Genomic DNA, 1,153,433 nt, shown 5'->3' with positions numbered 1-1,153,433 from the left:
AGCATTCCCTTTTTATTTCCTAAGTGCACAGATATTATCTGTAATAATAATAAAAAAACTGGTCCCAGAATAAGATTAATGTAGATGAGATTCCCTCAAGCACTGTACCAACCATGATCCCTTCAAATGAACTTTCTGCTTCCTTGGGTTTTGCAAGAAAAGAAATTTAATTATTCCTGAAGACAAATGTATTAATATTTAATAAAAACTAAGTCAGATGACAGTGTTAGCAAAAAATAAGAAATGTACATAAAGCCTATCTCTATCTGAATAAGATTACTGAATTAAGCAACTTTAACTCCTAGACATGAAATAAGATGTGAGTGAGAAGAAAAATTTACAGCAGAAAAAAATTTTTGGTTATCAAGCTAAGAAGTTGAACAGATAATTTGTAGAACTAGACCACACAGCTTTATTCTCAGTAAGATTTTTTCAGATTTTGGTAGATACATATGTAATTACTAATGGTCTAGTTAATCAACAACTATGCTAACTATGAGTCACCTACCATAAGCTAAAGACTATAGAAAGTATAGTGGACACAAATTTTTCCCATCTCTGGTCTTTTGCATTCTGACTCCGTCAATGTTCTCTGTGTTTTACTTTTGGGTAGTTCCAAGTTTGTTGTGCGGTCGCACAGTCGTGTCCAACACTTTGTGACCCAATGGACTGTAGCACACCAGGCATACCTGTTCTTCATCTCCTGGAGCTTGTTCAAATTCATGTCCATGAGTCAGTGATGGCATCCAACCATCTCGTCCTCTGTCGTCCTTTTCTCCTCCTGCCGTCAATCATTCCCAGCATCAGGGTTTTTTCTAATGAGTTGGCTGTCATCAGGTGGCCAAAGTATTAGAGCTTCAGCTTTAGCATAAGTCCTTCCAGTGAATATTCAAGATGTATTTCCTTCTTTAGAATCAACTGGTTTGATCTTGTTGCAGTCCAAGGGACTCTCAAGAGTCTTCTCCAAAACCACAGTTCAAAAGCATCAATTCTTCAGCATTCAACCTCCTTTAAGGTCCAACTCTCACATCCAACGTGAGTACTGGAAAAACCATAGCTTTGACTAGGCAGACCTTTGTCAGCAAAGTAATGTCTCTGCTTTTTAATACACTGTCTAGGTTTGTCATAGTTTTGCTTCCAAGGAGCAAGTGTCTTAATTTCATGGCTGCAGTCACCATCTGCAGTGATTTTGGAGCCAAAGAAAATAAAAGTCTGTCACTGTTTCCATTGTTTCCCCATCTATTTGCCATGAAGTGATAGAACAGGATGCCATGATCTTATTTTTTTTAACTCAGTATGAGTTTCAAGACAGCTTTTTCACTGTCCTCTTTCTCCTTCATCAAGAAGCTCTTTAGTTCCTCTTCACTTACTGGCATAAGGATGGTGTCATCTGAATATCTGAGGTCAATGATATTTCTCCTGGCAATCTTGATTCCAGTTTGTGCTTTATCCAGTCTGGCATTTCACATGATGTACTGTGCATATAGATTAAATAAGCAGTTCCAAATTAGACCTGGCCATTTGGATTGCTCTGAACTTTTGCATGTTATGTAATTCAGAGATTAGCATGCAAGACAAATTAGTCCACCAAGGTTTATCTCTGAAACTCACATAAATCAGGTATTGTTTTAACAAGCATAAGCTAGGATATGCTACAGTAACAAATTAACCCTGACATTTCAGCAACATAACAAAATAAAGATATATATATATATATATATATATATATATATATATATAAAAGTCAAGGAGAATCCAGTTTGGTTTGGGCCATACTCTTTCTTGTGACTTCATCATATGAAACGTGGTTGTCAAGATCATGGCACCAGGGAAAGGTGATGGAGGACACAGAAAAGTGTCTAAGAGCCAAGCCTGAGTGAACTTAGATAATTTCCTCCCACAAGTCATTGGCAAGAGCTGTTACATGACTCCAGTAAAATGGAAATGCTTCTAGACAGTGGGCCTTCTTGTGTGCCTAGGAGGAAGAATCGACACCGTGAAAATGTCTCCATCTCAGTACTTTTTCTGTAGAGATTAATAGTCCCATAAAATATAAGCCCTGAGTAAATGTTGTCCACTTTTTTCCCTCCCAAATATGGGGGGAAGGTCTTCATAAAAATCAAAGCAGAGAGGCATTGTCCTGATTATATCAGTTGAGCCTCTCATGTGACTTCATAAGTACTTCCCTCCTTTTTTCTAAGTACAGTTTAAGCTGGATTTCTCCTTCTTGCAATTAGGAGTCATTACCAATTAAGAGCTGTTACACTGTCTAGTCCAATGGTTCCTAAAATTAGCTTCATTAATCAATGAGAATCCACAGTAAATAATTTATTAAATAAACTTTGTATCCTTAACACTATAGTGCACTTGGCAAACTTCTACTCATCTGTCAAATTTCATTCTAGTGTTACCCTCTCACTGAAGTGCCTTCTTCATATTCTGTACACAGCTCCTCCATCAAGTCACATAGTTCTCATTGGCAGCATGGCATGGAAAAATAAAAGCATGGGCACTGAAGCTAGACTTTCTAACTTAGATGTAAATGTTGGCCTTCCAGTTATCAACTTTGTGACATCGGGCACTGCATTTCATCTATTTGTGCCTTAGTTTTTAAAACTGTCAACTGGTTGTGATATGTTGTTATTTTAAGGAGGCTTTGTTCAATAGATGCCAGATATTTTATTACTATAATTATTATTTTTGATAAACTTTGAACTTTTTAAGAACAAAGGCAGTATTTATTAACTTAATTTTTCTACAGTGCTTAGAACATTCTTCTTCCCTAGTTAGTACTCACTGAATTTTAGTTGGAAGGATTACATTAGTAGAACTATATTAGTAGTAGTAATTATGATAGCAACTATCATTATTAAGCTTTTACCATGTGCCAAGCATGGTTCTAAGTGTCAAGTATGTATTAAATTGTATAATAAATAAATAGAGGAAGCAGTATATCATTCAGGGTAGTTAACTTCTTATTGTAATTAAAAAAAACATTAATTGTTTTAAAATAAGAGATTATTTTTCATTGACATAACATTTAGTTCTGATATTGCTGTTTGGATAAGTCTCCTATGCAGCACTTCTAAAGCTACTGACTCGGGGCTCCAGTCTTTGAACTTGGTGCTAAATATTCTTTACAAGAGCTTCAGATGTTACCCTGGAATGGAAGAGATAGAAGAATCATAAATAGGGTTTTGTTGTATCTTTTAATTAGGACCCTGTCTATAAATGTGTCTATTACTTTCATGTCCATTCTATGATTCTGTTGGCCAAACTACCAACATGATTGCACAACAATGAAAACAAACAAACCAAACACAACTCAAGCTTCCTTTGTGATCATTAGTGCAATCGAAATATCTGATAAACTGGACATTTTAAAAATCTACTTGAAAGGAGACAAGATTAACCCTCAAATACTTGAAAAATAAAGATAACTACTATTGGAGAAAGCTCCAGTAAAGAAGAACTTGAATGTGCCCTGACGGATGAGAAGTTGGATGGTTGGAAAAAATGGTTAAGCTATTCCAAGTGAGGTGACTGGGACCCCTAAAGGTGTGGATGAAGACTTAATAAGAACAGTTCCTTCTAGAGAGCTGACAGGTGTGAAAGCTCCAGAATCAATGAAATCTAGCAACAGATAGAGCACATGGTAACTAAAATCATATAGCAATTGATGCAGGCATCCTTCTTTCTAGAGAACCATTTTGACATAGAACTAAGCATATTGCTGACTGCAGTTTAGATTGAATTCACTGCCCTTGGTGGTCAGAAAAATAGATTCTTTAAATCTGAATCCACTCTTTTTTCTAACCATGATATTCCACATAAGATGATCTTAGAATGATGGCACAGTTTCAACCTGTTGCACCAGTACTGAATCCCAATTGTTTTTATAGTCTAGTCTTGTCACTTCAAGCTAACTAGATTCTACTTGAAAATAGACACTATTCCATGTTCCAAGCACAGCAAAAGCAAGCACAACGGTTGTTTTAAAAATATTTCTGTATCTTTGATTCAATAGATACTTTTTTTATAAATAGCTGGTGCAGCAATTCTTTTCTACTTCTGTTGTTGTTCAGTCAGTAAGTTGTGTCCAACTCTTTGCAACCATGTGGAGTGCAGCATGCCAGGTTTCCCTATCCCCTACCATCTCCTGGAGTCTGCTCAAACTCATGTCCATTGAATTATGTCCATTGAATGGTGATGACATCAACCATCTCATCCTCTGTCACCTGTTTCTCTTCCTGTCCTTAACCTTTCCCAGGATCAGGATCTTTTCCAATGAACTGGCTTTTTGCATTAAGTGGTCAAACTTCTGGAACTTCAGCTTCAACATCAGGCCTTCCAATGAATATTCAGGATTGATTTCCTTTAGGATTGACTGGTTTGATCTCCTTGCAGTCCAAGGGACTTCTCTTCCAGAATAACAGTTTGAAAGTATAAATTCTTCTGCATTCAGCTTTCTTTATGGTCCAGGTCTTACATCCATACCCATACATAGCTACCAGAAAAACCACAGCTTTGAATATATGGACCTTTGTCAGCAAAGTAATGCCTCTGCTTTTTAATACCCTGTCTAGGTTTGCCATAGCTTTTCTTCCAAGGAGCAAGCGTCTTTTATTTTGATGGCTGCAATCACAGTCTGCAGTGATTTTGGAGCCCAAGAAAATAAAATCTGTCACTATTTCCATTTTTCCCTATATGTTTGCCATGAAATGATGGAATTGGATGCCATGATTTTCATTTTTTGAGTGTTGAGTTTTAACCCAGCTTTTTCAATCCTCTCTTTCATTTTCATCAAGAGGCTCTTCAGTACCTCTTCTCTTTCTGCCATTAGGGTAGTATCGTATGCATTCTGAAGTTGTTGATATTTCTCCCTGCAATCTTGATTCCAATTTGTGATTCATCCAGTCCAGCATTTTGCATGATGCACTCTGCATAGAAGTTAAATAAGCCAGGTGACAACATACAGCCTTGATGTACTCTTTCCCAATTTTGAACCAGTTCATGTTTCCCCAGTAGCTCAGATGGTAAAGAATCTTCCTGTAATGCAGAAGACTCAGGTTTGATCCCTGGGTTGAACAGATTCCCCCTAGAAAAAGGAATGGCAACCCACTCCAGTATTCTTGCCTGGAGAATCCTATGGACAGAGGAGCCTGGCGGGCTATAGTCCAGGGGTTGCAAAGAGTCAGACACAACTGAGCAACAAACACTACGATTGTTCTGTATCTGATTCTAACTGTTGCTTCTTGACCTGCATACAGGTTTCTCAGGGAGCAGGTAAGGTAGTCTGGTATTTCCATCACTTTAAAAATTTTCCACAATTTGTTGTGATCCACATAGTCAAAGGATTCAGAGTAGTCAATGAAGCAGGAGTAGATGTTTTTCTGGAATTCTCTTGCTTTTTCTATGATGCAGCAGATGTTGGCAATTTCTGCCAACACATCTCTGGTTCCTCTGTCTTTTCAAAAACCAGCTTGTACATCTGGAAGTTCTCTGTTCATATACTGTTGAAGCCTAGCTTGAAGGATTTTAGCATTACCTTGCTAGCATGTGAAATAAGCATGATGGTATGGTAATTTGAACATTCTTTGGCATTGCTCTTCTTTAGGATTGGAATGAAAACTGACTTTTTCCAGTCCTGTAGCCATCGCTGTTTTTCAAATCTGCTAGCATATTGACTGCAGCATTTTAACAGGCAATAACATAATCCCCAAATTCTATTTTTTTTCTTTTTTTATAATTATTCCTACTGGCTAGTGAAAGAATAAAAGCTAAGTTGTGACAATTCATGTCATGGGATCATCTTGATCTCTGCAGTCCATCTTGAGAAACAGCACAGCTGACAACTACCTTGCCTGTTGATACAACCACCAGTAATCCATATGCTGTTGTATATGCTGTTCTCTGATACATTATGCTTTCACTCTTCTGCCACATTTGAATGTTGGGTGCCATGTTAGCTTGTGTGGGTGTCCAAGTGTGACTTAAAATTCTAGTGCCTTCTCTCGTTCAAATTCTAAGGCATTTAGGGGAAGTGTAAATGCTTCCTGAGAATGCATCTGCCAAGTGATGGATTAAATAAGTAAAGAAATAGAAATGACATATCATGTAAAGCTCAATTCAGGTCCAACTGGGGTGTCTCCAAGAAGCAATTTTTAAAAATAAGTTTTAATCCATATTAAATTTGTATCTTAAAGTAAATGGCTACAGAGATAAATGGCTCTCTGTATATGAGAAAATAATTTACATAAACTAACTCTTAATCTGAAACATGTTTTCTCTAAAGTTCAAAGTAGTTGGTTAACAATGTTTTACCCTTCAATGAATTGCATCTTTAGGCTTCTGGATAATACATGTGTGTGTGTGTGTGTGTGTATACCCGTACATATATATATTTTTCCTATGTTGAGCCAGTGAGGTCTGGTTGAAGGCATATGAATTAAATTTTGAGGCCAGGGGTTAAAAATTTTTGTTTAGAAAAGGAGTGTTGTCTTCACTATTGCAGGGAAACAACAACAACAACAACACTGTCCCAAGGAGGAGATAAATCAGCTAAATAAGGCAACTTTGTTCTCCAAGAGATAATATTTGACAGCCTAAGTAGGTCGGGCTAATGAGGAGCCTTTAAATGCAGGATGTCTTGTAGGAGCCAGGAGATATTATTGTAATAATTACTTTCGTTATATCAGAGTTCAAGCTTGTAGATTTAGGCTAATGGATAAATCAGACAGTGGACAAGAAGAAATGCCAGGAAAAGAGGATTAGAATAAAGAGTTTTCAGAGAAAAAGGAAATGAGATAGAGGGTTACTGAATCTGGGCTCCTCTCTCTCTCTGTATGTGTGTGTATCTGTTTCCATAATATATGATTCTTTTCGATCTTCAACTCATAACTATTTCCTAGTCCAACCATTTGTGAATAGAGCAGTAGGATTTGTTCCATTCACTCAATACGTGCAGAAATAATAAGGCTCTACCACCTAGTCAAGAAGAAATATATCAGGTATGCTTTCCTGATTCAGTGAGTCCTCCACTTTTATATGTAAGCTATATAAAACTCAGAATTCAAGGTTAAGGATCAGTGATGAATGCTGGGATAACTGATGGTAATTCAGCATGATGATGGTAATGAGAGTGGTCATTAATGTTCAGATTTTACTTTCTTTCTCAGGCTCTGTTTTAAGTAAATGTCATATAATTCATTTAATCTTCACAGTAACACTTTGGAATAAATACTATTATTGCTCCATATTTTACAGGAAAAAAATGAAGCCTAAAATAGTTAAAATTTTTTCCTAATTAACAGAGCTAAGAGATATCAGGGAAGATTTAGCAGTGATAAAACAAACAAAAAATAAAGCTCTAAACTGAAATAGCTGGGACTTTGTGGTGGAAGAAAATAGCACCAATAAGCCTTGTACATTTCTGTAGTTTCCCCCCTCCCCCTACAAAGCGATACAGATCTCTCCAGCCTCCCCAGTGAATCTCTTTTAGAAGACATCCCTATCAGAGGGATGGAGCTTTCTGGAATCTCAGTATCTAAGGTGAGAATGTGAGAACCTAATTCTGATTTGTTTCTTGATGTCCTTTACCACTCAGTATAGAATGTAATTTGCACTAATTACAAAAGGATATTGGTGGTTAAAGGATGGTTTTGTTCTCCTTCAACTAGATTAGATATGCATCTAAATCCCAGTTGTCATAGTGGGATAGCTTATCACTCTGCCCAACTACCTTGTTCCACTTTTCCACATTCTCATTTGATAACCCTGCAGTAAAGACTGAATGCAGGCACTCTCAGAAGTTATAAGTTTTATACTTTATTTGTGGTAACTGTTCCTCCAAGACCACAGAGAATAAACTACCAAGTTGCAGCACACCTCAGGTTACTGATTCCTCCAAAGAAGGAGGAATTTGTGAATAGAGCAGCAGGATTAGTTTCATTCACTCAATATATATTTACATATTCAAATCTAATATGTAAATTTATGTTTTCAGCATGTATCCTTTCCTGCTATTGACATGTTAGATGTTAGGCTTTATCTGATAATTATAAATATAAAACCTTGACATTAATATAGATTACATGCCAATATGAAATCTGGCGAGAATGGTGCTATCCAATAAATCTGATGGGAAGAGTTAAATTTCTTTCCATGTACCAGCATTGGAAATTATGTTTGATTGAAAAATGAGTGTTCTCACTTACATGAGAGGCAGCAGATCTCAAGTAGTCATATATCAATAAATAGCTAATAACAGGCATTGTATATGTAATTAAATAATCATAATAATTGTTCTTCTTCAATAGGACTAGAGTACCCTGTGTTCTGCAGTTGAGTAAATTATCGCATTTGATGGTTTCTTGTTTTACTCTAAAAATCAAAGACTGTAAATAATGTAAGCTGTTAACAGTCACACAACTCATGTTATTAGTAGAAGGAATATTTATAGAACCTCAAGTAAACCTAATATGACAGAAAAAGGAAAAAAGAAGAGAGAAAAATTGTGAATAGAAATATTAGTAGAAGTAGCAAGTAATACCGTAGATAAAATGTAACAAAATCCAAATTGATTTTACATAAGCGTTCTTCCAATCAACATATGTTTTGATGCTAGGAAGTTCTTTTATATTAATACTTGGTGAGATATTTTGGTGGAAAAGTATGTGCTTAGTTTTAATATTATCTGTTATTGGCTGACGTACAAAAGTCTGTTTATATAAGAATAAGAATAACATGTTTCAGTCAGTCAGTTCAGTTGCTCAGTCGTGTCCGACTCTTTGCAACCCCATGAATCGCAGCACGCCAGGCCTCCCAACTGTCCATTACCAACTCCCGGAGTTCACTCAGACTCACGTCCATCAAGTCAGTGATGCCATCCAGCCATCTCATCCTCTGTCATCCCCTTCTCCTCCTGCCCCCAATCCCTCCCAGCATCAGAGTCTTTTCCAATGAGTCAACTCTTCACATGAGGTGGCCAAAGTACTGGAATTTCAGCTTTAGCATCATTCCTTCCAAAGAAATCCCAGGGCTGATCTCCTTCAGAATGGACTGGTCGGATCTCCTTGCAGTCCAAGGGACTCTCAAGAGTCTTCTCCAACACCACAGTTCAAAAGCATCAATTCTTCAGTGCTCAGCTTTCTTCACAGTCCAACTCTCACATCCATACATGACCACTGGAAAAACCATAGCCTTGACTAGACAGACCTTTGTTGGCAAAGTAACGTCTCTGCTTTTCAATATGCTATCTAGGTTGGTCATAACTTTTCTTCCAAGGAGTAAGCATCTTTTAATTTCATGGCTGCAGTCACCATCTGCAGTGATTTTGGAGCCCAGAAAAATAAAGTCTGATACTGTTTCCACTGTTTCCCCAATTATTTCCCATGAAGTGACAGGACCAGATGCCATGATCTTCGTTTTCTGAATGTTGAGCTTTAAGCCAACTTTTTCACTCTCCTCTTTCACTTACATCAAGAGGCTTTTTTCGTTCCTCTTCACTTTCTGCCATAAGGGTGGTGTCATCTGCATATCTGAGGTTATTGATATTTCTCCTGGCAATCTTGATTCCAGCTTGTGCTTCTTCCAGCCCAGAGTTTCTCATGATGTACTCTGCATAGAAGTTAAATAAGCAGGGTGACAATATACAGCCTTGATGTACTCCTTTTCCTATTTGGAACCAGTCTGTTGTTCCATGTCCAGTTCTAACTGTTGCTTCCTTAGGTCACCATAAATCAATTTCAGTAGCAGAGTCTGTGTTTCTGCTGCAGAAACTTGGGATGATTCTAGTTAGGAGGGGATATAAATAAGGTTTAGTAAAATTTATACAACCGAGTAGTCTAAATACAGGAACAGAGGGGAAAAATAGAATGAAAGTGTTGGTATAGTGGACATTGGGACTCCTTCAGATCACATTTCTAGGTCAAACCTGTTAAAATATATACATCTAAAGCTTATACTTTTTCTGTCTCAAAATTTTCCTAAATAATCCTAACTAGATCATGAGGACCTTGTAGAACATGGAGTAAAATTTTTGTTTTTTTTTCTAAATGTCAGGGGGAATCATTGGGAGGGATTTTGTGTAAAAGGTCATTTTGGCTGTTGTTTGGAGAATGGGTATCATCAACGTGAATGGAAGCGAGGAGACCATTCATGTAGCTGTAGCTGTTGTCGTTGTGCAGTCGCTAAGTAGTAGCTACACTCACCCAGCCAATCTCTGGGAGATAAATGTTCATGAAAATAATGAGTCTAAAAGACTCTGGCCCATGGCTATGTCAGATATGGGATTACTTCCTCAAGCTGCGTTAATTAACCATCCTCTTGCCTAATTATCTTGGGGGAATCATTTTTCGCTGTGAAAATGATTTTTGAGAGACTACCTCTTCTTTTCTTTTTTCTTAAGCAGAGAGGAAACTGAAAATCCAAAGTCTTCTGTTTATAGCAAAAGTAATATGAAAGATGTTAGAAATCTTTCAGCTAGAAAAATAATTACCCCAAATCAAAGGCATGAAAACGCCGACTGGCTCTTATAAATGTATTTTAGGTCATGTAAATGGTGTTAAAAGTTCCAATTAAAAGATGGATTTTTCCCTCTGGGAAAGCTACATGCAATTTTCAGCTACAGAAATGTCCTTTCTCTTTGAATCTGAGGCATCCATCTTTGCAAATGGGTAATCTGTTTTATACTACATGTAAGAATTGTTGCCAAGGTCAATGTCTTAGTTATGTAATGTGGGAAGAATCACCTCTTGTGCCTGATATATATTTTGTGTTTGGAATATTAGACTGAAATTGTTGGATGGCAGATGTTATGGAACTAATTCTGTATTTCCTTTCTGATTTCTAGAAAATTAGTTAACTCTAATCCATCAAAAATTATTCTCTAACAATTTTTTATCCACTTCTGTTGTAGGGTTTTAAGATTATTTTAAGAAGCATCTTTGCTTCTACACTCATTATACAATTTTAAAGGACTAAGTTTTAATCTTTTTTTGCCTGGAGTTCTTGGTCACTCTTTATTATAGTAAGCCTTCAGGTTATATTTTATTTGTGAAGTAAACTCTAAAGCAACTTTGAATAACCTCTAAGAAACATTTGGCTTTAGGAACTAGAAAGACTTTTTCCATACTCTTATTTTACAGAGTTCTGATATATCAATTATCAGTGCAATGCTTCATGAGCATGACTTTCATCCAGTCATTAATAAACACTGAACAGCATTTATGGAACAGGCACTGTGTTAAGTTCGCGGCATGCAGTAGCCAACAAAACTGATGGGATTCTTGCTCCCAAGGAGCCTTCAATCTAGTGTGAGCCGAAGTCCATTCATCCAAGTTCCCTCACTCTGCTGAGCTCCAGTAAGATGTAGAGAAGCCACCAGGCACTACATTTAAGAGTTTCTACTTTATTTTGAAGATGAAACTCTGATATTTAATTTGTGGCTTTAGATTTGTATGCATTGCCTTTGGGCCAGGTGTTAAGTTGCAACTATGAGACATTGGCTTTTAAATGGTTTTAAAATATTTTTTAAAAAATTAGACCCATAGATTTTGAGTTGCTGTTTTGCCTGTCAGGCATTTAAATGTGTGGGTACCTATGTACGTGTGTGTGTGTATATTCAGTGACCCCTAAAAGAGATCAATGTGATCCATTTACAAATATGGTAGCTATTTTGAGTATAAAAGATGTAACCTCAGGAAGAATTTATTTTTTCTTAAAGCAGAACTCTATACTCATTTCCCTTCTCTGGGGACACAGTGAATAATGTGTGAGAGTTAGGAAGTAATTAAGAGTAATGACAATGTCAACCCTAGGACAAGTGATAAATCTTAGTTTGTTTATGACTTAGAAACTTTGTTAATGTTTAGTCAAAAGACTACTTCTGAGTAGTCAAAAGATGTTACTACTTCTGAGTAGTCTAAAATATGCTAGAGTGATACTTAAGCTTCAGAAATGGAGAAATAGACTACCAAAATATATATTCAAAAATGTCCTCCCAGGAAGCATAAAAAAAACTTTGATATTCCACAAATTATTTTAGAGCATGTACAAATTCTAGGCTTTTATACAATATTTTACTTACCTTTAAAAATGTGTATGTCCTTGGCGCCTACTGTGTATACTGAATTGTAGTTCCCACTCTAGGTGATCATGGGGAAGTGTGATGAAGACACTAAAACATAAATAACTACAAAAATGTGATTATTACAAAAATAGCATTCTATACAAAGTGCTGTGGAGTTACAAAAGTTGTGATACTCAAATTGGTCCTAAGGAAGGAAATGCGATGTCAGCCCTAGAGCTTTCAATTATTATCCCGTTGTGGGGTCCAGCTTAGGCATTTGTTTTGAAGTTTCAATGATATGTCTATATGGAGCCACAGATTGGGAACCACAGATCCGTCTTGCTGAGTTTCCTTGCTCTTGGCAGTAGCAGTTTTATGATTATCCCAGAGAATAGGGCTTGTTACAATGCATATTTCTGGTAACCATCCCTAAGGACTTTGACTCGGTATGTCTGTGGCGGGATATAGAAATGTATATTTTTAATAAGCTATTTCTGTGATTTTTCTGTAGGGGAATCTAAGAACATACTTTGAAAAACAATTGCACTGGGGCTTGAGGAATCTCAAGTGGTGCCAATTAAAGGGTTTCCTGGATTTTAGAAATTTCTAACGTTAAGAGGAGATTAGACAGTAAAAGATGTTTTTAGGAATAACAGAAGAGAGATTTCATACATGTGCCAAAGTACACATTGGTTTTAAAACAGTGCTTTCATGTTGGAAGGGACTTCTAAGGTGATTTGATCCAATAAAATGTATTGATATCACTTATGACATCACAAATGAATGGGCATGTGTAATTGGCTGAAATCCTCTTGGGGAGTTTCTTACATCTCTGTCCATTTGTACATAACTCTAGCTGTCCACCTAAACTGACAATGCAAGTGGAGTGTTAGTCGCTCAACCGTATCTAACACTTTGTGGCCCAGGGGACTCTAGCCCACCAGGTTTCTCTGTGAATAAAATTCTCCAGGCAAGAATACTGAAGTGGGTAGCCATTCCCTTCTCTAGGAGATATTCCCGACCCAGGGATCAAATCGGATCTCTTGCATTGGTGACCGATCCTTTACTGTCTGAGCCACCAGGGAAGCCCAACCTGACCATCGGTTCAGTCATTCAGTCATGTCTGACTCTTCGCGACGCCACGGACTGCAGCACACCAGGCCTCCCTATCCATCAACAACTCCCAGAGCTTGCTCAATCTCATGTCCATTGAGACAGTGATGCCATCCAACCATCTCATCCTCTGTCATCCTCTTCTCCTCCTGCCTTCAATCTTTCCCAGCATCAGGGTCTTTTCAGATGAGTCAGTTTTTTGTATCAGGTGGTCAAAGTATTGGAGCTTCAGCTTCAACATCAGTCCTTCCAATGAATATTCAGGACTGATTTCTTTTAGGATGGACTGGTAGGATCTCCTTGCAGTCCAAGGGACTCTTAAGAGTCTTCTCTGACACCACAGTTCAAAAGCATCAATTCTTCAGCACTCAGCTTTCTGTATAGTCCAACTCTCACATCCATACATGACTACTGGAAAAAACATAGCTTTGACTAGACTGACCTTTGTCAGCAAAGTAATGTCTTTTTAATATGCTGTCTAGATTGGTCATAGCGTTTCTTCCAAGGAGCAAGCGTCTTTTAATTTCATGGCTGCAGTGATTTTGGAACCCAAGAAAATGAAGTCTGTCACTGCTTCCGTTGTTTCCCCATCTATTTACCATGAAGTGATGGGACTAGATGCCATGATCTTAGTTTTCTGAATGTTGAGCTTTAAGCCAACTTTTCACTCTCCTCTTTCACTTTCATCAAAAGTCTCCTCAGTTCCTCTTCACTTTCTGCCATAAAGGGGGATGTCACCTGTGTATCTGAGGTTTAGATACTTCTCCCGGCAATCTTGATTTCAGCTTGTGCTTCATCCAGACTGACATTTTGCATGATATACTTACTCTGCATATAAGTTAAATAAGCAGAGTGACAATATACACCCTTGATGTACTCCTTTCCCAATTTGAAACTAGTCTGTTGTTCCATGTCTGGTTCTAACTGTTGCTTCTTTACCTGCATACAGATTTCTCAGGAGGCAGGTAAGGTGGTGTGGTATTCCTATCTCTTGAGGAATTTTCAACAGTTTGTTGTGATCTACACAGTCAAAGGTGATGATACCAATAAATACCTTTTGTACTATGGCTTTTGACAATAGTAAACAAGCCAATTTCTTCCGCCCTGTGGCTCTCTGTCTGTTAAATATATTTATTGACCATCTTTTTCATGACACTTTGAAATCTGTCAGCCTCAGAAAATGTCTTCTTAAATGCTCCTAGGAAAGCAGGGTTACTGATGATTTTTATGCCCATATCCACTGCTACTTTCTGTGAGTACACTTCCTGAGAACACTTGCTATGCTAAGTCACTTCAGTCATGTCCGACTCTGTGCGACCCCAGAGACGGCAGCCCATCAGGCTCCCCCGTCCCTGGGATTCTCCAGGCAAGAACACTGGAGTGGGTTGCCATTTCCTTCTCCAATGCATGAAAGTGAAAAGTGAAAGTGAAGTCGCTCTGTCGTGCCCCACTCTTAGCGACCCCATGGACTGCAGCCTATCAGGCTCCTCAGTACATGGAATTTTCCAAGCAAGAGTACTGGAGTGGGGTGCCATTGCCTTCTCCGTGAGAACACTTAGTTTAGTGCATTTACAAAATTGTAGGAAATAAACCTGAATTAGAACTTGAAGAAATGAGTGGTTTTCTGTGGATTCCTTCAAATCATTGCCTGACATGAGGAGGATAAACTCATTCCATCAGAAACTGAGTGATCCAGAATCATATAACCAAGTCTAATCTGCCTGAAATCCCTCTCAGAATTGGTTTTCAAGTATACTTGAATGAGATATGTCATAATTCTGAAAGGTGGTCAGTGGTAGAGGGATGGAGCAGAGAAATTACAAAAGTTGAGTTGTAGGGAGAAGAGAAATGACAAAAGTTGAGTTGTTTCCGTGTATTAAGGCTTTACCTCTAGGGCTTTCCTAGTGGCTTGGACAGTAAAGAATCTGCCTACAATGCAGGAGACCCATGTTCAATCCATAGGTCAGGAAGATCCCCTGGAGAAGGAAATGGCAACCCCCTCCAGTATTCTTGCCTGGCGAATTCCATGGACAGAGGAGTCTGGTGGGCTACAGTCCTTGGGTTGCAAGAGTCAAACACAACTGAGTGACTAACGCACACATGCACAAGGCTTTACCTCTACTCCAAACCCAAAGCCATGCGTCTGGATTGTCATATTCTGATTCCAGAGAATTTCGCTTAACACCAGAGGTGATAAATTGATCATTTCATGGTATATACTGTCTATACTCTGCTTTAGCAAAGCAGAAAGCAGAAGACAGAATGTCTGTTCTATGGTTTGTGCAGTAAGAAAAGGTGTTGCAAAAGAAAAACTGGGAACTAGGGTTAAAATAAAAAAGAAGATCTAAAATGTTCTAAGGAAAAAAATAAATGAAATATTCTATTCCTGGTGAAAACTTTTTTTGCTGATCAGTCTACCAAGGTGGCTAGCAGTGAAGTGGGAAGTGGGAGATGTGGGCAGACAACTGTAGAACTAGAAGATCTGGATGATCCTTCTTTCTATACCAGGCATTTTATATATATATATATATACACACACACACATATATACATATATATGTATATATATCTGTCTGAACTTGCTTGGTAAGATGGTCAACTAATCACTGCTGCACATTATCCATAATGATGTTTAATCCACTCAGGACACACCTCCAATTTATTTTATGAATTACTACTTTCTCATGGCACCCAAATCCTTCTGTGATGATGCTACAAAAATCCTTCCTCCAAAACTGTGCTGTACTAGATATCTCAGGGCACCAGAGCCAGCACTTTTTCTCTTTGCTGTGCCATGAACATGGTAGTCTCATTCATACCTCCAGCCGTTGTTCTTGCTGATCTTTTACCAGGCAGATTACTGAGTCTATTAATAATATCCTATTGAAGATCTACTTATTTTTCATGGTACAATGTTACAGTGATACATCATACAATGTCCACGAAACCCTTCTTGAATTTTTAATAACTGTTGAATTTATCAAACTCTTATTAGATAACAGGCTTTGTACTGTGTGTTGAATGCTATGCTATGCTAAGTCACTTCAGTCGTGTCCGACTCTGTGTGACCCAATAGATGGCAGCCCACCAGGCTTCCCCGTCCCTGGGATTCTCCAGGCAAGAACACTGGAGTGGGTTGCCATTTCCTTCTCCAATGCATGAAAGTGAAAAAAGAAAGTGAAGTCTCTCAGTCATGTCTGACTCTTAGCGACCCCATGGACTGCAGCCTACCAGGCTCCTCAGTCCGTGGAATTTTCCAGGCAAGAGTACTGGAGTGGGGTGCCATTGCCTTCTCCGGTGCGTTGAATATATTATTATATATCCTAATTTTGCATATATTATTATCTTAATCTTTATATCCATTCCATAAAATAAAGCATTATTTTTCTTATTATAGGACTGGGACTGGAAATTTATACAAGTTTTGTTTATCCTTATTGTCAGCAAGTTTATAAGGGTTGACTTGGAATTTGGGCTTAAATCTGCAGATACAAGAATCAACACTTACCTTCATTGTCCTTTATCACCTTTTATTATTACTCCTCCCTCAGTTTATCTTTGCCCAAAAGTACTTTTGCCTCTATTTAGTACACATTCCAACTTTGAATACAAACAGTTGGTTGCAGGTTCTTATCCTTCTTCTGCTATTAGCAGTGCTTTCTCATTTCCCCATCATCTTTCTCAGTGAGAGAAAGAGCTGTACCCAATAAATATTTATTGAACTCAAGATGAGGGACCGACTCTGGGAAATAGCGAAGGACAGGGAAGTCTGGCATGCTATAGTCCATGGGATCGCAAAGAGATGGACACGACTTAACGAATGAACAACGGCAATAATATAGGACCAATGGCTAAGACTTTTGCTTCTGGCTATGATGTAGTCAAGGCTATGGTTTTTCCTGTGGTCATGTATGGATGTGAGAGTTGAACTGTGAAGAAGGCTGAGCACCAAAAAATTGATGCTTTTGAACTGTGGTGTTGGAGAAGATGCTTGAGAGTCCCTTGGACTGCAAGGAGATCCAACCAGTCCATTCTGAAGGAGATCAGCCCTGGGCTTTCTTTGGAAGGACTGATGCTAAAGCTGAAACTCCAGTACTTTGGCCACCTCATGCGAAGAGTTGACTCATTGGAAAAGACTCTGATGCTGGGAGGGATTGGGGGCAGGAGGAGAAGGGGACGACAGAAGATGAGATGGCTGGATGGCATCACTGACTTGATGGACATGAGTCTGAGTGAACTCTGGGAGTTGGTGATGGACAGGGAGGACTGGTGTGCTGCGATTCATGGGGTCGCAAAGAGTCGGACACGACTGAGCGACTGATCTGATCTGATCTGATGATGTAGAAGCCTGTGTCAGAATAACTTACAATAACAGAAATACAAAAGGAAGTCATTTAGCTAGAAGGAAAATATTGCAGATGAAAGAGGAAGCAAATTAAATGTAAAGTGGGAGTGAGGGGGAAATGTAAGTAAATCTAAATAAATACAGGTTGTCTAAAACTATAAGGCTAATGATTGTGAGTTTTAAGATATATTGTAAGAATTGTAAAAATATTTTTATTGTTGGAAAAATGGTAAAAGTAATAATTTATTATATACTTCGATAAGACAATGCAGGAGCTAACCATCTCTTCAAACACAAAGTACTCAACTGATGCTCTGGATCCCAACTCCCTTTCAGCTTCTATAGACCTCCTCTATGTATCTTCCACTACTGCCTCACTATTCCCCACATTTCACCAGCAATAGGACATGCAAAATCTTTTGATCTTTTATTAAAAGTAAACTTCAGTCAAAACTAAAACCACAGTAACTACTTTCAAGCCCATACTTCCCTCCAGCTACTTCCATTTCATCTCTTATTCTCAGGTGAATCTCTCAAATGAAGTGTCCTCACTCTTATTCTTCTTTTTCACCACCCATTCCCTACTCAACCCACTTGAATATTTATATAACCCTTTCTACTCCAGTAGAACTGCCCTCACATAGGTCAACAGTGGCTTTCCCTTTTGTAAAGACAAAATACATTTCTGGATCCTCACTTTAATATCTCAAGAACATTTGATTCACTTGAGAACATCATCCTTTTAAAATCATGTTTCCTTTGGATGTGCTAATTCACAAACTCTTGGTTTTCCTATTTTGAACTTGTTTCATTTCAGTCTCAATTTCTGAATTTTTTTTCCTACTAACCTTTAAATTTTCTTCTTTTATTTACATGTTTTTGTTACTTATTGATGTATAAATTACATATAGTTCTGGGGTTAGTTTTAATCCTTCAAAATGCATATGTTGAAGTACTAACTCCCTGTACTTTGAATGTGACAATAAGGTAAAATGTGGTCCTATGGGTGGGTCCTATTCCAATATGACTGATGTTCTTTTATTAGAAGATAAATATAGGTACAGATACATGTAGGTATAGAAGAAATATCAGATAAGGACACAGCAAGAAGGCAGTCATCTTTAAAACAGGGAGAGAGGCATCAGAAGAAATCAGCCCTGCTAACATCTTGATCTTAAACTTTTAAGACTCTGGAGGAAATTATGTTTGATGTTTTAGTAAGGGTCAGGCCACTTCTGGTTTTTCCCTCTTTCTCATACAGGGAATTCCCTGACTTGTTATTTCAATCCTGGAGCATCTTTGTTTCCTCATCTCCAAAAAGAATAAAGGATATTCAGCTCCACCCTTCAGACATTTTGAACTTTGCTCTGTAGCCTCTTTCTTTGAAACTTCAGTAAGCAAATCTGAGGGAGATCCAAAATATGTGCTTGAAGTAGGTCTCTGTCTCTCTGGCAAAATTTTGCCTATGAAGCACTAAAAATTTATAGGTTTTCTTCTTCTTCTTCTGCATTTTGGAAGATGTTTGCTAGTCCTCAACCCTCCTGATCATTCCCTGGCTGCTCTTTCAAGGCTCTGTAAGTTTTCAATCTGTTTCCAAGGGTTTTATTTCTCTGCCAAGAGTTTGCTGATCTTTTCAACTATTTTATTAAATCTGTGTGAACCAAAATAGATACTAAGTCCATGACCAACTTCCAAGGTGGTGCTAGTGGTAAAGAACCCCCAGACAATTTAGGAGATGCAGGTTAGATCCCTGGGTTGGGAAGATCCCCTGGAAAAGGGCATGGCAACCCACTCCAGTATTCTTGCCTGGAGAATCCCGTGGACAGAGGAGCCTGGAGAGCTATAGTCCATGGGGTCATAAAGAGTCGGACATGGCTGCAGAAACTTAGCACTCATGCATGCTGTGACCAAACTGTACAAAGCCCTCAGTCTTGAACGTGGCCAGTGATAGCCAACCCAATTTGGATGGGCCCCCTTGCCTCTGAGATTTCAATTCATTTGTGCCTATGGCTCACATGGTGCTTTGGTTTCTTTGAAATATGATTTGTGTGGTCTATACAGATTTTTCTATTTGTTGTAGTGGTATATTAGGTGGCTTATTCAACTTTCTACATCTAAATGGAAGCAAAGGGCATCTGCTAGGATACTAAAGTTTGGAGCTTCTTGGGATTTAAGTATTGATGCTCTTTTGCTCATACATTTTTCCTTATTGATCACATCTTTACAAGACTTTTACATTTATTTTGCCAGACAAGATCCATCATCTGAGCTCAATATTGTTTCATAAAATGGCCTCTATAGCCTGACCTCTGTTATGTTACAAAGGTCCTTAAACTTTTCAAGTCCAAAATTAAGCATATGCTTATTTCCCCCACGTGGGCTCTTGCATGTTTTGGTGAATACTGGCATTGTGCAGCTTGTAGCATTTACATTCACTGCCCAGAAGCCTGGGAGTATTCTTTGGCTTCTCCCTCACTTATACTCCCCTGGGGCATCACAAGTCGTTATCGTTTTACCATATTTCTTTACTGCATCCAGTTCTCTGTATGTATACTACCTTCCTCCTGGTCCTTGCTTCCATCATTGCTCACTTCAACTTTTGCGATAACCATATAGCTCTTCTTGCCTCTGTTCTTGATTTTTGCTGCTGTGACTAGTGTTTGTTTCCTCTGTGCAGGCTGCTGTAACAGAGTACTACGCACGGGGTGGCTTATAAACATCAGAGATTTATTTCTTAGAGCTCTGGAGGCTGGGAAATCCAAGATCAAGTTGCACTGGTAACTTTGGTGTCTAAGGAAACCACTTCCTGGTTTTCACTGTGTTCTCTCCCACAGGCTGAGGGAGTGAAGGACCTTTCTAGGGTCAGATTTATAAAGGCACTAATCTCATAGCTTTCATGATCTAAACATTTCCCAAAGTCTCCGTCTCCTAAGACCATTAGACTAGGGATTATATTTCAATATGTGAATTTTGGAAGGGAACACAAATATTCAGTCTATAGTACTTTAGTGTCTTATAAGTAATGTTTTTACTTGAGCCAATTTATTTATAGCTCCCAATTTTTCATTATAATATGTATATAATATTTTAAAAAGGCATTAAATCTCTGTGTGATTCAGCAGGCTGATTAGCAGCACTTTTTGCTTTACCCTGCTTTATTCAGCTTCAGTTTGAGTGTTTGGGGAGTTTTTTGCTATTGATAATCCACTTCAGTAATCTCCATTTCAAAGATTTTCATTCCCTGAATTAAACACTTTTCTCTACTTTATATCAAGAGGATAGCTCACACCTATTTTTTAGTTCTAAAGTAAGTGTCACATTCTTGGAAGAGCCTTTCATGAGTCTGCATCCTAAGGTTGATATTTCTCTCTCATACATGTTATACTCCCCTTTACTCCTCTATGACACTATTGAGAAAGGGTTTCTTTTTATAGAGAAAATGTCCAACATAAACAAAAGAGAAAATAATATGATAAGCCACCATACACTCATCCAGATTCAAAAATGGCCAATTTTGTTTCATCTACTATGCCAAAGCCTTTGACTGTGTGGATCACAGTAAACTGTGGAAAATTCTGAAAGAGATGGCAATACCAGACCACCTGATCTGCCTTTTGAGAAATTTGTATGCAGGTCAGGAAGCAACAGTTAGAACTGGACATGGAACAAAACTGGTTCCAAATAGAAAAATGAGTACATCGAGGCTGTATATTGTCATCCTGCTTATTTAACTTATATGCAGAGTATATCATGAGAAACACTGGGCTGGATGAAAGCACAAGCTGGAATCAAGATTGCTGGGAGAAATATCAATAACCTCAGATATGCAGATGACACCACCCTTACGGCAGAAAGTGATGAAGAACTAAAGAACCTCTTGATGAAAGTGAAAGAGGAGAGTGAAAAAAGTTGGCTTGAAGTTCAACATTCAGAAAACTAAGATCATGGCATCCAGTCCCATCACTTCATGGCAAATAGATGGGGAAACAGTGGAAACAGTGACAGACTTTATCTTTTCGGGCTCCAAAATCACTGCAGGTGGTGACTGCAGCCATGAAATTAAAAGATGCTTACTCCTTGGAAGAAAAGTTATGAGCAACCTAGATAGCCTATTACAAAGCAGAGACATTACTTTGCCAACAAATGTCTATCTAGTCAAGGCTGTGGTTTTTCCAGTAGTCATGTATGGATGTGAGAGTTGGACTATAAAGAAAGTTGAGCACTGAAGAATTGATGCTTTTGAACTGTGCTGTTGGAGAAGACTCTTGAGAGTCCCTTGGACTGCAAGGAGATCCAACCAGTCCATCCTAAAGGAGATCAGTCCTGGGTGTTCACTGGAAGGACTGATGTTGAAGCTGAAACTCCAATACTTTGGCCACCTGATGTGAAGAGATGACTCATTGGAAAAGACCCTGATGCTGGGAAAGATTGAGGGCAGGAGGAGAAGGGGATGACAGAGGAAGAGATGGTTGGATGGCATTACCGACTCAATGGACATGGGTTTGGTGATGGACAGGGAGCCCTGGCGTGCTGCGATTCTTGGGGTCGCAAACAGTCAGACACAGCTGAGCGACTGAACTGAACTGATACCTAATATCCCCTTTCCTCACCTTTACTATTTTGACATAAATTCTATAAACATTGCAATATGTATATTGAAAGTTCCTTATCTTACGCCATTGATCACATATAAAAATCTACAGTATTTTCAATATTTTCACAGTATTATAAAATACCTAGTCATTATTTCTTTGTCTCTGACCCCCCTTTTTCTCTCTCATCCCAGTTATTTGAATCAGGATTCTAAGCATGAACCAGAAAACAAGAACAATTTACAGTGGATTGGCGTCTTTTTAAAATATGTTTTTATACATGATTCTTTTATTTTGTTGTTGGTTTTGCCATTTATTTTTTGAAGAATCATGAGGTATTTGCCATGTTAATGTCTCCAATTCTTTCACTGCACCCTATAATGACATCTAATATATTCCTTTCTCTTTGGTTTTGATATTTTGGAAAAACTGTGACCCAGGTGGTCTCATGCGCTTTCATCAGGAGGTACATTATTCTATTTTAACCTTTCTTTGTGAGCTCAATTTTCATTGATTTGTGTGATCATTATCCTAGGCTATTTTTCCACGTATTGTGTATTCCACAAGGGCAGAAACTATTCCAATCCTGTGTCTGATAGAATACCTGTCATTAATAATGTGTTCAGCGTATCCTTAATTGGCTGAGTGAATGAGAATATATAGCCTGCTCTTTTAATTTATTGCATTGTCGTACAGCATTTGCCTCCATGTGGATTTCTGGGTTGCTACAGTGACAAACTCTCATAAGTTACTTCCTGGGCTGGACTGAAACTGTTGTCACATTATATATCAATGAACTTTTTAACAGATGCTTTCAATCAATCATGCACTTTTCCCACCCTACAGAGAACTATCAGCTGATGAAGGATTTCAAAGCATGTGAACCTCCAGAATTTGATTACTCCGAATCTGAAAATGGTGGTCAAGAAAGTAAGTCGATCCACTTTTCAGCTGTAGCACTTTGCATCCAAACTGCTCCTAGTTAATCCATCCCAGTGTTGTGGCCTTTAAGCCTGAACTGCCTGGAACTGCTTGGCACTAAGTTTACAACATGAGGTAAGCTTTGTGGTTTACAGTTTAATATACTCCACACTAGCGGTGCTTTTTTTCCTTCAGCAGACATAAAGAATTTCCATGATTGAAGGTAAAAGTAGAGATTGTGTGCCTTTATTGCTTCTGTTGTTTGATCTATATGCTGTCAACTAAACACAAACATAATATTTTTTCAACCTTTTCTTAGATATGTTTTATTTTTTGCTTTTCTCCTCTTTGTCTACGAAGACAGGACAAAGTAAAAAAGAAGCCCACTACCCTGCTGTTGTAGGCCCATTTCATATGTTGATATAAATAATGTGAACAGAAGTCATTTGTCAAAAATACATTTATTGGAACTAGAATTACTTTATGTGCAGAGATTGCTGGATTGGTTTGCCAGCTCTTACTAAATAATTAATCAAATCTTGATTTGCTAGAAATATAATACAAAAGGAACACATAATAAAATTAAACAATGTTCTTCTATCTTATAATAGTATTTTGAAGAAAATGTAATTACACCTCATTTCTATACTATTATGTAGAATTCAGTAATCAAATATGCACAGCCATAATTCAAACTAGACATAATAATCAGTGGTTATATTTTATGAATACTCTTAATTTCAAAACTGTTTCCAGTCAAACCCATCACCCCTTCCCAGGTTTCTCTCCTTCTGATGAAGACAAATAATAAAAAATAATCCTCTTTGATAAAGACAGAACCTTTGGTCTCCTCCTAATATAGCTCCAGGTACTGAAGAACCAAAAAGTTTTACTTACCTGTGAAGTGCTACATTAAGTAATATTTTATCCTGTGTTTCTGTAAAAACCACTGGAATCTCCCTCTAACCCAGCCATTGAAACTAAAATTCATTAGTCTTCCTGAAAATTAAAGAAAAAATATAAAGCATTTTCAAAAGTTATTATAATTCCTGCCACTGAGGAACATAACAAACTTTTATATTGATAGATTTATTACATTAATTTAAGAAATGGTGATGAATACATCCCCTTTGTAAAAACTCACTGGGAAATTTTCCTGGAACTTTCGTTCTGAGACCTACTTCTAAATCTCTTACATGTTGTTCAACTTTAAATCTTGTGAACTTTATAATTCACAAGCTAACAATATTTTCTCTTTTTTTGGTTATTGGGCAAATTTAAAGTCAAGCTATGGCCCATTTAGAATTTGAGCATGATCTTTCACCCATCTTGTGAATATTCACCACCCTTAGCTTGGGAGTAGATAGTTTCCTATCTTTGTTTTTGTTTGTTTTAAATTCTAGTATTCTTTCATATTACTTATGGAAATTAGAAATGTAAATCCCAAGGTATCTTATCTTACTATACACAGTCATTGTCTTTGAACTAGTTGTAAGAGTATTATATTTTTTATTCTATGTCCCATTTCAATTCTATCAAGTCTTTTTAGGGAAATTTATTTTTTGCTTGAGTTTGATGTTTCCATTTCATGATTTGTATTTTCCTGATTCCTTGGTAATTCTTAGTGCTTTTTGTTTGTTTGCTCACTTGTTTTGATTTAAAAATCATTTTCAGCGTGGTCTCTTGCATAATTTCTTTAGTTTTTCTGTAGATCTCATTTCTTATACTGTCTTCCTTTCAGATTCGCTTTAATTTTTTGTGTCTTTTGGCAGCTATGATTTTCATTGTCTAGCATGTTTTCTATAATTGAATAAATTTTTGTACTTTCATGGATGAGAAGGATATATCAGCTCAATATACCGTCTTAATTCAGTCTCCCTCAATCATCACTTTTTATTCTGCTGAAGGAGGGATCTTTCATTTGAGGATGTTTGTATATCCATTTCTAGACTGTCTATTCTGTTTGTGTTTATTGTTTCAACAATACCGGACTCTATGCTCTATGATCACCTTAGATTTATAGTAAGTCTTGAAATTGAATAGTTTGTCCTCCATCCTTGTTATTCTTCTTCTAGGTGTTTTGTTTGTTAGTTTGCTTTGTTTTCTGCCTTTCTGTCCAGATTTTAATAACAGTTTGTTGACATCTACAAAAGAGCTTGATGGGATGTTGATTGTGATTGAATTGAAGCCATAGACCAAGATGGGGATAATTGAAATTTTAACAACATTGAGTGTTACAATTTAATGACTATAGAATATCTCTCCACTTATTTAGCTCTTATTTGATTTCTTTACCAGAGTTTTATGGCTTCATAAATACTGATCCTAAAAATAGTGTGTTAAATTTATACTAAATATTTCACTTTGGATGCTAATATAAATGATATTGTGTGTTTTAATTTCAAGTTACAATTAAAGTGAAAGTGAAGTCACTCAGTCGTGCCCGACTCTTTGCGACCCCATGGATAGTAGCCTGCACCAGGCTCCTCCGTCCATGGGATTTTCAAGGCAAGAGTACTGGAGTGAGTTGCCATTTCCTTCTCCAGGGGATCTTCCCAACCCAGGATTGAACCCAAGTCTCTCACATTGTAGACAGACGCTTTACCATCTGAGTCAAGTTTTTCCTGATTTAAAAGGAATAGACTTTTTAATAGTAATCATCTGTCCTGTAGCCTTGCTATAAACTTTCATTAGTTGCAGGAACTATTCCTTGATTCTCAGGGATTTTCAAGATAGATAGTCATATCATCTACAGACAAGACCAGCTGGATTTTCTCATGTGGAATTTGCATATTGTTTATTTCCTTTTCTTGTCTCATGAATTAGTTAGGTCTTCCACCTACAATGTTCATCACAGGCAAAGAAGAGTACATCCTTACCTTGTCCCCAGCCAAGCATGCAGTTTGTAATCATTAAGTACAGTATTAGCTGAATGTTTCTATAAATGTTACTTACAAACTGAGGAAATTTCCCTCTATTGCTACCTTGTTTAGTATTTTTATCGTAAATGGATAAACTTTGTCAAACAGTTTTCTGCATCACATAATATCATTATATTTTTCTTCTTCAGCCAGTTGAAGTGATGACTAAATTGTGTTTGAAGTTTGAATAAGTCTTGTATAACTGGAATAAAGCACAATTGATCATAATGCATAATTATTTTAATACACTATTAGATGCAATTTGACAGTCTTTTGTTGAGATTTTGGCATATATGCTTAAGAGATTCTGGTTTGTAATTTTTCATGATGAGTAGGCATCATGGTCAACAAAAGAGTCTGTAAAGCAGTACTGGATGCAATCTCAAAAACGACAGAATGATCTCTGTTCGTTTCCAAGGAAAACCATTCAGTATCACAGTAATCCAAGTCTATGCCCCTCAGCTTGAACATCAGGAAGTTCACATATTGCTGAAGCCTGGCTTGGAGAATTTTGAGCATTACTTTACTAGCGTGTGAGATGAGTGCAATTGTGCTGTAGTCTGAGCATTCTTTGGCATTGCCTTTCTTTGGGATTGGAATGAAAACTGACCTTTTCCAGTCCTGTGGCCACTGCTGAGTTTTCCAAATTTGCTGGCATATTCAGTGCAGCACTTTCACAGCATCATCTTTCACGATTTGGAATAGCTCAACTGGAATTCCATCAGCTCCACTAGCTTTGTTTGTAGTGATGCTTTCTAAGGCCCACTTGACTTCACATTCCAGGATGTCTGGCTCTAGGTCAGTGATCACACCATTGTGATAATCTTGGTCATGAAGATCTTTTTTGTATAGTTCTTCTGTGTATTCTTGCCACCTCTTCTTAATATCTTCTGCTTCTTTTAGGTCCATACCATTTCTGTCCTTTATCGACATCCATACATAACTACTGCAAAAACCATAGCCTTGACTAGATGGACCTTTGTTGGCAATGTCTCTGCTTTTTAATATGCTGTCTAGGTTGGTTGTGGCTATTCTTTCAAGGAGTAACCATCTTTTAATTTCATGGCTACAGTCACCATCTGCAGTGATTTTGGAGCCCAAGATGTATAGTCTGTCACTGTTTCCATTGTTTCCCCATCTATTTGCCATGAAGTAATGGGACCAGATGCCATGATCTTAGTTTTTTGCATGTTGAGTTTTAACCAAACTTTTTCACTTTCCTCTTTCACTTTCATCAAGAGTCTCTTTAGTTCCTCTTCATTTTCTGCCATAAGGATGGTGTCATCTGCGTATCTGAGATTATTGATATTTCCACCCGCAATCTTTATTCCAGCTTGTGCTTCATCCAGCCCAACATTTCACATGATGTATTCTGCATATACGTTAAATAAGCAGGGTAACAATATACAGACTTGATGTACTACTTTCCCAATTTGGAGACAGCCCATTGTTCCATGTCTGGTTCTAACTGTTGCTTCTTGACTTGCATACAGATTTCTCAGGAGGCAGATCAGGTGGTCTGGTACTTCCATGTCTTGAAGAATTTTCCACAGTTTGCTGTGATCCACACAGTCAAAGGCTTTGGCATAGTCAATAAAGAAGTAGACGATTTTCTGAAACTTTTTTGCTTTTTCTATGATCCAGTGGATGTTGCCAATTTGATCTCTGGTTCTTCTGCTTTTTCTAAATCCAGCTTTAACATCTATATGTTTTGATTCATGTATTGCTGAAGCCTGGCTTGGAGAATTTTGAGCATTCCTTTGCTAGTGTGTGAGATAAGTGCAATTGTGCGGTAGTTTGAGCATTCTTTGGCATTGCCTTTCTTGGGATTGCAATGAAAACTAATGTTTTCCAGTCCTATGGCCACTGCTCAGTTTTCCAAATTTTCTGCTATATCTAGGGCAGCACTTTAACAGCATCCATCATCTTTTAAGATTCAGAATAGCTCACCTGGAATTCCATCACCTCTACTAGCTTTGTTCCTAATGATGCTTCCTAAGACCCATTTGATTTCACATCCCCAGATGTCTGGCTCTAGGTGAGTGATCACACCATTGTGGTTATCTGGGTCATGAAGATCTTTTATGTATAGTCCTTCTGTGTATTCCTGCCACCTCTTCTTGATATCTTATGCTTCTGTTAGGTCCATGCCATTTCTGTCCTTTATCAAGCCCATCTTTGCATGAAATGTTCCCTTGGTATCTCTAATTTTCTTGAAGAGATCTCTAGTCTTTCCCATTCTATTGTTTTCCTCTATTTTTTTTTTTTTTTTTTGGACTGATCACTTAGAAAGGCTTTCATATCTCTTCTTGCTATTCTTTTTTACTCTGCATTCAGATGGATATATCTTTCCTTTTTTCCTTTGCCTTCATTTCTCTTCTTTTTTCAGCTATTTGTAAGGCTTTCTCAGACAACCATTTGCCTTTTCTCCTAATAATAAATTTTAGGAGAAAATAGTTTTCTCAAAATATACAGAGTGATAATGTTATGGAAGTACAAAAGAAGGAAAAATTTCATATGTTTGTGAAAGATTTAGGCAGAAAGCATTGGTGGAAAAGGAAGTATTTGAGATGGTCACTAGTAGTTGGGATATCCTCTTTAAATGTCATCCTTGGATAGGAAAATCTGGAAAAAAAAAAAAAAAAAAAGGTGGAGAGGTCAGAAAACTTCCCACACAGGTAGAAGTCTTGTTTAACTGGGACATAGAATATTTACTGAGGAGCAGGAGAACTAAATTTGGGAAGGTAAATTGGCATCTGGTCAAGAATGGCTTTTGCTTAGAATCAGGTAACAGGGAACCATTAAATGTTTGAAAAGGTGGAGACTCACATCATCTCTATTAAAAAAAATAAAATAAACCAGGTAGTCAGATAAAGTCATTAACACAGTTTTACTTATGAAGCATTTAAGAAGTAATCATTATTCCTGCTGTGGGAAATCAATTCCCCTACCCTTAGAAGTTTCTACTTTGTATTGTATCAGCATGTGGTACGTTGAGGTGGATGTAATACTGAATATGGGGCTCTCTCCTAAAACTGGTAGATCATAGGAGTAAAATAATAAGTAAATGTTGACTTCGGAGTTTTGATTTTGTGCCTCACATAACAGGAAAAGACTTCGGTGTTTCTGTTATTCTGGGGGGCAGTTTTGGCAAGTGAAGTTACTTGGGGTGAGAGTCTTTCATCTGTGTTGTGCTCCTGAATGTGCTTTGAGGATTGGTAGAAAATCACATAATGTCTTCGGCAAAAACAAGAAGGCTATGCTGGGATACTTTGTATGACTGTCTAGCTTTTCCCCCAAACTTCCTGGAAGACTTCTAGCAATAATGCATTAAAAAAAAATCTGTCATGTAAATTTAATTTGCTAAAAAGCTTATGAATAAATAACCAAAACCACAGTCTAATCAGTATTTTAAACTTGCATAATTATGTATGCTAGCTTGAAGGAGAGGATGGAGAGCTGACTGAATGCCTTTGACCTCGTGCCCTTCACTATCCACACACCTTCCTCCCTTCCTTGAGGCTTCAATTTATAAAAAATGTTTACATCACCTTTGAAGGCAGAGAGACCTTTGAAGTCTGGGATCCCCAAAGGTTAGGATTGACATGTTGATTTAGCACCTGGATGTCCATATTCCTTTTTTTTTTTTTTTCCATCTAAAACACTGCCAGAAAGGCTTTCCTAGGGAAGAATTTCTAATAGCTAAGCCCTTTGAGTAACAGATGACATCTAGGGTTCTTTTAGAGTTATGTAGCTGGACTTCTATTTCTACCCTGGTTCATGAGGGAGAAAGCCATATTTCATATTTTACCTTGCTGGAGATTAGAATAGACGAGAGATACTGAGAAAGAGGGACAGAGTGCACTGAGTAATAATCATTATGGAGGAAGGGAGTGTGAAAGTACATGCAGGAGTTGTAAGAAGTTAAGAGATGCTTGGAATATAAGAAATCAGGCTGACAAGGAAGTTAGGGAGGGTACCCAAGATAGCAGCCCCTATCATATCTCAAACTGCAGAATTTCCTCTGTGATTGATCTGGTTACTGCCTTCAGCCAAAAACCGAAGGTTTCCTTGCCCCCTCAAGAGTAGCAGATTCAACAAGTACATATCCATCACTATTGTTTACAAAGTACATGTTACATACTAGGATCTCAGGATCTCTATTATCTCAATGATGCTATTATCAATCATGTTGAAAGAAAGGGAAACTGAGCCTTGGTGTTTGAATCCAGATATATATTAACAGAAATGTCTCAATTCTTGGTGAGATAGTGTAAGATATAATTATTGGGTTACTTTTGAAGGAATTGGAACCTTAGAAGCACTTCCTCATCTTTGTAGAGTGCTTTCTGTGGAAGAAAGTGAGGACAGGCATTCCAGGGCTATATTTTATCCTGTCAAAGAGAGCCTTTGGCTTCCCATCAAGTGTGAGTACCTGTACAATTAACCGAGGCATTATTGAGGTGAACTCTGGCTTGGAAACTTAGAAATATGCTTTTGAAAGCAATTGTAGGAAAGGAAGGGCTAAAAAAGTCAGCATTTTTGAAGCAAAAAGAAAAAGGTTTATAAAGAGAACTCTATTAAAGTCATCAGCTTTCCCTTGCTTAAGGTCAAAAATGTACAGTATGCCGGAATACTATTATATCTCAAATGAGTTCCAACAATCATCTGTTTCCTTGCTCTTGTCAGGTCTCTGCCTGAGGTCTTTCTATTTGATCACTGTTGTGTTAATGACTGAAAACCAGAGAATAGGCTATGATATCTACAAATAGTGAGGGGGGAGCAGTAATATGTGGTTGGACATTATTTTACATCATGGAAGTCAGTCTGCTATAGAAAATATTGACTTATAGTTGAAGGCTAAGAAATTTGTCAGGAAAGTAAACTCAAGCACAAAAGAAGCGCAAAAGTCTTAGTTAAAGGGGTATATGGAGTTCTTTCTCCAGTGTGTGTTTGGAAACATCATTGAGATCAAAGTTCTGATTTCCAGAAGATTACTCTTCAAGGCAAATTAGTCTCTGTCATTTCCATAATGCATCAAGGTCGGAAAATAGCTTTTTAAATCACTTAATGAAATGAACACATGGATAGAATTTGAATCTTATCAAAGATAGAGACTTCAGTCAAAATATGCATGCCTAGTTCTAGACAGGTATATAATCTATTTTAAAACTTCCTTAGGACAAGTACATAGGGCTTTCTTGGTGATTCAGATGGTAAAGAATATGCCTGCAATGCAGCATACAGAGCAAGCATTTAATAACTATAAATACACGAAAGAATGGAAATAAGGGAAGGAGGGAGGTAATGAATAGTCAAGTGTCAGGATTTATAAGCATATTCTGTAACTTAGAGCAACCATTGTGCATCAGAATTTTGATCAATGAAATGTAATAGTTTGGGGAGGCATCATCCTTGGGTCTATGAGGTTAGTTCTATAAAGGATTTCAGTAATCACCTACTCTGTATAATATTTATAGTAAGAAATTTGAGGGTCAGAGAAATGTAATAATTAACTAAAGTTGTAACTCTGGTCAGTGTCAAGGCTAGGATGAAAATTCAGATTTTCCGATATTCTCTTTGGTCAACATTTGGACTCTATTTAAAATCCAGTGTCAAGGTCAATCAACTTTTAATTTTATTTGCGTTTCTTTCTGCTTTACTCACATTATGCATTATCTAATAGTGTTGACTTTTGCAAATATGTATTGAGTCCCTGTTGAATGCCAAATACTACTCAGGACTAGGATTCAGCAATGAATGAAGCAAGTGTAGTCTGATTTCCTGTCTAATGGAAGCCAGATATTAAACAAATATTTATAAGTGTATAAATCCAGGTGTTAGAAATCTGGAGCCTGGTAGGATCCTTGTCAAAGAAGTCTTTATTATTTCTACTTTGCAAGTAGGAAAGTATTGATAACAATCCTCCAGGCTCTAATACACAGCTCAGCCCAAAAGAAGACAAGATACACCAGCTGAGGACAGTGAACTTCCATACATACTGGAGTCCACTTAAGGACATAGTCCTTTCAATTGCCTTCAGGAGAATCCATGTGTTTCCTACTTTGTGCTACCAGGCGGAGACGATTGTTCTCCAGTAGCAACCCCAGGCCTCCAATTAGGCTTTGAGAGCAGTGAGCCAGGAGAACTCAAGACTAAGATGTCATTATGTTGATAGACTGTTCCCCATGCCCAACACTTCTTGTGGAAGGAGATGATTCTGTACTACCTAGCTCCAAGAGCTTAATGGTCACTTGCCTGCAACCTCAAAAAACTCCCCTTTAATTACATTTTTAAAAGATGTGTATCCTCTGATACAAAATAATCAGCACAGTATTGGGTAACATATTCAATATGTGTGGTTCAGGTTCAGTGAAGTGAAACAGTTCCATAGGAATGTCTTCCATTTGCTTGAGAGAGTCTACCTAAAACCGTGTGATAACTCCTTTATCTATTTCCAGATATTATTCCAATTCTTTTAAAGTATTTTGCCAATCTTCTTAATTGCTTATTTGACAAGTTACCTGTGATTGGGAGTCCCATACATGAATTGAAGGCTTTATTTTTCCAGATACCTAAAATGTATTCAGTCCTTAAAAGAGGTAGTGTAATAAATAGATTTTTATATATCCTTACACTTAATATTCCCAGAAACTCCATGACAGAAGTACTGTTATTATCCCTATTTTAGAGAAGAGGAAATTGAGGCTTAGAAAATTGAGATGTTTGTCCCAGAGCCACACTGAATAATCAGGAACATTGGGATTTAGCCCTGGGCAGTATCCTTCCAGAGCCTGTTCTTAGCTACTGAGTCCTTGATCCCTCTTTGAAAGTTCTAGGCACCCAGGGGCTTGTATTTATTTTTATTGCTGCTGTAAAAAAAAAAAAAAAAAACTAACATTATGGCTTTAAGCAACACAGATTTATAACCTAATAATTTTAAAGATCAGAATCCAAAACTAGTCTTGTTGGGCTAAAGTCAGGGTGTTGGCAGGACTATGTTCCCTATGGAAGTTTTGATGGAGAGTCTATTTCTCAAAGCTTTTAGAGGCTGCCTATATCCCCTGGCTTGTGGCCCCTTTGATTTTCAAAGCTAACAATGGGCAACCCAGTCTTTCTCATGTAACATCACTCTAACACTTTTGCCTCCCTTTCCCATATTTTTTTTCATTTTAATTGGCAGAACTGGGAAATAGAAGTAGTATATTTTTGTGGTATACAAAGTGGCATTTTTATACATGTATATGTTATGAAATAATTACCACAATCAAGTAGATTAACATATCTATCAACCCATATAGTTATACTGTGCCTCCACATGTGAACGATGAGAATATTTAACAGACTAAGTGGGATGTTTACTTTTAAAAGGAGTTCTGAGGCTCTAACTCAGACCAGTCTTGGGGAGGAGAAACAGAGCAAGAATTATCATTGAAAATAATTCTCCAAGTGGTTTTTATGCTGATGGTTCACAGGCTACACTTTGAGAAACAGAGAAACACTCTCAACCTTCTCCGTATTTAGGGACCCTCACGATTACATGAAGTCCACCTAGATACTCCAGGATAATGTCCTCATCTCAAATCCATAGCTCAGATGGTAAAATGTCTGCCTGCAATGTGGGAGACCTGTGTTCGATCCTAGGGTTGGAAAGATTCCCTGGAGAAGGAAATGGCAACCCACTCCAGTACTCTTGAATGGAAAATTCCATTGATGGAGGAGCCTGGTAGGCTACAGTCTGTGGGATTGCAAAAAGTCGGACACAACTGAGCAACTTCACTGGCACTAGTGACCTTAATCCATTTGCAACCTTAATTTCTCTTTGCCAGGGAGTTGAACACATTCACAGGTTCAAGGGACTCTGACATGAACACCTTGGTTGTTATTCTGCCCACTTCTAGGTTCAAGACCTAGAAATACTTCAGTGATCAGTTTGCACCTCCTGGGAAACCCCTGGTTCTGAAGACATAGAACATAGAAAAACTTTTCCTGGGGCAAATGTTGGTGTTACTTGAATTCTTTATTTAAAGTAACTGGCCCCTAAAATACAATGAGGCAGTACTCCTTTTTCCCTAAAGTGAAGTGAAGGTCGGGATGAGAGAAGCCAGTATAATATAAAAATGAATAATTAAAAAAAATGTAGATGGCAGCAGAGGGGATTTATCCCTCTCCTCTTCAATTCTGCCATCTTCCCTGGTGGCTAAGATGGTAAAGTGTCCACCTGTAATGCAGGATACCTGGGTTCGATCCCTGGGTCAGGAAGATTCTCTGCAGAAGGAAATGATAACCCTCTCTAGTATTCTTGCCTGGGAAATCCCATGGACAGAGGAGCCTTGTGGGCTACAGTCCATAGGGTTGTGAAAGAGTCGGACACAACTGAACGACCGAGCACATGGCTATGTGTACAGCACCAGTGCCCTTCACACAGCAGATTTCCTGCCCTGGAAACTATTTGCTGAAAATTCATGGAGGTTAAGCAAGTCCCCAGGGCTACAAGTTTTCTGCAAACTCTGTTAGTTATATTTACTTGGAGGAGAATGACAAACAAATATCCCCTGGAGAACCCAACCTTCTTGCCATTTAGAAAGACAGATGTTTCTGGATAGTAGTTTCACACTCAGACCTTTTTGATCTGAGGCAGTAAAAAGCTTGAAAAGTGCCAGAGCATCCTGCACCACAAACTCCTCCAGAGCTGCTAACCCTACGAGACAATAAGAGCTGTGAGGATCAGAACGCCCATTTCCCTGCAAGATTGACATAATGCCATCTTAGGGATGCCCTGTCCATTTAACCCTGTTCATTCCAGAAAGTGCCCCAGTGCTTTCCATGACTTCCTCTAACCTTGAAAACTTATGATTTTGTATTTTTATTCATATATATAATATGACTATAGAGAGAAAGAGACAAAAACACAAAGAGACTGAAAGAGACAGAGAGTTCTTAAGATAGGCCAGATCCTGTGCTACAATCTTGTTATAGGGAGTCTCACTTAATATTCATTATAATTCTATGAGGAATGTTGTACTTGTATCCTCCATTTTAAAGATATGAAAACTGAGGCTCCCAAAATATAAATAACTTGGCCGATGTCACAGAGACATGATGCATACAACTATGTCCATACATTTGCTCTTTTTAAACTGCTGCCTAATTTGGGCAAGATTTCTCAATACAGACAATGACTTAATGGTACATTTGAAAGTTAAATAGGTAGCTTTTGTTAATTATGCCTGGACAAGAGGAATACACTGGAACCGTCCCAGGCAAAACAGGACATGTTGTCATTGTACTCAGATATGACTCTTTTAACCATACTCTGCATTAATGTCAGGCTTTACGAGGTATGAAACTTTTCTTATATAGTCTCTCCTCTGACTTTCTCAACAACCTTCAGAGGAAGATGAAACACTAGGTTCAAAATGCTTAAGAGATATTCAGGTTGTTGTAGGCCCAGAGAAGGACTGAGTGGAGTGCTTTGCTGACTGCATCAAACTAACTGTCTCAAACAACCTGCTTGGAGGGACATTTCCCCCATAGGTGACCAAAGGTAGAAATTCCAGGTCTTGCAGTAAGTTTGTGCGGAACAGGGGGCATCTTTGGTACTCTTTCAGTGGCAACACCAAGGCTACCTGCCTCCTTCTAGCTAAAAGCAGACCTCTCTTTAAGTCATCCTGACACCCAGAGTCATGACAAAGTGGGCTTGCATCTCCAGCTTTGCCATACCCAGGAGATTTGGGGAAGAGGAATTCATCTTCCTATGAAAAAGCCTCTATTTGAAATTTGCAATTTCCTTTAATTTCACATTGCAAGTAAAGTTTTATATGTTTTATATATATATATATATAAAATGTGTGTAATGTTTATATATATATCATATATATAATATATATAATTATATATAATATAATATATAAATTATATAATCAATATTATATAATCTCTATATATTATATAATCAATATTACATAATATAATATATAATATATAATTATATAATTGACGCATTATATATTATTAATATGTATAATATATAATTATATATGTTTATACATATTATTATAGATAAACATCATACATTTATACATATATAAACATATAAAACTTTACTTGTAATGTGAAATTAAAGGAAATTGCAAATTTCAAATAAAGGCTTCTTCATAGGAAGATGTATTATACACATATATATATTATATTATGTGTATAAGGAGAAGGAAATGGCAACCCATTCCTGTATTCTTGCCTGGAAAATCCCATGGGCGGAGGGGCCTGGTAGGGCTACGGTCCATGGGGTCTCAAAGAGTTGGACACTACTGAGTGACTTCACTTTCACTTTCACTTCACTTTATGTGTATAATATATACATATATGTGTACATATATTGTACATAATAATAATATATTGGACCTCTCTTTAAGTCATAATAATATATTGGACCTCTCTTTAAGTCATCCTGACACCCAGAGTCATGACAAAGTGGGCTTGCATCTCCAGCTTTGCCATACCCAGGAGATTTGGGGAAGAGGAATTCGTCTTCCTATGAAGAAGCATCTATTTGAAATTTGCAATTTCCTTTAATTTCACATACAAGTAAAGCTTTATATGTTTATATATATTTTTATATATATATAATGTGTATATTGTTTATATATATCACACATATAATATATATTATATATAATATATATAAGTATTATATATAGTACATATAACTATATATATGTACTATATCTATTATATAATTATATATTATTGATATATTATATATAATTATATATATGATATATGTGTTCATATATATATAATTATATATAAACATTATACACATTATATATATATAAACATATAAAGCTTTAGTTGTAATATAAAATTAAAGGAAATTGCAAATTTCAAATAGACACTTCTTCACAGGAAGATGTATTATACACGTATATATATTATGTGTATAAGGAGAAGGAAATGGCAACCCACTCCAGTATACTTGCCTGGAAAATCCTGGCAGTGCTACAGTCCATGGGGTCTCAAAGAGTCAGACACGACTGAGTGACTTCACTTTCACTTTACTTTATGTGTATAATATATATATACACACATGTTTATATATATATTATATGTATATGTATTATACATAATATGTGTGTTTGTATATATGTACATAATATAATGTATTATATTAATATAATATAATATGTGTATATATATGTATATATACATAATATATATATATACACCAAGGCTATATGTATATTATATGTATATTATGTATATTGTATGTATGTTATATGTTATATGTATATCTTATATGCTATATGTATATGTTATATTCTGTATGTATATGCTTTGTGTATATTATATGTATATACATAATAGATATATACCAAGGCTATATGTATATATAATATATATACACATAATATATATATACTAAGGCTACCTGCCTTCACATCTTCATGTATAATTAATTATATATAATTTAAAAAGCTGTATTATATGCTCCTATTGTTATAAAATTTTTCAATCTATGTACACATGCATTCATTCATCTATCCATTCCTTCTGAACATAGCTAGAATAATTTTTATCAAACCAAAATAATGGTATTTTCCTCTTGGTTGGGAAAGGCTATTTTGAGTACTTTCTTCTGCTTAATTTTTTACTTTTCTGCATAGCTTAAAATTTCACAGTGAACATATTAACTTTTTAAAGATGTAAAATTTTTTAAAGGCAAGACATAAGATTGGTTTCAAAGGCAAAAATTAATTAATGAAGAATTTCTATTATGCTCCCTATGTGGGTTTCCACAGTATGAAACCCTAACTAAATTTATTTTCTGCTTAAGGTATGATAACTTGGTGTTGGGCTTTCTGGGTCACTCAGTGAAAGAATCTGCCTAACAATGCAGGAAACATGAGTTCAATCCCTGGGCCAGAGAGATCCCTTGGATGGAAATGGCAACACATTCCAGTATTCTTGCCTGGAAAAACCCCATAGACAGAAGAGCTTGGTGTGCTACAGTCCATGGGGTCACAAAGAATTGGACACTACTTAGCAACTGAACAATAACAACTTGGGATTACTATAAAAATTTTCTCTTTGCCAAGATTTATATTAGTTGAAGTCTATTGTCCCATCAAAATTGCTAGCAACAAGTTTCTCTCTAAATTGTCCTTATTTGAAAAATAAATATATGGTCCCTGTAGTAGGTTGGGTTCTTCTGGAGATGGACTCTGATAAAAAGTGTGATGTGCAAGATATTTACATGGAAGTGCATTTGTAATCACCACCTTTGGAAAAAAGGGGAAGACACAGAAATAGGCAGAAACTAAGCTGAAGTAGCCTGGCTAAACCCATGGGGAACACTGGAGCTAAAGTGGTCCTTCAGAGTCATCCAAGGGACTGAGACGCACTGACAAGTTTTTGGATATAGGCCACCTTGAAAGGGGCGTGACTTGAGTGGAGCAAGTATCTCCTGCTGAAGGAATTACTGAAGAGTCCCTCTGCTGATAGCAGTTGGACAACACAATCTTCATTAAGGGGAGATCTGGGTGGCACCTTAGCATTGTTCTGCTCTAACTGAAGTATAGCTTTATGGGGTCCAAGCACCTCTCTGGGCACCAAATTAGTTATCCCATTTCATTTCTATGGAGAGAAGAGTTGTCTCTAAAACTAGCTACCTAATGAGAAGGGATCCCCACAGACCCAAGTAGAAGTGAGATACTTTTCCTAATGGTTCTCAGGATATGTGTGGTCATAGTGGTGAATAAAAGTCACTTAAGTTGTATCAGGCTCCTTTGTTGTAAATTCCTCAGTAATTATGCCTTGTAATTGCACGAAAAGGACAAAGACTTTCTCTGAAGTCCTCCCAGCCTAAGACTTTCTCTGCTTGGAAAGAACAGTCAAGGTTCCACGTCTTCAGTCCTTTCTCTGGGGAGGTTAATGTTTTTTAACACACACACAACAAATACCATCAGCACCAATAAATATATCAACATCAATTAAAGAGTAGATTAATGTTACCCTGGTTGCCTTTGAGGTTCAGGACTCTAGAAGGTGTTTTCTATCTCTTTCAAATTCACAGTTTCCTTGTTTGAGAGATTTTCAGTTAGATTCAAGGAGATCTCAGATTATGGGAAGGATTCTTTCAGACTATCCTATTTTAGGTCTTTTATTAAAAGATGTGCCTGGATTTTTCTTTTCTTTCTTTATATTCTACATTTTCCCCCCTCTCCTTCTGAATTTATTCAGTTGTTAATAAAAATAAATACTCTGGCCAATAACCCTAAAAGTAGATAGTAGTATCACATCCACTTTAAATATGAAGACTCTTAGACTCAAATATGTTAAGTAACCTGCCCAAAGGTTTTTCACCCTGAGATGGAGCTGCAGGGTCCAGAGCTCATTCCCTTCACCATGAAGACTCTGTCCTGTGATTAGAGAGTCACTATTTAAAAATGGGTAACCTTGCAGAGTGGAAGCTCTCCCTGCCTATACTGTTTCACTGACACTTGGAAAATCGCTGATTCAACTTGTAGAGAAAGAGTGATTGAAATGTGAATGTGTTAAAGGAGGTTTTTGAAGGACCCAGGTTCATTTTGGGTAGTGGCAATGTGTGGGGCATCCAACTCAAAATAATTAATATTGTGGTAATAATCAGTTCTTTTCAGGGTGTTTTGTGCAGTGGTTAAAACAGGGTTCAGGGAAATATGCGTTATTTAGCAAGGAATCATTAGAGCTTTAGAGAAAAATGAACCATTATTTGTCTTTCATTTCAGTTTTTTTCCTCGGGCTCCTAATTTGGACCCAGGATTTTCTCATTAATGGTATAAATGGGATTAATGACTTCATCCCAGCAGAGAACATAAAGTACTTAAGAACTCCAGCCACATGACACATTATTGTAGTAGCAAATGGTGAGGTATTTAGCATTTATATTGTACTTTATTTGCAATGTGCCTATTCTGATCCCATACTCACACACACATTATAACCCTAATGATTACTTTGTGCTTTTCTATTTGTTATGCTTGTATGTATTTGTAGCCGTTTAAATATATAATATTAAGCAAAATTAATGCTCATGAAAGCCTGCAGCTGCCTGCCCTGTGTGGTCTGATGATTCATTTATTCATTGAGCCTTTGTTTCCCCTGCTGAGGATTTTAACCCAAGACTTCCGACCATCTGGGTGGGCTGTTTGGGGTCAGGGACTCTAGATTAGTCATCTTCTGTTGGTGGAGACTTGAATGATGCCCTAGGGTTATTTGGTTCACTGAGGGGCTTCTATTTAGGGCAGCTTCTCCACTGAGAGTTCTCTGGCTGCAAATTCTATAGCCTCTTATCCCTTTAAATAGTCACAGACCTTTCTTGGATGCCCAAGTTTTAACTGGCCAACTCCTAGATGATAGCCATCTAGGGAAATGCAGAGTAGATTATGGTGCTTTTGCATACCTTTCCATTGAAAACCTTTCATGACTCCTCCAGTTTCTGTGTTTAAGTGGTGATGATGATGATGATGATATAATAATACTGACAGCAGTAATAGTAATAGAATAATAAATATGACTCAGGAAGTTATGTGAGTACTCTACATATACTATCTTCTTTGCTCCTCAGAAAAACTTTTGGGTTAATTGCTAATATTATTTCAATTTTAGAGAGGTGGGAGATGAAATTTGGAAAGTTCAGTTGACTTGCCTGTTGTCCCATGTCTAGGAAATCTTATTCTAGTATTTAGACCCAAGCAAAATGGACTCCAAAGCAACTAACTATGGACTTTTAATTCCACCTCAAATCACTTGAGTCTCACAATCAAAAAGAGGATTTTATGCTGGTCGTTGAAAACAGGCAGTGCCATCTATGATCCAGTTTGTGCACTCAGATTGTTCTGATACTTATGATTAAAAGTCAAGACATTATCCTTAAGGAAACATTTCTCTTGTCTCTCCATTTCATTTTTCCTTCCTCATTTTTTTTTTCTTTTAAGAGTAATTGCCACTTTCTCATTATTGTGCTTTTCGTGTTCAGTTTAGAATTCAGAGTTTATAATTCATCTCTTTATGCCCCCTATTTTACTAGGATTTAAGTGTCTTGGGAGTGTTGCTATCTAATTACCTGCTTATGAAATAAGACACTGTCAAGTGGCAAGTGGTCTCATATTTTTGTATAAAGAATGTGAATTTCATTGACATTTGGAAATTGCAACCTCTTGTTTATTTGTCTTTCCTCTACCCTCTTACCTCTGGCTGCTCTAGGTCTCCTAAGCAACTCCCCTGTTGTCAGGAGGTGACCTGGGGTATAGTTTTATACCTGGGTCATAACTTAGTAGGTTAAGTCTGTCAGGGGAATTGACATTAATATGACTGCATGTCATACAATGATGTAAGAAGGGTGGTGTTTGAATTAAAGAAATGTTTCTCTAGTGGTAAAATTTTAAGTAAGTTGAAGTGACAATATATATATATTTTTTTATGTGCTTGCTGGTTTTCAGACAAGGTAATAAACTCTCTCCACAGTATCTCAAACTCTGATCTGTTTGCTTCTACATACTGCACCTAGGATCTAACCACTGAGGTCTACCTGCATAGAAGGCCATGTTGACAGGAAAGTCTCCCATGTGATGATTAGCCAGAAGTACCACACCTTCTGCCTACAGCCAAAGATGGCTCTGAGAGAACTGGCCCTCACTCTCAAGGGTAACATTTTCCTCCCATTAGGTGAGAATTTACCTGGCTTCTAGAGATGAGGTGGCAGAGGTGAGGCTATTGCTGAGGGAGCAGTTTTCTGTCCCAGAATCTGCAGGTGCATCTCCTCTGTGGGCAGAGTTAACTTTTCCCTTCAATTCTAGTAGAAGACCAGTGTGTACTTTGTGAGGGAAGACCTCTTTTTGAGCACTTACTGTGTACTAGACTTATGGAAAATTCATTACTTTTTAACCTGTGTAGTGGTTGCTGAAACACTGCTTTATAAGGTGGACAGATGGAAAGACACATGAAAAGAACTGACTTTGCAGAAACTGCCCTTCTTGGCTTTCCTGTTGCTTTCATTGCCCAAGGGCAGGATTTAGATAGAAGACTCCTGAATGTCTCCACTCTAGAATGCTTCTACACACACAGCTTGGAGTTGCCAACTTTAGAATAAATGTTTTGCCCCTACCTTTTCTCTCAAAGGATACTTCTTAATTCTCAGCATGGACTTGGAGGTCCCTTTTTAGTATTAATTACTGTCCTTTTTAATCTGGAAGTAAGAGTATCTCATGGCTCTGAGTTCTATTTACTATCACACCCACCCCATGGGGAAAAAAAAAATCAAAAGAGAATATGGTATGGTTGAGTAGTGTCCTTGCTGTCTGAGATTTTGTGTCACAAGCCTGTTTTATAGTGTTGACCCCTGTAAATGCCAGTTGGAAAAGTCCTTGTCACTTTTAGAGCTGTTGCAACTCAGGATCTCAGACAGCTACCATTTGTAGCATCAAATCAGCGTGAATAAGTTGCTCAGATATAAAGTCTGTTGAGACCCAGGGAAAGATCATCCAAAGAGCCTGAAGATTAACCAGAGTTCCTGTCTCAATAGGAAGTGAATAAAAAATGTCTGTGAGTGAAAGTGTCAGCATGTTGAATTTCATAAATCTGTTAGCAACTTAACACTGCGTGTACATGACAGACAGCAAATCATTTTTTCATCTAATTTGAATTGTTTACTCCGTGTTATAGATAAACTACTTCCTAGCTGGTAGTCACACTTATAGGGGACATGGATGCATTTTATTTTCATTTTAACCTGCTTCTGATTCAGTGGTTCACGTGACAAGTGACCAAGCGACCGATTAAGAAAATAATCTGTAATAGGTGAGTGTGAATCACTTTTGACGGTGTCCAATGAGACATAATTGGTGATATTGACAACCCTTTGAATTGCATTGATTTTCCAATCCAGCTGAAAACCTTTTGTATTTTCACCTGTGTTGCTCCTCTTTCTTATAAAACAATTTGTACAGAGGGAAAAAAAAAAAAAAAAAAACACAGGTGCAGGTTCCACACACTTGTCTATGCTGTCTTCCTGAAGGAAATGTATTTGGATATATGCCATCTGTAAAGACATCAGAATAGTGATGAGCTAAGTGTTACTGACTTTGCAAGTCCTCCATATACTGTCGTGCAGGTTGTTCATTACACAAGTGCACCCAGTCAGGGAGAAAACGAGCATCTGGAGTCCTGACTATACTTTATTTGCCAACTTAGCCACCCAAAAGAAAGGGCCCCTTTTTCTAATTTATTCAAAAATACCAACTTCTGAGCAAACAGAAGTGCCAGGAACAGACTAGACATTCTATAGACTGTGTACAAAGCTCATACAAAGTATTTATTCATTTACTCACACCAGCAATATGGGAAGTGAAGCTCAGAGAAATGACACAACTACCCGGAATCTCATGGCTGGTAGGTGGACATGTTGGATTTTGGTTCCCTGTCTATGCCATTGTAGAGCTCTGGGCTGATTCCAGTGGGTCCTAAGTCCTATACTGACCTCAGAAATGGTTTCCTAGGGGAAAGTCCTGTGTCATGCCCGAGATAAAATCGATAAAAGGTAACATTTCTGCGACTGCCCCAGCCAGTTATAGAATCTTTTATTTTTCTTATTTCCCCAAATCACTCTCACAGCATCAACCGCTATGCTGCTGCTGCTGCTGCTAAATCACTCCAGTCATGTCTGACTCTGTGCGACCCCAGAGACGGCAGCGCACCAGGCTCCCCCGTCCCCGGGATTCTCCAGGCAGGAACACTGGAGTGGGTTGCCATTTCCTTCTCCAATGCATGAAAGTAAAAAGTGAAACTGAAGTTGCTCAGTCGTGTCTGACTCTTAGCGACCCCATGCACTGCAGCCTACCAGGCTCCTCTGTCCATGGGATTTTCCAGGCAAAAGTACAGGAGTGGGTTGCCATTGCCTTCTCCACAACCGCTATGCATCGACTCTTAAAAAAAAGTTTACCCTCGAACTTTCAGAAGGAACACAGGGCTCTTTTCTAGTCAAGAATCATTTTGTGGCAAGAAAAACTAAAATGTTCAAATACAGAGAGAGAAAGAACCACGATAATGTCTCAAGGGAATAGAAGAAAAGCTGAATGCTAAAGACCTGAATTTATCTCCTTGTGGTTTCTATGGATCTCTTCCCTCACATATTCCTTTTTGTTTCCCTCATCTGCTTCCTTTGGTCACTGCTGCTGCTGCTAAGTCACATCAGTCATGTCCAACTCTGTGTGACCCCATAGACAGCAGCCCACCAGGCTCCCCCGTCCCTGGGATTCTCCAGGCAAGAACACTGGAGTGGGTTGCCATTTCCTTCTTCCTTTGGTCACTAATTCTTCATAAATATATGTGCACATCTTCTAATACTGTAAGCCTGATCTTGACTCTGCAGCTACTCCCACATCCACAGCTTGAAATTTAATTGAGTACCCTGATTCAAATTTCCAACCTTGGGCATCCCATTGGCTTAATTTGTTTCCATTTTTTCCATCCTACTCAGGCATCTTCTCCTATTATGTTTGGTGGACCTGGTTTCTGTAGAGATTTTATTGGGAGAAAGGATTTAAGATTGGGTTTCGTGTGCTTCAAGGTGCCAAGAGTGGGGAGCCCGTGTCAATGGGCATAGATTGGTGGTTTCCTGAAATAAATTTTATGTACTTTCTAGATTCTTGAACTGATCTTACACTTAGGAAGGATCTTTAACAGATCCAATTCATGGCAAAGGCTATAATAGTTAAAGTATTATTTCAAGTATAATGTTTGATGTGATAAAAGAATAAATACTGATGAGTCTTAGAGTAAGAATGAAGAGAATAGAGGGGCTGTTAGATTTAGGGGGATTCTGGTCATCTGTCTTTTCATTTTGGTGCCCATACTAATTGTTGTTTTTCAGTGGCTAAGTCATGTCCAACTCTTTGGGACTCCCTGAACTGTATCATGCCAGGCTCCTGTATCTTCCACTATCTCCCAGAGTTTGCTCAAATTTATGTCCATTGAGTTGTACTACCCCTTTAAATACTCTAGTCCCATTTATGACTGGTGGCTTGGAACCAATAGTGCCCTCAGTCATCTGCATATTACATCTGATATGATGCTAAGCTCTGCTTCTGACCCTCTGCTTAAACTTCCGGTTCCCTTAGTTAAGATGTCTCTAGCTTCACTGGAGTAACCTGTTTAAATTTCAGTTCTTGACTAGCCTCCTTGGACCAGCCATCAATTTTCAGACAACCTTCTTGGCACACCCTTAAGATGCAGCTTCTCATCGGGATGCTTGAACTCCATCTGCCCATACCCAGGCTTAGAGTTTTACCTTTCTTTGTCTTACGTGTTATCCCACATTTACCTAAGTCAGGCACTATGTCTAGTTCTTCTCTAGCACTGGCTCATTTAATCTTCAAAAATACCCTCTGTGGTGGCTAATATCATTATCTCTATTTTATGAAGAGTCAAATAAGTTTTGGAGAGATCTAATATCCAAAATAACCCAGAAACTAGAAAGCTCATGAGATTTAAATCCAAACTCTGCAGCCTATACTCTGATGCACCACACTACCCTGATCTGTGACAGAATAAAAAATGAAGACCTCTCACACTGAATCGGCTGTGGGTGAGCAGCAATGCATTCATTCCTCCGGTTGTTAACATGCCTAAGAGTTGCCTAAGAAGCAGTCATCCTGGAATGAGAAGTCAAGTGGGCCTTAGGAAGCATCACAACAAATAAAGGTAGTGGAGGTGATGGAATTCCAGTTGAGCTATTTCAGATCCTAAAAGATGATGGATGCTGTTAAAGTGCTGCCCTCAATATGTCAGCAAATTTGGAAAACTGAGCAGTGGCCACAGGACTGGAAAAAGTCCATTTTCTTCCAATCCCAAAGAAAGGCAATGCCAAAGAATGCTCAAATTGCACTCATCTCACACACTAGCAAAGTAATGCTCAAAGTTCTCCAAGCCAAGCTTCAACAGTATGTGAACAGTGAACTTCCAGATATTCAAGCTGGATTTAGAAAAGGCAGAGGAACCAGAGTTCAAATTGCCAACATCCGTTGGCTCATCAAAAAAACAAGAGAGTTCTAGAAATACATCTCCTGCTTTATTGACTATGCCAAAGCCTTTGACTATGTGGATCATAATAAACTGTGGAAAATTCTTAAAGAGATGGGAATACCAGACCACCTGACCTGCCTCCTGAGAAATCTGTATGCAGGTCAAGAAGCAACAGTTAGAACTGTACATGAAACAACAGATTGGTTCCAAATCAGGAAAGGAGTACGTCAAGGCTGTATATTGTCATCCTGCTTATTTAACTTATATGAAGAGGACATCATGTGAAATGCCAGGCTGGAAGAAGCACAAGCTAGAATCAAGATTGCTATGAGAAATATCAATAACCCCAGATATGCAGATGACACTACCCTTATGCCAGAAAGCAAAAAAGAACTAAGGAGCCTCTCAATGAAAGTGAAGGAGGAGAGTGAAAAAGCTGGCTTAAAACTCAACATTCAGGAAACTAAGATCATGGCATCTGGTCCCATCACTTCATTGCAAACAGATGGGGAAACAGTGGAAACAACGAGAGACTTTACTTTCTTGGATTCCAAAATTACTGCTGATGGTGACTGCAGCCATGAAATTGAAAGACGCTTGCCTTTGGAAGAAAAGCTATAATCAACCTGCTGCTACTGCTGCTACTGCTAAGTCGCTTCAGTGGTGTCCAACTCTGTGTGACCCCATAGACAGCAGCCCACCAGGCTCCCCCATCCCTGGGATTGTCCAGGCAAGAACACTGGAGTGGGTTGCCATTTCCTTCTCCAGTGCATGAACAGAGACATTACTTTGCCATCAAAAGTCCGTCTAGTCAAAGCTATGTTTTTTCCAGTAGTCATGTACGAATGTGAGAGTTGGACTATAAAAAAAGCTCAGCACCGAAGAATTGATGCTTTTGTTTTTTTTTTTAAAAAAATAAAATTCCATCCTGGCGGCGGGGCGCACGTCGAGTTTCCCTCACACCGCGGGCAACCAGCGTCTCACGGTCCCCGGGCCGGGCGGTGGCCACTGCAGCCGCGACGGCGTGGAAAGGACCCGAGCGACTTCGCTCGCGGGGGCTGCTGGGAACGCCGCTCCCAGCCTCTCCCCTCCCCAGACACAGACCTTCCTGCAGAATTGATGCTTTTGAACTGTGGTGTTGGAGAAGACTCTTGAGAGTCCCTTGGACTGTAAGGAGATTAAGCCAGTCAATCCTAAAGGAAATCAGTCCTGAATATTCATTGGAAGGACTGATGCTGAAGCTGAAACTCCAATACTTTTACCACCTGATGCAAAGTACTGACTTATTGGAGAAGACCCTGATGCTGAGAAAGATTGAAGGTGGGAGGAGACGGTATGACAGAGGATGAGGTGGTTGGATGGCATCACCAATGCGATGGACATGAGCTTGAGTAAGCTCCAGGATTTGGTGACGGAGCTTGGCATGCTGCAGTCCATGGGGTTGCAAAGAGTTGGACACAACTGAGGGACTGAACTGAGCTGAGGAGTTGTCTACCTTCTTAGACTTAATGTCCTGTGGTCTTAGGCTACTTGGATGCACAAATCAAGTTTTCAAAATCTTATCTGATCGAGTTGTTCTATACATCTGCTTTCCTCACCATTGAAGGAAGCTCTTACTATAATGAGTGTGTGTGTGTGTGTGCATGTGTGTGTGCGTGTGTGTGTGTGTGGTGATGAATGTACGTTTGTGTATGTGCTTTCTGCTCAGCTTCCTCTCTTTTCCTAGAAGAAGAAGGCTTGTAGTTGTTTCTCTGAGCCTTAGACTAACTGTCAATGATTGGACTTCCCAAGAGCATAGGTTTTATTTTGAAGCAATTAGCACTTTTACAATTAAGTATGAATACATGGCTCATTGATTTCTTCTGATGATTGATTTACTTAAGGCATTTGATGTTGATGATCATGCTGATGATAATTTGGTGTTGATAATAATAATAATAAATTATTTTTATTATTTGGCCCTGGCAAAAATCTCTGAATTCCTTCTCCCATGTAAATAGAACTCTGCATAGTGAAAAACCTGACATCTGTCACTTCCATCATGAAATATTGATCATTTTAAACCATCTGATTTAAAGGCAGATGTTAATAACATGCTTTTATCACTAACAGATGATTTAAAACAAACAAAAAAGCAAGGCAAACTGTTTTGAATCCCATCTAATCTCCTCATCTTCAGTCAAGTGATCAGAAAACTCCTCAGGTCATTCTGGACTATATTGACCAAGATGAATAAGAAAAGGAATCCAAGGATAGCTCTGAGACACATTCTAAAAACAAAATAATGGCATATCCCCAGCTCCTTGAAGCCAATTTCTGCCACTCAGATGAACGCATCACAATTATCTGTACCTCTGTATCCCAACGTGCCTTATCATGCTCCCTCCCGACATGTGTTGTTTCAGGCATCTATCGCTGCTACTCAGAAATTTGGTGGTTGAAATAACAACCACATAATTATAACTCACGCTACTGTAGACCAAGAAATCCGGCAGCCATTGTGTAAGTGATCCTTCCATACTGTGTGGCATCAGTGGAAGTCACTTCAGGTAAACAACTTTCAGACAATCTGGTTTAGAGGGTAGATAATCATTTAGTCACATGTCTGGTACTTCAGGCAGGAATACTGAGCTTGGTGGGATTGCAGACTGAGGAGCCCACTGATGGTCCTTCCAGCATGACAGTGTCAAGTTATTTAGATTTATGTGGTGTCTCAGGGCTCTGAGAGGAAGTTTGTCATAAACAATAAAGATATTTTATTGTCTAGGTCTTATGTGACCTAGACATGAAAGTCATATTAATGTCACTTCTGCCCACTCAGTTGGTTGAAGCAGTTACATATCTATCTAGATTTCAGGACAAGGACTTCTTGGGAGGAATAATAAAGAACAATGGGAGGAATATCAAAGAATCTGTGGCTATGTTTTGAAATTATCACAGTTGTGTAGACACATTCTCTTATTCCCCCAAATTACAAGATCTAAGTATAAACAGGAAATCTGTTCCAGACTTAAACGTGCAAAGTTCAAATCTTTCTCCAACTTTTTGCCTTCAGAGGTGACTTCAATCTACTCCAGTTTCTTGGGCTAAATTTTTTGAAAAAGAATTATTCGTAGCTAAATGTCCAGTTTGGAACGGACCCTACTAATTTTGGACTATGCAACAATAGATGAGACATTCACCATGCTAACTTCAACATCCTCATTCTCAGAAAGAAAATGAAAATACCCACTCATTTTTCTTACATATTTTTCTAGGAACAGAATGGGATGACATATGCCAAAATGTTCAACAGCTACACAGATACTACTTTGTCTATTATTGTTGTATTTGTTAGACATAAATTATATAAACTATATGAATAGTATGCCTGGACCTTAAGAGCAATTTAAGGTGGGAGAGAGGTGGATTTACTTTTAATCAACTAAGACAAATCTTGACTTTCTGAAAACTCAAGAAGTAACAAACCTGCCCTTCTTACATTTGCATTTTACTTAATGATCTGAGATCTGCACTTTCTTTCTCTCCGTGTTGTTTTGTCTTATTTCAAACTTGTCAGGTAGTATGTGATGTCAGGGAAAAGTCCAAAGAAGCAGTTCATCTCTGTGGATGGTTAAGTGAGTTTTCTCTCTCCTTTTCTCACTATTTTTTCATGCCCACACTCACACAGGCTGAATTTGAACACAGTCTTCCATGGTAACTCAAAGGGATCTTGGGCCCATGTAGAGCATGTAGGGTAGATTTGAGACCAAGGGAAATGTAGATACTTCCCCAAATTGTTAGTAACTAGCTGCTGATTAGTTTGTGCATGGAACAGGGTCCCAAACAGCAAAGAAATGGGCTCATCTGAACAGGGTTCAACTATATTCCATTCATGTGGGTTAGTAGATCATGAAACTATTAATAGCAGGGTTTCATATAATGTTAAGATTGTATGAAACTTCAGAATAAGGAAAACCTGGGCTTAAATTGATTGCACCAATTGCTAGTCATATTACCCTGTGTGGTCGCTAATTTTCTAAGTTTCAATTTTGTTATCCAAACAAATGTTGATTGGAATAATATCCTGCTCACAACACTGTTGTGGGAAAAGGAAATGGCAACCCACTCCAGTATTCTTGCCTGAAGAATCCCATGGACAGAGGACCCTGGTGAGCTGCTGTCCATGGGGTCACACAGAGTCGGACACGACTGAAGCGGCTTAGCATGCATGCATGCATTGGAGAAGGAAATGGCAACCCACTCCAGTGTTCTTGCCTGGAGAATCCCAGGGACAGGGGAGCCTGATGGGCTGCCATCTATGGGGTTGCACAGAGTCGGACATGACTGAAGCGACTCAGCAGCAGCAGCAGCAGCACAACACTGTTGTAGGATTAATGGTGCCTGGCTCAGAAGACATATCCTTCAAATCATGGCTAATACAATAACATTACTGTCCTTCGTAGATATAATTAGTGATATTATTTGTATTACTTGATAGTGTTGAAATAAAGACAGTGGTAACCTAGAAACGTCAGAGAAGGCAATGGCACCCCACTCCAGTACTCTTGCCTGGAAAATCCCATGGATGGAGGAGCCTGGTAGGCTGCAGTCCGTGGGGTTGCTAAGAGTCGGATAGGACTGAGTGACTTCACTTTCACTTTCATTTTGTGTATAATAAGATATTTCTTTGTGCCAGACATCCAACCAGCTCCCATCATTGTCCTGTTTAGTTTTTCTCACCCAGTTTCCCCAGGGACTTCCAGAAGGTCAGGGTTGGACTCGTAGGGAGCTGTCCTCCCCAGTGAGTCAGGTTGAGCCCAGGATATTGTGACTGCATTAGATTGGCATCTGGATCAGCAGAGTCAAATCTGATCAAGGGCTAACTCAAAAATCCTGTCCATCCAGATGCAGAACCTGGCTGACCGCTGCCACCACAGGACCTGCCGACACCCCCACCCTTTTTTTTTCAAACAGCTTATTCATAATTGATAAGATTAAAGGACATCTCCATCATCTACTGTCCTTATTTAATGAAATATATTGTTAACCAAAACAGTAGTGCTTAAAATGGTTATTGATTCCTACTTTCATCTGAGGACAAACTAATTTCCTTTGAATGGGGATTTTACTGACAAAATGAGATGAACATCTAAGCATTTCTCTTCCTGGTTCATCTGCAGCATGATATCACAATTGCTTAAAGCAACCAGATATTGATAACTTAAACACCAGCCAATCAAGAAAATATTCCTTATGAGACTTCTACAAAGGGGAAAATGGGCAGATACCCAGTCCTGTGGCTCCTAGTTGGGACAAACTTCTTTTTATTTAATGTGTTGCTGAGTAAGAAAGGAGAGGGGCTGCATTTATCTAATTGCTTCTCAAGTATTTTTAGAAAAAAAATTGATAGGCCTGGGGAGAAGAAAATGTTATAATTTAAGTGTACACTTGGCCAAGAAATTAGTGTGTTAGTCTGTTGTGTAAAAAATTACTAAAAATTTAGCAATTTAAAACAAGACTCATTTATTAGCTCACAGTTCTGAAGGTCAGAAATTCAGACAGAGTGCAACCAGTTTTTTTGTTCAGGCTGGAGTCAAGGTGTCAAGGTGCATTCTGATCTGGAGGCACTTCCTTTTCACATAGGTTGTTGGCGGAATTCAGTTATTAGCAGCTATAGGACCAAGGTGCTTGTTTCGTTGTTGGTTGTCAGCAGGGATCCACTTTTAGCTCCTAGAGGTCAGGTATATTCCTTGATACACAACACTCTCCATCTTCAATGCCAGCAGAAGAATTCTCTTGTGTTAAATCCCTCTTACAATTGTAATTTCTGACTTTTCGTCTTTGACTTCTAGACTTAGAATTAAGGGACTCATGTTGGTTTTGTTGGGCTAACCTAGATAAATTTCGTGTCTTAATGTCTATTGATTGAAGGTCATAATTACATCTATCAAATACCTTTATATTATTATCTATATTAGTGTTTGACTGGGTATCTGGGAAAAGATGTCTATACATCAGTTATTAGGAATCTTAGAATCCTGCCTGCCTCACCAAAGCTAAGGGTTATATGAATGCCATGGTTGGAAAGCCTCTTCTGTCATTTTTGCTATGGAAAGGAGTCTTTGAAGGTTAGAAGACATTTGGTCTTGTTAAAAATGTCCATAAGACATCTGGTTCATGAGACACAAGACATTTAATCCATTCCAAATGTCCTTGATATTTGAACCTGTCCAAAAGCATTCATCATGGACCAAATATATTCATGGATGTTTTAGACAAGACAGGATTTCAAGAACCTTTTGGTGTGTCTCAATGGATGTTTCAGACATGACCAAATGGCCTATGAGACTTGCAGAAGTAACAGCTGCAGACTTTAGGCAAATGTTTCCCGTAACCACTACTGCAGAGGTTAAATAAATACATTTCAGTTCATTTGAATGGTCATGAAGTACTTTGTATATTGGATATATGACTTAAACATTCTTTGAAGCAAATGAAGGCAAGAAAATTTCCTTCAAAAGCATAATTACTTTGAACTAGAATGTAAGCAGCGTCACAATTCAATGAACTAATAATAACAAGAGTAGCTATAATAAATATGTAAATACATATTTCAGTTTTCATTATATTAGGCCTTCCTTCAAAAAAAAAATACTTGAAATCAGCAACATGAGGTGGTTTATGGTCTCTAAACTATGGTGCAAGAGCCATGATAATAAATGACTGAGTTGCTGAGGGAGGTGAATGTTAAAAATGCAAATCCATGAGCTATATCCTAGAATCTACTGAATGAGAATCACTTGGGGGTTTGGCTTATGAATCTGCCTTTTAAACAAGCCTTGAATGTAATTTGTTTGCATTGAAGATGGATAATATTCCTTTCACTATGATAAGAGTTCAGTAGTATAAATTTTTGAACTCATTTCCCTGCCCCTTTACTCCATCTCAAGTGTTACAGAATAATAGGTGTTTCGACTGGCAAAGAATAACCCTAGGCATGCTTGGCTTACCTCATTTTCTTGTTTTTGGGAGAACCTGACTGTCCTCCTGGGGCAGGTTCTTTCTCCATGCCCTATACAAGTGACTGAATTATAAATATGCCTAATTTTTCCTTATATTTATGTAGTTCATTTTGTTAGGTTACTATATCAAGCTATATTCTCCTATTCATCCTATTTTATAATGAGGATGATATTTTGAGCTATTTGCCTTGCTATTTTCTTCATTGCTTATTTCTTTCAGAACCCAGGTAGGGCACAGGATGGTTTTTTATTTGTTTGTTTGTTTTTAATTATTGGGCCTCCCAAAATCCTAGCACCTTTTATTGGCTATTCCTCCTATCATCAAATTCACTCATCATAAAAGAGCATTTCTCTAAAAGTTTGCTTTATTTGATGTCTCTACCTTCACCCATTCACTCTGTTTGGAAAAACACCTACTTTATTAGATACTGATAACTTTCTCTTTCCCCTAGAGAAAGAGTAAACTGGCATCTCTCCTCGTAAATCATAAACTCTCTTTCCTCTCCTCTCCTTTTCAGCCTGCTACTGCTGCTAAATCACTTCAGTCGTGTCCGACTCTGTGCGACCCCAGAGATGGCAGCCCACCAGGCTCCCCCGTCCCTGGGATTCTCCAGGCAAGAACACTGGAGTGGGTTGCCATTTCCTTCTCCAGTGAATGAAAGTGAAAAGTGAAAGTGAAGTCGCTCAGTCGTGTCCAACTCCTAGACCCCATGGACTGCAGCCCACAAGGCTCCTCCGTCCATGGGATTTGCCAGGTTAGAGTACTGGAGTGGGTTGCCATTGCCTTCTCTGCTTCTCAGACTACTCTCATTAAAATTCCAATTCATTAAAAAAAAAATATATATATATATATATTCCCTTCATGCAAGAGATGATTTGCTTTTCCTTCAATCTTACTTGAAATCAGGAATCCTTTCATTTATTTAGTCAGAGGAGGAGACCTCAGAGCTCCCCAGCTGAAGACCCTACCATAAAGCACATGGAAGCAAGGAGTTCTTTCTTTAAGGCCCTGAAAACATAGAGCTACTTCTTTTACTCTTTCTTTAACCAGTCAACTCCTTCCACTCACTTCTGAGAACATGCTACATAAAAACTTTTGAAAATTATGATTTTGTCTTTAGTCATCAAATTGTTAGTTCCTTAAAGGCAAGAAACATGTTTTTTCCCTTTAATCTTTTGAAAATCTAGCAGAATGCCAGGGAAAAAATCATTGTGTAATAGATGTATACGTGTGTGTGTGTGTGTGTGTGTGTGTGTGTGTGTGGGTGTGTTCAGTTGCTCAGTCATGTTCAACTCTTTGCAACCCTATGGACTGTAGCCTGCCAGGCTCTTCTGTCCATGGGATTTCCTGGGCAAGAATACTAAAGTGGGTTCCATTTCTTACTCCAGGGGATCTTCCCGATCCAGGGATCAAACCTGCGTCTCCCACGTCTCCTGCATTGGCAGGCAGATTCTTTAACATTGAGCCACCTGGGAAGCCCAATAATAAATGTATATTTACCATGAAATCCCTTGGTATCTCTTAATATTATTTGCAATAATGCAAGCAATACATACAAATGTAGAAAATATGCATATATAAAAATAATGATACCATATTTGCTGTTGTGTTTTAACACATTTAAAACTAAGTTAGAAACACTACTATATATAAAATAGATAACCAAAAAGAACCTACCACTGTAAAGCACAGAGTGCTACACTCAATATTTTGTAATAACATATAAGGGAAAAGAATCTGAAGAAGGAAATGTAAAGAAACACACACACCTACATACATGTATGTATGTATATGTGTATGTGTTAATACATACATATATATACAAGGCACACACACACACACACACACACACACACACACGGGTGGTGCTAGTGGTACAGGAGACATAAGAGACGTGGGTTCAATCCCTGGATGGGAATAGTCCCTGGAGGAGGGCATGGCAACCCACTCTAGTACTCTTGCCTGGAGAATCTCATGGACAGAGGAGTCTGGTGGGATACAGTCCATAGCATCGCAAAGAGTGGGGACATGACAGAAGTGACTGAGCACATGCATATATATCTGAATCACTTTGCTGTATAGCTGAAAGTAACACAACATTGTAAATCAGCTATACATCAGTTTTTAAAGTTAAAATGGCAACCCACTCCAGTGTTCTTGCCTGGAGAATCCCAGGGACAGGGGAGCCTGGTGGGCTGCTGTCTGTGGGGTCGCACAGAGTCGGACACGACTGAAGTGACTTAGCAGCAGCAGCAGCAGCAGCAGATACAATTTTATAGTTAAATAAAATATCATAATATGGACATTTCTTAATGTTATTACAAAAAGTAAAATTGTTAATATTTGAATATTCCAGTGGATTTACTAATAGTTTATCACTTCCACTCTTTCTATAGACTACCCTGAATATCTTTATGTATAACAGATTTTTGAAGTTTAGAGAAAATATTTCCTTAGTATTTCCTCCCATACTAGAGATACAGGGTTAAAATTACTACTAACTGTAATTAGTAATTTTTTAAAACTTTTATCACAGTGTTTGCAGCCACTTCCTTGCCTTGTTCTTTGATGAGGCTTTCATCACATTTGAGTAAGGATGTGTGCATGCATGTATGCAGGCTAAGTCGCTCAGTTGTGTCCAACTCCTTGCAGCCCCATGGACTGTAGCCTTCCAAGCTCCTCCGTCCATGAGATTCTCCAGGCAAGAGTACCAGAGTGGGTTGTCATGCCCTCCTTCAGGGAATCTTCCTGACAGGCAGTTGAACCCATGTCTCTTATGTCTCGTGCATTGCCAAGTGGATTCTTTACCATTACTACCACCTGAGAAGCCTTAAGTATGGATATGCATCAGTTACTGATAATTTATAAATGTATTTATAAATTTAAATTTATTACTGATAATTTATAAAAATTATTTTTATAAATATAAAAATCATATAAATCTCAATTTTACAGGACAGCTTTTACAAAGCTTTTCTTTGTGTTATTCTGCACAGTTTTATAAAGTTTGTACACTACGCAAAGTCTCCTGGGTGAGGGAGGAGGATTTATAGTCTTAACTAATGTTGGACTCACCACACTCTTCATTTTGGGCTGTCTCTGCTCAGTGGTGTTCCTATTTCTAATTTGTAAAGGGGCATCCCATTCTCACCAAGCCATTAGCCCATCTGCAGATGGTACTGTTTCTAATTAGCACAAACACTTCTTGTAGTGCAGAGGAGTCCTGACCAAAATTTTAAAGGCAAGTGGATCCAAGCTGTACATTAGGTTTCACTGGTAATACTAATTCCTAAAAGAAAGGGGGATCAACCTGTGGAGATTAGCTTTGGGTGAAGGACACATGCAAACACCATGAAGAGCTTGGAATGTCTAAGTTTTGTTTTGTTCTTTTAGCATGGCTGTTGAAGTTTTCCGCAGGAGATCTGTCCAGCTTGTTTTCTCATGTTTATTATGATCTTTTATGCTGCTTTTTCTCATACTATCTCTTCATTTCTTTCCCTTTGTTTTTATAAATCTGTCTCATCTTTTAAAGGAGAAGCCAATGGCAACCCACTCCAGTACTCTTGCCTGGCAAATCCCATGGAAGGAGGAGCCTGGTGGGCTGCAGTCCATGGGGTCGCAAAGAGTCAGACACAACTGAGCAACTTCACTTTCAGTTTTCACTTTCATGCATTGGAGAACGAAATGGCAACCCACTCCAGTGTTCTTGCCTGGAGAATCCCAGGGAGAGGGGAGTTTGGTGGGCTGCTGTCTATGGGGTTGCACAGAGTCGGACACAACTGAAGTGACTTAGCAGCAGCATACCTAGCTTATTCAGTTCAGTTCAGTTGCTCAGTCATGTCCAACTCTTTGCAAACCTATGGATTGCAGCATGCCAGACTTCTCTGTCCATCACCAAATCCTGGAGCTTACTCAAACTCTTGTGCATTGAGTCGGTGATGCCATCCAGCCATCTCATCCTCTGTCATGCCTTTCTCCTCCCACCTTCAATTTTTCCCAGCATCAGGGCCTTTTCCCATGAGTCAGTTCTTTGCATTAGGGGTCAAAGAATTGGAGTTTCAGCTTCAGCATCAGTCCTTCCAATGGATATTCAGGACTGATTTCCTTTAGGATGGACTGGTTGGATCTCCTTGCAATCCAAGGGACTCTCAAGAGTCTTTTCCAATACCACAGTTCAAAAGCATCAATTCTTCAGTTCTCAGCTTTCTTTATAGTCCTACTCACATCCATACATGACTATTGGAAAAACTATAGCTTTGACAAAATGGATCTTTGTTATCAAAGCAGTCTCTGCTTTTTAATATGCTGTCTAGGTTGGTCATAGCTTTTCTTCCAAGGAGAAAGTGTCTTTTAATTTCATGGCTGCAGTCACCATCTGCAGTGATTTTGGAGCTCCCAAAAATAAAGTCAGCCACTATTTCCACTGTTTCCCCATCTATTTGCCATGAAGTGATGCTATGGCACTAAGATCAGATGCTATGATCTTAGTTTCCTGAATGTTGAGTTTTAAGCCAGCTTTTTCACTCTCCTCTTTCACTTTCATGAAGAGGCTCCTTAGTTCTTTGCTTTCTGCCATAAGGGTGGTGTCATCTGCATATCTGAGGTTATTGATATTTCTCCTAGCAATCTTGATTCCAGGTTTTGCTTCATCCAGCCCAGCATTTCACATGATGTCCTCTGCATATAAGTTAAATAAGCAGGATATATAGCCTTGACATACTTCTTTCCCGATTTGGAACCAGTCTTTTGTTTCATATACAGTTCTAACTTTTGCTTCTTGATCTGCATACAGATTTCTCAAGAGGCAGGTCAGGTAGTCTGGTATTCCCATCTCTTTAAGAATTTTCCACAGTTTATGGTAGTCCACACAGTCAAAGGCTTTGGCATAGTCAATAAAGCAGAAGGAGATGTTCTGGAACTCTCTTGCTTTTTTGATGATCCAACGGGTGTTGGCAATTTGATTTCTGATTCCTCTGCCTTTTCTAAAACAAGTTTGACCATTTGAAAGTTCACTGTTCATGTACTGTTGAAGCCTGGCTTGAAGAATTTTGAGCAATACTTTAGTAGAGTGTGAGATGAGTACAATTGTGTGGTAGTTTGAGCATCCTTTGGCATTTCCTTTCTTTGGGATTGAAATAAAAACAGACTTTTTCCAGTCTTGTGACCACTGCTGAGTTTTCTAAATTTGCTGGCATATTGAGGGCAGCACTTTCACAGCATCATCTTTTAGGATTTGAAATAGCTCAACTGGAATTCCATCACCTCCACTAGCTTTATTTGTAGTGATGCTTCCTAAGGCCCACTTGACTTCACATTCCAGGATTTCCAGCTCTAGGTCAGTGATCACACTATTGTGATTATCTGGGTCATGAAGATCTTTTTTTGTGTAGTTCTTCTGTGTATTCTTGCCACCTCTTCTTAAAATCTTCTGCTTCTGTTAGGTCCATACCATTTCTATCCTTTACTATGTCCATCTTTGCATGAAATTTTCCCTAGGCATCTCTAATTTTCTTGAAGAGCTCTCTAGTCTTTCCCATTCTATTGTTTTCCTCTATTTCTTTGCACTGATCACTGAGGAAGGCTTTCTTATCTCTCCGTGCTATTCTGTGGAACTCTGCATCCCAATGGCTATATCTTTCCTTTACCTTTACATTTTCTTCTTTTCTCAGCTATTTGTAAAGCCTCCTCAGACAACCATTTTGCCTTTTTGCATTTCATTTCCTTGGGAATGGTCTTGATCACTGTCTCCTGTACAATGTCATGCTGCTGCTGCTGCTGCTGCTGCTAAGTCGCTTCAGTCGTGTCTGACTCTGTGTGACCCCATAGATGGCAGCCCACCAGGCTCCCCCATCCTTGGGATTCTCCAGGTAAGAACACTGGAGTGAGTTGCCATTTCCTTCTCCAATGCATGAAAGTGAAAAGTAAAAGTGAAGTTGCTCAGTCAGTTCCGACTCTTAGCGACCCCATGGACTGCAGCCTACCAGGCTCCTCTGTCCATGGGATTTTCCAGGCAAGAGTACTGGAGTGGGGTGCTATTGCCTTCTCCCACAATGTTATGAACCTCCATCAAATAGTTCTTCAGGCACTCTTTCTGTCAGATCTAATCCCTTGAATCGATTCCAGGTTATTAGGAGGCAGTTCTCTGAAGATCTCTTGTGTTTCTGCCTGTCTTATGAATTGAGCTCTTGACTGCCTTTTCTTCTGAACTATATTTTCAAAGATTCTTCATAATGAACAGTTGTGAAATATACAAATAGCAAAGGGAGGTTTAGTTACAGCTTCAGAAGAGAAGAATACTATCTCCCATTGAAGCAAACTTGCTGGTTTTCTTATTGCCTATTAGAAAATATTTGCATTCCCCAAACTTAAAGTTCCCCTTCTTACTGTGTTTCTGTACTCCTATAAATATTGGAGATTGAAGAACCAAGGTAAGTGCTGTTTGCTCGAATAAACTTCCCATTGTTTCTGACCCTGGAGTTTCATAATCCCTGCTGCTGCTGCTGCTGCTGCTGCTAAGTCACTTCAGTCATGTCCAACTCTGTGCGACCCCATAGAGGGCAGCCCACCAGGCTCCCCTGTCCCTGGGATTCTCCAGGCAAGAACACTGGAGTGGGTTGCCATTTCCTTTTCCAATGGATGAAAGTGAAAAGTGAAAGTGAAGTCGCTCAGTCGGGTCCAACTCTTAGTGACCCCATGGACTCCAGCCTACCAGGCTTCTCCGTCCATGGGATTTTCCAGGCAAGAGTACTGGAGTGGGGTGCCATTGCCATAATCCATACCAGTGTCCATTAAACTCTGGCTGGGTAACTCATTAACTGAAAGCAGGGTAAAACCTCAAACCTTAACATTTTTGTGACAATTTTTTTAAGTCGCTACAATTCTTAAAAAGCAATGACCTTTTCCTCCTTTGAATGCCAAACATCCATATTTTTGACAATTATATTATGTTGCACTTGGTGTACAGGCTCTGGAACCAGATTACCTTGTTTAGAAAGTAGACTCCATTGCTTATACTTTGAGAGGCCCTGGGGAAATTTATTAATTTTTTTGTACCTCAGCTTCATTATCTATAAAATGGTAATGACAATAGTACCTATTGCCTGGACTTAGAGTGAGAAGAAACACATGAATATGATTATCACTGCGGTGATTAGCAAGTCATCTTGCTGTTTGTTTTATGTGTGTAAATCTTGTTTGTCAAATGAACTCTTAAGTTATCAAGGGCAGAATTTCCTTTACCTCTCTTTCTCTGTGTATGTGTGTATTTAACTCTATCTTTTAATTCTTATAGATCTCTCCACAAGCCAGACCCTGTTTTCTTAAAAACAATGCAAATGGACAAGCAGCAATCTGACCAAACTATAGGTTATATTTCCTTACTTTCTTTCTTCCTCCCTCCCTCCTTCCATTTCTCCTTGCTTCCCTTCCTTCTCTCCTTCCTCCCATGAATTAATGTTTATTGAACACCCAGTGTATTCCAACATTAGGGGATGAAAGGGAATAGAGAATTATGATTCAGACCATAGGAGCCCACATGAGCAGACACTTGAACAGATGATTGGGATGTGGTAAGAACAGTGTATAAAGCTAAACACAATACAATTTTTAGTGTACAGAAGGGGAACAACTGACTTGGATGAAACCAGGAGAGGTTTATGCATAGCTAGAACTATGGGGACAGTTGTTATGTGATTCTTAACTATAGAGTGACACTTATATAGTATTAAGAAATAGATGATAGATGAAATTGAATGACTGGGGGAATCCATCACCTTTTGAAGAGATTGCTTAGTCAGCACTGGCAGTGTGTCTTTCATGAAAGAGAGTCCAGTACAGGTTTACCTTCTTGTTATAATAATGCTTTCTCTTTGTTGTTCAATTTCTCAGTAGTGTCCAACTGCTTGTGACCCCATGGACCAGAGCATGCCAGTCTTCTCTGTCCTTCACTATCTCCCAGAGTTTGTGCAAACTCATGTCCATTGAGTCGATGATGCCATCCAAGCATCTCATTCTCTGTTGCCCCCTCTCTTGTTGCACTCAATCTTTTCCAGCGTTAGGGTCTTTTACAATGAGTTGGCTCTTCACATCAGGTAGCCAAAGTATTGGAGCTTCAGCATCCGTCCTTCCAATGAATATTCAGGGTTGATTTCCTTTAGGATTGATTGGTGTTTCTCTATGCAGATGCATATCCTAAAGGGGGAAAAATGAACAAGGTAATCCTTTTAGCAAATAATTAATATTCCTATCAATTTCCACCCTAATGAAAGAAAAAGTTTGGAGATATATTCACAAACATTTTAGCTGAGTCAAATACTTTTGTTTGGTTCCTTTCCAGGCAAGAACCAGGCAGCAAATCACTTGTGGCTTAATTAGTATATCATATTAAAACAAGGTAATTTAATTGCAATTAGTGTTAGAATAATTTATTCATAAAATGCCAGTATATATATTTATTTCCTATAATCCATTAATTCCAGTCTGCCACTATGCGTGCTCCATTAAATTATCAAGTGCAAGGTCATTAACCTACAATTCTGCTTGCCATCATGTTTTTAGATTGCATTCTGTTTGCTCTTTAGTTGGGATTAAATTGTTAACCCTCCTAGGTCATTTATCTTTAGCTATTTAATTTCTCTGTGATCATCTAAAGGCTCTGATTATTGCTAATTAAACAGGTGTGACCTACTCAGAAAACAGTTGGCTTTCCTGGAACACCTGGTAGGGATCCAAAACTGAGTCAGCTCTCTTTTTTTTCCATTGTTCCTCATAATTTTCTCACTAGTGATTTTTTTTTCTCACTAATTTTCTCATAAATGATTCTAAAATTGTAATACATGTCTGCATGTTCTGGACTATTAAAGTTTTGGTGACCTCAACAAAGATCATTTGGGTGATCAGTTGATCATCCAGATAGTGAATCTGCAGTTGTAGAGGGAGTTTTCCCAGGCCAATACCTTTTCATAGACGGATAAAAAAAGAAAAACTTATTTTACCAGGACAGAATTCTTGCATCTCTAGTCAAAGCAAGAGTTTCTTTATATTCTTTCTGAGTACACTTGTTTGTAAAGGATAGATAATTCAGTCCAAACCCACTCACACTGTTGGCAGATTGACTGCTTGTTGGTTGGAGTAGTGAGAAATCCAGTGTATTAAGTTCCTCCTGCCAAAGTATCAGGAAATGTTGAGATAGAGATTTTTCAGATCCACAGCCCCAGGGAAATTGTCTAACTCTTTAAGAGAAGTACTACTACAAACACCATCTTGTATAGAGGGAGCAACTGAGACCTAGAGATACAGTTACTTGCCCAGTATATCTGGCATAAAAGTCAAAGCCAGGTTTCCAAGATTCTGAGGCTCAATTTTCCCTTTAGCATTACCACATTCTATTTTCCCTTTAGCATTACCATGTATGGAGTATCTATTTCAGGAACTATAATGTTTAAGAATTAACCACATTTTGCCTTTTTTCCCATTCTATTTCACATCCTTGCTATGCTCTGCTAAGCATGAGATCTCTGAAGAAGTGGGGAAGGAAAATGTAAGGCAATCTATTTTACATACTGCTGGTGTGTTACTGAGGTCACACCTTCAGGGCAAAGGTATTCTCTATCCCAGCTTCAGGAAGGCTGATATATCTCAGCCAAGTTTCTCCCCAGATGCTCTTGGGCAAAAGAAACTGCTTCACCCAGGTTTAGACCCCTTTTCTAGAGCACCCCTCATCAAATGACAGGTTGCTGCAGAGAAATAAATGTCTGGTCCTTGCTTCCATTAGGGTTATCTCTGGCTATAAACTTAGTGCTTTCTGTGTAATTAGCTGTGGCTTCTATTGTAACTGAATCATAGTTCAACTTCCGGTCTCTTCCTGTACCCCTTACTCCCATATAGATGTTCTTGTTAAAACACAATCCCAAGCAAAGTACCAGCATGCCAGGCTACATCATAAACCCTAGTTTCTGACTTTGATACTTGAAGTAGAGGGAGTCATAAGTAGTCCTAGGGAACACTCTTAAATGGTATTTTGGAACAGATACACCACCAGCAGGCAGTGAAAACTCCATCATTGTTGGAGGGTGGAATGCTGATAGTCTTTTTGCTATCTTTGCAGTGCATGTAAATACATTCACCGATAGTGAAATGAGACAGTATATTGGTGAAAGGGAATGCGCAGGCAGGTTAAATACCTCTGGAATTTGAGAAATACAAAGCAGTTACCATAGAAACAATGAGACAGGATGGTTGTGGTTAAGGCTAATCAATGTATTGCAGAAAGACTGCAAAATGAAATGCAGAGGCCAATTAATCACCAGTTTGAGGATAAGGACCATTGGTTTTGCAATTAGAGTACAGAAAAAAAAAAAAAACAAACTAAGGATCAAGTCTGCTACTCAAATACAAGGGAAACAGAAGATTCCAGAGAATGTTGAATTCTCCAAAATATCAAGTCTGCTTTGCTGGGGCAGAGCCCTGACTGCAAAAACTGGTGAGACTCTCAATATTAGGCTGGGGTTATCTGGATACATAGACTCATAAACCTGGATCCACACAAGTACCTAAACTGCAGAAGTAGAACACCTTTCTCTGGTAAAGGCCAATGTACCTAATCATTTAAAAGCAAAGACGAGTCCTCTGCTCTATAAGACAACATAAATACCCTTTGAGAATTGAACTTCACCACCCATACTGGCCACAGGACCAATGTGTAACATTAATCCCAACACACACTAGTCAGGGAAGTCTAGGCTAAAAGTGGAAAAATACTTTACCCCATGGAGCTGCAGGAATTGCAGAACCAAGCCAGCTCAAACTGACAGTAGCCAGGAAATTACATGTGGGACTAGATGATGAGGAATCTTCATCTAGGGGCAGAACACAGAGCTGGACAGGAATGAATGCTGTTTTCATTTAATAGCCTAACAAAGATTCTGGGAGACAGTGCTAACGTACATCTAGAAGGGCTCTTGAAAGTCTGAAGAATGCAATCATTCTTGTAATAATGGAAGTAGAAATGTCAGGGCTGCTGAGGTAGATATTGGGAAAAATAGATTAAAATGTTCAGAGATGTGGAAATACTAAAGTATGTATTCTATGAAAGACGATTAAAAAAGCAACAGGTTTTGTTCTGTGAGAGGGCTAGAGGACTTTGTGTTCCAAAGAGATAATGAATGTGCTAGTGAAAGGAACCTGGTCATTACTGAAAAGTTTACACCCATGATCATCTGTTGTTTGAGGCTATGATAGGAGACACTGTTATAAAACTGACCTGCCTAATAGCAATGGAATGATAGCCTATCAAAATCACAGGGACTATATTGCTACAGAACTGAAATTTTAGAAAGATAAACACAATGATCATAATGAATTAAAAGGTCTGAATGACAACCAAGGCAGCCTAACTCATAGAGAAGTATGGAAGAAGTTAATATTAGTAAAACACAGTATTCCTAGGGGTGAAAGGATTAGGCAGGATGAAAGGGCAATGCTCAATCTGTACAATCAAAAGAGATCAAAGACAATCAAGGGGCTAAGGGAAGAGACACTAATCACAAACCACAATTCTTTGCCCATTTTATGAAACTGAATTGATTTTCAGATATATCACACACTGGTGAAGAGGTCGAGTCCAAGGAAAGAAGGATAATGTAACATCACAAATATATACAGTCGTGGAGTCCCTTGTTCTCAACGAGACTTAAGGCATAAACCTGGATAACTTTTCATTTGGATAAAGAGTTCCAAGGTTTTTTGAGGAGTGTTGGATGTGGGATCTGCTTTGACTTGTAGATAAAGGTATGACTCATTCCCACTGACCATTCCCTGGTCCTCAAATGTATGGATAGAATGAACAGTGTGATTGTTGGCAGGACCTTCTGTTAATGCATTAGACTGTGGGGTAAGGGCTGCCAGAGTGAGGAGAGAGAAGTAGACCAAGATTTTAAATTAAAGAAGTATTGTGTTTCAAGTAGGACCAGGACTAGGATGAAGAAAACTAGAGACCTAGCAAACAAAATTTCTTAAATTTTCTTAAAATACTTTCAAGACTATCCTTCCTAGCCCTGACCATGATCCTGAAAGAACTAAAGAATGTAGGGGAGATGGTTCCAGTGTTATCCATTTTTAATGGCCCCATCAAAAATGGATGGGTATGGGAATATGGCAGTGAAGTGTTCCAGCTCCACAAAGTAATAGGTTCAATGGCAGATGCTATGCCAGATGAAGTATTTTTGATGAAGTACTTTTGATAAAGTAAATTGAAAAGCCTCAGGTACATAGTATCACATTGATCTGGAAAATGCACGCTTCCCTATCCCTGCCAAGAGAGGTATCAGAAATATTTTGCATTCATGCAGGGTAATAAAGGTATGCGTGCATGAGTGCTAGTCACTTCAGTTGTGTCCGACTCTCTAAAACTCTATGAACTGCAGCCCACAAGGCTCCTCTGTCCATGGGATTCTCCAGGCAAGAACACTAAAGAGAGTTGCCATGCCCTCCTCCGGGGGATCTTCCCAACCCAGGGATCAAGCCTGCAGCTCCTGCACTGCAGGTGGATTCTTTACTACTGAGCCCCTGGGTAAGCCCAAATCATAGTATACATTCACCTTTATGCCTTAGGGCTACACTCATTCTTTTATCCCTTGGTATAATATCCTTTTGGTACAATATCATTTCAAACGATCTTCACTGTCTGGATTTTCTAGAATATCATGTTGTTTCTACTATATTATGTTATTATGCTGTTAACCATATCAGATGAACAAGGGGCAGAAAAACTGTTGGAAGCTTTGGTAGACATATATACTCCAAACAGGTAGGTAAAGTCTACAGTGTAGGGACCAACACAAACTGAAGTTTTCGGGGCTCTAGTGGACATGACAGTATATCTGCTCCAAAGTAAAGTACACAAAGTTGTTCTTCCACTTCCTACCACTAAGAAATACTTACAACATGACAATCCTCTTCAGGTGCTGCAAGCACTATGTTTCACGGGTAACAAAATTAGTTCAGTGCGTTTACCAGGTGACATGAAAACTACAGTGGGTCCTAGTGTGTATAAAGGCACTGAATAAAATTCAGGATGTGGTGGAAGTTCTACCATATGACCTGTCCCATCTTTTAGCATTACACTTAACTGCAATAGAAAATAAAACACATAGATTTTATACTCAGATTCAGTAAAAGTATCAAAGCATAGACCTCCTATATTTCTTTAAATATAAATGTTTATTTATATATATTTATTTAAGTATAAATATAAATGACATTCCATAACCACATGGTCATAACTACTAGTTATGAGCTGTTTTCCCTCTGACTCAGCAACAAGTGTGGGCATTATTAAATAACAATTGTATATACAAGATCAGGCAGAAGTCAAGCACCAGTAAGCAGATTAATAAGGTTTACCAGACACCCATGTTATCTACCACTTTTGCTGTATTACCTCAGTCTCTGCTAATACCTATGGTGACCAGCCAACAAATAAAGAAAAGTACTCACTTGATCCATGGGCAAGTTAGCTCAGTATACTGAGGCATACTGAAATGCTTCTTAAATACATTACAGACTCACAACAGTGAACTGGAAAGATAGAAATGAAGAGGAATTATTCACACTGGTAAAGTTATAAGAGATATAGCTTAGAATAAATTTTTTTTAAATTCAGAGCTATATTTTTTAGAGTAGTTTTAGGGTCATAGCAAAATTGAAAGGAAGATACAGAGATTTCCCATGTATGCATGTAGCCACTGCCCACCCCCCACATGCATAGCCTCCCATAATCAAACATCCCCCACCAGATTAGTGGTTTGTTAAAATGAATGAACCTGCATTGACAGATTATAATCATCCTAAATCTATAGTTTACATTATGGTTTACTGTTAGTGTTGTACATTCTAAGAGTTTGGACAAATATGTAATAGCATGTATCCATCATTATGATATCATATAGAGTATTTTCACTGGCTTAAGCATCCTTGTGATCTACCTATTCATCCCTCCTCATGCCTCCAGCCTATAGAAACTACTGGAAATTTTACTGTATCCATATATTTGCCTTGTCCAAAATGTCATATAGTTGGAGTTATGCCATATGTCACCATTCCAGATTGGCTTCTTTCACTTACTAATAATGTGTTTATGGTTCATCCATGTCTTTTTGTGGCTTGATTGCTCATTTCTTTTTATCATCAAGTAAAATTCCGTTGTCTGGATGTACCATAGTTTATTTATCCATTCACCTACTAAAGAACATCTTGGTTGCTTCCAAGTTTTGGAAATTATGAGTAAAGTTACAATAAACATCCATGTGCAGGTTTTTGTGAGCACATATGTTTTTCACTCCTTTGGGTAAATTCCAAGGAGCACAATTGCTAGATCATATGGTAAGAGTATATTTAATTCTATAAGAAATCCCTAAACTCTGTCTCAAAATGGCTGCACCATTTTTTAATTTCCATCAGCAATGAGTGAGTTTCTTGTTACTCCACATCTTCCCTAGCATTTGGTGTTAGCATTCCAGATTTTGGTCATCATAATAGATATAAAGGTCATAATACACTTTTAATGAAATGATGTGGCCTGAGATGTGGTTGTATGAAATCATGGACCAAATAAATGCTTGATCAGGAGCCAAGAAGGAGAAAGAGTGAAGAATTGTAGACAAGAAGTCTTGTGAAGGGGTCTGCAGATAGTCTTTGTAGAGTAGAAATGTGAAGACCATTGTATCACAAACTAACGTCTGTTGCAATGCATCTCTCATTCAAAAATCACTAAATAACCAAGTGGATGAAAGTCAACTGGTTGATTACACTATTGCTAGCAAAAAGATACATGAGTGGAGAAGTTATAATGACAGCAATGGAGACCACACAAGCCCAACAGCATGGGCTTATGCTCACCAAAACTTATCTAGCTATTGCCACTGCAACAGATGTCTGATTTGCAATAGAAACAAATGGCGAGCTCCAGTATCACACCAGCCCTCAAAGATATAAATCGTTCACTAGGTGGCAATTCTATTAGACTGAGTTCAGTCCATCCTGAAAAAGTGCATCAATTCATCTTGATGAATTTGACACACATTCTAAGTATGGTTTGTGGTTCCTTGACTACAGACCCTTAGCAAGCACAACCATCCAAAAGTCTTAACGGAGTATTGACCATTATATGATGCTATATACCCTAATGCTGAACATAAGCATCTAGGAATCAAGGGGTAGATGTAGGAGAAACCCCACCATACATGAGTCTCTGTGACCCACTTGGAGAATGTGTGCTTCCTATCTCTGTAACTCTATTTCTGTAGATTGAGATGTCCCTAAAACTACCACTAACATTTCATTGTTCCTGTGAGCACACAAATGACTGAGGTGATTCCTAAAAAGTGATTTTTCACAGGGTCCAAAATACGGTGAACACTTCATGTAATATTATTTATCATTTAGCTATTTGATTAGACAGAAATAAAATCTCTATATTTCACAGTCTTAGGTTAAGCAGAGATAAAATCTTTTCCATGGCTAAATGCAAATTATCTTTTAAAAGACAAAATTTCATTAGCTTACACTTATATTTACAAAAAAGTTTTTTATTTAAGTTCATGCTGCATGCTAAGTCACTTCAGTCATGTCCAACTCTGTGCAACCCTATGGACTGCAGCCTGCCAAGCTCCTCTGTCTATGGGATTCTCCAGGAAAAGAATACTGGAGTGGGTTGCCATGGCCTCCTCCAGGGGATCCCTGACCCAGGGATGGAACCTGTGTGTCTTACATCTACCTGCACTGGCAGGCAAGCTCTTTACCATTAGCACCACCTGGGAAGCCTAAAAAATTATATTTAAGTATTTAAATTTATTTGAATAAAATTCACACTAAGATGAAAATGACTAAAAACTGCATTTGATGATGTCCTTACACTTTGCTAATGATCCAAATGAAAGAAGAAAATTAGTATATGGACCAAATGTGTTTCTCCCAAAAAGTTTATGTTGAAGTTCTATGCTATGCTTAGTCACTCAGTTGAGTACAACTCTTTGTAACCTCATGGACTGTAGCCTGCCAGGCTCCTCTGTCCATGAAGATTCTCCAGATAAGAATACTCGAGTGGGTTGCCATGCCTTCCTCCAGGGGATCTTCCCAGCCCAGGGATCAAACCCAGGTCTCCTGCATTGCAGGCGGATTCCTTACTACCTGAGCCACCGTTGAAATTCTAGCTCCCTGTAACTCACAATGTGACTATTTGGCGTTAGGGTATTTATAAAGGTTATTAGGTTAAAATGAGGTCATTAGGATGACCCCTAATTAAAAATGATTGTTGTCCTTATGAGAAGAGAAAATTTGGACATAAGACATATAGAGGGAAGGTATAGGGGAAAGAAATTATCTACATGCCAAAGAGAAAAATCTAGAACACATCCTTTCTTGATAATCCTTAGAAAGAACCACCTTGCTGATATCTTGATCATGGACTCCTAACCCCCAGAACATGAGGCAAATTTCTATTAAGTCACCCAGTCTGGGGTACTTTGTGATGACAGTCCTACCAACTTAGAGAATTTGGGAGACATTTCGTTTATTGAGTTTTCTCTTTTTGCTTTTCTGATGAGATTCATTTTCCCTTTTTGCCTTTTGAGGGGAACTAGAGTCATTGGATTCCTTTTAGCTGCAGTTTAAGGAATCACTGCAGATGGTGACTGCAGCCATGAAATTAAAAGACGCTTACTCCTTGGAAGGAAAGTTATGACCAACCTAGATAGCATATTCAAAAGCAGAGACATTACTTTGCCAACAAAGGTTCGTCTAGTCAAGGCTATGGTTTTTCCTGTGGTCATGTATGGATGTGAGAGTTGGACTGTGAAGAAAGCTGAGCACCGAAGAATTGATGCTTTTAAACTGTGGTGTTGGAGAAGACTCTTGAGAGTCCCTTGGACTGCAAGGAGATCCAACCAGTCCATTCTGAAGGAGATCAGCCCTGGGATTTCTTTGGAAGGAATTATGCTAAAGCTGAAACTCCAGTACCTTGGCCACCTCATGCGAAGAGTTGACTCATTGGAAAAGACCCTGATGCTGGGAGGGATTCGGGGCAGGAGGGGAAGGGGACAACAGAGGATGAGATGGCTGGATGGCATCACTGACTTGATGGATGTGAGCCTGAGTGAACTCCAGGAGTTGGTGATGGACAGGGAGGCCTGGCGTGCTGGGATTCATGGGGTCGCAAAGAGTTGGACACGACTGAGTGACTGAACTGACTGAAGGAATTAAAGTCAGGACTCACAAGAGCCACACGTTTTGAGGCATAATAAAGATCCTCTCCTCAATAGTCAGAATTAAATATTGGACCAAACAGGAAAATAAAGAAGAAAAAAAAAATTTTTTTTAAGCAGAGAAAGACACTGTCTTTTGTCATAACAGAGCCATTGACCTATCTATATAATTTATCTATTTTTAGTATAAAAGTCTGATTAAAAATGTTTTCACTTGGTGTTCACTTGACATACTTATTTACTGTAATCGTAAGTATTTTGGTGACATTTCAATTAAGCAACAGAATCACAGAATATAAAGAAACTGATCTTCTGTTTTGTTTTGTTTTGTTTTCTTCCAAATTGGCTTTGCTCTCTTATGACTTAGGAGACAAGCAAACAAAAGATTTATCTGCCTCATGTGTTAAACTATCTTGTCACTTCACTTACAATTTAGACAAATGAAGCAGGCATCATTATAATCATTTTAAAAATGAGAAAATAGAAGCTCAGAAATATTTGAAATTTTCCAACAGCCTATAGGTAGTAAATGGTAAAGACTGCTGGATTCCAAGCTGTGTTCTCCTTCCTGTCTTCTCTCAGCAGAAACTAAATGTTGCTGCATCCTTTGTATCAGCAGGAAGGCTTCAAGTTTCTCCACTAAGCAAACTTATTCCCTATATTCATAAAAATGAGCAAATAAATTACCTTTTGCCTTGTGAGAGAGCCATTTTTCTGCAATTTTTTGCTTTCTTCCCAAACAAAGGGAAAAACTAAAAGTATCAACTAATAAAATAAAAATATCGATATTTTATATTTCTGCATGGGATCTTTTCCTTATCATCATCAATAAGCAGACATATTGTTTTCGCTTAGTTGTGAGCAATTCAAGTTGTATTTTGCTCTTCCTTTTTAATATTGCATAATAAATATTTATTCTTTCTTTTGCTTGTTCAACACTTGATCACTTACTATAGGCCAGCTCTCTGCTAGTCATTCAAAATGAACACATGCTCTTTACCCTTGCAAATCTCACACTCTATGAGGGTAAAGTGATATGGACATCAAAGATGATAATATGGAGAGACAAATGTTACAAGTGATACCTCTGTCAGCTTAAGTCAAGATTAATTGGGACAGGAAGGGAATGTTTCCTTGGCAAAAGTAGGAAGAAGTATGGAACAGTAATTGTAAGTGGACAAAATGTACATGGGGGAAGGGTGTCAGGTGGCATGGTTAGAGTGGAAAACATTAAGTGGACCATTAAATGGGGTAAACAGTAAGCTAACAAGTGGATTTCGGCGAAGGCAGTGGCACCCCACTCCAGTACTCTTGCCTGGAAAATCCCATGGATGGAGGAGCCTGGTAGGCTCTAGTCCATGGGGTCGCTAAGAGTCAGACATGACTGAGTGACTTCCCTTTCACTTTTCACTTTCATGCATTGGAGAAGGAAATGGCAACCCACTCCAGTGTTCTTGCCTGGAGAATCCCAGGGACGGGAGAGCCTGGTGGCTTCTGTCTATGGGGTCGCACAGAGTCCGACACGACTGAAGCGACTTAGCAGCAGCAACAGCAACAAGTGGATTTAAACAGTAAGCAAGAACTTGGTCTCTGTTGTTTTCTTAACATCTCCATGATGAGCAGTCAGTAAAAATAGTCATTTTTAGAGTAGCCATTTTTCCACACTGCCCTGTGCTAACATCTGGAGGAAAGTCATACCATCACAGGGGCAGTAGAATGACTTACTGGACATATAGGACTTTGATTATCTTGTTTTCAGAGGAATTTTGGATTTAAGTTTGACCATAATCAAGCTTATTTTTAATTCAAATACATTGAGGGAATTGAGATAATTTATCACCTTTTAATGTTTTGTGGGGGGGGGGGTGAATTGGATTATTATTTCCTAGTTATTCTATTCAGCAGATTCTGTCCTAGTTGAGTAATTTAAATTTGCATTTATCTGGCAAGAATACACAGAACTGTACAAAAAAGATCTTCACAATCAAGATAATCACAATGGTGTGATCACTCACCTAGAGCCAGACATCCTGGAATGTGAAGTCAAGTGGGCCTTAGAAAGCATCACTATGAATAAAGCTAATGGAGATGATGGAATTCCAGTTGAGCTATTTCAAATCCTAAGAGATGATGCTGTGAAAGTGCTGCACTGAATATGCCAGCAAATTTGGAAAACTCAGCAGTGGCCACAGGACTGGAAAAGGTCAGTTTTCATTCCAGTCCCAAAGAAAGGCAATGCCAAAGAATGCTCAAACTACTGCACAATTGCACTCATCTCACACGCTAGTAAAGCAATGCTCAAAATTCTCCAAGCCAGGCTTCAGCAATACCATGAACCGTGAACTTCCAGTTGTTCAAGCTTGTTTTAGAAAAGGCAGAGGAACCAGAGATCAAATTGCCAACATCTGCTGGATCATGGAAAAGCAAGAGAGTTCCAGAAAAGCATCTATTTCTGCTTTATTGACTATGTCAAAGCCTTTGACTGTGTGGATCACAATAAACTGTGGAAAATTCTGAAAGAGATGGGAATATCAGACCACCTGACCTGCCTCTTGAGAAACCTGTATACAGGTCAGGAAGCAACAGTCAGAACTGGACCTGAAACAACAGACTGGTTCCAAATAGGAAAAGGAGTACGTCAAGGCTGTATATTGTCACCCTGCTTATTTAACTTCTATGCAGAGTACATCATGAGAAATGCTGAGCTGGAAGAAACACAAGCTGGAATCAAGATTGCCGGGAGAAATATCAATAACCTCAGATATGCAGATGACACCATCCTTATGACAGAAAGTTAAGAGGAACTAAAAAGCCTTTTAATGAAAGTGAAAGAGGAAAGTGAAGAAATTGGCTTAATGCTCAACATTCAGAAAATGGAGATCATGGCATCTGGTTCCATCACTTCATGGGAAATCAATGCGGAAACAGTGGAAACAGTGTCAGACTTTATTTTTTGGGGGTCCAAAATCACTGCAGATGGTGACTGCAGCCATGAAATTAAAAAAACTCTTACTCCTTGGAAGGAAAGTTATGACCAACCTAGATAGCATATTCAAAAGCAGAGACATTACTTTGCCAACAAATGTCCGTCTAGTCAAGGCCATGATTTTCCCAATGGTCATGTATGGATGTGAGAGTTGGACTGTGAAGAAAGCTGAGTGCAGAAGAATTGATGCTTTTGAACTGTGGTGTTGGAGAAGACTCTTGAGAGTCCCTTGGACTGCAACCAGTCCATTCTAAAGGAGATCAGTCCTGGGTGTTCTTTGGAAGGATTGATGCTAAATCTGAAACTCCAATACTTTGGCCACCTCATGTGAAGAGTTGACTCATTGGAAAAGACTCTGATGCTGGGAGGGATTGGGGGCAAGAGGAGAAGGCGACGACAGAGGATGAGATGGCTGGATGGCATCACTGACTCGATGGATGTGAGTCTGAGTAATCTCTGGGAGTTGGTGATGGACAGAGAGGCCTGGAGTGCTGGGATTCATGGGGTCACAAAGAGTCGAACACGACTGAGTGACCGAGCTGAACTGAAAGTCTGACTGCTTAACAATATTACTGCAATTCTGCCATAATTTCTAGGTCTAATATTATAGGGTTCTGTAGTGTTGCCCTTTCCTGGCCTTTCCATTCACAAAATGTGTGTTTTCATCACCACAGTGCTTGACAGATGACCTCGCTGGGGCTTGTCCACAGTTTTGGCTGGACATCAGAATCACCTGTCAGTGTAAAAGTTTTGACACTCAAGCGAAAACCCATGACAAAGTAAATCAGAATATTTGATATCTGGAGCTGGGATCAAGATGTGTGTGTAATTTTTCTGGTTATTCTAATGGATAGTTAAGGCTGAGAATGACTGATACTGGGTCATCAGCATGAATCATTTATATTGTTTTAAATTCGCACACTAGACATTCACCGTGTACCTGATCTGTGCTGACCTGCCAGCACAATGTTAAGCACTGATTAGAACAAACAAAAGGGTTAATACTAGGTCTTCTTTTCTGCTTTTGTTTTTGTTCAGTCACTAAGTTGTGTCCAACTCTTTGCAACACCATGGACTGCAGCATGCCAGTCTCTTCTGTCCTTTAATATCTCCTGGAATTTGCTCAGATTCATGCCCATTGAGTCAGTGAGGCTATCTAACCATTTGTAGAAGGTGACATTTTAGGTTGAGACCCAAGTCAATCGTGTCACATCATATATGAAATGGTAATCAAAAATCAAGAGATCATAGAAACGAGGTGTAGCATATATATTCCATATGTGTTGCTCTTTTCTATGGAAAATAGGGGCTATGTGCTTAAATTTGTCCAGAGACAATAATGGCTTAACCTTTTTTCCTTGCAGTAATTATTAATAACACCTTATGTAATCTCAAATTTCCTAGTTTAACTAATGAATTATATGATTACCCTAAATACTAAATAGTGAAGCAGTGGGAAATCATGGGATGGACCCATGGAAGAGGCAAACACCGTGGGCAGATATAGAACTTAGAACTGGCCAGGAGAGAAAGAGATAAAGATAGAGGGCCTGACATGAGCAAGCAAATACTCAGATTAGAATTTCTTTTTATATTCATGGTAGTAGAAATTTATTTTACACAAACACAATGGCAGCTTTGGCCTCTGCTGTTTTTTTTTTTTTTTTTTTAATCTTCCTGCAATAACTGTCTTGTGATGAGCCTGTCACCTTCCTCAGTGCCCACAGCCTGCTCTGGATTTCTGTTTTGGTTTGCTCAGCATTGATTGACCCACCCAGGCTTTTAGAGGATTTTTCTATAATATGATTTTCAACCCCCAAATAATGTGATTTGTTGAGAGATTTTTCAGCTCTTAGCATTGACAATAAAACAACCACATTTGTAATATGGTGACATCAAGCAGTATTGTGGATAAATTTGGTAGAAAGGAACAAAGTATCTACACAGAACAATTTTTCAGGGTCAATATCTCTCCCTTATAAAGTCAAGGCCACCACAGGAAGTTAATTCAGTTTATAATTATTACATATTAATAGAGTGTTCAGTTATGTACTTGATCCTAAGCATATAACACAGACCTCTAGTCTCTGATGAACTTCATAGTCTAGAAACCTCATATTCTGCACAGGAACCTACATCAAGTTTTTATATAATTTATGGAACTAAGGTAAGTATTTACTACTGTGTACCATAGCATACTCTCTTCACTGGCCCCAGGATCAACACTCCACCCCATATAAAGTAGCTAAAAGGCTTCACTGGTGGCTTAGACCATAAAAAGACATGTGTTCAATCCCTGGGTCAGGAAGATCTCCTGGAGAAGGGAATGGCTACCCACTCCAGTATTCTTGCTTGGAGAATTCCATGGACAAAGGAGCCTGGTGGGCTGTAGTCCATGGGATCACAGAGAGTCAGACATGACTGAGTGACTAACACAAACACACACAAGAGATGCTACATGCATAGCACTAGAGCTATATTCTATTTACATGTAGAAATCTGTTCTTCAGCAATTTTTGCAGCCCATAAAAATGTGGACCTCTACATTCAAGGACAATCCTTATGTTAACGTGTCCAATGACGTTTACTGCAATCATTGACTTCAATCTGAAATTCCTCTAGGAGTTGAGGGACTGGAAGACTCTGTAACCAGGTAATATAAAAGAACGCTGGGTGTCTTTCTCATCACAGAACCTCTTCATCATGAGAGGATTGTCCCTGGAATGGGCTGGTTAGGTGTCTTAAAAGATCATTTAGCTGAATTTCCCAAAGCCAGTGAATAAATGATTTATCATAAATATGTATGTGCTCCAGTGCTGTATTTAAATGACAGAGTCAGCTCACTTTTCACTACTTTACAAATTATTTTTCCTTCTTCTCTTTCTCCCTTCTCTTTTCCCCTCTTTTTCTTTTACCTAATCGCAAGCCTCTCATCAACTCTCCAACTTCATTTTTGTTTACATTTTTAACCAAACCATCAGATGAACAAATAATTGGCGTGCACGTGATTGTTGTGCATTAAAGATATAGACCCACTTGAAACAAAAGGCAAAGAAAAGCAGAAATATTGTTAGGCAAAGCATGTAGTAATAATTAGTTTACTTCTTGGAAATTCTTCCCTACAGTTCACTGTATTTAAACCTTGTTGGCATGGAGCTGAGCTTAATGGCCAGTTTTACACTATATATAACAATCACATCGATAGCAATTTATTTTCTGTTAACACCTATGAAAAGGAACAGCACTATGGAATACAGGGAACAAAGAGCCCTGGTTAATTAGAAATTATAGGAGCAATAGCATTATAAAAGCATAATTTTTAAATTCATATCCATTGTGCCTTTGTATCTTATGCAGTCACCTAAACTGGGGAATACTAGCTCCTTCAGCAGCTCACAGACCAGAGATGAAAACAAATGCACAATTGCCAAAGACGTAGTGCTACTGAGAAAGCTGGGTGGGGATGTGACCTCATCTAAGGAAAATGGAGAATTCTGGGGGGAAGTGGAGAACTTGAAGCTCAGATTAGTAAGAAGAATGGTGAAGATTGAGTGGCACCAAGGGGTAAGGAGGAGAAAGTGTTCTAATGAGAAGTATAAAACACAGAGACAAAAGGGATTATAACGCAGTAGGAAACATTAAGTAGCTCAGTGTGGCAGAATAATAGAATTTAAGGACAGACGTGGGAAAGCTGTAGCTAGAGAGGTCAGCAGGGCCAGATGATACAGATTCTAGAGGGGCCTTTCTATGCTTACTTGTGGAGAGCCACATTACCTTCAGGAGCTCATGACAATATGGACTTTCCCATAGATAGCATTATCAGCATTATTTTAAATAGCAATACCCCCATCCACGTTTCTTAGCTGTTAAGGATGCAGAAAAGGATGTGACAGCTGCAAATGTCAAGGCTGGACCAAGAGTGCCTTTTAGCCAAAGCTGTGCAGAGTGTGGGGAAAAAAGCTAAAGTGAGAATAGATCAAGTCTGGCAAGAGAAGAGTCTATATGACTCATCAAAGTCAGATGAAAGTTAGAAACACATATCATTAAAGTGAAATTCCTAAGTAGGGAATCATAGAGAAAGAAGCACTGGGTGGAATCAATAGTTTAGAGTCTAGACAATTCTTGACTCATGGGTTAATGCCAGTGGCTGATAGACATGTGCCTTCTGTGTCGGAATGCTTGCTAATGTCAGAAGTTCAAGAGTGGAGGAGACTGTTGGACCCCTTGATATTGCTTAGTCACGTCCTATGCCAGATTCTTCAGTATTGCTTCACTTTGGCTCTATGCCCTTATCTCTTTGGCTTCTCTGGTGCCAGGATTTGACTGGCACAGAAGCATACAGATCTGTTATTTCCTGGTTTTCCATATCCTTCAATTGGCAAATGACAATAGAATTCTACTGAAACAGAATGATGCTTCTTAATAAAATAATTTAATCAATAGTTATAAGCCCTCTGACATAGAAAAATACTAAATTATAAGTAGAAATGGTTTCAATTTGAGTTTGAGGTCAGTCCAACAACTCACATTCCAACATGTCTAGACATGGGTGGCGGATGTGGAGGGCATCTCGACAGTTGCCTGTTTATATATGGGACCAAGTTTCATCTGAGGAGAGAACTCTCAGGGAAGACAGTAAATGCAGAGAATAACATGTTTTTACTGTGTAGTTTTCCCCTAAAAGTGAAGTCTCTCAGTCGTTTCTGACTCTTTGCAACCCCATGGACTGTAGCCCGCTGGTGCAGCCCTAATGGACTCATATCTGGGTCCTATATAGAGATGTGCTTTAAGCAAAAATAAAATGATTTGCTTACATGACATGTTTTGTAAGACATTGTGGAGTAAGGGAAGATTCCATGGATAACCATGTGGCAAAATTTAGCGTAAATAAAATCCCTGTGCCCAGGACCCAACCTGCTTTATGACTTTCAGAATTCCAAGAGCTCTAGGATTGCAGCATATCATATTTCAACTGCAGAGCCTGAGACGAGAGGCCATGTGGTCTATGCCTTAAACTGCTAGGAGGAGAAAATATATTCTTTGAAGGTCCTGGAAGCAGTGGACCCAGAGAACAATATTGTGCTTGTGGAGAGAAGAGAGATGTTTAGCCACTCAAGCAGCTTCCTAGGTAGCAAAGAACAAGATGAAAGACCAGTAGTAGCAGAATTTGTTCAAGGGCATGTGAGGCCTCTGCTGGGAATTTCCAGATATAAATGAATGAAACATAGACAGGAACTGACATTTTCATCTGTGTCAATGGTTGGGGACAAGAGCCAAAGAAACCTTGTTGATTGATGGTGTCCCCAGATCTAGTGTCTCTTTAAGATTTCTTTTTGTCTCCTTCTTGAATGTTCAGTTCAGTTCAGTTCAGTCGCTCAGTCATGTCCGACTCTTTGCGACCCCATGAATTGAAGCATGCCAGGCCTCCCTGTCCATCACCAACTCCTGGAGTTCACTCAGACTCACATCCATTGAGTCAGTGATGCCATCCAGCCATCTCATCCTCTGTCATCCCCTTCTCCTCCTGCCCCCAACCCCTCCCAGCATCAGAGTCTTTTCCAATGAGTCAACTCTTTGCATGAGGTGGCCAGTGCACTGGAGTTTCAGCTTTAGCATCATTCCTTCCAAAGAAATCCCAGGGCTGATCTCCTTCACAATGGACTGGTTGGGTCTCCTTGCAGTCCAAGGGACTCTCAAGAGTCTTCTCCAACACCACAGTTCAAAAGCATCAATTCTTCGGCGCTCAGCCTTCTTCACAGTCCAACTCTCACATCCATACATGACCACTGGAAAAACCATAGCCTTGACTAGACGGACCTTTGTTGGCAAAGTAATGTCTTGAATGTTAAGAGATCCCTATCATGTTGTATTGTACTTTATGATGCATTCAGAATTGGCTTATGGGTTTAAAATTCTGGCAAATCTGTGTCTAGAGACATGAAAATGGATAACACTATGAAGTTATTAAGTTTGTTTATTCCTTCATTGCGTGCTCAGTCACTTCAGTCATGTCCAGCTCTTTGCGACCATATCGACTATAGCCTGCCAGGCTCCTCTGTCCATGGGATTCTCCAGTCAAGAATACTGGAGTGGCTTGCCATTTCCTACTCCAGGGGATCTTCCTGACCTGCTGCTGCTGCTGCTGCTGCTAAGTCGCTTCAGTCGTGTCCGACTCTGTGCGACCCCATAGACAGCAGCCCACCAGGCTCCCCCGTCCCTGGGATTCTCCAGGCAAGAACACTGGAGTGGGTTGCCATTTCCTTCTGCAATGCATGAGAGTGAAAAGTGAAAGTGAAGTCGGTGTCCGACTCCCAGTGACCCCATGGACTGCAGCCTACCAGGCTCCTCCATCCATGGTATTTTCCAGGCAAGAGTACTAGAGTGGGGTGCCATTGCCTTCTCCATTCCTGACCTAGGGATTGAACTCATATTTCCTGTATATCCTGCATTGGCAGGTAAGTTCTTTACCATTAGTACCACCTGGTACTATTGAGAGCTAATTAGGGCCCATGTACTAGGATAGGTACAAGGAATACATAGGAAAGTAGGCATGGTTTGCATTCTCAATGTCCTAAAATATAGCAGGATAAAGAGAATTGTTAAAATGATGATGGGGCATTGACTATCTACATCTCATAATGTGGATTTAGTGACTTGATGGATTATAAATATAGTTAAATGAACATGCTAATGCATTAGGTAGGGAAAATGTGACAATTAGTGAAAAGAAAGGGCTTCCCTGGTGACTCAGATGGTAAAGAATCCTCCTGCAGTATAGGAGACCCAGGTTCGATCCCTGGGTTAAGAAAAATCCCTTGGAGTAGGAAATGTGTACCCACTCCAGTATCCTTGCCTGGAGAATCCCATGGACAGGGAATGTTGGAGGGCTACAGTCCATGGGGTTTCAAAGAGCCAGACATGACTGAGTGACTAAACATACACACCCACAGTGAAAAGAAAACCACTTGGGATAGATTTTTTTCCTATACTTGGAGAATTTTGTAGTATGTTAGGATTCAAAGGAATATAAAATGTTATCCAGCTTTACTCTGTCTTGTAATTGGTTCTGGGACATATCTAATGGGGTTTAAATTTTTTTAGCTATTATTTTTTTCTGCTTGGGAAAGGTTTCCGTGTTTTTGTTGTTGTTGTTTTGAATTAACATTAATTTTCACTGATAAATAGAGTCCTACAATATTATTTAAATAGATTCAGACATGACTTGAAAAATATACTTTCTGTCTAAGCGTTCATTGTAGGTGAAAATTTGATCAGGAACAGAGTGTCCACATAAAATAAAAAATATCTCCCCACAAATTGCTTATTAAATAAAATGCAGGAAAATAAGAACTTTCAAATGGGAAAAAAGTTATGAAAACCATCTGAACCAATTTAATATCGTCAAAAATGGAACAAATCAATATCAGATAGCTTCTGACATGGTGCACTGAAAAGGATAATAATTACCAACACAGTTTTGTTGTCAAAAATGCATAATAGGGGTCTATTTATGAGTGAAACTTCAAACACAAATTAACTGCACTAGTCTCTTCAAAGAGTCAAGTTTAGGAAAGACAAGGGTGGTGTGAAGAGTTTTGCAGAATAAAGGACACCAAATAACCAGGTCAACTAGATGCTGTTTGTAATCCTGGCTTATATGCTGGATCAGGGAACAGTCACATAGACAGAGTTATAAATAAAATCATTGTAAAAGCTGAAGATATTTGAACATGGACTGAACTTGAATAATAAATAATATTATTATATAATATTACATTTCATTATTGTGCTAATTGTGTTTTGGTCATGTGATAGAATATCCCTCTTTTAAGAAATATATTCTGATGCATTTAAAGGTAAATGAATATATCTCCAAATTCCTTTGAAGTATTTCAGAAAGAAATTGGGCCTGTATGTGCATAAGTGAGAGAAAGAGATTGAGAGAGACTGTGTTTATCCCTAAGATCGACTCCTTTGCCCCTTGACTGACCCTGTTGATTCTGTCTGTGGCCCTGAGTATGTGGCATGTTCCCTTCTCCTGGGAACTGTGAGCAACAAACTATTTTTAATGGCAATTTTCTCCTGATCTGTTGCCCTGACCATACCTGAATATAAAATCGACATTTTAAAACAGGTCCTAGTGCTCAGAATCCCTCATTTGCCTGGTCTAGACTTTGGTTTCTTACAGAATTAAAGTGACCATTTGCTTTTCCAATTGTCATGGACTTACTTATGCCTTTGGAAAACCCCATTCACATTCACAGTATATTTGCAAGAGGTAAGGAAGAAGGATGACTAGTTAAAACAATTATCTTATCATTGCCTTAGGAAGAATTTTAATATATGGAATAAAATCTCCTTGTACTGTAGTTTATAATAACTTCAGAAGGAATACCTGTTATTCAAACCTATTTCATAATCAACAGTTTATGAGTTTTACTTTGTAAAGCCAATCATGTGCATTTCTTCATTTGATCATTGTGGCATCTTGCTTATTATTTCCACTTTCCAGATGAAGGACAGTAAGTTTAGAGAAGGTGTGACTCACTAGGCAGCAAAGTTAATATTTAGAACTCTGGTCAACATGGTCCCAATCTTGTGTTCCTTCCTTCTTATCATGTTGTATCCTATTAATGTTATTTTTCATGATGAGATAGAGATAATAATGATAATGAGGTATATTCAAAGTATTACATATGTCATCTTTATTTTTTATTTCTTCAAATGCAGCCTTTCCTTTATGCCCAAACATAGCTAACAGGTCATATTTCATGAGCCAGAGAAAAGAAATTGTTCTTCTAATTTTTCCCTAGGCTTTTTCCTTCCATGCTAAGAACTATTTTTCAGTGCTATTTTCTTAACTGTAAATAAGGCTACAAGAGGGAGTATTCAAGCAAAACAATTATAATTGGCTACAAACATAATCCAATAACTTCATTTCACCCATATTGTTAAAAGAGTTAATTGGACCTGCACAGACAGCCACAAGCTAAATATACTGCGGAATGCACACAGTAAATCTGATTTCCTCCATAAACATCCCTCTTCTAAAGTGATGTTCATTAAAGGGGATGCAGGGAGGATTCTTCAGTGTAATTCCCAAAGTTTATTCATTTGTCCATGTGGTTTCAAATATGTAATCCTGTCAGTTCAGGAAGGAGAGAGAGTAGGAGGGAGAGAGAAAGAGAGAGAGAGAATGTAGCCATGTATCTAACACCTATATATTGGGTTGGCCAAAAAATTCATTTGGGTTTTTCCATAACATGTTCCAGAGTATGTTTGCAATATCTTTGCAGACAAAACAGGTAAACAATAAAAAGGCATAACTTTAACATTGAAGTCAAGCTCAGGCCTAATCTGAGAGGGGCTTCACCTCTTTTCTACCCCCAAACACTGCATTTAACATCTGTGCACATTAATCCAGGTGAGGTGAGGTGCCTTTTGTCTAGGTAGATGTTTCCCCTCTGGGCCCATCTGTTGTAGGAAGTGGGAGCCCTTCCAGGGCTCCAAAGTGAGCTCTTGTCTAATACTGCGAAATGAATTGTCTGAGGACATACACATACTGGCAAAGCAAGAGACTTTACTGGGAAGGGGCACCCGAGTGGAGGACAGCAAGATAAGGGAACTCAGGAGAACCGCTCTGACACATGGCTCACAGTTTTGGGTTTTATGGTGATGGGATTAGTTTCCAGGTTGTCCCTGGCCAATTATTCTGACTCTAGACTTTTCTGATGGCACAGGCATTGTTCAGCCAAGATGGATTCTAGTGAAGAGGAATCTGGGAGGGTGGTAGGACATGTGGTGTCTCCTTTTGATCTTTCCCAAATTCTTCCGGTTGGTGGTAGCTTGTTTCTTACCAGGACCTCCTGTTGTAGAATAACTCACACAAATGGTTGCTATGTTGCCTGGTCAGGTGGGTGGTTTCAGTCAGTGTATTTCTCCTAACACATCAGCATAATTTTTCTGTTGAAAAACTCAAAATATAGTAAAATCTTATTTTTTCAGAACTTACTGACTTGGAAGTGTACTGTTTAGGTCAGTAGTTACCCCATTAGAGGTATTAGAAAGACTTCTTGTGTTTATGATACTTTGGTCAACTGATGCAAAGAACTGACTCATTGGAAAAGACCCTGATGCTGGGAAAGATTGAAGGAGGGAGAAGAAGGGGATGACAGAGGATGAGATGTTTGGATGGCATCACCAACATGATAGACATGAGTTTGAGTAGGCTCTGGGAGTTGATGATGGACAGGGAAGCCTGGTGAGCTGCAGTGCATGGGGTCATAGAGTCGGACGTGACTGAGCTACTGAACTGAACTTGTGCTTATGAATTTCTGGTCCCAGTGCACTCTATTCATACTGCAAGCAGTGCCAGGAAATATTTAAGTTTACATGCTTTGCTTTTGAAAAGAAATCATAATCACTTTTTTAGTTTTACTAATGGAGTCATGAATAAATGTGAATAGATTTTTAAAATATGAAATACAGTTGTGAGATAACAGTAAACCAATCCAACAAAAAATAGTGTAAGTAAGTATAAAATAAAATGTGTCTTGTTTCCAAATACAAGTTGTATTTAGTCATTTTTAGAACATAATTATATCTTAAGAAATGAATTTCTATATGCAAATATCAATGGTTAGTTCACCAAGAAAGATTTTTTCCTTGAATTTTTTTTGATAATACTTTGTTAATTCAAATTTTAGTTTTTGTAGCTTTTAAATACACCTCATAATTGGGACTTTCTCCAATTCAAATTGCTGTTCATTTCAGTTAATCTGAATTAATAAATTTGTATGCCAGCCATTTTCATTGTCTGAGTTGACAAGCCTCAGACTTGGGATTTTGTGTTAAGATTTAGGCTTGTTTTCCTCTAGAAAGTAAATTATCTTTGAAATTTATTAACTACTTCTGCTTAATAAGAAAGAGGGAAAACAGAGTACTAGTTTCTCACTCTGAGCTCATTACTAATGGAGTATTTTACCAATTCTGTGTTTATCTCTTAACAGTATAATTCAGTATTTATTAGCCATTTATGTCTCAAGAAAGAGATCATGCCCCTGCCACTCATCTGTTCTGCTTCCTTTTAGGATGTTAAATGTACTTTGTTTAATTAGGGCTAACTTTATCTTCCCCAAATTTGTTCTTATTCATGTGTTTGCCAAGAGCATACTCAGCATTGTGCTATAAGCTGCAGGAGCCAGAATGAAGGTAATTTTAATTGTTAGTGTACCAATAATAGTCATTATCAAAGACTTATGGAGTTTTCAGTCTTTTAGGAGAGATGAACCATAATCTCCAAACAGTTAATGAACAATACAAGATTGTCTATGATTAAGGAAAATGATTTGAGGATCTAGCTGTTAGTTTTATGGGAATGGAGAAATGATTGAATGTAATATTTATAGAAGGTGAGACTTGATTTGAAACTGGGGGTGGGGATGACTAGGATATAAATAGAATAAAATGTAAAAAGACAGATTTCAGATTTAGGTTGCAAAGTGAGACTTCAAGGCCAAAGCTACTGATGTCTTTGGATGAGTGAGTAAGGCAGGCTAGCCTTTTTTATCCTTTGATTAATGAAGGTAAATCCATGGATGTCAGTGATTTGGGCTTTTCCTAATTTATGCAGCTTCAGTGGTACTTCATTGTTTTTTCCAATCTTTAATCTTTATTGGAATAGCAATCTTCTTCCCCCTGAAATGTTCCTCCTAAGCTCAAACTGTTTATTTTCTAAAGGGATTTTTTTCCCCCTAGAATCCTATTGATATATACCTGCTGCCTATATTTGATTGGATCCGGATAGGACCTTGACCTGAACTTAATAAATGAGTCACCTATTCATATTCAAGATTTTTGGTCTTGGAACAAGGGAGATCATTAAATCAGTTTTTCTATTCACATCTGTAAGATGTGAAACTTGAAAACGCCCATCAATCTGGGGTTGACCATGTGTAAAAAGCTCTTCTGAGGTAGGAGGGAAGAATGAGACTGATATACAGAGAGAAATGAGAATGTGTTTGGTGTGTGGGGGGAACAGAGAAAGAGAGATCATCTTAAGCATGTTGATGGTTCTGTTAGATCTAAGATCTAATGATAGTCTTGTTCTCAGCTTAATGTTTTAGTGCTTGCAATTAAAAAACAAACAAACAAAAAAGCTAAATTATTCTTTAGTAAATGCTCTTGTCTTAATAGGGCTTCCCTGATGGCTCAGATGGTAAAGAATCTGTTTGCAATGCAGGAGACCCAGATCTGAATATGTGTGTCTTCTCCAAAATTCATATGGTGAACTCTTAACCTACCGGGATGATGATATTAGGAGGTGGAGACTGTGAGGGATGGAATTCAAGCATTTATAAAAGGGCCTCCACAGAGCCCCCTAGCCCTTTCCACCAAGTGAGGATATAAGAAACCTGCCATGGGGATCAGGGCCCTTTCCTGACAATGCTAGCACCCTGTCCTTGGACTTGCAGCCTCCACAACTGTGAGAAATACATTTCTGTTGTTTACAAATCACCTAGTCTCTGACATTTGTTATAGTGGCCCACAAGGACTAAGACAGCAAATTACCAACTGATTTTGAAGTGCAAAGTTCAGCCTGTGCTTATCCATATAGCACCATTGTGCAAATTAAAATCAAGATACCTCCTCTGATTGCCACAGGAGCATAGACTTTATCAACGGGATTACAGAGTGCCTCACAGCTCCTACTCACCAAACCCTTAACCTATTGTCTTTGTGCAGTAAATAAACTATACAACCATTCAAAGCAATCTTAAAAAGAGGTCCTGGATCTTTAATCTTGGCTATAAAATCTCTTCTGTTTTAATGATTCCCCTCTATTCTTTTTTAACTGCCAATTTATTTGTTTCCAGCCGAAATATCCTGCGGGTACTCACAAGGTATTTATGCCACTGATATGGAGCTTTGTAGTCATTAGGAAATGTTTTGTGAGCACCTTCTTTTTTCCAGTGAGCTGCACAAACAGAAGAACTTTTTTTTTTTTTTTTCAATGAGAATGAGGAGTAGCAGTAGACAGGAGTGAAAAATGTAGACAAAGAAGACCCAGTCCTATTTGCCTTTAGTTTTATGATTTGAATACTCTAAGCAGGAAACTGTACCTTGGTTCTTGAGTTGTTAATTCTTTTGGCAGTTACTCTAAACTTGGGAACCAAATAATGTTCCCAGAGAAATTGAAAATTGGTGTGTACTTATTATATTGCAGCAAAAAATGAAGTTATAATGCAAAGAAAATGTTCACAGCAGGAATAGTTATTCCTGGGCATGTCTAGTTATGCCCCAAGGCCTCTAAAATCAGAGGAAACCACCCCCTCACACACAAGCCTTGAGAAAAGGCAAGGGCTTTTTATTTTCATGTGTGGGGAAATGCCTTAATGGGGTATATTCTTCACCATAAATTATTGTGCAATTTGTAATATTTTTATTAAGAAAAATACTACTTAGCAGATCAGAGATAGAAGAATCTATTTTATACATAAAGGAGATATCTTGCAGAGTAACTAAAAATGGAACTAAGAGGAAATGACCTTACTAAGAACAGAAATTATTCAGCAATTAATTTACAGATTAAAAAAAAATCTCGTTGGGAGGTTGGCAATTTGTGATTTTTGAAACCAATCAGTCAGCCAAAGTTTATGTGAAGGGCAGGTAGGAACTATAGTTGAAGACACTATTCTGCCCTCAATTATTGAGTATAATTTCTTTCCATCCTCAGAACTGTTGTTTAGGTCCTAATTTTTCTCTCATCCAGATTATGACAAAAGCTTTCCAATATCTCTGATCTTAATGTTGTTCCCCTTGAGCTCTGTGACCAAAGTTAATTTTCTCAGTTATGAGAGGCATGTATCTCTACAGTCAGACTCAGTAGCGTGTGCATGCTCAGTTGTGTCCAACTCTTTGGACCACATGGGCTATAGCCTGCCAGGCTTCTCTGTCCATGGGATTTTCCAAGCAAGAATACTGGAGTGGGTTGCCATTTCTTCTTCCAGGGAAGCTTCCTGACCCAGGGAACAAACCCATGTCTCCTGTGTCTCTTGCAGACAGATTCTTTAATCTTGAACTGCGTGAGAAGCCCACTCCGACTGCCTGAGTTCAAATCATGGCTCTGTTACTTTCCAGATATGACCTTAGTCAAGCTGCCTATCTTTTCAAGATCTTGCTTTCTTCATCCATGAAATGGAAATTCAGATGGCACCTATCCAGCAGGGTTGTTATGAAGATACAATGCCTATATATGTTTGTTTCCAACTTAGATTATAATCTGCTTGAATGAAAGGGATCATGTCTTGGTCATATGCAAAATCTGATGTAGAGTAAAGTTCCTTGGAAGTAGTGTGAGAGATGCCTAAAGGTGACAGCGGTACATGCTGTGTGTAAAAGATGATATACAGACTCCATGCTGTAGGTTTTGAAGGAGACAAATAACTCTATATCAGAGAACACACGGAATTTATTTTTCCTCTTAAAGAAGACATAGCTTGAGCTTGACTAAAAGCATAGGTTAGATTTGGGTAGGTGGACAGGGCATTCTGTTACAGAAATAGAGTGATTTATTTAAGTAATACTTGTTTCACAAATTTAGTCAACTCTCAATTAATTGGTTAAATAGGCTGGTCTGAAAATTATGATTAATTTCAAATCATCAGTCAGCCAGTCAGTCAGTTCAGTCACGCAGTCATGCCTGACTCCTTGCGACCCCATGGACTGCAGCACACCAGGCCTCCCTGTCCATCACCAACTCCTGGAGCTAACTCAACTCACGTCCGTCGAGTCAGTGATGCCATCCAGCCATCTCATCCTCTGTCCTCCCCTTCTCCTATTGCCTTCAATCTTTCCCAGCATCAGGGTCTTTTCAAATGAGTCAGCTCTTCTCATCAGGTGGCCAAGGTGTTGGAGTTTCAGCTTCAACATCAATCCTTCCAATGAACATTCAGGACTGATTTCCTTTAAGATGGACTGGTTAGATCTTCTTGAGGTCCAAGGGACTCTCAAGAGTCTTCTCCAACACCACAATTCAAATCATAGTTACAAAAAATAATACAAATGTGTTTAGTGCAAATTTACTCAATTAAACATAGCATACAATATTTAGTACACATTTATTTATTACTGGGCAATATATTCATACTTTATGCAAAATGACTGGGCAATCTTAGAGTCCCAACATAGGTTTGGGCTACATTAACTAGGATAGGCCATTTGCTTTAACAAATAGTTCCCAAAATGTGTAAAAGTTCACAGAGCATAGAAGTATTTCTTGCTTAGATAACTTTCTGAAGAATGAGAACCTATTGTAGCTCCAAATTAATCAAGCTAAATTTAGAAAAATTCCATCCTAACAAAAATGTTCTGTAAAAGAAATTCTATACCCGTTATCAGTCACTATCCATTCCCCCTCCTGCCAGCCCATGGCAACCACCATTCTATTTTCTGTATCTACAGATTTGTCTATTCTGGAATATCCAATAAATGATATCATACAATTTGTTGTATTTTGTGTATGATCTCTTTCAGTTAGCATGTTTTCATCATGTTGAAGCATGAATAATTTATTTGAATGACTGGATAATAGTCCAATGTATGGTTATAACACATTTGTTGAACAATGAACAAATTAATGAATATTTGTGATATTTCAACTTTTTTTGGCTAATACTGTGAGCAATAATGTGATGAACATTTGTGTACAGGTTTTCATGCTGGCATACATTTTAATTAATTTGGGGTATATACCTAGGATTGGAAACCCACTCCAGTACTCTTGCCTGGAAAATCCCATGGACAGAGGACCCTGGTAGGCTGCAGTCCATGGGGTCACTAAGAGTTGGACACGACTGAGTGACTTCACTTTCACTTTTCACTTTCATGCATTGGAGAAGGAAATGGCAACCCACTCCAGTGTTCTTGCCTGGAGAATCCCAGGGATGGGGGAGCCTGGTGAGCTGCCATCTGTGGGGTCGCACAGAGTCAGACATGACTGCAGCGATTTAGCAGCATTTAGCAGCAGCAAGGTAACTCTTTAACATTATGAGAAATTGCCCTTTCTTTTACAACATGATTCACCATTTATATTATGACCAGAAATGTATGTGCTTCAATTTCTCAAAATTCTCATTACTGTACGTTTTTAGATTTTAGTACTAATAAAGGATGTGAAGTGGTATCTCATTGTAGTTTTGATTTGCATCCTACTTATGGCTAACAATATGATCATTTCTTTGTGATTATTTTCCATTTGTATATAATCTTTAAAAATGTCTATTCAAAATTTTACCCATTTTTATTATTAATTTATAAGAATTCTTTATACATTTTGGATGCTTTCCTCTGATCACGTTCTTGATTTACAAATATTTTCATCCATTCCATGCATTTTCCTTTTACTTTCTTAATAAGTGTTCATTAAAACATAAAAGGGTTTTATTTTGATGAAGTCCATTTAATCTTTTTTTTTTCCTTTTGTTGAATATGCTTTTGGTGACACATCTAAGAAATGTTGTTTAATGCAATATCAGTAAGATTTGGGCCTGTATTTTCTTCTGAGATTTTCATAATTTTAGAGCTTTCAATTAGGATATTGATTCATTTAGAACAAAGGTTTATATGGTGTGATGTTGGAGTTCAACATTAATGTTTTGCTTATGGACATTCAATTTTCCATTTGTAGGAAAGGACTGTTGAATTTTTTAGCACTCCTGTCAATAATCAGTTGACTAAAAATATATGGATTTATTTGGAACTCTTATTTTTATATCTTTATCTATCATTATGCTAATATGACAGTCTTGATTACTGTGAATCTATTAAATTTGAAATCAGAAAGTGTGTGTCCTACAACTTTGTTCCTCTATTTCACGATTCTGTTGGGTATTCTTCCCCTTGCATGTCTACATGAATTTTAAGATTATCTTCTTAATTTCTAGGGAAAATTAAAGACTTTTAGGATTTTGATAAGCATCACATAAATCTGTAGATAACTTTGGAGACTACTACCATCTTAACAACATTGTCTTCTAATTTATGAACTTGATATGTCTTTTCATTTATTTATGTCTTTAATTTCTTTTTACAAAGTTTTGTACATTTCAGAATATACGTCTTACAGTTTGGGTACATTGTGTCTTTCTGGGAGTTTTTCCATGTCCCTTAGTTTAACTAATTTGGAATATTCAATTGTTGAGGATATTCCTTTTTAATTGTTTTACTACATGTAAGGTTAGTAGCAAAGGTTCCTCTTTCATTGCTGATTTTACTAATTTGACTCTTTTCTATTTTTTATTCCTTCATCAAGTTAAGGGTTTATCAACTTTATTGATCTCTTCAAAGAGCGAACTTTTTGTTTCAATAATTTCCTATATGTATTTCTATTCTTTATTTTATTTCAGTTCAGTTCAGTTCAGTTGCTCAGTCATGTCTGACTCTTTCCAACCCCATGAACTGCAGCACACCAGGCCTCCCTGTCCATCACCAAATCCTGGAGTTCACTCAGACTCATGTTCATCGAGTCAGTGATGCCATCCAGCCATCTCATCCTCTGTCGTCCCCTTCCCCTCCTGCCCCCAATACCTCCCAGCATCAGAGTCTTTTCCAATTAGTCAACTCTTCGCATGAGGTGGCCAAAGTATTGGAGTTTCAGCTTTAGCATCAGTCCTTCCAAAGAACACCCAGGACTGATCTCCTTTAGAATGGAGTGGTTAGATATCCTTGCAGTCCAAGGGACTCTCAAGAGTCTTCTCCAACAACAAGTTCAAAAGCATCAATTCTTCAGCGCTCAGCTTTCTTCACAGTCCAACTCTCACATCCATACATGCCCACTGGAAAAACCATAGCCTTGACTAGACAGACCTTTGTTTGCCAAGTAATGTCTCTGCTTTTGAATATGCTATCTAGGTTGGTCATAACTTTCCTTCAAGGAGTAAGCGTCTTTTAATTTCATGGCTGCAATCACCATCTGCAGTGGTTTTGGAGCCCAGAAAAATAAACTCTGACACTGTTTCTACTGTTTCCCAATCTATTTTCCATGAAGTGATGGGACCAGATGCCACGATCTTAGTTTTCTGAATGTTGAGCTTTAAGCCAACTTTTTCACTCTCCTCTTTCACTTGCATCAAGAGGCTTTTGAGTTCCTCTTCACTTTCTGCCATAAGGGTGGTGTCATCTGCATATCTGAGGTTATTGATATTTTTCCCGGCAATCTTGATTCCAGCTTGTGCTTCTTCCAGCCCAGCATTTCTCATGATGTACTCTGCATAGAAGTTAAATAAGCAGGGTGACAATATACAGCCTTGATGTACTCCTTTTCCCATTTGGCACCAGTCTGTTGTTCCATGTCCAGTTCTAACTGTTGCTTCCTGACCTGCATACAAATTTCTCAAGAGGCAGATCAGGTGGTCTGGTATTCCCATCACTCGAAGAATTTTCCACAGTTTATTGTGATCCACACAGTCAAAAGCTTTGGCATAGTCAATAAAGCAGAAATAGATGTTTTTCTGGAACTCTCTTGCTTTTTCCATGATCCAGCAGATGTTGGCAATTTGATCTCTGGTTCCTCTGTCTTTTCTAAAACCAGCTTGAACATCAGGAAGTTCATGGTTCACATATTGCTGAAGCCTGGCTTGGAGAATTTTGAGCATTACTTTACTAGTGTGTGAGATGAGTGCAATTGTGTGGTAGTTTGAGCATTCTTTGGCATTGCCTTTCTTTGGGATTGGAATGAAAACTGACCTTTTCCAGTCCTGTGGCCACTGCTGAGTTTTCCAAATTTGCTGGCATATTGAGTACAGCAGTTTCACAGCATCATCTTCCAGGATTTGGAATAGCTCAACTGGAATTCCATCACCTCCACTAGCTTTGTTCATAGAGATGCTTTCTAAGGCCCAGTTGACTTCACATTCCAGAATGTCTGGCTCTAGGTGAGTGATCATACCATCGTGATTATCTTTGTCGTGAAGATCTTTTTTGTACATTTCTTCTGTGTATTCTTGCCACCTCTTCTTACTGTTTTCTGCTTCTGTTAGGTCCATAACATTTCTGTCCTTTATTGAAGCCATCTTTGAATGAAATGTTCCCTTGCTGCTGCTGCTAAGTCGCTTCGGTTGTGTCCGACTCTGTGCGACCCCATAGACGGCAGCCCACTGGACTCCTCTGTCACTGAGATTCTCCAGGCAAGAATACTGGAGTGGGTTGCCATTTCCTTCTCCAATGCATGAAAGTGAAAAGTGAAAGTGAAGTTGCTCAGTCATGCCTGACTCTTAGCGACTCCATGGACTACAGCCTACCAGGCTCCTCCATCCATGGGATTTTCCAGGCAAGAGTACTGGAGTGGGTTACCATTGGCTTGGTATCTCTAATTTTCTTGACGAGATCTCTAGTCTTTCCCATTCTGTTGTTTTCCTGTATTTCTTTGCATCGATCGCTGAGGAAGGCTTTCTTATCTCTCCTTGCTATTCTTGGGAACTCCTTCCTCTCTAATATTTATTATTGCTTTTCTTTCAGTTTTGTTTTTTTTTTTTTTTTGGTTTAGTATACTGTTCTTTTTCTGTTTCTTAAGGTACAAGTAAAGAATTGATTTTAATTATTTTATTATTTTTAATGTATACATGTATAGCTATAAATTTATTTCTAAGAACCACTTTTGCTATATCAAAAATTTTGCTATATTGTATCTTTGCTTATGTTTATCTCAAAGTATTCTGATTCCCTTTTGATTCACTTTTTAAATCTTTGGTTACAGAGCAGTGTGTTGTTTGATTTCTTCATATTTGTGAATTTTTCATATTCCCCTTTGTTTTTGTTTCTTAATTACATTTCAGTGTGATTAGAGAACATGCTACATATTTTTTCCAGCATTTTAAATTTACTGAGATTTGTTTTACTGCCCAATATATGGCATATCCTGGAGAATCCTGCTGTTGTTTAATAAAGGTGTCCCTTAGATCTAGTTGGTCTATAATGGGTTTTAGAATTCAACACTGATGTACGGAAATATCACACTCAAACTGTGATCTTCAAAATATTGCTAGCCAGGACAATTTTAAGACTGACATTTGTTGCTTTCCCATCTGTCAGAGAACATAGTTTTACATTGCCTCTTTGTCAATATCGGAAAACAGTCATTTCATATGTTTGTTTCTACTTTTTTATTGTTAAAAGTAAGAAGATAAATCCAGTTCCAGTTACAGAATCAGTTGGAATCAAGAGGTCCCATCCCTTCTAGCTGATTTTTAATTCCTTGTATTTTCCCTAAATACTTCATGTAATGAGAAATTTTAAAATGCACCGAAAGATTTATTACCAATAGTAATAGCAAAAACATCGGTCTCCTGCTTAACCTTTCCCCTCATCTTATCAAGCCTTCCAAAAGCACTTTTCTCTGTTTCATCTGTTTCTTAAAAGAGATTATCCATCAGTTCCCTGGCCTTTCTTTCCAGTATTGACACTGATTTGTTGCTTTTGTTAAGAAAAATTTCTTCTGTGTATTAATAACCAAATATTATTCTCTATACATTAATGCTACCATTTTCAAGGATAAAACCTGAAGCTAATTAATCACTTTAGCATGTACCAAACCCTGTGCATCAGAGTTTAGAAATGCTTTTAGATGAGTGGTGATATACAATTATGGTTAAAGATCCAAACTCTAGATTTAGAAAGACAGCTCCGTCTCTCACATTTGCAAACATTTTAGCATTCTGCAAGTTGCAGAACGCTTTAATTTTCATTTGGATAATGGATATAGTGGTTACAGTAATACCTACTTCACAGTAATTTTTCTGAGCAATAAATGAGATATCAGTAAAGTGCTTAGTCTCATATATGCTGTATTTAGTACATGGTGCACATTTACATTTTATCAGTGTATTAGAGAAGTAGAAGAAGGAGGTGGGGAAGAGAGGAGTAGGCAGAGAAACAATAGAAAGGAAAAGAAAGGAAAAGGAAGAAGTCATGAAGTGTTAAAAACTCTCAAGGTGTATTATATGAAGTCTTAGGTGGACTCTTGCAAGTGAAGTGCAAGTTGCTCAATTGTGTCCAACTCTTTGTGACCCCATGGACTTCAGCCTACCAGGATCTTCTGTCCATAGGATTCTCCAGGCCAGAATACTGAAGTGGGTAGACATTCCCTTCTCCAAGGGATTTTCCTGACCCAGGGATTGAACTTGGGTCTTCCTCATTGCAGGTAAATTCTTTACCATCTGAGCTACCAGGGAATCTTACAACTTAATTTTTAATAAGTGTTTCTCTCTGTCATTGCAATGTACATTTATTCAGCCCATTGCTATTGAGCTGTGTAATTTTACGTTTCCACCAGAAAAAAAATTTAATCTGCTAATTGCATCAGTTAAATACCTGGAAGGGTGGAAGGAGTAATCTGCTGGGGGTACTATCTGCCACGCCGTTCTGACATCTTTGCGTGGATAGAGTTAATAATAGCCTCATTAAAAATTTTAATCACATGTCAATATATACTGTGGTCCCTGAGACTCCAACCAAAATTAAACCTCAGGAAAATGATAGTACATAAGGGAAATGAATGCTTTCCATAAATCCTTTAAAAATAATCTTCAGGGAGTACAATCAGAAAGTTTTCCAAACCAGACTGAAATTCATATTCAACATATGAATGTCAAACTGATCTAAATAGTCTGTAAAAGACTATAACAACCAGGCTTATTTCACCAACCCCCAACATATTCCTAGCTAAACACCATGCCACCATATGATGTCCTAGAAAGAGTGGCTTCTTTCACAATAGCTGGATAAAATTTACTTAGGGAAAAAACTGTTGTAAATAAAAATAAAAAGCCGTGTAGAAATGATATTATAACTATTTCTCTGTATTTCCTACTGAGAAAAATTGGCCTGCTGCATTATGCCTGTACAATCTAGAGTTATTTACTTACATTTGGGCTTCCCAAGTGGCTCAGATGGTAAAGAATCCTGCCAGTTCAGAAGACCCAGGTTCAATCCCTGGGTCAGGAAGATCCCCTGGAGAAGGGAATGGCAACTAGTATTCTTACCTAGAGAATTTCATGAGCAGAGGAGCCTGGTGGGCTACCATCCATGGGGTTGCAAAGAGTCAGACATGACTGAGCAGTTGACTAAGCATGCATGCTCTTACACAAAATCAGCATGCTAGCTTTTTGGACATTATCATAACCAGCTAATTTACTTTGCTTTTCAAATCACATGCACACATATATGCACACATGTGTGTATGTGTATATGTATATATGACTATGCATATGTGCATATATACTTATATAGAGAGAATATATACATATATATGGGCTTCCCCTGTTGCTTAGGGGTAAAGAATCCACCTGCAATACAGGAGTTACAGGAGACACACGTTCAGTCCCTAGGTTGGGAAGATCCCCTGGAGGAGGGTATGGCAATCCACTCCAGTATTCTTACTTGGAGAATCCCATGGGCAGAGGAGCTCTCTGGATATATATAGTCCATGGGGTTGCAACGAGTCGGATAAGACTGAAGTAACTTAGTACACATGCATGCATGTGTATATACATATATAGACTATAAGCTTACGTGTACATAGGCAAAGTAAAAGGCAGCATAAGCAAAAAACTAGACAGAAGGCAAATTTTATCTGGAGCTAGTGTTTTATTAACACATGTGCATAACTTCTATATGATATTCAGATAAGGCAATACTCATTCCAGACAGTATCTCTTAAGACTGGATCTATTCTTAAAGACAATGTCCTGTGAGTAATGTATTTTTTTATTCAGTAAATCTCTGTTGTCAGCATATGCCTCATTGACATCACCAACAGCAAAAGATACTTATGAAGACTTACATTTAAAACATGTGCTTGGGGCACAGAACACAGTTGCTAAATGAAGAGGTAGCCAGGGTCTATTTACTGTTTGTGCCAGGAATTTTTCATTTATTCTTATGCAAACACTGAAACATAGTTTACTTTATGAGTTAAGAGAGGAAGTCTCAAAGACATTAAATAAATTGTCTCTGGATACACAGCTTGTGTCTTACACAGCAGAGATACCTACCAGTTTTCTATTCAACATTCTTCCATACTCTGTTATATCAAAATGCAAATTCTGAAAGACCTGAGAGGAGAGATCTCAGGTCATCTGTGTTTGCTAGCTGACTTTACCCAAAGGGACAGTAAGCTTTCTCATATCTTCATGACAAAAGAGACAGTTATACTACCTAGGGGTGAGGCACTCCAGGGGAAGTTTGTCTCCTACCTTGCCACAGAAACTAGGAACTAGGGTACTCTCTTCATCAATGATGACATTTCAAACGGATAGCTCCCAGGTCCTTGAGAAAGACACTTTAGATTGTAAACTAGCAAAAATCATTTCTAAAAGATTTACATCAAAGGGGTGGACAAATGATTTATAGTTTTCCATAGGAAATGTTCTAAGAAAAGGAAAACGATGAGCCAAGAGGCAGGAAAAACATCCTGTCCAAAATAGTGTAGTTGAGGGAACTGCTAAGGTACTCCTGGCCAGTAGAAATATATCTGTGCCTAGTTTCTTGTGTCTTTTCCTTAACCTGTTGTATCTTTATCCATCTCCTGAGTTTTTGTCTTTATGTACCTATCATCTCACCACTGGTAAAGGATACCATGAAAGAGAAATATGACGCATGCACATATGAACACTTATAAGAGCTCAGTGTTTCTGCCGATCACCGATGGCACTAATGCTTCTGAAGGCCTTCTCTCCAGGTATCACTTCTGCCTTACATCCCCTAAAACTGTTCCTTTCAGTGACACCTCATGTCCTCCAAGGCATGAATTGTCTAAAGAATATTATTGTCTTTGTTACCCTTCACTTGTCTTTAGATTTGCCACTGGTACATTTCATTGTCTTTTACTGCAGTGTTCACAAACTTAGATTTGAATGCATGTGTGCTGTGTGTGTGGATTTATTTTTAGGTGTGCATCTTGCTTTCTTAACTGGAGAGTTGTGGTAAAAATGAAAGAGTTGCTTGGAAAAATGATAGTCTTGCGTGTTCTACAGGCATTCCTTTTCACCAAGGGAGCTTCTCCCATTTTCCTTATCTTTCACTCTCTCTCTCTCTCTGTTTTTCTTTATAGCTCCAAACTGTGGTACAGTTTGTCTAAATTCTTTCTCAGGTCATGATGAACTCACAGATCTTACATGAAAGAAAGCAAAGTGGAAACTGACTAAGCTGGGCAGGCTGCAGCATTTGAAACATCACACTGTTTCTGCTAATGAAATAATTCCTCTGAGTAAATGCTATTCTCCTGAAAATATAATCTTAGAAGAGTGGATATTTGAAAAATGAGCATTCTCGAAGCACATGAGCAGTGAAATGAACTTTAGATATAACAGAAAATTAGAAAGAAGAGTAAACATGTCAGTAGCAGAGGATACTAGCTTGCTATCTATCAAGGTATAGTGTTATCCATCCTAGTGCATTAATCAGAAATCTAAATACTGAAATATTCATGAAGAAGATGGAAGCAAGAAAGATGACTTGGACCCTAGAGCTCCATTTGGTGAAAGCTATGCTGTCAAGATCGGAGAAGGCAATGGCACCCCACTCCAGTACTCTTGCCTGGAAAATCCCATGGACGGAGGAGCCTGGTAGGCTGCAGTCCATGGGGTCGCTAAGAGTCGGACACGACTGAGCGACTTCACTTTCACTTTTCACTTTCATGCATTGGAGAAGAAAATGGCAACCTACTCCAGTATTCTTACCTGGAGAATCCCGGGGACAGAGGAACCTAGTGGGCTGCTGTCTATGGGGTCGCACAGAGTCGGACACGACTGAAGCGACTTAGCAGCAGCAGCAGCATGCTGCCAAGATAAGGAGAGAGGAAAAAATTGTCAGGAACAAAGGTCATGAAGTCCATCTTCATTTTTTCCCCTTTTAATTTCTGTAACACTCACAAAATGAGAATATTAGAAAATATAAGTAAAAACACACACGCTTTGTATTGTTAAAAACAAAAGTTCAACCATGTAAAATTTAAACATCTTATTAGCTTTACAGAGCTATCTATGAATCAGGCAACATCCCAGAAAGTAGAGAGGAGTTCCAAAGGGCTACAGAAGGGGAAAGGATTTTGAAATCAAGACAAAAAATAATAAACCACCAAAAAATTATATTGGCTTCAATAATCTATCTATGGGGTATAAAAGGGGTCTGTGTGACAGATTACCTCTTTGGTGTTGGGCAGAAAATTCTTGATTTACTGGTTAAAACTACATTTCTGGGGGAGGGTGAGGCTTTAGTTAGGTGAGGTATTAAGCCCCCATTTGGTAGCCTAACCAAGCATAAATGACTCCATTTGGGGCCTGCCATTATCTTTTTAAAGATATAGCACATCAAAACTTTCTATAGGCTGGAAAGAGAGTAGGTCTTTCTGGAATATCTGTCTTCCAGGAATATTTCAATATATTAATAATTTTTGCAAAAATCAATGTGATATAAACTCAGTGAGGAATGGGTTACATTCTCAGTACAGCCCCATTGTTTAACGCCAGGATTCAGTTATCATCACTACACTTAGATTATATTTTCCCAATGGAATGAGAGTAGCTGAGACACTTCACTCACACAAGATGAGACAACAGGCCAGGGGAAAGAATGATGAGTACCAGTCTACAATGTCCACAGTAATATGTCTTTTTGCTTATCAATATCTCAGTGACCCTTTACATTTTTACTACTGCTAACACTCAACTAAAGAGATTAGCTCTTATTCTTTCCCTTAAAATGCATTTCTAGAATGCAAGCAGAGAAAATAGTGACTATATAGGAAATAATGAACACCCTGATTAAGTTTCCAAGAAATCCAACCAACAATTCTGTCAAATGCTTCATTATAAAGATATATGTAAAGGGAAACAAATTGTGCTTGAATATAAAAATTGTCTGGAGTGCTAAAAATGCTAATTAAGCACTTACTTAATAAAAGTATAGAAGACATGCAAACTGTTTTTCATTAGATATATTTTGTTTCTGTATTCTAAAATAGGACAACTTGAGTAACTTTCCACTTTTATTCAGTAACAGATAAATCAGCTCATATATATTTTGATGTCACAAAGTATTGAAGCTTAAGATAAAACTCTGTCCAGTACTTATAGTCAAAAATAGTTGGTAAATAAATGAGTTTGGGTAAAAAGAAAAGTTCAGCAAATTAATGAAGTAGGGGTCTGCTTATGTTTCTAATGTGAAAGGTAATTCAATTTTCATTTGGTCAGAGTTAATCATAAAAACAGAACTTAAGGGAAGTCCTAAAGTAAGCTAACAAAATATATCAAGTTAAAACACAAGTAAGAAGAGAAAAAACATATTAATGGCCACTCATGACAATCAGGATAGACCATCACACTGTTAACAAATTATTATTCTTGATGGATAGAAATGTGCCTAATAAACTTGGCCATTATATTTCTTTGCTCCATGCTTGAGATAGTTATTGATTTCTGCCTATGACACATATTTATGATGCCTTTGTCACCAGTCTTTGTGTAGCTTAAGAGGCTGGTGGTCTTGACTCATTGTTTCTACGCTATTCTTATGTAACTGTTCTTCAGAAGTGCTATTTGAAAGTCTGTGGTTTTAGCTGATTTGATGCATGGGTTCTACTTGGCTGAAGGCATTTGCTCAGAATCAACTCCCCTTTACCACTTAATTTCGTATTAAACATGCCTGCCTATTGCTACATGTTCTCATTTGTCTCCTGCTCTGCTTCTACTTTATCATGCAGATTCAGGATGCATGTAAAGTGTCTCACTCTTTTTGCCCACGCTGCAGCTCTTTGTCTCTAGATGGACTAAATTTTAAAACATAGTACCTTATTCTACTGGAGATTACAAAGATCATCAGTTTTTCTCACTATACTCACTACAGGAACTCAGAGTATAACTTTATGCCACACTTACAAGCATGCTGACTTTACTTCAGTCGCTTTGGGGATAATATTTTTAATTAAGGAAAGCGAGGAATAAAAAGAGAGATGGAGTGAAGGAAAGAAGGAAACAAGGAAACAAGAAAGGGAGGAAAGAAGAAGAGGTTTATGTTTTTCTATTTTTTATGCCTCCTAGCACAGCTCATGAGCAATATGCCCTTCTCACATCACTCTCAGCTAACCAACAAACCAAGAAGACTAAAAAGGGTACGTATGAATCTTGTGATTTATTTACTCTGTAGAAAGTTCTTATTTTAAGGTTGAAATTAGAAAATAGATCATTTAAATGGTTGAACATAGGTGTCATTGCTGCTTTTCCAGCTTTCTGGGAAAGCTGCAAGATGACTGATATACCAGCTGTGGCTGAGAGGCAAGAAATCTTCCCCTTCACTCTTTACCCACCGTTTATAATCATTGTGACTTTCTGTGATCATTTTCCCTGATTTTGTGAGCTGTTGGTTTTCCATGAAGATGGACATGCTTGATTGCCTCCAAGAGTTCTGTGTTCCAGCATTGTTTGCTGGACTTGCTCTAAATAGTGTAATCCAAAAAAAGATTCAGAGGGCTTCCCAGGTGCTGCTGGTGGTAAAGAATCCACCTGCCAATGCAGGAGAATTAAGAGATGTGAGTTCAATCCCTGAGTTGGGAAGATCCTTTGGAGGAAGAAATGGCACCCCACTCCAGTGATCTTGACTATCAATCCCATGGACAAAGGAGCCTGGTGGGCTACAGTCCATGGGGCTGCAGAAATTCACATATGACTGAGCACATAAAAAAAGATTCTAGGTGGGAGGTCCATAGGTAGTGTGGTATGCTAAGGTAGCCGATTTGATTTTTATGGAGGTTTAATCCTAATCACTGAGCTATATCGGATTGCTGATCAAACTTTATGATAGAGGTTCTCATCTATATTCTGTGCTGCTCATTGGTAGGCATAAGGGACCATTATAAGGAATGAAGGTACCTGCCCTTTGGGACAATAAAATAGTTGCCTCTGTTGATTTAAAACAAATAGAGTGTCAGATATTTCTTAAGAAAAAATGGATTTATTGAAGGTCTGCCAAATATGGTAAACCATGTTTAAGTGCCCACATAACAAGAGAAGAAAAATGCTTTTACCGAGGGTGAAAGGAAGTCAGGCGAGCTATAGTAAACAAAAATCCCATAACTTTTCATTGGCTGAGTCCTTGCCAGGAAAAAAAAAAGTGTGCTTTTTCTTCCCTTTGGCCTCTGAAATTGACAAAGGGTGTGAGAGTTTCCCTTTCTTCTCTGTGACCTCTATTTAATTAAGGTTCCTATTAATTAATTTTATACATTTCTCCTTTTAGATCAAGATCTTTCTCTGAAAACATCACTCATCAAGAGTCAGGTTTTCTAGTTTCTAGAAACCTTGGGGAAATCGTCTCATCTAGTATTATTTGCTTCAATTTAAGGAAATTTTACTTTCAGTTTGCCAGATAATGTGCAGGTTGGGTCAGGTATTTGGCAATTCCTTTAGATATGTCACATGAATCCAAGAATCTATTCCTTGGAGTTTCATAGCGCAAGAATCAGTTAGCAGCACCTGATAGGCAACTTCCCAGTGAGACTGAAGAGAGTTCTTCTGGAGGTGTCTTTCCCAATAGATGAAATCTCCATCTGATATAAGTCAGAGAAACCAGGTTGATAGGTTTGGATGACCATATTAAGTTCCTCAGCTACTCTGTGAGGTTATTCACTTAGTTTGGAAAAATCTTTGCTCCTTGCAGTTCGGCTTTAGTCCAGGGGATATAAGAAATTAAGGATTTAACTTTTGGATTGTAATAAGACTCAATTTTCAAGGGATAGTTTCTGATAAATTCAGGGGAAAAGGAAATGGGGAGAGTTTCCGAGGAAAAAAGAAGTACCAAGAGAGAACTAGTTTGGGGGAACTGTGAGTATGGAAGCGTTGAAGAATAAAAGGGAAGGAGGAAGATGACACCAGAGATGGAGCCTGAATGCGAGGACCTTAGGGAGAAAAACAAGCCGGTGTCAAGGCAGTCTGAGGCAAGAAACTAAGGAATAAGAACCTGAGGCTCCTGGAGCCATTTTATCTCTTTAACTGATTATTTTGGTTAGTCTTAAAAGTCTTAGTTTGCAGAGAGGTGATTTTAGGTTACTGATAATGAAGAGAAGCCTCAGAGTATCAATCAAAATAGGCATTCCATTCAGTTAAAGAATTTTCTGAGTTATTGTAATCCAGTTTGGTTCTAAGAAAGTTGAATTTGGGTATTTGAATTTCCCCATAATGGCCAATGATAATCTAAATTGCCTTCGTTCAGGTAGGTCTATTTAGTTAAAACTGTATGTGGGGAAGGACCATAGTTTTTAAACATAAAATAAGCTGGTGTCTCTGTGCAGGGTCACCTTCAAAATATTTAGATAACTGGGGTCCATTTCTGAGAGGTTATTTTTATAGAGTAAAAGAACGATTTTTAAACAGCTTATAGCGCAAACAACTCAAATCAAACAAATTGCTATAGATACAGTCTGCAGGTCTAACACCAGCCAGTTCTTAGGAAACAGCTTGGTCCCAGAGAAGCCCAAGCCACAAGCTTCTCATTCAGTTTCCAATTCTAAGGGAATGGGCTGACAGCTGAATTTGCATCATTCAGTGAAGAAGAACCTGCTCCTGAAGGAATAGGCTGAGAGCATCTCAACCAGCTTTGTTTGAAACACTCTGATCTCAAAATCATATCAAAGTGCCTTAACCAGAAGGAACACAACCTTAAAATATACCCCAAATAAAGCCTGGAGAGTTTCAAATGCAAAGGGTGTGAGGGCAAATCAAAGAGAAATGCTCGAATTCCAAAGTTTGTGAGAAAAACAGTGAGCTCAGTGGGCTCAGTTTGTGGGCACCACGTCTTTTTGCTCAGCAGCACTGGAGCCTTTGCAGGGGCAGGGAGGGATATTCTTTGGTCTCTGTATAAGCCATCACAATGTTGATCATAAACAACAGACCATAAGATATTTCTCCAGCAAAAATGGGTTTATTCAGCATTAAATTGCAATTCAGGTTATGCAACCGTGGCAAACTACGTGGAAGAGCATGTAGAGCAAGAGAAAGAGAACACTTTAATAGAGAAATAAAGAAAATTGGAAGGGTTACAGAAATAAACAGTTCAGGGTTGTTTATTGGCCAAGTTCTTTCAGGATAAAAGAGGGGTCTTTCTTCTTTCTGTTGGGTTCTGCTATTATTGCAGAGTGTAACAGTTTCCCCTTCTGGTATACTGATTTTATTTCATTAAGGTTTCTGTTTATTAATTTTGTATAACCCAAACTCATTGCTCTCTTTTCTAAAATACCACTAATCTGAAATCCAAGATTATAAAGAAACTGAGATTCCAATTAGAGAGATTTCCTAGTGTGAACAAGGCAATTATTAAAAATTGTTTTACAGCCTCCAAAACCGGATAGTTCAGAGCAAGCTCTGTGAAAAACACAATTTCTTCATTTGTCTGTCTTTCTCCCCTTTCCTGTCTCCACTGTGTCCCTCTTCTTATTCTAACTGTGATCTTTCCAAATTTTGTGTAACCAGCACGACCCCTCCCCAATGCTTTGTCTCTTCTGTGAAGTATGTAACACTGCTATTAGGAGAATTTGATTGTTTGGAGTCTTAAAAGAGCATCTCTACTTGGTATTTCTAACTGTCACCTATTCCTCTTCAGCAGACAGTTCATTAGCTTCTAGAATCATCATGTCCTCCCCAGAACTCCTCTTCTTCAAACAATCTTCACTTTCAATATTCATCATCCCAGTAAACGATATCACTATCTCATTTGCAATCCAAGATATTTTTCCATTTTCTACTTTCTCAAACTTAGATCTAATTGTTACCAGTAGTTGTTGACTTTGCATTCAGTGCTATTTCCCAAACTGTCAACACCTTGCCAACTACAGAATTTCCCAGTGTATTTTTTCCAGCTGAATTACTGCAAGATTCACAAAGCTGTTGACTCTAGTTTTTGTCCCTTATCATCCATATCCTCACTGTCACCAGCACAATTTTACTACTATACAAATGGGATGTTGTTTCTTCCTTGTTTAAAATTCCATGATGGTTTCCTACATCTCAGAGTGTAAAGCTCAACCTCCTTAGTTAAAATTACATGCCAGCCTCTTCAAGATCTGTCAGCTTTCTCGTATTATATGCTAGTCTTTCCCACTCATACCCTTCGGCTCTGTGCATATTTGAAGGATCATGCTTCCAAATGACTCTGCACCAGTGCACACACTATTTCTTCTCAAAATGCTTCACTTACCCTTCTTTCCCTAGAGAATCAGAACTGAGACCTCAAAACAATGCTAAAATATTACCTTGTTCCCTTTCCAAATTGTGAACCAACTAGTAACTTTCCCTTTGCATTTTAATTTTTATTCTTTAGTCTTACACTGTTTTCTAATTCAATATGTTCTGATGTTTCCACAGAACTGTGAATTTAGAATGTCATGGACTATTTAGAATTGATGAAATCATTCAAAAATAATAGAGAATACTTTTACTTCTAGCCAAGAAGAGGTAACCAGGGCTAAATTTACCTCACTACACAAAATAACTAAAAACTGGAAAATAAAATATAAGAAACAACAGTTTTTAAGACATTGTAAACCTGAGGTCAGTGATCTCTGAAAATGGACAAGGTTGACTGTGATTAACAGCTTACTGCCTGGAGAGCATACCTGGGTCATAACACAGTGAGGGGAATCCCCAGGGAGAGCCTGGTGGTCTTCTTGAGTTGAGGAGATGAAGCTAGGGGTCTTTTAATTTCATGGCTGCAGTCACTGTCCACAGCGATTTTGGAGCCCAAGAAAATAAAGTCGGTCACTGCTTCCATTGTTTCCCCATCTATTTTACAATATATGAGTTAAACTTTTATCACAAGGATATTTTCCCATATATCCACATATTATCTGTAGTTCAATAAAGGAAAATATATAAATCTACTGTATATAAAATCTAGTGTAATATGAGGGCTTCCCTCATGGCTTAGTTGGTAAAGAATCCACCTGCAATGCAGGAGACCCCGGTTACCCACTCCAGTATTCTGGCCTTGCAAAGAGTAAGACACGACTGAGCAACTTTCACTTTCGTTTCAGTGTAATATTATGTAACTCATTATCTTGGTAGGTGAATGACAAATGGCACAGATAGACATTTGATTCCATACCCAGATTATAAATTCCTCAAAGCAAAGCTTATGTTACATACTTTAAAAATATTAATCGGATTTCTTAATTTTGGCACTGCTGACTTTTGGGGGCTGATAATTCTTGGTTGTGAGATGCTGTCCTATGCATTATAGTATGTTTAGCCACATGCTTGGTTTCTAGTCAGTAGATGCTAGTAGCATCTCTCCTTCACAGCTGTGACAACCAAAAATGTCTCCAGTTCAGTTCAGTTCAGTTCAGTCACTCAGTCGTGTCCGACTCTTTGCGACCCCATGAATCGCAGCACGCCAGGCCTCCCTGTCCATCACCAGCTCCCAGAGTTCACTCAGACTCACATCCATCGAGTCAGTGATGCCATCCAGCCATCTCATCCTCTGTCGTCCCCTTCTCCTCCTGCCCCCAATCCCTCCCAGCATCAGGGTCTTTTCCAATGAGTCAACTCTTCGCATGAGGTGGCCAAAGTATTGGAATTTCAGCTTTAGCATCGTTCCTTCCAAAGAAATCCCAGGGCTGATCTCCTTCAGAATGGACTGGTTGGATCTCCTTGCAGTCCAAGGGACTCTCAAGAGTCTTCTCCAACACCACAGTTCAAAAGCATCAATTCTTCGGTGCTCAGCCTTCACAGTCCAACTCTCACATCCATACATGACCACTGGAAGAACCATAGCCTTGACTAGACGAACCTTTGTTGGCAGAGTAACGTCTCTGCTTTTGAATATGCTATCTAGGTTGGTCATAACTCTCCTTCCAAGGAATAAGCGTCTTTTAATTTCATGGCTGCAATCACCATCTGACACTGTTTCCACTATTTCCCCACCTATTTCCCATGAAGCGATGGGACCAGATGCCATGGTCTTCGTTTTCTGAATGTTGAGCTTTAAGCCAACTTTTTCACTCTCCACTTTCACTTTCATCAAGAGGCTTTTGAGTTCCTCTTCACTTTCTGCCATAAGGGTGGTGTCATCTGCATATCTGAGGTTATTGATATTTCTCCCAGCAATCTTGATTCCAGCTTGTGTTTTTTCCAGCCCAGCGTTTCTCATGATGTACTCTGCATATAAGTTAAATAAGCAGGGTGACAATATACAGCCTTGACGTACTCCTTTTCCTATTTGGAACCAGTCTGTTGTTCCATGTCCAGTTCTAACTGTTGCTTCCTGACCTGCATACAAATTTCTCAAGAGGCAGATCAGGTGGTCTGGTATTCCCATCTCTTTTAGAATTTTCCACAGTTGATTGTGATCCACACAGTCAAAGGCTTTGGCATAGTCAATAAAGCAGAAATAAATGTTTTTCTGGAACTCTCTTGCTTTTTCCATGTCTCCAGACACTGCCAAATATCCTGTAAGGGCCAAATTGTCCCTGTGCTAAGAAAGACTAATGTAAATAAAAGTTTAGCATAGTTCTTCAGTAGTATTTTAAACAGAAAATGGAGAGATATTTGGATGAGCATTCTTCCATGAGAGCAATGGCAGATGCAAGACTGGTTGGCAGGACAGCGTGAAGGAGGAAATTGTATTTACATTCTGATGGGGTTCAGAGTATGTCACCTTGTCATATTGAATATTTTAAGCTGAAGGAGTCTGAGAAAATGGCAGAAGCAAGGAGGTCTCTCTGACCTTTCTCTCTGCCACTCTCCCCTGAAGCAGGTCTTGAGACCCTCATGTGATGGGTGCCTTCCCTGTACTAGAAGAGGGAAGAAACATCCTGATCTCCAAGACTGAGGGACTCTAAGAAGAACTCACAGAACAGACACTGTTAAATTTCTGTCACTTTACAATCCTTAGTTCATTCTCTGTCCTATCACATTTCTCCACAACTGTCCGCTCTCCATCAAACTGAGCATAAAACACTCCACTGTAACCATTTCTTCAGGTCTGTGTTTCCTTATGAAGGCTCCTATGTCACTCAAAACTTCCATTACATAAATGTATATGCTTTTCTCCTGTTATTCTGTCTTCTTCGGTTTAATTTTCCAACCCAGACAGGGGCCATGAGAGGGTCAAGGAAAACTTTTTATTCTCCTACATATCTTTTTTTTATTTTTATTGGAGTATAGTTGCTTTACAATGTGGTATTAGTTTACTCCTCTACATTTCTTATCTGTTATAACCCCAAAGCTGAAAATCCCCACATGCTCAAGATCAGAAATTGACTTATGGATTAATGAATTAGGAAATAAATGTCAATGAAAAATTTTAACTTGCAAATTGGACTTGCTAGTTATTTTCAAATTCCTTATAGATATGTTCAATGGGAGAAAAAAAAATTATTTGTTGTGTTTGATGTTAAGAGTGTTATCCCAGATGAGTACATTTGATTTGACTCAGGAGAGTACATTTCCAAATAAGGTAAAATGCTATGTTGTCTTTGCTGATTCAATTTTATTTCTCAATATATTCTTGCCTCTCTAGGGTAGGAATCACATATCCTTTGATCACTGTTATGTTTCCCTTGCTAGCTGAGTGACAGCTAAGTAGTATACATTATTGAAAATTACATATACTCATATGTGAAAAAGTTTAGAAATTTTCAAATATAAAAGTAGAGAGTTCCCCATCACTGGAGATATTGCCCAAATAATTACATTTCCCAAATGATTACACAGTGTGGATCTTATAAAAGAAAGCTAGCATCAGATAGAAGTTGAACTATATGACCGGTAAGACTTTTTGCCTATTCTGTCCATTATATTGTAGAGTTCCATTAACTTTATGACTGTAATTTGACTATTTTTCATACAAGTGTCCTACTGTCTGTGAAGCATTTCTCAAAAGATGAAGTTCCTTGACATGTGAGATGAGAGAGCTGAACCTCTTGTCATGGGGCCATAAGATGAACCTTTTAAGGTTCTTAAAAACACCTAAAAAGTCCTTCTCTTTCTTCTTCTTCCATATCATCTCACCCTGTTACATAAATTTCAGAATTTTTAGGTTTCCCAGAACTGTGGTAAGAGGCCCCCTTGCTAGAGGCTAACTGAATAAATTTTTCCTCCTAAATGGTGGCTGATGATGGGGTTTCTGTCAGGGAATACACCACAGAAGTCAAGCTACTGTCAATAAAACTTATGTTATTAAATGTTCCTCAAGTGCTGCTCCAAAGTGCCATACGAATGTTACACACTGAGATGTGTGTGCGTTCTCTTCCTTGCAGCTGTATTAAGAGAGTAAACGGAGAGCAGTAACAGCAGTCTTTAGGGCCTCCTAGCCCCTGAAGTACCTTTTTCTGGGGACAAAATCACATCAGTTGAAATTCCTTTTCTGATGGAAATATTCTTTATTGGAAGACATCCCCAGAGCAGCATGGTCTGTTGCCACAGAAGAGCATCTTAGTTTTAAAAATAACACCTTCTGAGGTTTTCTTAATCTGTCTGGAAATGATTATGTGCCATTTGGGCATTTGCCAGTTTATTTCATCTCCCATGCACATATTGTGTGATAGAAATATAATTTATTGTTTTCATTTCTTAATTTTAAAAAAGCATCAGCATTTGAGAGTGAATAAAAACAATAATTAGTAATAAATAATGGCTTCAGAATGCTGAAAAATCTGCAAAAGGGACTGCAGTAGATTATGAAAATGGTCATAATACTTTGTAATACCTCTGATTTAAAGATGAGATTTCAGTCCCTACCTGTTCTGCTGTGTTGTGGTATTTTAACTTGTCTGTGGCAAAGATGACCTTGTGCAAGTTCATAGTCAAGGCTTCAAGATAGCTTGCAGCCCCAGCTGTTGGTGCTTTTGTATTGTTACACCCCTGTGTGAAGAAATTGAGGCTTATAGACTCCCACTTTTGCCAAAGTTGACAACCTGCCAAACGCAGGTTGGAAGTGAACATGTTCTTCCTCACCCAACTGCTAGTCAATCTGCTACCTATTGCCAACTGACTACAGACTTCTCTTCCAGTAGTGTATATATCAGGGAAGGCACTGGCGACCCACTCCAGTACTCTTGCCTGGAAAATCCCATGGACGGAGGAGCCTGGTAGGCTGCAGTCCATGGGGTCGCTAAGAGTCAGACATGACTGAGTGACTTCCCTTTCACTTTTCACTTTCATGCATTGGAGAAGGAAATGGCAACCCACTCCAGTGTTCTTGCTTGGAGAATCCCAGGGACAGGGGAGCCTGGTGGGCTGCCGTCTATGGGGTCACACAGAGTCGGACACGACTGAAGCAACTTAGTAGCAGCAGCAGCAGCAGCAGCAGCAGTGTATATATGTTAATCCCAAATTCTCAATTCATGTCCCCTTCTTTTCCCTTTAGTTAGACATGTTTGTTTTCTATGTCTATGTATCTATTTCTGTTTTATAAATAAGTTCAGTTGTACAATTTTTTTCAAGAGTCCACATATAAGTGACATCACATATTTGTCTTTCTATGTCTGATTTACTTAGTATGATAACCTCTATGTCTATCCATGCTTCTGCAAATGGCACCTTTTTCATTGGTTTTATGGCTAAGTATTATTCCATAGTGTATTTGTGTGTGTGTGTACATGTGTTCTTTATGCATGCATCTGTCAATGGACATTTAGGTGGCTTACATGCTTGACAACTATAAATAGGGCTGCAATGAACATGGAGGTGCATGTATCTTTTCAAATTAGAGTTTTCTCCAAAGTGGGAATGCTGGATCATATAGTAGCTATATTTTTAGTTTTTTAAGGACCCTCTATACTGTTCTCCATAATTGATGTACCAGTTTACATTCCCAACAACCAGTATAAGGGTTCCCTTTTCTCCACACCCTCTCCAGCATACATTATTTGTTGACATTTTGATAATAGCCATTCTGACTGATGTGATGTATTACCTCATTGTAGTTTTGATTCATGTTTCTCTAATAATTAGCAGTGTTAGGCAGTGTTTCATGTGTTGTTGGCCATCTGTATGTCTTCTCTGGAGAAATATCTATTTAAGTCTTCTACCCAGTTTTTGATTGGGTTGTTTGCTCTTTTGATGTTGGATTATACAAACTGTTTGTGTGTTTTGGAAATCAATCCCTTGTCAGTAGCATTGTTGTTAATGTTTTCTCTCATTCTGTGAATTGGCTTTTTGTTTTGCTTATGATTTCCTTTGTTATGCAAAAACTTTTAAGTTTACTTTGGTCTCATTTGTTTATTTTTCTTTTATTTCCATTACCCTAGGATACAGGTCCAAAAAGATATTGCTGCAATTTATGTCAAATAGTGTACTGCCTATGTCTTCCTCTAGGATTTGTATACTATCTGGTCTTACATTTAATTATTTAATCCATTTGAGTTTATTTTTATACAGTACTAGAGAATGTTCTCGGAGAAGGCAATGGCACCTCACTCCAGTACTCTTGCCTGGAAAATCCCATGGATGGAGGAGCCCGGTAGGCTGTAGTCCATGGGGTCGCTAAGAGTCGGACACAACTGAGCGACTTCCCTTTCACTTTTCACTTTCATGCATTGGAGAAGGAAATGGCAACCCGCTCCAGTGTTCTTGCCTGGAGAATCCCAGGGACAGGGGAGCCTGGTGGGCTTCCATCTATGGGGTTGCACAGAGTCAGACACGACTGAAGCAGCAGCAGCAGAGAATGTGCTAATTTCATTCTTTTGCATGTAGTTGTTCAATTTTCTCAGCACCACTTATTGAAAAGGCTGCATTTTCTTCATTGTATATTCTTACTTCTTTTGTAGTAGATTAATTGACCCTAAGTATGCAGCTTTATTTCTGGGCTTTCCATCCTGTTCTATTGATCTTCGTATCTATTTTTATGTCACTAACATACTGCTTTGATTACTGTAGCTTTGTAGTATAATCTGAAGTCAGGAAGCATGATTCCTCCAGTTTCATTCTTCTTTCTCAATATTATTTTTGCTATTCAGGAGCTTTTTTGTTTCCATACAAATTTTAAAAGATTTTTCTTCTAGTTCTATCAAAAAATGCCTTTGGTAATTTGATAGGAATTTCACTGAATCTGTAGCTTGTCTGGTGTAGTATGGCATTTTAACAATACTGATTCTTCCAATCTAAGACCACAGTATATCTTTACATGTGTTAAATATTGAAACAATCACATTTGGTAAATGTGATTTTTTTCTTAGACTACACTTATAGTAAATTCAGCTTAAATCAATCAAAGAACTCCCAACTGACTCCCCCATTATTGTGAACTAAAAAAAAAAAAAAAATGGTGATTGTTGTAAGCTAATGAATTTTAGTATAATTTATTACATGGCAAAAAAATATCTGAAAAGTAAATTGCTCCATAGGAATGAGGTAATGTGGTAACAGATTTCAATCATATGTCTGTTTTTAATTTCTCTTCTAGAATGCAGACTTATCAAAGCAGAAAACTCATTTTTCTTGCTTGTGGCTATATGGCCAGTAACCAATACAGTAAACAAGGAAGAGTTAATGAATCCAATTTAGTGGCAAATACTTTCAATGTGACACTGTATTAATTTTACACTATTCTGTCCTGCTTTATACTCTAAGAAAACTGCTATCAAGGGGCAACCTCTGTCCAAGTCAAACTAAGAGGTCTCATGAGTGTAGATTGAATTTTCCTCTTATCTTGAGATACAACATCACACAAAGATCTATAGTAAGTAGTCTCTCTCTATCCTCACCTCTTCTTTTTGTCTATAAAGTAGAATTTAACATACAGCATGCCTTGCCTCAATAGTCCAACAATTAATCAGTCACAGGCACCTTGTTACAACTGGTTTTAGAGCTGTATTACTGTCAACTGTAATATCTAAAGATACTTGTCTTTGGAGAAAATCACTTTACCTACAGTTAGACTGTGATAATGATATAAGAGACACAGCTCAGTTGTAGTCTGAAATAACTATTCATGAACAAGAACTTCATGCCCACTTTGGGGAATAAACTGATCTTGAGTGGACCATGATTTGCGAGAACAGAAAAGCTAGAGATTATATTTCCTTGATTAGGTGTAGAAGATTAGCAAAATATTGCCCTGACACATTCACAAAAGGCAACAGCAGTCTTATAAATTTTATAAACACAGACAAACCTGACAAGTCTTCAGCTAATATCAGATGGCTAATGTCAATGTGTACTCAGGGTAAATAAATGAACAAAAACAAAGACAACCTACTATTTCAATCGGTAGTGGAGAGAGTCAATGTTATAACTTAAATTTTAATAAATGCTGAACTTCATATTTGATGGTTACTAACTGCAGGCCACAGTTGACTAATTTATATTATTCATATCATAATAAGTTTATGTAAAATAAATGAATATATATTACATAAAAGAAAGGAAATACAATGTTTATCTTTTACTTAGTTAATAAATTGATGTGGGGAAATGATAGGATTGGTCAGCTAACGTCTATCAGTTTCCTACAAAAATTTTAAATTTCAAAATGTTGCTGATTAATAAACAGCAAGAAAATCTAATATTCTGTTATTAGAATATTCTAATAACAATCTAATATTCTGATTGGTAAATGCTATCCCTATGCCCCACCCCTCTAATGTGGATTCTTAGATCAGCAGCCACTAGAGACGAAGGATTTAAAATTAAAACATTATTTTACTACTGCAGCAAAGGCATATATATATATATATATATATATATATATATATGGTTAAAAACAGATAACCACCTTTTGAAAATATTTTAGTTTTTTGGCATATAGTTGATTCAGATAATCACTTTTAGCCTGTTCATCTAGCATCCCTTTGATTAAATGACTGATGCCCTTTAATCATGGTAAGGATGACAGGAGTAAGATAGAACAACTAAGGAAGCAGAATAAAGAAGCTTAAATTAATCCCCCTTTCCTTTTCTCTGTGTTATTCAACACTGGCTGGCATCTAAGTATAGGTTTATATATGTACACAAATAAGTATACATATATAACTAGTTCTCCAGTTTTACTAGTCACATTTCAAGGGCTTGGTACCCACGTGTGACTACTGCTTGGCATTTTAGGCAATACAATATAGAAAATTTTCATCATTTCAGAGAAGTCTGTTAGAGAGCACTGTACTAGCATATGATTTAATCAGTTTCGAATCCCACTCAAAAGCTATATACCACAGCCAAGTATGGGTGAAATTTTATTTTAGATAAAAACTTTAATTCATATTATTGTTTTAAATTGAAATATAGTTGGTTTGCAATATTGTGTTAGTTACAGGTACACAGCAAAGTGATTCCATTATATGTATACCTATTTTTCAGATTTTTGTGTATTATATGTTTTTATAATATATTGCATATAGTTCCTGTGCTCTACAAAAAATATTTCTTCTTTATTTTATACATAGTGGTGTTATCTGCTAATCCCACATTCCTAATTTATTTATGCCCCACATTGAATAATCATGTTTTTTTTTGTCTGTGAATCTATTTATGTATTATAAATAAGTTTGTTTGTATTATTAATACTCTCTAGTTTTCCTCTAAGTTAAAAATGCATGTAGCAAGACTTCTCATTGAATTTAAAATGTCTGCTTAAAATGATGGCTCTTTAAGAGAAAGTATAATATATGCATTGATTTCTAAAGTTATTTAACCTAAGAAACCTATTTTTAAAGTTTTTCATTGGGCTGTTCTTATTAAGAACTCACAGCTCTATTGGCAACATTCAGTTTGCTTTATCAAAATGTACCAGCTAGCAATACATAAATTATAGCAACCCTCCTCAAAAAGCCTCAGATTTTCTCGGCACCAGGGAAAGTTGCTCATCCAAGAAAAGTTTATGTTAATGGCAGAGCCTGCATATCTTCTCAATTTTTTTCTTATCCTATAGATGTAGTAGGTTATTAAAACTAAACATTCACTCACTGAATTTTAATAAAGAATACTGGTGTGGGTAGCCTATTCCCTTCTCCAGTGGATCTTCCCAATCAGGGAATCAAACTGGGGTCTCGTATATTGCAGGCGGATTCTTTACCAATTGAGCTGTCAGGGAAACCCAAACATCACAGCAATAGACAAGATTTCTTCAATCATTCTAACCTAAATAAGGGTAAAGTGAGTTACTAAGATTCACTATCTTAATAACTTTTGTGATCTATCAATCACCAAAGTGTTTACATCAGTCCTTAAAACTCATGAAGAAGAGAAAGAGTGACGGAAATTCAAATAACAAAATAGGTCTTGTTATTCCCCTTTCAGTTAGCAACCAAGGCTCAAGTGTGTTTCTCTAACATAGAATTGGTAAGTGGTGGAGCTGAGATGGAAAAAACAGACTTCTAATTCCAAAAAACCTTTTCCTCCTTCTTCAGCCAAAATTCTACCAATGCAAATGGACCTTCTTGATGGGAAGAAAAGGAATTTTAGACTCACACAAAGAATAAGAGCTGAAATAGGTTATCCTGTTAAAAAAGAGTGCAATGAGAGGCAAAGAGCAGTCATTAGACCATAGGGATTCAGAAATCTGGCTGGAAACATATTTGTTCCTTGACTAGGTTTCAGTTCCACCACTTGAGAATGATTTTTTGAAACTCTTGGGTCTGCCTTCTCACTTCCTGGTTCTATTCTCTGAATCTTTTTTCCTTTAATTGCAATTCTCTTAAAATCTTCACGGGGTTCTTAATGTTTTGGTGTTCAGGTTATTAGAAGAAATCACACCTGCAAATCTTTACAAGACAGGTTTCTCTCTGCTTAGGCTGAGAACCAGAATGCAGAAGCCAATACTCTTTAAAAGCCTCTTTATCTTCTTAGCAGCGCCTATGAAGCATGGCTTTAAATTATTTCAAAATCTTAACAAAACACTTTGGTTTTAAAACTTTTTAATGTTATTTATCCTGTTGACAATTTATACTTTGAGAGAGGAATCTGGCTTTTGGATAGCATGGTAATGATAAAATAGGTTTATTTTTAAATCTAGCAAAGCCAAACTTATCTACGTTTCATATAAATGTTGCCCACAATCAGAATAGTTATGTATCCACATTCAAGATAGAAAGATAGATAGATAGATGTCCATATTTTTCACCAGTCATCAAAAGAGACCAGATGGCACTTTCAATGATTTACCTAGTGATCATCTTAGCCAAACCACCAGTTCATTACATGTATTTTATGTTTTCCACTTTACCCCAGGTGACAAGTTGTTGCCAAGCTTTTTACCACCATATTACAAGGGTGATTTTTATCCACACTCTTGTACTAATTTCTTCTCTGTCTTTCCAGCCTTCACCATAAGTCTGCCTGAACTTTTTTTAACATGTCTACCACCCAGTCCAATTTAAATGCCACATTTCATAAAGTTTTTTTTTTATATAACACCCTAATACTAGCTACCAAATTCTATTCCAATAAGCTATTGTTTGTAAAACACTACTGGAAAACCTAGTGGCTTAAATGATAAACATTGTTGTTCAGGGCTTTGGGCAAGGCTTGGGCAATACTTCTGTTCACATGGAATGAATGTAGGCCAGTGGAATGCATTTGTCTGCAGGATGAGCTGGTCTGGAGGGTCCAAAATGGCTTCATTCACATCCCTTTAACTCGGTGTGGACATTATGGAGATTTTAGGTTTGGATTTCTTATTCATTGGCTCAACACCCTCAGAGAGTTTTTTAAAGAGAGCATGGGAGCTACATGCTTTTAATGACCTAGCATCAGATACCTCAAAACATTACTTCTCCATATATATTTGGTCAAGCAAGTTTACCAGGTTCAATAGCAGGAAATTATATATCTTCTAGGTACTAGGCAAAGTAGCAAATAATTTTTCAGTCACCTTTAATCATGAAAGTTGGTTTTTCATGGGACTGTGAAGTGTAGATTCACACTGGATACAAATAAAAATTCCAGATAATTTTTTGTTCTCCAGAGGGTTTTTTCTTCTCTACCAGTTTTTTTCCTCCTCTGAAACCTTAGTGTTGTCTAGTTTATGCATTTGTTCAATAATCAGATTCTTTATGTTATAAATGACTGAAAATCTGACTGAAATAAGATATACAGATACACTTTTTTTTTTTAAAGTCTTGGTCCAAAGAATAAATTTTCTAACCCAAGTAACAGAATAGACCATGGTGGCTGACTTCAGATGATGTTTAAACCAGGGGACCAGATTATGCCATCAGGTCTCAATATCTCCATTTTATGACTCTAAGCTGATTCAGTCTTAGGTCTATGCAATGGCAAATTTTCTATAAGATTTTTTAGGCCTGAATATTCCCATGTTCAAATCCAGTGACAAAGAAGCTTATATTTTCAGTAATTAGAAAAAAGTTCCAGGATGAGTTCTGATTGGATTTGAAGCAATGATTATGAACAGGAAAATATAAACAGTGGGCCAAGATCACGTGCCTGGGAACACATTCACTCCTGGAGCAAGGCTGTGTGTGAAATCATCTGGATTCCAAAAGCATGAAAGTGGGACACATGCTTCCATAGAAACAACTTATTTTTACTAAGAAAATAGAGCCCTGATGCCAAGAGGCAGATGCAACAACTTTCTATCACACTTAGGCTCTTACTTCATACGAAGAACTGGCCCTCAGCTACTGTAGCTATAGAATCCATCCAAACCTTGCAGGTCTGTCTACAACACCAGTTCCTCTATGAAGCTGGCTTTGACTCATTCACCCATCCTCTTTCCTGCACCGGATGCCCTTCACAATTTAGGTCAAGTTAAATGTAAACATTTTCATTTGGATTTATATAATAAGCCTTTCCTATAGTTGTTCTTGCACTTATTTTAGATCCTTCACAAATGTGTACCATTCTTAGAAGGAGAAGCTGTGTGTTAGTCATCTTTGATACCTTTGCAGACCTAGTCTGATAGCCTATGCTTAGCAAATATATTGTAAAGATCTGTTGAGTTAAATGAGCTTAGTGGACATGGAACAACAGACTGGTTCCAAATAGGGAAAGGAGTACATCAAGGCTGTATATTATTTATTTAACTTATATGCTTATTTGACTTATATGCAGAGTACATCATGAGAAATGGTGGGTTGGATGAAGCACAAGCTGGAAATCAAGATTGCCAGCAGAAATATCAGTAACCTCAGATATGCCAATAACACCACCCTTATGGCAGAAAGTGAAGAAGAACTAAAGAGCCTCTTGATGAAAGTGAAAGAGGAGAGTGAAAAAGTTGGCTTAAACCTCAACATTCAGAAAACTAAGATCATGGCATCTGGTCCCATCACTCCATAGCATATAGATGGGGAAACAATGGAAACAGTGACAGACTTTATTTTTGGGGGCTCCAAAATCACTGCAGATGGTGACTGCAGCCATAAAATTAAAAGATGCTTACTCCTTGGAAGGAAAGTTACGACCAACCTAGAAGCATATTAAAAAACAGAGACATTACTTTGCCAACAAAGGTTTGTCTAGTCAAGGCTATGGTTTTTCCAGTAGTCATGTGTGGATGTGAGAGTTGGACTATAAAGAAAGCTGAGCACCAAAGAATTGATGCTTTTGAAATGTGATGTTGGAGAATACTCTTGAGAGTCCCTTGGACTGCAAGGAGATCCAACCAGTCCATCCTAAAGAAAATCAGTCCTGAATATTCATTGAAAGGACTGATGCTGAAGCTGAAACTCCAATACTTTGGCCACCTGATGCAAAGAACTGTCTCATTAGAAAAGACCCTGATGCTGGAAGAGATTGAAGGCGAGAGGAGAAGGGGACCACAGAGGATGAGATGGTTGGATGGCATCACTGACTCAATGGATATGAGTTTGAGTATACTCTGGGAGTTGGTGATGGATAGCGAGGCTTGGCGTGCTGCAGTCCATGAGGTCGCAAAGAGTCAGACAGGACTGAGCGACTGAACTGAACTGAGTGACCCCATGATTATAAGATAGTAACTAAGGTTTCATTATATATTTTAAAAATTTAACAATATTCTTTTAATTGCTTATTTCTTTCTTTTTTTAAATTTTTCTACTGTGAATAGTTAAAGGTGATCCATGCAACTGATTCGAAAAGTATGAGAAGGGCCTTTCCTGGTGGTCCAGTGGTTAAGACTTTGCCTTCCAGTGCAGGGGGTCTGGGTTCAACCCCTAATACAGGAACTAAGATCCCAAATGCCTCACACCCAAAAGAACAACCCAAATAAAACAGAAGCAATATTGTAACAAATTCAATGAAGACTTTATAAATGGTCCACATCATTTAAAAAGATGTAAGAAGAGATCTTCTGAAGGGGTCTCTGAGTAAAATGTCTTCAGTCTTGGGAAAAAAAAAAAAGAAGAAGATTTTTCCCATGTCCTTGCTGAGATGTTTCATATTATTGGAACATATATAGCTATAGCAGATAATGTGTGGCCCTTAGTGGAGTTAGCTTGACGGATAAGGCAAACACAATGAGTCTGGAAAAGCATAGATGAAACGAGCACAAGCTGAGATCCTGCTATCAGACTTCTGTCTTAATAATCCATGAATTTCCCAACCCTTCATTTGATAAATGTGTTCATTGTTTAGGCCAGTGGTGTTGGATTTTCTATTATTTGTAGCCAAAAGCATCTCTATTAGCGACCAGAGTCAGGAATGGAATATGGGTTTATTGTTTTCCAACTTAGGGATTTTTCCAAGAGATTTTTATATTTAGTGAGAAAGAAGAACTCTGCCTCTAGCTGGGAAATAGTGCAATTTGTGAGTCTGAGCTAAGCTGATGGAGAGTATTGTTTCCTTGGATACCCATTTCAGAGATGTAATGCTTAGGAAATAACATGCTAAAATCTTTAGATAGCCTTGGAATAATAGAGCCGCAATCAGAATATAGTTTCTGTCTTTAACCATGTTTCATTTTTACCTCCTGTCTTATCTGAGAACTGACCCTGTCTGACTCAATGCGTTATAGCAGATTTTTCTGCTTGTTGTCTCAGCAATGCTAGGCAGGAGGTATGCTGGCTCTCGGTCACTTGACGTGTACACAGTGATTGGCTGAGTGCGTGACTCCAGAGAAAACAAATCCCAAGAAGCAGAGAGGAAGAATGGGAAACAAAGGATAGAAAGAAAAATTTGGCCAATTCCACCTCTAGGATGAAAACATCATCCTCGTTTTTATTTTGAAATATGACCAGGTCTAGTCTTAGAAATTGGTGGTGACTTACACTTACAGTTCAGAGCTTCCATGTGGATGAATGAGGAATATTTCATAAATCATAAAGCAGAAGCTGTTCCTGATCATTCTTTCTAGCTTGCCATCTTAGCATGGCAATTATTTTGTGTGTATGCCCTGAAGAGATATTTAAATCAAGAAGCAGAGAAGGGAGTAGAGACTCATGTGATTGAACAATAGTTATATTCCTTTGTTCAAGTTTTGGCTCCTTTGAGCTGAGGTATGTTTCCTAAATATGGCACAGAATCAATTGTCACATTTTCTTAGAGAGTTGTAGTACCATTAAAACAAAATAAATCAAAAAACTAGTCAGTGCCTTCTTATTTGTTGTGATTTATTTTTCCAGTTTTATAAATTAAGCACCACAGTAAAATCCACCCTGACTTCTAAGTGATGGGCAGATGAAACTGAACTATAATTTAACTTCCACAGTTTTAAAATGTGTTTTATTTCCCAGAGAGAAAATATAGCTCTGGAATTGGTATTTTCTTTCTTTTTCTTATGAGCTGATTGATTAAGACCTTTTCAATCGACATGATTTAATAGACTATCCTTTTATTGTCTGTGTTTACAATGAATTTATTCATTAAATATTTATTGAACATCCACAACGTGCTAGTCTTCCTGCTAGATAGTGCATTAATTTCCTATCACTCATGTAACAAATTGCCACAACCTTAAAACAATACCATTTTTTCTTAAACGTCCAGGAGTCAAAAGTCTGAAATGAGTTTTACAGGGCTAAAATCAAGCTGCCAGCACAGCTAGTTCCTTCTGAAGGCTGCAAGGAAGACTCCGTGTCTTGTTTCTTCTACTTCTAGAGGCTGCTGGCATTGCTTCATCCGTTGCTACATTCCTCCAGTCTGTCCTATCTGTCATCAGACTCCTATTACTCATTCTGCTGTCCTGCATCCCATTTGTAAGGATTACTATGGTTAAATCAGACCTACCTGGATAATCCAGTGTAATCTCCACATCTCAAGATATTTAACTTAATTGCATCTGCAAAATCCATTTTTCATTATAAGGTAGTATTTACAGCTTTTGAGGAGTAGGAAGTGAAGATATCTTTTTCTAAAGAGGGCCACTTTATTAACACATTTAATTACAGTGCTTTATAAGAAATCCTTGTGAAATATGAGGTCAGAAGAGAGAAGAGTTATATACAACTGAGGACACAGTAAATGTTTACTAAAGGGGATGGCTGAGCTGGAATTTGAAGTATGGGATTTGGGGCTGAAGTGATGCTTATTGAGATGTTTTTGAATACTTTCTAAGAGACAGGGCACTTTGGTAAGTGCTTTACAAATTCCTTCATTTGTTATAAGTGCCTCATATTGTAGGAATTACTTTTATTCCATTGTGGTTATCAGGGGATAGGAAGATTTGCCCCAATTTACACAGTTCATGAGTGGGCACGCTCTGCTGCAGGCGATCCAGGATGAGGTAATAGGAATGGTAAGGGCAAGGACATAGAGGAAAATGGAAAATGACCTTACTTCTTCCACCCCCTACACCCATCACAATGGCTCCATGTAATAAATACAAGTCTCAAGGCCCGTGGGCAGAGAAGTTACCTTGTGCAACAAGAAATGTGGAGATTAGAGACATCAGACATGAATGAGTGACTTCACTTTCACTTTTCACTTTCATGCATTGGAGAAGGAAATGGCAACCCACTCCAGTGTTCTTGCCTGGAGAATCCCAGGGACGGGAGAGCCTGGTGGGCTGCCATCTATGGGGTTGCACAGAGTCGGACATGACTGAAGCGATTTAGCAGCAGTAGCAGCAGCAGAGACATAGGAAAGCTAATGTATCCCGAAATTCTTAAAAAGAACTCTGCTTTTGGTTTTTTTTCAGTTAATAAAAAAAAGCGTCATCTAGAAAACATTCATCTGGCATAACAACCTTTGTACTACAGTGTGACTTTAGTTAGCAATGTTGTGTTGCATACTTGAAATTTGATTAAGAGGGAAATACTTAAGTGTTCTCACAGGAAAGAAAGAGGAAGGAAGAGGGAAAGAAAGAAAAGGAAAATAGTGACTATGATGTGATGGATATTTTAATTAGCTTGATTATGGTGATTATTTCACAATGTATACATATATCAAAATCAAATGATATACCTCGAGCATGTATAATTTTATTTGTCAATCACACTTCAGTAAAACTGGGGAAAAAAAGTGACTTCTAAGATTGGGTAGAATTCCTTTTGCTGAGCCATGAAGCCTCTAACACATGGGTCAAAAGCATCCTCATTTTAGAGGAAAGTCTGGTACCAGTCCTGCTAGTAGATGATTGGAAAGTGATCAGAAGGAAACTGAAACAAACTGAAACAAACACACGGCTGTACCCACAGAATTATAACTAATGGGAAGATGGCAGCATAACTTGCAACCTCTAAAATTATGATGTGAATCTTTAGTCAAGGAAAGGTGCAATATCTTGTTAATTGGAAACAATAGGTCACAGTCTCACAGTACTCCAGTTCAGTCCAGTCACTCAGTCGTGTCCGACTGTTTGTGACCCCATGTACTGCAGCATGCTAGGTTTCCCTGTCTATCACAAGCAGCTGGAGCTTCCTCAAACTCATGTCCTTTGAGTTGGTAACGTCATCCAACAATCTCATCCTCTGCCGTCCCCTTCTCCTCCTGCCTTCAGTCTTTCCCAGCATCAGGGTCTTTTCCAAGGAGTCAGTTCTTCGCTTCAGGTGGCCACAGTATGAGAGTTTCAGCTTCAGCATCAGTCCTTCCAAAGAATATTCAGGACTGATTTCCTTGAGCATTGACTGGTTGGATCTCCTTGCAGTTCAAGGGATCAAGAGTCTTTTCGAACACCACAGTTCAAAAACACAAATTCTTCGGCATTCAGCTTTCTTTATGGTCCAACTCTCACATCCATACATGACTACTGGAAAAACCATAGCTTTGACTAGACAGATCTTTGTTGGAAAAGTAAAGTCTCTGCTTTTTAATATGCTGTCTAGATTGGTCATAGCTTTTCTTCCAAGGAGGAGCAGGAGCCTTTTAATTTCATGGCTGCAGTCACCATCTTCAGTGATTTTGGAGCCCAAGAAAATAAAGTCTGTCACTGTTTCCATTGTTTCCCCATCTATTTGCCATGAAGTGATGGGATCAGATGCCATGATCTTAGTTTTCTGAATGCTGAGTTTTAAACCAGCTTTTTCACTCTCTTTCACTTTCATCGAGAGGATCTTCAATTCCTCTTCACTTTCTGCCAAAAGAATGGTGTCCTCTGTGTATCTAAGGTTATTGATATTTCTCCCAAAAATCTTGATTCCAGCTTGTGCTTCATCCAGCCCGGCATTTTGCATAATATACTCTGCATATAAGTTAAATAAGCAGGGTGAGAGTATACAGCCTTGATGTACTCCTTTCCCTATTTGGAACCAGTCTGTTGTTCCATGTCCGGTTCTAACTGTTGCTTCTTATAGCAACATAACACTTCAGTTTTGTCTAAAAATATGAATACAGTACATTGGATAAATGCTGAGAGAACAAACAAGCATTAGCTTTGGTTATATTTGCTTGTTGAAAGTTTAGATGATTTCTATTTGTTTTCTGTTTGTTTTCCTTTAGTTCTATCCTTACTGCCCACCCCACCTGAACACAAATTTTATTTGTAGTTAAAAAAGAAAAAAAAAAAGATGTCAATAAAGAACTTTTGAAAGAGAGCTTAACATTCTTATTCCCCTCTACGTCATCCCAAATGTTGAAAATAATTTATTGTATTATCTCAGGGATGTTCCTGGGGCCTCAAAGAAAAAGAAAAGAAAAGAAAGAAAGAAATGAATGTTCCAGAGTGGAGAAGTGTGAACATGCAAATGTTTGAGAAAACAAATTAGGTTTTGCAGCTTTTCCTCACACTGACTTGTTTCTCAGTGGGATGATTACAACAATGATGTAGGAATAAAAAATAGTTCAATTATACTTAATTAGTTCCAGTGGCTGTTGGCTATTTTAGCCCTCATTTATGAATATTATTAGCAGGCAGACTGAATCTTGTGTTGCAACCTATGTAAAACAGGTTTATTTTCTTTTCTTCACTTGCTTATTTTTTTTTTATTCTTTGTTTGCTTTCCTTTTCCTTGGCAAACACTGCCAGAGTAATGGATTAAATTACTGTTAAGCCTATTTTATGAGATATTATCTTAGCAGGTCCTATAAGATAGTAATAAAGAGAAAATTCAATAATATTGGCATGATAAAGTGAAAACTATTAATAAGTAGAAAGAGTTCATCATAGTCATTAGATCTGAATGTTGGAAAGAAGCACAGTATGATAGAGGTTGGCAAAATTGCATTACGAAGTCATTTAATTTCTATATGGATTTTTTTTTTAGTAAGTAATTAATATAAATAGTTCTGACTGGTTTTAGAAACCATGGATACTGACAAAAATAAAGGAGTAGATGATGGGAAGCAGATGGATCATTTAATTTATTTCTCAATTACAGTTGACATATCAGGCACAGAAACCTGCAAGTCATCTATTTCTTTATGGCCCATTCTGCAGCTGTGTTTATTGTCATAACAAATAAATACATTATCTCATTAATGGAACGCTGAATATTTTTTATTCCAAAAAGCACATTCAAATACAATGCTTCTTCTACAAAAGGAGCACAAAATGGGGGGAGGGAGAGGGTATTTGCCCAACTGATTGCTGCAGAGGAGTGGGGCCTGTGTGGAGTGAAGGTTTCAGAAAACAAGATGTAGTCACAGTGAAGTGTAACCTGTTCTCATTTAGATATGATCTACTAGTCATTCTCAGAGAGCCATGCTATCAAACAGAGTCACACTTGTAAATCTTTATGCATTTCCTAGTTAATGCATATTGTATCTGAGATGCAGATGGATAATAAACTTTATTACAGTACATTTTAGAGTGTCTTTTCAACTAGAAGTGCCAGAAAGACGGGAGGAAATATCAGAGCCTACTTCTAGTGCTGTATTTAATGTTGTAAAAACAATATACATTGGATTAGGAACAAATAGGTGCTTTATTCTCAAGTGAACAGATGGACTGTTACAGTCTAACGGTTTCCCCACTAGAATAGTACAGTTTCTGGTGGGTTTTGTTTGGAGTGGTCGCTAAAGATTGACTCTAAGGATCAAAAAGCATACAATTTTTGATTACTTATTGTTTCTTCACTTTGGATTAGGAACTCATCTGGTCTATAAGTATTCAATATTGGTAAGGATTATAAAAAATGGGAATGTAATTATTGAAAACACAATCCTTGGTTTTATTTGAACCTATAACCCATCAATTAACCCCATTCATTAATTCTCTTGATTATATATCCTTTGTTATCTGACCAAATTGGTCACCTTTATTCAACAGTTGTATCCACTAAAAATACATGCAATCCAAATCTTGGGAATATTATATTTAATATACATATTCATAGAGATCTATATACAAATCTAAGTTTTTCACATTTTACTTTTATGACCTTAGATTATTGATCTATTATGTTGATGCAAAGGTAAGTGTGATTTTACATTGCTGAAATTTGCCATTTGATATCGGAATACATTCTTAAATAAATGTGGTTATGTTACACTTCATTTTAATGTGCATTTCTTGCTTTATGTATTTTTGCTAATGACTTATTGTGCTGTGCTGTGCTGTGCTGTGCTGTGCTTAGTCAGTCAGTCGTGTCAGACTCTCTGAGACCCCATGGACTGTAGCCCACCAGGCTCCTCTGAGCATGGGGATTCTCCAGGCAAGAATACTGGAAAGGGTTGCCCTGCCCTCCTCCAGGGGTGCCCTGCCCTCCTCCAGGGGATCTTCCCAACCCAGGGATCAAATCCAGGTCTCCCGCACTGCAGGGGGATTCTTTACCATCTGAGCCACCTGGGAAACCCAAGAATACTGGAGTAGGTAGCCTATCCCTTCTCTGGGGGATCTTCCCGACCAGGGTCTCCTGCACTGCAGATGGATTCTTTACCAGCTGAGCTACCAGGGAAGCCCAATGACTTATTACTTACTGTTTATTTTATATTTATTTTACATTATAGAAATGATGTTAGACCAAAAGCAAATTTGAGCAGTTTTTTTTTTTTTTTTTATTAACGTTCAGAATGGGTGGTAAAGCAGCAAAGACAACTCTCAATATCATCAATACATTTAGCCCAGGAACTGATTATTAATAAACTTTGCAAAGGAGATGAGAGCCTTGGAGATGATGAGTGTAATGACTGGCCATTGGAAGTTGACAATAATCAACTGAAAGCAATCTTCAAAGCTGATCGTCTAACAACTGCATGAGAAGTTGCTAGAGAACTTAATGTTGACCATTCTGTGGTCATTCAACATTGAAGCAAATAGAAAAGGTGAAAAAGCTCAATAAGTGGTGCCTCATGAACTGACTGAAAACAAAAATCAATCATCCTTTTGAAGTGTCATCTTATTTTACTCCTTGCAACAACAACAATTTCTTATTTCAATTGTGACGTGTGACGAAAAGTGGATTTTATATGACAACTGGCAATGAACAGCTCAGTGGCTGGACCAAGAAGAAGCTGTAAAGCATTTCCTAAAGCCAAACTTGCACCAGGAAAAAGGTCATGGTCACTATTTGGTCGTCTGCTGCCAGTCTGATCCATTATGACTTTCTGAATCTTGATGAAACAATTATATATCAGCAAATCAATGAGATGCACTGAAAACTGCAATGCCTGGAGCTGGCATTGGTCAACAGAATGGGCCCAATTCTTCTCTGCAAAAACACCCGACCACACATTGCACAATCAATGCTTCAAAAGTTGAAGAAATTGGGCTACAAAGTTTTGCCTCATCTGCCATATTCACTTGATTTTTCATTGACCAACTACCACTTCTTTAAGCATCTCAACAACTTTTTACAGAGAAAACACTTCCACAGCCAGCAGGAGGCAGAAAGTGCTTTTTAAGAGTTTGTCGAATCCTGAAGTGCAGATTTTCACACCACAGGAATAGACAAAGTCATTTATCACTGGCAAACATGTGTTGGTTGTAATGCTTCCTATTTTGATTAATAAAGATGTGTTTGAGCCTAGTCAAACAATAACAAATAATATCATAAATTAATACCTCTGGCCCTCAGTTTTCTAATCTAAAACATAGGGATGATAAGAGTATTTCATTGTCTTGTGACATTAAATGAGAGAATTCCTGTGAAAAATTAGAAAAATGCCTAGCCCAGAGTAGGCACTAAAATTACTGCTTTAATATTATAATATATATGACTTCATCATAACATGTTCATATTGTATACTGTTATAATCTTCGGTATATGATGAAAAACATAAAATACTCCACTAAGGTGGGGGAATTTATTATATGTGTTGTATATCTGCTTTCTCAGTATGTAAGTTTTGAGCTTTGTGTTGGATGAACTCTTAAAGCAGACTATTTGTATACCAGTTTAGAATATAGAAAAAATGACTCATGTTCCAATAAAGCATGCTAATCCAATAAAACATAACTTCAAATACCTTGCATCTCCATATAAAGCTAAGGTACAAGCCTAATGTACAAACCCTAAAGCTTCAGAAAGATTTCCAATGATTGGGCTAAAATTAAAACTTTGCTCTAATGATAAATTCCCTCAAGTCAATTGAGGGAAGGTGGTTTGGATGCCAGCATATTCGAATATCTGCATATCGATTATACAACTTATCACACATATACACACATGCAGAATTCTGGGGTCTATGCAGTTTTGGAGATTTAGTGTTGCCTGGCTGCAGTGTTCTCATCCCAGAATACTTCCTAGTAGTGTATGTATTTTATCTTTCAATGAGTCTATAACAGAGAGAAAAGCTGACTAGAGAAGAGAAAGGAAAAGTTAGCACAGGAGAGAGATTGGGTCTGATTCTGATTTTTAGGGTGCAAATAGAAGTGGAAACAATGGAAACATTGACAGACTTTATTTTCTTGGGCTCCAAAATTACTATGGACAGTGGTTACAGCCATGAAATTAAAAGATGCTTGCTCCTTGGAAGAAAAGCAATGACTAACCTAGACAGTGTATTAAAAAGCAGAAAGATTACTTTGCTTACAAAAGTCTGTGTAGTCCAAGTTTTTCCAATAAGTCATGTTCGGATATGAGAGCTGGACAACAAAAAGGCTGAGTGCCAAAGAATTGGTGCCTTTGAATTGGTGCTGGAGAAGACTCTTGAGAGTCCCTTGGACAGCAAGGAAATCAAACCAGTCAATCCTAAAGGAAATCAATCCTGAATATTCATTGGAAGGACTGATGCTGAAGCTGAAGCCCCAATTCTTTGGCCACCTAATGCAAAGAGCTGACTCATTGAAAAACACCTGATGCTGGGAAAGATTGAAGACACGAGGAGAAGGGGATGACAGAAGATAAGATGGTTGGGTGGCATCACCAACTCAATGGACATGCATTTGAGCAAACTCTGAGATATGATGAAGGACAGGGAAGCCTTGCATGCTGCAGTCCAAGGGGTCTCAAAGAATCAAACATGACTGAGTGACTGAACAACAACTAAATTTGAAATCATAAGAAGCCTAATTTTGTAAAATTATTAGGTTCTTGGTATTTTAAAAATACAGATATCTTACTTATAAATGGTCTGCTGCTAAGTTGCTTCAGTCGTGTCTGACTCTGTATGACCCCATAGACGGCAGCCCACCAGGCTCCCCCTTCCCTGGGATTCTCCAGGCCAGAACACTGGAGTGGGTTACCATTTCCCTCTCCAATGCATGAAAGTGAAAAGTGAAAGTCAAGTCACTCAGCCGTGTCCGACTCTTTGCGACCCCATGGACTGTAGCCCACCAGGCTCCTCCATCCATGGGATTTTCCAGGCAAGAGTACTCGAGTGGGGTGCCATTGCCTTCTCCATCAATGTTCTAAAAGAACTATTTTAAAATAGGTAACTATCAACAGATGCGCCTAAGACCAACATTGGTTTGATGCTAAGATATAGAGTAGACATGGAATCTTTTGTGGAACACATGTGTTCTGTTGTTCTGGACAAGCAGGGATCTGTAATTGTGTTGGTTCTATAACATCAACAAGTATCTCACACTAGTTACGACTTTGCAGGCAGCTGTCTACAGAGATTAAACCAATTACATCTCAGAGAAAGGGGCTGGAAACTCCAGCCTTGCCTTTAATTGGCATAATATTGTTTCCAAACATCTTTTCCCAATGCCCCCTAAGTATTTGAGAAACAAAGTAATTTCAGTGAAATGAAACAGGAAGACAAATACAGATACCTCTGTTATACCATCAGTTCAAAATTATTTTCAAATAGTACTTAATTTTATCATTTTCATCTGTACATTCCTACCATTTTAGTTTATTAATTTTATTCTAAACTGTACATGGCTGATAGCCTAGTGCAGTGTCTCCAGGGGAGAATTATTTTGTGAGAGGAAAAACCCAACAATGCTGGGATTATAAGTATACAGCTTCTGTGTTTACTTAAGCATTGGAATGTCATACCAGTGAAACAAAAACAGAAATGGAATCCTTTGTGTGTGTGTAATTGGAGACCTGGATATTGGAGAGACTTGGAAGGGATCACATTTGGCAATCAATGGCTGGGGCTGGTATTTAAAGAAAGTCCACACATTCATTAAAATCACTGAACAAAAATCTCAGCTTCATATGAATAGACATAGTGTTTTTCCTATTTCATTTTTAATATATTTAAGAGAGGAAAAAAAATCTCACTTCATCACTGACAGTTCCATCAAAGCACTTTTGACTTACAATTGGCATGCAAATGCCTGGGTAAATTGTTCTGCAGATTCATTACTATTCAGAGCAAAGGAACATCCCCAGGGAGACACAGCAGAATCACTGACCTGCACCATATTAAACCCCTATAATCCAGAATTAGAAACTGCCTTGAAATAAAAGATTGGGTGAGGAAGGTGGGGAGAGAGTATAGAGTTTTTGCTATAGATGTGCAAGTGAGGGCCAGTGGCAAACCTTGGCTCTATTTTTGATCTTGGATTCTCCAGATCTGCCCCCAGCCTCTCTTCAGCTCTATGTCTTACCCAAATATTTCTTTAATTCCATTTCAATTTTATAGTAATAATAATGAATTATAGTTTCCTGAAGTATAAATTCTTGTTGTTTCTTACCCATAGCATTCCTTTTGTCGCCACTGTACACATAGATCAGACAAGCCAATAGCTAGTCATACCAGTTACAGCACATTAAGGTCATATTACTCATGTAAACTCATCTTATATAAACTCAGAAAGTCTCCAACCCCTCTATCTGAATGTAGCTATATTGTATTGCATATCCATCAGCTTTTAATATCTTAAGTGGAGCCAGAATTCTCATATCATTTTCATAAGCTTACTCTATGAGATATTTAAGGTTTATACATGTAAAAACCATTCCAAACATCAATCAACAAATACTAATGCTTCCTTCTAAGAGAAAGACATAGTGTTAATCTCCAAAAGACTTAAAAATAGCATCTCTGTTTTCATGGAGCTTACAGAACACAAGGGGTAACAGGACAACCATAACAAACCAGTTCTATCAGTTGGAAAATTAGGAACTAAGAACTCACAGTATCTATTTATATACTGATTCAATGAATATTAATGGTTACCCTGACCTGGCCACTATGCTAGATTCTGCAACTACATTAATGAGTAAAACCCACAAGACTTTGCTTCCTTAAACTGCCAGTGTTTAATGAAGTGGCAAACATTTAATAGTCAATCAAATAAATCATGCAGTATCAAATTCTTTTTAAGGAAGAACTATAAGAACTATGGTACTATAAGTACTATGGTACTATAGGAACTATGATACTATAAGTACTATGGTACTATAAGTACTATGGCACTATAAGTACTATGGCACTATAAGTACTATGGTACTATAAGTACTATAGCACTATAAGTACTATGGTACTATAAGAACTATATATATATATATATATCATATAACTATGATACTATAAGTACTATGGTACTATAAGTGCTATGGTACTGTAAGTACTATAGTACTATAAGTACTATGGTATTATGAGTACTATGGTACTATAAGTACTGTGGTACTATAAGTACTTTAGCACTATAAGTACTATGGCACTATAAGTACTATGGTACTATAGTACTATAAGAACTATAAAGGAAAAAAACAAGAGGACTTAATTTATATTGGACTTTCAAGACACCCTGTCTGAAGATGTGAATTTACTTCTGAATATGGGAATAAATGAAGTGAGGTGGAAAGAAATGAATTCAAAATATTAATTTAAACCCAGGAAAGACATGATATTGGTGCATTTAAAAACAGAATGCAGATGTATCATCCAGAGGAAGATAAATGTGATTAGATTTAAGAAGGTAGGCAGGGTTGTTATGGAAGAGATGAAGCTTCAGTCTTAATGGACTGCTACAGAAAGTATTCTTCCTGTGATGGAGTAAAAGAGTGTGACCCTCTCTACTGAGCAATGGTCGTGGTCCCAACAAATTTCATCAGTTATCATCATCCATACAGAAGTTATTTCCAAAGCCCCTTGGAAAAGCAAAATATGAAGTACAGTAAATCAAAATTTATCTTGACGGTCAGCTATCTGCTTAAATTGTTTCTTTGGTTTCCCACATGAAATAATATGGTTTCTGAGCATTCTTCAGTGCAGTTTTCCAGACATATTTTGGCATTTGGCACCTGGCTAGTTCCTGGATGCTCAGTGATAAAATCGGATTATGGGAAAAGTTTTTTCATAAAAATCCCTCCATGTCTTCCCCATACTGCAATTCTATTTCTCCCCCAATCCCTGTCCCATCCACATCAATATATGTATACCATTCCCTAGAGAGACTGCAGGAATTTGAATGGTTAAAGCTCAGAGATTGTACCATATGAACTGAATGAGTCATGGCTTTTGTCTCTTTGTTCTCTTTATTGCCCATAAAGACTGAAAATTCAGACAATATATTTGATTTCCTAGCCTACGTTGAGGTTAGCTGGTACCTAAAGTAGGTCAATTGGAGAAGGAAATGGCAACCCAATGCAGTATTCTTGCCTGGAGAATCCCATGGACAGAGGAGCCTGGCAGGCTACAGTCCATGGGGTTGCAAGAATTGGACACGACTCAGCAACTAAACCGCCACCACCAAAGTAGGTCAATGGGAGCTAGAATAGGTTAAAGAGTAAACACTAGGAGAGCTCAAATGTGGCAGAAGGTAAGATGGGAGAGGTAAGCAATCAATTTATGGAAGAAATGCATGAGAATATATTTCCCTTGCTCCCACTGAGCATATAGACCTATGGGAGCATGCCTATATCAGTAACAGTTAGCTCAGATCCTGGAGGGCACAGACCTGGGGGTTGAAGCCAACAAGCTGAAGATGGCTAAGGAGAAAGATGGGAGCACTTGGTCATTGATGGTGCCAGTGTGATGCTTAATAAACAAACCCTGGGAAGACGCTCTATTTATTGCTTAGTGACAAAATAGATTTACATATTCTAATTCAATTTTAATTGGACTATTCCATTAATTACAGCTGAAATCTTTCTGATGAGTCCAATATATACTTTGTGGTTTTCTTCACCCTACTGCTTCTTATACCATGTTTAATTTCCAACAATGCTAGAAGGAAGGTGATACATTCTTCTTAATTTCTAAGAGATGGAGGAAATTTTAGGGGTAATAAATGAAGCTGATCTGTGAAAAGTACAAGGAATGACTAAATTTTGAAGCATGTATGAATTATATCTATTCTGAACTTAACATAAAACACACAATTTTGCTTAAGGTAGATTTAATATCAAGGAAAATGTGAGCACTAGAAAGGATTGGACAGGAAACCGCATGCCCTCTGAGATGTAAGCATGCTGCTGTTGCTAAGTTGTTGCATCCAACTCTTTGTCTTCCTATGGACTGCAGCATGCCAGGCTTCCCTGTCCTTCACTATCTCCCAGAGTTTTCTCTATTTTTATGTCCATTGAGTCAGTGGTACTATCTAACTATTTCATCCTCTGCCACTCTCTTCTCCTCCTACCCTCAGTCTATCCCAGCATCAGGGTGTTTTCCAATGAATCAGCTCTTCTCGTACCAGGTAGCCAAAGTATTGGAGCTTCAGCTTCAGTATCAGTCCTCCCAATGAATATTCAGGCTTGATTTCCTTTAGAATTGACTGTTTTGATCTCCCTGCTGTCCAAGGGGCTCTCAAGAGTCTTCTCTAGTACTGCAATTCAAAAGCATCAATTTTTTTAGTGCTCAGCCTTCTTTCTGGTCCAACTATTATATCCATACATGACTACTGGTAAGACCATAGCTCTGACTACAGATATTTGTTGGCAAAGTGATATCTCTACTGTTCAATATGCTGTCTAGGTTTGTCATAGCTTTTCTTTCAAGGAGCAAGCATCTTTTAATTTCATAGCTGCAGTTGCCATCCACAGTAATTTTGGAGGCCAAGAAAATAATTCTGTCACTGTTTCCAATTTTTCCCCTTTTATTTGCCATGAAGTGATGGGATCAGATGCCATGATCTTAGTTTTTTGAATGTTGAGTTTAAACCAATCTTTTCACTCACCTCTTTCATCCTCATCAAGAGGCTCTTTAGTTCCTCTTCATGTTATGCCTTTAGCGTGGTATCATCTGCATATCTCAGGATATAAGGATACCCTATTACAAAATAATAGTCTAGAACCAACTCAAGGCTCTTTCAATTCTGACATTTGAGAAAGGCAGGCTCTAACACCTATAATTGGTCCTCTAGGTGGGCTGCAGTTAATATAAACATGGCTAAATTGGGAAGGGCTATTCATTGTCTCCCGACTCCTGTTAGCAACACTCAGTGGTCTAGGGAGCAACATTAAAACAATAATAGCCACATGACTAAATTGTGACTTTTGTGTTGGTTTAGTTACCTATTTGCCTCCAACTCATCTCCAGTACTCTTGCCTGGAAAATCCCATGGACGGAGGAGCCTGGTAGGCTGCAGTCCATGGGGTCGCTAAGAGTCGGACACGACTGAGCGACTTCACTTTCACTTTTCACTTTCCTGCATTGGAGAAGGAAATGGCAACCCACTAGTGTTCTTGCCTGGAGAATCCCAGGGACGGTGGTCTGCTGTCTATGGGGTCACACAGAGTCGGACACGACTGAAGGGACTTAGCAGCAGCAGCAGCATCTCTTATAAATAGTATTGAGATTAGTTGAAAGAAGGTAATTGCTTCTCCCAATATCCTGTAATAAACAGGTATCTTCCTCAGGGTAAATTCATGCACAGCTCCAGTAATACTTAAGAATTTGGGGAATTTAAAAATGACACATATGTTATCACTTGTTGATTTTTGTTCACTAGAGAACGTTTTTAATTTGTTAAATTATTTTTCAAGTTGGCTTCTGCTTCACACTTACTGACCTCTGGGAATCTTACTGTAATCTATCTATTGGCTGTGGCTGACCATGTTGAATAGAATGATCTAGATTATTAGTTTGATATAAAATACAATGTGTATTGTATTTCTGAGAACATGGGCTGGTTACATGGAAATTACAGGAGTATAGTCAGTAAATTGGTCCCCACAAGAGCACTGTGTCCCCTGGGCTGGACTGCTGTTCTTAGTAGCAGGACTGGTTGCTTAATTGCTTTCCTCAGCATGTCAGGCTGAGGTTGAAAAACAAACAACATGTTTCAAAATGTCTTCTCTTCTAATTAAGTATGACAGAGTAATTTGCTTCAATCTTACACCAAGTCAGAGTTTGACAGTATTTTTTTCTTCTTATAATGTTAAGAAGAGCAAGTTAATAAAAGCATGGAATAAAAATATGTGTCCTTGAACAGTATTTTTTAAATGAGATGTCCAAATGATTTTTACAATTTTGCTGAACTCACTGTTATAAATATTAATTTTTTAAATTGACATCATCCTTATATTATCATTAATGAACTAAGGAAAATGAGGTCTAGATGCTAAAATCATTAGGCAATTATTCAGAGTTAGAGTGTCTTCTCCTAGGAAGAATTACGAAAGGTGAAGTGTCAGTGTTGGATGGAAACATATTTTATACATTCCTCAGTAATTGGGTAATCAGTGGAGTTATTTCTGATATTGGGAGTGCTGAGAATTCTTTACATAGACTATTAAGTAAAAGACTTCAAATCAACAACTAATATTATATCTTGACTGTGTTTTTGGGAATCAGCCCTCCTGCCTTACACACATCAAGCCAATTATAAAATTGAGATTACAGATATTTGCTACTCATGTATAAAAACACCTACCATTTACTGAGGAGAATTAGGTTCAATGCTTGAAATTTGTGATACTCCAAATAATCCTGTAGGAAGTTGAAATACTATCCATTTTGCAACTGTAGAGAATGAGGACCTAGGAATTTACAAATCATGTTCTGGAGGGGATTCAAATAGAGGTTTATTTTGTTATTTCACAACTAAGATTTTAACCCTCTGTGCAACTCAATGTGCACACCTCTGAGCGTGTATGCCTGCACACACACACACACACACACACACACACACACACATATACATACACTCACACGTATATATGCAATTCAAGAAAGGTTGCTGTAGGACTGATGCCAACTACTGTGAATGAATGGAGAAATAATTTACTAATTAAGTAAATTAATAAGAGGCAAAGCCAATTGTTCCATTAAACTTCTCCTACCTTATTATAAAAGGATTTGGTGTCTGTCACAAAGAACAACTATAAGACACGACTGTAGGCTCCAACTTGAAAGCCTGAAAGCAAAATTATGAGGCACGTCCTATGTCCGGATAGAGATGCACTAAAAACTATCTAAAGAAATCCAGTGCAGACATGATCAGAGCATAATCCTATTAATATTTTCTTTAAAATACTTACTTTATAAATGTAGAAAATCATTTTAGATACAAACTTTGTAGTATGCACTTATATACTCATTTCCCAATGAATTTTTAAAATGAATATGGTTCACAGGAAATATCATGCTTAATGATTTTTAACGCAAATATCTAAAACAATATAATCATATTTCATTTTAATGATATTATTAAAAGATACTATAAAGTTGGTTTGGGTAAGGAGTAAATTAAAAAGGACAATTGTAAAAGTAAATATGACAGTAAGAGTAAACAGGACCTGGATGAGCACTTAACACATGGTAGGTGCTAATTAAATATTTGACAGATGACTGAATAGCAATAGCAATAAAATGATAAGCTATTGCCTTGCAGTGTGTGAACATTTGCTATGGTGAAAATTTCACTGGGCATTAGCAAAATGTCAAAGTCTTGAGATTTTATTTAAGAAATAATATACGAAAAGATGTTTCTTTATGGGGAAAATAGAAAAACATCTTGCGTTTGAATCACATATAGAAATAATAGTTATTGTAAATAAGATTAAAAAATATCCCCAGTGGCTTGTTTTATTTTAGATTAGGATTTTGAACAAATAATCACTATGAAATTCTTCAAAAATAAGGAGTACCACCTATTCCTCAAAGATGATATACCCAAGGACAGAGAAATGCTTCCTTTTTTTTCCAATGAGTTTTAGATTTTTCATTTCATGAAATTATCTTAGTTAAAATTCCTTTCTTTTACTTCTATGTTCTAAAAATGAAAGCTACCTTTTTGAGTCTAAGACTCTCCTGGTTAAAAGTAATATTAAATTGAACTTTGAAAGACAGTGGGTGTTTTTTTTACACTGATTTTTTTTTTTTCTTTCAAAATATAAAAACAAAGAGGGGTTGGTTGAGACATATTCAGAATCAATATTATCTTAGTGGTGACTGCTCAATGACTTGTATAAAATAATTAGTCTTATTTAGAAGAACAGGAAGCACACAACAGAAAATATAGTTAAGATTTAATTTTAAAGTAAGACAGCATGATTGCCTCTCTGGCAGAATAACAGAAGACAATATTCAGCTCATCCTAGTTAAATTATTAAACTAATTTCCTTTTTACAAAATCATCAAAGTTTGAAGCAGAAAATGGAAGTGGATGTCCAAGTGTAACTTCTCTAGCCAGCAACCTGGTCAAAGAATTAAATTACTTTGGTTTAAATGCATTATATATGCATTGGGCTTATTATAGTCCAAATAAAAGACTTATTTATTTTTTCTGTTAAGAATAAAGTTTAGTATGAAATACAGAACAGAAATTTACTTAACTTTTGTTTAATTTTGTGCTATTCTCAAATATGCAGGATTTTTTTCTTTTTTCTTTTTTAGATGATTCATAATAAGCTAATGAATCTAATTCCTTCCATTTGCATCAATGTTAACAACAGATGTTTGATGGAGTACTGGTTATATGCAAGGCACTATGTGTGCTAGGAATTGGTGCTAGCGGCTGCTGACCTCCCGAAAAAGACTAATTTGAAAGATGCAGTTATTTTCCAACTCCAGCAAAAGCAAAACTCTCTGACTTCTGCGCCAGGAAACTGAGGCTCGTTCACTCTGACAGGACTGGCACTCTTAGATCCACTTAGAAGCTTTTTACCCAAATTAATGTATTAGGGAAATTATTGCTGCCCTTGCCTGAGTATTTACTTTTCAAATTATTCTTGCAAGGTCATTTTGGTTTCTGTGTAGTAGGAAAGGACTGTTTCTAAGTGGTAGGAGTTCAATATTTTTTCCTGGGCTTTTCCCTCAGAAGCAGGTAAGTCAGGTTCAATGCTCACCTCGTATTAGTTCATGTCCATTAGTGTGCCCCATGTCAGCACACACCTGCTAACAGTCCGTTATCATATATCAGCCCACCTCACGGTAAGGTGAGTTCCATTCTAATGTATGTCCTATGAAAGAGAGAATCCTTATTAGTGGATATTAGTATACTTGTCATATTATCCCTTATTAATGCATACCTCAGATTTGCATAAGTATCATTTCAGTGTGTGTCCATGTTAATGCATGCCCCATGTTAGTTTACATATCAAGTTAGCACACAACCCATATAAACACATACATGCATGCTCAGTCACTCAGTTGTGTTCAACTCTTTGTGACACCATGGACTGGAATCCACCAGACTGCTCTATCCATGAAGTTTTTCAGGCCATAATACTGGAGTGGGTTGTTGGAGCCTGGTAGGCTACGGTCCATAGGATTGCAAAGAGTCATACACGACTGAGCAACTTCAATGGTTCACTAGGTTGCCGGTTCCTCCTCAAGGGCATCTTCCCTACGCGGGGAATGAACCCACATCTCTTGTGTCTCATGCATTGGCAGGTGGATTCTTTACCACTCTGCCATTGGCAGGGGGTGGTGGCGGGGGGGCTTCAAAATTACTTTGGATGATGACTGCAGCCATAAAATGAAAAGACACTTGCTCCTTGGAAGAAAGCTATGATGAACCTAGACAGTATATTAAAATGAAACAAGATGCCAGTCCAGGTTCGATGCACGATACTGGATGCTTGGGGCTAGTGCACTGGGACGACCCAGAGGGATGGTATGGGGAGGGAGGAGGGAGGAGGGTTCAGGATGGGGAACACATTTATACCTGTGGTGGATTCATTTTGATATTTGGCAAAACTAATACAATTATATAAAGTTTAAAAATAAAATAAAATTAAAAGAGAGTTACACCATAAAAAAATAAATTAAAAAAAAAATTAAATTAAAAATTAAAAAAAAAAAGGAGTGACATTACTTTGCCAACAAAGGTCCATCTAGTCAAAGCTATGGTTTCTCCAGTAGTCAGGTACAGATGTGAGACTTGGACCATAAATAAAGGCTGAGCACTCTAGAACTGATACTTTGGAAACGTGGTGCTGGAGAAGACTCTTGAGAGTCCTTTGGACTTCAAGGAGATCAAACCAGTCAATCCTAAAGGAAATCAACACTGAATATTCATCTGGAAGGACTGAGGCTGAAGCTGAAGCTCCAATACTTTGGCCACCTGATGGGAAGACCTGACTCATTGGAAAAGAGCCTTATGCTGGGAAAGATTGAAGGAAAAAGGAGAAGGGGTTGGGAGAGGATAAGATGGTTAGATAGTTTCACTGCCTCAATGGACAGGAATTTGAGCAAACTCTGGGAGAGAGTGGAGTACATAGGAACCTGGCCTGCTGCAGTTCATCGGGTTGCAAAGAGTCAGACACAACCAGCAACTGAACAGCAACATATAAACACACATCCTATTTACCATGTTAGTGCAAATCCCATTTTAGCACACATATTTCTCCACATTTAAGAATTGAGGTACAGAGGACCCAGACTGGGGTTACTTCTAAGTGATGGCATTTGAGATATAGATTTCTTCTGTCTTTTCTCCTGCTTCTTTTTTTTTTTTTTGGTAATTTCTATGATCTAGGTCTCAGATGGGCATTCTGGCAGGAAGGGAGATGATTGGAAAGGGGTGGAATCAGTAACCTTCTTTGTGTCCTTTTGGCCAGCATTATATTTTTGGCCTTTCTCTACTTACAAGACAGTCGAGGAATCTAGGGTTTTACCTTTTATAGACTCCTCAATAGGAAGAGGTAAGGGGAAAAGTGGGTGAAAAATAGAAATGGTGTGACCAGTGTAGTGATGAGAATGTGTCAATACAGTTGACCCTTGAGCACCGGGCATAGTGGGATGGTTAGTGGTGCCAACACTCTGCAGAGTAGAAAAATTATATTTTAAAAATGTGATCTCTATATATGCTTGATACCTTCTCATCCTCAGATCTTCATCTGACTCAACTAATCATGGATCCTGTAGTCTTAGTATTTACTATTTAAAAAATTCATGAATAAGTGGACCCATGATGTTCTAACCCATGTTCAAGAATCATCTGGACTCCCATATTTTATATGGAGAAGAGTTATATTAAGAAGTTATATTAAGAGTTTATGTTAAGAAGAGTTATCACTAAAAGCTCTGTGCAAGTTATTTACAACTTCTGGATTTTGAGTTTTTCCAGTAGTCATGTATGGATGTGAGAGTTGGATTATAAAGAAAGCTGAGCACCAAAGAATTGATGCTTTTGAACTGTGGTGTTGGAAAAGCCTCTTGAGAGTCCCTTGGACTGCAAGGAGATCTAACCAGTCCATCCTAAAGGAAATCAGTCCTGAATATTCATTGGAAGGACTGATGCTGAAGCTGAAACTCCAGTACTTTGGCCACCTGATGCAAAGAGCTGACTCATTTGAAAAGACTCTGATGCTGGGAAAGATTGAAGGCGGGGGGAGAAGGGGACGACAGAGGATGAGATGGTTAGATGGCATCACTGATTCAATGGACATGAGTTTGAGTAAACTCCAGGATTTGGTGATGGATAGAGAAGCCTGGCGTGTTGCAGTCCATGGGGTAGCAAAGAATCGGACATGACTAAGCAACTGAACTGAACTGAACTGAACATCTAATGTATTTCTTTTCAACTATGTAGGAGAGATTTTTTAATTAAGAAACTCAAATTATCTGAAAATTATATTGAGTTAGTAAAGCATCAGTAAACAATCACTACTTATGACATCTACAAGGTAAAGGGATTTGAGGGACCTAGGTTATATCCTTTATTTATTTAAGATTGATTTATTTCATTTTTCTAGGCCTAAAGTTTGATTTAGTCAATTTGGTAAATGCCATTACATTACAGATAACTTTTTGAGATATCCTGGGTTTTCTACATTTCTCCAATAAACTTCCTGAAATCTGTTTCCCTCTCTAATATTTATTCTGGCATCCCTAAATGTCCTGTGTGGTTATACAAGCCTTCCCTGGGCAGACGAGTATGTATTGATGTGAGGCTGACTCTAAGAACTATATCACTCAAGGGAGGTGATTCTTCCATATTTATTAAATCAGCTTCCTGACATAGTTCTATGTTAGCATGGTAGATGTAGGATATTTGTAGTCACCACCTACTTTAACTTAGAGAAGGAGATGGCTACCCACTCCAGTATTCTTGCCTGGAGAATTTAATGGACAGAGGAACCTGGTGGGCTACAGTCCATGGGAATGCAAAGAGTTGGACAGGACTGAGCGACTAACTCTCTACTTTAACTTTCACTTTTCTAAACACCTCACCTTGTGGAGTTTCAGGGACAAATTCAACCCTTAGCACTTCTCATTCTGATGTCTTACCCAGCTCCAGCTTTTGTTTTGTGTTATGTGCTCGTATATATGACCTTTGATTAAAAGTGGATTCTTAATGCTCCCTCCTGTCATCAGTGTGAATATCCAGAGGGATCTGAAGGTGTTGAGAAAGTAGCAGTATTAGGGAGTCTTTCACTGGCTTGGCCTTCTGGTATTTTAGACCTCCTTCGTATTGAAGATACTAACACAAAGGAGAAGCTCTTTTTACTCTTTAAAAACAGCATTAATAACGTGGAGAAGATTAATGAAAGATCAAAGAATGCACTTAATGTGCATTTAAAGACGTTAAAGTGAAATTGAAATTGTTAATCACTCAGTCATGTCCGACTCTTTTCAACCCTGTGGACTGTAGCCCATTAGGCTCCTCTGTCCATGGAAACGGTGACAAACTTTAATTTTCTTGCCATTTCCTTCTCCAATGCATGAAAGTGAAAAGTGAAAGTGAAATCGCTCAGTCGTGTCTGACTCTTCGCGACCCCATGGACTGCAGCCCACCAGGCTCCTCCATCCATGGGATTTTCCAGGCAAAAGTACTGGAGTGGGGTGCCTTTGACTTCTCCGATTGCACACTTTAAACATATACAAATTTATTTGTCAATTATACCTCAGTAAAGCTCCATCATGGAGTATTTTCAAGCTTTAGGAGATCATTTGATTTATTTCAGGACAGAGGATCATTCTTACTCTTTTGGAAATGTTCTCTAACTCTAGAATCTTTAATGTCTTCTATTTCCAAATTAAAAAAATGTCTTTGAATTTTAAAGTTAAAATTCAAACATGAAAAAGCTTAACATCAACATTCCTGTGACATTTCTGTAACACTCTCTCCCCTTTCCAGTTTTGCTCTCCAGAGGAAAGTTCTTTTAAATGATTTAGAGATATTTATGTTGGTACTTCTAAATAATTTATGTACATTGATATGTTTTAATTTTCTTGGTTTGTTGAGCTTCCACATTATCTACTTATGTAGAATTAACACTGTGAAACACACCACTATATCTCGTCTTCCCCCTTCTCCTAGTAGAGTTGTATCAAATGTTTTCTGTGTCTGTACTCAGTTGCTCAGTTGTGTCCAACTCTTTGTGACCCCATCAACTGTAGCCCACAAGGCTCCTCTGTCCATGAGACTTTCCAGGCAAGAATGCTTGAGTGGGTAGTTATTCCCTTATCCAGGAGATCTTCCCAAACCTGGGATTGAACCTACATCTCCTGTGTTTCCTGCATTGGCAGGCAAATTCTTTTATCACTGAGCCACCTGGGAAGCCCCATCAGATGTTTTAGTTAAAAGTGCAATCACCATTTAAACTGTTTTATAAATGGCTTATATTATATATCTGTTGCTCAGATATATATAGAGAGATATATTATATATCTGTTGCTCAGATATATATCTGTTGCTCAGATATATAGATGTATAGAATGCCAGGGATGGGGGAGCCTGGTGGGCTGCCGTCTATGGGGTCGCACAGAGTCGGACATGCCTGAAGCAACTTAGCAGCAGCAGTAGCAGTTGCTCATCTGAATTTTTACGTGTCTGTTTTGTTGCATATCATCTGCTCACTAAATAGATGAATAATACCAAATAATCATGGGCTTCTTTGAGGGAATATTTGGGGTTTCCTAGAGTTAATAGTGATTGTTTTTTGCATGCATAGTCTATAGTGTGCTTAACATCGTTTACTGTTGTCACTAATAATATGTGGAGGTAAGTAGTTTTACTCTTGTTAGTTTCATTTTTGCTCCCATTTAACATGGTTAAATCTTTCAGAGAATCTGTAAGTTCTTTTTTTTTTTAAATAATATCCCTAGAACTTTCCCTCCTGAAGCTTACATTCACCAGCCATCGTATGTGTAACTCCTTTGCCTTACCCCCAGAGTATTGAAACTTCTTTTTTCTTTTATTGGATTTATTCCCCACATTTTGTTGGGAAACAATCTCATTAACTTTTTCAGAAACAATTCTGGGAGAAAAAAAAAATGAGTCATTGCATATCTTAAAAGGTTTTTGTTCTATCTTCATACTTGCTTGACATTTTGGCTGAACATATAATTCTAGTATACAGTGATTTTCCCTCATAATATTACTGAAGCTATGGATCTGATGCCTTTGACACCTCCAGCTGTTGTTGTGAACCCTGATGGTATTCCGGTCTTTGTACTATTTCAGCCACTGTGGAATATTTTACAGTCTGCTCTTTATATCCCTGGTGTTCTGAAATTCCAAAACATACTCCTAGCTTTGAATTTATTTTTATTCATTGTATTGAAATAATAGGTAACTCTTTCAATCTGGAAATTAGTGTCATTTCATTTTCAGGAATTTGGAAAGTATGGTAAAAGTATTGATTCCCACTATATTCACTGAAAACAAACACATTTGTTCACCCCCTTCTTGCTTCTTTGAGGCTCTGGGAACATTGTCGTTTAACATAAACATGATGATTTCTAAACTCATGCCTCACTCCCCTCCACCTCATACCATGCTCAGTCCAAACTTCATGTGTTTTTCAGGCCCTTTCTTTTTCTTCCTTCCACTCATTCAAATTTTATTAGTCAACAGTGCTGAGCCCAAGTCCCAGGAGCTCTAGCAAGACCTCTGACAATTCTAACTTTCATGTGTCTATAATTTTGAATTTTGTTATCAACATCTCACATTTTAGCACCAAATTAAGTGCATGGCCATAGACATGAGGGACAGTAAAGTTATTAGTTTTCTGTTGTTGTTGTTATTGTTCAGTCACTGAGTTGTATCCAACTTTTTGCGACCCCATGGACTGCATCATAACAGGCCTCCCTGTCCTTCACTATCTCCCAGAGTTTGCTCAAATTTATGTCCTTTGAATCAATGATACCATCTAACCATTTCATCCTCTGTCATCCCCTTCTCCTCCTACCCTCAATCTTTCCCAGCCCCACTGTCTTTTCTAATGAATCAGCTCTTCTCATCTGGTGGCCAAGTATTGGAGCTTCAGCATCTGTCCTTCCCATGAATATTCAGGGTTGATTTCCTTTAGGATTGACTGGTTTGATCTCCTTGCAGTCCAAGGGACTCTCAAAAGTCTCCAGAACTACAATTCAAGAGCATTGTTCTTTAGTGCTCAGCCTTCTTTATGGTCTAACTTTCACATCCATACATGACTACTGGAACAACCATACAGTATTCTATACAGACCTTTGTCAGTAAAATGATGTCTTTGATTTTTGATACTAGCTTTCCTTTCAAGGAGTTTTTTTTTTTACCAATTTCTTTCATTTAGTATCTCTCTTATTTTTTCCCTTTACTTTGAGGTCAAATACTTTAGGTAACTTAAATAGCTTAGTAACTAATTATGATAATGTTGATAATAATTGTAATAGGTTAGAACTTAAGTTTTTAGAGAGAATCTAATATTGTTTCAAACATTTTTCCTTGATATCTTCTTCCACCACTTCATCTCCCAAATAAACTATACAAATTCTTTTCAATTTCCCCAATGTTACACCATTGTAAATTACTAGGATATTTTCTTAGAGAAGGCAAAAAAGTTTTCTGAATGCTTTAAAAAAATAAATTTAGAAAGTGAAGCCCTTCCTTTCTCACAGTGTCTGAAATAAAAGCAGGCTCCAATGAAAAGGAACATGAATCAGTTTCCGTGTTCTCAATGCCCACTTTGTTATTTGCCATCTAGTCCAGTATATTAGATGCCATTAGCTGTATCTAAGCAGGCAGGAAAAAACTACTTCCATTAGATATTTTCACTTAGATGAGACTTTTTAGGTTTCTCTGTTCTACCTAATATGTGCACTTCAATTTATATATATTCTTAATAAGAGCTTTTCTTAGAAAACTCATCTCACAAAATTACCAATGTGCATTAATTTATATGTAATGACATATTTAAAAAATTCATCCAAATATTTCTTAGTCAAGGTCTTAAATAATCTACTTGTATTATTTTTAAATGTATTCAGTTGCATTTGTAATTATATAGAACATTTTTAGTAGTGGAATACATGATGTGATTGCAAACTTTCCAACTTCCTTTTCCAAGCACATTATCAGAAGAATCCATGACATACCAAAGAGTTTGCCTAAAACAGATACCACCTGGCTTCAAGAAGCCACCTGATGAAAACCTAGGAGAGGCAAAGTTCTGAAGGTTAAGGAAATCAAAGGCAAATGTAACTAGATACCAGAAAGTGAGGTTGTGAGATGGGAAATAAAAGAAATTCTAATTTACATACAGTACTTTGGAGGACATATGTTCTGAGATAAAATGCCAACTGCCTGATTTTCATATTCATAGAAAATCTTCACTTTCAATGGTTTCATTTCAAAGGAATCTGCCAGGGATGAGGAAGGAGGTTAATTTTGACATATGAGTGGTAAAAATGAAATGTCAGATTTCTGGACATACCCTACTAAAAGTAAACTGATTGTTTCCCCCAAGACAGTGCTCACACTGTTTCACTGAGATGCCTACTCTCTGTTGAATCTAAGTAAACAAATAACTTGTATATAATCAATAGAGTGCAGCAGAAGGGACACTGCGTGACTCTTAGGTCAAGTGCAGCTTCTACCTGATTTGTTGGAACACCTGTCTTTGTTGCTTGGCTACCATGTAAAGAGTTTACCTACCCCAAAGCATCCATACTTTGAAGAAGCCAAGCCAAATAGAATTATCACATGTAAATTTTAAGGTTGGCAGTACTAATCTTTGAGTCATTCCTGTCGTGTGAATGCATGTGAATTATCCCTTTGATATTCTAGCCTCCAACTATAGCATCACCTCCAATTTCTGAGACTACCCACCATAGGCCCTAGACATCATGAAGAAGAGTAAGGTACCCAACTGAATAATAATCAATTTCCCAACTTGTAGACTCTACCATAATAATAAAATGACTATTTTAAGCAAATGAGTTGAAGGGTTGTTAATTTGCTACAAATAAATTTAAACCAGAAAGAAATTTGTGACTTGCAGTTTAGAGCATATAAAAATTATATATGCACCACCATTGGACAAAGAATACAATAATTGGAGTGAAACAGGTGTGATTTCTTACTTGCTTTGTGAATTTATAAGTGAGTTTGTTGGAGATAGAGAATGTAAATAATAAACCAAAGAATGTTTGTTTGAACCAGTGTGTACTTTGAGCAGAATTTCACTTTATGTACTATTTCAAAGGCACTTCCCAGGTAGCTCAGTGGTAATGAATCACTGCAGGAGACACAAGAAATGTGAGTTCGACTTATGGGTGAGGAAGATCCCCTGGGGTAGGACGTGGCAACCCATTCCAGTACTCTTGCCTGGAAAATTCCATGGACAGAGGAGCCTGGCAGATTGCAGTCCATGGGGTCACATAGGGATGGACATGACTGAGCATGCATGAATGCACTATTTCAAAAAAGGATATGCAAATACCTTCCTTGATGCCATTTCTCTTTATATTCATCCTGTTAGCATATTTTGCCATTTTGAATCTTAATTTAAAAGTCCAGTTCCCAAGATTTTGTTCCACTTTCCACAGTGTCACAAAGAATGCTGCTGCTGCTGCTGCTGCTGCTAAGTCGCTTCAGTCGTGTCCGACTCTGTGCGACCCCATAGACAAAGAATGTTAGGTTACAGAAATATTGCTAGACTCAGCATCACATGCTTACTGACAATGAATGCCACCCTTTGGAGATGTCCTTAGGAAGAATTAAGATTCCAAATTGTGCTGTTTATGAATTTTGTATTGCCTTTTGTCAGGAGACAGGACCTTTAATTAAACCTTGAGCTTTGACAGCAATGTGTTCTGCACCAGCCTGAATCTTGATCTCCACTGATGTGCTCTATTCCGTTTTACTCCACGTCAGTGGACAGTTTGTAGCTCACTTTTTTACAAGCATGTTTCATTTGAATTTGGAATGGATGCTTCAAAGTACATGTGACATGGACTGGCATTTTTCCTATTTTTCTAAAGCACCTAACCTTGGAGATAGTGCTGCTTTTCCAAGGTTTCACAGCCAGTTAGTATCTCATTTAGGACTAGAACCCACAGTAAAGAACTTAAGAGGTAATTTAACAAACTTAATGGAGAACCCCTCCAGCACCAAATATTAGGTTAATAAACCAATAAGACATTTTCTTGTTCAAAAAGACTGAAAGCATGCTCCAGAAAAGAGACTTTGCAGTCAGCATGGTAAAAAAATACTGAGGTCTGAACCAAGCACAATGAAATTACAGAGCAGGAAGAAAATAATTTTGAGTTAAAAGGAAAAGCTGGAGTGTTTTTTAAATATTTATTTATTTTTTATTGATTTATGATTGCTTTACAATATTGGTTTGAATTCTGTCACACATCATCCTGAATTAACCATAGGTGTACATATGTGCCCTCCCTCTTGAGTCACCCTCCCACCTCTCACCCATTTCCACCCCTCTAAGTTATTACAGAGCCCCAGTTTGAGTCATATAGCAAATTCCCATTGGCTATCTATTTGCCTGTATTAGTGTATATGCTTCCATGCTACCTTCTCCATTCTAAGTCATTGAGGAGGAAAATTATGGTGTTGGCTATGAGCCAGAGGGGAGCCATGCTCATGCTCAGTCATGCCCAACCTTTGAGACCACATGTTCTGAAGTATCCCAGGCTTCTCTGTCCATGAAATTTCCCAGGCAAGAATACTGGAGTGAGTGGCCAATTCCTCCTCCAGGGAATCATCCTAACCCAGGGATCAAACCCATGTCTCCTGCATCTTCTGCATTACAGGCACATTCTTTAACACTAAGCCACCAGGAAAGCCCAGAGGGGAACAGAGGAGCATTTAAATGTGTTCCAGTCTCAGGGAAGAGAATGAGCAAGGACTCAAAGTGCCTAGCCTATTGAGGGGGCCAAAGGGCATTGCACATAACTAGAGTGGGGTCCAAAAAATGCCGGTAGGGATACAAGCAGGCTGATATATTGGTGTCCCTCTAGATCATTATAAATAAATAGATATCAGTGTAAGTATATGCATATACACCTGCAAATATTCATTCACTTTTTAAAGGGTGGTTTACTGTCAATTGAGATAAAGATAAGGAAAAAGATTATTGTGAAACTGTTTGGTTTCTACTATAGTGAAAAGGTCACCTCTACCCTAATTTTGGACTTCCCTGGTGGCTCAGATGGTAAAGCATCTGCTTACAATGAGGGAGACCTGGGTTCAGTCTCTGGGTCGGGAAGATCCCCTGGAGAAGGAAATGGCGACTCTCTCCAGTATTCTTGCCTGGAGAATCCCATAAACGGAGGAACTTGGTAGGCTACAGTCCATGAGGTTGCAAAGAGTTGGACATGACTGAGCGACTTCACTTCACCCTAATTTCACCTCTGGCTCATCTTTTGTTCCCTGGTTAGTGTCTCAGATTGAATCGTAATGATCAGATGATGAAATTTAGGGCTTGCATTTCAAATGTCTCAATGTGTAACCCAAATTGTCCAGCAAAATGTTACTTAATAGCCAGTATAAAGTTTCCCCAAATGAAATGTAGTCAGTGAAATATTTTCCTTATTGTAACAATTTGTGTACTGGTTTAGTGTGCTGTTTAATATAGATTAGTGTTCTGAGCAACTAGTTTCCCAGCATGTCCCAGCATGTCCCTTTGGGCTGAAGCATGGGTGTTGGGGTGGGGGGGGAATAGAAAGTGACAGAGGGGAAGGCTGAGGGCAAATGGTCTTGCGTGTCTGGTTACAACATTTGAGTAAATTCTTCAGCCCATTGAAAGGCTCAGGGAGGAGGGAGTTCCGTGTGTGTGTGTGTGTATGTGTGTGTGTGTGCACGCACGTGCCCTTGGGCACATGCTGGACCTCCTCTGGGTCTGGCTCTGATTCCTCCTGTGGAATTAGTTTTTAATGCCAGGAAAACAATCTCACTGCTCTTAGTTAGTCTATAACTTAAGAGATAGTTTAAGCCAGGAAATAACCTAACAGACTGTTTAAAATCTTGATGCCACAAATTAATTGGTTTCCATTTTCTTTCAGCTTCGTTAATAATTTTAGTTACCTTAGCTTTAGAACCTTAGTTCCTCCTTCCTAACTCACCCTCGGTATCCTGGTCTCCCTATACTAAGCCCAGGACTCTTTTCATAATACATACAGATTCTAACTTTATTTTGTAATATGGAGACAAAGTTGTCTTTCCCTCATTGTCAATGTGCGTGTGTGCGTGTGTGTGTGTGTGTGTGAGCTCAGTTCAGTTCAGTTCAGTTGCTCAGTCATGTCTGACTCTTCGAGACCCCATGGACCACAGCACGCCAGGCCTCCTGGTCCATCACCAACTCCCAGAGTTTACTCAAACTCATCTCCATTGAGACGGTGATGAAATTTAACCATCTCATCCTCTGTTGTCCCCTCTCCTCCTGCCTTCAATCTTTCCCAGCATCAGGGTCTTTTCCAAGGTGTCAGCTTTTCACATCAGGTGGCCAAAGTATTGGAGTTTCAGCTTCAACATCAGTCCTTCCAATGAACACTCAGGACTCATCTCCTTTAGGATGGAATGGTTGGATCTCCTTGCAGTCCAAGGGACTCTCAAGAGTCTTCTCCAACACCACAGTTCAAAAGCATCCATTCTTCTGCACTCAGCTTTATAATTCAACTCTCACATCTGTACATGACTACTGGAAAAACCATAGCCTCTACAAGACAGACCTTTGTTGGCAAGGTAATGTTTCTGCTTTTTAATATGCTGTCTAGGTTGGTCATAACTTTCCTTCCAAGGAGTAAGTGTAGTCATGCCCTACTGTCTGTGAACCCCATGGACTATAGCCTGCCAGGCTCTTCTGTCCATAGAATTTTCCAGGCAAGAATACTGGAGTGGGTTGTCATTTCCTTCCTAGGGATCTTCCCTACCCAGGGATTGAACTCACGTTTCTTACATCTCCTCCACTGACAAGCAGGTCCTTTACCACATTAAGTCATTAACTTGGCCAAAGTACTGTACTGTCTCAAAACACTTCTTGCGAAATGACCTGAGTGACCTAAAGTGACCATACCTCAAGTTATTGTTGATCTCAGGACATAAGGTACACAGAGAACTAGCACAGTGCACATGCAACAGATGTTCCATAACAGGTGCTAATGAGAAGTTTCATCGGATGAGGTCAGCCAAAGCTGTGTCTCCATGTAGCTCTGCTCCTATTGTGACAAGCTAAAGGGATTTAAGGCCTTCAACAGCGTGAGACTTCACTGAAAACTGTTCCCCTATTAGAATTAATAGTTTGCTTTCTTTTGAACTGTTTTTTTTTTTTTTTCCTGTAGAATACATAGTGTCATTTCATTCTACCAAAAACTTTGAGCACATGATTTCAGTATTCAGCTGTAAATCTGAGGACAGAGAGTAACTCATGAATTTTGACCCCAGTTGCTTTCTGAGTCTAGAACCCAACATGGAAGCCACAGTGCATTTCATGTGGGCTGCATTTCAAATGGCACAGCGCGTTTCAGTGATACAAAGTGCATATAAGTACAGTGCAGGCCGTGATTATGTAGAACGTGTTCCATAATTTTAACAAAGCCAGGTATTACCTTGGTGTCTACTTTCATGTATATCCATTCTATTTAAGTCAGCTAAAAGAGCAATCAAGTTTCAGTGAATAAAGCTACTGCCTTGGAGAATTGGAAAGTATTTTCTTCTCTGATGGTGCATTACTATATAATTTTCTGAGATATTGTTCATTCTAGGAACAAGATTGCTACATTATACAAGGCTGCTTTCAAATCCAAATAGGTTACGCCTAAGATTTTATGTTAATCACTTCTGTCATGTCCAACTTTTTGTGACCTCATTGACTGTAGCCCACCAGGCTCTTCTGTCCATGGGATTTCCCAGGGAAGAATACTGGAGTGGGTAGCCATTCACTTCTTCAGGGGATCTTCCAGACCCAGGCATCAAACATAGGTCTCTTGCATTGCAGGTGGATTCTTTACCATAAAGACATAAGAGATGCTGGTTTGATATCCTGGGTGGGGAAGATCCCCTTGAGGAGGGCATGACAACCCACTCTAGTATTCTTGCCTGAGAAATCCCATGGACATAGGAGCCTGGCAGGCTATAGTCTAAGGTGTCACACAGAGATGGACACAACTAAAGTGACTTAGCACACACATACATAGCAGACTTCATACATTACACAGGCTGCTTTCAAATCTAAATAGGTTACACCTAAGACTACAGGAAACCTGGGAGGTGCCTCTATAGTCTCTCTAAGCCTTGACTGGAAAGGAACTTTGAAATACCTTATTTTCATGATTTCCAACCTTATTTTAGTTGCTGATATTTTTTTTTCCTCTCTAAATCAATCTTGGAAAATTAATTCAACACAAATAGTACATAAAACCCAAGTCTCTGATGAGAGATCCAGATTTTCAGCTTAGCATCTCCTGTTCCTAAATATGTGAATTTTTTTTTAATGTGAAAAGTCACTTAACTTTTCTGAGCCTTATTTTTAATCTTTGAATGGGAAAAATAGTACCTGCCTTAGTTCACAGAGTGGTTGTAAAAATCAAACAGGTAACTTATGTATAAATACCTTTAAATTATCATATGTGTCTAAAATATTATCAAGGCATGAAAATGGAAGCCCAATAGTTAGCACATTTTAAAATTAATAAATTGTGGTATAATCCAGGAGTATTCTAAAAATGTAGAGAATGAAATATTCTTGGTAGTTTATGTAATGACTCTTTTCTGGATATTCTTTGCTGAACCCAAGAATTAGGATTTAGCATACTGGGGGCCTGGGGATAAGTATATGCTTTTTGCTGCAAGTAGAACAGAATGCTGTGCGTTTACTCTTTCCTAGATTATCTTCTTTCCACGCTCCTCTTTTGTCTAAGTTCTTCATTCTTTTTCCTTAGTGTTAGGACCCATACTGTTTCTCAGGATACATTGGGTACATTGCTCACAATTGCCCAGTAAGGCTGGGAATCACACAGTCAGGATTTCATTAGCATGGTTTGTGTCTCAGGAGTCAGAACCTTGCTGTTGTGAATTCTGACCCCTCTGGCAGCTGTTTTGTTTCTTCATAGAAAACACTCTACATTACGGCTTCCCTTGTGGCTCAGATGGTAAAGAATACATTATGGCACACTAAATGATCACCTGAAGTGATAAAATCTTACTGGGATCCATATCTCTGGAGACTGACAATTTACTAATAGAACACTGTAAATCTCTCTTCTCCCTTTCTTGCACATTTTGAATGGAAACCAAGTGTTCTGTGTAGGGAGAGGGAGAGAATCCTGAATGTGTTTAGTAGATACAGGAACATAGGAAGGGCTTATCTGTGAACAGTAGCTGTAACTTCCTGGGCTAAGATGTGTTTATCTGTTTTCAAACCTGGCACACCTTCTTGGTCACTGTGAGGTGGGGCAGGAGGATAAGACACGCAAACCCACAGGCTTCCTTTTCTGATGAGAGTAAACTGTGTGCTCTAGAGGCAGCCCTGCTGCCTCCCAATGTCTCATGTCTCTGTACTGCCTCAAAAATCCAGAGTTTCTTATATGCATGCAGACATTCTGCTGCTCAGAGCAATAACCCAGTTATGCCAAAAGAGGTGGTAACAACAGCATTTCTGTGTCTTGGTCTTGCCCTTCTAATTGTGATGGCTCATGAAGATACTGGCCTTCAGTCTATCTTTGGAATCAGCAGAAAACAACCATTTCCCATTCTGAAACAGGCATGATGACTGATTGGAGTAGGTATAAAAATCACTCTCTGCTTTATGATGTGTGGATTAATGAAAGTATTAAACCATTCTAATGATAGATAAGGAAATTATTTCCACTGTAGTTGGAAGAAATAAAACTGTTCAATCTTAAATTAAAGAGGTCTAAAACTTTGCAAGCTCATCAAAAGTGCATGAGCAACAAAGAGGTACAAGTTTATAACCCATTCTGGAGTACCTTAGGTTCTTAACATCCATCATTTTTCTGCTTCATTACTGTTGGTGTGCTTCTCAAAAGCTTCTGGGAAAACTAATTTTTGCAGAAAAGAATAAATAAATGTAGGCCAGGCTAATATGTTTTTTTCATAGGGAAATATAGGGATTTCCCCCCATTTTATTAACGATGCACAGTTAATTTTATTTCATTGACACTGTTGCCTTTGTAACAGCTGGGTCCTAGCTTGAATGGCATAATCTACTACTCAAAGACAAAATCTGAACGTGGACAAAATCCAAACAATGTCATTCTTGAGAAGGTCACAATTTGTGTGCGTACCCCTTAAATTGGTGAGACTGAGTTTTGTTTGTAGAGTCAGCATAGGTTTGCAGAAAATAGGAATACAAAAACTGGTGTCAGATATATGTATCAAGCATCTCCTGTGTAACACTTTTTCCTGTCAGTCCTTCATCTGATTTCAAAAAGAGTTACAGTCCCCAGTTTAACTCAGACTCTGACCAACTTTGCTTGAATTGCAGATCTGAGGGCACTTACCCTTTGCTTGATGATGCTGTGGCCTAGGAAACTGATAGGAACTTGTTTAGCATTCATGCATGCACAATAAGAAAGTTCAGTCCATTAAGGACCATGGAACTACCTTAGCCACTGGGTGAGGAGCTTAGAAATATACACTTCCCTTTTCATTCCCTGGGCAAGAAATTTAGAGAGCCATTTCACATCTTCTCAAAAGTCATCGTGGGGTCAATCACCCTAACTGTGGCCAAATCAATAACTTGTCCTTGTATTGGCTTCATTTCATTTCCCCTGTGTCTCATACCTGCTCTATGAGGTTACATTAAAAATAAACTACATTCTCAGAAAGTTTTATCTCATGCTCAGCTTTAAGGGGAACCCATACTAAGACAGGGGTTTCCTGATAGCTCAGCTGCTAAAGAATTCATGTGCAATGCAGGAGACCCTTGTTTGATCCCTGGGTTGGGAAGACCCCCTGGAGGAGGGCATGGCAACCCACTCCAGTATTCTTGCCTGGAGACTCCAGAGGAACCTGGAGCGCTACCGTCCATGGGGTTGCAAAGAGTCGAACATGACTGAGTGACTATGCATAGCACACAACACACACTAAGACAACATTTCTATTCTTTAAAAGATGTTAATGGATCACGTGTGCTGTTCTCACTTCTCTCCTCACCACTAATGAATCACAGAATTCTTCCACATTCAGCCAAGGAATGGCCTTACAAACCCTCTCATTATAAAGTCCAGATTTATCACTCATTTTTATTTGGCACATATTAACCTTCCTTGCCTTATGAGCCCTTCCTCTATTCCCATGTTAACATGTCCTCTGCCTCTCTTTCTGGAATCAGTTGATTTCTATAAGTGCATGAAGAACTAAGTCCTCCACCTGTCTCTCGTGTGTTTCATTGTAGATAATGTGCAGCAGGCGAGGCTACTCTTTAGCCCATTTCCCTTTCTTACTCAATGTCACTCAGTGGAATTTAGGATTCAATTTTCTGTCTCACAAAGTTTCAATCATTATTATATAGTCAGAGCTTTGATTGGGAGAAGGCAACGGCACCCCACTCCAGTACTCTTACCTGGAAAATCCCATGGATGGAGGAGCCTGGTGGGCTGCAGTCCATGGGGTCGCTAAGAGTCAGACACGACTGAGGCGACTTAGCAGGAGCAGCAGCAACAGCAGCAGCAGAGCTTTGATTACAGTAGAAACTTCAAATGTCACCTCTGAAAAGAACATGTTTCTACCATTTAAAACCATTGCCCAAGACCATCTGCCTCCAAACCTAAATTAGGTCCACCTCTACACTAACATTCTCCCAGAGACACTGCATGTTTTAGTTCAAGATATTTTTTTTTTTTAATCTTTGACCTCATCATTTTTGTCTCCAACTTACAAGCATAGTATCCCAAAGTTTTCCATTTCTGTTTTGCCAAATAAGACTTCTGAGATGCTAAACATGTTTTGATTTCTTGACTCCAAATTATTTTCCTCTTTCATCTCTGAAACCCTGGAAGTTTGTCCTTTAAACTAAAACGTGTAAAAATTACTTCCAGAGCTAAGAATGAGAAAACAGTATGGACACTCTGATACCTATTTTTCTCCAGTTATTTCAAAGCAGTGTGAAGGTGGCTTGTATCTCTGGATAATTATTAAGTCCTCAATATTATCGCACATCAAACACCATAAATAATTGTTGATATAAATTATTAATGGATAAATCAACAATGGATAATATCCATTAATTAATTAATATCCATTAATCCAATAATGGATTAATATCCATTAATTATTAATGGATAAATTGAAAATGGCTGGAGGAAAGTCAATAATCTTGAAGAAATATCTTGACACAATGAAATGAAGAATCTAGGCAGTAGAGATGAGAGTTGTTCCTTAATCTCACATCCTGTAGGTTATTGTAAGTTTCTGAAATAGACCTTGAGAATTTCAATTAAAAAGAACATAAAGGGAAAAGCACATGTCTGAATGCTCTACACATGGGCGGGAGGAATGCTTTATGGGATATTACTCTTATTCAAACTTGCCACTTCTTGGTCCATGTTTTATTCTGGTTGTTGCTGCACCTACAGGTACAGTCAGGTGTAAGCTGATAGCACTTATGCTGAGCTGCTTGTTTCTATCCCAGACATTGCCACTGACTCTGAATTGGATACCTGTAGAAATCCACTCAACCATTTTGATGCGTGTGCAAACCTAAACATCAGTTCAGTTCAGTTCAGTCACTCAGTCATGTCCGACTCTGCGACCCCATGAATCACAGCACACCAGGCCTCCCTGTCCATCACCAACTCCCGGAGTTCACTGAGACTCACGTCCATCGAGTCAGTGATGCCATCCAGCCATCTCATCCTCTGTCGTCCCCTTCTCCTCCTGCCCCCAATCCCTCCCAGCATCAGGGTCTTTTCCAATGAGTCAACTCTTCGCATGAGGTGGCCAAAGTACTGGAGTACCTAAACATGGAAGGTATTTAATACCCCAGAGAAAATCCTGCCATCAATGATGAAGGAAACTAATACATAATAGTCCCTCTGTGTCCCTTTGTGGGAAAATCATGGTACTTCAGAAGATTCACAGTGAGGTTTGGTCAGTTACAATAAACTTAATAAGTCATACTTTAATTAATTTTCTTTCCTTCTATTATTCACGCTTCAGTTCAGTTCAGGTCAGTCGCTCAGTCTTAGAAGACCCCATCTCAAATTCCCTGGGATTCCTTCTAAAAACAAATTAAACAATATGCAAGTCTTCATCTGAGGCTTTAGTGGAATCTAATTTAAGATGGTTTGAATGAGAAGTGGCCTAGAAAACAGACCTTCAGGACAGGATTCTGAAACTGGATCATTCACAGTTCAGTGACACAAGGCTCCCAAATGCTGATAATAAGTGGATTGATGACACCATCTGGGATGTGAAATCATCATGATAAACCAGATTGTCACTAGTGCTACATTATAATTAGATGACACAAGAAGGTAAGATACAAACAGAAGATATTAAGAAGAGGTAGCAAGAATATACCGAAGAACTATACAAAAAAGATCTAAATTATTCAGATAACTGTGATGGTGTGATCACTCACATACAGCCAGACATCGTGGAATGCAAAGCTAAGTTGGCCTTGGAAAATATCACTATGAACAAAGCTAGTGGAGGTGATGGAATTCCAGTTGAGCTATTTCAAATCCTAAAAGAAGATGCTGTGTGTGCTACACTCAATATGCCAGCAAATTTGGAACACTCAGCAGTGGCCACAGGATTGGAAAAGGTCAGTTTTCATCCCAATCCCAAAGAAAGGCAATGTCAAAGAATGCTCTTACTACCACACAATTGCACTCATCTCACATGCTAGCAGAATAATGCTCAAAATTCTCAAAGTCAGGCTTCAACAGTATGTGAACCATGAACTTCCAGATGTTCAAGCTGGTTTTAGAAAAGGCAGAGGAACCAGAGATCAAATTGCTACAATCTGTTGGATCATCAGAAAAGCAAGAGAGTTCCAGAAAACATCTAGTTCTGCTTTATTGACTATGCCAAAGCCTTTGACTATGTGGATCACAACAAACTGTGGAAAATTCTTGAAGAGATAGGCATACCAGACCACCTGACCTACCTCCTGAGAAAACTTTATGCAGGTCAAGAAACAGTTAGAACTGGACATGGAACAACAAACTGGATCCAAATAGGGAAAGGAGTATGTCAAAGCTGTATATTGTCACCCTGCTAATTTAATTTATAGGCAGAGAATATCATGTGAAATTCCAGGCTGGATGAAGCACAAGCTGGAATCAAGATTGCCGGGCAAAATATCAATAACCTCATATATGCTGATGACACCACCTTTATGGAAGAAAGCAAAGAAGAACTCAAGTGCCTCTTGATGAAAATGAACGAGGAGAGTGAAAAAATTGGCTTAAAACTCAACATTCAGAAATTGAAGGTGATGGCATCTGGTCCCATCACTTCATGGCAAATAGACAGGGAAATAATGGAAATAGTTTAGTTCAGTTCAGTCACTCAGTCATGGTCTGACTCTTTGTGACCCATGGACTGGAGTGCACCAGGCCTCCCTGTCCATCACCATCTCCCAGAGTTTACCCAAACTGATGTCCACTCAGTTGGTAATTCCATCCAACCATCTCATCCTTGGTGGTTCCTTTCTCCTCCCACCTTCAATCATTCCTAGCACTAAGGTCTTTTCAAATGAGTCAGTTCTTTGCATCACATGGCCAAAGTATTGGAGTTCAACTTCAGCATCAGTCATTCCAATGAATATTCAGAACTGATTTCCTTTAGGATTGACTGTTCGGATCTCCTTGCAATCCAAGGGATTCTCAAGAGTCTTCTCCAACACCACAGATCAAAAGCATCAGTTCTTCAGCATTCAGCTTTATTATAGTCTAAATCTCACCTCCATACGTGACTACTGTAAAAACCATAGCTTTGACTAGATACACATTTGTTGGCAAAGTAATTTCTCTGCTTTTATGCTGTCAAGGTTGGCCATAACTTTCCTTCCAAGAAGTAAGCATCTTTTAATTTCATGACTGCAGTCACCATCTGCAGTGATTTTGGAGCTCAGGAAAATAAAGTCTGTCACTATTTACACTGTTTCTCCATCTATTTGCCATGAAGTGATGGAACTGGATGCCATGATCTTAGTTTTCTGAATGTTGAGCTTTAAGCCAACTTTTTCACTCTCCTCTTTCACTTTCATCAAGAAGCTCTTTAGTTCTTCACTTTCTGCCATAAGGGTGGTGTCATCAGCACATCTAAGGTTAGTGATATTTCTTCCAATAATCTTGATTCCAGCTTGAGTTTCATCCAGTCAAGCATTTCTCATGATGTTTTTGGCATATAAGTTAAATAAACAGGGTGACAATATACAGCCTTAACATACTACTTTCCCTATTTGGAACCAGTCTGTTGTTCCATGTCCAGTTCTAACTGTTTCTTCCTAACCTGCATACAGATTTCCCAAGATGCACATCAAATGTTCTGGTATTCCCATCTCTTTAGGAATTTCCCACAGTTTATTGTGATCCACATAGTCAAAGGCTTTGGCATAGTCAATAAAGCAGAAATAGATGTTTTTCTGGAACTTTCTTGCTTTTCTGATGATCCAACAGATTGTAGCAATTTGATCTCTGGTTCCTCTGCCTTTTCTAAAACCAGCTTGAACATCTGGAAGTTCATGGTTCACATACTGTTGAAGCCTGACTTTGAGAATTTTGAGCATTATTCTGCTAGCATGTGAGATGAGTGCAATTGTGTGGTAGTTTGAGCATTCTTTGGCATTGCTTTTCTTTGGGATTGGGATGAAAACTGACCTTTTCCAATCCTGTGGCCACTGCTGAGTGTTCCAAATTTGCTGGCATATTGAGTGTAGCACACACAGCATCTTCTTTTAGGATTTGAAATAGCTCAACTGGAATTCCATCACCTCCACTAGCTTTGTTCGTAGTGATGCTTCCTAAGGACCACTTGACTTCGCATTCCAGGATGTCTTGCTCTATGTGAGTGATCACACCATCACAGTTATCTGGATCATTAAGGTCATTTTTGTACAGTTCTTCGGTGTATTCTTGCCACCTCTTCTTAATATCTTATGCTTCTGTTAGGTCCATACCATTTCTGTCCTTTATCGAGCCCATCTTGCATGAAATGTTTCCTTGGTATCTCTAATTTTCTTAAAGAAATCTCTAGTCTTTCCTATTCTATTGTTTTCCTCTATTTTTTTGCCATGATCCCTGAGGAAGGCTTTCTTATCTCTCCTTGCTATTCTTTGGAACTCTGCATTCAAATAGGTATATCTTTCATTTTCTCCTTTGCTTTTTGCTTCTCTTCTTTTCACAGCTATTGTAAGGCCTCCTCAGATAGCCATTTTGCTTTTATGCATTTGTTTTTCTTGGGGATGGTCTTAAACCAATGTCACGAACCTCCATCCGTAGTTCATCAGGCACTCTGCCTATCAGATCTTAGTCCCTTAAATCCATTTCTCACTTCTGCTGTATAATCGTAAGGGATTTGATTTAGGTCATACCTGAATGGTCTAGTGGTTTTCCCTACTTTCTTCAATTTAAGTCTTAACTTGGCAATAAGGAGTTCATGATCTGAGCAACAGTTAGCTCCTGGTCTTGTTTTTGCTGACTGTATGAAGTGAAGTGAAGTCGCTCAGTCGTGTCTAACTCTTTGCGACACCGTGGATGGTAGCCTACCAGGCTCCATGATCCATGGGATTTTCCAGGCAAGAATACTGGAGTGGGCTGCCATTTCCGTCTCCAGGGGATCTTCCCAACCCAGGGATCGAACCTGGGTCTTCTGCATTGCAGACAGACGCTTTATCATCTGAGCCAGTATAGGGTTTCTCCATCTTTGGCTGCAAATAATGTAATCAATCTGGCTTCGGTGTTGACCATCTGGTGATGTCCATGTGTAGAGTCTTCTCTTGTGTTGTTGGAAGAGGGTGTTTCCTATGACCAGTGCATTCTCTTAGCAAAACTCTATTAGCCTTTGCCTTTCTTCATTCTGTATTCCAAGGCCAAATTTGCCTGTAACTCGAGGTGTTTCTTGACTTCCTACTGTTGTATTCCAGTCCCTTATAATGAAAAGGACATATCTTTTTGGGTGTTAGTTCTAAATGGCCTTGTAGGTCTTCATAGAAGATAAGAGATGGAAACAGTGAGAGGCTTTATTTTGGGGGCTCTGGAATCACTGCAGATGGTGACTGCAGCATGGAATTAAAAGATGCTTGCTTGACCAACCTATACAGCATATTAAAAAGTAGAGACATTGCTTTGCCAACAAAGGTCCATCTAGTCAAAGCTATGTTTTTTCCAGTAGTCTTGTATGGATGTAAGAGTTGTACTATAAAGAAAGCTAAGCACTGAAGTATTGATGTTTTTGAACTATGGTGTTGGAGAAGACTCTTGAGAGTCCCTTGGACTGCTAGGAGATCCAACCAGTCAAACCTAAAGGAAAACAGTCCTGAATATTCATTGGAAGGACTGATGTTGAAGCTGAAACTCCAATACTTTGGCCACCTTAAGCGCAGAACTGACTCATTGGAAAAGACCCTGATGCTGTGAAAGATTGAAGGCAGGAGGAGAAGGGAACAACAAAGGATGAGATGGTTGGATTTCATCACTCAATGGACATAAGTTGGACTCAACGGACATGAGTTTGAGCAAGCTCCAGAAGTTGGTGCTGCACAGAAGCCGGCATGGTCCAGTCCTTAGGGTTGCAATGAGTTAGACACGACTGAGTGGACTGAACTGGACTGAACTAAACTGAAGAAGGTAAGGTATTATATTGAATGGTTATATTTAAACAATTATTAAAAGGTGAATCATTCATTTTTAAATGTTTTAGAGTTGATCATCAGGTTTAGAAATCTTGAATAATGAATGTGACATGCTCAGAGTTACAACGCTATCAACTCATGGCATGCTATGAGACTTAGAGTGGCTCTATGGTAGTATTTAATTAGATACAGGACTCTGGCAGTGTCAGGGTGAGTGTGCTAAATATTAAGCCCAGGGTTTAGCTTTAAAGCTAGGAGAGCTACAAAGTAGAGTGGCAAAGCCTCAGTAAGTTTGGTACAATATAAACAAAATTATGGGAGGAAACTGAAATCTTTGAAAAAGGCATTTAATAGATCAGTATAAGACCCTGATGCTGGGAGGCCTTGGGGGCAGGAGGAGAAGGGGATGACTGAGGATGAGATGGCTGGATGGCATCACCGACTCAATGGACATGAGTTTGAGTAAGCTCTGGGAGTTGGTGATGGACAGGGAGGCCTGGCATGCTGTGATTCATGGGGTCACAAAGAGTGACTGAAATGAACTGAACTGATAAGTAAAGTAATGCCTATATTTTCCCCTAAGTAATATGTCCAGAGGAAGCAGCAATATACTTCACTTAAGAAGTGGCCTTGAGATACAGCCAGTAGTTCCCCTGTGCCAGATGCATAAAAAAATTGACATCTGCTCTTTTCAGTATTGGCCTCACCTTCCCTTATCACAGTCACACTGATAATATGATTATATTTCAACTCAGCCCAAATAGAGAAATGTAGTGCATATATTAGGAAAACACAGTTTATACCCTCCTCCCCCCACCCATAATGCAATATCTGCCTATTGTTTACTGGAAGAAAATAAGAGGAGCATGTGTTAGGATGAACCTTGAGGATGTTGGACCAATGAGGCTAAACAAAATGCTGGGCAGAAGATAGACATGAGAGCTGGTGAACAGAAGGCTCACTGCAGGTGTCAAAATGAAAAATTATGCTGTCACTGAGTTTTCAAAGGAAAACCAGTTTTCATGGATTGAAAGAAATACTGTGTCCCCTTTAGGAAGGATTCCAATGTCATTACCTGTACATACGATATATAATGCATTCATGCTAAGTCCCTTCAGTCATGACCAACTCTTTGTGATTGTATGGACCATAGCCCACCAAACTCTCCCATCCATGGGATTCTCCAGGCAAGAATACTGGAGTGGATTGCCATGCCCTCCTCCAGAGAACCTTCCCAACCCAGAGACTGAACCCATGTCTCATGTTTCCCTCATCGGCAGGCAGTTTCTGTACCCCTAGCTCCACCTGGGAATCCCATGATATATAGTAGTCTGTTGTTTTCTCTTAGGGATTTGTAGTCATTTACAGAAAACCTGTACTCTAGAGAAAGAACTATGCCCATCATTACTGATTGGCTTTTGGTAAGAAGTCTGAATTAATATTGAAATTAATGCTTTGGTACAACCAAAGTAGAATCCAATACAGTGTGGACTTACAGAAGTCAGATCACAACTGGAGTACTGGTAGGTTTAATGGATTTAAAAACACACCCTAGAACCTGAGTACCTAATTGGGACGTAGCCCTTGGCAAAACCCTACCATTGACTTCTTAGTGGAATACGAATAAGTCCTCCACACCTACTCAATGAGATGACTTCCCAAAGTAAAGTATCCACACAATAGCCCTCCTTTTAGGCTATGCTTTTTGAGGGGACTCTAGTCTGTGACCGATGCCTCAATGCATAAGACAGGTCTCCTTTCTAGATCTTCTGTTAGAAACTGTTGAGAAAGAGAACATCACTTACTGCTAACCTTGGCACTATTTGCTGCACACTTGTACCTGCTGCACACCTTGCAGGGGATCTGCTCAAAAACAAAGCCATCACAGCATAAAAGCAGAATGGAAATACAGAAAGAAACTGGTTACTAATACAGCTATTTGACCATGGATTCAGACTTCTTTAGGTTTCACATATGGTTTGACCAAAATATTACATTGTGTTCTAAAGCCAATTTGAATTATACTTTTGTCACAAGCAACCCAGGTATTTATTTCTGAGTTGTCTGGGCCAATGGTGACATTCACTTATCAGGCCACAGTTGCTGAAATGTCCTATTTACAGTTAAACTTGGGCATGGAGGTAGCAATGTATATTTCAGCATATTAATGCGTGTCAAACACAGTCTTCTGTATCCACTAATTAAGAAGAGGTGGCAAGAATACACAGAAGAACTGTACAAAAAAGATCTTCATGACAAAGATAATCACGATGGTGTGATCACTCAACAAGAGCCAGACATCCTGGAATGTGAACTCAAATGGGCTTTAGAAAGCATCACTATGAAGAAAGCTAGTGGAGGTGAAGGAATTCCAGTTGAGCTATTTCAAATCCTGAAAGATGATGCTGTGAAAGTGCTGCACTCAATATGCCAGCAAATTCGGAAAACTCAGCAGTGGCCACAGGACTGGAAAAGGTCAGTTTTCATTCCAATCCCAAAGAAAGGCAATGCCAAAGAATGCTCAAACTACTGCACAACTGCACTCATCTCACATGCTAGTAAAGTAATGCTCAAAATTCTCCAAGCCAGACTTCAGGAATACATTAAGCATGAACTTCCAGATGTTCAAGCTGGTTTTAGAAAAGGCAGAGGAACCAGAGATCAAATTGTCAACATCCGCTGGATCATGGAAAAAGCAAGAGAGTTCCAGAAAAACATCTATTTCTGCTTTATTGACTATGCCAAAGCCTTTGACTGTGTGGATCACAATAAACTGTGGAAAATTCTGAAAGAGATGGGAACACCAGACCACCTGACCTGCCTCTTGAGAAACCTATATGCAGGTCAGAAAGCAATAGTTCGAACTGGACATGTAACAACAGACTGGTTCCAAACAGGAAAAGGAGTACATCAAGGCTGCATACTGTCACCCTGCTTATTTAACTTATATGCAGAGTACATCATGAGAAATGCTGGGCTGGAAGAAGCACAAGCTGGAATCAAGACTGCCGGGAGAAATCTCAATAACCTCAGATATGCGGATGACACCACCCTTATGGCAGAAAGTGAAGAGGAACTCAAAAGCCTCTTGATGCAAGTGAAAGAGGAGAGTGAAAAAGTTGGCTTAAAGCTCAACATTCAGAAAACGAAGATCATGGCATCTGGTCCCATCACTTCATGGGAAATAGATGGGGAAACAGTGGAAACAGTGTCAGACTTTATTTTTGGGGGCTCCAATATCACTGCAGATAGTGATCACAGCCATGAAATTAAAAGACGCTTACTCCTTGGAAGGAAAGTTATGACCAACCTAGATAGCATATTGAAAAGCAGAGACATTACTTTGCCAACAAAGGTCCGTCTAGTCAAGGCTATGGTTTTTCCTGTGGTCGTGTATGGATGTGAGAGTTGGACTGTGAAGAAGGCTGAGCGCCGAAGAATTGATGCTTTTGAACTGTGGTGTTGGAGAAGACTCTTGAGAGTCCCTTGGACTGCAAGGAGATCCAACCAGTCCATTCTGAAGGAGATCAGCCCTGGGATTTCTTTGGAAGGAATGATGCTAAAGCTAAGACTCCAGTACTTTGGCCACCTCATGCGAAGAGTTGACTCACTGGAAAATACTCTGATGCTGGGAGGGATTGGGGGCAGGAGGAAAAGGGGAAGACAGAGGATGAGATGGCTGGATGGCATCACCGACTCGAGGGACGTGAGTCTGAGTGAACTCCAGTAGTTGGTGATGGACAGGGAGGCCTGGTGTGCTGTGATTCATGGGGTTGCAAGGAGTCAGACACGACTGAGCAACTGAACTGAACTGAATGAATTAGCACCTATCTTTTGATGATCAGAGTAAATTATCAACACGTCTATGATTTTTTTTTTTCTTTTCCTACTGAGGAGGCAGAAATGACCAAGTGCAACTTCAGGTTTTAAGGTTAGTGGAACTCATGTTACCTAGTTAGGGTGACCTACCATCCCAGTTTGTCTAGGGTTGATGACAATTCTGGGAAGTAGGACTTTCTGTTTAAAACCTGGATGGACCCATGCAAACCAGACAGGTTGGTCACCCTAGCCTTAGTTAAGGTATTTTCTGATCATGACATAAAAGCCCCTATATCCATGGGAACACTATGCAAAAATGCCCCACGTGGTTCACTGGGAGGGTTCGAATCAGGCCACTCTTATCTTTACCCCATAAATCCCAGACCTGTATATTCTACTTATAGTAACAGTAATACCATGTGATGACTGTTGGTTTAAGTTTAAAAAATATTGCCTAATGCCAAAAGTCAACACAATCTGGTGCCTCAGCTGTGCCTTCAGGAGGCAACTATTACTGTAGTTTGTTCCACTAACCTTGGTGTATTATGTCTCTTGAAGAGATTAATGGTTTGTCATAGCTTGAGAGCCTTCTTATGAATTGGTCTTAATGTAAATATTAGTGGATCTGAGCAGTCCAAGGGATGGACTATATTAGGAACTCCCTGTGCCTGTTTAATGGAACACCTGCAAGACCAACTTAGCCATTCCTAATACCTGTGCAAGTCTGAAAATGAAAAGAAGTTAAAACTCAACAAGGCAATCTGTGACCCAGGGTAAATATTCTCCTTTCCTATTCCTTGCACATAAAGTACTGAAGCTCTTTCTACATGGAGTCTCACAAAATCCCTTATGGGATCCAGCCCCATTTGCTTCTGCAGTGATAAACTTGACAACACACTGTTGAGTTTGCTCCTCTTTCATCCCTGTTTCACCTCTGTTCCTTGGGAACAGTTACCAGAATAAAATAGCTGCATACAGCCTTGTTTCAGACTATGATTTATAGGGTGTATGGGTGAGTTTCAGATATGATTAGCCTAAAACAAAAACCTTAATATTTTGTCTAAGGCAGAACTCTCTCTTGCAAGTGATAAAACTCTAATCAGAACTGGTTTAAACCCACAAGGTGACTCGTTATACAAATGACTTGTTAACTCAGTGAACCTATGAATCATGCTGTGTAGAGCACCCAAGATGAATGGGTCCTGGTGAAAAGTTCTAACAAAACATGGCTCACTAGAGAAGGGAATGGCAAACCACTTCAGCATTCTTGCCTTGAGAACCCCATGGACAGATGGACAGTATGAAAAGACAAAAATATATGACACTAAAAGATGAACTCCCTAGATCAGTATGTCCCCAATATGCTACTAGAGAAGAGTGAAGAAATAGCTCCAGAAGGAATGAGACGCTTAGCTAGGGGAAACAACACCCAGTTGTGGATGTGTCTGGTGATGAAAGTAAAGTCCGATGCTGTAAAGAACAGCATAGGAACCTGGAATGTTAGGTCCATGAATAAAGATAAATTGGAAGTGGTTGAACATGGCAAGAAGACGGCAGAAGTGAACATCAACATTTTAGGCATCAGTGAATTAAAATGGACCAGAATGGGTGAATTTACTTCAGGTTACCATTATATCTACTACATTATATCCCTTAGAAGAAATGGAGTAGCCCTCAGAGTCAAAAAAAGAGTCTGAAATGCAGTACTTGGGTGCAGTCTCAAAAATGACAGAAGGATCTCTGTTCATCTCCAAGGCAAACCATTTAATATCACAGTAATCCAAGTCTATGCCCCAACCAATAAAGCTGAAGAAGCTGAAGTTGAACAGTTCTATGAGGACCTATAAGACCTTCTAGAACTAATACCTAAAAAAGATGTCCTTTTCATCATAGGGGACTGGAATGCAAAAGTAGGAAGTCAAGAGATACCTGGAGTAACAGGCAAATTTGGCCTTGGAGTACAAAATGAAGCAGGGAAAAGGCTAATAGAGTTTTGTGAAGAGAACGCACTGGTCATAGCAAACACCCTCTTCCAACAACACAAGAGACAACTCTAAACATGGACATCACCAGATGGTCAAAACCGAAATCAGATGATTATATTCTTTGAAGCTGAAGATGGGGAAGCTCTATACAGTCAGCAAAAACAAGACCGGGATCTTACTGTGGCTCAGATTATGAACCCCTTAATGCCAAATTCAGACTTAAATTGAAGAAAGTAGGGAAAACCACTAGGGCATTCAGGTATGACCTAAAGCAAATCCTTTACAATAAAACAGTGAAAGTGACAAATAGATTCAAGGAATTAGGTCTGATAGACAGAGTGCCAGAAGAACTATGCACAGAGATTCATAACAGGGAACAGGAGGCAGTGATCAAAACCATCCCTAAGTAAAAGAAATGCAAAAAGGCAAAATGGTGTTTTGAGGAGACCTTACAAAGAACTGAGAAAAGAAGGGTAGCAAAAGGCAAAGGAAAAAGGGGAATATATGTCCTACTGAAGGCAGAGATCCAAAGAATAGAAGGACAGGTAAGAAAGCCTTCCTAAGTGAACAGTGCAAAGAAATAGAGAAAAACTATAAAGTAAGAAAGACTATAGATCTCTTCAAGAAAATCAGAGACCCCTAGGGAACATTTCATGCAAAGATGGACATAATAAAGGACAGGAACAGTATGGACCTAGCAGAAGCAGAAGATATTAAGAAGAGGTGGCAAGAATACACAGAACTATACAAAAAAAATCTTAATGACTCAGATAAGTGTGATGGTGTGATCACTAACCTGGAGCCAAGCATCTTGGAGTGCAAAGCTACATGGGCCTTAGGAAGCATCACTATGAACAAATCTAGTGGAGGTGATGGAATTCCAGCTGAGCTATTTCAAATCCTAAAAGATGATGCCGTGAAAGTGCTACACTCAATATGCCAGCAAGTTTGGAAAACTTAGCAGTGGCCACAGGATTGGAAAAGTCAGTTTTCATTCCAGTCCCAAAGAAAGGCAATGCCAAAGAGTGTTCAAACTACTACATAGTTGCACTCATTTCACACACTAGCAATGTGATGCTCAACACTAAATAGCCTCTTGAAGAAAGTGGAAGAGGAGAGTGAAAAAGTTGGCTTAAAATTCAACATTCAAAAAAATGAAGATCATGGCATCCGATCCCATCACTTCATGGCAAATAGATGGAGAAACAATGGAAACAGTGACAAACTTTATTTTCTTGGCCTCCAAAATCACTGCAGATGGTGACAGCAGCCATGCAATTAAAAGACACTTGCTCCTTGGATGAAAAGCTATGACAAACAAAGACAGCATATTAAAAAGCAGAGGCGATACTTTGCCACCAAAAATCTGTATATTCAAAGCTATGGTTTTTCCACTAGTCATGTATGGATGTGAGAGTTCGACCATAAAGAAGACTAAGCACTGAAGAATTGTTGCTTTTGAACTGTGGTGTTGGAGAAGAATCTTGAGAGTCCCTTGGACTGCAAGGAGATCCAACCAGTCAATCCTAAAGGAAATCAACCCTGAATATTCGTTAGATGAACTGATGCTGAAGTTGAATTTCCAATTCTTTGGCCACCTGATGCAAAGAGCTGAGTCGTTGGAAAAGATCCTGATGCTGGGAAAGATTGAAGGCAGGAGGAGAAGGGAAAACAGAGGACACAGTGGTTGGATGACATCACCAATTCAATGGACATGAACTTGAGTGAGCTCCCAGAGATTGTGAAGGACAGGGATGCCTGGTGCACTGTAGTCCTTGTGGTCTCAAGAAGTCAAACAGTATTGAGAGACTGAACAACAAGCAAGTCTGGGCCCAGGGGCTCATATCATTTTATTAGTGTGTGGTCCTCTTGCATCTTTCTGCTTTGCTTGTTTTGTCTGGTAGCTTCTTTTTAACCTGATTCCCTCTGTCCTCCACTGTCTCCCAGAGTTTGCTCAGATTTGCTTCCATTGAGTTGGTGGTGCTATCCAACCATCTTGTCCTCTGCTGCCTGCTTCTCCTTTTGCCTTCAGTCTTTCCCAGCATCAGGGTCTTTTCAATGAGTCGGCACTTTGCTTCTCTAACCTCTGTCCCTAAACAAAACACTCAGCCCTCCTGCTGGGACTCCAGGTTCTCTTCCACTGCTCTTTCTGGCACACACATTGTGCCTCTAAGGTCAGCTAACACACCTCCAGTGCCCTCTGTGAGATTCTGCCTTTCTTTACACGACCGTCATTCAGGGAAATTCACTCACTCCATCAGTACCGTTTAACATTGTTTACCTTTGTGTGTGAAAGAGCAATCAAGCAGCAAGGGACACCTACCAGGGTCATCAGAATTCGCTGATGCATTTTGTCAAGTACCAGGGAGTCTCCACAATAAAAGAGAAGCAGGCTGAGACATTTTGAGTGGCTCAATTCATCATGGAACTAACAGGACATATGAGGTGGGCTGATGGAAAAATACCAAAGGGATCAGGGAGAAATTTATTGCTAAAAAATGCCTAACAGGGCTTCTTTTTTTATGTTTACTTCACAAGGTTAGGACTTGATAATGAATCTGTTTTTCAGGAGCTCATGCAACAGTTCTATCTTGAATCTCAAGGAAAGTTGCAGTCTCTGCTCTCCCTGCTGCTTGTCAGCTGTGTGGTGGGGAAACAGAGCCATCCTTGATTGGATCAGGGACTTCTCCACCTACTCATGTCAAAAGGACTAAAAAGTATTGCCTATTATAACTATTAAGTTGTCCATGGTTGGTGCTCAGTATAGTCTGTAGTGAAGGATTTGGTTCCTGAATGTCCTAGTTAACTTTAGTGCCTGTCCTTGGGCTGCACCTAAATCTTACTTGTCATTTCGTCAAGTGGCATTATTTTATCACAATATGAATGAAGGGAGAGAGCATATTAGGTCAGTGCGTGATGCCTTAATCTTACTGGAAAAGGGAATCATTGTGTATGATTTATTCATGATAAGGTCAGGAATGTCATTTTCATGATAAAGAACACCCAGCAATGAGAGCATGATTCATGCATTGTCAGGTGGACCAGTTGGCTAGATACCCCCATCCCTTCTTATACCTACAGAAAGAAGATTAATTCCTAAAAGTCTCAGAGTAGTGTGTTTCTTGATTTCTTCTCTAGCTCAATTTAGGATCTTTATTAAGTAGCTCTATCAGAAACATCATGTGCCATTTTTCAGAGGACACATTATTCCTAAACAAGATTATGTGCACAATGGCCTCACATTTAAATATCACACAGTAAATTTCTACCATAATTCAACATTTAATCTTGTCTTTCCATTGTCTATGGACTACATTCCAAATTTTTGGCTTGTCAAATTAAAATTTCCAGCTTTCTGCCCCAACCTGATATTTCGACCATAGCTAAAATCACACATTGTCCATTTCAAAACTATACTATCTCCACTGATGCCATAATGATGTTACAAACATTTTTCATTCAGTGTGAAATTACCTTCATTTACTTGGGATATTCTATAGCTAGTCAGATATCCAATATCCAAAGATTTATGAGAAATCTTTCTAAATTCAGCAAATGTTAATCCCTCCATCCCTTGTGCCTCTTAAGAAAAAGGGCCTATTTTTATTTTATTAGAATTGTTAGTCATATTTTGCTACCAGATTTAGCTTTTGCTAAATCACTGCTTCACATAATTGGTTTGTAATAAATTTGTTCCTCCCTCTTGACATCTTTTTCCTTTATTCCTTCCTTCTTCCTTTCTTATTTCATTCTTTTTGCCTCTTTATTTAATATATGTGTACTTATACTATTTACAGCTAACTACATGTTCAACACTGAAAAAAAAAGACAAAGTTCCTGGCCTCGTAGCATTTTCATTTCAGTGGTGTGACCCTGTGTCTCGTGGTGTATGCTGAGGAGTGATAAATTCCTGGCCTCGTAGCATTTCCATTTCAGTGGTATGACCCCTGTGCCTCATGGTGTATGCTGGGTAGTGATATGTTGTTGTTGTTTAGCTGCTAGTTGTGTCTGACTCTTATGCAACCACATGGACTGTAGCCCACCAGGCTCCTCTGTTCATAGGATTTCCCAGGCAGGTATACTGAAGTGGGTTGCCATTTCCTTCTCCAGAATAGTGATATGGACCATGATATTTATGACAAAAGGTAGTTTTACAACTTGGAGGAAGGCCCTCATGAAAGTTAAGCTCTTAGTCCTCTGCTGCTGCTGCTTGTGGAGAAGGTAATGGCACCCCACTCCAGTACTTTTGCCCGGAAAATCCCATGGACGGAGGAGCCTGGTGGGCTGCAATCCATGGGGTCACTAGAGTCGGACACGACTGAGTGACTTCACTTTCACTTTTCACTTTCATGCATTGGAGAAGGACATGGCAACCCACTCCAGTGTTCTTGCCTGGAGAATCCCAGGGATGGGGGAACCTGGTGGGCTGCCGTCTCTGGGGTCGTACAGAGTCGGACACGACTGAAGCGACATAGCAACAGCAGCAGCAGCAGCAGCAGCAGGGAGGTATGGAAATATGCAAGTCACTTTGGAAAATGCCATAGGCTCGAAAATTGGGGCATTTTGGCACCAAATTAATCAATCAAGTGATTTTCCTACACAAGGACTGTAATTGCCAAAGGCAGAAATACATATATTATTTTGAATCTCTGAAAACCAACACTTACTTCTCTATAATCAGGAATACAGATTTTTTTAAAAAATAGCATCTTCTGAAACTTCCTCATAGCTACTAGTGTAGAAAACACTTAGTAATCCATATATTTTAGCAGTCTTGCATTTATTTGGCAATAAGGATTTCATGATCTGAGCCACAGTCAGCTCCCGGTCTTGTTTTTGCTGACTGTATAGAGCTTCTCCATCTTTGGCTGCAAAGAATATAATCAATCTGATTTCAGTGTTGACCATCTGGTGATGTCCATGTGTAGAGTATTCTCTTGTATTGTTGGAAGCGGGTGTTTGCTATGACCAGCGCTTTCTCTTGGCAAAACTCTATTAGCCTTTGTCCTTCTTCATTCCATATTCCAAGGCCAAATTTGCCTGTTACTCCAGGTGTTTCTTGACTTCCTACTTTTGCATTCCAGTCTGAGCCTGACTCAGCCTGTGGCTCAGATCATGAACTCCTTATTGCCAAATTCAGACTTAAATTGAAGAAAGTAGGGAAAACCACTACCATTCAGATATGACCTAAATCAAATCCCTTATGATTATACAGTAGAAGTGGGAAATAGAATTAAGGGCCTATATCTGATAGATAGAGTGCCTGATGAACTATGGACTGAAGTTCGTGACATTGTACAGGAAACAGGGATCAAGACCATCCCCATGGAAAAGAAATGCCAAAAAGCAAAATGGCTGTCTGGGGAGGGCTTACACATAGCTGTGAAAAGAAGAGAAGCGAAAAGCAAAGGAGAAATGGAAAGATATAAGCATCTGAATGCAGAGTTCCAAAGAATAGCAAATAGGGATAAGAAAGCCTTCCTCAGCGATCAATGCAAAGAAATAGAGGAAAACAACAGAATGGGAAAGACTAGAGATCTCTTAAAGAAAGTTAGATATACCAAGGGGACATTTCATGCAAAGATGGGCTCAATAAAGGACAGAAATGGTATGGACCTAACAGAAGCAGAAGATATTAAGAAGAGGTGGCAAGACACACAGAAGAACTGTACAAAAAAGATCTTCACAACCAAGATAATCACAATGGTGTGATCACTTACCTAGAGCCAGACATCCTGGAATGTGAAATCAAGTGGGCCTTAGAAAACATCACTACAAACAAAGCTACTGGAGGTGATGGAATTCCAGTTGAGCTATTTCAAATCCTGAAAGATGATGCTGTGAAAGTGCTGCACTCAATATGCCAGCAAATTTGGAAAACTCAGCAGTGGCCACAGGATTGGAAAAGGTCAGTTTTCATTCCAATCCCAAAGAAAGGCAATGCCAAAGAGTGCACAATTGCACTCATTTCACACGCTAGTAAAGTAATGCTCAAAATTCTCCAAGCCAGGCTTCAGCAATATGTGAACCGTGAACTTCCAGATGTTCAAGCTAGTTTTAGAAAACGCAGAGGAACCAGAGATCAACTTGCCAACATCCACTGGATCATGGAAAAAGCAAGAGAGTTCCAGAAAAACATCTATTTCTGCTTTATTGACTATGCCAAAGCCTTTGACTGTGTGGATCACAATCAACTGTGGAAAATTCTGAAAGAGATGGGAATACTAGACCACCTGACCTGCCTCTTGAGAAACCTATATGCAGGTCAGGAAGCAACAGTTAAAATTGCACATGGAACAACAGACTGGTTCCAAATAGGAAAAGGAGTACGTCAAGGCTGTATATTGTCACCCTGCTCATTTAACTTCTATGCAGAGTACATCATGAGAAACGCTGGACTGGAAGAAGCACAAGCTGGAATCAAGATTGCCGGGAGAAATATCAATAACCTCAGATATGCAGAGGACACCACCCTTATGGCAGAAAGTGAAGAGGAACTCAAAAGCCTCTTGATGCAAGTGAAAGAGGAGAGTGAAAAAGTTGGCTTAAAGCTCAACATTCAGAAAACGAAGATCATGGCATCTGGTCCCATCACTTCATGGGAAATAGATGGGGAAACAATGGAAACAGTGTCAGACTTTATTTTTGGGGGCTCAAAAATCATTGCAGATGGTGACTGCAGCCATGAAATTAAAAGACGCTTACTCCTTGGAAGGAAAGTTATGACCAACCTAGATAGCATATTCAAAAGCAGAGACATTACTTTGCCAACAAAGGTCCGTCTAGTCAAGGCTATGATTTTTCCAATGGTCATGTATGAATGTGAGAGTTGGACTGTGAAGAAAGCTGAGTGCCGAAGAACTGATGCTTTTGAACTGTGGTGTTGGAGAAGACTCTTGAGAGTCCCTTGGACTGCAAGGAGATCCAACCAGTGCATTCTAAAGGAAATCAGTCCTGGGTATTCTTTGGAAGGAATGATGCTAAAGCTGAAACTCCAGTACTTTGGCCACCTCATGCGAAGAGTTGACTCAGTGGAAAAGACTCTGATGCTGGGTGGGATTCGGGGCAGGAGGAGAAGGGGACGACAGAGGATGAGATGGCTGGATGGCATCACTGACTCCATGGACCTGAGTCTGAGTGAACTCTGGGAGTTGGTGATGGACAGTGAGGCCTGGCGTGCTGCAATTCATGGGGTCGCAAAGAGTCAGACACGACTGAGCGACTAAACTGAACTGAACTGTATTCATTAATTTAAATTTCAAAAAAAAAAAATGAATATATTCCCTCTGCTCGTAGCCAGCATGTGCAGCTGAGTATTCAACATACTTTTCACAGTGCAGAGAGCCTGCTAACTTGCATATTGCTCGTAAACTTCTATTTTTTCTCTGTGGTTTCTGTCTGTACTATCTCTGCCTGTGGTATCACACATCCACCCATATTGAATAGATCTCTTGGTTTGGGCTGAAGGTGGGAACTTGTGGGGATATTTAAAGTGACAGAATTCACAGGACTGATTGTCTAGAATCATGCATGCTGGTAACTAAGTCATTCAGTCATGTCCGACTCTGTGCATCCCCATGGATTGTAGCACACCAGACTCACCTGTCCTTCACTCTCTCCCAGAGTTTATTCAAATTCATGTCCATTGAGTTGGTGATGCTATCCAGCCATCTCATCCTCTGTCCAACCTTCTTGTCCTGTCCTCGTTCTTTCCCAGCATCAGGGTCTTTTCCAATGAATCAGCTCTTCACATCAGGTGGCCTATGTATTGGAGCTTCAGCTTCAGCATCAGTCCTTCCAATGAATATTCAGGATTGATTTCCTTTAGGTTTGACTGGTTTGCTCTCCTTGCTGTCCAAGGGACTCTCGAGAGTCTTCTCCAGCACCACAGTTCGAAAGCATAAATTCTTTGTTGCTCAGCTTTCTTTATAGTCCAACTCTCACATCCATACATGACTACTGAAAATAGCATAGCTTTGACTATATGAACCTTTGTCAGCAAAGTGATGTCTCTGCTTTTTAATAAGCTGTCTAGGTTTGTCTAGGTAACTAAGTTATTGATACTCAATTTGAACACCTGTAAGTAAAGATGTTGAATTTGGGTTTTTCCGGAGAAGGCGATGGCACCCCACTCCAGTACTCTTGCCTGGAAAATCCCATGGATGAAGGAACCTGGTAGGCTTGCAGTCCATAGGGTCACGAAGAGTCCAACATGACTGAGCAACTTCACTTTCACTTTTCACTTTCATGCACTGGAGAAGGAAATGGCAACCCACTCCAGTGTTCTTGCCTGGAGAATCCCAGGGACCGGGGAGCCTGATGGGCTGCCATCTATGGGGTTGCACAGAGTCGGACATGACTGAAGCGTCTTAGCAGCAGCAGCAGCAAGTAAAAATGCTGGATTTGGGTTTTTCCAGTTTTAGGTTTCCGCACCCCACCCCCTGGAATTTAGTACCTGTATGCAATTTGTTATGGTACTTTTTGACAGAAACTTTCAGAGAACTTAATAAGCTCCTTTTAAAATCTTTGTGGTGTGTGATATTGCAGGTATGATGTCTAGAATTATTATTGTCATTATTGTTCTCTTTAATTGAGTGTTTTTGATATGTCAGGCATACATTACCTTATTTAGTACCCTCCTCAGAAAATCCCTTAAGAAATGTACTATTATCCTTATTTTACAACTGACATTAAAACTAAACAAAGCAAACAAAATGCTCTGAAACTTGGAGGGAGCTTGCCCAAGTTCCCATAACTAGGAAATTATTAAATCTTTGTTAGGTTTGGGTCTGTGTGATTCAGGACTGCCCCGGTGACTTAGCAGTAAAGAATCTCGCTGCAAATCGGGAACTGCAATACAGGTGGGTTCAATCCCCGGGTCAGAAAGATCCCATGGAGGAGGGCATGGCAATCCACTCCAGTTTTCTTGCCTGGAGAATTCCATGGTCAGTAGAGCCTGGTGTAGGCTACAGTCCATAGGGTCACAAAGAGTCGAACACAACTGAAGCATCTTAGCACGGCATGGCACAGCATGTGATTCAAAGATCATGTTCTCTTCTGCCAGCTCTGTTCCCCTCTACATGCAGAGTAAGAGCAAGCAACAATTGGGCCTTTTCAGGATTCTTTACAAGGTCCAAAAATATAAGAAGGACAAGTTTTCCATTCTTGATCACTCTTACCCCCACTCAATATATTCCCACTATGTTCTTTAAAACCACACCTCTATATCTTACCTTATCCAATGATAGTCTCAAAAACCTGATAATATTGTTTCCAATGTTTATAGTTTCAAAGTATTTCCCATACATATGTTTCAATTTTAAATCTTTTTCACTAAGAAACTACTGGGTGTGACCTTAATTTCTGTGCTACAAATATGTATAAGTGTATTCTGAATATACCATATATTTACCCTGATTCTGGATTTTCAAAATATGAATACATTTAGTCACAGTAATCCATAAATTAAAAGCCAAAATTCAGAGTAACAGTGTACTGATATTGTCAACCTCTAAACAGACAGTGGAACAAGACCCACAAACATTTTTTTGCCTTGCACTGAACCTTTGAAAGTGGAAGTCAGTCATACTTAGTCCTTTAGTTGCATTGTTTTACAAAAAAAAAAAAAAATGGAGCTGGTCATTTCCTTAGAGGCACCACTAACAGATGAGGAAAGCAAATAGTTCCACAAACAACTGTACAGGAATCTTAAATTAATCTCCAGAGACTGTGGAACCAGAAGGAAAACTGTTGGGAAGACTGCATATATTGCTTGCCTATGTTTATTTAATGTACATCCAAGTGTTTTCCTGTGACCTTGATTTATATATTTGAAAATCCAATAAAATTTGGATGCTTCTCTTTGTTTTGAGGAATGAAATTCAGAAGTATATTTATAGTGGCCCTCATTCTATATTATCACCGTGAGGAACATGGTAAAGGAGCACAACCTACATATCAGAATCAAGCACTCATATACGTACACCGAATGCCAGTGGAGGCCACCTATGAAAAGCCCTGCTCTTGAGTAATTTGTCAAACAACTATGGATGCTATGTGTGTGTAGAATTTATTAGTTGTGTGCATACTAAATAGTAAGTGCTTTAGAGATATCATCTCCCACAAGCCCTAACAGGTTAGTATTATCTCCATGTGGTGGCTAACTAAATGACTGATTCAAAATGTACAATCTTTGAACATATAATCAGGATATATGTTTGTATGTATGCAGTGTGTTAGGCAGAGTGGATGATAAAACAAAATTTGTGGAATCATTGGCAAAATAAGTGTTATATGAAATATCAGTAAATAACACAAAATATACAATTTTATCCCCAGCAGTAAAAGAGTTTCTAGGCAAAGGGAGTTCTTTTAGGGGAGGGCTAATACTCTTGCCTGGAAAATCCCATGGATAGAGGAGCCTGGTGGGCTGCAGTCCACGGGGTCGCTAAGAGTCGGACACGACTGAGCTACTTCACTTTCACTTTTCACTTGCATGCATTGGAGAAGGAAATAGCAACCCACTCCAGTGTTCTTGCCTGGAGAATCCCAGGGACGGGGGAGCCTGGTGGGCTGCCGTCTATGGGGTCCCGCAGAGTCGGACACGACTGAAGTGACTCAGCAGCAGCAGCAGCAGTGGAAATAGTATAAGGGAACAACTTTTCCATGGCAACAACAGCACAAGCAAAGACATTCAGGTGGAGAACTGTAATTTTCTCCACCTGATTTTTTTTATTTATCAAAATAAATATAATTTTTATTAATTATATTTAATAAAATTAAATTATTTTATTAAAATAAAATTATTAAATAAATTAAAATTTTATTTAATAAAAATAAATTTTTATTTATTTTATTATTATTTTTAATAATAAAAATTTCAGTGATTTTTATTATTTATCAATACTAATATTAGGAAGGAGGGGCTAATATTAATTAAAGGAAGGATGGATAGTCTGGGAGAATTCTTCAGAAAACGATGTATTATAGACTGTCTCTTTAGAACTTTCCCTTCCCCTCCCTGTGATTCTGCTGTGGCTGCTAACCAAGGGATGTTCCACATTTCTTTCCTAGGAAAAGTTTGCACCGGCTCAGCCAATAGCATCCGTTTTGAAGACTGAAGTGAATCGACAGCCTCTGTGGTCATCAGCATTAAGGGCCACCGAGCAGTGCAGCTGCTGGAAGTCAGGGGACTACTACCCTAGAACAGGATCCACCTAAGTCAGAACCCAAGTAGCAGCCACAGCGCTAAGCACCTGACAGAATTATGATGATGTAAAGGCGTCACCAAACACAGCCCTCCCCACAGGTATAATTTCAGCTCCTTCTTTATCTTTCCATGAAGGAGAATTTCATAGTTTTAACCACAAGGGACAGAAAGACTTTGGGATTTCTAAACAAACAGTAAATCAGGAGAACATTAATATTTATTATAAAACATTCACAATGCATGTTGTTCTACTTTGTCTTATTTAGACATATTAAAGTGTATCAGAAGCTGGTAAAAATGCATTTTTCAATCACCAAACATCATTTATTTAACTTGTGCTGCTGGTTTATTATTTCTTTCATGGGAGTAATTTCATATTCTGCTGCTTTCAAGAGAGCACTACCTCCCCCTTCTCCACCCGTCTCATCACTTCCATCCCTTTACCAGTAAATTTATATGACCGTTGTTCTTTTTTCCCTTCACTTCCTCATCACTTTCCATCTCAGAAAGAGCATCTAACTCCAAACAGGGTGAGCGTGCTTGGTCACTCAGTTGTGTCTGACTCTTTGTGACCCCCATGGAACTTGCCTGCCAAGTTCCTCTGCTCATGAAATTTTCCAGGCAGAACGGAGTGGGTTGCCATTTCCTACTCCAGGCGATCTTCCTAACCCAGGGATCAAACCCAAGTCACTTATGTCTTCTGCATTGGCAGATGGATTATTTATCACTAGCATTGCCTGGGAAAATGATAAGAAACCTAGAAAATTTTCTTCTAAAGGGGTTGAGTTATTTTTATTTACCCCCAAATGACATTTTGTATTCCTGACCCACACCAAAACAAAAAGTGGTGACTTGCCTACCTTCACACCTTAAACATAAGTAAGCTTTAGTCATTATATGTGGTTTCTTATGGTCATGACTTATGCTAATAAAATTTGAAGTAATGGGTACCATAGAGATAAATTTGAGTTTATAAAGTGCCGGGGTCCAGCCCCGGTGGATCCAGGGAATTCGAAGCGGGCACGGCGTCGGCGAGGATCAGGAAACAATTGCTTAATTAAATGTTAATTAAGGATATAATGAGTAATAGAATAAGGATAGCTCAGCAGGAAAATTCAGTGGAGAAAAGAGGCTGAATAATTCAACCAGAAGGTGAGAAAAAGAACATGGGGAGACCAAGTTTCGGTGAACAAGGCCCGCACTTTATTTTGCAAAGTAGTTTTTATACCTTAAGTTATGCATAGAGGATAATGGGGGAAGGGGTAGAGTCATGCAGCAAGCCAGGCTTTCTTCCTGCAAACTTATCATATGCAAAAGTTTAGGTGATTTGCATCATCTTCTGGCCTGGAGGCCTGTTAACATTTTAAGACCCTTTCTTCAGAAAACTTATTTTTCTCTAAAGGTGATTATTCTAAAGTCAGGCACCACCCTCTGAAAGCATTAAAGTTGCATTCCTATAGGGCAAAGGTGTGGTGGGCTATAACAAAAAAAAGAATTAACTCAAGGGTCCAACGTTACAAACATTAAAGCTACTACTTATATTCCTATACACCAATTATATCAATCAATGCACTGCCAGGGACACAGTAGGTAAGGGATATGGAAACTTAGCAGCAAACATTGGCCCAAGAAGTGAAAAACCCTTCACCAATGCAATTTCTAATCAATCTTTTAACTGCTCAAAGGAATCTGTATTTAGACAGTTTAAACACTCTTGCCTCTCACGGTTGTGAACTAAAACATTCTTGTCATGCCCAGGACAGCCCCCGGTAAAGTCAGAGGTGTAGGTGAGAGCACAAAGTAAAGTAGGCAGACTCTGGTTTTGGGGGTAGATGCTCGAGAATTTCCAGGGAGACTCCTGAGGCTTGATCCCGCTTTTGCGTATGCCGAGCCTCCTTCCTCATGACCTTTGCCACGGGCAGAGCTATTTGTTCCCAATGGATCTTGTGCTCTGAGTAGGCAGTGATTAAATAAGCTTCTCATGATTCATAGAAACATAAATAAGTTTTCTAGTAACAGATTGCAGTTAGGTTCAGATTAAGCTTGTAATAACTATGTAGGCTTTGTTGACAAGGAGCTATTTCAGACATCATAGGTGAGGAGGTATGTTGAGACTTCCAGCTCAATGGCCGGTTCTGTCTCAAGTGTCCTCAAAAATGTATATATGCAACTGATGAGGCCTACCACAGCTCTTATAAAGCACAAAATAGATCTCTGAAAAAGGCTTCAGATTCAACATGAATTCCTCTTATGTAGAATAAAATGTTCAGTCACTAAACTTAAGAAACACTGATGTCTAAGCAAGAGGGGATGAGCTGGGTTTGCACCTAGAAGGAGTTAAGCTAGGCGATAGTAAAATCATCTGACCAAGTAGATGGAAGACTACCTTTTGGCCTCCATTGAGGCCAAAAGGTGGTAATGGAAGCTACATCTCTCCAGGTCTGGACTGGACAGATTCTCACTCGTGGTTAAAAAAAAAAAAAAGTCCCACAATGTCCTCACAAGATAACTTCTCATTACAAAACTAAATGTTAAGGCATGTGTTTGAGAAAAAGGCATAAGAAGAAATAGATTTGTTCCTTCTCTTTCTGCCCCTAATTCATAGCATAGAGAAGAAAGAGAGAGCAGAGAATGAGGCAGGTGGTGGGAAGAATGAGTGAATGAACATGGGAACATAAGAAGCAAGGAATAGGGAAGCCTGGAAGAAAGCTTAAGGCATATGTGTCAGTCATTTAGTGACCTGCAGGACAGGTGTAATCAGGTTGAAATGACAATCAGTGGTATTCAGAGAATAAGAATAGGAAAGTTACTACAGTGGTGACTTTCAGCATGGGAGCTGGAATTCATGAAAACCAGAAAAGGGATGTTGCAGCAAACTCAGTCATCCTAGTTTTTTCTCGGTATCAGACCACAACTTAGACCTGGAGGGTTTCTTGTTAATTGCATGAGTCCTTGGTTCTTGTTGTAATCTTTTGGTAGTAGCGCCTTTCTCTTCCTCCCTCTCCCTCTATTCTATTTTCTGTTTCTCTAAATTAGTGCATTAAATACTCTGATCATGAGACAACCACATGGATGGTTCAAATGCCCCAGTTTGATACATGAAAATAATGAAGGGAGGAAAGATCTGAAGTAAATGATGTAGATTCAGAGAGTGGAGAGATAAACCTGGGTGGGATATACTGCATTAAAATGTATAAATATCATAAATACTGCAGCTTTACCAAGTCTGTGAATCTTGTTGAGACTCAGTTTTCTTATCTTTTAAATGTGAGTACACACATTTATTTTGTGATTGTGATGGAGAATGAAATACAGTGCTTGACATGGTTCTTGCCACTGAATGTCAAAATACCTCATAAAAATGAGGTATACAATCCAAGATTAAATTCTTGATACTAAGGAAGAACAAGAGACAGCATAGGCTTCTAGAAAGAGCTTTGGCTTAGGACATAGTTATTCCAACCCTTTGATGTACCAACACTTTGCATTAGATATGCCATTTTGGTTTCTGAGCTTCAGTTTGTAGATCTGCAAATGGAAATGATCTACTTTGTGGCTTTTTAAAAAGGATTATTTATAATGCCCAGGAAAGAACAACTCAGTCATAGAGAGGGATAATTTACGTGAAGAGGATATGGAAAGAGTATGTGTCCTTTTTATGCTGCCTCTTGAATTAGGCTATGGAGATCAAATTAATAATGAGTAGTTGAGGTAAAGATTATCAATCCCTGAATAGAAGATGCAGAAATTGCTTTGACATATTACTTAAAGCTTGAGGAACACCTCTCATTAGCAATGGAATTAGTGTCTAAATGTTGGAAATGGTGGGAAAAAGCAGGGTAAACCGGTGAGCATGTTGACAACTACCAGCATGATTTTCCTGTTAAAAAAGGCAAAGAAAACATAAGAAACAAAACTGTCAAATAATCACCTTAGCAAGCAGTGTCTGCCTCTGTCAAATTCATTCTGATTTGTCTTCCTGGCTAAACATGCAGCCAGATTTCCAAGAGTTTTCAGATCCCAGAAAATTAACTTCTGGGAACCCAAGACACGGCTATTTACCTTCTCTATATTCCACATTACTACTTCTCCTTTTTCTTTCTCTCTCTCTCCTTCTCACGTTCCTCTTTGCAGGGCCCTTTTGTCTGCTATGGAAGCCATATGATTGAAGAAGATAGCTCCCCTCAACTCCGAAATGTGCATATTGTAATTCCACACAAAAGCAATGACTCACTCTGTCCAAATCGTCCCTGAGTCTGCATTCAGAACACCTATTAGAGAGAAGGCAATGTTTGCTCAACCCATATCAAAGGCCAATTGGTGGTTCAATCTACTGTTCCAGAGGTTCAGGGTCATTCTGTGGTCAAGGGAAACAGTATGAGTTAGTACAGAACATAAATAAGCAAATCTTGCCTAAAGAGATAGGGCCAGTTTCCCATGCTACCAAGAGCACTTAGTGAGAGACTGTTTTTCTCACTCATTGACTATGTTCATGTGAAGTGATGGGAGGTGGACATATGGAAGAGAAGGAATGCTCAACTGAACCAAGTCAGAAGAGAGAAATTTGATGTCGTTTTCCCCTGCCAGCCAATCAGAATAATAGAGCAAACCAGACTTTTCTACCACCCTTGTCATGTTTCAGTTTCCCATCGGAATGTATTTATTGCTTAGTTTAAGCTAAGAACTTTCTTGGGGAGTCAGGGTGAGAGAAGTTTATCCTGACTTCCTGTTCAAATAAAGGAGCATAGCTAGAGTGAATGCACCAAATCCCACTAATATAAAAGCATTAGTCCAGTAATTATCTGTATTGATGGTTAATCAACTTTCCTGTTAAGTGAAAGAATAAATTTCATGGTATTTTCCCACTCATTAAGGATACTGCCAGATGACAGTCTCTACATTTTCCCTTCTCTACACCCTAAGTTGCAGAGATAAATTATACTGTCATTTTTATGGAAGCCTCTATATGAATCTGAAACTTTTATTATGTTAGCATTTGCATTGACAAATTTCCAAAACTAGGTAATTTTAAGGTCTTGTAAATCACCACACTTATAAATCATCATCATCACCACATTAATGAAGAGTGACAGGAGAAGGAGTTGATCAGAAGCTATAGGGGTGTCAGACAGTCTTTGTCCTCTTTCTGAGTATCTTAGTCAGCCCCTACTCCTTCCTCCAGCTCAACTATCTGAGCAGCAGTTCAGAATAATTTCAGCATAGGATTGGAAAATTGGTTATATCTCAGTTTAATAATGGATTAATAATGCTCTTTAGAATATGTGTTGTAAAGAATTCTGTGTTGTTTCTATATTGGCATTAAATCACTTGGATTATGATTGACAATTGATTCATAGTTATCCTCAACCCGATCTCTCTCTCTCTCTCTCTGTCCACTAACTACTGTATGAAGTAGGTACTATTATCTTTACAGACCAGGCATGAGGGAATAGTGAAATTGGGAATCTAGACCAGGAAGTCTGAATTTAGTACTCTTAACCCTTGTGCTATATAGGCTCCAGATTGTAGGGAATTAATGCTGATGGTGGCGCTAGTGGTAAAGAACCCGCCTGCCAATACAGGAGACGATAAGAACCGGGTTTGATTCCTGGGTTGGGAAGATCCCCCGGAGGAGGGCACGGCAACCCACTTCAGTATTCTTGCCTGGAGAATCCCCAGGGGCAGAGCAGCCTCGTGGGCTACAGTCCACAGGTTTACAAAGAGTCAGATATGACTGAAGTGACAACATGCACAGCATGCACGAGACACGGATGCAGGACAGTCAGGTAGAGACTTTCTTGAGCTCTGTTACGTGTGCCTTCACACCCGCCAGCCTCACTGTTAACTTAATTCAGATCCCTCCTTGTCTCTTTGACTTCCACAGTAACCCTGCTGCTGCTAAGTCGCTTCAGTCGTGTCCGACTCTGTGTGACCCCATAGACGGCAGCCCACCAGGCTCCCCTGTCCCTGGGAGTCTCCAGGCAAGAACACTGGAGTGGGTTGCCATTTCCTTCTCCAATGCATAAAAGTGAAAAGTGAAAGTGAAGTCGCTCAGTCGTGTCTGACTCATAGCGACCCCATGGACTGCAGCCTACCAGACTCCTCTGTCCACGAGATTTTCCAGGAAGGAGTATTGGAGTGGGGTGCCATTGCCTTCTCTGCCACAGTAACCCTAGGGGATAGTTGTAATTACTCTTAAATATGCACCTTTAGGATGGTTTGAAAACACTCAGGACAGTGACCACTATAAACCTAAATAAGGAGAGCTCCAAGTATATTTTGCTCTTTAGTTAAGATATTGGCATTTGGAGAAGGGTTCCATAGAATCATAAATGCAGATGCATTTGCAAGTCCCTGTTACCTCTCAGCAATAGTATATTTCAATGAAGAAATGTTAAAGGAACAAGTTAAAAAGAATTCTAGTTGCTGTGTTTATGTATATTTATTGTCAAATAGTATCAAATCCACTTTGTTGAAGGTAAATATTTTGTGAACTCATTTGTGTTTATAATTCTTATCTGTCAGTTATTTATGCTTTATTTTGAAAGGCAACAAATTCATAAAAATTATAGTATTAGCAAAAATTTCCATCATCCTCTTTTCATTATTCTATGTAATTTGTGTCTAGAGGATTTGTTTCAGGTTGATTTATTTTTATCAAACCTTTGCTTGGAAACATCTCTTTTCTGCTTATGACCAGTACAAATAAATCTTATTCTCCTCTTTCCCAATCCATTTCCTAGGCAACACACACAGATGGTCAATAGTTCACAAAAGTAGGAAAACAGACCATGTAAATAGCCTTGAAATTATTACCAGTGCATCTTGGTAATAAAGCCAAAATTCTGCATAAGAGCTGATTGCATGTGCACACTTCCATATCATTTCCCCTGGGAAAGGCAACACCCAGTCTCCCCAGTACTGTGTGATTTCAGCCTATTATTAGCATGACTGCTTCTCCACATCAGAGAAACATCAGAGAACATCAGAGAAAGAAGCCTCAATTGGCAGGAAAGGGGTTCATTTCTGTAAATTTTTTTTTCAGAATCAGAAAGGTTTATCTATGAGAAATGAGAGGAAAGGGGATCTGTCAATATGCCAAGTGGAAATCCAGAACTGTGCCCACCTACCAGCTAGAAGAGAGGGAACACTCCATGACATAGTGGAATAAGCAAGGGCTATTATGCATACAGAGCCAGGATCATTCACCATCTGTGAGACCCTCAAGTAGGTTTCTTAATATTTTAAAGATTACTTCTTCATCTGTGAAGCAGAGATAATGATAGTCCAGATTGTTGTGCTGATTAAGTGAGATAATGTCCACAGTACTCTGGCTAAACGTCTGAATCAACATAGTTGCTCAGCAAAAGCCAGTGCACAACTGTCCAGTAGCTCCCAGCAGGAACTAAGAATTAATTCGAGTCCCAAATCCATCATTTCAGCAAAGGCCTTTGGTTAACTGCCAAATGAACCATTCTGTAGGAGAAATATGGCTTCTGTTTTGTTGAATACTAGGCCTTCCCTGGTGGCTCAGAGGTTAAAGTGTCCGCCTGCAATGTGGGAGCCCCAAGTTCGATCCCTGGGTCAGGAAGATCCCCTGGAGAAGGAAATAGCAACCCACTCCAGTATTCTTGCCTGGGAAATCCCATGGACACAGAAGCCTGGTGGCCTACAGTCCACAGGGTCGCACAGAGTAGACACGACTGAGCGACTTCACTTTCACTTTCAGTGATATCAAGGCTGGTATTTCTCCTTCTTTTCATATGTACATGTATGTGTGTGTGTTGGGTGCTTGAGTAGGTTTGTCCAATAATTTCAAGGTCATTCTTCCTTTGATCCATTTAGCTTCCTCTAATTATTTAACTTGCCCTTTCTGGGTAATTTTACCCTCTGCTCCCCTCCAATGTACAGTTGAGAAATCATCACTTTTCCATACTCCGTTCATTCAGTTTGGGTAAATAGTATATCCCGGTTCTAGGGGTAAGCATATAATTCAGTCTCTTGCCAGTTAATGCTTTTGTTGATCTTTTTATTATAGCAAATTCAAGAAGACCATCTTTTCCTTTAGAGATGGTGGGTCAGAATCTAACATACAAAGAACTTTTCCCCAGAATGTGTCCAACACTGGGATAAGGACAGGAGAACAGATTTTGTTGGCATGATTTGAGCCCTTAGATCCAGCTATATACGGAGAATGTGTAAGCACAGGATGCTAAAGGGTGAGAGACTTCTTTTCCAGACTGAGTTCACAGAGCCAAAGATGTCTTCCCCGAGAGAAGTGTTTGTCCAGGGTTAGCCATGAAAAGAATGTAGGTAACGTGAGTCTTGAAAAAGAAGTACAAGTGCACCACTGCATTAATACGAAAGAGGAGAGAGGTCTTGGCAAAGGGAAGAAATTAAGAAAGACTGGAGGTGATGGGGCAAGTATATGGTGAAACATTTTTGTCATTGGCTTTTTCATATTTTTCTTTTTAACTCATCTCCCCTTAACAGCAAAAGTGAATGATGAAAAAGGTTTTCAACAATTAGTGGAAATATTCGAGACTACATGTTTCTGAGGAAGGAACACTGAATTATCTGGATGATAAAACATTCAACAGTTCAAAGAAATGGGTAGAACCAAATATCAATGGGGAAACAAATGAAAATACTATTTACTACCAGCAAAGTGGTTCTAAATTCCTAGCAGAGACAGAGAGGACTATTTTCTTCATATATATCTGTGCTTAAAGTGGTTTCTCATGCATTATGTAAAATATTCTCTCCTTCTATGCCTTCTCTGTTCCTTCCTTTAATCTATTCCTTTCTACCTCTTCTGGAAGAGCCCAGCAAATTCTTCCCATATAAGCCCAGCCTGCAGTTTACACTGTCTTCCATAGCTATTATTTTGCCACTATATGTACTGAAGTTCAATAAATATGTGTTGAATGAACGAATACATTAATATTAAATGGATGTATTGAATCATTTGTTCATTTATTCAGTAATTAACTATTGATCCCAAATTATTGGAAACTGAGGATTTGGAAGTAAAATCTTCATTCCCTGACCTCAAGGAGCTCACACGTTTGTTTACCAGTGGAGAGTTTCCTGAGAGCAGGATTTGTTTCTTCTAAATATTTCCCAAGATGATATATTTACAGCATGAATACATTTTAATCGACTTACCTTATTTTGCATTGTGAAAAAGGGGTCAAGTAATTTTCATTACTAGAGAGGTAGAGTTGCTCTGAAAGTGGGGTAGAGCTGTGTATTTGGTGAGAAAGGCAATGCCAAAGAATGCTCCAACTACCGCACAATTGCACTCATCTCACACGCTAGTAAAGTAATGCTCAAAATTCTCCAAGCCAGGCTTCAGCAATATGTGAACAGTGAACTTCCTGATGTTCAAGCTAGTTTTAGAAAAGGCAGAGTAACCAGAGATCAAATTGCCAACATCCGCTGGATCATGGAAAAAGCAAGAGAGTTCCAGAAAAACATCTATTTCTGCTTTATTGACTATGCCAAAGCCTTTGACTGTGGATCACAATAAACTGTGGAAAATTCTGAAAGAGATGGGAATACCAGACCACCTGATCTGCCTTTTGAGAAATCTGTATGCAGGTCAGGAAGCAACAGTTAGAACTGGACATGTAACAACAGACTGGTTCCAAATAGGAAAAGGAGTATGTCAAAGCTGTATATTGTCACCCTGTTTATTTAACTTATATGCAGAGTACATCATGAGAAACGCTGGACTGGAAGAAGCACAAGCTGGAATCAAGATTGCCAGGAGAAATATCAATAACCTCAGATATGCAGATGACACCACCCTTATGGCAGAAAGTGAAGAGGAACTCAAAAGCCTCTTGATGCAAGTGAAAGAGGAGAGTGAAAAAGTTGGCTTAAAGCTCAACATTCAGAAAACGAAGATCATGACATCCAGTCCCATCACTTCATGGCAAATAGATGGGGAAACAGTGGAAACAGTGTCAGACTTTATTTTTCTGGGCTCCAAAATCACTGCAGATGGTGACCGCAGCCATGAAATTAAAAGATGCTTACTCCTTGGAAGGAAAGTTATGACCAACCTAGATAGCATATTTGAAAGCAGATACTTTGCCAACAAAGGTTCATCTAGTCAAGGCTATGGTTTTTCCAGTGGTCATGTATGGATGTGAGAGTTGGACTGTGAAGAGGGCTGAGTGCCAAAGAATTGATGCTTTTGAACTGTGGTGTTGGAGAAGACTCTTGAGAGTCCCTTGGACTGCAAGGAGACCCAACCAGTCCATTCTGAAGGAGATCAGCCCTGGGATTTCTTTGGAAGGAATGATGCTAAAGCTGAAACTCCAGTACTTTGGCCACCTCATGCGAAGAGTTCTCATTGGAAAAGACTCTGATGCTGGGAGGGATTGGGGACAGGAGGAGAAGGGGACGACAGAGGATGAGATGGCTGGATGGCATCACTGACTTGATGGACGTGAGTCTGAGTGAACTCTGGGAGTTGGTGATGGACAGGGAGGCCTGGTGTGCTGTGATTCATGGTGTCACAAAGAGTCAGATCCGACTGAGCAACTGATCTGATCTAATCTGATCTATCTTCTATGAAAGAGTCAAGAGCATTGTAGGGCTCCAGACGCCCTGGCTTGTTGAAAGCTGAGCACTTTGTGAGCACTCTCAGAACTGAAATCCTGAGGTGGGGTTAGGATTTACAAGTGAGAGGGTGCCTGGGATTGAGCTATATCATCTATAGTGTGAGCAAATATTGATATCCTCATAAGGTTAATTGTCCCTTTTGGCTGCAATGAGGAACGATGTAAAAGCTGGGAAGAGGGAAGGAGTCTTGCTTTAGTTAAATAAATTTTTAATGCTAAAGTTCTAAATTATCCCAGTGTTAATAGATTTGTTTGAGTCATAATTTATAAGTCAGACTTGATCAACTTTGAATATTTTAACCAGATATGAGCTACCATTATGTATTCATTGTTACATTATAAGATACTTGAACATTAGAATTTTTCTGTTTATGGTGGAATTTTTTGATTTTCTATTTTTTGATAAAGAATATGTAGCACAAAGCGGAAAGCAGATGAAGGAATTTTAGTCTTTCTTAACAACTTTTGATTGGGAAAAGTTCCCTAGGTTCTCTGTGCCTCCGTCACCTCATCTAAAAAATGGGGATAATATTCCTGGTTGATTGAGCTGAAAGTTTATTCAGGATTCTGTGAGGACACTGTCATGATCACTCCCTGCTCTCAACCTTCTTCTGAATCATTCTTTTCTTTGTATGTTGAATCCTGAGACAGTTCTTCACATTGCATTTTCTCCCTAGATTGTACAATTATTGAGGCTAAAGATAAGGCCTTATTTGTTATAGTCAAACACAGCATAGGTACTAGTTAGTGTACTTGGGAGAGAAGAAATAGAAGGAGGAAAAATAATATTTATTCATTTACTCATTTAGTAAATATATACAGGAGAAAGTATCATATGAATCCAGGTATTAGTAGTGTTTACATCAGTAAGACAATGTGGTTTCAACCTCAGCTATCCTTGTGCTCCTCTCCTGGGAGAGAAGTTTATGGGTATTATATCCACTTTATCATCTCACAAAACTCTTAAAGACCTAAAGCAGCGGAGCATATCTAAACATCTACTGAATAGATTGGGGAAAGGGAAGATCAAGCTGGAAATAAAATGACTGACTTAAACTTTTCCTAGTGCATTTCTCTGAGTACTAGTTTTCTCCAGCAAATGTGAGCAGGATTCCTCGATGTCTGCGAAAGAGCATTCCCTCTTAGATCAGTCTTCCTTTTGTTCTCTAGAACAAGTGTTTTATATAACACATATATTTTATGTATTAGCAAGTAAACATTTATAGAGTGCAGTTGAAAGAATGTATGCTTTGGAAAGAGTAGATCCTAAGTTCTACCACCACATCTCTACCACTGACAATCTAGGCTTTAAGAAAAGTTACTTAGCTTCTCTGAACCTCACATTTCTCCTCTTTATATGATATAACAATACATACCTCATGGTGAGTCTTGAAATAATGACTGCCGCTGGCCTGATCTGTATGTAAGATAAGAGATAAGAAATGAAGACTCTAAAATATTTAACATTCCAAGATGCCAAGATTCAGAAATCAGATTTGAATGAAATTCACTATTTAACAAAAATTAGTCTGTTCTGTCATAACCCTAAATATAAAAGTATCTGTCTTTATTTAGTTCTTTGTTGGTGGGAGAGAACCATACTCACTTTGTAATCAAAGTCAAGACTTGACAAACTCCCCAGCAAGAGTCCAGTCTTGGTTGCCCCTTTGGTCCAGGAGCACCTGCTGCTTCCCACTGGATCACACGTTTCTGACGGAAGTGTTCTCTATGCATGTCTCAGGATGTCTCAGGCCATACCCCAAGTCAGGGAGCTGTTTCTAGAGTTAGCATGCTATGTCCTGAGATTCTGTAATCACTCAGCGTCCTCTCTTCACAGATTTAATTTCCCTCCAAATGACCTAATGTTACAGATAAATGCTTCCTGTGGTATGGGAATTTATAATAGGCAGTAATTAATTACAGGTTAAGAAAATAAAATAGGAAATAAGGTAGTGGTTTTAAAGTTCTAAACAGAATCAAGGGTTGAATCTAAACAAATTAGCTTCCTGATGAAGCGTTCCTCCAGGGGCTCTGCACAACCTTCTATTTTAATGAGTATTTGCCAAGACCAGAGGCTTTTGTAGGCTACTGCCACCCAGTTACCATGAAAATAAAAAAGGCTGAAGAGTCTAAACTCTGTAACAGATCCAAGATTGCTGGATTCAAAAGGATATTATACCAAAAAATTACAATACAGTCTGGGATAATTAATTTTTCTTTTCTCCAAGTTGCCACCCAAGGGATCTTATTAGAATGTTATGATTGTGTAGAGTTGAGACTTGGAGTGAATGGGATTTGCTCTGTCAAAAGTCTCTAAATTATAACTGAGGTTTCCTCATCTTCAAATCTGTTCTACTATAGCCCCACTCAGCCAGGGAATTAAGAGACTTCTGTGTTTTTATCAATTATGGAGTGACTTCTGTTTTGATTATTGATATCATAAGTGACCCTTTGATATTCTGAATCATTGAATTAGCCATTCACAGATGGTCTTCTCTTTTAAGTGCTCATTATAAAGAACCTGCCAAACAGCAGGAGATGTGGGTTTGATTCCTATGTTGAGAAGACCCCCTGGAAATAACCACCCACTACTGGGCTGTATTTCTGGCCTGGGAAATCCCATGGACAGAGGAACCTGATGGGCTAATAGTCCATGCGGTTGCAAAAGAGTCAGACACGACTTAGCGATTAAACAACAACATATCTTTCTACTTAAAATAGGACATGCACATGCAAGACATTACCTTGCACTGTATGCTTTTTAAATAATTGGATAAAGTAGTTCTAATATCACCAGTGGCTGCTGTGATAAGTGAAGATTTCCCAAAAGTGGCAGTTAACCAATATTAAAATAAATAGGACTTTAATGAGTGTCAAAAAATTATGTGGTCATGGTAAATAAAACCTCTATTAATGCAGAATAGAGCATTTATGAAATATTAATATCCTAATATTCTATTAAATATTTTGAAAGCAAAAAAATGTTTGGTGGTATAACATTTTTTGTTTCCCTGGTAGCTCAGTCTATAAAGAATCCACCTGCAATGCAGGAGACCTGGGTTTGATCCCTGAGTTGGTAAGATCCCCTGGAGAAGGAAATGGAAACCCATTCCAGTATTCTTGCCTGGGAAATCCCATGCACAGAGGAGCCTGCCAGGCTACAGTGCATGGGATCGCAAGAGTTGAACATGACTTTAGCAACTAAACCACCTAAACTACATAACACATTTACATTTCTACAGGTAGGAGATGGTGTCTAATTCTACATGCCTTGAATGTATCCTGACCTTGGTGACTTGCTTATAGCAAATAGAGTGTGACAAAATGATGCCTCACAACTTCTTTCAAGGCTAGATCATAAAAATATGTTAAAAGGCTTTGCCTAGCTTTCTCTTTTAGAACCCAAACTACTATGTAGGAAATCTGTCTGCTCTGAAGTTGCTATGCTGGGGAGACCACATGGATAAACTACTAGAGAAGGATGAAAATGCCTGAGGAGATCCAGCTGATTCATCCCCCAGGTCTGGGCCTTCCCAGGTCATGTACCAGACTTGTGGATAAAGACGTTTTTGAGGCAGGTTCAGCCCCAGCTGATGCTTGTCTTTAACTGCAAAGGTGCCAAGGAAGGATTGCCTAGCTTAGTTCAGACAGCACCAAGAGCTATGCGAGACAATGATGTTAAAGTCTTGATCTTACCTCTAAGTTTGGTGTATATTATTGCATAGCAATAAATAACTAAAATAGGAGAATAGTGATAGGACCAGCGTGGCTGGAGGAAAAAAATATATATATATTATATATTTATAAATATATAATATATATATTTAAAATTTATATATTTATAAATATATATATTATATATTTATAAATATATAATATATATATTTAAAATTTATATATTTATAAATATATATATATATATATATATTATGCTGGGGGTAAAAGTAAAATAAAACTGGAAAGTATGGTTAGACCAGACTAAGGGAACCTTGAATGTTGGGCTAAAGAGTTCAACATCTTTTCTTTAACAAAAATAAAATACTTGAAATCTTCAGAAGATAATTATGGTAGGATGGTACAGACAATCACTTGGAAAGAGGTGACCAAGTCTGGGCAAGATAATTATTGGAAAGCTCTAAGTAGCACCATGAAAGCCCTAAAAGAGAGAAGTGCTAGAAATGAAGATAAAGAGATTGACTCTAAATTCTTTTTTAAAAATCCCATTTTAACTTGTGCCAGATCAAATACTCCTGACTTATTCTTGTTTTATTATCTGTATAGTGTCTTACACATGCTGAGCATGTGGTAGTCCCACTACATGTATTCATGGGCAAGAAAGTGATCATGGCTTAATAAAAATACTTTGGGATTGATAGAGGGAACTTGGTTCTGTTATTGGCTTCACAACTTATTGATCATGTAAAAATTAAATAAACTCCATGGGACTCATTTTCTTCTGTTGAAAATGCAATAATATTACATGCCTCAAAGGCTTGCTGCAAGCATCTAATCTTCATTTTAAACCTCTCCTTGGCCAATTATATATTACCTCCGCTATGTTGTATAGGCAGACCCTTCTAAACTCAAGTCTGTAACCCCAATCTGTCCCCCTAATTCAGACAATATATACACCTGGCATAGTCTAGCGATAATTCAGAATAGACATCAAAAATAAAATTAGCAATTTCCTTGTTTCAAATCCTCCACTACTACACAGTCTAAAATATGCTCTTTCAAAGGGGCCATGACTTAACTGAAAACTAAATTCCAGTGACAAAATCTGGCCCCAGTGAGAGACTATTAGAGGAAAATTGTTTGATTTGGGAAATTGTATGACACTACTTACATTTTCTATCTCATACCCTGCTATCTCTTCTAATCAAATTTAGATGTACCCAAGTTACCTAGTGAAAGCAGTGACTGATTTTCTTTTCTTGGGCTCCAAAATCACTGTCAGTGGTGACTACAGCCATGAAATTCAAAGATGCTTGTCACTTGGAAGGAAAGCTATGACAAAATTAGACACTGTATTAAAATGCAGAATTTTCACTTTTCTGACAAAGGTCTGTATAGTCAAAGCTACGGCTTTTCCAGTTGTCATGTACGGATATGAGAGTTGGACTATAAAGAAGGATGAGTGCCGAAGAATTGATACTTTTGAACTTTGGTGCTAGATAAGACTCTTGGGAGTCCCTTGGGCTGAGGGGGATCAAACTAGTCAATCCTAAAGGAAATCAACCCTGAATATTCATTGAAAGAACTAATGCTGAAGCTGAAGCTCGAATACTTCAGCCACTTGATGCAAACAGCAGTCTCATTGGAAAAGCCCCTGATACTGGGAAAGATTGAAGGTGAAAAGAGAAGGGGATGGCAGAGGATGAGATAATTAGATGGCATGACTGACACATGGACATGAATTTGAGCAAACTCCAGGAGGTAGTGGAGGGCAAAAGAGCCTGATGTGCTATTGTCTAAAAGGTCACAAAGAGTCAGACACAACCTAGCAACTGAAAGATAAGTTACATCTTGTACTTTCATTTATTGTTTAAATATGAATTAATTAATGAATGGCAAGAGTGATGTACAGTGTAAACATGTGTAACTGATGGATTTAAAAGTCATACGCCCACATTAACATACTTTAGCTCACCTACAGCTAACTCAGCAGCAGTCCGAAGGAAACAACAAAATGTTAAATAAAATATATAACCAGGACACCTGATGATGCCATAAACAGTGTAGGTATCTGTGATTATATACCCATTGCCTGTTGTCTCCAGAATATCTTGATTTTCTTTACTTAGAAAGCACAAAGTATCTATGGTGACTGTGGGGATTCTCTGAAATCATAGGATGAAAACTCAAATCATAGTCGATACATGGGATTCTGAACAATATTAATTTGGACTTCTGAATTTGAAGGAAATCAGGTGACACAGTTGAGTCCATATTTTGTAACCGAAGTGTTACAAAATGGATTATAAACAAACCATAAGGAAATAAAGCTGTGATAATTTCCCCTTGCTGATGAAACATGGAAAGGGATTCTAGACCAAGAACTTCTTTGTACCTCTGGACCTTACTCTGTGATACCTCTTGTCAAGGAAAACTCTAAGCTAGATTTCAAATCACTCTTAATTAAGATTACAGCTGAGATAAGAACTTGCCTTCTAGTCTGAATAATTGAACTTTTACTCAGTGTAGGCCTGATGCATCATTTTACATAATAAGGATGTGGAATAAATTGTAGCTCTTCATCCTAGAAGCTTCTTATAAGTCAGTGGGATGGAGAGTTTTGAAGAGCTTCTTCTGCTCATTTTCTTAGTGCTGTTTTTTTTTTTTTTTTTCCCTTTATTTTTTTTAGCAGCCTGAACTGATTTACATTTTATATTTGGCAGGTTTGGAGGCAGCTGGGGCAGAGCCTAGGTTTACTGAGGGTGACTGAAGAAGCTTAGGCTGATGGAAAAGCACAAGCCAAACTCTAATCTGCATAAAATGCCTGGTTGACACCACCCAATATGTCGCCTATTTTCTGGGCATCCAAACTGGCTTCTGTCTTTCTTTTCAGATGATCATCTACATGAAGGTTCAGCTGTCTCTGATTGCAAGGAATAAGTCATGACTAGCTGGTGGTGCTAGTGGTAAAGAACCCATCTGCCAATGCAGGAGACATGAGAGACAAGTTTGATCACTGTTTTGGGATGATCTCCCAGAGGATGTCTTGGCAAGCCCCTTCAGTATTCTTGCCTGGAGAATCCCATGGACAGAGGAGTCTGGCGGGCTACAATCCATAGGGTTGCAAAGAGTCAGACACCACTGAAGCGACTTAGTACGGCATGCACAAGGTAATGCTACTTACTTCTGTACCCTAGATATAATAAAAGTGAAGTCATTACTCCTCTCAAAATCCTTAAGAAATCATTCTTTAGGAAATGGTTAAAGGACCTTGCTGCTACTGCTGCTAAGTTGCTTCAGTCATGTCCGACTCTGTGCTACCCCATAGACGGCAGCCCACCAGGCTCCCCTGTCCCTGGGATCCTCCAGGCAAGAACACTGGAGTGGGTTGCCATTTCCTTCTCCAACGCATGAAAGTGAAAAATGAAAGTGAAGTCGCTCAGTCGTGTCCGACTCTTCGCGACCCCATGGACTGCAGCCAACCAGGGATGGCCATGGGATTTTCCAGGCAAGAGTACTGGAGTGGGGTGCCATTGCCTTCATAAGGACCTTACATCATAATAAAAATAAATTAATTTTTTTTCAGTAGTCGAAAAAGCTGATACTTATATAAACTAAACTCATTAACACAAAAATATTTCAATGCAATTAGAGGCAATGTTTACCAAATAGAGCTATTTAATAACTATATTTGAAATGTGTTGTTCATCTAAAATGCTAAGCATAAGCTATAGTCTCACTTACTCTCAATCCCAGAAATACAAAAGATAATATTTCTAAAAGCATAATGTTTCTTGAATACAATGAAGACAAAGCTAAGTAGATCAGTAACAAAGAAACTTCCTAGTAATAGTAGAAATTAAAAGGGAAAGGGCTGATTCCAGTTTCAGTATCACCAGTGCTTTGTATTATATTAAACTTTCTTAAATAAAAATTTAAAATTCTAGAAAAAAATCATAAAAATACATTTGCAAGTATTATAGAATGAGAAAGAGCAGGCAAAAATGTGAGATTAATTGAGCTTTGAATGAAGGAAAAAACATTGTGTGACATCTTTGTTTTATAGATTTTATCCTTGGGAGGTACAGCACATTATCATGACATACTTCTACTTTAGAAAACTATAGGATTATAGGTGTGATGTGGTAGATGACAGAAACTGCAGCTGCCATAGTGACTGGAAATTGAGAGAATAACTCAAAAAAGGAAAGAGCCACAGTTGGGCAGCTCCAATATTTACATATGAACTAGTCTCAAATCCATAGCCAGCCCCTGAATTTCACATATACAGGGAAAACTCCAGAAACTCAACAGAAAGCAATCATGGAAAAACTGAAAGTACTAGGTAGAAATTTTAGCTGCTCACTACAGCAAGGGAGGGCTTCCCTGAAGGCTCAGATGGTAAAGAACCTCCTGCAGTGAAGGAGGCCCTAGTTGAGCTCCTGGGTTGAGAATATCCCTGGAGAAGGGAACGGCTACCAACTCCAGTATTCTTGCCTGGAGAAATCCATGGATAGAGGAGCCTGGTGGGCTATAGTCTATGGGGTCACAAAGAGTCAGAAACGACTGAGGGACTTTCACTCAATCACTCACAACAGGGGAAGATGAATGAAGAGTTTGGAGTTTGAATCCTACAAATTAAACGGGTGTGGTAAAAAATAAATAAATAAATAAACAGGTGTGGTAAAAACAGTGAGGTTTTCATTGAAACATCAGAGAGGCTAAGCCTTATGAATAGAGTCTGGATCACAGGACTAAGAATTCACCATAAGACTAAGGGCAAATCTGAAGGAAAAAAAAACCCAACAAATATAAGCAATGCAAAATTTCAATGTGATGAACTAATAATTTGTTTGCTAAGATAAAATGAACACTTCAAAGGAAGATAGCAGAGGCTAGAGTCTACAGTGTACCATTTAAAATGTCCAATGTACCATCAAAACTTTCAAAAAATGTGAAAAAACAACTATTTTAACTAGGAGTGAGAGAAAAAGCAGTCAATAGAAAAAGTGTCACTATGACAGAGTTGCCAAATTAGCAGAAAAGAAGTGACCGCAAGGTGAAAAATCAACAGATTAATTCTTGTAAAACAAAGTAAATGGGAATTCTAGGATCTCAGACTGAAATATTTGAATTGGAAAAATGGACCAATTGTCTTAACAGTCAATTGCAACTGCAAAAGAAAATAGGGTCTGGGATAATGATCAGTAGAAATTACTCAATCTGAGAAGAGTGAAAAATAGATGAACAAAGACTCAATTACCTGTGAGATGAGTACTAGTGACTTACCATGTATATAATAGAACCCCTAGAAGAAGAGGGAAAAGTAGTGGATTGCTTACTGAGACTTACAATAATTATAATGCATTAAGACTGTGAAAAGAAGAGAAGCTAAAAGCAAAGGAGAAAAGGAGAGACATAAGCATCTGAATGCAGAGTTCCAAAGAATAGCAAATAGAGATAAGAAAGCCTTCCTCAGCGATCAATGCAAAGACATAGAGGAAAACAACAGAATGGGAAAGACTAGACATCTCTTCAAGAAAATTAGAGATACCAAGGGAACATTTCATGCAAAGATGGGCTCGATAAAGGACAGAAAAGGTTATGGACCTAACAGAAGCAGAAGATATTAAGAAGAGGTGGCAAGCATACACAGAACTGTACAAAAAAGATTTTCACAACCCAGATATTCATGATGGTGTGATCACTCACCTAGAGCCAGACATCCTGGAATGTGAAGTCAAGTGGGCCTTAGAAAACATCACTACGAACAAAGCTACTGGAGGTGATGGAATTCCAGTTGAGCTATTTCAAATCCTGAAAGATGATGCTGTGAAAGTGCTGCACTCAATATGCCAGCAAATTTGGAAAACTCAGCAGTGGCCACAGGACTGGAAAAGATCAGTTTTCATTCGAGTCTCAAAGAAAGGCCATGCCAAAGAATGCTCAAACTACCACACAATTGCACTCATCTCATACGCTAGTAAAGTAATGCTCAAAATTCTCCAAGCCAGGCTTCAGCAATACGTGAACCGTGAACTTTCAGATGTTCAAGCTGGTTTTAGAAAAGGCAGAGGAACCAGAGATCAAATTGCCAACATCCGCTGGATCATGGAAAAAGCAAGAGAGTTCCAGAAAAACATGTATTTCTGCTTTCTTGACTATGCCAAAGCCTTTGACTGTGTGGATCACAATCAACTGTGGAAGATTTTTAAAGAGGTGAGAATACCAGACCACCTGACCTGCCTCTTGAGAAATTTGTATGCAGGTCAGGAAGCAACAGTTAGAACTGGACATGGAACAACAGACCGGTTCCAAATAGGAAAAGGAGTACGTCAAGGCTGTATATTGTCACCCTGCTTATTTAACTTCTATGCAGAGTACATCATGAGAAATGCTGGGCTGGAAGAAGCACAAGCTGGAATCAAGATTGCCAGGAGAAATATCAATAACCTCAGATATGCAGATGACACCACCCTTATGGCAGAAAGTGAAGAGGAACTCAAAAGCCTCTTGATGAGAGTGAAAGAGGAGAGTGAAAAAGTTGGCTTAAAGCTCAACATTCAGAAAACGAAGAACATGGCATCTGGTCCCATCACTTCATGGGAAATAGATGGGGAAACAGTGGAAACAGTGTCAGAATTTATTTTTCTGGGCTCCAAAATCACTGTAGATGATGATTGCAGCCATGAAATTAAAAGATGCTTACTCCTTAGAAGGAAAGTTATGACCAACATAGATAGCATATTAAAAAGTAGAGACATTACTTTGCCAACAAAGGTCCGTCTAATCAAGGCTATGATTTTTCCAGTGGTCATGTATGGATGCGAGAGTTGGACTGTGAAGAAAGCTGAGCACTGAAGAATTGATGCTTTTGAACTGTGGTGTTGGAGAAGACTCTTGAGAGTCCCTTGGACTGCAAGGAGATCCAACCAGTCCATCCTAAAGGAGATCAGTCCTGGGTGTTCATGGAAGGACTGATGCTAAAGCTGAAACTCCAATACTTTGGCAACCTCATGCAAAGAGTTGACTCATTGGAAAAGACTCTGATGCTGGGAGGGATTGGTGGCAGGAGGAGAAGGGGACGACAGAGGATGAGATGATTGCATGGCATCACCAACTCGATGGACATGAGTTTGAGTGAACTCTGGGAGTTGGTGATGGACAGGGAGGCCTGGCGTGCTGCAATTCATGGGGTCGCAAAGAGTCGGACACAACTGAATGACTGAACTGAACTGAACTGAAGAACTTACCATGTTGTAGGCACTAGACTAAAGCCCTTTCATATAGAATGCCACTTTTATTTCTATCAACTCCATGTTTTAGGTATTAGTACACCTGAGTTCTATAGATGTGTAAAATGAGACTCAGAGAATTTAATTGACTCTCCCAGATTCCTACAGTGACAGAGAAATCTAAATGCCACACACAGTTTGAGTCTGACCAACCCCCATGCTTATGCATCTGCCACATATTACCTTCCTTTAATGTAAATTTTGTGAATTATTTCAAGTATTCTAAATCTACTGCCAGTGCAGTTTTAATGGAGATATTATTATTCATCCTCTCCTGACAAACTAAGAAGAAAGTGTTCCAGGTATCATCTTGTCATAGCGAGATTTTTCAGTTCGGGGGAAAAAAAAAGTGTAATGTTTGAGAGCCAGTTCTTATGAGCTTGCAGGAGCCAATTATACATATCTTTTTCCAGGTCCATGTTTAGTCGCATCAGGCTGGTAGCTTGAAATTGGCACAGTACAACATTTACAGTGTTCTACCATTGGCAAGTATTATAAACTGGAGCTTTATTTCCACTCCCATACTAGTTCCCCTCCCTCTCTACAGAGCCAGCTATAAACATTTGCCAGCATACCACTGACATTTAACAATATACCTCTGAGTCCTATCCTAATGACTTGAAATAAAATCTATTTTTCCATAAACATACACACACACACACAAATCAAACCAAAGATACCATGTATCTTCATGTGCCATATACATCAAGAGGCAAATATTATCAATTTAGATTTCTCCCTATATGTGGGTGCCACTTTCTTCTCTGTATTGACCCCATTTCAAACAGACTCTTACTTTGTGATGAAAGATGGCTAGAGAATTTCCAAAAGAAACAAACAAACACCCCTCTCTTGCTCATTCCAAATACATCCTAAGATTAGTTTTATCAGTTCTAAGTTTGTTCCCTATCTGTGCATCTAATTTTGTGGCTAAGGGAGAGGCTTAATCCTAAATCACATGTCTCTCTCTGGAGCTGGAAGTGGGGTCAGCCCATCCCAGGGCATGGCACTTGAGATAATAGAAACTACAGTTCCTCCAAGGGAAATGACATTTTTACCAAAGGGGTATTCTAAGATGCATGGCTGAAATAATAATAGACTTTCACTGCAGAACACAGCGCATACATGACTATTCTATCTTAAACCATGTGTGGAATAGGAATCAGTATCATTCCTAGGCCAAGGCATGAGAGAAGGCTGATAATACCATTCTAAGATTATGGAGACTTTTGACCACTCTATAACACGCCAGTTTTTTATGCCCACTGGAGGCCTCTCTCACACAACATCTTTCTTGCCAGAGAAGTATTTGAATAGGATCTCAACCAAATTAATTAAGAATCTGCCTGCAATGCAGGAGACCTGGTTTCAATACCTGAGTTGGGAGGATCCCCAGAAGGGGAAGGCTACCCACTCCAGTATTCTTGCCTGGAGAATTCCATGGACTGTATAGTCCATGGGGTCACAAAGAGTCGGACGTAACTGAGTGACTTTCACTTTCCTTTTCCTTTCAACCAAATTTCTTAGCAACCCAATCTTGTCCACATCGTGCCTTAGTGCAGTCTGGCTACCTAGCACAGTCCCAGAGCAGTGAATGACACTAACCTGGTTAAAGGATAGGGGGGAAAAAAAAAGGAAGAGCAAAAACTTTATTTTTCTAGTGTTACAAGAGTATAAGAAAGAACATGAGTTTAATCTTCCCTGGGTTTTTCAACCACGATCTGGGATTTAGCATAAGAAATATTAAATGCAATCTGAAACCTTGAAACAGAATGTGAATCTATGTTTTAGTCTTATTTAAAATGAATGAGGCTGCCAGTTCCCATTTCAGCAACAATATTTTATAAAGCTCTGCTTTGTAGATTGATCCTGCTGCACACATGGATTACCAGAGAGGTACTGCTCGAGTTTCCAAAGCAGAGGAGTGGTCCTTTGAGACGCAGCTAAAGAATCAAGAAGAGGCAGGTAAATCTCTGGCTATCAACTTATTTTTCCCTTTTTCACATCCGCTTGCTTTTTCAATAGGGTCACATTGCTCTCACAAATGCTTCCTCTACCTTGGATATGTTTACTATCTCCTTTTGCTCAAAATGAAGCTGGTCCACATAATTCCAGACCAGGGTCGAGGTGAGGACAAGAGACTCTGTTGGTCAAATGTGTGGTCAGATTTCACTACTATAAAAAGATGCGTGTGTTCTCTGTTGGATCAAGAGACCACCTTTTCTCAAAAACCAATGCTGTTTGAAATCACTGCATCTCAGATCCTGTGACTGTGACTTTTGGAAGCACTTACACAAATGTGTATGCTCTTCATCTTCAATTGTTGTTGTTTTTTGTCGCTAAGACATGTCCAACTTTATTGAAATCCCATGGCCTGTAGCCCACCAGGTTCCTCTGTCCATGGGATTTCCCAGGCAAGAATACTAGAGTGGGTTGCCATTTCCTTCTCATGGGGATCTTCCCAACCCAGAAATGGAACCCACATCTCCTGCATGGCAGGCAGATTCTTTTTCCCTGAGCCAAATACATCCTTTCAACTCTCCATTAATCTAAACTTTACTACAACTTCAGATTTATTCATACCATTCCTTTTCCTACAGCAATATCTCTTTCTCTTTCATCCATCCAATCTACATCCTGATCACATTTTAAGACCTGCCTCATATCATATCCCCTGCTTCTCTTAGCTTCTATGATAGCTGATGAAAGATACCCTATAGGATTTGTGTTTACAGTGCTCAGTTGTGTCTGAATTCTTTGCAACCCCATGAACTGTAGTTCACCAGGCTCCTCTATCCATGGGATTTCCCAGGCAAGAATACTGGGGTAGGTTGCCATTTCCTCCTTCAGGGAGACTTCCCGACCATCAGCGTGATTCATCATGAATTTTTTTCTTGTGTATTTTTTTTGCTTTTTTGTTTTAGTTTTTACATTTTTAGAGCCAAGGCCACCTCCACACACCTAATGAGCTGGCCTCACAATTTTGTATTCCTCATTATAATAGCATTTGTTGCTGTAGTGATCCCAATTACTTCCTTATACATTATCACATTTCTCTAACTACTGATTTCTTAATTCTCAAATTTGATATACTTCAGTATTATCCAGGGGAATCAAAAAAAGAGAAAATGACACATTCCTGAGATTTATTCCTGAGATTTCAGTTCAGAAGATCTTGGACAGATTCAGGTACTGTGCTTTCCTTTTTATAAAATTAACCAAAATTATTCTGAGGCTCATGACTCAAGACTGAACTCTGAAAAAATGTTTATATGAAACTTATAATTTATTCTTTCCAGTATATTCCTGAGTCATTAGTAAATTGTTGTCCTAAAAAAAAGAGAGAGAGAGAGAGAACATCCTGCTATCTACACAGCCACACAACCCCCAAAATTTTGAGCATTAAGAAGAGCTAAACCTTAAAATAGAAGAGATTTATCTTCTGAATGTGAAGTTTAAAGACACCTCTCTGCCTCTGGGCCTGTAGATGCTGAGTGACCCAAATTTCTCTCACAACTGAATTGTCCTGATGGAAGGGTTCACAGAGAAGAGTCATATACTTGGATGGCCAATCAGTTGCACAACACTATCAGAATTTTCAAAGAATATTAGCTGGAATCCCAGGCTATCATTTGCCAAAGAAATAATGTAATATGATTATGAATCAGATTGGATTACTTATCACCATTTAGAAACACAAATCAGGGTGGAGAGTGGGGTCATCTCACAGGTATAGGTTTCTTCATATTTATTTACCTTATGAGAAGCATTGGGGGTCAAGTAGGAAGTTGAGATGTTTCAGTGACTCATCCAGTGCCCACTAACAGCTCCAGTGAGGTTTTCATTTGTGAAGCTCCAGAGAGTATGGACCAGGGAGGCTCAGGAGAATGGTAGCAGAATGGTTACAGTATCAATGGGCCATGCTGATTCCAAGAGACATGAGTCCTGATGTCCAGTCTCTATAAATTAACAATAGCTATCTTTGTTAGACTCTTTGCTAAAAATTTTTATTCATTTTCTCATTTGACTTTCCCAACACAATTACCATGGTCCATTTTGCAGCTGAAGAAACCATGTTACAGAAGATTAAATGATTTGCCTAATAGTGCAGAGCTTATAAGTGGTAAAATGGGGATGTAAAGCAGGCAGGTTGACTTAGAGATTACACCAAACTACTAAAATATTGTGTAAATGCTTCACATTTTAGAGATCTCAGATAACTTTATCTATATACACCTATTATATACAGGATACCTATATGCTATATTCTACATATATGCTATATTAGATACAGGTACCTATATTCTGAGTACTGCATAGGACTAACCTATATTTCAAGTAAAACAAATCATGCAAGAAAAGCAAGGTAAAGTTAAATGCCTATAGTGCCCTAACACATAATATGGAGGATATAATTCCAGTTCAAAAGTAAGAAGCATTTACCTTCAACCCATTATGTGGAAATGCTAATCTAAAATTGCAAGATCTCTTAATGTTGTTTTCTGATAAAGTATGTGATATATTTGAATTTTAAATATGAACTAAAAAGACTGATAAATAAAAAAAATTTTTCTCTAGAATATTAGCCTGATTTCTATGCATTATACAAATGTAGCCTTATTCATAGAAGTAGGCTTTGTACTAGAAGAGAGGAGGAAATCTCTTAGCCAGCCAGGATCTCTGAGGTCTTGTCCCTATAATAGATCTGAGTGTGAGATATCTTCAATGTATATTTTCTTAACATCTTCAATTCTAGACCATTCTAAATCTTCATATTCTATAGAATATGAGAAATCATAATCTTGATCTTGAGCAACTTACTTTATTGATATGATTGAAGATATGGAAATCACATAAATAAAATTGATAAAATTGATCTGAAATTTCTTTTGCAAAAGCTCATAGAAAGAACATACTCCTACCGGCTAGAAGCAATTAGAAATAAAATATTAGAAAAAAATTAAACCTTCTCAGGCATAATTATAAGAGAACTGTAAGAATAAGGTCACTAAAACTCTACCAGTAGAAATATATTTGAGAAAATTGTTTAAAAAGAAGCTAGTATTCTAGGTAAAGGATTTTGTCAGAATGCATAGCCATTTGGGAGAGGAGACTCAGGAAATTAAATGTTTTCAAATAGCCATAGGTTGTTTTAATGCAGAGAAGATTCAAAATTTTCAAAATTTTCAAAAATGATAGATCTAAGGGTTAGAGTTAGTATTGATTCAAAGTCAGCTTTTGCTTCTCAAAAGTATCACATATAGACAAGTCTGTGCCAAGAAATAGTGAGTTCCTTGTCACTAAAAATATATAAAGCAAGGCTAGAGGAACAAACACTGGGACTGCTGAAGGAGGCATTTGAGCATTAACAGGTGGGGTGAATGTAGTGTCGGTTTACAAACCTGAGTGCTCATCAGAATCAACAAGACCTTGAAACATGGAATTATAAGAGAGTCTGATTCACTAGGTCTAGAGGGAGCCTAGAGCTTTTAGGAGAAGCAATGGCTTCCGTGGTGGCTCAGATGGTAAGGAATCTGCCTCCAATGCAGGAAACTCAGGTTTGATCCCTGGGTTGGGAAGATTCCATGGAGAAAGGAATGGCTACCCACTCCAGTATTCTTGCCTGGAGAATCTCATGGACAGAGGAGCCTGGTGGGCTACAGTTTATGGGGTCACAAAGAGTCAGATACGACTGAGCAGCACAACACAGCACGGTTGTGATGGAGTAGGAAAATGACTACATATGCTGCCAAATGCATGTTGCATTGTATTTAAGAAGAAAGTTGCCCCTGGAATTAGGGATTCTGAAATAGCAGAAGGGAGGTGACTCCGGGAAGATAGTAACTTGGTAGCTTTGTGAGCCATGGCTCATGTAAAGTCTTCTGCCTCAACCAGAACAGTCATGATTACCTGTCTCCCAACCCACCCTAGAGCACTCAGAGCCTCCCATAGCCTATGAATGAAATTAATTCAAAGGACAAAAATTATGAAGAAGGAAGCTGCAAAAGAAGAATCTTTGGGGGGGAAAAAGATTTTCCAAATGCAATGATATTTATCTGATTAATGCCTTGGCTGCTTGCCTATATCTTCACTAAGAGGCACACAGAATTTTCTGAAAAGGAGCTGATTGAGCAGGAATGTGGTGAATACATAAAGCATACTCAGTAACAAACGCAGTCATGGTGACTAGCTTCAGAGGAGGGGCAGTGCTCATGGCATTACAAATTTCCATTTCTGATGCCTCCTCAGCTGTAGAAAGTCAACAAGGGCAACTTATGATGATCAGATGGCTCTGTGAAACTCTTTAGTTTCATTTTCCCTCCAGGAGAGGACAATGGAAATAAGAAAGACTTTTTCTTTTCAGTCTAAAGCAGAACAAATTTTGCTAAATTAAAAATAATTCTGGATAAGTAAAGGTCAGTCAGATCTTACAGCTCTTTCTTCATTAACAACAAACACCAACATCCAGTATTGTTGCTTCAAGCTCTTTGGTTTTTTTCTTGTTTTTTGGAGTTTTTTTAATCAAATGGAGGTTCTGGCAGATGCCATCAGCAGGGCTCATGTTACATTACCAGAATCATAAATGGTCAGCTTTGAGTGCATGCTCACTCATGTCTGACTATTTTCAGTGCCACGAACTGTAGCCTACTAGGCTCCTCTGTCCATGAAATTTTCCTAGGCAAGAATACTGAAGTATTCTTTACTCTAAGGGGATCTTCCTGACCCAGGGATCAAACCTGCATCTCCTCCACTGGCAAACAGGTTCTTTACCACTGAGCCACCTGGAAAGCCAGCCAAGAAAAAAGCCAATTTTATATATGTATGTGACCAACCTAGACAGCATATTAAAAAGCAGAGACATTACTTTGTCAACAAAGGTCCGTCTAGTCAAGGCTATGGTTTTTCCAGTGGTCATGTATGGATATGAGAGTTGGACTATAAAGCAAGCTGAGGGCCGAAGTATTGATGCTTTTGAACTGTGGTGTTGGAGAAGACTCTTGAGAGTCCCTTGGACTGCAAGGAGATCCAACCAGTCCATGCTAAAGGGGATCAGTTGTGGGTGTTCATTGGAAGGACTGATGTTGAAGCTGAAACTCCAGTACTTTGGCCACCTGATGCGAAGAGCTGACTCCTTTGAAAAGACCCTGGTGCTGGGAAAGATTGAGAGCAGGAGGAGAAGGAGACGACAGAGGGTGAGATGGTTGGATGGCATCACCGACTCAATGGACACGAGTTTGGGTAGACTCTGGTAGTTGGTGATGGACAGGGAGGCCTGGCGTGCTGTGATTCTTGGGGTTGCAAAGAGTCGGACATGACTGAGCGACTGAACTGAACTGATGTGTGTGTGTGTGTGTGTGTGTATGTATGTATGTATGTATATATAGGCTTCCCTGGTGTCTCAGACGGTAAAGAATCTGCCTGCAATGTGAGAGACTCAGGTTCGATCCCTGGGTTGGGAAGATGCACTGGAAAAGGGGAGTACTAATGGCAGTACTCTTGCCTGGAGAATCCACATGGGCAGAGGAGCGTGTCAGGCTATAGTCCATGGGATCACAAAGAGTCAGACTCAGATGCAACTGAGTGACTTACACATACACACACACATATATATACACAGTCATATAATAATACTATAACTATATATATATATATATACTCACATAATAGCATATCATAGGGCTTCCCAGGTGGTACTAGTGGTAAAGAATCCGCCTGTTAATGCAGGAGATGTAAGAGACATGCATTTGATCCCCGGGTCGGGAAGAGCCCTGGAGAAGGGAATGGTAACCCATGCCAGTACTCTTGCCTGAGAACTTCATGGTCAGAGGGGCCTGGTGGGCTATAGTCCTTGGGATCACGAAAAGTTGGACATGACTGAAGTGACAGCTCAAACACACACATATACTCATATAATAGCATTATAACTGTAGTTCAATGTTTTGAATAATACTTTTACAATAGAGATTGACCTTTCTGAAAATAGCAATGGGACAATTGTACAGTATAGTTTTGCTTACCCAGGTTCGATGTTCTTCAGAAATAAGACTGCAACAACAAAGGAAATCAGAAGGCCTCTGACACATGGTGACAGTTCTCTTTATGAACTGGACCATGTTGACATAATCTTTGAAGTGCAGAGTATCTGTGAGATATCAAGAGAAACTATCTTCAGATCTTGTTAATGAATGTAATCTGGATGGTATAGAAAAAGATTAGATAGAAAACCAAGTTGGAGACCTTTTATAATGATACAGTAAGAGTGTTGTTGAAAAATTAACTGAGGCATATTAAAAATTTTAAGATTTTATTTGAGCAAAAATCTATTTGGATTGGACAGTCCCAAATCAGAAGAGGTTGGAGGTGCTCCATTGACAGGAGCTAGGGGAGAGACTCTATACTCCCTAGAAAAGAGACAAAAGCAAATCAAGGAAATTATTTGATTGGTGGTAGCTTAAGCAGTTACTTTATTTGAGAAAGCCTTCTTGGCTGTGATTGGTTGTCTATAGATTTTCATTTCTTCACCTTGAGGTATTACAGATGGGTTTTGGTTTACTTATGTAAGGAAATTGCTGCCTAAAAAAACTCAAGCAACCTCAGTCTGATGGTTTCCTTGTTTAAATAATATAAGTGTATCAGTTCAGTTCAGTCTCTCAGTCGTGTCCGACTCTTTGCGACCCCATGAATCGCAGCACACCAGGCCTCCCTGTCCATCACCAACTCCCGGAGTTCACAGTAGATATTTGAAACTTGCTTCAGATAAGATGTGTGCCATGGCATGTAAATAGCATGTACTCAATTAATGTTTGTTAAACTGATTTGAATTTGGAATGTGAGTAGACACAGAAGTTAGAAATGATTACCAGATATAGTGCGTGCATTAGGGGTAGACAAACTACTTCCCAGACGCCAGCTGCCTGTTTTTGTAAATAACATTTCTTTGGGACACAGGCATGCCCCTTTGTTTACATATGGTCTATTGCTGCTTTTGTGCTACAGGGGCAGAGTTTGAGTAGTCATAGCAGAGACCATATGACCTTCCAGTCTACAAGTCTAAAATAGTTACCCTAGGGGTCTTCATGGGATGTTTGCTGACATTTATTCTGCATATTTGTAATGGTGATGGTAAGAAACACAAGAAGTGGTTTCAAAGTGGGTGAAAGGTAATGAGTTTAATTGGATCAGTTGGCTCTGCAAAAAACTGCTATTGCTGCAAGTAAGAAAAAAAATATAAAAGACATCATAACAAATAGTGTTGCCAGTGTTATATCAACAGATGATCTTTATATTTAAGAAATAAGACATTTTATATTTTTAACATACTGGACTCTTTAGTAAAGTGTGATCTGCAATGTGGTCTGGAAATATAATATAAATAATATCCAGACATTAGGAAGGAAATGAATAATTATTATTATCACTTTTCCCCACATCTCAATACTGTTTTATGAAGAATAAAAAAGAGATCTATCAGAATTGTGTATTAGTCAGAATGCTATCAGGAATTAAAACTCCACTACTTATTTCAACAGTGTGAAATTACTACTAAAGGAGATCAGTCCTGGGTGTTCACTGGAAGGACTGATGTTGAAGCTGAAACTCCAATACTTTGGCCACCTCATGCGAAGAGTTGACTCATTGGAAAAGACTCCGATGCTGGGAGGGATTGGGGGCAGGAGGAGAAGGGGATGACAGAGGATGAGATGGCTGGATGGCATCACTGACTCGATGGATGTGAGTCTGAGTGAACTCCGGGAGTTGGTGATGGACAGGGAGGCCTGGTGTGCTGCGATTCATGGGGTCACAAAGAGTTGGACACGACTGAGCTGCTGAACTGAACTGATTAAGGCAGAGAAAGGGGAGGTTAGCCTCCTTTGATACTGAAAGTCAGGATGCTTATGAAGAGACTCAGAGACTAAGGAAAAAGACTCAACGTTTCACAATTCTTAGCCTCACTCAAATCTATTCACTATTCTCACCAATTTTCATAACCCCTTTCATCTTTAGTAATGCCTTGATTATCACATAACAGACTCTTCAAATATGTAAATTTAACTTACATTGTAATTCTGAAACTCAAACAAATGTATTTTCAATATAATTATCAGGAGGGTCATCCTTGCAGATAAAGAATTAGAGAATCTTTCAGGAACATCAAACATCCACTCTAATCCCTTGATAATCATTTAAACTAGAGGTTTAAAAGTCAGAGCTTATGATTTTCCCTTTGCGATCTCTCCAGTACAGTCACAAATAGCCTTACTGCTCCTATAGTCCTTAAAGCTACTATTACAACCATAGTAGTGAAGGACTTCACTGACTAGGTCCTTCAAAGTACCTACTTGGTAAACATATCACATTCAAGCTTACTCTGAACCTCAGTAGACTCAGTTACATTCTGACACAAATATTTTACTCTGTGTGCTTCACCATTTATCACTGTTTACTAATCAGAGTATTAAATGGACACATACTGCATTTTTACTCAAACCTGTATAAATATTTTGTTTCATTGTTTACATATATGCTATTTTATATATATATATATTTAGGGGGCTTCCCAGGTGGTGCTAGTGGTAAATAACCTGTCTTCCAATGCAGGAGATCCAAGAGACATGAGATGGATCCCTGGGTTGGGAAGATCCCAACCTATGGCAACATACTTCAGTATTCTTGCTGGAGAATCCCATGGACAGGGGAGCCAGTGGAGCTGCTGTCTGTAGAGTTGCAAAGAATCAGGTAAGACTGATACGACTTAGCACACATGCACATGCACTTTGATTGTTAGAGATTAATATTACCTTGTGATTTTTATAAATCAATTTGCCTCTTCTAGCAGTTGTTCTGCAAATTTTATAAAATTGTTCATGAAAATTTCAATTCATTTTATTTTATTTTTTATTTCTAATTTATTTTTTATATTATTGATTGTATTTCTGTATCAATGATTTTATTTTTCATGTCAGTGATTGACCTCTAGTATAATGTCACGGCAGCTGTGATGTACCGCACACAAGCCCAGCCGAGAGGAGCTACCCCACGCCCAAGGTCACAGGCGACGACCGAAAGTGCCAGGCTGTGACGGCGCAGGAGCGGCGAGAGGACCTACTCCACGTTCAAGGTCAGCAGGGGCGACCTCGTCCAAGGTAAGGAGCAGCGGCTGCACTTTGCTAGAGGAGCCAAGAAGAGATACCCCATGTCCAAGGTAAGACAAACCCATATAAGATGGTATGTGTTACGAGAGGTATCAGAAGGCAGACACATTGAAACCATAATCACAGAAAACTAGCCAATCTAATCACATGGACCACAGCCTTGTCTAACTCAATGAAACCAAGCCATGCCATGTGGGGACACCCAAGATGGACAGGTCATGGTGGAGAGGTCTGACAGAATGTGGCCCACTGGAGAAGGGAATGGAAAACCACTTCAATATTCTTGCCTTGAGAACCACAAGAACAGTATGAAAAGGCAAAATGATAGGATACTGAAAGAGGAACTCCCCAGGTCAGTAAGTGCCCAGTATACTACTGGAGATCAGAAGAGAAATAACTCCAGAAAGAATGAAGGGATGGAGCCAAAGCAAAAACAATACCCAGTTGTGGATGTGACTGGTGATAGAAGCAAAGTCTGATGCTGTAAAGAGCAATATTGCACAGGAACCTGGAATGTCAGGTCCATGAATCAAGGCAAATTGGAAGTGGTCAAACAGGAGATGGCAAGAGTGAACATCAACATTCTAGGAATCAGTGAACTAAAATGGACTGGAATGGGTGAATTTAACTCAGATGACCATTACATATACTACTGTGGGCAGGAATCCCTTAGAAGAAATGGAGTAGCCATCATGGTCCACAAAAGAGTCCGAAATGCAGTACTTGGATGCAATCTCAAAAAGGACAGAACGATCTCTGTTCATTTCCAAGACAATTCAATGATCCAAGCCTATGCCCCAACCAGTAATGCTGAAGAAGCTGAAGCTGAACAGGTCTATGAAGACCTATAAGACCATTTAGAACTAACCACCCAAAAAGAGTCCTTTTCATTATAGGGGACTGGAATGCAAAGGTAGGAAGTCAAGAAACACCTGGAGTAACAGGCAAATTTGGCCTTGGAATATTGAATGAAGCAGGGCAAAGGCTAATACAGTTTTGCCAAGAGAACGCACTGGTCATAGCAAACACCCTCTTCCAACAACACAAGAGAAGACTCTACACATGGACCTCACTAGATGGTCAACACAGAAATCAGATTGATTATATTCTTTGCAGCCAAAGATAGAGAAGCTCTATACAGTCAGCAAAAACAAGACCAGGAGCTGACTGCGGCTCAGATCACGAACTCCTTATTGCCAAATTCAGACTTAAATTGAAGAAAGTAGGGAAACCCACTAGACCATTCAGGTATGACCTAAATCAGATCCCTTATGATTATACAGTGGAAGTGAGAAATAGATTTAAGGGCCTAGATCTGATAGACAGAGTGCCTGATGAACTATGGCTGGAGGTTCGTGACATTGTACAGGACAGAGGGATCAAGACTGTCCCCATGGAAAAGAAATGCAAAAAAGCAAAATGACTGTTTGAGGAGGCCTTACAAATAGCTGTGAAAAGAAGAAAAGTGAAAAGCAAAGGAGAAAAGGAAAGATATAAATATCTGAATGCAGAGTTCCAAAGAATAGCAGGGAGAGATAAGAAAGCCTTCCTCAGTGATTAATGCAAGGAAATAGAGGTAAAAAACAGAATGGGAAAGACTAGAGATCTTTTCAAGAAAATTAGAGATGCCAAGGGAACATTTCAGGCAAAGATGGGCTCGATATAGGGCAGAAACGGTATGGACCTAACAGAAGCAGATGATATTAAGAAGAGGTGGCAAAAATACACAGAACTGTACAAAAAAGATCTTCATGACCAAGATAATCATGATGGTGTGATCACTCACCTAGGGCCAGACATTCTGGAATGTGAAGTCAAGTGGGCTTTAGAAAGCATCACTACGAACAAAGCTAGTGGAGGCGATAGAATTCCAGTTGAGCTATTTCAAAACCTCAAAGATGATGCTGTGAAAGTGCTGCACTCAATATGCCAGCAAATTTGGAAAACTCAGCAGTGGCCACAGGACTGGAAAAGGTCAGTTTTCATTCCAATCCCAAAGAAAGGCAATGCCAAAGAATGCTCAAACTACTGCACAATTGCACTCATCTCACACGCTAGTAAAGTAATGCTCAAGATTCTCCAAGCCAGGCTTCAGCAATATGTGAACCATGAACTTCCTGATGTTCAAGCTGGTTTTAGAAAAGACAGAGGAACCAGAGATCAAATTGCCAACATCCACTGGATCATCGAAAAAGCATGAGAGTTCCAGAAAAACATCTATTTCTGCTTTATTGACTATGCCAAAGCCTTTGACTGGGTGGATCACAATAAATTTTGGAAAATTTTAAAAGAGATGGGAATACCAGACTACCTGAACTGCCTCTTCAGAAATCTGTATGTAGGTCAGGAAGCAACAGTTAGAAGTGGACGTGGAACAACAGACTGGTTCCAAATAGAAAAAGGAGTACATCAAGGCTGCTTATTGTGACCCTGCTTATGTAACTTATATGCAGAATACATCATGGAAATCATTGGGCTGGAAGAAGCACAAGCTGGAATCAAGATTGCCAGGAGAAATATCAATAACCTCAGATATGCAGATGACACCACCCTTATGGCAGAACGTGAAGAGGGACTAAAAAACCTCTTGATGCAAGTGAAAGAGGAGAGTGAAAAAGTTGGCTTAAATCTCAACATTCAGAAAACTAAGCTCATGATCCCTTCACTTCATGGCTAATAAATGGGGAAACAGTGGAAACAGTGTCAGACTTTATTTCTTGGGGCTCCAAAATCACTGCAGATGGTGATTGCAGCCATGAAATTAAAAGTCGCTTACTCCTTGGAAGGAAAGTTATGACCATTCTAGATAGCATATTCAAAAGCAGAGACATTACTTTACCAACAAAGATCTGTCTAGTCAAGGCTATGGTTTTTCCAGTGGTCATGTATGGATGTGAGAGTGGGACTGTGAAGAAAGCTGAGTGCCGAAGAATTGATGCTTTTGAACTGTGGTGTTGGAAAAGACTCTTGAGAGTCCCTTGGACTGCAAGGAGATCCAACCAGTCCATCCTAGGGGAGATCAGTCCTGGGTGTTCATGGAAGGACTGGTGCTGAAGCTGAAATTCCAATACTTTGGCCACCTCATGCGAAGAGTTGACTCATTGGAAAAGACCCTGATGCTGGGAGGGATTGGGGGCAGGAGGAGAAGGGGACGACAGAGGATGAGATGGTTGGATGGCATTGCCAACTCGATTGACATGTGTTTGAGTGAACTCCGGGAGTTGGTGTTGGACAGGGAGGCCTGGCATGCTGTGATTCGTGGGTCACAAAGAGTCAGACATGACTGAGCGACTGAACTGAACTGAACTGATAATTTTGAACAGAAGAGGAAAGAGGAAGCATGTGTGTTTGCTTCTCTATCTTAAAGACAAAGCATTCACTATTTCACAATTTGGTGTATGATATAGGTGGGAGTTAAGCCTTAGGAAGGCTTCCCAGGTGGCACTGGTGGTAAAGAAGCCTCTTGCCAATGCAGGAGAGGCAAGAGAAAGGGGTTCGATCCCTGGGTTTATAGAATCACAAGGGTCCATAGTGTCGCAAAGAGTCAGACATGCCTGAAGAGACTTAGCACACATATGGATTTATATATATCTGTATCTATTCTTTTTTATTAGATTGAGAAAATTCTCTTCTATTCTTAGCCTCTGAGAATTTGTTTGTTGTATAATGGGTAAAATTTGAGTTTTTCAAATGCACTTGTACAAATATTGAAATGATCATATGGTTGAATAGATTCCTGCCGTATGTCTTATTGCTAAGTTATTCTGACAATTAGTTGTCTTAGGTCTGTTTGTTTGAAAAAGTCTTTACTTGATTTATTTTTTAAAGAATTTTTTTTATAAATTATAACTCTGACCAGATAGTTTTCTGTTCTTTGCTTTATCTCCCTTTCAATATTTTGAAATATTAAAGATGTGGCTTCTTTGTTTTCTAGTTTGCCCACTTTCTGAAAAGAGAAGTATGGCAATCCATATATTTTTTCCTTTTGTATTTCATGTTTATTTTCTCTGGCTACATTCAGGATTATTCCTTTATCTTTATATTTCAGAAGTTTCAGTATGACGTGCTAATATGGTGTGCATCTGTTTTAATTTAGTCTTTTTTAAAATTCTGAATAGGATTTCTGAATTTCATGGTTCTATGATTTGTTATCATTTATTAATTTTAGAAAATTATTGACCATTATCACATCAAACAGTTCTTGAGCAAACATTTCTCCTTTCCTTCCATTTGGGACCCAATTCCATAGGTTTGATGTAAGATATTGTCCCATGACAGTTTGCTACTTTCATCACTTTTCTTTCTGCTTTTGTTTTATTTTAGATAATTTATATTAACTTATGTTCAAACGTGCTGATATTCCTGTGCTGTGATTGTATCACTGGAAAAATTTTTGATATAACTACATATGTTATGTGCATATCTATAATAACCTTATTCACACAGTTCAGTTCAGTCACTCAGTCCTGTCCGATTCTTTGTGACCCCATGAATCGCAGCACGCCAGGCCTCCCTGTCCATCACCAACTCCCAGAGTTCACTCAGACTCAAGTCCATCAAGTCAGTGATGCCATCCAGCCATCTCATCCTCTGTCGTCCCTTTCTCCTCCTGCCCCCAATCCCTCCCAGCATCAGTCTTTTCCAATGAGTCAACTCTTTGCATCAGGAGGCCAAAGTACTGGAGTTTCAGCTTGAGCATCATTCCTTCCAAAGAAATCCCAGGGCTGATCTCCTTCAGAATGGACTGGTTGGATCTCCTTGCAGTCCAAGGGACTCTCAAGAGTCTTCTCCAACACCACAGTTCAAAAGCATCAATTCTTCGGCGCTCAGCTTTCTTCACAGTCCAATTCTCACATCCATACGTGACCACTGGAAAAACCATAGCCTTGACTAGACAGACCTTTGTTGGCAAAGTAATGTCTCTGCTTTTGAACATGCTATCTAGATTGGTTATAACTTTTCTTCCAAGGAGTAAGCATCTTTTAATTTCATGGCTGCAATCACCATCTGCAGTGATTTTGGAGCCCAGAAAAATAAAGTCTGACACTGTTTCTTCTGTTTCCCCATCTATTTGCCATTAAGTGATGGGACCAGATACCATGATCTTCGTTTTCTGAATGTTGAGCTTTAAGCCAACTTTTTCACTCTCCTCTTTCACTTGCATCAAGAGGTTCTTTAGTTCATCATCACTTTCTGCCATAAGGGTGGTGTCATCTGCATATCTGAGGTTATTGATATTTCTCCCTGCAATCTTGATTCCAGCTTGTGCTTATTCCAGCCCAGCGTTTCTCATGACGTACTCTGCATAGAAGTTAAATAGGCAGGATGACAATATACAGCCTTGACGTGCTCCTTTTCCTGTTTGGAACCAGTCTGTTGTTCCACGTCCACTTCTAACTGTTGCTTCCTGACCTGCATACAGGTTTCTGAAGAGGCAGGTCAGGTGGTCTGGTATTCCTGTCTCTTTCAGAATTGTCCACAATTTATTGTGATTCACACAGTCAAAGGCTTTGGCACAGTCAATAAAGCAGAAATAGATGTTTTTCTGGAACTCTCTTGCTTTTTCGATGATTCAGTGGATGTTGGCAATTTGATCTCTGGTTCCTCTGCCTTTTCTAAAACCAGCTTGAACATCTGGATGTTCACAGTTCATGTATTGCTTAAACCTGGCTTGGAGAATTTTGAGCATTACTAGCATGTGAGATGAGTGCAATTGTGCGGTAGTTTGAGTATTCTTTGGCATTGCCTTTCTTTGGGATTGGAATGAAAACTGACCTTTTCCAGTCCTGTGGCCACTGCTGAGTTTTCCAAATTTGCTGGCATATTGAGTGCAGCACTTTCACAGCATCATCTTTCAGGATTTGAAATAGCTCAGCTGGAATTCTGTCACCTCCACTAGCTTTGTTCATAGTGATGCTTTCTAAGGCCCACCTGACTTCACATTCCAGAATGTCTGGCCCTAGGTGAGTGATCACACCATCATGATTATCTTGGTCATAAAGATCTTTTTTGTACAGTTCTTCTGTTTAATCTTGACACTTCTTAATATCATCTGCTTCTGTTAGGTCCATATCATTTCTGTCCTTTATCGAGCCCATCTTTGCAAGAAATGTTCCCTTGGTATCTCTAATTTTCTTGAAGAGATCTCTAGTCTTTCCCATTCTGTTGTTTTCCTCTATTTCTTTGCATTGATTGCTGAGGAAGGCTTTCTTATCTCTCCCTGCTATTCTTTGGAACTCTGCATTCAGATGCTTATATCTTTCCTTTTCTCCTTTGCTTTCACTTCTCTTCTTATATAAGCCCTCCTTAATTCACAAAGCTTCAGTATTATATACACGTTAGGAGAATCCACAGTGTTCAAGTAACTTAAATATAATGTGTCATACTAACCCAAAGAAAGCACGTACAAAAAATATGCATATAAAGTTGTTCACATGTAGGTACTAGACAACCTACATCTTTGTGCTAAAATAGAAAAGGAAAAAAAATAGGTTTATTAACTAGTATTTGAAGCTGACATTGTGCTTGGGTTAAAACACACTCACACCTAAATTAGCCTCACATGAATATTAAATCATTGCAACATACCCCCCCATGTTATAATGGAAGGAGGCTCCTGGAGCACAAAATATTTCTTTAAAGTATTCCTAAGTAAACTCCCTTCCTCCTATACCCTTTCAAGGATAAATGTGTATATATAATAATATTATATACCAAATTTTATAAATATTAGTTAGCTATCTTTGCATCAGCTGGCCAAAGCATTGGAGCTTCACCAGTCCTTCAAATGAATATTCATGGTCGATTTCCTTTAGGATTGACTGATTTGATCTTCTTGCTGTCCAAGGGACTGTCAAGAGTCTTCTCCACCACCACAGCATGAAAGCATCAGTTCTTTCACACTTAGCAGTCTTTATGGTCCAACTCTCACATCCATACATGGCTACTGGAAAAACCATAGCTTTGACTCTGTGAGCCTTTTTCTTTGTTGGCAAAATAGTATCTCTGCTTTTTAATATGCTGTCTAGGTTGGTCATAGCTTTTCTTTCAAGGAGCAAGCATCTTTTAATTTCATAGTTGCAGTTACCATCTGTGGTGATTTTGGAGCCCAAGAAAATAAAGTCTGTCACTGTTTCCATTGTTTCCCCATCTATTTGCCATGAAGTGATGGGACCAGATGGCATGATCTTAGATTTTGGAATCCCGAGTTTTAAGCCAGTTTTTTCACTCTCCTCTTTCACCTTCATCAAGAGGCTTTTTAGTACCTCTTCTCTTTCAACATTAGGGGGATGTCATCTGCATATCTGAGGTAATTGATATTTCTCCTGGCAATCTTGATTCCAGCTTATGTTTCATCCAGGCTGACATTTCACATGATATTCATTGGAAAGATTGATGCTGAAGCTGAAGCTCCAATACTTGGCCACCTGATATGAAGAGCTGGCTCATTGGAAAAGGCCCTGATGTTGGGACAGACTGAAGGCAGGAGAAGGGGATGACCAAGGATGAGATGGTTGATGGCATCATTGACTCAATGTACATCAGTTTGAGTAAGCTCTGGGAGATGGTGAAAGACAGGGAAGCCTGATGTGCTGCAGTCCATGGGGTCACAAAGAGTCAGACACGACCGAGCAACTAAACAGTGAGAACTTTGCATGCAAGTTACATAAGCAGGGTGACAATATACAGACTTGATGTACTCCTTTCCCAATTTGAAACCAGTGCATTGTTCCATATCTGGTTCTAACTCTTGCTTCCTGACCTGCATACAGGTTTCTCAGAAGGCAGGTAAAGTGGTCTGATATTCTGATCTTTTTAAGAGTTTTCCACACTTTGTTGTGATCCACACAGTCAAAAGTTTTAGTGTAGTCAATGAAGCAGAAGCAGAAGCAGATGTTTTTCTGGAACTCCTTTGCTATTCTATCATCCAGTGGATGTTAGCTCTTTGATCTCTGGTTCCTCTGCCTTTTTAAATCCAGCTTATACAACTGGAAGTTCACAGTTCACATACTGTTGATGCCTAGCTTGATTTTGAGCATTACTTTGCTAGCATATGAAATGAGTGCAATTGTATGGTAGTTTGAACATTCTTTGGCATTGCTTTTCTTTGGGATTGGAATGAAAACTGACCTTTTCCAATCCTGTGGCCAACGCTGAATTTTCCAAATTTGCTGGCATATTGAGTGTACAGTTTAACAGCATCTCCTTTAGGATTTGAAATAGCTCTGCTGGAATTCCATCACTTCCATAACTTTGTTCATAGTATTACTTCCTAAGGCCCACTTGACTTCACATTCCAGGATGTCTGGCTCTAGGTGAGTGATCCCACCATCATGGTTATCTGGGTCATCAAGACCTTTTTTGTGTAGTTCTTCCCTGGGTCAGGAAGATCCCCTGGAGAAGGAAATGGCAGCCCACTCCAGTACTCTTGCCTGGAAAATCCCATGGATGGAGGAGGCTGGTAGGCTACATTCCATGGGGTCGCAAAGAGTCGGTCACGACTGAACGACTGCACTTCCTTTCTTTCCGTGTATTCTTGCCACCTCTTCTTAATATCTTCTGCTTATTTTAGGTCCATACCATTTCTGTCCTTTATTGTGCCCATCTTTGCGTGAAATGTCCCCTTGGTATCTCTAATTTTCTTAAAGAGATCTCTAGTCATTCCCATTCTATTGTTTTACTCTATTTTTCTGCATTGATCACTGAGGAAGTCTTTCTTATCTCTCCTTGCTATTCTATGGAATGCTGCATTCAGATGGGTAAATCTTTCCTTTTCTCCTTTGCCTTTTGCTTCTCTTCTTTTCTTAGCTATTTGTAAGGCCTCCTCAGGCAACCATTTTACCTTTGCATTTCTTTTTCTTTGGGATAGTTTTGATCATGTCTCCTGTACAATGTTATAAACCCTAGAGTACCAGAACTATGGATGGAGGTCCTTAAAGGCAAATATAGTTGTATATTCTATTGGGTTAACCAAAAACATGGATAACGTTGAACAAACTTTTTGCCCAACCCAACAGTTACATACAGTATGAAGGTAAAATATGTGTCAGTATGGTTTTACTATTCTGTTACCTTAGTTAAGAAAACCTTTATTTGTATGTCTATGCAGAATAGCCCAGGTATATATGTGCATAAGTATTTTCATATTTTCTTCTATTTCATAGTGTTTGGCTTAAATAGTAGGTTAATTTGTAAAGACATTACTCCAAATCAAATAAATTCTCATTCCGTTTGTTATAAAATCATTTTGTTAAGTATTATTCAAAATAATTCAATAAATAATTATGTGAGAAGACAAACATAAAACAAAAATATTATTTAACAAGAGGTTTTAGAAATTGCCATTTAAGAGGTCTTCTTTTTCTAAATGGCTTATCTTTCATAGTGAAAAAGTACATGGGAACTCAAATGCAATAGTCAAAAGAGTAGAACTATTTTGACTATCCAGTCAAAAAGAGTAGTACCACTCAAAATTCTCAATTCCTCAAGCTCTGTTGTATTATTCTTCCTGTATAGTCCACAAAAATATACCAGAGATGATGAAATATTATTCCTTCTAGAGGAAAATAAAGGAGTCAGAAGTGTTTTTGCAATAGTTAAATGTTATATATAAACCATGTTCTTTGGAATAAAGACAAATAGAGAAAATGGGTTGGACTAGAAAGGTTTTAAGAGAGATAAATAAGAAGGAAAGGAAAGCACTAGATTTGGAAAATCAAACTATAAATTGGCAGACAGAAATTCTGGACTTCTCTCAAGTTTCTGTGTCTACAAATAATTATATTATTAATTGCCAGATAACCCAGAGCAAACAGGAGAAAAAGTCACAGAAATAATTTGGACTCAAAAGCAAGGATTTAGGAAAATGAAACTTATTAGGCTGAAAAATCCAGATAGAAAGTTTGGAAGTGTTTTGTTAAAAGCCAGCCCTCTTGTGCATTCCCTGATCAATGAGCAAGTTTAGGGGATTTGAATAAGAAACAAAATATATGGAAAAACAATCTCCTTTGTGAATTGTAAATACTGTCTCAAGGTCAAATAGCATATTCTTAATACCAAAAATGGTGATATTTCTAGAAAGAACAAAGCAGTCAAACTAATAAAGGCTGCTTTGAAAGCCCGTGTGCTTAAAATAGGAAATGGGCCTCATTCTCATGTTTATTGCTCTTGGAAATTTAGAAAATTGGCAGATTTAGCAAAATGTAGATATCATATATGCAGAAGGTGATGGCACCCCACTCCAGTACTCTCGCCTGGAAAATCCCATGGATGGAGGAGCCCGGTAGGCTGCAGTCCATGGGGTCGCTAAGAGTCAGACACGACTGAGCAACTTCAGTTTCACTTTTCACTTTCATGCGTTGGAGAAGGAAATGGCAACCCATTCCAGTGTTCTTGCCTGGAGAATCCCAGGGATGGGGGAGCCTGGTGGGCTGCCATCTATGGGGTCGCACAGAGTCGGACATGACTGAAGTGACTTAGCAGCAGCAGCAGCAGCAGCAGATATCGTATTTCCATCAGATGTTGATGATGATAATTTCCCAACATCTTGATTTCTCAATTCTGATATTTTTCATCATAAATCAACCTATGCATGATTCTTTGACTGTGGGTTTGAAATCAATTGAATGCTTTAGAATCAAAAAGTCAACTGTCTGTTTCTTGAGCCAAGGTTTTGCTGGATCACAATTGTTTTGATACAAGGTTCTTGAGGCAGGCCTGAGTTATCAGCTCTTATGCTAGTCAGTACTCAGGTGCCAGAATATGATCTAGAAGCTGACTGAGTAAATAATTCCACTGAACTAAAAAATTTCAATCCTTTAGCAACTATGGATTCATGCATGACTACACATATTTATTCCAGGTAAAGCTGAACCCTGATATTCCTTAACTTCACAAGAAAAGCTCATATTCATTGAACTAGTCATTGGTACAAGGAACTCAGAGCTAAATGAGGCACAATCCCTCCCCTCATTACACTTACTTATAGCTGTCTGAGAGCTTTGAAGGTTCTATGTTGTATAATACATATTATTATATAGGTATGCCTAGGGTTTGATGATATTACCCAGAAGTGTGATATTAGCCAAAAAAATGATAATAGCCAGAAGGTCAGATTTTCATTTAATTGAATTTATTCCAAGAAAATTGTGAATATTTGAATTAGAGACAGGTGAAAGAGATGGGAATACCAGAGCACATGACCTGCCTCTTGAGAAACCTATATGCAGGTCAGGAAGCAACAGTTAGAACTGGACATGGAACAACAGACTGGTTCCAAATAGGAAAAGGAGTATGTCAAGGCTGCATATTGACTTATATGCAGAGTACATCATGAGAAACTTATATGCAGGGTACATCATGAGAAATGCTGGGCTGGAAGAAGCACAAGCTGGAATCAAGATTGCCGGGAGAAATATTAATAACCTCAGATCTGCAGATGACACCACCCTTATGGCAGAAATTAAGGAAGAACTAAAGAGCCTCTTGATGAAAGTGAAAGTGGAGAGTGAAAAAGTTGGCTTAAAGTTCAACATTTAGAAAACTAAGAATATGGCATCTGGTCCCATCACTTCATGGGAAATAGATGGGGAAACAGTGGAAACAGTGTCAGACTTTATTTTTTGGGGCTCCAAATGCAGATAGGATTGCAGCCATGAAATTAAAAGATGCTTACTCCTTGGAAGGAAACTTATGACCAACCTACATAGCATATTTGAAAGCAGAGACATTACTTTGCCAACAAAGGTCCATCTAGTAAAGGCTATGGTTTTTCAAGTGGTCATGTATGGATGTAAGAGTTGGACTGTGAAGAAGGCTGAGTGCCAAAGAATTGATGCTTTTGAACTGTGGTGTTGGAGAAGACTCTTGAGAGTCCCTTGGATTACAAGAAGATCCAACCAGTCCATCCTAAGGGATATCAGTCCTGGGTGTTCATGGAAGGACTGATGCTAAAGCTGAAACTCCAATACTTTGACCACCTCATGCAAGGAGTTGACTCATTGGAAAAGACCCTGATGCTGGGATGGATTGGGGGCAGGAGGAGAAGGGGACGACAGAGGATGAGATGGTTGGATGGCATCGCCGACTTGATGGACATGAGTTCCATCATGAAGCAGGTGTTGTGGAATGTAGAGGTTAAACAAGAATTCAGTTCAGTTCAGTCATTCAGTCATGTCCTACTTTTGCGACCCCATGAACCAGCATGCCAGGCCTCCCTGTCCATCACCAACTCCCAGAGTTCACCCAAACCTATGTCCATTGAGTTAGTGACGCCATCCAACCATCTCATCCTCTGTCGTCCCCTTATCCTCTTGCCCTCAATCTTTCCCAGCATCAGTGTCTTTTCAAATGAGTCAGCTGTTCGCATCAGGTGGCTAAAGTATTGAAGTTTCAGCTTCAACATCAGTCCTACCAATGAACACCCAGGACTGATCTCCTTTAGTCACTTAAAGGTAGAATTATAGGACTTGTGGAACAACTGTGGAGAGAGGTGAGTGAAAGTAGGGATTGTGGATGGTTCCATGGTGTTAGATTTGGGCAACTGGATAATTGTGTCATTCATCAAAATATGGGTTATAGGAAGAAGAGGGACAGCATTAGAAGGAAGCAATGTTTACATTTTTTCCAAGTCAAGAGGAATTTCTGGGTCATCCATGTAAAGATATTTGCGGGAATATATGGGTTTAGAATTCAGTTGTGCAATGACCCAGGATGTATTGAGATTTTTTTACCTTAGGAGAGATTGCCTTAGTGCAGATGTAGAGAAGAAATTTAATCATAAGATGGGTATTTAGGTTAAATGCCACACATATTGACTGATATGTTATAAAGGTTAGGTTGTAGTACTGGAATATTTAGTAATATATCTGCTTACATTAGTACCTAATAATGATAATATCCACTTACCTAATAATGATGATAACATACACAGGATTTTTTTAAAATGGCTCCTATGGTCCTCTCCTCCTGGCATCCCCATCCTTTGATACATTTGTGTCCCTTTGTACCTCCTCCTATCATCATGAGCAGTAGGAGTTCAGTTCAGTTCAGTCACTCAGTCATGTCCAACTTTTTGTGACCCCATGAACTGCAGCACGCCAGGTCTCCCTGTTCATCACCAACTACCAGAGTCTACCCAAACTCATGTCCATTGAGTCAGTGATGCCATCCAACCATCTCATCCTCTGTCATCCCCTTCTCCTCCTGCCCTCAATCTTTCCCAGCATCAGGGTCTTTTCAAATGAGTTAGTTCTTTGCATTAGATGGACAAAGTATTGCAGTAGGAGTACCCAACCTTAAATCTGGGCTAACTGGATAGAAGTCATCACAAGTTCTGAGTTGAAGTTTCAAGATATCTTGCATACTTCAACTCTCTGTCTCTTCAAACATCACCACTACCATGATAAGAAATCCAGGCTAATCTGTTGGAGCATGAAAAGTGATGTGGATTAAAGTCCCTGCTGACCCAGACAAGGCCATTCCAAAGCAACTAGCCAGCAGCTGACACACCAACTGCAGCATAACCAAGCCCTGTGGCACTTCCCACTGACCTCTAGTCTCTTCAGCAATAGCAAATGCTTGTTTCAACCCACTATTTTTTAAATATTTTGCTGACTGCTAAAACCTCTTTGAATGTTTAAATCATGAAGTTTTCTAAAGGAATTCTGAAAAAAATATTAATCAGAATATAAGGTCTAAAAAGATTTCAGTGATTAAATAGACATTCAATTACATGAAAAAGTTGCTTTTGTGTTCTGTGATGCATATATGTATGACGTGGTTTTATATTTAGGTTATGAATATTCATATTCACATATTCATACATTAAGCACAGGAACTTTTTTCCTGGTATCTGAATCACTTGTCATTAAGAAATAGTCACTCAAATCCTTGGGATTCAGATCCAAGACTAAATTCCATCGTGCACACTCATTATTATCACGGCCCAGAGCAGAGGCCCCTTTACTCTTCATTTTCCTCTATATTTTTCCTATTTTTTGTAAGCTCATGCAGTTATATCTTTTTATAATCATGGGCAACTTACACCTTGTGTGTGTGTGCTAAGTCGCTTCAGTCATATTACACAGCCCTATGGACTATAGCCCGCCAGACTCCTCTGTCCATGGGATTCTCCAGGCAAGAATACTGGAGTGGGTTGCCATTCCATCCTCCAGGGGATCCTCCCAACCCAGGGATCGAACCCGTGTCTCTTAAGTCTCCTGCACTTGCAGGTGGGTTCTTTACCACTAAGTACCACCTAAATAAGAACAAATATATTCAGGAGAATTTTCATCAAAATAGTTATAAAGGGATACTGCTCTGCCCCCTCAATCTCCAATACTTTCAGCATTTCTTTAAAAGATGATTTCTAATTAAAAAGAGATTCTGATAAAACTTGTTCCATTGACCACATGCTACCACTGACCAGGAGCCCATGAGAAAAGGACTATGGCTTGTCCTTGTACAGCTTCCACACACTCTGTTTTAGATCCATTTGGGCACATCTCATTGACTGGATAAAAGATATTTTTCAGTAAATGATTTTCAGTCTACCAGCCCATTCACTCTTAGCCCAGTCTTCTACTATGGATTTAAACTGGACTGGTTCCTATATATCACAGCCTTCCCGCAAAACTACACTCTTCTAAGGTCCCAGGCAGCCTGAGGTTCAGAGAGTGGACCAGTTTCTTAAAATCATGTAAGGCCTTCTTGCCTAAGGCTGGCTCTGATGGGCCCAGCTTTCAGGGCTGGTCAAGGCTCTTTACTGAGGACATAGGACTTGCTCTACTCCGAAATGACCGTGTTTCTCTTGGGGTTCCAGGTTCCACTGTCTCTTTTGACTTGACTATTTTGTCCCTTTTCCAATCTGCCTTAACAGTCCCAGTTCTGTCTGATGAATTCATAAAGATAAGTAAAAATAGGCAAGGTTCCTGCATGCATGTGTCTTGTTCTTGTTTTTAAAGTGGGATCGATTTTCAACTGGGCTTCCCAGGTGAATCCACCTGCCAATGCAAGAAACACAAGAGATTGCCTAGGACATGGCACCCTGCTCCAGTATTCTTGCCTGGAAAATTCCATGGACAGAGGAGCCTGGCAGAGCTACAGTCCATGGGGTCACAGAGAGTCCCCACAACTGAGCCACTGAGCACGCATGCATATAATTTTCAATTGTGACTTTCTGTATCCTACAGGGGAGTGGAGGCCTTCCATTAATGCTAACTTGAGGGATGACATTTCTGCAAGTAAATTGAAACTATTACTTATCATCCAACCCCCACCCTGTAAATGAGCACAGCTGATCTGGTGGTAAGGTCAGGAGGCACTCTGACTTCAGTGTGAAAATCTAAACTTGTACAACTAAATCCAAATATTAATGCCATTCTTCTTCAGAATACAAAAGTACTAAAAATACAAGTAAAAAGTGTTGACAAGAATGTGGAAAAATTGGTAACCTCATACAATGCTGGTAGGAATGTTGAGTGGCAGAGCTGCTTTGGAAAATAATTTGTAACTTCCCTAAATAGTTAAGCATATGATCATCATATAAATCAGAAATTCCTCAACAGAGTGTACTCCCAAGAGAAGCAAGATCATGTATCCACCCCAAAATTTGTACATAAATGTCCATAGCAGCATTGTTTATGATAACCAAAATCTTTATACAATTTAAATGTCCATCAACTGATGAATGAATAAGTAAGATGTGGTATAACCACTGATGGAATATTGTTTGGTAATTAAAAAAAATGTGAAGTGCTGATAGATTCTACAGCATGGATGAACCTTGAAAATATAAAAAGTAAAAGAGGCCAAACACAAAAAAAGCATATATTTTAAATTCCGTTTATGTAAAATAACAAAAAAGCATATATTTTAAATTCCGTTTATGTAAAATATCCAGAACAGACAAATCTATAGAGACTGAAATAGATTACTAAGAAGGGCTGAGGAGGTTTGGTTGAAGGCCAAGTAGTGTAGCATTTATTTTGGGGACAATGTAAATGTTCTAAAATTAGTTGTGGTGATGGATGCTTGTTTGTGTGGATATATATTGAAAGCCATTGAAATGATGTATGGTGTGTAAATTATATCTCAGTAAACTGCTTTAAAAATGAAACAAAATAAGCCTTTAAATGTTCAGAATATTCATCGCAATTTTCCCTCAAATATTGAATTGTGCTAGTGAATTGCCATGATGGGTAAAATGAGATTCAGGTTTTAAAGCCTATTCCTGTTGTATAAAATAAGGCCCTGAGGTATGAGAATTGAGTAGATTATATTGCCACCTGTGTCCCAGTGAAGTCTCTTTTCAAAGTGGAGAAGTCCCATAAATCTATCAGCCTAATTTTTCCCTATAGGACTTATTGGCATGAATCACAGCCTTTTTAGTTGCTAATCCAACTTTAATTGCTCTTGACATAGGTGAAATTAGGGAACACAACAAATACAATCTAGGATGATCCCTCAGTCTAGGAAGGTTCACCATCAACAAGATTTTACCGTCTGAGTAAATTTTATATATATATATATTTAGTAAAGTGTTTTATAGGTATGCATATGTATATGTAGTACATAGACATAATATATATATTTATTTATATATTCTTTACCATTTATATTATTGTTCAGTCTCTCAATCACAGCCAACTCTTTGGGACCTCATGGACTGCAGCACACCAGGTTTCCCTGCCTTTCACCAACTCCCGAAGCTTTCTAAAACTCATGTCCATTAAGTCAGTGATACCATCCAACCATCTTGTCCTCTATCATCCTTTTCTCCCCCTGCCTTCAGTCTTTCCCAGCATCAGTGTCTTTTCTAATGAAGCAGCTTTTTGCATCAGGTGGCCAAAGTATTGGAGCTTCAGTGTCAGCATCAGTCCTTAACAATGAATATTCAGGGTTGATTTCCTTTAGGATTGACTGGTTTGGTATCTTTGCAGTCCAAGGGACTCTCAGGAGTCTTCTCCAACACCACAGTTCAAAAGCATCAATTCTTCAGTGCTCAGCCATGGTAAACAGTTGGGTGGTCCTAGTGGTAAAGAACCTACCTGCCAAGGCAAGAGACACAGGAGACTTGGGTTTGATCCCTGGGTCAGGAAGATCCCCTGGAGGAGGGAATGGCAATGCACTCCAGTAATCTTGCCTGGAGAATCCCACTGACAGAGGAGCCTTGAAAGCTATGGTCCATAGGGTCACAAAGAGTTGGACACAACTCAAGCAACATAGCACTCACATGTATGCATGCACACACACACATATACATACTTGGTTGGTGTACCCTAAAGGATGGTGACCTTCCTTTATAAAAAATTGTGCAACTTTAAAGTCAAGCGATTGTTCTTAGTAAAGACAGTTTATGATACTCTTGGGGGAGCTAGAGTGAGACCAGAGGATGGGGATAAGAGAGGTGCTGTAACGATCCAGTGTGCCCTTCTTATGGAGGATTAAACCTGTACAGCTACAACCCATTATTCTTATTTCAATTACAGTGAATAGATCTTTATTTTGTGTTTTCAAGAAAAGTTTGGCTTCAGTTAATATTGGGTTTTAAATAGCAAATCTTGGCTTTAGTGCTTTGTTGGTAATCTCTCTGATTTCTTCAGTACCATCTTCATTGGGGGCTGCCATGTCCTGGGGATATAGAACACTTAGTGTTCCAGGAGACAATCTTCATCCAAGATTTAGTTAAATCTGTGGACCCAAATCTATCTCATCAGCTTTGAGTGAGTGAGTGAGTGAAGTCACTCAGTCGTGTCCAACTCTTGCGACCCCATGGACTGTAGCCTACAAGGCCCCTCTGTCCATGGAATTTTCCAGGCAAAAGTATTGGAGTGGGTTGCCATTTCCTTCTCCATGGGATCTTCCCTACCCAGGGATTGAACCCAAGTCTCCCGCATTGCAGGCAGACGCTTTACCATCTGAGCCACCATCAGCCTTGAAGTCAGAGATAACTAGAGCTTCTGTCTGTTGATGTCTCCTCTCTGATATTAGCCACTTGTCCCAGTTTTAAAGTTTTTATTTCTCTAATCTAAGACCACCAGCCTCATACTAGCATCTTATCTGACATGGGGTCATTGGGTGCTATTCTTGTACCTTGAAAGATTATAGTCTGTGTAGAGTGTGTGGTGATGTGTATGTGTGTGTGTGTGTGTGAGAGAGAGAGAGAGAGAGAGAGGAATATATTGAGTAAAGAAAAGCAAAGTTATTAAGCAGTGTAGTAATATAACTCACTCAGTTTATAGTCACAAAAGCTGACCTTATAATCATCTTAGTGGGATGATACAGAATAAGCCATGGGTTTCTCTAAATCTCATTTTCCTAATCTGAAAAATCATCAAAAATAGAGAATCAATTACAGACTTGTCCTGAAGATAAAATATGGTAAGATACATTAAATTACTGTAAATATAAGGCAACACTAATTTACGTGACCCCTGGTTCAGATGGTTTGTGTATTAAAGGTTCAGAAGAAAAAAGAGTAGCCTTTCACACTGTGTGGGTCCTAACCAGTGCTCTGCTTCCATCCTCATGAATGTGGTGTCCTATATTTTGATTATTTTCCTTCACAAAACTAAAGTCTCTCTTCGAGCTGTTTCAAACTGTGGAGCAGCCAGGGCAGGCTCTGAGCATCCCACAGTGTGAATCAGCCAAGTACTTCCTCTTCTCTCTGCATTTTCAATAGGATGCAGGCAGCTGACCCTCTCAGAACAGGCTCCAACTATAAGCTCAATTATGTGAAATATGCACCCTGGGGCACTTGCAGCTGCCAATGGAGGGAATTTGGGAAATTAGATTGAGAAATTGGATTGAAGTTGTAAAGACTGCCAATTTGCATTTTCCAAAGCTTCTAGAGATTGAGACTACCACTTAAAGGATTAAGGGGTAAATGTGTTGACTCCCTTGCAAGATTTTTGCTGCAATTAAATAAATTTCTTAACTAAGGACCAGTCCCTTTCATGAAAATAGCATTGTACTGGCCTGAATGCATGCAAACAACCCACAAACTTGTTCCATTGAGGCAGCCAAAATATGACCTTCAGTGAAGCAGGACAGAAACCTATTACACGTTGCTTTAAGATTTTACTGCTGCTGCTGCTGCTGCTGCGTCGCTTCAGTCATGTCTGACTCTGTGCCACCCCATAGACAGCAGCCCACTAGGCTCCTCTGTCCCTGGGATTCTCCAGGCAAGAATACTGGAGTGGGTTGCCATTTCCTTCTCCAACGCATGAAAGTGAAAAGTGAAAGGGAAGTCGCTCAGTCGTGCCCGACTTTTAGTGACCCCATGGACTGCAGCCTACCAGGATCCTCTGTCCATGGGATTTTCCAGGCCAGAGTACTGGAGTGGGGTGCCATTGCCTTCTCCGTAAGATTTGACTACTTGAGCAAAATATCTGCCTTTTGCCTGAGGCTAGATTATGCTGCAAAGATGTGCCCTAATCCAAGATGGCTAATTCTAAACTGGATCTTAAGACATGAATGGAGATTTCTACTGCAGAAACCCTAATATATTATAAAACCAGCAGATGATTTTGGGGGGATTTTGAGGCATGTTTCTCAGATTTCCTATTCCTGACCATCAGTGATGGTCTTTACATCAATCAAAAAACAATCCCTCCAGGCTCTGTCCATGGGATTCTCCAGGCAAGAATACTGGAGTGGGTTGCCATGCCCTCTCTAGGGAATCTTCCTAACCCTGGTGTCTTTTACATCTCCTGCATTAGACTAGTGCCACCAGGGAAACCTATCCTCACTCCTACTTCTAATTGAAAAAACACACCAAGAAAAGATCTAATATAAGCTGTTTACCCCATATGTGTGCTGTGTGCTCAGTGGTTTCAGTTGTGTCCAGCAGTTTACAACTCCACAGACTGTAGGCTCCCAGGCTCCTCTGCCGATGGGATTCTCTAGGCAAGAATTCTTGAGTGGGTTGCCATGCCCTCCTCCAGGGGATCTTCCCAACCCAGGGGTTGAGCCCACACCTCCTGCATCTTCTGCATTTCAGGTGGATTCATTACCCACTGAGTCAGTCACCTGGGAAACCCTTATCCTATATCGTCACTTTCAGTTAGAAAGGTGGAATCATTGTGAAAGCATGAGTTTTACTACGCGTGTCAACTGAAATCAGTGGTGATGGTCTGGGGTACTTCATTAAAGATATTCTGAGGTGATTTCTACACTCAAAGTGGGGTTCTTGGTGGAGAGTAAAGTGCTTTGAAGGAGGTGCAAAGATCAATTATCAAGGACTACTCTAAGTTTAGGCATCCCTTATTCTCAAAACAATCTCTAATCTCTTAGAACGCTAAGCCAAACTTTAAAGGAACATTACTCTTTTTTCATGATTCATTAGTGGGAAATAGGAGAATCCTGTGTTGACACAGCTCCATCAGTAGCACAAGATAAGGGCTTTTTCACATGCATTCACACCAACATAATTCTACTTGAAGGGAAAAGACTGGCCTTTAGTTACTGAAATTTATTATATTTACTTAGAGCTCACATCTTACTTTCAAAGCAGAGAATTTCATTTCTTGAATTTTTGTCACCCCTATAAGAAATACTACTCTAAAATTTTTGGTATGGGGTCTTTCCATTTCAGTATGAATTAGAGTGGGTGATATCTGATCTTTAGAATGAGAAATAGGTTTCAACCTGGATGCCTCCACTGATCAATAAAGGCTGCCTGGGGTAATGTACTGAGGAAGATAGGAGACTATGTCCCAGGTGGGGCAGGGATGAAGGAAACCATCAATTGACTATCAATGTCTACCATAGGCATAAGAATGGAGGAGTGGAAGCTGATGTCTTATATCATTGGCTAATCAGTCAGTCAGTCAGTTCAGTTGCTCGGTGGTGTCCAACTCTTTGCGACCCCTAATCACAGCACACCAGGCCTCCCTGTCCATCACCATCTCCCAGAGTTCACTCAAACTCATGTCCATCAAGTTGGTGATGCCACCTAACCATCTTATCCTATGACATCCCCTTCTCCTGCCTTCAATCTTTCCCAGCATCCAGGTCTTTTCCAATGAGTCAGTTCTTCCCATTAGGTGGCCAAAGTATTGTAGCTTCAGCTTCAGCATCAGTCCTTCCAATGAATATTCAGGACTGATCTCCTTTAGGATGGACTGGTAGGATCTCCTTGCAGTCCAAGGGACTCTCAAGAGTCTTCTCCAATACCACAGTTCAAAAATATCAATTCTTCGGTGCTCAGCTTTCTTCACAGTCCAACTCTGACATCCATACATGACCACTGGAAAAATCATAGCTTTGACTATATGGATCTTTGCTGGCAAAGTAATGTCTCTGCTTTTCAATATGCTATCTAGGTTGGTCATAACTTTCCCTCCAAGTAGTAAGCGTCTTTTAATTTCATGGCTGCAATCACCATCTGCAGTGATTTTGGAGCCCAAAATTATAAAGTCTGACACTGTTTCCACTGTTTCCCCATCTATTTCCCATGAAGTGATGGGACAAGATGCCATGTATTATTGAATGTAAAAACACCCAAGACTTGTCTCTACACTAACCTTTGTTTCTAACAAATTGTCTGATAATGGTGAAGTGATATTCCCAGTGATCAAGATCATCTCCAAAACAAAGAAATGCAAAAAGGCAAAATGGTTGTCTGAGGAGGCCTTACAAATATCTATGAAAAGAAGAGAACTGAAAGGCAAAGGAGAAAAGGAAAGATATACCCATTTGAATGCAGAGTTCCAAAGAACAGCAAGGAGAAATAAGAAAGCCTTCCTCAGTGATCAATGCAAAGAAATAGAGGAAAACAATAGAATGGGAAAGACTAGAGATTTCTTCAAGAGAGATATCATTAGAGATACCATGGGAATATTTCATGCAAAGATGGGCACAATAAAGGACAGAAATGGTATGGACCTAAAATAATCAGAAGATATTAAGAAGAGGTGTCAAGAATACACAGAAGAACTACATGAAAGAGATCTTCATGACCCAGATAATCACAATGGTGTGATCTCTCCCCTAGAGCCAGACATACTGGAATGTGAAGTCAAGTGGGCCTTAGAAAGCATCACTACAAACAAAGCTAGTGGAGGTGATGGAATTCCAGTTGAGCTATTTCAAATCCTGAAAAATGATGCTGTGAAAGTGCTGCATTCAATATGCCAACAAATTTGGAAAAGTCAGCAGTGGCCACAGGACTTGAAAAGGTCAGTTTTCATTCCAATCCTAAAGAAAGCCAATGCCAAAGAATGCTCAGACTACGGCACAACTGCACTCATCTCACATGCTAGTAAAGTAACGCTCAAAATTCTCCAAGCAAGGCTTCAACAGTATGTGAACTATGAACTTCCAGATGTTCAAGCTGGTTTTAGAAAAGGCAGAGGAACCAGAGATCAAATTGCCAACATCCATTGCATCATCAAAAAAGCATGAGAGTTCCAAAAAAAATATCTACTTCTGCCTTATTGACTATGCCAAAGCCTTTGACTGTGTGGATCACAATAAACTGTGCAAAATTCTTGAAGAGATGGGAATACCATGCCACCTGACCTGCCTCCTGAGAAATCTTGTATGCAGGTCAACAAGCAACAGTTAGAGTTGGACGTGGAACAACAGACTGGTTCCAAATTGGGAAAGGAGTACATCAAGGCCGTATATTGTCACCCTGCTTTTTTAACTTATATGCACAGTACATCATGAGGAATGCTGGACTGGATGAAGCACAAGCTGGAATTAAGATTGCCAGGAGAAATATAAACAACCTCAGATATGCAGACAACACCATACTTTGGCAGAAAGTGAAGAACTAAAGAGCCCCTTGATGAAAGTGAAAGAGGAGAGTGAAAAAGTTGGCTTAAAGCTCAACATTCAGAAAACTAAGATATGGCATCTGGTCCTATCACTTCATGGCAAATAGATGGGGAAACAATGGAAACAGTGACAGACTTTATTTTGGGGGGCTTCAAAATCACTGCAGATGGTGACTACAGCCATGAAATTAAAATATGCTTGCTCCATGGAAGAAAAGTTTTGACCAACCTAGACAGCATATTAAAAAGCAGAGACATTACTTTGCCAACAAAGATCTGTCTAGTCAAAGCTGTGGTTTTTCCAGTAGTCATGTATGGATGTGAGATTTGGACTATAAGATAGCTGAGCTCTGAAGAATTGATGCTTTTGAACTGTGGTGTTGGAGAAGACTCTTGAGAGTCCCTTGGACTGCAAGGAGATCCAACCAATCCATCCTAAAGGAAATCAGTGCTGAATATTTATTGGAAGGACTGATGCTGAAGCTGAAACTCCAATACTTTGGCCACCTGATATGCAAAACTGATTCATTTGAAAAGACCCTGATGCTGGGAAAGATTGAAGGTGAGAGGAGAAGGGGATGACAGAGGATTAGATGGTTGGATGGCATCACTGACTCAATGGACATGAGTTTGAGTAAACTCTGGGAGTTGGTGATGGACCAGGAGGCCTGGCATGCTGCAGTCAATGGGGTTGCAAAGAGTCAGGCATGAATGAGCGACTGAGCTGAACTCAACTGATATTACCATTTGAGCTTTAATCAGTATTAGAAGGCTGTTTCCGCATATATATGGAATTTAGAAAGATGGTAACAATAACCCTGTGTACGAGACAGCAAAAGAGACACTGATGTATAGATCACTCTTACGGACTCTGTGGGAGAGGGAGAGGGTGGGGAGATTTGGGAGAATAGCATTGAAACATGTATAATATCATGTATGAAATGAGTCGCCAGTCCAGGTTCGATGCACGGTACTGGATGCTTGAGGCTGGTGCACTGGGACGACCCAGAGGGAGGGTAGGGGAGGGAGGAGGGAGGAGGGTTCAGGATGGGGAATGTGGGTATACCTGTGGCGGGTTCATTTCGATATTTGACAAAACTAATACAATATTTTAAAGTTTAAAAATAAAATAAAATTAAAAAAAAAAGAAGGCTGTTTCCTAATACATAATATCATAGGATATTTTTTACGCTCTTTTAAATTTTATTCTAATATAATTTCAGGCTTGTAAAAGTTATAAGAATTGTATGAAGAAGGTGTATATATCATTCCCAAATATTAATATGGTCTCTCTTGTTTTCCCTTTCTCTGTGCATACACATACAACTGTGTTGCCACTGTTACTTGCTCCCTCTTCATGCCTCCCTCCGCCTTACCTTCTCTCTCTTCTCTTTCTCTTTCATGTGTTTATATATCTGCCTATAATCTATCTCTACACATGCTTATGCTGGTGCTGCAGCTAAGTTGCTTCAGTCGTGTCCAACTCTCTGCCACCCCATAGACGGCAGCCCACCAGGCTCCTCCGTCCATGGGATTTTCCAGGCAAGAGTATTGGAGTGGGGTGCCATTGCCTTCTCCGACACATGCTTATACATGTGTATATTTTTTTAAACTTTCAAATAATTAAAAACAGAACTACCATATGATCTGGTGGTCCCACTTCTGGGTATATATCCAAAAGACATGAAATCAGGGTCTGCACTCCCATGTTTTTTGCATCATTGTTCACAATACCAAGATATGGAAACAGCCTAAGTGTCCCTTGATGGAAGGATGCATGTGGTATAGATCTATCTATATCTGTATCTATGATGGGACATTATTCAATCTTAGAAAGGGACAAAATTCTTCCATTTGCAACAACATGAATGAACTGGAAGACATTACACTAAGTGTAATGTCAGAGAGAGAAATACAAATACTGTGTTAACTCACTTGTATGTGAAATCTAAGAAAGTCTGTCTCACAGACACATCTTATTCACCACTATTTTACACACCAATTTCAACATCTATCAATGAATTTTGCTTGAAAAAATATTTATAATGATTATTGCCAGTTGACAATTTTCTATACTTAGGTTTTTACTCTATAATAAGAAAGAACTTTTCATTTATTTATATAGAAATGGACTCATTAATTATTTTAGCATATGGGTTAACAATTCTTTACTATCATTATATTTTTAAATATACTCAAATGGTCTCAGATTTAGCAAATGGTGCCCATGAAGCTGATACTCTTTGAACACTTTATGGCACAAAATAATATTCTAGGCATATCTTGTTCTGTTCTACCCTATCTCTGAAATCAACCACTTCTCCAAAGTTTCCTAGATTATTTTTTAAATAAATTTTTTTGAAGTATAGTTGCCTTACAATATTGTATTAGTTTGTAATCCTAGATCCTTTAAATAGAAAATGATATAAGAAATCAAGATGAGTGCTCAGTGTTACTTGGGGATCACTGCTTCTAAGCTCTCTTAATGCACAGAGTTAGCAACTATATGTACATACAAATATGTGTACACAGGTACATTAACATTCATGCATTTATACCTCTACGTATTTCTCAATGTATCTATATTTATTAATGTATCTATATACATACAAGCCTACATACACACAAGCACACACATATATATGAATATGCATACTGAACCAAAACATCTATAATTATTTCTTTGTTTATATTAAAATCATAATTTCATACTGATACTACCAATTCCAATGAAATACTAGAGTTCATAATGTTTTTCTCCCTTTCAAACACTTCTTATGACAATGAGAAACCTGCCTCCAGTTTGCTACAATATAGTTGTTTAATTTACTTAGCCTTAGAAAACACAGTAAGTTGTTTTCAGAATTGTTAACACATCATTTTGTGAAAAAGAAACCTAACCAAAGTCCAACATATTTTAGAACTAATTTTGTCTTTCGCCTGAGGCGTATAATCTAAATACTGAAAAGTTACCTGATTTAGTTTATTTTTTTTACCTCTCTGCAATGTGGTTACATTATTTCTCCAGATATAGCCTGTAAAATGCTTCTAGTTGTACTGTTTCAGAAATCCCCTCATACACATTATTTTTTGTTTTTGAGAATTTGAAACATTCACAGTATTGTGAATATCACCATTCTGTGATATTGTGAATATCACCATTCTGTGATATTGTGAAATATCACCATATTTATTTTATTCTTGCCAATCTTATATATAAGAAATGGTAACCCAGCACAGTTTTATTTTCTGTTTTGCCAGTATGAGAGACATTAAATATAGTTTCATATCTTTATACATTTCCTGAGAATTATTTGAAAATGTGTATTGCCTCTTCTTTGTCATACTTTGGGCAATTTGTCACACATATTCAGAGTTCTTTACATCAAGAATATTAATTCATTTGAGATACACATTGCAAATTTTGTTTTCACCTGTGTTTTTAATTTGAATATAAGAAAATGTTGCCATTCAATTATTATTTTGCTGTTAAATTAATATTCTATTCTATTGAATCTAGACAAGAAAAGACCTCAAATACAATGACTAATGCCACTAAATAGATAGGAAAATTGAGCTTCAAAGAGACCAAATTGTCCAAAATCAATATATAATGTGTGTGTATAGAAACAGCTGTTAGTCACTCAGTCTTTTCCCATTCTTGCCACTCCACAGACTGTAGCCCGCCAGGCTCTGTCCATGGGATCCTCCAGGCAAGAATACTGGAGTGGGTTGCCATGCCCTATTCCAGGGGATAAAAACAGATAAATACACACATATATACACATTTTACATATACATGTATAAAATAAAATGAACCATATACATTTAAATTTTTATTTTTTAACACAGGGCCCAATCCCCAGCGGTGCCTAGACCTTGAAGTACAAAGAGGTTTGGACTGGACCCCTTTCCCTTCCCTCCTCCTCCTCCCTCCACCCCCAGGCTCTGCAGGCACCCACGGGTGCCCACAGGTACCAAGGATTGGCCTCATCAACCAGTTCTTCCCCTGGCTGAGGAGCTTCTGGGACCATGAGGCGTTGCAGGCAGGTGGACAGCCACGAGCTGGTAGGCGGGGTTGTCGAGCAAGGGCGAGTCACGGGGCACCTGAACCGCCAGGTGCTGGTGGGCGGGGTCATCCAGGAGGGCGTGAGGAGGCCGGCTGCGTGCAGCGGACAGTTTCCTTTCTCTCCTGTGGAGCTGCGAGGGGTTGGTAGCTACCTGTCCACGCTGGCCTGTTTCAGGCTCCCCAGCGAGGTCTTGTCGCGGGCCACTGGCCAGGGCACACCCTCCAGCCACTGGGATGGCCCAGCTTGTTCCTGTTCACAGGTTTGTTCTGCTGAGCCACCAGGTCATGGTCCGATGGCCAGTGTCCGCAGTGCGTCCTTGACAGCGCTGGGCAGAAGCCCCTCTGCAGGCAGGACAGGTAAGCGGCAATTATATGTTAGATAAATGTAACCATAAATGTTTATATTTAAACTTATTAAACTGGTTGTTCCTGAAGATACAGTGATGAGGATAATCATATCAGCAAAGTTATCGTGACTATTTCTAATGGAGTAATAAATGAGCTACCACTTAAAGTATGTGTTAAATAGGAGATGATTGAAAGAGAGTAGAACTGTAGACCAGAAAGAAGACACTGTGTCTGTGGAGGACAGTGATTGTAAGGAGCAGAGGCAGACATACTAGTCGGCTGTCACCTGAGAGAAAGGGCAGAAGGGATATGTGAGGGGCCTGTAGAGAGAGAGAGTGGCTAATTGATGTGGTTCTTGAAGCAAAAATTAAATCATTTAAAGTGAAGAAAGGAGATGACATGATCTTGTTTTGCTTTGTAAGCAACCAGATTATTTGTCAAATGAAGAATTGATAGAGTGGGGCTAACTTAAAAATATATATATTGAAGTCTAGTTGATTTATAATGTGTTGATTTCTGCTGTATGGCAAAGTGATTCAGTTATGCATGTGTATACATTATTTTTCATATCCTTTTCCATTATGGTTTGTCACAGGGCATTGAATGCAGTTCCCTGTGCTATACTGTAGGACCTTTTTAAAAATCCAGCTTATGTATGTAATAGTTTGCATGTGCTACTTCCAAACTCCAAGTCCAGCTCTCCCCCACGCCCTTCCCAGTTGTCAACAAGAAGTCTGTTCTCTATGTCTGTGAACCTGTTTCTATTCCATAGATACATTCATTTGTGGCATATTTTAGATTCTACATACTAGTGATATCTTATGGTATTTGTCTTTCTCTTTCTTTACTTAGTATGATAATCTCTAGGTCTATCCCCGTTGCTGGAAGTGGCATTATTTCATTCTTTTTTATGGCTGAGTAGTAGTCCATTGTATATATGTGCCACATCTTTACCCATTCCTCTGTCAGTGGGTGTGTAGGCTGTTTGATGTTTTGGCTGCCTTGAACAGTACTGTTATGAACATAGGGGAACATGTATATTTTTGAAATATGGTTTTGTCTGGATATATGCTCAGGAGGGGGTTGCTGGATTACATGGCCAATCTGTTTTAGTTTTTTGTGGAAACTCCATACTGTTTTCCATACTAGCAGCACCAATTTATATTCAGAGTGGGGCATACTTGAATTGAGGTAGTTGATTCAGAAACTCTTAATCCAACAAAGTTTGTACTGGTGTGTTTATGATATAGATTATTTAATTCAAAATTTAACTTTAAGTTCTTTCTCTGTGTCATGCCCTGGATTCTAGACTAGAAGTAGAAAGATGTAGATAGCTATAAACAATATTTAAGTGCTATAATGTACAGTACATCTTTATAAATTGTATGTGAAGTGTAAGGAGGCTATTTTTAGGATGGCACACACATTTCTGGCTTGTGAAAACAAAACATACTTCCCTTGTAGCTCAGCTGATAAAGAATCCTCCTGCAATGCAGAAGCCTTGGTTCAATCCCTGGGTTGGGAAGATCCCCTGGAGAAGGGAAAGAATACTCCAATATTCTGATTTAGAGAATTCCATGAACTATGTAGTCCATGTGGTTGCAAAGAGTTGGACATGACTGAGCGAATTTCACTTCACTACACTATGTCTGGGGAGGAAATTCAAGTATTTGGACTGGACATTTTGAGAATTTATAAAGTTATTGAGACAACATTTGGAAGATGTCAAAGATACACCTAGTCAAATGAATCCAGAGTGCAAGAGATGTGTGTGTCAGAGATGCAGGCCAGCTTATGAGTTGCCTGCAAATAGTTGGTATTCAAAGGTGTTGGTAGGTAAGATCCTCTAGGGAGAGTGAGTATAACAGGCGGAAAAGAGCAGAGCTTGTATTTAGCCTTGAGGGGCAGCAGCATGAAATGACTGGGTGGAGGGGAGTAAGCTTGGCAAGAGATTTAAGAGGGAAGCTAGAATAGTATAGTGCCATGGAAACTAATTGGCTGTAGTTTTGAAAGAAGCAGGAATGAATGTACAGATAGTGTCGAGTAATTCTAATAAAGCAAGTAAAGAAGAGCCAAAACTATTCATTTGATTTAGTTAAACAGATTCCATTCTTGAACTCCATAAAAGCTGGGGAGTGAGGGAGAGGTGAGGAAGTGGAGGCAAATGGGGGAAGTTTGGCTGAAAGGAGGAAAATGGGAGATTAAAAGTTGGATAATTTTTCAATGAAAACATGTAAGTTTTCTTTGGGTCTGAGATTCTACTTTTTTTTTCTCCATTTAGTTTAGTTCCCTGCTTTAATCACACCTCCCAGATGTGGATTTTTGGTTTTCATAGGTGGTACCCCCAATGATCAGTTAAGAGAACCCACCCAGGTTCCACAGTACACGGGAAGATCTCACAATAAGCAAATCATCTTAGAGAATAAATGCCCAGGTTGCTGTTGGAAGGGTTCCCAGGATGGGAAGATAACACTTAACAACCAGCGTAAGGGTTTTATCTTTATTAACCGAAGCGCAGCTCTGGGGAACATCTCAATATGAATAAATGATGCATTTGCTAATGCAGCCAGCATTCAAAGATAACAAATGTATTGCTTTACGTGACAGTTCTCTTTTCCTAAATAATATATCTCATTAACTGAAGCTGTGTGTTTTCTTAACACTAACTCACTCAGTGCTGTCACTTTTCTAAACACAAACTGCTTCAAACTGATAGATATTCTTTATGATCCCGAAACTCTGCATCTCTACGACTCCTTTTGTTTTTAAGTGAGTTTTATTGCGGCAAAGAGGTTGCAAACTAAGACTTGTCACTTTCTGGTGGCAGTAATTTAGCATCTAATAAGCAAAATTCATAAGCCCCCCAAAAAGCTCAGTAGCTCAGGAGCTGATGCTGGGGGCACAAATGGAATTGACTTTAAAAGGAAGTGAATGTGACTCAGAAATGGAAATCAAGCTGAGAAAGAATTCTCCAGTGTGTATGTGAGAAGAAACAAAAAGGAAATATTGAATTCTGATAATTAGAAGAAGTTAAACCAACTAAAGATGGGCAGCTGATGTCTTGGTAGTAATGTTAATAAAATAATAATCATGATATTAACAATAGCCCTCATTTATCAAGTGCCAGAGACTGCTTGAAAGCTCAACTTGTTTTGTCATTCCCTTGTGAATTTTGCAAATGTTTTAATTTCTTGAAACTCCAATTATAAATCTAAAAAATAGAAATAAACATAATGACTGAAGTCACAAAGCAAGCTTCAAGTCATTGATTTTAAATCTGGGTTCATTGTTCAAACTCTTAACCATTATGTGCATCATTAAACTTGTAATAAGGATCTTTCCACACGTGGCTACCAATCAGCTACATGGTTCAGTAAGGGAGAGGCTAAGTGAAAGGTTTAGGTATGAATTTTGCCCCATATGTAAAGTAAGGAGATTGAACTAGACAAATTATCCGATCTTATTCAGAGTGAATCATTTATCCTTTCGGTTGCGAGAAATTTCTGCAGAATGGCTGCATCTTAAATCCCTACTGTCACCACTGGAGAAAACAAAACTTTAATAGTCATTCACAGCCAAGGCTCCAGATGTATAAACAAAGAATTAAAAAGGTGAATGAATGAATGATCAAAGGTCTATGCTGGTGGCACGATTTTAAGTGCTGTGGAAATATAATACTATGTAAGAATCAGAGTCAAGACAGAGATAACAGTTTCCTCTGACATCCCTGACCTGAGATATTTTCCTACATAAGAATTCTTAGTCTGGGTGGAATACTTAGATGTCATCAAAAGAATCTGTCCCTCATTGTTGGTGCAATGAATCTCTCTAATGTGTTTTTCTTCCATTTTAGTTTCCCAGTATGCAGTGTTCCTGAAGTGCATAATGTATTTTCCTATAGATTGGCTGTTACTGGTAAAATGCAATTAGGTGGCTATCCTTAAGTACAGATATGTTCATAAGTTTAAACTTATTTTAATATCAGGATCTCTGGAACCAAAGAGTGCATTTGAACATCAAATACAACTTCATAATGCATATCATATATTGGAAAACTTTATATTCAAATCAATTTTCTCTGATGTCAGTACTAATATATTGAATTTTTGCTTAATATTTATTTGGCTTATTTTTTGTGTTATTTCTGTTTGGTGTATCTCTTAGAATCTGTATATGAAATGATTATTTAAAAATCTGCAACACATTTTTTTAAATGTGAAAAATAGAATCAATTTGTTTATTAACTTACCATTGCATTTATATTTCAATTTTATTATTTTGTTTCATCATTTATCTCACTTTCCCCTCCTTCCCTTCTTCCTACATTCTGTTGTCTTTACCATCTTTTTCTTCCTGAATTGTACTATTAAAGGTTTCTCTACAATTCTTTCAACTACTTTATTTTTTCTATAGATATTTGCCATTTGCCATTCTTATTCATTTGAAAATTGTAATAGTTATTTTGTAGTCTCTTTTACTTTGTTTTCTTTTGATTTATTAGAAAGGATGATTGATTTTATTCTATAAATTCTATTTAATATTTATATTTTAATCTCATCTCATTTTTAGCATATTTTTATTTTGAAAGATAATAATAAGGTTGTGAAAGCAACCCAGGTGTTCATCAGTGAATGAGTGTATAAGTAAAATTTTGTATGTACACACAGTAGAATATTGTGCAGTCTTAAAAGGAAAAGAAATTCGATGTATGCTCCAACATGGATAAACCCTGAAGACATTACATTAAGTGAAATAAGCCAGTCACAAAAAGGTTATTATATGATTCCACTTACATGAGGTACTTAGATAAGTGGAAATCATGGAGACAGAAAATAGAATAGTAGTTGTCAGGAGCTGAGGGGAAGGGAAGACTGATGTGTTCTTGTTTAATCAGTATAAAGTTGAAATTTCACAAGATGAGAGTTGTGGAGATGGATGGTGGTAATGTTAGAATAATTTTTATGTATTTAATGTCACTGAACTAAACACTTAAAGGTGGTTCATGTGATAATTTTTTTGTGTGTGCATTTTACAAAAATAGAAAATTTGGGAAACAACCCTATGGTGATACGTTTTGTTTTGTTTTCCTGTGGCTGGTCCATGCACTCATGGATTTCTACTGAGTTTTTAAATCTCTTCTGCCAGGAATCTAGGAATTCATTGATTCTAGATGAGTTTTGTGTTAATACCTCATACAGAAATTTCAAATTCATGCAGCTCTTTAAAATGTGAGTCACAAGCTATCTGTGGTCCAGAGTTAAGTAGTGATTTCCCAAAGTTTTGTTTGTTTGTTTTTTAAATCTCCTTTTGTCCAAATACTATCACAAATACTGCTTATTTCAGCAGCTAGTAGGAAAGGGATTATCTCATCAATTTAGCAAAGAGAGATGAATGTCAGAAGTGAATTAACCAAGATTACTCATAATTTGAAAACAGAAATTAAATGTTTAGTCTTATATTTATAGTTTTCAGTTACTTCATGTTTTTACACATCTATGCATGAACTCATGCCATGAGTTAAAAATACAGAATTAACATATGGTAAAAAAAAGAAAAAAAAGTATTAGTTAACTGAAATTTTAATTAAATATATGTTTTATACTTTCTAATCCAATAATTCTATGTAGGAATTTACCCTAAGGATATAGCTGGAGAAGTGTGTAAAGAAATACATATATATATATATGACTATGTATATGAATGTTCATCACAGCATTGTTGATTATATTACAAAATCTGCACCAAAGTACAGTCCAGTGATAACTAATTAGTTAAATTATGACATCAGTACAATAAAATATGATAAAGCTATTAAAATGATGTTATGTAAATATATTTATGGAGGTAGAAATATGTTTATATTTAATTGCTTATAAGTTACAAGATGTTATTTTATAAGTCCACTTTTTAAAGAAAAATTACAGACAAAAATATGTAGAAGCTTACACATCAAAATCAACAGATTATTTTTATATTGTGTGTTTAATAATAATTTTTATTTTTGGCTTTATCATTATTTTAAAATTTCATTCAGTGCATATGTAATTTTATGCAAAGTACATACCAATGAAGATTTTGAGTATTTAAGATATTTTTCTTTAGTTAGGTTTTGCTGGAATTACTACTTGCAATTGGCTGACAAATAATGAAATCTAGAACCTTAAAATTTTTTTTTCCAACTGAGAGCCAATTAGTCAAGCCAATATCTAGCTTTTAGAATTAAAATGTGATCATCTGAATAATTCATGACTTGGTTTTTTCCTGGTTTCTGCTGGGGTCATGGTACCCACCCATGGGCTGTCCAGAACTGGAGAAAAAACAAAGCTTGTCTTGCATGGGAGCTACAATAGAAATGTCATATTCATTTTCATCGTGAGTCATTCTACACCCACTCACATCTCTTTCCTGAAAAAGAGCAAACACTTAAGGATTCCTTCTGTGACATTCTGACTTCAAAATTTATCCTCTTTAAGTCTATTCTTTTGTCATGAAAGACCTGGTCAAATGGAAGAAATATGACTCTCTGAGCATCTTGTCTCCCAGAGAAAATTTCCCTGCCAGAATGGAGGCAGTGTGGCCTCAGGGCCCCTTGTAAATAGCGCTCCTTCATTTTGTGTCACTATGAAAAAAGACCTAAATGAGAGTCATAGCTCAGCTTATACTAACTGGCCTGAGAATGCTAACTGCTAATTGCTAAGTAGGTAATATAAAACATGCATTATGACAACATTATTTCTAAAAAATATTGCATTTGATCAAATTGTACTAAATTGTTTATATTAGATTGTGTTGAATTGAACTGATCTGAAAATATTCAGTGCCGTGAATGCCAGTAAATTAACTGTAGAGTGAATTATTCTATAATGATGAAAAAACTGGGATCTTAACATTCTTTCTTCTTACTCTGAAACTCCCTTTGTTATTTTTTGTTTTATAATTATCCCACATTCAAATTAAACAACATATGCATCGAGGCACTTACTTTCTTCTGTCTCTGCAGTTTTACGTATGTCCTTTATTCTACTTTGAATGCCTTCTCTTTTCATATTGCTTATGTAGCTCCTATCCTACCAAATATTGCCTCCCAGAACCTTGATTGCCTTGCCTCCAAAAGCCAGAGTCCTTTCTTTTCAGATGAATAGTGTATCTTAGTGCCTAGCACATATATCCGATGTAACTTGAGACATAATGAAAGCTAGTTGCATTAACAAATCAATGGATAGACTCTAATATATAGCACATAAGGTATATCTATATATTTACATATAGTTATTTAGTTACAGCCAAAGATGGAGAAGCTCTATACAGTCAGAAAAAACAAGATCAGGAGCTGACCGTAGCTCACATCATGAACTCCTTATTGCCAAATTCAGACTTAAATTGAAGAAAGTAGGGAAAACCACTAGACCATTCAGGTATGACCTAAATCAAATCCCTTACGATTATACAGTGGAAGTGAGAAATAGATTTAAGGGCCTAGATCTGATAGATAGAGTGCCTGATGAACTATGGATGGAGGTTCGTGACATTGTACAGGAGACAGGGATCAAGATCAGGCCCGTGGAAAAGAAATGAAAAAAAGAAAAATGGCTGTCTGGGGAGGCCTTACAAATAGCTGTGAAAAGAAGAAAAGTGAAAAGCAAAGGAGAAAAGGAAAGATATAAGCATCTGAATGCAGAGTTCCAAAGAATAGCAAGGAGAGATAAGAAAGCCTTCTTCAGCAATCAATGCAAAGAAATAGAGGAAAACAACAGAACAGGAAAGACTAGAGATCTCTTCAAGAAAATCAGAGATACCAAAGGAATATTTCATGCAAAGATGGGCTCGATAAAGGACAGAAATGGTATGGACCTAACAGAAGCAGAAGATATTAAAAAGAGATGGCAAGAATACACAGAAGAACTGTACAAAAAAGATCTTCACGACCCAGATAATCACAATGGTGTGATCACTAACCTAGAGCCAGATATCCTGGATGTGAAGTCAAGTGGGCCTTAGAAAGCATCACTACGAACAAAGCTAGTGGAGGTGATAGAATTCCAGTTGAGCTATTCCAAATCCTGAAAGATGATGCTGTGAAAGTGCTGCACTCAATATGCCAAATTTGGAAAAGTCAGTAGTGGCCACAGGACTGGAAGAGGTCAGTTTTCATTCCAATCCCAAAGAAAGCCAATGCCAAAGAATGCTCAAACTACTGCACAATTGCACTCATCTCACACGCTAGTCAAGTAATGCTCAAAATTCTCCAAGCCAGGCTTCAGCAATATGTGAACTTCCTGATGTTCAAGCTGGTTTTAGAAAAGGCAGAGGAACCAGAGATTGAATTGCCAACATCCACTGGATCATGGAAAAAGCAAGAGAGTTCCAGAAAAACATCTATTTCTGCTTTATTGACTATGCCAAAGCCTTTGACTGTGTGGATCACAATAAACTGTGGAAAATTCTGAGAGAGATGGGAATACCAGACCACCTGATCTGCCTCTTGAGAAATTTGTATGCAGGTCAGGAAGCAACAGTTAGAACTGGACATGGAACAACAGACTGGTTCCAAATAGGAAAAGGAGTACGTCAAGGCTGTATATTGTCACCCTGCTTATTTAACTTCTATGCAGAGTACATCATGAGAAATGCTGGACTGAAAGAAATACAAGCTGGAATCAAGATTGCCGGGAGAAACATCAATAACCCCAGATATACAGATGACACCACCCTTATGGCAGAAAGTGAAGAGGAACTCAAAAGCCTCTTGGTGAAAGTGAAAGTGGAGAGTGAAAAAGTTGGCTCAAAGCTCAACATTCAGAAAACGAAGATCATGGCATCCGGTCCCATCACTTTATGGGAAATAGATGGGGAAACAGTGGAAACAGTGTCAGACTTTATTTTTGGGGGCTCCAAAATCACTGCAGATGGTGACTGCAGCCATGAAATTAAAAGACGCTTACTCCTGGAAGGGAAGTTATGACCAACCTAGATAGCATATTCAAAAGCAGAGACATTACTTTGCCAACAAAGTTCGTCTAGTCAAGGCTATGGTTTTTCCTGTGGTCATGTATGGATGTGAGAGTTGGATTGTGAAGAAGGCTGAGCACCGAAGAATTGATGCTTTTGAACTGTGGTATTGGAGAAGACTCTTGAGAGTCCCTTGGACTACAAGGAGATCCATCCAGTCCATTCTGAAGGAGATCAGCCCTGGATTTGTTTGGAAGGAATGATGCTAAAGCTGAAACTCCAGTACTTTGGCCACCTCATGTGAAGAGTTGACTCATTGGAAAAGACTGTGATGCTGGGAGGGATTGGGGGCAGGAGGAGAAGGGGACGACAGAGGATGAGATGGCTGGATGGCATCACTGACTTGATGGACGTGAGTCTCTGTGAATTCCGGGATTTGGTGATGGACAGTGAGGCCTGGCATCCTGCGATTCATGGGGTCGCGAAGAGTCAGACACGACTGAGCGACTGATCTGATCTGATCTGATTTAGTTAGAGCACATATAAGCATATATATATAGCACATTTTTTTATGCCTTACGTTTCTTGGGAGCACACATTTTCTTCCTGTTTTGATGCTAAGTCATTTTAGGCCAGGGATTCAGTCATTGGTATCTCTGTACTCTTTTATTGCAAGAGTGATAGTCACAGTTTTTCACATAGGTTAGGAATTCAATCAAATTGATTAAATACAAGACATATATAAATGAATATACTTATTGCCATCATGCATGTTTTATACCATTCATATTGCAGTATTCTCATGTTACTATGTATTATATGTAAGTCTTTTCCTTTTTTATTGAATAGTAAATCAATCGAAGAAAAAACTTGCATCTTGTACATATTGATACATACTTTACCTTTTTCCACTTTCTGTGTCTGAAGCTGAGCTCTCATCTTGCACTCATATTGTGTTTGTTGGATAAATGAATAAATGTTTGCACAAAAAGATACCTTCAAATCCTTCCAGTCAGGCTTTTGTTTACTCTTTTTTTCTTTTATTTGAGGTATCTCATCTATGCCAGACATTAGCTTTATTCACTGTATATTCCAAGGACTCAGCACAGCCCTGCTCACAATCACCTCCATGTGTTTGTCTGTACACTCATAGAAGAACTCATAATTTAGAGGAGATGGAGAAGGTACAATTCATGCTTAGCTTTAAGAGAAAAGAGTGCTCACTGTCTGCCTCTCTATCATGATGATAATGATTGGATTGTACTTTGGGCATGGCTAGAAACTGAGTTTATAGCAGGAAGGGCTAGGCTGCTCTGAACATAGATCCATACTTTGGGTTCTGAGGACACATCCAGATGAAAGAATTGAGAGATCAGTCTTGAGAAAGCTAGAGAACTTGAAGACTATGGTCCAGGCAAGATGGGAATTTGGAAAGTTTGGCAGCAGAGAGGAATCCAGGACTGACACCATTTAGAAGTGAAAGGAGTCAGGCATTTGGTAAATGGAAAACTTTGTAGAAATGACCTTGATTAATGCTTTCATTTTAAGAGTAAAGGAATAGCAAAATCACACTTAAAGAATATAAGAAGGAAACAGAGCTATTGTGGCATGAAAAGGACAAATCACAAAATAAAATACTAATAATATAGACATAGTAATTAAGAACTTTTATTCATCCAACAGCATTATTAGTAATGAAAAAGAAAATCACAGACAAGGAGAAAATTTTTTCCAATATATTTAATAAATGGCTTTCTACCAGAATACATAAATAACTCCTTCAAAGTTATCATTTAGAGGTTAATAGCAATAGAAAATAGATAAAATAATTGAAGCTCTTCTTCACAGAATGAGATATGGCAAATAACTGCATTAAAAAAGGGTGTTCAAATTCCTAAGTCATTGTGATATGTGAATTAAAACTATTATGAAATACCTGTACATGTACTAAATAAAATTACTAAAATGATAAAGACAGACAATAGTAAGCATAGATGATAATGAATCTAGAAACTCTCTTACTGCTGGTTTGAGTGTAAATCGGTTAAAACACCATTTAAAACACTTTGCAGTAAGCAAAACTGAATCTGTGCATATTTTATAAAGTAATGATCGTATTTCTAGGTATCTATCCAAAAGAAAATCTGAAACTTCAGAAGAAGAAGATCTGTGCAAGAATTTCCAATAATAGTTAAATAAATCATGATATATTTTTACCTTGAGCTGAACATCAGTAAGAATGAGTGAACTATAACTGTACATAACCATATGAGTGCATCTCATAGTAAATACTGAGCAAAGTACCTACTATTTGATTACAGACAATGGTAATCTATAATACTGGAAGTTAAATGTAATAATTACTCTAGGTTGTAGGGATGGGGCAGGCAGTGGATAGACAAAGAAAATAAGACTTTTCATTATGAGAATACTATAAATTTGATTTTGGTGCTAGATTCATACAGTTATTTCAAAAAAATTAGCTTTGCTGTATTATAATTTTTCCTTTTTTGTGTGTGAATTCAAAAATAAACCTCTGAATCATCTAAAAGGTTATTTGTCACTTTCTCTACCCATGTCTTTTTCTTTTATTCCTTTCCCCCTCACTCTCTCTACCTTAATTTCTTATTCTTCTTTTCTATTTTTCTTTATCTCATCTGTTTTCTCAATCTGCTCCATTAAATACTTCTGTTAATTGAAGCTCGTGGACTATGGGTTTCCTGACTGAGCCCAGACTTTCTGTGTCTCTACACTGCTCTACCTGTTAAGAGTGTCCTCTGCCCTTGTCTCTGTTTCTCTGATGATGCCCAGACTTCATGAATCAACAGATCCCCATTTCTACCATGAATCCTTTTCTTAGTTCTCCAGCTGGCATAGACAGCTCCCTCTTCAGAGATTCTGTCTTACACACTTGCCTCTTACCTACCATTGCACAGATGGCATATGTACCTCAAAACATACATTTGTGGAGACATATATGCCCAGCAAATAGTAAGTTCTCAGGCAATGCTTGTCGACCAATTCATGGTGGCTGGTGAGAAAGAGAAAATGGGAAACCAGAGACATGTACTTTCACAGGCTTCTTATTTGATCCATCTTTTAATTCTTTCAATAATCTGTTCTCTGTACCTTTTCTGTTATGACTTGTCCTTCACTGTTTCTTCGTTCTCTATTTCATTTTCCTCCTGTTTTATTCTCTCACTTCCCTTATCCTTTGCCAGGAGGTCGTATCCTTTTTCTCCTATTCCTTCTTTGAAAGATTTCCAAGGCTATGAAACCCCCTGCTTCTCCTTTCTCACCCTCCTTTTCAGTTCACCCACCCACACACTCTAAGTAATTCAAGTTTTATTTAGAATGAGTAAAAATAAAATTGCTCCAGGGCACAGACCATGTAGGCCGAGCTTTGCCTGGAGACCGTATTTACAGCTTAGTGATAAATTGGGATTGTTATCAAGGGGTTGACAGCCTGTTAACTAAAGCAAGTCTAGAAATTTTGTCATAAGAATTACTGAACATGGGAGAGTAAAATACTTAATGGCTCCTGCAGTAAAAATAAGTGTGTAAATAGCAACCAACATAATAAGAATTACTGTGGTCAGTTTGGGGACAGAATTGTGATAAGGGTAGGCCTATGAGGACAGACTCACCCTGGCCTGAAGACATGACCTCCAGAATAAGACAAGGATCGGTTGGAAGTCTAGGCTAGCAGATTTTGCAATAGGGTCTAAGAGCTAGTCCCTAGACAAATAGTAGCTGAGTAACTCTTTCTAAAGCTACAGACTTTCCTGTCTCAAAGTACTAAAAGTATAATAAAGACTGGGATCCAAATAAAGAGAACAAGGCAAGAAGCTAGTTTTGCAGACTGGATCACAGATTCCCCCCAACCACCCCTAGGAACCCAGAAGAACTAACTTATTCGATTCAGTGAGTGAAATCCAAGTTCCTTCTGTGTTCAGGGATGAGCTACATTTCCCCTTGTACTTAGATTTAGCTGTTTTCTTAAGTTGTGACCAATAAAATGTAGGGGAGAGGAAGTCGTGTATGACCCCCAGGCTTGCCTGTTAATACTGTCTCATGCACACTCCCATCTTCCATACCTTTCCCTAGCTGTGGGTGATTGGAGAAAAATTTGAAGTGGTGAATCTCAAAATAGAAGCCTAGAATGTTGAGTTACTCCTTAAGGAGAGTCATTCAGGAAAAGAAAAAAAAGAGGAAAAAAAATTAGAAACAGACACATCTAGTCACTTGCACTCAGAAAACCTTTCTCAGCTTGTAGATTGTGTAGATTATGTAAGAAATCAGTTTTCATTTTGTTAAGAAATTTAAAATAGACAGAAATTAGTCTACCATGACAAATATATGATTATAGAATAGTCGATAGTAAACCTGACCTGGAAAAGGCAATGGCAACCCACTCCAGTACTCTTGTCTGGAAAATCCCATGGACGGAGGAGACTGGTAGGCTTCAGTCCATGGGGTTGCTAAGAGTCAGACACGACTGAATGACTTCACTTTCACTTTTCATTTTCATGCATTGGAGAAGGAAATGGCAACCCACTCCAGTGTTCTTGCCCAGAGAATCCCAGGGACGGGGGAGCCTGGTGGACTGCCGACTATGGGGTTGCACAGAGTCGGACACAACTGAAGTGACTTAGCAGTAGCAAGCCTGACCAGCATGGTTCATGGGTTGATTATGATCTTCCAGTTTTTGCCATTCTTCTTCTTTGTTTTGTTTGTTTTTTGTTTGCTGGTTGGTTTAAAAGTCCTCTTTATTCCTAGAAAACAATCCCAAACCTCATTCGATGTGATTTGGATCGATGGACTCCCACATCCTCCATATTCAGGGGTGATACATGATTCAGACCTGTATAGTCAGCATGTTCAGTCTCTCAGCCTCTTAGTTATATAGGGATTCATGATCAAAAAATGGGTTCAGTCAAAATGAATCTTTCCAATGGCTAAGTAGTTACAAGAATGTCAAGCTGGATCTTCAGGGGGTCTCTATGAAGAAAAAAGGCTTCTTGAGAATGAAGCTAACATTGCTGTTCGGTCGCCCAGTCGTGTCCAGCTCTTTGTGAACCCTACGGACTGCAGTACACCAAGCCTCCCTGTCCTTCCCCAGCTCCCAGGGTTGCCCAAGTTCATGTTCATTGCAATGGTGATGCCATCCATTTCATCCTTTGATGCCCTCTTCTTCTTCTGCCCTTGGATCTTCCCAGAATCAGGGAATTTTCCAGTGAGTCATCTGTTTGCATCAGATGGCCAAAATACTGGAGCTTCAGCTTCAGCATCATTCCTGCCTGTGAGTATTCAGGGTTGATCTCCCTTAAGATTGACTGGTTTGATCTCCTTGCTGTCCAGGGGACTCTCTGGAGTCTTCCTCAGCAACACAGTTTGAAGGCATCATTTCTTTAGTGTTCTGCCTTCTTTACAGTCCAGTTCTCACAACCATATGTGGCCAGTGGGAAGACCATAGCCTTGACTATACAAACCTTTGTGAGCAGAGTGATGTCTCTGCTTTTCAACACACTGTCTAAGTTTGTCATGGCTTTCCTGTCAAGAGGAATCATCTTCTGATTTCATGGTTGTAGTCACCGTCCACAGTAATTTTGGAGCCCAAGCAGAGGAAATCTGTCACTACTTCTACCTTTTCCCCTTTTATTCACCATGCAGTAATGGGACAGGGCCAGATGCTATGATCTTAGTTTTTTTGTTGTTTTTTTTTTAATATTTAGTCTTAAGCCAGCTCTTTCACTCTCCTCCTTCACCCTCATCAAGAGGCTCTTTAGTTCACTTTCTTCCATTAGAGTGGTATCATCCACATACTGGAAGTTGTTTATGTTTCTCCCACCTATCTTGATTCTAGCTTGTAACTCATCCAGCCCGGTATTTCTCATGATGTGTTCAGTGTACAGGTTAAACAAACAAGGTGAGATCAGACAGCCCTGTTGTACTCCTTTCTCAATCTTGAACCAATCAGTTATTCCATACATTCTAACTGTTGCTTCTTGACCTGCATACAAGTTCATCAGGAGACAGGTAAGATGGTCTGGTATTTCCATCTATCTAAGAGCTTATTAAAAAGTAGAGGCATTACTTTGTCAACAAAGGTCCCTCTAGTCAAGGCTATGGTTTTTCCACTAGTCATGTATGGATATGAGAGTTGGACTATAAAGAAAGCTGAGTGCAGAATTGATGCTTTTGAACTGTGGTGTTGGAGAAGACTCTTGAGAGTCCCTTGGACTGCAAGGAGATACAGCCAGTCCATCCTGAAGGAGACCAGTCCTGGGTGTTCATTGGAAGGACTGATGTTGAAGCTGAAACTCCAATACTTTAGCCACCTGATGTGAAGAGCTGACTCATTTGAAAAGACCCTGTTGCTGGGAAAGATTGAGGGCAGGAGGAGAAGGGGACGGCAGAGGATGAGATGGTTGGATGGCATCACCGACTCAATGGACATGAGTTTGGGTAAACTGTGGGAGATGCTGATGGACAGGGAGGCCTGGCATGCTGCAGTTCATGGGGTTGCAAAGAGTCAGACACAACTGAGTGACTGAACTGTTTTCCACAGTTTGTCATGATCCACAGGGTCAAAGGCTTTAGCATAGTTGATGAAACCAAGATAGATGTTTTTATGAAATTCACTTGCCTTTTCTATCACTCAGTGAACGTTGGCGGTTTAATCTCTAGTTGCTCTGCCTTTTCTAAACCCAGCTTGAACATCTGGAAGTCCTTGGTTTGCATAATGCAAAGTGTATCATGCAAGATTTTTAAGCTTGACCTTACTAGCATGGGAGATGAGTGCAGTTGTCAGAGGGTTAGCACATTCTTTGGTGCTAACATAGTAGAAAGCAAAACTGAGACATAGAGATAGCTTCTTGATAACATTATTTGAACACACAAAGCCAACTATTCCTGATTGAAGCAGCTTTGAACATTTTATTGATGTAGGCAATATGTCCACTTTTATTTCAAGAAAGTGCAAGTGGACTTTTCTGAGAATCAGAATAAAAATAAATGATTTGAACCTTTTTACCTGACTTTTTGGTCTTCCCAGGTGGCTCAGGGGTAAAAAATATACCTGCCAATGCAGGAGACACAAGAGACTTGGGTTTGATCCCTGGGTCACAGACGTTCCTTGGAGCAGAAAATGGCAACCCACTCCAATGTTCTTGCCTAGAAAATTCCAGGGACAGAGGAACCTGGTGGGCTGCAATCCACAGGGTTGCAGACACAACTGAGCATACACACACACACACACACACACACACACACCCCTAACTTTTTATCCAGGTTGGATAAAGTAGTTCCAGATAAAGTTAAAAATGAGAAGATAAAATGTGTGGAGCAAGATATATTCCTATCTAGTCATCATTCAAAGGGACATATAATACTGAGTTATTACATAGAGAACAGTCAATAAATGTTTTTGATGGATCAGGTATATATCTTACACCATGCAAATAATATCTGACTATAATTTTCTATTTCTTATACAATCTTAATCATAAATCTTCCTTATGATTAGTATAAGAGTATGGTTTATTATTGAAGTCACATACTTTTGAGAGTGAAATAACTGTTAATAATTACACTGAATAACATACATAAACCATGACTTTCCTGGACAAAGCTGAGCATATTTTCTCCTATATGTAAATACAAAATTTTGATGTAAACTTATACAGAAACTATTTGTTCAAATCCCAGTGATAATACCCAGTTCTCATTTTGTCTCTTTAGAATATAGACAACAATAAAGTGAAGAATGAGTATGAAAATGATAAGTATGATAATACTTATGAAGAACTTAAGTATTATCCAGTGAGGTTTTTATTCCTCCTAATATAAAATATTTTGTGAATACATGTGTATGTGTATATGTATCAGTGAATTTTTATGAGGACAGTGACCATAAGAAACTCTGAAGTCATTGTAATCTTCTAGAAAATTATTCTTGCTCTATTCACAAATTCTTAACAGGCTGTTCTAAAGTTCTTTCTTTTTTATCCACCTATGGATTAAGGATCTATTTATTAAATTTTTAGTGTTTTGTTCACTGTGCTGAGACACAGACCAATAGTAGGTAGTTAAAGACAAAGGGGAAAAAATGCTCAGAAAAACACTAAGGGGTTCATATAAAGGAAACAAATGTGTCACTTTTGAAGATATATTAAATGTTGCATGAGGGTAGAAGGGATTTAAGGAAAAGAAGAATGAATCCAAACACTGAAAGGCCAAAAATCTGTAGTCAAGTCAGCAGGAAGGCTTTTAAGTATGTGAGTGATCTGGTTCTGAGGACTATATGGTGGCTAGGATACCATAAGGCAGCAATTCATGATGAAAATAATAATGATCAAGAACATTTACTGTACTTCTGCTGTTATCTGGCTGTTGTTACAGTGTTTTACATGTTTTAACTCATGTAATCATCATACAATCCAGTAAATTAGTTATTTCTACTCACCCCATTTTATATCAGAGGAAAACAAGACATTAAAATGTCAAAGCACTGTTCAGTGTCATAAAGATTGCAAATAATCTTACTGAGATTCAAATCCAGACTCTCTTTCTTCAGATCCTACATGGAATCACTAAATTAGAAGAGCTTCTGAAATGAACAGGCCTCAGCTAAGGAGAATAAACTTAGGAAAAATGTGAAGAAACAAGGTACAAGGTGTAACTTCAGAGTTGCAAGATTTTGATTTTCTAATTATATGGCAGTGTGGTGGCAAGTTCCAGAAAGAGGGAAGAACTGGGGATCATTTTATGTTTAGAACTAGAACTGTTTAATGATGGTATCAGAGAAGAACCCCAACTTCGTAAAGCTGGAAAGAATAAGAACATGGATAAGCTAGCAAGCAGGCTGGCCTGCATTAGCTGCATGGGTACAAAAAGTAGACAGGGAGACTCAATGGACCTGAGTAAGACAGGATTTTAATCAATGCACAGCAAGGAAATAGCCAGGCTATGAACACAGTAGCACTGATCTCCTACCCCCAAGGTTTGCAGAGTGATGTGATGGGCTTGATGGTATTTACACACTGAGTGGATTGTACTGCAGCTGGGCCAAGGGCAAGTAAATAGGACAGTCTCCAGTCTCCAGGGAGTAAATGGTAGAACTAAAGTCACGCTACCTCAGTCTGGGCCAAACTAATCGCCTACACGCCTAGCAGCAGAAATGGCTCAGGATCAGAGGATAATTAGGCCTTGAGGTTTGGCATACCCAAGAATGGGTAAGAACATCAGGGCCATGACAGGCAGTCTCTCCTAACAGATAGTGATGACTTAGTCAAGATAAGAACTACATAGTGCTCATTTTTTAAGAAAAGGTAATAATTTCAGTATCTATGAGAATGTATTGAATTTGAGATACTATTAGGATATCCAGAAAGAGCTACACTCCTAAAACCACTGAGAAGAATTGGGAGTGAAGGCAAACATACAGTAATTACCAGTAGGTAGTTTAAGCCACAGCTAAGGGAAAAATAAATGGAATTCTTTTTTTGCTTTACTTGCCTAAAAACATGAAGAAATGAATCCTGATTTCTCTTTCCTCTCTGTATTTCCCACTTAGTCCAACTCAAGCACGACCCCTAGCACACTTTTTAGGACAGTATTGCCATTCACTAATATTAGGGATTGGCAGACTAACTGGCAGATAAATGAACCATGTTTTTGTGTATGTGTGTGTGAAATGTTATCTAAGAACATTCATTTTCCTCATATGAGTTCCTATAGCATGTACTATCTTGATCATTTCTTAGTTCCCATGTGTATAAAACCTTAAAACCTTTTGCAACTCATTTTTTTCCTACTTATGTTCCACTGGCTTGGAAAATATTTAAGGACAAGGGCTACTATTAAGTGAACATCTTTATATTCCCCACAGCTTCCAGCAAACTGCCTTGTCTGAGATTAGTACTAAACAAAGGCCTTCATTCTGACATAAGCGAGCAGAAGCCCAGTACAGATTTTGTGTTTGTATCTATGTTCCCCAAAGAGGAAAATGTCAAAGAAATAGCTTTCATATTTGACCATTAAGTATGTGTCCATCACAGTACTCCTCTCATTATCTACATTTTCTCATTTAATAACATTTAATCACAGCAAACCAGAAAGGCTAGCATTATTATCCCCTTTAAACAGATGATGCAACTAGGACTCAAAAAGAATAGATCATTTGTCTAGAAATATAAAGACAGTGAACAGGAACTGGATTTTATGCCTAATATATCCAGATCCAAACCCCACGTTAAACACAAGTGTAACTTGTTTACACCTTTTATACTGCTTCTTTCTTTGAGAAAGCCATAGCTGTTAACCAAAGTCATTATTTCTAGAATCTAAATTTTAGGATTAAGACTGTCCCTCTTCAGACTACAGCCAACGAGTAAGCCTTAAGTGCAGCCAAAAATGAAGCAACTGGACACCACAGGTGTTAGGGAAGTTCCAAATTCCTGATCTGCCCAGCTCACCCTACACAGCAAGACACTGCTACATCTGCTCTCCCAAGGGTTAAGAGGCTGAGGATGATGCAAGCAGATCCTCTGTGCTCCCTCCTCTTGACAACAGGAACAGCAGGGCCCTGCCCAACTCATTTGCCTGTCAAGGTGACATTATTAGTAGTAGTCAAGGGTTTTTCATCCACCAAGTCTTCTTAAACCCCATTACTGAATGGAAGTTTTCATCTCAGTTGACCTTTTGGTAGCCTGCTCAGACTGTGGAGCAGTCTAATCATTTAGGCCAGGTTACTCCATGTTTATACAGGCTGCTGTGGCAGCTTCCAAAAGACTCCCAGCAGCCTGAAGTCCTTTCAGCAAATCTTACTCATCTCTAATCTTTGTGTATATTTACTTGCATTTTATATTTTATTTCCTGCCAACTGCCAATTGTGGTAAATATTAGAATGATTTATGAACAACTAATTTCTAAGCAAACACCCTAATTAATCTTCACAGAAATCCCATGAGAAACCTTGTGCCCCCATTTTTCAGATTAGAAAGCTGACACTTAGGCACTTGAAGTGACATGCACAAGCTTACTCTGACAATCAGTGGCATCACTTCAGAGGTGAATTCAGCTCCTGTTAATCTAATTGCTTCTCTACAGCAAAGCTGCCTGTCAGATAACACTTTCCATTTGTTTAGTGCTTTACAGTTTAAAATTTCTCACCATATAGAGGATCTGACCTCATCCTTACAGTGGCCCTGATGAATAAGGAAGGCAGGCAATGTTCTCTTCTTTTATAGATGAAGAAACTGAGGCCCAACGAGTTTAAAATATCTGTTTGAAGGAACTTAGCAAGTGAGTACCTGAGCCGAAGCTGAAAGCTGCTCTCAGGAGAGTCCTATCATTGCTCTTTCGAGTGCCATCCTACAAGGCCACTTATTCCAGAAAGTTCCAGTTTCTAACTGTGTCTTTCCTGTCAATGAGAAGAGGACATGATCATGTTAAGTTTTCAAAGGAACATGCAGTTGACTGAGAAAGTAATATTTAGGTGGCACAAAGATGACACAGATGGAAGGAAGACAGCACAGTGGAGAGCTCTGAATACCCTGATGCCAAGGAGTACCCTGCTGCTCAAGGAGCAGCATGTGAGAATCAGGCCTCTGGCTGCAAGGGCTTTGTGGTGTAGTCATACAAGCCCTATAGCAAAACTTTGTAGCCAGACTTTGGCATCCAGTAGATTCAAGGCCGTGTCATCAATGACCTTGGGCTGTTTACATGTCTTACCTCAGTACCGTTTTCTTCATCCGAGAACTGAGGAAAAATAATCCCTACTTTATGGAAAATTTGGGAGGAGGAGGAGGTAAATAAACATGTCACAAATACACAGCATTTTGTGGCTGAAGAGAAGGAGAATGAAATGAGGGTGCATGTATGAACGGAGGTGATGATGTGTGTGAGCTGGGATGGAGAGGAAGTAGACAGGAGACTGAAGTCTGGCTGTATCTGCTGCCTTGTGTCCAGAGCTTATTGTGAGTTTAAAATATCAAATTTATTCTGCTTCTCTCAATCTTGCATTGACATTCTCCATGACAATTTGCAAGGCAGTTTCATAGAAATGCCTAGAAACTAATCTTCACAGCCATCAAAGTGAGAGAGATACTAGAGGGGAAATTTGCCCCACATTATCCATATTGTCTGTTCTGTCTATGCCCACTAGACAGGGAAAGGAACATAGCCATGGAACTATGAGAGGGAGAGCTCAGAAACAGATTTTTTAGACCAATATACCCATTTCTTTGGACTTACATAGCACAGCCACAGAACTTGGGCTTGAGAAAAATGTTAGAAGTCACTCATCCCTCTTCTAGCCAACTCTGGACATCCCTGTTATGATTTTGGTGTTGAGTTCTCTTCACAATCTCAAATTTTTTCCTTTGGAAAAATTCTTCACCTTTGCTCAAACATTCCTCTAGACCCCAATTCCAGTATTTACCTTATTCTCTCTTCTATTCATCTAAACAAGAAGAATCTGTTCCACCCAATAGGATTTACATTTCCAAATGCTATATCCTGCGTATTTTATTACTAGGTTTGGAATATCTTTTCTCTCCTTTCATCTAAGCTAGATGTATTCATCCTGTAAGGAATAATTTATATTTTCCCCCACATATGATCCATCCTTAGTTCACACCAATCTCTCCTTTGAATTTTAAGCCCAAGTTTTTATTCAGATTGTTTGGCAGTTGATCATTCATAGAGTTGCATGTGATTCATTAACATGTACTCATGCCTTACTCTCCTACCCATACTGCCTCCTCCCTAAGAAAAGGAAAGGTCATTTTAATTTTTTTGTCACCTACATTGTATAGGCTGCCACCTAGCAAGTATTAAGATTTAGAAAAATATATTTTGAACAATACTTTTAAATTAAAAAGAATAATCTTTCTTGGCATTGTGATTGATTCAGCACAGCATAATTCATAGTGTCTTGTGTGATAAATAATGATAGTGCCCATTTATTGGGGCTTCATTATTTGACAATCCCTATTGTACATGCTCTGCATGGATTATCTAGTCTTATAGTTGTAATAACTCAACCTATGACAAAATAGAGGAAGAGAAGTTGCCAAAAGTACACATCTAATAAGATGGTGGGGTTGAGTGTTGATCCCAGGCTGCCTAATCTCAGAGCCCACATTTTAAAACTACTTCTTTCCCTGGTGGCTCAATTGGTAAAGAATCTGACTATAATACAGGAGACTCCCGGCAATGCAGGAGACCTGGGTTCAGTTCCCTGGAGAAAGAAATGACAACCCACTCCAATATTCTTGTCTGGGAAATCCCATGGATAGAGGAGCATGGCAGGCTACAGTCCATGGGGTTGCAAGAGTTGGACATGACTTAGCGACTAAACTACTACTTATATTTCTCCTTAGTACTTGGTTGACCCTGGAATTCCTTTACATGCAGTAGATACTTGTAAAAGAGTTTTGTTGCTGCTCATAGTGTTGAATGACAAGATGCCATGGAGGAAAGCTATTCTCATCTCAGATTTCTGGAAAATAATTTTTCCTGAATAGAGATTTCTAGTCCAGTTTATTCTGTCAAATCTACAGTGAAATAAGAAATGACATTAAATGCATGTACTTTTATACCTGCTCCCAGCATTTTGCCCTGGATTCCCCTTTCCATAATTATCCTTATGTCTTCCTTGTAAAATGTATAATACCCAAATAACAGAAAGACCTCCTGTGTTACCATTCCCATTTCCTGGGTGATCCTTCCTCACTTTATTTAATATACTCAACTCACTCATTCACTCAGCCTAGCTCTTGATACTTCTTTTGAGTCAGTTACTATCCTAGATGCAGTGAATAGAGTAGGCAACAGGACCAAGTGTCATCTCATGGAGCTTACATTTTATTCTATGAGAAGGAAGTCAATGTTCATATATGAGGGGAAATAGTACAGATGTAGAGTTTATGAACAAGTGAGACAGAGAAATAAGTGATAGCAGGGACCCGTGATAAGGCAGGAGAAGATGGGATGCAGAGCACAGGCCGGATTAGCCTTGGGCAGGAGGGTCTTTGGCTCCAGCATCACTGGAAGGAAAGAGAATGGTAGCCAGAGTGCGAGGACTAGTTATCTTCTCTGAGCAGGTTGAGATGGACTTTCAAGGCAAGTAGATAAAGTTCAAAATAACCACCACAGGAGAGGGGTGTTCTGTGAAAAGAAACATTGAAACAGGAGGGGAGTGATTTTGGGAGCCTGTTTATGTTTTATAACCACAAAATTTATGGACGTGCCAAATTTTATGGGTTGAGTAGTGATGTAGTCCCAGAAGTATTACAGGCATATGAGGTAGATAGAGTCACATCAACTCTCCTGCCATATTTTCAACTACCCTTGTTTTTTTAAAGATTTGTTAATACATGTGTACACCCATGGGGGATTCATGTTGATGTATGGCAAAACCAATACAATATTGTAAAGTAATTAGCCTCCAATTAAAATAAATAAATTTATATTAAAAAAAAGATTTGTTAATATGTCTGATGATCACGTGAGTTTGGGAACCATGAATTTGCATCACTTGCATTTCATCACAGTCCAGCCTCCTGAAGCAACATTTCCAACGAATAAATAATGAGGTATAGGGGAGGAGGTTGGGACCTCCTCTGTCAACAAGCTGAGGCTTTAGGCAAATCACGTCTCCACTTTGTTTCTTCATCTATAGAAGAATGCAGAGTAGGTTAGGAGATCCCCCAAGTACCTTCCCCTCTGATAATCTTTGATCCAGGTAAGAGAAAGTAGTGTGAAATGAAAAGATAGAAGCATCTTGGCCAATTACCCTTCCTCTCTCCCTCCCCCAGCCTCCTTGAAATCCAGAAAGCAAAGCCTATACTCTCTCCCCCTTTATCTGTCTTTGCACTTGAGGGATGTTTGAGCTAAGGCGTGCTGAGAGATCAAGAGAAGCGAGGACTGCCTTTAACAAATTTCCTCTGTACATTAATGTCACAAGTGACAAGACAATTTTACAGGGAAAAGAGGAAATGTACTTCTTTTGTGGGAATGAAAGAGAGATTAAAACTTGAAGATTCACATGCTGTTTTGGGGAACTTTAAAGACAATTCTACCCTAAGAAAACTCTTAGATTTCCAGGGGGAGCTGTTTAGCCTATTTTCTGTCTGTAATCTTTTATGTCCTTTATGAGAAAAATGGTTGCATGTTACTCATAGTAACCAAGATGAAAAAAAGAAATGAAAGTTGGTAGCTCTGTGATAGATTTAAGAGATCTTGATACCAAGCCTTTTCCTTAACAGGAGTTATAGATGAGTTGACTGGGTCTGTGTCCTCCAGTCACTAAAGGTATCAGATCAGATCAGATCAGTCGCTCAGTCATGTCTGACTCTTTGCGACCCCATGAACCGCAGCACACCAGGCCTCCCTGTCCATCACCAACTCCCAGAGTTCACTCAGACTCACGTCCATCGAGTCAGTGATGCCATCCGGCCATCTCATCCTCTGTCGTCCCCTTCTCCTCCTGCCCCCAATCCTTCCCAGCATCAGAGTCTTAAACTCCAGTACTTTGGCTACCTCATGCGAAGAAAGGTATACATCAGGACTAATAAAAATGAAGACATGTATTGCGTGTATTAAAGCCTATTATTAGGTTGGTACAGACATAATTGTGTTTTTTGCATTGTTGAAATTTGCCACTTGATATTGGAATACATTCTTAAATGTGGTTTGTTATGCATCATTTTAACACACAATTCTTACTTTATTTTTTTTTTTTTTTTGCTAATTTATTACCTGCTGTTTATTTTGTATTTATTTTAGGCTATGAAAATGATGTTAGACAAAAAGCAGATTTGAGCAATTTTCTTATTTGAGTTCAAAATGGGTGGCAAAACCCCGAAGGCAACTTATAGCATCAACAAAGCATTTGGCTCAGGAACTGCTAACAAACGTATGGTGCAGTGGTGGTTAAGAAGTTTTGTATATGTACCACAGCTTTCTTATCCATTCATCTGCTGATGGACATCTAGGTTGCTTCCATGTCCTGGCTATTATAAACAGTGCTGCGATGAACATTGGGGTACACGTGTCTCTTTCGATTCTGGTTTCCTCAGTGTGTATGCCCAGCAGTGGGATTGCTGGGTCGTATGGCAGTTCTATTTGCAGTTTTTTAAGGAATCTCCACACTGTTCTCCATAGTGGCTGTACTAGTTTGCATTCCCACCAACAGTGTAAGAGGATTCCTTTTCTCCACACCCTCTCCAGCATTTATTGCTTGTAGACTTTTGGATCGCAGCCATTCTGACTGGAGTGAAATGGTACCTCACAGTGAGTTTTGATTTGCATTTCTCTGATAATGAGTGATGTTGAGCATCTTTTCATGTGTTTGTTAGCCATCTGTATGTCTTCTTTGGAGACTGGAACCTATTATACAGAGTGAAGTAAGCCAGAAATAAAAACACCAATACAGTATACTAATGCATATATATGGAATTTAGAAAGATGGTAATGATAACCCTATATGCAAGACAGCAAAAGAGACACAGAGGTATAGAACAGTCTTTTGGACTCTGTGGGAGAAGGCGAGGGTGGGATGATTTGGGGGAATGGCATTCAAACATGTATATTATCATATGTGAAATGAATTGCCAGTCCAGGTTCGATGCATGAGACAGGGTGCTCGGGGCTAGTGCATTGGGATGACCCAGAGGGATGGGATGGGGAGGGAGGTGGGAGGGAGACTCAGGATGGAGAACACATGTACACACGAGGTGAATTCATGTCAATGTATGGCAAAACCACTACAATATTGTAAAGTAATTAACCTCCAATTAGAATAAATAAATTTATATTAACAACAACAACAAAAAGTTTTGCAAAGGAGACAAGAGCCTTGAAGATGAGGAGCATAGTTGGCAGCCATCAGAAGTTGCTAACCACCAGCTGAGAGCAACGCTGAAGCTGAACTTCTTACAACTGCACGAGAAGTTGCCAAAAGAACTCAACTTTGATATTGCAGTCATTCAGCATTTGAAGCAAATTGGAAAGGTGAAAAGCTCGATAAGTGGGTGCCTCATGAGCTGATGGCAAATCAAAAAAATCTTGGTTTTGAAGTGTCATCTTCTCATTCTGGACAACAACAAATCATTTCTTGATTGGATTGTGACTTGTGATGTGTAGTAGATTTCACATGACAGCCGGTGATGACCAGCTCGGTGGCTGGACTCAGAAGAAGCTCCAAAGCACTTCCCAATGCCAAATTTGCACACAAAAAAATAGGTCAGGGTCCCTTGTGGGCTGCTGCCCTTCTGATCCACTATAGCTTTCTGAATCCTGGCGAAACTATTCCATCTGAGAAGTACGCTTAGCAGATTGATGAGATGCACTGAAAACTGCAACGCCTGAAGCCGACACTGGCCAACAGAAAGGGCCGATTCTTTTCAACTACAGTGCCTGACCACACGTGCCGCAACCAGTGCTTCAAAAGTTGAACGAGTTGGGCTGTAAAGTTTTGCCTCATCTGCTATATTCTTCTGACCTCTTGCCAACCGACTACCACTTCTTCAAACATCTTGACAACTTTTTGCAGAGAAAATAATTCCATAACCAGCAGGACAGAGAAAACGCTTTCCAAGAGTTTGTCAGATCCCAAAGCATGGATTTTTATGCTACAGCAATAAACAAACATTTCTCTTTGGCATTTGTTTGAACCTAGTTATAATGATTTAAAATGCACTCTCTGAAACTGCAGTTACTTTTGCGCCAACCTTATTAATAGAACAGATAGTCAATACTTATATAATATGAAGGTCAGTTCTCTCGAAAGTATATAATTGAGAAAAGTACCTTTTTCTCTATTTATTTATTCTCTCCATCTACTCTCTCTCTTTTTTCTATCTCAAATTCTTCTTGTCTCCAAGCAAATGTCAGTATCCTCAATCTTTAAACATTGTCTCTTGGATTAAGTTCTGTTACTAATTCATTTCTCTATTATTCTTGATAGAGTTTTCAAGAGTCTTTTAAACATGGTACCATCTTGAAATCCTCACCTGTTATTAACCATTAGACCTGTTATAAAATGGGAACTCTCTATTTCCATGAAAACTACTCTCATTAAGTAAATCAACAACCTCCTTGTTGCTTGATCCAGTTCAGACTTCAGTTTCCATCTTAATCTTTTGACCACATTCAACACACATAATTGACCATTACTACTTCTAACTTCTGTGATACCATACTCATTCAATTTTTTTATAACTTGTGGACCATTCCATTAGTCCATGGGTGTGTACACACACACGTATGCACGTATTCATGCCCACAGATGTGTATATGGAGTAGGGACAATATGCATAAAAGTAAATACTTAGCACTTCCATTCAGTGATTTATTTCCATATGCACACACTTGTGTAATGCCCATCCAAACAAAGATATAGAATATTTTCAGAAGTCTCTCTTATGCCACTTCCCAGTCAATACACTTCTGCTCGAAGAGGTAAGTACTATTCTGACTTCTGTAGACATATATTGCAAGGCTCCCAGCAGCAGCAGGAGATGGCAAGGCACATTAGTCCACAAGTCTCTGTGTGAGAACCATTCTTCTAATATCCCACTGACCAAATCAGGTAACACGGGCAAGCCCAGATTAACAGTGGGGTAAGAGATGCCCCTTTTATTAAGAGGAACTGCAAAGGCATATTACAAAGGAATGTTTCCACTTTTGCTAAATATACAGAGAGAGAAGGAGGATAGAGAGTTGTGTCTGTGTATTGTCTCCCTGTTTACCACCACTTTTGATGTGGGTAACATTACACCATGACAGGGACCAAGCCTACAGTGTTTTCTTATTGGTCTTTAGTGCCTAGTCCACTGACTGTTACATAGATATTAATAAATATTAATAAATATTTTGTTGAAAGGGGACAGATGACTAATGGTTGGTATGTATTTAGGTTCAGATTTCATAACTCTCATTTGGTGCTTAAAGAAAGGCCTTTCAACAGAGTTTTGTAGATTTGCAGAACGAACGCAGGGTAGTATGCAGATTATAAACATGGGTGAATAATACAAACAGATTAAGCCGAGGTCTTCTCCCAAATTTCTACATTCCAACACAAGAAAAGATCTGTATTCCTTTGCTTTCTTAAAAGAGCCATGCTTCTGTTTTGTTTACTTCTTTGTTTTCTGGAGAAATTTTTATTGCCCCTTTAGTTTTTTATTACATTTGATAAAACTGGCAGTGATAATAAGAGCTAGTAATTGTTGAGTGCTTTCAATATGGTCCACCTGCAGTGCAGGCAACCCCAGTTCGATTCCTGGGTCCGGAAGATCTGCTGGAGAAGGGATAGGCTACCCACTCCAGTATTCTTGGGTTTCCCTGGTGGCTCAGCTGGTAAAGAATACAACTGCAATGCAAGAGGTGTGGGTTGGATCCCTGGGTTGGTAATATCCCCTGAAGAAGGGAAAGGCTACCCACTCTAGTATTCTGGCCTGGAGAATTCCATGGACTGTGTAATCCATGGAGTCACAAAGAGTCTGATGCAACTGAGGGACTTTCACTTTCAATATGGCAAGCACTGGGCAATTATTACATTTAATAATTACATGTAATTATTAAAATTACAATTTAATTTTACAATTAATAAATTATAATTTAATTATTACATTTAATTCTCAAAGCTTTTCTATGTAGTAATATTGTTATTGTCCCCATCTCATAGGCGAGGATACTGAGACTAAGAGAAATGAAGTAACTTTCTTATGGTATCAGAGAAAATATGTGGTGGAACTAGGACCCAAACACAAGACTGTCTGTTTCCAAGCTCATTCTCTTAAATGCATCCTGACTCTCATGATTATATTTATTCAGAACTTTTAGAGTTAAAATTTAGTGGAATTTATCTGCAAAAACAGGTTTTTAGAATTATGTACAACTTTTAATGTTCCCCAGTTCAACATCCAAAATTTGAAATGTCTCAGCAGTGTACTTGACAAGCACTTGCCTCATTATTTTTGTAATCTCTTGAGTGATAAGGGAGTTACCAACTTTACTAGAAAGCCTATGACATTTCTAGGGTAGAAAATTTATTTTATAACCAGAGTGAGGTTGAAACCCAGCAGATCCTCTTGAGTTTCTAGGTGGGCTGATCTTACAGTCACCCATCTTCGTGTCAGTGAATTAGTAACTGGAAACCAAAAATAGGCATCTAGTGGAAATTAATTTGAGATGCATTCATTTTATTACTGGAAAATCATTTATGGCTTCCCACCCCAGAACTTAATATTTAAATTTACCTGTCAGGTCATAAGTGAATGAACAGACTTAGGATGGTAGGTTCATTGCATGTTGGGGAGGAGGACAAAAGAGTGAAAGGGTCTGGTCACAAGACTCTGTAACTGGGGCAGGTACTCAACACTCAAAGACAAAGAAACAAAGAAGGCAGACCCCTACTCCCAAGATTCCAGTTCAGTACACATTCCTTTCTGTTTGAAATAACCCTGTTGATGTTAGAATCTCTCCAGCATCTCTTTCTAAATTAGATTTTTTAGAAGATTCAGAAACTGAGAGAATTGGCAAATGAAATAAAATATTCTCTCAGTAATGCCAATTTTGGAGTGTATTGTGTTTGGGAGTGTGCAAATGTGTGCGGATTCAGGAAGATGAAACAAAATTCTCCAGAAATCATGAAGCATGAGAAGTTCCCCACCCGTGTCTCAACAAGAACTCACACATCATCACTTGGGAAGGAGTGAGATTCCTCTCTTAGCAAAACTGAAGTAAAGGATAGTAAATATCAGGGGAGAGGAGGGCGTTATTTCTTTAGATAACTGCTATTCCAGATCTGTTTCACAGAACATTTTCCCTGGAATTAGTCCCTGAGGAAAAGATTGTATCCTCCCCAGTCCCCTCACCTTTGGTCCTGGAAAACTGAGGAATATGATTGTCCTCTTGTTTGGACATCTATGAAACCCATTAGCTTATTAAAGGATGTGGCAAGTACAAAAATTGAAACAAAGCACACTCGTTAAACATAACTATATATCACTGATTTCCACATATAAAACTTTTTAGTAGGCTGTGGGACTACTGTCAGGAAACACAAGCTACTGTTGCTCAAGTTGTACACTGCAAGTTGAGGATGACTGTTGCCTTTCTCTTCTCCTAAATTTGTGTAGCTATTACAACAATTTTCTGGCAGATGGCAATAAAATTTCTTAAGGTAGGGATGCCTCCCCCCTGCAACTCACCTAAATTCATCCTTTACAGATGCAATGAAAATATTACCACTCATTTTAGAGTGGTAATGGTCTTCACCAGCAGTGGAAGAAATTCTGCACACCAGGACATGGTTCTTTTAAGGTAATAAGCTGAGTTGTATTCCTTGAGGGTTTTTTAAAGACATAAAATTGGTGTTCCAGGAATCATTAAACTCAATTGCCCTCACATACCCCAATACCTTCAACCAGAGACAATTTTTTTTTCTTTCTCTTCTTTAGAATCATAATAAAACCAGTCAGCAAACAGATGGGTTTCATCTCTGACCTGAGACAGTGAGCCATGCCAAACACCAGAGTTCTTTGCCCCAGGGCAGTGGGATTCGTGGACTTCATTAATTCTAGGAGTCCAGTTACCTGTGAATTTATAGAGGTCACCTGCTGCAGGGATTGGACATTGAGCTGGTAGACAGGGTGTCTTGTTTTTGATTCTGACTTTGTGACACATATGATTATGATATATCAGTGGCCTTCTATTTACCTCAATTTTCTCATGAGGAAAATCCAGATGATCATATCCACCATTTCTGTCTGTCTTAATTGTGGAGTTGGAATACATTAAATTGACAAAAAAAAATGTGGAATTAAATTATAGACCATAATTTACTATATAAAACATAAAGGTTTTTAAAATACTATTTCGATTTTGTCTTTAAGGCAAAGATCACGAGGTCTAGTCTTTAAAGGACCAGTTAGGTAGTTGTGCCAGCTATTATGCTATTGATTCTTAACTTCCAACCCACCTTTCTTTACACTGTTTTGTAACCTTCGATTATGAAAACAGTATTTTAGCTTAAAAGCCACTGTAAACTCTGTCTACAGAAGCAACAAAAGGAGACTGGGAGGCTAGAGGAGGATCAAATAATTTACTCTTTTTATTTTGCTTCCGTTTCCTATTTTACTGCAATCCTGTTTTTGTTCTATTCCTACTTCTGCATTTCCGATTTTATCACTACCAGCATAGCATTTCTCCACCTCAGTAACCACAGTACATTCCAGAACTAGCAGTTAATTCCAGTTTGCAAATTGTCAAACTTTTGCAGATTGTCTCATCATACCTCCTCCAGACACCCACACAAGGCAATGCCCTTTTCTGCAAAAGTCCAGGTTGCAGCCTCAGAGGTTGATTTCATCTCTGCAGGGGCCCTCCTACAGAGTTTCAGGTTTAACAAGTATAGTCTCTTTCCTGATTTTCTCCCAGCCCCAGGGGTGGCAACTGCTTATAGCTATATAATTTCCAGTTTCTCAACTGGCTCCTGATTAGTACAGAAATATAAATTACTGAAGTGAGCTTGGCCTAATTGTTCTTCTTGCACACTTACACTTGATGTGCATAGTGAACACACAGTGGTCTTTTCTTTCCATAGGTTTACATGATCTTCCTCTATTTATTGTCCGGTCTTTCTTTCTGCTTTTTAATGAAGTGTGTAATGCACTCACACTAGCTCAATTTATCCATGCCTGCTAAGCATATGTCCAACGAATATTTCACTTAACATTACTGGAAAAATTAAGCACAGCTGTAACAAAAAAGGACAACTACATTTGAATCAGTTCTAATGAGGTGGATGAAACTGGAGCCTATTATACAGAGTGAAGTAAGCCAGAAGGAAAAACATAAATACAGTATACTAACGCATATATATGGAATTTAGAAAGATGGTAACAATAACCCGGTGTACGAGACAGCAAAAGAGACACTGATGTATAGAACGGTCTTATGGATTCTGTGGGAGAGGGAGAGGGTGGGAAGATTTGGGAGAATGGCAATGAAACATGTAAAGTATCATGTGGGAAACGAGTTGCCAGTCCAGGTTCGATGCATGATGCTGGATGCTTGGGGCTGGTGCACTGGGACGGCCCAGAGGGATGGTATGGGGAGGGAGGAGGGAGGAGGGTTCGGGATGGGGAACACATGTATACCTGTGGCGGATTCATTTTGATATTTGGCAAAACTAATACAATTATGTAAAGTTTAAAAATAAAATAAAATTGGAGAAAAAAAAAAACAAAAAAACAAAAAAACAAAAAAACAAAAAAACAAAAAAAAAAAAAGGACAACTATCACTGGAACTCAGGATTTCGGGGAAATGGGGTGAGATGGAGAAAGTGACAGACTAGAGATTGCACACCAGAGGTGATGACTGACTCAGTTCCTGCCAACTGTTACCAGGGAGGCATGAGCTCAGGTCCCTGTTTCCCCACATTTTTCATAAGAAGCCAGAAATCCAGAGCTTTGTATCGTAAATTTAAACGCACTTAAAGTTACTGGAAAATAATTTTAAATATCGTGCTGCACAGAATCATGTAAACCAAACAGCAGCCATCTGTGGTCAGATCTTGCCCAGTACCTGCCAGAGTTGCCTTGTAACAGCATTTGATCTTATTTCTATAAACCAAGCTTTCATGCACACACTCATACTTTCAGATAATCACATTACAACAGAAGAATGAACACCTTGTATCTAAGAAGAAAAGCACAGTTATTAATGGAAAGCATTGATCTCATAATCATGATTTCAGAAAGACCTATTAAGAAGTAAGTTATCTTTATAAATGAATCCATTCAAGGGAAAGGTGCTGTTGAAAGGTTTTGAGGAATAGAAGCTAGATTAGAAACAAAATGCTTTAAATTCACTTTTTAAAATCACTTGAATATAATTCACATTTTCTTCTATAATATAAACCTCAGAATAGTAATAGCAAGTTCCAACCCATGAACAGTACAGCAGTTACTTGTACAGAGAAACTGCTGTTCACTAGGGGACTTATGATAAGTTTTGGAAAATGCTGATGGCAGGTTATTACCTTTCCAATATTGTATGATTTTATAACTTTTTAATTGTATGGAACTGAAACAGATTCGAAGTAAAAGATATTATTGCATGTGATGGTGGGTGGTAAGCATAGTGTTTACAATAATGGGAAGTTGCCTGTTTTAGTTTCAATTCAGTTCAGTCGCTCAGTCATGTCCGACTCTTTGCAGCCCCGTGAATTGCAGCACGCCAGGCCTCCCTGTCCATCACCAAATCCTGGAGTTCACTCAAACGCACATCCATTGAATCAGTGATGCCATCAAGCCATCTCATCCTCTGTTGTCCCCTTCTCCTCCTGCCCCCAATCCCTCCCAGCATCAGAGTCTTTTCCAATGAGTCAACTCTTCGCATGAGGTGGCCAAAGTACTGGAGTTTCAGCTTTAGCATCATTCCTTCCAAAGAAATCTGTTTTAGTTTAGAGTCAATTAATTTGTCAACAAATTATTCATTCAATAGGACTGCCTACTAGTCAGCTGAGAAACTGCGAAGGATGCTTTTCTCTTTTTCTCTTCACTTCTGGTCAACCTGTTTCAATTACCTAGATTCCCTCCCTATCTTATTCCATTTCCACCTGTCAGAGCAGTACTGAATTTTCACTGCTCACCTAGGTAGATAACCTTTTCTAAAAAGACCATTTTTTAAGCAGTTTTAGGTTCAAAGCAACATTGAAAAGAAGGTATTGAGATTTCCTAGAAATTGATGAACTAACTGACACATTGTAATTACCTAAAGTCCATAATTTACATTATGATCCATTTTCGGTATTGTACATTTTGTGGGTTTAATGTGAATGACATGTGTCCATCATTATAGTGTCATACAGAGTGTTTTCACAGTCCTAAAAATCCTCTGGGCTCTGCCTATTAGTATTTTCTCTTGTCTCCAACATCTGACAATCTTTTATCTTTTTCAGAATTCCGTTTAGTTGGAATAGTACAGTAAATAGTCTTTTTAGATTGGTTTCTTTAAATGGTTAATATGCATTTAGGTTTTCTGCATATCTTTCATGGCCTGATGGTTTCTTTTTAGTACCAAATAATGTTTTATTGTTACTATATTTCATAGTTTATTTATCCACTCATCTACTATAGGATATCCTGGTTGCTTCTAAGTTTGGACAATTATGATTAAGGCTGCTGTAACCATATATTTGTTGGTTTTTAAGTGGACATAAGTTATCAGCTTCTTTAAATAATACAAAAGGGTGTAATTGCTGGATCATATGGTAAGAGTATGTTTTTGCTGGTTCACATCCTTACCATTTTTTGGTGATGTCAGTGTACTGGATTTAGGTCATTCTAGTAGCTATGTAGTGGTAGCCCATTGTTGGTTTAATTTGCATTTCCCTGATGACACATGATGTAGAGCATCTTTAAATATGCTAATTTGCAATTTTATATGTTCTTGGAACAAGTGTCTGTTGAGATTTTTGGTCCACTTTTTATTGTTTTCTTGTTGTTGACTTTAGAGTTTTCTGTATAATTTGAATACCAGTCTTTATCACATATCTTTTGCAAATATTTTCTCTCAATGTGTAGCTTATCATCTTTTGATACTTTCACAGAGCAGAAATCCAGCTTATCGGTTAATTGTTTTATGGATTTTGACTTTGGCATTGCATTGAAAAAGCCACCCCTATACCCACCATCATCTAGGCTTTGTCTGTCTATCTTCTAAAAGGTTTATGGTTGTATGTTTTACATTCATGTGTATGATTTGCTTAGAGTTAGTTTTGGTGAAGAGTATAAGATCTGTGTCTAAATTCTTTTTTTTTTTCTTTTTGCATAGGGATATCCAGATTTTCTAGCACCATTTCTTGTAAAGACGATATTTGCCCTGCTTTGTTTTTGCTTGTTTGTCAAAACTAGTTGACTGTATTTTTGTGGGTTTATTTCTGACCTCTGTACCATTAACCTACGTGTATTTTTTCACCAATACCACATAGTCTTGGTTACTGTATCTTTATTGTGATTCTTGATGTCAGGTAGTTTCAAGCCTCCACCATGTTCTCCTTTAATACTGTGTCAGCTATTTTGCATTTTTATCTTTCCATATAATATACAAACTTTTAAATATCTTTCATTGATTTCTCTAAATTGTTTTGTTTCTCTTGTTGTCTCTTGGTAAACTCTGTGTAGGTGGCTTCTATGATTTCGTACTCTGTCTTCCTTCTAAGAATCTTTTCAGTGAGACTGTCCACTGCCTCTGCTTAAATATTTTATTTTGGGGGTTTAATTTTCAGTTCCTTTTCTTCTTTCTCAATATCCCTATGCTGAACAATTTTATTAAACTTTTCACTTTAATTAAAATATATGTTCTGATAGATCCTAAAATTATAGATTGAGTTCCATCTCTTTACTTGATTTCAGACAAATCACTCTACTTCGTTGGTGGGCATCTCCAAATGGCCATCAATTAGGCATCTTCACTTCCAAATCAACACAACGGCCCTTGCTTTTTTCCAACAAGCTTCCCCTTTCACCACTGATTTCTACCATCTTTCTTGGAGTTGAAGCCACTGAACCTGAGCATTTATCTTGACTTTCCCATCTCTCTTGTTTTTCACAGCTAATCAGTCACTGGACTCACTCGTTCCCTCCCTCATAGTATTTATCAAGTCTTTCTAACTTATCCCCATTCCCACAACTGTTTTCATCTCAACTGAGGCCATAATGCCTCTCTTACCTGTATTCCTGCTACAAACTGGGAACAAGTCTTGCGGGCTCAAATCCTGCCATAAACCAACCGATTCTCCACATCATGGCCAAAAAGTTTTACCAAAGTTCAATTATGAGCCACTGTCCAGCTCACAAAACATGCATTGACTTGGTTTATAAATATTATTGTCATCTAACCTGTGATTGACTTTACAGCTTTCTTTATATATTTCCTTTTGCACCTTTTACTCTTGTGTTAATACAAGCAATTGCCATTTCATTGAACTTGCCTTAATCTTCAATTTAATATGTCAACTGATTGGAAAGCCATTCCCAACCTCTTTTCCATTCTTCTATTAAGTATTCTTATAGAAGTCCATCTAAGATATGGGAAAAAAAAAACCTTGATTCAAAGTCATCCAGGTACAGTTACAAATTCTTGTTGTACACTCAATAACTTTATAATTTTGTGTAATAGAGTATTCTCTCTGCATCATCCATAAAATGAGGATTATAGTATCTGCTTCCCAGAATTTTTGTGAAGATTAAATGAAATAATGCATGCAAAGTGATGGATATGAAGTAGGTGCTCTTGAAATGGAAAGAGCCTTTATGGTGGAAGCAATGATAATGATGGTGCTGAGGGATGACAATGACAAGGGAATAATGATGGTGTTACAAATGACTTTGGTCATGACTTTGGTAAGGATGCAGCGGAGAAGGCAATGGCACCCCACTCCAGTACTCTTGCCTGGAAAATCCCATGGATGGAGGAGCCTGGTGGGCTACAGTCCATGGGGTCGCTGAGAGTTGGACACGACTGAGCGACTTCACTTTCGCTTTTCACTCTTATGCATTGGAGAAGGAAATGGCAACCCACTCCAGTGTTCTTGCCTTGAGAATCCCAGGGACAGGGGAGCCTGGTGGGCTGCCGTCTATGGGGTCGCACAGAGTCAGACACGACTGAAGCGACTTAGCAGCAGCAGCAGCAGCAGGATGCAGACTCAGGGCCTTCTAGCTCTATATTCCAAATATAGCACCGAGGTCTGGCCAGTCTCTCCAGGCTTCTTTGGCCTCCATTATCTCTGACCCTCTCCAGCATGAAAATGTGTACCACCACAAAATTCATTTCAGAAACACATTCACCTTGAAAGGTTAGTTTCTGCTTGACATATTTTCTTACTCAGGAATAGTAATCACATTTTGAATTTTACTATAGTATTTGAAAGTTCACAGATATTTTTCTTATTAAGTCAATCAATATGCACAATATACTTGAATTAAATCATGCCACATAGCAAGTCCTATATAAATTTTAGCTGCTATTAGTATTTGTATTAACCTATTATCAGTATTACATGTTAGTTCATGTGATTCTTGCAACAACATACTATGAAGTAAGTGAGTGGATTTTTAAATTCCCAATGAACAGAATAAGATACTCAACCTCAGAAAAACCTAGTGATTGCTAGCATTTAGCTTTCTGCTCAAAGACAGGGAATTTTTTTTTTTTAAAGATGACTTTTCCCAGCACCTGGTGCTTGGCTCCTCACAGAGCAGGTGCTCTGCGTCGCTAGTGTTAAATGCTTATGTAGCTGATTTGGAAAGACCACAGGCAAACATTGACTCAGAAGCCCAGTTAGGTATAAGTCAAGTATAACGTCCATATTATATTCAAAAATCAGAATGAATTACTTGATTCAAATATGTATATACAAATAAATGACAACTAAAACTAGATGCTGTATAAACTGTATGAAAGTTTTGCTTGAAAGCACAAGGTCTTGAATATGCTCTGACCCTTCAGATATCCTCAAATGACTTTACTTTAACTGCTTTTGTTACTTTTAAGAAAAGCCTGAAAACGGCTGCTGATCAATACAGTACTTAGGGAACTGGACAACAGAAGTAAATGTCCAGGCTCTTGACTGGGACAAAAATGAGATGATCTCAATGATTATGTCTTCAGATAAGGTTCACTTATGAGTAGACCATGGTGTTCCCCTTTATAGAATGTGGTAAAAGAGGCAGAGATGTGTAAACTGCTTAACTCACAACAATAACTTGTTAAAAAAAAAAAAAAAACATTTAACTGAGGTCAAGAAAAACAAATGTTCTGAAGTAATTCTAATGCTGGGAAAGATTGAGGGCAAGAGGAGAAGCAGGAGACAGAGGATGAGATGGTTGGGTGGCATCACTGACTCAATGGACATGAGTTTGAGTAAATTCAGGGAGATGGTGAAGGACAGGGAAGGCTGGTGTGCTGCAGTCCACAGGGTCGCAAAGAGTTGGACGTGACTTACTGACTGAACAACAACAAAAGTGACTTGGCCCCAGTGGTGGGGGAGCATTTGCATTCTCAAGGGCCACAACCTCAGGCAAACTTTGCACTAGAGGGGTGTTGGTGGGTGTGGGAGGTGGGGGGGCATGGGGTGGTGTCTGTGCTACAATAATTCATAGAACTCCAACCATTTTTTTTTAACAGTGTTCATCACTCAACGTCTAGTATTATTTTGATAAATGCACCAGGATAATTTAAGATGATAACTGGTGAAGGAGTATACGGGCTTCTCTCTGTATGATTTTTACAACTTTTCTATAAATCTAAAATTATTCAAAAATAAAATTTTTATTTTAAATTATACATTATGTTTCCTATTAGTGTGGCAAGGGTACAAAAGATGACTTGGATAATTAGGGAATGTTTCCAAGAGAAAGTGATTGTTAAAGTCTTTTTAAAAAATGAGTAGTGGTAAGTAAGTTGGGGCAGGAATAGGGAAGTAAATATTTAATAGCCTAATGCTTTTCCTAAATAACATTTCACATCTTGCTGTGTCAATTACTGAATTTCATCAGTTTTATTCAGTACAAGTAGTTTCTGGAATGGATATACACTAAATTATTTTGTTATGAATATTTAGGGTATTAATATTTTTCCCTTTCTTGTAACCAAATCTGCAGGAAACTTTATTGCCACTTACATTTTAAGTACTTGTTTTTCTCCCAGTAAACTGTAATCTTTCTGAGAACAACAGCTGTGCTTATCTTGTTTACTCATTAGTCCCAAAAATATGGTATAATACTTAATAAAACTTTATTGAATAAATGAAGATGTAGTGTATGCAAAGCCATGAAGGGGGAAAAAACAGTAAGGCATGTAAGAAGCTTACAAGTAGTATTTTTATAGCTGGAATGAAGGATGCCCATTGTGAAATTTGAGGAGACCAGAAATAAATTGAAGGGTTGACATTCACTCTCTAATACAGTCAACAAAATGTTTATTTCAGACACAGTCTGTGTCATGCTTTGTAACTAAAAAGTAAGGAATAAATTTGCTCACCCAGGGAGTTTATAAGATTGCAGGAACTACAATATTAAGGACTTTTCTTTCTCTTTGTCTTAAAAACTGTAAGAAGCTTTTGAAATATTTTTAAGTAGGAATCTTAGATCTTTGCATCAGCTGTAGTTCTGCAGAAAGAAACAGAAGAAGGCAATATTAGGAAACAGAAGCTCAGTTAGAAGTTTGTTGCAGTAGTCTGGGTAGAAATGATGAGTGCGTCCACTAAATTAATTGTGTAGAGACCACAAAGGAGTGGGGTCTGGACGGGCAGCCAAGATTAGGAGGATGTGATGTGGTGGCACCTGTGAGAGGAAATTTAAGAGGAAGACACTGGGTTAAGATCAGCTAGGAGTCAGCATCAGCCATACTATATAACTAATTTGTTGTGGAGAAAGACGAGAAAAGAAATGGAATACGGATCACAATTTGATGGCTTGCGTAACTGGATGATGGGGGGAAATAGTACACACTGAGAAAGGTAAGATTGAGGACAGTGCCGTCTGTTATGGGTATGGAAAGGGCTTTTGGAATATGTTGAGTTAGATTTCACTCTAAAGCTCTTAGGTGAAGATGCCCAGAGAGTGCTTGAGTATCCTGATTTCTAGGGAGAGACCTCTGGCTGGAGATACAGTTATATGTAAATATTGATTTGAATGGCCATATCTCTAGTCTTTTATATAATCATTGCAAATGAGTTTACTCAGGGACACTAAGTAGACAAGAAGGAGAGATAACCTAGAGTGGACCGTGGAGAATGCCAGTGTTCAAGATAAGAAAAAGAGGAGCATTAAAAAAATACATTTGGAAGTCACGGTCAGAGTGGTGGCAGGGTTAATAGGTGAGAATGATTTAAGAGGTGTATTAAAGTGTAGTTCAGGAAGCAGGAATAATTCCACACTACCAGATGTGAATGAAGGAATCAAATGATGATGCTCTTATAAGTGATAGGATGTACACAATTGGGAAGTCATCCATAGTCTAAATTAGAGCAATCCTAGGCACTGTGCCAGTTCATAATAGGGAAAACTGCATTTAACTTATATAACAGCTTATGAGACAGGTAATATAATCCTCATTTTACAGATGAGGAAATGTTAGCTTAACTAACGGATTCACAGCCACACAACTAGTTAGAAATCAAACTCATAATCAGACCCAAGAATGCTGATGCTGAAAACTGCACTTTGAGCAGCTAAGCTCTACTGTGCCACCCACTGACATACCTAGTTATTTTTAATTTAGCACTGGACAGCTTAGAGTTTTATTGTATCCTTCCATTTTTCATAAACATATTAATTATCAAATGATATTCTGAAAGTATCCTTTGGACTAAGTCATATCATATGCCTCAGTGTGTTCCCCCAAGTTTTTAGTCCAAAACAAGTTGCCATAGGTGTCACATAAATTCCATTCAACAACTTATATTGAAAAGAAATGAGCATTTAAAGTTTTGGAGTAAAGGCAGAGAAGCCAAATTGTCATCCAGTGACACAAGTGGCAGGTCGAAGGTCACAGCCAACTCTATTGACTATAATCCCTGGTTCTAAGAACCAAATCCTTATACTTCTCTAATGATTTATGTGCGAAATTTCCGAGGTTCTAAGACTACGCTACACAAATGAGGTCATACTCACATCTCTGGTGGGCAGGTCCTTTGAGCTTAGAGTCCGGAAAAACTACTGTAGAAGGAGCATACTTTTCATCTTCCAGCTAATAAATAAATCACCAGTTGTTTTATATTTCAAAACATCTGAACAGCACTCCAGGGCTCCGTAAAGGTTTTGTTCTCTAGGTCCATGGCACGCAAGCCATTGTCTTAATTGTGTGCCTGATTATCTACTTAAGAGACACCATGGATTTTGCATTCTTCTGAAAAAGTGGACACCGTGGATATATTTTGCATAAAACTAGCTGCCATGATGTAATTAGAGGAGAAATAAATTTTACTATCTTGATGACAGCATGTGAAACCAAAACTAGACAATATAGATGGCTTTGAGAAAATGGAATCTCGTGTTTTTTGACAGTGTAATTATTACTCTGTCAGCTTATTCAACTTTTTCATAAAATCACTTAATACTTCACAAAGATATTACTTTTGCCATCAAATATCACTTTGAGAAATGTTAATAATTTAGGAACTTCTATATTAAAAATGGCTAAATTACTAAATGCATGAAGTACTATAACCTGAGAGTCCTCCCATCTTAAAAGTTTTGTTTGAATAGTTCAGTCCCAATGTGAGACATAGGAGAGACTCAAAGGGCAGCATTAAGTGTCTACATCTGGTACTGGGAGCCCTGATAGTCAACAGCTCAGTTGCAAAGAATTTAGGAAAGTAGCCCTACTATTTTTACAAGAGAGTTTTCTCTCTAATGAAGTGTTGTTGTAAGTTCATTTTTTAAACATAGCTAAAGGCATGTCTTGAAAGACTCTCATTTAAGCTGAGGTACACTAGTAATTGACATTTCTTTGTACTCTTTTTAAGTTGATTTTTAGAATTTATTTATATAAAATGAAATGCACTGCTTTTGTTATAGACTAACATGAGTTTTTACCAACATATTCAGTCCTGTATCTACTACCTGTATAAAAATACAGGTCAGTTCTTCCACCCCCTCCAAATTCCTTTGTTGTGCCCTTTTATATTCAATCTCCTCCACCCTATTCTAGTCCCTGGCAGCCACTGAGCTGTTTTTCATTCCTGTAGTTTTGCTTTTCACTGTTGTATAAATAAAATTATACAAGAAGCAACATTTTGAGTCTGAATTTTTCACTTAGAATAATGCATTTGAGATTCATCCATATCATGTATATCAAAATAGTGTTTTTTAATTGATGAATACTGTTTCATTGTATATAATACCATAGCTTATTTATCCTGAAGAAATGCATTTGTAGTGCTATGATGGCAATATAATAATGACAAATACGCAGTTGCTTATTGTGTGTGAGGCATTATTCTAGCTCGGTCCACATACTGCCAGTGGGGGGAAGTCATTGAGAAGATATGACCAAGAGTTTGACCTGCGAGTTGGACCTGGACAACTGGAGGCTCATCACCCTCTTACTGTCCTTAGAATATGCCTCCCATTTGCCTTTTCCATTCCCAGAAGTTGCCGTAAGGATATAGCCTTGAGATAATACTGTGATAATGACACTATCTGGACTGTTCTGAACCCACTTAAGGCCTCTATATAAAATTTTAAGATTCTGAGAGTGGGGGAGATGCAGAAATCCACTCACCTTGGGGCCACCCAAAACAAGCCTTTAAGTCAGTTCCCTTGCTTATTAAATCTGCCACTTACAAATCTGAAGAAGCAGGGCTGCTTCTTTCTTTGCTCTCTCCCTGCCCTCTGCATAAGGAAAGAAGTCTGTTTCATTTTACACCTGATAATTTCCTAAGAAGGTTCACAAATCAACAATACCTCACTTAGTTTTCTCATCAAATCACTATTCAACTTCACAGAAAAGAAAATGGAGGCAAAAATATTATATAACCTCCGTAGGACCACACCACTTACAAATGTCATAACCTACACTTGAATCTGAGGAGGCAAACTTCAGAACCTATCGTTGTAACCACTATCATAAACTGCTCCCCAGTAACAGCTAACAATTATCGAGTTTTTCTTTGGACCATGGCAAGCATTTTCTCAATTGATTTTTACATGAATAAGAGTAGTTTGAGAAAAATGAAGTTTTCAGAGATTATGCAACTTGCCCCAAATCACACTGATAATATTACCCAATTTTCAACAAAATTGTGAAAACTAGGCCTCAGTACTTTTAGGGGTATTAAGTTTTGATCAATTCTGGCTTTCAATTGTTTTATAATATCCTACTATAACATTACATTTTCAATTCCTCTCAGCATGCAGAGAACCTTTTGCAATTGGGATAACTTGTTGGACATTGATACAAATCATCTTCCAGCCTTTAAGATTAGATAATAAAATATATTTGGTACAAAAGATATCTAGTCTTTATCTTGATTTATTTATGTCTGTGGAGAATTGGAAATTTTTTTTTAAAAAGTCTACTATTCCTGATTCAAATTATGTGGAATTGACATATGAAAAAAATTATATTCATTTTAACTTCATGTTGTTCCTAAAGAAGCTAAATCTTTATTCCAGAATAAAAATAATAATCAAATTTGTTCCTGGATTGCTTATGTTATACCTTATCATGAGCACTGTGGAACTGGAAACAGTAATCTTCTGTAGAAATGACTAAAGGAAGGATCTGCTTTTATTTTTCAGCTGTTTAATAGTAGTAATAATATGGCTCATGACTTTAAGAAAAAGGTCTTGAAGTACTCTACATATTATAATTAACACTTACTCTACTAAGGACATAGATATTATATCAATTTTATTGAAGCATAGGATATAGAAAGCAAATTTGAGGATTTAGGTTTGAAGTCATGGCCTGCTGATAAAAATAATGTTTTCTGGTAGACAGATTTATTAAGTGAAAGGCTGGGAAACAACAAGCAGCAAACTCTGTTACCTAACATTTCATCAACTCGGCACCCTGTATATCCATTGGTCCCTTGGATTATTAATTTCTCACTAACTTGCTGTATGGACCTTCCCATATGGCTCAGTGGTAAAGAATCTACCTGCCAGGCAGGAGACTCAAGTTCGATCCCCTGGGTCGAGAATATCCCATGGAGAAGGAAATGGCAAGTCACTCCAGTATTCTTGCTTGGAGAATCCCATGGACAGAGGAGCCTGGCAGGTTTTGGTTCATGGGGTCGCGAAAGAGTCGGACACCACTTAGCGACTAAACAGCAACAAGCACAACAGACTTGCTGTTTAAGAAACATGTATCCTGCATACTCTTTCCTACCCTCATTTCTGGATTCATTTATGATATTGTATGGGGGCGATATCTTGTTTCTGAACAACCTTAAACATTGTGATCAACTATCTCATCTATGATTTTTTTACTCCCATGTATGTTTGGCTTAGTATAGGAAATTTGCCATGCAACAAAAGATGTGTTCTAAAGTGAGATTAGGACAGGACCAGGGCTGCCGTCTATGGGGTCGCACAGAGTCGGACAGGACTGAAGCGACTTAGCAGCAGCAGCCTTAATATGGAGCAAGGATTATGGCACTGTTTCTAGTTCTTCATGTGAGTGGTAATTATCAACTACTTACAAATTTTAGCTCAATATAAGGTGATTATTTTTTTTAAATAATTGGAGTAGTCCAGAATAGATTCGTTTGTCTTTGTAGGCGGTGAATTATAAAAGATTCCTGCATATAGTGGGTGATTTGACTAGATGCAGAGCAAGGCTTTATCCAGTTCTAAGAAGCTGACTAGAAAATTAGTTTAAACTTTTAATAATAAATTTATTGAGATATAATTTACATATGATAAACTCTAATTCTTAAAATATATAATTTGATATGTTTATTTTGCCATGTTAACCATTTGTAATTGTATAGTTCAATAGTATTCAGTCAGTTCACACTGTTGTGCAACAGCTCTACAGAGCACTTTCATCCAGCACATTCAGCAAAACTGAAACTCTATATCCAACAAACAGCGCTCCACCCTCTTCTTCTGCCCAGATCTTGTAATCACCGTTCTGTTTTTTGTTTCCGTAAATGCCTCATGTAAATGGAATCCTACATATGTGTCTTTCCTGTAATTGGTTTGTGTCATTTAGCGTAGGGTCCTCAACTTCCGTCAGCGTTGCAGCAGGTCACAGGATGCGCTTCCTTGTTGACAGTGAATAGTATCCCATTGTGTGTATATACCACATTGTGTTATCACTGATGGCCTTTGGGTTGCTTCTCCCTCTTGGCTGTTGTCAACATACTGCTATGAACATGGGCTTGCAAGAGTATCTTTGCAATCCTGTTTTCACTTATTTTACTTCTATTATCCAGAAGTGAGATTTCCGAATTATTTGGTAATTCTGTTTTAATTCTTTTGAGGAACTTCTATACTGTTTTCCATAGTCCATGGAAAATTTCTGTTCCAATTATACATTCCTACTTACAGTGGTCATGGGTCTAAATCCTCCACATCCTCAGCAACATTTTAAAGAACATTTTGTTGTTCTTTAAAGTGGCCATTATAGTGGTTGTGAGATTTAGATCAAACTCTTATAACTAGGAAGTTCATGAATTGAAAACCACAAAATTTTCCTGATTCAGATAATTTTCACTTTTACTAATTATAAATATCTTTGTATAAGCTTCTTCACTTCTCCTTGCAGTTTTTCCAAGACATTAGATAAGAGTGAGAATAATAATAATACATATCCTAAAAGCAGAGTTTTGTGTGTTATATGTGGTATATATAGACAGATATATCTACAAACATAGTATGTTGAAAATACAAATATAGATAAATATATGTGATGGGTGATTATGCATGATTGAATCCTTATATACAATAAGATGTATGGTAACTTCTTTGGCAAATTTCGCTACATAGCTGCCTTCCATTTTCTGTCTCACTCCCCAGTTCCTTAGGATCACATCCCAAATTAATTTTTTGCCTAGAGTCTTTGTTTCAGAGTCTGCTCCTAGGGAAATCAGACTAATACAAACACCTAATCCTTTCAATCAGGAGAAGGCAATGGCACCCCACTCCAGTACTCTTGCTTGGAAAATCCCATGGACGGAGGAGCCTGGTAGGCTGCAGTCCATGGGGTCTCAAAGAGTTGGACACGACTGAGTGACTTCACTTTCACTTTTCACTTTCATGCATTGGAGAAGGAAATAGCAACCCACTCCAGTGTTCTTGACTGGAGAATCCCAGGGACAGGAGAGCCTGGTGGGCTGCCATCTATGGGGTCGCAGAGTCGGACATGACTGAAGCGACTTAGCAGCAGCAGCAATCCTTTCGAATCATGCAAATATATTTATTTAAAGTTTGAATTAGGAGGAGTATATTTGATGAACCTATAGTTCATAGTTCTGGCAGTTATCTTTATTTCTTGTGTTACTATTTTGATGGTTATACTCATCATATAGAATGAAGAATAGTTAATAATTCTTTAACACCCTCCCCATCTCTTCCTGTTGAGGGAGAATGAGAGCTCTGTATAGGGCACTACACAATCAGAGGTTGAGAATCTCAGGCCTGAGCAAGACCAATAGCAGCACAAAGGCCATTTCTCCATGTCTGTTAGCAAATATAAGGGCTGTGTTTGACAGTCTCATTTGTCCCTCTGTATTTTCCCTCCTAATCATCGGAAGATGAGCAGTATGAAAAATAAGGAGTAGAAATAGGAGTTAATTCTTTGCAGATTTAAAGAGTATATGAGCTTCCTGAGGGTGATTCCTGGAAAGAATTATGTAGAGAGTGGATTTTTCTGTTCTGGTGAGGCCCACATTGATTGCTGTAATCTTTGGAACATGGTAGGGATATAAATGAGTAGCAGTCAAAACATACTATAGGCAGGAGGATGTAGCCTCCAATTTTCTTATGAAATCCTTCCTTTTATTGATTTCTGCCTGCTCTAACCTATCTCAATGATCATTTGGATCCTCTGGAGGTGGGATCAAAAATGAATTTAAAAAAAAAAGTGTCTTCCATCTTTGTCTGACAGCAACCTCTGCACAATTCAAGTTCCATATCTTCACTAAATCCTTCCTAGAAGTCACCCATCCCCAGATCAGTGTTTTTCTTCTCTTCCCCATGTTTCCACTGGGTTCTGTACTTCTGCCTTTGTGATTATCATTTTGTATTAAACTACATTTACTCTCAGCCTGGATTGAATGTGTGCTCTTAGGGGATAGAAACAAAACTTTTTTTTTTTTCTGTCGTCCTCTGGGATTCAGCATAATGTATGGCATATATTTATAGATAAAAGTTTACATATCCATCATTAAATCTATAAACTTTTATTTCAGTGACTTGAGAGCAGTGGACATTACTGACCACATACTCTGTGCTAGGCACTCTGCTAAATGCTTTATAAAATTCGTTTAATCTCACAAATGCCCTATACTTTATAAGTGGCTGCAAAACAAACCATCTTAAATTTAGTTGCTTAGAACAAAAGCCACTGAGCCTCTGAAGTTAATCTTCAGAGGGCACTGCCTTGGGCTTGGGCAAGATCACCCCAGAATGACAGTGGTTGTAGCCGGTCTCTTTCTGACTGTCTCTCTCCCTACATTTTTGTTAAATTCTCTCTTTTAGTATGACACCTACCTGTTAGTCTCTATTCTTTTCTGGATCATTGCTCAGTTGACATTTACAATGCCACAATTGATATTGCTCAATTGATATTTCCACACAACCTGAGCCAATTAAATTTGTGACCTTTTTTACTGAACTAGTTTTTGAGACCAGTACTTGAGATTTGTTTTGACCTAGTGGTGGACTTCACTTAGTTATCTCTTTCCTGGGTTCTCATGGGTAAACTAGCTACTCTACTTTCACTTTTCACTTTCATGCATTGGAGAAGGAAATGGCAACCCACTCCAGTGTTCTTGCCTGGAGAATCCTAGGGACGAGGGAGCCTGGTGGGCTGCCATCTATGGGGTCGCACAGAGTCAGACACGACTGAAGTGACTTAGCAGCAGCAGCATGGTCTAGCTTCTTATTCTCAGGAAGTTACATGTCTCCTCTTATTTGCTGATCATCATAATATTCATTTTGGGGAGGGAAGTAGAGTTCTTTAGGATTGAATTGCTCCATACTTTGTTTTAAATAAAGTGAATTTCTTCAAGGACAGCTTCAGGGTTGTCTGCTCTTATAGACTTCCTTCATCCCTGGGGAAATTCTCAGAGCCACTGATCTGGAGCCAAAGGCTCAGAGCAGTAGTCTGCTTTTCTTGTAGATACACCCACTTTGTAACAGGGGAGTTGTTTTGGAGCAGTAGCTTCTGGCTTCCTCTACTTTCCTCTCATGGTATGGAGCCCCTGCCCTTATGAGTGAGCTGCAGGAGGGCAATTGTGGCTCTAATATTGTTAGACTTTATGCCTAATGTAGAGTCTGTATTTGTGGGAGGAGAAAGGAGCCACTCTTACCAGGAATTTAGCCTCTGCAGTTCACAGGTGGGATAGTGGGTGGATGAGAAATGTTTACCCTCTCTTCCAGAAACAAAATGCCCAAAGTCATGCCACTTGTCCTGTGATGATACCATTGTGCTTTGATGCTACACATTGAGCTAAACTGCCATCACTGCTGGCATGCCCACTTCTGAACCCTGAATACGGCTCTTTCTGCTGCTGCCGTCAACAAAATTGACTCGAAAATGTACTTGTGTTGTTATTGTGACTCACTATATTAAGAGTCAAAGTGAGTATGTGGATGCAATTGATTTGAGAATCTAAGTCACAGCCCTGCATCCTATCCATAAAAGAAACTGGGAGAGTGAGCATCTAGTATTTTCATCCTGATAGTAGGAAGTGAAACTTGTCTTCTGTCAGTACGTATGAAGTTGGGAATGCCTTATAGGCAGAAAGGATGCTTATTAGACATGTCTTTAGAAAGCATATTTTGAATTAATGAATAACAGAACTAGGAATAGTTACTATGAGAGGTTATACTTAACCTCAAGTCTCTCTCAAATACCAAGAGTAGGAGGACAATGAGCCAATTATCATAAAAAGCCAATGAGAGGACTAACATGGGTTTCATTCTTTCCATGATTCTTTATTGAATGCCTTCTCTGTGCTGCTGCTGCTGCTAAGTCGCTTCAGTCGCGTCCGACTCTGTGTGACCCCATAGATGGCAGCCCACCAGGCTCCCCGTCCCTGGGATTCTCCAGGCCAGAACACTGGAGTGGATTGCCATTTCCTTCTACAATGCATGAAAGTGAAAAGTGAAAAGTGAAAGTGAAGTCGCTCAGTCGTGTCCAACTCTTAGCGACCCCATGGACTGTAGCCTACCAGGCTCCTCCATCAATGGGATTTTCCAGGGAAAAGTACTGGAGTGGGGTGCCACCATTGTGTTAGGTAAATGGGACTCAGTGGTGAGGACAAACAGACATGTGTCTGCACTGGAGATTATAGCCTTTAAGAAGAGAAGTGTGTTACTTTTAGGAAATGTACATGTGTAAATATCTTATAAATATTAAAAGAGTATGGAATTGAGATGTGACCTCGGAAGAAGATTAAGCCAAAGCTTATCTGGGAAAAGAATGAACAAAGATCTAAAGAATAAAGAGAAAAATAGCTATGTAAAGAGGAAGTGGAGAGGGTGAATCAAAAGTATTCCTGATAATAGACGAAAAACACTTGCAAAGGTCATGTGGAGGCTGGAACAAGGTCTTCTAAGACACTAAAAAAAAAAGAAGTTAATGGATGGCAGAAAATTTTGTGCGATTTCAGGATGCAAATGGACAGAGTGATAATATTGAGTTTTGGAGAGCTTATTAAGGATAGGGATTTTACCCTAAGAACTGTGAGAAGTCATGGAGGGATTTTGTAGCAGACTCTGTCAGACACAACTGAGCGACGTCACTTTCACTTTTCACTTTCATGCATTGGAGAAGGAAATGGCAACCCATTACAGTGTTCTTGCCTGGAGAATCTCAGGGACGGGGGTCCTGGTGGGCTGCTGTCTATGGGGTCACACAGAGTCGGACACGACTGAAGTGACTTAGCAGCAGCAGCTTCCTGTTATGATCATGTTTATGTTTGGAAAAGGTAACACTAATCCCAGTGAGAAGGGTGGATTAGAGAGCGCATGAGTGGTTACTGGACAACAGCTAGGAGGCTGCTGGACTAGCCTAGATGAGAGGGGATAGTGGCTTTGCCTGCAATGGCAGCAATTAAGATAGAAATAAAATATATACATCCTAGGATGAAGCTGAGGGAGATGCAGGAGAAGTAGGTGGCAAGGAAGACATACACCTGTTTTGCATTTCAGTTCAGTTCAGTTCAGTCGCTCAGTCGTGTCCAACTCTTTGCGACCCCATGAATCGCAGCACGCCAGGCCTCCCTGTCCATCACCAACTCCCAGAGTTCACTCAGACTCAGGTCCATCGAGTCAGTGATGCCATCCAGCCATCTCATCCTGTGTCGTCCCCTTCTCCTCCTGGCCCCAATCCCTCCCAGCATCAGAGTCTTTTGCATTTACTGAAGCCCAATTTAATGCTCTACAAGGGCTGGCAGACAGAATCCTGTGAGATAGGATTTTTCCCCAAATTCAGTTCAGTTCAGTTCAGTTGCTCAGTCATGTCCAACTCTTTGTGACCCCATGAACTGCAGCACACCAGACCTCCCTATCCATCACCAACTCCTGAAGCTTGTTCAAACTCATTTCCCCAAATTTCCCCAAACTGAATTTCCCCAAATTCATCATCTGCTACTATTTAAAATGAAGTTTGTCATATAAAACAAAATGTGGATTCATTTTGATATTTGGCAAAACTAATACAATATTGTAAAGTTTAAAAATAAAATAAAATTAAAAAAAAATATATATATATATTTAGGTTCTCCCTATTCTTCTCTAATAAAATTTGAAACATCAAATCCACCTTATAACATTCTTGATAACTTATTTTTATCTCTATTTAAAAAGTCATCTTTTAAATATTTTAGGTTGTTGATGTTCAGTCGCTCTGTCACATCCATCTCTTTGCAGCCCCGTGGACTACAGTACGACAGCTTCCCTATCCTTCCTATTTCCTGGAATTTGCTCAAACTCATGTCCATTGAGTCTGTGATGGCATCCAACCATCTTGTCCTCTGTTGTTCCCTTCTCTTCCTGCCTTCAATCCTTTCCAGCATCAGGGGCTTTTCCAGTGAGTCAGCTCTTCGCATCAGGTGGCCAGCTTAAACTTCAGCATTAGTCCATATTCAGGGTTGATTTCTTTCAAGATTGACTGGTTTGTCTCCTTGCAGGCCAAGGGACTCTCAAGAGTCTTCTCCAGCACCACAGTTCGAAGGCATCAGTTTTTTGGTTCTCAACCTTTTTTATTGTCGGCTTTCACATCCATACATGACAACTGGAAAAACCAGAGCTTTGACAATACTGACCTTTGTTGGAAAGTAATGTCTCTGCTTTTTAATATGCTGTCTAGGTTTGTCACTGCTTTGCTTCCAAAGAGCAAGTGTCTTTTAATTTCATGGCTGCAGTCACTGTCCACAGTGATTTTGGAGCCCCAGAAAAAATCTGTCACTGTTTCCATTGTTTTCCCATCTATTTGCCATGAAGTGATGAGACCACATGCCATGATGTTAATTTTTTGAATGTTGAGTTTTAAGCCAGATTTTTCACTCTCCCTTATCACCTTCATCAAGAAGCTCCTTAGTTCCTCTCTGCTTTCTGCCATAAGGGTGGTGTCATCTATATATCTGAGGTTATTGATATTTCTCCCTGCAATCTTGATTCCAGCTTGTGCTTCATCCAGCCTGGCATTTTGTATGATGTACTCTGCATAGAACTTAAATAAGCAGAGTGACAACGTATAGCCTATACATACTCTTTTCCCAATTTTGAACCAGTCTTTTGTTCCATGTCCAGTTCTAACTGTTGCTTCTTGACCTGCATATGCTTTCCACAGGAGGCGGGTAAGGTGGTCTGGTATTCCCATCTCCTTAAGAATTTTCCACAGTTTGTTGTATCCACGCAGTCAAAGGCTTTAGCATAATCAATGAAGCAGAAATAGATGAATTTCTGGAATTCTCTTGCTTTATCTATGATCCAGTGGATGTTGGCAATTTGATCTCTTGTTCCTTTGCCTTTTCTAAATCCAGCTTGTCCATCTGAAAGTTCTCAGTTCACATACTGTTGAAGCCTAGCTTGAAGGATTTTGAGCATTATCTTGCTAGCATGTGAAATAAGCACAATTGTATGGTAGTTTGAGCATTCTTTGGCATTGCCCTTCTTTGGGATTGGAATGAAAACTGATCTTTTCCAATCCTGTGGCCACTGCTGAGTTTTCCAAATTTTCTGGCATATTGAGTGCAGCAGTTTAACAGCATCATCTTTTAAGATTTTAAGTAGCTCAGCTAGAATTCCATCACCTCCATTAGCTTTGTTTGTAGTGATGGCCCACTTGGTTCATGCTGCAGGATGTCTGGCCCTCAGTAGTGATCACACCATTGTGGATATTTTAGTTTCGATTGTGTAGGGTTGGTGCCCCTAATGTGTGTGTTGTTCCAGGGTCAACTGTACTCCTTAGAATGGTGTCCCAGGAATTTGGGGATAGCTCTTAAATGCTCAACGGGAATCATAATTACCAGATTTTCTGTACTTGCCATTGGTGTGAAGTGAATCACAGGACCCATGAAAGTTTTGAGGGATGAGATGTCAAAATCGTAAATTTGGGGCCCATGGTACTTCTGAGGCTACACTGAACAAATATATGGCAGTGGACATTTCTGAGTGGATAATGATTGTGGAAACAGGTAACCCAGAGCAAACTTAAGTAAATTCACAAAATCGCTGGAGCCACCCTGCCACCTATCTCGATAGTCTTCCCATGGTTTATCGCTGCTCATCCTTTTAGAAACAGATCTATGATAATTCAACGGACAGTGGTTCTTGACCAGCAGCATAAGCATAAGAAAGGAACATTGTTCACACCCCACATTTATAAGTAAAATATACTTTACTGGATATTTTAGGAAAATCAGAGGAAGGGTTCTGAGTACACACTCAGCCTGAATCCTTAGAAGTGCTATTCTACTATCTCTTTCCTTGTCTCCTCCTCTAGGGCTGTCTTGGGAGTTTCAAGTCCTTTTCTTTTATGAGTTGAGTATTACCGTCACTTGGCATCAGGCCCTCAGAGTTCACCTCTGCACTTAACCCCTAAGAAAAATGAGTCAATAAAGCCATCTTCCACCTAGAGGGAAGTTGTGATTGTAGATGCCTGTTTCAGAAGATAGAAGGCAAAGGAATTTGGGTCCATACCTAGAAGTAAAAAGTCACTAAATGGGCCCTTGGGCTTCTCTGGTGGCTTAGATTGTAAGGAATCTGCCTGCAATGCAGGAGACCAGGCTTCGATTCCTGGATCAGAAAGATCCCCTGGAGAAGGGAATGGCAACACACTCCACTATTCTTGCCTGGAGAATTCCTTGGACAGAAGAGCCTAGCAGGCTACAGTCCATGGAGTTGCAAAAACTTGGGCATGACTGAGCAACTAACATATATGCCCTTGAGCAGAACTGTGACATGACTTTAACATTGAATAATTCCTATAAATTACTTCCTATATAGCAGACATTTTCATGTACAGCACTTATACCCCCTACTACCTTGGGGGTGAGAGTTTATTGGTATTTCAAAGATAAGAGAAGTAGAGACTCAGAGAAAGGCTGAGTGATGACTTTCCCAGAGTCATATAGATTAAGTGAATGATAGAACTAAAATCCATGCCAGAACCCACATCCAAGGCTAGTGTCCTTTAAATAAAAATAGGCAATTGTGTGTGAATAGGCACAATTATCAGGAAAAGAAAATTATTGGCCTTGAAGTGGCATTCTATTTTGGAAGGTGGGAGAAAATGGTGGGATGTAGAGGTGAAACTCTCAGCAGATGAAGACTCCACACAGGAAATACTCAGAAATGCTCCAGGCTCCCAGTTTGTTCTGAATCAGTTGAGGACCAAGAGGTCCCCAAAGCAAAGAGCAGCAGTTTAGCAGTCTGAACTTTCACAGCATCACCCTTCTCTGGGTTGTGAATCAGGTCCCAGAGAAATCTCAGCAGGGCCAGGCAAGGTGGGAAATGGATATTTCCTCCCTGAATGTGAGCCAATGCAGCTTTGTCACTCCAGTCAGTTCCTATCAACTTTATCGGCTGCATTTATGTCCACTTTGAGGTTTCTTGATTTCCTGCTGGGCTTCTAATAGACATGTGAACCCAGAGTGCAATTGTGAAGTCACAAAGGGTGAGGCGAGGGTAACAAAGGGAAAAAGAAGGACGGAAGGAAAGGAGTCCATACACAAAATCTGTATCAGTTCAGTGACACGAGCCAGGAGTTTACAGGGTCACACAGCAGAGCGCCACCTCTGCCAGGCAGACGTTTCCGTGGATCTTTGTGCAGGCCCACGCATCGGTATGATTACAGGAAAGTGTTGGCAGGCCCAGCAGGTCAGGCTGCCATGTTGATTCTAGGAAGATAGGAGCCACTCAGAGAGGATTTTGGACATCTTCTCTGTATGCTCTCTAGTCAAGCATGGCTTTTGTTCACAGTTCCGTGAGGGTTATTTTTTTTCCGTGTTCCCAGAGACATGGCATACTCATCATTCCTTGTTTACATGGAATAGATTGCTTTTCTGTCAGTTGAATCTCCCTGCTGGAGATGAGCAATGGCCCTCACTGCTTATACCATCTTATTTGAGATAGCTGCCAAGAATGGAGAATAGTAGATCCTCTTTGAGTTTCAAGGATAAAATTAGGATATTCATAAAAGCATTGCAGATAATTGTGTTCACATGATTAGTTTTATACATGGTGCTCATTTACCAATGAGTAAGGCACTGGGATAAATTAGTTTATATATTATCATTAATCCCAACTATGTACTTTTTTTTAAATTGAAGGTTAATTGCTTTACAGAATTTTGTGGTTTTCTGTCAGACATCAACAAGTATCAGCCATAGGTTCACCCAAGGCTTCTTTCTCCCGAAACTCCCTCCCATGTCCCTCCCCATCCCATCCTTCTGGATTGTTACAGGGTCCCTCTTTGAGTTCCCTGAGTCATACAGCAAATTCCCATTGGCCATCTATTTTACATATGGTATTATAAGTTTCCATGTTACTCTCCATACATCTCACCCTCTCCCTCCTCCCCTCCCCTGTGTCCATAGATCTGTTCTCTATGTCTGTTTCTCCATTGTTGCCCTGAAAATGAATTCATCAATACCCTCCTTCTAGATTCCATATATGTGTCAGTATACAATATTTATATTTCTCTTTCTGACTTGCTTCACTCTGTATAATAGACTCTGTATTCATCCACCTCATTGGAACTGACTCAAATGTGTTCCTTTTTATGGCTGAGTAGTATTCAATCGTGTATGTGTACCACTGTCTCTTTAGCCATTCATCTGTCGATGGACATCTAGGCTGCTTCCATGTCCTAGCTATTATAAATAGTGCTGCAGTGAACATTGGGGTGCATGTGTCTTTTTCAATTTTGGTTTCCTCAGGGTATATGCCTAATAGTGGGATTTCTCGGTCATATGGTAGTTTTATTCCTAGTTTTTTTAAGGAATCTCCATACCATATTCCGTAGTGGCTGCATCAGTTTACACTCCCATCAGCAATGCAAGAGGGTTCACTTTTCTCCACACCTTCTCCAGCACTTATTGTTTGTAGAGTTTTTGATGATGGCCATTCTGATTGGTGTGATGTGGTATCTCATTGTAGCTAACCATGTACTTTTAAGTAAATATTATGTCTTCCAGTAAAAGAATTTGAACATTAGAGAGCTTAGTTTACTTGTCTAAGATAACACAGCTCATACATGATAAAATTGGGATTAAAATTCTAGTTTCTCTCTCTGAAATGTTAATATTATCTCTACTGAATTTTCAATCAACAAAATATTCAGAGTTTGGTGTCACAGTAAGTAAGAGCTTTGCTTGGAGCCAGAAAAATTGAGCATGCTCTATATGCTCTGTTTCCTAATAAGTCGTTGAAGGCTTGCTTTTTTCCCATAATTGACACGTCTGATTCTTTTTTCTCAGAAAGACATGTAACAAAACACTGCATAGTATTCTTATCATATCAGTTAATAAAACTTATCATGTTTTATTTTCCCAGATTTTACTCCTTATCTATAAAGTACTAAATGCTGTATCAATTCTTCTCAGAAGGATAGTTCCTTTCTAAGAGAGACACCAGACAAGGAAGTGGTGCAGCATGATTGGAAATGGGATAGACTTGGTCTCCATGGTATAGAAGCAAAGTGGTGCCATTTCAAGGATCAGGGTTACATTTCGGTGGAAGAGAAGGTCAGAAGAGTGATAATGGAACACAACAAATTTAGAACACACGGAGCATCAGAAGGCCAGTGACCTAGTCCTAAATCTTCTACTGTCTCATGGAAGGACCCGGGAAGGAAGGTTTCTTCCCTTTGGGTCTCAGTGGAGTCACATATAGAAGGAATCATTTACTTAATTTGCATTTGTGTGTGCTAAGTGGTTTCAGTTGTGTCCGACTCTGTGCGATCCCAGGGACTGTAGCCTACTAGGCTCCTCTGTCCATGGGGTTCTCCAGGCAAAGATACTGAGGTGTGTTGCCATTTCCTTCTCCAGGGGATCTTCCCGACCCAGGGATCAAAGCCGCATCTCTTAGGTCTCTTGCATTGGCAGGCAGGCGGGTTCTTTACCCCTAGTGCCACCTGGGAAGCCCAATTCACATTTACATCTGCTTAAATATCAGACATATTATTAGCAAAATTAGAAACTTATTTGAAAAAAAAAGTGTAAATACATGTGAAGATAAAAGTAAAAATAATTTATTCAAACCCTCTAGGAATTCTCATTCTGTTTGTAGGGATTACCATTTGGTATAGGAATTCTGGGAATAAACTTAAGAATTAGTAAAGAAAGGAATATCATTAATACCCTTAGCTCTGAAATACAGTGGGCTACTGCAGGCAATACATTTTAAAATAATCATTTATCATAGGCTTCTCTTTGAAATATATCCTGACCACTACAGAGTTCAAATTGTTCTAATAAACTTTATTCTGAACACCAGAATAATAATAGAGATAAGAAGCACTAAGTTGAAACCCAGATAGTTACAATGACCACAGAATTTTAACAGCAGTGTTGTTGCTTAGGATGCTATGATTCCACAACATAAAATCACAGAATATTAAGGGTGTCAGGCAACAGGAAGACTGGGAGAATATGAACTGGATCCACAAATTTCTATTAAGACAGCATTTAGATAAGCACCCTATTTTTATCTTAAAGGCAAAAATCAATTATATTATCATCTTTCTAAAATTAATATATATATATATTTGAATAGTTGAAGATTAAGAGAAACAAATTCTTATACCCAGATGCTTAGAAACCATGGTAGTCTTAGATCATGCAACTCTTGTGGATGAATAGGAATCCTTTGCCTAAAGTTAGGACGAAGCCCCATCCTTGAACAGATACCAAAGTTTAAGGACATGGAGGCACAGCACTTGGACAAGATAAGCAGAAAAAAGTATCCACTCACAGAAGTCAGTGCCCAAAGTTCCAAGACATGGTGTTAGAAAACTAAAATTTGTATTATGAGGATTGATAGGAAAGCAAATTGCACAACACTTTTCAAGTATTACTTCATAGTACCTTGAAAAGTTGAGAATAAGAAAATCTGTTACCTGGCAGTGACACTCTGGGGCTATCCCTAGAGAAACTTGCTCACATTTTCACTCATAGATATCTATAAGAGCATTCAATAATTTTTTAAAGTGAAGCAATCTAGATTCTAATCAATGGTAGAATGGATAAATACATTGTAGTATGGTCCTACATTGAAGCACTATTCAGAAGTGAAAACGAGTGAAGTAAAAGAGCACCGTCTAAGGTTGGATATCCTAGAAAATAGACTCCAAGTCACACATTTCACACAGGAAGTTTACCGGGGATTGCTCTTGGGAACAACATCTGTTAGGGAATAAATGAAGCAGAACTGGACAGAAAATTTTTCTGCTGTGATAAAGCCATAACAGAGACCTCAGTTAACCCCACGTGGGGCTCTGACATGGGGACAATTTTCAAAGTTATCTAAAATCTAGATAAGGGCCAGACCTCTGTACCTTAACTGACTAATTATTGAATAGTTGCTCCTAGGAAAGTATGACCCGAGGCAAGGCAGATGCCCACCTTTGGCTAAGGTCAATTCTTGGAAAAAGCAATCCCTGGAGAAGGTCTCAACTGAGAGCAACCAGTAGACAACAACACATATAATTCCTGAGTGGCTCAGTTCTGAGATTTCTGAAAGAAAATGTAAGAAGCATACCAGAACGTCCAGAATAGACAGGCATCAAAGTGATTTCATTTCCTAACATAATGTTGAAGCAAAAAGCAAGTTATAGAAGAATATAGAAAAGCACAATGCAATTACTGTATAACATTTAAAAACATAAACAGTGATGCATGTTATTAGACATCCATAAATAAGAAATAAGCACTTTAAATATGAATGGTAATGAAAACATCAAGTTCAATATAATAGTTACTACTGAATACAAAAGGAGATGTATGTATATTTTCACTATCTAGGTGTCTAGATGATGTAAATTTAGTAACTCACAGATATATTTTATTGGGAAATAGTAAAACTTTAATCTGAAAAATTAAATTATGATTTTTAATAAACTCATTTATCCATCCACTCATTTTATATATATATATATACACACACACACACACACACAGTTGTTTTATGGCTGAATATTCCATTGTATATATGTACCATACATTTTATGTGTGTGTATATATATATATAATATACACATATATATATAACATATATAATATATGTATATATACTATACATAATACAGTATATATATAATACATTTTAAAACATATATAATACATATATATATATATATAAAATACATTTTAAAACAGAGCTTAGGTCTAAAATCAGCCTCTTAAATGCTAAGAGAAACAAGAGAAGTATAAGGTATGGCCCTTGTTCTCAAAGGGCTTTATCTAGCCTGGGAAATACAAGACCAACAAGAAAATTAAGACAATAATGTAAGATTTATGTAGTTGTTGGGCTTCCCTGGTGGCTGAGACAGTAAAGACTCCGCCTGCAATGCAGGAGATGGAATGTGAGCCTGGATCTGTAAGATCTCCAGGAGATGGGAATGACTATTCCCTGCAGTATTCTTGCTTGGAGAATTCCATGGTTAGAGGAGCCTGGCCAGCTACAGTCCATGGGGTCGCACAGATTCAGACATGATTGAGTGACTAACACTTACTTTCACTTTATATAGTAGTCACTGTTCAGTCTCTAAGTCATGCCTGCTCTTTGCAATCCAGTAGACTGCAGCCGTAAGTCATGCCTGATTCTTTGCAACCTGTTGGACTGTAGCCTGACAGGCTTCCCTGTCCTCACTGTCTGCTCAAGCTCAGGTCTGTTGAGTTGGTGATGCTGTCCATCCATCTCACCCTCTGTCACCCCATTCTCCTCCTGCCCTCAACTTTTCTCAGCATCAGCATCTTTTCCAGTGAATCAGCTCTTTACATGAAGTGCCCAAAGTATCGAAGCTTCAGCTTTAGCATCAGTTCTTCCAATGTATATTCAGGATTGATTTCCTTTAACATTGACTTGTTTGATCTCCTTGCTGTTCAAGGGTCTCTAAAGAGTTTTCTCCAGTACCACAATTCAAAAATACCAGCCTTCTTTATGGTCCAGTCTCACATCCATACACAACTACTTGAAAAACCATAGCTTTGACTCTACAGACCTTTGTGAGCAACATGATGTTTCTGCTTTTTTAATATGCTGTCTAGTTTTGTCACAGCTTTCCCTTCAAGGATCAAGTGTCTTTTAATTTCATGGCTGCAGTCACCATCCACAGTGATTTTTGAGCCCAGAAAAATAAAATATGTCACTGTTTCCACTTTTTCCCCTTCCCCTTGCCATATTCATGGCAAATATGCCATGAAGTGATGGGGCTAAATGCTCTGATCTTTGTTTTTTTGAATGTTGAATTTTAATCCAGTTTTTTCAGTCTCATTCACCCTCACCAAGAGCCTCTTTAGTTCCTTTTGCTTTCTGCTACTAGAGTGGCATCATCTGCATTTCTGAAGTTGTTGATATTTCACCTGGCAAACTTGATTCCAGCTTGTGATTCATCCAGCCTGGGATTTTGCGCAATGTATTGTGCATATAAGTTAAATAAGCAGGGTGACAATATATAGCTTTGATGTACTCTTTTTCCAATTTTAAACCAGTCTATTGTTCCATGTCTAGTTCTAACTGTTGCTTCTTGACCCTCATATGGGTTTCTCAGAAGGCAGATAAGGTGATCTGGTATTCCTATCTCTTTAAGAATTCACCACAGTTTGTTATGATCCATACAGTCAAAGGTTTTAACATTATCACTGAAGCAGAAGTAGTTGTTTTTTTTTTTTTTTAATTCTCTTGATTTCTCTATGATCCAACAATTGTTGGCAATTTGATCTCTGGTTCCTCTGCCTTTTCTAAATCCAGTTTGTACATCTGGAAATTTTTGGTTCATGTACTGCTGAAACCTAACTTGAAGATTTTGAGCATTACCTTGCTAGCACAATGAGCACAACTGTACAGTAATTTGAGCATTCTTTGGAATTGCCTTTCTTTCAGAGTGGAGTGAAAACTGACCTTTTCCAGTCCTGTGGCTGTGCTGAATTTTCCAAATTTGCTGGCATATTGAATGTAGCACTTTAATAGAATCATCTTTTGGGATTTGAAATAGCTCAGTGGGATTTTCTCATTTCCACTAGCTTTGTTCATAGTAATACTTCCTAAGGCCCACTTGTCTTCAGACTCGATGATCTAGCTCTAGGTGAGTGACCATACCATCATGGTTATCCAGGTCAGTAAGGCCTTTTTTGTATAGTTCTTCTGTGTATTCTTGCCACCTCTGCTTAATATTTCTGCTTCTGTTAGGTCCTTACCTTTTCTGTCACTTATCACAACCATCCTTGTATGAACTGTTTTCTTGGTATCTCCAATTTTCTTGAAGAGATCTCTAGTCTTTCCCATTCTATTATTTTCCTGATTCTTTGCATTGTTCACTTTCTTATCTCTCCTTGCTAATATCTGGAACTCTGCATTCAGTTGCGTATATCTTTCCTTCTCCTTTGCCTTTCACTTCTCTTTTTTTTTCTCAGCTATTTTTAAAGCCTCTTCAAACAACCACTTTGCCTTCTTGCATTTCTTTTTCTTGGGGATGGTTTTGGAAGATTTATGTAGGAGAACCCGTGTATAAAGTGAAGATATTGCTTTAAACACTAGCACATAGTATAGGCTGTCTCTCAAAGACCTAGATAAAGTTAAAAGAATGTGAATGTGAAGCAAGAACACGGGAAAAATAAAACCCTCTTTGAGTCCTTCACTTTCCTTTCCAGGATGCAGAGAAGTCTATTAACTTAACACCTCTGTGTGCCTCTGTTATTTCAAATGTTTCTTACAGTGCCCTAAAATCCTGCACCAAGAGTGATTTTCATTCATAGTATGTCTTTCATGAAAATATCACAACTCACTTAGAGGTATATCAGTGATAGGAGCTGTATTAATCAGTCATTATGATATCCTGTGTAAGGTAATACTTCTAACTATGTTTCTACCTTAAGAACTTTTTATTTATGAAGATATATATTTATACCAGAGGATATCTTTCTTCTTAGTGGAGAACCAAGTGATTTACTATAGGAGAGTTCTGGGTACTTGACAACCATTTTTGAAGGATTGTATAAACAGGATTTACTTACCACTTAAAGGAATGACTAGAACACCAGGGAGGACCTATCAGTACTGGTATCTATACTTGTGTCTGTTATAACATCGCTGGCTGCCTTTAAAAAGCGTTGTGCCTTTGTCCTCCATGAATCTCCTTAAGCCCCACAATTTGTTGTGCTTGATATTGTTTCATTGTTTATGTAGAAAATTCATTGGATAATTTTAGAGGTAACAGTGTCCAAAATGACTTCTGTTCGTGTGAACATAATGGGATAGCATATTTTTTTTTTGCCTCTGTCCATAAATAATTTAGTTTGAGAAGGAAAGTAAAGTTCAATGTTGTGGTATTTCAGTGTTCTAATAATTCTCCAAAAAATGTCTGATGCCACTGAGCCCATCCGAGATTATGTTATTAAGACACCCGTATTTGTGATAGCTTCAAACCCAGCTGCTCATTCAGCTTTCATTTTTGCTTCATAAGAAGCTATTTAATTTTGAGTTATATTTCACGTGCTTTTGCAATTTTATTTTATAACATCCTCATAAATTAGTGATATTTCATGAGGAAACTGAGGTCTAGAGAGACTATGATTTTGCCTTAGGTCAGATGGTGGTCATTCCAAATCTAAATTTAGAACCAGAAAGTCTTTACCAGTTTTTTAATCTATCTAGTGACTGGTCATTGAATATTGCATTGAAATGTGAACCAAGAAGTAATGTCAGTAAGATGATAGAGCATGAGGTACCATTACCACTTAACAGAAGTATAACTTTTTTTTTATTAGAGTATAGTTACTTTACACTGCTATGTCAGTTTCTGCTGTAAAGCCAAGTGAATCAGCCATACATATATGTATATCCCCTTTTTATTTGGATTTCCTTCACTTATAGGTCACCACAGAGACCAAGTAGAGTTCCCTGTGCTATACAGTAGGTTCTTATCAGTTATCTATTTTATACATAGTAGTATATGTATATATGTATTGTATGCGAAGAACTTTCTCATTGGAAAAAACCCAATGCTGAGAAAGATTAAAGGCAGGAGAAGGGCATGACAGAGGATGAGATGGTTGGATGGCCTCACCAACTCGATGGACATTAGTTTGAGCAAGCTCCAGGAGTTGGTGATGGACCTATTCCAGGGAACCCTGACATGCTGCAGTCCATGGGGTCGCAAAGAATCAGACACAACTTAGTGATTGAACTGAATTGAGTGTATGTAAAACTCATCAGTGGCCACAGGACTGGAAAAGGTCAATTTTCATTCCAATCCCAAAGAAAGGCAATGCCAAAGAATGCTCAAACTACCACACAACTGCATTCATCTCACACACTAGTAAAGTAATGCTCAAAATTCTCCAAGCCAGGCTTCAGCAATACGTGAACCATGAACTTCCTGATGTTCAAGCTGGTTTTAGAAAAGGCAGAGGAACCAGAGATCAAATTGCCAACATCCAATGGATCATGGAAAAAGCAAGACAGTTCCAGGAAAAACATCTATTTCTGCTTTATTGACTATGCCAAAGCCTTTGACTGCATGGATCACAATAAACTGTGGAAAATTCTGAAAGAGATGGCATTACCAGACCACCTGACCTGCCTCTTGAGAAATCTGTATGCAGGTCAGGAAGCAACAGTTAGCACTGGACATGGAACAACAGACTGGTTCCAAATAGGAAAAGGAGTACGTCAAGGCTGTATATTGTCACCCTGCTTATTTAACTTATATGCAGAGTACATCATGAGAAACGCTGGACTGGAAGAAACATAAGCTGGAATCAAGATTGCCGGGAGAAATATCAATAACCTCAGATACGCAGATGACACCACCTTCATGGCAGAAAGTGAAGAGGAACTAAAAAGCCTCTTGATGAAAGTGAAAGAGGAGAGTGAAAAAGTTGGCTTAAAGCTCAACATTCAGAAAACAAAGATCATGGCATCCAGTCCCATCTCTTCATGGGAAATAGATGGGGAAACAGTGTCAGACTTTATTTTTTGGGGCTCCAAAATCACTATAGATGGTGACTGCAGCCATGAAATTAAAAGACGCTTACTCCTTGGAAGGAAAGTTATGACCAACCTAGATAGGATATTCAAAAGCAGACACATTACTTTGCCAACAAAAGTTCGCTTACTCAAGGCTATGGTTTTTCCTGTGGTCATGTATGGATGTGAGAGTTGGACTATGAAGAAGGCTGAGCACCGAAGAATTGATGCTTTTGAACTGTGGTGTTGGAGAAGACTCTTGAGAGTCCCTTGGACTGCAAGGAGATCCAACCAGTCCATCCTGAAGGAGATCAGCCCTGGGATTTCTTTGGAAGGAATGATGCTAAAGCTGAAACTCCAGTACTTTGGCTACCTCATTGGAAGAGTTGACTCATTGGAAAAGACTCTGATGCTGGGAGGGATTAGGGGCAGGAGGAGAAGGGGACGACAGAGGATGAGATGGCTGGATGGCATCACTGACTCGATGGACGTGAGTCTGGGTGAACTCCGGGAGTTGGTGATGGACAGGGAGGCCTGGCGTGCTGCGATTCATGGGGTCACAAAGAGTCGGACACGACTGAGCGACTGAACTGAACTGAACTGATGTCAGTCTCAATCTCCCAGTTCATCCCACCACCTTCTTTACCCCTTGGTATCCATACATTTCTTCTCTACATTTGTGTCTCTGTTTCTGATCTGCAAATAAGATGATCTTTGCCTTTTTTCTAGATCCCACATATATGCATTAGTATATATTTGTTTTTGTTTTTCTTTCTGACTTACTTCACTCTATATGAAAGCCTGTAGGTTCATCCATATCTCTGCAAATGACACAGTTGAGTTCCTTTTTAAGGCTGAGTAATATTGCATTGTATATATGTAACAAATCACCTTTATCAAGTCCTCTGTTGATGGGCATTTAGGTTACTTCCATGTACTGCGTACTGTAAATAGTGCTGCAGTGTACACTGGGGTGAATGTACCGTTTTGAATTATGGCTTTCTCTGGGTATATGCCAAGGAGTGGGTCATATAGTTGTACTATTTTTAGTTTTTTAAGGATCCTCTGTAATGTTCTCCATAATGGCTGTATCAGTTTACATTCCCACCAACAATGTAAAAGGGCTCCCTTCTCTCCACAGCCTCTCCAGAATTTACTGTTTGTAGACTTTTAGATGATGGCCATTCTAACTGGCGTGAAGTAATACCTCATTGTAGTTTTGATTTGCATTTCTCTAATAATTAGTGGTGTTGAGCATCTTTTCATGTCTTTTTCGGTCATCTGTATGTATTCTTTGGAGGAATTCAGATTCATACTTTTGTGGGAGTCTATCTAGTCCAGCAGTGAAATTCCAGCACAACTTTGGAGCAAAAATCAGTGCATCAAAGAGGGTAAGAAGAACAGTTTTACTTTACTTGTTTCACCGCTTCTTCAAGGTAGCGTAGATCAGTGCCTAGAGAGACCTTCTTAGCCTGTAATTCCTCCCACAAGTGAAAGTGAAAGCATAAGGTGAATGAGTACCCAGATGACCTGGCCATTACAGACACTGTCCAAGATGTCACTTCCTTCTTTGCTCAGCCAGATTACTGAGGAGATCAGCACCACTGTGTCACTGGGAGAGGCTGAGACCAGGGGAGAAAAGTTGCACACCCTACCAATCCCACTAGGAGAAGGAAATGGCAACCCACTCCAATACTCTTGACTGGAAAATTCCATGGATGGAGGAGTCTGGTAGGCTACAGTCCATGAAGTCTCAAAGAGTCGGACATGACAGAGTGACTTCACTTTCTTTCTACAGTTCCTTTTGGAGAAGGAAATGGCAACCCACGCCAGTGTTCTTGCCTGGAGAATCCCATGGACGGAGGGGACTGGTAGGCTACAGTCTATGGGGTCACAAAGAGTCAGACATGACTAAGCAACTCACACACACACACACACACACACAAACACACACACCAAATCCACTATAGACTCCAATGGGAAACCTGCCCATGAGCCACTTGGGACACCTTGATGGTGAACCCATCCCACATGATCCATGAGTATGTCAAATGCTTTGTGTCCCTCACTTTCTCCCTCTCCAAGGTTGGATCCAAGCACACCCCTGTAGACACTGAGAACAGGTGTCACAGACAACTTGACTCTGTGTGACTGAGAAAATGTACACAAAACTGAGCAAATCACACCACCCTAGAAAAAGAAATAGATTATCAACACACATTCTTGCTTTACAGAATAGAGAAGGTATTCAATCTTAAGAAAAACTCCCTCACGAGATGCGGAATGAGCACACTGATGTGTGAGAAAGAAATGTAAGAGAGTCTTAGATCCCTGGCCAGTCTTCTGGTAAAGGTGTTTCTCTCCCAAAACTAAATCATAGAGAGTGAAGGAGATGATTGCTTCTTCTGTTGCAAAGGCAGCAATTAAAGACTTCAAGGAACATGGAAAGTCAAGGAACCATGACACAAAAGGAACAAAATTATATTCCTGTAGCCAATCTGAAAGAAATGGAGATCTGCAATTTGCCTGACAAAGAATTCAAAATAATTGTTTTATGGAAGCTCAGTGAGCTTCAAGAGAACACAGATAGAAATTCAACAAAATCAAAGAACAATATGTGAACAAAATGTATTCAATAGAGAAGTTCAAAAAAATAGAAATCATAAGAAAATCAGAAATTCTAGAGCTTAGAATACAATGAATAAAATAAAAAATGCTGTAGTGAGACCCTTAGCAGTAGGCTGGATCAAGCAAAAGAAAGCCTAGGGATTTTATGGTACACCTTCAGCAGAGCTAACATTCTTATAATGGTAGTCTTAGAAGATAAGTGAGAGAAAGAGGCAGAAAGTTTGTTTAAAGAAATAATGGGAATTCCCTGGTGGTCCAGTTGTCAGAATTCTTTGCTTTCACTGCCAAGGGCCTGTGTTCACTCCCAGGGCCTGAGTTCAAGTCAAGCAGCAGGACCAAAAAGAAAGAAAAGAGAGAATGAAAGACAGGATGAAAATCTCCCAAATCTAGTGAGATATATTTACATCCTGGTCCATGAAGATAAGAAATATACAATTAGGTTAAACCCCAAAATACTTCACAGATACATATTAAAATCAAACTGTCAAAAATGAAAGGCAAAAAAAATCTTTGAAAACAGCAAGAGAACCATTTCCAAGCTCAGTTTATGAGGCAACCACTACCCAGATACTGCTGCTGTTGCTAAGTTGCTTCAGTCATGTCCAACTCTGTGCAACCCCATAGACGGCAGCCCACCAGGCTCCACCATTCCTGGGATTCTCCAGGCAAGAATACTGGAGTGGGTCGCCATTTCCTTCTCCAATGCATGAAAGTGAAAAGTGAAAGTGAAGTCGTTCAGTCGTGCCCGACTCTTAGGGACCCCATGGATTGCAGCCTACCAGGCTCCTCTCTCCATTGGATTTTCCAGACAAGAGTATTGGAGTGGGGTGCCATTGCCAGACAAAGATTAAATGGATTGTTTGAGGATTTTACTATTGGGTTATATGAACTCTTTATATACCTTGGATATTAACTTGTTTTCAGATAAATACAAATTTAAAAAATAAAAAATGACTGCATGTTTTCATGGGTAATGTTTGGGTAAATGTTAGTCAATAAGTGCTCTCCCTCTTTCCCTGCTGTCTGGTATCATTCACTAATCAACTGAGTGACCTTAGATAAATAACTCCATTTCTCTATACTTAAATTTCCCATTTTACATATTAATAGGGTTAGCTTAGACAAGTGTTTTTCAACATATCTTTGTCAAGATACAGCAACACCTGAAAGAGTTCTGTCATCAAAGTGAAAGTCACTCAATCATATCCAACTCTTTGCAACTTTTCCCCAGGCCAGAATACTGGAATGGGTGGCCTTTTCCTTCTCCAGGGGATCTTGCCAACCTCAGGATAAAATTCACGTATCCTGCATTGCAGGAAGATTCTTTACCAGCTGAGTCACCAAGGAAGCCCAAGAATACTGGAGTGGGTAGCCTATCCCTTCTCCAGGGTATCTTACTGACCCAGGAATTGAACTGGGTCTCCTGCATTGCAGGTGGATTCTTTACCAGCTGAGCTACTGAACATATCTGGGCGGGGGGGGGGGGGGGGGATGTATTCAGTATCCCCTATATCTATTATTTGTTGTTGTTCAGTCACTAAGTTGTGTCCGACTCTCTGCATGGACCCTATGGACTCCAGCATGACAGGCTTCCCTGTCCTTCACTATCTCCCAGAGTTTGCTCAAACTCATGTCCTTTGAGTCAGTGATGCCTTCCAACCATCTCATCCTCTGTCATCTCCTTCTCCTCTTTCCCAGCATCAGGGTGTTTTCCAGTGAATTGGCTCTCACATCAGCTGACCAATGTATTGGAGCTTCAGCTTCAGCGTCAGTCCTTCCAATGAATATTCAAGACGATTCCCCTTAGGATTGACTGGTTTGATTTTGCTGTCCAAGGGACTTTCAAGAGACTTCTCCAGTGCCACAGTTCAAAAGCATCAATACTTCAGCACTTAGCCTTCTTTGTGGTCCAACTCTCACATCTGTACATGACTACTGGAAAAACCATAGCTTAGAGGTTAACCATTAATATTCTAAAGGCTCTGAAAATTTCTACATACCTATTAAAAAGTTTATTAGAAAAATTTATTTGAGGGTCGTTATTAATGGTTGTCAGCCAATGATAGAGAATTCTCTAAGCAAATAAACTTGGAGTAAATTCAACATTTCTGTTGAGCCAGAAAATAAGAACTGTGGCTTTCCTTACTGAGGGTAAGCTCCTTAACTGCATGCAGAATTCATCAGTTACAAATTCCTGTTAAGAAATATATCCATATAGATCTTGCTTACCCCCTTTCTAGGGAAATAATAGCTCTTTTTTCTCATCTCTAAATGTCATCTGTGCAGCAAAGCATAAATAAGAGCAGTAATCAGAAGAAATATGAAAATGATCTAGCTCAGAACAAAAGAACAGCAGATGGCAGATTTAACTTCTCTTTATAATGTACAGTGGGAGGAAATACTGAGGTGCATTTAGTCATTCTGATTTTTGACTAGAGGGAAAAGGAAGATCTAAGAGTGTTGCTCTTCAGCCACTTGAACATTTGTTGTGGGGCAGATTTGTGTCATCACAGAAGCTCATACTATAAGAGAAAGAACCCCACTAACTCCATTAGCTTCATAATAACAGATTGCAGCCAGTTTATGACTGTGCATTTTACACTTAAAGAAAACTGGGTAATACAGTCCAGTATTGGATTTACCTTACAAAAGATTCTGGGTTCAATCCCTGGGTCTGGAAGACCCCCTGGAGAAGGAAATGGCCACCCACTCCAGTATTCTTGCCTGGAGAATTCCATGGAAAGAGGTCCATGGGGTCACAAAGAGTTGGATACAGCTGAGCGACTAACACTTTCACTTCACTTCACATAATCTTTATACATATACATCAGACATGTAATAACTATCCAGATACCTGCATGCCCATGTAAGTGCAGAGCTCATGGATTTTTTTCTAAACCAAACATACCCATGCAGTCAACACTCAGATTAAGAACAGACCTCCACCAGCACCAGCATCCTTTCCCTTATGATCTTTTCCCCATTGGTCTCTACTGTATAAATGTAACCTCCTTGCTGACAACATGTATTAGTTTTGACTGTTTTTGAAATTTATATTAGAGTATAACTATGCAGTATTTACTCTTTCATGTGATTTTTTTAGTTCAATAAATATCAATATCATTGTGTATATGTCTACATATTCAACCATGGATTAGCAATTGAGGAGTTTCCAGTTTGGGGCTATTACAAGGAATACTGTTATGTACATTCTGTCATTCCATATATTACCTTAAAGTTTTATTTGGTCACATCTGTCATTTCTCTTTTCAGTGGTTCAGTGGTGCTCAGCTGTAATCACCCTGTTCTAAGGCCGTTGTAATTACTATTTTTCCCGTACCTGTCAAATCCTGGAGGTACTGCCCAACTCCTCCCATCAGTATCTTGCCCCAGTTCAGCAGAGATAAAAGCCTTTGCCAGTGTAATTGCATGCCAGTGGTTATTTACCAGTATTCCACTTTCCACTAGTAATGGACGCCTGGTTGCCAGCTAGCCAAAGAGTGCTTCACATCCAGAGTCTTCTCCTTAGAAGAACCAGCTGTCTTAGGTCAGATTTTCTAAAAGGAGCCCCCAAATTTAGAGTATGTATTAAAGTGGATTTATTAAGTAAATGTTCACAGAGAAGCTAGTAAGTGGGTGGGGAAATTACCTCAGTGAAAATAAAGCCAAGCTAGAATTCAATTTTAGTTGAAGCCCTGTTCTCCATCTGATTTCACAAGAAGCATCAGAATCTAAACAATTCAGAATTCGTCCTACATCAATAAAAGTTGAGCTTTTGTATTATTCACCAAGTATTTACTGGTTGTGAGCTGCTGTGAAACAGGGTGGGTGGTATGACTCATGGAAATCTCTAGAACTTCATAAAAACTAAGTGCCCCTGGTAGCCCAAAGGCATACTCTAAAGAAAGTTGTTGGTGGAAGCCCTTAACAGGAAAGCTAATAGAAGCTCAGATATGATTTCAGGGGAGCAGTAAAGGGGATTAGACTGAATCTGGGAAGAGCACCAAGAGCATCTGCTGCACTTCTGTAGCTTTCCTGGCACCCAGAGAGCACTTCGGTAGTGTAGTGTCATGCTAGTACTGATGCCTGGGAATTTGCTTGGCATTAAATATTTTTTACATCCACTATCTTCTACTTTTACAGTATCTAAGTAGGATAGGCAGAAGAGATATTATCTCTTATAATTGATGAAGAAACAGTTATAGGGTCATGAAATTAATAAGTATCACAGATAGGGCCACAGCCAAATAGTCTGACTTCTTGTCCGAGTCTCTGGTTCTCCCATTAACAGATGCTCCTTATTATATCTTTGAGCATCCCCTAAACTTGTTTTTCACCTGTCCAAAGCAGTTTTCTATCTGTGAGCCACTTTTGCTGCCATAAGTCAGTTTTCAACAGAATTGATATTCTGTAGTGCATCAAATATCAAATATGTGATCTCAATATGGTAACAGACACGGGTGACATGGGCTTCCCAGGTAGCACTAGTGGTAAAAACCCGCCTGCCAGTGTAAGAACATAAGAGATGCAGGTTCCATCCCTGGGTCGGGAAGATCCTCTGGGGGGAGGGCATGGCTATCCACTCCAGTATTCTTGCCTGGAGATCCCCTGGACAGGGAGCCTGGAGGGCTAGTCCATAACGTTACAAGGAGGGGGATATGACTTGAAGCGATTTAACATACACACAGAACAGGTGACACAAAAGAGAGCAAGAGCAGCTCCTTTGTCTGTAATGGACTTATGATATGTTACATGTTGAATTGTGTCCCTAAAATGATATGTGAAAGATCTAACCCCCGTTACCTGTGAATCTGCCCTTATTTGGAAATAGGTTCTTTGTAGATTTACTCAGGTTAAGATAAGGTCTTTAGGGTGGGACTTCATCCAACAAGACAGGTGTCCTCCACTAGAAAGAAGCCAGGGGAAAGCAAGGAAGGATGCTCCCTCTAGAGGCTTAAGAGAGCCTGGCCCTGCTATCACCTTGATTTCAGACTCCTGGCCGCCAGAAATTTAAGACGATAAATGTTTATTGTAAGTCTCACAGATTGTGGCTCTGTTTTGGCAGCCACAGGAAACTAACACGTAATTATTGAGGAAATATAAGAATACCAGGCGTGATGAGACTTAGCATATGACTGATAAATGTAGAGGCAACATTAAAAGACTTACTTTAGAATCTTGAAACTCGAAGGTCTAGGTTTAACTTTGTATAAATCATTTGACCGCCCTGAATCTTAAGTTCCTCATCGAAGGTATCTTGTTCCTACCTCAGACATCAGTCAAGTGAAGGAGCAGTGAGGCAATGAGCAGTGAACTGTACGACTGTTGCTGCTGCCACTGCCAAGTCGCTTCAGTCATGTCCGACTCTGTGTGACCCCATAGACAGCAGCCCACCAGGCTTCCCCATCCCTGGGATTCTCCAGGCAAGAACACCGGAGTGGGTTGCCATTTCCTTCTTCGATGCATGAAAGGTGAATAGTACCACCTGCCCAATTTCTGTTTTAACTTGAGAGATTCACCTATTACTTTTTAATGCTGGTGTAAAAGCAAGTGTCTCTTTATAATTTTTTTGAAAATATTTCAAAAGCACCCAAAGATACAAAAATTCTCTGGAGTTGGGCTGCATTTAACTTCTCTGCAAATTTCTGAGGAGTTGCAGGCATTTAATTTGTTAGAGTTCCTTACTTAACTGACAGACATTCATATATCTGTGCCATATCAAAGAGAAGACAGAGATAAAATGAAAAGGGGATATTGTTACAATGTTTGGGTGATGGTAGCTCCTCAGGAAAAAGCCAAGCCACAGTAAGGATATTAAAACCTGTGCAGAATTGTAAGAAATCATTTATGTCACAGGAATACTGCACCAAGTTACTGTGCATAGAAGACAGATGTTTGGAATACAGGCCTTCCCAGAGAATGAAAAGTTCTGCATATATTCATAGCTGTCTCCTCTCAGGATTAGGTTTTGCTCCAGAGCCAGGTTGAGAGTCATATTTCAAATAAAAGCTCTTACTTAATCTGTAATGAATTGAGATTCCAGCAGGTAGAACTCATTGAGTGAAATTGTTTCTTGCTATGATCTATTCGTTCACATCTCTGAGCTAGTTAGAGGAAATTATCCACGCGTTTGTTTTTATTAGTTTAAAAGCTGCTGCAGTTGTTTTGTTTGTTTTTGTCAGTGTAACTTTAAAACATGTTAGAGAATTAGTGAGAAAATATATTTTCAATACATCTAACTCTCTATTGCTGGAACTGGGACATCAGAAATTTATTTTTCATTTATAGCCAATTGCATAGATAAACTTGAGGAAAGTTAGCAGTCTCCTAAAAATATCATAAGGTGTAATTTCTGCTTGTTAAGCCCTTTATTAGACTTTGTCTGATCTGGGTATAGTGAGAGAGAAAAGGTGCCAAATTCCATTGTTGAAAGCTACTCTATAATTGGTCACCTCGTTATATAAATTGAGTTTTTGAATTTCATTTGGAATTTGATCTATCAAGCTAAATTCGAAATGGAATTCAAATTATCCTCTGAGCTGCATATAAAATTGTTTTTGCTAATATAACAAAAATATAAAAAGATATTCATGAAGGAAACATTGAAATGCTGGGGAAATAAGTGATGGGGATGTTAATGCCTTCATAGCATGTCATATGGGTTTTCCTGTCAAGAGAATTTTAAATATCTAAAAGAAGAGAGTGAGTAGATGCCTAAATAAATACTCCAAGGAAGTAAACGAATGAACTTTGAAAGAAAATGTAGTTGTATCTTATTATTTTGCTTCAGATAAACCAAAGCATTTTTTAGCTGATATTCTATTTGTTCGCTTCATTTTGTTTCATTTTGTTTTGCTTTTCTTTTAAGAAATGAATGATTGTTGATCAGCATGAGGGAATGTGGACCTTTTTCTTCCCGAGATCATTGCTGTAACGTTAAACATACAATGTTTGTCTGTAGTTAAGAGTAGTATATAGTTGATTTTTGCTTTTAAATAATCTGAAAATCTGAAAACTGTCACCTGGAATAATTCACCCAATTATAACTAATATTATTAATGAGATAGTAGGTTTATAGCTCCCATCTTTATTTTCCATTTGTCTTGTGTTTTCTGATACTTTTTGTTATTCTTTCTTTTCTTCATTTGAATTAACATTTGAATTATTGATTTTATTTTATTAATACATTAGTTAAATTTTTGTAAATTTTATTAGGTATTTTAGAAATGACATAATGCATCCTAGACTGATTAAAATCTAATGAAAATCATTACTTTTACCGTTTACTCTTCCTATTATAACTTTAAAATTTTAAAACAGTAGGTGCTTCCTCATTTTTAAGTTGTCGTCCATGGATTATCTGCTAAGTCAGACATTATTTTCTTTAACTACATTTTGATTATTTTCTTATCCTGACCATATGTACTTGAAAATTGGTTATATTTTTTTTCCTTTAAAGATAGTGTCTATTATTGATATTAATAATATCAATAATTTTAATAATATTTCTTTCTCTCTGATTATCAGCATTGTTTGCATGATATACCAAGTTCACATTGTGTGTGTGTATGTGTGTCCTGCTTAGTGTTTGATGAGCCCCTTTTGTTTTTAGATGTATCTTTTAATAGTGTAATACTTTCTCAAGCACTTTGTCTTCAGATATCAAATTCCACTCTCTTCACTCTCTTTTCTCTTTGATTCCACTTATACATTTTTCCCATAGCCCAAATCTGGTTGATTTTCATCTTGTACATTTCTTGTATAATTCTCTGTATAATTCTTTATGGGAATTTTTGTTGGAATTGGTTGATTTTGTGTTCATGAGTTCTTCAGTTAGCTGATAATCTAGTGACTGAATAATTGCCCCTTCTTTTTTCCCCACTTGAATTGAAGTATAACATATACAATACGCAACAACTTAAAGTGTGTAATTTCAATGGGTTTTGATAAAAAAAAAAAAAAGGTATACAATTGTGTAACCAACCTGAGTCATATAGAAAAACAAAAACTAAATGTTGCAACTCAAATTATCCTCAGAAAAATTATCTGAGCTTTTTCTGTCATTGAAACCTCTTACAGAAATCTACAGTGATAATACATATACTGACAGATATCTAGAAAATTTTGAGACATTTCTAGTAGTTAAGAATACTACTTAAGAGTAATTTCTATAAAGTATTTAAAGTAACTATGATTATAAGATATGAGTATTTATCAAACTTAGCAAAACTCTCAGAAGTCATTCTGGAGCTTCATTATTCTACTTGTTGCTGACAGTGAGGAAATTTAGTTTTTTAAGTATGATAGCATCTTAGGAATTTATGTCTGGCTTCTTACAGCTTCGTCAGTCATGGATCAGGAAACATCATTGCTATTTTCACCTCTGTCCAAATTTATAATGCAGCCATTATAATTTAGTTTCAAATCACCTATCCTTCTTTTTACATGTATGTGAGAGTAGAGTTGAAAAGACAGTGTAATTCAGCATCTGTTTTTCTTCATACAAAACAAGTTTTTAAACATTGGGTTGATGAGGAAATAGCATGGCAAAGGATAGACACAAATATCCATTTTGAGACTCTAATATGATAGATAAATTCTAATAGGGAGTTAGTGGAATAAAGTGAAAGAAGGGCCAGGAATCACTATAAACAGCTGTTTTTTTCAGAACAGTGGTATAGGGGGTGGGTAGGTCAAATTGGGGGTTTATAAAATCCAGGAGGAAGTATTAGGTTCTATTTCCATTCAATGTTTGTTGATTAAATTAAATTTAAAATTAACCTTAATGAAACAGAGAATTGCACAATTTTTTGAATCAATGTGTATTTTATTTTCTTTCCCCAAACAGTCTTTGTAAAGTAACATAAAGGAAATAAAACAGGAGAGGAGGGCATATTTATAAATACAGTGCAGTAAGGAGCAGGCTCCTGTTTCTACAAATCCCGGAGGAGGTGACCTCGTGGCCTATTCTGATCATTAGTCACCACGAAAGGCCAGCCAGCATGGTTGATAAACCTGGGTGCTCGATTCTACTGTTCTCTCACTGTGTTCCTGTGTGAGATACCATCAGAAGGGGTGCTTGTTTTCATAGTGTAGACACAAAAGATATGGAACAAGGGGGCCTAATGACTTGAATATTGGGGACAGGAACCTGGCACTTTTTCCACAGAATTCCCCTGATTCAACTGTGAAAATGGATTTTCAAACCAAACAGACAATCAAATCTCACTTTCGTGCCTACAACAATAATCCTGTACAAATAAACTGATTTCTGAGACATGTAGTCACCATCTGTAAGTCTAAGCTAATAACTATTACTAGAGTATTGTGAACTAAATATTATGATATATATATAAAATAATATGTGAAATACGCAGTGTCTGGTCTGTATGATTAAGTGTATGGGAAAGAATCTTTAAAAGGAGGAGAGAAAGAAAGAATATCCTGTCCTAGTTAGCTTTTTAATCCACTTTTATTTACATTTTTCAATTTAAGAGAAACATGACTCCCAGTATTCTAATCCAAATAATTACATAATTAAACAGCATATTTCCAGACTAATTTTTCAAAGAACAATCTAATGGTTTACTTTTATAAATATGTGAGAATACAGTGTAATTGTATGTTACCTTTTAGATCTGTTCAAGAATAACCACTGGGAAATATTTAAGATTGAGGATCTAAATATTTTAGGTATTTAATGACACAGACAAGTAGCAGTTTCTACTATTTCTTAATGTTAGGAAAGTACATGACTGTGGCAGGGAGAAGGCAAATCAAACAGAAACAACATGTTTGACAGCGACTGTTTCCCCCTTCTCCCCAAATGGATGCAAGAACACGTGCACACACATAAACACACATACTCACACACACGCACACACGCACGCATACACAAAGCAATTCTCCGCAGCTCTTTTTCTTGGGCTCTGAACTCTTCTTCCCCATCAAAGTCACCTTGTCCATGAGTGAAAATCTGTGTTGCTACTGGATAGCCTTGTTCCTCCTTGCAGAAGATGGGGAATTCAGAAGACTCTTTTCTTTTGAACTGTCTCTGTACCTTTAACAGCTTCATTAAAATATTATAGGATTTATAAGCATCAAATTATAATTTATGTCTTACATACGAGTTACATTCACTAATATCCTGGAGACTGGTCCCTCTCTAACTTGGAATTGTCAGTGTGTGTTGTAGGTCATTATGCTTAATGTTACTGGTAGTCCTCAATTTTCTACTTGAGAGTATGTGCACAATAGCACTATAAACATTTTTGAGGCCTTAACAAGAGATGTTACAACCACGCCTTTGATGTACCTCTACCATAAGACCGAGTTTTACATGCAGTGTGCATGCGTGCTTAGTCGCTCAGTCGTATCTGATTCTTAGCAACCCTGAAGACTACAGCTTGCCATGCTCCTCTGTCCATGGGGATTCTCCAGGCAAGAATACTGGAGTGGGTTGCCATGCCCTCCTCCAAGGGATCTTCCCACCAAGGGATCAAACCCAGGTCTCCTTTATTACAAACAGATTCTTTACCATCTAAGCCACCAGGGAAGCCCAAGAATACTGGAATGGGTACCCTATCCCTTCTCCAGGGTATCTTCCTGACCCAGGAATCGACCCAGGGTCTCTTGCATTGCAGGCAGATTCTTTACCAGCTGAGCTACCAAAGAAGTCCTTTACATGCAATAATCAATACTTTATCTTATTCTGGAGCCATTTGTTACGTAGAGATCCTCTTCCCAGCAGAAGCGTTAAAACTTCTTGTTTGACTCATCTCCACAAAATTCTTTCTTGCTTTCCTTCATTCCATATTTGTGCCCATTTTTGTCCATAGTTTGAACTCAGAGTCTAACCAGTGTCAGCAATTTTCCTTATTTGCACATTCTTACATTACACTAAAATAATTTCAGAATTGCTTCACCCATACCACTTAAACAAACTCAAGACAAGGAGCTTAGTTAACTTTCTCCCATCCCAAATGAGCATAAACAGGTAAATGAATCAAATTCTGTGCATACAAATTCACTTGAATTACGTTATTTTGTTTTATTTTGTTCATTTTTCCTTTAATGTGGCCATATTGTCTATTTAGGATTAAACTGGGTATATTTGTCTTATTATGATTTGTTTTAGCTCTCTCCTTTTAATGGACTTAGTGGGATTTTTTGGTTTATTTATTTTGTCTTGTATTAGAACATCAGATGCCTCCATAAATCAAAAGAGATACCATGGCATCTCTTTATATAAATGTATCCCTTTTGTATTTTATAATGTCTTTTACTTTATTTCTCCCACACATGCCCTGAACTCATGATAGGTGTTTGCTTCAACATTTTCTGCTTTGTCCTTCCTCTTTTATTGTAAAGAAAAAATTGTAAATATATAATTGTAAAATGTTTTATGTATTACATTATATTTAATTATATGTATATAATTATTTCCATTAATTTCTTACATACTATATATGATCTTCTGTTGTTTGCTTTCTTCATACTAAAAATCACACCATTTTATTTTATTTTATTTTATTTCAATTGAAAGTTCATAGTACTCCATTTGATAAATATGCCATAGTGTATTCAACTCAATTTCTCTGTCTAGATATTTAGGCATGCAATATTTGGCAATTAAAAATAATCCTGAAATTTTTCCACATGAAATTTTTATTTTTGAGGATTTTTCTTCAGAGTGTTTTCCTAGAAGAGTCATTTCTTAAAGAAAATGTAAATGCATATGTAGCTTTGTTAGATACTGCTGAATTTTGTACCCGAAGCTGCAGTAACATTTAAATTGTTTGCCAGTATAATAGTTGAGAAATGATATCTCAATATAGTTTTAATTTACATTTGTACATCTCATAAATTTAAACACCATTTTATATATTTATGGCAAATTAGCTGTTCACATCTGTGGCCAACTTTTTGAGTCTATGGCCCTTCTTTTACAAGACTTTTGGTATTTTTCTTCAATTTGTAAATGTTCTTTTTTATATTAGGAATATTAACATTTATTTTCTACATATGTTGCAAATATTTTATTCTAATTTTTAATTTATATTTTATCTTTGCTTGTAAAGATTTTCTCATGAAACAGTCATTTCTATTTTTATTTTATGCAGTCAAATTTATCCATGTTTACTTTTATTTAGTATAGAATTTGGGTCATAGTTAGAGAGCTTTACCTTATATTTAAATTATAAAGGAATTGGATTTTCTCTTAGTATTGCATAGATTCACATTTTTACTTCTCTGTAATATAAGAGGGGCTTCCTAGGTGGCTCAGTGGTAAAGAACCCTTCTGCCAAGCAGGAGATGCCAGTTTGATCCCTGGGTCTGGAAGATCCTCTGGAGAAGGAAATGGCAACCCTGCCAGTATTCTTGCCTGGAAAAATCCCATTGGGCAGAGGAGCCTGACAGGCTAAAGTCCAAGGGGTCACAAAGAGCCGGACATGACTTAGCCACTCAACTACAAACAACAAATTATTTATGGACAGTAACTAATTTTTTATATTTTAAAATAGTTGTTATTATTTATTTTATTTTTTTTGTTCATTACTTTTATTTTATTTTTAATTTTATTTTATTTTTAAACTTTACATAATTGTATTAGTTTTGCCAAATATCAATATGAATCCCCCACAGGTATACATGTGTTCCCCATCCTGAACCCTCCTCCCTCCTCCCTCCCCATACCATCCCTCTGGGTCGTCCCAGTGCACTAGCCCCAAGCATCCAGTATCGTGCATCGAACCTGGACTGGCAACTCGTTTCTTACATGATACTTTACATGTTTCGGTGCCATTCTCCCAAATCCTTGATTCATTCATTTTAGATACAATCTTTCTCACATACTGGATTTCTAAAGGAAGTTGGGTATACTCTCAAATTTCTGCTCTATTCCATTTTATTACATTCCCCTACCAATTCATTCACCAGTATCATAGCATTTACACAGAAAGTCTTTGTACCATGTTTTGATAGCTCATAGAGTAATTCTCTTTCCTGGTTCTTAATTTTCAATATTTTCTCAACTATTCTTGTATGTTTATTTTTCTTTATGGATTTTAGAATCAATTTTCTAAGTCCATAAAAACTTTGTCGATACTCTTTGGGATCACACAAAATTTCTAAGTTGATTAGGGGAAACGAAACTTTTGATGATTTTGAATGCAAAACAAAACAAAATCAGTGTCTACACTTTTTAAGTTTACCTTTTTGTCTAGAGGGGATGTATGCATAGTTTTCCAAACATACATTCTTAGCAGAAAAAAATAGTGTTACAATAATAGCTGATACTTGATGTTCTCTTGAAGCAAACATTGTCTTTTATCTGGAAAAGAGTGTCTTGATAACTGTGTTGAATAGATGGGAATAGAGGGTGACACAGTATTAAGGTATCAGACAGAGAAGAAATACTGCCCTGGAGACAGAAAAGAATTCTGAATTTTGGGAAATACACAGAACAAAATGGAAAGAAAGTTAAAATTGGCAGAGGAGGGCAGAGTCAAAAAAGTGGTAGCAAGTTGTACAAGACATAATGTGAACAATGTCCCTTTCAAGTTCACTCTGGAAATCAAAAAAAAAAAAATCTTCTAGAAGTCACAAGAAGGCATTGAGTCTCCTATCAAATTTTTAGTTCTTAGGGAAAGAGCATTCACACAGAGAAGGAGAAATGAGATTATTCATAACATAACTCAGAATTCAAGCTCCATGGTGCTTGGTGGAAATCTTAGAAAAGAACACATAAAAAAAAAAAAAAAAAGAACACATATATCCAATTGGTAGGGGTTTAAATTAATTTAAATTAGTTTTAAATTATCATTGCCTTGGATACTTAGTGACAGTGAGGTTCTCGGTGACCATCTGAATTATAACAATAAATAAGAAATTAAGAACATCATTTATAAGTACTTTGGCACACTAACTTAAAAAGGGACTAGAGAAGAACATCATCCCATCATCCAGCAGGTATGAGGCTCTTAGGGATGTGCATGTCAAGATGTGTAGGGCAAAGGGGACCTCCACAAGGTCAACTATGCAGTACTACCATAATTGACAATAGTATAATGATAGCTAATAGTTTTTTGAGTCATATGTATATATACATACACACACATATTTATATCTATATCTGTCTATATCTGGAGAAGGCAATGGCACCCCACTCCAGTACTCTTGCCTGGAAAATCCCATGGATCAAGGAGCATGGTAGGCTGCAGTCCAGGGGTCGCACAGAGTCGAACATGACTGCAGTGACTTAGCAGCAGCATATCTATATCTATACACACACATTGCATCTTTCAAGAATTGCTCTCTTTGGAAGAACTGAAGAAAATGCATGAAGAATAAAATAAAAAGAAAGTCAATCTTTAGAAAATATTTATAATATCTGTTTATTTCGGAGGGGGAAAAAACCAGGTAATTTACTTATTTATTTTAAAAAATTTTGCCCCCGTTGGCCATTGTTAGCTCTAAGGGCACAGCCACAGCCATAGCCACAGGATCTGTTAATATTGTGGTAATTAATCCATGCTGTGTAATGTCTCATTACTTCAATGTATGCTTCCTGTGCATTGCCAAGATGCAATAAAAGAAAATTAAAATAACCGAGGAGGCATAATTTATGGCATTTTTTCCTAAAGCATGCTTTTAAATAACACTCAGTCAGAGCAGTGTCATCCAAGACATTTGGGGATTACACATTGTACTATTAATAAATAGTTGGGGTAAGATGAATTATGTTAGTAATGGAGATGCAACTTAGATGTATATTTCATAGTGTGAAGAAATGGTTTCCTAGGGGAGAGTGTGAAACATCCTTCATTTGTCACCACATGAGCACAAATAGGTTATGGGAAAGAGGTATTGGGAAAAATGTCAGAAGATCTGTGAAGATAAGGATCAGGGGCCACCCCACCCCCCAAATTCAAGCATCTTTTAACTGAAGAGAGAACAATAACTATACCAAACTGGTGGAGGGGGCTGATAAAGCCAGCTTCCAGTTCCCTCCTGCTGTCTACAGAGAGTCGTGGTCATGAAGATCCTATCGTGGATAAATTAGTTCTCTGTCTCTGCTGCTAAGTCACTACAATTGTGTCCGGTGATTCTTATGGCTTAGGGGTCCCTTATAAACACAATGGCTTCATTTAAAATCATGTCTAGATGTGTGCAAACCTTACTTCTCCACATATATGGTAACAGGACAGAGAACAGAAGAGTTGAGTGTTGTGTGGATAAGAAAAAAATAACAGGGACTAAAAAGAATACATTATACATTTTCATTTGCATTTCATTTCATTTGTAGTTTTGATCTGCATTTCGTTGATAATTAGTGAAAAATAAAAGTACAATCCGTAGGAACACTGGTATGATTCCACTTATACAAGATACCTAGAATAGTCAAAGTCATGGAGTCAGAAAGTACATTGGTAGATGCTAGGGGCCCAGGTGGGGGAGTCGGGAGGGGAATAAGGGATTCATGATTAATGGGGACAGAGTTTCAACTGAAAACTGTAGTTTTCAGTCTACAGTTCCCTGTAGACGGGGAGCATACAACTATGAGAAATATACTCAACATGAGTAGATAAGGCAGATTTTCAAAGTAGTTATACTGATACCCTCCAAGTATAAGTATATAAGAATTTTGATTGAATATTCAAATAATAACCAGGTATTTTTCCATCTTTATCATTTTGACACTTCTGATGATTCTTTAGTGCTATTTTATTATTGTTTTAAGTTTGCATTTCTCTGGTGATAAATCTGAGCACTTTTCATAGCTTCATTAGCCCCTTGGATATCTTACTTTCTGATGTGTCTCAAATTCTCTTCTATCTTTCCTACTGAACTATCTCTGTATTTTTCTTATTGAATTTTAGGAGTCAATAATAAATATGATTAGTCTGTCTAACCCCTCTCACCCAAATTTTCTTACTCCATGCAGGATGCATTTTCTGTCTTTTAATTTGCATCTTTTAGTTAACTAGCATTCTCAATTTTAACACAGAAAAATTTATTATTTCCTTATTGTTAATTCTTTGCTTATCCAGCTTAAGAAAATCTAGTCAACCACAACATTTTCTTTTTAAGAAATTTAAAGCTTCTATCTTTCCTTCTTAATGTAGATTGCAACTAACCTAATTGGCAGAGATAGCATCAGTTTACAAAATACCGTACTTTCCCGCCTTTGTTGTATGTTAGGTTACCAAGTAAAAATGAGTGCATTTCTAGGTGTTTTACTTCATTCCATTGTTTATTTTATCTATTCTGTGCCAAGACAATGATGTGTTATTATAGTAAGTAGATTTTTTAAGGAGAAGGCAATGGTAACCCACTCCAGTACCCTTGCCTGGAAAATCCCATGGACGGAGGAGCCTGGTGGGCTGCAGTCCATGGGGTCGCTAAGAGTTGGACACGACTGAGCGACTGAGCGACTTCACTTTTCACTTCATGCTTTGGGGAAGGAAATGGCAACCCACTCCAGTGTTCTTGCCTGGAGAATCCCAGGGACGGCGGAGCCTGGTAGGCTGCCATCTATGGGGTCTCACAGAGTCGGACATGACTAAAGTGACATAGCAGCAGTAGCAGCAGATTTTTTAAAGTCTTGATATTTTCAGTATAAATCCATCAGCTCTGTTCTTCTTCAAGACTGTCTTCACAATACTTGACCTTTTGCATTTCCATATACATTTTCTAAAGAATTTATTAGTTTCTGGGAAAATTACTAGAATTTTTATTGTAATTATGTGGTATTTATAGATTATTTTAGAAGAACTGACATCTTTCTGGTACTTAGTCTGCCCATCTATGAACAGGGATTGTTTTTCATTTTATTTTGGTCTCCTTTAACTTGTCTTGCTTATGTTTCATAACTTTTAGGATAGATATCTTGCACAAGTATTAGAAGAGTTGTTCCTAGGTGATTTATTTTTAATACTAAAATAAAATAAAAACTGGAATCAACCAAAATGACTTTCAACAGTAGAATAAATAAACTTTGGTACATTCATATATAAAAGCTAACCAGAAAAGTCTATGTGCTGTATGATAGCAATTGCATGAGATCTTGAGAAAGGCAAAATTATGGATATGGCAAAAAGATCACGGGTTCCCTCTGGAACCCGTGCAGAGGGAAGCGGGAAGAAAGGTTAAGTAGATGAGTCACAGGGGAAGTGTTAGGGTGGTGAAACTACTCTTTATAATTCTGTAATAGCAGATACACGACACTATGCATAATAATTGTCAATACTCATAGACTTTTATAGCACAGAGATTAAACCTTAATGTATGCCAGTGTTAGTCATTTCAGAAGTTGGTGATCCCATGACATAATAAAGAATGTAATATAAACTTCCCTCTTAGAACTGCGTTTGCTGCATCCCATAGGTTTTGAATCATCATGTTTTCATTTTCATTTGTCTCTAGGTGTGATAAACAATGTAACTTTATTGCAAACATGTGAATCACCTTTTCTGAAGAATTTGGGGCAAAAGAGGCTGATCCAAGTAACTTTTGCAATTAGTGATATCTGTAACACTAAAAGCAAAAGAAACAATATATAAGTACCATACTTTAGTTGATAAAGCTACTTCCCATGGTAGTATGACTTCACAATTTGATACCACTATACATGTTTACTGGAACTTAAAAATTAGCAAATTGGATCATGCATGACAGGAACAAAATTTCTCAGTGTTGGAGTAGAAATTTAAAGGTAAGCAAGGTGGAGAAGCTAGACAGATCTGTGTGTTAATGGATTAGTGTTGGAGAGCTCAGTATATAGTAATGTTTAGATTAACATCATACAAATGGTTACTCACAGATATATCTACAGATGTGAGTATATGAATGAGTTAGTATTCAACTGGCCAAAAAGTTCCTTCAGGCTTTTCCATAAGCTGTTTCTGGTCAACCTAATATATACATGCATTTCATTGCTCTGTCAGGTGGGAGGACTTAGAAATGATAGAAAACCCATGACGCACATATTACTTGATCTCTAATGCCTCGAAGCCAGCTGAAAAAAGGGTTCAACAGCCAAAGTGGGAACAATTGGGCAACAAGATAAGGTAGTTCTGGATTACAACCCCAAGTATAAAATAAATATCATGAATCCATCCTGACATAAATGATTGAATAAGTAAATAAGCAAAAAAAGAAGAAGCAAATCTCCCAAGCAAAAGAATCCAAATAATTTATGTGCATACTCTGTCCTCTCCAGGTGTGAAATGGCTTTCTACTCTTTAAATATGGGCTGCACATAATGACCTTCTTCCAAAAAGTCCAGTATGAAAAGTAGAGAGGAGGAGGGGAGAACAATTTTACAGTGGAGAAATCTGACAAGACTTCAGCCAAGTGATCAAAGTCAATGTCAGTCATGATAGCCATGTTAATCATTGATACAATTTAATGAAAATGACCCTTTATTTCAACCTTCATCTTTCTCCCCCAACTCATAATAGCAGTCTCTGCTTAGTTGCTCAGTTGTGTCTGACTCTCTGTGATCCTTTGGACTATAGCCCGCCAGGTTCCTCTGTCCATGGGATTTTTCAGGCAGGAATACTGGACTGGGTTGCCATTTCCTCCTCCATGGGATCTTCCTGACCTAGGGATCAAACTCCCATCTCCTACATCGCAGGCAGATTCTATACCCACTGAGGCATCAGAGAAACCCAATCCCAGTCTAATCATGGGGAAAATATCATGCAATTTCTGTTTGCGAGACATTCTACCTGATCAGAACTCCTCAAAATTGTTTGGGTCATAAAAAAATCAAGGAAAGTCCAAGAACTCTCATAGTTCAGAGAAGCCTAAGGAGAAATCATAATTCAGTGTAATGCAGTGTGGTATCCTGCATGGGATTCAAAACAGGAAAAAGTAAAGAAAAGAGCACATTAAGTTAAAAGGGGAAAAAAAAAAGGAAACCAGAATAAGATGTAGTCTTTAGGTAGTCATATTGCTTCAGAATTGGTTCATTAATTGTAAGAAATGTACCATATTAGTGTAAGATGTTAAAAATAATAAAGGAACCTGGGTGTGGGATTTTTGTGGGGTTTTTTTATTTTTTGTTTTGGTCTATTCAAAACTATTCTACAATTGAGATATTTTCAGTGAAATTGAGAATCCTTTTCTTTTTCTCATTTTCCTTTGTCTTTGGGCTTCTGAATACAATACATTCTATATTTCTGTATTGACCTTGAATCCATAGACCTCATTAATTCACTTATTAAAATTAATTCTTTTTAGATTTGTATTTATATTTTCTTGGTTCAAAAATCAAATCATTTGAGAATAATGACAGGTTTGTTTTTTGTTGTTTTTTTTGCTCCATTTTTAAACTATGTGCTTTCCTTTCGTTTGTTTCTCTGTGACATTAGTTAGGACTTCCAGTACACTCCACAATTTCCTGTCCTGTGGAATGTCCTTGTCACATTTGGGAATCAAAGTTAGCTAGCCTCAGAAAAGGACGATTAAGAATTTGCCCTGCATTCTTTTTTTTTTTTCCTTTCTTTTTGGAAATGTCTGTTGAAGATTGATGATACCCCTGTCTTAAGTACTTCTCTTAAATTACCAGTGAATTCATATGAGTTTTTGGTTCTTCTTCAGAGGAGGTGTATTTTTTAAATAACACTTTCAACTTCCACAGATTTAAGAATCTTCAGTTCTATTCATTTTACTATAAGGTTTGGTCAGTTTCATTTTCTAAGTATTTTCTTTTATCTCAATTTATTAAATATATGGGCATAAATTGTTCATAAAATAAAGGGATTTATTTTCTTTTTGATGCCCATAAGATTAGTAATGATGTTCCCTTTTTGGGTGGCTGGAAGAATGAAAAGGTAGTAAAGAAAGAACATAGACAATATAAAGATAAATATAAAATTTGATTGAATATCTAAAACAACAAAAATGGCAGAATCTTGAGGGGACTGTAACAGCATAAGCATGAGTAGAATATGCTCTGACCATTGTAAACAGTAGGTTTTGCTACATGAGCGAAAAACCAGCAAGACTTTGGATACATCTGCATATAATTCTGTGTTATGATCAAACACAATATAGAAGAAAGCTAACCTCAACTACTTCTAATATTTATAACCGCAGTAGGTAATAGCAACTGTGTGCTAATCATACATTTTTAGTAATGGTAGGAGCCTTAGTAATCAACCTTAATAATTGTAGTCAAAACTAAAATCAGGAAAGGAATAGAAAACCCTTAAGTTACATTTCACCACTTCATAATATTGCTCTTGATTAGCCCAGCTAGTGTGACTTTATTCAATTGCCAAACAAGGTTTTGAGCTACCAGTTGTCCAGTAGCTAACCACTTCATGTGAGAGCACCATCACATCTCCCATTTTGTCAGACTCCCAGAACTGGTAGTGTATGCCGAGTGGGGGAGATTAAGAATGAAGGAGCATTCCAATTATGGTTTTCTTTCTTCTATACATTCCTGCTTTTCCATTTAAAGAAGACTGCTCAGATACACACTGCCACATATAAAACATATAAACAACAAGGTCCTACTGTATAGCACAGGAGACTATATTCAGATGCTGTGCTAAATCATAATGGAAAAGGGAAAAAAAAGAATGAAGGAACAAAGGGAAGGGGGAAGGAAGGAAGAAGTAATGTTATCAACAAATATAGAAAAATGTGAATAGTAAAATCTAAACATGCATGAGGTGATGTTTACTGCAAAGATGTTTAATCATCACTGTTTGTTTCCAAATAATTATAGTAAAATGTTGGAAATACTATTAAAGTGACTAGAAGAGATGTTTATAGTCAAAATTCAAATTTTAGAAAAGAAAAAAAAAGTGAAAACCAAGTATCTCACTTTCCAGTTGTGGAAGAAACCTAAAAAAAAGTTAAATAAGGTATAAAAATTGAAATGGAAATAAATAAAATAGTTAACGAAAGATACAATGAAATATTGTGTACATTTTAACATAGATACTCAACAGATAAGTCAAAAAAGCCAAAAGTTGTTTCTTCATAGGGACTAAGAAATAGTAAAGCCTTAAAATTCTGATCAAGGAGAAATGGACAGAGACAGAGAGAGAGAGAATTAACAATACATCCCAGTAGATAAGACTACAGATTCTGTAAACAATACAAATAAAATAAAAACATATTTTGTAAAACTATGTGCATGTAAATTTTAAAACAAAGCGTACAGATTTATTTTGAAAAACACAAAAAGTGATAGGAAGAAATGAGAAATTGCATAGTCTTTTATTTAAAAATGTAAATATATATTTTAGTATTAAATAATTAAATATATTTATCTCAAAACTACCTGGCTCAGCTGTCAAATGGAAGAATATTTCTAAATTCTGCCATTTATTTAATGAATAAATAATGCCAGTTTTATACAAAAAGTTCAGAGAAAAAGAAAAACACTTAAAATACTTCTCATTTCTTTGAGGCAGGCATAGCTTTGATATCAAAACTTGGTAGAATTATAACAGTAAAATAATATCACAAGGTTCAATCTGTATTAACGTAGGTTCAAAATTACTAAAAGAATTATTAACAAAATTACTATAAGGAAGTTTTAGTTAAAATATTAATATGCACAACAATCACGTGGGATTTGTTTTAGCAGTGTGTTGGTTAATCATTTGAAAGTGCTTGATTGCATTACACATCAAAGACTTTTTTAGACATACATTACCATAATTGATGGACATGGATTCGATAAATTTCACCACCCATTCAAAAACTGTCAGCAAATTGAGAATAGATGGGAATTTCTTCTCAGTAGTGCCCCAGGTGTCCTAGCCAGGACAATAAAGCAATGAAGTAGACTACTATCTGATAGAGAGATGGCAGATATAAAAGTGAATGTCAGCAAATAAAGAAAAAACCTTTATTAATCAATTTTAAACATTCTATGTTGAAAGTTTTTTAAAAAGGAATCTACCAACAAACTGAAAATCGTAAACAAATTTAACAAAGTTCCTGAATACATTTCCAACTGTAAGATCAAATGTATTTCTACATGTTAGCAATAAAAAATAATGGAAAATACAATTTCAATAAATGAAATTTACCACATAAAAATAAATATTTATGAATAAATCTAAAAAAAAAAATCACTTCTACACTGAAACTTAGAATATGTTGCTGTGGGAAATTATAGAACAACTAAATAATTTGGAAGATAAGTAATGCCCATGAATCAAAAATCTAAACAATGTTAGAATGTCAGTTTTCCTCAAATTTATCTATAGGTTCAAACCATTCCACTCAAATTTATAATAGTAAATATAATTAAATAATATTTTGTAAATGTATTAAAATCAGCATTCTGGATCTGAAATTTACATGGAAATAAAAAATGTTTGTAAGAACCAAGACAGTCTTAAAGACAAGCAAAGAGCAATTGTGCCACTAGATATCAATATAAAACACAATAACTGTTTCAGGGTTCTAATGGCAGAAATGAGGACACGTGGGCACAGAGAGTATAATAGAGTCCCCAAAACAGACCAATATATGACGGGCACTTCGTTGCTGTTATTCAGTCACTTAGTTATGTCCAACTCTTATGGACTGCAGCATGCCAGGCTTCCCTGTCTTTCACTGTCTCCCGGAGCTTGCTCAAACTCATGTCGTTGAATCAGTGATGCCATCCAACCATCTCATCCTCTGTCTTCCCCTTCTCCTCCTGCCTTCAATCTTTCCCAGCATCAGGGTCTTTTCAAATGAGTCAACTCTTTGCATCAGTTGGCTAAAGTATTGGAGTTCCAGCTTCATCATCAGTCCTTCCAATGAATATTCAAGACTGATCTCCTTTAGGATGGACTGGTTGGATCTCCTTGCAGTCCAAGGGACTCTCAAGAGTCTTCTCCAACACCACAATTCAAAAGCATCAATTCTTCAGCACTCAGCTTTCTCTATAGTCCAACTCTCACATCCATATGTGACTACTGGTAAAACCATAGCTTTGGCTAGACAGAACTTTGTCAGCAAAGTAATATGTCTGCTTTTTAATATGCTGTCTAATTGGTCATAGCTTTTCTTCCAAGGACCAAGTGTCTTTTAATTTCATGGCTGCAGTCAACATCTGCAGTGATTTTGGAGCCCAAAAAGTCTCTCTCACTGTTTCCATTGTTTCCCCATCTATTTGCCATGAAGTGATGGGACCAGATGCCATGATCTTAGTTTTTTGAATGTCGAGTTTTAAGCCAGTTTTTTCACTCTACTCTTTGACTTTCATCAAGAGGCTTTTTAGTTCCTCTTCGCTTTCTGCCATAAGGGTGGTGTCACCTGCATATCCGAGGTTATTGATATTTCTCCCAGCAATCTTGATTCCAGCTTGTGCTTCATCCAGTCCAGCATTTTTCATGATGTACTCTGCATATAAGTGCATTAAAACATACCCAAGAGAAAGAAAAACATAAATCCACAAAAATATGAATTTACCTTTATTCATAATGGCTCAAATCTAGAAATTACACATGTCCATTAGCAGTAGAACGGATAAATTTTTGTACATCTATCAAAAAAACAAAGTACTGATACACATGACAACATGGAAGAAATTCACAAAGTTTATGTTCATCTATAGAAGCCAGATACATGTCGTACAATTCCGCTTATATGATGCTTGCTGCTGCTGCTGCTGCTAAGTTGCTTCAGTCGTGTCCAACTCTGTGCAACCCCATAGACAGCAGCCCATCAGGCTCCCCCGTCCCTGGGATTCTCCAGGCAAGAACACTGTAGTGGGTTGCCATTTCCTCCTCCAATGCATGAAAGTGAAAAGTGAAAGTGTAGTCGCTCAGTCGTGTCCGAGTCTTAGCAACCCCACAGACGGCAGCCCACCAGGCTCCTCCGTCCATGGGATTTTCCAGGCAAGAGTACTGGAGTCGGGTGCCATTGCCTTCTCAGTTATATGATGCTTAACAACAGATTAAAATAATCTGTCCATTAGAATTTTAGCTCAAAAAAGTTACCTCTGTGGAAGTATTGACTTAGACATCGGGGCTTTGCGGGCATCTGGAAAGAGTCTATACCTTGATGTTTTTGTGTTTACCCAGGTGATTACATATGAAAAATGTATTGAGCTATGTACATAAGATACTTTACTATGCCTTTCATTTAAATAAAGGGGAAAAGGGAAGTAAGAATTTATGAATGAATGAAAGAAGTGTGTGCTGTGCTACCTAATCTTGGGTTTATTAAGCACATCTGACCATAAGCCTATCAAGAAAGGATGATTGGTGCTGTCTTTAATGTCCTGAGTTATCGTGATGTCTATTTTACTGTGAAGGAGGTAAGCAGAATGCAGTTGACCATGGGATCCACTCATTGTGCCATATACTACCTCTCAGACATTACCTGCTAATAGAGTATTGATATAATCTCATTAACGTTTATCTGAGGCACCAGGTTAGGATGACCCTCTGAGGAGCTGAGGTGTTATCCTTTAAAATTTATGTTATACTTTGAAACAACAGTCTTTATGTGGGGTAGTTTCCCAAACAGGTAAAAAGTGTGGATAAGGAAATCAGAAGATGGATTTAGAAATGTATTCACTCATCATCATTCTCAAAGATACATCTGGGAACTCTCTTCTCCATTGTATTAGTTCAGTTTTCCAAGATGAGGATGCTTCCACTAAGAAACGAAATGAAAGTTCTATTAAACCTGACAACATAGATGCTGTTGGTCATTTGGCTTCTTCCTGTGTGATATAAGCAGGAAAAGAAAGGAGCTGCTATTCTGATAGGGATAATCTCAATTATCATGAGATGAGATCTGGTTGCTATTAGATAATGGGTAGGAAGAGATGCCTGTAATTTAGGGTATTCGCTGGGATATATTTTGGTACTTCTATCCCCAGCAGTAGCCCTGAAGGGGCAATAACAAGAGCTTAACAAGGGCATAATAAATAGATCAGACCTTGTAGGAATACACGTCTGATTTATGCCACAGGGTAATCAATCTAGAGGAGCCAAAGTGCAGAACAAATTTTAAGGGGATTTTAGAATGTTTGGCAGAGAACAGGGTGTTCAAAGCAGAGGGTATCCCAACAGCAAGTGCTGCAGAAGAAACTATGTCCTTTGTCTCTGTCTCCATCTCTGTCTCTCTCTCTCTTGTAAATGTAATAGGCCTACATCACTGAAGCATCAATGACAAGATGAGCTAAATTTAATATGGTGCTGAGCAGATGCCTGGTGAGGAAGATGGACTGTAGCAGACACTGTGCTGCTCAGCACAGAACCATGCTCTCCTCCAAATATCCTCATACGTATGTCTGGGCTTGAAAGTCACTTCTACCAGCTTTGCCTACATATCAAGGCAACGTTGATATGAACTCTCTGAACGTTCCAGAGAGTCAGTATCACCTGGGAGCAGCCCTCAACAAATGAGGAATGGACAGTAATATACAAATGTGCTCTCATTTGTGGGGTGTGATAAATCTGAGACACATGTATGGCACTAGCTTCAAGAGTTGGCCAAAAGTAATAAGCCTTGTACACCCAGCGGTACCTTGCTTCATGTGCATCTTCTATTAATTGCCTCCACTTACCTACAGCTTATCCCCACTTATCTACCAGAGTGTCTTAGAATGACCTCTGATAGAATCCTTATGTCAAAATTGGCTTCGGAGGGACACTAAACAGAGCGCTATATGCAGTATTGCTTCATATTTTTTAAACACAACAAAAAACTATATGTCACAAAATGTGTTTATTATGCCTTTGATGGCAACTGTTCATTAAAAAAAAAAAAAAAAAGGCAAAGCATTGAGTTTAAAAGATAGGGGAAAAGGCCCCAGCTTTAGTTACTAAGTGATCTTGAAAAAGTCATGTAACATCTCTCGATGTCATTTTCTTCTGTTGTGAAATGCACTCTTGATGCAAAACTGCTGCTGCTGCTAAGTCGCTTCAGTCGTGTCCGACTCTGTGCGACCCCATAGACGGCAGCCCACCAGGCTCCCCCGTCCCTGGGATTCTCCAGGCAAGAACACTGGAGTGGGTTGCCATTTCCTTCTCCAATGCATGAAAGTGAAAAGTGAAAGTGAAGTCGCTCAGTCATGTCTGACTCTTAGCGACCCCATGGACTGCAGCCTACCAGGCTCCTCCGTCCATGGGATTTTCCAGGCAAGAGTACTGGAGTGGGATGCCATTGCCTTCTCCATGATGCAAAACTAGTACTATATAATTCAGTTATTTACATTATTCTACTGAATTTTTTTTTCCACTCCTACCCTTTTTCTTCTGTTTCTCTCAGGCATGGCCTCTGCACCACATCATTTTGAAATACATTATACAAATTATATTTTTGTCTGGTTACTATGGTGATCAGTGCAACTCGAATGCTCAGATAGAAGTGCTGAATTTTGTTCTCATCAAAAATAATTCTTATTGTTCCTGTTATATCTTGTAGAAAGTAGAGAAACCTATGAACTGGTGACTGGTAGTACTTGAGCATCTGAACACATGCTGAAACCCCCTGCAGTAAGAGAAGGAGAGGCAGAGACAAAGGAGTTCAAGGTAGTGGCACCCTTAATTGAAAAAGAATTTTGTACAAAGAATCAGTGATTTTCTATAACTCTGGGACAATTTACCTCTTTACTTTTAGCAGTGAACCAATTAAATAGGTGGTGAGTGAGGACTACTGAAAGATAAAAAGACGTTTGAAAGTTGCAGTTAAATTTCAGACTAGTCAGATTTTCCAGGGCATAATTCCTTAAGTGACAAATAATGAACACGTGTGAATTTTCCTCTATCAGTATCTCTGACTCCAACCTAAAATACTTTCCACTAATGCTTCACAATGTAGATGAAACCCCTATACTTCCTTAAAAAGTATTTGTTTTCTGAGGTTTCTGTTTTCTGAGGTTACAGGATGGCAGACCTTCAGCTGGATATAGGCCATATATAGGTTTTTTAATTAGGGTAACCAACAGTTCTAGTTTTCCCTGGATGCAGGACTTTCAGTTTTAAAACTGGCTCTATCCAAGGCAAGTCAGGATGAGTTGGTCACTCTAGTTTTTTTCTTTGAACTACACAGTATTCTAAAAAATTCGGTATCTTGAATCAATATCCCACATATTAAAATAGATAAATTCTACATACTTATTTAGAATTTGAATTTCTTTTGTAAAACCATACTTGGCAACATGGGGCCTTCAAAACCTCATAAGTATTTGAATGGCGGTTGTTCTTTCCAGAGTTGAGGCTAAAGCTCTCCACTTTGCTGCTATCCCCGCTTCTTCCTGTTGTCTCCCAACAGTGTGACCAGGACACTATCTTCTCTCTGATGCTGTTTTTCTTATCTTTGCCTAACTTTTAACTATTTATAATACCTGCCTTGCCCCTCTGTGTTTTTAAGATCACAAGCTACATTTTTCAAACGTCACTTTTTTTCTTTGCTATAAAGGTCCATCCTCTTGCTACACTCAGAGAATATATTCTTATATTTAAAGATGATTCAACCATGCTTTGACATACTCTAAAATTTGAGTCGAATATTTCCTTTTATACTTTTACTCTCTTGCACATCAATAGAACATTCATCGCATGAGGGTTATTTATTTATAAGTATTTCTATTTCCCCGGAGACTACTATATACAGAAGGAGAGTCAGAGAGAGAAATTAACATTTAATGTATCATCAATTTATTTTTAGTATAAAATCTGCAAAATGTAAGTTGAAATAGAGAGGTAATATGGAGTAAGCATTGAAGAACGAAAAGAACTCATTTAGACAGGTACAATTCTGCTGGATGAGGATGAAAACTCATAACACTTTGGATAGCAATGTAAAGAAAAGTGTGTGTTCCTACGTGAAAGTGAAAGTGAAGACGCTCAGTCGTGTCTGACTCTTTGCGACCCCGTGGACTGTAGCCCACCAGGCTCCTCTGTCCATGGGATTCTCAGGCAAGAATACTGGAGTGGGTTGCCATTTCCTTCTCCAGGGGATCTTCCCAACCCAGGGATTGAACCCAGGTCTCCTGCATTGCAGGCAGACGCTAAAAGGAACAGCTTAGACGTGTGTTCCTAATGATCCATCAATTTCAACATCTGCCTTAGAGAAACAACTACACCTCAAAATGCCTGCAGGGTGATACTCCTTTTAGCATTTATTCAGACTGTGAAGATTTGGAAACAAATTAAATGACAAAGAATGGAGAGATAGTTAAATTGTGATATGTCTATTAAATATTATACTAGAATTCAAAGAATAAGATAGATATTTACTATCTTTTTAAATCTTCAAAACAGCAATTTAAAAAAGCAAAACAAAATATGCAGTACCATAATATTACATATACACAAATATAACTGAAGCTATGTGTGTAAATATGCTAGGACATACATTGAAAAAGAGTCTAGAAGGAAACCCCTAGGTGGTAACAATGAGTATCTCAGGATGAGAAAAAGATTTTAATGTCATCAAAGGGGGCTTGAAAGTGAAAGTCACTCAGTCATGTCCGATTCTTTATGACCCCATGGACTATACAATCCTTGGAATTCTCCAGGCTAGAATACTGAAGTGGGTAGCTGTTCCCTTCTCCAGGGGATCTTCACAACCCAGGGATTGAACCCAGGTCTCCTGCATTGCAGGCGGATTCTTTACAAAGAGGGCTTAGGCTATTTAATCTTTTTTTTTTTTTTTAAGAGGGAGAATTAAAAATACAGGGAAAAAAATAGCAAGCATTCATATTACTATCACTGATAATCACCCACTGTTAACTGTTGCTGTTTGCTTCCACTTAATCATTCAAAAATATAATGCATGCTTATTATAAAAATCTTAAACTCTGTGGAACAACACAGATAAGTGAAAATAACCTGCCATAGCATACAGCCCAGAAAGCAAGTATATTTTATATTAGGTGTACATCATTCCAAAAAGTTTTCTTAAGACTGTAAACAAAGAGACCCCTAGGTATATATACAGAATTATTTTCCAAGTGTGTCCTCATAATGCAAACTGATGCTCTTTTTAGTAAAACAAGTAAAACAGAAGAGAGTAAACTAAAGCAGCTCCTGAATTTAAAGCATGTGATGCATTACCATAGAGACATTATTTCCTAAATTGTAGCTTAAACTCTAAAGAATAAAAGAGTAAGAAAAAAAATGAGGGGAGAAATATAAAATAACTTTGTGTTTGTTTAAGGTAGTATCAGTTCACTACTGCTGTGAGAGACAAGGATAATTGACTTCTTGTCTTCCCTTTTACCTTCTGATATTTCACTTTACATTGTCAATTCTAAGTCTGTTCCAGAGCATAATTTGATATAGTTTGACCTATAAATTCATTAACTATTCACATCAGTCCTTTGGCACAGTTTATCTGTTCCTGAGAGGTTTTTAAAGTATCTTAAATAACAGTATTAGAACTTTTTTAATTCAAGAAGGATTCACAGGTGTTTTATTCCCTGAGATATTTCACGTTTCAGACTGCCTGCCTATTGACTTTGAATATTCTTGAATTACACTTTCTTATCTTCAGAACATTGTTTCTGTAGAGGAATCTGAGGTCTATCAGATTTGTTTTTTTTTTAGCATGTGTTTTTCTTTTTTCTTTTTTTTAATGTCTGAAGTGTCTTTCTTTATTCTTAAAGAGCTTAAAGAGTAGCTTGTATATTTTGTATCACATTTTCATGGACAGTTTCACAATCTTTCAATACTTAGATATACTGTACCCAATATTTGGATACAGTTTTTTTTTTAGGATATGTTTTATTAAGTAGCTGAATGAATTTTCTCTTTAACATTTACTCAAATACTCCAGTTATTCTTACTTTGGAATGTGTTTATCAACTGTCAGTTTATCAGTGATCAGTTCTTATTTTAATGAATTAAACTTATTTTTATGTAGTAACATCAAATGGAAAAAAAAGACAAGCAGTTTCCTTATATTCCTTGAAATGTATTTTTTTTTATTTAGATCTGAATGCTTTTATTCTTCAGCATGTCTTTATTTTCTTTCTTTTCTTTCAATTAGGTTACTTGATCTAGGGAATTCTTGGAAATTTTATCAGTCTCACACTTCACTGCATCACCCTAAAATTTCACTGTTTTGTCAGAGACAGCCTGTTTGTTCCCTTTTTCACAAGTCTGTGATTCTCTTAAGTCAAAAAAAGGTGAAACTTATAAATATTAATTGTACTTCTTTCCCAGTTGGGTGTACTAGTAATAATTCTCAGAATTTTATTGACACACTGAGAATGTTTAGGATTCTGGGGATCCAATCAAGAATCAAAGTCTCACTGTAGCTCCCGGCTTCACTCCAAAATCTCCTGTTTCTTTCATGTTCCACCTGTTTTTGAAGACTACCAAATTCAGTTCTAAACCCTAGATTCATGAGACTCATTTGGGAATTTTTTTTTTTTTTTTTTACTGTAAATACCTAGGTTCTGTTTCTCAGAAAATGGATCTGGGTTGAGATGTGAGCATCCTTTTAAAAAAAAAAAAAAATTACTTGGTAAATTCTAATAAGCAGACAAGTTTTAGAACTACTACTCCATCATTCTCTGCCTCTCTCCTTGTTTGACCCTTAACAATTGCTTTTTAGGGAGTGGAGTTAATTTTTTTCACTTCATTAAAGAATCTGAGAGACAGCATCAGTTCACTCTCTCAACATTGAAATACACCACATTTTTCAGAACAGGCTATTTCTGTATCAAACAGTCTCCAGTGTTAGAGTCCTATGACAATAGTTTTTGTAGCATTGTATATGAAACATCTAACATAGATGCTTTTGACTGTGTAACACTCCTGAGCAGTCAGAGACCACAGATATCCAGGTTGTGGTTCCACTGTGTTCAACACATGATTTGGAAATTATGCAGTCATCATCCAGCTGGCAGGTGGGGGAACCAAGAGACGACAGAGAAAGCACACTTCTCCTCGCTGCCACTCGCCTGGAAGGCACTGACTGTATCATGTGAAGTGAAGTAAATGCTCAGCATGGCCCATGAGGACAACCAGCCACTGGCTATCACATAGGCTCATTAACGACTGTACAGTTTTCCACAACAAATGTGTGTGTATTATTAGCTACAACTAAATTTGCTCTCTAAATAAAGAAGAAATTAAATAATTTTGATAAAGAGATCAGGCAGCGAAGAGATCAGATTGCTTAGAGAAAAGAGAGTTTTCTGAAGAAAAAAATAATGGTGGATTGGAGAGAATAAACAAACCCCCGAAAGGAGAACATGCACTCCTAGGCAGATAAATTTAGATTGAATAGAATTGACAACAATAGCCACAAAGTTTCTTGGTCAGGGGCAGAAACATTATGTATCAAACCATCATGAATTAGTTTGGAAAATTAGGCAAGATCTTTGCCAAATTCCCCAAAGATAGCAGACAATGATGGTATGTAGTTAGGCATTGTAGTTAGTCTTGTTCATGACTTCCTATCAGAACAGGGAAAATGAAATTCTGTTTTCTGTGCTCCCAAATCATTTCTTTGACCTTTAGGTACAGAATTAGAGAGGCAAGAATGTTTATAAGAAAAACAAATCTAGAAAGTAAACACCATATCCCGACAACAGCCTCCAGTATCTTGTGGAAAAAGTGATAACAAAGCTAGATAAATAAGGGTCTTCGTAATTTGGGAGGGAGGAATGGCTTTGCTTCCTGCAGATGTTTAGGATAAAACTATCTGTTGAAACAAAGCACCGCTGACTTCTCTCCCCGACAAATTCCCAGAGCTTCCATCTAAGAGGAAACTAGTGAGGTTGTAGTCTGCAGCGGAATAACCTCACGATCTCTTTGCGTTCCTCCCTGCCGTGCGCTCTCTAATCTTTCAGAAACACTGGTGGAATGGGTCCCTGAAATGTGGTGCTGTCTGTTGGCTGGACCCCAGCTCTGAGTACACGTTCTAGCACAATTCTTGGCACACGATAGCGGTTAGTCGTATGAATAAATGCATGTTTATCTGCTTTGCCTTCTGATAAATAGTCTTTAAAAAATAGTGTAATGGAAATACTTTGGAGTCCAGAGAACTGAGTCCTAATTTCCATTCTGCCTCTAACTTAAAATGTGGCCTTGAATCACTCTGAGGGTTTTGCAACCTGAAGAAACAGCTGGTCTCCAAATTTTTTAAAAACCTAGCATTTTGTGGTTCTGTTTGTTTGCCAATCCTCTAATTAATCTGTGTTGAATTTTTTTGTTTGTTTTTTAGTTTTTACAATGTTATGTTGGTTTCTGCCATACAACAATGCAACTCAGCCATAATTATACATATATCCCCTTCCTCTTTACCTCCCCTTTCCCCGCCTCCCATCTAGGCCAGCACAGAGCACCAGACTGGGCTCCCTTTGTTATACAGCAACTTCTCACCAGCTATTGATTTTACACATAACAGTGTTTATATGTGGATGCTACCGTCTCCATCAGTGCTACTCTCTCCCTCCCCGATGGTGTCCACATGCCCGTTCGCTACAAATGAATAGAAGAAGAAAATTAGAAAAAAGAGTTAAATTTTGCTAATAGAATGGATAAAAATAAAATGGTTTTAATCAGTGCCTTGTTATTACATGAACTTCTAGTAATCATGTAGTGAAAAAATAAACATGATTCTTAAATAAACCTGATTTTCCATCCCACTTTCTCTATGAAATTGAGCATACAGAGCACACATTCCCATTAACTGGGATGCCAAGTGTGAAATTAATTCATGTTGCCCACATAAGTCAAGGAAAACAGAAAGAAAAGCTAATGTCTCAACATTTGTTAGCTTGTAAACACCAGAAGACACTATTACAATTTTACAGAGTGGCCACATTAACTCATCCATACGTTGCCCTCCAAAATTATTATTCCAGCTAAAAAATTCATCAAGAGAGGAATACCAGTATTTTTTCAGGAAATATGTGACAGTGTTGACCTGAAAAATAAAGTGCTGGTTGACCTTAATTGCATATATAATCTCAAAATAATCCGTGCATATAAATTCCTAAAACAAAATGTCTAAGCGACACCTAATAATAAAAAATATTTAGTGAAATGATTCACCACTTGAGGTTACAAAACCTATCTGAAAATAAAAGCTCAATATGTTTTGGGTGAGGTAAATTGGCCTTCCTATGTTCATGATAGTTCATGAGAGTAACGTTTACTGTCTACAATACTGCCTTTAGCTTATTTTCATTATCACTATTATAAACAACCTTGGAATAGTCATGCTTTGTACTCAGTTCAGTTACTTATCATAAGTTGACAGTGGACTGCTAGGGAGTGATACATTATCTCCTGGGTACTCTGCCACCAAAAGTAGCCAACATGTTAACAATATTATGACAAGTACCTTGAGAATTATCAATGGTCAGGTTAATTACTTATTTGATTGTTATGACAGATGTTTTAGTGTCCATATACAGAAGTAACTAAATGTGAGTTGCTGCTTAGAAAACTATAAAAAATGTAGCTGCTGAAGTTGTTATTCTTCATATCATGTGATCCATATCATATCATGTGATTCTTATCATGTCCACTCTGTATCCTAGAGTCAGAGATCACCAGTGAAATTAAGAAGATAAGGTTATCATCAGCATTTCCCAGATTCTCCTTTCAAAGCTGCTGCATGTGGTATCACATTTAGACACATCACAGCCAAATATTGCCGTCATGTTGTGTTTTAGACACCCAGAGAGGAGCCACATACAGTCCAGGCCTCTCCAGTCAGTATTCACATGCAGGACATCTCACATCACTCCACACCTACTCTTTCTGACTTTAGTTCTATGTACACTCATTGCTATCGTCTCTTAGATGAAAGTCAATGGAAAAGAACTGGTGGATTTCATGGGGAGAGTGTTAGTTATCCTGCTCTTTCATTTCCAATGATGAGATAAAACATGTTGAAAATGTCTTGCTCATCGTCCACGGCTCCATGTGCGTGCTTGCTCAGTCGTGTCTGACTCTTTGCCACCCCGTGAACTGCAGCTCGCCAGGCTCCCACTTCACTGTTAGTGATTTATCTACCCGAGTGATTTATCTACCCGAGTGTATTCAATCACTTGACTTTAAATCCCCTGGCTTTGTTGCATGCTTTATGGAGTGGGAAGCCATAGGGATCTTCTTTGGCTGTGTCTCTCATTGAGGCTGGACTGACTGAGTAGACTGACTCCATCATCTCACCAGGCTCTCGTTAGATCCCTCAGTGATGATTCAGTCCATTTCAGTGGCAATAGAAAACCCTCCTCCACCCTCTGATCTAAAGTTGGGTTCTCTCCATTTCATGTATACTGTTATTGTTGTATCTCCTTTTTCCTTGTTGATTTTTAGAACCCAGAAAAGAAGAGAGATACTCAAAACTATTCAATATGCAGAGAAAACTAAGCAGACTAAACAGTGTTTACATTGAAATAGGATGTTAACCCCTGCATGCATGTATGCTTAGTGGCTCTGTTGTGTCCAGCTCTTTGGGACCCAATGGACTGGAATGTTTTCCAGGCAAGAATACCCTTAGTTATCACAATGACAAAACAACTTACAAGACATTTTGTTTACATTAATAGACTAGTGCAAGAGAAATTTGAGGCTAGGAGACTTAGTCGAGGTACTATAGACAAAAGAAAGCTTTTATCTCCCCATCTCTCCACTCTAAAGATACATATTTAAGATTAAACATACCATCAGATTTTACATCATTTTGCTTCAAAATACAAATTCTGGATCCAGTGCTTATGGATTCTGAGCCCTGTTCACCTTGCTAATAGATCAGTGACTCTGGGTATGTTAGTAAATTCTCTATAATTCACTTAGCATACCTGCAAACTAGAGAAAATATTACCAAACTCATTGATTGTTTTGAAAAATAGATGAATTAATGCTTAAAAATTAATAGAATAATACTTAGAATATAATAAGGATTCAAATTCAATAAATGAATATTATGATGATAATTATTATTTTAATGACTGTATTTTATTCCTTCTTTAGCTTTCCCACCTTTCCTTTGTATCTTGCTCCTTCATCCCCTCTCTCTCTTCTGCCCTCCTGAGTTTCATGCTTACCACAATATATTGGCTACATGTATTTCTTTCTCCTTGGGCTGAGTTCTCTTCTGGGGCTTAGGAGAGATGTTGACATTCACAGTTCACAGTCAGTAATGTATTGAAAATTAGCTGGACTCTTGGAATATGCTAAGCAACTTAAAGTGTTGGAGACATTTCGAGACGTTAAAGCTAATCGCTCCAACTGGAATTTATCCAGAACAGCCATGGAAAATGCATCGTGAAGATTTTATTGACTATAAGTGGCAAAGACCTTGATTTTATGTGTCCTCTAAATGACAACACCTCCCTTCTCCCAGTTGTCTGCCAGAAGTAGGGAAAGACAAATTGGTCTTCTCAACAGAGATTACCTGGACCTAAAATGTCACAAAATCATTTTTGTTTTTGTTTTTGTTTTTCAGGGGTAATAGCAACATAGAAAGTCTGTAGAAGGCCAGGTGATAGAGACTCAAAGTCTTGAGTTTCCCTGATTTATAATTCTCAGCCTGCTAATTACTGACTGTGAGGCTTGGACAAGTGACTTATGGTTCAGAGTCCAAGTTTTCTCATTTGAAAAATGAGAATGAAGCCATCTAAATGACAAGTTTGCTATGAGGAGTAAAGGAAGTACCATTCCTAATGGGCCTTGCACAGGGCCTGGTTGAAGTAGGTAATCAACAAACCTTGCTTTTAGCCATCTGATTACAAAACCTTCCCTTGTTTTCAGATTTCACTTTGGCTAGAATCTGGGTGAATAAGTCAACTTTTTCCTGTGCTGTTACCCAAGTAAATGGTATCCTCAGGTATGAGGTATAGCTCAGAAGGGTTCCTTTTCAAGTCTTATGGATTCTACCACTTGTGAGACTTTCTCATACCCAGTTGACAATCAAGATGTTTAGTTATTGTTAATTTATTTGATACATTAAAGTATTTTTTAAAACTGCTGTGGACTAGGGACTGTTCAAAGTACTAAGTAAGAAAAATCAAGACTCTTACTTTTGAAGGGCTTCAATTCTAATAATAGTCAGAATGAATAAACAGCAAAAGAAGATCATTATAGAAATTCAAGAGTGTTGTGAACTAAATCAGAAAACTGAGAGACAGTGTTTAGGTGGAGGATATAATTTTATTGATGAGATTCTTTGATAAATATTTGAACTCATGTATATATGTTCTTTGGAGAAGGAAATGGCAACCCACTCCAATATTCTTGCCTGCAGAACCCCATTGGCAGAGGAGCCTGGCAGTCCATGGGGTTGCAAGAGTCGGACATGACTTAGCACCTAAGCCACCACCATATATGTTAATATACAATGTTTGTTTTTCTCTTTCTGACTTCACTCTGTATGACAGTCTCTAGGTTCATCCACATCTCTGAAAATGACCCAATTTTGCTCCTTTTCGTGACTGAGTAATATTCGGTAGCATATATGTACCACATCTTCTTTATCCATTCCTCTGTTGGTGGACATTTAGGTTACTTCCATGTCCTGTCCATTATAAATAGTGCTACAGTGAACATTAGGGCACATGTGTTATTTTGAATTATGGTTTTTCTCTGGGTATATGTCCAGTAGTGGGATCACAGGGTTATGTGATCATTCTATTTCTAGTTTTCACAAAGCAGAAATAGAGATACAAAAGAAGAGAACAAACATGAATACCAAGGGAGAAAAAGGGGTGGGATGAATTGGAAGAGGGGGATTGACGTACATACATTGTTGATACTGTGTATAAAATACATAACTAATGAGGACCTAGGGTTTCCCCTGTGGCTTAGTGGGTAAAGAATCCATTTTCAATGCATTAGATGCAGGAGACACTGGTTCGATCCCTCGGTCAGGAAGATCCCCATGGAGAAGGAAATGGCCACCCACTCTGGTATTCTTGCCTGGCAAATCCTGTGGACAGAGGAGCCTGGCGGGCTATAGTCCATGGGGCCGCAAAAGAGTGGGACACGACTAAGCGACTGAAGACACAACACACAATGGGAACCTACTTACAGCACGGGCTTCCCCGGGTGGTTTGGTTCAGTGGTAAAGAATTCACCTGCCAGTACAGAAGGCACAGGAAACGTGGGTTTGATCCCTAAGTTGGGGAGATTCTGCTGGAGCAGGAAATGGCAACTGGCTCTAGTATTCTTGCCTAGAGAATCCTATGGACAGAGGAGCCTGGTGCTAGAGTCAGTCCAAAGGATCACAAAGAGTCAGACACAACTTGGTTGACTAAACCAATACCGCCATGTATATATATATATAGCTGATTCTCTTTGCTGTACAGTAGAAACTAACACAACACATAAAGCAGCAATGCTCAAATTAATTTTTTTTAATGAAATTAGAAGTCTAAGGAAAGCTTAAAGAAAAAAAAAAAAACTGAACTGTTTCTAAATGGTAAGAACCTAGCTTTGAGAGAATCTCTGTGAAGAGGCTTACAGGAAGAAAAGAAGGCAAATTCAAAATCTTTGAGGTGAGGACAAGCTTAGAGAAGCAAAAGACTTTTGGAAACAAGAAATGTTAGGAGAGGAAAAGGAAAGAGGAGGCAAGAACCAGATAGGAAGAATCTTGAGATCATGACTCAAGCTTGGGTTTCATTCCATATGCAGATTGCATGTGAAATAATTGAACAGTTTTAAACATGGAAACAACCTAATCTGGAGGCTTTTAATATTTTCAAGAAAACTTTTAGCTAAGAAGTCAAGAAAGACTCCTGGAACTGGAGGTAGTTAATAGGCCTTTCACCTCAAATTTTTCATTTTAAGATGATAAAATTATTACCCACCCCCAGAATATTATTTATTCAAAAGCTTGCATGTTGTTACTAATGAAAGCAGAAACTTAACATGAAATTTTGGTCTTTTGGCTTAAGTTCTTACTATAGTAGAGCCCCAAGCTCTGCTTAATCTCACCCAGGTTCTCATTATTGCTTCCATATAAGAAAATAAACCAGATAGAGTACCTCATAAGAGTCCTCCCAAGAATCTTTAGGAGTCTCCAGGAATGCCCGCATCTATTAGCCAGAATATCTGTTCTGATATCTTTTCCTGCTCTTTCTCAATTTCATCCACTTTAAGGTCTTTATGGTAACACCATTGTCTGTGTCTGGAGTACCAGCCCCTTATGCTACAAAGTTCATCAGCCCTGAAGGGAACGACAGGTTTCTCTACAGCATGGAGGAAATTGTCTTTACCTGCTCTACACAGCCTTTTGTCTTCTAAACTCTGCGTTAACATTACTTGGGCTATAGACTCATGTGGCTACCATTAAAATAGCTCCCTCACCATCTCTCTTAATCAGTCTCTCCTCAGGAACCTCAGTTGGTCCTCAATACTGGACCAACTGACTGGACAAGGGGATGCATCCTCCTCTTTCTTTCCATCCCTCCCATATCAATTGAAAGTTGTGTATTTGTCTAGTTACTAGGTTGTGTCCAATTCTTTTTCAACCCCATGGACAGTAGCCCAACAGGCCCCTCTGCCCATGGTATTGTGCAGGTAAGAATACTGGAGTGGGTTGCCATTTCCTTCTCCAAGAAATGTTCCCAGCCCAGGGATCAACCCCGCATTTCATGCATTGGCAGGCAGGTTCTTCACCACTGAGATACCGGGGAGGCAACAATTAAATAACTTCCTGCCCAAATCAAAGCCTAATGAAGCAAAATCTGTGCATGTTAGTTTATTCAATTGAGTGCTCTCAGGAGTCATTTCTCCATAGTTTTTTTCTTTTTTTTTCTTTCCCCAAACAGCCCAGTCTGGATCCAATTCTGGGTCACTCAAGAGTCTCTGCTAAATGATAACTAAGGGAGATGTAGCTGATGGAAGTTGTGGGCCCTGCCCAAAGTCCTCCCTGCTGTGACTTTAGCAAAAAGTTTTGCTTTTTAAGAATGTTATCACTTCAGCAGAGGGTAGCCCTGCATTTCTTTGTGACTTAAACAATGTCATTACTGCCTAGAGAATGGAGAGATAGGGGATTTACTGCTTGAAAGACTTCTTAATAAGTCATTGGCCTCAGCGGAGGTGCTTTTCCTTAATTTATAGAGGAAGTGATCAATCACTGGGAAATACATCCTGCTCATTAAAGTGAGCCATTAGCCTCTAGCCAACTCATCCCCCTGAACTACAGGGTCTGGGACAGGGGAGTGAGGGACAGCCTGTCTCTGCCACTGATTTTCAGGGCACAGTTATGAGTTTTATCATTGCATCAGAGGCCTCAAAGTGTATAAAAAAACCGATTCTTGGAAAAACAGTTGTGTGGGATAATATATGAGAAGAGATCTATATTTCATGTGGTTACTGAAAGAAAGAAGCTTCCAGCTCTTCCTGAAAGTATAAATGATCCTTGTAACAGGGATCATCTGTAAGACTTGGAAACCTGACGCTCAAACTAGGGATTGTGAAATGTACAGTGAACACTGAGCTATCAAACTCCTACCACCTTTCCTTTTCAGTGTAAGGGGAAAGGGCAGGAGGAAGATTAGAAGAAGCAGGGAAGCAAGAGGGACAAGAGGGACAGGAGGAGTAAAAGAAAAAAGAAATTGAACTCTTCAAATCAGCGAATCAGAAAAGAAAGAGGAAGTTAAAATCAGAAGGCATATTGTGTCTAAATCGCTCAGCAGTCTGGCAGACTTGACTCAAATCTAATGTCATTCTTATTTTCAAATGTTCAGAATCACTAAGAAATCACTGTTTTTCTCCCTGTCATTTGTAGAAATGAAAAAAAAAAAAAAAAACCAACCCAGACTTCAGGGCAGTTAGGCAGACATCCCATATCACACTTGCCTGAGCTTCAGCTGGTTCTTTGGACCCCAAAAAGGCAGCTTCTGGCTTACTGCTTCCTGACCCATAAGTCCCCTCAGTGAACCCCTTGCCCTCTGGAGAAGAGGAGGGCTTTGGCGAGTAAGAGCAAATGAGAGCTATTTTGCTCTCCTACTTTTATCAAGGCATTGCTATAAGGGCCTCTGAAGATCAAATTATGAAATAACCCACCCTGCCCTGGTAATTGTGTTTCTTTCACTCAAGGCTCTCCTAGGAAAATCCATCTACCTGGCTCCCAGTACAATCCGCTCTCAGAGACATCATTGACATTGAGATGTCAGTGGATTTATCTTTGTGTAAACCCTAAGTCTAAAAGCATTAATTGCTAAAAGTGGAATTTAGTTTCAGTTTAGCCTGTGAGAAGTCTGTAGTTGTCCAAGATCCAGTGAAATCACCCTTGATGTGATCTCAAAGATCCAAAGTGATCTTGCCTCTCCCCAGGTTTCAGACCGTATATTCTACTATGTTGTTTCTTTTTTTCCCCCCTCTCAAACCATCGTCCAATCAACAGGGTCTTTTTATGTGTTCTTTCACCTAGAACTCTCTTTGACTGCTCATCACATAGTAAAATCAAGCTTAGTCTTTACATCTCAGCTCACATGTCACTTCTTCATGGAAGACTTCCCAGCCTTCCCGGACTGGGGCAAACCTCCCTACTCCTGGTGCTGAAATTCCTGTGCACCACTCCCCTATAGCATTTACCATTTGTTTCTATCAATGGCCATCTTTTCCTCTCCATTGTAAATAAGAAGTCTGAAAGTATATATGCATTTTTAGCATTGTTTTCTCAGTACTAAATGCAAATCTAAGGGGGTAATATTCCAGACAAAAAGGCAAGCTATTTTAAAAGCCATAAAGTATTAATAAGTCTGACATGTCCCAGCTAGCAGAAGACAGAGAAATAGCAGAAGATGAGATTAGGGAAGAAGATAGGAACAGATCATGTAGAAACGCCAAGGTCTAGTTCCAGATTTTCTTCTAAATAAATGAGAAATGTTTGTTTCTCTATTTTTTCTCATTGAAGACGAATATATATATATATATATATATATATATATATATATATATATATAAATTAAATGTGTAAATTAAAATTATATATTTATATATATATTTGTTCTGTTTTACTTTTAATTTTTCAAAAATACTATCAGTTTCCTGTATACCTTTCAAGCAGCCTTCCATGATATAAACACCTGTACATTATCAAAATCAAGAAATTTACATTGATACCACTAAGTAAACTACAGACTGGATTTCGTCAGTTTTACATGCACTGCGTGTGTATGTCTGTATCTGTAATACTATGAAATCACATCACATGTGTAGATTTATGTAACTAGCAACACAGGATACAGAACAATTCCATCATCACAAAGGAACTACCTCATGTTACCCTTTTATAGCCCCAATTACCAACCTTATATCTATCACTATAATTTTGTCATTTCTGCAGTGTCATATAAATGGAGTCATATACCATGTCACTTTTGCAATTGGCTATTTTTGCTCAGCATAATGCCCTTTGTTTATAGTCATCTTGCAGAGATGAAATGGACACCTGATGCAACATTTGGTTTGAATGTCAACATTTGATTTGGATGCTACGCATTCACCAAGAGGGTATGGAAATGTTTATTGCTCACAGAATGAGACTTTTTGGTGAAAGCAGAATATTCTCCCAATCAGGTACAAAAATGTCTTAGAAAAAAGAGCAGGGACAACTATCTTTGGTTTATTATGATCAAGGAGTGGGACTGTGGTGAGGATTACTAGATGCAGCCCAGGGCTTTCATTTTTGCATACCCAACTGCATGCTGTCTGGATGCAGAATTATACGATAGTTCCAGTGGCAACACACTCCAGTATTCTTACCTGGAGAATCCCGTGGTCAGAGGAGCCTGGTAGGCTATAGTCTATAGGGTCACAAAGAGTCAGACATGACTGAGCGACTAAGCACACACACAACCCCAAAAACACAGGTACAACTGGACACCTACTATGTGCCAAGGACTGTCCTTGATGTTGAAGACCAGAGATGATGAAGATTCTATACTTGCTCTTGTGAGCAGACAGATTTGTTTGCTCAAATTTGGGCATTATAAGCAGCTTTGGATGAAAAAAACTAGATATATGTTATAAAATAGTTTTCTCTTGTGCTATGCTGTGAGGTTATTGACTGGGTTCTTATCACCTCTACACCTCCCAAAATGCCTGAAACTTAATATATTTTTTATTAAAATAAGCATTTTGTTGGGAAGACAAAGCAAAAATAATGGAAAAACTTGAACAATATTATGAAGGTACAGTAAAACGCAGTAATATAATTCAGAACTGATAACAAATATTTATTTACCTGAATTCCATTTTTTGAAGGCAATATAAGAAATGAAATTCCTGTTTACCTTTTTTTTTAACAAAACTTGAAACTTTATGGGAAGGTGGCAAAAAAAGAAAGTGTACTGAAATCATTCTAGAACATTTAGAAAGAACACATGAACACACAAGGAAAGCAAAGCACATGTGGTGGGAAAGCTAGCAGGTGCAAAATGCTTGCTCTTCAGTATTTTGCAGTAGTTTAATTTATGCTTTGGGAAGCAAGCAACCCTGCATTATGGTTAGTAAGGGGAAAGGGTGCAGCTGAGGTTTGGCTACAAGTCGTAAGATCCAAAAAGCAACATGTATTTGTTTTGAATACATTTATGTTATAAAATAGCTATGATATTTGGCTACTGGAACATTTTGAAAAAAAATCTGCTTCTATCATTTATAATCATAACATCTCACTGGACATCAGACAGTCATCCCTTTCTTGCTTCAACCCTTCAGTTAAAATTGATATTTTTTGCCTTCAAATTTCTATGTTGGGACTTATCGGTTTTAAACGTATTGTTAGCTATCCTCTGTAAATTACATTTTTCTTTTAAATCTAAGAAAGAAAAAAAAAATTCTATTTTAGTTCCTGATAACTGCTAGAAGAGACGACTGGAGTCATTTGGACAGCGTGTTCTGCTCTACTGCCCGCTTTAAAATGCCTCCAGTGTCCCTAAATTGTGTTCCTAAATAGCAAATTATCAGTTTTCTCTTCTATAGATTTTAACATACCCCCATCAAGTAATTTTATTACTAACTCCAACCACATGTTTGGGGTCTAATGGCCCTGTCTTATTTCCTGCTAGTTCCCAAATAATCCCCTTGGTTCCGAATTCTAGCTTCTCTGCCTTTAGTCATCTCTCATATCCAACGGGCAAAACTATAATCCAGGCTTTGAGACTCTGGGGCAAGGATTGATAATCATAGTTTTCTTTTTCCATGGCATTCTCCAGGCAAGAATACTGGAGTGAGTTGCCATTCCCTTCTCCAGGGGATCTTCCCAACCCAGGGATCAAGCCCCTGAGTCTTCTGCAGCTCCTGCACTGCAGGTAGAGTCTTTACTGCTGAGCTCAAACATAAATAGATTGCCTGTTATTTCTTCAACAAAAAACAAAGCAAAACCAAAAAATGAGTTTATTCGGAATCAGTGGACAATTGCAATTTGGAGTCTGCAACCATAGCAAGCCACTTGCAAGTCCCTACACAGCAAGGGAAGGAGAATTCTTTTATAGAGAGAAAAGAAAGTTGGGACTGCTATGCTCAGCAAAGAATGTGTTTCTTTTCATTGGCTGTTGGGCTGAACTGTTGCCAGAGAAGAGAAATATTCCTTCTTCCTGGTGGCTCTGGTAATCACTGGAAGTGAGAGCTCCCCCTACTGGTTTTCTGACTCTACATAATTGAAGTTTCTGTTTATCAATTTTTCACATCCCAGATCATTGTACCCCAAAGTCAGCTATCTGATAGCAGATCAGTGGAGCCTTGATGTGAAAACACAAGAGCATCCTGTTGCCTATTATTTACAGTCAAATGTTTGTGGTCCCCAAGGCAGGCTTTTATCAAGTGGGGAGTTGACTTGGAAGCATTAATCATTGATGAGAACTTTCTCATTAATGCTTTGCTTTGCATTTTGTTAGCCAGAACTCATTATTATTTAAAGGTCTCTCTAGATATTCTGATGATTTTTATGAATACAACAAAATGCCAAGATTTTGTCTCCTCTGTCTTAGAGTCATCTCCTTCTTAGAAGCTTGTAGGTATTTCACCCAACCTGTTCTCTTTCTCACTGTCTTCTAATATATTGAGGCCTAAGAGAAAGACACTTCAGCAAAAATGTGGGTTCTGACTGGGTATGGTCAAGAAATTCAGCTGTGTCCATCAGTTTCCTGGGTCAGAAAAACACAAGTCAGACTTGGTGACAGAAAGAGGGCTGGGAAAAATTGGTGAACACTCACCTGAAACATTTTGGCCAATTGCAATTTTGAGATGCCATTTTTTTTTTTTTTTAATCTGAATGTAAAGGATTTAAAGTCTGCAGTTATTCTAAATGTGTTCTGTCGAGTTCCAAAGGACATGAAATGCCAAAAATTCACAATTCATTTTTGATATATCTCATTCTTTCTTTAAAGTTTAGACTTAATTAAAGAAAACTTTGGGTTTATCAGGCTTTCATGGGGTCATGTCCTGAATTCTTCTGATAATCCATTTGCCCAGCTGAAAAAGTAGAGTTGTAATACCTTAATCCTTTCAGAGTTTCTTAAGGTAGAATGTGACAGGCACATTCTACAAGTCTTTGCCCTTAGGTTGTATCTTAATGGCAGTGTCCAGAGTTTGGGCTTTGCCCTAAAGTTTTATTTAAATGGACAAATATTTGAAATGATTGAAAAATTTGATTGTTGTCTTGAAAGCTTGAAATGTTTGGGCTGTATATAGACCCTGTCAATTATATTTGCAAATCTTTTTTTATCTGAACTCATCAAATTCACCTAGTAGCCACCAGCTCACATTTTCAATATTACAACTCGAAACCATTTAGCTGAAGGTTCAAGATAATTAATAACATCCTGTATATTCCAAGTTACCCCAGGTGATAGACATGCCAAATATGTTGCCGCTGCATAACTTGAGTTGCCACATTCTCAGCACCCTCTAACTGTTTTCTCACTGTTCATTACCAGTCCCAGAGACAATATTTTAGACTTCCGTTATGGTAATGTACCACTTTCAATACAAATTTCTGTATCAGTCAGCTAATGCACAATAATATTGCCTAATAAATCTTCCCAAGTATCAGCCGCTTACAACAACCAGTACCTATTCTCATTTTATGAGTCTGTACACTGCCTACGGTTCAGCTTGTGGAGACTGACTTAGCTCCAGGCCCATATATGTTTATTCTGAGGTCCAGATGGAAGGAACAGTAGCTATTCAGAGCTTGTTCTTCTAATAGCAAATCACTGAAGCATAGAAGGACAAACTTCTGAGCAGAGTTAAAACTTCTGCTTCTGTCATATCAATTTAAATTCCGTTGGCCAAAACATATTACATGCCATGCCCAAGGAGTAGTCTCTGCTCACCATGAAGCCGTCACAGAGTTGTGAATGTTATTATTCTTCTATAGAGAAAGAACAAATTCTAGCAATAGCAATGGGAGAAGGAAATGGCAACCCACTCCAGTATTCTTGCCTGGAGAATCCTGTGGACAGAGGAGCCTGGAGGGCTGCTGTCCATAGGGTCGCAGAGTCGGACACGACTGAAGCAACTTAGCATGCATGCATGCATTGGAGAAGGAAATGGCAACCCCCTCCAGTATTCTTGCCTGGAGAATCCCAGGGACAGAGGAGCCTGGTGGGCTGCCGTCTATGGGGTCGCACAGAGTCAGACAAGACTGAAGCAACTTAGCAGCAGCAGGAGCAGGAACAGCAATGTAATCTACCATAGAATCCAACCCACTAGGCCAATCAGATAGCTTTTATTGAGATTGAACAGTTACTTTTGATCTAAAGAACTGAAGGACAGTCCTTTCTGCTATATAATTGAATTTGAGGGTAAGGAAAAGCTAGTCTAAAGAAAAAGAGCAGAATGAAGCAGAAACAACCACTGCATAAAGCAAAGTGTGAGAGGCACAGAGGACTCCCTTGATTCTTGACACCCTTCCCTTTCCTGCTTTTAATTCCTTCCTGAGGCTCAGAAGTTTTCTTCTGCTTCTTTAAGACCCTTTCCTTAACCTTAAAATATATTTCAGTTTTATTTTTAAATTAGGTAAATGTGTTTGCTCCTCAACCCCATTTCTGACAGAGTTCCTAAAACACTTGGAATTTCTTAACTGAGGAGATAAAGTATCTTTTGTTATGTTAATGTGATGGCTTTTGTAACCTAGCCTTAGGTAACCAAAGAAACAGGGCTGATTGCCAAAGAAGTTAACCATTTAATTAAGGTTTGGAACTTTCAGTCCCACCCCCAACCTCCAGGGAGGGAAAAAGGGCTGGGGGTTGAGTTAAGTTGCCAAAGACCAATAATTTATCAAGCCTGTCTGTGTATCATAGCCTCCTTAAAAACCCTAAAGGCTAGGGTTTTGCAGGCTTCAAGTGAGTGAACACACAGAGATGCAGGGAAATCTGCACACTCAGAGAAAGCATGGAAGCACTGAATCCTTTTCTATGTATCTTGCCCTGGGCATCTCTTCCATCTGGCCATTCCTGAGCTATTTCTTTTTATCATCAATTGGTGATCTTGTAAGAAAAATGTTTCTCTGAGATCTTCAGTTCAGTTCAGTTCAGTCACTCAGTCGTGTCCGACTCTTTGCGACCCCATGAATCGCAGCACGCCAGGCCTCCCCGTCCATCACCAACTCCCGGAGTTCACCCAGACTCACGTCCATCGAGTCAGTGATGCCATCCAGCCATCTCATCCTGTGTCGTCCCCTTCTCCTCCTGCCCCCAATCCCTCCCAGCATCAGAGTCTTTTCCAATGAGTCAACTCTTTGCATGAGGTGGCCAAAGTACTGGAGTTTCAGCTTTAGCATCATTCCTTCCAAAGAAATCCCAGGGCTGATCTCCTTCAGAATGGACTGGTTGGATCTCCTTGCAGTCCAAGGGACTCTCAAGACTCTTCTCCAACACCACAGTTCAAAAGCTTCAATTCTTTGGCACTCAGCCTTCTTCAGAGTCCAACTCTCACATCCGTACATGACCACAGGAAAAACTATAGCCTTGACTAGACGGACCTTTGTTGGCAAAGTAATGTCTCTGCTTTTGAATATGCTATCTAGGTTGGTCATAACTTTCCTTCCAAGGAGTAAGCATCTTTTAATTTCATGGCTGCAGTCACTATCTGCAGTGATTTTGGAGCCATTCTAAAAAATTAAACAAACCCAAGAGGGGGGTCATTGAAACCTCCAGTCTTTATCTGGTAGGTCAGAAGCACTGGTGATGACCTAGGTTTGGGGTGATGACCTAGCCTCTGAAGTGATTATGGGGGGGAGTCTAGTAGGACTCAGCCCTTAACTTGTGAGATCAGATGCAGATTAGTTCAGTCACTCAGTTGTGTCTGACTCTTTACGACGCCATGGACTGCAGCACACTCCTGGAGTTCACTCAAACTCATGTCCATCCAGTCAGTGATGCCATCCAACCATTTCATGCTCTGTCATCCCCTTCTCCTCCCACCTTCAATCTTTCCCAGAATCGGGGTCTTTTCCAATGTGTCAGTTCTTCGCATCAGGTGGCCAGAATACTGGAGTTTCAGCTTCAGCATCAGTCCTTCCAATGAATATTCAGGACTGATTTCCTTTAGGATGGACTGGTTAGAACTCCTTGCTGTCCAAGGAACTCTCAAGAGTCTTCTCCAACACCACAGATAGCAGGGTCAAAACTAAGTTGAATTATAGAACACACGGCTTCTTAGGCGGTGCAGTGGTAAAGAATGTGCCTGCTGATGCAGGAGACACAAAAGACTTGAGTTTGACCCCTGGGCTGGGAAGATCCCCTGGAGGAGGATTGGGCAACCTGCTCCAGAATTCTTACCTGGGAAATTCCATGGACAGAGGAGCCTGGTGGGCTAAAGTCCATGGGGTGGCAAAGAGTCAGACATGACTGAGTGACTGAGCACACACATACCTAGGACACACAGCCGGTGTTGGAGACTTGCTGGGTGGTATATGAAACTAGACCAGATTGATGATTCCTTGAGTCCCTTCTAGCTTAGAAGCTCTAGAAGAGGTTCTTTCGAGGTGTATGGCTATCCTGAAGGATCTGTGCCTTTGTCACACTCACACGTGTTGGTGGTGTTAGTGGAGACTACCCAAAAGTGAGAGGATGACTCAACATAAGCCTGCACCTCACAAACAAGTCAAAGTGTATATGCCCTTCCAGAAGAGCATGATGATTATCTAGGCATAAGCTATGTACCTTCTTTTAGAGTCCAGAGTAAGCACATTAACTCAAAATTTATTGTGTTTTTATAATGTGAGCAAAAAAAATAAAAAGGAATGGTAAGCCATAGAATGAACAGGAAGCAAAATCAGTTTATTTTATACACATCATATTCAAAGACTGAATTATGTCTACAAACAACTTGGGGGTAATTTTTTTTTTTTTCCTCTGGACAATTTATCCAATTGCTGCAACCTACTCTCCACTTCCTCAGAAAACCAGGAAGCACGTTAAAGAGTCTTGTCCTTGGGGATATTGTTGGCAGAGATGTCTTAGGAAAGGACAAGCAGAGGGATGCTCCATTTTGCATCTACTTGACATGAATAAGACTTTTTTTCTTACTTAATCAAAGATGCACTGTTGACAGGAATACATGAATTCCAGATTTCTTTACCCACTGCAGAACAAAACCTATAGTCTTTCCTCGATGGTTCGCCTGCGGAGTTCCTCCAGTGTATATCCAAGTATTAAACTTAGCAACTTGGTGAAGAATATGGTTTGGTACCAGTTTTCTTCCCTCTTGGATTGGCAGTGTTATTTACTTCAAGAAGATTTGAATCGTTATACAATATACATAATTTGTTAGTGGTCTGACATGAAACAAATTGCTTAACCTCTCTAAGGCTCATATTTAAGGTAGTGATAATAATGCCTGCTTCTTAGAGCTATTGTTTTATAAGAAGATGATACATGCAAAGAGGTCAGCAAAGTGTCTGGCAAAAAGATTTGTTTTTATCTCCTCTGCTATCTTCTCTTATCTTGCTTTCTTGCACTAACATTATATATGGATGGATACACTATGGACGATATACCTTTTTAGGGGAAAATGAAGGCCTTACTTCTTGACATTTTAATATCTATTGATCTTCAGTCTTATCCAGGTATTCACTGGACTAAAACAGTTCTGTCCCTCTCCAGGGCTTTATGGCTCCTGTGCTATGTCTTCATAGAATATTAGAACCAGAAAAAACCTTAGAGTTATTCATTTTCCAGATGAAAGAACAGACGACTGGAAAGATGAGACGGCTTGCTCAAGGTCATTCAGCTGGTAGTGACATGACTGATGTTATATTCTATTTACCCCGTGTTTCACCTTGTCATCCAAACTAGTGTCTGAAAGTGAAGAACTTACAAATTTCTTTGGTTAGTTTCCTGCTAATTTCAGCGAATTTCAAATTTCAGCAAAAACTACAACAATAAACAACAAAGATAATAATAACAAAATGGTCTATTTTTCCAGCTTCTTCTTGGCTCCAGATGATGTACTTAGATATTGAATCTAAAGTTTTGTAGTCAGGAGACAGAAATACAAATGACTGTGAGTAGATTTCAGAAATCAGTATGAATTAAACACATTCATAGAGCCCACATATCTCTAAACTCCAATTATCTTTGAAGGGTCCACCACAGGATCCAGTAAGAGAATAGAAAGGCCCTCCCCAAACCCCCACAAAACTCAGGACCAAGGAAGACTCAGCAGGCAACCAGCAGTGTGAACCAGAAACAGGCTGCATTAAAGCACATAGCAGTGTACAAAGCTAGACCACCTGCATTGTTGAGACCTAGAGTTTGTTCAAATTGATAGAATAAAAGAGAAAAAGGAAAAAAAATAAAAAATCAAAGCTTCATTTAGCTCCAAGAGAGATAGTTTGTGTTTGCTGTAATGTCCCATGAGAGGCTGTATTCACGAAGTAACTATGCCTGAACATTTACAGCTGTGTACTTGGCAATTCAGATATAGGACCACAATATACAGTGAGTTGGAGGATGAGCCTGGTGATTGCTAGCACCATATGTGGGAATGATGCTTGTGACTTAGATGTGGAAAATGTATGTTTTCAAACTTGAGACATCTGTAAGTACCATGTTTTGTACCATGCATACAGGTAACAAAGAGAATGGCTCAAGATGCTATATTCACAGGTAGTTATTACCAGAATCATCCAATCTCAATGATTTGTGAGAGAAATAGGCAGTGAGTGCATTAGAGCTTCAGTCAACAGAGGTCACTAGGATTAAGGAGTTGAAGGAGGGCTTCCCAGGCCCCACAGTTCTGACTTGAGCTCTGCACTCCCATTCTGATTATCTTTTATTGGAATCTTTGGGTCCTGACCCTGATAGGTCAACATAGGTTGTTTTGGTAGTATCCTTGTTAAACACTTAAATCCAATCAGGAAGTTTTCTACAAATGGTGACCCTAAGACTGTTTCTGAAATTTCCTCATTGTGCTTTCAAATGATTAGTCTATGTGAAATACTCTTTATCAGCCCAGACTTAGCACACTGATTGTTTATATTCTTCTACTTACATGATTTTCAAGCTCCTGTGTCTTCCTAACAAAGGCCATCAAACATTATTTATTCCTATTTCTACAAATGTCCAAATCTTTTTTTTTTTTTTAACCCCAGAAATAACTCTGAAATAGATTTCTTTCCTCCAGATTACTAGTATCACTTCTTTTTTACACTGATACCTGCAAATGCTGGATTCTAAAGTTACAACTGCCAATTTATTCATACCCTTGAGCGATTCAGCTTCTGAATGATTGAGGAATTGTTCCTATTCCTTATAGGGAATCTCTTCACTCTTCTCAGCCAGTCGTTATATCAACATGAATTAGAATATCACAGTTAGCCATATCACAGTTAGTGAGCCATTAACAGGGAACTGCTCTGCTGCTGTTGCTGCTGCTGCTGCTAAGTTGCTTCAGTCATGTCCGACTCTGTGCGACCCCATAGATGGCAGCCCACCGGGCTCCCCCGTCCCTGGGATTCTCCAGGCAAGAACACTGGAGTGAGTTGCCATTTCCTTCTCCAATGCATGAAAGTGAAAACTGCAAATGAAGTCGCTCGGTTGTGTCCAGCGGTTGTGTCCAACTCTTCACGACCCAATGGACTGAAGCCCACCAGGCTCCCCCATCCATGGGATTTTCCAGGCAAGAGTACTGGAGTGGAGTGCCATTGCCTTCTCTGGAACTGCTCTGAGAGCCTCTTAATTTTTTCAAGATACAGTCAATTGTTGTTATCCTTAACTAGTAAATAGTATTATCATCAGTTTTTACTGTTAAATATTTAACAATCAACTCTCCAGGTAAACAGTCCTGATTTCTACTATTTACTGATTTCCATGGTGTAAATAGTCCCACCATGTCTGACTCAAAGCTGCATATTTGAGATGACTGAACACAGAATTGGGAAGAGAAGCTCACAATCAGCTCTTTTGAGCCCATATGAGGTGGTTCCAACAACACCAGTGAATAAGCATTATTTAACAATGCACTTTTTGCTGTAACCAAATAAAGGTGTCATTATTTTTCAATGGGTTTACAGTTTGAATGAGGAAAAAGAGCATATGCACACAAAACATGCATATACTCATATATATTGTAATAAGGTGTAAAGCATAGGGGGATTTTTTTCAGAGTTCACAGTGGAAAGGTAATTATCAGTATGGATATTTTAGTATATGGAAAGTGCTGTGCATGTTATCATGTTTAATAAGAAAAACAGAAGTCTATTACAAGGTATTTGCACATGCTTAAAATATTGCTTTGATGAGTTAAAAAGGCAGCAATTAAATTTCCGTGTTGAGAACACTTTTTTATTCAGTTCAAGTATTTTGAACAGCCACCCACAGGTCTCTGAATTTGGATGGTTACTCTCTGTTCATTCTCCAGGATGTAATGTACAAAGTGATGTATTCAACAGAAATCCATATAACATACTCTACCAGGTACTGCACAAAGAACTACTGGTGAAAGAGAGTGAAACAGACAAGTAGGAGGAACAATGATATTGATATGGTTGCATATTTATCTACGCAGTGGTGTGATCATATCTGCTGTGAAAGGAATGTGCAGGGTGTTATGAGAACTCATGGCAGGAAACTGATGTAGAATGGAAGTAGAAGTTCTCTGAAGATGTGATAATTAAATAGTAACAGAAAATTTGGATGGAATTTAATTAGAGAAAGAGAAGAGTATTGGAAGGTACAGTAAAAGCCAAGGGAACTGTAGCACATATAAATCTCCAAGGCACTGAGGGGTGACACATTTTAGAAAGTTGACCATTGTGGACAGAATGCCAGAGAAGGGACGATGGCCAGAGATGAAGCTGGAGAGACAAGGAAAAGCCAGATCAGGAAGTGTCTGGGGGACAGTACGGTAGAATTTGAATTTTATTCCAAGAAGTAAGATAGTCATTGGGATTGGGGTTGGAGGAAAAGTAAATGGGAGAGTGATATGATGAGAGGTCCCCTGAGGATCTCAAAAATATGGCATTAAACATACATAACATGAAGCAAGTCTTGATTCCATTTAGTGCATTTCTGCTTTGGGGGTGATATAAAGAAATACTTCTTTGAGCATCACTCCTATCTCTGGGCATGTTTTTACCAAAAAAAAAGCCCAAATGCTAAGAATATCATCAGATGGTTTTATCTTTGTCGTGTCCATCTGGACAGGACTCTCTAGACTATCCTGACAGATGGGTGGGGGAGATCTGATGCTTTTTGTCTCTGGGAACAATAGAGACTTCCTGAGTGCTACCTGTCAGCCTCTTATTAGTTGCAGAAATCCAGTACTTTGAGAATGCGGAGTTCCAAAACTGATGGAGAGGAAGATGTTTTGGGGATAGGGAATGGGAGGGGAGTGGTTGTCTGTGGACAAAAACAGCAGATTTGTTTCAGTTTTAGAATCTGGAGGAGAGTTCGGTTAGCTCCTCACCAAGATTTCCCAACCCCTCTAGCACAAATGCTCAAGGTTCTGTTGTGAGTGTTAACTTGGATAGAAGTGGATTTTTAAGTGGTTAAATATCAATTTGAAGTTAACAACCTGAGACTTGACCAGATCCATAGAAATTACCTAAATCAGCAGCTTGAGGTTCATTTCACACAGAGAAGGAGAGGAATTAGACAGGAGATTTGCTATTGATTCTCAGCTGCTGCTGCCTCCTCAGCTCCATTGATGGGTATTGGGGACATGTTTTATTTTTGTCTACTCTGAACTCATCCTTTCTTGCAACGTGTCCTGGTACTACCAGTTTCCTTTCTGCCTCCTCCTATCAAAACAAACAAAACAAAAAAATGTCCTTGCTTCACTAGATGCCGCTTCTGCTTTGTTTCTTGACTTTCAAATTTTTTATTCTTACTGATTTTTTTAAGGTGGTAAGATTGAGTAAAGGGAAATGTCTCCAGAATTCAACACAAGAATATCATATTGTGAACTCCCTAACAGTCAGCTCCATTATATGATAGAATAAAATCCCAGGAGATATAGTAAGAGGGCAGTCATCTGCATTACTTAAAACTCAACTGGACAAAGAGTCATGGAAAATGTGCTACCAGGACTGTCAGAGCTTCAGCCAAATGAGAATGAAGAAAGTGAACATAAAAGATTTAGCTTCTGTCCTCATTTCAGTTTTTCTCTAGGCTGAATTCTGAAGCCCCTGCTAAAATCAGCTCTATGTGTGCTTATTTGCTCAGTCATATCTGACTCTCTGCCATCCCATGGTCTGTAGACTGCCAAGCCTCTCTACTCATGGGATTCTCCAGGCAAGAATACTACAGTGGTTGCTATTTGCTTCTCCATGTTATCTTCCCAACCCAGGGATCAAACCAGGATCCCTTGCATTGCAGATGGATTCTTTACTGTCTGAGCTACCAGGGAAGCCCAAAATCAGCTATTATCTATAAACAAAAAATTTCTTGTTTCACTGCTGCCACATTCCTTATACTAGGGGAAAAAGCAATTCTTCCTTCAGTGATCAAGAAGCAGCATAGATGCTCAGTTAAAAAATTTCAGATCCAAGTTCTAATTCTGGGCCTGTTCCCAATTCTGTAGCAATCCTATGGAAATGATATGCGAAAGGTCAGTATGTAACACTTCTACAAATGTACCTAATTATATTATACATCTCTTCCTGCAAATTTTATCCACAAATCAGTAATGCTTTCATTCCACAAAACAAACAAACAAACAAACAATTTTCTGATTACAAGGCATTATAGCAATTACTCTGAGTCTATTTATGTATTTCTTTCTTTGTTTTTTTAATATATATCAGCTGAAAGTCTGGCTCCAGACCAAAATCCTATGTGACCTTTCAGCCTGGTCATTGGCAATTCCAGAGCTTTGCTTGGCAGGCCCTGGGGGAAGGGAAGGTCGCTGTCCTCCCCATGCAGACTTGGTGCACTGCCAGGGCATTTTCTTCAAGGACTGGAGCAAGCTGTAGTCAAGGACTCAGGCTCAGGAACTTGTATTCAGAGGTTTCCATGTTGAAAGCCTCTGCTGAGGCACTTCCCAGGAGATTTTGCCAACACCTCCTCATCAGAGGTCTTGGCTTAAGTACTTTTCCTCACTCCGAATGAGTTCATCTTCATGCCTACCTCTTCCTTCCCTTTGATCCTAGGTCTTGTAAAAAGGCGGGGAGCCTTTTCTGCAGAGCTCCTCGGTAGTGAGACGGTTTCTGCCTCTTTGCTACATGTTATCTGAGCCAACTCAGGGCCCATTCTGTGGGGAAGATGAAACATTGTGGAGCTGATACTTTTTTTTTTTTTAATCTCTTGCCTTTACTGTCTCAGAAGGGAAGAAAGGCTTGATCACTAACTTCCGATTTGACCTACTGCCTCCTCATCCAACAGCTCAAAACCAGCATTACATGACAGTACAGAAAACTTTGTGACCCCAGTTATGTGAGCTACATGCATCAATGTGTTGAGGTAAATCAGTGTCCCTGTTGCCTAACAGTCTAGGTCCAAGGAAAGGTGAGGTGGCTTTCTATGACAATGGTCAAAGTATGGTAAATAGAGCCCTCATCCCTCCAAAAAATTTCAATTAAAAAAACACTATATTTTGATAAGCCAAAGTACCATATGCATAGCTCTCATAGTTTATGAAACTCTGTGGAAGACAAAATAATGTTCCCCCAGAGGTGTCCACATCCTAATCCTGGGTCCTGTTATGTTATTTTGTGTGTGTGTATGTGTGTGCTCACGTGCTTGGTCAGTTCAGTTCATTCACTCAGTCGTGACCTCATGGACTACAGCATGCCAGGCTTCCCTGTCCATCATCAGCTCCCAAAGCTTACTCAAATTCACGTCCATCAAGTCGGTGATGCCATCCAACCATCTCATCCTCTGGCATTACCTTCTCCTCCTGCCTTCAATGTTTCCCAGCATCAGGATCTTTTCCATTGAGTCAGTTCTTCACATCAGGTGGCCAGAGTATTGGAGTTTCAGCTTCAGCGTCAGTCCTTCCAATGTATAGTCAGGACTGATTTCCCTTAGGCTGGACTGGTTGGATCTCTTTGCAGTCCAAGGGACTCAAGAGTCTTCTCCAACACCACAGTTCAAAAGCATCAATTCTTTGGTGCTCAGCTTCCTTTATAGTCCAACTCTCACATCCATACATGATTACTGGAAAAATGATGGCTTATTAGATGGACGTTTGTTGGCAAAGTAATGTCTCTGCTTTTTAATATACTGTCTAGGGTAGTCATAGCTTTACTTCCAAGGAGCAAGCATCTTTTAATTTCATGGCTGCAGTCACCATCTGCAGTGATTTTGGAGCCCAAGAAAATAAAATCTGTCCCTGTTTCCATAGTTTCCCCATCTATTTGCCATGAAGTGATGGGACCAGATGCCATGATCTTCGTTTTTTGAATGTTTAGTTTTAAGCCAGCCTTTTTCACTTTCCTCTTTCACCTTCATCAAGAGGCTCTTTATTTCCTCTTCGCTTTCTGCCATAAAGTTAGTGTCATCTGCATATCTGAGGTTACTGATATTTCTCTCTGCAATCTTGATTCCAACTTGTGATTCATCCAGTCTGGAATTTCACATGATGTACTCTGCATAGAAGTTAAATAAGCAGGGTGACAATATACAATCTTGACGTACTCCTTTCCAAATTTGCAACAAATCCATTGTTCCATCTCCAGTTCTAACTTGTTTCTTGACCTGAATACAGGTTTCTCGGGAGGCAGGTAAGGTGGTCTGGTATTCCCATCTTTAAGAATTCTCCACAGTTTGTCTTGATCCACATACTCAAAGGTTTTAAGTCAATGAAGCAGAAGTAGATGTTTTTCTGGTTTTCTCTTGCTTTTTCGGTGATCTAACAGATGTTGGCAATTTGATCTCTGGTTCCTCTACCTGTTCTAAATCCAGCTTGAACATCAGGATGTTCTCAGTTCACGTACTGTTGAAGACTAGCTTGAAGAAATTTCAGCATTACTTTGCTAGCATGTGAGATGAGTGCAATGTTGCAGTAGTTTGAATGACAGAGGATCAAATGGCTGGATGGCATCACCAACTTGACGGTCATGTGTTTGAGTAAGCTTCAGGAGTTGATGATGGACAGGGAAGCCTGGCATGCTGCAGTCCATGGGGTCGCAAAGAATTGGCTACTGAGCTGAACTGAACTTGAACATTCTTTGGCATTGCCTTTCTTTGGGATAGGAATGAAAACTGACCTTTTCCAGTCCTTTGGCCACTGCTCAGTTTTCCAAATTTGCTGGCATATTTAGTGCAGCTTTTTCACCACATCATCTTTTAGGATTTGAAATAGCTCAGCTGGAATTCCATCACCTCCACTAGCTTTGTTCATAGTGATGCTTTCTAAGGCCCACCTGACTTCACACACCAGGATGTCTGGCTCTAGGTGAGTGATCACACCATCGTGGTTAACTGGGTCATTGAGATCTTTTTTGTATAGTTCTGTGTATTCTTGCCACCTCTTCTTAATATCTTCTGCTTCTGTTAGGTCCATACTATTTCTGTCCTTTATTGTGCCCATTTTGCATGAAATGTTCCCTTGGTATCTCTAATTTTCTTGAAGAGATCTCTAGTCTTTCCCATTCTGTTGTTTTCCTCTATTTCTCTGCATTGATCACTGAGGAAGCCTTTTTATCATTCCTTGCTATTTGGAACTCTGCATTCAAATGGGTGTATCTTTCCTTATTTCCTTTGCCTTTAGCTACTCTTCTTTTCTCATCTATTAGTAAGGTCTCCTCAGACAGCCTTTTTGCATTTTTTTCCCCTCCTTGGGGCTGGTCTTGATCACTGCCTCCTGTACAATGTTGTAAACTTCTGTCCATAGTTTTTCAGGCATTCTATCTATCAGATCTAATCTCTTGAATCTATTTTGTCACTTCCACTGTATAATCATAAGGGATTTTATTTCAGTCATACATGAATTGTTTAGTGGTTTTTGCTCTTTCTTCAGTTTAAGTCTGAATTTGGCAATAAGGAGTTCACTTTCACTTTTCACTTTCATGCATTGGAGAAGGAAATGGCAACCCACTCCAATATTCTTGCCTGGAGAATCCCAGGGACAGAGGAGCCTAGTGGGCTGCCGTCTATGGGGTCGCACAGAGTCAGACATGACTGAAGTGACTTAGCAGCAGCAGCAGCAGCAGCAGATCTGAGCCACAGTCAGCTCCTGGTCTTGTTTTTGTTAGCCGTAAGGCGATGGCACCCCACTCCAGTACTCTCGCCTGGAAAATCCCATGGACGGAGGAGCCCTGTAGGCTGCAGTCCATGGGGTCGCTCAGAGTCGGACAGGACTGAGCGACTTCACTTTCACTTTTCACCTTCATGCATTGGAGAAGGCAATGGCAACCCACTCTAGTGTTCTTGCCTGGAGAATCCCAGGGACAGGGGAGCCTGGTGGGTTGCCATCTATGGGGTCGCACAGAATCCGACACAACTGAAGCGACTTAGCAGCAGTAGCAGTAGCATAGAGCTTCTCCATCTTCAGTTGCAAAGAATATAATCAGTCTGACTTCAGTATTGACCACGTGGTGATGTCCATGTGTAGAGTCATCTCTTGTGTTGTTGAATGAGGGTGTTTGCTATGACCAGTGTGTTGTCTTGGCAAAACTCTGTTAGACTTTGCCCTGCTTCATTTTGTATTCCAAGGCCAAATTTGCCTGTTACTCCAGGTATCTCTCGATTTCCTACTTTTTCATTCCAGTCCCCTATGATGAAAAGGAAATCTTTTGGGGGTGTTAGTTCTAGAAGGTCTTGTAGGTCTTCATAGAGCCATTCAACTTCAGCTTCTTCAGCATTACTGGTCGGGGCATAGACTACTATGATATTGAATGGTTTGCCTTGGAAACCAACGGAGATCATTCTGTCATTTTTGAGATTGCATCCAAGTACTGCATTTTGGACTCTTTTGTGGACTGTGAGGGCTACTCCACTTCTCTAAGGGATTCTTGCCTACAGCAACAATGGTAAACTAATACAGGCTCTTTCATAAGCATCCTTTCACTTAAATAGCAAAACAGCTTCTTGAAGTAGACATTATTATTATTATCTCTACCTGAAGAATTATATCCTATTTTTAAGCTTTAGGTTGTCTATCTGGGGGAAATAATTTGCTCAATCTTGCACAGCTGGTAAGAGAGCTGAAACTCAAACATAGATCAATAAATCAAATCCCTATTTTTTTTCTGTGATATTTTCCGCCCTTCCCAAGTTTCTTTGGAACCTCAGAAATATTTATATGTGTTTTATTGCTAATTCTCACTGCTTCTTACCTTAATGCTCTGTATATGCCTGGCCAAACAACCACAAACATAAATACAATGTTTTAACCAGTACCCCAGAAGAAATTAGTGCTTGTCTACTTGCAAACAGCTTTAATGCACAAGATAAGTGAAGTGAAAGTCTCTCAGTTGTGTCCAACTCTTTGCGACCCCATGGACTGATAGTCCATGGAATTCTCCAGGCCAGAATATTGGAGTGGGTAGCTGTTCCCTTCTCTAAGGGATCTTCCCAACTCAGGGATTGAACCCAGGTCTCCCATATTGCAGGTGGATTCTTTACTAGCTGAGCCATAAGGGAAGTCCTATTCTCCAATACATTGATGAAATAAACAGTTCATATACACAAATCTTCAACTACAATTGTTTTTAATAGATAGTAGCTCTGATATCATGTCTTTACTTCTTATTGCTAGACTCTACCACCTAATTCTGCAAGAGAAACATTTCCCAGGACTGACTGGAAAAGAGGAACACTAAAGATACTGTAGTTGCAACTATCCAAAGGGTGACACAGAAATGCCTTTAGTATTAAAGCAATATCCAGAAGTAGATAATAACTTTGAACTCCAACCCATTGAAATAGACCTCATTTACAAAGTAACTTCATAATATCCAAAACAAAGACACACACTGAGACACAGATAAATCCAGACAGACAGACAGAGAGAGATCTCATAGTTTTCTGCTTGAGATATAAAATGTCTCTTTGACTCTTTTTTCTCTCTCTCTCTTTTTTCTCCCCCTAGGCTTAAAATTCTAATTTGCCCAAGCCTGAGGTCTCAGACAAATTGAGCTCTGTATTTCAAGGATGTGACAAAGGTTGCATGCTGTACTAAATCATTTTAGGATATCTCTCATGAAAATTCTTTTGGATTTTATGCAACTGGGATTAAGAAGTTAACTTTGTACCTGATTGTCATCATGATCAGTTTGAAGGACTCTCTGTCCCTGGCTCCCTGACCAAATCAGCTTCTACTACTATGAGGTCACACCACTTAAGGGCTTTCCCACATGCTCTGAGAAAGCACATGTGTGGGTAGGAACAACTTATGACTGACTCAAGTCAATGGAAGGTCCAAGCAAGGTCTATCATCCCACTGTCATAAGCAAGAGCATGCTGTCTCCTACAGTTAACTGGTTCCTTCTACCAACCATAGATAACCATCAAAAACCTCACAGCCCTGCCCGAGAGGATGACAAGTGTAAAAGTAGCACACTGGTGGACATGGAATGAATACTCTGAATAGCATGAACACTGCTTAGGAAGAGAGCATGCCTCAGTAAAAAGGTAAATCAGACCTCCACTCAGTCATTATTCAATGATGAACTGCTCTACATTCATTCTTCATGTCTCCCCAGCAGAAGGGTTCTGCTTTGATCACCTGCCCATGTAGCTTTGTGTCTCTAATCTACTGTATATCTCTTTTTCCACTTAGCAATTTCTGTATTACTGGTCCAGTCTTTTTATTTTTAACACAGATTCATCTCAGAAAAGAAAAAAAAAATTCTCAATTTTTGTCTTTGGTTCCCTGAGAAAAGGTTGCTGTGATAGGAATAATAAAAACATTAATTCATGATCTCACTTAATTAAGACATCGAGCCCAGCAGGCATGTATGGATATTCACTTTTTTTTCAGATGAAAAAAATTGAGCTTAAAGAAGTTAAGTATATTTCTGAAGATTATATGCACACAGACCTGAGTCTGATTCATAAGCAAATACTTTCTGCTGCTGCTGGGCAGGGTGGGAAGGCAAGACTGTTTTTCACAGTTGGTGAGTTCTTTGAGCCATATGTGTCCAAGCCCTTCCCATTTCATAACCACTACTATGATGAATGAGGACTGGGCTCAGGGAAAGTGAATGGAGATCCATGGTTAAAATGAGAAGGAGCCCAATGAAAAGGCCAGGCAGACTGCTAAACTGAGTTATCAATCTAAATGGTTTAGACAGAATTTGGAGTCAAAGCTAATAATATAAAAATTATCCCAAAGAGATAAAAGCTGAAGCAGAACAGGCAGAAGTTTAGAGGTAGAGCCTGGATTCATTCCCCAAGCTGATTGGCACCAAGATGACATGTAATTATAATGAAACAATGTCTCTCTAAGAAGACAGATTAAAGTAGATAAAATGTAATAAACAAGAAAATAAACTAAGGCTGACCTGTACTCCATATGGACAGTGTAGTTTGGTGACTTGTGGGAGAGTTGAGATAATACAGAGAAATATTTTTTTTTAATATTTTTTCACAGATATCAGGAAAAAAATGAAGCTTAAATAGTATGTTTAACTCATAATTTTATTTTTCAACGAGGCTAAGTTTGGGGAGACAGAGACAGAGAAAGAAAGAATTTGAAGATAGTGTCAGGAAGTACTGCTAAGTAAATGTGCGATAAAATTATAGCAATTTGGATAAGGCAAAAGTTATTAAGCTCTTATGAGAATACTCTCTGGAAAGAGGAAAATCCTTTATAAATCAATATAATTGCAACAATTCCAACTAAAACAGATGACTATACATTTAATTAAGCAGTACTTCTTGTGATTTCTCTTACAATCTCACCAATGTGCTGGTTCCTTTAATGTTTGACAACACAGGAGAAGATAAAATACCTACTATCCATTGTCATGAAATAAATAGTCTCTTGTGAAGGCAAAATAAAGTCCATAGAAAATTTGGCAAAAAACAAAAAAAAATTGAGTGTGAATCTTTGAGGCTCAGATGGTAAATCAGACACAAGAAGAAAAAAGCATGGAAAAAACCAGAGAGGTTTCATGGAATAGAGGAAATATAGTCTGCCCCTTGAAAGATATGTTGAATTTGCCTAAGTGTGGAGGAAAGAACAGTATAGGAGAATAAACAGTGTTATTTAAGATGAAATTAGTAGGCTGCATTTTTTAAGAGATGTACAAATGAGGTGGGTAGTAAGTAGGCATTAAAGAGGTAAGCTAATATTGGGAAAGTAATCTAACCAAGATTAATGTGTCCAAGTAATTCAACCAACATAAAGGTTGTGCTCATTTCACATGCTAGCAAGGTAATGTTCAAAGTCCTCCAAGCTAGGCTTCCATAGTATGTGAATGGAGAACTTCCAGATGTACAAGCTGGGTTTAGAAAAGGCAGAGGAACCAGACATCAAATTGCCAACATCTGTTGGATCACAGAAAAAGCAAGAGATTTCCAGAAACAAACAAATGAAAAAAAAAAAAAAATCTGCTTCATTGACTACACTAAAGCTTCTGACTATGTGGACCACAGCAAAATGTGGAAAATTCTTAAAGGGATGGGAATACCAGACCACCTTACCTGCCTCCTGAGTAGCCTGTATGCAGGTCAAGAAGCAACAATTGGAACTTGACGTGAAACAATAGACTAGTTCAAACTGGAAAAGGAATATGTCAAGGCTGTATACTGTCACCCTGCTTATTTAAATTCTCTGCAGAGTACATCATGTGAAATGCCAGCTGGATGACTCACAAGCTGGAATCAAGATTGCTGGGAGAAATATCAACAACCTCAGATATACAGATGATGCCTTTCTAATGACAGAAAGTGAAGAGGAACTAAAGACCTTTTGATGAAAGTGAAAGAAGAGTGTGAAAGAGATAGCTTAAAACTCAGCTTTCAGTAAACACAGATTATGACATCTGGTCCCATCACTTTATGGCAAATTTATGGGGATAAAGTGGAAACAGTGGCATATTTTATCTTCTTGAGCTCCAAAATCACTGCTGATGGTGACTGCAGCCATGAAATTAGAAGACACTTGTTCCTTGGAAGCAAAGCTTTGACAAATCTAGACAATGTATTAAAAAGCAGAGACATCGCTTTGCCGACAAAGGTCTGTCTAGTCAAAGCTCTGGTTTTTCCAGTAGTCATGTATGGATGTGAGAGTTGAGCCATAAAGAAAGCTGATCACTGAAGAATTGATGCTTTTGAATTGCGGTGTTGGAGAAGATTCATGAGAGTCCCTGGACAGCAAGGGGATCAAATCCGTCAATCCTAAAGCAAATCAACCCTGAATATTCATGGAAAGACTGATGCTGAAACTGAAGCTTTAATACTTTGGCCACCTGATATGAAGAGCCGACTCATTGGAATAGACCCTGATGCTGGGAAAGGTGAGGGCCAGAGGAAAAGGGGGCAACAGAGGATGAAATGATTGGATAGCATCACCGACTCAATGGACATGAATTTGAGCAACTCCAGGAGATAATGAAGGGCAGGAAAACCTGGCATGCCATAGTGCATGGGGTCACAAAGAGTTGGACACAACTTAGTGAATGAACACACACACACAAAGGTTTGGGATTACTGTCAGCTGAGAGAGTCTCTGGATTTATAGTGACAGATTTTTCGCCTCACCAACTTTCCACTTCATGAATAGCTGGGCTCAAAGACTCACCTCTTTAAAACAGTCACTCTGACTGCAAAGTCTATGATGATGGAGATGAAAGTACTCATAAGGCCGCTGAGACATGGTATCAGATCAGATCAGATCAGTCGCTCAGTCATGTCTGACTCTTTGCGACCCCATGAATTGCAGCATGCCAGGCCTCCCTGTCCATCACCAACTCCCGGAGTTCACCCAGACTCACGTCCATCGAGTCAGTGATGCCATCCAGCCATCTCATCCTCTGTCGTCCCCTTCTCCTCCTGCCCCCAATCCCTCCCAGCATCAGAGTCTTTTCCAATGAGTCAACTCTTCGCATGAGGTGGCCAAAGTACTGGAGTTTCAGCTTCAGCATCATTCTCTCCAAAGAAATCCCAGGGCTGATCTCCTTCAGAATGGACTGGTTGGATCTCCCTGCAGTCCAAGGGACTCTCAACAGTCTTCTCCAACACCACAGTTCAAAAGCATGTAGCATATGCTATATGTCAGGCACTGTACTAGAAAGCCTGAGGATATTGAAATGTCTGTTCCATTTAAGGCAATTTTCTGTCTTAAAACCAAACCAAACAAACAAAAAAGCAAACTCACCATCTGGGAGGGAAAGCAGACAAATAAATGTCTGATTATAATGTATTATGAAAATGGTAAGGGGACAATTAAGGACATTTCAAGCTATCATATGCAAGAATTAACCAAATCACCATGGTCAGGAAAAAAACAGACAGTTAAGGATGTTTGAGTAGTAACTGGAAAGACAAGTAGACATGAACAAAGTCAATTAAGTAGAGAAAGGTACCAAAAAGAAAGAGGGAAGACAGTATGTAAAAACAAAAATAAGAAGGAGCAATGTTCAGAGCATAGTAAATGTTTCAGTATACTGATATATAGGCTCCATTGAAATAGAAATTAAAGAATGAAGTTATCAAGAGAGCAGAGATATGGCTTATCAAAACATGAATTAGATTAACCTTCCTATAGAAAAGAACTATATATACACATTAACACAAACACATACACAAATATATACATGTATGATATATACAGTTAGATGTTCGTATTGACGAGCACCAACTAAAGAAGCACCTGAGGGGGCATGGTACTTGAAATAAGGGTAATACACAAGATGAAGGGCACGCTGATCTTGAGTTTTTCTGGGGACATTTTCTGGTTGGTAGTGCAGGGAATAGAGCCCCAAGCACTAAGTGTCAGTTAAGCGAACTGAAGAGTCTAAAGAGTCAGAGACCAAACCTCAGGCCAGCAATAGCGAAAATGTGAGTGACATTTTGGAGCAGAGGGAATCACAGAGAAACAAGTCTAAAAATCTGCATACAAATATCCTCAAGTCATTGAATAACTTCCAAATCCTTTACACAACAGGAAAACTCCATGAAAGACAGCACAAAAGTTTAGTAAATGAAAGAAGAGCACAGATTTCTGGTGTCACTCAGAGCCGGGGTGATGAGGGGCACAGTTCAAACACTGCCAAGAGGGCCCTTAGTAAACACCTGGGGATTTGTGCTGAGATCCCAGAAGGACTTGGCATTAGAAATGAGAACGATTCCTAGGATTAAACACAAAACTAACAGAGATCAATAAAGCTGAAAACTGTCCTTAAAAGGACAAAGGTCATTTACAACAACACTACCTTTGTGACAAGAGAAAATGTGTCTTCGCAGAAAGAAAACATCATCAACATTTCCTTTTTTTTTTCATTCATAAATCCAGGATCCAATCAATAAATTACGATACATACATGGCAAAAATAAACACTGCTGCTGCTGCTGCTGCTGCTGCTGCTAAGTCGCTTCAGTCATGTCAGACTCTGTGCGACCCCATGGACTGCAGCCTACCAGGCTCCTCCATCCATGGGATTTTCCGGGCAACAGTACTGGAGTGGGGTGCCATTGCCTTCTCCCAAAATAAATACTAAGTGACATCAAATCAATAGAAAACAGGACTAAAAGATTTAAAAAAAGAAATCAGGATTTTCAGAAAAGAACTTTAAAATAGTTACACTCAATACATTAAAAAAAAAGGAAGGAGAGAATTGTGAACAAAAAATTCAAAACATGAAAATATATCAAGCTAAAAATTATAGAAATTGTCTATAAAATATACCCAAAGCTTAAAAATAATTATCCCAGATATAAATATGGAACTACTCCCCCACCCAAAAAAAAAGAAAAAGAAGCACACAAGAAAGGTACAAGTGAGGATGTCACAGGTTAGTTTTTTAGGATGTATACAGAAAGTTCACTGTGTTGTGTGCTCCCCGACACTTTTGGAGAGTAAAAGAAGCACTATTTTATACAGAGTGAAGTAAGCCAGAAAGAAAAACACCAATACAGTATACTAACGCATATATATGGAATTTAGAAAGATGGTAACGATAACCCTGTATGCGAGACAACAAAAGAGACACAGATGTATAGAACAGTCTTTTGGACTCTGTGGGAGAGGGAGGGGGGGATGATTTGGAAGAATGGCATTGAAACATGTATAATATCATATAAGAAACGAATCGACAGTCCAGGTTTGATGCAGGATACAGGATGCTTGGGGCTGGTGCACTGGGATAACCCAGAGGGATGGTACAAGGAGGGAGGTGGAAGTGGGGGTTCAGGATTGGGAACATGTGTACACCTGTGGCAGATTCATGTTGATGTATGGAAAGACCAATATAATATTGTAAAGTAATTAGCCTCTAATTAAAATAAATAAATTTAAATTAAAAAAAACACTATTGGGTAGAGGGATTTGGCCTCCAAACAGTAAAAACAAAGTTCTCAGTTAATGCTCTGTGGCCTTCCACTCTCTTGCGCTCCCTTCACTAGATGAAGTCTGCCCCAGGAAGTGGGCTGATGGGGGGAAGTGATCTTGGACAAGATAGTTCTTTTCAACCAAGGACAAATGGTATTGAAATGGAGCAGAGTGCTACAGCCCTTTCCCCTCAAGTCCTCTGTCTGCCTTTTGTCTGTAGAAAAACTTTAGCCAAAGAGTCAGTTTAATCAGAGAAGTGAGAAAATGCAGAAACAAAGGAGAGCAAATAGGACAGAATAAAAATAGTCATTAAGCAAAGTCAAGGACCTTAAATTTCTCCTCAAGGGCTATAGATAGTATTCTGACCCATATACATTGAGCTGCATTGTATATACTAAAATGCCCACCTGATGGAAGAAGTTTGACCACATGATGCTCAGGCTATCTGACATAAGCTGCTACCATTCCAGGAATTGGCCTAAAGAAAATGAGAATGAACCAATCTTGGACATGAAGATTAACTGTACTTAAGACAATCAAGATGACACTGATCAGACCACTGCATAACCAACTTCAAGATGACTGTCAGAACCAATGGTGTTTCTCCATGTAACCCCCTCCTTTCACCTAAATAGCCCCTCCCCTTGGAAACTCCCCTTTAACTCTTCAAAATGTCCTGCCTGCCAGTTGTCAGAAGAGGGGATGGGAGGACATGGAGCTGGCCTCTGGACATGAGTCCATCATCGCTCCTAGTGGCCAACCTCAGAAATAAAGCAAGCGTTCCTTTCCACCATCCTTGCCTCTTTATTGGCTTTTGAGCAGCAAGCAACAGGAACCCCAGTTTAACTAACAATATGGAGAGAAACCAAGCTGTGTGCTGTTGGCTATTAACACTAGAGCTGTTGAGTGAATGAGTGTTTCAGTCCTGAAGAGGTTAGATCTGGGCAGTGCAATGCCATGTCTAGTACAGTTTTACCTCTTAGGTACTTGAATCTACAGAAATAACCTGAAGGTGTTGAGGGTTCAGACCAGACCATCTCAATAAAATGAATATTGCAGTAAAGTGACTAGCACGAACTTGTTGGTTTGCCAGTATATAGAAAGTTATGTTTATATGGTGTGTGAAATAGCATTATGTCTAAAAAAACAATGTACATACCTAAATTTAAAAATACGCCATTTATAAAAAAAAATGCTAATCCTCATCTGAGCCTTCAGGAGTCATAATCTTCTTAAAATAGTAACATCAAAGATCAGTGATCATGAATCACCATAAAATGAAAAAGCTCGGAATATTGCGAGAATTACCAAAATGTGACACAGAGGCACGAAGTGAGCAAATGCTAATGCGAGAATGGTACCAGTAGGCTTGCTTTAGGAAGGGTTGCCACAAAACACAAAAACACTATCTTTGAAGTACAGTAAAGTAAAGCACCCTGGAGAAAGAAAGGGCTACCCACTCCAATATTTTTGCCTGGGAAATCCCATGGACAGAGGAGCCTTGCAGGCTACAGTCCATGGGGTCGCACATGGCCAAGAGTCAGACAACAACTGAGCGACTTTACACACACACAAACACACAAAGCGAAGCACCATAAAATGAAGCATGTCTGTACTTGGATCTTAAAAGTTCGTGGAGCAACTTCTTCAGGATTCTGGTAGACTTTTTTCCCCCCTGGATGAATTGTATAAGGAGAATATTTATGGTATTAGAGTTTAACTATTCAGCTGCATTCTAGGCTAAAACTTCCTGTCTTCATCTACCATTGATTCTAGATTCCTCCCTCCTGGTGTAGGTGAATTACCTGGTGGGGTGACAATTCCTCATTCCTGGCTGAGTCAGCAAGGCTTTCGTCTTTGAATCAGGATGCTATGTTTGTTTATTTACCATCGTAGCCAGTCAGCAGATTCCTGAATGGATCATTTAGATGTCAAACATGTTTCCCTACCCGGTTTTACAATAGTAGTCTGAACTCCCTCTAAATACACATGTCATGGCAGTGACTCCCTTCCTTGCCTGATGGTCTGAGAAGCTGAGAAAGAATGGATGACAGTTTCTGGGGGCAATTTAGTAGCCCTGCTACTGTCTGGAAATGAATACCTCTGAACTTACAGAGCTCGAGATTGTTTTTTTTTTTCCCTTGGAAGGCATTGGATTTGTAGGACTGAGATTATAACGAGGGTACTTGAGGATTCGTAGACTTTCCAGAATCACCCTCCATTTGCCAGATGGTAATGAAAGTATACCTGCTGTAGTCTCCTCCCAGGAAAAGGATGAACAGGCTTCCTTACTACTCCTTTTATCTAACTGTGAATATTAGAAAGAACTATAGAACCACAGGCAGGAAGCTGTGGTGCCATGCAGTTCTTGGAAGAATGCCAGAATAAGTTACCTTCTCTGACATAAAGACTGCTCATGAGGGATTATGGACATGAGAAGTTTCTGACAATAGCCTCCCTTTCAAGGCTTTAGTGTTCCCGAGTGTTGCCAATGTTCCAATTTGGCTCCCAGGACATGATCTGATATTTACTGATGTGCATCGTGACTAAAGTGAAAATAAAATCGATAAGCTGTCCATCCAACATCTAATGCTAATGATACTTGCCTTTGGGTTCACCCACCTCCATACTGCAGGCTCCTGCTGCCTTGATGTCAACTCCCATTGCATCCTCGTGTTCTTCTCCTGTTGCATTCTTGATGTTCTTCTCAGTGTGCATTAAGAAGAGTCAGGGATGCCACCAGGATTGCATGTTTCCTCTGATTCACTGTACATTCTGATCCTCCTGAGATTTTATATCCAGCATAATCCTGGAGACACTTGGAATAACAATGAGAGGGCAGAATTTGGAATTTGGTAATCTAAAGCTCTCATCTTCCAACATCACTTTGGAAAAACATTTTACACTTCACATTTCGGGACACAAGGCCCCTCATCTCTAAAAGGAAATATCACTTTCTCTTTCAGCTAAATACTTTTGTGATTCTATAAGATATTACAGATATTTTAATTTGCCAAAATTTTGCCAAAGGGAAATAAGTATTTTACATAATCCTGAAACTTTCCAAGGATGAAATATGCCTGATTCATTGCTATTTCTACCATACAGCATTAATTCAATCAGATCTGAGTTACTGATTGATGGATGAAGTTGAGTTTTTTTAGCCAGCTAATTTCATAAACATTTATAATGAAACAAACATAGACTGAATGACATGAGACCAATTATAGGGTGAGTCACATATGACTGGAGCTGCTCTAGTTACACCTCAGCTCCTTTGGCTATAAATTAAGGACATTACCATGTCACAGGGTTTCCATAAGGTTATCTGATTTGATACTTATAAATCACAACACTGTGCCTAAGCTTGTTAACTGTTTAATATACCTTGTCACTTTTCTCAGGTTTTGATTGCAAGGTCAGTAATTATGTAAATAACAAGTAATATTCATGCTGACAGCAATTAGGAAGAATGTTCCTCTTCCTCCTTTGAATAACCATGAAAATACTGAGTTCTAAAACCCCAGCCCTTCTACACCTAAAGAAATTAAATGGGCCCTTAATGTTTAAATTTATCAATGCTATATAAATAAGGATGGCAAATGAAGTCCAAATGTTTGTCATCTCTGTTAAAATATATTTTCCAGCCTCAGGGAACTTTAATACTACTGCCAAAAAGCCCCTGTTTTGTGCCCCCTTATACTCACAACATCCCTCCAGGTAGCTCCTACCCTCCTTGCTAAGAGGAGAGTCTATGCAAATTGTAAAAAGTTTTACAAAAGTTAAGTTTCATAAAATCCAAATTATTTTTGTAGTTTTTCCTTATTAGGACCCATCTAAGAAAACTGTGGTTTCCCAAAATCCATGATTATTTCTCCTATAATTATTTTATGTTGGATGGTTTTAGTTGAGTTAAATAATCCATTTTGCGTAAAGTTATACATCTAGTGTGCGGTAAGGGTCAAAGTTTGTTTGTTTCTAAATAGATATTCTGTTTTTTCAGCTAAGTTTTATAAAGATTATTCTTTCACACACTGAATTATCTTGACATCTAACATTTTTACTGAAAATTAACTGGGTATGTGTGTGTATTTCTACTTCTCTCCTTACTGTTCTGTTCAGTTAATCTATCTGTCTGATGCAAATATGACATTGTCTTAAATACTGCTAGGTAGTGTGGTGCCCCAGCCTTTTCAAGATTATTTTGTACATTTTAAATCATTTACGCTTTCACAAAATATTTTAACAAATTGTACCTTGTAAAAACAAACAAACAAACAAAAAAACGCTGTTTGTATTTGACATAAGACCACTAGTACAATACTGAATAGAAGTGGTGAGTGTATATAACCTATAACTCCCAGTCTTAGGCAAACGGTATTCATTGTTTTACCTTTAAACATGATTTTAGCTGTAGATTTTTCATAAATGTCCTTCATCAGTTTTAGGAAGTTATTTACTATTCTTTACTTAGTTTGTACAATGAATATGTGTTGAGTTTCGGCAAATGCTATTCAGCACATTTTTCCCTTGGAGAAGGAAATGGCAACCCACTCAATATACTTGCCTGGGAAGTCCCATAGATAGAGGAGCCTGGTGGGCTATAGTCCATGGGGCTGCAAAGAGTTGGACATGAGTTAGCAACTATACAACAACAACAACAAATTCAGCATATATAAAATAATCATATTTTTCTCCTTTATTTCATTAATAAAGTAAATAGAATTGATTGCTGTTCACATGTTAAAAGAACCTTGCTTCCTCATACAAATTCTACTCAGTCATTATTTTTATCAGTTTTACATATTGGATTTTATTTTTTAATATTAAAGATATTTTTGTATAATTTCATGAGGAAAATGTGTTGGTAATGTTTATTCTTCATAGTGTCTATTTTTTGAATAAGGATAAACTTGGTCCCATAAAATGTGTTGGGCAATATTTCTTCCTAATTAATGTTCTGAAAGAGTTAGTGTAGAATTTATATTATTCCCCCTTTATGTGGTTGATAGAATTCACCTAAAGGATTTTTGAAGCTTAATGTATTGCTGAAAGTGAAAATAATATATTGTTTAATATATTATTTTAATATATTGCCTAATTATATAAATATATTAATATCACAAATAAATTAATTTTATAAATATATAACAAATTAATATATAAATGAATATATTAAATATATTATTGAAAGTGAATATAATATATTGTTGAAAGCTCAGTTACGTCTGACTCTTTGATACTGGAGTGGGTAGCCTATCCCTTGCTCTAGTGCATCTTCCCAACCCAGGAATCAAACCAGGGTCTCCTGTATTGCAGGCAGATTCTTTACCAACTGAGCTGTCAGGGAAGCCAGTTAAACTAAATGGAATTTGCCTTCTTCTTGTGCTAGTTTTCATCATTTGTGTCTTTTATGGAATGTTTACACTAAAACTAAGCTTTCAAATTTATTGATATGGCTTTCTTCATAATATTCAGTTTTTCTCCCATCTAAATAGCAGCTTTAATGAAATATACTTCACATATCATGTAATTCAAATTTCTGTTTTGTTTCATTTTGGAAATTTGCTCTATTCCTTATGAACCACGACAGTCAGTTTTACAACATTTGTCAGTCCAGAAAGAATTTCAGTACCCATCAGAGGTCGCTTGGCACTTCTCCCTACCAACCGCAGTCCTGCTGCTGCTGCTGCTAAGTCGCTTAAGTCGTGTCCGACTCTCTGTGACCCCATAGACGGCAGCCCACCAGGCTCCCCCGTCCCTGGGATTCTCCAGGCAAGAACACTGGAGTGGGTTGCCATTTCCTTCTCCAATGCATGAAAGTGAAAAGTGAAAGTGAAGTCGCTCAGTCATGTCCAACTCTTAGCGACCCCATGGACCGCAGCCTATCAGGCTCCTCCGTCCATGGGATTTTCCAGGCAAGAGTACTGGAGTGGGGTGCCATCGCCTTCTCCAAGTATTATTGAACATCATTTCATTTGCGTATTGGACAATTGTATAACTTCTTTGTAGACATGAATATTCACACAGCAGTTTCGAATGTTCTGTAGATATCTGTTAGTCCTTGTTGGATCATAGTATTGTTCAGAGCTTCCATTTTCTTGTTGATCTTCTGATTAATTTTTCTGTCATTTAGAAAGAGGTGCTAAAGTCTGCAACTGTTACTGTTGGATTGTCTGTTTCCCCTTTCAATTTTGTCAGTTTTTATACTTCCTCGATTTTAGCATTCTGTTATTAGCTGCATGTATATTTATAATTATCATATCTCCCTGAGAGATTAAACTTTATTTTTTTAATTGTGGTAAGAATGCTTATGAGATATCCACTCTTGCAGGTTTTAAGTGTACAATATATTGTTATGTATAGGCAGAATATTGTGCAGCAGATCTCTAGAACTAATTTATCTTGAATACTGAACTTTTATACTCCTTGATTAACAACTCCGCCTACCCCCTTCCACCCAGCTACTGGCAACTGCTCTTCTGATTTTTGCTTCTACGAGTTTAACTATTTTAGATACCTCCTATAGGTGGAGTCACGCACCGTTTGTCTTTCTATGACTTGATTACTACATTTTGCATGTTATCAGGGTTCACTCAGGTTGTCTGTACTGCAGGATTTTTTTTCTTTTTTGATACTGAATGATGTGCATTGTGTGTATACCTCCTTTTTATAACCCATTCACCTATCCATAAACATTTAGATTCTTTCCACATCTTGATTACTGTCAATAGTGCTGCAGTAAACATAGAGTACAAACTACTCTTCAAGATGCTGATTTCAACTCTGGGATAAATGCCAAGAAGTGGGATTTCTAGGTCATATAATAGTTATGTTTTTAATTTTCTGATGAACCTTTGCATTGTTTTTCTTAGTGGCTACATCATTTTGCTTTCCCATTGGCAATGTACAAGAGTTCCATTTCTCCACATTAATAGTTGCTATCTTTTGTTTTAGTGATAATAATTATCCAAATAGGTGTGAGCCTCACTGTGGCTTTGACTTGAATTTATTACCCTGATAAATAGTGACATTGAGCATCTTTTCATATACATTGGACATTGGTATGTCTTTTTAGAGAAATGTCTACTCACGTTCTTAGTCCATTTTAAATCATGTAATTAGTTGTTCTTTCATTTGTAGATTTTGGTATTAATATTTTGGAAATTAACCCTGTATCAGACATATGGATTGTAGTATCTTTGCTTTCTCCATAGATGATCTACCCACTTTGCTTATTTTCTTCCGGAGTAGAAGCCTTTTAGTTTGATGCAGTCCCATTCATCTATTTTTAGTTCTGTTTTCTGTGAGTTTGGTGAAATCATGAATACTCATGAAATCATTGGCAAGACAAATTCCATGCTTTTCCCCTATATTTTCTTCAAAGAACTTTACAGTTTCAAATATTATGTTTGAGTCTTTAAATTTTGAGCTGATTTTTGTTTCTGGTATAAGATAAAGGCCCAGTTTGATTTTTTTGCAGGTGAATATTCACTTTTCCCAACACCATTTGTTGAAGACAGTATCCTATCCTTATAGTGTATTCTTGACACTTTTGTAGAACATCAGTTGGCCACACATGTTTGGGGCTACTTCTAGACTCTCTGTTTTGTTCCATTAACCTATGTCTGTCTTTATCTTGATAGCATGTTTTAGTGACTACAGCTTAGTAATATATTTTGAAATCAGCCTGTGTAATGCCTACACAATTGTCTGTTTTCAGGATTTCTTTTTTGTTTTACTCTTAGAGGCACTTTATTTGAAGTTTAAAAATTAATATAAATTTTAGGAACTTCCCTGCTGGTCCAGTGGTTAAGACCTGCACTTCCACTCCACTCCAAGGGGAACATGTGCCATGAGGTGGGGCCAAAAATTGGAAAAAAAAAAAGGTCATTTTTCCTACTTCTGTAAAAACGTCTTTGGGACTTTTGATAAGGATTGCATTGAATTTGTAAATCATTTTGGGTAATATAAACATGTTAACAATATAAAGTCTTCTGATAGATGAACATGGAATTACTTTCAATTTGTTTGCATCTCATTTAATTTCTTTCATCAGGATTTGTAATATTCAGGGTACAGTGTTTCACTTTCTTAGGTTTATTCATAACTATTTTATTATTTTTAACGCTATTATAAATGGAATTGTTTTTGTAATTCTTTTTTCAGATATTTCATTATTATTATTAATAATTTTGATATTTTGATTTTTGTGTCCTGAAACTTTACTGTATTCATCTATTAGTTCTACCAGTATTGTGATGGAGACTGTGGACTTTTCATATATGAGTTCAAGTCATGTGCAAATAGAGGCAATTTTACTTTTCCCTTTGAGATTTTTGATGCCTCTTACTTATTTTTCTTGTCTCATTTCTAGGCTAGAACTTATAACACTATGCTAAAGATAAGCGGTGCAGTAAGCAACCTTGTCTTCCTGATCTCATTGGAAAAGCTTTCAGTTTTTTGTTGTTGAGAATGTTAGCTCTTGGCTATTTGTATATGAACTTTATTCAAATGGTAAAGAATCTTCCTGCAATGCGGGAGACACAAGTTTGATCCCTGGGTTGGGAGAATCCCCTGGAGAATGAAATGGCAACCCATTCTAGTATTCTTGCCTAGAGAATTCCATGGACAGAGGAGTCTGGCAGGATATAGTCCATGGGGCCACAAAGAGTTGGTCATGACTGAGCAAATATAGATAGACAGATGTTTATTTAATCCCCTGCTATTCCTAGTTTGTTAATTTTATGATTAAAGATTGCTGGATTTTGCTAAATGCCTTTTCGGCTTTTATTAGATGATCGTGTAATTTTTATCCTTATTATTTTAATGTGGTATATCAAATTAAATCAATTTTTGTTTGTTGATCCTTCCTTGCATCCCCAGGGATAAATCCCAGTTGGTCATGGTGTATGATCTATTCGGTTTTGCATCTGTGTTCATATGGAATGTTGGGCTGTAATTTCCTTTTCTTGTAGTGTCTCTGTCTGGTTTTGTTATCGGGGTAATTCTAGTTTCATAAACTAAGTTTTGAAGTGTTCCCGCCTCTTTAATTTTGTGAAAGAGTTTCAGAAGGATTGCCTTTAATTCTTTAAATGTTAAGTAGAATGTGCCAGTGAAGCCATCTGGCCCTGAATTTTTCTTTTTTGGAAGGTTGTTGATTACTGATTCAATCTCCTTACGAGTTATTTTTCTGTATATTTCTAGGAATGTATCCAAGTTTTCTAGTTATTCAGTTCTTTGGTGTATAATTGTTCACAGCAATCTCTTATGATACTTTCTATTTCTGTGGCATCAGTTGTAATATCTCCATTTTCATTTGTTGATTTTGTTTCTGTACTCTAACTTTTTTCTTTGTTATTCTAACTAAAAGTTTGTTGATTTTATGTTTTTTTCCAAAAAAGAACCTCAGTTTGTTGAGATTTTTTTCCTGTTGTTTTCTGTTCTCTGTTTTACTTAACTCTGATGTAATCCCTATTATTTCCTTTTTCTACTAACTTCAGTCTTAATTCTCTCTTCCTTTTCTTGTTCTTTGAGGTATGAATTTATGTTCTTTATTTGAGATCTTTCTTCTTTTTTAATGTAGATGTTTATTATTATGAACTTTTAGTACTGCTTTTACCTCATCTCATTGATATTGGTATGTGTGTTCATTTTTATTTGCTTTAAAATTTTTTGTAATTTCCCTTTTGATTTTCCCTTTGACACATTGGTTGTTCAGAAGTGTTCTATTTAATTTTCACATATTTGTGAATTTTTTGGTTTTCCTTTTGCTGTTGACTTCGAGATTTTTTTCCATTCTGGTTAGAAAAACCACATAGTATGATTTCAGTCTTCTTAAACTTGTTAATCCTTGTGACCTATTGTATGATCTATTGTGTAGAATACCTCGTATATACTTGAGAAGCATGACTTGTTCTGCTGCTGTTGGGTTGAATATTGTATGTATGTCTGTAAGATCTGTTTGTTATATTGTTGTTATTTAGTTCCTAAGTCATGTCCAACTCTTTGCAACTCCATAGACTGCAGCATGCCAGCCTTCCCTGTCCTTTCCTGGAGTCTGCTCACACTCATGTCCATTGAGATGCTGATGCCAGCCAACCATCTCATCCTCTGTTGCCCCTTTCTCCTCCTGCCCTCAATCTTTCCCAGCATCAGGGTCTTTTCCAATTAATCAGCTCCTTGCATCTGATGGCCAAAATATTAGTGCTTCAGCTTCAGCATCAGTCCTTCCAATGAATAGTCAGGGTTGATTTCCTTTAGGATTGACTGATTTGATCTCCTTGCTGTCCAAGGGACTCTCAAGAGTCTTCTCCAGGATCACAGTTTAAAAGCATTAATTCTTCAGTGCTCAGCTTTCTTTATTGTCCAACTTTCACTTCCACACGACTACTGGAAAAACCATAGCATTGACTATATGGACCTTTGTCGGCAAAGTTATGTCACTGCTTTTCAATGCACTGTCTATGTTTGTCATAGCTTTTCTTCCAAGGAGCAAGCATCTTTTAATTTTATGGCTGCAGATACCATCTGCAGTGATTTTGGAGCCCAGGAAAAGAAAAATCTGTCACTGTTTCCACTTTTTCCCCATATATTTGCCATGAAGTGATGGGACCAGATGCCTTGATCTTCATTTTTTGAATGTCGAGTTTTAAGCCAGCTTTTTCACTCTCCTCTTTTACCCTCATCAAGAGGCTCTTTGGTTCCTCTTCACTTTCTGCCATTAGGGTGGTATAATCTGCATATCTGAGGTTGTTGATATTTCTGCCAGCACCCTTGATTCCAACTTGTGATTCATCCAGCATTGTTCAAGTCTTCTTTGTCTTTATTGATTTTTCTATCTGGTTATTCTGTTTATTACTGTAAGTGAGATACTGGAGTCGCCCACTATTATTGTATTGCTGTGTATTCCTTCCTGCAATCCTGTCAATGTTTATATATTTGGATGCTTTTATACTGTGTGTGTATTTATATTTATAACTGTAATATCTTTCTGGGAGTTTTGACCCATTATCTTTATATAATGTCCTTTTTTGTTTCCTGTGACAGTATTTGACTTAATGTTTAATTTGTCTGATATAAATATAGACATCCTGATCTCTTTTGGTTACTATTTGCAAAAATGTCTTTTTCCAACCTTGTACTTTCAGCATATGTGAGTCTTTAAAATGAGTAATTTATAGACACCAACTCTTAGCCATGCTTTCTAGGAATTTAGTCTCTGCACCTTGCAGCTGAAGATAGTGCGACATACTGGAGATCTGCCCCTCCCAATGAGATACCTTATCCTTTGACTGAGAACTAGCAGAGAGGAAACCTATCTTCTCACTCACACATCATTTGAAGTGTTTCTTCATGCTGATCTGGGAGATGGGGCTGGAGGGAAAGGGTCATAGCTCAAAAACTCATTGTCCTTACCAAGATTTAACTGATTTTCTTGAATAAATGTTTCTCCCATTGCTATATGCCCGTAGGATAAGTTCCATAGAATTTAAATTATTGTTGTTATTCTTTTATATAAATAATAAAAATGTTGGGCTTCCCAGGTGGTAAAGAACCTGCTTGCCAATGCAGGAGACTTAAGAGATGCAGGTTTGATCCCTGGGCCAGGAAGATTCCCTGGAGATGGAAATGGCAACCCACTCCAGTATTCTTGTCAGGAGAATCTCATGCACAGAGTAGCCTGGTGGTCTACAGTCCGTAGGATTGCACAGTGTCGGACATGACAGAAGTGACTTAGCACACATGGCTCTTTCACTGGGGAGTGTGTCCACAGATCTCCTACAGCAGTTCCAGGGGTGAGCAATTTCACTTACTATCCTATAATCACCGACTCGATGGACGTGAGTCTCAGTGAACTCCGGGAGTTGGTGATGGACAGGGAGGCCTGGCGTGCTGCGATTCATGGGGTCGCAAAGAGTTGGACACGACTGAGCAACTGATCTGATCTGATCCTATATAGACTACAATATACCACTTCTCATTCTGATATTGATAATGTGTATGTTCCTTCTTTTTACTTCATTATTCTAGTTATAGGATTATTAATATTATCAAAAATCCAGATGTTGATTTTATTGGATTTTCTCTATTTCTTAAATCTTCCTTTTTTTTAATTTTATTTTTAAACTTTACAATATTGTATTGGTTCTGCCATATATTGAAATGAATCCGCCACAGGCATACATGTGTTCCCCATCCTGAATGCTCCTCCCTCCTCCCTCCCCATACCATCCCTCTGGGTCGTCCCAGTGCACCAGCCCCAAGCATCCAGTATCGTGCATCAAACCTGGACTGGCGACTTGTTTCGTACATGATATTATACATATTTTAATGCCATTCTCCCAAATCATCTCACCCCCTCCCTCTCCCACAGAGTCCAAAAGACTGTTCTATACATCTTAAATCTTTCTTATGTCACTGATTTCTAGTATTTCCTCCCTACTCTTTATTCTGTTTAGTTTGTTCTCTTTCCTTCATCACAGGTGAGAGTCTCAATTATTGATTTTTAGATTTTTTTTTTCATTTTCTGACATAGGCATTTAAAGATAATTGCATGCGTGCTCAGTTGCTTCAGTCATGTCTGATTCTTTGTAACCCTGTGGACTGTAACCCACTAGGCTGTGCATGGGATTCTCCAGGCAAGAATATTGGAATGGGTTGCCCTGCCCTCCTCCAGGGGATCTTCTCAACCCAGGGATTGAATCTCTGTCTCCTGAGTCTCCTGCATTGCAGGTGGATTCTTTACCCACTGAACCACTTGGAAAGCCCCATTTAAAGCTATAGTTTCCTATAAGCACTGATTTAGCAATGGAGGCAAAGCAAAGTCAGCAGGTAAAAATACAAAAATAGTTATATATTTTTGTTACTCTCTTGGCCTGAGAGCAAGTATTCAATAAAAGGAAATCATCTGGTACCTCCAACCTACCATGAGGAAAATGAATACTTCTAATTCCTTGGTGATAATAGATACAGTTTATAAATGAGATGTCAGATTTGAATATAAGTAAGTTAAGAGAGTAGGACATTGAAACATCCTATACTACCTAAAATATCCTCACTATTCACCTTCCTTTTGTTAAACCATTCGTTAATGAGTACCTAGTCTATGCCAAGTACTGGACTAGGTCCAGGACACTACACAGTGAACAGGACCTTGCTCTCAAAAAACTCACAGCTTTAGACACTCGCTATCCTTGTGCAAAACCAAATTGGTTTTCTAGATAGGCAAACAGTTTAGGCTTCATATAATAGAATGTCTTCATTTCCAAACCTAATTTTTCAACTTCCTAACTTTGTAAAATTGACATCAAGTACTTGCTTTTCCTGTGTCTCAGGTTCCCCCTTGTCTTTGGAAGCAAATTAGAATGCTACATGCCTCATATGGCTGTCGTGAAGTCATTAACTGTGAATAGTCAGTGCCTGCCAGAACATAGGTATTCATTTATGACCCTTTTCTATCATCAGTCGTTACATCTCTAAACATCTCTGTACAAGACATAGAGAACACGATAGACCACTGTTCAGGGAATGTTAGAGAAGCTGGAGGTGGAAATGCCTAAGCAGATGCAGGCGGTGGTTTCAGGTATAAATCACTTAGTTTTTCAAGCTGTATAAATATTTATTTTGCATATGAGAAATCTTCTACAGTGCTATAACAAGGATAAATAGCTCTTTAGAACTAGGGATGTTTTAGGATTTCTAAGACCTTTAAGCATGGGGCTTAGAGTCCTTATTTTCTGAAAGAAGCACTCAGGTGTCTGGGTGTTATTTCAAGGCTCATATTGGTTTTTTTCCTACTAATTCTTTGCTGCTCTGACATGCTTTATTGCCTGAGAATATGTCCAGCCTGTGAAGCTGGGAATTAATTTCCTAATTTGCATTTTCATGAAGTCAGGGATGCATTTTTCTTCAGGAGCACATGTCAGTTACTTGTAGAAAGAATTTAGTCTCAAGAAAACATGGGAATGATGTGAATACTACGAATGGCAGTCACAGACATATACATTTGTAGGGGAAGACATGTTTTAAGAAGCCATCGTAGAGAAAGACCCTGTTGTACCCCCTGTCGGCCAGTGTAGATACTGTAACTTTTGGAAAGAGAGATAATGACTATATAAATGTCTCAGATTTTAACTCCCAAACTTCCAGTTACTTGATGTGCCTGACCATATGGCTGTGAGAACCTATGGGAATCTAAACTCTTACTTCACATCTGCATAAGAAAGAAAAAGGAGGGATAGGGGAGCAACGTTTGCTACCCCAAGGTGTGCGTCTTTGGCATGGGGATTAATTTACTCTGTTAATGTTAAGAAACAGTAGATTCTGGAAGTTTTTTTCTTGTTACATTGTCTTAAAAAATGTAGAAAGAAGTCCTGTTCTTGAAATCACCAGCTGCTAAGTCACTTCAGTCCTGTCTGACTCTGTGCCACCCCATAGATGGCAGCCCACCAGGCTCCGCCATCCTTGGGATTCTCCAGGCAAGAACACTGGAGTGGGTTGCCAGAAGGAAATCACCAGAGATATCTGCAAATAAATGGTCTAAGTGTGGGAAAACAGCAAGACCTAGGGATCAGATATTACTCTGTGTCCTGTCGTCTTTGCAAGGGTCAGCAAACATCTGTTTACCAAAGGCTTGCTTTCATCTCCATGTGAATTGCCCTTCTCCCTTTTGAAGGCCAAACCACTATCCCAGCCATTCTCTTTTATCTTTAGCTAAAAATGGTATTTAAGGTGGGGGTTTCAGTCATTTGAAAGAGTTACTCAATTCTTCTGGGTCTCTCCTGTGTATACATGTTATTAAACTTTTGTTTGATTTTCTCCTGTTGAGCTGTCTCATGTCAATCTAATTCTTAGACCAGCCTGAAGAACTTAAAATAGAAAAAATTTCTTCCTCCTTAACAATATATTTAAGTTTGTGTGTATATATACATACATTTACATATATTATATATATGTATTTATATAGCTATAGTTATTTTTAATATGATTCCAGCTTGTAATTGGAGGCAAATAACTCCTATTTTGGATATAATCTTCACATGTTTGTCGTAAAAGAATTAGTTACTGATTCAAATTCATAAATAAAATTTAAATTTCTAGTTTAAATATAACCAAGAAGTTGCCACCCTCCTTTAGTTCAATTTTAGACATCATGTGCTAGATTTACAGAAGCCTAGAAATAATTGGTGCCCATCTCATGATTTTAATTACTTTGAGTCAACTCAAGCAAAAAATATGTAATTTTGATTCTAAGAAGTCATTCCATTCAGCAAAGAAGATTCTACCCATGTAGTTGAAAAACTGGGTCAGCAATGATTCATAATTATAGATTACTATTTACTATAGACTAAATGTTTGTGTCCCTTCCAAAGTTCATATGTTGAAAGCTAACACTCAACGTGAAAATGGGAATGGGACCTTTGGGAGCTGATTTGGTCATGAGGATAGAGACATCATGAGTGGGATTATTGCTTTTATAAAGAGATCACAAATATCCCTCTCACCCTTCCCTGCCATGTGAGGACACAGCACAAAGAAGGCTGTCTGAGATCTAGGAAACAGCTCTTCTTCTAGATACCAGACCTGCAAGCACCTTGACTTTGAATTTTCTGGCCTGTGAAATACGAGAAATAAACTTCTGTTGTTTATAAGCCACCCAATCTATGGTATTTTGCTATAGCAGTGGTTATTATCACTGTAAGACACTATTACATGAGAAATAAGTAGGCTTTGGGGAATTGTTTCCATATGGGTAATTATGGCATGTAAATATAAATGCAGAAGATAACACTACATTTTCCCCTTGAGATTAATTCCCATTTCTCATGTAGAAATGTTTCTCTCAACAGACAACATACTGATGATTTGGTTTTGTGGAGATGAAAAATAATTTTCTGTGGCATGCATTTGTCACCTATAACTACTAAGAAATGTGTCCTTGAGATGGTCCTTTAAACTGAGAATTGTGTTCTTGCTTTTAAAAATTTTTAAGCAAATTCATGCACGTACCTGGGAATAGGTCTCCTCCCTTCTAGTCCCAAGTGGTAGATATAGCTTTCTGATTTAAGATAGCATTTAAGACAGCATTCTGATTTAAGGCCTCTGTAATATCTTTGTCTTCCTTTTGGAAGTGTTCTTCCAAGAAGTGCAAAATAGGGAGAATTTCTTTTTGGTCCATAGTAGGTTTTTCCGAGTGTAAAAGGGCAGATGGAGGGAAGATGGCCGAGTGTTCCTCGGAACTGTAGAAGTAGAATGCATTATTTTCCTACACAATCCAGGCACTCGTTACCATTTGTTAATCTCAGAATCCCAGGCATTCTTCTTAAATGTCAAACAGAGTTGTTTACCAGTGTCAGAGCAAGTCTTGCAATTATGAATCTAATTACTAAGATATTAAAAAAAACGAAATAATAAAAATTTTAGATGAGATTTTTTAACAGCTCATTGTCAGAAAACAAGTGGCCTAACTGCTGTAAACACAAAGAAATGATCATAGCGTCATTTTTAAACTGGAGAAATGTCTTACTGAATGATGTCTACTCTACTAAATCACAGATTTTAAGATGCAGGATGACCAGAAAGGCGTGATATCATCAGTCAGTACTTACTGAACTCAATTTCTAGACTACAAAATCATGGTATAGAAGAGAACTAATGACAGGTCTATTTTCGGGGGGATGGTGGATATGGAGAAAGAGGAAGCAGGATGATGGGAAAGAGTCATCTACTTCCTTGAGAAGTTGGAGATCTTCGGGTTCTGATACCACCAGCATTCAAGTTATGTGATGATAATGCAGGGGACACGGCAAGGGTAAACAGAGCTCAGCTTCCAGGGTTGTTTCTATGCTCTTAAAAGCCTTTGCAAATAAACATTATTTTTATATTAAAATGTTAAAATGTGCTATAAATTCAAATGAGCAATTTGCATGTTTGAAAAATATGTCAGTGTTGCAAGAAATTTTCCTTATTGTTGTAAGTTGTTTAGGTTGAATCCCACACTTCACTTCTTTCTTGCATCGGGATATGTCAGCAAAGCAGAGTTAAGCTGCCTTTTTGCAATTTTGAGATGACGAAAAAGGGGACTCAGAAAACTAAAGTGAGTTATCCAGACTACACAGTGTCTGTGGGCAGAGCTGAATCTGGGTTCCTCTTTCTCCTCCTCTAGGACTCTTCCCCCGACCCACATAGGAATAGCGAGACAGCACAGATGGCTGCTGGGCAGATCCAGGCTGGCTGACTCTGGTTGATCCCTCTTGCTCCATCCTGAATCTCTGGATAAAGGCAGATTCAGTGAATATTCTTCCAGAGGGGAAATCAGTCCCTGGGCTGTTGATGCCCTGTCCTCTGCAGAAGCAACATCTCATTCCTTCCATACTGTTCCTACTCTCCTGCAACACTTTCCCCCTGAAAAGAGTCAAGTTCCCTCCTCTCTGCACGAACTGTTTGAAAGATAATTTATCCATTCATTTCCTCACTTACTTATTTTATGTAATAAGTATTTGTAAACTGTTGTGTACCACATGCCACTCCAGTTTCATCGCTAAGTTATGACCAACTCTTTGTGACCCTATGGTCTGCAGCATGCCAAGCTTCCTGTCCTTCCCTATCTCCTGGAGTTTGGTTAAACCTATGTCCATTGAGTCAGTCGGTGATGCTATTCAACCATCTCATTCCTCTGTCGCCCCCTTCTCCTCTTGCTCTCAATCTTTCCTAGCATCAGGATCTTTTCCAATGAGCTGGCTCTTCCAATCAGGTAGTCATAAGTATTGGAGTTTCAGCTTCAGCATCTGTCCTTCCAATGAATATTCAAGGTTGATTTTTTTTAGGATCAACTGGTTTGATCTGCTTGTTGTCCAAGGGACTCTCAAGAGTCTTCTCCAGCATCACAGTTCGAAAGCATCAGTTCTTCAGCAGTCAGCCTTCCTTATGGTCCAACTTTCATATCCGTACATGACTACTGGAAAAACCGAAGCTTTGACTATATGGACTTTTGTTGGCAAAATCATGCCTCTACTTTTTAATACACTGCCTAGATTGTCATAACTTTATTCCAAAGAGCAAGCGTCTTTTACTTTCATGGCTGCAGTCACCATCTGTAGTGATTTTGGAGCCCAAGAAAATAAAGTCTGTCACTGTTTCATTGTTTCCCCATCTATTTGCCATGAAGTGATGGGACCAGATGCTATGAGCTTAGTTTTTTGAATGTTGAGTTTTAAGCCAGCTTTTTTGACTCTCCTCTTTCACCTTCATCAAAAGGCCCTTTAGTCCCTCTTCACTTTCTGACATTAGGGTGATATCATCTACATATCTGAGGTTATTGATATTTCTCCCGGCAATTTTGGTTCCAGCTTGTGCTGCATCCAGCCCAATATTTCACGTGATGTACCCTGCATATAAGATAAATAAGCACAGTGACAATATACAACCTTGACATAACTCCTTTCTCAATTTTGAACCAGTCCATTGTTCCATGACTGGTTATAACTGTTGCTTCTTGACCTTGACTTTCAGGAGGCAGGTAAGGTGGTCTGGTATGATTGGTACACATTACCACATTTTTTAAAGACATGTAAATAATGTTTATAGAAGCTCTATTTCTAATAGTGCAAATTGAAAACAGCCAAAAATGTTTCCCAAGATAGGAACATGCGTGTTAATAGTGACACAGAGCTAGCTAAGCTGGCTGTCATCTCTTCCCTCTGTGGGCGTGCAGTCTAACAGAATAGGAAAGGAGAGTGAATCTGTATATTTCACACATATATCTTTTATGAGCCCCATCTCCCAACAAGAGTTTTACTTTCCTTGGCTTTGTTACACTATTTATTGAGAAATTGCATACATGGCGGAAGGTGCCCAGATCTTAAATGGGCAGCTCAGTAATTTTTCATATCTGTATAGAACATTTCTAGTATCCTTAAGTCTCTCCCATGAAAAACATGCCATGAATTAACCACTGTTTTGATATCCAACACCATGTATTATTTTTGCCTATTCTTGTTTTTTTAATTTAAAGTTAGTTGATTACATTGTTGCATTAGTTACTGCTTATACCAAAGTGTATTAGTTATGCCTGTATCCACTCCTTTTTTAGATTCTTTTACCATATAGTTTACTAAAGTATTGAGAAGATTTCCCTGTGCTATATGGATGAACCTAGAAACTGTCATACTGAGTGAAGTAAGTCAGATAGAGAAAGACAAATATATGATATTCTTAAATATGTAATTTAAAAAAATGATACAAAGGAACTTATTTACAAAATGGAAGTAGAGTCACAGATGTAGAAAACAAACTTATGGTTACCACGGAGAAAAGCATGGAGCAGCTTGGGAGTAAGATGAGTTGGGAGACTGGGACTGACAAATACACACTGCTGTTGCTGCTGCTAAGTTGCTTCAGTTGTGTCTGACTCTGTGCAACCCCATAGACGGCAGCCCACCAGGCTCCCCCGTCCCTGGGATTCTCCAGGCAAGAACACTGGAGTGGGTTGCCATTTCCTTCTCCAATGCATGACAGTGAAAAGTGAAAGAGAAAGTCGTTCAGTAGTGTCCGACTCGGGATTTTAGTTCCCAGATCAGGAATTGAACTCACGTCCTAGGCAATGAAAGTGCAGAGTCCTAACCACTGGACCACCATGGGATTCCCCACAGTGTTTTCATTGCTACTGCCACTGCTAAGTCACTTCAGTCGTGTCCGACTCTGTGCAACCCCATAGACGGCAGCCCACCAGGCTCCCCTGTCCCTGGGATTCTCCAGGCAAGAACACTGGAGTGGGTTGCCATTTCCTTTTCCAATGCATAAAAGTGAAAAGTGAAAGTGAAGTCTCTCAGTTGTGTCCAACTCTTAGCGACCCCATGGACTGCAGCCTACCAGGCTCCTCCTTCCATGGGATTTTCCAGGCAAGAGTACTAGAGTTTGGTGAAATACACACTACTCTATATAAAATAGATAACTAATAAGGACCTACTGTGTACTACTTTGCCTAATATTTAATTTCATTTATGTAGAATCATATAGTGTGTTTTCTTTGAAGGCACTGGCTGATCTGTTTAATATCATGTCTGTATGAGTCACTTAAGTTATCCTGTTAATAATAGTTTATTTTGTTGTGTAGCACATCATTGCATCTATAGATCATACTTTACTTCTTCATTCATTTTGTGTAGACACTCAAGCTGGTGTACATTCTCAGACATCATGGTGGAAGAGCAAGTCCTTGTCATCATTCTCTCTTCTACTGAGTCCTTCAGACGAGGGGAAAGATCCTGAATTTCAGAATCAAACCTGTTCATCAAAGTACAAGTTGCAGAAAAAACATATGTAAATAAATATGTAATGAAAATTTGTATTCAAAATATCTCATCTTCATGCCACATCCCATATCTCCACACTTTTCATCTTCCTAATACAAACAATATATGGACATTTTTTTTCCTCTTTTAACACAGGATGCATTAAATTTTTATCTTCTTGAGCAGCTGAAGTAATGAACATGCCTTCTCACCATACCTAGATCCCAGTTATATTAATGGGCATCTTTGCAATTTCTCATACAGAATATATTTTCTTAGTTGGGAAATCATCATAACTTCTGATATGTATAGAGTATATTTTAGTGGACATGGAATTTTTATACAGATCATTTCATTTGATTCTTGCAACAACTGTCTAAGACGGAAAGCAGAGGCACCATTATCCTCATTTTGCAGAGATAGGAACTTTTTAATTAATATTTATTAAATGTCTCCTCTGTGGCACCACTCTTCTGAATGCTGCAAATATAAAGTTGAGCAAAGCACATTTCCCCCCTTAATAAATTAATAGTCTGTTGTAAAGATAGATATATAAACTAAATTAAAATACAAGATGGCATAGGAACCCTTAAACACCATAGCATCTTACATGCATGAAAATAATAAATGTTACTATATTATTATTCAAGAATTTTGGTAAACAGCTCTACATAGGGAAATCAGATGGAATGCATATTGATATGAAACTTGAAGAAAGGGGAAAAGGAAGGGAAGCATTTTTAATAGAGATAACACCTGTGCAAAGGCCAGGTGGTATGTATAGTTTGGAGCATCAGCCCAAGGTCATGCAAATATTTAAAGACTAAGCTGATGTTCAAATTCGGTGCTCTCTCTACAGGATATTTTCCCCCAGTTGTGTGTTTCAACTCTGACCAACACACTACCTTCAGTTTCCTGAATGAAATACTGTATGAGCAATGGCCTCTAAAATGGGTGCACACAGCAAATCATTAGCATTTTTATTTCAAGTCATATTCCATTTGGGAAGAAATTGGTCTGTACTGACAAATTGCAACAGTTACGAACATGGTAATAACATAACAAGAATAATCAAATGCAATTGGAATGAAAATGCATCAGTTCAAGCTGGGCTTCAGCTTTTATAATGTTCATTCAAGTTTAATGTCCTTTTTGATTTTCTGGAAGCTATGATAGACTGCTTGTGCAATTTGATTTTGTTTGGCAATTTGTGTTCCCAGCCACAGCCTCAAATTTTTCAGAGGAAAACTAACCTGCGTTCTGTCATCTGGTCATAGGAATATACAAACTAAGCTCGGGCTAAGTTAAGTTGAATAAGGTTGAATAATTTATATTCATGCTCAATCTATTATCATCAAACTCAAATTGAGCTAGTTTAAGAGGATGTATAAATAACCTTTGAGAAGCAATTAGCTCAAAATTTGGCCCTCTAATTGCTTCTCTCAGGCTGATCAGAGATGATGGAATCTTGTACATTGTTGATGGTCCCGTTCTGGCTACTGTGGCCATTATTCTTGGTTGGTGACATTGATTTTCTGTTTTTTAAAAATGTGGGTAGTGTCTGCTAGGAAGTGAGTGGGAGGCTACATGACTTATTTTGAAGCTGCATTTTTTTAAATAAAGTTCTTAGTTATTTATTTTGGGCTGCACTGGGTCTTCATTGCTGTATGAGCTTTTCCCTAGTTGCAGTGGGCAGGGGCTACTCTGTAGTTGTGGTACACAGGCTTCTCATGGCACTGGCTTCTCTTGTTGCAGACATGGGCTCTAGGGCGCCCAGGCTTCCGTAGCTGCAGCACATGGGCTCAGTAGTTGCGGTTCCCAGGTCACAGGCTCCATAGTTGTTCTGGTAACACTGAGGAGAGACATAGGAGACCTCTACCTGTACCACTGACCTCCCTCATCTTTTCCTCTAGCCTTTTAATCTCAGTTAAAAAATGCAGATACAGGGCTGTCTTGGTGACTCATCAGTGAAGAATCTACCAGCCAATGCAGGACTAGGGTTCAACCCCTGATCCAGGAAGATCTCACATGCCGTGGAACAACTAAGCCCATGCATCACAACTATTGAGGCTTCGCTCTAGAACCTGGAGACACAACTACTGATCCATGAGAAGCCTGTGCACCACAACTAGAGAGTTGCCCCTGATACAAAGACTTTATCCTCCCTGGCTTCTATTTCATTATTTTTCTGTGTTAATAAAACAGCAAAACCTTTCTACTCTCTCTTTTCCATTTAAGGTCTATGGATGAAAATTGTAAGCCCACCGCAGTAACTGATTTCCTAAGCAACCATCTTCTCAACAAAGGAAGAGAACATGAAAACAGTAGGCTGAGAAGTAACTAAAAGTTCATTATCAAATCCACTTGCTTTTACTACCTGCATTAGAAATGTACTTCTCCTTAGCCTCTGTGCCAAGAATGTAGTCCTAGATATAACTAGGTGATTCTATGAAGGGATAGGATGGCCTCTAAAGCACCCCACCCCCAACTCTGTTGGTTCTTGGTGGAAATTATAGTGAATCCACTATGACTCACTTTTTCTACTGTGACATCAGATACTCTTTGTACACTATAACCTGGAGACGTAATCCAGCCAAGTGCCTCTTCTATTTTGTGTGTGTTGTTTGTTTATTTTTTATAAACCCACATGAACTGTGTATTACAAAGATGCAATGGCATCTCATGAATGCTGGATGGAAAACAAGCCTTTAAAGGCACTCAAGTGAAACATCACTCACTGGTGAACTTCACTCATTCAGTTTTCCTCTGGTTTTGCCTCCTTCAGGTCACTACCTGTTTTTGGAAATAAAGTTTCATTGTAACATAGTTACACCCATTCATTTATGACTCAATGGCAGAGTTGAATGGATAGTTATGACAGAGATCATAGTTTGCCTGCAAAACCTAAAGTACTTACTCTTAGCATTTTATAGGAAAAAATTGCCAACGTCTCTATTCTAAGGAGCTTCAGACATAATGATCTTGTTCCCTTATTTTATTTACAGAAATGGGTGGCTTGGACAGTAAAGAATCTGCCTATAATGCAGGAGACACAGATTTGATCCCTGGGTTGTGAAGATCCCCTGGAAATGGACTGGCTACCCACTCCAGTATTCTTGCCTGAAGAATCCCATGGACAGAGGAGCCTTGTGGACTACAGTCCATGGGGTGGCAGGTAATTGCACACGACTGAGCAACTAACATTTTCTTTTCACTTTTAGACATAATGATCTTATTCCCTTACGTAATTTACATAAATATTTATTTCTGGGAGTTTAAATGTTATAATTTTTCCTTGCAGTTCAAATGAATCAAAGAAGTGAGTGAGAGTTAGCCCACTAAATTAACTGTTAAGTCCACACTCATGAGAATTAGGAACAAATTCTTTGTTTTACTACTACTGTTACTGTTATTATTATTAGCTTGCACTACCTATATGAATGTCACTGTGCAAAGCACCTGAAAAATATCTCCTGTAATCCCCTCATCAACCTTATGAGAGATACAATGCTATCATGCCCATTTTACACATGAGGAAATTGAAACTCAGCAATGTCACATAATTTGCCCATAAAACACACTTCCCCAAGTACATGATAGCCAAAAACTGGAGTCTGAGCCTTTCTGACCTTAACATTTATGATTTTAACAAAAAAGGTAAGCAGCCAAATGAAGTGTGTTCCATAGAGTTTCATTCAGTAACTGAATTCATGTGATCATAGCAAATTCAACATGTATTTGAACTCCCCACTTACTCAAGGCAGTGTCAGTTCAGTTCAGTTCCGTCACTCACTCATGTCTGACTCTTTACAACCCCATGGACTGTAGCACACCAGGCCTCCCTGTCCATCACCAACTCCCAGACTTTACTCAAACTCATGTCCACTGAATTGGTGATGCCTTCCAACCCTCTCATCCTCTGTCATCCCCTTCTCCTCCTGCCTTCAATCTTTCCCAGCATCAGGGTCTTTTCAAATGAGTCAGCTCTTCTCATTAGGTGGCCACAGTGTTGGGGTTTCAGCTTCAGCATCAGTCCTTGCAATGAATACAGGACTGATTTCCTTTAGGATGGACTGCTTGGATCTCCTTGCAGTCCAAGGGACTCTCAAGAGTCTTCTCCAACACCACAGTTCAAAAGCATCAATTCTTTGGCGCTCAGCCTTCTTTACAGTCCAACTCTCACATCCATTAATGACTACTGGAAAAGGCAGTATAGTAAATACCAAATGACACAGAACCATGAGTATGACAGAGATATGTTTTTAGGGAACCTCATTTTTGGTTAGCATGTGCTCCTCTTTAGAAAGTAAATACTTCATAAATGGGCTTCCCAGGTGGCCCTAGTGGTAAAGAACCTACTTGTATGCTAATACAGGAAATGCAAAAGATGTGGGTTTGATCCCTGTGTTGGGAAGACCCCCTGGAGGAGGGCATGGCAACCCACTCTAGTATTGCCTGGAGAATCCCATGGACAGAGAAGCCTGGCGGGCTACAGTTGCAAAAACTCGGACATGACCAAAGTGATTTAGCATGCATGCACACATTCCATTTAAAACTTCATGATTACCTCAAGCTTAATCTCTCTTATTAGTTAGCTTCCCTCTAAGCCTTAGCTAAATAAACTGGTTTCAGTGGAGTTGATACAGAGGTATAACTGTAGCACTTTGAGGACATCCTCTTTTAGAGCATGCAAATTTGGCTGCTAGGAAAGTAAAGGGTTATGGTTTTGAGTTATAGGACATCACAATATTAGAATGTTGGGGAGGGAAAAAATTTTTCTCTACCTTCTAGGTTCTTCTAGCTGATCTAAGAATTAAATTGGCATAAGACAGATTAACAGGAGAAAGAAAAAGATGTTTGACAACAAGTGTATCTGGGAGAAACTCAGGAAAACTAAGTAGTCACAAAAATGACCTAACCCCTCACCTTAAATACCATCTTCAGCTAAAGACCAAAGAGGACGTTGAGGTTTGTGGTTTGGGATTTAAAAGAGGAGGAAGGCAATTTACATGGATATGGAAAGGGAAATGCTTTGTAAACACATGTTTACTGGGCTTTGTAGAGACAGTGGGTTGTTGTTCAGTCGCTCAGTTGTGTCCAACACTGTGACCTCATGTACTGTAGCATGCCAAGCTTCCCTGCCTTCACTATCTCCCAGAGGTTCCTCAAACTCATGTCCATTGAGTCCATGATGCCATCTAATCATCTCATTCTAGGTCTCCCCTTTCTCCTGCTGCCCTCAGTCTTTCCCAGGATCAGGGTTTTTTCCAGTGAACCAGCTCTTTGCATCAGGTGGCCAAAGTATCGCAGTTTCAGCTTCAGCATCAGTCCTTCCAAAGAATATTGAGTTGATTTCCTTTAGGATTGACTGGTTTGATCTCCTTGCTGTCCAAGGGACTCTCAAGAGTCTTCTCCAGCACCACAACTTGAAAGCATTAATTGTTCAGTGCTCAGTCTTCTTTATGGTCCAACTCTCACATTTGTACATGACTACTGGAAAAACTATAACTTTGACTATATGGACTTTTGTTGGCAAAGTGATGCCTCTACTTTTTAATACACTGTCTAGGTTGTCATAGCTTTTCTTCCAAGGAGCAAGAGTCTTTTAATTTCAAGGCTGCAGTCATAATCAGCAGTGATTTTGGAGCACTAAAAAATAAAATCAGTCATTGTTTCCATTTTTTACCCATCTATTTGCCATTAAGTGATGATATCAGATGCCATGATCTTAGTTTTTTGAATGCTGAGTTTTATGCTAGCTTTTTCACTGTCCTCTTTAACCTTCATCAAGAGGCTCTTTAGTTCTTCTTCACTCTCTGGTATAAGCATGGTGTCATCTGCGTATCTGAGGTTATTGATATTTCTCCCAGCAATCTTGATTCCATTCCAACAAAGGTCCATCCAGTCAAAGCTGTGGTTTTTCCAGTAGTCCTGTACGGATGTGAGAGTTGGACTATAAAGAAAGCTGAACGTTGAAGAATAGATGCTTTTGAACTGTAGTGTTGGAGAAGACTCTTGAGGGTCCCTTGGACAGCAAGGAGATCAAACCAGTCAATCCTAAAGGAAATCTGTCCTGAATATTAATTGGAAGGCCTGATACTGAAGCTGAAGCTGTGACAATTTGGCCACCTGATGCAAAGAACTGACTCTTTTCAAAAGACCTTGATGCTGGGAAAGATTGAAGGCAGGAGGAGAAGGGGATGACAGAGGATGGTTGGGTGGCATACCGACCCAATGGACTTGAGTTTGAGCAAGCTCCGGAAGTTGGTAATGGATAGGGAAGCGTGCTGCAGTCCATGGGGTCGAAAAGAGTTAGACACAACTAAGCAACTGAACTGAATCTTAATTCCAGCTTTTGCTTCATCCAGCCTGCATTTAGCATGTTGTAACAAGCATATAAGTAAAATAAGCAGGGTGACAATATACAGCCTCATTGTACTCCTTTCTCCATTTTGAACCAGCCTGTTGTTCCATGTCCTGTTCTAACTGTTGCTTCTTGATCAGCATACAACTTTCTCAGGAGGCAGGTAAGGTGGTCTGATATTCCCATCTCTTGAAGAGTTTTCCACAGTTTGTTGTGATGCACACAGTCAAAGGCTTTAGCATAGTCAATGAAGCAGAAGTTGATGTTTTTATGAAATTCCCTTGCTTTTCCTGTGATCCAAATGGATGTTGGTAATTTGATCCCTGGTTCCTCTGCCTTTTCTAAATCCAGCTTCAACATCTGGAAATTCTCAATTCTTGTACTGTTGAAGCCTAACTGGAAGGATTTTGAGCATGACCTTGCTAGCATGTGAAATGAGTGCAATTGTGTAGTAGTTTGAACAGTCTTTGGCATTGCCCTTCTTTGGGATTAGAATGAAAACTGACCTTTTCCAGTCCTGTGGCCAATGTTGTTTTCCAAATTTGCTGCATATTGAGTGCAGCACTTTCACAGCATCATCTTTTTGGATTTGAAATAGCTCAGCTGGAATTCCATCACCTCCACTAGCTTTGTTTGTAGTAATGCTTCCTAAGGACCACTCGACTTCACACTCCTGGATGTCTGGCTCTAGATAAGTGACCAGAGCATCGTGGTTATCTGGGTCATTAAGACCTTTTTCATACTGTTCTTGTATGTATTCTTGCCACCTCTTCTTAATATCTTCTGATTCTGTTAGGTCCTTACAATTTCTGTCCTTTATTGTCCTCCTCTTTGTATGAAATGTTCCCTTGGTATCTCTAATTTTCTGAAGAGTTCTCTAGTCTTTCCCATTCTATTGCTTTCCTCTATTTCTTTTTAGTGTTCAAAGGGACACAAAGTCAATTTTTATTTCTAGGTCTTGCTGAGTTTCTCTCACCATCCTAGGTCATATTCTTTGCAGATATCGCTGGTGATAAGTTCTGCTCCAGAAAGAGGCCATTTACTTAAATTCTTTTAGGCAGTCAAAGGGAACATACGTAGCAAGAAACATCTCTTGAGTCTTCTGTTTTTAAAAAATAATCAACCTAAATTAATCCTCATGTCAAATTTGAGGTAGTGGAGTTTTGCTCTCCTACAAAGGGGAAACTGAATATGGGTCAGGGGTGGCATTATGTAAAGTACAAGGAGTTCCCTGAGTGTCAGTGTAGCTAAAAACATGAGAGGTAAGAAAAAAAAAAAAAAGAAATTCAACCAGGCAGCCCTCAAATAGGAAACTTGCTTATGGGGCGATTTAGTCAGTTCAAGCTGAATGGGAGATTTGGTGAGAAGGTAAGTGTAGCAATAGTTTTAAGTATTTCTAGAAAGTGGCTGATTGAAGGCCATGTCAGGTCCTGAATCAATGAAGCACACTCTGTGATGTAACTCAGGTAGCTGAAACAATAGGAAGGGTGACACAATGCCACCTCCAGGGTTGCCTCCGGTGGAATATCTCAGGGAGGTGGTCATATGGGTGATGGGTTTTATTTGCCAGCTTCTCTGCCTCTCTGGTGTGAAGCTCTCTCATGTCTAGTCTATTTGATGTTATCTTGGGGCCCAGTACCTGTTCCACACCCCATGTCACCAACGATGAGGCCATTTCTGGGCCTGGGACTCTCTCTCAAACTTCCAAATGAGAGAATGTCAAGTCGGTAAAGGGGGGAAATGCTTGCTTTTGCTTTTATGCTGCCAACCTTCATCTGTCCTGATGTCTTTGTCTTCCGTATTCTGGATCTCATGTGAAGATGCCAAACTGAAAATAAGGGCTTTCAATCCACCAAGACTCTCTTTAATGTTTTAAAAAAAAACCTCTTAGTCAGAAATTGGTGCAGTACTGAAGCCATCAGGAGAAATGAAGACTGACAGTTTAATTTCACTAAATACTGTAAGAGAAAAGCTGTCAGCCACAGTGACTGGTGGGCCTGCCCTGGGTGATACTGATGGACTATGCAGGAGAAAATTAATAGTTATTTTTTAAATCTTTTCAAGACTTTACATGGAAAAACGTGGAGTGACTCCTCTGTGTGAAGACTTGAGGCTATATTTTGCTTCTTTCCCCCTGATTTCATTTTACCACATAAGCTAAATTGGACTTACTTATTTATGAATGCACAAAGGAAAATTTCAAAATGCCTCTTTGTGTTCATCTTGCCTGGGCTGTGTGCCCTCTGTGCATTCTCAACTCATACCAGCTTTGAGGATGATGTCTCAGCAGTGACAAGTACATTTACAAGGCTCGGGTCTTCTCCATTCAGATGCTTTTCAATTTAGAATCCGTCAAACACATCAGGTGCAAGAGGTTTGACATTATTGAATAGGCAAATAACACACCATGTTCTTGCTTTGGCTTGGAGACAGGGACTTCAACCTTGGAATTAATTGCAGAGGGCAAGTTTACTCAACTGAAAAAGTATGACTTAAAAAAAAAAAAAAACTCATCACAGTGGGGAGGCAATAATAAAAATAGGAATTTCGAACAATTTAACCTTCATGTAAGTGAATTAGAGCATAGAGTGAGTTTTAAGGTGGGGATGGTATATGGAGAGAATCTCATGTGTAACCTGTCAAGGGACAGAGCACCCAGGAAGCAGACTGTACAGGAAATATTTGAAGGCATACTACTAGGGCAACAGTGAAGGAAGCAAACTTTTCAAGGAAAAAATGAGTTGGGACGCAGTCATAATAAAAGACTCAGCTGATCTTATGCAGGACCCTGGACTGAGATGACCCTGCAGAGTCCTTTCAGTTTGGGGTAAGAAAGTGCTGGGCTTTCATACACCCATCTCAGCCCCCCAGGGAAGGGATGTGACATTGGGAAAGGTGTTTCTATTCAGCCTATGGTGTGATCTTGGGGATACTCAGCTGTAAAATCTCAGTGTCCAAAAATGTTGGCAACTGGAGCAACAAAGACTTAGGCCCAGAAGTAGGGGAATTGGAAGATGCAATTTGGTATCTGGGGAAGCTTCCACCTTGAGTCATCTAAATTCACCTCCACTTATGTCCTGGAAGCTGCTCCTTCAGGATTCTGGTGGCTGCTTTCCCCAAAGTCAGCTCAAAAGAGGAAGATAATAGGACCAGGGAACCCCTACCACTGCTTGTCCAAAGGTCACAAATACACTTGTCATCTCCCTCTTCTATTATCAATTCTCGATTTCCCTTTGCTTGTCCAAGTGACGTACTAAGTAGGGTAACACAGATCCTTATTCTTTAGAGCTTAGACACTTCTCAGGCTGTGGCTACTGTGCTTGTCTATTAATTACCCACGTTAGTATCAAAAGACACCTATGTGGATCAGTTCAGTTCACTCAGTCATGTCCAACTCTTTGTGACCCCATGGACTGCAGCACACCAGGCTTCCCTGTCCATCACCAACTCCTGGAGCTTGCTCAAACTCACGTCCATCAAGTTGGTGATCTCATCCTCTGTCATCCCCTTCTCCTCCTGCCTTCAGTCTTTCCCAGCATCAGGGTCTTTTCTTATGTGGATCAGTAGGGTGAAAATCATATTTCTCCCTACTTCCAAGGTAGAAAACTATATCTACTTCCTCCCAGTGAACAGGGTCATGACCACTGTCCTGACTCTTTCCCTTTCTTGCTGGTCTCTCAAGAATTCTAAAGTTACTGAGTATCAGCCAAGGGCTATTGTTTTTAAAGATTAATACATTACTGCCAATTATAAGGTCTAGCTTCAGAACCCAACGGTGATACATTGTGAATCTTCTATTCATGTGTACCAGAATATCCTGAAGGTCTTTTCTTACCACAGTCACTTCTGATACATAGGGCCTGGCATGTCCTATAGACCAAGCAGCAGGGCTGCTTGCACCAAATCCTGGTACTGCTACAGGGCCCCTTCCTGATGCTTTTGATGTGATCTGATGTGACTGTGAGTCAGTGCAGTATTCCCAGAGGTAGAAGATGCTGTGTCCAAAACCCAAAGAGGTCTACCAGACATTGCACTTCCTTCTTCAACATAAGCACCGTGAGATGCAATAGCTTGTCCTTTACTTGGGAAGTGATGTCCTGGCATGCCTCATTGGATCCCTAAATAATTCACTGATGTATCAAGATCCTGAATATTCATGGGCTTTATCTCTTACTCTTTGACGTGTGTGTCTTTTACCAAGTCGTCCAGTGAACTTGTCACTTCTTTCTTATCTGGTCTAATTAGCCTCAAGTCACAAATACATTCATTTGTGTCATGCTCTGTGGGGTGTCCAGATGGCCTGGGTCTCCTCAGACTATGAAATAACATAGGGTAGGAGAGATTAATGATCTTTGAGCTTCTCAGTGAGGCTAATTCCCAGCTCATCAGCACATTCCTCATTGCTTTGGTAAATGGATCATCTTTTAAGTCTTTCCAAGGAATAATATTCATCTGGTGGATTTTTAAGATGTATATGTATATAACTCTAACAAACCTACTTCTCTGAATCTTTTGAGTCCTTCATCTGCATTTTCCCACAAAAATTCTGGCATGTCTTTTACATGCAGGCAACTCCTCAGAGTATTCCCATCTCAGTAAAGTCTCCAAAATCCAACCCAATTAATTCTGCCACCCTTCAGCCAGCACCTCAGAACTTTGTTCCATATATACTGTCCCAATTTCTGCCTATATGTGCTTAACAGATCATACAGCTCTTTTAAAATATAGTTTCTTTCCTCCCTTAATAACCCCAGCATTCCCTGGCTGGTTTACATCATGCATTAACCCTAGTTATTGATCAAGTAGTCAAGTGTGGAGGTTCTGATTAGTAAGGCAGAGTCTTCTACATAATCTTCAGATAAGAGTGGGGGTGGGGTTAACAGTGAGAAGTGATACACTTTTGTAGGTACAGATAACCTGAATGAATCTAATGAATCAACTTTTTTTTTTTTTTTTTAGTTCATTAACCCGGTCTCATTTCTCAGGATCCTATTATTTTCCAAATAGGATCTTGACCTTTGCTTAGCCAACCTATCAAGTCTGAGATCCCACACTCTATGAAGCTCTATTGGTCTTCTGAGTAAGTCCTGGGACTTGTCCTCATCTTTTTCAGCGCTCCAGCAGCAGGAGATATGAATCTGTTTAATGCTATTCAGAAGGTCCTCTGGCTTTCATTCTTAGCTCTTAATTGCTGGTCAACTGGCCCTCAGCCTCTCATTATCTTTCTTTGGAACATCTATTGCATTGAGGAACCGTGTCCTTCTGGCTCCTATTTCCCAATATTTCTCAAATGATTTTTGTGTCTTGTAGCTGCTAGTGCATTTATTTTTACAGTAGCATCTCAGTTCATCGTGCATAAAGTTTTAAAGTTGTCCTGCTCTCTTATTCCAGGGCCTATCGCTGATCTGAGAGATGAGATTCTCATTGTCACCCTGCTAATATGTGCTTCAGCTCCAAAAACTCTCATTGGAGGACCTTCTCTCTCAGACCACTCCTGGACACAGCTGTCACAGGTTTTGCTCTTGGGAGTCAGAGTCTGAGTGGAGATTGGAGTACAGGAAAAGTACAGGGAAGTACTCTTGGAACTAGCTCTGGGGGGAACGTGAGACTGGACAGAGGGAGAATTTGAGCTGTGAAGCAGTCACAAGAAAAGGCATGAGAAAATCCTCCCAGAAACTCTGATGGTCATACAGATTTCCCAGATTGGGGGAAGATGACCAGAACTTCATCTCACACGTCTACCAGTCCTCATATGTGGGTGCCCCTGGTAAGGGCAGTGTAATCTACCATCAGTGATGGATAGTCTCTGGATGATTCCCAGTAATGAGCCACCAGTAGCTCTCAGCCTCTGAGAGAATGGCTGCTCCAGTCCTTAACCAGGAGAGTGTAGACACATCCCAATAACCACCATCAGAATAGGAACAACTGTAAGATAATGAGAATGGCACCAGGATGAGACCATAAGGCTCCATGAGAAAAATTTACGGGGCATGAAAATAATATTCTAGTCCAATATTTTTAATCAAAATTAATGCAAAAACTTTGATGAACAAGATATCAAGTTTTTTAAAGACAGGAGCGGTATTAGTGGTTTGTCTTTCGTCTCAGACTCTAATATGACTTGGCACTGCCCTGATATACATGACTGCCTTTGTTTTATTTGTTGATAATAACTCCTTAAAATATAATTAACTATTCATTAACCCTGAGAATGGTGAAATGATAATGAAAGCACAGCAAAAATTTGCTGAGATTAAATACAAGGGATTGAGCTAGAGACTTCAGCAAAGCACAAGCTCCAATATTTGCAAGACAAGGTCTTATATCCCCTGTTTCACAGACAAAACATAATCCAAGAGATTAACAATTATAAAATATCTATTTTTATACACATGGATACAAATCATGGTTGATGATTTAAAATAAATCAAAGTCGTTATTTTACAGTCAGACTGCAAACTCAGGAAATGACTCAGAAACATTGATAAAACTTCACACTGGCTACTGAAAAATATCAGGTGTAAATAAGAACTCAGTAAAAGATTTTACTTGACATGTGAGGTGCGACAACCAGAGCTCTGGAGTCCCTCACCAGCCCTGCTCTTACAGAAATAATACTTTGGGATTCAAGGTACATATTAAATTCCATACTCCCAAGAATACTGTAGGCAGCCCTCACTGACTACTTTTGCAGTCACCATGAAACTGTTTTCGTTCATCAGAGCACTTTTCACAGAATGCTAAGAGTTAGAATTACCTAAGGTTATGTATCTTTTCTCTACTACACAATCAATTCTCAGAAGATAGGGTAATTCACTCATTTTTGTCTCTCGTAAAAGATAAAGGGTCCTATAAAAGTTTGAAAATCATTAGAAATAATAGATGCAATATGTACACCCCTCTCTGACTGTTGATTATCTACCTCTCTCTGCTCTTCCTCTCTTTCTATATCTCTCTCTATCTCTGTGTTTATGTAGATACACATACACACACTTTTGACCTGAGATCTCTTCAGAGAAAAATAAATTAATTCCAGCCTTTCTATCTGCACTAGCTTTCTAGGTGTGGTCTATCCAAAAAGAAGACTAGACAGAAAAAGAGGAACAGCATTTAGGTCATTTTTTTCCCACTAAATTGCATTTTTAGAACACATAATAGACACATTGTACACATTTTACTGACAACATTAAAGGGATGTGAAAATGAAAATAAAGGTTGTGCATGTTTGTGTTTCTTAAATGGGGTTCCCCTGAAACAGTTCCTGAGATGAAGAGTTGTGTGCAAATAATTTATTAGGGATGTGATCCATGGAGAAATAAGGCAGAGAGGATCTCTAATACAAGATCTCTAAATACAAGAAAATATGAGCAAGACACCACCGACATCCACTATAGTCTACCACCTAACACCACAAAAATACACTCCTTTGTTACATTACATTAACTCTGTCCCATGATGCATCTTCAAAACTCCCTACCATTTCTGAGGGAGATTTTCAAACGGAAGTTTAGCAAGACTACACCCCTGATACTGTAGTTAATCTCCAGGATGTAACTGGTATTTATATGCTCCGGGCCCCCCAAATTAGCTGACCTATTTCACATTTCCATTTATTCTTTGCTTGTTGACCTAGTGATAGCTTATAGTGAATGATGTTGGATTTGTGATCTCCGAAGAAGATTTAGCTTTGTGACCAGAGACCAGACTTGATCACTCAAGAGCTTTTGTGTAGCAGTTTTATTAAAGTAAGAAAAGTGACAGAAAAAGCTTCTGACATAGACATCAGAAGGGGGATGGAGAGTGCCCCCTTTGCTAGTCTTTAGCAAGGAAATTATATATTTTTTAAATCAGTTATGACAAAAAATCATAAGAATGTCTCAAAGTTGTAAAAATTTTACCAGACCATCTCGCACAATTTATATTTTAGAACAGGATAAGAACTTAACAATATAAAGATCCTACCAGACCCTCTCCCATAATATACCTTCTAAGATATCAGGATTAGTCAGAAGGTAGGCTGTATATTGTCACCCTGCTTATTTAACTTATATGCAGAGTACATCATGAGAAATTCTGGGCTGGATGAAGCCCAAGCTGGAATCAAGGTTGCTGGGAGAAAATATCAGTAACCTCAGCTATGCAGATGATACCACCCTTATGGCAGAAAACAAAGAGGAACTAAAGAGACTCTTGATGAAAATGAAACAAGAGAGTGAAAAAGTTGGATTAAAGCTCAACATTCAGAAAACTAAGGTCATGGCATCTGGTCCCATCACTTCATGGCAAATGGATGGGGAGACAGTGGCAGACTTTATTTTTGGGGTCTTCAAAATCACTGCAGATGGTGACTGCAGCCATGAAATTAAAAGACGCTTGCTCCTTGGAAGAAAAGTTATGACCAATCTAGACAGCATATTAAAAAGCAGAGACATTATTTGCCAACAAAGGTCCATCTAGTCAAGGCTATGGTTTTTCCAGTAGTCATGTATGGATGTGAGAGTTGGACTATAAAGAAAGATGAGCGATGAAGAATTGATGCTTTTGAACTGTGGCATTGGAGAAGACTCTTGAGAGTCCCTTGGACAGCAAGGAGATCTGTCTAGGTTGGTCATAACTTTTCCTTCCAAGGAGTAAACATCTTTTAATTTCATGGCTGCAGTCACCATCTGCAGTGATTTTGGAGCCCCCCAAAATAAAGTCTACCACTGTTTCCACTGTTTCCCAAACTATTTGTCATGAAGTGATGGGACCAGATGCCATGATCTTAGTTTTCTGAATGTTGAGTTTTAAGCCAGCTTTTTCACTCTTCTCTTTCACTTTCATTAAGAGGCTCTTTAGTTCTTCCTTGCTTTCTGCCATAAGGGTGGTATTATCTGCATATCTAAGTTTATTGATATTTCTCCCTGCAATCTTGATTCCAGCTTGTGCTTCTTCCTTCCAGCGTTTCTCATGATGTACTCTGCACATAAGTTAAGTAAGCAGGGTGACTGTATACAGCCTTGATGCACTCCTTTCTCTGTTTGAAACACAAATTGGGTGGTAGCATTTCACTTTAGTAGTGAAATACATAAGATATTATCGTTTCATTAAAGTACATTTTTAAGTTTTGTGTGTAATTTCCAGTATTATACATAGACACATTAACAATCTAGATGATGCCAACAGATTGATTTAATTAGTATTTTTTCCTACAGATTGATGTAACATTTTGATGTGCTTATCTTAATATGTTATGCAGACAGCATGAATTAGGAGATACCTATGTGAATTGTAATTGGTAATTAAATTAAAGCACCTATTATTTCATTGCAATATAGCTAAATTATATTTTAAAATAAATATGAATGAAATGTTACATTTAAAATGTAGACATATGCAGAATACAGTGGGGCCAGAGCCCTAATTAACAGTTTTCTTAAAAAAAAAAAAAAGAGAGAGAAACTGGGAGAAAGTGTGTCATAAATTTCGTATTGAATGACAACTGTAATTTTCTGACATAGAGCAAAATAAATCTGTTAGTCTGTGTATTTGAAAAAAATTTCGATGAACAATGTTGAGAGATTCTCGTCAAATACATAGTAAAATTTGAGAAGTTTCTTGTCAAGCCGTTAAAAAAAGCAATCAAAATTAGAAAACTGACATCAGAATTAAATATCCAAAAATAAATTTTTAAATGATTTTTAACAGGATCTGAAATTATAACTTTGACCAACTTTAAAATTGTACTGATACATGAATACATACGTACACTAATTAGATGGAAAGATTATTGTTTCTGTTACAGAAATTTTGTTGAAAATCTGTGAAAAGCAGACTAGAAAATATTTCACAAAAAGTGAAAGGTTCCTACTTGGGCCACTAAACAGTTGCTCATAAAATACCAGATCTTTCTGAAAATATCAAAGACTACTTGATTCATACCTGAAGAAGTGAAGATCCTTTTCTTTAGCATTAAATGAGTTGTATGACATAGAAGATGTTGTCCTATTAACAATTAAGGTATGTTTTGCCTCAAACAGCTTCAAAATTTGCAAAGAAATTGTCAATCGTTTGTCAATTTGAGGCCTAAAAAATGAACTCAGATTACAGATATATTTTAATATTTTACATGGGTCAAAAAAAGAATTTCAGGTTCATATTTAAAATGGTTGGTTCTCTCACAATAAGTGGTGCTACAACTTTGTTAGGATTAAAGTCCAGATGTATTGGATTTTAAAATAAGAGACTATTTTCCTTATTGTGTTATTCCAATGAATGACACACACTTAAATTATTTATGATTTATACAGGTTTTTAAAGCAAGCTATATGAAAAGTATCATGGATATAGTGGTTAAAATTGCTCACTGTTTAAGTGCAAATGCCATGAGTCATTATCACCAGTTGGTAGAACTTTTTATAAGAGTTAAAAGCAAATTGATTGAATAATCTTATTGCCCCATTAATGTCAACTGGTAGATTAATGAAATAATTTTATGAAAATTCACTGTATTTATTCCAATTCAAGATTTTTGAAAGAGAAGTAATTTTTAGTTCAGGCTACTATAAAAGATAATATAGACTGGGTAGAGAACAGATATTTGTTTCTCAAAGTACTGGAGACTGGTGCCAAGATCAAGACATCAGCTGACCTGGTATCTGGGGAGAGCCCACTTCCTGACTTGTAGACAACCAGCTTCTTTTTGTGTTCTCACAGGCTCAAGAGATAGAGTCAGAGAGGTCTGGCTCTTTTCATAAGGGCATTAATCTTATTGTGAGGGCCTCACTCTCAGAAATTAATCTTACCCATTATACCTTAATTATGTGTTATAAAGACCCCACCCCCGAAGAGCATCACGTTGTGGATTGGTGTTTCAACATCTAAATTTGAAAGGAACACAAACAATAAATCCATAGTAGTAATGTTTGCCAAATACTCACTAATCAAAGACAAAACTGGCAATGTGGTTTATACTTTTCTCACTGCATAAGAACAGATTTGAAGAGTCAATGAAAGAAAGCTTATTTGTGTACTCCCCAGACAAATGTGATAATTTTTGTTAAGAATACACTTTTCATACCAAAAAAAATGATTACTTTATATATTTTTATGACATAGATAAATGTGCAGACTATAACAGCTATAACTGTAATCACCAATGTTATATACATGGTTTTAGAAACTACAAGAAAACTTTGAAGAATGCTTTGTTAATATCGGTTAAGTTTAGAGTTGCTTTTCAATTTATAGCATATCCTTTGATTTTCATGTTAATGACTACAAGCTGATGCAAGAATTAGCAGTTTTATTTATAAATAGATGTCATTTTGGAATTGACAAACATTTTCTTCAAAGTCAAATCAGTTTTTTGAAAGAAACATGAATTCTAGTCAGTGTAGATGCAAAAAAAACCCTGAAGGAAAAAAATTTTTTTCCTTGATGCACTTACTGAAAACAATTTTAAGTATGTTTGGAAGATCTTGGTTGTAAGAATCTAGACTTGTACCTTAGTATCCTTGTGGGACTGGTTCCAAGACCCACTGAGGAAAGCAAAGGCCACAGATACTCGAGTCCCATAGTCAGCCCTCCATATAGAGATTCCACATCTGCAGATTTCACCAACCACTGGCAATAAACACAGTACATGATCCTTTGTTGGTTGATTCTTGCAATGCAGAACTTGTGTATAACAAGGATCACTGTGTAGTTTTGGGTGTGGGGGGGATGTGTTTAAGTGGATTCATGCAGGGAATCCCATATGGTTCAAGGCTCACTGTACTTTTTCAACTTTAAATTTTATAAAATTTGCTGCTGCTGCTGCTAAGTCACTTCAGTCGTGTCCAACTCTGTGCGACCCCACAGATGGCAGCCCACAGGCTCCGCCGTCCCTGCGATTCTCCAGGCAAGAATACTGGAGTGGATTGTCATTTCCTTCTCCATTATAAAATGTAAATCTAGATCAAATATCTCTAATGAAAATTTAGTATCTAAATTGAGATGTCCTTTAGTAATAAAATATATGCCAGATTTTGAAGATTTAATTTGGAAAAAAAGAATGTAAAATACATTGTTAGGAGCTCAAAATGTAATTACATGTTTAAGTAATATTTTGAGTATATTTGATTATGTAAAATTTATTATTAGGCTTAGTTTCGCAGACTTCTTTTTATTTATTTATTTTTTTAGATATGATTACTAGATAATTTTGGACTTCCCTTGTGGCTCAGCTGGTAAAGAATCCACCTGCAATGTGGGAGACCTGGCCTTGATCTCTGGGTTGGGAATATCCTCTGGAGAAGGGAAAGGCTACTCACTCCAGTATTCTGGCCTGGAGAATTCCATGGACGGTATAATCCATGGGGTCACAAAGAATCAGACATGACTGAGCAACTTTCACACAAGATAAGTTTAAATTAATTACATAGATTGCATTATATTTCTGTGGGAAAATACTGCTCAGACAAGGGAAGCACAAATTCATTGAACAGTACACCAAAAATGATGGTAAATAGGTCCAGTTCTACTTTTACCCTGGGTTCCCAGACTCATGTTTTCTAATTGCTGAGGAGACACTGTTTAAAGTACATACTTCTTCCTGAAAGACACAACTCTGCCTTATAAGATATCATCTACAAATTGTTAATTTAGCTGCTACTGGAAAGTCCATCCCAAACTTGTGTTAAGCCAATAGTATATGATAGGACTGTGGGTTTCATGGGCACTGCTTACTATTGTTCTATCCTCAAAATTGCATGATCGCTTCATTTGCGGTGATGCCATCCAGTATCTGACACTGCTGATTCAAGCAGTGCATGCTGTGTATGCTCTCAATCTTTGAAAGTTAATTGAGACTTATTTTATGGCCCAAACTATGGTCTTAGGCTTCCCAGGTGGCACCAGTGGTAAAGAACCCGCCTGTCAATACAGGTGATGTTTAAGAGACATGAGTTAAATCCTTGAGTTGGGAAGATACCCTGTAGTAGGAAATGGCAACCCACTCCAGTATTCTTGCCTGGAGAAGCCCATGGACAGAGGAGCCTGGCTGGCTACAGTCCGTGGGGTCACAAACAGCTGGACACAACTGAAGCAACTTCACGCACACACATAGTCTATCTTGGTGAATGTTCTGTGAGCACAGGAAAGCAGTGCTTCTTCTATTGTTTTCGGCTTGTGCATTCTCTTATGTTACATTGTTTGATTTTCCAATCGAAGGCAGCTATACACTTGCTCTTTGGAAGGAGAGTTATGACCAACCTATATAGCATATTAAAAAGCAGAGACATTACTTTGCCAACAAAGGTCCATCTAGTCAAGGCTATGGTTTTTCCAGTGGTCATGTATGGATGTGAGAGTTGGACTGTGAAGAAAGCTGAGCACCGAAGAATTGATGCTTTTAAACTGTGGTGTTGGAGAAGACTCTTGAGAGTCCCTTGGACTGCAAGGAGATCCAACCAGTCCATCCTAAAGGAGATCAGTCCTGGGTGTTCACTGGAAAGACTGATGCTGAAGCTGAAACTCCAACACTTTGGCCACTTCATGCGAAGAGTTGACTCATTGGAAAAGACTCTGATGCTGGGAGGGATTGGGGGCAGAAGGAAAAGGGGACGGCAGAGGATGAGATGGCTGGATGACATCACTGACTCGATGGACATGAGTTTGGGTAAACTCGGGGAGTTGGTGATGGACAGGGAGGCCTGACGTGCTGCAATTCATGGGGTCACAAAGAGTCAGACACAACTGAGCGACTGAACTGAATTGAACTGATACGTTTGCTGGGGCTTTCTGATGACTCAAGACGGTAAAGAATTTGCCTACAATGCAGGAGACCCCATTTGATTCCTGGGTCAGAGGGTTCCCCTGGAGAAGGGAATGGGGACCCACTCCAGTATTCTTGCCTGGAGAATTCCATGGACAGAGGAGCATGGTGGGCCTTAGTCCATGGGGTTACAAAGAGTCAGGCATGACTAACACATACATACACTCATTTTCTTTCCATCGCTATTAACTAAGATAAAAGTATCTAAATCTCCAACAATAATTTTGTATTTATCTATTGCAACTTTAGTTTTATTACCATTGATTTTGTGTTTTTTGAAGCACTGTTATTGAGTATATGCACATTTAAACTTGTTATATCTATTTGTTGAATGGATTTATTATTAAACCATATTCCCTTTATTCCCAGTAATCTGGTCTCAAAGTATACTTAAATGATAATAATATAGTTGGAGTATGTAAAAAAAGGTACTGTGTTTTCAAATATATTATTGCTAAGCCTTTTTTATTTAAGCCTGTAAGTGACTCCATATTTAAAATGCTTCTTAGACAGACTACATACTTGGTTCTTCTTTTTGTTATCAGTATAATAGTATCTATCTTGTAATTGATGTGTTTAGAACATTTATATTTCATGTAATTATCAACCTAGTTAGAATTCAATCAATTCTTTCACTATTTGTTTGACTACATCTAGATTTTTTCTTTCACTAGTTTCTTTTGGGTTGATTATATTGTTGAATATTTCATTTTAACTTCAGTATTGGTTTATATCAGCTGTGCAATTTTTGTCATTTTAAATTTTTATTAGCTATTTCAACATGGTTTCTAATTGTTTTGTGTGTGGCTGTGCAGCTTGTGAGATATTAGTTTTCCCACCAGGAACTGAACTCAGGCCCACAGTAACAAAAATGCCAAATACTAATTACTGGACTGTCAGGGAATTACATTATGGTTTCTAATAGACATGACTGGCAGTCTTCAAATGATATTATACTATTTCATGTATATTTTGAGAACCTTCATATGTTCTATTCCATGACTTCCTTTGAGGGGTTATTGATATAATGTTAATTTTGCATATTTTATGAATCATAAATTTTGCTTTCAGTAGTCAATTTTTTAAAATTTTATAAAGATAATATAATATTTTTATATCTACCCACATAATAATCATTTTATTGTCCTTCATTCATTTGTATTCATGACCCACATAACTGCAATGGTGAGATTACTCACCTAGAGCCAGACATACTGTAATGCGAAGTCAAGTGGGCCTTACTACCATCACTATGATTAAAGCTAGTGGAAGTGATGGAATTCTGGTTGAGCTATGTCAAATCCTAAAAGATGATACTGTGAAAGTGCTGCACTCAATATGCCAACAAATCTGGAAAATTCAGCAGTGGCCACAAGACTTGAAAAGGTCAGTTTTCATTCCAATCCCAAAGAAAGGTAATGCCAAAGAATGTTCAAACTATTGCACAATTGCACTCATCTCACAGGCTAGCAAAGTAATGCTCAAAATTCTCCAAGCCAGGCTTCAACAGTATGTAAACTGTGACTTCCAGATGTTCAAGCTGGATTTAGAAAAGGCAGAGGAACCAGAGATCAAATTTCCAGCATCCGTTGGATCATCAAAAAAGCAAGAGAATTCCAGAAAAAACATCTACTTCTGCTTTATTGACTATGTCAAAGCCTTTGACCTTGTGGATTACAAAAATATGTGGGAAACTCTTCAAGAGATGGGAGTACCAGACCACCTGACCTGCCTTCTGAGAAATCTGTATACAGGTCAAGTAGCAACATTTAGAACTGGACATGGAACAACAGACTGGTTCCAAATAGGAAAAGGAGTACGTCAAGGCTGTATATTGTCACCCTGTTATTTAACTTTTGCATAGTACATCATGTGAAATGCCGGGCTGTGTGAAGCACAAGCTGGAATTAAGATTGCCGGGAGAAATATCAATAACCTCAGATATGCAGATGACACCACACTTATGGCAGAAAGTGAAGAACTAAAGAGCCTCTTGATGAAAGTGAAAGAGGAGAGTGAAAAAGTTGGATTAAAACTCAACATTCAGAAACTAACATCATGGCATCTGGCCCCATCTCTTCATGGCAAATAGATGGGGAAACAATGGAAACAGTGAGAGACTTTATTTTGGGGAGCTCCAAAATCACTGCAGATGATGAGTGTAGCCATGAAATTAAAAGATGCTTACCCCTTGGAAGAAAAGTTATTACCGACTTAGACAGCATATTAAAAAGCAGAGACATTACTTTACCAGCAATGGTCTGTCTAGTCAAAGCTATGGTTTTTCAGGTAGTCATGTATAGATGTGAGAGTTGGACAATAAAGAAAGCTGAGCACCGAAAAATTGATGCTTTTGAACTGTGGTGTTGGAGGAGACTCTTGAGATCCCTTGGACAGCAAGGAGATCCAACCAGTCCATCCTAAAGAAATCAGTCCTGAATATTCATTGGAAGGAATGATGTTGAAGCTGAAACTCCAATACTTTGGCCACCTGATGCAAAAAACTGACTCACTGGAAAAGACTCTGATGCTGGGAAAGATTGAAGGCAGGAGGAGAAGGGGACAACAAAGAATGAGATGGTTGGATGGCATCACTGATACAGTGGACATAAGTTTCTGTACACTCTGGGTGTTGGTGATGGACAGTGAAGCCTGGTGTGCTGCAGTCCATAGGCTCACAAAGAGTCGGACATGACTCATAACCAAACTGATTGACTAACTTCTGGTTTCCATCTGCTAGCATTTCCTTTCCCCTAGAAAAATTATTTTAATTATCTATTTCATTTCAAGTATACTGATGACAAATTATATCACCTATTTTCAATTTTAAATTGCTACTTTGCCGTATCCCCTTGTTGAAGGATACTTTTGCTTCATAAAATTCTGTTATATAGAATTTTTTTTTATTCAAAATTTCTGGCTTGCTATATATTTGCAAGTAGTTATGGTAATTCTTAACTTTTTTCCTCTAAACTTATTTTACCTTAAAACATTTTTTTGTCCTTGGGATGTTCTCCTTACCACTGACTTTTAAAAATGTGATTGTAATATACTTTACAATGCTTTTCTTTGTGTTTATCCAGCTTAGAATTTATTGACTTTCTTAAATTTTTGCCTTGATGATTTTCATCAAATTTAAATTCTTTTCTGACATTTCTTCATATTTTTTCCTGTCCCATATCCAACTTCTGGGATGATCCAAAACCACATACAAGGGCCTGCACGTTGGGTTACCAATAAGTGCATCAGTAGAGACAACTGAGTCAACAGGTACCAATTAGAATTTCTCCCCTCAAAACTGTAATTCCTATGAGTTTCCATTAAGCACTTAAAATGGAAGAAATGAGAGGTCCTAACTGGGATAGGTGCATGGAATTACTCAGAAAACCTGTCTGTATATAGAATAAAGACTATGCACAGGAAAATGGGCAAGAAGATAAAGAGAAAAAAGGAGAGGGACAGAATAGCAGCTTTGGTTCCTAAGGTCTTCACCAGGCCCTTTTATCTAATACACACAGTATTAGGTAAAAATATGGTAGTAATGTTAAATTTACTGATGCTTATAATTGTGTCATAGTCATGTTAAAAATTTGTGTGTGTGCCTGTGTGCTCAGTCACTTCAGTTATGTCCAACTCATTGTGACCCCATGGACTATAGCTCACTAGGATCCTCTGTCCATGGGATTCTCCAGGCAAGAATATTAGAGTGGGTTGCCATGCCTCCTTCAGGGGATCTTCCTAATGCAGGGATAGAACTTGCATCTCTTATGTCTCCATCATTGGCACGTGGGGTTTTTGACTGAACTTATAATAATCATTCAGTTCAGTTCATTCAGTCGCTCAGTCATGTCCTACTCTTGGCGACCCCATGAATTGCAGCACACCAGGCCTCCCTGTCCATCACCAACTCCCGGAGTTCACTCAAACTCACGTCCATCGAGTCAGTGATGCCATCCAGCCATCTCATCCTCTACCGTTCCCTTTTCCTCCTGCCCCCAATCCCTCCCAGCATCAGAGTCTTTTCCAATGAGTCAACTCTTCGCATGAGTTGGCCAAAGTACTGGAGTTTCAGCTTTAGCATCATTCCTTCCAAAGAATACCCAGGGCAGATCTCCTTTAGAATGGACTGGTTGGATCTCCTTGCAGACCAAGGGACTCTCAAGAGTCTTCTCCAACACCACAGTTCAAAAGCATCAATTCTTCAGAACTCAGGTTTCTTCACAGTTCAACTCTCATATCCATACATGACCACTGGAAAAACCATACCCTTGACTAGACGAACCTTTGTTGGCAAAGTAATGTCTCTGCTTTTGAATATGCTATCTAGGTTGGTCATAACTTTCCTTCCAAAGAGTAAGCGTCTTTTAATTTCATGGCTGCAGTCACCATCTGCAGTGATTTTAGAGCCCAGAAAAATAAAGTCTGACACTATTTCCCATGAAGTGATAGGACCAGATGCCATGATCTTCGTTTTCTGAATGTTGAGCTTTAATTAAAGCCAACTTTTTCACTCTCCACTTTAACTTTCATCAAGAGGCTTTTTAGTTCCTCTTCACTTTCTGCCATAAAGGTGGTGTCATCTGCATATGTGAGATTATTGATATTTTTCCCGGCAATCTTGATTCCAGCTTGTGCTTCTTCCAGCCCAGCGTTTCTCATGATGTACTCTGCATAGAAGTTAAATAAGCAGGATGACAATATACAGCCTTGACGTACTCCTTTTCCTATTTGGAACCAGTCTGTTGTTCCATGTCCATTTCTAACTGTTGCTTCCTGACCTGCATATAGGTTTCTCAAGAGGCAGGTCAGGTGGTTTGATATTCCCATCTCTTTCAGAATCTTCCACAGTTTATTGTGATCCACACAGTCAAAGGCTTTGGCATAGTCAATAAAGCAGAAATAGAAGTTTTTCTGAAACTCTCTTGCTTTTTTGATGATCCAGCAGATGTTGGCAATTTGATCTCTGGTTCCACTGCCTTTTCTAAAACCAACTTGAACATCTGGAAGTTCATGGTTCATGTATTGCTGAAGCCTGGCTTGGAGAATTTTGAGCATTACTTTACTAGCGTGTGAGATGAGTGCTATTGTGTTGTAGTTTGAGCATTCTTTGTCATTGCCTTTCTTTGGGATTGGAATGAAAACTGACCTTTTCCAGTCCTGTGGCCACTGCTGAGTTTTCCAAATTTGCTGGCATATTGAGTGCAGCACTTTCATAGCATCATCTTTCAGGATTTGAAATGGCTCAACTGGAATTCCATCAACTCCACTAGCTTTCTTCATAGTGATGCTTTCTAAGGCCCACTTGACTTCACATTCCAGGATGTCTGGCTCTAGGTGAGTGATCATACCATCATGATTATCTTGGTCATGAAGATCTTTTTTGTACAGTTCTTCTGTGTGTTCTTGCCACCTCTTCTTAATATCTTCTGCTTCTGTTAGGTCCATACCATTTCTGTCCTTTATCAAGCCCATCTTTGCATGAAATGTTCCCTTGGTATGTCTAATTTTCTTAAAGAGATCTCTAGTCTTCCCCATTCTGTTGTTTTCCTCTATTTCTTTGCACTGATCGCTGAGGAAGGCTTTCTTATCTCTTCTTCCTATTCTTTGGAACTCTGCATTCAGATGCTTATATCTTTCCTTTTCTCCTTTGCTTTTCACTTCTCTTCTTTTCACAGCTATTTTTAAGGCCTCCCCAGACAGCCATTTTGCTTTTTTGCATTTCTTTTCCATGTGGATGGTCTTGATCCCTGTCTCCTGTACAATATCACGAACCTCAGTCCATAGTTCATCAGGCACTCTATCTATCAGACCTAGTCCCTTAAATCTATTTCTCACTTCCACTTTATAATCATAAGGGATTTGATTTAGGTCATACCTGAATTTTCTAGTGGTTTTCCCTACTTTCTTCAATTTAAGTCTGAATTTGGCAAGGAGGAGTTCATGGTCTGAGCCATAGTCAACTCCCGGTCTTGTTTTTGCTGACTGTATAGAGCTTCTCCATCTTTGGCTGCAAAGAATATAATCAATCTGATTTCGGTGTTGACCATCTGGTGATGTCCATGGGTAGAGTCTTCTCTTGTGTTGTTGGAAGAGGGTGTTTGCTATGACCAGTGCGTTCTCTTGGCAAAACTCTATTAGTCTTTGCCCTGCTTCATTCCGTATTCTAAGGCCAAATTTGCCTGTTACTCCAGGTGTTTCTTGACTTCCTACTTTTGCATTCCATTCCCCTATAATGAAAAGGACATCTTTTTTGGGTGTTAGTTCTAAATGGTCCTGTACATCTTCATAGAACTGTTCAACTTCAGCTTCTTCAGCATTACTGGTTGGGGCATAGACTTGGATTACTGTGATATTGAATGGTTTGCCTTGGAAATGAACAGAGATCATTCTGTTGTTTTTGAGATGGCATCCAAGTACTGCATTTTGGACTCTTTTGTTGACCATGATGGCTACTCCATTTCTTCTAAGGGATTCCTGCCCACAGTAGTAGATATAATGGTCATCTGAGTTAAATTCACCCATTCCAGTCCATTTTAGTTAGCTGATTCCTAGAATGTCGACGTTCACTCTTGCCATCTCCTGTTTGACCACTTCCTATTTGCCTTGATTCATGGACCTAACATTCCAGGTTCTGATGCAATATTGCTCTTTACAGCATCGGACCTTGCTTCTGTCACCAGTCACATCCACAACTGAGTACTGTTTTTGCTTTGGCTCCATCCCTTCATTCTTTCTGGAGTTATTTCTCCACTGATCTCCAGTAGCATATTGGTCACCTACTGACCTGGGGAGTTCCTCTTTCAGTGTCCTATCATTTTGCCTTATCATACTGTTCATGGGGTTCTCAAAGCAAGAATACTAAAGTGGTTTGCCATTCCCTTCTCCAATGGACCACGTTCTGTCAGCCCTCTCCACCATGACCCGCCCAATTTGGGTGGCCCCACAGGCATGGCTTAGTTTCATTGAGTTAGACAAGGCTGTGGTCCGTGTGATTAGATTGACTATAGTTTTCTGTGATTATGGTTTCAGTGTGTCTGCCCTCTGAGGCCCTCTTGCAACACCTACCATCTTACTTGGGTTTCTCTTACCTTGGACGTAGTAGAATAATTATTATTATCATCATGATCATTACCATTTGTTAAATATATGCTGTGCTAAAGCTTTATGTGCATTGCCCTCTTCAATTCTCATAAAACCCAGAGAGGGAGCCAGATCAGTAAAGGTTTGTCCTTGTAAAGATTTTCCAATGTGGCTATCTCTGGGATTACAGCCAGCTGATTATTGAATGTGGACAAATGAAAACATCTCTGTTGTGAAATGGAGTTTAATTCTGCTGGAAAACAAATTATGTCCCTCAAACCTAAAGCACATCAGGATGGAATTAATGTAACCAGGATGAGAGGCTCAGGAGGGTATACTTGCACTCATGTGAAGTAGCGATTTAAGAAGGAGTTCAGAAAGCATTAACTTGTTACTTGGTAACAAGAGGAAAAGGCAGTACAAGGTGGTTATGGTCAAAAGTGCAATACAAACCCTGAGATGTGCCTGGTCCTGGAGCCATCTCTGGCAATGATAAGATTTGTTGTATGTCCCCTTGGGTAGGTTGCTTGACTCTCAGGGCTGAGTTTCTTTACTTGTAACTGATAGAGTGAGAAAGTTTGATCTTGCCTGTGGTTCTTAACACTGGCTGCAGAGTTGAATAACCAGGGAAGCTTGACAAAGTAAAATAGCACAAGGCCCAGGCAAGGCAGACAAATTAAATCATTCCCTGGAGGGTGGAGTCTGGAAATATTTATATGCCCACGTGATTTTTGTTTCTGTTGTTGAGATATTTTTGTTGTTTAGTCGCTGAGTCATGTTGGACTCGGAGGAGGCGATGGCACCCCACTCCAGTACTCTTGCCTGGAAAATTCCATGGACAGAGAAGCCTGATAGGCTGCAGTCCATGGGGTCGCTAAGAGTTGGATACGACTGAGCGACTTCACTCTTACTTTCACTTTCATGCATTGGAGAAGGAAATGGCAACCCACTCCAGTGTTCTTGCCTGGAGAATCCCAGGGATGGGGGAGCCTGTTGGGCTTCCATCTATGGGGTCATACAGAGTCAGACATGACTGAAGTGACTTAGCAGCAGCAACATGTTGGACTCTTTTGCGACCCCATGGATTGTAACCCACAAGACTCCTCTTTCCATAGGATTCTATAGCCAAGAATACTAATGGATAGCCATTTCCTTCTCTGGTATTACTTATGTGCAATAAAGCAAACAGATCTTAAATGTATAGTTCAATGAATTTTACCTTGTATAATTACCTCCGGGATCAAAAATATAATAGAACTATTCCATTACTCCTTCTGGAGAAGAGAATGGCAGCCCACTCCAGTATTCTTACCTGGAGAATCCCATAGAAATAGGAGGCTGGTGGGCTACAGTCCATGGGGTCGCAAAGAGTCAGACACAAATGAATGACTAACACACACACACACACACACACATTCCACTACTCCAGAACACCCAGCTTTTCTCTTCCAGTTAATACTCCCCAACAAGGTAACCATGATGCTGATTTTCATCTCCATAGATCAGTTTTACTAGTCTCTGAATTTAATATAACTAGAATCAAACAGTTTATCTTCTTTTCTGATTGGTTTCTTTCACTCAGTATTAAGCATGTACGGTGTATCCATGGGGCTTCCCTGGTGGTCAGATGAAAATTACAATCCATCTGCCATGCAGGAGACCCAGGATCAATCCCTGGGTTGGGAAGATCCCCTGAAGAAGGAACTGGCAATCCACTCCAGTACTGTTGCCTGGAAAATCCTGTGAACAGAGGAGCCTATGGGCTACATTCCATGGGGTACCAAGAGTCAGACACACCTTAGCGACTAAACCACCACTGCCAATGTATCCAAAATTTGTTCACTTATTATTTCTTCACAACATTCCATTATATGAATATGCCATATATTTTTAATTGATGTGGTTGATGGATATTTGAGTTGTTTCTAAAATGTTACAAGCAACTCCTACAGCTCAATTCCAGAAAAATAAAGGACCCAATCAAAATATGGGCCAAAGAACTAAATAGACATTTCTCCAAAGAAGACATACAGATGGCTAACAAACACATAAAAAAATGCTCAACATTACTCATTATCAGAAATGCAAATAAAACCACTATGAGGTACCATTTCACGCCAGTCAGAACGGCTGTGATCCAAAAGTCTACAAGCAATAAATGCTGGAGAGGGTGTGGAGAAAAGGTAACCCTCTTACACTGTTGGTGGGAATGCAAACTAATACAGACACTATGGAGAACAGTGTGGAGATTCCTTAAAAAACTGGAAATAGAACTGCCTTATGATCCAGCAATCCCACTGCTGGGCATACACACTGAGGAAACCAGAATGGAAAGAGACACATGTACCCCAATGTTCATCACAGCACTGTTTATAATAGCCAGGACATGGAAGCAACCTAGATGTCCATCAGCAGATGAGTGGATAAGAAAGCAGTGGTACATATACACAATGGAGTATTACTCAGCCATTAAAAAGAATACATTTGAATCAGTTCTAATGAGGTGGATGAAATTGGAGCCTATTATACAGAGTGAAGTAAGCCAGAAAGAAAAACACCAATACAGTATACTAACGCATATATATGGAATTTAGAAAGATGGTAACAATAACCCTGTATATGAGACAGCAAAAGAGACACTGATGTATAGAACAGTCTTTTGGACTCTGTGGGAGAGGGAGAGGGTGAGATGATTTGGGAGAATGGCACTGAAACATATATAATATCATATATGAAACGAGTCACCAGTCCAGGTTTGATGCATGATACTGGATGCTTGGGGCTGGTGCACTGGGATGACCCAGAGGGATGGTATGGGGAGGGAGGAGGGTTCAGGATGGGGAACACATGTATACCTGTGGCAGATTCATTTTGATATATGGCAAAACCAATACAATATTGTAAAGTTAAAAAATAAAATAAAATAAATAAAATGTTAGTAATTATGAATAGCACTGCTATGAACATTCTTGTCTAAGTCATTTGGAAGATACTGAGTGTATACCTCGTAGGGGAACTGTTGGAGCAGTGGGCAACTCTTGATCTCTCTTTAGTAGGTACCACCAAAACATTTTTTTTAAGTAGTTGAACCAGTGTACTTCTGTCAGCAATACATTCAGTTCAGTCGCTCAGTCGTGTCCGACTCTTTGTGACCCCATGAATCGCAGCATGCCAGGCCTCCCTGTCCATCACCAACTCCCAGAGTTCACTCGGACTCATGTCCATCGAGTCGGTGATGCCATCCAGTCATCTCATCCTCTGTCGTTCCCTTTTCCTCCTGCCCCCAATCCCTCCCAGCATCAGAGTCTTTTCCAATGAGTCAACTCTTCGCACGAGGTGGCCAAAGTACTGGAGTTTCAATTTTAGCATCTTTCCTTCCAAAGAACACCCAGGGCTGATCTCCTTTGAAATGGACTTGTTGGATCTCCTTGCAGTCCAAGGGACTCTCAAAAGTCTTCTCCAACACCACAGTTCAAAAGCATCAGTTCTTCAGCGCTCAGCTTTCTTCACAGTCCAACTCTCACATCCATACATGACCACAGGAAAAACCATAGTCTTGGCTAGACTGACCTTTGTTGGCAAAGTAATGTCTCTGCTTTTCAATATGCTGTCTAGGTTGGTCATAACTTTCCTCCCAAGGAGCAATACATTAGTTACCCAGTTTCTTCACCTTTTATAAATATTTGGTATTGTCAGTCTTTGTAGTTTTAAGCCTTCAAGTGAGTGTAGTTGTATTACATTGTTTTGTTGTTTGTTTCGGGCTTTTGTTTGGCTTGTTTGTAATTTCATTAATGACTGGAGAACTGAGCACCTTTATCTAAACTTGCAGACTATTATGCATATAGACTTATAAACTAATAGACTTATAGACTATTATGTACTGCTTCCCTCTCAGTTGGTAAAGAATCTGTCTGCAGTGCAGGAGACCCAGGTTTGATTCCTAGGTCAGGAAGATTTCCTGGAGAAAGAAATGGCAACCCACTCCAGTATCCTTGCTGGAGAATCCTGTGGACAGAGAAGCCTGGCAGGACACACTCCATGGGGTGACAAAAATCAGACAGGACTTAGCAACTAAACCACCAATATGCATATCCTCTTTGTGAAGGACTGTTGAGTTCTTTCTCCATTTTTAATAATTGTCATTTTCTCATAGATTTGTAGAAGTTCTTCATCTATCCTTGATGCAAGACAGTTTTCAGATATATGGACAGAAAATATTTTCACTCAGGCAGTACCTTGCTTTTTCACCATTTTAATGGCATCTTTCAATGAACAAAAGTTCTTAAGTTGAATGACTGCTGACAGTGTTTGGATTCTCTAGAAAGCAGGCTCTGAGAAAGCCTACTATTCAAGTTGTTTATATACTGTCCGTTGGACCAACACTCATGGGAAGGAGGAGACAACGAGAGATGTCTGTTAATAATAAATGCATGGGGAGCTCTGGAGTGTATATTACCTCTTAGAGTTGTCTGGTGTTGGGAAAAAATGGCAGAACTTGTATATATCTGTTTGAATGAGTTGGGCTTCCCTGGTGGCTCAGGTGGTAAACAATCTGCCTGCAATGTGGGAGACCCAGGTTTGATCTCTGGGTCAGGAATATCCCTTGGAGAAGGGAATGGCTACCCATTGCAATATTCTTGCCTGGAGAATGCCAAAAATAGAAGAGCCTGGCAGGCTGAAGCCCATGGGGTCACAAAGAGTCCAACACAACTCAGCGACTAAAACTTTCACTTTTTTCACTGGATCAGTCATTGATTGTAGCTGACCCTGGAAGAGCATGACCTTAGACAAGGTGGCTATCTGTACTAGAGGCTGTCCCTAAAGTAGATGACAGCTGAGCACTGTCCACTGACAGCCCTCTCAGTAGCTGGGGCAACAGATCCTTCCTTGAAGGGCCATCTGGGAGTCACATCTCTATGTTACTTTAATATCTAAATCATAAATCTTTTATCTTAAGGTAGTACTTTTCTGGTTATGTTTAAGATTTTTTTTGCCTACTTCAGTATTATGAAAACTTCCTGCTATGCTTTCTTCTTGAAGCTGTTAAATTGGTTCTTTATATTTAGGCCTTTAAATTTTGTTTATGGTAAGGCTTAAAGTCAAAGTTTCTTTCTTTCAATATGGATATCTAACTGGACCAGAACATATAAAAGACCATTTTTTTCCCAACTGCATTTCAGTAATGTCTTTTTTATCTAAACCTGCATCCAGAGTTGTGACTTGATGTTTGAGATGGATTTTAAGCTATCTTTCTGGTCTGCATGTTTTAGGTACATGATAATGGATATTAGAATATGACTGAAAGTAAGTTATGCCATTAGTTAACCTGAAAGTGGTCAATAAAAAAAAATATGTAACAAAAGAAGTCATGGCAACTTAATAAATTTAGAGAAATGTTTTTGAGGCCAAACCAAACCTGATGAAATTGTATTTGAGTTTGGAGAAAGCAAATTGAATTGGTAATAGAAGATTTAGAAAAGGCAGAAGAAGCAGAGATCAAATTGCTAACATCCATTGGATCATAGAAAAAGCAAAGGGATTCCAGAAAACCATATATTTATGCTTCCTTGACTATGCTAAAGTCTTTGGCTATGTGGATCACAACAAACTGGAAAATTCTTAAACAGATGAGAATACCGGACCACCTTACCTGTCTTCTGAGAAACCTGTATATAGTTCAAGAAGCAACAGTTAGAACTGCACATGGAACAATGGATTGGTTCAAATTTGGGAAAGTAGTATGTCAAGACTATATATTGCCATACTGCTTAATTATATGCAGAATACATCATATGAAATGCTGGGCTGAATGAATCACAAGATGCCATCAAGGCGCAGCATTCAATATTTCAGCAAATCTGGAAAGCCCAGCAGTGGCCACAGGACTGGAAAAGGTTGATCCTCATCCCAATTACAAGAAGGTTAGTACTAAAGAATGTTCTAATCATCAGACAGTTGCACTCATCTCCCATCCTATAAGGTCATGCTTAAAATCTTGCATGCTAGGCTTCAACATTATGCAAAGCATAAACTTCCAGATGTTCAAGCTGTGTTTAGAAAAGGCAGAGGAACCAGAGATCAAATTGCCAGCATTAGCTGGATCATAGAGAAAGCAAGATAATTCCAGGAAAACATCTACCACTGTTTCATCAACTATGCTGAAGCCTTTCACTGTGTGGATCATAACAAACTGTGGAAAGCTCTTAAAGAGTTGGGAATACCAGACCATCTTACCTGTCTCCTGAGAAACCTGTATGTGGGTCAAGAAGAAACAGCTAGAACCTCTGTATGGAACAACTGATTGGTTCAATATTTAGACAGGAGTACAACAGGGCTGTCTGATGTCACCCTGTTTGTTCAACCTGCACACTGAGCACATCATGAGAAATGCCAGGCTGGATGAGTTACAAGCTGGACTCAGGATAGGCAGTAGAACAGCAACAACCTCAGATATGAAGATGATACCACTCTAATGGCAGAGAGCAAAGAGGAACTAAAGAGCCTCTTGATGAGGATGAAGGAGGAGGGTGAAAGAGCTGGCTTAAAACTAAATATTAAGAAAACTAAGATCATGGCATCCAGCCCTTTACTTCATGGCAAATAGAAGGGGATAAGGTGGAAGTAGTGACAGATTTCCTCTTCTTGGGCTTTAAAATCACTGTGGATGGTGACTGCAGCATGGAATTAGAAGATGACTTCTTCTAGGCAGGAAAGCTATGATAAACCTAGACAGTGTGTTGAAAAGCAGAGACATTACTCTGATGACAAAGGTCTGTAGAGTCAAGGCTATGGTTTTCCCAGTGGTCACATATGCTTCTGAGAGCTGGACTGTAAAGAAGGCAGAATGCCAAAGAATTGAGGCCTTTGAACTGTGGTGCTGGAGAAGACTCTTGAAAGTCCCCTGGATAGCAAGGACATCAAACCAGTCAATGTTAAGGGAAATCAACCCTGAATACTCAGTGGAAGGACTGATGCTGAAGCTGAAGCTCCAGTATTTTGGTGATCTGATGTGAACAGCCAGCTCATTGGGAAAATCCCTGATGCCAGCAAAGATTGAGGGCAGAAGGAGAAGAGGGTATCAGAGGATGAGATTGCTGGATGGCATCACTGATGCAATGGACATGAACTTGAGCAAAGTTTGGGAGGTGGGGTGAGGGACAGAGAGGCCTGGCATGCTGCATGTCATAGGGTCACAAAGAGTCGGACATGACTGGATGATTGGACAACAGCAACAACATCAAGTCAGCATATTGTCACTCTGCTTATTTAACTTACCTGCAGAGTACATCATGTGAAATGCTGGGCTGGATGAGTCACAAGCTGAGATCATGATTGCCAAGAGAAATTTCAACAATCTAAGAAATGCAGGTGTGATACCACTCTAATGGGAGAAAGAGAAGATGAACTAAAGGGCCTCTGGATGAGGGGCAAAGAGGAGAGTGAAAAAGATGGCTTAAAACTCAATATTCAGAAAACTAAGACCATGGCATCTGGTCCCATCACTTCATGGCAAATAGATAGGGCAAATTGGAAACAATGCCAGACTATATTTACTTGGGCTCCAAAATCACTGCAGACAGTGACTACAGCCAGGAAAATAAAAGACACTTGCTCCTTGAAGAAAAACTATGATAAACCTAGACAGCATATTAAAAACCAGAGACATTAATTTGCTGACAAACGTCCATAAAGTCAAAGCTATGGTTTTTCTAGTAGTCATGTATGGATGTGAGAGTTGGACCATAAAAAAGGCTGAGTGCCAGAGAATTGATGTTTTTGAATTGTGGTGCTGGAGAAGACTCTTGAGTATCCCTTGGACAGTGAGAAGCTCAATCCAGTAAATCCTAAAGGAAATCAACCCGAAATACTCACTGGAAAGACTGATGCTGAAGCTGAAGCTCCAATATTTTAACCAAATGATGGGAAGAGCCAACTTATTGGAAAAGACCCTGATGCTGGGAAAAAATGAGGGCAAAAGGAGAAGGGGACAACAGAGGATGAGATGGTTGGCTGGCATCCCAACTCAATAGGCATGAGTCCATTTGAGCAAACTCTGGGAGATAGTGAAGGATAAGGAAGCCTGGTGTGCTGCAGTCCATGGGGTCACAAAGAGTGAGACACAACTTAAGGACTGAATAATAATAATGGAAAATTGTTGGATATGTGCAAGTTATTGAAATACAGCTGAAACACATATAAAATAGGTAGAGGTAATACTGGCAAAATCCTTCTTTAGAGCTGATTAAATGCACAATAGGGATACTAATAAATTTTTCCTTTGGGCATTAGAAAGCGCTACTTGGAGTCAGTAGCATTTTAATAAACAGTGGGGAATGGAGAATATGTATAAGAATTTCAGCTCTCCAAGTCTCCAATTCATAAACAAGTGAGGTAATTTTTAAACAACATATTGACATTTAAGCCATGTACTCAGAAGCTTTCACTTTCTTTAAAAAGGAGAAAATATACTTGTAACCTAGAGTAAGTATATCCTTCTTTGTCACATAATAAATTTATGACTATTAATAAAAATGATAGCTCTTGAAAGAATTTTTAATTGTTTTTTTTATTATTTTTGCCCTCACAAATACTAACTATAACATTTTTCAGTAGCCATCAAGTAAATTTTTCTAAAATTGCAAGCATAACAAGATACATAAAACATACTGCTTTGGCCTGGGTTTTATGAAGCTTCATGGCTTCTGTGGTAAAGAATCTACCCACAGTGCAGAAGACCTGGGTTCGATACCTGGGTTGGGAAGATCCCCTGGAGAAGGAAAAGGCTACCTACTCCAGGATTCTGGCCTGGAGAATTCCATGGACTGTATAGTCCATGGTGTCGCAAAGAGTTGGACACGACTGAGTGACTCACTCACTATGAAGCCATTATCAATCTTTCGTTTCATAAATTTCAGGCCGGTCATTACCCTAAATGCAGAATTTGTGCATTAAAACTGACATTGCTGCTGCTGCTGCTGCTAAGTTGGCTCAGTTGTGTCTGACTCTGTGCGACCCCATAGACGGCAGCCCACCAGGCTCCCCCGTCCCTGGGATTCTCCAGGCAAGAACACTGGAGTGGGTTGCCATTTCCTTCTCCAATGCATGAAAGTGAAAAGTGAAAGTGAAGTCACTCAGTTGTGTCTGACTCTTCGTGACCCCATGGACTGCAGCCCACCAGGCTCCTCCATCCATGGGATCCTCCAGGCAAGGGTACTGGAGTGGGGTGCCATTGCCTTCTCCAACTTGACAGGAATACAAATAAATAAATTCTCAGTGATACTAACCAGTAGGACTACAGAAGTACAGGCTTCCCTCCCTCACCTGGAGAATGGAATTCAGGAAAGGTTGAAGAGTAGTCAGACCTTGGAGATAAATTTGAGTTCTGCTGACTCAATGAATGACCCCCTTTTCACTGTTGTTTGTTTTACGGTGGTAAGAAGAGAAAGGACAGAGGTTTTCATTGAGTCTCAGGATATAAACTTAGGTTGATGTTGTTGAAAGTGCCAGTCCTAAATCAGGAGATCTGGAGGGTTTTCAGTTCAGTCGCTCAGTCATGTCCAACTCTTTGCAATCCATGGACTGTAGCACGCCAGGCTTCCCTGTCCGTCACCAACTCCTGGAGCCTACTCAGACTCATGTCCATTGAATCGGTGATGCCATACAACTATCTTATCCTCTGTCGTCCCCTTCTCCTCCCACCTTCAATCTTTCCCATCATCAGGATCTTTTCCAATGAGTCGGTTCTTCGCATCAGGTTGCCAAAGTATTAGAGTTTCAGCTTCAGCATCAGTCCTTCCAATGAATATTCAGGACTTATTTCCTTTAGGATGGACTGGTTGGATCTCTTTGCAGTCCAAGGGACTCTCAAGTGTCTTCTCCAACACCACAATTCAAAAGCATCAATTCTTCAGTGCTCAGCTTTCTCTATAGTCCAACTGGTCTTATGACCTTGAGCAAATCATTCAACTCCACAGGACTCAGAGATTTTTTTGGTTTGGTTTCAGTTCATTTTTTTTCCCTAGTGTGTGAAATGACAGCACTGAGTACTTTATAAAAACCATAAAAAATGGTCTTAGATCTGTAATTCTTAATACTTACAAAATATCTAACCACACCACTTAACCACTCATAACCTTAAGGAGAATTAAGAGTAAATATCATTATTGTAAATTTACAATTGAGTAAACTGATGCTAGTCTAGGGAAAAAAAAATCTCACAACTGGCTAAAAGTTGGTGAATCTGGTTCTAGACCTCATAACTTCTCATCATGTGACTTTTCTACTCTCCTAAACTGCTATTCAATGAAGAAAATGCAAACCCTATTTTTAATTGAACTTTCAAGTAAAACTGAGAAATAGTTCATTTAGTCTCCTGACAATACCCAAGTACAAGGGAAGTGGGGAAACAAAGTATTAGTGAAATGGCTCTGTGTTGGACTAAAACTGCTTTTTAAAATTAATTTATTTTAATTGGAGGCTAATTACTTTACAATATTGTAGTGGTTTTGCCATACATTGACATGAATCAGCCATGGGTATATATGTCCCCCATGCTGAACCCCCTTCTCACCTCCCTCCCCATTCCATCCTTCAGGGTTGTCCTGAAGGCACCATCTTTGAGTGCCTTGTTTCATGCATCTAACTTGGACTGGTGATCTACTTCACATATGGTAATATACATGTTCAATGCGATTCTCTCAAATCGTCCCACCCTTACCTTCTCCCATGGAATCCAAAAATCTGTTCTTTATATCTCTCTCTTTTTCTGTCTCACATATAGGGTCATCATTACCGTCTTTCTAAATTCCATACGTATGTGTTAATATACTATTTTGGTGTTTTTCTTTCTGACTTACTTCACTCTGTATAATAGGCTCTAGTTTCATCCACCTCATTAGAACTGATTCAAATGTGTTGTTTAAAAGCTGAGTAATATTCCATTGTGTATATGTACCACAGCTTTTTTATCCATTTGTCTGCTGATGGACATCTAGGCTGCTTCCATGTCCTAGCTATTGTAAATAATGCTGCAATGAACATTGGGGTACACATGTCTCTTTCAATTCTGGTTTCCTCGGTGTGCATGCCCAGCAATGGGATTTCTGGGTCATTTAGCAGTTCTATTTCCAGTTTTGTAAGGACTCTCCACACTGATCTCCTTAGCGGCTGTACTAGTTTGCATTCCCACCAACAGTGTAAGTAGGTTCCGTTTTCTCTGTACCCTCTCCAACATTTATTGTTTTTAGACTTTTTGATAGCAATCATTCTGACTGGTGTGAGATGGTACTTCATTATGGTTTTGATTTGCATTTCTCTGATAATGAGTCATGTTGAGCATCTTTTAATGTGTTTGCTAGCTATCTTTATGTCTTCTTTGGAGAAATGTCTGTTTAGTTCTTTGGCCCATTTTTTGATTGAGTCATTTATCTTTCTGATAGTGAGCTGCATGAGCTCCTTGTATATTTTTGAGATTAATTATTTGTCAGTTGCTTTGTTTGCTATTATTTTCTCCCATTCTGAAGGCTTTTTCACCTTGCTTATATAGTTTCCTTCATTGTGCAAAAGCTTTTAAGTAAATTAGGTCCCACTTTTTTACTTTTACTTTTCTTTCCAGTATTCTGGGAGGTGGGTCATAGAGGATCCTGCTGTAATTTATGTCAGAGAGTGTTTTGGCTATGTTTTCCTCTAGGAGTTTTATAGTTTCTGATCTTATATTTAGATCTTTAGTCCATTTTGAGTTTATTTTTGTATATGGTGTTAGAAAGTGCTCTAATTTCATTCTTTTACAGGTGGTTGTTCAATTTTCACAGCACTCCTTGTTAAAGAGATTGTCTTTTCTCTATTGTATATTCTTCCCTCCTTTGTCAAATATAAGTTGTCCATAGGTGCGTTGATTTATCTCTGGGCTTTCTATATTGTTTCATTGATCTATATTTCTGTCTTTGTGCCAGTACCATACTGTCTTGATGACTGTAGCTTTGTAGTATAGTCTGAAGTCAGGTAGGTTGATTCCTCCAGTTCCATTCTTTTTTTCTCAAAATTGCTTTGGCTATTCAAGGTATTTTGTATTTCCTTACAAATTGTGAAATTATTTGTTCTAGTTCTGTGAAAAATACCATTGGTAGCTTGATAGGGATTGCATTGAATCTATAGATTGTTTTGGATAGTATAATCATTTTCACTATATTGATTCTTCCAATCCATGAACATGGTGTATTTCTCCATCTATTTGTGTCATCTTTGATTTCTTTCATCAGTGTTTTATAGTTTTCTGTATATAGGTCTTTTGTTCCTTTAGGTAGAGTTATTCCTAAGTATTTAATTCTTTTCATCACAATGGTGAATTGAATTGTTTCCTTAATTTCTCTTTTTGTTTTTTCATTATTAGTGTATAGGAATGCAAGAGATTTCTGTGTGTTAATTCTTGCAACTTTATTATACTCATTGATTAGCTCTAGTAATTTTCTGGTGGTGTCTTTAGGGTTTTTTATGTAGAGGATCATGACATCTGCAAAGAGTGAGAGTTGTACTTCTTTTCCAACCTGGATTCCTTTTATTTCTTTTTCTTCTCTGATTGCTATGGCTACAACTTCCAAAACTATATTGAATAGTAGTGGTGAGAATGGGCACCCTTGTCTTGTTCCTGACTTTAGGGGAAATGCTTTCAATTTTCCACCATCGAGGATAATATTTGCTGTGGGTTTATCATATATGGCTTTTATTATGTTGAGATATGTTCCTTATATGCCTGCTTTCTGGAGGGTTTTTTTATCATACATGGATGTTGAAATTTGTCAAAAGCTTTCTCTGCATCTATTGAGATAATCATATGGTTTTTATCTTTCAATTTGTTAATGTGGTATATCACATTAATTGATTTGTGAATATTGAAGAATCCTTGCATCCCTATATGTGCTGTCTACAAGAGAACCACCTCAAACCAAGGGACACCTACAGACTGAAAGTGAAGGTCTGGAAAAAGATATTTCATGCAAATGGATACCAAAAGAAAGCAGAAATAGCAATATTCATATCAGATAAACTATACTTCGAAATAAAGGCTATGAAAAGAGACAAAGAAGGACACTCCATAATGATCAAAGGATCAATCCAAGAAGAATATATAACAATTATAAATATATATGCACCCAACACAGGAGCATATATATGCATATAACATGCAAGGCAAGTGCTAACAAGTATGAAAGGGGAAATTAACAGTACACAGTAATAGTGGGAGACTTTAATACCCCACTCACATTTATGGATAGATCAACCAAACAGAAAATCAGCAAGGAAACACAAACTCCAAATGATACAATGGACCAGTTAGACCTTATAGGTCTATATCTATAGGACATTTCACCCCAAAACAATGAATTTCACCTTTTTTTCAAGTGCAAATGGAACATTCTCCAGGATAGATCATATCCTGGGCCATAAATCTAGCCTTGGAAAATTTTTAAAAAATGGAAATTATTTCAAGCATATTTTCTGATCACAATGCAGTAAGATTAGATGTCAACTATAGAAAAAAAAAACTATTAAAAATACAAACATATGGAGGCTAAACAATACACTTGTAAATTACCAACAAATCACAGAAGAAAACAAAATATGCATAGAAACAAAAAAAAATGAAAACACAACCACCCAAAACCTGTGGGATTTAGTAAAAGCAGTGCTAAGAGGAAGGTTCATAGCAATACAAGCTTACCTCAGGAAACAAGAAAACACATGTACACCCATAGCTGATTCATGTCGATGTATGGCAAAACCACTACAATATTGTAAAATAAGTAACCACCAATTAAAATAAATAAATTAAAAAAAAATAAAAAGAATCTTGGAGCAAATAGTGCCTTTCCTTGTGTTAACAAACCATACTTTATTTAGCCCTACTTTAAAAAAAAAAAAAAAGAGAGAGAGAGAAAAATAAAAAACTTTACACCCAAAGCAACTAGAAAAAGAAGAAATGAAGAACTCCAGAGTTAGTAGAAGGGAAGAAATCATAAAAATTAGAGCAGAAATAAATGAAAAAGAAACAAAGGAGACTATAGCAAAAATCAACAAAGCTAAAAGGTGGTTCTTTGAGAATATAAATAAAATAAACAAACCATTAGCCAGACTCATCAAGAAAAAAGGGAGAAGAATGAAATCAACAAAATTAGAAATGAAAATGGAGAAATCACAACAGACAACACAGAAATACAAAGGATCATAAGGGACTACCATCAGCAACTATATGACAATAAAATGGACAACTTTGAAGAAATGGATGAACTCTAAGAAAAGTATGATCTTCCAAAACTGAACCAGGAAGAAATAGAACACTCAGCATTGGCCACAGGACTGGAAAAGGTCAGTTTTCTTTCCAATTCCAATGAAGGGCAATGCCAAAGAATGTTCAAACTACCGTTAAGTTGCACTCATTTCACATGTAGCAAGTAATGCTCAAAATCCTTCAAGCTAGGCTTCAACAGTATGTGAACCAAGCACTTCTAGATGTGCAAGCTGGATTTAAAAAAGGCAGAGGAACAAAGCAATCAAGTTGCCAATATCCATTGGATCATAGAAAGAGAAAGAGAGTTCCAAAAAAAATATCTACTTCTCTTTCTTTGACTACACTAAAAACTTTGTGTGGATCACAAGAAACAGTGGAAAATTCTTAAAGAGATGGGAGTACCAGACCACCTGACCTGTCTCCTGTGAAACCTGTATGCAGGTCAAGAAGCAACAGTTAGAACTGGACAAGGAACAGTGGACTGGTTCAAATTTGTTAAAGGAGTATATAAAGGTTGTATATTATCACCCTGCTTATTTAATTTATATGCAGGGTACATCATGTGAAATGATGAGTTGGATGACTTACAAGCTGGAATCAAGATTGCAGGGAGAAATATAAACTACCTCAGATATGGGTATGCTACCACTCTAATGGGAAAAATAGAATAGGAACTAAATAACCTCTTGAGGGGGTGAAAGAGGAGAGTGAAAAAGCTGGCTTAAAATTCAACATTCAGAAAACGAAGATCATGACATCTGGTCCCATAGATATGGAAAAAAGTGGAAACAGTGACAAACTTTATTTTCTTGGCCTCCAAAATCACTGTGGACAGTGACTGCAGCCAGGAAATTAAAAGACACTTGCTCCTTGGAAGAAAAACTATGATAAACCTAGACAGCATATTAAAAATCAGAGACATCACTTTGCTGACAAAGATCCATATAATATGTGAAAGGTCTGGTTTTTCCATTTGTCATATACAGATGTGAGAGTTGGACCATAAAAAAGGCTGAGTGCCTTTCGAACTGTGGTGCTGGAGAGAACTCTTGAGAGTCCCTTGGACAGCAAGGAGATCAAACCAGTCAATCCTAAAGGAAATCAGCCCTGAATATTCATTGGAAGGACTGATGCTGAAGCTGAATCTCCAATACTTTAGCCACCTGAAGCAGAGAGCTTACTCATTGGAAAAGACCCTGATGCTGGGAAAGATTGAGGACTAAAGAGAAGAGGGCAACAGAAGATGAGATGGTTGACTGACATCACTGATTCGATGGACATGAGTTTGAGCAAACTCCCGGAGATAGTAAAGAAAGGGAAGCCTGGCATGCTACAGTCCATGGGGTCACAGAGTCAGACAGGACTTACCTGACTGAACAAGAACAGCAATGTAGCAGATGTCATGCTGAACATTTCATTCCCACAATTTTGTTCTTTGGGCATAACATAGAGGAAAATATGCTATTTGATAAAAGTGAAACTAATCATTGTAGGGCACCCAGTAATAAGTGGATTAACCTCAGGCCTCTGTGCCTTCAAATACTTCATTCAGCAAAAGATACTGGGGCATTCTAGTTGGAAATGACAACTATTACTTTATTCTCTGTATCACAGATGCCCTGGTGATTACCAAATACAAGTCCACATCTCCTTCTTGGGAACCTCTGTCACATTCAGTATATAGCTTTCCAGATTACTGTTGTGGTTTTGTGGGTCTGATTCACCCAGAGGTAAATAAAGTTGATGTAGGAGTAAGCATGTGAATTTCTGGTATGAGCTGTTTCTGGAAATGGCCTGATCACTTTGTTTAAATCCCATGACATAAAAACTCAGTCCTTGGCTACATCTAATGGCAAACTCTGTGTCACAGTCATACCAGCCCACATTCTTCTTCACCATGGTCTTGCACTTCCTGTCAAGGATGGAGTAAAGCATGAAGGACAGGAGAATTATCTCTACCCCTTTAGGTCTTCATTTTTACAAAGAAGCCAGCTAATTTCTCACAACCCCAAGCATGTGTGGAACTTCTCCATCACAGAGCTGACAATTCCCTGCTGCTGTAGGTTCTTCCAAATTGTGAGATGTTGGGAAGAGCACTTGGAAACGAGTTTATTTTTTCTCCTTTCCAAACTCTGTCATAGAAACAGAAGTGCTTATTTGAACATTAGTGTAAGATGACAAGGAAAAGATTTTATGTTATATAATTTGGGGGATTTCTCCATTGCCCGTAGAATGAAATCAAAATTCTGAACTTGGCTTTTTAGGGTCTTCTATTTATTTATTTTTTTCTTGCCATTCTTATCTCAGAACTACAAGTTTTCTGTTTTTGCTCCATGATTTTCTAACATCACGTTTTTATTCAAACTATTTCTTTTGTTTTTAGTTGTCTTCACCTTTACAATTGCCATCCTTCCAAGAATCATTTCTAGGTTTCCATAATTGGTCAGTAGCGCACTTTCTCTGTCTCTCTCTCTCTCTTTCTCTGAATACCCTACATATTTGTAGCCATATTACTTCTTTTCTGCATTATATTTTTTTCTGAACCTACCTTATCACCTGTATTAAACAGCTATATTTGTTGAAGACCAGAGGGAATCAGACTCCTTTAGCATGAATATATGGAATTAGGTGTACAAGGTGAATTTATCTATATTTACACAGTCCCAGGTCCGTGTCCCTAGGACTTCCCTAATAACTCAGTTGGTATAGAATCTGCCTGCAATGCGGGAGACCTGGGTTGGATCCCTGGGTTAGGAAGTTCCCCTGGAGAAGGGAAAGGCTACCCACTCCAGTATTCTGGCCTGGAGAATTCCATTGACTATAGTCTATGGGGTCACAAAGAGTCGGACATGACTGAGCGACTTTCGCTTAGTTCACTTACACAGTCCCAGAAGACTAAGTGACTTACTGATTACATAGGTATGTTTGACCACTAAGAAGACTAAAATAATATGTTTAAAGATATTTATAGAGGGTTTTTTGTGTGTTTGAATTTTGAAGCTACTTTAACATTAAAAATTACTTCACTCATTATTAATAGACTAATAGAAACTCTGATTATCAAATATGTATCATTTATTACTGTGTCAATGTCCTACTACTCCTATTTACCACAATTTACCACAAATAGTAGCTTAAAATAAACAATATTCTGTGATTCTGGTGGTCAATGTCTGAAATAGTTCTCTACGGACTAAAATCAAGGTGCTAGCGGGACTGTATTCCTTCCATAGGCTTGCAAGGAGAATCTCTTTCCTGACTTTTCTAACTTCTAGAGGTTACCTTCATTTATTATCTTGTCTTCTCCATCCGTTTTCCAGCTAGCATCATATCATCTTCCAACTTATCTCTCTAATTACCACCCCGTTCCCATCATCAAATGCCATCTCAAGATTTTTCATGCAATTACATCTGCAAAGTCGTTTTGGCATGTTATATAAAACAGGTTCAAGGATTTGGATATGAACCTCTTTGGGGGACACCATTCTGTCATAAGTATCAAAACAAAGGTGTAGCCTAGTTGAGAATTAGTAATCAAAAATTTGGCAGCATTTTCTTCTAAAATAGGGAAGAACTGTGGATTGTGACTCTAGGACTCTCCCTCTTTGGTATTAAGGAGAATTTTAGGTTTGGTCCTAATACATAAATAAATAAACTTTTAAATATATTTTCAAGTTTCCAGGTAAAGACAAAGAAGAAACTTTTATTTTGATGCTGTAAAACATTTTCAGTTGACCACTGAGGAACACTTAATCATCATACATTTACAAAGCTATGAAATATTTACAACTCCATGCCTAAGGTAGATGTCCTATAGTATTGTTGTTCCGTGTTCCACAGTTCAACAAATTATGAATATAAGCACTCAAATTGATGATTTCAAGCATGTTAATGAAAACAAACCTTTTCTTAAAATATTTTATTTGAAATTATTTATTTTTCATTCTAAATCATACTGTTTTCTAGACACTTCCAAAATGACATAAATAAGCCTAGCTTACAAAGTTCTATTTCAGCTAACATTTGATCTTTTGGCTCTATTATTTCCGTATAAGTGAAATTTCATAGGGGCTTCCCAGGTGGCTCAGGAGTAAAGAATATGCCTGAAGATGTGGGTTCAATCCTTGGGTCAGGAAGATCCCCTGGAGAAGGAAATGGCAACTCACTTCAGTATTATTGCCTGGAGAATCCCATGGACAGAGGAGCCTGGCAGGCTACAGTCAATAGGGTAGCTTTTCTTTACCAGATATGGTATAGCTATGCCATGATACATAATTTAAATAGGCATCTTTAAATTATGTATAACTAATATGTATGGTTGAAGAAGGCAATGGCAACCCACTCCAGTACTCTTGCCTGGAAAATCCCATGGATGGAGTAGCCTGGTAGGCTGCAGTCCATGGGGTCGCTAAGAGTCAGGCATGACTGAGGGACTTCACTTTCACTTTTCACTTTCATGCACTGGAGAAGGAAATGGCAACCCACTCCAGTGTTCTTGCCTGGAGAATCCCAGGGACAGAGGAGCCTGGTGGGCTACAGTCCATGGGGTCACAAAGAGTCGAACATGACTGAGTAACTAAGCATGCAAACACACACATGTATCTATAGCTGTCTCTCTATATTGAGAGATATAGAGATACACATATAATTATTTCCCTAAGCTGATTTTCCTAGAAGGCTGAACAACTCTCCACTACTGTTTTGGTGTCTCAAAAGCAGTTCTGGCTAAATAAATAAGTTTGTAGTCCCTGGGAAACTAGAATTTTGAAATACTTTTTGTAAGAAAATGAGTCATACAAGAGAACTTTCCTTTGTGGAAGATTGAAACTGTTTTATTAACTTTTATATTAAATACATTTGCATTTCCCTATTCTGTAGTGTTCTGCAAGGGACAGAACAATATTTGTGAAACCTACAACATACCAAAACTGTACCAGGTTCTGGGATATAATATTGAAAAAAATGGCATTGTCCCTGCCCTTAAGGAATTTATAGTCTGATAAGGAAGACAGGTATTAGTCATGTGATCACAGAAGTAGAGATTTACAATTTTAATGAGTTAAATAGCAACCCACTCCAGTACTCTTGCCTAGAAAATTCCATGGATGGAGGAGCCTGGTGGGCTACACAGTCCATGGGGTCACAAAGAGTCGGACACGACTGAGCAACTTCATGAAGAAGAGGCAGGTGATGATATAAGGGTTTACGATAACTAGTAAGGAAGATCAGGGAGAGTTTCCCTGAGAATATGTTCTTTAGCTGAGACCTGAAGGATAAATGGGGATGGTCAGGTGGTGAAGAGAAAAGCTAAGAGGTCCAAAGGTAGGAATGGCCACGTGCTTAGGCCTTTGTGGACAGCTGTAGGGGCTGAGAGGAGGGCTGTGGGACAGGGTCACTATGTGACAGTATATGTAGGGGATGGGCAACATAAGATTATAGAGGCCTGAGTCCATATTACATGTGAACCCACTGAAGGACTTTAAGGGGTGAGACGCATTCCAAATCAATGTGGAGTTTTTTGAAGACCAGAGTGTAGGCAGGAAGAAATGCATAGGGACTTCATGGACATAGGGAAATATTAAGTAAAGGAGGATAATAATATTCATACTCATTTAATTCTCTCTTCCTGTGTGCCAACCATTTCATTAAATCATCATATCTGATCCTAAGAATAAAAGTCCACTTTGAATCAATTCCAAGTTATCTTTGTCATCCTAACCTCTCACTGGCCTTTGGCCTTCAGAGGTATTATCTTTTCAGTGAAAATAACAAAGAAGAAAAATAATGGAGTAAAGGTCATCATTATGTGACCAGATACTTGAAAACATGATGCTTATGTCGGTGGCCATTAGTTATTTCATTCAGCATGAGCTGGATACTAGAGCACAAAGGCCAGCCGGTGGACCAGTCCCATGGCCTCACGGGTTAACCAGTTTCTGTTAGGTTCCAGACTCCCTCCTATGATGACCATGATGTGAATGCGGGTCTTTGTTAAAAGAGGACCAGCTGGCAGGGTGCCACAACTCCTGCAGAGTCTCATATCATATGACTTACTGAGCATAGGTCGATGGTTATTATTTTATAAAGAATGAATAGTGCATTTGCTGACCATCTAGGTCATTACTGCCAATGACACCCAATATAAATCTGAGATTCTAGTTCAAACTACAGAACTATCTATAATGTAGTTATGGACTATTTAGAACTTAGTAAAGCAAGTAAAAATCTTACCTACTGATGATTTTAATCACTTTTTCATGGCTTATGAGGTGGATGTTTGGATTATAATTAGTTGTAAGTACTCTCTATATACCAAAGGCATTCTAATTAAATATTTGAGTCTATTACTCTTAATTTCTGTCTTCCTAATTAAACTGAACAGACTGTCTCCTGAGAATGGAGTCTCATTATTTGCCAGTCCTATCATATCCATGAATCCAAATGCAACTCATTATCTTTTCTTTGTCCTTTTTTTCAGTTGAAATCCCACCCAGACTTCAAGGTCATGCTACAATACCATATCCATTGAGTTTTTGTTGACTATGGATTTTAAGGTGGCTCTAATGGCTATTTTCTCTAAATCCTCAAATCTTTCTCTGTCTCATTTGAATTATATCATGTTACTTTCTGTATTACTGTCTAAAAACCATTAATACATTTTCACTGTTAAGTTAGTTAAAAGCAGAGATTTCCCCCCTCCCCATCCCCACCAGAAGTATCTAGTACAGCACATTGTAGGTATTCAATATATCGAGCTTAACAGATTTCAGGAGAGTCCCTGACATACCTAACTTGAGGCAATGTCCTCCCACGTTGCCTTGACTGTAGGAAAAGATGTTCCTCATGTTAAAGCTGGGCCAGGTTTCATTGCTGCCAAGCTAATAATAAATATGAATCTAGGCTTCTCAACTGAAAGAAGCTTTTTAGCTGAAATGATTCCAATCTCAAGTGTTAAAATGTGTGAAATGAGCCAAAAATAACAAGGAATGTCAATTGTTCTGTATAAGGGATTTTTTTTTCATTTCTACTTTTTAAGAGGTTAATTTTTATTCTTCTTATAGAAGACATGATAAGATAAGCAAGTCTTGCTTTTGTTGGTTGGTTGCTTGCTTGGTTGGTTTCATTACCTGCATAAGAAAATCTTTCTAGTAGTTGATATGAAGAGCTTTTCATATTATATGATATGTGTTAGTTTTGATAATACATTAATAGAAGTGTGACCTTGATCAGAAGATGTAAAATGCCAGAGGATTAAACATGAGAGTTTTAACACAAAGAATTATTAGTTGTTGTAAGAGAGTAACTATAAGATGTAAGGAAAATCTGTCTGGTACTCTAGAGCTGAAGGAGAGTACTTACGCAAGTATGAACTTGGAAGGAGTTCAGATCTCACTGGAGAAGGTATGTTTCAGCCCAGTGGATAGCAGAGAATGTTCCTGATTTGGCTGGGCTGAAGTGGTTTGGATTTGCAGTAAATAGACCAGAGATAGGAGGAAATCAAAGCATTTAGGCTATATGGCAGCTTGAAGATCTGTAGGGTCAACTAGGTCATAGGTAGGCAGCTTGAAGACTGCTCCTTAGATAGTTGGCTTCTATTTCTAGAAAGCTGTTTAATAGTTGTCACAAAGCTTAGACTGCAGTGTTTCAGAGTGGTTACATTCTGGCTCATGCTGGGCAGATTCTACTAGATATCTTTGTGTGTATGTGTGCACATTCACAGACACATGTGTATGTCTATGTATATATGTATATACATATAAGCATTTATACAAACATATCTATTACATATAATTACATTTCAGATTCCAATCCAAAATAATATGGTGCATTGAAGTATTCTTTTTCCTCTCCCATGTTTACAGCTCCTTTTTCTAACAATGAGAACCATGGCTCCCCATTACATTCTATATATTTACTTATTTGCACAATCTTAGAATACATGAAGGTGGTCTCGTAACAGGAAACATACCATTGATAAGAAATAAACCTACTAGAGTTCTCTATTTGTGATTCTTTTTCCCTCCTTTAAGGTAAAACATTTGCAATTATACAATGAAATTCATACATATTAAGTGTAAAATTCAATGCACACATGCATGCTTATTCGCTAAGTCGTGTCTGACTCTGCAACCCCATGGACTGTAGCCCGCCAGGCTCCTCTGGCCATGGGATTTCCCAGGCAAGAATAATGGAGTGGGTTGCCATTTCCTTCTCCAGGGGATCTTCCCAACCCAGAGACTGAACCTGCATCTCCTGAATTACGGGCAGGTTCTTTACCAGTGAGCCACAAGGGAAGCCTATAAAATTCAATATTTTTTAAATGCTTATATTTTTGTCATGCCAGAAACTTGACTTGTGTCCCTTATCACTCAGTTATGCCCCAACCCACACAAAATATTTCTTTATTTATTTTTGTTCAGTTCAATTCAGTTCAGTCACTCAGTTGTGTCCGACTCCTTGCGATCCCATGAATCGCAGCACGCCAGGCCTCCCTGTCCATCATCAACTCCCAGAGTTCACTCAAACTCAAGTCCATCGAGTCGGTGATGCCATCCAGCCATCTCATCCTCTGTCGTCCCCTTCTCCTCCTGCCCCCAATCCCTCCCAGCATCAGAGTCTTTTCCAGTGAGTCAACTCTTTGCATGAGGTGGCCAGAGTACTGGAGTTTCAGCTTTAGCATCATTCCTTCCAATGAACATCCAGGAACTGATCTCCCTTAGGATGGAATGGTTGGACCGGTTGGACCTCCTTGTAGTCCAGGGGACTCTCAAGAGTCTTCTCCAACACCACAGTTCAAAAGCATCAATTCTTCAGCGCTCAGCCTTCTTCACAGTCCAACTCTTGCATCCATACACGACCACTAGAAAAACCATAGCGTTGCCTAGATGAACCTTTGTTGGCAAAGTAATATCTCTGCTTTTTAATATGCTATCTAGGTTGGTGATATGTGTATGTATGTATGTATGTATATATATATATCTCCTGTTTTAGGATGCCATATAAATAAAATAATATTGAATATACTTTATTGTGTCTGGCTTCTTTTGCTTAATATAACATTTTAAAGTTTATCATGCTGTTGTGTAGAGCAATATCAATGCTTCTTTATTGCTCAGAATCATTCCATTTTGCTGAATATGTTTTCCATTACAATACATATTCTTGCACCACGTTTTTATGTATATTAATTTTCATTTATCTTGGAAAAGTACCTTGGTATGTATTCATGTTTACCTTAATAAAAATTTTTCAAATATGTTTCCATTTTCACTACCACCACCAATGAACAAGGATGCTAGTTGCACTGCTTCAAGGTCAACATCTAGTGTTTCAGGACATTTTTGTTTGTTTGTTTTTGTCATCCCAGTCTTATGACATGCTGTATCTTTGAGGGTTTCATTTGCATTTACCTACAAATATGATGTTCAGTATTATTTCACGAACTTACTGTTCACGGGAATATTGTTATGGACTGAGTGTGTCTCCCCAAAATTCATACGTTGAGTCTCTGCCCCTCACTTGGCTATATTTGGAGATGAGCCTGTAAGAAAGTAATTAAGGTTAAATGAAGTCATAAAAGTGAAATGCTGTTAGGGTAAGATTAGAGTCCTTGTAAGAAAAGACACTAAGGCACTCTCTCGTCATCTCTCTTTCTCTCTCCTTATTCCTCTCTGCACAGGCAGGCACTGAGGGAAGGTCATGTGAGCGAGCAGTGAGCTGATAATTAACCGCAACCCAAGGGGAAAGCCCTCACCAGACCTCAGCCCCGCCGGCACCTTTGGTCTCAAACTTCTGGTTTGAGAACAATGTGAGAAAAAGTTTCTTCTCAGAACAATGTGAGAAAAAATTCCTGTTGTCTGTGGTGTATTTGTTACTGTTTTTCAATTTTTGTTTGTTTGGTTTGCTATGACAGCCTAAGCTGATGGACACCTCTTTTGTGAAACGTCTATTCAATTTGTTTTTCTGTGTGTTTTATTCGGGTTGTTTTCTTATTGATTTACAGAAATGTCATCATATTTATATCTCAGGTAAAGTGGTATCAGTAATGGCTACTGTATTTCAGTATTTAACACATGCTGGATACTGCATTATATGCTGTCTGCATTTTACCTCATTTAAGCATCAAAACAACCCTATGAGGGAAAGTAATGTTATAATGCCATAAGATCTTACACAAGGCTCTCTGGTACTCAACTGGATTAATCCCTTCCCGGAATTTTACTAACCAAAATTATGCTGCTAGTGAAGAGACCATTTGGTCTTTATATATAGATATAGATATATGTATATCTTATATATATACATCTTTGGAACATTTCACAATTTGTCTCTTATTGCATATTAGCTGGTCAGTATGTAGAAACGTGTGTGTGTGTTTGCCATGAATGTGTGTACAGGAAACTTGATAACACATATAATTACCCTCATGCTTCTTTTGTGTCCTCGCTTTTGGATGGCTGTATAGCAAACTACTCCATCAGATCAGATCAGATCAGATCAGTCGTTCAGTCGTGTCCGATTCTTTGCAACCCCATGAATCACAGCATGCCAGGCCTCCCTGTCCATCACCAACTCCCGGAGTTCACTGAGACTCACGTCCATCGAGTCAGTGATGCCATCCAGCCATCTCATCTTCTGTCATCCCCTTCTCCTCCTGCCCCCAATCCCTCCCAGCATCAGAGTCTTTTCCAATGAGTCAACTCTTCGCATGAGGTGGCCAAAGTACTGGAGTTTCAGCTTTAGCATCATTCCTTCCAAAGAAATCCCAGGGCAGATCTCCTTCAGAATGGACTGGTTGGATCTCCTTGCAGTCCAAGGGACTCTCAAGAGTCTTCTCCAACACCACAGTTCAAAAGCATCAATTCTTCAGCGCTCAGCCTTCTTCACAGTCCATAACTTGGTTAATTAAAATAACAATGATTTCTCATTTGCTATTCTGTGGATTTCTGGGCAATTCTTCTGCTGATTTCACTTGCAGATCACTGGGCTCACTGGTGCAGTTGAAGTCAGATATGGCCTGAAAGACTGGGTGCTCTAAAATGACGTCACTCACTCATATGTCACATGTGTCGCCTGTTTGCTGGGATGCCTCAGTTCTTCTCTACAAAGTGCAAGTGTCTCATTGTTCTTAGATAGATCAGCTTCCATTTGGTTTGAGGATCTCAAGGCAGCCTACTAACAGGGAAGGGCCAATATGGCCAAGCCTGAATAAATATCTAAGAGGATTTGAGTGCACCTGTTAATGAAAGATGTGAGCATCTCAAAGTGGACTCATGGGGTTTTATTTTATAGATGACTGAATGATAATGTGGAAAGGCTAGTGCTGCTGCTGCTGCTGCTGCTGCTAAGTCACTTCAATCGTGTCCAAGTCTGTGCGACCCCTTAGACAGCAGCCCACCAGGCTCCCCCGTCCCTGGGATTCTCCAGGCAAGAACACTGGAGTGGGTTGCCATTTTATTCTCCAATGCATGAAAGTGAAAAGAGAAAGTGAAGTTGCTCAATCGTCCAACTCTTAGCGACCCCACGGACTGCAGCCCACCAGGCTCCTCCATCTATGGGATTTTCCAGGCAAGAGTACTGGAGTGGGGTGCCAGTGCCTTCTCCAAAGGCCAATGCTGTTGAAAGTCAAATGTAATGTTACTCACAGTTCCTCTAGAAATGAGAGGGAAGGCACACCACACTGGTACAGAAGGGAAAAACAGTCAGTCAAGGGCACAGAGGATTGAGAGAAAGGTATGGGCACCACCTTTATTGGGGTTTCTGTGAGTAAGAAGGAAGGCAGGGTAAACACTGTACGACGGGCTAGTTTGAATAATTTGGGTGGGCTTTGGGCATAGGGTTGGTTCCTAATTGTTTGGTATCTGTCCCTGTGTTGATTAAGGGTAGGGAAAATGTTGGCTTTATGTATGAAAGTAAGATAAAAGACTTGGTTGGGAGTGGGGTATAGACTCAGGAGTGGTTGGTTTGTATATGAAAAATAGGCTGATGTAAAAGCTGTTTACCATCCCTAAGAATTAGCTAGAGGGGCAGTCTATCCCCAGTAAACAAGGGACTGCAAAATGTTAAAAAGTATAGTAATCATAAGATATTGAAAATTTAAAAATATAATTAATCCAGTGGATAAGATTTTGTGCCCACTATTAATCTGGGGACCCCAAGCATCAGTGCTTTCTGTTGGCCCATGCCAGACAAGGATTAGACAAATCTTTTTCTGTACAAATAATAATTCTGATGGTTTATTGAGATCTGACTATGTACCAGGCATGTCACTGTTAGTACATCATGAATTTAAAAATCAACACCATTAATTCTCACATAAATCTCATAACACCAACACTAGTACAATCTCCACTTTCTAGACAAGTAAGCCAGTTATAACATGAGGATTTTTTTCTTTTTGGGTCTCAAGATCAGAAAATTGACTTAACTACTCTCACATTATCAGAGTTGACCTGTGCAATAAAAATAAGTTCTTAAGGAAAGGGAATGGCCTAGTCTTGGGGCAGGACAGGGCTTCCTCTAATGTATTTTTTTATCATCATCTTAACAGTTATCATAACAAAATATAACCTTGAAGAAACTATTATAAAGGGACCATGCTTGGAGAATTTGTACTGAAATTAGAGCCTTTGTCTGTCTGATTCTAAAGCTTATATATTTAACCATCGAATTCCATTTTCCTAAATAATAAGCTGTGGAAAGCATTCTCCATCATTGCTCACTCTTGTGCACGTATATTAGAGGAGTTGCATATTTCCATAGTTTAAGTAACTCCAATTTAACTTCAAACTTAACTCACTTTGCTTTTTTTTTTAATTGCTCTAAATCAGCCAAAGTCTCAGTCACAGACACACTTCCAACAAATTGAATGAAAAAAATGTGTGTGGAAAGTGTGTAAAATGATTCTACTAGACTATGTAGTTGTCTGTCTCCCTGTTACCATCTGGGTTTCTCTGGAACTCTTAGCTATTTTGTTTTGAAAAGTAGCATTTCCACATTTTACAAAATAATGTTCCTCATTCTTTTAAATGATAGTAATCTGTGGGCATTTCTGAGTATTTAAGACTTATTCTTAAAGAAACTATGTGCCTCATTTGACACTCTTCCCTTTAAAATATTAAGCCCATGAAACAGGTGGTCCCCAGTGTTGTAATTATAGTCTCTGGATTTCCTGGGTGTGTTTCTTGGAATTACTGCCAGCAGTTTCAGAGGTGGAGGGAAAGAGAAATGAACAGAATAGTGTCCTCATCATGGAGGCCCAGGTCTGCAAGAAAAATCTTGGGAAATGCTACATCTCTGCCAATTTCATGCCTTTCATAGGCAGCATCAACTTCTTTCCATGAGAACAGGCATGAGAATCTTGCTAGGAAGAAAAAGAAAGTTGAAAGGTAGGATTCCAGGCATATCCTCATATTTTTTAGACCATAGTATTGAGAACACTAAACAAAGAATAATCCTAACAGTAGTATACTTTGTGAAGTGAAAGTTGCTCAGTCATGTCCAACTCTTTGCGACCCCATGGACTATACAGTCTGTGGAATTCTCCAGGCCGGAATACTGGATGGGTAGCCTTCCCCTTCTTCAGGGGTCTTCCCAACCCAGGGATCCAACCGAGGTCTCCCACATTGCAGACAGATTCTTTACCAGCTGAGCCACCAAGGAAGCCCAAGAATACTGGAGTGGGTAGCCTATCCCTTCTCCAGTGGATCTTCCTGACCCAGGAGTTGAACTGGGGTCTCCTGCATTGCAGGCGGATTCTTTACCAATTGAGCTATCAGGAAAGCCCCTTATACTACACAGATATGTCAAATCCACCCTGAAATTAATTACTTCTGTTGTTTTACCAATGTAAAATCACCATCATTAACTCTTCCAAATCTAAAACATCTTGAGATTAGATCAGACCTAAGACCTTCTGACAGATGGTCTAAGGCATAAAAGTCAATGCATTCACTAGTATATTTTATTTTTGTAGCCTGAAACTACAAGGGAACAATTCAGATGATGAAAATATTACTGCTTATTGACTCAAGGGATTTGAAGTCACAGATACAAGATACAAGGGAGAAAGAAGATCCAGTTGTGTCAAAATTCTGGAGAATATTCAGATTTTTAAACTCAGGGATGATTTAAATGGACTTCATAGCAAAAGATAGGCTCAAATAAAAATGTGAGTGAATTAACTGTACTTTTGTGGGCTTATGAAAATATATATATATACGTATCATTGGAGATGTTAGGTGAGAATATTTTGTACACATGGTATCATTATTAATTGGTTTGAGTTTTTTTAACATTTTGAATAGTGAATCATCTCATTTTGTTCTTTGCAAGCATTTTCCTACTTTCGTTTCTGAATAAGAATGGTCAAGAAACCATTTAGCAAAATTAAAGTGAAGTCGCTCAGTCATGTCCAACTCTTTGGGACTCCATGGACTGTAGTCTACCAGGGTCCTCCATCCATGGGATTTTTCCAGGCAAGAATACTGGAGTGGGTTGCCATTTCCTTCTCCAGGAGATCTTCCTGACCCAGGGATTGAACCTGGGTCTCCCTCATTGTAGGCAGACACTTTACCATCTGAACCACCAGGCTGACAAATATATTTGCATTTAAAACTCAATCAAGTTCCAACAAGAAGGCTGAAACATGACTTATTTTAATAGAAAATATTTAATGTAATATAAATATTAGAGAACTGAATGAAGTGTAGAGAGGAATCTGAGGTATGACAGATGCTGTGATAGAGGAAACAACTATTATTCCTAGTGCTGAGTGAACAAAGGGAAGAAAGAAGCTGGGATTGTTGAATGTACAGGCTTGGAGAAGTGGCTGAAGTCAGGTCTTTGAGGAAGACGTACTGTCTGATGACTCCTTGTCCCTCAAAACAGGTCCCTGTAGAGGTGGGACTGAGACCATTGGTGAATGGTTGTACTACCCAAAAAATGGTGTTAAGAAATTAAAAGATGCTTGCCCCTTGGAAGAAAAGCAATGACAAACCTAGACAGCGTATTAAAAAGCAGAGATATCACTTTGCCAACAAAGGTCTATATAGTCAAAGATATGGTTTTTCTAGTAGTCATGTATGGATGTGAGAGTTGGACAAGACTGAGCAGCAAAGAATTGATGCTTTTGACCTGTGATGCTGGAGAAGACTCTTGAGAGTTCCTTAAACAGCAAGGATACCAAACTTGTCGATCCTAAAGGAAATCAACCCTGAATAATCATTGGAAAGACTGATACGAAAGTTGAAGCTCTAATACTTTGGCCACCTGATGTGAAGAACTGACTCATTGGAAAAGACCCTGATGCTAGGAAAGATTGAGGACAAGAGGAGAAGGGGGAGACAGAGGATGAGATGACTGGATGGCATCATCAACTTAATGGACTTGAGTTTGAACAAACTCAGGGAGATAATGAAGGACAGGGAAGCCTGGCGTGCTGAAATACATGGGGTCACAAAGAGATGGCTGTTGACTGAGGGACTCAACAACAACAACAAACATGAATTTTTATTAAGGGACTTGATCAGTTGACACAGTCCAAGCTTTAGTTGATTGAAATCACAAGGGTCAGAAAAGGTTACCATCATCCCTTAGGTTCCAGTTGATCTTGTGGTTGAGCATTTCAGACTAATCTTTATCACTGAAATAGAACTATGAGTCTTTACAACTGGTGTATTATCTTTACTATTGTTGCTTCTCTTTCCCAATAGCAATTCTACATTATTTTGTCCCCTTAACATAATTATTTATTGAGACTTGTTCAAGGGCAAGCATTATGGTCAGGCTTAGATCACAATATGGCTTTAGGCCAAAAATGGCTTCTCTTATGTGAACAGTCATGCCTGGTTTACTTTCCTGGGAGACCCCCTACTTTATCCACTTACAGTTGCTTCTAGACTAAAATCATAGCAAAAGAACTTGGAGGTGAACTCTCCTGAAGCTGAAACTCAAACTACTAAGGAGTAGGGGTTGAACAGCTGATGTCTCATGGTGTAACAGAGTAGAAACCTGATTCCATATTGGATCTATTATTTTAGCTCTAACTTTTGTTTTCAGTTGTCTGTGCTTAGCCATGCTGGCTCTTCATCTTTGTAAATAATTGTTACCTATAGCCTGAAATATACACAATAACCTTTTCTCAAAGCTCTGCCTCCCAGACTTGACCTTTAAAGATTTAACCATTTTTTGTTCATGTCGAGAAAAAAAAGTTGCAGAACAGACACGAGCACTTGTCTTATTGAAGGTTTATAGGAACATTGTAACTAGATCAGACAGTTAAAAGAACAAAGAATTGTCATATCCCCTTCCATATCTGGCCAGTACCGACAGGTCTGCAACAACCAGCCATACCACCCCACTAATCTTTTAGTATAGAAGAAGCCTAAATTCTACCTTATGAAAGAGGAGGGTAAAGAGGAGAGTGAAAAAGCTGGCTTAAAACTCAACATTCCAAAACTCTAAGATCGTGTCATCTAGTCCCAAGATTTCATGGCAAATAGATGGCTAAAAAGTGGAAACAGTGACAGATTTTATTTTCTTGGGCTCCAAAATCACTGCAGGTGGTGACCCCAGCCAGGAAATTAAAAGATGCTTGCTCCTTGGAAGAAAAGCTATGACAAACCTAGACAGCATATTAAAAAGCAGACATCACTTTGCCGACAAAGGTCTGTATAATTAAAGCTATGAAAGTGAAAGTTGCTCAGTTGTGTCTGACTCTTTGTGACCCCATGGACTATATAGTCCATGGAATTCTCCAGGCCAGAATACTAGAGTGGGTAGCCTTTCCCTTCTCCAGGGGATCTTCCCAACCCAGGGATCAAAGCCAGGTCTCCTGCATTGCTTGCAGATTCTTAATCAGCTGAACCACAAGGGGTTTTCCAGTATTCATGTATGGATGTGAGAGTTGGACCATAAAGAAGGCTGATTGCTGAAAAATTGATGCTTTCGAATTGTAGTGCTAGAGAAGATTCTTGAGAGTCCCTTGGACAGTAAGGAGATCAAATTGGTCAATCCTAAATGAAATCAGTCCTAAATATTCACTGGAAAGACTAATGCTGAAGCTGAAAGCTCCAATACTTTGGCCACCTGATGCAAAGAACTGACTCACTGGAAAAGACACTGATGCTAGGAAAGATTGAGGGTAGAAGGAGAAGGGGGTAAAAAAGGATGAGATAGTTGGATGGCATCACTGACTCGAAGTACATGAGTTTAAGCAAACTCAGGGAGATAGTGAAGGCCAGGGAAACCTGGTGTGCTCTAGTTCATGGGATCGTGAAGAGTCAGGCACAACTGAATGACTGGACAAAGCAAGACAGTTCTTTGTGTAACTGGTCTGCCATCTTCTCACTCTGCTCAGTTTCCAAATAAACTATTCCTTGCTCCAGCACTTCCTTTCTTAATTTATTGGCCTGTCCTGCAGTGACGTGTATGAGCTTGGACTTGGTATCAAGAGTTTTTCGGTGAAAGACTTAGAGTGACACATTCCAGTATATGTAAATTACCTGCAAGACACAATTGCTCTCACTGTTACTCCTATTTAATAATATTAAGTAAAGCGTCTGTCTACAATGCGGGAGACCCGGGTTCAATCCCTGGCTTGGGAAGATCCCCTGGAGAAGGAAATGGCAAGCCACTCCAGTACTATTGCCTGGAAAATCCCATGGACAGAGGAGCCTGGTAGGCTATAGTCCATGGGGTCGCTAAGGGTCGGACATGACTGAGCGACTTCACTTTCACTTTCATGATGAAGCAACATGTCTCTTATCTTGCATATCTTACATGCTTCAGACAACTGGAAATTAAGACATTCCACAAAGATAGTGTGTCCCTGAACATTCATGAAGTTAATCTTCCACCAGCTTGTCTACATGTGTCTTATTTTTTTTAATTTATTTTTAACTGGAAGATAATCACTTTACAGTATTGTGTTAGCTTCTGCCATATAATGGCATAAATCAGCCATAAGTACACATACTTCCCCTCCCTCCTGAACTTTCCCTTCCACTCTTCACCATGTCCTACCCATCTAGGTTGTCACAGAGCACCAGGTTGAGCTTCCTGTGCCCATACAGCATCTTCCCACTGGCTATCTATTTCCCTCATGGTAGTGTGTATATGTGAATGCTGCTGCTAAGTCGCTTCAGTCGTGTCCGACTCTGTCAGCAGCCCACCAGGCTCTGCCATCCCTGGGATTCTCCAGGCAAGAACACTGGAGTGGGTTGCCATTTCCTTCTCCATTGCATGAAAGTGAAAAGTGAAAGTGAAGTCGCTCAGTCACGACCGACTCTTAGCGACCCCATGGACTGCAGCCTACCAGGCTCCTCCATCCATGGGATTTTCTAGGCAGGAGTACTGGAGCGGCTTGCCATTGCCTTCTCCGATGTGAATGCTACTTTCTCAATTTGTCCCACCCTCTCCTTCCCCCACTATGTCCAAAGTCTGTTCTCTATTTCTGTGTCCATTCCTGCCCTGAAGATAGGTTTATCAGTACCATTTTTCTAGATTCCCTATATATGTGTTAATATATGAAATTTGTTTTTCTTTTTCTGACTTACTTCACTCTATAATAGGCTCTAGGTTCATCCACCTTACTAGAACTGACTCAAATATGTTCCCTATTATGGCTGAGTAATATCCCACTGTATATACGTACCCAAACTTCTTTATCCATTCACCTGTGGATGAACATCTAGATTGCTCCCATGTCCTCGCTATTATAAATAGTGCTGCTGTTAACATTGGGGTACACATGCCTTTTTCAATTATGCTTTTTTCATTGCTGTTTCCTGTTCCTCTCGTCTGATTGGCACAATGTCATAAGTATAGTGGACACTCTCAAGATATCTGAAAAATATATTATGAGTGACTTTAAGAGAATTCATATTGCAATGATTCAAGTTTAGGAAATAAGTTGTGGGATAAAATTAAGCTGCCTTTAATGAAGACATTTTGAAAACTGGAACAGAGGGGGAAAAAGCATTTGCTAGGTATATGGCTGCATTCTAGGTACCAGAAAATGTGTTGATTAGCTCCTAAATTTACCTTTCCACATCTGAAATAGTAGTACCATTTGGAGTTGTCACCTAATTAAGTTTATGATAATCGCAGTAGGTATTGGAGATCCTTCTCCCTTTAGCATAGGCTAATTAGGAAAACTAAATGGGGTGTGGTAGATATCAGCACTCGTGAATATTTTGAGTTCTGGTTGGTGCCGTTGAACTATGTGATTTTCCTAGGAATACAATACAATTTTTTCTTTTATTATTCTAATAAAGGAAAGGAAGTTTCAGGGGCTTCCATTTAGTTCTTTCTTTCACAGTAGTCCTTCGTCAATAGGTCAGAGACAATATGTGGATTCTTGTATTTGTTATATCTATTACAATTATTCATTAAAAAAGTGAGAAAATATGCATAGGATTTATTGATAAAACTATTGAGCCTACTTTGATTAAAAAATGAGCCAAAATTCCATTTATTGCCTAAATTTTATTTGCCCCTAATTAACTGATAGACTGCTGTCACATTTGGGATTCCCCCAAATTATTGCCAGATCAAATATAACGTTTACTGATCTTGATAAGTGCTAACTTTTCCCATTTCCCTTTATTAAAGGGTCTCTTGTCCTCTGGAGAAGGTACGCAGTTATATCTATATACACACTTGTGTCAGAATAGCAGGACCTATTGTTAAGGAGAAGAGATACCCTTAATTGGTCAGTGAAGGTTTTTTAACTGGCATGATCTGAATTCGGAGTGAATAGCCATGATTCTCCATGATGGTGTTGAAAAATCACCAGGACTGGAGTTTTCACTTTTAAAAAAATGTGGATGAATTAATCACAATTAGGACAACTATCTGTTATATTCCTAGAGGCATCAAAATTTGTTAGCAACCTCACTATAGGTCCAAACAGTCTAATTTCTACTGCATCCTTGCTGTTTGTTATGGCAAATACCCTGATGTTGTCCATGGTGATATTATGCTATCCATTATCCTCTGTCTCCCTGGGATCCTATCATACCTTTTGAAATAAGGGAGTTGTTCCCCATCCTTATATACAATCTATATAATGAAGCCACCATAGAGCCTACCAAAGATACGAATGCTCTCATCATTAATGTATTTCTCAGTGCCTTAGTGAAACTGTTACCCTCTAAGTATTCTTGGGGAATGTAGTGAGAAAACGATAAAATGCAGGCCTTCAATGTTGATTCTATTCCACATTTCTATACCCCTGAACTTTGTGTTCCTTCCTTTACATGATTCCATAGAAGTTCTAGCCTATTGGTAACATTAAAATATGTCCTGCTTTGTCTCTCTCTCTCTCTCTCTCTTTTTTTTTTTTTTCTTGTCTGCACCATGCCAGTGTCTTGCAGGATTTTAGTTTCAAAACCAAGGATTGAACCCAGGCCACGGCAATGAAAGCAGGAGTCATAACCTCGACCACAAGGGAATTCCCTATCCTGCTTTATCTCTAAGAGGCTACCATGGAAGCTGCTAGAATCATCCACTCTCATATTCCCCAGGTTTCTGCTTGTATAAAGTATCAAAATCTTTTTTTTTTTTTTAAGTTTTAGCTATTTTCTTCTGCATCTGATGTCGAGCTTGTTCTAGAGGATTCCAAGCTATGACCCTAGGATTCTAATTCACAAGGATTCTAATTCATGAGTCTAGTGACAGTAAACCACATGAACCGTGAAATTCCAGATGTTCAAGCTGGTTTTAGAAAAGGCAGAGGAACCAGAGACAACTTGCCAACATCCGTTGGATCATCGAAAAAGCAAGAGAGTTCCAGAAAAACGTCTATTTCTGCTTTATTGACTATGCCAAAGCCTTTGACTGTGTGGATCACAATAAACTGTGGACAATTCTGAAAGAGATGGGAATACCAGATCACCTGATCTGCCTCTTGATAAACCTGTATGCAGGTGAGGAAGCAACAGTTAGAACTGGACATGGAACAACAGACTGGTTCCAAATAAGAAAAGGAGTACGTCAAGGCTGTATATTGTCACCCTGCTTATTTAACTTACGTGCAGAGTACATCATGAGAAACGCTGGGCTGGAGGAAGCACAAACTGAAAATCAAAATTGCTGGCAGAAATATCAATAACCTCAGATATGCAGATGACACCATCCTTATGGCTGAAAGTGAAGAAGAACTCAAAAGCTTCTTGATGCAAGTGAAAGAGGAGAGTGAAAAAGTTGGCTTAAAGCTCAACATTCAGAAAACTAAGATCGTAGCATCCAGTCCCATCACTTCATGGCAAGTAGATGGGGAAACAGTGGCTGATTTTATTTTTCTGGGCTCCAAAAATCACCGCAGATGGTGATTGCAGCCATGAAATTAAAAGACGCTTACTCCTTGGAAGGAAAGTTATGACCAACCTAGACAGCATATTCAAAAGCAGAGACATTACTTTGCCAACAAAGGTTTGTCTAGTCAAGGCTATGGTTTTTCCAGTAGTCATGTATGGATGTGAGAGTTGGACTATTAAGAAAGCTGAGTGCTGAAGAACTGATGCTTTTGAACTGTGGTGTTGGAGAAGACTCTTGAGAGTCCCTTGGACTGCAAGAAGATCCAACCAGTCCATCCTAAAGGAGGTCAGTCCTGGGTGTTCATTGGAAGGACTGATGTTGAAGCTGAAACTCCAATACTTTGGCCACCTGATGTGAAGAGCTGACTCATTTGAAAAGACCCTGATGCTGGGAAAGATTGAGGGCAGGAGGAGAAGGGGATGAAAGAGGATGAGATGGTTGGATGGCATCACTGACTCAATGGACATGGGTTTGGGTGGACTCCAGGAGTTGGTGATGGACAGGGAGGCCTGGTGTGTTGTGGTTCATGGGTTTGCAAAGAGTCAGACACTACTGAGCGACTGAACTGAACTGTCCAGTGGCAGTAATAGATAAGTATATGGTAGAACTTCAAGATAATAAGCGTTCCCCCATAGGTCAACTCTCCAGATAAACTAGGGCTTCACACAAGAGACAGCCAGACTACATCGACACAAGAGGGTAGGCTGCTTCCATTGGAAAGAGAGAACTTAGGGCTTGATAAACTCACTGCAGCTTGAAAATATTTTAAGTCAAACTGCATTTAATATACCTTTATATATATACATTGCTGCTGCTGCTGCTGCTGCTAAGTCACTTCAGTCGTGTCCGACTCTGTGCGACCCCATAGACGGAAGCCCACCAGGCTCCCGAGTCCCTGGGATTCTCCAGGCAAGAACACTGGAGTGGGTTTCCATTTCCTTCTCCAATGCATGAAAGTGAAAAGTGAAAGTGAAGTCGCTCAGTCGTGTCCGACTCTTAGCCACCCCATGGACTGCAGCCTACCAGGCTCCTCTGTCCATGGGATTTTCCAGGCACGAGTACTGGAGTGGGGTGCCATCGCCTTCTGCTGCTGCTGCTAAATCACTTCAATTGTGTCTGACTCTGTGTGACCCCACAGACGGCAGCCCACCAGGCTCCTCTGTCCCTGGGATTTTCCAAGAAGAATACTGGAGTGTGTTGCCATTTCCTTCTCCACATATATATACATGTGTGTATATATATATATATATATATATATACATATAAAAAATAGAATACTACACAGCCACTTTTTTCATCAAAAAAGATGAAATATGGCCATTTGTGACGGGTATTCTGCCAAGTGAAATAAGTCAGGTGGAGAACGACAGGTACTACATACTTTCACTCTCATGTGGAATATAAAAAGCATAAAAATAAAAAAGTAAATAACCAAACAGAAACAAACACATAGTTCCAGGGAACCAGAGCCATGATTCCTGGAGGAGAAGGATTAAGGGGAGGGCAAAATGGGTAAAGAGGGTTGCCTGCATGGTGATAGATGGAAACTAAAATTTGGGGGTGAACACACTCCCCTGTGTACAGATGTAGAAATATAAGGTTGTATACATGAAACATATAATGTTATAAACCAGTGTTATCCCAATATGTGCTAAGTCACTTCAGTTGTGTCTGACTCTGCCCACCAGGCTCCTCTGTCCACGGGATTTTCCATGCAAGAATACTGGAGTGGGTTGCCATTCCCTTCTCCAGGGGATCGTCCCAACCCAGGGATCAAACCCATGTCTCATGTCTCCTGCATTGGCAGGTGGGTCTTTACCACTAGCGTCACTTGGGAAGCCCATTACCCCGGTAAGTCTTATTTAAAAGAATAAGGGCCCACCAGAAGTATCCTTCCCTGATAGCTCAGTTGGTAAAGCATGTGCTTGCGATGCGGGAGACCTGTTGAATACACAACACTGTATTCAAGCCCAGCGACATAGATGAACAAATCCCAAATTCCCATCTTCCAGGATTTGTTTTCTGGGACCATTTTTACCAATTTCTGTATTGTTCAGGTTCTAGTCAAGATATAAAACAATTCAGATAACTGAAACGGCAAAAAGAGATCTCTGAAGTATGACTGAAGTTTTAGCTTAAATAAGCAGCTAACACCCCTAGGAAAGCAGAGGAAGATGAGAGAAAAGGGGCCCCACACAGCTGGGACTCAGTCTTCTGAGGAGGAGATAGACCAGCCCGGAACTAGTGTCTCAGAATCTCAGTGAAGCACGCCCTTCAAGATGGAACTCCAAGGACACCTCTAAGATATTTTGGGGCACTCGAGGCATAATTTTGTAGTGTGGGGGTGGGGGGGGGGGAGGCGGAAATAAGCAAACTGGAATTAACCACTGATATCAAAACCAGCTACCACAGTGAGGATGAATTGTTTCTGTGGTGACACAAATAGTTAAGCAGCAAGTTCATTCGTGATTCTCCTCTCACAGACTCTATCTAGCTCCCCCTGTTGGCTGACCCTAGCAAACAGCAGTCAAAAGAGAGTTGTAATTTGCACAGCCCTGGGCCTAGCTTTACAGAGTATAAAAGGGACTCTGTGGGAGAGGGAGAGGGTGGGATAATTTGGGAGAATGGCATCGAAATACGTATAATATCATATATGAAACGAGTCGCCAGTACAGGTTCGATGCATGATACTGGATGCTTGGGGCTGGTGCACTGGGACGACCCAGAGGGATGGTATGGGGAGGGAGGAGGGAGGAGGGTTCAGGATGGGGAACACATATATACCTGTGGCAGATTCATTTCAATATTTGGCAAAACCAATACAATATTGTAAAGTTTAAAAATAAAATAAAATTAAAAAAAAAGGGGGGGGGCAGGTTTTAAAGGGAGAGGTTGTTCAGTCAGTCAGTCATGTCCCACTCTTTGCAACCCCATGGACTGCAGCCTGCCAGGCTCCTCTGTCCTCTACTATCTCTGGGAGTTTGCTCAAACTCATGTCCATTGAGTAGGTGATATATACTACCTTGATAATCCCCATATGCTGAATTCAAATAACCCCAATATCAAAGCAAACCACAGGTGTTACCTAAAAACAAGAATAAAAAGGTATACTTTGGCAGGAACTCAAAGCTTCGTTAATCTGAAAATAGCTTCCATATTAATATGTAAGGAGGATTTTGTTTTTTCTTTATGATAGCATAACTGAGAATAAAATAATTATGTGCTTTTAAAAAACTCATCCTAATTAAAATGATATGAATTTTATGGTAATAAAATTAGGAGATTCTGGAATTGATGACTAAGAGTATTTGCTGCATTTCTGTGCATGAGATATTTAAGAAAAGAATATGCCATCTGGATAAAGAGAATGAGATGTGGAGGAAGGAGCAGGTTCTCTGGATGACCTTTAGAATTCCCTCCCCACTCTTGCTAGCATTTTGGTATGTTTTTCTAAAGATCAATTTTGATTTCACATCATTTTTTAAATATCTGTCCTTATCACTAGCAGGACCTGCGTTTGCATAGGGCTTGAAACTTTTTAAAAAAGGTTCATACATGTAATGGTTTTCTGTGGCTGACATAACAGATTATCACAGATTTAGTGGCATAAGCAGTACAACTTTATTAGGAAGTCAAAAGTCTGAGTGGTTCTCACTAGACTAAAATCAGGGCATTGGCCTGACTGTGTTCCTTGCCAGGGGCTCTGCAGGGAAAGAAATGTTCTTGACATCTTTAGCTTTAGAGACCACCACATTCCTTGGCTTGGGACTCTCTTTCTCCATCTTAGAAGCCAGCAACTTTGTATCTCATTGACTGTTCTATATAGTCCTTGCTCCCACTGACCACATGTGGTCAACTTTAAGGACTCTTGTGATTAGATTACACAGGCCTGGATAATCTATATTTCTAGGTCCTTGTGTTCATCACTTGTGCAGAGTCCCTTTTCCAATGTATATTAGTATATTCATAGTTTCTAGGGATTAGGACAAGGACATCTTTGGGTGTCATTATTCTGACCACAAAAACACTTACTGCCTTTTTGAGCTTCATAGTAATCTCATAGGAAGGCAAGGCAAGTATTTTATGGGTAAAGTTATCCTAATATAGACAAATTCGGAAATCTACTCAATATCACATTTCAAGCTAATTTCAAGAGCTGAACATGTATGTAAATTTCACACATTAATTTGTTTTTTTGTAATGATGTCATGGATCATGACTGTCAACATTTAGAATTACAAAGCCCAGTTCTCTAAAACACAGATGAGGAAACAGAAGCCTAAAGAATTAGTGCCTTACTCTGTATCACGTAGTAATGCGTGTTGGACCTAGTACTTCAAGAAAGTGCCAGAAAGAAAAGCAAAAAATCTGTATTTATTACACCAATTTGCCCATACAAAGTTGCTTGGTATCTTTATAAACTATTTTAAACATAAAATTCACAGCCAACATTTCTTTGGGCATCTGGGCACATGTCCACATGTGGACTTGCTGTAGAATAGGCTTCACATGCACAGAACTGGCTCAGGCCCGAATGTTTCATTCTTTTTTTTTTTTTTTTTTTTTTTAGCATTTTTGGACTTGAACCAAATTGTTTAAGACTCAATCTGTGTGTAACCAATATGTTGAGCAAGCACGACTCCTGACATAATCAAAACACAACTTTATTTTTGTCTCTCACCATCCTTCTAAAATGTGTTCAGTTGTGATAATGTTTCTCTGCTTTTGGTTGAAAACTTCAAGTCCATGACATTTTTGCTTGCTTCTTTTGGTTAAAATATCCCAGAGCTATTTTAAGAAACAAACTGTCCTTAATTCAGAAATCAGAATGCCCAGTTCAAGCTATTAATACAAACTTTGGATTTGACTTAGCATTACAATGTTCTCACCTTCCCAGCCTGCAGAAGCCTGCGTCTCCGGGAAGTCTACAGTAGGAAAGAAGAGCAAGTTTGACTTCTTTTGCATTTCCTTACCTTGTGCTTTCACTGCCCTCACTCCACGTCACTAGATAGTTTTGACTCCTACACAATTGGAGCAGGGTGAGGGTGGAGTGAAAAAGAAAAATGAAAATTTTGTTTAAACGGTAGTTTCACGAGCTGGTTTTCTGCTCCCCAGGCTTGACAACTGTTTAGAGCGGATCTTTTCTCTCTAAATGCTGTTAGAGTCTAGAGTTTTTTTACTGGGTCCCTCTGTCCTAGATCTCAAATACCCTGGGCATCATATTGTGGGCGGGGACTTGCCCTAATTTCAGTAACCCTAAATAACCATGGTTACTTCTTGGTTTTTTTGCTACAGGGCTTTGAAACTTTTTCCTGAGCTGTCTTGGTGGCACTTCTAAACTGGATCTAAGATGACTCCAGGTTAGATGTTTTTCTCCCACATGACCCACCTTTGGGCCAAAAGACCTTTGTACTGATCTATTCTTGGGGTGCAGGTTACTTGTAAAAAAACCACAAAACAGTTCTTCCAGGATCATAGGATTTCACTGGTAAGAGAGACTGAAATCTTTGATCACAGACATCATATATTAGGTTTCCTATGGTCTCAAGAACACATGCACACCTGGTGGTGGTGGTTTAGTTGCTAAGTGTTGTCTGACTCTTGTGACCCTATGCATTGTAACCAGAGGCTCCTCTGTCTGTGGGCTTTTCCAGGCAAGAATACTGGAGTGGGTTGCCATTTCCTTCTCCAGAGGATCTTCCCAACCCAGGGATCAAACCCGAGTCTTCTGCACTGCAGGCAGATTCTTTACCAACTTAGCTACCAGGGAAGCCCTTATATATATATTATCTAGCTGAAAGATTCAAGAGTTGTAGAACTAAAGACTCTCCTTTGAACATTTGCATATATCAATTTGGAAAGGTACTTTGGAATTTTCCATCTGTTTACCTAGGTACTTAGTTGAAATACCACCTTTAATTAACTTTTCCATGTGATTCATTGCCAACTTATTAAAATCCATATCCTGGATCAGTGGTTCTGAGAGTTTTGTGTGCATTCGAATCCCCTGTAAATTTTGTAAACTTTCTACTTCTAATTCAGTGAGTCAGGTGAGGACAAATAAGTTACATTTCTTAAAGTTCCCAGGTAGTTTTGGGGACCACACATTGAGTCCCACTCTCTGCTATAGCATAAGAGGATGCCTATGTATCTCTGCTCTGGTCCTGCTTGGGAGTTAACATTTGAGACATATAGAAAAGTCACAAGTATAAAATTTCTGTATATAAAAGATTTAACAAAAGTAACCCTTCCTACCATCTTTGTTGATCGTAGTGTTATATTCAAAGTTAGGAACTTTGTTTCCAAATTGTAAATGAATTTATACAGTAGCATAATTGATTTTGTTTATCAATTTGCTATTTATTTAACTATTCAATAACTTTGTCTATTGATCACCTGTATGTACCACATATTGTATCACTTTTTCAAAGTGTGACCTCTGGACTGCAGGCATGGAGCAGGGATTCTTTTGCATGAATCAGAATCACCTGGAGGGTTTCCTAAAACACAGATGGCTGAGCTCCACCCCCAGAGTTTCTAATCTGGTAGGTCCGGGGTGAGGCATGAGAATTTACATCTACAACAGATTTCCAGTCATTACTAAGCAAATGTCAATAGACACTTGTAAATTGTCTTGAAATGTTAAGTAAGCATCTCTACTTGCTCTTTCCAGTTTTTTTTTTTTTTTTAAGGAAAAATAGTATATTTTTTAAAAAGTGAAAGTCTCCATGTAAATTATTTGAGATTATTTGCCAGCTAAAGAAAAAGACTTATTTTAGCAGCACAGAACATGCCACCTTTGATGATGAAAAGCTACAAATATAGTTCACAGGTCATTGTATTTGCAGTGTTCTCTTTTTTCTCATTATTATCTTTCTCCCAATTAGCTTTTTGAAAATCAAGTGAAGGGCTGTAGCTGACAATGATGGGCAAGAATTCCTCTTATCTAGTTAATAAAAATGAATCCTCACCTAAAAATGTTATGTTCTTGTTGGAAATGATTAAAATCCAGTGGTGTATTTAAAAGGTTACAGTGGATACACAGAACAAGAGAGTACTATGGTATCTTAGAGTTCTGACTGTAGCCAAGGTATAAGAATGCCCACCCCCTCATTGAAAACAAGTGTAAAACAGGCAATAACAAAAATTATTATTTTAGAAGTTCTTAGAAATAAACTGTGGATAGAGGACAAAAAGGCTATAACTCACCCAATGAGTTGAACTCCATATTTTCCAGATTTTATTTCTGAATCCATTTGCCAATTCATGCTTGGGGAATTTTTCCTAAAATAAGTCACCCTGGGTCAAGGAGACAAACACTTGGATTAGGGTGGACCAAAAAACAAACAAACAAACAAACAAACTGGGACATTAAAGGAAGATACTACACAGAAATGATACATATAAAGTAAGTTAAAAAAATATGCATGTTACCTCCTTTTGAGCAATTCATGATTTGCACATTGCAGGATAAAACTTCAGGAAAATCAGCAGAAATATACAGCAGCTTAAAGATTAAAAAACTGAACTGCACAGTGTTCCATTGGATCATCAAAAAAGCAAGAGAGTTCTAGAAAAACATCTGCTTTATTGACTATGTCAAAGCCTTTGACTGTGTGGGTCACAATAAACAGTGGAAAATTCTGAAGGAGATGGGAATACCAGACCACCTGACCTGCCTCCTGAGAAATCTGTATGCAGGTCAAGAAGTAACAGTTAGAACTGGACATGAAACAACAGACTGGTTCCAAATTGGGAAAGGAATATGTCAAGGCTATATATTGTCACTTTGTTTATTTAAATTATATGCAGAGTACATCACGCAAAATGCCAAGCTGGATGAAGCATAAGCTGGAATCAAGATTGCCAGGAGAAATATCAATAACCTAAGATAAACAGATGAAACCACAGTTATGGCAGAAAGCAAAGAAGAACTAAAGAGCCTCTTGATGAAAGTGAAAGAAGAGAGTGAAAAAGTTGACTTAAAGCTCAACATTCAAAAAACAAAGCCCACTGCTGGGCATACACACTGAGGAAACCAGAAGGGAAAGAGACACGTGTACCCCAATGTTCATCGCAGCACTGTTTATAATAGCCAAGACATGGAAGCAACCTAGATGTCCATCAGCAGATGAATGGATAAGAAAGCTGTGGTACATATACACAATGGAGTATTACTCAGCCATTAAAAAGAATACATTTGAATCAGTTCTAATGAGGTGGATGAAACTGGAGCCTATTATACAGAGTGAAGTAAGCCAGAAGGAAAAACATAAATACAGTATACTAACGCATATATATGGAATTTAGAAAGATGGTAACAATAACCCGGTGTACGAGACAGCAAAAGAGACACTGATGTATAGAACAGTCTTATGGACTCTGTGGGAGAGGGAGAGGGTGGGAAGATTTTGGAGAATGGCAATAAAACATGTAAAATATCATGTAGGAAACGAGTTGCCAGTCCAGGTTCGATGCATGATGCTGGATGCTTGGGGCTGGTGCACTGGGACGGCCCAGAGGGATGGTATGGGGAGGGAGGAGGGAGGAGGGTTCGGGATGGGGAACACATGTATACCTGTGGCGGATTCACTTTGATATTTGGCAAAAATTATACAATTATGTAAAGTTTAAAAATAAAATAAAATTAGAGAAAAAAAAAATACAAATCTTAAAAAAAAAAAAAAAAAAAACAAAACAAAAAAAAAAAAAACAAAGATCATGGCATCCAGTCCCATCACTTCATGGCAAATAGATGGGGAAACAATGGAAATAGTGAGAAACTTTATTTTTTGGGGTTCCAAAATCACTGCAGATAGTGACTACAGCCATGAAATTAAAAAATGCTTGCTCCTTGTAAGAAAAGCTTTGACCAACCTAGATAGCTTATTAAAAAGCAGAGACATTACTTTGCCAGCAAAAGTCCATCTAATCAAAGCTATGGGTTTTCCAGGAGTCACGTATGAATGTGAAAGTTGGACTATAAAGGAAGCTGAGTGCAGATGAATTGATGCTTTTGAACTGTGGTGTTGGAGAAGACTCTTGAGAGTCCCTTGGACTGCAAGGAGATCCAACCAGTCCATCCTAAAGGAAATCAGTCCTGAATATTCATTGGAAGGAATGATGGTGGAGCTGAGGCTCCGATATTTTGGCCACCTGATGTGAAGAATTGATTCTTTGAAAAAGACCCTGATGCTGGGACAGACTGAAGGTGAGAGGAGAAGGGGACAACAGAGGATGAGATGGTTGGATGGCATCACTGATGAGATGGACATGAGTTTGAGCCAGCTCTAGGAGTTGGTGATGGACAGGAAAGCCTGGAGTGCTGCAGTCCATGGGGTCACAAGGAGACGAACATGACTGAGTGACTGAAATGAACTGAACTGAACTGAAGAGTGATTTCAGCCACCATATAGTTCTGGGGAAACAAAAGTTCAAGACCCATTACAGTTGAGTGATCCTTTCCACAGGTTTTTTTTTTTTTTTTTTTTTTTTGAGATCCCAGGACTGCTTCTTTTAGTAAGTAAAACTAAGTACAATACAAAAATAAAATCAAATATCATGGGATATTTGAAAAATATGGTTAATAAACTTGGCCACATGATGTGAAGAATTGATTATGTCGTTAATAAACTTAGATAGCATATTCAACCTAGATAGCATATTCAAAAGCAGAGACATTACTTTGCCAACAAAGGTCTGTCTAGTCAAGTCTATGGCTTTTCCAGTGGTCGTGTATGGATGTGAGAGTTGGACTGTGAAGAAGGCTGAGCACCTAGGAATTGATGCTTTTGAACTGTGGTGTTGGAGAAGACTCTTGAGAGTCCCTTGGACTGCAAGGAGATCCAACCAGTCCATCCTAAATGAGATCAGTCCTGGGTGTTCACTGGAAGGACTGATTGTTGAAGCTGAAACTCCAATACTTTGGCCACCTTGTGCGAAGAGCTGATTCATTGGAAAAGACGCTGATGCTGGGAAAGATTGAGGGCAGGAGGAGAAGGGGACAACAGAGGATGAGATGGTTGGATGGCATCACTGACTCAATGGATATGGGTTTGGGTGGACTCCGGGAGTTGGTGATGGACAGGGAGGCTTGGCGTACTGCGGTTCATGGGGTCTCAAAGAGTCGGACACAACTGAGCAACTGAACTGAACTGAACTGAACTACACTAAAAGAAAAGAACTATAATAAGAAATTAAGCCTGAGGTAAGAAAGGAAGGAAATTATTAAAGTAGAAATAAAGTAAAATAGACAAAATTGGTATAGTAAAATGTTGTTTTTAAAAATTCACAAAATTGATAAGCTTCTGGTAAGATGGATCAATACAAATGAAAGAAAACAAAAATTGCCAATTATAGAATCAAGAGTATATTAATATAAATCTAATAGATAAAACAATAAGTAGTATTATTGGATAATAGAAACAAATTTATGTTGATAGCCTTAAAATTCAGATTCAGTGTATAAATTATTTGAAAATCACAATGTATTAAAATTAATGCAAAAATAAATTTTATATATGGTATGTATTAGAAATTGTATATGTAAATAAGATTTTCCCATGAAGTAAACTCCAGGCCCAGATTACTTCAATGGTTATTTCCCCTAAACAAATAAGGAAAAAATGAAACTAATCTCATTCATTCCTCTAGAATGTAGAGAAAGTGGGAATACATATCAATTTATTTTATGAAGCCAACATAATCTTAATTCCAAAATCTGGTATGGACACTACACAAAAGAAAAATTAAGGAACAAGATATCTCATGAATATATTTTTTTTAAATCCTAAACAAAATATAAACAGATCAGAATCACTAATACAATAAAATGATAAATTATGTTAAAGTGGAGATTGTTCTAGGAATGCCAGATTAGTTAAACATTCTATAATCAATTTACAGCATCAAAACAAAAGAGGAAAATATATAACCATTTCAAAAGATGCATGAAAAGCATGTTAGAAAATTTAAAGCCCAGTCATAGTTTTTAAAAAGTCAGCAAACTGAGAATAAAATAAGTTTATTTAACATGATAATGTCACTTAGAGAACAATCCCCAGTAAACAACATTCTACCTAATGATTTCTGAGCCCACTGCCACCATTTCTATCCATGATTGTATACATAAATTAATAAGCACATGATAGAAATATTTGAGGGAAAGAAGTAAATTTTGCTTTGCATATGATATCATTAGGCACATAGAAATTTGAAAGTAATATAAAAATTATTAGAATCAATAAGTAAAATTAGCAAGGTCATTAGACACAAAATTAATGTAAGAATTAATTCTGTTTCAATATAATAGAAATAATTAGTTGAAAATTAAGACATAATATTCACAATGCCACCAAATACCTCCAATATTGGGAATAAATTTATTAAAAGATTCACAGGATTTCTACACTAAAAACTAATAAATATTGCTGAGAGGACTGGAAGACTATCTAGATAAATAAAAAGAAAGTATATATTTATGGCCTGGAAGACAGTATTTTTAAGATGTTAATTTCTTCTTAATTGATCTATAGACACATTGCAGTCCCACTAAAATGTCTAGCATTTTTTTTAAGTGACAAGGTAATTCTAAAACAATCTGGAAGGACTAAGTAGAGGGGTTCACACCCAATATCAAGATTTATCATTAAAAGTTATAGTAATTAAGAAATTTATTTTATTAGCACAGAGTTTTATAAGCAGATCAATTATGAGATGAGAAAATTCAGAAACACAAATACACACATATAGTGGGTAGCCTATCCCTTCTCCAGGGGATCTTCCTGACCCAGAAATCGAACTGGTGTTTCCTGCATTGCAGGCAGAGTCTTTACCAACTGAGCTGTGGGGAGATCTGGGAGAATGGCATTGAAACATGTATAATATCATGTATGAAACGAGTCGCCAGTCTGGGTTCGATGCACGATACTGGATGCTTGGGGCTGGTGCACTGGGACGACCCAGAGGGAGGGTATGGGGAGGGAGGAGGGAGGAGGGTTCAGGATGGGGAACACAGGTATACCTGTGGCGGATTCATTTTGATATTTGGCAAAACTAATACAATATTGTAAAGTTTAAAAATAAAATAAAATTTAAAAAAAAAGAAATATTTTTATTAGCACAGTTTTACAAACTGATCAGTTAAGCAGAAGAGAAAGTTCAGAAACACAAATGCACACATATAGTCACCTGGATATACAATAAGTATGTCACAACAGAAAAGTGGGGAAAGGATGGTCTTTTTAACTAACGGTCATGGGTTGATTGGTATCCATATAAAACAACATGAACTTTCAGCTTTACTTCATACCGTACATACAAAATTAATCACATATGGATTATAGAAATAAATATGATAAGTAAACAATATAACTTATAGAGAAAATAGAATACATTCATGAACGTGGGGTAAGAAAATATTTCTTATGCAGAAAATAATAAGCATAAGCCATACAAAAAAGTTTTGAATTGATAAATTGAATTACATAAATATTAAGCACTTCTATTCATCAAAAATTGACATATTAAAAATCCAAAATTTGGAACATTATATGTGAAATTACTGCTCTCCTCTATTAAAATATGTGTGGAAAAGGATTTGTATTTAGATTGTGTACTAAGTCTCTTCAATCATGTCTCTTTGTGACCCAATGGACTGTAGATCACTGGACTCCTCTGTCCATGAACTTCTCCAGGCAAGAATACTGGAGCAGGTAACCATTCTTTTCTCCAGGGGATCTTCCCAAACCAGGGATCGAACCCAGGTCTCTCACATTGCAACCAGATTCTTTACCATCTGAGCCACCAGAAAAAATACCTACAAATCAATAGGAAAAAGACTGACAATCCAATCTTTTTAAAACTGACCAAAAGCCTGGAAAAAGTGCTTCAGAAAACAGAATATTCAAAGGCCAGTAAATACTTTAAAAAGTACTCAGCATCATTATTCTTCAGGAAAATGAAAATTAAATGACTATGTGATACCGCTACACTCACCCAAATGGCCCCCCCGCAAAAAAAAAGTGTTGGTAAAGATGTGAAATAACTGAAATTTTCATACATTCCTGTTTGGAACAAACACTTTGAAAAACTGGCACCATACAGTAAAAGTAAGCATACACCTTAGAATTCATTGATTCCCAGCCCCAAAATATATCCTAGCGCATATTTAGTTTATGTCTATCAAATGACATGCGCAAGGATGCTTATGGCACCGTGTTCCTAATAACCAAAAGTAGACACTACTTAAATGTCTATCAACAGTGTAAGGAATAAATAAAGAGTTACATGTTCATGCTATGGAATACTGCACAGGAATAAAATGGACCAATTTCTAGTACACATTACATGGGTAAAAAAAAATCTCACAAATATAATATTGAATGATAACAGCCAAACACAAGATATATACTGATCGATTTTGTTAAATACACTCAAAAAGAGCACAATTAGTCTATAGTTATAGAAGTCTGAATAGGCCTTCTTCATCGAGTGTATATGCTTTGGTGTTACTGACTGCCAGGGAGTGTGTGAGTGCGCGCGCATGTGTGTATAAAAATAAAATGACTGAAGATATTCTTATGGATACAGGTTAAATTTCAAAGCAATTTAAAAACTTCTAAATGCTAAAAGCATTGTCATTGTTATTGAGCAGAGTTCTTTACAAACTGCAGCTAAGAGCAATATGTTGAAAAAATATGATTTTTTTCAGTCCATGTTGTTTTAATTTACTGTATTCACTAATTCACAATTCATTGTCTTTGGTGTCAATATAGCATTATGTGATACCGGTAGTGGATGTCTGTGATTCATTCCAGTGATGATTAACTGATGATATTAAGAAATTCTACCAAAGAAATGAGAACCAGCTTTGTCATTTATTCATTCAACAAACACTTACCGAATGTCTTCTGTTTCTGCATTGGTTTAGATACTAAGGCAAAGAGATAAATATATCAGACATACAGGATCCATAACCTAGAGGAGATTGCAGTCTAATGGAGGAGATAAATGAGTAAGACAGATGATCAAAATAATAAAAATACAATGTCAGAACAGATACCAGGTGCCAAGAGCACATAGAAAAGAAATAGTAGTTACATGCTTAGCACTAAAACAATAGTACTGAAATATATAAGATAATTTCCATAATAAGAACCCTTAAAAAGCTATGGATAAATTTCAAACATTCCCTAATGAAATGACAAGATCTAGGGTGTGATGACATAGGATATGCAGACAGCAATCAAGAACTAGGCTACAAAGGATGGTTTGTAAGCACCATGAGGTTATCAATTCAGGGAACCAAAATTTAGAAATATCAGGAAATTGGTCTAGAAGATGGGGAATGGAATAAACAATTTTGATGTAGAGCCTCTGCAGAAATCCAGCATTTGGCTAGCAGACATAAAACAGCTTAACAATGAACTGAATGCCTTCTTATTAATAGGTAGGGACTCATTAGACCTCCAGGACCTAGTCAGCTGTGTTAGAACCATAGCTGACTAGAAAATGGACATACCTCAGCCCACAACGTGACTCAAACAATCATACCTGGTGATACTGAGTAGTTAAACGTAGCTGAGCATTTTCTAATAGTTTTTTTTAATGGCAAACACTCCTGATTCTGCATCTGGGCATTTATCTAAGCTTGTTCATGTCTTCAGACTTTGTAATAGCTCTATGATAAGTGGCATGTATTTACCCCATGATATATTAAATAAGGGATTCCTTTGACCTTTTCTAAAGTTAAATTTTCATGTTACAAAGACTAACTCGAGTCCATGGTCAAAAGTTCAGTCTGCCCCCCAGTTTCCTGCTGACCTCCTAGAAGCTTGTAAAGCTCAGGTGCAGATTCCTTGTACCACGATTCACATGGATGATTGGTTTGGCATGAACCAAAAAGGCAGTAGTTTATTCCATCCATTCAATTTGCCTCCAAAGCAAAACTTCTGAGTTTCACTCTGCTATCTGCTTCTCTTGTCATATATTATAGAGTACGGTGGTCTTTAATTTTTGTTTTATATACAGCAGGAAATAAATTCATTTTTATTGAATTGAGTGGATTTTAACTTCTTGTCTGCCACCTAGGGAACGGTCCCAAATGGAAATTGGTATTAACAATATGAAATACCTTTAACAACAACTAACAGATATTGAGCATAGAACAGCTTTACACAAGGGAAGTGATATAGTTCCGTTTTGCAGATTAGGCAACAGAGCTTCAGAAACTCAGATGATATACAGCTACAGAGTGGCCTCCATGGGATTTAAAACTGGAAACTTGACTTCAAAGTATAGGATTGTAATCCACACACTGCACTGTCTCCAAGCACCAGAGACAGACAGACACAATAACTCCCAGCTTTGGCCACTTCTCTTGCCTGCCTTGCCTTGTCAGTGTACTTCTGCACTGCTACCAGAGACTCACATACTGTCAGGATACCTGGACTCGTGAGGGCTGGAGCATGTCTGTGCCTTGTCCAGATGGAACAGACAAATGGGAAGCAGCACACAGTAGTCAGTGCATGCCCAACTGTGCTACTTACTCTTCGCTTTGTTTCCTCCTCTTTGCATGCTCTGCTTGTGCTCTGAGAGAAGTTTCCCAAAGATCTTATTTTCAATGGCTCCTGTACCTTTTATAGAGTTGTATTCTGCTGGAATATTTTGCCCTAGAAATCTACTGATTTTGGCTTCAGTGTTAACTCCATTCATCTTTGGGTAAGTTCCTTGGAAAAAAGACAAAAATAATGAGACTTCTTCTTGTGATATGGGAAGTTTTGGGTTATCATCTCAGTGGCCCTGAAAGAATTTGAAGGGAAGCTTTCCATTTTTCTTGTCTTCTCTTCTCTAGTTAGCACTCCCAAAGAAACAGAAGTGAAGTGTAGCTCCCCCTGAGTTCATTTCTTCCTATTTGTACCTTCAAGGAGACCGGAATAGAAAAAGTATTACAAAGCTGGTTCTGTGATTTACTCTGTCAAAGCCTTTTAATGTTGGAGAAACAGGTGAGAGGGCAGAAGAGAGATAGAATGGTAGAAGTTACGATTTCCAGATCATTTTAAGACTATAATGGATTTTTAAAAAAGACATTCTAAGAATTTATAAAAAAGGTATCTGGCACATAATGCTCAGTCCTGTCTGACTCTTTGCAACCTCACTGACTGTAGTCTGCCAGGTTGCTCTGTCCATGGGATTCTCCAGGCAAGAATACTGGAGTGGATTGCCATTCCCTTCTCCAGAGGATCTGCCCAACCCAGGGGTTGAACTCAGGTCTCCTGCACTGCAGCTAGATTCTTTACCGTTTGAGCTACAGGGAAGTCCTTGCTCAAGGTTCAGTTCAGTTCAGTAGCTCAGTCGTGTCTGACTCTTTGCCACCCCACGGCATGCAGCACGCCAGGCTTCCCTGTCCATCATCAACTCCGAGAGCTTACTCAAGCTCATGTCCATCAAGTCAGTGATGCCATTCAACCATCTCATCCTCTGTTGTCCGCTTATCCTCCCACCATCAACCTTTCCCAGCATCAGCATCTTTTCCAATGAATCAGTTCTTTGTATCAGGTGGCCAAAATATTGGAGTTTCAGCTTCAGCATCAGTCCTTCCAATGAATATTCTTGACTTATTTCCTTTAGGATGGACTGGTTGGATCTCCTTGCAGCCCAGGGGACTCTCAAGAGTCTTCTCCAACACCACAGTGCAAAAGCGTCCATTCCTTGGCACTCAGCTTTCTTTATAGTCCAACTCTCATATCCATAATGATTAGTGGAAAAGCCATAGCTTGGACTAGATGGACCTTTGTTGGCAAAGAAATGTCCATGTTCTCTAAGTTGGTCATAACTTTTCTTCCAAGAAGCAAGCATCTTTTAATTTCATGGCTGCAGTCACCATCTGCAGTGATTTTGGAGCCCCCCCCCCTAAAATAAAGTCTCTCACTGTTGCTATTGTTTCCCCATATTTGCCATGAAGTGATGGGACTGGATGCCATGATCTTAGTTTTCTGAATTTCCAGTTTTAAGTCAACTTTTTCACTCTCCTCTTTCACTTTCATCAAGAGGCTCTTTAGTTCTTCTTCACTTTCTGCCATAAGGGTGGTGTCATCTCTTTATCTTAGGAGGGGTTGAACTCAACCCCCAGCAATCTTGATTCCAGCTTGTGCTTCATCCAGGCCAGCATTTCATATGATGTACTCTGCATACAAGTTAAATAAGCAGGTGACAATATACAGCCTTGGCATACTCCTTTCCCAATTTGGAACCAGTCTGTTGTTCCATGTCCAGTTACGTTGCTTCTTGACCTGCATACAGATGTCTCAGGAGGCAGGTCAAGTGGTCTGGTATTCCCATCTCTTTCAGAATTTTCCATAGTTTGTTGTGATCCACACAGTCAAAGGCTTTGCCATAGTCAATAAAGAAGTAGATGTTTTTCTGGAACTCTCTTGCTTTTTCGATGATCCAACGGATGTTGGCCATTTGAACTCTGGTTCCTCTGCCTTTTCTAAATCCAGCTTGAGCATCTTGAAATTCTTGGTTCATGTACTATTGAAGCCTGGCTTGGAGAATTTCAAGCATTACTTTGCTAGCATGTGAGATGAGTGCAATTGTTTAGTAGTTGAAGATTCTTTGGCATTGCCTTTCTTTGGGATTGGAATGAAAACTGACCGTTTTCCACTCCTGTGGCCATGGCTGAGTTTTCCAAATTTGCTGGCATATTGAATGCAGCACTTTCACAGCATCATCTTTTAGGATATGAAATAGCTCAACTGGAATTCCATTCCCTACACTAGCTTTGTTCAGAGTGATGCTTCCTAAGGCCTACTTAACTTTATATTCCAGGATGTCTGACTCTAGGTGAGTGATCACACAATCATGATTATCTGGGTCATGAAGATCTTTTTTGTACAGTTCTTCTGTGTATTGTTGCCACCTCTTCTTAGTATCTTCTGCTTCTGTTAGGTGCATACCATTTCTTTATTGTGCCCATTTGGCATGAAATGTTTCCTTGGTATCTCTAATTTTCTTGGAGAGATCTCTAGTCTTTCCCATTCTATTATTTTCCTCTATTTCTTTTCATTGATCACGGAGGAAGGCTTTCTTATCTCTCCTTGCTATTCTTTGGAACTCTGCATTCAAATGGATATCTTTCCTTTTCTCAGTATATCACTCTAAATAAACTTACTTTGTCATAGTCCATAGTCCACTTTCCACATTTTCTTTATTTCAGATTTAGTATGACTATTTAAATGGGAAAAAATGTCTATGCATACGTGAGTTCTCACAATGACAGTGATATTATTTCATGCATTTCTCTTCTTTAACTATACAAGCTGTTTTTTGAAACCTGAAATGATTGTGTAAGAAATGTGCATAATTGCTAAACAAAAGAATGTATAATTTTAATTCATGTATATATATATACAAATTGGGAGCGGTTTTGGACTAAATCAAGGGAAAAAGGATAACAAAATATAGTTCTAATTTTTTTTTTTCTCTAACTCTATGACCTTGGATAGATTTCTTTATATTCTGTAAGATGCAGGCAAAAACTGCCCCCTACCTATCTTTTGGAGCTGTTGCAAGATTTATTAAACTAGGAGGAAAAAAAAAAAACCGTTTAGAGGTCTGATAAGTGTTATATAAATACAAGGTGGTATTGTTATCTCCAAGAGGCGTAAGAATTTGAATTAAATTTCATAGCACCCTTATGAGTCAAGTAGATAATCTTAGACCTATTTTTACAGATAAGAGGGCTTAAGCTCTTCTGTTACAGCCACTAGATTGGGTATATGAGAAGAAATACAATTACTGAATTCAGAGCTATGCTAGTACTTGTTGTTACCTGAATATATTTTAAAGGGCAGATATAAAAAAAAAGCCCATCATCCCCTTGGCAAGCAACTAGGATAGTCTGCATATTATCCTCCCAGTTTTCTTTCTGTGGTTCTTACATGAAATTGATCTGAAATGTAAGACACCTTGTCTCAATGGTATCCAAGGGGAGCCAAGTATTTTGAGAGCTATTAAAAGACATTGTTCTAATGATGAGACATATAATGTGATTTAGTGCAGCCAAAGCCAAGGTATCCATCAGACACAGAGAGACCTAGGAAAAGGGAAAAAGAGAAACCAATGTAACAGTTACTGAAGTCAGTGAAGTAGGTTCTGTTATAGTGAATATACCACTGTATTCATATCAGGTATATGTGGCTGTGACCATGTGATACATAACATTACCCCTACCCCTTAACCAAATAAAAGATGATATAAATTGGAGAATACACATTTTCCTTTCAGCCTAAATAAACTCACTCACTTGTTTCCAAAACTAATTGTTCAACATTACTAAAAAATTATTCAAAGTGCTAATTAGAGTGCCTGACAAATAGTAAATTGCCACCAGGGAAGTCCCAATAAATGTTACCTGTTATTATTTGGATTTGGAGTAAGAACAAAATGCATGAAGTAATATCACTGTCATTGTGTGAACTCATATATCCATATATATATTCCCATTTAAATAGTCATACTAAATGTGAAATAAAGAAAACATGGAATGTGGACTGTTGACTGTGACTAAGTAAGTTTATTTAGAGAGATATACCGAGAAAAGGAAAGATATACCCATCTGAATGCAGAGTTCCAAAGAATAGCAAGGAGAGATAAGAAAGCCTTTCTCAGTGATCAATGCAAATAAATAGAGGAAAATAATAGAATGGGAAAGACTAGAGATCTCTTCAAGAAAATAAGAGTCAAGAACACATTAGGAATAAGATTCCTGGGTTGAAGCCTTGCCTTGCATGAAATTGTCATGTGACTGCATATAGTTATTTAACATAACCCTTAAAGTGGAAACAATGATATTACTTATTCAGCTGAGACAAATTTTGTAGAAAACCAAATAGGAAGGTACATGTAAAATCCTTAACATGGTCTCCAGCACATGGATGCATCTGATCCACAGAATGTTAACTCTTAGTCGTTGTGAAACTAAGGCTGTTATATTAGTTGCTGTTTTGCTAGCCAGTTATTTACTGCACACTTCCATAAGCCAGGCACCAAAGGAAGCTTTGGGAAGAGAAAGAGGAATAGGGGAGACATGGCCTGTATCCACCTGTAGCTTTTGGCGGAAGTATTAACAAAGAAACACTCAAGTAAAATAACTGAAGCCTGCAACATGCTAAGAAGGAACTAAGAATGTATTGATGCAGAAAATGTGGAAGGGATTTCCTCTTAGTTTAGGGAGTCAGGGAAAGTCTAAGGAAGTACAGGTAAAGTGAAGTTTTCAAAGGAGTCAGCCATGTGAATGAGGGTGATGGTGGACGTTACTCTCAGGTAGGTGGAACAGCATTTGTAAAGGTCATGAGTTAAAAACCACAAAACACTTTGGCACATGGGAGGAAGGGATTTCCAGAAAGGCTTAATCATACAGAGGAAGAGTGCTGTCTAATATGACTGAGGAATGGGCAGAACCCAGCTCCTGCTAGCCAGGCGGACCATGACTAGGAGTGTAGGTAGTCTGTTTGAAAAAGTAAGTCACTGAAAGCTTTTACACACTGGCAATGAATGATACTTTTTTTTGATGCTTTTGAAAGACCACCTTTGCTGCTTTGTAGGGCAAGGCATCTAAATTTTTTGATCATGCACACCAGTCAGCCTGTGACTCCAAAATGTTTACATTCATATTCTCTCCTTCAATAGATAGATAGAGATAGGAATATATAAATAACATAAATATTTACGTTAATCAGTAATTAAATTTAACTAGTCTACTTCCTGCACACAAATGAATCACCTTGTGGTGCCGTTTTAGTACTTCTACCCCACTTCGGAGATAACTGTTGTAGAGAAAAGATGGAGCAAAGAAATCTTCGAGTAAGGAGACTAACACGGAGACGATTGGACTAGCCCAGGGTAGTCACCAATGATGGTAACTTACACTAGGTGATGGCATATTCTTCATATGCGTAATGAAAAAGACTCCTAATTGGAATTATAGCTCTACACTCTCTACTGGCCTTTGATATCAACTATTTTCCTAATAAGTGACCCATTCTTAGTGGATCATATTAATAAAACCTGTTGGGCTGCTGGGTTGCAAACACTTTGAAGTAGACTAGCCCACTTTCCTCCATGAGTAGCCTATTTCTTGAGTCCTCTAGAAAAGTGCGATAGTTTAGGGAGTTACTGGTACTTACCTTTTCTGCTTGTTGACAAAAGTCCCTGATGATCAGAGCCATAAGAAAATGAATTTATAAAAAAGAATAGTTAAAGTCAGTTTCTTCTACATCTGTGTAAACTTTTTCACAAATGGATGATTAAAATCAGGCATTAAAAAAGTGCCTGTCTCTATAAATTCTCAGCAAATGAATTAAAATTCTCTCACATTAAAGGGATTATTGTAGTAGGTGTCTGAAAAGATGAGCGTTGTAAACTCCTTGAGGACAAAATGTCAGCTCTACTTGACAGGAAGAACTTCCTTTTGAAACCAAAACAATCTAAATTTTGGTAGGGTAATAATAGACTAAAACCAGAAAATGTGAATTCACTAATAATTTATTTTGCTTTTCCTAGTCCTATATTTGGATGGGAGTTCATTTGGGTTCTGAGGCTTTAATCTGGTTTTTCTCTCTTGGAGGAATTCTCACAGATTGGAAAGGAGATTAGCAGGGCATAGAAAGAAGGTATTAAGCCAAGGATCCTGCAGAACTTTGAAAACCTTTCTGAGGAGAGGAGAACAACTGCTCTGGGTTTTGAAAAACAACACTTGCAATTTAAGAGGTAGGAGAACCTGTGGCTCACTTCTCCTCCATCTAGAAGACTCAATCCACCAGGAGTCCTTTTTTTAGGAGGATTCTGGATGGCATCACTGACTCGATGGACCTGAGTCTGAGTGAAATCTGGGAGTTGGTGATGGACAGGGAGGCCTGGCGTGCTGCAATTCATGGGGTTGCAAAGAGTTGGATACGACTGAGCGACTGAACTGAACTGAACTGAACTGAGGTTTGGGTAGTAGTGGTCCTTTTGGAAGAACAGCCTGTGTCTCCTGTAATGGCAAATAGAACACTCTTTTGTTCTTTCAAGTATGCGATTTTAATGGCTGAGGAACCTGTACATTTTGCATTGGCACATTTCTTGGATTGATCATGAGAACAATCACTTGAACAGTTTTGTAGCACACCTCTGGCTTGGAAGAAGAGAAATTCTGCTTGGACAGAATTAAAGAGTATTATTAATTGAAGAATAATGATCATTCTGTTACTTTCAAATTTGGTTTCCCCATCACAAACCCAGGATTCAGATTTTTAAATGAGGTTACCTTTGCAAATATGAAAATGAACAAACATATAATGAGAAATTGGAAATTGTACTGTTTTGTTGTGGGATTCATTTATTCTATCAGTAAATATTCATGGAATAATTTAATAGCTACCATGTGGTAAGAAAGTATTATTGGGCTCATGAAGACTACAAAGACATGAGAAGGTATTTCAACCCTTAGAAGCAACTTTCTGTTTGAAAGTGGCCTGGATTTTTGAGAAATTCTTTGTAATTTTCAAAGCCCATTCACCTACTATAAATCTTCATATGAACTTTTGAATAGTAGCAGGGGAGCTAGGCCAGGCAGACCATATAATCATACAATTATGGAATTTTAGGAGTGAAAGGATTTTTAAAGGTCATCTAATGCAACAACTTTGTTTTAAACCTGGGAAGCTGAGAGACTACTTCTTGTTTGAGATTCCACAGCAAACTAATGGCAGAGCATCCAGCATCCACATGAAGTTTGCTATTAGGAATCTAAAGGCCTGTGTTAATAGCTCGGGGTTAGGCACTCATGCCACAGAAAAAATGGAGCACCATGCTTCCTTTCCTGTATGCATTTGCACACAGAACTGTCTATAATAGACTTACAGTAAATGTGCTCAGTCATGTCTGACCCTTCGTGACCACATGGACTGTAGCCTGCCAGGCTCCTCTGTCTACAGGATTTTCCAGGCAGGAATCCTGGAGTCTGTTGCCACTCTCTTCTCCAGGGGACCTTCCCCACCTAAGAATCTAACCTGAGTCTGGTGCATTGGCAGGAAGATTGTTTACCACTGGGCCACCTGGGACATCTATCTTACAATAAGTATTTATTGAATTAATGACTGACAGATTTCCTACCATACAGGTCAGTGTCAAGTACTAAGGATAAAAGGCAACAACGAATGGGATACTTCTTCCAAGTTGCTCACAACATAGTCGTTTTGTCCTCAATGAGTGTGCAGTCTTAAAGAAACCAAGGTATAGTCCACAAAATACAGTAAGATTGGGTTCAAATACAGTGAGTGCTTTAGGAGGTCAAGGAAGGAATCTAAGAGTGATAAACGATGAAAAAATCCCTCAGGCTACACGCACACACACACACACACACACACACATCACACACCCGCGATATTTTAATTACATCATTCTCTGCTGATGCTGGGACACACACAGTTCCCAAGGTAAGGTCAAGATGCCAACTCGCTGAGACTAAGAAGACCAGAAGCCAACTCATCCCTATTCTCCAAACTGAAAATGACCAGAGGGGGGGATTTCAAAAAGAAAGAAACAGCCACAGAGACTGATAGAAACAATAAAACAGGAATAGGAAATCCCCAACACAGTGACCACTCCGCTGGCCACCCCCACGGGAGGGGCACTCTGGCTCAGCGCAGAGCTAGGCGGCTGCCGGCGCGCAGAGCGCGCGGAGGCGAGGAGCGGGCGGCGGCGGCGCGGGCGAGCCCAAGGGGAGGGTCGGTGGCTCATCCAGTCCCCGCAGCCACCCGCGCGCAGCGCAGCTCGGGAGCGGGACGCGGCGCTCAGAGCCCCGGCAGCGCCCACCCTTCCTCCCGCGTCGCGCGCCAGCGCCCGCTCCGCCCGCGACTTCAGTTCGGCTCCACCCCCGCGTGGCGGCGGCTCGCTCTGTCCGAACCCGTGCTCGGCACCAACCCAGCCCGGGCAAGCGGCCGCCACCTGCCTCGCGCCGCCACGGCCCGCCCCCACCGCGGCCCAACTTGGATGGAGTTGGGGTCCTGAGCGCCTGCCCCTCGCAGCCGGCCAGCTGAGAGCCCTGCACCGCCGCCTCTGGTCCGGGACCCCTTCTCCGCTCCTCTCCGCTCCCGCGATGGGAAAAGTTGGCGCCGGCGGCGTCTCCCGAGCCGGGCTGAGCGCGCTCCTCGCGGGCGCGGGGCTCTTGGTCCTCTGCGCTCCGGGCTCCTGCGGCGGCGGCTCCTGTTGTCCCCCGCGGCATCCCAGCGCGGCTCCACGCTGGGCTCCGACCCCAGGGGGGCTTCCTCACCAGGGACCGCGAGGCAGAGCTCCTGCTACGCCCCTGCCCCAACTCGGACGCCCCCTGTTCGCAGTGGCCCCCGGAGACCGAGCGCTGTCCCTGGAGCGGGCCCCGGGCACTGGGGCGTCGGTGGCGGTTGCTCCACGCTCTGGCCGGAAAAGACGGAGTGGAGAGGATCAAGAGAAGGCTGAGCGAGGAGAGGGGACGAGTAGAAGCCCTCGGGGAGTGCTAAGGGACAGAGGGCAGCTCGAGCCTGGGACTTTGGAGCGGGACCCGGACAAAGCCACTCGCTTCCGGCTGGAGGAGCTGAAACTGACCAGCACCACGTTCGCGCTGACGGGCGACTCGGCACACAACCAAGCCATGGTCCACTGGTCTGGCCACAACAGCAGCGTGAGTAAAATGGGACTGAGGGCGAAGGGGTGAAAGATGGAAAGGGTTAAAGTCAACTGTGTGATCAGATGGAAAATTTGGGGAAATGAGGTTTGGGGACTTGAAAGATGCTGCAAATTAGTCTTCCCTGCCCTTATCCCCAAGGAGTTAAATGCCACCGACTAGGTGATTACCCCCACCCCTTTCCCAGCAACACCGGAGCCCTCTCCAAACCTCTAACAAAGCTTCTTACAGGGCAGGCAGATCCCTGTTTCCTGCTTCTTTGGTCTCATTGGTGTAGGATGGAGCCAAGACCAGGCAAACAAGAGGGGCTTAAAGTATTCTGAATGCAGAAATGAAAGGGTTAAATTTCAGGAAGCCTCCTGTTCCCTCAAGTGACTTTCCTTTTACTTGATAGACTTAAGGTTGAGAGCAAGTAAGATTTTTTTTTTTAAGTCTTAATTTGTAGCCTTTTAATTTTATTTTTGTGTAGAGCTCCTAACCCCTTGTTGCTAGCACAGAGGAGAAATTCAGTGGATAATGAGCTGCCCTTAATGCATTCTGTTTCTGGGGACCAAGTGGATGCAAGTTTCAGGACGGGAACTCTCCAGCATCTTCTAACAGCATCAGCCAGTGTGTTTGGAGAGCTGGGGCTTTCCAGCCTGTGAATGAGTGGTTGTTCTCTGACTTGATCGGTCCCAGGAAGATCAGATATATCTCTGTGACAACAACTCCCTGTTCTCCTCCATTGCCTGACCTCCTGTAGTGAAGAGCTCGAATGAAGACTTCACTCTTGCTTTATTAAAGACGGAGAGGGATTGCTGGATTTCCAGGAGGCTGATACTTGGGAGGGGAGCATGGTTGCAAGTCCATGAGCTGCGGCCAAGTCTGGGAAGGTCTTAGATTTTTTGAAAAACCTGAATGTCTGGAATCTGAGGGAGCTATTCCAACTTAAACTGCACCTAGAAACTTCAAGGAGCTGAAATAGTTAAGAAAGAGCTTTGGGGGTAATAACTGTAGGTGATTTAAAAGTATGGAAACTTCTCCATGTTGCTGTTAAGCAGACAAGAACATAGAAACCAAGGATGGTAAAATGAAAAAGGAAAATCAAAGTCTCAGCTTCTATTGGATTACAGAGATTGTTGTATTTGTACTATGCACAAGCTGTGCACCCTGGTACATTTCAAAATGTTTTCAGTTGTGATGTAATTGCCAGAAACCTTCCCAGGGAAGTGCCACTTTAGTAAATTGTGTTCATTGTCAGCTTTTTTAATGAGAGTTGTGAACATTTTAAAATAAGAGCCTATCATTATGGATTCCTTGGGTACATAGACATAAACTGTATTAAACCAAATTGTGATAAATAATATTTTGTATCATATCTCTGAGAATATCAGCATGGCTTTCCCTACAGTTTAGCCTTTATGACCAAAGCTATGGTGCCCAGGACTGGTTTAATCAAATAATTGAAACTGAAATTCTTTTCATTCAAGTTCTGGAGACCCTTGCCCTCATTCCTTACCTTAACTGTCATATCTTTTATATCATAATCACTAAAATTAATCCCCCAATTTGAACTTGAATCTTCTTAAACTGATTAAATAACTTTTGCTCTGTTTTAAGTGATTAACTCAAAGCCCTCAGCTTTAAGACGAGATTTTAAACACATCAGACATATTAGATCTTGTATCAAGAAGTAAAGGACCTTGGACTCAAAATATTTCTGGCTTTTAATGTAATTCAAGCCGTAAAATATCACTCACTCATTAGACCTCTACTTTAGTTCACCTCTTGAAAGATCTTGGAAAGAGCAAGAAAAGGAGAGTACATCTTTGGCAAATTTTAGACTCCATTTAAGAAATGCTGCCAAGCCCTGCTGGCCCTTTTTAAATGGTTCTTATAAACCCAGCCAGGCTTATGGGTCAGGGCTTGGATGGGTGACATGTAAAGAAGTTGGAGATGATGTAGGAAATAATCAAAGTGCTAAAAGTTGGAGCATTGAAATCATGTACACTAATGAGATCTCTATCCTAAGTCTTCATTCTACAAGGTCACACCTTCCATCCCTGCCCACTTACATGCAAATTGTTGCAGTTTTTTTTTTCAGTGTATGCATATAGGTAGTAGAGGAAGAGAAACAGTGTTTGATCAGGATCTGCCACAAAGCCATCCCAGATTCCTAGAAGAGAGAAAGTTTAAAATATTTTTGAAAGTAAGGAAGGTGGAAAGAAACTTTTCTGGTCAACTTTGTGATGTGAAAAGCAGAGTGGAGACCCGAGTTCTAGTTCAACCTTTTTGTGGTTTGATCCTGACAAGCTGATTGCCTGAGCGTGGATTCACTCATGTCTAAAACAGGAGGGGAGGATACCTGTCAGATTCATTACTGAGAATTATGTGCCAGGATATACTTAAGAGGGCGTCGTGACTGTAGTGTATACATCTTTGTAATTCTCATCTCATGGCTCTGCACGTTCCCCCAGAGCAAGAAACCCACTAACCTAACTCTAAGGACAGCAGTGAGTGGGGGAGGGGGGCTCTCATTTTCTTCTCTTTTAACTGCCATCCCTTATAGATCCACCTGCAACCCATTCAGGGCCAGAGGCAATACACATCCTCTGAACCTGTCTCACCTTTAGCTAAAAGCCTTTGCTAAGTAGGGCTTCTGATGACAATAACACCTGCATTAAAGGTGTAAATGTATGGTAATTATAGGCTGCCTGTCAAACTTGTGAAGAATTCTGGATCCTTCTCGCAACTCTTTCCCTTCTCCTTCCTGCCCCCTCCTCTGTTGGACTTATGCAGTTGGGTAAAGATATGACTGTTTTGCCTCGTCTGTGGGTGTGATGTGATTCCTCTGAGCTGCAGTCTAGCTTGATGAAAAGTGTTGATGAAGTTGGTAGAACACCTGGGGGGATCTTTTGGCATGAAAGGTGCTGGGTATGAATCATTTGTCATGAGCTTGGTGTCGTAAGCAAGAACATATTGTTCCTACCCTACTCATCCAAGGCATGCTGTGCCCTGATCTAAATTTACAGAGTAGTTCTTAGTTTGTTAAAATATATATTTATCTTTACATATGTATGGTGGGGATGTGTTTATTCTTTATATCCAAGGAATTTTAAAGTTCTATACTCATTAATCCTTACAATATCCCTGAAGCAGGTGTCAAGTGTTAATATCTCTTTTTCATATTTTTATGCTGGAGTCAATTTGAATATTTTAGTTCACTCTCTTGTCCCTTTCTCGCTAAAAATAGTGTTATAAGATTTGTTAATAGAGGCTTTTACTTGACATATTTTGCTATTATGATATTTTTAATACTGCATTTATCATAGTGAATGATGATCTGATTGGTTTTTATGTACTTTTTTTGCCTTTTGTTGTTCTGAGACTTGACATTTACTATCCATCCCTAGTGAATAAACTAGGGATGAATAAACAAGTCCCAGCTTGAGTCAGGTTTTGGGGTAGATGCCTGACATTCATCATTTCATTTAATTTTCACAAGATTTTATGAGTAGGTGTTATTATCTCCATTGCATTAATGAGGAAACTGAGGCTTCAGAAAGTTAAATGATTTGCCAAGAAGATATAACAGTTCAGGGGCAAAACAGACACTGACCCCCAAGGTGATCTGACTTCAAAACCCCACAGAATGATTTGTCTTAGAGACGTTAAGGTGGGCTAGAAAAACCCAGACCCTTGGAGATCTGTATTTTAAAGACTCCTGTCTGGGACAGATTTCATATGATGGTGGAGGAAAGCATAGTCTTAGCTGGAAACTCCATCTCTTTGTAGGAAAGCAGGAACTGTATAACATGTGCCTATCACATTGCATTCTTTACCTTAAAGTAGTGATTTGGCTGTTCTCTTATCCACCCACATCTTCATCTTTACTGAGACATGGGATCCGCACCTGGTGATTCACTGAGCACGAGGTAATGTGCCATCATTCAGCTTTCAGATCTGGTGTTCTTCAGGAATAGATTCCTTTTCTAAGTTAATTACAAATCTGATTTTATAGAGAGGTTGCCTATGAATACTTCATTTGACTATATACTCTGATGTAATTTTTTAAACTTTTTCTAGAGTGAAATGATAAAGGATTTTAGATTTCTCTAGCAAGCCACATAATACCTTCTTCTCTCATCAGTGCTTTATTCTGTTAATGGGTGTTAATGTAGTGTGACATGGAAGGCAATGGGTTTGGAAGCACAGTTGACTTTGAATGTTAGCTGTCCAGTTACCCAGCACACTGCTTTGAGCAAGACCCTTCAATTCTTTGAGCTTCTGTTTTCTCAACTATAATATGGGTAGGGCACATCTTTTTTTTTTCCCTGAAGATTTGATATCACTTATACAAAGAGGTGGTACATAGCAAGTGCTCAATAAATGGTACTTCTTATTTTGTGTAGCAGAAATACATCTCTCCTGGTAATTAAGACCCCTGGGTTATAGTCTTGGCTATACACAAAAGTTAGATATGGTCCTGATAGTCTATCAAACTTTTGTAGCCTCAATTTTATCCTCTGCAAAATGACATGAATATACCATAACATCACTGAAATCCCTTACAGACTGTAATCCAATTTAAAAAATTTGTCAACCTATAGGTATTTTGCACCTTCTACATCTAAATAAAGTGCACTGGGAGTATTCAAGATTCAGAAATGACTCACTGACCTATACTCTTGACCTATGAATGAGCAAGCCTTTCATTTCACAAGATTCTTCCTTTCTGTGGTTTATATGCATATCTTTAACAGGAAATAAAGGCATTTGAGACCCAAGCAGGCATTCATTTCAATGTAGATTTGCAGCAAAATATAGTTTATTCGGTTTGTTAAATCATGTCTTCAGGTTAAGACCCTTGGTGAAAGTAAAAGTGTTAGTCACGCAGCTGTGTCCGACTCTTTGCGATCCATGGACTGTAGCAAGCCAGGCTCCTCTGTCCATGGAATCCTCCAGGAAGAATACTGGGGTGGGTAGCCATTCCCTTCTCTTTCCAACCCAGGGATCAAATCTGGGTCTCCTGCACTGCAGGTGGATTCTTTACCATCTGAGCCACCAGTATCTTTGAACAAAAAAAATTGCAACCTATTGTGAAATTGGAAAGTAAAGATCCCTTAAGATGTTTTAATGGGATTTTTTTTAGAGTAAATGGACATCAGTGTTGACTTTGAAAATTATGTCCACATCCTTTTAAAGAAGGATCCCAGAAACTCATAAGCTAGGGCAGAGAAGTTGATGCAACTTTCTTATTTATTTCAGAGAATAGTAGTTGCTCATATTTAAGGTGGGCTTGTCATATGGCAGCGTTAAGGTAAGAAGCTTACACAAATTATACAAAGTATCATATTTACTTTTAATTCTATGAATATGCATTGAATCCTAATATTTGTCAGGCACTGATAGTAGGAACATATGTGGATTGATGCATAAGGATGAGAAAAAATGATACCTGCCCTCAAAGAGCTTTCAGTCTACTACCCAAAGAATGCCCTGAAGAAGCAGCAGAAGGTAAGTGTCCTCTGGGGTATCAGATGCTGTAGGAGTTCATAGACAGGTTAGGCAGGCATCTTTTGTCTTGGGTGATCTCCAAACTTTATTGCAAAGTAGGTGCTTCAGCCGAATCTTAAAATGCAGAGAAATTTTTAATTAAAAGACGGATATTATTACAAGGATATTTTGAGCTGAATGGATGGCATGAGTACATTTGAGAGTGGAGATGTAAAAATTCCTATTTATATCAAGGAAATTAACCTATGTTAAATGTAAACTATGTTTACAATTTTAATCTTAGAAATAGTTTCAAAAATATGATTTAAGCATATACACACTCATCTCCTAGTGAGTTTGGCTGTATTCCAAGCCCAAATAGAAAATATTAATAAAAACCTGTATGGTCACTTGAGGGCATAACTGCCCTTATTTGCACATTAAATATCAGCTGGATTCATCATTGTTTCATTTTTACCCTGACATTTTTCACATGTAGTTTTCACCAACAGACTTTTGTTTGTTTCTTTTAAGTTCTTGATTAGAAATATCACTGGCTGGGCTGCCTGGAAGATAAATTAATTGGGCTTCCTGACAGCTTCTATTAACTAAATGTATGTAAAATATTTGTCCTGTCTTTGTGTATGTCTCAATTACTGTCGTATATCTCTGGCTGGAAAGGTTGGTGAATGCACCTGTGTGTCCTAGAGGGGAAACTAGCCAAACGGTATCCCTGGAGTGGCCAAAGGGATGGCAGAGAATAGGTGTGGTCAGTGTGAGATGGAACCAGGCTCCATGAAAGGGCAGTGGTTACTCCCGAGGAGGAGTGCGCAGTCCGCTCCTAGGGATGGATGCAACAGTCACATGGTTGGTGAGAAACAAAGCTGGACTCTTACTGTGCACGGTTTACAAGGAAAAAGAGAGCCTATTCTAAAATGTAGGTAGGGGGAAAAAAAGACGTCAATGCTCTGCAGGAACTCCTACGTGAAATTTTGCATGTGTATGAAAGATATTGTGCCTATTTCTATAGCACTCCTGAATGTTGTTATACCACTTTAGACTGGTGATAGCCCTTTTCCTTTGCAAAATGCCTCAGTTTTCAAAGATGGGAACATTACTTCAATGACTTCAGTTTTCATTCTTACAACAGTCCTAGGAGATAGAAAAGACAAATATCATCCTCATTTCTCAAAGAGGGAAAGTTGGTATTAAGCGGGTCTGTTAGTGGAAAAGGAGGGTCAAAAATGTTTTGTCACATAGCATGACTGATTCTCGGCTTGGAACGCCACTGGCTTTCCACAGCCAGAAGTTAGGACACAGCTGCATCCAAGCTTCCCAGCTTGCCTCAAGCCCACGCACCTGTGTCTGCAGTGGTTGCCATCCCGGGGTGAAATATGAATTGGCCATGGAGCTCCTGAGTTCTAGGCTCAGCTATTTGAGTTATTTGGCCTGAGCTTCAGAGCAAGTGGCCTGGTCAAAAGTCAGGCTCTTGGCATTGTTTAAATCTTTTAAAAGGGACCCTAGAGGAAGATGATGGGACTTTTCTGCAAGTAAGGTCTCCAGCAATAACCTTCAGCAATAATGGTCTACCATGCGTGTTCCAGTGCTAATGATGTTCAGAGATGAGATTACTTATTGCTGGGCTTATTGCAGCAGGCACTTGCAGAGAAAAGGGGGAGAGCCATCTCTTCCACCTCTTTAATTGCCTTATGCCTATGAAACTAGTTGAAAATAATACTAAGTATGGTCTCACTCAAAGGAATCTAGAGCTTCAACTTTGGGGAGCAGCGGTAGTCAAACTGAAGGGATGCCTTGTTGATTCCAATGGATTTTATTTGCTCAAGGATTATAATAGAGTTACCAGCTATTATTGCCTTTTCTACTTCTTCTAACTTTTGGGTGTGGGGATGAGGTTGAGGTGGGAGAAGGGAGCAGAGGAGAGTTTGCCACATACTAGGGAGATTGCTGGGAGAAATATCAATAACCTCAGATATGCAGATGACACCACCCTTATGGCAGAAACTGAAGAGGAACTAAAAAGCCTCTTGATGAAAGTGAAAGTGGAGAGTGAAAAAGTTGGCTTAAAGCTCAACATTCAGAAAATGAAGATCATGGCATCCTGTCCCATCACTTCATGGGAAATAGATGGGGAAACAGTGGAAACAGTGTCAGACTTTATTTTTCTGGGCTCCAAAATCACTGCAGATGGTGACTGCAGCCATGAAATTAAAAGACGCTTACTCCTTGGAAGCAAAGTTATGACCAACTTAGATAGCATATTCAAAAGCAGAGACATTACTTTGCCAACAAAGGTTCATCTAGTTAAGGCTATGGTTTTTCCTGTGGTCATGTATGGATGTGAGAGTTGGACTGTGAAGAAGGCTGAGCACCGAAGAATTGATGCCTTTGAACTGTAGTGTTGGAGAAGACTCTTGAGAGTCCCTAGGACTGCAAGGAGATCCAACCAGTCCATTCTGAAGGAGATCAGCCCTGGGATTTCTTTGGAAGGAATGATGCTAAAGCTGAAACTCCAGTACTTTGGCCACCTGATGTGAAGAGTTGACTCATTGGAAAAGACCCTGATGCTGGGAGGGATTGGGGGCAGGAGGAGAAGGGGACGACAGAGGATGAGATGGCTGGATGGCATCACTGACTCAATGACGTGAGTCTTGGTGAACTCTGGGAGTTGATGATGGACAGGGAGGCCTGGCGTGCTGCGATTCATGGGGTCGCAAACAGTCGGACACGAATGAGCGACTGATCTGATCTGAGGGAGACTCTCTGCAGCCAGATAAGCTGTATTGATTATAACAGAAATCGCTGTTAACAATAATAGCATAAATAACCACCAATTTAGTGACCAGATTCCCTGGAAGTACATTCTGGAGCATCGCCATGTTATTTCACTTCATCCTCACACCAGTCTTACACACTAGATATCATTATCCTTGTTCTAAAGCTGAGGAAGTCAAGGCTTAACGATTTGGCCCGAGTTCACCCAGCTCGAAGTTGGTGGCAGTGATAGAATTTGATTTTTGCCCTTTCTGGCTCCAGAACCTTTTCTGTTTGATCATGCTGTCTCTTCATCAGGGTTTACCTCTGAGTTTCTTTTAGAGATAATTCCATAAGTCAGTGCGGAGAACTGTGGGAGAACTCTTGGCAAGAGTGCCCCACTTTGGGGTGCTTCCTTTCATGTCACCCCGATCTGAGGTCTGTGACCTGATATACTTTACTTGGAAATAACCTGCTCCATGATGGAGCTTGATCAAAGCCCTCCTCTCCACTTATCCTGTCCCCAGGAGTGGCTTGTCTGGGGTTATTAATATGTGTTACCTTGTTATCTGGGAGGATGTGTGGATGTGCTGATTGGTTTCTCCCTGCTGGCTGATGACCCATGAGTGACAGTGTGGACAACGTGAACAGTCTTTAAGGGAGGTGCTAATAAGAATCAGGTTTTCAGACAACCAACTAATCATGTTGTGCCCTGAAGCCAGTGAATTGATGCCTGCAGTGGTCTTCCCCTAATCAGACTTGCAGAGGCTATTGAGGCACAAAACTGTGGGCCGTGGATCCTGCTCCAGAGCCTGTAGCGGGAGGTGAAAAGCAAAAGGTCTTTCCCTATCTCTGCCCATTCCAAAACACACTCTTGATTAAAATCATTAAAGGGGAGAAAAAGCTATTTTAGGCACGGTTATCACTTTGCTTAGAAACCTATCTGCAGCCCTGTTTACACTGCCATGCATTTTGCTGAATTGACAGAGGATTTCTTAACTGAGTGGCCATGGGCTCCCTCCTTTGGCACCTAGGGCAGCGTTTTTCAATTCATCTTTTTGGGACCTGCTTTTAAATCTGCTGATGGGGGCTGGGAATCTATGTTTTTCAACACAGATTTTTCAATGCCCTTAGGAACACTGAAGTTTGAAAATAATTTTCCTAAAATTTGTGTGTGAGTTTTGGGGTCTATGAACCCCTTCCGTTGTCTGCACAATCTTAGGTCAGTACGCTTTCCTTTTCTGCAAGGAGAGCTGAAGCCCAACACTTTAATCACCTGCTCAATGAAAATTATGTGCCCAGTGGTGAGAGCCTGGTGGAAGGCTCTGTAAGAGAAAGAGAGAGAGAAAATGGCACAGCACAGGTGCCCCAGGCAGAGAAAGATGGTGCCTTTATGCAGATGGTGATGTTTCTGTCACTGAGTCTATCCTATGCAGTTATCTTTCCTGGATGTCCATATGTCCTTGGGCAAAACAAGTGGCTAAAAGAGTATATTGTAAATATGACATAAGATTTAATGATTGGTTTGAGCTCCTGTTCCTAGATACCTGAACTCTGGTGGTTAGCTTTGTAACTTTGTGTCTTAGCTGCCTCATGTGTTTAATGGGAGTAATAGTGTGTCCTTTCTCTATGGTATTCTGATGGGTAAAAGAGACAACAGATAGAAAAATGCTGATAATGGCATCTGCCGTATAGCAAGAAATCAATAAAGGTTACCTGTTATTATTGTTGTTATCATCATTATTTTGTTAGTATTACTGTTACTAACAATGCTTGAGTATGACTTACTAAGAGATGTTTGTAATATGTTGCTCATTGCTTCTGTTTCTCCATTCATGTTTTTGTTTTTGTTTTTTTAAATTCCGGTTCCATTTTCTTATGATGATGCCAGGACTCTTGTCTATTTGTCATGCCTTTCATCATCTCTAACTATTTGCACATGCTAGTCATTGTAGGGTTCCAGACCAAGTTTCCAGTGTGTGAGTGGGAGGTTGGTAGTTTATACACCAATAAGCGTTTCTCTGACACCAGTTGCATGTCCAATGCTTTAATACTGACACTGTCTACCCAGAGGTCACATCAGAGTTCACAGGTTAAGGACTCAGTCCCACAAGACCATGCCCCACACTTCCCACTTCCAAGGTCAGCCCCAATCCAGGTGGCCACCTGCACTTCGGGCTGACAGGTTATAGATGGGAGGCTTCAACAACTTCCTCTTCGTGTTTGTTTAATTTGTTAGAGTGGCTCCCAGAACTCAGAGACGCTTTTTACTTACTAGATCACCAGTTTATCATAAATGAATATAACTCAGGGACAGTAGATGGAAGAGATGCCCAGGACAAGGCATGGGGGAAGGGTGTGGGGCCTTCCTGTGCTAAGTGCACCACCCTCCTTGATCTCCAACTATTCACCAACCCAGAAGCTCTTGGAATCCTGTCTTGAGTTTTTATGGAGGTTTCATTACACAGGAGCAATTAAATCATTGGCCACTGGGCACTGATTCAAACTTCTGCCCTCCTCCCCTCCCCAGAGGTCATGGGGGTTGGACTGAAAGTCTCAACCCTCTAATCACATGGTTAGTATTTTGGCAATCAGCCTGTACCCTTTGTTGTGGTCCAGAGTCACCTCATTGACATCTCGTCACAGGCAAATCCAGGAGTTGTAGAAGTTCTGTGTCAGAAATGGGGACTGAGGCAAAGTAATATAGTATTATGAATCACGACATCACGACTAGCTTACTAAATATTTACTGTTTTGTTTGATATTTCCATGGGAAAACTGGCTTTCACCTAGAAGAGACAACTCATGACCTTCCATATGAGTGTTTTAGAATATTCAGCCATTAAAAGATTGCTTATGTGTCTCATATATATATATATATGAACCTTCCACAAAATATATATATGTAAATATATGTATATATAAACCTTCCACAAAATATAAGAAAGGGGAAATAAATATGTAAAAATAAAATTTAAAAAATAGTACAAATGTAAGTGCGTCCCAGGTGACTCAGTGGTAAAGCATCCTCCTGCCATTGCAGGAAATGCAGGTTCAATCCTTGGGTCGGGAAGATCCCCTGGAGGAGGAAATGGCAACTCACTCCAGTATTCTTGCCTGAGAAATCCCATGGGCAGAGGAGACTGGTGGGCTACAGTCTATGGGGTTGCAAAAGAGTCGGACACAACTTAGTGACTAAACACCAACAACAGATGCAGGCCCCACAAAGTGTTTCTTCTTTTTTTTAATGACTGTGTTGTTCCCTTATATATCCCAAGACCCTAGAAATATACTTAGAAGTGGCTCAATACTTTACAAAATATTATATAAAATTTCACTTGTGTATAGAAATAGAAGGAAGGTATGGTTCAAAATGCGTGCCTACGATTATGAATGCTAGAATTGAAGCTGATTTTGTTTGCCCATAGTTTTGGTTTTATTGTTTTCCCATAAATGTGCATCGCTTGGTTATTTCTAAAGGTTATTTGAGAAATGAAAAAAAGAAAAAGAAACAAAACAGGAGAGAACAAGCAAGTTTGTGAACTTGGCCTCATCAGAATTGCATTCCAGGCAAACTGAACTAGACAAAGAGGCCACGTTCAAGTTGCCTGATTTGCTGCCAGTCACTGTTGTTGGAAAGGAGCTGGTGCCCGGGGTTTTGTTTTCGTTTTGTTTTGTTCGAAGCTGCAGGATCACTCACACCTCTCTTCTAGTTGTGCAGCAGCAGGGGCTTCAGGACCATTTGCATATCGTCCTCTTTGTAGATTCCAGACAGAGAGATCTGGATAATTTCACCTACCTGACTATACTCTGGGAAATTCGAGTAGCTTCTTCTCTCCAATAAAGAAGCATGCCTTTTATTTGCATGTCAGTCTCTTTCTTGATCTTGGGCTCCATCTCTCTATCATATATGTTTATATTAGTGCATGCATCAGAGTTGGGGGCATCTCTGTGTGTTCACAGCACTGGTGTCTTTACGTTTCCTCTCTTAAAAGTGAACTACTAGACGCTGCTGTATGGCCACAGAGAGGATGTTCGCTGATTGTGAGAGATGAATGGACAGGGATCTCCAGAATGAGGAAAGAGAACAAAGAAACCAAGAAGAAGAGATTGAGAGACAATGGAAACAGTGAGATGGAAAAAGAGAAGGAATAAGGGAGAGGACGAGAGAGCACGAGACTATGATAGAGGCAGAGAGAGACAGAGAGCAAGATGTAGACAGGAAAAGTGGACTAAGAAAGAGGATTATAAAGAGAAGATGAGGTGCGATGAGCCAGTGGCACTGTGGATTGAGAAAGGAAAACAGAGGGACAAAGATGGGCTTGTAACCAAGGCGTAGAGACAGAGTAAATCAGAGAGTTAGAGATCAAAACAAGAGAGGAAAATGTCAGTGAGTGGAGAGAGAAGTAGTGAAACTGAAAGTTTCTCAGCAGCATCCGACTCTTTATGACGCCATGGATGGTAGCCCATCAGGCTCCTCTGTTCACGGAATTCTCCAGGCAAGAATACTGGAGTAGGTGGCCATGCCCTTCTTCAGGGGATCTTCTTGACCCAGGGATCAAATCTGGGTCTCCTGCATTGCAGGCAGTTTCTTTACCATCTGAGCCACCAGGGAAGCCCTGAGTAGAGAGAACTTGTTATCAATTCATAATGTAGAACTAATTTCTACCTAGTCTGGCTGTATATTTCCCACTATAGTAACAGCACACCTCTGGCCTTTGCTCTGGAGGTTTTCACACCCAGCCGGGTCGTGTTGCTAGCAGCGGCCCGTCTTGCGTGCTGGATAGCTTTTAGAGCCAAATACGCTGGTGAGTGGAGTGTGCAGTGGAAGAGGTGCATGTAGTGTTTATGTATTTTGAAAAACCTCTTAGATCCCATTGGGGAATAGGACTGATGGTCTGGATGATAGGCAGCTTCTAACCTTTTCTTCTATACTAGTCCATGCTATTTTGAATTTTTAACATGGGCATGCATTTCTTTAATAATAAAAATCCTAAAACATGTTTTAAGTGGTTGACGTGTCAGCACGCTACTGAGTGCTGGGAATACAAGATAAATAAGACCTGATCTTTACCCTTGAGGGTGCATATTCTTGTGGAAATAGACAGACACATAAACAGATAAATAGCAATTTAGTGTGGTAAGTGCATAATAGCTATAGTAGAATTCAGTGCAAAGTGCTATGGGAGCGAAGATGAGTTGGGGACAATTAATGTTTTTCTGGGAGTGGAGGCAAGGCTTGAGGAAATGGCATTTAAGCCAGGTCGTTATGCAAGGTTAAGAGTTTGCAGACAGAATAGGGCTGGGCAGGAGGTAAGGCCACTCCTACCCATTTTAAACTCTCCAGATCTTGAATCAACAAGCTGTGGTTAGAATGGTACTTTCCTTCATCATCTCAGTTCCCAAGATGTTTGGAATCAAAACTCACAGTGTATTTTGGTATCAGGTTAGACACCCCAGTTTGAAATGTCCTCTTAAGTAATTGGTCTCAAACTGGCCAAAGGAATCTGATTTTTCCAAAGGGTGAAGTTATTCACCTGAATCCTTTCACAGCCGTGAGTGCCTGCCTATGCACACACGCAGACGCACAATTTAAAATGATTTCTGTCTTTTCTAGTCACAATAGAATTTGACTAAATAAACACTTGAGGGATTTTTCCTTGGTCATTCTGTATGTTTTAGTGTTCAAAGTGAGTGTTTATGTCATTTTCTTGATCTCGCTTCCCTAGGCAATATGTGGAACTCATTCAGAATGAGTTGGATGGTCACCACTTAGGATTGCAGTGTGATTATTCAAGGCAGTAGGGGAAAAGAGTAGACTATTCCATGTCAGGGTCATCCGGACTTAAGTGGTTATGCCTTGCAAAGAGGACATAAAGTATACATAAAGTAAATACATAGAACATTTCCAAAGAATAGATTTGGCTTTTCACTGATTGTTCCCTTTACCTCCTTCTTGTCCACAAAGAAGAAATAAGATTAAAAAAAGAACATAAGACGGTAGCTGGTGAGGAAAGGCATGGCTAGAGTTGAGGGAGCATGTGTCCTTAGAACCAGAGCACCACTTCATAAGTGCTGGAAAGACACTTCCCTGGACTTTGAGTTCTGCCCTTTCCACGGATATAACTTTCAAACAGACTATGGCTTGAGATGATGTTACAATATCCAGATCTGCCTCTGAGGTATCATGATTTAGGAATTTTTTACTAACATTTTGTGCTACTGTAGTAGATTAAATGACTCAGGAATTTTATCATTTTGACAGAGAAGTGACTTGGGAATGATTTTTTCAGCTGATAGCAAATATGTCCTTAGATATATAAATGGCTATCCCTAAGAGTAGGATAAAATCTGCTATGATCTGAATGTTTGTATGTTGAAACCTAACTCCACATTGATGGTGTTAGGAGACAAGCTTTTCAGGAGGTAATTATATTATGAAGATGGAGCCCTTATGAATGACATTCAGTATATGTAAATGTACTTAATTTCTCAGTCATGTCCGAATCTTTGCAACCACATGGACTGTAGCCCTCCAGATTCCTCTGTCCATGGGGATTCTCCAGGCAAGAATACTGGAGTGGGTTGCTATGTCCTCCTCCAGGGGATCTTCCCAATCCAGGGATCAAACCCAGGTCTCCCACATTGCAGATGGATTCTTTACCATCTGAGCCACCAGAGAAGCCATTAGCACCCTTATAAAAGTGACTTATGATGCTCCCTTGTCCTCTCTGTCACATGAGGACACAGCAAGAAGGCACCAGTCTATGAATTAGGAAGGGGGCCCTTACCAGATACTGGATCTTATGACATTTTGATCTTAGGCTTCCTAGACTACAGAGCCACAGAAAGAAATGTCTGTTGTTTATAAATCACTTAATCTATGGTATTTTCTCACAGGTCTGAACAGAATAAGACAGGCTCTCTTCCAGTCACCTGTTTGTTTAATTTTATGTATGAGACTCTCCTTGATATTCATTTAACTTAAAGCCTAGGGAAAAAGAAGGAAACATTATATTTGCCTTAAAAGCTCACCACCTTTAGAAAGTACCTGAGTACCTCATATTCAGCCTAAATGTTGGTCTTGAAAATATCTGTAAAGAAGCAACAATGATTTCCCATTTGAAAATTAATATATCTTTCCTTTGTAGGTGAGGTTTGCAGTAGTTTATTTAAGGCAAGGGTTGACAAACTACACCCCATGGGCCTAAAATGTCCTAGTACTGAGTATGATTTTTTTTTGTAGTTTTAAATGACTAAGAAAAATAAAAGAGTGATATATTGTGACACTTTAAATTTTTTGATACAAAGTTTTATTGGAACCTGATAATTTATTGTCTACAACTACTTTCACTCAAAACTGATAAAGTTGAGTAGTTGTGACAGAGACTGTACAGCTCATTAAGTCTCAAAACTTTGTCCTCTGGTCCTTACAGGAAGAGTTTGCTGATCCTGATTTGGGAAATTGGAGGTAATTAAGCCGTGAGGCACAATAAGATACTGCAGATGCCATTGTTTCATAGGCATAATACTCTTAGCCACTGGAATTCCCAGGCCCAACACGGACCTTTCATTCTCACGTCTTGTCCCTTTGCTCATACTGCTTCGTGCCCAGTTAAATCTGTTTCATGTGTTAAGTCCTTCCTTGGATATTGCCTCCTGAGAATTTATCCATTACTTCCAAGGAGAAGCGATACCTGATTCTTATGAAAAGAGATCTTATGCCCTGTTCAATCACTAAACATCATCTGGTTTGTATTCCAGTTAATGGTGAACTCCTTGAGGGAAAGACTGCATTTCATTCATTTTTACATACCAATATCTGGCACATAGGAGATGCTTGATAAATGTACTTTAAAATATCAAAACACTAAAGCAGTATGCTGCTGCTGCTAAGTTGCTTCAATCGTGTCCGACTCTGTGCGACCCCACAGACGGCAGCCCACCAGGCTCCCCCATCCCTGGGATTCTCCAGGCAAGAACACTGGAGTGGGTTTCCATTTCCTTCTCCAATGCATGAAAGTGAAACGTGAAGGTGAAGTCACTCAGTCGTGTCTGACTCTTAGCGACCCCATGGACTGCAGCCCACCAGGCTCCTCCGTCCATGGGATTTGCCAGGCAAGAGTACTGGAGTGGGGTGCCATTGCCTTCTCCAAAAGCAGTATAGTATTGTTTTATTGACACTTTTTACAGTCGGGAAGATAAATGGTCAGTATTAAGACAGCAGGATGATGGGCTTTCTGGCTATTTTTCACTGTCTCAATTCCTAAAGTATAAACTATGCAGATTACCTCATCCAAATAATTCTAGTATGACCCCAGTGTAGAGAGATTGAGATAGAGATTGAGAGTGAGAGGGAGAGACATGCAGAGTCACAGCTTTCTCATAGCAGGAAGGGTAGGAATGCCTCTTAAAGAGTTCTGATGAGCCAGCTACCAGGATGCTCTGATGGCTGACGGACAGTTGCACTGTCTCAGGCCTGAAGGGGAAAATGCCTTCATGCTCTTCATTTAAGTAGCTGGACTGAGAACCAGTCCCCATCATACAGAAGTCTCAGAAGAGCCAGAACATTTGAGAAAAAGATGAGCAGTTATTGCATTGTGAAAGATAAAATTGTGTTGTGGTAATGTACTGAAATAAGAGCACCATGACAATGAGAAAAGAATTATGGGTTAAAAAACTGCGTGGTCCTTCAGGCACATTTACCTGAGAGGGTAACTTGAGCCTTGCTGGCTTTTCCAAGTGAGTTTAGACATAATAAGATTTCAATTAAAGGTGGGTGAGGACTGCTATTTATCTAGGGCTCAGGCCTAATATGATTTTAACCAATACGTGTTGGGTGTTTGCAGTGTGCCAGGCACTATTCCTGGTAATACACATATTAGTAACAATAGGGAGTAAATACTGTCATTATCCCCATTTTAGGAATAAAGTAACTGAAAGATGGGAAGTTCAGTAACTCACCCAACATCACAGGGATAGCAGAATATAGAATTGAAATTTAAATCCAGATAGTTGTGATCTAAAAATTCTCAGCTCTTGGACATTATATTCTACTGCATTTAGGACAGTATGGTGTTCTATCTTCAAGTAGCTTCACATTTTTCATGTATTCAGCCATTCATTACTGAGTGCTGAATACATGGCAAGCATATGCCAGACACTGGGAATTTATTCGTGATCAAACCCAGTGATAGTCCTTTGACTGAGAGCTTAGTGGTCCACCTGCTAACTCTACACGGTCTGAGAGGTTACGATCCAGGAGTATTTTTGAAAAGTAAACTTTTCAGAATTCTCAAAACTTCCTCATTGCTTAGGGGTTAATTGAAAAAGTATAAAGGAAAAAAACTTTTTTTTTTAATTAGATAAGTATTATTGAGCAACAGGTAGCATGTTGGTTGGCATGGTTAAGATAATGCAAAAAAATGTATTCATAGAAATCTGTATCTAAATAAATAGAAACATTTACAGTTCTCTTTATCATGGACATTGAAAAATTAGTATTTGTGTGTATGTGAAGGACAGTTATATGTCCACACATATTTGCTTCTGCCTCTATATCTATTATCACAGGCATACTTATACCTATAGCTAGATAATCTCTTTCAGTGCCTTTGCATTATTTTCACATTTGAGTCAAATTCTGTTCTTTAAGGATATAATAAAACTATGGGATATATTTTCTATGAAAACCAAAATGCTTACCTCAGTTGTATGATGAAGCAAACATTTTATGTGTAGATTAAAAAAATGATAAAACTATTTCAAACCTAGTAGTAGCTATAAGCACTGAATTAAAAATAGAGTTCAAATGAAGTTATCTAGCAAAGAATTTGGGATCTTTGCTTTTTGCTATAGTTCCTTCTCTCACTTGGAAAATACCCACTTTCTATTTAAGACTGAGAAAGAAGTTTTTTCTCCAGATCAAGGATTGTTTAAGCTGTATTGCGATGTGTACAACCTGCTGCATTTCAACCTAACAGCTAAGTTGTCTTAATTCATTCAGAACAAATTTGAATGGTCTGACCTTGATTTATTATTAAAACTAACTTATAGCCAAGTTGTTTGTGTTTTTAATAGACTTTCTTATTTTTAGGACTGCTAGCATTTTCTTTATGCCAAACTGCTTGCAAAAGCATGGGCTTCTAATTAAGACCTATCATCTTTTTTTGTTAAAACATTTGGTGCATGCTGGTTCATTTTCCTGCACAGTAATCTCATACTGGACAGAGTTTCTTAAAATGCAGTATCTGTACTGTGATAGAGACAGAAAACCAGAATAGTAAATGGGCTTTGCATCCTTTTGACAAGACCATTTCTGCAACCTGGGGTGACTGACAAAATATTTCCTTCCCAGAAGTTCTTGGTCTCTGGCCTTCCTCCAGTCTCCTCATTTTCTTCTTTAGGTGATTCAATTCAGCCACATACACTTCACTATTTCTGGTAATTCAAATAACTTGTACCATTAGGGAATGCCTAGTGTGTTTGCCCAGGATTTTCCTACCAAACAATCTGCTTTATTCATTGCTTGCCCATGTTTTAACACCACCTACCACACACATCAGTATTTATCACATTATTTGCTGGTGGATATGAGCAGAGAATTTGGAATGCTTTTCACACCTCCCGCTTCATCCACAGAAAGACAGAGATTATCACCACTTTGCAGAAGAGGGAGGTAGATTAAATAGCACCAGGTACCCTGATGGCTTAATTCTTAAAAAAAAAAAAAAGGCAATGCGGAAAGGCTTGGCATACTGACATAGCTGCTCCTTTCTTTTCGAGAGGTGATGTGGATATTTGTCACACTGTGTTCTTATTGTCCCATAAAAAATGCAGGCGAGGAAACAAATGCAAAATTCCTCTGTGTCTCTTCTATGATACTATTGTTTCTCAAAAATCCTGGCCACTCCTACACAGAAGAAAACTGATTAAGGGGGAGAGGAATGTGCAGGAGTTCAGCAGGTGGAGCTGTTCTCTATGAGATGGCGCTGAACCTGGCTTCTGCCTTGGGCTGCAGCCACCCACTGCTGAGTGCAGCCTAAGCCAAGGCCACAGGCTCTTATTTGTTTGGCAGAGACAAACTAGCTGCAGGATCTTGTTCTGTCTTTAAATTCAGGTCGTGTTCCACAAGGGCTTCCCAGGTGGCTCAAGGGTAAAGAACCCATCTGCCAGTGCAGGAGACACAGGTTTGATCCCTGGGTCGGGAAGATTCCCTGGAGAAGGAATTGGCAACCCACTCCAGTATTCTTGCCTGAAGAATCCCATGGACAATGGAGCCTGGCAGGCTACAATCCATAGTGTCACAAAGAGTGGTACTCAACTGCGTGATGTTCCACAAGTGTATGTCCTTGTATACAATAAGATGGGGACAGGATTTGTGTGACTTACTCTGTGGCTGACCATTCCGGTACTCATCATCTACAGTCAGTAAAGTCTTAATTAAGAGGAAGTAGAGGGTAGTAATTAAAAATATAGGCTGTGGTGCCCTGTACTTGTTTTCCGTTTACTGACACTGTGCTTTTTGTTGTCGCATGTAAATCGTACCATGCACTTAACTGTCTGGTGGAGCTGAGAATATAGAACTAGTCCTCCTCTCAAATGGCTTACAGTTTAAGGGGGAATAAATAGTTAAAATACAACTCGTTAAGTGCAATACATACAGAGGAGAGGAATTAGCCAGTTGATAGTGGGGCGAGGTAATGATATTAGCAAGGACTTCCAAGAAGAGGTAGCATATTATGTCCTTAGTAAACAAAAAGGGATAGATAAGAGTTTTCAGGTGAAAAAAAAAAAGTAGAAAATGTGCTATGTAGAAATGTAGAAATCCCTATGTAAGGATTGACACATGTGGCAGCTTACAGGCATGAGAAGGAATAGCCCATCAAAGATATGGAATGGAAGTCAGGGGAGGGAGATGAGGCCAGATACTAAGCTGGCATCCTATCACGGAGGGCCTTGCAAACCAAACTGAAGGGACCAGGGAGAGGCCTGATGAGCATTTCAGTTTGAAAGAATTGGATAGATTGGATGGGTGCAATATTGGAGAAAGAGAGACTGGGTGGACAACTCCTTGGAGAACCCATTCCTCCACTGCTTCCATTTGAGAGGTACTGAGTGGGCAGCTGGTGCCTGACCATGGATGCTGGTGGTGCTTGGTGACTGTTACACATACTTTTCCAAGGTAACACTACAGAGGGCAGGACCAACACCCACAGTCTGTCAATCACAAGATGTGCATCATCAGTTGTGAGATATCTTGTCTGGTATACACTTTGCAAGGCCAGAAGCTAACTAGAGGGAAGCCTGTGCTGGGAGTCAGGGTGCCTGGGTGTGGGCGCCTGTGCTATCACATGTGCCCTGTGTGCCCAACGAGAGTCATTTTAGTTCTCTGGGGCTGTGTCCTCCGTTTTAGAATGAAAATGTCAGACTGCACAATAGCAAAGATCTCACCCATTTTATAGACTTATAAACATGACCCTACTTATGATCTAGTGATGAGAAGGACTTGAGCTGGTATTTAAGAAGAACTTGAAGAAGAGCCCCAGGGGAAACTGGAATTTAGACAGAAGTACTAACGACTGAGGAGACTTTGTAGGGATAAAGTATGAATTTGAATGATGCAAAAATATTTTCCTATGGGTCACTACACACTTGAGTTCAGTACAGTTCAGTCACTCAGTCGTGTCTGACTCTTTGCAACCCCATGAACTGAAGCACGCCAGGCCACCCTGTCCATCACCAACTCCTGGAGCTTACTCAAACTCATGTCCATTGAGTCGCTGATGCCGTCCAACCATCTCATCCTCTGTCATCCACTTCTCCTCCTGTCTTCCATCTTTCCCAGCATCAGGGTCTTTTCAAATGAGTCAGTTCTTCATATCAGGTGGACAAAGTATTAGAGTTTCAGCTTCAACATCAGGCCTTCCAATGAATATTCAGGACTGGTTTCCTTTAGGATGGGCTGGTTGGATCTCTTTGTAGTCCAAGGGACTCTAAAGAGTCTTCTCCAACACCACAGTTCAAAAGCATCAATTCTACACTCAGCTTTCTTTATAGTTCAACTTTCACATCCATACATGACTACTGGAAAAACAATAGCCTTGACTAGACCGACCTTTGTTGGCAAAGTAATGTCTCTGTTTTTTAATATGCTGTCTAGATTAGTCTTAACTCTTCTTCCAAGGAGTAAGCATCTTTTAATGTCATGGCTGCAGTCACCATCTGCAGTGATTTTGGAGCCCAAAAAAATAAAGTCTCTAACTGTTTCCCCATCTTTTTGCCATGAAGTGATGGGACCGGATGCCATGATCTTAGTTTTCTGAATGTTGAACTTTAATCCAACTTTTTCACTCTCCTCTTTCATTTTCATTAAGAGGCTCTTTAGTTCTTCTTCACCTTCTGCCATAAGGATGGTGTCATCTGCATATGTGAGATTATTGATATTTCTCCTGGCAATCTTGATTCCAGCTTGTGCTTCATCCAGCCCAGAATTTCTCATGATGTACTATGTGTATAAGTTAAATAAACAGGGTGACAATATACAGCCTTAATGTACTCCTTTCTCTATTTGGAACCAGTCTGTTGCTCCATGTACCATTTTAACTGTTGCTTCCTGAACTGCATACAGATTTCTCAAGAGGCAGGTCAGGTGGTCTGGTATGCCCATCTCTTTAAGAACTTTCCACAGTTTGTGATCATCCACACAGTCAAAGGCTTTGGCATAGTCAATAAAGCAGTAGTAGATATTTTTCTGGAACTCTTGCTTTTTCAATGATCCAGCGGATGTTGGCAATTTGACCTCTGGTTCCTCTGCCTTTTCTAAAACCAGCTTGAACATCTGGAAGTTCACAGTTCACATACTGTTGAAACCTGGCTTGGAGAATTTTGAACATTACTTTACTAGCATGTGAGTTGAGTGCAATTGTGTGGTAGTTTGAGCATTCTTTGGCATTGCCTTTCTTTGGGATTGCAATAAAAACTGACCTTTTACAGTCCTGTGACCACTGCTGAGTTTCCATATTTGCTGGCATATTGAGTGTAGCACTTTCACAGCATCATCTTTTAGGATTTGAAATAGCTGAACTGGAATTCCATTCCCTCTACTAGCTTTGTTCGTAGTGATGCTTCCTAAGGCCCACTTGACTTCACATTCCAGGATGTCTGGTTCTAGGTGAGTGATCACACCATTATGGTTATCTGGATAATGAAGATCTTTTTTTGTAAAGTTCTTCTGTGTGTTCTTGCCACCTCTTCTTAATATCTTCTGCTTCTGTTAGGTCCATGCCATTTCTGTCCTTTACTGAGCCCCTTTTTGCATGAAATGTTCCCTTAGTATCTCTAATTTTCTTGAAGACATCTCTAGTCTTTCCCATTCTATTGTTTTCCTCTATTTCTTTGTACTGATAACTGAGGAAGGCTTTCTTATCTCTCCTTGCTATTCTTTGGAACTCTGCATTCAAATGGGTATATCTTTCCTTTTCTCCTTTGCTTTTTGCTTCTCTTCATTTCACAGTTTTTTGTAAGGCCTCCTCAGACAGCCATTTTCCTTTTTTGCATTTGTTTTTCTTGGGGATGGTCTTGCTCCCTGTCTCCCATACAATTTCACCTCTGTCCATAGTTCCTCAGGTACTGTATCAAATATAATCCCTTAAATCTATTTCTTACTTCTACTGTATAATTGTAAGGGATTTCATTTAGGTTCTACCTGAATGGTCTAGTGGTTTTCCCTACTTTCTTCAATTTAATATGAACTTGACAATAAGGAGTTCATGATCTGAACCACAGTCAGCTCTCGGTCTTGTTTTTGCTGACTGTATAAAGCTTCTCCATCTTTGTCTGCAAAGAATATAATCAGTTTGATTTCGGTATTGATCATCTGGTGATGTCCATGGTGTTGTTGGAAGAGAGTGTTTGCTATGACCAGTGCATTCTCTTGGCAAAACTCTATTAGCCTTTCCCCTGCTTCATTCTATACTCCAAGGCCAAATTTGCCTGTTACTCCAGGTGTTTCTTGACTTCCTACTTTTGCAGTCCAGTTCCCTATAATGAAAAGGAAATCTTTTTTTGGATGTTAGTTCTAGAAGGTCTTGTAGGTCTTCATAGAACTGTTCAAGTTCAGCTTCTTCAGCATTACTGTCGGAGCATGGACTTGGATTACCATGATACTGAATGGTTTGCCTTGGAAACGAACAGAGATCATTGTGTCATTTTTGAGATTGCATCCAAGTACTGCATTTTGGACTCTTGTTGACCATGATGGCCACTCCATTTCTTCTAAGGGATTCCTGCCCACAGTAGTAGATATAATGGTCATCTGAGTTAAATTCACCCATTCCAGTCCATTTTAGTTCGCTGATTCCTAGAATGTCGATGTTCACTCTTGCCATCTCCTGTTTTACCACTTCCAATTTGCCTTGATTCATGGACCTAACATTCCAGGTTCCTATGCAATATTGCTCTTTACAGCATCTGACTTTGCTTCCATCATCAGTCACATCCACAACTATGTGTTGTTTTTGCTTTGGTTCCCTCTCTTCATTCTTTCTGGAGTTATTTCTCCACTGATCTCCAGTAGCATATTGGGCACCCACTGACCTAGGGAGTTCATCTTTCGGTGTCCTATTTTTTTTTTTTTTTTTGCCTTTTCATGCTGTTTATGGGTTCTCAAGGCACGAATACTGAAGTGGTTTGCCATTCCCTTCTCCAGTGGACCACATCTGTCAGAACTCTCCACCATGACTCGTCCATCTTGGGTGGCCCTACACGGCATGGCTCATAGTTTCATCGAGTTAGACAAGGGTTTGGTCCATGTGATCAGATTGGTTAGTTTTCTGTGATTGTGGTTTTCAGTCTCTCCGCCCTATGATGGAGAAGAATAAGAGGCTTATGGAAGCTTCCTGATGGGAGAGACTGACTGAGGGGGAAACTGGGTCTTGTTCTGATGGGTGGGGTCATCACTACACAAATAGTGTGTAAATATAGGCTGTCGATAAATCTACTGAGCATACAGGTGGTGCTTAATAAATATTCAAATTTTAAGCAGCTTTAAGGAACAGATGACATCTATTTTTCCCTATTCACCATGCCTAATGCCAGAGCCCTTCTCACACTAATGCTCAAGAACATGTCAGTGAAGGAAGATGCAAATGTCCTCTTCTGAGCATTGCTGAACATTTATGCAAGACCAGCATTTGTGGTTTCAGCTGCTCTGACAGTGCATCTCTCTGTGCTACAAAGTCCAGATTCCCCTCCTCTATCTCCAGTAGGGTTCATAAAGTCAATCAGCTGTAGGAACTCTCTAGAAGTCTTATCTCCCAAGCTCACATTTTAATATCTTTCCTCTTCCCAAACCTCTGCTGCATTTGGACACAAGAAAACGGAGAATGGCCGCTGGTAGGCAGCCGGTGAGAGGGCTAACCCAGGATCCATGTTGTCAGAGTTGAATGAGAAAGCTTTGGATGACTAAAGGATCTTCCCTAGTGGCTTAGATTGGAAAGAATCTGCATGCAGTGCAGGAGACCAGGGTTTTATCCCTGGGTCAGGAAGATCTCCTGGGGAAGGGAATGGCAACCCACTCCAGTATTCTTGCCTGGATAATTCCATGGACAGAGGAATCTGGTGGGCTAAGTCCATGGGATTGCAAAGAGTTGGACATGACTGAGTGACTAACACAAGGGAACCAAACTGGTTGAGAGGATACTACACTGTACCCCATTCCTTGTCCACCATCTTTTCCCACTGCTCAGAATGAAGATGCTTCAAATGTTCCGAGTCGTCAAGAACACTTTTCCTTGTGGTGTTCAAATCAGGGGGAACAAATGGAGCTGTCTTATAGGAAGGCGAACACTGGTGTTCACGATTGTACTTTATTCAAGGAAGGCAGGGGGTGGTGATGAAGACAGATAAAGACACTGCTGCCTCAGCAGAGTTCCCCGAATGCAAGACACACCACTGGGACCCTGCTGGGGAAAGTGCCTGTGTTCAGCAGGAAGCCTGGCATCCAGGGAGTCGCGATCAAAGGCGACAAATCCTCTCTGCCACCACCAGCCTTTAAAATAGACCCAATTAGTCCCAGAACTAGGAACCCAAGGGATTCCTCTGTCCCATGCCTGTTTTCATTCCACTCTGCCTAAGACTTGGGCATGCACACAGGCAAGACATTGTGATAATAACTGTTTTTGGTATGCCACGATAAAGGGCCAGGAACAATTTTGAGTCAGTGATCTGAGGACTGCCCCAAAGCAAGTCTGCATTACCTAACCACCAACTTCTTGAAAATAGTCTAATAATCCCTGTGGGGCACACTGCATCCCTTCTCAGCTTGTTCTGGTTGGAGAATGTAACAGTGCTAACAGTTGGCCTGGGAGGAAATGGTGATGTGTATGTTTATACCTGGAAGAAAGAGTCATAAGTTTAATTGTTCTAGTGTTAAATAACATGTGTGCCCCTCCTTCCATGATATCCATCTCTGCGATAGTGACCAAGACAAAGCTTTGCCCGTGGGATGCTCAGTGCAGATTCTTATGGACTCAATTTGAGTTCACATGGGGATTTTGCTAGACACTTTGAGTCCTTCTTTTTCCACCAGTCTGATCTTGGTAATTGAGTGTTGTAAACTGTTGGGTCCCTTATGAAGTAGAAAGATCTCTGAGGTCAGTCCCTCCAGTGCTGTTGTTTTACAGATGAGAAATCTGAGGACTGTGGAGACTGAACTAAATATGCTGTGAAAAACTTCTGAGCGTCGATGCCCTTGACTTTTCTAAACAGTTTAACACACTAGTGATGTGTTATGATGGTGAAAGATTGAGTTCAGATTCTTGGTTCTGCCATTTACTACTTGGGCAACACTGGATAGGTCATTTAATTTTTCCATGACTGTTTGTTCATCCATAAAATGAAATTAATGTCACTTCTACCTAACAGGGTTAACCAGAGTATTACCAGAGATCATGTATGTCAAGCATTTTGCACAATTCCAAGTCCAAATTAAGTACTTTGCATGTTCAATATTGAGATAATAAAATACCTTTGAAGAGATCATAATTATAGATGTCTTGAAAAGAATTTGTTACAGAAATATATATATATTCCTTATCTGAAAGATTGATTAGATAGAAAGCCTTCATAATATAAGAATTTTCTACTAAAAGCAAGCCACAGAATGCATTCACTTAAAAAACAACAGTCATTGAGAACATTCAGAATTTTTGCTCAGTCTGTGACAACACAGTCCAATAAGAACAATTGTGTGTTCATTTGTTTAGAAAACTAACACTTAAAAGTCAACCACAAAGAAAGAGACCACAGAAATGATAGTGTGAAATTATTGCTGATAGTAAAACTGTCATGAAATTAAAAGCTTGAATTTTAACTCTTTTTAACAGAGAACTCTTTTTCAAGGCTCCTTTGAAACACTGTGTTGCTGGAATCTATATGTATGAAGGATTTGTGATGGTAGTAGTAGACTTAATTTCACAGATTTTTCAAGGAAATTTTGGTTGTCAAACCTTTAGATACTTAGTGTTTGTTCAGATAAACATAATTTTTCACATACTTTCTTTTTCAACAATAGGCAAATGAAACTTACAAATGACTGGGATCAAGACCGAGATGGTTTTATTACAGGATTTAGTTTGCTGCTTCATCATTGCCTTCGTACAAATGGAGGAGGGGGATGTAACGGTGACGAGAATCACTAGAGGCCTGAACACCTGGGTGCACATCTTGTCTCCACTTTTCACCAGCCAGGTGACCTTGAACAAATCATGTGAACACTCTAGACATTTCTTCATCTTCAATTTCTTAAAATATAATTAGTGTTGATAGTGACAAGACCACAGGGGTGTTGTAAGAAGCAAATGAGAGAACATACATGAAGCTCTTTGTGTTCAGTTAGGTATGTGGAGGTTCTGAAAACCTACTGCTTATTATTAGCTTTATGTCTAGGCTGTTATTAGGTCTTGGTGACTCTGGGTTTCTCAGAAAGAACTGTGCGATCCCTGGAAATAGTTCAAGGAAGAGCCTGCCAAGGGGGTGGTACCCTTTTGTTTTAGAGAGTATGGATTACATCAAAGAAGTCAGTTAGCAATGGGGCTGCCTAGAGCGCACATGCTTCATTGAGTCCTCCGTCTCGGTGTCTGTGTGAGGACCTGACTGTACCATTAAGGATCTACGTTCCCTTTCCCTCTGTCTTTCCTTTTCTCTTTCTTTCCCCCTCTCTCTTCCCTGTCCCTGTCCTTTATGTCCCTAGGATTTGTCAGGAGTTCACTGCTACGTGACCAGTTGATCGCAGGGCCAGACCACAGGGTCTAGGCGGCAGTGTCTTTATTTCATTTGGAAAGATCTTAGAAGGATAAACAAATAATGGAAATTGTGTTTTGTTTTGGCTTTTTTTTTTTCCTCCCAGACTTTTCAAATTAGCTAGTCTTCCATCAATAAGGCTAAAACTAAGTGCACACCACTGTCTGTTACCAGCTTGGTTTGTAATTTTAAAAATTGTGTTCGTATATGTCTTTTCAAAGCCAGTGACTTCAATGTCCTCTTTTTTTTTTTTTTACCTGGAATTTCTATCTAAAGGAAAAAAGAATATCCAGATGATTTAAGCAAATGAGGATTTAATTCATCAGATTTAATCTTATTTCTGTGCTTAGATTCATAGCTTTAATCTGTAAACAAGCACATCATTAGGGAGATAGGTAATTACACAAATTAGATTGGGGAAACTTTGCCAGGGGAGATAGATTTTGTTTACCCTCATTTGTTTGGCACCAGAGGAATTTCTCACACAAAGAGAACGTCTTGTGTGGCTCAAGAAGGGGAAAATAGTGAATAGTCTAGGAAAGGAATTCTTTTGTCCCTGGGACTGAATCTTGTAGCAATGGGCTTTTGTCCAGCCACTTCATGGGGGTCAGTCTGAGGTGAAGGACAGCAGAGAGCGTGGAGCAGATAGAAGCACTGAGGTATCCGCTTCTCAGGAGCCTGACACATGTTTGTTGGTTAAAATATGTTCTTTGACTTAAATGGAAAGACTTCTAAAATTTTAAGATGTGCTCTCCACATGTTGAAGTACATCCATGAAAAATCAGTCAAATTGCTTTGGGGATCTTTACTCTTTCAAAGGATTTCTTAGATTTAGTGAGTACATGTTGTTCTCAAAGGGTGATTAGTCTACATGAGAAGAAAAATGTAAATATGAATTGATGTCTCTTTCTGCTCATTTTAAAAGGAGGGCCTGTAAGACTTGATGAGCGGTGTAGACCATAACCTTTGGAAGGACTTTATAGGCAGACATGATTGCTGAGGGTTGTGGCAGGCATAGAAGAAGAAAAGGAAGGAATCATATTCTCTTTAGACAGATGGGTCCTCATGAAGAATAATAATAAATTTACAAAGACAATTTGGCTCATGGAATCCACATGTTGTCTTTCTCTTATTGGCATTAGGGAGCCAGTAAATACTGACAGTAAAATGTGACCTAAAGATAATCACAGTAAAATAAGAATGGTCAGGCATGAAGTTCAGAAAGGATTGGAGGGGTGGAGAGATCATTTAAAAAATGAAGCATTCATTTTTCATTTTTTTTAAATTGTAAATTGAGTACCTACTATATCAGTTCAGTTAGTTCAGTCGCTCATCGTGTCTGACTCTTTGTGACCCCATGAATCACAGCATGCCAGGCCTCCCTGTCTATCACCAGCTCCCAGAGTTCACTCAAACTCACGTCCATTGAGTCAGTGATGCCATCCAGCTATCTCATCCTCTGTCGTCCCCTTCTCCTCCTGCCCCCAATCCCTCCCAGCATCAGAGCCTTTTCCAATGAGTCAACTCTTCACATGAGATGGCCAAAGTACTGGAGTTTCAGCTTTAGCATCATTCCTTCCAAAGAACACCCAGGACTGATCTCCTTCAGAATGGACTGGTTGGATCTCCTTGCAGACCAAGGGACTCTCAAGAGTCTTCTCCAACAACACAGTTCAAAAGCATCAATTCTTCGGCACTCAGCTTTCTTCACAGTCCAACTCTCATCCATACATGACCACAGGAAAAACCATAGCCTTGACTAGACGGATCTTTGTTGGCAAAGTAATGTCTCTGCTTTCGAATATACTATCTAGGTTGGTCATAACTTTCCTTCCAAGGAGTAAACGTCTTTTAATTTAATGTCTGCAATCACCATCTGCAGTGATTTTGGAGCCCAAAAAATAAAGTCTGACACTGTTTCCACTGTTTCCCCATCTATTTGCCGTGAAGTGATGGGACCAGATGCCATGATCTTCGTTTTCTGAACGTTGAGCTTTAAGCCAACTTTTTGGCTCTCCTCTTTCACTTTCATCAAGAGGCTTTTGAGTTCCTCTTCACTTTCTGCCGTAAGGGTGGTGTCATCTGCCTAACTGAGGTTATTGATATTTCTCCCGGCAATCTTGATTCCAGCTTGTGCTTCTTCCAGCCCAGCATTTCTCATGATATACTCTGCATATAAGTTAACTAAGCAGGGTGACAATATACAGCCTTGATGTACTCCTTTCCCTATTTGGAACCAGTCTGTTGTTCCATGTCCAGTTCTAACTGTTGCTTCCTGACCTGCATATAGGTTTCTCAAGAGGCATATCAGGTGGTCTGGTATTTCCATCTCTCTCAGAATTTTCCACAGTTTATACTGGGCACCATATCAGAAATAGGAGTTTCGTAAGTAACAAATCAAATATGAATTTTGCCCTGAAAAATTTTAGAAATCACGACCTGAGAGAGATGATTATGTCTTTAATTATTTTGGTGATAATGAGATTAGAAAGGCAAAATATTAATGTTGCCTATTTATGAACTTTCTGTAAATGGAACCATTACTATACATACTATCTTGTAACTGGATTCTTCTGTGACATTCGTATGGATCACTCCATATAGTGGCAATAGTTTGTTCATTCTTGTTGCTGTATTCCATCCTGAGTATACCACAGTTTATCCATTCCCCCAAAGATGTACCTGAGTACCTTCCAGGTTTTGGCCAAATATTGCTGCTATGAACATTCTTATAAATAATATTTACATTCTCGTAAATAACAGTATTTACATTCTTGTAAATAGCAGGACTTGTGATACATTCTGTGAAAGTGCAGATCAAGAGGGTTTAACCAAATTGGATATGGCAGAAGAAACTTTTTGAGGATGTGAAATTTGAGTTAGGGGCAGTTCAATTCAGCCAGAAGGAATGGTATTTACTGACATCCAGGGCAGGAAGAAGATTGGATCAGAGAACTCCTTTAGAGCAAGAATGTCTAGAAATACGTGGGACCAATGCAGTGGGCCTCATTCAGCGTGCCCTCAGAACCTGTTGCCCATGGCACCCAAGGTCCACCGCATCCTCTCTGCCCTTCCCACTGTCCAGCCCCCTCCTCCTGTTCCTGGCTTCCAGGCTGGACGAATGATTTCTGAGGCTCCAGATTGGTAACTACAGAACGCAGGGATTCCCTGTGGGAGACAGAAGATGAGAGTGGCCCTGGGGAGCTCTGTGATTGCAAAGCCCCAGATTCTTCTGCTGGTGAAATACTTCCAAAATGGAACCCTGGAAATGGTATTTTATTAGGAGAGTTCAGTCTTTGATCTTAGACTATCTGATGGAGTGATTTGAAGGGAATTTGTTCTAAATAGAATTGGATGAAACTGATTCTCCCAAAGGTGTTTTGCAAATGGAAAAAAAAAAAATGGAAGTAGCGGAGGCTCGGTAGTGGGTAGGGAAGCAGTAAGTGTGCACTAGGCTAAGGGAGGTGTGCAAAGGCCAAGAGAATAACAGCAAACTTGACCTCACATCTGTTTCTACTTGGTTGTGAGACAACTACAAATGGCTTACTCAGCAGATTCCTGTTCCTGGGCAAGGCACTATTGCAGAGAGGCTAAGAAGAGGACCCTGAGATCAGATGGCCTGGACTTGAACCCTGACGCCTCTGTTTATTAGCTGGGTAATCTCAAGCATGCTTCAGCCTACCCATATCTCCATTCCTTCATATTTAACATGGACATAATATCAGTAATAAAGGTGGTTCTGAGGGTTAGATGATTACATATGAGGCACTTAGAACAGTGCCTGCTACATCTCGGCACCTTTGTAATTGTTAGATATTACTGTTAGTCAGACCCCATCACTTTTCCGCTGCAATTTTATATAAGACACAGTCTCTCGTTGAGCCTCAGTTTCTTCATCTTTACTCACAATCTGAGCTCCTGGAGACATTTATGTACCATTTATAATTCTCCAAAGCTCAGATGGTGTAATCACATGGCCTGGTGCTGTGGGATGTTTTGTGTGCACCTGATGTTGACAACCGCACCCCCAAATTTGTCTAGCAGAACCCACTACTGTCAAGATGTGATGGAACGCAATCTGAACGCGATGCATTTTGTTTTCTTTGCGAGCTGTGTAGAACCCTAGTTTGGATCAGAAAATAAAGATTTGTGGTTTGTGTTCTATTCTCTCACTCCTTTTGGTTGTTATGATTTCAGTAGGTCCCTCTCATGGAAAGAAGCAGGGATTCTCTGTCTCTTTCTTGCATATGGGTTCACAAGCCATTCCTGTGGAAAGTCTTGGCTGAAAGGTCCCCATAAGTTTTGCATAAACATATTTCCAGCTTCCACTTTCTTGATTTCAAGTTACCTTTTCCTTTTTTAAAACAATTTTCCTCTAGGACTTCAGGGTCTTTACAGTTAAACAGGGGCTGTGGTTTACTTTCATTGTGATGAAGAACTTAAAAGAAAAACCAGAGGTTATTTAAGTGAAAACAGGATCATGCCAAGGGTGGGAAGAGATGAGAGGGAGCTCTGGAGACGCCTTCAGTTGCTATAACAACCATATGCACTATCTTATTTTTCCTTCCCTCTTTGCTTTTAGTAGCCTATCTAATCTATCTTCTGGTTCTGATTCTAAAAATCACCTGGGATCATTTTACAAAAGGACATGAGATTTTCTTCTTTAACAATGCTTGAAAAGAAGCACAAATGCAACAATGGCTCTCAAGTATTGTGGGTCTCCTACCTGCCAGGCGCTTTACTAGGTGTTTAATGTATGTCATTTTGCCGTAATTTCCTCTTTCTTCTAGAACACTGTGGAGAATATATTGCTTTCTGGCCATACAGTGTTAATCTGATACATTTATAGCCAGAGCCATTAGGAAATCCCCAGTGTGTGTTCTGAGTCTGAGCTTTAGAAGGACCAGCAGCTGGTTGTGGGGAAGATAGTTTGATCACTGTCCTTTCATGATTTGTCCAGTGACTTCTGTTCATTATGTAGTGCATTTGGTCACATAACTGGTTATCTCTCTTCTTTGTTTCCTGGTCTGTGTGCATGAGGCTCTAACCTCTTGCATGCTTTATCAGAAGAGAATACTGACCACTGTTACACTTCAGTGCATCCACTTTTGCACCTACTGTATGCAAAACACTGTGCTCGTTGCCAAGGAGGGTGAGTAGACACTGTACAGCCTGCTGGAATTCCTATTCCAAATGGAGAGAGAGTGACATATACAAATAATGCAAATAATCTTGCAGTTGTGCTAAGTCCTAAAAGAAATATGCACTGATTCAAGGAAGCTGAAGACCGTATTTTCCTCAGAATAAATTTACCATCACAAACATTTACCTGTCATTGTATAATAGTTCTTTCTGAACTTTATAGACTAGAACTTTCTGAGTGTCCTTTTTTGGCTCTTTGAATTCAAGGTGCAGACTTTCAGGAAGCACCTACTATGCATGAGGCTCTGTTCAGCACAGAGGTTGCATATTTACATATGGAGTAGCATGAGTATGTTTTCAAAGCAACTTCTTTCAAAATTTTCACTGTATCACATCTTCCTTATCTTAGGCAAAGTCACAGATGCAAGACTAATGGCCAAGGCAATACAGCTATAAGCCACAATTAGGTTTTTAAAGATAAATTGGCTTTTGTCATTCTGCTGAAAGTCTTACATGCTTCGTTTTTGGCGTATCTGGGCACCAGAATGGAATGGCCCTGAGCTTTCCATGGGCCATTCCACCCCAGCCCTCACACTGTGGTCTGGATACATTAACCTGCTGTACAATGATGGGACTTAAAGCCTAGATGAGCCTGTAGTCGGAGGCAGAGGGAAGGAAGGCTGGTTAGTAGGAGTTAATAGCATAGTTTAAAAGTTATAAGAAATTTTTAGTTAAACGATAGTTATTTCTCTATGCAGTGAGTTGTAACCCCCATGATGTCTTCCTTCCCCACATCTGTTCCCCACCCCCAGCCCTCATTCGCTTAGAACGAAAGCATGCTAGTTATTTGCCCAGGGCCAGTGAGACCCTCTGACCCCTTTATCGTTTTTAGTAGTAGTAGTTGAAGCATCAGTATGTAGGGAGAAGAAGCTAAAAGACTCACACAGAAATTCCAGCAATTGGTGGGTTGGTGGCAGAAGTATTGGAGTCCATAGCTCTGAATACCTTCCTTCTCTCAGGGGCTCTTTTTCAGAGTGAAACAGAGCTGGAGGAAGCCAGTTATGTTTGCTAGAGAGAGAGAAACAGACAGGTGATGTTAACTGGAATTGAAATCTGGGCATTTATTTAGGATTTCTCTTCTTTTCGAGATGTGGCTAGACCCTATTCTGGTTTGCAGATTCCTGAGGTTCTGATTATTAAAGATTTTCAAAAGTTGTGGTTGTATTCCGGAGTAGTGAAAGAGACACAAAGGGAAGGATGTCAGAAAAGCATCAGGGCTGAGTTGAAGGGCTCTTCCCACAAAGTCCTTCCTGCCGCCTAGATTTCTAACTCCTTCAAAGACGTCTTCTATTCCTGACAAGGGAAAAATGAAAACAAAACTGCTCTAAGACTCTTCCACAAGTGTGGCTGTTTTATCAAAGCAAAGAAAAGCCTGTGTGTTTGCTGAGGTAAGCTGTCCATGGGCTCATTTTCCTGTATTTTATTCTACAATATAGGGGACAGAGGAAATAACAGAAATATGGTTACATACATGGAGTACCAACAGGGCTAGTGAAGATGGTAATCTTTGTGAATCTTGTTAATGCTTTAACAAACAGACAATACTCACAATCAGCACATTGATTCTTTGAATGGAAGCGGGCACAGAAGTGCTGCTTAAAATAAGTGTGTTGATTTTCACATTAAAGTAGGCCAAACTCTCTCTGTTTACAGTATTAATTTGCTTAGCAAGCCCTTTATTTCATTGACAGTAAGGAGATAAGCTTCAGCCCAGCTGTGACTGAATTATCTATCAAGCAACAAGTGTTCGTTGTCTGCTGTTTGTGTGCTAGCGATTGCTGGGCATCGTGGTGTGTGCATAAGATAAAAAGTGGAAGTGTTAGTCACTCAGTCGTGTCTGACTCTGCAACCCTGAAGACTGAAGTCTGCCAGGCTCCTCTGTTCATGGAATTCTCCAGGCAAGAATACTAGAGTGGGTTGCCATTTCCTTCTCTAGGGAATCTTCCTGACCTAGGGTTAGAACCCAGGTCTCCTGCATTGCAAGAAGATTCGTTACCACCTGAGCCACTATTCCAACTCTGTAAGATATATATATATATCTTATTTATCTCCAGTTTTCTTTTTTTTTTTTTAAGAGATTTACTCTCGAACTTAGGATACTATGTTAGCTCATTTAAAATTAAATGCTTCCTAGTAGAAATGAACACATAGCCTACTAAACATTCAGTGGAGATATTGATACAGTGCTTTGTAGACCAAGGTGGGGTTCTCCCTGTATGTTTAAAGCTAAGTAGCTTTGGGTAGGAAACATGGAATTTTCCATTAATGGGGACAGGCCTGGAAATAGGAATAAAAAATGGGATTTCCTGGAGTTCACAGAAATTTGACTTTGTGGTGAGGAGGTGTGGATGAAGGGTGGAGATGATGAAAGAAGGGAGAGGGTGAGAAAGGGAGAGACATGGGGAGCAGGGTGGGGATGTTGAGAGAGCCTGACGATTGTAGGAGTCTTTAAATGCTAGGCGAAAGAGGATCATCATCCATTCTTACTCATTTGACTCTGAGAGGATTAATTTTTGAGGTTTTGTTTTACTGTTTCTTACATGAAAGAAAGAAAAACTGAGGGGAAATAAATTTTCTTTGTTTTGGTCAACAGCTGCCATTCATGTTGGAAGGAGGCCCCCTAGGGAGCAGGCAAGGGAGATGAGAGATATTCCTTATCTTCGGCTGTGCCTTAGTTTCCAGTCTATAAAATGGATGGGAAACAACTCAGTCAAAATAATTGTCCTGAGAGTATCCATTGTTCAGTATGGACTCTGCCGAGAAATATTCTAAATGGTGAAAGGGTGAAGCACCTTTTCCAAGGTGCCACGTCACCCTAGAGAAGCACTGAAGCCCAGCTGTGAGGATCAACAGTGTTTGAAGGAGTCTCTGCAGTTGGCAGTTTAGTTTTATGAGAAGAAAGTGAGACTTGGAGGAGCTGGAACTGGTTAGAGAATAAAGCAGAAATGTGATTTGAAAGATCTCAGTAAGAGACCTAGGAAAGGAGGGCATGCCAGTAATAATGGTTTTGTAAACTGGGATGTGTGTGCTAAGATGCTTTAGTCATGTCCAGCTCTTTGCGATCTCATGGACTGTAGCCTGCCAGACTCAACTGTCCATGGGATTCTCCAGGCAAGAATACTGGAGTGGGTTGCCATGCCCTCCTCCAGGGCATCTTCCTGACTCAGCTATGGAACCCCGTCTCTAGCATGTAGATTAGCATGCAGGTTCTTTACCGCTAGTGCCACCTGGGAAGCAAATTGCTGGACAAGTGCTGATAATAAGCCCAAATACAAGATCGCTCAGAATTAGGAGAAGTAGTATACGGGGCAGGAGAAGGCACAGAGGGCCTGGCAACCTATGTGTGGTGTCGGCAACAAGGAAGCCCTGAAAGCGAGTTCAGCTTCTAGCCCTTTCCACTTATATGGAGGTAAAAGTAAAACAACAGTTACTAGTGGTTGGGAGATGGAGGGATGGAGGGGTGATCGTTTTAGGGGTCCAGAGTTTCTGTATTGATGACATTACCATTCTGGAAATAGATAGTGGTAATGGACAGACAACACTGTTATTGTATCTAATGCCACTGAATTGCACACTTAAAAATGGTTAAAATGGTAAATTTTATGTTATGCTTCAGTTCAGTTCAGTTTAGTCGCTCAGTCATGTCCAACTCTTTGCAACCCCATGAACTGCAGCATGCCAGGCCTCCTTGTCCATCACCAACTCCCAGAGTTCACCCAAACTCATGTCCATTGAGTCGGTGATGCCATCCAGCCATCTCATCCTCTGTCGTCCCCTTCTCCTCCTGCCCCCAATCCCTCCCAGCATCAGAGCCTTTTCCAATGAGTCAACTCTTCGCATGAGGTGGCCAAAGTACTGGAGTTTCAGCTTTAGCATCATTCGCTCCAAAGAACACCCAGGGCTAATCTCCTTCAGAATGGACTGGTTGGATCTCCTTGCAGTGCAAGGGACTCTCAAGAGTCTTCTCCAACACCACAGTTCAAAAGCATCAATTCTTTGGTGCTCAGCTTTCTTCACAGTCCAACTCTCATATTCATACATCACCACTGGAAAAACCATAGCCTTGACTAGATGGACCTTTGTTGGCAAAGTAATGTCTCTGCTTTTCAATATGCTATCTAGGTTGGTCATAACTTTCCTTCCAAGGAGTAAGCGTCTTTTAATTTCATGGCTGCAGTCACCATCTGCAGTGATTTTGGAGCCCAAAAAATAAAGTCTGACACTGTTTCCACTGTTTCCCCATCTATTTGCCACAAAGTGATGGGACCAGATGCCATGATCTTTGTTTTCTGAACGTTGAGCTTTAAGCCAACTTTTTGGCTCTCCTCTTTCACTTTCATCAAGAGGCTCTTTAGCTTCTCTTCACTTTCTGCCATAAGGGTGGTGTCATCTGCACAGTGGTAAAAATGTTATGCTTATTTTACCACAATAAAAGATCTATTCCTTTCAGGATAAACAAAATAACTCCCAGAGTTGGAGGAACTCTGGTGTTCAAAATCCACAAGGAAATCTGTTCAACCTTAAGCTGTGTTAAGAACCAAAAGTAGGAGCAGGAGTTGATATCAGAAAGATCCTAAGTCTTAAGATCTTTGTATTTTTATTTTCCTGTTGTTGCCTGTGTGCTGCACAAAAGCTCATCACAGCCATGAGACGCCGCCATTATGATGCTGAATTTATTGCAATTATAGACACGTTTTTTCCCAATCTGCTCCTCTGGATAGATTTGGACATTTTTGGTTAATTATTTAAAGTATGATATGACTCTTACAATTATTTTTCTTCTGTCTCTGCTTGGAGAATATTTTTCACTTTCCATTTTAAAGATGTTAGAAGTATTGACCTTAATTACAAGAAATACTGATTATTTGTTGCTGGGCAGTCAACTCTATAGCAGAGTCCACTTGTTCCTTCTGCAAATAAAAGCAGCTAGAAGACAAAGAATCCCAGTTTTTTTGGAAAATTTTGCTTTGCCCCTAAGGGCCCTTGTGTGGCTAGGTTTTCCAGATTTTCTCCCCACTGGTGGTTCTAATGAGAGTGTTTGGGTTCTCTTAACCCACAAAGACGTTTCCCCTGCAGGATTGGAAACCGATGATTCCTTCCTGCATACGAAACTCATCCTTTCTTCTCTGATAGTTTGGTCTTTTTTCCTCTGGGTTCTATAGAAAACTTGGATATGTCTGAAGACATCATGTCTGTTGGTTATAGGGGGTGGACTCGCCTCTGTAATACAGAACAATGTAAGTCCATCTCCACTAAATGAATGAACTGACACTGACAGCCCAGAAACTCCCACTTCAGCAGGGGAGCGCTCCTGTGGACGTCAGAGCATCGTCAGTGGTCTCTCATGTAGAACCCAACAATAGCAGTAGTGCCAGTGAGAGTGAAACTAAAATCAATAAAGACAAGAGGTTTCAGCCAAGGCATCGTAGAAGTTATTAGGGGGACAGTGAGAAGGAATTAGAGGAGCAGTTGGAAAAGGCCTTAAAAATCTTCCTTTGAAGGAGTTTGTTCAGAGAGCTTCTTGAATGTAAGATGACAAGTCCACATTCCCATCTTCAAATTAAGTGGGGAAAAGAGGATGAAATATAAGTAAACTTAAATCATGCCCACATGAAACATGTGACTAACTAACGACTAATATGACTAATTAACTAACGAGTTAATCCATCCCCTACCTGGTTTCTCCCTAATGAACAAAGGCTGTTGCGTTGGTGTTCAGACTCCTGTGGAGCCGTTGAGAACAACAGGATTATTTGTAAATACGTTCCTTTTCCTCCCTCCGTTTTATGCCAGTGTGCAATTGAGCCCAATCATTGTATTTCTACAAACGTTGAAGGAACTGGCAGCTCTTGCTTGAGCCTGACTGATTTATTCCATGTTCTTTCGTCCCACGGCAACTAAATTCTAGTTAAATTTATTTTTGAACAAAGATAGTCAGCCTCCGAGAGAGGTTTTCTTTTAAATGAATGACAGCAGACAGTTCCAAGACCATTCATTTGCTTATATCTATTTGCTGTATCTAGACAGCTATTATCATGCATGTGGTACTTCAGAACAATATCCCCCAGCCCGCTGTCAGTAGCAACCAGCTGAAGAAGCCTGCTTCAGCCAGACTTGTGCTTGGCATCTTGAATCTGAACCACAGCTTTCCATATCGCCTTGGTATTTGGCCAAGCTCATCCTTGGAAACTCGTGCTGGGAAAGACCCTCCTTATTGCAAATAACTGATTGACTTAAGGGACTATAAATGCGTATTTTATGTTTTTCTCCAGCCATCTTATAAACAAGTTTGCAGAAATGAAGTGTGTTCCTTCCCAGAGCCTCTTCACTAGACATAGTGGCATCATATAGAAGTAAAGCCCAGGAAACCTTACCAGGTACTGGATAATAATAGGTAAAGGTCAGGGAGAGAACTAGTGTTATCCAATAGCTTGGATCAGCATTATGAAGCAGGGAGAGGACTAGGGAAATATTGTACTCCATCTCCAAGTTAAAGGGATATTAGAATTCAAGAAGTTCCAGGTAGGAACAGGTGTCCTTAAAAAAATAGTGTTACTGATTCGGTAACACCCTGTGTGATGGGAGTGGGCAATGCTGTGTGATGGTGGGGGTTTTTGTATGTTTGCTTATTTGTCTTTGTAAACATATCACATGGATCTTATCCTTAGATTTATTCCTCACAAGATTTTCTTCTTACTTGCATTTTACAGAAGAGAAAACTGAGGTTCCATGAGGCTCAGAAACTTGTTTAGAGCCAAACAGCTGGTCCATGGCAGAGATGGAATCTCTGGGCTGATGATTCCAATATCTTAACTATAAAGCCCATTTGGCCTTTCCTCCTTGTCCATGCCAGTAAAAGTTCACTCTTGCATTTTGCAGGCTTCCCTAATTGTGAAAGGAGAAAGGAACATACTGTCAAGTCTGCATTCTTTTCTCCCAAAGGACACTTTGGTCTCTGGTTGCTTTTGTGTGAATCCTGTCTCATATAGGGCATAATTTAGGTTAAATTTATATTTATCTGGAAGAAGGGATTAACACTCTGGAGCAGAAAAATGGTGCTCCATTAATATAATTATGTTGAGATCACAGCTCCTTGCCTAAAGAGATTTGTAGGAACTTATGCTTATCTTGGGGCTTCCCTGATGGCTCAGTGGTAAAGAAACTGCCTGCCAATGCAGGCGACGTAGGTTTGATCCCTGGGTTTGGAAGATCCTCTGGAGAAGGAAAGGGCAACCCAATCTAGTATTCTTGCCTAGGAAATCCCATGAACAGAGGAGCCTGGTGGGCTACAGTCCATGGAATCGTGAAAGAGTTGGACATGACTTAGCCACTAAACCAACAATGCTTATCTTGGAGAACTTATAATCTAGTAGAAACTTTGGGAGGAAAAGAAAGTAATGTGTGTTGAGAATCTTTTGAGTTACAGTCGTTTTGACTGTTTTGCATAACTATTTTTATTCAGTCCTTGAAATAGTAAAGACACTATTAGCATCCCCATTTTACAGTGAGACAAGTTTCCAAGATGATACATTATTGACCACAGATTATAGCTAGTAAGTGAGAGGCAAGATTTAAACCCATGTGTGCCTGATTCCAAAACTGGTCTTTGTTGTCATATTCACCCAACTGCCTACAGTATAAGACAGAGTGCCACAGATTCAGAAATGGTAACTGGTCCTACTAGAATGTTAGCATGAGGGGGACGTGTGCTCCATACAGGAAGAAAGTATATGTGAGGTGACACAGAATCAGAAAGGGATGGAGTGTGTACAAAAGACATGATTAGAGCTTGCTCTATTTTTTAAGTTCCTCCACTATCTTCTGGAAAATGTTTCCATCTTCCTACTATCTTAAAAATTAATCAGACAGCAGCCAAGATTATGCCATGTGGGAAAGATACACAAAAAGGATGCAGGAACACTTAAGAAAATGAACTAAAAGAAATACCAGTTACATTGGAAGTCCTACAGACAACATGTCTCCTGAGAAAATCGAAGTAATGGTGGAGTCAAACGAAGGTGGAGTCAAGCAGACATACCTGGAGAATTAGAATTCAAGGCATGGCATGGAAAGCAAAGAGAGCTGTAGGTAAGTGAAAATGCATTTATTGGTCCAAGCAATGTAACAAAAAGAAATGTCCTAAATGGCAACATAAAATCCTGGACCAGTTAATTTCTCTTACCTGGCAAGATCGGGCTCATTATCAGCAAGCTTCCTTGAAGAGCCAATGTACCATGGGCATTTTTTGCAGTTACACATCTTTGAATAATCAGCCTGTCATGAACAGGATTGAAGTTGGCAACTCATTTGCTGCTGAAGTCACCAAAGATCTGTAAATCATCTTAACCACTGCTGGGCTCAAAGAAGCGGGTGGAGGGTGTGGGGAAGGCTACTTGCCCATGGGGCTAAGTTGTACATTCTTCCCTTGCTGTTGCTATTTATGGTAAGTGGCCTGCTTACAAGTATTCTCCCGATTTGCTCATTAGTTCCTAACAAATCTTTTAGAGTCTTTTTTCTGTCATGGACAGACTGTGTCCCTTCTGCTTGGAATTGATTCATTAATACAATTATGTTGAGGTCACAGACCCTCCCTCATAACTGGGATACAGGGAAATGCCCACAATTAAAGAAGATAAAATCCACATCCATCAAAAGAAGTGCTCTGGCAGGGAGCAGAACTATTGTGTCCCCTCTCCTTGGCATTTCATAATGAGCCTAGACACATGGAGACAGACTCTCTGCAGACAGGCAGGGAGAGGGTCCTAAGGAAAATGTCTGACTTCATTCCAGACACTGAGGGGACTTTAAGTCAAATTACTAGAATGCAGGAAATAACGGGGGTTCTTCTCTTAATGGTCAATGGGAGGTTAGATTTTTTTGTTTGTTTCTTATTAAGTTTTTATTTCAGTCTAGATTCCAGGAATTTTAATGAATTAGATACTTGTCTAAGATTTTTCTTGTGAACTACAGTATTATAAGTGGTACAGGAAAGCTGTCAAAGATGCTGACCGTATGTCCTAAAAGTCCTTGGGATTTATCTTTATCTGGGCTGATAATTGAAATATTTTATTTAATTGCAGTTTTAAAATTTAGGAGCAGGCATTAGAGAGAGATTTATTGTTTGTTTGTTTGTTTGTTTTAGAAAGGGTGAAGTAATTGTTTGCTTCCTTGGAGGAGGTCAGGCTTAAAGTGAGCTAAAAGTGAAAGGGAATATTGTGACAAAGACATATACCAGAAGGAAAGAAAAGGGACGAGTAGGTCAAAGAAGAGATAATAAAGTCAAGCAGAGATAAATGTGACCTTAAATAGTTATTTAATCACATTGAATCATGTTTAATCATGTATTATAGACAGTTACCGACATGTTAGTTTATTGGCAAATCACCTTAGGGACAGAGGAAGGAAGAGCATTCCAATTTAGAAGCATTGGTAGCATTTCTTCTGGGACCCAAAGCATTTCCCATAATGATGGTTTAATACAATCTTGGTCAATTACCTTTCTGTGAGCGCTGGGAATGTGTGCCACCTTGCTGGAAATGTTAAACTCCCATTAAACTTCAGTTATTAGTAGCAGAAAGGAAAAAAAAAAAAAAAAAGAAACCTGAGTGATTCAATTAAGACACAAGCAGCCAGATGTCTGTGGCACTGAATGAATTTTCCTGTTATGACCAAGAAATACTGATTTTTAAGTTGGCTGTTTTTCCCCTTATTCACTGTTATCATTGGCTTCCCAGCCTTCTAATGCTGCCCCAGTTGCCAGATTTTCATATCCAAACACATTAAGCAACTTCTTGTGTATACCAAGACGATACAGCCACCACCGGGAAGACGGCTGAGCCATGACTAAGTATTCACACCCCCTCCCTTGCTTTGTTTCAAGAGTATAGATGAGGTGATATTGCTGGGGTTTGAAATACTGCTTCTTGGGACCAAGAAGTTGGATCAGACTACATGACTTATGTGTAGGATGTATTTGTGTGTAGCTCTCTAGCAATTTCTAAAAACGAATATCCTCGTGCAGAATAAGCCACACAATGCAGGTTTGTTAGGGAAGGGAGTAAATCACCTCCAAAGGAGGTTCTTAAGTCCAGCTTTGCTGATACTCAGTGGTGGGTAAAGTGCTTAATTCTTGAGAACATCTGTTGTTCTATAAATGTGTTCTATAAATTGAGGAGTGAGGTCTATGTGATTTCGAGGGATTCTTCTAGCAACCGTGTTACATAATTTTGTGAAAACATTCTACAAACACCAGGAAAGGCCAGTACAAACCAATCAACAAACAAAAAGTACCCCCAAATCCTCAGATCTGCATATTAGATATCAGTGGATTTTCCCATAAGGTTAATTTTTACACTGACTCGTGTCCTCCTGTGTGTGTGTGTGTGTGTGTGTGTGTCGGGGGTGGGGCCCCTTAACTATTAATTCTGGAGGAAATCTAGCTGATTTTAATCATGTTGTGGTACTCAAGGGCATTGTGTGAATGGATTCATTTTGGTTTGCCATTAATTTATAATTGATTAGTATTGCATTGGTAATATAAAATCAGGCTGATCTAGCAAGCTTGAGTGAAGCTCAGTATCTCTCGTCTCTGTTATTAATAAGTAGGATCCGGAGAGGCAGGCTCTTCTGGGCTGACTTGCTGAGGAAACCCTTCTAGTGAGGATAGTCACAGATTGGTGGGATGCTTCAAGTTCATCCCAACTTCCCAATGGCACGGCCAAAACAATTTTCATGTTGAACCTGCCAAATATCACTTTCATCCTTTTAAATTTTGGGCTGAACAAATGAGCAAAGCTTCCAAGCCTTTCTGGAAAACAAAAAAAGAAAATGGGCATTTTCGTTTTGAGAAAGCTTGGAGGAGTAGGCATTGAGTATTCAGCTCTCAACAATTGCATCTTGCTGACCAAAAGGCTGACGGTTCCCTTGATCAAGTGGGAGAAATGCTGTATGCCTTGTGAGTTTTGTTAAGGGAAAGTTATACATTTCATACAAAGCCTGGCCAGTTATTTACAAGGTTTGGATGTTTTTTTGTTCTTTTTTTTTTTTTTGGTACTACAACAGTGCTCAGATCAAACTGACTACCAATTCCCAGGAAAAAGTAGACAGGGAGGAGGTTACACTATTCATGATGTATTTACCTTCCTTTTCAGCTTTCTGTGACCAGTTATGAACACTTTGGGGCTAGCTTCAAGTCACCCTTTTGAGAGACCTAAATTTCAAATCCGATCAGGTTTGATTCTTTTTTACATCAGCTGTCTGACAGGTTTCCCATGACATACCTGATCCTAACATTGCAATCAGGCTTGCTGAGAAAGTATGACTTAAATACATTTAATAGAGGCTTGTCTCCACTGCTGTTGTCAAAATTGGGAACTCGAGCGTTGTATCATGCCGTGGTATTGAGGCCACCTGCACACATCTCTGTTTTTTTGAGGCTCAACAAAAAATATCTTCACGACCCAGATAATCACAATGGTGTGATAACTCACCTAGAGCCAGACATCCTGGAATGTTAAGTCAAGTGGGCCTTAGGAAGCATCACTCTGAACAAAGTTAGTGGAGGTGATGGAATTCCAGTTGAGCTATTTCAAATCCTAAAAGATGATGCTGTGAAAGGGCTGCACTTAATATGTCAGAAAATTTGGAAAACTCAGCAGTGGCCACAGGACTGGAAAAGGTCAGTTTTCATTCCAATCCCAAAGAAAGGCAATGTCAAAGAATGCTCAAACTACCGCACAATTGTACTCGTCTCACACACTAGTAAAGTAATGCTCAAAATTCTCCAAGCCAGGCTTCAGCAATACGTGAACCGTGAACTTCCTGATGTTCAAGCTGGCTTTAGAAAAGGCAGAGGAACCAGAGATCAAATTTCCAATATCTGCTGGATCATTGAAAAAGCTTGAGTTCCAGAAAAACATCTGTTTCTGCTTTATTGACTATGCCAAAGCCTTTGACTGTGTGGATCACAATAAACTGGAAAATTCTGAAAGAGATGGGAATACCAGACCACCTGACCTTCCTCCTGAGAAATCTGTATGTAGGTCAGGAAGCAATAGTTAGAACTGGACATGGGACAACAGACTGGTTCAAAATAGGAAAAGGAGTACATCAAGGCTGTATATTGTCACCCTGCTTATTTAACTTATATACAGAGTACATCATGAGAGACGCTGGGTTGAATGAAGCACAAGTTGGAATCCAGATTGTGGGGAAAAATATCAATAACCTCAGATATGCAGATGACACCACCCTTATGGCAGAAAGTGAAGAAGAACTAAAGAGCCTCTTGATGAAAGTGAAAGAGGAGAGTGAAAATGTTGGCTTAAAGCTCAACATACAGAAAACTAAGATCATGGCATCTGGTCCTATCACTTCATATCAAATAGATGGGGAAACAGTGGAAACAGTGGCTGACTTTATTTTGGGGGGCTCCAAAATCACTGCAGATGGTGACTGCAGCCATGAAATTAAAAGACGCTTACTCCTTGAGGAAAGTTATGACCAACCTAGACAGCATATTAAAAAGCAAAGACATTACTTTGTCAACAAAGGTCCATCTAGTAAGGCTATGGTTTTTCCAATAGTCATGTATGGATGTGAGAGTTGGACTATAATGAAAGCTGAGCATAGAAGAATTGATGCTATTGAACTGTGGTGTTGGAGACGACTCTTGAGAGTCCCTTGGACTGCAAGGAGATCCAACCAGTCCATCCTAAAGGAGGTCAATCCTGGGTGTTCATTGAAAGGCCTGATGTTGAAGCTGAAACTCCAATACTTTGGCCACCTGATGCAAAGAGCTGACTCATTGCAAAAGATCCTGATGCTGGGAAAGATTGAGAGCAAGAGGAGAAGGGGACGACAGGGGATGATGTGGTTGGATGGCATCACCTACACAATGGACATGAGTTTGAGTAAACTCCAGGAATTGGTGATGGACAGGGAGGCCTGGCATGCTGCAGTTTATGGGGTCACAAAGAGTCCGACATGACTGAGCAACTGAGCTGAACTGAACTGAAGCTCAACCAGAACAATGACAGTGCATTCTACAAGCACACAAACTGTAGAGCATGGTGCAAAGGAGTTTTCATACATTTTATTATTGAATCCTCCTCCTAATCTCTATGGATAGATTTTAACTTGGTCTCTATTTTGCAGGCAAGAAAACTGAGGCTTAGTAAGTCAATGTGTTCAAGTCATCTAGCTAATAAATGGTAAAGCAAAGATTTTAACCCTTTTTTTTTTTGCTGTCTTCAGGGCCCCTACATTTAAATACTAAGCTGTATCCTATAGTATAAGAAGGAGGTCAAAGATTAACTTTGAGTTAAATTAAACATTAAAAATCCAGTTAAAATGTCATCTTCAACACTGGACCAGAGTCTTTTTATAATCTTGACATTGATTTGTGATAAATTATGCTTATTGAGTATATCTCATGTGCTAGATTCTGGGCTAATATGGGGGATGTACAAATGAGTTTAAACTAATTTCATATTTGTTGCTTTCAAAGCCTTCTGCCTTTCACTTCCCATGTAGTCACTTCAACTTTCTCTAGTTGAACTACTTTCAAGAATTACCATTCATGTAGAGCTAGTCCATTTTAGTTTCTGTGTTCCTATTTATTGAATGGTATGGTTAGGACTTCTCTGGTAGCTCAGTGGTAAAGAATCCACCTGCCGATGCAGGAGACTTGGGTTTGATCCCTGGGTCAGGAAGATCCCCTGAAGAAGGAAATGGCAACCTGCTCCAATATTCTTGCCTGGAAAATCCTATGGACAGAGAAATCTGGTGGGCTACAGTCCCTGGGTTAGCGAAGAGTCAGGCATGACCGAGCAACTAAAAGCCAACAGTGGTTATCTGGCATATGGCTTCACTACTATATACACATTATTTCATCTATTTTAAGCATTCAGCATTGTGTGGGGACAAATCTGTAAATGCAACAACCAATGATTTCATTTTATAGTGGGAAGATGCAGCTACATTTATTTTTTTTATTTTTATTTTTATTTTTTTACAAGAGAAGTGGCAACACATATTTTATTATGTATAATAAAATTTACCAGTTACTAAAGAACTTAACAGAAATATAAATGGTAGGAACAAAGTTGAAAAATTAGAGTAGAATAAGAGAAAATTTAAGAATTAACAGAAAAAACAACAAGACGCAAATGTCTAAAAATCCCTGAGGAGTAGCTGTATTGCAAGTAGTGCACGGTCCTGGATCTGTTCATCTAGTAAATAAATTTGCTGACCAGGATCAGTTCACTTTAGTCACTCAGTCATGTCCGACTCTCTGTGACTCCAAGGACTGCAGCGCACCAGGCCTCCCTGTCCATTACCCAGTCCCAGAGTTTACTCAAACTCATGTCCACTGAGTTGGTGATGCCATCCAACCATCTCATCCTCTGTCATCCCCTTCTTCTTCTGCCTTCAGCCTTTCCCAGCATCAGGGTCTTTTCCAGTGAGTTAGCTATTCACATCAGGTGGCCAAAGTGTTGGAGTTTCAGCTTCAGCATCAGTCCTCTCAATGAATATTCAGGACTGATTTCCTTTAGGATTGACTGGTTTTATCTCCTTGCAGTCCAAGGGACTCTCAAGAGTCTTCTCCAACACCACAAGGTGCTGAACTTTTTTTATGGTCCAACTCTCACATCCATACATGACTACTGGAAAAATCATAGCTATGATTATACAGACCTTTGTCAGTAAAGTGATGTCTCTGTTTTTTAATATGCTGTCTAGGTTTCTCACAGCTTTTCTTCCAAGTAACAAGCATCTTTTAATTTCATGGTTGCAGTCACCATCCACAGTGATTCTGGAGCCCAAGAAAATAAAGTCTGTCACTATTTCCATTGTTTCCCCATCTATTTGCCATGAAGTGATGGGACTGGAGGCCATAATCTTAGTTTTTGAATGTTGAGTTTTAAGCCAACTTTTTCACTCTCCTCTTTTACTTTCATCAAGAGGCTCTTCAGATCCTCTTTGCTTTCTGCCATAAGGTTGGTATCATTTGCATATCTGAGGTTATTGATATTTCTTCCTGAAATCTTGATTCCAGCTTGTGCTTCATCCAGTCTGGCATTTGGCATGATGTACTCTGAATATAACTTAAATAAAAAAGGTGACAATATACAGCCTTGAAGAACTCCTTTCCCAGTTTGGAACTAGTCCATTGTTCCATGTCCAGTTCTAACTGTTGCTTCTAAACTTCCATACAGATTTCTCAGGAGGCAGGTAAGGTAGTCTCGTATTCCCATCTCTTTAAGAATTTTCCGCAGTTTGTTGTGGTCCACAGAGTAAAAGGCTTTAGAGTAGTCAGTGAAGCAGAAATAGATGTTTTTTCCTGGAACTCTTTTGCTTTCTTGATAATCCAACAGATGTTGGCAATTTGATCTCTGATTCCTCTGCCTTTTCCAAATACCGCTTGAACATCTGAAAGTTCTCGGTTCATGTACTGTTGAAGCCTATCTTAGAGAATTTTGAGCATTACTTCTCCAGTGTGTGATATGAGTGCAATTGTGAGGCACTATGAACATTCTTTGGCATTGCCTTTCTTTGGTATTGGAATGAAAACTGATCTTTTCTAGTCCTATGGCCACTGCTGAGTTTTCCAAATTTGCTGGCATAACATTCTCCAAACAACAATATGCCAGTGGTAAAGATGTATTTTTCACTACAAGTGGTAAAGATATACATTTCACTACAATAACATTTAGAAGCTTTTACCATGTCCTCACTTCCAAGGTGGGTCTGTAAACACTTTGGACCTCATTCAGTTTGCTGCTTGTTGTTTTTTGTTTGAGTTTGTTTGTTTGGCAATTTGTCTCTGCCCTATAATTTTTAGAAGTCAGAAGAAATTGAAAAAGAGAGGGGGGAAGAATTGTGGATGTAAAGGAATGTATTTTTTCATCTTGAATGTGAGTGAAATCATCACTGGGAAAGCAGTGACAGTGAACATAAGGGGCTTGTCAAAATGACTGAGATTGTCTCTGCATCTCTAACTATGTCTAGAATGACATCAACAACACTGAGGATTTGCTTATCATTATGCCGACTTGAGTTTTCTTTCCTGTTCCTCTTCGTGCCCAATTCATAGCTTATCTCTAGCTGCAGAACTCAGGCTTTTAAGAAAAGTGCTAAATTGGTGCTTCACTTTAGACCATGAAACAAAAAGATTTCTCCTGTTTTGTTTTTACTTCGTAAAGAGATGGTAGCCGTTTTATGATGGCACTGAGTTTTCCCTGAAGCTGCCATCGTGCTATTGTGCTGCCAATATCAAAGCTAAAGACAGTGAACTTGAAAACTTTTTTATTCAATAAGTAACTAAATACTGCAGTTCTTCATTTATGAGTCATTTAAATTAGGTGTCTTGTGTTCTTCAGATTTACACACACATGCACACACCAACACTCACAGTCCTGTTTTTTGTTTTAATCTATATTTGAGTAGCTTTTTCCCCATCTTTCCTGGTTTAGCGATCAGAGAGGCAGAACCTTGACATTAGAGTAGAACTCCTGCTACTTTCTGCTCAGCAGTTCTCTTTCTGAATGGAAAAAAAGAAAGAGGAAGGAAATGAAAAACAGCCTTCTGATGGATTTACCTGAGGGAAAAAAAAAAAAAAAAAAAAACAATGGAAGAAATAGCAGGGTTGACAAGGTCAGGAAAGCAGGCACTTGGTGTGTTTGGCTTAGGAGTGAGAATAGAGATGGAAATAATTTGAAAGGATATTCTTCTTATGAAGTGACCTCTTCATACCCCCTGAAATGGATGGGACCAGAACCAGGCTGATCTGCATTCATGGGCATCTAGTTCCTAATGGCCTCCTACGGGGGTGTGCCCTCTCCACCAGCCAGTTTCTGCATGGAGATACACTTGCCGTCATTTCTTTTCCTCCTCCTTTGGGTTTTTTTTTTTTTTTTTTTGGTTGTACAGTCAATGCATGAGCAGATTATTGTTGTAAAAGATGAAAACAACATAAAACAGTGGTTTCCTTGGGTCCCTTCGGTCCCTTCTCCCTGTGCCCAAGCCACAGTTCTCTTACCAGAGTGAACCACTATATATCTTTTTCAGATAGTTTATATTTGTTATGCATAGAGATACATATACAAGGCAATAAAATGCATGGTTTTTTTGTTTTTAAAAGAACTAGTATCATGCTGTCTATACTGTTATGCAAATTTTATCTTTTCTCTAAATGATATTTCTTGGGTATTTGCCATGACATTACTTAAAGAATACCATATAATGATTTTAGTATAGAATGGGGTTTAAAATGTGGTTAAATCACACTTAGCCATTTTACTGTTAACGTGTTTAACAATAAAGTGATAATAGGCACTATCTAGCCTTCTCTGTTGGGTTTTTCTTGAAACAACTCCAAAGCTAGGTGGTGGTGGTGGTGTTCATTCAGTAAGTCGTGTCCAACTCTCTGAGACCCCATGGACTGCAGCATGCCAGGCCTCCCTGTCCGTCATCATCTCCTGGAGTTTGCCCAAGTTCATATCCATTGAATTGGTGATGCTATCCAACCATCTCCTCCTCTGCCACCATATTCTCCCTCTGCCTTCAATCTTTCCCAGTGTCAGGGTCTTTTCTAGTGAGTCAGCTCTTTGCCTCAGGTGGCCAAAGTATTGGAGCTTCAGCATCAGTCCTTCCAATGAATATTTAGGGTTGATTTCCATTAGATTGACTGGTTTGATCTCCTTGCTGTCCAAGTGACTGTGAAATATCTTCTCTACCACCAATCACTGCCTTGTCATGGGAAGGAACTTGTGTAACTCAGTGAAGCTATAAGCCATGACGTACGTGCAGGGCCACTCAAGATGGTCATATGGAGAGCTCTGACCAAATACGGTTCACTGGAGGAAGTTGTGGCAAACCACTCCAGTATTCTTGCTGTGAGAACCCCGTGAACTGTATAAAAAGCTAGGCGGGATCTTCCCAAATCCACCATCATATGAATTTTGTACTGGGAAAACCTAGTTCGTGGAGAGCAGGGAGAATGCTTGTTTTCTTATGGTCAGTTCAGCTCTGGACTCCTGCTCTGCTTAAATCTGTACACTTTATGGTGCTTTTCAACATTTCATACATTTTTTGCTTAATCAAAAATCTCCCTGAGGAGAGCCAGAAACGAATTGTATTTTTCTGAGTTTCTGTGGTATGTCAGGCAAACTTTTTTTAAAAAATATAAATTTATTTATTTTAATTGGAGGCTAATTACTTTAAAATATTGTAGTGGTTTTGCCATACATTGACATGGATCTGCCACGGGTGTACATGTGTTCCCCATCCTGAACCCCCCTCCCATCTCCCTCCCCATCCCATCCCTCTAGGTCATCCCAGTGCATCAACCCCGAGCACCCTGTCATGCATCGAACCTGGACTGGCAATCCATTTCACTTATGATAATATACATGTTTCAATGCTATTCTCCCAAATCATCCCACCCTCGTCCTCTCCCACAGAGTCCAAAAGACTGTTCTGTACATCCATGTCTCTTTTGCTGTCTCACATATGGGGTTATCGTTACCATCTTTCTAGATTCCATTTATGCAGATGACACCACCCTTATGGCAGAAAGTGAAGAGGAACTAAAAAGCCTCTTGATGAAAGTGAAAGTGGAGAGTGAAAAAGTTGGCTTAAAGCTCAACATTCAGAAAATGAAGATCATGGCATCTGGTCCCATCACTTCATGGGAAATAGATGGGGAAACAGTGGAAACAGTGTCAGACTTTATTGTTGGGGGCTCCAAAATCACTGAATGGTGACTGCAGCCATGAAATTAAAAGACGCTTACTCCTTGGAAGGAAAGTTATGACCAACCTAGATAGCGTATTCAAAAGCAGAGACGTTACTTTGCCAACAAAGGTCCATCTAGTCAAGGCTATGGTTTTTCCAGTGGTCATGTATGGATGTGAGTGTTGGACTGTGAAGAAAGCTGAGTGCCGAAGAATTGATGCTTTTGAACTGTGGTATTGGAGAAGAGTCTTGAGAGTCCCTTGGTCTGCAAGGAGATCCAACCAGTCCATTCTGAAGGAGATCAGCCCTGGGATTTCTTTGGAGGAAATGATGCTAAGGCTGAAACTCCAGTACTTTGACCACCTGATGTGAAGAGTTGACTCATTGGAAAAGACTCTGATGCTAGGAGGGATTGGGGGCAGGAGGAGAAGGGGACGACAGAGGATGAGATGGCTGGATAGCATCACTGACTCGATGGACGTGAGTCTGAGTGAACTCTGGGAGTTGGTGATGGACAGGAAGGCCTGGCATGCTGCGATTCATGGGGTCACAAAGAGTTGGACACGACTGAGTGGCTGAACTGAACTGAACTGACTGATACTGTATAGGTGTTTTTCTTTCTGGCTTACTTCACTCTGTATAATAGGCTCCAGTTTCATCCACCTCATTAGAACTGATTCAAATGTATTCTTTTTTAATGGCTGAGTAATATTCCATTGTGTATATGTACCACAGCTTTCTTTTCCAGTCATCTGCTGATGTACATCTAGGTTAATTCCATGTCCTGGCTATCATAAACAGTGCTGTGATGAACATTGGGGTACAAGTGTCTATTTTGATTCTGGTTTCCTTGGTGTGTATGCCCAGCAGTGGGATTGCTGGGTCATATGGCAGTTCTATTTCCAGTTTTTAAGGAATCTCCACACTGTTCTCCATAGTGGGTCAGGCACACTTATGAATGACATAATGTCATCCTGTGGCAATTCTGAGAAACAAGTGATACTATCCTTAGTTTATAAAGGGAATGAAGTAACCTGCCTGATATTATATACACTAAGTGGTGCATTCTAAAATTGAAATACTCTGGCTCCAAAGACCTTTGGGATTTCTACTAGGCCATGCTACCTTCTAGCTGAACTTTATCTTCAAAGTGCCTGCTCTTTTGCTCTGTGTGTGCATGTGTGCTAAGTTGCTTCAGTTGTGTCTGATACTTTGTGACCCTATGGACTGTACCTTACCAGGCTCCTCTGTCCATGGGATTCTCCAGGGAAGAATACTGGAGTGGGTTTCCATGCCCTCCTCCATAGAATCTTCCTGACTCAGGGATCGAACCCACATCTCTTGTGTCTCCTGCATTGGCAAGTGGGCTTTTTTTTTTTTTTAACCACTTGTGTCACCTGGGAAACCCCTTTTTCTCTTTCAATTCAGTCAACTGAGTCACTGTGTCGTGTCTGACTCTTTGTGACCCCATGGACTGCAGTACGCCAGGCTTCACTGTCCATCACCAACTCCCGGAGCTTGCTCAAACTCATGTCCTTCGGTGATGCCATCCAACCATTTCATCCTCTGTCGTCCCCTTCTCCTCCTGCCTTCAATCTTTCCAAGCATCAGGCTCTTTTCCAGTGAGTCAGATCTTCACATCAGGTGGCCCAAGTATTGGAGCTTCAGCTTCAGCATCAGTCTTTTCAATGAATATTCAGGGTTGATTTCCTTTAGGATTGACTGGTTTGAGCTCCTTGCAGTCCAAGGGGCCCTCAAGAGTCTTCTCCAACACAACAGTTCAAAAGCATCAGTTCTTTTCATTTCTCCATGCAGACCCTAAGCAAAGCAATCACATCCCCATCTTCCTCTGCTTCTCTGTATAGATCAGTGTCTGCTGCTATTTGTACTTGAGACTTGAAATACAGAATCTAGGGTTTTTCTCACTGTGGTCTCTCCTACAAGGAATGTGTAAAAGGAAGGAATGTTCTGTGGAAATTAAATGGGTTTTCTTGAATGTGGTTAGCCTGCTTACCGCATTTTCAGTTGTAGCAATTTGGTGCCAGTGATGCATGGCTGGTTAAGCAAGCGTGCTTTGCCTCTCAAGTTAGTCATCACTGGTTTCATAGAAAGAATCCTCCCTTAGAGAAATAACAGGTGGGAAAGATCTATTAGGTTATTCTGTGCATTATGAGATTGCTTACTGCTGTGAATTTGCCAGGTCTTTGCTTTTTCCGTATTTCAACTGACCCATGTGATGTCTGTCATCTCTTTCTGTAAACTAATATCTATTACTGTTGGGATTTGCTTAGTCTAAGTGTCCTCTTATTTTGAATCTGCTAGTATAATCACTTTTACCATCAAAGAATAAAATAATCTAGCAATATACAATCATATCTCTCAAGCTCTTGTCTATAGGCAGATTAATTTTTTTATTAATTTGTTTCCTTATTCATGAGTTCATTTATTTGTTCAGCAAATACAAACTAAATGCCTTCTCTGTATATCTCTATAAGAGATACCTTATGACCTGGCAATGGATATTGTGATGTATAATGGATTTCATGATGTATAATGATGCACGGTAGTTAACATCCAATACCAGCCCTCCAAGAGTTTGGCTTCTCATTATTTCTGACACTAAATGTTCTCACTTGCAAAGGTAATGACAGTATGAAGTGGAATTAATAACAGTGATGTAACATAGGAGATACGTTACAAAGCAGGCCATGATTAAAAGCCTGGTATTTATCCTTGATGGCATGTGTTTCGGAAAAGGCAATGGCACCCCACTCCAGTACTTTTGCCTGGAAAATCCCATGGGCAGAGGAGCCTGGTGGGCTGCAGTCCATGGGGTCGCCCGGAGTCGGACACGACTGAGCGACTTCACTTTCACTTTTCACTTTCATAGGAAATGGCAACCCACTCCAGTGTTCTTGCCTGGAGAAACCCAGGGATGGAGGAGCCTGGTGGGCTGCCGTCTATGGGGTTGCACAGAGTCGGACACGACTGAAGCGACTTAGCAGCAGTAGCAGTAGCAGTCATGTGTTTTGTGCTCTGAACAGGTAGATGTCAGAATGAGCTGGAAGAGGTAATGGACAGCTTACTAAGTGCATGGCAGGTTTTGGAGGGCTATGATCAGTTTGGCTCTAAATGGACAGTTCCATGCATAAAGACTCTCCAGCCTCCTTCATTTTCTACCACTGCATTGCCTGATGATCAATACACATACTGTTTTGTCTGAAGATTATTTTGACTTAATTTGTTACAGATCTAAGAATTACTGAGTTTTCCTCTTTGGTCAAGGATTAGGGGTTTATTTAATTTTACTGTCTCAACAATAACATAAGCTAGTCAAGATACTCTTCGTGTTACTAATAAAACAAAAGTCAAGGCCTGCTGCTAAGTCACTTCAGTCGTGTCTGACTCTGTGTGATCCCACAGACCGCAGCCACCAGGCTCCCCCGTCCCTGGGATTCTCCAGGCGAGAACACTGGAGTGGGTTGCCATTTCCTTCTCCAGTGCATGAAAGTGAAAAGTGAAAGTGAAGTCGCTCAGTCGTGTCCGACTCTTAGCGACCCCATGGACTGAAGCCTACGAGGCTCCTCCGTCCATGGGATTTTCCAGGCAAGAGTACTGGAGTGGGGTGCCATTGCCTTCTCCCAACTGGAGTATGCTAGGGGCCCTTGAAATGCAAATTTTACCTAAATCATATTCCTTCTTTAAAATCAAATGTATACTTCAGCAAAGTGCATGGAATGTACAAAGCAGCAAAATTCTGTAGATAAGCAATTACAGTACTTCAAATATGTATCTGAGTCCATCCTAATAACTTTTATCATTCATCTCTGAACCCTTACTAATTTTTTTCACAATTTGGAAAGTATACTTCAATGTTGGAAACTATATGCAATGATATTTTGATATTTTGCCTTCTTCTCTTGCTTCCTTTGCTAATGGATTTGTTACTTTAGGGATTTACTATCTTAATTGTGCTGGCTCTATGGTAAATTTAATTAGGGTATATAACAGTCAGAATAGATTAGTTGATGCTGCAGTAACAAACAACCCCAAATTATCAGAGACTTGAAGCAGGAAAAGTTTGTATCTTATATGTCCAGTGTGAGTTATTTATGGAGGCTCTGCTCTGCATAATTATCACTCCAGGACCCAGGCATTAAAGAGTCCACTCTCTGTAACTTTTCTAATTGTTGAGCCTGGAGGAGAGAGCCTATGGAGGATCTCACATTATAATTAAATGTTCTAATGTGGACGTTATACATGTCACTTCTTGTAATTGCTCATTGCCCAGGTCTAGTCACATGGCCCATTGATGTCCAGAAATAGATGGAACACTGAAGATGATGGAGTCCTCAGGATATGGTTATTTCCACACAGGAGAGAACGTGGCTGATATTGCACCTATCCTCAAAAGCTAAAAGAAGTAGAAGTAGGCAAGAGCATAAAACCAGAACAGATACAATGTACCTAGATATCATTTAGTCTGTGCAGTTATCCATTGATCTGTTTATCCTTTTACATAAGTTTGTATAAAGTTTCTCACAACCTTGTGGAATAAAGGAGGGATACTTTTTAAATTGAAGGACCTTGGATGTTAGGTAAATCAGCAGAGGAAAGTAATAAAGTGCGGGGATAAATCTGTTGTGGGCATGTGCATGTGCTATGACCCTATTCAGTTCTTGGATTATTCCCTAAATTCACTGTCAACTTTCTGGTAGCTAAATAACAAAATAATGCTCATGCTTTATAAGATTAGTAATATTTTGATTTAAAAAATCTGCTTAAGGAGAAGAATCTTTATTCCTGGTACTAAGAGCTGACTGGAGTTTTTTCTTCAGAACTCTGCAGAAGCCATCTCCTCAAGAGACACAATAACTTTTTATCATTCCACTCAAAATTTAGATGAATGCCGTATGGAAGAGTGGCAATTCTTTGGGAGCTAAATAAATGCAGAATAAATTGGTAGTTCTCAAGTATGTCTGGTATCTTCTCCTAAAGCTTCTTTGCTGTAAACATCTTTGCCACAAACATTTTTGACACATTTTTTACTGCATAACTGATTGGCTCTAAAGCAATTTTGCCATAAAAAAATAAAACAACTGATTGGCTGGTTGGTTAGACAGTTTGATTTCAACTGGTTGACTGGTTTCATTTCTCCATTGATGCAGTATTCCCATTTGTATATTATGTAAATCTGAAAGAGGCTGAGGGAGTCAAAGTCTCCGAGTTGAACCTACATTTCCCTAGAACGTTGGAATGTTTATCAGCAGACATGTAACAGTATGCCAAGAAGAAACAGCAGTGCAGAAGGCTTTCACACTGTGACACAAAACTCATTTACAAATATACATTTCAGTGTTCTGAAACTAATACCCCTCTTAATGAAGGAAGACATTTGAGAAAAAGAAAAAAGTGTGATTCCTAGCATGGAAATGGATCAACAAGCAAAAAGAACAGTATAAAATACTATAAATGAAAGACTCTGAAGACAAGTGCTTAGACAGGACCCACAAAATAAAATCAGTCATTTGCCAGTGTTGCCATGAATCTATGGAGCTTCCCTGGTGACTCAGTGGTAAAGAATCTGCTGCAGTGCAGGAGACCCAGGTTCCATCCCTGGGTCGGGAAGATCTCCTGGAAGAGGACATGGCAACCCACTCCAATACTCTTGCCTGGAGAATTCCATGGACAGAGGAGCCTGGCGGGCTACAGTCTATAGGTTTGCATAGAGTTGGACACGACTGAAGTGACCAAGCAGCAGCCACCGCCGCCATGAATCTACACCATTTTAAATGTATTCAAATATTTGGTGGCTGCAATAGTCTTTTTAATTTTGTTATGAAAAAGGAATATCATTGAATGACCCTCTTTTATTTTTTATTATTGTATCTTTAATGGTGAAATTACCCTAGGGCCAATTAGTTATGTGGCAAAAATATCTGCAGTGAAAATGCTGTGGCAGAGATGTTAATAGTAAAGAAGCTTAAGGTAAAAATACTTAAAACTCCCTCTCACGTTTGGTTTGGGCTCAATAAAAGACATTTAATATTATCTGTCCATTGCATCTTTTCAACAACATATATTGAGCTTGTGATATGCTGGGCTGGATTTAGAGAATACCAAGACTAGGTGTGTAACTGGATTAATTGGCCTATTGTATGATTATTATTGAAGGGGCATCTTGTCCTTGTCAAATGAAGAATGATGGTCCAGCACAAAATTATCCTAAGAGTGAGTCTAATTTATATCGTCTGACTGTACACAGTAATAAGAGAGAATATTTCTCTCACTACAAAGTTAACTGTTAGTATTATTATACCTTCAAAAATATATGTTGATAATCAAGAAATAAAATTGGGCTTTCTGTCCAGCGTTTCCTCTCCTTATCACTTCTTCTGGATACAGTGTGGGCATCCAGGCTGTTCCTGAATGGTCTTCTCTTCTTGATTCTGTCTTCCTCGAAACTGAGGTTGTTTTACACTTGCCAGCCCCCTATGTCTTAGATCTGGCCACTGCCTTCTGACCAGCTCTTTCCTGCAATCTAGACCCAGAGATGACTCTTAAAAATGTGAGCCATACCTGTGTATCTGAATGGAACTTTCTTTCCTCCACCACTCAGAGAATTTGGTGAAGGAGGGCTGAGCAAAGGAAAGAACTTTTTCATCCTAGTATCAGATAAGGTTAAGGACTTTTCCAAAATGCCAAATCCTGGGAAGTCTTGCGAATTTCCCTCTTTTGGAGTGGACATCTTTGGTTTGACCTATGAAACATGCTTTTCTTCTGGGAACATCATGGTGATGATCTTTACCTTCCCACACTCCCAGTCCATGTGGTTATAGCAGAGCAGATCTCACAATCCAGATTCTGAGAGATACATGACTCGGGTCTGTCACTGAACGTACAGCATCCCCTTGGCAGAAACATTGGCTCAAGAGAAGGAAGGTGACTAAAGCCAGTCTGTCCAAGCCATGGAGACTCACTTTCTAGACTGTTGTTGGAACTTATGGGTAATAGGGAATTTTTTTCAAATTAAGGCAGCTAAGCAGGGAAGATATAAATTAAGTATAAGAAGATGGCAACTTGGTGAGAATTTGCTTAAGTATTATCCAACAGCGAGGAGAGCTGAGCTGAGAGGTGTGGAGAGGCTGATTTCTGACAACATCCGAGCACCTGCAGGCAGTCGTACCTGAGGATTCACTCCTTGAACTTCTCAGATCCATGGACAGTGTACTTCTTTGTTACTTAAGTTAAATAGAGTTGGGTTTCTGCCATTTGTGTCTAAACGTATTCTGACTAGCCCTCCCATCCACTGAAGCAGAGGAAAAACCACATCTGCAACACTTTTTCCAAATAGAGCAGTGGATGATAACTCAATGCACGATGAAATGATGGCCTGTTTAGAACTTGAGTTTGCTGTGCCCCTGGCCGTGGCCACAGGTGGTCTGGAGGATTTGGTCTCTGAGTCATGCAGGAAGGAGCACAAAGGGGCATTATAGGGCTAATGGATGCCTCTCTGGGATTCCCTCCTCTGCTTCCTGCTGGAATGTAAAAGCCTACACAATGCAGATGGCATATTTCATTAATACAAACAGAAGTCCAGGCAACAGATGCTTTTGGGACTGAGGGGAAAGGAGATCTCTCTATTTCTCCAACAGCAACAACTTGGATGACAAATTTCTCCCACTGAGCATATTGAACCAAAAGCAAGGAAACATGTAGTTTTCAAGCCTTAGGCGCTCTATGATATTTAAAAGTAGGAAGATCAAATTTAGTATTTTTGGACAAAGATTGCTTATGCAGAGGAAGCCATGGTGAAAAGGAATGAGCAGGAAAAAGTGAGGCATCTTTGTGAATTTCCCAGGGCTTCAGGTTGGGTACGGCGTGTTGTGTTCTGTATCTGTCTAGAGAGCATATATTAATAAACCTTTGTCGGCACCACTTCCCTTCACAGTGACAAAAGCCAAGCCAGGCCAATTATTTGCACATCAAGGGTTGGATTAGGATGGTTCCTGTTTCTTAGGTCATTTTGTGAGAAATGTAATGCACAGATGATTAATTACAGAGCAGATCCAGGCTTCTTTCTCTTTGTGATCAGGTTAAATCAAAATGCCCAAGTTTAATTTATGAAATGATGTCTAGGTGTAGTGATTAAAGAATTATAACAATTGCATAATACTTTGTGTCCATATTCTCCTGAGCTCACTGTGACTTTGGACAGCTTCCCAGGAAGGAGTGTGGAAAAAAAGAGTGGTATGGGGATAGAAAGAATAAAATAGGCAGACAATGTTTTTGCACTATTTGGTTCTATTTCACTGAAGGGGGAAGGAAGACTGATCACAAGCATTTGATGGAAGTATTATTTCAACTTTTGTGACTCCTCAAATGCCAGTAGGCTTAATGCCAGTAAAATATTGTGGATAGTGATCACAGGACATCCTTCTGCTCACAAAAAGTAAAGATTATACACACATATATGTAGGTGTGTATGTGTGTACTTTTTAGGAATCTTGCCCCTCTAATTGTGTGTGTACATTTTTAGCCTATTCAATTGTCAGAGTAGAAAAGGCTGAGTTAGTCTGAAGAACTATGTGTCTCTGCTAAGTGTCTTCAGTCGTATCTGACTCTTTGAGGCCCTAGGGACTGTAGCCTGCCAGGCTCCTGTGTTCATGGGATTCTCCAGGGAAGAAAACTGGAATGGGTTGCCATGCCCTCCTCCAGGTGATAGTCCCAACCCAGGGATCGAACCCACGTCTCTTGTGTCTCCTGCATTGGCAGGCACCACCTAGGAAGCCCAAAGAACTATAATTGATGGCTTTTTCCTTATTTATTTATTTACTCTTTTGCCTGTAATAGGTATATGGTCTGACTCCTCTGGTTTTGCAATGATTTTTCTTTCTTTTTTCTTTTTAGTGCTAAAGTAAAATCTTCAGCAATAACCACTCAGATATAGGAAGCAAAATAAAACACCTTTAACAAATCCGTTAGGTTCTCTTTTCATGTGTATCTCAGTGGAGATGATAACCATTAAAACTGTGAGCCATGTAGGAGTCAATACTACACGGCTGCTAGAAACCAGTCTTCACTTGGTAGGACTTGTTTGTTCTTAGTGTCCTGGCCTAGATCCCTCACACCTTACATTTTTGATTGATTTCCCTGAATTCAGAGGTCTCCTCAAATCTATCCAGGAAGGTGAGACATGCAGCTTAGTTTACATGAGAAAAGCCACACATTTTCCTCTCTGTACTTAAAATCCTCTCATCATATGCGCAGTATTTGAATAGTAAAATAAAGTGATGAGAAGTGCCTAAAATGCAGTGATTATTAATCATCCATTTACTTGCTCATGCTTTACTTATTGATGCAACAGATACAGATTATATGATGCATTATGTCAGTTCTAGTCATTAGGAGAAAATGGTGAACAAGATAAATATAGTCTCTTACGATCTAGAAAGGAAAGTTCCCTTTCTGTTTTGTCTAATCTGTGCTGAAAAAGTACATTGAGTATTTCATAGCAAGGGAAAAAAGATAGCAAATAGAGTCACTGTAAGTCAAGAACTGCATACTCAAAAGACTAAAGGGACCAGGTAGATTACATGTATGTACAAACTGGGTCAGCTGAGAATTGATTGGACATGATGAAACTTGTAGGTAACTAGAGAATGTCATGCTTAAAGATGTTCAAGTTTTTATTTTAAAGATTATTGAGTCAACTTTTCCCAAACACACACACACGTATTTAGTCCCTGGAAATCTTGCTTCTGGAAGTATGTTATATAACAATTCTCAAATTTGAGGCTATTGTTTTCATTCAAGAACATATGTCAAAAAAAAAAAAAAAAAGGGAACATATGTCTATTGTTCCTCTGCAGAAAGAATTAGTATTTTTTTCTTAGGAAGGGAGACTTTTGAAGTAACATTAAGAATCTTGGCAGATAAACGTTTACTCTTAAGTGGATATTTTATTATCCTTTCTCCTGACTCCTCTTTAGGAGAGAGAGTTTAAAAACAATGTCAGGAGAGAATAATCAAGATGCAGCCCACTAACTACCAAGGTTGTGGGTTAGAACTAGTGCTGACTCCTGTGGGTAATGCTCAGCTTGAATAACTAAAGAGAAGAACTGTTACCTACCAACAAGGAAAACTTAAACCAACCCAATCAGGCTGATTGTCAGGCTTTTTTTGAGATTCTCACTAAATGCTGTTTTATTGTGTTCCTGGGCGCAGCAATAGCTTTGACTCTGTCATAAAGCCTGCCTAAGAGACTATTGACTTACTTATTATTACAGTTTACAAAATGCATCCATGCTTGAGAAACTTTCATTTGAATCTATATGAAGCAAAACCACTGAAATGCTTATTAAACTCACACCTCAAAAGCTTATAGAAGTTTCTTGAAGAATTTTTTCTTTATTTAGCAGAAGTGGTTATGTGACTCAGAAGGAGTAAAGCCTCTTAGGGGACAAAACTGTCTGTTTCTCTTTGCATGTGCAAATGTAAGACAGTTGTCATTTGTGGTTACGATTGCAACAAAATTAGCAGTAGAGGTAAATAATCACATAAATATATTACAGTTACAGAACCTGTCTGCCAATGTAGGAGATGTAAGAGATGCGGGTTCGATCCGTGGGTCAAGAACATCCCCTGGAGGAGGGCATGGCAACCCACTCCATGCCTGGAGAATCCCATGGACAGAGGAGCCTTGTGGACTGCAGTCCTTAGGGTCGCAAAGAGTCAGACACAACTGAAGTGACTTAGCACGCAGGCATGTAATTACATATTTTATTGTATTTCCTCTAGGATTTAAGATGAATGAGGTCAGGAGTCATGTCTGCTTTACTCATTATATCTCCTACTACAAATACAGTGCCTGGCATATAGTATACACTTAATACATACCTGTTTGATCCATATAGAACAAATGAATGAATTAATCTGGGTTACTTTCAGCTGTAATATCATCATGAATTTCTACTTTATCATTTTATTATATGAACCCATAGTTCTTTGGTTCAACAATTTTAAGGAAAATGTATATGCCCTGGTGCCTCAGGTGGTAATGAATCTGCCTGCAATGTAGAAGATTTGGATCCCATCCCTGGGTCTGAAAGATCCCCTGGAGAAGAGAATGGCTATCCACTCAATATTCTTGCCTGGAGAATTCCATGGACCAAGGAGCCTGGTGGGTTACAGTCCATGGGGTTGCAAAGAGTTGAACACGACTGAATGACTAACACTTTCACTTTTCATATTAAAAATGTCTGAACACTGTTCAATAGAACATTCCATAATGATGAAAATATTTATACCTGATCTCATCAATATAGTAACCAACAGCCACATATGACTATTAGCAGTTTAAATGTAACTAGTGTTACTGAGAAACTGAATTTGTAATTTATTTTTATTTAATTTATATGGCTGCCATATTTGTATGGTGCATAGACCATTGACTTGAAACATATTTTTTTCCTATGGAATAGGGGCTCTGTGTATGAACCTGCTTATGGAAAGGATCACATTTGTGTGTTTTTTAATTATTCCTTGCTCAAAAACTTTGTCAATCAAGATCAGCGTCTGAATTAAAATACAAAGAGACATATTATGTAGCATGCAGTTGATAGAGGAAGAACATATCATGTATCAAGTTGCCTCTGAAGAACTTGCATTTGCTAATCAAGACCAAACCCAGCTGTTACTCTTCTGTGAAGCCTTCCTTTTCTGTGTCTTCTAGAGCCCCATAGAACTTTGTCAATACCTCTAACCCTAAATGGCTCTACTGTAGATTGTTTTCAAGGCAACTAAAACTTCCTTAATTAAATGGGCACTTTATCTTAAAAAAAAAAAAAAATGTACGGAAGCTCATAGCAGGTCTATGAACTCACACATGGTTGGTCTTTCATGAATAGTTACTGAGTGAAAAAGAACTTCCAGATGTTTAAGCTCATTTTAGAAAAGGCAGAAGAACCAGAGATCAAATTGCCAACATCTGCTGGTTGTTGGCAGTGAAATAGTGTGAAATGGCAGTGAAAAAGAGTGAAATAGTTCCAGAAAAACATCTATTTCTGCTTTATTGACTATGCCAAAGCCTTTGACTGTGTGGATCACAATAAACTGTGGAAAATTCTTCAAGACATGGGAATACCAGACCACCTGTGCCTCTTGAGAAATCTGTATGCAGGTCAGGAAGCAACAGTTAGAACTGGACATGGGACAACAGACTGGTTCCAAATAAGAAAAGGAGTATGTCAAGACTGTATATTGTCACCCTGCTTATTTAACTTATATGCAGAGTACATCATGAGAAATGCTGGGCTGGATGAAGCACAAGCTGGAATCAAGATTGCTGGGAGAAATATCAATAACCTCAGATATGCAGATGACACCACCCTTCTGGCAGAAAGTGAAGAGGAACTAAAGAGCCTCTTGATGAAAGTGGAAGAGGAGAGTGAAAAAGTTGGCTTAAAGCTCAACATTCAAACTAAGATCATGGCATCTGGTCCCATCACTTCATGGGAAATAGATGGGGAAACAGTGGAAACAGTGTCAGACTTTATTTCTTGGGGCTCCAAAATTACTGCAGATGGTGATTGCAGCCATGAAATTAAAAGATGCTTACTCTGTGGAAGGAAAGTTATGACCAACCTAGACAGCATATTCAAAAGCAGAGACATTACTTTGCTAACAAAGGTCTGTCTAGTCAAGGCTATGGTTTTTCCAGTGGTCATGTATGGATGTGAGAGTTGGACTATAACGAAAGCTGAGCACAGAATTGATGCTTTTGAACAATGGTGTTGGAGAATACTCTTGAGAGTCTCTTGGACTGCAAGGAGATCCAACCAGTCCATCCTAAAGGAGATCAGTCCTGGGTGTTCATTGGAAGGACTGATGTTGAAACTGAAACTCCAATACTTTGGCCACCTGATGCGATGAGCTGACTCATTGGAAAAGACACTGATGCTGGGAAAATTGAAGGCCGGAGGAGAAGGGGATGGCAGAGGATGAGATGGTTGGATGGCATCACCGACCCAATGGACATGGATTTGGGTCGACTCCAGGAGTTGGTGATGGACAGGGAGGCCTGGCATGCTGTGGTTCATGGGGTCGCAAAGAGTTGGACACGAATGAGCAACTGAACTGAACTGAACTGAAAAAGAATGAGGTTTGGGGTCAGAAAATGTGGATTATAGACCAGTTCTGAGTCTCTGCCATTTACTTAGTGACTTACTTAATACTTCTAAGTTTCAGTTTTCTTATTTTTAAAACAGAGATACTGATATATGTTTCCCAAGAATAACAGATGAGGATCACATGGAAGAAAGCATACCATTGTAACAACCATTAAAGGTAGATCTAACTGTTGTCAGAATGGCCTTCACATAGAAATCTCCAAGGAACTTATTTCAGTTCCAGGAAGAAGTTATACTGAAAGTGCTGGAAGCCAAGCCACAAGGCATTAGTAGAATTCCTCCCATTGCTTATAAAATTGTGTCATCTCCAAAAACAAGGTATTAGGAGAACCCAAGCAGAGAACAATAAATTTCCTATTTTGACCTACCTCCCTGCCATATGATACACACTCATATGCCAGGTCCTTTATGTTTACAATTGATGAAGATAGCCTAAATACCTCATGGGCGAGAAAACCAAAACATACAGGTATTGGTCTGAACCATGGAGTCAGCTCATCAGACTACATCAGGAAAACTACTTGCTTTTAGTATGGCTAGCAACTCCTGGAAAACAGTGATTAATTCTGGGCCCCTCATTTTCTGCTGTGTGACCCTCTGGGTGTTCAGAGAAGAGCCATAGGATTAAGAGGCTGGGATGGATTGACTTGGGAGGCAAGATGAAACCACTAAATATACAGAAGTTGGCAAAGAAAGGTCCAATGAGAAATGTCCTAGTTGTCTGCCAATCGTTGTCTAACATAATATGAAGAACAACCTAGATAGTATGCCAGAAAAAAAAAAAGACGTATTATAAAAAGACGCTATTTTGTAGCTTATCTAATGATTGCATAAAAGTAAGGCATGACCTGCACAGGAAAGAATCCCATCACAATAGTGCTTTGCATAAAATGTTCTTTCACATGGAGGATGTAACAGATATTCATCGATGATCCTGCTGTGTAACAGGGAAAGAATGGGGAATTTTCACTTATTTTATCTGATAGCATTCTTACAAAGTCTCGATGATGTAGACTTTTGTATGAGTTGGTCCTGGTAGCAAAGAGAAGCGGAAATAAAGGAGAGTTTAGTGAAGGGACTATTCAGGGGCTGTTATTAGAGTTAAAGGAAACCAGTAAGCAATGAGGAAGCACAGAGGCCCTAGCAACAGTGTCTAGTCATTACCTCTGACCCTGAAGAGGCAGAGAGAGAGCAAGGTGAACAGAGTGGAGAGGGAGCCAGAGCAGTGTGGGAAACAGGAAGTGGGAGAGACGCCGGCACAGACGGAAGAGTGTGGCCACTGCTAATCAGTAGAGGGGCAGATGCTAAAGGGTGAAGTAGAACAAATGTGGTCTCTCTCCAGTCTTGGAACTCTTGCCAGTCCCTCCCATTGACCCAGCCAGCAGCCACAGGGAAAAGGGGGCCCTGTTGATACAGCCCCTAATGTCAGCATCCTTTGGTCCACAGTATGAGGAAGGAGGGTAGGAAAGGATCTGGACTAGCAAGTGGATATTATCCAACGAGTTTTGGGTCTTTATTTTATGAAAAGGGAAAATGCAATCCAGAATAAGTAGATGATTTACTTAATGCCATGCAACAGAGGACTCAGACCACAGATTTCTGATTCCAGAGTGTTTGTTTCTTAAGTTCTCCATTTCTCTTTCCCTTGTTTAAAATAAAGTGCCAGGTTCGATGCACGATACTGGATGCTTGGGGCTGGTGCACTGGGACAACCCAGAGGTATGGTACGGGGAGGGAAGAGGGAGGAGGGTTCAGGATGAGGAACACGTGTGTGCCTGTGGCGGATTCATGTTGATATATGGCAAAGCCAATACAATATTGTAAAGTTAAAAAATTAAAAAAAGAAAAAAATAATAAAGTGCAGATTGAACTAAGTTCCTAGATTCCATCACATGAGCACTGAGGGTCTCGTTCAGTTCCTCGACTGAAGACTGTGTCCTAACATGACCCTCTTTATGTCCAGTTCTATATCCCAGAATTTTACATTCATCACAAGTAGGTATGCTGAGAAGGAGCCTGAGTTTCTCTGTGTTGGAGTGAAGATTTCAATACTGAGGGAGGTTTTTCTCTTTAAATACAGAATGAGGGGTTGAGGAAAATCAGTGTTGAGATAGTATATAAAATTGAATGGGGGAAGGGAAATGGGAGATTTAACCAGGAATTGGGGGTGGAGGTGATGTGAGTTTCTGATTGGTTATGTTAGGAATTTGGCCTTTAAAAATATTGATAATTTTAGCAAACCTTTAACTGATGATGGTTTTAGCAAAGCATTTAACACATGATATGGCAAGCTGTGTTCTAAAACCTCTGTCTTTATGTACATAATCTGTGTTCCCAATAGGTAGCTGTGTACCTACTTACAGGTGAGAAAATGGAGGCATTAAAAAAATTGAAATTCATACCAATAGTTTATGGTAATCAGGATTTGACCCTAGTCATCTAGCTTACCTCATAGCAGGCTCCTTCAACCTTTTAATACCTATTGAAGCAAAAGACAGAGGCTTTAAGATCATATTCCTCATTAAACGTGGATGAAAAATAACTTCATCTATTTCTTCTGCAGTAGAGCAATAACTTAGCCATATATTATCTGCCTTTAGAGTTATTGCAAACACTGGATAAGATATAATTTGTCTATTAGCAAATAGGAGTGATTGTGCCATTTTAGTATATTTTATAATGGAGGCTTGTCATTGTTTCTAGTTGGATGAAAATAGGGACTAGGCAGTGAGGGTTTCATAAATACAAAAGGAAAATTCCTGGGCAAGTTGTGAAATGTATCTTTATTCTTGGGTTTTTATGCAAATTGAATCCCACACACCATTTGAAAATAACTGTGTTGGGGTTATATGGTTTATTGTAAGCAGGGCATGTACTATTTTTCATATTTGGCTTTATAATATTTTTATCTGAATCATTTTTACCGTGCTCCTTGGAGAAGAGGTAACTTTTTTTTTAATTCCTCATGATTTCTGCCCTATACTTAGCCTTTTGGTAACTTTCTAAAATTTTATTTTACCGAAAAATGCAGCACTGATAAATCATTGGTCTTCCATATAGAGTGGATTTAAAATTTATACACTCTGACTCAGGTAGGTAGAAATACAACTTTATTCCTTCATAACTGAATATTGCTTGCTCACCAATACCCATTTCTGCTTAAGGAAGGAATACTCTTATGCCACTTGAATTTATCTCACCCACTTCCAGTCTAAGTCTCTTGATTTTAGGTTAAATCCAACTCTCTAGAGAAGGTATTTACTCTTTCAGAGTTTTTTCCTTGCCCCTTCTCTTTGCCTTTTACTGTGGTCTGGTGGGACCGTGAGTTCAATGTTACATGTAGCATGATGAAGTGGAGAGGAGGCCTGAGGTTCTTGCAGACTTTGGTTCTTGCGGACTTCCACCAAAGAGTGTCACTCCTGGCTCTTCCATGTTGACTGACTGGTGCAGTGGATGAGATCAGTTACCTACTCTTTCCTTTTGTGTTATGCTTTGAGATCCATCTCCTGGTAGACTAAGCTCCCATCTTAATGTTTACTTGCACTTTCCCCCGCCAAGATTAGCTTGGCTGCCATTTAATCCCTAGCTTGGACCATCTACCCTAACTTCTTCTCGGAGTTACCACCTCTTGATTAATGACCAGCTGCTGCCTTTAGGAAAGATCTGTGTCTTACACTGGAGCCTTACATTAGGCCAAGTGGAATTTCCAAATCTTCACACATTGAAGCTGCCCTGTGTTAATGTAAGGCACTCTGAAAGACTGCCTCTGCCCATATTCTAGAAAGAAATCCCATGAGTCTGTCCTTCCCACAGATCACCAAACCTATCTGTGAGACTTCTGTTGTTCCCTCAACTGAAGATTTCCTCTGTAAATGGTGCAAGACTGGCTGTGTCAGGGGCCATGCTTACATCTGTGTTGTTCCTTGAATTCTTAGGGCTCCTCCCCCCAGGTCAAATGCCTCTCTCTCTCTCTCTTTTTATTTGGTCTGGCAAACTGCTCCTGTTTATTTCCCTACTCAGTGCTTATCCTGCTCTCTGATTCTACCAACCACTGATATATGGAAGCTTAAAACAATCAAAACAAAAGGCACTTCTCTCTTTCTTGTCTAATTGTTGCCAATCAGAATGTCTTGGGCTCTAAATCTCTTGTGTGGGTTGTGTCTTTGAAAAAATGACTACTTTTGGAAGTTGCAGTTGAATGAGGAATTTACTTCTCTAGGCTGTATCTCCTGCTTCCTCTTTTGAACTTATATTGTCTCACTCTCCTGGTCTATTTTTAGTGAAAAAGGATTGTATGGGAAAAAAAACTGTGGAGAAAGAATATAATTTGGATAATATTTATAAATATTAGCCAACTTTACTAGTAGATTGGAGCTGCTTTAATGCCAATTTGGAAAAATACTTAATTTCCCAGTGAGTTAAGATTCTCTCCCTGATTGAGAGATGTCCCTTAGCATGTTAAGATTATGTATTAAGCTTTCTGTAGCAAATATTTACCATGCATCACTATTGGGGGGCTGGGGATATAGCAGAAAATAAAATAAACAAAAAAGTTGCACTCATAGAGTTGATAGTCTAAAAAGAAATAGAAAATGTATAGATAGCAAAACATGAAGGACTTTATATAGTTATCAATGTTATGGAGACAATATAGTGAGGAAGAATGGCAAAAAGTCTGGAAGAAGCAAAGCCTTTTGAAGTTTTAAATAAAGTGATGAAAGCTGAAAAATCTTCAAGAGGTGAGGGAGCAAGCCATATGGCAGATGGATGTTGGTTCAGGCAGAGGAATAGCAAGTAGAAAGTTTCTGAGGCAGGAATAACCTTGTTGTGTTCAAGCAAGAGCAAGAAAACAGCAGCTGAAGCAGAGTAAGGCAGGGAAAAGATAGAAAGAAATGAAGTACAGAGGTCATGAAGGAAGAGAAGTGATGGGCAGATCGTGGAAACCCTTGCAGACCATCAGAGGAATTGTGGCTTTGATTCTGAAGGAGAAGGAGATCCAATGGAAGTTTTTGGTCAAGAAATGGCATGAATGGCTCACTTTTTAACAGACTTTCCCTAGTTGAGAATAGACTGGAGCAAAGGGTAAAATGAAGAGATTCCATGCAGGAAGCTGTTTTAGAAACTGAAATAAGTGAGAGAGCTCGTTCAGAACAGGGATGCAGTGCTGTGAGTTATGTAAAGTGTGGGTGTGTTGGTTATATGTGTGGAGATCACCCAGACATTTGGGGAACCCACCCTGCATAATGGTTAAAACACACAGGGTCTCTGTGGTCAGGCTGCTTGTAGTTCAAGCACTTACTGTGAAGTCTTGGAGAATTCCACTACAGCCTAAGGCGCATGGGGCTTTAATGAGGATTAAATGAGAAATAACATGAAAAGCAAAAAAAAAAAATCGTGCCTAGCTCATAAAATTCCAACCATTATCTGGCACCATTAATGTCACAGTTTCTTTTATTGTTGAACTCGAAAAAAGCAAAGTTGTGATCATTTAGGGTGTTTGTTTTTCGTTTTTGTTTTTCTCCCCATGATTTGCTTTTAGTCCGTGTACCTAACGTTCTCCTCCCCCTTGAAAAAACAATCAGCAACAAAAAAAACTTTCAGTACTTTCAAGATTTATCTGGTATAGGTGCTGAGAAGTAAAATACAGACCTTCTGCTTCTTGAGCCCTGCACTTGGTTTTCAATTTGAAAGCCATGCAAAGATGCACTTGAGTATCAAATAATACATAAAAGTAAAAATTTGATAGATTTCTCATATCAGGTTACTAAGTTGTTCAATAATTTCTTTGCTGATGCATAGTATACATTTGGTTCCTGAGTGGGAACTCTGTAGGAAAAATAAAGGCTCTTAAGAACCATTTGATTGGCAGGTGTATTGGACTGCATCCTAATCATGCGCAAGCAGGGAGCATGATGAGAGTCAACACCAATAGCTGCCATGCAGGTAGCACTGAGTGTGTGCCAGGCCCTGGGCCACGTCCATGAACTCTCATCCTGTAATACAGGTGATATTACTCCTACTATCTAGATAAGTGAGGCTCAGCACTACAGTTTCCAGAGATGTAAATAGCCATCTCTAGAAGAATTCTTATTTCACATCTTGGTTTTTCATTGCAGAATGCTGCTGCTGCTAAGTCACTTCAGTTGTGTCCGACTCTGTGCCACCCCATAGATGGCAGCCCACCAGGCTCCCCCATCCCTGGGATTCTCCAGACAAGAATACTGGAGTGGGTTTCCATTTCCTTCTCCAATGCATGAAAGTGAAAAGTGAAAGTGAAGTCGCTCAGTCATGTCCGACTCTTAGCAACCTCATGGACTGCAGCCTACCAGGCTCCTCCATCCATGGGATTTTCCAAGCAAGAGTACTGGAGTGGGGTGCCATTGCCTTCTCCGCATTGCAGAATAGCTGACTCAATCTTGGGCAGCATTCACTCTTGATGTGCCCTTGGCATCTTATAATCTAACAGAGGGTGCATATAATAGTGAGGCTTTCCCTTTTCTGAGCTCACACTTTTCAGTTGCACTTAGAATGGTTTCCAATCTTCCTACACAGGAGCATGTCTGAACTTCAGGTGTATGCATGTGCTCTCTTTAAAACCACATTTCCATAGTTGGTTTAAGTGCGAGTTCTTCTCATGTTCCTTCATAAGCCAGCTTTCAATACTGTTAAAACATTTTTGCAGCTCTTTTTAAAATTCTTTTGGAGTTTCTTGCATCTTCTGGTCCTATCGGTGCTCCCAAATGCTCTGAGGTACAGACTATTTTGCACTCTGATGGTGTTCTTGGGGGGCTCACTCATGCACAAAGACAGGATCATCAGAAAGTGAGTGATGGGTCATGAACACACGCAGCAGCTACGTGGCTGTTGGGAGACAAGATGTTGCGTTTCACCACTCCATCTTCACTGTGGAGTGAGCTGAAGAAAATACTGAAGCCATATGGGCCATTTAGGCTGTGAGGGAGCAGGTTCCAGCTGTTAGATACAGATGGGCGTCTCCAGAGGTTATGATATCCTCAGCATTTGAAAGCTTTTAGGCTAGGAACTCAGAAGTAAGCATTACTGCCGAATATGATTGACTTGTTTTCCACCTGGTACCTTAATGTAGCAACAAATGAACTCAGTCTCTGGAATTTCAAAGTCATGCTTAAACTGTTAAAGATGACTTTAAAAGAAACACGCCATTCATTTTCCTGAGTTTGCAGAACTGCCCAAAGACCAGAGATGCAGGTGAGAAATGTCATAAGACTTATCCTCCCGGAAATGAAAATCAATACCCCATTCTAAATCTATACCCCTCTGTCTATATGAACCCATTAAATGATGCAATGATAGATTATCATAATCAGAATCCTGATTCCATTTAAAGGGAGAAGGAGCAGAGTTTACTTCGAATCCTAAGCCATCAGTCATCATTGATGCTGGGGACTCATAAACAAGTGGTGAGGATTAAGGGATTTATCAGAGAAGGCTCAGATGGGGCTACTCACCAGCTCCAGAGCACAGGCAGTAAGAGATTAGTAGAGGAGTTACTGTCAGTAACAGCTGCAGGACAAGATTTTTGATAAAATGTGGTTAAGGACAGCTTTATTAACTACTTTTGTAGGTGTTTTCTCCTAGTTGCACCGTAATGCAGGGCTGGAGTCTCTCTCTTTTTTTCCTCCAGAAACCCCATGCAGGGGGTAGTTTTTTTCCCTATACAATTGCTCTCTTTTAGTTCCCTGGCGATCTCTCCATCATTTTACTTACCATATTGTGTGTGTGTGTATGTGTGTATACACATTAGAATAAATTTCTGGCTGTGTTGTTTTGATCCGCCAATCCTAGATCCAGCGTGTCTCTCCACATCATGTCAGCTGTGAGATGGTGTGGTCCAGGGCAGGAGAGCACAGAGTGAAAAGCCTGGCTCGTGTGCCAGGCAGACTTGGGTTTTGCATCCCAGATTAGCATTTTACCAGTCAACCTCACTGGAACCCTGCTTCATCACAATAAAGGCTTTGGTCCAAATTAAGTGTGAGGTCAATGAGGCTGTTATTATTTATCAATTTAGCATCTCTCCCAGGCCCAGTGTCTCCCAACCCCAGATAAGCATCTAGGTTTAGTGTTGCTCTCAAGCACAGCTGGAAAAGAATAACTAATGGCTACACATAGCTTTGAATGTTGTAATTTCATACACTCATTTAATATTGGAAGATATAAACTATAATTCTTATTAGTCATCATCATCATTACTACTACCATCATTTTAGGTATGAGAAAGGGAAAGTAAGCAAAGCAGTGATCCAGTCCAAATTACAAATCTAAAGCACTCTCTCTTCCTAAAAAAACAAAAAGAGAGAGATATTAGTCACACAACAAACCACTTAATTTGTCCCCAACTTATATGTTAACTAGAGCCCGCTGCCTCCCATTCCACTTTCTTCCCGCAATTTACTCCCTCCCTCATAGAGCCCAATGAGACTCACACTTCTCTAGGGTTCTCTCCCAAGATGGGTAGATTGTGACAGGCCACTGGTGAGAAAAGTACTCTTCATTCCTCGTCTCCTTACAAGGAACTGTGAGCAAGAGGAAAGGAGATCAAGAAGGCTTACTCGTCTCGGAGAGAGGCGTGGGCCGCTCTGTATGGGAGCCACCCTGGCTCGCCACCTCTTTTCACTCTATGATGCCACCCTGTCATTGTCAGCTGAGTTATGAAGTGAAGTGAACACAGACTTAAGGGATTTGGTGGGCCTACAGATAATTCATTTTTCCTTAAATTTTCTGTTCAGAATTTTAAGTCTGAAAAGAGCTTTGGCAGTTTTAGAGTCATTTTGAAAATTGTAAAGACGGATGAATAGGTATTGCTAGACTTTGGTGGGTTTAAGACTGTAAGAACTTAGAGTAACTTGAATCTGGCTTTCTGCCATTTTTCGGAGTTCAGTGTATTGATGGATAAAGATGGGGCTTGGAAAGATATAGAGGTGACAGATAACATATCCATTTTACACCTGGGAGACCTGATTTGCCTTGGCTTTACTGCATTTAACTTGAATCTTGTTGTCTTTGTATTGCATTGTTTTACCCTCTGCTTCGTTCATTTGTCCTTTCATTTATCGTTTATACACTCACCAGTTTGAGTGCCTGCTCAAGGCTTGGTTCTGTGTTTAGTGATGGGGACATATCGGTGAGAAGGACCCACCTTTTCTTACTCCTCAGAGACAGAGGAGTCTTTATTACTCCTTAAAATTCTGTGTTAGATGATATTAAAGCACAGGAATATGTTTTAGTTTCTGCAGGTTTTTCAGGATTTTCAAAAGTCTACAGTTCTTTTTATTCCACCCCACTTCGGATTTTAGATTTTCATATTCCTGGGTTTAATTTAGACTGGTCTTTCCTAAAATGCAGAGGAGTAGACAATGGACAGCACTAAGAGTAATTGGATGAAAATCACATAAAAGCTCAAAAATCTAGGCTATTTGTTTGTTCACTCCGAAAAAAGCATTCTTAGTTCATGTCAAGTACATCAGCTTTGCTATTTATTAGTGTATTCTATGAAAACATTGGTTTTAGCTTTTATTTTATTTCAGCAAAAATGCCAACAAAATAAAATTAGCGATTAAAATGCTCAAAAAAGACAATTTTTCATTGATTTAGTTTGGGATGATTACTGATATTTTAGAAGTTAACCATTGGTTAGTACAGACTTTTTCAGGAGTGACTTGTACATCATAGATTCTAAGTCAGATTCTTACTGCAATTTGAGTTTAGATAATAGCAGTGATTAAAATTAGTAATAGTGATAAATTATAGTAACATTGATAGTAATTTTTCAAAAAGCCTAGATAAAGGGGCAGGAGGGAAATGTGCGGATCTCTTTCCTATAATCTAAGAAAAAGCTGAAGAGGAAGGTTCAGGAAAGGAGGAGGGCAACATGAGGGCCTACAGTATAAGTTGTTAATGAATTTTTATTCTCAGACCCTGATATTGATGTAACTTAAACTCTGCATCTAAATTACAAATGACTAGAAGAGACACTGGAGAAGGCAATGGCACCCCACTCCAGTACTCTTGCCTGGAAGATCCCATGGACGGAGGAGCCTCGTAGGCTGCAGTCCATGGGGTCTCTAAGAGTCGGACACAACTGAGCAATTTCATTTTCACTTTTCACTTTCATGCATTGGAGAAGGAAATGGCAACCCACTCCAGTGTTTTTGCCTGGAGAATCCCAGGGACCAGGGAGCCTGGTGGGCTGCCGTCTATGGGGTCACACAGAGTCGGACACGACTGAAGCGACTTAGCAGCAGCAGCAGCAGAAGAGACAGTGTAATGGTTTCAGTTTGGTCCAATTCCCCTTAAGCTGTGCCCAGAGAGACAGGGGCAGAAAGTTGCTGGTCACCAAATAGTGGCTTTGTGAGCTGATGTTCTGATAAAAAATGAGTCAGACAGTTGAACAATATGCCTTCTTCATTACACCTTTGAGCCTGCCTTACTTATTTACACAGCTTCTCTTATATGTCAGAGGTACCCTAGCTTACCAATTCAGCTATCACACAAGATAAGCAGAGTGCCAGTCATCCTCTACCCAACCGGGAAAAAAACTGAGTCTCATCCAGAGGCTGTATCTAGATGCCGTGTGATGAGTAGCTATAAAACCTGCTTGTTAGTCACTGAGGTTCCTAGGTGATGTGCTCACCTCCCTAATTTTTCACTTGACCTTGTCACGCAGTACGGAGATCTCTAGACAAAATGGTAAATGTACCTATCACTAGTTGCACAGAGTTGAACACGACTGAAGCTACTTAGCAGCAGCAGCAGCAGTGCAACAATGGCACCCCACTCCAGTACTCTTGCCTGGAAAATCCCATGGATGGAGGAGCCTGGTGGGCTACAGTCCATGGGGTTGCTAAGAGTTGGACGCGACTGAGCGACTTCACTTTCCCTTTTCACATTCATGCACTGGAGAAGGAAATGGCAACCTGCTCCAGTGCTCTTGCCTGGAAAATCCCAGGGATGGGGGAGCCTGGTGCGTGCCATCTATGGGGTCGCACAGAGTTGGACACGACTGAAGCTACTTAGCAGCACAGCAGCAGTGCAACATGTATATAGTCTTTGGGGAAAAGAGTGGGAACAAAATAATTCAAACCATTTGAAAAATTAAAAATCACTTCAGTAAGATAATCACTTAACCCACAGCAACTAAGAAACTCAAGGAACCAAAAGGAAAACAGGCAGAGCCTTATAAGGAAGCTTTCTGTAGACACTAGTCCTTTGCTAGTATTTATCTTTTGTCTACCCTTCATTCTAGATTTTTTATGTCTTTATGTTGAATGCAATGTTTACTGCTCAAGTGTTTGACTCCCTGGTGGCTCTGCCTGTATAAGGTCCTTGTAATCTTTCAATTAATCCTTGTTTCCTTGTTACTTGTCATCACCTTCATCATCACTCTTACATAATACTGTGCATATACCAGGTACAAGGAATTATTAGGCTTGGTGAGATCTACATATGTGTTTATGTAAGTCTGTAATGTGTATATAAATATATATTTTACATATGTATGTATATATATATATACATACATTGTTGTTTAGTTGCTCAGTCATGTCCAACTCTTTGTGACCCCATGGATGGCAGCACGCCAGGCTTCCCTGTCTTTCACCATCTCCCCGGAGCTTGCTCAAACTCATGTCCATTGAGTCAGTGATGCCATCCAACCATCTCATCCTCTGTCATCCCCTTCTCCTCCTGCCTTCAATCTTTCCCAGCATCAGGGTCTTTTCTAATGAGTTGGCTCTTTGCTATTGGAGCTTCAGCTTCAGCATCAGTCCTTCCAATGAATATTCAGGACTGGTTTTCTTTAGGATTGACAGGTTTGATCTCCTTGCAGTCCAAGGGACTCTCAAAAGTCTTCTCCAATACCACAGTTCAAAAGGATCAATTCTTCGGCATTTAGCCTTTTTTATGGCCCACCTCTCACATCCATACATGACTACTGGAAAAACCATAGCTTTGACTAGACAGACCTTTGTCGGTAAAGTAATGTCTCTACTTTTTAATACACTGTCTAGGTTTGTCATAGCTTTTCTTTCAAGGAGCAAGCATCTTTTATTTTTTTTTTTTTAAGGAAATACTTGTTTTATTTATGTATTTATATGGACTCCTTACACAAATAACATTCCTGTTCTCCTAAGGGTTTCTTCTATAAATTGGAATGGCCAAGGAAAGCACTGTCTAATTTTGACTTGATTATACACGTTCAAAAGAGAAAGAGGGAGTGAAGAGAAAAGCGTTGGAAAGTCTTCGACTCTGGGGCTCAGCACGTACAACAGACGTCTCGGACTCGAGATTCATCTGAGTTGTCGGGTAGTTCCAACGCCGAGGGAAAACTAGGGGAGCCCACCCCACCCCACCCCACAGAGAGAATTTCTACAGCTACTCTAGCAAGGTGCTCCAGCTAAAGCATAGGTTTCAAACTACAGAGTTTCAACTTAACATCTAAAATTTTAAACTGTAGCATTTCTGCGACAAATAAGCTCAGAGAGCTCATCTCAGAAGAAAAATTAAAGAACTATTGCTCTGATGAATGACAAGTCTGGCTGTTGCTCTCGCGCCGCCCGACTTCCAGGCTCAGGCAGACACGTACTGGAGCGGCGGCTCCTTGGTGGCGCTGTTCACAGTGGCGTCATCGTACGGGGGTAACAGCACCGTAGTGTCGTTGCTGGTAACATAAACCAGGACATCAGAGGAGTTCCTGCCATTGATATATCGGTAGCAGTTCCAAACACAGCTAATCAAGTAACCCTTAAAAGCCAAGATAATGCTGATGAACAGAAGAATAATGAGGACCAAACAGGTAGGATTCACTGACATGATATCATCTTTGTAAGGAAAATCAGGAGGCAGCTGTCGTATGTATTCCTGGATGGAGTTTGGATAAACAAGTACGGTGACCGCAACCAAGGTGTTGAGGGCAAAATCAAAGATCTGGTAGCAGAAGAATGGGATGATCCAGGCTGCGCGTTGCTTGTATGTGCAGTACGTAGCCATGGCACAGATAAGGATCATGAGAACAGAAATCGCGATGGCAATGCACATGTTGGCATCATCCATGAACTCAAAGTCACCCCCGAGTTCAGAACTTGAAAAGTGGTAATGATCTGGATCAGCCAGGGCACTCAACAGAATCAGCAGTACCACGGCGTTGAGGATCAAGTACCAGACGCCGAGCAGGATGGTGCCAGTGCGGACATGGCAGCAGAGGCAGCAGCTGTTGGAGTAGAATCGCGTCCAGGGGGCCACCATCTTCATCGCTCGGGCCGCGGGCGCAGTGGCGCGACTCTGCGCCCAAGTTCGCAGGAGCTTTGGCCGTCGGTCCTGAGCAGCGCGCGGCTGTCGCCGGCCCCTCTCTCCCCGGCTACCCTCGCTCCCTCTTCCCGGCCCCCGTCCGCCTACCACTGGCCCCGGGCCCCCGCGCCTCTCCCCGCGAAGAGCTTCAAGGAGCAAGCATCTTTTAATTTCATGGCTGCAGTCACCATTTGCAGTGATTTTGGAACCCAAGAAAATAAAGTTTTTCACTGTTTCCATTGTTGTCCCATCTATTTGCCTTGAGGTGATGGGACTGGATGCCATGATTTTTGTTTTTTGAATGTTGAGTTTTAAGCCAGCTTTTTCACTCTCCTCTTTCACCTTCATCAAGAGGCCCTTTAGTTCCTCTTCACTTTCTGCCATAAGGGTGGTGTCATCTGCATATCTGAGCTTATTGATATTTCCCCCAGAAATCTTGATTCCAGCTTGTGCTTCATCCAGCCTGGCATTTTGCATGATGTACTCTGCATATAATTTAAATACAGCTTTTTTTTTTTGTATATTGTCAAAAAAATACCAGCTTTTTTTTGTATACTGTGTATTGTATATTTGTGTTTATGGCTAAGCATAGTGAGGTATATTATCCCAGTATAGGTCTTAGCTATTGTCTGTCAGTAACCTTAAAGTTACTTTCATCATTTATTTTTATTATAATTATGGCTTTTTACAGCTTAATTAAAATTTAACTTTATTTTGTATTATTATTTTTTAACACACTTTACACTGAACTTCTATTAATTCAGCTATTTGTAAGGCCAGCTATTTGTAAAGCCTCCTCAGACAACCATTTTTACTTTCTTTTTCTTGAGAATGGTCTTGATTACCACCTTCTGTACAATGTCACGAACTTCCATCCATAGTTCTTCAGGCAATCTGTCTATCAAATCTAATCCTGTGATCTATTCCTCACGTCCACTGTACATACCTGAATGGTTTAGTGGTTTTCCCTATTTTCTTCAATTTGTCTGAATTTGGCAATTAGGAGCTCATGATCTGAGCCACAGTCAGTTCCCAGTCTTGTTTTTGCTGACTGTATAGAGCTTTTCCATCTTCTGCTACAAAGAATATAATCAATCTGATTTCGGTATTGACCATCTGCTATTGTCCATGTGTAGAGTTGTCTTCTGTGTTGTTGGAAGAGGGTATTTTCTATGACCAGTGTGTTCTCTTGGCAAAACTCAGTTAGCCTTTGCCCTGCTTCATTTTGTACTCCAAGGTCAAACTTGCCTGTTACTCCAGGTATCTGTTAACTTCCTACTGTTGCATTCCAGTCACCTGTGATGAAAAGGACATCTTTTTTTGGTGTTAGTTCTAGAAAATTTTGTAGGTCTTCATAGAACCATTCAACTCAGCTTCTTTGGTGTTAGTGGTTGGGGCATAATAGTGGATTATTGTGATTTTGAATGGTTTGCCTTGGAGATGAACAGAGGTCATTCTCGTTTTTGAGACTGAACCCAAGTACTGCATTTCAGACTCTCTTGTTGACTGTGAGGGCTACTCCATTTCTTCTAAGGGATTCTCACCCACAGTAGTAGATATAATGGTCATCTGAATTAAATTCACTCATTCCAGTCCACTTTATGTGTGTGTGTGTGTGTATAACTTATTCTATCTTTAAAACAGTTCAAGAGATGATTTTTATAGGGAAAGATTCTTGTCTATTAAGATACATTAAATTGTTTCCTAATATAACAGCTAGGAAGTCATAAAACTAATCTACAGAACTCTTTCGGGGTCTTTCCATTATACTCTATTGCCTTTTACTTACAGAATGAAAACGTTTTTCTCCAGGAAAACTGAACATGTAGGCAAAAGATAAAGCTACTTAATAAAAACAGACTTGGCTAGTGCCACTATGGAATTCTTGTTTCCCAGAAAAAAAAGAAAAAAATGAATCACCGTAATCTGCTGATAATGCTCTAAATTTGAGGGGCCAGCAAGCCACATGGTGGGAGGTTAAATGTAGTGGGTTTCTTGAATTTTATTCAGGACAGGTATGTATCCTTACCGAGAATGAGACCGAGACTCACAAAGTTAAAAGACAGGAATCACAGGGCAATAAAAATGAAATCTAGATTCTGTAACTCTTAGTCTAGTGTTCTTTATATCACTGCTAGTATTTCTAGCTGGAATTAAATAGTGTCATGTAATAGAGCTCTCTATTTCAAAGCCACGCTTTAGATCATTTAGTCTACCCAAAAACAATGATATACATATTATTTCCATAGCTTTTTAATTTTCTTTTAACCATGAGAAAGGAAAACAAACAAACAAGAGTTTGGTTAGTTTACCCACGATCACACTGCTGTGTGACACCGTCAAAATGTTTAATTTAGATCTACCTCACTCCTAATTCATGATGTTTCCACTCTGACATACTATTTACAGCTTGATAAATTTATTGTTTGAAGAGATAAAAGACCTAGGATAGATGTTTCAAAATATCTCAATATTTTAAGCTGTTAAATATTAACTTCTTTTGTTTATTAAAAACTCTAATCTCTTAGACTTCAGACATCCCCACTCACTCCACCAAAATAATCCATCTGTGTGACTCCGTGTATCATCTGTTCACACTGGAGATTTGATAGTGGATTAATTTTGCATCTGTATATTCACAACTTGGACTTTTTGTGGTCTTGGCTAGGTTTTACCTTACTATACAGTGGATTAGGACTCTTAAATAATGATATGTCTCTAGAAAGCAATGAACACTCTAGGTATCATGCTTATATGAGAGTCCTCAGATGCTTCTCCAGTCCCTGAATTCTCTACACTGTGAAAGCAAGCTTTGAAAATCTGTATTTTGACAGCATCTGTGGAAGTGCTTTAAACTCGAAGTCACTTCCAGGCTTTAGAGTTCTTTATTCAGTCACATTCTCCTTTTGAACAATACGGCTTAGAAATTTGTCTGGTGATGGGGGAAAGGCCTTGGTTTCTTTTATTGTCAGATTCCAATTGCTTTGTGAGTGATTGTAAAATGTAGAGCTAGTGTCTGTAATGCAATTGCCTCAGCATAATACAAAATGCTCATTGTCAGCTTCTCCTGAGAAAAAACAGGGTACTGCTGTTGTAAAGGATTCTGTTTATACTTCTCCAGTGTTCAGCTGAGTAGTATCTTTAAATGTGTAGGACCATCAACGTGTAACATACATCTGGGTGTCACCAAACTTCTGTCTTTTCTGAGCTGGAAAATGGAGCAGATGCTCTTGGGAACCTGATTTACTTGCCCTATTTCTCTTCAAAAGAGACCCTGGAATTTTTTTCTCTCACATTTCCCCACAGTTGTGGTGTGCCTCCCTTATTGTGGTTTCTAATTAGGATACTGCTGCTGCTGCCGATGCTGCTAAGTCGCTTCTGTCGTGTCCGACCCTGTGCGACCCCAGAGATGGCAGCCCACCAGGCTCCCCCGTCGCTGGGATTCTCCAGGCAAGAACACTGGAGTGGGTTGCCATTTCCTTCTCCAATAATTAGGATACTGCTGCTGCTGCTAAGTCGCTTCAGTCGTGTCTGACTCTGTGCGACCCTGTAGATGGCAGCCCACCAGGCTCCCCCGTCCCTGGGGTTCTCCAGGCAAGAACACAGGAGTGGGTTGCCATTTCCTTCTCCAATAATTAGGATACTCCTTGATACTAAATACATTATTTAAGAGTTTCATCAAAATAAAGCACCGTGTGAGTTGTCCATAAAGGGCAATCTATAAAGTGAGCCTTTATCATGTTTCTGTATGTTTATTTGCAGAAGGTGAAACATTAAATTCTGCATAAGAATTCGCTCTCATCTGAGGACCCATGTTGAGTCAATTCAGTTATATGTTGATGTTCTAGCCAGCTTTAGCTGGTTGAGTTTAAATGGGATTAGCTGAGGACAAATCCAGCTTTCCTGAAAAGCACACAATGTAGTTTTCAGAATTTTTGAGATATGATGGTTTAGAAAAGCTTAGTCAGAAGGCATCTGGAATGACGTCTCTTTCTTTCTCTGTCTCTCTTTCTCTCTCCCTTTCTTCAAATGTGCATAAGTTAAAGGACTTCCCTCTTGCGTCCCTAAGATTTTATGTACTTGGACCTTGAGGTCTCTTCAGTAAAACAGATGCTTTGGGGGCAATCATGCTTCTCTAACCTTTCACCAAGACCTGATATTGTATTGAGATATGCTAAAGCTATAACTCCAGTACTTTGGCCACCTCATGCGAAGAGTTGACTCATTGGAAAAGACTCTGATGCTGGGAGGGATTGGGGGCAGGAGGAGAAGGGGACGACAGAGGATGAGATGGCTGGATGGCATCACTGACTCAATGGACATGAGTTTGAGTGAACTCCGGGAGTTGGTGATGGACAGGGAGGCTTGGCGTGCTGCGATTCATGGGGTCGCAAAGAGTCGGACACGACTGAGCGACTGAACTGAACTGAACTGATGAGCGCATGATTTTAGAAGCTGTGCTTTAGAAAATTTGCATGACCTCAGGAATCATGATTCTGCTGTTTTTTTAGGAGATGGAATAGAGTAGAGCTCCAAATAATTTGGACACTGTATTATTCTTTTTAGATAACTTCACAGTATCTTTTGAATGATTTATATTTGAAGTTTATGAGTTATAAGATTGATAGTCCTCAGAAATTTTACATGATAAGATGTTGCTTTAGACTTAGGTATTCTTCTCTTCACATATGCTCACCAAAATTTCAAGTTCCCCTCGATGATGTGGGGCTGAGCCTTACCTGTAATAATACCAAACCTTTTCAAATATGGAAGCATCTAACTTTCATGGATCCCTGCGCACATCAGGTAATCCAGCTCTTGGATTTTAAAGATCTTATGTAATAATAATAATAAAAAGTATTTATCTGTGTAGTAAAAAAAGTAAACTATTCACCTTTGAACAAAACAGGATCTAAATTAAAAAAAACAATTAAAGCTTGGCTAACAATGTTTAAAATGTGAAATAAAATAAGCTCATCTTTAAGAGAAATGTGAAAGTTAAGTTACAAGCACATAAGGCTATTTCATTTCCACCTCAGAGCCCTTGAGGGCAGAGACAGCCCTGTTATGAGAGCTGGGAAATCATGCTCTGACGACAGGCAACTCTTTGCTCCGAGGGTTTGTGGACGTGTAGGTGTGCTTAAAAAGCAAATGAACCCTGAAATGAATGTGAAGGAAAACTGTGCAATTCCACAACAAATTATACAATTACAAGTAACTCTGCTGCTTCAAACATGCCAAATGGAAACTGATCCATTTGGCAAACTGTCTCTTTGGAGGGATCTCTTTTTATCAGTTTTAAACAGGTTATTTTCTTCACAGACATAGAAACACTGTCAGGTATATTATATTTGTGTGAGTTGAAAGACGATAAGAGGATTTTTCTAGCACTTTCCCACTGGTCCAGGTAGCTTACTACAATGGTGTGCTTTGTGGATTCTTCTCTATCATCGCCACAGATGGGACCAGTGACTACTGAGTAGCTCTTGTTTTTGTTTTTGTTTTTTTCTCATTGATGTTACTCCTTTTTATTCTGTTTCTCTCCATTATACATTGCTTTTTTTTCCTTTATGCATCTTCATGTATTTATGAGTTCTAAAAACCTGTTACATCAAGAAATAGACTAAGTGATAGCCTAAGCAGGAACTACATAAAATATGATTAGCTTTTCTGAATATGAGAGGATGCAGTGGTTATAAAATGCATAGAGGAGAAAACAGTGCTGAAAGGAACTCAAGTCTCTCACCTACAGGAGGCTGACTTGGGGAGCAGTAGTTGAGAACCATTCTCAACATGGCAAATTTTGTGGGTAAGTGATAGAGTGGTACATTACAGTGGTCAGCATGTCCCAGCATTCACACTCCGTTCACATCATGTATAAAAAGCAATCAAGTCAGTTCTCTTTATTTAAGTGAATTATACAAAATTCCCTGTGAAGAAATGCACTTCTTAGAAACGATTTCTTCTTAGACATCTTATTTTGGGTCAGCCTGTGACTTGGTGACCTGAGACTTGTTTCAGGAGATGTTTTCTTACTTTAGCATGATCCACTGAGTAATCAAGTTATGATGAGACTGACCTCCTGCAACACAACTATAATTCACAAATACACACATACCTCTTATATTCATAGCAGCACTGGTCACAAGAGCCAAAACATGGAAGCAACTTAAATGTCCACCAACAGATGAAGGGATAAAGAATATGTGGTACCTATATACATTGGAATATTAGTCTTAAAAAAGAATGAAATGATGCCATTTGCTGCAACATGGACCTAGAGATTATCATACCAAGTGAAGTGAGTCAGAAAGAGAAAGACAAACACTATATGATATCACCTATATTTGGGATCCAGACATAGAGAACAGACTTATTGTTGCCAAGGTGGAGTGGGGATGAATTAGAACTTTGGCATTAGCAAAGGCAAACTGCTGTGTATAGAAAAGGTCCTACCGTACAGTACAGGGAACTATATCCAATATCCTGTGATAAACCATAATGAAGAAGAATATTAAAAAGAAGAATGTACATACATATGCAAATGCACTTCAATAAAAACATTAAAAAAAAATGATTGGCCTCCTGTAGAACAGAAAGGAAAAGATTAAAGAGGTAGTTTAGGGGTGGCTTCCCTGATATCTCAGCTGGTAAAGAATCCATCTGCAATGCAGAACACCATGGTTTGATTCCTGGGTCTTCCTGGAAAAGGGATAGGCCACCCTCTCCAGTATTCTTGGCTTCCCTTATGGCTCAGATGGTAAAGAACCCACCCACAATGCAGGAGACCTGGGTTTGATCAATAGGTTTGGAAGACCCCCTGGAGGAGGGCATGGCAACCCACTCCAGTATTCTTGCCAGGAGAATCCCCATGGACAGAGAAACCTGGAAGGCTACAGTCCATGGGGTCATAGAGTTGGACACAACTGAGTGACTAAGCACAGCACAGGCCTGCAGGTTCTGGAATAAGACAGACTTGAAACTGAGTTGTCTCTACAGTACTTCATAGCTTTGTGATGAAGTTGACAACCTCTCTGAACCTCTGTGGATTCAGTTATAAAATTCATCAGTAAGATGATAAGTGTAATGCATGTAACACCCTGTTTCTTAAGGAGTACATCAGCTGTGATCAGGAAAGACAGATGGAGGAATAGAGAGAAGGTTCTAGTGTAGAATATAGCACCCTGGGGACCAACAGTGTCTTTTGAATTTTCTACAATCTCTTACTTTAAATATAATGTTCAAGGCATTCAGATAGACTGTAATTAATTTAGGATATTGTATATTACTTTTATTGTTTTAACAATTGAGTTTTACAGATGAATAAAGAGTAAAACTTGTTAAAATTTGCTTTTCTAATTTTCATAACAATGGGCCAACTTTTAGGTCTCTGTGCTTGAAGTGTTTCTGGTGGAAGTGTGATACCTTCTTCATGTTTTGATTAGAGAAGGTCCTTCACATGCAGAGCTCTTTATAAAATGTTGCCCTGGTTGATTACCAAGGAGCAGATCGTACCAAGAAGTATGTTTTTACGAGACCACTCAGGGAGATACTGAAGGGCAGGGAAGCCTTGGCATGCTGCAGTCCATGGAGGCTGCAAAGAGTCAGACATAACTTAGTGACCGAATGACAACACAGGGACTTGGAGATGGAATCACGGTTGTCAAAGAGTGTATGATTTTTTTTTTTTAAATGTAATGTAAGGAAGTAAGTTGCCTTTAAATTGGAGGCATGATTGATGTTCAGAATCCCTCCTGGCTAATGCTGGAGTGACTCGAGTTCAAGGGAGATCATTTCATTTCACTGGTTGCCTGCAGATTGCAGAGGGTATCTCAGGGAGAGATTTAGTGCCAGGGAACTTAGCAGAAAGCCCTCTCTTGGCAGCGGGATGACTACACACTGAAAACAACATTATTGTTTAGTGGCAGCCACTCAGAAAAAGCACTGGGGGTTTTGTCATTCATTGGAAGACTTGGAGGGTGGTAATAAAATACATTAGAGGCAGGTTGTTCAAAATAGTTCTAAAAATGGAAAAGAAGCCAAATGTTTATTGCAGCAATTTTATTGCTGGGAAACACGGGCTTTATGATCAGAGTGTTTGTAATATATTCAGTTGGGTCTCTGAAGAATTTCAGGCTGGTGAGAATTATTTGGATTGCATGAGCATAATTATGTTACAATTTGAGAGCTAAATCTCTCTTTGTTTTTATCATACATTTTATTTTATTAATCTTTTAGATGGGAGCTGCTCATGAGGAAAATTGTTCACCCGCCAAAGGCAAGAGCTGGGGTCTGTCCAAGACCTTCATTATTAGCCAGTAAATCCGGGTTTTGTGTCAGCTCAGAGTTCTCCCTTTGGTGAGGTTTTCGTGGCATCTGTGTTAAATTCCACTGAGTCGTCACTCCACCAAGGATTCTAGTCAGAGACAATGAGTTTCTTACACAGAATCTTCCTGGTTTGTCTCTGGAGAATCTCTTGCCTCAAATTTTTGTTATCCACATTCCAGAATTGGGGAGTCAAATATTTTTAGAGGGTTAATTAGCTGACATCCTGGCATCCAGCAAACTCTCTCTTTTCTTGTTCTTCCCTTGTTCTGTAAGATAAAGCAGCAAGTCTTTGGTAATGGTGGTTATTGGAGCAAATGGTGATTGTTCACTCCCTTGGTGTCTCCTGCAGGAATAAATGCTATGATCGGCTGAAGCAGCACACAAAGCCAACCCTCCACTCAAGCCAACATTCTAGAATGGGGCTATTTAAAATATTTAAAAGATGTATAGTTATTTAAAAGATACATAGCTCTCGTTTACTTAACATGTGACCCAGTTACTAATCGGATCTATGTTAGCATACCTGTGGAACACCTCCCAAGAATGGTGACAATTCTATATTTTGTCAGAGATATTACCACCTTCAGAGCATTGCCTTATGATCCTACCACTATTTTTAATCAATAAAGTCTTGAGTGACTATTATGTATTTCATGAGAGATACAGTATCATAAAATGTGGCAAGTGGATTCAGTGAATTTAAGGCTAGTTTCAGAGAGACCTTACATAAATACAACCACAGTGAAGCAATAAATGACTTTATAATTGTTCAGTACTAAATTATAAGATATAGGATGTTGTTGCTTTGGACTTTCAGAAGAGAGGGATGGTGGTTAGACAGTGGTGGTCCTAGAAAAATGGTCAAGTACAAACGTATAAGTGATTCAAAGTGTGAGGAGTTTCCTAAACACAGATGGTGGAGAAAAATGCAAAGAGCAGCTTGTGGGAGAAAACTGGGTGCTGAGGGAGGGTTAGAGAACTGGGTTGAATAGGAGAGGTGTGTCCAGACCAAAGGCATTCATTATTTTTGGAAGTGTTTTCATCGCTAGAAAACTCTTCAGTCTGGGATCTGGCCAAGACTGTTATGCAGGAGGATTTCACATGCAAAGTCCGTACCCCATAATTCAATGTCAAAGACAGTCTCCCCTCCCTTGAGTGACAAATTACCTTCTCTTTTCTAATCTTGTTTTGAATTCTCTGCAAGCTGAGTTAGAACGCTGGTGAATTGAATTAGTATTTTTTATCCCAAACATTTGTACTGTTCCAGGGTGGAACCCCCCTTTTTTTTCTATTTAACACTGTGACCTTTTTCTCCAAAAAGTTAACATTCTACAATGGAAGGTTTTCTTGCTGAATTAAAGAAGAGAGAATCATTTTCCCAAATAATTCTGTGATAGTATTTAATGCTGTGCATCACATAGGAAAGACACTTCAAAGTTAATATACTGGGCTTCCTCTAAATTTGTGAATCTCTGTTAATACTCATAGCACTTTATATTGATTATAAGTGATGAAGGAATAGCAGTTCCATTTAACAGGTGGGAACCATGAGTTTTCCAGGCCTTGAATGCTGGTTTGGAATTTTAAAAATTTGTGAAAAAGGCTTAACTGATTTCCCAAATTATCAACCCAATTCTCTTCCTAAATTCTGACCTCTTTTCCTAAATGTTCTCTTCTCCCCTAGTTGCTGTATTCTCATCTAAATCTCTTCTTTCCCCCTTGATATATACAGCATGCGTAGAGTAGATTGTCATTTGCTAGACTCAGCAAAGGGAAGCACTGTGTTCAAGAAGAGGGGAAGCTCTGGAGTCAGAGAGATCGAGTTTGAGAACTGGCTCTGTGTTTCACATCAGTGTGGCCTCGACCCAGTTATTCAGCTCTTCTGTGTTTCATTTCTCTTAACTGTAAAAACATACAGTACTGGTGCCTGCATAATACATTGCTGTGGGGATTAAATGAGATATGATGTATCAAATGCTTAGTACGAGGCTTGTTTTATAATAGTAAACGTCGGCAGTTATTAATAACTTTATATTATGCTTGGTACAGCTGCTGCTGCTGCTGCTAAGTCGCTTCAGTCATGTCCAACTCTCTGCGACCCCATAGACGGCAGCCCACCAGGCTCCCCCATCCCTGGGATTCTCCAGGCAAGAACACTGGAGTGGGTTGCCATTTCCTTCTCCAATGCATGAAAGTGAAAAGTGAAAGTGAAGTCACTCAGTCGTGTCCGACTCTTAGCGACCCCATGGACTGCAGCCTACCAGGCTCCTCCGTCCATGGGATTTTCCAGGCAAGAGTACTGGAGTGGGGTGCCATTGCCTTCTCCTGGGTACAGCTAGTCTATTTTTATTGTATGATTATCTTTGTTTTATGTTTTCCTAAGCTCCATCTTGCATTTCTTTTTGTGTAAACGTCTAGAAAATACCATAGTAAAGTGATACCTGTTAATTTATGTTTGACAATAACTAGTGGTGGGCTAAGTAGTAAGCTTAAAAGAATGATATAATTTTATAGTATGTATTTTTTAAACATTTTAAGATTGAGTTTAGAATTCATACAGCAGGTAACATTGATTATGTCACCTAATTCAAACTGTAAGTGTTTGTAAAAATGGTATTCAATTTTGGAAATCTGATTACTGAATGAAATGTTTAAGTATATTCAAGACTGGAAACATGGCTACACTATGCAGAAGACCTCAGAGATGCATCACAGGATAGAAACTAATAAAACATCAGAGGGGGGAAATGAAAAAAACAAAAAACACATGAAAGTCTAAGTCAGTGGAGACAGAAAGTATGAAGGAAGAGGACTGGCAATGAAAAATAGGACACATCCCTCCGAGGTAGAGGCATTAGAAGTAACAGATGCACATAATCAACGAGCTGCTTTCATCTTGAAAAGCAGAACAGATAAAGGATGCATGTCACATCTGAGTGGTGCAGTAGAAAGTCCTTCTCAAGATTTACTGAACAAACTAACTATTCTGATGAAGAAAATGTTTAATTCATTCCAAAGTCCTAGACCTCCAGTATTGTGTGTGAGAAATGGCTTTGGGGATAATAACACCTACCACTAGAATAATTAGAAAAATAAACTCCAGGGAATATCTAGGATGATGTTCACCATGTTCGCCTAGGATGATGTTCACCAGCTCACCATGAAGTTCACCTCACTGGGAATCAAAATCATATGTATCTATTTCCTCACAAAAAGTTGTATGATGCTCTCCCCAAAGCTCCATCACTGGACTTATTAAGTGTTGATTCTGAGAACAAAGAGTAGATTATGCTTAGACTGAATCACATGAATACACAACATTTCTTTACACGCTGTCGATTATTAGTAAATATTTGTTGGAAGAAGCAATTAAACTTTGTTCAAATGCTGCATGTTATGCTGGTACAGACAGTTTTGTGATTTTGGAGGGTGATGTGTTTATTGTTTAGATGAGATACCACAAGAAATACCAATGGTACAGAATGATATGTGCTAAGAAAAATATTTTAAAAGTCTTCTGTAGTCAGATAGGTTTGGGATATTCTGACCTATGCAGTGTTAAATAGATTTCTTGACTGTAGGACTTCAGAGAATTTAATATGCCTGAGTGCCCTGTGAATCATCAAGAAGTCTATATTGCTAAGCTTATTTCGCTATAGGCAAGCTTTTCAAAGTATCTCACAGTACTAATGTTTTGCTAAACACAGTCAAAAGCCTAGCAGGAGACTTTGATATTCACAATGTCATTAACTGCTTAGCGGCCCTCAGAAGCTGATGATCTGAGATAATGTGTAGTTTTCTCTAGGTCAGCATCTAGGTTTCAGCCCTTGTATAGAATATTTCTTTGTTTGTTTGTTTGTTAGTGCTGGTGGTGCTGCTGCTGCTAAGTCCTTCAGTCGTGTCCGACTCTTGCGACCCCATAGACGGCAGCCCACCAGGCTTCCCCGTCCCTGGGATTCTCCAGGCAAGAACACTGGAGTGGGTTGCCATTTCCTTCTCCAATGAATGAAAGTGAAAAGTGAAAGTAAAGTCACTCAGTCACGTTTGACTCTTCATGACCCTATGGACTGCAGCCTACCAGGCTCCTCTGTCCATGGGATTTTCCAGGCAAGAGTACTGGAGTGGGGTGCCACTGCCTTCTCTGTGTTTGTTAGTGAGTCCAGCTATTTGCCACCTTCTCAATTTTCCTTCCAGGTGGTGTCACAATTTTCAAGTAATAAAACTTTGTTTCTTTATTGGGGAAAAAAAAAAGATATAAGAAGAAAAATTTTAGCTAGAAAATGGAAATTGTAGAGATATTAAGGAATAAAAAATTGAATTCAGCTGTGATTTTTTTTAAACAGCAACATGTCCACCATGTGATTTGTATAGAAACAAGAGTGATTCGAGAACAGATTGTACTAAATGCTCCAGCTAGTGCAAAAGTTGCTCTTCATATAGCAAATAGAACTTTACTGAAACTTAGACAGACCATTTGTATATGAAACTATGCATAAGAAGTGGACAGCTTTAGAAACATGAATGGAGAAATTCAGGACTCTGAAGGAAGTGTTCTGTATTTGTGAATTTCTGATAATCGTCATGATTTTTCCACTGAGGGTATTAATCTAGCTTCTGTTGGGTGGTAAGTTTACCCAGTTCTCTGTGCTATCTTTGGTGCCAAGAACATTTACTCTAAAAAAGGCATTGGCTTCATTTTGTAGCCGAGGAAACTGAGGTCCAGAGAGATCAAGACACTTGATAACCTCATCATACAGGACTGGAGTTTCAAAGCAAAGCCTGCCTACCTCCAAACTCTCTCGACTGCACTATACTTCTTTTTAATGAGAAAGCAACTTTCTTAAATTAGGATTAACTGAAGAGTCTGAATGGTCTAGTGGTTTTCCCTACTTTCTTCAATTTAAGTCTGAATTTGGCAAGGAGGAGTTCATGATCTGAGCCATAGTCAACTCCCGGTCTTGTTTTTGCTGACTGTATAGAGCTTCTCCATCTTTGGCTGCAAAGAATATAATCAATCTGATTTCGGTGTTGACCATCTGGTGATGCCCATGTGTAGAGTCTTCTCTTGTGTTGTTGGAAGAGGGTGTTTGCTATGACCAGTGCGTTCTCTTGGCAAAACTCTGTTACCCTTTTCCCTGCTTCATTCCATATTCCAAGGCCAAATTTGCCTGTTACTCCAGGTGTTTCTTAACTTCCTACTTTTGCATTCCAGTCCCCTATAATGAAAAGGACATCTTTTTTGGGTGTTAGTTCTAAAAGGTCTTGTAGGTCTTCATAGAACTGTTCAACTTCAGCTTCTTCAGCATTACTGGTTGGGGCATAGACTTGGATTACTGTGATATTGAATGGTTTGCCTTGGATACGAACAGATCATTCTGTCATTTTTGAGACTGCATCCAAGTAGTGCATTTCGGACTCTTTTGTTGACCATGATGGCTACTCCATTTCTTCTAAGGGATTCCTGCCCACAGTAGTACATATAATAGTCATCTGAGTTAAATTCAACCATTCCAGTCCATTTCAGTTCACTGATTCCTAGAATGTTGACCTTCACTCTTGCCATCTCCTGTTTGACCACTTCCAATTTGCCTTGATTCATGGACCTAACATTCCAGGTTCCTGTGCAATATTGCTCTTTACAGCATTGGGCCTTGCTTTTATCACCAGTCACATCCACAACTGGCTATTGTTTTTGCGTTGGCTCCATCCCTTCATTCTTTCTGGAGTTATTTCTCCACTGAGCTCCAGTAGCATACTGGGCACCTATTGACCTGGGGAGTTTCTCTTTCAGTATCCTTTCATTTCAGTATGCCTTTTCATACTGTTCATGGGGTTCTCAAGGCAAGAATACTGAAGTGGTTTGCCATTCCCTTCTCCAGTGGACCACATTCTGACAGCCCTCTCTACCATGACCCGCCCGTCTTGGGTGGCCCCACGGGCATGGCTTAGTTTCATTGAGTTAGACAAGGCTGTGGTCCTAGTGTGATTAGATTGACTAGTTTTCTGTGACTATGGTTTCAGTGTGTCTGCCCTCTGAGGCCCTCTTGCAACACCTACCGTCTTACCTGGGTTTCTCTTACCTTGGACGTGGGGTATCTCTTCATGGCTGCTCCAGAAAAGTGCAGCCACTGCTCCTTACCTTGGCTGAGGGGTATCTCCTCCTGATGCCCCTCCTGACCTTGAACATGGAATAGCTCCGCTAGGCCCTCCTGCTCCCATGCAGCCACCGCTCCTTGGATGTGGGGTTGCTCCTCTCGGCTGCAGCTCCTGACCTTGGGCATGGGGTTCCAATGCCCTTGGTCGTGGGGTTGCTCCTCTCCGTCACCACCCCTGACCACTAGATCATTCAGGTGTGACCTAAATCAAATCCCTTATGATTATACAGTGGAAGTGAGAAATAGATTTAAGGGCCTAGATCTGATAGATAGAGTGCCTGATGAACTATGGACTGAGGTTCATGACACTGAACAGGAGACAGGGATAAAGACCATCCCCATGGAAAAGAAATGCAAACAAGCAAAATGGCTGTCTGGGGAGGCCTTACAAATAGCTGTGAAAAGAAGAGACGTGAAAAGCAAAGGAGAAAAGGAAAGATATAAGCATCTGAATGCAGAGTTCCAAAGAATAGCAAGGAGAGATAAGAAAGCCTTCCTCAGCGATCAATGCAAAGAAATAGAGGAAAACAACAGAATGGGGAAGACTAGAGATCTCTTCAAGAAAATTAGAGATACCAAGGGAACAATTCATGCAAAGATGGGCTCGATAAGGACAGAAATGGTATGGACCTAACAGAAGCAGAAGATATTAAGAAGAGGTGGCAAGAATACACAGAAGAACTGTACAGAAAAGATCTTCACGACCAAGATAACCACGATGGTGTGATCACTCACCTAGAGCCAGACATCCTGGAATGTGAAGCCAAGTGGGTCTTAGAAAACATCACTATGAACAAAGCTAGTGGTGCTGATAGAATTCCAGTTGAGCTATTTCAATCCTGAAAGATGATGCTGTGAAAGTGCTGCACTCAATATGCCAGCAAATTTGGAAAAGTCAGCAGTGGCCACAGGACTGGAAAAGGTCAGTTTTCATTCCAATCCCAAAGAAAGGCAATGCCAAAGATTGCTCAAACTACTGCACAATTGCACTCATCTCACACGCTAGTAAAGTAATGCTCAAAATTCTCCAAGCCAGGCTTCAGCAATACGTGAACTGTGAACTTCCCGATGTTCAAGCTGGTTTTAGAAAAGGCAGAGGAACCAGAGATCAAATTGCCAACATCCTCTGGATCATTGAAAAAGCAAGAGAGTTTGAGAAAAACATCTGTTTTTGCTTTATTTACTATGCCAAAGCCTTTGACTGTGTGGATCACAATAAACTGTGGAAAATTCTTCAAGACATGGGAATACCAGACCACCTGACCTGCCTCTTCAGAAACCTGTATGCAGGTCAGGAAGCAACAGTTAGAACTGGGCATGGAACAACAGACTGGTTCTAAATAGGAAAATGAGTATGTCAAGGCTCTATATTGTCACCCTGCTTATTTAACTTATATGCAGAATACATCATGAGAAACGCTGGGCTGGATGAAGCACGAGCTGGAATCAAGATTGCCGGGAGAAATATCAATAACCTTAGATATGCAGATGATACCACCCTTATGGCAGAAAGTGAAGAGGAACTAAAAAGCCTCTTGATGAACGTGAAAGTGGAGAGTAAAAAAGTTGGCTTAAAGCTCAACATTCAGAAAACGAAGGTCAGGCATCTGGTCCCATCCTTTCATGGGAAATAAATGGGGAAACAGTGGAAACAGTGACAGACTTAATTTTTTTGAGCTCCAAAATCACTGCAGATGGTGACTGCAGCCATGAAATTAAAAGACGCTTACTCCTTGGAAGAAAAGTTATGACCAACCTAGATAGCATATTCAAAAGCAGAGACATTACTTTGCCAAAAAAGGTCCATCTAGTCAAGGCTATGGTTTTTCCAGTGGTCATGTATGGATGTGAGAGTTGGACTGTGAAGAAAGCTGAGCGCCGAAGAATTGATGCTTTTGAACTGTGGTGTTGGAGAAGACTCTTGAGAGTCCCTTGGACTGCAAAGAGATCCAACCAGTCCATTCTAGAGGAGATCAGCCCTGGATGTTCTTTGGAAGGAATGATGCTAAGGCTGAAACTCCAATACTTTGGCCACCTCATGCGAAGAGTTGACTCATTAGAAAAGACTCTGATGCTGGGAGGGATTGGGGGCAGGAGGAAAAGGGGACGACAGAGGATGAGATGGCTGGATGGCATCGCCTACTTGATGGACATGAGTTTAAGTGCACTCCGGGAGTTGGTGATGGACAGGGAGGCTTGGCGTGCTGTGATTCATGGGTCGCAAAGAGTCGGACACAACTGAATGACTGAACTGAACTGAACTGAAGAGTCACTATTTCTGACTTGTGGTATCAGAATTTCAAGCCCTTTATTTTAATATCTAAAATCCAGTATAATATGATTAGTTCTAAAACTTCACTATCTGATTTAGGAAACTCACAGTAATTATCTTTAATTTTCTTCCAGGTTGTACTCAATAAGGCTGATTTTTATAGATGCCCACTGCCCCATTTTTGGATAGTTATGCCTTGAATAGCTACTGTCTAACAAATAGTGAACATTCAATAAATGTGAGTTACCATTATCAGAAACAGACATAGAGAATAGACTTATGGGCATGGGGAAAGGAGAGGAGAGGGTGAGATGTATGGAAACTCACATTACCCTATGTAAAATAGATAGCCAACAGGAATTTGCTGTATGGCTCAGGAAGCTCAAACAGGGGCTCTGTATCAACCTAGAGGGGTGGGATGGGAGGCAGATGGGAGGGAGGTTCTAAAGGGAGGGGATGTATGCCTACCTATGGCTGATTCGTGCTGAGGTTTGACAGAAAACAACAACATTCTGTAAAGCAATTATCCTTTAATAAAAACAAAATTACATGTAACTTTGAAAAAAATAAAATATCAGGCAAAAATAAAATAAAAAACAAATGTGAGTTATCATTATCTATGGTAACAGGTAGTGACAGAAATTCTGCTATAGAATGCATCTTATTTAAAAAGTATCCAAGCCCACATTAAATGTTATGTTCTCCATGTAACCTTCTCTAGTCTCCTGATTTAGAATATCTCTCCATATCTTAAGTGTACATAGTGCTATATTTAGCATTTATAAATAGTGATATTTAGCATTTCTTTATTGTTTTTATAAGAGCTAGTGTAGTCTAGGTAAGCACAGAGGGTTTGGAGTCAGAATGCCTGGCATTAAATGTTCCTCCACCATTTATTATCTATATGACTTGGGTAATGTATTGATAGCTTAAATTTTCTATGCTTCAGTTTCCTTGTCTGTAAAATGGAGATGCATACTAAAAATATCTCTTACATGCCATTGCGAACACTCAGTGTGTTAGCATATGTTAGGCTTCCAGGTGGTTCAGAGGTAAAGAATCCACCTGCCAACATAGGAGCCGCAGGAGACGTGGGTTTGATCCCTGTGTCAGGAAGATCCCCTAGAGGAGGAAATGGCAACCCACTCCAGTATTCTCGCTGGGAAGTCCGATGGACAGAGGGGCCTGGCAGGCTGCAGTCCATGGGGTCGCAAAGAGTCAGACATGGCTGAACGATTGAGCATGCATGCACGCAACCATATGTTAGACATTTGGATGAGTGACTGGCAGGTGTTTCTACTCAGTAAATGGTAGCTGTTATTGAATTCAAGGAAAGCTTTACCCTCAACTGGATTATAAGCTCCTTAAGGACTAGGGCCAAACCTGATTCACCTCTGTCTGGCAAATTATAGGCACCAGATAAATATTTCCATTTGAGACATGCATTGAATGAATGCTTACGGAGATTTTCTCACAGTTTTGCTGTATTTTTCATTGCATTTTTAAAGAACTGTAAATGTCAGCTGAATGTTCCTTAGAAAATTAGTTGCACCTCTTTACCCTTTTATTCATGTCCTTTCCACCTTGGCTGATCCCATCTCTCCAAATCTTTCTGTCTGTTTAAAGTGGTATCCTTAGGGAAGAATTATATAAGAATATCTGTGCTACATGTAATTGAAGTTGTAGCTCATTGTAATTAAAAGTAATTGAGACCCTACAGTGAATGGATTTTAGCAGGAGCACAGCAGGCATCATCTAGACAGAGTATCTGGGTGCTTTCCCAGCCTGCTGAACCCCAGTAACTGCAGTGTTGGGGAACAATGAGCTTTTGTGTCAGTGTCCCCGAACATCACTGAGCGCCCTTCTGGGGAAGTGACCTTTTAGACAGAGACCTGGTGTATCCCTTGCTAGCTTTGAGTAGTAGTGTAGATAGAGAGTATTTAAGAGACCAGGGTTGAGGGTCAGATCTGCAATTGGCTACTGGAGCAATTATTTAAACTCCCCCAGTCTTTCCAGCTTCCTCTTTTATTGTTATTTGTTTTGTTTTATTTTGTTTAGAAATGAGTATTATACTCGATCTCTAGAGTTGATCCAAATAACACATGCACTTTTATTTTTCTCTCTTTATGCAGTATTGTCTTACTTCTCACTCTCTGTAAATATCCATATGTATATGTGTCTTTCTCCACACACACACACACACACGTACATACATACACACCATACACAGAGGGAGACAGCAAGAGTGACAGCAAGAGAAGGAAAGGGAGGGAAGTTTGTGTTACAGAGATTAAATGAAATAGTGCAGGTTAAATTAACTAAATCACTACACTGTCTAGCATGTAGCAAGTGTTTAATGCATGTTGTTAGTATGTTAGATGTTCTAAGGCAACTGCATGGGTTAGGTGAGTAAAAACTTGTTTAATTACTGATTTGAAAATTAAAAAAAACAATTCTAGGGACTGTCACTGAGAGAATTTGGCTTGCCAGTTATTACGGCTCCAAACTCACTCCTCTGTAGTTAGTTGGCTTGGAGAAGCTGCAGCTGGGCCTACTTAACAGCCTTCCTGCTTCCTCGGGGCTCCGTGTTAGGCTCTGCCCATAAAGGACGCTAGAGAAAACCTACTAGGCTGGATGGGAAAGTAAGGACTCTTCTTTGCTTGCTTCCTTTGGGCCCCCTATCTTCCAGTTTCTGTGAACATTACCCAGTTAAAGAGCAAAGCTTCATCACCTGGGCAGCAGGAACACTTTCCTGTAGCGGCAGTTGAATCTGGTTTGTAGTCTTTCCAACTCAGAGAATCAAGTTCTTCATGCCCCTCAGTGATACCACGTCAGGTATGGTTTTCCCAGTGGTCATGTATAGCTATGAGAGTTGGACTATAAAGAAAGCTGAGTGCCGAAGAATTGATGCTTCTGAACTGTGGTATTGGAGAAGACTCTTGAGAGTCCCTTGGACTGCAAGGAGATCCAACCAGTCCATCCTAAAGGAGATCAGTCCTGCGTGTTCATTGGAAGGGCTGATGCTGAAGCTGAAACTCCAATACTTTGGCCACCTCATGTGAAGAGTTGACTTATTGGAAAAGATCCTGATGCTGGGAGGGATTGGGGGCAGGAGGAGAAGGGGATGACAGAGGATGAGCTGGTTGGATGGCATCACTGACTCGATGAACATGGGTTTGGGTAGACTCCGGGAGTTGGTGATGGACAGGGAGGCCTGGCATGTTGCGGTTCATGGGGTCGCAAAGAGTCGGACATGACTGAATGACTGAACTTAACTGAACAGTGATACCACAAGAGCCAAGAGCACCTCCCCATAACAGGTCTGTTTCTAAGCTTTGATAATTCCAACCTCTTTTCACCTTCCTCTCAGCTTTCTATGATTATTACCTCCGTGATACCTTTTAGTTCTCTTGTGACACCTTCAGTTTCCTAGTTAGCAATTTTATGCCTAGCTAACAGTTCTTCATTTTAAACTCCCTCTGTCATAAATGCTGTGGTTTCTGCCTGGTGAGTGGCCTGAGTGATACGTGTGTTAGGACCTGTCTCTGTTAATAATGCCAAAGTTAATTCTAGTTGGCTAAATGCTAATTGGGTAATGACTTGCTAAGTATAGTTCTTAGATCCAAGGAAGAGGATTAATCTGGAGGAACAATTTTTCCGGGGCTATTTATGGTACCCTTTGCGTTGTTGTTTAGTTGCCAAGTTGTGTCTCACTTTTTGCCACCCCATGACTGTAGTTTGCCAGGCTCCTCTGTCCAGTGGATTTCTAGGCAAGAATACTGGAATGGGTAGCCATTTCCTTCTCCGGGGGATCTTCCTGACCCAGGGATCGAACCTGCTGCTCCTGCATTGGCAGGCAGCTTCCTTACCGCTGAACCACCAGGGTCAGTTAATGCTTCTTAAAAAAATTATCGCATGTATTGTGTGAACCTTAATTGTAGAGGATGTTCTCTTCCACACAGCAAGTTCCACAGAGGTGACATGACTGGCCCTAAGGCAGGTGTCCCTGAGTAAGTTCATTGTTACTTCCGTATAATCTCTTACATTTGTGTGCAAAAGTTGAGTTCATGGAAACTTTTTGAAGGAGAGGTTTGTCTTTTCAGTAGTTTGGAGCCTTGGCGCATAAAATAGAGAAGGAAATGGCAACCTGCCCACGTATTTGTGCCTGAAGAATCCCATGGATAGAGGAGCTGGGTGGGCTATGGTCTGTAGGGTCACAAAGATTTGGGCACAACTGAAGCAACTTAGAGTGCATGCATCAGCCATAAAAACTTGAGACACTTGCAGTTGGGTTATTTGAGATGAGGACAAAAAAAAAAAGAAACTCAAAACTTATTTTGGGAGTGAATATAAAATAAGTATGTAAAAATCCTGAGAGCAGGATATGTCCTGCCCTGGAGGTTGCTGTTAGGGCGAGTAATTCCTCTTGCCTGCCAAGATCCATGCTGCCTCTTTTGGCAGCATGGTTCTGAGCCTGATGGGTTGTGATTCTGACTTTTACTGGTCATTCCAGTGTGCCTGACCTCGAACTGGATAGAGCCAAAGCAAGTGTTTATATTTTGCTTCTTTGCATTTTTGGTGTTAATGCTTAGTAAATGCTGAGTGAAAACTTCCCTGTCACTTGACTCCAGGTCAATAGCAAGCTTCATTTATGGAACCTTTTTTTTTTTTTTTTAGGTGTATTCTCTTGAAATGATCATTGGGAGATTTATATCACTCTCTTTTATAGCACATATATTCAGAGGATAAATATGTATTTTTAAATAAAATATAAACATATATTCAAATATAAACATATATATGAATTAGGCTGGACAGGAAGGCCTGGCATGCTGCGATTCATGGGGTCGCAAAGAGTCGGACACGACTGAGCAACTGAACTGAACTGAATACTCAGTTATATAATCATGAAATAACTAAGAATGATCATTTTTGTTTTGAGACTTTTCCAACAATCCATACAGTTATACAAATCAGGTATTATTTTTCTGTATTACTCATATCCTATTAGAGTTGGTAGAGTAATTGAAAGAAAAAGGCATTTTAAAAATGGGAAAACTAAATTATTTGTCTTTCTTGAACTTTGACTTTGCAGCTACTGGTTCTGAACACAGTAGGAAGCCTAGTAAAAGATGCTTTAAATGGAGGATAAGTGCTCAAAATGGAGGTTTTAAATTCTGCAATTCTGCTCTGTTATTTTTCATTAACTCTTATTCTCTCAGAGTGAGGAAAGAGGCAGTTGAGTGAGACTGTACAATGGTGCAGTCACTGTGGAATAGTTCAGCAGTTCCTCAAAATTTAAACTTATTTACCATATGACCCAGCAATTCCATTTGTAGGTATAGACCCAAAAGAATTTAAAACATATATTCACACACAAACAATTGTACATGAATGTTCATAACAGCATTATTCCTATTAGCCAAAATATGGAAACAGCCAATAAGTGTCAAGAAGTGAAGTGAAGTCAAGTCACTCAGTTGTGTCCAACTCTTTGCGACCCCATGGACTGTAGCCTACCAGGTTCCTCCACCCATGGGATTTTCCAGGCAAGAATACTGGAGTGGGTTGCCGAATTTCCTTCTCCAGGGGAACTTCCTTACCCAGGGATCGAAGCCAGGTCTCTTGCATTGTAGGCAGACACTTTATCGTCTGAGCCACAAGAGATTCCCTAAGATTAGCTTCCCTAATCTTAGAAAGCGATTTCTCCAAGCTAGGAAGGGGAGAAGGATTCCAGTTACCAAAAGCTAGGCAGTCCTTGCCTTGTTTCCCAGCAGTGTTTTTGCAATACTGGCAAGGATTTTGAGAGGGAAAGAGAGAAGGGGTCTTAAGAGGGCAAAGCCATGCTATTCCAAGCTTGCCATGGAGACTGCAGAGAGTTTGCTTTTCTTTTTTTTTTTTTTTTTTCTTCCTTTTTCTCTGTTGACAGTTTTGTGGAATAGGGACTTAGAACCACCAAGCTCATCATCCATGTTATCACAGCCAATGCTTATGATAATGCTCTTAATGTGCCAGATATGTTCTAAGCACATTACACATATTGCTTTAATTCTCACACCTATATGAAGTAGATACTCTTTATTATTTCTATTTTATTAATGAGGAAAATGAGTGAGGATCACAGAATTAGAGTGAGTTGTCCAGGGTAACACAGTGAATGATTGAATGAATGGGATTCCAGTTGCTTTTAAGGTTATATGCCTTTCTTATTGATAAGTTACATCTTGTATAAAAGAAGGAATCTAGTATTTCCTTAAAAAGAAAGAAAAAAGACAATTGTTTTTATGAACCAAATTTCACACTCGCTCTGCCTGAATGCCTGAAACACAGCATTTCATAAATCTTATTAATATAACAATATGAATATAAAAATTATACTAAGATGTCTTGGAATACTAAACTAGTTGATATCCCATTCCCAAGGAAGTGTTCATGACCAGTTCCTTGCAGAAGGGACAAGTCTAGGAGGCCAGTATGACCTTCTCCCAGACTACTGGGCAAGGATCAGAAGATGGTAATCCGGATGGGTATTCAGAGACTAGCCAACATGTTGCCTGGGAAAAAAATTTGAACCAACCATCCACTTTTCTCCATAGGATTTGCATCTGTACCCACTGAGTAGTAGGAGACAAGGCAGGGTACATTTAGAGAACAGATGAGTTCATGAATGACAGAACCAGGGAATGACTTCAGACTCCCATGGCTAAAAGCCCTGCCATGGTCTCCTCTCCAGAATGATTTTCAGTTTCAGCCTGGCCCCAAAGAAATCATGCTGCCCTATCAACTCTGTGTAGTTTTACCATAATTCCACATGCCTTACCCATTTCAACATTCTTAGATTGTTTGAGTTTCTCAGCCTAGCAGAGAAGTGTGTATCTAATGTAGTGTTCGACCATTTCTGTATTAACCCCACATTTGAAGTATTAAGCAAGATTATGTTATAGGCAGCCCACTTATAGCCAGTAACAGGATTTTTCATATCCCAGTAGTAACAAATCAACATCTGTCATTTGTCTGTTTCATTCACTTGTATGGTTGGAAATACACTATTTATTCTCCCTTCTTTTCTCTCTCAGTATTTAACAGAGACCTGTTTTGGGTTTCTTCTTAGAAACATTTCAGCAGTGTTGAAAAAATAATAATCAAAATGATTAAATTATGATAACACAGTAGTCATTTGAATCATATGATGTAGGAGTCCAGGCTTAATCATCATTAACTAAATGACTTTTGATCCTTGAACTTCATTTCTGTCTAGCCTTGGGTCTCCAGCGCCTAGGGCGATAGATTCATTTGTGGAGCCTTGTAGCAGATGGCTGACTTTCCACTTTCAGATAGCTATTATCTTTGAAAAGGAAGACTGAAGATGCTAAGTAATATTTACAGGCCTCCTTATGGTTTGCATAACACATTCTCATTTCAGTCAAAACCATTTTTATTTGGTAAAACGACTGCAGGATAATGAACATGGTAGCAACTCACAGAGTAGTTTTCTGCCTGAAGGAATTTGAGGTTCTTTGGAACACAGGGTCCAAAAACCACTCCACAGTGAAATGTAGGAGCTATTTTATGGCTAAATGACAACAGAAAATACTTGTGATGCTTGGAACCCCAGGGTGGACAGATGCCCTCTCAGTTTCAGACAAAATGAGAAAAGAAGTCATCTAGGTTGATTTGATACAAACTTAAGACTTGGAGAAAAATCATTAAAAAGTATTAATAACCATTAAAATTTCCACTTTTCTTCAAAGAAGTGTTTCCCTAGGGACTGATAACTTCCTTTTTGAAGGTTGAAAAATATGTTTTTGTTATAATAAGATGGTAAGTTGTCCTAGCATCAAACAAGTTGGATTTGAATCCCATCTCTGCAATTTATTAGGCTTGGGAGCTTAAAAATTTAGGGAAATTTATGAAATGAGGGAAATAATAGTACTCACATTTAGAGTTTCTGTCACGATTAAATAAGATTATGTATGAGAATATTCAGTATGGTATTAAAAGCCTGCAGCACTCACTAAATGTTAATGCTGATCTGTTTTATTACTGTCTTTTGCCACATTCTCATGACTGAGTCAAAACATGCTAGTTACGTATGCTGAATCCCCTTAGGATTTGTGGTGTTGGTAGGAGAAGAAAATGCTCACTCAAATACAGTTATTTCTGAGATTTCAAAAGAAAGTGGTGTCGCCTTTTTTTGAGTTCCATACTCTGCTTTGACACTGTTTAGGAGGTGTCCTTATACCAGAAACCTGAGACTCAAAACTATCTCCTATTAAGTGGGAATCACAGTGAATGACATTTCCTGGTTGTCCTGAAGATGAATGGAGATGGATGGAAGCTATCTGCAAAAATAGCACTACAGAAATGCCACTTCCTTTCATCTGTACCAGTACCAGTAGGGGTTTATAATAAAGTCTGTGGATCGAGTTTCCAGAGATGATGTAATTACACAAAAATACAGCAGCACGTCAACAACTTCAAGAGGAAAGCGTGTCTGCTGAGAGATGGGTAGGAGCAGAAAGGTGGATCCCACTTCTAGATGTATTGTTGATAAGCACATCTTCACAGAGAGTCAGTATGAATGAAATTCCAGCATTTAAAGTGCAAATCAGTGTTCAGCAAGCTGTTTACATAAACTGGAGTTCAATATGAGGCAGGCTAGAGGGAAAGCTTCAGAGAGGAGTCACTGTACTGGCTATGACTTCTTGCCCTAAGTTCTGTTTCCTTGGGAACAGCTGGTAAATGAGCCAGAGTGGATCTGCTGCTCCTCACTCTTTCTCTCCTTCAGGTAGAAAATTCATAATTTTGCACAACAAGCTATTGAAGACATAGAATTAATCAAGCCAAATGTGTTGATTGGGGGTTGGGTAGACAGGAAAGGACAGATAAATTTATCCCTTTCAGTTCAGGGCTTCCCTGATAGCTCAGCTGGTAAAGAATCCACCTGCAATGCAGGAGACCTGGGTTTGATCCCTAGGTTGGAAAGATCCCCTGGAGAAGGGAATGGCTACCCACTCCAGTATTCTGGCCTAGAGAATTCCATGGACTGTATAGTCTGTGAGGTTGCAAAGAGTCGGACATGACTGAGCAATTTTCACTTTTCAGTTCAGAGTTTAGAATCCTAAGATGGTACCTTATTTAATCTTTTCTATTCTTAACCAAGATAATTGTTTAAATGTTAAAATAGAAATGAGTTGAACTTCTTGAGAAAGCTGCAAGTAGCTGCCTAAAACAATTTTAAATATTTGTGAACAAAAACTACTAATTAGTGGAGGGAGTGAGGATGGTGTGGGGTGCTAGTGAACAGTTGCTTCATGTCATTCAACTCAATGAGTTTTAGCAAGTATGAACTACTGTACATTTTCAGCTTTTTTTTTTTTTATTGTTCTGCCTATTCTTCACTTATTTGAAATATTTTAAAATTCATCCTGATTTCATTGTGACTGAAGAGTTACATCATGAACTTGGACAAGTACCCAGTGAGTTTCCATTTTTAATTGGGAATGAGGGAACTGAAAAAAAAAAAAAAGACAGTTGCAAATTCATTCAAGTGTTTCACTGTGGTGTGAGAAAGTTTAGGCTTTATCAAAATCTAAGCATACATACTTTCATATGTACATAAATGTGAGAACACACACATATTTTATCCAATGTTCTAGTGTCTAGCAGTTATTTCTTTGGTTCAAGGAAAGATCATCTGCTTCAACTATCTGATTTTTTGGTTTTATGGAAGCATATTTATTCCTGTATAGTTTGAAACAAGCAGTGTGGAATTTCTCCCTTTGCAAAAAGAATTGTTTTGAAAAAAAGAAAAACAATAAAAATCAAAAACAAAATATTTCACTGAACCACAGTAAAACTCTAATGTCAAAACCCATACTTATCACTGACTTCACATTTCAAGATGCTGTATCTCTGACCTTGTTAAATTTATGGGAACTGGAAAGAAAAGAGGTATTAACATAGAAGAGAGGAAGTGATAAAAGCGTGACATGAATCCAGATGATTTGCAGATTCATTCCCATGTACCCATGGAGTGGTCTTGTTTCCTTTGGTGGCAGTCTCTCTAGGGTGTTGGAACACCTAATGTCTATTTTCTTGACCCTGAAATTCAGACCTCATGTCTCAGTGAGGCTGTATTTTTCTGAGCTATGACAGGTAGGTTAGCAATAGTTTTAGCTCCCTATGACTTTTTAATCTTAAATCTCCTTATGTTTTCATGAGTATTTGAATAAAAAAAAAGTGCCTTCAGTTAGTTGTAATTAGAACCTAAATGTGCCCCACCCCAAATTAATTTCAACTATCTAACTCATCTGTAATACTATGGATGAAATAATAGAAAATGATACTATGGAGATATTAATAAATTTGAACATGTTAATGTTAATAAAAATATGGTGAAGATGAAAGGAATAAGATGATTGTTTCCTTCAGCTTGAGAAATTAAATTCAGTATTCATTGCTTTTATGACTATTATTATTATGAATATAAACTCTTTAAAGGAAATAAAACTGTATTTAAAATTATATACATGTAGCCTGAAAACTGTGTGGTTTCGGAGAGATTATTTAGCTTCTCTGGGCCTCAGTGTCCTCATTGATAGATGAGCAAGTGGGGGCTACTGATGCTATTTTAGAGGGTTGCTGTGTTCATTCACTGATATAAGAAAATGTTAAATACATTTAACAATGTTTGATAAAGAGGAAAAATGTAATCATGTTTAGCTACTAATTTTATTACCCATTCATATCAGTTTTTAATATTTGTTTCTCATTTATTATTCACTTAACCTTATTCTGTTAATGTTTCTCTAGTTTAATATAATCAGTATGCAATTTTTAATGATTCATTCATGCACTTGTTATGCCCTACTTATTTCCAAAATAACTTTAGATATTTTACATTATATGATACAGATAAAATGAAGCCATAGGTTATATGAGTGAAATAAAACAACTGAATTATTAAAAGGATGAAAGAATAATTATATCAGAACCTAGATTTGGACAGCTATTATATTGGAACCCTGAATTTTGCTCTGAACTGCCCACACAAAGACAAAAAGGAAAAAGTGAATTATGGAACTTTCACTGTCTTATGAAGGGAAATATGTTGGTTTTCTAAGCATAGTTATTTCTCTTATATTGCAGTCTAAATGGAATGTATTGCATTGGCTTTTATGTAAGGGATGTTGAAAAACCTAATAGGTGTCTTTGTTACCAATTTTTCTACTGAAAAAGATCATGACTGGTCTTAAAACCATGTTCTTTTGATTTTTATAAGGTGGAAATACGGATTTTTGATTAGATATGTAGAATTTTGCTATGATATCGAGTGATGTTTACTTGGGAATTGTTTTACTCAAGTTGTTTCTCCTGTGCTAAGCATCCATTATGGATGCTTTTGTGAGCGCATTATTTTTTCTTTAATTTTTGATTATTTATCTGAATCCATTCTTTTACAATATAGATTATAGTTGCTAAGAATTGAGATTCATAGGAATTCTTGTTGAGTACCATTAGATTCCTTGGTAGAGACTGAATTGCTTTCTTTTTTTTCAAGTTTCAAACCTTTTATTTTGTATTGGGATATAGCCAATTAACAATATGATGGTAGTTTCAGGAGAACAGTGATGGGAATCAGCCAAACATATAAATGTATCTATGCTCTCCCAAACCACCCTCCCATCCAGGCAGGCACATAACGCTGAGTTCCATGTGCTGTGGGGGGAATGAGTAGAGGGGCTTCTCCTGTGGCTCAAATGGTAAAGAATCTGCCTGCAATGCAGGGGACCCCAGTTCAATCCCTGGCTTGGTAAGATCCCCTGGAGGAGGAAATGGCAACCCACTCCAGTATTCTTGCTGGAGTTCCATGGACAGAAGAGTCTAGCAGGCCACAATCCATATGGGGTCGCAAAGAGTTGGACACCGCTAAGCAAATAACACACACACACACACACACACACACCATGTTCTATACAGTAGGTCTTTGTTGGTTATCCATTCTGAATATAGCAGCATGTACATCTGTTGTTCAGTCATTCAGTCCTGTCTGACATTTTACGACCCCATGGACTGCAGCACATCAGGCTTTCCTGTCGTTCACCATCTCCCTGAGTTTGCTTAAACTCATGTCCATTGAGTTGGTGATACCATCCAACCATCTCATCCTCTATCACCCCCTACTCCTCCTGCCTTCAATTTTTCTTAGCATCAGGGTCTTTTCCAGTCAGTCAGCTCTTCACATCAGGTGGCCAAAGTATTGGAGCTTCAGCTTCAGCATCAGTCCTTCCAGTGAATATTCAGGGTTAATCTCCTTTAGGATCTCCTTGCAGTCCAAGGGACTCTCAAGATTCTTCTCCAAAACCATAGTTCAAAAGTATCAATTCTTTGGCTCTCAGCCTGAAAGAAATGGTCCAACTCTCATATTCGTACATGACTCTTGGGAAAACCATAGTTCTTACTATATGGACCTTTGTAGGCAAAGTAATGTCTCTGCTTTTTAATATGCTGTCTATGTTTGTCATTGCTTTTCCTCCACAGAGCAAGTGTCTTTTAACTTTGTGGCTGCGGTCACTATCTGCAGTGCTTTTGGAGCCCAAGAAAATAAAGTTTGCCACTGTTTCCATTGTTAACCCATCTATTTGCTATGAAGTGATGGAACCGGTGCCATGATCTTAGTTTTCTGAATGTTGAGCTTTAAGTCAACTTTTTCACTCTCCTCTTTCACCTTCATCAAGAGGTTCTTTAGTTTCTCCTTGCTTTCTGCCATGAGGGTGGTGTCATCTGCATATATGAAGTTATTGATATTTCTCCCGGCAATCTTGATTCTAACTTATGCTTCTTCCAGGCTAGCATTTCACATTTTGTACTTTGCCTATAAGTTAAATAAGCAGGGTGACAATATACAGCCTTGACATACTCCTTTCCCAGTCCATCGTTTCATGTCCAGTTCTAACTGTTGCTTCTTGACCTGCATACAGGTTTCTTAGAAGAGAAGTCAGGTGGTCTGGTATTCTCATCTCTTTAAGAATTTTCCACAGTTTGTTTTGATCCACACAGTCAAATTCTTTAGCATAATCAGTGAAGAAGAAGAATTTTTTTTTCTGGAATTCTCTTGCTTTTTTTATGATCCAACAAATGTTGACAATGTGATCTTTGGTTCCTCTGCCTTTTCTAAATCCAGCTTGCACATCTGGAAGTTCTTGGTCCATGTAGTGTTGAAGCCTAGCTTGGAGGATTTTGCCTAGCTAGCATGTGAAATGAGTGCAATTGTGTGGTAGTTTTAACATTCTTTGGCATTACTCTTTTTAGGATTGAGATAAAAACTGACCTTTTCCAGTCCTGTGTACTTTGCTGAGTTTTCCAAATTTGCTGGCATATTGAGTGTAGCACTTTAATAGCATCATCTTTTAGAATTTGAAATAGCTCAGCTGGAGTTCTATCAACTCCACTAGCTGTGTTCATAGTGATGCTTCCTAAGGCCCACTTGGCTCACAATCCAGGATGTCTGGCTCTAGGTGAGTGATCACACCATCGTAGTTATCTGAGTTAAGATCTCTTTTATATAGTTCTCATGTGTATTCTTGCCACCTCTTCTTAGCATTTGCTTCTGTTAGGTCCATACCATTTCTGTCCTTTATTGTATCAATTCTTTCGTGAAATGTTCCTTTGGTATCTCTGATTTTCTTTTTTTTTTAATTAATTAGTTTATTTTACTTTACAATATTGTATTGGTTTTGCCATACATTGACTTGAATCTGCCATGGGTGTACATGTGTTCCCCATCCTGAACCCCCCCTCCCACCTCCCTTCCCATCCCATCCCTCTGGATCATCCCAGTGCACCAGCCCCAAGCACCCTGTATCATGCATCAAACCTGGACTGGTGATTTGTTTCACATGTGATATTATACATGTTTGAATGCCATTCTCCCATATCATCCCACCCTCGCCCTCTCCCACAGAGTCCAAAAAACTGTTCAATACATCTGTGTCGCTTTTGCTGTCTCTCATACAGGGTTATCGTTACCTTCTTTCTAAATTCCATATATATACATTAGTATACTGTATTGGTGTTTTTCTTTCTGGCTTCACTCTGTATAATAGGCTCCAGTTTCATCCACCTCATTAGAACTTATTCAAAAGTATTCTTTTTAGTAGCTGAGTAATATTCCATTGTGTATATGTACCACAGCTTTCTTATCCATTCATCTGCTGATGGACATCTAGGTTGCTTCCATGTCCTGGCTATTATAAACGGTGCTGCGATGAACATCGGGGTACATGTGTCTCTTTCAGTTCTGGTTTCCTCGGTGTGTATGCCCAGCAGTGGGATTGCTGGGTCATAAGGCAGTTCTATTTCCAGTTTTTTAAGGACTCTCCACACTGTTCTCCATAGTGGCTGTACTCGTTTGCATTCCCACCAACAGTGTAAGAGGGTTCCCTTTTCTCTTCACCCTCTCCAGCATTTATTGCTTGTAGACTTTTGGATCACAGCCATTCTGACTGGCGTGAAATGGTACCTCATTGTGATTTTGATTTGCATTTTTCTGATAATGAGTAATGTTGAGCATCTTTTCATGTGTTTGTTAGCTATCTGTATGTCTTCTTTGGAGAAATGTCTATTTAGTTCTTTGGCCCATTTTTGATTGGGTCTTTTATTTTTCTGGAATTGAGCTGTAGGAGTTGCTTGTATATTTTTGAGATTAGTTGTTTGTCAGTTGCTTCATTTTCTATTCTTTTCTCCCATTCTGAAGGCTGTCTTTTCACCTTGCTAATAGTTTCCTTTGTTGTGCAGAAGCTTTTAATTTTAATTAGGTCCCATTTGTTTATTTTTGCTTTTATTTCCAATATTCTGGGAGGTGGGTCATAGAGGATCCTGCTGTGGTTCATGTCGGAGAGTGTTTTGCCTATGTTTTCCTCTAGGAGTTTAACAGTTTCTGGTCTTACGTTTAGATCTTTAATCCATTTTGAATTTATTTTTGTGTACGGTGTTAGAAGGTGTTCTAGTTTCATTCTTTTACAAGTGGTTGACCAGTTTTCCCAGCACCACTTGTTAAAGAGATTGTCTTTTCTCCATGGTATATTCTTGCCTCCTTTGTCAAAGATGTCTTTCCCTGTCTGTTGTTTTCTTCTATTTCTTTGCATTTTTTACCTTGGAAGACTGACTTTTCTAAGTTCCCTGACTATTCCCCTCAACCATAAGTTTTAAATTGGTTCATTTTTATGTCTAATTTTCCTTCCCCCCCCCCCCCAAAAAAGTTGTTTTTCCTTTTCTTGACAAAACTCATCACTAGTACATTTCAGATATTTATCAGCACGGTTACTATTATTTTTTACTCATAACTGTTTCTGGGAGGAATAGAGATAGAAAATACATTTTCTTGAATTAACTTCAAAACAGAAGGTATATTTGGAACTGTGAGTACTTGAGAATTTTTAAGTCATTGGTTTAGGTGCTGGTGATGAAATAAAATTAAAAAATATGAATTTTTAAAAACTCTTTGAAAAATCTGGAGGAAAGGGAGGTAACCAAATATGATAGGAGGCAGTAAAGAGAAAGCAAAAATGAGTTATATTCAATATTTTATTTTTCTCATGTAAAAAATATTGTTTAATTTAGAATGAACTTGTAAGCTGGGGGTGTGTGGTCACAGTCTCCACAAGGTAAAGGGAAGGGTTGTCGGCAAAGGTATTGAATTGAGTGGCTCCCTTTCATGATCACTTTCCAGGTGATGATAGTGGTAAAGAATCTGCATGCCAGTGCAGGAGATGCACGAGTCATGGGTTCAATCCCTGGGTTGAAAAGATCCCCTGGAGTGGGAAATGGCAACCCATTCCAGCCTGGGAAATTCCATGGACAGAGAAGCCTGGTGGGCTATAAGTCCATGGGGCCGCAGAGGATCGGACATGCTGAGCTTAGCACACAGTACACTTTCATGATCACAGGGAGTGGTTTTGAACAAAATGGGCTTCTCAGGGGCTGAGGGCCTGTTGGAGAAATAAGGACAGAACAATGCTGTGTGAGCAGAAGGCAGAGTAGGTCTGGCAGGCTCCTTTTGCATGTTTGGGACCCTAACTAAGTACAGGGCAATACAAATTATAGCCAAGAAATTCACTTGCGTGTGTAAAATTAATTAATTTTAACCTCTTAAGAACCTCCCTCAATCCTTTTATCTCAGTTTTGCAGGTAAGATAAAAAAAAAAAAAAAAAAGGTTGGATAGATGATAAGTTATTGAGAAACAGATAAAAAGCCCTGAAGGTAGCAGGAGAACCCAGGCTTCCTGAGTGCTCACTGTCATTTCCACCACCCTCTGCATTGTAACACAGGGTCTTCATGTGTACATACATGATTGTGTGTCTGTGTATGTGTGTGTACAGTGTGATGTGGCAGGGGATTTGTTAACTAAGTACAGCCATGTGCTGTCACCTATAAGGAATCTGTGTATGAGGACAAGTGCTAAATTAAGATCATTGTATCTGTCAGAAACAGTCTTTGACCCTCATGATAATCAAATCCAATGCACTTTGGCATTCTGATGTACTTTGTAATTGAATTTTATTTCATTTGATAGACTGTCTACTGCTGGGTCTATGAGTAGATTATGAGGTTTTTTAATTTACTGTTTTTTTGACATCCCCAAAACATGACGTAAAGTAGAATTTCTTCTGTCTGGGCTCGTGGAGCATAAGCTGGCTTGATGGCGGGAGGATGGGCCAGATGGACTTCTGAGGTCCCTTTCATTTTACAGAATTCATTATTGTCTCATCTCCTGTTGCTCCAAAGGTCCTTTCATAATAAAGCTCATAGGCAAAGCTCTAAACAGGCCCATCCTTTATACAGCATCCCCTGAATTCTTTACAACAGCAGGACTGCAGGTCCTTGAATCTGACATCCACAGCATTTCTGCAATGTTTTCTTTCGTTGTCAGTTATGACCTCGCATGAAATCCAGGCTTCTTGTTTTACTGGGATTTTGAGCATCTCTTCTGTCATCTGAGCAGTTCCCAGGCGGCAGAGAGCCTTTGTCTCCACCAGAGATAATATGCCTTTAAACAGTGTGAAACATCGCTAAGTAATTGCTTTTGTTTTAAGGTCCTTATCTTGGCATAGAAAACATTGAAAAATAAGATTGTGTGGGAAACTATAGCCACTTCATGTCACAGTTTCAGCGAAACTAGACTGTTTGCATTTGTCACTTTTGCTGAAAGAGTGTCTTTATAATGTGTGCGTGGGATTTGCTTTCACCCTCATGGTAGGAGCCAGCTCTATGGAGTGAAGCCCCTTGTTCTGAGCTTATTGGCTGGCCTTCCTGTAACCCTAGGCTCCAATGAGAAAACAACAAAGACAGGTTTTATGTTCTGTGTTAGAGATGATTTAGATTATGAGAAGGAATTTTCATACAGACACTAGTCATAGGAAGCATATTCAGATCAATGAAAACATAATGGCTTATGGGTTTCCTGTCATAAGATACATTACAGGGAAGAGTTTTAGTCTATGAAAAAAAAACCAAAAAAACAAAAAAAGCAAAAAACGGCACTACTATTAGCAATGTGCTTTTATAGTCAGTCATTTCCCTAGTTTTCTCTGAAAGGTTGAAAAATGGATATCAGATTCAGATTTTCAGTGCTTTCAGTTGTACTACTTGAAAATAAAATCTTAAACAGTTGGAATCATTAGCCATAATTCTGTTAACTGATACTTTAATGATATTTAATAGTTGCAGCGTTTGTGATTGCTAGCCTTTATTTTCTAGTTCCCATGTGCCAGACACAGTTCTACCTATACTGATTCATTACTGTGTGTGGTCAGTAGAATTGTCACTTCCATTTTTAACCCATAAGGATCCTGAAGCCTGGAGATGGTGAGCAGCTTACTTATTAGACCAAACAGATGAGCAAGAGGGCTGGGATTCACACTCGGACATTCTGAGTGGGGAGTCTCTGCTTCCTGAGACAGTACAGCATACAGCCTGGAGCACTATCTGAATCACCAAAGAAAATTAGAGTTAAGGTAATTTTATTGTTCATAATTTATCACATTCTATATTTTTTGAATGACAGTCTTTGCTGACTATGTAATAAAAAGCCTCTGTTAGCTAGAATATTAATTAGTCAGAAATACCTGTTTATCTGTCATGCTGGGTAAAAGTTGACTTTAGGTGTGTCAAATATCTTCGAAATAGGGCTGATAGATAGATTTCTCTTATAGGAAGGCTGTGAGTCCTGTTCTATAATAGCTGTGTTATAAGAGTCTGTGTTCTCTTTCTTTTGTCAATAACAACAAAAATGTTCTGCAGATCAATGAATTTCTTTTCATTTAAAGTGCTGTACAATGAATGTCTGTGCCCACTCCCACCCCTCCCAGAACTGTGTGCTGAAAGCTAATCCCCAAGGTGATGGTGTCTTCAGGTGAGGCTTTGGGGGAGGTGATTAGGTCATGAGAGTAGATCCCTCATGGATAGAGTTAATTGCTTTATGAAAGAGGCTCCAGAGAGCTCCTTGCTCCTCTGATGGTGTCCAGAAGACAGCTCACTAGAGCTAGGAAGCGAACAGAAGAATAAGTACTAATATATTGATTCCACTATGCTTCTATTTCCATGTATCATTTAAGAATGTAATTTTCAAGTGAACTGACTATAGCATTTGGAGTCTCTAAGTTTAAAACAAGTCTTGTCTAAACTTTAATATTTTTCCTATGATTGCCCTTTGTTAAATGGTGGAATCTTTGAGTGAAATAAGATAGTGAAGGTCAGTTCTATTGGACATTGTGAGACACTGGAATCGGAGAGGGAAGGAAGAAGAGAGGGAGGGAAAGAGTAAGAGACACGGCCACAGATAATGTGTAGAAACTCTATACCTGACTCTAGTTTAACATGAGAAAGAGTTACCTTGTTCAGGTTCAGGGCTTGGATGCACTTGGGTCCTTGGAGGAGGTACAAATTGGGAAAGGTGAGCCTGTGATTTGGGGCTGTGACTCCCAAGAGGCAGAGACTGATAATGTTTTATAGGACAGACCTTTATCCCAGTTGATTCCTTTTTCTAACAGACTTGTTTATGGGGTTGTGTTTTTGTGTGTATAAGAAAGAATACATTTACTAGCTTTATAATAGTCACTGGAAATTGATACTTGTGTTCAAGATACTCATTTTATGAGCAAACTTTTTTTTTCTGGGGGAAGTGTCTGTTCCATAAAGTGATTATGCCCTGATTACTTGAGAATAAACAATGTTGATTGTATCCTTTTCTTGTCTTTTGAGCTCTGATGGTGTGTTTTTCACTTCTCTGTGTGATCCAGTCACATTCTTTGAAGTTTAATGAAGACATTTAGAATACAGAGAGAGGTCAGTGATCAAGCTGAGAATTCAGGACCAGGGAGGTTGTATGCTAGAGCTGATATGGAAAGTTTCTGGGCATATGATGACAAGAAAACCACCAGGGCATTGTAAAAGAGGGATGGACAGAAAAGACATTCAGAAAGTAAAAATAAACTCAACTAAAAATGTTTCATTGTGAGCATATCAGTTAACTGTGGCCTTAGTGACATAAGCCTCCCCTGTATGACTGGGCTGTGGATATTCACTGGAAAACTATAGTAAGATCAGAGATAGAACCCCAGCTTTCTCTCTCTGCCCTGAAAGAAGTTTGGGCAAACAAAGAATAAATTTCATCATTGCATCAGCCAGTTGAATCAACTCATTTCCCTTATTTCTTGCCCTCTTGCCCTTTGCCACTAATAAATGTGTTGAATGAAAAAGAAAACACTATTCTGCTTCCTATAAATCTTTGAATTAGCTACAAATGGGTCTGTGTTGATGACATGAGAGATGGTTTTCTCCTGTACTCATCAGCCATCTCATTTTGCAAACTACAGTTTCTGTGCCACCAGGATGCATAGTGCATTGTTCTGTTTCCCAATAATTGGCAGAGAACAATTGAAACTCAAAGAAAAGATCAGTGGCTGAGGAAGACATTATGTCTGTGTCTCCCTGACTGATGGCCCATAGCTCTCCCATCCTGCCCCGCACAGTGGGGCAGTGGCCATGTTCCCTGCTTTCCCCATGCAGAAAGAGAGTGAGCAGAGGCTGGTAAGTAACTTGTTCTTCTAGGACATGGGGGCGGTTTGTCATCTCAAGTCCTGGCCCATTGCTCAGCTCACTGAACCATACAAATACATCTCTTCATCGAGGCTTTTTATGATCTCCTTTCCTCTTCCTAAGCACATTTTTATATAATGGTTGATGGGACGTGTGTTGTGATTAAAGCCCCCCAGACGGGTGTACTCTGTACCAGACAATGTGTACAAGGAGCTAGTTCCACAACTTCTAACATTACTTTCTGCCAAATGTCATAAAGAAACTACTGGTTTCCAAAATTAAATAGCTTTGTTTCCTCATGCTTAGAGCCCAGAATGTCCAAGGGGGTGTGTAAAGAAGGGTAATCTCTCAAAGTAATCCCTCACGGGTGACTTTAGCCTTCAGGAAGGAGAAGGTAGTTACCAACTGGCTCCAATAGCAACTCCTTCAAATGATATTTCTCCTCATTTCTGCCCTGATACAGCTCACACTGAAGCAACCTGTGTTCCGTGGCCATATCCTGATAATCTACACTATTGCTGAAGAAACCACGAGACAGCTCTAGGTGTTAATTAGAAATGCCTGGCTGTATTATTTTTCCTGTCTCCCATCACCCTGATGGGCTGCCCTTCCCTTTGAATCACACTGCCATTGTGGCGTCTGGTAGGAACTTAGTGTACTACTGATTCAGTGCTGTCACCAGGCTGGCCCTGCAGAGTGCCCTTATACAACGCTGTTATGCTCAGAGGAATAGTCCCTGCCCCCTGGTGAAGTGTAAAAATCTAAGATGAACTCTGTGCCCTAGAAACTAGCACAGCATTGTAAATTAGCTATACTTCAATAATGAAAAAAAAAAAAAAAAACAGGAACGTGTAAGCTGACAGCGACAAAAACTGTACAATGAATATTGCTTTGAACAAGGGTTTTCCTTATATTGCTTGCAAGTTATAAAAATGTACCAGTCTAACTCATCTTCTTTGCAAGTAACAGACAAAATATTTGGGTAAGTATGAAGTACTCTTTATCTCTTTTTCTGTCACTTTTTTTTTTTATTTTGAACTTTTTATTTTGTACTGGGGTATAGCCGAATAACATTGTGATAGTTTCAGATGACCAGCTAAAGGACTCAGCCATACATATACACGCATTCATTCTCTCCCAAACCCACTCCTCTCTGGGCTGCCACATAACATGGAGTGGAGTTCCCTGTGCTATACAGTAGGCCCCTGTTGGTTTTCCATTTTGAATATAGCAGTGTGTACACGTCTGTCCTCAGCTCCCTAACTATCCCTTCCTCCTAGCAACCGTAAGTTCATTTCCTAAGTCTGTGAGTCTCTTTCTGTTGTGTAAGTTCATTTGTATATTTCCTTTTACCGTCCACATATAAGAGGTGCCATACAATATTTCTTCTCTGTCTGACTTACTCTACTCAGTATGACACTTTCTGAGTCCATCTATGTTGATGCAAATGGCATTATTTCACTCTTTTTAATAGCTGAGTAATATTCCATTGTATATATGTATCACATCTTCTTGATCCATTCCTCTGCCGATGGACATTTAGGTTGGGAAGCACTCTTCTTTATTAAACCTGCCTGTAGAAATTGAACTCAGCACCTCTACTCTGTGTCGGTGTCTTTCCTTTATACCAGATCTCTGCTGCTCTTCTGCTCTCTGGCTTGATGTGAAAGGAGTCTTGTACTTGACTGTTGTTTACAACACAGAAAGTAACAGGGATGAAAGAGTGGGCAGCAAAATAAACCAGAGGAGAACAGGAGGATGGTACTGTTTGCTCTTCACGGTTTTGTTAAGGCATCTTCTCTCCCCCTGAAGTCTTTTTCAGTTCCTTGATTCAAAATCAGTCCCTTTCTACTTGTGCTCTTACCGGATTTTATTTCAGGTCCCCAATGGTCCTCACTGCATTCTCCATTTGTTGGATCTGAAGTATCTGTGATTATGTCTGATCTCTGACTCAAGCAGACTCTGGAGAGTCCTAATAAGAATAACTAACACTTAATAGGCATGTCTTAGTGACAGGGGTTCAAGAAATGTGATCTCAATGAATCTTTACCTAGTATGCCTTAGGAGCAGAGTCCACTATTCATTGTATTCTATAGGTAAAGAGATGCTAAATGATTTGCTCAAGTCGGAGAGGAAATTAGTGTCAAGACTAAGGTTGACAACCCAGAACCCACTGTGGTCTGTGCACAGCTGCTGCCCTGTGGTTTCTGCTTGGCTATCAATTAATGAATATCCAAGGGAGCAGAGTGCCCCACACTTAGCCCGGCCATTTCACTCCTTGCCCCGGGCTGTCGTGTTAGTTTTTCAGCAAGGCTCTAAATGTGACATTCCCCTGGATACCTGTGACTCCCAGTTAAAATCTCCCCTTTTTGTGCTCAGTCCCTGCCAAACTTTCCTTCTTCTATCATTGAACGTGTGCTGATCCCTGTGGGCACTCCTGCCCTCTTCACCTGGTTCATCTCTTCTCTGCCTTCTGATCTCATCTGAAAGTTCCTCATTTAATTTGCCAACAAAAACACCCAATTGCATGTTGTCACAGAACTTTTCTTTTACTAAAGTTGTTACAGTTAGAAGTCTTCATTGTCTCAGGGCCCATGGCTGGTTTTGTTCATCACTGGATCCCCACAACTTATCACAGTGAAAATATCGAAGTTAAAAATATTCAGAAAACAAAGATCATGGCATCCAGTCCCATCACTTCATGGCAAATAGATGGGGAAACAGTGGAAACAGTGGCAGACTTTATTTTTTGGGGCTCCAAAATCACTGCAGACGGTGACTGCAGCCATGAAATTAAAAGACGCTTACTCTTTGAAAGAAAAGTTATGACCAACCTAGACAGCATATTAAAAAGCAGAGACATTACTTTGCTAACAAAGGTCCGTCTAGTCAAGGCTATGGTTTTTTCCAGTGGTCACGTATGGATGTGAGAGTTGGAGTGTGAAGAAAGCTGAGTGCTGAAGAATTGATGCTTTTGAACTGTGGTGTTGGAAAAGACTCTTGAGAGTCCCTTGGACTGCAAGGAGATCCAACCAGTCCATCCTAAAGGAAATCAGTCCTGAATATTCAATGGAAGGACTGATGCTGAAGCTGAAACTCCAATACTTTGGCTACCTGATGCGAAGAATTGACTCACTTGAAAAGACCCTGATGCTGGGAAAGATTGAAGGCAGGAGGAGAAGGGGATGACAGAGGATAAGGTGGTTGGATGGCATCACCAACTCAATGGACGTGAGTTTGAGTGAACTCCAGGAGTTGGTGATGGACAGGGAGGCCTAGCGAGCTGCAGCCCATGGGGTCTCGAAGAGTCTGAACTGAGCAACTGAACTGAACTGAAGACTCTGTTACCTTTCCACTTGGATCTTACCTGTTGTAAAGGTTTCTGCTTCCTGTTTCTCCTTTTTTGCACCACAACCTTTGTCTTTCTCTAGCCAATTATTGGCATCCAGTCCCATCACTTCATGGGAAATAGATGGGGAATCAGTGGAAATAGTGTCAGACTTTATTTTTCTGGGCTCCAAAATCACTGCAGATGGTGACTGCAGCCATGAAATTAAAAGATGCTTACTCCTTGGAAGGAAAGTTATGACCAACCTAGATAGCATATTCAAAAGCAGAGACATTACTTTGCCAAGAAAGGTTCGTCTAGTCAAGGCTATGGTTTTTCCCGTGGTCATGTATGGATGTGAGAGTTGGACTGTGAAGAAGGCTGAGCACCGAAGAATTGATGCTTTTGAACTGTGGTGTTGGAGAAGACTCTTGAGAGTTTCTTGGACTGCAAGGAGATCCAACCAGTCTATTCTGAAGGAGATCAGCCCTGGGATTTCTTTGGAAGGAATGATGCTAAAGCTGAAACTCCAGTACTTTGGCCACCTCATGTGAAGAGTTGACTCATTGGAAAAGACTCTGATGCTGGGAGGGATTGGAGGCAAGGGGAGAAGGGGACGATAGAGGATGAGATAGCTGGATGGCATCACTGACTCTATGGACGTGAGTCTTGGTGAAGTCCGGGAGTTGGTGATGGACAGGGAAGCCTGACGTGCTGTGATTCATGGGGTCGCAAAGAGTGGGACACGACTGAGCGACTGATCTGATCTGATCTGATCTGAGCCAATTATTGTGGGACATTTCAAAATACACATCACCCAAATCAGAGGTCTTCAACACTTGATGACTATTAAAGTCACCTAGAGAGCTCTTAAAAATGTTATAGCTGCACCCACTCCTGTTCAGTTACATTGGAATCTGTTTGGACTGCATTCCTGGTATAGGCATTTTTTATTCCCTTAGAGGATTCTTAAGTGAGAACTACTAATTCGAATAGTAATTGTGCACGATAGGGGCTCTGTAAAGACATGCTCTTTGCCGCACAGGTATGTGGATCTCCTAAATACAGACAAGTGAAGTTCAGCAGGAGGTGAACTTGTATGATTGAAGGGACTCTTGCAAACTCCTCAGAGTGATGGGAAGAAACCAACTTTTTATGAGACACAAGGGTTTCTGCTTGCTTGCGTTTTTAATGAAATCTCTTTGACTTCTGAATCATTTGATTTGCCTGTTCTTTTGCCCTAGGCAGATTTTTTTAAGCATTTTCAGTAAACTCGGCATGAGGACTTTTGTATAGCTGTCTATATATATATATATATATATATATATATGTTTCAAATAGTCTATTTAGCTCTTCAAAGTTGCAAACTAGCCTTCCTTTCCAATTGGAGTGACTTTTTCAATTGACTGTGTTTTCTGAGTCAAAAAAAAAAAGTACACAAATGATAAAGAATAAATATTCGTATTTGATACCCTGTGCAGTTCATGTTTGACTACCTACTTAACCTTGGCCTGTCTGATTTCATTTACCAACAGCAAAATGTGACCTGTATTTTTACTTTTATTTTTTTTTTTAGCAATAGACTTTAAATACTTCGAGTGATGTTTTAAAATGTCTTCTAAAAGCTGTTCTTATTTCAATATAATAAATCATAGATATATAAACCCTGGAAGTGTGCATTTTAAAACTTAAGTGGGGGGCACACATTGGAGAGACTAATACATCAGGGCTCATAGAAATCACAATTAAAGATTTTAAATAGAATTTGGCTTTAGACAGGGTTTCATAAGCATTTGAGGGAATGATTGAGTGGCTTTTAAGTGAGGGAAAAGCAATGGGTTTTGCCTGTAGGCTTTTAATTTACACATAGAAAATGTATTCCCAAGTGAGATATGTTGTTACCTCATGATTTTGCCACACCTAAAAAGTAGCTGATTCCTGCTTTGTGCTGATTATGTCCTTAAAGTAATAATAAGCCACAGGGCTTCCAGTAAAAATGCAGAGAGAGGAGGGAGGAGAGTTCCTTTTTTGGTTATGAGTTTCTAGAGTTCAATGGGGCGAGGGGTGGGGGGAGTATTTTCTGCAACTATTGATCTCAAGTATTTTCCTATCACTAATATTCTAAAAGGACCTATTCTGCTAGAATATAATCCATAAAATTTGATGAAAAAAGTTCCCACTGTAGGACAGAAGTTGCCAAGTAGCCAAAAAAAAGAAAAGAAAAAAGAATTCATAGGGGACAAGTGAAAAGAAGACATATGCATGGGAAACTAGGGAACAGATTTGGGATTTCTGTAATATTGTTGTTCTGAAGAGTGCTTCTGTGACTTTGGAGACCGGAAGTCAATGTATGTCTTTGCATTATCTTTTAAGGATGTGTGTTATATATATATATATACACACACACACATACATACACACACACACATTATATATGGGCTTCCCAGGTGGCACAGTGGTAAAGATTCCCCTGCCAGTGCAGCACATGCAGGAGATGTGGATTCGATCCGGGGGTCGGGAAGATGCTCTGGAGAAGGAAATGGCAATCTATTCCAGGATTCTTGCCTGGAAAATCAGGCACAACTTAGCAACTAAGCATTGACAATAATGTGTGTGTGTGTATGTGTATTCATTTATACCTGCCACATACTTGGTGCCCAGTAAATCTTACAAGAATCTGAAGGTACAAAAATCTAAGACAACCATCCTGGCTTGTTTTGAATGGCTTTTAGTTTATATCTGTTACTGTGGGGTATTATTTACAGTGCCCATCTCAAAACCATCCTAGTAAATTGATAATATATATGGTCACTTTCCTTAGAAGCAATATGTCCAACCTCTTGGGCTTGATTCCCTAAGGTGCAACTGATTAGGCAAATCCTGAAATTTGAAAATGATCTTTGATTTGGGCTGAAACATCATCCTCATGTCTGAAGTTGTCCCTAGATTCCCAGCACTGAGAAATGATAAATGAGTCTCTGTGTAACCAGCAGGCATCCTCAGAGGTGGGTGAGGACCTGAGATATTTAACAGCTCCATTAATGACCTGGAAGAGCTTGATAAGCAGCTTGCTAATGAAACCTGCAGATGACACTTAATTGTGTAGGTGTTGGAAGTGACAATTGAAGCATGAATTTAAAAAAAGGCTCCAAGCCCAGGCAGGAGCTGGAACACAAAAGTCCACTTAGGCTAACTTTGTGAAGTAGTTCTGCATCTCTGAGATTGTCAGCTCCTATGTAAACATTACATTAGTGATGGATCTGAAAATGCTTGGGATGAATGTACAACTCAGTACAAATTAGTTAATTCAGATTTTAAGAGCTGCATCGTAACACCAAAAGTCATTCTTTCTTCCACTATTTCAAGAGTCCCTCAGTCTACAGTAAATATACTACTGGGCATCACGGGATCCATGACCCTCTTGAAATAGTTTGCCTGGTATTTGGTGTGTGCCTGTGAGCACTGTGAGTGCATGGCTGGGTGTTTTTCTGGGGAGGGTATCTGTAACTCTCATCATGCATTCAATGGTGTTGTCAATGAGAAACACATTAAGAATCTCTATACTGGTCTGATGTGAACTGACAACTCATTGGAAAAGACCCCGATGCTGGGAAGGATTGAGGGCAGAAGGAGAAGGGGATGACACAGGGTGAGATGGTTGGATGGTATCATCAACTCAGTGGTCATGAGTTTGAGCAAACTCCGGGAAGTGGTGAAGGGCAGGCCGGGTGTGTTGCAGAGTCGGACAGACCACAACAGCAACTGCTCTGTGAGCTTCTTGTAAGTTGTTCTTGTTGTTTTTCACTGTTCTGCCCACACACTGAATTTCTGTGCCCTCAACATGCCAAAATGGCTCTGAGCTCAGGGCTTGGGCAGTTGCTGTTACTGTGCCATTCCCCAGATACTAATATTTTCAAGGTCTAAACTGTTAAGCCATCTTCAGGCACTTGCTATCACTATGTCTTCCTTTGTTTTCCTAACAAGACAAGAGTAGCTAAATATGGCATGTTCTTGTTTATTTTTTCTGTTCCCCTGTGTGCTGCTGTCCAGTAAACCACCAGTTCCTTGAGAATAGTGTCCTTGACTTTCTTGCTCATGGATCTTTGATAGATCCTCAATGGTTATTTGTGCCAGGGAAGGAGGAAGGAAAGAAGGAAATGATTGTAGATTACATAGTATCTGTCACATAGTATATACAGTTTATATATAAATGGTTTAATGACTAAAGAACTGACAGGATATATGAATGATAAGTAAGACTCACTGAAAGTGAAAGTTGCTCACTCGTGTCTGACTCTTCGCCCCCATGAACTATGCAGTCCATGGAATTCTCCAGGCCAGAATACTGGTGTGGGTAGCCTTTCCCTTCTCCAGGGGAATCTTCCCAACCCAGAGATTGAACCTAATTCTCCCACATTGCAGGTGGATTCTTTTACCAGCTGAGCCACAAGGGAAGCCCGAGACTCACTGAGATTGTTTTAAAGATGTGATGGGAAGGGTGAGACCTGAGCAGTGGAAAAATTCACCCTATTTTTCTTTGACACAATAGTGATTTTTACTCTCTAGCCTACAAACCTTTTACATTATCCAATTCATAGATAGTTCTAGGTGGTGCCTTTGGTTCTAAAAAGAAACTATCCAGTCACACTTTCTCTGTGTTGTAAGGATGAACTGATCCATTTCTTGGATACACACAGGTGCTTTGTTTCAACAGCTGACAAGATGAACTCCTGGCATATCGAATTCTATCCAGAATTCAGTTTTGAGGAGAAATACACTAAAAGCATTGTGTGTCTGCTTTCATTTAACAGGACTAGAATTTTCCAGAAATGCAGCCTAAATGGAGTGGCATTTTTATCATGGGGTTTCTGTTCTACAATCAAAATACACCCTTCAAATCAGAAAGCAATGTCCTAAATTCTCCTCCTCACAGGAGTCATTCTCTTCTGATTGCGGAAAATGAATTTTTCCTTTTTGGCTGAAACCTTTACTCCTATTCTTATTTGATGGATTCATATCTCACATCTGATTTACCCTGTCACGTGTTTAAAAGTGACCATTTACTCTGAAAGCCTGAGAGCCTTGGATACTACGTTGCAGAATAAAAGAAAATATCTGACCTTTATATGTAAGCATCAGTTATTGAGCCAAATCTAGCAGTATCTAAGATTTGGAAAGATTAACAAATGTATTGATATCTGTTTAGCTAAATCTCTCCCTTAGGCTAGTTTTTAAGAGTTAAGTCTTTTGGTTGGTGAGACCTCTTCCCATAGGAACCTGTGCTTGTGGGACCAGTTCTTTGAAATTCTTGGGATAAAATTATGTACTTGTGGAGCAACAAATCCAATTTCATATACTAATACTCTTTATTAAATGGGCTTGAAGTCAGAATTTGAAACTGAGGGATATAGCATTCATTTACTGATTATCCTCTCTTTATACAAGCCATTAGCTAGAGCTGGCATTTTAGTGGTATCATGTATATGCCAAAAATACTGGAAAAAAGATTTCCCCTAAAAATCCAGATTCATTTCTAGACTCTTGTAGTTTTTACTGAATAATTAACAATAGTGTTTGACACTGTCATCCTCTTGACAGACTCTAACTTGGAACATCTGGTGTTATTTAGCCAAGAGCCTGGTTCTATTCTCCCAGTACAAAAGGGTTCTGATTAATTAATCATTGCCCAACCTGAATAATACATTAAAGATAAACTTCAATGCTTAGGAAAAAAACAAAGGGGAAAGTTTTCTTATGTTACAGAAGATGGAATTTCCTATGAATAGAAATATTAAAATGAGTAAGTTTTAGCACCTACCCAAGGTCCTCAGCTGGAAGTGAAAGAGACAGAGTGTCTTCTTAGATAGCTATGGGTTTGGGTTCAACCAGCAGAGCTTACCACCTGTCCCAGGGTGTTTATATCTCCTGTCTCGGCACCCTTTCTTGACTTCGGTCAGTGCTTTTGTCTCACACCAAATGCATTCTGTGCCAAGAAAGACTCAAGGAGAGGGGAGTTCAGTGAGAGTCTAGGTGGCGAATTCTGTATGAACTTTATCTGTGTCATTCCCTATTGTGTACCCAGTGCCCATTGAAATCCCTGATCCCAGCAGGTGCTCAGTGGGTTGTTTGTTCAATTTACAAATGGAGATCCTTTTGCTGTGCCCACCAGGTTCCCAAGCGATCATTACCCTCTTATCAAAGGCTAGAAGTTGGTGCAATGTCTTTCTGTTTTTCTCTGTATGAATGTTGCTCTGTGACTCACAGAGATTTTATATCCAGAATCTTATAAAATGCCTAAAGTGTATGATCTTCATTGGGTTAAATAATAACCTGTTTATGATTTGTGTTGCTTTCTCTCTCTTTTTAAGAGCGCTTTACATTGGTTTTTCAAACAGAGTCTCTGTTACTGGCATTAAATGTGGCCCTCTTGCGTGGCTTTGTCAAAATACACCCCCTCCATAAATACCATCTTTTGATTCTCTAGTTATGTCCCTTTTGTGGCCTTTCATTTAGGCCTAATACAGATTGCTTTTCTATTCCATCCCAAAAGTTATCTCACCTGCAGTCTGAATGAGTATGAAAAGTTGCACATAACTAACTTATATTTAGCTGTGAGATATCCCACGGACAGAGGAGCCTGATGGTTTACATCCTGTGGGGTCACAAAGAGTTAGATATGATCTAGCGACTAAACAACAGCAACAACTTACACTCCTGTATTCTTACCTGGAAAATCCCCTGGAGAGAGGAGCCCAGTGGGCCTCAATCCATGGGGTCACAAAAGAGTCAGATATAACTTAGAGACTAAACATCAGCTTACAGTTATTTATCCACTCAAGCATATTTACTTTGCAAATATTAATCCAAGGCAAGGTCCTCATCACTGGAGATACAGCAGTGAATAAAAGAGAAGGTTCCTGCTTTCATGGATCTTACATTCCTAATTGGAAGACAAAGTAACAAATTAATGTAGGTTATGCTATTTCAAGTGGTGGTAAGTGCTGTGAAGAAAAGTAAGGCAGAGTAAGTAGAAAGACAGTGAGATGCTATTCTCAGGTTATTTGTGTTTTTTCGAAGGAACTTACTGGGCATTACTTCCCTGGTAGCTCAATTGGTAAAGAATCCACCTGCAATGCAGGAGACCCCGGTTCGATTCCTGGTTCAGGAAGATCCCCTGGAGAAGGGAAAGGCCACCCACTCCAGTATTCTGGCCTGGAGAATTTCATGGGCTGTATAGTCCATGGGGTCGCAGAGTCAGACACGACTGAGCGACTTTCACTTCTCTGACTATGCTGTATAATGTAACAGGCCCCATCCTCATCCTCCATCCTCCTCTCTCTGTTTCCTTTCCTTTCATAGTATTTACTGTCACCTGAAAAATTATTTATACATTTATTTATGGGGTTCCTGGGTAGCTCAGATGGTAAAGAATCTGCCTGCATTGCAGGAGGCCTGGATTCAATCCCTGAATCAGGAGTCAGAAAGATCCCCTGGTGAAAGGAATGCATCCCACTCTAGTATTCTTGCCTGGAGAATTCCATGGACAGACCATGAGTTTGCAAACAGTTGGACACGACTGAGCGACTAATACCTATGTCTCATTCTTTGTACTTAACTTTCAGTCTAATGATGTAGATAGGAAATACATAAAAATAGCTAAAACATAATATGGAAAATAAGCAAGCCGATAAGAGAGGTACAGAACAGTATCAAGGGGCATTGAAAAAGTGAAAGGGCCCACCTGAGTGGCAGTAAAGGCTTCTCAGAAGAGGGGTGTCAGCATGGGCCCAGGTAAAGATGGAACTCCATTCACAGGAACAACTTGATCAAGGACATGGCATTGGGAAAATTCTGGCAATGCACCGAAGTAACACATGGTCCACTTTGGCTTGAGTGCAGGGAGAGAGCCGGATACTACTGAGAGAACAGCATAAAGTTCCCTTGGTGCCAAATTTTAAAGGGCTTCAAATGCCAAAGTGAAAAATTTGAATACAAGAGCCACTTATAAAATATGTATTTGAAACGTGTCTCCTGATTATCAGAGTAATTGATTTTCATTATGTAAAATGTAGTCAGTTCCTAATAATAAAGTTTCAGGCCAACACATGACTTAATCAGAGCTATGGTAACAAAATAATAACCGATCAGTAGTGTATAGACAATTTCAGACTGAAAAGAGTTGCAGAATAATCATGTAAGTTTATTGACGTCACCCACAGTAGTTTTGTTTTGTTTTTAACTATGTGTTCTGCTGACATCTGGGTTCTGTCTAAAATAAAATTGAATGCCAGATGGGCCTTTTCCAGAAACCTTATGAAATTCAAATACATAGCCAGTATCATGGTTAAGGGACTGTTGGAGAGACGTCAGGTTTTCTCTGTTTACTGCTCTTTCCTGCACCTTCTCCTTGAATGGCTGTCCAGAGTGTTGTGAATCCTCAAGGGATATTGATCCTAATTAAAGACTGAACTCTGGAAGGATTTCATTTTATTTTGAAATGTTTGTTTTGTATTGGGGTACAGCCAATTAATGATGTTGTGACAGTTTCAGGTGAACAGTGAAGGGACTCAGCCATGCATGTATCCATTCTGTCCCAAACCCCCTCACAACCAGACTTCCACGTAACATTGAGCAGCGTTCCCTGTGCTATACAGTAGGTCCTTGGGGTTAATGCCATTTTAAATATAACAGTGTGTGCATGTCCATCCCGAACTCCCTAAGTACTCCTTCCTCCCGGCAACCATAAGTTCATTCTCTGAGTCTGTGAGTCTCTGTTTTATAAGTAAGTTCATCTGTATCATTTCTTTTTAGATTCTGGGAGGATTTTAAATCCCAACAATTAATAGATGGATTTAGAAAGCCAAATCATCTCTTCCCGGGAATCCAAGTCCTTTATCTTTTTCAGATTCTTTGCTGGAATAATAAATGTCTTCCTTCTGATACACAAGAGAAGCAGTTCAGTATCTAATGTAAAGAGTTTATATTCCTTTTGCATTTCTTCATCCTCTTTCTTGGCTGCATGCTGACTTTTATGGGTTCTAGGCACTTTGCCTTTGGGACCCTTTCTCTATAAAAATATATTACAATTATATTTCATGACTGCATTGGTATAAAAACAAATGTATAATGTTATGTACTAAATCATTTTTTGAGCTAAAATTTATATATGTATTTTCTCTTTTGTGTCAAAATAAAACATTGCTCTGGTCTCCTAAAACTATTGTGAGCCTCAGGACTCTACATGATGTGACTAAAGAGCCTGTTGGTCCTTTTTCCTACTTGTGGAGAATTGATGGTAAGTAGAATTGAAAACCAGTATGCATGGCTGAGCCCAAAGTCATCCATAGCCCCTAAAACTATAGATACAGACTTCAGGTTAGATATTGCATACTTTGAAAACACCTCCAACTTGTACACTAGGAACATGAGGAAAGGTCAGATTCATTTTACTGACCTTTTATTTCCCATCAGTAGTGGCAGCTGCAATCTTTTATTTGCAGTGAATCGAGGAAAAAAAGGTGAGGGGGCTCAGTACTTATGTGAGAACCACCAGAGCCAGTTAACAAGGTCCCTTTTAATGGAATTTCAGTTTTCTAGGCCCCATTTAATGGAATCAGATATTTTGGATCAGAATCTCAAGTGTTAGAGGCATACAAATCTTATGTACACTTAAGCTTGTAGCCACTGTCCTACCAAACATCTGTCTTTCACAGGTTGTCAGTTTCATGTTCATTCCTAAAGAGTCATTATTGTTGTTATTGTTCAGTTGCTAGGTTGTATCTGACTCTGCGTCCCCATGGACTGCAGCATGCCAGGCTGCCCGGGTCTTCACTATCTCCCAGAGTTTGCTCAGATTCGTGTCCACTGAGTTAGTGATGTTGTGTAAAACTCATACGAATGCCATCCCCTTTCCAAAGCTCCTTTGGACACTTTAATATAAAACTGGCCCCTCCAATATAAAATCGGCCCCTCCTTTCCTCGTGCCCTGCCTGCATATCTGATATACCACCTATGGCACATTAGTGCATTTCTGTAGTTGTGACTATTAACTTGAGGGGGAAAAAAACACACACACACAGTGTGAGAGCTGTGAGTTGAGTTTTATTTGGGGATTTACTGAGGATTATAGCCCAGGAGTCAGCCTCTCAGATAGCTCTGAGGAACTGTGTCAAAGAGGTGAGGGGGAGGCCAGTATATATAGTATTTTGGCAAAGGGGTACATTCAAATCAAGCATAATCTCGGTAGAAGTTTAGTCACAAGGAACTGATACCTCATTTAATAGTTTTAGTGCTTTTCTAAGTATGGGACGATGCAAGAATCTGGATTCATAAAAATTTTTCCTAAAAATATCTGTCTGAAGGCATTTTCTGCTAGTTTTCCCAGAGCACAGAGTGTCTTGTTCTCAATTCTTCACCCTGAATTCTTCTCAGGGTGTACTGCAGGTCAGCAATTGCAGTGACAAATGACTCATTTCTTAGAGAACTGGATGACAAGCGGGATTCCTTAGATGGCATGACTTTTACTTTACCAGTTAGAATGTTTGTTGAAAGCAGGGCTTATTTCTCATTTACTTGTTCGTTTTACAAATTACAGCACTAGTTTCTTATAGGCAGAATACTTTTATTATTTAACTATATTTGCTTTTTGTGTTTATGTGAACGTGTCTGTGAAAGTGAAAATGTCGGTCATGTCCAACTCTTTGAGGCCCCATGGACTATACAGTCCATGAAATTCTCCAGGCCAGGATACTGGAGAAGGTAGCCTTTCCCTTCCCCAGGGGATCTTCCCAACCCAGGGATAGAACCCAGGTCTCCCGCATTGCAGGTGGATTCTTTACCAGCTGAGCCACAAGGGAAGCCCAAGAATACTAGAGCGGGTAGCCTATCCCTTCTCCAGCAGATCTTCCTGACCCAGGAATCGAGAAGAAAGTGTCTGTATATTTGTTTGTTTATGTATGTTGTCTATTTGTATTCTTAATCTTTAAGGCTAAACACAGAATCTAGCTAATGAGAAGCATGCAGGGTGAGATATCTTGATTTCTTTCTTTATTTTTATTTATTTATTTTTAATAAGAATATAGCCAGTCATGTAATGGGTTACATAAGATTGAGATTCAGAAGCAAGGTGAAAATCATCAGAAAAATATTGCAAACAAAAGTGAAAAGATTGCCTTCACCATAAACAGTTCTAGTAACAGGTCTTTTATTTTTTTCTGTAAAAGGAAGAAGAAAAACCTGGAAAGGAATTAACACTGAGTGTTGTAGGTGATCTGTGGTTGATATGAGCATGGGTCAGGAAGCTGCTGTGGGAAAGGTGTGAGTGTCTAGTTGAGAGAATATAAAAATGGACAAGCTCCACAACCCCTCCTTTATGGAATTCACAGTCTAATGCAGACACATTATCAAAGACCCAGGGACAGACAGAGGCAGAGTTGTGGGGTGGGGTGGTGGGGGGGAGATGTAGTTCAATTCATTGGATATTTATTGAACAAAACAAAGACACAGATCTTTCTTATGGAATGTTTGCTCTAGTAGGTAGACTGACATTAAGCATCAAATCCTACAATGAAAATTATAATCATGGGGAATTCCGTGGTTGTCTAATGGTTAGGACTCTGCACTTTTACTGCCTACTGCCTAATGTTCAGTCTCTGGTTTCAGAACTAAGGTCCCACAAGCCATGCAGCATGGCCAAATAAATAAATAATTAAAGTTATAATCACAAATTCTGGTAAGCCTATAGGTCATTTCCCATGGAAAGGCTGGGGTCAAGGGGGTATGATGGTGAAGCATGAGACTGAAAAAATAAGATAGGACCAGATTTTGGCAGCAAGGGGGAGAATGGTTTTGAAGGCCTCGATAACAAGGCCTGTAAGGAAGCAGAGAAAATAAGACACTATCTAGCTTTAGGGCCATGGAAGGAAGAGAAGATGCCCATCACCAGCTAAGAAATATTCATTAAGTCATCAATAGCTTTAAAGAAAATAAAAAAGGCTATTGCTCTTTGTGTCTGTAGAGCTATTCTTCCTATAAATTCAGTGCAACTCTATCATATTTCCTGTGTGTCTTCTTAAAAAGACCCTTGTTTCATGTGGCAAGGAAGAACATGAACTGTTCGAATGGCCAAATCAACATCTTTCAACATGAATCCCTCAGGTTGAATAACAACTTGTGACAGAAAAGACCTGTTAAACTACCCATTACTAATACTATGCCTTCCTCCTTGAGAACGTGAATAAGAGTTTATTCCTTTTCCTTCGATTCTTTCTAGCTCTTTGCCTAGTCTAGATTTGAATGACCAAGGATCCAGAGGTCTTTTAACAGTTCCTTGGAAATATTTTCTGGCAATTTGTTTTCTCCTAGGAGAGAGTTCTATGCTTAATTGAATTCTCTGTTTGAAGGATGACGGAAGATAACAAGGAATTCATCTTCTGGAATCTTCAGAATACTATTAAGATGGAATCCTCTAGCTCAAAAACTTGAATAAATAGATTTATGTTGAAATGGCCTAAGGGTCTCTAACATGGTGTTCATGCCCATCAAAGCTGTATCAGTATATAGTGGTCAATCATTGCTTGCTCACTGGCAAAATAAAAGTTGGAGCTGAATCAGAGGTTTCCTATGCACAGTGTGAGAGCTCCATCTCTGCCTTTCCATGCCAAGGCAAATATCATTAGTCTTTTGTGACACATTCACACAACCTCGAAAAACATTCACTAAAAACAAATTTGAATTAGCATCAGAGAGAAAACTTACTTACCAGTCTGGTTCTTGATGATTGCCATGGCTGTTTATCATTCTAGATGATACACGTCTCCTTGAAGTCTTCATTTTAGAATTTGGTGGATACCAGACCCCTTCCTGCCAGATGTGAGCTATTAATTATTATTATTCTTGTTTGTAGTTCTTGTTTTTGTTGATTTACCGGACCATTTTTCTTAGTACAATGCCAGAACTGATTACACCAGACGCAAAGACAAAGTGAAATCTATAGGTATGCATTCTAAATCACAATGGAAGATCTGTGGCTGTCGAGTTTTCCTCACCTTTTATTTAGTGTCATGGTTACAAGCCTAATTACAGAGGGTATGCTGAAGAGTTTGCTGTACTTTGAAGTTGAGATTATTGTCAGTTTTGAATAGTGTCATCTCTTTGCTTGAGATGGTGCATTTTCTGCATTGCAGGCAGAGTCTTCACTGTCTGAGTCACCAGGGAAGCCCATTTTAAGGTTAATGAATCTTTATTATAGACTCAGAGTTGATACTGGAACAGGGATTTAAATTTTAAAAAAGTTTTACGTATTCCCCAAATGCCTTGAGAGCTCTTCTTTTTTTCCTTAACAAAACCTAAAAGATAGATAGGAAACATATCATTATACCCATTTGAGATAAAGACATTGAGGCAGTGAATGTTTAATTGGTTTGTCTTGGGAACACAGATACACCCTCTGAAAGTCCTATTTGAAACACAGTGCTCAGCCCAGCTGGCTCAGAGGACTGGGATCTCACCCCTCTTCACTTTTCACTACTAGCTGGATTTACACACTGGACCTTTATATGTAATTCTATTTTAATATAGGGCTAAAGGTATTTTTTAAAAAAATCATTGGTAGAGAGGAAGGAGAAATTACCTGGGTTTTTGAGTACATTTCATTTGCAAGTGAAAAACACAAATGGGACCCAAACTGACTCCTTCACAGATGGAAGGTACCGCTCCTGGAACTACAATGTCAAGGGATAGCCCTAGCTTGTGGTCTCCTTGGATCCCAGGGCTTAACTCAGCAGAGATTTCCCTGCCTAGCTTTCATCTCCATACTTCTCTAAATTCGTCTTATCCTTGGCCAGAATCTTTCAGAACGTGTCCAAGATAGCCAGCAGTCATGAAATGCTTCACCCACAGCAGGAAAGAGCCTCTTCCCAATGGCATTAACCAGAGTCCTATGGCTGCCCCTCATTGCTTTCAATAGGGCTTTGTGTTCTCCTGGATAAATCACCATGGAGGAATATATATATGTTTTACACATGTGGCTTTTCCCCCCAAATACAAATTGCGTCATATTAAACATTTGTTCTGAACTTGGATTTTTCTTCCTACTAACAACACATTTTAGGGATTTTTTTTTAAGCTGTCAATACATGGAGATCAGTGTTTTCAACTGTTGTATGATATTACACTGAAAGAATGTAATATTGATTATTTAATAATTTTACCAATAATGAACATGTAAATAATTTCAGTTACCTTTGTGATAGCAAATGATACATTAACAGCATTTTACATAGCCCTTGGGCTGCATATGAGATTATTTCTCTAGGATAGACACCAGGAGATAGTTACGATGGATTAAAAGCTATAACATTTACAACAATTTTACCAGTCTCATGTTTTTCAGGTTGTCACTGCTGCTGCTAGTAGCAAATCCTTACAGAATACTCGCTCTTGACCAGGTAGTATGCTAAGTATTCTCATTTAATCCTTACTACAGCCCTAATGAGACAGGTGGCCCAGATGGTAAAGAATCTGCCTACAATGCAGGAGACCTAGGTTCAATCCCTGGGTCAGGAAAATAGCCTGAAGAAGGAAATGACAACCCACTCCAGTATTCTTGCCTGGAAAATCCCATGAACAGAGGAGCCTGGTGGGCTACAGTCCATGGGGTCGCAAAGAATCGGACATGACTGAGTCACTAACTTTAACAGCCCTAATAGGATTAGCCTGTGAGATACATGCTAATATCATCATTATCCTTTTACAGAAGAGTGTATTGTGGCTTGGGTTTCCCAGATGGCGTTAGTGGTAAAGAACCCGCCTGCCAGTGCAGGTGATATAAGAGATGTGGGTTCAATCCCTGGGTTGGGAAGATCCCCTGGAGAAGGAAATTGCAACCCACTCCAGGATTCTTGCCTTGAGAATCCCATGGAGAGAAGAGTCTGGTGGGCTATATAGTCCATAGAGTTACAAAGAGTCAGACATGACTTGAAGCTACTTAGCGCAGCACAGCACATAATGAGGCTTAGAGAATTCTAGTTACTGGCCTAAATTTAGAAAGGTGTTTGTCTTGTTTTGATGAACTAAAGATGAACTTTATATTCTAAAGTTAGAGAGAATATTACTTGGACTATCCTAAGTACTCAGGGAAGAAATTTATCCCTGAGTCTTGAGCCAAATACATTAAGGAGAGAATCTACAAACTTTCCACCCTTGTGTTCAGTATATGTGATTTGGATTCCATATAATATTCCTGCAGCTATTATCTGGCATAATTAAATGTGAAATGAAATAAAGTCAATAAAACAAAATCTCTGCTAACTTTCTCACTGATCTAAACATTAGCCACCCAGAGAAAATTAACATCGCAAGAAGAAAACTGGAAAACAAAACAAAACAGGCCATTAGTTAGAGCAATATACACATTTCCTAGAGTAGGATACGTTTCTCTGTGGAATCACTGGCGTTTGTGTAACAAGGTTACTATACTGATGACAGTAGCTTAGAATCCTTACAAGGAGTGTTATCCTTACAGGTGTTGGCTACCTGGACTCAGTTGGCACTAAGAAGCCTTACTTTACTTAATCCTGTGAGGAAATGTGTTTGTTTAACCTTCAGTCATAGTGTTCAGAATGTTTAGTTCTATTTAATGAAGATTGCAGTAGTGGGAGATTGTCTGGTCTCTTTAAAATATAGATCAGCTGCTGAGCTCTTAGGAGGTGGTTAATTGGTAACTGCTGAGTGGAAAAGGTACCCACATGCCTCCCAACTGAACCCAGAGGAGAGTTGGAGAGAAAAAGAAGTCCACTTCCAATGATTCTGGAAAAAATGAGCTGAGCTCAGTTATTATGATAACCAGGAAATCAGACCAGATTATTCTGAGAACCAGGAAATAATCAACCAGATTATTCAATCAAAGTGTCTTAAATTTAAGTCAAAGTGTCTTAAGACACTTTGATTCACATTAGAGAGTTTTAAAATATTCTTAGCACATTCCAATTTTAGAAGTTTCTATAGAACAAATAAGAAAGCAGTGTTATATGGGGCCAGAAATTGCATTTAATAAAGAGGTTTGATATACTCTTTATTGCAACTCTTTGGAGTATCTCCATATTGCTTAAGCTTAATCATGTTTGATAATTTACTTATGTTTTGCTCTGGTAAATTAGTCCTCTTTATTTTGCTATAAACTTTTGTGACATTTCTTTAGCATATTTTAGCATTCTAGAATTAAAGCCTATCATGTTGTGACTATGGTATTTTTTTTCCTGCTGTGTTGAAGAACAAATTGATGCTGACCTGTTGGCAGGATTAGAAAGAGCAGTATAATATTGAATATTATAAAGATCTTAACTGATTCAGCCAACAGGAGGCCAACTCGCCTCCCATAGGTGGTGGATATTTAGTTATAGCTTTTAGTATCCATGCAGTGCAAGTTCCTGTCCCATTTCTGACACAAGTACTAACACGTTTAGCCTTTGTTGCACTTGGAATGTGTGTCATGCACTGGGCCATCTTAAATGTGTTTTATTTCATTTGATTCATGCCACCCCATCAGGGAGGCTCTAAATTCACCTTCATCCCCATTCTACCAGTTAAAAGCAAACCAGATTTAAACTGCTCAACTGGAACCATAGTTATCAAGCAGCTAATTCAAAGCTACATCTCCCCCATCTGACTCCAGGATTCATTATACTACTGAGAGCTTGCTTTGCCTTCCCTGCCATTTCCTTTTTTCCCCTACTCATGTTCTACAACTTTAGGAGGAATTTCTTATGTTTTTTTGCTTGTTTGTTTGTTTTCTGTTTTAGTTTTCAATTTAGAAAAACTTATGGAATCTCAATTTGCTACCTGTCACAAATGTTCTTTTTCCCTCCATAGCTTTGTTTGGTGACACATGGTCATGAAATCACTAAGCGGAGAAGTGAGCAAATAAAGTGTCCTCCACACAAAGAACATAGGAAGTTCCTTCTTTTAAAATTTTGTTTGGAAGTTCGTTTCTCCTTTTAGTCTCTTCAACTGAAGCAATTGGGACTAATAATCCTTTTCTGGTGTTTCTCTCAAAGGGATGCTGTAAGAATTGGATGAGTTGTTTTGCAGGAATAACAATATAATATTCAGTAATTTGAGGTTGCACCAAGTCTCCCCATGACTTCTGCCTGGAAATAATTTTATTTGAGAAAAACATTGGGTTTCCTTACTCCCACAGCTCATTTATAAAATATGCCAATATTTATTCAAGCTTCTTCAGAATAAGAAGCCAGATAGAAATGCAAACAGATTATGGGTGTTTAATTCTTACTAAGATGCCATCAGGGCTGGCTACCTGTAGACCTCTCCTCCCTCTCTAGGAGCTTGGATGCAGTGTATGCCCCACAGTTCTGTAACTTGAGTCACCATGGGAACATATTACAATAACCGAGTCTATTGGAAGGCCAGCTTCATTTCTTTAGTTTTAATTGAAAACAAAAGTGACCAGATAGAATACTAGCAAAAAAAGGAGCCTTCTTTATAAATGGAACCCTGAACAGTAAGACAATGATGAGCGTACTACTTAAATATTCTATAACTTGAAATTTTTTTCACCAAGGTTTCTTTCACCATAGTGAGTTGGGCAGTCTGAGTCTAGATATTTTAATAGGGGATATTCAGGAGATGTGGAAAAGGAGAAAACATTTTCTAAGGAGATCCCTAAAATCTCAGAGCTAAAGCTGTAGTTTTAACCAGTTCTTAACAGCTGTGGTTCTCACTTGGGTTGAAATCAACATTGTGAACGTTTCCTGTGGAACCAGCTCGTAGAGAAACAATGACTGTCTGGGCCAGGCAACCTAAATAGCTTGATGAGGTCACCTAGAGGCTTGAGGGACCAGAGAATTTTAAGTTCACACATGTAAATATCAGGAACTCCCTCCTCAGCGTAAGTGTGTATGTGTATGTATGTGTGAGCATGAAGTGTAGTGCCTATGGTTCCTCATTTCTACCTCTCAAATACTCCCTGTAATTGGTATCTAAAATGAAAGGACTGAAGATTTAGCATTTTTTAACATAAAATTACAAGAACACTTTCTCCTTCATAATTGCGAAATTAAACAAAAAAAATTTGCACCCAGGGCAAGCTATTAATGTCACTCTATCCCTAGCAGATATAACCAAAGCATAATATAAACATGGAAGCTTTAGGAATCACACTGTCTGGGTTCTAAGCCTGATTCTGCCACTTACAATAAATACGAGTCTGAACTATAAAATGGGGATAGTAATTATGTCAATTTCATAGGCAGTTTGTGAGGATTAAAGGAAACCATCCACATGTGGCACTTAAGAGTGTCAGAATTTTAGAAGTGTTATTCCTTTAGCTATTAGTCAGTTCTAAAACCCTTTGGAGGTTTAATGATCTTCAGATGTGAAATAACTTAATTGACATGAGATTTCCCATTGACAGACAAAACAAAAAGCAAAAAAGAGAAAAAAGGCCAAATTACAGGTGGCCTTTGCAGTCAATCAGTGAACCCTGAACTTCATCTCTGGAAATTTTCATTGGCACTTGAGCCCCAGATGATCAAATACTATAAATAGCATCCTGATTAACTTTTAATCTGCAACTAACGTGAAGTATCCTAGCAAACACCCTCTTCCAACAACACAAGAGAAGTCTCTACACATGGCCATCACCAGATAGTCAATACCAAAACCAGATTGATTATATTCTTTGCAGCCAAAGATAAAGAAGCTCTATACAGTCAGCAAAAACAAGACCAGGAGCTGATTGTGGCTCAGAACATGAACTCCTTATTGCCAAATTCAGACTTAAATTGAAGAAAGTAGAGAAAACCACTAGGCCATTCAGGTATGACCTAAATGAAATCCCTTACGATTATATAGCTACTACTACTACTAAGTCGCTTCAGTCGTGTCCGACTCTGTGCGACCCCATAGAGGGCAGCCCACCAGGCTCCCCCGTCCCTGGGATTCTCCAGGTAAGAACACTGGAGTGGGTTGCCATTTCTTTCTCCAATGCATGAAAGTGAAAAGTGAAAGTGAAGTCGCTCAGTCATGTCCAACTCTTAGCGACCCCAGGGACTGCAGCCTACCAGGCTCCTCTGCCCATGAATTTTCCAGGCAAGAGTACTGGAGTGGGGTGCCATCGCCTTCTCTGATAATACAGTGGAAGTGACAAATAGATTCAAGGGATTAGATCTGATAGACAGAGTACCTGAAGAACTATGGACAGAGGTTCATGACATTGTACAGGAGGCAGTGATCAAGACCATCCCTAAGAAAAAGAAATGCAAAAAGGTAAAATGGTTGTCTGATAAGGCCTAAAAAATAGCTGAGGAAAGAACAGGAGCTAAAGGCAAAGGAGAAAAGGAAAGATATACCCATTTAAATGCAGAGTTCCAAAGAATAGCAAGGAGAGATAAGAAAGCCTTCCTCAGCGATCAATGCAAAGAAATAGAGGAAAACAATAGAATGCAAAAGACTAGGGATTTCTTCAAGAAAATTAGAGATACCAAGGGAACTTCTCATGCAAAAATGAGCACATTAAAGGACAGAAATGGTAAAGAACTCACAGAAAAAGAAGATACTAAGAAAAGGTGGCAAGAATACACACGAGAACTACACAAAAAAGATCTTCATGACCCACATAATCATGATGATATGATCACTCACCTAGAGCCAGACATCCTGGAATGTGAAGTCAAGTGGGCCTTAGGAAGCATCACTACGAACAAAGCTAGTGGAGGTGATGGAATTCCAGTTGACCTATTCCAAATCTTAAAAGATGATGCTGTGAAAGTGCTGCACTCAATATACCAGCAAATTTGGAAAACTCCAGCAGTGGCCACAGGACTGGAAAAGGTCAGTTTTCATTCCAATCCCAAAGAAAGACAATGCCAAAGAATGCCCAAACTACCACACAATTGTACTCATCTCACACGCTAGCAAAGTAATGCTCAAAAATCTCCAAGCCAGGCTTCAACAGTATGTGAACCATGAACTTCCACATGTTCAAGCTGGATGTAGAAAAGGCAGAAGAACCAGAGATCAAATTGCCAACATCCACTGGATCATCGAAAAAGCAGGAGAGCTCCAGAAAAACATCTACTTTTGCTTTATTGACTATGCCAAAGCATTTGTGTGGATCACAACAATCTGTGGAAAATTATTCAAGAGATGGGGATACCAGATCACCTGACCTGCCTCCTGAGAAATCTATATGCAGGTCAAGAAGCAACAGTTACACTGGACATGGAACAACAGACTGGTTACAAATCTGGAAAGGAGTACATCAAGGCTGTATATTGTTACTCTGCTTATTTAACTTATACGCAGAGTACATCATGCAAAACGCTGGGCTGGATGAAGCACAAGCTGGATATTGCTGGGAGAAATATCAATAACCTCAGATATGCAGATGACACGAACCTTATGCCAGAAAATGAAGAAGAACTAAAGAGCCTCTTGAAAGTGAAAGAGGAGAGTGAAAAAGTTGGCTTAAAACTCAACATTCAGAAAACTAAGACCATAGCATCCAGTCCCATCACTTCATAGCAAATAGATGGGGAAACAGTGAGAGATTTTATTTTTATTGGCTCCAAAATCACTGCAGATGGTGACTGAAGGGATGAAATTAAAAGATATTTGCTCCTTGGAAGAAAAGTTATGACCAACCTAGACAGCATATTAAAAAGCTGAGACATTACTTTACCAAGAAAGGTCCATCCAGTCAAAGCTATAGTTTTTCCAGTAGTCACACATGGATGTGAGAGTTGGACCATAAAGAAAACTGAGCTCCAAAGAATTGATGCTTTTGAACAGTGGTGTTGGAGAAGACTCTTGAGAGTCCCTTGGACTGCAAGGAGATCCAACCAGTCCATCCTAAAGGAAATCAGTCCTGAAATTCTTTGGGATGACTGATGCTAAAGCTGAAACTCCAATACTTTGGCCATCTGATGTGAAGAACAGACTCGTTGGAAAAGACCCTGATGGTGGGAAGGATTGGAGGTGGGAGGGAAAGGGGATCACAGAGGATGAGATGGTTGGATGGCATCATCAACGTGATGGACATGAGTTTGAGTAGGCTCTTGGAGTTGGTAACGGACAGGAAAGCCTTGCATGCTGCAGTCCATGGGGTTATAAAGAGTTGGACATGACTGAGTGACTGAACTGAACCGAACCAGGTATTTATTTAAAAACAGAAGTGTATAAAGTATGGTGTTTATGGAGGGAAATTTTGAAAGAATTTCTCGTAGAAAAGAGTATAAGAGGCAATGTATTAGAAACCCACACCTGTCAGAGATGTTTTTTCCATTGTTTAGCTTTTAGATGGAGTTGGAGAGAGCCTCCGTTTTCTCCATTGGAATTGTTAGTGTTGTTTGAAGTTCACAGATGAAGGAAGGACAGGTAGCATGCTCATGGATGCCTCTCACCCATAATACCTCATGGAGCCTCTGGGTTCCTCACTCCTGGCTCTTTTCTGATACTTGGAGCATGGCCACTGGTATTGACTCAATATTCTTGAGCTCCCTCCAGACCCCTCCCTTCCGTTTCTGTTTATGAGATCTTTACTACACAATCTAATTAAGACTGAATCAAGGTGCTTACAGATGTGACCAATAAGTGATTCTCCTGTTGGATTGGTCTGTCTCTCTCAGTATTTTCCAAACTGTCCTGTGGAAATCCCTTTCCGAATGTGGTTATGACGCTGATTAGGTTTCCCCAACCCACCACCAGTGAACTAGGGGAGTAACTGGCTTATAATTGTATCTCATGTCTCCCAGAGCATCAGGAGTGATTAATGGACCACATGCAGCTGCCTTCCCAAACTCTGTATTTCATTATCCAGGAGGCGCAGCGCCTCCAGGCCCCCTCACTCCACATGTCTGAAGAGTTCTTCTGGAAGCAGAAAACCTGCTTGTACTGTATACAGTAGAACTTGGAAACTAGGCGAATGGGGCTGAGGATTTAAGAAAAGGAGAAAAATTTAACAAACTTCAAAGAAGTTAAGCAGCCAGCTAAACTCCAGAAGCTTTCTTTATATTATTAATGGGAGTATTTAATCTTTCTCATCTGTACTTTTTTTTCTGTGTGTAAAATGAAGGATTCCCTACCTTATTGAATTGTTATGCAATCCTTTACTGATGGAAGGAAGAGTTTAGCCTAGTTCTTGGCACCTAGAACTTGGTGTTTACTGTTAGCTGTCAGTGCTTTTCCTCAAGGTCTTCATTGTCACCTGTTGGCTGTAGAGACCACACTTCAGATAGCCTGTGCTATGTTCCAGTCTGGAATCAAAGCATTGCATTTTGTAGCTGTGAGACTGAGGCCCAATGGGAAATGAGAATCTGAAACAGGATAGCGCATGACATTGATATTGGTTGTTGGAATTGTACCTTCCTTTCAAAAGGAAGATGATGAGTTTTTTCTGCTGTCAGGTTGTAGGATCGTCAAGTGTGGTAGTTACTGTGGCAAGAAATCCTTCCAGTTGTCAGATTTTGCTTCTAGATTGCTGGCTGCCATAGTGAGTTGAAAGGTGTGATGCCATCTGAACTGTGTGGTGAGCAGGGGATCAAAGGGACCTTGCTTGTGTTATTCCAGCCTCATCTGATTGCTTCGGCCAGTGAACAGCTTCAGGTGACAACATCTCTGTTGTCATTTTTCTTCGGCATTGGACCCTGTGGCTGTTGTTTTGTCACTAAGTTGTGTCTGACTCTTTTGCCACCCCATGGAATGTAGCCCTCCAGGCTCCTCTGCCCATGCAATTTTCCAGGCAAGAATACTGGAGTGGGTAGCCATGTCCTTCTCCAGGCAGCCTTTCTGACCCAGGGATTGAACTCAGGTCTCCAGCATCGGCAGGCAAAGTCTACCACTGAGCCACCAGGGAAGCCCAGACCCTGCGGAGAGGCACTCAATTCATAAGAACCCTCTTTTCTGGAGACATCTCCGCATATTTGGGGCAATGAGGAGAGGTTCCCAGCAGCTTTGTTTATAGTAAGTGACTTACTTCAAACTTATAGTTGATGGAAATCAAATAGATTTCCCATCCCAGGGAGGGAATTGGCACTTAGGGAGACTGACTGTGTCTATAACTGCTAGAAACCCTGGTTGTTTTGAGGAGGCCATTTTCCACCCAGCATTTGGACTCAGAAGCAGGAGAGGAAATAAAATGCAGATAAACAGAGAGAAATCAAGAAAAAAAAGAAAAAAGGACCAGGAGTACTCTTGGGATCGTCATGATTTTCATGTCTCATTTCAGGCCAAGGCTTTCAATCCTTACCAGGCTCCTTTGTGCCTATGGTACCTTCCCTTGTATTTTCTCTTTCTTGTTTAATCTAGTTCCAGGCAGTGTCTGTTACTTGTTGCAATGGCAAGAATCCTTACTGTATATGTATGTCTATGCTGCAGTCCATGGGGTTGCAGAGTCAGACATGACTGAGCGACTGAACTCACGTAAGAACTACGTGTCTTACACGTATTTATGCATCTTGAAAGGAGGCCTGGGGAACAGGTCCACAGAGAAGAGGTGAGGCTGTGCTTTTGGGTCTGATTGTCAAAAGGTCACAGATACTGCTGCTGAGTCCAGTGGGCTCTCCTTTCTGTCGTTGGCACCACCAGATTATGCATATGTCTGAGGTTCTGATGATCATGATAGAATAGCATATGGGGAAGAGCAGCATAGCAGAGTTTGGCCAGATTTCTGATACTGGAAAATAGAAACACAGGGTCCTAGTGCAGAAAAGTTGGGAAAGGGAACCAAGGAGCAGCAGAGAGGTACTGAGTTTAGTGTGGAACACAAATATGCTTTCAAGTGTCAGAGGATGGCCCAGAGAGGATGGCCTCTGAGCAGTTAAAAATATGGTCAAACGGTCTTTCCCATTTTGAGGCTATAATGCAAAGTTCTTTTTTTCCTGTGAATATCATGGAAACCTTCCCCCAAAGTCAATAATTTTCAATAATAATGGAACAAAAGTCTTTCAGGGCAATTTGCCAAATGATATTACTCTGTGTCTCCAAGCCCTCGGTATTGATTCCTTAAATGACTGTGGACATGATCAATTGCTTTCAGATCGCTAATTTGATGAGTATTATGGGCTCTGGCTAGAAAAAAAAATGTATTAGAAATGGAAAAAAAAAATCTTGCAGAGGTTGTAAAGGATCACTGCAAAGTTACTTTTTAATGGAACCCAGTGAGGTAACATAGCCATAAATGAAATAAGAAACTTATTGACATGCCTAATAGTTTTCACAATCTCTGATTATTGCAAGGGTTAGGGAAAGAAAAGATGGTGATATCAGTATTTTCACATAGGGGTGAGAAATGTCTGACTTTGATGTGATTTCATCTGTTTAGACATCTGCTTTAGCCTAGATGATAATGTCCTCCAGGGGAGCTAACTTGGCTCATTTGGACACATGCCAGTTTCTGGGAAAAGAACAGTTTGGAACCCTAGTTCTTTGTTCCTTTGTTTCTCTAAGGACAGAGATGAGAGGGACGAGGTTCTGAGGTTCAGGTGAATTGCACAGATGTTCTTAGAAGACTCAGGACCCACTGTGTATCCATCTTGTGTCACTTCTCACTCCTGATGTCTCTCCTGTTCCTTTTTTGTTTGTGATTTTGTGTCTAATTCCCCTAGTTCTTTCCCAGCTGATCTTTCTCCTCTCTTGTAACTTATTTCACCTTCTGTCCATTTTTTCTCTGTATTTTTGATATCTTCTCAGTTTTAACCTCAGTGTGATGCAAAAATGAATTTTGCCCTTAAAATGATTATTGTATTCCTTGGGTACTTAGCTGCAAAATAAGCTCTTACTCTAACCTTTCATTATTCCTTCAAACAAACAAAACCCCACTAATTAAATTTGCTCTTTTACTTCTGTGAAATTAGATTTAAATATGTCTTATTAATACATGTCTACACCTATCATGTTTGTGATTTTCTCTTTCAGAGCATAGCTATGGGTATGGAAAACTTAGATACATAAAGTAGCACATAAAAAGCACAGAGGAGTTTTGAATTGTGCAAATTTTGGATTTTGATGTGATTCGATTACTTAGTATGTAATTGACCTCAAGCTGTATGACCTCAAGCACGATGTTGAACTGTTTTTGTATCTTTCACGTAGGCGTCAATATAATGCCTATCTCCTGGTGTAGTTAGGAGAATGAAGCCCTGTTTTGTGATGCTGGTAGAGTACGTAGCCCAGGACTTTAAGCAGTGTCAATAAATGTTTGCCATTATTATTAATATTATTATTATTAAACTTGTCTGAAATCACCTGGTACCAAGTACTAAATGTGGATACTGGCACTTGACCAGCAAAAGAGATGATCTTGTGACTAAAAGAAAGAACAGAGAGTAGGCCACTCTTGATGTCTTTAATTTTTTCAAGTGAAAGATGGTTAAAATTATTTCAGAATCTGTAAGTTCTTATATGTCACGGCAGTTTCCTCAGGACCTGCATAGCCCTCCAAAACTCACCTTTGACACCTCTGTTTTCCTTTAGCTGCACTCCAGACATAATTTACTTCAACTCTTTACTGCCATGATGTGCCTTTCTGCCTCAGAGATATTCTCTCTGCCTTGAATGCAGTTGATGTTTTAGCACAGTCTGAAACAAGAATTAAGAGCCTACCTACCAACCTGAGAGTCCCTTGGACTGCAAGGAGATCCAACCAGTCCATCCTAAAGGAGATCAGTCCTGGGTATTCATTGGAAGGGCTGATGTTGAAGCTGAAACTCCAATACTTTGGCCACCTGATGCAAAGAGACCCTGTTGCTGGGAAAGATTGAGAGCAGGAGGAGAAGGGGACAACAGGATGAGATGGATGGATGGCATCACTGACTCAATGGATGTGAGTTTGGGTAAACTCTGGGAGTTGGTGATGGACAGGGAAGCCTGGTGTGCTGCAGTTCATGGGGTCGCAAAGAGTCGGACACAACTGAGTGACTGAACTGACTGACTGACCAACCTAGAATTTGTGTAAGAGTGAGATAGAGACAGAATGAATTTGTATGTGTGTTTAAACATTCTGTTGTGTGTGCTTGTATTTGATTAATGTCTATTCCACACCCTTAACTGCAGCATCTGTGAAGTCAAGGGCCTCATTTCTTTATTTCTTCCCATATCCAGAATACCTAGTCCTGGCCTGACACAAAATAAGAGTTCAGTGCTTATTTATTGAGTTAATTGAATGTCCCATTGAGAATGTAAGTAGTATGCTTACCATATAGAGGCTTTCCTGTCAACCTTGGGTTTGTGTTGTGAATGAGCAAGGTAACATTTACTGTGTGTTTACCGCATACGGTGGTTTGCAAGAATTGTAGGAAGAGGGACGTGAAGACTGATGTTTGCAATAGAATGTTTGAATAAGTAGTGCATGGGCAGGAGGCTATGAGTAGGTGGATTTCGTGGGATGTTTTCTGACTAATGAAACTGATAAACCCACGCTCTTGACTAGTGGAACGGAACATTAACCAGAATGAAAATGCTTTATGGTACTCCCCCAGTATTACAGAAAGATGCCCATTGGCCAGGGAATGACCCAAACATCCTCTTAGAAAAGCAAGCATAAACTCATGCTTGCCTTAGGGAATTTTCTTTTATTGAGGGTTAGCTTCTGATGGAAATCCTGTATGAGAGCACTTAGTACAATATTTATATATCCTGTGGGCTTAATATATATATACTAATCTCCCCAATAAGCCACGTTAAGAACATTGTAGGGCTTCATTTGACTTAATATTTTAACGTGGTCTGACTTCTTGATTTGTTATCTAGGAACTATGAGTGTTTATTTCCCAGAATCAGAGATCTTTGAATCAGAAAGACTTTAGAGATTGCCTAGTCCAACTGATTCATTTAAATGATGAGCCAAGAGAAGCCATGAGAGGTAAAGTAACTTGGCAAAGGTCACTTGGCTGCTTCTTTGATTGAGAAGTAAGCAGATGTAATCTGTTATGCCCCTACAGTGAAATGAAGCGGAGAGTGAAAGAAAATGAGAATTGCTTAGAGGTAAGAAACTCGGGGGTACACATGATAACTGGATCACAATCCTGTTTCCCATGATTGATTGGTTGATTTTTTTTTTTTTAATATAATAATGCTTAGTTGAGTTGTAAATGGTTTTCTGAGGATTTACCCAGTATAGCCAACCACTCACCCAAACCAAGTATTGCTAATCTCCCTCAAAAAAAAAAAAAAAAAAAAAATGGATTAACAGTGTTAACTTCCACTTAATGAGCACCTGCCAAGCCCCAGGCAGTACGTTAGAACCTTTACACTCAGTATTTCCCTTATAGTAGTCACTGCAATCACGTGCAGGATAGAAGAGTTTTAAGAAAACTGAGGTTCCAAAGTCAAAATTACAAAAAAGGAAGTTGTACAGATGGGAGTCTAACACAGATCTGTCTGAATAGGAACTATTTTCTGTTCCCTGTCTGCTAACCCAAGTGAAGAAAGGATGGGGGATTCAACATTTAAGACTGGTCAGATGAGCACATTTATTGCTGCCTTCATATGTAAAGTCTGCCCTCCCAAATCTGTGGAGGTGGAACCCATGGATACAAAGGGACTTGTATACTTGTATACAAAGGATACTATAAGGGACTTGAGCATCCAGGGCTTTTGGTATCCTCAGGGAGCCCTGAATCCAATACCCACAGATACCAGGGGGGAACTGTATGTTAGGCTAAACCCTGAACTTTCTTTTGAACTAGCTGAGTAGTTTCACTGGGTGAAAATACAGTGACCCCTGTTCTACCTGGCAGGAGTCAGTTGCTCTGGACAGCACCTCCCTCCCCATTAAGAATTGCTTAATTAGGTCAGTTTACGAGGAATAGAATAAAAAAGAGTAGCAAATACAACCCTAGTGTCTGTATAAAAGTAACTGGTATTTCATTCACCGAAACTCAGATATTCATTCTTTTGCTCACTCACCAAACATAGTTTGAGAACTTCTTTTGTACCAAACACATATAGAGAAGTGAGGATTCAAATGAATAGGTCTCTGTTTTTCCCATCAAAGTGCTCACATTCTCACTGGGGCATGACAGGCAGGCCAACACATAATCATGATGCAGGGAGATGGATACCTTGACAGAAATCCTTTTGCCACCGAGCCAGCGGGTTGTGTTTGGGTCTTGGATAATTCTATATCTAAGGACCTGCCAGCAGAGTTGAGGATGGGTACCTTTGCCTGCAGCACTTGGGTGATTGAAACTTCTGTTCTGCCCTTGCCCACTCTGCTAATAAATCAGGCTGGATCACCAGTGTGGCTTTCCATGGCTGTCCTTGAGGAAGGGTGTCACACAGCTGCTCAGGGATGAGTGTAATGGTTTATGACTTCAGCACCTGAAGTCCTATCACACAGCAACTTCCCTGGAGATGGTGATCATACAGAACGAATATTGCTTAGCTGGTGATAATGTCACGCTGCCATGCTGAGTTACACGGATTGCCTGATTCCTGCAGCTAAAAAACTCCTGGCTGATTAATTCTGATGCCATGTAAATAGAGTCGGTGTCAAGGAGATCGTAAATGAGAAAATGGATGCTTGGATGGGGACATTAGTGAGGAATAGAGAGCCACCATCATCCCGTTCATCCCTCAGGCGGCCCCTGACAACATCATTATCCAGGTGAGAGGAGGCTTATCACTCAGCCAGGTCCTGGAAGGCTTCCAAGGCTTTTTCCCCCACCCTGACCCTCCAGCCCTATTTTAAACAGTTAATATTTTACAAATCATGTAATCTGGCTTTTTCTTGCTTGCCAGGCCTCCAGGAATACTGGGACCACCCCAGTATAAGAAAGCCTGATCGTCAAGCACCTAAATTACTAACCAGATAAATTAGGGCATGAGTTATTCATACTGTTAAAGGACTCATTAGAGAATTCCTTTAAGACATACTCTCACACTTGACTTACAGAAATTTAATTGCTCACATAAGCTAGATTTCAAGTCTGCTGACACTCAGCTCATTAATTGGTTTAGAGCCAAGATGTGCATGTTCACCCATGTCAGTTATGTTGTATGTTTGGTAACATCACTGCCAATGTGAAGGGTCACGGGGAGGTGTCACATCACGCTGGGTGCTGTCTCCCATTATGCTTCTCTTTTCTCTTTTTATCCTGGTCCTTCCCATTTTTTCCTTTCCAGTCTGTCTCTCTGTCTCTGGAAGAAAATATTTTGAGGATAGCCTCTGCTTCAAGCTTTAATCAAGGCACCCCTTCCAAATAAATCCGTCGTTCTTCCAAATAAACCCATCAGTCTGTTCACTTGAAGATTTTCATATTGTTAAAGACATTCAGGTAAATAATATTTTTCTCCAACTTGTTAAACTTCTTGGAAACATTCCAGTGTGTAAGTGAAGTTTAACTCAGACTCATTGGAAAGTCTGTAGAGATTTGGAATCATGTATCCCTTACCACGATGCTTGAGATTTCCCTGTAATGTGAGAGATCACATTCCTGTGGATGGTGGATTTTTAGGTTGGCTCCTGCCAACCTAGATAGCATATTCAAAAGCAGAGACATTACTTCACCAACCAAGTTTCGTCTAGTCAAGGCTATGGTTTTTCCTGTGGTCATGTATGGATGTGAGAGTTGGACTGTGAAGAAGGCTGAGCACTGAAGAATTGATGCTTTTGAACTGTGGTGTTGGAAAAGACTCTTGAGAGTCCCTTGGACTGCAAAGAGATCCAACCAGTCCATTCTGAAGGAGATCAGCCCTGGGATTTCTTTGGAAGGAATGATGCTAAAGCTGAAACTCCAGTACTTTGGCCACCTCATGCGAAGAGTTGACTCATTGGAAAAGACTCTGATGCTGGGAGGGATTGGGGGCAGGAGGAGAAGGGGACGACAGAGGATGAGATGGCTGGATGGCATCACTGACTCGATGGATGTGAGTCTGAGTGAACTCCAGGAGTTGGTGATGGACAGGGAGGCCTGGCATGCTGTGATTCATGGGGTCGCAAAGAGTCAGACACGACTGAGCGACTGATCTGATCTGATCTGATTGGGTCCTGGGTGGGAGAGAGGAGAGCTTTTAATGTTGCACAGAGAGAGGTTGATATCACTCTCAAGGCTGACATTCAGATGACCCTCTCCAGCCATGCACTGCTTATCTCTTCATGCCAGGATTATTTCTGCAATCCCTTCACTGGTCCTCCCACTTCTAGGCTCTTGCTCTTGCTTACTGCTGTTGTCAGATGCACCTTCCTGAGGGGCTGTTTTATCCCATTAAAGACTCTCATGGCTTCCTGCTGCCTGTGGAATTAAGTTCCATCTCCTATTCTGACATCTAGGGTCCTCCAGAAATTAACCTGCCCCTGACTGAATTTATCTTCCTGAAACACACCATGGTTTTTAGATTCCCCTTGGAATACCCTTGAGAAATTGACCATTTTGTTATACTCTGTAATCAATTGGTTTTGTTTGGGGCCTAATTTCCAGGGTATCTGATTCTCTCCATCTTCTCTGCATACAAATATATTAAGCATTATAAAACTTAATGCTATTATGCCTCTCTCCCACACCTTAACCCCCCAAATAGCTTTTGATAGTTTATTTCATCTTTAAGCTTCCAATATAAATTCAGTCACCTGATTCAGTAGAAGGAGATTATCCTTGAGAGCCCCCTGAGTTAACAGGTCTTCCCACAAGTCTTAGCCACATCTCTGCAGTCTCTTTGAACCTTAAGCACTATTTATACCCATGCTGGCATTTCCTGGGTTTGTTCCCTTCTTTTGAGACAGACTTTGTCATGATGGTAGTTCTAAATCTGGGTTTTAACTAAAATTTTCAAGCAGTTTTGCTTTACATTAAGTTTTCTATATAACCTAACCATTCACAGAGGGTTTAAAAAAAAAAAAATTTGCATTTTGACTTCCTTTTTCTCCCTTGGCAAGCCATTTATAACAATGCTCCTCTCGCCTTTTAGGTTGCAGTTTTGTGACCCCTTTTATAGCATCTGACATAAGTCATTTGACATAATATGATTAGTAACATACTGTGCTTTACATCAGGTAATTTTGTGGGGATTGTTCAGCTTCACAGCTCTCCAATACTGAGAAGACTAACCCTCAGCTCCAAGCAAGCTAGTTAAATCTCCACAGATTATTCTAAAATAGAATATCTTTCTCATTCCTTACCTATTCGAATCCTTCCAGAATGTTTAATGATACTCAAGAATTATTGTATTTCAAATGTGGCAAATGTCTTGCAGTTACTTTTCTTTCTAAGAGACCATGTCTTCTAAAGATGCACTCTCTGAAACAAGCACAAATGGAATTTATGATACAGTGGGTTTCCTTTAATCCAAAATGCAGATGAGAATGTGGGCAGAAGTACAAAGAAAACATGATATACTATGCACTGTTCAACATAAATAAAGAGACAACTGGATACAAGTTCAATTACTGGAAATTGAGTTTATTTGGGAATAGCAGAGAAGTTACAGTTCAGGAATTGCGTGTTATAGCAAGCAACAGGCAAGTTCCCTGAGGGTTGAGGGAGGCTGCACTCAAGCCAGTGGTGCAAAAAGTAGGAGTTCAGCTGGAGTCCAAGCAGCGAACTCATTAGCTTGAGGATGGCGAGGGATTCCTGGTGGATGTTCATTGGTCAGGAGGTAAGTCTTGGTCTTCTATAAGTTAGACATTTACGGAAATCATTCTCTCAGTTCTTAAAGACTGCTCCCAGGGTATATGTCTGAGAGTCTCCATTTCATAAACCTCTGATTCCATATTAGAGTGGAATCCTTTCACAGTTGGTAATTGCTGAGACTTGCTGATAGTACTGTGTGCTAATAAGCACTTGTATAGTACTAATATCTCTCAAACTTAATGCATACAAATCACTTGAGGATCTTGTTAAAATGCAGATTCTGATTAGGGAAATCTGGGGCTGGGCATGGAATCTTATGTGGGTGGCCCTACTCCATATTTGGATTTCACATCTTCACATTCAACTAACCAAGGATCAAACATATTTGAAAAAAAAATCTAGCAAATTCCAAATTGCTAAACTTGAATTTGGCATGTGCTGGCAATTATTTAATAGCATTTACTTTCTGTTAGATATTATAAGTAGCCTAGGTCGTATAGAGTCGGACACGACTGAAGTGACTTAGCATCAGCAGCAGCAGAGATGATTTAAGGTATATGTAAGTAAGTGCATAGCTTGTGTGCAAATATGACTCTGTTTTGTAAGGGACTTGAGAATCTGCAGATTTGGGTATCTGTGGGGGGTCCTGGAACCAATCCTCACCCATCCCTCATGGATACCATGGGACGAGACAACTGTATTTCTAAGAAAACTCCAGGTAATGCTGATGTAACTGATCCTCTAACTATACTTTTGAAAGCCCTGAGAAGTACAGTGTAATAATATTCTCTTTTCATTACTAAGTATTCACCATTTTCCAAAACAATCACAATTTCCTTCCATCCTTCTTTACCTAACTCAGATTCCATGACTTCCTTCAGGTATTTTCCCCTAATTTCAGAACAAATTGATTTCTCTATGTTTTAAGATTCATTAGGCCTTCTGGTCTCTACATTATATTGATATATAACCAGATACTACCTTGAATTGTTAGTTTAAATGTGTGTTTTATTATTTTCTGAGACTGCAAAAATCCTCATGTCACAAGTTCTGCCTTAGGTATTTTATACCATTATATCCTCCGCACATTTTTATGTAGGGTTTGATTTGACTCATGGGGAGAAAAAAGTAGATATTGTCTAACTACTGAAATGCTAAAATGAGTACAACCAATTAAAAACTTTAGAAAGATAGTTGGAGATAGGGAGTGGCAGAAAATGAAAGAAAAGTTCTTATTAGCCTGAGAGGGAGAGCCCCTGGTCATTTCAGTTTGAGGTAAGAAGGTCAACCTTTCCTGGAAACTGTGGCATAGAGGTGACAGAGCCCTGTGCTGGCAATCAGAAAACCTGGGGTCCCCCCGACTGCAGTAGTGAGCTGTGTGGCTGCAGCTTATGATACAATTCGGTAGATGGTGTCTAGAATTATATGCCATGCTGTAGACTCAGTAATTGACACACATCATCATTCACATACGACTCTCCTTCTAATACTGTAGGTAGTTATTATCACTTCTGGTTGCCCAAGTGCACGTTTCCCTCTGAACCAGACAGACCCTTTAACCTCTTTGAATCTGGGCCACGTCAGGGTGCAAACCTAGACCTCTGACTCTGAACCCAAGCCCTTCTGTAGTAGGGTCTCACTCTACTGAAAAGTATCTCAAGTGTGGTCTGTTGAACTCAAGAGAGGACCACCTCGTTCCTGTTTCTCTCTCCCCATCACCTAAATCAAAATGTTAGGGATGGGGGGGACTAGAAATGGACATTTAATGAAATTATTCAGATAGGTTTGGACACCCTTAAGCCTGTATAACCACTATGTTGTTCTCACTGGTTGAATTATACACGCACGTCATGTAGACTGAAATTCTGTTGACTTTAGGCGTGCCCTCTGGGTCTGTTTTCCTAGCTCTACATTTTTTTTTTTTAATCATTGTGACATTTATGAGATTTTGTATATAAAATATCAGGCCTAAAATAGACACTCAAAAGTGTTAGGACTTTCTTTAAAAATTGGCTCAGTTTTTTTTTTTTTTTTTAATGGGGACAGAAGAAAACTTAGTTAACCCAAATGAAATTTCTACATTTTGTAAGTATGTATGTATGTATGTATGTAGTCTGTGTGTGTAGAGAGAGTTAAATTAGGGAGAGTTAAGGCAGATTTGATTGAAAATTTAGTTCCCCTGTGGGAGGTGGTGGGGCGGTGGGAGAGTGGCGGTGGGCAGTGCAGGAATCTTTTGTTTGGTAAGTTTAGGCATTACTACCTTCTGCTATCTAAAATTTCAAAAAATCACTTTCTATAAATCAACCACCTAGTCTAAAATGTGAAATTTTGCATAGCTCCCAAAATCCATTAGAAAAGACTATTTCTAAATGTGTAGGAAAGAGAAACTTGGCACAAATTGAAAGCATTTCTTTTCCACACTGTCTGACGGTTTCGATACAAAAATAAGCCCTAAAACTTATTTTAATAAGAGTTCCTTTAAAGTGCCTTTTGAGGAATATTGATTCCATCAGAATAAATAGCTGATGTTAATCACAAAAACATTTAGCATTGCCAGATTTAAACAGATTTCCTCACAGAAGAAGTGCTTTGGGTCTTTGATATACTCACATCTGTAGGAGCAAAAGTTTAATTCCTCAAACATATAGGTATCAGATACTTTCCCTCTCTCATCCCTTCTCTCTCCTCTAGGCATTGTAGAGAATAGATAATCCAGAAAATATGTCTGGACATCAGATTGGTGAAGTGAGTTACCCCAAATTACAAAGTGAAAGTGTTATTTGCTTCAGTTCAGTTCAGTTCAGTTGCTCAGTCGTGTCTCTTTGCGACCCCATGAATCACAGCACACCAGGCCTCCCTGTCCATCACCAACTCCCGGAGTTTACCCAAACTCACGTCCATTGAGTTGGTGATGCCATCCAGCCATCTCATCCTCTGTTGCCCGCTTCTCCTCCTGCCCTCAATCCCTCCCAGCATCAGAGTCTTTTCCAATGAGTCAACTCTTCACATCAGGTGGCCAAAGTATTGGAGTTTCAGCTTTAGCATCAGTCCTTCCAATGAACACCCAGGACTGATCTCCTTTAGGATGGACTGGTTGGATCTCCTTGCAGTCCAAGGGACTCTCAAGAGTCTTCTCCAACACCACAGTTCAAAAGCATCAATTCTTCAGTGCTCAATTTTCTTCACAGTCCAACTCTCACATCCATACATGACCACTGGAAAAACCATAGCCTTGACTAGACGGACCTTTGTTGGCAAAGTAATGTCTCTGCTTTTGAATATGCTATCTAGGTTGGTGATAACTTTCCTTCCAAGGAGTAAGCGTCTTTTAATTTCATGGCTACAATCACCATCTGCAGTGATTTTGGAGCCCCTCAAAATGAAGTCTGACACTGTTTCCACTGTTTCCCCATCTATTTCCCATGAAGTGATGAGACCAGATGCCATGATCTTAGTTTTCTGAATGTTGAGCTTTAAGCCACCTTTTTCACTCTCCTCTTGCCTAGTCGTGTCCAAATCTTCACAACCCCATGGAGTGTAGCATACCAGGCTCCTGTCTGTGGAATTCTCCAGGCAAGAATTCTCTATTTTTGAACAAAATCCTACAGGCCCAAGCCATTTTGGGATTGTTTTCATTTCATACTACACTTCATTTACTACATGTAATTCTAACTAAAGGAGCTATTTAAACCCATTAGTGAAATCTTGAGATTAGAGACTGTGTATTTGGTTAGCCTAAGAGATAATGTCATTTGTCCTATTTGTATCTCCTTTTAGTCATTCTTGTCTGGACAGAGTAACTTGGATAATTTGAGGTAAAAGCACTCATCCCAAATTGACTTCAGTTCAGTGGTCATCATCACAGGGGACATAGGGTGACTCTTGATAGAAAGAGAAACTAGAATGGCCTTGGCTCATTGAATTTTATTCTCAATGACTTCATTGCTTCTAAAAAGCCTTCTCGGACTTTCTGTAACTTTCAATGATTGCTTCTTCTTGGAATCCCAGAACACTCACTCTGTTTGCAACTCTTGTTCTGGCATTTACTTTCCTTGTCAGACCAGCAGATTCCCATGTTGGAGCTGCTTCCCTAAGTAGATCATAAGTTCCAAAGGGCAGAGTCATGTCCCAGTGGGCTCAGCACAGAGAACCACAGGCATCACAATTCTGACAGATACCTGCTGCTAGAATGGAATGCACAGCCCATCTGTACTTGGCATTTGAGAAATTCCAGTGCTACATTTTGATTGAATGGTACTCTCCCTTTTGAGCTATTAGGACTTTAAAAGGAACAACTTCTATAAGGAGCTTGCAGAGACTGAAGTAGGTAGCACAAGGAAAGGAATGGCAGAGTGCATGGGCACCTCTTTGGTTCAGTCTAGAACTTTGCAATGCAATTGCCTTTTCTGATTTGGAAAACTTTTAAAAAATCTTAATGATAACATGTTTTTGTGGATCCCAAACTCCTATTCCTATAATAGACAGTCTAGTAATAAAAATGGATAGGGGAGGCGACTGTGAGCCTGAGAATACACACTCCATTGACAGAGGAGGAGATACTTCTAAACATAGTTGTCGCCATCAGGAATTTGAGCCAAGCATGATATGATCTTCAAATGTTAAAAATAGCAATACAAAGTTTAAAAAATAAGAATAACCTGAAATCATTGTTCATAAGGACAAATCTCCTGATTTTTGAGAAGTTTGTTTATTGAAATTTTACAATCTAACTCTACATCCTAAATGTACAATTTACTACTAGTCAGCATCATATATTTATACGTTGCTTAAAAGGCTCAAGAAAGAGGTGGTATATGTATAATTATGGCTGATTTTCATCATTGGACAGCAGAAAACAACACAACATTATAAAGCAATTTTCCTCCAATTAATAAAGAATTTACAAAATAGTTTTAAATCATCTCATGTAGTATTTACAGTATCCTATGAGATGGGCAGGAATCCCCTTCACAGATGTAAAACTTAAGGTTCAGATGGGTGAAGTGTGTTACCCAAAATTATACAAAGTGAGAGTGTTAGTTGCTCAGTGGTGTCCGACTTTCACAACCCCATGGACTGTAGCCCACCTGGCTCCTCTGTCCATGGAATTCTCCAGGCAAAAATTTTCTATTGCCTGGAGAATTCCATGGAGCGGGTAGCCATTTACATCTCCAGGGAATCTTCCCAACCCAGAGAGTGAAGCCAGGTCTCCTGCATTGCAGACAATATTTTTTACTGTCTGAGCCATCAGGGAAGTCCATTTATAACAGAGCTGGGACTAGAACCTGGGACTCCCAATTTTTTCACTTGGTGTTCTCTCTAACAAACTGCCTTGTCACAAGCCTATATTTATATTTTTCTTTGTTTTTAAAATATATTTTCTTATAAAGTATAGCATATGCCTATAAAAATGTACTAATCATGAATTCACTGCACAATGAATGCTCACTAAGGGAATGTGCCTAGAAAGCCTCACCCCTCACAGAGATAGCACATTCCCAGCATTCCAGGATCCCCTGCCGTATCCCTGCCTTTCTCTCCAAGGCTAGCCAGTCTTCCCACTTCTAACTCAGTAGACTTGAGTGTGTTAGATTTTGCCTGTTCTTTTTTCTTCGTGTAAAGAGAACTATCCATTTTGTATTGTTTCACGTCTGGTTTCTTCTGCCCAGAGTTGTGTTACTGAAATTTACGTTTGCCCTTTTATATAGCAGTAGTTTGTTCATTTCAATGCTTTGTAACATTTCATTGTATAAATATTCCACTGTTTATCAGGTTCACTCTTTATGGATATATGCATGGTTTGTGGTTGCTACAAATAATGCTGAAATAAACATTCTTGCACTTGTCTTTGGCACCCAAACATATATAGTTTTGTTGGATTATATATAGAAGTGGAATTTCTGGGTTGTATATAAAGCACTATTTATTTATTATTTTTATTTTTAAGTGTACAGGTTCGTCATTGCTGTGTGTGGGCTTTCTTGAGCTGCAGTGAGTGGTGTCTGCTTTCTAGCTGTGGCGCACAGGCCTCTCCTTACAGTGACTTCTCTTGTGGCAGAGCATGGCCTCTATGGTGCCCGGGCTTCAGTAGTTACAGCACACGGGCTCGGTAGTTGTGGCTTGTGGGCCTAGAGCTTGGGCTCAGTAGAGCTTACAGTGCACGGGATTAGTTGTCCACCAGGTGCGGAGTCTTCCCAGACCAGGGTTCAAACCTGTGTCCCGTGCATTGGCAGGTTGGTTCTTAACCATTGGACACCCAGGGAAGTCCCAGCACTATTTATTTTGAATAAACATTGCCAAATAGTTTTCCAAAGTAATTAAGTCGATGATCATATTCCCACTAGTAGTTTAGGAGAAATCCAGTGGCTCCACATTTCATGAATATAGTTTTGTCATGTCTTTCTAATTTTAACTATTCTGGTGGATATGTCTAGTTATATCCTTATGGGCTTTCATTTGTATTTCCCCAAATAATGAAATTAAGCATTTTTTCAATCATTTGTGAGCTACCTGCCTGTCCTCTTTTGTCAACTCCTTATTCATGTCCCCTCTCTCTCTTTTTTTTGTGTGTTCATCTTTTATTTTGATTGAAAGTGTTCTGGATATATTCTAGACATGAGTCCTTTACCATTTATGTGTATTGCAAATATCTTTTCCCCACTTGATACCTTCTTTTTTCATTCTGTTAGTGGTTTTCTTTCATGAGTAGAGCCTTCTCATTTTGAAATAGTCAATTTACCTTTCCTTGCCTTGCTGGTTAATAGTTTGTGAGTCCTGTTTAAGAAGTCCCCTTGTTTACTCCAAGGTCACAAAAAATATTCTTTTGTATTATCATCCAGAAATTTTATTGTGTTGCCTTTCATGTTTACATCTACAGTTCACCTAGAATTGATTTCTGTGTATGATACAAGTTAAAGGTTAGGAACTACTTTTTACCCTGTAGATGTATCCAGTTGACCTGGTGCCATTTATTGAAAAGACCATATTTCTCCCACTGTTCTGCTGTACAACCTGGTTATAAATCATATGTATATCTCTATGAACCTTTTTCTTAATTATCTGTTCTTTCCAGTGGATTTATCCTTTCATATCATCTTAATTAATTGTAGCTTTCTAGAAAATCCTAATATCTGGTAGTGAAAGACTTCTAAATTTCCCTTCCTATTTATGACACCCTTGGATCTTAGCTGTTTTGTTTCCATCCATATTTGTTTATAATCAACTGCTAATAGTATATTTTTGACTTAGGCATTTTTTAGTTCAAAGTTGTTCCCTTGAGATTTTTACCAATTTGCTGCCTTCAATCAGAAATGGTAGAAATAAAATTCTCACTCCTAATTTGTGCACGTGTTCACAGGGAGATAATAGGGAAGATTTCGTGCTAAACATACATCTTTATTGTTTAAGAACATTGCTTATTCAGAAAGCCAGGGAGCCCCAGGTTAAATGTCACTACATTATTTCTGTTACTATTCTGAATTTATTTCAAAGCCCTTATATTATTTTCAGATGTAATACATCAATTCTCCACATTTTGTTTCTAGGAGAGCTGTCTTTGTCCAAGCCAAGGGTGCTTCTACATTCAACCCTTTTCACTGGCTGTGTCCTGGGTCTAGAACACCTTTCCCTCAGCTACAAGGGCTCCCCAGCTGGTCCTAGTGGTAAAGAACCTGCTTACCAATGCAGGAGATGCTTGAGACAAGGGTTTGATCCCTGGGTTGGGAAGATTCCCCAGAGGAGGGCATGGCAGCCCTGGAGAATTCCATGGACAAAGGAGCTTGTGGGGGTCTACAGTCCATAGGGTCTCAAAGAGTCAGACATGACTGGAGCAACTTAGCATGCATGCACTGGTGTGCCTCACTCTCTCATCTTTCTCCAAACCATGCTTAAACATCACCTTGTCAATGAAGCCTAATTCTTGTTGAAATGGTAACTTCTAACCCCCTTGCCTGCTCTATTTTGTGTGTGTGGTTACAGTAACTCTTTCTGACCCAATCTAATGTACTTCCTGATAAGGTTCCATCTAGTGTCTATCTTTCCACAATAGCAAATGTCTTGGCTTTGTAGCTACTGTATCCCAAGGGAAGAAAAGCATCCTGCATATAGCACATGCTTAACAAATATTTGCAGAATGAATTAAATGAATGAAAGGTTTCCTTCTTAAGCTGTGTCTCTCTGTGTGATTATATAGGACAGTCTGGTGATGGAATGTTGCCTGGATAAGTCAGTTGGTGTGCCTGAGGGTCTGCGGGGCTTTTTGGAAAGAACATCCTAATCCTAAGTGTGGCATTTCAATCCAGTAAGATGTGGTTTTAGTGTTTTTAGGGAAAGGATGACTCTGGCCACACTGTAACATCAGCTGTTCCTTCCTTTAGGAATTCATGTCTACATCCCAGATGAACCTTGGAAATAAAACATGATTTTTTTTTTCTATAGAAATTCTGTAAAATAAGATGTTCTCAAACTTGAGTATTCATCAGAATCATTTGGTACTGTTAGAGTCTAACCCCAGTATTTATTAATTTCTCAAAATTTTGTCATGGGGCCAGATAATTTGTATTTCTACCTCATTCCTAGATTATGCAGATGCTGCTGATCCAGGCCCCACATTTGAGAACCCTTGCTGTAAGGTATCAGAGAGCAAAGGAGCTGGTTTCAGTACCTCCTTAAGTTGTGACCCTAGGGAGGAAAGAAAATGGCTTGGTATGCTCCAGTCTTCCACTTTGCCATAGACCAGTTTCCAAACTTTGACACTTTGAAGCATCTTAAGAGCTCTGAAGTATTCACTGAGAAGGACAGTGGTGCTCGGTGCCCTGCAGCACCAAACAAAGGCCAGAAAAAAGGGTAGAAGAAGGTGGTGGATGCCTCATAATGGAAGATCTTTCTTCCCGCCCCCGCTTCCCTCCACTCCTCTGTTCCTTTTTTTTTTTTTTTTTTTTTTGCTGAGCACATTTGAGACACCTCCAAAGATGACCTGATAAAACTGAGCAGACCTGTTCATGGGGACCTAGAGATTCTGAATGAGCAGGAGTCAAGAATTGCAGTGGTTACACATTTTACAGACCTTTGAGCCCTGATAAGCTTGTTAGAAACAAAATCTTCAGTAACCTGGGGCTGCATCCTTACAGCATGAGGAGGTCAGGCGCACTGGCAGGAGGAGGCCTAGAGGGAATTTATAGTGTCATTGCAGAGTCGATGTTTTATTTCATCCTGTCTTCCAACCACTGGCCAGAGATAGTTTGCAGACTGAGGTGACTCTACATCCTAATAAATACCCCTATAGAGTTATTTGCTTAGGCTTAATTACAGTGTGTAAATATGCAGACAGCCCGTTATTGGGCAGGTTTGGAAGGGAGAGGATGGCCACGGAATACAGTATAGGTGGGTAATGACCTCCTATTAGCTCATCCACAGTATGAGTGAATCTCCTTCTGGCTACCTGTGATTTGAGGTTACCTCAGAACTAATTATCTTCCTTGTGGTGTCAGGTTCCATCTCAGTGCTCTGTGGAGTTCTTGGCTAACTCTGAAACCTTTCCATGCCATTTACTTTAACTTCTGCCAGGCTTCTTGTTGAATTTCAATGAGGCCTGGGCTCTGGGTTAAATGCCATCGGAGTTATCCAACTTTTCCTAGATATTTGATTTCTCACGCTTCTCCAAACCTATTTAAGGCAGATGCAGTTTAGTTTGTGAATGGAATCCACCAGGTGCTATGGAGCAGTAACTAAACTTTGTTTTGTTCATCAATTCATCATTAATTAGCTATCTACTGTGTACCAGGTGCTCCCGTCAGCCCCTGGGGATACAGAAGTGAATGCTATTCTCCTGCTCTTTAGGAGCTCAGTCAAGGGAGGAAATTGGACACATCGACAAGGCAGTGATGTGAACAGCCATTAAGGGATTATAGAAGAGCAACAAGCAGCTCAGCCCAGAAGGGGCAGGGGCAAGCTTCTTAGTGAGGTCATGCCTTGTGATGCTTCTTTACTATTCTGTAGGAATTAGTCAGGGAAATGAGAAAGGAGCAAGCCAAATACAGACAAAATGTTACAAATAAAAGCATGGACATGGTGAGTCGTGTGGTTATCTATGGGGAATTATAGTGTTAAGGTGGCAGAGGAGAAAGGATCACAATGAGTTAACAGTCATTTTAACAGTCATTCAGTTTTATAGTATTATTGGCTGAAAAAATACATGTCGCCTAAAAGTTGAGAGTTAAGTTAATTTGGTGGAAATCATGAGGACTTCAAGCCTGGGAGACAGCAGCTCAGGTGACCAAGAGAGAAGTGTTTCTGAGGAGGTGCAGAGAGGAGCCAGGCTATGTAGAAGTTTACTGCAAGGGGCAGGTAATATGAATATTAAAAGATTACTGTTAATTAAAGAAAACCAGATTTCTTGCATTAAGAAATTTAGTGCTCTTCTATGTATGGAAAGATGCAAGCATTCAGGCTTACTGAAATCAGCTCTTTCATATGCATCTCAGCTATCTGAGGCCAAATCCTACTTTTTGATTGTTCTCATCCTTCATTCCTCATTTACCATAAGTGGTGGCGGATGTGGCAGATGGCTGCCTCCTATACTTTCTCACATTCCCCCACCCCCAACTCCTCAGCATTTAACAGGGAGGAAGTGGCTGATGGCTGCTGGATGGCTGGTATTGTTTCATCTGCATTTGGAAGGCTGGAATCCCTCATGGCTGTGACATGACTTGTTTACTGGTATAACAGAAAAGATTTCATTTCACAGAAATATTTCATTTCACAGTATAATATAGTATAAAATAGTGATAGATTACATGGATTTTGAAAACAGATTGCCTGAGTTCAAATTCTAATTCTTCAACCAGCTAGCTGTGTGGCCGTGGAGAAGTAACTTCTCTGTGCAGGTTGCTTTCCCTCTTGAGTCTTAGTCATTGCATGTAAAGTAGGGAGAATGATACTAACTTTCTCACAGAGTTATTGTGAAAGCAAAATAAGTTGATGCATGGAAAGTGCTTAAGCATACTGCTGCTGCTGCTAAGTCGTTTGTCGTGTCCAACTCTGTGCGACCCCATAGACGGCAGCCTACCAGGCTCCCCTGTCCCTGGGATTCTCCAGGCAAGAGTACTGGAGTGGGTTGCCATTTCCTTCTCCAATGCATGAAAGTGAAAAGTGAAAGTGAAGTCACTCAGTCGTGTCCAACTCTTAGCAACCTCATGGACTATAGTAAGAGATAAACAAATGTTAGTAGCTATTATGCTTACCTACAGCTAGATATCCTGGAATGTGAAGTCAAGTGGGCCTTAGGAAGCATCACTGTGAACAAAGCTAGTGGAGGCTCTATCTTGAAAGCAGGACTCCATTTTGGGCCAGACTGTGGACTTTGAGCTATATGCCCAGTATCTATGGAAACAACATATCAACTGGAAAACCAGGCCCCCAGAAGGAAGACCCCAGGGCTCTCCATCGCCTAAAAGAATACCCTCATTATCTCTGTATCCAAATAGAATTATACATTCTATTATGCTTACTGGGGTATGACCACAGGCCTATTGATAACTGTCCACTGTTAACTACCTAGGCTTAAGGCATATGATCACAGGTTAACTTTGATTGTATCTTTTTTTTTTGCCTTTGTTCAGACTGGTTTCAGGGAACCATATACACTTAGGGTATACAAGGTTTTCACAAAAACTGGTCCAGGTCCTTGGCTAAGAGGAGACTCTGCCTTGGGCCCACCAGTGTAATAAACTGCACTCCACTATCTGTATTGTCCTTCTGAGTGAGTTTGTTTCCTGGAACACGTGGCTACAACAGAGCTATTTCAAATCCTAAAAGATGATGCTGTGAAAGTGCTGCACTCAATACGCCAGCAAATCTGGAAAACTCAGCAGTGGCCACACGGCTGGAAAAAGTCAGTTTTCATTCCAATCCTAAAGAAAGGCAGTGCCAAAGAATGTTCAAACTACTGCACAATTGCACTCATCTCACAGGCTAGCAAAGTAATGCTCAAAATTCTCCAAGCCAGACTTCAACAGTACGTGAACCATGAATTTCCAGATGTTCAAGCTGGATTTAGAAAAGGCGGAGGAACCAGAGATCAAATTGCCAACATCTGTTGGATCATCAAAAAAGTGAGAGAGTTCCAGAAAAACATCTGCTTCTGCTTTATTGACTATGCCAAAGCCTTTGACTGTGTGGATCACTGCAAACTGTTGAAAATTCTTCAAGAGATAGGAATTCCAGGCTACCTGACCTGCTTCCTGAGAAATCTGTATGCAGGTCAAGAAGCAACAGTTAGAACTGGACATGGAACAACAGACTGGTTCCACATTGGGAAAGTAGTATGTCAAGGCTGTATATTGTCACCCTGCTTATTTAACTTATATGCAGAGTACATCATGAGAAATGCTAGACTGGCTGAAGCACAAGCTGGAATCAAGATTGCCGGGAAAAATATCAATAACCTCAGATATGCAGATGACACCACAATTATGGCAGAAAGCGAAGAAGAACTAAAGAGCCTCTTGATGAAAGTGAAAGCGGAGAGTGAAAAAGTTGGCTTAAAACTCAACATTCAGAAAACTAAGATCATGCAATCTGGCCCCATATCTTCATGGCAAATAGATGGGGAAACAATGGAAACAGTGACAGACGGTGCTGGGAAAGATTGAAGGCAGGAGAAGAAGGGGGCCAATAGAGGATGAGGTGGTTGGATGGCATCACCGATGCGATGGACATGAGGTTGAGTAGGCTCCAGGAGTTGGTGATGGACAGGGAAGCCTGGCATGCTGCAGTCCATGGGGTTGCAAAGAGCCAGACATGACTGAGCAAGTGAACTGAGCTATTATAAATAAATGTTAGTAGCTAAATAAATGTTAGTACCACTCAAAATATGAGAATTCCAAAATTACCCTATTAAAGTATTTTGTGACTGTCCCTTTTGGCATATACCTTACTTCCCTGGTGGCTCAGATGATAAAGCATCTGTCTGCAATGTGGGAGACCCAGGTTCAAGCCCTGGGTTGGGAAGATCCCCTGGAGAAGGAAATGGCAATCCACTCCAGTACTATTGCCTGGAAATTCCAACGGACAGAGGAGCCTGGTAGGCTACAGTCCGTGGGATTGCAAAGAGTCGGACACAACTGAGCAACTTCACTGGCACTAGTGACCTTAATCCCTTCCTTCAGAGAAGGCGATGGCACCCCACTCCAGTACTCTTGCCTGGAAAATCCCATGGATGGAGGAGCCTGGTAGGCTGTAGTCCATGGGGTCGCTAAGAGTCAGACACAACTGAGCGACTTCACTTTCACTTTTCACTTTACTTAACATTATCTCACTTCCATCAGTTATTGACTATACAACATTGGGCAAATTATGCAATGTCTGAGTTCCTCAGTTTACTTATTTTTAAGTAGTGATAATTATGGGCTAACCTAATAATAACTCTACCCTAATAGAGTTTTTTGTGAGGACTGTAAGAAATTTTATATAAAGCCCATGCTCAATTAATATTAGTTATTATCATTAATAACATTATTACTCTTAAGGACATGAGTCCTAGGGTGACTCAGATGTTAAAGAATCTGCCTGCAATCCTGGAGACAGGAGTTTAATCCTTTGGTTGGGAAGATACCCTGGAGAAGGGAATGGCAACCCAATCCAATATTCTTGCCTGGAGAATCCCATGGACAGAGGAGCCTGGTGGGCTACAGTCCATGGGGTCACAAAGAGTCAGACACAACTGAGCGACTAGGCATTATTATTATTTATTAATGATACTGAGCTAAACGTTGGTCGGATCACCTGATGCACAGCAAAGCTAATCTACTGATGCTGGGTTGTGGTGAAGGAATGTTATGGAGTCCAAGCTCACTCTGCTTACTACAGGAGAGGCCATGGATCTGAAGGACAAGGTGTTGAGGCAGGGTATACAATTTCATTTGGAAAGCCAGATGACTGAAAAGATGGCAGACTATAATATCTCAAAATAACCATCTTATAGGAATCTGGATGCCCGTTTCTTTTATGGATCAGCGATGGGGAGAGGTGAGGAAACAACATGAAAAGACCATTTAATTCTTGCAAATATCTTCTGGAATGGCACACCTCAGGTAGGGGGAGGTGTTAGTTTCTTTTCCTTATAGTCATTCATAGGTGGGCAGGGTCAGATTATCTGCATGTGAACTAAACAAAGGCACTTTAGTTCAAGGGTCAGGCAGAGGAGACAGGGTTCTCTGAGACAGGCCATTATGTGTGATTATAATAACAAAGAAGAAAAGTTATGACCAACCTAGACAGCATATTAAAAAGCAGAGACATTACTTTGCCAACAAAGGTCCATGTAGTCAAAGCTTTGGTTTTTCCAGTAGTCATGTATGGATGTGAGAGTTGGACTTAAAGAAAGCTGAGCGCCGAAGAATTGATCCTTTTGAACTGTGGTGTTGGAGAAGAATCTTGAGAGTCGCTTGGACTGCAAGGAGATCCAACCAGTCCATTCTAAAGGAGATCAGTCCTGAATATTCATTGGAAGGACTGATGCTAAAGCTGAAACTCCAGTACTTTGGCCACCTGATGCAAAGAACTGACTCATTTGAAAGGACCCTAATGCTGGGAATGACTGAAGGCAGGAGGAGAAGGGGACGACAGAGGATGAGATGGTTGGATGGCATCATCGACTTTATGGACATGAGTTTAAGTAAGCTCCGGGAGTTGGTGATGGACAGGGAAGCCTGGCATACTGCAGTCCATGGGGTTGCAAAGAGCTGGACACAACTGAGCAACTGAACTGAACTGACTGATAATAACAAAAATTACAGAAACAAAGGTTAAAGTCATAGAAATAGATCTAGCAAATTCACCCTTCCTGATTACAGGAAAGCACCACATTTATCTGCAGGGCACCAAGCAAGGTGAATGGGCAGCTCAGGCTCAAGAATACCCAAACTCCCTTATGGCTTTCAGGGAAGGGTTTTTAAGGGCAACATTTTGCAGTGAGGCTTGCCCCTGGTGGGCTTTCTTCTGATTGGTTGGTGGTGAGATAACAGGGTGATGTTTTGGGAATCTTACCCATCAGCCTTCTGGTTCCAACCAGTGTGAATTCTGCCTGCTTGTGCTCAGCATGTAGTCCATCTTCCACTGGGTGGGAGTGTTAGTTTCTTAGAACAACTCAAAGATATGCATCTGATTGTTATGCATATCACTTGAGGAGGAACTAGAGCTCTGTTTTACCACTGAGCTATTTAAGCTATCTTTACTTTTCTTTCTTCACTCTTTTGCCTTTGTTTCTGCATTCCCTCACTTCCCTAATTACTGCCTGCTTGGATCTGCTCTTAGGAACTCAGGGAATGTGCCTAGGAGGCTAAAGCCTTTTTCTACAATAAAATGAATGGGAGGAGGGGAAAGGTGGAAGACTGAAACTTTAGTACCCAGGAGGGCCTCATATCTCCTGCTCAGTTTTAACCCTCCCCTTGAAGATTTGATACTCCTCAATTTTGAGGGTAATAGGGATGGTACTAGAAAGGGAATACGGTTTTAGATAGGGAGGTTAATCATAAACTCAGAAAAGGAACTTGGTTTAGGGGAACTTGGTTTTATTATTATTAAATATTTTTTATGCATCATCTCCCAATAGCCCTGTAAGCTGTAAGTATCTGCTTTAAAAATATTTTTTTTTTTACAAACCTGTCTGACTCCAGGACTTTGGCTTTTAATCATTATATTACACTTCAGTTCCACAGATCTCTGTGGTATGCTTCATTAGTCTAGCGCAAAAAAAAAAAAAAAAAATCAGGAAGGAACTGTGTGAAATGAAACTAGTTTGAAACTCAAGGCTATTCCTTGAGGCCAAACCACAACTTGGGTATTGGGAGGCAGATGTAAAACTGAAGCCAAACTACTGTCTCCATTTCAGCCTTAGACGAAGTAACGTAGGAACACCTGAGATCCAGGACCATTGCAGTCATGTGTCACTCTGCCTGTTGCCTGGACAAAAATCCACATGCCAGATCATGTCATTCTCAGGCAGTTGCTTCTGATGTTAAAATTTTTCACACAAGAGGGTGAAATATAATCATCTTTTATGACTTGTTTTACCTTTTAGAAACTTATGATCTGACACTGATTATAAAGGTGGTGAAATCTCAAAGTTTGAACAAATTCACCTTCTCAGTCCAGTATCTTCTAACCCAATATACTCCAAGTGTAGTAAATGAACTGGTTCACTGTGACACACGCAGAAGGAGCTTGGGGAGAGAGAACCCCTTGTTCGGGCAATGACTTTTAGTGTTCAGGGAAGTCAACAATAACTAAGCAGAAGTTGTGTAGGGAGAAGAGGGTACATTCTCTCAGGTTCTCTGTAGTATTCTACTGTACTGTCTAAAAAAATCTCATACCTCCTTGGGTCAGGCTTTTAGGAAGTGGGTACCTGTCAGGCTCTCCAGGGAGCTAGCATCCTAGGTTGTGGAGAGATGCAGGGTAAATCTTCTAGCCACCAAGAATGAACAGGGGTCCAGGAAGCATGTAAAGGAGCCATCAGCAGGTGGTTTGCAGGGCAGAAGCAAAGACACAGCTTTTGCAGGAGAGAGAGAGCAACTCTTTGAAGTTTGCATGGATTTCTGTTAAGAAGACCAGGACATGCTTTTCTCTCTTATATGGCGGAAGGTCTCTTCTTGTAACCTGCTCTTGGTTAGTTCAACCTCGTTATTTCCCCAGACTTTCCAATTAGCACATTCTTCCTGCAGAAGGCAGCATTTGAATAAAGAGTGAAAGCGGTTTGAGAAATATGAACTGGCATGTTTTTCTCACTGTGGCTGATGCTCTGTGAAAGTGAGAGTGGAACAAACCCAAAGGGGACTTAATTTTGTCCATGGCCAAAAAGTGGAGAGGTTGCTCAAGGGAGCTGCTGTTCATGGGGCACCCATCGGCATGACACAGTGATAGGGCAGCAGCACACCTTTCTTTCCTCCTGAAGTTGTTCTGCTCAGCTGAGCACACGGGAATTGCACCTGTCATAGTAGGCCGCTCTTATAGTGTCTCCAGAATAACAGGGCTTCCCTCCAGATGGTCCAGTTGACTTAGACATTTTTCTGGTGAGGCATGTGAACAATCATTGTGTTCTTGTCTCTGTTGGGAAGATATGTGATTTGAAAGTGCCGATGTGAGAGAAGCTAAAATGATCTGCAGGATGTGTTTGATATAGTGGGGGAAAACAGACAGACAGTGAAGGGCAGCTCTGCCAGTAGATACTGCCATAGCCATAGCCATCAGAACTTGAGCTCTGCTTTAGAAAAGAGATGCCAATGTATTCAAAGATGTGAAAAGTGAAAGTTGCTGTCGAGACCAACTCTTTGCGACCCCATGGACTATACAGTCCATGGAATTCTCCAGGCCAGAATATTGGAGTGGGTAGCCTTTCCATTCTCCAAGAGATCTTCCCAACCCAGGGATCGAACCCAGGTCTCTCACATTGCAGGTGGATTCTTTATCAGATGAGCCACAAGTGAGCCCTCCCCGAATGATCACAGCACTAAAGCGAACTTTGTTATTCCCACCATTCCTACTCAGCTTCCTTGAGCTGGGCTGATTTCCCAAGTTTTGGTTTTGGTGGCGGAGGGAGGCTCCTAATGGAAGCTGATGCCACAGTCTTTGACGTTACAGAGCTGTGGATAAACACATCTGCAGGAGAGATGAGCTGAGTGATGAATGTTGCTCCCAATGCAGGATGTTTAACTGAATGGCGTTTTCTTTTCAAGAGTCATTCAGAGAAAACTGGAAAAGGAAAAAAAAAAAAAAACCCTCTGCCTTGTGAGCAAGAAACTGGGTCTCAGATCAGTGGAGCATGATCAAGTGCAGCTGAAGTTTTCTTTCATACTCTGTCCTATAGAACAACTGTTTGAAAATGTTTATGGCTCAGTGGGTTTTCAAACTTACTTAGCTGAGAACCCATATTATAAATGAAACCTTTTGTGAAATCTCCTTCACTTCACCCTCCCCAAAAGGTTTAAACAACATTTCATTGAACTTCAGATTTCCATGTGCTTAGTAAACCTCTGAGTTCAAACGAGGTTATTTTGATGAACACAAATTTGAAACAGGTGTGATGGGTGACTATTGCTCATATTAACCGTATGATTGATACCATTGTTGTTGATGCTACTTTATTTTTTTCAGAAATAAGATTATACTGGTTCATATAGTTAAGTAGTTACACATTGTAACAATTTTTCAACAACTGAAATCTCAGCCTCAAATTTTCCTATTGATCTTTGCAAATTGAATCACTCCCATCATTTAATAATTATTTGCATTCTTCAATAAGTAAAATCCCAATTTAAAAAAGTTGAAAAGCAGATCCCTCAGCATGTTAAAAATATTTTGGTTAGAAAATATTTTTGTATATATTATGAGATAGTAATACTTTTCAGTCGTTTTTTACATGTGTATATTTTAGTACATTTCTCAGTGACTCAATTAATATTTCAAAATGTGAAATTTTATTTTGTTTTGTTTGCCAAGTACAAACTGTAAATTTTCAGTAGCATTGTCTATGGTTGTAAACATTATGTCCTGCATTACCAGACTGTGCAGGCTCTGCTTACTAAAAACTTCACAATTCACAAGAATCTTGTTATATTCTATTTTAGAGAGAAACCAACAAAATGTAGTGATTTCTTGTCTTATTTGAAGTATACACACTTGCACCCTGTTTTGATCAGAATTAATGAAGGGCTTCAGTGAAAAAATAGAAATTGTAACTCACTGCCCAAATAATTCTAAATGCCTCATCTAGTGAACAGTGTACAATGCATTATCCAATGCAGTTCTGATAGACGAGAGCATCTTACAAAGTGATGCTAGTCCAGGAAAGATGCAAAGATTGCTTGAATCTATGTGGGGAATAACTTTTTAAGGGCCATGATATTTTAGTTTCTCTCTCTCTCTTTTTTTTTTTTCCAACACCAAAACATATGTGAGTACATTTTTGCCATACTGGATCATGTGTTAAAAAAATTAACAAACAAAAAATCTGATCCATATTCTTAAGTGTTTCTATTGTATAAATACAGAAAAATGTAACCAAATTAAAAAATCAGCCTGATATCTCCTTATATGATCAAAAATTTACCAAAACAAGTAAAATGGAGAGAAAGCCATAATAACCCTTTTAATATACAGTTGCATTCTCATGATCTCATATAACTCAGACTTCAAGCAAATTCATCCAGAACGTAGAATTCACTTTCTTAGCTCCATCCTTGTACTACATTATCAAATAATGTTTTAAATTATACCATAACCTATATATCAAACTACTTATTGAGGTGTCAATATCGGAAGAGGCATTCATAAACTTTTTTTCTATTGTGAGCACATGTCACTTTTATGTGATGAAGCAATTTATACTGAACAATATTATGACAAAATATTCATCAACATATTTGAATTTTCTTAGTATACATTTTTTTAAAGTAATATTAATATGTTTAATTGATCCTGAGAGAATCTGGGTTACGTATTTGTATTTTGTGTATCAATGACCTTGTGATTTGCCTAGAACACTATTTTGTAAAATTTTACTATATAAATTACATTGACTTGGACTTACATCACCTTAAACAGTGAAAGGACTGCGAAATGCTTATTGTGCTGTATTTTTATGAGTGACTTTATGGAAAATATTGGATACCCTGCTATTTTAGGTATTATTGAAATTGCCATTGGCACCAGTTGAAGAATCATAGGATGTCAGTATAGTATGAATTGCTATGTCATTTTGAAGCTGATCAATGTCATCACAGTCATTCTAATTTTTAAAAAATCCCTAAATGTAATGATACATTTCTAATGTAATTACTTAACCTGCAGTAAATAAAATGATATCAAAATTTAGATGACAGAAAAAAATTGTATAATGATTATTATGACAATACCTAAAACTTCAATAAGCACTGAAATTCTGTAATATGCTCTGCATTCATTTGTTACTACACATTTTTCAAACGGTCATGACAAGGGCCTAAGCTTTGCATGGCCCTTAGCTGGGTGTGGCTCAGCGTGCTGGAGGAGCACGTTTACTGCCAGTATGCTCATACACAATGGACAAGCACAGGTCTGATTTTTCAAATCTTATTTAAAGATTCATGCAGAATATTCCACTTATTTATTTCTGAGTTATGAACCACTCTAAAACATTATGACCTAAAACCTCAACATTTATTTATCTTCATCATGGGTCTGAAATTAGGGCAGGGCTTGGCAGTGGCATTGCCATGCAGTGTCAGCTGGTGAGACTCACCTAGGACTGACTGGAGGATGTATGTTCAAGGTGCTCATTCATGTGACTATCGAATGGTTCTGGCTGTTAACTGTGAGCTCATCCAGGACTGACAGCCAGGTGTCTTCTTTCTCTCCCGGGGCCTCCATAGGGTTACTTGGGCTTCCTCATGGCATGGAAGCTGGGCTTCAAGAAAGACTGTTTAAAGAGACAGGAAGTGGAAGCTGACCTGGTAAGGCCTTGTCTAGAATTTGGTACAGTCTCACTTATGTTATATCATATTGTCAAAGCATTGAAAGAGCCTGTGCAGATTCCCAGGATGAGGCAAGAGACCCTCTTTCTTCTTAGTGTGTGTATCTTAAGTTGCTTCTGTTGTGCCTCACTCTGCGACCCTATAGAGCCCACCAGGCTCCTTTGTTCTTCTTAGAAGTGGTGTCAGAGAATCTGCGACCATCTTTAATCACCACATAGAGTTACCACCTTGATAGTCAATGACTCTTCTCAAGGAATTTCAAATAATTACACCAGGATTGCAGTTAAAGTTGTAAACTGAGGTTAACACCAGAAAACAACTTAAACTAGAAAAAAAAAAATGAACACTCTCTCTCTGGAGTGTTAATGTTTGCTATAGAACACATTTGAGAACATAATTTTTTTAATTATAACCATTAAAATTTATCAAAAATAGTTTTAAAAGGAATGAGAATATTAGAAGAATCTAGGGTTCAGATCAGATCAGATCAGTCGCTCAGTCGTGTCCGACTCTTTGCGACCCCATGAATCGCAGCACGCCAGGCCTCCCTGTCCATCATCAACTCCCGGAGTTCACTGAGACTCACGTCCATGTGGAATATAATTTGAAACTTACTATTTTTATGTACTCTTCTTTCAAAACCCAACACTTCTTCTTTCCTTAAATACATGTTTTGGGTTTCCTCCTTGTTCCCCTCCCGAGTTTCTTTTATTTCTTCATTGTACTTTACAGAGTGTTCCTGTACTACCTGTTCTTTTTTTGTTTTGTTTTAATATATCATATCATCATTTATTAATTTACTTAACACATGTTTATTGATACCTCTGTGTGTGTTTGTGTGCATGTGTGCTGGGTCACTCAATTGTGTCCAGTTCTTTGTGACCCCATGTTGTAGCCCACAAGGCTCCTCTGTTCATGGGATTCTCCAGGCAAGAATACTGGAGTGGGTTGCCATTCCCTTCTCTAGGGAATCTTCCTGACCCAGGGATCAAACCTGGGTCTCCTGCATTGCAGATGAATTCTGTACTGTCTGAGCCACCAAGAAAGGCCCTATTGATACCTACTGCATGCTAATCACAGGGTTGGCTGGGAATCCGAGACACAAGGCCATAAGTTGTTTTCGATCTCTTTCTCCTCACTGTTCTATCACAGGTTCTACAGCAGGACCTATATAATATGTTGTCAATTAGTATGTGTTGAGTGAGGGAATGAGAGTTTCCAGTCTTCCATAAACTGAACACCTAATAGGAGAGACAGAAGTAAATCAGTTATTAAAACTTGCTGTGATGATGTATTATAATAGGTATATAAGGTGTTATGGACATATGATAAGGAGCCTCAAGACTATACATCCTAGCCAAAGCAAATTATCACAAAATCAAGAATAGACAATTGATATAATTTTTAATCATAATAGTATATAAGTGGAGTATTTATTGACTCAAGTAATTACTAGATCTTCATTCAGATGGTTATCATTAGGCATCAAAAGATAGGTAAAAGGAGAACTATAGCTTCATTAATTGTAATGCCAGAAGATATCTCAAAGTCTTATGCCTATTTTTGTTATTCATCATTATTTTTATGATCCCACCTCGTTAAAAGAAAATTTCCCTATGATTACACTGAAATCATATTGTATATGATATGAAATCATATTGTGAAATATTCTTACTGTAGAAACTGTAAAGTACAAAAAAGTACAAAAAGAAAGTAAAATTGCCTATAAACCTCCAAGATAACTATGTTAACATATATATATATATATCTATATATATATATCTGTATACATCTATAGAGATATTTATATAGATATGTCTATGTATTTCAGATAAATTCTATATCCTTTATGAAATACTTTTCAAAAAACTATAATTTTACTATCTATATTATTGTTATTTAAAATTTCTGTAATTTACTCAACCTCTGTTTTTAAAGTTTATACATTATTCAGCTTCTTTTTCTATTACAAATAATGCTGTGATGAACTTTCTTATGCACATATCTTTGACCTTCTTTCAATTATTTGTTTTGAATTGTTTGCTGTATTTGTCTTTTTGATAACAGCCATGAATATTCTAGGACTCTTTGTGCAGACATATTCTTTTTCAGATATTTGCATTAAAATATCTGTGTAGGTAACTATTTGATTGGTCAGCAACTGAAGAAAGTTCCTTCAGGACCAGATGACTTGCTGTTTTGTTTTGTTAGGTTAGTTCTTTGGCTGTCTTTAGAAACTTACTTTTACATACATACGTGTGCACGTGCACGCACACACACAGGTGTGCATATGAGGATTGATCTTTTTCTTTTATAAATATTTCTACTATGATGGAGGCGACATGATCTACAGTTGTACAGATATTCAGCTCACAAGCCCAAGAGTGGGCCTATGGAAGTCCAAGAGGGACTTCTCAGAGGAGTAGACACTTGAACAAAGTCAGGAAGAATATCTGGGAATTAACCAAAGAAGGGACCTGAAGGATTGTTGTGTAAAGAAGGCTGTTTAACAATCCAAACTTTCGTGTGGGAAATTAGAACACACAGTGACAATAGGATTCTCTGCTTTAAAAATGGATATGCCATGGGTTGCTTTTTATTTGTTAATTTTGGGGCGAGGAAGTTTAAGAAATTATTAACTTTTGCTTTTTGCACAGTGCTCTATAAAATGTACTTTTGATGGTGTCACCAGATAAGTCATTCAAAGGCACTTTTTTTGAGTATATAAGGACATTAAAGTTTATTCATATAGTAAAACACATTGTGGGGATTATTCTGGTGAAATATTTCTGTGTATATTTATAATGGACATTTACTGGAAATTATACAGTAAAAGAGATTAGAAAATCGAAGGCATAATTAAATCACATTTATTTCTTGACAAATATAATTGTATGTATTTAAGATGTAAAATTTGATGATTTGATATCCATATATGTTATGAAAAGATGGCCAAAATCAAGATAATTAGCATATCCATTACCTCACAGAATTAACTCTGTGTGTAAGTGTGTGTGTACTGAGAATATGTAAGATCTGCTCTCAGTAACTTTAAGTGTACAAAACCGAATTATTAATTACAGTCATGGATCACTTTTTAATGGTGAAATTCCATAGTCACAGTATTTCCCTCCCTCTCCCTTCTCTTCCTCCGTCTCTCCTTTCCTTTACCCCTTCCTTGCTCCCAAATATTTAGAACTGTATTAATTATGTAATGAGAGGCAGAGTGGTCCTGATCAGGAGTCAAGACCTTCCCTGGAACATGGTCTCCATCTCTTACAACTGCTGTCCTCACGGGCCAGAAACTCCTTCCAGAATCACACAGACCCTGCAGGTAATGTCATCACCATGAGGGTTGTGGTGCAGGAGAGTTGGCACATTTTTTATGCCTAGAATTTTAGATCTGAAAGAAATACCAGAAAAACATCAGACCTATTATTCCTTCTCAGGCATTTATCTAAATGATTGATATCCTTGTTTTATGGGACAGCTAAAGCAGGAAGTGACTTCTCAGGATAGATATAGATACAAACAGAAATGTAGAAATATACTTTATACCTAAACATATAAACATACATGTTCTTATATTGTTGCTCCATTGGAAGAATGCAAAATCAAAAAATTTTTATGCAGATGAGTACTTTCTATAAGGGGCTTCCCTGGTGGCTCAGACAGTCAAGAATCTGCCTGCAATAGGGGAGACCTGGGTTTGACCCTTGGGTTGGGAAGATCCCCTGGAGAAGAGAAGAATGGGCACCCACTCCAGTATTCTTGCCTGGAAAATTCCATAGACAGAGGACCCTGGTGGGCTTTAGTCCATGGGGTCGCAAAGAGACAGACACAACTGAGGGACTGACACTTAGATTTATAGAATAACTTCTTGTTGTAAGGAGTGGGCCCGAGGGATACAGCCCTCAGCTGACTGTCATCAGAACACCAGTCCCCTCATGGGATCTCAGTAACAGCTCCCACACTCACTGAGACGTGTCAGCAAATAGTGGGACAAAGACACGGGACACCTTTGTACTTTGGTGTAAAAGTACCCATGTTATTTCTTCTAGGATTTAAACTCAGAGCTAAATTATGAAGTGACATAATTTTATGGTTGAGCTCTCCATAGACACAGATGAGATTCTCTGCTGAATGCAGCCTGGATTTGCTAGACACGATTATCTTAGTTCATTTGTAGGCAAGTGCAACATACATACAATTCATGTGAGATAGCATATTCAGAGAAGTTATGCTCTGTTTTCTTAAATTCTCCCAGGTTTTTGCAGCTGTAGAAATGAGGACTCATTAGCTACAGTTTCTGCTTCAGTATGTGCTGTGTGGGTTGGAAAAAGTTGCACACAGCGAGAGAGACAGGGCATCTAACAGCCCCCAAAAGTGACTGTTTCCGAAGCTTCCTAAATTCGTCCTTGGGTAGGAGCTTTCCCAGGGCCTGGGTCTGACAGAATAATTAAAGGAGAATGGGAAGATTCACTCAATCCATAATTATTTTTTAGTTTCCATATAGTCTGACCTTACAAATTCAGAATTATTGAGAGAGATATTAGTTTGGCTTAATGAGAAGCATGAAAAATGTAACGTTTTAAATTGAAACACGGCTTTATTACTTCGGGCGATATTCAAAACCACAAACTAATAGCTTAACACCTTTTGTGGTGATGCTCGTGGGCCTACTTTAATGATGAGATAAAGATGATTTTTAATTCACTCGAGGCCATTCCTTTCCCTGATTCGGCATACAAAGCCAGTGGTGTCTGCCGTGTTCACTTACTATGTAACACTTTTTTGTTTAATTTACATATTCTTGGTTTTTTTGCCCCCAAAATCATAAAAGTGACACATCACCACTGTAAGAAGACAAAGGAAAATTAATTCTGTGCGGGAAAAGAGTTAATAAATTTCTTCCCTTCCAACTCAAATCTCAGGTATAACCACTAATAACAGCTTGGCATGAATCCTTGTGGTGCCAGGTTTAACTGCCTTGGACAGAGCACCCAGGAGATGCTCAGTGAATAGTTGTTAAGCTGACCTGAAGCAATCCCCTGCCTCTCAACAGCCTAAGTCTGTCACTAACAGTGTCCCATTATTTTTCATTCCTGTTAACCCAACCTCAGCTTGAAAGTCTATGGCTTCGTTTTTAACTGAATTCTCCTCTACTGGGCTTCCCACTGACAGATTTGTCCCCGTGTATCCTTCATATGACATTGGAATAATGGGTCTGAAATGTGCCTGTGCTGTCTTCCCTTGACCAAGAACCTTCCCACCACACCCCCTCAGTGCATAAAGAAAAGAGGACAATTTGAGTCTAGATGCTTCTACCTCTGGCCCCAGTCTAGCCTGACCACATATCCCATGCAGTTTTCTACCTTACATTTTAAGTGCTAGACAAACTAGACTTTTGACATTTCTTGTCCATTCCTTGCCCCATTCTGCATCTCTGCTTATGTTTATGCCGATCCTCATCCTGGGATTCAATTAAATATTAATTGTAAGGAACTACTATGTTTAAGACAAAGTAGAGGTTCATAAGATAGTATTACTATCCTTTAATATGAGAAATGTTGGGAGAATTATACAAGAAGCTCTAATAAGATGATCTTTCCCCCACTTCCCACTATTTGTTTCCCATACCGGTAACGTCTTCATGTAGTATTCTCTCAAAAGAATCACTGATACCTTTCTCTTCTCCCCTCTTTGAAATTGGCATCGGTCCTTCTCCACAATCCACATTCCCATACTTCATATTTTGCTTCATGTTATAACTGTGTCTATATCTTATTTCACCCACTAGACTGTAAATTTCCTTGAGGACAGGGATTGTGCCATTCATTCATGGGTCTTTTGAAGCAAGCAAGTACTGAGAATAATGTGTTAAAATATGAGTTTATAAAAAAAAAGAAAAAAAAGAGCTTATTAATTTGTATTGTTCAGTGTTGTCTGTACCATCTAATTTAAATACTTACTTTGTGTAAGCTAGATGTTAGCGTGAGGCTTACTGAAACTCAAGTTTCAGGTAAAATTGTAGTTAAGGTTTCTGTTAGTTCTTAGGATGTGGTTGCAGAGTATGTTCTCAGGACCACTTGGTATCCAGTTCCTGGGTGTGCATCAGACACCATAAAATACAAATCATTGTCTGGTTGCTATAGTAACAGCTTTGGGGGGGAAAAATCACTTATTTCCGGTCTTTGTTAGTCTTGTAGGTTTAATTGAGGACTTGGCAGGAAATGGGGAGAAATTAGTGACACAGGCGCGTAGGTTTCTACCATGACTCTTGTTGGATTTTTCTTTCTTTCCTCTCTACCAGTCCTCTCTTCCCCTCACCTGCTCCTTTCTAGTTTGTTCCAGAAACTCCAAACTTTGTCTCCCATGGCCCAGCTGGCATCTGCTGAGACCTTTTTAAAAAATCACTAAGAGAAAACAAATAGGAACAAAGAAAATAAAACACACAAAAGATAAAAACCCACAATCCAGGTCTATTTCCAAAGACATTTCCTCCTAGGAGGAATTCTGGTGTCACTTGTCAAGATAATACAATTTTCCTTTCTTGTTACTGAGAAATTCATCTTCATCATGCATAAGTAAAATTCCAAACTCAGCCCTTGGCTGAATTTGTAAGGCCTAAATTAAGGAGGTGTAGTCTTGAGGCTACTGCCTGATCTGGAAACAAGAATGGTTCAGGAGTCCCTGAAGCTAAGTTATTGTTCGAAAGAGCTGAGCTTCTGCTGGTACAAATGGAAACAGTTTGTCTTAGAAGTCAACTGGAAGTGATTTCTCTTCTGACAAAGTGAAAAGATGGGCGAATAAATATGTACTCTGAACTCTGAAATCCTGTTTCTGCTGTGTAATTTAAGGCCAGGGACTAAGCCCGTTTTCTTAAATGAAGCAAATGGTGCTATAAATGGTAATAGGAACAATGCATCTTCACTATTTGATGTGACTCTGATGAGCTCCTGTTAATGAAACAGGACACAGCAGATGGAAAACGATCAGAGTTGAAGATAGAAGATAGGATTCCATATGAAAAACAGACTCGAGTGTCTGGAGAGATCAGATTTCAGAGAAGAAAAATGATCTTTGTCTATATGGGTGTATATGGATTGTGTCTGGCATTGTGTATGTGTATGATGTGTGTGTGTGTGTGTGTGTGTGTGTGTGTGATGGGATGTGGGTGTATATCCATGTATGTGTTAGGTAGTGGTGGTAAATGGGGTGTGTGTGTGTGTGTGTGTCTGGTACTATATGTGCGTATGCTGGGATATGTGTATTTGATGTATGTTTAAGTGCATATTTAGTGGTCTGAGATGCTGGGCATTATGTGTGGGTTTCCATTAAGCCTGACTCCTATAAATCTATAGCTGTGGCTTCACTCTGGCTCTTAGGTAGATATTTAAGGACCTGCCTTCATTTGACCAACTGTAAACTTTAAAAGTTTAGTTGCTAGTTCTTCCTTTTTTTCCTGAGTAATTAAATTTTTATTGTTTTAATGATTTGTTTTATGTTGAAGTATAGCCGATTGTGCTGCAATTCATGGGGTCGCAAAGAGTCGGACACGACTGAGCGACTGATCTGATCTGATCTGATAGTCAATTAATGATGCTGTGATAGTTTCAGGTGCCCAGCTAATTGTTTCTTAAGATTTTAATTTGAGCTCTTCTCGGCTAACCTCAGATCTCAAGAATTATTCAGCACTGAAGTCCTATAGTCAGTGACAAATGGGAGAACTGAAAAAGAACACAGGGGGGCTGCTATTTAATTGCTCATTTATTATCTTTACCATTTGATTCTACTCTAGGGGCTGTTAGCTTTACTAGCCACAGAAATTAATTTTTGCAAAGTCCAAAACTGTAGAGGCTCAATGTATCAGAGGGGTTATTTTTAGAAGCGATAAAGCCATTCCATTCGTTGTTTAAAATGAGGTAATGCTATGTGTGTATGGAGCGGGACAGAGTTTGGAAATATTTAGTGCTAATGAATAATTCAATTTGATTTACTAGAGAAATGAAAGGGTATGGCATTCTGCCCTTCTCTTAATGTAAAAAAGATAATGGCTGTTTCGCTTTAACGGTGTATCAGAAAGTATCTAATATAGCTTATTTTAATTCCAGGTCAAGTCATCAGCCTTTAAAAGTAGTTTAAGATTGGCTGTCATATTAAAGAACACTCTTAAAAAGAAAAGGAGAGAGAGATGAAATTGTGCTCAATAGTTCCTTTACCTCACCCATACCCAGGCCTCCTTACAGAAAGCAAAATGTGTTGCTTTCTTTTGGTTTTATCTCTGCTGTATAGCTTTAAAATTTTAAGTGTCATTGATTTACAGTATTGTGTATGTTTCAGGTGTATAGCGCAGAGACTCAGTTACACACACATATTTGTTGTTATTCAGTCGCTAAGCTGTGTCTGACTGTTTGTGACCCCATTGACTGCAGCACGCCAGGCTTCCATGTCGTCCACTGTCTCCTGGAGTTTGCTCAGATTTATGTGCATTGAGTCAGTGATGCTATCTAACCATCTCATCCTCTGCTGCCCTCTTCTCCTTTTGCTTTTTTTTTAATGTGTACATATTTATAATCTTTTTTGAATTTGTTTCCCTTACAGATTATTACATAATTTTGAGCATAGTTTTCTGTACTGTACAGTAAGTCTTCCTTGGTTATCAAAATGTGTTCTTAACTGAAAAAAGCAGCCAGAGGTTGGGAATCCTGATCAGAAGAAAGGTGTTGTGAATGACCCCAGCAATTAAGGTGACCCAGCAGCTTCATTTGTGCTGTTAGGCTGACACCTCAGAGGCTGAGTTTTCAGAAGCTAAGCTTCATCCTGTAGCTGTTACTTGGTACAGAAAGTTCTATACCCCTTGACTCAGGAGCATTTTAATAAAAGCCTAACAAGTCACGTAAAGGCAATGGATATGACCATGTGTGATTTATGTCTGTTAGAAGATGCTTATGAAGTTTGTGAGCCTGACATCATCAATCCCAGGAGGCTTTGCAGGTTAGGCTTCTGTTTTGTTTTGTTTTGTTTCCTTCTAGTTGCATTGAATTGCAATTAGAAGTTGCATTGAATTACAACTAGAAGTTGCATTGAATTGCTTCCTAAAGCAGAAGCAGACAGTGAAAGTATCGGCTGAATCCCTGAGCAGTAACCAGTATAAATGGTCTTAAAAGCAGAGTCCATCCGTCCTTTCTCCTCTCCCTACCTGTGCAGCTGTGAATAGGGAAGGTGGGTGTCAGGGACAGGGATACTTGGGAGGCAGTTTAGTGTGATGCGGAGAAGCCGTTCACCAAACGAAAGCATGCTTTTGAATTTACTGATGCTTATTTTTACTGAAAAAATGGTCAAATCATATTCTCCCACTTTGAACCACATTGTGTGTGTAGACTTAGGAAAAGTCATTCAGAGAGCGGCGCACACTTCTCTGGCTTCTGATGCCCCTTGGGAGGTTTCCTGAAAAAGGGAAATCTCTCTGTCCTGGTTTTAGTTTTTCTTCAGATGACTTGGAACGTGTACCCTATTTTGCATGAGTATAAAGTGTTTGGAAATGATATGAATTGAAGGAGTTACTTTTTTGCAGGCTGAGTTAGGAGATGATTCGGTGGCAATATGTCTGCAACAGGAGAGGCTCACTGTGGTCAGAGAGAACCAGGGGGTCAGATTCGGTGATTTTGTGCCAGCAGTGAGGTTCCAGGAGCCTGGCTAAGCTGCAGGCATGGGAAAATATGTCAGAAATTCAGAAGCAGTGGCCCTCATGAGCAGGACTGGGCATACTGTAAGCAGCTCAGGCCAGAAACTGAGAGCAAGGTGAAGGCTGGGTTCATCAACCACTTGTAACACATCTACTATATACCAGACATTGTGCTGAGGATAAAGATAAATAATGTGAAGTTCTTCTCTCAGGGTAGTTAACATTACGGAGAAAGAGGATATCAGAGCACTATTGTATGTAATTCCAGCTTTGTGGTCACAACACTACCCGACAACTTAAAGGCACCGACTGTTCTGGTGCAGTTTTGTAAAGAAAAAAAAAGGATGTAAAAATAATTTTATATATTCCTCCTCCTCTTTCCTTTTCCCTAAATGAAGATCCAAAAAAATGCAATGAGAATGGAGTTCCATATGCTTCTTTTGTAATTTTCAGCATATTTCCTTTCATTTTAGAAAACATGATAGATATTCCTTTTTAACTGCCCTGGGCACTGGGCAAGTTTCCCTGAGTGGTAGAGACATGGAGTTTAAGTTCCTTATAAACTGGACTTTGTCATTTCCCCCAAAAGTACTTTCACTAATCACATTATGTAGGTGACACACTCTGGTCAAATCATCCAGAATGATCACCATATTGCCTGATGCTGTTGTATCATTAAGATCCCTCATTTGCAAATGGAATAATTGTAGCTCTGAAAACAGTATGCTTCTGATTTCTTGGTACAGACTGAGACAGGTAGAGGAGGGTGGGTAGTGGCTGTGAGAAGTTATGCCTGTGACTTTAATGTGGAACTCAAACTGATTTCTAAGGATCCTAGGTTTCTAGTTTCCCTGTTATAGGGGAAAATCTGTGACTTGGTGGAAAATTATACATCATAGCACACCCTTCTGGTAGTTCTCCGATTCCGATTTTGTGAGAGCTAGTTTTTAAGTGTTTAAATTGTATGTAGATAAATGATAACAATGAAACACAATTTTGTCTATGAAAAACGTATCACATCCTGACCTGTAGCTGCTGCTGCTGCTAAGTCACTTCAGTCGTGTCCAACTCTGTGCGACCCCGTAGACGGCAGCCCACCAGGCTCCCCCGTCCCTGGGATTCTCCAGGCAAGAACACTGGAGTGGGTTGCCATTGCCTTCTCCAATGTGTGAAAGTGAAAAGTGAAAGTGAAGTTGCTCAGTCTTCCGACTCTTAGCGACCCCATGGACTGCAGCCTACCAGGCTCTTGACCTGTAGAGACTCTACCAATTCTCTCAAGCCTCTGAAGGTAGTTTTGCCTCCTTTTGCATATTCATTTCAACACACTGTTAATCTATATACGATAAGTTGATACTGTGTTGCACTTCTCCTTTGATTGGTTAACACATCTTCCAAGTTCCCCCTTTATGAGTGTATATGGTTATATATCTGTGTATGTTACTGATTGACTCACTTGGGCCTTATATGTAAATTGTGTTGTGAAAATTCTAGTGTTTCTATTCAAATTAAAGCCCAAGTATGTTGAACACATTATTCTAATGGTGGTGGAAAAAAAAAAGCCAAATAAATGCCATTGTTATTTATTTTTATATCTATATGATTTTACCATTTTTTGAAAAGTTACCTTTCAAAGCTGTGTTCTTATCACCATTGCTACTGTTCTGACTATTACTGTTGCTACAACTTCTGCTTCCACCATGACTGATATTTTGGGGACAGTATTTTAGTGCTCAACTTCCCATGTAGTCCTCACTTTGGAAGAAAAAGAGCAATGTAATGCTCCAGAAAAGCAGCACCTTTATTAGCTTTTATTTAACTTTTAGTAACTAGTATTAACCTACCTCACCTGGCAAAATGAAGCTGAAATTCCCCATTCCTACACGTACTTTCCTGCTGCCCCTTCCCAATTTATAGGATAACGTGGTCTTCGCTTTGTCTATAGTAATCCCCACCAGAACTTAGCAACTTGATGAATGGATCCCATTAGTTTTCTTGCCTACCCAGACAGATGTGTAACTCTAAGATTCAGCAGGTTTGTTTCAGATTTCTAATTCATTCCTAAAACTGTTCCTTTTTCTTCCTTCTGTTATTCTACTCTCATTTTTTAACCCCTAGTACCCACATGTGTTTTATACCTCTTTTCAGTTACTACTAAGTCTTCCCATTGACGAGGCTTCTGTTTGATCTTTGTGGGATTTACTGGTATGGTTTACTTCGCCTTCTTTGCCCAAAGGGTAGAGAGGAAGCAAAAATGCATTTTGGTGCCTGCCTCTGCGGTGTTTGTCAACGCTTAGCCAGATTGTTGCCAATGAGTTATTGCCTGTTCATCTTTCCCTTCTCCTCAAAAATATTCAGCACCATTTCAGAATGTTATATCGTGAGTTCTTAAACCGTCACTGGTATTTTCACATTCAAGTAATGCTGCATAACACATTTGCCAGCAAAGTTTAAGAATGATTACTTTTACTGCAGGGCAAAAACAGTTCAGTGGCATATACTTCTGTCCAAAATAGTTTTAATCAGCTGTTAAAATTGAAATCATCACTTAAATTGATTGCATTTTTAAGAAAAATGGCTTAGAATATTTTCTCAAAGTGTCTGTTGACTTAAATATGGATCAACTGCTATAATTGTATCTCTGTAATCTTTGATATTTTTGTGATACCCTATTTTTTTAATTTCCTGATTACTTACAACTGAATTATATGCTGAGCAGTAACACGTGCTGTTCTGTGCTTAGTCACTCGATCCTGTCCAGCTCTTTGTGACCCTATGGACTGTAGCCTACCAGGCTGCTCTGTCCATGATTATTCTTCAGGCAAGAAAACTGGAGTGGATTGCCATGCCCTCCTCCAGTGGATCTTCCCAACCTAGGAACCAAACCTAGGTCTCTTGAATTGCAGGCAGATATTTTACCATCTGAGCTACCAGGGAAGCCCAAGAATACTGGAGTGGGTAACCTATCCCTTCTCCACAGGATCTTCCTGACCCACGAATCGAACTGGGGTCTCCTGAACTGCAGGCAGATTCTTTATCATCTGAGCTACCAGGAAAGCCCAAGCAGTGACTTACTGTTAGAAAAATTGATGCCTGATTATGTTCTTTTTCTCCGACTCTTGTTTTTAAGACATTCAGCATATTTCCTAAGGATTTTTGTCATGCTGTGGTCATTTTACATAAAGAATTGACCACAAAAGAGTCAATTCTGTAGGTAGGAGAATTTGAATAGCATACAAATTGCTTGAAACTCCTTGGGACTACATTTAATTAGAGTTTGAATGAGCCTATATTAATTTTATCTTTCTTATCAGGATCATGAATTAGGAATATGTTTATTTTGAATGTTTCCTTTCATGTATCTTATTTCTCCTTTTTCTTACCACATCCTTAGATGAATTAAATTTGCTTGGTTGATTGTATTCTTAGTCACTCAGTTGTGGCCAACTCTCTGTGGCCCCAGCGGTTGTAACCCACCAGGCTCCTCTGCCCAGGGAATTTTTCAGGCAAGAATTCCAGAGCAGGTTGCCATTTCCTCTTCCAGAAGGATCTTCCTGACGCAGGAATCGAATCACTCCTCTTATGTCTCCTGCATTGGCAGGGGGATCCTTTACCATTAGTGCCATCTGGCAACTTGGTTGCTTATTAATTTCCAAAAGGGTAGGGTTTTTTCCCTCCTATATACATTCAAATAAAGCATTGGTAGTTTCAGCTGTGAGTATTGGGGTTATGGCACAATGTCAGATTGACGGTGATGTTTGTTACAGAATGAAAAAAAAAAAAATTATCTAGTTTTCCAGCTTTAAAAATTTTTTTGTTTGAAAAAGGAATTCTTGGGCAATCCTCTAGAATCCAGTGTTCTAATTCACAGCCCTGCCTGTATCATGTCCCCTCTGTCTTTGATAATTAAATCTTTTATTTCTTTGGGCCTTATATTTTCTGTGAAATAGCAATGATAAATAGTAACAGGATGCTTTGAGGGTTATACTGAATACAGTTTGCATTCAAATATAACCCAAACTACCAGTACAGCTCCATGTAAAATTGTTGTCACAAACTGAAGCAAGTGATCAGTCTGCTGTCAGAGTGCAGTCATGAAGACTTTCTGAAAACAGAGGCATGGGAAGAGCTTCCAGCCCTACTGGGGGAACTGAAGAGGCATTCATAACCTTGGCCCTGGAAATAGTATCTAGACTTAACTTGAAAGTCCTATGAGAAATTTGCTGGATCTTATAATTGACAGGAAAGCCTAGTATTGGGGTCTGCAATACACATCATGAAACCACTGTGCAGTTTCCCCATTGTAGAAAAAGCTATAGGAAATGCATGATATGTTTCACTCTATTATAATCCCTTGCTATTAAGGCCTCTATCTTCCTGGCTTGAGCCTACACAGAAGAGCACTCCAGTTCCTCATTGTCGTGACTAGGAGAGGAGGACTGAGCACTGTGAATGTTGGGGAAGCATCTCTTGTACAAAGCCAGGGGCTCCTTTGTCATTGCCAGTGCTTTTAAGCCCATGCAGACTCTAGCTCTGAAGAGATGTACCCAAAGCAAATTACAAACAAGCATCCAACAGCTTAGCTATTTTGATCCTGTGTTGATTGCTCAGGCCTCACCTTTTTATTTCCTGTATCTCTCTTCCCTTTAAGTTATTGAAACAGTATTCATACTGAGTCCCATTGTGTAACATGGGCTATTTAATTGGGTAAACTATTTCATCTCTTTCAGATCTGTCACTGGTAGAAGTGGAAATAAGAAGACTATAAAGAGTAATTTACTTTTACCATCAGAATCAGATTCTCAATGTAGAAATTAATGAGACATTTGCATAATTTCAAAATGAAGCTGCAAGAAGAAAATGGAAAAATGATTTTATATACCCTCAACGTCTTGCTTTTTCTTTTTCCTCTTAGCTCTTCCCTTTTCTTCCTGTTCTCTTTCTCCCTGGATAGGCTTTCCTTTTCCACCTTCTAGTGTTTTCTGTAACATACCTTGGAGTTAAAATCCAGCTCTGCTTCAAGGGTAATGATCTTTTAGTCAAAGGCTGATAATTATTTGTGATGCTCAAGGTGGAAATCAAGGATTCATCTTCTCTTGGTTCTCTTGACTTTGTTCCAAAGGCGTAACTACTTTTTTTTAGTATAGCTGGCGGGCATAAGTTGAGGACTCATACAGAGAAGATCTGTTCAGAGAAAATCAGTTTTCAAGTTAGAATTGCCCACTACAATTAAGATTTGGCACTTTTAAGCATTTCAGCCAAGCTCACTAATTAATCTGGCTAGACATCTATTCTTCTTGTTTCAGGTTCTGGTCCCTTATATTTGAGGAATGGAAAGGCCAGGATAAGGGTGTCAACTCCCATCCAGCTTGTCTAACACATCACTGTGGAGAGAATTATTAAGCCATTTAACTTCTGCAACCAGAACACGGGCAAGCTAAAATAACATTCTAGAACACATGCTGAGTAGGCATCAGCTTGGGTAGAAAGTTTTCTTGTATCCCAAGGGCCTTACATGTCAAATATAAAATGGAAGTCAAAGGCAATGGAACATCAAACTCTGTGCTGACCTGGTATTTGACAAATGGCTAAACATAAGCAGAAGTCAGATTAGTTAGGCTTACAGAATATTGAACAGCTGAAAAGGTAGCAGCTTTCATTTCAACATGGTGTAGAATATGTGCTCTGATGTGCTCCAGCTATCAGTGATTATGGATGTTGTGGTGGTTCGGTCATTCAGTCGTGTCCAACTCTGTGACCCCATGGACTGCAGCACGCCAGGCTTCCCTGTCCTTCACCATCCCTCAGAGCTTGCTCAAACTCATGAACATTGAGTTGGTGATGCCATCCAACCATCTCATCCTCTGGCGTCCCCTTCGCCTCCTGCCTTCAGTCTTTCCCAGCATCAGGGTCTTTTCCAATGAGTCGGCACTTTGTATCAGGTGGCCAAAATATGGGAGCTTCAGCTTCAGCATCAGTTCTTCCAATGAATATTTGGGGTTTATTTCCTTTAAGATTGACTGGTTTGATCTCCTTGCTGTCCTTGCTGGATGACTCTTGCTGGATGTGATTATGGATGAGTCTTCCTCTAAGCAAAACCTATTTTGTCTTCCTCTAAGCAAAGACTATGAAAAGCACAAATGTTCATCATTCATTTTACAAAGGATAATCTACCGCAATGAAAAGAAATGTCTAATAATGTTTCTAAATGATAAACTGTTTTAATGGAATTATAATCATTTTTGAATTTTTCTTTGGTCATGTTTGCCTCTTTTATTTTAGGAATCAATTTACTCAGTGTCTTAAAAGTAGACCTTTTTCATTAAGTGTGTGTGTGAGTGCAAAATGAAGAGGATTATAGGTAGAAATAGAAAGTGGAAAATGAAGGCTTAAATGCTCTCCAGTCTTCTTAAATCCTGTTATTCTTAATTGCAACTATGTGCTCCCCATTTACCTTTGTCATCTATGCAGTCATATACTATGACATCAGTAGCAGCATTCTTTCTGGTGAAAGAATCATTTAAAACATGCAGGAGGCTCCCAAAGCTGTGTCGACTGTGAGAAGAATTTGAGTTTTCAGAGTAGAATGAAAGTTTGGTTCCTTCAGTCCTGGACTGGATAAGATGTATTGGTTTAAAGGGACCTAAAGAGACTATCTCTTTGCCTCTGAGTGGATTATCTTAAAAGCTATATGCTACTTCAGAGATGTCTTCATTACAAGGGTGTTTTTTGCAGGTGACCCTTTTTTTGTACCTGTTCAGTAAATAAATGACCTTTAATATTAACAACTGCAGATGACTTATGCCTGCAGATGGTGACTGCAGCCATGAAATTAAAAGACACTTAGACTCCTTGGAAGAAAAGTTATGACCATCCTAGACAGAATATTAAAAAGCAGAGACAGTACTTTGCCAACAAAGGTCCATCTAGTCAAGGCTATGGTTTTTCCAGTAGCCATGTATGGATGTGAGAGTTGGACTATAAAGAAAGCTGAGCACCGACGAATTGGTGGTTTTGAACTGTGGTGTTGGAGAAGACTCTTGAGAGTCACTTGGACTGCAAGGAGATCCAACCAGTCCATCCTAAAGGAAATCAGTCCCGGGTGTTCATTGGAAGGACTGATGTTGAAGCTGAAACTCCAATACTTTGGCCACCTGATGTGAAGAACTGACTCATTTGCAAAGACCCTGATGCTGGGAAAGATTGAAGGCAGGAGGAGAAGGGGACGACAGAGGATGAGATGGTTGGATGGCATCACCGACTCAATGTACATGAGTTTGAGTAAACTCCGAGAGTTGGTGATGGACAGGAAGGCCTGGTGTGCTGCAGTCCATGGAGTTGCAAAGAGTCGGACATGACTGAGAAACTGAACTGAACTGAATATTAACAGCAACGTGGATGGAGCTGCATTATCAATATGTGTACATAAAGAGACATTCTGCTTCAGAATGGACAATGTCAGTGAAGTCATAGCCAGGACCAATTGCTTCAGCTTGGAAGTGCTGTGTGATGAGGGAGGGAGAATGGTGATGGTGGATAATGAGAAGAGGCTGTGCTGGGGAAACTGCACTATGGGTCTGAGTTAAAGTGTCAGCACTGTACTACTGAATGGAGACAGCATGGAGATGAGTGGTAGTGGAAAGAAGTAAGAGAGAGTGAACTACCCATACATCAAGGTCACTGCTTACTATTAGTGAACGTGACAGAATGAGGACACTGCCAAGGGGGATAGACAGCCTGAAGAGGGGGTTTAGGGAAGGCACTTGGAGTATTCTAATGTCATTTAAATTAGAGCAAAAAAGTCCCTCCTAAGGACATTTGATCCTTGTCTCATCAGCACAAGATTGTGTTTTATAGAATAACCTCCTCCTCGTTGCTCGGTATACTATAAGTTTACATGATGTGACTTCTGGCTGATTCCCCTGGAGGTTATTACAAAGTCTAAAGATACTTCTGTGTTACAATTGTGTTAAGGCATATTTTGAGACGTGATTTTATTTATTGTAGAACATTGCAAGCATTTATACTGCTGTATGAGTGCTAAATATTAATGCCTTTTTTTCTCCCCCCTCTACTGATACCCAAGCATCAGGTTAGAGTATAATTCTGGGAAAGCAGTCAAACACTTCCTAGGAACTGCCCTACTTTACTCTTAAGAGGCTACTCTCTTGCAGAGTATTCTAAAAAATAAATGTTTATCTACCCATTTTTCAATCCAGTGGCTCCCCTGGAAATGTTGAATTTCTCTCTAGAAGTAGACAGATTTTCTTGGATACTGAAAAATCCAGCTGATGAACTGGCATAATCTCAGCCCTCTAGCTCCAGGTTTTACGGAGCAGCCTTACCTTAGCCAGCAGCAAGCAGAGAGAATGTATATTTCATCCACCACCTGTCAGCTGAGATATGGATACTGCCCTTTTGCTGGTACCTCTCTGAGAAAGCAATAATTTAAAACCCGCCTGTGTTTTAGATCTTAGGAGTAAGTAAATAGATTGATCCCTTTGCCTTGTGTAAATGTGGGTATGGTGTAACTCACATTTTATAGAATAAAGGTGCTCTTCAAAGTTGACATGTGAGGTAGAGTTCACATCTACCTTTCCCATTACTTCTTTTGATGACTTAATTGGACACATTACAGGAAATTCACCAAGCATGGGAAGAAGTGGCAGATGGATGGCTTCCCATATTCTTCTGTAATACAATGAAAGGAAAGGAGGATGAGTCTGGTGAAATGGCCTTACTCTAATAGAGTCAGTATATTTCTGTTTTTGTCACTTTTTGTTACACTTGGCAGCGACAGAATCCACCTTGAACAAAAGCAGAAAAGAATGAAAAGTATTCTAGAACATAAGTAAAAAAAGTTATTTTGTAATAATAATAACAGCAACACTAATCTTCCAAAGGTTGATTAGAATTGAAAGGAGGATTTGGCACTTGTAAAAGATAAGAGCTTTTGTTTGTTTACTTTTAAGAAGGAGCCTTTAGGGTGAGAGAGGAATAGCTTGTATTGGACTAGTCTTCCTGTAGGTAATAATTATAATCTTAGAAGGAAAAGAAAAACTGCTTCATTGGAGAGGGAGTGAAGAGCAGAAACAGCAGGAGATTTAGCTCATGAGAAAAGGGAAAGGGACTAGGTGAGATCTGTGTTTACAGTTTTTCCCTGAGGGTCTTCCCGCATCCGTATGGCACAGGGTGGTTAGACCTCAAGCAGAGGGTCAGTGGATGGAATTTGGGACTTTCAGAGGCTAGTGATTGTGGAGGTAGCTAAGAAATGAAGAAGCCACAGACATGGGAGCCTCAAAAATCTGTATCAAATTGTTGATTCCTGAATTCCAAGGAGCCAGCAGATGGGAACAGCTTGAAGACTAAAAGGGCTGAAAAAGGGTTTCAGCTGCTATTTACTGCAGGGGAAACAGAGATAAGAGCTTGAATCTCAACTAAGAGGCTTAGTAAATACCTTGAGCCTACCATTAAGACACAGAAGGGATACACCTTATGTATAAAGACTATGTACCAGGTTAAGGAATTTTCCAGAAGCTAAGTGAAGAGCTGACTCATTTGAAAAGACCCTGATGCTGGGAAAGATTGAGGGCAGGGGAAGAAGGGGACAACAGGGGATGAGATGGTTGGATGGCATCACCGACTTAATAGACATGGGTCTGGGTGGACTCCGGGAGTTGGTGATGGACAGGAAGGCCTGGCGTGCTGTGGTTCATGGGGTCACAAAGAGTCAGACACAACTGAGTGACTGAACTGAACTGAAGTGAAAATACAAACTGCCTCATCAGTAAAGTGTAAAACCAAGCTCCTACAAGCTCCAGGGCTTCCCTTGTGGCTCAGCTGGTAAAGAATCTGTCTGCAATGTGGGAAACCTGGGTTTGATCCCTGGGTTGGGAAGATCCCCTGGAGAAGGGAAAGGCTACCCACTCCAGTATTCTGGTCTGGAGAATTCCATGGACTATATAGTCCATGGGTTTGCAAAGAGTCAGACACAGATGAGTGACTTTCACTCTCACAAGCTCCAGATGATCAGCCAGTGATTTTATTATTATTTTTATTTTTTAGCTATCTATTAGGAATTAAAAAAAAAAAAAAACTTCATGAAAAGCTAACACAGTCTATTTCCATACCACACATCATCCACAGTATTCAATGGATAGTAAAAGATTACTAGTCATGCAAAGAAAAGGGAAAGTGCCATCTATGGTCAAGGGGAAAAGTAGTCAAAACAAACCAACCTGAGGATGGTCCAGATGTTAGAGTTAACAACAAAGATTTCAAACTATTGCAAATATGTTCAAGAACTTAAAGAAGATGGTCATGCTGAGAGAATAGATGAAGATCTTAGAAGAGAAATGGCAACTATCAAAAAAGAGCCAAATGGAAGTTCTAGAAGTGAAAAATACTATATGAAATGAAAATATGTATTGGTGAGGAGAATAGAGAGAGTGTAAGGAACTGTAAGAGAGGTGATAGAAATTATCCAATCTGAAGAACAAAGAGAAAAAAACTTCACCTCCAAAAACATACATGTAAAACTCTCCGATTTGATTTAAAAATTAAGTATCTAAGAAGCTCAGCAAACACCAAATTGGATAGATACAAAGAAGCCACATTTAGCCACCTCATAGCCAAGTCAAGTTGCTGAAAAACAGTATTCATGTTTGAAAATTTATTTTAGACAAGGCTGTTACTTAATATGGAGTTGGTTAAGAAACTTGTAATTGTTCCATCACAGTCACCGGTAGAGCTTAAGGATGTGGAAGGATTGCTTGATCTGTGAGCAAAGAGATCAGGATTTGAATTCTGGCATTGATGCTGAATGACTGACCTTTGGAGAAAAGGGCCCTCTGTATCACATTTCATAATCTCTAAGATTGTTGATAAGCAGAACTTGCCCTAGAGCTGGGATCAAGATCGACCGAGATGATAGTATATGCACAGACTTAACAGAATGCCACATAAAACACGCCCTGTAAATGTTCACTTCCTTCCTTCTTTTCTTTCTTCTTTCTAGGCATTTGAAGTGTCTGTGAATATAAATGATTTTGGTTATTTTATATGGTAAAGACATATAGACATTTTATATGGTAAAGACATCTTTCTCAGGCAAGAATACTGGAGTGGGTTGCCGTTTCCTTCTCCAGGGGATCTTCTTGACCCAGAGATTAAACCAGGATCTCCTGCATTGCAGGCAAGTTCTTTACAACTGAGCCACCAAGGAAGCCTGAAGACATAGGGGTATATTTATGAGACAGAAAAATCCACTTTCTAAATCAAATGCCTAGTTATTTCATCCCTGATTTTTCAAATATTTATTTCCACTTGTAAGGTGTGTTTCTACTTGTAAGACTTTGGAGGACATGCATGGAAAACATAGAACCCTGAAAATTTGCATATTTTTAAGCAACTTAATGAGAAAGTAGTTCATGCTTGCTAGTGTTTTCATTGTATTTTGTGTGTCTGTGAGGTTTCAGGATTTTAAGCATCTCTGAAATATGTTCATTAAGTATATGCTTGTAAAGATAAAAGTCACTTCTGTATCATCTAGTACTGCATGGACAATGGTCAGGATGGTAACTCTTCCTATTAAGAATAGGAAGATCACTATTACTGCTTCATTTCTGGAAAATTAAGTTGGCTTAGTTGTAGCTCAAGCCTGGCATGCTGTAGTTCATGGGGTCGCAAAGAGTTGGACGTGACTTAGTGACTGAACGACGACAACAAAGCTTTGCAGGGAAATCTGAGAAATATTTAAGATTGGTTAGACAACTTACATATTAGTAAATAAGCTTGTGTCATTGGCAATATATTTCCAAATTGGTTTAAAAATAAACTAATTTCTCTCACCTATATATTAGTCTATCCTCTTGAAATCTTACTTTTGATTATTGAAATCATGCTTTAGTGGCACTTCTTTGCTTTATGATTCTCTCTTAAAACTGATTAAAATATATAGGCCTGTCTACATATGTGGTCTGTTGTTACACTCTAGTTCCTCTGGTGCATTGGTAAGTTCCATTTACCCAGAAATTGGTAAAAGTACCTAGATCCTGCATTAAAATTTCTTAACAATTGGTCTCTTCATACTGTTCATGGGGTTCTCAAGGCAAGAATACTGAAATGGTTTGCCGTTCCCTTCTCCAGTGTCGGACATGACTGAGCGACTGAACTGAACTGAACAGTTGGTCTTTATAAAACCTTTTGTCAATTTTATTTATTTTTTAAATTAATTGTTGCCCTATGTATAAACACCAAGTTAGATGTGACCTTTACAAATTGCCATTAGGGCCCTGGACAAGTTGGAGATAACAGGAATTATGCCATTGGTTCCCCTACTGGAAAATGCCTCACAATTACTGCTGTTTAGATGACTTTGCTGTTGCTGCTATTTTGTATTAAGTTCTTCAATTCAGAATTTTGTGAGAAAGGCAGAGATGGCAGTGCATACTGTATAGGCTTAAATAAGTCCTTACCAGCAGTTATTATTTATAAAAATGGTTACTGATATAGGCACAATCTGGTTCAAGGACCGTGGGCAGTGTTACTTAGGGAAACTCTAGTAGTGATAAAAAGGCAAATAAATCCCTGGAAAGCAGGACACACTTTTTACTTGAATAGTTGACCATATTCAATTGTTATATCACAGAAAAAAAAAATGCTGTTTTTGGTGGTCCCCCCGTTGACTTATGGAAAGCAAAGAATGAATTATTTATTTTACTTTACTATAGATTTTCTAAAGTAAATAGATATGCCATGTCTATCCACTATAGATTTTGGGATTGTCTCCTGCCCATAAGATACATTAAATAAGAAACTAACATAAAAATGTGACGGTATATATAATATTTCTGAGTTGGTAAGGCAAAGCATTGTATACTATTGCCAAGGTAAATATTTAAAAGCTAGCGATATTTTGAATGTCTTTTTTTAGCACCTTTGGTATTTAATTCATTTGGCCAAAAGTTATAAATACCCCAGTGCCTGGAAGCGAAGCACCAGTGATGTAAGATGAATATAAAAACATATTAGTGGGTGCGTTTTAACCAAATTCTGGTTAAAATAATACCCCAATAACATTAAAAGGCATTAAAATATGCTGGTAAGCTTACAACCAGCAAACCAGACCTTTGCCTTTTCTAGAATATTTAACTGCTCTAGTTTTATCTTTTACCTGTGAAACTGATCCCTTTATGAAACTGAGAGCAAAATAAGCAGAAACAGAAGGCAACAGAGATCTTGTCTCAAGAGCCAAGTGCCTTGAAAAGATGTTTTTCTTACTGTTGAGTTCAGATGGATTTCTGGAAATGGTAATAGCTTGATAAAAGAGGAGTGCGCCCTTCCTCCCCATCCTTAAAATCTAAATCAGTTGTCTTGTCCTTGCAACTGGGCACAGTTCTCTATGTTTCCACATTCTGTGGACTAATACTGTTAAAGCCTGGCTGTCTTGGTTAATGAATAGACAGTGTATTGAAGAAGCATGATCCTTACCTTGGAAAGCAGAAGCACAACTTTGTTAACAATCCTTCATATCCATATTTATTTGGCTCATTACATATATTCCCCCTGTGATTAATGTGATTAATATATATTTAGATGTACTAATAAGTATTCATATTATTCTAATTAGTCAGTACAGTGAGAATTATATGCATTAAGTTGTGATTGAGTCTAAAATTTGTATTTCCTTTGATCAGATTTCAGTAATGGCTTTTCTTGTTAAAGAATCCAATTCAGTCTCTTGCTGCTGCTGCTGCTGCTAAGTCACTTCAGTCGTGTCTGACTCTGTGCGACCCCATAGACGGCAGCCCACCAGGCTCCGCGGTCCCTGGGATTCTCCAGGCAAGAACATTGGAGTGGGTTGCCATTTCCTTCTCCAGTGCGTGAAAGTCAATCAGTCTCTTACATACAATCTAATCCAAGACTAAGACTACTTCTAGGTCCCAAGATCCTTACATAAATCATGACTATGGTTTGGCTAATATATTGATGTCTGATTCTTGGTGACCTGGGATTTGGAATTTTACAAAAATGGAAACCCATAGGTTTGAATGGGTCTTGGAGTCAGAAACTCAGGAATGCCCAGTGAATGTTTGGTGCTTATAGGCAGAGAAGGCAATGGCACCCCACTCCAGTACTCTTGGCTGGAAAATCCCATGGATGGAGGAGCCTGGAAGGCTGCAGTCCATGGGGTCGCTGAAGGTCGGACATGACTGAGCGACTTCACTTTCACTTTTCACTTTCATGCATTGGAGGAGGAAATGGCAACCCACTCCAGTGTTCTTGCCTGAAAAATCCCAGGGACGGGGGAGCCTGGTGGGCTGCCATCTATGGGGTCGCACAGAGTCGGACACTACTGAAGCGACTTAGCAGCAGTAGCAGCAGCAGGCTTGTCTAAGCTTCTCACAGGAGATCCCTGAGAGTTTCCCCTCCCAAGGAACACTGAAGAATCCAATAGTCAGGGACACATTTACAGGGAAGGAGTTGACAGGAAGAACAGACAAACACAAAGCAAATAGTCTGTTAAAAGCCCCCTGGTACTGTGATGAGAAGCCCTGTCCTACCTGCCCTCTCTTTGGATAACTGGCTATTTTTCTGAGCTCTGCCATTTTGTACGTGCCTCAACCTGAAGCTGAAGACAGGGAACAATATTATCAAAGATGAAAAATCAATTATTCTTTTGAATCCTGTGACTGTAAGTACCCAGGAAAGGTGATTTCATCATGTCCCTCTATCCTCTGTTTTAAAAGCATATTGGTTGTATGAAAAGATCAACTGCATCTCTATCACCAAAGTTCTTTACCCAGAGTTAAATGAATGAGCTTCTGAAGGTTGCCTGAGAATTTTGTTTACATCTATCATTCATGAGGGGCTTTTCTAATGGCTCAGACAGTAAAGAATCTGCCTTCAGTGCAGGAGACCTGGGTTGGATGAGAAGTAGTGTATGCAGTGTCCATAGCTGTCATCAGATACTTCAAGTTTATAACCTCCCCCAAATCCAGGTGCAACAAGTTTGGTACTCATAATCTCACTAGACTTAAAATTTAATTATTTTCCCAAATAAAGCATTTGGACAAACTCCTGTCAGAGCACAATTACAGCAAATATATTCTTATAAACAGGCTGAAACTCCTTTAGCTTTTGGTATGTGGTGCATTTCAGCAACTTTTGACTCCTCTATTTATTTATTCATTTGTTTGCTTGTTTAGGGGACGGCAGGGATGGATGTTAAGCCTCATGTATATAACATAAACACATTTTCTGGATCTTTGGGTTCCTGGGAAAATAGCCTTTATGCTACCACTGCTATCTGAACTATGGTCTTAATTGGTTCAAATGCCTTGACACTTGTTAAAGAATTAGGTATGATGTACCATTCTGTTTTTTTTTTTTTTCCCCCTTCCTCATAAACATATGAAACCTTTAGTTCAAAGTTCAAGGAATCACACTTCAGTGAAATAAGTTAAAGCTGTTGGGGGAATGAGTGTTGAAAGAAAAGAGTGAAGAATTGATGACTTATTAACACTTGTCGTTCTCCACCTTGAGTTATTGATGGTATGTGACATTATAACCTTACAAATTGCAATCTATAAACAGCTTAGCAAATATGACCTTTGCATTACAATTGGTTTCACAAAGTCTTCAGCTTCTTACAAACAGCTGCCACCAGCATATTTTCTTATAGGCTGAGAAAAAGAGGGGGACATATAACCAGAGAACTGGGTGCTGTTTGGACAGAGCTCCATGAGCCACTTAACAGCAGATGTGATGGATGCTGAGTGACAGCAAACTTCCCAGCCAGGGTGAAAGTCTTAGAAGTTTGCCCGTCATTGACTTACAGTCACCAAATAGAAAGAACTAATTAGCTGAAGTTGGTTGACTTAGCACTTTCTCTCCTCCACTTTTGAAACAAGCAGGGACTTAGAATTCATAAACAGGATAAAATCGCTCCAGGGTATTTTTGCCAGTCTTTCTACCTACACTTGTTCCCCAGAATAGGAGGCAAGTCACCAAACTTTGATTTGAGATAGGGCTTGGTTGTTACTCTGTGTCACAAATGGTAGATTAAATGTTTAGAATTCCTTTATATGACTTTGGCAGAAAAGTAAGTTGCAGACATGTAATTATCCTATGTTTGCTCTAATATGCTATGTGTGAGTATAACACCTAGATATGGTCCGACATATTGGCCCGTCATTATATCTGACTTACTCTTTTTTCTTTTTCTCCTTGGTTCAGTGCATACCTTTGTTAGGTTTTTCAAACATCCCCATTGCATTTGTGCTGGAATACACTCAAGAGTGTTTGAAATTCCTCCGGAGTCATGAGAAATGAGTTCTACTACTCATCTGCTACCATTCAATAGTTTCGACTCGGGCAATTTTTGTAACTTGTCTGGGCTGCAATTTCTCATAATGATAAAAATCATGGTATCTAACATTTTGAGGGACTACTGTGTGCCAGTGCTTTACATATAATACTTCAGTTAATCCTTATAATAATCCTATAAAGTAGGTGCTAACATTATTCCACACCTCTTGATGAGGAAACTTAGGGAAGTTAACTGACCACTCAGGATGATCACAGCCAGGACACAAGCCTTGCAGTCTGATTCCAAGGCCCAGACACTGAAGTTAAGGCTCACAAACTCAGATGTCCACAGGACCATACAAGGGTGGTCAGAGAGTAATGGTATGGAGTTTGCCCCGGAGAATGGAGAGCCCATATCCTATAAGCAAAAGCTACTGCCCCATCCTTCAAGCTGATTTTGCTGTGTAGGAATGTCACGTTAGCCACTTTAGTTTTTTCTACAAGAGAAGCAAGAATTCCAGCTTGGTATAAACTCCTTATTTTGAAATGCTGGCAACCAACTGTCTTTGCTTTTAAAACACATTGAAAATCAATATTGTATAGGACAAGCAAAACATGATTTGGGCCTGCTGTGGTTTGACAATCATCTACTGATCTGTGATTTAAATGCCACCTACCCTGCTGTATTATAAAATGACTAAATAATCTCTTAAGTACCTCCATCACCAAAATTCTCTAGAATAGCTCAAGCTTCCAGTTTCCATATGTGCGTGTTTTCAAATTGCTTTCTTCCAGCCCTTTTAGGAAAGTTTTTACAGCTAACAAAGAAGAATCTATCCTATTAGTGATGCTTCTATTCTTCTTAGCCTCATTTTTTCAAAACCTTAAAAAGTTATCGTAAATTCTTCCTCCTTTTTTCTGTAATATCCAGTTAGTCCCACTTTCTTTTTTCCTCTGTAATCTCTCTTCCTTTTGTTCTTTTCTTTCCATTTCTATTCTGCCACCCTGGTACAAGCCTTCAAAATTTTACATCAGTATGTTTAAATAGACTCTTAAGTGTTGTCTTAACTTTCAGGCACTTGTTGCTCTAATCCAGGATTTGGCAAACTACAGCATGGGAGGCAGCCAGATTTGGCCCATGGCCTGTTTGGTAAATAAAGGATTTTGGAACTCAGGCATTTCCATTTATAGTCACATCCTCTATGACTGCTTTCACGATCCAACTGCAGAACGAGTAGTTGCAAGTGCTTTGTCACCCACAAGCCTAAAATGTTTGCCACTGAGTTCTTCAAGAAAAAGCTTGATGATACCTGCTAATCCATTCATCACTGTCAAATCTAACTTTGTATCCTTGGTATCTTGTGTATTACCTCTGTGCTCAAAATCTTTACTTGCTTTCCTATTTCACATACACACACAGTGACTACTCAAGACTTCACAACCTGGTATTAGAGATGGGTCTAAAATGACCCTAGTCTATGTTTACAGCCGTGTCACAGCCTAGTCCGTGTTACGCATCACTTTGACTGGAGTGGGGTGCCATTGCCTTCTCCATGATCTCTGATAAGGCTGGTTTAAATTATGAACCACACTATGCTCACCCTAAGTCTGAACTTTTGAGAATGTGCTACAACCTAATGAGCAGAATAGTTTGCCCATCATACTTTGACTATGATTTCAGTGGGTATTTATGATTATAATTTATTACTGAGAACCTACTGTATATTAAGGATGGCAATAGTCTTGCACAATAATTTCTTTTGTCCTGGATTGACATATGTTTTTAAACATACATATCTGTGTGTTTAAAACTAAAAACTACTACATTAAGTATTTACTCTTTGATCATAAACTGAGAGTTCTTTTATGTCAGACTCTATCCTAGCACAAGAAATTATATTAAAAAAAATAGCAACTAGATCACAATCTAATGAAAGAGACAGGTATGTCAGTAATAAAAATGATGTGCTTAACCATAGTTGCTGTTGCTGCTAAGTTACTCCAGTTGTGTCTGACTCTATGCGACCCCAGAGACAGCAGCCCACCAGGCTCCCCCATCCCTGGGATTCTCCAGGCAAGAACACTGGAGTGGGTTGCCATTTCCTTCTCCAATGCATGAAAGTGAAAAGTGAAAGTGAAGTCGCTCAGTCGTGTCTGACTCCTAGCGACCCCGTGGACTGCAGCCCACCAGGCTCCTCCATCCGTCGGATTTTCCAGGCAAGAGTACTGGAGCGGGGTGCCATTGCCTTCTCTGTTAACTGTAGTAGAAGCATACAATACTAAAGAAGGACAGACGAAGCAACAAACTCTATCCAGAGAGGCTGTGGTGGCTTCATGGAGGCAATGGCATTGGAGCTGGGTATCAGAAGTTGAAAAAGCCAGAGACCTGAATATTTATGGTGGTTCAAAGAATAACATGGAGGTCAGGGTTGTAGGAGATTGCACGAAGAACTGGCAAACAGATAAAACTAGAAAAGAGACATGTGCTATACAGAATGGACCTTGGATGTCTTGTTGAAGAATAAGGAGTTAATCCTCTTAAGACAAGGGAAACCCTGAGAGTTTCTGAGCAGGAGTGTGACAATAAGATTCTACCTTTATTGTAAATTCCTGGGCAGCAGAAATTACATTTTATGTGTCTCTTTGTCTCCCGTGGGTTCTGCCGGCTCTACCTTGAACATAGTGAACCTGCAATAGAGCCATCTATTGATTAATTTCTTCCTGAGAGAGAAGTGTTTCTGGCTGACTGGTAGCCAACAACATTTTGAATTTTCTCTGAGTTTGATAAAATGCTGACACCTAGTTTTTATTTTATTTTTTTTAAGCAGCAAATATCATTAAGGTGATGAGAAGCATCAAATTCACGACATTTCTCTGCCTGTCACCTTCACTCTAGTAACCAGAAATGTTTGCAGTGTTCAGCAAATTTTTGGCAAAGTTGAAACTATGCAAAATAAGTTGCAAGTTCATTCTTTCTTAAACCACTTTGAAGTAGAGATGGGAAATACTGGCTCTCTAAACTCTTTTAAGGATGACATGCTTTTAATAACTATTATTTAAGCCAAAGGGAAATGAGATAATTCAGAAACCTTTTAAGCTATTGATAGAATGGAAAGATTTTGTTCTTCCTATAGTTGCCTAAACACTAAGCCCTCAGCCTTTTGAACTGTGACAGGAACGATCAACCTGCACTAATTGTCACAAGCTACCAGGAGTAATGGAGGTCTCTGAGCATCACAGCTTAGACCGTCAGACCTCAGGTTATGCTTATGATGGTGACTTTTAAGAAAGCGAAAAAAAGTTCAGAATTTGTAATCTGAGATAGTTTAGCCCTGTGGAAACTGTTTTTGTTTTGTTCCCTAACAAAAACTAGGGTTATGGTTTCATTCTGAGAACTTTATAAAGCTGGGGTGGCAGAGCAGTTGCATCTCCAGTTTGACTATGAGAAAAGTAGCAATCTGTCTTCAACCTAAACCGGTTTCCCTTGCTATGTTAGATTTGGTGATCAGCAAGTCTGGTGAAGAATAGCACCAGCATCCTTGCCTTGCAGACTGAAACTGGTTTACATTTCTGGTCCGTAGGGCCAACTTACCTAGGCGGCACAGCATCTAGGAGACACGGGGATGCACTTGCACCCCCTGAAGCCTCTTCTGCCGCCTTCCTCTTGTTTCTTTCTCCACCCCTGGGATCTGCACCATGTCAACACACACCTCTCCACTCAGATATCGCATGGGCTTCATACTCGCCATCCTCTGGTTCCTCGCATGCTTCTGTAGTGATTGTTCTCCTTTTTCTAGCCCCTTGACTAAACCAAGGTCTGAATACAGGGAAACCACCTCTGTGAAAACTTTTCAGATTCCCGCCCTCCTACTAGGCAAGTAAGTCATCAGAGCATTTTGTATAATACTCCGTCACATCATATAAAGTGGTCTGAAGCCTATAGGATAGTGATCAACTCAAGGGCATAAAACTCACTGTTTTGTTTCAGTAATGTGTCCAGGACACTTAGCTGTGCTTGGTCCACAGTCATTGCAATAATAAAATAATCATAGCTGTGATACAATAGCTCAGTTACACCGTGTTTGTCACCATGTCAGATGCATTAGCTCAAGTAGGTGCTCATTTAATTAAGTCTTATGGGTAAAGAAAAAGGTATCGTTACTGAATCTCACTCAGACCTCGCCTCCTCCAGATCCAGAGAATCCCTTTGTGCAGGCGTATCAGCTTACCGTTATTGGGTCTGCCTCCTGCCAGCAACTGCCATTCAATAATTCTGGCAAGTGGTATCTTTTCCTCGAGACAGAGTGCTAAACAGTGATTTATTGCTTGAATACACATTGCTTTCATGGAAGTGATTTGTTTAAAACAACAGTAAAGCGCTAAATAAATTATTCATTCCATGCTAATTCTTCACTTTTATGCGCTGTAGTAAGCGTCAAAATAAGCAGCCTGTAGGGCATTTTATTTTTTGCCACATTAATCTTGGACAGTTTAGAGGGGGGAAAAGTAAGAGGGAGTCTAAATAAGAAGTTCCATTTTCAAGAAAACAGATTTCCTGTTTCCTACTGGCCTTGTTCCGCGGCCAGGCAGAGGTGCTGGCTGAGATGTCCTCTTCCACCAGTGGCTCTGAGTCTCTTGCTGAACTGCTGATTAGGCCAGGGATCCCCTCACAGTCCTGTATCCTGCGGGGAGCACCTGGCTCCCTTTCTCTGCAGACAGTCATTTTTAATGGCCCAGTCCTGTCCCAAGGCCAGGAACCTGGTTCTTTCCTGGGAGATTTGCATTCCCTCTGGTACATTGGGTGTTGGGTGGTGGTGTTGTTCAGTCACTCAGTCATGTCCAACTCTTTGCGACCCCATGGACTGCAGCATGTCAGGCTTCCCTGTCCTTTAGTATCTCCTGGTGTTTGTCCAGACTCATGTCCGTTGAGTTGATGATGCCATCCAACCATCTCATTTTCTGTTGCCCCCTTCTCCTCCTACCCTCAATCTTTCCCAACATCAGGGTCTTTTCCAACACTGGGTGCTGGGTTCCTAAATCTCACTGTTTGTCTTGATTAGGATTAAAGCATTGAAAAGTAAGGGAAGCAGCAGTGATATACTTTTCCATTTTTGCAACTGATTTCCCCTGTGGAATAGAGATACCATTTTTTCGGGCTTTACTTATTCTTCTTTACTGAAGTCTCATTTCCTGTGTTGGACATTTGAGTGACTCTCAGCTTATGAAGTCTTCATTATCAGAGTAGCAGATGGCTGGTCTTGTTGTAGATCTAGGGAGAGTCTGTTTCATCTTGTCTGACTATGAGACCTCCATGTTTTATCCCTGCTGATCGGTAAGAACTGTGTCTTTCCAGCCTGTGAAATCCAGAGAGGTTCAGTGAGTGAGATGCTAAATTGATCCCTCTGCTTAGGATGCTGAAAGAGCTCATCCATCAAGACCCCTGGCTCTAGATCAAAAGCCAGGAAGATCAAGGCGTAAATATGTGTGACTCAAGTCCCATCCCATCCCATCTCCTATGTGAGAATAACTAAAACCATCACCCTAGGGTTGCATAGTGAATTTGTGTAGTATGTGAAGCACCCAGCTTGTAAGAGCTTGGAAAGATCCCATTTACATCTAGCTAGAGACTGTTCCTTTCTCTTTATTGCCATGGTGCTTAGTTCCCAAAGCATTCAGTTCTAACCTGGCATATCTCTCTCTCCTGTGGCCTTAATGTGTAATGAGAGCAAGTACCTGTTTCTTATTTTTGCATCTGTGATAGCACTTAGAAGAAGAAATACACATTGTGGTCAGTGCCTAGAGAAAGAGTTGAATGAATGGATGGATGCATGGATGGATGGATACATAGATAGAACCAACATGCATAAACACAGACAGAGCTTAGTCTCAGACTAATTAAAAGCAAGAAGTATAATCTTTGAAACTTTAAAGCTGCTTCTTTCCATGCTAAAGACACCATGTTCAGTTCAGTTTAGTCAGTCAGTCGTGTCCAACTCTTTGTGACCCCATGGACTGCAGCACGCCAGGCTTCCTTGTCCATCACCAACTCCCAGAGCTTACTCAAACTCATGTCCATCCAGTTGGTGATGCCATCCAAACATCTCATCCTATTTTCCCCTTCTCCTCCCACCTTCAATCTTTCCCAGAATCAGGGTCTTTTCCAATGAGTCAGCGATTCACATCAGGTAGCCAAAGTATTGGAGTTTCAGGTTCAGCATCAGTCCTTCCAATGAATATTCAGAACTGATTTCCTTTAGGATGAACTGGTTGGGTCTCCTTGCAGTCCAAGGGACTTCTCCAACACCACAGTTCAAAACATCAATTCTTTGGCACTCAGCTTTCTTTATAGTCGAACTTTCACATCTATACATGACTACTGGAAAAACCATAGCTTTGACTAGATGGACCTTTTTTGGCAAGGTAGTGTCTCTGCTTTTTAATATGCTGTCTATGTTGATCATAGCTTTTCTTCCAAGGAACAAGCATTTTTAATTTCATGGCCTCAGTCAGTGATTTTGGATCCCCCAAAAGTAAAGTCTGTCACTGTTTCCATTTTTTCCCCATATATTTGCCATGAAGTGAAGGAACTGGATGCCATGATCTTAGTTTTCTGAATGTTGTGCTTTAAGCCAACTTTTTCACTCCCTTCTTTCACTTTCATCAAGGGGCTTTTTAGTTCTTCTTCACTTTCTCCCATAACTGTGGTGTCATCTGCGTATCTGAGGTTATTGATATTTCTCCCAGCAATCTTGATTCCAACCTGTGCTTCATCCAGCCCAACATTTCACATGATGTACTCCGTATATAAGTAAAATAAGCAGGATGACAAAATACAGCCTTGACGTACTCTTTTCCCAATTTGGAACCAATCTGTTGTTCTCTGTCCAGTTCTAACTGTTGCTTCTTGACATGCCTACAGATTTCTCAGGAGACAGGTCAGGTGGTCTGGTATTCCCATCTCTTTCAGAATTTTCCACACAGTCAAAGGCTTTGGCATAGTCATTAAAGCAGAAGTAGGTGGTTTTCTGTAACTCTCTTGCTTTTTTGATGGTCTGACAGATGTTTGGAATTTGATCTCTGGTTCCTCTGCCTTTTCTAAAACCAGCTTGAACATCTGGAAGTTCATGGTTCACATATTGCTGAAGCCTGTCCTGGAGAATTTTGAGCATTATTTTGCTAGCATGTAAGATGAGTGCAATTTTGCAGTAGTTGGAGCATTGTTTGTCTTTGACTTTCTTTGGGATTGGAATGAAAACTGACCTTTTCCAGTCCTTTGGACTTGCTGAGTTTCCAAAGTTGCTGGCATATTGAGTACAGCACTTTAACAGCATCATATTTTAGGATTTGAAATAGCTCAACTGGAATTCCATCACCTTCACTAGCTTTGTTCGTAGTGATGCTTTCTAAGGCCCACTCAACTTCACATTCCAGGATGTCTGGCTCTAGGTGAGTGATCACACCATCGTGATTATCTGGGTCATGAAGATCTTTTTTGTATAGTTCTTCTGTGTATTCTTGCCACTTCTTCTTAATATCTTCTGCTTCTGTTAGGTCCATACAATTTCTGTCCTTTATTGAGCCCATCTTTGCATGAAATATTCCCTTGGTATCTCAAACTTTCTTGAAGAGATCTCTAGTCTTTTGCAATCTATTGTTTTCCTCTATTTCTTTGCATTGATCACTGAGGAAGGCTTTCTTATCTCTCATTGCTGTTCTTTGGAATTCTGCATTCAAATGGGCATATCTTTCTTTTTCTCCTTTGCCTTTTGCTTCTCTTCTCTTCACAGCTATTTGTAAGGCACCCTCAGACAACCATTTTGCCTTTTTTCATTTCTTTTTCTTGGGGACGGTCTGAGCCCAGTCTCCTGTACAGTGTCATGAACCTCTGTCCATACTTCTTCAGGCACTCTGTCTATCATATCTAATCACTTGAATCTATTTGTCACTTCCACTGTATAATCCTAAGGGATTTGATTTAAGTCATACCTGAAAGATCAGGTCATTTTCCCTACTTTCTTCAATTTACATCTGATTTTGGTAATAAAGAGTTCATGATCTGAGACAGTCAGCTCCCAGACTTGTTTTTGCTGACTGTATAGAGCTTCTCTGTCTTTGGTTGCAAAGAGTATAATCAATCTGATTTCGGTATTGATCATCTGGTGATGTCCATGTATAGAGTCTTCTCTTGTGTTGTTGGAAGAGGGTGTTTGCTATGACCAGTGCGTTCTCTTGGCAAAATTCTATTAGCCTTTGCCCTGCTTCATTCTGTACTCCAAGGCCAAATTTGCTTGTTACACCAAGTATTTCTTGACTTCCTACGTTTGCATTCCAGTCTCCTATAATGAAAAGGACATCTTTTTTGGGTGTTAGTTCTAGAAGGTCTTGTAGGTCTTCATAGAACCATTCAACTTAAGCTCCTTCAGGATTACTGGTCAGGGCATAGACTTGGATTATTGTGATATTGAATGATTTGCCTTGGAAACTGACAGAGATCATTCTCATTTTTGAGACTTCATCCAAATACTGCATTTCAGACTCTCTTTGTTGACCATGATGGCTACTCCATTTCTTCTAAGGAATTCTTGCCCACAGTAGTAGGTGAGTAGAAAGAGGCTATGTTCAGTTCAGTTCAGTTGCTCAGTTGTGTCTGACTCTTTGAGACCCCATGAATCACAGCACGCCAGGCCTTCCTGTCAGACACCAACTCCCGGAGTTCACTCAAACTCATGTCCATCGAGTTGGTGATGCCATCTAGCCATCTCATCCTCTATCGTCCTCTTCTCCTCCTGCCCCCAATCCCTCCCAGCATCAGAGTCTTTTCCATAGAGTCAACTCTTCCCATGAGGTGGCAAAGTACTGGAGTTTCAGCTTTAGCATCACTCCTTCCAAAGAAATTCCAGGGCTAATCTCCTTCAGAATGGACTGGTTGGATCTCCTTGCAATCCAAGGGACTCTCAAGAGTCTTCTCCAACACCACAGTTCAAAAGCATCAATTTTTCAGTGCTCAGCTTTCTTCACAGTCCAACTCTCACATCCATACATGACTACTGGAAAAACCATAGCCTTGACTAGATGGACCTTTGTTGGCAAAGTAATATCTCTGCTTTTGAATATGCTATCTAGGTTGGTGATAACTTTCCTTCCAAGGAGTAAGTGTCTTTTAATTTCATGGCTGCAATCACCATCTGCAGTGATTTTGGAGCCCCCCAAAAATGAAGTCTGACACTGTTTCCACTGTTTCCCCATCTATTTGCCATGAAGTGATGGGGCCAGATGCCATGATCTTCATTTTCTGAATGTTGAAGTTTAAGCCAACTTTTTCACTCTCCTCTTTCACTTTCATCAAGAGGCTTTTTAGTTCCTCTTCACTTTCTGCCATAAGGGTGGTGTCATCTGCGTATCTGAGGTTATTGATATTTCTCCCGGCAATCTTGATTCCAGCTTGTGCTTCTTCCAGCCCAGCATTTCTCATGATGTACTCTGCATAGAAGTTAAATAAGCTGGGTGACAATATACAGCCTTGACGCACTCCTTTTCCTATTTGGAACCAGTCTGTTGTTCCATGTCCAGTTCTAACTGTTGCTTCCTGACCTGCATACAGGTTTCTCAAGAGGCAGGTCAGGTGGTCTGGTATTCCCATCTCTTTCAGAATTTTCCACAGTTTATTGTGATCCACACAGTCAGAGGCTTTGGTATAGTCAATAAATTGAAGAAAGTAGGGAAAACCACTAGAAAATTCAGGTATGACCTAAATCAAATCTTTTATGATTATACAGTGGAAGTGAGAAATAGATTTAAGGGACTAGATCTGATAGATAAACTGCCTGATGAACTATGGACAGAGGTTCATGACATTGTAGAGGAGACAGAGATCAAGACCATCCCCATGGAAAAGAAATGCAAAAAAGCAAAATGGCTGTCTAAGGAGGCCTTACAAATAGCTGTGAAAAGAAGAGACGTGAAAAGCAAAGGAGAAAAGGAAAGATATAAGCATCTGAATGCAGAGTTCCAAAGAATAGCAAGGAGAGATAAGAAAGCCTTCCTTAGCGATCAATGCAAAGAAATAGAGGAAAACAACAGAATGGGAAAGACTAGAGATCTCTTCAAGAAAATTAGAGATACCAAGGGAACATTTCATGCTAAGATGGGCTCGATAAAAGACAGAAATGGTATGGACCTAACAGAAGCAGAAGATATTAAGAAGAGGTGGCAAGAATACAGAAAACTGTACAAAAAAGATCTTCATGACTGAGATAATCACGATGGTGTGATCACTCACCTAGAGCCAGACATCCTGGAATGTGGAGTCCAGTGGGCCTTAGGAAGCATCACTACGAACAAAGCTAGAGGAGGTGATGGAATTCCAGTTGAGCTATTTCAAATCCTGAAAGACGATGCTGTGAAAGTGCTGCACTCAATATGCCAGCAAATTTGGAAAACTCAGCAGTGGCCACAGGACTGGAAAAGGTCAGTTTTCATTCCAATCCCAAAGAAAGGCAATGCCAAAGAATGCTCCAACTACTGCACAATTTGCACTCATCTCACACGCTAGTAAAGTAATGTTCAAAATTCTCCAAGCCAGGCTTCAGCAACACATGAACTTTGAACTTCCAAATATTCAAGCTGGTTTTAGAAAAGGCAGAGGAACCAGAGATCAAATTTCCAATACCCTCTGGATCATGGAAAAAGCAAGAGAGTTCCAGAAAAACATCTATTTATGATTTATTGACTATGCCAAATAAAGAGGCTATGTAGCATGGTATTAATAGTGAAGGACCTGAGCTCTGGTCTCAGTTTGTTTGAGTTTAAATCCTAACTTTCCTACTTATGTACTACCTGATATTAGACAAATTCCTTAAAGTTTCTATAATCTTTTTTCTGAAAAGAGACCATAAAAAGAAAGGAAGACGTATTGGCTTCACAGGATATTTAAAAATGAATATGTATTATGTTATTCCAAATGCTTAGCAGAGTGACAGATTTTTCTTCTTAAGTACTCAATAAGATAGTAAACTGGTGATAATGGTTCAGTTAGAAAAAGCAATTCTAATTTTGTTGTTTTTCAGTTGCTCAGTCGTATACAACTCTTTGTGACCCCATGGACTGTAGTACACCAGCCTTCTAATTTTATCAATCCTATTTAATAAGAAAAAGGATAAGAAAAAAAGTTAAAAATTAACTAAAGTCATAAAAGGAATTAAAATTGGGTCCTTAACCAAAATCAGTCCTTCTCAACTCCTAAGTTTGTGTCTCTACCCTGCCACCTAATCAGACTTTACTTGACTTTGTCCCTGTTGTACAGAGGAAGCTTTGAATGGCCCATAGGAAATTACTGAAAGTCCTAGCATTCAGACTTTGATTTCAGATCTGAACACTGACATATTTACACATACCCAGGGCTGTCCTTTCTTAGGCAGAAGAAATTCACAGAATGGGAATTGGGCCTATGCAGTGTCCTGGCCAACCTTCGGGTATCTCACAGGTCTGTGCATGAAAGCTAATACTTTTGAATGAAAGGACAGGAAAATCAATAAATCTTTTGATTCGATCATAGACATGTTTTACAACTACTCACCCCTCCCAAAAGAGATACACAGCATTGCGTTATCTGTAGCATTTAATCCTTTAATCAGCTTGGACTTCTAAATGGATCCAAAGTGTTTGAAATGTCTTTCCTAAAATTGGAATTTCATGAAACAGCAGTGCTCTTGTGTTGCAATTACTCAGGTTTTTTCAGCCTACTCTGTTCCAGAGGCTTGCTGCAATAATTGCTCCTGTAACTGGAACATGTTTTCTATGCCTGGAAAAGTCCATCACTGATATCACTACAGTCAGTCAGACCATCAACAAATATTGATGTTCTTTAGGTCAGCAGTAGACTGCTGTGTCTAAGGAGGCATTAACATGATGTTGATTTGAATGTGAGTGTTAAGAGGCAGGTCATGCTTGGCCTTGTAGGTCATATGAAATTTAAACTCTAAGATCAGTGGGGGGCCATAGAAGTGCTCTAAAGAGTGGGAAAAGATAACTAGATTGCTATTTTCATAGAGATTTTAGTGGTAGCAGCACAGAGGGTGGCTTGAAAGGGAAACAAGATGAGGTCCTGGCAGAGATGTCTCAGGCATTGCGTTGGGCTAGACCAGGCTCAAGTGAGATTAGAGGGCAGAGGTTTGTGAAACTTAGTGATTGATTTCAATTTGGGGAGAAAAGAGAGGAATGGCATCAGGGAAGACTCAGAACTCAAGCTTTAGAAATGACAGTGGCACTTGCTAATAAGCCTGGTGACCTTGAAGATTGAGCACTGAATGGGCATTCAGTTCAGTTTGTGTCTGACTCTTTGTAACCCCATGAATCACAGCACACCAGGCCTCCCTGTCCATGACCAACTCCCAGAGTTCACTCAAACTCATGTCCATCGAGTCGGTGATGCCATGCAATCATCTCATCCTCTGTCGTCCTCTTCTCCTCCTGCCCCCAATCCCTCCCAGCATCAGGGTCTTTTCCAATGAGTCAGCTCTTCACATGAGGTGACTAAAGTATTGGAGCTTCAACTTTAGCATCAGTTCTTCCAATGAACACCCGGGACTGATCTCCTTTAGAATGGACTTGTTGGATCTCCTTGCAGTCCAAGGGACTCTCAAGAGTCTTCTCCAACACCACAGTTCAAAAGCATCAATTCTTCGGTACTCAGTTTTCTCTATAGTCCAACTCTCACATCCATACATGACTACTGGAAAAACCATAGCCTTGGCTAGACAGACCTTTGTTGGCAAAGTAATATCTCTGATTTTGAATATGCTATCTAGGTTGGTTGTAGTAAGCGTCTTTTAATTTCATGGCTGCAATCACCATCTGCAGTGATTTTGGAGCCCCCCAAAATGAAGTCTGACACTGTTTCCACTGTTTCCCCATCTATTTTCCATGAAGTGATGGGCCCAGATGCCATGATCTTCGTTTTCTGAATATTGAGCTTTAAGCCAACTTTTTCACTCTCTTCTTTCATTTTCATCAAGAGGATTTTTAGTTCCTCTTCACTCTCTGCCATAAGGGTGGTGTCATCTGCGTATCTGAGGTTATTGATATTTCTCCCGGCAATCTTGATTCCAGCTTGTGCTTCTCCCAGCCCAATGTTTCTCATGATGTACTCTGCATAGAAGTTATATAAGCAGGGTGACAATATACAGCCTTGACGTACTCCTTTTCCTATTTGGAACCAGTCTGTAGTTCCATGTCCAGTTCTAACTGTTGCTTCCTGACCTGCATACAGGTTTCTCAAGAGGCAGATCAGGTGTTCTAGTATTCCCATATCTTTCAGAATTTTCCACAGTTTATTGTGATCCACACAGTCAAAGGCTTTGGCATAGTCAGTAAAGCAGAAATAGATGTTTTTCTGGAACTCTCTTGCTTTTTCGATGATCCAGTGGATGCTGGCAATTTGATCTCTGGCTCCTCCGCCTTTTCTAAAACCAGCTTGAACATGTGGAAGTTCACGATTCATGTACTGCTGAAGCCTGGCTTGGAGAATTTTGAGCATTACTTTACTAGCGTGTGAGATGAGTGCAGTTGTGCAATAGTTTGGGCATTCTTTGGCATTGCCTTTCTTTGGGATTGGAATGAAAACTGGCATTAGATGTTATTATAATGGGAGCAGACCTCACATGCTTTTAGTGTGCCCGTGGAGGAAACTGAAGCCCAAAGTGGTACCATGGCTTCCTCAGTGTCACATTATGTTATCAGCAGAGATCAGACTCTAGTCTGTGTCTCCTGTTTCATACCCAGAACTACCGAAATGGAGAACTCGATTGAAAAGATTTAATGAGCATCTAGTGTGGAATCTAGTAGGCCTTCCCTGGTGGCTCAGATGCGGAATCTCCCCAAAAGGCGGGAGACACAGGTTCAACCTCTGGGTCAGGAAGATCCCTTGGAGAAGGAAATGGTAACCCACGCCAGTATTCTTGGCCGGAGAATTCCATGGACAGAGTAGCTTGGTGGGCTACAGCCCATGGTGTCACAAAGAGTTGGACATGACTGAGCCCCTAACAGTATGGAATTCTACTTAAAGGTGGATTTACAGTGCAGTTAAGGAAGCTTAAGATTCACAGCCTTCATAGGCATGGCTCCTGTGAGTGTTGGCAGTTTGAGGGAGTTGTAGATTGTCGCAGGTGGAGAGGAGAAGTTAGGTTGAAATCAGAAGACATTCCTATTTCCTCATTTTCTGCCAAACTGCCTAAAGGTATCTCAGAATAAAAATATGCAAATCTTTAACGCACTGGTAATTTGTTGTCATCTAATTTGTCATTCTAATAAATATTGATTGATAAATATCATTTTATTAACAATTCTGTATTACTTTTTTTAAAGTGAGGCCCCGTCAAGTTGCATGACTTTCATCCTCAGAAGACCTGGGTCTATGCTTGGTCCTACCAGTTTGTGTTAGTCCTTCCAACTCTCCCAGCTCAGAACTGTCCCAATCCAGTCCTTCCTCCTGGACTTAGGGGCCCCTGCTTCACACCCCAAATTAGCATATGGTTTGTTAAGACTCTTCTTTACTCTCAGAAACTGCTTATTCAAAAACTGGTTCTTCTAAAAGTGTAACCTACTGCATTTGTCAAATGAGGTGGTCAAAATTAGATCTTTCCAGTCCCTTCCTTCCAATTTTGTCCTAAGTTTCTTTTCAAAGAGTGGCAAAATGCTATTTTTTTTTTATAACCACCCACTGGCCATCTAGATGCCCTTGTAGAGGATTAGAATTAGAATCTTGTAGAAGCATTTTGATTCCATGTGTAAATGACAAGGATCATATAAAGATCTCTTGACTTCTATAGGATTTTTCCTCCAACAGAAACCTTGATTATTTATTAAGGTATTTGGCTTGGGATTTCAAGATGTTATTTGAATTTCACTTTTAAGTCAGCTTTTTTAAAGCTCTGAATTTCCTTTTAGGCAAATTGTGTCTCACCACACATTAGCACTCAGATAAGGCGGATAAAAAACCTGCTCATAGAGATGTCAGTGGTTATTGTTTATTTACCGCTCTTCATTTCTGGTCCACTTTAAGACTTTCCCATAGTAAAGGAAAACATTTGAACTTACCTTGTTTGAACTATCTCTCATGTTCCAGTGTGTTATTCTTGTTGCCTTGGTTAGTTGCAGTGCATATTAAATGAGAAAATTAAAAAAAAAAAAGGAGAGGTTACTTTTTCTTTTCATTTTCATTCTATTAACTTACTAAAATTCATATTCTGATGCTTGGATCACCATAATATGCATATCTGTTAATTAGCTTTCTGTCTGTTGTCTTAACCTTGAAAAGTGATATTAAAAAAAAAAAAAAAAGAAACGAGTTCACCTTTTCAGACCCAGGAATAACTGTATAAAACCAAAGATAGAGAAGTAGAAAGGGAAAGTCTTGCTTTGTTTCTTTCTTTCAAAGCTAAATATAAGGAAACATGAACAGAAGGGCCCCTCATTGTTAACACACTGTTTGCTGTTTAATGGTGCGTTCACCTTGCATGTGGGTTCTCACATAGGAAGAGGCTTAATATTTGGATAGCATCTCTACTTCAGACAGTGATTTGAGAGCTTGCAGATCTATCTTTCTCAGATCAGCACCTCAGAGAAGTTGAAAAGGAATATCTCCATTATTCACATCCCCCTTCTTTCCCTCCTACTCAGACTCAGATTTGTACCCCTTTTACTTCAGTATATGGAAGGTTACGTCTCTTTCATTTTCTGGATTTCCAGAGGGAAGATAGTGCACATTTTTTTTTATTGTTTTGAAATTCTGAATTAACAGTTCTCTGAATTATGTGTGTTTCTATGCAAAGTACCAGGCAACCTAATTTGAATAGAGCCTAACTCAGGGGAGAATGGTTTGGATATCATCTCCATTCCTTTCTAAGCCCTAAGAGAAGAATGAGGAGAATGCTGTATATAGTTTGTTTCTTTATGAAACAGTGGACTTGCTGACAACATTTCCAGTAGGTTGTTTGTTCTAGAGTTCCAGACCACCCACTTGGCTGCCAGCTTCTTTCCACCTATACTCTAGCTTCATTTGCTTTCATGTCTTGAGACTTTGGCTTTAGGTTTCTGTTTCTTTTTACTATTTCTATTTTACTATCCTTTTAATATTTTCTATTTCCCTATATAGTGAGATTTTGGCTTGAATATGCATTTCCTCATATTTTGTGCAATCATTTTATCTCAATACTCTTCCAGGATGACATTGATGCTGACATTTGGCTCTTCTTGAAAAAATACATCATTTAATTTAGCATCTCCCTACTTCCTCTGCTATAATGCAGACAATTAAAATGGAGTATCATTTTGGGCAGAGTAATTTAAATAAAGGAAGGAGAGTATAGAATGGCCAACATTATCTACCAGATATGGATCTATGTTTGGAAAATTATCTTCTTTTTTATTTTTATTCAAAGAAGAGAAGGAAAAGGAAAGAAAAAAAAGTATAAGAATGACATATCTCAGTCAGTCTGTTTTGGTTTGGCGTTCTAAGATAAATAGATTTTGAAGGGAGTGCTTTTTTTTTTTTTTCCAAATTGATACCATCCCCCACTTTGGGAAACAGAAAAGCAAGTTGATGATCAAAGTTTCTGTTTTCAAGATTTTCTTTCAAAAGCAACTTAGGTCTGGTGGGTTTAAGGATCTTGGATTTGTTTGTGAAATATAATGACCTGGCTCTAGGCTTATTACTAACAGGAGAAACCTTGACTTTCTCTAGACAGGGGGCAAGAGATACAAGTTGCCTCCAATGTTATTCGTTGCCAAATCTTATCTGACTCTTTGTGACCCCATGAACTTGGGCATTTAGGCTTCTCTGTCCCCCACTATCTCCCTGAGTTTGCTCAAACTCATGTCCATTGAGTCAGCGATGCGACCCAACCATCTCATCCTCAGCCGCCCCCTTCTCCTCCTGCCTTCAATGTTTCCCAGCATCAAGGTCTTTTCCAATGAGTTGGTTCTTCCTATCAGGTGGCCAAAGTATTGGATCTTCAGCTTCAGCATCAGTCCTCCAATGAGATTTACAGTTTTTCCTACATGCAAACTACTGAGACAATGGCCCACAGCTCCTAGACCAGCCTTTCATATTAGCCGCAAATGACCCCTACTGGGAAACAGACTCAGAGGAAGGACACATAGCAAATTTTACTAAAGATTGTTCCACTTTCCATGAAACCTTCTGTACTACAATTTGCCCTGTGTCTAGTGTTGACTAGATTATCTGCATGCCCTCTTTGTGTCTACATCTCTGTTGTCTGTCTTGTCTTTTAAGTTCCCCGGGGGAGGGATCCAGTGACTGACTCAGACCATTTTAGTGCCCTGTAGAGGATATCATATGAATAAACATTACACTAAATGATGTGCAGGCTTCTATAAAACTGGAAGGTCACTTGGGGATTAAGAACTTTCCAGGGGCAAAAATCTACTAACAGCTTTCTAGCTGGCCCTGCACCCCACATTCATCTCACTCTTTCTACTGGTTTTTCATTTCAAATTATGTTTGTGTGCACTGGATTACTTCTGTATGATGACTTCAAGTGTACTTCCGTCTGATGACTTCAATGTGTGGTTGTGAGAGTGTGTGGGCATCATACCAACCTTTGAACTTCCCTCTGGGGCTTCTTAATCTAGGTTATTAGCAGTTATTGATTTCTTTGCCCTTTGATAGCTCAAATGGAACACAAGTATACATTTACATAAATCTTCTGAAAACGTTGATATTAGAAAACAGTCTGTTGAAATTGCAGTGAGATATGTGCACATTCACTGTCAGGAACACCTAATCTGGGAACAGCCAAATTCTATTGTGAGGTCAGTGGAAGGATCAGCTCTTCAACAAAGGATTTCCAGGGTTCAACAATTTTTTAAAAAATTTAAAAATGAAAAAAATGCCATTGATCTGAGGTGAGTAAAAAGGTAAAACTCATGTTAGTCCATTATAAGGAAAAAATATTCTAGGGATTTTTGGCAGAAGGCAGAACAAGAGAGGAGTTTGTGTTTAGCCCCATGACATCTGATAGGTAACAGGACTTCAGTACTATTGAATCGAAGGTAAAGTGAGGATACTTCCGTGGTTCTGTCTTGCCACTCTGATCAATCATATGCATATTAAGCAATATACCATAGGGAGAGGTAAGCACAGTGATTAAGAATCTAATGTGAGTTAAACTTGTCCCCCACTTACTGCTGCTGCTACGTTGCTTCAGTCGTGTCCGACTCTGTGCAACCCCAGAGATGGCAGCCCACCAGGCTCCCCCGTCCCTGGGATTCTCCAGGCAAGAACACTGGAGTGGGTTGCCATTTCCTTCTCCAATGCATGAAAGTGAAAAGTGAAAGGGAAGTCGCTCAGTCATGTCCGACTCTTAGAGACCCCATGGACTGCAGCCTACCAGGCTCCTCCGTCCATGGGATTTTCCAGGCAAGAGTCCTGGAGTGGGGTGCCATTGCCTTCTCCCCCACTTACTAGCTGAGTAATTTAAGTTTTTTAGCCTCTGCATGCCTCGATTTTCTCATCAGAAAAAAGCAAATCATATAATTAGTTGAAATGCCCTTAATGATAGAATATGTCTGGCACAAAAAGTAGGAAACCAAGAAATGCTAGATGTTATTAATAATAGCAATTGCTTATATTTGCGTAGGACTTTTAACATTTGCAGTTTTCCCACTTTCTACTGTTTACTTCCCCTAACACTACAAGAAAAAAAAAAAAAAAGATAACATTATGTCCTTATTTTTTTCTGATGTTTGTTTAAATAAGAGAAGTCAGTTCAGCATTTAAGGGCTTTATTCAAGGTCAAGCAGTGGCAGATAGGACTGGTTGTAGCGGCCACTCCCCACATTTTCTTTGCTGGCAGAGCCCACCTTGCTTTCTTTGTTTTTATTGCACATACTCTGTGTGCATGTGGCTGGATCCTGGTCACAGAAACTGCAGAGATTTTGCTGTTGGGGCTTTGGGGAAAGTGTTTCCTTTATAAGTAAAAACAAAACAAGCACATATACACTGGAGGCTCTTTTTTCTTTGCTGGAAGTAACTATGTCTGCACAAGATGCAGAGAAGTGTCAGAGCCTCCTTGCAAACACGAGGGCAGATAGCACCCAGTGCTGACACTGTCAGAGAGGAAATATGTGTATCACTTGAGTCCTTGATGACATTGTTAGACCAACTTAGTCTTGGAACCCCATGAACCCTGGACCACTTGTTGCATGAGATAATACATCCATATCATTTGAGTCATTTTTAATACTCTGCTTCTTACACTAAAGTTATACTAACAGAATATGGTGGCTAAACCAAGAATCAAAATCTGGTCTTCTTCTGATTCCTAGGCCTTTGTTCTTTTCAGCAAAGCACACTGCCATCCTGATATTAAGGCCAATCGCAATAGAGCCAAATGTATCTCCCTGTTCTGATATTTATGTGTCCCTGCCCATAATCTCAGAGAAGGCAATGGGATCCCATGGATGGAGGAGCCTGGAAGGCTGCAGTCCATGGGGTCGCTAAGAGTCGGACATGACTGAGCAGCTTCCCTTTCACTTTTCACTTTCATGCATTGGAGAAGGCAATGGCAACCCACTCCAGTGTTCTTGTCTGGAGAATCCCAGGGGCAGGGGAGCCTGGCGGGCTGCCGTCTATGGGGTTGCACAGAGTCGGACACGACTGAAGTGACTTAGCAGCAGCAGCAGCAGCCGCCCATAATCTAAGCTTGAGCTAAGCCTGGGGACCTGCTCTCTTTCTCTTGCAGTGTGAGCTTTCTCCTCTCTGAGCCCCTGCCCTCATGCTCCCTTCCCTTAGAATATCATCCAGGTAGCCCCTTGACTCCATTAGAATCACACATGTCCTTCTGGATCTAGCCTGAATGCCTCCTTTATAAGATGCTGTTCTTGATGATACTTTTCTTTCTTGCCCTCTAAAAGACATGCACGTTTTTCTCCTGCTGCATATCTTTTCCTTCCTTATTTTTAAACATCTTTGTACAGCTCAGCCTCTCTACTAGACTGTGAGTTTCCAGAAACTGGTACTGAGTCTCATTCCCTCATTGAGTCTTCATAGCACACATTTTTTATCCCTGCTTTTTAAGAAGGCATAATAAATGTTTATTGAATTAAATATGTAGAATTTTACAGCTGAAAGTTCTTTCTTCTGAACAAAGCTCCCATTTTCTGGAAATTATAGAAAGTTCTTATCCTTGGATTCATGATCCCCGTAGGATTCAGGAGATCAGGGGAATCGTTAATGGTATATTCATTGTTTTATGCTCATAGCTTTTATTAGACCAGATTCGTAAAGAATTCATGGCTCCTTAAAAGAATGAGAACCTCTGTTTAAGTTGGAAAGTTGAGTAAAGGCTTTCTGAGCCAAACACACACTCCAGAGCATGCATGTTTTAGGAAAACCAGTGTTGTGAGTTTTCTTGCTTTCCCTAAAATTGGAGTACAAGGAAAACAACCAAAAACAAAACAACTTTCTGGCTGTTGAATATTCCTTTTACATTTTATCCCACTGTGCTATCCCCGTGAAAGATTATTCCACATCTCTTTGGGACCCTGATTATCCTGTCTCCATATTCACTTCCATACACATCTTTAAAAACATCCAACCTAATGTCTCTGGCAGGGTGGTGCAGGGAGCAGAAAGGGGTCATGTGCGACTGGGTGATGAGGGGACAGCAGGGCCTACATGAGGCCAGTTAAGGAAGAACACAGGTAACCAGCTTCAGCCCCTGAACCAGCCTGCTGACATCACCCGTGTGGTTTTGCCAGTGCTCATTCAGAAGTGAATGAAGCCTCCTTCAGGAGAGCAGGGTTATAAGCTCTGACAAGCCTGAGTTCTTATGGAGTCTCCTTGTGCTGTACAGAGGCAGAACCCTGAATCACTAATGACTGAGAACATTACACAAGAAAATGTCTTGTTTTATAGACTAGGACCCCTGTTACCCTCTTCATTATTCAGGATTTGGAACTATAGACCCTCAAGAATGAACAGACTTTAGGATCCTGTATTCAAAGTGCTCGCTATCAAGAAGCCCATGGCACAGTTTTGTTTCTCTTATGATTAGATTCTACCTCCACAGTTGGACACAGAGCAAGGAAAAAAAAAAAAAGATCAAAAAGCATTCATAACTGAAAAATGAAAAAATGAGGAGACATGTCCTACTTAGAAATTCTAAGATTTCCCAGGGATGAGGGAGAGATGAGGTGAAGGTCAGTGGCCAGGCCAGGTGTCCTAGAGGGACTCAGATCTCCCTAAGTGTCCACTGGTTCTCCCAGCAAGCAGCATGCTGTCACTTCAGTCATGTGTGACTCTTGTGACGCCGTGGACTATAGCCCACCAGACTCCTCTGTTCATGGGATTCTCCAGGTAAAAATACTGAGGTGGGTTGCCATACCCTTCTCCAGGGCATATTCCTGACCCAGGGATCGAACCTGGGTCTCCTGCATTGGCAGGCAGGTTCTTTACCATGAGCTCCAACTGGGAAGCCTAAGAGCTACCCTAAATTCATAGTTTAAGAAGAATAGAAAGCTTACTAAACTCCTTCAGGAAAGCTTCTTAGTCCACTGCTGCTACCCGCTGCGTTGCTACTCATAAGCAAAATAATTAGGAGAGGCCACGCAAGAGAGTTCCGGAAAGATCTATTTCTGCTTTGTTGACTATGCCAAAGCCTTTGACTATGTGGATCACAATAAACTGTGGAAAATTCTGAAAGATATGGGAATACCAGACCACCTGACCTGCCTCGTGAGAAACCTGTATACAGGTCAGGAAGCAACAGTTAGAACTGGACATGGAACAACAGACTGGTTCCAAATAGGAAAAGAAGTATGTCAAGGCTGTATATTGTCACCCTGCTTGTTTAACTTTAGAGTACATCATGAGAAATCCTGGGCTGGAAGAAGCACAAGCTGGAATCAAGATTGCCGGGAGAAATATCAATAACCTCAGATACGCAGATGACACCACCCTTATGGCAGAAAGTGAAGAAGAACTGAAGAGCCTCTTGATGAAAGTGAAAAAGGATAGTGAAAAAGTTGGCTTAAAGCTCAACATTCAGAAAACTAAGATCATGGCATCTGGTCTCATCACTTCATGGCAAATAGATGGGGAAACAGTGGAAACAGTGACTGATTTTATTTTTGGGGGCTCCAAAATTACTGCAGATGGTGACTGCAGCCATGAAATTAAAAGACACTTACTCCTTAGAAAGTTATGACCAACCTAGACAGCATATTAAAAAGCAGAGACATTACTTTGCCAACAAAGGTCCATCTAGTCAAGGCTATGGTTTTTCCAGTGGTCATGTATGGATGTGAGAGTTGGACTGTGAAGAAAGCTGAGTGCCAAAGAATTGATGCTTTTGAACTGTGGTGTTGGAGAAGACTCTTGAGAGTCCCCTGGACTGCAAGGAGATCCAACCAGTCCATCCTAAAGGAGATCAGTCCTGGGTGTTCTTTGGAAGGAATGATGTTGAAGCTGAAACTCCAGTACTTTGGCCACCTCATGTGAATAGCTGATGCATTGGAAAAGACCCTGATGCTGGGAAAGATTGAAGGCAAGAGGAGAAGGGGACGACAGAGGATGAGATGATTGGATGGCATCACTGACTCAGTGGACATGGGTTTGGGTTTTTCCCTAACAAACTTTTTGGTCAAACCCAATATTTATCAAATCAGCCTTGATCACATTGACTGGAATTTATACTTAAATGCTATATACTTGAACTTGGAATTAAATCTATACATTAAAAGTATTTACCAAATGAATAAAAGTAAATGACCATTTATATGTATTTTTAAGTACATATGTTTTACTTGATTAATAGGTTCCAGTGTTTTTTGTTTTATTTGAAAAATACACAGAAATGATAGACAATAAAACTAGAATAGATGGACAATTGTGTTAACCTCTTTTACTCATCTAATGGTGGTAGTTTTGGCTGTGGCCCTTTAACAGATGCTAATTCTATAAAACGGTATTGATAATTAACCATAACAGAAAAACAAACAATAACAAATCAGCCTTATATAGTGACATATCATCATTCAGGAGTAAGGTGGTGAATAATCCATGTAGATAGAAAAGGGGAAAAACAGAGGGGAAAAGAAACTTCAAATAATCGATTGAAGCATAACTAAAGGTTAGCAGTTCTCCCTTCTTTCTTGCTTTCATTCTGAAAACGAAAGATTAGATTGATTCAAGCAGATATGCTTTGAAATGCCATAAAGAACGCCTCATCTGGTGCAGTATTGACAAGCTGCCTGAGTGTATCACTGGCATTTTCATTTTACTAGCCCAGCAAGAAGAATCAGGGAGTGGATTTTTACCTCCCTGCCCACCTGCCTGTGAATTGCTTAAACAACTTCTGCGTGTGCGTGTGAGCGGCTCCACACTGTTACATGCTGGGTTAAAAAGGTTCCTTCTCTGGGGCTCCAGTGGCTTCCCTCATCAGATGGATGGGAAATGCAGTTTGTGGCCAGCTGAACTTCATTATTTAGTTTACTGCCGTCTTGTATCAAGAGAGCAACTACCGAGAAACGCTTTATGCCCACACCCCCGTTTTCTTGGTGGGGAATTTGTAGGCCTGTTCTGCAAAATCATACCGAGGTAGAGCAACGACATCTCTGTGTCTTCAAACAAACAGCCACCCCGCTGTCGCTGATCAGCATTCCTGGGATGGCGGTGATTGAAATTTAGCACTTAGAGCAACTTAATTGGCACACGGATCTGTTAAGCATATGCCCCCACCGCAGGCCTGCCATCTGACATGCCCATAGGGCACCCAGCACCTCGCACATGCTCACATTTTGCTAAGAAAGTCAGTTTTGAACAGATCCTTGAAGGAAGTCTGTGCAGTGGTTAAAGAGAGGGGTGGCCTTAGAGCTCAGGTCCTCAGATTTGTGCCTGTTTTGGGGTGACCGTGGTCCTTCATCCCCTTGAAGTTGGAACAAACCTAAGGCATGGAGTTCCAGTTCGCTTGCTGTGAAAGAAGTGATCAGAATCCTCTCACTGGTGCCTGTGTCTTCAGTAAAGCAAGCCTTGTGCTAGCAGAGTAGAACCATGAAGGATTCAGCAGCTCCTTGGTAGCTTGCTGGCTTGGAATTCAAGGTTAGACCGTTCTGTGCTCACTGTGGCTACAACTGATCCCTTGGCCTTCAGAGGAAATCCAAAAATCAATGTCAACATTTTTATGCTAAGTTGGAAACAACAGGACTGGGCCGAATGTTCTAGGTTATGACTATCAAGAGAGAAATACGAACCTCAACAGAAAACAAGGCAGAGCTATTAGGCTCTTCACATTATGTAAGGAGAGCAAATAAGGGCTGAGACCATCCATGGTTAGAAACACGCTGCTCTGTTGAATCTTCCCCAGTGTCGTGGCACTCCTACGCTTCACTTAACCAGGCGGAGCTAGGTCGGGGCTGCTGGCAACAAAGGCAGCCGCTTTCTGATGCTGCCATGATGGGCGTGAGTTCTGGTGCATCCCAGACCACCAGGCCTTATCTGTATTTATGTTCTTTTCTGGTGTCAGGCAAAATTCTGGGCTCCTAGTAAATGCTTAAGAGGTGTTGAATTCTGAAAGAATGAACTAAATTGTTTGGGTTCCTCTGAATGAGGTTGAAGAAAAGCAACAAGTTAAAATTATAGGAAGATTTGCCGAGAAGCAAATAAAGCTTAAGTTTCAGTGTTAATTACACAGGCCCTTTCCCAGGATGTGCAGATTGGAACTCATGACTTTGTGTTTTGTTTCTTGTAAAGAGATACCTAAATTCTGTAAGCTCTAGGACCCAGGGTCCAGTTTTAGCTGTTTAAGGGAAGGCACTGACAACTGAAGTGAAAGTTGCTCAGTTGTGTCCGACTCTTTGCAACCCCATGGACTATGCAGTCCATGGAATTCTCTAGGCCAGAATACTGGAGTGGGTAGCCTTTCCCGTCTCCAGGGGATCGTCCCATCCCAGGGATTGAACCGAGGTCTCCTGCATTGCAGGCAGATTCTTTACCAGCTGAGCCACAAGGAAAGCCCAGGCACTGGTAAACCCTTCCGCAATCAGTGTAAGTGGATGCTGCAACAATTCATTCAATTATGTTAAGCACCCGTTAAAGGAATTCTAAGTCCTCCCTTGGGCCATTTCAGTTCTATGAAATTGTAATTGTTTGAAACTAACCGTGATGTCTTCTTTTGCCTTCAGGTGATTCTCATTTTGACAAAGCTGTTTGACTATAACCTGGGGAGCATCACTGAGAGCTCGCTTTGGAGGTAAGGAAATTGAGCTAACAGTTACAGTCTTATTTCAACATGATGCCCTCCGCCAGGCTGCTCCCTCCTCACCCCTGTTTCCTAGTGAGAAGGTTTCTGGTTATGTGTACCCTTTCTTCTCTGTCTGCTCTTTGTTTTCCTAACCATGGGTAGGGTTTTTGTTGTTGTTTTTACCAGAAGGGCCAGATCCTTTCTTTGTATAGACCTCTTCTTTTGGTCAGAAGTCTTTTTGCTAAGGTGTTCATTAGGTTGTCTTTATGGATGTTGGTTCCCATAGTTCTCACCAATCGTGAGCTTATTGGGGTGGAAATGAAAGAATAAGGATGTCTTTGCAGAGGGGATCAGTATAACTCAAGGCCTGAAGAACCCAGGCAGGCTCCCAGGGCAACACTTTCACAGCTGCTTTTCTGTGGTTCTGCAGCACAGAGGTGTGCACACACACATGCATGCGTGGGATTCACACTACTGGGCCATATATATATATATATATATATATATATATAAAGTGTATAGTGAGTGATTTTTCAAATGGATGAACAAATGCTTTAAGAGGGTAGACTAACTCATTGGATTTGGCACAAAAGCAAGTCCTTGGATACCCAGACAGTTATTCTGTCCTCCTTTATTCTTGAAAACTATACATTCTCTTGTTTCATTTTGTTTCTTAAAAAAATCTGCTTGATTTATCTCATTCCTCTTTGGCTCTTCTCCAGTAGCCTGGGTCATGTGCTCAAACCCGAACTAGTCCCTGAAGTCTAGGAGAGAGCCTTCTCTGATTGGCCAGGTCTGGATCACATGATGATCCCTGAGCCTGAAAGGATGGAGACAGACTTCAGAGATGATATTCATACATAGACACATGCACTCTTTCACATACATGCACACACACAAAGGCAGCAGTGGTCTGGACAGACCAAAGTTAGTAGTGACCACATAAGATCAGTGGGAGGTTCCATTAACTCAGATCTCAAGACCAGGAGAGACTGGCTGCTGGCTCTGAGTCTCAATGCTGAGGTCTAGGGAGAAAGACTCCAGTCACCCTATTTGACAGCTGTTCCCCCTGCTCCCAGTACACTCGACAGTGGCTGGGGAGGGAAAGCTGATTTTCATGGTAGCAGTTTGGTTGTAGGGCCTTCCTCTATTGGGGAATGTGGTGGTCATACAAGAGGTGGCTCATGGATTGAATAGACACCCCAAAAGAATGTACCAGACCCCACAAGAAGATTGTTCATTAAATTTCATTTTCACTTGATGTCTATTTTTTATTAGACTTGACACCATGTATAAGAAGCTCCAAATAAGTTGTCCTATGCTCTGGGAGAGCCCTACTATACTAAAGAAAAGGCTAGATTCTGTTATTTTATTTGTTGTCAGGCATTTCAATTAGTGAGCTCTTTTCCCAGTGAAGAGGCCAATTATGCAGAGTTTCTGTCCCAAGGAAATTTATGTAACTGAATTCAAGTGTAGGAGGTTTGGTAGGAGCCTCTAAAAGTACAGTTCTTTAATACATTAAGGGCCTGACTCCTGCTGTATTGTTTAAATTCAGTACCTGTTTGTCAGCATCTCTGAGTAAGCTTATGCTTCCTTGATCAATTTCTCTAATGTATGTGCATAAATGAAAATAAAAGCCAGCTTTTACTCTGTGGTGCATCTGCCATCTAAAGTGTTGTTGGTGTATTAGAAAATTAAAAGAAGTGCAATTCTGTTTCCGTGGGATGGAGGCAGAGCAGCCATAACTCTCACTCTGAATAGTCCTAGGAAGGGCACTCTGGAGGGATATGAGGAACAGCTTGTCCTGGACTGCAGAAGCACACGTCCAGCACGCATCTCTCTCTCTGTTGGGGCACTATTACTGATGCCCCAGTCTAGGAGGACTATTCTTTTCTGATCTTAAGGAATCAGGTTAGTGAAATAAAAATGATATCTCATTCTAGCGGTATCAGACCTCCCTTCTGAGGGAGCAAACTCTGTGGGCTTTAGCTTGGGAAAGTGTGGCAAGAGTGACCTGCTTACTTTTCCATCTTAGAACCAATTTCACTGGAGAATATACACATATATGTACACAAACACACACATTCATAAAAACACACATATACAATACATGCACATATACACACATATACACATATACACACAGGCATGAAAAAGTAAAGTGTTAGTCGCACAGTTGTGTCTGACTCTTTGCAGGCTCCTTTGTCCATGGAATTCTCCTGGCAGGAATACTGGAGTGTGTTGCCATGCCCCCCTCCAGGGGATTGTTCCGACCCAGGAATTAAACTCGGGTCTCCTGCATTGCAGGCAGATTCTTTACCATCTGAGCCTCCTAGGAAACCTATATGCATATGTGTGAAAGTAGATCAGTCATCTCCGCCTGTTTGCAACTCCATGGACTATACAGTCCATGGAATTCTCCAGGCCAAAATACTGGAGTGGGTAGCCTTTCCCTTCTCCAGGGGATCTTTCCAACCCAGGAATCGAACCCAGGTCTCCCGCTTTGCAGGCGGATTCCTTACCAGCTGAGCCACCAGGGAAGCCCCATATATATGCATGTGTACCTATAATATGTATGTGTATATACGCATATATATTTGCTTTTCTAACATACCCAAAGTAATCATTTGCCTCATATGCCATGTTCTACATGTCTTATCATGTTCTGCATGTTTTGTTATGTTCTACATGTCATATGTGGCAAATTATTACTGTGGGTGTTCTATTCTATTGCAACTGCTCATTTTAATACTTTATAGGAGACCACATGCTTGAGTTAAAATATAATTTAGAAAAGAGGAAAGGAGAAAGAAAAATTATTTATAAAACTTCCTAGTTGCATTTCAGGGCTGCATTTTTTGAATGGCTTATAGTACCCATATTCGGTCTTTAGGGAGCCTTTTCTGGGTGTTAACTTAGGACAGGGACAGGCCTGGATGGGTCAAGAATGGGGACCAGGAAATGAGGTCCTTAGGGCCCTGTGTCTTCTAATTCAGTCCTACTGAAGGAGACTAGACTGCTCGGCGTTGGCTCATTTTCTCCTGCACAAGCTTGTACTTTCTTCTTAGAAAACCTGCCTATGCCTACAGTTGGGGGTTTACTAGGGGCACAGACCCTATTTTAGAAATTCTCATGGCACTCACAGCACTGGATTCAGGACATAGCACGTAGATAATGCTCAATAAGTATCTGGTTTTGGACAGGCTAGTAAGTACTACAATTTTATCTCTACTGCATGGTCACGAACATACAACTCTGTTTCTCACTCATTTATTCAACACAGATGAATTGATTAACTCCTCTAGGCCTTGTATTGTTCTTGTCTGGGAAAGGGAGGGTGAGTAAATACACAGATCCATAGCATATAGGCTTTGCCTTCTAGGACTTCGTTGTTTAGAGAGGCTAAGCTCTATGGACAGTTAAAATGAGAGAGAACTGTACTTGTCTGTAATCTGCCTTGTGTAATTACATTGAATAATGTCCTTACACAGCACCCGGAGCTGCCAGATCCCAGAATGTGTTTAATCTAATGTAAATAGACAAACTGTCATACAAATATTAAGTGTTAGCATAAAGATATGAGATAAGTGTTGCTTCTTTACTTTGCTCATGCTTGTATTTTCTCTTTGCAACTAGACTATGTCCTTAAACCCAACACCTTTCTGGTTTCATGGTCGGCAGTGATACTTTGCTAATGAAAATAATGACAACAATAATAAAAGTTAACTTTGATCAGGCTCTAAGTTCAGTGCTTGACATGCATTATTACATCCTCCTAGTTCATTTTTACAGTATGCCAAGGTCACACAATTTGTAAATAATAGCCCACACACTTACAGGCACATTAATTAATAAACTTCATTCATTTCACTGCTTATTGATCATCTAGAGTCCTGTCTGCCTTCGGGTGGATCTTGCTGTACCTAAACAAACAACATTTTAATCATACATACATATATGATTATTATCTATCTGTTTATCTTAAAATCAGAGTTTTCAAAGCATTATAACATTTTGAACAGCATTTTCCCTATTCCAGAAAAATACTGGGCAACAGGGAAATGGTTTCTTGTCCAGCAAACAGATACATGGACTTTCTGATTGAGCCTGTATTCTTTATGACTTTTACCAGCTGCGTAGTCCCAAAGGGGCAAGTGGCAAATGCCTCCAGGGTGTTAGGGTAGGAAAGAAGCCAGAAAAACAGCTGACCTTGCACTGGTGTTTTAGGGTTTTCAACCTTGCTAATCAACAAACCTAGGCTGACGGAGCAAGATGCCACTCTTCCAAATTAATGAGCTTCGGCTCCCAGTTGGTCTTGTCATTGATTACACCTTAATCCTGGAGCCGGTTGTTGATTTTGTTTTGTTTTGTGTGGTCCTTCACTCCAGGAGTCAAACTGAGAGGCAAAGGGGATGATCTGCCCCAGAACAATTAATTACACCTCAGGATCTTCTTCACTTTCCAGAGGATTAAGCTGTGAGACTTGGTAGAGCTGGTGGTTTTACCATATTGAAGCAAGATAAGCTTAAAGGTTGAGATAAATAAAATGTCAAAATCTAGATACAGTATCTCTTGAGAAGAAATGTATTAATCCCTGTGCCAGGGTAATCAGCACTCTGCTGAGAGGCTTAGCTGGTGAGAAAGCCTCAGGCAGTTGCGAAGGGCCTAAAGGTGTACTCTCTTAAAGGGACGCACAGCCTACCAAGGGCCTGTTGTAGAGCTTGCCCGGCCTGACTGATGCTCAAATTCACTGCTGTCCTATTTTCCGATCCACATGAAGCATAAGCTTATGAAAAGATCTCCACCATTATGGACGACTCAAGCAGCAGTTCCTGCTTTTGTGGAACGAAGGTTAAAGTGGGGAAATGGATTAGGCCATTTGATTCAGCACTGGGAGCCAGACCTGTTTCCTTGTCACCTGAGTTGCTTTGTTTCGTGTTGGGTGTTATAGCGACTGTCAAGAGAAGCGTCCCCATCACATCTTTGTGGAGAGAATGCTGCAGAGGGCTTTGAGGCAGCTTCTGTGTGGGGTTGGCTGCAGTTAGTACTTCCTGGAGAACTCCAGGGATTCAGGCTGACAGAAGCTGACCTGAAGATGCTAACTTTCGGCCAACCCTGTGGATAATTCCCACTAGCTGGAAGTCTCTTCCTTCCCACTCCTCCTCCAGGGGAAAAGCAGAGAGTGACATGAATAGGCTGTTAGACTCAGCTTGGAAGGATGTTTTGCCACACAATTCAGCTTTCAGTCAGTTACAGATACAAAGATTTAGAACAGGGATATGTGGGTGTGCTAAGTCAGATCAGACTCTTTGTGGACTGTAGCCCACCAGGCTCCTCTGTCCATGGATTTTCCAGGCAAGAATACTGAAGTGGATTGCCATTTCCTTCTCTAGGAGATCTTCCCAACCTAGGGATTGAACCTGTGTCTCTTGAGGCTCCTGCATTGGCAGGTGGATTCTTTAGCACTGAGCTACCTGGGAAGCCCCTGGCCAATGCAAGTGCTGCCAATGGCAACCTACTCCAGGACTCCATGGACAGAGGAGCCTGGTGGGCTGCAATCCATGGGATCACAGAGAGTTGGACATGACTGAGAGTGCGGGCGTGCGCAAATGCGCAAGCGCGCGCACACACACACACACGCCCTATACATCCTGAAAAAGAAAAATCGAATAAAGCTAGAGTGTGAAATTTCTGTGTAAGAGGGCTCTTCATGTCACACAAGTCCAGTGATGTTAATCATCCCTGTGTTGCAAGTGTTTAGTGCCTGCCTAATGGCCCCCAGGAGAGAGTCAGGCTCCCCAGCCGGATCAGGAGGTGCCTTGGAGTCTGGACTCCTTTGACTTAATAACTCCTATTCCCACCCAACGTATTTGTGTCATAGAGAGCTACTTGTAGTTCCTGGGCTTACAAATTCAGTTTTTAATCTTATTGTTTTTAAGAAATCAAAAGGAATGTGTGCTCATTATAATGAACCATACAGTTAGAGGCAGAAGAATTGTTAGTCTTTTCCTTCCCACACAGATTCAGCTTCCCTGAGGTCAGTGATGCTAAGCATTTTGGGTGATTCTGTCCGCCTCATTGTGACCAGACTCAAAAATACCAGGAGATATATACACATATCAAGACCACTTTTTTTGTTTGTTTGAGCAAATAGGAGTAACTATTCACAGGACTCTGACAACCTGTTATTTTCACTTACCAGTGAGTCATGAGTGTCCGTCCAGATGAATACATTAAGAAAAATGGGTCAGGTTTATAAGCATCATTTAGTACGGATGTTGTATACTGAATTTAACTACTGCATGCTTAATTAACTTATGTAGTGCTTCTTTTGAGCCAAGAAGTGTTCTCAGTGCTTTTTTACCTTCATAAAAACCCTTTAAAGTGAAAATTACTAGTATCCCAGGTTTACAGATGGGAGAACTGAGGCTTAGAAAAATTAAGTACTGGGCCCAGTGGTCATGCAGTTGGTGAGTGTGAGCTGGATCCTGGGTGTGCTCTCTTAAGTCCAAGCTATGCTGCTTCTCTATGCCTTTTTATTTGATTTTTATTCTAATTTCTACAATATTACTATTACATATGTGTGTGTTAGCCCCTCAGTTGTGTCCAACTCTTTGTGACCCCATGAACTGTAGCTCACCAGGCTCCTCTATTCATGGATTCTCCAGGCAAGAATATTGGAGTGAGCAGCCAATCCCTTCTCCAGGGGATCTTCCCTACCCAGGGATCAAACCCAGGTCTCCTACATTGCAAGCAGATTCTTTACCATCGGAGCCATCAGGGAAGCCCTATTTATTACATATAGTGCTTCAATCAGCATGTTTGTAAACATGTTCTTACATTCTGGTAATTTTATCTCTGTAAATTACTCTAGAGTCCTAAAGGTTGTATTGCTGTATCAAAACCTAATGCATTTATAGTGTTAACAGATACCTGAGATTACTTTCCAAGATCGTTGGGATAATTCATATACCCACAGGCAACAAGAGACTGTACATTTCCCTATAATGTCACCAGAACTGGCTATTTTTTATACTTAAAATTTTGCTGTCTGTTTAGTGAAAATGATGTCTTGATTGCAGTATTTAAAGGGATTTTCTGTGACTACCAGTGACACTGAGTATCTTTTCATATGTGTATTGGTCTGTGACACTCTTGAACCCCTGTCTCCATCTCTCCTCTCTTTCTAAGCAAAGGTAATTGCTTCTTCCTCAATAATCCTGAATGTATTATATAAATGGTTATCAGGTGTATATTTATTTGGTTTGTTTTAATAAACATCTACTAGCCTGGTGGGCTGCCGTCTATGGGGTTGCACAGAGCCGGACACGACCGAAGAGACTTAGCAGCAGCAGCAGCAGCAGCCCCCTTTTTTATGCCAGGCACTGTGCTAGGTAGACACTAGGAGTAACAGATTGCTTGTTCCCTACAGAAATTCAAAACTAGTGAACGGCAGACACTCACTGGGTGATCATAGAAGTGTGACAAATGCAGTGCCAAAGTTATGCACACGTTATTGTCCATGTTCATTTATTTCCACACTAGCCTGGAAACTCAGAGACTGTGACTGTCTCTTACTTATTTTTGTTCACTTGGCACCTGAAATATAACTTCACATGTATTAAGTTATCTTTTTTATTTTTATTTTTTTTGCTTAGAAATAGTATGTTGAGTATTGGTTCAGGGTCTTCTCTGAAAGTCAGATCTGTGCTGTGTACTTATTTAATCCTAAATTTTTAAACTCAAGCCTTCCATATAGGAAATACTGTTTTCAATAATGTGCTACATGACCTTGTGAAATATCACTGCATTGCACTCAAAGAGTAAGAACACAGGCAGTACCAAGTGTGAAGAGTCCAGATTCAAGTCAGGGAATCCACTAATATCCATCGAACACTAGGCATGCACATTGGAGGTTGTCAAAATCTTCCTGCATACCTCCTATTTCTGTAGGGATCTGGCTGAGTTCTGCCCAAAGATGCTGTTGGCTTTCCAGAGATGTCTGTGAGGGTCTGGACTCAGATCGCATGTTTTCACTTCTCATTTGCCTTGGTGATTGGCTATGCTGAGTTCTCCACTTCTCCTTTTAGTAAGTAATAGATGAGATACACACAAAAGCTATCATTGCCCTGAGGGTGTAGTAATTTTATCAGTGTGACCTTAGGAAAGAGTAAAGCAAATGCAGAACAACTGGCATTCCAATATCAAGTCTGGTTATAAACTCAGAAAGTGGTTTCGGATGTCAGTTTTGGTTTTCCTACCTTGCCATTGAACAGTACATGATGGAATCCTAACATCTATGTTGTCCCTTGAGATTGAGGTCACCACCATCCAATTCCAATAGGAACCCAATCCTTCCATATCCTCATAACCTCTCAAAGGAATTTCTTCCTCACTTGATGCTTTGTTCTGTCCTTTGAAGTCAAAACTTGAGCTTATCATTAATAAGTAAGTAAACAGGGGCAGTGGATGTTCTTTGGGTCTAGAGCTCTGCCCTGGGTACAAGGAAGGTCAAAAGATACCCAAGATACAATTAAATTCTTACCTTTCACCAGCATACAATCTCATTATTCAGTCAACATGACTAGCTTGTCATCATTTTTTAGGTCTCAACCTGAATACCATCTTATTTTTAAAAACTTATCGGTGCCCACTTATTAAAAGGAGACTCTTGTTTCTTTTTACCATAGCTCTTTGTTCCTTTCATTTACTGCGTGTCCTGATGTCTAATGATTCTAGTTATCATTTATTCAGTGGCCGATGCCACCAGTATTTCAATTGTATTTCAAACGCCAAGGAAAGTGCATGGCCCGTAGACAGACATTCAAGTGAGATTTCTCAATTCATTGAATGTGTAAGTAAATACATGCCTAGAATCATGGTAAATTGTGTGAATCCAGATACATAAAAGATTTGATTGTTGCTCTTAAGGAATTCACAGTGGGAGAGAGATAAATAAATGAGAAATTAGTGCATCAAATGTCATAATAGAGGTATTGTAATATGACCCAGGTTGAAGAAGGGAAAGGATATCTGATTTGAATCTTGAGGAACAAGTAAGAATCACACTAGTAAATGGGGCTGTTTATTTACTGAGAATATACTGTATTCTAAGCACCTTTAAGTGATGATAGTCTGGCATATTGAGGAAACTGTACAAGATTGGAATATACTCTGTGTGTGTAATATTGGAATATATTCTGTGTATGGAGAGGATGTTTGGAGATGATTTTGGAAAAATAGAAGTGGGGTAATTCATATTTTTCTGTGCTAATTATTCTGATATTTATCCCCTTTGAAGTATCATTTTTTTGGTTTGGGGCAAGGGGGAAACTTGATGAAATGTGAATTTTAGGAAAATAAATGAATCATGGTGTCCTGTTGAGAATTTCACTTGGGAAACAACAAAACTGGTGACCGTGGGAATAGCAGTCAGTGGTGTCAGAGGAGCTGAGACGGGATTGACTTATTTTAGGCCACGAAGGAAAGGAGTATGAGGTACGGAAGTGGGTAGTGGTGGTGATTTCAATAAATCTTTTAAAGTGAAAATGAATAGGGCCATTTGGATGAGGGAGAAGGTGAAAGGGAGACATGGTTTTCTTGCCTTGGTCTTGGATAGTCCAGTGGGTGGCGAGGTTATTTACTACCTACATCTGCTCTGTTGACAACTCCTGAGCACTTTCTCTTAGTGAAGGAGAAAAGGATATGGAGGCAACTCTTTCAAGGAAGAAGATTTGAAGGGACATAAAGGAAGACATATAAAAATATAAAAGAGGTCATAGACTAAAGGCATATCTTCCTTTCCGTAAGTGAGGACAACCCTATTTTATGGGGGTTGAATCCATGGAAAGAGATTAAAAATGTAGAACTTAGGAGGGAGTAAAACTGGTCCAGGATTGAGCGGCAGGATTTGGAGCTTCTATGGTTGGGGGGCGGGTAATCCAGCTATGGTGATCAGGGAGGATGAGGAGTAGACCAGAGCAGGAACATTGCTTCTCTTTTAGCAAGAAGGGAAGCCAGGTGGTTTGGAGCAGCTGCTAAGGAGCCATGAGGAAGGCCTACTCAGGGAAAGCAGGGGTAGCTCTGGGTGATGCTGAGAGCCCAGCTGGGGCCACGGCCTAGGGGTCAGTGTGGCTGTTTTCACTCCAGTGAGCAGGGGTCATCCTCAAGAAGGCACTTGGTTGTGTTTTTCTGGAGCAGTGTTAGAGGACAGGACAGCAAGATGGCTGGGGGCAGTGAGTGGTAGATGAGGGGATCTGTGCCAAACAGAGAAGAAAGTGAAGCTGGGAGTTGGGAGAGGACAAAGAGTGAATAGTAGGACCTCCCCCTCCCAATCCAAGCATGTCTAAAAGCCTAAAGAACACTGAAGAAATAATATCCAGACTTTTTATAATATTAAACTTAGACTGTATCTAGCTTCCAGGGGACTCTGTGAAAAGGACCTGGTAAGAGAAGGTGGTGTTAATCAGAAAAATATTTTCTTAAAAGATACTGTTAAGAAATCCACCCAGATCTGTAGAAGGAGCCACTATTTCTCCACGTGTATATGAAACAGCTAGATCTGTTTATCAGGCCCCCAACATTCTGAGCGAAAACGCACATTGTGGGGAAACACCGGGCAGCCTTCTCTGGTTGAGTTATATTAGATTTTTCTCTGGGGAGCTGCTGACTCCAAGGCTAAGACTTGTGGACCATGTCTGGTAGCCACCGTGATGCCTTTAAGAAAATAGTGCCAGCCGAGATATCACATTGAAGTGATGTTAGTTTCCTTTCTGGTTACTTTTTTCTTCTTATCACAATTTGCTCTGGAGCCCATGCCAAAAATGTGCTTCTTTGATATTAAAGTCTGCTTTTCAGAATTTAATTTTCTGGACTCTCAGTTGACCTTGGCTTCTCGTTTTTATCCTGTTAGGTATTTATGGTCCTTGACTTTGATCACTCCATTTAGTAGAATTCTCAATAAAGGAAACTCATTATGTGTTCCAGACATGGTGAACTACGTGTGGGTTCTGCCAAACAACATGTGCCCTTGGAAGGCTGTCCGTAAACAGGTCAGCACTTGGGCTCAAGCATTGGATGCCAAGACATGAATCCAGGCTCTGTCCACTAACTAGCTCTGAGATGATGGGGAAGTTTTCTAACCTCTGCTTCATTTTCTCATCATAAAAGGGGATGCAATAGTATTTATCTAGTAGAATTATAGTGACACTTATATTAAAAAAATGTGCATCACTTACTAATCACACAGTAAATAAAGTAAATAATCTAAAACCAATAAAAATCTTAGATCTTGTACTTCTACGGTCTTTCCTTTTTCATCTGAAATGCCTTTTCCCTTTAGGCTATTTGTCTAATAAATAATAATGATAGCCATTTATACAGATGATTTACTATGTGTTAGACTCAGCTGGTAAAGAACCTGCCTGCCAGTGCAGAAGATGCAAGAGATATGGGTCGAGAAGGTCCCCTGGGAAAGGAAATGGCAACCCACTCCAGTATTCTTGCCTGGGAAATCCCATGGACAGAGGAGCCTGGCGGGCTACAGTCCATGGAGTCGCAGAGAGTCTGACGCGACCTAGTGACAAGAACAACAATAAAGACACTCCTCTAAGAACTTTATATGTATTAACCATAAGTGAATCCTCTCGGTACCATCCAAGTTTGGTTATATCATTATACACATTTTATTTTTTTATTTTTTAAATATTTTTTTAATTTTATTTTTTAACTTTACAATATTGTATTGGTTTTGCCATATATCAAAATGAATCCGCCACAGGTATACATGTGTTCCCCATCCTGAACCCTTCTCCCTCCTCCCTCCCCATACCATCCCTCTGGGTCAAGATAAGGATACTGCTCAGAGTCACAAGAATACTAGGCAGTAGAGAAGAGGTCTGAATTCAAGCAGTCTGGCTCCAGAGCCTGGCTTTGAACCCCAGAGGGACCATCTCTTGTGTGATCCCTTTCTTGACCAGCACCTTCCACACAGAATAAATCACTGCTCACGTACTCTTTCTGTTGTACATATTTTCCTTTTTTGATGTATTACTTTGAGTCGTTAGTACTTTCTGTATATTTATTCCCCTTACAGGGACCATCTTGAAGGTTGCCTATTACGTTATTAACCTTTGTATCCATAGCACCAGGTATAGTTCTTGGCCCATAGTAGTTGTTCAGTAAAAAGAGCACCAGGACAATAGATAGGGAAGTTCAGTTAGTTCAGTTCAGTCGCTCAGTCGTGTCTGACTCTTTGCAACTCCAGAGATTGCAGCATGCCAGGCTTCCCTGTCCATTACCAGTTCCCAGAGCTTTCTCAAACTCATGTCCATCGAGTCGGTGATGCCATCCAACCACCTCATCCTCTGTCGTCCCCTTCTCCTCACACCTTCAATCTTTCCCGGCATCAGAGTCTTTTCAAATGAGTCAGTTCTTCGCATCAGGTGGCAAAAGTATTGGAGTTTCAGCTTCAACATCAGTCCTTCTAATGAATATTCAGGACTGATTTCCTTTAGGATTGACTGGTTGGATCTCCTTGCAGTCCAAGGGACTCTCAAGAGTCTTCTCCAACATCACAGTTCAAAAGCATCAATTCTTCAGTGCTCAACTTTCTTTATAGTCCAACTCTCACATCCATACATGACCACTGGAAAAACCATAGCCTTGACTAGATGGACCTTTATTGGCAAAGTAATATCTCTGCTTTTTAATATGCTGTCAAGGTTGGTCATAGCTTTTCTTCCAAGGAGCAAGTGTCTTTTAATTTCATGGCTGCAGTCACCATCTGCAATGATTTTGGAGCCCCCCAAAATAAAGTCTGTCACTGTTTCCATTGTTTCCCCATGTATTTGCCATGAAGTGATGGGAGTGGATGCCATGATTGAGGAGAGACGACTTAAAAAACAAATGCCATAGTTGGGGAGAGAAGACTTAAGAAACAAATGAACTGTGTCATCTGTGGATATAATTAATTGATGCAAAGCTTGCTGCTTACTGTATATCACAAGTAATCAAAGGGTAACAGGAGTAGTTTAATCAAATATCAGGTCTTGCTCTCATTCATTGCCATTGTACATGAAGGAGGTGACAAATATTAATTTGATTCTGCCATGTAGGTTGACACTGCCATGTGGCTTGTCTGTAATTATGCTTCAGTGTATGTTGGAAGATGGTATTGTTGTAAAGGGGAGATGAATTTATCCCTGTTAGTATCTCCTAGGGGTTTCCCTGATAGCTCAGTTGGTAAAGAATCCACCTGCAATGCAGGAGACCCCATTTCAATTCCTGGGTCGGGAAGATCTGCTGGAGAAGGGATAGGCTATCCACTCCAGTATTCTTGGGCTTCCCTTGTGGATCAGCTGGTAAAGAATCTGCCTACAATGCAGGAGACCTAGTTTAATTCCTGGGTTGGGAAGATCCCCTGGAGAAGGGAAAGGCTACCAACTCCAGAATTCTGGCCTGGAGAATTCCATGGACTAGTCCATGAAGTTGAAAAGGGTAGGACATGGAGTCAAAAAGGGTGAGCAATTTTCACTTTCACTTCCTTTCAGTATCTCCTAGTTTCTTTTCCTTTAGCTACCATTGGGGGGTTGTTTAAAAACAAATGTAATGTTGAGCCCATTTGAATCCCTAATTCTGAGCCCTGCACACTGCGCTGTCACCAGAGAATAAACTTCACCTGCGGGGAATAGGGGCCCCCCATCAGAGAGCAATATGGTCTCCAACCAAAGCTGGGGAAGCCTTGTGTGTCAACGAAGCTGGCACCTAGGGGTGGGGACTTCGTCCTGTGTGTCGTAGGGCACAAGGGATGAAACAGCACTACTGGAGAGTTTTAGGAAACCCGTTTTCTTATTTCAGGTGAAGTTTCTGAACTACTGTTCATCCATAAATCAAGCTGGGGCATTTTCAGCTCTGTTCTCTTCTTTCCAAAGGGAAATGGTGTGCTGAAGAGTTATTCCTCAGCACGGCTTTATTTCTTTCTCCTGCTGGGATGTATTAGCAAGGTCATCACCTTTGGTTTATTGGCTTCAAACAATCTGTGATTGCAGAGGATTATGACTTCTTAGCTTGCAGAAGCAGGAGATGCAATCAATTCATGAAAGGCACAGGACTTTTTTTTTTCTCCCTTTTAAAAAATGTATATTTATTTCTGCCAGCATTTCTGGGGACCACGACTTAAAAGAGCTTTTTGAAAAGAATTTATCATTGAATGTCCTGCTTCATTGCTTCTTTCAAATAAGAACACTGAGCCAAGCCAATGTGAACTTAGATTTAACTCTTTGAGTTTGAAAGAAATGAGATGACTTCACAAAAGTCTTTCCCCCTTTCCTGACTTTCCAATTAATTTCCCAAATTAATTGGGAAATGTATACTCATTACAGTATGCCAAACAGATACCCTTTGAAATAACTGGGGACTCAGATTAGTAATAGCTACTGGTTGATGAATACGTTCTCTTTGGTAAGGCAAGAAATTTTTTTGTCTGAAAACTCTTAGAATTTGATCAGTATTTATTGAAATATCAGTTTTCTGACTTATATTGACTATATATCCAGCTTCTTGGATCACCCTTTCTCAGGCTGTTGCTGCCTTTCTCCTGGGTGGGAATCTATCACTTCTGACTCAAGACATGTCAGCATTTAAACCCTCTTTCTTCTACATTGCATGGGATGTTTCCTCTTTGGAGGTCGCAGAAAACAATCACAAAGACCTGTGTTTTCAGAACTGAGCAAACTGATGTTTTCACATGGAAACTATACTTGTACCAGGGTGCAGTGGGCGCTGGTCTGCAGTAGCCTTGGCAAGCAGAGTTTTGCTGACACCAAGTACTTACTGCTGCACTCTTGATAGAGGCCTGGCCTCTGAGTTCCCCTTCTTGGCAGCTCTACAGAGGTCAGAGGCTGATGCTCTGGGGCTGAGATGATACATGAATCTGTGTATTATGCCTTTACCCACCCCTATTTTTGTTTAGGTCACTTTTATAGTACCTGTGAAACTGGAAGACTCTTCTTAAACAAAAACCCTGCTTACTTACTCACTGGGCAGTCTAAGCTCGTGATTCATGACTCCTCCAATCACCAGGAAGCATGTGAGATCAGGGAGTTGCGGGTGGTGAAGTCAACTATTATCTCGACTCAGAGCCTTTGATTCACCTGTGTTTCTCACCTTCTCTAGGTATAACTCTTAAAGACAAATTCAAAATGAAAATCAGGGCCACTTCTCTTATTCCAAAGATTCACTGTAGCAGGGCAAATGTCAGGGTCTGGTACCATTCTGGTTTATAACATGTGTGAGCTTAGTTGCTCAGCCGTGTCCGATTCTTTATGACCCCATGGACTGTACCCTGCCAGGTTCCTCTGTCCATGGGGATTCTCCAGGTAAGGATACTGGAGTGGGTTGCCATGCCTTCCTCCAAGGGATCTTCCCAACCCAGGGATCAAACTTAGGTCTCCCACATTGCAGATTGGTTCTTTACTGTCTCAGCCACTGGGAAAGCCCAAGAATACTGGAATGGATAGCCTATGCCTTCTCCAGGGGAACTTTCTGACCCAGGAGTCAAACTGGGGTCTCCTGCATTGCAGGCAGATTCTTTACCAGCTGAGCTACCAGGGAAGCCCTGGAGTTGAACTGGGGTCTCCTGCAGTGCAGGCAGATTCTTCACCAACTGAACTACCAGGAAAGCCCAGCTTCTGGTTTATAAAGGCAAACATCAAATTGATGGGTAAGCCCCTGACATAGGCCTTGTAGATTAAAGCAGAGCAAGATTGTGACTTGGGTTCCTCTTCCCTCTACTTCCCAGGCCTGCTTTTGTCACTGCTTTGATACTTTCTGCTACCCAGTAGTCCCTATGGCCGTTGGAAATAATGCTACCCTTCCTTTCTTTATGGATTCTTTATGTTTATAGAAAAGATAGCTGAGATGGTTAGTTAGTCTCTTCAAGCCTCAGGCAAGGCTACCATTTCTGGTTCTCCTTTTCATCATCTGATCAGTTGGAGTGATAATAGTTCAGCATTTCAGATTTAAGAGAACACACATATACTATTTGAAGATTTGATTGTGTTCCATTGTATTTAACCGAGGGCAGCACTTTACCAAAAACAAGGTGGTTACAAAGAGCTCCTAGCGACTTTGTGTAGGACTGTGCCTTGGCACGGCTGACAGGCCTACTGTTTGATTTTCCACAATGCTTTTAAAGTTGAGCCTTTCATTATATTCAAGGACAGTCTTTGCACTTGACGCTTTCTCTTGAGGAAATGCAGATACCATTTTCTTGTGGGGCTTGTGTCAAACCCGTCATCATCAAGGCCACATCTGTCTGGCAGAGGAAATCAGAGTTCAGTAAATTCCTGAACATTATCTCTGCTTCCAGTTTACCAGTGTGGACACTGTGGACAGTGTGCAGTGTGGAGCACCTGCTCCTCCGTGTCAGGTAGATATATTGTGAGGAAAAATGTATTTGAAGCTGCAGATGCATAGAAGGGTCTCATTACATGTAAATGTCCTTTATTAATAGCATTTTCCCATACATTCTCCTTTCTGTGGTGCCTGCAGTTATTAGTATCGACCACCAGAAAGATGTCCCGGGTCTGAGACAGAGTCAGATGTTAGATCCACTAACAAAACTAAAGCTCCTGCTTAGATTTGAATGTCTCTTCTGTACATTTCTTTTTAGATGTGTGTTGTTTGTGGATACTGGATCTGGGGAAGTGATTTATTTGTTTTGCTCAAGTCATGCAAGTAGTGCCCACAAGATACTGGTCAGGTCCCACGTGAAAAGAAGGAAAAAGCTCACTAAAGTGCGTGTGTCCCAACTCATGGCCTGGGGCCAAGTCACAATTTAGAAAAGAAGGGGACTGGCTATTACGTATATAATAAGTAAGCTGCAACACGGGAATATACAAGGATAACTGTAGCAGGAGTACAATCTTTAACAAGTTGCAAATCACTTTGTTGTACACCTTTAACATATAATATTGAACATCAACTATACTTTAATCTAAAAAAAAAAAAATTCCTATAATCATGGATACCAAGGCCCAAAAGCTTAATGACTAGTAGGTGGCAGAGCTAGCACCATAATCTACCCAGGTAGCACTCAGACCTCCTACCTGCACACATAAATAGAAATTGAGATTTTCAGCAATGAATCAGTATGTAAGAATAGTTGACTTCCTGCACCATCTGGCAAAGATCACTTTGGCAGATTTTCAGGAGGTAGTTAACATTCAGATGTGTCCAATCAGATGATAATAGGGGTGTGTATTTAAAAGAATGGAGCCTATCGGCTGGCAGTTCTTAAGTTTAATTTTGAAGGTTCAAAATACTTTCTAGAAATGTTAGAAATTCTAGATGAAAATTGAATATGCTTCATCTCCTTGAATTTTTCTCAAACTTTTGTGAATATAATCAAAATTGAAAATCTATTAGAGAGAGAACTGCTTTGGTCCATCCTATGAAAAGTAAATAATATGTCCTGGGCATGTTTGAGATTTGGTGGGAACATGTCTTGTGTTCTAATCTTAGCACTGCCATTAATTGTGTGATCGTAGGCAAATGGTTTTGTTTCATAGAGTCTTGGACTCCTCATTTATAACAAGAAAAGTTTGTACTACCTGATCTCTAATATTTAACCTAGCTTTAACATTCATATCTCTAAGAACTGTAGCCCCAAATTTTGCCATGTTTAAAGCTGATGTCCTCGTATATTTTGGAATGTGAATGAGATTAGTACCCCCATTTCTTGAAGTATTTTTTTTTTCCTTAAATGTGTCCATCACAGCTCATTACTAGCTGATTGGAGACAGGCCAGTAAACTCTGGTTTTACAGGTAGTAAGACTCGTATTTCATGGTTATTATATTAGAGAATCTATATGCCAAGTGAAAATGATAGAAAACAGAGAATTAATGACCTTTACTAAATTGTCTTATATCTTTGAAATTTAATTTGCATATTATATATAGGGGATGATAATGATTCTATCCATTAGGCTATTGTAAAGAGTAAACATGTTTTTAAGAACTTGCCTGTTATATTTTAAGTGGTATATATATAATGGCAGTGCTAAGATTAGAACACAAGACATGTTCCCACCAAATCTCAAACATGCCCAGGACATATTATTTACTTTTCATAGGATGGACCAAATATATTTTATATTTTATATTTTAAGCTGAAACCTAGGTCTTTTGATTGTAAAGGAAAAGAAGAAAAAGAATTAGTGATCATTTCCTGAAAAGCCTGTGAGAGTCTCAGTATCCTCACCATAAAATGGGTATGCCAAAAATTCTTTCCTTATCTAAGGTTACTATAAATACAAGATATCATGGGCTTCCTTGGTGGCTCAGATGGTAAAGAATCTGCCTGCAATGCAGGAGACCTGGGTTCGATCCCTGGAGGAAGATCTCCTGGAGGAGGGCATGCCATCCCACTCCAGTATTCTTGCCTGGAGAATCCCCATGGACAGAGGAGCCTGTTGGGCTACAGTCCATGGGGTCCCAAAGAGGCAGACATGACTGAGTGACTAAGCACACACACGACCAGGTATCATGATAGCCCACAGGCTCTACAATTTTATAAAGTGCTCTGAGGGTGTTAGGGATGTTGTTATCCCTAGTTGGGAGTAGGAGCGGGGAAAACTTGTATTCAGTGATTTCCTACACTGTGGCTGAGGGCACCCCAGATGCAACTGTCCAAGTACCATTATAATTCACTAGATAATGGACTCCTGGAGAGTATTTAGTTTGCAACTTTTTTGCCTTGTAGCATTGAAGCAGAGAACAATGCCTGCCACATAATGAGTCCTCAGTAAGTATTTCTTTAATGATTCTGTGAATTAATGAATCACTGATTTATTTTAGTTTCTATCCTATTGATCATGGGCCTGCCGATATGCTGAGTACATTTCATACTCAGTGGCTCTTAATCCTGGGTACATTAGAATTTCCTGGGGAGCTTTTAAAAATATTATATATGTGGGCTCACCCAGGACTAATTGAATCAGAATCTCTGGGACTGAGCCTGGGCCATAAGTAGTTTAAAAGCTACCCAAGTGATTTTAATGTGAGAGAGACACATAGAATCAATGACACTTGATCCATTGTTTTCCTGGGGTTTGTTTGACTGGGTTTTTTGCTAGCATTGCCAATTACTTAACTTCTGGGCATGCAACTTTCAGTGACCATGTATTCCCATCTTGCCATTTGTCATGTCTAAGAATTTTCTACATTAACAATGGTGCAAATTTATTATCCACATTAAGAGTGTGATCTGTTTTGCTTCTAGTCCTGAAACACAGTCATGCTGTCCATGTAAATCATAAACTTAGATCCTTTTGTAGTGTGAAGGAAAACATGTCAATCAGGATGGAGAAAATTAATGTTGACTAAGATCACTGACATGCTGTAAATTGCAGAGGCCTGGGTCTCAGGCTGGTTTCAGAATAAAACAATCGGTAATCTCACTATAACATTATGAGATAAGGCAGTGCCTAGGAGGTGTTTTAAATTAGAGCTTGATTCCTTTTTAAGCATTTATTTGCAACTTTATTGGTATAAACCAGCTAAATATTGCCATTGCCTTTAGGGGGAGTACTTATGTCAAAGGTATTTTGATTCTTCAAAGAGCAGACTCAATTTACATGTTTGTTGAAGATGTCATTGAAGTAAACCTGTCTGGATTAATCATAATTATGTTATTTTGTTTTTCATGGATGGTTAACATGTTCATTCTTTTTTCATTCCTGGTCCCACTAAAGTGTCTTTTGCCCAAGAACCTAACATAAGTCATTTCATAGACAGGCATATACCCGTGTGGTGAGGGCTAGGAGAAGAGATAACTATCACTCTAAAGCAACAACACATACCTTTGCTTTGTCACCCCATGACAAAGTTAAATAACAACTCAGGATTCCAGTTATAACACAGGGTGACAGGAGTACTGGGAGGTGCTTCAAGGAAGGATGATTAGATGCCAAATTAATGGTATCAGGGGAGCTCTCCGCAGCCAAATGTGAAGTTATTTTTACTCAAGGCACTGATTTCTACTCTGTTTTTTAAAAGCCCTGAGGTATCTCCGGGTATTTCAAAAAATGTCATATAATTCTCAAAAATAATAACATAAAGCATATTGATATCATAATATGGGGCTTCCCTCATAGCTCAGTCAGTAAAGAATCTGCCTGCAATGCAGGAGACCCAGTTTCGATTCCTGGGTCAGGAAGATCCCCTGGAGAAGGAAATGGCAATCTACTCCAATATTGTTGCCTGGAGAATCCCATGGACAAAGGATCCTGGCAGGCTACAGTCCATGGGGTTGCAAGAGTCGGACATGACTTAGCGACTAAATAGAGAAAGAGAATCTCTTCTGTAACTGCTTGCTGCTGCTGTAGAGATGGGTGAAATTCACATTGTGTCACTGTTCCAAAAAGCAAGGAATGGACAGCCAATCAGCTCAACACATCATCTCCCCGTTAAGAACACCCCCAGAGTGTAACTGTCAGTGTCCCCGAGTCCTGCGATTCCTTCAATCTTCTGGAACATGCAAGTCTGTGACTACTCCTGCTGTTCTGGAAGAATCTGCATATTTCCCCCTTGACATTTTTCCTATTTCATTGGCACACGAGACCCAGATTTGGAAGTGCGTTCATCTTGGATCACCCTTTTCTCTTTTTGCTCTTTCCTTTGATTCCAGAAATTCTTTAAAAATAATGGATGGTAATTAATAAACCACATGGCAGGCAGGAAAAGAAGGAACAGCAGTGGGCTCATTTTGATAGACTGTGCTGTCTGCAGATCGCTTACCAGGGCAGAGTGCTGACATACCCAGCCCCACAAGAAGGTCTTATCCCTGGTCTTAAACCAAAATCAGTCTTGAAATTCCTGTTATTTGGAAGGTGTCATCCATGAAAACTGCAGGAGGCTGCCCCATGATGATGGCTCTGAGCTGGTGGCTGTCCAGTTCAGGAGTCAGAAACAAGCAAACATCTGTATTTGTGCACTTGGGGAGGTTGCCAACTTTCAGAGAAAGAACTTTACACCGGAGTCAAGCATGGTGAAACCGAGTTTTCTGCTCTTCTTACCAAGTATTTTCCCTACCCCCTCCACACTCTGCCCAGGGAGTTCTGAGACCCTTCTCTTGCAGCTGCTTTCCGCCCCACCCCATTGAAAGTATTCCATTACTTTTCTGTCTCACCTGTATTGTACAGCCTTTGCTGACAGGACAGCCTTTCTTTGTATGTCCCTCACCTACTGGAGTGCCTGACACATTAAGTAGGCTCATTAAAATTCATTAAATGAATAACTGAATGAATGAATAAAGACCCAGAAGAATATTTCTGGAATTCTCTAGGTATCGAGTCTAAGTGTAATCTTCTCCAAAGTATCACTGACCCCTCAGAGTCTGCCAGGAGGGGAAGGGCAAGACAGGGATTTGCAAGTCTTCTCAAAATTAGGAACGAAATCAAGACAGTATTTTCCCAGGATTCTACTCCACACGGCACGTCTTCCAGAATCACACACTTGCCGTTTGAGGGAATCCCAAAGCCACTGTGTCTGCATAAATGTATCTCACAGTCAGCTCTACCGCAATGACCCTCGGAAATCTGACTGCAAAGCTCCACTGAAATCTGCTGAGACTGTCCTCTCTTTGAAAGGCAGATTCCCTCACACCTGTCCTTGATTTGCTAAGGCTTTTTTGATCAGATATGACTTGTGGAGGTCATGGGAACGTTAGACCTCTAGGCTTCCTGGACTTCTGATAGAAATTTATCTGAGATAAATCTCAGATAAATCTGAGATTATTTAATCTCACTGTGAGATTAAAGCAAACAAAATAAGAGCCCTGACTCTTGAGAACAATCATGCTTTCCCAGATTCTATTAAAGAAAAAAAAAACAAAAAAACTGCAGAACAAGATGCACCTGATCCAAGCACTTGCCACCCAGGCACAGCTCTCCTGTATTGATGCTGTGCCTGTGGAGTTCTTTTTCTATACAAAGATAATAATTTATAATGAGATGCATAAATGCATACATCCAGGCATAAACCTGCAGATTCCAGCTTCTGCATATCCCCAGTGGCAAAATGTTAGGCAAGGCTAGCAGAGGGTTCTGCAAATAATTTGTATTCAGCAGCCAGGCCACTCACTTTGCAGGGTAAGCTGATGGCCGTTTACTCTAAGTTTAATGACTCTGTTAGGAGTGACCTTTCTGGTGGTTTTCTAACCAATCAGTCTTAACCCTTTAACTGATTAATTTTCTTAAGCAGAAGGAGCCCCATCACCCCTTCTCTCTTAGCAATCATTCGTTTTACACCACACTCAAAATGATTAGTATGGGAATTTTAGTGACCCTGCACCATTTATCTTCATCTTCCTGGCTAGAATCTAAGCAAATGCATATTCAGATATATGCTGGGTGGAGGTGGGGGTGAGGGGTGGGGGTAGGGTCATTTGTTTGTTACAGAACCTTGCTGAGTACTCTAAAATTCAGCCAAGAATAGCAGCTTAAGTGACAAAATCTGATTTTCCATACATTCAGGTCACTAAAACAATGGAGGCAAAATGAACCAGAAAGTCTGCAAAACAGCCTTTCTTGGGGATCTGCTTTTCCAGAAACTGATTAGAACTCTTATCTGTCTTGATGTGGCTTCATTAGCAGACAGAAAGAAAGGGGAAGAAAAAGCCAGCACATTTTCTTTCATAAAAAAGCCATTTTAATATGGACAGAAAGTAAACACAAGCCATATTTCGGTGGAACTCAGTTATCTCTAATGGGCCAATTCATATCTTTTTCTGTTCTCAGATCTCAGACCTTTTCCCCTTCATTTTTAAAATATAATTTGAATTTTTCTATTAACTGTTACAGAGAGGCCTACATGTAATACACGGTGGAAAGGAAATGGAAAACGAATGAGCAATTTTAGAAGATTTTAGAAATCTTTTGTTCTGGAAAACTTCATTCTCTTCTGATCTTCAATGTAATCCCCTTCTAAGTCCCTCCTCTAAGGCTAAGCCATCCCTGAACATGAAGCAGCTCCTAACCATTGAAGCATATTCAGGGAGAAAGAATGACACAGAAGGAACCATCAGTTTCTCTCTTGTGAGAGTCACGTCTTTCCTATGAATGTTGTCATGTGTCTTGTCATTGATGTGCTTTAATAATATTCTTTAATTAGATGCAATTGCAAGAACAAATTTTTCCAAAAAATTATGTATATACACATACCTAATTTAGAAAAAAACATGTAAACTGTGGAAAGTTTATATGCTAAGAAAAAAGACAAGAGTGAGAAAAAGTAGACCTAGCAGGTAGGTGGGTGGAAGCTGACATCCCCGTCCTCCTCTGTGTGGGGCAGACTTGCTTGTCCTTGCTGCTCTCCGCCTCCTCCTGGGCGATTGGAACAGCTCTGCCCATAGTCCCTCCAAATGCCAGGTCACACACGCAGGTGGGATTACTGCTTCAGTGAACCTGGACCTGGCCAGGACAGGATGCTGCACACTCCTCTTGTCTGGCCTCTGCCTCCCATCCATGTACCTAGCTCAGAAGAACCCTGGCTATAACCGTAAAATATATTATTTTTCTTTTATGTTCTACTCCTAGTAACTGGATAAAGTCCATCATAACATACTTAAGCATTAGTCATTGTCTCTTGGCTATATATATCTCCCTTAGAAATATTTTGGGAAGAATGGTTATTGTGTAAGACGCTTGGTCTAATATCATCATAATACTACTAAGAAGTAGTGAAGTAGTGATGTTGCTCAGTCGTGTGTGAATCTTTGCAACCCCATGGACTATACAGTCCATGGAATTCTCCAGGCCAGAATACTGGAGTGTTCTGGAAGATTTCCCTTCTCCAGGGGATCTTCCCAACCCAGGGATCAAACCCAGGTCTCCCGCATTGCAGACGGATTCTTCATCAGCTGAGCCACAAGGGAAGCCCAAGAATACTGGAGTGGGTAGCCTGTCCCTTCTCCACCAGATCTTCCCAACCCAGGAATCAAACCGGCGTCTCCGGCCTTGTAGGTGGATTCTTTACCAACTGAGCTATGAGGGAAATATTACTAAAGAATTGAATAATTCTCTTACATCAGACTTAACTGTTAGATATGTGCCTATTTATACTTCTAGATAAGATTTCAGAATCTACTTCTGTATCTTACCTTCTTTCTTAATATTATATTAGTTTTAACCATTTGAGATTCCCAATTTTAACCTTTTTAAAAAAAATATATAGTTGACTTACAATATTGTGTTAGTTTTAGGTGTACAGCAAAGTGATTGAGTTATACATATATACATATTCTTTTTCAGATTTTTTTCATTATAGTTTTACAAGGTATTGAATATAGCTCCCTGTACTATACAGTAAAGGGGGCTTCCCAGGTGGCATAGTGATAAAGAATCTGCTTACCAAGCAGGAGACACAGGTTTGATTCCTGGATCGGTAAGATCCCCTGGAGAAGGAAATGGCCACGAACTCCAGTATTCTTGCCTGGAAAATCCTATGGCAGGCTACAGGCTACAGTCTGTACAGGCTACAGTCCACGGGGTCGCAAGAGTTAGATATGACTTAGCAACTAAACCACCACCACCGTTGTAGTTCGTTTCTGTTAATCTCATACTCCTAATTTATCCCCCTCTTTTCCCCTCTATAAACTACAGGGTGATTCTGTCACCAACCTTCTCATATCAGGTGGACTCCAGCGGGGTCCTTCCCTTGCCTAGTGGCATTCGAGCCAATTGCCTTCAACACAATGCTCAGCAAAGCAGAGCAGAAACTTTATTCCTTGATCAAAGAATGGAGAAAGGACAGCTTATGCTCTAAAGATACCTGCTCTCCAAAGGGAGGAAAGTGGGAGACTTTCAGGGGTAATAAGGCAGCTGGGTCTTCAAACTGGGGGAAAGGGTGGAGATCTCCAGGAATAGGCAGGGCATGCCTGGTCCCTCAGGCATTCTTGCAAATTGTACTAATTGTGCCCAGCAAAGTACAAGCTCCTCCTTTGAGTGGGGATCTAAGCATAGTAACAAAGCAAAGGCAACTTTCTGACACTTGTAGGTTTCCTCTGCACTGCCCATCCCTTGCAGTTAGCCTGGATGGGGGTCTTAGCATAGTAACAAAGCAAAGGCAACTTTCTGACACTTTAGGTTTCCTCTGCACTGCCCATCTCTTGCAGTTAGCCTGGATGGGGGTCTTAGCATAGTAACAAAGCAAAGGCAACTTTCTGACACTTGTAGGTTTCCTCTGCACTGCCCATCCCTTGCAGTTAGCCTGGAACTGGTTCAGGGCAGTGGATTGTCAGGTTGCCTTTGAGATGTAACAGATAAACACCTTTGACAAACATCAGATGTTTAGGAACAAGAATAGAAATGGATGAAAACAGATCTTCCTGTTTCCTGAATTATTAATGGGTGGCAGTTCAATGTAATGATATTGATAAAAGTTAACTTTATCATTTGCTAAGGACTTCACACAGATCATCTCATTTTGTTCCCTGAAATATCCTCCCAGGTAATCACAGTTGACCCTTAAACAATGTGAGCATTAGGGGTAACCCTCCACACACTTGAAAATCTGTAAAAACTTACATTTAACCTTCTTTATACACAGTTCTTCTGTGTGTGTGCTTTTTCTCTATATCTGTGATTCAGCATCCAAAGATTTAACTGACCATGGATCATATTGTAGAAAAATCTGCATATCAGTGCACCAGCACAGTTCTAACCTGTGTTGTTCAAGGGCCAGGCACATTTTTTTTTTTTTTTTATTCTCCACTTTTCAAATGAGACATTGAGTCTCAGAAAGACAAAGTGACTAATCCAATATTAAATGAATGGTAAGGAGGCAAATCAGTATTAAAACACAGTTCTCTTTGGCTCTAGAGGTTTTGTTTTGTTTTTTTTTTTTTACCCCCAAGGCACACACATTATTTTAAATATGCATATGCTTAATGGAGAAGGCAATGGCACCCCACTCCAGTACCCTTGCCTGGAAAATTCCATGGAGGGAGGAGATTGGAAGGCTGCAGTCCATGGGGTCGCTGAGGGTCGGGCTTGACTGAGTGACTTCACTTTCACTTTTCACTTTCCTGCATTGGAGAAGGAAATGGCAGCCCACTCCAGTGTTCTTGCCTGGAAAATCCCAGGGATGGGGGAGCCTGGTGGGATGCTGTCTGTGGGGTTGCACAGAGTCGGACATGACTGAAGCGACTTAGCAGCAGCAGCAGCAGCATTCTTAATGGCTGTGGCATAGTTTGTTGTATGGATCTACTTTAGTATTTTTTGTCTTAAAAATATAGTCTCTTGATTAACATTTATGTTGTTTCTATTTTTTCATTACTATAAAGGATGCTACAATGAATATAACTCCCAGTACATATGTTAGTGTATGCTGTAGCTGGAATTAAATGCATTCGCTGTCTCCAGATTTACTCCTGTATTCTCTTTAGATGGATAATATCCCATATGAACCTCAAGATTTACCAATAATGAAGTTACTATTTTTTTTTAATGTCATGTTCTACTTTCATTTAATTTTATGATCTTTTCTTAATAGCAGAGTCCTGGTAATGTGTTTATATGAAACGTTGGTTTTGTGCACAGATTTCTAGGAACACCACTCTTTCAGAGTCTGATATGCTTGTCAAGGCAATAACTCCTTTCCATCAAGGAAATCTTAACAAAATCATCAGCTTCATTTTTCCACCAAATATACTCTCCCCAGGGCTCTAGTATTACCCCTAAAGATTCAGGACGATTGTTCTCTGTTGAGTTGTTTTGTGGAAAGGAACACTTTCATCATAAAAAAAAAAACACAGAAATAGACTTGAAGCAATTATATGCAAAATGCTGCATGAACGAATTGCAGGTTATTTAGACATGAAAGGAAAAACTAATTGTCTGAGCTGAAGCACATTAATTCTCTCAAGCAGTTGTTCAAAAGAGGGGACAGTGAGGGGAAGAATTGTATTCAGGGTTGGGAAGACTCTGGCACTTGTCCTGGGGCTTTTGAGCAGCTACACATCAATGAGAAAACCTGAGACCATCAAGAGGGGATGTTTAAGAGCATGTGTATTTCAAGCCAATTTCATGCTAAGCAGGGAGCTGGTGTTATTTGGGTTTTAAACTTTTGCTTCAGGGACAGCCAGTTAAATGTGGCGGTGGGTCCCATTCAGGAGTCTGAAAGCAGGAAGTGAATACCCTTCCATGTGGAAACATGGCATCCAGAGAGGATGGCATGGGTGGGGGCTGGTCAGCAGTGGACCTAGGGCAGGGTCTGAAGCTGCTCTCTCTGGTTGTCGTGGAAGATAGAATAGGGGACCAGGTCTTTGTGCTATACAACAGAAAACAACATAGAAGAATTGTCATTTATCCAGGATTGTGGTGCTTTTCCTGCTCCAAATTGGCATTATTGCCAGAATTTCGGTATTTTAGTTTGCAAAGACTCACTGATTACAGAATGGAATTTCTGCTGTGTACTCTGTGATGCATACTACAGGATCGAGTAAAAGGATAATTAAAAAATAATATTTTAAGTAGATGTTTTAGAAACTATCTGTGTGTTTCTTTAAATATGTCTTGCGTCTTGATGAAAGTGAAAGAGGAGAGTGAAAAAGTTGGCTTAGAGCTCAACATTCAGAAAACTAAGATCATGGCGTCTGGTCCCATCACTTCATGGCAAATAGATGGGGAAAACAGTGGAAACAGTGGCTGACTTTATTTTTATGGGCTCCAAAATCACTGCAGATGGTGACTGCAGCCATGAAATTAAAAGACAGTTACTCCTTGGAAGGAAAGTTATGACCAACCTAAACAGCATATTCAAAAGCAGAGACATTACTTTGTCAACAAAGGTCCGTCTAGTCAAGGCTATGGTTTTTCCAGTGGTCATGTATGGATGTGAGATTTGGACTATAAAGAAAGCTGAGTGCCGAAGAATTGATGCTTTTGAACTGTGGTGTTGGAGAAGACTCTTAAGAGTCACTTGGACTGCAAGGAGATCCAATCAGTCCATACTAAAGGAGATCAATCCCGGGTGTTCATTGGAAGGACTGATGTTGATTGAAGCTGAAACTCCAATACTTTGGCCACCTGATGCAAAGAGCTGACTCATTTGAAAAGACCCTGATGCTGGGAAAGATTGAGGGCAGGAGGAGAAGGGGATGGCAGAGGATGAGATGGTTGGATGGCATCACCAACTCAATGGACATGGGTTTGGGTGTATTCCAGGAGTTGGTGATGGACAGGGAGGCCTGGTGGCTATGGTTCATGGGGTTGCGAAGAGTGGGACACGACTGAGCGACTGAACTGAACTGAACTGTCTTGCAAGTGAGCCAACAAATTGTCATTTTTCAGAAATCAGAAGATCTGAAATTTGTTAACAGCAGAACAGCAATTAATATAACCCTAGATATTTATGAAATTTACACAAATAGTACATTTTGCTTGTCTGTTGTTTCAGAATAAAAAAGTGAATTCATGCTATAATTGTGTTAACCCAAAATGCAAAAACTAAAACAAAACAAAATGTAGTTAAATGTAAAACATTTTTAAAATAAGTGGGGATTTCTGTTTAATCTGTCTCTCAGGGGTTCTTCAGCATCAGCATTAATATCTGCAGAAATAGATAGAGGATGATGGGCAACTTGTCCGACAAGGTCCTTATGAAGCATAATGTCTATATGATATTGAGGTTTGTGGGATTTTTATATTATTAACAAATGTTAGAGTTTTGTTTGTTTTGGTTTTGTTTGGCTTAGTTTTATATTTTTACCAGATTGGGCAGTTTTATCATATCCAGTCAACTAAAAGATTCCTTTAAATCATTGAGCAGTTTATCAGACACCACCAGCATGCATTTCTTATTAAAACAAATTATTTTTAATGGAAAAGTAGATGATCATTAAGAAAGCTTTGCAAAAGAATGGGAAGCCACTGACTGACAGAAAATAGTTGCAAAAAGCATCTGACATAGGGATGTTATCCAAAATATACAAAGTATGCTTAAAACTCAACTGTAAAGAATGAACTGAAGTAGGTATGCAGATTGAAAATAAGCATGTGAATAGATGTCCATAATCATATGATATAAAGAAATTGAAAATTATAATAACAGTATTTCACTACACATTTTTAGAATGGCTAAAATCCACAACATTGACAAAACCAAATGCTCTGGAGGATGTAGGGTAACAGGAACTCTCATTTGTTGCTGTTGCGAGTACAAAAAATGGCATAGCCACTTTTGAGACAGTTTGACAGTTTTTTGTTTTATAAAACTAAACATAATTTTGCCATATGATTCAGTAATTTTGCTCCTTCATATTTGCCCAAATAACTTGAAAATTTATTTCCGCACAAAAACCCTGCACATGGATGTTTATAGCAGTTTCATATATAATTGCCGAAACTTGGATGCAACAAGATTTCCTTCGTGGGTGAATGGATAAATAAACTGTGGTGTATCCAGACAATGAGTTATCAGTCACTTCTGAAAAGAGATGAGCTATCATACCATGAAAAGATGTGGAGGGCCCTTAAATGCATGTTGTATAGCGAAAACAGCTTATCTGAAAAGGCTTCATGGTTCCAACTGTATGGCATTCTGGAAGGTATTAATACTATGGAGGCTATAAAAGAATCAGTCATTTCCAGGATCTTGGGAGAGAAATAGTTGGAATATAGGGGGTATATTTAGGTCATTGAAACTATTCTGTAAGATACTACAATGATGAGTTGTTTAGTCACTAAGTGGTGTCCAACTCTTTTGTGATCCATGGACTGCAACCTGCCAGGTTCCTCTGTCCATGGGATTTCCCAGGCAAGAATATAGGAGTGGGTTATCATTTCCTTCTTCTGGACAATGGTTGGTACCTGTCATTATATACATTTGCCAAAAACCATATAATAAACACCAAGGGTGGACCCTAATGTGAGCTATGGGTTTACAATGATGTTGGTGTGTCAGTGTTTGTTCTTCCTTTATAACCGATTTACCACTCTGGTGCAGACGTTGATGATGAAGAGGACTGGGGGTGTTTGGAGGCCAAGGACAAATAGGAACTCTTTGAACTTTCCACTTATTTTTTGTGATGAATCTAAACCTTCTCTAAGAAAATGTGCCTTTTTTTTTTTTTTTTTTGCCAAAAAGCCTTCGAACAATTCTATTATTTGATGGTCTCAATGACTTTCTGATCAGCAGTTTTGTCTGCTTGTATTGTATGTTTACACTTATAAACATTTCAAAGGGGGATTGGGGATCTTCATGTTGAAGTGAAGCTAACTCACAATCCAGCCCTGTAATTTCTTTCTCTGTTGAGGTTCTACATTACTGCACAGTGATGGTTGCATGTTGAGTACATGACCCATGAAACCTGCCCCAAGGTAATAAAACCTTTGTTCTTGGCACAAAACAAAAGAGCCCAAGTAGCTTATCCCTCTCATTCCTTTTCAAACCTTAATCTTCACCACCTGAGGAGACCTGGCTATTCACTGAGTCTGTCCACTTACAAGTGGCATTTTCAGATTCTTGACCTTTTTAATATATTTCTTAGTGTTTTCTACTTCTGGGACTTCAAAAATTCAGCAGATCAAAGGGGATTTCTCAACTTGGTGTAAGATAGAGCACACAGGAAAGCAATTTCTTAGATTTCCCTGGTGGCAGTGAGGTGCTTGGATTGTAGGAAGTAGGGCCATAGAGAGTGACTTTCTGGAAATTCAGGCAACATAGAAAGAAATAAGCATTGTTCAGATTGAATTTGTAATGGACAGAGGAAGGGTGTCAGCCTGCTTAGGTGGTTTTGCCTTCGTGGACACCAGACCCTTGATATTAATACTCACAAAGGGCTATAGGTACTTACAGCTTCTACTGAGTGTATATAATTTCTACTGAGGTGCCTGTGCAATAGGTTCCAAGGGTAACGGTGAGATAGCCACTCCCCTCCCTCTTCAACCCTTGCTAGCTGTTTGCTAGTTTACTACAGAAATGACTGTGGGAAACTGTTTTAGGGCATTCATACTCTTCAAGCAAATAGAGAATATGCAAACAGGTCAGGAGGGTGAGAGAATTGTGTAAGGTTGATATCCTTACAAAGAGATCTAGAGAAAGTTATACTCTGAATCCCATCTTCCCTATTTCAGAAGTTCGATGACGGTCACATCAGTTGAACCTGGTAAAGATCAGGGAGGGAGAAACACTCAGTGGGACTTGCGTGTGAGGAGATGGGTGAAGAGGATTTCATGAGAAAGAGTTGACAGAGTACTGGGCTGTTTCCTGTCCCCATGATGTTGTGGTGAAGGCATGGACATACCCCCACCTCAAATTTGGCAATGCAAAAGACGGGCACTGGACCCTTGACTGGTACAATTAAACTGGCATAACAATTGGGATCTGACTCTTGCCTATAAAGTCTAGAGGGCGAGGCAAGAGCTGACCACCTGCTGGATGGTGGGTCAAATAGCGTGTTGGTCCTGTGGTGCATTGAGTCTGAGGAAGCAGGGGTGTTTAGAAAGGACAGTGAAGGAGACAGGGGCCCGGGGTCCTCTCAAGTCATGTTTAGCAAGCCTGTCTGAAGGCACAAGGTGACCTCACAGTGGAATGAATGCCTTGGAATTGGACTTCTAGGTAACCATCCTTGGGGGAGAGGGGCTCCAAGAGCTGTAACCCTCCTGGTCATGGGAATTCAGGATAGGGGGCCAGCTGAAGGCTCTGAAAACCTCATCAAGGAAAGAGTTATTTTCACCATCTGCTATGCCCAGAGTGCTAGATCCCACGCACAAGGAAGAAAGGCCCTTGTTCCGTGTCCTTCCACCCTCTGGTGCTGTCCTGGAACAAGGCAGTGGGGAGAGATTTGAAGAAGCTTGATTAGATGACTCAGAGAGTTCCACAATACAGGCATCAACCTGAAAGGAGTCAGGGAGCCCAACGTGGGAGGTATGAGCTGGAGGGGGAGAAAAGGAAGAGGATTTAATACAGTCCAATGCAGCTTTTTGATTACTGTCTTCAGCTGACATTTTATTTATTGAATTAAGACCATGCATATGTTATACAGTAACTTTGGCACTTTTATGTTAAAATAAACATAAAATAAATAAACATAAAAGGGATATGTCAGTCATTTCATTCAAGAGTATGGGAAGTTTGCTCCCAAAGAATAAAATTTAAGAGAAGATAGAAACAAAACTGTGTTTTAAGTCACTGGTCATGTTTGTTTAGCACCTGCTTACAGATACAGGTATGAACCTGGATGTTGGTCCTGGGCCGCCCCCTGCAGCTCATGCTCAGCATCTGGTTTTCTCTCTGCAGTGGCCCCTTGTTCCCTGGAACCCTGTGGTGATGGGGGTAACAGTGGTTTGAGTATTGTTGTTGTTCAGTCACTCAGTTGTTTCTGAATCTTTGTGACCCCATGGACTGCAGCACCCCGTTAGGGTGGTGTCATCTGCATATCTGAGGTCATTGATATTTCTCCAGGCAATCTTGATTCCAGCTTGTGCTTCATCCAGCCCAGCATTTTGCATAATGTACTCTGGGTATAAGTTAAATAAGCAGGATGACAGTATACAGCCTTGATGTTCTCATTTCCCAATTTGGAACCAGTCCTTTGCTCCATGTCCAGTTCTAACTGTTGCTTCTTGACTTGCATACAGATTTATCAGGAGGCAGGTAAGGTGGTCTGGTATTCCCATCTCTTTAAGAATTTTTCCACAGTTTGTTGTGATCTCATAGTCAAAGGCCTTAGCATAGTCAATGAATCAGAAGTAGATGTTTTTTCTGGAATTCTCTAGCTTTTTCTGTGATCCAAAAGATGTTGGTAATTTAATCTCTGAGTATAAAGCTCCTTTTTTGAGAAGTGATATTGTAGCCTTCAAAGACGGGGGGAGGAATTTGTCACCTACCCCCTAAAACCCTATCTAATGTCATAAACAACCTCTGGGAATGAAGCATGACCATTTTCAATGTGATTATACCTTAAACTTGAAGATACACTAAACCTGTCATGCGCAATGTGAAATTGTGCTAAACTATATTTAGCATGACGGTGCCATTAGCTTCCAAATGGAAACCCTTTAGAGAAGGGACACTAGAACTAATCGTGTTGAAACCACAGGAATAATTGGGATTGTCTTGAGCAAGCCAGGACATATATGGTCAGTCCACCCATATCCTGCTGCTCCTAATCTATGGGGAAAAGTTGCTGTTTTTTTTTTTTTTTTTAATTTTGTTGTTTTTGTTTTGCTAGAGGTGAGAGCTAAAATCCTATCCAGCTTTTGTGCAGCTTTGTGCCATTTACTATGTAGCACTATTAAGCCTCCCTTGAAGCAAGTAGCTCAGGGAATTTCCTGTTTATTCACATCACAGATGATGGTACTGTGGGTCACACACAGCCCTGTCATAATCCAGACAAAGCACTTCAATTGAGGTTTCAGATTATGAAGTGATGTATATGTCCTAGGAATCCTTACATGCTCCTGGTTTGAGGTCTCAGCAGATACTCTTTTCAAAGGCAGACCGTGCTCAAGAGTAAGAAAGTAAAATGATCACAACTGGCAGAAGAAAAGATGGGGAGCCAGAAGGATTATTAGGTTTGTTCCCTACGGGAGACAGAGGGGTCAGGGTGGAAAGTACGTAAGATTTAAAATCAGAAGACTGGAATTTAAGTAAGTTGCCTAGTGCTTAATTGTTGTTCATTTCCTAAGTCCTGTCCAACTCATTGCAACCCCACGGACTGCAGCACACCAGGCTTCCCTGTCCTTCACCATCTCCCAGAGTTTGCTCAAACTCATGTCCATTAAGTCGGTGATGCCATCCAACTATCTCATCCTCTGTCTCCTTCTTCTCTTCCTGCCCTCAATCTTTCCCAGCATCAGGCTCTTTTCCAGTGAGTTGGCTCTTTACATCAGGTGGCCAAAGTATTGGAGCTTCAGCTTCAGCATCAGTCCTTCCAGTGAATATTCAGGGTTGATTTCCTTTAGGATTGGCTGGTTTGATCTCCTTGCTGTCCAAGGGACTCTCAAGAGTCTTCTCCAGCACCACAATTTGAAAGCATCAATTCTTTGCCCCCAAGCCTTCTTCATGGCCAAGGCTAACATCCATGCATGACTACTGGAAAAACCCTAGCTTTAACTATATAGACTTTGCCTGCAAAGTGATATCTCTGATTTTTAGTACACTGTCTAGGTTTGTCATAGATTTTCTTCCAAGGAGCAAGTGTCTTTTAATTTCATGGCTGCAGTCACCATTCACAGTGATTTTGGAGTTCAAGAAAATAAAATTTGCCATGAAGTGATGGGACTGGGTACCATGATCTTCATTTTTTGAATGTTGAGTTTTAACCCTGTTTTTTCTCACTCTCCTCTTTCACCTTCATCAAGAGGGTCTTTAGTTCCTTTCCACTTTCTGCCAGTAGTGTAGTATCATCTAATGGGTAAGATATAACAAGCATTAAATTTTCCAATGAAAACAACATGGACATCATTTATTCCCTCTTTGTAAAGAGGTGTTTTAAGTGATAAGTATTATAGAGGACATTAAAATGCATTCTATATTATACAACTTTCAAGCCATTCATTATGAAAGTTCCTGCTGGTTCTTCTCAACTACCACTAAAAATAAGAATTGAAGTTTTTTCCAGTCTTGCCTCTTCCTCTCTCTGCCTCTGAGCCCAGATGTCAAAACTTATGGTAAGGAGATAATTACTTGTTTTTCAGTCCTGTCACAATTTTAGACCAATACACTACTCAATTCATCTTCCATCTCTCTCTCTCTCTCTCTCTCTCTCTCTCTCTGTGTATGTATCTTTCACTGTTTGATTTAAAAAAAATGTATGTACAGAGCAAATGGCAAAGTTCACCAAAAATTCTTTATTAAGGAGCCACTTTGCTCAGGTCCTCTAGAGTATTGCAGAAGGCAGCACAATGAAACATATTCTTACCCCTCAGGAGGATGTAGCAGACTGGAAGATAAAAAAAAAAAATAGTTACAATGATGAGAACTTAATTGGTGAGTTCAGGGAATAGAAAACAAGATATAAATTCACCTAGTGTTCCAAGGATGTTCCAATGAGTTGCAGCTATTGAGAAACCAATTACTAAGGCAGAAGTTACATAGGCTCCTGGCCAAGTTGGCTTCAGTTTCTAGCACTTGAAGTGTGCACTGCTCATAGGTACTTGTTCTGTTCCTTGGCTATATTGAAGTAATTCCACCAAGATATTGAGGGATTCTGTAGATCCCAGAGGTGAAGCCAGTTTGCCATCTGTTAATCAATATTGAGCAAATTAAGTATTTAATCCAGTGATTCTCAGCAGGGTTCTAGGGATGATTTTTGCTCTCAAGGATATTTGGCAGTGTCTGGGCTCATTTTTGGTTGTTACGAATGATGGTGGGTGTTTGCTACCAGCATCTGGTGGGTGGAGGCCAGGGATGTCACTACAGTATGCAGGGCAGCCACATGCAACAAAGGATTATTAGGTCAACAAAGAATTATTGGACCCAAATGTCTCTGGTGCCAGAGCTGACAAAGCCTGGCCTCACCTAATTATGAGGGATACAAAACAAGTGAGACACATGATTTCAGACCTTGAGTGATTTAGAGCCCTAATCCAGAGGCTGGAACAATACACCCATCCATTAGTTGAAATAATTCCACATCCAGAAATATTTACTGAGCACTTGCAATGTGCCAGGGACTCTGCAAGATATTAGATGGTTTGTAGCTGTGCTAGGACCTTTTTTCAAGAGCTTTAGAATTTACTGAGTAGGACACCTGTTAAAAAGAAGAAGACACACAAAATTCACTGTGTAATGGGAGAAATCATATTTAGAAGGGAAAAATCACTCTTGCCCTGAGAAAGAATGACAGGAAGAATTTCTTTAAATTTGATGATCAGGGCAAACCTCTCTGAGAACAGGATATTTAAGCTGAGAAAGCAAAGGAAGAGAAAGATAAGCAGACAGAGGCAGGCATGTGCCTCAGGCTCTGAGGGAGGGGAAATACATTTGATTTTGAGTGGTTTGTGTGTGTGTGTGGAGGTATGTGTCTGTGTGTGTGTGTATAGATTCAGTATAGCCAAGCTAATAAACCTGGTAAGAATTCGGAAAAGGGAGAAATGAATAGAGATAAAAGTCACCAAGGAGTATCTGGAGGAGGGCATAGGAAGTTGGCTGGGGTGGGGTTGCACAGCAACAATTTGGAGAGAGACGTAAGTAGGTCTCATTTTTTTTAAAGGGAAATAGAAAAATCTGAACAAGTTGGGCTGAAATAAGACAAGGGAGTCATAAACGTTGATTTTTAGCATCATGCTTTTAAAGTGGGCTTTTTCTATTGGGACACTGCATGTGAGTGACCAAAAAAAAAAAAAAAAAAGAAGAAGAAGAATTTTTTTGAAAAGCAAGTCCTTCTTTTTAAAGGTGTTGGTGTAGGCAACTTGGTGTTAAGAGATCTCTAGGCAAGGAAAAATCACATACTAAAAGCAAAGACTTGGACCTGGAATGGCCAATGGTGCTATGGAAAAAAAAATAAAATTTAATTGCTATTATCAACCATCCACTTCATTCATTCAATAAATACGTTTGAGTGCTTTTGATATACTAGACCCTGAGAGCATATTGGTGGGCAAAATCAGAAATGGTTTCAGCTTTCAGAAAGGTTACAGTTTAGTGGGAGAGCCACCACGGAAATAAAAACAAAAATAAGTATTCATGTAGAGTTAAGTGCTGAGAGGAATGAATATTTGTCCTTATAAGAACCTATGATTGCAGCCATGATATTAAAAGATGCTTACTCCTTGGAAGGAAAGTTATGATCAACCTAAACAGCATATTAAAAAGCAGAGACATTACTTTGTCAACAAAGGTCCATCTAGTCAAGGCTGTGGTTTTTCCAGTGGTCATGTATGAATGTGAGAGTTAGACTGTAAAGAAAGCTGAGCACCAAAGAATTGATGCTTTTGAACTGTGGTGTTGGAGAAGACTCATGAGAGTCCCTTGGACAGCAAGGAGGTCCAACCAGTCCATCCTAAAGGAGATCAGTCCTGGGTGTTCATTGGAAGGACTGATGTTGAAGCTGAAACTTCAGTACTTTGGCCACCTGATACGAAGAGCTGACTCATTGGAAAAGACCCTGATGCTGGGAAAGATTGAGGGCAGGAGGAGAAGGGGACGACAGAGGATGAGATGGTTGGATAGTATCACTGACTCAATGGACATGGATTTGGGTGGATTCTGGCAGTTGGTGATGGACAGGGAGGCCTGGCATGCTACGGTTCATGGGGTCACAAAGAGTGGGACACAACTGAGTGACTGAATTGAGCTGAACCTATAGTTAGAGGATTCTCACTGGATAGTAGTGACAAGGCAGATTTTCAGAGAAAGTGTTGAGCAAGAGGCAAGTAGAAATTGCCCAGGTGAAGTGGGGTGAAAAGGAAGCGTGCAAAGACTTCTGCAGAGGTATTGGCATGTGGAGGGAGGAACCATGCAAGAAAGAAGGGAAGGAACTCCAGTGTTACTGGGAGGGAGAGGGATCATGGGAAGTAGGGTGTGAAATGTGACCACACCAGTAGGCAAGAGTAGGAAGGAGGAGGGAGGGAGGGCAAGTAGAGTTGGGATCCGGAGGAGGGGGGGGTGGGGGGCAGGGTGGGGGAGGGTGCAGAGAAGGGGACAAATATGCAGTTTGGAAGATCCAAGAGAAAATACTGTCAAGTCATGTAGGAAAATAGTGCAGAAAATCAGGAGAGGGATAGTGCATAGGTTAAGTTTATATTGATGGGAATGCATCAGTTTGTTCATATTCAAGAAATGCTCACAGAGTAAATGGTACGGATTGGGATAAACCAGTAAAAACAAATAAATAGGGGAGTTAAGGATAAAAATGATGGGGGAGTCGAGGATAAAGGCTAGATGTCTTGCCTGACAGCAGGGTAGATGAGGGTACTTTCACCCAGAGAAGAATCTCTGAAACAGGATCCATTTTGGGGAAGATCACAAGCTCAATTTTAGAAAAGCTGATTTTGACGTGTATTTGAGACATCAAGGGGAATTATCAAATACAGAGTTTCTGCTGCTGATAAGCAACAACTATGCTCCTGCCTAACTAAAAGGTGATACTGTTCAGTAGCAGCTGGCACGTTGCCCCCATCACAGTTCCATTTTTGTTAATCTGTAGACTTAAAAATTGGTGCATCCCAGCCCTGCCAGCAGAAAGTGCTGCTAACCTGAAACTAAGCAGAGAGCCAAGGGAGTTTAAATCAAAAATCAATGTTGAGCATGTGTTGAGGGGAGAAAGAAAGTGAAGGATAAGGAATCAGATTTGCCAGGGCAAAGTGGAAGACACTTCCAGGGCACATAATTTGGAGGGAGGGACATTGGGGAGTCTCACATTAGCCATTCATGTAAGCCCTGAAGTAGCTGATTAATACTTTGCTGTCTAATGAGCTGATTGAATAATAGTTTATTTTGGAAAGGGATCTTCAGAGTTACCTAGATTAATCATGCCTGTTCAGTTCAGTTCAGTTCAGTCCAGTCGCTCACTCATGTCCGACTCTTTGTGACTCCATGAATTACAGCACTCCAGGCCTCCCTGTCCATCACCAACTCCCGGAGTTTACTCAAACTCATGTCCATCGAGTCAGTGATGCCATCCAGCCATCTCATCCTCTGCCGTTCCCTTTTCCTCCTGCCCCCAATCCCTCCCAGCATCAGGATCTTTTCCAATGAGTCAACTCTTCTCATGAGGTGGCCAAAGTACTGGAGTTTCAGCTTTAGCATCAGTCCTTCCAAAGAAATCCCAGGGCTGATCTCCTTCAGAATGGACTGGTTGGATCTCTTTGCAGTCCAAGGGACTCTCAAGAGTCTTCTCCAACACCACAGTTCAAAAGCATCAATTCTTCGGCGCTCAGCTTTCTTCACAGTCCGACTTTCACATCCATACATGCCTGTTACTGTTGAGCAAATGGAAGTCTGGAGGGGATAAATGACTTATCCAGGTTTGCCCCACTTGTTAGTGATGTGTGTGACTACCATCTAACTCAGTCTATTTCACAGTTAGATTTGGCTTTGTCCCCCAGGATTTTGACTGTGAAGGGAGTGACCTGCAACATTATTTCACTACCTTGAATTTTGAATATAGATGTTGATCAAACAGTCCTGGGCCCCATTAGTAAAGGACACCATGTTTTTTGGCTTGTTGCCAGCACACACTTATAAATCATCCCACTGAAATCCAGAGTAGCTCAGTTGATGATATGAACCCTAACCATGAATTTAGCAGTCTGTTAGGACATTCAACAATTTTAGTTTATCACTATTTCAGGGGGAAGAGAAGGGGAAAACCCAGGACAAGAAACAAGCTAATAAATTTGTTTTTAAAACCCCGCAACTTCTCTCCACCCTCAGCAAATGTTGTAAATTCTGGGCATTTATGATTTGCTGGAGGAAGCAAGCTCAATGTCAGAAGTGTTTTAATAGCCCTTGATTTACTGTTTAAGTGCTTGTTAGGATGATTGATGACAGTGTTTTGAAGCCAATCACAGAATTGGGAGAGATGGAAAATCATGGCTGCCTTCCTCTTGATTGGCTGTGTGTGGGGGTTGGTTTAGTTTGGTGAGGGAACTTAGAAGCAGTGCAAGGGCTCAACCTGTATTTCCTTTTCTCTTTGAGTGACAGCTGGCTCTTATTTTTCCCTTTCGTCACCTATAAGAATGTGCGTTTACCACAAGGACATTTCTTAGGCTTTTGTTCCTCAAATCCACTTCCAGGAGTCACCCTGCTGAGTGGTAATAGTGTGGCTTGCTCTGGGGGCTTCACCCTGCCTTCAGGATTTACAGGAAAAATTATCCTTCTGTGTTAAGTCGTGAACTCAGGCCAGACTGGCACTCCATCTCCCATGCCTCAAAGTCCAAAAGCAAACCAGGCGGTGGAAGTGGTAATCACCTTCGGTTTCCATTTGTCCAGGCCATAATGACTGCCTCACCACACACACCACCCAACAGGGTGAGCTATGAAACCTGTCTCTCCTTGATGGAGAGAATTAAGTTGCATTTCACCCTGTGCCCATTTTTCCAAATCTCCAGTGTCTGACATCACAGAGAAGGCAGAAGCGGGCTTTTGAGATGTAAATGCTGTCACCAGCTATATGAAACTCCATGAAGTCAGTTCCTGAGTCTTTACTCACAAGACATTCAGATGAAGAATCATTGTGTTTCAGTTCCAGCAGCATTCTTCTTCCCTCTAAATCCAGTCACATTGTTCATCAATTTGTTTAATAATGCCTGGGGAGCCTTTGGTTCCTGTGTTGAATAATGAACGGTCAGACTGCCCACTGCTTTAAATACTTTGTAAATCTGTGTTCCCTTCTGTGCAGAAGGCAAATTGACAGGAAGTCTTTCTTTTTCTCATTCTAAAGAGAATTGGCATGGAGGAATTAGTTTTGGTAATGACACCTGACCAAAGGAAAGATACTTTTGAAATACAGCTCCTGCATATTTTTCTTTCTTTTCTTTTTTTTTTTAGTAGCATTGCCTTTGTAACAGAGGTTCACAGTCTATCAAAATCCTATATAAAGCTTTAGAAAAAATTCATTAATGCAGGTCCTATACCTGGATGCCTGGCTGGAACCCAGGTATGTATTTTTAAAGCTCATATAGTTGGGTTCCTCTTGTACAACCAGAGCAGAGACCCCTTTCCCACCGCCAACCCCCCGCTGCAAAAAAAAAAAAAAAAGGATTACATTGCCCCCCCCCGCCAAAAAGTATGCAACAGCTCTTTAATTAATGTAATCACATGGAGAGCAATGGTCCTAAGCTTTTGTGGGCTTCGATGCTCTGGGGAGCCTGTTGAAATGCAAATTCAAATCAGAGATTCTCTGATTCTTGTGGGTCAGGGTGAGGACTGGAATCTATAACAAGATCTGTGCAGGCAGTAAAAAGATCATCTAATGAGAAAAAGTGTCCTGGCTGACTGTCAGTGGTTTCTATTGTATTTTGCTTGATTTTCTTTGGTTTCTTGTTTAATTATTGTGACTTAGAGGATTTGATCACATTAAGTATATGCTGCTGCTGCTGCTAAGTCGCTTCAGTTGTGTCCGACTCTAAGTGACCCCATAGGTGAATTTTATTCCTACTTCTCTCCAGGTTCAGTAGAGACAATCTTACAGTCTGGCTATGGTTTGCTATAAGTGATGATTCCCCAAGAAGGCTTTGTATCTGAGGAGCTTTGATGTAAACTGATGTTTACCTCCACGAGTGATCCTAGGTAAACTGCTCTGGGATGAGGCTCAGACTGGTATTAAAAAAATAAATTCCTCATAGAATTCTAATGTGCAGCCAGGATTGAAGTCCATTGGCCTAAAGAAAGACACGAAGCCAGAGAATATCTCAGGCTGGCACAGAAATCCTAAGTTCTGTAGCACTGACGGTGCCAGTGGGGTCAGGTCTCGGGGTCTGTACTGCCCAGTACTGAGTTTAGGATCCTGGTCCTCTGATACTATGGCATGAAGCTCATCTGTTGATTGAATAGGGCTGAGGCTGTGTGACTGAAAGGAAAAAAAATAAAATGTCAAGAGAAGGAAAAAAGACATTTGCCAGTTTTGTTCTCATTTCTGAACTCTGTACCAAGACCCCAGGGCATCCCAGTGTGGCACTGGCTGGGCCACTCTCCCCCATGGAGTCCTTAGGAATGCATCATCTGGGGATCTGGTGGGTGAAGGAAACTCTCTTTCTTTGGAAAAGCCAGCTAGCTGTTTAGTTGTTGAAGTTAAATCTACAACACCGAAGAATTCTTGGACATCTCCTGAAAATCAGCACCATCCACTGGCACAGATCTTTACAGTTTACAAAACACTTTCATGTACATTTTCTTCCTTGACCTTTACAAAACATCAGTGAACAGTTCCAAACAAGACAAAGGGAACTTAGAGAGTTTAAATGACTCTAAAATGGCAGACAACAATAATATATTGGATGATATTTGGGGGCAATAATTCAAGTCTTATGCTTCTTCTTCCAAATGCAGAAACTATCATCATAGTTGGAACGTGGATAAACATATTTAAAATGTTTGTTTCCAGCCCTTATTTTATGAATGCTAAGCAGTGATTAACATCCCATGAGATCTATAATTTTCTTGTTATTATCTTAGAGCAGGCCTAAGAAAAATACTTCAGTTGATTTAAAGAAGAAAAAAAAAGGCAAAGTAAATAGGAGCATGTGTTGTGGTCCAGAGACCAGGTGGAATCCTGGCAGTGACTCACAAATGACCAGAGCTGGAGCAATATTGCTCCAGTCACGCTGTCATTGGGTGCGTATACATGTGCAGTAGATAATAGTCGTTTAACAGGTTAAAACTGTGCAGTGTAAATACAGGTTACTTGAGCTTTGTTTACGTTCTGCGGGGGAGACACTTGTATTAGCTGATGTTATTCATAATAATTTATCTACATACTGCATACTTCTTACAGAGAGTGGTAAGATGGGATATAAACTCATGTGTGGTTCTCTAAGGTGAACATTAAAGAGGGCTTACCCTGTGCCACGTAACTGACAATCACCTTTCCTGCATCATCTCATTTATGACTCATACAGACACTTCACTCAATATTGTCATCAGCTGAATTTTGTGTATAAAGAGTCTAAGGCATGGAGTTGTGAAGTAGCTTATCTCAAATGACACGCTGGTAGAAAATAAAGCTCTTCATTTCAAGACCCCAGTTTTCAACTATATTCCTCCACTTCTACCATCAGTTCTGTTCAGTTCAGTTCAGTCGCTCAGTCATGTCTGACTCTTTGCAACCCCATGAATTGCAGCATGCCAGGCCTCCCTGTCCATCACCAACTCCCGGAGTTCACTCAGACTCACGTCCATCGAGTCAGTGATGCCATCCAGCCATCTCATCCTCTGTCGTCCCCTTCTCCTCCTGCCCCCAATCCCTCCCAGCATCAGAGTCTTTTCCAATGAGTCAACTCTTCCCATGAGGTGGCCAGAGTACTGGAGTTTCAGCTTTAGCATCAGTCCTTCCAAAGAACACCCAGGAACGATCTCCTTCAGAATGGACTGGTTGGATCTCCTTGCAGTCCAAGAGACTCTTAAGGGTCTTCTCCAACATCACAGTTCAAAAGCATCAATTCTTCGGCACTCAGCTTTCTTCACAGTCCAACTCTCACATCCATACATGACTACTGGAAAAACCATAGCCTTGACTAGATGGACCTATGTTGGCAAAGTAATGTCTCTGCTTTTGAATGTGCTATCTAGATTGGTCATAACTTTCCATCCAAGGAGTAAGCATCTTTTAATTTCATGGCTGCAGTCACCATCTGCAGTGATTTTGGAGCCCCCAAAAATAAAGTCTGACACTGTTTCCACTGTTTCCCCATCTATTTCCCATGAAGTAATGGGACCATATGCCATGATCTTAGTTTTCTGAATGTTGAGCTTTAAGCCAACTTTTTCAGTCTCCTCTTTCACCTTCATCAAGAGGCTTTTTAGTTCCTCTTCACTTTCTGCCATAAGGGTGGTGTCATCTGCATATCTGAGGTTATTGATATTTCTCCCGACAAACTTGATTGCAGCCTGTGCTTCTTCCAGCCCAATGTTTCTCATGATGTACTCTGCATAGAAGTTAAATAAACAGGGTGACAATATACAGCCTTGACGTACTCCTTTTCCTATTTGGAACCAGTCTGTTGTTCCATGTCCAGTTCTAACTGTTGCTTCCTGACCTGCATACAGGTTTCTCAAGAGGCAGGTCAGGTGGTCTGGTATTCCCATCTCTTTCAGAATTTTCCACAGTTTATTGTGATCCATATAGTCAAAGGCTTTGGCATAGTCAATAAATCAGAAATAGATGATTTTCTGAAACTCTCTTGCTTTTTCCATGATCCAGTGGATGTTGGCAATTTGATCTCTGGTTCCTCTGCCTTTTCTAAAACCAGCTTGAACATCTGGAAGTTCACAGTTCACGTATTGCTGAAGTCTGGCTTGGAGAATTTTGAGTATTACTTTACTAGAGTGTGAGATGAGTGCAATTGTGTGGTAGTTTGAGAATTCTTTGGCCTTGCCTTTCTTTGGGATTGGAATGAAAACTGACCTTTTCCAGTCCTGTGACCACTGCTGAGTTTTCCAAATTTGCTGGCATATTGAGTACAGCACTTTCACAACATCATCTTTCAGGATTTGAAATAGCTCGACTGGAATTCCATCACCTCCACTAGCTTTGTTCGAAGTGATGCTTTCTAAGGTCCACTTGACTTCACATTCCAGGATGTCTGGCTTTAGGTGAGTGATCACACCATCGTGATTATCTTGGTCGTGAAGATCTTTTCTGTACAGTTCTTCTGTGTATTCTTGACAGCTCTTCTTAATATCTTCTGCTTCTGTTAGGTCCATACCATTTCTGTCCTTTATCGAGCCCATCTTTGCATGAAATATTCCCTTGGTATCTCTAATTTTCTTGAAAAGATCTCTAGTCTTTCCCATTCTGTTGTTTTCCTCTATTTCTTTTCACAGATCACTGAGGAAGCTTTCTTATCTCTTCTTGCTATTTTTGGAACTGTGCATTCAGATGCTTATATCTTTCCTTTTCTCTTTTGCTTTTCGCTTCTTTTATTTTCACAGCTATTCGTAAGGCCTCCCTGACAGCCATTTTGGTTTTTTGCATTTCTTTTCCACGGGAAAGGTCTTGATCCCTGTTTCCTGTACAATGTCACAAACCTCAGCCCATAGTTCATCAGGCACTCTATCTATCAGATCTAGGCCCTTAAATCTATTTCTCACTTCCACTGTATAATCATAAGGGATTTGATTTAGGTCATACCTGAATGGTCTAGTGGTTTTCCCTACTTTCTTCAATTTCAGTCTGAATTTGGCAATAAGGAGTTCATGATCTGAGCCACAGTCAGCTCCCAGTCTTGTTTTTGCTGACTGTATAGAGCCTCTCCATCTTTGGTTGCAAAGAATATAATCAGTCTTATTTCGGTGTTGACCATCTGGTGATGTCCATGTGTAGAGTCTTCTCTTGTGTTGTTGATGAGGGTGTTTGCTATGACCAGTGTGTTCTCTTCGCAAAACTCTAGTAGCCTTTGCCCTGCTTCATTCTGTATTTAAAGGCCAAATTTACCTGTTACTCCAGGTGTTTCTTGACTTCCTACTTTTGCATTCCAGTCCCCTATAATGAACAGGACATCTTTTTTGGGTGTTAGTTCTAAAAGGTCTTGTAGGTCTTCGTAGAACGGTTCAACTTCAGCTTCTTCAGCATTACTGGTTGGGGCATAGACTTGGATTACTGTGATATTGAATGGTTTGCCTTGGAAACGAACAGAGATCATTCTGTCATTTCTGAGATTGCATCCAAGTACTGCATTTCAGACTCTTTTGTTGACCATGGTGGCTACTCCATTTCTCCTGAGGGATTCCTGCCCATAGTAGTAGATATAATGGTCATCTGATTTAAATTCACCCATTCCAGTCCATTTCAGTTCACTGATTCCTAGAATGTTGATGTTCACTCTTGCCATCTCCTGTTTGACCACTTCCAATTTGCCTTGATTCATGGACCTAACATTCCAGGTTCCTATGCAATATTGCTCTTTCAGCATCGGACCTTGCTTCTATCACCAGTCGCATGCACAGCTGGCTATTGTTTTTGCTTTGGCTCCATCCCTTCATTCTTTCTGGAGTTATTTCTCCACTGATTTCCAGTAGCATATTGGGCACTTACCGACCTGGGGAGTTCCTCTTTCAGTATCGTATCATTTTGCCTTTTCATTCTGTTCATGGGGTTCTCAAGGCAAGAATACTGAAGTGGTTTGCCATTCCCTTCTCCAGTGGACCACATTCTGTCAGACCTCTCCACCATGACCCGCCCATCTTGGGTGGCCCCACATGGCATGGCTTAGTTTCATTGAGTTAGACAAGGCTGTGGCCCTAGTGTGATTAGATTGACTAATTTTCTGTGATTATGGTTTCAGTGTGTCTGCCCTCTGATGCCCTCTCGCAACACTTACCATCTTACTTGGGTTTCTCTTACCTTGGACATGGGGTATCTCCTCACAGCTGCCCCAGCAAAGCGCAGCCGCTGCTCCTTACCTTGGACGATGGGTATCTCCTCACCACCGCCCCTCCTGACCTTGAACGTGGAGTAGCTCCTCTCGGCCCTCCTGCGCCCACGCAGCCACCGCTCCTCGGGTGTGGTATAGCTCTTCCTGGCTGCCGGCCCTGGAGGACTTTTTCAAATGGAGAGCAAAATCAGATTTCACCTTGGAAGTAGGGGCTACAGAAAAGAGAATTATTTAGTATAACCAATTTAGAAAAGTTGTTTTGCCTTGCTGAAGTGAAATGGTGTGGCTAAAAAAAAATCCCCACTAAGTAGATGGGAGTGAGTGGAAATTGCTGGAGAACTTTTAAAGTCATTTTCCCTGCTGTGATATAAGCATGAATTCCTTCCCACTGTGCCAGGCTCTGGACACTTAACTTTCCCCACAAATCAGTGACTGCATCACAGCAATACCTGCAGATATATTGTGCTGGTAGATATTTTTGGGTCTCTGTGTGGGGGAGTGTATATATACAGAGATGTCAAGGGAAGGGGACAGAATTTCATGGATTAGAAGCAAAGAAATAGCCACTGGATGTAATAAGTAAGAGAGACAGGGAAACCAGCTTGGGGCTGTATTAATTTTAAATATGAAACATTATGAGAATGCATAAAAATCTCAAGAAGGAAGTGGGATAAAGAGAGGAAGATGTTAACTGGGATAGATAAGCACACTCCCCTACTTGTACAGTACTGCCCATACAGTAACTAGAAAAGGCACATCTTGTGCTGCTTGGCAGAGGTGAAGTGGGGAATGTGGGTTTCAGAGTGTGTATGATGCTGTGGTCTGCGGGTAATGGATCCCTCTCTAACTGTGTGCATGTGAGTCGGCATTTCTCTATCTGATTTTCTATTTCTGAGAATATTGTCTCGCTCTCTTCTCGTCAATTTTTCTCCATCATGTATTCCGCTACTTTATACCTGTAGCCACTTTGTAAGGAAAAGATGGTGACTTCTGACAAAAGGAAATGCATTCTTTTCACCCCAGTGAAATCAGTGAGAGTCCTCAGCATGAGATCAGTGGATTGAGGGCAAGCCAGGTAGCAAGGCAGCCAGCATAAAATTGAATGCAATCCTCAAAAACCATGTGGTTCTGCGAATTTTCAAAAGGCTGTGTCAGAGCCTTCTTCCCAAATACCCAGGAGGCTAGGATCCTACCCCCAGGGAAGGAAGGGTGGTGAGGGCAAGCTACTGATGCTTGCTGGCTGTGGTGTGCTCTCAAGGAAAAGCTGACTCCAGAAGACAGATGCTTTTCTTTTAAAGCATCTGAAAGAGCAAGGAAGTCAGGGAAGCTACAAGTACCATGAAGATTAAAAAAATTAAAAAAAAATAAAATGTTGAAAGATGGCAGGACAGGCTTGGGTGGTAGAGCCTGAAGATCCCCGGAGCAGTCTTTAGAGGCATCCCTAGATGGTTCCTGAGGTCATCAGTGAACCACGTGGGAGCTGACTTGGGAAGCAGCGCATGCAGCCTGTCTCTTTAGGATGGCTTCCATTACCGCAAGGGGAGCAGTTGTTGTGAGTTCCCTTCCATGTTCTCTGTGCTGTGGCGGGGCCTGGGAGGGGACCCTCACCCACACAGTAAGTTCATCAGCTGTGCAGCTGAAGCAGGGATGCACTCTCCATGGTATCCACACCAGCCCAGAGAAGGGGCAAAACTGGTCATTGAAATAAAAGAGGATCCATGCTAAGGGCTCCTGGAAGCCCTCAGGATTGATAGATAAGTTACGTTAGCTTCAGATTTAACCGCTAAATGCTCCATAATTGTGTGTCTGTGAAATGTCTTAGTACACCTTAGTGGTTAAAAATACCTATCCTATTTATTAGACATTTCCAAGACTGTTGGGAAGTTAGGACAAGGGGCCCTGGCATATGACCACAGATCATAACCCACAGAACTGTTTAGCTGACAATACTGGGGAGAACGCAAATACTTGAATGTGACTGTGTGTATGTGTGTGTGTGTATGTGTATGCGTGTGTGTGTAAACTGTCATGTTGGATGTGGAGGTGGGAGGGTAGAGGTACAAATACACAGAGAGACATATAAGAACGTACATATAAATCATGGGTTTCTGACCGCAAAAGGGAGACCTACAGCTAGATAAAGTGGTTCCATAAGAAGTCAAAGCAGCATATGCTGAGAGTCAAATGATGGGTACATTCAGGCTTTCAGAGGAACAGTAATGATCTGTGTCTAATTCAGCTTTCCTGTGAGACTTGGAAGCAGGACTGTCCTTACAGTGTGGGTAGAGTTTATATATGTAGCATAATGTTTTTTGACTTTATTCATAATACCATTATTTTGTTTTAAGCAAATGGGTATACTTTTATCACTATTCAGATTATCAGAGTAATATTTACTTTTTAAATATTAGAAAATTGAAAACATGTGCAATCCACTGTAATCCCAGCACCCTCAGACAAGTACTTTTATTATGTATATATATTCTTTATTTCTATGTGTGTAGACACAAACAGAGTTTAATCATAAAACATTTGATCTATATCCTTTTTTTTTTTCTCAGATCAGTATATACTAATCACATTTCCATGTCACGAAAAATCAATCTACCTCATTACTTTAACATTCTGTGATATTTATTTAATGGATATATCAAGCAATACTTATACCAACATCATCATCATTGGACATTAGGTTCCTTCTGATGTGTTACTGTTGTGTGTCATATCAGGATAACATCCTTTGACCTGGCAGTTTCACTGCTGGGAAATAATGAGGAAATATTGTACATTTTCACTCAAAATGGTGTGAATGATTGCTCTGTGGAACTGTTGCAGTGAATGTACACCTACAGAAAGTTATCTGAGTAACTGTTTCCCCGTACGCCTGACAGAAACAGTTACTACCATTCTTTTCAGTCCTTGTCTGTCTGTTGGCTTGAATAGGGCACGGAGAAGTAGCATTTGGGGTCGGTATGACCTTCAGAGTGTCTGGAGGCTGATTCTTTTGTATTACAGCAAGTTGGTTGCTTGGCACATCCCTCTGTTAGGTTCAGCCCCTTCCCCAGCGAGTTATAGCAGAACACTGCACTCTGTTAATCAAAGTTACTTCGGGGCTCAAGCAGAACATTGAATTTCTGGTTTGTATTTAAACTAGACTCACCTGTTGTTATAACTTATGGTTGTTGAACCTAACTATTTCCCAGAAGAAGGGAAAAGTGTCGATATGAGATAGTTGAGACTGAGGTTTTAAGAGGATAGAAATTGACTTGGGGATAACATCAGAGATAGTGCAGACTATGGAAAGGAGCGATAGTAAAGTGAGATTGTTTTAAAGCATTCTAGAGCTTCCTAACTCTAAAATTCAGTATTTACAGAACTGATGAAGACTTGGCTGACTTTTGATACAATTCAGTCTTTCGACCTGTACATGCTCTGACACTTACATTACAGAGGGAGAAAGTGAGAATCAGAGAAGTGAAGTAATTTGACCAGAGTTACACAATGAAGTGTTAGAAAACCAGAGTCCTGAAATACTAGGCTTATTTATTCTTTCTTCCATTTTTCTTAATAACTGACCATTTCAATTATAAAATTACTTGGAGCAAAAATACCATATTTTTAAATAATTTGCAAATTATCCTTAAACCATAACCTTTTAAGGGAGAGAGGAGATAGGAAAGAAGGACTAATAGTTTGTTAACTTTTAATAATCTTGCCCCACATTTCTGATAAGGTGTTAAGATTTTTCTTTATTATATTTTGATTATATTTTTTTTTTTTAGAAATGTATTTGTCCTAGGCTTTCAAATATTCTGCTGTCAAATTGAATAGAGGGCTTTATATATTGCTTAAACACTATGTATTTTTTCCTTTTCTAATTTTATTTTTCTAATAATAAAATCACCAGATTCATATATTAAAGCTCACATTAATGTTTCCCTAAGAAGCAACTCCTGAACAATTTATTGAACAATTTTCATCTTTTTATTTTTTCTCTTCCTAAGTCTTTCTTTTGTCTTTATTTTTTTATTATTTTCTTCTTCCTGCTTTTCTAAGTATTGTAGTTATTTTTCTACCTTATTAGATTTAATAAATATACATTTTTACTTTCACTTCAATTATTAAAACATTTTGAGTTTAAACATTTGCTTAGTTAAGCTGTGTTATATCACATCTTTTGATAGTAGTATTTGCATTTTCATTAGTTTCTAATTAGTTTCTAATTGACGTTTTTATTTGCTCTTTCACTCAGTAATTCTTTTTGGAAAGTGTTTCTGATTTCTTATTGTAATACTTCTTTTATTTAATAATTTTTTAAATCTAATTTTACTTCTTGAAGTTAACAAAAAATGTGGCTCAGTAAAAAGTCATGGATCCTGGCTTTCCTTCTTATTCTAGATCAGATATCTAAATACAGGTTGACCTACAGGGATCCATCACATAGACCCATCTCCCATTTATGGGAAACTTGGGTAGGATTTCTCCAAACTTGGCCAGGTTTAGCAGTAACTTTACTTTCCTACTTCTAAGGCTGTTCATCTTTCTCTGATTTCATGGGTTTTTCCAAGGAAGGGGAGGAAGATCTGGATGCCATTAGAACCCTGAAGTTATGTCAAGAACAGTAAATGATCTATTTCAAGTCTCAGTGTAAGTACCCAAGGTATGTGCCCTCCACTCTTCACCAGCTCAGGGATGTAATTTTTCTCACCACTAGCCCTGAGCTTCCCTGGTGGCTCAGACAGTAAAGAATCTGCCTGCAGTGCAGGAGACTCGAGTTCAATCCCTGGGTTGGGAAGACCCCCCTGGAGAAGGAAATGGCAACCCACTCCAGTATTCTTGCCTGGAGAATTCCATGGACAGAGGAGCCTGGTAGGCTATAGTCCACAGGGTCACAAAGAGTGAGACACGACTGAGTGACTAACATTTTCACTTTCAACCACGTGTATCTTTGATGCATTCTTTTCTTAGGACTTTGTACTTTTCATCTTCCTGTTGACATATGGATCCCCTTTCCTCTAAGCTTCTATAGGCTGTCTGGTTCTTACATGTCTTGATATTGTTATTGTTCAGTTACTAAGTCATATCTGACTCTTTGCAATTCTATGACCATATTAAGCATGCCAAGCTTTTCTGACCTTCACCATCTCCTCCAGTTTGCTCAAATTCATGTCCATTGAGTTAGTGATGCCATCCAACCATCTCATCCTCTGTCTCCCCCTTCTCCTCCCGCTCTCAATCTTTCCCAGCATGAGTATTTTCCAATGAGTCAGCTCTTTGCATCAGGTGGCCAAAGCACTGAAGCTTCAGCATCAGCCCTTCCAATGAATATTCAGGACTGATTTCCTTTAGGATTGACTGGTTTGATTTCCTTGCTGTCCAAGGGACTCTCAATAGTCTTCTCCAGCAACACAACTTGAAAGCATCAGTTTTTTGGTGCTTAGCCTTCTTTATGGTCCAACTCCCGCATCTGTATATGATTGCTGATAAAAAGAAACAGCTTTGACAATATGGACCTTTGTTGGCAAAGTGATGTCTTTGCTTTTTTAATACACTGTTTCGGTTTGCATAGTTTTTCTTCCCAGGAGCAAGTGTCTTTTAATTTCATGGCTGCAGTCACCATCCACAGTGATTTTGGAGCCCAAGAAAATAAAATCTGTCAGTTTCCTCTTTTTCCCCATATATTTGACATGAAGTGATGGGTCTAGATGCCATGATCTTAGTTTATTGAATGTTGAGTTTTAAGCCAATTTTTCCACTCTCACTCTCATCAGTTGGCTCTTTAGTTCCTCTTTGCTTTCTGCCATTAAAGTGGTGGTGTCTGCCTATCTGAGGTTGTTGATATTTCTCCCAGCAATCTTGATTCCAGCTTGTGATCCTAAGTAGGCATTTCCCATGATGTACTCTATAGAAGTTAAATAAGCAAGGTGACAGTGTACAGCCTTGATGTACGGCTTTCCCAATTTTGATCCAGTCCGTTGTCCCATGTCCAGATCTAACTGTTGCTTCTTGACATGCATACAGGTTTCTCAGGAGACAGGTATGGTGGTCTGGTATTCCCATCTCTTTAAGAATTTTCCACATACCTAAATATATGCCATGCACACAAAAAGCACCAAATAGAAGTTACTGTTTTTAAACTGAAGTATATTTGATTTACAATATCATGTTAATTTCAGGTGTGCAACAAAGTAATTCAGTTACATATATATTTTTTTCAGGTTATTTCCACCATGGGTTATTAGAAAATATTAGAGTGAATGTGGAGACCAAATTCAAATTTTAAATTGATGCAAATCTTGATTTAAAAATTTTGTGACTACCTATGATACAGGTGGGACTAGGCAGAGCTATATCTCTACTGACTGGAGAAATTCCCTGGTGTCAACTGTTGGAATTATTCCAGAGAAGTTTGAAGAAGTTGGATAACATCCATGATTCTAGTAGCAAATACATGAACTAGGCAATGTCAATTAACTTTTCTCTAAACCAAAAGATTCTTTGTTCTCTTAGAGCTGAGAGTCTTGATTTCTAGACTCTGAGTCAGGGTTGGGGAAAGAAGCGTGATTTTTCTTAATTATTAAATAGCAAATAACAGCAATGATGCAAAGCCACAGTAGCAAACAGGAAAATGAAACTATCTATCCCTATGTGTTTAGCCATGGATATAAATTATTAGAATTGCACATATCTCCAGTCCAGTTCTAAAACAAAATCAAACAAATGAAGAAAGGAAGCCTTTTCCCAAGCTAATGAGAAATCTCATAGTAAGTAGGATTTGATTTCTTTGTCCCACTGAGAATGTTGTTATTAATGTAATTTAAAGGTAATTAAAAATGCATTTGGTTTAGTTGTTTTCCCTTCAAAATCTTTACTCTTCCTTGTCTCTGACAAAGTCCTGCTGAGTTAGTTTGATCTTACAAAATAAACACTGTTCATTAATTTAGAAAATTTTAGGCAAAATTATTAAGAAGTGATTCTGTGGGAAGTCAACACAGAGCCAGATCACAACAGGGTTGTCTTGGTTAGTATATGTATACATTTTTTTTAAACAGTTATTCTGCTGCAACTCTTGGAGATGGCAAGGAGCAGCCAGGACTCAGTGAACCTCATTTTTCTCAATGCAAGGAAGCAGTTCATTACCAGCTGTATAGGCTTGGCTTTGCTGCTTCTTATTCCTGACAGTCGCCACCCTAATTGAAATTGCAAAAATAAAGGCCTCTAGAGGGGTCCATGCAGAGAAGGCAACGGCACCCAACTCCAGTACTCTTGCCTGGAGAATCCCATGGACGGAGGAGCCTGGTGGGCTGCAGTCCATGGGGTTGCTAAGAGTCGGATACGACTGAGCGACTTCACTTTGACTTTTCACTTTCATGCATTGGAGAAGGAAATGGCAACCCACTCCAGTGTTCTTGCCTGGAGAATCCCAGGGACAGGGGAGCCTGGTGGGCTGCCGTCTATGGGGTCGCACAGAGTCAGACACGACTGAAGCGACTTAGCAGCAGCAGCAGCAGAGGGGTCCATGAACACTTAGAATTAGCACATGCCCAATAGCCACAAGACTGTCCAATGGTGAGTGTTATGACTGAAAACATGGAAGAGGAAAGGGGCATGAAGCAGCCAGATCTGGAGGATTAACTAGACAAAAGGAGCACCATATAAATTTGTATTTTTATTTCACTTACTAAGATTTATTCTTGATTCAGTGCTTGGGATCTCATAGGGCAGGAATAACCACCCATAGATTCACTTCCCAGGCATAGCCAATCAATATTTTTAAATAACTTCATATAAACATAAAAATTATGCGTGTATATTACAGAAAGTTTTGAAATTTCAAACATGTAAATAATAAAAATATGTAACTTATAATCCCATTACCAATTGTAATACTTATGAATCACTCACTATTTTCCTCCTGTCTTTTTTCTAGGTTTACTATCATTAAAAAGTAAGTTCATACCATATATAAAACCATAAAACCTACATCTTTTTAATTTTTATATATTATTTTTCATGTCAGTCCTAGTTTTCAAAACCTCATATTTTAGTGTTTACCCTAAGTATTGTAATGTGTGGTTGACTAGTATTTTTTTTTCTTTTTTTTTTGGTTGACATTTAGGTAATTTCTTCTTAATTGGCCATTATAAGTAACACTGTGGTGATTTTCAGGATGTATTTTTATTTGTATATGTGGGTGTTTTATATATATTCTTAAGGTAAATCTGTAAGGAAAGAAAGATACTGGATTAAAGGTTAGGGACTATTTTAAAAATTACTGCATCAAATTATAGGGTCTATATTAAGACTTCTATTATAAAAGGCTGAATTAATTTTCAAATATGTTCTACAAATTTATACTCCCACCGACATTATGCCAATTGCCTATATTACTAAATTTGCACAAGCATTGCACGTTATCTTATTTTAATCTTGGCTTATTTTTTTGAGCACTTGGTACAGCTTTGCTTGCTTAGGAAGTTGAACATTTTAATGTGTTCTCCTTCCCATCTTTCATGTTGTAGATATATTTCTCTCTCTTACATGCCTTTCTCCTTTGACTGGTTTTCATTAAGCAATCTATAGAAATATATTCTGCCTTGAGTGTTACATTGGACTGCTCTCTAGTTATTATGGATTAATCCCTCAGATCCTGGATGATCACTGTGATGGCAAGATTGTTCCTGCCAACTCTTGGTTGATGCCTGTGTTTGGCCCTATTATTCTCTTAAGGAGAGAATTTAGCTTTCAACTCTAATGCGTTGCTTGCTCAGCCATTTTAGGTGCTGGGCTATAACCTCTCCACGGTCACCCTTTTGGACAGAGGGCAACATCAGCAACTGATGTGTGAACTTTTTAATTAAAGATGCTCAAGTGTTAGTCACTCAGCTGTATCCAACTCTTTGCGATTGTAGCCCACCAGGCTCCTCTGTCCATGGAATTCTCTAGGCAAGAATACTGGAGTGGGTTACCATTCTCTTCTCCAGGGCATCTTCCCCACCCAAGGATGGAACCCAGGTCTCCTGCATTGCAGGTGGGTTCTTTACAATCTGGGGCATGTTCCAGGGGCCAGCAAAAGAACTGAGCAGGTGGGGAAAGAGCCCAGGCAACCCCTTAAGATAGACTGTCCCTTCAAAGGGATGCTCTGAACTTAAGGGAAGTTTAACCTGTCTGTTCCTTGGTTTCCTCATATGTATAATAAGGACAATATCAATTTCTACTTCATAGAGTTATATAACTGTTTTTAAACTTAAAAAAAATTAGTATCAGATACTGTCTTAACAGATTCTGACAGTAAGATTCTAGTACATAATTTATTTGCAGATGATTCCTGGAAACAAAATTTGGAGGGCAGGGAAGTGAGTCAGGTATAGAAAGTCATCCAACAAAAGATACATTATCCAACCAGTCAACACTGTGGGTGAATGAAACTTAATCTTATTGGGGAGCCTGGGAGTCAGTGTAAAACTGCCACCCTTGAGGTGTCCTATATAAGGAGTGTGGGAATTAGATTATTTGTATACCAAGTCTTGTAAGTCATTGATTGAGGGCTGCTGCATTGGGGTGGGAGGGGTTCATCCTCTGACACCTTTTGCCTACCTCTGTGATCATTGGTGGGGGAGGGGGACTCCTGCCACCAGAGCAAAGCCACAGGCAGTTGGAAGTAGGGCCATTAGTACATTATAGTGGTGAGGCCAAGGAGACGTGGGGAGAGGCCCAGCAGCTTTGATACTGTTCCAATTCCAGAGAAATTAAAGAGCCCTGGAGAGTTTATAACCTGAACATCGCTGTGATCATCATGCTCAAAGCAAGTAGTACTTGTGATTTTAGTTCTAGTATTCAACAGACACTGTCGCCAGACACAGTGAAAGCCACTGGGAATATAATGACTAAGATATAGTTTCTGAACTCAGATCGCTCACAGTCTGGTTATTAGAAACAAAGGAGTAAGTCAACAAAAACTATGATATATGCATGCTGTTTCAAATTCAAGAAAAGGTGCAATGAAAATTCATAGGCGAGACAACTGTGAGAACTCTTAAGGGAAAGCCATGACTATTGACTGTGTGGTTTGTGGGGAGGTGGGGAGTGGTTCTGGTAGAGATGATTTTTTAGCTTCTTTGTGAATATGAGTAGATGATATAGCTTTGCAAAGAGGGAAGGGATGGACATCCTAGGGAGAAAAATCTACATAATATGATGGGAATAGTAAATGAGAATGGCTTAACCTAGGATTTAAAGTAGTACTGCATACCTGGAAGGAAGGATTCACTTAGTCAAGTAGTAATTTTTGGGTCTAGAGAGCCATACTGGTGCCAGGTCATGAAAGACCTTGTGAAGGAAGTTGTGGGGACCTTGTGGAATTCGGGGGTTGGGGGAGAAGGTGGGGCAAAGATTTTTACACAGAGAGCTCTTTGGTAAATACTTTCAGTGTGGAGATGTTATTTTTGGGAACAAGGAGACCAATTTAGGGGCAACTGTAGAAGTTTTAGCAAAAAGGGTATTAAGCCCTGGTGAAAGTGAAAGTCGCTCAGTTGTGTCCAACTCTTTGTGACCCCATGGAATTCTTTAGGCCAGAATAACGGAATGGGTAGCTTTTCACTCCTCCAGGGGATCTTCCCAACCCAGGCAGAATGGATTTAAGTACCAGGCTCCTCCGTCGATGGGATTTTTCCAGGCAAGAGTACTGGAGTGGGGTGCCATTGCCTTCTCCACAGTAAAGACAATCAGATGGTAAAGCATCCACCTGCAATGCAGGAGACCTGGGTTCGATCCCCGGGTAGGGAAGATGCCCTGGAGGAGGACATGGCAACCCACTCCAGTATTCTTGCCTGGAGAATCCCATGGGGTCACATAGAGTCAGACACTACTGAGCCACTGACACACAAAGAAAATCAAAGGAAGTGAGTTAGGCCTTGAGAGTTGTCAGTGAGATGAGTGAAATGAATTAGCCCTGGATAATTTTTCGAATTTCAGACTAGGGAACTGACTGCATGGCTATGCTACTCATCCTGTGGATATGTTGGACACAGAGATTGACAGTTTAGGGGTGGGAGAACTGAAAGATGTAATAGGACAGTCAGTTCAATTCAGTCATTCAGTTGTGTCCAACTTTTTGCAACACCATGGACTGCAGAACGCCAGGCTTCCCTGTCAGTCAGCAATTCACAGAGCTTACTCAAACTCATGTCCATTGAGTCGATGATGCCATCCAACCATCTCATCCTCTGTCGTCCCCTTCTCCTTCCACCTTCAATCTTTCCCAGCCTCAGGTCTTTTCCAGTGAGTCAGTTCTTCGCATGAGGTGGCCAAAGTATCGGAGTTTCACCTTCAGCATCAGTCCTTCCAATGAATATTCAGGACTGATTGCCTTTAGGATGGACTGGTTGGATCTCCTTGCAGTCCGAGGGACTCTCAAGAGTCTTTTCCAACACCACAGTTTGAAAGCATCAATTCTTCAACACTCAGCTTTCTTTATAGTCCAGTTCTCACATCCATGCATGACTACTGGAAAAACTATAACTTTGACTAGATGGACCTTTATTGGCAAAGTAATGTCTCTGCTTTTTAATAGGCTCTCTAGGTTAGTCATAACTTTTCTTCCAAGGAGCAAGCGTCTTTTAATTTCATGGCTGCAGTCACCATCTGCAGTGATTTTGGAGCTGCAAAAAACAAAGTCTGTCATTGTTTCCACTGTTTCCCCATCTATTTCCCATGAAGTGATGGGACCAGATGCCATGATCTTAGTTTTCTGAATGTTGAGTTTTAAGCCAGCATTTTCACTTTCCTCTTTCACTTTCATCAAGAGGCTCTTTAGTTCTTTACTAATAGGACAGGGTGGTACTTACTTTTCTTTCTTTGGCCTCTACCATTCCTTCCTTCCTTCTTTTCTCATTAGTGCCTAGTTGAATCCTCAGCCCCAATAGAACACATTTCACTTTTCTTGCCAAACCCGTATTGTTCAATACCAGGGGCTCAGTGTGTAATTGATACAGGAAGTTTCATGGCTGCCTCTTGGGTGTCAACTGAAAGGAAGAGCGAGTGGGTTGGGATAGGGTTGGTTTTTAACTACTATAGAAAAACAAACAAACATGATTTGGTCCTGAATTTCCATCCCAGCAGTACCACTACCTACAAGTAGGAGTACACTACCCAGAAAGATGGTTGTGAGAATTGAATGACATAAGGAGTAAAAAGCTGTCTGACTTCCCTGGTAGCTTCCCTGGTAGCCTGCAATGCAGGAGACCTGCAGTCAATCCCTGGATTGGGAAGATCCCCTGGAGAAAGGCATGGCAACCCACTCCAGTATTCTTGCTTGGAGAAACCACATGGACAGAGGTGGGCTACAGTCCATGGGGTCGCATAGAGTTGGACGCGACTGAGCGTCTAACACATACACACATGAACTTGTAAGGTCTGTCCAATTACAAAAGCAAGTAATTCATAAATTAAGGCAAATAAATTAATAATAAGCCAGCATCGCCCTGATCAGAGGAGCCAAGACCATACAGTGGGTCCCTTGCTTATGAACTAGGGAGAGACCACAAATAATTATGCTTTAAGGTTTTTGGGGAAAAAAATAATAATAATAAAGGTGGAAATGGGTGGCTTAGAAGAGAACAAGAAACCACGAGCATAACAAATATTAATAAATTCAGGAGCCATTTTGTAGGGAGAAAGTAAGGAAGGGAAAAGAGAGATTAAGAAGAATGATATAATCAGGCTAGCAGCCTCATGTATCTTTCACTCCCCCACAAGTCTGGCTGTGGCTCCTGTCACCACACCACCTACCTCTCAGCAGTATAACCTAGATCTGCACCCTGAGAACCCCCTCCCCCGCACATGCAAAAAACTTTATCTTCTCATCAGTGATATTGGCCATTTGTTTAACAGTGGGACAGCAGCTTCCCGCGCCAAAGGGGTTTTGGAATGGTTGGTCTCTCATGAATAAACAGAGGCAGAAGATTGCGGATGTGGGCAATTAACTAGTTTCTAATCTACCTGTGAAATTCCTGTATAGAAAGCCCAACAGAAGGACAGAAATCCTGCTGAAGAAATTAGCTGTCAGACATCTAATTAGGTAGGAGGATGATTAGCAGGCTTGGTGCTGTAGGTGGGTTTATTTTAATAGTGTTTGGGACATAGTTGGGCAGAACAGCAGCTGATCAGCATGGATTTAAAGAAATCTGAAGAGCAACAAGACAAGAGTAGAAATAGAGACATGGAGACCTTTTCAGAACTTTTCCATCAAAGACCTGAGGCAGTGAGAGGCTTTCAGAGTGCTCTGGGAGCTTCTTGAGATGGTGGCCACGGCATTGCTCTCTTAAAGTTACCTGCATGTATGGTCAAGCCACTCAGGACTGCCATTCTCTTGTTCTCTGTACATCCCCTGCCTGACCAGTACCTGCTTCACCTATACCCTATTCACAAGACTGACCTTCCAACATACTTGCCCCAGGCCCCAGCCATCGAATGTTCTTATCAAAGATAGTAACTGATGAGCCAAGCTTACATCAATTCCCAAATAACTGGCAGTTCCCCCCACCCACTCTCCAGGAGTGAAGACTGCTGCTGCGTCCTGTCCACTGTCCACTGCACTCGGTGGGGTGGTGCGGTGTTGCTCCAGGACCTTGCTTTCAACATGCAAGATCCCCCATCCATGAAACCTCTGATGTCTCTGTTGCTGCCTCTGGGCTCTTTCTTGGGTCTTGGGTGGGCAAAGATCGACTTCAGGCCTGTGGGGTACAGCCTAACAGTATGCAAGTAAACATTGCCAAGTACTTCGAGAGGGTTGAAATCCCAGCTAAGGAATAGAGGTGGCCAAGCCAGCACCAGAGAACTGGAAGCAGGAACTTCGGTGACTGTCAGGTCAGGATACTGATAGCCAATGACCAAATTCCAAATGTTTCTTCCAATCTTATGTTTCTTTCTTAAAGTCAAAATTCTGGGCTAGTGTGTCCCATTGTCTGAGCTTTGGCTGCTAGGTTCCCTCTTTGGCTCTACAGAATGGAGAGAAGAAGATTCTGAGCACCTTTGAATTCTACTTCTTCCTGAAAGTTGCTCAGTCCTGTCTGACTCTTTGCGACCCCATGGACTATGCAGTCCATGGAATTCTCTAGGCCAGAATACTGGAGTGGGTGGCCTTTGCCTTCCCCAGGATTGAATTCTATAGAGAGAAGTAAACACCTGTTTGAAGCACCCAAACCAAGATTCCCCTCAGTGGTGGAGAGTTAATTCCCTATAAGGGAATTTGGATGTTGGGAAGGAGAAGTCGATTTTGAGTCATGCACACAGTCACAAAGGCAAATATCCAGTGTGGAGGTGGTATGGAGATAGTAGAAAAGTGTAACCATAAAAATCTACGGTTTTATGATAGGACTGTCAAATATTAAGATTTCAGACCAGGGGGTTAATGAATAGACAAGGTCCATCCTTTTTTATGGGGGACATAGATTAAGAGTAAACTGAAAGAAAGTCGAGAAAAGCAACAGCAGATTATTTATGGGCAATCAAATATCTTCAGCGCCTTCTGACATTTCTGGGCTCAGTAACATAAATTAAAATAGTATTTGGGGCATGAACATTTGAAACAGACTGGGAAGGGTGTCGGAATATTTCACCTCTCTCCATAAACTCCAACACAGGTCCAGCTCTGTCATCTGTTTTGGGTGCTTTAGGTGGGAAAACTTTCCCAAGAATGAGCATCTAAAATGTCTACGAAGTTTATCTTTTTTTAAACCTTGTGGTAAAAAAAAATGCATAATAGAAAATTTAACCATTTATAGGTGCATCAGTTCAGTTCAGTTCAGTCTCTCAGTTGTGTTCGACTCCTTGTGACCTGATGAACCGCAGCACGCCAGGCCTCCCAGTCCATCACCAACTCCCGGAGTCCACCCAAACCCATGTCCATTGTGTCGGTGATGCCATCCAACCATCTCATCCTCTGTCGTCCCCTTCTGCACCTGCCCTCAATCTTTCTCAGCATCAGGGTTTTTTCAGATGAGTCAGCTCTCTGCATCAGGTGGCAAAAGTACTGGAGTTTCAGCTTCAACATCAGTCCCTTCGATGAACATCCAGGGCTGATCTCCTTTAGGATGGACTGGTTGGATCTCCTTGCAGTCCAAGGGACCCTCATGAGCCCTCTCCAACACCACAGTTCAAAAGCATCAATTCTTCTGCACTCAGCTTTCTTTATAGTCCAACTCTCACATCCATACATGACCACTGGAAAAACCATAGCCTTGACTTGATGGACCTTTGTTGGCAAAGTCATGTCTCTGTTTTTTAATATGCTGTCTAGGTTGGTCATAACTTTGCTTCCAGGGAACAAGCGTCTTTTAATCTCATGGCTGCAATCATCATCTGCAGTGATTTTGGAGCCCAGAAAAATAAAGTCAGCCACTGTTTCCACTGTTTCCCCATCTATTTCCCATGAAGTGATGGGACCAGATGCCATGATCTTCGTTTTCTGAATGTTGAGCTTTAAGCCAACTCTTTCACTTTCATCAAGAGGCTCTTTAGTTCTTCATTACTTTCTGCCATAAGGGTGGTATCATCTGCATATCTGAGGTTATTGATATTTCTCCCAGCAATCTTGATTCCAGCTTGTGCTTCTTCCAGCCCAGCGTTTCTCATGATGTACTCTACATAGAAGTTAAATAAGCAGGGTGACAATATATAGCCTTGATGTACTCCTTTTCCTATTTGGAACCAGTCTGTTGTTCCATGTCTAGTTCTAACTGTTGCTTCCTGACCTGTATACAGGTTTCTCAAGAGGCAGATCAGGTGTCTAGTATTGCCATCTCTTTAAGAATTTCCCACAGTTTATTGTGATCCATACAGTCAAAGGCTTTGGCATAGTCAATAAAGCAGAAATAGATGTTTTTATGGAACTCTCTTGCTTTTTGGATGATCCAGCAAATGTTGGCAATTTGCCAACATCTGGTTCCTCTGCCTTTTCTAAAGCCAGTTTGAACATCTGAAAGTTCACAGTTCACATATTTCTGAAGCCTGGCTTGGAGAATTTTGAGCATTACTTTACTAGAGTGTGAGATGAGTGCAATTGTGCAGTAGTTGGAGCATTCTTTGGCATTGCCTTTCTTTGGGATTGGAATGAAAACTGACCTTTTCCAGTCCTATGGCTACTGCTGAGTTCTCCAAATTTGTTTATTAAATCTATTTACATTGTGTTAAATATATTCACATTGCTCTAAAGCAGATCTCCAAAACTTTTTCTTCCTGCATATATGAAGCTCTACACCCATTAGATAAAGATCACTCTTTACTCCTCACCACAACTTTTGGTAACCACCACTCTACTTGCTCTTTCTATTAATTTGACTACATCAGATTCCTCAAATAAAAGGAATCATATAGTATCTGTCTTTTTGTGACAGCTTATGTCACTTAATATCCTCAAGGTTCATCCATGTTGTAGCATGTGACAGAACTTCCTTTCTTTTCCACTGAATATATAACTCACATTTGTCCATACATTTATCCACTGATGGACATTTGGATTGCTTCCAACTCTGTTGTGAATAGTGCTGTTACAGACACAAGTGTGAAAATATTTTCTGAATCTGCTTTCATTTATGTTGACTTTATATGCAGAAGTAGAATAGCAGGATCATTGTAGTCATCAATCATGACAGTTCTATATCAGTTCAGTTCAGTTGCTCAGTCGTGTCTGACTCTTTGCAGCAGCATGCCAGGTCTCCCTGTCCATCACCAACTCCCAGAGTCTACCCAAACTCATGTCCATCGAGTCGGTGATGCCATCCAACCATCTCATCCTCTGTCGTCCCCTTCTCCTCCTGCCTTCAATCTTTCCCAACATCAGGGTCTTTTCAAATGAGTCAGCTCTTCACATCAGGTGACCAAAATATTGGAGTTTCAGCTTCAACATCATTGCTTCCAATGAACACCCAGGAATGATTTCCTTTAGGATGGACTGGTTGGATCTCCTTGCAGCCCAAGGGACGCTCAAGATTCTTCTCCAACACCACAGTTCAAAAGCATCAATTCTTCTGCACTCACCTTTCTTTATAGTCCAACTCTCACTTCCATACATGACCACTCGTGGTAATTCTATCTTCAATTTCTTTGAGTAACCACCATACAGTTTTCTATCGTGGTTGTACCATTTTATAACCCACCAGTAGTGTACAAGGTTTGCAATTTCTTCACCTCTTTGTCAGCTTCATTTTTATCTTTTATGGAAAACTCCTCTAACTGTGGAAGAATTAGTATCTAGAGTAGGTGGGATCCCTAAAATGCTGTTTTCCATCATTTCTTGGGAGTCCCCAGAGGTTTCAAAACCCCTGCTGAGAAGAGACAGGGCAGAAAAAGCCCATGAGGGACTTAAGGAAGGTAAGCAAGTGATCATCTAACTTTGGGGTCTTAGCTACACTGAAATGACAAGTAAAGTAAGGTGAGTGAAGTCCAAAAGCTTGACTAGACCAAGTTTACCTGGGTATCCCTGTCAGGAAGGCTCTCATATGTCATAGTATGCTGTCATAATAGACAGCATCTATTATGGAAAAAGCTAATATGTTGGAATACTTACAAAAGAAAGGTACATGGAGCTCTGCTAGTAGCCATAGGAAACACAAAGTCTGATTATCCCCGTTTTATGGGTTGAGAGAGCTGAGGTTTGTGGGAAGACAGCTTACCCAAAATTACACTGTTTTGTTTCTGAATCCAGCCAGATCTCTCAGCTTTTCTTCCAGGGCTTGGGATTCTTCATAACATGAGAGAATAACAAGTCACTGCTCATCTTATCTGTTTAGAACGCTTTGTCTTGCTGGTATTATAAATATCAAAACTAGGTGTAACTATGTTTGAAACTGAAGAGCAACTGCTTTTCTTGGTGGAAAATGTCCAATCGACAGCTCCCTCAGTCTCTTCTTCCTTTGTAGGCTACACAGGTTTGTTCCATATAATCTTTGTAATCTTATCTTGGAGTTTTCTTCAGAGTTGCTGCAATCAGTCATTTTTTTTTTTTCTTTTCTTTTAATGAACCATAGTTGATTTACAATGTGTTAATTTCTTCTGTACAGCAGAAAGATTCAGTTATATATAAACATAAACTCTTTTTTGGCGTTCTTTTCCATTATGGTTTATCACAGGATATTGAATATAGTTCCCTATGCTATACAGTAGGACCTTGTTTATCAGTCCTAGGGTTATTTTTGAAATAACCCTCAGTTTCTTTAAGGACCTGGCCAAAGATAACCACATCTCATTTAATAAAGATGGTCTCTCCAGCCCATCATATAATGGTCTTAGAATGTTCTCAGTATGGGTTGGAACTAGTGACTTAAAAGAAAAGTCTCCTACACAGGGCATAGAACAGCAGCCATCTTCTTCCCCCACCTTCACCACGTTCAGTTCAGTTCAGTCACTCAGTAGTGTCTGACTCTTTGCGACCCCATGAATTGCAGCATGCCAGGCCTCCCTGTCCATCACCAACTCCTGGAGTTCAGCCAAACTCATGTCCATTGAGTTGGTGATGCCCTACAGCCATCTCATCCTCTGTTGTCCCCTTCTCCTCCTGCCCCCAATCCCTCCCAGCATCAGTCTTTTCCAATGAGTCAACTCTTCACATGAGGTGGCCAAAGTACTGGAGTTTCAGCTTTAGCATCAGTCCTTCCAAAGAACACCCAGGACTGATCTCCTTTAGAATGTAAGCCTTCTCAATCTCTCTACATGCACACAGCATACATACACATCCCCACTAACTCCCCACATGCTGGCAGATTTTCCTAATTTTCTATTTATTAAGTTACATTAACTGAAAATAAAATGTGTCACATGATCAAATGTTGCTAGATAAATATGAATTTGCCACCTGCTGCTTCACTCCTGCCCTTCTGGGAAATAAAAGGGATTGAATTTGCTGAGAAATTCCTCTGACTTGACTTTTTCCCCCTCTTAAAGAAGCTCCATATGCAGGGAGAAAGAGCTCCAGCTGTAGTAAGTAGTCAAGAGTCCATCTCTGTTATTAATGAAGAACTTCTATGTAAATAAAAGCTCTATTATATAAGACAAACTTCCTGTTTACTTGTAAACTCATGTTTTATATCAGAACTGATGGTGTATTTCAACCTCATGCTGCTGTCCTGAAGAGCTGGGGAGATCATTATATATTTTTGAAGACTATGAAGTGTTGAATAAAAATGTTTAGTTTTTCATTTGAGCTAAACTCTCCCTTTGCTCCCCCTTTTTTTAATTCTTTTCCACTCACATATATATATATACACATATATATATATGTATATACACACACACTCTTTTCCACTCACATATATATATACATATATATATATATACACACACACACTCTTTCACACACACACTCTTTTTCTCTGTAAATCTTTTAGGGGAGAAAAAAAGGAAATTACCTTTGCTGGTCCTTTGAAATTATCTGCAATTAATTTCTATTTATTTTTCACTGGATTAGATGTAGCATGTTGACAATAGCATCTTTTAATTTTAAAGCTGTTTTTGCGTGTTTGCATCTTTGACTGTGAAATTGCTTTAGTTTATTTCATTCATTCCATAAATAATTATTAAGTGTAGTATGTGCTAAGGCACCGTGCTAGGTGCAGATAGTAAATTAATGATGAGGAGTATACATATCCCTTGCCCTCAGGGAGCTTTTAGGCAAAAGGAGGAGGAAAAAATATAGATAACTAGCTTTAAATGAATTTAGCATTATAAAATCTGAGCTGAACTACATATTTTAGATCAAAAGAAGGGTTTTTCATTTGTTTTATTGATTTTATACATTATAATTTTTTAAAGTACTTATTGAAATGTAACCAGATTTTGTATCTGACAGCAAAAACTTTATCCTTTGAACCAGGCTCTGAGGAAATGGAAAAAGAAAGCTTCATCCTTTGGTGAGAGGAGGGGAATGGCAGTTGATAAACTTTTCAAATGAGTCCTTTTTCCCTTGTGATTCTATTGAGAGAGTTTTTGAAAAAAAATATATTATTTTTAAGACCCCAAAATATTCACTTAAAACAGAGTTCCTATATATGGAGTTTAATTTATCTAAAGCCCTTTAGAATGTTAATACCACACAGTATAACTCTACAAGGATAAGACATACCCTTATTTGTATTTACATCTTGCCTGAAGGTGGCTTTATGAAAGATTGTGAAATAATTTGAATTAATATACATATGAATGAATGAGTAAATAGATGGATGAATCAGGGGCTTTGATAAAGTCCCAAAATATGTGCCTACAACCTTTCTTATCCAAGTGTAAAGGCTTTGAACCTTGATAGCACTTTGGTAAACTATGGCACAGAGTAGTTGAATGTGCTAGGTATTCTATACGAGCATAGGAATGATAGAGTCCCTGAGCTTTCCCAGCTAATACTATGCAGTGATTGATTGAGGGGACTGTCTAGGGACCATCTGAAATGGGGAAACAGCCACGTCTTTCTAAAATAAGTCAGATTCTAGATGACTTAGTTGTTTCAAGTCAGAGAAATAGCATGCAGTTGCAATCTTATTTGAACAGTTGTTTAATTCTAGCATCACCAAGGAGTGTTGGTGACCCATTGACAGGTATCCTGATTGATTTGACTGCAAGGGAAATCTTGGTCCATTTTGTTCAATTTTACATCTGAAGATTAGCCTAGTAGCAAACTCATATAGAGTATAAATTGCCAAGAAACTTTAATCAAAGATATGGAGAAGGCTTTGTATCAGGCATATTCAGGGTCACGTGGAAATGTCCTCTGTCATAGCGTGCTAGATTTGGAGTGAATTGATTGGAATTAAGACCACATCAGTGCTTACCAAATTGGGAACTCTGCAGTGGGATGAATAGTTGATCTCTTGCCCAACAGGAAATGAAAGAATATATCTCTTAAAAAAGTTAGGCATGGGAGTAGATAGTCGAATAAAGCTAGAGGTCTTTTAATTCTTCTTTTATGTCTTTGAAAAATAATGGATGGATGGATTTGTTTAGTCAAAACTCTAAATTAAGGCAAAGTCTATGGTGATGCTTCTTTTTTCATCTGTTTTAATCTATTATTCTGTATAATTGTTAAAGAGGAAATCATGATATCCAAATTCAAACTTCTGACTACTTCAGTGTAATGATATGGGTAAAGGAAAACTCCAACCTCAAATCTGTTCACTTAGTCATATATTTGGCACCTGCTGCATACAAGCATTATTGTTATTTCTGATCCCTCTATCAACTTTCTGCTCACTTGTTTATTTCTCATCCCCAAATATTTTTTCCTTAAATTTCAAAGGGATCACTGGTTAATAACACAATTTACCAGGTGCACTGTAAAAACAGCTTCCTATCCCCTCCAGACCAATCATCAGCTTGATTAATCAAACACTCCAGTGTGACAGTTCACACTAATTAGCTAATAATATTCTATCCCTCAGCACTCTTGGAACGGAGGTATTTTTGTTGTGTAAAACAATGATGTAGTTACCATATTACATTTCTGGTCTTGAAGGCCTGGGGGCTACCCAAGTGTGGGATAAATTTAGAAGATGTGCTTCACTGAAAATGAGTTGGAGAAGAAAATGGGTCATAAATAATACTAAATAATCCCTGAATCTGGAACACATGCTGAGTGCTGGCCTTTTGCTGGAGCATTTGTGGTTGCTAGGATGTGGTACTGATGTTCTGAACTCTGTTCCATAGGACAACTTATTCAGTCCCCTTGAGATATGGACCCAAGATTCTATTTTAACCATAGTTGTCCAGAAAAGAAAAAAAAAAATTTCACTCATATAATCACAAACAGTGCCAATAACGGGCATTCTTTTTGGGTTTATAGTACCAAAAATGGGGGCCAGTTAACTGTGTTCTTCCCTCCTTAAACCAAGAATGGACTTTGTTAATGTCAAAGTTTCTGGCGTGTAGAACTGAGAAAAGTCCTTTAGGTTTCTGTTCAGCATACTCCCTTAGTTGCCCACTGATTTATGTGACTGTCCTGTGTTCCTTTGTCTTCCTAAGATGTCATTTAGAAAAGTTTTCCCATCACTAATGCCTCTCAGGGCTGATTTTACATACTCATCACCAGTGATCACATTTTAATTACATGGGCCTTTGTTTTGTTTTCTTTCTTTTCTTTTTTTTTTATTAAGGTTCCTCTGAGGAAATTTTCCCCTTTCTGGGCCTAATCAGGTTGTCAGATCAATTAAGGTAATTGACAGCAGGTTTATCACTTTCCTTAATCAGTAGTGTAGCCATTTTATTAGAGGGAAACAATCCCCAGATGATTTAGAGATACAAAAAAAGTTTCAATCTGTATGAATAGAAGGAAAAAGAAAGTCAACCTGAAATGTCTGCATTCTGAATGAGAGAGGGAAATGGAGGGAAGACATAGTCAACGGTCTTTAGAGCCAGCCTCCATCAAAGGATAAGGCAGTGGTCCTCAGAACTGAGTATGCATCAAAATCACCTGGTAGGATTATTTAAAAATTCAGACTGCAGCTCCCACACCAATGTAGGTATTTGGTAGAGCCCAGAAATCTGTCTTTTTATGAACATCTTAGATGATTCACCCCAGAAGGTTGTTCTTTGCACAGCAAGCTTTGAGAGGAAACATTAGTGCACAGCTTTCGAAAAAGTAGGGTATTTAAATATACAGTGAGGCCTGGGGCAGTGCTTCTTTTGTGTGAATGTGTGCACAAGTCAGCTGGGGCTCTTGTTCCTCAGGTGTGTGTATGGTATCACTATATATCTTGCGGATTTGCAGGTGGTGGTGCTATTACTGCTGGGCAGTGGAAAGCATTTGAGGTGGCAGGGTCCTTGAACCGTGGTCTCTTTTTTTTGTGTGGTTCTTTAGCGCTGTGCCAAAAGGAGAGTTGGCAGGGGTGGTGGTCATGTCTGCCCATTAGAGCTACTAATGGTCATAAGGCAAGGAGGTTGGGCTTCCTGCCAATGTCGGCTGCCAGGGAAACCAGAGAATGGGGCTTCATCCCTGAATGCCTCAGCCTGTTGTCTCAGAAAGTAGCATCATGATTTTCTCCATCATTCTCTAAAACTATAAAAGGATTATGTCTAATTTCTGAATACATAACACAAAGACAGGCCTTTTTTAAAAAAAATCAATCTCCTACTGAAAGGAAATTTTATTGCAATGACCTTGATGTTTTGCAAATAATTTTCTCCAGCAGTTCTTGTGGCACATAGGCCTCTTTAAAGACAGCACCTTGGGATTTTAACTACCTTAGAATTTTCCCAGATGCTTTCATATCTGTGGTAATTAATTTCTTATAGACGAGTTCTGTTTTATTCTGCCAGTGCCTAATTCAGGGCTTGGATAAGGTCTGGGACTTAATGGATTCTTCTGTCTTTATGAACCTACAGTCTAATCAAGGAGGAAAGATACCATTCCCTGCTTTGTATCATTGGCTTTATTTTTTTACATGCAAATAGCATATTCAGTCTGCAGAGAAGGCAATGGCACCCCACTCCAGTACTCTTGCCTGAAAAATCCCATGGATGGAGGAGCCTGGTAGGCTGTAGTCCATGGGGTCGCTAAGAGTCAGACATGACTGAACGACTTCACTTTCACTTTTCACTTTCATGCATTGGAGAAGGAAATGGCAACCCACTCCAGTGTTCTTGCCTGGAGAATCCCAGGGACGGGGGAGCCTGGTGGGCTGCCATCTATAGGGTTGCATAGAGTCAGACATGACTGAAGTGACTTAGCAGCAGCAGCAGCAGCAGCAGCAGCATATTCAGTCAAGTGGAGAGTAGGTTATACCTATCTGAGATAGTCATTGAAGTGACACTTAATTCATCATAGAATAAAAACCTGTGAGGCCAACAAAGCAAAATATTGTTTACCCTTATTTTATTTAATATCACCAATTTATTTAATTGATTTCTCAAGGGTTAAAACTAGGATTCAAATTTTTCATTTAAGAAATACTTACTGGTCATCTGCTGTTTGTGGATACACACCATATCTGTGTTCCTCATGGCCTCCATCTTTTGATTTCCTATTGTTGCAGGAAGGCAGACCCCGTCCAGGGCCTGAAACTGGGCTCTTGTTTAACAGTCAGAAGTGGATTGTCCGAGAAGACACAAGTGCTGACAAAGCAAGAGACTTTATTGGGAAAGGGCACCCGGGTGGAGAGCAGTAGGGTTAGGGAAACCAGGAAAACTGCTCTGCCCTATGGCTCACAGTCTTGGGTTTTATGGTGATGGGATTAGTTTCCGGGTGGTCTTTGGCCAATCATTCTAATTCAGAGTCTTTCCCGGTGGTGCATGCATCTCTCAGCCAAGATGGATGCTAGCGAGAGGGATTCTGGGAAGTGGATGGACACGCGGTGTCTCCTTAGACCTTTCCGGAACTCTTCTGGTTGGTGGTGGCTTATTAGTTCCGTATTTCTTATCAGGATCTCCTGTCATAAAACAACTCATGCAAATGGTTACTATGGTGCCTGGCCAGGGACCAGTGTGCTTCCTCCAACACTATCAGTGCTGTTTCTCCCATAAGAAAAGACTCTAATCTCCTTAATAAACAGGCAACCAGCCTCTCAAATACCTTCAAAATGTTGAGCAGGCCTTGGTCAGCTGGATCTTATCAACAAGTCTAGAAAGTTAGAAGCCTGGAGGATTTACTTTATTAGACCACTGATATTATATTCTCTGCATTCACTCTATAAATATATACTAATTTATGCCAGCTCTGAAGAATGGAAAAAATGCTTGTGTTCCATGTATTTTCCTCTAAGAAACCAAAATGATTCTCAACTTCTATTTCATTTGTCTTTATGACACCATGGACAGCTGGAAGGAGACGGCACTGATCCCGTTTGTAGTTGATGAAACAAAAGCCCAGATAATTGGAGATTTGCTTCGTGCCATCCAGGTTAGTAATAGAGGAAAATCTAGAAACCAGTCCTGGTGACACAGAGTTTGGGTCTTTTTCTACTAGTCACTTCTTTAGGTACAGTGTATCTGTATGTGAGTGAAATAACAAACACACTGGGTATTCAGTAAATTGCCAACACATTAGGAAAAATAAATTTGTAATGAAAATAATAGTCAAATGAAAATAATAGTCATTTAAACATTACAGAGTGCAGTTTAAGAAAGTAAATCTCTAAAGTGTTCAACCCTAGATCCTTTGTCTTTTAAGAGCGATTCTGTAACTGCCACATAGACTATTTTATAAACTAATTCTTTGTCCAACTACTACTAATTGACATTTATTGAAAGCCCACTATGTGCTAAGAACGTTGTATCTGCTTCTTTACTGGGAGGTTATATTTTAATCTGGAGTTTCACAACTGTGCTACAGTAATAACGTTTTTCATTTTCCTATAACCCTTTAATCCATCTAAGATTGCTGTATGTCTGGTATAATACTGTCATATTAATCTCTTTTCTTTTTAGCTCAAAATACAGTAAAGGCAGAATGTGAATTATGGCTGAAATGAAATAGTGATATTATTACAAAATAGTGTAAATCAACCTACTTCTAATTTGATTTTTTATTATTCTATAGTTTTAACAATGTATTTAATTTTCTTGAATTATTGAAATACCTCAGTCATGATCAGTTCTTATTAGTTGATATTGATGTTTATTATCATTAATATATTTAATTCATGCTGTCTTATGTGATTGATGTGTGTGTCCATTGGTAATCTGTTTGTAAGACTTGTGGTAACTGATATACTTCATTTCAAGAGACTTTGACCCTTTGAGTACCACTGTGTTTTCAGAGTCATAGACCTTTCCTATGTCCCTGGTTATCTCTTTCTATATATTCTCTGCTTGGTGCCTGGCATATCTCTGGACACATGATAGCTTAATAAATAACTGCAGAGTACTGGAGCCCACCACACCAGTCCTGACTTTGCTCAGTTATTTGCATTGTCTAATAAAGTTGAGCTTCCATATCCCACTTTGAGAGTAGGTGCTTCCACTTAAACCTGTCTGTACTTTTGCACATTAGAGGTTCTAGGTTACGGCGACCGAATGGATCTGCTACATAATTTCTCTATACGGTTGGAAGTCAGTGTATTTAGTTTACTTCTAATGAATGATACCTGCAGAGTAGCTCCTCAGGATCTTTAATAACATCCATCCTTCTTCCATGACCAGCCTGGGAAGGCTGAGTTACAATGAGCTGAGCAGATCAATAGTAATCACAGGGTGCTTGGAAGAGACAGCCTCCCCTATAATCTTGGGACAGCTTAGCGTTGCCACTCAACCCAAGATGAGGGTATGTGTGCGTGTGTCGTGTGTGTGTGTGTTGTATTCAATTTTGATGATTTCTAAGAAAATAATCCCCCATGGCCTCCTCTCCTTCCTTATTAAATAAGCATGTTAATGAGGCAGTGGGCATCTCTGCTTCTCCTACTCTGAGGCTTCCCTTCACTTCTTCCCCTAGCAGTGCTCGGGCAGCCATATTAGTTGATCGTATGTGCTAGACAATGAATGCAGTCTTTTTGTAAAATGTTCTAAATCTTGGTCCTTTGCGGTTGACCTTGTGGTCAAATATCATCTTTAAATATTTGGCCATGAGCCTTTTTCTTTGAAATAAAATATGAACTAATTAATAATTGAAGGCCAAAAAAGAAGGACATCCAGTCCTGTTTGATCTGAGACTGACCTGAGGAAATTGAAAAATATCCTTTTTATTTCTCTTTTCTCTAAGTTTGCTTTCTCTCAATTTTATTATTTTTTAAATAAAATAATTCATATATGATATACAAAATCAGAAGACATAGAGAAGCAAAAGGAAAAATATCCATAATGTGAACACTGTCTATTTGCCTAAATTATTTATGATATTTTTTTCTGTTCCATAAAGCTTTCCCCAGAAATTCAAAACAACAAAGATTTTTTTTTTTCCAACCAAAACACAAATTGTCTTCAGCATGACATGGGGACTGGGATTTTATCAAATGCTATCCTTAGTGATGATTACATGTTAATTTCCAATTGTTCAAGGGTGCCTTGTATCCCCAGAGAGGATTCATAAACTTCAGTATGTGCTTAAGAGCTCTCTCTACTTCTTTTCTCAATACTACATGTTCAAGTGCTGTGGTATTGAACTGATTTTAATTATCCAGTAAGATAATGTTTTATTTTGTTTTTCTATTACCATATTCAGATAACCTTTTAATATGAAAAACAAATCCTAACTCTTGAATAAATAATTATTTAGGTATTCTTAAAAAAACAATATTCTCAGTCTGCATTGTTGTTTGGGTGGCTTTCCTAATTGACAGCCAGTGGTGATATTCAGCATGGAAAGTGTTTGTGTCCAGATGAGTGCGTGAAATGTAATTTGTCTGGTATGGGCTTTAACTGGCAAATGTTAGAAATTGACCTTTTCAACAGAAATTTACTTGGAAGTCCTAAGTGAAGCTCTGCTTTAAGCTAAATTTGTCACTAAGACATGATTAAATTCTCTTAAATGTAGATCAATTACACATATTATTAATGGGAATTGAAATCTCCCTAAATGGTAACCATAAATTTAAAGGGGAGGGGAAGAATGTGAAGCCTAAGGTGCCTCATTCACCAGCTGGATAATCTTATGCTATCATGAAACTCTGTTTGCGACAAAGAAAGTTGTTTATTCCACAGTAGGCTGTGGCTAGACTTCAGAGTCTTGTATAAGGAGGTGGAATGTTAGATTTTCACATCACTGGAATCCAGGAACTGGAATCCAGGAACATCTCACAGCACATGGCCAGAAGGCCATACAGGTGTTTAGAATGAGAGAAAGAAGGAAGAAAGGAAGATAAAAAATGAGGGGACTAAGATCCCACAAGCCTCATGACTTGGCAAAAAAGAAAAAAAAAAAAAGATGTAGAAAAAACACCCTGGTGGTTACACAGCAGGGAGAGGGAGCAGGAATCAGCTGAGAGATTCGGACTGACATATGAACCCTACTGTATGTAAAATAGATACCTAATAAGGACCTATCTACTGTAGAACAAGGAGCTCTTCTCAATACTCTATATTGACCTATAAATATAGAAAAAGAATCTAGAAAAGAGTGGATATGTGTATCTGTATAACTGGTTCACTTTGCTGTACAGTAGAAACTAACACAGCATTTTAAATCAACTATACTCCAGATTTTTTTTTTAAGAGTAATTTCACTGGAAAAAAGAGTGATGGAGGAAGGAGTCAAGTTTTGATCCTTTCCTAGATGATAATTTACTATAGAATTAAGGAGAGGAAGAAACAATATAGAAACGTGATCTGAGAAATGACTGACGTTCTCAGCAGGGAAAATAACAATGTGTTGGCTCAGAACTCCAGCTACTGGTGTATTATGAAGTTTGAGTGATGCTTTCTACCTTGATTAGAGATGCTAACCTCTGAAAACAGTGAACAAACCAGTTTCTTCCAGCTGTGACGCTGTATAAGGGGTCAACTTACCTGTGTAAGGTCAGAAACATTGTAATTTTCTTTACTCTGGTGAGTCAGAGAAGCTTAAGTCAAAGATATGAGTAGTGCTGGCAACAGGAAGGCATATCAGCTCCTATGCCCATTTAATCTTTGAACATGACATGGCATCTGCAAGATGAAAGAGACATGAAAACTCGAAGGGAAAAGGAAAAAAAATGTGAAGGTGTTATTAACATTGCTAATAATATATTCTAAACTTGTGAACATCACCTCTCATTCAGAGGTACTCTTAAGATTTATAATGTGCTTATGGAGATCAGACACATATCTCAGATTGTCGGCAAGTGGCTCTTCTAAAATCAAATCAGATCGAAAGACATCTGCTTACTCTGAAATGTCAATGACTTTCTACAAATGGCAAGGGGACCTGGCTGGGTGCATAGCTCCCAAGTATGCTTGGGACACCTTATGCCAAATCTCTTCTGAGTCTTTCAACAATTATTTTTGTAGATCATCTGGCTTTAGTGGACAGAGTGATGTAATCTCTAATGTATATGTGGTGATAATTGTTCAATAGAGAGTCAGAATGAGACTTGACTCTGTGGTGGTTTTTCTGTGTTTTTGTGTTTAAATTTAGTCATTCAACCTCAACAATCATCAAGGAGTCATTTAGTACAGAGCTTAGTACTGGCTGTAATCTCTAGACAATATAATTTGATATTTATCCTATTCTTACTAAAATTCTTTAGGAAAACCCTCTGTCAGGAAGACCACTGCTTTTTTTGTTTATTGTTTGTTTTGCTACCCATCCCCCCATTTAGATTTTGTGTATGTATGTAATCTCAGGGTGAAAAGCAAAGGATCTGCAACTAGGAATTCTGGTCTAGAGAATCTAGAGCAGGGTCAGCAAGCTTTGGCCAAAATCTACCTGCCATGTGTTTTCATGAATTAAAATTTATTGGAAAATGGCCACACCCATCTGTTTACATCTTGTCTATGACTGCTTTTCAGCTACAACCACAGAGTTGAATAATTCCAAGAGAGACCCTTTATTTAGTGCTTCAAATTTATTGCTTCATATTTGGTGTCTGGCTACTTACAGAAAGAAAAAAAAAAGTTGTCAGACCCTGACTGAGATTGTATTCCCAACAGTTTCCCCAGGTTGGTAACAGCAGGTTGAGTTACAAGCCATTCTCCAGGCATCTTGTTAAAGATGAGAGTTATGCACAGACATCCCAGGTACAACCACAATACAATTTCACAGTAAATTCCGAGGCAGAGAATTTAGGCATTTATTGCCTTCATTGCCCATCTGAAAGAGATAGTAACTTAGATTTCACTTTAGATGAACTTGCCCTCAGTGATCCCAGAGGAGATGGACCAATTCATATTCATTTATGTGTTCAGTGAATGCCTAGGGCCTGTGGCATACAATTATGTTCAGTACATGTTGGTTGAATGAATACAGGCATATCAAAGGGCCATAATCATTCTAATCCACTGTGGATTAATAGGATACCAGGTGAGAAATCTGTTCCTAGAATAGTGAGCTAGTAGAGCAGCAGCAAAGTTTCATCTTCTCAGCTCTTGACGTTAAGCCTATTGATCTTTAAGTAACTCAACTGTTCTTTTTTTTTTTTTTTCCATCGTAAGTACACCTTGGGATAGATAATAGGCCTGAGTTTTGTTATGTGGGATTTGAAGAAGGCATTGTTAGTATAAATCATGTTACTGGAACACGTGACTAGAGATGTTAATGAATTTCGTTTTCTGGCCTTTAAAAAATAATGTGATGCCAGCTCTTCTCTCTGAAAAGGTTAAAGACCAGGGGCAGGGTTTAGTCAACTTAGACTCTATTTATCACCCTTGAAACTTTTGTTTCTAAGAGGGACCAGACGAATAGATATTTATTAAACAGTTACAGTATCCCAAAGTCATAATAGTTCTTTTAATCTTCATCACAATCCTAAGCAGTAGTTAACTATTGTTCTTCTTTTGTAGAGAGAGAAACCCAAACCTAGAGAAGATGGAAAAATTACCTGTAGTCACCTTGTGAATGAGGGTCTAGCTGTCTTCTCCCAAGCCCTAGTTCTTTCCACTGGACCATTGCAGCCTGTCCTTTTCAAAGGAGTTTATTTTGCTTTTAGAAAGTGAGACTACTGCTTAGTACTGAAGGTAGTAGCTGATTCTGGCACAAAAAGAATTTCTAATATTTTTTCCACTTTCTTCTACGTTTTTGTTTGTTAACCTACTCTTTGTTCATTTCGTATAGTTTCAAACACTCGAGACTTTTTCTCAAAATAGGTCATTCCACTTCTAGGAAGCTTAGTAAGCTGTAGATTCCTGGGCACTTCTAGGACCTATTGGATTATTAGCTCTGGGGTAGAGACCCAGGAATCTAAATGTTTAACAGTCTCCTTTCCTTACGCATACATCATAAATATCAAGCAGACTATCCTAGAGAGTTTGTTCTTTAATGCCTTCAAAGACATGACATAAGATTTTGGAACTCCTCAACTTAGAAATATTTTTCCTAATTATATTTTTAGGATTTGTGTTCTTCTTTTTTTTTTTAAATACAAAAAAGATTTTGTTCTAGTCCTTTAGTTCCAAGGCTAGTCTCCGGCTCATAATATTTTTAACAACAGTATTGCTGAAATGCAATAACTCTTTTTATGACTCACTGTCAGGAAGAACAAAGCACGCTTGTATAACAAGTGAAATGGAGTCCTTGTACACAAAGACTTCATTTTGCACTATCATTGGAGTCTGATCAATATCTGTCCTGGGTTCCAAATAAGGGCAGGGACTACATTTTGCATTCCATCCACCTTAGCTACCAAGTGCCTGGTGCTGTCATTATCAATCTTGTCAGAACTAACCTCTCACATGAAATTGTGTTATATTTGTTTTGCTGTCTAGCAAAGTACTATAAATTTAGCTGCCAGAAAGGCATGTGCTCACAGTTGTGTAGATCAAAAGCTCAGGTGAATCCTGCTGGTGTGCTGCTCAGGGTTTCACAAGGCTGAAATCAAAATCTCTACTGGCTGGACTTCCAGCTGGAGGCTGGCTGGACTTCCAGCTGGAGGCTTGGGGGAAGCATTCTCTCCCATGCTTCTGAGGCTGTAGGTCTGAGGTCATTGGCTGTGACTTTTTCTTTGCTGGCTGTCATCTGGTCCTGTTCTCTGCTCCTGGAGACCACCCACATCAGCTCTCACATGGCCTCTCCATCTTCAGCCCAACAATGTCACCTAGAGTCAAGCTTCCTCATGCTCACTCTCCAACTTACTCTTCTGTTTATTTATTTGTCTTTAAGAATGCATGATATTGGGCCTGCCCAGATAATTTGGGATAATCTCCCCATTTAACCAATCAATACTCTCAATTATAAATACAAAGTCCTTTTTGTCATGTAATATAACATATCCACTAGGAAGAGGACATCTTTGGAGGGGGAGGCAATATTCTGCCAACCACACTCACCTACACACATCATTAAAAATAAATAAGAATACATTTCTTAACTGTAATGTAGGGATAAAAGAGTATAATGATGCAGTTTCAGTTCAGTTCAGTCACTCAGTCATGTCTGACTCTTTGCGACCCCATGAACTGCAACATGCCAGGCCTCCCTGTCTACACCAACTCCCGGAGTTTACTCAAACTCGTGTCCATTGAGTCAGTGATGCCATCCAATTATCTCATCCTCTGTTGTCCCCTCCTCCTCCTACCCTCAACCTTTCCCAGAATCAGGGTCTTTTCAAATGAGTCAGTTCTTTGCATCAGGTGGCCAAAATATTGAAGTTTCAGCTTCAGCATCAGTCAGGACTAATTTCCTTTAGTATGGACTGGTTGGATCTCCTTGCTGTCCAAGGGACTCTCAAGAGTCTTCTCCAACACCGCAGTTCAAAAGCATCAATTCTTCAGCACTCAGCTTTCTTTGTAGTCCAGCTCTCACATCCATACATGACTACTGGAAAAACCATAGCTTTGACTAGATGGACCTTTTTTGGCAAAGTGATGTCTCTGGTTTTTAATATACTGTCTAGGTTGGTCATAACTTTTCTTTCAAGGAGCAAGTGTCCTTTAATTTCATGGCTGCAGTCACCATTTTCAGTGATTTTGGAGCCCCCAAAATAAAGTCTGTCACTGTTTCCACTGTTTAAAAGTATTTTAATATTTCAGTGTTTAGACAGTACACTATTAGAAGTAAAATTGTCAGAAAGAAGAGCTACAGTGAAGACAGAAACAAGTGATTAGGTTTGGAAGCCTAAGTTCCCTGAGTAGCGTGGTCATCAGTTATGTAATTTTTAGAAATGGTGAAGCTCTCAGTTTAAAAAAAAAATGGAATATAATCTTCCCCCTAGTTACACTGGAGCCAGATTTTATAAAATGTAGTATATTTTAATAATTGGAAAATTATGTTTATATATAAAATGAAGTTTGCTGTTAGAGATATTTTTCTAGCTATGTAAAGAGAACCTAGTGGGACATTTCAAAACTATATGTGATGACACCTAGCATCGCCAGGCCCCCATCCTCAATCATTATGACAATGTTAGAACATCTGACACTTTTACAGAGGATCTCCTAGAGGAGAGTGGCACCCCAGCTGAAAAGCACTGGGAGAGTGAGAAGGGGATTTTTTCAGCTCAGAAGTATTGATTGGTTGTATCTGGATTTTTAAAAGAAGCCCTTTCTGTTCTTGGGCTGTTCACAAACTTTAGTAACTCCCCAAAACAAATTCTCTAGGTCTTATATGACCTGGCCATGACTACCATAGGGCCGTGTGTAGGTAAGGGGTACGGGTTGAGGGAGACCTGAAATCTTCAGTTCGCTCTTGGATGAGAGTGTTGAGGAGATAATCTAAGACAGAGGTTGTGAGTATGGACTTTGATGCCAGGACTGACACTTGAAACTGGGTCCTGCCTGTGAAGAAGTTGTGTGAGTGTGGCCACATTCTCATGTCTTTTGGAGCCCTTTTTTCCCCCCCTGTCTATACAGTACAGAAGTCTGTCTGTACGAATTTCTTGCCAGGGGTTGTAGAAGAAGCCTTTGCTTTTTTCAGTCATGGCCCTCCCATTGCACCTTTTCTCTGCTCTACTGTTTCAGAGCAAGGTTCTGTACATGGCAGTTGCTCCATCTTTGGTGGGCAATGCTTGTTGAATCTGCATAGTTGCCATGCACATTGGTTTCCCAGATTATGCTCCTCCAGAATCTGCAAATTCCCAGGTTCTTCTCCAGAATTCTAATCAGGCTGGTCCCAGAAGTCCATCATGATACGTATATCAAACTGTTACTTTATTTTCCACTGTTCACAAAAATTTTGCTGAGGACTGTGACTCTCTCTTGAATAGAGTTCCACCTCTTCAAGAGTAGATTAATGCTTGATTTTGCTCCTAAAGCCCATGAAACAGCCCAGTTTTGTTCCTTGAATTTTAGAAAAGATTGGTTCTTACTAATAATTGGTATAAAAAGCAAGCTGTGGCAAAAAGAAAAGTTTTTTCTCAGGATCTTCAAACACATTTTACAGCAAACAAGGGTTGAAATGCCTTTGGGAATATGAAAATAGTAACTGAGTCTCATTAGTCTCATCACTGTCAGAAATATTTGGTACATGGCTAATTACTTAAGGCCTGATGTTAGACACTGTATAAAGGAAACTGCCTCTATCCAAGGAAAGCTCCTTCTAGAAAAAAAAAAAAAAAAAAAAAAACCTCTTAAAGATATGAAAACATCACATCTTCAGTACATGCATGCTAAGTTGGTTCAGTCATGTCCTATTCTTTGCGACCCTATGGGCTGTAGCCCTCCAGGCTTCTCTGCCTGTGGGATTCTCCAGGCTAGAATACTGGAGTGGGTTGTCTTGCACTACTCCAGGGGATATTCCCAACCCAGGGATGGAAACCTGCATCTCCTGTGTCTCCTGCACTGCAGGCAGATTCTTTACCACTAGTGTCACCTGGGAAGTCCTACATCTTAAGGTACCGGGATGGAAAATGATCAGGTAGGTGTTCACGGTGGTGGTATTTGCAAGAGACACAAGACGTTGCATGGTAATATGGGAGGGAAGTTTAGCTCCCAGTTAACTACATAAACGATGCTGAGCATTGAATGACTTAAGCAAGGAGTCCTGGAGACTCCTTTCCTAAGGCAAACTCTGAACAGGATTTTGGGTGATCACTCTTCATTTTGAGAAAATTTGGTTCATACACCCTGATGTGAAAACGCCAGGGCACCCTGCCTGTCATTTCTCTGTCACCCCTCAGGTAGCTGTGCCGCACAATCTGCACTCCTGACCATTTTTCATCTGGGAAGCAGCCAAAGAGCATGTTCTCTTGGCCCTTGCCCTGGCATCAGTCTCCAGCTATGTGCTTTCATCTCACTTCCTGTAAAAATTCATCTGGAGATCCTGTGCGTCACCTAAGGTTAGGTGTCAGGGGACCGGCATACTGATTCATATTTTGAATCACAATCGTTGCTATATAGCAGACTTTGTAATCTGGTAGATCCCTTGGATGCATAGTGATGGATGAGCTTCTGGTGATTTAAAAAAAAAAAAAGTCCATAACTCTCAAACTGTAGCTCAAGTTGAAGTGAGCGATAATCATAAAGCATAACTAATACACTGCTGAATTATTCATTTTGATTATACAAACTGCACCCTCAATGTCAAAGAAGTCATACTCCTTCTAGGGTCTCTGTAAGCAGAATGTCTCAGGAACTGTCTGGTCCTAAGAAAAAAGGGACTGTCAAGTATTGAATCAGGCCTGTGCTAAGAGTGTGAGTTGAAGAAATTATTATATAAATTATACCTAGAAAAAATTATGCATAATGAATATGAAATTATTATGAAATGTTCATAGAAATAGTCATAGGTTTTGGTACAATTGATAACTTTCTGGTAGCCTGCAGGTATTCCTCACTGAAAAATCAAGCCCAGGAGTGACTCCTGGCCTGAGTCCCTCGTCTGGGCCGTATTTCTCATTTACTTGGACTCTGCTTTTTTACTTCTTGTATTTTCTAGTTTATTCTCCATACAGTAGCCAAAATGATCCTTATAAAATGTAGTCAACTTCAGACTTGGCTTTGACCACACCTTTCCTATGCCTTATGGTCTCACCTGGAGAAAATCTAAACTTCTTACCATGTACTTTAAGGAAGACCTTACATGATCTAGGTCCTGTGTGTTTCTCTGTATTCATCCCCCTCTAAGCTAAGAGCACACAAGTTTCTTGTGGTTTCTTGAATACACCTTAAGGCCTCTGCATTTGTAGCTTCCTCTGCTTCCAGGGCATGCTTGCATCATCTACTCATCGAGGTCTCCCAAAGCCATCCAATCTATGTAGCCACCACACTGTCACTGTATACAGCAGGACCCTCTTTTGTTTTCATCTGAGTATTTATGTAAACAGGAAAATATAAACACTTTTATTGAAGGGGTTGATTATCTCATGCTAAAATGCAGCCTCCTTGAGAATAGGATCCTTGCTTGGTTTATTGAATATTTTTTGCCTCATGTCCAGAACTGGACAACTCACTCCAGTATTCTTGCCTGGAGAACTTCATGGACAGAGGAGCCTGGCAAGCTACAGTCCATGGGGTCGCAAAGAGTCAGACACAACTGAGCAAGTAACACACCTGTCCAGAACTGTATCTGTAATATATTATCCTCAGTTTACCTAGTTGTTGAGTGACAAGCTCGGTGGTACACACACTTTTTATAGAAGTGGTGTGCATACATTTTTCCTTGCATGCACTATTCCCACTTTAGTGATCTAGAGGCATTGCTTTCTTTGGTTAGTAGGTGACTAAGGCTTCACTGATCTGATTCTTTCCCCTCTCTTAGGATTCAAAATGGAAACCATCCCAGAATGCTGACAGCCTTAAATTTTAAGAGAAAGAAACCATGTCAGGCACCATGTTGATGGTTATTCTGGGGTCCAGACAGGGTTTTCTGTGATTATGCAAATCTTTTTACTCTCATATGCGGTGAGCTCCTTGTATATTAGTAAATATTTATAAAGCTCTCTATATTGACTGCTCCCCAATCAGGTTGATTAGTGTTTCTTCTCAGCAACCTTGTGAGGTCAATCACCATTATTATTGAACAGCCCAGAGAGGTTGGGCAACTTGCCCAAGGTCACTCAGCAGGTCATTGGCAAAGCCTCATAGGCAACTTCAGAGCCCATTACTGTGACAAGTCCTGGCATTGATTCCTCCAGGAAGGGTGACCCCTAATCACTTTTCTTGTAAGGTAGGCATATAAACACTAAATGTTCTGAAGTGAGAGAAATGTGAAGGCCTTGAGTTGAAGGAGTTATTGATGCAATTAGAAACTGGAGCCAGATATTGAAAATTGAAAATGCTGCTTAATGGAGGTGAATTGGAGGACATATTATTTTTGAGAGAATGAGAGAAATGTAGTTTGAAAAATAGGACTGTGAAAAGCAGAGTTGTATGTAGAAAATCAATTTGGGTGGCTTTGGGAGATGAAAAATAGTAAGTTATAGGGCAAAACCTTTCAGAAGAGTCTGGGTCAGGGTATTGGAAATAAGTTCTGTTCAGAAATAAGTTTAGTTCTCTAAAATAATGTGTCACCAACTCACCTCCATCAAGCAGAGTTTCGTGATGTTCTGTGAGGGTGAAATCTGGTTTTCAAATACATAGTATTTCAGCCCTTGAAGCCCAGCAGGTGCCACTTGTAATCAACTTGCTCTACTGTATCTCCTGCAGGAATATGTATCAAGGAACATGATCTCAGTTTTAAGAAATCATGCTGCATCTCACGTTCCATTGTTATTTTGGTGTTCTTCCCTTCCTTTAGGATTTAAGATAAGTAGTTCTTGAATAAATGGAGCTACATACTAAAAAAAAATAAATGTAGTTCTAAATTGGTGGACTAACCATTTGTTGTTGTTCAGTCGCTCAGTCACGTCCAACTCTTTGTGACCCCATGGACTGTAGCATGCCAGGCTTTCCTGTCCTTCACCATCTCCTGGAGCTTGCTCAAACTTATGTCCATTGAGTCACTGATGCCATCCAACCATCTCTTCCTCTGTCGTCCTCTTCTCCTCCTGCCCTCAATCTTTCCCAGCATCAGGGTTTTCGCATCAGGTGGCCAAAGTATTGGAGCTTTAGTTTCAGCATCAGACCTTCCAGTGAATATTCTGGGTTGATTTCCTTTAGGATAGACTGGTTGGATCTTCTTGTAGTCCAAGGGACCCTCAAGAGGTCTTTTCCCAACACCACAATTCGATTTGAAAGCATCTATTCTTCAATGCTCAGCCTTCTTTATGATCCAACTCCCACATCTGTGCATGACTACTGGGAAAACTATAGCTTTGAGTATATGGACCTTTATCAACTAAATGATGTCTCTGCTTTTTAATATGCTGTCCAGCCATAAATCAGACATCCAGAACTTGGACCTGACCCTATGCCCTTGCACTTGCTTTTTCCTCTGCTTGTAACAGTCTTTCTCAACATGCGTACCTTCCTACATATATCATTCAGATTTATCCTCAAATGTCTTATTAGTAAGGCCTTCTCTGACTACAGGGCTTCCCTAGTAGCTCAGTTGGTAAAAAATTCACCAGCAATTCCAGAGACCCTGGTTCAATTCCTGGGTCGGGAAAATCCCCTCGAGAAGGGATAGGCTAGCCACTCCAGTATTCTTGGGCTTCTCTTGTGGCTCAGCTGGTAAAGAACCCACCTGCAATGCAGGAGACCTGGGTTCGATCTCTGGATTGGGAAGATCCCCTGGAGAAGGGAAAGGCTACTCACTCCAGTATTCTTGCTTGGAGGATCCATGGACAGACCATGGGTTTGCAAAGAGTTGGACACGACTGAGCGACTAATACTTATATGTTTCTAATGTGTCTCTTTCTGCTAGAGTGTAAGCAAAGGAACAGCGATGTTGTATTTGTTTTTTGTTTTTCTGTTTTATTGCCAGTGTCAAAAACAAGGCCTGGAACCTAGGAGACACAGTACAAATAATTGTTGAATTAATGAATGGGCCATTATACTATATCAGTGCACTCTAATATGTAGATTAACTACACGTTGTGTGTGATTATGAAGAATCAGAGTCTTGGACTTCTGGTGAGCATTTTTTAGCACCTATTACTAAGTATTCTGGTGCTACCAATGCCACAATAAGTTTCAAGCCAAGAAACACCTGGGTGTTTTAATTTATATTGTGATCATCTTGACATATTTAATAATGCAATGAAGGGACCGTGGTAAGATTGTGGGTAGGATTGCCAGTTTTTCCTGGATTTTTGAATAAAATTGGCAAAGCTGAGGGAAGTAGGACCTGACAGTTTTCCTGGATATTTATGGACAAGTGTCAGTGTGGCCTGGAGTCATGGTGTAGGTTAGAGCTCCAGTTGGCTGGACCATCAGATTTTCTGAGCAGAGTATTGCCTGTGAGTGGATTCGATATCACTGCATGAAGACTGGCAGGGATAAAGATCAATGACTAAAGTGTTTCTGGGCTTTCCTTTCAAATTTCATTCCACGAGGGATTCTGAAATGTATTCTCAGTAAGCACTATATACATTTGTGATTTTTAATATCCTCTTTGACTGTCATCCCTCATCCTGGTCCCTTTCCTGAATGTAACCACTATTTTCAGTTTGATATGATTCCAAAGTGTGGTTACACATAGTTTTGTATATATCTAGGGTTCTGATTTAGTTTATTTTGTAATTATTTTTATTATTATTTTAAATTTTTATGTTTTATTTGTTTTTAGTTTTGGAGGAGAATTAACTTTTATATGTAGAATTGTGTTTCTTACAGTATTAATTCTAGGATGATTAAGCTTTATAATTATTTTTCTCTAATGAGATAATGGTACTTTTGCATATTTTATAGCCTGAAATTCTGAAAAATGCCTTAGCACATGAATCAGAAAACCTGTGTTCTCTTCATGACTTGGTCTCAACTGAATTCTTGGCTTACTTTACACTGAGTCTTAGCTTCTTTATCTGCAGAATCATAAGGTCAGACCTATTCAATTGTGTAGAAACCGTACTTTATTGATTTCTGGAGGTTGTGTGAAAGTGTTAAAGGGTTACTAAAAGAGGCAAACCAGGGTATCTGGGTATGGGCTAGAGTGGACAACAGGGGGTTCAATGAATTTAACTCCTATGTGTCTACTGTACAATTTGAAATATGTTTTAAATACCCCACTACTTTAATAAAAAATAAGAATAAAAACCACTAAACAGATCAAATTACCTCTAAGATTTTATTGAAGATCTATTTTAGAATCTTTAGCTTCCTTCACATTAGTAGATGGAGATCCCCCATAAATAGTGATTATTTAAGAAACTATACGGTGTAATGAGGGCTTCCCAGGTGGCTCAGATGGTAAAGAATCTACCTGCAATGCAGGAGAATCAGGTTAGATCCCTGGGTCAGGAAGATCCCATGGGGAAGGCAATGGCAACCCACTCCAGTATTCTTGCCTGGAGAATACCATGGACAGAGGAATCTGGCAGGCTATAGTCCATGGGGTCACAAAGAGTCAGACACAACTGAATGACTAAAACGTTCACTTCACTTTTCATGCAGTAATGAACAAATCATGTTTTCTCTCCAGGCTCAATCATTTCGTCTTTAAAGAAGCTAAATAGAAAGTAGACAACATGTAAAAGGCAAAGAGGGTATACCCTCCTCTTGAAACTCCAGCCCCTGGTTGTCTCCTGTGATTTGGGGATGGTGTTTTTCTCTAAGCCTTACTCCAGGCTTCACTATGGATGTCAAGTTCCTCAAAACCACTCCTGCTACAGAAATCCTTGAATTTTGCAGTCATGACTAGAGATCAGTGGTTCAGTCCTCTCCAATTACATGTGGGGAAATAATTTACTCATTTCCAATTCACTTAATTTTTAGTCATCATGTGAGGTTGAGGCTCCTACCATGTATAGAAAAAAAAAATACTCATAAAATACCCTTATATCATGACTCCCAGAGAACAACTTCCATAATTTAGGATAATTAATCATTTAAATATCAGGGAATCAAATAAATCCTGTTATCACCACTAAATGACTAGTTGCTTAGCTTCCAGAATACATTTTTTTTCATAGTTTTCACTGTATGTTCTGATTGAAGGACTAGGAGGACTGATTTACATTGGCTTCATTTGATAAATATTTTACTTATTTTTGCCTATTTCCAGGCAAGATAATCACAGTGCTCCTTCAGTCAACCAGCATACCATGTGAGAGTGAAGTGAAGCACTCTGCCAGAAATAGCAAATGCTGATGAGCAGTTTCAGGTTAAATTCATTTTCTGATAAGGATTCTAAAGCAAGGAATATACATGTGGATGTCCTTTCATGTCTGGTACCGTTCAGTCTTCACAAGCAAAGGCACAAGCTGCAGTAGTCCCTAGAGCCATCAATGCCTTTAGAGTCTTGGTTTATTAGATGCTTGGGCTCAGGGTCCTTATTCAAATAGAAAATTGACTTTAGAATGATAATTGGCAAATGTCATAAACAGTAGTGGTTCCTCACTGGGGAAGAAGGTGATCTACATTCTGGGAGCTCTCCTAGAAAATGCTGTTGTTTTCCAGACAAACTATTCCATCTTCCTATAACGAGCTGCTGCTGCTAAGTCACTTCAGTCGTGTCCGACTCTGCAACCCCATAGACGGCAGCCCACCAGGCTCCCCCGTCTCTGGGATTCTCCAGGCAAGAACACTGGAGTGGGTTGCCATTTCCTTCTCCAATGTATGAAAGTGAAAAGTGAAAGTGAAGTCGCTCAGTCATGTCCGACTCTTCGCGACCCCATGGACTGCAGCCCACCAGGCTCCTCTGTCTATGGGATTTTCCCGGCAAGAGTACTGGAGTGGGTTGCCATTACCCTCTCCGCCTATAATGAGCATAAAGCTTAAATGGACAAGCCACATTGTGTCTGTATGAAGCTGGCTTTGGAGACTAAATGCCCAAGTGTGAATCCAGTCCCTGCTCATCATTGCTGTGTGGTATTGGCAAGTTGCTCTTCCTCTTTAAGTCTCAATCTCTACATCTGTAAAATGTAGATCGTCCCAGTTCTTAACTCATAGGGTGTTATGAGGATTAAATGAGCTAATCCTTACAAAGTGCTTGTCAGCCCAGGGTGTGGGATGTTTTAAGCATTTGGTTAATGTCCACTATTATTATTCATAAAATATTTGGCACAGCCAGTTATGAGTGTAGCGTATTGCAGCTTGTGGGGATGTGACCTCAGCGTGGTCATGGAAGCTTTGCATTGGATCAGAAATGCCTGGGGATTAGGGTCATGTCAAAAGAGAGAACGCTTTAAAAAGCTAAGCAGACTTCCCTTTTCCTAAATTTGTCTGTATCCTTGTAACTGATAAATGCATATTATGTTTTGCATTGCTCTATTTGTATATAATATTTAGTACATTAATGCATAATACATTTTACATACACATTTGTATGTGTGCTTCCTAAGTCAGCCCCTAATTTCTCTTATATTTCTGCCTCAGCATTAATCCTGTCTGACTCAAACCCAGCAGGGAATCCTGAAATTTTCTTGCTCCCTCATCCTCCAAAAAGAAATGCATAAAAAGAGAATAATGTGAAATTTCTTGAATGATAGCTTCTGGTAATAGAGGAAAAGGTCTCAGGGTGTTCAATCAGCAACATTGTTTGAGCATCTTTTGAACACCATGGAGAAGCTACAATGGTGGAGGGAGAGACAGAGAGTAAGCATTAATACAGCTTGTTGTCCAGCTGCTGGCCATCAGATGAGAGGGGAGCAGACCTAGATGAGGGTAATGTATGGCAAATATGGAACATAACAGGAGAGGATTCAAGTGAGTTATGTGGAATATAAAGGAGAGTCATCCCATTCAGCAGAGGGCTGTGAAAAGGCTCAATAAAGGAAGGGAGAAAGTATATGAGTGAATTTTGATGGGGGAAAAAAGGGTGAAAAGAGAAATGTAAACCAGCCCTGCCTTCAGAGAAGGTAGTCTATTAGCACTGAACACTTTGAGCATTGACAATTTTAGGACAGCATAGACAGGTATGGGATGTTGTAGAAGAAACAGCAAAGGCTGCCAGTCAGCTGGCGTTGTCAGGAGAGGCATCCAGGGAAAGGAAAAGATGATAAGGAGTGTGTGTCCTCTGCCCGCCCCACTGCTGTCTCTTGTGCAGTGCGTATTATATTTGCAAAGACAGAGAGGGATAAGTGAGGCTGCCTCTATGAGAAGGAGTGAGTAGTAGTTTCTCCTGGACTGTTGCAACAAGATCTAGCCAGTGCAAAGATGGCAATGTTCTGCCCCAGGGATGGAAGGAGAGCTGAAGTGGAGGGTACAGATAAGAGACAGTGAGGCTAGACAATCCTCTGTGTGTTTGTCAGAAGGAACTCGTGGACATCACCTTGTTAAGAAAATTACTCTTCCCTGTACCTATGCCCCAAAAAGCTGAACAGAAAACATCTGACTAAGTTAATTTGCACTCCCTTTTTTAAGCAAAATACTCTAGGTATTAGTACCAGTTTTGGTTATTTTTATACTCACTCAAAATGAACTGGGAGATATTTCAGAGGTAAGGGTAACTCCTTTCTTTAATGTTAAGTATCATAGATCTTTACTTACTGCAGAACTGTATGTGGGTGGCAATGTCTTCTATTCTGTATCACCACTTTCCCACAGAGCAATATGCATGCAGTTATAATCAGATATATTCCAGTTTCTTAGCTATCCTGTGTGACTAGAAACATCAAGAATACAGTGCAATGCAGGGAACTATATTCAATATCCTGTGATAAACTGTAATGGAAAAGAGTGTGTGTGTGTAATTGAATCAGTTTTTTTATACAGCAGAAATTAACACAACATTGTAAATTAACTATACTTTAATAAAATAAAAGAATGCAGTGTGATGATACAAGGAAGGGAAGAATGATGACAAAGAAAGACCAAGAAGATGAGAGGGGACTTTCACAGGTTATCGTTTAACGACACATAAGTACTGTCCCTTCCATTAAAAAAATAAACACTTCTTTTCTATTAAAAATTAAATGACATTCCAAATACTGTGTCATATGGCAAAGTGGAAAGTATCTGTATAGTACATTGACATGCCTCCCTCAATTCTGCTGTTTAACCCCCTTTCCTCTGATTCTGCAGGTTAATCTGAAAAGCTCAGGGAATCCAAGAAAACAGAGGGAAGCTTGTTCAGCTCTGGATGCACCATAATGTCTCAGCAGCACTTTTAAATTATATGTTTAGGCTGACAGGCAAATGTATTTCAGGACAGAATCCTTAGAAAGCAGGAGACAATTTCCTTCAGCTCCACGTCATCGTTTGATGTAGATTGCCTATTATATTCTCGAGGTATTATGAAAAATGGTTTGGGAGATATTTTCTTGACAGTGGGTAGACTAATGGAATCTGGTGACTGTATTTAAAATGTGCAGGGGTTTGTTATAACATGGTAATAGAAATATCAATTGCACTGACAGGTTAAAAAAACCTGTCAATGAATGATAATGAAGTTATTTAAATGTCGACTCACTCGCAAACATTTTCCAAACCCTAAATTATTCTCACTGCTGTAACCTCATGCATCCTAAGTTCTACAGAAACAGAGTCTGGGATGTAGCCAGTGCACCCTTGCTTCTGGAAGCTATTTTTATGCCACCAAATTCACCAGGGACAGTGGAGGTGTCTGCTCTTAATGATTTTAGGAAAGAAAACACAGAAGCCGCAGACACTTGATTTAGAGTTAAACACTGTTCCTCTTTCAGGATATCTCATTTGAGCTGATTTGAGTGATGCCTTGATATTTCTTGTCCCCGGACTTCTCTCTACAGCTTCAGTCTTCATTTTGTGACTTTGGCATTATGGCATGGTGTGTCTGGGAGAGAGTATATTCCGTCTCTGGGGCCTGGAAGTGGAGAAGGAAGTTGTCAAGTTATGTGGATACTTTCTAAAAGCCTTTTTCAAGAAGAAGCCTAGCTTATCCTCAATTCAAAGAGGGTGTCCATCAGGCTTAATGCATTCATTCACCCTCTGTCTGTAGAAGGCACCTGCTGTGTACCAGAATTGTGCTGAGGACTGGGGACTTGGACATGAACAGAGATGTGTGCTTTCCTATGGTGCTTACAGTGGCCAGGTTATAAATGCCAGGCAGAGGTTGCTCCATTAAACAATAGAGGAGCATAGAGCATGCTCACCACCCTAGTCCCACTTCAGCCTGCAGAGCTCATTGTATCTGCTCATAGCAAGGACTTCAGTGGTTCTTGCCTGAATAGCTGAGCTTCTTAATTTTGACTTCGTGGAAATCCAGTGGGCCACATGAAAAGAGCAAACATCTGTGAAGTCAGTCACTCAGCCAGAATAATCAGGTTCCACAAGTGCGTAGGGCGCTCTTCTGAGAGCTCGGAAGACAGCAGTCCACAAGACATCTTTCCTACCCTCATGGAGCTTGTATTCTGGTGGGAGAATTTTATTTTTACAATAAAAAATAAGTAAAAATCTTTCAGATGTGGGTAAATACTATGAAGAAAAAATAAAAGAGGCTAAGGAGGAGCAGTGTCCTAGGAGAGGGGTCGCTGAAAGAAGTGAGGGGCCATCTGTCAGGGTATCTAGATAAAGAGCTCTGCAAGTACAAGAATAACAAGGCAGGAGTGGGCAGGAATCAGGGGCGAGGGGAAAAGGAGAGGTACTAGGAATGGAAATCTCAGGATTATACTGCAGTCCTATTAGATACAGAGTCAATATTATTTGTCTATAGCAAGTCTGGAGTTTGTATGGAGACAGGACACTGACTGGTGACCCAGCTTGTGAGCTCGTAAGTCCCCTTCTGTTTGACTTCAAGTCATTTCTCTTGCCATTCAGCTGTGACATCTTGGTAATCTTCACGAGCCATCATCACATCATTAAAAGGTTGACCCATTCACCTTGTCTGTATTTCTAGCCTCCCCAGGAGCCTAAGTGGGCCACATCAAGGCACACTTTCTTTGTGCAGCATTGTGAGAGTTTCTGGTTAGACTTCTCTTAATATGGCTTCTGGCAGGTCCTCTGGATTTTTACTAAGTATGAAGAGAATCCAGGCTTGGGCCTACCCCATGGGGAACTTCTAATAATTTCAGTTCATATTCCTTTTGTAGAATTAGGTTTTGTGCATACATTTCCTTTTTCCTCTTGTAGCTTTTGAGAGAGGAAATGCAGCATGAGGTTAAAGATACAGCCCTTAGTGAGTGCTCCACTTCCAAGTTCTGTGGCTTTAGTTTAAGTAGGTTGGTTATACATGTGGGCCTTCCTTATCGGTAACATGTGACTAATACCAGTGTCCCTCTCATGGGATTCTGAAGGAGCCGAAGAGCTTAGATCACATTGTAAGCACCCAATAAATGTACATTTATAATATCTGTTAGGATTCTTAAATGTAATAGTCTATTCAGCAGTAGAATCCTGACACAGTTGTTATAGAAGCAGAGTACAGAATCTTTTATCAAGTTCTTACCTTATCTCTCTGATCCAAGTTCCGCACAAAACTACTAACATTTATGCCTCAAAATATGATAGGCTAAATGTGGTTACATTTTAAAATCGTAATAGCTTCATGAGATAGTCTTATCTTCTAAGCAAACTAACTCTAACTCATTTTCAGTGATTGAGATTTTCCTTGAGGATTCACATGATGGGTTTTAGTGAATGTTGGCCAAAGAATACTAAAAATCATCAAGAAAAAGAATGAGTGGTAAAAGGAGTAACAAAAGCTATAATTTGTAGATGGTTTATTACATATCAGCCATTGTGCTCAGCACTTTTTATGGACTAATTTAGTTTACAGATGATTCTGTGCTTATTTATATCCAATTTGATGATACTATAAGATTATAGTAGAGGAAATCCAATCATACATTTTATTTCTGCCACTCCTTGTGGAAACTAGCTGTGCCCGGTGTTCATCCCTTGGAGACTCTGTCATCTCAAAGAGATCATAAGTTCTTGGAAAGCAGGGGCCATGCCTTGAATGTGGTTTCTCCACCCCTCAGAGAAGCTTTTCTCAGGTCTATGCATATAGTAAATACTTAAATAGAGACATGCTTTCAAATGTTCTAAAAGTCACTATTTAAGATGCATTTGTCAAAAAGGGTAAAGATTAAGGATCAAACACAAGAGCCTGCAGTCATTGATTTAATCATTTGCTATTTATTTTCCTGATACTCTTATTTTTTAAGCTTTCTGTATCTTCTAACACAGTATAGGTGTTGACAGAAGCTATGTTTTTAATCTGTAATAAGCCAACTTATAAACACAACCGGAAAAAATGTTTGCTTTGGAATGTTTTAAAAAATGGTACAATTGGAGGATTCAAGGCTGCTTATGTTGCATCTTAAATATGTCTGTGTATGGTACCTATTTTTAAGATTGCTTCCTTTTTGCCTTCACAGCAACAGTCACTTTATAGTTAGCATAACTGACATTTCTCTTGGCAAATTTGATTTGTTTTAAATATTTTTATTGTTCTCCTTTTCTTATGAAACCAAGAGCCATAATCTTTGTTTGGCTTTTTTTTTTTTTTTTTTTTTTTGGTCTTTCATATTGTTTCCCAAAGTATATTGTTCAGAAGACTAATCTCATTAGATATCTCTCACGAATAGATCCTGTAATCAAATATGTTTTGAATATGCTTCATGAAATATGCATGTAAGAGGTTTGCAGTGTATAATAGACTAATAAAATTTATGTATGTATATAAGAATAATAAAAATTCTAAGTTCTGAAGTTAAGAAACATTAAATTTTGCCTAATCAAGTGTTTCCTAACATTTTTTTGATCTCGGATGATACTCCTCTCCCCTGTATTTAGAGATGACACTTAAAATATTTAACAGCTAGTGCACTGGCTCCACAGCCAGCCTGCTGCTCAACTGTCTGTCTCTTCTCTGTTCTTTCCTAGCCCACATCCCTAGGAGACTGAATTTCCCACATTTGACTGTGCGGGCATGACTGGAAGCATCTGTTGGCTGTGAAGGGGAGTTTGGGTTTGCAGATGGACCCTAGGAATTGCCTTCCAGGGTGCAGTCCCTCCTCCAAGGTCACTGTCTCCTCCGCTGGGGCTCAGGCTGACTGTCATAGGAAGTGGCATTCAGAACAGGTGCTGGAGCAAGTGTCTTGGGTCACACAGTGACACTTTGCTATTTCAGCCCTCAATCTTTCGGTTGCTGGGACTGAAAGGAGATCTGGGCATTTTCCAAGGAGAGGCCCTGGTGATGAGGCTGGTAGAAGTAGCTACTCAGAGAATGTGGTGCAGTAAACTATTTGCCAACTGGTTCGCAATCGTCAGGCGTCTTCACTGCTGTATCACTGTACCAGTGTATCCCAGCTGGTTGGTTGTTTTACCCATGAAACTTGTCAACACTCTATGTAATTCGGGTTCTGCGGGACAGCCACAGACAATTGCTTGTCTGTGACATTTGGGGTATATGGAAATACATCAGTTTTTTTCTATTAGTTACTATAATACCACAATGTTTAAACATTTAATTTTGCTTGAATTGACAGTTAACAAATTTTGATTCACTTTTTGAGCTTTGAAAAATCAAGGGGCAAAAATGGCACAAAAAGTCATGGCAGATACCTGAACTTTCTGGGCTACTGATGTTACAATAAGAGAAAAGTTCCTAGTTACATTGTAAGTTATCTGAAAAGGAAGTCGTTCATGTAAATCTGAATTAGTCACTCCATTATCATCTTTCACACTTGGATTTCAGTTAAGTGTGTGCGTGAACGCACGCACACACACACACACACACACACACACACAGTTTCCCCTTGTAGTTGTAGTTTGTGTTTTGAATGTAAAAATATTCTTTGAGTAGCTCAGAGTTTGAGTTGATAGAAATTATGGGAAACTATTTTTCATGCTTTTATAAACTGATCCCTGCTTCTCCTTTCTTTTATCACACTAGAAAAACATAAACTGTTCTCTCATCCCCAACACAGTTCTATTAATTTCTGCCTACACAGAATTTATAAATGTGGAAGTATTTGTACATTTAATCCTCTTCTCATCACCCCTCCATAGGTTTTGCATCTATGTTTTTTGTTCTTGAACTTGTATCATTAAGAATACAAATAGAAAAAGTTATCCAATAAAAGGAGCTAGAGAAAGACTATTGAAATTTTGGAGACAAGCGAGTCTCAATAAGAAGAGAAGTTGACTCAGTATAACCACAGTGAGAGTGGGAAAAACTGGTCAAACACCAGGATTAGACTGAGTAAGGAAAGAAGCCTCAGATGTTTCGTAGAAAGTAACAGGAATTTTCATGTCCAGATGAGTCTGATGAGAAAAAAAATATATGGAAGGAGAATTTAAAGAAGTTTGTCATGGTTAATAGATAAGCTCTTCTGCAAAGAGATTAGGAATATTCTTCAAATATTCTTGGTTATTAAGCAAGCATTTGTTCGATTGAGCTAAAGCCCAGACTGGTCCTGAGGAAATCTAGTTATATATTTGGATTACATGAGGTGACTTCTATTTTTGGATGCTCTGACTACAGATGACCCCTGAGCAACACAAATTTGAACTCTATGTGTATCCACTTATACACATTTTTTTAGTAGTAAATACTGTAGATTCTACAATGTGTGTTTGGTTGAATCCTTGGGTGCAGAACCACAGATGTGGAGAAACTGTGTATATAGAAGGCCAGTGATAAGTTGTATGCTGATTTTTGACTACAGGAATTGTTGGCACCCCTAACCCCCTTATTATTCAATTATCAACTCTACATCCCTTTTCTAAAACCCTACCCATTTTCCATTTTCAAGATCCAAAGTCCTTCTAAGAAACTTTTCATAATACTCCAATCTTCAGTGATTTGGAGTGTAATCTAAATTCTATAAAGTGTTGTCCAAATTTACTTACTTATAATTTATGTATATAATATGTATTATAGTCTAATATCATCTAAAATTTTTATCTATCTTATATAAATATTTTTTGGTAAAGAGCTCCCTGTATCTCCAGCTGTAGTAAATTCTTAATTCTTTAATTCCTAGCTAATATGTTTTATAGCTTTCTAGCTCTGGTGCCTGATCCTGAGTAGGCTCTTAATGTATGACATTGAGGTTGATAACAGACAACTCTTCTATTTCATCTTTATGGTGTATGGAAATATGAAACTTCTATCATATAAATAAGTTTAAATAATTGCATTTTTGTGATTTTTCTGACTAAACCAACTTTATTTTCCGAGTCTTGTTAATTTTCATCTCTTTTGTTACATATAACACATTACCACTTTATTTTTCTGCCTTTTAAAGCTATTGGATTCTTGAAAGTAGGGGCTGTATCCTGGAACATAGCACAGAGCCTGTTCGTTTTAGAGGCTCTACAAATGTGAATGGATGAACTGCATTTTCCTTGGGAATCTCCTATATGTGTAAAGAAGCTGACAGATTTTATATTTGTTCCCTTTAAATTAAAAAAAAAAAAAAAAGCTGTGGTATAATGTAACACAGAGCTTAGAGTCAAAATACCTAGAGTCAAATTCTAACTGACTTTGAAAAGATCATTCATGTTCTCTCAACCACTTTCTTCAAATACACATAATATTTCCTACTGAACTTGGTTGCAACGATGATCTAATAAGATGTACAATTCTGAAATATATAATAGACTTATATAGAGAAGGTAATTAAGGCCTGTTTATTCAGTCTAAATTAATAAGTCATTGACCAATGTCAAGAAAAGATGAGAGAATCTCCAAAAATGACCAGAGTCAGTGCCAAGAAGTAATATCCTCCCAACTCCAGGTGGCTTAACACTGGAAAAGGCCACTGATTAGAACTGTGAAATCTCACTTACTATTAAGACATCTTCTTATTCTTAAATAATAAGAAAAGACTGAATGACCTTTGGAGGGACTAGCCCACCATATATCCTATGACTCATAAAAGAAAACACAATTTGTAGATAAATCAGGAGAACCTACTTTTCCACTGTGCCAAAGATAAAGCAGAAGTTTGGAAATGTCAGATCTAAGTAAAAGGTCTTTATTTCTTAGTCTGGTTTCAAGGGATACCCTCATTCTTAATCTTTGAAAATTAAACACATTCTCTACGCAATGCACGAATCTTAAGGAGAAGTGAGAGATGGAGTTTTAATTTTTACCAATTCAATTTAAATGCAAATGTTAACCACTCACATGATGCTACTGTGTACATAATTAAGCATCATTATATACTACATGAATCATTTAGAAACCTCTGGAGAGCCATTCTACTAGGTAAAACATGCATTACATTGACAAGCAGGCAAATGATGTATACTTCTGTCCTCATTAATGCTTCTTTTGAATTATAGGTCAACCGATTATGGGACAACCTATGAGAAGCTGAATGATAAAGTTGGGTTGAAAACGATTTTAAGCTATCTCTACGTGTGTCCTACCAACAAGCGTAAGGTAAGAAGTGTGTATTCAGCATGCTGTTTATTCATGATGTGACTTCTGTCTTGGCTGGCTCATCTCTCTAAACCACCTAAAAATCCATTACAGTTAAGCTTCAAGAGATATAAAGATGAGTTGATGGATGTTAAGGTGGTAAAATGTCTGACACATCATAATTTTCAGATCAGCAGCTGTGAATGTAGGAGAGAGAGAGGTAGGCATATCATTATCATTTCCAAAAGGCAGCTATAGGGAATGTCCTGTTGTCTGGATGCTCCAGACTCTTACAAGAGCTCTGACCAGTTAGTGGCAGGAATCAGAATAAAGCTTGACAAAACAAAAGAAAAGATAGGATTTTCATGGAACGTCCACCTCTATTCCCTTGACATGGAATAAATAGATTGACTAGAATTGAAGTGAATGCATTGTCCTAAGCAGGTTGGAAGTTTCCTTTCTAAAGTTTATTCAGATTGCATACAAATGTCAGGTTGGAGGCAATGCGGGAAGAAACCCTGAAGATCATCATCATATATGACATATTAATTTTACAGATGAGGAAACTAGAGTTCAAAGAAAGGAAATCACTTGCCTCCATCACAGAGTTATAGGCACAGTTGGGACAAGAATCCAGCTTTCTTGCTTGGCGATCATCCTGTTTCCACTGCATTATACTGCTGTCATGATGAGAGGTTATTTATTCTTCAGTGAAAGTGTTATTGCTCAATCATGTCCAGCTCTTAGCAACCTCATGGACTCTCCTCTGTCTAGGCTCCTCTGTCCTAGGAATTCTCCAGGCAAGGATTACAGGAGTGGGTAGCCATTCCCTTCTCCAGGGGATCTTCCTGACCTAGAGTCTCCTGCTTTGCAGGCAGATTCTTTACCATCTGATGCACCAGGGAGCTGTCATGAAGATAGGGTTTATTTATTCTTCAGAGAGGGATGTTATTTTCTTAGGAAGAAAATAATATTTGCTTTTAAATGAGAAAAACCTATTTGTTTTAGGAGGAGAGTGGTGTTACATTCATTGTCTGGTTTAAAAAATTTGCACTATACGATTCTGACATATAATTTCTAAGTATTATATAAGTTATATGAACAGATAAGAATATCTATCAGGAAATTTACAAAGGTTGTTCATTTGTCCCAAGCCAAATTCTCTTATGTTGGTAGCCCTGATACCTATGTTCTCATTTCAGATCTGTCAATAGGTACCATCATTGACTTTGAGTAGGTAGGTACTACATTTTGTCATCTGGCCCGTGGAAGGTAGATTAGTACATCTCTAAATAGTCATCCTCAACTCTAGCTGTAGACGCAGAGCAGTGGGCATGGGAGGGTGTGCAAACCTCTGCCCTACCCCTGTTGCTGTGGCTTAGGGCTCAGGGAACTGTATCTTGTGCAGTTCTTCAGGTGCTTCTGATATATATCTGGGTTTAAGAACCACCTAGATAGAGTGTAATGTTTCTTCTGGCTCTAAACATTTCAAGTTTTTCAGTTGGAGCAGCATAATTTCTCATTGTGCATAGACTCTGAAGTCAGATGGCTTGAGTAAAAACCCAACTAAGCCAATTAACAAGTATATAACTAAGGCGATTTCCTTAATCTCTCCTAGCACAGTGTCATCAAATTGAAAATAAGGATAATTATAGTACCTACCTCAGGAGGAAAGTTTTAAGGACTACATTAACTAAGGCACTTCAAGTGTTTAGCACAGAATAGCTAAGGCCTTATCATGTTTTCTCTTCACTTTATTCTCCTTTGTTCATCTTTTCCTCCATCAAATAATTACTGTAAATAATAGTAGTGACCGTCCTCTATAAATATCAGTGTTTAGTAGACTTTCTACAATGATAGAAATGTTCCTCTAAGCTGTCCAGTGCTATAGACGCTAAGCACTTGGGGCTATTACTTAAATTATGGCTAGTGTGCCTGTGGAGCCAGATTTTACATTTAATTTCATTTTAGTTAGTTTGAATGTAAATAGGCACGTGTTGCTCTTGGCCACAGTATTGGGCAGCACAGTTAAATAATGTCAGCCTCACAAATTTCGAGATTTACCCTGAATGTTTCTATCTTGCCCTTCCTGGCTGATGACTGGTCCAGCATCAACAATCACATCTAAACCATTTTGATCTGTTGTATACGGTCCTAAATTGAGGAGCTGAACTTATATCCCTTATTTTTTATAATGAGATTTAGCTGTGTTTGTTGGCTTTGAATCAATTCTTGTAATCTCTATTGATTTTTCCTCTAGTTCACATTTTTAGTAAATTTTATTTAACAATCAACCAATCGTAGGCACCATAAGATATAGAAAGAAATAAGCAAGCTCTCCACCTTCAAAGATCCTATATTCTAGTAGTAAATGCAGTGTGAGTTTTTTTGTAACTAAGAAGTCTCTGACTCTGCTTCCACTTAGCAGGTGTCTTTGGGTGAGTCGTTTACATTTGTAAAGTGATATAGTCAAAATAAAGGAATTTACATCTAGAAGACACCTTAGAATTGTTCTGATCTAGGGATAGTCTCTGTTTTATTAATGCCATTAGAAGGAAATATGGTTTTTAAAAGTCACGTGTCAAATATTGAATGTCAGCACAGGCTTTTCTGTAGCAGCAGAGTATGTGGTAGTGACTGAAAGCTACAAGATGGTTAGCAGGAACAGGACTTGAAGAATGAGATCTAAAGTCCAAACGTAGCTCCTAAAACTAGAAGGAAAGCTTAGAAGTAATACAGAAGGGAGTTATTTCTCCACTGATCTCCAGTAGCATATTGGGCACTTACCGACCTAGGGAGTTCCTCTTTCAGTATCCTATCATTTTGCCTTTTCATACTGTTCATGGGGTTCTCAAAGCAAGAATACTGAAGTGGTTTGCCATTCCCTTCTCCAGTGGACCACATTGTGTCAGACCTCTCCACCATGCCCGCCCGTCTTGGGTGGCCCCACACGGCATGGCTTAGTTTCATTGAGTTAGACAAGGCTGTTGTCCTAGTGTGATTAGATTGACTAGTTTTCTGTGACTGTGGTTTCAGTGTGTCTGCCCTCTGATGCCCTTTTGTAACACCTACCATCTTATTGGGTTTATCTTACCTTGGACGTGGGGTATCTCTTCACGGCTGCTCCAGCAAAGCGCAGCCACTGCTCCTTACCTTGGACAAGGGGTATCTTCTCACCGCTGACCTTGAACGTGGAGTAGCTCCTCTCGGCCCTCCTGCGCCTGTGCAGCCACCGCTCCTTGGATGTGGGGTTGCACCTCTTGGCCGCCACCCCATGATAGAAGCAAGGTCTGATGCTGTAAAGAGCAATAATGCAATGGGACCTGGAATATTAGGTCCAGGAATCAAGGAAAATTGGAAGTGGTCAAACAGGAGATGGCAAGAGTAAATGTCAACATTCTAGGAATCAACGAACTCAAATGGACTGGAATGGGTGAATTTAACTCAGATGACCATTATATCTACTACTGTGGGCAGGAATCCCTCAGAAGAAATGGAGTAGCCATCATGGTCAACAGAAGAGTCTGAAATGCAGTACTTGGATACAATCTCAAAAATGACAGAATGATCTCTGTTCCTTTCCAAGGCAAACCATTCAGTATCACAATAATCCAAGTCTATGCCCCAAGCAGTAACGCTGAAGAAGCTGAAGTTGAATGGTTCTATGAAGACCTACAAGGCTTTTTAGAACTAACACTCAAATAAGATGTCCTGTTCATTGTAGGGGACTGGAATGGAAAAGTAGGAAGTCAAGAAACACCTGGAGTAACAGGCAAATTTGGCCTTGGAATACGGAATGAAGCAGGGCAAAGGCTAATAGAATTTTGCAAAGAGAACGCACTGGTCATAGCAAACACCCTCACCAACAACACAAGAGAAGACTCTACACATGGACATCACCAGATGGTCAACACCGAAATCAGATTGATTATATTCTTTGCAGCCAAAGATGGAAAAGCTCTATACAGTCAGCAAAAACAAGACCGGGAGCTGACTGTGGCTCAGATCATGAGCTCCTTATTGCCAAATTAAGACTTAAATTGAAGAAAATAGGGAAAACAACAAGACCATTCAGGTATGACCTAAATCAAATCCCTTATGATTATACAGTGGAAGTGAGAAATAGATTTAAGGGACTAGATCTGATAGAGTGCCTGATGAACTATGGACTGAGGTTCATGACACTGTACAGGAGACAGGGATCAAGACCATCCCCATGGAAAAGAAATGCAAACAAGCAAAATGGCTGTTTGGGGAGGCCTTACAAATAGCTGTGAAAAGAAGAGAAGCGAAAAGCAAGGAGAAAAGGAAAGATATAAGCATCTGAATGCAGAGTTCCAAAGAATAACAAGAAGAGATAAGAAAGCCTTCCTCAGCGATCAATGCAAAGAAATAGAGGAAAACAACAGAATGGGAAAGACTAGAGATCTCTTCAAGAAAATTAGAGATACCAAGAGAACATTTCATGCAAAGATGGGCTCGATAAAGGACAGAAATGGCATGGGCCTAACAGAAGCAGAAGATATTAAGAAGAGGTGGCAAGAATACACAGAAGAACTATACAAAAAAGATCTTCATGACTGAGATAATCACGATGGTGTTATCATTCACCTAGAGCCAGACATCCTGGAATATGAAGTCAAGTGGGCCTTAGAAAGCATCACTACGAACAAAGCTAGTGGATGTGATGGAATTCCAGTTGAGCTATTTCACATCCTGAAAGATGATGCTGTGAAAGTGCTGCACTCAGTATGCCAGCAAATTTGGAAAAGTCAGCAGTGGCCACAGGACTGGAAAAGGTCAGTTTTCATTCCAATCCCAAAGAAAGGCAATGCCAAAGAATGCTCAAACTACTGCACAGTTGGACTCATCTCACATGCTAGTAAAGTAATGCTCAAAATTCTCCAAGCCAGGCTTCAGCAGTATGTGAACCATGAACTTCCAGATGTTCAAGCTGGTTTTAGAAAAGGCAGAGGGACTAGAGATCAAATTGCCAACATCCGCTGGATCATCAAAAAAGGAAAAGAGTTCCAGAAAAACATCTATTTCTGCTTTATTGACTATGCCAAAGCCTTTGACTGTTTGGATCACAATAAAGTGTGGAAAATTCTGAAAGAGATGGGAATACCAGACCACCTGACCTGCCTCTTGAGAAACCTGTATGCAGGTCAGGAAACAATAGTTAGAACTGGACATGGAACAACAGACTGGTTCCAAATAGGAAAAGCAGTACGTCAAGGCTGTATATTGTCACCCTGCTTATTTAACTTCTATGCAGAGTACATCATGAGAAACGCTGGGCTGGAAGAAGCACAAGCTGCAATCAAGATTGCCGGGAGAAATATCAATAACCTCAGATATGCAGATGACACCACCCTTCTGGCAGAAAGTGAAGAGAACTAAAGAGCCTCTTGATGAAAGTGAAAGAGGAGAGTGAAAAAGTTGGCTTAAAGCTCAACATTCAGAAAACAAAGATCATGGCATCTGGGCCCATCACTTCATGGCAAATAGTGGGGAAACAGTGGAAACAGTGTCAGACTTTATCTTTTTGGGCTCCAAAATCACTGCAGATGGTGACTGCAGCCATGAAATTAAAAGACACTTACTCCTTGGAAAGAAAGTTATGACCAACCTAGATAGCATATTGAAAAGCAGAGACATTACTTTGCCAGCAAAGGTCCATCTAGTCAAGGCTATGGTTTTTCCAGTGGTCATGTATGGATGTGAGAGTTGGACTGTGAAGAAAGCTGAGCGCTGAAGAACTGATGCTTTTGAACTGTGGTGTTGGAGAAGACTCTTGAGAGTCCCTTGGACTGCAAGGAGATCCAACCAATCCATTCTAAAGGAGATCGTTCCTGGGTGTTCTTTGGAAGGAATGATGCTAAAGCTGAAACTCCAGTACTTTGGCCACCTCATGCAAAGAGTTGACTCATTGGAAAAGACTCTGATGCTGGGAGGGATTGGGGGCAGGAGGAAAAGGGGACAACAGAAGATGAGATGGCTGGATGGCATCACCTATTCGATGGATGTTTGAGTGAACTCCAGGAGATGGTAAAGGACAGGGAGGCCTGGTGTGCTGTGATTCATGGAGTGGCAAAGAGTCAGACACGACTGAGCGACTGAACTGAACTGAACTGAATACAAAAAGGAGCCCTGCCATCAAACCTATTAATGTCAATGTATCAATGTCAATCAAGGTGCATGGTTAACTATAGTTATTCACAGGACTTTCAAAAAGACATTTGGCTATGGGCATTTAGCTGAAATTAACACCCAGCTATTCTTTTTTCCAGAGAAAAAGAAACTGTTGCCCATGCCTCTGAGAACTGCTTTCTCAGTACAGGTTCCCTTCCAGAAGTAGAGGCAGGCCTGAGCTGTTTAAATCACAATGTTTATGGGTGAACCTAAGAGAAGGGATCTTTTCCTCTACAGATAAATGAGGCTTTCAGGGTCACTTTCTGAGATGCTGATAGATTTAAGAAATATTGGAGGACGATGAAGGTCTTTACAATGGTGCAAAAATCAATAAAGTTGACATAGCAGTATATTTGTGTTCAGTTTTTCTACTTATGAGGTGAATTTATCACCATGAAATATGGACTTTCCCCCCCAAAGGGACATACTTGAACCAAAGAGATAGTACCTGCCCAACATTTTACAGTGTGAATATATTTCCCCCAATCAATGAGAGTTTATGTTTTAAAAAAATATATAGAAGAAGAAGAAGAAAAGAAATACCAGGCTCTATTAATTATGCAGGACAAAGGCATTCAGCTTTGCTCTGATTCTCCTAGGACTTCTGCATCCTCCAGTGAAATGGCAGTCTCCTTTAAAGGGTTGTATTAATTCTTTTAAGTCTCCGGGGTGCTGTCTAGGAAGTTAACATCTTTTGTACCAGATACTTCTTTCTCCTCTTCATATCAGTGAGAGCAATTGGAATAAAACTGACATCGGAGTAACTGTCTTACATTCCCAGGAACCTGTTTTGCCTTCCTGTTCTTCTTGTTATTTTTAGCAGCTTGTCAGGACAAGCACAGTTCTTCAATCAACATGTCTCCAGCAGTGGGCATCATGCCCTGGCTTTCCAGGCAGCTTGTTAGGGGCATTACTGGGATCAGCCTCCAGAACAAAACAGGCCCATATTTTCTGTTTAAACTGATGATCATTCATTGGCTGTTTCTCTGCAAGCCTGCTGTAAATTACAGCAGCTTTCCTTGGATTTGTCTGTTACAGTAAAAACTGTAATCTCATCTTAGGTAAGTCTAGGCATTCTGAACTGACTGAGAGACATAGAAATCTGGCTCCCAGGTATTATCCTAGCTCAAGCATCCTCTATGTCAGAGGAACTCAGCACCTGGCCTCAGATATATGAGGTAGGCTCAAAAGTTATAAGAGTGAGTGGGTACAGATGCCAGAGGAGAGGCAGGCTACCTATCTGTCACCATGCCTCCAAGGGAATGCACTCCCCCACCCACCCAGTTCATGATAAATCCCAAGGCTTGCTGGATTCAGAAGTAGTTTATTGGCTACCTATATATAATCTTCTTTGAGGAAAGATGATTTAACCTGTACCTGAAATGGACATCTGGGATGTAGAGGGTGATGGGGAAAAGTAATACAAATGTATCATAGAAAAAAAAATCAATACTGAAATCTAAGTCTTACTCTTATATTCTCACTGAGTTTATTTCCTTTCTGCCTAAAAAAGGAAAACTTCTTATACTCCATGTGCATCTGTCCGTAAAACCTTACCCATCACTCCCAACCAACCTTGGCTATGCTCCTTCCTGCAGTGTTGTAGAACATCTTCAAGAATTAAAGACTACAAAATCCTAAGTGGAATCCATTGGGAGAGAGAAGAAAAAACAGTGTTTTGTTTTGCTTTTTTTAAAAACTCAGAACAGCCAATTCATTTAGTTGTTATATGCTTGTACTCTCTGTATAGTGTGTTCCCAGCAAAGAAAAGACCTAGAGATTATTTGTTCTTTATGTTTCCTGTGCCCCCTGCATATCCCAGTTCCTTCTCCTTTCTGTGTTACCACCACTTAATTAATATCGTTCCTGCTAAGAGAGCCTTCCAAGACTTTCATCCTATAAATAGGATCCTGGCTCTCCAGAACACATTGATCATTCTTGCTGGTCTCTTGATACATGCCAACATGAAACACTGTTTGCATTTTCTCCAGATGTTTAGGTTTTAATTACCATACTGTATGTGGCACTTTCTAAATAAGCATGTGATTATTGACTTGTTGCCTCTTCCTTTTATATCCTGGGCTTAATTCCTCTTGTCATTTGCTTGGGTGGTCTATATCATGTATATATGTAACCTTTTCCTGGAGAAGGAAATGGCAGCCCACTCCAGCGTTCTTGCCTGGAGAATCCCATGGGCAGAGGAGCCTGGCGGGCTACAGTCCATAGGGTCACAAAGAGTTGGATATGATTGAAGTGACTTAGCACGCATGTGACCTTTTGGGACAGAAAAGAAGTGTGCTTGGCAGTGTCCTCATCTTCTCTTAGGAAGAATGATGAAATTGTTGAATCAGGACCTAAAAGATGTTGGACGTTTTAACATGCTGCTTTTGCATTTAACAGATAGGGTAACTGAATCTTGAGAGTTTAGTATCTTGCCTGAGGCTGCATGCAGCTGGCAAATAAAGAACAAAGATGATTAAACCTTTAAGTGGTAGTCGCTCAGTCATGTCCCATTCTTAGCAGACCCCATGGACTGTAGCCCACCAGGCTTCTCTGTCCATGGGATTCTCCAGGCAAGAATACTGGAGTGGGTTGCCATTCCTTCTCCAGAGGAATCTTCCCGACCCAGGGATCCGACCCAGGTCTTCTGCATTGCAAGTAGATTCTTTACTGTCTGAGTTAAAGTCATCCTCAAATGCCACCTATTTCATAAAACTGAATCAATTCCGCTAACAAAACTTTCTCACTCCCCCGATCTCCCAGGCATCTGCTTCTGTTTCTAGCACTTCTCTCTCCTGATTATAATTGTTCTTGACCTGTGTAATCACCCCTTTAGGACGCAGGGTCCTAGATGGGATATTGTGACTTGATCCACTTTCTTGTCTCTAACAACCAGAACACAAGGTTTTGGGGTCCAGTCATACCCAACACATGGCTGAGGATTTGAATTGAACTTAGGTGGGTTTTGGACTCCTAGGCTGGATCTTGAAAAGAAAAATACAGTGTGAAACTAGCTTTGACTCATTGATTTTCTCTAATTATAAAATTAATTTTCTATGTAAATAAATAAGGACAGTTAAAAAGAAAAAAAAATCCCTGTAGGTTTTAATAATTTCTAAGTCATAGTTTTATCTTTTTTTATAATTATATATATAATTTTATCTTTTCTAGCCAAGAAGAGCATGATTAATATTTAAAATTCCAGGACTTTGCATAGCACTCACTCGGCATTATCTGGTGAGGCCGAGGGGAGCAAGTGTATTGTATAATACATCAAAGGGGGTGCGTGGCATTTCCCTTGGCAGACAGACAACACTTGCTCATTCTACCCTAAGTCTTTTATCTGTCCCTTTGTACACAAGATCATGCATTTGCCTCTAATCTTTTAAAAAATAATGTATGTTTCATTCATAAAGAAGTACAATGCAGGAATCCAGAAACAGAACGGAAGTTGTATTTTCCAAACTTCAGCAGAAGTGACTTTTCTGTGGGGTTTTTTTTTTTTTTTTTTTTGGAAACAAATACTAACTTGCCTGCATTTAGCCTGGGCAATGATGGCTAAAGGGAGTAAGGGAGAGATCACATCCTTTGATCCTTCCTGGGTTACAGCTGAGTGTTTATACTGTTTCAGTCCATCAAACATTGTTCTGTTCTTTTCTTGAGCCTTCAAAAATCAAATCCAAGAAAGCATGCCATATCTACATTTTTTTTCCTCTGGGTGATGTTCCAACAGTCGTCCAAACCCCTGGGTTTCAAATAAGCTACAGAATAATAAGTGTAAAGTGCTCTGTTTGAAATGGGCAGAGCGCCGGGAGTGGTGCCCACCTGCAAACTTCCCTGTCACTCCAAGGTGGCCCTGGGGAGCCCTCTGGAACTCCTGGGATCCACAGAACACAGTGGTAAAACAGAAAGAAAAAAAGAAAAAAAATGAAACCACTGATCTAAGCCATTCTCCCTCTGTATGGGGAACTACACTTGAAACAGCCATATACTTTGTACTATTGTATATAAATCAAAGCACTTATGATAACACTCATAGATTGAAAAATCTTATCAAACCAGTCTATTTTAACACAGTGTGGTACAGAGTAAGTACACAGTTGGTTTTTATTGACTTTTATCTCTAACACTAATTTAAAAAGAAAAGAAAAGAAAGGCAGATTTAGAATGTGCCTGGTTTTCCAGAACTTACCAGGTTAACTAGTAATTCACTGTTTTATTTCATGAAGCTTTAAGTAGCAATGCATATCATTTTGTTGTTCTTAGAAAGAAGCTTCTTGCATAAGTAAGATCATGTATTTATTATTCCTCATTTGTAAGAGGTTGTGTCTATCACATATAATAAGTGTCTGATACAGTAAATATTAATTATGAATCACTGATCTAAAAGGAAACAACTAACTTATATCTGCATAAAGGTGAGTTTGTAATGTTGATGCTATAATTCAGAGTTTTATTAGCCATATTAAAGTAACTAGCTAGATTTCAAATAAGTAGAATGGTTATAAATGCCCTGTAGTGAGTGTAGTGAAAGTTGCTCTGTTGTGTACAGCTCTTTGTGACCCCATGGACTGTAGTGTGCCAGGCTCCTTTGTCCATGGGATTCTCCAGGCAAGAATATTGGAGTGGGTAGCTGTTCCCCTTTCCAGGGAATTTTCCCAACCCAGGGATCGAACCCAGGTCTCCTGCATTACAGGTGGATTCTTTACCATCTGAGCCACCAGGGAAGCCCTATAGATACCCAGAGGTCAACCATTTCTAAGTTTAGGTAATGCCTTCTAGTTGACTTTAGGTGGTATTTTTTTCCCAAAGAGGGGGAAACAGAACTCTGCCTTTTGGTGTTATTCCTTTTTAACAAATGTATTTAATGAGGGTAGAGATAGCCTGAATTAATCTGGAAATATCGTAAAGTAAGAGTGATCTGGAAACTGTATGCTTCTTATACCAACAAACGGGTCTCAGAAGATAGTTTTTTCTGTGGGCCAGTGGACAGAAGTTTTCTCAAAAATGGAAAGAAATCTGTATCAGAGGCTGGTCATCCTTCAAATATGCCAAATAGGCTACCTGTGTAACCTTCTTTGGGGAGCAGATCTTTTTTTATTTAGTTACCTACCTCCTTATTTATTTATTTTTGACTCATCTTCTGTCCTTATTAGAATTCTTATTCTCTGAAGTCTGACTGGCCTAATGTTAAATGCTCATCCATTACCCTTTTATGAAGGTCAGATGCATTATTTCAGGTTGATTCTAAGCTATACTGCGCTGTGGAAAATGGTCAGAGGTCTTTTCAACATTCTGGTCTGTTTGCTTCCTGCATACTCCCTGTGGTTTCTCAGAGGTTTCCATCAATTGGTGTTTGACACACTGTATCTAGAACATTTGTTTCTGGTGAACAGCCCTTGCTGCTCTCATGATGGATGGAGATGAATGCCCGCTGCTACAGGAAATGTGCCATATTTACTAGGGTGGGGATGTTTCACTCCAATATATCAGATCTACTCCAAGCTTTCTTTTGGTGCTGTCAGGAAAAACAGAGTCGATGTTGATGAATCTTTAATAAAATCACTATTTTTTTTTCCTTCCCAGGAGAAATTAAGAGAATACCTCTAGCCTCAGGAGCTGGACTGCTTCCATTTAAACAATTCCTTTCTCTGACCTGACCTTCCTCTTGACCAAATCTTCTTTTGATGGTTTTTCCCTCTGTTCTTCTAGGAATCCACTTCTCATTGTGCCAGGTCCTTAGCTGCTAACATGTTTCTCGTTCTATAACCCTCGAAGTCAACTACTTACAATAGGTTTCACAGGACAAAATACCATAACTTGTTGGTACAAGATGGACTACGATCTTCACAGGCAAAAAGGCCTGTAGTACAGCATATACAGTCTGATGCCTGGGCCAGAGCAGTCTCTTCTTTACCTGCTTGGGGTTGTGTGTGCTTGTTTGGGCACTGGAATACTAAGTGTCTCCATGATTGACAGCATCTCCCAACCAGGAAATGAGCATACCTGTTGTGGAGAAAAGGACGATTGCAGATGAATCCAAAAAGTATAGAATGGGGGAAAATAAAACAGCCTCAATACACTGTCTCTCACAGATAAGAGAAAAGTTATAGGAGGAAAGACACAGGCATTAAGCTCAGAGGTTAGTACAAAACATTTAGAAAACAAAATGCTGATGAGAGAAAGGTAGTAAAAGCACAGTCAACTCATAAGGTTGAAGAAAAAGAAATAATAAAATCATATGTATTCTCAGCAGTAGATTAAGAATGTCTTGAGATCTATGAGAAAGGAGGACTGGCTCATTCACTAGGAACTTATTAAGATTTTCAGAGGGAGTACAATTTACCTTTATCTCTCTGCTCTTCCTAAGTACTTTCAAAGGGGGAAAAGATGTTGATGGCTGTGGCCGAAATTGGTTTTTCCAGGAAGGAAAAACAATTTAGACTCAAGTGTGGAGGAGTAGCAGACCTCGATCCAGGCTCCCCAGCTCCCCAGTGGCAGATTCAAATATCATCGCCGCTGCCTGGGCTTAATGAACTTTTGTCCTTTTAATGCTGCCTCCCTTAGCTGCTCCCCATCCCTTTATGGAATGGGCTCTTCTATGTATGTGGACATCTGCTGGTTTCTGCACTTGTCAGGTGCTTCAACTCAGCATCTATCTTCAGTTACCATGGAGCTACACTTTGTCATTTGAAGGCAGTCATTGTGAATTTTTGCTTAGTAGAGTTGTGTCCGACTCTTTGCGACCCCGTGGACTGTAGACCGACAGGTTCCTCTCTGTCCATGGGGTTCTCCAGGCAAGAATACTGGAGTGGATTGCCCTGCCTTTCTCCAGGGGATCTTCCCTTTCTCCAGGGACCAAACCTACATCTCTTACATCTCCTGCATTGGCAGGCGGGTTCTTTACCACTAAGGCCATATGGGAAGCCCTAGAAGAGTCCTTAATCATGTGTAATAGTTAATCTAATACACCCTGAAGCTGGTCTGACTGACTTTAAATTCCAGCTAGGCCACATACTAGGTACGTACCCTTAGACAAGATTTCATTTGTTGGTTTGTTTGTTATTAACCTCACCGCAATACTGTTTCCTTATCTCTAAAACAAAATGATTGTGTCCATATCAAGAGTTATTGATAGTTAGGAGAAGAGTTATATCAGGTGAAGAACAGCAGTGCCTGACACATAGCAAGTAGTTAGTCTCATTGTTATCATTTTTATCTCTTCAAATTATATGGTCATGCCTGATGCTATCATCTGTCAACTCAGCCAATCTTTTTAAATGACTATATTGTGCCATATCTTTTTTAAGAACCAGGAAGCAGAATAGAAATAGAAGACTTTGTCTTTGCTCTTAAGGATTGTACCGTCTGGCAGAGGAGATGAGTATATAAACAGTCAACTACAGCATAGAAGTTATGAATCATAAGAGTTATGTACATAGAACTCTATTTTGGGGACCCAAGAAAGGCTTCACAGAGGAGCAAATATTTGTCAAAGGGGAAGGGAAAAAGAAGATGAAGAGTATCTTTCAGTGTATGTGTTGTGAGAAACCAGTGTTCACAGATCACAGCGCATACACAGCATTGATTGATTTGCAGATATTAAATAGATAAGTATGTACTTATTTTGACTATCTGTACCTATTTTCTATACATATATAAATGGAAATATAGATGACTATACTGACTAATCAAACCAAAATTAAAGTCCTCATGAGCCAATTAAATTAAAATTCTAACATAATAATAAAATTTTTACATTTATTATAAATTTTCACCTGTCTTTATAAAATCAATAAACAGGCAAGGATGACATTATTAAAATTGAATTAATAAAACTAAAATTTGCCTTATAAATTTGATATATTCAGTATTTATCTCAACTATTTATCAGACAGAACTATTGATGAGGTTTGGAGGTACACATTTAAGAAATCAATTGACATATTTTATTGAACACCTTGGCTTGTACTCAGTTCTTTGCAAGTGTTCAGTGTAGGTCAGTCACTCAGTCATGTCCGACTCTTTGCAACCCCATGGACTGCAGCTCACCAAGCCTCCCTGTCCAGCACCAACTCCTGGAGTTTACTCAAACTCATGTCCATTGAGTCGGTGATGCCATCTAACCATCTCATCCTCTGTCATCCCCTTATCCTCCAGCCTTCAATCTTTCCCAGCATCAGGGTCTTTTCAAATAAGTCGGCTCTTCACATCAGGTGGCCAAAGTATTGGAGTTTCAGCATCATTCCTTCCAATGAATGCTCCTGCTGCTAAGTCTCTTCAGTCATGTCCGACTCTATGCGACCCCATAGACAGCAGCCCACCAGGCTCTGCCATCCCTGGGATTCTCCAGGCAAGAACACTGGAGTGGGTTGCCATTTCCTTCTCCAATGCATGAAAGTGAAAAATGAAAGTGAAGTCACTCAGTCGTGTCCAACTCTTCGAAACCCCATGGACTGCAGCCTACCAGGCTCCTCCATCCATGGGATTTTCCAGGCAAGAGTACTAGAGTGGGTTGCCATTGCCTTCTCCGAATATTCAGGACTGATTTCCTTTAGGATGGGCGGGTTGGATCTCCTTGCAGTCCAAGGCACTCTCAAGAGTCTTGTCCAACACCACAGTTCAAAAACATCAGTTCTTTGGTGCTCAGCTTTCTTTATAGTCCAAGTCTCACATCCATACATGACTACTGGAAAAAGTGTAAATGTATTGGTGAATTAAAAAAAAAAAAACAGTGTGAACTTCACATTGCCCTTATGGAGTTTGCATTCCCTTTGTGAGGATGCACTTAACGAACAGTGCTGGATAGAACAGATGGATTATGTGGTACAGATGGCAAAGGCGCTAAGAATCTGGAGAGGACTGTAGTCTGGGATGATTAGAAAAACATCAGGAGAAGGCTTAGATTGACCAGTGAAGCACACCAGTATTACAGAGGGTCATGGCATTCACAACAAAAAAAGTACAATTATTTCTACCAACAATTATTGAGTGCTAGGCAGTAGATAACCACAGAGGTGGTGGCTCAGTTGTTAAAAAAAAAAAAAAAAAATCCATCTGCCAATTCAAGAGACACAGGAGACTTAGTGACTTAGCATGCAGGCACAAGCAGGCAGTAGAAATACAAACATGCATACAGCAGGGCCCTGTCTGCAAAGACAGGCAGGTAGAGATGAGTATGGGGTTGGCATTGGTTTAGGCACTGTACCTTTGATTTTCTGAAATCTCAACAATCTGATTAATATATTTTATATGCCTTATTCTTCTTGCATCTTAGAAGTGCTCCTTACAATGCTCCTTTGACACATTGTTTATCCTAATCAGTCCAGTTCAGTCACTCAGCCGTGTCCGACTCTTTGTGACCCCATGAACCGCAGCACGCCAGGCCTCCCTGTCCATCACCAACTCCCGGAGTCCACCCAAACCCATGTCCATTGAGTCGGTGATGCCATCCAACCATCTCATCCTCTGTTGTCCCCTTCTCCTCCTGCCTTCAATCTTTCCCAGCATCAGGGTCTTTTCAAATGAGTTAGCTCTTTGCATCAGGTGGCCAAAGTATTGGAGTTTCTGCTTCAACATCAGTCCTACCAATGAACACCCAGGACTGATCTCCTTTAGGATAGACTGGTTGGATCTCCTTGCAGTCCAAGGGACTCTCAAGAGTCTTCTCCAACACCACAGTTCAAAAGCATAAATTCTTCAGTGCTCAGCCTTCTTTATAGTCCAACTCTCACATCCATACATGACCACTGGAAAAACCATAGCCTTGACTAGACAGACATTTGCTGACAAAGTAATGTCTCTGCTTTTTAATGTGCTGTCTAGGTTGGTCACAACTTTCCTTCCAAGGAGTAAGCGTCTTTTAATTTCATGGCTGCAATCACCATCTGCAGTGATTTTGGAGCCCAGGAAAATAAAAAGTCAGCCACTGTTTCCCCATCTATTTGCCAGGAAGTGACGGGGCTGGATGCCATGATCTTAGTTTTCTGAATGTTGAGCTTTAAGCCAACCTTTTCACTCTCCTGTTTCACTTTCATCAAGAGGTTTTTTAGTTCCTCTTCACTTTCTGCCGGAGGGGTGGTGTCCTCTGCATATCTGAGGTTATTGATATTTCTCCCGGCAATCTTGATTCCAGCTTGTGCTTCTTCCAGCCCAGCGTTTCTCATGATGTACTCTGCATAGAAGTTAAATAAGCAGGGTGACAATATACAGCCTTGACGTACTGCTTTTCCTATTTGGAACCAGTCTGTTGTTCCATGTCCAGTTCTAACTGTTGCTTCCCAATCTGCATACAGGTTTCTCAAGAGGCAGGTCAGGTGGTCTGGTATTCCCATCTCTTTCAGAATTTTCCACAGTTAGCCTAATAGTTGATTTTAAAAATATAGGAAACTTATTAAATACTTAGGAGAGCACCCAGATCAGGGGAGTAGGTGCATATTGGGGGATGATGGTGAAATGAGAAGAATGGAGTGAAACATGGCCATAAGAGAAGCAGTCTAAATAGTCAAGGGGGCTCAGTCAGGTCCTTCTGATTCGGGGGATCTGCAGGGAATGTTGGTGTTTCAATTAGTAGTTGTTCATCTTTTTTGCCACTACTTTTAAAAAGGGGCCAAAAAGTCTCTTGGAAAAGCAGCAATAATAAATGCTGATGCTTTCCTCTCCAGTAACCCCAATTTCACAAGGATGATTGTAGCTTTAGGAGCCAAACCACCCATCCAGCTTGACTCACATAATCAGCGTGTTTGAATTCCGGAGGCATCTAGGAAAAGAGCCAACTTCTGCTGGACTTCGCTGGTGGCTCAGGCAGTAAAGAATCCACCTGCTGTGCAGGAGATGTGGGTTCGATTCCTGGGTCAGGAAGATCCCCTGGAGGAGGACATGGCAACCCACTCCAGTATACTTGACTGCAGAATCCCATGGACAGAGGATCCTGGCAGGCTACAGTCCATGGGGTCCCACAGAGCCACACACAATTGAGCGACTAAGCACATCTGCTGGGAAAAAAGACACTGGACCTCAGGAAGACACTTGTCCGATACGAGAAGCAGTCTGTTTGCTTTTGAAACCTTTTGTGGTGTGTTTGTGTGTACGCATCTCTTATGGTTTATGACTGCGTTATTTAACCATCAGATTTACATATTTTCTCAACTGGTTACTGCTGTCTCTGTTTCCAGGGCCCAAGCCCTTCCTGCTTCTATTTGGAAGTGCATTACTGACATTTACAAACTCCCATGGAGGACTCAGTCAATTACCACCATAGAGGCCCATTGTTCCAAGAGAGTTGACCTTTACCCCTAGGCACCAATTAAAATCTATTGCTTCTTACCCCTGCAGTGCTTGCTGTAATTCTGGCTCCATGCCTGGTATAATTGGTGGGATGCTTTCTTCTTAGATGAAGAATCTTGTTTTTCCTCCCCAAACCCTAAGACGTTGACTTGTGAATGGAAACGTATGTTTTCTCTGGAAGAAAAAGAAGCAGACCCCCAGAGTTAACAAGTTTTCAATTCAATCACCTTTTGTGTCAACACAGAAGAGGACCCTAAGTAAATAAAATAATTAGGCAAAAATTGGGACATTGCCTGCAGGTTTACTCTAGACCCACATGTCAGCAGAGCTCACCAATTACTTCAAGATGGTGATTTGTTGCTAATTGCGGGGCCGTTCTGCCTTAGGCATAGTTGGCCTGTTCCATGGCAGGCTGTCAGAGGGACTGAAGCCCCAGAGTGCAGACGTCAGGCACAGAGCCCTCTGCACATTAAATTATATGTATTACTAGTGCATATCCAGGATGGTAGCCTTTTAGGTAATCTTAAATTTCTTTCTTTCTTTAATGGAATGTGAGATCAGGGCATTTAGAGCCAGAGTAGTTTGTCAGATCACAGATGTTCATCATGAGAAGATTGATATCTCTGGTCGACAATAGCCTTAAGATGTGCTAATTTAACGGAATAAACTTGATAATGTATTCAGAGGTTTATCATCTCCTTTGTAATTATTTCCACTCTTGACTTCTATTTCCTCCATCTTCTGTTGTGATGGAGGTGTGATGCTACTGACATTTTGATGAAGTATGAAGCCAAATTCTACCAAACCAGTTATTTTAGTAGAAATGGCCATCTGTAAACACAGTGGCCCAGGAAGGAGTCTCTCTGTACTCACATTGAGACAAGAAGTCCTGATTTGCTAGAAGTAAATGGAGCTTGAAATTTGCCTCTCATTGTTCAGTTTGAAATTCCAGATCTAAGCAAGTTGAAGTTGGACAGAAAGCACCATCCTCTTCTTATAGAAATAGCCACTTTCTCCCACCTTCTCCCTGCACTGCTAGTGCAAACAACCAGACAGAAAATGAAATTAATTCTTTGATTTGCAGAAAGGAAAACGGTTCCCACAGTTTTATTATCCTCCCCCATTTCCCCTGTCTTTACTAGTTGAAATTTTATAGACTCGTGAAGATTATACTTGTATGAGGGCTTAAATTTCCCAGGAGCTACAACACTGTTTTTCCCACTTCAGAGGTCTTGGTAGAGCCCAAGAGTCTAGCACGTTGAGTGGGGATCATCTGGATCCCTGGAGGGCCATGTGAGCATCCCATTTCCCAGCAATCAATGGGAGCTGGTTAAGTTCATATGATAAAGCCCAGAAGATTATCCAGCCCAAACCATTTGGCTCCATTTATTACAAAGTTTCACCCATGGTTCATTATGTTTTTCCTATATAAACCCAACTTGGGGGAATTACAAAGAAGTCTGAAATAAATACATAGGCGAGAACAGTGTTGAAATTGTATATTACCTGTCTACAACTGCTTAGTTCATTTCTCCTTTCATTTCCATCCCTTCTTCTCACCCTCCCTCCTTTCTTCTTCCCTTCTTTGTGCCCATCTCTCCTTCCTTCTCTCCCAAACCTCATTTATATGAAAGAGGGAGTAATGAGAACACTTTATATATTTAAAACAGAATAGGTTTTCAAAATGTTTAGATAAATGTGTATGTGTGTAATCATCTCATCTTTACAAAAACTTTGTGAGGTAGGGATAGGAAAAGTTACATTATTTTACATCTGACACCCAGTTAGTAGCTGGTAGTCTTTAACTAGACTTTGCATTTTGGGTCTGTATTTATTCTCTCTTAGTTTACATTTTCCAAACATTGCTGCAGTTTTCTAGTCTAAGGCTAAGTGCTGATTCCTCTGTAGAACTTTAATGAATTTCATGTATTAAATATGAATTATATAATCCCAGATAAAATGCAAAGCACAGAGCAAATGTAAAGGCAAAACCATATGTCATATTTTAAGTCAACTTGTATAAAATCATCCAGCCTCCGGCTTATCATTTCTTGATAGCAGCCTTGACAGCTTTACAGGATAACCTGATGTCTTAAAAAATCTGACAAAGATTCCACATAGAGAGTCCTTATTTTAACCCCAGGTTCTGGTAATGGCTCCCAGGAAGAACTCAGTCAATATTTGCTGCTAAAAAAAACAAAACAACAACAACAACAAAACTTAAGCAAACAATAAATGAATGAATGAATGAATGAATGAGTAAGTAAAAGGAAATTGAAGAATTTTTTTTCCCTTAGTATCTCTAAGGTTAGAGGTGCCAACAATAATCAGGATAGATTTGCTATGGCAGGAGGCTGGACGGTGACCCTTACAGTACTTTCCTCCTCTGTCATACAACTCCTGTAATGGGCATTATCCCTCGCCTGGCCTCTGAGCTTCCCTGGAGGCCCAATAGGCCTTCTGTGTACTTACAATTTATATCATTCTGGGTGGTTATTTTCTACCAGAAGGAATGCAGATCAGAAACGCACCCATCCCATGACCATATCCATGACCAGTGACATGAAGAATAAGGCAACCAGCCAGTTTGGGGCATAGGATCTGCTTAAAGGTAGATTCCATTGTCCTGAATGATGCTCTTTGGAGAAATCACAACTGAGCAATGGTCCTTCCGTCACTGCAGGCATACACTGGCGTGGACTTATTCTTCTTCTCGTAGAGCTTCATTCATGGGTTCTGATTAGACCCGTGACCCCATCATTGCCTTTAATCATTGAGCTACTATACCATCACTGAATCTCTAGGTACCCACTTCTTCTGTAGGAGCCACACTTTTTTAGAAAAGAGACTCTCTTCTTCCAGGCAACTTCTTCTATACCATCAGTGAGAAACAAAAAGTATTGTTTACTCTTCTATGATTGGGCACATGGACCCTCATAAATAAACCTCTTGCACCCAGCCACAATGTTTTCTTTCTTTTATTCTATATCAAGTATACATGATTAAAACTGTGAGAGGGAGAAATATAAAAGGAAGTATTAGAAAGGCCATTGTTTAAATTATACCTAAGTTGAGAGCAAAAGGAGAAGAGGGTGGCAGAGGAAGAGATGATTGGATAGCATCACTGAGTCAATGGACATGAACTTAGGCAAACTCCAGGACATAGTGAAGGACACGGAGGCCTGGCATGCTGCAATCCATGGGGTCGCAAAGAGTTAGCCATGACTTATTGATGAATAACAGCTAGTTATAACCGGAAACTTCCCTTAAGCCTCTTAAATTAAGTGGTGTTTGAAGTAACCCAGACTCACACTTTTCAAAAAAATAGTAGAACAACAACAGTGCATACTTCTCAAGTCGGTGATTGTAATAAACTATAAGCTGTAAGATATGCACATGTGAAACGTGCTGAGAACATTCCCACGCGTGATGATAGTTGATACAGAAAGGAAACAAAACAAATCTTTCAAACCAGGGTAACTGCCATTAGTGACATTTTAGGCTGAGAAAACTAAGGCTCAGAGAGTGGCTTGTCCAGATTGTGTAGCTGATACTTACACAAGGACTTGACAACATGGAAATTTTCCTAAGCTTTTTGCTTAACATTTACCCTCCCTGAATATTAACTAAAGAGTATAATCTCCCTAGGGCCACAGTTATTTCCTCTAATTGTGCATGTGAGATACTTCCTTCTGCTCAATGAAGCAAGAGCAGTAACAATAATTCTATTTTTGGCCATTTATAAAGACTACTGTGGTTTCCCTGGTGGCTCAGACGGTGAAGAATCTGCCTGCATTGCAGGAAGCCCAGGTTCAGTCCCTGGGTCAGGAAGATCCCCTGGAGAAGGGAATGGCTACCCACTCCAATATCCTTGCCTGGAGAATTCCATGGACAGAGGAGCCTAGTGGGCTACAGTCCTTGGGGTCGCAAGGAGTCAGACACGACTTCACAACTAACACACATTCATCCACCACACTGTGGCCTGAATGTTCTAGTGTCTTTGGATTTCTCTATGCATATATATGAAAATACTTGAAGATATGTCCACTTGTCTTTCTGAGATTCATAGGAAGTAGTGGCTAAATTAGTACTGCTGTTAAGTTGCTTCAGTCGTGTCCAACTCTGTGCAACCCCATGGACGGCAGCCCACCAGGCTCCCCCGTCCCTGGGATTCTCCAGGCAAGAACACTGGAGTGGGTTGCCATTTCCTTCTCCAATGCAGGAAAGTGAAAAGTGAAAGTGAAGTCGCTCAGTCGTGCCAGACTCTTAGCGACCCCATGGACTGTAGCCTACCAGATTCCTCCGTCCATGGGATTTTCCAGGCAAGAGTATTGGAGTGGGGTGCCATTGCCTTCTCCGAAATTAGTACTGAGATACCTAAATCTCAGCATATATGAGAATCATCTAGAGAATTTGTTAAAATTGTAGACTCTGAGGGCCTCTTTCAGAAATTCTGGGTCAGAAGCTCTGAGAATCTGCATTTTCAAGCCAGGCACCCCCTGCCATCCCTCTGCCTATAATTCTTTTGCATATGGACCTAGGGTCAGGCTTTACTGAACAGAGATGAACTGTCCTGACAGTAACATGTCATTTTTTCAATGAATCTCTTGGTTTTGTTTTTCTTTATAAAAATAAGTAGGTAAAATTCTTAATGTTGGTGTTGCTAAGTCGCTTCAGTCGTGTCCAACTCTGTACGACCTGATAGACGGCAGCCCACCAGGCTCCCCCGTCCCTGGGATTCTCCAGGCAAGAACACTGGAGTGGGTTGCCATTTCCTTCTCCAATGCATGAAAGTGAAAAGTGAAAGTGAAGTCACTCAGTCGTGTCCGACTCCTAGCGACCCCATGGACTGCAGCCCATCAGGCTCCTCCATCCATGGGATTTTCCAGGCAAGAGTACTGGAGTGGGGTGCCATCGCCTTCTCCAAGTCCATGACTATAAAACACATGTTATGTATTTGGAACCAGCTGCCCTCTACTGGACAGTGGAAAATTTGATATGAAATTAGATTGTTTCTCTCCATGTGTCCCTTTGACATTAAGACTGGGCTCCTTATGCCCCTAGCAGAAAGACAGCTGTGGTAGGCACTCGGCCACTGTATGGAATAAACGTCCTGAACACACAGATGTATTTGGGGCATCTCTGAGATTTAAGGAAGTGATGAAACCCAGTCTCAGGAGTGGATTAGGAAAGCTCAAGGCGCAGGTGGCATGGTGCCCTTCTACTCTTCTACCGGAGAATGTAGTGGAGGGGCTAGAATAAATCATTCACAGAACAGCTTACTAACAATGTAACTTTGCAGAGGTGCGGGAGGCTGCTTTTATAGTATTTTCTAAGATGTTTGATAACCTCAGGGAGGGGAGCTTCTCGAAATTTTATTTTTTGAGAGTTCCACTCCATTATTCCAGAATTCTAATTCCATTCCTTTGCACGGCAAGTGACTCTGTCTTGGTATGAAACACAGGCAGCCCACACAGGCTTATTAGATACAAACTGCTATTCAAAGATCCCATGAGAGAGCTACATGAAAAAATGCAGGTGTTTTTTGAAAAACGAGTTTGGGAATAAATTCTAACACGTGCCGTGGCCTTCAGGAAGAGTGAAAAGAGGGGTTATCATTGCTTTGAGATTGGACCAGTGAAAGGGTAATTTTAAGGAAGCATTGATATGTGAACTTTCATCTATCACTGAACTCTATCTAACTTTTCCACCTTCCAAGAAAGAAGAATGGTAGTAAACATGGATGCTTTTTATTTCATGTCTACGAGATCTCTTCTTCCCCACCCAATAACACTAGTTAAGCAAAATGTATTAAAACACACACACACACACACACACACACACCATTAACAAGGGGAGAAGATGACTCTTGTTTGAAAAGAGATATGAATGCACAGAGAGGGTTCTCTCACTTTCATCCAGGGCTGGGTGCTCAGACCAGCCTACCAAAGAGATTCTCAAGATTTTGGTCACAGTGAAGGAGAGTTTGTGAAGGCTGCAGAATGAGTGGAAGAATAAATGCATTGGACACCGCCAGATGCTCCTTTTCTAGCCCCTTTCTTTGTACTCAGCAGCTCAGCCTTCCTCTGCCCCAGCATCTCCAAAGCTAAGCTGCCACTCATCTCTGCTTTGTGGTTTGGCCGTCGTGTCTTTCCAGTCCCTGCCTTTTGACAAGTGGAATTGAACAGGGCTGGCAGGGGGATCCTGGCAAGATGTGAGAGCTCCGTGGGAGACCAATACAGATAGGATCCCGCTGTCTTCTCAAAAGGGCAGCCTGACTGTCGAGTCTCTCAGCCAAGTGAAGAATGAGTTCCTCCGTCCCTGGCACCTCTGTCCCTTTGCCAAGGCCAAAGTCAAACTTCATTTCTGATGTCCAGGAACTTGGAAGACGCTGTTAGTCTGGGAGGATTTTTCCCTTTTGTTTTGTTTTTATGTATTTTTTTTAAATTGCATATCTACATAGCCCCTCCCTCCAAAGCAAACAAACAAACTTTAAAAAAAAAAAAAAAAAAAAAAACAAAGAAAGAGAGAAAGTGTAGCTTGGCTAGGAGAAAATTATGTAAAGAAGGAATCTGAGTCTGATGACCAAGCTGGAATCTCACATCTTGTTTTCTTTACAACTGGCTGTAAAATGGACAACTGCTTTGAAACCTCTCCGCTTCTCTCTGAACAAGTTCAGTATCCTTTTTATTTCCATTTGCTCTTCTGGTTTAACTCTAAAGTTTTGTAGGAAAACAGGAAGAAATACTGTGACTGCTGTATGTGGCAGCAGGGAAGGGACTCAAAGCATCAGGGGATGTGATAACTGTCCTCCCTGCTCTAGATGACGGGTGAAGAGTGGCTGGTTAAGAGTGTGGCTCCTGGAGGCAGCCAGCCTCCACCCAAATCCCAGCTTCAGTGGCTTTAGCACGTGTGCTGGAGGACATACTCCTCCGTGCAGTGGGGGAGATCACATGGATGAGGGGTGTGAATATGAAATGAAACAACACACTCTGTATACCTGGTATTAATATAATACTGTAAATAAACTATACCTCAATAAAAATAAAAAAGGAAATGACACAAATAAGCTGAACTGTGACTGCGCTTGAGTACAGACTGTATGTTAGACCCTCATCTTCTTTCAAGGTACTAGCTTTTTGCCTTTTGTAAGCTCAAAATCCAGTGGACATTTCGATTCGGATGTGCCCTTTGTGGGCAAATTCAAAGTGCAATTGAAAAGTAGATTTCCTCCTCACCATGGAAGATCATGTAGGGAGCTTTTGCTACAAGGGACAGATGGTCCTATTTTAGGCAATCATGAGGAGTGCTTGGACCAGTCTTGGAGAAAGCGAAGCCCAGAGGGGTCTGAGCCATTTCTTTTGAGATGCAAATAAAGTGGTTTTATTTCAGAACCCTGAACATCTTATTCCATCTAGAATATGGAGAAAGTACTAATTCTCCTTCATCTCAGGATCATTAAGAGAAAAATGCAATTGTATATCAAAAGACACTTTGACAGTTGAAAAATAAGGTTCAGATATACACAATCAATGATTTTATAGTTATTTGCAAGATGATTTTTTGGGAAAAATTTGACCATGGAGAAGGAGGATGTGTTTTATATGGAAGTTGAGATATGGACAATGTGAATGGGGAAAGTAAAAAGAAGTAGGAAGCAGATTACTGGAGGATTACATTTTGTAGTCATTGGGAAAGAGGCGGGGGGCTCATTTTTTGCAAAATTATAACAGGAAAGGACCGCCTATAATGCAGAAGGAATTTTAGAAAGAAAACAAAGACACCTAACTAGCATGAACGCAGCAGAATCTTCTGGTTTTAATTACCACCCTTGTTAACAAAAGTCATCATCCATCACTTTGCCTTAAATATACTCTTCTCTGATGTACGTGCAAAGCCACAGTTTGGGTACCACTATTTCTTCATCTGTGAGTAGGGATAATACATGTATCCTGTTAGCTCATTATATGGTGGCAAGGACCAGGAAGTCACGAACACAGAGGGGCACATATTTATTGAATTGAACTACATATTCTAAAACTACATTAATACTATAATGAGGAAACTTGAGAGAGTGTGTGATTAATCCCTACAGGACAGGCTTTTGGAGGGCTGTTTGAAAGAGAAAATTTTTGAGCTGGAAATCAGACAATGGGAAGACTTTAAGAATGCTTTGATATTGTAAGCTAATGAAGGAATCATTGCAGATGATGAAGGAGGCTATGGTGACGAGGTCTACTGTACATATTCTGCAAGTGACTTAACTCCAGAAACACGATTTTAACCCAAAGGCAGTTGAAGCTCAGCAGCTGGTATCTTATTGACAGAAGAACACACGAAGATGGCAGGAGAATAGGCTTTTGTCATAAACTGCCTAGTGGAATCCAATTACTTGGAATTAATATCACAACCCTTGCAGAATGTTTCCAGGGAGCCTTAATGACTCCGAGTGGTCAGGACCTCCTTTTACATCTCAGTGAAAAGCCTGCAAAACTACAGCCAGAAATCAGCAGGCAAGAGAAGTCACTATTTTTGTATAGAGCTGCAAACTCAACATCTGAGCCCAAAGGGGAGGGGCAGACAATAGGGCCTTTGGGCTTTTGAGGTGGAGGTAGCAACCAGAGTCCCAGTGCTTAGTCAGTGAACCAGTGTATTATATCATGTCTTACGGACCATTTAAACTGAAGTTTACATTTTCAAAAGGGACAACTTCGTATTCAATGTTGTGGTTTGGTCTCCATCCAGACACAAACATCAGGAGGAGAAAAGTGTTGTTGCTGTTTTTTAAACATATCCAGCCCTGATCCTCCTGTGGGCTTCTAATGTGGAGCTGGTGGTAAAGAATCTGCCAGGTGGCACTCGCGATAAAGAATCGGCCTGCCAGTTCAGGAGATGTAAAAGATGCAGGTTCAATCCCTGGGTCAAGAAGATCCCCTGGAGGAGGGCATGGCAACCCACTCTAGTGCACTTGACTGGAGAATCCCATGGACAGAGGAGACTGGTGGGCTACAGGCCATGGGGCTCACAAAGAGTTGGACACAACTGAAGTGACTTAGCACAGCACACAGCAGCACACTACATCCTCCTAAGTGATGGAAACCCTGTCTCCCTTATTTATTTCTTTTCTTCCTAAGCAGATCCATGTTAGCAAAAAAAAAAAAAACAAAAAAACTTTGGTAGTGTCATTGACCTACATTACACTACAAGTTAAGCAGCTACAGAAGTAATCTAAAGGGAAAGATGAGAAAGAAAGGGAAAGCTTGTTAGGTTCCCCTGAGTTAATCTCATTGTGCTTAATTTCCAAGAGAAGGATGGTAAACATATGTGCTTTTCTCGCATGCCTTTATTGATATTCTATTCAGGGATCTGAAAATTAAAATACAGTGTCTCAGCTCCACTTATAGCAGGATACTAAGTGAGTGGGACAGGATGTTGAAAAGAGCCAAGCAATTATGCATTTGTCATGGGTAATAGGGAAGGTGGAGTTTCCTTCTTTATTTAAAAGGCTTCCTCTCCCATCAAATAGGCTCTCGTCCCACAGGACTTTGCTTGCTGAATAATTTGTAGTTTCGGCATTGTTCTGAAAACATTGTCACCAAGTGTAGAGGTGACTCCATCAGACACTGTTTTCTTTATTTCCTGTAGATTATTGTGATATGCAAAAGATATATTAATAAGATAAAATAAAAACTAATAAATGCCATACCCAAATGCCACATGGGCACATAAATCAGTTTTCTGATGGCATGACTGTTGGGAACTCTGCATGACAAGCCAGTCAACAGGCTGAATGACCTTGAGCAACTTGTCTAATCTTCCTGGCATGTGGGAATAAAACAACATCATAGGATTTTTTTTTTTTTTTTTTAAGGAGTTAAACGGATAGTAACCTTAAGATCCCATGTAAATGCTGTGGGTCCTTACTAATTAACATACTGTAGTTTCTTTGATGCCTACTGCAATCTATTCTCTTTACCTGATCTTTATACTTTGTAAACTAAGTAGCAATTTGCAGCTGCTGGCTTTCTGCATGGGGGCCCTGAAGGTAATAGATTCCAAGACTTACCTCTTCAAGGAGTAAGTTAATCCTTTAAAATCTCATCATCCTTATCCTTCTGATACTTGTTTGATAACATCCTTTAATCTAACCAATTGATTTGTTATCTCTAAACACCATTTTCATATAATTTGCAGCTATGATGTCCATTAGCAAGTGATTACAGTGAGTAAACTTAAATGCTGTATATTGAGAAGTAAAATGCCTTTTCAAGTTCTTTGAAAGGCCCAGAAGTGATAAATCTGTAATTCTTAGGAAGGCTTTAAAGGTTATGACAATTGGATCCTAAGGTTGATACAAATGGTTTTGCTGTTCAATATCTCATATTTATAGTTCTCACATAATCTTCGGGCATGAGTGAAAGGTCATTCTGGAAATATGAAATAACCAAGAACTATGTGCAAAAAGTATATATAAATAAGTACCCTTTTCATAGAGCACTTATATCCCATATCATGGGTTATCTATCTTTAGAAATAGTGATATTCTTTCCCAGAATGTCTACCTTATCTCTGAGTATATCTCTGTGTTGTGGGGTTGCTACAATATAGTATGTTTATTAAGAGATCCACATATTTGAATATCATTTGTGGGTGTGACATGCTAGGGGATTTTAGTGCTCTATTTAGGTGAATGTTCAGATAACTGAAGCTTATCTTTAGAAGGCGATAGTGCCTTCCCTCCTTTTATTTTACTTAAAAAGTTTTCAAAATTATATCCTCACCTTCCTTATTAAACAAAGCATTCTATATTCATTATTTCCTCATTATATGAAGCTTAAATGTATTATTATTCTTCCCAGTGGCTGTGGTATGTAAGTGTTATCTATCTCCTTTATTGATGGTTTTTTTCCCTTTTCAGTAACCTGCTTCTCTTACTTCTGTTTATCATACAGAAGAACTTGTCCTTGGAAAAATAGCTTTCTCAAAGCTACATTCTTAAGGTTTCACTATGCTACTTTTAAAAGGAATTTTCGAATATGAAATAGAAAAAAAAAATGAAAGTTTTGTAAAGACTTAAATTGAAACAATTATATTTTGATTAGGTGCTTATTAAAGCGAAGGACTTCTGTGAACCTCTGAACTTGCACCTTTCGTATTAACCTGTAGCATTTCTCTGACAAAGAGGCCCATTCTTTCTAAATGCCATCAATTTTCCCTGCCTGGCTTCTTATTCGCATCCTGTAATACTTTCAGATGCTGGTGTTTGTTTATTACTGATGCATCACTGTGAAACTTTAGCTTGATTCTCCCAATCTTCTAGGATGCAGATTTGCTAGAACGATAGCTATATTGGAAGTTCCTTGCAGAATCTTCAGAGTAGAGTCACCCAGTATATCTAAAGCAGAGAAGAACTGGGTACCTTCTGATGAAAAATAAAAAGAATCGGGAAGCATCTTCCTGCCCTTGCTTCCATCCTCCCTTCCTCCAGAATGGGTGACAGAACCCCACAGAAACGGGCCAGATTTCCATCATTGTGACATTGCTAGGTTGGCCAAGAGCCTTCCATTGAGAAAAGAGCATGGCCCAGAGTCACACCACACACTCAACTAATGACACCCAGCTGAGTGAGTGGCGTGCTTCCTGCTCTAGGGTAGGGATGTTAACAATGGGCTTCGAAGGGCAATGTAAAATATATCTGAAGGGAAGCACATGCGATCATGGGTTTTCAAATTGCTTTCAGGCCACTCAACTCTGTTTGTCAAGGTTTTATGGTCCTCTGCCAAACACCCAGCCATGTCACAGACAAAGCCGCCCTCTTTAATTGATTGAGCCATCACTTATCAACCATCTACTATGTGTGAGGTGTTAGTCTGGGTATGGAATAAGGTGAGCAGGGTATATTTTCTCTATATTAGCAATCTAGTAAAAGATGTATGTTATACCATATCGGAAATACTTAATTTCTAATTGATATGTAGAATGCAGGTTTCCTTAAATAAAAGCTCATGGGAGGAGAATCTGACCCAGATTTAGGGTAGGCAGAGGGTTAGGAAAAGGGCTTCCCTGATAGCTCAGTTAGTAAAGAATCCACCTGCAGTGTAGGAGCCTGGGTCTGATCCCTGGGTTGGAAAGATCCCCTGGTGAAGGGAAAGGCTACCTACTCCAGTATTCTGTCCTGGAGAATTCCATGGACTATAGTCCAAGGAGTCGCAAAGAGTCAGACACGACTGAGCGACTTTAAGGCATTCCAGGGGAGTGATAAGTGGAATTAGGAAAATAAAGAGGATTCAGTTTATTCTTAGTGCAGGAGGAAAGAAAATCCATCTGGCTGAGCACACAGCAGTGAGAAAGAACAGTCAAGGCTGCCAGACAGTCCGGAGAGTCACTTAGAGTTGTGGTTGGAGAAACTGGGTTATGCAAACCAGGGGTCAGATCATGAAAGGTTTTGGATACCATGCTGAGGATGTTAAATGCTATGCTGAAAGGGATAGGATTACATTGTAAATTTTAGACAGAAGATGAACACAATCATATATCTGTAAAGTCCTGGGGCAAAAGGCTAAGAGGCGGGAGGAGTTTTCACCCTGAAGAATTTTAAGAATTCCCTCATTCCTTCATTGCCTTTCCAAGATTCTGAGATGAAAGCTGTGTTTCCACTGCTATTAATAAAAAACTCTTTATACTTACTTAACATTTGCTCAGAGACTTCTGTGGAAGAATTTAGCTTTGGTGATTTAAACACAAAATTTCTCTGAATCTGGGAGTAGTATTACCTGAGCTTAGAGTTCAGGAAGATTGCAGGGGTATCTGTAGATGTTTTGCTTTCCTGAAACAAGGTGTTTGGGTGTGCAGCTAGTGTACTTTCCTTCCTCTCTTGTCCTGGGTGACATCCAAGGCACATGCAGGCTGGATCCATGACATCACTGACCTAGAAGTTTCTTCTTCTCAAGCGTTGTTTCCAGATGTCCAAATCTCAGAACGTAATCCTCCCTTGTCTGTTCTGAAAAACATTTCGCTATACATTTTCTCCCAGAGCATGAGATTAATTATTTCCATACACACAGCTGTTAATTATGTATCCAAACTGCGATTGATGTGGCAACTTGCCGAATTAGTCCCCAGGCACACTGTCTCCATTTTTGAATAAGAAGAGATTTTCTTTGATGCAGTGATTATGACAAGTACTTTTCCTCTCTGTCTCTCACACATCAATTTGTTTGAATAACTTGCACCTTGCCCAACTTTCTCTAACAAAACATTGGGATTCTAAATGCTCTCCTTTTTTGACACTATTCCCACAAATTGGCCCTGTATCCTTCTCAATTTTAACCTGTAAGATAGGCTGACTGGTAAATGGTTGCATGTCAGTTTCACTCACAGAAATCATCCATACAGTAGATGTTTGGAGATTTTGATATGAAAAATGTCCTTGTACAAATCAACCATAATAAAAAACTTTCTCCACTAATTCTTCGCTGCAAGCCTAGATTGGGAACCAGGGAGAAGATGCGTAGTAATCTATCTCGTTGCATCCCTTGGCTGTTACCAATTCCGACAGATACTGCACTCTGAACCTCTTTTTGTCAGTGCTTCATAACTTGCAGAGAATGTTATACTCTTCCTACCTTATTCTCATCAATCAATAAACAATATACTAGCTGGAGAGAAGCCAAGATGTGTCATTGCGATAATGAGGCCTAAAGAGCTGATAGATGTTAGGGAAGAGATACTAGCATTTCCAGTACCCAGAACAGCTTGGATTCTAACAACCTTCAGCCATTGCTATCAAGAGGACAGTATCTAATTATTCAAAGGTACAAAGTATTGTGAGAGTGAAAGTCTGGCAGCAAGATTGTGTGTGTTTCTGTGTGTGTGTGTGTTGGTGAATGCTTATAAGCCTGTTATAATAAATGCACTAAGAAGTATAGAGAGGTGCCCCAACTTTGCATATTTCCTCACTATACAGTATTTCCCAAATAACTATCTGCTTCTTTTACAACATAAAATGTACTTGTTTGTAGAGGCATGGGTGTTTACAGGATTGATTTTGTCATCATAAATCATCTATTTCATCAAAAACTCTTATTTTAAACCCATGATTTTCACTTCTTGGCAAATTGTTTAAGTGTCTCCTTTTCACTCTTGCAAGCAAGTTGATTTCACTTTGGTGAACAGAGGTCTGGGCCTAAGGTCTGTGCTTCATTTTGGTTTCCACTTATCTTACAGACAGTGAGGCCCTCACGTGTGATCAGGTAAAGAGAGGTAACCCAGTCCTGCTAACCAGAAGGGACAAGATATCCCTGAATGAAGGATCGTTCTTCCTGTGTCACCTGCATTTATACCAGCAGGTCCTGCAGGGTTTTTGTTTGTTTGTTTTTAATTGTATAAAGTCAATGAGCACTACTTCATTGCCTGCTTTTCTCTAGAGGCAAATCCCCCCTGAAACCAAGCTTACTTTACCTCCTCATACTCTCTGTGCTGCCCCTTTGGCAGCACGTTTTCTAATCCTCTCTTCTAGAGCATCTATACCCTGTGTGGACTTTGTCTTCATTCTTGGGATGCTTACTTTCTATTTTAGAAGTTATAACCTACACTTCAGTAAAGAAACTGACAACATAAGGTGTCACGGGTCAGTAGCTTAGAGCCATACATCCCTCACGTGCCTGAGTAACTAGCACATTGAATCTCCTCCACATTGTTGTTCAGTTGCCCAGTCGTATTCCAGCTCTTTGCAATCCTATGGACTACAGCATGCCAGGCCTCCCTGTCCCTCACCATCTCCTGGAGTTTGCCCAAGTTCATGTTCATTGCATCAGTGATGCCATCCAGCCAGCTCATCCTCTGATGCACTCTCCTCCTTCTGCCCTCAATCTTTACCAGCATCGGTGAATTTTTCGATGAGTCATCTGTTCACATCAGGTGACCAAAATACTGGATCTTCAGCTTCAGCATTGTCTTTCCAGTGAATATGCAGGGTTGATCTCCCTTAAGATTGACTGGTTTGATTTCTTTGCTGTCGAAGGGACTTTTAGGAGTCTTCTCCAGCACCACAGTTCAAAGGCATCAATTCTTTGGCATTCTGCCTTTTGTATGGTCCAGTTCTCACAATCATACACGATCACTGGGAAGACCATAGCCTTAACTATATGAACCTTTGCCGGCAGAGTAATGTCTCTGCTTTTCAACACACTATCCGGGTTTTTCATCACCTTCCTGCCAAGAAGCAATCATCTTCTGATTTCATGGCTGCAGTCACCATCCAGAGTGATTTTGGAGCCCAAGAAGAGGAAATCTATCATTATTTCCAACTTTCCCCCTTCTATTTGCCATGCAGTAATGGGGCTGGATGCCGTGATCTTCATTTTGTTAATATTTAGTCTTAAGCCTGCTCTTTCACTCTCCTCCTTCACCCTCATCAAGGGTCTCTTTAGTTCCTCTCTGCTCTCTGCCATTAGAATGGTATCATCTGCCTATCTGAGGTTGTTGCTGTTTCTCCCACCTGTTTTGACTCCAGCTTGTAATTCATCCAGGCTGGCATGTCTCCTGATGTGCTCAGCATATAGGTTAACCAAACAGGGTGACAGCAGACAGCCCTCTTGTCATCCTTTCTCGATCTTGAACCAGTCAGTTGTTCCATACAGGGTTTTAACTGTTGCTTCTTGACCTGTATACAGGTTTCTCAAGAGGCAGGTAAGATGGTCTGGTATTCCCATCTCTCTAAGAGCTTTCCACAGTTGTCATGATCCACACAGTCAAAGGCTTTAGCGTCGTCAATGAAACAGAGATAGATGTTTTCCTGAAATGTCCTTGCTTTATCTATAATCCAGCGAATGTTGGCAATTTGCTCTCTAGTTCCTCTTCCTTTTCTAAACCCAGCTTGGACATCTGGAATTTCTTGATTTGCATAATGCTGAAGCCTAGCATGCAAGATTTTAAGCATGACCTTACTAGCATGGGACATGAGTACAATTGTCTGATGGTTAGCACATTCTTTGGTGTGAATTGGGATTTGGGAATTGGGAGGATGACGGACCTTTTCCAGTCCTGTGGCCACTGCTGGATCTTCCAGATTTGCTGACATAATGAATGCAAAACCTTGATGGCATCATCCATTAGGAATTTGAATAGTTCTTCTGAAATTTTATTGCATCCACTAGCTTTATTAACTGGAGAAGGCAATGGCACCCCACTCTAGTACTCTTGCCTAGAAAATCCCATGGACGGAGGAGCCTGGTAGGCTACAGTCCATGGGGTCGCTAAAAGTCGGACACGACTGAGCGACTTCACTTTCTCTTTTCACTTTCATGCATTGGGGAAGGAAGTGGCAATCCACTCCAGTGTTCTTGCCTGGAGAATCCCAGGGACGGGGAAGCCTGGTGGGCTGCCGTCTACGGGATCACACAGAGTCGGACACGACTGAAGTGACTTAGCATAGCATAGCATAGCTTTATTAACAGAGGTGCTTCTTAAGGCCCACTTGACTTTGCACTCCAGAATGTCTGGCCCTGGGTGACTAACCACACCATTATAGTAATCTGGTTCATTAGAATCTATTTTTATACAGTTCTTCTGTGTATTCTTTTCATTTCTTCTTGATCTCTTCAACATCTACTAGGGCTTTACCATTTTTATCCTTTATTGTGCCCATCTTTGGGCAGAATGCTCCCTTGATATTTCCAGTTTTCCTGATGAGATCTCAAGTCTTTCCCTTTTTGTTGTTTTCTTCTACTTTTAAGCATTGTTCACTGAGGAAGGCCTTCTCATCTTCTAGCTATTTTTTTTGAACTCTGAGTTTGATTGGATATACTCTTCCCTCTCTCCTTTGCTTTTTGTTTCTCTTTATTCTGATATTTTGTAAAGCCTCCTCAGATAACCATTTCGGCTTCTTACTTTTCTTTTTCTTTGGGATGGTTTTGTTCACCCCTCCTGTACAATATTACAGATCTCTATCCATAGTTCTTCAGGCATGCTAACTAGATCTAGCCCCTTGAATCTATTTGTTACCTCTGCTGTGAATTTCTACGCGATTTGATTTAAGTCGTACCTAGCTGGCCTATTGTTTTTCTGTGTTCTCTTTAGTTTAAGCTGAATTTTACTATGAGAAGTTGATGATCTGAGTCAGGTCTTGCTTGTGCTGTGTACAGCTTCTCCATCTTTGTCTACAAAGAATGTAATCAGTTTTATTTTGGTATTGACCATTTGGTGGTGTACCTGTGTAAAGTCATTTCTTGTGTTGTTGAAAAGGGGTCTTTTCTATGACTAGTGCATACTCTTGGCAGAATTCAGTTAACCTTTACTCTGCTTCATTTTGTTCTCCAAGACCAAACCTGCCTGTTACTCCATGTATATCTTGACTTCCTACTTCTGTATTCCAATTCCCGATGATGAATAGAACATTTTTTTTAGGTGTTAGTTCTAGGAAGTCTTCATAGAAAGATCTTCTATGAAGATCTTTGAATCTCCTTAATAAATGCTTATAAATTCAAGATGAGGCTGTTTGACATAAGGGGTAAAAACTTTGACATTGCCTACACTGAATCCTGGTTTGGCCACTTATTATCTGTATAATGTTAGGTTGGTCACTAAATTTCTCTGTCTCTGTATAGTAATCCATAAAATGGTAATACTAATAGTAACTGACTGATACCTGTTCCCAGGTGGTTCAGTGGTAAAGAATCCACTTGCCAATGCAAAAGATGCAGGAGACGTGGGTTTTATCCCTGGGTTGGGAAGATCCCTGGAGAAGGGCATGGCAACCCACTCTCGCATTCTTGCCTGGAGAATCCCATGGACAGAGGATCCTGGTGGGCTAAAGTTCCTGGGATTGTAAAAAGTCAGACACAACTAAGCATGCACACATGCCAAACCCTTAGAATGGGTCCTAGCTCTCAGTAAGGCCTCTTAAATATGATGCTATGTGAATTAGTAAAAATATGAAAATTATAGTTCAGTTATAAAGTGTATGGGCTTCCCTGGTGGCACTAGTAGTAAAGAATCTGCCTGCCCATGTAGGAGACATAAAAGATATATAAAGCACACAGATGAATTTAGTTTAATGCCCCAAACAGTACTACTTAGAGACTTTCTCCCTCCTTCTCTTTCCTTTCTTCCCTACTCTCCCTCCTTTATTATTTTTCTCTCCTTTTCTTTCTTTGTCCCAACTGCTCTCCCTAAAATTTGAACTGGGATACATATGTAATGTAATAATATGCAAATATTCAGCACTCATCTAAATACTTAATGAGTTAATTAATGAATAAAATATCCTAAAGTGTTTTTTTTGCTTGTTTTATTAAATTATGTTTCTGTCCATTTTATCACCGAATATCGATTACCAATATACTATGTAGAAGACAGTAGAGGAAGATGAAAGATCCCATGTCTGGTATCTGTACTCCAGTCTGGTAGAGGAGACACACAAACCAAGCAACAGCAACAACAGCATTGAGTGCTTGGCTTGGGGAGATAGCGTTGCACCCAGTGTGCTTTTGAAGAATAGGGGAGAGTCACCTCACCAGCTTGCTGTTTCTTCCCAAGATGGCCCTATAACCTGTTGGGCCAACTTTTTGACCCCTCAGTCTCTGGTGTTGGTGGTTCCCTTGTAAACCACAACATGTGGACACAGTAGCCCCTATGGTTTTGTTTGCAGTCCTAGAAGTGTTCTGGCAGACATGATATCAACCTTTAGGAAGTCTTGCATTTGTATATTGACTTTATATAAATATTGTTTAGGGAATACTTAATTGTTTTCATGATTATTAATGGAGGTAGACAGTTACTTCAACAGTGTATGAGTCCTTCTTGTGTGTTTAGTTATTTATTAATAGACCACCTTTTCTTGCTTGAGAGACTGCAGCCATAACTTAGAGCCAAAGCGCTAGAAGACACCAATCACTACAAGTCGATTACAGATGAGACCGCATATTCAGTTGCAATGGTGCATCAAAATCAGGAGTCCAGTCTGTGTAAATTGCAGCAAAAAAGGGCAGGCAGACACTTTTGATTCCTTGTACTAGGGCTTGATTTATCCCTTTAACCAAATACTACACTTACGGCAATACAGGTGGCAGTTCTGTCTTCAGTCATGGAGATCTTTTCCTGGCTCTAAGAATCCTAGGTTTCCTCGCAGGAAGTTGAAGGATAAAGTGACAGAAGGTCGTTCCCCTTTTAAGAAATGGTACCTCATATTTCAAAGAAAGGTCAAATAAACTTTTGTGTCAGCTTTGTTTCTTGGCCAGTCTTTGCCTATTGTTCAATTATATACATACATAACTTTTATGGACTGTTGTGTGCTTATTAGCTTTACTTTCTACATATTTATGCCACTCTGGGGATGTACTCTTCCCTCAGTGTCCGGACTGCTCTATCATCAGAGCCCCTGGCTCATAGGCTTAAAAGGTGGTAAAAGCAAATTGACCATCTGTCTGGAGCTGGTGTAGATGCATAACAGAGATGATTCTGGATAATATTCAGTTTGATGTTTTACCCCAAAGGTGGTTAGAGGGGTTTTGTTTTCTGTGTTTTTTCAGTAGACCTGGTTTAAAAATTCATGGCTGCACCTGGCTGTTTGTTTCTATCCTCTGTTTTTCAAATATTCTGGCACAGCCAAAACCCTCCTCAGCAAGAGACTAAATTGGAAAAGGATTGTATTCAGAGCTTAGAAGAAAATCTGTGCAATTTTCAGGAAAATCACCTAAGTGTAGGTATCATGAACTGAGAAGATGGGGTGTTTTTCAGGTCAGGATTTCCAAAAGTTAGCATCATGTGGTTCAATTTTCAATCAGTCTTAAAGCAAAGCATCCTTTAACTGAGTAATATATTTGAAACATGGAAATTTGGGTTAGATCCTATTGCCTATGATTTCCAAAATGGCTCAGAAATGTTTGATGGACTAGATGCAGACGAGAAGAGCCAGAGCAAAATGGCACTATTTTCCCCAGTAGACAATCTTCCTAAATCTCTTAAAGATGATAGATGAGTGAGAAAAAACAGTTGTTATTTAATCAGAGAAAGATTCCTATCTCTTCTGTGTAAAATTTATTCTTGATTGGAATTGAAAACTCTGGTTCAGCTATGGATGAGCCAGATTAAATTTGGTGAGGATCCAGAGATCTCAGTTTCCGATCAATTAATCTGTAATGGTTTCTATTTCCCAGACTTCTCTGTCTTTCTCTCTACCCTTTTCTTCAGGGAAAGTGAAGAAAGATACTTAGCCTCAAGGCTGAACTTTAATAAACAAAGTGACCTTTACATTTTAGCTCAAAGAGGTAAATATAATCTTAAAGGTTTCATTGACAGCTGAGCCTGGATGGGGTGGGACTTAAGCTTATAATGCAGCACTAGAAGAATTTACCTTCAGGGAAAAAACAAATTTGATAACTGGTGAGAAATGCCTTATGTCAAGAAGATCTATATCTTCTTAAAAATTTGCAATTCTAGATTGAGAAGCATACTAAAGTTTCTGTGATTTAAAACTTCCATTTAGCACAAAACTTTCTTTCTGCTGTTCTTCTTACCATAGGTTAACTTGATTTCAGCAAACCTGAGCTGTCAATATGTAAATTAAGAAATTATCCACTCGACACAAAGAAACAGCACATACTTCTTTTAAGTAACAGGTGTTCCTTGCACATTATGCTAATAAGGGCACAACTTAAGACTCAAATGCCAGGATATAGTGCCAAGAAAAGATCATTTGAAGATGAGCAGAGTGATATTTTTTGGACTAGGTAATATTATTTATAGGTATTAGGAATTTGATTTACTAAAATTTGGTTTGTCTACCTCATTAGAATGTATCTTTCACCCCAAAATAGTTGCATGTTGTGTGAACTGAAAGAGATACTAGAAACTAACTTTATCTTCCAACTCAGCATTTTAAGATAATGACACCTGGGCTCAGAGAGGTTTAGGTGACTTTTTAATGTCCCAGAACCAGCCAGTGGCAGGAGTGGGCCACACTTCCCATTTCACTGTACACTTCCTTCCCCCTTGACCATCAAGTAGTTCAACCATTTACAGGCTATTCCCTTTTGGAACACTGGACTCCTCTAACTTGAATACATGGACCAAGCATCTTGTTCCCCATAAACACCAAGGATAACAAAAAGGACCATCATTCAGAATAGATTTGGTTTTGGCCATCTTTCCCAACAAGAAGGATCATAAGAGCCAAAGCTTCTTTTCACACTGGGAACAGGACAGCATCGCCTCATCTGTTCCTTAGTATCCCCATCCTTATTCTTTTGTATCTTGAGATTCATTTAAAGCCACAGAAAGCCCAGAGCCAGTTATAAGAGTGAACTAACAACTTTCCCATGTCTTCTGTGAGCCAGCATGAAGACAATCAATTGGTAGTTCCTAAAGTCTGTTTCTCAGGGGCCTAGTTCTCTAGGAGCTCTGTGAACAAAAACAGATTTTGTCCCCAAATACATTCAGCAGATGTTAAAAAAGTATCTCCCTTTTTGCTTCCAAATGTGCTTTTCAGACACTTTAGTGAGTCAAATAAACCTTATTTTTTTTATTCGACTTCCTCAAATTTACATGAATATTAAATCTTTATGATATTGTAACTATGAATTTTGCTTAGAAAATGCTGAGCTCTGTGCTTCGGTTTCGTGTGATTGGAGTAGACATTCTGTGAAATGGACATTTTCGGCTGCATTTCATAGCCATGGAGATAAAGAATCAGATAGTAAGTGATTTGTCAATGTCTCATCAGTAGTAGAATTAAGAATCAAAGTCAAGTCTGTGTTCATAGCCCCTGCAGAAGTCTCAGTTCCAACACCTGTTGGCTTGAACAGGTAACTGAGATGTGACTAGGGATTCTCTGGACACAGGATTTTTATTTCAAAGAAAAAAAAAATGAGATAGCATATGAATTGAGGAAATGAGGAATATCCCCAGTGCCTAATGTAATCTGTGTCTCTCAATCTGTTGTTGATGTCCCATTTTTAATTGCAACAAGAACATAGTACTTTTCTCTTTTATTTAAGCTCTGAATTTACACTGTTTTGTTTCTCTCTCTCTCTCTCTCTCTTATTAATGACAGAAACCAATAGATCCAGGTTTTAGTACTGAAAAGGCAACAGAGGATAATGTGGAGTGCAGTAAACCAGAGAACGTATGACCTCTCTCTATAGGAGTCAGCAGCTCTAAAGCTTTTGTCGATTCTGACCTTATGGGAATATGGTCCCAGTCATTCTGGACATTGCTGGAAAATCGGCTGATCAACAGTTCTCTTTGAGTTAGCATTATTTACATCAAAAAGAACTTGGGGGCTGGTCGGAGTCACCCTATAGACCATGAGTTTTAGCCTCTGATTTTCACTGTGCTACTTGCCAAGAGGGAGTAGGGGGTGGGGAAGGCTCTCACTGAAATGATTCTTTGTAGCTTTATGGTGTTCTTTGTGACAATTCCACCTTGTGTGGCTTGAGGAATTTGTTGAACACTGAAAAGGTACTGTGCTCATTTACATTGGCAAGTGTTAAACTGGGGAGACATATGTTTTCTTTATTCTCCCCTCCTGTTAAATCCTTGAAGAGCTTCGGTTGTGAGACTTGGCTTTCTTTTTCAAGGGGCATGTTTCTGAATCTTTTTTTTTCTTTTTTCCTGAATCTCCAACACTTTCACATTTGGCTGGAAATAGCTATAAATATGATTGGCATTCTGGTATATTGGAATCATTGTGGTAATGCTGAATCACCCAACTCTGAGGATAGCTTTATTTGGTCTAAGATCATTTGTGTGTGTTCTTGATACTTCTCTTAGCTGAACCAATAGAACAACCTTTTAAGTGAGTGTCTTGCCTCCAAATTCTTTTCTCTTTAATCCAACCTCTATATTACCTCCACAGTGGTCATTCTGCATGACCTACAATGGAGTCTTTTTTTCCTACTTTAAAACCTTGAATTTGTGTGTATGGCTCAGAATAAATAGACTCTCTTGCTATTTAAGTCAAAACCCCTTTAAGTGGCTAGTAAAGCTCTTTTGACTGTAGATTGCTTTTAGGTTGTAGCGCACCAGTGCTGCAATGGGAAGTTGCAAAAGAATTTCAAAGAATCTGCCTGCAATGCAGTAGACTTGAGTCCCATCACTGGGCTGGAAAGATCCCCTAAAGAAGAAAATGACTACCCACTTTGGTATTCTTGCCTGGAGAATTCCATGACAGAAGAGCCTACATTGTGACCCCATGGCTACAGTCCATGGGGTCACAAATAGTTGGACACAACTGACCGACCTCAGACCATGTTACCTAACTTCTGCCATGCTGAGGAACTTGCCATTACCTGAGCATACTGTGTGCGCTCACACTTCTCTGATCTTGTTTAGGTTGATTCCTCTGCCATGAGATCCTTCCCACCCCTTCTGTCAAGTACCTGTACATCCTTCAAAATCCACTATAGCATCAAATGCCCTATGGCTCCTTCCCTCATTCCAACACCCGGAAAAGAAGTGCGTCTTTGTTTTCTCACAAGGTTTTGTATGTGTTAGTACCTGTATGACTGCACTTTTCCTGCTGAGTTTTATCTGTTTCTGTGGCAGAGCCAGTTGTAAAGGATTCACACTGCAGTAAGGCATTTAGTGTCTCATTTGTAATTTAGTCCCCAGTCTTAAAAACAGTAGTTATCACTTGGTACCTAAAACTTACTTAAATAAATTAGAAGGCTGGGAGAGAAGAAAGAAATGGGGATAAAGTAAAAAATTTTTTCGCAACGAATTGTTTTTCTATCCACTCTTGAAATACCTGAAGCCTGAATTTAAGAATTTTAATTGTTGAGGTCATTTCTGTATTTTTGGTAAAATATCCTGTAGATAAGACAGGCTTTATAATGTTCTGTTTAGTGCCTTGATTATGAATTGACTATAAATTGTATTGAAGAAGGAAAATACAGTTTAGTTGACATTTTCTCTTGTGTTTTAGACAAATTTACACATGTTGGTTAATAACCAGTCCAAGCTCATGCTCATTGGTTAGAAGACCTGCTTATTTTGTGGGCTTATGTTTAGAAGGCAGACCTGGGGACCAGGTTCTTGGGTGTGAGCCATGCAAATGCCAGAAATGCTCTGAAATTGTCTTGAAGAAATTATCACGTCCTTCCCTGCCTAATTTCACTCCCTTGAGGTTTGCTTCAATTTCCGGTTGGAATATCTTAATTAACATTTGTAAAGCACTGTGTACTGCTTCAGTGAAAATGTCATGTATGTATAAAATCTTAAATAGTAACTTAACAAATCTGTGGAATTTTTGTATATGTAGTGAAATCTTTTTTAACATCTTACAATTTATGATAAATGGATGACAGGGAAAGTTTACCTGTGAATTGATGATTTAGTCAAAATGGAGAAATCATGTTTTTCTGGGGCTGCTTCATTCAGGGAACACAATTACTGAGGTGCCATGCAGTTCAGTTTTTAATCTCATAAATGTCTTCAAACTTGAAATGCTCACCTGGGTCCCCTATGTGTGTGGATGTATAATATGTGCAGATGATGCTTTATTACTTTTTTCGAGAAACTTAGATGAAGATTGAAAATGTGCATAAATAGACTGTTAAAAATAAACTATGAAGTAGGAATGGCATTCTAATATAAATCAGTTAGAAAAGGAGAAACAATTATGATTTAAAATGGGGAAAAATATGAACTTGGCAATCTACCAGATGAAGATATTCAAATGACTAAAAACACATGACAAAAGGAAGGAAATGAGAAAAAACAAATTCATTATCATTAGTAATCTGTCTTGACACAACATGCACCATTTCCAAAGTTAGCTTAGAGAGCATTATAAAAAGAAAGCAAGAATAAAAAAAGGTATTGGTGATAGGTACTTCCCATGTCCCTGATGAGGGAACCATGAACTAGCATTCTCTTTATCTGAAAGACATTTGGTAATATCTATCAAGAGGGGTAACAAAATTCCTATTCTTTGATCCATAAATTCAGCTGTACTCTGAGGAAATTGTTGTTGTTGTTCAGTCACTCAGTCATGTCTGACTCTTTGCGACACCATAGACTACAGCATGCCAGGCCTCCCTGTTCTTCACTATCTCTTGGAGTTTGTTCAAACTCATGTCCATTGAGTCGGTGATGCCATCTAACCATCTCATCCTCTGTCGTCCCCTTCTCCTCCTGCCTTCAATCTTTCCCAGCGTCAGGGTCTTTTCCATTGAGTTAGCTCTTTGCACCAGGTGGCCAAAGTATTGGAGTTTCAGCTTCAACAACAGTCCTTTGAAGAAATAATAGTTGATGTACAGAAGTATTGGTGTATTCTTTATCATCTGATGGCTCAGACAGTAAAGAATCTGTCAGCAGTGTAGGAGATTCAGGTTCAATCCCTGGGTTGAGAAGATCCCCAGCAGAAGAGAATGGATACCCACTCCAGTATTCTTGCCTGGAGAATCCCATGGACAGAGGAGCCTGGCAAGCTACAGTCCACGAGGTTGCAAAGAATCAGACATGACTAAATGAATAAGACTTCACTTCACAGAAGTATTAATTTACATTAGGTCATAACATTATCATAGTGAAATTTAAGAGCCTTCTAATAAGGGATTAATTGTATAGTAGTATATCTATACAATCAAAGTCTGTGTAGCCAATAAAAAATGATAATACTGAAGAATATTCAATAGCCTGGAAAAATGTTTGTAATGTAGTTTTAAAGTGGCTAAAGCAGGTTAAAAAGCAGAAAGTATCACTTGGTACTCTCTCTTGCTATGTAAATCAATTGCTCCCTTTTTTCCTCCTCCACCGTGTGTGTGTGTGTGTGTGTGTGTGTGTGTGTGTGTCTGTCTGTCTGTCTTTCTCTGTCTCCTCTCCTATTTATGTATGTTTATATCTATGTATTCGTAGAAGCAAAGATTGAAAGTCGCTCAGTCATGTCCACTTCTTTGTGACCCCATGGACTATACAGTCCATGGAATTCTCAAGTGGCCAGAAAACTCGAGTGGCCTTTTCCTTCTCCAAGGGATCTTCCCAACCCAGGGATCGAACCCAGGTCTCCCACATTGCAGGTGGATTCTTTACCAGCTGAGCCACAAGGGAAGCTCCTACATACATAAAAGATGTTTTAGGAAGAACATACATAAAAGATATTTGCAAAGATTTTATGAAGGCAAAATTTTTGTTCTTTTGAACTCTTTTTTGGGGAACCCTTTTATTCCTTTTGAATCAGTGGACTGAAAAATACCACTGAAGTCAAGAGGGCTGGTTTTGTGGGTATTTTCTTAAAGTGTGGATTCCCCATTGGTAGTAACATGGAGCAGATGAGTGTTTTATAGGGCTGGAGAAGTAGCAGTAAGAATTGAGCTACGCAGCAGGATGCATATAAAATAAAAAATATATAATAAAAATTGTAGACAGTTTTATACCAGCCTGTGTATGATGAAAATTGAACTTGGTGTATGTTTCTGGGACATATTTACCATTCAGCCATTCACCTTCAGACCCAAATGGTCTTTTGTTGTTTTTCTTGGTCCAAGGCTACCTAAAAAGTCACTGAGTTTATTTTAAGACCTAAGAGAACAATAAATATTCTGTTTTCAACTGCTAGATTGTGTCATAATTGGTATCAGTGCTTTTGTTGTGACTATAAAAGGACAAGAGTTGTTTTTGCTCTTAAGAAACCCATTTTTTTTTTTTTTTTTATATATAGCTTGAGATCCTTAATTAAATGACAGGGTTGTAATGCCAAGGTAAGGGCTGTTATATTGAAGAGTTATATATGTACATTTTAATGAATAGATCTATTCTTCTATAATTTAATCTGGGTAATTTATATACCCTGAAAATCCACAGACTGGAGTTTCTTGACCTTGGGTTTCTTGATGTCTCTGAGACTAATGATAAATTCATTTAGACTTCAATAAATATGCACCTTGAATTGATACCAGATTGGGAATCTATAGCCTTCAAAAATTTAAGGTAATAGCTATTTCACAGTCAAAATCCAATGAAAAGTCTGAAAATCTCAAAATTATCTGTATTCCAGATGTATTATGATTATGTGAAGACTTTTTGCGACCTGATGAACTGCAGGGTTCCCTATCCTTCACTCTCTCCCGGAGTTTATTCAAACTCATGTCCACTGAGTCACTGATAACATCCAGCCATCTCTTCCTCTGCTGCCCCCCTTCTCCTCTTGCCCTCAATCTTCCCAGCATCAGAATCTTTTCAAATTAGTTGACTGTTTGCATCAAGTGTCCAAAGTATTGGAGCTTCAGGTCCAGCGTCATTCCTTCCAATGAATATTCAGGGTTGATTTCCTTTAGGATTGACTAGTTTTATCTCCTTCCTGTCCAAGGGACTCTAAAGAGTCTTCTCCAGCACCACAATTGAAAAGCATCAGTTCTTTAGCCCTCAGCCTTCTTTATGATCCAACTCTCACATCCATACATGGCCACCATCAATTCTTGCCATCCTGTGTGTGCGTATGCCTTTTCCATCTTGAGAGGTAGAGTTAATTTTTTTCTTCCCTTTAAATCTAACTCAGAATTAGTGATGTGTTTTATCAATAGAATGGGGCAAAATGGATACGTAGAACTTCTGAGGGTAGGTCATAAGAAGCCTTGCAACTTCCACTGGAGTTTCCTGAAACACTCACTCTTGGGACCCTCATACTGAAAGAAGCCAGCCACCAATTATGAAGCCCAACAACCATGAAAGTATAGTATTCTGTGAAGTTCAAGCCACATGGAAAGGGCCTGGAGGATGGGATTCAACAGAGAGAGAAAGAGAGAGGCTAAGATACAACCCTGAGTGAAAAAACCATTTAGAAAGTGGAACCTCCAGTTCCAGCCACCACAGTTGACATCAAGTGGATGTGAGACTCACTACCCAGCTGAGCATTTACAGAATCCTTGACCCATAAAACCTAGAAAAAAACAGATGGTTGTCTTAAGCCCTTTTCTGATATAGTATGTTGCACAGCAGTCAATAAGTGAACAGAGGTCGTTTTCTCTATCATGATGAGTTCTACTGGTTCTGAGTTACATGTTTTGAAATGGAATTAACCCAAGGTATAGAACTGCCATGCAATCATGGGGAAAAAAAAAAAAAAACAACCTAAAACATTGCATTATTATATATTGTTTGCTCTAAAGGAAGGGAAAGAAGAAAAGAGAAGCAGCGGCAGCAGAATGTAATTATGCTCTGGGGCAGCTTGATGAAGCATATTCACCCTGTTCTGCCTCTCAGAAACAACTTGATCAGTGTCTATCATTACATAATTAAGGAACTAAAAAAAAATCACATGAAATAGATTTCCTTGTTAACTTCTGGATGATGCCCTCCAGCAGGGTCTTCCTGAGAGCTCTGCAGAAGAGCCAGGAGGCAATTCACACTCCACCAATTTGCAAATCCCATTGAAGAGAAACCCCTGGTGGTCGCCACTGTCTTCTCAGAAAAGCTTTCATAGCCAAATACATTAGAAAGGTCTCATGTGTCTGACTTTTCATTATAGGGGACTGCAATGCAAAAGTAGGAAGTCAAGAAACACCTGGAGTAACAGGCAAATTTGGCCTTGAAGTACAGAATGAAGCAGGGCAAAGGCTAATAGAGTTTTGCCAAGAGAAGTCACTGGTCATAGCAAACATCCTCTTCCAACAACACAAAAGAAGACTCTACACATGGACATCGCCAGATAGTCGACAGTGAAATCAGATTGATTATATTCTTTGCAGCCAAAGATGGAGAAGCTCTATACAGTCAGCGAAAACAAGACCGGGAACTGACTGTGGCTCAGATCATGAACTCCTTATTGCCAAATTCAGACTTAAATTGAAGAAAGTGGAGAAAACCACTAGGCCATTCAGGTATGACCTAAATCAAATCCCTTATGGCTATACAGTGGATGTGAGAAATAGATATAAGGGACTAGATCTGATAGACAGAGTGACTGATGACCTATGGGTGGAGGTTCATGACATTGTACAGCAAACAGGAATCAAGACGATCCCCAAGAAAAAGAAATGCAAAAAAATAAAATGGATGGCCTTACAAATTGCTGTGAAAGGAAGGGAAGTGAAAAGCAAAGGAGAAAAGGAAAAGTATACTCATTTGAATGCAAAGTTCCAAAGAATAGCAAGGAGAGATAAGAAAGCCTTCCTCAAGGATCAGTGCAAAGAAATAGAGGAAAAGAATAGAATGGGAAAGACTAGAGATCTCTTCAAGAAAATTAGAGATACCAAGGGAACATTTCATGCAAAGATGGGCTTGATGAAGGACAGAAATGGTATGGACCTAACAGAAGCAGACGATATTAAGAAGAGGTGGCAAGAATTCACAGAACAACTGTACAAAAAAGATCTTCATGACCCAGATAATAACGATGATGTGATCACTCACACTCACCTAGAGCCAGACATCCCAGAATGTGAAGTCAAGTGGGCCTTAGGAAGCATCACTACGAACAAAGCTAGGGGAGGTGATGGAATTCCAGTTGAGCTATTTCATATCCTGAAAGATGATGCTGTGAAAGGGCTGCACTCAATATGCCAGCAAATTTGGAAAGCTCAGCAGTGGCCACAGGACTGGAAAAGGTCAGTTTTCATTCCAATCCCAAAGAAAGGCAATGCTAAAGAATGCTCAAACTACTGCACAATTGCACTCATCTCACATGCTAGTAAAGTAATGCTCAAATTCTTCAAGCCAGGCTTCAGCAATACGTGAACCGTGAACTTCCAGATGTTTAAGCTGGTTTTAGAAAAGGCAGAGGAACCAGAGATCAAATTGCCAACATCCGCTGGATCATCAAAAAAGCAAGAGAGTTCCAGAAAAACATCTATTTCTGCTTTATTGATTATGCCAAAGCCTTTGACTGTGTAGATCATGATAGACTGTGGAAAATTCTGAAAGAGATGGGAATCCCAGACCACCTGACCTGCCTCTTGAGAAACTTATATGCAGGTCAAGAAGCAACAGTTAGAGCTGGAGATGGAACAACAGACTGGTTCCAAATAGGAAAAGGAGTATGTCAAGGCTGTGTACTGTCACCCTGCTTATTTAACTTATATGCAGAGTACATCATGAGAAACGCTGGGCTGGAAGAAGCACAAGCTGGAATATAAATTGCCAGGAGAAATATCAATAACCTCAGATATGCAGATGACATCACCCTTCTGGCAGAAAATGAAGAGGAACTAAAGAGCCTCTTGATGAAAGTGAAAGAGGAGAGTGAAAAAGTTGGCTTAAAGCTCAACATTCAGAAAATGAAGATCATGGCATCTGGTCCCATCACTTCATGGGAAATAGATGGGGAAACATTGGAAACAGTGGCTGACTTTATTTTTCTGGGCTCCAAAATCACTGCAGATGGTGATTGCAGGCATGAAATTAAAAGACGCTTACTCCTTAGAAGGAAAGTTATAACCAGCCTAGACAACTTATTGAAAAGCAGAGGTTATTTGTTCAACAAAGGTCCATCTAGTCAAGGCTATGGTTTTTCCAGTGGTCAGGTATGGATGTGAAAGTTGGACTGTAAAGAAAGCTGAGCACTGAAGAATTGTGGTGTTGGAGAAGACTCTTGAGAGTCCCTTAGACTTCACGGAGGTCCAACCAGTCCATCCTAAAGGAGATCAGTCCTGGGTGTTCATTGGTAGGACTGATGTTGAAGCTGAAACTCCAATACTTTGGACACCTGATGCGAAGAGCTGACTGATTTGAAATAGACCCTGATTCTGGGAAAGATTGAGGGCAGTAAGAGAAGGTGATGACAAAGGATGAGATAGTTGGATGGCATCACCGACTCAATGGACATGGGTTTGGGTGAACTCTGGGAGTTGGTGATGGACAAGGAAGCCTGGCATGCTGTGGTTCATAGGGTGCAAAGAGTTGGACACGACTGAACGACTGAACTGAACTGAACTGAACATGTGTCTGAGACTTCATTAATCTTCCCCAATACACCCTGGTATATTTGTCTGCTTACCATGAAACATTAACACAAGTAAATAACATTAACCATACCCCTGAGGATGATGACCCTTGATGTGCAAAGGATGAAGAATCTGTTCACTGATTTTCAGAGTGGATTCATTCCTATTGGCTCTTCCTCTCATTCTCCTGATTTTCAACTTGACATTTATTCAAACTCTAAAATCAAATGCAGTTTAAGAGATTTTACCCCAAATGGTGTGTCTCTCACCTAAATCAATGTTAAAATATACTGATAGCTTCTCTTCTTGCTCTTTCTCTCCATCTCCTTCTCCTTTATCATTTCTAGTGGAATAAAAAGATTTCTTATCATTAAATGAACATCATTTCTTGTAAAGTTTCCCATGAGCAAAGAAGATGAATGTCCATTTCTCCCAGCATCACGGCTCCCTCTGATAGCAGCTAACATTTTAAAATGATGTGACCTTTTGCCATTCATAGATCTTTGGGGATTTAAGAGAGAAGTTACTCTGGGACTTGTAATGACCATGGAAGTGTATTCTGATTGAGTTTGAGCTGAGGCTATGGATAATGCTGCGGTTTTTTAAGTTGACGCAAATATTCTCAAGGTATTTAATCAGTCTCCATAGTGACTGCAAAAATAAAAATGTCTCTCAAATTTTTACATCATTCTTTTCCTTTAAAATACCTTTAAAAAAAGTAGATGACACAATACTTAGCATCAGTGAATAGTTCTCATGCTCTACTATACCCTTAGCATGATAATAGCAATTTCTCCCTCCAGCAAAGGTAGTTTATTTTTAAAATGCCAATTAGACTTAGGGTCTGTTTGTGAAGAAAATTACATTACATTGTAATGGTTTTTATTGGCTTTTAGCGTAAACTTTTTTGAGAACAAGCTGTACTGTCATTTGATCAGGGCTTTTTTGAGCATTTCTATAATTTATTTTTTCACCCATTATTCTAATAAAGCATAAATCCATTTCTATGGAGGAGTGATGCTGAAGAATAAAGGAGGCCAGCACCATTGTAAAATATCTGAGTGCGAGCCAGGACTGGGCATTTTGCTTCAGTAGATTTATATTTAAAGCCCCTCCCCAAATTTTCTATATTTTTTCAAGAATATCTTACCAATCATCTTGTTATTGAAACTCCAGTATTTAAGTCCTGGTCCCTTATTGTCCCATCCTTCTTCCCATCTACACAATATTGTCATGAGATATTTGTAATACAAGGTTTTTTTCTTTCTTTTTTGAACTTGACCATTTTATTTTATCTGAACATTCAGTACTAAATGTGACATTCTTTGTGAAGTACTAATGGTAACATTGGTGCAAAACTCAACTTTGCTTTCACACAGATGGGCTTATTTGACCCCATAAACAGTTTTACCACTGATTAGCTGTGTGCCCTTGCACAAATCACCTCATTCCTCAAAGCCTCCTTTCCTCATCTGTCACATGCACATAATATCTGTCTGAAGTATTTTAACAGTCTAATGAGGTACTGGTACTGTGTTTTAAAAGTTTAGTGGAGGGTGTGGTACATAGCACATGTTCAGTGAATGTAAACTTGTGTGTAGTATCCCTACCCTCAATGCTGAAATGGAGGCTCAGAATGAGATTGAATAGTGAGCTCTTAAAAATGGCTTAACCAATATGGCAGAAATGAAACTCAAATCTGCCTTTGCGGTTAGGGGTCATGAGACATTGTGATTATTGGTTTGTCACATTATGGTTTGTTTTTTCTTCTTCTCATGGCATGAATGGGATTCACTGAACTCACCTTCTTTCTCTTTTCTGAGGAAGTGCACACATCCACAGCAACATTGACAAGGGGCATGTTTAGGATTTGGTCGTGGCGCTTCTTGTGGAAAACAAGCGTGTGGTTCAGGCTCCCCACCTTCAGGCCTGCATACCAGCCTTCCTCTGTGCATGCAGAGGGGCATAGCAGTGGGAGCATAGTCTCACAGTGAAATGGTGTATTTTAGTTTGAGATTGTCTGAGTTAGCTCAGAAGAGAGGGTTGTTGTCTGTAGTCCCAAGAGAATCAGAAGCAGTCTTCTATAAACTTTCTTTCTTGAATTGTCTTCCAAGAAGTATAACACATATTTTATTACTGGTGAATCTTACTCTTCTGTGTACCTCATGGGGTTTGGCAAAATGAGTGCTGAATGAATTATTGCTATCATTACATAATAAGTAGTAGGTCTTCGATTAAGAGAAGTATGAAGGGCTGAACTTGTTGGATACACTTCTTGAAAACCCCCTTTATCCCCCCTGAGACATCAAAGTCTTTATTAAAGTAAAAAGACTTCATTAAAGAAAAAAATAGCTTAAAAGTAAACTTAAAGAATACAATGAAAAAGTTTCTCTGCAATTTCATTGAATCCATACTGCAGGTCACAGGAAGCTGATCTATTGCTCAAGTGGTCTCTTGGCCTTTTAGTATTGGATGACTCTCCCTTGTGTTAATGAACATGGGTGGGTTAAGGAACGTGAGCTGAGCTTTGCTGAGTTCATGGGAGAGGGTGAGAGTGGGACTCATATCGAGTATTTGCTTGCTGGGTCCATCTTTCTACAGACTCACTTCTGACAGTGTTTACTTGATTAAACCTTTTTCTTTTTCATCACTTTCCTCTCCTTTTCTCACTATTGTGTATGCTCCTGTCATTTATGTTTCACGAGTCATGTTGGAAGCCTGTATGACTTTCTTTAATACCGTCCTCTAAACAGCTGCCAGTTGCTAAGCACTTGTTGCTCTCACCCTCAACTCATCCATCCACATTGGCCAACCTATTATTCACTTGCTCTGATTACATTTCACTTAATTTGTTTTTTAAACTGGAGCCAGAGGTTTGCAAATAGCCTCTTACACTATTTTATAGATTTTTGTTTGAATAGAGTGGCTAGATAACTAGAGTGCCCAATCACTGCCATTGCTATTATTCTTGGTCATTGTCATTATCACTATGGAAATTATTTATTGTGCACCTGTGACATGGGCATCTGGATCTGAGTAAGCCTTGGCCAAAGAAACAGATGACACCGGTGCACTCCCTCTTCTTGGTTCTACTATGAACAGCAAGGGAGTGACAAACAAGCAAATGAATAGTGAACAGCATATAAAATAAATACTCTTTGCTTAAGGACCAAGGAAATGGTGGGGAAACATACATGCCTAGTGGTTGTGAGTATCTGTTAGGCACTCAGTCATGGCTGACTCTTCGACCCCATGGACTGTAGCCCGTGGAATCCTCCAGGCAAGAATATGGGAGTGAGTAGCCATTTCCTTCTCCAGCTGCCTCTTATTAACTCCATGCTGCCTTAACAGGTATATGATGCAAATCTAAGAACAACATACACCTAGGAAAAGAATCGGGTGAGCAAAATAGGAGGACGTTCCTTAGGAATGTCCTGAGTAGACGCCTGGAAGGATCAGAAAGCTGCGAGGCAACCTTTTGTAGAAGTACATCATGTAGCCATAAGTTGAATCTGGAGCAAGTCACAGAGACATTTAGTTTTTGATGACACTGAGCTTTCAGGGGGACTAATATCAAAAAAAGAGAGAAGTGACATATTTGAAATCTATAACTTGCATTTCATGTTCATTTGTCACCTCTGGGAAAAGCACACACAGTCTCTTCTTTCCCCCTGAAGTGGCTGATGAATGATTGCTTAGCGTTGGGTGGTGTAAGCCCTTGTCGCCATTATTGACTTGCTGTAGAAAGTAGTTCGTCTATAGTTGTAATGCATGCAGTGCGCCCTCCAAGGCATGAGTGAACTGGTTCTAATCACTAATGGGCTGATCTGAACAGACTAATTACTTTCCTATTAAAGACAGACTCTTCCTGATGTCTCTACCCTCTTTGCTTCCAAGTAGAAAGCAGGGACTTGTTTAAGAGACTCAAACTCTCAATGGCACAGGGATCCAAGGACACAGAGGACTCATTCATTGTTCATTTACAAAGATGTATGGACCTACTATGGATCAAGCTTTATGCTAAGCAAATAAGTCCTCCTTTTAGAGAGCTCACTTCAGGAATCCTGTTGACTTTGGAGTCATGCCTTTTATAGAGGTCTTTTAGAGTTCTATCACTCAGATCATATCACTCTACATATCATATGTAGAGGATTAAACATAGCAAAACATTATTATTCAAACTAATAGGAAGAGCCAAAGGAAGGTAAAGAACCAATGTAAACTGACAAAAACAGGGATCACTGACCACATTTAAGGAATATAATTGATTATTTTTTGAAGAATAGTCACTAATTTGAAGTTACTATTTTGATAATATTTCCTAGTAGAATACCTTCTTGAGAAGATAGGACTTTATCTGTAAATGGCATCATTTACATCTAACGATTGGATCACACTTATTACTTACACTGTATCCTTTTTTCTCAAATGGGTTAGACATTTTCTATTTAGATCTTACTTAAATTCTTTGTTTGCTTATTAACATATTTAATTTTCATAACCTACAAAATGACAGAACAAACCTGAACTCGTTGGAAATATAATTACTGAAGGATCCTAATTTGAAGACTGAAATAATAAGATTCCACTAATCCTGTTAATGAAAAAGTTGGCTTAAAACTCAACATTCAGAAAACTAAGATCATGGCATCCAGTCCCATCACTTCATGGCAAGTAGATGGGGAAACAATGGAAACAATGACAGACTTTATTTTTTTAGGCTCCCAAATCACTGTAGACGGTGACTGCAGCCATGAAATTAAAAGACGCTTGCTCCTTGGCAGAAAAGACATGACCAATCTAGACAGCATATTAAAAGCAGAGACATTACTTTGCCAACAAAGGTCCGTCTAGTCAAAGCTATGGTTTTTCCAATAGTCATGTATGGATGTGAGAGTTGGACTATAAAGAAAGCTGAGCGGCAAAGAATTGATGCTTTTGAACTGTGGCGTTGGAGAAGACTTGAGAGTCCCTTGGACTGCAAGGAGATCCAACCAGTCCATCCTAAAGGAAATCAGTCCTGAATATTCATTGGAAGCACTCAAGCTGAAACTCCAATACTTTGGCCACCTGATGCAAAGAACTGACTCATTGAAAAAGATCCTGATTCTGGGAAAGATTGAAGGTGGGAGGAGAAGGGGAAGCAGAGGATGAGATGGTTGGATGGCATCACCAACGTGATGGACATGAGTTTGAGTAGGCTCCGGGAGTTGGTGATGGACAGGGAGGCCTGGCGTGCTGCAGTGCATGGGGTCAGAAAGAGTCAGACACAACTGAGTGACTGAACTGAACTGAACTGAATCCAGTTAATAATTCATCAGGTGCTTTCTATGGTTCAACCACTGAGTCAGTTGTAACCTAATTGTGTTGAAGGTTGTGATTAACTAATTGAAATACATTGTATACAGTGGTGTGTATTAATTAACGTGTATATGCATTTGTAATTTTATTGTTCAGGTAGAAATGAATATAGGTAATAATACTAAATGAAAAAAAGGAAAACAATGAAAAATTCAATCCATGATATGATATGTAGCTGTGGATATAGAAGTAGTAGAAGGGGGCACAAACATAATTTAACTTGTTGAAGGGATAGGGTCAATGCATTTTTTTACTTATTTTGAATTCTACTGGCAGTCTTACAAAATTGTTTTTGCAATAAAAATGACTAAATAAAAATGGATCTAGACTGACCTGTTTGTTTTGAGTAAATTGAAGCAGAGATATGAAAGAGGAACCATTGGAAAGTTTGTGTAGTGCAGATACATCTAAAATTCTTATAGAGGGGTCTCCTGACATCTTCTATAATATCTGAAGTGTCAAGTTCCCAAACAGAGGGTTTTATGTAAGAATGTATAGAAATTATGAGATTTTGACCTACGTATTTTTCACACCCAGAAGAAAAACACGGAAGCCAGCAGTTTTATTTAATATTAAATATCCATATGTTTGAAAATATTTGCATCATTTTACCTCTCCCATCCCAAGTTACTTGGATACAGAATATCTCATACAGATGACTCAGAGCATAAATGAGTATCAAAATATTCTAAATAAATGATAAATAAAAAGCAACTTGATATCAGTATATTCTGTAGGCCCAGGGTTTTTATTTTGATGAAGTAGTCTGCCAAGAGAAGCAGGTGGTGGGATCCACACTCGTGGGAAGAGAGTAAAACATATTCTGCTTTACAGAGAAATAGAAAATCAGAGGGGGAAAATCACCTTGCCTGAGACAATAGATGTTCTATAAAATTGAACCTCTTCATATTATCATGGAAATTACTTGCTGGCAGTAGTGCAAAAGACTGTTATATATTATTGTTAATTGTGGTTGGAGACACAAAGCAATATGATCATTTGATGACTTATTTGTTATTTAGAAAATGACAGCTTTTATGTGTCAGTAAATAGGAAATCACCTGGAAATATTCTTGTGAATTTAGGAACCATCTGATCCTCCTTGCTTAATGCATACAATAGACTTTAATGATGCCACAGGAGTTTGTACTTAGCAGATTATCTGCTGGTTCCACACCAGCCATCCAAAGGGGGAACACTGTCTGCTTGGTGACTGCAAGACAGAGAAACCTATAACTTTGTCAGGATTTCTGTTCGATGGACAGTGGCTTCACTGGAACACAGGATGAGAGGCAATTAGTCTCCAGTTTTGTGTGCGCTCTCCAACTTGTCCAGACAGGGGCTGACAGCCTTGGCGTTCCGCTCATTCCACCACATCCCGTTCCCCTCTTCAAGAAGGGCAGGGAGAAAAACAGCAAGGAACCTGAAATCCATCCTTGATTACATAAACACATTCCAGCTGAGTGTGTCTGGTGTGCGGTCCTTATGTACCATTTGCCGTGACAGGACACGTCTTTGGAAGATGACACTATCTTGAGGTTTTAATATGATTGCCTCCAATGCCTGAGAAAGCCCTGTGTGTTTGCCTGACACTCAGCTCTTTTATGACAGGGCTCTAGTTTTTTCTTTCTTTCTTTTTTTTTTCTTTCTCTGTCTCTGGTTTCCCTGGAATGCAGCATCCTCAGCTGGTAATCTTTAAACCCTCGGCTGCTGAGGTTTCTCTTCATACGGCCACACATTAAGCACATCTTTCATGCCTCTCTGAACCAAACTCGGAGAGTGCCAATTAATAAGTTGATGGGGAAGAAGTCCATGGGTAGCATTAAGGCCACCTGTCTGGAGGCGTTCGGTGCGCACTTTGAGTGAAGGGCAACCTGCAGAGTCTGCAATGAGGTGCTTATCACATTCCTAGAGGCAGAAAATGAGAGAATAAAAAGAAGTTTACAGGGCAGCTCCTCATCTTGCTCCCATTGTGGATTCTTCACACTGCTGTGGCCAAGGTTAGCCCTCAAAAGGAGAAAATCCCAAGCCTCTGGAGCTGTGACTTTTTACATGGGTCTAGTGTATTCTGGTGTCAAAGGCTAAAGATGGAGAGGGCATTCAATGACTTTTTTTTTCCATGGAACTTCCATTTATATCTGTTCAAACTGCTCTGAGCATCTTTCTAAGTCTTTGTGACTACTCTGAAAACTCTTTTCATCAATCCCTTTAACTCATGTTCATTAATTTGGTAAATATCTATTGAGTATATAATATATGCTGGACCTCATTCTAGCTGCTGGGAATGTACCTGTCGGGGATAAAAACAGAGAAATGTCAAGTATCACTATTCTCATGGAGTTTATTTTCTAAAGAAAGTATATAGACAACAAATAAATACTCAGAGAAGGCATTTGAATACACAGCCTTTGACTCAAGAGTCAGAAAACCAGGCTAAAGGCAGGATGATGTGGGACATTGTTAATATGAATAGAAGTGTAAGGCGAGTGCAGAGAAAGAGAGCGAGCCGGGCAGTCAGGCAAGAAAAGGAAAATTTATTAGAGGGAAAAGAGAGGGTGACTGGCCCTTAAGGAGAACCAGCATCCTCCTTTCTGACGGAGTCCCCACCAATGAAAAATTCTCTAAAGGAATGGTCACGTAGCCAGAGGTCTGGAATCTGGTGGTCTATCAGCTTTGAGAAGATAGGCACCAGTGAGGTAACAGGATGCCATTTGGGCAATTTGGTCAGTCTCAAGGATCACTGTGATTTATTCTTTGTTTGCAAGGTCAACATAATGAGCCATCTTGTCAGTGAGAACCCATGTGGGCCCTATCAAGAAGGGCTTGTAATAAGAGAAAGATCTAATGGACTCCAATCCTATTCCTGTTGGTATTCCTTTCCACCTTTCTCACAAATACCAGTGACAAGTCTTGCTCTCTCATCCCCCCAAATGGAGACTAGACAGGGCTCGAAGGAAGGAGGGTTGAGATCAGGAGAATAATAGAAAATATTTCAGATTAAGGAAATAACATTTGGGGAGGGGGGTCAAGGAGCCCTATGGGAGGAAAGAAAACTCACTCCTCCATTTCTTCTCACCCACCACCCCCCACCCACTCCAACCTCTGCTTTCAACTTGTCCTGTCGCTTTCATTTCTTGGTGAAAACATTTTGATGACCTTGGTCCAAGGCAGGAGAGTGACCCTGACATTCAAGGTCATTGTTTGGGCAATTGTTCTTCACCTGCTCCTTTTCCCTTTCTTGTCAAAAATTTAGCTCATCTTTAAGCTTTGTAAATTTACTTTTCTCTTCTTTTCTTTCCCATAATCTGCCACAGATTATGTTGCTCACAGACCCAGAGATTGAGAGCAGTTTACTGATCAGCTCGGATGAAGGGGCAACCTATCAAAAATACCGGCTGAACTTTTACATCCAGAGCTTACTTTTCCACCCCAAACAAGAGGACTGGATTCTGGCATACAGCCAAGACCAAAAGGTGAGTGTGATCACCTTGCTCGAGACAGTGGTGCATGGTTGTCCTAGGGAACAACAACCACTTAGTCATCTCTGTATTTCTTCTCAGTGGTCAGGCTTGTTATGTGCAGGCGCTTGACCCCTATGCCAGTGGGGCAAGGAGCAGGAATGTGGATCTCAGGCTGCTTGTCTGAGCTGTGCAAATGTCTGAAACAGCATGCAAAGGAAAAGCTAGACCAGGAAGATGTTGTGGAGAAGCAGTTCTTACCTGGAAGTTTCAGTCCATCAACAGCCCCAGACCCCCATGAAATCTGAGACAGTTTTGTGCGTGTGAGATATAATCATGTTTGTAAAGGACCCCATAGGTTTTCTCAGAGCCTTAAAGGGCAGGATGGCTCTGAAAGAGTTAAGAGCAATAGCTGGCGACTTGTTAAAATAGTGACAGAAATGTACATAGATGACATTCATAATCAGGTAATCCAGGACTTTTCTTCTCTTGGTGGTTAGGCTGAAGGATAAGTCTATTTTTTAAGAAGGCATTGATCGATGTTATGCAATTGTATGTTATAAGCATGTTATGTTTATTGTATATTTATGTGTATATGCAAGTGCATGGCAATATGTATATGTATTTTATGGGATAAATACTGTAAAATATATCATGTACTCTGTACTGCAGTTGGGCTTCTTTAGTGACTCAAATGTTAGAGAATTCACCTGCAATGCAGGAGACTCATGTTCGATCCCTGAGTCAGGAAGATCACCTGGAGAAGGGATGGCTACCCACTCCAGTATTCTTGCTTGAGAATTCCATGGACAGAGAAGCCTAGCAGGCTACAGTTATAAAATACATATAGCCCCTGCTTTTAAGGAACTTACATTTTCAGGTAGACTATAAGGCTGACAAGAGCAAATACAATCAGATTAGAATTAGAAGAAACAAAATATACAGAGGCAAATGTGAGAGAAAACCTAAAAAAAAAAAAGTCAAAAAGAACATAGCTAAAATATTGGAACGCTTTTTGTGAAATGCATGGTTCAGTGAGGTCATTCTGAACATTCTCTTTAGAGGACTTGTAAGTTACAAAGGACATATATTTAAAGAAATACTGGACTTAGCTGAGTGAGGAGGGTGTTTGAGGATTTTATCCATCTGGACTGGTATAGACATGTGGGGGTTCTTCCTGACGAGAGAGGAATGATACTAGCAATTTTTCAAGGTCTCTAAGCGACATGAGCATTTTTTGAGGAGGCAAATTAAAATTCTTAGGATTGGAGTTTTATTCATGCTGCCCTTACTGCCAAATAAAATCACATTAGCCTAAAAATAGAAAAGATTTGCAATGAGTATTTTTTCCTCTTGAGCAGCCTGGCTCCCCTTTCAGCAGAATGTACAATTGCGTTCCTGGAGTCAAGCCACCATGCATTTGGTACAGGATGGTGCAGTTACCAGAGGCAAAGCTGAGCAGCTCGGAACACAGAGTATTAGACATTTAATCCACTGGGCTTTTGTATTGTATTTGACAGTTGGTTAATTTTCCCCTGATGCCAGAGGCACAGTGAGGGCCAGATTCACCTGGCTGAGTGAAAACTCTGCATCTTTGCAGTTGTGTTGGAAGAAAAGGCCAAAAATGTAACCCTTCATGTGCCAGCACTTCAGACAGCGGCCCCATGACCGCAGTGGCAGAGTGAATTACCTTGGAGAAGTTAGGGCGTGTGGGAGCCCTACTCAGCCAATGTATGGAACTTGGGGTCAGCCTTCTTTGCCTTAAAATGTGTTTGTGTGGGTACTTATAATTGCAGGTGCACTTCCACTGAGACTGAAAAAAGATTAGGCTCTGTTTTACGTGCTCAGTGTGGTGCATTGTCGGTGTAAAATAGCTATATCGAGAAGCATTTGGTCAACCTAGGGAAAGAAAATTAACACACATGAGTTCAGTAGTCTAAGAGGGACTAACAAGGCAGAGAGAGCCTTCATTCACACATAGTAGAAACCCAATCAGAGTTAGCTGGATGGATTCTATGAAACTGGCAGCCCAAAGTTTAGGAGATGGAGGTCTTATAAAATGATTTCACCTGGACTTTAATGAATATGTCATATTTCTTTTTTTGGAGAGGCACACTTTACACAAGAGGAATGTCATAAACAATAATGTAAGTTTGTATAGTTAGAAAACTCATGTTAACAGGATCATGAATATGTTGATTTGGCTGAAACTGAAATTATGGAAAGTTAATTATGCATGTACTCCTGGACCCAATCTTTTTTTTTTTTTTTAACTGTTTAGACTGTTAGGAAAAATAATTCTTGTTTTTCCAATTAGGAGCCTTTTGAACATTTTGGTCAGTGGATTTATGTGTTCAGAGCTATAGATTACAAAAAATTAACCTGGCAGTAGAATTACGATGAACTGAGGCAATATGAGGTCAAAACCAAGACCAGTTAGGGTGATATCATTGAATTCTTGGTCTGGACCAGATCGAATGAATTCTGTCATTTTATAGGTAGAGGAAGCCTTAACAGTCTTTGTTCTCTATGTAGCTGACAAATCAAAAATCTGAGAAGATTTTTCCCCAAAGGGGAAAACAGTCATTAGTATCACATGTTTAAGTTAGGCAACTGGAATCTGAGTATAAAACTTAGTAGAGTTCTACTGAATGGATGGTGATGTCTGGAGATATCACCAAAGGGGTGGAAGCCAGCCTATCTGCTAAGCTCTGTTTCTCTAGAGGAGAAGGAAGGAGAGATGATCCTGGGAACAAAGAATTATGAGAAACCCACTAACAGAGGTAGGGGTTGGGTAAGGGCTCCATATGCCAGGATTTGAATCACAGAATGAGAAGTGGTCCATTAACAATGAGGGGATTGGGGTGCAGTCATCCGATGAGCTGGTGGAGTTGGCCTAAAGTCAAGTGGAGAAGATGTGTGGCCACTCCAGTGGGCCAGTGATATGGAAATAGCAGCTGTCAGTCACCCACAAATCGCAGAGCTTTTAGCTCCAATGAGAGGCAGCAGTAGGCCCCAGCGAGGGGCCCATGCCAGTGTTGGCAGGTGAGTGACTTTTGGAAACAGGAACGTTCATTCTTCCATGTAAGTATTGCTCATCACTGTGTCTGACAGTCACTGCTGCTGCAGAGCTCTCAGCAAAGATGGTGGCTTAAGTGCTGGGATTCACTCTGCTGAGTGCTATTTCCCATCAGTCTGTGGTGAAAGACTGGGTTAGAAAGCACAGAGGTGGCAGTTCCATTAGAGCTCCCCTGTGCACAGACCTCCTCACCTCTCTCCCATCGTTGGCTGTCAGACTTTTGAAGCATACTTCCTCTTTTGAAGATGCAGCCACCTTTACTTTTCCCTTATTTTCCTGCCATGGCTTGCTTTCTCCTTCCGTGAATGAGGCTTTGAGGGCCCCAAGGACACAGTCTGGATCTCTGGCTCACAGGAGAGAGTCCATATGGGCCGCGGCGCTCTGCCCTGACTGCAACTCATCTTGAGTGTCTGGACTCTCAGCAGAGGTTTTTTGATGTGAGCATTTTAAGGGACTTGAAAGAGTTTGGTTGAACAGATTGTCCTTTCTGGCCCAAGATAGAGTTTTACTGGCCATCAATTCCATAGGAAGCCAGATTAAAAAAAAAAGAAAAGCTTTTAATCAGAGAGAAATGTGTATAGCCAAATGCCCTTGAAATCCATAAAACCAGGATATTTTGATATTTTAGCCTTTTTTCTTATATTTTCTTAGATAAAGAAATCTACCTGTGATATTCAGTATCTAGGTGGTTGCTAAAAGGTAAAAGTTTTCTTGAATGAGCACGTGACTCTCCAGCCACCACTAGAATAATTGAAGAGAAAAGGCTTGAGACCCATTGAAGCTCTAAAAGAAGTAACCTGCCTTCTTAAAAAGCCCTATTGGGGGACTTCCGTGGTCTAGACACAGGTGATAGATTCCCTGGCCTCTGAATATGAGGCTGTGCCTTTCGAAAGCCCTGAGATTTTCAGAAAAATAAGTGTTATAGACATCATGGAAAGTTTGTGCCAAATGGGCCAAGGTAAGCCCGTCACGTACAGTCACACCCTTTCAGCTTCTTACAAACCAGCGGTGAATCACTGTGGATGCCATGAAGAATTCTGAGGTGTTTATTCCAGAAGCACCCCCCATCTCACACTCCTTTATTTATTTGTTATTTCTGTAATTAAGTGGTAGGCAGACCAAACATTCTGCTCATAGCTTTCGTGTCTTTGCATTTGGAAACCGAGCAGCCAGGAAAACAAGGACACAGAGCTTCCCCTTCCTTCCATGTTTCCCTGCCTCCTCTTGCCTCAGTGCAGGAAACCACCCAAGCAAGGCTTAGCAGCCGGCCGAGTCTGCCAGATTACATCTTTATTTTAATTTGGCAATAAACTAGTGTACAAACTCTGCTATAAAACATTGCCTCCAACAGCATCTCTCAGTCTGTCTTAAACACCTCACTAAACATGATGTGTTGGGAAACATTGGAAATGAGAGAAAACAAGACACAGATGTGACTGAAAGGAAAGAAAAAATAGGAATTTGTAAGAATAGGCATCTAAATCAGTTCTGCTGACCATCCTGGGGCGCTGGGCTCGAGGCCTGTCTGTTAGGGGTTGCACTGAGGAGTGATTTGTACAGGGGAGGGTCTGCAGTGTTGTGAAATCAATGTGAACACTCCCCGGGCTCAGACTGCCTGGTTGCTGGGGAGGAGAAACCCTCTGGCTTGGCTTATTGAGACTGGCAAGGCCCTTTCCTTGGGCAGCTTTGCAGACCTACCTGCTGCCCCGACCATGAGCAGAAGGAATCACTTTTCTCCCATCCTCTACAGCCAGCTTCTTCTCCCCACCCTGTGGATGCCCATGTCCTTCTAGGCCACAAACTCAGTTCCTCCACAGACAAGCAGGAATCTGACTGAACGGAGCATCTGGGTTTGGGCTGTGGGAGACTGGGGAGCAGGTGTGCATTTAGGAGGGTGGGTGGATCGAGGTGGGGGGTCTTGGTCAGCTTCAGCCTACTGTTCTTGACACCAAGAAAGACTCATCTGATGTCATCAGACTTTTCAGAGTTTTTCGAGAGGATTAATTCTGTTTTGTTTGAAATGTGATATTTGTAAATTGTTTTTAACGAACTCAAAAACTTAAAGCAGAGAACTGTGCAGAGCAAGTGAACCTCATCTGCTGCCTTGTATTAGTCCCTAAATCACTTTTTTTTCTTATTTCTCCATCTTTCTCATCATCTTTGTTTTCCTCTTGTTCGTGGATCTTCCTGTCAGTTTTATTTCAGGAGGTGTTCGGTTGTTTTGTGAATTAAAAAAAAAAATGCATCCAAATAAGTGATCAATTCTGTGGAGGGAGGACAAGACCTTTAGGACAGTTTGGTGGGTCACTGTTCATTTAGTGGCAGTTCTAGAATATTCATGAGTTTGTATGGTCTCACTTGTTCCTAAGCCCTATGAGTCAACAGTCCAAGTAATACCATATGGGAGCTTTCAGAATCTCTGTTCTCCTTTATATTACAAACTATCAAAGTTTATGAATTAAATGAGAAATCTTCAGGCTTGCAGAGTGGCTTCACTTTCAGGATTTTGGTAAATATGTGTAGGATATACAAAAGACACAGCTGTTAAGGAGGAGAACGTGTTTTGATAAGGACACCCTTTTCACAAAGAATTGAAACCCTGAATATTAACAGAGACATTCTCTATATAAATGAAGACTGAATTTGAGTAAAATCATATATTGATAGAAAAGGAAAATTATACTGCAAGTATGTTTGAGGACATACAATAGAATTTTAGTAACTTGCATAATAGTACATTTTTAAAAGAACTGCTTTTAGTTTTCTCTTTTCTTTCTTTATATGAGTCCAGAACTTTTATTTAAACAGTTTTATATGTATTTCTTAAAAAACAAACAAAAACAACACCTTCTTTTATTTATTTTAATCCTTTCTACTTTTCCTGACTGGGCACTAACAGGAGGCCATTGCTAATCACAACTGCTTTGAATGCTAGAAATTCCCTGGGAAATAATGACTGCTCAACAAGAGAAGAGATGTCAGCAGTTTCCAAAACTCTGTAATATTAGTTTCTCACCAGTGATAGAAAGCACAGCAAGTGAGGCAGGAACATCAGCTCTCTCCTCTGTCAGGCCCTGCGAATGGCTGTGTGACCTTCAGCAAGTCACTTAACTTTTAGAGTTTCTCCAACTGTGAAATGGAAGTAATAATAGTACCTGGCTCACAGGACTGTTTGAAGATGCTGAGATAATGTATGCAAAACACTCAACACAGAGCCTGGCACATGGTTATTCAAAGACCTAGGAGAGAGAGCCACCTGGTGTGGCCCAACGAGATATAGACACAAGGCTGCCTTAGCAGTAATCCAGGATTGTCTTCCCCACATACGAGAAGTTATAGACACTTTAGTCAACGTTGACTATACTCTTAGTCACTAAAAGGTACCATTGAACCAGAATGAATGGAGCAAGCAAGAACCCGATATTTGGTCCTAAGAAAATATTGATTATAATAGCAGTACGCCATTAAATATTAAAGTATTTGCCTTCACAGCAACTCTATTTGTTTTTGAATAGACCTAGCAGCCCTTTCATGTCAAAAGGGCAAGATTGAAATAAAATATAAATAGATCCTTCAAATTCAGCCCCCGGGGGATATTCAAATGATTTCTGCAGGAGCACAAACACTTAGGAGACTGATACCTACCTAAAGCCATCACATTTCTTAAGGCACTGCATTAAGTAAAAAGGCACTCAGTTATTTATAAGAAATATGTACAGTGTTATATGCCATGCTGCTTTGGCAATATTTCCATGTGCTTGAAATTTCCCAATGTCAGAGCTGATTTCTAATCTCTTGAGTATGTTAGTAATTTAAGTATCCAAGTACAAAACTGGCAATTAGACTGGAAACCAGGGAGCTTGCTAAATGTCAACCCCAATGCTTGTTTATAAAACAAATTCTCAAGCTGAAATGTCATCCTATGCAAACACAGAAGGCCTGTGTTCACCTTAGCTAACTTGTTTAACCAGGTTGTATCATTATTTTTCAGTTGCTACATAAAGCAGATTGATCTATCTATTCCCAACTTTGAAAAAACAGGCTGTGAGAATTAGGAGAAATAGACATTTTAAAATGAGTGATTAGGGCTAAGGTTTGGACACACAGAATTATGCTCTTTGGTAGCTATTTGAGCTTACTTTATTTCAAATAAATTACCTTTTTGCTTGTGTATTTTGTAGCTAGCTTTTTTGATCTGTTCTAACCACCAATTGTCTAAATGGATTAAGATGCCTCTTAAATCCAGGCATCCGTCTGGGGAACTTTTAAAGACATTTGACATCCTAAGAGGACATGGACCTCTTTCTTAAACCTGTCTCTCAGAGTGGTCCTTTAGAAATCCAATAACACTGACATTTTCCTGTATTCTTCCTTTTCAAGAGTGTTTGTAACCAACAGTGTTGCCACGAGGGGAGTGGTTTGGGGAGAAGGAAGTCTTGGCCTTATAAATAGACGCATTTTGTGAATTTATTACTCTGAATTTCATATTAAAAAAAATTCAATGTTACCTTGTCCAACTTCCTCTCTTCAGCATAAGAGGATATAAATACAAATTATAAATGGCACATTCAGTGGTCTAAGAGACCCAGAGGCCCAGCCAGGATCTCATAGCTGGCAAGAGGAAGAGAAACCAGAAGTCAGAAACCAGCCTCCTGAAATGACCAGATCCTGTACTGTAAAATAGTATCAGATGAAAAGTCACAAATTCAAATCGGCAAGGCTCTCACTCGTCTGACTTGCTTAATTTCAGTGCCTGCCTGCTGATCTCGCTGCAGGCATGATGAGAAAATGTCCCAGAATAAGACTTGTGGTCCAAAGTCAGACGGCCTCAGCTACTCCAGGAGCAGCCAAGCTAAGCGGTATCCAACCTCAGAGGCAAGGGACATGGAAGTGTTGTCTAGGATCCTTCCTTGCTTCCTGAAAGTCAGGAAGAAAATAGCAGTCACACCTGCTTCTCCTTGCCATTCCTTGTTTTTTTCAGGGTCTGTGGGCAGTTCAGGCTGGAGGCAATGATCAGCAGGAAGGGGAAAGGCTGAGAACTAGCACTGACCCTTCACTCCGTAGTAAGCCCTCTGCCAGGCTTTTCGCATTGATTCCTCAACTTCTTTCTTACATGAAACATTGACTTTATCTTTATGCCTATTTAATATTTGGGGAATCTGAGGCTCCAAAAGGTTAAGAAAATTCCCCAGGGTGGTTGATAGAGCCAGGAGTCTAATCCAGGTTTGATTCTCTTCATACTCTGTCCTCACTGCACCAAACACTGCCTCCCTAGAAAAGCCATTGTGATATTTTCTTTTCTTTAATTGCCTTTTTTTTTTTTTTTTCAATTTTCTTTAACCATCTTCCCCATGTCCAACCTACTGTGAGACCTGTTCCCTCTGACAGATGCTGTGGTATGCATTTCAAAGCTGAGTTTCACAGCAGAGGGAAAACTGCTGTTTGAAGATCAGGCAACAGAGGAAGGGAGAGCAAGAAGGGAATTGTCCCTGGCTGATTCCCGGGCAGCCAACAGTCCCTCGTGACTCAGCAGGCCAGCTTGTGTCACAAGCACTGTGACCCCTGCTCACCTCCTCCAACCTTGCACCAGCTCTGGTCCCAGTGGTCTATGTGTAAAATTTCCCCTTGCCCAGCAAAATGACTAGAGCTTTCAGAAGTGACTCCTTCTGTAAATTGGTGCAGCCACTGTGGAAAACAGTATGGAATTCCTTTAAAAATTGGAAATAGAACTACCGTATGATCCAGCAATCCCACTCCTGGGCATTTATCCAGAAAAGACTCTCAAAAAGATACATACGCTTCATGGGGTTTCTCTGGTGGCTGAGCGGTAAAGAATCTGCCTGCCAGTGCATGAGACACAGGTTCAATCCCTGATCTGGGGAGATCCCACATGCCACAGAGCAGCTAAGCCTGTGTGCCTCAACTGTGCTCTAGAGCCTGGGAGCCACGGCTACTGAGGCCATGTGCTGCAGCTACTGAAGCCCACATGCCCCAGAGCCTGTGCTCTGTAACAGGAAAAGCCACCACAATGAGAAGTTTATGTACCACAACTAGGGAGTAGCCCATGCAGCCTGAAGACCAAGCACAGCCAAAAGTAAACAGAATTGTTTTAAAGAAGATACATACACCCCGATGTTCATAGCAGCACCTTTTGCAACAGTCAAGACATGGAAGAGGTCTAAATGTCCATCGACAAATGAATAGATAGGTATGTGACACACACGTACACACACACACAAACACACATGCACAGATACAATCACTCAGCCATAAAAAAAGAATGAAATAATGCCATTTGCAGCAACACAGATAGACCTAGAGATTCTCATATTAAGTAGAGTAAGTCTGGCAGACAAATATCGTATATCACTTATATGTGGAATCTTAAAAAATGACACAAATAAACTTATTTACAAAACAGAAACAGGCTCAGAGATATAAAAAAACAAACTTATGGTTATCAAAGGGGAGTGGGGGAAAGATAAAACAGGAGTTTGAGATTAACAGATATCCACTACTATATATAAAATTGATAAACTTCTATTATATATTATAGGGAACTATATTCAAAATCTTGTTATAACTATAGTGCAAAGAGTATGTAAAAAGAACGTATTTATGAATAAAACAATCACTTTGCTGTACACCAAATGCTAGCACAACATTGTAAACCGGTTATACTTCAATGAAAAATTAAAAACTGGAATGAAATAAATAAAAATAAATCAGTAGTCCTTGGAATGGTTAGATGAAATATTTAGATATTCTAGAAAAGTCTCTAAAGCCCATCATTCACATTTAAGACAAAATTTATAGTTGCCTGTGTATGTATAGCACAGGGAGTCATAGTCATTTTCTTGAAATAACCTATAATAGAAAAGAATCTGAAATAGAATACACACACACCCCCGTGTATGTGTGTGTATATATATAAGTATACCTAAATGAAATGACCCTCTCTTATGCTCAGTCCTGGTCAGAATTTTTCTTTTTAAAATTTTGTTTATTGTTATTATTGTTGTTGCTCTTCTTCCCTTGCCTCCTTCCCACATCTAGGGGCCCTTGCTCATCCAGGCACCCATCTCTTCCCTGCTCTGCTCAGCCACTTGCTAACTGCTCTCTCCCCTCTGTCCCATCTCCACACGGCTGATGGATCTGTCTTATGTAAGCACACTTCCAATATGTTCCAAGCAACAAGTTTTTCCTCCTGCTTATTTTTATCTCTCAAAACTTGCTAAGTTTCATCATCTATGCATTTGAATAATGGGACAATTACATGGTTATTGAGAGCTATTCATTTTTTCCTGTCAGTGTCTAGATATGGGGGATTTGTGATATAGATGCTTAGCATCTAATTATTTTATCTACTCTCTATTTCTACATCTATATTATAGAACCTTTAAGGCTAAGATTCCCTTTGAAAATTTCCCTAAGTACCCCCAGATCTGGGAGCACAGGAAATGGCCACAAGTTGACCTGGTCCTCTGTCACCTACTGACCCTTGCTGCCCAGCCCACCCAAGTTCCGTATGTTTAATCCCCCAATCCTGCCAAACAGGACTGTGAGGCATGTGACAGATTTCATTGCCAGCTGGGGGCTGGCCAGTGACAGGTTTGATAAATCCAACCTCGGGAGAATTTGATGGAGCTGGTGACTGGTCATCATTCCTGCTCACTCCATCAGCAAAGCTTTGGGGGCCCTTGTTTTTTGACTTCATTGTCGTTGAGTCCCGTCTCCATTAGCTCCCCATGAGTTTGCTTGGATTGCCTCCACCCAACCTGCTCCCAGGCTGTGTTTATAGCCTCTGCTCCCACTTCACTTTCCTTTACCCATCCCCGCCAAGCTGGGTCTCCCGTAGTTGACAGAACAAAGAAGAACAAAGACACCGCTCTAACTTTTTTTTCAGGCTTCCCTGGTGGCTCAGATGGTAAAGCATCTGCCTGCAATTCAGGAGACCCAGGTTCAATCCCCAGGTCAGGAAGATCCTCTGGAGAAGGAATTGGCAACCCACTCCAGTTCTGTTGCCTGGAAAATTCCACGGACAGAGGAGCCTGGTAGGCTACAGTCCATGGGGTCGCAAAGAGTCAGACACGACTAAGTGACTTCACTTTCACTTTTTCTGCTCTGTTTATTTGCTCAGGTTGACCCACTTCTCCTGGAACACTCTTTCCTCACATTGTCATACTGAGAGATTTTAACTGTTTTCCCAGTCCCACCTTGAGAACTTGGGGAGACTTCCTGCTTTTACTGTCTTACATAAGCCACCACAGCAATCTGGACAAAATATAACACATTACTACATCTCATGTATGACAGATGCTGAGAAGTTAGCCTTTTCTTTGAGGAACTTGCATCTCTTAGAGGTGGGGGAGCTGGTCTGGGAAGGTCATCATGGTTCTGTAACTATTCCTGTCCCCACTAGCCAAGGAGAAGACTTGTGTCAGAACTGGGTGAAGCTTAAGGTCCCTTATGATGTGATTTCCCACTAAGAGTGTACTCTGGCCTCCTTTGCTGTGCAACCAGAGCATCAGAGCCCATCTCTGAAGACTATGGATTTCTCTGGATTGCTCCTCTTCTTCCTGTGGAGGCTAGTAGAGGAAAGAGCTTGATATTTGCAATGCCCCAGGGCTGGCACTATAAATTTACTGAAAGTCCTCAAGGCCCCATCTCTTTTCTTGTTAAAAAGAATGCAGTAACAGCAGTGAGAACTGGAGAGTCATGAGGTGACTGAGTGCTTTGTACCCAGACCATCCCCAGGGTGGTATTAGGATGAGGCAGATCAAATAGAACTGGCAGGGTTTTCTGTCAGCCTTTTCAGGAAAGGCAATTTGCAAGCCTCCTGCCTCTGAAGCTATTAAGGGCAGAGCCACAGAGGGGAGGGACCAGGCAGCCTTGAAGAGAGCCAACCACAGGAAGTGTTCCTCCAACCTGGAAGCCTCTGCAGGAGACCATGTGGAGGAGACCCAGGACCTGCCTCCTGATGAGAAAATCACCATGGGAACCTTTGTGGTGAAAGCATCCAAACCCATCAGCCAAAGACTGAAACTCTTCCCTGGTGGCTCAGATGGTAAAGAATCTGCTTGCGATGTAGGAGACCTGGGTTCAGTTCCTGGGATGAGAAGATCCCTGGAGAAGGAAATGGCAACTCGCTCCAATATTCTTGTCTGGAGAATCCCCATGGACACAGGAGCCTGGCAGGCTACAGTCCATGGGGTCACAAAGAATCAGACCTGACTGAGCAGCTTTCACTTTCAAAGACTGAAACATGCTATCACCCTTACCTTCTGCCAAATGATATCCTTGCACTGATTTCCGAGCTGCAAAAGAAAATTCCCAATAGGTCCCTGTCTTAATGCTATAAAATGAGGGGCTGCACTGATCTGATTTAGAACAATTGAGAAGACGTTCCAGGGACAACAGTGCTTGCAAGCTTTTGCATCACCACAAGGAAGTTGAATTTCTATTAAAAAAAAAAGACGTTGTTCTGCTCGCGATTCAGCCAAAATGTGAAAGGTAAGAAGATGGAAGATGAAAGTTAGAAGGAGCTGCTCTCATATCCGTCTTCTTCCAGCCCTTCTTATTTTGCTGTCGATTAAGAATCCTAAGCACAGTTGGTGGATCTCACTCTTGCCCACCCCCAAGCTGTTTGTCCCCCTGTGGCTTCCTCTTTATTCTCCATTGGAGACTTTGCCTCTCAGCCAACTTGCAGCTCTCCAGGATGGCACCAGAGAGGATTGTACATTTGGTTGAAAGCTGGTAATAAAACCAACCCTTGAAATTGCATCCTTTGCAATTAATTGCTTTTTTATCTGCACTCTTCATATGGCAGACAAAGACAGATTGCAAGAAAACAAGCCAATGTGATGATGATCAAGTTATCAAAAAAAAAAAAAGGAAAGAAGGACTGACTAACTCTTCAGGGGAGGAACATGGCAGGAAGAAGTTTTGAAAGCCCCCACACTAGGGTAATAACAGAGTGGAGAGTTGGACCTTGAGCTGCTAATACATCTTGAGCTTAGATGAGCAATGAGTTTGTGCTCATTAACTTACATTTACTGAGATGGAGAGGCGGTCTCAGGCAGTTTAGAGTGATTCTAAACTGGAAGAATCATCTGCCTTGCATTCTTTTGTTAACCAGAATCCTTCCCTTCTCCCTTTCTAAAATGTCTACTCCTTCCATTTTTTCGCTAATATTTTGTACCAGGATTAGTAAAAGAACAAAACAAAACAACAGATCTAAACCCTTCCAAGAAGGCATCTGGGGAGGTCATGACAGAGGATTAGAGACAAGCACTGCTCTCCTAAAACTAGTTCAGATATGCTTTTCTGCCCCCTGATCATTCTCCTTCTCTCTTTCTCTAGATTTGGCACTGCTGGCAAAAGCTGTGGATGCTTTCTCTGATGTGACAGGTAGCAATGATAGATCTCAGTTCTGTGTTCTGACAGTCGAAAGAAACCTTGGAGCTGGAGACAGACAGGGAGGGAAATAAATCTTATTTAGGTGCTGCCACCACTATGAATTTTATTAAAGGACATTGACTCATTCTACACAGAAAGCCTTCCACTGGTGGCTGAGATAGTCACTGGGTGGGAAAAAAAAAAAAAGGTTTGGGTAGCACTCTCTATTTTGTGGAGGAAAACTTTGCTGTCAGACTCTGCAGGTTTAATGAACACATTAACTTGGATTGCTGTGAGTTGTTTTCTCCTTTTCTTGGTGTGACATCAGGCTGGACAATTAAATTCTTAGAGAGGAAAGGTTTGAAGTAGTAGGTGGAATATACAGAGCAGCTCTTTCTAGGGGTGAATATATAAGACCCTGGCTGCAAGTCCTTGGGAATTTCAAATGTGCTGATATTTATAGTTTTGTTTGTTGGTTTTAGGTACAGGCCTCTAGCTATGGATCCATGGAAGTAAAACATCGTCCTCTGCTAAATTACCTTTGTCTGTTCTTTGGGAAACCTGAGTGTTTTACTAGGTAGATCCATCACTAGGGAATTTTCATGATGTAAAGTCAATACTTTATTCCCCGCCTTGGTCATCTACTATGTACAAGGCACTGTATAGATACAAAAAGATGGAATTCCAGACACATAAAAACTTTGTGATCTCATCAGAGAGGGAAGGGATGATCTCAGCTATTTTAGAGTGAGTTTAGATGGGTAGGGATTTCTGTCTTGCATTATAAAAGGCTCTCTTGAAAGGCTACTAAGAAAGTTAAATATATGGACTATAGTTTGATAGCATTTCTTGTACCATAGTTCTTTGGAAATGAGGCCTCTAGAAAATCTCAGTGTGTAGGAGAGGGTTCATAGAAAAGATGTCCTCTCATCTGGACCTAAAAAGAAGACTGGCATTGTGGTAGGCAAGCCTTGAAGCCACCTCTGCCAGAGTGGGTAGCACCAGGGAAGGCATGGCAGGGGGCATGTGCCCAGGTGTGAATGGAACAGGGAGAAGACACGAGAGGGGACCTTTTGAGATAGAAACTATAAGAAATGTCACTGAGCTGAATAAGAGAGGCTTGGTTTATTGGATTGTTTGATGTACCCACTGCTTGAGGGGCCTCTAGATGCTCACAAATAACAAAGCATCTCCTTGAAGAGGATAAAAACAAATATCATGGGACATACCTGACTGGTCCACAGGTTCTGAATCCAAGCCTAGAGGGATCAATTTAAAAAGACATAGAGGAAAACACACACACACACACACGTAGATGCTGGCACCCAACAGTTCCTCACTGTGATGAATTCTATGTGAAGACAGAGGTAGCAGTCCCTTGGTGTAGCTGTAGGAGAGCTCAGAATTTATATATGATTTTCAGAATATATATGAGTCTAGCCTTCACACAGAATTATTATTTCAAACCACCCTGATTCTCTTATATTTGCATAAATCCTTGTATATAAATATAGATACTAACATGCATTTATAAATAGCTATAGGCATACACAGTGGCATGATTTCTGTTCCCTTTGAACTCATAGAAAGCAGTGCAGCTCTGGGTTTTAATTTAAAAAAAAAATGGTGCAAGAGCAGAGGAAGCCACAGACACTCAGGATCAAATGATCACTGTTCTGATCCAAGTTTGAATATTAAAATGCAAGTGTTCGGGACATAGTGGGAAGCAGGACATGCACCCTCTGTCTGCTTGGCGTCTGAATTAAGAGGGAAGATGTTGTTGTGTCTTCTGTTATCCCATGAGGGGAACTGTCTCCCCTTTCTCCTCAACACTCTTAAAATGAATCAAGCATGAAATGTACCCAGGAAGCCTCCCCCCAACCCAGGCTTTGTAGGGCAAGGAAAAATAATAAGACTTGAAAGGAAAAGTCACAGATTCTTCTTGGCTGAATGCCCAAATACTGTGTAGCTGGGGCCAAGTGAGCGCCTCGCTTTGGTAGCCAAATACTTCAGCCTCTTTTTTGACTTCAGGATGTGTTTTGATCCAGTGTACACAATGTCGTAGCAGGCTCTTCCAAGGGTCAGTAAATCCTCACTTGAGCTGACTTACTTCTTGGATATGCCTGGTACATCTGCAGCCGCGGTGAGTCACTTGGTGAGTCATTTGACCCTCCATTGAGCGCCAAGGCTGGAGAGGGCGGACAGTCATGGTACTCAGTACACAGTGACTCACCATCCATTCACTGTAGGATCTGGCACGCGCAGTGGTGGATGACTGGGATGTGAGTGGGTTACAGACCAGGCACACAGCAGAAAGGAGATGTTCCAAAATGATATTTTCAAATCATCCGGCCAAACATCCGTGGGAACCGGAATGCCTCAAGCAATAGGAATCTCTGGGCTGCCATCAGAGAACACTTCTAGAAGCAAAAGAACAAGAACAACAAAAACAACAAAAAACACAAAGAAAGGTTCCTGTAAAACCATCCTGGGTATGGTGCTGTGAGACCACTGGAGAGGAGCAGGAGTAGGAGTGAGCCAACAATGAAGAACAAGATAGAAGAGAAGAAAGACACTTGGAGGGGAAGGAGTATGTGGAGGGTTAGACCCTGGGTCATGAGCAGTGTTTCTTTGTGGTTGCCCTTGGACAGCACTGTAGCAAATGGACTTGAAATCTCCCCGGCTGTGTAAGCATTGGCAAAATGGCCATAATAGCTGTATATATTACTGGGAGGGATGGTATGTGGATTAAATGAAGGAATGCATGAGAAGCACTTAAATTATAGTAAAAGCTTAGTCCATGTGGGCTGCTGTTAGAGCCTAAAGTTCCTCTATTCTCTGTTTAAAAAGACATCAACTGGCTCCTTCTGCCAGCACGACCGGATTTTCTTCTCCCTAACTTGTCATTCAAAGCCTTTTCAAGTTGCCAGTTCAGTTCAGTTGCTCAGGTGTGTCCAACTCTTTGCAACCCCATGGACTGTAGCACGCCAGACTTCCCTGCCCATCACCAACTCTCAGAGTTTGCTCAAGCTCATGTCCATCGAGTCAGTGATGCCATCCAACCATCTCATCCTCTGTTGTCCCCTTCTCCTCCTGACTTCAATCTTCCCAGCATCAGGGTCTTTTCCAATGAGTCAGTTCTTCACATCATGTCTCCAAAGTATTGGAGCTTCAGCTTCAGCGTCAGTCCTTCCAATGAATATTCAAGACTGATTCCCTTTAAGATGGTCTGGTTTGATCTCCTTGAAGTCCAGGGGACTCTCAAGAGTCTTCTCTAACACCACAGTTCAAAAGCATCAGTTCTTTGGTGCTCAGCTTTCTTTATGGATCAACTCTCACATCCATACGTGACTACTGGAAAAAGCATAGCTTTGACTACATGTGCCTTTGATAAGCCACATTTATTCATATACCATCCCTGATTTTCTCACTTCTTATCCACGCTATTCCCTTTGTGAGTCCTGCTTGTCTTATCTTTGTCAGTTTGAATTCTGCCATTCATTCACATCCATGGTGAATCACCATACATCTCAGAAGCATCCCTAATTGATTTCTGAATCCCCTTCCTTTGAATTCCTTCATCTGGTGATTGCATGCATTGCTCATTATTTTTTGTCAGATTTGGGTTATATTATCGGCTTTCTGAGAGCCAGGTCTAGATTTTGGACTTCTTTGTATTTCAGACAACAGTCTGCATATTCCAGGGCAAGTAATACAGCTTACCAGGCAGAATGGGGTATGAATCCCAATTTATTTTAATATTTAGAGGGCATGTGATTTCCAACAAATCACTTAATCTTTGTGAGCTTCAGTTTGCTCAACTATAAAATGGAAATATCAATGTCTTGCAGGATCTATATGGAGAATAGAGATGATACATGGGGCACTCATCTGGCATAGGAAGGGTGATTAATAAATGGAAGACGTTATTATTATTATCATTATCATTAATCCAGTGAATCATGTTTTATGCATTCAGTGTACCATGACGTCCTGGTACTGAATATTTTGTCTTCTCTACAGTTATACAGCTCTGCTGAATTTGGGAGAAGGTGGCAGCTTATCCAGGAAGCGGTTGTTCCAAACAGATTCTACTGGTAAGTCTCACTCTGTTAACTAGCAAATGGAGATATCACCCGGGAAAATGAACGTTGGAATCTTCCCACCCAGAGCTGTCGCGTGACGTCTGTCCTTATTGGGATATACCCACATTCTGTAGGGCAGAAGGGGACATTGGAGTGGTAAACACGGCAAGGGATTGTTAAAGCAGTATCATAAATTACTTTTAAAAAATAAGATCAATGGCAGCAAGAGCGATGAAAATGTTGTTTTGTTATATTTTGATGAAACTGTAAGACAGACACTTTAAAACATTTTAATAGTGATTTTTTATTACTAAAAGCATTATACACATATATAATACATGTTCAAATTAAAGACTTTCAGTGTAAATAACTAGATCTTAATTAGTCTAAAAGCAGATCATCTTCCGATTCCTGATTTCGACTCTTTTTAGTATTCTTTTCATCATATGGTACGCAACCAATGTTTCTAGTTTCTCACTTCTCCTTCCATAAACATTCTATGAATACCTAAGCATGTGCAAATACAAAACATTCTAGTTAATGTTGATATTACTTATCAATCCCTTTTGAATTTACAGCCTAAACCATATAAAAGATGCGATTCTGTCTTACCCTAATTTATCTAACCTGCCTATGGAATAGACATCTAGGTTACTTCCAGATTTCTGCTGGTATTAACAGTGGTCTGTGGAACTAGCTCAAGCAAGAGTTTAAATATTCTTTGTTCACGTCATTGAGAATTACTGGGGCAATGACCTTTTAGAAGCTAGTGAGTTTCCTACAACCAGGACAGTGAAAGTTGCCTCCCTTTTATTCCTCTTAAAATCACACTATCTTTCATCAGCCTTCCAACTTCCATGTACCTAATAGCTTCCCTCACCACTCCAATTCTCTCACTTCAAAGAGGAATGCATTTTTATTTTTCTCATTCTCAAACACAGCCCTAAGACTCCTGTGGGAGGTGAAAGCCAGAGAACAGATAAATCTCTTAACACTAGTGAAACTGCCTGAAAAAGTGAAAGACAAGTCATTTGCAAACAAACTGGCTCAAAGATAACACAAAGAGACTTCTGTACAGAAAGATACCTTTTCTCCCATCACAGAGACGTTGATAACTAAATAGGGTTTCTGTTGCATAGAAGTCACCCACCTCTTCACTGCTGCTTCCACTCAGGAATGACTGAAGCTTTGTTTTTGGCATCTAAATCGGCTTCTCCCTTCTCTGGGAAAACAGTTCTAACTGTCACTGAATCTCCCTTTTCTGATTAGCATTTTGTATCTCCATGTGCATCTCCTTATAAATTATAAAGTCACTTTTTTGGAAAGAGGGTCCATGGGTTTTGTTTATTTTCATTTCCTCCTTTATATTGGGTGTTATATGTTCATAGAATAAATAAATAATAATATGCACGGAATAAATAAAGACTAAAATAAATCAATGTGGTTCCCCTAAGTTAACCTGGAAATGGAGTCAATGCTTCACCAATGAGAAAGCATGAGAGACTGATCTTTAAGTCCTGCTTCCAAGTAACTGAAAACATTTGCACATGGACCAAGCAGTGGAAGGTAAAAACTTCATGAAAGTCTGGAGAGAAGTTTGTTCCAACTGACAGAAACAAAGAAAAACACTGATCAAAAAAAAAAAAAAAGGAAAGTAAGATGAGAGAATTTCCCATGTCAAGTGGTGGTACATGGTACACAGTATTTTCCAGCTCACTGAGGGCTAATTTACACACATTTTGGGGATGAAAAACAATTCCATCATTGCTTTGGCTGGTAGTAATTGAAAACCCATTATTTCTTCTTGGAATGGGGATCTTCCCTTGGTGACCAAATGTTATTATATAAATATTGTTATACAAATTTTATTTATTATACAAATATTATACCAAGTCCTTGTAACCACATGTCATATCATTATCTTTATAAAAACATATATAAATTCTAATTAATCCGTCTGCTGAGTGAAATAAATGATACCCCTCCTCTGCCTTTGGGAATAGAGACCTCTTCTCCATTCAAGCTCTGACATTGTGATAGGCATTATTCAAACTTAAGCAATGTAATTCTCAGAGCAATTTTATGAAGTAAGCCTTGCATTATCATCCCTAACAGAAAAGGAATCTTTGGCATGGAGAGGTTAAATAATTTAGCCAAGGTCACCCAGCCAGAAAGCAGCAAAGCCAGGATTAAGATTCAGGCAGAATGGCTTCAGAGCCCATAAGCTACTGAATCAATGGGCTCTGCCACTTCTTGGAACTCTTCTGGGCTGGAGCTATGAACTCTGGAAATCTGGCCTGTTTTAGGCAGATGAGTAGAAAACCCAAGGCTCTTTTGGCCACCATGCCTGTGTGTGTATCCCTCCAACTGGGCTTGGAAAATGGGCCCTCTGGACTTTCCAGAGAAAGCATGAGACCTTGTAAATTGCACAGTGCACATGACTGTTGATGAAATATATTGGTCTCTGGCTACATGGTCTGTATTTTCTGACTCTGAGGATCTTCCTATGGCTTGCAGAAAGGTGTCAGTCGAAGCAATATTTGTTAGACTCTTGGAAATCAGTTTTTTTTTTTTAATTATATGAGAACTATTGGGCTATCTAGGATTATTCAGCAAGCTTAATTGAAAGAAGCTCTCTTTAATCATTTCTGCTTAAAGCCTGGCTGTGGGAGTGTAGAGGGGACTGAGGGGAACTTTTATAGTGCTGAACTTATATGTGACACTGGATAATAACATAGCATTTCCCATGGAGAAAAATGAAGATGAATTCATATCTTTTCCTCGTCACCTAGTGCACTTAAGGCATATCTTTATTTTTGGTGGCAATAGTACTCCTACCCCTGGAAGTAGTCAGTGGTAATTGCAAAGCAGTTTTGGAATGTAAGAACTTATCCTTATGTTTATGGTGATTGTTCGTAGCACCATCATACTGACATACATATGAACTTTCTTCCGAGGAGTTTAAATTGCTTCCACAATTGATTTGCATGTTTAGGGCATCTTATAAAATGTATCTTAGCACAATACTGCCTTAAATAGAATAGGTATATTTTTATTCAACTAACTGTTATAACGGTTTTGTTCTTTACTATATCAGAAATCAATTATACTGGGAGGCTATACAGCTGGGAATTTAAGGGGCTCAGAGATACTGAGGTATGAGTTCTAGCTTTGCCATTTACTAAGTAAGGAGTCATGAGTAAGTTTAATTCTGCATGCCCCTTTTTTTTCCCTCTGTAAAAAGATAATTAATACCTACTTAGTTAAATGAGATGTTTCTTGTGATTGGTTATATGCCTGACACCTAAGAACTGTACTGAGTCCCTGCTGGCTTACAGTAATATTAACTGATTTTTTACATCTCTTAGTTGTGTTTTTCCCCCAAGTTGGCTTCATTCTCAAGTTAGATTTCACCATTTATTATAGCAATGATGGACATCATCAAATTTAGTCTTACAGTCTGACAGTTTGGAAACTCCATCAAACCGGTCTGCCTCTTTCCTCACATTTCCAGGGATTGAATCCAAGTAGTCTGGCTTGGATCAGAGCTATATAAGATGGTTCATTACTAATGTAGGTCAGACACATATCTTTTCTGGGAATTGAAATAGGAGGTGGTATAGAGTCTCAGTCAAACTACATAGCTCAAGGATGGAGGAGAGAAGATTCCTAAAAAGGAAGAAAAAAAGATTCCGTTATCATAAAATAAAAAGATAGATTTTCATTAGGGAGAAAATAAGATGGGAGAGCTAGGTGTCAGTAAGATAATGTTCCAGAATAGGGGTATGTAATTGTTAAGTAACTACAGTCGTCCAGGTACGTGATTTTGTTGTTATTCAGTTATTAAGTCATGTCCAACTCTTTGTAACCCCATGGACTGCAGCATGCCAAACTTCCCTGTCCTTCACTATCTTCTAGAGTTTGCTCTGATTCATGTCCGTTGAGTTGGTGATGCTATCTAACCATTTCCTCCTCTGCTGCCCTCTTGTTTTGTCTTCAGTCTTTCCCGGCATCATGGTCTTTCCCAATGAATCATCTCCTTGCATCAGGTGACCAGAGTATTGGAGCTTCAGCATCAATCTTTCCAATGAATACTCATGGTTGATTTCCTTTAGGATTGAGTGGTTTGATCTCCTTTCAGTCCAAGGGACTCCCAAGAGTCTTCTGCAGTACCACAATTTGAAAGCATCAGTTCTTCTGCACTCAGCTTTTTTATGGTCCAACTCTCAAAACCATACATGACTGCTGGAAAAATCATAGTTTTGACTATATGGACCTTTGTTGGCAAATCGATGTCTCTGCTTTTTAATACGCTCTGTATTTCAAGGAGCAAGCATCTTTTAATTTTCATGGCTATAGTCACCATCTTCAGTAATTTTGGAGCCCAGGAAAATAAAATCTATCATTGCTTCCACTTTTACCCATCTATTGGCCATAAAGTGATGGGACTGGATGCCATGATCTTAGCTTTTTGAATGTTGAGTTTTAAGCCAGCTTTTTTACTCTCCTCTGTGAAAGAGGGTGAACCTCATCAAGAGTCTCTTTAGTTCCTTTTCATTTTCTGCCATTAGAGTAGTATCATCTGTATCGCTGAGGTTGTTGATATTTCTCCTGGCAATCTTGTTTCCAGCTTTTGATTCATCCAGCGGACATTTCACATAATGTACTCCCTTATAAGTTAAATAAACAAGGTCACAATACAGGATCGTACTCCTTTCCCAATTTTGACCCAGTCCATTGTTTCATTTAAGGTTCTAACCATTGCTTCTTGACCTGCAAACAGGTTTCTCAGGAGACAGGTAAGGTAGTCTGGTATTCCCATCTCTTTAAGAATTTTCCACAGTTCATTGTGATCCACATAGTCAGAGGCATTAGCATAGTTAATGAAAAAGTGAAAGTCGCCTAGTCGTGTCCCACTCTTTGTGACCCCATGGACTGTACAGTCCATGGAGTTTTCCAGGCCAGAATAGTGGAGTGGGTAGCCTTTCCCTTCTCCAGGGGATCTTCCTAACAGAGGGATCGAACCCAGATTTCCCGTAGTACAGGCTTTACCAGCTGAGCCACAAGGGAAGCCCAGTGAAGCAGAAGTAGATGTTTTTCTGGAATTCCCTTGCTTTCTCTGCTAATTTGATCTCTGATTCCTCTGTCTTTTCTTTCTTTTTCTTTTTTTTTTTTAATTAATTAATTTATTTTAATTGGAGAATAGCTGCTTTCGAATATTGTGATGGGTTTTGCTATACAACAGCATGAATCAGCCATAGGTATACATGTGTCCCCCTAATCCTGAACCCCCCGCCCCCTTCCCTCCCCATCCCATACCTCCTGGTGTCACAGAGCACCAGCCCTGGAAGCCCTGCTTCATGCATTGAACTTGCACTGGTTGTACTAGGTCTTACCTCTGGAAGGTCTCAGTTCACATACTGCTGTAGCCTAGCTTGAAGGCACATGATAAGTCACACCATTTGATCCTCACAACAAGATTGTGGGGTAGGGATTTTTATTCCCTTGTTGATGAAATAGAAAAATGATATAGTTTATGCAACATAACATGTAGTATACCAAATTTTGAAACTTGGTCTATCTAGATCCATGACGCTTGCTTGCAACAGTAAAGATCAGCCCAAAATTCAAGAGTTATGTGTATGCTCAGTCATTTCATTTGTGTCTGATTCTTTGTGAACCCCTTGTATCCCTCCAGAGTAATTGTTAGTTTAACAGTTCAATGGGACTTCCCTGGTGGTTCAGATGGTAAAGACTCTGCCTGTAACACAGACAACCCAGGTTCGATCCCTGGGTGGGGAAGATCCCCTGGAGAAGGAAATGGCTACTCACTCCATTATTCTTCCTTGGAGAATCCCATGGACAGAGGAGCCTGGGGGGCTACAGTCCATGGGGTCCCAGAATCGGACACAACTGAATGACTAACACACAAACACACACTTTCTAACAATTTAATAGATAAAAACCAAAGTATTGCATTTAATACTGAAGAAGACTGTGGAAAGGAGAACCAGTGGTGCCCACATGCCTTGCATAAGTGAAGCTTCTGTCAGAAACCAAGTTTACTATTTAAGAAGTTGATGAATATGGTTTGTTGGAATTTGATTCAAATTTAGGATAAAGGAATGGAAGGTAGTTTTCATTATAAACCACTCAGCAATCTATTGGGCTTCCCTGTTAGTAAATTGGTAAAGAATCTGCCTGCAATGCAGGAGATCTGGGGTTCGATCCCTAAGTCAGGAAGATGCCCTGGAGAAGGAAATGACAACCCACTCCAGTGTTCTTGTCTGGAGAATCCCATAGACAGAGGAGCCTGGCAGGCTACAGTCCATGGGATCACAAGAGTCAGACACAACTTAGTGACTGAACCAGTATAGCAATCTATTATCTATGCAAAAGACAAGGCAGTCTTAGAGCTGTTTCACTTAATTTAAAATAGGCTCGAGCATACCACCTCATTCAAGCAACATATTGATTATGTTGTTCTGACATACAGGGGGCTGGCCGGAAACAGAGACAGCTAAATGGCGGATTATATATTTTTTTTGTAACTAATTCACACATGAAAATTAAGAGTCGGCTTGACAGTAAACCTTCTGTTATTCTAGAATGCCATCCTTGTTTCAGTGATGTCCCTCAGGGGGTATATGCCAGCTGTATTGTAGCAGAGGGATCCAGGAATATTTCTGGCTCCATTTTCAGTGTGTTTGAGCAAGTTTGTACATTCTCATTTGTCCCTATGGTTCAATGTCAGTCAGTATCAGTGACTTCCCATCCCACGTCTTTGGCAACAAGTCTCATTTCTTGAGCACTTACTGTATGCCAACCTCTGTGCTGAGTGCTTTGCGTATGTTGTTTTAAACAATCCCCAGAACAATGATGTGAAGTGATTTATTGATTAAAACTTCTTCAAAATATGTAATAGAAAAAGGAAACCTGTTTTAAGGGGGGAAAAAAGCAATATTGGCTCATGGATCTGAAAAGTAAGGTCTAACTTTTTCTAGACTCTACCTGATGCGGGGGCTCATTGCAATCATCAGTTTTCTCTTTCTGTTTGCTTGCTTCCAAAGGCATTCGATTTTTATTGGCATATGATTGGTTTACAGTGTTGTGCAAGTTTTAGGTGTACGGCAAAGTGATTCAGTTACACATGAGGTCATCAGCTCCTACCCAGGGTCCTTTCATCTAACCTCGGGCATAAGAGGCAGATCCATAAACTTTCATTAATACATCTGGCTACCATCAGAAAACACTGCAGGACTTAAATAATTTTCCTCTCTGATTCTGACTCATATCACTCCTACTCATCATCTAGTCTTTGTTGAATATTGCTGCCAAGCCTATTTCAGCATTTTATTTTGCCTTGTTTGACAGTTTGTTTTATATTCACCAGGTTACCATGTCACCATGACCCTACCTCTTCCTCCTTCAGATGTGCTGGCATTCAACCCAGCATCTCTAAGACCTCTAAGCCACTCTCACAAAAGGGACTTGAACGGGATAAGGCATGAGATAACTAACTCTTTTGTGTTTCCTCAGATGGATTTAATGGATTCAATAATAAAAGAACTCTCTCTACTTTTCCTTTCCCAGGTTTTGCAAATTGGAAATAGGGTAAAATCTAATGCTGTTACAAAAAAAAAAAAAACCGCACATTTATATATACACATATATATGTATATGAAGTGAAACTCTATGTTATCAAAATAACTAGAAGATATAATATGATTTTTTATAACATTAGATTAGATAGAGTTACGGCTATTTTTTAAAGATGCTCTGCTGTAGTCTCCACTCACATCTGTGAAGCCAGTCATTTTCTGTAGAGAATAACACCATCACTCGCTTTCTGTTTTATGTGGGCCAGTAGTGCGACATCCCACCATTCAAAATCAGCTTTTTCTATAGGCTTCCATATTTCTGTATTCCCTGTATCCTAGCCTTAGCACCTTAGAGTCATATTCAACTCCGCCATTGTACTCACCTCCTCTTAAATCTTTGGGTTTCCAAGTCCCACAGGTTCTACCTCCAGGAAGTTTTACCTGCCAGCTGCTCTTCCATTCTCCCTAACATTATACTGACTCAGCACCACCTTCCCTCCCACTAGGAACAGTAAAAAAGCCTCTCCATCCATCTCCTCCTATCACACTACTGCCTCAGGAACCATGTACGCATTTCCCTGGTCAAGTATTTGTCTTATTTCTCATGGCTTAAAGCATAACATTAAGAAGAATAAGAATGTAACCTGGTTCTTACAAACCTGAGCTCAAATATACATTTTTCTGGCGCTTCTGCCATGCTCCCAATTCTGTGTGCCAAAATCTTAAAGGCTAAGTAAGTAATTCTAAGCACTGGTTAGTCTCTGTACCAATCTATACCTCTTATGTCTATGGTTTTAAACATATTCCTACCTGGGGATAAACTGTCCTTTTGTTTGTTTGTTTTTGCAGTGATTCATTTTTAATACCTACTATGTGTCAGGATATTTTTTTCTTTGAATATAAAGGTAATATGTGAGGGTCTTTGTCATTATTAGGATCACACTATTGGACTGTTATGTCCTTTTACTGATGACTGCCTCTACTATGTAGCCTTCTTTGGTTCTGGCTTCTTACTTTTTTAGGCAGGAAGAATCTCTTCCTTTGAATTTAAATGTGATCATGTCACAAATAAAATGTAACACATCATAGTGTTGGTCGTATAACAGGTCTGTTTGTAGGATTCGTAGAAAGAACACAGTAGTAATAGTCACTCAGTTGTGTCCAACTCTTTTGCAACCCCATGGACTGTAGCTCACTAGGCTTCTCTGACCATGGAATTCTCCAGGCAAAAATGCTGGAGTGGGTATCTACTCCCTTCTCCAGGGGGTCTTCCCAACCCAGGGATCGAAACTGGATCTCCTGCATTGCAGGCGGGTTCTTTACCATCCGAACCAACAGGGAAGCCCTACAGCCATCATATGCAGCTTCTAATCTGAGCTTCACTATCTACTACCTGGGCGATCCTGAAAAACTGCTTCACCTGCCAGAGCTTACTTTCCTTCTTCCATATCTTATTTTGGGAATCAAAAATAGCATATTATGTTATTCTTAAGTAACTTAGCACTTAGTATATTCTTTGTATCTATCTTTTTGTTTCATTTGTTTCTCCTGCTAAAAAATAAGTTCCTTAAGGATCAACACTGTCTTTAACATATTTCTATCTTGTGTGCAAAAATAGATGGATATCATAAATCTTAGTGTGCACACACACATACATACCACACACACACACACACACACAAAGGCACACAAGGTAGTGAAATTCATCGACTATACATATACCTGTATATGTACAAACATAAACCTTTAGATTGAAACACATCTTGAATGGGTGTTATTTATCAGGAAATCATAATAGATAACCTGTTTTTCCTTCGTCTGAAAAGGTTAGATTTCTAAGCCATTGAAGCCATCAAAGTATATATTGAAGGAGGGAGAAGGGGAATTCTGGATTAGTAAAAGGAACAGTTTTCTATGCAGTAGGTTATTTATTAACTCAACAGGCTGTCTTAAGGAGTCATGAAATCCATGTTAGCAGAGGAATTTAAGCAAAAACAAAATGGCTGCCTCCTAGACTGCTCTCACAGAGAGCTCTGCCAAAGAGTGTCGAGAGATCCTCTACATACTTCAGAATATGGAATTCAGATGAAGAAACCCTTCTTTCTTTGAAGTATGGACTTAATTCTCTCTTCTTTTGTACTCCTCATCGTCCCAGGCCGTCTCTTCTGTTCTGAGCCTCTGAGATGAACCATGTGTGTGGCTTGGGTAAGAGCAGAGAGAAGCAGCAGAAAATCATGCCCAAGATCACATACCAGGAGCTGCAGTGGGGCATTTCTGGTACCTGTACTAGGCATGCTGGATAAGAGGATTTTCATTATCCTTGAGAGGGTTGCTGTTTAATCTTTTTTTTTCCTGTTAATGAGCTCCACTTCAGTGCTATTTCCCTATCCACTTGCACCTTCCTCCACTTCTTAATCTCTTCCTATGATTAGCAGGTTTTCCCTACAAATTAAGTTAAATTTCCCCTGCTACACTCTGAGCCCATCACTTTTCTCATGACCTTCATTCACTAATGGCCATCATTGATTCCTGTCCTCCTTATCTTGATGACTTCTTGTCTCCAAGGACTGCAGCTCCTCCATCACTGAGCAGCTGAGAGTCACTCATTTCTCTAGATTCCCTCTGAGAACTCTTATGATGGCAGAGTACAAGAGATGGCAGTGAAAGGCCAAAAGAAAGGGTAACAATCCTCATAATTATGACTTCCTAATTTAGACTAATTAAAAAAAAAAAAAAAAAACTGACTAAGCTCTGGTGATTAGGCCTCACTTAGTCTTCAAGTTCAAGAGCCTCTGGATGTGTCCAGTGTCTCCATATGTAGTTTCTATTGCTCAGTCACTGTCCACCTTTGTATGTTCTCTTTTGTCAGTGAGAAGTGGTGTTTGGTATTTCAGAGTAAGGGCTCTGGAGTCAGGATGCTTTTGTTAGAATCCTATTATCAAGGGTGTCACAATGAGCTGTTTAACTTCTTTAAGCCTTGTCATCCTCATCTGTATAATGGTTATCATAATAATGGCCTCCTCATATATTTGTTGTCAGGATTAAAATGAGATTCAATGTTAAAGTCTAAACACATGATGCATGATGAATAAATATTAACTATTATTTAAAAGAGGAATAGAGACAAGTTGGGTATTAATGAGTTTCTGAAATGTGGCCATCTCATTTTGATATTCAGTTTAATCCTCTATGGTTTCAATGGGCATTTTTAATGTGTGTGTGTGTTTTACACTTTTGTTGTGCCAGAATTTGGAACAAATGGATCGAAAAGCAGCTTATAATTTTGTGGCTTCTCGAATATTTGAAAACTCTTATTTATCCAGTTCATTTAATTTACATCAGTTGAGTCATTTTCAGAACTAACACCTGTCCGTGAAGATAGAGGATACAGCCCCTGCCCCCTGGGGGGGCCTACAGCTGATGGGGTGGGGTTGTGAAGGGAAGACCCTGCAGACGTCTGTGGAAGGATATTGCCCTTCCATAGCTGCCCCTCTGTGAGTGGCAGCCAAGCATCTGACTTGGAACCCAAGGTCACGAGGCTGTCAGTCTGAAAAAAAAAAGCTGGGCATGTAACTGGAAAGGGAAGAGCAAGGGAAAGCAAGATAGAACCTACCAGTCCTTCTGCACTACCTCCCATCACTCTAGCCAAAAGGACCTTCAGAGTAAAGTGGCCGCTGCTTCTCTCCTGTGTTGCTAATCTCACACATGTTTCCTTTCAGTCAGTTCTAACTAGAAGCCATACAGAGACTCTGGAAAATATACTTGCAGCTTTGCCAAGTTGATCCAGTGCAAAATCACCACAGTATACCCATTGAAAACATGGCTCCTGTTCACATCATTAACCATATGTAACTTCCAAATGAAAAGAGCAACATTACACCTCTGTCTAGCATGAGAGGCCACTCCCCTTCATGTAACTTAAAACATGATAAATATCTTCCTAAAAATGTAAAACAGCCATTGCCCATGTCATAGTGTCTATCTTTGGGTGATATTCCTTCTCTAGTGAACCATAGTTCCCCATTCTTTATTCTGTAGTTAAAAACTGACATATAATGTAAGCCACTAATAATATATTTCATGTTGAAACAGAGAAATGGGAAAGAGAAAAGAGAAGGATTCACAAACACACATGCACAAAGATATTCACATTAAATTAGATGAGGGTGGGTCTCTAGGGCATGGTTCCTAAGGAAAGGAATTTATCTGTTAATAGACCAATGGTGACGAGAAATCCCAGTAGAAATCCTACCGAGAAGTTAGGATAGTGAAGTACCCAGAACAGTCCCTCGTGTATCCATGTAACTTCAAATCTAAAATTTATGGAATGAAGATGCACCCTCATTTTGTATATCTGTCAAAATAATTCTTCTCATTAAACTTTATCATTTCAATAATTATACCTACTGATTTAAGAGATGTTAAAATAAAAAAAAAATGAGCATTTTGGAATTGATGAAATGAATGAACAGTAAATATTTGTTGAATGAGTGAAAGATGAAGAATGGGTGTTGGAGATGGAATAACTGTAGGTATTTATTTTCCAAATCAAAGTGTAGATGAGTGAGTGAGTGAAAGTCTCTCAGTCGTGTCCGACTCTTTGCAGCCCCATGGACTGTACAGTCCATGGAATTCTCCAGCGCAGAATACTGGAGTGGGTAGCTTTTCCCTTCTCAAGGGGACCTTCCTAACCCAGGGATCAAACCCAGGTCTCCTGCATTGCAGGTGGATTCTTTACCAGCTGAGCCACAAAGGAAGCACAAGATTACTGGAGTGGGTAGGGTTGTCTAAATAGAAAATTAATGAGATATGAAATGATGAATTCTAGACAGGAGGGTAGTCAAATGACCCAAAACCTGGCTCATTTGCCTAGGTAGGAATGAAACTCAGAATGACCCAAGGAAGATCATAAAAGCAGCTGTAAGACTGGTGAATCCTTGCAGATGACTAGCCCTGATATGTATATGCATCAGAATTTCAGGATTCTTCGAAAACGTAAGGCTCATAACATCTTATTTCTGATTCGCAGGAATCCCTTCTATAAAATTTTAAGTTAAGTGGCTGAAAACAGCCTTTTGTATTGAGAATGGAACTTTGTCTATCAGGATCTATCTTTCTTTAAAAACAATAAGTAGAGTAAATAGACTAGTCCCACCATTTTTTATTGTTGGCTCTGGCACTTAAAACATCAACACCTCTAAACAGAGTGAGCCCATAATTTAGAGAAAGCTATCAAGGTTTTCAGGGGCATAGCAAGATGTGCCCTGGGGTGGGGGGAAAAACTTGCTGCAGCATTTATGAGATTTATGGTAAAGGGTTTTACATGAGGGCTGAAGTTTAAGGCAGATAAATCCCAGACGACAAATACCACCAATAATTGAATTACAAAACCATTATCATGTGCTGAACAGAGCAACTTTATGACTCTGTTGTGACAAGATGAAACTTGTTAGAATATTTATGTGCCTGGGATAGCTTCTGCACCACCAATCCAGAGAACAAGCTGGCTCTTCCATGTGCCTCCTATGAGCAGTTAGCCTTCCTGAGTAATTCAGTAGCCAAGGAAAACAAGGCACTTCAGAGAGAGGGCTCCAAAACAGACATAGCCTACAACCATACATCACATCTGACCTTGAATTTCAACAGCTTCTGGGTCCAACACACTTCTGTTGTCAGCTGAAACTAGGCTCTTCCCATGGTAATCTGGCCAGTCATACAATAAATAAAGACTCTGGCTGTCTTCATTGTTTTCTACTTCTAAACAAATGAAGAGTAAAAACATCCCAGTTATAAGAACCATTTTTTTCTGATCTTAACATGTCTTTGAGAAATCATATACCTTCATCTTTTGTGATTGTTGAAATCTATGAATCAGACTCTTTGACAGTGGCAATGAAATGGTAGTTTTCCTTTTTTTATAGGATGAAGTAATGACAGGACCAATCCATTCCTCATGATGGCTATGACTTAGTTAAAACAGATTACGTTCCCGTTTATAGTTTTGCTATAACTGAGTATATCCTTATGAGATTTGGGTAGTTTTCTCCAATTTTTTTTTAATTTAGAAATAATTTTAGGATTGAAGAATTGCAAAGAATAAGAGCTCTTATATACCCTTCCCTATGGCTTATACCTCATATAACCATGTTGTGATATTCATAACTAGGAAATTAACATTGATTTAATACTATCAACTAAACTGGAGACTTTATTTGGATCTTTCCAGGTTTTCTACCAATGCCCTATTGTTTCCCCATCCAGAATCCAAATAATACTCCAACATTGCATTTACATGTCATTCCTTTTTCTGTTTCCTCAAATCTCCTGTCTTTCCTTGTCTTTGATAACCTGGACAGTTTTGAAGTATGCTAATCAGGTGTTTTGTAGAATGTTCCTCAAATTGGGTTAGTCTGATATTTTCTCATGATTATAGGTTTATATATTCTTGGGAAGAATATCCCAGAAATGGTGTGTGCTTCTCATGACATCACATCAAAGAGTGATACAAGTATCAATAATGTATGTTTTATTACCAAAGATGGTAACCTTGATCACTTGATGGAGGTGGTATCTGCCAGGTTTGTCCATTGCTGAGTTATTATTTTCTCTGTTCCAACATCTCTTTCTTAGCAGCAAGTCCCTGAGTCCAGTTCCCACTCCAGTGAAGGAGAATCCAGCTCTAACTCCTGGAAGAAGGAGTATCAAAAACTGGATGGACATATGTTAAAATTTCCATCATCATTAAGTCTTTTGAGAGGGATACTTTGAGGCTGTGCTTTTTACTCACTAATGTTAGGGTGCATCCGTCAACCTTGCCTGCAGCATTTACGACTGTGGTATTCTAATGGAAATTGTTCATATCTGTCAGGAACAGTTGTTCCATTTGACAATTTATTTAATGTATAGCACTAGGTAATTGCTCAGCCAATGAACTGACCAAAAAAAAAGATAGTTAATAAGCCCAATTCTGGATTGTTTTTTATTCCTTCCTCACCTCAAGAATCTCTGTGCGCTGTTTCTGAGTCTGTGGCCAAATAATCCCTGTTAGGCATTAAGATGCCACCTGCTGATGCAAGACAAGATCTCTCTGCCTAATAAAGTCCTTCTTAAAGGAGAGTTTTAAAGTCTGACTTGGGATGAAGCAGTCAGAGGTGAATGCTTTTCCCCAGTGACATATTTGCTTTACTGACTGTGGAGGTGGGGACTCCCTTGGGAGTTCTGATCTCTCCTCTCTGTTCATTTGGGCATCCCACAGCATCTTTACCCTGAGGAGGGTGATTTGGGGGTACTACATGAGTGTGCACACACATACATGCACCTACACACACACTCTTACCTCTCCCTGTCTCTCTTCTATCCTGGCTATGGAAAAAAATGCAGGCTTGCTGCTCCCCGAAAAAGAAAACAAACCTCAATAAAGTGTACTGACTCTGCTGTTCAAGAGTGATTTTAATTCCTAAGACAAAGAATGAAAAGAAAAGGAATATTTTTTCACGAGAAAGATCACTGGAGTGAGTCAAGACCCAGGTTAACAGTTTCAACCTGACACTGTCTGAATGGTGTGACCTTGGATGAGATATTTCCTCTCTTGAAACTTTGGTTTCTATAATTGTGACATGCAGTGTTTGGACTAGTTCATCTCTAACAGTCTTTTCATCTCTAAAGGTTTACTGTTGATAACAATGTTAGCTGTACATACTCTTTCTTTTACTCTTCACAACAGTCTTATCATTAGGTAGTATTATTATCAACCTTTCTACAGATGGTACATGAACTATAGAGAAATCAGGTTCCAATCTGATTGTGTATCATTTTTTAGCCATATGACCTCAGGCAAGTAGCTTTCAGGGCTAACACAGCCTTTCCTTATCTCACCATTATTTTTCCTGAAATTGTGTTGCATATGAAGTTTCTAGGCACACAATGTATATTCTTATCCAAGTTGTTGACAGTTGACAAACAGGACACCAGCAGTGGCACAGCCTTACAAACCCTATATGATATCCATCCTACACTTAACAAATGGACACTAGTCATTGATCAACAGCATTAGACAAGAGATTTTTTTTCCTAAGGTAGTTAAAGCCCCTTATAGTTCATATGTTTTTTTCTACACAACTTTTAAGAAATGGTATATTATATATAATATATACCTGATAATATATACCTGATATTGGAGAAGGCAATGGCACCCCACTCCAGTACTCTTGCCTGGAAAATCCCATGGTTGGAGGAGCCTGGTGGGCCACAGTCCATGGGGTCGCTAAGAGTTGGACAAGACTCAGCAACTTCCCTTTCACTTCTCACTTTCATGCATTGGAGAAGGAAATGGCAACCCAGTCCAGTGTTCTTGCCTGGAGAATCCCAGGGACGGGGGAGCCTGGTGGGCTGCCGTCTATGGGGCCGCACAGAGTCGGACATGGCTGAAGCAACTTAGCAGCAGCAGCAGCATATCTGATATATATTTATAGTTATTCACTCTCTCTCTTCTATGTTGAAATCTAAACATAAGGGCAGGGATTTTCCTCTGTTTTATTTGTTGCTAACCATCATCACCTAGAACTACCCCTGGCACATTATTGGCATTCAATAAATATTTGTTGAACTCATTCATTCATTAAAAATTTAATTAAGAATCTGCTCTCTGGCTTCCTGTGGAGGAAAGTGTTAAAGATTTAACATTTTAAATGTTAAGGATGCCCCAGGAATCCTCAGTCTATAGCAATGGTCTCCATGGTGAGTTACCTGTGACCCCACCCCAGTAATGGACAAGATGATTCATGGATGTGAGAAGAAAGTATTAGAATTTCTGACTTTTTGCTTTCTTCTATTTTGATTTCTATTTTCTGTATATTTTCTAAAGTGAATATGTAAATACCGTAGTGCATTTGCAATTCCACCTGAGCTATCTCAAATCCTAAAAGATGATGCTGTTAAAGTGTGGCACAAAATATGTCAGCAAAATTGGAAAACTGAGCAGTGGCCACAGGACTGGAAAATGTCAGTTTTCATTTCAATCCCAAAGAAGGGCAATGCCAAAGAATATTCAAGCTCCCGTACAATTGTGCTCATTTCACATGCTAGCAAGGTAATGCTCAAAACCTTTCAGGCTAGGCTTCAGCAGTATGTACACTTCCAGATGTATAAGCTGGATTTAGAAAAGGCAGAGGAACCAAAAAATCAAATTGCCAACATCCATTGGATCACAGAAAAAGCAAGGGAATTCCAGAAAAAAAATGTACTTCTGCTTCATTGACTATACTACAGTCTTTGACTATGTGAATCACAACAAACTGGAAAATTTTTAAAGAGATGGGACTACCAGACCACCTTACTTATCTCCTGAGAAATCTGGTTGCAGATCAAGAAGCAGCAGTTAGAATATTATGTGGAACAACAAACTGGTTCAAAATTGCAAAAGCAGCACAACAAGGCAGAATATTGTCACCTTATTTATTTAACTTATATGCAAAATACATCATGAGAAATGCCCGGCTGGATGAATCAGACTGGAATCAAGATTGCTGGGAGAAATATCAACAACCTCAGATACACAGATGATACTACTCTTTTGGCAGAAGGTGAGGAGGAACTAAAGAGCCTCTTGATGAAGGTGAAAGAGGAGAATGAAAAAGCTTGCTTTGGACGCAACATTCAAAAAACTAAGACCATGGGATATGGCACCATCACTTCATAGCAAATAGAAGGGGAAGAAGTGTAAACAATGACAAATTTTTTTTCTTGGGCTCCAAAATCACTGCAGATGGTGACTGCAGCCATGAAATTAAAAGACACTTGCTCCTTGGAAGAAAGCTATGATAAACCTAGACAGCATATTAAAAAGTAGAGACATCACTTTGCTGACAAAGTCTGTATAGTCAAAGCTATGGTTTCTCCAGCAGTCATGTATGAATGTGAGAGTTGGATAATAAAGAAGGCTAAGTACCAAAGAATTGATGCCTTTGAATTGTGGTGCTAGAGAAGACTCTTGAGAGTCCCTTGGACAGCAAGGGGATCAAACTAGTCAATCCTAAAGGAAATCAACCCTAAATTTTCATTGGAAAGACTGATGTTGAAGCTCTAATACTTGGCCACCTGATGTGAAGAGTTGACTCAGTGGAAAAAACCCTGATGCTGGGAAAGGTTGAAGGCAAAATGAGAAGAGTGTAGCAGAGGATGAGATGGTTGGATAGCATCATGGACTCCGTGGGCATGAATCTGAGCCAACTCTGAGAGACAGTGAAAGACAGGGAAGCCTGGCATGCTGTGGTCCACGTGATTGCAAGCAGTCAAACACAACTTAGCCAATGAATAACAACAACAACTCGTGCATTTCCACAACTTATTACTAGTAACTCCTATATTGGGTATGTGCTCTTTTTTCTTTTCTCTTGCTTCATGTGTTCAAACAAAAATTTGGATATTTCTGCCCTTGGAATTCTCTTATGGAACATAATTTCTCTGGGTCAGACTGTCTCCAGCAGCAAAATAATCAGGTTTCCATTCCTTTACACTCATTTTCTGCCTCCTGGTCTGAAGTTCTTTGTCTGTAACAAATATGAAAATACAGGAGAATTGAAGTTCTCTCCTCTTCTTGTTTCCCATTAATACAGTCCCTTCAGTCCGAATCAGGACTTTTACACCTTCCTCCTCTCACTCTGAATTTACGGTCAGCACAAATACACACCTCCTAGTATCCCTGGCATTTTTTCCTCTTATCACAACCTTAGCCTTCCAAGCACTCTTTCTTAAGATGGCATACAAGTTGTAAGTGTCCTGAAATTTGAGAAAGATCCATGTATCCTGCTCATGCAAATAAATACCACTTATTTCCCCCATGTCCCTTTGTCATTTGCTCACATTAATTACATCTACCTTACTCTTCCTTTCCTGACTGTAGAAATTTTCTTGTTTTTTATTAATAGTATTGGTTTATTACTATTAATAATAATGCATAAATACATCTTCCATGTCATTGTTAAATAAACTACTGATAAGTATAATCATCCCTTTGACTATTTCCCTACGATTCTAAAAATTCCAGAGGTGACTTCCATTATGAATTTTGAATGTACATTTCCAGTAGCATTTGTTTTACTTTTATATGCATTTTGACTTTGAGCTAGTCGATAGGAGACAGATAAATTGGGCATTTTCATTTAATAGACTGCAGTAAAATAGAGATCTCTCTCATTAATTTTGTGTTCTGGCATGGAACAGTCTCTAAGATACATCGTTGAGTAAAATTAACAAGTTGCTAAAAATACATAGGGTATGCTACCACTATAGTTTCAAAAGATAAGAACAAACCTGCCTTAAAAATGCTGTGTGCTCCTCTTTTACCTCCGTCCCACATTCTTTGATAATTTCAAGTATTTTCCTCTGTATCTCACTGGCACTGTCGTTTCTGTTTCAAGATCAGGCTCGTGATCTGGTCATGCTCCCTGGTGTCTCTCTAGACTTTCTCCTTTGCATTCAGAAACAACAAAGACAAAGATGGGGAGGCACCATAAAAGTGGGGAAATAAGAAGGAGAGAGGAAATTCAACCAATGGAGTAGGAAGTAAAGTCATTATATTAGAAGATGGGAAAGTGGGAAAGAGGAGGGAAACTGTAGAAGAATGATTTGCCCAACCAGTTTAGAAGAACGGTTGATGTCTGCAGAGACCCGTGCTTACTTCTAAGCCCTTTCATTTCTCTTTCAACTTTCCATTTTCTTTCTACTGAGCACTTTGTATAACAAAACCTCACCTCCCACGACCCTCCTGAGCTTTATGTATTCCCTCATTCTGAGTCAGACATCCTATTCTTCACTTTACTCTCCTTTGTCTGTCTGTCTCTCTCCCCTGCATTTTGTTATAAATGTCATATAACCTAACAGTCAGACTTCTGATTTGGGGAGTAGGAATGACAAAATGCAGACTGTAATGAGCTGAAGAGTGTTGGCCATGCTGATCCTTTGTAGCCATTATGCATTTAACAAACTAACTAGCATTTTTATTTGTCTGCCTCTATTTATTTGTTATTTGTAGTAGCTACCATTGTTTCAGTAACTCTGGGAGTTGGTGATGGACAGGGAGGCCTGGCGTGCTGCGATTCATGGGGTCGCGAAGAGTCGGACACGACTGAGCGACTGAACTGGCTGACTGACCATTGTTTCTGGAAAACCAGTGTAACCATGTGGAGATCAGAAAAAAGCAAACAAGCATGTTTCTCAGGCTTACAGGAGAGGTTAAAATGCCACCTTTAAGATACTTTTTATTTTTTTCTAGCTCATTTCTCCCATAAGATGAGACCTCAGGCCCAGCTGCTTTGTTTAGGAGTGAAAACTATAGCTTTAACTAGGACTTTCCTGATGGCGTTTATCTCTGAGAGCCTAACTGTAGTGTTATGTGAAGAGGAAACCCTTGACTACAGAAGAGGAGACCAGAGGGCCCAGCCGCCAATACAGGCCAGCACTTTGCTGCTGCTCCCAGTAGTAGATGGGGCCACTTGCTTTGTTTATGGGAAGCCTGTGGGAACATGAATGCTTCTTCTAAAACAAAAAGGAGGAGGGCAGGTGTCTCTAACTCTCAGCATCTGTCTCTCTGCAGATCCCTCCCGACTCCTCCCTTGGCCGTTAGCTGCAAATCTGACTCTGAATAAATAAGTGCTATCCCATCATAGTGTTTATTTTTTAATACTTGCTCCGTGGTTATCTCCATCAGTATATTTTGTGGATCCACAACATTTATTGAGTAGTATATTAAGCTGGTATAAACTCAGACAAAATGCCAGGAGAATGATAAACTAGTGACATTTTTGGATTTCTCTGTAGAAAGTGTCTACAAAGGCTGCATTTAGCTGATTGTATTTCAGAAGGCTGATGTTTCACTGCTAACTTCACAGTGCACTATATCAGAGTGAGTGTTTTATTTGCATTCTTGACTATGATAGTCCTTAGGTTTTATTCCACACCGGCTCCTAAATGTGAGCACTGGCTTAAGATACTGGAAGCATAAATGCAGGAGTCTGGCTTGATCTTTTTTGTATCAATACAGCTGAGTCTACCATGTCCAGAGGGCTTCCACCTTCCTTGGGCAGAGAGACTACACATGGATAGATGGGAACACAAGTTATTTGGAGCCATTTATAAACTTATGTGCATAACTTTCTTTGTGCCATCCTGTGGCTTTTAGGATCAAATACAAAACCTTGACATGATGTTGTTGCTGTTTAGTTGCAGAGTCATGTCCAACTCTTTGCAACCCCATTGACTGTAACCCACCAATCGCCTCTGTCCATGGGATTTCCCAGGCAAGAATACTGGAGTGGATTGCCGTTTCTTTCTCCAGGGGATCTTCCCCACCCAGGGATCAAATCCATGTCTCCTGTATCAGCAGTGTGTTCTTTACCAGTGAGCCACCAAGGAAGTCCTAACATGATGTACACAGTGCCTAGATTTTCATTTTATCTTCTGTTGATCTGCTGTGAAAACTTAGCCATGTTTACTGTTTACATACTAGTAGGCACCTCTGTGGATCAACTTCCATCTGACCTGTGGCCTTTTTACTTGATATTTATCTCTAAGGAGAACGCTCTGCCACTCCCTCTAGCCATTGATCATATTGTTACATATCCATGAAAATTCGATCTATTTTACTCTAAAGGCTTATGGAACATTCTCCTGCAGACATTTCTCCTGTCTTCAAATACCAACTCGAATATTAGAACTCTTGTTTAACTGGGTTACTGTCTCTCCCATAGCTGTATGTAAAGCTAGGGAATCTGTAGGCCTTGTTCTTACCACATAAGAGGACATTGGAATATTTCACTAAACAAATAAGAGAATTCATTCATTCATATGGTTGATCTCTGGGCTACTGACTCTTTCATTTTGTCTGTTGATTCATGATGAGAAATCATTTCTGTTAATGAGGTACCCATGATAACCTAAGAAGCTTTTATTACCAACATGAATTTTAATTTTCACATGAGGATTAATATCCTCCATCTATCTACACATACTTGCTGTGAGCCAGGAATCTCTTAAGTGCTTTAGATGTATATTCTAGGAAAACTTATTTTAGTCTCATTTTATCCTTAAAAAATAAAAGCATAGAGATGTTAAGTAACTGAATGCAAACATGCAGATAAACTGATAAATGCTGATATGGCTTGCTGTGTACTTCATTATTCAAAAGCAGTCAGTAAACATTTATTGAATATCTATGTATGGCATGCATGGAACCTAGCACAGTTTGAGCTTGTCTGTCAATAAGACCAAATGAGTCACCACTTGAAACATGGCCTAATCTGTGCTATGCAAAAGAATGTGCAAAGTTCTGGATGTCTCAGAAGGGATAACCAACTTAGTTTAAGTGGCACCCCCACTGGGGAGATAGTTTTCAACTTCATTCATGTGCAGCAGAGCCACAAACCATAAGAGTTAAGGAGGCAGAAGAAGGGTAAGAGGTTATTCCAGGCAGAGGTGCCAGTATGTGCAAAGCATGCATGAAGATATTCCTTGACTTCATTGAAATTCAGTTCCAGAAGGGAATTCATTTTCTCAATTAGACATAAAGACAATATAAAAATATACAAGATATAGCCACCTACTGTCTTTTTATGTAGTTAAAGGACCCTGCACCAATATTTTTCATCTCATTTTTATAGAGAGATTCTTTCAGAGTCCCAGAATTGAACAACCCAATATATTGGATATTATAGTAAATATTGACCAGTGTAAACATGTCTATATATTTGTTGAAGAAACATTCTTCTCTATGCTCTGGTAAGCACAGAGAATGTAGTGATAAAAACAGAGCACCTGCCTTTTGGGAGCTCAGTGAAGTAAGAGAAGCAGTTATGCAAAGAGATCCAGCAAATCATTATGAACCATGATGGGGATGGTACAGGGCAATCTGGAAGCATAAAGCAAAGCTGCCCAAACCTTTGTGCTTAATACCTGAAATCAGAGTTACTACCATGATTAGGCAGAGATTCTTAATGCCATTTTTGAGATCTCACTTCAAATGTGAGATCGTCAAGAGAATATTTTGAATTAAAATTTCTGTCTATGCTGGTTTTCTCTGACTTCTTATTTTTTTAGTTTTTTTTTTTTTTTGAGGTTTAATTGACAAATAGACTTGTGATATGCTTCATGTACAATGTGATGATTTGATACATACATACATTATGAAAGGATTTCCATAATTGAGTTAACATTAATTACCTCACATGTTTATCTTTTGTGTGTGTGATGTGTAAGAACATTTAAATTCTACTATCTTAGCAAACTGCAATTGCATAATACAGTATTCTTCATTATAGTCACCATGTTATACATTAGGTCCTCAGACCTTATGCATCTTTTAACTGAAAGGTTGTGCATTTTTATCATTTTCTCCCCATTCTTCCATCCCCAAAGTCCCTGGAAACCACCTGTCATTATTGTCCTCATTGTCATCAGCATCATCATTAAGCCCAACAATTGGTCTTAAAACATACAGAAAACCATTCAATTCTACAGCTCCAACTAAAATGCATAAATGAGCTAGAAAGTGATATTTTGCAGATCGTCTGCAGTGATGTGTTTCCACAAGGGTCTGGTCAACGACAGCACCATTAAAACCAGCACCTCTGTGAGCATTTAACATCGTTTGGCTTCAGCTCTTGAGAACTCACCAGGGCCACAAAGAAACAATAACTCTTTATAATCTGTGACTGCAGATCTAAGAGGCACCCTTAGGCCTCCAGGAAAAAGGACGAGCACATCAGCAAATAAAAATTGTGGTCTGACTTTAAAGTTTTATTTTGTTGCTGCAGTTTTACTGTACCTGGGAAAATCTTAGGCGGGGTAAGGAAGTTGGTAGCCATGGTAGATTTTGGAGAGACAAAGGACTCTGTTTTGGCCCTGTCTCTTTTCATTAGTTAATAAGAGGAACATGTCACTTGAAACAACAGCTCCTGCCTTTAGAGATAATAAAATATCTTAAGAGATTTTGATTTGAGGTATGAGCACATAAAAAGATGAAACTAGATACAGGATAATCATTTTGCCTCCTGTTGACACTAACCACAAGCCAAGCAAGTTATTTAGTTTGCAGGGGAGTGCACCACTGTTTATGGGATGCCAGCATCATAGATGTTGGTCATTTCAAGGAAGAAACTTGCAGCAATTAAGGAGGGAAGTGACCAACATGTTACTACCTATAGTAATAATTTGCAAAAACCAGTTACCTGCTGAGCTTTCTGGTTTGAGGGTTGTTGGGAGCTTGTCTTTATTTTCAGTGCTCACGACTGGTCTCATCAGTAGAAGTTGACTGAACCCAATCAATGCTTCACTTTGGGCAGTGGAGTGATACCAACCACAGATAAGCAGTCACCACAGTGGATGGCTGAAACGATGGTGAAAGTGTCCCATCTTCCCATGTTCAGATTCTAACCGGGCGAAAAGACCAAGTGCATGTCTCCTGTGTCTTTGTGGGGGAATTATAAAACCCTTGCTGGGACCGCTCTGCCTCCTGGGAGAAGAAAAATACGGAGTTTAATTTTTCAGGCATAGGCTCTGAGTTTTAGGCAATGTGTCAATCAAAGAAAAGTTACTGACAGTGATAATAGGGCCTTAGGAGACTTCTTAAGATGAACAGAGACTAAGCAGGCTAAGCCTCAGACTCTTGGAGTTGGAAGATAAGGTCAAAAGAGAAGTGTTCTGGGGATGCCCATAGGATAGTGATTAATTTACTTTGAAGAGCTCACAGACCATCATGCACTCCCCCTACCTTCCTCCCTGCTTACCTTTCCCCCCTTCCTTCTTTCAGTGTTTGAGTATCTATTATCTTAAAGCTCAGGCATTATTTTATTCATTTATACATATAAATGTAAAGTGTTTAAAGCAAAACTCCTCCATGGCTCTCAGTTTGATGTAGGGGGGGTGGCTGCTTTTACACAGGGAAAGACAAAAATAACTCTAGCACACTGTTATAGGCTTTATATTTTAAAAAAGAAATGTTTGTGGTAGGAAGAGAAAAATTTTCCTGGTGTAACTGGGAACTAGGTAATGGAGGAAGTGACTTTTCAGATGTGCCTTAGCATAAGAGTCAAGGAAGACAAGGGGAACCTGGAAAACAGCCCTTCATCCTGGAGAGAAAAGCACACAGAGGCTAGAAGAGGCTAAGGAAGGGCAAGAGACACTTTCAGGAGTGGCGCGTCTTCCCCTGTAGCAGGAGGGTGACCGCGGAAGCGAGATGCCACCTGGGTACCACACTGAGACCTGCGTGTTCTCACCATTTACATTTTCTCACATGGATTTGATGGTGGAGCCGAGGGGCTCAAGGAGGCAAAAGGAGACCAGTTTTAAGGCATGTTATCACCTTCCACTTGGAAATTAAATAAATAAATGAAAGTTGTGCAAGTCCTGATAAAAAAAAATTATAGACAATCCCAAGTTTAATTAATCTTGTTGAATGAAAGTCTTACGAGATGCAGTACGATGGCCCATATTACTTATGTAACAGGATAATTATTTTCTATTTAATATGGCTCACTGCAAGATAAGACTAAATAATATGTGCCTCCAAGGCTTTTTAAATAGACTCGTCTTTTACTTACATTTGTGGCTTCCAGCACACATCAGAAAGCGAATGCAACTGCATTTCCCCCTCAAACTGGTTCAAAAGCACAGAATGGTCACCCTGAGCTGTTCTGTCCACTACATTTTTTGGGTCACATGGCCTGTTCATAGGAGAGTAGTAGATAGTTCTGCACATTTCAAATAAAAACGTTAATTAGATCAGTTTGCTATGTAGATCACTGTTCAAGTCATCCAGCTAAAGCAGCTTGCCTGGCATCTGCCCGCTAAGTCTTGAAAGTTTAATACACTGTCAGTGAGATTGTTGCATATGACATGTGTGGGACTTATTTGCAAGTCTGAGATAATAACACACAATATCCTTGCCAGAGTTAAGCCTGGCCTCCATCAAATAAAGGTTTCATTATCAGCTTTATTTGAAGTGGAAATTTTACTGTCAGGCTATATCAATAAATACAGTAGATGTATCCCAAGGATCGTGGCTTTAAAATCCTGTGAATGTTCGTTTAATAGTTTCTGGGGCTCAGCTGAGTTTCTCTGGGGCATGTGGGGTTTCATTAATGTTGATATGTTCCATCATTTAGGTCTGTGATGGGGTCGAACAAGGAACCGGACCTTGTGCATCTAGAGGCCAGAACTGTGGATGGTCGTAAGTAAAGCCACTTTTCCATGATGCTCATAGTAATAATTTGTTTTCTGGATCTGCCATGAATTATATCTGTGTTAAATGAAATCACAGTGGCATGAATCTAAGTCATCTGGACCTGAAGACTTTTTTTGTGTGTGTGTCCTTAGTAATCTAGAGTTGTCTTGATGGATAACTCTCATCCCATCAGGGGGGTTTTCTTTGCAGGTGATTAAAAATTCCAAAATCCCTTATTGCTAAAGTAAACATTATTATTGTGTTCAGTTCAGTTCAGTTCAGTCGCTCAGTTGTGTCCGACTCTTTGCAACCCCATGGACTGCAGCACGTCAGGCTTCCCTGTTCATCACCAACTCCTGGAGCTTACTCAAATTCATGTCCATAGAGTCAGTGATGCCATCCAACCATCGCATCCTCTATCGTCCCTTTGTTACTGCTGCTCTTTTGATGTGATTTTTTCACCAGTTTCCTTGTTTTATCAGATACCATCCAGGCAATACCTCAATGGTCTATTGGGAGATTCACAGAATACTTGGAAAAGGCTTGTAGGACAGAAGCAAGCAGCAAAAGGGAAAAGTCAGTTGGTAGCTCTGAATGCCCCAACTGAGATTGGCTGAAGGATTGTGTTTCCTGTGGACATTGTGACTTTAGCACTCGATGTGGAGGGAGTTGAAGATTCACAGTCCAAATACATGTCTGTATGGCTCACAAGTTCACTCTCTTGTGTGGCCTTGAAAGTCTTTATGCCCTTGTTTCTTCACTGTAAATTGAAGAAGTGAATAACAGTGATTCCTACAGTAGCTAATATTTACTGAGCACTTGCCCTGTACTAAGAATTATGCTAAGGGATTTCTATACTTTATCACAACTATCCTCACAACTTGTAGGTGGTTCCTATTTTATGGATGAAGCAATCGAGGCATAGAAAGTTTACGTAATATGGTTAAATGACGTGGATTTCCTCCCCTTCTTTGGTCCTGAGGATCTCCAGAAGGGCTGAGCATTTCACAGGGTGCTACTAGACCCAAGACGGGTGCTGCAGCTGAAAGAGTAAGGGGGGGCTACAGAGAAGAAAAAAGGACGAGAGAGAAAAGGCAAGTGGAAAGGAAGAGGTCTCCAGTGTAGAGAAGAGGAAGAGAATGGACTCTCCAGTCACCACTGAGCTGGGAGGCTGGTAGAGGTTGTCCAGCACTGAGCAGAGGGCTATAATCCAATTTTGGAGACCTTCCCTCCTTCAAAACTACCCCTCACGGTTCACAGACTTTACCATCACCGACTCTGAGCCTGTCTACATGCCCTGCATGCTTTTGATGCAAAGGCAGATGATACCCATGGTTTACCAGCTCACAGCTGAAAGCAGCTGGTCACCGCACCATCCACACTCTCCAGAAACCACACCTCCTCCGTCACTGGGCACTCACAGGGAGATAATTTCATCTCCAGAGGTTTATTTCCCTGTGTAAGGGATGAATATATATCCTTTGGCTGAATCAGTTGGGGGACAGATCAGGGTCCAAGCTGACCATCTCCTTTCTCCTTATAAACTCAGGAAGGGCTGTGATATGCAACGTGCCCAGATTGTACCTGACGCAGAATAACCTCAGCAATTTAGAGCTGCTTCCTCTCCTCTTTTAAAGTGGGCTCTCTCTGGTGGTGACCAGAGCTGGCAATGTTACCTTGGATTCCAAGGTTCAGTTCTCAGTACACAATAGCCAGAGCTGTCTTTTCTGAGGTCAGAAGTTACAATGTCATCTGTCCATTTTCTCAGTCTCATTTCACTCTGGGCCCTCCTCATTCCTAACCTGGGGGTCTTTGGGTTTGCTTTTAATTCTTAGACCTGCAAGGTCTGTCTCCCTATAAGGCTCCAATACCTGGTGTTTCCTCTGCTTGGAATTCATTTCTTCCCTCTTCCCTGACCAATTCAGTATAACTCATCATTGGGGATCATCCAGGTATCCAGTTAAACATCCATTTTTTTTATAACTTTTAATTCTGAAATAATTTTAAACTCACATGAAGTGAAAGTTCATTAGTCATGTCTGACTCTTTGCAACCCCATGGACTGTAGCCCTCCAGGCTCCTCTGTCCATGGAATTCTCCAGGCAAAAATACCGAAGTGGTAATACTGGAGCCTTTCCCTTCTCCAGGGGATCTTCCTGACCCAGGGATTGAACCTAGGCCTCCTGAATTGCAGGCAGATTCTTTACCATCTGAGCCACAAGGGAAGCCCCTTAGACTCACACAGAAGTTGCACACACACACACACACACACACAATAGTAGAGTTCCCCAGCTTCCTCCAATGATAACATCTAATGTAACTACAGAATTATATCAAACCAGAGAAAGCATCCCTGGTTTCTTAAGACTTCTTAAGGAAGTCTTTCTTGAACTTCTAATCTAAATTCGTTTATTTTGTGTTTGGTTTCATCCAACTCCATTATTTATCTTTATGGTGCTCATCTTAGCTTGAAATTACACATTCCATTTACATGATTATTTGATCATAACTTTTCCTCTCCACCTGAATATAAGTAAGTTCTGTGAATGCAGGAGTCAAGTATACCTTTGCTTGATAGTGGGTCTCCAGCACATTCCACAGTGGCTCCATGTAGAGAGAGCTTACTCAATGAACGAATACATAGTTGACCAATTTTCAGTCTACTGGCTACCTAAACTCACTTACAGGTTTTATGAAAAATCTAGAGTGTCTCAAACTTGAACATGCATACAGCCCACCTAGGGATCTTGTTAAAATGTGGATTCTGATTCAGTAGGGGCCCAAGAGTCTGCAGGTGAAGCTGCTGCCACTGGTCTGTGGAACACGCTTAAAGTAACAAGGTCTCACAACGAAAAGCTAATGAAAGAGCTTTAGGCTCTGTCTCCCATGACCACAGTCCTTGTTTAGAAAGCTCTGGATGAAATTGGTAGCATCCCAGTTTGCTTCTATTTTCCAGCTTTGGGGGATTCAGCTGCTTTCTGGCTTGTGGCATCTAATGCTCTCATCCCGTATCCTGAAAGCAACAAGACCGTCACTTTCCCTGATCGGCACGTTTTCTCTCACCCAGCAACATTCCTGTGCTCCTTGCAGGCACGGAGGCTGATAATACCAAACTGTCATCTCAGGCTCAGCTTTCACAAGGCATGAAATACATCAGTTCTAATTTTATTTATTTTACTTTTTTTTTTTTTTGGCAAAGGCAGCATCTTCAGAAACTATCCAAGAGTGAAAATTCAATATAGGGATTTAATTTGAAACGTTATCCCTATCAAAACAAAACAGGAGAAAAAACACAAAACCTACCATTGAAATAAAGGATATAAGCATAATACCTGACCTGACTCAGTGTAAAAAAGAGATTTTTTTTTTTTGTATCATATTCCCTCTGTCTGTCTGTGTCTCTACAAGAGAGTCAGTAACCATGGCTTCAGATCAAAGAAATAGAGAGGAGGAGGAAAGAAAGAGAGAAAATGGAGAGGTCCAAGTAGGAAATTGTTAGCAAATATAACTGAGCGTATATTTATCAGAATCAGGCTCCAGGCTACTTGGTTGCTCCCAGAAATCCAGGATCTATGTTCTCTCTCTCTCCACATTCTGGGATTGGGTTTCCTCTTTTGTTTCTCCATCCTTTCTTACTGTTTAGTATATGAAACCCATAATTTGTATTCTAGGTCATGCATCTGGTAGAGCATATGCTGAAGTAATACAATTTTTAAAAAGTTTGTAGCAAGTTTTTTTTTTTTTATGATTTTAATGGGTTTAGGAATTTTGTCAGCAATTCACTGAGACATGTGACACACAACAAAATCCCTCCTTATTTTGCTCATCACCATGGGGTGGATGGCAAATGCTTATCTGAGCTTGCTGTTGGAAGTTTAGTTTTAGTCTCATTTCAGATCTCCCTAGATTACATTTTATAATTAATTTCTGTTTCAATTGAAATCTCCATATTTGAGGGGAGATGAGCTCTGGAAAGCTTTTGCTCTATGAGGGTCTGTGACCGACATAGACGTTTCTTGCTGACTGTGCTCTGAAATCTGGATGTTTTGTAGTTTACACCATGACAAGGATGGTATTCTTTCTTGTACTACCTCTCTGCCTTGGGAGGCAAGCTGAAGAGAGCAACCTCAATTACAGTCAATCATGGGTTGTATTATTGGAAAATTCTGAACATATTTATTGTACTTGGCATTTGTTATTGGCCCCTGCATTCAGCTGCAGACAAATTGATATATTGTCATCCTGGAAACTAAGATTTTACTGTTTAAATACTGTGTGTGTGAGGGGGAGAGAGAGAGAATGTGCACACACACATGTATGGTATGTACCTAATACATTAAAACTGCTACCCAGTACATGAAAATTGTAAAAAGGAAACCTACCTTCTATTGATTTACCTAATATAGATTGAGTGTATGTAAATGTAATGTATATAGTGAGAAAATGTTGACCAAACTGTTAGATTGAAATCTTCTTGAAAAGTCACATCTTATTTAATCTTGGTTCTGTGTATAAAGCATAGCTCAGAGCCTGATACATTTAATGTATATCAACTTAATGAATATCTCCTTGTCACTGTATGGGCAGGTCTTCTTAAAGAAGGGGCTGTAACCATAGGGTGTCTAGTCCCATAGGTCTAACGGATGAGATGAGCATGAGAAACTCACAACTCCCTGAAATCCTGTGCCATGTTGTATGTATGCATGATCTGGGGGAAAAGAGCAAAACTTTTATCAGAATTCTTTGCATGATAATTATCCATGGGTCTGTAGTTTTATATTTGTGCTTGTCTATAGACATTATCTTGTAAGAGAAACTGCAATACCAAGTTTGAGCTTTATTGCTTCTCCATTTTATTTCTGAAATGAAAGACCTGGCCAGTGACCTGAATGTTTTCTGTACCCATGATGATCCGTGCCAACAGGGACAGGGGACGGGGGACAATTACTGGTCTCCTTGTCTATTTACATGAGTCACTAACTTTGTAACAGCTTGCCATAGGACTAATCTCTTTCACTGAGGAAAAACAACCTTGGCCCTTTAACGAACTGTGAAAATGACTGCCCCCAAACTCTGAAATGAAACTCAAACCAGTATCTTATAAGCTGAGATAAAAATCAAAGGAAACTCACAACTTTGTAAAACCACTATCCCACTAATTCTGGCTGTAGGTGAGAACTGGACATCTCATTTCAACTTTTTTGTTTTCCACCCCTCCAATCAAATTTCCATAGTGAACGTCATGCATGTCAGCACCTGGATCAGGGAGCCCTGCTGAGACACTGTGGGAAGGTGACAGAGACCTCAGTTCTCATCAGTCCCCAGTGTATTAGCAATGAAGTGGTTTGAGGTTATACTGTAAGCATCAATCACTTTTATTCCAACAGAAGTAGCAACACTGACAATAACAAGGAGAAGCAATGCTCCACTGTATCAAGTGAAAAGCAGGTCCACTTTCTGACCGTCATCCCCATTCCCTAAAGTTGGTATTTTTTTAAAAATATGTCTTCTAATTGTTGTTGGAAGTTTAGTTTTAGTCTCATTTCGGATCTACCTAGGTTACATTTTCTAATTAATTTCTGTTGTAATTGAAATCTCCATATTTGAGGGGAAATGAGCTCTGGAAAACTTTTGCTCTATGAGAGTCTGTGACCGACATAGATGTTTCTTGCTGACTGTGCTCTGAAATCTGGATTTCATAATTGTTTTGACTTATACATATAAATGTGTATGTATACATACATACATACTCACAAAAATTCATTTTATAAAACTCTTATGCCAAATTTGGTCTGGGTGAATTCAATAGCAAGTTAAAAACCTTTCCATATACTATATATATACGTTTAGAAGTCCTGAATATTCACTCGAAGGACGGATGCTGAAGCTGAAACTCCAATACTTTGGCCACCTGATGCGAAGAACTGACTCATTTGAAAAGACCCTGATGTTCGGAAAGATTGAGGGCAGGAGGCGAAGCGGACGACAGAGGATGAGATGGTTGGATGGCATCACCGACTCAATGGACATGAGTTTGAGTAAACTCTGGGAGTTGGCGATGGACAGGGAGGCCCGGCGTGCTGCAGTCCATGGGATTGCAAAGAGTCGGACACGACTGAGCAACTGAGCTGAACTGAACTGAACTGACTGAGCCACTTAATGACTAATCACTACATAGGAACTCCATTATACAATCAACTATAATTTTGTTAATCACTATCCCTGATGACTCAGATGGTTAGGAATCCTCCTGCAATGCAGGAGACCTGGATTCTGTCCCTGGGTCAGGAAGATCCCATGCAGAAGGGAATGGTTAGGAATTCCAGTATTCTTGCCTGGATAATTCCAGGGACAGTGGAGCCTGGAAGGCTACAGTCCATGGGGTCTCAAAGAGTCAGTCATGACTGAGTGACTAACACTTCCCCACATCTCTAATAGACATACAGATGTTTGGCTATTTCAAACAATGTCGATACATACATGTACACACATGTTACTTGCTTGGTTGGTAAGCATTCAGACAAGTGTAGGGAGCAAGCACTGCTCAAAGAAAAATTACCGAAGGGAAATTCTTAGGTCTAAGAGTGTACACATTTTTAATTTTCATAGACATTGTCACAATACCCTCTGAAATGGTTGCATCATTGCATACTCTCTGACTATGAGAATGCCTACGTTTACAAGCCCTCAGTAGTCCAGGATATTATGAAAGATGTTTTAAACTTAGCCCATCTGATGAGCAAAAATGTGGCATATCCTTATTGTTTCTGTTTACACTTATTTAGTTAAGAGTGAGGTATTGTATTTACTTATTTGCATTTCCTTTTCAATGACCCTTCCCAAGGTATCAGATCTTTTTAGTGTTCTAGAGAAGATCAAAATTTTTGCGTTTTATTCAAATCTAAAAAATATCAAATTTGCTACCAGAGTCCCAACACTAGTACACCAATTGGCATTAATAGACCCCATGTTTCATAGCCTTCTTTTACCTTTGTCTTAAAAAGTTAACGTATTAATCACTTTTAGGCTTTAGGGTAGGGCTGGGGAGTAGGTTAGAAGTTTCCTCTAATGGTCAGCTTCATATACTGATGCCTCTCCATCACTGGAGCTGAATCCGGCCTCTATAGCCTGACACTGAATTAAATCTTAGAGACAAGAGTTTTGGGCCTAGTAGAAAAGAATAGACAGCTCTGTTGCTTTGCAGGCAAAAGGGGCCACAGCAAGCTAATGCCCTCAAAATTGTATGCCCTCACCTGGAGGCGGGTAGTGAATAGTTTTATAGTAATGCTTCCAAGAGGATGTGGCCATGATCAGCTCATGGACATTCTTCTGATTGGTTTGTTGGTCAGGTAAGTGGGAATCAGCATCATCAACCATCTGGTTCCAATGGGTCTGGAGTCTGTGTGCTTGTGGGCAGCATACAGTTAGTTTCTCCCACCTGGTGAGGGTTTCAGTATCTGCAAAACAGCTAAAAGATATTGTTTTGTATATCTCTTGAGGAACCTTTCCTCAGGAACCTTCCCTGAGGCTGCGCTATTGTTTCTAAACTGTTTATCTCCAGTCTCAGCATCCCTCTCCCTTCCCTAATTAGCAACAGTTTGAACCTCCTGTTGGAACTCAGCAGAGGTCTTGGAGGCTGAAAGAAGCCTGTTTCCTGTCATCAAGAGATGAGGGACATAGAAGACTTTTGTGCCCAGGAGCCCCACAAGGTCCTTCTTGGTTTCCTCACTTCCCAATATATTTACCAAATGCTTTCTTACCTCTCCTTCCCTATCGTCAAATCAAGCTTCCAGGCTTAGCGAGTCCAATGGTACCTACCACTTTGACCCCATTTTTCGTATTGCAAAAGTCTCTTGATTTCAAAGACTATTGATGTCAACTTGGCCTCTCTGATTTATCAGCCTAAGGACAGCGCTGAAAACCAACCAGAAAAGCATGAAATAAGATAACACGGGCCTCCCCACACAGCGATGAAAAATCTGACAGTGACACTGCAGTAGCAGGCTCAGCTGGGCAGCTTTCAAATTGGGTCCTTTGTGTGACATTGGTCCATTATGTGCCACTTCCCCTGCCTCCTGGGTGCCCACCCATGTGTGAGGAGGTCTGTGCCCTCAACTCCCAGCCTGAGGAGAAGAACACAGAGGTACACGAGAGAAATTCGTCATCTCCAGATGGTGTGTGTGTGTGTGTGTGTGTGTATGTTTCAATAAAATGTTACTAATGGACACTGAAATGTGAATTTCACATCATTTTCACAGGTTGTGAAATGTTATCCTTCTTAGGATTTTTTCAACCATTTAAAAATGTGAAAGCCATTCTTGGTTCAAGTGTCACATGAAAACAGATGACAAGCTGTATTTGGATGGACCAGAGTTGTGTCAGCCTCTGAACTACATTGTTGCAAACACAGTTAAAGCCCAAAGTGCCTCTTCCCAAAATGCATCCTCTGATAACCCCAACTAGCCATCCTCCTTAAATGGGTATCTATCACTCCTATATCCATACTGAAACTCATCCACATTAGTCACTCAGTTGTGTCCGACTCTTTGCGACGCTATGACTGTGGCCCACCAGACTCACATACTATTATCTTATGTGTAATATTGATTTGTATATTTCTCACTTCATAGAAGTGGTATCATGGCTTGTATACCCGTCTACCTTATTGCCCAGTACTTTGCTTGGTGCTCTGTCCGTGGTGCTGAATGGAGCTCGAGTGCAATCTTTTTCACTGCTGTATTTCTTTACACTGTGTGATGATTCTGCCTATGTTATTCGTTCCTATGATAGTGAATGGGAATTTAGGTTGCTGCCTTTTAATTCCTTTCTTTGCATGTCTCATCTCTTTTCACCTTCATCATGACCTTGTTAGACCTCCAAATCTTAACTCTAGGACAAAGGACTGGATTTCTACTGGGTCTTCAGGTTCCTCCAGGACTCATCAACACCAGTTCCTAAAACATACAACTTCTAAGAGTTTGAGAAATTTCTCGTGTTTCTTGTAAAGGTCTTGCCATTTTTTCATACCACCACTCTTCCTTTGCCCCATATGTTCTTAAGTAGCCAGGATGCCAGGATTGTGCATTATATTCCTTTTTTCTGTTGCTGCCGCACTAGATACTTTTTAGCTACACTACTTACAACAACTGTTGGAAATAGGTCCTTCCTCCTTTCTTTCCCTCGCTCCTTTTTCCTACTTTCATTCTTATTCTCTTTCTTTCCTTTAATTATTCTTCTCATTGTAACTATGAGGAAAATGAGGTTTGCAGTGATTACATATTTTTGATTAATTATTTTTGCCAATGCTGCAGGGCCAACATTTGAAGCCAGGTCTTGTTTATTCCAGACCTGTTTATTATTCATTTGAAAGGCATTGTTGGACATCCGTGGTATGCCAGGTGCCCTTCTAGGCATGAATGAGGGGTGATAAGGGATGTTGCAAATGCCCCACTCTCATTAAGCTTACCTTCCAGTTAGGGGAGACAGGTTATGAGCATATGCATAATGCTAGGTGGTGATAAGTTCTAGGAAGCGAAAAGCAAAGTCTATAAAGAGGGGCTGGTTGGAGAGGGGGAGCTGTCAAAGAAAGAATCTTTGATAAGGTGGCATTTGGTATTTCAGCTAAGTCTTTATGTAAGTAAGGGAGAGAGGTGGGTCTGCCACATGGAAGAGCATTGCAGACAGTGGAACAGCATGTGTGAAGGGTTTGGCCCATGTACATCCAGGAATAGCAGGGAGACGGGGTGGCTGGAATACAGAAAAGATAAAATGTGTCATATCTTTCTATTTATTCCACTGCAGAAGGCAGGGATTGTACCTATTGATCTTTCAGTTCAGTTCAGTCGATCAGTAGAGTCCAACTCTTTGTGATCCTATGGACTGCAGAACACCAGGCTTCCCTGCCCATCACCAGTTCCTGGAGCTTGCTCAAACTTATGTCCATCAAGTCAGTGATGCTGTCCAACTGTCTCATCCTCTGTCATCTCCTTCTCCTGCCTTCAGTCTTTCCCAGCATCAGGGTCTTTTTTAATGAGTCAGTTCTTCACATCAAGTAGCCAAAGTTTTGGAACTTAAGCTTCAGCATCAGTCCTTCCAATGACTATTCAGGGCTGTTTTCCTTTAGGATTGATTGGTTTGATCTCCTTGCAGTCCAAAGGACTCTCCAACACCACAGTTCAAAATCATCAGCTCTTTGGCACTCAGCTTTTTTTATGGTCCAACTCTCACATCCATACATGACTATAGAGGAAAACCATAGCTTTAAGTAGATGGACCTTTTCTCGGTAAAGTAATATCTGCTTCTTAAAATACTGTCTAGGCTTGTCATAGCTTTTCTTCCAAGAAGCAAGTGTCTTTTAATTTCATGGCTGCAGTCACCATCTGCAGTGATTTTGGAGCCCAAGAAAATAAAATCTGTCACTGTTTCCATTGTTTCCTCATCTATTTGCCATGAAATGATGGGACTGGATGCCATGGTCTTAGTTTTTTTGAATGTTGAGTTTTAAGCCAGTTTTTTAAACCTCCTCTTTCACTTTCATCAAGAGGCTCTTTAGTTCATCTTTGCTTTCTGCCATAAGGGTGGTGTCATGTGCATATCTGAGGTTATTGATTTTTCTCACGGCATTCTTAATTCCAACTTGTGCTTCATCCAGTCTGGCATTTTGCATGATGCACTCTGCCTACAAGTTAAATCATCAAGGTTACAATATACAGCCTTGACATACTCCTTTCTCAATTTGGAACCAGTCCGTTGTTCCATGTCTGGTTCTTTCTGTTGCTTCTTGACCTGCATACAGCTTTCTCATGAGGCAGGTTAAGGTGATCTGGTATTCCCATCTCTTGAAGAATTTTCCACAGTTTGTTGTGATCTACACAGTCAAAGGCTTTAACATAGTCAATTAAACAGAAATAGATGTTTTTCTATTGATCTTTATTGAACATTTATCATGTTCCAAGTATGATATTCAGTATTGAGTATGATGAAAGTAGCAAGTTAGTATAGAAATGGTGGATTGCATATACCCACATGTATCAGAGGCCATTCCTTGAACCTACCCTCTGTCCTGGCTTTCCTCATATAACACGTGAACACATGTAATGAATAGTACACACCCATCCCCCAGAAACTCTGGAGAAGCCATGCTGTGCATTTTCTCCCCCATATGCAAAAATGCTTTCATTTCTTTTCATTTCATTTCTTGTAAGTTGAAAATTAATGGGGGATGGGAAAGAGTTTTAAAGCGTTTATGCTTACCAGCTTGGTTTATGCTTTTATTTAAGACTAAAGTTTTGCAATATTAAACTGTTGTCCCTAAGCTTTGAGTTCTTTACCTGTAAAAGGTACCTTACTCTGGATTATTTCCAAACTTAAAAGAGAAAAAGCACGTGATGCACTCAGCACAGTTCCTGACCCAGAGGAGAGGTGGCTCTGGTGGTTTTGGAGGTTAATGCTGCTGTTGCTATCAATGGAGCCATTCTTGGAAGGAGAGATCTGCCTGAGCCCCAGGAAAAGCTCCACAGAAAGTGGCCCAGGAAGTGTTAGGAGAGTATCACAGGAAAGGAAGAGGCAGTTCAAGCCCCAGGAGGGAGCTCTCTGAATGAACACGGAGTGTCAGTCAGCAATGCAAATGCTGTTTAGGAAAGGCAGAAACCCCGGTGACACAGACTTGCCAGCAGCATCACAGAGTTTTGATTGCTTGGGCAAGAGTGAGAAGGAAACAGGTCCCAGTGGGTAAAGGATGGTAAAGACCTTCAGATCTTAAAGTCAATAGTCTGATTTTTACCATCCTCCTTTGATTCTAAAATTCTAAGAACCTTCATCTCATACAGAAAAAGTCTGAAGCCTCATCTGGTAAATGACCTTCTCGGAGTCACACAGCATGTGAAAGAGAGAGAGACAGAGCTCAGACCTAGCCCTTCACTCAAAGGGGAGGGAGACCCTGCACAGCAACATGGCTGCAGGCAGGCCACCCTGCACGCCAGGTGGCAGGATGACTTCTGGGTCATCTCATATCTGAGTTACCTTCCAGTTCTGCCTGACTACCACCTGCATAGAATACTTATTTAGTTACACTGGGAGAATGCTTCTTCATGGTGTTTTAAAATATTACATAAATAAATTAACCCAAATCAAAACATGAATATAAAGAAAGCTATTGTCTCAGGTCGGAGAAGGCAATGGCACCCCACTCCAGTACTCTTGCTTGGAAAATCCCATGGAGGAAGGATCCTGTTAGGCTGCAATCCATGGGGTCGCTAAGAGTCGGACACGACTGAGCGACCTCACTTTCACTTTTCACTTTCATGCATTGGAGAAGGAAATGGCAACCCACTCCAGTGTTCTTGCCTGGAGAATCCCAGGGACGGGAGAGCCTGGTGGGCTGCCATCTATGGGGTCACACAGAGTCCGACACGACTGAAGTGACTTAGCATAGCATAGCATTTTCTCAGGTAGAAATGTCTATAGTACTTTACAGTCCATTCCCTTGAGACACAGTGAGCATACTGGTGATGAAAGCTGGGGTTGGGGGACTTTGATCACAACCCCAGCTCCCACTGTGTGAGCACACAGTCCAGCCTGACCCTGGACTGAATGCTGTTCCCGACTGTGGTGTAAGCCCTCACAACCACTAGCAAGATGGCTCCTGTGTATACCTATCTTACAGACTTGAGCGGTAAAATGATTTGCTTAGGTTTACCAAGCTAAGCCTGCATTTAAGCCACTATACCTCTGCTTCAAGCCTGGCCTTTAAAAAGCAGCTTCCCTTCTTTAGAGCAGCACAGATCTGGGGGCATGGAAATTGCATTATGCCAAGCAGCAGCTGTTGCAGAGAGTGAGGGTGCTTAGAAAGAGCAGCACAGTGTCCTAATTACCTGCGGCAAGGAAAACATCTGTGTGGGAAAAGTAATGAAATTAATTCTAAAGTCTAGCGGTTGCCTACATTAATTGACGTTAATTAATGCCAAATTACAAGACACCTCCTATGGAATCGCATCATACACTCACCAGAATTGAATATGGAAAGAGTTCATCACATTTAATGCTATTACAGCAAGCCCCAAGGGGAATAAGAGTGATTGGTCCCTCATTATGAAGTGCAGCCAATTTCTTTTTGTTTCCATTAGGAGGGGAACAAGAACAAACCAGGAGCACTTTACCATGGGCAGGCGGTTTGGAATTGATCGGTTCCCCTTCAGCTTGTAGATTTCGTTTTGAGCCACTCCGAGCAAGACATGGCTTCAAGACCTCTTCCTGGAGCTTTTCTTAGGTGCTTTGGTTGTACATTTTAAAATTCTCAGCACAAGAACAGCTCATTGAACAGGTCTGCCTCACTGTGTGGCATGAGGAGTGGAGAGGGATGGAACAAGCAAAGGAGTTAGAGATGATTCTCTAATTCTTATGAGTAGAATCCCACAAGCCCACCATGACCCTTGGGCCGCCTTCCCTGGCTAAGAAGTGCTGACCAGAGATTTGCATGCTGGTTGGTTCTCTCATATCATATCACTCTCTCATATCACTGCCTCTGTACTAGCATTGACGTCTCGTATATATCTATTATTCATTTTCCCCATGCAAACATACATATGTAGATATCTATATATACCACTTGCACAAAATCATGTCCATATGCACATATTTTGGTAACCTACTTTTTAAAAACTTTTATTTTGGAATAATTTTAGATAAACAGAGAAGTTACCAAGATAGTGCAGCTTTACCCAGCACCCCTTAATGCGAACATCTTACACAACCATGATCTATTTTTCAAAGCTAATAAATTAACATTTATACAACATTATTAGTTGATAACTATTTATTATATAAAATGTATTAAGAATTTCTGTAAATCCTCATATAAGGATTCATAACAAGCTATGTACTTTCTACAGTATATTTAGCTGTACCTCAACTGTTGGCCATTTTGTTTTCTCTTACCTTTTTATTTATTTTTTTTAATTTAAATTTATTTATTTTAATTAGAGGCTAATTACTTTACAATATTGTATTGGTTTTGCCATAGATCAACGTGAATTCGCCACGGGTGTACACGTGTTCTCTTACCTTTTAAAATTATAAACAACACTATGATGAATATCAAAGTAACTAAATCTTTGCATGGTTCATTAATTATTTCTTCAAGTCAAATTCTCAGAAATGAACTCATAGTCAAAAGAGATTTTAATAAATGTTGATCCTTATTGACAAATTACCTCATGAAAACATAAACATACAGTTGCTCTTTCTTCTTTCTCCTTTTTTTTGTATTTAGGTTTGTCCATTGATAATTTGAAGCCAAAACATACTTAACAAAAATTGGCCCCAAACTTGCTGGGGTTTTTCATGCAATGTAGTGGGAATAAACCAGACCTGGAGTCTGGCCAGCCCAGTTTGAAAACCTATACTGCCCTTTCTATAATCTTCAGGAGCTTCATTCTCTTCACCTGCAAAATCAGTTGATAAATTATATGCCATAGTATTGTGACGACTAAGTGTACCAAATGAATGTGAACATGCTTTAAAGTACTTGGCACATAAATGCACAGCAAATATTAGTTTCCCTATTCTTTTAATTTCTCCACAAATCCCTCAGATTCATAATTTCCATATAGTTAAGTTATAAAAATAAAGAGTTTATTTTTATATTTTCCATCTTATGTTTGTTCAGGGACCTTTGAAGATAAAGTTGAAATCTTAAGAAAGAAATTATTAGACAACACTACAAATAAAACAAGCACAGTGTACTCATCAAGAAATCCTCAGGAGGTGGCAGTCTTACGAATTCTAATTGGAAAGTTGTATTTGTAATTGGAAGCCCGAGACTTCCTCAGTCAGAACCTTTGATTCAGATTGTTTTCATTCATTATCTCATGTAACAAGAAGCATGAGAAAGGGCGGCTCTGGGTTCAACACAGTCAGACGCTCAGTGATGCCATCAGGGAATGGGCCCTTTCCATCTCTTTGTCATATTCATTGTGGAAGCTCAACTGTAAGACTCCTCCATGCACAGAAAGGCTAGAGCACTTCCAGACATATTGACACAGTGTTGTATGGGGGCGGAAGAAGGTTTTCTGCTGTGCCTCCCTGTAGCCCCTTATAACTTCTTCTTTACTAGAACTGGGTTTAAAAGGCCTCTCCTAAAGCACATGCTAGTAGGTAGAGTAGGAGGACTTGGAGTAAACACAGACCCAAGAGAATTACTCCCTGCATATCAGAGCTTCTGAGTGACGTGGGAGAAAGCTGAGCCACCAGATCCACATTGGCTTTTCTGGCAAAGATGTAGGGAGGAATGAGTATTGGACCGGTCACCAACAGTAATCAATAGTGAAATATAACTGGAATACTCAAATTCAGTTTTTTAAAGGACCTACAATGTGCCCCAACACGATCTAATCATTGTGAAAGGTTGCAGAAGAGAAAATAGACACATTATAGTTTTTGTACAACTTCTGAGTTTTTAAACATTTAGCATATATATTATTTCAGTTAATTCTTAGAATCAAACTATGAGATAGTTGACACTGGCATCCTCATTTGAGAAATGACAGTGATGAGACTCAGGGAGGTGAAGCGGTGTTCTTTGAGTGATGCAACTAGGGAGTGACCACGGCAGAACTCAAACCCAGGTCTCACAGATGCCCATCTCCATTTCTAGGATCCTGAGCTGCCTTCTGCAAGGCAGAAGTCAACTGAAAGCTCTGCAAGGGTCTGATGGGGTATGAAATGGTGAGGTGAAGATTTTGTGTCCCATGAAGAGAAGTGATCTGGGAAGAGATGAGTCCCAGAAATTCTCTTCAGAGATGAAGATCATGAATTATGTCCTAAAATGAAACTTTATTAATTAAAGTTAATATAAGTAACAATTAAAATTATATACATTTTATATTATGTATTATATAATTATTATTTTATATAAAATTTTATAATAATTATAAAATAGAAATACAATTATAATATATTTAATATATAATTATAATATATATTTATAATTTATATGAATTTATATATTATAATTTATATAATAATATAAGAATGTCTAAAAATGTTAATGGGGAAGGGAGAGTAGAAGTCTTTTCTTTAGTCATTCTTTGGAGGACTAGATGGATTAAAACATATACTTGAGAGCTATTTCCATCCCCACACTGGCAGCAGGATAAAGGAAGACTGTGGATAAAGCTCTCTTCCTTTCCTCTCCTTAGAGCTTATCAGCAACTGTCAGCCATTGGTCAGTTGGAGCAAATGTGCATGTCGCCCCCTAGTGGCACTGCTTGTAGAGTACAGGTTTGCCCAGGTTCAGACATGACTGAGCGACTGAACTGAACTTTAAGTAAAAGTAGTGGGCTGCCGTCTATGGGGTAGCACAGAGTCGGACACGACTAGAGTTTCTTAGCAGCAGCAGCAGCAGCGCTAGAAATTTCCTTCAGGGAACTCTGACTCTGTGTCTGACTCTGTGCGACCCCATAGACGGCCTCCCACCAGGCTCCCTCGTCCCTGGGATTCTCCAGGCAAGAACACTGGAGTGGGTTGCCATTTCCTTCTCCAATGCATGAAAGTGAAAAGTGAAAGTGAGGTCGCTCAGTCGTGTCCCACTCTTAGCGACCCCATGGACTGCAGCCTACCAGGCTCCTCCTTCCATGGGATTTTCCAGGCAAGAGTACAGGAGTGGGGTGTCATTGCTTTCTCCAGGGAAGTCATTAGTGAATCCTTATATCCAACTCAGCATACGATTGCTTACCCCCATTTCATGTAATCATGTCCTTATTTCTCCATTTGGAGGAGTGTATTTCTTCATACATCTTTGTATGTCCTAAAATCAAACTCACCCATTCGTTAAACATCAAAAAAAAAGGTAAAATAATTTCCTTTTTCGTTCAAAAAGATATATTCCAGTAAAGTGCCATGTTCCAAAGAATATTTATTTATTATGTACTATGTGCTGATTTGAGAAGGAAATGGCAATCCACTCCAGGGCTATTGCCTGGAAAATCCCATGGACAGAGGAGCCTGGTAGGCTACAGCCCATGGGGTCGCAAAGAGTCAGACACGACTGAGCAACTTCACTTTCAATTTAGATTGTGATGAGTTCCATGAAGGGAATTAACAGGATGGAGTATTATTGAAAAGCAATCATAGGAGACCCCCAGAAATAACAGTAAGCTGAAATCTAGACCTTTTTAGAGAACAACCTGGGGGGAAGCCTTTAGAACAGAGGGAATACAAATGTAAAGCCTCTTAAGTGGTAGAAAATGTGGCCAAATTTCTAAACATATTTTAGGTCAGATTAGAAGAATCACTTGGAGAGAAGAGATTAGCATGAGGGGAGGTTGAAGCAGCACTGATGGAAGGTTTGAATGTATTCAGGAGTTCTGCAAAAGGGAGTTCTGAGTGACGTCTGATTCATAGAGAGGGCAGAACAGTTGTGGCTGAAAAACAGAGACAGCCTCCCTGGTACAATATATTAATACTGTCAGCAGCAGGGGTCAAATCTGTTAAAAGTAATTTTTACTGGTATGTTTATCACCTGCTCTGGTCTCAGGTGAGAGGCAGGGTCTTAGTTTGCTGCTGCTGCTGCTCCTGCTGCTAAGTCGCTTCAGTCATGTCCGACTCTGTGCGACCCCATAGATGGCAGCCCACTAGGCTCCTCTGTCCCTGGGATTCTCCAGGCAAGAACACTGGAATGGGTTGCCATTTCTTCTCCAGGGTCTTAGTTTACTCAACTATAAAATGAGAGCAATGGTTTTGAGTATGGAAGCTCTTCTCAATTCTGTTTTATTTCCAATTAGTAATGGAAGAAAAACCTGTACCTTGACACAGGGCCTTATTGTTTATAACAGGGTACTTCTAGCATGAGATGACCAATGATTGCATGTATGTTTGTGTGTTTCCCTATTTATCAGAGTATGGCAGTGAATCCTATTAATAAGGAAAATAACTAAAAAAGCACAAGTATTATTGCCAGCTTTTGAATTTTTTTTTTCATTTTGATTTGGAAGGAAAAAAATTAGTTAACAGAATTTAGTATTCTAGGATGACAAGAGTTGGTGGAGGCACTGGGAAATGGTGGTGGTATTGATAGCAAGTGAGTAAAATAATCATGAAAATTTAAACAATGATAATAACAACAATAATGTAGTTAACAGAGAATGTGAGGTTTGTTGAAAGAATTGCAGATAGCAAGAGAAACAGAAAATGTCTACTCTGACTCAATATACTGTGTGTAGATCACCCCACCCGCATTTTTTTCTTTTTTTCTTTTTTTCTTTTTTCAGATTCACAATACCTAACATGCCGAATGCAGAACTGCACAGAAGCCAACAGAAATAAACCTTTCCCAGGCTACATCGACCCAGACTCTCTGATTGTCCAGGACGATTATGTGTTTGTTCAGGTATGAAAGATCCGCTTCCGCTGATTGTCTCAAAGACATTTCCCTTCCCTGCTTCTAATGCAGCCCCTTCACCTGCTTGCCCTCCCTGAAGAACAACAGAGAAAGAAGCAAAGGCATTCTTTTTTTAACAAAAGGAACATTACCAAGTTGAAGCTTCTATACTAACGGAATAGTAATTCCTTCTATTGCCTGTGAATTTGAAGTTATTGCTTCTTAGTGAAAGAATTCAGAAATAAAGTAATTGGTAGGAAGTGGATGTATTTGGAGAGAAACACAGTCCACAGAGTGTGGGCCATCTCAGAGGGCAAGTGAGAGCTTAGAAGTACAGCAGTTAGTTTTTACAGCCTGGGTAATTTCATAGGCTAATCAGTGGGAGGATTATTCCAGTTATTGGGGGGAAGAGGCAGGCATTTCCAGGACTTTTCGACCTTTCATGCTTGCCCTCAGAACTGCCATGGCACTGGCTGACATGTCTTTTAGCGTGCTAAAGTAGTGCAGTGAGTGTATAATGCAGCTCACGGTGCCTTGGAAACAGAATCTTCCCGAATCTTGGACCCAGTCGGTTCTAATCAGTCTTTGCCATGTCCTATGACGTGTCATTCTTTTAAAGGTTCTGCCCTGACCTCTTCCCTCCTGTTTCACTTCCTTGGGGCAGTGTTTGGAGGATGTGTCAAAACGGGGTCCTGGGGACACTGCTCTGAATACTCAGGTTGTCTCCAGAACTATGCACACTTGTATTCATCCTCCTCACATTCTGCATTCCAAAGAGGCTCCCTTCAGTCGTCAATAGGACTGAGCAGATACGTCAGTCTCTTCCGAGAGCAGTCAGCCAACAAGCCCCCTCTTCTGAACCTGCCTTAAAAATAGAGAGCCAGGTGGTAACAAGCTGTGGGGTGGCTGGAGGTAGTGGGCGGCAGAGCCAGTAATCAGCCATTATTGTCAGACACTGCTGTGATTAGGATCAAGAGAATTTAGATGAGACATTCAGGTGGGTTTTTCACTTCCAGAGAGAGTAGAGAACAATTTGAGAAACTGTGGGTTCAGGAGCAATTAGAAGAGAGAAGGAACAAGTATCCTTTGTTTCTTTTTGCAGTTAATAAAACTTTATACTTGTTTGGACAAAACATTTAAAAACTCAGTTGTTGCTTTTCATGTTAAAATTGACAAAGTTACTATTGCTAAATAGTTTATATATAATACACTACGTACATACAATTTCACTACGATTGAGACATTCTAGACACTACTATATTTACTTGGGCAAGAAGTTATAATTTAGAATATTTGATCCCAAAATATCAAAAAGCAAATGTTCAAATTCCTTGTACTTTTAAACTATTTCACAATTACACACACACACACACTTCCTTTTTTCTTCAGAAAAATGAGTAATGAGCACTCTGATAACTTCAGCATCAAATTATCAAGTGACACTAAAATGGAAAATGGTTACCCATATTGGTTCTATATATAATTCATTTCTCCATCAGTGGTGCTTCCAGGGACCTTTCCTGTTTTCTATTAACAGTTTATAATCCATATATATGACTTACAAATAAGAATCAAATGTGCATTTAGAGTTTCATATATATTTTTACCCAGGCCGCTATGAATATATAACCCATCTCTAGGACTAAGAGAGAGCTGGCCACATCATGGTGAATATGATAACTTTCCAGTCACATTTTTATGTGTCTGATGAAAATTCACCCAGAGCATTTGTTGACATTCTGAGTATGCAAACCAACTGACTTCAAACTGTAGGTGTTTATATGAGTTAAGAGTGGCAACAGGAATCCAGAGAAACTGAGAGTCAAATGGTGGTTTTCAGAAGCTAGGGAAATGGGGAGATGCTGGTCAAGGGTATACGTGTCTAGCTATAAGTTCTGGGGATATAGTATACGGCATGGTGGCTGTACTATATTATATACTTGAAAATTATTAAGAGAATAAGTCTGAAATGTTATCAACATACACACAGACACACACACATACAATCTTAATTAAATGAAAAGATGGAGGTGATTGCTAACCTTATATGTGGTAAACATTTCATAATATGTATGCATCAAATCATATTGTACACTTTAAAACTGCATACGTTATGTGTCAATAATATCTCATTAAAGGTGGATTAAGGGAGAGTTTGGCAGTGCAGCCCTGACACCTCATTCATGGTGCTCAACTGAGATGGAGACCACCCTGCTCTTCCCCCTCCCTCAGACCCACCGGGTTCTTTGGGCTGTACATCCTGGACAGACCTGGGGCAGTAGCGCACCATTCTCTTCCGGGAGGGGGAGATCGAGAATGATTTAGAACCATGATCCTGGCTTGGCTTTCCATCTATCACGTCAGCAGCACTGCTGTGTGTGGGACATGCACACAGCCAGTGGTGCGACTGCACGAAACTGGAATTCAGTGCCCGGAGATGGGGGCACCAGTCCTGCCACTGTGTGCCCTGGCCCATTCCCTTTTGATGTGGCACAAGGACCTGTTTGTGTGGTCACAGTCTTGGGGCTAGAGAGAGCTGGGTTGCTGAGGGGCTCTGATCCAATATACTCTCAGGCTTGTGTCAGTTAAAAGAAAAATAACCAAAATTCTTTCCTGACTTCTGAGCCACAGGGCAAGTCGAAGAATTGTATTTCTGTCAAGGAGGCTCAGTTTGGGCCTCTGACCAGCTCACATACACCGGGTTGTTTTGGAACTGGGTGCCAGTGCTTTACACTTGCCCACAGCAGTCACTCGCACTGTTGTGCTGGCACCTACCCCTTCCGGGCAGGGACTGTTCTTCTGTGACCTGTAACTGGTAGTGACTCCTTTTACCACCTTTGTGCTTACGTTGCAGCTGACATCAGGGGGACGGCCACATTACTACGTGTCCTACCGAAGGAATGCGTTTGCCCAGATGAAGCTCCCCAAATATGCTTTGCCCAAGGTATGGCCTGAATCAGCTCCTCTATTTCAGCACCTATTCTTTTTCCCAAGGACCCTTTCAGTCTCTTGTAGTTATTTTTTTTTTAAATCCCCCATCTCCATTTCTCAAATTCACTTATATTCTTTTTTGCCAATCTCACTATCTTCCTTTCTCTGTCAGTGGCCCCTCCCTCTCGTACCCCTCTTCTCCTCTCTCTTTCTCTGATTCTTTGGAATTCTTACTACAGGGACATCTGAGTACCCTGATAACTGATTTGCTTTTGCTTGTCAAGTGGTATGTATTGGTTTTTAGCAAAACAGAAACTATGCTTTGGACACACAGTATATCAGAGCAACAGGTATGATACATGTATATTCTGACCTGTTGTTATTATTTATAAAGTGATACAGTCACTGTATCACAAATACAGTGATACAGCTTCTGACCTTTGCTTTCCCTCCCAGTGGAACTTATGAGACTAGTTGTCTTTAGGGTTCAGCGACACAGCTAATTTTTTAAACTTTCCCCAAAATGTACTGTTTTGAAAATAGAGGCAGACAAGAGACTCCCAACAGCTCACATCCCCAGGCTGTCTCTCCATAAACACTAAAGAACTATGTTAATACGGAGCGCCACCTAGTGGAAGTGAAACTTACTTAGGCGCTCAAAGTTGTGGATTTGCGGTCTTGTTGCCACTGTGGTATTTTAAGTGGCAGTAAATTGTTAATGCATCGTGCCTTTTTTCCTAGCAACAACCACTGAAATGCGTCTTCATTTTTAAAAAAAATTTTATTGAAGTATAGTTTATTTGCAGTATTATATTAGCTTCTGGAGTGGGGTGCCATCGCCTTCTCCCATTGATATATATATATTTGGGTGCATTTATCTTTCTTAATTAGTGTTTTGTTTTCTTTGACTATATACCCAGCATTGAAATTGCTGGATCATATGGTAGTTCTATTTTTAGTTTTCTGAGGAACCGCCATATTATTGTTCACAGCGACTGTGCCAATTTGCATTCCCACCAACAGTATACTAGGGTTCTCTTTTCTCTGTATTCTTGCTAATCCTTCGGAGCTTTTTGATGATAGCCATTCTGACAGGTGGGTGTGTGGATCGTAAAACAAGGGAGATGTATGTGGTTATAAGAAGGGAAGAGTGTAGGTTTAAATGCAGCTCAGCTTTGAAATCTTTGGTTGAACAAGGAGCATCGATAACTTCTTTTCAATTGTATCTTCATGACTCTGTGTCTTGTGTTTTTATTGCTGAGTTTGTAATATGCTGTCTTGGACCAATACCAGCTTCCTACCCAGGGACCCTGTGGTAGATCTAGCACGAGGGCACTGCAGGTCTTCTCTCCCAGGAGAGCCAGTGGCTTCTCCAGGCAGAATTCTCCTTCTTGGCCATCACTCTGCCCCTAACCCTAGCGTAGTGAAAGGTGAACTGTAAACCTCAGCCCATTAGAGATAATAACCCACATTAAATTATGCTGTTAACTTCAAAAAACTATTTCCATGTGAGTAGTTACTATTTTCAGCTGCTAAGAGATTAATAACAGTGGTAATTGCCCAGAACTGTATGCCTGTGCCTGTATATGTTTAAATGCTCCTCACTCGTGATTTAGCTTGAACTATCTGTCCATGGGGTCACACAGAGTCGGACACGACTGAAGCGACTTAGCATAGCATGCATAGCATTTTACAAAAAGACAAACACAACATTGGAGTTGTGCCTTAGATGAGAATTGGGTAAAGTCAGCAAAAGAAAAATTCAGTGTTAAAATTTCCCTTGGTAATCTTTTAGGGAGGTCCATGAGGGAGATGATCGTGTTATCTTGGTAAGTTCCACAGAGCTGGTCGTTTTATTTCTTTTGCTTTGTTTCCTTGAGCACTGAAATAAGTTTCTGACTTTGATTGACTGACAAATGAAGTAGTTGGCTTGCAAGATTTACACCTTTAAAAACAAGAATACACTCAATGCAGTGAGATGCTTCTGTTCAAGAGGCATGTGGGAATTGGGACCAAATCAGGAAACAGCATATCTGAGCCACTCATCTCTTGTTTACTTTTTCTTGGGAATATACTTTGTGAGTGGAATAAGTTTCAGCTAAACTAAATGCTACTTGCTGCAGAATCAAGGCTAAAATATAAGTCTTTGGACTCCCAGACCAGCATTCCTTGTATTATACTCTTCTACTCTCAAAATAAATTAATAGATTCTATAACTAAAAGGGAGCAGCACCTCCCACTCCCTCAGATTTTTATACACTGAGTAGCGTCCAAAAAAAAAGTCCCATTGATCTAAGTTGTCTCAGAAATGGTAGTTTAAAATCAAAGAAATCACTTTGGTCCCTTGGCTGGTGTTAGGAAATGCATACTTTGCATTGCTTTTTCATAGCCATCACACCAATCACTGTGGATTATCGCACCCAGTGGTAACGTGCCAATCTGGAAAGAGAAGTTTTACTTTGAGCCTAAATTGGCTATCTGCACCCCCACCCCCCCACTCCACTGTCCCAGATGAGCGTTTTCCATTACTCAGCCTCATCTGAGGTCTGAGGATAGAATGCGGTGATTAATTTAGCTTGTTTCCAGAAAAATCAGAGCCACTACAGCAAATTAATATATTATTTGGTCCAAGTAAGTGTTTATTATTTAAGGCAAAGAGATGCCTCATTACAATCCCATTACACCTTCAGAGAGAAGCCTCAGCTTGGGTGGAGTGATCCATGGCAAAGATGCATATGTTTCATGACCTGTATCAAACCTTTTCCTGCTGCAGCAGGAAAGGAGCAAAGCTCCATGCTCACTGAAAGAAGGGAGACAAAAGCCAGCACTTCCATGCTCAAATTTTCTTTAGTCATCCCCTTCCATTGCATCAGCTCTGAAAAGACTGAGGTTAACCTGAGCTGTATTAAAAAATAATAATAATACAGTGGCAAAGATGATCGGAAAGCAGGGGTGGGGAGATTTTAATATTGCTGTTACTGTTAAGAGCCTGAGGCCCAGCAGAAGGAGAGCTAGTGACCATTTTCCTCCCTTAACATACTTGGAGCTCATTCTGAGCTACTCAAGTGAGATAAATGAGGCAATACATATGAAAGTGCTTTGAGCATTTTGGAGGACAGATACTCTATAAAAGCAAGGTAATATTATTATTAGTATGGATCTAGTTGTCTGTGTTGGAGAAGATCGATGTGAACTGGGGTGTGGGTGATGAAAAGGCTGCTTGATTCACAGCGAGAGACCCTAATTCCAGACCTAGATCTGTCACTCACCTGCTCTGAACCTTGGGCTGGTTTATCAATTTCTCTGTTTTCGTTTTTTTTTTTTTTTCTTCTTTTTTTACATACAGAGCTTAGATTCAAAATAATATTTTCTCAAATGTGTTATTCAATAAAATGCCTTTAGAGATGCTTCATGAAAATTTGGTTTATGATTGAAAGTTTAAAAAAGGAAATAAACTCCATTCCATGCTCTTTGTCTGGAGACTAACAAGTCTCACCAGTATTTAAAGATTCTAGGATGTCCTGTGAGCAAGAAAGCTGTATAATTTGCATTCATCAAAACATTTTACAAAGGGATCCATTAAAAAAAAAACTATTAAAATCCAACAATATTGATGTCCTATCGAATGGACATTGGGAAATGCTCTAAAAGATCTCAGAGTTCACTTCTTGGTCTAAAATTTTGTGTCTCAGTATGAGCTTTCAACATGAAGTGCCATTTTGGGTGAGATAGCATGTTTTCCTGATATAAGTGGATGTAGACAAGAAAAGGAAAGATGGTATTTAAATATGTCATCGGTTTCAGTTAAAATATTTAAGACCAATGTCATCTGTCATTTTTAAACAGTCTATTCAATAAAATTAGATTGTATTTAGAGAAAGAGATCTGTCCTTGGCCCTTATCTGGTGCTGACCATTTAATCTGTTGTTTTTTAATTAATTGATTTTTAATTAAAGGATAATTGCTTTACAGTGTCGTGTTGGTTTCTGCCATACATCAACATGAATCAGCCATAGTTCTGTGAATAGTTCTCTAAGTGACTTAAACACTTAAAAGCATCCATGTTTTCTCTTCCACATCTACCAAGGACAAGTTTAAGTGGGCTGGGATAATACAGATGATTTACTCTGGCACCTAAGATTATTTAATGCATCGTCTATTTGTGGCCCAGACCTCGAAGGTTCACGAGGGCACTGATTCACTCCAAAGACACAGAGGTGGGAATTAGTTATGTGATGTTCGGGTTAGTGCTGAAATATTTGAGCTTGAACTCAGGGATGGTGCTACACCCCGCTGACAAGGAAGGAAACATGAATTGGGAATAGTTGTCTAAGGGTTCTAAATGCTAGTGTAAGGATGTTGATACTTGTCTTGTAGGAAATGGGGAACCACTGGCCCTCCATGGATGAATGACCCTTGGGCTAATTTCCACAGTTAATTGCTTCCATTAGGAAAAACAAAACAAAACATGTGGATGAACCACTTTTTTATCAAGTGTATTAGTGTATATATAATATATGTAAATATAATATTTCAATACCCTAATATTTGCAGTGAACAGAAAGGCCAAATCAACCTGGCTTAATCAACAAAGGAGATTTAGGGTTTGTGTAACTAAAAATAGCTAGCATGTATGGTTCCAGGCACTGTTTGTTAAATGCTTAATACTTACTAACTGATTTAATCCTTTCAACTCCATGAAGGACATGCTATTATCTCTAGTTTGCAGGTAGAAATTCTGAGGCACAAAGTTCTGTTCACATAGCTAAATTTCAGAGCTAGGATTTGAACTTAGCTTTATTTAAAGACCATTCTTTCAATCATTTGCTTTACTGTCCTCTCTAACAAGTTCACACATGGCCAGACTTCTTAGGTATCCACATTCAGAGACTCCCAAGAGTGTCACAGAATTTGAACCATCTCTCTTTACCTTTTGAACCTACTTTTTTTTTTTTCTGGATTGGCTTATCCTCTACCTGCAAGATATATCTCAAACAGATCTAGATTTTATTTTTTATTTTGACTGCTTGCAAACTAACAGTAAAATATAGTTTCTCTCTCTGTGTAGTAATTCACAGTCATTCTAGAATCATGTCTTAAGTTTGCTTGGGTGGAATGTCCATTGCCAATCCAACGATCAGCGTTCCCTGAATGCTAGGCTTGCAAGATCACTTCTGGTGCTGAGGGTGGGAGAAAGTAGCAAAGACTGAGCATAGAGGGAAATTTGTCTGAGAGGGATGAGAATGTTTGTCAAAGAACATCAAGCTACCGTTGCCAGAAGAAATGTACATAAGAAAAATAAAATGTACATAAGTAAAGTCATGCATTGGGCAGCTTTTATACCAAACCTCACTTTGCGTTATCGACCACCTTGGATCCATGGGCAGGATTCATTGGTGGGCTCCTGACTCTGGATTATTCCTATAAAATTGCAATCAGACTCCAGAGTATGGCAGTAAGGTCTGAAAAGGGGTCAGGGACATGAAACCCTTTGAGTAAGGACGTCTTCCTTCTAGAATCACTTGAGTTCACTATGATCAACAATGAGAGGCTCATTCCTCTGTGTCTAAAACAGACTTGAAGCTGAACTGCTGACTGACTGATTGAGAGAATATGGGCAGAGATTACAATGAGAAATTTACAAGTTAGGTAGAATTGGAATTGTTGTCAAGGAAGACTGATGGATGTCCTGAAGCCTTTCAAGTAGAATGGATGATTCCTCTTGGAGAGTCTGAGCACTGAGCTACACAAAGGCCAAGGATCTTTTCAGGTTGTTCTTCTACCTTTAGGCTTATGTGCAATTCTGTTTTGTTTTGTTTTGTTTTGATTTTGGGTTTTTAAAGTGATACTGATATGTACCACCTTAGGTGAAGGGGGAAAGATTGCTGAGAGGAATGAGCTGGCATCCTTGAGGGAGATGGCAGGCCTTGGTCTGAGACAGCAAGCCCTGGTCTGTGTCAGCCTCTCACTGAACACCTACTCCTCTGGGGTCAGAAGTCGGGGAGAAAGGATTCAGAACCGCCACCCCAGGGGTTCTGCTCACTGCCTCTTATTACCTCTGCCTTGTTTCTATCTTCCAGGACGACCAGAGGCTGAAAACATCATCAATTATGCAGAGTGTTTTTTCCCTCTTTTATTTAAGGTTTCCTGCTGAACTTCTCAGGGTACATGTTTAGATAAGCTAAGACCTGGAGTGCTCATTAACCTGAAGGTTAGTACTCTGGGGTCTCAGGTAAACATTTTTCCTCTGGGACATCTAGGGCTTGCTGAGCCTTAGGGAAGTGCTTCTCAAACTTGGATGTGCATATTACCCATCCATGGATATTATTAAAATACAGGTTTCTATTTGACAGGTGAGGCCTGAGGTTCTATGTGTCTAACAGTCTTACGGGTGATGGTCATGCTGCTGTTCCATAGACCACATTGAGAGATGCAAAGCTTGTCTGTTTTCTCCCTGTCCCTCGTTCTGTCTCATATACGCCTTCTGAGCATGTACTCTGTGTTTTGCAAATTTATCAGGATGCCTGATTCTCCAAAGTCATACATCTTTGAGAAATTATCCTTCAAAGTATCTAATGAGGCAATTATATTGTAACTGAGCTACCAGGCATCTCTGTCTTATTTTCTGATGACCTTACCTTGTAAGTGACAAAGGAAATATGTGGCTAACACTCAACTAATTGTTATTTCACAGATACACAAAAGGAAAATCTCTATCTTCCCTCATGCTACCTACGTGCCTGTCCTGGTGTTCCTCATCTTCACATTCTGTGGATACATGCCAGGGGCATGTATTAAATATTCTTCCTCTCCCCTTCCCTGTGTCTTTCCTTAGGACATGCACGTCATCAGCACGGATGAGAACCAAGTGTTTGCAGCGGTCCAGGAGTGGAACCAGAATGACACGTACAACCTCTACATCTCAGACACACGTGGAGTCTACTTCACCCTGGCCTTAGAGAATGTCCAGAGCAGCAGAGGCCCTGAGGGCAACGTCATGATCGACCTCTATGAGGTATGTCACAAGACATGTGTGGTCTTCAGCTACTGCGGTGCTTTGACCGGCAGTTGAAGGCCATGGGTTGGCCCTTCCCTCAGTCATTTTAATGACTAGTTCCTTACGTGGCCTCAGTCTGTTTGGGAGAGGGAAAGGATTGCAGAACATTTATATTGGTTAATTTGCAATTCACAAGACATCTCTGGGAGGAATTCTTTGTTGACCAAGTCCAGAGGACTTGGAAAGTATCTGGGGAAGCAGTCAGGTAATTAAAAGGTTTGAATAAGAGTGGGTCTAGTATGAAGTTTGAAAATAGTCTTAAAGGACTAATAGATGTCAGGGGTGGAGCAAAGAAGTGACCGGCAGTGCTCTCTTACATCTCAAAAGAAAGAACGAAGAGAACATCTTTGCATTGCATCAGAACACACTCCCTTGACAAATGCTTTACCTATTTAGTTCATGCAGAATATTGAGCAGAGTTCCCTGTGCTATATAGTAGATCCTTGTTTGTTACCTATTTTAAATATAGCAGTGTGTACTTGTCAATCCCAAACTCTCAAGCTATCCTTCATATATGTGTAACTGAATCATGTTGCTGTACATGTGAAATTAACACAGCATTGTTAATCAACTATGCTCCAATACAAACTAAAACTTGAAAATTATTGTAGCTAAATATTGGGGGAAAAAAGACACTCACTTGGACTTGAAGACCTTTCTGACTACATAACCTCTACAGGCTGATTGCCATCTTCTCAGGGGTCCAATGTATAAGATAAGATTCATGTGTCTTTCTTTTCCTAAAGAGGGCTAAGGAAGAGAAACAAAAAGCAGAGTTTACCAGATTTCCTTAAGGGAACTCTGACCCTTGTTTTCTCAGAAGGACCAGGTTCAAAATAAAGTCATGTGTTGGCTCAGTTAGCTTTCATGACAAACACCAACACTTTACTGGCTATCTAAAGTAGAGTCAGGTAAAATAAAGCTGCTATTTGGGGACAGATTTTATCCATGCGTCAGTCTTGTGCTATGAAGGATTCATAGTGGGTTATAATGAGCCATTACAAAACATATTTGGAATTTGGGAAGTGCAAACATCTACTTATATTCTATTGAAAAATAGTTATAAAACTGATTTAAATGTGTTCAGTCACAATGATACTGTCATTTGGTTGAGGATAAGCTCAGAGAATATAAGTTGTTTGTGTGATGAGTAGAAAGGGAATCATATCCAGTTATGTCAAAGAAAGAAGCCAATTTCACTTAAGAAATGTAAACCTATCATTGGAATTCTTTTAATGCTCTCTATATTCCTTCATCTTTAGGTATTTTGGGGAATTTTTTTTCTAGTATCTAAACTTCTCTGTATGCATAAAGGCATGTTAGCGAACTGTAAGCACAACTCAGAGCTCAAGTATTTGTAATGGAAATTACAGTAGACAGCATAGGACATAGTTTGTGTGTATATATTTAGGAAAATACCCTGCAAACTTATTATGCAGTCACAAATTTCTTCCACTTCATTTCCTGCCCATGTTCCTGATAAATATAGTATCATATATCTCAGCCTCAAACAGAACATGTATTCTGGAAAACATTTACATATTCTAGTGATTTACTTTTAAATTCATGTTGGATAAAATTGTGATTTAGGGTGTAAATTTTGGAGTCAAGCAGGCTGGATTTAAATCCTGCCCATGCCACATATATATCTCTGTGAGATAAATCCAACAACTTTTGAGCCTTAGTCTCCTTGTTTAAAATAAGGGGATAAATGTAATATCTACTTGATAGGATTTCTTTGAGGATGAAATAAGCTAATCTTCTTAAAGTACTGTGAACAGTGCCTGAAATATAGCAATACTCAACAGATTATAGATAGTATAATCAATATTACATTCCAATGAGTTTAAGCCTGAAAACAATGTTCTAGTCTTATAATCTTAAAACCAACCCATATTATTTAAATGCCCAATGTACTTCCACTGTTCAGAATCTCTACTTCTTCCTGTATTGCAGTTAGCAAGGCCACATGCCATCCTTTATCACCAAAGTTGTCTTCTTATGCTGTGCATGCATGCTCAGTCATGTCTGACTCTTCTCAGAGTGTGTGACCCCATAGACTATAGTCCTCCAGGCTTCTCTGTCCATGGGTTTTCCCAGGAAAGAATACCGGAGTGGGTTGCCATTTCCTTCTCCAGGGGATCTTCCCAACCAGGGATTGAACCCGGGTCTCCTGCATTGCAGGCAGATTCTTTACTATCTGAACCTTTTCTTATAAACAAATGTAAATTACCACATTTCAGTCCTCTTTTGTAAATGTCATATAAACATTTAAACTTTAAGTGTGTTTTGTTGAAATATCACACATTTTCTTGCTTTGATCCAGCATTTACAGTGGAAATAGCTTGCTTCGAGAGTGTGAAATCTACTCAACGGTCCCACACTAATCAGCCAGTTGGCTTCTCTGGCCTTGGATCTGTCCCTGCTCTCTTGAAAACATCTTCTGATTTTCAGCTGGTGTTTTTCCTTCCTGCTGACCTTCTCCCTCTTTTTAAGTCCATGTGGAATGGTTTCTCTGGTTAATTTTATTTTCTGCCAAAATGGAAAACATTTTAATTAGTCCCTTGATGATGGAAAAGATGACAGATTTGAACAAGAATGACTTTGTCATGTCCTGTTATTTGCAACTGTCTCCATGAATGGTTTTCTGAAATCAAAAATTACTAACAGGCAGGGGCTGAGAAGAGGAACCAGAGTGGCTCTGAACACGGCCAGCCATTTTTTGGTAACCTTTGTGTTTTCCCTTTGTATCTCTCCTTTCAGTTGACTGTCTGTAGGGAAGCTGCTGGCTCTTATTATCCTCACTTTGAACGGTGGTGGGACTACATTCTGTAAAGGTGTTCTGCATCCTGGGGCCGGGGCAAGAAGAGGCTTTGTTTTATTAACCTGGCAGTTCACAGCAACTTGATTTGAAATTGATGTGATCAGAGCAGCAATGCCATATAGGCTGATTACCTAGATAGAAAGAATATTGGCTGACACGGACCCTGGCACAAGTGTTCCTTAAAGCTGATTGTTCTGCCTAGCAGGAAGCTGAAAGCCATCCAGCATGAATTTCCCAGTAGAATGACAATGAATGATGAGTGGTTAGAGATAAATGAGAAGCAAGAAAATCCATAAATGAATTAATAAGGAGGAGAGATGAGCAACGCGCCGGGTGGGCGTGACAGAGATAGAATATATAGAATGCACATCTGCTCACGTTTTGGGGGTGACAGAGGAAGATGACATGCATTCTTGGCTTCTACATGCTGATCACCTGCTGTTCTCATGTGCTGTTTAAATTATGTTAGCCGAGGTGAACTGTGTAACATGACTGTGTGATGAGTCTGTGTATCAGGCATATGTATCATTGGTGAGTCTGTGTGAGAAATGCAGAGGGAGGCACAGTTCTCATGAAAAATAATCATTTTATTCACTCTCTCCTTGGAACCTTACAACAAATGCAGTTCTCTAAGGCAATGGCACCCACTCCAGTACTTTTGCCTAGAAAATCCCATGGAAGGAGGAGCCTGGTAGGCTGCAGTCCATGAGGTCGCAAAGAGTCAGACACGACTGAGTGACTTCACTTTTACTTTTCACTTTCATGCATTGGAGAAGGAAATAGCAACCCACTTCAGTGTTCTTGCCTGGAGAATCCCAGGGACGGGGAAGCCTGGTGGGCTGCCGTCTATGGAGTCGGACACGACTGAAGCGACTTAGCAGCAGCAGCTACACCAGAACCATGTGTATGTATGTGTTGAGATAGGGAAATGTTGGGGACAAAGTGTTGGGGCCCTATCTTACATGGTTTAGTTATTGAAATGCCAAAAATTCCCCTCGATGTGAGGTAACCATTGCCATGGACCCCATTCATGAAGAGTCAAGATGTGAGTCAGGAAAGTTGGCCTCAGAGCAAAAATGCTGGGTAGTGATTTTTGTTGAAGAAAGATCACAGTAAATAGATAATATTTGGGATACCATTTAGATACTTTATAAAGAAGCTTTTAAATTATCTCATTCAATCTATATATTAACTTTATGACACAGGGACTGTAATCATCACTCTTGTTTATAAGTAAATGGAGGCAGAGAAAATGCAATCATTTTTTATAAGATTACAAAGCTCATAAGTGTCAGGATTAGGATCTGCATTCTAGAGTGTGCAATCTTTTAACTAGAAACTATTGTGTGTCTCTAGAAAGATCAGTATTCAGGCTTCTATTTGATTGTGGCCAAGTAGTAACCATAAGATAGAAGCCCATGAGAGAGCAGCATAAATCATATTAGACTATACCTACAGAAGAGATCAGACGGGAAGAAGAAAATGGTCTGGGAAAAAGCCAGCATAAACAGAATCAACAGATGATGGCTTTGGACCTGTTCACCATTTACTACACCAAGTCCTGAGCCTGCAGTTTAAGCAAATTCACCCTATGTTATCCCGAAACTCCCACTTTTGCCTGGTGGATGTGTTCATGCAAGAGAATCCTAGAAACAAGTGTCCTAAGATTCTGTCATTCCTGAGGAGCACAAATTCTCCAGTGGCACCACGTGGAGCAGGTCACAGAAGACAGCAGGCTTAATGGTGGCTGGAGCAAAAGAGCTGCGATGAGTGTGTCTGAGACACATGGTTCCTGGTATATCTGTCTGGAGTGGATGATGATACGGAGTCTGACAGCTCTGGGCAATATCCTCCCTCCTCTGGGAAGGGGATATTAATTAATGATGATGGCGAGCCCTTTGGTTTAATGGACAATGACAGTTCATCCCAGACAAGCAGAAGGGGTTGTGTTGAGAATGTAGCCACCTGGCTGCGAATTCAGAATGCACAGAATGTATGCATGCATGAGTGAGGCACAGTGGGCGGTATGACAGATGTAACTGGTGAGTGGTGCATTTTGTTACACACATAGTGTCTTCTGTATGTTATGAGCTGCTGCTGCTGCTGCTAAGTCGCTTCAGTCATGTCCGACTCTGTGCAACCCCATAGATGGCAGCCCACCAGGCCCCCATCCCTGGGATTCTCCAGGCAAGAACACTGGAGTGGGTTGCCATTTCCTTCTCCAATGCATGAAAGTGAAAAGTGAAAGTGAAGTCGCTCAGTCGTGTCTGACTCTTAGCGACCCCATGGACTGCAGCCTACCAGGCTCCTCCGTCCATGGGATTTTCCAGGCAAGAGTACTGGAGTGGGGTGCCATTGCCTTCTCTGATGTTATGAGCACCTCTCTCCAAAAGAGAAAGCTCCACAATTCTGATGATGTAGCTACACCTTGATTCTTGGGAAAAGACTACCTCTTACAATCCAGCATAAGAGGTAGGGAAGAAAATTCCTCTCCCATTTAGGACATAGTTATTGCAAGACATACAATATACCCTCTAATTATTTAAGGTGATTCTCTCCCTGGGTAGGTGAGTGCTTCCTGACCAAGACAGCAGGGAAGGAAAAAATATATAGTCTTTCTTGGCAGTGGGTTCTCTGATGACAAAGGCACTTGCTGGGTATGTGTCTCTCCTGGCTGGGATCCTCTCTTTAGAACAAAAAATATCCTGTCTCCAAAGACATAATGGTGGCAATATGTTCTCTTTCCTGCCATTGTCGTTTATTCATTTTTTAAATTCTCTTCTAAGTTTGATATTTCAGATTCATAATTAAAGTCTGAGATAAAGAGGATGGGAAGAATCAGCTCCCAGTCAGCATTAGGGAAATAAGCAAACTTTCCTGTGTGGGAATCTTTCTAACATGGCCACCATGTGGAATGTATGAAAGATTTGGGGTAGGAGAGCACCTTCTAGGGAGGAATATTAAGAAACAAAGGAGTTATCTGGAATTCTTTCTTAAAATCACTAAAGAAATCTAAGTCCCAGGACCTGGCATATTCTGACTCTCAAAAAAAACCTGCAGAGTGAATGTATACTTCCTTAGACATTCTAGGTGCTATTTTCCTGGTACTTAGAATGCATAAGTGATGGATATTAAAAATATTCATTGAGCAACTACTGAGTACATGTACTGAAGAATGAATGAAAAGCAATTTCCTGTAATATCTACATATAACATTTCTCTCAGGATGAGAGAGGAGTTTGAAGAACTAGTATTGCCAAAGGGTTAGGTTCTTGGGTTCTCAAGTCAGACACACTGATGTGGAGTGCATTCCCAAAGTTCTTGGGGGGATGACCTTAGAGTGATTGGTTCTTGCATGTGTAGGATGAGGATGCAATGAGTGTACCACTTACCCTGCATGGAGGGATGGATGCGCACTTGCTTGCAAAAAGCCTTTCATGTCATGTCTGACATTTCTTAAGTATTTCATCAATTTGGGGCACTATGAATTCGTTCTCTCTTCTAATGCAGAATTCTTACTATTTTACTAAAAACAAAAGTAGCACTTCTTGTATAAACTGACTTTCCATTATTAATTTCAATGAGAGAATATGGTGGATTGAATGATAATCCAGAAATTATACCCAAGTGAGACATGATGATGTGCGAGATGACAGGAGAAGCTAGGAAGAAGTCACATGTGGTAAGAAGTTTGAGGAGTACCAGACACATTTCCAGGAAGACCAGTGCCCTTGAGAAGCTTACATGGTTGTTGAGAGCCAAGATACAGATACCATCTGTGTGGGAGACATATTGAAGGGCAGAGAAGAAGAGTTGGGGACAGTCAGGATTAAAAGAGAGGTTCTGGTTTCTGGTAAAGACTTACTGAGCTGGGTCTTGAAGGATGGGTAGGGAGAGATAAGCGTTGGGATGCTGTCCCAGGGAGTGGGGGTAGCCTTCATGATCAAAAAAGGAAGAGAAGAGAAGTAAAGGTGGCACTTTGAGGCTGATATCCTGAGGGCAGGGCTTTGTGTTGTCTTGAGGTTTGAACTCTGACACTTCATGTTGAAAAATCCAGTCAATGTGGTATTTTTGGCTTGTAGGATGTTAGAGAATAAGAAATAATGACTAAATAACTTTGAAACTTTGGGTATCATATTCCCCCATATGACAAAGAAGTAAAAGTGGCTTCTCAACATACTCAGCGTCTTTGTGCAGAATTGAGACAGGCAGAAGAGGTAATAGCAGCTCTTCCCTGAAGGGAGGCAGACTGCCAGCAGCGGGGTGTGCCATCTCCATAGGCGCATCTTCTTGACCTCCGTGTCTACGTGAAGGCATGCTTCAGTGGGAATACTAGTCCACCTTCCACCCAACAACCTGCCCTGTCATCCCACCACAGCCCACCCCAGTGCACAAATGGGCTCATGATGTGAATGCAGAGGGAGTTGTTTGGAAACAAAAATGTGTACCCTCATCCTCAGCAGAAACCTAGACCTTAGACACACACAAACACACACACACCCACACACCCACACACACTACTACATATGTGCATATATGTACACACACATACACACATGTACACACATATTCCACATTTTGGGTACTAATACTGCTCCCTTTGTATCCAGAGTCCACAGTAAGAGGGTAGAAGTTCTAGAAACATAACGAGACCTCATAACAGGCATGCACTGAGATAGGCAGGCGGGCTTCTCAGGCTCAGGGAAAAGGAACCATGAGTGGCACGAAAACCTAACAGCCGGCAAGGCTGACCATCTTTGCAGACCAAGCCCAAGAAGCCTAAATAAACAGATAAATAAATAAAATAAAAATACCCTCCAAATGGGATTTTCCCGGATTAAGTGCCTTGGCCACAGGAGGAAAATAAGCAGACCTTCTTCAGCTCTATCCTTTATTGTGATGCATCCCCCTGGCTTTGCTAAGTTTGTACTCCTCAAGATAAACCTGAAGGCCAGGTTGCCAGAGATGAATTACAAAGCTCTAGAGGCATTTGATAAAGCCAGACAATCAGGGGCCAATAAAGTCACCCGCTTCTGCAAATCAAATGCACCAGCTTCTAAACACGCGTAGCCCTGCTCTGACACCTGGGCCAAAAGAGGAACAGGACGGGAAACGGCAAGGGAACTACTGGAATAGGTAATGTTTTTTTTTTCCTTCTCTGTGTCCTATAAACTTCGAGTGTTGCATTGTCCATGTTTGGTACTGCTATGGAGGGAAGACAGGTACAACTGTGGGAAAATTCTGATTTATGAAATCAAAGCTTTAAAGAATTGTCAGTATAGTGTCATTTAAATATGTAACAGCCTCTCAAACATATGCAAGACCAACATGGGCTTCCCTGGTGTGTAATCCTTATGGAGCCGGTGTAGTGAATAAATAAACGTTGTTTGCAATTAATATACCATTGTTAAGAGGTAGAGTATTCCTTGAAATTTACGTCTTCCACATTTGTGGAGGATCCACAGTGTGTAAAAAAGTATTCTGGCTACTGTTACAGGCCCCAAATGAAGCTTGTTTTCCTAAGTAGTTTAAAGTATTCCCCCCAGCAACTCATTTATACCATTTATTTGCTTAACAAACTTGTTGTTGCAAAAGAGTACAAAGTTGGCTCAATTCTAAATTATCCCAGATGCCAAAACAGCAGGTACGAACTAATGAGGTTTGACTGTGTCAAAAGCAAAGGCAAAACGTGCGTGTTCTATTGATAGAAGCCCAGCCTCTTTGAAGTGACAAAGTCATAGCTGTATTTGGTGAAAGAATGTCGGAAGTCTAACAGATTTGGGTGTGAACCCCAAGTCTTTGTGATCCTCAGCAATTAGATTTCATTTATGCCTGTTTCCTCGTCTGTAGAATTGGGATGATAGGTGCTGTGCAGGTTTATAGCAAATATTGGAGGTTTTACCTAAAAAGGACTGGGTTTAGTGTTTTGTACATGGCAAGGACTGATACCATGGTTTCATCCTTCTGCTTAAATTTTTCATATTATAATATACAAGGGAAGTCAGATAAAGGACCTGAGTTAAGTTAAATGGGTTCAGGTATTCTTTCTAGCTTATTCACTTACTCTCTGCCTGTGCTCCAGAAAGCCACTTAATCTAAGTTTCTATTCCCTCATCCTCAGATGAGGCTGTATCTCCTTGGCTTTTGTGAGGATTAAATGAGATAACCTTTGCAGAATGTTAGAATGCACCTGTCAACACATTTCAGACCCTTTTCTCACTACCAAGTTTTCCTGGATTGTTATAATTTAAAGTAGAGTCAATTATGCATAAATATGTTTAATTCTAAAACATGTGAAAAATATGGCACACAGCTAATGATTTGTTCCTATACAGTTTTGGCAACTTCTTTATTGTTGCGTCTTTCCTAAGATATAAAAGAGAAAAAGTAATCATGTTTGCAGAGTCAAATAAATAATAAGGGCTGTTTATGGTAGGATTAATAGTACTATAGAAATTGAGGAGGAATTGTTTGACAATTTAGGAAAACCTACTTCTTTATGTTTAAAAGCTGTTCTCTTTTGCTTAATGTATTTTGGTAGTTTAATAGACCTTTTACAGAAAAAAAATAGTGATAGTCATCGGATCCAGAGTTTGCACTGATCTCTTTTAATTGCCCAAGGCTGTGAATAGTGCAGTGATTTCATCATTAAGGGCAGGGGCTGTGAAACCACAGAGCTCTGGGTTAAAATCCCTGGGCTACCACTTACCATCTATATGCCATTAGGTGTTGTGATCCTGGGCAACTCACTTTACCTGAATGAGCTTCAGTTTCCTCACTTGTGAAATAGAGTGAGTGATATTTACCCAAAAGGACTATTGCAATAACTAAAGGAGATAAAGTATTTAAGACTATGAGTGCTTGCCTAAAATAAAATAAAAGTTGTCGTCGTTAAGTCGCTAAGTCTTGTCTGACTCTTGGCGACCCCATGGACTACAGCATGCCAGGCTCCTCTGTTCTCCACTATTTCCTGGAGTTTGCTCAAATTCATGTCCACTGAGTTGGTGATGCTTTCTAACCATCTCATCCTTTGCCACCCTCTTCTCCTTTTGCCTTCGGTCTTTCCCAGAATCAGGGTCTTTTCCAGTGAGCCAGTGCTTCGTATCAGGTGCCAAAGTATTGTACCCCCCTATTTGTTTATCATTTGCCAAGCACAGAACCAACAGCATCAGTTTATCTCTAGGCAGCTGTAAGCTACTGTCAACCTACCTTAGAGGAGATAAGAAGACTGTCAAGCTTGCACTGGGATCGCCCAAGCATAGGGGGCATGGGGCTATTGCATTGTCTCCCACAGCCCAGGGAGTCATACGTAAGCACAACCCTCACTCTCATTCCTTCAAGACAAGTGATCACAGTTGCATTTGATAGTCTGGTTTCTTTTGTAAGTACAATAATTACATTTCTTCTCAAATTGAGGTATTTTTCAGCCATGTCCATTTTTCCCAGGTAGCAGGGATAAAGGGAATGTTCTTGGCTAACAAGAAGATTGACAACCAAGTGAAGACTTTCATCACATACAACAAAGGCAGAGACTGGCGTTTGCTGCAGGCTCCAGACACAGACCTAAGAGGGGACCCTGTGCACTGCGTGCTGGTGAGTCTTCATATGGGGGTGAAATGCCCCACGTAGTGAGGGCTGGAGATGGAGGTCAACAAGCAGATGTACATGGGCCCAGGGCTTCTTGCTCAACTGAGGAACAGGACTGGATGGGGCAGGGTGTGAAGGCGGTTATAGGAAAGAGTCACAGCTTTGCTGCTTGTGATGGACCAAAGCCATAAGAAAACGTAAGGTTCTTGCTTGTTTCCAAGGATGTTCAGTTGCTGTCCAATTTCTGATAAGGACCACATATTGTAGTTTAAGGGAGAGTATGATAATTTCCAGTTGTGGTGGGAAAAGATACCCTTACTTTCCCATGAATAACCTGTTAAGGATCTAATGACACATAAATTCAGCTGTAAAGTTGGTGGGCTGAATGCAGAATTGTGTAAGTGTATTTTCCAGTGGACATGCTTATTCATATTTTCAGAGAAATTTACGCCTCAAACAAAGGTAAGGACCACTGATTTAAATCCTTAATCGGTACTCTTTATAATATGTTCCATTCATTTATGTCATTATATAAAGCTGGTATTGATAAACTATGGTCTGTGGGGCAAATCTAGCCCACTGCTTGTTTTTTAAATAAAATTATATTGGAACATAGTCATGCTTATCCACCTATATATTGTCTATGGATACTTTTGCTTTACAGTGGCAGAGTTGAATAGCCATGAGAAACTGTGTGGTCCATCAATGAGATATTTATTATGTGACCCTTAAAAACAAAATTTTTGACCTCTGCTTTGAAATATGGCTTGTAAAAACTTGTCTAGCATTGGGGCAGTAAATAGATTAGATCAAATTATTTTGTATTTGATTATATGATGGTGTCCAAGAGAAGAATCACAAATGTGTCTTGTCTTCAAGGAGTTTGCTGCCTACTTGAGAGAGAATAGATTAATGAGTGAATGATTATAAGGTCACATCCTACTTTTCTTAGTATTTATGATACCTGCCCTTTACTTGACACATGAATTTGATACTGAGTGAATGAAGGAGGGGAGGCAGGGATTAATTGTAAAATAATATATCATTAAATGCTAATTTCTAGAAAACAAATCCAAAGTTTCATTTAAATTCATAAAAGGGAGACAGCAGTCTGTAAAGCTAGAGAAGAAACCTCTTAGTTTTAGTAAGAAGGACTGGATATATACCAGTTATTCACACCCACCAAACAGTCCCAGCTTTATTTAATGTTATGCACACTGAGCCTGCTTCCTTCTGTCCCATGAAGTCTGAGCAGTCACTTTGCAGGTTCGTCTCCTACAGCTGTAGGCAGGTCACCCTCCCAATGGAGAAGATGTCACAGCCATAGCTTGACCTTATTAGCTGCAGAGGATACCACAGTTGTCATCATGTATCAGGGGAAGCAGTCTGAAATTCTGCCTCCCACTCAGCTTATATCCCTATTAGTGGCAACTTACAGGGGGAAAAAGCCAGTTGTTACTCAGTACACAAATCCAGTTACAGAGTAAGTGAATGTAGCAGTTATGTATTGAATGCCTACTCTATGCAAGGCATATAGCACTTAAAAATATTTATTTATTTTTAATTGATTGATAATTGGTTTACAGTATTGGTTTGATTCCTGTCTTGCATCGACATGAATTAACCATAGGTGTACATTATGTCCTCTCCCTCTTGAATTTTCCTCACACCTCCCACCGATTCCCACCCCTCTAGATAATTACAGAGCACCAGTTTGAGTTCCCTGAGTCATACAGCAAATTCCCACTGGCTATTTAAAAGGCAAATAGCATTTTAAAAACATGCCCACCTTCCTCATTCAGCTGTTCCAAGTTGAAGACAAAGATGCAGGAGATGTCCCAGTGGCTTAATGCTATCTTCCATCCCATCATGCATGTTGATGACTGAATGCCCATGAGAAAAAGCCAACTGTATCACCTAAAGAGGCTTTCCTGGGTGCTCTGGCATCATAAATGGACCATTAGAAATGCCTCTTATACAAAGCACTTAGTGAGACATTCCTTGCTCCTCCCCCAGCCCAGAGTTATGAAGTCTAATTGCTGTGCCTCCGAATTATAAATGCCGTATCACTGTACATCCGTACATCCCCATCTCCACTGAGACCGTCCTAATACAAGCATCGTCATTCTTCCCTGTCCCTACAGTGACAGTTGCTCCTCCTGTCTCTACCTGGCAATTTCATCTCACCATAGCAGCCAATTCAACCTTTCTTTCCCCCTTAAATCTAACTTCATTGAGTTGAAATATGCATACATAAAAGCATTTTAAGAGTTTAGTGATAAATCTTGACAAATGTATAGACTCATGTTGTAACAGCTACCACAGTCAAGATACAATATTTTAATCACTCTAAAAAATTTCTCTATGCCTCTTCACAGTCAGTACCCACACCCTTGGCCCTAGACAACCTCTTATTTGCTTTCTTTCATGAGAGATTAGTGGAGAAGGCAATGGCACCCCACTCCAGTACTCTTGCCTGGACAGTTCCATGGATGGAGGAGCCTGGTAGGCTGTAGTCCATGGGGTCGCTAAGAGTCGGACACGACTGAGCGACTTCCCTTTCACTTTTCACTTTCATGCATTGGAGAAGGAAATGGCAACCCACTCCAGTGTTCTTGCCTGGAGAATCCCAGGGACAGGGGGAGCCTGGTGGGCTTCCGTCTATGGGGTGGCATACAGTCGGACACGACTGAAGTGACTTAGCAGCAGCATTAGAGATTAGATTGTTCTTTTCTCAAATTTTACATAAAGGTGTCAACTTAAACTATAAAAATTCAGACCATGTCCCTCCTTTCCTTAACCTTCTAATGACTTTCTAATTCAGATGGAATGAAATTCAGATATTTGACTGTTGCCTGCAAGATTCCGCATGGTCTGGCCCCTGTCCACTTCTCCTGCCTGGTCTCCAGACTCTCTCTTTCCTTACACATTGGCCATGGTGAGGGAAGAGATCATGCCTTTCCATACCATTAGCTCACTGCACTCTTTTATGTTTTAGGCTCTGTATCTGCCATTATATTATATCTCTTAAAATGCCCTTCTTCTAGTATGACTTTTTCTTGGCATTCAGATCCTTGTTTGAGAACCTTCCATCTCAGGAGCTTTCTTGAGCATCCTCTGAAACTGCACTTGGTCCAATTTCTTTTTTATTCAGGATCTTTCTCACTCTGAAATCAGCGCATGCATCTGTTGACTTGCTAGTATATCTCCTCCCACTCACTGTGAGCTCCACAAGCATAGGGACCATGGTGCTCTTTTTGGTCACCGAAGAGTTAGCTCAAGAGCCATACTTGACACATGGTGGGTGCTTAATATTTGTGTTGTGGAGAGTGTTGTCTTTGTTTCAGGCGGACATGCCATGGACAGATGTTTGAGTTTCATATTTGGACTTTAGTGGAAGCCTTTCCTTGCTATTGATAGTCACACTGAAAAATGTGTTATAATAGCCACCTTCTGAAGTTCATGTGTACAAGTTGACCCCACAGTTAACAGAATCACTAGGCTCATTGAGACTGAGGAAAAATCAATGAAGGAGATATAGACATACGGTACCCAAGAGTCTTTTGGCCTTCCTCTCTCTTTAATCCTATTATTTAATGTACTTTAAATCTGAGCTCTAGAAAACAGGCAGTAGAATGAGGAGGAGAAAATGAAAAAAGGAAGAAGAAACAACAAAAAAATAATATACAACTCTGCCAAGGCACAGAATAAGAAAGATCTTTGAGCTTTAGGAGACCCAGACTGTTAAAAACTTCCTTAGGTTTGGGAGCTGGTATCAGAGAGGAGATAAAAAAAGATTTTAGATTGTGAATACTTGGAAAGTGACAGTGTCACTGGAAACACAGCCTAGTGATTAGAAAAGAGATTTTTTTTTTTTTCCCCCAGCAGGGTTGTTGCAAATGTGGAACAAGTTCAGAACTGCAGCCCCAAATGGAATGTTCCTGGTAAAATACATTATATAGGAATAAGACATCCAGGGTAATCTGGGCTGTATTTTTAGGACTTTTAGATTGATTGCCTGGAGGGCTCAGCTGGGATTTCTTTCCCCTGAAGACCACATTGTACAGTTAGATAGGGTGTTATAGGTCATGGTCCACCTGACTGCAGAACCTCAGGATTGGGCTCCCTAGAGGCAAAATGTGAGCTGAGCCTGGAACAAATCCTTAGGCCCCAAGGGACAGCCTAGTGTTTCATGGAGAGAAACCATGCCTTCTCGATGGGTTCAGTTGGCAGCTTCCTACTGGAGCTAAGCTGCAGCTGCCCCAGGAGATTCGACCCTGCTTCCTGCTCCTCTGCACTGGTTGCCACTTTCCATATTCAGCAGTGCTGAATGCCCTCCACCCAGCCAGCTGGCTGGGGCCACCCTCTTCTTTGTCCCCGACTCCTGACAAAAACTTCAGTGGATCCCGACTCCTGACAAAAACTTCAGTGGATCCCACGTTCCAACTCAAGATCAGAAGCTGTACAAGTGTGTGTGTAGGATGTCTTGTGTGTGTGGATGTCTTGGATCATTTAACCCTTCTCTGCTGCTCACCCACAGTGCCAGGAAGACAGCAATTCATTCGTAGATCAATTGACTTCAACAGGCATTCACTGGACACTTGCAGTGGCCAAAGGATTTTGTTGGTTAAAATAAGAAATACAAGCATAAGGCCAAAGGAAGGTGATTGGGGTCTAGAGGTCCGCGGTATTCTTCAGGAGCATGTGAGCGGTCCGCGGTATTCTTCAGGAGCATGTGAGCTCCCTGGATTTGAATGCAAACCTTTGTGTTTGCTTCCTTTGTGCCCTTTTCTTGGGAAAGAGTCTTCAGTTTGCATCAGAATTTCAAAATCTGTACTTGACCCCAGAAAGATTGACGACTAAGGATCTAGTTGCTCCCGGTATTGACCAGCTGGTGATACTCCGTTCCCTATGCCTATGTGTGAGTCAGAACCACAGGCAGCTTCCACACACATGTGTTGGTCCCTCTGTTCTTATAGATCAGCTCCTAGATCATGGTGATTCCAGTGTACGGTTTTGTAGGTTTTTAATATGAGAAGTGAAGGGAAACAGATAAAGGTCTTTGGGATAAGCTGTGTTTTAACTCATACTAAATTAGAGATAACTCATGCTGCAGTCCATGGGGTCGCAAATTGTTGGACATGACTGAGCCACTGAACTGAACTGGAAAGATACCCAGTGTATGTTCCCTAATGGGAGAAAAGAAGGCAGGAAGGCAGAAATGGACAAAGTGCCCCCTTCCTGGGCAAAATGTGCCTAAGAACTGGAATGCCTTGTCTCATGTTTTCCAGGAGTTTGCAGTGGTTTGAGAGACATTATAACAGCCTCTCTATCAATCTGTGGTGACCTCACCTTAATAAATATCCCAAACTGTTTAAGTGTAAATGTTTAAGTTTAAAAAGTGAAGATGAATCACTTAACATCGTTTTTCTGCAATGTGGACTATGTAACTTTCTTGAAAAAAAGGAAGAAAGGGAAAAAACCCATAGAATATTTTCCTTGTACCAGTTGGGGGCAATCCAGTACTACAAATGTGCAAGTGAGGGAAAAAAAAAAAGTACACGAGAAAGATCGTTTGTAATGTTGCTGCTACTGCAGGAACTGGTGTCCTTTCTTCCCAAATTAATTTTTCTCAGGCCTCTGAAAGCCATAGCAACAGAGCAGTGCTGAAATGACCAATTGAAAATGCCCTCTTTCTTATGTAATGGCAAGTGCCCTCTCATAAATAATCCCTGGGTCAAGTGGCAAGTTAGTCTCACAGTCTTCCGAACTGCAGGGCTATGACGTATGTGACCAGTGGCTGACTAAAGATTGCCACCTGGGTGCTCTCTTGGCCAGGGCTATCCTGCTCTGTTGGTATAAAAGGCCATCCACTAAGCCCCCGTGTCTAAGTATAGTAGTAATCATTTCTTTGAATACCATGGATATTCTCACGTTTCTCTGGTAATGTGGTTTATAATAATACCTAAGCCCATGCACTTCTGGCATTGTTTTGAGTAGAACAGTAAAGTAAGATCTTTCATGCCCTAACTTCAAAGTGCTGCCTGATATTTCAAGTGTTTATTGATTGTCTTTTTTAGATTCTATGTGAGATTTTACAGAAGATGTAAAGCAGTACTTGATGTTTTCTCTTTATTTGTCAAGTGTATCTCTTAGGGCGATAAAACTCTGCATACTCAATGACATGATCCAGGATTGTGCGTGGTAAATAAGCTGTGGTAAATCAGAGAAAGCAAGATCTGATAGGTTGCAGTTGTCAGGAACATTTTCATGGACACATGGTTTGACACCTCTGGTTATCCTGTCTCAGCATCTGCCTGAGTGTTGGTCAGCACTTCCTTGGGGCCTCTGTAGCATACCATACCCTCGCTAATCTTCCTCTTGGACAAAAGGCAGCCAAGTTTTGGGGTCTGACTGTTTCTTCTTACAGGGGTGGTCTTTTTACCCTTATGGAACATTGCAGAGTAAGAATTCCATTTTTGAAAGCTGTACATGAAATTTTCATGCAAAGCCAACCATTTATTATGGTCATCATTCCTTGGGAGTTTACTCCCTCTGTTGGCAGTGATGGAAATACCCTATTGTGACCCATTGTGTCATTTCACCAGGGTTTTGGCTGCTTTTACTTCTGAGTTTCATTTTTAGTTTGTCATTTACTCTATCCCATCTAAATGTAATCACTGCATCTCTGTCGCTCTCCGAATATCTGCTGGCTGAGACTTACAGAGCAGAATGAAAGTAATAACAGAGGTACATTGGTGATTTCAAAAACTCAAGTCGATAAGATTAGAAAATAATCTTCCTGAGAGATGAAAAGTGACGTGGGTTCAGTCACAAACTTGTCGTTGTTGATGATTCAGTACAAGGACAATTTTAAATGAAATTTGTGTGAGATTTACTATCCTGTTTGGTTTTTTTTTTTTTTTTTAAACTGTTGATGTCTTCATCTGAAAACTTGATGGAGTTTTGTATGCACAAACAAGTCCCTTAAATTTTTGTTTAAATTGTTGTCATTTGCGTGTTTCATCTACAAGAACTTCTATGTTGAATTACACTGAATCTGATAATACCCTTACACAGACATTATGTCAGTTGTCTGGCGGATGTAAAGACAGTTCCACATGTCATACAGCTTCTTCTACAGAACTGAGACCAAGGCTTCATATGACTAAGAGATGCCAAGTGACTTCTTCAGAGCACCTCCAGCCTGGCTGTACTTTCTGTCCAATCTCAAACCCCATTTCTCCTCATTGGTCTTACCCAACTACCTGTTGTATTACAGCTCCACTCTTCTGCTCCTTTTCTTTGTTACTGATATTACTCAGACCCGAAATGTCTTTTATCCCTCTGAGCATCTCATCTGCAATTCAAATCCTACCCACCTTTGCCTCCGTCGCCATTTTCTCCTTGAAATTTCCCCTCAACCGAAGTTAAATGTAGGCTCCTATCCCCTAGAATTTCATATTTTGTCTGTATTTATCTCATGGCTGTTAAAATATATTCCTTTATGATAATCAATAGAAAGATCTTAAATTGTATACTCCTCAGTGGCAGAGACCAAATTTTAGTCAGTGTTAAGTCTTTCATAAAACTACACCACATGTTTTGCAGATAAAGTATTAAAATGTTTGTTGAATGGCCAAACGGCAGTTATTTCAGTAGACTAGACTTGAAATGAAAGTGCTCTCTCCTTCAACAGTTTGGCAGATGTCTTATACTTAGTGGGCACCAGATATCTGTGGAATGAAATACGGGTGGATGGATGGGTTCATGGATGGGTGGATGGATGGGTGGGATGATTGAATGAATGGATAGGAGCTCTGAATCTGAGTTTTAAATGACCATTTAGATGGTGTACTTTCATGATCCTCATTTCTCCTCTTCTCAGCCCTATTGCTCCCTACACCTTCACCTTAAGGTCTCTGAGAATCCCTACACATCAGGGATCATCGCCAGCAGAGACACAGCCCCCAGCATCATAGTGGCTTCAGGTAAGCAGCTTGCCTGGTCTGCTCACTGCTATAAATTGTATTTATTTTAAGAAGCCCAGTAGCTGTGCTTGGAACTTAATGAGCAAGCTAAAAATATTTTTGAAAGGCACCTAAGCCACTGACCCTGAAGCAAGTATGCTGAAAAACCCTGCTCAGATAGAGTGTTTGCCGTCGAAATCCACCTCAGGCAGTGCACACTGCCAGCACAGCCCGTCGTTAGCTTTTGCAGAAAGTTCTCTTCACTAATGGTGATGTGCTCTCTCCAGGTAATATAGGTTCTGAGTTGTCAGACAGTGACATCAGCATGTTTGTTTCTTCGGATGCGGGAAACACTTGGAGACAGGTAAGAAAGTATCCTGGTTAAGTTACTGGTGTTTAAATGTGTTAAAAATTGTCCAGATTGTTTCAGTTCTGGGAACTTACTCAGTCACACATGAATCCTAAAGCTTCTCAATGTGTTTATTCCCTTATTTGTTTTATTCATGGCTTACAAAAGTTCTGAGTTCAGCAAATATTTATTAAATTTGATTTCTTTGTGTGATAAGTGAGCCTTTGCATGCGTGCTCAATCACTTTCATCATGTCCAACTCTGTGCAACTCTATAGACTGTAGTCTGCCAGGCTCCTCTGTCCATGAGATACTCTAGGCAAGAACACTAGAGTGGGTTGCCATGCCTTTCTCCAGGGGATCTTCCCAACCAAGGGTTCAAACCTGGGTCTCCTGCACTGTAGGAGGATTCTTTACCATCTGAGCCACCAGGAAAGGCCTAAAAAATTGACACTTTATCACAGCCTATATGTAAGAAAGTTTATAAGTAACAATGAAACAAAATTAGATATGACTGAATTTTCCCCTTAAAAGAAAGCGGGAAATCTAGAGAGTTTATTATGTAGGGAACATGAAGCCTGGAAGGGAGATTACCTATCTAATGCCGGGTTGCCTCTGTAAATTCCTCTTGCCTTGAAGTCAGAATAGAGGAGAATGCAGTGATTCAGAAAAAGCCATTACCCAGGTGGTGCTCTGAGATGTTTAAAGCTCATATGCAGAAGACAGAGTAATAACCATCAGGGCGCATATGTTCGGGAAAGTAGGAATGGAATCACTTTCAACCAGTGTGTTTAGCTTAAATGCTTCCTCTTTCTTCTGAATGAAAATTAGATACTCCTAGCTTATAAAACAGGAGCTTAATGAGGTTTAGCAGTCCTAACAAAATAGGTGCCTAATGCTTGGTTGTTACACTTCAATAAATATGTTTTAATAAGCCACTGACATTTAATTATCATACAATAACTAGCACCATAAATTGAAATCTAATGCACAGGTAATCACACAGCAGTGAGAACACTGAGCTTTAAATTTTAGGCAAAGATGTCCATGTTACGGTCTAGTTACCCTCTCCTAGCTTCATAATCTGCACTGTGATTCACATGTTTTGAAAAGAGTGGGGCAGGAAAGAAACTTGCTTAAGAAATTCCAGGGGTTTTGATCTTGGAGATATATATGCTCAGTCACTCAGTCATGGCCAACTCTTCGCAATCCCATGGACTGTAGCCCTCCAGGCTCCTCTGTCCATGGAATTTGCCGGACAAGAATGCTCAAGTGGGTTGCCATTTCCTTCTCCATGGATATATATAGGAACATGCATTATTAAGCTTCCTATGGACAATAGTTAGAGAGCCAGGGTCACATTTTTTTCCTTGTAACACATCCCAAACAAAGCAAATAAGTCTCTCCTATAGTCCTGGGTACATCTTGAATGTAAGAAGTAGACAGAGTGGAAACAATTATGTCTATAGTGCAATCACAGACAAGGCTATAGTAACAGAGTGACTGTGAGAAGACAAGATGCATCTCGTATGGAGAGGACTTAGAAATTGTCTCTAGCCAGTCTTCATTTTACCTCAGATTCCTCTCTCCACATACAGAGAGAGACCCAATGATAATGTACCCAAAGGTATGATTTCATTTTGATCAGAATTGCTCTATGACTGGCTAGAGAATCCGTGAGTTGAACAGGAACATCTATCCCCTGTAACACTTGGAAACTTTGAAGTAATTGCATGTGGAAAGGACACTGTCATTTGCTCCGTCCTGGCATCATCCATTATCGTCTACCTGGTCCTAGGCAAGTCACCACTTCTTTCTAAACCTTAGTTTTCTCATCTGTGAAAATGAGAGTATTGGAATAGTGTGTCTCCAAGGTTTCTCTGATCTAAAGATGTGACCCAATGTAACAGTTGCACAAATGTCAACATAATCATAAATGGAACCCAACAGAGCTCACCACAAAATGACAGGAATAGAAATATGAACACATGACTCTTAGTTATTATTTAAATTTCTCTTGTGGAGCACCTAAAATCATTTTCTGGAACTCCAGTGGCACATGTCACCCACGTGGGGAAGCACTGTTCGTAACTGTGTCTCTCCACAGATTTGGGGGAGCCCAGTTCTATCATGGGGGCTCATGGAGAGATTATTTTGCCTCAAATGAAGACTAACTCTCTGAACCCTGGGTGTGTGTGGGTGGGGGTGTGGTGCTGTGTATGTGCTTTTCCTCTTCCAGATCTTTGAAGAAGAGCACAGTGTTTTGTATCTGGATCAAGGTGGAGTCCTGGTTGCTATGAAGCACACATCTCTCCCAATTCGACATCTCTGGTAAAGGCACCTGTTGCCCCTAAATCCTGTACCCAGGACTGGTTGCACACAGCTAAGACCAGTCTAAGTAAGGCTGACAGACTATAACCGTGCTTGTAGTAAATTGTCATGGTCTGCCGGAACATAACTTATACCTTTGCTTTATTATAAGAAGCAAGAGGAAAGGAGAGAGAGAGAAAGTGAGAAAGAGAAAGGGAGCTTGCTTGTGTCCTTTAGAGAGCAATTATACATGGTTTTGGAATGTGACAGCCCCCCTCTCCCCCATCAGTACCTCCAGCGCCTCACTCTTTCAATACAGTCATGGGTAGAATGGTTGTCAAGGATAATCTCTGAATAGCTTAATTTCTCACAGCCACCTATCCCAAATATTGTCTCCCGAAGTTTAATATTTGCATTCACTCTGTTCATTCTGCACAGAGATCAGCAGTGCGTGTCACTTCTGCTCTGATCGCATTTGGCCTCATTTTTGCGGGCGGGAAAGGGTGGTTTTCTGAAACTCTCCCTATAGATCTTCTGTAGATGAACATGCAAGGCCTAACTTCCAGAGGGGTTTTCAGTAGATTCCTTTATCTGTGTGTTTGAAAGTGGCTCTCTGCACAGGTGAGCTCGTTCACAGTCAGAGGCTTGATTTTCCCTCCAGTGTTGGTTACTTTGGTGGACCAAAGGGAAAGCTGCAGAAATAACAGAACCAGAGGCTCAGCCTGAGGGAAGGCAGCCCAGAGAAAGGCAGGGGAAAGCAAACATCCTGTATGACCATCAGAGTTGCAGAGTCCTCGCTTACTTTCAAGAGCCTGTTCTTCTGCACCCAGTCACTCAGTGGGTCAACCGGGATTTGTAACAATGTACGAAGGATACCACTAAGGGTTTGATCACGTGGAGGTGGCTGATTTAAGTCCATCGCAGTGGTCTCAGAAGGTGACTGTTCTCAGAATCACCTGCAGGGCCTCCTGCTAGATGACAGCAAGGTTTTAGAGAGGGTCACATTGAGATCTAAGACCTAATAAGATATCCAAATTTAAAAAAGTTCTATCAGCGACTTATCATTCCAGTTTCATTCAGCTCTCCACTGATTGATGTTATAATACATCTGGGCCCCAAATCACTTGGCTAGCTGTATATCCACCTTCTGATGTAATTAAGAACACTTATTCATATCAAAGGCTCACTTTGACAATGCCCCAGGTACTTCCAAAATATATTCTCTCCTCGTTGGTAGTATCTTTTCTTTGAAAGGATTTTCTTTTGAGATCCGATGACTATAATTTTTTTTTTTTCTGTCATCAGGTTGAGTTTTGATGAAGGGAGATCTTGGAGCAAATACAGTTTCACATCTATTCCCCTTTTTGTGGATGGGGTTCTGGGTGAACCTGGGGAAGAGACTCTCATCATGACGTAAGTGGAAAACCGTGTTGTCTTCTAGTCTTCATAGAAATCCAGAAACGTGTGGTTTTTAGCTGAGCCTGTTCGCCTTGCTGCTTTCAGTTTTAAAGTTGCCAGCAAAGGCAGTGCATCTGACTTCATGATTCCCTAGCAAAGAAGAAAGAACAATGCACGCATCCATTCTCTTGGCTCTCTGCTAGCTATTAGGAGACCTGTACTGTGGGCTGGTAGCAACGTGGTGCAGCCTCTTTCTTCCTATACTGAACGAGCTTAGGGAAATTGTGTTTTTTTTTTTTCAATAGAAGATAAAGCTATCAATTTAAAACTTTAATAATAAACAGGCTTGATATACAGAAAATCACAGGCATATAAGAATGATTTCACTTTAAGACAGAACACAGAGCTTGATCACACCCCCACAAAGGATGTTATTTTTCCCTGGCTCTTTACCTAACCCAATTGTGAGGCATATTAGGGGAACCATGAGAACAGTCTGTTCTTGTGAAATTACATTTGCGCTCATTCCTGTCTGGAAAGTGATGATCATTAATTTGTGAAAGGCTTGATTAATGGCTTGCCTGCCTGTGGGTTTCAAAACATGAGCTTTGAATTTGAAATATGAAACTCTGATTTTTCCTTCTTCTGGAAAATCAGAAGTGGAAAACAAAGAGGGAAGATTTTTTTTTAAAATATAGTTTATCTCATTTAATTCTTTTTTTAAAATTTATTTATTTTAATTGGAGGCTAATTACTTTACAATATTGTATTGGTTTTGCCATACATCAACATGAATCCGCCACAGGTGTACACGTGTTCCCCATCCTGAACCCCCCTCCCACCTCCCTCCCCATACCATCCCTCTGGGTCATCCCAGTGCACCAGCCCTGAGCACCCTGTATCCTGCATTCTCCCAAATCATCCCACCCTCTCCCTCTCCCACAGAGTCCAAAAGACTGTTCTATACATCTGTGTCTCTTTTGCTGTCTCGCATACAAGGGTTATCGTTACCATCTTTCTAAATTCCATATGTATGCGTTAGTATACTGTATTGGTATTTTTCTTCCTGGCTTTCTTCACTCTGTATAATCGGCTCCACTTTCATCCACCTCATTAGAACTGCTTCAAATGTATTCTTTTTAATGGCTGAGTAATACTCCATTGTGTATATGTACCACAGCTTTCTTATCCATTCATCTGCTGATGGACATCTAGGTTGCTTCCATGTCCTGGCTATTACAAACAGTGCTGCGATGAACATTGGGGTACACATGTCTCTTTCAATTCTGGTTTCCTCAGTGTGTATGCCCAGCAGTGGGATTGCTGGATCATAAGGCAGTTCTATTTCCAGTTTTTTAAGGAATTTCCACACTATTCTCCATAGTGGCTGTACTAGTTTGCATTCCCACCAACAGTGTAAGAGGGTTCCCTTTTCTCCACACCCTCTCCAGCATTTATTGCTTGTAGACTTTTGGATCGCAGCCATTCTGACTGGCGTGAAATGGTACCTCATTGTGGTTTTGATTTGCATTTCTCTGATAATGAGTGATGTTGAGCATCTTTTCATGTGTTTGTTAGCCATCTATGTGTCTTCTTGGGAGAAATGTCTGTTTAGTTCTTTGGCCTAATTTTTGATTGGGTCGTTTATTTTTCTGGAATTGAGCTGCAGGAGTTGCTTGTATATTTTTGAGATTAGTTGTTTGTCAGTTTCTTCATTTGCTATTATTTTCTCCCATTCTGAAGGCTGTCTTTTCACCTTGCTTATAGTTTCCTTTGTTGTGCAGAAGCTTTTAATTTTAATTAGGTCCCATTTGTTTATTTTTGCTTTTATTTCCAATATTCAGAGAAGAGGGAAGATTTTAAAGCAGCTGATCCTGTCAACAGTGAAAATTTTTAAATCAAAGTAAACAGTTGGTACATTTTCTGATTTTTTTTTCTCCTTACTTCTTTTTTTTTTTTTTTTGACAATAGAAAAGAGCAACAAAAATTAATATGCCTAACAGTTACACTTTTACCCAGTGGGTTAGCAATTTATTCTATAATTTGTCTTTATTCGGTTTTTATATTTACAAAACACAGATGAAAAAAGCTGACTGTAAAGGCTGCCTTGTAGCTTTCATTCACATTGGCAATAGGTGATTCAAACACTTCATTAAGTAGCTGAGCTTCTCTGAGTCAGGAAAGTAGAATGAACAGGGTAGGAAGTAGTTACAGCTCTTCAGCCTTGTTGCCTATTTCTTCTTGGAAATGGTGGGAAGATAAAATAGCATGGAAACCACAGGACCAGGTCGATTAAATGCAAGAGAACCTGAAGTGTAATCTTGGACTGCATAGGGGGCAGGATTTGTGATTGTTTTCTCATTTTTATTTTTTCTTTCTGGTCAACAGTTCTTGTTGTGGAGTATATAGCCGCAGGCTTTTAGTCTAACACCCCTGGGTTCTAACTCTACCAGTTCTTGGTGATTTGTCTTTGGTTTTTGCATGTTAAAACTTTTTCAGCCTCAGGTTACCCACAGGTAAAGTGGAGTCAATAATAACAACCCTCCTCAGAAATGTGTTTTGGGGATCAAATAATACGACCGATATAGGATGCTTAGCATTGTGCTAACTTCGTAGTAAATATTCAACAAATGCTAACTGCGGTTGCACCTGTCAGCATTGCTATTATTGTGAGTATTTGTATCATCTGCAGAGTGTTTGGACACTTCAGTCACCGCTCTGAATGGCAGCTGGTCAAAGTGGACTACAAGTCCATTTTCGATAGGCGTTGTGCCGAGGAGGACTACAGACCCTGGCAGCTGCACAGCCAGGTAGGGGGACGAGTGTCCTGGGTGGGAGGCATGAAGAGTACTGGGGGAAGATAGTCATTCAAATGTAGGAATCAGGGTTCTCTGGGCAAAAACGTCCATCTGGTGGTTTCTTATGTGTCCTGGGTGCCATGGCAGTGAACAAACTCAACATTTATTGCTGTTGTGAAGTAATTTATGTTTTTATTGTACTAGGGTGTAATGAGATAAAATTCAAATGCGCTTGGCTTAGACTTACAACTCAAAACAAAACAGCAACTCAGCACAGAGATCCAAACATAATTTATCTGAGCATGTCATCTGGTTGCAGGGTGTGGGGGCAAGGGTGAGGAAAGGCTCTTCAGTTTTATCTAGCAATGCAAACAGAGACATAAAACAGCAAAATTGGGCTGGGTGAGGAGTGCCAGTAAAGTTCTTCCTCCCCACCACTGTGATTCCCTGGGATTAGATACTGCTTTATGCCTCCTTCCAAGCTTCTTTTGTTATAAGGTTGTGGAATTAGTAGGAAAATTTCCTTCATCCTGGCCCCTCTGCTACTCTGCTCATATTGTTGATAGAATGCTTGGATAAAACATCTCTCTTTTGATTTCCCAAGAACTCATTCTGCCAGCCTCTCAAAGGACATAGCTGGGGCCCTTGCTTGCAAAGCCATCACTATATTGAGAAAGCAACACAACATATTCTCCAAACCTAGACTGAGTTGTATATTTATGTGTCGATGTGTAGTGCAGCTGGTTAAAGTGAGCTTGCTCAAGACAGACAGTGTAGAGTAGCTTAGACAAAAGTCTCTCTGGTCGTTTGGACACACACACAGAGCTGGGTTTGACAATGGGAGCTACATCAGCTAGAATCACCCACTTTTCTTGGAGGCTCAATAATGAAAGGATTGCTCATTCACATAGCTGATATTTTCCCCTTTGGAGTGCATGGACATTGTAATATTCAAAGCGTTCATTTATTTTGTGGAGAAACACTGAATGTAGTGCTATTGGTTATCTTGTGCTGCTGCTGCTGCTAAGTCGCTTCAATTGTGTCCGACTCTGTGCGACCCCATAGAAGGCAACCTACCAGGCTCCCCCATCCCTGGGATTCTCCAGGCAAGAACACTGGAGTGGGTTGCCATTTCCTTCTCCAATGGTTATCTTGTAGAGGAATGTAAAATCAGTGCAGTAAAATTGTGTGGGCAGAGGCATAATAAACCGAGGCAAAATGGACCTTTATGTTTCTTAGCAATATTCTTCTTTCATATGCACATAAATGATCATGTGCCAATCTTTTATTACAGAAGAAGTCAACTTAATTACCATAGGTTTGTTGGTAATACACTGTTACAAGCTGAGTCTTAATTACCTGTGTGTCCCTCATACCCTTCTACTCAACACCTTGCCAAGTGAGGATTTGCTGAAAACAGAGTTCAGGACATTTTGACACTCTCTCGGTGCTTCTTAGGATTAACTTTGTCGTCATGTTCTGTAATAGGACTCTAGACGTTGAAAAGAAAATGCTATTAGCACAAAGCAGACTGCCCACGTCCAGATCACCCTAAGATTTGAGACCATCTCCCTGGACTGTCCTAGTGTGGAGTAGGGAAGGTCATGCCTATGGGTCAACAGTGTGAGATTCTTGTCTCCTTACAGGGGGAAGCATGCATCATGGGAGCGAAGAGGATATATAAGAAGAGAAAATCCGAGCGGAAATGCATGCAGGGAAAATATGCAGGCGCCATGGAGTCTGAGCCCTGCGTCTGCACAGAGGCTGATTTTGACTGGTGAGCTCGTGCTGTTAGCCCATGTAGTCACTGCATATTTCAAACCCATGTGGGCCTTAAACGAAAGTTTACATTTGAATAGTTACATGCATAGATCCAAGTGATAAACCTCATGTTTGTGTGAATTACCACGTGGGGACATCATGGCTTACTGGTTATGTGTGTGTGTATATACAGAAAAAAAAAACAGGGATTTCTTTAGGCTTAAGGAGGACTCAGGAGATAGCTAGTAATTATCTTCACACATTTGACAGGTCTCAGGACAAAAAGAGAAGCCAGATCCACCCTGAGTCTCTTTTGACTGCAACACTTAAACAATAAGTGGATGTTTCAGGGAGCAAATGTATGTGTGTTCAAGATAAAAATCTCTCTAGAATCTAGGGTTGCTGGTAGTGAAATTATGGTCATTTAGGGCAGTGCATTTTCTATACCTGGAGGTTTTCAATTAGTGGCTAGCTGACAATTGCTTATGAAAGCCATGGAATATTTTTCTGAATTCAGTGCAAGGATGGAGTCACTGGCATTGCCATCTATGGCTCTATGAACCTAGCAGTAGGAGAGCCTTCTCCTTTTACCAGTATTAACCTAGTTTAAACTGGAAAAAGAGTGCAACATTTAGATGTTAAATATTCTCAGAGTGCCACAACATGTTTTTGGAGCTTTACTTAAGCAGAAAACTAGCTTGTGGGGCCAATGATGTGCTTGCTTTGTGCTAGTTTTGACTGTCAGATGAGGTTGAAGGATGATTGAAGCTGAATAGGTGGTAACCAACCCTCTTGATCACGTCCATCCCATTTTCGGTCTCGTTTTTTTCCTCCTCCTTTTTAAAATGTATTTATGTGTTTTTGGTTTAGAGAAAGCAATTGCTAAATGTGTATGCCAGTGTTAATGATTGAACTTAACCAGCATAAGAAACAAAGACATTTACTTAAAAGTATTAGCTGGGTAGCAATCATCAGTCACATGTCTGATCATCAGAATATCAGTGATTGGGCTGAGATACTGTGTACATGCACATAACATTACTTAGAAAAAAGAAGCATCTCTCATGGTAGACCTCTAGGAGCATTCTCTGAATAAATAGTACTGGCCAGTCCTGCCACATTGGCTGCCAGTACTCAGACCTATAACCCAAGGCTATTCCTGTCTTGTTGGTAGAGAAGGCAAGCCAAGAGGCAGTTCTGTCTCTCTCTGGGCTCTGATGGAGGCAGACAGAGCTTCAGTTACACTGGGACTCACAGGGAATTCTGCAGGGGCCTCCCCAGCCCTGACTTTCCTTTTAGTCAGCACAACACTGTTACAATGACAAAAATATTTCATCTCTGTCCTGCCTTTCAGGATTGACATCCTGAACTACATTCACAGGGAGAACTTGTGTGGAATGTTTGTCATTCATCACGTGCCTCTTTCGGAACCCTGGCTGCTTCTTTATTCACTGTATTCAAGGAGGATCCACACGGGGAGTTAACTTTTTATCTTAGAGCTTTGACTTTGGCCTTCCCAAACAGTGATTTTTTGGCAAAGGTGGTTGTCCCTGAATGTTCTCTCTCAGTTTGGCTCTCCCCCGGACATCCCTCTGCTAGATGGCCTTGCCTGTTACTGTAATTTCCTGAAATGAACACAGGGCGTCCTGTAGGCAGAGTCCCGAAGTCCTTCTACCCATGCTGTGTTGCACCAGAATCAAACCCAGCTGGTGTGGGCAGAATTCTGAGAACCAACTGCCTGGTGCCAGGCCCCTGAGCAAGCCTAGTTCTTCTTTCCCAACCTTTGTGTGCCAGCATCTCGCCTCCATCACACAGGTGGGCCAGTTCATACCTGTGCTTGCCATCGCTGCCTGCAATTGTCTGTGCGTGAGGAGGTGTGATGTGCTGCCATTCTCTGTGCCCAGCTTTATCTTTCAGAAGCCAAGAGAGTTGACTCAAAGGTTCCGGGAGGCAAGAATTCAAGGAGGCTGAGAGAAAACTTTTTGTTTTCAAACTAGAGAAAACTTAAAGCAATCGGTGGCATTAACTGAATAGGACAGAGTTTTCCTTTGGGGAAAATGCTCGCAACACTCCCGAAGTACATTGCCTTTCCTGCTGTGACTTTGAAGCAGATGGCTTGTGCCCAGAGAGACCTGGCTCAGCTCTCCTTGGTAGATCCAGATGTCTTGGAAGAGCACCCCAAAGACAGCACTAGTAGTGAGGATTATGCTACGTGTGGATGCCTTAGGTTTTTCAATGCAGTTGACACGGGGGACTGGGCTTCCACCATTCTAGCTTTCTCAGGGCCCAAGCACAATCACTATTGTGTCTCCCCCTGATGAGAACAATATCTATGCTCCTGAAAGGTGTATAAGGGGAATTACTGGGCACTGAGCTTTCATCTCTATACATGTGTCTCTGTGGCTTCCAAGTTAGCATTTCTCAAAATGGATTCTGTAGAATGTTTTCTTGGGTAATTGATAGAAAGAAAGATTCCGTTTTTGAAAAGGCATTGATTTAGTGAATGACTGTTTTCTTTTTACTAATTGACCAGGGTAGAAGTTGGCTGTGGACTGACTTAAATTGTTCTCAGTAACGTTGCCACCTACTGAAAGGTTTCTCTCATTTTTTTCCCCAACAGTGACTATGGTTACGAACGACACAGCAATGGTCAGTGCCTGCCAGCCTTTTGGTTCAATCCATCCTCTCTGTCGAAGGACTGCAGCTTGGGGCAGAGTTACCTCAATAGTACTGGGTGAGTGCCTGAAGCGTTGGCCTGAGGAGGTCATCTGCTGCTGCTTTTCAGCATGAGATGAACTTATAGAATCACTTCTGACCAAAGACCAGGTCTGTTTCATTATAGCACCAGTCTATTCGCTTTTGTTCATTTTAATCAGCACAAATTTGCATTAATAGTGCAAATTCCATCTGAGAATAAGATTCCAGTTGCAAATAAAGAAACAAAACAAGTTACTTGGATGAAGATAGCAATGATGATAATATACAGATTGCTTCATTTTTGGATCCTTATTTCACAACTATTTAATTACATGACACTACCTTTTACCTTGCAGCATCCCTGTGTGGAAGGTCAAATAAATATTTCCCATGTGCATTTCCTGCTCTATAGATGTGGAAACTAGAGGCAGAAAAGAAGCTCATTGGCTTTTCAAGAGTATGGTGGTGTTAGCAGGAATGTGTTCCATTTTCTCTCTATCCAGTCTTGACACATTGAAGACATGCATTCTGATCTTTATAAATCTGGAATCAGATTTGAAAATTTTGTGTTGAATGATACGTGCTGTGGGGTTTATCCAATATTATTTAAGAAATACCATGAAAAGGAAAACCATGTGGTGACTTTCCCAAAATTGTAACTGGTATTTATAGACTCAGGAAACTACTGTGTGGAACTTATTTGGAATCTAATTCAAGCAATCTATCAAAGGACATTTTTGAGCCATTTGGGAAACCAGAACTATGTTCTGGTATTCATCAGGATTTTCCAAAGATATGCTTTTCTATCGCCAATTGGAGATATATATGTATATATAAAGAGATTTGTTAAAAGGACTGGGAGCACCCAGCTGTGGAGGTGGGCAAGTTCAAATCCTGATATCTATAGGGGGAGTTGGCAAGCTGGAGACCCAGGAAGTTAGACGGTTTGTTTCTAGGCACAGTCTGAGCACTGATGGTGAACCAGGGAAGCTAATAATATAGTTCCTGTCTGAAGACCAGCAAGGCCAAAACTGATGTTTCCATCTAAGTGTGAAGGCAAGAAGGAAGCCATTGTTCAGTTTGAAGACAGTCAGGAAGGAAAGGGCTGAAAGGAGAGGGAGAGGGAGGGAGGGGAAGCAGGCACTTACCAGTAGGCAGCACTCCTTGACAGCTGCCCTTCTCATTTCTCATGAGAGCTGCCATCCAGAGGAGAGGACATTCATGTTCTTCTTTAGGTACTTTTGTATTTTAAATGTTTACTTTTTTTAATTTAAAAAATATCACCAAAATAACATACTACTCTTAGAATAGTATATACTACTTGGTGGATATTACCTGAGAGCATCTCACCCTAAGGGATTTTTGTTGAGTTATCACATCTGCTGGTTTCATCTATTCCATTCAAACTTTTTTTCAGAAGGAGAGAAAGAAAACATAGACATGCACATCAAATGTTCTTATCTATGATTGAATAAATAAATAAGCTATGATTTATTTGCACTGTAACACAAAATTTGAGAAAAATGCAAGTAACATTTTTACAGCAAATGGTCAGTGAGATCTTGAGCATCTAGTACCATGTGAAAAATTGAAAAAGGCTGCTGAAATCACTCAACTTAATGGTGAAGAAATGCCAGAGAAAGAAGTTGTATCACCTGCATGTACGAACATGTTTAGACATTGTAAAGAGCACTGGGAGCCCCTGAAGCTGATTTCAGAATTGATTTTTTTTTTTTTTTTTCACAGAGTTAGTCAAGGGAGTTATGCTATTCTCTCTTTGGTATTAATGAGAAGAGGCTGAAGTACAGAGGGGTCTAAATTTTACCAAATGCTACTGAAACCACTGTAATAAGGCAGAAAAAGAAGGTCTATGAACCCTTACTTTTCACTTTATTAAGAATGTATATATATTTTCATTTTATAATTATATACATGTATCAATGGCACCCCACTCCAGTACTCTTGCCTGGAAAATCCCATGGACGGAGGAGCCTGGTGGGCTGCAATCCATGGGGTCGCTAAGAGTCGGACACGACTGAGCGACTTCACTTTCACTTTTTATTTTCATGCATTGGAGAAGGAAATGGCAACCCACTCCAGTATTCTTGCCTGGAGAATCCCGGAGACAGGGGAGCCTGGTGGGCTGCCATCTATGGGGTCGCACAGAGTCGGACACGACTGAAGCGACTTAGCAGCAGCACATGTATCAATATTTACATGCATATTTAGACACACATATTTTTAGCTACTCCTAAACAGATTTCACCATTCCTTTGGTGAACTCAGTATGTGAAACCCAGATAAATCCCAACACATATAAAATAAAACATCAGAGATGAGTAATTTATATATTCTATTCAATGGAAGTTTTCATCTATGCTCTAAAAGATAAAAATTTCAATTATAAATGGTTCAGCAGTAGGTTTGTTGTTGTTTAGTTACTCAGTCTTGTCTGACTCTTTGTGATCCCATGGACTGCAGCCCACCAGGCTTCCCTATCTTTCACCATCTCCTAGAGTTTGCTCAAACTCTTGTCCATTGAGTTGGTGATGCCATCCAACCATCTCATCCTCTGTCATCCCCTTCTCCTCCCGCCTTCAATCTTTCCAGCATCAGGGTCTTTTCCAATGAGTCAGTTCTTTGCATCAGGTGGTCAAAGTATTGGAACTTCAGCTTCAGCATCAGTCCTTCCAATGAATATTCAGGATTGATTTCCTTTAGGATTGACTGATTTGATCTCCTTGTAGTCCAAGGGGCTCTCCAAGAGTCTTCTTCAACACCACAGTTCAAAAGCATCGATTCTTCAGCACTTAGCTTTCTTTATGGTCCAACTCTTACATCATACATGACTACTTGAAAAACCATAGCTTTGACTCAGCAGTAGGTATCCAGATATATAAATGCTTGTCAATGCAATTATGTTTATTAATCACAGCATCACTTCCTAGTGCTCCCCCTCCACTCCCAGAGGGTTGTTCCTGTCAGTGTCTATTACCTGAGAGCATCTCACCCTAAGGGAATTTTGTTATTACATCTGCTGGCTTCATCCATTCCATTCAAACATATTGCAGAAAATCTTCAGCATTAGTGAGCTAGTTTGTGTAAAGGGGACATATAAATACCAGCCATCAGCAAGTAGGACAAAGGCCCTGCTCTTGAAAGTAGGGGGCTCACAGGTGGAAGAGTAACCACCCTCATAGCACCCTGTGGCCTAAGGTTGGGAGGAAGGGTATCAATCATAACCTCACTGATTGACATATAGTCTATACGTTTGCATCAGGAATAGGAAGACCCTTAGCTGAGACAGGCTCCTGAACTCATCCTCAAAGAAGACTCCGTACCATCAAATTTCCATTTTCAGGGTCTGTAGCCAACTCAAGAGTGAGTAAGAGGTAATATGTAAATGAAATTGAAAAAGAACTTTTTGCCTTTCTTTTTTTTTTAACTTTATTTTGTATTGGGGTATAGCTGATTAACAATGTTGTGATAATTTCAGGTGAACCACGAAAGGACTTAGCCACATATATATGTGTGTGTGTGTGTGTGTGTGTGTGTGTGTGTATCCAGTCTCCCCCGAACTCCCTCCCATCCAGGCTGCCACATAACATTGAGCAGAGTTCCCTGTGCTATACAGTCGGTCCTTGTTGGTTATCCATTTTAAATACAGCAGTATGAACATGCTATGCTATGCTATGCTATGCTAAGTCACTTCAGTTGTGTCTGACTCTATGCGACCCCAGAGATGGCAGCCCACCAGGCTCCCCCGTGCCTAGGATTCTCCAGGCAAAAACACTGGAGTGGGTTGCCATTTCCTCCTCCAGTGCATGAAAGTGAAAAGTGAAAGTGAAGTCGCTCAGTCATGTCCGACTCTTCGCAACCCCGTGGACTGCAGCCTACCAGGCTCCTCCGTCCATGGGATTTTCCAGGCAAGAGTACTGGAGTGGGGTGCCATTGCCTTCTCCGAATATGAACATGTTCATCCCCAATTCCCTAACTGACCCTCTGCCCCTCCTTCCCCCCTACACAGCAACCGTAAATTCCTTCTCTAAGTCTGTGAGTCTCTGTCGTGTAATTAATTTCCTTTGTATCATTTCTTTTTAGGGTCCACGTATAAGGGATGTCATATGCTATTTCTCCTCCTCTGCCCTGCTTCACTAAGTGTGAAAATCTCTAGGTCTGTCCATGTTGCTGCAAATCTTTCTGACTGCCTTAATGCCACTCCAGCCCCTGATCCCAGATGCCACCTGGCTATATGTTGATTTGGTGGCATTTCATAAGTACAGATTCTCAATAAGGTGGTAGCCACTACCGTGCTGCAGTCAAACATTTAGCTTTTCACTTAGAGATATTTAATTACAAAAAAGTATGTACGTATGTTTTCTGTGTTTAAAAAGCAAATTTAGGTTATCATCCCAATCCTGGCCCCCTTTCCTACACGATATGATCTGTTTGATATGCATGTTTCTAAACAGTTTCTTTTGCATTTGTCAGGGAATAATTAAGTGAAAAGATACACAAAATTAATTTGGTTGCTTTTATATGCAGTTTCCTACTAGACGTATTATTCTTTTATGTGCCTTTTTCATTCAAAAACGCATCTTAGACATCTTTTGATGTCGGAGTTTATGAGGCTTCTTTCCATCTAATTTCTTTTTACCCCTTAGGATTCAGGCACCAGGAGTTATGTAGTAATCCCTTTCATGGACGTTTTGATCATTTCCTATTTTCTGCCGCTATAAACAATGCTACAGTTAGCTTTCTTATACTATAATACTTGTTATTAAAATCCTGCAACAATAATTTGAGTCTCTTTTGGCAGCTGAAGGTCTTTCTGCTAGCTGCTAAAGCAAATTCCACCCAGTCAGCTGATTCCTTCTTAGACCTGAGTATCTAGGCATTGCCAAATATCTCCCCCATAGGAGTGGAAACACCAGCTTCCTGCCCACACGCTGCCTGTAAATCCCATACGTGAGATATTCAGTTATATTAACTTCCGTCCTTCTTTAAAATACAAATACCAGTGATTCTGTAAGGGAACACTAGGAGGAAGGGTAAGCAGGATTCCTAAATTAAGAAGGTGTGAGGACATGAGTTTGGGTAAACTCCGGGAGTTGGTGATGGACAGGGAGGCCTGGTGTGCTGCAGTCTATGGGGTCACAAAGAGTTGGACACAGCTGAACAACTGAACTGATTTGAGGCAGGTTACTACAGGCAAAGGAACAAGAGATGAGCCAGATGAAAGGGCCAGGCTGCTAGTTTTTCAGGGACAAGCTGTGATGTCAGATTAGTAGCCAGGCATTGGGGGAGATATTGGACAAAGCCTCAGGTCTCTAGGATTAAAGAGCCATAGTGCCCCTAAGTCTCTCCAGTGCCCATTTTAACCCGTCCACGGGCATCTCTGGTTGTCAGCACAGAATATGTAGTATTAACTTCAGGCTGAGATGAAGTGCCGAGGAGTCACAGGGCAGGGCTGGCTTGAGAGTTCTTGCCTCCGATAGATTTCACTTGTCATGTGCCTGACTTGCTTCACCCAGTCCTCACAACAGGGCACACGCTGCAGCCATGTAATCAGACTTGGGTTGAACTGGTCTGCAAAACAGCCATCCCTTGTCAATAAAGCTTAACAAGCAGATCTGCCAGTAGCATCTTTCTGCAAGTGTACTTGAAAGCATCCAGGCAAACTTCCCTTTTATTTTTGTTAAGCCTTCACTTTATAAACGGTTATGGCGGCTCTCACAGTCAGCTTATTACGCTGTGTAGATAGCCCTGTTCTCAGGTTCACTCCCTTCACCATGATGGAAACATCCTGGCATCAGTTGTTATTATGCCCAATGGAAATGCTCTTTTGAGGAGATGCCAAAATTGTTATCAGTTTCCGTGTATAGAAATGAATGGGTGTGCAGTTTCCTTTCAGCTCTTGGAAAGATCTCAGAAAGACTTAGAATAAGAGCTGAAATGGGTGTAAAGTATCCCTCCAGTGGCTGTAGCTACCAGTCCTTAGCTCTTAGCCCAGTGATGTAAGGTGTCCAGTGTCCACACCACGACACAGCGTGTGAGCACAGTTCTGCCACATTGTCCCTGCCACTTTTCACCTGTTCCTTCATGCCTCCCACAAGCCACTCCATGGAAAGCCAGGAGGCTGGTACTAGGCCTTCAGTCTACTGTGGATAGAGAGTGAACTCTAAGGCAGGAGGTGTTGCTTGGTAAAGAACAGAGTTATTTTAGAATGAAACAATCTCTACCTTCATCTTTAGCAAGTCACTTCCTTTCTGAGCCTTAGTTTCCTAAACTATGAAATTTGACTATTTGCTGTTGGGGACTGATTAAATGTGATGCTTTCTATGAAGCAGGCAGCACAGTACCTAGTGATAGTAGTCACTTTTCAAATTGTAAAACATCACCAACAGTTGTCATCTAAGGGCTCCTCTACAGTGAAGGTAAAAAGAGGGGGGAAATTTCCTTTTATTGTGTATCTATAGTCCAGACATTTGATACATAATAGTCATGACAGTCCTGAGATCTAGGACACATTTAATATCAGGACCTGTTTTGTCTTCTGTAAAACTGAAATAATACCTTGCATAGGCTCATAAACTCACAGAATTAGAAGCACTGTACTCCAAAATGCATATCTGCCTCCAAGATGACCCAAGGCAGATAAGGCATTTACCTGATTAATAAATGAGTTCCTTTTGTTTAAATAAAATGAAATCAGTATTCATCTGTGTGTCATCTGGCATTTAGTGCTGAAATAACTCCAAATTCATTTTCTCTTTGTTACTCCATTGATAACTATAAATATCTCAGTTTGCAAATACAAAAGCCCAAGCCTATATAGTTATACTATACATACTATATGGACATGAGTTCGAGTGAACTCTGGGAGTTGGTGATGGACAGGGAGGCCTGGCGTGCTGCGGTTCATGGGGTCGCAACTGAGCGACTGAACTGAACTGAACTGATATATTCTATGTACTACACATTTATACTATGTTCTTGGGCACGAACTTGGCAAACTCTGGGAGAACGTGAGGGACAAGGAGGCCTGGCTTGCTGCAGTCCATGGGGTCACAAAGAGTTGGACACAACTTAGCAAGTGAACAATAACAATACTGCTAAGTTGCTTCAGTCGTGTGCGACTCTGTGCGACCCCAGAGATGGCAGCCCACCAGGCTCCCCCGTCCCTGGGATTCTCCAAGCAAGAACACTGTAGTGGGCTGCCATTTCCTTCTCCAATGAGGAAAGTGAAAAGTGAAAGTGAAGTCGCTCAGTCGTGTCTGACCCTCAGCGACCCCATGGACTGCAGCCTTCCAGGCTCCTCTATCCATGGGATTTTCCAGGCAGGAGTACTGGAGCGGGGTGCCATTGCCTTCTCCGGAACAATAACAATAGCTATTTCAAATCCTAAAAGATGATGCTGTGAAAGTGCTGCACTCAATATGCCAGCAAATTTGGAAAACTCAGCAGTGGACACAGGACTGGAAAAGGTCAGTTTTCATTCCAATTCCAAATAAAGGCAATGCCAAAGAATGTTCAAACTACCTCACAATTGCACTCATCTCACACTCTAGTAAAGTAATGCTCAAAATTCTCCAAGCCAGGCTTTAGCAATACATGAACCGTGAACTTCCAGATGTTCAAGCTGGTTTTAGAAAAGGCAGAGGAACTAGAGATCAAATTGCCAACATCTGCTGGATCGTCGAAAAAGCAAGAGAGTTCCAGAAAAACATCTATTTCTGCTTTATTGACTATGCTAAGCCTTTGACTGTGTGGATCACAATAAACTGTGGAAAATTCTGAAAGAGATGGGAATACCAGACCACTGGGCCTGCCTCCTGAGAAACTTGTGTGCAGGTCAGGAAGCAACAGTTAGAACTGGACATGGAACAACAGACTGGTTCCAAATAGGAAAAAGAGTATATCAAGGCTATATATTGTCACCCTGCTTATTTAACTTATATGTAGATTACATCATGAGAAACACTGGGCTGGAAGAAGCACAAGCTGGAATCCAGATTGCTGGGAATATATCAATAACCTCAGATATGCAGATAACACCACCCTTATGGCAGAAAGTGAAGAAGAACTAAAGAGCCTCTTGATGAAAGTGAAAGAGGAGAGTGAAAAAGTTGGCTTAAAGCTCAACATTCAGAAAATGAAGATCATGGCATCTGGGCCCATCACTTCATGGCAAATAGATGGGGAAACAGGGGCAGACTTTATTTTGGGGGGCTCCAAAATCACTGCAGATGGTGATTGCAGCCATGAAATTAAGACACTTACTCCTTGGAAGGAAAGTTGTGACCATCCTAGCTGCTGCTGCTAAGTTGCTTCAGTCATGTCCAACTCTGTGTGACCCCATAGATGGCAGCCCACCAGGCTCCCCCATCCCTGGGATTCTCCAGGCAAGAACGCTGGAGTGGGTTGCCATTTCTTTCTCCGATGCATGAAAGTGAAAAGTGAAAGTGAAGTCTCTCAGTTGTGTCCGACTCTTAACGACCCCATGGACTGCAGCCTACCAGGCTCTTCCATCCATGGGATTTTCCAGGCAAGAGTACTGGAGTTGGGTGCTGTTGCCTTCTCCGGACCAACCTAGACAGCATATTAAAAAGCAGAGATATTACTTTGCCAACAAAGGTTCGTCTAGTCAAGGCTATTGTTTATCCAGTCATCATGTATGGATGTGAGAGTTGGACTATAAAGAAAGCTGAGTGCCAAAGAATTGATGATTTTGAACTGTGGTGTTGGAGAAGACTCTTGAGAGTCCCTTGGACTGCAAGGAGATCCAACCAGTCCATCCTAAAGGAGATCAGTCCTCATGTTCATTGGAAGGACTGATGTTGAAGCTGAAATTCCAATACTTTGGCCACCTGATGCGAAGAGCTAACTCATTGGAAAAGACCCTGATGCTGGGAAAGATTGAGGGCAGGAGGAGAAGGGAACAACAAAGGATGAGATGGTTGGATGGCATCACCAACTCAATGGACATGAGTTTGGGTAATCTCTGGGAGTTGGTGATGGACAGGGAGGTCTGGTGTGCTGCCGTTCATGGGGTCACAAGGAGTCGAACATGACTGAGAGACTGGACTTAACTGATACTTATATATGGTTAAATCTTGTTTACACTGTTTCAGATCCAGGGAACTTGATATGAGTTCAGTTGCCAAATTAACTAGAGCATTGCTTGTTTCATGCCAACCATGAAAGATTCTGTAAATATAAAATAAAGTGGGCATTGGGCTGGTATATTGTAAGAAACAAAGATAATCTTATCAAGGAACAGATTTCTTTTTGCTTCTAAGCTAGAGATATCTCTAGATGTGTTTTTAAAAAAGTAAGTACAGAAATTTTTGTCTGTGAAGTTTCTTTAAAGGAGCCGTTAATCTCTTCTGGAATAATGTAAGTGTACAGTGATGGTTCTTGTTGTTCCTCAGTGTTAGTTTCTCAATATTCAATGGGAATATTTAATCAAGAATTAAAAAAAAGATTTAAATAGCATTAATTCAGTATTTATATAAGAGTAGTGGGTCCAGGAAAAAAAATATATATATACACATAAATTATAGCAAAACAGTTATCTCCATACTCTCACATACATTTAGAATGTTTTAAAAATGCTTTCTATAAACATAATCCTCTCTACATGAGCTATGAAAACACTTAGAGCCTGGCTATCCTGCCATCACCCTGGGGTTGCTATTTCTAGGGCCTTTGGGGGCTGTGTTCTTTTCCCAAGTGATCTCGTTTCTGATCCTGGTAGGGTTCTTGATGTTCAGCCTGATTTATTCAGCAACATATGTCAGTGTACATCACAGAGAATAATTGGTCCTAAAAGTGGTCCATGTGTTTCAAGTCCACAGAAAGGAAATCACTTGCAGTGTTTGCAGACCCAAAACTGCAGGGGCTCGTGTAGCTGTTTTTTTTCTTTTTGGAAAGCACCCATTCAGTTCCACAGCAGACGGTCTAGACTTCTCAGCTGCTACAGAATTGATCCTTCAGAATATGTTTCTTAGATACATGTTCCCACATGTTTACAGGATGGCATTAGGGTTGGAAATGAAGAAGGTGAACGGAGATCAGGTTTCTCACACCACTGTCCTTGCCCAGTGGCATTGGGAATAAAAATCCTCATCCAGGTGGTATGGCATCATGGCAAGAGAGCTCCAAACCCAGTCCAGAGCCCCTGACCACTGCTTGCCCGCTGTGTGACCCTGGGAAGCCCTCTAAACTCTTATCTCTCTCTCTTTTTTTTTTCCTTATGTGCAAAACAGAGGGATTGTGTTGATCTTTGACCCCTTCAGGTTCTGACATGTCCATAAGCTATCTGAAGTGCCCAGTGTTAGCATTCCTTGGACTGCAGATGTTTAAAAGTAGGGAAATTTTCCTTTTATGAATTTGTTATGTAACTAGTTGACTGTAGTGGATTCCATGAGCCATCCTCCTGATGCTGTCATTTAGTTTAACTCGGCCTTATGTCCCACTTCAGCATGCTGCCATTCAGAATGATGTTGCATTCTGTTTAGTGTTCACGTTAAATGACTTGTGCTTCCATCCTACTTAGTGGAAGACAAGTGTTCTTCCCCTCACCTATCTTCTGCCCAGTGACATTCCCCTAAGCCCAAGGTCTGCTTCCTCTGTTTAAGGGGAAAGTTCTGAGAGCTATTGCCTTGAGAAGAGAAACTTGGAGAACCTGCTTAAACCGCCAGGGAACCCTGTTATTTCTGAATGTTGGGGGTATGACTGCTACATAGTACTATTGCTGAAATATGAGCACACTGAGTCTAGAAAGACCTACTTGAAGTATTAGCCACGCGCTGTACCCAGAACCAACTCCCTTCTCTGTCTCCAGGGCTTGCCCCATTTCTCATTTCAAGTCACGTGTTATTGTAAGCGGAAAGTTTTTCCTTCAAAACAAGGACGCATAGTATAATCCAAGAAAATAAACAAATATATTCTTTCCACTGTGCTCACACATGAGGGACACCAGAGCTCAGTGACAGTAAGTCCTACCTTGGCTATAAGAAAACCTAGAGTTCCACCTCTTTCTTGGTCATAACATGTAATAACTACTGTGAAAAAAGAGAAGAGATAATGTAATAAGAAAACATAATGTCTGCACTGATTTTTAATGAATGAATAGAAGCTTGACAGAGTAAAGATCATCCCAGGGAGGATGAACAACACAAATGGAAGAAGGCAAGTAGCCTTTAGCCTGGCCTGAGCTTAGGAGGCATGCAGGGCAGTGAAAAGAGCTAAAGCTTAAAAAAATGCATGGACCACAGATCATGAAACTATCTTTTAAACCCAAACCCTATTCTTTATGACTAAACCATGGGCAGTTTGAACAATATTAAGGAAGGAATTGATGTGATCCAGTTTGATCTGAAGATAATCTTGGCAGTAAGAGCATGGCTTCTACTTTCAGGGAACTTGTAAAAGGCTGTGCTTAGTTGCTCAGTCCTGTCTGACTCTTTGCATCCCCATGGACTGTAGCCCACCAGACTCCTCTGTCCATGGGATTCTTCAGGCAAGAATACTGGAGTGAATTGCCATGCCCTCCTCCAGGGGATCTTTTCAACTGAGGAATCAAACCAGAGTCTCCTGCATGGCAGATGGATTTTTTACCAGCTGTAAGAGCAAGCCGGTATTTAAAACTTTAAGTAAGTAAGTTAAGTAAGGGAAGTCACTCAGTTGTGTCCAACTTGTGTCCAACCCCATGGACTGTAGGCTGCCAGGCTCCTCCATCCATAGGATTCTCCAGGCAGGAACACTTGGAGTGGGTTGCCATTTCCTTCTCCAGGGAAACTTCCCGATCCAGTGATCAAATCTGGGTCTCCCACTTTGCAGGCAGACTCTTTACCATCTGAGCCACCAGGGAATTAGTATTTAAAACTTTAAATGCTATTTTTTTACTACCTTATGATGTTTAATATTTATTAAGGTCTTGCAATGTGGCATATTTTTTCTATGTCCTTTTGAATGCATTATATCATTTAATACTCCCAAGAACATTAGGAACTGTTTCTGTAATTATACCTACTTTATAGGCAGAGAACCCAAACGTTAAAGTCTGAGTAAATTGCCCAAGTTTCTATAATGTGTAATAGCCTGCATTTAAACTCAGGCAGTTTGGTTCCAGAACACTAGTTTTAACCACCAGGGCAGTGATCTTTAATCCTGGCTGCACACTAGAATCACCAGGGGAAATTAAAAACAAAAACACACTGATGCCCAGGATTCTCATTTAAACTGATTTCTGTGGGCAGAGCCTTAACATCACAGAGTCAGTGGTGACTGACTAAGCCAGACTATATTGTCACCTTAACATACACAGAATAGTCACAAACATATAGCAAACATTTGCACTGCAAGCATCTGTACCAAAATTGTAAGTTAAAAAAAAAACCAACAACTGCTAAACAGCCAAATCACAGGATATGAAGACTTTTGATGCTTTTTCCAATTTTACTCTCACAAAGAAAAGCTACAACCTTCATCTTTTTAAAGACTGACAGGAAGCGCAGAAGCAAAATCAAAGAGGATAGAGTAAAAAGGAAAGGGTGACAGAGGAGTATCAAGAAAAGAAGGAAGAGAATAGCTGAAATTGGGGTTGTTGAAGTAATAAGACACCATCTACTGATGAGCAGTCGGTAATATCAAAGGCATATTTGTGGAATGTTTCCTTTCAGTAATTGTGCAAAGACTCCCTTGCCAATGCAAAGCCCTTTTCTTCTTGGCAGATTGAAGAATGTTTTACCAACTAAATGCATCCCAGTAATATTCAGAGCTTAGGTCCAACATAATCATAAGTTGCCTTGTTATTGCGGAGGTAAGCAGCCCCATTTAATAGCATATAAAATGTATTATTCATTTATGTGACTCAGACCCAGGGACAGCTGCTGGGATGAAAATAGAACCATTCTGTAATGCACAAAGCAGGTGTGTGCTTACTTGAGTAAATGAACTCTGTATTTCTGCTCAATTTTCTTATAAATATCAGAGACTGGTCTGATAGGGCTAATGTGAAGCCATTTTCTTCCAGGAAATAAAATGGTCTCAGAATGGTTTTTAATGAGCATTGAAAAAATTACCAACGGTCTTTTCTGTGGCAGAATCCCAGGGGAATGGATTCATGCTTTGTGTTTAAGCAGAACTCCTGTTGCTTCAGGCTTCAGGAAAGCCCAGGGTGGTGATTGGTCAGAACAGCGACACACGAAAGAAACGTTCTCTAGCTGATGATGCCACGTGGTAGTGAGCCCATGCCTCCAGGGGTCCTCGCCAAGATAGTCACAGGTGTGCTTGGACGCTAAGTGATTAAAGTTATAACCTGCCTTTAATATGCATTGTGCCTGACTTCTGAAACACGCAGGGAGTTTGTGATGCAGTTTAACTCACTGGGATGCCATAATTACTGTATGACATTGCTGGTCATTTCTCTGCTACCATTGCTGGTACCAGAATGTCACCATTTTCCAGTGTGTGCATCTTTTTTTTTTTTTTTTTTCCCCAGCTTCCCTTATTTTCTTTCAAATCAGCATACAGTCATAAGCACCTACATGGACTTTTCAAAATATTTAATATCAGATAGGATGATTTGAAGATGTTCAGACATGGCAGTGACCAGTCAGAATGAGTAAGGCTCTCTCAGTACAGGAGCAGGATTTAGGAAGCTCCTTGGTGTATTAGGTGTTAACCCATTCACTTCCGGATTGCCAGGAAAAGCAAGGACTCCAAGGATAGGGGTTAACATAGCTGGGTTGGTGGGTGTGGTGCCTGCAGGGTTTGGGGCCAGTGATGATAGCCAGTTTCTAGACAGATATTTCAACATTTAAACTCTATACAGTCATCCCAGTATGGACCTAGTGATTATCAGCCTTGCATGTCTGCGGCACAAGTATGCCTTCAGTGACAAGCTTAAAGTTCACAGTCACACGAAGGAAGAAAGTCATACAAGGCATTACTGATTCCTATCAAGTAAATCATAAGGATTCCTGTAAGAGATGACACATATCTCACCTATTTTAAAGAGGTAGTACAGTACAGTGGTAACAAATACATGTATCCTAGATCCAAATCGTCTAGATGCTGGCTGTGTGATCTTGAGAAAACTAGTTAAGTTCTATGAATCTTAATTTCTTCATCTATTTATTGGGAGTAATGATACCTTCTTTATTAGGGATAGTTTGAAAGCAAATCATGTTAAGAACTTAGCAGAGTGTCTAGAACGTATTAGTGAAAGGGTTAGTCGCTCAGCTGTGTCCAGCTCTTTGCAATCCTTGGACTGTAGCCCACCAGGTTCCTCTGTCCATGGAATTCTCCAGGCAAGAATACTGGAGTGGGTAGCCATTCCCTTATCCAGGGGATCTTCCCAACCCAGGGAATGAACCTGGGTCTCCTGCATTACAGGCAGATTCTTTACTATCTGACCACCAGGAAAGCCCTGAACATATTAGTACTCTCTAAATTTGAACTTATGATTTTACTTTCACAATCAGGAAAAGAGAGGAGATAAGCTGCCACTTAAAGTGTGGATAAGTTTTAGGCAGCTGATTAGGCAAAAAGGTGGACATGGAAGCAGAAAGAACAAAAGAAAAGAAGCACTTTCAAGAGGATTGAAAAGAGAAGTTTGGCTAAAGCAGAATGAGCTGGTTGGGGAGAAAGAGTCCAGAAAAGTAGAACCAAGTTAGTTTATGGAGGCCTTCAGGCCCAAGTTAGAGGATTTGTGATTTATCTTAAGGAAATGGGAATTTGTGAAGCTTGTGAACAGGGAGGATAGATAATAATGTTAAGTAAAAATAACTGATAACATTTCATAATCACTTGCTAACTGTCAGGGTGGTTTTAAGTGTTCTGTGTACAGTAATCCATTTCATCCTTATGGTTACCCTATGAGGTGAGTTTAATATTAATATTTGGCCTTACAGTCATAGTGTTCAAAGTGCTTTCCCAGATGGTATTTAATTTTATTTTCTCAATCATGCTTTTAGGTAGTCAGTCTTGAGACTTAAGGACAGAGAAAGGACTTTGGCTAGATTTGAAGTAGTTGGTAAGCAATAGCCTGCACACTGCCAGATTTTGTAAATAAAGTTTTATTAGAACCCAGATTCATTTGTTCTTTTATGCATTCTCTATGTCCACTTTAATGTTACAACCCAAGAGTTGGATACTTACGACTAAAGCTATATAACCTGCAAAGCTAAAACATTTATTCCCTGGCACTTTATGTGAAAAGCTTGTCAACTTATGGTCTAGAAGAATGGAAAGACCTTGGACTTTTGATTGCTTGCATTTTGAAATCTACCAGTACCTTCCCCAGGTAGATTGGAGAAACCAAATATATGAATACATAATGTGGCTGCTGTGGACTCCACACACACAAAAAAACGATGATGACTGCATAACATTGGACCTCAAAAGTCTTAAAGAAAACCCATAGATTGTAATATACTATAAATCTGATAAATTGTATAGGACAAATTGGTAGCATAATTCTTTTTTTTTTTTTTTCCTATTAAGGCTAAAACAAGAAAAAAGCAAAATAGAGGGAGGATTTACTCAATCTATAGTCTAAATAGTGAAATTTCAATAGTTTAGGCATTATATCCCATAAAATATTGAGTAGAAACTCTCAAGTTTAGCCACCTTTCTGTACTGTACCATGAGTGCAACAGCCTGTACAGTATCTAATATTGAGACATATAATGCATAATAATCTTTCTTTGAACTGTACCTTCCTTTCTAATATATACATGTGTATATTACAATATATATAGTACTTATTCTGACCTTTAATTATATAGCCTTTGAAATATTTTCTGGATTATCCATGTATAGATGGTAAAAAAAAAAATCCACCTGCAATGCAGGAGATCTGGGTTCAATCCCTGGGTTGGGAAGATCCCCTGCAGGAGGGCATGGCAACCCACTCCAGTATTTTTTCCTGGAGAATCCCCATGAACAGAGGAGCCAGGTGGCCTATAGCCCATGGGGTTACAAAAAGTTGGACATGACTGAGCAGCTAAGTACACATCTTTTCACCTGGATTATAAACCTATTGAGGGTAAGGAAAGAGCACGTCTTCTCCTGCTATGCATTTCCCACAACTCCAAAGTGAAATTGTATATCTGTCGACTAAGATAATAAAAGCATAAATTAAAATGTTAATAATGATGCAATATGTTCCTATGATGATTTGCCTCTCCGTTGGGTGCTTACTACACACAAACTGTAACCTTCCTGACACCATGAAAGGTAGTTATGGCTAACCCTCAGGGCTGAGCAGAAGGTTTGAAAAGTTGGGAGTGATCCAAATTATCATGGGCTGAATTACAATGTGAGCTTTTCCCCATTTAGGTATAGAAAGGTGGTTTCCAATAACTGCACCGATGGAGTGAGAGAACAGTACACAGCCAAGCCGCAGAAGTGCCCAGGGAAGGCCCCACGGGGGCTGCGGATCGTCACTGCTGATGGAAAGCTGACGGCGGAGCAAGGGCACAACGTTACTCTTATGGTGCAGCTGGAAGAGGTAGGACCGGGCCCCGCCTCCCCTCTACCTTCTAGAGCCAGTGACTTCTCCCAAGAAATCATGATTTGGTTCACATGTCTTTTTGTCTTTGTTTACATAGATATATTTTTTTAATTTTAAATTTTATTTAAAATCTGTATTCCCCTTTTAGTTCCTTGGTATTTGTTATTAAGTTTGCCTTCTCTGACACAGTTCTTCAAGTACTTTCATTTCACTGCAAGTTGTTCTTCATCCTTTTTTTTTTTTTAATTTTACTTAATTTAACTTTACAATATTGTATTGGTTTTGCCATATATCAAAATGAATCCGCCACAGGTATACGTGTGTTCCCCATCCTGAACCCTCCTCCTTCCTCCCTCCCCATACCATCCCTCTGGGTCGTCCCAGTGCACCAGCCCTAAGCATCCAGTATCATTCATCGAACCTGGACTGTTCTTCATTCTTACTGAACCTGTAACTTAGGGATTCTGTCTGGATTTAATCTTCTATTATTGGCACTTTTAGCAAAATGTTTTCTTAGAATACATTAATAGTATTCCTAGAACAGCTTAACACATATACATACTGAACTAACCTAAAAGCTGCTAATGCTGTCTTCCTCCTTTATCTGAAGTCATGGCTTTTCTTTCTAAAGACAACATTAACCAGTCATACATATAGCATCAAGACCAATCTAAACTAATCAAATATAATTTCCTTGACATCTGAGAGGTTTATTGTTTTAATATTAATAGTGCCTCAGGAATATTATTATAAACATCAATTATTGTTTGCCACACTATAGTTATCTGAAGTTTCTGAGTAATTAGATGGTAGAATAAGATGAAATTTATATTACATATTTTAGAATGTTTACGGCACATTTGTCATCTTGTAAATGAGGCAGCTGGCCTCTAAAGGATAAACACCTTCATTAAATGATCTTAATTACTAAACCAGGCTGTCCTACCCTCAACCATGTTTTATATGTACCTAAAATATGGCCAACACCACTTTCAGCCATGTGAATGCAAAGGAATCTGAAAAGTTCACAATGACATCAGGATAAAGATATACAACATTTTCTTCTCCCCTTGTCTTCTGATAGTTCAGTGACTCTCCATCTCTAACATAGATAAAAATTACCTGGTGAGCATGTTAAAACAGTTTTCTGGGCTGCATCTTCAAAGATTCTCATACAGAAGGTTGAGGTAAGACCCAGGAATATCCTTTTCTAACAGGGTCATAGGTTATGCATTATGCTTCAAGAAAAAAGAAAGAAAGAAACAAGGGCAACATCAAGAGGCCCAGACCAGTCCAAGAGGCTCCTTGAAGGGGAAAAGATGTAGTTTGGATTACATTGTCAGGTTTGCTCAAAATACTTAGTATTTTAATTTCCATAGAAAAAGCTGTGATCTAATGAGTTGGAATTCCTGGCTCAAGTGATGCTGTTGCCTTCAGTTCAAGGACCTCTTAGACAAGCACTGCTCTAACCTAATACTCTTTTCTCCTGTCTCCTTAGTAAGTGCCTTTTAACCATACCCAGTTTTCTAAACACTAAGGTTCCCCAGTGTTCTTCAGTTGGAACTAGAAAGAGATGGGCCAATTTAGGCTAGTTGGAATTACTTGCATTTCACAGAAATAAATCTTGGGGGAGCTTCTGCCTGAGGCTATGACAGACTAGCTTGCTGCAAAGCAAATAAATATGTATTATTTAGAGCAAGAGTTAGAATGGGAAAGAGAGACACACACAGAGAAGGAGGAAGAGGACTTAGGAAATTTCAATTCTTTTCTTGAGAGAGAGGAAACTCATTGTGATGAGTTGTGCTGTATTTAATGTTGTATTTCCCCTCAAGAACTTTGCCAGTTCATCTGTCACACTGTTTAAGAGGTCAGATTTCAGATTCCTAGTAGAAGGTCAGACCAAAAGTGTTGGCTAAACATCTGTTGGTAGACTCGAGGTTGGGAAGATAAAGATTGGACTTCAGAGTTACCAAGTCAGCTGGGACTGATGATGTCAAATCCCAGAGAGGAGAGAAGCATAGAGAATTTATACAGTATTCTCTGTTCTTTGTTTCCTTGGGGGATTCCATGATGGCTTTGTTTCCTTGGGGGATTCCATGGTGGCTTAATTGGTACAGAATCTGCCTGCAAGGCGGGAGATCCAGGTTCAATCCCTGGGTTAGGAAGATCCCCTGGAGGAGGGCATGGCAACCCACTCCAGTATTCTTGCCTGGAGAATTCCATGGAGCCTGGCAGACTACAATCCATGTGGTTGCAAAGAGTTGGACACAACTGAGCCACTGACACTTTTCACGTTCACTTTTGTTTCCTTGAGTTATTTGACAATATCTGAGGGATGCAGATAAAACAGCAAGTAATCACTTAGGATGTGAAGTCAAACATAGTTTTTAGAAGTATTACATTTTGAGGAGATAGAAAAAAATTGAATTTAGAGACTATCAAGGGGAAAGCCCTGGTGAATGATTCAAGACTAGGTCCTGTAGACTGCTCTATGATAGGAGTAAGGACAGAATGGAATTAGACCAGACTCTCTACACCCTGAAATCCCACCTGAAATTATTTCAGTCTAATCATTATTAGAATGATTCCCCCATTTTAAATGTCAGAAACTGTAACAAATCCTCTTTAGAGGAAAATAACATATACCAGCAGCCTTACTACTTTTTTTTTTCATGTAAAATTTAGGGTATTTAAATAACTACAGATATATCAAGAATCAGGACCAAGAACAGGAAAAAAAAAAACAACAGAAAAAAGAGTATATTTCCTGATATATGATTAATATGTTTATGAATATGGGACAAGATATAAAATTTAATCCCACAGCAGTCATCAGTAGGTGGCGGTAATCAAATGGAAGTCATAGAACTACAGGTATAGGTACTGATATTAGGAACTTAGAGGGGTTTGTAGTAGACGGAACCCAGGTGAGTGAAGGATCAGTTTATTAGAAGCCATGACAGTAGGGAATATAACATTTGGAACATAAGAGGAAAAGAGTAGAAAATAGGGAAAAGAATAATGAGACCAAAGGACATGGCGGAAAGAGTGAACACAGTCATCCTGAAGGGGAGGAACTAGTAAGAAGCCAGAATTATTTTTGGAGAGATAATGTCAGAGAATTTTCCAAAAACTGACAAAAGATATCAGCATATCAACACAGAGATTCAAGAGAATCTGAAGACTCAAAGCAGGGTATTTTAGATATTGTATTCAAACTACTGACATCATCTAAAAACAAGAGGAAATTTTAAAGCAGCGCAGACAAAAATGGAATGACATGTTTGAAGTGCTGAGGAAAAAATAGTGAAGCTAAAGCAAAAACATTTTTCAGACAAGCAAAAATGAGAATGAGTCATATAAGCTGATTTCTGTGAAAAGAATCACTAAGGGTAATTGTCCAGGCATAAAGAAAATGACCCCAGGCAAAAGCACAGAAATAATGGAAAGAGTGAAGAATAAGAAAGATGGTGGATATGCCTGTGAACTGAAGTTAATAGCAATTTTGTAGACCAATCATGTTAATCCGTTGTGGGACTTAAAATACATGCGGAATTAAAATACATGACAACAATAATATAGTATGTGAAAAGAATTAAATGGAATTAAAGAGGTTTAAGCTCCATGAAATGTCTGTGAAGAAGTATTGATAAAAGTACTCTTTTATATTAGAACCAGCATATTCAGAATGTGTGCTTTAATATCTGCTGCTGCTGCTGCTAAGTTGCTTCAGTCGTGTCCGACTCTGTGTGACCCCATAGACGGCAGCCCACCAGGCTCCCCCGTCCCTGGGATTCTCCAGGCAAGAACACTGGAGTGGGTTGCCATTTCTTTCTCCAATGCAGGAAAGTGAAAAGTGAAAGTGAAGTCGCTCAGTCGTGTCCGACTTTTAGCGATCCCATGGACTGCAGCCTTCCAGGCTCCTCCGTCCATGGGATTTTCCAGGCAAGAGTAATAGAGTGGGGTGCCATTGCCTTCTCCGGCTTTAATATCTAGTCACAAGTAAAAAACGGTAAGGTAATGCTGAGCTATCAAACTACAGATAGGAGAACTGGATGAATATTAAGTGTCTCATTAATCAAAATAAAGTAGAAAAGAGAGAAGAGGAGACATACTATCATTGAGACAAATTGAATAGATTTGAAAATGGCATATGCAAACACAGATATTTCAGTAGTTATATAAAATAAATAATTAATTATTTTTGTGGCTTGCTTAAGAAATGTGTCTAGCCCAAGATTGTGAAGATATCATACCACACATTTTTTTTCTTTAGCTTTCATATTTAAGCCTAAGATCTATTTTGAACAGAATTGTTTCAGGCAAGGGCCAAAATTTATATATATTTTCCATAAATATAGCCAGTTGACCCAGTACCATTGAAAGATAAATATTTTCACACTGAATTTCTATATGCTCAATTGAGTTATGACATAATAATATACATATATATGTGCACATAAGTATGTACTTTATGTCACATGAGACTTCAGTACAGTAGATAATGTATTATCTTTTCAGTAAATGGTGCTGCAGCATTGAGTATGAGGGAACACGTGAATCTTGACCTCTCAAAACACACCAAAATAATCTTGACTGTCAGTCTAATTTTGAAAGAGAAAACTACGGTGCTTAAAGGAAAACACACAAGGATATCTTCATGACCTTGGATTAGGAAAATATTTTTTAAACAGGAAAGAAAACCTTATAATATAAAGAAAAATATGATTTACTAAGATTACATTAAAATTGAGAATTTCTTTTCTTCAACAGTCATTATTTTAAAAACTGTAAAGGTGAAATCTAGAGGGGAAGAAGTTATTTTCAGTACACACTTTCAATAAGGGACTCATGCCCAGAAAAATATAAATAAATCCTACAAATCAATAAGAAAAATTCCATCAACCTAGTAGAAAATGTACAAATGATTTAGAAATCTCAAAGAGGGTAACCACATAGCCAATAAGCATATGAAAAATTACCAACACCACCGCTTATCCAGAGAATGCAATTTAAAACTATAATAAATTATTGCTATGTACCCATCAGAAGACTGGTATTTTAAAAGACTAACAATATCAAGTGGTGCTGTTGGGGCAACTGGTTAGTCATCCAGTACTGTTAGGAGTGTAGATTGGCACCCTGGAGACCAGCTTGACATGAAATACTATACCTGAATACGTGCACAACCTAAGAGCCACATTTCCACTCCAAAGATACATTCATCAGAAATGCATACAGTGCAAACTATTATATATAGGATGAGACAACAACAAGGTCCTATTGTATAGCACAGGGAACTACATTCAGTATCCTGTGATAAGCCATCATGGAAAAGAATATTAAAAAGTAAATATATATACATGTATATAACTGAATCACTTTGTTGTGCTGGATAAATTAACTCAACATTGTAAATCCAACTATGCTTCAATAAAGTTTAAAAACAAAGGGAAATGCATACAAATGTGCATAAGAAAGTATGTAAAATAATATATATAGCAGAGGAATTCCCAAGAGCTCAAAAACTGAAAATAAACATCCGTCAATATTAGCACAGAGAAATAAATGACAATATACATATAAAACGGAACACCATACAATGAAAAAGAACAAACTACTGCTACATACAGAAACATGAATGAATCGTGTAGCTAATATTGAGCTAAAGGAATCAGACTGAAAAAATGCATATTATATGTCTACCTAGCAATGGCACCCCACTCCAGTACTCTTGCCTGGAAAATCCCATGGACGGAGGAGCCTGGTAGGCTGCAGTCCATGGGGTCGCTAAGAGTCAGACATGACTGAGCGACTTCACTTTCACTTTTCACTTTCCTGCATTGGAGAAGGAAATGGCAACCCACTCCAGTATTCTTGCCTGGAGAATCCCATGGACGGAGGAGCCTGGTGGGCTGCTGTCTATGGGGTCGCACAGAGTCGAATACGACTGAAGCGACTTAGCATAGCATAGTTAAACTGAAAAAAAAAAAAATAAGCAAAACTGATTTATGGTGATGAGAATGAGAATAAGTATTACCTTTGGAGGGGGAGTGGCAGGGACAATTTCTGGGCTAGTCACAATTTAAATTTTTTTGATGATTAATGAATGCATCTACTTTGTAAAATTCAGGTTGTATATTTAATAGTATGCATATGTTTCTTTATGCATAGCATGTTCAACAAAAAGCTGACTTAAAAATCATTTTAGAAATTCAAATAAAATAGAATACTTTGTATTTAGATCTTTAAGCAGTAAGGAAACAGAAAACTGTTAAGGAGGTATTCATTTTCCAGACTAATCCTATACCCTGTGGTGAAGGTGAAGGCCCCTTTCCCAAAGACATAAGGAACCTGATTATGCAACTCAGAAGAACATTATCTTTTGAAGCAACAGACATCAATGCCAGAGCAGGATTCAGAATTTAGATTTTTATTTCATTTTGAAGAATGCAGTAAAGGAAAATCTGAAATAAGAAATCAGTCCTGGTCAGCTCCAACCTGTGTGCACCCTCCAGGGACAGAGTCCAGGCTCTCACCTATTTGATGTCATTTTCCACGCAACCAGGATGATCAGGCACCTCAAACTTGGCTGAGTGATGTGGGAACAAATTGGGGAATCTGGTTCTAAGATGTGTAAAGTCTGCCTTCTGGGCACAAAAAAGGGAAAAAAAAATAACAAGTCAGTTCATTCCACTTGAATGGGCAAAGCTGCAAGAGCAAGGATGAATCCACTGCCTGCAGCTGTCAGAATCGGCCCCTTGATTTTCTTGTCTCCTATCGCAGAGCACAAAGCCTTAAGGACTGTCCCCATATAAGGAGGCCCCAGAGAGCTCACATTTGATTGTGAGATTCTGTGCTCATGAATCACAAGCTCTCCTTATAGGAACAGCATCAAGTTCTCTTAATCTCTGGATTATATATGTAGGCAGAGCTCAGGCATGTGATAAACAATGTGAAATACAGAAAATCTGAAAGTCTTATAGAACCTGGGGAGCATTGAGACTTGAAAAAAAGATCCCATTTGTAAGTGCTTGCATGGATTGTCTCATCTAGATCCTGCAGTGGGTAAGTAAAGATTACTGTTATCATTTTATAGATGGTGCAGTGGAAGCACAGAAAGGCAAAGTAACTCACCTAAGATCACACAGCCAGCTATAGTACTGCAGCCAGGAGTCAAATCCAGGACCTATGGTATCCTGCCTTTTATCACTTGTCTGTAGTGGAAACAACCATTTTTCTGGCAAAGAACTTACTGTGGTTCCCAAGCCTTCCTAGAAACGCTTGGCTGGGGCAGGTAGTAACAAGGATCAAGCAGTAGAAAGAATAGGCCTAATTATCTATGTCCAAGCCCAAGCTGGGCTATGGCTGCTGCTATATTCTCTCTTTTTTTTTTTTTTCCACCCATCTTTTTTTTTTAATTGAGGGATAATTGCTTTACAGAATTTTGTTATTTTCTGTCAAATCTCAAAATGAATCAGCCATAGATATACATATTTACCCTCCCTTTTGAACCTCCTCCCAGTCCCCCCATCCTACTCATCAGTATGTAAACCAAGATTTCCTCCTGGATTTTCTGAGAATATCCATGGCTCTTGAGATCAGCTTCTTGGAAACCATTTCAGCAATGAGAGAAGCCAAATCTTCTCTTGGGTGTCCTCCTCTTTGCAAAACTATGCCTTTATTGAATGACTACATTATTTCTAGCACTGTTTTATCCCTCTAAAAAATGTTGGAAAACATATTTTTTCCAACAAAAATATGAATGCAGTATTTGAGGACTTTAACATCTATGTATACCAAACTTCTCCAGAGTCTTGAGTATGAATTTGGCTATAATATTGCTTCAGTTCGGTTCAGTCGCTCAGTCGTGTCCGACTCTTTGCGACCCCATGAATCGCAGCACGCCACGCCTCCCTGTCCATCACCAACTCCTGGAGTTCACTCAGACTCAGGTCCATCGAGTCAGTGATGCCATCCAGCCATCTCATCCTCTGTCGTCCCCTTCTCCTCCTGCCCCCAATCCCTCCCAGCATCAGAGTCTTTCCCAATGAGTCAACTCTTTGCATGAGGTGGCCAAAGTACTGGAGTTTCAGTTTTAGCATCATTCCTTCCAAAGAAATCCCAGGGCTGATCTCCTTCAGAATGGACTGGTTGGATCTCCTTGCAGTCCAAGGGACTCTCAAGAGTCTTCTCCAACACCACAGTTCAAAAGCATCAATTCTTCAGCGCTCAGCCTTCTTCACAGTCCAACTCTTGCATCCGTACATGACCACAGGAAAAACCATAGCCTTGACTAGACGGACCTTTGTTGGCAAAGTAATGTCTCTGCTTTTGAATATGATATCTAGGTTGGTCATAACTTTCCTTCCAAGGAGTAATATTGCTTAATTAAATTTAAAACAAACAAACAAACAAAAAAAACCCTTATGTATGCCACTGGTAATACGTGTGTTCTCTACATCCTCATCAAAATTTCTGAATTCACTTCTCATTTCAATTTGTTCCTAAATTTACTTTGAGTAGAGTGTCTGAAATGCTCTCATATCTAGGACCAGTTCTTTATAACAGTGGGGATATTAATGCCATGCTTCTGATGCCTCTAAAGCGGCAAGTCCTCCAGGTGCCACAAAAGGTCCCAGCTACATGTTGATATGACACTGTAGTGTGATTACTGAGATGTGGGCAGATTTCCAAGCCAGGATAATATTTTGTCGTTTGGACACCAAGGATCATGCTTCTGCGTCTCATGGTTTATTCCTGGTTCAACTTTCTTCTCCAAGTTTGTCTCATGTCTGTGGGGCTAGGTTAGGTTAAGGACTGATGCTACCCCCTCCACCTTTGTCCTCAGCTGTGTGTGTGTGTGTGTGTGTGTGTGTGTGTGTGTGTGCTTAGTCGCTGTTGTGTCTCTTTGTGACCCTATGAACTGTAGCCCCCCAGGCTCCTCTGTCCATGGGATTCTCCAGGCAAGAATACAGGAGTGGGTTGCCATGCCCTCCTCTAGGGGATCTTCTCAACCCAGGGATCAAACCTACCCTATCTTTGTCCTCAGTTACTTACATATAACCCCCTCCACACAACACACACACACATAAGCTATGTCCGCTTTGTGTATCAACTAAAGCACTAGAGACCTGAGGAGTCAACTGTTCTACCAATGGAACATTGTGTTCCACACAGTGTACATTGTGTGTACAACACAATGTACGTGTGTTTATTTGTTCTTCATTTTATGAGTTCCAACCTTGTAGGAACTCAAACCCGTCAAATACTTTTCATTTATGAGTAGACATGTTTCAGCTTGTGGAACTACATGTTTTGGGCTAACTAGGATCTCTGCTGTATCAAGTTTTAAGTATAAATTTAAACATACAATACAGAAAGTACTAAGTAGTTTGTATTTATTCAAAACAAAAATTAATTTATTGGATACATTATAATAAAATCTGTATTGCTGCTACTGCTACTGCTGCTGCTAAGTAACTTCAGTCGTGTCCAACTCTGTGCGACACCATAGACGGCAGCCCACCAGGGTCCGCCATCCCTGGGATTCTCCAAGCAAGAACACTGGAGTGGGTTGCCATTTCCTTCTCCATTGCATGAAAGTGAAAAGTGAAAGTGAAGTTGCACAGTAAGTGTCCAACTCTTACCGACCCCATGGACTGCAGCCTACCAGGCTCCTCTGTCTATGGGATTTTCCAGGCAAGAGTACTGGAGTGGGTTGCCATTGCCTTCTCCGAAAATCTGTATTAGATCATTATAAATATCTATATACTAATACATAATAGCACCCTTCTCTTTTCTGACATCTCCAAATAAATGATCAATATTATTAAGACATGAATCATGTCCTGCCTGGTTGTAACTCTGCTTACCATGTCTGCAATATTGGTAGGAACTCAATAAATGTGTGTTGATTTGAATAGACTTCCTCCAGGAGAGTAGAGATAAAGCCTAAACTTGAAAAGGCTCTTAAGATTCGAATAAAACCCTAAACATGTTAGTCTTTATCTGAAATCTAAAGCCCTTCCTTTATTCTGTATTAGTGCATGTCCTAATTCTAACATAAGAATATCAATGAAAACCTTGCTAAAACCAGAGCAAAAAAGAGAACTTCTTATTGACTGTAGATAATCAAAGGTACACTGATGCTTATAGCTCCATGTACAATAGTTGGGACCTGAGCCAAAATTTTTCCAATTTGAGAAATGCAAGAAATGTGATCGCTTTTCATTAATGGTATGTGATGCTACCCCCCCCCACCTCCCACACACACACATACGTCTAGGTGACACAATGACTCCATATACAAACCCTTCAAAACCATACAGCTTGGTTACTCAGAGAACCACAGAGTTCTGGTAACGCTGATGAAAAGCCCCCTTGTCAGGAACCCCATCTCTGCTGCTGTGAGGGTTCTCTCCAAATATATGAGAATAAAAGAATCTTCATTGGAAGCAACAGGCGAAGGAGCCAGTCTTGCTTCCATCCCAGACCTACTCATTGTGGAGGATCCAGGAACACACACGTGTGAACACCCACACTCACACTGCAATGTGCATTTATGCATCATTGTTTTCTTAAGGACAAAGAACAATGATCCAGGAACAACCAAGAGAGGAGAGGAAGAATCCATGAAGCTGTGTTTAAGAAGCTTAACATTTTGCATTTTGTAATGGCTCCTGAATTTTAGGAAGCTGATCAAAAGTGTTCTGCAGAGAGACCCCAGCAGCATCCAATGAGTGGTAGCATCTGTCTGGAGACTTGCTTAAGATGGATATCCCCTGGACCACTAATGAGCACCTAATGAGTCTATGGACTTTCAATGTGATAAGCCGGCTTTCTAGGGAAATCCAATGTGACAACCTGAAGGCACAGGATGAATGGTGAAGGCCCTAATCAGTCTTAAGAACTCAACAAAAGTGATTTGGAAGGCAGTCATTTGAGAGGACTGCTAGGCGGAAGTAGTGTCTGCATGTTACGGGAGATAATTAAATCTGTTTTAAACAGCTGTAAGAATAAAGAGATGCAATTCACTGCATAATTTAAGACTTTTAAATTAAATCTGAGGCAGGGGACTAAAATTAAAAACTTTGATCCGTATCTCATTGTTTTAATACTTCAATTTACATACAAAGACTGGAACTTAATAAGGAAAATTCATGATTATAACTTCTTCTGTGAGATTTAACTTGGAAATGTGAAGGCTGTGTCCTCATTAAATGGATTTCAATGAGCTGTAATTTCACATACATTGAAAGACTTACAGCCACATAAAAGTAACCACAGTGTAATAACACCTCATAAATTTTGCAGAATGCTGCCCACCATCAGATGGTAGAAAAGATGACTTTTGATAATTGTGTGTGTGTGTGTGTATGAAAGAGAGAGAGAGAGAGAGAGAGAAACTCATCTGTTGAATTGATAAAGGGAGCTGACCTACTTTTTCATTTGGAGAAAGAGTTGGCATGAAGAGTTCTCAGGAAGTGTTAAGTCCAGGCAGGTATGCATCACTTTTCTAGGCCAGCCCCGATCTGACTCAGAAGATTCAGCTGTTTTCTTCTTCCACACAAAGGAATGGAAGCTGATTTCAATGAGCCATGGAGATTTAAGAGGCTTTCTCATGTATTATTCCTTACTCCATGCAGCTTTATTCTCTTTGACTCTAAGCAAGGTAATTGAGCCACTTTATTTCTTCTCCCTTGTTGCTTTGGGTTAAATAGGAAAAAAAGAAATGAGGCAGGCAATATAGATTGTCTTTAGCCTGAGGCCTGATGCCTGAAGTTCAGATTGAATTCAGGTTAGCAGCTCTAAGGTCCCGCTTTTCTCTTCCCTCAGTACCGGTTCCACAGGCATTGGTGTATTTCTATCCTTTAGGGTTTCAGAGAATAGGTGTTTGCAAAGCACTTCAGTCTGCCTTGACAAGCAAAGAGAGATACTTGGTTCATTACTGAGAGTTTCGGTACAGTGAGCATCCAAGGGCCGGAGTCATTAAATCGTCTTCAGTTTGGATTTTCAATCTTTCAACCTGTCTGCTTCAGGCCCTCCACACAGGGGCCCACCACCCCTTGAATCAGGGCTGAAGCCACGCAATTCTTGCCCAAGTGCATAACTTCCTTAGATTTCTGGCTTTACACTCCGTCATTCATTATTCCATGACTCTCTGTCTTACCAGCCCACTCCTCTGCATAATCCACCATTCACCTATAGTGGAAAATCTCCATCACAGCACTTGGATAAGTTCTGCGTCTTCACCTAAGAGTGGAGATTATTTCAGCAGCCTGAAGAGATGTTGGAACATTGTGGATGTCCAATAACGCCAACTGAAAGAATAGTATTATTACAATGGCAGGTTACCCAGTCTAGAAATGACAACTAGAATCATCACCATTCTGCTCATCTTTAATTTATAGGTAAAGGAATTGAGATCCAATTGTAAAATGCATTTCAGAGGACAGTTAACTATGTCTTCTAACTTCCAGGTCACCACCTGCCTTCTGTAGGGCACTTCTTCCACATATAATACACCTGTAGACCTCTGTAAAATCACTGAAATCTCATCAACCTAATAACTTGGGAAAGTGATGAAGTGACATCTGGGGCAAGAAATCATACATCCATTTTATAGGCAGGATCCCATGACTCAAGTCTACCAAGTGATAGCTAAATATAGAAGTTCTGAAAGCTATTTAAAAATGTTAACAGCATAGCATAAAACAGTGTAATAATTCCAGTGCCACCATTGTGGTGGTGGTGGTGGTTGTTGTGTGTGTGTGTGTGTGTGTGTGTGTGCACACGTGTGTGCAATATCATTGGTTAATATGGTACTCACCAGTGTAAAAATGTAATCTCTGGGTGGCATGATTATGAGCGATTTGAACTTTCTTCCAAATTTCATCCTCGTTCCACAGTTTTCTCAAAGAATTCATCATGGCTTTTCTCTTTGTTCTTTCTTCTAATAAGGTTAACATATTTTATCATATTTTAAAACTAGAGAAGAAATATAGGTTTATTCCTAAAGGAATCTTCCTACTTTTCTTTCTTTTAAAATGAAATTGTTCTTATGACATACCCGAATGTTTACTTTTAGAGTGATTTTTTTTAAATCATTCAAAACCACTTACACAATGTACATTATTGAGCAGCCCCAGAGTGTCCCTGCCAAAGCCTGCTGGGGTGATTCCTGAGGCCACAATGCAGTGGCGGCAGACAGTATATCAGTGCCCTTTACCACCTGAAAAAGGCTCAAAAGCACGATGGCCCAAAGTTCTGATGGCTCTACACCACAATATCTGGGTGGAGTAAGGGGGCCTCTGTTTATAGTCATTCATCTACTTATACAAGCCAAATGTTGACTTCCAGTATTCTGTTCTATTCAGACAAGCACAGAAGACATAAAAAGGAAATTTGGAAATTTGCTGTTCATTTAGACACGTGGTGCTACAGTTTATTTGTAAGTGAGAAGGTAAACCATTTTGTGATGTTATAATGGAAAGTTCTTAGTCTGAGCATTAGATCCAGAAGTATCTGGATATTTAGTTAGGCAAGCTCCGAGAATCATAGTCCTCAAAGAAGGGTCTAGCCATTTGTATTTTGTCAGAAAAAAGGTGAAGTGCTCATCCAGTCAGATTATTTGGTGGATCCAGAATCCTGTCTCTCTGGTATCACTGGCTTTGTCAGACCCAAATTTTTTCTGGTGAAATCATAAAACCCCATGGACCACCCTCCATACTGTTGTGAATGTTCTCCCTTAAGGTCAAAGGATCCAAATTCACTGTTGCCTTTACTCTCAGAGAAGCCCGAGGGTCTGCACATTTGGAGAGGTGCCTGTGCTATTATTGAAAAGCACCTCTGAATAGGCAAGGGGAGGAGGATAATTCTATATTTTGCAATTGTGCCAATACCTAGATATCTTGGAATTATGTATAAAGCTCGGCTTTGAAATTAAAAAGAAGCCCATAGGGCAGGCTTCAAACCAGACCACCAGAAAACACTGTCCCAGCTCATCTGGTGAGGCAGCCTCAGCTTTCAGTAATAGTAATACCTCTTGGAAGAGTTGCCAGAGAGGACCAAGAACTAGGAACAGAAGATAGAGCATGTGCAACTGCTTCTTATCATAGACTGGTATTGTCCTGTGCCAGGGCTCTGCTGACTGTTAAACAATGGCAGGTCCCACACAGTTTCAGCCCCTGATTCCTGTTTACAGTCATCTCATTCTTTGTCAAGCACTCATATTACCATGAGTCTTTACAAATGTATTTTGTAGTTTCCATGGTATTCCAGTGTATTACATTGGTATCTACTTACATCCCTTTTTAATGTAGAATTTGATCTGTGCTGGCATTCCTCTAAAGAGTTTTCATTACTGAAGCCTACAATCACTCTTGGGTCTTACCTGTCAGTCAATGCGTTCTTCAGTGTCCATCTGGCAATGAGCACACTGAGTATCTATCTTGCGTGAAAAAGAAGTTCACAGAACTCCTTAAGTTAACTTCTTCTTGAGTTAAGAAGAGCTTGGTGACTCTAGACGAATTGTAACAGTCTTTCAGGCCTGAGTCTTAATAGGGTTGAAGATTCAATGCGAAACTACACAGAGAACAGTCGTTACTATTTCTAGAACAGAAAACTTTTGAGAACTGTGCTCTCTCTTTTCCCTTAGTGACCATCAGGGGGTATTCTAGAACACTCTTAACTTGCACAATTCATGTAAGAAGTCCCATGCCAGAGTTCATTTTTATTGAATAAGCACAAGGGGAATAACACTTCTCTCCATGAACTCCTTTACACCAGCTGACAAAATCTCTTCTTTGGAGACCAGAGCAGCATTATACCACAGTTTTCTCCTTTTTGTTTCCTGCTGAGACCTTGCCAATCTGAATCTAAAGTTGCGAACCTGTCTCATACCCTGGAGTAAGATATGCAAGGCAAAGGCAGATTAGTTTTTATTTTCTAATTTATTTTATTGAAATATACTTAATTTGTAGTGTTGGTTAATTTCTGCTGTACAGCAAAGGAATTTACTTATATATGTATATTCTTTTTCATAAGGCTTTATCACAAGATGTTGAATCTAGTTCCCTGTGCTATACAGAAGCACCGTATTGTTTATGCATTCTATATACAATAGTTTGCATCTGCTAATCCCGAACTCCCAATCCGTGCCTCCCCCGCCCCATGCGCTTGGCCAACACAAGTCTGTTCTCTGTGTCTGTGAGTCTATTTTCTGTTTCATGGATAAGTTTGCTTGTGTCATATTTTAGACTGCACATAGAAATGGTATCATATGGGATCTGTCTTTCTCTCTCTAACTCGTTCCCTTAGTATGATAATCTCTAGCTCCATCCACGTTGCTGCCAATGGCATTATTCCATTCCTTTTTATAGATATTCCGCCCTGTGTATGCACCGCATCTTCTGTATCCCTTCATCTGTTGATGGACATTTAGGTTGTTTCCATGTCTTGGCTATTGGGAATAGTGATGCTCTGAATGTAGGGATGCATGTATCTTTTTGAATTATAGCTTCATCCAGATACATGCCTAGGAGTGGGATTGCTGGATCTTATGGTAATTCTATTTTTAGTTTTTTGAAGAACCACTATACTGTTTTCCCATAGTGGCTGCACCAATTTCCATTCCCAAAAGGTATATTAGTTTTAGTTCACACCTCCCACCCTGCCCAAATACCTTTAGTCATAAGAAGAAAAGGCTGAAATGTCTGATTTTTTGCTTCTGGCATTTAATGTTACCTAGTGATAATGTTGTTCAAATATTGTGATCAAAAGAACATTAAAATAACAACAGAAATCTAAGGCCAGAGTGGGCTGTATCCCAGCATCAGTGCCTGTGTTACCTCCGGGTTATTTCCTTGTACTCAGTCAATGTTTAAATGTTAACAGTAACAGTATGGTTAGGGTGTTGTGTTTTGTGCTGTTTCTTGTGTCATGGCCTACTCCACCTCTCCTTTTAAATTTGGTGAACTATTTCTTTCCCCTCCTTTACTCCTCTCTTTTAATCCTGCTGATCTTCCTCTGCCCCTCATGTCATTTCACCCCTGGGGTAGTCAGTGTTAACAGACTGGGCTGTTTTAATGACCACATTTATGCTCATGCAAACATATACAGACATACAGACTTACAGGACATATAATGTGTTGTCTTATGCATCTGAAAAAAGAGGTTATACCATAGGTGATTGACTTCAATGCAGTTTTTGCTGCATAAACTTTAAGGCCCCTTCCAAGACTGAATTTCAGTAAAGCCTTTGTCAGGCCTGTCCTTGAGCTTTGCAAGGACCAGCCTCTGACAAACGAGTCCAGTTTCTATCTGCAGTGGCTCCCTAATGACTTCTGGAGCTCTTGGAGTCTCATTTCTGCACCAAGGCTGTCAGTGTTGAGTTACTGTAGCATTTGTTTTCCCATTTTTCTCTAAAGCCCTGTTACAGGAACTGATAAGTTCACACACCTTTCATTCCTCAGGTTAATCTTGGCCTCATTGCAGCCATTTGATCTATTTGCTTTTCTATTACAGAAGTCAGCGCTGCCCTTGGAGAATCCCCATATGGATTTCATGTGGCTTTTGGTCCTTTCTTGGGAACTTCTTTTGGCTTAGTATTCTCAGTTATATGTCTATATTAGGGCACAGGACCAAACGCATTATGTCTAAAGAAATTTATTTGACAGTGTAGATATTTTCCAGCCTATGTTGTATTTCAGGAATGTTGACTTGTCATTTATGAGATCGAATACCTAATAAGTACCTCTCAGTGATACACAAGATTTTCCTGATCAGTAACTCAGTTCAATTCAGTCTCCCAGTTGTGGCCAAATCTATGCAACCACATGGACTGCAGCATGCCAGGCTTCCCTGTCCATCACCAACTCCCGGAGCTTGCTCAAACTTACGTTTATCGAGTCGGTGATGCCATCCAACCATCTCATCCTCTGTTGTTCCCTTCTCCTCCTACCTTCAATCTTTCCCAGCATAAGGGTCTTTTCTAATGAGTCAGTTCTTCATATCAGGCAGCCAAAGTATTGGAGCTTCAGCTTCAGCATCAGTCCTTCCAATGAATATTCAGGACTGATTTCCTTTAGGATTGACTGGTTGGACCTCCTTGCTGTCCAAGGGACTCTCAAGAGTCTTCTCCAACATCACAGTTCAAAATATTCAATTCTCTGGAGCTCAGTTTTCTTTATGGTCCAACTCTCACATCCATACATGACTACTGGAAAAACCATAGCTTTGACTAGATGGACGTTTGTCAGAAAAGTAATGTCTCTGCTTTTCAATATGCTGTCTAGGTTGGTCATAGCTTTTCTTCAAAGGAGCAAGCATCTTTTAATTTCATAACTGCAGTCACCATATGCAGTGATTTTGGAGCCCAAGAAAATAAAATCTCTCACTGTTTCCATTGTTTCCCCATCTATTAGCCATGAAGTGATGGGACCGGATGCCATGATCTTCATTTTTTGAATGTTGAGTTTTAAGACAGCTTTTTCACTCTCCTCTTCACATTCATCAAGAAGATCTTTAGTTCCTCTTTGCTTTCTGCCATAAAGGTGGTGCAATCTGCATATCTGAGGTTACTGATATTATTCTCTGCAAACTTGATTCCAGCTTGTACATCATCCAGTCTGGCATTTCACATGATGTACTCTGCCTATAAGTTAAATAAGCAGAGTGGCAATATACAGCCCTGATGTACTCCTTTCTCAATTTGAAACCAGTCCATTGTTCCATGTCCAATTCTAACTGTTGCTTCTTGACTGCATACAGATTTATCACGAGTCAGGTAAGGTGCTGTGGTATTCCTATCTCTTTAAGAATGTCCCAGAGTTTGCTGGGATCCACACAGTCAAAGGCTTTGGTATAGTCAATGAAGCAGAAGTAGATAATTTTCTGGAATTCTCTTCCTTTTTTCTATGATCCAATGTATGTTCAACATTCAGAAAACTAAGATCATGGCATCCGGTCCCATCACTTCATGGCAAATAGATGGAAAACAGTGGAAACAGTGGCAGGCTTTATTTTGGGGGCTCCAAATCACTGCAGATGGTGACTGCAGCCATGAAATTAAAAGACGCTTATTCCTTAGAAGAAAAGTTATGACCAACCTAGACAGCATGTTAAAAAGCAGAGACATCACTTTGCCAACAAAGGTCTGTCTAGTCAAAGCTATAGTTTTTCCAGTAGTCATGTATGGATGTGAGAGTTGGACTATAAAGAAAGCTGAGCACCGAGGAATTGATGCTTTTGAACTGTGGTGCTGGAAAACACTCTTGAGAGTCCCTTGGACTGCAAGGAGATCCAACCAGTCTATCCTAAAGGAAATCAATTCTGAATATTCATTAGAAGGACTGATGTTTAAGCTGAAACTCCAATACTTTGGCCACCTGATGTGAAGAGCTAACTCATTGGAAAAGACCATGTTGCTGGGAAAGATTGAAGGTGGGAGAAGAAGGGGACAACAGAGGATTAAATAGTTGGATGGCATCACTGATACAATGGGCATGAGTTTGAGTAAACTCTAGGAGTTGGTGATGGGCAGGGAGGCCAGTGAGCTGCAGTCCATAGGGTTGCAAAGAGTCGCACACAACTGATTGACTGAACTGAACTGAATGTATGTTGGCAATTTGCTGTCTGGTTTCTCTGCCTTTTCTAAATCTAGCTTGAACATCTGGAAGTTCATGGTTCATGTCCTGTTGAAGCCTTGCTTGAAGAATTTTGAGCATTACTTTCCTAGTGTGTGAAATGAGTGCAATTGTACATAGTTTGAACATTTTTTGGCATTGCCTTTCTTTGGGATTGGAATGAAAACTGACCTTTCCAGTCCTGTGGCCACTGCTGAGTGTTCCCAATTTTCTGACATATTGAGTGCAGCACTTTCACAGCATCATCTTTTAGGATCTGAAATAGCTCAACTGGAATTCCATTACCTCCACTAGCTTTGTTTATGGTGATGCTGCCTAAGGCCCACTTCACTTCATAATCCAGGATATCTGGCTCCAGATGAGTGATCATACCATCATAGTTATCTGGGTCAGGAAGATCCTTTTCGTATAAAGTTCTTCTGTGTATTCTTGCCACCTCTTCTTAATATCTTCTGCTTCTATAAGGTCCATATGTTTTCTGTCCTTTATTTGTCCATCTTTTCATGAAATGTTGACCTGGTATCTCTAATTTTCTAGTCTTCATCATTCTATTGTTTTCCTCTCTTTCTTTGCACTTATCACTTAGGAAGGCTTTCTTATCCCTCCTTGCAGTTCTTTGGAACTCTGCATTCAGATGGATATATCCTTCCTTTTCTTCTTTGCCTTTCACTTCTCTTCTTCTCTCAGTTATTTGTAAGGCCTCCTCAGACAACCATTTTTGTCTTTTTGCATTTCTTTTTCTTGGGGATGGTTTTGATCACTGCCTCCTGTACAATGTCATGAACCTCCATCCATAGTTTTTCAGGCACTCAGTCTATCAGATCTAGTCTTGTGAATCTATTTGTCACTTCCACTGTATAATCATAAGGGATTTGATTTAGATCATACTTTAATGATCTAGTGGTTTTCCCTACTTTCTTCAGTTTAAATCCTAATTTTGCAATAAGGAGTTCATGATCTGCACCACAGTCAGCTCCCTGTCTTGTTTTTGCTGACTGTATAGAGCTTCTCCATCTTCAGCTGCAAAGAATGTAATCAATCTGATTTCAGTATTGACCATTTGGTGACATCCGTGTATAGAGTCGTCTCTTGTGTTGTTGGAAGAGGGTGTTTGCTATGACCAGTGTGTTCTCTTGGCAAAACTCTGTTAGCCTTTGCCCTGCTTCATTTTGTACTCCAAGGGCAAACCTGCCTGTTACTCCAGGTATCTCTCAATTACCTACTTTTGCATTCCAGTCCCTTATGATGAAAATGATATCTTGTTTTGGTATTAATTCTAGAAGATCTTGTAGGTCCTATAGAACCATTCAACTTCAACTTCTTTGGCATTATCAGATGGGGCATAGACTTGGATTACTGTGATACTGAATGGTTTGCCTTAGACACAAACAGATCATTCTGACATTTTTGAGATTACACCCAAGTACTGCATTTTTGACTCTTTGGTTGGCTATGAGGGCTACTCCATTTCTTTTAAGGGATTCTTGCCCACAGTAGTAGTAGATGTAATGGTCATCTGAGTTAAATTCACCCATTCCAGTCCATTTTAGTTCACTGATTCCTAAAATGTTGATGTTTACTCTTACCATCACCTGTTTGACCACTTCCAATCTACCTGGATTCATGGACCTTGATTTATGGGCTTCCCTCTCAGTTGGTCAAGAATCCACCTGCAATGTAGGAGAGCCCGGTTTGGTTCCTGGGCTGGGAAGATCCACTGCAGAAGGGATAGGCTACCCACTCCAGTATTCTGGCCTGGAAAATACCATGGACTGTATAGTCCATGGGGTTCCAAAGAGTTGTATGTGAATGAGCGAGTTTTACATGGACCTAACATTCCAGGTTTCTATGCAATATTGTTCTTTATATCATTGGACTTTACTTCCATCACCAGTCACATCCACAACTGGGTGTTGTTTTTGCTTTGGCTCTGTCTCTTCATTCTTTCTGAAGTTATTTCTCTACTCTTCTCCAGTAGCATATTGGGCACCTACTGACCTGGGAAGTTCATCTTTCAGTGTCCTATCTTTTTTCCTTGTTATATAATTCATGGGGTTCTTAAGGCAAGAATACTGAAGTGGTTTGCTATTCCCTTTTCCAGTGGACCACATTTTGTCAGAACTCTCCACCATGACCCATCCGTCTTGGGTGACCCTACATGGCATGGCTCGTAATTTCATTGAGCTGGACAAGGCTGTAATCCATGTGATCAGTTTGGTTAGTTTTTTGTGCTTGTGGTTTATGAATGCCTATTGTTTCCCACGTTATCTGTCTTCTTTACAGTTTGAACATGATACTGCTTCATCAGAGGGAAGACATAAGGATGGTGTATGGAGTTCATGACAACCCATCTTTCCACTTATAAGCAAAAATATTGTCAGAGAGGGAAATGGTCAATGCTAGGAATCAAATCTAACAAGAAAAGAAAGTGAAGCTTGCCTTTGTTACCACCTTTCTCTCTCTGAAAGGCATCACAAATAAATTCCAATTAATGAAACTCCTGAAGGACTATTTTGCAGAGATAAGTTAAACCACAGGTCTTCTTAGGCCTATTTTGAGCCTCTCACCAGCTGTGGGACTTCTGGCATCTCATTTAACTGGTCCATGCTCCAGTCTCCTGGTGTCACAAATAGAAATAGCATCTGCCCTAGCTGTCTCCCAGAGTCCCAACAGCCAAACAAACAAGTTAGAAATGTACAATGTTCACGTTTTGTTTTTTTTTTTCTCTTTTGTAAAATTTCAAAATTTATTGAACAGAAAAGAATCATCTGTGTTAGGTCCTGAGACTGCAGCCAGCCCTTAAGGACACATCTCAGCTCTTTATGCAAGCTACCCTCATATTATCCAGCCACTTGTTTTCCCAGAGAACAAACCTTGACTGAGTGTATTGTGGGACTTTTGTGATTGTGCATCAGTCACTAACCGTGAGTTTAGTTCTTCCATTCCTGACTCTGTTAGCTCACCCTTAGCACTCAGAATCCTAAAGCATACTGGGAAACTTTGACTATGATGCCAAGGTGTGATAGGAATGGCGTCAGCTTGTGCTGTACTACATTCATCTTCAGATGAATTCAGTCACAAGAAAACCTAATGTTCAACAGTCTGAACCAGTGTTTCTCAACCTTTGGTGCAGCCCAGCATTAGCTGGGGACCTTCTCAGGCCACAGCAAGACCGAGCAACCTCCCCAAAGGCCCCAAACCAGGAGGTGGGCTTGGATATGAACTGGGTATCAGATTTTTTTCTTTTAATTTCTATAAGAGGTGTTATTATCAAAGACTGAGATTCACTGATTTCAAAACCAGTAAACTATGGGAATTAATTTTGGAGGAAGGTGAATGCAATTTCCTGTTGCAACTCATATATCAATCTGCCTATCATCTACCTTGAACTATCCCCTAATTGGCTTCCTGGAATACTTGGGCCTCCTTCCAATGCATTCTCCATATTGTAGCCAGAGTGATCTTTATGAATTAAAAATATTATCCTGTCATCTTCCCTCAAACTCTGACTTCAATCACTTTGAGTTCTTCCCATTGCTCTTAAGAGAAATATTGAAGTCAGAAACTTGGCCCACAAGTCTTGGAATGTCATTGTCTCCCATCCAGTCTAATTTCACATGTTCCTACTGGGTCTGTATCATCAGCTTCCTTTAACTGTACCACCATCTTCTGCCACAGGGCCCTTGCATATCCAGTTCCCTCTGCCCCCCATTGCCTGGACTCCTCACCTCCATATCACCTGCTCATGTCCTTTGTTAGGTTAATTTCTTTTCTTCAGGCCTTCTCAGCTCAAATATCATTCCTTCTGGGTAGCCTTTCTTGAAGTTCTCATTTGGGTCAAATTTTCAACTCTCCACCTCTCCCTACTGAACAAGCTTACTATATAAGCTTACAGCACCATGGATCTCTCTTTCACATCATCCCCTAGAATAACTTTTTATTTGCATAATTGTTGAAGTCTATTTATCTCACTAGCAGTCTCTTTGCTCAAGAAAGTGGGGACCACATCTGTTTTGTTTGGTTGATTATAATTTCTTGGTATAAGTTTCCCCATTTAGGGCCTGACACAAGAAAGACACTTGAAAGTATCTGTCAGCTGGCTGAATGAATGAATGACCAGAAAGCCTATTAAACCAAGGCAGGCATGGCTAATCAAATGGTGACCTAGGACTTAGGCATTCTTTTCTTTGCCCTGTTTCTTGTTCTCTAAAAGGAATTGGTATCCCTGCCTGAGATGGTAATAGCAGCCCAAGAAAGTTAGAGGTTGATGACAGTAAGCCCCAAAGTGATGCAGCTGCAGCTGTGTTAGGTTTCCCAAGCACCTGAGAGCCCCTGAAAGCACGAGATCCAGTGTCTTGACCTAAGTGGGCAAAACAGCAGCAATAGGGGTGAATCGCCTGTCAGACTTGGCCCTTGGATTCTCTTGGCGTGTATTGCAGAGTACTAAGAGGTCTGCACCCACCCACACCAAAGGCCTTGGGGACTTCATGTTTGATTGGGGGATCCCATGTCTTTATCCACAGGGGCTCTCAGATGTGTGGTAACCTAGTATACTTATATCTATATATCTGTATCTCCATCCTTGTTCAGTTCAGTTCAGTTCAGTCACTCAGTCACGTCTGACTCTGCAACTCCATGAACCGCAGCACGCCAGGCCTCCCTGTCCATCACCAACTCCCGGAGTTCACCCAAACTCATGTCTATTGAGTCAGTGATGCCATCCAACCATCTCATCCTCTGTCGTCCCCTTCTCCTCCTGCCCTCAATCTTTCCCAGCATCAGGGTCTTTTCAAATGAGTCAGTTATTCGCATCAAGTGCCCAAAGTATTGGAGTTTCAGCTTCAACATCAGTCCTACCAATGAACACCCAGGACTGATCTCCTTTAGAATGGACTGGTTGGGTCTCCTTGCAGTCCAAGGGACTCTCAAGAGTCTTCTCCAACACCACAGTTCAAAAGCATCAATTCTTTGGTGCTTAGCTTTCTTCACAGTCCAATTCTCACATCCATACTTGACCACTGGAAAAACCATAGCCTTGACTAGATGGACCTTCCATCCTCGTACCTGACCTTATACTCTCAAAGCCTGGCCCCTCTGCTCTAAAGGCAGCCCTATTGGTACACTAACCCAAACGCTGTGTAGCTCCCACCTTTCCCCTGTGATCCAGATAGAGAGCATTGTCAGCAGTGGAGAACCAGGAATGCTCTCAGGCTGTCAGACAGTAGACATCCAGGCAGAACTTGGGAGGAGTTTCAAGTAACTGACAAGAGGTCTAAGTCCAGATACACAGGAGAGTGATGAACACCAGACAGAGAGACCAAGGCAAGGTAGACTCCATCTGAGACAGACAGAGCTGTACTTGCCCCAGTCATGTGTGTAGCTGCTCTTTCTCAGCAGATACTGAAGTGGAATCAGCGGAGACACGAATCTCCCTTCTGTCTTCTTGCAATTGGTAACCCTACCTTATGGCCACTCTTATCTCTAGAAAGAACCCTGCAGCTTTCTTTCCCTCTCTGTCCCTCAACCTCTTTCTTTCTCAGAAACCATATTGCTAGTGTCATTCCATAGATAATCTGGTTAACCCTAGCTACTTCTGGTATTTCCCTGAGACACTTATCCCCGCCAAAATGTAGTAGATTTTAATGTGGGTTCTCCCTCCATGCCCATCCTAGGGTTGGCTAGCAACAGCTCTATTGAAAACCCAGAAAACATGGGAGGAAACTGACCAGAAGCAGAATGAGAAACTGGTCAGTCCAGTTTGGTTGTCCAAGTGAAGGACAAGTCAGCAAGCTTGGCTGACATTTGTATTTATTAGCGAAGGGAATTCAGGTAATTTTACAACCTCTGGGCTTGTGGTTATCTGTTTTGGAATTTTGAATGGAGTTTCTTTTTTCCCACCCTAGGGGAGAATCTGTGCCCATGTACTTACAGAGGGTTAGCTGCCGTGTACACCCTTACACAATGCTTGGCTGGGCACAGATCAGAAGAGTAGGTCGCATAGATTCAGAGGATTTGAACTGCTTTTCCTTTCCCTGTGAATTAATCTTTTAAATGTCGACATTTTAAACTTGCCCTTTTCAAAAAATATGATACCGTATGAACCTTACTTAATCGAAAATACATTTCCAGTTCAAAGGTTTTTTATTTTCTTCCCCCACTCTGCCCCAAATGGAGAAAGCTAACAAAACAGATGCACGCGCACACACACACACACACACACACACACACACACACACACCTTGTTAAAGGATGAGTTATCTGTGAGGGATGCTGGGTGTTGTCAGTTTTTCTAAGAAACTTTGTTCTTTAAGAATCTCAACTAATTTCACAAGCTATTTTTTTTTAGCAGGTCTGGGATTTTATAAAGCAGAGTTTATCTTCTCCTGCCTACTTGTGGGAAATTTAGAATCATATGACTTCAGTCAAGCTTTCAAAGGGATATAGCAGATCATTCATAGCTGCATTGTTTTACAGTCATTCATTTTGGTATCAAATTGTACAGGTTACTGATGACTCACATGTCTTCTATAATAACTCTTTGAGTTAAGATAGGAAGATACTAATATGCCCATTTCACAGGTTAGATAACTGAGACCAAAGGAGACTGCTTGACATATATGAGTCATCCAGCTGGTTAATGAAATGACAGGATTTGAGCCCAGAGGAGCTGTCAATGCTTAACCCACCTATAGTGAATGAAATGCAAGTCCAAGGAGATGGGTTCAAGTCCCAAGACTGCTGCAGTAACCTTGAACAAATGGTTAAACCTTCTTTCACTTCAGCTTCCTCAACTGTAGAGTGGACAAACATTGCCTGCTTTTTTCTCCAGACTGAGATTCCATAAAGTATAAAGTGAGATCATTTTGATAGTAGAAAACACTGAAGTATAAAAGAATTAGCCATCATTATCTTAAATGTCAATAATAATAGGGCTGAGTCCGGTGTCATGTAAAGTGTAAGGCAAGGTGTCCCCTGTCCTTTCTCCAACACAGTTAGGGAACCAGACACAAAGACAGAAATATGGGGATCCTGAACACATGGGAAGTGACCGTTGAGAGTGTCAGGTAGGCTAAATTTTTAAAACTGTATGTAAACCTTTTATTCATGTGATGATCAGACTGTAAACAAAGCCTTCAGAGGAAATGAATATCAAATTGGAGCTGATAATCAAACAATTTTCCAAACCTTAGAACTTTTGGGAATTGGTGCCTTTCAGGTTTGGAGAGTATCCATCTTCGTAAACTCCTGTCTCCCAGGGAGTTTCACAGGGATCCCGTTACACAGACACAGGCTCCCAGCTGCAGGACAGAGTGGAGGCTTCCTTATCCCTGAGTTGGGGCTCTGATAAGCCTCAGCCCTGGAGAAGCAACAGCCACGCACTGACCCCCCTTCCTCTGGTGTTGTCTTTCAGGGTGACGTCCAGAGGACACTCATCCAGGTGGACTTCGGGGATGGCATCGCAGTGTCTTATGTCAACCTCAGCTCCATGGAAGATGGGATCAAACACGTCTATCATAATGTGGGCATTTTCCGAGTGACCGTGCAGGTGGACAACGGTCTGGGGTCTGACAGCGCCGTCCTGTACTTACATGTAACTTGTATGTTATTACTGTTGTTGGTTTATGACATATCTTACATATTGTGTCCTTTGAAAAATATAACCCCAAATCAGGTATCTAGAAGAAGCCCCTTAGTTATTTTAGCAGGTGAGGAAAGGAGACTGAGAGAACCAAGTGCAGAGAGAGCAAGAAGAAACCAGGGCATGACTGAATGACCTGGGCTCTGGTTTGCTTCACACTGTTCTCTTGCACTGATTCTGCCTCTTTAGATGATTCTTAGAGATGATACTGCTTGTCTGTGCCGAGCCTGAACAACCTGCTGAGCTGGTTGATTTAATATGGGTTTTTGAGGGTTTTTTGGGTCAGAGATGTTTGAGAACAATCCAAATTATCACAAGTAATGGGATTTCTCCCCATCTGCTTATTCTTCTCTTTCCTTGTTTTATCTCACTAATAATAACATGTTAGACTTTTGTTTTCCTTTTTTTTTTTTTTTAAGTACGTTTCCTAGATTTGCTCTGTGATGATTTGGTCTTAGAAAGTGGTGTAGAGCAAAAGAGGATAGACAGTATAAAGGACGCTGCATTAAGAAGTAGTTTCAAAACGTGTTAAAGTTTTCTCCCCATTGAGGAATTCAGAGGGTTCCTAATGAAACAAAGGTAACTCCTAAGCTGTGTTTGGTAAAAAAGGTTTGCTGTGAATGCCTCTTATGCTAGGGTGTATGGTTGTCTCCAAAGAAGCATCAGTTCAGTTCAGTCGCTCAGTCACGTCTGACTCTTTGCGACCCCATGGACTGCAGCACGCCAGGCCTCCCTGTCCATCACCAACTCCCGGAGTTTACCCAAACTCATGTCCATTGAGTCGGTGATGCCATCCTATCATCTCATCCTCTGTCGTCCCCTTCTCCTCCTGCCTTCAAACTTTCCTAGCATCAGGGTCTTTTCAAATGAGTCAGTTCTTCGCATCAGGTGACCAAAGTATTGAAATTTCAGCTTCACCATCAGTCCTTCCAATGAACACCCAGGACCGATCTCCTTCAGAATGGACTGGTTGAATCTCCTTGCAGTCCAAGGGACTCTCAAGAGTCTTCTCCAACACCACAGTTCAAAAGCATCAATTCTTCTGCACTCAGCTTTCTTTATAGCCCAACTCTCACATCCATACATGACCACTGGAAAAACCAAAGAGGCATAGGGGATCTACTTAGTTTGCTGGAGAAATGGCTTACTTTCAAATGAAAGTTAGACTCCATATGAATGGTCTTGTTCAAATTCCAAGTTCTAGGTCAGGAGTATTAAGGCTGGGTGGTATTCCATGCCTCTTACTTGGCCCTTGCCCACTGAAGCAAACTGGCTACACAAGGCACCAAGTAGACTCCCTGTGTTAAGCTTCTGTGGTCCAGAAGGAGGACAGGACTATTTCGAGGTCCCCAAGAGGTTGTTCAGTACGAGGTTCCCTGCTCTCTCAGTCATTCGTGATGCTCATCTCCTGTACACTCAAGACCCAAGTGCTTTGAAGAGACCCATCCATCCTTCTTTGAGTTTAAGCGGAGTTCTGCAAGATGCCGCCCATGCCAATGCCACCTCCCCCTTTCAGCTAATGTTTGTTAGGCTCTTACTATGTGCCAGGGTTTGTGCTAAACCTACTCTTTATGTGTTTTACCTTTCTTTTCAGAAAAACCCTATCAAGTAGGCACTCCTAGGAAGACTGTGTTACAAAGAACTGTGCACTTCAGAAAGCTTAAGTTGTCCATTCAGGTTGCAGACCTACTGTCTGTAGGGCCAGGCTTCAGACTCAGTTCTCCCTGCCTCTGGAATCCTAGCCCGTGGTCACTAGGTTATTATAGGTGCCAGCATAGGCTGGGGGTCAGAGGTAGCCGTAAGCCCTTATTCCCCTCCATGTCTTGTACATCATCCTGAAGGAATGTGCACATGTAGGTTAGAGGCAGGGCATTTCTCCAGCTGTTCAACTACACAGGTTCAAGCTCCCTTCCTGTTGACTGCTGCTTCTGAGCTGTCCTAGACAGTCTTCCTGGAGTTGCTGCTTACTGAGAGGTAATCCTTCTCTATATTTCAGTATTTATGGGGGCACAAGTGATAATATGCTAGAAGTAATCCTAAAATATTTAAAAGTGAAGTGAAAGTCGCTCAGTCATGTCCGACTCTTTGCAACTCCATGGACTATACAGTCTATGGAATTCTCCAGGCAAGAATACTGGAGTGGGTAGCCATTCCCTTCTCCAGGGAATCTTTCCTACCCAGGTCTCCTGCATTGCAGGAAGATTCTTTACCAGCTAAGCCACCAGGGAAGCCCAAAATATTTTAAAACTACATCACAAACCTTGGTTAATAGTAACAAAAATAAATTGCCACACAAATGACAGCTGAGAATGGTTGCCTACCTGGCAGTTATCATTCCACACAGCTTATTCTTTGAGGTTTTGTTAGAGATCTACTCTCCTGAAGAATCACAGTTATTATATTCCATGCCCCATATATGTATCAAACATCCCTGGACTCTAAGCGTGTGTCAATAGTGATTTAAAATTCAGCAGCAGCTTGCCATCTCAGTTTCTCAGGGTCTCCCATAGTCAACCACAGCTCCCTGCCCTGATCTGCCCTGTGGACTCTTCATCACCCTACATATGGTCATATCGCATGAGGGAACCTCCCTTTCCCACTCTCTCCTGGGCTTACTGAATCCCGGGAAGGAAAAGAGCACGTTCACCTCTGCTCCAGATGAAGGGTTGCGGAGGCCAAGATTTCTGAAAGAAAGAGCTGTTTTGTTCACTTGCAGTTTCTTTTCGTCTCATTAGGCTGATTGAATGGCTTGAGCGATTTGACCTCAACCTCAGTAGCAGATGATCTGTGATGGAAAGTGTTGTGTTCTGATTCTAATTTTATCAGACTCATCTTGGGTTGAGTGATTGAATAAGCAGGACTCATATCAGGGGACCCCCTTCTAAGCCTGATCTTGGGGATAAAAATTAACTTTTATACTAACTGTATGAAAGCAGGATTACGTTTTAAGTTTCCGTTTTCTCACATATATTTAAAAGCCACAACATGAGCAGTACCAGCAGGTTCTAACAGCTTTGCTAGGGCTTCTCTCCTAAAGGATCCGTTGTGTTTTACCATATGTATGAACATTTTTTAGGGCTTCCCAGGTGGCTCTGGAGGTAAAGAACCTGCCTGCCAGTGCAGGAGACATAAGAGACATGGGTATGATCCCTGTGCGGGAAGATTCCCCTGGAGGAGGGCATGGCAACCCACTCCACTATTCTTGCCTGGAGAATTCCATGGACAGAGGAGCCTGGTGGGCTATAGTCCATAGGACTGCAAAGATTTTTATACACTTAGAGCGACTTAGCATTCACACATGAACATCTTTGTTTATCTTCACACATCTACCATCTTGGGCAACATTTGGCCTTTCTTTCAGATGGTAAAAGCAAAGATTAGAGAAGTACTGTGATTTGACACTATTTTATACTAAGAGGAAGTCATGGTGAAATCATAATTGACTTCCATTCCCCCAAATCTGAAGTGTGGAGGGTAGCATGGCGGTTTTGAGTGCCACAGTGACAGAAGGGATATATGGCTTTGTAGGAAAAACAGAAGCTGGCGCTGCACAAGCTGGCCCTTGTTAAGCAGAGATGCTGGCCTGAACTCCTGGCCAAGTCATGCGTTGCTTTGAAGCTAGTTTTTCTCCTCCATCACATAAGGAATGCACGTCTTATTTCCCGAAGGTTCTATCAAGCATCTTATGCTGTGCCCTGCCAACCGGCCAAGCTTGACTTTCCACTATGATGCAGCAGGTGCATCAGTACTTAGTGGGTTCTGAGCTAAAGCTCAGTTCAGCTCCCCTAGCCTGCCCTCCACCCCTCTCACCCAGTCCTCCTCCCCTGTACCTAGGGCTCTTCCTAAAAGCCGCACAGCCTCTCTTATACACACACTACCTCTTCTTTCCAGTTCAGAAATATGCTTTGATTCTAAATCAGAGGTTCTTTAGTACTGGCTTGCAAAGGTCATCAGAAGCAAGTGGAGATGATGTTCCTGCTGTAACGTAGGGCTGGGCGGCTCTCTGGGGGCAGCCGGGTAATCTGCTGTATCCTGACAGCCGAGAATCGCCTGGGGAATGCATTCGCTGTTCTCTGCTAGCTTGCGAACTAATGAGACCTGGGATGCAGCCAGGTTTGCCTTCACCTGCAGGGGACTGAGAATTTAGAGGACATGTAGATTTCTGTTCAGAAAGCTGCCCTCTCTCAGCCAGTCTTGCATAAAAAAAAGAAAAAATCACTGAAGATTTTGCAAACTTGCAGAATACGGGTGGAAAAAAGGTGGGGGGGGGGGGGGTTTCCGATACTTCCTGACCCTCTCTCCTCAACTACCCTGTTACCAAGATGTCCTTTACAGATATCTTTCTGTCCCCAGCTTAGGGTAAAGTGATCAGTTTCTTGAAAACCTTTGTAGCTTTGTTGTTATCACACGGTCCTTTTATTGGCCAGAGAATGTCAGACCGAGGCTTTGTAAGATGTGGTTAAGGAGCCTCCTGCCCTGTAATCAAATGATAAAAATGTAGTGCCCTGATCCCCTTCCTAGACCTACCGGACTAGAATTTCTGGAAGTGTGGCGTCAATCTGAGAGCTAAATCCTGCACATTTGTATGAACAGATGATGTGTGTGTGCGTGTGTGTGTGTGTGTGTGTGTAAGTATGTATGTATATATATGCAAGAAGGAAGTTAAATGAACACACACAGACATTCTTCAGGGCCTAAAGTGACAGCTGCCTAAAGTGACATACTCTGCCTTCAACAGCTGAGTATGAGCCTCAAGCCCAGTGAAGTTTGAGATACTCTGTTATAGGATCTTATCTTCACAATTTGGATTTCTTTTGTTTTTTCTATTAGTTTTTTTTTTTTTTTTTTTTAATGTTTCAGATTTGGTTTAGTTGCTAAGTTGTGTCCCACTCTTGTCCCACAGATTGTAGCCCGCCAGGCTCCTCTGTCCGTGAGATTGCCCAGGCAAGAATACTGGAATGGGTAGCCATTGCTTTCTCCAGGGGATCTTCCCAACCCAGGGATCGGACCTGTGTCTCCTGCATTGGCAGGCAGTTTCTTTCCCACTGAGCCACCAGGGAAGCCCAGCATTTCAGACAAACAGCAATATGACATGTAGGTCTTCAGAACAAATGCTAGAGGCAGTTCAGAGTGATCAGCACGTGTGCATGTGTGCACACACGTGGAGGTGCACACACACACACACACAAACACACACACAATCACTTGCACCCTGTAGCACAGGAAGACCAAACAAGAGAAGAGAAACACTCCTACACAATTTTCCCAGTTCTCCCAGCCACATTGAGATTCATAAGGAATAATACAGCGCCACCTGCTGTCCGTGCTGTGTATTGCATGCAGCTGTCCGAGGAAGCTGTATCCGTCAGCTTGTTCCGCTCTCAGCTGAGTGTGGCTAGCCAGCGGGAGGCTTCCAGGGGTTAGACTTTCACTTCCAAGGTTCCGTTAGGGTAGATCCCTCTGTGCAGAAAAATGAGAGTTGAAAGCTCGGCTTTGAAGCAACAGGAATCAGGTATATTAAACAGATAAAAAACAAGAGGACTTAGCTACCTGAGAGCTAAATTCCACACATCTGTATGAACAGATGATGTGTGTGTGTGTGTGTGCGTGCGTGCGTGCATGTGTGTGTATGTCTATATATACAAGATGAAAGTTATACAAACACACATGGACATTCTTCAGCACCTAAAGTACCTGCTGAGTTTCCTGCTATCCTCATACCTGACAGGCCACCTCCTTCTCAAGGTCTGTGCCCTAGCCTTACCCTGAAGCTTCCCGAGGAGATACATGGTGCACGCATACGTGTTATTCAGGTGCCTGGCCAAATGGCATTGCTTCTGAGAGACTTTGCTTGACCACCCATCAAAAATAGCATGCTCTCACTAGGCCTGCTCCTTGCATTCACTGCCTCCCTCAACAACACATAAGCACCATCAAGGGCCAGGTGTCCCAGCACCTGGAGTAATGCCTGACACCCAGCACGCAGAAACTACTGAGTGAAGGGACGACCATATTTCGGGAGCAAGATTCAATTTGTCATTAAGAGGACACACAGACATTATCCTTATTTTGACCTTTGGGACTTTAAAAATTATTGAATGCTCAAGAGAGACCAAGATGAACCCTTTTAGGATGGAAATGGCTGGTCTCCCTGAGCTTGTCTAGTTCTCACATTCTAGCTGATTGATGTAACTCTGATTGGGGAGTCAGGGGGAGTGTCACAGAGGAGGGGACAGCTGCCATCAGCAAGGTGTGTAAGTAAGGTCCTCAGGTGGGACAGGGCACCTGCTGGAGCACATCACGTGATGAGGGATGGCAGGAGCCGTGCAATAAACAAGAGCCTGTGTAACAAGCATGTCCCGCTGTCTGCAGCATGTCTGAGTCATCAGTAAGTAGTGGGTCTTAATAGCTCTTTTGTTAACATGGGTCTTAGCAAGCATTTGTCAGCTGGCCCAGGCTCTGAACTTGAACTGTTTTGGTTCACACCCTGGAGTGAAGGAAGGTGACCTGCCTCTGTTAGTTCATCTCTGCATGGAGCTGATAATAGTGCCTACTTCATAAGATTATTATGAAGATTAAATGAGAACACAAAGTCGTTCACAGACTATGTGGTACACAGCCACCGCTCAGTAAATGTTACCCTTTTATTATTTCATTGAACAATTCTGACTTATGATCAACTACTTCTTATCATATGGCTTGTACACCAGAAAATTAGTTCTGTTCTCCTGGTCTCCCAGCCTCTAATCTATAAAGAGAGGAAAACACAGACGAAAGCAGAAACAGGAAATTATGTTTTTGTTCACTTTGTTGTTTAGTTGCTAAGTCGTGTCCAACTCTTTGATACCCTGTTTTGTTCAGTGACTCAGCCAATACCGCAACGCCTGCTATGTCTCAGGACCTGCACACATCTGTGTGTGTGTGCTCAGTCACTTAGTCATGTCCAGCTCTTTGCAGCCCCATGGACTACAGCCCACCAGACTCTTCTGTCCACGCAGCACACATCTCTGTGTGTGTGCTCAGTCACTTAGTCGTGCCCAACTCTTTGCAGCCCCATGGACTGTAGACTCCTCTGTCCATGCAATTTTCTATATATATAAAGATGAATACAAAGGACTTGTCCCTCCAAAAGTTTTCAGCCTGTGTTCTCTATCTCACAAACTTGAGATCTGTATGTGTTAGCTATCTTAATATTATTATTATATAATGGAAATTTTCATTTTGAGCACGTGAGTAGCATCACTTTCTAGAAATATCACTCTCACAACAAGTTGGAGGGTGAGAAGGCACATAGTCATTGCTATACATTGCATGAATGTATAATGTATACTTATACATATGCAAGAAAGAACTTACACAAACACACATATACATCTTTCTGGGCCTTAAAGGCCAGTGTGCTCTATGTCCTGATTATCTCTGAGATCTCATTGTCTTCTACACTTTCCCTCCATTTATTTCTCCATTTCTCCCTATTCCTCCAACATGGAGATCCCCCTCCTCCTCTGAGTCTTTGTACTTGCTCCGCCCTTGCCCTGGACCGTATGTTTTATTCTAAGTGATGGGGCCATCTGGGACTTGGTCTAGCTTATGTATTACTTTTTAAATCTTTATTTATTTAGTTGTGGCACATGGGATCTTTAGTTGTAGCACATGGGGCTAGTTCCCCAACCAGGGATCAAACCTTGGCACCCTGCATTGGGAGTGTGGAGTCTTAGCCACTGGACCACCAGGGAAGTCCCCAGTTTATGTATTATTGAGGGAGGCAGGCTTTGACACACAGAGCAGGAGGGTGGATTAGAATGGGGAAAGGTTTAGTTAAGTTCACTTCAGTTCAGTTGCTCAGTCATGTCCGACTCTTTGTGACCCTATGCATTGCAGTACGCCAGGCCTCCCTGTCCATCACCAACTCCTGGAGTTTACTCAAACTCATGTCCTTTGAGTCAGTGATGTCATCCAAGCATCTCATCCTTTGTCATCCCCTTCTCCTCCTACCTTCAATCTTTCCCAGCATCAGGGTCTTTTCCAATGAGTTTGTTTTTCACATCAGGTGGCCAAAGTATTGGAGTTTCAGCTTCAGCATCAATCCTTCCAGTGAATATTTAGACTGATTTTCTGTAGGATGGACTGGCTGGATCTCCTTGCAGTCCAAGGGACTCTCAAGAGTCTTCTCCAACACCACAGTTCAAAAGTATCAATTCTTTGGCATTCAACTTTCTTTACAGTCCAACTATAAGGAAATGTATGACTACTGTAAAAACCATAGCTTTGACTAGACAGACCTTTGTTGGCAAAGTAATGTCTGCTTTTTAATATGCTGTCCAGGTTGGTTGTAACTTTTCTTCCAAGGAGCAAGCGTCTTTTAATTTCATGGCTGCAGTCACCGTCTGCAGTGATTTAGGAACTCCAAAATATAAAGTCTGTCACTGTTTCCATTGCTTCCCCATCTATTTACCATGAAGTGATGGGACCAGATGCCATGATCTCAGTTTTCTGAATGTTGAGTTTTAAGCCAACTTTTTCACTCTCCTCTTTTACTTTCATCGAGAGGCTCTTTAGTTCTTCACTTTCTGCCATAAGGGTTGTGCCATCTGGATATCTGAAGTTATTGGTATTTCTCCTGGAAATCTTGATTCTAGCTTGTGCTTTATCCAGCCCAGCATTTCTCATGATGTACTCTGCATATAAGTTAAATAAGCAGGGTGATAATATACAGCCTCGACATACTCTTTTCCTGATTTGGAACCAGTCTGTTGTTGCATGTCCAATTCTAACTGTTGCTTCCTGACCTGCATACAGATTTCTCAGAAGGCAGGCAGGTGGTCTGGTATTCCCATCTCTTTGAGAATTTTCCACAGTTTATTGTGATCCACACAGTCAAAGGTTTTGGCGTGGTCAATAAAGCAGAAGTAGATGTTTTTCTGAAACTCTCTTGCTTTTTTGATGAGCCAGCAGATGTTGGCAATTTGATCTCTGGTTCCTCTGCCTTTTCTAAATCCATCTTGAACATCTGGAAGTTCACAGTTCATGTACTGTTGAAGCCTGGCTTGGAGAATTTTGAGCATTACTTTTCTAGCATGTGAGATGAGTGCAATTCTGCGGTAGTTTGAGCATTCTTTGACATTGCCTTTCTTTGGGATTAGAATGAAAACTGACCTTTTCCAGTCCTGTGGCCACTGATGACTATTTTGCTGGCATATTGAGTGCAGCACTTTCACAGCATCATCTTTTAGGATTCGAAATAGCTCAACTGGAATTCTATCACCTCCACTAGCTTTGTTCATAGTGATGCTTCCTAAGGCCCACTTGACTCTCATTCCATGATGTCTGGCTCTCCATGAGAAAGTTCTACTCCTTCAGGTGAGATGGGTGTATAGTGTATGAACGAGGACAGGATGCAAAGAGCTCTGAGAGAGAATTTATGAAACCAAATCAGTGGTTTCCTAAATGGATGTGGGCAGCAAAGAAATAAGGAATCAAGACTGACTTTCTCCTTCTGGGTTGCTCCCCTAGATTAACACTGGTGTTATTCATCAAGATTGGAGTATACAGAATGGTGGGGGGTAGGGGGAGGCAGTGTATTTCATAGGAATATCTGGCTGTTAATTGAGTCTGAGAGCTTCCAAAGTGGTGCTAGTGATAAAGAACCTGCCTGCCAATGCAGGAGATGCAAGAGATGTGAGTTCAATCCCTGAGTCAGGAAGATCCCCTGGAGGAGGAAATGGCAACCCACTACAGTATTCTTGCCTGGAAAATTCCATGGACAGAGGAACCTGGCAGTTTACAGTCCTTAGGGCTTCAAAGAGTCGGACATGACTGAGCACAAATAAACAACTGAGTCTGGAGTCAAGAAGGTGGTTTTGGAGCCCTAAGCATGTGGTTCATAGTTGAAGGTCAGAGTGTGGATAGTATCCCTCAGCAGAAAAGAATATAGAGGGAGAAAGAGGTCAAGGACTTTAGAAAATCATCATATGGTCAACTAGAAGAGGAGAGAGTGATTAAAGCAGGTGCAAAGGCCTGAGTGCCACTTTCTTCTCCATCTCATGAATACAGGTGGTGGTGGTGGATTTTTGCCATGTTCCCCCCAAAGGAGAATGCATTTTGTCTGGTAACAGTGACTTGAAGTGAAATTCAGGGGATCCTAGGGTAGGTCTCGGAGAAGGCAATGGCACCCCACTCCAGTACTCCTGTCTGGGAAATCCCATGGACGGAGGAGCCTGGAAGGCTGCAGTCCATGGGGTCGCTGAGGGTTGGACACGACTGAGCGACTTCACTTTCACGCATTGGAGAAGGAAATGGCAACCCACTCCAGTGTTCTTGCCTGGAGAATCCCAGGGACGGGGGAGCCTGGTGGGCTGCCGTCTATGGGGTCGCACAGAGTCGGACACGACTGAAGTGACTTAGCAGCAGCAGCAGCAGGGTAGGTCTAGTGGTTCTCCAAGAAAAAGATGCTGTTATCTTTGTGGGTTTGTACATCTGACTAAAGTTTCTGGTCCACTGGGCCTGTATAGGTAGAATCATCCTACTTTTCAGCTGAGTGCATTCTGAGAACCTGAGGCCCACAAAACTCTCTCTCTGCCCCCTCATGCCTGTCTTTGTCCTGGACAGGCTCAGCTCAGCCCTGTGCTTACCTAACCAGGAGGCTACAGACACTCACACAAACACAGTTATTCACAAACATACACATTTACATCTTTAAAATCCAATAAAGATACAAAACAATTACATGTAGAAAGTTTTGGGGATTTGTATAATAGCCGTCCCCAGCCCCCACCCAACATGGATTCTGGGAGGTTTCTTGGAAACACTTTGCATCTCCCTGTGAAATCTCATATTATTCCTTTTCCTTTAAGGACTTCATCAGTTACTTGTAACAGTTTAAGCTTTTACACAGAAATAACTCAGGATTTGGACCTGGAAGAAAGATCTGTAAATGGAAAGGATGGAGACACAATTGTTCTCAATATATCCCTTTCCCCCAGAGTAGGGGTGGCGCCTGAGCACTTCCGTCCAGGAACACGTTTTGGAGGCTTCTAGAAGGATTGTGAATTCAGAGCAGGGAAGGCAAAGCAGAGAGAGCTCTTCCCTCTCCATGCCTCCCCTCTCCTCTTGTGCCTCAGGTCCCCTGGAGCATGTTCACCTGTCTCTTCCCTTTGTCACGACGAAGAACAAAGAGGTCAACGCCACCGCCGTGCTGTGGCCCAGCCAAGTGGGCACCCTCACCTACGTGTGGTGGTACGGGAACAACACTGAGGTGAGTCGGCTTTCCATGCAGGGTCTGTGTGGCTCCTCTTGAAGCAATAAAGGGAAAGACATGACTTATCCTAACTCAAGAGTCCAGGAGTTGTGGCAACCTCAGGAATGGTAGGCTCTGATTGCCCCAGTCATCCCTTCAGTATGTCTGTCTCTCTCACGTCTACACCCCTCCCTCTTACCCCTGCCTTCCTGTGAGTCAGGGTTCTTCTCCACATGGGCTTTACTCTGCAGTGACCCTCAGCAGCAACCCTGAGCTTTATGTTGTTGTCACAGCTCAGTGGAGCAAATGAGCCATCTTTCCCAAAATTCTAACAGGAGTCCTGGAACAGAGTAATAATACCAGCCATGCCTTGATCATGGTGCTCGTGGCAGAAACAGAGCTGTTCAAATCAACCTTCCTAGATCCGTCTAGACCAAGAGAAGGGAGGGAACGGCCCTCGAAAGAAGAGAACAGTGGACACCAGACAGACAAGAGCCACAGATGTCTGTGCAGCCCGCCCCTCGCCCTCTGTTCTCTATTCTTGATCAGACATGGCCCCCCCGCCCTATGGCCCCTCCACCCCATAACTCCCCAGCCTAGATCAGAAACGACCCCTTCTTTAGCTCAGCTTCCTGCTTTATGTTTCCTCCAAACACTCCCTGTGATCTAAAGTCAGCAGCAAGTTCAAAATCAGTGGAGACCTTAGATCTCATGTACCCCGAGTCCTTCGTTTTACCGATGAGAAAAGTGAGGACACAGATGAAGTGGCTTCTTCCAGTCTCACTCAGCTACTTCATGCATATCCATGGCCTTTCTCATGCCTGCCTGGGTTTTTCTTCCCCGCACACCAGGCTGCATGCTCTGATGCAGTTTGGAACTCCTTCCGTCCTCAGAAATTAAAATTTGCTTGCAAATGTCAGTGAAGGCAGTAGAACTGAAGCCTGGCATCATCTTCCCTAGAGGACCCCGGACCAATGGCTCTGAATGGAGAGCTTCATCTTCTTCCAGCAGAGGTGCCGTTGCTTATAACTTTGCTCTTCATATTCAATGCATCTTGTGTGAATACAAATCTCTTTCTACCCCAGAGCTGAGTGTTGGCTTTAACTGGAGCCATAATTTCACCCAAGCCCAGGGAGGAAACCTCTCCTGACACCAGACCTGCTGTGTGGCTGACAGTCAAAGGAATCTCTCACCTCTCCTGCTGACATAAATCAGCTGAAAAGAAGCCCTTTTTTATTTCTTCTGAAACTGTACATGCAAATTGGTCCAGATTGGGCCCACTATCCGCAGGAGAAGAGAAATCTGTGTTACTTGCTTGAATGCTAGTACTAGGAGGTGAAACTATTAAATAACTTATTTGCTGCTGCTTCTTTTTTTAAGCTTTTAGCAGAAAACTAAATTCTCAACAGATTCTATTAAGCAGACTTCTTATGCTGGGCTTTAGTCTACCTTCTGCTACACAGGGAGTTAAATAAATTTTGATTTTTGAATTAATTAAAGAAAAGACAGGAATGAACTGTTTGTGGGGAGTGAGTGGAGGGAGGTCAGGAGGCTAATAATCCTTTCCCCAGGACCCTGGTGTCCAGTTGCATTACAGGAGCTGATCCAAATCTTTTTTTTTTTTAATTTTTTTTAATTTTATTTTTAAACTTTACATAGTTGTATTAGTTTTGCCAAATATCAAAATGAACCCATCACAGGTATACATGTGCTCCCCATCCTGAACCCTCCTCCCTCCTCCCTCCCCATACCATCCCTCTGGGTCCAAATCTTTTTTTTTGAATCCTCAAACCACGATCCAATTAGTACCTGTTTCTATAGCAGCTCCTTCCAGGAAATTGCTGATGGGGCTTCTCAGAGCAAACCAAGCCACACAAGGCCAACACCCGTCTACCTAGTGTAGTTTTGGTGTCCAAGGTCGCCGCGTTCCATTGTAATTTTATGTAAGCAGCGCCCCCTGGAGAGAGGCACTGGCAGCTTATACACTTTCAGTGACTGGCTTAAATCTGGATTCATATGAGCCCCTTCTTTTGGCCTGATTTTAATGTTGCCTTGGATTAAGAGATCTGCTTGATGAGTAGGTTATCAACAGAGAGACACCCCACCAGCAGGCAAGGCCTAATGATCTCCCCAGTCCTGAGTCAGGACTGTAGCAGAAGAGAGGCATCAGATTCAGGAATGAGTAGAGTTTCTTCTCTGGTAGTCCCTTTCTGGACCGGACTCGAGGTAATAGGGAGGCATAGGTGGAGTCAGGCACACAGGGGCTGCCCTGGAAAGAGCCTCCGCTAATTTAAGGAGCTTGTTGGTGGTTCAGAGTTGGTGCCTATCTTGGGTGTAACTGAAAATCTCTCCCCTCACTCTATGTCCTCATTTGCTTTAGCCCCTGATCACCTTGGAGGGAAGCATAGCATTCAAGTTTACTTCTGAAGGGATGAACACCATCACAGTGCAGGTCTCAGCTGGGAATGCCATCCTGCAAGACACGAAGACCATCGCGGTATACGGTGAGTGGTCATCTGCTGATCCATCACCGTCTGCATCTATCACTCAGATGAGATGGTTTGGTACCTTGGCACCAGACGCCGTGCTGTCTTATGAATCTACCCAGAGAACAGACGGTAGTGGTTGAGAAAAAGCTGAGTCAAGTCTCATCTCCTCTTTTGAGGAAGGTGTGGTTCACCAGCAAAGTAGGGATCACAAAACCCCAAGACGATTTGTTGTCTTTTTTTTTTTTTTTTTGGAACTGGCTCTGGTGCCATAGAGTAACTGTGCACTCTACTACCTTAGGTACAGAAGAGTGAATTTCATTATGTGGAAGGCTGATTCACTCCATTTGATATTTTTGTGATGTTTACAGATTTAAAACCCATTATAAAAGAAAATGGTTAATATTGAACCTTTATTTTTTTAAGTTCAAACTCAGAGTCTTGATCATTAAGAAGAATCTGCCAATGTCTAAATGCTCTGAAAATCTTTTCCACAAATATGTATCATTTAAAAATCACTGTACTGGTTTAAAAGCAAGGGAGGGATCATAACAAGCACATGCAGTGCATCATCATGGACAGAATATTAGTTTGAACAAACAGCTGTACAGAACACTCTTGTCATCAGTTGGGGAAACTGATGTGGTCAGGGTATCGCGTGGAATGAAAATTTACTGAAATGGAAAGGTGGGATCCTTGATGGAAAATGATATTTTAAAAAAACAGTTTATACAAATTGATTTCATTTTGGTAATTTTTATTTTTTTCTACAGAAAGATAGTCAGATGGATCTGCACTAAGTGCTTTAGTAGATGGTAAAAATATGAACTTTTATTGTTAATATGAAAACGGTACTAATGCATCCCAGAAAATCAAAATTTAAAGAGCAGGAATTTAAAAGGAAATAGGGAAATAAATGCTGTGCAGAGAGAACAAAAGGGAGGATCGAGGGAGGGAGGGAAAGGGAGATGAGAGACTGAAAGAGATAAAGAGACCGAGACAGAGACACATGAGCTCCTGGTCCAAGTGACATCAATTGCCCCAGTTCTAGAATTGATTGATTCTAATGCAGGTCCTGTTTCATGGTCCAAGTGACATCAATTGCCCCAGTTCTAGAATTGATTGATTCTAATGCAGGTCCTGTTTCATGGTCCAAGTGACATCAATTGCCCCAGTTCTAGAATTGATTGATTCTAATGCAGGTCCTGTTTCATGGTCCAAGTGACATCAATTGCCCCAGTTCTAGAATTGATTGATTCTAATGCAGGTCCTGTTTCATGGTCCAAGTGACATCAATTGCCCCAGTTCTAGAATTGATTGATTCTAATGCAGGTCCTGTTTCATGGTCCAAGTGACATCAATTGCCCCAGTTCTAGAATTGATTGATTCTAATGCAGGTCCTGTTTCATGGTCCAAGTGACATCAATTGCCCCAGTTCTAGAATTGATTGATTCTAATGCAGGTCCTGTTTCATGGTCCAAGTGACATCAATTGCCCCAGTTCTAGAATTGATTGATTCTAATGCAGGTCCTGTTTCATGGTCCAAGTAACATCAATTGCCCCAGTTCTAGAATTGATTGATTCTAATGCAGGTACTGTTTTCATTTCTCATTTTGCCAACTTGACCTTCAAATTCAGAAAGCAGTTTGTAAGCAACTTTGAACACGTCTGAGGACACTGTTCTCCTCGCATGGATGCCTGTTAGATTTCATAGTGTTTCCTCCCTCCCTCAGCCTCTGAAGAGGTTTGAGCAGCCTCAGTAGTAAGTGAAAGTTAACCAGGGTTGTGGTTTGCCTCCAAGGTCCCATCAGTGAGGAGACCTCTTAGCCGAGTGGCCCGAAGAGAGAAGAGCTTGTGTTTCTCTTTCCTCTCCATCTCCTTTCTATGCTATAGGAATGCATCTGGTTGGTAGCTGATATGATTACCTCATTTTTTTTTCAGAGAGGTAATTAACTTGATCCACCTAGTAAGTGATGGAGCTGGGCTTCCAACCATCAAGACCTAGGGCCCAGTGCTCTGAAATTACCCTGTTGGCTGGCTCTCATTCTTTTCTATCCAATGCTCTCTTTCTTTCCTCCCTCCCTCCGGGAAGTCACCTGTGTCACTAACGGGCACTGACCCATTAGTCCAACAGCTACCTCCTCATTAGAACCACAGACCGAACTTGGACTTCTCTGGTCCAACCCGTTAGTACAGCGTTAGGAAATTGTGGTACCCAAATGGAAAGTTACTGTCTTAAAGTCATTCCCCTATTCAGTAATAGGTTGAATAATAATGATGATGGTTGGTAGTGATAGAAATTAACATTGATGCATCTTTTACTGGTGTTTATTCTAAGCATTGGATATATATGATCTGTTTTATTGAATCCTATGAACAGGCTTATCAGAAATATGATTATCCCTCTTTTACAAGTGAAAAAATGTAAGTATAATAGCCATAGCATAAGAATTCTGAATCTAGAGAGAATATTTCTCTTAATGACTACCTTCTATCCCTTGCTATGCTTAGTTCTTCCTCTTCCTAAAAATCCCTTGAAAAGCATCATTCCAGAGTGGGTCATTCACCATCAAATGGGTTCTTTTCATTAAAAGGGATCCCTTGACTAAAAGCTTGAACAGGGAAAGTGCTCCCTGCTTCCTGTAGCCAAATTCCTGAGTTCTTCGGCATCCTTAATCATCTTTGGTCAGATGGGTTGTCCAGGGTTTCACATGTATAACTAGAAAATTCAATGGCATGTGTGACCTATTAAAAGCAAATTGCATCACAGGAAATTAAATAAGCAAGACTGAACTGGACAGAAACAAAAGGCAGGGAGAGTTTTAAACTCTAGGATAAGCTAGCAGAAAGTGCTAGAGGACTCAGGGGGATTGGATTACCTCTGTGATTAGAACACAAGGGTTTACTTAGGAAACTTGGTTCCTACCCTCCCAGAGGTGGGGCACTTTCTTAATGATACCATTTCAAAGATGGTTCCTAGGTCCTTGAGAAAGGCATTCCTGGTTGCAGAAGATTTACATCGCAAAAGTTCACAGAAAGAATTTATAATAGCAAGTTTCTAAAAGAAATGCTCCAAGAAAGGGGAGGTCAGAGTCTGAAGTCTGGAAGAAACCTGTTCAAGCATAATTAAGCTTTGGGGAAATTTAAGATCATTATGGTCAGACTGAAGGAGGTGTCATATTTGGGAAGCTGGCAGAGGAAAGATTGCCTACCTAAAGACATACCGTAGACTGTAGGAAAGAAAATTTAGTTTGCATGGTTTTCCTTCCTTTGCTTCAGGGCTCAAGTTTGCCCTTAAATACAACAAAGAAAATGTAAATGTGTAGAATTCATCTCTCTCAGCAGCTGCAAAAAAATACATATATTATTGACGTTTACCCTTTTCAGTCCTCCCACACGCATCCCCTATTTGTTGAATAAACTTAAAGATAACATTTCTCTGCCCTGCTGTTTAGCATGCGAAGTAATTATAGAGGGAGCTGCACCATGTTTCTCTCTGTGTCTCTTTATTAAGATAAATATCTTCTTTTGAGATGAAGTCTCCACAGTTTGGTTAAGAGGTTCGAGGAAAGTGAAAATGACAAACACGTACATCTTCAAAGGGAAGTGTTAGGACCCAGCGGGTCATTCCTTGGCACTGCCATTTCCCATGCTGCTAATTAATATGCATTTCCTTATTCTCCATCAGAACTGAAGTGGGAATGTTCACCTTGGTGACCAGTGACTCAAAATACTCAAACTTTGAAAAATACATCTTTGGAATAAGCTGACTGCCTTAAATGCAGTCCTGATCATGTGCAAGTCTTCAATGCCTGCTTCTGAGAAGTCGTTAGCAGTGTTAGGAAATGCACATGTGGGTTTTTGAGTTTCCTAAATGTGTCTTTGGTGTTGCCAGTATTGCTGAGCCCCTCCTGAAATATAAGAACATGCTTAAAACAAGAAAGAAATGTTTGTTGAATAATAAAGGCATAAACTACAGAGAGCCACCACTGATGTTCATGCCTTCATTTATTCAACAAAAATGTATTAATTAAGGACTCCTGGCCACTGAAAACCTAACATGGACTGGGCACTGTCCCAAAGGGCCGGAAACACTGTGCCCCCATCCTCACTGAACTAATATTCCTGTGTGGGAGACAGACAACAAAAACATTTATTTATTTAAAGCTTTTTTTGGAGTTGATTTACAGTATTGTGTTAGTTTCAGGTGTGAAAGTGAAAGAAAGTGAAGTTGCTCAGTCATGTCTTACTCTTTGTGATCCCATGGACTGTAGCCTACCAGGTGTCTCCATCCATGGGATTTCTCCAGGCAAGAATACTGGAGTTGGTTACCATTTCCTTCTCCAGGGGATCTTCCCGACCCAGGGATCGAACCTGGGTCTCCTGCATTGGAGGCAGACGCTGTAACCTCTGAGCCACCAGGGAAGCCCAGTTTCAGGTGTACAGCAAAGTGAATCAATTATACATATGCATGAAAGTGAAGTCGAGTCTGACTCTTTCAACCCCATGGATTGTAGCCCACCAGGCTCCTCAGTCCATGGGATTTTCCAGGCAAGAGTACTGGAGTGGGTTGCCATTTCCTTCCCAAGGGGATCTTCCCAACCCAGGGATCGAACCTGGGTCTCCCACGCTGCAGGCAGATGCTTTACCGTCTAAGCCACCAGGGAAGCCCATACATATGCATAAATCCACTCTTTTTTCAGTTCTTTTCCCATATAGGCTATTACAGAGTATTGAGTAGAGTCCCTGTGCTATACAGTAGGTTATTATTAGTTATCTATTTTATATACAGTAGTGTGTGTATGTCAGTCCCCATATCCCAATTTGTCCCTCTTCCCTTATCCCCCCAAACAAAATAATTTGAACAGTAAGAAGTTTGGCGGAGACAAATAGGGTCACATGATGAAAGGTGTTAGCATTGGTGAAAGGGAGGATACCTGAGGTTGCTGGAGGGCTCCTCCCAGGAGAGACTGAAGGCTGAAAAGGAGCTGAGCAGGCTATCATCTGGGGAAGTAGAGGCATGGTAATGTGGGAAGAAATTTAGCAGCCTGAGGAACATGGGGAAGGATGGCGTCATGGAGTGCAGGGCAGCCCGTAGGACATGTGGCAGGAGACAGTTGTTGCTGGTTTGTGTGGCACTATGAAGGCCATGATATGAATCTGACTTTATTCTAAGTGCAGTGTGGAACCTCCCACAGATTTCAGGGGAGCAGTGTGATCTGAGTAGATTGTGTGATAAGACCCCCTCAGGGCTGTGCTCTGAAACACGTCACCATGTTAGGACCAAGGCTGCACCATCCAGCCAGTGATGACAGAATGCAGTAGGAATACGAAGGTGAACCCATTCCTGGGACACAGGGCTCCTCTGGCTGACTTCAGCTCACAGATCTCCCATTAGTGTCGCTGAAACTTCCTCCCTCTCTTGCACTGTGTCATATATGCAGCATGGTCTGATGGTGCTCCAAGATCCTCTGGTTTCCTCCCCATATTCTGTTAAAGACAATTCTCCTCACAAAATCATTGCCTTTATAATTTCATCTACTTTCTGGGGGACCAAGATTAACTCAGAGGCTACTGTGACAACTAGCAAAATCCTTGAAATAAAGAGTTGGAAATTCCTTTCAATGAAATTCCCATGCAAACAAAATTTAGCAATAGAGTGACTATGATGAATTTTATAATTATATAATCATATAATATGATTATTATATAATGGTAATGTGTGTGTGTGGAAAGTATGTGCAGAGCACAGCTGTGCCATAAAAAAGAAAAGTAAAATGTGGTGGGCAGAGTATTAAGTCAGTGAGGACTCAAACTAGAGCTTGAGTGCTGCATGCGTGGAAGGTGGGAAGAGGGGACCATTCTGGGAAAGGGGCCGTGTGTTCAAAGGCCCAGGGGCAGAAACCCGTGATGCAGTCAGAGTGCTCCAGGAGCACAAGGGCTAGACTGGGGACAGTGCATAAAGCTGTGGAGTGAAGCATGGGTCACAGACTAAAGCTTTGGCCTGGAAAAGGAGCTCGGAGGTAAGAGGGATGGGATGTTGACCTTGCCTTCTAGTAAGGTCTCTCTGGTGAGTGTGGAGGACAAGGACCCTGCATTAGGGCTTTGCATGAAATAGAAAGTATAACAGACTTCCTGAGAGGCTGATCTGACTTATAGTAACCCCTCTACTCTGGTGGTCCACAGAGGAATTCCGATCTCTTCGCCTGTCCTTTTCTCCAAACCTGGACGATTACAACCCGGACATTCCTGAGTGGAGGAGAGACGTCAGCCGAGTCATCAAAAAGGCCTTGGTGGAGGTGAGTGTAGCCAGCTCCTTCTGGCCCAGGCCCTTTCCCTGTCTTCCCTTGTCCTTCATGGAGAGGGGACCCTTGCACTAAGAAATGGCAGGAAAGAGCCAGAGGCCAGGGGAAGCGGGTGTCATCAGTCTGATACCTGCAAAGCTGAGCCTCCCATGTGCAGACATGTCACAGGTGCCACGGGGGACAGGAAATTGAATAATCACGGGGTCCTTACCCGTTATGTTCTGTTTAGAGACGACCATGGCAATATGTGACAGTCATGGCAGAATTCACAGTTAGCTGTCAGTACGTGTGAAATAGCTACTGGGCATAATACTGAAAGGCATAGAGTGAATACCGTTAGTAAGAGCAGCCTGGGTTCCAACCCCATGAATGACCAGCACAACAGCCAGTGAGTACCCAGCACAGGAAGGTAGTCATCTTACTATGTCCCAGTTCTTTTTAACAGCATTCCCTTCCCACAACAGCCCCAAGAGCAACATATTATTGTCTTTATTTGTTGATTAAGCAGTTGGGGTTCAGAGAAGTTAAATAACTCATCTAAAGCCTCACAGCTAATAAGTGACAAAGCTACAAAATTAAAGTGAAGGATCTGAATCCAATCTGGTTTCTGGGAGGGTAACAAGGTGGTATGGTTCATCCCCTTCTGAACAAATGTCACCCACAATTTGACAAGACATCTTCTTCTAGGCACATTCTGCCTGCATACTCCACTTCCATAAACAATCAGAGAAATGGAATATCTGCTCATATAGCTGCTTGGGTTTATTGCACAAACCCAGGAAACCAGAAATGACTTTTCCCTAAGGTCTACTCTTGGTTGTTATTCTTCAGTTGCTCAGTCGTGTCTGACTCTCTGTGACCCCATGGACTGAAGCATGCCTGGCTTCCCTGTCCTTTACTATCTCCTGGAGTTTGCTCAAACTCGTGTCCATTGAGTCAATGATGCCAACCAACAATCTCATCCTCTGTTGCTCCCTTCTCCTCCTGCCCTTAATCTTTCCCAGCATTGGGGTCTTTTCTTTGGTTGACTCTTTTCATCAGGTCAACACTTTGTATCAGGTGGCCAAAGTATTAGAGCTTCAGCTTCAGCATCAGTCCTTCCAATGAATATTCAGGACTGATTTCCTTTAGAATTGACTGATTTGATCTCCTTAGTGTCCAAGGAACTCTCAGGAGTTTTCTTCAGCACCACAGATTGAAAGCATTAATTGAAAGCATCAATTCTTTGATGATCAGCCTTCTTTATGGTCCAACTCTCACATCCATATGTGACTTCTGGAAAAACCACAGCTTTGACTAGCTGGACCTTTGTCGGCAAAGTGATGTCTCTATTTTCTAATATGCTGTCTAGGTTTGTCATAGCTTTTCTTCCAAGGCGTAAGCGTCTTTTAATTTCATGGCTGTTATCACCATCTGCAGTGATTTTGGCACCCAAGAAAATGAGGTCTACTCTTAGCCTAAGAGAAAAGTCAATTTAGGATTGGTTATATATTCTCTCCTGCACCTGACGCATGGTGCCTCATGACACAAGGGGATGAGGAGAGTTAAAGACATTCAGATAACCCCTGCTCAGAAAACTGATCTCACATTCAGCCTTTTGCAAAGAGCTGATGTTCCCATAATCATACCATTGTCTTTGTGAATATTCATTTAGCACTTTAAAAATTCCAGAAACTCTTCTCAGTGTTTTGCATTTTTAGACACATTTAATCACAAAAAAGAAACCTAGCTTATGATGTAGAAATGGATAGGATGATTATCCCCATTTTACAGGTGAATAGAGGCAAATAACTTGCCCAGGGTTGTACAGTTTAAAGTCAGGCTCTGGAGTTAGACCTCAAGGTTTAAATCTTGATCAAGTAGTTTTCTTCCCACTCCACTCTGCTGCTGTCCTTTGCCTTGTTAAATGGAGAGACAAGAGTAATTGGAATAGTGGGATGGAGAAGGGTTATTTTCTCTACCTCTGGGTAAATGCCATCTCACCTTTGTCTTAAGGACTCTGAGCATCTATGACATTGTCGGTGGCTAAACATTATGGCCACCAGGGGGCGAAGCTACCAAACCACAGGCCTCTTTATCCTTAGAGCTGCTTGTCACTAGTGTGACAACTGGTTTCTCTTCTCTGCTGTCCTAGAGAGATGACTTATAGCCTTCAGTGAACCCACAGCCCACCTTCTTCAGAGATCTCTGTCCCTGTAGATCTCCTAGGCAGCTGTCCAACACCCCCAGTTGCTTATCAACCAAGCATTAGTTCAGCAGTGATGTTTTCCAGGCTGGTTTCTCTTCACATTAATTTGAAGGGGATCAGATGCTCCGGGATGCCACCCTTCCAGCAGCTGTCCACTAGGTTAGATATGACTGCTCCTTAATATTTCTAGGCCGCTGCAGAGCATAATCAGCTAAATGCAGAACAAACAGGTTGGCTTCACATCCCTCAGGATAAGAGGTGATGGAGTGGAGGGAGTTTTGAAGACTCCGTGGTTACTCAATCCTAAGAGGTGGCTGAACCAGCCCTTGTTCCTAGCTCCCCACTTTGGCTTTGAGATAGTAAATATTCTCAGCCACTTCCTTAAGTCCTAAAGAACACGCCCTATTGCCAGGCGTCCCCTAATAAGCTCTATAAGAAGCTCAACTGGATGTCAACTTAATTGTAGTTTTCTTCCTATTCATTCTGTAATGAAATTCAATATGTAAATCATTGCCTTTTTCCTCATCAACTGGGGTTTTTCTATTGATATTTTGCAATGGGATCTTTCATTGAAAGTCCTTCAGTAAACATTGTCAATGATAAGGATGAGTTTAGACATAATACTTGAGCTTAGCATCCTGGAGGGCTATAAAACTGTATGATACCAGCTGGGACAGGAGCTGCTTTGTGTGCCAGGACAAAGAAGGCAGGAGAGCCCTGGTTAAGACAGAAGCATCATGATCAGACCAGGGTTCCAAACTGAGTGTCGCCACTCATTACTTAGATGGCATTGAGCCACTGTTGAGCTTTCCTCCGTCTACTGTCTGTCCCATAGCAGAAATAGGGATGTACCATCCAGATTCCCCTTACGGGAGATACAGTTGCCTTAGCTGCTGGGAGAGCTGTGGGCAGAGGTTTCAGCTGCTTTCCCCCAACGTTGTGTCCTTTTTTGAGTGGCTCGTGTCCAGTGATGCCTCAGCTCAACCTCAGGCAAATCTGAAGGGCCATTCAGATTTCTCAGGCAAATCTCATTCCCTTCAAGGTCTTCTGAGCTGACCTTTATCATAGCTCAGCTTCTCCCTCTACCCATTCTTGCTTCCTTGCCTTCAGTCCTCTAGCTGTTGATTCTAAGAATGTCCCCTAATAAACACCCTACATGCTAAGCTCAGAGCCAGCTTCCTGGGGACTCACAACCTGTGTCTTCACCTGCACAGAGAGGTATAGTAATACTTGCTTCAAAGAGTGCTTGTGGGAGATTACATTGCATTATATTAAGAAGTTCTTAGGACAATGCCAGACACATCGAAAAGATCCAGCAAATGGAATTTCTTAGTACTTTAAGAGAGATATAAAGGTAGATTTCAGAACCCAACAATCACCTAACTGGAAATCATGAAAAAATATACTGAAATGAGTGGACTTTATGTTGTTCTACAACTTAATGATGTTCTAGCAGCAAATGTATAGAAAAGACATTCGGCGGAGATACACAGAAACATTTGCAAGAAAAGACTGGCTGTTGAGAAATTGTAGATGAGTCTATTCAGTTAAGCCTAAAATGACTGTGTGAGCTGTGGATAATTAGTGTAGGAAGAAAAAGTGGGACCATATTGCTGAAGGCTTTGAATGTAAATCTAATCCACTTGGCAGTGGTAATTTGTGCATGAATTTGAATGGGGACACACAATCTGAGTTGGACTGTAAGGGGATAAATCTTTAAGCATTGATAGTAGTCTGTTTCCTGGAGATGGGGAGGCTGTTGTAAAGATTGAGGGGAGTGAACATAGAGGCTGAATTGAGATATTAACAAGGCGGAGGTGGGAGGAATTTAAATAGAAAGGAACCAATAGGGTCACTTGTCAATATCTCATAGGCTGCTTAAATAGGATGTGGAAAGGAGAGTGTCATGTCATAAGTGAGATAAGGCTTCCCACTGGGGTATCTGGGAAAAGAGTGCCTCCATTCATCCACATGCAGAATGAAGATTTTGGAGTAAATGTGAGGAGTTCTTGTACAACAACCAAATGACATTCTGACTGAATGCTCCAGAGAAATGCTGAAATTGTAGCCAACTGAATTCTAGAACCATCTAGAAAGTAGGCTCAATAAAGAGGAAGTTTTGAGTGATGTGCATGATTTTAATAGAAGGTTGAAGGGTAGCAGGGGGAAGGGTTAAGAGAGCTTCCTTAGCTGATCATTAGGGTCTGATGCTTTGGAGAACTCAACAGACACCTGGAGGCTGTGGTCTGGGGTGTGCTATTAGGTTAGGTGATAGAGGTATGCCTGGTGGATTTGGAGGGAATGCTAGTGCTTCGAGGAAGGAGGAAGCTAGGTTAGAAAGTGTTACAGCTCCAGGGGCAGAAGATAAGGCTCAGTGACAGCCTTCTCACTGACAGGGTCCACTTACTTTTACAAGGCAGGTACTACCATCATGCCACTTTTTAATTTAAGGGGATGCAAAGTGTTTATGGTCTCATGGGGATAGAGCAGGGGGCCAGACTTCAGAGTCTGGCTGGAACCCATCTCTGGCCTTTGCATCCCTCCCTGACAAGTGCACCCAGGACCCTGCTTTCACACTCCCATCTCCACACCCGTGTGCCTTCCTACTGCACCACCCCACAGGTCTCATGGTTCCTTCTCATCAGCTTTCTTTCCCCCAGGACTTACGTGTGCCTCTGCGTCTCTCCCTCAGGCCACTGGGGTTCCGGGCCAGCACATCTTGGTGGCAGTGCTGCCTGGCCTGCCCACCGCTGCCGAGCTCTTTGTCTTACCCCATCAGGACCCCACAGGAGAAAACAAAAGGCCAGCCGAGGACCTGGAGCAGGTGAGTCCCCAGGTAGCATGCCAGCCTCTCCCTCTCTGAGCCACGACCCTGCTAGTGCCTGACCAGGACAGCAGCTCTGGGGGTCCCCACTTGGGGACCCTTCCACTTTCCCATCCTCCCTAAAGAAACGTAATCTGGAGCTTTAACTACAGCATCACCAGAAAACACGTGCAAGAGTGTGTATTGTCAGCAGTGGCTAAACCACTGAGGGTATATCCATTTACAGTGTTTACAGTAGACAAGAGAAATCTGTGTACTGACATGGCAAACTGTCCAAGGTATTAGGTGGCAGGAAAAATACAAGAGGCTGAACAATGTGTAGAAGTCGAATCGATTTATGTTGCTTCACAAACTTGCATCATGAGAATCAAAGTGAAAGTGAAGTCACTCAGTCGTGTCTGGCTCTTTGCGACCCTATGGGCTGTAGCCCGCCAGGCTCCTCCGTCCATGGGATTCTCCAGGCAAGAGTACTAGAGTGGGGTGCCACTTTCTTCTCCAGGGGATCTTCCTGACCCAGGGATCGAACTCAGGTCTCCCGAATTGCAGGCAGACTCTTTACCCTCTGAGCCACCACAGAATCCCTGAGAATCAAATGGCGTATCTTTATAAAAAGGCACAACTTTTATACAAATCATGAGTCCTCTTTATCACCACCAGTCTACGATGATTTGAGTTTATAATGAATGAGTAATATTGACTCCAAGTACCTCCCCTGGCTATGGGATTCTCTTTCCTCATCTCCAGCACCTCTGGAGTATTAGAGTGTCTGTGTGTGTGTGTGTGTGTGTGTGAGAGAGAGGTTCTCTCTCTCCTGCTTGCTTAGATCTTTTTTCTCCCATTCTTCCTTTTAACTTCAGATTACCCATCTCTGTAGTGAGCATTGGGCTTCCCAAGTGGTGCTAGTGGTAACGAACCTGCCTGCCAGTGCAAGTAGATATAAGAGACACAGATTCGATCCCTCGGTTGGGAAGATCCCTCAGAGGAGGGCAACCCACTCCAGTATTCTTGGCTACAGGATCCCGCGGACAGAGGAGCTTTGGTGGGCTATGATCCGCATGGTCACCAAGAGTCAGACACGACTGAACCAACTTAACACGCACGCCTAGTGAGGATTATTACTATGATGATGTCATTATTGTTGTTCTTATTCTTCACCCAGTTAAAATGATCAGTCTTGGTCTGGTCACCCTGTTGGAAACTATATGACTTTGGTTTCTCAATGCTCTCCGACAGATATATTAAAAACAGGATTCCTCTCAGACACTAAGTAAATATTAACTTTTTCTCCTTTTAGTACTTGGAGCTTTTCAGTTTACTTAGAATTAACCCATAATCTAGTCCCTTGATCTCTAGTCTCCAAGATAACTCGAGAAACCTCTATCACAGCCTTGTTAGCAACAACCTCAAATTACAACCTGGCCCACCTCCTAGGACATGCCCACCTTTCAACAGTCGCTTTCCCAGTTGGCAGGAGACTCACGTCTATATTTTTTTTTCATGTGCAAACAACAAATAACAGAGCTGTCAAGGAAAGTCCCAGTGAACCCCGTCTCCTAATGAACTGCACTTCAACATCGGACAGCAGGGAACCCGTCAACTTTGCGTCTGACTTTGCTCAGCCCTCGCTTTCTGCTTCTGGTTATATTCTGTAAATTATTCTCTGCACCTGCAGTTTAGTGGGAGAAAGAATGGAGTATTTCTTATCACCACACTGCTGATGAGACCTAGAAGGGTGTAGATCCCTATCCAGAGCATTTAGGTTGAGACATGTATATTTGTGCCTCCTCTGGAAATCTTATGGCTTGCCCATGAAATCCAGAATATCATCTTCTCAATATGGAAGAGTCCAGATTTAGAGCCAGCTAAGTTCCCAGGTACCACATCATCTGCACATCTCATTCTCTCTCTAAAATATAGTTTCTAGATGTTTATTTTAGAGAAAATGTAGAAAGAAGAGGCATGTGTTCTCTGAAACTTGGTTTACTTGTGTGAGTGTATATCTTGCTGTCTGTTTTCCCTAGAGTTCTTCTTTCTCTTTATCTTATCTGAATGTCTTCTCCAGAGACATTCTCAGAGACCTGAGTGAGTGTCCCTGAGGCAGCCAAGTATCATGTACTGATGAGCCATTAATCAGAGACCCTAAGGCAGCTGGCTTGGCTTGCTCGAAAGCTGTGGAACTTAATATTCAGTGGCTTCAGTTCAGATATGTTTTAGATAGCGAGTTCAGATATGTTTTAGAAAGACCACAGGTTTGGAGAAATATAGACCAGGTTTCTAGCTTCAGCTCTTATATCCATTGCTTATATCTTATAGGTGAGGAAAATTCAGAAAAGATCAATAATTCAGCCAAAATTACATAATCAATAATACTTGTCTCATAGGGTGTTTGATAGATCATTAAAGAAGTGATAACAGCAAAGCCCTTGACCTATAGAGGTTACTCAATAAATGGTAAATAGATAATGGTTACATTTATGGATATTTTGTGATAGGAGAGTATATGAGAAATGCAAAAAAATATATATAGGCATATTAAAGACTAGGATAGTCCGCGGCATGCATTGGCAGAAAGAAGATGGTGAAAATAAGGAGAAAAAGATTAATGAATGGAATTACAGGAAAGAACAAAGATACCAAGAAACAGGAAGAACACGTGAATGAGTAACTAGAGGGAAGATGACTCATCTAAGTTATCAGGCAGATGGATGGCATTGAGGGAAAGCAGCAGAGTACCAAGGGAGATTGTAACTTTGGTTAAGGGAATTGCCAATGTAGCAGCCTTATCCAGGAATGAAACTAATTTCAGTGACCAAACCTAGCATATGAGAAATCAGTGTCTTATGGAAACTGTTATTACCCAGTTAATAAGTACACTAATGAAATCAGTGTGTAAACTAAGCCTTGTGTCCAGAACCAGCAATACCGGTGCTGCCCACAGGAATCCTATAGTTATGATCCTAAGAGAGGTCCTTTAATTCTTCTCTCTGATGCAGTCACTTTGAAATTAATGAAGTCAGACCCCAACCGAGAGCTGCGAATTGCCTAAGGAGATGCAACTCTTTAAGGAGAAGGAGATTCTAGTTCTGTTTCTGCAAGTTGAGTTGCCTCTCAAGTCTAGTGGTCCCCTTGTTCCATCATGCCGCCTGTGTGGATTTGGGTACCACTTGACTGCTGCAAGGCCCCCAGATATCAAGGCTGCTGCCCCAGGAAATGAGCAACAGATGCTTTGCTTTGAGTTGTGTAGGGTTTTTTCCCCTGATGAAATGAACATATATTCTGTTCAAACAGATTTCTCTGGAAATTTGCAGTTATGAGCTTATTTAGTTGGGAAGTCCAGCTCAGGCATGGATAACTCAGAGAGGAAGTATCATCAGCTTACTCCCCTGTCTTCGTCTCTCCTGCTTTCTCTATCTCTTTCTGTTGTGACCACATGAGAAGTCTGCCTAAGAATGAGGCCAGCACATAGGAAGACGAGAATGGCCCCAGGAAGCCCCAGTCTTTTATTTAGTCATCTTACCAATTCCATTCAAAAGACAGTGCCTCTCCCCTGAGTGCACCCCAAAAGCCTAGGGTGATAATTCTCAAAGGCTCGACTTTGGTAAAGTGGAGATGTCTCAACTAGCCTGGTAGTCAGAAGGCTAGGGCTCTGTCAGTGATAACTCAATGTGTCATACCCTCCCCAGATCAGGAGTTAAGGGAGCCCCTCCTAAATCAAATGGGCTGAGAATAAAGAAGGACATGGGTCCTTAAAGAGAAATATGGGGGGGAGAGAAGGAACTGGAGGCAGGCAAAAGCAACTGACTTCCTTTGTCATAAATTACATAGAAGTTGCAACTGAGTGCAAAGTGAAAACAACAACCAGGACCCCACTCCTTTAAAGGCTGCTCTCTGAATTAGATGGAACTTGGGAAGAGCTGGCTTTATGCTCTCTCTGTCAATACTCTGGCCCCTTTCTTGTAAAGTTACTGCACAGAATTCCCAGCAGGGGAAAAAGTGGGACCTGGCCAGGTGGACCCTGATGACTAGGCGGGCAGGGCCCAAGCAAAGGGCTCTTGGCTCTCCTCCCTTACTTCCTCTAACAGCATTCCCCGGAGAGGACAGATGCTGGCTTAGATCAAGTTATCTTGTCTGTGAAATAAATTGAAAATTCCTCACAGTGAGAAGCACTTGACCTTGTTATCTGGATAACGTTGGGCTGGGTTAATCAAGTGACCTCTGTCTGGGAGGGTTCCACCACTCTCGACTTCACATCTCCAGAGAGTGAGAAAAGGCTCACTTGCCCTTAGCTGGTCTCATCAGGGATTAGACCCTCTTGCTACCTGAGGCCAGCTGCTCAGGTGTGGAGCATATCCCACCTCCTGCACCACTGTACTTGCTGGCTTCTCTCTGAGTCCTCAGAGGTGAAAAGCTTTGTATCTGGCTTTCCTGGAAGGAGGAAGGGCCATCATGCTGTGTTTGTGATGCTGTGCTGGGGCGATAGGGAGCCTGCATGTTGTCTTGCTGAATCCTTAAAGGGCACAGACACATTTAAAGGAAACATAATGACTATGGACGAAATGTCAACCACCAACAACGAATTTCGTCTTTAATTGTTTGTGTTGTCATATACATTTGACAGGTGCAGAAACCAAAATCCAGGGAAAGAGGAAGTGCCTCTGAAAATGGAACAGGTTATTGGCAATAATTTTAGAAATAAGATTCATTGTGAAATGTAATAAATAATCTTAGACCATTTTCGATATACTCAGTCTGCCCTGTCCAGATTTTTCAAAGAGAGAAATTGTAGAAATATTTTGAAGTTCACAAGGAAAGTCACTAAAATGGGAAGTTATAATCAAAAGAATAGGTAAGAGTTGTGCTGAAAGAATAACAGCAAAAGGAGAAGGAGAGAAGTTTCGAGCTGGTGATGGGGAATTTAGGGAAAGGAAGTGAACTGGGACACATTATTTCTTCATTATGTCATCCAGGAAGAACTTCTTAGACACTGTAGTCAAGCTGATGCTTTGGTGCTAACAAAGAACAGAATTGATAAGTAGAAGTCCTGTTTGGCTTCACTGCTTCTTCCATGTATTAAACCAGAAATCATGATAATTGGGAAAGATCTTTCTCTGTTAATTCCAAAAGTAATATCATTCAATCACTATTTGAAGAGGCCTTAATAACCTAACAGGGTCAGGCTTGACTATGTCCATTCCAAGGTAATCCCAGGCAAGTCTCCTAAACTTGGCACCAAAATGTTCCTTAAGTTCAGTAGGGTTTCCATCCCTCCTCGCAACTTCAGATAAGCATTAGTTGTATGGCCCAATATCGCTTTGCTATCGATAAATCTGCTAAAGCCCATTTTCAGTGTGTATTCATGGTTTCACTCTGTACCATTTCTCTGGGTGTCATGTATCATAAATTACTACTTCTCTGCTGTCCTTAAGCTTCATGTTTCAGCATTTGACATTTCCATTCTCATGATCTGAGAGTCGATTTTCCTCTGTTGGTTTCTTTAAGCACTGTTTGGATATTGAATGTGTTCTTTACGTGGTAGTGATCTATTCTGTTGACCAAACATCTCCAGCTCACCATTTCTGGGTACCAGTAGGGTTATACCATGAGGCTCTTCTGTAAGCAGAGCCGGGTGATTAATTCTGGCCAATGAAGTGGGAGCAGAAGTGATGCGTCACTTCCAAGCTGAAGTATTCAAATTTTATCTCTAGAACCCAGAGAACTCTTCTTTCCCCTCCTCTGGTGGTGTGTACAGCTGAAGGGGCTGATCTACCAGCCAGTGTCCCTGTGTGACTATAATGAGCACAGCATCACATCTACCTGCAGCAGATCCCATGGAGCATTAAGCAGACAGCACACTTCCTTTGTTTCAAGTCCTCCAAATTGTAACATCGTTACCTCAGCTTGACCCCTGTTCTGATTACCACACTCAAATTTCATGCTTGTAAAGAAGCTGAGAAGGAGAATTGGTGTTTTTCATGTACCTGGTCCCTTCCACAGCACCCTTTTGATAGCATCTTTCCAAGTATTTGTACTGAATTGCCACTGTCTATTTAAGTGGTGGTTTAAATGAAGTGTGGGTTGCACTTGAATCATAGGCATATTCCATCAAATAGGCAGACGCCAAGAATAATAGACTTTTCTTTGCTCATGATTACTTAGCTGAAGGAGAATAGACAATGGAGAACAGCAGAAGAGGGGTGACTGTACAAAGGTAAATGAAATTTGCTAGGATAACACTTGCACTGCACAGAGAAGGAAAAATGAACAGATTCAGCTTGTTTCAGGAGGACCGATCTCCCAGCAATTACACACCATTTCACTCGAGTCTTTATCATGCAAGCTTGTGTTCTTTCATTTAGGCTGTCACCACGCTGTTCTATAGTCCCAGTTTATTCTATTCCTTTCATGGCCAAAGACTCTCGCAAACATTATAAATTATATTAACTGTTGAATAGGATGTAGCAGTCCTGAGGCTACGGTTAGGAATTGCCTGTAGCTCAGATTGGTCAGATGACACAGGCCTGGCGTTATAAATCATGTGCTTCACAGTTAGATGAGAAGTAGAAGCATAGTTAATGATATACTACAATTTTTTGTCTCCTAAATGTGCTCAGCTGGACCTCCTCCTATATACTTTTTGTATCTCTGTCAGCTGGCTCGAGGGAAATGTTTTTTTATGGAAATGCCCTAAGATGAGGAGTCAAACAGAATGAAATTCTAGTCTCAATTCTTCAAATATTAACAGGATAAACGTAAGAGTGTCCTTTAGGCTTCATGTTGCTTTCAATGGAGCTGTGTTGTCCTAGGGAAAAAATAGTGAGAAATATGTAACTTTGCCAACAGAAAGTTTTCAATGCATAGATATTATACATTATATATTGTATATATGAAAATATATGTAATAATTCACAAATGATGAAAACAATACAGGATAAATGCTTCTGCAGGTGGCATGGAAAACATTTAAAATATTGTCAAAATCTGTCAACAGTTTCGTACTCATTTACTTGCATAGAGAAATGCATGGTTCTTTTTTTTTTTCTTTAATAGAAAATTATTTAATTAGTATACATGTGTTCCCCATCCTGAACCCTCCTCCCTCCTCCCTCCCCACACCATCCCTCTGGGTCGTCCCAGTGCACCAGCCCCAAGCATCCAGCATCGTGCATTGAACCTGGACTGGCATCTCGTTTCATACATGACGTTTCACATGTTTCAATTGAGTTTATTCTTGTATGCAGTGTAAATTTTATTTAGTTCTATTTCTGTGTATAAGTTCTTTTGCACACCACAAAGTATGTTGTTATCTTTTTTGTGTGTTCTTTGATGCAAGTGAAATCCATGAAATATACTTTCTCTGCTACCATTTTTGCATAGCCTGTTTAATTTTGTAAATGATACAGATAAAACTGATGAAGCAATGTTATAAACCAGAACAAATTTGGGAAGTTAATTATTTTCTTCATGGGACTCTCCTGGAGATTATAAATTAGAAGTATGTTGTTCAGATGAACACTTTTCTAGTTTCTCATCTATATGTCTTTCTTGAGGAAGAAACATTGTCAGGAAGAAGAAATACATATCACTTCAGCAAGTTGGAAGAGAGAAGTCTTTCTCATGCATATATACAGTCCCATTTCGTTCATGGGATGGACTCTGAAAAACAGGACAATTTCTTAATTACTTCCGATATTTTCTTATTCAAGTTAAGGTATTTTTTTCTGCAAATACAATTACAAATGTATGTATGTACATAAGCATATTAATTTTATACATGATTATATATTTCACACACATATACATACACATTTCTCTGTGTGTATGTTTAAGAGCCAAACCTTTCTGTTTAACCTCTACTAAAAATGCACTATCAAATTCTTAGAAAGATCTTACTGATTGAATGATAAGAATAAGATAGAATAGGAACTTGCACACCATACCACTTTACAGAACACAGAGGAAAACCATTCTACACAATCTGTGTTAGAAATCTACTCGTCCTGTAAACCTTGAGCATTCTGGAAGTTTCTCATTACCCAGGAAAAAGAGTAGCTTATATAGAAAGAATAAAGCTGTTTCAACATAATTTTATCACAACCTTGTTTTCCTGCACAGTCTGCTAACTGGAAATATTTGAGAGGCTGAGCTTGAACTGGATCCCAGGTGCGTGACATGGGTCACGGGTCACTGACAGTCACCCCAAGTTCCTGCTGTTAAGCAGAGAAGTTCGTGTGCAGGGAAGTTCAGTTCCAGTTCAGTTCCATCACTGAGCAGGGACCTCTGCGAGAGACTCTGTGCTTGAAAACAAAGCTGTCAGGCCCTGCTTAATTGATAAAAGGATCAAAGGTGTCATTTTGGCAACTCAGTGGACTGAGTGAAAGTCCATAAATATAAAAAGAAAACTAATTTAAGAATTTAACTAGCAGAATGATATTCAGAAAGCATCTAACTAGACTTAAATAGCATATGAAATAGAACATTACATTGGTTCTTAGAACATTAGAAATGAGGCAAGGAGACCAGATAATAGGAGTGTGGTTTTCTCTGATAGCTTTTCACAAATTACTCAGAAGGATGAGTGAAACAGCAGATTGATCTGGTTTTTTACTTTAAACACATGAACAGTTTTACCTTGTCTAGAAAACCTTGCCTTATACTGTTACTACCTAAAACGAGGTCCTTTGTCATTTGTTGGAGTTAAATATTTCATGGCCCAGAATTCTGGGGGTATGCCCGGTACAGATGCATCAGCCTGAGGATGCATGAAACAAGAGTCAGCCAACACGTTAAGTTGTGGTTATGCTTTGTTTCAAATGTATAATTTATTATATATTTGAAATAAATACATACAGGGAAGCCTGACCTGCTACGGTTCATGGGGGCTCTCAAAGAGTCGGACACGACCTAGCAACTGCACTACAACATCATAAGCTATTATTTTAGTAGAACAATATTTATCATCAACAAATACCCATGAACTATCTATTCTTGGAAAGTTGGGTAAGAGGAGGGAAGCAAAATAGGGAATAAGATGGAGTTTACTATCAAAAAGTAAAATAAATGGGTCTGAATCTCATCAGAACTTGTAAATTCTACATATTTGCTTCTTTTAAGTCCTTGTGTATAACAAATGCACTCTCAAAGAAACCCAGGGTGATTTTTTAAAACTAATACCATGGTAATTTTTTAACCGTAGAAATGATCTGATTTCCTAATTGTTTGTCCTATTTTGTAGCAATTTGAATATAAAGTCAAGTCATGCTTAGAAAATAATTCTATCTGCATATTTTGGACTAAAAACTTAAAATCATATACAACTCACTTATATCACTCCCAGGTATAATATCAGGATGCCTTGATCAGCATGGTAAATATTGCTCAGCATGTTTGTATATCGTCGCTGTGACAACTTCAGTGGCACTCACTCTCTTTTCCTTTCAGATATCAGAACTGATGATTCACAAGCTCAACCAAAACTCTGTGCACTTTGAGCTGAAGCCAGGGGTCCAAGTCCTTGTCCACGCAGCCCACTTAACAGCAGGTCAGTGTTCCCCTCCCTGGGTTCTGGCTAGTGGCTCTGGCAGAAGGGGATCCCAATTTGTTTCAGCAAAACAAGACTAACTGGTGTCACTGCTGATCAGAAATAGGGCTTCGTTCTTTGGAGGTTCTTTTGCTTGTCTTGTTTTTGTTTTGTTTTTTTTTGCCTTAATGGGGACCAGCAAGGTGAGAGAAAAAGTTGATTTTCCTGCCTGGTTCATGGCAAAAACCATCAGTGAATCACTTAAAATTCCCTCAAATAATAGCATATTTCATATTACAGAAATCTTGAAAATAAAGTTAACTTTACAAATAATGTTTTTTTCTGGTCTTTCTGTAAGACTTTACTTTTAAATCATTCATGCTATGAAGAATTTTCTTTCAGTTTGGGATAAAGAGGCACAATAGAAATAGCTGGGACCTAGAAGCTGTCCAGGGCCATAGCCAGGAGCTGAACCCCAGGTTGGTCAGTATCTTACAAATGAATGAATGTCATTGAATTTCTGTCTCTTCACTTGTACAAGATGATGGGGAAAATATTCTTCCTAAGGCCATATAGAAGTCTCAATAGTAATTCAGGTAGTTCCAAGTATATAGAAATAGATATTATTGTGCTATATTAATAATAAATTAACACCAGGTATTGGGTCCTTATTTTTGCAGAGTGCTATACTGGTGTTGCATAATGGCCAGCAGGCAGTGGCCTTTGCCTTCAGAAGTATAATCTAGTTGTGGTGTTTCAGAGTTTGGTGGTGACCGTGGTGGTGGTACTTTGGGGTGGGGGAAGTGGGCAGTGGGGGGATCTCTGAACAAGTGAAATGCATAAATGCCTTTACAGAGAGGCAGTAGCACATTTCTGAGTGCCTGGACTTTGCAGTTTTGCAGCCAGACCATCGGTTTCGGTCTTGCTCCATCACTTTCTTAGTATATAGACTCTGAGAGGAGACTTCTCTACAGCATCTGGAACAATGGAATTGTGTGAGGGTCAAGTTAGTTTAGGTTACACACATAGGGTAATGCCTGGTGCAGAGTCAGGTGTTATTTTTCCTTTTATCCTTTTTTATTATTAACAATCAAAGTTTTATGAGAAACTTAAAGCAGTTGTAAATTGCAGCCAGTCAAAATGACACAGGAAAGCTTCATAGAGGAGGTGGTCTTTGGGTCAGACCTTGAAAATTGGATAGGATTGAACTGAAGAGATTATTCCAAGCATAATCTTGGAATAATCAGGGAAGGAACATGAAAGCCCTGAATAAGTAGAGACAAGGAGCAGGTTTTTCCAATTCCATTCTCTGGTTTCCTGGAGGTTCCTGGAGGTGTGCTTAGGTCTAGAAGAAGGCCAAGCAGGTTGGCCACTGGCCTCTTTTCTACTTGGATTCCATCTTTTTACTTTATTAGGATTTCATAAAATGTTTTTCCTTAGAAAAAAGAAAAAAATACTGACTTAAAAAACAAACATATAAAAGTCACTGTGCTAAGCACAGGACATGGAGGTGAAAGGTGGAAATATGCCAGGCTGAGCTATTTCTTCTTCCTATGGTGGACTCTGGGAAGCCGTGGAGACCTAGGAGCAGAGATGTGACTGATTCAGAGTCACTTGAGAAAGGTGACTCTTAGGAGCAAGGATGGAGTAGAGCCAGCTTGCTATGCTGCAGCAAATGGATATAGTCAGTTGCATCCATCAACAGACATTTATTGAGTTGCTGGCTACTCTGAGCCAAGAAGTGTTCTCAGCATGAGATAGAGCCTCTGCCTTCATGAAGATTCCATCAGTGGAGAAGGCTGGGCAGGTAACACATTGAAAGTGACACTTTACAAATCATACTGATGGTGAAAGGTACTGAAGAAAATAAGAAAATATAAGAGAGTAGAAAGGGACTTCCCCAGTGGCCCAATGGTAAAGTATCCGCCTGCCATGCAAGAGACACAGATTTGATCCCTAGGCCGGAAAGATCCCCTCAAGTAGGAAATGGCAACCCACTCCAGTGTTCTTGCCTGGAGAATCCCCATGCACAGAGGAGTCTGACAGGCTACAGTCCGTGGGCGCGCAAAGAGTTGGGCATGACTGAGCACGCGCACAGAGAGTAGAAAACAATGGAGCACCTATGAGGGCAGCTTGTAAGCCTACGGCCTGAACAAACTGACCGCAGAGCGTTTGATGATCTTCTTGGCCGTTTCCTGCCAAGAAGATTGGCCTTTGATCTTTGGTGAGCAGTGGTGGCACATGGCAGTTACACATAGTTGGTTAAACTGGAAAACAAACTCCAGAAACATCCCTTGTCATCAGCCCAGTGGCCAAGCCACTGACAGTTGTTGTCATATCACTCTCCAAAGATGGTTTGATTAGTTTCCTAAAGTTGCATCTTACTTTATATATTAGTTAAGGATGCCTTTCTGTGATGACATCTGGGATCCAGAATTTAAAAAAAAAAAAAAAAATCCAGAAAGTGGCTAATGATCTGAAACTGCTTTGACCAGCGACTTGGCCTGGAAAATGGATATAGCAAAGGCACCCATGGATCCGAAGTTCCATGGAGGAAAGAAAGGTCATTCCTGATAACCAGGAAAAAATAATTCCACTGGTCTAAGTTCCAGTTGGCAAAGAGTAATGCAAAGTTGGGAAGATGTAGAAAATTTATCCAATTAATATTCATGCTTCATCCTGTAGCTGGAGATCAGTACTCAGATCCCTCAGAGAAGGGGCTGGCAAAAGGGAGTGTATTACTGGGAACTTAGGTAAGCATGCTGAGATTAGAAGGACAGACCTCTGCAACACAGATGTGTATTCTGCAGGGTTGCCAAGGGAACAAAAGGAAACTGGAGTTTGAGGCAAAAGCCCGAACTTAGACTGAGCCGTTTTGGAGACAGTGAGAAAATTATCTGGCTTCCAGTCATCCAGGCTGTCCCAGGTTCTTCTGAAAGTATCTCTCATACACCTTTGACAGTGTAATTTGAAACCTGATTACCTGGCCTTTTGTGCTTCCTAGGATGGCCAGAGTGAACGTGTATGTGGGTAATCAGCTCCCGTTTGAAGAATAAAAGAAGAGACTGTCAAGGGCTGACATAGGAATTGAGTCTTGGAAATTTTCGCTGTATTGATTTTAGCCATGTTGTCATAATAGCGTTAGGACTGGCAGTTCCAAGGGAGAGAGGTACAAAGTCGATTTCAGCCAGGCTTTCATATGCAAAAGGCAAGGCTTGTGTTAAGGCTGGCACTCTTCAATGACTGATGAGAAAGTAGAATATAGGAGTGATCGGTTTCATGTTGGAGATTGTTCCTAAGGTAACTCTACCTACCTGATTTTTTGTTTTTAACTGTTTGAACAGAGGGTAGATAGACTATGGTATCAAGGCAGTGGAGAGAATTCTCCTTTCACACATAGGAAATTTGGCATGTTGGGTAGGTGATCAGTTGGATGAGAGAGTTGCCACCATTTGTTTAAGTTGACATTAACACATCCATATTGGGATGGCTAGGAAGAGAAAGCAGAAAAATATCCCCTTTCTTGCCTGGGGGAAAGAAGACATGATGAGGAAGAGAATTTGATGCCGAACTTTCACCTAAGCTCCCTTCCCTTTCCTTTCATCCCCCTTACAGGCAGGAGAAAACAAAAATAAAATACAATCTCAAAAAAGGGAAGAAGGACCACTGCTTGCAACATTTCATGTCTCATAAGCAGGATTGCTAATACCTTCCCAGGGACCATTCCAGCACACTGCTGCATACCATTAATTGCTTAGCAGATGTTCAACAGCCTTCTTTTAAAAATATTTGAGCCGGAGTATATTGCTGGTGGGAGGGGCAATGCATAATTTGGTTTGTCTCCAAGGAAAAAGAACTGTCTCCTTTCAGGAATTTACTAGCCTTGCTTTGTTTTTCAAATTCAGTTCCCTGTTCGCTTTTATGGGAACACAAGGTAAGCGTTTCCAGGTACCTGGATGTCATTAGAGACAGGATTTCATTTGTTTCCCCCACATGTTCTGATTGGGAATTCATTAAATTTGGTGTCTAAGTGAGCTAAACTTTGAATGCAGTCCTTGTTTTGTTTTTAGCTCTTCCCGTGCTTCTCAGTTTCTGTACAATTCCTCCTGGGGTCCTCACCGCTCGTGATAGCGGCGTTCCTGAAACTCTCTTGAAGTAAAGATTTCAGATTGTGTGAGAATAAGAAGGGATGAGGAGCTGTTATCAAGAAGTTTGAGAGAGGGCCATGCCTTGAGTGGCTGTCTTTGGCTCTTAGGACCCCGTGGCAGCTGGCGTCATGTTTAGCAGACAGAGGGAGTATGACTCAGCCAAGCTGGGGGCTAGATGGAAGCACTGGTGTTTTGATGGAAGTGTACTTTTGCTCATGGTATTCCCAATTGGAGCATTACTTCCCTTTCTCTAATTTTCTACATAGTTTAAGTGTCTTTCTATTTTAAGGCTCAGCTCAATGTTAACCTTTACATGTTGTTTTTCTGGAACCCTTTACCTGGATATCATCTATCCCTTGTCAGAACTCACATGGGTTTTTTTAAGCTCTGTCTGATCCTCATCCTCTCTCCTATTTAATTTCCTGAGGATACAGTTCACCGTGTCTTTGTAGTGTCTCTATCATTGTATCTAGCACAGAAAATTGCATATATCATGTCTTCAGTAAATATTGCTTTTACAAATAATTAGAGATTTAATTAATTTATAAACTGTAGTTCAGTTCAGTCACTCAGTCATGTCTGACTCTTTGCAACCCCATGAACTGCAACACGCCAGGCTTCCCTGTCCATTACCAACTCCCAGAGCTTGCTCAGACTCATGTCCATTGAGTCAGTAATGCCATCCAACCATCTCATCCTCTGTCATCCCTTTCTCCTCCCACCTCCAAACTTTCCCAGCATCAGGTCTTTTCAAATGAGTCAGTTCTTCACATCAGGTAGCCAAAGTATTGGAGCTTCAGCTTCAGCATCAGTCCTTCCAGTGAATATTCAGAACTGATTTCCTTTAGGATGGACTGGCTGGATCTCCTTGCAGTCCAAGGGACTCTCAAGAATCTTATCCAACACCACAATTTAAAAACATCAATTCTTCAGCACTTAGCTTTCTTTATAGTCCAACTCTCATATCCATACACGACTACTGAAAAAACCATAGCTTGGACTAAATGGACCTTTGTTAGCAAAGTAATGTCTCTGCTTTTTAATATGCTGTCTAGGTTGGTCATAACTTTTCTTCCAAGGAATAAGCGTCTTTTAATTTCCTGGCTGCAGTCACCATCTGCAGTGATTTGGGAGCCCCCCAAAATAAAGTCTGTCACTGTTTCCATTGTTTCCCCATCTATTTTCCATGAAGTGATGGGACCAGATGCCATGATCTTAGTTTTCTGAATGCTGAGTTTTAAGCCAGCTTTTTCTCTCTTCTTTTTCACTTTCATCCAGAGGCTCTTTAGATCTTCTTCACTTTCTGCCATAAGGGTGGTGTCATCTACATGTATGAGGTTATTGATATTTCTCCTGCCAATCTGGATTCCAGCTTGTGCTTCATTCAGCCTGGCATTTCGCATGATGTACTCTGCATATAAGTTAAATAAGCAGGGTAACAAGATACAGCCTTTGACTAGGTGGATCACAACAAACTGGAAAATTCTTCAAGAGATGAGAATATCAGATCACCTTACCTGCCTCCTGAGAAATCTGTATGCATGTCAAGAAGCAACAGTTAGAACTGGACATAGAACAACAGACTGGTCCAAATCGGAAAAGGAGTACAACAAGGCTGTATAACCTGTAGAGATAGGTTCAAAACTCTCATCTTCTTGGTTATCCTTTGGATTCAGTGTGTTGGTCTATGAACTGGTCTCCATGACGTGTTATAATGTGTGTGTGTGTGTGTTAGCCACTCAGTCATGTCTGATTTTGTGATCCCATGGAATATAGCTGTCCAGGCTCCTCTGTCCATGGAATTTTCCTGGCAAGAATACTAGAGTGGTTTGCCATTCCTTTCTCCAGGAGTCCTGTTTTAATACCTCTTACCCAATAATGGGGGCGCCTTGCCTTCATTTAAATAGTAAGCTTCCCAGGAAAACCCACCTCTGTGCTTTCCTTATGTCAGATATCTTTTTTAAGACGTTTGATAGTTGTTGATATGTATGTTGTAGAAAATGGGTGAGTTGAAGGAAAATTGGAGCTCTATAAAGGAGAAGACCTAAAGACAATGGGAGAGGGACTGACAAGAGAGATGTTCCTGAAAGATACAGAAGCAAATTTAACTTATTGGCCATTATTTCACCAGAATAGTAAAATAAGGAGCAAAGCAAGCTCTGTCTCCCTTCATGACAGAGCTCAGGGTCTCAAACCTTAGATCACACTACACTTACCTGATCAAACAAACCATACCTTCTTCACATCTTTTGTAACGTCTCCCTTGAGTTCTCTCTTATCCGTGTTTTTACCCTGGCCTTCTTTTTATTGATTGATTGACTGACTGATTTTCTCCTGTATTTTAAGAGCTATGATGTGTGATGTAGGGATGGTTTAGGGAGAGTTTTTCCAACAAGACTCACAGGAAGTCTTGGGATCTGCTGCAGAATATTTGATGCCTGTAGGTAATTACAGCAGAACAAGCCTGGGCTGTTAACAAAATATCCCTAAAATACCAATAGTTTTCTCATTGCTTCTGGTAACTTGGGATTTACTCAAGGGCACACAGTTCATTTCCAGTTTATCATCTTACTTCTCCACATGACTCTGTACCTCACTATGCAATGATTCCTTTAAAACTATGGTTTTTCCAGAGATATGAAATAAACCAGTACTTTTGCTCAATGTACACTGGCTTGATCTGGGGCCCAAATACTAGTTGCATGAAGCTTTCCTAATTTTAAATCAAGAGGATGAAAAGCATTGCATGTGGAAGATTCAATAAAAATGAGCCTTCATGCTGAATAGGAGTTCAGTCAAAGCAGAGAAAATAAACCTGCCAGATTGAGGGGCTATGCTGAGCAGAAGCAGAACAAAGTTAGGTTTATGTGTAAAGTGATCCATAGTATGACATGTGTGTGGCATTTAGATACATACCCTCAAATATTCCTAACTGGATATTAACTGAAGATATAATTATGAGCAGAGGAAAGAGAGAGGGATACAATTCACGGGAATTAAATGTGTCATTATTTGACATGTCATTTATATTATACACTTTGTTCATCATCCATGCATAATGTGAGAAGACTCTCATCAACACATGTTTAGTTTACTGTTGCAAAGTATGATACACATGATAAAGGAAAGAAGGGGCAGATAAATGGATTTTCTAAGACCATAGGCCAACAGCCAATAATCCTTTCTCATTTTACAAAGTATTTACCCACTTTACAAGGATTTTTCAACTCTAGTAGCAAGAGATGGTCATTTATTTGATAGAGTTGGAAACCTAGAATCTCTTTTATAGTTGCCAAAGCAGATAACTGTCACGGTCATGTTGGTTTGGTGCTAGTGTTAGTCACTTAGTCATGTCTGACTCTTTGCGGCCCCCTGGACTGTAACCCACCTGGCTCCTCTGTCCATGGAATTTCCCAGGCAAGAATACTGGAGTGGGTTGCCATTCCCTTCTCCAGGGGATCTTTCTCCCAACCTTAGGATTGAACCCAGGTCTTCTGCATTGCAGGCATATTCTTTATGACACCAGAGAAGCAAGTGTCATAAAACAGACAAGAGGTGGTGCTGCTGGTTTAGTCACTAAGTCATGTCCAAGTCTTGTGACCCCGTGGACTGTAGCCTGCCCAGCTTCTCTGTCCACAGGATTCTCCAGGCAAAAATACTGGAGTGGATTGCCATTTCCTTCTCCGAAACAGACAAGTAAAGAACCATAGTAGGAAGCTGGGACTAGGAGGTGGGCACTCAGGTGAAGAGGCCAGGACCAGACCTCGCTTTAAACTGTGAGCTTTAGTTTATCACCTTTTAGTAGATTGCCAGGTGAAGGGAATCTGCTGACAGGTAATAAACTAAAGTTTTAATTGCTGATACAAACCTCTCACACTACACCAAAGTCTGTAACTTTGTTCCTGTGAGGATCCATGGTCATAAATTAATTCAGCAATTATATTTGGGAATGGGGGTGGGGACAGGGGGCAGGGGATGGGGAGAAAGCAGCTTAAAAAACGTATTGTTTCTCTTTTGGTAGAAGAGATGAGGGCAGTGAGACTAGAAGTTAATGCCTCAGCAAGCAAAGGGAAACACTACATTTTATTTGAGGACACAGAGCCTTCACTAGATGAATTCATATTAAATGACAACCAACAGCACTTAGGGATTCCGTGCATTTCACAGGAGTTATTTATTGGATAAATAAACTAAACCTTGAGAGATGAGACTTCTGTACAGTGGGACTGGAAAAGCTGGTGCTAACTGGTTCACTCAAAACATTTGGGATAAATAGCTGCCTGTTCTGTGGCTGGAAAATCTCCTTCTAGCTTAGGGTAGGCAATCCCTGCTATTAAACAGTTGTTCTTTTATTCGGCTGTGCGTCATAGTTTCGGAGGAAGCTTCATCAAAGTTGAGCTTCCTCAGGCCTCGCTGCGCTTTCCTGGAATCAGAATCCCAGGGATCTTTGGGAATCTGCCTTTGTAACAGGTTCCCCAAGAGATGTTTATGCAGCCAGGCCTTTCACCAGTCTCAGCAGCTGCTCTTACAAGCATTCTGCAGATAGAAATCTATCTGCGTAACAAGGAAAGGTGCTCGTCTATCTCCAGCAATAAATCTGATTTACAACTCAAGGCATCCACTCAAAACAGAGGCATGCATTTAAAAAAAGGAAAAAAGGCCCTTGATATTAAGTGTAGGAAGAAATTAGTAATAAACATTAAAATCTAATTCCTTGACGTATTTGGAGCAAATTTAATTGGCCGAATGAGTAGACGACAGTGGGAGTAAGGGGAAAAAAATGAAACCTGCCTCTGAATGTGGGATAGACTCTATCCATAATCTAGATGGATGGCAAAGGCCAGCCAAGAGCTGTGGCTGTGAAGCAGTTGAAAAATGATTAAAGCGTGAACCAGAATATTAGTGGCAGAACAGCCATGGGTTTTATGAAAGTTAAACAAATGATATTATCTCGGTGTTGTTAATGTGCTAGTGTGAATAGAAAATGATACATCCACACCTCTCTGTATTTCTGCACATATTAGAGAATCAGCGTGCTCTTCCACTCTTAGCTTTGTGGTGGGGGTCACTGTTCTTCTGGGGTTTTGGATACTGATTGGTAAAAAAAAGGTAAAAGCTTAATATTTCTCAAAGCCTCAAATCTCAGGCTGAAATTTTTTAAAATGTAATACCACATAACTGCTCTCAACCCCTCCTATCTGTCTAGCAGTCGCCTTGCTTAAGCTATTATGTTTAGGAAGCCTGTCCTTTGTCAAGGGTATGTGTGGGTTTTTAATAAAACTGTTATCTTGTGTTATCTTAGCCTCCATGGTTGCTGCTGACTGGTTCAATTTCTTTTCAGGTGTAATAAAAAGATATTATCACAGAGATGTTAGAGAATTAATATTTCCCAGCTTCGCTTACTACCTCTGGATATGTTATGAGTCAATGTGGGAGGGGATAAGGTACTCAGAATTTCAGTCTAGGTCAAGATACATCATGAATTCTGCCTAACAGTTTACATTGAGGAAGACCCTTTCACTTGAAGGCAGAATTAGCATGAGTTCAGAAGCTTTAGAAAACACAGTATCACATAAGCCACATTGTTATACATGCAGATGCCCAATTGTGAAGTTGTGGAGCTCAGACCTGTAAAGTGAAATAGATGGTTACAATAACATTTTCCGTTTAGGGATGAAATTAACACTAGTGGAATTCTTCCACAACCAATAAATTTATCTGTCTCTTTAGTCTTTGGTTGCCTTATGGTCTACACGGTTATCATTTACGAGTCTTTGGTGAGTAAAGTCATGCTTGTAATACTTTTCCTTTCTTCTGTTTTTCCTCTCAAATATTTTTTTTTTCCTCTACACATAATTAGGTTGTTTCACAGACATGTGGACCCAGTGGTTTTTGACAGTTATTAAGCTGTTATGGTATTATGATAAGTAATAACAGGTGCTGAGATATTAAATATATCCCTTTCCCAAAGGTGACTAAATGACTGTGATACTTTCATAAATATGCCAGGGACCAGCAATGAAGCGGTTCATTAGCTTCAGAAGATTCATAAGCTTTTTTTTTTTTCCCTAAGATTTCCTGGGTCTATAGAAAGGCATGAATGACTATAGGTTAACTGCCCTGAAGATGTACCCAGAATCTCCTGGGCAGAGAATGGTCAGATGAACAGTTCGGCAACAGTACAATCATATATCAGGTTGGAAATAAGCCACAGTTAGGATGCAGGAGATGCAGTTCCCTTCAGGGAATGCCTTCCAGAGAAAATGGCACAACCAAGGAAGATAGGAGAACACATACACAATACAGAGAATATACCAGAACCTAGGACGAGCTACCTTTTAGGCACTAAGTTTCTTATACCTGCAGGGACCAAGGTTGTCAGGCCATATCTGTTGTGTCTATATAAGATTTAGTAGCATTCCCTTTCATTCTCAAAGTGCCCTGGTTTAGAAAAGAACATTTATGGTCATCTTATTTATACCCAGGCACCCTGTCAGGAGGGACAAAAGTCCATACCAAGAATTGGATAATGTAGAGCCCAACAGTAAGAATTACTAATTGGATGTTCAACCCATTGAAATAAAAGGGTTTTGAAGAGAGAAGGAGTCAGTAAGCTATAGCTGTGTAACAAACCACCCCCAACTTCAGTGGCTTGACGTAGCATTTATGATTGCATATGAGCCTGTGTAGCAGCTTGGTGGCTCTTCTGATTTTGTCTGTACTCACTGTGTGTTATGCAGTTAGCTGAGCATTGTTGGGTAGAAAGCTCTGCTGATCTTGACTGGGCTGCCCCGTGTTGGGGGTCAGCTGGCTGTAGGCTGGCCTGGAATAGCCTCAGTTGGGATAATTAAGCTCTGCTGCACGTGGTTTCTCATACCTCAGTGGGCTTCCTTGGGCTTGCTCTAACGTGGCAGTGACAGGATTCCAAGAGAGAAAGCAAAAGTGTGTGAGACCTTGAAACTCACACTGGTACACCATCACTTGTCTTGCATTCTATTGCCAAATCAAGTCCAATGCCAGCCCAGATTCAAGGGGGTGAGGAAAGGAATTTCTCCTTTTGGTAAGAGAAGCTTCAAATTCGAATAGCCTGCTGCTTGGGCACAGAAAGAAGTATAGAATTGATGCAGTAGTGCAATCAATCTACATGAGGCTGAGCACTCTCCTCAGGGAGATCTGAAATGCTTTTAGGTAGTTTAACTAAAATTAATTTAAAACTCTCCTGGAGTCATAACAGGATAGAGCTACTATTATGATTAGGTTTGGATTTGTTGACTTTGGTGTTCAGGTCACTCAGTCATGTCCGACTCTTTGCAACCCCATGGACTGCAGCACGCCAGGCTTCCCTATCCTTCACTATCCTGGAATTTGTTCAAACTTAGGTCCATTGAGTCAGTGATGCCATCCAACTATCTCATTGTCCCCTTCTCCCCCCTTCAATCTTTTTCAGCCTCAGGGTCTTTTCAAATGAGTCAGGTCTTTGCATCAGGTGGCCAAAGTATTGGAGCTTCAGATTCAGCATCAGTTCTTCCAATGAATATTCAGGATTGATTTCTTTTAGGGTTGACTGGTTTGATCTCCTTGTAGTCCAAGGGACTCTGAAGAGTCTTCTCCAGCACCACAGTTCAAAAGCATCAATTCTTCAGTGCCCAGCCTTCTTTATGGTCCAACTCTCACATCCGTACATGACCACTGGAAAAACCATAGCTTTGACTAGATGGATCTTTGTTGGCAAAGTAATGTCTTTGCTTTTTAATACTGTATATAGGTTTGTCATAGCTTTTCTTCCAAGGAGTAAGAGTCTTTTAATTTCATGGCTGAAGTCACCATCTGCAGTGATTTTGGAGCCCAAGAAAATAAAGTCTGTCACTGTTTCCATTGTTTCCCCATCTATTTGTCATGAAGTGATGGGACTGGATGCCATGATCTTAGTTTTTTGAATGTTGAGTTTAAAGTTAGCATTTTCATTCTCCTCTTTTACCTTCATCAAGAGGCTCTTTAATTCCTCTTCACTTTCTGCCATTAGGGTGATGTCCTTTGCATATATGAAGTTATTGATATTTCCCCTGTCAATGTCAATTCCAGCTTGTACTTCATCCTGCCCGGCATTTCTCATGATGTACTATGCAAAGAAGTTAAATATCCAGGGTGACAATATACAGCCTTGACATATTCCTTTCCCGATTTCCAACCAGTCCATTGTTCCATATCTGGCCCTAACTACTGCTTCTTGACCTGCATAGAGGTTTCTCAGGAGGCAGGTAAGATGGTCTGGTATCCCCATCTCTTGAAGAATTTTCCACAGTTTGTTGTGATCCACACAGTCAAAGGCTTTAGTGTAGTCAATGAAGCAGAAATAGATGTTTTTCTGGAATTCTCTGGCTTTTTCTGTGATCCAGTAGATCTTGGTAATTTGATCTCTGGATTTTTCTAAATCCACCTTGTACATCTGAAAGTTCTTGGTTTAAACTACCGCTCAATTGCACTCAGTTCACATGCTAGCAAGGTAATACTCAAAATCCTCCAAGCTAGACTTCAACTGTATGTGACCTGAGAACTTCCAGGTTTGGATTTGAACTGGAAGGAAGGGCTGTTGGACAAATGAGGGTGCTCTGTCGTAAGGTTCCGTAAACCCTTCCTGTGATCTAGATAAACTTTCTCTGTTCCAGTCCCATACAAGTTTAATTTCTGAAAAAGAGATTTCAGACCACATGTATTTTGTGATATTCAAGGCATGTAAGTAAAGGCTGGCTTAGGTCTGCTTTAGAGGCAAGAGAGGAAAAATCAATCAAAGTTTGGCGAACTTGAACTTGCTTTTGTAACTTCTTGACAGCACTAACTTCTGGATCAGAAATGCAATATGAGTTCAAAGTTCCAGGATCATAGAGCAGGTAGATTTCCCAGAAAGTCCCTTTGGTAGAATGAGTATCAGTACAGACCACAGTAAGGATATTTGCGGAGCTTCTCCAGGGTGATGCTGCCATGTTGTTGACTTTCAAACTGGAAAATAACCTAAAGGGGCAAGGCTGCAGCCAAGGGGATTAGTGATGCTCCGGATGAAGCATTCCCTGAAGCGTGTTCTGTGGACCCAGGTCGGCAAAGGGCATGTGCCCCAACGACTTTATGAACCCCTGTGATGAAGTCATGTGAGTTTCCTTCCTGTAGGACTGCTGCGAGCTTTCATATACTGAATCTCCAAGATGGGGAATGTCATATATACAGTTTCCCTAAATTATCTGGCCATGAACTCTAGTTATCTTTCAGGGCTTGTCCTCTATAGAGTACACTTTTAAGAAATAGAATAGCAATGATATAATGGTTTTAAAGTCATTGGGCATGTACCATCTGCCAGACACCATGTTAGCACTTTATAAATTCCATCTTATTTTATTCTCACAGCTTTCTAAAATAGGCACTAGTTTTATCTCCATTTTGCAGATGAGGAAACCGAGGTTAAGTTTAAGTCATTTAGTGTGTCGGCAAGTGGCCAAGTAAGAATCTGATTTCAAACAGGGACCGTATCAGTTATTTCACCCTAAACTTAAGTTTCTGAGTTCACTCTCCTCTCATATACTCAAGCCTCAAGCTGTGACCTTACTTACCACTCACTGTGTATGGATCACTTTTCACAAGAATTCTTGTTATTCCTGTAAGCATCACTATTATCATAATCAGTCCGGGTCCTCATGAATAGAATGTAATAATTCAGTGCATTTCTGCAGGATTGTAGAAACGACATGTACCAGCATCAGCCTTAGAACTGTCAAGTCACATGCTGTATTGCTATGTCCATGCTTTATGGTGTGTGTCAACTGTGGCAAATAAACCACTCAGCATTTGCCCCTTCTACCTTGCTTAGGCTGTAATTGGAGAGGGATTAATTTATGCTTATTGCAGACAGTAAGCTAAAGCTCATTTATCATGAGTGTTCATTCCTCGGCAAAACACATACAAACCCACCTAGTAATGTTGGGCAAACTGTGACACGCATCTGAGGTTGTGTGGAGTAGCAATAGTCCTGTTTACCTTCAGACACAGATCGGCAAGCAGGAGTCGCCACGAAACACAGAGGGCAGCAGTACTCAACCTCTCACTGCTGCTGCCTGCTTCCTGCCGCTGAGCAGTGACTCGCGATGCAAAGATGGCCGGGGGAGTGCATACATTTTAGACCTCGGGATACAGAAGCTCATTTTCCCAAAATAATGTGCGAATTTCTTAACATTGTTAATGCCGCCTACTTGTAAATGATGATTTGAGTGGGAATCATTTAGATTTGAAAGATTTCAGCTTGTGATGGGGAGATAGAGGAGGAGGAAGGGGAGAGAAGGGACACAGAGTCCATTTGTGTGTTTGCTTTCTGTGTCAGTGAGAACCTGGCTGCAGCAATTTCTTCACTTTAGTTTTACATTTATTTCAAATGCCAACCCTTTCAAGCAGCCTTAGTATTCTTCCTGGTTTCTCCATAACACTGATGTTCTGCTTGTTCTGAAAGGGCATTCAGCTGGGAATCAGAGGTTCAGCTAATACAGCTACTTGCCTTTACTCATCCTTATATTCCACAGCTTCTCCCTGGGCCTCCCTTAATTCCCTGTCAAATGTGGGGTTTGCATTAGAAGATTGCCTTTAATTGCTTTCCAGTATTATTTCCAAAAGTGTTAGGATGGTATTGTGATAATGTCCAGAGAGAAATAGAGTGAAACTTTTATCTTTTAGAGTTACAGATGAAATTATATAATAGCTGAGATTTGTTTCAACATAACCCAGTGTTGGGGTTGTGGGCACTGGACAGGGTAGAAATAAAATAACATTGTCTTTGGGTTGATGGTTATTGAAGAGTGATGGATGCATGAGGGTTCATTCTCTATGTACAGTTATCACTGATAAATTGTTGTTTAGTTGCTAGGGTATATCTGACTCTTTTACAACCCTGCCGGGCTCTCTGTCTGTGCAGTTTCCCAGGCAAGAATGCTGGAGTGGGTTGCCATTTCCTTTTCCAGGGTATCTTCCTGACCCAGGGACTGAACCCATGTCTCCTGCACTGGCAGGCAGATTCTTTAACACTGAGCCACGAGGGAAGCCCACCACCCATAAATACACACATGCCTATGTATGTGCATATACATGTTATCAGAGTTTAAGAGTGTATGACCTAGGATTCTAATTGGTCCTTTGAAAACATAAGAATACTTTGACCTTGTCACTTGTTAATTTGCTTCATGTGCTTTACTTTTAGCCTTTAGCCCCATTCTCAGAAATATCTTTTAAAATTCCAGATATCTCCTGCTGAAATTAGCCCAGGGTTGAAGTATATAGAAAAGTGTGCATGTGTGTGTGTTTGTGAGAGACAGAGAGAAGAGGGACTTTAAGTCTTGGTTCTTCCATTTACTTGTCCTGAGTCCTTTGGAGCGACACTAACCAGGGAGGCCCTCACGGTTTCTGTCTGTTCAGTGGGGATCACTACCCTTCCCTCCACAGTGAAAGTCAGTTGCGGTAATGTCTATGACAGATGGAAGGTGTTCTTTACCCACTGACCTTCTACCCATCGTGATGTGAGTGCTCAAGTATTCCCGGACCCCTTTGCACTGTGTTTGCCTAAGTAAATGGAAGAGACCTTTATTTTTCAGTTTCGAGCCCAAAGCGCATTTGCCTTGGGTGTTCTGTTCAGTGAACACATCCTGTCTCCTCACACACACACTTCACAGCTTAAATGCTGCTTGACTTAGGGAGGAGAATCGGAGATGTAGCTTCATTTTAGCCCTTCCTAAAAGCTAATTCTATTAAAACAATAAACCTGTTTTCTGAGAAAGAGGGCTTGGTTTGTATTTTTCGCCAAAACTGGTATATGGAATTTCCAGTCATAGTTACTGCACGCCTGGGATGTAATCGTTGAATCACCAGACGAAGCAGAAGCAGCCTTGGGTCTTGTTTGAAACCATCAGCATTGCAGACACCCATCCTGAAGTTTTGTATCTGGGTGACCATAACATTGTGCTCTTGGCTCTCAACAGAAAAGAGCCACAGAAAACGGTGCTTAAAGGTCACCTGCATTCCTGGATATTGGGCTTTGCTTAAACTGACGGAAGGTAAAGGTCAGTGTCCAGGCTTCTGAGGGGTATGCGTGGTTTGCCTTTTATGCTGGAGCTATGCTATGTTTGCAAAATGTCAGTGTTCGAGAGGGTGAAAATTAATTGCTAAGTCATTAAAGTAGAGCAGGCTGACCCTGCGCTAGAGGAGGGGAGTTTGCAGGTGGAGAGAGATGCTCCCCAGAGCCGCACTCTAGGAGTGAGGTCACGGAGGGAGAATCTTTCATGGATGCCAAGGCATCTGTTTAGTCCAAGAGGAGGACTCACTGTCTCTGAGAGACTGGCGCCTCCTGGCACGAGCTGTCTGGACTTTGGCAAGTTGCAGAGACGATGCCGGATTTCACATCTTTCCTCCCGCATCAGAGCAGCTGCCCTCGTAAAATATTCACTTAGCCATCAGTTTCCTATGTGTAAAAAATATAAGCAACCAGTTCTCTCACATGACAACTGCTGGGATAGGAGTGAGAGGGGTTGGATAATTCATGAATGTATTCCTGCTGGTAGTGTTTCTGGTTTTCTGCATTACTTGGGGGGGAAGCTTGCATTCAGAATATAGACACATTTAATAGTCATATTATAAATATTGATTCAAAGCAATAATAGCAGTAGCAATAAAAGCTAAGACTCATAAAGGGCTTACTATGTGCCTAGCAATGTTATCCATGCTTTATGTACATCGATTGATTTAATTCTCACAAAAACCCAATGAGACATGTACTTTTATTTTCAGCTCCCCCGATCAGGCATGGGAAGGTGAAGTAACTTGCCTAGCAACTAACAACCAGCCTGTAGTAGGGCAGGCCTTGGACCTAAGCAGGCCGGCTCCACAGTCTGTGCTTAAAATCGTTCCGCTGTACTTCTTGAACAGGCCAGTTGGAGCGTTCTGGGGCCTGGGACAGGCTCAGATGCACCCACGTGTCCGGCCATGTGAGGTACATCGTGTGTGCACATCCCACGCGGCACTGCGGGATGCACCATGCCTCCGTGTGAACACCCCAAGCCTGTCACAGAGTCACGCCCACCCCCCTGCCCGCCGGTGACCGTGCCTTGCTTTTCTCCCCAGCTCCGCTGGTGGATCTCACTCCAACCCACAGTGGCTCTGCCATGCTGATGCTGCTGTCCGTGGTGTTCGTGGGGCTGGCGGTGTTCGTCATCTACAAGTTCAAAAGGTGGGTGTCCCCCTCCACAATCTCCCTCCTTCCCTCCTCCTTCTCCCCGACAGGTTCAGAAGCCTTTGTGGCCGTGATGTACATGTCCCGTGCACAGCAGTGATGGTTTCTGTTAATGTTTTAGGAAGATCCCGGGGATTAATGTTTATGCCCAGATGCAGAATGAAAAAGAACAAGAGATGGTCAGTCGAGTCAGTCACCCTGAAAGCAGGCCCTATGTCCCTCAGACTGAACTCAGGCGGCCTGGCCAGCTGATAGATGAGAAGGTGGAGTCCCAGCTCATAGGTAAATGATTCCTGGTAGCCCTCAGCTCTTCAGCCTGAGTAGTCAATGGCTGGCTCTCTCTCTAACCCTTCTCTGGCTTGACGTAACCACTTTCTATGCTCTAACATCCCTGAGAGAAACAGCTAAGATGCCTCTTTCCCCGCTTCCTTCCTTTATAAAAGAGAGAGAGAGAGAAAAAAAAAAAGTTTTCTCGCTCTTATCTAGTTTTTTCTCTTCTGAGTTTATTCCTTTTTTGCAAAAACGCTTGCTGAAACACTGGGCTTCAAGTGTTCATGGGCAAAGAGCAGAGTATGTGCTCTAACAGTATATGAGAAGGACAGAGCTCAGAGGCTAGAGCTGCTGATCCTAGAGGGCTGGGAAGGTTTTGGGAGCCAGGGTTTATAATGACCAGAGCAGGCCACGGCAGCCCCACCTGGAGACAGTTCCAAGGATGGCAGACTGCTCCAGAACACAAGTAGAAGAAAGACTGATCACCCTGTTTTGTTTTTTTTTTAATCTAGCTTTAATCTAAAATTGTCCCCCAGGAAACATGGAACCTAAGAATTCTGAGGACAAGAGCCATCAAGTTGGCAGGACATGTCAGGAGTGAAGTTTCCTGGAGAGAGCACTGGAGGGTTAGATTGTCCTAGAGCAGCTGGCAGATTTCTTCCTCCTTTTCACCTGTGCCCTACCAGAAGTCTTAAAGTGGATTTCAACATAATTCAGTAGGGCTCATGCTGCCTGGAAAGAAACCATGGGAATCCAACAGCTAGGTGTAGAAAGTCTCAGGGTAATTGCTATATTCTACTATTTATTGTAGAGGAAATTTCCCAGGAAATTAGGTAAATCCGTGAAGCCACCATTGTGATCCATTTCTCTCCTAGTCTCCTCCTGTGTGGTGGCCATAGAGTTGAAGCTGTAAATGTTCCCATTTAGACCCTGCATTGCTGACTCTGATGGATACATTGTTATATAAGCATTCATGCTTTACTTCAATGTGATAATGCCAAACCACCTAGAAGGTCCTTAGCTAGGACTGTTAATCTGAAACCTGGAAAAGAAAGAGAAAAAAGTGCTTAGAGGGAAACAGCATCCTCTCTTTAAACTAGTCTGGGAAAGTTCTGTGCCTATATTAAGGGGAAATTTAAATGTGCTGCCTGGCTTGTATGGGAGGTAATGATAAAACAACCCCCACATCTGGTGTCCAGTTTTCACAGCATGCTTCCTTTTATTTGAGGAGACAAGGTGATAAATGAGTAATTGCTTTGGGTTAAAAAGAAAAAGGTTTTTTGGTCTTCAAGTCCAGAGAAGTTCACCCTATTTATTTCTAAAGCTTCTAAGTGCATTTTTGTGGGTCGTTTGGTTTTCAATCCCATTTCCACCGGGTGTGAAGCATAGGCAGTGTTTGCTTTATTAAAGTAGCAGCCCCTCCTTCACCAGGAACAGCTCCCAGCGCGTTGCAACGTGTCTGACACCTTTCCATTTCCAGTGTCATTAAATGAGTAAGTGTTACACGTTTTCTCTTAGGAGAGTAGCTTTACCCTCCCCTCCCTCCCCTTCTACTCAACCTGGTGACTCATCTCTCCGATTGCAAAGAGCAAGACACGCCACTCCACCTTCAACGCCAAAGCGGGGATCGGCTGGGGCTCAATTTGCCATTTAAGGAAAACCCCCAAAGGCTACAGGCGACCTGCTGATCAGGAAAGAATTTCGCTCTTGTCAAGTGCATCCTTCTCCATGACCACTAACTTTGTGTTTTGTTTTGTTTTTTTCCCTTTGTTGTTCTGTTTCCTATCTTGCCAGGAAGTATTTCCATAGTTGCTGAGAATCAAAGCACAAAAGAAATCCCTACCTATGTAAATGTTTGACTGGAGGACGCCAGTAAAAACAAAAACAGACAAATAAAATAAAAACAGTCAAAATCCAAACAGACAAACAAACACTCACTGCATCGGGACTTTTTAATTCTTCAGACACAACAAGGGTTTTTAGCTTTAAGCCTGTGCATGTGGACAGTACCTTGAGAACATGCTTGGAGGGGCAGTGTACAGGTGCTCTATTTTAATGGAAAAAACACTCCCCTCCCCCTTTCTTCTTCTCTCTCTTTTTTCTGATCGGTCGTGTTTGTAGAAAATTCCTAACATATATAGGCCAAGGAGATCTGCATGTATTTTTGGAAATATTCTTGGCTCTAGATTTAACAGCTCTTTTAGCACTATAGGCTGATGGGTGGATTAGCCACCCCGGCTCTTTTCACAAGACACAAAGACATGCACAGGAGTTCAAAACCCTGAGCTGTTTCTCTGTTCCACTTTCCTTGTTGCTATTTTCCCCTTCTAAGTTATCTTGGGGAGCTCTGTTGGCTGACAGCGGTCACAAGGTGGCCTTCTCCATTCTGAGTGGCCATAGGGACAAAGAAGCAACTTCAGGCTCCATGGATGCAGGCAGAATAGGGAAGGAAGGAAGGAAGGAAGGAAGGCAGGGGGCAAGTGTGTCAAAAGTGGACCTGGGTTTCCCGTTTCCCCTTCCAATCATGACGACCTCTCCTCTAGCTTTCCCTACTCCTGCCCTGTGTAGGAAACAGAATCCCAGTTTACCCACATTCTGACCTTCCCGTTTGTCTGCTCTCCACGTGTGGTCACAATCTGTCAATGCCTTTGTATCTCTTCCTTCCCGTCCCCAACTTACCCTACAACAGCTCCTGCCTTTTCTTCCCAAACACGTTGCTAGATTCTGGACTTTCATCCTGATGTTCCTTAAAAACTGACCTCGCCTCTGCCAACCCTGCCTCCACCACCCAAAGTTTCTGATCTCTGTGTCAGCTTTGCACATGTCCACGCATGCAGCCTCCATATACATCCTGCCCTGCAGGGGTCAGCTTCATGGTTTGTTTGTTTGTTTTTTTTGTCTCCTCCTGTAGAACCTGCCTTTTCTAAGTATCCTTGTCTTTCCCACCTGGAAACACATAATGTGTGTGAAAGAGTTGAGAGATGCAAAGCAAGTCAAACCTGGCCCATGTATCTTAGAAAAGAAAGTGTTCGAATGAATGGTGGTTTTTCCTCACAGCTTAACAAATATCTCCTGCAGTCAGATTCCAGAAGATTCTTGTGAGAAATGTTCTGCATGTGTTACTGTGTGGCAGGGCAATTTCCTCCTGTGATGGTTGCTATTACCCAGTATTTCTTCTTTTACAGTAGAGTGAAATTATTTGTAAAATAAAACCGATGTTAAACAGAAGAAGAACCTAGTTAATGGATTTAATGTTTAAGAGTGTCAAAAAGTCTAAGCATATATGGAGGTCTTGCCATATTGGGATGGGATTGTGATTATGTTGGATGACCCTAGACTTCTACATGTGTGCTCTCTGCTCTGTGAGTCTCATAGTATCAGCAAAGGACAATTTAATAAGTGTAAAGGGGTGGAGTCAGCAGACTCAGGCAGATTGGCTCAACGCAGGAAGAAATCCCCGTTCTCCCAGGGCCATCAGAAAAGTATGTCCAACAGCAGCCTTTGGAGTATTATGGATTGGATAAAGCCCACTCTAAAATATAAGAGAAAGGACAATGGCAGTGTCCTAGAGATCCTGATGACCCCTGCCTTTGTGTAGCTCAAGTAGGGAAGAGTAGCAAATCTTCATTCAGAAGTTAATCAAGCAGAAGTGTTGATGGTTGAAGATGCTTGGTATGAATCTGGGAAACAGATTGTGCCTGAGGCCGCCATCTATTTGTAGACCTCAATTGATCCCCAACCTGCCAGGCTTCCTATCCCATAGGAAACATTTTCACTGATCCTCTTCGATTGGAGCCTCCCAAATTTAATCTGGAAGACCGTGTTTGGAAACCAAAAGAGGCTCATTCACAACAGAACAGGGAGTCATCAGAGTTGCAGTTCAATTAATTTTAATTGGAAAACTGAAAAAGGGAATAATACTCAATCTAGCACAGTGCCTTGCTTAGAATAGGTATTAAGAAAATTAATGTTGGAAGAATTAGTGTTGGAAGAATAAATGAATACACGAGAAGACATAGAGAAGAATGGGATTGTAAGTCCTCATCTAAAACAGAGGTGGAGATGAGATGACTGGCATTTTGGGAAGTGATCACAGATGGCCAGTTCTAGATTCAGCATCTCCAAGGTCCTCATGTTCCTCTCCTTAGAGCTCCCTCCCACCTAGAGGAGACTGGTGAGGCAAAGTATTTTGCTCAGAGGGGATCTTATTGTTCATATGATCTAGCTCCATGGTTCTCAAAGTGTGGTACCCAGAGACCAGCAGTATCAGCATCACCTCAGACTTGTTAGAAATCCAGATTTTATGTCCCCTTAACATCAGACCTACTGAATTAGAAACTGCAGAGTTGGGGCCCAGAAGACTGTTTTTACAAGCTCTTCAAGTGGTTCTGAAATACTCTAAAGTTTGAGAACCATCATGGGAGGCCACACCAGCTCAATCCCGAAGAGAAGGTAGTGATGAGAGCCTGCCAATGGGAGGGACCCAAGTGCCTACCTACTCACTAACAGCAGGTACAAACACACTGAGGAGTTTGGTGGGCTCAAGGCCAGAGGAATGGGTGGGGAGGGATGGATGGGAAAGGCAAGATTCAGGGCAAACTGCGAATCTGATGTTGAAACATTTTCCAAAATCCCGGAGGGCAAACTGTGCATGCTCCACTCTGAACTGCCCAACCCAGGTTTCCTCCTTTGCCTTATTTTTAATTGGATTCACTCTCCAAAATGCAGAGTTTGCTTTGCTTTTTTTCAGAAGTTCCAAACAGCAACTTTGAGAGCAATGGGGTGCTTGGCAGCTGTTCTGTGTTTTCCAGGATTCCAACTGAGCATTGAAATTCCCTCATTTGCCAACTTATTTTTATAGGAAGCCAATTAAAAAAAAAAAAAAAAGAAAGTTTTCTTATAGTATTGGAACTACTTCTAATTTTAAAATGACTTTTTTGATGTATTTTTTGTTAAATACTATGTAGTGTAATGTATAATTGCTCTTGTTTATTGCTTTTACAATCATATTTATTAAACGGATAATGTCTCTAAAATCTATGCCTCAAGGTATTTCTTTTATTCCAAACCTCGGTGTTCAGTCCAGATATAGAAGCGCTAAATCTATAGGGTTTCATAAAGGCTAAATGCATGAGAGTTTAGGAAGCACCACAGGTTTGAGGGCTTTGCGTTTGGGGGGCTTTGGATTTTGCTGTTGAAGTAGGATATATAGTCTACTGCCTGAATGCTACCCGCATTTCAGTTGACTGTATAATGTCTGTTGGTTTACTATTGCTTTCTTCTATGTAAAAATCACCCTAAGCTGATTACATTGGAATGAGTACCATTCTTACTTTTTGTTCCTTTAAAATGAGCAATTATTGATATGGAACAAATTCATTCAAATTTGTTCAGAAGCTTGTAGTTACTGAAGGACCAAACCTGCATGGAATGGACTGAAATGTGGGGAGAGGGAAGGGCTCAAATGCTACAGTAATTATGGCTTTGCTACAGGAATCAGGACAATGGAGTTTTCCTCCCACCTCCAGCAGCTGTGTGACCTTGAGCAGAGCTTTAGTGTCCTCATGTGGATAATTTGAGGGAAAAGGACACCTCCCAGAACTGTATTCTGAGTGGGCGAGTCCTGTCCAGGAGTTCCAAATAGCTGACTTAAACTTGGTGGAAAATAAAGAAGTGGACTGGATCCAAATCCTTTTGGCCCTGTGGCGTGTTTTCTCTGTCAACGATTTGTACTTGTGTTTTGCTGAAACATTTGTGCAGACACAAAGCCCTCCAAAGCCTTTTCGAAGACCTGCCAGGCTCAGGATGGCATTGCCTCATTAGAACGGTCTCAGCATGTATGGGAATTTCTGTTGTTTTTCAGGTTAGCTTTCACCTTTCCTTTAACACAGACTAAACTTTCCTTCTGACCCCTCATTGTTTTCCAGGCCTATACTGTTTTTCTCCATCAGCAGCAACTTAGCTCCTGTGTCACTGAGGGTGAAAGTGAAAGTCGCTCAGTCATGTCTGACTCTTTGTGACCCCATGGACAGTCCATGGAATTCTCCAGGCCAGAATACTGGAGTGGGTAGCCTTTCCCTTCTGCAGGGGATCTTCTCAACCCAGGGATTGAACCCAGGTCTCCCGCATTGCAGGCAGATTCTTTACCCGCTGAGCTAGAATTCATAGTGTGTCACTGAGGGTACAGCCAGTCAAACAAAAGTCATCCCTGGAGATTTCAGACAGAGAGGATTTAATACAGGAAATTTGTTGCTTGTGTAACTGAAGAGCCAGGATGCCAAATAGGGGAAGGTGAAGCAACTCCAAGATAAACATCAACAGGAAGCCTCTATCTTCCCTGGGCTGGAAAGACAAAGAGATCCTCGGAGCCCGGGACCCAGGACCACCAGATGGAAGCTGAAGTCATGGAGGACGTGTCTGGAAGAAACTGCAGCCACGGAGGAGACACAGCCTTTGCCAGCACTGCGGCCCCAGCAGAGGGGAGGGAGTGGGGGAGCTTGCCCTAGGCCTCCCGTCTCCCGCCAGTGTTTCCCACTAGCTCAACCCAGCCACACACAAGGCAGTGGGCAGTGGAGGCTGGAAAATAGATTTCTGAGTTACTAAGTAGAAAAAGGAGGAGTGGGAAGTGGACTTGAGAAACACAGATGGATAATTGGCACAGCGCTTGTTTCAAGTTCTGCCCACTTCAACAAATCTCCTTCCACCCAAAGGTGCTTACTAAATAGTCAGTGCTCCTTTCTCTGTGCCGTTCTTTCACGTATTAGCCTTTAAACGACACATATTTAAAATGTGGCACTATGTTTATGTATGTCCTTTTATACCTTTCTCACCAAGTTCTATGCTCATTTAGGGGAGAATCTTCTATTTCTCACTTCACCCCTTCAGCCTGTAGCTGACAGCACTGCACATCACCATTAGGGGGCACTAGATAAATGTTTGCTGAAACAGCCTTGGAATTTTTCAGTTTGGTGTTGCACGTCCATTTCATGTAGCAAAGACCTCTGAGATGCCCTCCTGGGTCAGACTCCCCTACCCAGATAGCACCTCCAATTACACGTTCAGTTGGTGTTTGTTAAGCATCAGCAATCCTTGCCCTTCGTCTCTGATACCACTCAAGCTGTTGTATTCAGGGAGCTATCCTTACGTATTTAAGAGAAATAATTGCAGTTTAGGGAAAAAAACAAAACAAAACACCTCCCTAGAACGTGGCATGAAAAAAAAAGGCCTAAGTCTGGTTTCTGAACCCTTATGTGATTTGTTTTCTATTTCTTAGGGGTTAATAGTATTTTGGAAAAGTGTTAGGCTCCCTCTTTCACAATGGGGGCATCCCAAATTAATTCCAGATGATCATATGTAAGGAAATAGCTGTTATAATTTTCATGTTAAACACACAAAAAAGGATCTTTGGTTTACAAAATACAAATAATCATTAATCCATTGTGGTGCAGACTTTTTAAGTAGTTATAATACAGCTGTGAACAAAGCTGATAATATGTCTGCCTTCATGGGGATATATTCTAACAGGGGCAAATAAGAAAAATTAATATAACATGTATGATGCTATCCTCTATATAATTTAGAGAGATTTATAAGTAAATAAACAGGGAGCAGAGTGACTGGGGATGGGAGAGGAGGAAGTTGGTCCCCAGCTTCTCTGAGATCTGAAAGCTGAAAAGGAACTAGTCATTCAGAGAGATATACAATGGTCGTTAAATGGTTAAGAAATACACAAATATAACACTTATCTTAAAGAGGACCTGACATTTGCTTGTGAAAGTGGTCACTGGAGTACTGATAGCTTGTGGTATTTTAAAGGTGTAGAAGGAGTGATCAGAAATCCAGTAGAAGATTGTGCTGCCAAATGGATGGCACGGCTCTTAACACAAGAGGCAGATGGAGGCCGCGGGTAGGTGTGTATATGTTAAACGCAGTTTGGATATACTGATAAAAGGAAGAAGTCTCACTTGACAGCAAAGGGGAAAGGTAAGAAATACACCAGTTCTCCTTTCCTCCCCCTCAGCATTAGCCTAAGGACTTCTGCTGTGGAGACCGGCAGCCACCTCACCCTGCAGACCTTAGAACATCACCCACTTTCTAGCAGCCACAACCGATATTTAGAAATATGATTTTGGCCCCAAGAATATTTAGTTGTGGTCAAAACTCTTTGTTAAAGAAGATGATAGTATGAAAAAGTATGATTGTTGCTGTTGTTTAGTCTTTCAGTCATGTCCAACTCTTTGTGACCCCATGAACTTCAGCACACCAGGTTTCTCTGTCTTTCACCATGCCCTAGAGTTTACTCAAACTCATGTCCATTGACTCAGTGATGTTGACTCATTGACTCATCCTCTGTTGCCCCCTTCTCCTCTTGCCCTCAATCGTTCCCAGCATCAGGGTCTTTTCCAATGACTCAGCTCTTTGCATCAGATCGCGAAAGTACTGGAGCTTCAGCTTCAGTATCAGTCCTTCCAGTGAATATTCAGGGTTGATTTCCTTTAGGATTGACTGGTTTGATCTCCTTGCAGTCCAAGGGACTCTCAAAAGTTTTTCCAACACCACAGTCCGAAAGCATCAATTCTTGAGTTATCTAGATAATAAACACACTCTGTGAACAATAATATTTCAAAAGATGCATCTGGAGATGTCCTGATGAAAGCTTTCTGCCCATGTAAACATTAAAAAGAACTCAGTAGACAGTATTTTTAAATAAACTATTTAACAATAATCATAATGTATACCTATATAATAAAATGTTTCAGTAAAATTGTTTTTTCTAAAAAATATTTAATAGCCTGAGAAAATTCTCAGGCAACGTTAAGAGAAAGCAGAATTTAAGACTTCGTGTAGTATGAAAATAGCTTCTACAAAAAATAAGTAGGGGCAGACCATCAGATTGGCATATAGTAACACTGGTTATTTCTAACTTGTAAAATGCCAGGTTTTTAAAAATTCTCCTACATCTATATATATTTGCTATTTTTTTTCTAAAATGAACATATGTTACTTATATGGTCAGAAAAATACTATTTTAAATAAAATGCATAAGAAATATAGAACAGATCTAAAATATTTATTATACTAATTATGTAATTATTATGACTAGTTCTATATATAATATAATATGTAAAGTTTATAGAAAAGTTCAAAATTGTTGGCAATGTATACATAAATATCTTTAGTAAATTAAAAATAACTTCTCTAGGTAAAAAATACTTTTTGTTTCATTTTTGTCAATTTATATTGAGATGAAAACATTTTGCTGTTATGGTACTTTCAGTTTAATTCAGAAAATTTCAAATGTTTAAAATTTTTAAACTGTATAACATGCTGTGTGTGTGTATATATATATATGTATGTATGTATTATACATGTATATACACACAAATGAACATGATTAATAAAATGTTACAGTATAAATATAATGTAAATATGTGCATTATTCAGATATGTGCACATGCATGTAGAAATAATTAACAAGGGAAATAATTAACATGAGTTTTTTTTTTTTTTTCACATGAGTTTTTGTTTTATTTTTCCCCATAGAAATAATCTGAAAATACTCTCAGGAAATCTAGAGGGACAGGTAACTATTGAATTCTTTTTATTGTTTTAAATAGGACAGAGAAATAATCACAAAGTTATTTGGTCTACCCAGTATAGCATCCCAATATTTAGATGTATTTCCAAATGTTCTGTAAATATCCTTTCTTCTTTTTAACCTCTTAGTTTTATACAACATGTTGCAAGGATGCTGGGACTTTGGGACGGAAGGATGGGAAGGATTTAATCCAAGTAGGAGACAATGACCTATAAAAGAAGAGGAGATAAAGGAGGTGATGAATAGTACATCTGCTATGTTATAAGGAATAAGTGATTTAAAACATGCAAATACTTCAAAGTAGTGTGTTCATTTAACTAATGCGGGAACCCTGATCTGGAGAGCTTAAGTGCCATGTCCAGGGTCACATGGCCAGTAGGACAGTAAAGTCAGAATTCCAACCCAGGACTCCTAATAGGCGTGCCCCCTCCTTTTCCACTCTAGCACCCTCCTTCTTGCCCTCCTCCAGGTAAGCCACAAATAGGAGACGGTTTAAAACAGAAAAATGATGTGTTCACACAGTTCCCTGCTCCAGATATAGTGGTGGGAAAGTTTACACAAGGAGAAGAGTTATCATTCTTTTGAAAGCTCACTACAAATCCTGTCTCAGCCTTTGCAGTTGAGTTTCACAAACAGACTTAGACCTTTTGACCTTACTTGACTGGTACACAGGGAAGATAGGCCACCTAAGCCCTCCCAGAGGAAAGAACTGATATTTGCTACTAACTCTGGTAAACAACTAGATATAGAGGAAGTGTTTTCCAAATTCCATCATGAAGTAACCCGAAACCCAGCAGCTCATGCGCCACCCAGGGGAGCTGCGTGTAAATCATAGATACAGACCTGGTTGGTGCGCTGGAGACTGGCTTCCTTACTGATTCTCAAGCCTCTGAATGTGGTGTCTTCCCAGTACCCTCACTGCAGGGCAAGACCTTCCATCCTCACTTTGGCCCATCCTTTTGGAGTGAAAAGTAATAACCCAAAATGAAGCCTTGCTGCTGCTAAGTCGCTTCAGTTGTGTCCGACTCTGCGACCCCATAGACGGCAGCCCACCAGGCTCCCCCGTCCCTGGGATTCTCCAGGCAAGAACACTGGAGTGGGTTGCCATTGCCTTTTCCAATGAAGCCTCGAGGTTTTATTATATACAAGCATACTTGACCAAGCATGTTTTTATTTGTAACTGATGAGAGTCCATAATATTATTACAAATAGGAAAAAAAAACTGATTGGTTTGGGATGTCCCACTCAGTCATGGTGCATCATGAGACTTAGGTGGGAAGGAAGACTAAAGCAAGCCTGGAAAGGACTGAGGAGCCAGGACTGACACAGGTGAGTGGCCACTTCTTGACCTCAGTGTACTATCTAAAGAGGCATAAAAAATCTAGATTGTGTTTAGCCCAATTCCATTGGTGAAACATGCAACCTAAAGATTCTGGTCATTGATTACATGAAAAGTCAGGCTGGTGGATGTAATATAAGTGTCCTCAATTATCTGTATCTGTCTCTTATGAATAAGACTCTACTGCATGTCCTAAAGTTGGGAGGCCAGTAAGGTCTGACCCTGAGGGACAGGGGATAGCAGAAACCAATCAAGGTATCTGGCTTCAATTTAAGTGGATTCTTAGCAGAACAGAGTAGGGGGCTAAAGTCCATTCAAAAAACTTGGCCAAATATCTAGGTCTGAGCTATGTGATAGAATAACTAGGATTTGATAAGAAAGCAAAAAACAAAAAAGCAAGCACACTGGACCCACAATTAAAGCATCCCAACTTCTCCCAGACTGAGCTTGTGATCCCTAATACACACTTCAATCCTAGTAGCATTGGTTCTGGGACAATGTGGATTCCACTTCCTCCAAACCTTCTGGGAATGGATCATGTAGTAATCTCAGGGCTTCTTGGACAGTCTCTCAGAAAGTGACAGAAAGAAAGAGCCAGATGAGAGTAACTGTCCATTAGTTATCAAGCCCAAACAGATCTTGTCTACACTTTCTTCTTCTCCACTTTCTCCACACTATTCCTCTTCCTTTAGCATCTGCACTGACCTGGGTTCCAGCTCTGTATAATTTTGTTGTTATTGTTTGGTTGCTAAATCATGTCGGACTCTTTTGCAACCACATGGACTGTAGCCCGCCAGGCTCCTCTGTCCAGGGGATTTCCCAGGCAAGAATACTCAAGTGGGTTGCCATTTCCTTCTCTGGGGGATCTTCCTGACCCAGGGTTAGGTCATCTAATCACATCTCCAGCATTGGCAGGAGGGTCCTCTATTACTGAGCCACCTAGGCAGCCCCTTTACAATTCTGGGAGACAACAAATAAATCCAGTGTACGGTAACTGACTCACCTTGAACTCTTCAGTAGGGAAAACTTCAGTGAGCAAGCCGGTCTGTGTGCTCTGTGTGTAGGCAGATGCACTCCTTTTGGTATGTGTGCTAGGCAGTTTCTGGGAAAAACAAAAGCAATGCCAGATGGTTTATTAGGTATATTGCAGTGGTCCACTCTGCATAATTTTATAGGCATTACAAATGGGACTGCCATGCATCCTCTCCTGGGAAGCAGAGGCAGAAAGTAACTCGGCAGCTGGAGTCCAAATTTTCAGTGCTCGGGGAATATCTTTATTAAGAATCAAGTCTGCCGGAACTGCTTGGCTAGAATTAGAGATTCAAAATTCTAGATCTGGAGGGGGAATAAGAAATCATTCTGAGTATTTCTTAAGCACTGACTAGGTGCTGGGTCTCATGCTAGATTGTGGACTTAGCTAGTCACCTCCTGTGACTGAGATGTTTTCTCATGGATGTATAACAAGTTAGATCATAGCACAGACTCCTGCATCCAGATTAAAGCCTCTTTTCTGCAGCACATTTTTAGCCTCTGTTCTTCTTTCCATGATACCTTTCCTCTCCCATCCTTGAAGAGCACAGACAAGATCCTTGAAATGAATAGAAAAGGATCCAGGAGAAGTGAGAAAAATGACTACCACAAACCCAGGATCTGAGAGGGTGTAGAATGGCCCTCAATCCATGAAAAATAAAGAGTGCGTTTAAACATTTGCTCTGTCGTTTTTTTCAACACACGGGATCTGAAATAGCTACTAAATCACAGGACAGTCTCTAAGGTGTGTAACTTTAAAGAAGTAGTCTAAGTCATCAACTAATAATTTAAAAAAAAATTCTAACCTTTATTTACATGATTCAAGGCATATTACTGGGCATGTGAGTCATAACTTTAGCAACAATTTTCAAACCTTTTTCATGCCCTGATTTTTCTTACAACTGTTTGCAGCTCTTTGTGCTGCTTGCTCAGAGCATATTCGATTCTTGTGACACCATGGACTGTAGCCCATTTGAATAAATCTTGCTGGAGAATTATATATGTTAATGCTGCTGCTGCTGCTAAGTTGCTTCAGTCGTGTCCAACTCTGTGCGACTCCATAGACGGCAACCCACCAGGCTCCCCCGTCCCTGGGATTCTCCAGGCCAGAACACTGGAGTGGATTGCCATTTCCTGCTCCAACGTGTGAAAGTGAAAAGTGAAAGTGAAGTCGCCCAGTCACGTCCAACTCTTAGCAACCCCCTGGACTGCAGCCTACCAGGCTCCTCCGTCCATGGGATTTTCCAGGCAAGAGTACTGGAGTGGGGTGCCATTACCTTCTCCAAGATAAGTCACCCAAAAATCTATAGGAGAAAGTAGATGCAACCCAATTTGGCAATATGTTCAACTTGAGAAACAAGAGATAAAAAGAAGTTAAATATTATGAAATTTAGGGCATAGAGAATAACAATACTGTTTAAAAAAGAGGATCTTGGCAAAGATAAAAATGATTTCAGGTTTAGATACCTCACATACAAGAGGCAGTAAATACACATTGAAGCCAGTGGAGAGGAGTACCAGCAGATTTTGTTGTTATTTTAGTTGCTCAATCATATCTGACTCTTTTGAGACCCCATGGACTATAGCCCACCAGGTTCCTCTATCCATAAGATTTTCCAGGCAAGAATACTGGAGTGGGTTGCCGTTTCCATCTCCAGGGGATCATTCTGGACCAGGGATCAAACCTGTGTGTCTTGCATTGGCAAGCAGATTCTTAACCACTGAGCCACCAGGAAAGCTACTAGAGATATACAAGGAAATTGAGCATTATAAGAAGTAGACAGAACTATAAAATCCCAGACATCCAATTCTCTTTAGTGCAGGGGAAAAAAAAAATTCTTCATGCATCATTAGGTGTTCTGTGAACAAGAGGTGTAGTAGTAATGGTCATCGTATGTCTTAAAGATGCATTTGAGTTATGTTCAGTCTCTGTTTTGAGGGAAGGTGGTGGCAAATATAGTGTATTTTAGAAAATTTTGTTAACAATTATTTTAAAAGACTTTGGCATTTAAGCAGGTATGGTTCTTTTACTTTCAAGTGAAAATAAGAAAACCTCATCTATGTATATACTCCTAATGCCCAGTGATGGCATGTAAATAAACTAAATGGGGTGTGAAACTTCCATATTTCAGTTATTCTAAAGAAACCAGCAAATCTGGAGGTTTGATTTGTAGATTATCTTTTGATAATGTTTGATCAATCTTTGTTCTTCAGTTCAAGTTTAACCCATTTCTCACTAGGGCCAGCTACTTAGAAACTAGTAATGCTAGTGAACAGGATTATGAAACTGAATGCTATTCATGAGCTTAGAGTCCCTAATGTCAGAGCCTCAATTCACAGGTTACTAGTGGATTTGCCTTTACCTAAGATCAGTGTACTGGTATGAATGTGACTCTTGGAGTTAGAGTTTAATCAAAGTCCTGGATTTTCCTCTTCCTGATTGTGTAGGCATGGGCAAGTGTTCCTTTTCATTCCTTGCCCTCCCTCTCTTCTGTTTTCTTTTCCTTTATCCTTTTTCTCCTTAAAGCCAGTTGCATAAAATAAAATATTCAGCAACTTTGGATGGTTACTGTATAGTTTAAAACCATGATCTATGGAAAATATTTAGTGCAGTCTGTATACTAAGAACTCAGTAGGTGCTAGTCAGGAATTCCAGGAGCAGTAAGGAATACTAGCACAATCGGTTCAGTTCAGTTGCTCAGTCGTGTCCGACTCTTTGCGACCCCATGAATCGCAGCACGCCAGGCCTCCCTGTCCATCACCAACTCCCAGAGTTCACTCAAACTCATGTCCATAGAGTCGGTGATGCCATACAGCCATCTCATCCTCCTTCATCCCCTTCTCCTCCTGCCCCCAATCCCTCCCAGCATCAGAGTCTTTTCCAATGAGTCAACTTGTCGCATGAGGTGGCCAAAGTACTGGAGTCTCAGATTTAGCATCAGTCCTTCCAATGACTAGCACGATATAATAGTACAAATGTTCCTGTATCTGGATGATAAGTATGACTTACATTCAGTATCATTATGTATTAGCTAAGGTCCCAGAGAAACAGAACAAATAGGATATATTCGTAGATTTGTTTTTAATGGTTCATGAGATGATGGTGGCTAGCAAGTCTGAAATCTGTGGAACATACCAGCAGACTGGAAGTTCTAATGAGTATTTATTTACTCATAAGACAATCTGGAGACACATTTCCCTCCTCCTCTGGAAAGCTCAATCTTTTCTCTAAATGCTTTCCAACTTATTGGATGAGGCCCACCCACATTATGGCAGCATGATCTGCTGTCCTCAGTCTACCAATTTAATATTCATCACATTTAAAAAATATTTCACAGAGACTTTGAGACTACATTTGACCAAACAACTGGGCACTGTAGCCAAATGAACAGTCACTAATTATCACATCTCGTCAGCATAACTCCCTGAAATATGCACTGGTCTGGCAGTTAGGTTAACTGAGCTGTTCCTTTGATTCCTCTTTCTCTCTTAGTTCCTGGTCAAGTTACTTATTTCTCTGAGACTTAGATTTATCCTGTAGAAGATATTGTCCTTCCAGTTTTCCATATCCCTTTCTAGATGATCAATATGATTGTCTCCATGTAGAAGGATTGGTAGATTGTCATTGCCTAAGACATACCAAACAAATAAGTGATAGTCTTAAAGAGGCAAATGTGACTTTTTTCTGGTTCTTTCAGATATAAGCTAATGGAGTGTGGCACCTAGGGAGCTGAGAAATATTTACAAGTCACTGTCCACTTTAAGGGCATATCAGGTGGCTGACTCATGCCTGACTACTCTGTTCTCATGGGACAGTTGAGCAAAAATAGGCTTTAATTGATCCATATACATATGTTAAGATAATTTAAATGGACAGTGTGCATCAGGACTTGAGCTGTTCCCATTGTGAACTCAGAGGCATCAGGCAGGAGAAATTGAAAGTCCACCCTTCCTACAACAGCTGCTGGGAAGGGGGACTCGACTGGCTTTTTATTTTTTTTGGCTAAAATTTAAAGCATTAACTGTTTTTACACAAGCACATTATCCACAAGGTGAAAGCATGGAGAGAAATGGAAAAGAGTAGAGAAACAGAAAAAATATAGAAAATATTTTAAAAAATGAATTTTTAATTCAATTTTTTAAGAAGAAGGAAAATGAGAAGAAAGAAGAGGAAGAAAAGAAAGAAAGAAAAGAGGTAGAGAGAAATTTTTCCAGGCACATGATGCATGAAATCATCCTATCATCAACTTCACAGATGTATGGCTCCATGTATGGTGAGGAGCATTCAGAGGACTGGAGAAGCCACCCGTTACTGCTTCGGTGGACCTCCAGGCAGGGCAGAGATGGCTGGGAGTCCTCTGAGAAGGAAGGGGTATGTGTTGGGTATTTTGCTTTCTAAGAAACCAAGATACTGAAGTGAATTTAATTACAGGTCTAAGTGTAGGAGCCATAGAATTAAAAATGGCTAATTGAAGAAAACAAAGGAGATTCACATCTATGGTCAGGGTGGGAATAATTTTCAAATATTAAGGAGATTGGAACAAGTGTCATGAACCAGCAGGAGACAGAAGGTAAACATTCAGCTAGGGATTTCCAGAAAGCAGCGGCCCTGCAGGAACTGGGCCTGAGCCAAACGCAATAGAGTCTGAGAGCAGAGAAAAGAGGGCAGTCACACCCCTAACCAAACAAAACAGTCTAACTGCAGAAAAACTAGATGACCTGAAGTATAGTATAATCCTAAGTTCTTTCTAAATTCTCCCCTTCCACTATATGTAAGAGAAGCATTTTTGCCTGAATTTAAGGAAGAGGGTTTGAAAAGATGGTGAATCTAAAAGTCTCTGTGATCACCATAAGAAAGCTACTACATTCCTTTTTCAGAAATAGGAATGGTATAGGAAATACAATGTATTACATAGAGAATGGATAACATTCTCAATTGGCTGAACATCCACTGTAATAGGGAGTATTCTGGGATATAAGGCTGAAGAGATATATTGTAGAGTGATATATTGTAGAGTGCCTTGAATACCAGACTAAAAAGACAGGACTTTATCTAGTGGGAAGTGTATTTCCAAAGCCTTTGGAAAGTTTTAGCTTTGACATGGTATCATTAGAATGCTCCCTTTAAAGTTGACCTTGGAGCAGGGTGAAAGATAGATGAAAGATAGCTAATAGATTAGTTGTCTATTGCTGCTAAAGACATGACCTCAATAAGTACCAATTTAAAGCAACAAACAATTATGTTCTCACAGTTTCCAAGGGGCAAGGATCCAGGAGTGAATTAGCAAGATGGTTCTGACTCAAGGTAACACAGGAGGTGGCAGTCAAGCTGTTGGCCAGGACTGTAATCCCAGGAGGACTTCAGTAGGCTGGAGGATCTACAAAGGTAGCTCAGTCTCATGGCTCTCCTAGGAGTCTTTAGATTCTTACCATACAACCCTCTCTACAGGGCTACCTGACACTCTCATGGCATTGGGGCTGACTTCCCCTGGAGTGAATGATCCAAGGCCAAGGAAGAGGAGAGGAAGCCTGGTGCTTTTAATGACCTAGTCTCTGAAGTCTCACACAGTCACTTCTACTCCTATTTATTAGAATTTGATCAACTAAATTCAACCTACATTCAAGAGGAACTCCACCTCTTGAAGGGAGAGAGAGAAAAGGATTTAAATAAAACCAATATAGATAGCTTAGCATCTGCATTGTGCCACCTGATCCCTCCCATCTCAACAGGTATTTGGGGCAGGAAACAAAGTATTAATCGAAGTCTAGTGCAATGGTGAAGAGGAGCAAACAAGCAAATTTTAGCTAAAGCAGTGTGATGAAAAAATGAATGTCAGGGACAACATATATGTGATATATTAGGAAGAAATATTTTAGGAAGATATGTTATAAATTAAATGTAAATAAGGAAGGAAAACAAAAATTATTTTTAAATTTCTTATTTGTAAATTCAGTTCATTTCAGTTCAGTCACTTTGTCGTGTCCGACACTTTGTGACCATGTGGACTACAGCACGCCAGGCTTCCATGTCCATCACCAACTCCTGGAGGTTACTCAAACTCATGTCCATTGAGTCAGTAATGCCATCCAACCATCTCATCCTCTGTCATCCCCTTCTCCTCCTGCCTTCAATTTTTCCCAGCATCAGGGTCTTTTCATATGAGTCAGTTCTTCATATCATGTGGTCAAAGTATTGGAGTTTCAGCTTCAGCATCAGTCCTTCCAATGAATATTCAGGACTGATTTCCCTTAGGATTGACTGGTTGGATCTCCTCACAGTCTAAGGGACTCTCAAGAGTCTTCTCCAACACCACAGTTCAAAAGCATCAATTCTTCGGCATTCAGCTTTCTTTATAGTCCAACTCTTACATCCATACATGACTACTGGAAAAACCATAGATTTGACTAGACGGACCTTTGTTGGCAAATTAATGTCTCTGCTTTTTAATATGCTGTCTAGGTTGGCCATAGCTTTTCTTCCAAGGAGTAAGTGTCTTTTAAGTTCATGGTGGTGGTTGCCATCTGCCACGATTTTGCAGCCCCCCAAAATTTAATAAAAAAAATTGTAAATTACCTGTGATAATCAGACCAGGATAGAGAGAAGTGGTCTAATGATGATGTCTTTGGCACAAATAAGGAAGTCAGGGCAAGAGCTGAGGAAAGATGGGGGAGATAATGAGTTTATTTTCAGAAGAGTTGTGTTTATGATACTGTGGGGCATATCACGTGCTAACACTAACAGACTGTTGAAATATTAGCCTGGAAAACTGAACTGTGAGTCTGGGAGAACGGGCTGACATGGCCATCACTTGAACTTGATCAGTAAGAAAAAACAGACAATAAATGGGCTGGTTGAGGGATAAAGAAGGAAGAAGGTTCAGTTCACACTCAGGGGAAATACATTTGAGGGAAGGGAGAAAGAAACAGAACTGTTGAAACTGACCAGGAAGAGAATTTGAAATCACTCGGGACCCAAGAGATAACAATATTGTAGGAGGAAAAGGAAGATGGACTCAACTGACCCTGTCCCATGCTGAGAGGTCAGGAAGAGTGTGGATCGTGTGGATAACTGTGTCTGGAAAGAATGCCATCTGTGGCCTCTAAATGTAATAACCGAGATGGAAAGTGAAGCAAAACCCAGATGGTACAGTATTGAGTGGTGAGTAGAAAACTTCAGTCATGTGCTAAAAAAGATTTAAGAACTAGCTCTCTAGGGTAGGGCCTGTTTTTAAGCATTGCTGAATTTCATGGTGTAAATACTTTCATTATAGCCATTTACAAGCTATCAATGATTTAACAGTTGCCCCCAAGATTCCCAAAAATTTAACAGTTAGTTCTCATTAGCCTGTATGCTCTGATTGCAGTACTTCACCAGAAGGACTGAAAGATGAATAGGCATATAGGCATTCTTTCAAACATCTTTGGAAACAGACCTGGTAACTTACACGTATGCTCTACAAACATGGAAAGGCAAGATATCCTCTCAGAAAGCTTCCGGAAATCCTCATATTATCCAGAGGCCAGAGGAAATCTCTCTTGGCTCCGCCCTTTGTGCCCCTTTCTATGAGTGTTCCGTGGGCACCTGGGGTGCACAGGGCCATCTGGAGTTCACTTTCCCTTGGTCTCCCTGTCCTTCCTCTTCATCACTCTTCCTCTAGGGGATCTCAGAGCAGCTACATTTTCCCATGACCAATCTTTTGCCTTAAACACTCAATTCTTCCTGGATAAAGTATCTAAAAATATAAGCAAACTTCTCATTTTCTAATATCTGTCATCTTGTCATCTCTCACAGTAGAATTTTGGCATGTCATGCTTAAATCCATCTTCCCCACCAGGGATAAGAACAATGAGAAATAAAGGGACAAAAGAAGGAGAATCATGTCCTCCCACACTTAGAATATATAAAAGGAGACTTCAGAGCGGAAGAGTAGCTACCCATTATCCCTCTGCCAGAGCCCTCCTGTTTCTCACTATCATCCTGATCATGATCACAATGACCTTGATCAGTGACCTCGATCCTGAGCTGCCATGCCTCCACCAATAAAACCAACAAAGACAGGATCTCTCTTCTAATCTGTAAGCACTTCTTCTGTGCCAGAGGATAATGTGTTTACTGGAGAGTTTTGAAGAAACTCAGAGCCAACATTTACTCATGATGTATGTTCTTCCAAGCTTAGAATTATCAGACTTGAAAGCTGTGTGATTTTAAAGCAAATTGATCAAGACCACAACTGTTAATAAAGTGCATGACTACAGTTTGTATATTAACTATGATCTTGGAGGAAATACACTTGGGAATCCTACACCAGTATTTTGCATTTGAGCTAAGAATTCTCATTTTTTAAATGAAACTTTATTGTGATTATTAACCTGCAGAAATTTTAATTATCCTTTCAATGCTTGAAGGTTCATAATGGAGAGGTGCCAGAAAAATCCCACTGCTAATTAAATCCAACTGAATATTTCCTTCACCTGAAGATATAAAAGTGCTTCTTGTTTGTCAAATCCCTTTCAGCCAAATAACCACTTAACTAATCTCAAATTGAATATCTTGTTTAAGATTTTGAATTATCCTTTCTCTCCAGGGAGCTGCTGTTGAATATTATAATAGCATCATCCAGGGAAATATCTTACCCTTCTGACTGGAGGAAAGGGGAGAAAACATGTTTCTTTATATCACTAAGTAGACTGAAATCTGGGAGAATGAATAGACTCACATTTTGAAGCAAAAGAGCATATTAGAAGGTGGGAATAAAGTCACTCACAATGAAGAAGAAAGCAGTTGGATCTTTTTACTTTTGGACTACTGTGACTCTGTCTGAGAATGCTAAATTAATGGCTTCAGTAATCATGACTCCAGGCTTCCTTGGTGGCTCAGTGGTTAAGAATCCACCTGACAAGCAGGAGATGCAGGTTCAATCCTTGGGTTGGGAAGATCCACTGGAGAAGGAATTCCAGGATTCTTGCCAGGGAAATCCCATGGACAGAGGAGTCTACAGTCCATGGGGTTGCAAAGAACCAGACACAACTTAATAACTAAACAACAACAACAAATCATGACTGTAACTCACCAAACAGTGACCTGGAAATCCTATATGTCATAGGAAGGTCAGAATGACCTGGATGTCAGCATATCATGTGAGGGAAAAGAGAATCAGACCCGGCTCTGTCGCTTGCCAGCTTTGTGGCCTTCAATAATTCACTTAAGTGCTTTGGACTCCACTTCAAATGATATCTGAGATGTGTCTGAAACAGTGCCTGCCTTTACACCATTTAGGCCTGTTTAATTGAAATATCATCAATGAAAGAATATTATAAAACAGGTTCATGTTATTTTTCTGCTCCTACTGTGGAATGGCTACCACCCTTCAGACTAAAACCCCCAGTCCTTTCAATGATGTGCATATGACTTTCCATTGCTGCTTTGACCTCAGCTCCTGTGCTCTTGCTGCCCCAGCCTGATCCCTCCTCTATTCCTTAGAAATACTCTCCTACTATAGTCCTCTCTGGGGGAAGAAATGGCAACCCACTCCAGTGTTTCCCTGGAGAATCTGCATGGACAGAGGAGCCTGGCAGGTTGCAGTTCACGGGGTCACAAAGAGTTGGAGTGGACTGAAGCTACTTAGCACCTGCTACAGGCCTTTGTGGGTTTCCCTGGTGGCTCAGACGGTAAAGAATCTGCTTGCAGTGCAGGAGATCCCTGGGTTGGGAAGATCCTCTGGAGAAGGGAATGGCAACCCACCCCAGTATTCTTGCCAGGAGAATCCTACAGACAGAGGAACATGGACAGAGTCCACGGCGTCACAAAGAGTTGGACCGACTGAGAGACTGACACACACACAACTCTCTGTACTCACACTGGTGCCACTTATTGGAATGTGCTTTTCCTAGTTTTCTACAGGACTTGTCCTTTCACTTAAATCTCAGTGGAGTCTTGAAATTTCAACATTTCACTACTGCTAGCACTTCCTGTTGTCTCATGGAAATATCTTTGATTATTGCTTTTGTGTGTTAGCTTGAAAGGTGTTTTGGGAGGAGATTAATGTTTAAGTCGCTGAATTTTTAGTAAACAGACTGCCATCCATAATATAGGTGTATCTCTTCCAACAAGTTAATGATAGCACCCATAATAAACTAATACCCAACATATACAGAGACTGTATACAACTCAACATCAAGAAACATGCAACCAATTAAAAAAATGGGCAGAAGAGCTGAGTAGATATTTTTCCAAAGAGGACCGGGAGGTAGCCAATAGACACATGAAAAGATACTCAACATGGCTAATCATCAGGGAAATGCAAATTAAACCACAATGAGATATCACCGCACAGCTGTCACAATGTCCATCAGCAAAATGAACACGGATAACAAAAATGTCGGTGAAGAAAGGGGAACCTTTGTACACTGTTGGCGGGAATTGGTGAGCTGGTGCAGCCACTGTAGAAAACAGTATGGAAATTTCTCAACTAAAACTAAAATTACCATATAACCCAGCATTTCAACTCCTGGGTGACTATTTGAAAAAACACTAGTTCAAAAAGATACATACCCCAATGTTCATAGCAACATGACTTGCAGTTACCAAGATATGGTAACAACCTAAGTGTCCATCAAGAGATAAATGAGTAAAAATGATGTGTGTACACACACACACACACACACACAATGGAATACCACTCAGCCATAAAAAAGAATGAAATGTTGCCATTTCAGCAATACGGATGGACTTGGAAGGCATTATGTTGGGTGTAAAAAGTTAGAGAAATAAAAATACTGTATGATATCACTTATATGTGAAATCTAAAAAATGCAACAAACTAGTGAATAAAAAGAAAAAGAAGCAGACTCATATACAGAGAACAAATTAGTGGTTACTAGTTGCAGGGGAACAATAAAGTTAGGAGTGGGAGACACAAATTTTGGATATAAGATAGGCTAAAGGACGTATTGTACAATACAAGGAATCTACCCAATATTTTGTAATAACTATGAATGTAAAGTAACCTTTAAAAATTGTATAAAACATTAGGGGGAAAAATAAAACACAAGGGGGAAAAAAATTGAGCAAGAGAAACTTCTCCAGCAGACTGCTTTTGGAGAGAAAGTACATCATCAGGTTTCCTGGGTCTCCAAGCTGCCCTCCTTCAGATTGGAACTGAACCATCAGCCTTCCTACATCTCCAGCCTGCTGGCCTGCACTGCAGATTTTACATTTTCAAGGTCAAGTCAAGGTGTTGATTTTAATCCAACATAAAAAAATCTCCAAATCCCTGGCCACTGTAGTAGCAACATTAGAATTTGCAGTTTAGGCTCTGCAAGCCAAGTTGTCTCAGACTGATGGCTAAATTACTGCCTCATTTTTGGACCCCCTGCTGCTGCTGCTAAGTCACCTCAGTCATGTCCGACTCTGTGTGACCCCATAGACGGCAGCCCACCAGGCTTCCCCATCCCTGGGATTCTCCAGGCAAGAATACTGGAGTGGGTTGCCATTTTCTTCTCCAGTGCGTGAAAGTAAAAAGTGAAAGTGAAGTTGCTCAGTCATGTCCGACTCTTGGCCCCATGGACTGCAGCCTACCAGGCTCCTCCATCCATGTGATTTTCCAGGCAAGAGTACTGGAGTGGGGTGCCATTGCCTAGTCCTAATCCCTCCCCCTGTCTCCCACTTAACAGAGCTCTGAAACAAGGTTTTGTTTGATATATTCATTGATGAGAAGATCTAGCATTGAAGCCAATAGAATGAAAACATTGTTATGAGATCAGAAAGAGACCTCCAGTTTTCCTTACTGTTTCAACAGTCTTTGTTACATGTATCCATTGTTCTTTTTTTGTGTATGAAAAGCATATAATATTTATCATCTCAACTATTTTTATGTGCAATGGCACCCCACTCCAGTACTCTTGCCTGGAAAATCCCATGGACGGAGGAGCCTGGTAGGCTGCAGTCTATGGGGCCGCTAGAGTAGGACACAACTGAGCGACTTCACTTTCACTTTTCACTTTCATGCATTGGAGAAGGAAATGGCAACCCACTCCAGTGTTCTTGCCAGGAGAATCCCAGGGACGGGGAAGCCTGGTGGGCTGCCGTCTATGGGGTCGCACAGAGTCGGACACAACTGAAGCGACTTAGCAGCAGCAGCAGAGCAGAGCAGTATAACAGTTTTCAAGAACATTTTCATCTTGCAAAACTGAAATTCTACAACCATGAAACAACAACCCCTCTTCTCCCTTCGTTCAGCCTCTGGAAACCACCATTTTACTTTCTGGTATCTTTTCTTATAAGGGAACTAATCCCTAATCATATGAGAAGTAATTGAGGGACCAGGAATGCTTAATTTGGACTAGGGTGTGTTTAGGAAACTAAAGCCACTTAGCAGCAGCAGCAGGGAACTTGACAGTTACTCTTATGCATCAGATATTTGCCATACGTGTCTTCTGAACAGACTGCTTCAAATCTCATTTGGAAGCAGTGGGATACGATTGACTTAAAAAAAATAAATTTTGGATTATTTCAGTGGCTGGCATAAGAGTCAGCTCTTTCTTGGAACGTACAAGAAGAAAAAATTTAGGCCAACATAAGGAGGCTTGTGGTAACAGAACTATCTTATGGGATAAGAGTCTTTGGGGAAGACAGACTTCCACACTACTACAGATATTCAAATGTAAGCTGTTAATAAAACAAAAGAATTTTGTTAAAGGTCATCAGACACCATAGAAAGATGGTAAAGGATAAAAGGATGAAATTTCTGTGTGGCTTTGGGAAAGATAAAAACTATAGTTCATTATCTATTTGACATGACACAAATACAAAATTTCATGTTTTATATGAGATGTAGATACTCTGTTGAAAATTCAAACTCTCATAAACATAGTCAAGCATAGTATTCCTTTCCAAAATTTAAACTACAGGGAATTCCATGGCATTCCAGTGGTTAGGACTCGGTGCTTTCACTGCCAAGACCCAGGGTTGATCTTTGGTCAGGGATCTAAGATTCCATAAACTGTACAGCCAGAAAAAAAAAAAAAAGTGTGGTAGCTGAAGGGGCTTTCTTCTATTCCTGGCCATAATACAGCGTAAAGAACCACCATAAACAATTGTAAAATTGGGAACAATATATTAACACACTATATTTGAAGTAAGATTATCATATGACCTACGTGGCAACCCACTCCAGTGTTCTTGCCTGGAGAATCCCATGGACACAGGAGCCTGGTGCACTACAGTCCGTGAAGTCACAAAGGGTCAGACACGAGTGAAGCAACTTAGCACCTGGTCCTCTAGGACTTTCAAAAATGAGGTTTTTCTGTATCCTCTCTGACCCCAGAGCAATAGCACCAACTTTTCCCAGGATTAAAGCTGAGTTGGACTGAGCCATCCATTCCCTCTCTGCTCTGCTTGAGGCATAGAGCTCCCATATACTTAGGGCTGGTTATGATACAGACTGATGGAACCTGGTCAAGCTACTTACCACGCTGCCTAGGACTTTGATCTCCCTCCAAGGTCAGAACAATAGCAGGGCAAATGGCTAGAGTTCAAGAGCTCTTAGAGACCTAGAAAGTCAGAGTACCCAATGCATGATATCTAAGTATTAGGTTAAGCCTTGATCCTTTCCACTGTAGATTTGACTCTGAACAAGGTCTATGGCAGTAGGTCAAACCTGTTCCACCATGAAAAATCTAAGTTTCTACAGTTAATGAAATGAAGGCAATATTGTGTGCTTTAGAAAGTCCATAACAGCCCAGTTTGGGCCCAAGCTTTATTTACAACACCGTTGATAAGTTTAGGTTTCTCACTTCCATTGAGCTCAATTCTCTCAATACAGTACTGTAAACCCTTTCACTGATAACTTTGCTCTGTGTTGGTATATTGCCTTTTCAATTGTAAAACACTTTCTTTCCAATTAACTAATATACACTAGTTGTGTTGCCAAAATTCAGCCTCTGTACATTGGTGCCAGATTAAATCTGGGGGATAGACTTTGTGGTGAAGTAGAAAGAAATAGCTTTATTGCTTTGCCAGGCAAAGGGGACCACAGCAGGCTAATGCCCTCAAGACTACGTGTCCCCACCCTGGAGCAGGTACTGAGGAATCTAACAGTGTTGATGGAGCAGGGCGTGACCAGCCAGCTTCTGGACATTCTTATAATTGCTTGGCAGTGAGGTAATTAGAAATCAGCATCATCAACCTCCTGGAACTAACCCGTCTGGGGTCTACATGCTTGTGAGGAGCATACAGTTAACTTTTTCCACCTGGTGGGGGTTTCAGTATCTGCAAAATAGCTCAAAGGATAAGGCTCAGAATATTATCTATAGCCTTTGCATGCGTGCCTCAGTCGTGTCCGACTTTTTGTGACCCCATGGACTGGAGACAAGAATACTGGAGTGGGTTACCATTTCCTCCTCCAGGGGATCTTCCTGACCCAGGTATCAAACCTGAGTCTCCCGCATTGCAGGCAGATTCTTTACCGTCTGTGCCTTGAAGAAGAACTAAAGGTCCTTGATTTTGTTTAATGGCTAAATTATTATTAGTTTATCTTGCTTGACAGTTTTCTTTTCTTTCTGCATTTCCTCACTTCTCTGATTAAATGTATTCTTTGACTAAAGTTTTTCTACAGACAAAAGGCAGGTAGAAGGCGCAGGTGGGGGCCAGTTCTGCGGAGGCCTCAGGGTCCTCCTGCTTGGATGCAGTTGTCTCCTGTATTAATGTGCTTCACAGCTGGATTTTAAGTTACTGGCAGCCCCTTGCAAGTCTGAATTCTATAGCATTTCCCCAGCAGTGCTTCATTCATTCTTAGAAACATTATGGGCAAAAACATTCTCATCAGGAACTTAGCTTTTTCATACTAGTCCTCTGACCTTTAATATCACTGATGGTGAATCTTCTAGAGCAGTTTTCCTTCTTGGTGCAGTATACAGTTTACCAATGATAAATGCACAATTTTAGATGTTACATAGATCACTTTTTAAACATGTCATTGTTCTGTGTTTATTTTAGTAGGCATTATAAAATACATAAGTAGAACACAAATCCTATAGTTTCACAGATATTTTTAAAGACTAGGCTTGAAATAGAAACCGAGTTGGAAAATAAAGATGTAAGTAAAATTTTTAATTAATATATGGAGAACATAGATGTGGCAAAAGTCATCAAGGTGGTATGGAAATGCTTGGATTTTGTGAGTGGGAGAAACTAGTTTCAAATGTACAGTGGACAGGGAAGTCTGATGCGTTGAAGTCCATGGGGTCACAAAGAGCTGGACTCAACTTAGCAACTGAACAACAATGAAGCACTCTGATTTTTGGTGTTGCATTATAAAGCCAGGCTTCCCAGGTGGCTCAGTGGTGGGAAATCTGCCTGCCAATGCAGGAGACACAAGAGACTTGGGTTCGATCCCTGGCTTGGGAAGATCCCCTGGGGGAAGAAATGGCACAGAAGAGCCTGGCGGGCTACAGTCCAAGGGATCACAAAGAGTCAGATACAACTGAGCACAGCACAGTCCAATACTTAGCCACTCTCTGCACTGCCCGTCCTCCCCGCTCCTAACAAACACAACCTTCAGGCATTGGTCATGACCACAGACAGGCACACATACACTTCCAGTACTAAACCTTCCAGCTGGCAGATATTTTAATGATTAAAACAACTTACACCTGAACCTAATGGGCTCGAGGAGAGGAGCCCAGATCTCCGAACTGATCTCCTGACTTCTCCCAGGTAGCAAACTCTGTGGTTTATCAAGAGAAGAGCTTAGGAAATGGGTTTCAGGGTGTTTGGGGGTGATTTATGAGCTTACAAACTAGGTTATGAGTAGGAAATAAGTGCCATTTATCAGCTCTCTGGGGTCACCAGCAGAGAGCTGAAGGAAGAGCTGGCTCCAAGGCCTAATAAGAAAACAGTGCTCACCTCCCTGAAGGGGTTAGAGTGGGCAGAGAACTTGGCTCCACTATAGCCAGAAGCGGGGGCCTCATTTTATTTCTCAGCAGATACTCCTTTGCCAAGTAAAGTTTCAGTTTCATTTGGAAATATTAACAGAAAAAGAAGGATATGTCAAAATTAATGTTGAGAAGTGATGTTATGAATAAAAAATCGTGCCAAATTAGCACTTCAGATTTAATTTGGTGTGTAGCGTGCTGCCAAGGAACTTGGAACATTTGCAGGTTGTTGGGAAATAGCTACAAGTGGCAAACAGCTTCCTCCACCACCCTCCTCTCCTCTCTTCTCTCTCCTCTGTAACATCTCCTCTGGGAGAGATGGGTCCTGGATCTGTGTGTGGGCTGAAGCGGGTGGAGACCTTGGTAGACATCTAAAGGGCCTGGGCTGACTGTATGTCCTATGAAGGATTTTAAGGTCCCAGATTTTAATCAATAGGAACTGCTTAAACTCAGATCCCTAATGTTTGCATCCCCATTTCTTAGGACAGAAAAGATTTTTTAAAAATCTGCCTATCTTCATAACCTCCTGTATCCAAAATCCCTTAAGAACAGCATGACAAAGCATTTCTGAGGTTTTTTTTTTTTAAGCTTTTTTAAAAAATCAAGAAACAAGTTTTGCTTTTGTTTACACTGAGCATTACTCTGAAATAGGTTGATTTGTGTCATTTCTTTTTCTCTGTTCCCCACATTTTGGCTCCAAAGCAAGTCAGATTGTAATGTCAAATCTAGACTGGAATGCGTGAAATTGAACCCTTGAAATGAGTCTTGTTTTTCTAAAAGTGTTAGTCATGTCTGACTCAGCGACCGCGTGGACTGTAGCCCACCAGGTTCCTCTGTCCATGGGATTCTCTAGGTGAGAATACTGAAGTAGGTTGCCATTTCCTTCTCCAGGGGGTCTTTCTGACCCAGGGATCGAACCCAGGTCTGGCAATATCATATGTATTATATTATTCATTTTATATTCATATAACTATACATTTTGAAAGAATCTGAGAGGGCATTGGTTTACCTTTGCACAAGAGAAACCGAGGTGAACAGAAAAGTCGCTTCCCCAAGTTCACATAGGCCCTGACTAGTAGGAATTCTGATTCTTTCTGCTTTCCCTCTGAGGTAAGGATATTTACCATGACAGACCTCTGTCTCATATAGCAGGGGGAGGGTCTGTATTCCAGAAAAGACTCTGCTTTTTTCCCTCTAGAACGAATATCTTGAATGTTTGGTGAGTGCACTTGGCTTGAAAGCTACTCTTGAAATTTTAATGTGTTTTCTTGTCAATCAACCACATTTCCAAACTCCTGTTCTGCTTCTGTACCCCGAGTCTAACTGCCTTCAGCATTGCCAGTGTGAGATCGTCCTTTCTTAATGGGCCACAGTGGAGTGAGGGCTGAATACCGGCTGCCTGGTGCGTGCAGCAGACTATAAAAAGAAAAGGAGCCTTCCACAAGCTGAGAGATAGTGCAAATATCAAGCTCTCCTGGGGGCAGAAGACCTAACAGGTGAGGTATTCAGAGGAAGCTTAGCCAGAGGCCACCCCCCAGGAATCACCTAAGTCACCTGTTTATTCGTTTATTTACACAACACGTAATATTGACCGCCTTTATATCAATGCACTCTACTAGATGCTATGGAGAATGTAAAAATAAATTGCTTATATATTCCTATCCCATAAATTGAAGTAGAAAGCCTCACCTAAAAAATTCTGGAAGAGGAGCTGTGACAAATAGAAAAAGTTAATGCTAAGAACCAAATGAGAGGCCTAGGTTTAAAAAATTGTTGTATAATTTCCATATAGTGAAGAGTTTATTATGACAAATTGCAACACTAATCGACATTTCTTATTTACTTACTATGCGTCAAGCACATATATGTGCTTATTTAAAGTCTAACAGTGGACTCTATATTTCCCCTTGTAAGGATAAGAATACTAAACCTTGCTAAGTTTTAACTAACAAGCCCAAACTCACACAGCTGTGAATTATTGGATCCAAGAGTTAACTCTAGGGACTTTAACTAACAGCCAAACTCTGACAAAGGAAGGGTTCATGGAAGGCAAGACAGTGAACCAAAGATTGAGATTGAAAGTAGATAAGGATGAGAGAGAAGGGCAGATGGCTAGCAGGGAATATGAATCAGGGGCAGAAAACCCCATGGTTTAGGAAGCTTGTTAATTATGCCCAGATCACACCCTTTGGGATCTTATAACTACAACTACCATGCTGATAAGTTCCAATCCCAAAGAAATGGGTTCCAATCCCAAAGAAAGGCATTGACAAAGAATGTTCAAAGTACTGCACAGTTGCACTCATCTCACATGATAGTAAAGTAATGCTCAAAATTCTCTAAGCCAGGCTTCAACAATATGTGAACCGTGAGCTTCCAAATGTTCAAGCTGGATTTAAAAAAGGGAGAGGAACCAGAGATCAAATCTCCAGCATCCATTGGATCACTGAAAAAGCAAGAGAGTCCCAGAAAAACATCTACTTATGCTTTATTGACTACACCAAAGGCTTTGACTCTGTGGATAACAACAAACTGTGGGACATTCTTCAAGAGATGGGAATACCAGACCACCTGACCCACCTCCTGAGAAATCTGTACGCAGGTCTAGAAGCAACAGTTAGAACTGGACATGGAACAACAGAATGGTTCTAAATCAGGAAACGAATATGAAAAGGCTATATATTGTCACCCTGCTTATTTAACTTATATGCAGAGCACATCATGTGAAATGCCAGACTGGATGAAGCACAAGCTGGAATCAAGATTGCTAAGAGAAATATCAATAACCTCATATATGCAGATGCTGCTGCTGCTGCTAAGTCACTTCAGTCATGTCCAACTCTGTGCGACCCCATAGATGGCAGCCTACCAGGCTCCCCTGTCCCTGGGATTCTCCAGGCAAGAACACTGGAGTGAGTTACCATTTCCTTCTCCAATGCATGAAAGTGAAAAGTGAAAGTGAAGTCTCTCAGTCGTGTTCAACTCTTAGTGACCCCATGGACTGCAGCCTACCAGGCTCCTAGATGACACCACCCTTATGGCAGAAAGTAAAAAACTAAAGAGCCTCTTGATGAAAGGGAAAGAGGAGAGTGAAAAAGTTGGCTTAAAACTCAACATTCAGAAAATTAAGATTGTGGCATCCATCCCATCACGTCATGGCAAATAGATGGGGAAACAATGGAAACAGTGACAGACTTTACTTTCTTGGGCTCCCAAATCATTGCAGATGGTGACTGCCACCATGAAATTAAAAGATGCTTGCTCCTTGGAAGAAAAGTTATGACCAACCTAGACAGCATATTAAAAAGCAGAGGCATTACTTTACCTACAAAGGTCCATCTAGTCAAAGCTATGATTTTTCCACTAGCCATGTATGGATGTAAGAATTGGACTATGAAGAAAGCCAAGTGCTGAAGAATTGATGCTTTTGAACTGTGGTGTTGGAGAAGACTCTGGAAAGTCCCTTGGACTGCAAGGAGATTCAACCAGTCCATCCTAAAGGAAATCAGTCCTAAATATTCATTGGAAGAACTGATACTGAAGCTGAAGCTCCAATACTTTGGCCACCTTATGAGAAGAACTGACTCATTGGAAAAGACCCTGTTATTGGGAAAGATTGAAAGCAGGAGGAGAAGGGGACAACAGAGGATGAGATGGTTAGATTGCATCACTGACTGTATGGACATGAGTTTGAGTAAGCTCCAAGAGTTGGTGATGGACAGGGAAGCCTGGCCTGCTGAAGTCCATGGTGTCACAAAGAGTCAGACACGAATGAGTGACTGAACTAAACTGAACTGACCATGCTGATAGTACACACAGCAGGACCCAACAGGCTAGTTGTTCAGAATACTTTGATCTGGATACACAGAAATGGATTGAGTCCCACATCAAGATAGATGACTTATAGAGTTACTGTTCATTGCTACTTCAGCTAGAGCAAAAGAGAGACATGTCTGTTGAATTGTTATGCTGTTTGTTTTTTTATTCCTCTGTGCTAGGCTCTGGGTAATATCACTGATCAGACACACTATACTTAAGGAAAATCAACCTGAAAAGGGTGGGGGGGGATGGTTTGTCTTAGATCTGTCTTCCAAAACATACTCTTCATCAAAAAGCAGCACAAGACAAGTCAATGCTGTAGCTTTTTAAGAGCAATTCTTGTACTGTACAGTGGGAGACAGAATTGAAATGAGTTCCCCAGATGAAAATAGAGATAATATGATCTTATAATTGAATAGTGTTCTCTTCTTTTTCTAAGTGGTATAAAGATAATCTTATTCGATCGAGTAGTCTAGGACCATCTTCAAAGATGAGTAATCTGAGTCAACAGAGTCAAAGATTTTGCCAAAGTAATGAACATGTAAGTGAAAAAAGTCAGCTGGAGTAGAGGTCTTCTGGATTCAAACCAGGTGGTGTTTGTTCTTGATGTTGTCTTCCCTTTACATTATGCAGGTCAGTTCAGTCGCTCAGTCCTGTCCAATTCTTTATGACCTCATGGACCACAGCAAGCCAGGCTTCCCTGTCCATCACCAACTCCCAGAGATTACTCAAACTCATGTCCATAGAGTCAGTGATACATTCTAACCATCTCATCCTCTGTTGTCCCCTTCTCCTCCTGCTTTCAATCTTTCCCAGCATAAGGGTCTTTTCCAATGAGTCAGTTCTTCCCATAAGGTGGCCAAAGTATTGGAGCTTCAGCTTCAGCATCAGTCCTTCCAATGAATTTTCAGGACTGATTTCCTTTAGGATTGACTGGTTGGATCTCCTTGCAGTCCAAGGGATTCCCAAGAGTCTTCTCCAATACCACAGTTCAAAAGCATCAATTCTTTGGCGCTCAGCTTTCTTCCTAGTCCAACTCTCACATCCAAACATGACTACTGGAAAAGGCATAGCTTTGACTAGATGGACCTTTGTAGGTAAAGTAATGCCTCTGCTTTTTAATATGCTGTCTAGGTTGGTCATAGCTTTTCTTCCAAGGAGCAAGCATCTTTTAATTTCATGGCTGCAGTCACCATCTGCAGTGATTTGGGAGACCAAGAAAGTAAAGTCTGTCACTGTTCCATTGTTTTCCCATCTATTTGCCATGAAGTGATGGGACTGGATGCCATGATCTTCATTTTCTGAATGTTGAGTTTTAAGCCAATTTTTTCACTCTCCTCTTTCACTTTCATCAAGAGGCTCTTTAGATCTTCTTCACTTTCTGCCATAAGGGTGGTGTCATCTGCATGTATGAGGTTATTGATATTTCTCCTAGCAATCTTAATTCCAGCTTGTGCTTCATCCAGCCTGGCATTTCACATGATGTGCTCTGCATATAAGTTAAATAAGCAGGATGACAATATACAGCCTTGACATATTAGTTTCCTGATTTGGAACAAGTCTGTTGTTCCATGTCCAGTTCTAACTGTTGCTTCTTGACCTGCATACAGATTTCTCAAGAGGCAGGTCAGGTGGTCTGGTATTCCCATCTCTTGAAGAATGTCCACAGTTTGTTGTTATCCACACAGTCAAAGGCTTTGACGTAGTCAATGAAGCAGAAGTAGATATTTTTTCTGGAACTCTCTTGCTTTATCAATGATTCACTGATTGTTGGGGATTTGATCTCTGGTTCCTCTGCCTTTTCTAAATCCAGCTTGAACATGTGGAAGTTGACGGTTCACGTACTGTTGATGTCTGGCTTGGAGAATTTTGAGCATTACTTTGCTGGTGTGTGAAATGAGTGCAATTGTGCAGTACTTTAAACATACTTTGACATTGCCTTTCTTGAGGATTGAAATGAAAATTGACCTTTTCCAGTCCTGTGGCCACTGCTGAGTTTCCCAGATTGCTGGCATATTGAGTGCAGCACTTTCACAGCATCATCTTTTAGGGTTAGAAATAGCTCAACTGGAATTCCATCACCTCCACTAGCTTTGTCTGTAGTGATGCTTCCTAAGGCCCACTTGCCTTCACATTCCAGGATGTCTGGCTCTAGGTGAGTGATCACACCACCGTGATTTTCTGGGTCATGAAGATCTTTTTTGTACAGTTCTGCGTATTCTTGTCATGTCTTCTTAATATCTTCTGCTTCTGTTAGGTCCATACCATTTCTGTCCTTTATTGTGCCCATCTTTGCATGAAATGTTCCCTTTATATCTCTCATTTTCTTGAATCGACCTCTAGTCTTTCCCATTCTATTGTTTTCCTCTATTTCTTTGCATTGATTGCTTAGGAAGGCTTTCTTATCTCTCCTTGCTATTCTTTGGAACTCTGCATTCAGTGGGTATACTTTTCATTTTCTCCTTTGCCTTTAGTTTCTCTTCTTTTCTAAGCTAGTTGTAAGGCCTCCTCAGATAACCATTTTGCCTTTCTTTTTCTTGGGGTTGGTCTTGATCACTGCCTCCTGTACAATGTCACAAACCTCCAGATATAATGTCATACAAACCTCAGGCACTCAGATCTAATCCCTTAAATCTATTTGTCATTTCCACTGTATAATCATAAGGGATTTGATTTAGGTCATACCTGAATGGTCTAAAGTTTTCCCCTAATTTTTTCAATTTATTTTTGAATTTAGCCTTCCAGAGTTCATGATCTGTGCCACAGTCAGCTCCCAGTCTTGTTTTTGCTGCCTGTATAATACAGCTTCTCCATCTTTGGCTACAAAGAACATAATCAATCTGATTTCGGTATTGACCATCTGGTGATGTTCATGTGTAGGATCTTTTCTTGTGTTGCTGGAAGAGGATATTTGCTATGACCAGTGGGTTGTCTTGGCAAATCTCTTAGCCTTTGATCTGCTTCATTTTGTACTCCAAGGCTAAATTTGCCTGTTACTCCAGGTATTTCTTGACTTCCTACTTTTGCATTCCAGTCCCCTATAATGAAAAGGACGTCTCTTTTGGGTGTTAGTTTTAGAAGGTCTTGTAGGTCTTCATAGAACCGTTCAACTTCAGTGTTACTGGTCAGGGCGTAGACTTGGATTACTGTGATATTGCATGGCTTGCTTGGAAAGGAACAGAGATCATTCTGTCATTTTTGAGATTGCATCTTAGTACTGCATTTCCGACTCTTTTGCTGACTATTATGGCTACTCCATTTCTTCTAGTTGATTCTTGCCCACAGTATTAGATATATTGGTCATCTGATTTAAATTCACTCATTCCAGTCCATTTTAGTTCACTGATTCCTAAAATGTTGATATTCACTCTTGCAATTTCCTGTTTGACCACTTCCAGTTTGCCTTTATTCATAGACCTAACATCCCAGATTTGAATGCAATATTGCTCTTCACAGCATCAGACTTTACTTCCATCACCAGTCACATCCATAACTTTGTGTTGTTTTTGCTTTGGCTCCATCTCTTCATTCTTTTTGGAGTTATTTCTCCACTGATCTCCCATAGCATATTGGTCACCTACGGACCTGGGTAGTTCATCTTTCAGTGTCCTATTTTTTTGCCTTTTCATACTGTCCATGGGGTTCTCAAGGCAAGAATACTGAAGACTTTTACCATTCCCTTCTCCAGTGGACCACATTTTGTCAGAACACTCCACCATGACCTGTCTGTCTTGGGTGGCCTTACACGGCATGGTTCATAGTTTCATTGAGTTAGACAAGGCTGTAGCCCATGTGATCAGATGGTTAGTTTCTGTTAATTGTTTTTTTCATTCTCTCTGCCCTCTGATGTAGAAGGATAAAAGGCTTGGGAGAGACTGACTGAGGGGGAAACTGGGTCTTTTTCTGATGGGTGGGGCTATGCTCAGTAATTTTTAATCAAATTTTCTGTTGATACATCATTTGTAGTATCACTGGGTTTTTAATTAATTATTATTATGGAACCCTTCTCATGTTTAAGAAAACCAGAGTCAAAAATCTTGCATTGCATAGTTGGTTACTAACAAGTTTGAATATTTAATGTTTCCATTGAGTCAAAAGCCCACTTCCCTTGAAAACAGCCATTTGAATTCAGCAAAATGGATGAAAGATGAGCATTAACTTACACAAAAGTGTGCTGCATTCACTGAAAACATTCTTGAGTTTTCTGTGGTGTGGATGAGGTCATTTAATGATTGATTTTCCCATTATTAATTCAACCCCCCGGGTTAGGAAGATCCCCTGGAGAAGGGAAAGTCTACCTACTCCAGTGTTCTGGCCTAGAGAATTCCATAGACTGTATAGTCCATGGGATCGCAAAAAGTTGGACACGATTGAGTGACTTTCACTTTCTCCCATTATTAATACAGGAGAGATTCTTACAGCTTTGTGGTCTTCTCCCCCTGCAGTAACTCAGCTTCAAGGGGATGGGAGGCTATGATGGTGATATCAAATTGATGACACTTAGCAACTTCTCTCCTTGCAGCTCTGAGAGCCTGTTTTGTGTTCTGATCAGTGAGAAGAAGGCCTCACTGCTCTTCAGAATGACATATACATTGCCAATAATTACTTTCCTAAAATGGAAAAGGAAATTAAAATTAAAGGCTGAGTGTAGAAGAGGGTGGCAGGTTTTTGGAAAAGTGTATCAGCAATTTGAAGCATGAATAATTAATTTTGTCTTGAGATTAAGTTCAGTCTGCGTTTATAGTCTGTTTAAAAAAAAACAAAACTCTAATGGGGTCTAAATAAATTCAGTATCAATTTAAACTATTAGAGGAAGTTAAATCAAAATAATTAGGATATTAAAATACTTTGTGCATTTCCAATCACTGCCTTATTGAAGCTCTGGATCTTTTCCAAGGAACAATAATAGCATGAATATATTAGGATATTTGCTTCTCTTAGAATGTGACTGTTTGCTCGTGTAAAGATGACTGAGAACTTGCAGGAGACAGAAAGCCAGATGAATGTGTTGACATAGTCAAGAGAGTAGGTGCTATATACATGATAAATTATTTGTACATATAGATTAAAAACAGCATAGTGACAGTTTACTATTAAAATAGTTTAGCTTGATTATTCTTTATTTATAGTAATTGCTTAATTCTACACTGTAGTAAGAAAGGCATTATTTTTGTGGCATTTTCAATTACTATAGAATGAGTAGGCAAAATCTGAGTAAGGTTAAGGTGAACTCCAATAGAATCCAGAGCTTGGTTATTTGTTTGCTGTGCTTATGGCTGTCAACTGTCACTGTAATTTAAATGGAGATTAGGGATTTTTCCTCTGTGTGACGTATTAGGATCACGTCCTCGTGCCCCTGCCCCTCCCGTCCACACTATTTATTCTTGCTTGGAACATAGTAAGCATAGCAATTGAGACAAATGCAAACAATTTTGAGATATACTTTACCCCTTTTCTGAAGCAGCAGGTCATTTGTTTATAAACAGTTTTGGTGAATCTATTTAGTAACTGCCATGGTGGAATGCCTGTCAATATTTGAGAACTCATGAACTCTCTGGAGTTAATTATTTTGGGGGCTTGGAGGAATTGGTCTGTAAGTGATTTCTCTGCAATATTTCAGTGGTATTTTCTTTCTTTCTTTTCTCCTAAGCATTTCTTAGCTCACCTGCATTTCCTATTGTATTTGAAAAATATTATTAATTAGCCCAGTATAAATACGATTTGATAATCAAGCAGTGGATACCAGAGCTGCCAGACTATTACTGTGGCAATTTATACCTTGCTTTCCTATGCTTTCCAGAGAAGGAAGGAGAAAAGACAGACTTTCAGGGCATTTTAAGTAATTTATTCTGAAACTGAAACATTGTATTGAGTACTTTGCTTCTTGGAGAATCAGAGTGAGTGAAAGTCGCTGGGTCGTGTCAGACTCTTTTCGACCCCATGGGCTATACAGCCCATGGAATTCTCCAGGCCAGAATACTGGAGTGGGTAACCATTCCCTTCTCCAGGGGATCTTCAAACCCAGGTATCCTTCATTACAGGCAGATTCTTTTCCAGCTGAGCCGCCAGGGAAGCCCAAGAATACTGGAGTGGGTAGCCTTTCATTCTCCAGCAGATATTGCGGACCCAGGAATCAAACTGGGGTCTCCTGCATTGTAGGTGGATTCTTTATCAGCTGAACTACCAAGGAAGCCCCCACAGAATATAGAAAAAAGCTTGCAAAAACTCCAACAAATCAAAAAGCATAATTCCTAGTAATAATACAAGTGATCCAGGAAAACAATAAGCATGTGAGCTCCAACCTTATCAATGAAACAATAAATAATATTTAACAAGCAACTGCAAATTATTCTTAGTAAAATTATGAAAATGTTTGTGTAGCATAATGAAAATGAATAATGAGTACTTAATTCTCTTTCTTTCTTATATATAAAAAGCAGAGACATTACTTTGCCAACAAAGGTCCATCTAGTCAAAGCTATGACTTTTCCAGTAGTCATGTATGGATGTGAGAGTTGGACTATAAAGAAAGCTGAGTGTCGAAGAATTGATGCTTTTGAACTGTGGTGTTGAAGAAGACTCTTGAGAGTCCCTTGGACTACAAGGAGATCCAACCAATCAATCCTAAAGGAAATCAGTCCTGAATATTCATTGGAAGGACTCATGCTGAAGCTGAAGCTCCAATACTTTGGCCACCTGATGTGAAGAACTGAGTCATTGGAAAAGACCCTGATATTGGGAAAGATTGAAAGCAGGAGGAGAAGGGGACGACAGAGGATGAGATGGTTAGATGGCATCACTGACTGTATGGACATGAGTTTGAGTAAGCTCCAGGAGTTGGTGATGGACAGGGAAGCTTGGCACGCTGTGGTCCATGGGGTTGCAAAGAGTCGGACACAACTGAGTGACTGAACTGATATGTGTACACAAATATAGGATATTCTTTTGCTTGAAATACTCTTCCCAGTTTGTAATGTCAGTGAAAATGCATTGTTTCTCTGCTTCATTAGAAAGGGGTTGTTATGCTTTCAAAATAGAAATGTTTTACATATCTATATATATAAATCTATATATTCTAAAGTATGACTGAGCATCAACAGCTGGAAAATTATATCTTTAAAGCCTTTTGTCTCACTTCAGAGGATTCAGTTGGAAAAAACTCTAGCACTTCTTTTTCTGAATTATTTTTCATAGTATTCCTAATAGAGAAACAATTCTGCATTTCTCCCAGGACTATGCTTACTCATCTATTTCACTTTTTTTCCTTTGGGGTCTGCCTATGCTTCAATTCATCATGCATAGTAAAACTAAAATCTCCTTCTTTCAGTCTTCCTTGGTATGTGGATAAATACTGTAAAAGAGAAGCCAGAAAGATTGACAAGGGGAAGACAGGTCAATGTGGTGGAAAAGCACTGGGTTTGGGGCCAGATAGTCCTGTGTTGTCTTGCTGACACCTTGAGTGGCCTTGGGCGAGTGGCTATATTTCACTGAGCTTCCATTCTCTTACTTGTAAAATAAGGAATTAATAATACCTACTTTTGGACATGAATCTGGCAAACTCCGGGAGATAGTGAAGGACAGGGAAGCCTGGAGTGCTGTAGTCCATGGGGTCTCAAAGTGTCAGACACTGCTTAGCAACTGCGCAACAACAATGACAAATACCTACTTTGCAAGTTTCTCATAAGTAGTAAGGTTAACTTATATCAAGTTCTATGACAGTGCATGGTAGATAGTGTAGTCAATAATCACTGGCTAGAGACAATCAAGGTTATGGTTATTGCAACAGTAGCATTCACATCCAGGCTGTGTTATTTTGCTATAGGTGATCATCAGTGATGTGTTCATGAATCATTATTATTTTAAAACGTCAGAGGCTTAAAACCAATGCCTCCGTGTTCTATCTAGATAGTTTGGATGGGGGTCTCAGACCAGGTGTGATGTGAGGGATGACATGTGTTCAGGGAGGCAGCAAGCAACTGCGGCCCCTGAAGCACCAGAGAACACATCCCCTGTCTAGAGTGGGCAGGCACTGCTTGCTTCCAGCTGATTTTTCTCCTTCAGCAAACAAAAGTTTCAGTGTTAACCAAGCTTTCTATTTTTTTTCCAGGAAAATTCAGAAATCTGAATAATGCACAGTATCCTCCTTTTAATGTTGGCAACAAACTAAAAAGTGTTATGTGTAGCAACAGTGTCAGGCTGAGCAAAACATGATGATTGCAGGACAAAGTTAGCCTGTGGATACTGTTTAAAATCTAGACAAGAGACAGCAATACAGCTAATATTTATAGAGCCTGTACCATATCCTCAAGGGATTAGATCTGATAGAGTCCCTGAAGAACTATAGATGGAGGTTCATGATATTATACAGGAGGCAGTTATCAAGACCATCCCCAAGAAAAAGAAATGAACAAAGGCAAAATGGTTATCTGAGGAGGCTTTACAAATAGCTGAGAAAGGAAGAGAAGCTAAAGGCAAAGGAGAAAATGAAAGATATATCCATTTGAATGCAGAGTTCCAAAGAGTAGAAAGGAGAGATAAGAAAGCCTTCCTCGGTGATCAGTGCAAAGAAATAGAGGAAAACAACAGAATGGGAAAGACTAGAGATCTCTTCAAGAAAATTAGAGATGCCAAGGGAACATTTCATGCAAAGATGGGCTCAATAAAGGACAGAAATGGTATGGACCTAACAGAAGCAGAAGATATTACGAAGACATGGCAAGAATACACAGAAGAACTGTACAAAAAAGATCTTTATGACCCAGATAACCATGGTGGTGTGATCACTCACCTAGAGCCAGACATCCTGGAATGTGAAGGCAAGTGGGCCTTAGGAATCATCACTATGAACAAAGCTAGTGGAGGTGATGGAATTACAATTGAGCTATTTCAAATCCTAAAAGATGATGCTGTAAAAGTGCTGCACTCAATATGCCAGTAATCTGGGAAACTCAGCAGTGGCCACAGGACTGGAAAAGGTCAGTTTTCATTCCAATCCCAAAGAAAGGCAATGCCAAAGAATGTTCAAAGTACTGCAGAATTGCACTCATCTCGCACACTAGCAAAGTAATGCTCAAAATTCTCCAAGCCAGGCATCAACAGTATGTGAACCATAAACTTCCAGATGTTCAAGCTGGATTTAGCAAAAGCAGAGGAACCAGAGATCAAATTCCCAACATCCATTGGATCATTGATAAAGCAAGAGAGTTCCAGAAAAACATTTACTTCTCCATTATTGACTATGCCAAAGCCTTTGACTGTGGATCATCGCAACTGTGGAAAATTGTGAAAGAGATGGGAATCCCAGACCACCTGACCTGCCTCTTGAGAAATCTGTATGCAGGTCAAGAAGCAACAGTTAGGATTGGACATGGAACAACAGACTGTTTACAAATTGGGAAAGGAATATGTTGAGGCTGTATATTGTCATCCTGCTTATTTAACTTATATGCAGAGTACATCATGAGAAACGCTGGACTGGATAAAGCACAAGCTGGAATCAAGATTGCTAGGAGAAATATCAGTAACTTCAGATATGTAGATGACACCACCCTTATGGCAGAAAGTGAAGAAGAACTAAAGAGCATCTTGAAAAAAGAGGAGGGTAAAAAAGTTGGCTTAAATCTCAACATTCAGAAAACTAAGATCACAGCATCTGGTCCCATGAAATCAAAAGGTGCTTGCTCCTTGGAAGGAAAGCTATGACCAACCTAGACAGTGTTATTAAGAAATAGAGGCATTACTTTGCCACAAAGGTCCATCTAGTCAAAGCTATGGTTTTTCCAGTAGTCATGTATGGGTGTGAGAGTTGGCTTATATAGAAAGCTGAGTGCCAAAGAATTGATGCTTTTAAACTGTGGTGTTGGAGAATACTCGGGAATCCCTTGGACAGCAAGGATATCAAACCAGTCAATCCTAAAGGAAATCAGTCCTGAATATTCATTGGAAGGACTGATGCTGAAGCTGAAGCTCTAATGCTTTGGCCACCTGATGCGAACAATTGACTCACTGAAAAGACCCTGATGCTGGGAAAGATTGAAGACAGGAGAAGGGGATGACAGAGGATGAGACAGTTGGATGGCATCACCAAGTCGACAGACATGAATTTGAGCAAGCTCTGGTAGTTGTTGATTTACAGGAATGCCTGGCGTGCTGCAGTCTATGGGGTCGCAAAGAGTTGGACACGACTGAGCAACTGAACTGAACTGAACTTAACCGTATCTTCAGTGGACTCACTATTAAGTTCTTTACATCTACTAGCATATTTAAGCCTTCCAATGGTGCAGTATAATCGGTATTTATAATGTTTTATTTTTATCAAGCACACTTTATAGATGAGTGTGTAGAAACGAAGAAAAACAAGAAAACTTCCCCAAGATCTCTCAGTTATTTACAATAGAATTCGGATCTGAGCCTGTGTAATCTGGCTGCAAACTTTGCATTTGACCCTAGGGTTTATAGGGTAAAGTAAGAGATTCCTCTTATTTATAGGAACTGTTTTTAATGGGGTCTTAAAGAATAAAATTCTGTAGTACTTAAATTTCATTTTAGGCATCCACCATGCGATAATGTCGATTCAGTATGTTCAAAATCAGAACCCTGAATATGGAGCTGTGGTAAAGATATATAAATTGTAGACCTTGTCTTCAAAGTAATTTTAGTTTGTATGAGAAGAAATGTGTGACTAGCCAAGTATCATGATATAAGAAGGAATTCAGGGGATGTTTGTGAAGACTTTTGGTGTTACAGATGGGGGAAGGGGTTCGATTAGCAGTTAATGAATGGCTCGAGAATTAATGAATGGTGGTATTTTACCTATATTCTAAAAAACTGGTTATATGTCAATGGACAGATGAAAATATTAGGGGTCAGTGTAAGCAAAGGTTTTGTGGCAGTAAAGAGCCAAAGAATTGATGCTTTTGAACTATGGTGTTGGAGGAGACTCTCAAGAGTCCCTTGGACTACAAGGAGATCCAATCAGTCCATCCTTAAGTCTTTAATAGTCATTGGAAGGACTGATGCTGAAACTGAAACTCCAGTACTTTGGCCACCTGATGTAAAGAACTGACTCCTTGGAAAAGACCCTGATGCTGGGAAAGATTGAAGACAGGAGAAGGGGATGACAGAGGATGAGATAGTTGGATGGCATCACCGACTCGATGGTCATGAATTTGAGCAAGCTCCAGGAGTTGGTGATGCACAAGGAAGCCTGGAGTGCTGCAGTCTGTGGGGCTCAAAGGGTCAGACACGACTGAACCATTGAACTGAAGGAATATCCCAGTTGATCTATAAATGGGATTTATAGAGGAAGGTGAAGGTAGACAGATACCTGAGGGGTAAGATATGCTTGCTGACATGTTGTTTTGTCCCTGTTGCATCTATGAATTCATGCTCTAATCATTACACACACACACACACACACACACACAGAACAAAATATTAACAACACACACAGAACAAAATATTAACAACAAACTGACACGAAGTTTCCAGAAAAGCCAGAATATCTCAAATAAATCCGCAGTGTCAGTTTTGTAAATGATTCACTATTAGTACCCCAGAGCAGAATTATGAACAACCAGAGACAGAGCCATAGATAATCTCCTGTCCTTACTTCATTTACAAAATACAAATCATAGGAGGTAGCTCTTCTCGAATGAGACCATTGAAGGAAAGATATATTTTAACAAAACGGAAGGAGATTATAAATGGCATGAGTGTGAGCTGAGAATTCCTGGACCTCTCCTGAGACGGAATTAGAATTCTCCAGCCACCACAAGAGTGACATAAGCTTGCTGTACTCTGTTGCAAGCACAGTGCTGTTGTTAGGTAGCTGTAGTAACTTCAAAACTTCTTATAATTATTAATTTCTCAAATAAAATATCCATGCTTAATATTTTCCACTACTAGATAGAAATAGTTCTGTTCCTTTTTCTTGTATTTAAAAAATGATTATTTTTAAAATATAAAGGCAATTTCAAGTCTGTTGTAAAGCTATTATGACCCAATACATGATAGTTAGAAAAATACACTAAGAATGTGAAGCAAGTTTCTCTTTCACTTTGGCTCTTAAATCTCCTTGTTAAATCAGCCCTTCAAGTTAATGTGTATTATTTTTACATAGTGTTCAGCACCGCGCATGGCAGATAAAACTGCTCTGTGCGTTTGTCAGTGATAACAGTGTTACTTGCTGTCATTATTTCTATCATCCGCTGCAGCAGATCTCCTTCCAGACTGCATTGGAAAACTCTCACTCTAAATTTATCTTGGTCATTAACCCCTCCCAAGATGGTGCTGGATTCATGAAGTCTGACAAGGCAGGGTTTAGACAATACCCTATGGAAGGCCATTGAATTTCAGCACCAATCACTGTGAATCTATTCATTTGCTGCCAAAGCCTTTAATTTGCTGTGTTAAGTCACAACTGTTAAAATTGTCAACCCAAATTGTCCCCATCAAATAAAAAGGATTACAACACAAATTACATTTTTAAAACGCACATCTCTTATTCTTATTTATTTTCTTTGTTATTTTCCCTGCGGGTTGGGAGAAATGGTTCAAGAAGGACCTGTCTTTAAAGTTATTTTAGTCCTGATTCTATCTAGCCCTTTCCTGGACTCATTTAGTCTGCTTGATTTTTAAGTCATGATTATATGCTCCAGATACCAATTCATGACATCCTTCCAAAGAATTGTTCATTAAAACCTAATTTTTACCTTCTAATGCTGGCTTTTTAGCTAATGAAATCTGCAGTAATTATAAATATCCATCTTGCAAAGCCTCAGAATTATTGGCATTTATTTATAAAGTCAAGCAATGGGAGAATGATATTAACATTGAAGTTAGCTCTTTCCTTTTCATTTCAATGAAGTGAAGTCAGTACTTATATAGCTATACATATTTAAATAAAAGAATCTCGTTTAGCTCCTTTCAATATTTTTACACTGTCATTAGACTCTTTTGAATGGTACCCAGGGGAGACCACATCTAATTTAAGCTTCATGGCAGGAAAGACATCAGGAAACTTCAGATTCATTATTTAGCTTGATGATCTGAGAAAACTGGGGAAAGTTTCTGTGATATTGGGCTCTGATCTACTGAAGGTGCCCTGGAGTGATAGCTTTCTCTCATTTTTTATGAATTATCAGATGAAATTTTATCAAAAAGACAAATCATTTATGAAAAAGTTAGAATACTTCCCTAGCTCATGAGTTTAAGCTTTGCATAAGCAGAATAAGCTCTCAATTCCCTTGGCACTAATCATGTGAGAGCAAGAGCATGCATCCCGATGTGACAGCAGTAAATCTGCAGAGTCAGTGCTGATCTGTGTCCATTCCGTACGTTTCAAAGTAAGCATCAGGTGATGGATGTGGGTGGTCCACAAAATATGAGTTCCATTGTAGGTGACTGTCTCTTGGAGAGGAAAATGGATGTATTATGGTGTAGTGGAAAGAGGACAGACTTTGCCCAAGGATACAGGGTTAGAAAGTGGCAAAGCCATGATTCAAATCCAGGTTTGTTGAATGCCAAATTTATATAATATATCTGAGCCTCCATTTTATTATCTGCAAAATGAGAATAATAAAGTCTACTTCAGTAGTCCTGATCCAAAGGTTAGATAAGCATTATCCACCATTTATTGAATGCTTTTGAAATAACAGCTTACTGTTTTCATTTAATACCAATTGTGCCCTGGGGACTAGAATGGGAAAATTAGCTACAATTCTTCAGTGATTGAATGAAGTCCATTGCCTCCTAGAACAAAGCATGAAATGAAGCCCATTGTTCACAAGTAGATAGGCTTCAGTTTCCTTCCCTTAGGCTGGGGCTTCAGACTAATGCAAATATGTACTTCATATATCTTCCTTGGAGATAATTGAATGGGAAAGAAAAACTTCTGGGCTGTGAACTGAACTTCTGCTTTGGGAGGGCAACTGAATTGATGTCAACATCAAAGGATACTTTTGATAAAAATATTCTTTATTCTTCTAGCATAAAATGAGAGAAGAATTAACAAAGTTACTTTCTCTTATTTCCACACCAGACTTAATTTCAAATACCTTGGCTAAATCTGATAGTTTTCTATTCAGTATTTCATGAGGGGTTTAATGACTAAACTCCTTGAATCTTACCTCAAGAAGTACTTAGTCTTCACAGATTGAGTAAATCCTTCATATTGTTTTGCTTATTTATTCTTGTTTTAGCTTTAATGAAAAAAATGAATTATTTTCTTGGGACTTTCCATATAAGTTACCATAATAATAGTAAGTCAAAATGTATTGTTTTAGGACCACCAACTCATATGATTTCTGAGGTTCAGTGTCACTGATTCATTTCTTTATGCAGAGTTTAAAGCAAATTCTGTGTGTATATACCTATATGTGCACATATATACACACACAAAAGTATACATTATCATACATATATATTAATATATTCATTAGCTTAATATATCAGTTCAGTTCAGTCGCTCAGTTGCGTCCGACTCCTTGTGACCCCATGAATTGCAGCACACCAGGCCTCCCTGTCTATCACCAACTCCTGGAGTCCACCCAAACCCATGTCCATCAAGTCGGTGTTGCCATCTACCCATCTCATCCTCTGTTGTCCCTTCCTCCTCCTGCCCCCAATCCTTCCCAGCATCAGGGTCCTTTCCAATGAGTCAACTCTTCGCATGAGGTGGCCAAAGTATTGGAGCTTCAGCTTCAAAATCAGTCCCTCCAATGAACACTCAGGACTGATCTCCTTTAGGATGGACCTGTTGGATCTTCTTGCAGTCCAAGAGACTCTCAAGAGTCTTCTCCAACACCACAGTTCAAAAGCATCAATTCTTAGGTGCTCAGCTTTCTTCACCATCCAACTCTCACATCCATACATGATAGCCTTGACTAGACAGACCTTTGTTGGCAAAGGAATGTCTCTGCTTTTAAATATGCTATCTAGGTTGGTCATAACTTTCCTTCCAAGGAGTAAGCGTCTTTTAATTTCATGGCTGCAGTCACCATCTGCAGTGATTTTGGAGCCCCCCAAAATAGTCTGACACTGTTTCCCCATCTATTTCCCATGAAGTGATGGGACCCGATGCCATGATCTTCATTTTCTGAATGTTGAGCTTTAAGCCAACTTTTTCACTCTCCTCTTTCACCTTCATCAAGAGGCTTTTTAGTTCCTCTTCACTTTCTGCCATAAGGGTGGTGTCATCTGCATATCTGAGGTTATTGATATTTCTCCTGGCAATCTTGATTCCAGCTTGTGCTTCTTCCAGCCCAGCGTTTCTCATGATGTACTCTGCATATAAGTTAAATAAGCAGGGTGACAATATACAGCCTTGACGTACTCCTTTTCCTATTTAGAACCAGTCTGTTTTTCCATGTCCAGATCTAACTGTTGCTTCCTGACCTGCATACAAGTTTCTCAAGAGACAGGTCAGATGGTCTGGTATTCCCATCTCTTGAAGAATTTTCTGCAGTTTATTGTGATTCACATAGTCAAAAGCTTAATATATATTTAGTATTAATTAGTGGGCATTTGGGCTTCCCTGATAGCTCAGTTGGTAAAGAATCCACCTTCAACACAGGGTTCTCCGGTTCAATTCCTGGGTTGGGAAGATCCACTGGAGAAGAGATAGGCTACCTGCTCTAGTGTTCTTGGGCTTCCCTGGTGGCTCAGCTGGTAAAGAATCTGCATGCAATGCAAGAGACCTGAGTTCAATCCATGGGTGGGGAAGATTCCCTGGAGAAGGGAAAGGCTACCAACTCCAGTATTCTGGCCTGAAGGAATATCATGGATTGTTTAGTCCATGGGGTCACAAAGAGTTGGACATGACTCAGCAACTGTCACTGGAAATCTGCAGAGCAAAAGTAATAAAGAAATAATTTGTTCTTTTTCTTATTCTCTGAGCTCTTAGAGAGGATTCAGGAAGACATGATTAACAAGAGAAACTAAGTTACTAGAGAATTAAAAAACAAGATTATAAATGTAAAAAGTATAATATGTTAATAAAAATTGGTTTTTTCTTAATAAATGACAACTATTTGCCAAGCACTGTGCACTTATTACCACATTAAAAAAAATCACATATGATTTTGATCAAATTCAATAAGATAGATATAATGAGTCAAAGGGAAGAATTAGAGATTGTGAATGATTACATGACTTGTTAAGGCCACTTCCCAAGATTATGGTAATGGAATGGCCGGAATCAAATGAAGTGAGGTCTATTCACAGTTCTCAACCATCTTCAGTTCAGTTCAGTTATCTCTCAGTCTTGTCTGACTCTTTGCAACCCCGTGAATCGCAGCATGCCAGGCCTCCCTGTCCATCACCAACTCCCAGAGTTCACTCAGACTCACGTCCATCAAGTCAGTGATGCCATCCAGCCATCTCATCCTCTGTGGTCCCCTTCTCCTCCTGCCCTCAATCCCTACCAGCATCAGAGTCTTTTCCAATGAGTCAACTCTTTGCATGAGGTGGCCAAAGTGCTGGAGTTTCAGCTTTAGCATCATTCCTTCCAAAGAAATCTCAGGGCTGATCTCCTTCAGAATGGACTGGTTGGATCTCCTTGCAGTCCAAGGGACTCTCAAGAGTCTTCTCCAACACCACAGTTCAAAAGCATCAATTCTTTGGCACTCAGCTTTCTTCACAGTTCAACTCTCACATCCATACATGACCACTGGAAAAACCATAGCCTTGACTAGACAGACTTTTGTTGGCAAAGTAATGTCTCTGCTTTTCAATATGCTATCTAGGTTGGTCATAACTTTCCTTCCAAGGAGTAAGCGTCTTTTAATTTCATGGCTGCAGTCACGATCTGCAGTGATTTTGGAGCCCCCCAAAATAAAGTCTGACACTGTTTCCACTGTTTCCCCATCTATTTCCCATGAAGTGATGGGACCAGATGCCATGATCTTTGTTTTTTGAATATTGAGTTTTAAGCCAACTTTTTCACTCTCATCTTTCAGCTTCATCAAGAGGCTTTTCAGTTCCTCTTCACTTTCTGCCATAAGAGTGGTGTCATCTGCATATCTGAGGTTATTGACATTTCTCCTGGAAATCTTGGGTGAATTTAACTCAGATGACCATTATATCTACTACTGTGGGCAGGAATCCCTCAGAAGAAATGGAGTAGCCATCATGGTCAACAAGAGTTCGAAATGCAGTACTTGGATGCAATCTCAAAAACAACAGAATGATCTCTGTTCATTTCCAAGGCAAACCATTCAATATCACAGTAATCCAAGTCTATGCCCCAACCAGTAACGCTAAAGAAGGTGAAGTTGAACAGTTCTATGAAGACCTACAAGACCTTTTAGAACTAACACCCAAAAAAAGATGTCCTTTTCATTATAGGGGACTGGAATGCAAAAGTAGGAAGTCAAGAAATACCTGGAGTAACAGGAAAATTTGGCCTTGGAATACAGAATGAAGCAGTGCAAAGACTAATAGAGTTTTCCCAAGAAAATGCACTGGTCATAGCAAACACCCTCTTCCAACAACACAGGAGGAGACTCTACACATGGACATCACCAGATGGTCAACATCGAAATCAGATTGATTATATTTTTGCAGCCAAAGATGGAGAAGCTCTATACAGTCAACTAAAACAAGGCCAGGATCTGACTGTGGCTCAGATCATGAACTCAACTATCTTAGTCAAACCAAAAATCAAGGGGAAATCAATATTGAATGAAAGTAAGTAGAGGAAATGTGTGCTCTCTCCTTACATATACCTGTGAGCCTGTTCTAGGGTACAAGCTTCTATAATGCAGTATCTCTTTGTAAAACAAGTTCTTTAATTATTTTATACTGATAGTAAAATTATGCATTTTTCATAAACATTAAGGTCCTTGGAAGTGTATGGATTAGAAACATGAATTCATCTACTGGGTAAAAAGAATACATCTGCAGTTAGGGGACACATAAAGCTGAGGGGCCACTAAACTCATAAGATTTAACCATTTGTTTTACAATCAAAAACTGAAATTTAGCATTGTGTTCAATTCTGTGGACGGGTTTGAAAAGGGAGTCAAAAAAACTAGAATATATTTAAAAATAGAACATATTTAAATGAACCAACACATGATACTTAGCATTCTGAAGAAACATGGCAGTGTTTTTGTTAGTTTATTCCACTCATTCACCCATTTCTTCCACACATATTTATTCTATGGCTCTCTGTTAATGTATGCATATATGTTGCAAAACAGAACAGCAGGGAGTTTACAGTCTGCTCAGTACTAAAAAAGCTCTAAGAGTTTTGAGTCAAAAGATTTGGGTTGTCTACATTGTTAATTGTTTGTTTACATGTTGATCCTTCCACTAGAATATAGGAATTTTAGAAGCTGGACCTTCATTCTACTAATATTTGCATCCCTGGCAGATGGCAACTTTGTATCTCTGCACAGAGTAAGTTATCAGTGAATGAAAGAGAAATGGATGAGATGAATAGTTTGAAAACACTCCACAAATTACCAGAGTCTACGTATTGAAGGCTGAATGGTATTTGGATAGACAGAAGGGAGCAAAGAATATCTGCAGCATGGACAGATGGATGACATAAATCCATCTTTATGTCATCCATGGAATGGATAGAGAACAATGATTGTTGAAAGGTAATGGATGAGTAAGGCATGAGCACCAAAGCAAGGAAAGGATAAAGTCATGGTAAAGAGAACGGTGGGCAATGGGGTTCACAGGCCACAGATCATGGAAATCTTTGAAAGTCAGGATAAAAACTTGAAATTCACAGATATTTAAGTAGGGAGTGAAGGGCTTTGAGCAGCAGGGTGAGATGGTAAGGACAATGACCGATCATGAGAGTTGGACAGAGAGGCACAAAATGAACAGGAAAACTGACTGGACAGATCCCATGTGATTGATGTCGAAAACAGAGCAGTCATATAATGACTTCCTGTAATCTGGCTCCATCATCCACTGTCCATCTTACAAAAACTAGTAAGTCTGATGAAAGTAGATATTTGCAGACCTATTCATGTATTCAATATACATTTCTTGAACCTCTGTCATGTATCAGAGAATATACAATTTGTGGGGATTCAAATGTTCAGAAACTGATTAGGAATGTGAAGCTGAAGCACTCAGAATCAAAATGGTCAAGTCAGATCTCTAGTTTTATCTATGAAATATTTGAATTGAGGACACTCCCTTTTATAATGTCTATAATTGATTACAAGAATTGATTATTCTTTCAACCACAGCACCAAACTCAGCTGTGTTACACTGTTATGGCACAGTTTTGTGGGGTTCTATCTGAACATTGTTGCTAAAGCAATAATAAATGGAGTCAGTATCATCCTACACCTTCCGTTTTCTGAGAAAAATGACAAAACTTCTGTTGTCATTGCATGTTAAAAATTGCATAAATAGGGCTAGGCAGAGAAGCTTAAAATATGTATCATTTTGCTACTGCTGTTGGTTTCACTCACTAATGACATGAAATTATATCCCAAAGGTCAGTATTAATCACTGTGTTGATTTCTTCTGGAAGAAGTAGACTGCTATAGGGTACGTTAAAGAAATTCAAGGAAAAAGAAAGTAAGCCTAGAGTCATTGCACACAACCAGGGGAAGAACAAATACATCTGAGGCCTTGTGACTTCATGTTTCTAGGGATATAGTTGCCTAGATTTGCAAATGTAAACATGAAAGGAAAACCTATTTAAGGAATAAATCATAAAACGTAGGGTACCTATAGCATGCTATTATCAACATATAAAATTAACAAGACTATCCCAGTTAGGAGTAAACAAGGGATCATAATAACAGTGATAGAATTTTTCTATGCTTATTGTTTGTTGTGTTCACCTATAAGAATTCCATTTTATTCTAATTTCTTCCTGATTTTGATAAGGTCACAAGTAAATTACGTCTGCCTTAATTTGTGCCTTTTCTACTTTTTCCTCTACAGTTTATATGTTATTTATAAAATCAGGAAAAAAGTTATGAAAATGTCATTCAATTCAAGTGTTAGTTGCTCAGTCATGTCCGACTCTTTGCAACCCCATGGACTCTATCTCATCAGGTTCCTCTGTCCATGGAATTCTCCAGGCAAGAATACTGGAGTGGGTTGCCATGCCCTCCTCTATGGGATCTTCCCAACCCAGGGATTGAACCCAGGTCTCCCACCTTGCAGGTGTATTCTTTACTGTCTGAGCCAATGGAGCAACCCAATACAATTTAAAGTAGTTTTCAGAGTTCACTATCTTCTGTTGAGGCCATCAGGCACTTGCTGACATGCTATGTCATCTCCTTTTTCTGGTCCGTATTTTTGCTTGCACTAACTTCCGTAGTCCACATCCTCCAGTGCATAAGACTAAGAGAGAGATGATACTTCACCTCACTACTTTTGTTTTTAAAGATTTTTTTTTAAATATGGACCATTTTTTAAAATTTTTATTGAATTTGTTATTGTTTCTATTTTATGCTTTTTGCTTTTTGGCCACAAGACATGTGAGCTCATAGCTCCCCAACCAGGGATCAAACCCTTACCCCTGCATTGGAAGGCAAAGTCTTCACCACTGGACCTCCAGGGAAGTCCCTCACCCCACTACTTTTGACTTATTCTGTTATCCAGGGTTACAAAGTCAAACTGCCTCATTTCCTCAATGTTTTCACAAAGTTCAGTAACATGGTTCTTTTATTTATTTATTTTTTGCTGATTTTAAGAATCCTAACCAGTCTACTCAACTGTCAGATATAAATTTATGAAAACTGGGCAATACTCTTCACTACTCAAGATTTCTCTTCCTCTTCAATATCATTGTTTTTCTTGGACCAGCCTAGTTCTCCTTTCTCTTAACTCTTAACTCTCTTTTCTCTTAAAATAAGTTATTTCTCAAAAGGCTTCTGGAGGACCTGCTTCACTCATTTCCAGACATGATCAGATAAATCTGAAACCTTGAAAAAATTTTTAATTTAGCTTCCAACTTGAAAGCACTCACTGAACTAGGTACACTATTATTAGTTTATATATTTTGCATTCAAAATGTTTTTCCACTGTGTATAAGAATTGATATGTAGAATAAATGTCAATTGTAATATTGTCATAGAGGCCCTGGGTAATGTTTTTTCCTATATTTTGAATTTAATGATTAATTTGAAACAGAATGAAGATCAAATTTGGATCAGTGTTATTTTCAATTTTAATTTTTAGTAATTTAAATATTTAATGGTGAGTGTTTTTGTGACTTGAGTCTAAGTATCTTGGTATACACCACCACTGAGGATGCTAGAATCAATATCTGATTACCTAAACAAGGAATAGAGTGAAAAAGTGATATAATCAGAGACCTTTCATTACTGATGCTTGAGTCTGGACTGTGAGAGAAGTTTGTATCTATAATATTGTAATATAGTATTCAATCTCAAAATAAGTGTATCAGCGTCAGGCACGTAGTTGGTCAGGTCCCAGATTCTCTGACCGATGGAATTATTTGCTTCAACATCATGTTGCTGCAATGTTCATGTAAAAATAGTCCATGTATTCTTGAATATGGAGAAGGAAATGGCAACCCACTCCAGTGTTCTTGCCTGGAGAATCCCAGGGACGGTGGAGCCTGGTGGGCTGCCGTCTATGGGGTCGCACAGAGTCAGACACGACTGAAGCTACTTAGCAGCAGCAGCAGCGTTCTTGAATATTTGCAATTTCAGAATTGTGAAACTTCATGCATCCCTTTAAAATTGTTTTAATTTGAAAATTGAGAATAAAGTTGAAGGCACAACTTGTTAGAAGCTATAACTAGCACTCAATGACCCACAGCGTAGGCCTGATTTATTATACAAATACAGAGCCAGAATAATATATTCTGTTTAATCATGCAGGATTCTTTTTTGTTTGATGGAATGGCCAGGCACATAAATGAATATTCTATGAATTCAAAATCTACTTCAAAAAGGGAAGTATTTATATAGGGCTGTGAGAACAAGGTGCCAAAACTGTGATTTAAAGAATATGCTTGGTCAATGTTAGAAAACAGTTTGTTTTTAAACAACTGACTTTTATAATGAGAAAATTACCAGAAGCTTTTAGCTACTCAGGTTTATTTAAATGAAAGATGAATTCATCCATTATGAGCTATATAAAACCCATTGATTACTTGACTTGATTATTTAAACCTCATGGCTCGAGAATCTTGTCTGACTGATATATCCTCCCTTCACTCAGAATTTATTATTGAGGAATGATTTTATGATACTGCAGCATTTCAGGTAAGCAGTGTTCTCTCAACAAACACGAGGAGATAATTCACAAAGGCAAATGATAGTAAATTTAGAGGCTAGCAGTGTTTCTTGGCAGCTATTAACCATTCCCACACCAGGGCCCAAACTCATATCACAAGTCTAAAACCTGAATTCAGTGGAAGAACCATGATAAGTTTTGTTTCTAGCATTTTCCTCAGGGTCCAAATATCTTGTGGCAAAATTAGTTTTTTAATATAAGGACTAAAACACATATCAGAGAAGAGTAATTGGGAAAATGAATATATGAATCATTGCTAGGATTTTGTTGCTGTAGGTTGCTTGAAGAGATAAAAACAAATATTGTAAAATTACGTTATTCCTTTCTGATAACCATTAAGGTAAGTACTATCATCTGTACTTTATAGATGAAAAATCTTCAGAGAAGTAACTTTTTCAGTGACATTCAATTGAGAAATAGCAGGGTTAGGATATCAAATGGACTGTTTCCTTTCCACCTGCTCTTAGAGAAGGATCATCAGTGATTTTAGACCTTGATTTTTTAAAAGTTTAAGAAGAGTATCATAGTAAAATTATGCACAGGAAATAACACAGAATATAAAAATTTGTAATAACATATCATTAAAGTGCCAACAGAAAGTTAACCTATATAATATGATGGTTATCTTCTAGTTCATTTCAAAAATCACATCAGTAATTACAACTAAGTTGGTAAAGATTGCAGTATTCTTTGCAATTATGTAAAATGGAAACTGAGCAGACATCTCACAGATTCTCTGCTATTTCTCCAAACCATAAGAAATTGATGAATTCATCTGAGAAAAAAGTTAGGTGGGGTTTTCTTTGGGGAAAAAAAAAAAAAAAAAACCTTAAAGGATAAAATTTGCACTCAAACTGGCAAATTTTAAAGTTGTGTGGTTTGTAACTTCTAAAGAAACCCAATGGCCGAGATTAACTTGTGATGTTCTTAACATTATGATGACCATTTGCCTCCCAGTATGTGAATATAGAAGCAATCTCTGAAAAGCACTTCTCATTACTGAAATGATAATAATGCAGAATGTTGTGCAGGGTGTGTTTATATGATTGCTGCATTTTAGAGACTTTGATGCTTCAGGGCCATCCTTAACAAAGAATATTCAAGAGTGTTTTAAAATAATTCTGGCTATTTACTTCATCCTTTCTTGTCATATCCTTTATACTCTAATTTTTGTAATTCTTCCATAAGACAGTTAAATGCAGACATAATTTTTGCTTTTAAAAGTTTATTTCTACTACTCTATGCCTATTTGAAGTTTTATATATATTTGTTCTGTTTTTGTCATTAGTTGCCATGAGGACAAATGAGCTACTTTGCTCAATATGATGGATAGTTTTCTGGTTCTGTGGTTTAGGAAAAAAGAGGAAGAGATTTCACAAAACCCACTTCATGTTCTTATTTAAAATAAGGCCAAGAAGAATAGGAATGAGAAGAGATCCTCTGATGTTTGTTGCCCACATGGCTTTTGCTCTTGCATTTCTTTCCTGCAGCTGTATTGTTATGAGCATGTCCTTCTTTCCATGGCACCCCATGTGCCATGGTTGGGCAGTGCCAGATATTGGGGGGAGGGCACACAAATGGGGCTTGTGCAAGATCAGTTGTTGGTCAAGGTAGTGTACCATTGAACTTTAGCCAGTGGACTGTGATACCTCTGCCAAGTAGAGCCCATTGGTGATTTGCTTTTGTTTTTCTAGTGCCTAGCATGTTACCACCCCACTCTAGTACTCTTGCCTGGAAAATCCCATGGATTGAGGAGCCTGGTGGGCTGCAGTCCATGGGGTCTCGAAGAGTCAGACACGACTGAGCGACTTCACTTTCACTTTTCACTTTCATGCTTTGGAAAAGGAAATGGCAACCCACTCCAGTGTTCTTGCCTGGAGAATCCCAGGGACGGGGGAGCCTGGTGGGCTGCCATCTATGGTGTTGCACAGAGTCGGACACAACTGAAGCGACTTAGCAGCAGCAGCAGCAGCATGTTATCACATGTACGACACATTACCAGGATGTACAACAAAATTCACTTATGTTGGAATGAGACTGGCAGTGCCACCTCTTCCAACTCTCTACATCTAGATGTGCTCATACCAGCAGCCTGTGACACCTTAAGCTTAGTGGAGGGACTAGAAACTTCTTAGAAGTAGCCATACTGCTTCATGGGGCTTGTTGGAATCAGGACACCAGAGCTTGGGGTAGTTCCTGTGCATTCTGAAAGAGACACATTTCGTGGAGGTATGGTAGAAGGATGAACAGGGAAAGAAATAAATTGTGCTTAGAGTCTTTAATGGACACATAAGCACAATAAGAAGGAGTTGTCAGAAACTTTCCACAGAGGTTTGAAATAAATAATTATATCATTGACTTCACAGTAAATAATTATATCAGTGACTTTACAGGGTTATTATGAAGGGTCTGTGCTGAGAATTATATAAAGAATAGCAATTAAGACAAAGTATCTTTGATGAGCTGGGTAAGTATTAAAGTAGAGAATCATCTTCACAGGTTAATCTCTCTTTGGACCTCTGTTCATAATTCACATATAATTTACACAGACTCTGCATCAAATTGCTACACAGTCAGAAGCATACAGGCTACAGAATTTAATCTTAATAATGTTTAGATGGGCTTCTGTGGTGGCTCAGATGGTATAGGATCTGCCTGAGATGCAGAAGACCTAGGTTCAATCGCTGGGTCAGGAAAATTTCTCCCTCTCTATCTCTTTTAAATTTTTGTTGGTGTATAGTTGCTTTACAATGTTGTGTGAATTTCTACCATACAGCAAGGTGAATCAGCTAAACCTATACATATATCTCCTCTTTTTTGTATTTCCTTCCCATTTAGGTCACCACAGAGCATTGAGTAGAGCTCCTTGTGCTATTTATAGTAGGTTCTCATTTAGTTATCTGTTTTAAACATAGTATCATCAATAGTGTATATACACACACACAAACACACAGCCGAAAATTTGTGGTTGCATGATTTATAAACCTTTCTCCATAAATGTGGACTGGAGATTGTGTATGCATGGAGCGGGGCTATTCAAGAATCATTCTTTACTCTGAGATATGCATGACAACGGCAGCTACAATTATAAGCCGATTAGGCAGATAAATGACAGCACAAGTGCACTCAAGTTGTGTTCCATTTGTTTCAATTGTATTTAATGTGAGTGGCGTTCTGTATTTCCCATAAAATGAGGTTTCTAATCAAGGCACAAACGATCTTCTAATTAACTGTCTTTGATACTCTGGGATAAAATCTAGTTTTGTTTAGGGAAATCAAGTAAGTGTTCGAATCATCCTAGCCTTTACCATGTGTCTCCTTTAGCCTCTTTCCATGGCTCTGACATCAGAGCCAGAAAATCAGTGCTTATACACTGTGAGCCTCATGCAATCACCGAGTAAATTATGCCTGTATCTTTACCAACCAGGCCTATTATAAAACTCTGAATTGTGACTTGGTCATATTTTCTACTTTTGTATCCAGTGGCTTTGATTCTCAACACAATGTTTGTAAAAGCATTACTTAGCCAGTGATTCTTAAACCTGACTGCATATTATAATCACCTACGAGGTTTTTAAAAACCACAGATGCCCAAGTTCCTATTCTGAAACAATGTGATAAGAACTCTTGATGATGGATCCTATGGCATATGATTATAATATGCACCAAAGTTGGGAATCACTGACAGAGACTAAAGGTCAGCAATATTCTTCTGTAGAGGGCCAGATGGAAAACACTGTGGACTGTGTCACAACTACTCGACCCTCTTACAAGTGTACAACTCTGTCATAAATGCAGCCGTCAACAATATGTAAACAGATAGTAGCACACTATCTCAGTAAAACTATTTATAGCTATGACGCTGTGATTTATAATAAGAAATATATATTTGGTCTTGGTTTCATTCCTGCTGCTGCTGCTAAGTCGCTTCCGTCGTGTCCGACTCTGTGCGACCCTATAGATGGCAGCCCACCATGCTCCCCAGTCCCTGGGATTCTCCAGGCAAGAACACTGGAGTGGGTTGCCATTTCCTTCTCCAATGCATGAAAGTGAAAGGGAAAGTGAAGTTGCTCAGTCGCGTCCGACTCTTCGAGACCCCATGGACTGCAGCCTACCAGGCTCCTCTGTCCTGACAGCTCCGAAGAAAAGTTTTGGAATCCCCTGACAGAACTCAAAGGTGTCTTTTGTTATGTTAATGAAGTGACTTTTGATCCACACCCATGGATTCCTGGAGAACCAACCATGGGATTAGAGGGTAGGAACTTTCAGCCTGACCCTCCTGATTTCCCTGGTTGAGGAGAAAGGATGGAGGGTGAATCAATCCTGATGGCCTATGATTTAATCAACCATTCCTATGTCATGAAGCATCCTCTCTAAAAAAGACCCACAAGGAGAGGGTTAGGAGAGTTTCTGGATTGGTGAAAACATGGAGATTTGGGGAAAGTTCCACACTAAGAGAGAGTGCAGAAATTAGGTTCCTTTTTCCCACACCTCATCCTATGTATCTCTTCCAATGTGGCTGTTCTTGAGTTCTAGCCTTTCATAATAAATTGGTAGCTCAGACGGTAAAGCGTCTGCCTACAATGCGGGAGACCGGGGTTCGATCCCTGGGTTGGAAAGATCCCCTGGAGAAGGAAATGGCAACCCACTCCAGTGCTCTTGCCTGGAAAATCCCATGGATCGAGGAGCCTGGTAGGCTACAGCCCATGGGGTGGCAAAGAATCGGACACGACTGAGCCACTTCACTTGAGGAATAAGTAAAATGCTTCTCTGAGTTCTATGAACTGCTCTAGCAAATTAATCAAACCCAAGGAGGAGATATTTGGAACCTGCAATCTGTAGCCAGTTGGTTAGTAGTATGGGAAACCACCTGGGATTTTGACTGCTGTCGTGTGTGTGTGTGTGTGTGTGTGTGTGTGTGTGTGTGCGTGTGCATACGGGGCGAATAAGGGACAGTCTTCTGGGACTGAGCCTTTAACCTGTAGAATCAGATGCTCTCTCCAGGTAAATAGTGTTATAATTGAATTAAATTGTAGTACCCCCAAATGGTGTCACAGAGAATTACTTGGGTCAGATACCTCCCGTCAACACACATGCACTTTGTAATTGGGTTCCAGAATCCTTGCAGTAGCCACAGGCAGCAAGCCAAATTTGGTCTGACCTTAAGGATTTGGGTTAGCAATCCATTAATTCTGATTTTTTGGGCTTCTCAGATGGCTTAGTGGTAAAGCATCCACCTGCAACCCAGAAGACATGGGTTTGATCCCTGGGTTGGAAAGATACCCTGGAGGAGGAAACAGTGACCCACTCAGTATTCTTGCCTGGAAAATGCCATGAGCCAAGGAGCTTGGTTGGCTACAATCCAAAGGGTCGCAAAGAGTTGGACATGACTAACTGAGCACATACAAATACCCCATTCCACTGCTAGAAGTGCAGCAGTGGAATGTTCAATGGCTCAGAAAAAAGAGGGAGGGAAACAGAGTTAAACTTTCCAGCTATGATGTTATGAGAATCTTAATTATGCTGGTGGGAGCAGAAGTGTAAAGGAGAACACAGATTCAAGAGTCTTGCTGAGTCTACTTGATGGTTAAGAAGTAGAGGATGACTGAACGGGAAGAATGAAGGAAGAAGTCTTGATTAATGTTTCCTAAATAGGAATTTCATGAAGAACACTAAGGAGGTCTCAAGCAGGAGATGATCTGTGGTGACATTTTGCTTGCTTTGTGGTGGATTCAATATAATCATGTTCTGTTGGACATACTCAGAACAGAGCTTTCTTGCAGGCAGTTGGGAATGTGGGAATTAATCAAAACTGAATAGGAACTCTGCAATTCCATAAATGGGACAACTCTGAAAATGAAGAGAAGAGAATGCCTAATACCTCTTCCTTTACTGTTGCCTCGATATTTGGTCAGGGCAAGGCAGGTGATGACACAAATGCTCAATTGTGCATGAGGACTAATTCACTCCAGCAACTAACTTTCACACACTTGTGGTATGTGAGGTTTTAGTTCCTTGATCAGGGATCAAACTCATGCTCCCTGCATTGGAAGCTTGGAGTCTTAATCCATAGACCACCAGGTCCCAAAGACCTTTATTTTTAGAGTGACTAAATTCTCAGTTGTCTGTGTCTACAACCCCATAACCTTTCCCTTCCAAAAAAGAGACCTACACCAAAACAGAGAAAATACACACACACAAGCAGTTGAACTCATGAATTCCTATGAAACCAGTTTTATATACCTAGTTAGTAATCAGTTGAAATAAATGCAACTTGTCTTATTACTTTGCAATTTTGACTTCTATTTTACTCTGTAGCCCTATTTACAGTGACCATGTTCCTGAATTATGATAATGAATTTGTTTCTGGTATAATTATTTTTTTCTACAATCATACTCAAGTTTTCTTTATTTTCTAGGACTTTTGAAAAATCATCCTTCAAGTGAATAACATCAATCTTTGTCCCAACAATCTATTACAACCACAGCTTATACCATTGAATCTTTAAAATTGGCTGCTGATCTGTGTGCACTAAGTCGCTTCAGTTGTGTGCAACTCTTTGCAACCTTATGGACTATAACCCACCAGGCGCCTCCGTCCTTGGAGCTCTCCAGGCAAGAATACTGGAATTGGTTGCCATGCCCTCCTTCAGGGGTTCTTCTGGACCCAGGTTTCAAATCCAAGTCTCTTTCTCCTGCATTGGCAGGTGGGTTCTTTACCACGAGTGCCACCTGGGAAGCTCTGACTGTTGATCTAGTTACTCTTAACGATAGAGAATTGTTTAGTTGAAATAATCAGATTGTGGTGATAGACAAGGCACTTTTATGCTTCTTCAGGAGGATTTATTATCAGGTTGAGAAAAACAAACATTTTATTCAATAGTAACAAATACTGTCTATTATCTTCACCTGTTCTTTTACCAGTATTTTTAGTGTCTGATAGGTTTCCGGTTGAATAACAATTTCCAGTTGTACATATCCTTTCTTAACTATATCTTTATCCTATTCCTTAAAAAAAAAAAGGAAATTCCTACATTTCATTTACACATGTCAAATCCTTTCTTAGCTATATCTTTATCCTGTTCCTTTAAAAATAAACCTTCTATGATGAAGCTAATAGCCACTTGAAGAGGGAGATTAAGTAAAACCCATCTTTCTTTTGTTACAACCAGAAACCTTCTCACCAGTAATTATTATGTGGCAGCTTTCATTTAGAAGTTACCAGTACATGGAATCACAGCAATCCATCTGTAATACCACTGGTATATCAAAGAAAATAAGGGAAATGCAGGGACCAAAAAAAAAAAAAAAATTCTGTGTCTGAAACAAAACAAATAGAGCATACAGGGTCCCTAAGAGGGTTTTTTATCAGCATAAACAATATCGGCTTAGCGATGATAACTCACAGAATTAGAAATGAAAAGGGTCTTGTTCTTGGTAGGTGTGCTATAAAAACAGAATATACTGCCACATGACAGGTGTTGCTGGTGACATTTCGTTAAAAATATAGGTTCTCTCCTGGAAAATGTTTTTCTTTGTTCACTTGAGGCTAATGTTATCTCATCGAGAATAACACACTCATCATTAATTCCTCATAACAAACAGCATTTCCTACTCTTAATCAAATGCAACTCAGCTCAAAGGGGCTTAAGCTAAAATTCTTGCATACCTTCCTTTCTCAAAATTGTGTCACTGAAAAGCTCAGTATTGGTGTTTGCTTTATTCATGACCAAATATACAACCTCAGAGAGCAGTTGAGGTTAGTCTATTTCTCTCCACACCTAAGTTCTGTTCTATTTCCTTGGGCAGGCTCCTACTCTGCTATGGTACACACAACCAGCTCCAAGATTTTATTTTCTCAGTTGAGCATTGCCAGTAATTACTACACTTGCATTTCATTGACAGGTGTCAGGCCCATGTCTGAATCAGTTACTCCAGCTGAATGACACTGAATGTGTCTAATTGACAAGGTGTGGGTCATTGTCAGACATGGGATGAAAATCCAAGAAGGATGGTTTTCTATTGGAACATCAGGGTGCAGTTATTGGTATATGGGAAAATAGACTCCAAACCCATACAAACAAACACTGTCAAAACTCCATCAGTCTTAGAAATATTTTAAGTAGTGGTTTTCCTTGACTTGCTTTGTGAGGAAAGCCTCTTTCATTCCTCAGACAAGAACCCCTCTCATCTCCTGGCATTTTCAAAGCACTCAAAGGTGTTTCCACCATAGCCTTTCTTACATCGTTACATAATTATCATTGACACTATTATTTACTTAGGCATCTTTCTTTCCCATTTAAATGCAAGAGTTTTGAAGGCAGAAAAAAAGGAGCTTTTGCCTTATATAAACTTCAACAGTGCCCACACAGTAGTCTCAATAAACACTCATTAAATGGTTCTTATATTTTCCAACCATTGCCCTTTCTTTTTTTTCCAACAAGTCCAGGTTTTCTTCCTCTGAGAACACTATTCTGATGATTTTTAATTTTACTCTTTACTTTCTAAAATAAAGATATTTTCTAAAATGTATTAATTCAATCATTAAGGGAAACAAAGTCATCTCCTCCATAAAGTTTTTCTTAAGCACCCTGGTTTTTATAGATGCCTGTCTATTAAATTTTAATTAATAACTTTTTAAATGTCATTTTAATGCCATTTTATGAGTTTTTATATCATGTCTATTGGACTGTATTAAAATGCCATATCTTATCTAATCTTCTGTAACTCTTCAGAGCCATTATATGAATGCTTGTTTAATATGTGGCACATTGGAAAGTGTGAAGCATAAGAAATCAAAGGGAAAAAAATATATATATTGAGATGAAGTTTCAAATGGCTGAAAAGACCTCAACTAAATAAATACATAGTGATATAAATTAAAATGCTGTGCTGTGCTTAGTGCTCAATCACGTCTGACTCTCTGTGAACACATGGACTGTAGCCTGTCAGGCTCCTCTGTGCATGGAGATTCTCCAGGCAAGAATACTGGAGTGGGTTGCCATGCCCTCCTCCAGATCTTCCCAACCCAGGAACTGGACCCAGGTTGCCAGCCTTGCAGGCAAATTCTTTACCAGCTGAGCTACCAATAGTCAAATCCGTTTGAAATAAATGTAGGTGACATTTCTTCATTTCCTCATTTTCTAGCACAGATAGATTTTCTTTATGTGATTAAGAAAAAGCAGATTTTAAAAATTCTAAAGGAGGCCCTTGCCCACATATGGTGAACAGATTTATCAGTAATAAAAATAATATAATATTTATTCTTTCCATATGATTAACTCTCTTTTAATGGCAATTGGTTCAGAACGGTGGCAGAAATGGGGGAGATTTTCTGTGATATCCTTAAACTCCACCAATGGAATTTACCGAGGATTTATCTTATTCTGTAGTCTCACAGAGGCAGAAGCTCAAACAAAGATTAGAGAGCAAATAGTTTAGTCAGTAAACAAGGTTAAGTGAGAAGGAAAAGGGAAAAAAATACCAAGTTGGGAAAGGAATACATCAAGGTTGTATATTGTCATCCCAATTATTTAACTTATGTGCAGAGTACATCATGAGGAATGCTGGACTAGATGAAGCACAAACTGGAATCAAGATTTCTGGGAGAAATATCAATAACCTCAGATATGCAGATGACACCACCCTTCTGGCAGAAAGTGAAAAAAACTAAAGAGCCTCTTGATGAAAGTGAAAGAGGAGAGTGAAAAAGTTGGCTTAAAACTTAACATTCAGAAAACTAAGATCATGGCATCTGGTCCCATCACTTCATGGCAAATAAATGGAGAAACAGTGGCAACAGTGAGAGACTTTACTTTTTTGGGCTCCCAAATCACTGCAGATGGTGACTTGTAGCCATGATATTAAAAGACAGTTGCTCCTTGGAAGAAAAGCTATGACTAACCTAGACAGCATATTAAAAAGCAGAGATATTACTTTGCCAACAAAGGTCTGTTTGGTCAAAGCTATGTTTTTTTTCCAGTAGTCATGTATAGATGTAAGAGCTGGACTGTAAAGAAAGCTGAGTGTTGAAGAATTGATGCTTTTGAACTGTGGTGTTGGAGAAGAGTCTTGAGAGTCCCTTGGACAGCAAGGAGATCCAACCAGTCCATCCTAAAGGAAATCAGTCCTGAATATTCATTGGAAGGACTGATGCTGAAGCTGAAACTCCAATTCTTTGGCCTCCTGATGCAAAGAACTGGCTCATTTGAAAAGACCTGATGCTGGGAAAGATTGAAGATGGGAGGAGAAGGGGACGACAGAGGATGAGATGGTTAGATGGCATCACCGACTCAATGGACATGAGTTTGAGTAAACTTCAAGAGTTGGTGATGGATGATCAACCTCGCTAGGCCTGGCATGCTGCAGTCCAGGGGGTTGCAAAGAATTGGACACAACTGAGCAACTGAACTAAACTGAATTAATCATTTCCAAGATGGTGCTTTCTCCTTCTGGGGAACTCTGTAAACAGTGAAGACTATGGCCTCAGAGTTACCCCAAACTAGAGGTGGGGAAAGTGGACTATTTATATACCAACTTCCTGTCATCAGGGCTTCCCTGATAGCTCAGTTAGTACAGAATCTGCCTACAATGCAGGAGACCCCGGTTTGATTCCTGGTCAGGAAGATCCACTGGAGAAGGGATAGGCTACCCACTCCAGTATTCTTGGGCTTCCCTTGTGGCTCAGCTAGTAAAGGAGCCACCTGCAATGCAAGAGACCTGGGTTTGATCCCTGGGTTGGGAAGATCCCCTGGAGAAGGGAAAGGCTACCCACTCCAGTATTTTGGCCTGGAGAATTCCACAGACTGTATAATCTATGGGGTCACAAAAATTCAGACACAGCTGAGCAACTTTCACTTCACTTCCTGTCATCATTTGGGAAAAGTCATTATTTGGGAACTGTTTTTTTTTTTTTTTGAAATACAGTTGATTTGCAATGCTGTGTTAGTTTCAGGTATACAGCAAATATATATATATAAATATATATATACATATATATATTCTTTTTCAGATTATTTTCCCATATAGGTTATTACAAAATACTGATTATAATTCCTTGTGCTATATAGTACATTCTTGTTATTTATCTCTTTTATATATAGTAGTGTGTATATGTTACTCCTAAATTCCTAATTTATCCCATCCCACCACCTTTCCCCTTTGGAAACCCTAAGTTTGTTTTCTATATCTGTGAGTCTGCTTCTGTCTTAAAAATAAGCTCATTTGTGTCATTTTCTTTTAGTTCCACATATAAGTGATATCATATGATATTTGTCTTTGTCTCACTTCATTTGGTATGATAATCTACATGTTGCTTTCCTACAAATGGAGTTTTTTCATTATTTTTAATAGCTAAGTAGTATTCCATCATATATATATATATATATATTTACACACAAACACACACACATATACACCATATTTTCTTTATCTATCCATCTGTTGGTAGACATTTATACATGTATCCCAAAGTTCATTGGAACCTCAGTAAGAGCTGTTCTTGATGGGCATTAATTCACTGACACCTCAGGCCTGCAGCAAACATGGTCAGAGAGGCTCTGGAGCCACAGAAAAAGGTGAATGGTAAAGAGATTTATGTACTGGCAGTTGAAATTCTAGCTCATGTGTACTGGAGCAGAAAAGGATCAAGTGATATGTCTGGTGTAGACCAGTGCTGGTCAACAGTGCTGGTCTACAGCTGGACATGAAGGCTTTGTTAGGGTAAATTGTATAGTGGACATTAAAACCCTAAAGTAAAGTAAGATATCAATAATTCTGATATTGAGATACCCTGAAAGCTGTTTATGTGACTAATATGTATGTTTAACTTGATTACAGTACCAGGTCTAGTTTAATAAACCAATATGCAAAATTTGGAGACCCATGTGAGGGCACGTTGATATCTCTGTGGAGCTCACATTGAATGCCTCCCAGTTATCAGTTATATATTAGCTCCTTTTTATAATTCATGTATTTATTCAAGACTCAACATTCTATGAGGCAACATCATGTGTTATCATCTCCACAAGTCATGTGGTATAGCTGAGATCAGAGAGATTTTGAAGTCAAGCAAAACTAGATTCAATTTCTAGCTATGCTGATGAATAGCTAATACTTTGGGGCAAGTTATTTAGTATCATTGAACTTCAGGTTCCCAACCTATGTAATACAGAGAATATTAAAGGCTCAACAGACCCAACAGCTCCATGCACATACATATAGTAGCAGCAGAGGTCCTAGTAGGTAGTAGATATTCAGTAAAATCTTAATTTTCAGCAATAGGAGAAAATGGAATATTAAGAAAAGTAGACTTTTTTTTTCTTTTTTTGAAAAGTTGACTTCTAACGATCATACAGGTAGTAAATGTTGGAGCTAAAAATAAATCCAGATCCATGACCCAAAATGCAGATGTAATTTCACATCAGTCATGGCTAGAGATCTGTGCCTCTGCTTTTTCTCTCATAGATGCCATTCCATGGGTAACTATAATTATTGTCCCTGATTCATAAAACCAAGACCTCCCATTGAGATCTATTATCATCCAATTTATGTTTCAGAAGTTTAAATTGCTAATTGAATGATTTCAACACAAACTTTATATTTGAATCTTAGCTTCCTTTGAAGCGTCATTCTGCTGTAAGTATCTTGCAATAGAAGTGGGATATATTTAACCCCATCAGTAGTATTTGCATTTTATTAAAATGATGTAGCCAAGAGTTTGGCTATGAAACTAGACTGTTTGGGTTTGAATCCCATTCTACCATTTGCTAGCTGCATGGGTGCCTCATAAAATATGCAGATTCTTTTTACCATAGAGTTTCCATAAAGATCAAGTGAGGGACTACTTATAGAGTGCTTAAAATGATGCCTATTTCCATAGTAAAAACTCAGTGATGTTGGTTTATTTGCTAAGTCATGTCTGATTCTTGTGACCCCATGGACTGTAGCCTGCCAGGCTCCTCTGTCCATAGGGTTTTCCAGGCAAGAGTACTGGAGTGGGTTGCCATTTCCTTCTCCAGGGGATATTCCTGAACCAGGGGTTGAACCCAGATCTCCTGCACTGTAGGCAGATTCTTTACCAACTGAGCAACCACAGAAGCCCAAAAGCTCAATAAATGTTATCATTTGGAAGAAAATCTTCCTAAAACACTGTGATAATTCTACAAAATTAATCCATAAAGAAATATGGAGTTAAGAAACTTGACTGAGAATTTAAGTCCTTGGAATAATAACTGAGAAGAAAGAAATGAGAGGATCAGGACTAGAAATGAGTCTTTCACAGTCAGGAGACAGCTATGCAGACAACAAAACCAAAACTACAACCAAAAGAATCAAGGCCTGCTCCCTCATAATGCAGTTTCCATAAACCTCAAGTCAAGAATAGGCTGGTTGGCATGAATATTTTATAGCCAGTAAGATTTTTTTTTTTAATGGGAACAAAAGCAGGTAATTAATCAAATGGGTACTTAAGAGATGATATCAGATGTGAAGACAGAGAGCAAAAATGGTAAGCCTTTGTGACAGATCTGATAATATATTTACTGCTTTCTGCCAAGACGGTATATGTTATGAATGAAATTTAGTCCTTGGAAGTTATAAGTCACTTCACCAAGAAATCTATGTCCAGTGGGCCACGAAGGATTGACCTAGAACCTGGATCAGGAGATGGTGGGGCATACTGACCCACCCTGTTTGGAATCACTGTCTCTTTCTGGTCCTCTTATTCAGTCTGTTTGATTCTACAACAGTGATTCACCTGGAGACTTCCTCTGTTTCTCTCCTCCATGCTGATTTCCTTTAGTGTATCTGGACCACCCTGGAATTTAACTCTATTTTGGGATAAAATTCTTTCCCAAGTGTCTTCACTGACACATGCCGGTCAAAGGTGATAGCTGGGAATCTCATTACAGAATGTTTGGAAAACTTCATAATGGCCACAGAATGTTCAAATGCAGAACCAGTTGACAGCCTGCCACACCAATGGGACTCAAAGGACCTCTGAAGGCAGTTGTCTAATTCCAAAAGTCAGTCTAACAGCATTTATCTCTGAACCCGTTTCACTGTTACCTGAACTGAATTGATTATAAATGCTATGGGTACCATGGAAACATAGAGGATGCTTTGAGAGTTCATTGTAGAGAAGATCTGAGTTAGTCTTGGAAGGGACATTTAAACTGACCTACATGAGTAGGAGTGAAGTAAGAACATTCCAGAGGTGAAACTCTAAAGGAGGATTTTTTTTTCTTCTTTTCATTTGACAAGTTAATAGAACTTTGGTTCAACTTATGGAGTCTGTCTGTAGCAAAGTCCAGTCATCAGACTGCCAGGCATTAGAGGTAAATACACACCTAGGATCAGTATAACCAGAAGATGTACAATCCATGCATTCGAGTGCAGAAAGTTTCCGGACCCAACTTACGCACTCTTTGTTCCCCAATGTGGTTGTGACTTGGTTAATTGCTCATTCTTAATACGTTTTCTTCAGAATGGTAGCTCCTTTCTCAGACCAGAACCCAGAACTGATTAATCTTTTAATGCAGCTGACTTCAGAAAATACTGACTTCATACTAAACAATAGTTTAGTCTTTGAATCAAGACAGTGAAAGAAGAGAAAGAGTAAGAGAAGAGGTTGAGATCATGTGAAGGAGAAGAAAGATGTAAAACAAACAAAGAGAAATCATCTAAAATCTGAGAGTACTGTTCCAGAGCAGATGGCCAACCCCAGGCAAACTGGACAAGAAAGGTTGTCCCAGTAATATCCTATCCACAGCTCTCTCACCTTCTACTTCTCTCTCCAGGATTTTATATGTCCTTAAACCTTTCACATAACTCCCATCTTTGCCTCCCTTTGATCTCAATATATTTTCTGCTCTCCCATGTTCCAGTTCCATGACACTTCTGGTATAATCTATTTAAAAAAGAAAAATAAACTGATGTTAAATTCATGACTATTGATAAAATGAGCTCTTCTAAGGCACTTCTCTTTTCCGTTTTAAAATTTTATTGAATTACAGTTAATTTGCAATGCTCTGTTTAATTTCTGCTATACAGCAAAGTAACTCCATTATATTGGGTTGACCAAAAATTTTATTTGTGTTTTCTATACCATGTTACAGAAAACCTATAGCAAACTTTTTGGTCCACCCAATACATATATATTATTTTTCATATTATTTTCCATTGTGGTTTAATCACAGGATATTGAATGTGGTTCTCTGTCCTTGCAGTAGGACCTTGTTGTTTTTCCATCCTATATATAATTGTTTGCATCTGCTAGTCCTAACTTCCCAATCCTTCCCTTCTAAACCCCTCCCTTCCTCTTGGCAATGATTCTGTTCTCTGTACTTCTGAGCCTGTTTTTGTAGACAAGTTCATTTGTGTTGTATTTTTGATTCCATATGCAAGTGATTTATGGTATTTGTCTTTCTCTTTCTGACTTACTTCACTTAACATGATAATCTTTAGGTCCATTCGTGTTGCTGCAAATGGCATTATTTCATTCTTTTTAATGGCTGAGTAATATTCCATTGCTTCTCTATGTGTGTGTGTGTGTGTACATATGCACCACATCTTCATTATCCATCTGTTGATGGACATTTAGGTTGTTTCTGCTTTGTGGCTATTGTAAATAGTGCTGCTACAAAGGAACTTCTGTTTTTCAAAAACTGTTTAATCCAAATATATTTAATTAATGGAATGGTTTCAGGATAAGTGAGGAGGGAAGATATTTTAAGGCTTGGACTCCTAGAAAACATACAGACCAATGTTTCTCAGGAGACTGTCCACAAGCTAGCTGTCCTTGCCTTCTTTACTTGATCCAAAGAATCTCTTAACAAGTTTTAAGAATGTTTAAGATAATATCTATGTGATTTCTAACATTTTCTTTTTTTTCCCCCTCCTACTGGGATATTACTTCCATTGAAGGTGGAGCTCTCAAGTCACCTTTATATTCTTTTACCCTTCCCTCCATTTTCCAGTCTCTCCCTGACAATAAGTAATCAACATGCAACAATCTTCAAAGTAATGCATTTTCCCCATTTCCCTTCTAAGGGTCATCACATTAAAAAAATGTTGTTTTTTTTTTTTTTTTTTTATTTTGAAGTAAAGAAAGCATGACTTTTCTTTTTCTTTTCCTAAAAATAGAAAGTCATGGTTGCATTTATCTATGATATGACACGGAAGCCTCTAATGAGCCTTTTTAAACTTGGGCTATTTTCTGTAGATGTGCAGTTGAGACAATTTTCAACTTGTCCGTCCACAAGTTGAAACCCAGTTTATCTCCCCTTCATAATAATAGGAACTTTGTGAACAGGTTTCTTTTAAATAATACAAGACATCACATTTTCAAGGAGCTCACTGTCATTCTGATGACATTTATACAGGAGAGGCTGGGGTGAGAGGGGAGACTTCTAGTCACAGGGAAGATCTGTGGCCTGAAATGACACTGGAGGGACTCAGTGGAGAGGAAGATAAAAAGACTGTGACACTGAAACACTGAGGGGTTTTGATTATTTCAGCATGTGGTCCAACAGGCAGCACATTCAGCAAGATGAGGATTAGCATAATGTAAGGAGAGCAGAAGTAAGGAACTGGAAAGCTGAACAGAGAGCAGTGAAAAGATTCTCCACCTAGAAGACAGATCAGGGTAGAATGTGAAAGGAAAAAGAGAATTCCCATCAATCAGACACCACATTCTCTTAGAATTGACCCCCATCCTTAATACAGTATGCCTCTAAGGCAGGAAGGTCCTAAGAGCCAAGATATTTCATAGATTTTTCAGTGTCAGGGAATTTTTTTTTCCTTTTATAACTCAAACAACTTAGGAAAAATGTGGCTTTTTTAAAAGACAAATTCCATTTGCGAATGGATCAGTAACAATGCCAAGTTGTCAGAATTTTAAAACCTGTGAGGAAAGATGGAAGACATTTGCTTCATAATTACCGGAATTTGGGTGACATCACTCAGTGCTAATTGCTTCTTCACAATTGAAAAAAGGGCTTGTTAAAATCGATTTAGTTGGATTTAACACACAGTCCAAGAGCAGGTAAATGGAAATGATGTGCTCTATAAAGAAGGTGCTATTAAAAGAAGTAGATAGTTGTCCATGATGTGACTCCATAAAAGAGGCATGAAGAAGTTAAAATAAGCACAAAGAGGTGATGAGCTATTATAAGCCAGTAACAACTGAGTCACGTCCTAGGAGAAAAATGGGAATTTATAATGTACTTTCAAGATCTTAATGAGAAATTCATAGGTATTCTAAACCAAATATTATTTTCCTTTCCTTTAAAAACATATTGACTTTATGTGTTTCTTTGAGTAGTCTTTCCAGTTTTTCTTACTGATAATTTCTATAATAAAGATATCCACAGTGATGGTCAAAGCGAAGAGGATGAGGGTTTTTTTTTTAATATATTCTTATCTTTTTCAGTGAAGATATTGAACTGTGATACACTTTGTTTCAAGGAAAGAAGTGTGTTCCGTGGTCTTCATTTTGTTCCTAGAGTGATTCTGGATCATTTGGCAGTGGGTCCATCAGATTTTCTTTGGGGTTATCTTAGCATACAGTTGTATTTGGATGATACCTGGAATTTTACAGTAGCCTCTGTGCAAGGTTTAGCAGCAGAAACTAGGAAAGGAAGTCAAGAGAGACGCTCTTTGTACTATCATTGCAGTTCACACTTCAGGTACTTCCGGTTCTTATTTTGGAGGACAAGGAGTTTGGGAAATCTCATTATATCATGTGTATGCAGTCTGGCACCAGGATGACTGTGCAAGGCAGGCTTCTGAAACCTCTCTCTCAGATGCACTGATAAGATGGTTAGAAGGTCCCCAGAGATTTCACAGGCTGGCTAAAACATGTAGAGTAGTAAGCTGGGTCTGTGCTTGCCTTTGAGGGTTTGCATATTTATACATTGTATTCCCTTTTCTTGTGTGAGTCCAAGGTGCAATCATATTTGCTCCAGCTGTCATCACATGGTTAGAGTAAGAATGCTTGTCTTCCTCCTTCTATTCCTCCCTCCTTTCTTGCCTTCAGTCCTTCCTTCCTCTTTCCCTATCTCTTTTTTTCCCCTTCCTTCCTTCCTGCCTGCATCAGGCATCAAATGACATAAAAAATTAAAGTCACTTTAGATCAAATAATCTGGAAGGTGAGGTAGTTCATTATTTTGAATTATTTTCCTGCAGGCAATCAGTTCAGTTTAGTCGCTCAGTCGTGTCTGACTCTGCGACCCCATGAACCGCAGCACGCAAGGCCTCCTTGTCCATCACCAACTCCCAGAGTCTACCCAAACTCATGTCCACTGAGTCGGTGATGCCATCCAACCATCCCATCCTCTGTTTTTCCCTTCTCCTCCTGCCCTCAATTTTTCCCAGCATCAGGATCTTTTCAAATGAGTCAACTCTTCGCATGAGGTGGCCAAAGTATTGGAGTTTCAGCTTCAACATCAGTCCTTCCAATGAACACCCAGGACTGATCTCCTTTAGGATGGACTGGTTGGATCTCCTTGCAGTCCAAGGGACTCTCAAGAGTCTTCTCCAACACCACAGTTCAAAACCATCAATTCTTTGGTGCTCAGCTTTCTTTATAGTCCGACTCTCACATCCATACATGACTACTGGAAAAACCATAGCCTTGACTAGACGGACCTTTGTGGACAAAGTAATGTCTCTGCTTTTTAATATGCTGTTTAGGCTGGTCATAACTTTCCTTCCAAGGAGTAAGCATCTTTTAATTTCATGGCTGCAATCACCATCTGCAGTGATTTTGGAGCCCCCAAAAATAAAGTCAGTCACTGTTTCCCCATCTATTTGCCATGAAGTGATGGGACCAGATTCAGGCAATAGAAACTAACAATGTTGAAACCTTGGGATTCTGGAAAACAGCAAAATTTAAGAAATCCTCTAACCCTTGTATGGTTCTGGAAAACAGCTTACTACAAAGAACGATCCCTCCCCATATGACTTAAATAGACTTCTGAATGCCTTTCTTGTTTACTTATCATGAGATCAGATACAGATCTATAAATTCCAATTTTTTGCCTTCTAAATGATTCACTCAAATGCTTGTCTCCACTGATCAGTTGCAATAATGTGCTCTTTAATCATATTTGGTTACATTTCTTTCCCTTCCCCCAGACCCCCAGCTTTGACTCACCCTCAGCCTGACCCTACAAACAACTTAACAGTGCTCAGAGAATAGGCTGGTCTCAGGGTAAAACATTCTCTGATATACAATCCATTAAACTACCCATTCACTCCATTTTTCTGTACCTGCTTTGTTTGTTTGTTTGTTTTTTCTGAACTTGCCTACTCCTCTCCATACAGAAGAACTCTATCCAACCTTTGAGAACACTTGCATATCTTAAGATCTGAGCACTCTCCTTATTGTAATAATCCCCTCTCTGCCTCTTCATCCCTTGCAATAATCATTTTGAATAAAGTCTGAATTTTGTTTGTTTGTTTGACAAAAACAAAGTAGATAAAGTCAAAAGAAGATGTGAAGCAATGCAAGGACATGAGGCAGTTAACTGAATAAATGGGTCTTAGAGTGGGACAAAGTCTAAGTGAAGATAATGAAACTTGGAGGAGAGTTGGTTTAGATATCCACAGTTTGGACAGACCACCTCTATACATTCCTTGCCCTTGATGAGACCAATTCCAGGGACAGGGAGTTAGTCTTGCCTGACTCTGATCACCAGTGGGCACATAGGACTCCCAGATCAGAAGTCCCACTGATACCATATACAACGGAGGAAGGGTGATTCCCCAAAAGCTGTGATCTTGATCCGAGAAAGAAGAAAACTATTGGCTAGGCAAAGACAACGGTAGTTTACTACAGGTAAGATTTTTACCTGGGAAGCTTGGCACATTTAGATTTTCCACAAAAGCATAATTACAGTATATGAGGGGATTACAGTTGTGGGTACCACTTACACATAGTACTATGCCAAGACAGCTCATGGCTTGTCTGAAAATTGGTGTCACTTTGATATATGCATCCCCATCCTTTGTCAAACAAATAAAATATGAACAATTATATAATTCTTTCTGTATACTTATATCTCAGGAGCCCAGCCTATTCTACAGTAGCAGGGGAAGTTATAGCTATGCAGTTGACTTTCTGTAACCAATGTGTAATCCACAGGTCTACATAAGAGAGATATAGTGTCCTCAAAGATTTGCTGACAATCTTCAGCTTTATAAGCAACTGCACAGAACTATTTCTCTCTGGCCTTATATTTTTTCTCATTTATTTTAGCAATGTACAGGCATGGGCTAAATTATGAGAGCCTTTTCCCTACCAAAAAGCATGTTATATTTCAAATATATTTCAACTAATCTAGACTTCGGTCTGTAGGATGAAGCCTAGTTCCTTTAGTCAAAAGCAAGGCATTTCAAGAAATTTCTTCTGTATATCTGAAAGTTGTGAGCAAGAAGGAGAGAAAAAGAGATAGTTTTTCATTTTAAAAAGACTAAAATGATTTTTTTTTTAAACCAGGGATAGATTGTCACTAAGATTTGCTTAGAAGTCACCTGTGTGTGGAAGTGTTAGTCGCTCAGTCATGTCCAACTCTTTGTGGCCCCATGAACTGTAGCCCAACAGGCTCCTCTGTCCATGGAATTCTCCAGGCAAGAATATTGGAGTGGGTAGCCATTCCCTTCTCCAGGGGATTTTCCTGACCCAGAGACTGAACCCAGATCTCCCATAGTGCAAGCAGATTCTTTACCATCTGAGTCACCAAGGAAGCCCAGAAGTCACATATACATGCATGCCAGGTTGCTTCAGTCGTGTCTGACTCTTTGTGACCCTGCGGACTATAGCCTGTCAGTCTTCTCTGTCCACAGGATGCTCCAGGCAAGAATACTGGAATGGGTTGCCATTTCCTCCTCCAGGGGATCTTCCAGACCCAGGGATCAAACCCACTTTTTTTGTGTCTCTTGCATTGGTGAGTTCTTTACCACTGGCACCACCAGGGAAGCCCAGAAGTTGCATACATGTTTGTAATGGAGAGCAATTTCTAGAGCTGTTACTGAGATGAGCCTGCTAGTTAATTTCATGTCAGGACTCAGATGAAAGTAGCAAGATATGTGTCCTTTTCTAAGGTTCCTTATGGCAGGAGAAGTCAGGGTTTAGTTTGGCTGATTCACAGACCATATGAATCAACTCAGATTCAGCTGATAGAAGGCAGTGAGGTCATGAATCGGCTGGATTCATGGCTCAGATATAATACTCTGTCCCTCAGTTTAGACAGAACCATGAGGAAAACAAAACAAAATGAAATAATAATATACTACTACTGTCATCAAATTTTTGTGGGAAGATCTAGAGGTGAAAGAGCAATTAGGTTAGAAAAAAGTCACAGGTACCTATGATACTTCTAGAAAGTGGAAAGGACAACTCTAACATTCGTAACAGATTCAACAAACTCTTTCAAATTGATTAAGGCAGATCTTGCATATCTGCAAAAGCAATGCTATTAATGCTATGAAACTAGATTTCTTGGTTTAAATACTAGCTCTACCATTTGCTAATTGTGTTTCCTCAAATTATTGAAATTCACTGAGTTTTGCTTATTGAAGAGGGAAAACAGTAGCTACTTCATAGTTTTTTTCTGAGGAAATTAAAATTGTTGTAGAATGCTTAAGAATTTCTGTCACATAGTAAATTTTCACTAAATGCTAGATACTTTTTATTACTGTTATTATTACTGTTATTCCATAAGGACCCACAGATAAAAATAATTATTTGCTTTGGGAAAGTCAGGTTCTCTGAACCCCTTGTATAAAATGTAAAAATGTAATTTTAACTATTGATCTCTCTGTGATTATTTCTAGTTTACAGGATCCCTTCAAAATATGACATTGTGTAACCCACATAAGAATGCAAGGAGGAGGCACGTGAGATTGTTTTCATTTTATAGATGAGAGAGTAGAGGCCCAGAGAGATTAACTGACTTGCCCAAGTATGACATAAAGGCAACATTTGTGTTAGAAAGTCCTGTCTACTTTCTACCATGATTTCTAGAATCTCCCTAAACATAAAGATGCTTGTAGAGTTTGCTTTGTTGAAGCTTTTAAGTTAGTGAACAGAAACCCATTCATTACATCTCTCTCTCTCTCTCTGATTCCATTGTAACTATATAACATTATGTGCTTAGTAGTGCTTAGCTGCTCAGTCATGTCCAACTTTTAGTGACCGCTTAGACTGTAGCCCTCCAGGCTCCTCTGTCCATGGGGATTCTCCAGGCAAGAATACTGGAATGGGTTGCCATGCCCTCCAACAAGGCATCTTCCCATCGCAGGGATCAAACCCAGGTCCCCCACATTACAGGTGTATTCTTTATGGACTGAGCCATCAGGAAAGCCCATATAACAGTGTAGTTAAGTCAGTTTGAGCACGAGATCCTGATTTATTGCTGAAGAGCATCGCACCCTTCCTATCCTGCTCCTCTGGCTTATTAAGCATGTATTTTCATATATGCTCCAAATTGATGATTTTTTTCCAGTACCTCTGGGATCACTTGATCTGGTGGTGAAGCCAGAGCATGACTCAGTCATCTACTAAGGGGTGAAACCAGATGGAGATCTTTATGAAACTTGTTCAGGCTAATTTCTAATGTCATGGTTCTTCTCAGTAGCATGAACTCCAATGCCAGAGTCTTTTGCAATGGTTTATTAAACTGTCAGAGGCATATCTATGAATAATAATGAAGTCAAGGAGGAGATATTACCTTGCATGTGAAAGAGTGTGTTGGAGAGTTTTTCCTGCCCTCACTTTCACCCTATAGAATGAGACTTCCCTGCTGCCTGGCATCCTCTCAACAACTCAACATCAGTGTCCGACAACCAAACAAATAGTAGCACTAGATTATCACCAATAGCTTGTTACAAGAAAGGAAGGATTCCTTTAATTCCCTAGCAGCAGAGGTATGCTTTCTATCAGCAGGAATTTCAAGAACAGTGTCAGTTACCCTGACAGAACAAGCTCAGATTGACAGGAAATGTCACCCATCGATTTCTCAAGGCTCTGTGAAAGCTTTTATGTATCATTATTCATCTTTAAATAAAATACAGCTAAAGCTGACACTCAGACTTGTAATGAGATGAGTCCCATTGATGTTTTCTGTATAGCAATACAGGAAACACATTCAGAAAATTGCCAGAGAAGAAGAGCCATCATTTTTAATGGGAAATAGCAGTCATTGGGTACTTATTGGTATCCACTTTATTCAGCCCTTGGCTAGACAAGATGTGGGAGACTTGGAACAAGTAAATGAAGCAGAGGTATCTTTTAGGAATTCATGACTTCTCTAGGGATGTAAAATATATATACTGGAGATGGTTTTTAAAAATCATGAATGAACTGAAAGCTAAAATGAAGCACAGTCAAGTGTGTGTATGTGTGTGTGATAAAGGGAATATGTATTTTGAGTAATTGGGAAAGGAACAGCTATCCTAGAGGAAAAAAGTATGGTCAAGAAGAGAGATTAAATCAATTCTCTCCTGACCACAGAAGGCTCAATGTTAACCATTTTGCTTCTGTTGGATGGGGGAAGGATAAGTTTATCAGAAGGAATACCTAGGTCACTTGAATGAAAGTTTTTCAATTTTTCACTCACCTATAGTAAACTGATACATTTATACTGGTATGATGCTACACAGTGGGTGGATGTATTAGTTTGGCCAAAAAGTTTGTTCAGGTTTTTACATATGATGTGACAGAAAAAATCAAACGCACTCTTTGGCCTACCATTTATGTTGGTCTTGTGACTTGGCAAAGGAATTTTAATGGATGCAATGGGAGCAGGAGCTTGACGTGTGATCTTAAGATTTCTCTTGTGTCTTTTGATCTTCTTGGTAACGCTGGTCACTTAAGTGTTTTCCCTTTTGCCCCGACCTGAAAAGGAACAGGCATGGAGCCAAATCTAAGCCCACCAGTATGTAGAGTGTATCTGAGCACAGCTGACTCCCACTGTCCTGAAGAACAGCACACCAGCAGAGATCCAGTTAGATACACCAGTTTGGTTTTAACCTGAAGATAAGAGCCGGAGAATAAATACTTCTTGTTACAAGCCACTAAGATATTGAAATCTTTTGCTATACAGCAAAAGCTAATCAAGAAACTAAGGTTGACCTCATATATCAATAAAGTTTAACCTACTGAGGAAATAATGGTTTGTGTTTAAGTATATTCCAGTAACTAGAAGAAGTGTCTTGAGAGAAGTATAAAATATTCAAGGGAACAGGGGGCACAGAGCAGATAAGAGGCTTCAGGTTAACAAAGACTGTCTGAAAGTAACAGTGATATCCTTAAAGGAAAGTTAGGTTGTGAGCAGATTGTGGAGAGGCAGGATGGAGCAGGGATCCTTAATGTCAGCATATGTAGTTTTTTTTTTTTTTTTTATTGTAACCCAAGTGCCTGATATTAAGCTTTGATTGTTGTGGCCTCCTCATCAAAGACTAATGTTTCCAATTTACCCATTGCCAGATAGAAGGAGCCCGGCTGTCCCGCCCAGGAAGCTCCTTTCTTTTCTCTCTTAAGAACTCTCTGGTTGACTTAGTATCTGACCCTTTGTTTGCTAGTCTTTCCCTTCTCACTTTGACTTCCCAAGAAAGAATGAAGCTATGACATCCTAGAAATCCTACCCTGAATCCTGATAAAGGCAGAGCCCCATGCCTGAGGACTCCTTTTCTCTACCTGTGGCCTTGCTGTGTGGTTCCAGGCATGCCCTGTACCCGCCAGGACTGGTGAGTAATAAATCTCATTTGTGCTTTTGTTTTTCAAAGTTCCCTGATGGTTTTGTTGCTGAAGTATGTCTTGCAATGAAAGTAAGAACCACGCGCCTGGTCAGCTAGAACACTGGCTCCAATAAGGAAAATGTGGGAGCCTCTTTTGCCTGGGCCCAGGTGAGTGGCCCTGGGTTTTTCTAGCCAGTGGCATCACTACGTAAAGATAAGTTTGTTGCTGTTGTTTAGTTGCTAAGTCTAGATCCTGGCACAAAACAGTATCCCTGTTTAGACGGTGGAAAATGCTGGGAGCAGGAGGGGGTGTATAAATGCGGCAGGGTATTTTCTTTTGCTGTTACCGAGCCAGGTTCCCTTGCATAAATGAACTGAGTGCTAAACTGAAGCACAGGTGTGTGCCAAGACTTAGAGGTTGGCAGCAGAGAATTGATTTCTCCACAAGGCAGCCGAGAGAGAGGATAGGAGAACAAATCTCAGCCTGCCTCCATAAAGATACAGTTTCGGGATTTTCATGAGATGAAGCGGCAGGGGGAAAGGTCACTGGAAGTAAGAATGTTGGGTAATTAGCGACCTGTGCAGGTACAACTAAGCTATGCTTCTTCAAAGGTTGCGTGTTCAGAAAAGGGTGGAGTTAGCACATTCTGGGGGTGGAGTTTTGGTCTTGTGATGTCAAAAGGTCACCAATTGGACACTCTCATTCCCAGTTGGAGGGTCAGTGGTCCCAACCAGTTTAACTGCCTGGAGCTGAAATGGAACAGCAACTGACTCCAGATTTCTGTAGAACAACTCAGGCAAACATCTTAAAGTCAGAGATACTATCTCCAGGGGTGGTAAAGGGTCTCGTAACTTATTTTTTAGGCCATGTTATGCTTGGAGGATATGCAAATATTGTAGAAACAGTTACAAAGAGCTTGATCAGTGAAGACTGGTTACAGCTTATTATGTATTAAGCCAGTTATAGTTGAATGGCTCTGATGATTACCCGCGGTTTCATTGCTGCCATAACAAATTAGTGCAAATTTAGTGACTTGAAGTGATATCTGTCATCTCAAAGTTGTGTAGGGCAGAAGTTCCTCTGCTAAGAGTCTCACAAGCCAGCATCGAGATACTGTGTTGGCACAGCTGTGCTCCTTTCAGGCTCATCAGGCTGAAAGGAGCACAGATTCAAAGTTGGCCAGATTCAACTTCTTGGAGTCACAGGACTGAGGTTCCCACTTCCTTGCTGGCTGTCAGACGGAGACTGATCTGATTTTCATGGCTGCTTGCATTCCTCTCATGCTTTCCATGTGGCCTCTGTCTACAGCAGTGGTTGGATCTGTGGCTGGAGTCTGTGTCCTGCTTTCTAATTTCTCCTCCTTCCTCTTCCATTATCTCCCTCAGATCCTTCTGGTTTCCCATTCTGCTTTTAAGGGCTGGTGTGATTACATGGTACCCATCCAGATAATCAGGAATAATCTCCCTATTTTAAAATCAGTTGAGTAGTAATTTCGATTTCATCTTCAAAGTCTTTTCACAGCAGAACCTAGATGAGTGTTTGATTTAATAAGCAGAGGATAGAAATTGAATTTGGGAAGTAGGGGGACTGCTTTAGAATTCTACCACCATCGTAGATACATAAGAAGTTTAATCATAGTTGACTATGCCAAAGGAAACAGGTAAGTGGGTGTAGGGATATAAGCCTGGACATGAAATCAGGGCTTGAAATTGGAAATCTTTATATGCCAGGACAAAGGCAATAGGGAGCAATGGAAGTTTCTTGTGCAGAGCATTCATGAAATCAGAATTATATATGAGAATAAGTGATTACAGGACATCATCAGTATATTTTGTTTGGAGGAAGTTGCCACAAAGAGTAATTCTAGTTTATAGGTTACTATAGTTGTGCATGGACATATTAGTAAGCTCTCATTGTGGTTTTAGTAGTAATTATAAGACAGACATAAAAGTCCACCAGGGTCAAACCTAAGACCTTGGCCCGTGAGTAATTAGAATGGAAATTAAAGGAGGAGGGAAGAGTCAGGGATAACTCTGATTTCAGGCACCAGTGATTAGAAATAAGGTGATGCTATTTCTAAAGATCAGTCCTGGGTGTTCTTTGGAAGGACTGATGCTAAATCTGAAACTCCAATACTTTGGCCACCTCATGCTAAGAGTTGACTTACTGGAAAAGACTCTGATGCTGGGAGGGATTGGGGGCAGGAGGAGAAGGGGATGACAGAGGATGAGATGGCTGGATGGCATCACCAACTCGATGGACATGAGTTTGAGTGAACTCCAGGAGTTGGTGATGGACAGGGAGGCCTGGTGTGCTGCAATTCATGGGGTTGCAAAGAGTCAGACACAACTGAGAGACTGAACTGAACTGATAAATGAAAATAGGGAATAAAATGCATGAGAAGAAGGTTAGTGTTCCCAACAGGTAGTTAGAAATATGGTAATCTGGGCTAGAGATACTGATTTGGCAGTTGTTTGAAAAAAAAAAAAAAAAAGAATGCTGAAGCCTGGGGGCACTTACAAGACCAACAAGAGAGATTCGTGAGGAGATAGGGAAGGAGTAAAATCAGACCTTGAGAACAAAAGGTTGAAGAATGTCTATATCTTGTGAGTAGGAATAAGAACAGGGTACAGTGAAGGACACTGAGAAAGCTGTCATGGGAATCATAGAGGAAAAGTAAGGAAATTCTGGTGCCATCAAACATGAGAGAATTTCAGGAAGCAAGTGAGCGATAGTGATGTAAACTGCAGAAAAAATCAGTTAATTCCTATCTCTGGCAGGCATTAGGAGATTACCGGAAACCAGTTTGTTCTAACAGATGAATAAAGATCTCATGTGCGTTATGGTTTCAAGATTCCTGAAAACACGTGTAGCTGTGTTTTTAATTGTGCCCTTCATTTGCAGAAAACTATTAAAAGCTGCCCTCTAAGTTGCTGATAAGGAAATGTCTTTTGGTTTCAAAAGTATCTAGGTAATTCAGGTAATGGTGAGGAAATAGAAATTAGACTCCTTTCCCTTGCATTTTTATGGGACAGAGGTTTTCCTAAAAAGCATTGTTTCAGCTGTCAGAGAACTAGTGACCCTTTCCAGAAAAGAACATTTTCAAAATGGAGTGTCATACCTTTGACATGTTACAGGTTAATGTTTTTCAGATATTTCTGATGTAAAGAGAAGAAAAAACAAAGTGATTCTTGATTACTACTAGCCAATGGGAAAGCAGTCAATCCTCTTCCAACTGTACAAAGCTCTGAAGTACCAGCTATCCACCCTCAAAACTGTTCCTGCACAAAGTGCTTCTGAACGAAAATTTTGGAACTGTGAATGTAATATGAAATATTCAGATTCTTAATTGTCCCCAATTTGAACATAGTGTGTGTGTGTGTGTGTGTGTGTGTGTGTGTGTGTGTGTAAAATCGTAGAATTGTTTACATGGCTACCTGGTGTTATTTTGTGTTATTTTTGTTTTCCATTGAAGTTTGCAATCAAGCATGTTGTTGTTGTTCAGTCACTAGGCTGTGGCCAACTCTTTGCAACCCCACGGACTGTAACCTGTCAAGTTCCTCTGTCCATGGGATTTCCCAGGCAAGAATGCTGGAGTGGGTTGCCATTTCTTTCTCCAAGGGATCTTCCTGACCCAGGGGTAGAACCTGCATCTTCTGCATTTGCAGGCGGATTCTTTACTATTGAGCCACCTGGGAAACCCAATCAGACATGAATTCTGTGCTATTTAGTAAAAACTGTGTCCCCAACTTTACTCTCCCAGACTGTAGCAGACATACAGACATGGCCAGTTCCCTATGCAGTAGATTTTTAACAGAACTGTGCTTTTGTTTGGGTAATCCACCCTCTTAAACATGGCCATATGTCTCAGTAAGCCAGTTCCAGTAATCTCACTCTTCTCTTCCTCTGAGTGGTTTGGGAATAGATGTATGATACAATTCTGACTAAAGACAGGCAAGGGAAAGTCTTCTGGGTACGCTTCTAGGAAAACTTGAACTACTTGTAATAAGAGACAAAAGAAAGAAATGGTCTCTTTTCTGCTGGAAACTTTTATGTCTGAAACTTATCTCTAGAATTGTGGAAGCCATATGTTGACTCTCAGGGCAAAACCAGCAAGCGAAGAATGGCTGGGGAAAAGGAGAATGGTACATGTGTTCTTGAAATTCTTGAGCTGATGCATGAACCATTTTGAAATTGTTCTAACCTGGAATTTCTTAGAAGTGATTTTCCTTAATATTAAGGACATTTTGAGTTGACTTTTGTCTTTTCAAAAATGTATTAACTGATCATCTGCTTTCCCAGTCTCTCTAAGAACACCATAGGGTGTGCTTAAGGAGTCAGTAGGATAGAAGGGGGAGAAGGCAATGGCACCCCACTCCAGTACTCTTGCCTGGAAAATCCCATGGATGGAGAAGTCTAGTGGGCTGCAGTCCATGGGGTCGCTAAGAGTCAGGCACGACTGATCGACTTCCCTTTCACTTTTCACTTTCATGCACTGGAGAAGGAAATGGCAACCCACTCCAGTGTTCTTACCTGGAGAATCCCAGGGACGGGGGAGCCTGCTGGGCTGCCGTCTCTGGGGTCGCACAGAGTCAGACACGACTGAGCGACTTAGCAGCAGCAGCAGGATAGAAGGGCAGTAAATCTGAAAGTCTAGGCCTTGGGACCATTTCAACACTGGTGCAGGGAATACTATTCTGCATTTTCAGAGAACTAAAAGCAGAGGGGAGAAAGTCCTTTTGCATCTTATTAACATTAAATAGCTTCTCAGGTACAATTTGAAAATGGAGACACATAGAGGAAAACTATTTGAAAACTATAAGCACAGTAGGACCAGTAACTGATATTATTCAAATCCCATATCAGAAATGGAATCAAACGAGCTCTTCATTGTTTTACCATTTCAAAGCAGTAGGTTCTGGGTATGGAGTTCTCAGCAAAAGGGCCAGAGTAGAATGAGTATGTAAAAATCAAGAGAGTGAATAATAAAACTTCCTACAGTTCTGTGATTTCAACCAATTCATTGAACTGTACTTTGACCAGAAACCAGAGATCTTAGCATGAGCTTCTCACATGCTTAATTGAGGTAAAATGTAATTTAGCACACACTTAGAGACCTAATTAATCTTTCAGAAGATAGCTTTCACCTGAATGAGGAGTGTAAATTAGAAATTGTCACAAAAATATGTGCCATTTTTTGATGCAAGCTGATCCAGATGATTGGATATAATTACTGTTGAAAATATAATTACAAAGCAACTATACTTACAATAAACTTCTAAGGCTTCACTGAGGAGTCAAGAGATTATGTATTCTTGGACATAAAGTCAGCAGAGAATGCATATGAAAAGCATATGCTTCCCGAAGATTTATCTTAAAATACCACAAAACCACCACATATTAGAAATCTAGGGAAAAGAAAGGACAAACAAAATATAGTATAGCATTGATCTCAGGGCACAAGTTAGAGAAGTAATAACCAGTCCTTTTATCAGCATAGTAACGTGTTTGGGATAATTTTTCAGTTCAGTTGCTCAGTCATGTCCGACTCTTTGCAACTCTATGGACTGCAGCACACCAGGCTTCCCTGTCCATCACCAAAACCCCGAGCTTACTCAAACTCATGTCCATTGAGTCAGTGATGCCATCCAACCATCTCATCCTCTGTCAGCCCTTCTCCTCCCACCTTCAATCTTTTCCAGCATCAGTTCAGTTCAGCTCAGTCGTATCTGACTCTCTGTGACCCCATGAACCACAGCATACCAGGCCTCCCTGTCCATCACCAACTCCCGGAGTTTACTCAAACTCATGTCCATTGAGTTGGTGATGCCATCTAATGATCTCATCTTCTGTCATCCCCTTCTCCTGCCTTCAATCTTTCCCAGGGTCAGGGTCTTTTCAAATGATTCAGCTCTTCACATGAGGTGGCCAAGGTATTGGAGTTTCAGCTTCAACATCAGTCCTTCAAATGAACACCCGGGACTGATCTCTAGGATGGACTGGTTGGATCTTCTTGCAGTCCAAGAAACTCTCAAGAGTCTTCTGCAACACCACAGTTCAAAGGCATCAATTCTTTGGCACTCAGCTTTCTTTATAGTCCAACTCTCACAGCTATACATCACTACTGGAAAAACCATAGCCTTGACTAGATGGACAGTTGTTGGCAAAGTAATATCTCTGCTTTGATATGCTGTCTAGTTTGGTCATAACTTTTCTTCCAAGGAGCAAGCGTGTTTTAATTTCATGGCTGCACTCACTATCTGCAGTGATTTGGGAGCCCCCAAAAATAAATTCTCTAATTGTTTCTATTGCTTCCCTATCTATTTGCCATGAAGTGATGGGACTGGATGCCAAGATCTTAGTTTTCTGAATTTTGAGTTTTAAACCAACTTTTTCACTCTCCTCTTTCACTTTCATCAAGAGGCTCTTTAGTTCTTCTTTATTTTCTGCCATAAGGGTGGTGTCATCTGCATATCTGAGGTTATTGATATTTCTCTCAGCAATCTTTATTTCAGCTTGTGCTTCATCCAGCCCAACATTTTGCATGATATACTCTGCATATAAGTTAAATAATCAGGGTGACAATATACAGCCTTGACGTACTCCTTTCCCAATTTGGAACCAGTCTTTTCCAAGTCCAGTTCCATGTCCAGTTCTAACTGTTGTTTCTTGTCCTGCATACAGATTTCTCAGGAGGCATGTCAGTTGGTCTGGTATTCCCATCTCTTGAATAATTTTCCACAGTTTATAGTGATCCATATAGTCAAAGTCTTTGGTATAGTCAATAAAGCAGAAGTAGATGTTTTTCTGGAACTCTTTTGCTTTTTTGATAATCCAACGGATGTTGCCAATCTGATCTCTTGTTCCTCTGCCTTTTCTAAAACCAGCTTGAACATTTGGAAATTTGTGGTTCACGTACTGTTGAAGCCTGGCTTGGAGAATTTTAAGCATTACTTTACTAGCACGTGAGATGAGTACAATTGTGGGGTAGTTTGAACATTTTTTGGCATCACCTTTCTTTGGGATTGGGATGAAAACTGACCTTTTCCAGTCCCGTGGCCACTGCTGAGTTTCCCCAATTTCCTGGCATATTGAGTGCAGCACTTTCACAGCATCATCTATTAGAATTTGAAGGAGCTCTCAACCGGGACTCCATCACCTCCACTAGCTTTGTTATAGTGATGCTTCCTAAGGCCCGGTGGACTTCACGTTCTAGGCTGTATGGCTCTAGGTGAGTGATCACACCAGCGTGGTTATTTGAGTCATGAAGATCTTTTTTGTATAGTTCTGTGTATTCTTGCCACCTCTTCTTAATACCGTCTGCTTCTGTTAGGTCCATACCATTTCTGTCCTTCATTGAGCCCTTCTTTGCATGAAATGTTCCCTTGGTATCTCTAATTTTCTTGAAGAGATCTCTAGTCTTTCCCATTCTATTATTTCCCTCTATTTCTTTGCATTTATCACTGAGGAAGGCTTTCTTATCTCTCCTTGCTATTCTTTGGAACTCTGCATTCAGATGCTTATATCTTTCCTTTTCTCCTTTGCTTTTAGCTTCTCTTCTTTTCTCAGCTATTTGTAAGGCCTCCTCAGATAACCATTTTGCCTTTTTTCATTTCTTTCTCTTGGGGATGGTCTTGATTACTGCCTCTTATACAATGAACCTCTGTCCATAGTTGATCAGGCACTCTGTCTATCAGATCTAGTCTTGTGAATCTATTTGTCACTTCCACTGTATAATCATAAGATTTAGGTCATACCTGAATTGTCTAGTGGTTTTCCCTACTTTCTTCAATTTAAGTCTGAATTTGGCAATAAAGAATTCATGATCTGAGCCACAATCAGCTCCGGGTCTTGTTTTTGATGACTATATAGAGCTTCTCCATCTTTGGCTGCAAAGAATATAATCAGTCTGATTTCCGTATTGACCATCTGGTGATGTCCATGTGTAGTCTTCTCTTGTGTTGTTGGAAGAGGGTGTTTGCTATGACCAGTGTGTTCTCTTGGCAAAACTCTCTTAGCCTTTTGCCTGCTTCCTACTCCAAGGCCACATTTGCTTGTTACTCCAGGTATCTCTTGACTTCCTACTTTTGCATTCCAGTCCCCTATAATGAAAAGGACATCTTTTTTGGGTGTTAATTCTAGAGGATCTTGTGGGGCTTCATAGAACCATTCAACATCAGCTTCTTTAGCATTACTGGTCAGGGCCTAGAGTTGAATTACTGTGGTTTTGAATGGCTTGCCTTGGAAATGAGCAGAACTCATTCTTGTCATTTTTGAGATTGCATCCAAGTACTGCATTTCAGACTCTTTTGTTGATTATGATGGCTACTCCATTTCCTCTAAGGGATTCTTGCCCACAATAGTAGATATAATGGTCATCTAAGTTAAATTCACCCATTCCAGTCCATTTTAGTTCACTGATTCCTAAAATGTTGATGTTCACTCTTGCCATCTCCTGTTTGACCACTTCCAGTTTGCCTTGATTCATGGACCTAACATTCCAGATTCCTATGCAATATTACTCATTACAGCATTGGACATATTTCCATCACCAGTCACATCCACAAATGGGTGTTATTTTTACTTTGGCTCCATCTCTTCATTCTTTCTGGAGTTATTTCTCAACTAATCTCCCATAGCATATTGGTCACCTATGGACCTGGAGAGTTCATCTTTCAGTGTCCTATTTTTTGCCTTTTCATGCTGTTCTTGGGATTCTCAAGGCAAGAATACTGAAGTGATTTTTCGTTCCCTTCTCCATGGACCATGTTTTGTCATAACTCTCCACTATGACCCGTCCATCTTGGGTGGCCCTACACAGCATGGCTCATAGATTCATTGAGTTAGACCAGGGGTCAACTTATATATTCTTTGTTAATTTGACACTCCTTATATTGAAGTTTAGAATGCAGATGATAGTCTGCTTCCATTCAGAAGTTTACTTAATCCCTTGAAGGCAAGAAATAAAGAGGTCGAATGCATGGTGTGTATACACGTGCATATACATGTATGTGTTGGGTCATGCTGTACATCAGGAAAAAGTGAAGCTCCTTTCATTTAGGGTAAAGTAGGTCTTCAGCTTTGGCCAGCACATTTTGTTCAAATCCAGGGGTTGTGGCTACCATAATGAAAAGTGTAGGTCTACATAGAGTATTAACATGCTTTTGATATGATCACAAGACATAATTCAAAATGGACCAGAAATGCGGAGATAGGGTGGTCCTAGGGCAGGTTCCAGGCTTCCCTGGTAGCTCAATTGGTAAAGAATCTTCCTGCAGCCCTTTACCCACATATATAGTAGCTGAAGGCTCATATGCCTTTCAGTCTGGGCTCTCCCTCAGAACACCTAAACCAAGATGCAATACTGAAGTTTTTAATTCTGAGAAATTCTGGTATAAAGGAAGAAATGTTTGGTACAAAGAGTAGGCTAAACTTGAATTTAATAGCACTTCTAATATTATTGAACAAGGAATTCACAAAAGGATTATAATGAAAAACAGTTAATTGAATTCATTAAAATAATTCTAAAATAGTCCCATAGATTTAAGGTAATTTAAGATGATAATTTGAAAAACTGTTGTGATATCAGTAAAACTAGGATTTCATTTACCCACTAACAGAATGGCCAGAAAATCCTTTCAACTCTATAGTTAAAGTGCCCATGCTAGATTTTCAAAGGAGACTGCTGCAGTTTAATAAATGCAGCCATCGGCAAAGATCTGGAAAACAGAGCATGAGCACTCTTTTGGCTCACATCATGATGATGACAAATATTCACTGTTTTTTTGTGTTGAATATATTGTATTAAAAAATTTACTAGCTGCTATGTGTATTTGGGATGGCCTCTGAGTGAATTTTAATTCAAGGAAACAAATTTAAAAGGCTAGAAAAATGTCATCCACATGTATCACAGTGGTACATTTTGACAAATTGTCACTAACTTTAAACAACAAACAGCCTCCATTTACACCATTTTTGTATAGGGTACGTTCAGTGTCTCATGGATTGAGTCAATCTGGAAATGCCTTGAGAACAGCTGCTCCAACATAATTTTGGCTCATTGGGTTTTTGTCAAAACTCAGAACTACAAACACTGCTATGAAGATGGGAGGCAAGGGAAAGCTTCAAGAGTGAAAATGATTTTAAAGCTCAAAATAACTGGCATTGGCTTTGGCACAGGAGGTGTGTGTGTATAATTTTTTTTTTTTTTATTCCTAACTCAATTCATTCAGAGTCCCTTAGAGTCTGTGACTTCTATCAAAAATCTTATCATTATAAAGCCTATTTTTTCATTATTAGGCTTTTTGTTTCGTTTAATGTGAAGGAGATGAAGGGGAGAGGGTTACCCATCAGAGGTAGGTAGAGGCAATATATACAGTGATTAGCATTTGGGCTTTAAAGCCAGGTTACCCAAGGTTGAATTCCAGTAGTTCTGCTACTGAAGTATGACCCCTCTCTACCTTGGAGCAAAAGGAGACTGGTGACAGTGCAACTTCCTAGAGTAGTTTTGAGAGCTAAGGGTTAATACATACAAAGAACAGTCCCTGCAATATAAGAAATATTCAGTATCATTAAACAGCTCTTTTAATTTAGTTCATTACTAAGAAATCCCTTTCCTTGCCATACTCAGCTAACTCATATTTTTCTCTTTGATTTTTTTTTTTAATATATAGGTGACATTCACTTCTTTAGAACTACTCAAATCATCAAGACATAAGTTTTAGCAATCTTGATGACATTTCAATCTTAAGTGGGTAGGAGTCTACAAATCCACTCTGGAGAGCTCTCCAGGATTCTACATCAGGAGATAAATACACCTCTTTGAGAGTGAGAAGAGCCAGCTTGCTGCAGTAGAGTTGGCAAAAGTTTTTGAAGAAGTTGTGAAGTCTTTAGGTGTGGAGCCCACATGTTCTTTGATAGGCTGTCATCTTTCATCAGGGTTATATTTATTTTTAAAGACATTTTCAGTTCTTGAAAGATTACTCATTTTATTTTGGACGACCAGCTTGAGAGGTTGCGATAGCTCCTAATTCTCTCCAGTCCTCTGCATAGGAAATTCCTTTCAGGTAAAAACTCTGACCTGGGATAAGTACTAAGTGATTTGTTAACATGATAAAAATAGTAAACCACAGGAGATGGGTACCCCTCTGAAACTGTGATTTCTCATAGCACTTTCTCTCAATGGCAGAATCTTTCATCCAGGGAATAGATAAGATTATTTTAGTATCTTTTAAGGAGAGAATGTGTAGGGTATTTGAGGTATGAAAACTTGTATAGTTTGACTAACAGAAGGTCAAGTTTTGTTTTGTTTTGTTTTGTTTTTCCTTGAGGTGGGACTGTTTGAACAATTGCTCCTACATCTTTGATTCTAATTCTTTTTATCGAGGCTAGGAGTAAACTTACATAAAAACAATTCTGATTATGGCCATATTCAAGAAAGTTACTTTTATACAGCTATTTAGAAATGGGAGGTATTAGCTGACATCAATGACCTAATTTTTCACAAACTTCATGTCTTTAGCTACAGCCTTTCTTTATTTCAAGAAGACAATTAAATGTCTGCACTTCTCAATCAGAGCCCTCATGGCATGTAATTAAGTAATGAAACTCATTATTAGGAAAGGTTTTATATTGAATTCTAGGTGGGAGAAGTGACTTAAGAAAGCTTTGCACAAAGAAAAGATGTGTGACAAGGAGGAAATAATGTAGATAGAATGACTAATGAACTTGCTCTTGTTTCAAATGATAGCATTAAGCCTTACAGAGAGGGTTAAAAAAAGGCTTGTATTTATAAAGCATTTTTTGAAAAATGTTATTGATTCTATTGTAAGACCTACAGCGATTCTCAAATTTTAGTCTTCATAAGAATTACTGATGCTGATTAAAATGGCAGGTTTCTTTGCCTCAAATAAGAGCTACAAAATGAGGAATATAAATTTTATACACAATGAAATTTGAGACGCATTGGCACTACGTATTCTCCCCTCAACATTTCCCCCCAATTTTTTGTTATTAAATTTGCCTTCACTGAATCTCAACTACAGCAATCACCTCCCATTTCTTTTTGTTTAATCCTCCAACTTTTACTGAGATAAAAGCGTGTATATTTAAGGTGTACCAGGGCTTCTCTTGTGGCTCAGTGGTGAAGGATCTGCCTGCCAATGCAGGAGACGTGGGTTTGATCCCTGGGTCAGGAACATCACCTGGAGAAGGAAACGACAACCCACTCCAGTATTCTTGCCTGGAGAATCCCATGGACAGAGGGGCCTGGCGGGCTACAGTCCATGGTGTCACAAAGACTGGGACAAGACTTAGCAACTGAACACACATTCGAAGTATACAAAGTAATGATTTGAAACCAGTATTCTTGCCTGGAGAATTCCATGGACAGAGGAACCTGGCAGGCTACAAGTCCATGAGGTTGTAAAGAGTCGGACACGACTGAGTGACTAACACATATAACACACACACACACATTGTGAAATTATTACCACAATCAGGTTAATTAAATCATTCATCACCTCATAAAGTTATCTTTTTGTGTGTGTGTGGAGAATGTTTAATTAAGTCCCACATTTTTAGAAAAATTATTCAGGATAGCGCTAACTATAACCACCACGCTGTGCATTTGTGCCCCAGAAATTGTTCATTTTAAAACTGAAACTTGTATTCTTTGATCAGCGTCTCTCCATTTCTCCCACTCCTTAGTCCCTGCTAACCACATTCTGCCTTTTGTTTCTACAAGCTGGACATTTCCCTTCCTTTTGAGATTCCACATGTAAGTGAGATCATGCAGCGCTGCTCTGTCTGGCTTATCTCACTTAGTATAGTGTCTTACAGATTCATCCATGTTGTTACAAGTGCCAGGGTTTGTTTCTTTCTACCTATTGAATGATATTCCATTATAATATATAAACCACATATTCTTTGTTCATCTCTTGGACACTTAGGTTGTTTCTATATCTTGGCTATGGTGAATAATATTGCAGTGAACAGGAGAGTGCAGCTATCACTTCAAAATTCTGATTTCAATTCCTTTGAAATGACTGGATCACATATTAATTTTAATTTCTTTGAGGAACCTCCATACTGTTTTCCCTAAAGGGCATACCAATTTACATTCGCACCAAATGGTATGCAAAGATTCCCTTTCTCCACATCCTCATCAACAGTTTTTACCAGATATTTTGTTTTTAGTAAATGCCATCTTAACAAGAAAGAGATGATACCATGCTGCAGTTTTGCATTTTCCTGAAGGTTAGTCATATTGAACACCTTTTGATGTACCTCTTGGTCATTTGTATGTCATATTTGGAAAAATTTCTATTTAAGTCCTTGGTCTATTTATTATTTGTGGTTTTGTTTTTGTTTGAGTCATATGAGTTTCTTTATATATTTTGAATATTTGCCAGATATTTATTTGGCAGATATATATTTATATATATATAAATTTATATATATTTATGTATATATTTATTTGCAGATATATATTTATTTGCCAGATATTTATAAATACTTTCTCCCATTGCATAGGTTGCATTTAACTTTGTTAATTATTTCCTTTGCTGTAAAGAAGCTTTTTAGTTTGTAATTCAACTTATTTTTATTTTTTCTTGTTGTGTCATACCCAAAAAAATTGTTTCTAAGACCAATGCCAGTGAGTGTTCCCTATGTTTTCTTCTAGGAGTTTTAGTTTCAAGTCTTACCTTTAAGTATTTAAATTATTTCAAATTTTTGTAAATCTTATTCTTTTGCATATGGATTTCCAGTTTTCCCCACACTATCTATTGAAGGGACTCTTTTTTCCTAATTGTGTATTTTTGACACATTTGTCAAGGATTGGTTGACTGTACATATGTGGGTCTATTTCTGGGCCCTCCATTCTATTCCATCAGCCCATGTGTCTGTTATTATGCCAGTACCATACTGTTTTGATTACTGTCATTTTGGTTGCATAGTTTGAAATTAGGAAAATGTGTGTGTTGCCTTTAGTTTTATTCTTCTGGCCCAAGAGTGCTTTAGCTACTAGGGATCTTTTGTGGTTCCATATAAATTTTAGGATTGTCTTTTCTATTTCTGTGAAAAAATATCATTGCAATAGAGATTGCATTGAATCTGTAGATTGCTTTAGGTAGTATGGACATTTTAATAACTTTTTTTCAGTTCATGAACAGGGTTATTTGTCATTTATTTTGTATCTTTCAATTTCTTTAATAAATGTTTTCAATAAATAAATCATTTTCTATAAACATATCTTTCACTGCTGGCAATATTATTTACCCATTTAAAAATAAATTCTTAGATATTTAGAGTTGCTGAGGTCAATAGAAACTTTGGTCTAGTTGAAGGAAAAAGCAGACAGAATAGGCTTCATCTTGAAAACAGGACTCCATCTTGGGCCAGATTGTGGACTTTGAGCTATATGCCCAGTATCTACAGAAATGACATACCAACAGGAAAACCAGACCACCCCCTCCGGATGGAAGAGCCCCAGGGCTCGCACATAGACTTTCCAATACCTAAAAGAACACCCTAATTATCTGTGTAACTGAATAGAATCATAAATTCTATTATGCTTATTGGCGTATGGCCACAGGCCTATTGATAATTGTCCACTGTTAATTACCTAGGCTTAAGGCATATGAATCATGGGTTTAAGGCATACACATCATGGGTTAACTTTGTTTGTATCTTTCTTTTCCTTTGTTCAGAGTAGTTTCAGAGAATTTGGGGAGGTGGGTTTGAGCACGTACACTTAGGGTATATAAGGTTTTCACAAAAACTGGTCAGGGTCCTTGGCTAAGAGGAGACTCTGCCTTGGGCCCGCTGTTGTAATAAACTGCACTCTACTGTCTGCATTGTCCTTCTGAGTGAGTTCATTTCCCGGAACGCCTGGCTACAACATAGTCATTGTAACATTTAATTTGTAGTGACCTTCTGTCAAGTATAGAGTATCTGGTCCTGAGGTCCAGGACATAGAAACTGCCTCAACATGCTCTTGGTCAAATAAAAGGCACAGAAAAGCTAACAGATACCTGAGACTCATCAGTAAACTGTGAGAGACATATACAGGAGGCCTTGGGTAAGGATATATGGCCCAACTTTAGGGATGTGGGGAGGGTCAGGAATTATAAAAGAAATGGCATTGAGGTGCATATGTCTTTTCAAAGCACTATTTACAATAGTCAAGACAAGGAAGCAACCCATAGAGTGACCATGAACAGAAGGTTGAATTAATAAGATGTTGTGTATATAATATATACAATGAAATATTACTCAGCCATATGAAAAGTAAAATTCTGCCATTTGCAGCAACATGAATGAACCTAGAGACCTTGATGTAGTTCATGTAGAGACATCATAGCTTATCCTAGTGATGCTGCAATACAGAATGTCTACCAGCACAGCACAGTCTATAGGTTAAAGAAATCTATTCTAAGACTGATCTATACATCAGTGTCTCTTTTGCTGTCTATGGACTCTGTGGGAGAGGGAGAGGGTGGGGAGATTTGGGAGAATGGCATTGAAACATGTATAATATCATGTATGAAACGAGTCGCCAGTCCAGGTTCGATGCACGATACTGGATGCTTGGGGCTGGTGCACTGGGACGACCCAGAAGGAGGGTATGAGGAGGGAGGAGGGTTCAGGATGGGGAACACAGGTATACCTGTGGTGGATTCATTTCGATATTTGGCAAAACTAATACAATATTGTAAAGTTAAAAAAAAAAGAAAAAAGAAACCTATTCTAAATAAAGACAGCAGAGGATGGTGGTTAGGGAGTTAGAATGTGGATTCAGGTGCTTATCAGTTCAGTTCAGTTGCTCAGTCGTGTCCAATTCTTTGTGACCCCATGAACCACAGCACGCCAGGCTTCCCTATCCATCACCAACTGCTGGAGTCTACCCAAACACATGTCCATTGAGTCGGTGATGCCATCCAACCATCTCATCCTCTGTCGTCCCCTTCTCCTCCTGCCCTCAATCTTTCCCAGCATCAGGGTCTTTTCAAATGAGTCAGCTCTTTGCATCAGGTGGCCAAAGTATTAGAGCTTCAGCTTCAACATCAGTCCTTCCAATGAACAACCAGGACTGATCTCCTTTAGGATGGACTGGTTGGATCTCCTTGCAGTCCAAGGGACTCTCAAGAATCTTCTCCAACACCACAGTTCAAAAGCATCAATTCTTTGGTGCTCAGCTTTCTTTATAGTTCAACTCTCACATCTATTCATGACTACTGGAAAAACTATAGCCTTGACTAGATGGACTTTTGTTGGCAAAGTAATGTCTCTGCTTTTTAATATGTGGATTATAATAAATCTACTTCTCAACAGTACTGAGAATTAAATGAAGCTATACACTATAATGTGTTGAATTATGCTCCCTAGCCTCACCCTCCAAAAGTATATTGAAGACTTAACCCTCTCAGAATGTATCACCTTATGTTAGTTGCGTATTCATGTCTGACTCTTTGCAACCCCTTAGACTGTAGCCCTCCAGGCTCCTCTATCCATGGAATTCTCCAGGCAAGAATACTGGAGTGGGTTGTCATTCCCTTCTCCAGGGGATCTTTCAGACCCAGGGATCAAACCCAGGTCTCCTGCATTGCAGGCAGATTCTTTACCAACTGAGTTTCCTGGGAAGTCCCATATATGTATAGCTTATTTCTGGAAGAATGATGAAGAAATTGGTTATAATGTTTCCTCTGTGGAAAGCATCTAGGATACTATAGACCATACGAATAGTCACATTTTACTGTGTTTCTCTTTATTCCATTTGAAACTATCATTTGGATATATTTTTAAATTAAAATTGAAATTAAAAAAGAAAAACATGATGAGAATAGCTTCTGTCTGATAGGTTGAAAGACTAAGATATAGGCATATGTTATCATTGTGCCTGGCCATTAAAAAGCCCTCCAAAATATCATGATTATTACCACAGTTGCTCTTGAGTATCCCCAGAGGATTGGTCCTAGGACCTCCGGTGGGTACCAATATTCAGGAATGCTCAAGTCCCTTATGTAAAATAGCATAATATTTGCAGGCAATGTATACACATTACCACATATACTTTAAATTATGTCTAAACCACTGAAAATACCTCATACAATATAAATGCTATATAAATAGTTGCCAGCAGGTGGTAAATTCAAGTTTTGTTCTGGGGAACTTTCTGAAAATTTTTTTTAAAAATATTTTTGATCCATGGTTTGTTGAATTCCGTTCTGCCAGAGTACCCATTTTCATGTAATTAGGTTAGAAAGAGCTCAGAGAATTTGGTCTCTGGGTGCTCCTAAGACTCTCCACCAACAGAAGGTTTCTTGGCTCCAAGGTTTACTGAATGTCTCCTGTGTGGAGTTAAGATCTCATTTCATGTTTGGGTAAAAGTTTTCAATATAAGGGAGAAGTCCCAAAAGAGAAATGCATGCTTTGGAGCAAAGACTTTACAAGTGAATTTTTGTCCTCTAAACTAGAATGTCAAAAGAAGGCAGATTCCCTAAAGACTTGGTTATTGCCATTAGCAACTGTCTAGCAAAACCAGAATCATTAAGGGTAGTTTGAAAGTGTTTAATTTATGCACTGCACAGAATTCTATTTTTTTTCCTAGTGTTAAATTTGAGCAGAAAAATTAGAGTCTTAAAGGGCAATCTTTAGCCAGGAGCTAACTTAGGCTGGTCTCATCTTGTTCCTTCGCAGATACCCTTTATGTGTGGATTTATTCTAGGAGCAACTGTGAGTCAATCTATATCCCACTTAATTTTAGCAGACAGGTGATAGGAAACCTGTTTTGTTTTCTTCTGCTATTCCTAGCTAAACACAAGGCTCCTTTTAATTGGTGATTCGTGGGTAAACAACTAGGCTACTGCCCGTTAGTGGCTGAGCTTGTGACTCTGAGGCCATTCATTGGAAATGAGTTGAGAAAGTTGCTCTCCATTGAAAACTTGCTCTCATAATATCATCTAACATGATGACCTGCAAAAACAAACAAAAACTCAACACTGGGAAAAATATTTTGTTTTTATTAAACACCTGTGCTATATACAGTTAAATGTGCTGCTGCAGTAGCTATGGGTATGGCCTTGACATCCACTTCACTTTGATGGGAAAATCTCTCTCCATCTTGACAAGACAGCATACTCTTAAGAGCACAAGCAGCCTATAGAAGAGTAATAATTCTAAGTTTATTTCCTTGGTGCCTTGGGTTCTTCTTTCATTATGCTCTAGTTTTTAGTTGGTTAATTGCATTTTCCAGCCTTCACATTGCATGGCAAATAGGAAACCCATTTTAGTGTAAAAGCATCCATCAATTGTTATTGGTGAAACACTCAAGGCATTAGTTACCTTGGAACCAGAGCAAAGAATAATGGGTTTGGTTTCTCACTTTAGTTGCTTTGGGAAGTAGATGCTGTCACAAGATAATTATTAGATTTTATTTTCTCAAGGTTGTACAAATAAGATAATATGAACTGTTTCTCAGATAAGTCTGTCTATGTCCTTAAGTGTCAACTAGAAAGTTAAATTCAAGCTTCTAAAATTGTAGCTTCAGGCTTGTAGCTCAATGCTCCTCTCACAATCATATTTTCATGTATTTATTCCTGCATGCATGTTTGTTTTTAACCAACATTTAGTGAGTACATATCATGTTCTAGGGGTCAGCTGAGAAACGGGAAGGAAAAATATGAACGACAATGCAAAATCTGATAGGAAGAATCTTTGATTTAGGAGACAGACAAATAAACAGATGATTCTGAACATTGCCTAACTAGTAAATAAAGATATTCTAGGAATGCAGAGGAGGGGCACCTAATCTAGACTGGGATGGGGTGAGGAATAAGTGAATATTTCCAGGGAAAACTGATATCTGAATAGAGTTGCAAAAGATAACTGGATGTTGCCTACATAAAGAGTAATTCAAATTTAATGTTTTTGAGGCTCAGTTACTTCTTGCTACTTACAAGGATATGGTAAAATTAAAATCCAGTGGAAAAACTTATAAGAGAAAAAGATCTATTTATGTAAAAAAAAACAATGAACCTGGAGTACTTGATAGAGGAGAATCTGTAATGAGACTCCGACTGGGAAGGAAAGATGAGAGAAATACTCTTGAGTTTTAACTTCCCCTTGGGCATAAGGATTAACTTTTATTGACCTGAAGAATCCCTTGGGACACTGTAATGATTTCTGGATTCTCTCCTCCATAAATTCTGATTTAGCAGGTGTAGGGGAGGCTCAGGTATATGAATTTGTAGAAAACCACCCAGGCAGGTACAAGTTTCTCTCTCCTGAATTTTTATTCCCATCACCATATCTTTTGCTGTCCGTTTACTAACACACCACGAGAGGCTGGCACTTTGAAAAGAATTTTTGTGAAAACCAAGCAACAGCAGAAAAGGTATTAGAGAAAAAAAAAAAAGAGAGAGAGAGAGAGAGACTCATACAACTAGCTAAGCTTATGCAGCTGTAAGGACAATCTAGGCTTCAGATTTAGAACAGCTTTACAAGGCCATTGTCGGACTTCTTTCCCTTCGAGTAAATTTCCCTGGGAGACATCTCGCATCTTATTTCCTGAACCTAAAAGTCTGTCAGTTGTTCATTGTACCTCTAACTCATTTGAGCATAAACATTTATTTACTTTCACCTTCATTGCCCACCTGGAGTCCTTCAGCTCCTTTTGTTTTTCCTGTTCAAAGGAATGCCCTCATCTTTGTGCTGTGCTGTGCTAAATCACTTCAGTGGTGTCCGACCCTTTGCAACCCTATGGACTGTAGCCCTCCAGTCTCCTCTATCCATGGGTTCTCTAGGGAAGAATATTGGAGTAGGTTGCCATGCCTTCTTCCAGGGATCTTTCCAACCCAGGGATTGAATCTATATCTCTTATATATTCTGCCTTGGCAGGTGGATTCTTCACCACTAGCACCACCACCCTCCTCCTTAGCTGAGTATAAAGATGTATTAATAACTTGAATCAGCTGACACTCTATCCCCTCTACACAGTTAGGGGCCTTTGTGTAATCACTTCTAATGATAGTGCTACAGGTTAGAGAGACCTTCACTGTGAAGCGACGCCTTTAACATTCCCCTTGCACATATATCAACACAAGCAAACGCATACTGCATAATTGATTTTGTTGAATAAGAGAAGAAATACAGTCATTGTGAATGATTCAGAGGCACTTGTGTCTCAGAACACTGATATCCTGTTATCTAGGAAGACAAATGTGATCTCTTAACCCAGATCTTTTATTTGACATCAGGAAAAGTGACTTTGTCAAGGTGCTATTTCATAAACTCTTTGAAATAAGAAGTTACCTGAAGTTATTATCTTGTGTGATCGCTTCAGAAATGATTGATTGACTAGGGCTTATTGGAATGGTAACTAGGCTACTCTCTTTGAGAAATCACAAGTGTCAAAGTGAAATAGTAATTTGGAAATACATTCATCCCACAATATTTTAGGAGTGCTGTGCCATAAGATTTAGAGATAGAAGAGTAAAACGTTGTCCACTAAGAGCTTATAAGTGAACCTTCACATGAGGTAGCAGTAACCACATGATATAGCAAAACCACACTTGATTTGAAAAAAAAAAAGAGCTGCATTTCTACTGCTGCATATAAACTAGTAGACCTTTAGGCTATGTCTCAGGCACAAAATGAGGAAGTTTCTTCAAAGTGAGTGGGCCCAGAGAAGTAATTCAGTGATATCAGTTCTGAAGTGAATATGAAAGTGTGGATTGTGCTGAAAAGTCCCCAGCTGTCCGACCAAGCACAGAGACCAGGGCAGGAAGATTTGTAGTTTTGATTTGGTTCAGAATCTTCAAGACAACATACACTTTTATATTTGAAAATTTAGATCTCTGATATGGACAATGCAATAGGGGAAAAGCCTACTACAGAGCCATGTGCCAGCTTGTCTCTTTTATTTTTCCTTTGATGTCTCTGAGACTGTGTTCCAAAGATGAATCAGATGGGCTCATTCTCCTGAGAAGGTTGCTCAATTAGGAGGATACAATAACCTTTGAAAAAGAAAGATGAAATGCTGATGAGCCAACACAGGAATTAACATTTAAATATTGCCTCTGTACCAGCTCACAATATTGGTAACAACAACAGTAATTATCATCGTATTTCAGAAAGCTGTTAGTCTCAGAGTGGGTGTGGAAAGTCAAACAGGAGAATGAACTTCCTCTTTCTGACTGACAATTCGGAGGCAATTCTTTATTACCCTAGATTTATAGGAGAAAATCTTCCTGAAAAATCTTAAGCAAAGTCCAAAAATATGAATTCTGTTAAAATAGAAAGCAAACCTAATTCAGAATATTTAGCTACTGTAAAATTATTCTTCTTGGCTTCATAAATGCACACTAAAAACATTAAAAAGTTATTTGAAAAAGCAAAATATACATTGTACATCTATTCATCAGGATGAAATATTAATATATGCTCAAAAGTAAGTCAACATTTTTTACTGAGGATATATTTGTGTAGATACTTAAAATAGTAATAGGTCTACAAGAGTCTGTAAGACAGATATGACCCCTGCCCTCTTGAAACATATCCATTGACCTCAGATCTCTTCACATTTCCAACCTCTAGTTTATTCCATAGTCAATCTCATCAGTCTCAAGTCTTTAATATTAAGTATATACTGCCTCCCAAAATATCTTTAGTCTGAACCTGTCTTTTGGACTTCAGATTCATACATCTAACTCCCTGATCGACACCTTTATTGAGATAATGATTTGGTATGTCAAATTAACTCTGTAAAAGAACTTTTATTCTTTTCTCATGACCCATGTCTCTGTCAATCCATTTTTCCTCCTCTTTTCTTCAGCCACAAAATGCTAACTTCATTCTTCTGGTTGATCTTGCTAAAAAGCCTATGGTCATCTGTGACCATTTATTCATATTCTCTCTCACCCTTTCTCTCTCATGAATTTACTTATCCCCAATCTAAAACATATTCTATAATGATAAACCTGAACTATAGTCCATCCTAAAGGAGATCAGTCCTGGGTGTTCATTGGAAGGACTGATGTTGAAGCTGAAACTCCAGTACTTTGGCCACCTGATGCGAAGAGCTGACTCATTTGAAAAGACACTGATGCTGGGAAAGATTGAAGGCAGGAGGAGAAGGGGACGACAGAGGATGAGATGGTTGGATGGCATCACCAACTCGATGGACATGGGTTTGGGTGGATTCCGGGAGTTGGTGATGGACAGGGAGGCCTGGTGAGCTGCGGTTCATGGGGTCGCCAAGAGTCAGACACGACTTAGTGACTGAACTGAACTGATATTCCCGATTCCGTGGTTTCTAAATATTATTTCTACTATTACACAGTCCATGGAATTCTCCAGGCCAGAATACTGGGTGGGTAGCCATTCCCTTCTCCAGGGGTTCTTCCCAACCCAGGATCGAACCCAGGTCTCGCACATTGCAGGCGGATTCTTTACCAGCTGAGCCACCAGGGAAGCCCATTATACTGTGCTAAGTGACCACATTTCCGTACCTGGAATATTGAAATCACTACCAGTTGGTCTCACTTTCCAATGTTAAGCATTATCACATATTTTCCATAGAGCAACCAGATGGGATATTTAGAAAATGTTAATTCTTTTTTTTTTAATTTTTTAACTTTACAATATTGTATTGGTTTTGCCATATATCAACATGAATCCGCCATAGGTATACACGTATTCCCCATCCTGAACCCTCCTCCCTCCTCCCTCCCCGTACCATCCCTCTGGGTCATCCCAGTGCACCAGCCCCAAGCATCCAGTAACGTACATCAAACCTGGACTGGCGACTCGTTTCATATATGATATTATACATGTTTCAATGCCATTCTCCCAAATCATCCCACCCTCTCCCTCTCCCAGAGAGTCCAAAAGACTGTTCTATACATCAGTGTCTCTTTTGCTGTCTTGTATACAGGGTTATTGTTACCATCTTTCTAAATTCCATATATATGCATTAGTATACTGTATTGGTGTTTTTCTTTCTGGCTTACTTCACTCTGTATAATAGGCTCCAGTTTCATCCACCTCATTAGAACTGATTCAAATGTATTCTTTATAATGGTGGAGTAATACTCCATTGTGTATCTGTACCACAGCTTTCTTATCCATTCATCTGCTGATGGACATCTTGGTTGCTTCCATGTCCTGGCTATTATAAACAGTGCTGTGATGAACATTGGGGTACACGTGTCTCTTTCCCTTCTGGTTTCCTCAGTGTGTATGTCCAGCAGTGGGATTGCTGGGTCATAAGGCAGTTCTATTTCCAGTTTTTTAAGGAATCTCCACACTGTTCTCCATAGTGGCTGTACTAGTTTGCATTCCCACCAACAGTGTAAGGGGGTTCTTCATACTTTCCTGCTGAAAACCGTTTAGTGATTATCTACTTTATTCTAGGTTAAATAAAAAAAGCTACAATCGTAATCTACTTGGCTTGCCCACATCCCCCTCCAACTCTGTAATATCATTTTGCTTGTTGTCCACACCCTTCCATCATAAGCACATTTTCTCCCCCAGATTTTTTTTTTCTTTTTGCATTTGGTCTTCATTTGATGCATATGTTCTTCCCCCACAAACACTTGCATAATACTTCTTTAATTTTATTTAACTCTTTTAAATTTTACTTTGTCAGAGTGGCCTTCCCTGACCTGACTCTGAAGAACAGAGCATTCACCCTCCATGCTCTGCTTTAAAAAATTTTTTTTTACCATTTCTCATACTTCTAGCAATCTGTAATTATTATAACAGTCTCCATTATTCCAAGATTCCATACTTATAAATTCTTGTACTTGCTAAGGCACGTTTGTGACCCCAGAATCAATAATTGCAGCACTTTCTTAGCTATTCACAGACAAGTGCTAAGTGGTGAAAAAGTCCAAGGCAGACATTGCTTGCTGAGGTTGAACAAGGTGCTGCTTTGCCCTCTTCCTTCAGCTCTTACACAACATACATGTGTCCTTGGTGCTATCTGTTAGGCACATTTTTGTCATTTTTTAATTTTTGTCATTGATTTTGTTGTGTAAGCCAGCTTAAGTGTGTCTTAGTGTTCCTACTGCTGCTGCTAAGTCGCTTCAGTCGTGTCCGACTCTGTGCGACCCCATAGACGGCAGCCCACCAGGCTCCCCCATCCCTGGGGTTCTCCAGGCAAGAACACTGGAGTGGGTTGCCATTTCCTTCTCCAATGCATGAAAGGGAAAAGTGAAAGTGAAGTCGCTCAGTCGTGTCCAACTGTTAGCGACCCCATGGACTGCGGCCCACCAGGGTCCTCTGTCCCTGGGATTCTCCAGGCAAGAACACTGGAGTGGGTTGCCATTGCCTTCTCCAGTGCATGAAAGTGAAAAGTGAAAGTGAAGTCGCTCAGTCATGTCCGACTCTTAGAGACCCCATGGACTGCGGCCCACCAGGGTCCTCCATCCATGGGATTTTCTAGGCAAGAGTATTGGAGTGGGGTGCCATTGCCTTCTCTGTTAGTGTTCCTAAAGTACATCCTAAAGGAGATTAGTCCTGGGTGTTCATTGGAGGAACTGATGTTAAAGCTGAAACTCCAATACTTTGGCCACCTGATGCAAAGAGCTGACTCATTTGAAAAGACCCTGATGCTGGGAAAGATTGAGGGCAGGAGGAGAAGGGGATGACACAGGATAAGATGACTGGATGGCATCACCAACACAGTGGACATGGGTTTGGGTGGACTCTGAGAATTGATGATAGACAGGAAGGCCTGGCGTGCTGCAGTTCATGGGGTTGCAAAGAGTCAGACAAGACTGAGCGACTGAACTGAACTGAAGTATGAGAAACCTGTGATGTGCCTTACAGAAGAAATACATGTTTTAGATAAGCTTTGTTCAGGCATGAATTAAAGTATTGCTGGTCTTGAATTCAGTGTTAATGAATCTGCAATATATGTTTAATAAGATATCTTTAAAAATACAAACATACATAAAGCAAGGTTATGTATCATCTGTTTGATGAAAATGTTGTGACCAGAGGCTTGCAAGTACCTAATCCCTGTTTCTCTTAGAATCAGTGGTTCAGTATTCACTAACTCAGTGTTTGTGGTGACTTTATAAAATATTTCTACTGCAAAAAAGAATTGAGAGATAATAATCAATGAGAATTGATTGCATTTTTTCAATTTCTTTATTTCTAGAATAAAACATAAATTTATGAGAACAAGAACTTTGTTTTCACTTTTATATAGCCAACGCTCAGAATAGTGCCTGACACATGTAGTGGCGCTCACTAAATATTTAATGATGTAGTGAAAGGAAGAAAGATAATTCTGTTGTGAGAGAAACTCAATATGTTGATAGTGTGAGAAATGCAATAAGCAAGTAAACACACACACACATGTTATGACACAGTCTCTGAAGGTGCTAAGTAGGGTGATGAGAGTAATTGACAGGTAAGGCTGTGCTCATTTGACCTGAGACCTAAAAGGGAAGAATAAGTCAGCCATGAGAAGCTTATTGTAGGCCAATAGAATAAGAAGGGAAGATACACAGAGAAAGGGATGGCAGCAGAATATTAATAATAAAATGAGGACACTGTGAGCAATAGAAGAATGGTGCAGATAAGAAAGAAGTTGGTTGAGACTAGACCAGAAAAGCATTCTTTCAGAAAGTCCAAGAGAATCCGGACGCCTTTGAAAGACTTTGTTGTTCAGTTTCTAAGTCTGACTTGCAACCTCATGGTCTACAGCATGCCAGGTTTCCCTGTCCTTCACTATCTCCCAGAGTTTGCTCAAACTGATGTTTGTTGAGTTGACGATGCCATCCTACCATCTTATCCTCTTTCACCCCATGCCCTCC

The 1,153,433-nt window shown here is 39.8% G+C and overlaps 1 protein-coding gene, 1 non-coding gene and 1 pseudogene across 5 annotated transcripts; 1 reads left to right on the top strand and 2 right to left on the bottom strand.

The window, feature by feature from the left end:
* Positions 1 to 475,886: 475,886 nt before the first annotated feature.
* On the top strand, positions 475,887 to 1,053,932 carry SORCS1 (sortilin related VPS10 domain containing receptor 1). 4 transcript variants are annotated; one of them, XM_070780801.1, is made up of 27 exons: positions 475,887 to 476,856; positions 698,326 to 698,393; positions 795,159 to 795,258; positions 852,272 to 852,430; positions 869,916 to 869,989; positions 895,734 to 895,798; positions 914,060 to 914,178; positions 917,024 to 917,113; positions 923,936 to 924,115; positions 934,428 to 934,574; positions 942,457 to 942,559; positions 942,826 to 942,902; positions 945,126 to 945,217; positions 946,502 to 946,609; positions 949,287 to 949,404; positions 951,039 to 951,169; positions 953,774 to 953,887; positions 970,204 to 970,375; positions 996,437 to 996,623; positions 1,007,785 to 1,007,918; positions 1,010,281 to 1,010,404; positions 1,016,573 to 1,016,685; positions 1,021,572 to 1,021,703; positions 1,031,142 to 1,031,241; positions 1,048,512 to 1,048,617; positions 1,048,742 to 1,048,902; positions 1,050,685 to 1,050,823. In XM_070780801.1, exons 1-27 carry the CDS (start codon positions 476,299 to 476,301, stop codon positions 1,050,747 to 1,050,749), a joined length of 3,597 nt encoding a protein of 1,198 aa, XP_070636902.1. In that variant the 5' UTR covers positions 475,887 to 476,298; the 3' UTR covers positions 1,050,750 to 1,050,823. The 4 variants fall into 4 exon arrangements, with proteins under 4 accessions (XP_070636902.1, XP_070636903.1, XP_070636904.1 ...); XM_070780803.1 differs by lacking the exon at positions 1,050,685 to 1,050,823 and adding an exon at positions 1,053,641 to 1,053,932 and having other exon boundaries at positions 476,179 to 476,856; XM_070780800.1 differs by lacking the exon at positions 1,050,685 to 1,050,823 and adding an exon at positions 1,050,409 to 1,050,538 and having other exon boundaries at positions 476,179 to 476,856.
* LOC109574091 (lysosomal-associated transmembrane protein 4B pseudogene) lies at positions 553,645 to 554,932 on the bottom strand (annotated as a pseudogene).
* On the bottom strand, positions 1,014,740 to 1,014,811 carry TRNAW-CCA (transfer RNA tryptophan (anticodon CCA)). Its single transcript has one exon. It is a non-coding gene; the product is annotated as a tRNA-Trp (tRNA).
* Positions 1,053,933 to 1,153,433: the final 99,501 nt, after the last annotated feature.

Source organism: Bos indicus, chromosome 26 (genome assembly GCF_029378745.1).
Source record: "Bos indicus isolate NIAB-ARS_2022 breed Sahiwal x Tharparkar chromosome 26, NIAB-ARS_B.indTharparkar_mat_pri_1.0, whole genome shotgun sequence".
NCBI lineage: Eukaryota > Metazoa > Chordata > Mammalia > Artiodactyla > Bovidae > Bos > Bos indicus.
This window is presented reverse-complemented; position numbering and strand designations above follow the sequence as displayed.

What these genes read in the sequence shown, in the direction of transcription:
- SORCS1 (XM_070780803.1), top strand. Translation starts at nt 476,299, where the DNA reads ATGGGAAAAGTTGGCGCCGGCGGCGTCTCCCGAGCCGGGCTGAGCGCG. An exon ending in CAGCATCATAGTGGCTTCAG is followed by an intron (nt 942,560 to 942,825) that starts GTAAGCAGCTTG and finishes TGCTCTCTCCAG; the next exon opens with GTAATATAGGTTCTGAGTTG. An exon ending in CCTGGCAGCTGCACAGCCAG is followed by an intron (nt 949,405 to 951,038) that starts GTAGGGGGACGA and finishes GTCTCCTTACAG; the next exon opens with GGGGAAGCATGCATCATGGG.